The sequence below is a fragment of the Vipera ursinii genome (genome assembly GCF_947247035.1).
Source record: "Vipera ursinii genome assembly, chromosome: 1".
Taxonomy (NCBI): Eukaryota; Metazoa; Chordata; class Lepidosauria; order Squamata; family Viperidae; genus Vipera; species Vipera ursinii.
Window position 1 is genome coordinate 106,283,245 of NC_139512.1, and position 1,146,288 is coordinate 107,429,532.

Sequence of the window (1,146,288 nt, forward strand, 5' to 3'; positions counted from 1 at the left end):
CTTGAAAGAGGCGGTGGTGAGGCCTCTCCTCAAGAAGCCTGCCTTGGACCCAGCTGTATTGAACAACTTTCATCCTGTCTCCAACCTTCGCTTTCTTGCGAAGGTTGTTGAGAGTGTGGTGGCACATCAGCTCCCTCTGGTCCTGGATGAAGCGGATTATCTAGACCCGTACCAATCGAGTTTCAGGCCCGGGTACAGCACGGAGACGGCATTGGTCGCGCTGGTGAATGATCTCTGGAGGGCTCGGGACAGGGGGCATTCCTCTATTCTGGTCCTATTAGACCTCTCAGCGGCTTTCGATACCATCGACCATGGTATCTTGCTGTGGCGTCTCAGGGGATTGGGAGTGGGAGGCACGGTTTTACAGTGGTTCTCCTCCTATCTCCAGGGACGTTCACAGTCGGTGTTGGCAGGAGGGCAGAGGTCGACCGCGAGGTCTCTCATTTGTGGAGTTCCTCAGGGGTCGGTCCTCTCGCCTCTCCTGTTCAACATCTATATGAAACCGCTGGGTGAGATCATTCGTGGTTTTGGAGTTGGGTATCATCAGTATGCTGATGATACCCAGCTTTTCCTTTCGACCCCAAACCACCCCAGTGATGCCCTCAACGTGATGTCCCATTGCCTGGAGGCGGTTCGGGTCTGAGTGGGGAGGAACAGACTTCAACTCAACCCCGACAAGACCGAGTGGCTTTGCATACCTTCATCCCGGGTTTATTCGGACATTCCACCTCTCGCTATGGGGGGTGAACTATTACCCCCCCGTAGATAGGGCTCGCAACTTGGGAGTCCTCCTAGATTCACGGCTCACCCTGGAAGACCACATAGGAGCTGTGACTAGGGGGGCTTTCGCCCAGGTTCGCCTGGTGCGCCAGTTGCGGCCCTATCTAAGCCGGGATGATCTATGCACGGTCACTCATGCACTCGTAACCTCTCAACTAGACTACTGCAACGCTCTCTACATGGGGCTGCCCTTGAGGACCACCCGGAAGCTCCAACTGGTACAGAATGCAGCCGCGAGAGTTGTGTTGGGAGTTTCCCGATACTCCCACGTTACACCTCTGCTCCGTGAGCTGCATTGGTTACCAGTTGCCTTCCGGGTGAGATTCAAGGTACTAGTAATGGTATTCAAAGCCCTACATGGCAGGGGTCCGGAGTACCTGAGGGAACACCTGCTGCCGGCATCGACTTCCCTCCGCCCTGTGTGTTCCCACAGAGAGGGCCTCCTCAGGGTGCCACCGGTCAGAGAATGTCGACTGGTGGCCCCCAGGGGGAGATCCTTCTCTGTGGGCACCCCGGAGCTATAGAATCAGCTACCGGTTGAGCTCCGGACGGCGCCCGACCTTCGCTCCTTTCGCCGCGAGCTAAAAACATACTTTTTTGAAGAAGCTGGCCTGGCCTGATGAGGGGATTGGGGGGGGGGGTTTGCTATTGTTATTTTATTTGGTTTTAAAGATGTATTTTAGTATGTGGGCATTTATTTAATCTTGTTTTAACTTTTGTAATTTGTATTTTTTATTCTTGCCCTGTTCACCGCCCTGAGTCCTTCGGGAGAAGGGCGGTATAGAAATAGTATTAAATAAATAAATAAATAAATATCTCATATCTGTAATAGCCCTGGTGGCACAGTGGCTTGTATGCGGTACTGCAGGCTACTTTTGCTGACTGCCGACTGCCAGCAGTTCGGCAGTTTGATTCTCACTGGCTCAAGGTTGACTCAGCCTTCCATCTTTCTGAGGTCAGTAAAGTGAGGACCCAGATTGTTGGGGGCAATAGGCTGACTCTGAAAAACCACTTAGAGAGGGCTTGAAAGCATTGTGGAGAGGTATATAAGTCTAAGTGCTATTGCTATATGATGCTACATTATTAGTACTACATTTGTGTCAGGAGTACCAAAGTGCTTCTTGGTTGAAATGATTAAACATCACCATTGTCCAGGGGATGCCCAATTGGAATCCCCTTTCATGTTCCCATTAAATTGACCGTCAAAGACCATCTATCTACTCACAGTCTTCCACTTTCAAACTGCTGGGTCAGCAGGAACTGGAGCCTGTAACAGAAGCTCACTGCATCAAACAGCAGCAACCAGGTCTTGAAACACAGAAAAAGAACTTTGTGATTGTATTGCACCAATAGATACAAAGAGCCCTTGCAACTATCAATGGGGAAACAAGGATCCTTGGGATGATGTATCAGTTAAGACATATGATAGAATAATGTATAGCTATTCTTAAAAGGAATCAATTGGTTTGTTTTACTGGGTTTGTTAGGATTTTTAAGTATTACTCATTCCAAGAAGAAGAAGAAAACATATATGTCACGTAAATGCACAATGGGAGTAGCCCAGAGGCTTTATCTCTGGGAGTAGCCCAGAGAAACCGAGGTACAAGCATAGTGGAAAATTAGTATTTCTGCTTTCCAATTAATAGTCCATCAGGCAAGGAGGCATTGATGCATCTCCAAAGAGCTAGAAGGATAGCCTTTCTTTTGATACTTGAGAACAAAGAATCTACCATTTAAATTATTCATTTCATATATACAATCATTATTTGCATTTGTTTCATCTAAACCCTTTTTTAGGTTTTCAGGGGGAAAAACAGCTGCTAGCAATGCCAAAGGAAACATTTATTTCTTCCTTTGAGTTTAACAATCAGGTTTATAGATGACTGCACACATAGCTTGAATGGCAAATTATTTTTAAAATATTTAATAAAGGAGCACAACTCTAAGCATGGTTATGTTCAAGTTTTGTTTTCCCCTTAAATCTAGAAGGAAAAAAACCTGACCCGCATAAGTCTATATTAGGTAAAGGTAAAGGTTCCCCCGCACATGCGTGCTAGTCATTTCCAACACTAGGGGCCGGTGCTCATCTCCGTTTCAAAGCTGAAGAGCCAGCGCTTGTCCGAGGACGTCTCTGTGGTTATGTGGCCAGCATGACAAGACGCCAAAGGCGCACGGAGCGCTGTTACCGTCCCACCGTAGTGGTCCCTATTTTTCTACTTGCATTTTTACGTGCTTTCGAACTGCTAGGTTGGCAGAAGCTGGGACGAGTAACAGGCGCTCACTCTGTTACGCGGCACTCGGGATTTGACCCACCAAACTGCCGACATTCTGATCGACAAGCTCAGCGCCATAACCCACTGAGCCACCGCCTCCCTTATAAGTCTATATAGTGATATGTTAACAGTTTGATTTTGAATGGCTACATGGTGGGGGGGGGTTTCAGTTTTTTTTAAAAAACAGTAGATTCAATCCAAGATAATACATTACAGTACACACTATTGCTAAACATATATTTTTTTGTTGGAGTCACAAGACTGTATCTCCGTGTCTTCAGAAGACCTTTAGTCTTAGGGAAATCATCAGCTGATGAATTGATTAACTTCCGGTTCTGCTACTTTGCTATGTTTGCTCTGACTCTATGGGGCAGACAGTTTTCCATTCCACCTTGATCTCCCATTCTTCCTAAAGTGCAATAGGGCTTTGCCAATCCTTCCAACCCAACCATCCCAATTTACACAGGCAATGGGTTTTTTCAGCCTCCATGTGAAATGTGTCCATGTTAAAGACATTAAAAGAGAAATGTGCAGGTGGGTGCACTGATTTTTTTCATCTCCCACATTGGCCAACAGGATAACCTGTCATTCTCTTCCTTCTTTATCTTCTCCAGCCCCAGAGAACAGCAATAAAGAGACCTGTGCAGTAGTTCAAATTCTCTTCAGAGGAATGATCCTGATGGAAGGGTGCCCTGAGATAACTGCTGGTTTACCTAAATGTGGGATACATTGGGATAATGCCTATCCTTGCCTCCCCTTGTCTAGAATCTACATCTTTAACTGACCATGGTGTGGTGAGTTGTGCTATCATGTCTCCCTTTATAAATAATAGCTATGGGTTTCCTTCTGGAGTGGAGAGGCACAGATGGTTAGCTGGTGGGTAGTGGCAGCTTGAAGCGTGTCTTCAGTCCCAGAGTTTTGTCAATAACTTCCACAGGCTGCAGACTGTGCCACTGTGCCATAGGCCTGCGAGGATTAGCCAGCATATCTGACCAGTGGCGCAGCTGATTCCCTGTAGCTCGGCAGCTAAGAAACAGCTTTCCGATCTGGTCATCTTTGGTCACTTTGTCATGGTCCCACACAGAGATCACCAGGTCTACATTCTAGAATGAAAATTACAAAGCAGAGATATGAAAGGAGGAAAAGGAAGGGAAAACAAGGGAGAAAGATGGGGTTTTGCAATGCAAACAAAGAAATTCCATATCTCCTTACAAGGGGGACATTTGGGGATGTCTATGCCTTTCTACCATTACAGCTTTACTGGTTTTCTATTTCTCTCTTCTACTCCATTCATTATTATTTCCAAAATGACAGCCCAAATCCTTCTTAAGAAATGCTGCATAATAAAGATTCATAGGTGGAGGACTTCAAACTTTACAGCAGTGCCTTGCAATGCACCCTGGCAAAATAGCACTTACAATGCTGCTGTAAGATGTCAAATGAGCAGCCTCCTCTAACCCTGATTGACACCATTATGATAGGTTTTAAATGTGGTGCTGATATTTTTTTTCTTTCTTAGTTATTATGTTAATTTAGTTTAGGCTCAGAAAAATAATAGCCTGTTGAAACAAAAGAGAAACACAATATCAGGAAAGCAGTCACGATAAGAACCAAGATAGACTTCAGTACAAGTATCCCTTTTTTAACAATCTTAATTGGGATCAGAATTTCCATTGCTAAGTCACATGGTCATTAAGCAACATATCACATGACTGCAACCGAGATAGGACCTCACTTCCATCGTGGTTGCTAACAGAATCACCCATTTGGTTAAGCAAGAAATCACTTGATTGTGACTTGCAATTTTACTGCTGGCTTCTCCATTGACGCTGCTTGATGGAAGCCAGCTGTGCAAATGGTGATCACATGACTGTGGGACACAAGGACCAGATATAAAGTTGCTTTTTCAATACCACTGTAACTTCAAATAACAGGGCCTTCATTAATGAAGGATTATAAGGAGGTAGAAAACATCTGCAAAAGCAAGGTTTCTTCTAGAGACTATTTCGCTCTCCCATAACATGGATCTGCTATGAAATGGCTTCTACTGGACCTACCTGGATCAAGTGGAAAGGCACTTCAAAAACAAAAGCTTCATTGAAGTAAGGGCTTAATGTGTTTTTCTTCACAGTTGTCTTCTTTTTCTTCCATTTCTTTTTGTTCAGAATAAGTTGCACTTTGACATATGGGTCTGGCATGGAAAGTAAAGCAAAGAAAAGTGGAGGCAATTTAATTGAAAAAGAATTTTCCCCAGACATTAAAGTGTTTCTGAACACCATATTGTAGCCTTTTGGATCTCCATAAAAAACTCCTAACTCAAACATTAGCTGCTCTATTATAAAGCTTGGTGGCTCTGCCAGGAGCCTTGTAGGTTGACTAGGTATTTCGCTTGGAGGAAAAAAAACCTGATCTTCATGAAAAGGTCATTATGAGACTGTAATGCTGTTGTGAGCTTTTGGGACAAAGTGCAATTAATCCCCACCGGCTTTCACAACCAGAACAAATCATATTGCTCAAATGTTATATGGTTCCCTTTTCTTAAACAAAAATAGCAATAGCAATAGCACTTAGACTTATATACTGCTTCACAGTGCTTTATAGCCCTCTCTAAGCAGTTTACAGAGTCAGCATATTGCCCCCAACAATCTGGGTCCTCATTTTAGTGACATCAGAAGGATGGACACCTGAGTCAATCTCGAGCCCATCAGGATTGAACTCCTGGCTGTGGGCAGAGTTTGCCTGTAATACTACATTCTAACCACTGCGCCAGCACAACACTTACAAACATAACAGTAATCTCCTTTTATTCTGATGATCAGAAGGAATCTGATAGGCCAGGCTGAGGAATTCTGGGAGTTGAAGTCCACAAGTCATAAAAGGGCCAGGTTTGAAGACCCCTGCTTTAGACCAAAGAGGTTTAAAATATAATGGGACTCCAGGATCCATTTCAGCAGCATGCATTAAGAGGCTCTACATCAAGATGACATTCCTCTGCTTTCCACAATGATCCTTAGGAATCTGTCCCTCATACCTGATAATCCATCTGCGTCCATAACCTTGAGCTTTTTGGCTTCCAAGATAACTACTGTTAATTTGCTGGTACTGGGAACATATCGCAGTGAGAAGCAGATTTCTCCAAGGTGCTCTTGCTGTGAGAAACAAAAAACAGAGAAGAAGCCAGACTGATCTATTGAAAAAAAGATTAAGGGATGAAGCCAAACGTCCCTGTTACATAGCGCTAAAATAGGAACACTCTGAGGAATACTTTGAAACAATTGTTGTTGCTCCAGGATACATTTTTCTAAGCCCAGAAAAATGGGAACTGTGGCATTGACGCCACAGAGGTGAATGATTTCTTAATATGCACCAACTTAATATGCATCAAACTATTTTCTGCTGTAACTACCCTAATTCTTCAGGAAAAAAGCTGTTCTTTGTTTAAACTTAGGCAAATTCAACTTAAGCCAAGTGACTTAATAATGGATGATACCTATGATGAGATTTCCAAGCTTTAATAAAGATGATGGCATCATTTATTTGCACCCATGAGCCACTGCACACCTAGGACAAATGGGCAGAAGTATGAAGTGGAGAGCCTTCACTTCCTATGCTGCCCCTGTGTGTATTTCTCAGCTGTCTTATTGATACTGAAACAAGTCTCTGTGCTTAAGAGACAAAGGGAATGTTCTCCTCCTCCTTCTCTTGGGTTTCCCTCTTTATAGGCAGAAGAAGTGAGGCTTTTCTGTAGTTCTTAACAAATCTAGGTTTTAAATCAAATGCAGTGAACGTCTGCTTGCATTCATCCTCTGCCTCCACAACAGTGATATTCTTTTTCGGTTAGGAGCAGTGTTTTAAATGGGATGTCCTTCTGCTTAAGTCACTTGTTATTGTTCCGGCACTCTGCTTAAGTTCATGGGCAAATCCTTTCAAACATCCTTCTACTTTAGAGCAGGGAAGAGGGGTTTTAAGCCTATCCATGAACCATTTCTCCAATTCACACCCTTCGGTCCCATCCTTGTGTGGATGTTATTAGCATCACTGGCCACTGGCATCTTCCAAACGGGCAACTTTGGAAAATGAGATGGGAAAGTAGTTTTATTTCCCCGAAGCACCATACACACAGCAAAAGAGTGATCTGATCAAAGAACTCCTACATTACACCTGTATTAATTGAAAATCTTGCTCCTTGGAGGGGAACCTGAGTATAATTTGAGAAATATTGTTTCATTTCCAATGGTATGCCCAATTATTTGTTTAAAAATGGGATTTCCTTTTTTTTAAAAAAAAAATCCCAGAAAGTGAGTGTTAGGTTCACATGCTACACTGATCTAGGAGGTGGCTTTAATCATCAATTGTTGAATAAGATATAAAGGTTGGTTTCTTATATGCTATTAAAACATAAACCATGTTTACAAACTAGAATGGCTATTTTTACATTGCATGAGGAATAATCAAGCTACATTGTAACTTGATATATAAAACCATGATTATGAATCCAACCAATTGCATGTTGATTCATTGAATAGGAGTGTGTGTGTATGTGTGTGTGTGTGTGTGTTTGTGTGTGTAGACAGACACACATAAACATACCCCCTACAAAGTTCTCAATTTGTAGTATCACAAGCTTCAACTAATCATTGCCATGAGCAGCTGCCTGTGTTGCACATCAGTAAAATCCATGCTCTGGCCAATTGATCCCAAAATGAATATGCTTTTCTTGAACAAAACGTAGTAACATTACTGCTCAATGGCCTCAACACACAAAACTTCATTAACCATTCATACTCAGCCTGAGAGATTATCAGTTCCCTGGTAATATAATTGCTAATAGTGCCCTCTAGGGGATATCCAATTTTTACATCAGCAATAAAACTATTAGAATTGTCTCACAGATGTCAAGGTGCTATCAAGCTAGCATACTCACAAGCCAAACGTACTTATTTTTATTCATTCATTTCTGAGATTTCTATACTTCCATAATCCCACTGATGATCAACAACAGCATCCCAATTCCTTTAATGAGCTTAGGGAATGAAATGTGCTTCTTTCTATCTTAGAAAATTGATGTTCACCATCTTTTGATTAAAATGGATTTCAAGAGACAAAAAAAACAATCTATCTCCAAAGATATAATAACATCTGCTATAAGCACAGGCTGAATTCAAATGAGATTTCTTCTAACAGCCTATGTTGACGATCAAGAGAGAGACGATACTTGGTATGATATATGCTACAACAGAGAATCTTATTATTCGCTGAAGATTTTCAAAATGTCTAGTTTTCCACTATTTTGAATGTGACTGTTAAGTATCCCTTATTATAAAGTGAGTAGACATTAATATAGTTTGGGCCTTGTCTCTGTGGTGTTGCCCTTATCTTCTCCCTCACTAATGGAGGATATAGGCATCAGCTATCATTAATTACACTGCTATAATAGTAGAATTTTCCCTTTAATCCAACACCATTCAAGAACAGCTTTGACACGTGTAAAATGTTTCAGTTTGAAAGGTAAGTCAAGAAGCTAGAAGTACATAGAAATGGTGTGGTTTGGGAGTGTTGGAAGCCTAGACATCTCATAATCACCCCTATGATCATGAATGACCTCTCCTCAGCGTTTGTAATTAGCCTTCTTTATTTCCTGATTTCCTTTTACAGTATATCTACCCAGGCTTTGAATAATGTAGAGAAGGAGAGAACAGGCATCCACCATTTCACTGAGAAAAGAGGGGGAGGTGAGTTTATGCTCATTGGCTTATGATTCCCTGTACTGGTTGGTCTCAGTCCTTCTTCCTTCCAAAATCAAGTAGACAGTTTCAGTTTCTAAACTTTCAAATCCCTCAAACCCTGAGTCTCTATTTCGCATAATTTAGATATAATAATAGGTAAAGGTAAAGGTTCCCCCGCACGTGCGTGCTCGTCGTTTCCGACTCTAGGGGCCGGTGCTCATCTCCGTTTCAAAGCCGAAGAGCCAGCACTTGTCCAAGGACGTCTCCGTGGTCATGAACTAGACGCCAAAGGCGCACGGAACGCTGTTACCTTCCCACCGTAGTGGTCCCTATTTTTCTACTTGCATTTTTACGTGCTTTCAAACTGCTAGGTTGGCAGAAGCTGGGACGAGTAACAGGCGCTCACTCTGTTACGCGGCACTCAGGATTCGACCCGCCAAACTATTATATAATAATAGGGTAACCTTAAGACATTGCTGTCCAAACATTATCACATGATTCTGTTGATTTCTTGGAAGGTATCTTTAAAACTGCAAGACATACTGAAGATAAAATGTGAAAGTTCCATTGGACAGCTTTTCTGTCCAATGGCATAAATGTTCTGTAGATTTGTTGACCCATTATTGTTAGAGGTCTATAATGAATTACTTAAATCCAGTAAATTGTCTTTGTCTTTTTCACCACTGGTTTTAAAAGCAGGTAAAGATTTTGAAATTTTGTACAATTTATAGATCCATACCATAGATGCAAGAATATTTATTGCTTCTTGGCCAGATGATTTCAGAGACTGTCACCGTGCATAATTCATCCGACTCAGTCTGGATTTTTCAAAACCAAAAAGTATCAGACACTCATAAATAGATATTTTGGATATAGCTCAAGATAAATTGGATTGTGATATATTAATGTTTTGGGATGCTGAAAATGTTTTTGACTTGGGTAAGCTTAATTTTTTTAAGCAAGACATGTGTAGGTATGGATTCCCATCCTCTTTTATTAAATGAATTGAAATTTATTATTTGAAACCAATAGCAAGTGTAATAACATTTTTAATTTTTAGACCAGCTGAGTTATGAGTTGAGTTATAGCATGGCAGCTGTTATGGTTGCCCAATTACTCTATTGGTTTATGACCTAATTCTTGAGCCATTAACAATTATTCTCAGGCAATCTTGTAATATTACTGGGATTACACTGGCAGATACCATGCTATTCAGATTCAGAATGTAATTATTTTACATGTTGCTGATATTTGGACAATATTTTTTGAATATTCTAATTTATTGCCTCACTTGATTAATGGACAATCTAATTTACTTTCTCTGGAAACTGATTTATAAAAAGGTCGATATAAGTTGTTGGGCTTTGTAATGTGTACAGAATATATTAAATATTTTGATTTATACAATTTTAAAAACATCTCAAAATTAGTATATTGAATGTTAGAAGTAAGATTCTAATAGCCAATGGATGAAGTTAAAATCCATTTAATTTTATTTTATTAAAATGAATACTACTACCTAACTGATGCACTTTTTAAAGATATATACTGTTGTTAATTCCAAATAGTTATTTTTATTAAGATCAAGAGACTGTTGAGGAAATTTATATGGGAAAATACTCTACCAGAAATTTTACTGGCTAAGATGAAATTATCTTTGATAAAGAAGTTTTACTTTACCAGCATCTTAAAAATATCACTAGACATTTATGTAATCATTTACATTTTTGCAGAATGAGAATTTAACTGAATACCAACTGTTATAAGCTTTATTGGATAGTTGTGATGTATTTCTCTTAAGATCTTAGCAATGATTTCAATCAGTCCCGTGTAGCAAAAACAGTCTTTCATTTCCTGGTTTGCAAGCAAGTACCGTATATACTTGAGTATAAGCCGAATTTTTCAGCCCACTTTTTGGGCTGAAAAATTCCACTTCGGCTTATACTCCAGTCAACAAAAAACTTACCAAGGACTTGTGCGCGGCCGAGGCTTTGGAGCTTCCGGGATCGCGCTCACCTCTCCCAAGCCACCGCCGTCCGGAGACCTGACGAAGTTTGGGGAGGTTTGGGGAGGTGCGCGCGCACCTCCCCAAACCTCCCCAAATGAAGCCGGGTCTCCGTTCCTCTGCGCCCTGCCTGCCTGCTTCTTTCCACAGCGGAAAGAAGCAGGCAGGCAGGGCTCGGAGGAACGGAGACCCGGCGACGTTTGGGGAGGTTTGGGCGCCTCTCCAAATATCCCCAAACGTCGCCGGGTCTCCGTTCCTCTGCGCCCTGCCTGCCTGCTTCTTTCCACAGCGGAAAGAAGCAGGCAGGCAGGGGGCGGAGGAACGGAGACCCGGCGACGTTTGGGGAGGTTTGGGCGCCTCTCCAAATATCCCCAAACGTCGCCGGGTCTCCGTTCCTCTGCGCCCTGCCTGCCTGCTTCTTTCCACAGTGGAAAGAAGCAGGCAGGCAGGGGGCGGAGGAACGGAGACCCGGCGACGTTTGGGGAGGTTTGGGCGCCTCTCCAAATATCCCCAAACGTCGCCGGGTCTCCGTTCCTCTGTGCCCTGCCTGCCTGCTTCTTTCCACAGCGGAAAGAAGCAGGCAGGCAGGGGGCGGAGGAACGGAGACCCGGCGATGTTTGGGGAGGTTTGGGCGCCTCTCCAAATATCCCCAAACGTCGCCGGGTCTCCGTTCCTCCGCCCCCTGCCTGCCTGCTTCTTTCCGCTGTGGAAAGAAGCAGGCAGGCAGGGCACAGAGGAACGGAGACCCGGCGACTGTGTATTCAGGCTTGCAAAATGGCGGATCGAGCCTCTGCTGGCGGCAGAGGCTTGCAGAACGGCGGATCGGCTTATACTCGAGTCAACAACTTTTTCCAGTTTTGGGGGGTGAAATTTGGGGTCTCGGCTTATACTCGAGTCGGCTTATACTCAAGTATATACGGTAGCTATATTTGGGGCCATCTACTAATCTCATGAATATTTATTTTATGGAAGAAGTCTACTGTAAATATAAGAGGTAAGACTTTCTATTGGAAAGTATAGGCAAACTCTGGAATAATTACTTTGAATTAATTACTGTAATGATTATTTTAAGGAATGGCAACAACTTCAGGTAGAATTTTTGTTGCCTAATTCATGACTCTGGCAATATGAACCAGTTTAAATGTTTTGATTGCTCAATATGAAACAGGTATCTAAGCAAACCCAAAGAGCCCCAAGATGCTATCATTTTTGATGGAAGCTGTTCTGAAATCAAATTAATTTTGCACCTAAAGTAGAAATTTAAAAATATTTTTGAAGTTGAAAATAACTGACATTATGACTTATGGAATGAACAATTGGCATTATCAGTAATGGAACATCAATAGATGCAAATCTTTAAAACCAGGGCTTTTTTTCTCATGGAACGCTCAGAACGGAGTTCCGGCACCTTTTTTGGATGGAACTTTGTAGGGTAGGCAAGGCGGGTTGTATGACATGTGTGAGTTCCAGCACCTTTTTCTTTTACAAAAAAGCACTGTTTAAAACTGTTTAAAATGTTGCTTTGGTCCTGAGGTTAAAATTAATTCTGAAGTCATTGGACCCTTAAAGAATGTGTCAGAAAGGATGGGCTGTATGTTTTCTGTGTTAATGATGTAAAGGTACAATAATTATATGATTTGGTTGCATCTTTTTTGTTTCTTTGTGGAATGATATTGGAACATGTGTTTGGTCTGCTGGCTATTATAACGTACCAATTAATTAGATTATCTCTTGGGTGCATGCATTTTAGTTTTTTAACATTTGTTGTATTCGTGTTTAATGTGCTTTTATTGCAAACAAAGATAAATATGAATAAGAAATGCCAAAATGGGACATCAGAAAGCAGACAAACTTTCTACTTCAGAGTCCCCAAAAGTCAAGCCCACCCCATTTTGCTGCAGACTACGGATTCATGTATTTTTCCCTCTGAGCTGGTGACCTACTGAAAAGGAATAGCACAAAAGTGGGAGAAGAAAACCGTTCGTGGCTATATCAAAGGGCATGTTCAAAAATCAAGACACCACCTTTTGTCAGTGACTCAGAACAGAACTCTCAGGTCTGGCCATAGGGTCAGCCAATTTTATGCCAGAATTGTTTTGAGCTGACTCATGGATGGGTGGGGGATAATCCTTTTATCCAGCAGTAAAAATGCTCTTTCATCGCAGGTTAAAATTTAACTACATTTCTATGCCTAATCAAAATGGTTGAAGAATGAAAGGGAGCAGCTGCTCAAGATATAAATGTGTGATGTCCAAGGTGTGCTTTCAGATATTCTGGATCCATTGACTGATGGATTTTCTTGATGCTTCATTCTACTCTTCATTGCATCCAAATCCTTCATCATTATATCCTTCTCTTACACTCTCCAGCAGAATATTTCAACCACTAAAAGAGCCTTGAGGGGCAGGTTGGGAAGTTGACTGCCTCACTGAAAATGCTGCATGGGATGACTTATTGATACAGATTTTACTAGAGAACATAGAGTTTCTTTTATTCAAGGTACTACCACCCTGTCACTGTATACACCTCCCAATTGCTCAGTCTGAAGATGGTACACAATAAGAACAGGTAGTGCACTTGATCAGCCCACAAGCCAAGAAACAATATTTCTTTCTGTGACCTTTCAGAACAAGGAGCAAAAAATCACTGTCCCACTATATCCTAGAGCAGGGGTGTCAAACTCAATTTCATTGAGGGCCGCATCAGCATTGCGGTTGCCCTCAGGGGGCCGGGTGGGTGTGGCCTACTGGGTGGGCGTGGCTAGAGTGCGTATGGCCTACTGGGTGGGCGTGGGCAGCTCTACATCATTCGCATCATGGGTGCCTATGGGGGCCTGGGCAGGAGTGGGACAGATCTGAGGGTCTCTGGCAGATGGAGGGTCTCTAGGCCAGGACCAAGGCAGTGGGGGCCATTCCCTCACTGTTTCCAGGATGGCTTCGCGGGCCGCATGAAACCACTTCACGGGCCGGATCCGGCCCCTGGGCCTTGTGTTTGACATGTCTGTCCTAGAGAAACAATCTTGTCCTCACCCTCATTCCAAACAAAATAGAGATAAAGTGGATTGCTTGTACACCTTCCTCCTACTTGCAGTTGCATACAGTATGTCAGTTAGACATATTGGGGGGGAACCCTTATAGGCCAGTAGAAATGACATCAAGTCACCTATATCTTTTTTTTAAAAAAATGAAGCCTAGGAGATAAGAAACAGGACGAGGCAGATGTTTTTGCAAATGGGGAAAGAGACTGTTTACAGAACCACAACATTTCACACCTATTAGCCTGGACTTATGGTTTCAGTTACCCCATAGCTGACTTGAAAGAAATCAGCTCAGCTTCTGAACACTGCCAATATCACAGGATCATTGAGGTCCAGAACTGGCCTGAAACCTTTGGAAGTGACTTTAAAGAGCTTTTTCAGTAAGCTCCATAAATTCAGTTTAGCCTACAACTGGTGCGGTAAGATGCATTGTTTAACTATGCCAAACTGAAACAAGGAGATTGAATGAATCCTAACTGTACATGCAGCTCCATCACCCAGATCTATTGTATGCCTGTCTGTGTAATCAAAGGATATTAGTCCAAGCTAAGCTATTAGGACTGACTCTCCAGCATCATTCCTGAGAAAAGAGAAAATACACATAGTTCTCACTTACTGACCTCAAATTGGGACTAGCAATTCTGTTGCTAAGCAATGCAATCATTAAGTGAGATGTATGTGACCATGCCAGTCGGTTCTGCTCCAGTCATTAAGCAAATCACCATGGGTTGTTAAGCATGACATCAAGTAACTTAGACCTGTGACTTCCTGCTGGCTTCCCCACAGATTTTGCTTCCCAGCTGTTAAGCTTGCAAGTGGCACTCACATGACTGTGGAGCAGTGTAACTGTCATAAATATGTGTCAGTTGCAAAGTGCCCAGATTACAATTGTGCAACCACAGGCACACTGCAATGGCATCAAGTTTGAGGACCAGTCGTAACACTATTGCAACTTCAAATGGTTGATGAATGAGGCAGTCAGTAAGTGAGGTTTAATTGTATGGTACACTTGCAAGTTGCAGCATTTTATAATTCATTTTATAATTGACCAAAAAGTACATATTGCAAGCAGATCTTTACTTTGAAAAAAAATGCTTATGTCTCTCCTCTTACTCTTGACAGCATAAGTGGCCAGATATTAAGTGATGAATTGGCTTTGCTCCAATGATAAAAAATGAGTAAATTTCTTGCCACAACATCATTTATGTAGCCCTATTATTTATTTAGTCATTGGAATTGTAGCCTACCAAAGAGCAACATTTGGTAAATAATAAAAATAAAATCTAGAATATAGATGAATAAATTAATATTACATATAAATCACATAATTAAATACTTATTCACCTTCATGGATTACTTCCTTGTCGTGGCGAAGGGGCTTGCATAATTCAATGAAGCTATGAGCTATGCTATGCAGGGCCACCCAAGATGGACAGGTCATAGCAGAGAGTTCTGACAAAATGTGAACCACTGGAGAAGGAAATGGCAACCCACTCCAGTATCTTTGCCATGAAAACCCCATGGACAGTACCAAAAGGCAAAAAGATATGACGCTGGAAAATGAGCCCCTCAGTTCGGAAGGCGTCCAGTATGCTACTGGGAAGAGCAGAGGGCTAGTACTTGTAGTGCCAGAAAGGATGAAGCAACTGGGCCAAAGCCGAAAGAACCATCAGCTGTGGATATATCTGGTGGTGAAAGGAAAGTCTGATGCTGTAAAGATTTTTTCTCCATAGGAACCTGGAATGTAAGATCCATGAATCAAGGAAAGCTGGACGTGGTCAAACAAGAGATGACAAGACTGAACATCGACATCTTAGGAATCAGCAGACTAAAATGTACAGGAATGGGTGAATTTAATTCAGATGACTACCTGGTATACTACTGTGGGCAAGAATCCCTCAGGAGAAATAGAGTAGCCATCATAGTCAATAAAAGAGTAGGAAAAGCAATACTGGGATAGAATCCCCAAAATGACAGAATGATCTCAGTTCGAATCCAAGGCAAACCATTCAGTATCACAGTAGTCCAAGTCTATGCCTCAACCACTGGTGCTGAAGAGGATGAAATTGACCGGTTCTATGAAGCCCTACAGCACCTTATAGAACTAACACCAAAATAATAATAATAATAATAATAATAATAATAATAATAATAATAATAATAATAATAATAATAATAATAATAATAATAATAATTTAATTTCTATACCGCCCTTCTCCCAAAGGACTCAGGGCGGTGTACAAGGCAATAAATACAGTAAAAATACAGTGTACAAAAGTTAAGATAGAATTAAATATTAAAGCCCAATTACAATAAAAATCAATAAAAATTAATATTAAAATAACCCAAATCCATCAGACCAGGCCGGCTTGTTCAAATAAATAAGTTTTTAGGTCATGGCGGAAGGTGTCCTTATCATCATGGGGGACTGGAATGTTAAAGTAGGAAGCCAAAAGATAACTGGAATAACAGGCAAGTTTGGCCTTGTATTACAAAATGAAGCAGGGCACAGGCTGATAGAATTTTGTCAAGAGAATACGATGGTCATAGCAAACACTCTTTTCCAAAAACCCAAGAGACGGCTCTACACATAGACATCACCAGACGGTCAACACAGAAATCAGACTGACTATGTGCTCTGCAGCCAAAGATGGAGAAGCTCTATACAGTCAGTAAAAACAAGACCAGGAGCTGATTGTTGCTCAGACTATGAGCTTCTCGTTGCAAAATTTAGGCTTAAACTGAAGAAAGTAGGGAAAAGCACTAGGCCACTCAGGTATGAATTAAATCATACCTCTGTTGAATATACAGTAGAGATGACAAATAGATTTAAGGAATTAGATCTGATAGACAGAGTGCCTGAAGAACTATGGACAGAGGTTCGCAACATTGTACAAGAGGTAGCAACTAAAACCATCCCAAAGAAAAAGAAATGCAAGAAAGCAAAATGGCTGTCTGAGGAAGCTTTGCAAATAGCTGAGGAAAGGAGGGAAGCGAAAGGCAAGGGAGAAAAAGAAAGATACACCCAATTGAATGCAGAATTCCAGAGAATAGCTAGAAGAGATAAGAATGCCTTCTTAAATGAACAGTGCAAAGAAATAGAAGAAAACAATAGAATAGGGAGGACCAGAGATCTCTTCAAGAAAATTGGAGAGATGAAGGGAACATTTCATGCAAAAAGGGGCATGATAAAGGACCAAAATGGCAGAGACCTAACAGAGGCAGAAAAGATTAAGAAGAGGTGGCAAAATTACACAGAAGAACTATACAAGAATGAGCTTAACATCCCTGACAACCACGATGAGGTGGTCACTGACCTCGAGCCAGACAACCTAGAATGTGAAGTGAAGTGTGTCTTAGAAAAACTGAGCAACAACAAAGCTAATGGAGGTGACAGTATTCCAAGCTGAACTATTCAAAGTCTTAAAAGATGATGCAATAAAAGTGCTACACTCAATTTGCCAGCAAATTTGGAAAACTCAACAGTGGTCACAGGATTGGAAAAGATCAGTTTATATTCCAATTCCAAAGAAAGGCAGTGCCAAAGAATGTTCAAACTATCGCACCATTGCACTCATTTCACATGCTAGTAAAGTTATGCTTAAAATCCTACAAGCTAGACTCCAGCAGTATGTGAATCGAGAACTACCAGAAGTACAGGCAGGATTTCAAAGAGGCAGAGGAACTAGAGATCAAATTGCCAACATACGCTGGATCATGGAGAAAGCTAGGGAGTTCCAGAAAAACATACTTCTGCTTCATTGACTATGCTAAAGCATTTGACTGTGTGGATCACAACAAACTGTAGCAAGTTCTTAAAGAGATGGGAATACCAGACCATCTTATTTGTCTCTTGAGAAACCTATATGCAGATCAAGAAACAACAGTGAGAACTGGACACGGAACCACTGATTGGTTCAAAATTGGGAAAGGAGTCCGGCAAGGCTGTATACTGTCACCTTGCCTGTTTAACTTATATGCAGAGTGCATCATGAGAAAAGTAGGGCTAGATGAATCAAAAGTTGGAATTAAGATTGCCAGGAGAAATATCAACAACCTAAGATGTGCAGATGATACCACTCTAATGGCAGAAAGTGAAGAAGAACTAAAGAGCCTCTTGTTGTGGGTGAAGAAGGAGAGTGCAAAAGTGGGCTTGAAACTTAACATTAAGAAAACCAAGATCATGGCATCTGGCCCTCTCAATTCCTGGCAAATAGATGGGGAAGAAATGGAGGTAGTGACAGATTTTATTTTCCTGGGTTCCAAGATCACTGCAGATGGGGACTGCAGCCAAGAAATTAAAAGACGCTTGCTCCTCGTGAGGAAAGCCATGGCAAATCTAGAGAGCACACACTAAAAAGCTTATTTAGTTATGATCAGTTTGTTTTTTGTTTCATCAATTCAAACCATTTTATTCCAAAATGTTTCAATAGTCTCAGTTTTGCTTTGGTACATATTATACAATAACTTTTGTGATGAGAAAAAGGAAGTCCTTTTGACAACTACCCATGCAGATCATTGTTGCCTTAACAGTGCTATATTATCTGTTGCTCAACTTTTCAGTTGGTGATTCACAGAGGGTATTCTTTTGCAAGTAGTTCTTACTTTTCAAGTAGTTCCACCAGAGATTTTTTTTGGTTTTTTAGCTCTAGTCTTTACTTCCACAGTTCCACGTAGCTTTCCTCTCACAACGTTTCTCACAGCTGAAATTGCTAGCAAAGATTCCTCTAGCCTGTGCCTTTTTTGTAAGAAAAAAGGTGCCGGAACTCACATCTTGTTAATCTTTTATTTAAAAATATATATATTCAGTTCTTAACATAAATTTAATTTATTGTATTTAAGGCAAATGTTCATAGTAAATTTTACACGAAAATTTTTTAAAAGATTTTAAATTCACCAATGATTTTTTAAAATAAAGAAGTTATTTACCTTTCGCACATAGTCAATCATTGTACACACACCCACATACATCAGTTGTGTAACAAAATATAACGGTTGCCGCCTGCAGTAAGCATTCATCATGCGACCACGTGACCTATGACAAGCCGAGCAGTGCTACAAGCCGAGCAGTGCCATCACAACCAGCGTGAACGAAGTATGCATGCATTGGACTCAACATACAAGCAACCCGCATCGTTTTAATGATTTTGCCGCCAACCTGCTATGCTCGACAGGGCAATTCAAGTCCACGTGGACCAAACATCAAATTTTCAAAAGTTACTTTTAAAACTTGGAAAATCTGTCGAAAAAAGGTGCCGGAACTCCATTCTGGTGTGCTCTATGACAAAAAAAGCACTGCCTTTAGCTTTCCCCTATTTTATAAGACAGAATGATCTTCATTTTCAAACACTCAGACAACTCTTTTTAGAAAAGTTAAGGACTATTAAAATAAACAAACATCACAGCCTGAGAAATTTGAAGGTTCGGAATGTTTATATACCCAGTGGAATTTTCTTCACCTTGGTAATTGTAGACTTAATGACTCAGTCACTTTTAGGGGCCTTATTAACCACTGTACTGTAAAAACTATAGCATCAAATCAAGTGAATTTCTGCACCTGCCAATAGTTACAGTGTCCTTATCATGAATGTATAATCAACTGTGCATAAATTGTAACAATGCATTCACATTTGTTGAAAGATGGTGAATTTAACATTATATCATGTAAATGGTTGTGATAGCATCTGCTCTTTTTGGTGATTTATCAAAGTTTACAATCTGATTGGGGTGTCACAATATTTTGCACACAACAGGAAATGAAGAGATTTATGATTGTATTGATTCCCGGCCTTTCCATCAAATAATGGTGCCCAAGGCAGCTAATAGTACACAGAATAAAATGGTTCACACGCTCACAAATCAGGGTGAAAACAAACAACAAAGCCATTTTTCCTACTCTCAAAAGCTTGCTTAAGAAAAACCTTTTCTTTACTAGCAGGAAAAAACAGAGTAATTTAGTCTAATCTCTTTTCACAGGGACTGCCTAGTCTGAAAACAAACACTGAGTAAACGCTCTCACTGCTAACTTTACCTTACACGTAAGGAGGGGAGACAGTTAGATGTTGTGTACTCTGTAACTTTCAGAAGTCCCAGCCAGATTGCCCAACAACTAAACATTACAGTTCAGCAGTATCTGGGGTACTATAACCCCTTCAATTTCCATACATCCTATTATATTGCCTTACAAAAGATCTTTCCTTCCTTCCTTGGCAACATATGCCCCACATGCAGAAGAATTTACAAAACTTTCAGCATGGGAAACAACTCCCATATAATTAAACTCCTATAACAGTAAAGTGATGCAATCTGCATAATTAAACTTGAAAGAACACTTTTGACTGGTCAAGTGAATCAGCACCAAGATCTAACTCTTCAATTAAACAAAACCAGTCTGCATTTTCCTTCCCCAGCTCCAGAGTTTCATAATGAACTTTTGTGAGATTTTATTCCATTTTCTGCATCAAAGCTGAGCAGGTATTTTGTGATTGGGGTCAGAGTTATTTCGGTGTGTTGTTTTTTTTCCAGCCTGGGGATCCATAAGAGGTCTGGCACTGAGAGGGTGAGATGACTAATAAGGAAGGCATCTAAATTATTTGCTTCTTATTTTTCCATTTCTGAAAATTGAGTAGTTGAAATGAAATAATTATTCAGCTTATCACTCTCATTTTATTGCTGTTGTATCTGAAGTAACAACCAATACCACTCAAGGCAAAACATTTGTTTCATGTCCATATGATATACCTTTGGAAAGCTTTTGACCCATAAAAATGAAGCTGGGAGTTGCTTCCCTTGCCCAGAATGAATAAGATGCCAGATCACTTCAATTTAAAAAAAATGCTCCCCTTACGTCTGAGATACATACCTCTATCTTGCCAGCTGGAGACAAATCAAGCCATTGTTCCATTACATGCTGTAAGTCCACATCCACAAGAGGCAGACTCACCTCACCAATTATGTCATGTTTAGAAAAGCGGTTGAAATCATACACTTGCATGACCAGTACAGCTTCAGTCACCTCTGCCTGGGAGACCTAGAGATGGAGTAAAAAGAGAAGGGCAATTTCACTTCTACCAATGGATGGAATTCTATGTCTATCTGAAATTATGAAGCAATGAATCTGTGTAATATGGGGAAATCATCCTGCAAAGTAAGAATGGTGTCAAAAACTTGTGTCCAAGACTCATTTTGCCCAAGATTGGTTCTCCAACATTGGTTTTCCAACAGGGTGGGACCAGTAGGGATTTTGGAGTGAGGGAATGGTGTTACAGATGCCACAACAAACAAGGTATGCTTCTTAGGTCTTGGTAGATGATAATACTTAATCAAAAGGATCCAAGGCACATCCACTCTGCCTCATGGACTATCATAGACAGGCAGTTCCTCTAAGAATCAAGCCCTACTCCATTAAGGGTTTTGTAGATAACTACACAATCTGTGACTTGTTGGATTATCCTTTCAGCGATAGTCACGAACTAGAAGTCTACAAGTGATTTTAATAGAAGACAGGGTTTGTAAACTCAACATCACAAATCATGCTAAAGTAAATTAAACTAACCAAGAGCATGAAATAACAATGAAAATTTTGTTAGTGAATATTTCTGCAAACTTCTAAGCTAAATTTTAAGAATACCAAACTGAACTGAATCAGGTCAATGAACTTACAGATGGCCTTGCCTCCTACCTGAAAAATGAAGCTCTCATTGAAAACAGGGCTGAGTGTCTTACGATGAACCTTTGTTTCATACTTCTTCCTTATGTCAGATGTCAGGAAGACAATCACGTAGGGATCAGAGGTACCTCCACTGTCCATGGCCTTTAGATCTGCTGCCTGCTTCAGTCCAACCTTCAGCTTAGAGAATCAATTCAAAAATATGAAACTATTGGAATGGACAGAGTGTATCAAGTTTGCAAATCTGTAGAAATGGGCTAGTAGGGAAGCAAACCAAAATAGAAAAGTAAAATTCGTAAAAGTTGTGACATTAGATCCTCTGGATAAAATTTGACTCTAGGGAACAGTTGGGTTTATTTCCACTGTATTGGTTTCCCTACTGCACAACACCATCCTTCAATAAACTTCTAGATTCTGTCACTTGGTTTGAGAAACCTTAACTTGCCTAGATGGTATTAAGTCACAGAATTTACCTAAGTCATTGAGGGTTTAAAACATGCTTGGCTGCATGTTAGATCTATTTTTATTTTATTTTTTTGTCCCAAACAGTTGTGACAGGATCTGTTAGTAGAAGACTTTACCATCAGTCCTTTGCCAAGATCTGATCGTTCTCTGATTGCTTGCTGGTGTTGCCCAAGCATCATGGGGAATAAAGACCTATTGAGCAATCACAGTCAGTCAAAACACTGGACCCATATCGGTTTCAGTGAATGCTTCAACTTTTCCCTTAAGTTCTGTTGAAGTAATAATAAATAGGAAGAACCCAGAAGTTATGCAGTTTATGAGCATTTGCCAATAGGACAGTAGCTTTTCTAAAACTGGATGAAAGAATCAATGTAGAATAAAGGAAGACATACGAAGTTGCCCATATGAAAACAAAACATGTGAAATGCATGAAGGAAAATTATTGCTATTTAATATTGCTTTGTAATAAAAGAGGAGTGCAAATTTGTCACCATGAGATTTGGAAAGTATACCTCCTGGCGACGGAAGTCATATTCTAGGGAATATTGCAGCCGTCCACGTTTCTCATCATCCAGTCCACATTCAATGTCTTCCAAATCAGGCTGGACCTACATCAAAATATTGGCACCTTTCATTCAAACATTCAATGCAATTCATATAATCAATGGTCTATGAAGTGTGACTGACTTTGGGTTGACTGTATATACTGTATGCCATCTTACATTCAGGAACTCGGCGTATCCCACCTATTTTTCTCTATAAGAACAACCCTTTGGTGTTTATTGTATTATATTCAGTTCTCGGAGACCCAAAACAAATTCAAAATCTATCAAGTCTTATCAGTGGCAATGAAAAATTGTGCTTTGAAAATGTGTTGTAGGTAGTCTTTGTTTAACAACAGTAATTGGGACTGAAATTTCCATCACTAAGTGAATCAGTTGTAAAGTGTGATATCACATGATGATGCCACTTAGTGATAGCAGTTCCAGCAGTTCCTGGTTATTACTGTTAAGTGAATCCTCATGGGTTGTTAAGTGAGGACCTCATGTGTCCACAACTTCTGATTTTCTGCCTGTTCCTCATTGAGTTTGCTTGTGGGAAGACAGAAGTGGAGATTGCAGATTACAATCACATGACTGTGGGACACTGTGCTGGTCAGAAATCTGGGGTGTTTGCTAAGCACCCAGTTTGCCCACTGTGTCAGCCAGACCGCCGAGGACCAGTCATAAGTATCCTCATTCAGTGCCATCACAAGTTTGAATGATCACTGAACAAATGGTTGTTAACTGTGGAGCACCTGTGCTAAGAAATAGGTATTTGGAGCCAAGGAGTAAAAATCAGACCTGCGTATGATTTCATTAATAATCCATCACAGGTACTAATACAGTCCCAGATTGAGCTTCTCTGTCATATCAACTGTTCCCAATCACTTAGCTACCAGGGACATCTGCACAGATGATCAAACAGTCAAGATGGCAGACACAAGTGCACAACTGAAGCTCTGTGCATTTCTTAATATGAATCATAACTTTGATTATGCATTCATGGCCACCAATTTGATTTTTTTGACTCCCTGGTTGCCAGTTCTGGCTCAACCCCTAACTGGGATCAGTTGGATTGTATCCAGTGGTGGGATTCAGCTGGTTCACATCATTTCAGCAGAAGCAGTAGCTAATTTTTTGTTGCCCAGTCCCAGAATGGACTTCGAGAAGTGGCATCCACACAGAGAACCAGTCGTTCACATATTTGAATCCCACCAATGATTGTATCCATCTTGTTTTCCTATCCACTTGCCATGTATTTGTACTTCAAGGCTAGAAGCCAAGCTGTCTTGTAACTGAAAAATCATTGAAAGTTCTCCAGGGCTTAAAGTCCTCTTGAAACTTGAACTTAAAAAGCAAAATGCTATTCCATCCTAAAAGCGAACAGTACCTACCAAGCTGGCTGTTGTGGAGGCACCATTAATGCTTGCTAAGTGGAGTTTCTCCTTCTTCTTGTGTTTCTTCTTGCAGCAGCAGCACTTGATGATACAGATAAGGAAAAGTAGCAGGACTAGGCCTGCTGCTACAGCAATTGCTATGAGAGCCCATCTGGGTACTGTTTCAGCAGCAGGAAACAAGAAAGAGGAAAGAAATCATGTAATGCAAATCAGGGAATCCTTTCTGGACAGTGAAAAAGTCTTGGAGGTTCTAGTTGTTCTGTACCAGCCTGCTACCGGCCCTGCAGAAAAGGCAGGGACAACCCCTTTTACAAGAAGGCAAGAGGCTGGAATTACGCCTGCCAAATTTATTACCACAAAAATAAACGGAACAAGACAAACCAAGAAACAGGAGCTTTAAGAAACAGGAACTATCCAAGCGGTTGCCTTCAGCAAACCAGCCCTCCCACACATTCCCCTTATATAGAGTTCAGGGCGTGGCTTCTCTCTGCCTCCTTCTGAGGAGCCCCATTGCCTTCCTCTGTTTACTCCTAATTGACTGCCTCCTGCGTCGGGCGTCCTTGAACAGGGCCAGCTGTGGGTCATCTTCATCCACACTGTCAGGCTCACACAGCTGGGTCTCCGTGGTGACCAAGTGGGAGGGGCCTGGCTGAGGGCTCTCATCAGCAAGATCTTCAACCCCCTCAGCAAGGTCTTCAACACCCCCCTCCTCCTCTGAGTTGTCCGACCCAACTGCTGAACCCACAGGCTGACCCTGAATCACAACACTAGTATCGCTTCCAAATGGTGGCAAATCATAATAATTATCTGCAATACAGGGGATGAGACTGTTAGGTCAAAGAATTAAGCATTTACAACAATTAATACCTAACCTAATATCCGCCAAAGATTTATTTATTTATTTGTTAAATTTATTTGCCGCCCATCTTGCCCTGTAAGGCAGCTTACAATAATCTTTAAAAAAGAAAATGAAAGGGGTATAAACAGAAGTAGGACAATAGAACAATAAAATTAACAATGAAAAAAGAACACAATGAGAATACACCAATATGATAACTCAAAAGGTGGATGGGTGAAGAACAGAGAGCAAGTAGGGGGAGATCGAGTGTGCCATTAATCTTACAGCCTGTTCTGAACCAGCCAACTACCGGCCTTGTAATAAGGCAAACCCCTGTTCAAACAGTAGAGACTGGAGAGCGTCTGAGGCTGCAAAGCATCTGCCAAGATTTATTACTCAATTAACAGAACAAGAAACAAAAACACTGGAACTTGAATCCTCAAGCGGAAGGGTTGCTTTCAGCAACCAGCCCTTCCCCAAACACTCCTTTTATTTAGAGTTCAGGGCGTGGCCTCCCTCTGCCTCCTCCCGAGGAGACCCGCAGCCTTTCTCTGCTTGGTCCTGCTCGACTGCCTCCTGCGTCGGGCGTCCTTGAACAGGGCCAGCTGTGGGTCATCATCCTCCGCACTATCGGGCTCACGCAGCTGAGAAGAGGGCCCCGGCTGGGAGCTCTGCCAAGCCTCCAAGCCATCATCAGCCAGTTCGTCTCCCTCCTCCCCCTCATCTGAGTCATCCGATACATCTGAGCTGGCTGCCGTACCCACAGGCTGGCCCTGAGTCACAACACTATCCCGCACCGCAGGGCCCTTCCCCCGGGGCTGCCGATCCGGATGCGGTCGGGATGGGAATTGTTCGTGAAACGCAGTCACTAACGCAGGGGCATGAACGGCGGTCGCGTCTTCCCATGTGAAGTCCTCCGGCCCGTACCCTTTCCACTCGATCAGGTACTGGAAGCGACCTTTCAGCCAGCGGGAATCCCGGATGCTGGCGACCTCGTACTCGGGGGTGCTGCCTCCATCACGAGGTCCTGATGGGGGAGGTTCCGCTTGGCGAAGTGGACAAGCCGGTTGTTCGGGGACCAACAAGGACCGATGGAAGACAGGATGCACGCGCAGGGAACGTGGCAGAGTTAAACGATAGGCGACCGGATTGATGACGGCCTCGACTGGGAACGGTCCAAGGTAACGGTGGTCCAGCTTCCTCACCGGCCGAGTGGATGGTAGGTTCCTGGTGGACAGCCAGACCCGATCCCCCACCGATAGTGGAGGCGTATCCCTTCTCGACCGATCGGCGAACCTCTTGTAGTCGGCCTTGGCCTTCTCCAGCTGCCGTCGCACCAACCGATGGATCGCCTGTAACTCCGCCATGAATTCGTTCGCTGCCGGCTCCGGTGAGTCCACGGGAGAAAGGGGGAAAAACCGGGGGTGATAACCCACGTTGGCCAAGAACGGTGTCATCTGCGTGGAGGTGTGCTGCGAGTTGTTAAAAGCAAACTCGGCTATGGCCAAATAGTCCACCCAATTGTCCTGCTGCAGGTTAACGTAGCAGCGCAGATACTGCTCTAAGATGCCGATGACCTTCTCGGTACCCCCGTCGGTCTGAGGATGATGCGCGGACGAGAGGCAAACCTTAATGTCCAACGCCCGCATCAACTCCTGCCAGAAGCGGGCTGTAAACTGGGCCCCCCTATCGGAGACGACTCTATCGGGAAGGCCGTGCAGCCGGAACACCTGTTGGATGAACATGCGACTAGTGGCGCGAGCTGACGGTAAGCCGCGACAGGGGATGAAGTGCGCCATCTTGGTCAACATGTCCACCACCACAAACACTGTCGTGAAGCCGGAGGATGGGGGTAGATCTGTCAGAAAGTCCATGGACACAGCCCCCCAGGGTCTCTTGGGTGTTGGCAAAGGCTGCAGTAAACCAGGCGGGGCCCCTGTCGCTGACTTGGCCTGCCTGCATGGGATGCAGGAGGTGACATAAGACTGGACATCGTGTCGGACTCGGGGCCACCAGAAGGTACGGGAGACCAGGTTCAGAGTCTTGAACAGGCCAAAATGCCCCGCAGCCGGGTTATCATGACACTGGCTGAGGACGAGTCCCCTGAGTGGCCCTCTTGGAACATAGAGCCGGTCACGATAATACAGGAGTCCATCTGTGACCGACCAAGGCGAATCTGGCCCCACCTCTTCCTTCCGCTGAGCCACCCACGCCTCCTGCTGCTGCGCCTCCCGGATCCGAGCCCGTATATCCACCGGCTCCCGCACTGCAGCAAAAGACTCGACGGGGATCACTGTCCTGGGCGGAAGCTTGTCTTCCACTCAGGTGTACTCGGGCTTCCTGGACAGAGCATCCGCTCTCTGGTTGTGCCCGCTTGGTATGTACCGCACCCGGAAGTCAAACCTCGCAAAGAAGAGGGACCACCGGATCTGGCGTTGGTTCAAATTCCGAGCGGTCTGCAGGCTTTCCAGATTCTTGTGCTCCGTCCGGACCTCGATCTGATGCCGCGCCCCCTCCAGATGATGCCTCCAAGCCTCGAACGCCGCCTTGATGGCCAGCAGCTCCTTCTCCCAGATGGTATAGTTGCGCTCCGAGGGATTCAATTTCCGAGAGTGATACGCGCAAGGGAAAAGGGTACCGTTGGGCGTCGCTGCCTGGAGTAACACGGCCCCAATGGCAATGTCGGAGGCGTCCGCCTCCACGACAAACGGCCGTTGCGGGTCAGGATGCTTCAAGATGGGCTCCTTCATGAAGGCGTCCTTCAAAGCTTGGAACGCCTGTTGTTCGGGGGCATTCCACTGGAACCGAGTCTTCTTCTGCAGGAGCCAGGTGAGGGGGGCTGTCAAGGCAGCAAAGCCAGGGATGAATGTTCGATAGTAGTTGGCAAATCCAAGAAGTCGCTGAACATCCTTCACGCGACGCGGGGGTTGCCAACTCTGCAACGACTCAACTTTACTCGGTTCCATGGCGATGCCCTCAGGAGAAATGCGGTGACCCAGGAAATCGATGGTCACCTGGTAGAACTGGCACTTCTCCAACTTGGCAAACAGCCGATGTTTCCGGAGGCGCTGCAGGACCTGACGGAGATGCTGATGATGCGCTTCACGCGACGGGGAGTAAATCAGGATGTCGTCCAGGTAAATCACGACAAACTGGTCCAACAGATCTCGAAAGATGTCGTTCATAAAATGCTGAAACACAGCGGGGGCGTTGGTCAGGCCAAACGGCATCACCGTGTACTCGAAATGTCCATAGCGAGTACCAAACGCCGTCTTCCACTCATCACCCGGCCGAACCCTGACGAGGTTGTAAGCTCCACGCAGGTCCAGTTTCGTGAAGATCTTAGCCTCCCGGAGTCGGTCCAAGAGCTCAGGGATGAGGGGCAGCGGGTAGCGGTTACGCACCGTGATGGCGTTGAGTTTCCGGTAGTCACAGCAAAGCCGTAACTCGCCCGACTTCTTTTTGACGAAGAGCACGGGCGCAGACACTGGCGAGGACGAGGGCCGGATGAAACCACGAGCCAAATTCTTTGTCAGGAAGTCCCGCAATGCAGCCAACTCGGGCTCCGACATGGAGTACAAACGCCCCACTGGGAGAGGCGCATCAGGGACTAGATCAATGGAACAGTCATAGGGCCTGTGCGGGGGTAATTGGTCCGCCTCTGACTCGCTGAACACATCAGCAAAGTCGGACAGTTCGGGAGGCAAGGAAACCCCTGAGGAACCCTCCACCTGGCCGGCACAGATATGGCGGGTGTGGTCCACGCACTGCAAACTTGGGAAGGTGACCAAGTTCTGAGACCAATAGATCTGTGGATCATGCGCCCGGAGCCATGCCAGTCCCAAGACCACGGGGAAATGCAGATCCGAAGTGATGTAGAACTGGATGGCCTCCACATGGGAACTGATGGCCATACACACTGGTTGCGTGGCGGCCGTAATAGGCCCGGACAGGAGCACTCGACCATCAATAGTCTCCACTAGCATGGGCGGATCCACCGGACACTGGGGAACAGCCCATTTGGCCACGAAGGCCGAGTCCATAAAGTTAGTGGTAGCCCCAGAGTCAATTAAGGCATGGACCGGAATCCCCTCTGGCTTGCCAGGAAGGATCAGATGTGCCTCCAAAATCAAATGCCGTGGAGGTTCACAGGCACCGTCGGAATGGCGTCACTCGGCGTGGTCGTGGTGGGTCGCCCGATCTATCACACCGTCTAGATCGGGCTCGGGCCGTTTCCCGACAGCAAAGCAGGGGACTTTCTCAGGGCCGGCTTGGTCACTGATGCCCGCTGACGCTTCTTTGGGCAAGAAGCAGCCAAATGTCCAGGGTCCCCACAGTAAAAACACAACCCCCCCGATCGTCGTCTGTCCATTTCCGTCACCGATAGACGGGACCTGGCGGCACCCAGCTCCATTGGCTCCTCCCTCTGGACTGGGGGCACACGCTCAACAGGAGCGGCAGGGGTCTGTGGGGTGGCACGGCGACTCTTTCGCTGCTGCAGCCGGGCATCGATCCGCAGACAAAGATGGATCAGCCCATTCAGGTCTGAGGGAATGTCCACGCGGGCCAGCTCATCCAACATCTCCTCCGACAAGCCATCCTGGAAGGCATCCACGAGCGCAGCCTCATTCCAGGCGGAATCCTGGCTAAGCAGCCGGAAATCGCTGATATAGGCCTGTAGGGGGCGCTGACCCTGCCTCAAAGCTTTCAGGCGTCGGGTGGCAGTCTGTGCCTTAATCGGGTCCTCGTACATGAGGCGCATATGGTCACAAAACCCCCCAAAGTTATCCAACAAAGGGCTAGGCTGTGCCAGCAGAGGCGTGCCCCAACGAGCTGCATCCCCCGACAGAAGGCTCAACACGAATCCCACCTTATCTCGGTCAGTGGGGAAATCAGCTGCTCTCACGCTGATAAAAAGCTGGCATTGTCCCAGGAAGGCAGGAAACAGTTCTGGATTGCCAGCAAATTTATCCGGCATAGCTATCTGACATTTCCTCCTGGGTGGGGGTGCAGCATGTACCTGAGCTTGCAGTTGAGCCACCTGAGCTGCCAGCAAAGTGAGTTGCTGGGTGAGCTGAGCATTCTCGGCACGAAGCTGCTCCATCGTAGTAGTAAGGGGTGGGTGGCTGAAAGCAAACTGTTCTGAACCAGCCAACTACCGGCCTTGTAATAAGGCAAACCCCTGTTCAAACAGTAGAGACTGGAGAGCGTCTGAGGCTGCAAAGCATCTGCCAAGATTTATTACTCAATTAACAGAACAAGAAACAAAAACACTGGAACTTGAATCCTCAAGCGGAAGGGTTGCTTTCAGCAACCAGCCCTTCCCCAAACACTCCTTTTATTTAGAGTTCAGGGCGTGGCCTCCCTCTGCCTCCTCCCGAGGAGACCCGCAGCCTTTCTCTGCTTGGTCCTGCTCGACTGCCTCCTGCATCGGGCGTCCTTGAACAGGGCCAGCTGTGGGTCATCATCCTCCGCACTATCGGGCTCACACAGCTGAGAAGAGGGCCCCGGCTGGGAGCTCTGCCAAGCCTCCAAGCCATCATCAGCCAGTTCGTCTCCCTCCTCCCCCTCATCTGAGTCATCCGATACATCTGAGCTGGCTGCCGTACCCACAGGCTGGCCCTGAGTCACAACACAGCCACCTCAAGTGTGGAACTCCCCCATTTGATTCCCAGTCTTCAAGCTTCTGTGGAAGGAATGGAGGGTGGGGGCGGATCTTAATTTAGTGGGTAAGATGTTCCAAAGAGCAGGCACTGCAGAAGAGAAGGCTTATCTTCTGGATCCCGACAGTTGGAGTTCTTTGACTGACGGGATTCGAAGTAGGCCCTCTCTGCTAGCACAAGTAGGACAGGCATCATCATCATCATCATCATCATCATCATCATCATCATCATCATGGAAGTGACCTTGGAGGTCATCTCATCCAACCCCCTGCTCAGGCAGGAAACCCTATACCATTTCAGACAAATGGCTGTCCAGTCTCTTCTTAAAAACCTCCAGTGTTGGAGCATTCACTGCTTCTGGAGGCAGGTTGTTCCACTGGTTAATTGTTCTAACTGTCAGGAAGTTTCTCCTTACTTCTAGGCTGCTTCTCTCCTTGATTAGTTTCCATCTGTTGCTTCTTGTCCTGCCTTCAGGCACTCTGGAGAATAGCCTGACTCCCTCTTCTTTGTGGCAGCCCCTGAGATATTGGAGCACTGCTATCATTTCCCCCCCTCATTCTTCTCTTCATTAAACTAGACATACCCAATTCCAGCAACTGTTCCTGATATGTTTTGGTCTCCAGACCTCTAATCATTTTTGTTGGTCTTCTCTGTACTCTTTCCAGAGTCTCAACATATTTTTTACATCGTGGTGACCAAAAGTGGATGCAGTATTCCAAGTGTGGCCTTACCAAGGCATTGTAAAGTGATATTAATACTTCACGTGATCTTGATTCTATCCCTCTGTTAATGCAGCCTAACACTTTGTTGGCTTTTTTGGCAGCTGCAGCACACTGTTGGCTCATATCTAACTGATTGTCCACTAGGACTCTGAGATCCCTCTCACAGTTGCTACTATTGAGCAGGGTACCACTTATGCTATACCTGTACATTTGGTTTTTCTTGCCTAAATGTAGAACTTTACTTTATTCACTGTTGAATTTTATTTTGTTAGATAGTGCCCAGTGTTCCAGTTTGTTCAGATCCTCCTGTATCTTAAGCCTATCTTCTGGAGTGTTGGCTATTCCTGCCAGCTTGGTGTTGTCTTCAAACTTGATGAGTTCCCCATCTATCCCCTCGTCCAAATCATTGATGAAGATGTTGAAGAGCATTGGGCCTAGAACAGAGCCCTGGGGCACGCCACTACATACTTCCCTCCATGTAGATGCAGTTCCATTGAGGACCACACGCTGAGTACGGCTGGTCAGCCAGCTATGAATCCATCTGGTGGTGATGCTGTCTAACCTACATTTTTCTATCTTATCAAGCAGTAGGTTGTGATCTACTTTATCAAGTGCCTTACTGAAGTCCAAATAAATTTTATCCACAGCATTCCTCTGGTCCACTAATTTTGTCACTTGGTAAAAGAATGCAATAAGATATGTCTAATCTATTTTTGGCAAACCCATGTTGGCTTTTAGTAATGACTTTGTTTGCCTCTAGGTGGTCGCTGATTTGTTGTTTGATTATCTTTTCCAGAATCTTCCCAGGTATTGAGATCAGGCTGATAGGTCTGTAGTTTCCAGGATCTATTTTTTCCCCTTTTTTGAAGATGGGAACTACATCAGCTCTTTTCCAGTCCTCTGGTAGTTCCCCCATGCTCCAGGATCCTTGTTCTAGTGGAATGAGGCAGCTGTTCAGGTAGCCTGGACCTATGCTATTCAGGGTTTTAAAGGTCATAAGCAACACCTTGAACTGCATTTGGGAGCAGACCGAGTTAGATTGCCATTTCCATTACCCTCAGACAAGATGCCTATTGACTGTCATGGTTACTATATCAGAAATTAGAGTCTAGCACATCTGGAAGGACACCAATAGTAGGAATTACCATAAATTATATTTTAACTCTTATAATCACTATGCCAAGAAGGTACTGTATAGTAAATTATTTAGTCAGTTCCCTTTGTTTTCTTTTTAAAAAAAGACTTTTGTTCTACGTCTAATGCCACCTTCCCAATAGCTAAATAATTTGTTCCTTCATCTTATCTTGCCAAAGCCAATCAGCAAAAGATTAAAAAGTAAATGCATAAACACATTTGTGGTAACAGCGTATTCGTGCATGACATCTATTTGGTAAGGGTGACTTTTTTCCTTTCCCGTAGTCTTCCAATTTCTCTGTAAGATCTTATGGACATCCTCAAGGCATGCTTGCATTTCTTTTTAATACCACTGAAGGATGAAAGCAAAAATGGGTCAGAAAAGAATGAATGAGGAGGATCACAGAACCAAAGAATGTGCTGAAGGTAGGCTTGGATACCTTGACCCATGATGCTAATGCTCTTCTGTTTGTATTCAGTCCTTTAGAACTGAAAAAGGGAGGAGATGCTTTCTCTCATTCACTGTGTCAAAAAAAAAAGAGCCTGGCAAGCTGTCCCAGCAATCCTATTGTTTCAGAATGGAGAGTCTGAGTTCAGTCCAGGAGTACTTTTAAAGACTGATTGTATAATCTCAGCCAGGTTGCCAGGCATTGTGTATATGTTGCCATGGGGTCAAGTTCCCTTCGTCCAGTGCGCTCCCACAGGGAGGGTCTTCTCAGGGTGCCGCCGGTAAGAGATTGCCGGTGGACGACACCCAGGGATAGGGCCTTTTCAGTGGGGGCGCCTGCCCTTTGGAACCAGCTGCCAGTGGAGCTGAGGACTGCTCCTGACCTCCGATCATTCCGCCGGGGCCTGAAGACCTGGCTCTTTGAGCTCTCGGGCCCAGGCTGAGGAGACACTCATTTTAACTGGGGTTTTATTTATACAGGGACAAATATATTTTTTAAACTTGTTTTTAACTTTTGTATCTTGGTTTTTAATTACCCTGTAAACCGCCCTGAGTCCTTCGGGAAAGGGCGGTATATAAATGTAATAAAATAAATAAATAAAATAAATGAACGGCTAATTTCTCCTTGAATAGCAGAACAGAATAATGTTCTAGAATAAACAACTATGTAAAATGTTAGGAACATGCAAGGAAGACTACTCTTCTGTTGCTAAAATGATCTGATCCAGGTGGGTTTACAAATGAGGAGTTTTTTAAATCACATTTACGATTCTGCCTACTTTCATACATCAGATCAGGCTGTAGTTTGATTAACCATGACACATCTGACACTTTAAGTCAGAGGTCCCCAACCCGAGGTCCATGGATTGGCATCTGTCCATGGCATGCCAGCAACCGGTCCGCACACACAAGCAAAGCCCCTTCCATGGGCTGCAGGCAGCACACAAAACCACGCCCCCTCTGGTCCATGGAAAAATCTCTCTCCAAGGTCCCTGGTGCCCAAAAGGTTGGGGGGCCGCCGCTTTAAGCCATAAATAAGCCTCATTCTATAATGGCTTAATGTAATGTAAAGGCATAGACAATCATTCATTCATTCATTTATGAAAATTTATACACCTGCCCAACTTACTCTCAGTGACTCTAGGCAGTTTACAAAGACAAAAAACCCAATATAAAAAACAATAAAAATCAATTACCTCCCCCCTACCTGGCAACAACAATCAGTCAATCCAATAAGCCACTTGATGGGCTCCATCTCACATTGGGTTCCCCAGGCAGGCCCATTGGCAAAGCCAGGTCTTCAGAGCCATATGAAAGAGTATCAAAATGGAGTCAATTTGTCTCCACTTTCTCCTCTCTATACAAATCTCAAGGGCTAACTATCAAATACAAGCTGATGTAGGAGTAGTGGACCTTAAATAAAAGCTTTCAGGGTTTACTGGAATTGTTTAGCAGTTTCTACACCACCAGCTGTGTTCTACTTTATATTTCTAAAACAATTTTGAAATTTAAAATTGTGGACATCTTCTTCTCTAATCTAAAAGAAGCTGGATCAACAGGGACAAATGGCTGCAGACATCTCAGTTGCAAAGCATTAATTAACTGCCATTTTAGAGGGGAATATTGGTTATTCTCACCATTGTTTGTAATACCTAAACCAAGTTCTCGCTACTTTTTTTCCCTATTCAGTTCTCTTCTCATTTCCATCCATTTTTCCATCCATTCTTTCATATCCCAGGGTAGCTATATTTTCCCAACAACCTGTCCATCTCCATTTTCCCCCTGTTTTGTGGCTGTTTCTGCTGGGGGAAAAGGAAAGGAATACAGGCATGTGCTTGTGTCTTTGAGCAGCTTGTATACATGAGAAAGAATGCCCGGTATGTCCAGACTTGGGAGGAAGGATTAAATTTATAAATAGAGTATGTATATTTTAGGCAATTTTAACCAATTTGATGATAGGGCCTTATTTTTCTTTAATATATGCAGAATGCGGCCGCGCGAGTTGTGATGGGGGTTTCCCAATACTCCCATGTAACACCTCTACTCCGCGAGCTGCATTGGCTCCCGGTTGCCCTCCGGGTGAGATTCAAGGTGCTGGTGATGACCTATAAAGCCCTAAATGGCTTGGGTCCGGGATATCTGAGGGAACACCTGCTGCCAGCATCAAATTCCCTTCATCCAGTGCGCTCCCACAGGGTCTTCTCAGGGTGCCGCCGGTAAAAGATTGCCAGCGGATAACACCCAGGGGGAGGGCCTTCTCAGTGGGTGCGCCTGCCCTCTGGAACCAGCTGCCCATGGAGCTTAGGACTGCCCCCGACCTCCGTTCATTTCGCCGGGACCTGAAGACCTGCCTCTTCGAGCTCTCTGGCCCAGGCTGAGAATTTTAATTGGGGTTTTCATTTTTTCAGGGATTGATGTAATTTTTTAAATTGTTTTTTACTTTTGTATTCCTTGTTTTAAATACCCTGTAAACCGCCCTGAGTCCTTCAGGAAAGGGCGGTATATAAATCCAATAAAATAAATAAATAAATAAATAAAATACACACACACACACACACACACACACACACACTATTCTTTGGAAGTCTTAAATTCATGGTTATCTTTTTTTAACAAATGTATTTTTAGTAAAAATGTATTTTTTAGTATATTTTAAGTAATTGTATCTGGTGGAGCTAACATTAGACTAGAAACTGGGAGACTGTGAATTATAATCCTGCCTTGGGCATGAAGCCCGCTGGGTGACCTTGGACCAGTCACTCTCTCTCTCTCAGCCCTAGGAAGGAGACTATGGCAAACCACTTCTGAAAAACTTTGTCAAGAAAATCACAGGGACGTGTCCAGGTAATCTCTGAAAATCAGACATGACTGAATGGATGAAAACAAAAAACTAATAATAAGCCTCCAATCACTCGTTGCAAAAGAAATCCAACTTAGGTATGAATTGGACCTTCTGGAGTTTCTCGACTGAGCAACACATAATAAAATTATTGAATGAATTATTCTATCACACCTTTGAATTGACTCACATGGAATTTTGTTGATAAGGCCTTCAATGAAGCTGGGCTGGGCAGTGGTTAGCACAGCGCTTGTTGTGATGTTACTGGAGCCTCTGGGAGCATCAGTGATGCCTGATGAGGCTATAGTAGCCATCGCCCAGGAAAGGTGAGCTGGAAAGAGAAACAACATAATCATTTACAAGAAGCTGATTACATTCCGACATCGCCATATAGATGACCATCACCTTTCATACAACCTGAATTTAAATCATACCTCAATGTCTATTTTTTGCACTAGGAATAGCTAGTCAAATTCTAAACTAATACAAAGCAATGGCTTCTCTGAGCATCCAGAATATAATTTATTATATTATTAGGATCATCCCTTAAAAGAAGCATGCCTTTCTGCTCTGTTCTGTAAAGGCAGTTCCCTACGCAAAGCTCAATTGCCAGCCCTTCTAACCCAGAATTGGCTTTCCTGTCTGTCAGCCTCTCTTGTAATTCTTTAAACAGAAGGGTTTTTTAGCCCCAGCTGCCAATGCCAGGCTTGAACTGCCTCTCTTGTATTCAGAAGAAGCACTCTACCATTGAGCCCCAGCCTCTCTCATGTTCCCATATTGTAGAAAGTGGGAGTGCTTCCAAATCTGCTGAATACTTTTCTAGGAAATGCTTATTCTTGTGAATATGAATCAGCCAAATGCATAAAGAATGGTAAGTTTTGTGGGATTTGCCTCAAGAGCCAATCCGCTTCCTTCTAGCAGTGCTCCTACTGTGAAGGTTCACAAATGTGTAATCCAGGCAGGTGTGAAGATTAAATTCCTCTCTGGCAACCCAAGGTCCACACCAAATCAGGATGGTAGCTGCATCCCTGATTTATCTTGGCTTCTAATAGCATCCACTTGTGTTGAGTGTTAAGATACCTGCATCTTAACACTCAATACTGTAATCAAGGAACAGTGCTGGAAATAGGAAGTGCTATTTCCCCAGCAACACAAGAATAGTTTTTCTCAGAGCATTCCTTAGTAAGAAAGTTCAGCTTTCTTTCCAGGAGATAAAGATGTAAAATAGTTGTTAAAACAGATTGTGAGTACGGTATAAACATCCTTCACTAATTAATACCACTAATTCTTTGAGGTATTTTAATTACTACATTATGCGGCAAAAAGCCACATAATGAGTCCCACTCACAATGCCAGAAGGTCTTCCCAGGGATCATGAACTTCATGGGTGGCCATGGAAGATGGCATAGAAATTGCAACTAGCTGAGAACATGGCCGCTCTTGCTTGTATGTGCTTGATAGGGGGTATCTCTTGTAGCATGTTCTGCATTCCTAGATCATCCATTGTCATCAGTGCATAATTAGCAGTTTACTGTGATATGAAATAAATCTCCCAAGACTTTTAATATTTTAGTTTTTAATGCTGTTTTACTGGGTTGGTTTTTAGTATTTTATCTTTCTTCTTATTAATGGGATTTTAATCTTTTTATTGTCTTTCTATAAGTTGCCCACAGAGAGTGTTTGTTTGTTACAGTTATGTGGCCAACCAATCAACCAAAATTACTCTGGGCAACTGACAAACAGTAAGGCATCAAATAAAGCCTAATGAAAAGAATATAAAACCACAGTACACAACCTACAAGCAGTAATGAAACAAAAAGACAATTAAATGCCAATCCAAACAGAAATAACACTATTATACGATTGGGACTGTAACATGTCATGACCAAAATGCCTGAGGAAAGAGCCAGGCCTTGACGGACTTCCTAAAGGCCAGCATGGTTGAGCATTTCATTGTGAGAAGGAAAGCTGACACTGGAATGTGTACCTCCTGGATGCCACAAGATTCCAATGAAGGTACTCAGAAGAGGCTCTTCCTATCGGAGTGTACGAGGGGAAGATATATTGGGGATAAAGCAATCCCCCAAATAATCCATTCCTATGCCATATGGTAACCAGCACCTTGAATTGCACATTCTACACCAATTATCACTGAAGCAGTAGGCATGAGCTTAAATGGACTCCAGAAGATGGTAGAGGACAGGCAGGCCTGGAGGAACGTTGTCCATGGGGTTGCGATGGGTCAGACACAACTTCGCAACTAACAACAACAACACCAATTATAGCTTCCTGAAGGTTTTCAAGGGCAGTCTCACATACAACACATTGCAATAATTCAAACAGCGACTGAGGCATGAGTGACTGAAACACAAGACAAAACTGTGCAAAGCCACCTGATTACAACTGCCACCTCTCAAGCAGGAGTAGAGAGTTCAGGAAAATCCCCAAATTGCAGACTTTAACAACTTCACCAGGATAAATGGGACAGAGATATAAATTGAGTATCATCAGCATACTGATAATCCTGCACTCCATGCTGATCCAGCTGCATACTTTCTCCTTTGGCCAGTACACATTCAAAGACCTGCTATCATTACTCAGATGTGCTACAATACCTATTGACCGCATTACCAGCCCTGGAAGGATGGAGATTCTCTAAAATATATTCCTCTATATTTTCTCTACTAGTTTTGTAACTTGATAGTACTGTAGCTCTAAGAAGGAAAGAGTCTTTTCATTTCACCTTTTTTATTCATAACCATCTTGGGGTTTAAAAAAGACAATGGATTTTCTATTTTCTTCCTTCATGCTCCTCTACTCTTGAATTTTTGTCCCTCTTTTCCCATTGTTATACTAATACATGTCAGCATTACAAGATTGTTTTTCTCCATTACTGAAGAGATTGAGATGAATCACAGCTAGGACTGACCTTTACTTAACCACGGGCATACATTGTTTTAATATTCTTCCTGTTCACACTTCTCAGAACTTCTGTTAATTGCCTAAATCTCAACAGGTACTGGGGTACATTGTGTCTAGATCTATTCTTAATCATTCTTAATAGTTCAGTTTCTGGATCATTAAATCTCATTGGGACATTCCCTCTGCTCTTGTTTTTAGGTTCCCTCCCCTTTGCATTATCTTGCATTATCATACTGGTTTAAAGTTTACCAACACAGAAGAACTGTGGCAGAACTTGTACCAATAAGGAAGGGGGGGTATAGCTAAATAGAGGGATGCCTGTGCTGCGCTCCCAGCAATCCTGGAATTCAAAACAGCATGCCTTTATCTTTTGCCCCATTGGCAAATTTCCTTAACACTGCTCCCTTCTTTCTTTCTTTTTCTTCCTCCCTCCTTCCATTTAATTTCTGCACTGTCCAAGTCCAGAATGACTCTAGGTAGCATGCCAGGTAAATAAAACAAGATGAAAATAAAAATTTAGTTAAGGAAATTATAAATCCAAAAAGCCAACGCTAAACCATATGCAATATACCGATACAATATGCCAAGCACATTTAAGAAGGAATTCCATTCTCCCTACCCTGTGGTCTTTAAATATTTGCTTCTGGGAGGGGTTTTTTTTTGGGGGGGGGGGTTTGAGATTAAATAAAATCCGGGGATCCAGGAGAAAAGCTTTCTCTGTTGTGGCTCCTGCCCTCTGGAACATCCTACCCTCTGAGGTGAGATTGGTTCCCACCCTCCTGACATTTCATAAGAGCCTTAAGACCTGGCTCTCCCCAATGGAGGGAACTTCATACAGGAAGTGGTTGGCTAATTAAAACCTAATCCCATCTCCCTCCCCAGTGTACCTGGCTCCCTTCTTTACCATCTTTGGTTCATGATCATTATCTGCTTTGTTATATTATAACTGAGGATTTTAATGTTTTTTTGTTTTTTTTATATTGTAAGCCACCCAGAGTTGTTGGACACAAGATGGATGGCAAATAAATTTCCTAATAAATAAAAATAGTAATAAATAAATAAAAATGTTTTAATAATTAAGTTATTGTATATTACAAATCAATACGAACAGCAAAAGCTCGCAGTGGGGTTTAAGAGGAAAATCTAGACTATTCCTAGGCTTACTAGGAACTACAGCACTCAACCAGACTGAGAAGTAGTACAGCAGTTAGAGGGTTATAAATTCCTTAAACCCGTAGATATTAAGGTCATACACTTTTTGGTGTGTGGTTTTAGGATTAAAAATATGTAAATGATGTTGCTTTGGATGTTTTATATACTTAATTCCAAATCTCCTGTCAGGTATGCATTTGATATTTTATACAAAAATGAATAATACAAATGTTAACCTCCTGCATTCATTCTTTCTGATTTCTGATGCTGTATGCTTTGGGCTCAATAGCTATCAATTAATCTAAGTGAGCTACTGGTAAAGATATACCAGTTCCTTCCAAAGATATAGGATACAGCCAAAAGATCAAAAACACAGCTTGTGTTATCATCTAAACCAATGCACAGTAAAATCAGATCTATTTTGTCTGTTGAGTCTCAAGACAAGCTGTGGTTTTAGAACATAGAAATTATGTTGCATGAGATAATCAAAATGTTGCTCCCGCAGTGGTGCAATCAAACAATGAAATTAGAATTGCATTCTTGGCCATGACAGTTCAGATTGTTGTAGAGCAGAAACTGTGAACTGTGAGCATCAAGTGCATGTTACACATCAAATGAATGCAACTACTGAACTGAATAACCAAATGCTCATTAAGGTATAACAATAGCTCTAATTACCAGCATTTCCTACCTAACAGTTTGAGATTCCTGGCTGGCTGAATATTCTGGAATCTAATTGCTTTTGGATGCCTGAATATGTAGGAGTCCTGTGCAATTCGTTGGTGATTAAATGCCCTTGAATATCAGTTATATATCAGATTAACCACTAAGTCTACTTTCCCACTACAAAAGGAACAACCAGAGATTATCATAACTATATACAAGCCATGGGACTTGTTATACTAAAGAGAATTCAAAGTAAGCAGAAGCCATCCACTGCAGAAAGATAGCTATTAACCATAAGCAGACTCCAAGCACACCCTGTGGGGCCCATGGTAAAAATATATCAATAAAATTGAGTTTCAAAATATATGGAAATTATTTTCATATTAATTCCCTACTTATACAAGATTGTTTATTGCAGTGTACAACACTTCCTTTCTGAGTAGGGACAAAGCGGTTTGAATTAACCTGCAGGAAGGTATATGTATGAATGATCCACAGTCAGAAAGGATATCATTGGAATTGATATACATGCAAATTATTATGATAATGATGATATCAGAAGCCATTTCTTTGTTCTTTTTGCTTTTAAAGGGTCATTAACAGAGTGTAATTCCTTAAATATCATACATGGTAATACCTAGTTTCAATAATCATCAACAAAGTTAAGCTGGCAGCTTCAAAAAACAAGCATTTATGCTTACAACTGAAATGAAAACAAGACCACTTACTTTATTTCTTTTAATTTCTGTTCATCGTCCCTCAGCAGAAACTTTCTTCCTCCTTTTCAGCCATTTCCCTCCCTGAAAGGAACACATCATTGTTAAATCTCCAGCTAAGCATGTTAAATATAATCTTCAGTGGCATGAAGGTGCATAGGTGTGGGAGGGTAAAGCAGAAACTAAACCGGAAATTCTTCTTTTCTCAACTAAGAAAACTGGATTGGAATGTCTTGGTTAGCCCCATCTGATCTGTTGATCTATGTATCTTTATCGGAAAGGAAAACAAGTGTGGACACTCCCAAAAGATAACAAATTTTATCAAACGTTAATAGCATTCTGTTTATTCATCTCTGCTCTGCGATTTTTTTTTCTTTTTTTCCCCTGCCCTTTCTTCCTTTTCCCTCTTTTTCTTTTAATTATATTGTTTCAGATTTGTTTCACACAGAAGTTGTTTTCAATAATTTAAATGGTTGTTGGTAAGTACTACATTCTATTCTTATATTTAGTCCTATTCAGATATCATTGCTTAGAATGTTTTATATATTTAATTCCAGATTGCCTGTCTGGTATGGAGGTGGAGAGAGGGAGAGGGAGAGGGAGAGGGAGAGGGAGAGGGAGAGGGAGGGAGAGAGAGAGAGAGAGAGAGAGAGAGAGAGAGAGAGAGAGAGAGAGAGAGAGAGAGAGAGAGAGAGAGAGAGAGAGAGAGAGAAACTAACACAGACTAATACAGGATAAAGAAAACAAAGAAAGGAAGACAGAGAGAAAAGAAAAAAAGTGCATTACAAATTATTATTATTATTATCATTATCATCATCATCATCATTATTACTATTATTATTATTATTATTGTTGTTGTTGTTGTTGTTGTTTGTTGTTGTTGTTGTTAAAAACCGACAGCTTTAGGAGAAGGCTAACAAATAGTAGTCACTGGATATCTTCCTTCATTCTTCAACATTATCCAAACGAGAGGAATAGTTAGTGAAGATAGTGGAACTTGCAGAGATGGTTAAATTGACTTCCTTGATTAGAGAAAAGACAATTATCTGACTGGAAGCCTCTTATAGACTTTTTGAATGAAACAGAAAAAAATGCATGTATGACTTGTGGTTTGGATGATTAGGAAAAAAAAATAGCAGAAAAAAAGTGAGATTTTTTTGTAATCATAGAGTCAGAGATAACTTTGCAATTAGCCTTTTGCCACAAAAGAAATTACTACTTTTTATCTTTTTTTCTGAACTTTCCTTTTTCTCTCTCTCTTGTTTTCCTTCTTTTGTTTTCTTTATCCTGTATTAGTTTGTGTTAGTTTTTATGTTCCATTTAAAACTTTCAATAAAATGTATACAACCCCCCCAAAAAAAAATCTGCTTTCATCCATCGCTCTGTTTCCATAGGAAAGTACCATCTGTACAGGCAAAACTTCTGCCAGATAGTATTTAGTTATACATCTGTCTCCCTAATTATAAACTAAGTAAATATGAGATTTCGGAGTGCTTTTTCAGTGTATTCTTAACATGTAATTAAATTAGGAAAATGCCAACATTTGCCCAGCAGGATAGGAAAGAATGTCTCTAGGACTGAGGTATATCATGCTGAATGACTCTACTGTACGTTTTTATAGGCCTGTTCCCAGTTGCACTTTAAAGCAATAGCAGCAGCCTGCTCCTGCAGAATTTTGCCACCTCAAAACCACATTTGTGGCCAGGAAAGACGCTCACTTGAAATCAACTTGCCTTTTGGTGGCTGAGTGGCACTGCCAACCCTGAATTCCCTCCTCCAATCACTCTGGTTGGCTTCTACTCTGCCATGCTTTAAGAAAAATCTTAAAATGTATGATCATTCTTTAGACTTCACAGTTTAGAACAGAACAGAACAGAACAGAACAAAACCTTCTAGTCCAGCCCCTGCTCGAGCAGGAGTCTTCTAGTCCAGCTCCCCCACTCAAGCAAGAGAACCTAGACCATCTCAGAGAAGTGACCGTCCAGTCTCTTCTTAAAAATCTCCAGTGATGGAGCGCCCATGATTTCTGGAGGCAAGTTGTTCCACTGGTTAATTGTCCTCACTGTTAGGAAGATTCTCCTTAATTCCAGGTTGCTTCTCTCTTTGATCAGTTTCCAACCATTGTTTCTTGTCTTGCCCTTTGGAAAATAGTTTTATCCCCCTCTTCTTTCTGGCAGCCCCTCAAATATTGGAATACTGCTATCATGTTGCCCCTGTTCCATCTTTTCTTTAGACTAGCCAAACCCAAGTCCCGCAGCCGTTCTTCATATGTTTCAGTCTCCAGGCCTTTCATCATCTTATTTGCTCTTCTCTTAACTTTTTTCCAAAGTCTCAACATCTTTTTTGTATTATAGTGACCAAAACTGGTTGCAGTATTCCAGGAGTGATCTTACTAGGGTTTCATAAAGCGGTACTAATACTTTGCATGATTCTATGCCTCTGTTTATAAAACAGTTTATACAATCTGATGCTAGGTTTCATTTTAATTTATGCCTGACTCTACCGGTATCTATCTCTATAATCTAGATTTAATCTATAATCTAGATTTCTAAACTGAAATTTCCTTACTTTGAGAGCAAATAGAATGGAACAGCTTGCCTCCTAGGGTTATGGGTGCTCCATCACTGAAGATCTTCAAGGAAAAGATTGGACAACCATTTATCCAGGATGGTGTTAGGTTTCCTTACTTGGGCCATAGGTTGGACTAGAAGACTTCCAAATCCTATGATTCTATTATTCTATCTGTTTCTATCTATGTCTATCTACAGTATCTCTATCTATCATGCTTATTTTTACCATTTGCATTCAGACTGTTTTCTGTTTTAATAACCATAGTGTTGGAAGAAGCCAACAAAGCCATCAAAATAATGAGATCTGGTTACCAGCAGCAACTAGATAGTTTTAGTAATCCCACTTTACAACATCTACGCTTGTTGCATTACCAAAGCAGGGTCTTCCTCCCTCCTTTTTTTTGGAGCTGTTTCTGGTGTGAGGCAAGAAAGAGACAAGCCAACCTAGAGAAGGACAGGCAGAGTCAGGCCTAGTAACTTTGAGAAGTCTTTTGAGAAGTTCATTTCAGAGTCCTGCATCTCAGAACACACAAAGGAAATATCATCTTTTGCTGCTCTTCTGCAGAAACTGATAATAGCTTCTGCTCCTGCAGGTAGATTACAGCCAGCCAGCATAATTTCACCAGTGCCCTTCGAAGGGAAGGTAAACCACTAACCATTATCACAACATGTGGTTGCAAATTCTATTATCCACCAAAAATTCTTTATAGCTGTTTTTTCCCCTGAGTGTCAATAAACAAGTTCATGGGGAATTCTCCTCTTGAAATGCTTCTTTAATTTGGACAGTGCATAAATTAATATTAGTTTAATCAGCCTACTTTTCTAAATGGTATCTGTTCATCTTGTCCTCAAGAGACAACGCCATGTTATGTAAAAACTCTTTCTATGGTATTCTACTTTATTTAGGATGAAGTATGCAAGGCATCATTTGATGTCACATGCACTGAACCTTGACAAAAATCATGTACATACTCAACTATATCATATCCTCAGCTCAACTCAATAAGCAAAGCTTCTTTATTCTCCAGACTTGGTGTGTAAATCACTCCAATATTCTTTTTTCATGTACACTGTTCAACAGAATATGAGCAGCAACCCCCCCTCCAAATTTAATTGTTAACTCCTAAGCATAACAGTCTTTGCATAAAGAATGTCCTTTAGCTCTTGATGTGCAAAAGTCAAAATATAACAGAAAAAAAGGTGTTTTCAGAAAAGCCAGGTGCAATTTATTTCCTTTAACAATGGTGTATGGCAGGCAAGTAACTCCACAAATAGTTGTTGGATTAATAGCAAATAAACAAGAAATAAATTGAGTAGGAGATGCACGTAAGTACAACTTCTCATTTAAAATAAATGTCTGCCTTAGTATAGCAACTTTGAGAACTGCAGTGGTTTCCTGTTAACTTTTACTGTTGTGGTGAAGTGTTATAGATACATGGTCAAACATGAGCCACATGGATGAAATATGGTGTCTGTATCACATCTGTCCTCAGATGATAAACCATATGGTCTTAAAGCAAATACTAACATAGAACTGGGGTCAACCATTCTTTAGGTTCATCTAACATTCCTAAATATATCTGGGGGGAAGGTCCATTTCAACAGTCATGTCCCATCTTGAACAAGGGAAGTAAATTAGAAGTTGTTGGTCTTCTAATGTTTCAGGATAGACAATAGGTCTACAAGTAGGCTGCAAAATGCTAGCTAACCAATATATGGCAGCAAAAAGATAAGAAAATACAGTAACCTCCTGTGTCCTTCTTGCATATTGGACCTGTTTTTCTTGTTCATTCCACTCTGTGATGGAGAAGTAATAAATACCAAAGGCTCCAGAGGCATTTCCAGCTGAACGCCAAATCTATTAAAACCTTGCCTGAAACTTAAAGGTGTGTCATGTCTTCCAGAGCAGGTTTGCCCTGTTTCTGTTTGAAGTGAAGACAGTGTGTAATGTTATTTCAGTTTAAAGGTCTCCAGACTTGCTTTGGCTTTTCTCTTTCTTTTCTTTTTTTTTTCTAAAAGCAGCAACAACAGATTAAGCCAAACCTCAGAGCCGCAGAAACGTATCCGTGATCTATACTCCTGGAACATCCTTTCAAAAAAAAACTAATTAAGCATTCATTAATCACCAGCCTTACCAAACAATTTATAATGCACAAGACAGCCATTTATTATGTATCGTCATATGCACTGGATTCATGGGACTCAAGATATTTTTTTCCCTCTGAGAAATTGTGCCTATGGCAGGTATGATATATCCTAAGCCCTTGTACTGAAATGTCTCATTATTGGGGACACTGTAATTTTGTTCCTTGCAAATCTCTTGGTGTGTCTCTTGAACTTGTGAATGTTGTCTGGGATCTAGTTTCCCAACGGCCACAAGACATTAACAGAAAGAGCTCTTTGTTTGTTAGATTTACATGCTACCTACTCATACCGAATCACGACAGCTTACAACAATCCATAATTAAAAACAACCTGCAAATAGCAGTTTAAACATCCATAGTAATGACTAGGCTACAAATAAAACACCCACAGTATTAGTAATTAGTATATTAATTAAATAGTAATAGTAATTAATATGCCTCTGTGTCTAGATATATTTATGTGTACAGAGAGTCCTCGATTTATTACAATTGAGCCCAAAATTTGTTGCTAAGTGAGACATTGGTTAAGTGAGTTTTGCTCCATTTTACGACTTCTCTTGCCACCTCTTAAGTGAATCATTGCACTTATTAAATTAGTAACATGGCTGTTAAGTGAATCTGGCTTCCCCATTGACTCCGCTTGTCAGAAGGTTGCAAAAGGTGCATGACCCTGGGACACTGCAACTATCATAAATATGAGTCAGTAGGCAAGTACCGGAATTTTGATCACTTGTCCATGGGGATGCTGTAATGGTTGTAAGTGTGAAAAATGGTCATAAGTCACTTTTTTCAGTGGTGTTGTAACTTCGAACAGTCACTAAATGAACTGTTGTAATTCAAGGACTACCTATATACAGGTTGTCTTGTCTTATCTTCCTTAATTTTAGTAACATGTTAGAGCTTCATTTTTTTCCCCTCACTGCTGATTCCTATCATGCTACAAAGTCACTGAAAAAACACTGATCCCATATCTAATTCTCCATTCTAACATTCAGAAACGTATATGTATTTATTCAAAAGCACTTCCTGGTGTGTGCAGTGAGGCTTACTCTTCTGTAAGTGAGTTTAGAACTGCAAGGTAAATAATTACTCCATTCCCTTTCAACTCAGTTGGAGGTGTGATTGGATGGTAGTAGAATTCAAAAAAATTACAAGAAATAAAATTGTCCTATAAACCATAGTAACTCACTGACTAACTTTGTTCCAGTCAATCTCTCTCCAATCAACCTACCACACAGATATGCAAAGGGAATAAAATGAAAACTTTGAGCTCCTGGAGGACAAGATGGAGATAGATCTAACCAATTAAAAATATAAACATGGTGAGAGTTAAGTACAACCTTTAGTAAACAAACTAAATGCCATCACCAAGCAACCAAGATTTGTCATCCGTCTATCAGAAAAGCGTTCCCATTACTGTATTTCCTGTTTAAGATTATGAAGCTGTTCCGATTCCAAAGAGAAAGGCATTCTCTTTATGCTCAGAGGTGCTTTTCTGTAAAGCTATTCCGTTAAAGAAAATTGGAAGGTTCCCTTTTTGCCTGCCAAAATAATTTTGCCTGCCAGGAAGTTTTGGAGACCAGTGAACTGTGTCCACTTCTTTTAGCTGTCTCGTCCTTTTTGCCTCTGTGAATTTATACAGCCCTGCCTTAATCACAAGCATATTGCACCAATGGATTATGCCCCTAGTAGGCAAAAACATTTTGGACGTGAAATTTTAACACTAGTGGTAGGTAAAAAGGGAACAAGAACCACTTCAATATTGTTTCTGCAAAAATGTATTCCATCCCTTGAAATCCCTTGCAAATACGTGGAAGCAGATGGTTACTGAATTCTAAAACAGAAATGTTTAAATAAAAGCAAGGATAAATAAATAAATATTTATTTATTTGTTTCGATTTATATACCTCCCTTTTCCCGAAGGACTCAGGGCGGTTTACAGGGCAAATTAAAACAGTGCAATGTACAAATTAAAATAAAATTAGATTAATAGCCCCAAAACAGTTTAAAATTTAAAATTTAAAACCATTAAAACCCCTCAGTCTAGGCTGGCTAAATCAAATAGCCAAGTTTTTAGGCTATTTATATATATATAAATATAAATATATATATATTTATTTATTATTTATCCCCCTTAATATTTTTACAGTGAGGCGTTTCCAAACTATATTTTCACATGTCTCGGATGGGCTGTATTTTAACAGTGACATTTTATTGCTCATGAAATTAGAGGGCTAGAAGAAAATTATAATCTATCTCTGCCAGTGAAAATAAAAATGCCTTTGACACGGTTATGAAAGATGACTGCACAGTCTATCCTAAATTGAAAGGCTAGCCTAATGGCAACCTTGAAATTTAACTCTGAATCTCCCGCTATTTGTATCCTACGCCTTGTGGAGAAACTTCAGACTGTCATCACTGGGAGAATTTATCCATCAACATGTAAAACCGCGTCCTACCCACGCCCTGCTATTTTTTTTTTTAGTCGGCGCAAGGCACTCTGGGAAAGAGAGTCAATTCTGGTCGTTTTCTTCGTAAATAGACATGTGACTTTCTAGAAGTACCGACTACAGCTCCCAGCATTCAGGGGAACTTTTATATCATTGTAGGGAGAGAAAAAAAGTACATAAAGAGGCGGCATGCGCTAGTTGTAAACTTGATGCCTCGAATGCCGCTGGTTTTGAAACGAGCTGTCTTTATGAATGAAAGGTGGTGAGTTTGGGGATATTTGACTATTAAATATTTGCACATTGAATTGCATGCGTGTTTTGTCATTAGAAAAATCGTAAAGACCCACCTTTTTGCAAACAATCACGATCCTTTCTATCGCTTCCTCAGTTGTCTCTGAGTCCTTATAAGGAAGTATTTGCCTAATGCGGTTTCCTTTCATTCTGTTGTTTCTCCGCTTATGTGTGCCCTTTTCTCTCTGCCAGACACCAGGGGAAAAAGTGAGATTCAGTGGCTACAGTACTGCAGTCATCGGAGATGATGAAGGCAGATTTATCATTTTTCTGTATGTAGTACAGGGAAGAAGACGGACCAAATAGTTATCTCGGATTTGTTCGTTTCATTTCACTCTGGTCCCAGTGATCGACCCAGACTGGATCTTTCAACATTATCCTGGGACACACATATTTGCCTTCATTTATTTATTCATTTCTACTTAACGACAAGGGTGAGGTTGACTCGTATCCTTGCCTCTTGAGTGGTTCCTGTAATTTATACCTTTTCCCTACCTATTTATTATAAATTCATGATTGCAAACAGGTATTCCAACTTTCATGGATGAAACTGAACTGACCACAAATTATTTACTAACTAGAAACTGAAATATAAAAGTCTTGCTGAATCCAGTCAAACTCCTTCACTATTAAACATTTAGTTAATAAACTAAAGACTATTGTGAAATAATACTTCCTGAGAGCTTTCAAACAATCCTTAAATGCAACACATTGCAGAACTGAAATGGCAGTTTGCTATAAGCCTGATTCCAGATTGATTCCAGCTCTGTTAGTGATAAAAATGATTAGTTAATTCATTACTCTTATAGCAATTTTGTATGTGGCATTTACATGTGTGTAAGTACTTATGATGGTATTCCTGGAAGATTTCTATAGATGAATGACTGTTTTCTAGTCTCTTTGTTAAGTTTTTACATAGGCCCCTTCTTCTACCACTTTAAAATCTGTGGTGTTAATTCTAATCCACTTTATCTACCCAGAGAAGTTATATTTCACCCAGCACAGGAATAAAGGAACGTCAATAAGGGAACTTTGGTTCACAAGAAAAAGGCCTTTGAATTGCTATGATTGGCACAGCAAGGCAATGGGCAGTGAGGAAGGCTGACCATAAAATTTTGCACAGCAAGGAAAGTCAACGCAGGGGAGCAGGGCTAAGATAGGTGCTGATTCTTGGTAATATAAAAGCAATTTTTAAAATAAGCTCCTGAAACCATCTAAAGGGATAATGTTGGAAGGGAGTTGGGAAGATGCTGAATTGGACTACATTGGACTTGGATAGACTTTGGTCTAATTTATTTATTTATTTTATTTATTTATTTTATTACATTTATATACTGCCCTTTCCCGAAGGATTCAGGGCGGTTTACAGGGTGATTAAAAACAAAAATACAAAAGTTAAAAACAATCCAGACACAGTTCTTTTATATACTTAAGCAATCTTTCAAGGCAGGCACGCCTCCATTTGCTGCAATGTTGGAATTGTTACAGAGTGGCATGGCACAAACACTATAGACATTTTATATTACAAACTGGTTCACAGAGAGTTATCAATCTATTTTTCTCCCCTCTTCCTAAAAATCTGTACTTTTCATTATTTTAAAAAGTATGGGCTGTTGGCTATTGATTTCCAGGCTTGGTAATTAGGTTGCAAACGTTTCGTCTCCGTTCAGTGTGGTTTGAATTGTGTTCGGTTTGCTTGGCATGTTGCTTCTGGTATTTCAGTTGAAGTAGCTTTCCTGCTCTCAGTGGTTGGTAGGCAGGGTCAATGTCAATGTGTCTGTTCACTGATTGGGTTGGTGGAGATCCAAGCCTCAATGAATTCTCTTTCTCTCCCTGAATTTGCTTGGGTTATAATTATGGTCCCAGTTAGATTGAACTTGTGTCCTGAGTCCTTGTGGACGGACATGAGGGACAATGGGTCATGTCTTTTGATAGCCAGGGAGTGCTCGTGCAGTAGCTTTTTTCCTGTTTGGCCTACATAGTTCTTTTCACATTTGTTGCACTGGACTTGATATATGACACCTGATCTTTGATTTGTTTCTGTTGGCTCTTCAGGATTTGATAGGGTCCTTCTAAGAGTTGAGGTTGTTTTGTGGACTGCTGTGAGGTTGTCTTGGCACAGTAGTCCTGCTGTCATCTCTGAAATGCTCTGTATGTAAGGAATTGTGATTCGTTTGGTCATTGTTGTTCTTATTGTAGTTGTGTTGTTTTGGGCGTTTGTGTTATTTGTGTGTAGGGATCTCTGGATGAAGCCTTGTGGATATCCGTTTCTTTCAAAGATTCTGCATAAGTATCTCAGTTCTGCTGATCTGGCTTCTGTGGGGTTGCAATGGGATTCTGCTCTTCTGAAAAGTGTTCTGACACAGCTTTGTTTATGGCATTTGGGGTGGTTGCAATGGAAGTTGAGGATTTGGTCTCTGTGTGTTGACTTTCTGTATACAGATGTTAGAAGTTGGCCATTGGTGGTTCTGGTTACAAGGAGCTCCAGGAATGGCAGTTCATTGTTGTTCTTAGATTCTATCGTGAATCGGATGTCTGTGAAGATGTTGTTGATTTTTTAGTAGATTTGGTCATTTAAAATGTATGTCTTGTGTTTATATCCTGCCTGTCTTATGAGAGGATAGTAGGCATATGGGGGTGGGGGGGGGGAAATGGGGGTGGGGGGGGGTTCCCCCTCATTTCATCCTATAGCAACTCTCCAGGGAAGTTAGCAGAAGGAAATATTGCTTCAAAATTATTTGGTAAGCTCCTTAGTCAAGTGCAAACTAAAATCCAAGTCTGCTTGGAGCCAGTCTGGTCCCTTCACAGCTTCCAATTAACTTTCTTTACTGAAAAACATAATAATAATGCTTTACTGGATGAAAAGTTCTATCAATGTGATATATCCCAGCAAAGAAAGAATTGGCTTTAGGTTTGGTTATTAAGAAATGTAACTCTTTTTTTAAAGTCCCCAAATGTCAAAGCCATTTGGGAGGGATCTGATTACGATAGATGCACCTATTTTTATGTAAAATATGTATTTTCATTCTGAATAGCATAAACATCAGCAAATCAATGCAAAGGTGACATCTTCTTACTCCAGACCGAGTTAAGTGTCATAACAGAATGTTAGCTGAATGCATATTCACTCATTTGGCATTCCCTCTCTGTGGGTTTTTTTTTAGCAAGTTGCATGGCTAAGGTGTTATTTCTCAGTTCGCTTTGAATTATATTTCATCATTCACAGTTTGATCCTGGCTCCATAGAACAACATTTTGTCCAATTATATGAGAGATTTATGCTGAGTGAAAGCATGCCCTGCTGTAAGGCAAAATGAGCTTCAGACAGCCAATGCTTGTGTACAGCAGTCCCCCAAGTAGAAGTGGGCCTTCTCCTCAAACCTGGATCCGCTATGCTATCTGTTGCCTTCAAGAACAATGGAAGATGCTCTCCCACTGCCAGTATTGACAAGAGGGTTTGACCAGTGGTGGGATTCAGCCAGTTTGCACCATTTCAGTAGAAGTGGTAGCTAATTTTTTGTTGCCCAGGCCCAGAAACGACTTCGGAAGCAGCATCCACACAGAAAACCGGTTGTTCACATATTTGAATCCCACTTCCACTCATGGGAGGAACACCATCTTGGGTTGTCATTTCTTTTCTTTTTTTCTTTTTTTTACTTCAGGAAGATCTTTGCTTCACTCTGTCTTATAGCATATTGCAACACAGAGTTGTGAAAGAGTGGGTTTTTTCGTCTTTTGGCAATAAAGGATTTCATTAAGTCTGATGTCGGCTTTCTTACCATTAAATGAATTTGTTGGATCAACTATTTTCTTTTTCCCTTTCAAGGTGAGAATAGAAGATGGCCGACCCTGATAGCACCGTCATAAATACCAGTATTTATCAGGTGAAGTATTAATTACAACAATGCCTTACATGCACAATTTGAAAGGCTTCTGCAGCTGTCTGCTTCTTGCATGTGGTTAGGTTTTGCTGTTCTGCTTCTGCAAATCATGAAGGAAGCTCTTTCTTTTTTCCTAATATTGAACCAGCAGCAAGCCTGGGTCTCCAAAACAGTATTATTTGGTCCCAAGCTCCTTGTTTCTTGCCTTGATAGCAGTACCCTTTAAAAGTAGAGGGATTTATTTGACAACAGTCACATAAGATGCTAACTTATGTTTAATAAAATGTGGTTTGTAGAATGAACTCAATTATTCTAGGCTTGAGCAATCACAATTCACTTCACTGAAGCAACATGACTTGTCAGTGCACTTTGCAACTGGGTTTGGCACTTTGGATACTGGAAGAAAATGCAAAGCAGGGCCCATGTACCCACTTATTCTGCCTTTAGAACTAAGATTACATGGTTACAGGAAGCACCTTCTAAGAAATGCTTTGCACAAATCTTCAACAAAATTTCCTTTTGGAAATTTTCCGTAGCTACTGGATTCACAAGAACTATAAACTAACCCCTTCATGTTAAGTTCATAAGTCCTCATAAATGGCATTGTATAATTAAAGGGACTTGGAACACATCACACTGGTTAAACTTAAACCAGATGAGCAAGAGTATTGGAAATAGGTAATCTATCAAACAATTAGATCCCTTTATTAGTAATAACCAGCATCTTGAATTTTAACCAGCAATTAGCATACACATAACTGATTTCTGTATTGGTATTCTGGATAATTTTTGAATAGTCTTCAACATCAGCCTCATGTAGACAACATTGCAGTACTGTAGTTCATTCATGAGATGACTTAGGGCACAAGTGTCCATCTGAAGGTTTCCTTGAACCAAGAACATGTCCAACTGGTACACTAGACAAATCTGAGAATCCACAATCATGCCCCTCACTAGTCTCAAAGGAAAAATGTTTCTCCTTATTGGAGGCAGCTTAGGTTTTTGAAGGCTATCTCTGGTGTCACTCAAAAAGTTCCCAGTGCTGCCCTTTGCTTGGAAATAGAATCTATTTTAGCAGAAAGGTGAGTCTGGTTAAGAAAGAGCACTTATTAGCTTAAACTGACATTCTGCTATGAAGGCTAATCTCCCGATTCTTCTAGATAATATACTCAATTTGGAAGGAGACCTTAGAGGCAAACTACACAACTGTGGATATATCTATTTTAGCTTTGTAACCTTTGGGTTTTAAAAGAGAATTGCTAATGGATATTGATTTACAGAGAAAGAATGCTAAGGGCTATTTTTGCTTTGAGAAGGGACAGCTACAGAAAGCTTTCACCTAAGCAAGTATATGTAACCCTGATATTGCAAAATCTCTTAGCTCTTGTTAATACTCTGCTTTCAGTCTAAACTGGAATGAATATAATTGATGTATCCCTTTGTAGAGAGGTTTTCCCTTGTAATTCAGTCACCATTATATAACTCCAAGTAAGGCTCCAGGTAAGTTACATATATGTTGTAACTTGTTCTCTGTGTAGCTTTTAATGACGTCATTTTTAAAGTTGCTAATTTAATCTCATTTTTAAAATTTTATGATTTCTCCCTGGAATCTGTTAATTGCTATTGTAAATTCACCAACTGTTACAAATTGATTGTGAGCTGGAAGATGTATTCCTTGGTAGTTTTTGTGTTCTGGCCATGTCGATATATTGATTTTATATAAAATTTAAAGCTTAATTTCAGAAATATTTTAGAATGGATCTGTATCCTTTTAAAGTAGTTACATTAAAACTACATTAAAGTAGTTTTGAACAATGTGCCTTTGACCTGAAAGGGAAAATAATCAGTAATATGGGCAAAATTATATGTGTGAAACTGTTACCCTCTAAAGCACAGTTAATTAATTTTCCCAAGGGACACATGAGACAATGAATTTTCCTAAGGGGCCACATGAGAAATTCAGACTGTTTGGAGGACCAAAGGAGCAGTAGGGCTGTGAAGGTGCATAGGCATGCATACACGCAAATACATATTTTTTTAAAAAAAAATGCATTTTCAAAATAAAAGCAATCCACGCAAGCCACACGGGAACAACCAAAGGGCCAGATGTGGCCTGGAGGCTGTAAAATTCCCAAGTCTGTTCTAAAGCTTTTATGTCTCTTTCTGGATCTCTTGGAAGCATCAAGTTGACCACCACTGGTCATTTATTCATGCATTTAATTAAGGGGTGGAGATCCAGCTCCTTCCAATTTTTCCTTTTTGCATTTTTTTTATTTTGTCCTTTCCTCTGGTCAAACGAGTGTATCCTAAAGACATTTCACACGATGAGCTGGCACCCAGTCTAAAAAAGCGTGAATGGACCAAGTCTTACAATGAAAAGGAAGATTTATGGTGGCTGATAGAGACGGTGTACTCTCATTACTTGGATCTAAGACCATCCTGAATATTATTATGGGAATCATGTGTGAACTGATGACCACTGATTAATTACAGTACCTTCCTTGATGACTGATTTCCTTGCCATTCCTTTTTCTGGCAGCGTGCAAGGTCAGGTCCGGGCTTCTAGGCTGGAGTCACTTCTGCACACTACATAGTAATTATGCTGTAAATATAGGTTTTGCAGAGTTTTTTTTATATGTATAAATAGCTTTCTGAGTACAGTGCTGGATCAGAAGCACAGATGGTGTAATGTGATGATGAGAAAGATATAAAAGAGGAGAAAGTACAAGCCGCTTTCTCTTCCTTTCCATCCCTTTAATATTAGCTAAGACAATGTTCTTGAACATCTCCAGAAAGATCCAAAGGAAGCATTGGTTATTGCTGTGACGACCAGGACCATTTTCAATTTGGAGAGAGAGCATGAAATTTTCTTGACAAAGGGCAAAGAGGAATATGTGAAACATCAGCAAGCAAATGAGAACAGCCCCTTGGAGCAGGGAACAGCTTTTCCTTTAATTCAGGTAAAAAAAAGAGCGGGGGAGGGGATTTCTCTTAGCAAGACATTTGTATGAAGTCCACATTTTAAGTTTTAAAGCCTGTCCTCATCCAATACTCATGTACTAAATTAACCACATAGAGTCAATGCAGAAGGGACATTGTAATTGGGAGTTTTTCACCAGCAGTGATTCTGGCTTGATCGCAACTTTTATATCCATATGTATGGAGATAATCAAGTTTTTGATTAGTGTTCAGTTTTTCCCTCTCTTGCCCATTAATTGTAATTCTAATGTATACTCCATTTTCTAAGAAATAAGAACTCCAATTATTAGGTACCCAGGTATTCTTTTTATGATGAAGTTAGAAGGCTTATGGGCATTTTATAATAGTCTTGTATATAAATAAAAGCTGTTCACAAGGTATGATAAAAAAATAAGTCAAAATGTTGACTTGCTCATTTTTTATATAGGTTGCACACGTAACACATAAGAATAGATGGAGAACTTTGATCTCACAGTTGTGGCTACAATCTTGACATTTTTGACCACGTTCTGCAAAGAATCATCTATTGCTGTTCAGGGTTTTCCCATCTTCAGAATTCACTCCAGATCATTAATGTGGACACACTGTATTGAATGTATGAACTTTCAAACAATTGCTACTACATTTAAAACGTCATTTTTTGCAGAGTGGCCATATATGGCCATTAAAGTCTTGCATTCAGAGAAACCTACAGTATAGTAATGCATGTCCCAAAGGTGCTTTTTCAAAAGGCAACTGGACTTCCTTTGTTTTTTTTTTCCCTTGAAGACGTTTCACTTTTCATCCAAGAAGCTTGTTCATGAATTGAAGAAGCTTCTTGGATGAGAAGTGAAAGAACTTCTTCATGAATTGAAGAAGCTTCTTGAATGAGAAGCAAAATGGAAAAAAAAACAACAAAGAAAGTCCAGCTACCTTTTGAAAAACCACCTTTGGGGCAACCATGACCTGGATGACTGAGAATCTCCATAGACACATAACAACGCATCTCGGCCTGCTTCTTTCAGGCACTGCAGTTTGTGAACAAGAAACTTCTGGAAAGAGACCCTGAAGAAAAGGGCCTCTTTGATGTCATTGTTCTCTCCAATAACAGTCCAGAGAGTGGTGTGCGAATAATCAACAGCGTGAAACATTATGGTAGGTTGCCTGTTTGAGTTGGTCACCCAGACTTTGAGCCAGTTATTTGCTTTTAGTCTCACAGAACGGTTGTTGAGAAAATAGGAGGAGGGGATGCTATGTATATGCCTTGAGCTGCTGTGGTATATAAATCTGGTTTAATAAATATAACTTGTGTAACTTTAATATCCTCATATGAGGGAAAACATTGAGCTTGAGAATTAGTTATTCCTCTGCCAACTCCATTTTTTAATCAGTTTTGCACAGCCATGGAGCCCTTCTCTTCTTTCCCTATAGTTTCAAATGTGTTCTTGCACCATTTTAATCTCCTTTAAGAAAAACAAAACTCTGGAGGAGCCAGCTAACCACTTCATAGTTTTTAATAGTTGGATTGCACAAATGGGATTGTGATATATCTCTTTGCTGCTTCAACCTCTATTTGTATTCCTCCTTTACCATCCTTATTTGTGCCTGGATTTTAAGGTTTGGAAATCTCCAAGTTTTGCTTTGTCAGTGATGAGGATTCTACCCAATATTTGAAAACCCACAATGTGAAACTTTTTCTCTCAGCTGACCCAAAAGATGTATGCAACGCACTTCAGAGAGGTTTGTTCTTTTGTATTTTGCATTATATTTTGTTGCCATCTCCCTGATTATGTCCTGAGTTGAATATGCCTCCTCCGTTATAGCCTATCACAAATTCTGAAAGGGCCTTCCTGTGAAAATCCTCCATGCTTCTCCAAGATCATGCCAACAAGGAACAATATCTCCTCTGTGTTAGCTTTTCAATGTTGACATTCTGTCAATGAAGTATATCAGGTTATTTTGTAGCTTAAACACTGAGGGCAGCAAGTAGTGTTAGATGCACTCAGTCCCAGTTGGTGTCACTGTTTAGCAGTGCAGGTTTTTCTGAAGTTGGCTGTTATCGGGCAAGTAAGTCTATTTCTCATGAAAAAGGAATAGGCATTTTCTGTTCAGGTATTTCAGTAGGACCATTACAAGCACGTAAAGCACATTGATCTAGCACAGGGGTAGGCAACCTTGGCTCTTTTATGACTCGTGGACTTCAACTCCCAGAATTCCTGAGTTGAAGTCTACGAATCATAAAAGAGCCAAGGTTGCCTACCTCTGATCTAACACATTCTTCTCTAACTTGGTGTCCTATTTGACCTGCAACCCTCCCAGAATTTCCAACCAGTTGAGAATTCTACTTCTCGTAAAAGGGGAGGAGATAGGTTTTGAGGCCAAGGAAGGCTTTTCTGTCTCTCTTCACCTACTCTGTGGTGCCTCTTAAGGAGAACTTTGGTGACAAGAAAAGTTGTCAATCCTGGCCTCAGAAACATATGATGATTTGATGGCTTCTCCTGAGGGGTTCTGTGCAGTCATAAAACATTTTAACCATTTCTGCTTCGTGCAAATAAATAATCCACATCATCTTCAGGAAATCATATAATGATAAGGAGTGACTTCTTCAATTGGGGCAAGAGCCAAAATGTCTCTTCTGTACAGGCAAGGTAACAAGTCTGTTTGTCCTGCAGGAGTCTCAGCAGCCCTCATCTTTCAGCAGGAGATACAGGCTCCTAGAACCCAATTACGAGTTGTCTTTGATGGTGATGCTGTACTCTTTTCTGATGAGACTGATCGTGTCTTTCATGAGAAAGGTCTTGAGGAAGCAGTAGAATATGAAAAAATTATGGAAACTGTACCCATGGGAGAGGTAAGGTTGCCTACATTCCCTAGAAGATGTTCCTATCTTCTCTCTTCTCTCCAAGGGTGATACCTAAATTAAGCAGTAATTGGTTTGCCCCTCCCCCAACACTTCTTCCTAATACCTTCTCACTGCTGCTTCTGATCTTCTTAATGGCTTCCTCACTCCACTTTTTCCCATGTCTTCCCATCAGCTTGCCCACCCACTGGTCTTTCCAGTGTCTTCCTGCCACTGCTACTAGACTTCATGTCAGCCCACTCCTTCTACCTTCAACTATGTGTTTTACAACAATTGTAGAAATGGTATTTTTCATTCAATTTAGCAAAGAATAACAAAGTATGTGTAACTTTAAACTTTAATATAACTTTAAAAAAGAATTCACAGCTAGTTAAACCAAAGTGAGCTGTCTGAATAATACCTCTGCTTTACCTTCCCTGGTACCAATTCATTTCAAAGGCTAACTCATGAGGAATTTGTTTTAGTGCATCTATTTATGTCGACAAAGCAGCGTTCTATATGTTTCTTACATAATGCATTAATGGTTATGAAAATATTACTGAACTGAGATATCAAAGTACAGTATAAAGTTCTTCCATATTGCCTAATGGGTGAATTCAGATTCACTACTTTACTGAATTGCCTTCATGACCAACCCGTATTGTTAATAGGCTAAAGCAGACATGTCAAACTCGCGACATCATGTGACGTCGCGCAATGTATTGGAGCCTTTTCGCCATTGCCAGCACTTTAATAGCCCTGGGCTAAAGTAAGATCCCCATGTTGATCATAATTACTCATTATAAAATAAAAGAACAATAGAGCTTATTTGTCCATCTCTGAGTAGAATAAATGGGTCTTCAGTTTTGCTCTCCAGCTGTCTGAAAAATAATACAGTACCATTCTTTCTGCTTCCTGCCATCTTTTCCAGGGCCCCCTGAAAGCGTTTGCTTTGCATCTTGGGAAGATGCGCAAAAAGTTTGGTCAAGAGGATTCTCCTATCCGTATCTATTTAGTGACTGCCCGCAGTGGCCATGATATGGGCACCCGGATCATCAAAACCCTTCGGGAGTGGGGACTACCGACTGATGAAGCATTCTTCATGGCTGGAGCTCCAAAAGGTCCTATCCTCTCCAAGATCCAGCCCCACATCTTTTTTGATGATAATTTTCACAACATCAAAGGCGCTCAAGATGTTGGCATACCCTCTGCATTGGTCCCTTATGGCTGTCACATAGGATCGTAGGATCACAGTGTTCTGTCAGTTAAGAATACCAAGATTTCTAAGTAAAAGGGATACAAACAACCTTTTAAATATACAGTGAGAGCAATGTGTAGAATAAATTACATTTATACAAAATAGGAAGTGACTTTATCTGATCAGGGTAAAGTTCTTATTTAAAAAAAGCGTTGGGGGGGAGAAATCAATGCTTAACATGTAGCAAATTGGTTCCTTTATTTGACTGTGCATCTTATTTTCCATTGATGACATTTGGAGATTCTGTGTTATTACAACAAAAGGTCATTCCGAACAAAACATTCTGGACTTCTGTATTGTTCGGGAGCATATAGAAAAGCTATTTGCATGGGACAGATTCTGCTTTCCAAGTGGAATTACTGTAACCATAAGAATTCTATTCCAGCACCTCCATGAAAAATTAACTGTTCTCGCTAACAGCTTAAGTTCCCACATGGTTGCTGCTGGTGACACCAATTTGCTGCAGGTCTTATAAAGAATGGTCTTTTCTCATTTCTGGCTGTTTTAATCCTTTCACGCTGTTTGAATTGAATGTATCTGCCCCTTTTCCTGTATTCTGTAGGTCTTCCATCTGTTTCCAGACTGAGCTACTGAATTATGGCAGCAAACCAGTGGTTTGGCAGAAAAACAGGGGGATGTTTAAACCCTGGCGTGAGTGTAGTTTATCAGAAACCCATCACCACCACTACCACCCCCCTCTGCAACTCCCTAAAAAACTCTCCCCAACCCCCAGAAATCCATACCCACCATGTTGGTGGTGTAATTTTATTCTGTGATTGTTGGCCACCATGACCCTTAGCCCAAAGTGACAGCCACTTTGGCCTTTAGCAACTCCTTGGAAATAATTTCAAATGAGACCTTGAAAACCGTCTACTCTTCACACGCAGGGAAGAATTTTAAAAAGTTGAGAGTGAAATTCTGACTTAAGAATTTGAACTTACTTTAAAGTGATTACTTTCTTTAGGCATATGTCATTCGTTTAAAGATATTAGAAAATGGAGCTTAAATAATTTGAATAGTTCTAAGCGTCAACATCTTCCCTAATCTTGGAGAAAGCTAAGCGGGATGAGACTTACATATAAATCACTTGGCACCATCTGATAACGACTCCAGCTTTTCCTGGTTCCATTTCATTTTTGTAGTTTCTCCTATATATTTACATTTATTTTTATTATTGTTGGTCCTATCAAACTGAATAAAATCACTACTGAAACAGTCAGTAAATGGATGGGATGGTAATTCTTCTGTTCTCCTGTAATTAAAAGGCATATTGTCCATGATATAATGCCACTTGTTCCAGTTGTGACCATTCCTGCAGCAGGAGACCCTGGCAAGAGTAATTCACTCCCTTGCATTACTCTAGTATAGACTACTGCAATACACTGCGCGCGGGACTGCCTTTGAAGACTAACTTTGAAGACTCCTGGTGGCACAGTGGTAGAATGCAGTATAGCAGGCTAACTCAACCCACATCCAGGAGTCAATGGGGCTCAAGATTGACTCAACTTTCCATCTTTCCGAGGTTGGTAAAATGAGATACCGGATTGATGGGGTCCATATGCTGACACTGTAAACTGCACAGAGAGTGCTGTAAAGCATTATGTAGCAGTATATAAGTCTAAGTCAGGGGTCTTCAAACTTGGCCCTTTTATGACTTGTGGATTTCAATTCCCAGAATTCCTCAGCTACCATGCCTGGCTGAGGAATTCTGGGAGTTCCACAAGTCATAAAAGGGCCATGTTTGAAGACCCCTGGTCTAAGTGCTAATACCAGGGCTTTTTTTCTCATAGAACGCTCAGAACGGAGTTCCGGCACCTTTTTTGGATGGAACCTTGTAGGATAGGCAAGGCGGGTTGTATGACGTGTGAGTTCCGGCACCTTTTTCTTATACAAAAAAAGCACTGGCTAATACTATCGCTACTACTCAGGAGCAAGCATTAGTGAAAAATGCAGTGACCCAGTTGCTAATAGGTGAGAGCCATTCCAACCATGAAATTTTGATTTTGTAGATGCTGAATCGGCTTCCAGTGGGCTTTAGAATAAAATGTTTAAAAACCCTTCTTTAGCACTCTCATTTTTGCATAGAGCTGACCCCTCTCTCTCTCATAACACATTCTGTAAATCTGCTATATGTAGACAAGCTGATAAATTTAATGGTTAAATATTGTGAAATTGAGTATAAGTGGTTCCAAATTTCTTAAATAGATAGCTCATGCTAAATATCAGATGTGAAAAATGTATCTTCTGCCACTTATTTTGCAAGAACTTACTTAGGTTTTAACATGTGATGGTTGTGTAATGGCAACAAACATATCTAGTTTAAAATAGCTGTCGGTGAAGGGAATCAACTATTCTGCATTAAAATTATGTTGTTGACTATGTGCAACATTTTTATACCAACATGTATACTGATACTGATTGTTACGAACTCTTCATAAGGGAATAATTTAATACTTAATATAATATAAAGAGAATACTTTAATAATCAACTAAAAGTAGTGGTTGCAAAAAATGCATTGGAGGGATGCTTATTACAGGCAAAACAATTACTACAAGCAGAAGAATCAGAAGCTATAAGAATGAGGACATTCACTGCATTTGCTGAAAAGCAGCTAGGCATATTCAAATAATGGCTTATGATTTTAAAAACTTTCATTTTTACAGAAATTATAAATAGTTTCTAATGTAGAGATTTTTGTCTTTAGAAACTTAAGGTCCACTCACCTATATCAAAAATCTAAGCCCTACTATGATAGAGGTCCAGGAATTTGATTTTTTATTTTGTGAAATAGTTAATGAATTGACAGGAAATCTGCAATTATATTTACCATTTACTGCTATTTCAAGAATGAGAATTCAATTATCAAGTGTTTCACTATGAACAATGTACTAGTCCACTTGTGGACGACCACTGATCTAGATAACTGATAGACCAATCAGTTTGCTATCCCAAATTGTCCACCAGAAGACATCATACAGCTCTTTAGCACAATTATTATGTTCGGTTTCTACTATTGGAAATATAATTAAATAACATTTCAAATATTATTTTGCTTGTCTGTGGGGGTGAGATCAGGGGCAGTATGTTCAAAAGGATATAAAGGTAACGGTTCCCCCACACATGCGTGCTAGTCGTTTCCGACTCTAGGGGCCGGTGCTCATCTCCATTTCAAAGCCGAAGAGCCAGCACTTGTCCGAGGATGTCTCCGTGGTCATGTGGCTGGCATGACTAGACACCAAAGGCGCACAGAGCGCTGTTACCTTCCCACCATAGTGGTCCCTATTTTTCTACTTGCATTTTTATGTGCTTTTGAACTGCTAGGTTGGCAGAAGCTGGGACGAGTAACAGGCACTCACTTTGTTACGCGACACTCAGGATTCGACCCACCAAACTGCCGACCTTCTGATTGACAAGCTCGGCGTCCTAACCCACTGAGCCACCGCGGATATATGTGTATTTTAAACGCTGTAATCACAAGCTTCTTCTGGAATTAACATTTAACCAGCTGAAAGGACAAACCAAGAGCCAGGATTAAGAAGAAAGCCAAAATGAGATCCAGGAAAATCAGTGGTACAATAATATGCTATAGATGAAGGACACAACCTTAACTGGCATAGGAAGCTCTTTACATTCTATTCTATCCAGGAATATCCTATGAATATTCAGAATAGAATAGAATAGAATAGAATAGAATAGAATAGAATAGAATAGAATAGAATAGAATAGAATAGAATGGAATGGAATGGAATGGAATGGAATGGAATGGAATGGAATGGAATGGAATGGAATGGAATGGAGAATGGGAATGGGAATGGGAATGGGAATGGGAATAGGAATAGGAATAGAGCTGGAGGTCTTCTAGTCTACTCTCCTGCTCAAGCAGGAGAACCTATACCATTTCAGACAAGTGACCATCCAGTCTCTTCTTAAAAATCTCCAGTGATGGAGAGCCCACAATTTCTGAAAGCAAAGTGTTCCTGTCTTCACTGTCAGGAAATTTCTCCTTAATTCCAGGTTGCTTCTCTTTTTGATCAGTTTCCAAACATTGTTTCTTGTCTCACCCTCTGGTGCTTTGGAGAATAGTTTGACCCCTTCTTCTTTGTGGCAACCCCTCAAATACTGGAATAGTGCTATCATGTCACCCCTATTTCTTCTTTGCTTTAAACTAGCCAAATCCAAGTCCTGCAGCTGTTCTTCATATGTTTTAGTCTCCAGGCCTTTGATCATTTTAGTTGCTATTCTCTGAACTTTTTCCAAAGTCTCAAATGAAGAATATACTCTAGAAACTACAAATGCAGCATTTAAAAGCTCCCACCTGCAATTTTATGGTTCACCATTCAAAGCAACTATGTAAAGCTCCTGCCACTACTACCATTGTACAGTTTAGTGAGATGTATGTTCCAGTCACTAGAAAGTTGTAATAATCTCATATTTAATTTGTAGACTGCAACCTATAAAATAATTGTACCCATGTGACACTGGACATAGCCAGCAATTGGACACAGCTCTCAGATTTGGAGTAAAAATAAGTACAGCTCTTCCTGGATTGCATAGTATATTAGAAAAAAAAACGTAAGTTAAGAAGCATAACATCTATTCCCTTAAGTGAAAATTGCTAGATAAGAATGTCAGCTAAAAGTCTTTCTGTATGTTAGTGAATTTCACATATACAGAGAATAGTGTTTTAACTCATCTTAGCATTTAAAAAATAAATAAATGGTATACTGTTTGCTGTATACCAGGGATGTCAAACTGCCGGCCCGCGGGCCGGTTTCATCATAACGAAGCTGCACCCACCCTATTGCCGGCAATGCAAAAAGAGTCGCAATACGTTGCAACACTTCACGTGACGTGGCGAGTTTGACACCCGTGCTGTATACTATATACCCATTCCACAATTATCATTTCAGGTAAAGCTCAGGTGTCACAGAAATCAGCATAGCCTTGACTATATCTTAAAACATAATTTAGAATCATCATCACTTTCTTGTGTTATAATGAAGTCCTCTTAGTTATTATAAATGTAACACAGAGAGAGATTGTAATCATGAATCTATTTCATTTTTTTTTTCTCCCATCAACATTCAGCAGCCGTAGTCTGGATCTTGAAGAACTGAAGTTAGGTGCATTCCATAGCAGCATGAAATCAACTTCTTTAATTAAGGAAATTGTGTTCCCTAGGATTTCCTGACAGTGCTAATGGTGACTCAAACGTCTGTGTAAATGGAAATTAAACAAGGCAGACATGCTGGGCAGAAAGCTAAGATCTTGCAGGCCAAACTAAGAGGTTCTTCAGCAGCATGATGGCTAAAGGGAAGCACTAGGAAAGCTCAGATGCCCAGTCACCCTGAGCAAGCAAGATCGCTTAAGTGCAAAGGCAGAAGGAATAGTCATGTGCATCAAACAAAGCTTCATCAGCACATAAGACTGATGAGTGACCAAGCAAAAAGTGATGGAACATATCGGGGAAGAGGGAAAAGTTTGGGTTTTCTTTTGTTTTCTTTTTCGATCGGTTCAGCAAAAATTTTGAGCAGCTTGCTTAATTTTATCATGTAAGGAGAGGGATCATAGCTCGAAAGTAGGAACATGCTTAATCACATCTGCATGAAAACCAGGCAGAGACAGTATTAGGTTCCTTGCACCAGTGAACTATTCTGTGGTTAAGTTCATGAGACATGCTGAAACAAGATTAATGGAACCCATTGCTGAGTTTGCATAATACATTCTGCTCAAACTGTTTTATGGTAGAATATAATGAGGTGATTCATACAAAGTGCTAAGACAATGCCTTAGGCACAAAGCCAGCTGCATGACTGTTGGCCAGTTGCTGTCTTTAAGTCCTAGGAAGAAGGCAGTGGCAAACTACTTTCCAAAAAAGTTTCCAAGAAAACTGCATGGACTTGTCCATGTAGTTGCCGGGAGACAAGAATGACTCAAAAGCACCAAAACAATAGCCACAACAACCAAGAGCTAGTTCGTACAACATGCTAAGTCAATGGCGGGCCTTCAATATCAGGATGAACTACAATCAAACCCCATTTTCACCTAGTCCAGTGGATTCCAAACAATGAAAGCTAATTTCAAATGTCCATAATCAATCATTTTTTTGTAACTTACTCCAAAAACATATGGCATCATATGAATTTCTTTTTATTTTTTTACCCTCAAAACACTCAGTGGAGTAGAGTGAGCAGAAAATATTGCCTAGTTTAAAGCCACCCAGAGGATATTATGACTTCATGAAGACTTCAATCTAGATCTTCCAAAACTTGCTGCAGTGTATACTACAAGGCTACCTTACACCAGCCTTCCCCAACTGAGTGCCTTCCGGATATACTCTTATTAATTACAAATCAGAATGGTTCTTGGCTATGCTTTACATTCATATTAGTCCATTGACACAAATCAAGTTAGAAAGGATTATTGTACTACAAATTTCATATATGATGGAGTGTAGTTCCATGGTAGAGAATATGCTTTGTCTGCAAAGAGCTTTGTGGGCAAGAGATGATTGATTTTGCTAGATGGGAGTGATGGGAGTAATAATCCAACACATCTCAAAGGTGCTGTGTTGCATTTGTAATACTGGCTTTCTTTGTAGATCTTCTCAATGTTTTGCAAAATATTATCCCAGATTCACACCCCAGTATTATTTACTAAGATGTTCCTCTAGAATTGTGAATTCTAAACCTTGGTTTATGGCAGACATGTCAAACACAAGGCCCGGGGGCCAGATCCGGCCCGCGAAGTGGTTTCATGCAGCCCACGAACCCATCCTGGAAACAGTGAGGGAGCAGCCCCCGCTGCCTTGGGCCTGGCCCAGAGACCCTCCTTCTGCCAGAGACCCTCAGATCTGTCCCACTCCTGCCCAGGCCCCCATAGGCACCTTTGATGCAAACAATGTGGAGCTGGCCACGCCCACCCAGTAGGCCATACGCACTCTAGCCACGCCCACCCAGTAGGCCATACACACTCTAGCCACGCCCACCCAGTAGGCCACACCCACCCTGGCCATACCCACCCGGCCCCCTGAGGGCAACTGCAATGCTGATGCGGCCCTCAATGAAATTGAGTTTGACACCCCTGGTTTATGGCTTTGTGTGTTCTGTGAACCTAGTCAATTTTACCTTATTCAACACATCATATTAAAACCTTTATCTTTCCACAATTGTTCCTGTTCAAAAACAAGCACTTTAATGGCAGCTAGAGCTGACCCCAAAAAACTTCCTGAAAACTGGTCAGGGAACAGAGTACAATTTGGCTTATGGAGAAATCCTATTTTCTGGCTAAAGATGCTTAGTTACATTTTTAGTCAGCCGCCTAACCAGGCCAGGAAACTAACCAAACATAAGCAACAGCGAACTGTTTCCAAGCCCAAATAGAAATCCATAGCAGATCAATTTGCCTGATCTGATGCAGAGATCCATGGAGATGGCCTTGAGTGAAATAGAAGCCATTACAACAACAAAAAGGGCAGAGGCATTCTTTAGCTCTGGAAAAGGAGTTGTGTTAGGAAGAGACTCAGGCTGACTCACTGGAGTATAAGAGTGAGCTGATAAAAACGCAAACTATCAAAAAAAATGTGTTACTATAGCCTACTTCAATAAAGCTTTGCTCTAGTCTTCTCATGGAGTCTGTTTTCTGATCTGGACACCTGACTGATCTTGTTCTGAGGCACATCAGCTGATCACCTTGACCTGAGGACAATACAGTAACTCAGAGTTACTTCATGGGATATGAAGCCATTCCATATCAAGTTGAACTTTTTTCTTTGTTTCAGTAGTTAGGGTTATTTTCCACTTCCTGATTTTTTTTAATCGGGAAGTTAATTTGCACTTCCTTCCATTTCAACACAGCCTCATTCTAGATGTTAACTGCACAAAAACAATGAAGAATGAAGCAACAACTTGCATGCAGCAAGGGGGGGATGTAAAGTGGCATTCGTGGTCATTTGAAGTTGTATTCTAGAAGAATTGGGTGAACCTAGAACCTGGAATCCATCCAACTCAAAGTTTCAGTAATGGCCAGATATAATAATACAAAGCCTGACCAAATGAGACAGGGTTTTTATTCATTTAAACGATGGCAACTATGAACTAGATTTTTTTTCCGCAAATTGGTTCATTAATGCTTGTGCCACAGTTGTCTTAGTTAAAGGTCATGTGAAAGCTACCTAAAAAAATGATTTATGAAAAGGAACCAATTATTTATTTGCAATCCTTTTCTAACTGGCAAATTGAGATGCTTTTTCATCCCTCAGTTCACTTAGCCTGTTAATGAGCATTGAAATGTTGCTTGTCTTTTTTTCAAATCCTGTCATCTTCCAAGCTTTTTTCCAACGATGTTTCCAAGTTTCTTTTCATATTTCTTCTCAGAATCTTTTGAGTGCAGGTCCTCTTCCAGAACTCCTCTCCACAAACCACAAGATCTTTCCTCAAGAGGTGATTGTAGCATATCTCAACCCTTAAGCCATATCTACTGGCCTGATCCAGTAAGACTATTCCTATGTTCTTATGCCGGGAACTGCACTTTTCTTGTGTCAGCATATAGTAATCCTACCATTTTTATTGTCACCACTGCCTTCATACAGTAGATGATATGCCTTAGATATAAACTAAAATATAAAGTCAAATATTTTCAGGCTGGGGAAACTCTAAAAAAATGTGTAAGGAAGAAATCATTTGGCAAAGGTAAAATATTCAGTGCATGCTTGCAGCAATTTTTAAGCTCGTTATTTAATTCTCTTGACATCAAATTTGGACTGGAACTTCAGTAAGTGTGAAATAACCAGCCTTATTACAAAGACTGCTTTTAGTATTATAAGATAGTAAAGATGGCAGGTTCCTAGAACCAACTTGGTCAGCAGATTCCTCCCCCCTACCAAAAGCTTCTTTGGTATCAGCAAAAACCATGACAGCATCTGGAGCAGTGAATAACAATAACCTTACTAGACCCTTTTGATGAATTTGAGAGATTTTCCAAACCTCTGTCACCTCCTGTTTTCATACGTTTTAAAGGTAAAGTTAAAAAGCCTATGGAGATTTCCAAATGCTGTTCTCTCACTGTCACTGGGCACATGCACATGAAAATTCACCCTTTCATGTCTGTATATTTTGTAAAGAACTGAAGAGAGAGAAACATTTAAGATCTAAATTAGTGACTGAATTAGTCATTTACTGAATACATTTTAGACCACTTCAAGTCTATTTGTCTAAAAACTATCTAGCACTTCAGTTGCTCCAGTGATTGCTTTAAGTGGGACAGCAACATGGGTGTTCTCCTCAGCTCACAATTACTGCTGAATAAACCAGTGGGGGTGAGGGTGGGGGTGGCTGTAGCTTAGAAGGAGTACAGTATTGCTCACTGTATGCTGTACCACTTGATGCCCCTCCTTGGAGGGAAGCCCTGGTGACACTAACTCAAGCCTTTGCCATCTTCCAGTTAGATTACTTGAATAAGATTACTTGAAGAGACTTACTTGGAAAAATACTTAGAAGCTGCAATTGGTCCCAGATGCAACGTTAGTGAGTGAGAGCTACTACCCAGATCTAAAATCTTGTGTTAGACATAACATCTGATGTTCCATTGGTGGCCAGTTGGCTTCTGAATACAATTGGGTTTTAACCTATAAAGTACCCTGGGTACTTACGGGACTACTTGCTTTAAGTGGATCTTCTCCATCTGGCGCATATGGATGGAGATGCTATGAGTTCCACCTGTATTGGACATTTAGGGTAAAATAAGAAGCCACCTTCAGCATTCCAGACATCACCTTCACTCCTGAATTTGAGTTATTAATATAGGTACTTAGTGGTTGATGCTTACTCATTGGACACCTGTTTCTAATAGTTTTAATTACACTGTTGCAGTTATGATTTATTGGCCATTTAATGCAGTTTATTTTTTATACTGCCCTAAGTCCTTATGGAATATGGTGGTATAAAAATACTTTATGCATGTTTGTATCAGTATGTAGTCTATATATATTGTAGATTTGAGATAAGGTTAATGAGAAGAAGACAATGTTTGAAAATGTTCTGTTAGTCTATGCAAATGACTGCATAGTTCTATGATAAATAGGATATGTTGTCCTTCCAGACCAGGAGTGTCAAACTCGCAATGTCACATGATATGTCATGAAGTATCACGACTTTTTTTCCATTGCCGGCAATGGGGTGGGTACATCCGGCCCATGGGCCGACAGTTTGACACCCCTGTTCCAGACCAAAAAAAACCACCACATTAAAAGACAGAGCTTGGCAATCCACCAGATTTTTTTTATGTTCACTGATCCCTGCACTGATGCTGCCCAAAGAGGTTTTGCTTTATTAACTTTTAGCTGAAACTTAAGACTATTTTGAAAGTTGGGTAGTGGTTGGGAGAGTATTGTGAAATGGCAAAGCAAGCCAAAAATGAGAAAATGTGGGTTGAGACATATACTGTAGTAACATTTTATCTTCTCCATTAGCAACAGAAATTATCCTTTGTCCATTTTATCAGAAAAAAAGAATAAGAAAGCAATATGCATGACAACTTTAAATAGGGCCAAATATGGGATACCAAAATCCAAAGGACTACATCATATAAATGTTTGCAGTCCAAAGGGGGATCCATGTTGTAAGATGCACGACTATGCAAAAACAAAGAACAAATATAAAAAGTAACCACAAATGGCTACAAAAGCTCTTTTATGATTCAGTATTTTGAAGTCTATATTTTTCAGTAATGTCCAATCCAACAAGATGAGCCTCCAGCTCTGTCATTGGCAAAGAGCAAGCTTTAGCCTAAATGAGAGTTTATCATTCTATTTGGTATACAGAGTGTAGGTTTATTTAACAACCACCATTAAATCTGAATTTATAGAACATTTGGGATCATAGGGAAATACATGGAGTCACATATATATGTTAATGGGAAAGCAAATCTATGCTCAGGCAAAATGTTTCTAAGATCTTACATTGCAGCCATCTTCTGTATACAATTCTACAATTCCCACACATATTCCTCCTGAGGAATTTTTATAGCATCTATATTGGTTGTATCTTAAGTGGAGACCAGAAAGTTACAATATGCACCGTAGGCAGTTGCTATAGCTCTGCTATCACTTAGCAAACTAGGGCATTTGGAAATAGAAAATTACACTGGCCAGATTTAAAGGAGCTAAAGGAAGCCCCAGGAAGGTTTGATACTACAATAAAGATGACTAAAAATAATTAGGAGTGATGTAGGAATTAATTAGATTGAGTGTCAGAAGCTCTGAATCAGAAGTGGTTTACCAAAAACGTGTTGTTAAAGGAAGCTCTCTTGCATCACAGTGACTGTTTCAAATAATAAATTAGATATGGAAGTATAAGATAAACATAAATTAAATCATAAGTCACAAGAACATCATATCATACCATGTAGCACTTTTATCTTTTTATTAATCCTGATTGTACACCCCTAATTCTATGCTGTCACAGCTGATTTATTTCCTGTGCAGCTAGGACTACTATGTAACAGCTGCAACACACTAAATATCCATCAGATAGGAGTTCTGTATTTTTTTGCTGCAATCTGGAGGTTGCCCAGATGTTTGCAGCCCAAATACGATAGCCCTAAATATAGTAATTTCTGACAGGCAACCTTCCTCATTTGTTTATCTGGCAGAATGTACTGAGTAAGGAGTGGAAATATATGGGTGCAAACTCTGAATGACCATTACATTGCAGATTGATTGATTGACTGATTGATTTCTTTTTGCTACCATATGTGATCTAGAAGAAACAAAGCAGTTTAGATGTGTGACTATATATATATTTGAATAATAAATAAAATAAGGCTCTTGGAGTCAATCATTACCAGTTTATAGACATTTTCCAGGTGCAGCTTGGAGAAGAAAACAAAAAAAAATGAGTGAAGAAACCACAAGATTTAAACCTGTTTAAACCTTTAAAACTGTTTTTTTGCCTTACTATGATTGTATCTGGAATAAAGTATCTTGTCTAATCATATCAGGTTCAGTCCTACAAGCTTGAGATTATTTTGTCCTTGTTTTGAGTCCTAATTTCAAATTTGTGCCCATCGATTTTTTTTTGTCCTACATAGAATTCAAACAAGCATTCCTGGCAGATGTTCACATATCAAACTAGAGAAGAGCATGTACAAGCATTTCTAATATTGTGTATTAAATTGTTGAGGCCTGAAATGGTACTATTATTTATTCTGCCTTGACAATTATACCAACAGCACCATCACAGACCCCAACAACCTCACAGACTAATAAAACTCTCCTTCTAGAAAGCCCAAATATAATAGCTTCTGTTCACCTAATCTACAAATAGAATTGTAATATCTTCGTATTTAATTTGTAAGCTTTCTTCCTTGGTTCTAAGGAAGATAGGCTTTTAACCAACCAGTGCTGTGATTGAATTTATAGCATATATGTACCAGATCCTTTCTGCAGATAAATTTTCTAATGTAACCTTTTCGTATATAACCACCTTCTCCAACTTGATGTCCTACAAGTGAAAAATTATGAAAGATGTCATGAAATTTACTGACCAACAACTTTGATGAGCTACAGATCTGCAGCAATCATAGACAATTTTTCAATAGGTGGCTCAGTGGGTTAGGACGCTGAGCCTGTCGATCAGAAGATCGGCTGTTTGGCGGGTCAAATCCCGAGTGCTGCATAGCAGAGTGAGCGCCTGTTACTCGTCCCAGCTTCTGCCAACCTAGCAGTTCGAAAGCATGTAAAAATGCAAGTAGAAAAATAGGGACCACTACGGTGGGAAGGTAACAGCGTTCCGTGCGCCTTTGGCGTCTAGTCATGCCGGCCACATGACCACGGAGACGTCCTCGGACAAGTGCTGGCTCTTTGGCTTTGAAACGGAGATAAGCACCGGCCCCTAGAGTCGGAAACGACTAGCACGCATGTGCGGGGGAACCTTTACCTTTACCTTTACCAGATCCTTTCTGCAGATAAATTTTCTAATGTAACCTTTTCATATATAACCACCTTCTCCAACTTGATGTCCTACAAGTGAAAAATTATGAAAGATGTCATGAAATTTACTGACCAACGACTTTGATGAGCTACAGATCTGCAGCAATCATAGACAATTTTTCAATAGTTAGCAGCTGCAGTTGAGCTCCTGAGCTTCTGGCAGTTTGTAGGTTTTATCCAAGAATATCACAGAACAAATACGGCCATTTTTCTACATACATTTGGGTGGAGTTGAAGACTCCCCTGAAATAATATCCATCTGTTACTGGCAGAAATGATACTTCTATAACATTTAACATCCTCACAGCCCTTCTCTACCCTTTCCCCTATAGCCTCAGTTCCTGGCTCACTGCTAAATAGGAATGCTCTCATTTCTAGTGTGCAACTTGCATTAAGCAAAGGCCTAGGCTTTGCTGAATTCCCCATTTCTGAAAATTGCCAGTTGATGGAAAATTCTGCCAATAGCAGTTTTAACAGATGGTCACATAGTTGCTGCCTCTGTTTTAATGGGTAGCTCAGCCATGCCACCAATCCGTTGTTCAGCAGGTGTTTCGATACAGGATCCAGCAAGCCTGGAAATTTCAAAGAGCATTAAACCAAATCACATCCCAACCGAGTCAAAGAAACAGTTGATTGGCTGGGTGGGTGAACCACTCAGTGAAGTGGGAGAGCTTGCTCAAGCCAAAATTTCCATTTTATCAGGGTACTCCAACCCCTGCCAATCAGTTGTTTGGGAAGCTAAATGGAGCTACTGGAGATGTTTTCTGCTGCTTGCTTCTGAAAGGAAAACAAAAAATAGTAGCAGAAGTATTTTCTCTGCAGGCAACACTACATTTAATCTTAGCCAAAATTCTGATATAAGCCCCCCTCACCAGTGCTGGTAGTGATATGGACATACGAACATCTACCCTATTTAGAGGCTGTCATTCTAAATCACCTCACACCATGGCCTCTACTTTGACTGAGACATGCAGAAAGTTGTCTCCAGGATGGAAATTGCTATCGTTCCCAGTTTTAAACAATCCCAAATCCTGGGGGTGGGTGGGGGGAATTATCTGGGATTTTACCTTACTTTTAGCACAGTAGTTTAAGACTATATGTGAGAACAGGAAGCCCTTAGCCTTTCCAAAATTGACCTGAAATCCCACCACTACTGTTTTGTTGCTGAATCTTAACAGTACAATCTCATGATTTGGGAAGTCTGAACTGTGGAGCTGTTGGGGATCAAATGTGATCCAGACTGTGGGTTGCTTTTCCCTGACCTGGAAAAAAATAATTCAGGGAGACCACAAGAGGCAGGAGGACTCAAAGACAAAAGTCAGTAGAATCTGCAACGTGCCCATTTTCAAAATAACCCTCGCGCTTCTTGATGTTGTGTTTTGATGCTCCTCGCCATATTCTGCTTCTAATCATTCAACAGGAGAAGTATTTTATAGCATCTTAAAAAGTAGTGGGGAAATTTTCATCAAAAGTGGCTACTAACCAAATACTGAAGGAAGCAGAGGAGTTATTAAAACAATCACTATAATTCCTCCTGTACCTTTAATTACAGCTAGTCCTCAACTTAACAACCACAACTGAGCCAAAATTTTATGTTGCTAAGCAAGGCACTTGTTCAGTGAGTTGTGCCTCATTTTTTGCCAGTGATTAAATGAATCACTGCAGTTGTTAAGAAAATTATGCAGTCATTAAGCAAATCTGGCTAAACCCCACCCTCCCCCCCATTGACTTTGCTGGTTGGAAGCCAGCTGGAAAAGTTACAAATGATGATCACAGGACCCCAGGATAATGCAATTGACACAAATACATGCCAGTTGCCAGGTGCCCAACATTTTGATCATGTGACCATGGAGATGCTATGACTGTTGTGTGAAAAATGATCATAAGTCACTTTTTTCAGTGCTGTTGTCACTTCAAGTGGTCACTAAACGAGCGAAGGTAAGCCGAGGACAACCTCTACTCGGCAAAGGGAATCAAGCAGCAACCATTTTCTTAATTCTTTCATAGTTCTTTGCAACACCCTGTTATGAATTACTTTGTGGGTCTTCTCACCTAATCGTTGTTGTAACTGAAATAGATTTTCATGTGCTTATGAAAGCTATTGATCCCAATTTGTCAAGCTGTCTGCCCACCTACGCCATTTGGAATATGAACTATGCAGAAAGCCTTCTGCTTTTCCACTCCTGTTTATTTCATTCCAGTCTTCAATTAAGGCAACCAGCTCTTCCAGGTAGGGAATAAATGCCTTTGTTACCAGATGAATCTGCAGGTGCTAAAGCAATTGAAGGATTTACAACTTATAATTAGGTCAAATCTGCCTAACACCCTCATGACACTTAAGTTTGCTGATGCTTTTAAAACAAGACAGATGGAGGATCTTATTTGCAGACATGCATTTTGACTTTTTCCCCATGTTCTGCATCATCTCTTGGAGACGGCAGTGCCTATTACAGTTTGTTCTGTTTCTGGTGCTAGCTCCAAGTCAACCCAGTAAAGTTTTGTTAACAGCTTAGCATATATGACGGGTCGATACTGTATGTAAATCAGGAATCCTTTTCTTATGGGTGTTGTAATTAATATTACAATATTAATTAATTATTAATTAAATGTATTAATAATATTAGGAGAGCCAGTTTGGTCTCGTAGTTAAGGCACCAGGCTAGAAAATGGGAGATTGTGAGTTCTAATCCAACCTTAACCATGAAAGCTAGCTGGATAATCTTGGGTCAGTCACTCTGTCTCAGCCCAGCCCACCTCACAGGGTTGCTGTTGTGGGGGAAATAGGTGGAAAAGGCTATATTGGATATGTTCGCTGCCGTGAGATATTTGAAAAAAAAAATAGCGGGATACAAATAAATAAAAATAAATTCGAACATCATTTTAATATTTTAGAATAATATTTAATTTACCTTTCCATCATTAGAGAGCTTATGGGTTTTAATTTAAAAAAACCCCAAAAGAAATAAATGACCTATGTCCACTTACAACTGAGATGGGATTGGAACTCTTTATATTTTAATCCAATATTTTTCTCATTTGTCACAACCATATCAGGCCTGAGAAAGATGCAAAATGGAGAACAGGAAGATGGCCTTTAGGAGCTCCCTTACTCATGGATCCAAGCACTAGCAAAGGATTGAAGTAAAATTTACCCCTTTCGTCTTTATGTCCTGTGCCCCAACATCTCAATCCCTGAATCCTCCAGGGCAGGGGTGTCAAACTGCCAGCCCATGGGCCGGAGCGTCATGGAGAAACCGCGCCCATCCCACTTTCGGCAATGGGAAAAAGTTCCGATACGTCACGTGACGTCACGAGTTTGACATGCCTGCTCCAGGGGATAATGGCCATCTTGTTGAGAAGCAGTAAGCTGAAGTGCACTGGTTGACTAGATTATAAAATGGACTACTTTAGGAGTAATACTCCTTTTGAGAGTTGCTAATGGGAAAGCGCTAATGAGTATCAGCCATAAGTAATGGTGTTTAAAGCCCTACATGGCAGGGGTCCGGAGTACCTCAGGGAACACCTGCTGCCGGCACCAACCTCCCTGCGCCCTGTGCGTTCCCACAGAGAGGGTCTCCTCAGGGTGCCACCGATCAGAGAATGTCGATTGGTGGCCCCCAGGGGGAGATCCTTCTCTGTGGGCGCTCCGGAACTATGGAACCAGTTACCGGTAGAGCTCCGGATGGCGCCCGATCTTCGCTCCTTTCGCCGCGATCTGAAGACGTTTTTGTTTGCACAAGCCGGCCTGGCCTGATGGGGGATTGGTGGGGTTTTTATTCTTGTATTTTTACTGTTGTATTTTTGGGTTTTTTATAAATGTAGCATATTAATTGTTTTAACGGGCAACTATTTAATCTCCTTTTAATATTTGTAACTTTGTATTTTATTCTTGCCCTGTGAACCGCCCTGAGTCCTTCGGGAGAAGGGCGGTATAGAAATATTAATAAAATAAATAAATAAAATAAATAAATAAAAATAAGTCTTAGATAGGCTCCTTTACCTGGAACATTAAGAGCTTACATGGCTGGTTAGTCCAGTTGTTAGAAAACAGCTCTGACAATCTCCACCATCAATGTGACTATGTAACCATCGTAGCTATTGATTGGGTGGTTCCCATACATGTATGCTCTTTGTGCCATGTGTTTGAGTAAATAAAACTATACATTTATAAAAGTAAATGGGAACTGTAGTCTTTTGCTATCACAGGGAATTAGATACTCCACTTAATAGATATCCTGCCCTGATTCTTATAGAACTCAAATCTTGTCTAGACACTAGAAGGGATGAATGGGTATGTGTATGTGTGAATAGAGATTTTAGGTCAGAAATTGAAAGTTGTGAATCTCAGTTTGATTCTGTGTGTCCTGAGCCCTTGGATAGAAAAAGGACAGCGCAAAGCAAAAGTGGTGTAAAACAAAACAACCCCTCTTTATAACCTTTAGTCTCACAGCTTTATGCCATGTACTTAAAAATCTGGACTTCACAGAATTTGCCTATTCCATTTGTAGCTGTAATTTCTTTTGATTTGTAATGGATTGAATCTAACTATTCTTTTGCTTAGCAGCCTTGTACGAATGGACTTGTAGACCTGTGACTCAGTGGTCACAATTAATTTCTTTCTAAAATTTTGCAGTGGAGATTATTATTTTACCAATTCCATCAGGAAAAAAAAGAATATGTATTATTCTTCAAGTAAAATGCAATGCATCCGACAAGAGAAAAAAACATGATTCTAATTTCTTTTTTGTTGGTAGCAGATAGATCTTGGATTCACTGAAAATAAGTCACAGCAGCAAGTAAAGTTGGAGACTGTATGAACCTGTTGGGTCCACCAATGACTTCAAAAAGAGGGGCCACACCACATCCTCCTTTCAGGGAAGATGCAATCATTCCTTTACTCAAGGATGCATTCTCCACATATCATTTTTTGGGCAGCCTTAATTGACCTGGTGGGACATGGATCTGTAGGACAAGTGGCCAGGTTAGTAATCTGAAATATGTTGTCTACTCCTTCAGGAGCTACAGACCAAACACCTTCGAAATAACAGGATAAGTCAATGGCCTAAGTTAAACTCACATAGACTCACGCAGTAGGATTCTAACTCTGAGCAGATCTGAACAACTCTGTCTGATGGGTGATTAGAAGATTCCTCACAAAAATTTAGTATAGATATCTCTGTCTCCTTCCTCCCCAGTAAAGAGGGAGTCATATTAAACAAGGCCATTGTTTTGCACCTGCAGAGCAATAAGAAAGAGAAGTAGTCTCCAAAAACAAACAGCTTTAGAGACTCGATTACCAAAAGTTCACTGATGATATTACCTAGTTTGGTAATGAAACATTTGCAAGAAATCCACCCTGCTAAAAGTGCACCAAGAATCCCACAGTTACAAATATTCTCTTCTATAAGTATTGTTAAATAAATAAATTCAAGTATAAAAAGCAGGCTTTATAACATACCTTCTAGCTAAGTCTAAAAATTTAGTATCAAACGCTAGTGTTGTCTTCATATGGGTTTTTAATTTCTTATGCTCATTCCTCTTTTACAAAAATAGTAAATGTTTACTCTAGTTGAAGCTTTCTGTAAGGTCACCGAATTTGCTAGGAACTCAGAACAAAATACTATTTCAGGTTTTTTTCCTCTTTTATTTAAACAGACAGATACACAAGCAAGTGAGCAAGCATGAGTCAAGTTTTTAAAGCTTTGCAAAAAGCCAGTTTATTTGCCATCTGTATACACACTTTTATTCCAATTTTTCACTCCTTTCTTGTCTCCAGAAATCTCTCTCTCTTGTGTTTTATTATTCCTCCATCAGTGCCAACCCAATAACCCTTCCTCCTTCTAAGGGAACATTTCCCTATGGGAAATTAAACTATCCCAGATTTTCTTATCAGCCAGCTAGCAAAAAGCATTCCTTGGAATTTATGCATTTCTGCTGCAAATGCTTAGGACATCATTCATTCACTGTGAGAAAGACAAGGTGCTCAAAAGATACCAAATCTACTCAAAGCTATTTAGTCTATAGTTGAATAAAACTGTGAACTATGACTTTCCACAGCCAATCCCAAAGATTTGTCCCTTGGGCTGTATTACAACTTTAAGTCAAGGACATTAGGAATTGTGTAAGTCATTTAGTTTTCAGTGTGTTGTTCCTTAGTTTAACTTCTAGTGAAACTAGTGTAACCTCTTTACAATGTTGGTCTTCAAACTCTACTGGTTGTTATGTTAATCCTCACTCAGCAGTTAGTTATTCAAATCCTGTGAGCTCTCTCACTATATATAGATTTCTGTTTGCCAAATCACTGAAAAAACAATAAAGCTTATACTGATACATTAAAGCAAGTTCGATAATCATGTAGACTCCAAAATGTATTAGCTAGATAGAGCATGAGTTTTATATATTGCCATATTTTTTCAATGAAGGTTATGTTGTTGAACAGCATCCAAATAAACCTGGACAGTTCAGATCGAATTCTTTCTTAAATTTACCATGTCTTACAACTATGCTTTCAGGTTATTCTGTACGGAGTCTTATCATAATTCCTGCATGTGCTACAGTTTATTCTTTAAACTCAATGCACTATGGACACTGTGCCCTGATTAATGGGCGCTTTCCTTACATAAATCTATAAACAGATGACAAAAATTTAAGGACCGGATCTTTTGCTAACAGAAAAGAGAAACTTGCACGGCTTGTTTGCTTGCTCTTCAGCTATGCGCTGAATTTCTGACTACAGTTATTTTTTTTCATTCCTCCTCAATAGTTGATTATTATGAGGCAGATATGAGAAGTTATTATCCACCTTTCCCCACAACCTACTGGAAAAAATACAACTGCATCTTCAGATGGAGTTTTACCATACAATAATAATGTCTTATTTATCTATTTAATGTCAGCTTAATTTGGTTATTTGTGGCACAACAATGGGATCCTGAATGAGAGCCTAGTCTTTGGGAAACATTGATTCAGATCCCTTTGGTCCTGATAGGTAGCTGTTGTGAGATCTGAAGAAATTACTCAAGTCTGGTTACTACTAGGGCCTCACTGACCCCAAAATTTGTGTGCTCTGATCTTCATCCAGTCCTTGGATGCTCTCATTACTTGCATTACATGCAATCACTGACATTATTGGGATATTTATAAATGCCACAGCCATCTGACTTAGACATACTGTATATAAAGTACCCAGGTTTTGCTTTACTTGAAATGAGGAAGCTCCATTTTCCAACATGGCAGAAGCTAACTTGCAATGTATGTCAGTCTTAAGGGGAAAATATCAGTTAACTAAACCCTACTTGACACACTTGCTGAACGGTTCTGAACCAATTCATTGCTACTCCCCTTTGCCAGACCTATTAAAAAATAGGTGGATTAACCTATAGCTAGGAAATCAGCAAGACTTTCTGGTACTCTACAATCTAAATCATAGCAAAATCAAAACTTATTTAGTATTAGGTTGCTAGGCATCGATTTTTTTTAATAAAAAGACAGTAAGCTGTCAACTCACTTCTCAATTTGGGAAGACAGTACTAGAAAAGACTCTGAGACATGTTCTTGCTTCAAGCTGCTATTGTGTTTCCCTGAAAATAAGACCCGGTCTTATATTTTTTTGGTCTCCAGAAAAGGCACTGGGTCTTATTTTTGGGGTAGGTCTTATTTTTCAGGGTGGAGCTGCCTCCTTCCGCCTGCCAGACACCTGCTGAAGCTGGACAGGGTAAAGGCTGAAAGCGCCAGGGGCGGCCCCAAGCATTGTGGTCCCCTCGGGGGGTGGCAGGGAGGCCCCTCTGAGTGCCGCCTCTGGCACACAAAAACCAAGAGGCAAAAATGGACCACCATGCTGCAAGGTGTAAAAACAGCCGCCGCTGCGCTGGGTACAGATACAAGGCGCTGCATCACACAAGAATGGGGCAGGACTAGGGAGTATCATGCAGGCACTAGCCCCGCCTCATTTGCAGCACATGCGTGCTCACGGCCCCATGCACATACGCATGCATGTAAAATGCTTTCCCCTCCCTTTTCTTCCAGTCCACCAATCAACAATGGTTGGTGACCTCTGCTCTACCACCTCTACTCGAGCTTGCTAGTCGACCACTTCGCCTCCTTTGTGCTGGGTGGGGCAGCCTGATGGACCTGCTGCCAGTGGCAGCAGCACACATACCAACAAAGAGGGCTCTGAGTGCCGCCTCTGGCACATGTGCCATAGGTTTGCCACCACTGCACTATGGGGTAGTATATAAGTCTAGGTGATACTGCTATTGCTATTGTTTTGGTTTTAAAATTAAAGAGGAAGACATCATTTTATGAAAGAAGAAAGATGTGTAGCAAGACAAATATAGATGCTTTTTATTTAACGAAATACACTTTTGATGACAACATTTGTGGTCGATCTGAGATTCTTTAAGAACACTCTAATTTTTCAAAGTTTATATTTTGAGTTACATGGTTTACCAAACCCCTAACTGTGCATAGTTGGCAATGGTGTCTGCAAAGATTAGAAAGTTATGGAGGAATTTCTATAGGAAGTTGAAAGCTATTGGAAGTAATCCTCGACTTAAAACTGGTCATTTAATGACCCTTTAGAGTTACAATGGCCTCAGAAACTGTGCTTTATGACCCATTGTAAAATGTTGCACTGCACCCCCCCCTTGCAGTCACATGATTGAATTTTGGTTGCTTGCCAACTGGCTCACATTTATGACCGGTTGCACTGTTCTGCATGTGACCACGATTTGCAATGATTTCTTGCCAGTTTCCTGCTAAAAACACTGATTTGTAAGAATGGATTCAGGCTTAGGACCACAGTGATTTGCTTTAACAGCCACCATAAAATTTTTCCTAAAATCAGGTGTGACCATGTGATGGCCCTCCAGCCATCAAGACCTATGACCGAAATTCCGGTCCCAAATGGGGTTGTAATGTACCTGCAATGAAATTGATACTAGTTATTTATATGACCCCAATAAGGAACTGGAATAGCTTGACCTGGTAAACAGATGCAAGATTTAGATAGCTTGAAATTAGTTTCCTGTAATTTTAAAATGAGGCTAATGCAGAAAGCACTCAATATCTCAGGGAAAATAAACTCAAATTATATGAGTTAATGTTTCAAAATTCAAATTGCTTTGCTGCTGGAGATACAGCTTAGGATCTGGAATATTAAATCATATGGCTTGATCCTTATATTGCTATATTTCGGACTGAAATCAATGTTGTTTATTTAGTAGATTTTTTTACCCTGCCTTTATTATTTTTATAAATAAGGCAACAAACATACCTTAATACTCCTTCTCCCTCCTACTTTTCCCACAACAACACTCCCATGAGGTGAGTTGGGCTGAGAGAGAGTGACTGGCCCAAAGTCACCCAGCTGGCTTTCCTGCCTAAGGCAGGACTAAACTCACCATCTCCTGTTTTCTAGCTTGGTGCCTTAACCACTAAGCCAGCTAGCTCAATTCTATATCAATCATTATGTGTCAACAAAGCATATGTTCACCTTATATTGGCTTTTAATAATTGTAAGCAGCCTAGAGTCACTTCCAGACAAGATGAGCGGCATACATGCTGAATAAATAATTAAATACTAAAAACTATGGATTTTTCAGACAGTGTTCTGGCTAAAATGATAATTTGTAACACTAAATAGTTGATCTCTCTTTTTGGTCCAAAATGTAGTTTTTCCAACAAAGGAGCAAAGATTTTTGACATTTAATTTCAGTTTCCTAAATGTTTTTATCATGATTATTGATTCTGAGGTCATATTACATTGTTCATAGTGCTGAAGGAATGCTTCTTCTGTTAATTAGAATGCAGAGTGCCACATTATACTCTGAAATCTGTTAAGAAACCTCTAAGAAGGAATACATCAGAATATTTTACTAGCATGTAAGAATCACAAGTGCCGCATAACAGAGTGAGCGCCTGTTACTCGTCCCAGCTTCTGCCAACCTAGCAGTTCGAAAGCACGTAAAAATGCAAGTAGAAAAATAGAGACCACTATGGTGGGAAGGTAACAGCGTTCCGTGCGCCTTTGGCGTCTACTCATGCTGGCCACATGACCACGGAGACGTCCTCAGACAAGCGCTGGCTCTTCGGCTTTGAAATGGAGATGAGCACCGGCCCCTAGAGTTGGAAACGACTAGCACGCATGTGCGGGGGAATCTTTACCTTTACCTAAGAGTATAATGAGGCAGTGCACATGGAAGAGTTCTTACTGTTTACTTAAGAAAAGAATGAGAACTATGTTAACTCTGTTATAACTAAAATCAGAGGGAAGGGGGCTTGCCAATAGGGATGACATGCACTGTGTCTCTCTCCTCCTTTTAAATGGGTGAAAGCAATGGTTATGTAAAAATATAAGATTTTAAAGAGAAAAAACAGCTTATTATACCATCCTGCTAGCAAAGAGATTGGCCACCTCTATGTCTCCACAAGTGGCTGAATGCTAGAGAGCAACTTTTACATGAAGTGGAACAGGGGAACTGTAAGACAACAGTAAACAAGCCCTGAATTTTACAGAAAATAGAGTTGGAAGAGAACTTGGAGGTCCTCATGTGCTTTGGAGAATAAGTTGATCCCCCCCTTCTATGTGACAACCCCTCAAATATTAGAAGACTGCTATCATGTCACCCTAATCCTTCTCATTGGACTAGATAGTTCATCTTAAGGTTTAGTCTCCAGTCCCTTAAATCACCTTTGTTGTTCTTCTCTGCACTCTTCCCAGAGTCTCAACATTTATTTTTATTTTTTATTTTTTGTATCATGATGAACAAAACTGGATGCAGCATTCCAAGTGTGGCCTTACCAAAGCAGTATAAAGCGGTATTAATACTGCATGTGATCTTAACACTATCCCTCTGTTGATACAGTCTAGAATTGTTTTGGCTAAATTTCAAATGAATTTTAAAGTTATTTGTTGATTCTGTGAGAATCTTTCAAAATCGCTCTGTGGTCTGAGGACAGAGGAAATTACTATTACCAACCACATCCTCCTGCTTGTACTTAAGCGACAGAAGAACAGAAAAGAGTTGCAGAAATATGGATGATACAAGATAATGGCCTAGAGAAAATAACATTTAGCCTTTTGCTGCCAGCTAGCATCATCCAGATCTTTGCAATATTTGAGAATAGGCAGCCCCGTTCTTGCTATTGGCAATTCTGAAAAAGATGCATCTGCTTTTTTTCATTTTTTTATTGTTGAGAATACCCAAAGCCATCTAAGGCTAAAAGCTATGATCTTTTTCATGTTCTTAAACCAAAGTGTCTGATTGACAAAAGGTTCTGTGATCACTGTATTGCAGACGTGTCAAACACAAGGCCCCGGGGCCAGATCCGGCCCGCGAAGTGGTTTCATGCAGCCCGCGAAGCCATCCTGGAAACAGTGAGGGAACGGCCCCCACTGCCTTGGCCCTGGCCCAGAGACCCTCCTTCTGCCAGAGACCCTCAGATCTGTCCCACTCCTGCCCAGGCCCCCATAGGCACCCTTGATGCGAACGATGTAGAGCTGGCCACGCCCACCCAGTAGGCCATATGCACTCTAGCCACGCCCACCCAGTAGGCCACGCCCATCCAGGTCATACCCACCCGGCCCCCTGAGGGCAACTGCAAAGCTGATGCGGCCCTCAATGAAATTGAGTTTGACACCCCTGCTGTATTGTATTATTTTGAATAAGAAAGCCATATAGGAGAAGCTCAAGACACCCAGGTTCATTGATATATTCCCAGTCCAAACATAAAGGCTTTCCTCTCTGCTGTCCATCTACCTGACAGCTGGGAGACAACTACACTATGTGAAATTTGCTTCCCCCATCATCTGAGATGGCATCTCCTGATAACACAGGACAACAATTTTTTTCAAATGTTTTGCTTCCTGAAAACCTTTGATGATTATGATAGACCCCAAACTGAATACAAATATAATTTCAGAATGATTGTATCATGTAGGAATCTTGAGAAATATGAAACTTTTAATGACTATATTTAAATACATATTTTCAACATGCTACATTGGTTCAACAAAACTAAAATTAGTTTTGCTGTTTATTTTTGTTTGTATTCAGTGTCTGATGCATCTTATGACCATGTCCACAATAGTCAGCCAGCATTAATGGATTCCAGCTGCCCTAATACTGTTTTTCTATTGTGCCAATGTCCTGGTGAAACCTTTAACCATATTTGTTACTTACTGGACCTAGATTTTTCGGGAAAGAAGTCCAAGTGTGAATGCAGAAAACTGATTCTTCAGTGACATGTTGCATTTCATGGTTTTGCATGCTGTAAGAAGTTTGTCAACCAATTGAATGTAGTTTGGTGCTCTGTAGTTGCCAAGAAAATTGTCAATGATATCCTTGAATGCTTTCCAGGTGATTTTCTATGGCCCCACTAACAGATCTTTGAATTGCTCATCATTAATGACGTATCTGATCTGTGGACTAACAAAAATGTCTTCCTTAATCTTGGTATCAGTTATTCTTGGAAATGTCTGTCCCAAAGAACAAAAATCTTCACCTTCCTTATTCATCGCTTTCATAAAACTTTTCATCAGTATGGGTTTTATGTGACGCAGAGGCAAAAATATCTTTGTTGGGTTAACAAGTGGTTCATGTGCCATGTTTTTCTGTCCTGGAACCAAATTCTTTCAGAATTTGGCCATTTCTTTTTAATGTAATGAGACTCTCTTGTACGGCTGTTCCATTTGCATATGTAACAAGCAATACTTGGTATATCCGACCTACATTTTAAGGAGCAGAACCACTACTTTTAGATCTCCACAGATATTACTTGGTGTACTGGTGCACACTGGTGTACTTGGTGTTCCATGTTTTTGTATGTTTCTTTGTATGTTCATGATTTTGCATGTTCTTGCACAGCCAATAGATACTAAATGGTATATATTGCCATTGTAAGAGAAGATTTATATAAAACAGTACATGATAGGTTAAATTAAAGGTTATCTTTGTGATTAGCAGCCAAAAAATCTGTAAGTTACACCCAAATGTATCTCTGAAGTAAAATCTTTGTTGTCCAGTATAATGGGTGTGCTACTCATAGCAGGCCAATTAATTGGCTGATTTCTCTGCCTTTCCTGCCCTCCGTCTTCAGTATGACACCCTCTGGCAGGAAAACATCCATCAGTCATATCACTGCCACAGGAACTGGGCAGGTGTAGCCATGGAACTCTGTGTATTTTCTCCTACACCCTATTCTGTTGTAACTCAGCCTGAATAAAATGTCTAAATATAATTACACAGGGAGCCAAGTTATAAATTGTATTTAGGATTTCTCTTTCCTTCCTTTCCTGCCAAGTTCTTAAAATTTCAGTTACTTCGCTCTTACATTTTTTTAAACTGTTTTTCTGGTTAACTGTTACACCATTTTACTGTTACAGTATTTCAAAACCCAGAAAAATATTTTTCCATGCAATTCATATGTCTCGCTCTTTAAAGTGATGAGAGCAGAATGGCAGGGAACAAAGCTAACTGAGATCAGATCAATAAGCTCTTCTCAGATGACATCTACTACTCAGTAGTGAATGTCCCTGGATGCTGTTACTATTGTGTAGTGGGTTTCATAAGTCAGAACAGAACTTTGTAAAAACCGGCAAATGCCTGCAATTTATACTTTCTGCCTCTAGGGCATCAGCCAATCGCAACGTTAGCTCGCTCCCGCCCAAACTTGAATTCTTGAAGTTTCCCTCCAAAACAGTTGGAGGTACGTTAGTTTCACAACACATTAATATTAGTACTTAATACATAACACCCCTCCCCCCTAAGATAGTTATTATCCTTTGATAATATCAAGGCACATAGTCCTTAAGGTAGACCAGGGGCCTGCAGATTCGGGTGGACCTCCGTAATGTCATTTGGGAGTCCTGTTCAACTGGACGATCGTCCATCCCTGGTTGACCAATGATGTGATGGCCATTTAGGTCACCTGATGGGAGAGGCGGTTCTACGACCGGTGGTGCCTCTGTTTCTGCGGAGGTGTCAACTGGCAGCTGCTGGTATGCCTGGGCGAGGTCTAATTTAGCAAAAATTCAGCCTCCTTGAAGTGAGGCAAGTATGTGGCTTACCACTGGAACTGGGTAAGCATGTTGTTGTAGTGCCTTTATTGTGCACTTGTAGTCTGCACAGATGCGAATGTCCCCATTTGACTTCACTGGGGTCACTATGAGAGTCTCCCACAGGCTACTGTCCACAGGTTGGAGCACTCCCTGCTGCACCAGTTTGTCAAGTTCCGTGTCAATCTTTGGCTTTAGTGCGAAGGACACTCTGCGTGGTTTCACTCGGATTGGAGTGACTGCTGGATCAAGACTGAGCGAAATGGGTACCCCTTTGTATTGTCCCAACTCCATGCTGAAAACATCAGCATATTGTTGGCATACTGTTGCCAGGTCAGCTGTTTGTGTGTGATGGATGCCTGTCACACGGATGCCCAGGGCTTTGAACCAGTCCAGTCCAATGAGGCTGGTGCGCTGTCCATCTACAACCACAACCTTGAGGGGACCCTCAAACTCCTTGAACTTAACTCTAATGGTGGCTTCCCCGCTTATGGAAACACAGCAATTCTGGAAGTCCGTTAGTATGAGGTTTGATGGCTTGAGCGGAACTTGCCCTTTGCCTCGTCTGCAAATGTAATCAAAAGTCTTGTATGAGATGATTGATTGACCCAGTGTCTAGCTCCATGGAACATGGGACCCCTTGAAGTCTAATTTGGAGTTTTAACTTCTCCTTGAGGGGGCATTGGGCTCTCATTCATTGGATACTTCACCTCCCTGAGCAGTATCCAACCCTGTTCTGCCTGAGGCCCCATTTACCTTTCTGCTGTGGAGCTGCAGTTCGCGTTTCTCATTGGTGACCTCTACAGACTCTGGTGATGTGCCCTTGCTTCCCACAGGCGTGGCAAACAACTGTGCAAGATCTGCACTCTGCCCTTTTATGCTGTCCCCCACAGCTAGTGCACTTCTGTGGAGACACTGTTTGCTCTGCTGAGCGTTGCCATCTGGGTGGCTCTCTCTGCAACCGATTGTTCTCATAATCTTCATTGGTCTCCCCTGGTCCATCTGTGGTTTTGTGGTGGATTGCCATGGGGCTGGTGTGTTTTTTTGGTGGCCGGAGACTCTTCATTGTTCCTCTGGCAGCCTCATCCACCATGACTTCCTTCAAAGCATCTTGGAAAGACAGTATTTCCATGGTGAATAGGCACTGCTGTAGCTCTCTATTCAGCAAGCTGCAAACAAGTCTCTCTCTGAGGCAGTCTTCCAAATCTGGAAAGTCGCAGTGGTGTGAAGCTTGTCGAAGTGCAGCCACGAACTCAGCTGCCATTTCTCCAGACCTCTGCTCTCGTTGCTTGAAAGCATGGTGCCAAGCGATTATGGAGAGTTTCGGCTCAAAGTGTTCTTTCAACCTTCTCTTGAGGTCTGCGTATGTCACTGACTCAACGCTTGCCAGTGCTACCAGATTTTCTGTGATGTCGAACGTTGCTTGTCCACATACACATAATAGGGTCACCGCTGTCAGGCCATTGTCTCTGACCTGGTTCGCCTGTAGGTAGTTGTCTACTCAGGAGACATAGGAGCTCCACTGGTCCGGATGGGTGATGTCAAACTCGTTGAGCCTTCCGAGTTTGGCCATTCCAGAAGTTCTGTGAGGTTCTGGTCACTGCCTTTACTGGTGCAGTAGGAGCTGTGTTGCCTTTTGATCCTGGGCATGGATCCCTCAGGATGTCTGTGCCTCCAGTATGTCTTACTGGGAGGCAGGCAGGGATGTGGTCCCACCAGGGCTCTGTGCCTGGTCTGACACCCAGTGACTTCAGTCTCTTAGCTCACATCAGCTTTCTTCCTGCAGTATCCCATCTTCATCGCCACTATTATGTAGTGGGTTTCATAGGCAATGACCAGACTGGCATGGTACAACAGTGTTTATTAAGTCAGAAGAGAACTGTGTAAAAACCAGCAAATGCCTGCAATTTATACTTTACGCCTCTAGGCCGTCAGCCAATCGCAACATTAGGTCGCTCCCACCCAAACTTGAATTCTTGAAGTTTCCCTCCAAAACAGTTGGGGGTATGTTAGTTTCACAACACATTAATATTAGTACTTAATACATAACAGTTACCTTGAAAGGCAAAATGTTACTTTAACTCTGGCATAGTAAAGGATGCCTAAACCTATCTCACTCAGGGGCTGGGAATGAGATGCAGGCAATGTCAACTACAGAAGAAACCAGTTGTTTGGTTTAGATATAGGTTGGCTACCATGGGAATGGAATGCTACTGTATATACCGCACTAGTGAGACTACACTTGGAATACTGCATACAGCTCTGGTCACCACAATACAAAGAAGATATTGAGACCTTAGAAAGAGTGCAGAGAAGAGCAAGATGATAAAGGGTCTGGAGACTAAATTGTATGATGAACAGTTGAAGGAGTTAGGTATGTCAAGCCTAACAAAGAGATGGATTAGGTGGCACATGATAATTGCCTTGCAGTATTTAAGGAACTGTCACAGAGAAGAGGGAATTGACTACTCTACAAAGCATCAGAGGGCAGGACAAGAAGTAACGGGGGGAAGCTTACTAAAGAGAGATCCAACCTAGAAGTAAGAATAAATTTTCTGATAGTGGGAATAATTAATCAATGGAATAGCTTGCTTCTGGGAGTTGTGGGTGCTCCATCACTGAAGGTTTTCAAAACTAGACTGGACAACCATTTGACTGGGATGATATAAGGTCTCCTGCCTTGAGCAAGGGGACTGAACTAGGAGACCTCTGAGGTCCCTTCCAGTCTTATGATTCTGTTCTATGTTCTAATTATGGCAGAGTCTCTTTGAATGTTTAAAATGTTCCTTCCCAATTTCCTGCCACCTGGGCTGAGTTGCCTTTTATAAAATAAGTGACCAATAGATTCCCTTCTAACTCTTGACTGTTTATGTCTGAACCCCCTTCCATTACCTTCCCAGACTTCCTTCACGCTTTCAAACCAAGTAACTTAGCACTTGCAGTCTCTTCCTTATTCAAATCATCAGTCTCTCGCTGTTGTGCCAATGCTTGTTCACTCCTTCATCTAATCCTTCATCACATGAAACTTTCTGTCCTTTTAAGCCAGCTGTTCCAGAAACAGCTGCAATAAACTCCTCAGTACTTTTCTTGTATCTTGTCTATTATTTGCTGAACTAGGCCATGAGAACTATTTGGACGTTTGTACATAGTAGAATCAAAGCTGCCTTGTAATTAACTCCTACAAATTACATTATTATTTACTCTCAGTTGCTACATGCCAATTGTGACCAGATGAATACTAATTACATAGTTTAGAACTTGTGTATGGGTAGAAGTAGGATCTAGACTGCCGAACACTCAGAAAAGCTGGATGATGAGCTTGATTTCAAAGTCTCCCCATCAGATACATTGGGGATGTCAAAATCTGAGGCCAATACAGATTTTTCTGTGTTTATGGCAGATCAGTCTTCAAATACTAAAGTGCAAGTACATACTCATTGTTAAACAATCCACAAAAAATAAAAAAAAATGATTTCATTTTACTTTCCTTTATCTTTACATTTGGAAGAAATTTCCAACAGGGGACAATTTTGAGAGCAGCATGGCTATGGCACATGTACAGTTTATGGTACAGGTGCTTAGAGCCTCCAGGCTGTCTGGCTTCATGCCTGGCTATGAGCTTAGCTGGGATTATTCCAGCAAATTAGAAGGGTGGGTTCAAGTAGATATTTTTCTGTGTGGGTAGGAGAATGCTTCTCAGTAGCAGTTGCTGGTAATATAAATGAGAGTGTTGCTGCATTCATGTCCTACTTAACGGCTTTCCATGTGCATCTAGTTGCCAGCTATGGGAAGCACATGTCTAATTAGATAGGCCCTTGATATGATTCAGAAGTAAACTGTATTACTTATGCTAGTCATTATGAGAGATGACAAATAAAATATTTGTGGGCATTCTAACCAATGATAATAGTGAACTTCAGAAGCTAGTAAAAACTAGTTCCTCCTCCTTTGACTTCTTGAACTCACTGAATGCTAAATACAACCTCCTAGTGAAGTTTAGATTTAGCTAATAGTAAGTTAGGACTAGCCTTTCCCATTTTTAAATCCATTCCTAGTTTTTCCTCATTTACGTGCCAACCATCTTGGCAAAGGTGACAGAAAGAACAAAGTTGGGGACTCACTTTTGCCCAAGAATATTGCAACAGTAGCATCTTAAGTTCAGGGCTCTGAGAAATTCTATTTTCCGGGATCCTGTCAGAAGAATAATTTGGGGTTCCAACCTGAGCTAGGGTTGCCTAAGAATAAATAAGAGATCCAGACAGCTGTGAGGAAAGAAATTTATTCCTAAAAGTAGAGAGTTTGCCTCTGGGGCAGCAGCTGAAAAATGAGGTAGTTTTATAGGGGAGTTTGTCCTGGGTATGGAAGTGTCTATGTGCTGTTTCTAGGGTAACACGAGGTGTGTGTGTGTGTGTGTGTGTGAGAGAGAGAGAGAGAGAGAGAGAGAGAGATCTATGATGTTTATCATTGTGAACAAGCAGTTTTGCTGGGAAAACTAATTTAATTAACTCTATTTGTATTTACAGACCTTATCCTTTGATAGGTGGATTAGGTCAGTGGTAGAATTCAAATGTCAACAACCGGTTCTCTGTGTGGATGCCGCTTCCGGAAGTCCATTCTGGGTTTGGGCAACAAAAAATTAGCTACCGTTTCTGTTGAACTGGTGCAAACTGGCTGAATCCCACCACTGGATTAGGCCTAGGTAATTCATTTGGGGATTTCAGGAAGTTTGAATTAAAGATTTCCCCCATTTTCTATTTTAGTTGATTAACTTAGCTTGAGCTTGACTGTCAATTTTCTAGCAGAGACACTGAATCTCAGTCCATTGTAGATTCTGTTGTTTTAATGGAAGATGGAAATAGTATAGAGAATAAAATACATTTTGATATAAAACACCTCACACTTCTATGCTCGTTATTGAAGAGTTCAACACCTTCAGGCACAGTTTGTGTATATTCAACATACCTGATGGGCTCCCCAGAAATTGTCGTCACATTTTTTGCAATACTTGAATGCTATTGCTTATTCTGGGAACCCACAATATCCCAATTACAGTTCTGATATTCCCTTAGGCCTCCATGTTGTGTCATCCTTGGAATGACTAATAAAGTTTAATCTATTATCATATCAACAATATATTCAGTTGAACACCATTATTAAGAATGATCATGAAATCCTGATGTTATGCAATGCTATTATGGAAGTTTCCTAATTTTTAGTCATTTGTAATTATTTTCCTATAAAAGAGAACAACAACCTTTCATGGGTTCTGGAAATGAGTATGCCCTACTAAAGAATTTTGGAAACCTTAAATGAAAATTGTATATTTCACAATGAATCTACAAGATGCTCTTTCTCCTCACATTCCATATCTGTACATTACCCAATATCACAAAAGTGTTTCCATTTAATTTACTTAAAGCATATGTTAACCATCCTGTAATTTCACGTATTTACTTCAGATTCTTTTTTTAAGTCACATTCAATTAATTCTCTTTCCAATCTCTCATTAGGAGGAACTTTAGAATGATAGCAAAACAGACTTGTAGTACCGGCCACCTTAAGCTTGTCCTTGGGCAGTGTCAGAAGAAAAAAAATACTATAATTCTAGAACAAGTTATAATAACACAGTCTCAGTCAGGAGCAGGGGAACAAGATGAAGGCAGTAAAAAAAAGACTAGAATATATTATGTGTCCTAAATAATGACCATAATTGTTTAGAATATTCAATAAAATACAACTCTTGTCTTCTAAGCAGATACAAGCGAGCAGAAAGATCTTTTGAAAGGAAAAATGCTGAATCCTCCCTAAATTGTTGCAAAGGAGTATGGGATAGTAAGTACTTATCTCAATTCAGGGACAATGCTGTCACAGCAAGCTGCATTCATTTCCCGCTGAAGTGGCATGATAGCAATATCAAATACTCTACTTGAAGTTATGATAAGCGCAAATGATGTTACTAAAGCCAGGGCTGACACACAGATGAAAATAATTTGGCCATACTATTAATTATAATTCACAAGTTTCAGCAAAACTCATTTTTTAGGAGTAGGACGCTGAGCTTGTCAATCAGGTCGGCAGTTTGGCGGGTTGAATCCCGAGTGCCGCGTAACAGAGTGAGCGCCTGTTACTCGTCCCAGCTTCTGCCAACTTAGCAGTTTGAAAGCATGTAAAAATGCAAGTAGAAAAACAGAGGCCACTACGGTGGGAAGGTAATAGTGTTCCATGCGCCTTTGGCGTCTAGTCATGCTGGCCACATGACCATGGAGACGTCCACGGACAAGCGCTGGCTCTTCGGCTTTGAAACGGAGATGAGCACCGGCCCCTAGAGTCGGAAACGACTAGCACGCATGTGCGGGGGAACCTTTACCTTTACCTTATATGATTCTACAGCAGCTGGCTTCAGCTTGGGGGCTCTCCTTACGTTTTCCTACATTGATGAAAATAATTGAAGAAAATTATAAATTGGGGTGCCAGTCAATTGGAGCTACTTTTAACTCCAATTGAGCTAGCCACTAGCAAGTTTTTACACCAGGCCTGCAAAATTCCAGACGTAGAGCAAACACCCCATGTGATAGCCCTCACCCAGCACACTCTGCCACATAAGCAAACAAGTTCTCCAAAAGACACCAGGCACATGACATGTTTATCAGCTCCATATTAATGTGGAGCTGTCCTCCACTCAGCATTATTGCTAAACCGGGGGTATCCAACGGCAATGGGCGCGTTTGGAACCGGGCCGCGCAAGCAGCAGGCAAGGCCGCACAGATGGAGCTTCGCCTGCATGCTAGTGCCCGTCGCTGGTGCAAATGGAGCTGCTGGGCGCGAAAGCCCGCATGGCTGCCGCTCGCACGAAACCCATTTCCTCCACCCCGCCCCGGTGCGCAAAGCTGTAAAAGTTGGGGGCCTCTGTGCTAAGCTGCATCTGATTAATCCTGTGAGCTAAACCAATGTTTTTCAAGCTTGACAACTTGTGTGGAGTTCAACCCACAGAATTCCTCAGCCAAGTACGCTGGCTGGAGAATTCTGGGGGTTGAAATCCACACATCTTAAAATTGCCAAGCTTGAAAACAGTGCATTAAAGTAACAAGAAGTTAGCGAACTTAACAATACAACTGCCTTGGTGGAGCAGTGGGCTAATGCCTCCTTAAGTAACACCAGCTGCCTGCAAAAAATTAGTGCAGGTTCGCATCCCACCAGGCTCAAGGTTGACTCAGCCTTCCATCCTTCCGAGGTAGGTAAAATGAGGACCCAGATTGTTGGGGGCAATTAAGCTGACTTTGTAATAATGCCGCTTGGGGTGTGTGTGTGAAAGCCCTAATAAGCAGGCATATACATAGAATGAAGGCTACTGCTAAGTTTGTAAGCCGAGTCTTCGGAGAAGGGCGGGATATAAATGGAATAAAAATAAAAATAAATAAAATAAAACTTGAGGAAGAGGAGAAAACTGCAGCTCCAAGAGGTCTCCGAGGAAAATCCGTCACCTGCCTAGTTGTACCTCATCCTGACTTCTTGGCTACCATGATCCAAGCCCAGAGCGTCCTGAATCCCACTCAACACGCTGTAGGGACTCCTGTTCCTAACTCATGGCGGAATTCCTTCCTTCCCTGACGCCTGGCTGGCTGAAAAAACTCAACAACAAGCAACAACACGGAGAAATATACGTGTAATTATACGCGGCGTGTCATAGCATGCGTGAAGAAGTTGGGACATTCAGAGTGGCAAAACGTTTACCCCCCGAAGAAGCCACTTGAAAAGGCATCACTTCTCGCTAAACGGGTTGCTGCCGGTTCCTGAGTCACACGGTGCCAGTTTTTCAGCGTGGGCGTGCTCCACACACAGAATGCCCTTCTCAGCACCCACCCAGCCGGTTGCCCAAAGGCATTGAGTAGCATCAAGCTTTCCCGACGGCGGCGCCATTATCGCATAGGACAGGTTCTCTTCCAGGCTCTGAAACCGATCATTAGAGGGTTAAATCCAGGCCCGCCTCCTTCCCGATCACGTGCTTCCTAGTTGCAAAGTGAGGCTCGGTCAGCTGATAAAGCAGTCACGCGGTTGGACTGCTCAGTCATCTTCAGCAGATCCCGGGATTGCCTTGTCGCTTGCAGTAGTAAACCTCGATCCAGCTCGATCTTGCCACGATGAGGCTTCGCGATTTAATATTGCTCGCCTCTCTGGTGGCTGCTTGTTCGGCGCTGATCAGGTGAGGATCGACTTTCTCTTGGGGAGTAAAAGGATCACCGAGTGGGGAGAACGTTGCGGGATGGGAGTTTTGCAAACAGGCTTGGGAGCTTAAATAAACCTAGGCTGCATTTTTCAAGGCGTGGACTCTCCATTGTTGTGGGCACCGTTCAGTTTCTTCGGCAGCCTTTCATTCCTCTGGGAAAGGTGTGCCGAAAAAAGCAGCCGGCGATGTTTTAACTTTTGCCGACCGTTAGGCATCGGATCGATCGATTGGGATTAGAAGAGCTTGATCGCATCCTCTCGATCGGATGCGCTGTTGCAGAAGTAAAAAAAAAAAGTTACTTTTTTTTAAGCGGACTTGAATATGGAGAATTTGTTTGAACGGAAATTGGGGTACAGGAGAGTATCCTCTGGAATCGATGGATGATCTTCCTTACTGCCGACTTCTTTCAGAACTCCACTGCAGCTTCTGAAAATTCTGATCAATCAATATCTTGATCTAAGCTAAAGATATTGAGGAAACCTCCCCAAGGACTCTCTTAACCATAAGTTAAAGCCTTCCCCATGGTCTTGTGATAGCAAGAAATTAAAGACCAGCCTGTCTAGGGGGTACCAGGTTGCAGAATTTGGCTCCAATTTAAACGAAGCAAAACACTTGGTTATGTTAATATTACCCTGTAAACCGCCCTGAGTCCTTCGGGAAAGGGCGGTATATAAATGTAATAAAATAAATAAATAAATATTGTAAGCAGGCTGTTAATGTTGTCCACAGCATGCAGGGTCTTTTTTTTTGCAGTTTGTTTTTTCTTTGTTTCACTTTGTGGCCTTTGAACGCTTGTTTCTCACCTTCCAATTCGTGCAGTCATGCACTTTTCTTGACATTATGCTTCTGAAATTTTCCAAAAGTCAGCCATAATCTAATACATTGATTTTCCATTCAACAGTTGGGGATGGGAAGGGAAACATTTGCCCAGTTTATTCATGTGCACTTGTTCAATAATTTTCAAGTTGTGTTCTGATGGACATTGTTTCTCTAGATTGTGGCTTAAGGGTGAAAAAGGATGTACACTTCAATTGCGTAAATGTTAAAAGACTTGCCTCATATTTGGGGGGGGAGAATTTAATTTTTGAGCAGAGATTAATTTAGTTCATGAGAAAAAACACCCAGCAAGAGGAACACTAGGTGAATAATACAAGTTCTGTGGTAGCTGCCTACAGATTGGGTCTGTAAAAATAAATGTCACCTTAAAAACACATTTCTAACAGCTGCCACAAAATGGTATTTCCCAGTCTTTTGTCACGTATCCGCTTGCTTTTATGTATTCATCAGACAATTCCTATTAAAGAACACTATTCTAAAAATTAACACAATCATATTACTTTAGTGGTAGAAAATATCACCTATGTGTTTGGTAGTGTTCAGATCCATGCTGGTCAGATGAATAATTATCATTATGCTCAAGCTAATACTTCAGTTTATATCTTTTAATTATTTCATAGAGGATAGGAGAGAGGAGTGTTTCACCCTAATTCTGCAGATGCAAAGCTAACAGCACGGTTAAGTTATATTTAGGCATCTCTATTGGTGAGAAAGGTCACCGTGAGCAGAGTCTATAGCTCTACCTTGCTGTCTGCAGGAATTAGGAAAATACTCTTCTGTGTCATCTATGCGATACTCTTTATTTCTTTTACATCTAATTTAATTTTACTTTTTAGCCTAATACATCATCGTAGGCTAATGTGACATTCCGGGAATGAGATAACCTGCTCATTTGTGACAATTGTTTTTAAAATCTTAACAACTGACATTTTGTTTAAATGTCAGAGTATTTGAGTGAAATATTGAAGTTGAAAATGAATTTGTTTTGTGATTACCACAAAACATCCAGTATTTGATTCAAGTGCTTTTTTTCTTCTAAAAAGGAACCTGAAATCCTTATTTTGAATAACTGAGCATTGTTTTTTTTTATCACCAGTCAGATATTTAGCATTAGTGCCCCTCCTTCCTTCCCCAAAGTCTCTGATAGGCCTGGGCAGTTGGCTGCTTTCAAAAAGAAGCATAGTGAAATGATGATAGCATCCACTTCTCAAAAACTTCTGCTACTTGGTAGAGAAAGGGCTAGTCTGGCTGTACGGCCCAGTTGAAGACAACATATAATGACTAGCTTCCAATATCACATAAAATTTGTGGACCTGATTTCAAAAAGCATTGCTATTGGAACTTGCTGACACTAATGAAAAACCAGTAGGAGTAAAATTAACAAAGCTGCAGCCTGATTCTCACTTATGAGATTAAGCGCCATTGAGCTTACTTATATATTGACTACTGTACAGAATGAATGCCTAAAGTTACTTCCCATTAGATCTGGGCTTCTTTCATTGATTGAGGAGTGTGCCTGCATTTTAAAATGTGAATAATGCCATTAAACTAAAACTCTTCCCTCCCCCTCCCCTTTCCTGACACGATAAAGACAACTTGATTTCTCTGTCTTTTAAACTTGTTGGTTCCTGTTAAATTTGTTGGTAATTCTTGCTGGTTTGATATCGTATAATAGTATAACATAATATATGGCGCTGATTTTGATATGCGGGTTAAGCCTAACATGAAACAGATTATAGGTCAGGAGATGCCTTTTGGTCTGGAGATAATGCATATTTTTGAGGTTTCAAGAATTTTATCCTTCTAAATCAGGGGTGTCAAACTCAATTTCATTGAGGGCCGCATCAGCATTGCGGTTGCCCTCAGGGGGCCGGGTAGGTATGGCCAGTGTGGGCATGGCCTACTGGGTGGGCGTGACTAGAGTGCGTGTGGCCTACTGGGTGGGCGTGGCCAGCTCTACATCGTTCGCATGAAGGGTGCCTATGGGGGCCTGGGCAGGAGTGGGACAGATCTGAGGGTCTCTGGCAGAAGGAGGGTCTCTGGGCCAGGGCCAAGGCAGTGGGGGCCGTTCCCTCACTGTTTCCAGGATGGCTTCGCGGGCTGCATGAAACTACTTCGTGGGCCGCATCCAGCCCCCGGGCCTTGTGTTTGACATGTCTGTTGTAAATGATGTTTTAACTTTAAAGTGATACTTAACAGATTAAAAGATGTCAGTCCAAAATAATTAGAGCTAACATAGGAAGCTTTCAGAGGTTGGCCTTTAGCAAATACAGGTTAATAAAAGGGAGTAATGAAGCTTTGAAACCCTGATTTGTAGGGAGGTTCCCATAATTACTGCAGGGTAAACTGGCAAGGCTCCATTAACTTCACAAGACCCATGCCAGTAAATCCTGGTGGAGAATGTGTCTGCTACCAGAGAACCTGATGCTGGATTGTTAGGTTTAGCTAAAAAGGGAAAACTTATTGCTCGGCTTACCAGCACAATAGGGACCAGAATTTCCATTCCTAAGTCATGAGTCGGGCCCAATTTTATGTCCTTTTGTGCCACGGTTGTTAAGCGAATTGCTGCATAAAGAGAATAACATGGTTGTTAAGCGACCCGGGCTTCCCCCCATTGATTTTGCTTATTGGGAGGTTGCAAATGGCAGCCTCTTGACTCTGGGACTCTGCAACCATTGTAAATACATACCAGTTGTCAAAGCTCCCAAATTTTGATTATGTGGCTGTGAGGGTGTAAGTGCGATGACCGGTTCTTAGTCACTTTTTCAATGCTGCTGTAACTTTGAACTGTAAATCGAGGACCATCTGTACTTAAAAACATGTTTTGTATTGTGAATGTTACACTGCAATGGTCTTATACCGATTCTTCCTGAAGAATTGCAGGAAAAAAGAGGATATCAAGAAAAACTGCTGTGGCTAATATATGTTTCTTTTTGTTGTTGTTTAATAATTTCTCCTGAACAGAATCCCTCTGAAGAAATTCCCTTCCATGCGTAGCATCTACAATGAATATGGGACCAATATCCAAGACTTGACTGAGTTGGGACAAATGCTGAAATATAAATTTGGGGGTCCTGGTGCAGAAATACCTACCCCAGAGGCTCTGAAGAATTACATGGATGTAAGTAGAGTGGCAATTTCCTTATCTTTTATTGCCATTATTGGTTTTTGTCTTCTAGCTATGAAAAGAATCAATGTAATATCACAGTAAATGAGACTAGGCAAATTAATGGGACAGTACAAATATATCAACAACTACCAATCTTAAGAACTCTAACTCCTGACTCACGAACAACATACTTCAAATATTTTGGATAGCAAGATGGGCAGCATATAAATTTAATAAATACCTGTGGCTAAAGAGCAGTGGTAGAAGAGGTTTATCAATTTCTTACACTTCCTGGATGCATCTGATTGTCTACTGTGTGACCTAGAATGCTGAATTAATGAGTCTTAATGCCTGTGTAACCCAGTTAGTGTCCTTCTATTGCAAAACTATACCAGTTAGGTGATTTGCACTTCATTAAGACAGCATCTAGCAGCTCATGTTTCATAGCTCATGCTAGGCATGCTGAGCTTCATTCCTTTAGGCAAATTTGGAATATGGGCCATCCACCCTACTATCTCATAAATCCCCAAGTGTGTCACTTCCTTGTGTAAAATATTCCAAGAGAAACAATTTGCGGGAATGTTTCAGGCTAATTTTCTGAAAAACCCGCATCTACTTGGGAGACAAGTTTTGATATGCTTTGGGCCAAAGAGGCTACTGAAATAAAGGAGAATGTGTAGGAGAGGTGTGAAGTCATCGGTGAAGTCATCAGAATGGATAAGGACTCCGGCGTTTCTGACATTCGGGAATCAAAATCCATTCATTCAAAAAGCTGCTTCAGTTGAAAAGAGAACTGATGCAGTGAAATGGCTAAAGTTAAGAATGAGTGAAACCTGGGCCCAAATAGAACGCTTAATGCAAATTTCCTTGTAAAATCCTTTTTTTTTTTTGTATTCTCATTTTGGCACCAATGATATGGTTCCCACTTGATCAGAAAAGCATGGGTTTATAAAGTGTGTGTACGTATATCTTCTTAATAAAGATTTACAGTTGGGATTCTAATTTCTTTCCTGACAATCATTGGAATTTGGACATTGCACCTTGAATATTATAACTCCTTGGTAATTTCTTCCAGGTTCAGACAAAGTAGCACTAATGATGCTTGACATCTGGCTGCTGTTTCTCAAGATGAAAAGGAGTGTAGTTGCAGTGATTTTTAAAATTTATTTTTTTAATATTCTTTGCAAGACAACATTAACTCTATTGTATTTTTTATTTTATTCAATTTTTGAATTCTTTGTTCTATACTTTATTCTTATTTATCCAGTTTCTTCATCCTGTTGAGCAAAAGATATAACTCAAAGTTTACCAGCAAAGCAATAGTTAAAGAAAAACTGTATTCAGGTTCTGTGTTAATGAGAATTTTTCTTATGACTAATTAGATCTCAGATGCCATATGAATGCTTTTGAGTCATGTGATTCTTCAACTCCTTGTCAGTGAGGAAAATAAATATATGCATAAGACCATCTACAGTTTTCTAAACTAGGCTAAGGCAGGGGTAGGCAACCATGGCTCTTTTATGACTCATGGACTTCAACTCCCCAAATTCCTGGAGTCAGCATAGAGTTGAAGTCCATGAGTCATAAAAGAGCGTAGGCTGCCTATCCCTGACCTAGGGTATCTGCTAATACCCCGGTTGCACTAAGTCCTGGTATAAACATTGCTACAAACAATTTTCAACACCCCACTATTTATTATGGTAATTGGAATTTACCCATAAACAATTTGATTAGAGACTGCAACTATAAGCCACTGTGAACTGTTGGACATATAAATTACGTGTGACAACTAAAGTTCTTTAAAATATATTTTTCCCATGTGACTCTTTAAATGTCACATTAAGCCATACTTTAAAATTAAGCCATGGTGATTGGGTTTAGACAGCAGACACTCCCAGAAAAATCACATTATGACTTGTAGGTTATAGGAATCCATCCTATGAGTTGGATAGACTCAATGGCTGGTTTTACAGAATATACTAAACTATAATGTGGTTTCTTTGGTGTTGGCTTAATATACTGTGCAAATAGACATTACGGTTTACAGTTTAGCTTACTATGGAAGCCCATCAATTGTAGTTTATGCAGCAAAGCACTTAAACCATGGTTTAGTAGAAGTTGCAAGCCAAGCTACCGAATTGGAGGGAAGAATCTACAGGCCAGCACTCTGCTTCATGCAAGATGTTTAAAATTAGAACAGGGGTTCCCAACCGGGGGTGCTTGCACTCCCTGAGAGTGCGAGATGGTATTCCAGAGGGTGTGAAAACTTGGGTTTAGAAGTTTCAAAGTTATAGTGTATATGTATAAATCAGGTGTTACTTTTGTAAGGGGTGTGAGAATATGTCAGACGCGTTCTAGGGGGTACAGGGTATAGAAGAGGTTGGGAACCACTGAATTAGAATACGCTGCACACTTGGCTGGTTAGTATCAGTTAGGAAACTTCAGCAATTAGTCCCATTACGGAGCCGGTCTATCAAGCTTTTGCAGAAGAGCAGGTTCCCAACTTTTCTGCATAAATAAAATCAGATATATATTATAAATGTGGCATTTTATCAAGCCATAAAACAGATCTGTGTCCAATAAAAAAATAGCGACCAGCAGAGGAAGTAATCAGAATGTATATTTATAATAATCCAGGATAGACATTTAATGTTTTGCAAAATGCAGTTAACAATGCAGGCTTTCATTTGATGGATTTACAACCAGCTGGATTTTTTTTTTTGCTTTTGATATATACAACTTTAAACAAACTTGACTGCTGCACTTCTTCAAGAAGCAAATGATATCTTTATAGTTTTGAGATATTTTTTTTAAAAAAAAACACTTCGAATTGTAGCATGTAATAATTATATTATCGGCAAAGGTAGCAATTTCAAGCACACCTGTTTCATTATAATGAGGTCAGTGTGTTGGGTTCTTGAGTGAAATCTTAGTCTGCAACTTTGTGTATCCCAGATTGCTACGAATAGTGTGCTTTCTTGGACCAAGTTCCAGTGAAGTCAGCAGGATTTATTGGGAGGAAACATGATTAGAGTCAAGTTGCTGGTGTATCCTGGCTAATCAAATGTATTCTTTAAAAAACTAGTTGGTAACATAGAAATTCAGAAAACTGATAACACTTGACTGCCATCTGGTGGGCATCCAGATTTTTGCAGTCTGGATGTAATAGGTCTAGATTTATATCCAGTACTTCTGTCTATTCAGCTTTGAAGTTCTCTACTCACTAGAGATTGGTTTAATTGAACTTGGCTCTTTCAACCTGTCATTTCCACATAGTAATTCTTAGTTTTCCATCATCCAGTTCCCATGCCTGCCCTCCCAGTTGTCAAATTCTATGTAATGCAAATCGTTCTGTCTTAATGTTATTTTGCTGGAGGGGGAGCTGCTACAGATAAGAGTCCTTATGAAACTGCAGTTATGCTGGAATAGCCAGGTTGTCTGTTGAAATCAGATACTGTTCCAAGCTAGTGTCACCTAATATGAGGAAAAGTTGTATTGGAAATTCTTTCCATTAAACTCTATGGATGTTCCTCAGTGGTATAGACAGGTGCCGTTATGGGTTCCACATCATAGCATTTAAAGAAATTCAATTATTTTTGATCTGGGAGACTAAAGCACTACAAAGTTGATGGCTACAAGTGAAGATCATTTTTTATTATTCTTGAGCTAATAATGCCCTGAAGCTTAGGGTTGGGTGTTGAGGGATTTTATTTCTAAAACCATATTCTACATGTTTCCCCATGTGAATCTCTGTCTACATCTGTCAACAGTGTCTGGTAACTTGGCTGATGTCATCTTTTACAAACAAAATTTGACATTCGAAATGTCCATTCCCATTTCCAATATGCTTGCTCAACTTATGCCTTGCCCTTCTATAAATATGCCTTAAATTTTAAGTTGTTACCATTTTCCTGGTGATCTTGCTGCTGCTTCTGAGATGCCTGCCTGCTTGCTTTCTATAACTGTTGAATAGAAACTGTCACTTACTTCATCTGGGAAGGAAAGGGTATGTACTGCAGTGAAGTTGATGAAGTTCCTCTTCCTTCTGAAAGCATTAAATATTTCCATGAGGGATATGGAGGTGGATACCTCTCTCCAGGGAGAACAGCAGTGGGTTGGGAGAATAGAGGAGTAGCTGCAGATGTGGTTGGAACTGAGGGAAAAATGAAGCATGTCTCCTTTCTATCTCCCCTGTGCTCCTCACCAATCATCTGTTACAGATGTAAATGGTCTGTACCTCAGATATGGAAAAGATGAATACAGGTAGTCCTTGACCTATGGCTACAACTGGGACCTGCATTTCTGCCGCTAAGCAAAGTGGTTAATTGAATCACACCCAATTTTATAACCTTTTTTTGGGGCGAGGGGCATGGTTGTTCTGAATCCAGCTTCCCCCATTGACTTTGCTTGTCGCATCTAGCTGGGAAGATCGCAAATGGCAGTTACTGTATTTTTTCCGTGTATAAGACGCTATTTTTTCCTGCAAACACCCTGTTCAAAAATCAGGTGCATCTTATACAAGTGCAGCATCTTATACACAGAAAAATAATGGTAACCTCCGCAGCCCAGGGCATGCCTGTGTGGGTTGCCATGGTGCCTGGTGCAGGTGTCAAGCCCATGAGGGCTTGCCACTAACGGGAGGGGGGAGGAGGCAAGATTGTCAGCCGGCCAAACTTCCAGATTTGCTAGCTCAGCTGATCAGCGCAGAGAAACTTGCATGCCAGAGCATCTCATACAAGGGTGCGTCTTATAGACGGAAAAATACGGTACATGATTCTGAGATCCTCTAACCACTGTAAGTACAATGCTGGTTGCTAAATACAAGATTTTTTATCACAAGACCATGGGAATGCTGTGATGGTCATAAGCGCAAGGAGGGGTCATAAGTCACTTTTTTCAGCATGTTGTAACTAAACAGTTGCTTAATGAATGGTTGTAAGTGAAGGACTGCCTGTACGTTATTAAACATATATATTCCTTCTCCAGTGGTTTGTCATTTCATTTGCCAGTTCCAAGTGAGCTCTGCAAGAATGGTATGGAATTGTTTGATCAAGCTTTATGTGTGATGTTGAACTGTCCCAAATGAAATTGCTCAATTTGTATCTGTTCTGTATTTTTTTAAGAAAAAACTTAATTGGTCTTTGGCTTGGATGGAGAGAAGGAGTTAGCATATGAAATCACATTTGGCAATTATATATAATCCAAGTCTTTACTGAAGACCATATCGTTAAGATGATACCTTTCCAGGGTAGATCTACAGTGATTTAGATTATATTCAGACATAAATAAACCTATACCAGTGTTTTGTAGCATATCCTCACAATCTGTTTTTGTAAATTCATAGGCCCGACCCATAAATTTTTTGAGATAATTGAGTTGACAGCTGTGAAGTTAATTGGAATGAATGCCATTGTAAGGACAAAGGGAACATCAGCCTAAATTCATCTATCTGGCACTCTTTCCGTGACATAGGTGGAAATAAAAAGTGCCTCAAAGCCCATCAGCAACTATATTCTCAAACATTGCAAATCTCATGCTGCTGTTATTTGCATAACACAGGATTGCTTAGTCATGCTATTCCAAAGCCATGTGAAAATTCTCGTCACCTAAGTTTCTGAACAAATTACATGTTCACACTCCTTTCTTTCTCATGCTGTCAATTATGTTTCTATAAAACAAGTACCAACCTGCCCTTCAACTGGTAGTCATACTTCATTTACATGAATGGAATTGGCTGTATTTCAGACAGATTTGAATCTGCATAGGATCTAAGGCATTTGTATCTGTCTCCCCAACCAACAGGTTTTGGAGTCTGTCAAAATCCACATGTATTTTATACTGCAAATAGATTCCTGGCTATCTGTATGTCCCATTGCTAAAACCTCTATGCATCCAGCAGGTGGAGATTCTAAAGCCATGGTGGCGAACCTATGGCACGCGTGCCACAGGTGACATGCAGAGCCCTCTCTGTGGGCACGAGCGCTGTCACCCCAGTCCTAGGTCTTCAGCTGGGTTTTATAAAACCTTTTCACTTTAGATCTCCGCCACCATGTGCCAAAAAAAAGTTCAATCAATCAATTTCAACTTCTTGCGGGAAAAAAACGATCTCGCAGAGTTGGAATTGATTGAACTTTTTAGTCCCACCCAGTCTGCCGTTCCCACTGCAGCCACGCCCACCCAATGGCCCATGCCCACCCAATGGCCCATGCCCACCTGGCACCCGATGATACATAAGTGTGCTTTGGGTTGCAGTTTGGGCACTTGATCTCTAAAAGGTTCGCCATCACTGTTCTAGAGAGAATAAGACAGAGGGCTGATCAGGCAGTATTTTGCTTGCTTTTCTACATTTTTTTGTTTTTGTTTTTTAATTGTTATCTGCCATTCAAATCTTAATTTAAGATATTTGAAGAGCAATTTAAACAAAAAAAACCAAACAAAAGATAATGGAGCAAAGGATAGTTAAAAATACTTAAAACTTGAACAAGAGTTCAAATGACCCATACAGCTTGCTGTAAACAAAATTATAAATGTTTATAATTGCTGTAACAATACTTGCCTAGCTTGAAAATTGTAAGGATGCTGAAAATCCTGACACCATTATATTTCAGGAACTTGTCAGGTAATTAGGAGAAGTGGGTTTGATGCTGACATATTTGCTTTGTATTACATTTTTCTTGAGATGTTTTGGTTGAAAAGTAATCTACTTATGGTTCAAGCATGGGAATTGCAGAAGAGGCTGGCTTTGCTCTTATTACACACAGGAAAACAACTATGAAAGTCAAGGCAAGGAGAGCTTGTTAAATTGTTCTTGGTACCTTCCCTTCTCAGAAGAATGGCAAACATAATCTGAAGTGCACTAAGTAATCACGTGCAGTTTAAATAAAAGTATAATGAACTAACTTTTCTACAAAAAAAGTTCTTTGTCTGCCACACCCAATAAGCTGTCATGCTATCATTTGAAATATGAGTTAGAGAAATTATATGTGTACTATCAAACAGTTTTCTCTAACATTACTGGGGCACAGCTCCCTTTCCTTTGCTGAAGTGGTTTCAATCTCCTAGTTGAAAAAAAATCTACATTTTTGAGTTGAGTGGAAAAGCGTAAATTCTTGAAACAATCTTGTTCGCATTTATTATACCTGTCTTTCCTTCTCCATTGTATGTGTGTAGCTCTATACTTCTTAATTTTTAATTCTTTAAACAAAGTTAAACTAATCAAGAAAGAAAAATACACATATATGCATTTTTCTCAAAATATTTGTCCCCTTATAAAAGAATGCAGATTTTACTCAGATCAACTACATATTGTTGCAAGTCCAGGTGTAGATTTGTCCTTCCAGTGCTATTATCATTTTAGCCAAACCCCATGTTTTTTTGATATTCGATAAATTTCAAATAAAATCAAGAACGTGTATATCTTAGATTTTGAATTAGGATAAGCACATCTTTATCTGCCTAGATGTTTATTAAAAATGTAACTCAAAAGTTTGAGCGCTCTATATAAACCTAGAGTAAGATGCGTGCGCTATAACTGGAAGAAAACTGAAAGCCGAATTAGCTGTTAAAAATCAGTCTCCAAATTTATCAAGGAAATGGATTTATAGTTTGAATACATAGTAGAATGTTTGCCTGATCTGGGAATAACAGTGATTGCTTCATTAAAACTAAATGCAGTGGACTGATTTGAGAAAGCTGCGCTATAAGCCTCTGGTAAAATAAGAGACAAAAACCTGCTTTATGTTTAATACTAATTATTGACCATGAGTCTTCTACAATTTCATAGATTTAATTGTAATGATAATCCTTGAAGCAACTTCTGAGCATGTGGGAAATGTGGTATATCCACCTTCTATTTTAAAAAAACCCATCACTCCTTCAGTTGATGAAGAATTAATATTATATAATTTAGAATTACATCAAAATGAATATGATTCATGAATATGGAATCTGCTCTTCTCCCACTCATAGCCTAAATAAATGGTACAATATTACATTGCTTAACTCATTTAATATCCAACTAACTTGTTCCATGTTCCATATCTCATTGCTTTGTGCAAAGTAATCAAAACTCAGTTTTAGAAGCCCAAGAAACTTATTAAATTTGCATTTAGCAGAGACCAAAGATTTTTATCAGACCATGGATGGGTAAGATGTATAATGCCATCCCATGCTCTCTTAAACCACCATGAATATTTCAGAGAGAGGCTTTGCTGAACATTTACTTCACCAACCTTTTGGTGAGAGACCAGTCTTCTGTAAAGCATTACTGGTGCCGACATCAGTTAATCCCTCATGATCCATCTTTCTCTAAATTAAAAATTTTGTGATGCAAAATCGTCAAAATTATAAAAAGTTGCCTACTAAAATCATGGCCAATGAAGAACAACAGGTGATCTGTTACTTCTTAGCAAATTTTTCCTTTGAAGCTGTTGGAAAACCACTATAGTTGCTAAATAAACTAACTTTAGCAACCTTGCTGAAGCTGTTGGAAAGTGTTCTCATTTCAGCCACACCCAGCCCATCCCCACAGTTGTTCACATGCATAAAAATACTATAATGAGGCTTTCACAATCAACTATGCTTAGTCAACATTTGATAAATAACTTGCAGTACTATAACATTAGAAATGTCACCTGGGAAAGATGAAGATGATATTCATATTTGGGAAAATGATTTTCAAATGTAGGCTTGCTTATCGGGTGCTTTTCTGAAGCAACACATATTTCAGAGGAACTTAAATAATGCTGAATCAAAAGAAAGGAGAAAAAAAACCACTCCATTTCATTTTATTTCTAAATATATCTAACAGCTTTATAAAACGGTTTTGTACCACAGGGATGGGCAGAGCTGTAGATCTGAAAGAAAAATAAGTACTTCAGGACACACGTAGGTGAACACATAGCAATTAATAATTCTTGAAACCAAATTTCCATTTTTCCCTGGAATCATCCTACAGTATACACCAAAGAATCCCTTTTCCCTTTGAATTTGAAGTATTGTGCAGCCCTATTTTTTTGTTGTTGTTATGCAATAGATTATGATAGTTGATTAGAGGCCATCAAATCTGGTGACTGCATGAACAAATGCTTATTATCTTGCCTCGTGTCTAATAATAACTTGTAGCTCTTCCAAGGACATTCCAATAATTTATTTAATCTCATCCGACTACTTTATCCATCGTGTCCCTCTCTGTCTATTGCTCACAACTTTACCAAACGTAATAGTTTTCTCTAGTTCTCTCATCTCTTCATCTCACATGGCCAATTGCTTTATGAGAATAGTCAAATGTTACTTGATCCAGCACTAATAGGTTCTTCTTGTAATCAGTGGTACCTGTAGTAAAAGTTAAAAGAGATCGTAATTTTTAGAAGTCTCTCCTTTCTCTGCTTTATCATTGTTCAATTTCAATAACTGTTCATTGTCACTGAAAAATTCAGTGCTTTTAAGTATTTTAATTGTTTCCATTGAATTGAACTTCCCATTCATGATTTAGTCTGTTTTTATCATTTCCTTCCTTCCTTGGATTAACCTCATATTTTTACAGGAACCCCCCCCCATAAAAACAACCCAATAATTACTTCTCAGTTTTAGTTTCAACTGTAATTTCATCAAACAATGTATCTTTATCATCTTGTATCAGTTTTAAACTAGGTTTTTCATTTCCCGTTTTTATTTTTGTCTTTTATTTTTGACTAACAAAGAATGTTAGTCTGCGTATGTTAATTTTCTAGTCTTTCTGTCACTATACTAGTTAACATCTCTAGGTTTTGCTATTGTTATGATTTAAATCAGACATGTCAAACACAAGTCCCGGGGGCCGGATGCGGCCCGCGAAGTGGTTTCATGCGGCCCGCGAAGCCATCCTGGAAACAGCGATGGAACGGCCCCCACTGCCTTGGCCCTGGCCCAGAGACCCTCCTCCTGCCAGAGACCCTCAGATCTGTCCCACTCCTGCCCAGGCCCCCATAGGCACCCTTGATGCGAACGATGTAGAGCTGGCCACGCCCACCCAGTAGGCCATATGCACTCTAGCCACACCCACCCAGTAGGCCACACCCACCCAGCCCCCTGAGGGCAACCGCAATGCTGATGCGGCCCTCAATGAAATTGAGTTTGACACCCCTGATTTAAAAGGATGAAGGAACAATTTGGTTCCTTGTCTCAGTCTCTTGAATTCTCAACTATTTGCTTTTCTAAATCTATTTCTTACAATAACTTCTTACTGTCTAAAAAATCATCAGATAATGCAGCACAGACATTGGCCTTAATATTTTTTATATTCTGGCATGATCCATTTAGTCAAAGGTAAACCTCCTCCTTATAGTTTCTTGCTCTCCATTATCTGGCTTATGTTTGCTGAGAATCATCCTCTTACAGCACTGCTGTTTGGATCTAATCCAGAGGTCCCCAACCTTTTGGGCACCAGGGACCGGTTCCGTGGAGAGAGGTTTTTCCACAGACTGGAGGGTGCGTGGTTTTATGTGGGGCTTTGCTTCTTTATGTGGCCCGGTTGCTGGCATGCCGCAGCCCAGTACCAATCCATGAACCGGGGATTGGTGACCCCTGATCTAATGTCCTTGGATGGGAATTGTCAGAATGGAAGCCCAACATAATTGAAAGACTTTAGTTCAGGGGATAAAGGCAGCTATCTTATTAAGAAAAAAAGAAGGCGAGTGAATTTTTTGTCTCAAAACATGACATTCAAGGAGACTTTCTAAATCCAAAATCTACCATTTAGTTATTTCTGTTCTTTCTTAGGTTTTTTTAGGCCTATTTTTATTCCTATTCATAGTTTTAAAATTCCTGGTATTAATTTTAGTTACGTCCTTTACAGATAGGCAGGAATACACAAGAACAATTGTGACACTTTCAACATAGGTATTCCTTTACTTATGACCATAATTGGAACTGGAACTTCCGTTGCTAAGCTGTGCAGTGGTTAAATGAGTCATGCTGGATTTTATGATCATTTTTTTAAAAAATCAACACAGTCTTTAAATGAATCAAATTTTCCTCATTGAATGTGCTTGTTGAAAGCCCTCTGAGAAGGTCCTAAATAGCAATTATGTGACCCTAGGGCACTGCAACCATCATAAATACAGGCTAATTGCCAAGTGCCCAAATGTTGATTTTGTACCTGTGGAGACATTCCAATGGTCATAAGTGCAGGGACCATCATAAGTCACTTTTTTCAGTGCCATCATAACTTCGAACAGTCGTTAAACGAATGGCCATAATTTGAGAACTGCCTGTAGAGGACAGATGATGTGCCAGCTGGGTTGCTAGAAAGGAAAGTAAGAGAATAAAGCCACCATGTGTGTGTCAGCAGCTAAGAACTATATACAATAGCTCCAGTGTTTCAATGTTCTTTTTCAATGGAAGTGACTGCTTTGACAAAATTGATAGTTTGGGAATTGCCTAACTAGAGTATCATCATTTTCAAACAGCCTTTTTGGATTAGCTACTGAAGCCTAAATGCCCTTCTAAATTCTCTCAAGGGAAACATGCTCATTTGGACCAAGGTTACCTATTGTCCTTTGGTTGTTATAGTTCTTTGATCAACTCTGTTGGAGAAATCTGCAGAAACATTTCTAAATTAGTAGAAACCTATGGGCCAACATTTACAGTGTGCATAAATCCGTGTACTGTAGATCTTTTCTGCAAACTTTTTAAAACAAAAGTAGAAATGAATGAATGTAGAAACAGTTCAAAAGTTGTGAATAGCAATACTTGCCACTCTTACAGAGTAATCCTTGCAAACAGCTTTCTTTTATTTTGTATAACAATATACAGACAGGTGTAGCTTGTAATGAGTCATTTTCACAGGGGAACTAGACCTTTCCATATTGAATGTGGGCCAAACAAGCTAAGTTTCCTGTTGGCTCTGCCAGTTCTATTCCAGACAGTCAGTAGGAAATATACATTTGCTAAGTAATAGTTGAAAGTTATTGAAAGAAATCAAGTTAGCACAGTTTTGTATGAAAGTTTGTTATGTGATAATTCTGAACACAGAAATGTTGGGATAAACAGCAAAGGACTGTATGTAAAGTGCATTATAAAATAGTATCTAATTTGAAGGGTGAGTAAGGGAAAAAAATTCAACAAAGGGCGAAGTTCAAGATCTTATTTTTTCGTGGAAAAAAACCCATTGCAAAGTATGCTATTAATGTTTTGAAGGGAATCTATTGAAGCAATGAATTGAGACTTCTTCCTTTAGTCTGTTTTTTTTTTACAAATATTGTTGGTATCACACTATATATATTACTGTTATCTTGCATGCTCTTGGTAACCAAGAAGCAGAACAAGCTGAAGTTTTTATAAATGGTTATTTCATAGTGACTGGAATTGTTGGCAGTAAGAAGATGTACTTGTCTTTTCTTCCATATAAATGAATATTAACAATTTATTCCAGGATGGAGGGAATAGATTGTTGCTGCCGCTGTTATTATCATATCCCATCTTTATTTTGTACAACTCAAGGTGCATACATAATGCTTTTTGTTCACAAAATATTAGAAAGCACTTAACTGTGAAGTTTTTTTTTTACTTTGGATGTCAGAAACTCTGTTGTTTCACATTGTCTAAAGACCTTCCTATTATGGCATCCTAATGATGAGTATTCTTTCCCTATTTCTGCCCTTTTTCCTTAAAATCTTAATAAAAGTGATAAATATTTTTTACTTTACTCCTCATTTCCGAGCCTGATTATTGTTGGAGTCTCTCTGAATTCTTAGTTATTTATTGTCCTTGCATTTTATTTTATTTTTCAGGCACAGTATTATGGGGAAATAGGTATTGGGACTCCACCACAGAAGTTTACGGTAGTCTTTGATACTGGTTCATCAAACCTCTGGGTGCCATCTGTTCACTGTAGCTTGCTGGATATTGCCTGCTGTAAGTATCCATTCTTGCTTCTGTAAAACCTCATAGTTGGCTGGTTTGCACAAGACCATCCCATACAATTATAAATTTACCTATATGTTCTAACAATATAGGATGACATTCTAAGATAATTAGTCCTCTGTTGCTTAACAAGTATATGAAAACCATGGTTGTCTATATACTGCTTCTCAGCCAAACTGCTGAACTTTTGCTGGTACATAATAGCTAAGAACCCCTCTATTTTATGAAAAGTAGGGAGTCTTCAGAAGAAATTAATTTCTTATACAGAAACTGCTTTCTTGGGCTATATTCAACTTACACAGTAGATTTCTATATATCCATCCAGAGTTCTTCTATTCCTTTCAGCTGAACTCTGCCTCCAGTTCTATTCTAGGTTGTTGGTCAATCCCATGGAAGAGATTTGGAGGAGGATATTATAAGGAATGACATTTAGATAAATATATTCATACACACACGCACATATATATATATAAATACTTAACAAATACTTCACACACACACACACATATGTGTGTGTGTATATATGTGTGTATGTATGTGTGTGTGTGTGTGTGTGTGTGTGTGTGTGTGTATGTGTGTGTGTGTGTGTGTGTGACCAAAATCATTTAGCTTTAGGGCATGACCTAAAAAGTAGCCTTTGTTAATGATTGCAAATAAAATGCTGTAGTTATTTGCCCTACTCAAAAAATCTCCTTGATTCAAGAGGACACTTGTCAGCAGAAGACATTTATTAGCAGATGGCACTCGAAAAGGGCAGAGCTACTTCAGGTATAAAGTTGTAAATGTTGAATCTCACAAGGAGTATAAAAGACTCTAAAAGCTCCTTTTCTCCTTTGAGGTTTTTTAGTTCTATTTAATTAATTTTCTTTTATGTAGGCATGAATAAAGCAATGCATGAATTCAATAAAGAATATGGCTTTAGTCCATATTTTTAAAGGCAAATAATACTTGTTCTTGTTACTTTCTTCTACTTAAGATGTTGCAGAACAGGTATAGCGATGCAGGTTAATAAGTGGGATGGGATATTTTAAAATTATACAATTTTAACCGTTCCTTAGTTTCATGTAGCTGAAATAAGCATTTTGTATGCCTTTCTCCAGTGTTTTAAACCAAACTTCAATCCTTCAGATTAGGTTTTGAAACGTAGATAAAATAAGCCATAGAGATGTCTGTCTAGTGGGGGAGGGGGTTATGATGAAGTTAGGGAAAAAGTATTCATGTTTTATCTCTACTTTTTTTTCAATCACAAGATTGAATTAGAATTCAGAATTATAGATAGAATTCACAAAGTACATCTCCTTATCAGGTCTTGAATGATGTGAGCCCAAAGTCACCTCTTTTCCTTTGTTTATTTATCCCATCTGTTTGTTGCAATGTAGAAAGCAAATTAAAAAGTGCTATAAGAACTAAGTACAGGTTGTCCTTAGTGACAGTAATTGGGACTGGAAATTCTATTGCTAAGCAATGTGGCACTGGGCATAAAGTCACATGACTACACTACGTAGCTATAGTGCTTCTGGCACTTCTGGTTGCGCTCATTAGGTGAATCCAGCAACACTGCTAATATAACTGCTATTTATGACCGCCTGTGGGCTTCCCCATTTACTCTGTGTCAAGGTATTGATTAAACAGTTGACCAGCTTAGGTAATGTAAGATTTAAGATGTAATGATGGGAATGACTCAGCAGGGTCGGTGTTTGTTTAAGAGTCTTTGTATAAAGGGAAGGCTCCTGCTGTAACTGTGATTTGTTGGATCCTGCTGTATTAGCACGTGTATGTATATTGTTCCTGGTGTATGATATTGTAGATAGTGTAGGATAAACCACCATTTAATATAGACCATTGTTTACTGTGTTTACTGCTGGGTTATCTTGTGCAATAAGACTGGGCACGCTCTAACACTTTGCTTGTTAATAACTGACAGTGAAGGTTGACATGACTGCAGTATGCTACAATGTTATAATCAGTGCTTTTTGTGTTAAAAAACAAAGTGACGGAACTCACACACGTCATACAACCTGCCTTGCCTACCCTACAAGGTTTACCTTTGTAGTTGAAAAAAAACCTCTTCAATTTTTAGTGTATCTAAAAGACTAAGATTTTGTTCAAGGTAAGTTAATATTATTAATGTTGCCATGCACTGTGTGGCTTTAAATTACAAGAAGGCATTTTATTAATGTTTTGAGACATTTACCACTGGCATACCCATTTAGTTTAATGAGAGGAAATGTCAGCTTTCCAGGTGGAATGAAATTGGACCAATAAAACAAAATTTGGTTGCTTGTAAAAGATTGAATTATTTTTAAGAAGTTGTCAAGGTGGAAAAATTTACATTTGGAGTTTAATATGGATATTGACTTGAAACAAATTAAAGTTGAAACTTTGTCAGTGAACAGATTACTTTTAATTTACCTTTAAGTTAAACCCAATTTAATGAATAGATCTAATTAAACCTCATACTGTAGTTCTACCTTTACATCTGACCAATACATAATGAATATATATTATTAATAATAATAATATCTGCAAATCACAAGATAATTGGCTTTATTCTTATTCTTCCCATCTGCAGTTTGAATATAAAGTATAAAAGACTAAAAAGAGATTTTCGTAGACATCCCAGCCTTTGAACTACCCAAGGAACCGAAACAGCAAAGTTTTGCTATCGGGCAAGCTTCTACACCAGTCGTCTTTCTTTCCTCACACTTTGCTTCTTTTTAATCTCACACCCCACCTGTAAGGGAAGGCAAAAGGCTCACTCACCCTCTCGTGAAAGATGGCCTCCATGTTCATGTGTCTCCCATCGCCACCATCGGCTTCCACACCACATGGTCTGATCCAGCCAATCAAGCCACGCTCTGGCTGTGGTGCTTCGGCGCCTCATGGCTCCTCCTAGTGGAGGCAGACAGCGCCAGAGGGGACTCCACTCCCACTGTACTGCCAGCAGGACATTTTCAAAAGCAAACGAGGGTAGGAAGGGCAACAATAGGAAAAGAACGCAACTTTGGAAAATCAATTTTAAAAAAAGGTGCCAGAACTCTTTTCCGGTGCGTTCTATGACAAAAAAAAGCCCTGGTCATAATTGTATGTTGGATGCCAAGCAACTGAATTTCAATTAGGTGACTGCAGGGGATGCTGCGATAGCCGCTACAAGCACTGGCCATAAGTGCCACTCACTTGTTCAGCGCTGTTGTAATTTTGAATGGTTGCTGAACTAATGGTTATTAAATGAGGACTGTCTGTAGTATTAATTTGGCTCCTGTCTCGTCTTCCACAGACTGTTTGAGTCTCTGTGATTTTTATTTAGAGCACAGAGTCAATTGTGTGCATTACTTCTGTGCATGTGGTTGTCTTACAGTCCTTATGTTCTTTCTGCAGTGTTACATCATAAGTACGATTCTTCAAAATCTAGCACATACGTGAAAAATGGTACAGATTTTGCCATCCATTATGGTACTGGAAGCCTTTCGGGATATATCAGCCAGGATACTGTGACGGTTAGTACAATGGCAACACTTCATTATTTAAGTCATAAAAGGCTCCAACTCTTTAGCCAAAGTGTTACCCTCACCCGCCCCCACTGCATTGGCTTTACTTCATTGTGCTTTTGAGAAAATATAGAAATATTTGAAAGATTGTATAAATGTTACATGATTGTATCTCCTTATTTTAAAAGGCAAATATTTACTTAATGTCTTATTTATTCAGAAAAAAGAAACTGTCACAAACAAATCTTAAGAGGCTATTCAGACCTTTTGGAACAGTTTTTTTTCTATTTTCTCATTTCGTAAGAAATGAACTTAAACTTCCTTACAAGCTTGCTTTATTTTTCTCTAAATACTGCCACTGCACTTTTAGTCATCTATAACAGAAAAAGCAAATAAAGGGATGAAGATTCATGATGTGGAAATGTTGGATTAAAAGAATGCTTTTCAAGTAAATGTGTAGCTCTCCCCTGCAAAGCATGGATCATTTATCTCACAGCCTTAGTAATATGAATCCAGGCTATTGCCTTACTCATAATTTTATTATGTATACATTCTGCTTTTTCATCATTTTTAAACATCTAATATGGGGTCATCTTGCTTTTCTTCCTTTGGAAAAGATAGCAAGAGTTTTTACTCAAAAGATTAAAAGTCCCAATTCTTAGAATTCAAAAATTCAAAACTCAAGTCTTTAAAAAAAGAAGAGCAAGATACTTTGGTGACCAGAAATCTCCTTTCGAAGCACAGAGCTTGATGTTTCCCACATTTCATAGGGGCTGCAGCTCTAAGAAAGTTAGAAAGATCTCTGCAGATACTCCCCAATGTTCTAAGGAGCCCCTTTTATGAAATCAAATAGATAATCTCAAGGTTTCTTCTTGATCCAGCTGTTTTAGTTAATGCTTCAATGTTATGTCTGTGCTTCATGGAGATGTCTTTAGATATGTTCTTCTCCTACTAACTTGATTTAATGTATTAAACGGTTAGCTTCTTCTGCCCTCTACATGTCCTTGCTTGTGCTGTTTCCTAATCCAGGTAATATTCTTCATGGTTTTTTTTCTGCATAATCTTTTTTATCTTTATTGGATTTTAATTTTGACAAAATGTGAAGCTTTCTTTTAATCCATAATGATCTTTTTAGCAAAATATTTAATACTTTGATTCCTTGTGAAAACCTATTTGCTTATTTCAAACTTTTTATGATGTATAATATGCAGTTTCTAGATTTGGCTAAACTACAATTCCCAACAATAGATTTAGCAGCATAGCCATCCAGTTCATCTGAGGGAAGTGGCTATGTTAGGATGATAATCTCATCCTACCTACACTGAGTGCAAAGTACTAAGCAAATCATTTAGGGATTCCTGAGTATTTGTGTCTTGCTTGCTCTATATCATGCGATGTTCATTGAGGTGTATCAAGTTAATATTGCCATTTCCAGATGTGATTTAAGCGTGTATTTTGTCTTCTTCCTTCCTGGTTTTCTTATTAGATTGGTGACATAAGTGTCAAGAACCAGTTGTTTGGTGAAGCTACCAAGCAGCCTGGCATCACTTTTATTGCTGCAAAGTTTGATGGCATTCTTGGCATGGCATACCCCAAGATTTCTGTGGATAAAGTAGCACCTTTTTTTGATAATGTAATGGAACAGGGATTATTGGAAAAGAACATATTTTCCTTTTATCTAAACAGGTGAGCCTCAGACTGGTATACTGAAGTCTTTATTGTCTATTTTATGCCCACCCTTGCTATATAGCCAGTTTTTAGAGCATAATAGCTGGAAACCCACCCATTTTCAAAGCAATAGCCTCATTGTCAATAGATATGAATCAAGATATTTTTAGAAGACCATGCCCATTTTAGTTACAGTTTTAAACAAAGTCATCTTTCTACAAAGATGCAGATTTGGAACTTTTTGAAGGTTCTTGAACTATCAAGGCAGACCCCATAGCTATATAAACAATAAATTACTTATTGCTCAAAAAGATATCTCTTGTATTTGAAGCAGGTTCTGCTGAATTCAGTTTGGACTTAATAGTGAGAGTTGTTACGATTCCAAAGTTGTTGAGATCCTTGAAGGAACATTCCGTTACGTTGCTTTGCTAGGATTCTATGAAAGTATGTCAGATCCTACAGATCTGTTTGTGATCTTTATTCGTCATTGTTCCTGTAAATTCAGTATAGTGGCTCAGAGGCAACCTCCTTGTTTGTACTGATTTTTTTCCTACACTTGTGTATTGTTTCTTCAAGGGATCCAAAAGGCGAAACTGGAGGGGAATTGCTTTTTGGAGGAACAGATTCTCAGTATTATACTGGAGATTTCCATTGGAGTAATGTGACTCGTCAAGCTTATTGGCAAGTCCACGTGGATAAGTAAGTGTTCTTTGCTTTGGTTATACTTATAGCTAGTTTTATTTACTTATTTAAAACATTTATAGAACCACCCATCTTATAACCAGTTCTGGGCATCTCCCAGTCAAACACATGTCTGTAGCTTACTTGCATATATGTTTAGATAAATCCAAAATCTATAGTAGAATGTTGCTTTATGGCATATAACATTTAGTAACTTAAATGACAATTTCTAAAAAGTGTGGTTCTTTTTATACATAATTTTCTGCAGAAGGAGAATTGGGGTGGGGAAAAAAAAGAATGGTTTTAAATATCTCATCCTCCTGAAATGTATCTTCACTGTGGTATAATAGTGTAACTACCGTAGACTTCAGAGCAGTTTATTGCTGTATATTGTGCTTGTTATGTACAGGGAATAATGTATGTTAAATTTGTTTCTGTCATCTTTTTTTCGTATCACCACCCCTATTCTGTTAGAAAGAAGAAATAAATTATGAGAAATATTTTGATCTCTTACTGCAGAGGTCCCCAACCTTTTGGGCACCAGGGACCGGTTACATGGAGAGAGGTTTTTCTGCGGACCAGAGGGGGCTTTGCTTGTTTGTACGGCCCGGTTGTTGACATGCCACAGCCCGGTACCGGTCCACAGACCAGGGGTTGGGGACCCCTGTCTTGGTGTATTGATTGATGGCTGCTTTGTCTGAATGCCAGGTTTTTTAGGAATTCCCTAATGTTTTTGGATTTGGTTGGGAGAGAATGGTCATCTCTCAGGAACTGCAGCAAAGTCCTGAGATGAGGCCTAGCACTGGTGATTAAGACTCATAGCAGAGATCTTAACGCATTGTCTAGAAACCAAAGCACTCCCATACCGAAACCAAAAGTACGGATCTGGTATATGGAGAACACCATCATAATTAAATAGGCACATGAGACAATCAACAATATCTTCAAAGGAATAAAATTCATAGGAGAAAAAGAAAAGAACATACTCCCTCTCCTGGATGTCCTCATCAGGAGGATATCCAGGAAAGGGAGTGTGTTCTTTTCTTTTTTTTCAGGAGAAAAAAACAACCAACTAGAAATGCAAGACTATCCAAAAACAACCCACACTAACCAAAAGTTCCATTCAGATGGACACAAACACACTACAACAGACATGTCAAACACAAGGCCCGGGGGCCGGATTCGGCCCACGAAGTGGTTTCATGTGGCCTGCGAAGCCATCCTGGAAACAGTGAGGGAACAGCCCCCACTGTCTTTGCCCTGGCCCAGAGACCCTCCTTCTGCCAGAGACCCTCAGAGCTGGCCACGCCCACCCAGTAGGCCATACGCACTCTAGCCATGCCCACCCAGTAGGCCACGCCCACCCTGGTCGTAGCCACCCGGCCCCCTGAGGGCAACCGCCCTGAGTCCTCCGGGAAAGGGCAGTATATAAATGCAATAAAATAAATAAATAAATAAACCGCAATGCTGATGCGGCCCTCAATGAAATTGAGTTTGACACCCCTGCACTACAACAACTTGGAACAACAGAAAAATGATTGCCCATATAATATCTTCCAACAGAATGGTTATCCACACCAATTTATCGAAAAGTGCCTGATCGCTCACTACAGCACGAGTAGGATAAGCTGTGAAAAGGATAATATCATACATGGGAAAAACCTAACAAACAGCAACGTATTATTGCAACCATACTATATCACTGTAGCACCCAAACCAATTAAAGCCCTCCTAAACGTTTTAAGCAAACCAAAAGACCTAGTGGCCCAAGAACAACAACAAAAAAGAAGCAGGCAGAACATTAGCAGAGTGCATCCATGAACACCAACTAGCAGTCAGAAGACACAATGAAAACTCCTTTGTTTCACAATGCATAGAAAGACTCAAACACAATTTCAACTGGAAAATAGTTAGCATCTTAGACCAAGCCAAAGACTGGCATTCAGACAAATCAGCCATCAATAGATACATACAATTAAACTATGTTTACAGATCATTCAAAAGATAATAAAAAAGCTAAGAAGAAAACAAAAATACCAGAACACGTCCTCTCCAGTATCCAACATCTAAATAAGCAGGGATTAACATCAGACAGTCAAGCGGAAACCAAAAACTTTTATCAAGAAACTATCAAAGAGAAAATACCTACCAACACTGGTAGGTCAAGTTATGCTATATAAACCAGGAGAAAACTCCACACCTACTCACACTAATGTTGAATAATGGAACATTTGGAAGTAAATGATGAATCTCAGCACCAAGGACTCCACAGTTTAACCCTGAGCTACATATATTACGTTGGAACATTTATAAAAGCTTGTCCCCGGCATGTAACTCTCTAGAAAATTTCCAATAATTGTATTCAATGTAACTGTGCAAGGATTTGATTTTATATTGCTGGGCTCTTAAGGAAAAAAAAACTCAGATCCATTCTTTCCTTCTAGGATTGATGTTGCTAATGGCCTAACTGTGTGCCAGGATGGCTGTGAAGCTATTATAGACACAGGAACATCACTTATTACAGGGCCAACTAAGGAAATTAAAGAATTGCAGAAAGCCATTGGAGCTAAGCCAATCATTAAAGGACAGGTAAATTCAAACAGGAATTAGGGTATTGTGGTACTGCAGATGTTAGACTTACTTGTGTGTTTGCTTATTTATTTGACTAATCTCTCTTCAATCTGAACTTGATGCTAAGCACTCATCTTCATTCAATCAGATATTTGCACATTGGCTTAAATTTAGGTCAGGTTCAGATACGTATACTGGTGTTGACTTGCCATTAAAGATAGCTTTCTAGTTCAAAGTTCTGTTATCTTGAATAATTTATTTGACAGTTTTGTAATTTGCCTCCCATGCCATAATATAGAGTCCTAGCCATAATAAATTTTCCTCTATGCTTCTAATATTTTAGAAAGAAACTAGAATTAGTGCAGTTCTTCAAGTCACGATATAATACCTGCTCAGTGTTTATGTTATGCATCATATTTGAAGACATAGAAATACTTTTCTGTAACCGGAATTAAATTCCTTATTTTCTGGATAACAAAGCTTCTTCGCTGAGAAGTTAATTAACCTTCAAGTAGAAATCATAAATACTGAATACGGATCTTTGGATTTAGTGACATCATCAACCTTCACTCCCTCGTAAAGGCAGCAAAAAAGTCAAAAATCATTTTAGGAATTAAAAAAAACAAAATAAAACTACTAGTATCATAATATGTCCACACAAATTAAAGACATCTGGGTATTGAGAATGATCCTGATCTACCTTCCATGAAATGGTTGACAGAGCTTTAAAAATGTAGGAAAAAAGCATTCAAAATAAATCAACTCATGTTACAGGAAGGAATAAGAACAATGATAGTGGTCCTTTGGAACTGCATTCTTTTTAACTAGAATTGGATTTCTAATGTCTTTAATTTGGGTTTATGAGTTGGTCCCCTCAATGGCTAAGTTATCTACTCTTGAGTCTGACATGTTGTCCCCAAGATGTCTTCTAACTGGGAAGGCAAGATATCTTCCCATACCTTAGTAGTACATTAGGAGTGCTCTAAGCCAGCAACCCACAACCTTTTGAGTACCAGGGACTGATTCCATGGAGGGTGGTTTTTCCACAGACCAGGTGGGCATGGTTTCGTGCACTCTTGGATCCCACGTGCGCGCAGATGGCATTTCGCTCGCTTATGCAGCTCAGCTCCTGGTGGGCTGCGGACCAGTGCCAGTCCACAGCCCGGAGGTTGAGGACCCCTACTCTAAGCCTTGTCTCTACTGCAGTCTCTGCTAGAAAGACTGTTCTGGGTTGGAACCTTACTGTTCAATTCATCCCATAGGTGCTACCATGTAGAAGCAGTGATGAGCCCCTTGGGTGAAAGGTTGGATGTCTCAAACTTCCTTTCCTAGACGCCCCCTTGGGACTCTCTTCTTGCTATGGTAGCTACTTGGTAATATTGCAGTTATCACTTATTTTACAGAGAAAGGCATGCTGCCACTTTTAACTTTGGCACATGAGGGAGGCAGGATCTCCATAGCTTATGCAAGAACCCTGAGGAAAAATAATAAAAAAGGAACATATTGTGTAATGCCACCTTCTCAGCCTCTAGCGTGACTCATTTGATTAAGGAAATTGGTTTTCCCTTCTTTGGAGATCAATCTTATAAGCAATAGATAAAATTAATAAAAAAGGGGAAATCTGAAAATTCCTTGTGTTCATTTAAGTAGTCACAGGTAAAGCATTTAATGGCAAAGAAGATGAAATATAGAACTGTCCAAAAACCGCATCTGAAAAAGTTGTGCCATAGCAAAATGATAACAATAGAGATTCTTGGCAGATACAAGATGATAGATCTCCTGATACAGAAGATACTCTGTATTGAGTAAAGAAGTGCCAAGCTGCATAAAATACATAATTTACTTGAGTGACTACAGAGAACATAAATATCAGGGACAGTATATGTCAGAGACAATAGAGTTAACCATCCAGTAAAATAAAGCATAAACCCTTAATTTAGATTTCTAACTAAACTGACTCACTTGCTCCTTTGAAACAAATAGATTTCCTGAAGCAAAGATTTATATTACCTCAGCTCCTCTTCCTGTTCATATCCAGTTCTTCAGCAGATGTTAAGAAACAAAAAAAAACCCATCTCTCTTTAGAAGGGGTGGAATTAGAGGAGACTGTTTTGGCTATATGCTAAATTCCATGCCTGAATCAGAAAAATTCTGATACAGATTGATTTTATTTCTGGGAAGTAGCTGTTAACCTTATGAATGCCAGTTATGCATGGTAAGAGTTCATGGAGATGCAAAGACTGAAGAAATACAAGAGGAAATTCATGCTGTACATGGGGCTTCCCTTGGAGAAGACTTGGAAGCTTCAAGTAATCTAGAATGCAGCGGCATTGTCAGTGATGGGATGTTTCAGTATGCCTATGCAACATCACTGCTCTGCAAGATACAGTAGTTGCTAGTGAGCTTCCAGATGAAGTTCAAGGTGCTGTTATTACCTAGAAAATCATTCATGCTTAGAGCCATATTATCTAAGGCACTGCCTATCTCCCATGATTGCAATCTATTAAGCCTGGGCAGAGTGGAATGAGTTCACTCAAACAATGTTAGAACCTGGGAAGTAGGCCTTCACTGTTGCGACGATCTATGTAGCTGCCACCCTGATGCTGTTCCAGAAGTCTTTTAAAAGATGGCTGTTCCTCCAAGCCCTGGGGTAAGGTGTTTGGGGAGACCTGTTGGTAATGCTTTTTTTGTTTGAGAAGGTATATTTGTCCAGATGTATGGTATTGTCTTTCTATTGCTCTTCTTTAATTGTTTCTTATTTATTGGTAATTCTGCCTAATGTGTTCTAGACTCTGCAAATTGACCTTAAGTAAAAACAAGGTGCATTGAACTAGTATTTTATATCTTAGGCAACCTTCCTCAACCTGGTGGTTCCAAAATTAATTTAATTATAACTATAACTGCCACCACTCCCAACAGCATTACCATTAAGGGTTTCAAGTACATCTAAGGATGACCACTTTGGAGAATGCTATCTTAACTACTAGCTTCTATCACTTTCCTCTCCAGAAAGGAGAGGATTTTTCTCCATTCTTAATAGTCCAGTGTTTGTCCATAGCAGATTCTTACTGTTATCTGTTGTTTTGTTTGCAGTACATACTCCAATGTGATAAACTATCTACACTTCCCACTGTGTCTCTTGTGCTGGGAGGGCGGTCTTATGTTCTTACTCCAGATCAGTATGCCTTAAAAGTAAGTTCCATGACACTTTGATGTTTTTTCTTAATGCTTGCCAGCTTATTTTAGGCACATTTTCTGCATTATATACCTAGTGATAGTTCTTTTGGACATGTACCGAATTGCTTTTGCACATTTAAGAAGATAGTGGAGGGCTATAGAAAGAACAATGGACTAATCTCAAGTATGTTTATACACTGGAATAGGTCAGGAATAATGTTGAATACACACACAGACACACAAGACTGTAGAGATTTAGAAGAATTTTAGCTGCGTGTTATTTTAGTGTCAATTGAGAAATCTGTATTAAGCAGTAAAAGAATGTTATGAGTTAAAAAAATTAAAAATGGCATTTCAATTCTTGAAATTGAGAAACAAAAATATGACTTGTCCTTAAAAACTCTTGACACAATTATTAAGAAAAGTTGATGTCCCAAAGATGCTTTTTCCAAAAGACAACTGGGACTTTCTTGGTTTTTTCCAAGAATGCACACACACACACACAAACAAACAAACACATTAATTGAACACTGTAAAGCTTTAAGTTCAAATTTTATACATTTTGCCTTAGAATTAATCCTACAGAAAAGGATAATGTTATAAAACAAATTATCTTGTTTTACTTTTTTCTCTCTTCCTGTAGGTTACTGTTCAAGGAGAAACTCTTTGTTTGAGTGGATTTTCAGGCTTGGATGTCCCACCACCTGGTGGGCCTCTTTGGATTTTTGGTGATGTTTTCATTGGGTCCTATTACACAGTATTTGATCGAGATAATGACTCTGTTGGTTTTGCAAAGTGTACTGGCAAGGTGTAAAAGCAATAAATCATTGCCTTCCACAGTCTCAATACAAATGCACTCCCAAGCACATTGTGCTTTGCTTTTATATTGTGACTGCATTCAGAACAAAATCAAGAAAGTACAAATGAGAGGAAATGTTTTTAAATTAGAAAAATTACTACTGATCTTCTAAAATTTATTTGCCATCCTTCTGATAACATACCACATAAAGGCTCTAATAAAATTACAAATTTTGGGGAGTCCTAATATTGTATGTACCCTTCAGATTTCTGATTCTTTGAAGCATGGTCCTTTCATATGTTTTCGAGCAAAAGTTGTTTTGTCTAAGCGACTTTATTTTCTGCCCACCCTCCCCAAAATTATGTATGCTTTTTGGATCCTATTTCCAAGCAACTCTCCCCCCATATATGTATATATGCATATATACATATCATATATGTATGTATGTACATATGTATGCATATTACAGTTGATCGTTGAAAAATTCTTAATAGTTGAGAAGTCATCCTAAAATTGCATTTGATTCTCTATTTGCATTATTGAATATAAATATATATATATATATATAAAGCAGTTGCATTTCTGTCATCTAGGAAGTATGGAATGTGGCAGAGCAGTTCTGAACTAACACATTTTATAAAACATGGTTATGGTTAGTAATGAATACTTGGCGAAACAACCATTAAAATAGGGAAAGTAAAAGGTAAAGTGAAAGTAAAGATAAATGTTATAAATTGCCATTTAGTCTAAGTTTCCCCTACTCAGGTAGCATGTTTTGTATTTTGCTCTTCAGTTTTCCAAACCTTTTGTAATTCCTAGTTTCTTTTTGAGATATGAGAACAGAGTTATGTGGATTTTCCCAAAGAGTATTTCACATAAAAGTTTGAGACATTTTGGCTCAATTTATGAGACATTTTGATTCAAGTTAGTTTTGAAGAAGTATCCATATTCTTTTTGCATAGATTTTTATATCACATGTTTTCACAAAAGGAGCAGTTTCTGAACTGGGTTTTGTTTGGAACATGAGAAGTCATATGATCAATTATTGTAGAGCAAATGAGACTTGATAGATTACAGAGCTGTGCCATTGTTAATACTAGGCTGTGAACAAAGAGACTTTAGTTCATTTGAAATGTTTCATAATACTTGAACCCAATCAAAAGGCTAGGAGAAGCCGTGGACAAGAGAGATTAAGAGATTTAGGTTAAAGCAGAGTTGTTTCAGATAAAGCCAATAGTACCCTGATTTTGTATAAGGGTCTTAAAAGGGTCTTATTTTGTGCAAATGTGGGATTGAATGGCACCTCCATAATAAAATATATCAGACACTCAAAACTGATCTGGATTAGTTGATAGTCTGGCAGTGTTACACATTGCAATTTATGGCAGCAGTTAATGTTGGATGAGTGAAAGTCTCCAGTGCCATTACCAAAATTTTGACCATACAGATTATGATATTGGAAGTCTAAGCCATTATGTCAAGTAGGAGAAAGCTGTTGTATAGCAGATCCCACATTCTCGAGAAGAATAAAGTCCACCGCATCTTATTGGAATTTTTTTTAGTAAATTTGACACGCAGATTGCACTGCTTGGATTAGTAGTTTGTTGTGATTCCCCTGGTGGCTTGGAGCATTTTCTTGCTTGTTTTCTCTACTTTGTAAAATGCTGTTGTGTTCTTGCCTGTTCAAAAGATACAATCTGTTTCATAGCTGTTCTCTACTCAACTAGTAGTCAAATAAATTAAAAATAAACAGTTTTTAATCACCACATATTATCATGTCATTCTTTAAAAAGTAGTCTAGAAAAATTTTAAAGGGAGTACATGATTCATTGTGAACACTGACCTAATTCGTATATAATACCAAATCATATTGTATTTGTTTGTTATTGTTTTATATGAATCCATTCCCAGAAAAAAATGATTTATTTTTGAAACCAGGATTTGTTTTATGCTTGGCTTGTTGCAATGAATTTAGAATCCAGATTTAATCATTTTTATTTAAAAAAATTGGGTTTTTGTTTGTTTGATACAAAGGTAAAAAAATATAAATTTACTCAACAAGCCACAATTACTTTGTTCATTACAGATTCTTGCCTTTTCAAACCATGAATAGATTGTGCAGCTCTGTCCTAAATCTTAATTTTAAGCATTTTTAAATGAAAGTCTTACTAATAAAAGGATATATGCTTAAATAGTAATTTGTATGTGGAAAAATGAAAGAAGCAAAACTCACTCTTAACCAACTAAAGCATTTGCTCAACATAGGAAGTTTGATTACTATAAACTTTCATTAATGTTTTTGTGATTTAATATCTTGTGTGATCCCAACCTGTTCATGTGTCACGACAATCTGCAAGACTGCTGGCAGTTCATATCAGAAAAATAATGTAAACTAAGCAGAATTTAAAAAAATAAGTTACTCTGCTTTGACTATGCAAATTTTTCTTCCTATCCAGATCTATGAAACTCCCATTGCATTCCAGAAACTCTATTTTGACCATTTCATTTTCTTCTTAAATTACAAAAATTCCAATTTGATGTCTTAATAAAATTGCAGTGTGATATTGTATATCTATTACAAATAACAATATTTTGAAACACATTACTCCTCTCCAATTGTTCAAATGTCAAATGACAATTTTTTATGAATATTAAATGTAATTAAACAGGTTCTAGGTCACCTTTATAAGTAAGAGCTGCATTGGTTCATCCCCTGATGAATATATTTTACTGTTTAAGAAACTGTGCTATATTAATATCTATTGTGATGAGAAAATAAAATGCAATTTAAAGATGTCTAGATAATTCTACTTATGTATAATGGTAGCTATCTCCCTTATTACTAATTATAAAAGGTATTGTTTCTGCAAACTTTTGTAAAAGCTGTAATCTAACAATTTAGGAACTAAAATAAGAGCATTATGCCCTCTGGGAGGCCAGACTTAAAAGAGTATTGTGGAAGAGAGCTCTTTGGTTTTGTTCTAGATACCATTTCATATGCCAACTAGAGACTCCCCTTTGCTGTAATACTACACATCTGCTGGAATCATCTACTATAACAGAGGTCCCCAACCTTTTGGGCACCAGGGACTGGTTCCATGGAGAGAGGTTTTTGCACAGACCCGGAGGGTGCATGGTTTTGTATGCTGCCTGCATTTTGTGGATGGGGCATTGCTTGTTTGTGCAGACCAGTCCTGGCATGCCACGGCTCAGTTACCTGGGGATTGGGAACCCCTGATCTACACAAGGCCTAACTGTGTTTTCCTAGTTCCTGTTGATCAGAGCAATTTTCGCTGTTTCATTATTTATTAACAGCGGAGCGCAGAGACAGCCTGTTGAATCCAGTGTATCCCACCACATTTATTAGAGAACTCATCAAGGTCACAACACCTTTCAAATCCTTCCAAACTTTTTTCATCCAAAGCAGTAAAGAAGACAACATTCCTTCAATAAAAATGTAAACAGTGGAGGGGAGCTGTTGATATTCAAGCTATGACTGTATATGCGCGTGCTGACAAAGCCTGGAGCCAGTATTGATCCAATTCCTATCCCATTTCCCCTGACCAGAAGCGCTTCTTTCCCTTTGGGGGGGCTGTTCCTCCTGGACCTCACTAGGGAGTTTCTTCCCTCCCCAGCCCCCCCCCCCCAGCCCCTCACTAAAGAGGTGGCAAATGGCGATCGGGAGCGGCTAATCCTTTTTCAGTGATATATAGCCTTATGTGTCGCCTGATGCTCCAAGGGCAAACCTCAGATTGACCGCTTCGCCTTTTGTCAGCTTTTCAAAAGCCCTGTCTGACTGATGCCAAAAGCCCGGTCGCGGAGATGCCTGCCCTGTCACATTGGCAGGTGCTGGGGAGGCTTACGTTTCCAGCAGGTAGGTTGTGTGTGTGTGGGGGGGGGAGAACTTGACAACTGTGGAATTTCCCCTCCCCCCTGAAAAAAAAGGTTGCTGTGTGTGTGTGTGTGTGTGTGTGTGTGTGTGTGTGTGTGTGTGTGAGAGAGAGAGAGAGAGAGAGAGCGCAAGAGAGTGGGCTAATTAATTAATTAGCAGTGGGCTAATGCCTCCTTAAGTAACACCAGCTGCCTGCAATTAGTGCAGGTTCGAGTCCCACCAGGCTCAAGGTTGACTCAGCCTTCCATCCTTCCGAGGTAGGTAAAATGAGGACCCAGATTGTTGGGGGCAATTAAGCTGACTTTGTAATAATGCCGCTGGGGGGAGGGGGTGAAAGCCCTAATAAGCAGGCATATACATAGAATGAAGGCTACTGCTAAGCTTGTAAAGCCGCCCTGAGTCTTCGGAGAAGGGCGGGATATAAATGGAATTCAAATAAATAAATAAAATAAATATTGCGCGCTTGGAGCCGAGAGGGCAGGAGGAGCGGGAGAGAAACCCGCGCACTCGTAGAAAGAGCGGGCTCGGCGAGGTTTAAATCGAGTGCCTCCAGGGTCTTGGGAACGGGTGCGCGCACGCCTTGCCCCGCTTGGGCCGAGGCAGAGCGGGACCCTTTGACCTCTTTCCCCGCCCGCCCCTCCCTCCTTCCCTCCCTCCCTCCGCGCCTCCACTAACTCCAGATGCTAAAGAAGAGACAGTGGCAGTGTTGAGCTGGAGATGCAGCACAACTGCCCGCCTCCCTCCCTCCCCGTAAGTATCCGCTCGCCCTGCTCTACGGATGGACGGCTCCGGTGCCGGTGGGTCTTACGGGCAGGCTCCGTTTCGTAATTGCGAAGCCGATGGGATAGGAGAGGAGCCGGCGAGAGAGAAGAAGAAGGCGCGCTGCTTTCACTCTTAAACACCACCACCACCACCCCGCCTCTGCTTCTGCTTCTTTTTTTTTTTTTCTTCCTCCTCTTCCTCCTTTCTTCCTCGCCACCCCCGACTGCGCGACGACGCCGTCCAAAAGGGGAAAACTGCTGACAGGTGAAGAGGGGGAGGAAGGGAAAGTCGAGCAGAGAAACGGTAGCCGAGATGAAATGCTCAGCAAAGCGGGCAGAGAGACCGAGCAAGGGGAAAATACGCCTCGGGAGGCCGGGTTTGTTTTTTTTTTTCTTCTGTCGCAGCTGTGCAGTCAGTTCCAGGAACGGTTTGGCTTGCATCGCCCCAGTCGGCCGGGCTGCTTCGATCCTGATGCCGACGCGGGACAGGAGAGTCCCGCGGAAGAGATGGGCAGAGTGGATGAGAAGGGTTGGAGCCGGGGTAGGGGGTAAGATACTAGAGTCTCGTGGCAGGGAGAGTGTCATTTTCACCCGGAGTCCACGCTCTCTCCTCTTTGGAAGTGTTCTTCCCTTGTCCAGTTTCTAGATGGGGATGATGATGATGATGATGATGATGATGATGATGATGATGATGATGATGATGTTACAGGCGTGACCGATGAGAGAACTGCTGTTGTTTTTGTCCGATGCGACTGCAAAGTACTTTAGCAGGGGGAAATGGAGCAGGAAGCCAACCAAGCAGAGGGGGAGAGAAAGAGAGGGCATGGGAAGGCATGTGACGAAATGTCAAGCTCCTAGCCTTTCCCAGGGAATTAATGAACTCCGAGGCCGTTTTGTGTGGGAAGCTGGGGACGGCAAGCCAAGCCTACTGCGGAGCTGGGACACCCAGCTGCAGGGAATCCAGGAACTGTTACACTGCTGCATACATTAATGACTGCTCTGTCTGCTAGAGAATACTCCTTTGTGGTACATGTGTTTAAACAGGATCCTCTCTTTTCTCCTTTCTCCTTGCCTGGAAATCCCTCTTTTTCTTACTTCTTTTTCCTTCTGTTTCTTGTCTTTTTCCACTGCCTCTTTTCTATTTCTGATTTCCTGCATCCCAGTATTTTGTTTTTATCACTCACATCTTTTCCCTTCCTGACCCTCCCCACTTTCTCCATCACTCTCATTCTCAGGGGAACATACTTTCCTTGGATATACTTGTGTAAACTGGGGGTTGCCATCACGGAGAGACCACAGGAACCCCCCTTGGGCCCTCCGTGTCCCCTTGACGGGGCTTTCTGGACTCGAAGACCCCCTCATGTACCCCAGCAGGGGTGCTTTGCCTGCATCTCCAAGACACCCCCCATACAGCAAGGAACCCCTGTGTTGGCTCCCTCTTCTGCTGTGTGCCTGATGGAGAACAAGAGCTGCAAAGGGGACAGCCTGAGACCACCGGGGCAATGCAAACACTCAGTGGAGAAGAAAACGATGACTAATCCCACTGCTGTAATTGAAATCTATCCAGACACCACTGAAGTGAATGATTATTATCTCTGGTCCATCTTCAACTTTGTATACCTCAATTTCTGCTGTTTGGGCTTCATTGCCTTGGCATATTCTCTGAAAGTAAGTATGAATCTCAGTCCTTTATGATTAAACATCATGGGTTGAGGCCCATAGTTGAAGTTAAGTCTATATTCTTTTAACAAGACTCAGCTGATTGTTGCTAATTTACTCCAGTTCGGATATGAGAACTGATCCTGTTCCATCTTGTATATTAAGATGGACATTCTCTAATAGGAAAATTTTATTTGTGAATTCAGGTCTGTGATACAAAAATACTATGAAAAGGAGTGTTGCTGGTTACTGATTGTTTGAGATGGGGTGGGATGGAGATATCCTGGAGTCATCCTCACAGAGGAAATGATATACTGTCTAATGGCTGCAATAAGAAATTAAATTGCTCGTTGCAATTCAATTACCTCTTTCAGTTTCATGACTAACCAGGAAAGATGAATTAATTTTACAATGGGTGGGGTATAATCAGGGCTTTTTTTTCTCATAGAATGCTCAGAACGGAGTTCCGGCACCTTTTTTGGATGGAACCTTGTAGGGTAGGCAAGGCGGGTTGTATGACATGTGTGAGTTCCGGCACCTTTTTCTTTTACAAAAAAAGCACTGGGTATAATAGTAAGAACAAGTTGGGTGGGTTGGATTTAAGAATATATCTCCTAGTGGGATGCAGTTTCTTCATGCCATTGTCATCATGCCACCACTATCAGAAGCCTTTTTTATATTCTAATCGCAATCTTTTGATCAATTTGCATACTTTATACTAAACATGTAGAATAGATCAATATTTTCATAACAAAAGTATAGTTTTCAAGAGAATCCACATTAGTAGAGTAATTTTGCCTTAGGGCTAGGGATTCTCATTAATTCTCCTTGTTTATGAAGCACTGGAGAATTATAATTAGATAATTATGAACCCATCTTAACTGGTAATGGATTCATCTTAACTGGTTTGCCGCTGCCTAGGACATCTCTCAAGAATTCAGGAACAGAACATAGATCTGCTTGTAAAACATTCATGCTCTGCCTCTACTCCTCTTCAGTACTTTCAAACTTTCACTGCATATATGTAGACAAAATAATTCTCATCTTAAAAGGCAGGAATGTTGCAGGTTCTACTCATTTTTGCTAGTCATCCAATCTTATCATTTTGATTTTGGTCATCCAATCAAATGTTTTGTATTTAACGCTGTAATGGCAAAAGGAGCTTAAGATTAAGGTCGCCACCTTGTGTTGAAAACATCTGGAAGACTGTTAGATGGCAGCAGACAAATTCAGAAAACGCCAACCCATTGCTATGGTCTAGTGGTCATCCAGAGTTCTGCAGTACAGACCTGATAGTCCTATATAATCAATCATAAACCCGTGGCACTGGATCCTGATCTTTAGGAAGAAACCTTTTTATTCCTAGAATTTGAGTGGCTAACCGATGGAAAGGATCCTTTGAGGAAAAAGAGCAAAGATTTGTACTTGTCAGCTTCTAAGCCTGCCTTTTGAAGGACTTCTAAACCTCTTATGAGACCAGGCTGGTCCCTCCATAGACAACCTTCTTCCTTGGGAAAATAAGAATAGGAAGGGATGAAAGACACAGTTGCTGCGCCTATCACCCAGGCAAAGAAGAGGCGAGCATCATTCCCCTGGGACTCATAAAAGACAAGGTCAGAAATGGAAGCCTTCTTGCAGAATTCCTAACTAGAATAATGGAAGCCATTGGAGAGGGAGGAGGTATGGATATGGCATGTGTTATGGATCAGAAAAGTAGACCTGGAATAGTTTTGTTTAAAAATGGGAAATCAACAGCCTGCACTCAGGCAGTTCATTTAAAGAGAACCTGCAGACTGTTACATAGTTATGAAAAGTCTGGCTTATTTAGCCATTACAAAACTGGAAATGGTTTCATTAAAGGGGGGGGGGAATCTGTCCTCAGAGCTTCTCTGTCATGTGTAATATTTTCTAACGTAACCCTCTAAACACAGCAAACCTGCTGTAATTATTTCTCGTAACTGCAGGGGGAATATGAGACAGCTGGACTCCAGGAATTTCACTGCTGAATGCAGCCAAAAAGCAAATTGTGATCATCTGTCAGTGATCACAGAATGGTAGCTCTCTTCCCCCCTCCCCCCCCCGCACACCTTTTTTTTCCCCTTTTTACTCTTTTTTTAATAAACTGGAATGAGGAGTTGAGAATGACCTTAGAAAGGAACATATAATATATTTCACAGACAGTATGCATACTATTTTAGTGTAACACAGGATTTATTTATTTCATCACAGAAACGGATCAATTAATTGCCTGTGTCCAGCAACTGTAAATTGTGCAAGAGGGCAGTGGGATCATTTCCAAGCTAGCGCACTGTCTCTTTAGCAGTACAAGCTGATTACCCTAAACGTGACTCAGACTAAAGGGGTTCCTATGCTCCTCAATTTTTTATTTTTATTTTTTTTTGCTGGGGTGGAAGTAGGTAGAGGGAAGCGCAATGATTGGCCTACATTCCTCAGTTGCATTATGTGTGATTAGTCTGCTTTACAATAGTCTCTTGAAAAGACATTTCCGGAGGTTGAGTATGTTTAATGCGCTGAGCCAACAGCTGTACAGGCTTAGCATCCTTTAGCAGCTAACCCCAAGATACATGGCTTACCACTAGCATCCTTTGAAAAGTGGCTTTGCATCCTGTTTAAGACTTCATTTAAAAATGAAGGAAAGTTGTTTTGATCATAAGGTCCCTTGCTCCGAGTGTAATATTGCAGCTCCTGTTTTTGTATTATTCCATGCCCTAACTCATGTTCCTTGTATGGTTTGTGGCAGTCCTCTGTGGATAAATGGATCAATGCAATGCTCTTCTTATAGCAATAGAGAACAGTTGTGAATAGTCTGTTGTATCGAATTTGCATCTGTGAGCATTGAGGACAGAGTTGAATTTCGGTACAAATCCAGAATTCTAGGCTGTGCACAATCTTGGCTGTTAAGTTATCGCTCTTAGTCACGTAACCACCATGATCCCAGGTCATGTTTTCTTATCAAACTATTTCAGGTTACATTCCTGTGTTTCATGCTGGACATTTCTACAGTCCTCATTAGTTTTGTGCTCATGCACATGCCTTGGTTTTAGTGTTTTGGAGAATATAGTAGGGTCTAATTGAACCAGGTTCAGTCTCAGAGCAAAGAGATCTCAGATTAATGGCTGCATGTGAACTGAAGTGTAGGAAACAAAGTACTACTCTATTATCTAAGGGCATGTAATAATTGTCCTGAGCCAAATTACAAATGCACACAATGCTGTCCATGGGTTAAGAATGAATTCTGTCCCCTAAATCTTTAACTGAAATTTGTATTTAAATTGGAACTCATACTTATAACCTTAAGCACAGCTCCTAGATATGACAGGCTGCCTATTAATAAAAATGGCAGATGGCATTCTCCTTCCTTGAGCTGACAAAGTGCTGAAACTGCATCTTTTTAATATACGGCTTGTTTTCAGCGGTTCCTACAAGCATTGCACGGCTTCAGTACTTCATCAGCTTCAGGAAAGAGAATGCTGTCCATCATTTTTTGTAATAGGCAGCCCGTCATATCTAGGAGCTGTGTTTAAGTCAAGTGTTCTTAACCTAGGACTGCCTGTATGTTATTACTTTTGCCTTGTTCTAAAGCCCTGGACACACATAGCCTTAGGCACCTAACACAGGGAGACTTTACACCTGAGGTTTAGGCCCTATAGTTTTTCTCTCACAGGTGGTAAATGTTCTTATAGCATGCCCGCATTCTTAATAAATTATTTTTTATTCTCCTGTTTCTAAGCCAGCTTATTGGTTGAAGGAGAAATGGGGGCAAAAAGGGACTGTACAACCTTTGAAGCACATTCAAATGTAAAATACTCTGCATTTATAAAACTTATCATGCAAAAATTATTATTATTTTTTTAAAAAAAGGATGGAACCAGAGGCTTTACTGAGTGTATAAAAGTACAGGGAACTGTATTAAGGGTGTTGGATACATTTCTTTTTCTCCACCCACATCAGGTTTATTTCTTTTTTCAAGTTCCATCCCAAGTTGTACCACGAATCTGGGTAGCCCCGGCTGAGCTTGAAAACTTAAATGGGCACGGATCTGGTTCATAGATGGATGGGTGACTATTAGAAACACCCTGAAAAGTGTAGACCAGACTCGAAAGTTGCAAAAGAAAGCAAACAACTTCTGTACCACTGCTAGGAAAACAAAATGGATATATCCATGTGATCAACAGTTCATCCCCAGGACATTGCGGTAGACAGGAGGGAAGCTAATTGACAGCTCCTCTTTCTGACCTTTGCTAAGTCTGTGCAACATACTGTACTGGTGGCTGTTTCTAATATCTTTGCCAGGGTAAGAAATCTGAAGGCCTTCACTGGTAAAAGTGAAGTGTTACAGTCTGACAAATGTCTCTGCCCAAAGGGCTTGTAAGAACACTGAGTGAAAATAGTTTCATTCGCATTACAATACTGTTAGCAAAGGGACGGTGAGACTGGGAAGAGCTATTGCATTTGTGTTCAGTGTCTTTATAAAAGCTGGGTTTATATTGAATTGGCTAGCTTATTCAGTTACAGAATTTTTGAATGACCTAGAATGATGGAAAAGCAAGAGTACATTTTGCTATAATCTAAAGCTTATCAGCATAGACACCTGAACAATCATTTTACCCCAAAAGGAGGGTAAGATTAAAAAAGAATCTAAGCAGGAGAAGATAATTCAATACTTACTGATAGTGGGATTTGCAATAGTTCAATACTATTTGGCTTCCTGTTATTTAACAACAATAATAATCTCTCTTGTCAAAAAATATGTGACTAAAATGAAGAACCCCAAGAGGAGGGCAACAAGAAACGTATTTGGTGTGCAGGTTTTTGAATTCAGTTGTGAGATCAAAACGAATTTCCAGATGCTGAATATCTTAGTTCTGATTATGTTACTATTGCGTCAGGCTTTCAGTGGTAAGGTTCTTGGAAATGGCAAAATAGATTCCATAGGCCTTAAATGTGTTCATCCATGTTCCAAGATATTCTAGCATTTGATCCATGTTTTGTGTAATCAGTGTCATTTGTTTTCAAGGCATAGAGTTACGTCCTATAATCCTGCCCTTCACAGTATCTCTTAATTCTTCATTATCTTTCACTGGATAAGCAAATGAACACCAACAAATTAGTACCAGCATGACTGCAACTGAAAACGGGACCAATATCCATTTTATATTTGGTTTTCTTATGTGCAGCGTCTGCTGCATGAAGAAAGGTGAGGTGATGTGGCGAAGGTGAGATTGATTCTGCCATTCCCTTAATTCCTTTCCAACCTATAGATAAAAATGCCATCACTTATTTTCACCCAGAAGTTGCCATTTTGGGGAGAGAGGGAATTGAAAAGAAGGATGGAAAAATGGGGTTTCAAGTGGATTTCTTTTGTAAGAAGAGTAGAAGACGCTGTACCTTGATCTCAGTTGTTATTTTTTTTTAAAAATAGCATCTTGTCAATACTGTGTGGCTCTGAATTAGCACTGTTGACTTCCTACAAGGTAGATCGCAGGCAAGTAAAAGTTAATGTGGCATTCCGAACATACCGGTACTGTTTGTCAGAGAACGCTGTTTCCAGTCACATATCTACCATTGCAGTTTCTACCAAGACCCATCAGAGAATCCTTAATTGAGGATCCCATCAAACTGGCAGTGATTCTGCCATGAATGGTGTTTGACCAGAAATGTAACAGTGGGGAGACGTGGAATATTTGACAGCGTAAAATAGAAAATCAGAGTTTTTAAAATAAATCAATAAAATCCTGTTATGAGGAGAAGTTTGCTAAAAATGTAGCAAATAGAAAAATAAATGTTTATGTTTAAGGAGACTGAACATTAATGTGTTATGATGGAGGAGACAAGTATCTGAGAGGCATCATATATGTCCTGCAAGCTTTCCCCCCCAAGCCTCTAGGTGGCTATTAACAAAGTCTAGTTCTTTTATACTGGTAGTAGAGGAAAAGAAGTTTGTAAAAACTGAGGTATTCTGAAACTCATCAGGGATAGCAACGAAGTTCTAGGGCTGAAGAATTCTGCTACAAATTAAATCCTGGTCTGAACACCACCATTTCTCATCAGTTTTGGGACACATCTTCTTTGTTCAAAACATGCATAGACAGGGGCAGCATTTAACATTTTGACACACGTGGCAAAGTCATATTTTGGCACTGCTATGGTTTGGTACATCTTCCCTTTTTTTTTAGGAATTTCAAAAAGTGCCAACTTGTATCTTCTATTTTTTGCATTGAGTCTTTGAGCATTATACTTAGAATTTTCAGCCCTGAGCAAATTTTATTTTTCTCAGAAATTTTCAACTTTTACAGTATGAATCACAGTAAATGATTTTAATTACATCAGGACCTGAATGTTGTCATCTGTCACATCCAACTTTATGGATAGTCGCTTTTGAAAAGCATACAAAGAAAAAGTCCTAAAGGAATGAGGAAAGATTATAAGATTTTATACTCATATAGTGTATTTTGGAAGTCTTTTCAATTTTGACATCCCCTAAAATCATGCCTTAGACGTTGTCTAAGCCTTAGAACCAACTCTGGACATAAATACTTTTTGGAAGCAGGAGGCTTGGGGAGCCATTTAGTTTTAATGAAAGCATGGCATTAACACTGCTTAAACCACTTATAAATGAAGCTGAAAGAAAACATTACACAATGCATAATCAGAAAGGAACTGAAAATGGGCTATCTGTACACGGCAGATTTCAATATATGTAGAAGGAGCCCCCCAAAAGACATCCAAAACTCAAAGGGATCCAAACCTTCAAATGGAACTTTGAAAAAGAAAAGAAAAAAAATAATCGTCTTTTTCATTCTAATAATAACAATTACGAACCTAAAGAAAATTTAGAGCAAAAACTTAAGAGAGAAAAAAAAGCAAGTCCAAAGGTCCGTTACATTTTGATGCAGAGCAATGAAGTAGTTTTTATTCCAATTTTGGTAAAGCTAGAAAGGTTGAAGAAGATACCCTGCAAGTTTGATTTACTTAAATTTAATTTAGTTAAATATAATTTGGATGTAAAACCTATTGGGAAAACAATGTTAGGATTCTTCCTGAGAAAAATAGAGACCAAAACTTTTGCCATCATAACAGCTCTGAGAAAAAAAATTACTCAAGTTGGCAAAGATAAATGAGTCATTAAGTCAGGTCCACCAAACCAGAGAAATATAGCTATTTGCATTTAAACACAATATAAGAAACGTTAGCGAGGACATGTGCTAGACTAGACAACTTTTGCATCTTTATAGCTGTCACTATGATGGATTGTTAAGATCCATTATTACAATATTCTACATGGCATAAAGTTGGAAGGTTTTTTTTTTATCAGTAATTTCTGCAGAAAGCCTTTAGGGTTCTTCTATCTTTAGGCTTTGATTTTATAGGAGAGGAAAAGCTGAGAGAAATGGAAAAATGCAAACATCTTTTCAAAAATACAGAAAGAAACTGTGTGACAAAGGTTGAAGGCATAAAAATCTTCAAGATAGAGACAGGAGCATAGGAAATAGAATCATGTGACAAGTATCCTATACTAGGACACGGGTGTCAAACTCGATTGCATCACATGACATATCGTGACATATCACGATTTTTTGCCTTTGCGGAGCTGAGGTGGGCGTGGCCTGCGAGTGACACATCCGGCCCCTGGGCCGCCAGTTTGACACCCCTGCTATAGGAGGTGATAGTATCAGTTTTGGGGAAAAAATACATATTTTTTTTCAAACTACTTGGGGTTATGCAGACTAAGTTGCAAAAAAGAGGTGGTATCTCACATTTAAATATATTTGTTAAATAGTATAGAGAAATAATTTAGACAATGCAGCCTGAAGGCAGGGCAGAGGCCAATGGTGCATTTTCATTTAGGTTCCTTGGAAAATATGAAAGAATTTTATTGATCAAAGGCTATATTTTAAACTGTGTGATGGATTCAATAGAAAAACAGCAAAGAAAGCAATAGAATAATAGAATAACCGAATTGGAAGGGACCTTATAGGACATCTAGTCCAACCCCCTGCTTTAGCATTATATCATTTCTGACATGGTTGTCCAGTCTCTTCTTGAAAACTTCCAGTGATGAAGCACCTGAAGGCAAACTGTTCCACTGATTGATTGTTTTCACTGTCAGAAGATTTTTCCTTATTTCTAGGTTGAATCTCTTATTGATCAGTTTCCATTCATTGTTCCTTGTCTGGCCTTCAGGTGCTTTGGAAAATAGGTCGACCCTCCTCTCTGTGACAGCCTCTCAAATATTGGAACACTGCTATGATGTCACCCCTGATCCTTCTCTTCACTAGACTAACTATGCCCAGTTCCTGCAACCATTTTTCATAAAGTTTTAGTCTCCAGTCTCCTAATCGTGTTTGCTGTTCCTTTTGGATCCTCTGCTGTATGTTCTTTTCTAGTTGAGGCTTCCAAGCTAATCATCTAGGACAGAGGTGGGATTCAAATATGTAAACAACTGGTTCTCTGTGTGGATGCCACTTCCAGAAGTCCATTCTGGTCCTGGGCAACAAAAAAAAGAGCTACTGGTTCTGCCAAACTGGTGCGAACTGGCTGAATCCCACCACTGATCTAGGACAACTCAACAATGAGCATACTATCGCCTATAATACCTAATGAGAGAGAGAAAGGATATATTGATGATAACATATTTATTTTTACCAAATAAAGTTTTAGTTTTCTCAGCAGGTGGAATTGGTGTGGCAAAAGCATATTTATTCATTCTGTAAATGCAATTGTGGGTCTAGGGATATCTTGATTAACTTTGATTAACACGATGACATTTTTGTCATGCCCTTCAAAACCTAGCAAATGTCTGTTTAGACAGTAAGAAATTGACTTAAAAGGATCTGCTTCTTTTTGGCAAATACCAACAATTTCAATGTTGTAAGCTGTCCAGAGTCTCTGCAAGTCTAGACAGGTGGTAAATAAATCTAATAAACAAACCAGTTTTAAAAATGCCATACTATTTAAATTGTTATTTTAAGTCTAATTTATATATCAGTAGCAATAATCTAGTTACAATGTCAGGTAGTAACTGATTTGTTCCTGAGTAGTTATCATTTGATCATTATAGATAGATTGGCCATATTTTACTTGTATTCACTAAACATTAAGAGTGAATCCAACCAATGAGAAATCAAGTGATTCACAGTAACCAGAAGGAAGAATAAGGTAAATATTCTTTCCAAAAATCAAAAGGAATTGCAGCATGTGAGCAACTTCAGCTGTACTGCAATTGAGCTTGAGATAAAGGTAAAGGTAAAGGTTCCCCCGCACATGCATGCTAGTCGTTTCTGACTCATCTCCGTTTCAAAGCCGAAGAGCCAGCGCTTGTCTGAGGACATCTCCGTGGTCATGTGGCCGGCATGACTAGACGCCAAAGGCGCACGGAACGCTGTTACCTTCCCACCATAGCGGTCCCTATTTTTCTACTTGCATTTTTACGTGCTTTTGAACTGCTAGGTTGGCAGAAGCTGGGACGAGTAACACTCTGTTACGCGGCACTCAGGATTCGACCCACCAAACTGCCGACAAGCTCAGTGTCCTAACCCACTGACCCACTGCGTCCCTAGCTTGAGATAAATCACCTCAATTGTCTACTACTGCTGCCATCACTGAAATTTGAGGTTCTGGGGGCTGCTTTCAGACTGACATAGAATCCTGGTATAAAAAGAAGTAACCTCAGTATGATCTGTGGATCCAGTCTTGTACTGTGCTCAAAGTGATACCGTTCTTCATTTGGGATTGCTGCTAATCCTATATTTCAAATCTAAGGCTCTATGTGTGTTTAGAATCTGTTCATTGCTACATTCTAGAGAACTTCTAGAATCCCATGCTGCAAATTCTTGATAGTCCAGTCCCTATTAAAGAGCCCATTCCTACAAACATAGGAAATGTTTGTGTGTAAAATTCCAATCTAAATTGTGCCAATGAAGGATTCCTTTTCAGGGTAGTTAGCAGCTTTAAAGAATAATTTTCTTCGGGATTATATCTTAAAAAATTCCTCTTCCCTGTTGATACTTATTGACTCCTGTAATTGTGTTTGTGTTTTGTATTAAATATAAATATGAATTCAAGCTTCATCCTATCAATTGTTTACATCTGAATGCCTGAACTGTCTCCATTTATAGGCAATATGCCTAAGAGACCATTTTCTCTCTTTTTTCTTTTGTGGCTTTTGTCGTATGTCATTTCTTCATTCAGTCACTTAGTAATAAATATCTATATATGAACCAGCTATTACATTCTTTTACAGGTAGGAAGCAAAACATATAAACCCAGATTTTTAGGTCTCTTGAAATTGTAGCTTAGGACACCCAGTGCAAATGGGAACATGCAGAGTAAGCCAAGCCTGCTGCTTACTTAGTCCAATGGGATTATTTCTTAATAAGGGGGGGGGGGGTTACTTCTAATTACAGTTTTAGTGAATGTTGACATTCCAGTGTGCACTCTGAGAAATAAAAGAGTTTTTAGCTCTTGCATTCACAGGTGGTTGGCCAACTGGTAGCAAGTTCTTAATGAAGAAATCCAGTTGGCAAGTTCTCATAATTTTATCCAGTGCTTTTTTTGTAAAAGAAAAAGGTGCCGGAACTCACACATGTCATACGCCCCACCTTGCCTACCCTACAAGGTTCCATCCAAAAAAGGTGCCGGAACTCTGTTCTGAGCATTCTATGAGAAAAAAAGCCCTGATTTTATCATTTTTCTTTGAACAAGAAAGATTTATAGAAATTAAGAAACATCAAGCTTGCCTTGCAGTTAGCAAAGTAAATATAGACAGGTGGGGCAGGGATCGTGTTCATAATTGAATGAAGGCTACTGCTAAGCTTGTAAGCCGCCCTGAGTCTTCGGAGAAGGGCGGGATATAAATGGAATTAAAATAAAATAAAATAAAAAATAATTGCAAAGCACTATAATTTCAGTAGCCTCCTGAGATCAGGAGTTAAGAAGAGAAACTGATAAAGAGTCTGTCTCTAATGCCATCATTAGAGACAGGGAGAAGGAACCATTCACACCAGTCAGACCGACCAGAGAGAAATTAAAAAGAGCATGTAGTGCCTCAGGCTACTAACCAAAATCCTTTCCAAATGAGAGCCATGAAAGAACTATTGCCTTCTTCTTGGGCATAAGTAATGAATAATTACTTAAAATGTATCTTCAGATCTGTGAACAGTAGATCTGTAGACTCATCCACACTTATCTCTGCAGTGGTTCCCTCCCATCTAAGAGGTGGGAAGAAGTCATGTCGGCGTGAATCATGCTGCTCCCACAGTTTGCCTTTAACATGCTGTGCTGATGTCCATATAGTTCTTCCATGCAACAATGTAAGGTCAACGATTGACATGTTCCCTGGGTGACACTTGAACCATCCCCATCCTTGGGAAACATCAATTACCATACTTTATGCATACCGTGTGATTATTGTAAGGTTTAAGCCAATCTATTCTTTTCTGATCTTTTTTTTTAACCAAAAGCTGTTGACTTACTGACAACTTCATAGCAGCCAAGAGCTCGTTTCCCTTAACTGCAAGGTAGCAGGCACCTGGATTTGTGCAGCCGACATACAGCTGCTGCACAAGTGTTCCTGGAGCCAGAGTTCAAGAAAGGGTCTTTAGGACAGTATGTAAGAAAGAAGTGGACCTGAAGGATGCTCATAGGTACCTGATTAATCTATCAACCACCAGGTGACACCAAAGAGGTGCATCTGTAACTGCTACAATAAAAGCAGACCTGATCTACGTGGCATTGGTTTCTCAAACTGGTCTACCTTGTAGGTCTGATGTCCGGGCTGCAGATCATTTAATAAAGAAAAGTGGCTACAGAAACATATTTCTGTTCTCCCTCATAGCAGTAATGCTGAGCAAGTGCCAAGGAGTAAAATGAAAGGGGCAGTTGTACTTCAGCAGACCAACTACCCCAACTGTGTCACTTAGGCCAGTTCCTCTATATACCATGAACTATCTAGATCAGGGGTGTCAAAGTCTCAACATCACGTGATGTGTTGCGACGTATCGTGACTTTTTTTCCATTGCAGGCAATGGGGTGGGTGCTGTTTTGGCAGGACACATCTGGTCCGTGGGCTGGCAGTTTGACACCCCTGATCTAGATGGAAGGTCCTCTTCTGTTTTCCAAAGGAAAACACTAAGTTCTTATTGGACCAGCTTAGTGGCCTCAATCTTCTTAGCAGTGGGCTTCCTATAAGGTTTAGTATAGTAAGATGATGTCTTCAACAAATAAAAGGAGATAAAGTCAGGAGATGCTGTTTCTGTCCTGGTCTTTTGGGATAGCCTACCCTTAGAACTCGTTATGTTCAATTCCTTCTGATGTTCTGGAAGCTTCTGAAGATGGAAGAGCATTTAATTGACTAGGTTATTATTTCCACTATTACTTTACTTGGTTTTCAATTTATTTTAAATTAATTTGCTTATATTATCTTGATACTTGGTTTTATTATGACTCTTACCTATTTTATTGTTACTATTGTATTTTGTAATTTTTATTAGTAATTTTTATTACTAGATATATGTTTCCTACTGATTCTTATAACCTATCATGACTCTTAATTGAGACAATGGGAGGGAAGGAGGAACTTTTAATGTAATTACCTACCGTATTGTTTCAGAAACACTGCTATGCTGATATATTTCACAATGTATTTTCTTTTTCTGGGTGCATTTCACTGAATCAACTGATTTGAAAGAGTATTTCTATTCTGTACATCAACGTACAATGCTACAACTGTGAGGGAAATCGTGACATTTTCAAGAACAGCAAGTGCAATTTTATCACTTATGCAATGTAATTTTTCTAGCATGCTGCTGTATAGTAATTTCAGAGATAATTATAAGATAAGCCCTGCTGCTTCAATTTTTTTAAAAAAAAGGTTAAACATGCATGTTTATACTACACACCTGATTTTTATTGAAAGGATTGCAAGCTTTTCAAAATTGCCTGCATCCCCATTCCAAAATTAGTCTTTTTCAAAGCTCTGAGTAATCAGTGCTTTTTTTGCTATAGCTGCAGTAACTTTTCTTTTTAAATCTCTAGGAAAAGCAAAAAACTATTTCGCTTTTCCTAAAAATTTACACATCCTTGATATGCCTTAAGAGCAGAAATGCTTTTTTCCTTTTCTTCACAAGTCTACCATATATTCACATTCCCTTTTTCACAAAAAAGTATTCTATATCCCAATTCTAGTATTCTCTTTTCCTTTTCCTTCCAATTGTCATGGCCAAATTGTCCCTCTAGAGTCTTCTGTTGCTTACTTGTTTACCTGGTGATAATCCTAATTGAAGTGAAATCAGTGTATTTCTAAAGAGAAGTGTCAGAATCCATTTATATCATATTCATAAATGGAATGTTTCAAACATTATTCCATGGATTCTGCCATCTCCCGAAGAGAAGAGAATAGATGTGTATTGAACCGGCAATAGGCATTTCAAAGGAAAGGAGAAGCCTTTTGAACTGGGGAAACAAAAGGGGGGGCTAGCATCTGGTTTTTGTCACGGAAGACAGCAATAAACAGGAAGAGTCCTAAGTTCCTTTTTCCCACGAGATGGATGATACGAGAGAAAGGATGGGGGACTGACCAAATGGGGGTTAAGGGGGGTTTAAACCGGGAACTCTTTATAAGGGTTTACTTCGTGGAATAATATTAAGTCCTGTCTCGTTCCTACAACCAAGCATGTCATAGTAAAGATTCTTTTTGGAATAGATTTGACTCCAAGAATTTTGTCTTCCTAAGACGTGGTTTGGGGTGGGTCCTGACAAGAAGTTAATTGATTGGATATTTAAAGTCCTAGAGTGGGTTATCCACTGGTCTCTTCCCCCCCCCAGGAGATAAGAAATTCTGATTTGGCATCAAAGTGTTGAATTGGAAGTGAGCAAGGCCTTTACATTTTAAATAAATTCACATATGACTTTGATAGCTTTATACAGATCTCTTAAAAGCTACAGAATGGAAACTAGATCCACAGAGATCATTCTTTAATGAAATCTGGGTCTTCTAGTGTTCGTTGTGGGCCTTTGCAATCCCTCTAGGAACCGTTGAGAAGCTTTTGGTGTACAAAAGTATTTGGTCTACAGAATCTGTGTCTCAGTGATGCATGTCACCTTATCTGTCTTATTGAACCATGAAAAGAATAAATATAGTGGGGATTTTCTAAAGTTTGGCAGTAGCATAGCAAGTATCAGATAATTTGAAATTACTTCAGGTAAATTCACTCTGTAAAGCATACAATTATATTAAAAGCTATAGACATTCTTAGTCTCATTGTAGAATAAGAGCAGGCAGAGCTGGGTGCAAAGTTAAATATGTCATAAATTAGAGTCCTTACGTTGCCACAAATGTTCCAAGTCCAGACCCCCCTTGATTTCCCTTGATTCTTACCTAGTGCCAATTTTGTGCTGACATTAGTTGATTAGATTCTTATGTATGGTCTTGAATAAATCTTCTGTGCTACAATTTAATGTATGGTCCTAATTCTTGGTGCCTGACACTCATCAACAGGTTAGCGTGAATACAAGAGGCTAGGCTAGAATCCTAACATTGGCAACTATGAATTGGTTTTATTTGATTGACCTTCTCCAAGCTAGGGCCTATCAGATATCTTAGGGCTACATGTCCTGATATTCTCAAGGATCCTGAATGTGCTGGTGGAGAATTATGGGATTTCTTACATGCATTATATTAGGGAAAGTTAACCTGGATCAGTGAGCATTCATATCATTTTAGTTCACATTCACTGTCTAATCTACCTTCTTGGGAATATGGTAATTTATAGAGGGAGTGGACATCTTTTATTTTGAATTACAAGTGCTGATTTTAAATTACATTGTCTTATGCCTTGGTGGTTGGTATAATATATATTTCAGAACTTCCATTTTGCAATTTTGTGGTTTGCATTATTGTAATCCCTATGTGTTTTAAAAATATGAGGTTAAAAATTAATTAAAGCAAAAATTTAGTGAGAAAAATCTGATTGGCACAAAGCAAAGCAAAAGCTAGCATAGTGATAATGTAGATAGATCTAAAAGTGTCTCCCATGCTATTAAAAATCTGATACAACTTGGATTCAATAGCATCTGAGATGTTCATGCAGGAAGTCCATTCGTATGGATATTTTACAAGCCCAAGCAGTTGTGCATTGCTGTTAGTATTGTATTGGTGCTGCTGGATAAAAAGGATTATTGATGCATTGACTCCTATTCCTTTTTGGACTTAAGATCGTCAAATTGGAAGGTTATCCTATAGGCAACATGAGTTTTATCTATCCAGTTAGCTTGTGAGTCCTCATTCATGTTAAAAATAACCTGCAATCTTTACTAAAGGATTTGGTATTTCTTATTGAAAGGTGATTGGTGCAAGCCTTCAAGTGTTGCTCCATTTGGGGAAAAGTACTGAAGAATCTTCTATCTGTTTTTTGCTTACTGTAATCAGTGCAAAGAGCAAACCAAAAAATTACAAGAATGCAGTTCTTTTCTATATTAGAAGTGTCCATTCTCATGCTGAATGTTTATACAGATTCAACCACAGCAGAAGCTTAACTCTGAAATGTCATATAACCTGATTCTAAGCTAGAGGAAAAGTTTGTAATTCTTCTCCTTCTATTGCCCAACCAATGGATATTTGCAGAACACAAGTTCTTGCAATGACAGCAAAGACTACAATGCCCGGGCACATAGGCAGACAAGAAGAAACCCAGCTGTAATAATATTTAAAATAATTGCACAAAGCACATCTTCTGTCAGATGTGTCATTGTGTTCATAAGCTTGCCCTGCCTTCAATGCAAGAGGGGAAATGAAATGACAAACTCATTTGCAAAGATGGACAGAAGAACTCATTGCACATCTCAGCAGAAAAGGAGTCTAAACCAGCTGTAGGAAATCAAAGCTCTTCTGTAGGAAATCAAAGCTCTTCTGTTAGAATCTGTTGCCATTAGCTGGAATTGCTGATAAGAGAGTCTGGGAGCTTTAATGCAACTGAAAAGTTGCAAGTTCCAGAGAAGCAACCTCCATTGCCCTGGATCTCAGTAGGAAAATACACACAATGGCTCCCAAGAGCAAGAAGAAATGTCTCTTGGGAAGATACAGATATTACCTTTCGATGAGAAGATCATCTACAGCCTTTGGTGAATTGAGGCTTTCGGTTTTAGTAGTACAGAAGAATTAAGACTACATAACCAACTTAAATCTTATCCATGCATACTGCAGCATACTCCACTAAAACTAAAGATAACATTGCCAGTTTTGCCACATTTTGGCAATATGTAAGAAGCACAACCAAAGTCCAGTTTCAACTCGAGCAGTCTCATGCTATTCTGTGGAAGCTAGGATCTTTGATATCTTGCAAGCCAAAAAGTATTCTCTGTTGAAGGACTCTTCTAGCTTAAAAAAATGTAAGCAAAATTGCTCTTCCCACAACATTAATACATTATTCTGCATCCAACACTTTAATAGAGAAAAGGTGCCTCTTGTCATTATCAGGGGTGTCCACAATGACAGTCACTGGTTTTAAAACAGCATTCATAACTGGACATCAGGAGCGCCATCCTTCATCAAGATGCATTGGGTATATTGCATGCATTAGAAAAAAATGGAGTTTTCTCATGTGGTCACACCCACCATTTGGAAGCTAGTAACCATTGCTGCAATCCAGCCCAAATCTTTTCTTTCTTCTTTCTTCTTTCTTTCTTTCTTTCTTTCTTTCTTTCTTTCTTTCTTTCTTTCTTTCTTTCTTTCTTTCTTTCTTCTTTCTTCTTTCTTTCTTTCTTTCTTTCTTTCTTTCTTTCTTTCTTTCTTTCTTTCTTTCTTTCTTTCTTTCTCTCTCTCTCTCTCTCTCTCTCTCTCTCTCTCTCTCTCTCTCTCTCTTTCTTTCTTTCCAGTCACTCTTTTATACCTTTTCTCTCTCCTTGCTTTCATCTGTCTTTCTCTTTCACCTGTGCCCAGCTACTATACTTCTCCCAACCTTGCTTCCACTTTCCTCTGTACGGGATCAAACCCTTTCCCCTACTTCCTTGTATCTAGCCTACTTCCATTTCTTGTTGTTCAGTGCGATGGACAACAAAGGGACAGGAGTTGGAAGGAGCACAGGGGAAATTTTGTATGAATGTGCTGGACTTTGACTCAACTTCAAATCCTTGTTTGATAACAGAGCTCAGTAGGTGATGTCTGCCCTGTATTTGCCTCAGCTCAATATCACCTCCCCCCTCCCCAAAGTCTAGTTTTAGTTATGGAGATAAATATAAAACAAGACGTTCATGTAAATTACCTGGAACTCTTATGGAGAAAGTGGGATACATTTTTTGGTTTTGGTCATTATATTTCTAATCTTTTGCATAAGTTTGAATATGGTGACTCCGACTTTAATACTAGGTCTGCTAGCACGTTAAATTATTTTCTTGTATCATCTGAGTCACTGGCAATTAACTATCCTCTTTCAAACTCTCATTGCAAATTATAGTTATTGTGAATGTATTCCAAATTCAGGTTTTGCTTTTTCCTATCATCAGTTATGATATTTTAATCTACACAAAGGAATAAGCAGATTAGCCAAATTTTGAAAGTCGACTAATCCTCTCAGTGGAGCTGCTGGTTTTCCAAGGCTTAGAAGTATCTGTTGTTTCCCCAATTTTAAGGGAGCCATCAGAAAATCTCAGCTCTCACTATGAAAGCAAACAGAGGATGCTTATATGCCTTTCTCGGTCTCTCTCTTAATTCTTTCTCTCTCTCTCTCCCTCTTCCTCTCCCCAATGAGCCTTGAACCCCTTCATCAATGTACTTTCCAATTCCGTGCCCCTTGATGGTTTGATTCCTGTTTACTACAACAGTTGTGGATTGTGAACAGGCAGATGCAGCGAAAGGACACTGGATAAAGCAAAACAAAAGTCGACTTGCTTTATTTTCCGCAAGAAAAATCATCCCCCTCTCAGACAGGTTTTTCCCATACAAGAATTTTTTTTTATTATTAAGGATTTTGTGTTTGCATTTGTGTAAACATTTATGAGCTCCCCCCCCCCCAAGAGCAAGCAGACTACATTTTTAAGCAAGAACTATCTTTACAGAAGAACGAAATGGAAGATTCCACGTATTTAGGATGCACGAGGTGTTGCTGTATGGCCTGAAATAAACTTCAGGCTTTAGAAATTGGTGTGCTGGAAACACAAACTGCATCCTTGGACGTGCAGCAATAGTTAGAGGAGAATGTTCGCCAAACAAGCACCAAGTTCACCAGTGATTTATTTTCTTATTTATTTTAACAGATTTCTAGCCTGCTGTCTCTAAAACAAGCCAAGCCATGACAGCTCCCAATATAAAGCCATAACAATAATCACAAAATCCTCATATGCATTCTAAAAGAAATCGGGTACTTTAAAAATAGAAAAGCCTTATAAAACAACGATGTCCAGAAAATAAAATGCACAGCCCCAAAATTAAAATAGCCAATATTTAAATGACATGATTTTGACTGGGGGGGGGAGGCTTTGATGTAACAAATAGGGCTAAAGCTTTTTTTTAAAACAAGTCAGAGAATGAAGAAAGCCATGGAAATAGCTTAGAAGTGAATACTGTAGTCAGAATCTATCGAGAGAAGGGAGATTGTCTGAAAAAGAGACCCAGGTTCCTCACTGGGCTATAAGAAGTATAAGAGAAGTTGCAGATACAGAATAACAGAGTTGGAAGGGACCTTAGAGGTCTTCTAGTCCAGCCTCCCCTTCCCCCCCCCCCTTGAGCAGAGGACCCTATACCATTCCAGGCAAATGGTTGCCCGTCGTCTTCTTGAAAACCTCCACCCACAACTTCTGGATGCAAGTCATTCCACTGGTTAATTGTTGTTCTCACTTTCAGGAAATTTCTCCTTAGTTCTAGATTGGATCTCTCATTAATGATCTTCTATCCATTACTTCTTGTCTTGCCTTGTCAGATTCTATTTCTAGCCTTCCTGTAGAGTCTAGTCTTCCTGATCTGGCCTACCTCAAAGGTCTGGCATGAACTCTTACAGGAAGAAGAACCTCTAATGTTGGTGCTGCCAGCAAGGAAACTCAAATGCTAATTTAATTCTAGGAAAATTTCCTCCCTGGATTGCAGGGATAAATAATAAAGCCTTAGAGGAGAATCAGAACTCTCGGTTCACAAAATATATTGGAGGCTGTTTTTTCAGGTAAACGTGTGTGAATACAGTGATAGGTCGCCTCATCCTGGTATACGGTTCTGTGGTTTTCTGGCGTAGTCTGGGCTGATTTTTTTCGGTGGTTGTCCTCGTAAGCCATGATCTCTCTGGAGACCTCGGCTAGACTCATATCTGGCTTGGATATGATCTTTGTTTGGAGACGTTCGTCTCTCAGCCCTATGACTACTTGGTCCCGGATTCAGTCTTCCAAGTCCGGGAAACTGCAACTTCGGGCGGCGTGCCGGACTCCTGCGATGAAGTCGTTCGCAGCTTCGTCCGGCCGCTGCATCCTCTGGGCGAATTGTACCCGCCAGTAAAGTTTGGAGCGGGCCAGCATATAGTGCTTGTTGAGCCGGTCGATGAGCTCGGCATACGGGACCTCGGCGATCGGCACAGGGCTGAACAGCCCCACGGCGGCATCGTAGACCGGGGGACCACTTATGTAGAGGAGCGTGGCGGCCTTTGCTCTATCGTCAGTGATTTTACTGACTAAGAGGAAGCCCTCGACCTGCCCAGATGCGACTCCCATCGCTCTGGATGGCGGGTGTCAAACTCCCTGACACGTCCGAATTTTGCCATGCTGTCAGGGTCCGGTGGTCCGCTCCGCTGTGGAAGTTGCAACTTCCAGTGACTTGCTATGCCGGCCGGGAACTCTCTTCCCTGGCCGTGACTTCAGCTCAGTGGAGCGTATCCCACCTTCGTCGCCAGTGAAGTGACTGAATGACCACTCAGTGACAGCTGGCTCGTCAACAAGGTTTATTTAGAACAAGGCAAAAAGGTACAGACGGCTCGGCTTTTATAGCCGGCAGCCGGCCAGCTGGTCCAATCAGGGATCAGTCTTTTCGCGCCGCGGTTCTCTTCTCCAATCATCTCGGCTGCCTCTGACAGTTCTCTCTCCTCGTGGCTGGGCAGTTCCGCGTTGTTTTGACAGCCGCGAGCTGTCAACCGGTTTGCGCTTGCATTCTGTTGGGGAATTTTGACAGCTGTCAAAATTCCCGCGTGTTCTTCTGTCAGACGGCTTTACCTCATAACTTAACACGTTAACAGTAGTAATAACTTATTTACATATAATACAATAATGATAAAGAAATAACATGTATGAACTTGTGGAATTATGTTTGGACTTCATCCAAAATAATTGTTTCATCTATGCAGTTCTGCTGCCTTAAGAGGACAAAAGGTTTTCTATACATGCTCCACCACTGACATCTGGTGTCTAGCCTTATTCAGTGCAAGGGCTATTCATCCAGTGGAAGACACTAAGCAAAACAATAATCAAAGTCTCCTTGTCCATAGCAAAGGCCTCCAGCCATAAAATTCAACTAACTACAATAGTTCAGTATATATGTTTCAATTTGAAAGACTGTTTTAGAGTAAATGATTTACAGTACTAATTCTGGGATCCCCAAACAATGACCCAGGACACCAATGTTCCTGCAGACCTTAAAGCTAATATCTTACAATGCCATGTCCCGTCTGGGTGTACGAGAGAGAGAGAGAGAGAGAGAGAGAGAGAGAGAGAGAGAGAGAGAGAGAGAGAGAGAGAGAGAGAGAGAGAGAGAGAGAGAGAGAAATGGCCCTGCTAGCATAGCATGAATGGACAGGCTCCCTCCCTCATTCCCAGCAGCCACAGTACTGATAATATACGTGCAAATTTCCAGATGTGCCCACTAGCCAAAAAAAGATTGGGTACTCTTCGCTCTTGGTGTTTAGTTACAGGCGTGCTGAGAGTGCCAATAAGCAGGTTTAATTCACACATTAATGTCAAGCCAAGTTTTTTAAGTACAATAAAAATGATTAAGTAAACACGATGGCCTGCTTTGCATATTGTACTACACTAACCTAAGGTAAAAGAAGCTACCTTCTTGTTTTTGTTGAAAAGGAATCCATAGGATGTTCTTAAAGTTGAGCTAATTTCCTGGTGACTAATGGTAATATTCATGGAGAATTTTTTGCCTGCAGGGAAGGGCACAAAAATGCAATAAATTGTCAATACCTCTTTCTGGGATATTTTTTTTCAACTTCTCAGTCTAACCTATAGATCTAAGTCATTTGGGATGGGTTTTCCACATAGTACAAAAAGGTAATCTTATAAATAGTGATTATTTAGTACAGTATTCTATAGCAGTAATAGTAATTCCACTCTCAGCATTGCTGACTAACATATGCTTTTAGTTAGAAAAAATAGGTGATGGTAGAACGTTAATATGTACCTAGCATAAAGGTAGAAGAAGTAAGTACAGCACAAGTCATTTTATAGGCTAAACCAAGTTACTATGACATATTTTCCCATAAACTAGTTTACTTCATCAGATGTTGGCAATTTTGTCCTAAATTGCAAATAAAATGGTTTTCTCCAAAGTTTTAAGATTCATACGTGACATACAGATAACCAGCTTATGGAGCAAGTTAAATGCATTAAAGAAACCTAACGTAAGAGCTTGGGTGGTGCGGTGGTTAGAATGCAGTTCTGCAGGCTACTTTTGCTGACTCCTGGCTGCCAGCAATTGCACAGTTCGAGTCTCACCGGCTCAGAGTTGACTCAGCCTTTCATCCTTCCGAGGTCGGTAAAATGAGGACCCAGATTGTTGGGGGGGAGGCAGACAATATGATGACTCTGTAAACTGTTTACAGAGGGTTGTAAAGCACTATATATAAGTGGTATATAAGTCTAAGTGCTATTGCTAACTGGAAACTGGTTTCCAGAAAGAAGCCGATGCAAGTCAATCATCCCTCCTCTGTGGTCCAAAAGAGCCTTTTGGCCATTTCAAAATGTCATCAGACACAGAGAAGGTATAGCTAGTCCTCAACTTACAACAGTTCACTTAGAGACAGTTCAAAGTTACAACGGCACTGAAAAAAGTGACTTATGACCGTTTTTCACATGACCATTACAACATCCCCATGGTCACATGATCAAAATTTAGACGCTTGGCAACTGGTTCATATTTATGACGGTTGCAGTGTCCCGGGGTCACGTGAAGCCAGATTCACTTAATAACCGTGTGACTAGTTTAACAGCTGCAGTGATTCTCTTTAATGACTGTGGCAAGAAAGGTTGTAAAATGGGGCAAAACTCGTTTAAAAAAGGTCTCAGCAACATAAATTTTGGGCTCTGTGATGGTTATAGGTTGAGGCCTACCTATACTTTATCGCAGCCCCCGTTAAATGTATTTATTGCAGATTCTTATACAGACTGCAATGGGGCTTATGTTCTAGTGTAACCTTGTTACACTATCAAAAGCCCTGCTTTCTGACTCCTAAATGTGTTTTAAATTTGGACCTGGGACTAGAGGTCGAGTTGTTTAGAATCAGAGCTAAAAATATGGCAAGCTGTTTTATTAACATGGCTAAGGATCCATCTGGCTCCAGCCAGACTGCTTTTCTTTCTAATATCTGCCAATCTTAGGTCACACTGGTGGAGGAGTGTTATGAATCAATTGCGATCATATGTCCCTCTCTGGAATATTTGTTATTGTTAGGGTTAGATAAAGCCAAATAGATTCAAGATACAGAGTGACAAAATGATTTAATTCAACCTTCAGGAATGTATCACCCTCTCAGGGAGATGCAGAGAGCCTCCCTGCAACTTATCCATTTTCAATTTACATGAATATTGATGAGCCTTCTTCAGAACTTGCTTTAATGTCCTCCATTTTACATTCTTTGGGAATAGATAAAACGCTGTTGCAATCTCTCAGAGATTTTGCCTCTGCAAAGTGAGGGAGATGCAGGTAGTCAAAAACTCTTTTATGCTGCAAGCTTCAGGCTGATTCTTCACTGAGGCTAATTTCCCAGATTGCATTTTGTATTGATTATTTATTTGCTGACAGGCATTACAGAGTAATATACTTGGCTGCAACATTTTGCTTTTTTTGCAGCTGGAATCTGTTACTGTATCTTTAATGGACTGGAGCAGATAGCTAATTATATTGTCTAAAGTTGTGTGGTGTGGATGATGGTTGCAATACAAACCCTGCCATTCTCAACAAAAGGTTGCTGGCATTTTTGCATCCACTGAATAGGAAAGGGAATAGCTCAGCCATTTATATTGTGGGGCAAGGATCATTGGGATGTTTGGAATAAAAGAGACCCCTTGGGATCAATTAGCTTCTTTCTGGCCTTTCCAGAATATACTACTTCCCCTCTTGACCCTGTGAATTGATTTATGGCAACTGGGCAATCATGCTAAGAGCCAGGTTAGTTGTTCGTTGGATTCACATTGAGCAAAATAATGATAATCAGATTGCCATATTAATTTGTTGTAGCAATAACAGAATATTGTGAGAGTTCAAGATAAACAAGGACATTATGACAAAAACTGGTCTCCAGGTCACTAGATTCTTGAAATTCCATTAGGAGGCTACTGAATTAAAATACATTTTTTTAAAGGTCCAGTTATAAAAGTCTGAGCATGAAGTACCACAAGAATTACTTTCGATGTCATCACAAAGTTTAATTAATGTAATAAAGCTAGAATGAATGGCCAATTGTGACTAATGCTTTTTATGGCTGATGAAGTGGATTGTAGCTGATGAAAACATTGACCAAGCACTATAGCAGAATTGTATAATGTACAGAATTTTTAGGCATACTTGAAATCACATCTACCTTAATTTAAATCCACATGCCCATAGAGTATGGACACCTGGAACAATTCTCAATGATACAACTTTGGATTCTCACTCTATTCATTTTTAAGCTCTTACTCTAAAATATATTGGGTTCATTTGAATCACTCCAAAATATGCTGCTTTAACATGTCTTAAGGATAATCGTGATGTGCAAGGTAATATATCAATCCATCCTAAGAAACCATTTTATCTTCTCTACCCCTAGGTCAGGGCTTTTCCACCGGTGATACGCGTACCATCTGGCTGGTGATACACAACCCCTAGCCATGTATAGTGGGGGAGGGAACGAGCTAAAGTGATGCCGCGCAGGCCTGGAGGAGATCAGCTGGAGCTGCAGGGCTCAGCAGAAGCCCCGGGGTCTCCGCACACAGCTACATGCTGATTGGAGCTTCCGGCGCACCTGGAAGAGAAAAGGAGGAGGAGGGCAGAGAGAGGAGAAGCTATAAAAGGTGCAGGTTTGGGTAGGGGAGGGAGAGAAAAAAACACAGAGAAAGAGAGAGAAGAGAAGAGGCGTTTCTTAGCGAAATAGTGAGTGAGAGCGATGGAGCGGCCTTTGCAAGCGAAGGATGAGTGAGAGAGAGAGAGAGAGAGAGTGGGAGGCTTTGTGAGCAACATGTTGAGTGAGTGAAAGAGTGAGCAGGAGGCTTTGCGAGCAAAGGGTGAGAGAGGGGCTTTTGTGAGCAATGTGTGAGTGAGTGAAAGCGAATGGGAGACTTTGCAAGCAACGTGGGTGACTGGAAGAGTGAGCAGGAGACTTTGTAAGCAAACGGTGAGAGAGGGGGCTTTTGCGAGCAAAGGGTGAGAGAAGGGAAAAAGAAAAGGCATTGACTTCTGACTTCCTCTGTTGCAGTAGAAGGAAGCATTAACATTGAACCTCAGCTTTTTACTTTTCCATAATATTATAAACTAGCCATTTCTATAATAACAAATGAACATAATCAGTAAAACCCAAAATCTTCCCCTTTTTTAGTCAAGTTTTTGACACCTTGCTAAGCACTAGTGGTTCTCAAATATTCTCATGTCCTAAAAGTAGTACAATCTGTGAAAAGGTTGAAAAGCCCTGCCCTCGGTTAAACTGTAGATGTTCTGTAGAAGATCCTGCAAGCTCAATTCTCTTGATATTCTGTTTGTCTCATCATTGACTTCTTATTGCAAGGAAAACTTGTGACATGTTTTACCTTTTCTTTGAAAAGGACTGCAGTTGTCTGCCTAGCACAGAATATGCACACACAAACATATACAGACTTCATGTTTCAAATAACTTGAAGAGGAGACATTTCTGGGTTTCAGGACCATGAAGTAGCAATCTCAGAAAAATAAAACGTGTGTACAATGAAACCCATTCCCTCACATGACACTTCAATCCATGTCAAGGTCCTAATGGCATATTCGCCCACATCTCATTTTCACCCCATGATCTACATCCAAAGCAGCAGATTTTGAAACTCCTGGATTGCTGAGAGTTGTAGTGCCCTTACAATTATTTTTTTCTTCTAGGCAAAGCTAATTAGCACCATTCACCTGTGTCATTGATCCCATTTATCACCTTCCACCTTCCCATTGAGAGGGCTTTTTTCTTTACAGAAAAAAACAAAAAAACCCACCAAAATACAGCAGTTCTGCCCTCGCTGTTTGAAACTGAAAGAAGTAGCTAGGGTTTCCAGCCAGAGGGAATATTATTGTTGGATATGAGCCACTAGCAGCAAATGTCGGGGTCTTTCTGTTCACTGTGTTCAAGTCAGAACTTCACTTAAAATTGCAAAATAGAAATGGTCCTGGACAATTGCTCTCGATTTCAGAGTTTTAAAGTCATCCTTATTTCTTAGTTTCCTATTTTTTTTAACCTGTGTCCCCAAAATTGTTTCTTTGTTCTTTCCAGGTGCGAGATAAAAAACTCCTCAACGACTTGAATGGTGCTGTTGAAGATGCCAAGACCGCCCGCCTTTTTAACATTACCAGCTCGGCACTTGCCACCTTCTGCATCATTCTTGTCTTTATCTTCCTACGATACCCACTCACTGACTACTAGAACATGGCTCAGCCATTGCTGCTCAAAGTCCTCCATGCCAGAAGTAGCTGCTGTGGAGTTTGTCACATAAAGGACACAAACAACAAAACTCCTACATAGCCCCCCCCTCTTAATGGCAGATGCCCCCTCTCCTTAATACTAATAGTATGCTGCAAGCTTCAACATATATTCACCCTCTGCCCCCCACTATCTGCCACCCAGCCTGGCTGGGATGCAAACTTAAGTAGCAAAAATTTTTAGTTTTACATTTTGTACACAAAATATTTATTTTCTTGAAAAAGAAGTAGGATTTGATGGTGAAATGGGGTTTTTTTTCTGGTCCAAGGGGAGAAAGTATAAAACCTCAAGTGAACGTTACAGAACCAGGCTAAGTACAAATTGGAACTGAAAGTTTGGGGTGAATAATCCTGTTGAGGAATCTGATGAGTGCTGAATAATCTTTGGGCTCTACAACCAAGTGTGTATACAACTTTCATTCCATTGCAGAGGGACAGAATGAGCTAAGGAACAGGCATGACTTTGTGGAACTTATCAATTGCATCCAGACTTCTGTTTTATCTTTGCCTACTTTGCCTCCCTGTTCTGTATCCCCAACATGCATCCTTTTCCATGTATGCTTTATTGGTTTTTACATTTGACTGAAGCCCAAAATAGCTCTTCAACAAACAAACAAAAAGCAAAAGAACAACCATCAGCAAATTTGGATTCCTCAGAATTTATTCTCAACTTTTCCTGATCAGTTCTGGATTTTTCCAAAGTAAATACAGAACGAGAGAAAAAAGTTTTCTTTCGAGCATCATGGAGACCCTGAAAATTTACATAGTTCTTGTATTGCTGCCAACTTTCAATAAAGAAAAAAGCCTCTAACCATCAAATAATGAATTACTACAAATTTCATGTTTCTGTCTTATCCTTTACTCTCTAATAGGAGAAAAACTACAGTATGCTTCTGAAACCCATTTGAAGTTGTTGGATTTTATTTATTACACACTCATTGCTTTTATGCTCTCTGAATATTATGTTAATATCACACTATAGTGGTTTTCCTTTCCCCTTTAGAGTTGCATAATGCAGCAATGCGATTTCACACCTTAGAAAACATAACTTATATTGTTTAATTATTTTTGGTTTGGTAAGTGTAGTGCTTTGTTTGATAACAGAAAAGAGCCAATTTGGTCTAGTGATTAAGGCACTCAGCTGGAAACCAGGAGATTGTGAATTCTAGTCCTGCCTTAGGCTTCAAAGCCAGCATGAGTCACTTTTTCTCAGCCCAACCCACCTCACAGGGTTGTTGTGGGGAAAAGAGAAGGAGGAAGGAGTATTAGGTATGTTTGCCACCTTGAGTTATTTATAAAAATGATAACAGGTTAAAAAAAATACTGTATCTAAAGAAACTAAATGATTTGGCACATTAACTTCAGAAAGTTTCTATCAATTAAATGGAAAAAAAACATGTTATTTATGGCCCAGGTTTGGTATGACATATCAAATAGATTTAAACACCTGCGATTCCTACATGTCCAAATGTTTTTATTTTTTCTTTTATTCCAAATAGCCCTGAGTGCATACCTTATCCAAAGAAGCCACTTTTTTGTGGCTGCATGGCACTTACTTCGGCAACATCTAAAATTGTGCATCTGTAAATTGTAGAGATAGAATTAGATGCTCCTTTTAATGGGACTAGTGGATGTTACTGCTAGATATCAGCACATCCTATTTCTGCATCCAATGATCTAAAGGATTTCTTCAGCCAAGATATCGTAGCCCCATACATTAATCCCAACACCAGTGGGAACCTTTCTCATACTTAACATGGCTGTTTTATATTTTACTGGAATGCTGTAGTATAGAGTCATGAAGGAACAACATTTTGAATGGTATGAATTCAATTTGTCCAGGTATCCATTTGTTTGGAAGGAGGCCAATGGAGAATGGGTTTGCAGAAGTGTGATAAACATACACTACCGTGCAAACAACACAGTGAGTACCGGTAGTTGAGCAGGAAAGGGCTTGCTATAACTCACCCACCTACCCATCCAAACTCTTCTCCATTTGCTTCAGATGTAACTATTTCTAATCACAAAAGGTAATTGATGCCCTACCAAGTATTGCTGAACTACAACTCCCAGAATTCCCCAGGAAGCATGGCCAATATGGAGGAACTGCAGTTCAGCAACATCTGGAGTTTACTTATCTCTGCCTGGGCCAGTTCTAAAGCCCTGTTTACAGCAAAAAAGAACAGAGAGAGCGACTGAAAAGACCCTGGATTATGGTAACCACAGAACCCGCCCTCAAAGCACTGAGTGGGTGCAGCATCAAGCCATGCCCACTGCCTGTCAATGAAGAAGAGCTATGAAATCATGCCAGTAGTTTCCTGGGACCAGAATCTCTCTGGTCTCTGACCTTGGTTGTTTTCTTGCAGATATTTCATTTCCCAAACTAGGTAACATCATCAGTGCTAGTCTGCAAGAAAACAACCAAGCTCAGAGGACCCCTCATTTCAACCCTGAGCTACTGGACTTTCTTTTTTTCTCTTTGAAGATGTTTTTCTCATTGGAGAAGCTTCTTCAGCTCTGATTGGATGGTGGGGAATAGAAGAATTAATACTCCTTGCAGACAGCTGGTCATTTGCAATCTTTCAAAGAGTCATTGAGGCCACTTGGAGGCTTATCTGTGTCGTCAGGGTCACCTGAGTAGTGCAAATGGGTGTGGAGCTTTCTTGGAACTGCTAAAAAGACTCTGTTGTAAATGAAGATAGATGATGTCCTATCCCTCCCCCTCTGTTGAGAGAGGGCCTGTTTGACCCCTCTTTCAAACGAGAGGTCCCCTCTGTCCAAAATGTGGACTTTCCTGTCTTTGAAAGAGCAGACTTTGTCATTTAAATGAAGATGGACTGCTAATGGGTTTGTTCTCCTATGTTGTGCCATATGTTTATGAAGTAGTTGTTCATAAACATATGGCACAACATAGGAGAACAAACCTACTACTCAGGAGACCCTGAAGACACAGATAAGCTTCCAGGTGGCCTCAACGACTCTCTAAAAGCATACAAATCACCCAAAAATTCGGAGTGCTTGCGTATGGTTAGGAGGGCACTTACTTTTCTAGCCTGCCCTATCTATGTTTCCTGGTAAAATACATGGGAAAATCCCTTTGGAGAAAAATTCTACTTAGGGTTAAGGCCATGGTGGTGACCCTATGACATGCCTGCCACAGGTGACACACCGAGCCCTCTCTGTGGGCATGCGCACCATCACCCCAATTATAGGCCTTCAGCTGGGTTTTATAAAACCTTTTTGCAAAAAAAAAGTTCAATCAATCAATTTCAACTTCTTGCGAGGAAAAAAAGATATCGTAAAGTTGGAATTGATTGATTGAACTTTTTAGTCCCACCCAGTCTGCCGTTACCATCACAGCCATGCCCACCCAATGGGCCACACCCACCCAATGGGCCACACCCACCCAGCATCCAACGATACATAAGTGGGTTTTCTGTTGCAGTTAAGGCACTCGGTCTCTAAAAAGTTCGCCATCACTGCTCTAGGACTTTCTACTGATCTTGCCTCCATATACTAATAAGGCCCAAGCCTGCTTAGCTTCCATGTTCAGCCAAATGATGTCATCTGCTGAGACATATAATATACACACAAACACATACCCACGCAAGTCCAGTATAACATGAGGCACCTACAGCATTGATCCGAAATGCCCCATCTTTCTTGGGAGGTATAGAACAGTGTTTTTGTGAGAAATGGTTCATCTACACATATTTACAAGTTGGATAGGAAAATAAGGGAATGAGAATGAGTAAACACCTTTTTCTCCATCTGAGATGCTTGCAATCCATCCTTACCCATTTTAGATTAGAAGTGGAAGGTGGGGTGGTGTCATTTCAACACTTTCCAGGAAGCATCACCCATTGTCTATAGGATTGTGTTTCCAGATTTGGGAGATAAAGAAGATGTAAAGTAATTTTAGGTGTAGGATGTGCTTCATAAGAAGCTTCAGTGGTTAACTTTTAAAGATAAGATTAATTTACAAAACAAAAATATATTATGAAGACACTGAAAATAACACATACATAGCCCAATCTAGGTATTTATACCAACAGCTATTGCAGTCCAATAGAAATAAGCATATTTGAAGCTACTAGTAAGAGTTGACTTTGTAATATACTGTATGTGCATGTATGTGTGAGACAGAGAGAATGCGTGTGTAGCTGTTTAAAATTGCAGTCAGTGGCTAATTTTACATACACCATAAGGACATTTGTTTGCTTATCATTTACAATGCCATCACACTCGACTGTAGTGTGAACTGTATTATCACAAATGGTTCAACAAAAAATAGTTTCATGTGTCTTGTGAAGCCAGACAGTATATTTGAATTATGAGGCTATTCAAAAACAACTCAACAATAAAGATTAGCATTATTGAGACAGAATCACATATAGCTTAAATGATTAGATTAGAATGATGAGAATGATGAGAAGAATGGGAAACTGCTTTCATCTTGTGAAATGTACCTGCAAACAATTATTTTGCAGAGATCCTAATTGTGAAAAAAAAGAAAAGCCAGAAAAGAAGAAGCAAGTAGCTAGGAGTGAGTAGATGGTTGCACAGAACGGGTATTAGTGGGCCTCAGAGGCAAAGAACAAGTTCATATAACTGCAGCTTTAAGAAACGTTACAAAAGAATATGCCTCTTACACGGCTAGCTTGATGTTCAGAGAAATGGAAACAGACTAACCCTATGTTTTCTCTTGAAGCAATGCTGTGAGAATGGGATGTTAGAAGGTAGAAGAGAGCTTGTATGATGGAAGAGTATCTAACCTTACTTGACATTATAAGTCACTTCGGGGTTAATTTAATTTTATTTCAGCCAGGCTTCGAATTGAAAGCAGCATTCATCTTGACAAATGATTCTCTAGCAATGTTTCTCAACTTTGGCAACTTTAAGATACGTGAACATCAATTACCAGAATTCCCCGGCCAGTATTCTGGTTGGGAAATTCTGGGAGTTGAAGTCCACATACCTTAAAGTGGCTAAGGTTGAGAAACACTGCTTCAGCGGAATGCTGTCTTGGCTCAGGCTTTGGTGTCACCTTGAGAACTCTCTGCCAGGATCAGGAAATCCAAGATGAAGGATTGGCAGGAGTCTAATAGGATGTCATCTTTTGTGTTTTTTTCTCTGTAACTGAATAATTATTTTGTTATACGAGGATCAATACTTTCCCAGGGCTACCGGGATCAAAAGAGCCAATTAAACTGCTTGAGGGAATATATAATTCTGAACACCTAATTAAACATCACCTTGAGACCGATTGCAAAATCTGGATGACCGTTGAATGACAGCAAAGTCTTTTCTTCAGTTCTTTGCTGCTACCTAGTGGCCATCTGGATGCTTATAGGCTAGGTCTGGTAGCCTTTTCTTGTTAATAAGGATTACTTTTTTACTACTTCATTATTATCAACAACAAATAATTTGAAGAATTATCATGCAAGGTATGGAGGAATACTATTCAAATAATCTCTCATCTGAATTCTGGGAGGAAAAATAGATTTGGGACTAAGCTTTGAATCAAAGGCAGGAGACAAGCAGGAAGATAATTTCTGAGCAGTGTTTATTGGCCTATAAAATGCCTAAAATAGCTAAAATAGCTCCAGAAGAACACAACAATGAGAGGAAAGGTCCTTAGGAAATGACCATTTCAGTTGCAAGGGTCACCTTGAAACAGTAGCTTTCTTTTTCTCAAGAGGAGTCAGCTTTAGTCCTGTCTGGAAAGAAATGAAGTCTACCTTGTGAGATAATAGGAATGGGGATTTGGGAGGACCAAGTTTTGTAGAAAACTGTGATCCAACATCGGCCTTTACCCAGCACTTGGAGAACCTTCATAGTATATAATAAATGCCTAGAATATATTAGACCGGGGGTCTTTAAACTTGGCCCTTTTATGACTTGTGGACTTCAACTCCCAGAATTCCTCAGCCAGCCGTACTTATCTTTAATTGGCCTTTCAGAATGTGGTATTCCCTAATGTATAGTCTCCCAATTATTCGTAATATGTCTCCTTTTGGGGTCCAAGTTAAGTTTAGCTTTAATATAGTTTCATTTCTGTTCTATACAGACTGGAATAAGATAAAGCCTTGCTTTAGCTCCAGTAAATTTCCCAGTCCTACTGATGCTTGCAAAATTATTATAGATTCATTCAAAATTTTGCCTTTAACATGCCAAGATTATTTATGAATTGAATTTCACATACTGGGGACTTCCAGGGCAGGAAGAAAGTGTTATTTAAGAAACATTATTGATGTGGCAGACAGAGGGCGCCCTCGGACTATCTAATCTTACAGAAAAAGCTGAAGCAGTTCTAGATTTGGTGGGGGGAAATGATTGACTAAGAATTCCCACTTCTTCAGAGATACATGAAGAAGAACCTAACTTTTTCACTGCCCAAGTATGTTTAAGAAAACAGCCTTTGCTCTGCAACATTTTCTGTGCAAAGAAGATTCATCTTCTTCCCTGTCATCCTGAGCAAAAGATGAACAGGGGAAACTTGTTAAGCTGGATGAAAAGCTTGTATAAGGCAGTTATTGGAATCCTGCAATTTCTCTGTTGCACCAAGAGAAGGAAATGTTGCTAGTTTCCACAGGTGTAACAATCTCCAGCTCTTTCTAAGGGCTCTTCCACACAACAGAGGGGCAGGAAGGGAAATACCTCCTTTAATGTTCCAATTGGGATTGGACTGCTGCAATGTAGGGATCCGTGTTCTGCCTGTTTTCTTAGTAATGCAGTAATGGAGGACTTTAATTACTCTGACATCAACTGAAAAACAAACTGCAGCAAGTAGGAGATCAAACAGGTTCTTGAGGTGCCTAAATGACAACTTTATCCTCCAAAAGATGAAGGCGGGAACAAAAGGGACAGCTATACCACAATATAAAAAAGATGTTGAGACTCTGGAAAGAGCTCAGAGAAGAGCAACCCAAAATGATTAGGAGGCTGGATGCTAAAACATACAAAGAATGGTTACATGGACTGGGTGCATCTAGTCTAATGAAAAGAAGAACTAGGGGTGACACGATAGCAGTGTTCCAATATTTGAAGGGCTCCTATAAAGACAAGGTAAAGGTAAAGGTTCCCCCGCACATGCGTGCTAGTCGTTTCCGACTCTAGGGGCCGGTGCTCATCTCCGTTTCAAAGCCGAAGAGCCAGTGCTTGTCCGAGGACGTCTCCTTGGTCATGTGGCCAGCATGACTAGACGCCAAAGGTGCACGGAACGCTGTTACCTTCCCACCGTAGTGGTCCCTATTTTTCTACTTGCATTTTTACATGCTTTCGAACTGCTAGGTGGGCAGAAGCTGGGACGAGTAACAGGCGCTCACTCTGTTACGCGGCACTCGGGATTCGACCCGCCAAACTGCCGACCTTCTGATCAACAGGCTCAGCGTCCTAACCCACTGAGCCACCAGCTTCTGCCCACCTAGCAGTTCGAAAGCACCTAAAAATGCAAGTAGAAAAATAGGGACCACTACGGTGGGAAGGTAACAGCGTTCCGTGCGCCTTGGGCGTCTAGTCATGCTGGCCACATGACCACGGAGTCATTCGTCTGCCTGGACCAAACATTTACCTTTATAAAGACAAGGGGGGGTCATACTATTTTCCAAAGCACCAAAAGGCAAGAAGACAAACAATGGATGGAAACTAACCAAGGAGAGAAGCAACCTAGAACTAAGGAGAAATTTCCTGACAGTGAGAACAATCAACCAATGGAACAACTGGCCTTCAGAAGTTGTGGGTGCTCCATCACTGGAGGCTTTCAAAAAGAGACTGAGCAATCATTTATCTGAAATGATAGAGGGTCTCTTGTTCAAGCAGGAGGTTGGAGTAGAAATTCTCCAAGGTCCCTTCCAATTCTATTATTCTATGTCAGAGGTCCCCAACCTTTTGGGCACCAGGGACCAATTCCCAGGAGAGAGGTTTTTCTGAGGACCGGAGGCTGCATGGTTTTGTGTGTTGCCTGCATCCTGCAGATGGGGCTTTGCTTGTTTGTGTGGCCTGGTTGCTGGTACTGGTCCATGGATTGGAGGTTGGGGAACCCTGTTCTATGTTCTACTGTACTTAATTCTAACTAATAGGGATAAAATGATTGAGTGAGTAGAAGTTATAGGAACTTTGGGGGGCAGCAAACATGATATACTAGAATTCACCCTAATGCAGACAAAGGTAAGTGAACAATTGATGTCATTCAGCTTGACATCAATACCTGGGAAAACCTGGAAAATATAATAAAACAACAGATTTGTGAGCACCTAGAAATGAACAGGGTGATTACTAGAAGCCAGTATGAGTTTGTTAAAGGCAGGTCATGCTAAACAAACCTTATTGCCTTCTTTGATAAAGTGACTAAATTAGTGGGTCAAAGAAATGCCATGGATGTAGTTTATTTATTTTTTATTTAATTAATTATTAGATTTATTTGCCACCCTTTTCATCTCAAGTAAGCATAAATAGTCTTCAATAAGGCATTTGATAAAGTAGACCACAGCCTACTGCTTGGTAAGATAGAACAATGCGGGATCGACAGTAGCACCATCAAATAGACAGTAGTACCATCAGACGAATTTGTAGTTGACTACCCAAACACACTGTCATGGTTCCAACAAATGGAACTCTTCAAAGAACTTTGAGGCATTGTTTACCTTAAAGAATCTTTATTCAAGTAGCATAACATCGGCACTAACACAATCGAAGCCAAAAACTGAATTCCCCTGCCCTGAGCACATAGTATCAAAGCACAATTCCCTCCTTCAATTAACAGTCATAAATCACATTCCCCAATTAGTTTGAAGTGTGGGCTTCCCCTCCAGTTCTTCAGCCCACCAATTCTTTATCATCTCTTATTTCAACAACCTTGATTCTCATGCTAGGTTCAGTATTATTATGTCTAGCTGGACTCTCATGCACATTCCCCCCCCCTCCCCAGCATCATCTAACTCTAAAAGCGAAAAGAAGAAAATGGCTACATCTCCAACTGTTGTCAATGCAAAAACATCTGATGTTAGCAGCGTTGACACACACCCAGTATGTGGAATTATATCTATGTGGAGGGAAGCATACAGTGGGATACCTCAGGGTTCTATCTTGGGCCCAGTACTCTTCAACATCTTCATAAATGATAAAGATAAGAGGATCGAAGGGGTGTTCATCAAATGACACCAAGATGACACCAAGCTGGGAGGAATTGCTAATGCTCTGGAAGATAGACTCAAGATTCAGAAAGATCTTGACAGACAAGAGCATGGGGCCATATCCAACAAGATGCAGTTCAGTAGTGAGAAAAGTAAGGTGATGCACTTAGGTAGGAAAAACCACATGTGCAGGTACAGAATAGGCCAGGGGTGTCAAACTGCCGGCCCGTGGGCCGGACGCATCATCTGGAAGCCGTGCCCACCCCATTGCCGACAATGGTAAAACCGGCCCGATATGTTGCACGACATCACATGACGTCACGAGTTTGACATGTCTCTAATAGGCAGTACCTGGCTCAACAGTAGTAAATGTGAGAGGGATTTAGGTGTCCTGGTGGATCACTGCTTAAGTATGAGCCTGTGTGGCAGCTTACAGTATACCTGCCAATGCAGTTCTAGGCTGCATCAACAGAAGGAAAGCATCAAGAACACAAAAAGCAATGTTTACATTCTATACTGCACTAGTAAGGCCACACCTAGAATACTGTGTCCGGTTCTGATCACCACGATATAAAAAAATGATGCTGAGGCCCTAGAAAGAGTGCCAAGAAGAGCAACAAATTTGGTAAGAGTTGTGGAGGCTAAACTATAAAATAAATTGCTAAGAGAACTAGATATGTATAGCCTAATGAAGAGAAAGCTTAGAGGTGACATCATAGCCATCTTCAAATGCCTGAAGGATTGTTACAAGGAACCAGAGGTTCCAAAGCACCTGAGGGCAGAAGAAGAAGTAAGAGGTGGAAGCTAGTCAGAGAGAGATCCAATTTGAAACTAAGGAGAAACTTCCTGACAGTGGGAACAGTTACTCAATGGAACAACTTGCCTCCCAGAGTTGTGGGAGCCCCATCACTGGAGGTTTTCAAGAAAAGATTGGACAACCATTCGCCTGGGATGGAATAAGGACTCCTGCGTATGGCAGTGAGATTGACTAGAACACCTTCAAGGTCCCTTCTAGCCCTATGAATCTATGACTCTTCCCCCACCCTACTTTGGAGGGAAATACATCAACACAGTCAGAATTTTTTTTAATGAAATTTGAATTGAAACCACAAGTACTTTGAGAATAATTCCAGAAAGCTCAAATGAAAAGTATAAAACTTTTGAAGATACATGTTGACAGCAGCAAGAACAAAACCTGGCACAATACTGAAAAAGAAAGTCTTCTATTGATAGAAGATTAGGGGATTAAAGTTGCTGAATAGGTGGCAATGGCAAAACTGACGGTCTATAGTTACAATAGAAGTTTAATCAAATTTAAGCAGGAGTGGCTCCTTTTTATATGACGTATTGTACAGCAAGGCAGATTGAGGCATTTGGAATATGATTTCTAAGAAAAGAGTCAAGAGACTCAAAACAACAGATGGATGAAATGACTTAAATACATATAAGGAAAAACTTCCAATGCATTGTAAAGTATAGCACAAATATTTAAGGAGTGGTTAGTGGTGGCAGAAAAAAAAATAGAAGTGAAGAAGAAAGTGTGTCATCAAAAGTTCCCTTCACAATGTTTTACTTATATTTTATTTTTCACTTTGCCTTTTGCATCTTTATTTTTTACTGTTTTATACTCTTTCAGCTTAAGCAGAGTAGCAAAAAATAAATAAAAGAAAAAAAATAAATTAGGCACTGTGCACGTGCATTGAGTGTATATGTTGCATAAAAGTTGCGAGAACAAAGATTTCTTGCTCTATAATAAAAAATCTGGAGCAAGAAGCTGTGCCTTGCATGGAATAGGGTTTTAACAATCGGAAGAGCTAAGCAATTTATGTTAGTCAACAAGTGGTCTGCTATGTAACATTTTTATTGGGCGATCTATTTGACATTCTCAATTAACCACAACTTCCACACATATTAAAGCATTTTTCCCTGTCAAGTTTCTTAGGCATTCTTTACTGTATGTTGGCAGATCATAACTATGCAATCCCAGAAAGTAGGTGTGTGATTTAAGGAGGTGCCAACCGTGCCCACAACCATTCTGAGGTGCCTTGTCACATTCTGACAGGCATCTCTAAGACATATGAATACTTTGTGGGATACTGACTCCTGAGTTCATGAAAAGAACTCAGATTCTTTAAGAAGGCATCGTAAGCACCCATGCCTGACCCAAAGCAACTTTTTCACATTGCAGTCAAAACACTGCACATCATTACATTTAGCTAATAAACTAGTCTTCTCTGCCTTTCTCAAACTGCTAGTACTTCGACAAACTGCAATGTGTCAGCTCCTTGCCAAACGTGTTATATTTGTGCTGAATACATTAAATCAGGGTTTTTTCAAACATGGCAACTTTTAAGATGTGTGAACTTCAGTTTCCAAAATTTCTCAACCATCATGCTGGCTGGGGAACTCTAAGAGCTGAAGTCCACACATCTTAAAACTGCCACATTTTGAAAACACTGCATTAAACAGAAAAAGGATCAATACTATATGGACTCTTATCTAAGGTCCTTTTCTATTTTGAACCATTCTGTTTCTCCAAATTCAGTTGTAGTAACTTCTCACTGTTTGTCAAGATTCCTCACAAGACTACTATAGCCAATTATTCAAATACAGTTACCCGCCTTAATACATTTGTATTCTAACCTCGTGTTATAATAGGGGGGTCTATAGATTCTATAAATCCAGTCCTTTCCTAATAGTATTGATAGCAGCCTTGCACCCTGGCCATACAAGATCCACCCATTTTGTGTATTTGACACCACAATGAAGGTACAAAAGGAATGGACTGTCATTTTGTCATTTGCCTTTGGATTAGTGCAGTCATTCAGTATTTTGAGCATTCTTTTGCATCTCCATTTTTCAGTAAAAGCAGATACACCGGTCTTTTTAATTTCTAGGTTGCACAGGCTTGTTTCTTATTTATTATCAAAGAGCTCTGAGTCTCTTTTCCTGAGGTTTTAAATAGTTCACTGGGTATTTCATCTGCACCTGATGCTTTCCTGTCTTACAGCTGATCTATTGACCTCACTTTCCACTGGAATTAGTTCCTGAATATATTCTCTCTCCACAAATGCTTCTGTCATTTAGAGTCCTGTTTCAGTGTGGTCTGTCTTTCTTTCTTTTAACCTCATTTGCTTTTATCATATTTCTTTCATGATCAGCATTTCTGGAAAAAAATCCTGCGATTTATTTGATCTTCCAAAAAAAAAGAATGTTCTTTTTCCTTCTCTTGTTATATTTTAGTTAGTTGACATTCTGATCTGAGATATCCTTTCTTGTCCTCTCTTACTTAATGTTAACAGCCTGTGTTCAGTTGCCATATGCTATTTTTATTGCCCAGGGGCTTTCATTCTTTGTTTATATCTGGCTATCTGAATAGTTTCTTCTGAAAGCCACTTAGATCTTTTTCTTTTTGAAATTTTAGGGGCTTTTCATTGCTTTGTCTCTTATTTCCTCCCATAGTTCCTCAGGTTCACTTTCTCAGTAGCTAAGAGCACTAAATCTTGTATTTACAATACAAAGATGATTGGGGGACTGGAGGCTAAAACATATAGGGAATGGTTGCTGGAATTGGGTATGTGTAGTTTAATGAAGAGAAGGGTGAGGGGGGACATGATAGCAGTGTTCCAATATCTCAGGGGCTGCCACAAAGAAGAAGGAGCCAAGCTATTCTCCAAAGCACCTGAAAGCAGGACAAGAAGCAACGGATGGAAACTAGTCAAGGAGAGAAGCAACCTAGAACTAAGGAGAAAGTTCCTGACAATTAGAACAATTAACCAGTGGAACAACCTGCCTCCAGAAGTGGTGAATGCTCCAACACTGGACGTTTTTAAGAAGAGACTGGACAGCCATTTGTCTGAAATGGTATAGGGTTTCCTGCCTTAGCAGGGGGTTGAACTAGATGACCTCCAAGGTCCCTTCCAACTACTTATTATTATTATTATTATTATTATTATTATTATTATTATTATTATTATTATTCTTCCAAAATTATACCCTTGACTGTAGGTATCCTACGACTGTAAGATCTTCTACTAGGTCTTATCTCGCGGCGATGAGGACGGCGAAGTCTAATTACTTCCCGGCCCTCATCGTGTCCGCAGATAATCGCCCGGCCACCCTATTTAGGGTAACTCGTTCCCTCCTTAATCAGGAGGTGAGGGAGGAGCCCTTACAGGGGTGGGTCGAGGAGTTCAGCCAGCATCTGGCGGACAAACTTGCTCAGATTCGGACCAGTTTGGACTCTGACTGGGCAGAGTTTGATGGGGAGGAATCGAGTGGTCTTGAGAGTAGTATTATCTGGACTGAGTTTGATCCTGTGACTCCCGAGGAGGTGGACAGGATTATGGGGAGGCTGAGCTCTACCACTGCCTGGAAGCCTCTTGCAAGCTGTGCAGGTTATGCAGCTTTTTCGTGAAGGTGGTGGAAAAGACCATTAGCTCACAGCTCCAGAGGGTTCTGGAAGAAATGGAGGCACCGTGGCTCTGTGGTTAAAGACACCGAGCTTGTCAGCTGGAGAACTGACAGCCTGGGTTTGATACCCAAGCACCACATGAAGGGGTGAACTCCTGTTACTTGCCCCAGCTCCTGCCAACCTAGCAGTTTGAAAACATGCAAATGCAAGTAGATAAATAGGTACCACTTCACTGAGAAGGCAACTGTGTTCTGTGCCCCTCAGCATATAGCCATGCTGGCCACATGACCATGGAAAGGGGCTTTGTGACAATGCTGGCTCCCTCGGCTAAGAAACAGAGATGAGCACCACCCTCGAGAGTCGGAAATGATTGGACAGGGGAAATCTTTACAGTTAGGTTATGCATGATTATCTGCCTTTTTTAGTCTTCACTGAGAACAAACTCTTCCTTTGGAAGTTGTGTTCCTTCACCTCTTCCCATAGCAGAGGTTAAGTGTATCACTAGATTTTTCATTTCTGCAGCAGAATAACCAGTGGCACAACCTGCCTCCAGAAGCTGTGAATGCTCCAACACTGGAAGTTTTTAAAGAAGAGACTGGACAGCCATTTGTCTGAAATGGTATAGGGTTTCCTGCCTGAGCAGAAAGTTGGACTAGATGACCTCCAAGGTCCCTTCCAACTTTATTATTATTATTATTATTATTATTATTATTATTATTATTATTATTGTTGTTGTTGTTGTTGTTGTTGTTGTTGTTGTTGTTGTTGTTATTGAGAGAATGCCCTTGTTCTCTTACCTTAGGTTAGTCCCCACTAGATGGTGGGGAATGGAAGGATTTCTATGAATGCAAATGACCAGCTGTCTGCAAGGTGTATAAATCCTTCCATTTCCCCCCACTCCCATCCAGTCAGAGCTGAAGAAGCTTCTTGGATGAGAAGTGAAATGTCTTCAAAGAAAAACAAGAAAGTCCAGTTGCCTCCTGAAAAAGCACCTTTGGGATAATTCTGACCTTGATGACTGAGAATTTCCATAGACATTCAACATTTTAGACTTCCATTTCAGCAGACTCTAACCCAAGTCACATTCACTGAGGAAAGTTAAGAAGTAAATTTAATAATGGGATTTGGTAGCCTCCATTTGAAAAAACAAATGCTTACTCCTTTACTTATTAATAACAACCGTTGCTGGGGTAAACTCTAAAATGATTTAAATATGAATGCAGGAAACTCCTTTGTTGCTGCCTTTAATTTCATGTACGTTTGGTTAAAAAAAATCTACCAAGCTTTCACGTAAGATAGCTGAAAGCACTGTACAAAAGTCATTGGAAATCCCCTTTTTATCATGCCAAAATCATTAAAAGCAGGCGCCGAACCCCCTTTTTTATTCAGTGCCTTTCCAATCACATCTCCTGGCTCCCAAAAATGATGGTAAGGTCTTTCTGCCTATGTGCAAATCACAGAATTGGTGGAACATTCTGCTTGACCACCCCTACTCCATTCATTTAGTGAAAGCTTGAAAATATTATTCAGTTCCTATTCCCTTGATTGTAGAAATATGCCCTTCAGTGACTCTTGCTGGATGGTCCCTACGACTTGACTGATATCAAGCTTCCTAATGTTTGTTTTATTGTTGAAAACACATCTCCATCTTTCTGTTTTCTTCCCTAGCGCATCCCTTTAAGAAAGCTCTTTATTCAGTGTAGGTGAGCTTGAGCATAAAATGAGGGGGGTAATCTTAACCCCCTTAAACAGCTTGGACCTGTGCAATTCCCAGTTTTGTCAGTGATTGTCAAGCTTTGTGGGACCACAGTCCCCTAAATGATTAAGTGCAGTGCTTTTTTTGTAAAAGAAAAAGGTGCCGGAACTCACACATGTCATACAACCCGCCTTGCCTACCCTACAAGGTTCCATCCAAAAAAGGTGCTGGAACTCCGTTCTGAGCGTTGTATGAGAAAAAAAGCCCTGATTAAGTGAATCTGCATGGAGTAAAACTAATGATTTTATTGGGGTTATGATTGGATGATCAAATAAATATATCACTTACAATAATTAAAAGTTAATCTGTATATTACGGTAATCTGTACAGCAACTGTCCCCTGTGGGCTTGTGCAAGCAAAGCAAGGAGCAAAATCCAGAGCAAGCTCTCTGCCCACAAAACTTGATTGGGACTTTGTAATATGTATTTTATTAATTTTTTACAATAACAATCTTTAATATTTAGTAAGGAACACATTGGCTGGGTTTATATGTTTGACATTAATAACAGTACAATTTCCATTCCTACCCTTTATTCCGTTTTTCTAACCATATATAAAAATTTTCCCATGTTTGAAAATATTCTGAACGTTGCTTCCCCTTCATTCTCAATGCGAGCCTATCTATTTCTGCACAGTCCAAAATTTTCTTAATTATATCTTCTTCAGATAGTATTTCTTTATTTTTCCAGTATTGCACAAATGTAATTCTCGCTGCTGTTAATGTATGTAATATTAAGTATACAAATTTTATCATAATTTTCTGAGATTATACCTAAAAGAAATAATTCCAGTTTATACAGGTGAAACTCGAAAAATTAGAATATCGTGCAAAAGTTCATTTATTTCAGTAATACAACTTAAAAGGGGAAACTAATATATGAGATAGACTCATTACATGCAAAGCAAGATAGTTCAAGCCGTGATTTGTCATAATTGTGATGATTATGGCTTACAGCTCATGAAAACCCCAAATCCACAATCTCAGAAAATTAGAATGTTTTCAAAAGGTGCAATATTCTATGCTCAAAGTGTCCCACTCTAATCAGCTAATTAAGCCATAACATGTGCAAAGGGTTCCTGAGCCTTTAAATGGTCTCTCAGTCTGGTTCAGTAGGAATCACAATCATGGGGAAGACTGCTGACCTGACAGTTGTGCAGAAAACCATCATTGACACCTTCCATAAGGAGGGAAAGCCTCAAAAGGTAATTGCAAAAGAAGTTGGATGTTCCCAAAGTGCTGTATCAAAGCACATTAATAGAAAGTTATGTGGAAGGGAAAAGTGTGGAAGAAAAAGGTGCACAAGCAGCAGGGATGACCGCAGCCTGGAGAGGATTGTCAGGAAAAGGCCATTCAAAAGTGTTGGGGACTTTCACAAGGAGTGGACTGAGGCTGGAGTCAGTGCATCAAGAGCCACCACACACAGACGGATCCTGGACATGGGCTTCAAATGTCGTATTCCTCTTGTCAAGCCGCTCCTGAACAAGAAACAACGTCAGAAGCATCTTACCTGGGCTAAAGAAAAACAGACCTGGTCTGTTGCTCAGTGGTCCAAAGTCCTCTTTTCTGATGAGAGCAACTTTGCATCTCATTTGGAAACCAAGGACCCAGAGTCTGGAGGAAAAAATGGAGAGGCACACACTGCAAGATGCTTGAAGTCCAGTGTGAAGTTTCCACAGTCTGTGTTGATTTGGGGAGCCATGTCATCTGCTGGTGTTGGTCCACAGTGCTTCATTAAGTCCAGGGTCAACGCAGCCGTCTACCAGGAGATTTTGGAGCACTTCATGCTTTATGGGGATGCTGACTTCATTTTTGAGCAGGACTTGGCACCTGCCCACACTGCCAAAAGCACCAAAACCTGGTTCAGTGACCGTGGGATTACTGTGCTTGATTGGCCAGCAAACCCGCCTGACCTGAACCCCATAGAGAATCTATAGGGCATTGCCAAGAGAAAGATGAGAGACATGAGACCGCACAATGCAGAAGAGCTGAAGGCCGCTATTGAAGCATCCTGGTCTTCCATAACACCTCAGCAGTGCCACAGGCTGATAGCTTCCATGACACACCGCATTGAGGCAGTAATTGCTGCAAAAGGGGCCCAAACCAAGTACTGAGTACATGTGCATGCTTATACTTTTCAGAGGTCCGATATTGTTCTATGTACACTCCTTGTTTTATTGATTGCGTGTAATATTCTAATTTTCTGAGATTGTGGATTTGGGGTTTTCATGAGCTGTACACCATAATCATCACAATTATGACAAATCACGGCTTGAACTATCTTGCTTTGCATGTAATGAGTCTATCTCATATATTAGTTTCCCCTTTTAAGTTGTATTACTGAAATAAATGAACTTTTGCACGATATTCTAATTTTTCGAGTTTCACCTGTATCTCATTTGCATGTGTGGCCACCATGATAGCTCAATGCCCTGTTCTTCCAATTCTTTTTAGTTTGTAGTTTCCCATCAATATTCAAAATATCTTTATAAGTCACAGGTTTCTCATAATTAATTAAGTTAGGGTGTGCGAACACCTCCATTGTCAAAATCCATCCTGGTATTTTCATGTAAGTTCTTGATTTTACCTTTTTCCCATATCAAAAGCAGTGCATTTCTTACATAGTGGTTTTGAAAGTATTTGTGCAATTTGTTCTTCCCATACTATTGGGATTGGGACTTTTAAATATTGTTCCTCCCCAGCTGCTTATGATTCTCATACACTCCTCTGGGAATTTCAATCATCACTTTGAGAAGTCTTGCTTTAGGTGATATAAGAATAAGCAAGCAAAATGCCCTCCTCCAACTTTTAATGAGATAGTGTAGTTCAGGGGTAGGCAACCTTGGCTCTTTTATGACTCGTGGACTTCAACTCCCAGAATTCTGGGAGTTGAAATCCACAAGTCATAAAAGGGCCAAGGTTACCTACCCCTGGTAAACTCCAGGGCTTCCAGCCAGGCCTGGTCCTTTAGTAAGAGCTCTTCTGGGGTCATGTGATCACCATTTGTAACCTTCCCAGCCAGCTTCTGAGAAGCTGGGGGAAGCCAGACCCATTTACTGACTGTATGATTCACTTAACAACTGCAGTGATTCACGTAACAATTACAGCAAAAAAGGCGTCAAATGGTGGGGAGGAACCTCACTTAACAACTCCGTTGCTTAGCCACATATTTTTGGGTTCAACTGTGGTTATAAGTCAAGGACTACTTTTATATAATATCCTGAGTCCTATCTAAGTAAGCTTACAAGATGCCAGGCAAAAGGAGAGAACGTGCCCCTTTTTGTCCTTATCTCCTCAATCTGGCAGACATAGCCTTGAAATCAATTATTGTCTGCCTTTGTGAGTGTCTTGTATTCATTTATATATTTAGTTTTATTTTCCCAACAGCAGTCATTCAAACTTTGTGTATTATGACCTTGTAAAATGATAGTTACCTTTTTTCCCCTTCATCCACTGACAGCCTAAATTTATATGATTTAAATTATTTTCTGATCCCAGCAATCAGGATTATATAAGCCGGCTTATTAGATCTGACAGAGAGGGCATGTTGAGGAAACCATCTGCCAGGGACTAGATTTGGTGGGTTCCAGGCAGCCGATCTTCTCTGTCATGGCACCCACCTTATCAGACATTCTCCCTCCTGACGTTAGGTCAGCTCCACCCCTTTTGTTATTCCAGAAGTCCCTCGTGACTTGGTTATGTCATCAGGCCTGGTCATTCCAGGGAACCCAAGCTTTGTTTAGATGGCTCCACTCTTGAGGCTGAATGCATTCATTGTCTCTCGGTATGGGGTTTGCATACTTTTTACTTTTAATTAATCTTTATCCTAATGTTGCTTTTTAATTTTTTTAATGTCCCATATGTGTTTATAGATGTCGGATAGCTACCTACCTAGCTAGCTAGCTAGCTATAGATAGATGCCTCCCAGAGTCACTTCTTGTGAGATGGACAGCTATATAAATTTGATTAATAAATAAAACACATACAATAAAATCAGCTTCAATCCAGCCCCTTCAAATCTAGGATAGCTTTAATCTGTAGATCAAGGGTGTCAAACTGCCAGCCCACAGGCCGGTTGCATCATACAGACACCACGCCCACCCCAGCTCTGGCAATGCAAAAAATGTTGCGATACATCGCGACACGTCATGTGACAAGTTTGACACCTATGCTGTAGATCATATGATTTGCCCAACCTTTTATGGTGAAATTTGAAAAGTGTGTTGTCATTAATTCTACATAATTGCTAGCATATCTTCTTGAAAATATACATTTGTTGGAAAAGTAGATGACTGAGAGAGAACTGGAAAAGCTTGGGCACGTCTTTTCAGAACAGATAAGGAGTGGATTGGATGTGGCATAATATTAAGACATCTCTCCTCAGAAATTACTACTATTAAAAGCCCATCCATCTATAAGGAGGGGGGAAAGACACATATTAAACTGTAGCCTACACAAGACAGGAATTTGGGAGAGATCACATCTACTCATTCCTTTTTATTTATCTGCTTTTTGGATTAAGAGTATTATAGGATTAAGTGTACAAATCTCAGATACAGTTTTCCTGACTGCATATATTTCTGTTACGTATCACCCAGGGAAGGAAAGAAAGAGCAACAAAGCCTGAAATGATAAAGAAGGGAATGGAATACTGGTTACAATGGGAAGTGGGGTGCTGATAGAATACGGGGAGTTTGCTCATTAAAAGCCAATCCTGGATATGATATGAATAAAATAGCAGATATTGTGTGAGACTACCACCTGCATTATTGTTTACGGCAGGAGCAGCAGAACAACAAGGTTACACAATTATGCAATACAACCAGGAGCAGCATAACACTACTGTATTCTTTTGTTTGATTTCTAGCCTATTCTACTAAGAAGTGCTATCTACCCAGTATTTGGTGGCTATTTTCCACATCAAAGGCATGGCAGAAATTTCAGTACCAGGGTTATGTATTCCTATTGGAAGTTACTCAGCCCATCTCTGTAATTCAGAGGAATTGAAAAAAATAAATAAATCTTAATTCATTTTGCAACTAGTCAATCCGCCTTTCCTTTGAGCACTGTGGAAAGAAGCGAGGGAGCAATGTTCAGTTTTTTCTTTCCAGCAGCAGGATTTATCTATGTGCCAACGAAGTAAGCCTATCCTCCCTTCTGCAACGATAAACGACATGTAGATTTAGAATGAGAAATTTGTTTTAGGTTGCTACAATTCCTCTGCACCGGCTTCCTCCGCCCCCCCCCCCGCCCCGCCACCAAGGCATTTCCTTTTTAAGAGCTTGCAAAACTGAAAGGGAATGAAGCACAAAAAGAAAATCGGCCCATCGCCCCTTTTAAAAGGCAATTCTGCCTGCCTGTCTCTCTTTAATCTGCACCCAAAGCCCAGGATCAGAGGCTGACGTCATCCTGCCCCTGAGCCTCCCTCTCTGATTGGCTGGGGATGACGTCAGGTGCTTTTTTTTTCAAGGCATGACCTAATCCTCAGTTCATTTTTAGTTCTAAAGTGCAACCTTCTGCCTTCCTGGATCCTTCAGCCCTGTTAACGCTTATCTGTGCTATTCCCCCCCCCCGCGCGCACACACACACACACACACACACATACACAGCGTCCTCGGTGCGGGAATATGCCTGCTCCCTAGTTTCCTCGGCTGGCATAATGACCGCAGTTCGGTGTGGCTGCGTGTTTGTGTTTGCAGAAGGCTAAGAACTTGCATTCTCAGCGCTTGCCCAAGCCTTTCCAAGCTCTTCCCATCAGATCCTCTCGTCATTGTGGTTAATCCTCCTGACGAATGTGCAGGCTTTTGCAACGAGTCGGAGCGCTGCAGGGGCTTTGATCTTGGGCTGCGGAGGAAGTGCCAGGCGGGTAAGTTGTTCCCACCTATTAAAGGTTGCCTTGAATGGCAGCTGCGGATAGTAGAGCGGGGTGGTGGTGGTGGGGAGGGCTTCATCATCCCGCAGAGCACTGCAGTACCATAGGTATTTTGCGGGTCTAAAATCTTGTGGGAACCCGACAAGGATTTTCTGTGTATGGGCTGCATTACCTTCTACCTCAGGACCCGAACGCCGCCTCCTGCGTGCCGCAGACGGAAACGGGGATGAAATGTGGCTGCAGGTTGGGTTCTTGTTTAATCTGCGACGGTGCGTGAATTTGGTCTGCCGTTGTTGGGTGGTGGTTGTTGTTGTTGTTGTTTTTTCCTGTAAGAGGAAGTTTGTTCGGGGGGAGAGAGGTCTTTGGTGGTGGTGGAGTTTGCCTGTGTGCGTTTTAATGCACACAATTCCTGCAGGATCAAGTAAAGATCCCGCTTGCAGGCACTCGCAAATCCGCAGCAACGATAGCGGTGATGCGGAGAAAACAGTCCTGCAACCAACCCATCGCATATTTATGACGTCTGTTGAAGTAAAAGGAGAGTTAAAGAGGAGGGGCGGGGGGGGAAAGAGGTTATATAGTCGTGGTCAGTTTAAAAATAAAAAAAAGATCTGAAGGTGGTGTTGAGGGTGGCGGGTATATACGGTATTTTGTCTGGCCTCTATTTCTCCTTTATTGTCGTTTATGTCGCGAGGCTTGGGAAAAAAGCCCAAAGGAAGACGAGGTTCAAACTCTCTGGATGCTGAAATTTGAAGGCTCTGATGATCTGGGGAGATGGGAGGTTTCATAGGGCTGGCGGTGTTCCTGATGCTACCAAGAGTTTGCTCAGTCCCCAGAGAATTGGCGATAAGGGAACCGGGCGCCTGCGAAGTTTCACTTGCTGGTGTCTTTAGGAGAAGTCAATAAATAATGAATTAAAGAGAGTTGAAAGCCATTCCGACCACAAAGCATTTGGAGCCAGGGCTCTTGCCAGCAACCATGTTTGTACTGTGAGTCAGCCTTGACTACTCCAAAACACGGCCTGCCCCAGGTAGCCCCGTTTAGGAGCAAAAGATTCTTACTAAGGCTCTGCACCCTTGTTTGTCTTGTGCCTAGTTGAGCAAAGCCCAGGAGGAAACTTTTTCCTGGTGGGTCAGGGTAAAGAAGCATTCTTGAAGTCTGCTTAGATCTGGACCAGGTTGAAGTCCTTCTTGTAGGAAAGAATAATAGCGGTGGAAAATTGGGATACTAAAGATACTAAAGGCCCTGGTTCACCTAATATATTGTGGTTCTACAACAACCAGGCCTTTTCAGCAGGGTTTTTTTTTTTAAAAAAAATAATAATAATAGGTAGACCTGTCTTTATTTTCCTTTTACAAAAGTGTGATTAGTGTTTGTTTCATAGCTTCAGAGCATAGTTCTCAGCTTCATAGTCTATAAACTGAAGTTCTGATTTTGATTAATTTGTAACTTTAGAATGAACGGATGAAGACTTTTCCTTCAACCGTTTGAAATTGTTGAAGGAAAAGTCTTCATCAGAACTGTAACAAATAATTCCTAAAATTCTGCTACTGTTTGACTGGATATTAGTTTTTGCAGAAATCCCACTGAAATATGAAAAAAATGAAGCCCCCCATTAACTGGATTTTACAAGCTAGAGTTTGGCTGCAATATGCCTTCAAAGTACCACCATTTATTTTTTATAATTGTAGAACATCTAAAAGGAATTTAAAACATCCCCAAACCTACAGGAGAAGGTGTAAGTAGTAAAGGTGAGTAGAGGTTTGGATCTTGATTTAATGTGTGTGTAGGCAGATGGTTAAGAAGTTGAATTGAAAGACTAGTCACAGAAGCTCAGTGGACAACTTCAAGCCAGCCGTATTCTCTCTTTCTGTTTATCTGTCTTGGTGAGGTCTACCCCAGTAGTTCGTTGTTCAGAAAAATAGGAGGAAGGAGCACCGTGGAGGGTCCCTTGAGTTCCTGAATGAAAGGCTGGATGTGATTCAAATCATTCAAGCTGCTAAATCAGGCTGACTCTGAAACATGATTTCATGGCTGACCCTGATATAGTGTGTTGCTGTAGAAAAGAGGGGAAGAGTAAATAAAAAAACCCACCTATTTTTAAACCCAACTTTTTTTTTGCCCTGTGTAGTTTAAACATATTTCACATTAGGACATTTCAAATAGCACTTTTACTACTATTGATTGAAAAGCCCCTTTGTCAGGAAGCTTAAAAAGCGTGTGTACATCCAAACTAGGGAAGTGTGCTGAGCAGGCAGCAGGGAGAAATTTGATGGGTCAGCTGACTCATTTTGCATGTGAATATGCAAGCCTGAATGAATGTGTGTATTTGTCTCTGTGCAATTCTACGTATTTGTCTAGTGAGCAGGTATGATGGAGTAAGAAGCTTTTAGCTACCCTGCACCTACTTCTAGTTGCATTCTATTGTCTCGCAATCAACCTTTATCAAAAGGTTTTACTGGCATGTATTCTGCCAAAGGCAAAATGAAGAATGGTTGCAGGAATTAGTCCATTCATAAAATCCCAAAGGGCTCAGAGGATTCCACAGGAGAGCAGTCCACTTCTCTTTCATTCCTATTACAGATGTGGATTGCAAAAGACACAGCTTCATTGATGCTTCCCATTCTCTGCTTACTCCCCTTCCTCCTCCCTGCCTTTCCTTATAATCTGTCAAGAAGGGCATAAGATCTCTGATTGCTCAGGCAGGCAGGTAGAAATGGCTGGTCGGCTGGAGAAGTGTACATTGGGAAAAAAGCCATGATTATTGTATGGTTATTCAAAAAGCAATACAATATTGGTATAATTTGCGGGTGTGTGTATCCTGATTTACATTCATTTGCATGCAGTGTCAGTCACCAGGGCTGCAGTCAGGAAGAAAGGCTTGACCAAGAGAGATCACCCCAATTCCAAAAAGATTCAGACCTAGAATGTGTACAGAGAATTGAATCGTAAGAGACAATGGGAGTCCAGATGTCCTGCTGCCTCACCTGCAGAATATCCCAGCTGGGCAAGAAATCCATTTTCCTTTGTGATAGTATATCTTCTCCTGGTAAACATTTCCTAACTTTCAGTTTGATGCTGTGGCAGTCAAAGGCCCAGTCAGTTGCTAGACAAAGGACAATCTAGAGGCATTTTTATTAGTGTGCATTTCTTTTGTAGCAATGAAGAGCATATTTTACAGCAAATGCAAGTGGCCTAGAGCATTTAGATTCTAACTAAAATAAGACTGAGCAAAGGTGGAGGATTTTCTTTTGACACAATAGAAGAGAAAGAGTAATCGGGAATGACTCCATAGACATAAAATGAGGTTGAGTTTTGATCGATTCTTTTTCTTTTAACAAGAATTCAATTTTTGTTAAGCAGAGTCAAGTTGTTTGGGTTTTTTTTCTGATAAATATTTGAACCGATATAGAACTGGTACAAAATCAAGCACTCAAGCAAACAAACATCTAAAATAAAACCTCTTTATGTTCAGACGAAAGAAGGAATTATAGCTATGTTGGGCTATGAGAAAAACGCAGATTCCACAGCTGGGTAATATAGCTTTATTAGGACTAAGCAAAATAGCACAAGCATGATAGTGTTGTGGTATTTTCTCAATTTTTCAGAATATAAAATAATCACAATAGTAACATAAACTAACAAAATGCAAAAACCTGCAAAATAGAAATAGAACAACTGGCAAAGGAAAGCAAAGGTAGTGCCAATACTAAAAGGCACCTTGGAGGGAATCTCAAAACACCTGGAGCACCACTTGAACACCATTGGCATTGACAAAATCAACACCAGTCAATTACTTAAAACAGCTTACATCCTGTGATGATACATGTAACACCATCAACTATCCACATCAGCCTATCCCAGGCCCTTGGAAAGGAATCAATAGCTGGATAAAAATGCCAAATCCAATCTGAACATCTAGCTGACTGTGCAATGAACTATAATATAGTTACACCAAACTATCACAAGGTTTGGGCCAGAATCACTTTCTACTAGTTCAAATTGTTTCGATCAAGACACTTACCTGGATTCATCCACTGATGTCATCTAGCCCAAATGAAGAAATACAGTTGCCATATCAGATGATGGAGACCCATCTGAGTTCTTACATGTATGAAGACAACCTTGGGCATGAGAAATCTACAGAATATTGAGATGAACTTGCAAACAGATCAGGCTTAATGAGTAAAAGTTGAGGAAAGGAAGGGCTAATAAGGTCTTTAATGCTCTTTGGAAGTAGCTTGTTATTATACTTTGTGCCTTAGATTTTCTAGCATATTAACTCTTGATTGGACCTTATTCTCATTCTCCAGTTTTCATTCTTTGGAACTTTGAATAGAAATCAGATGGTTTCTGGACCAATTAACTGGTTATCATTCTACATGTCACTTTAGCCACAAATAATCCTTTTTGGATTTAGATGTCAGATTGTGTAAGCGTGGTTCTCTGATTGTAGGCCTGACCCACACAGTAGGATAGAAAGTTTTCAAGAACTCCTAAGCCTTGTCTTTAAATTTGCCAAATGAAGAATTCTGAAAGTTCAAAAAGCTTGTGATTTCTGATGCATCTTAATAAACACATTTACCAGTTTTAGGTTATTCTGGCAGTTATTTCTCCATTGCTGTCTGCTCTGCAAATGAGATTAATATGGGTGACAACAATAACATCAGATGATTAAGATGACACTTTGGTTTATTTGTATTTTGCTGTACAGTAAATTATTCAGTAAGCTGAACTTCACAATTAAGCTGATATTTAAGCTCATAGCTTACCATTATGAATCCAACAATCTAATTATAAATTTTACACTATCTCTGTAAATACCACCTTTTTCTAAGCTGTAATTGTATGTATAAATAACTTGGAATGAATTGCATTGAATAGAATGGGACTTATTTCCAAGTCATCAGGTTTAGGATTCCATGGTCTTTCAGCTGGTGTTGAACTATAACTCTGAGCATTGCTTACTATTGATTATTGTAGTTGGGCCTGATTGGATCTAAAGTTCAGCAACATATGAAATTCAGATTGTACCCGCATAAAAGTAACTCTATTGCTGCTTTTTAGTGTAAGTGTGTATAGGAGATGACCATATGGAACTTGAGGGTAGGGTCAAATGCATCATCAGTCTGCAATCCCTAAGCCCCTCAAAAGAGACCTAAGTCCACACACACCCCCGAAGTCTGTTCGCTGTCATCTGGTGCCAATTTGCCTTGAGTGTTAGTAGATCAGATTATTGTGCATATTATTATTGTGTATACTTTGCATGGAATAAACTCACAGTGCTCTTGAACTCTTATCCTGGCTCCTGGTTGTTTGCCCCTGGCTGTGTGTATGTTATGCTATAGGTGTAGGGAAGTATAAAGACAATTTGCTCCTTAAAACTATTCATTGTAACGTATCTGTATAGTCAAATCAGGATTGATTGAGAAAGCACTCTAGGTTTACTGACTGAGCAGGATGGAATGAATAGAACAGAACAGAACAGAACAGAACAGAATTGGAAGGGACCTTGAAGGACTTCTGGTCCAACCCCCTGCACAAACAGGAGACCCTATTTTATTCTGGACAAATGACTGCCTAATGTCTTCTTAAAAACCTCCGGTGATGGAGCACTCACAATATCTGAAGGCAACTCATTCCACTGATTAATCGTTCTCACTGTCAGAAAATTTCGCCTTAGTTCTAGGTTGGTTCTCTCCTTCAATAGTTTCCATCCATTGCTTCTGGTTCTGCCTCCTTGTTTTTTGGAAAATAGGTTGACCCCTTGTTCTTTGTGCCAGTCCCTCAAATATTGCAACATTGCTATCATGTCGTTCCAGTTTAGACCAGATTAGACATACCCTTTCACCAGATTTGACATATCCAATTCTTGCAACCATTCTTCATATGATTTAGCCTCCAGCCCTAATCACCTTTGTTGCTCTTCTCTGCACTCTTTCCATAGTCTCAACATCTTTTTTATATTGTGATGACCAAAACTGGATGCAATATTCCAAGTGTGGTCTTACAAAGGCTTTATGAAGCGATACTTAAACTCCTCTAGGCAGACCCTTTACACATCTCCTATCCCAGACTTTTCATTTTATGTTTTGAAATCTACTGTGGTTAAGATATTTAGAATAGCAGCTACTGTATAGAATACTGTATTTTCTGATAGAGCAGAGAAGACAAAACGAATACATGTGTCATCTTAACATGAAATTTCATTGGGCTTTTTAAGTGGTGAAAAAATGCATGATATTTAAATAAAGCATCATATTTATAAGTTATTTCTGATTTATAGTCAGCTTACTGAGTATTTGTGAAAAATATGCAATAGTTCTGTTGCTGACATAGTGGGCGGCACATAAACTTTGCATATTGCAGCACATTTGGTAACTATGAAAGGTTTGTAGTGTCTTGCATCCTAATATGTGGGAAGATTAAAACTGAAGCTGATGTTCCCATGACATACTTCTTTCCTGTTTCTTTGATACAGCACTTTTGGGAACCAAAAGTGTTCCCAAACTTCTTTTGCAATTACCTTTTGAGGCTTTCCCTCCTTCTGGAGGGTGTTAGTGATGGTTTTCTGCACAACTGTCAGGTCAGCAGTCTTCCCCATGATTGTGATTCGTACTGAACCAGACTGAGAGACCGTTTAAAGGCTCAGGAACCCTTTGCACGTGTTATGGCTTAATTAGCTGATTAGAGTGGGACACTTTGAGGCTAGAATATTGCACCTTTTCACAATATTCTAATTTTCTGAGATTGTGGATTTGGGGTTTTCATGAGCTGCAAGCCATAATCATCACAATTATGACAAATCACGGCTTGAAGTATCTTGCTTTGCGTGTAATGAGTCTACCTCATATATTAGTTTCCCCTTTTAAGTTGCATTACTGAAATAAATGAACTTTTGCATGAGAGTTGTGTTGGGAGTTTCCCGATACTCCCATGTTACACCTTTGCTCCGTGAGCTGCATTGGCTGCCAGTTGTCTTCCGGGTGAGATTCAAGGTGCTGGTAATGACCTTTTAAAGCCTTACATGGCATGGGTCCGGAGTACCTTAGGGAGCACCTGCTGCCGGCATCAACTTCCCTCCATCAACTTCCCTCCATCAACTTCCCTCCGCCCAGTGCGCTCCCACAGAGAGGGCCTCCTCAGGGTGCCACCGGTCAGAGAATGTCGTCTGGTGGCCCCCAGGGGGAGGTCCTTCTCTGTGGGTGCGCCGGATTTGTGGAACCGTTTACCGGTTGAGCTTCGGATGGCGCCCGACCTTTGCTCCTTCCGACGGGATCTAAAGACCTACTTGTTTGAACAAGCCGGCCTGGCCTGATGGGTTTGGGTTTTATTATTGTTTTAATGTTTTAAATGTATTTTAACTTATTGTTCTGAAATACTGGGCTCTTTGTTTAATCCATTCTTAATTTTTGTATTTCTGTGTTTTACTATTTATTGCCCTGTTCACCGCCCTGAGTCCTTCGGGAGAAGGGCGGTATACAAATATAATAATAATAATAATAATAATAATAATAATAATAATAATAATAATAATAATAATAATAATATTCTAATTTTTCGAGTTTCACCTGTAGTTGGTTTATTCACTTCTCTAGCATAGTGAAAACTGAAAGCAGATGCCCTCGCAAAGATAAAATGCTTTTGAAAATGTAATAGGCAGCCTTTGGCAATTTTGCTACAGACATGGAGTGGCTTCTTAGAGTAATGTTAATGGACTGTTGAGAGAATAAAATTCCAGAGTTTTGCATCCATCACCATCAAGCTGAAATGAGAAGAGGAGGAGAAAATATAGTTAATAAAGCAACTGCATACATACTGCTACTTGGAGCATTTTAAAGTAGCAAAAATATAAAGATACAGGTAGTGCTGGTATTTCCTCTTATTGCAGTAAGGCATTACTGCTTTTTGTATTAAGAAATGTTGCATTTTTTTACTTACACAATTTTCTAACTTTGTCAGTACAGTATTAAAAATCCAGTGAAATAGGTAAAGCAGGAGCCAGAATTCTCTGCTTCCTCTCCTTCCCCTTTCAAGTGACATTAGGACCAGACATTCAATTGCAATATTTAGGATATTTTGGCTTCATCTGAATTTAATAGCATATTTGTATGCGACTTTTGTTCCTTGAACCTTAGAAGTACTGATCTGTTTTACAGTAATTTTGATTATTGTTTGTTGGCTTCTGAGGAGATAGTTGAATAGTTAGCTGCCTTGCTATCATTCCTCTAATTTTGGTTGGCTACGTTTTGAATGTCTTTAATGCATGAGCTGTTTTTTTAAGTATGGATTATTGGAGGTGCCAATATTGGCGACGCCTGGCCATCAGCCAAAGTTAGCAAAATAAGAATAGAAATTGGACCGACCTGTTTCTAACTGATGTTTCAATAAGAGCATCAATAAGGATTTATGGAACCATCTTCCGGCTGAGCTCCGGATGGCGCCCGACCTCCGCTCCTTCCGGCGCGATCTAAAGACTCACCTCTTCGAACAAGCTGGCCTGGCCTGATGGGATGGGGTTGGGTTTTATTAATGTGTTTTAACCTATTTTTAATGTGTTTTAACTAATCGTAAGAGTTGTGGGCATTCTGTTTAATTCTCTTTTAATTTTTGTATTTTTGTATTTTTGTATTTTGTCTTTTAACAAGTACTGCCCTGTTCACCACACTGAGTCCTTCGGGAGAAGGGCGGTATACAAATAAAATTAATAAATAATAAATAAATAAATAATATCCATTGTTTGTGTTTAGAGAAACAAGACATAAATTACCTTTTCTTTCCCTAAAAGTGAAGCATTTCATTGTGATTTAGATTAGCTTTTGATTGAGATTCACTATCACACAGTCCAGCTACTTTATGCTCACTCATGTAATATGGATAAGTGAAAATAGGCTTTGATTGTTTGTGCTTAGTCTGTTACCTAGATCTTGGCAATTGAGGTAGAGTCCTCAAACCACAGTGAGGCAAATCATGGCTTAGCATGTTATGCCTGTGAAGTTGTTAATTATTTTCCCAGGGCTGTACATTTGTTGAACTTCTAGTGGCGAAGACCCTTTTTTTTAAAAAACAGTCACATCTTTTTGCAGGCTTTCATGCAAGACTGAAGATACCTTTAATAAAGCTCCTTAAAGCAGCTTTGTCTCTTCCAGGCTCATATAGAACCCTAAAAACCTTGAGCTGTCTAAAGAGATGCTTTGCTTGTGCTTGCATACATTCCCTAGCCTCCTTCTGAACAGTTTTAAAGGCTTGCCCAGTCCTCTTATTTCCACAACAAGTGAAAGAACTGAAACAGAAGGTGTGGGGATTTCCCCCCCCCTGCCCCCAATTTTGGTATAAATTTTACTTCTTAGCAACTGTACTCTAGTTCTATCGAAATGCTACAATTGAGTGCCACAGCAAAGTATAGATGAGGTGGTAAGATTAAAACCTTGCATGATTAAATCTGATTCAAACATGACATATTCTCTACAGTAGCAATTGTGTGTAAGGCACGCAACAGGCCGTCATGTAAACAAAGATTCGAATGTAAGCCTTCACATGAACTCGTGTCTGCTTCAAAGCAGATAGAAGTGCTGTAGCTAAGTGATCAGTCATGTAATGGCCATTACATAACAAGCTTAAATCCTTGCCATTGAATTGTATTGTGCTGCTGGCAAACTTTCAAACGGAAGCTCAAAACGGGTCTGCATGATTTCTCCCCATGCCCCTTACAAGGTTCTAAACTATCATGAGCAAATGTAAGATTACCATTCAACTTTCTTAAAAAAATTATGTTTGCAAGCAGTGAGTATTGTTTGGTTCACTAACTCAGTTCTTGTATCCCACCTTAGTGGAAAGAAAGCATGGCTACAATGAAATAATTCTGTTACCAAAACACAAATGCTATTGTGGCTGTAAGAGAAGGACAGGCAGTCTCTAGGGGGTGGAGTGAAGAGAGTAATCAGCCTAGAGTCATTATATTCTCACAAAAAGTCTAAATCCAAACTCCTTTGAGTTCAGTTGACTCTTATCTAGTGCAGTTTAGTGCTGACCAGTTAGTGGATAAAATACTGCTTGCTGTTGGCTTTTTATACTAGGGTGGGAGATTTTTTTTTAAATTTGAAACTGAAGAAAATGAGCAATACAATTAGTTTGTGGCCAAGAACAAGCTATTGATTGGCTGAACCATCTCCGTCCTTATCTATTGGCCAATAAATGAAGTTAAGATTGGCTTTCTGTTCTTTGTCAGAGAAATAAGCATGCTCACCCCTGCAATTGGCATGGTTATTTAACTTATCAGGATGCCTTAGTTCAGGCGTGAGAATACAAGATTTGGCCAACAGAAAAAAGCCTGGTCCTCTGGAAGTTCTTAGAATTCAAGACCAATGCTAGAAATACCTTAATCATTCACAGTAGAATTAATAGTCTTCCAGAGTGAAATAGGTTATTGGGAAAAATCTTGGTCAAAATGATGTATGGCCTGAAAGATATAGACTTCTAAATTGTTTTTGGGGAAAAAACACACTGACATCTTCTGTTTCTCCTTTGCCAATCAAAGAGACTTAAGAGCTGATCCTTTTTGCCAGCTGGAATGTTGTAGTCCCTCTGAAATTGTTAATCTTGGTCTCAATTGTTTAAAAAAAGGTAGGAACAACAGAATATTTTTTTCATTAATTCTGCAGTACAGTAAGTATTGTTCCACATGTGGGTGGAGGAACAAGAGTAATTAATTGGTTTCCCATTCACATTCCCTAAGGGGGATGAGTTTGCTTTTAAACTGTAAATTCTCAACTAAAAATGAGGATGGTGTCTTTTTTAATATTAACCCCAGCATCTGAATGCCAGATGCTCCTTCTCCTTCATGCCTGATTTAAAGATGGTGTCATAAGCAGAATCTCTTCAGATTTCTAGATAGTTTATTCTTTGAAAAAAAATATAGAGAGCTAACAAGTATATGTATTCAAGAAGCTATCAGATCATTAGCAACACCTAACAGCTAAGTGGTACATACACCTAGTTTGTCATATGATTGTGGAACATTTCGGTAAGTCTTTGGGATTGGTTTAAGAAATTTGGGGAGTCAGAGTGATATCACATTTGGAATGCCCTCTCACTTATTCCTAGGTTAACCATGTTGATGAATTGCTGCAGAATGAGATGGAGGAAAAGAAGGGCTATTTAGACAAAACAGTCTGGGAACAGAGCAATACCACTTATCACTCAGTAAAATCTTCCTTAGTCAGTTGAACTGATCTACTCATGTTAGCATATGGGTAGACCTGACTCTCTTACAAGTCCCTTAGCCCGTTGTGACTGTTTACTAGCATGGAGATGCATTCACAAGGGTGGACTGCCATGTTCAAAAATTCCAAAAGTCAGTTATCTATATTTATATTTTAAATGACCTCCATCTGCCCGAACTACCGATCGATTAACACAGAGCTTTCTTAGTCTATGAGTCAGCCTATGTACCCAAGAATCCCATCAGATTGAAGCAAGCATGAGGGGCACTCTCAGGGGTGAAGTAGTAGAAATACCAAGTAGCTTTGTCCCCAGATCACTTATCCATAGCCTGCTTCTGTCAGATATACCCATCTCTTCAAGACCCAGTGAAGCTGTATATGTTGGACTCTTCTAAAGTAGCCCTAGTCCAGGGGTAGGCAACCTTGGCTCTTTTATGTCTCGTGGACTTCAGCTCCCAGAATTCCTGAGCCAGGCTTGGATGGCTCAGGATTTCTGGGAGTTGAAGTCCACGAGTCATAAAAGAGCCAAGGTTGCCTACCCCTGCCCTAGTCTTTGGCAGAGACAGCATGGGATTTGTGACAATGTATCTAAAAGTAACATTATGGGTAATAGTAATGTGTCTAAAATTCTTACAAACTTTTAGGTGTGGAGTGATTGACCTGGATAATAGCCTCTACTGGCTATTCTTTAGTGTCAAATTAAAATTCAGTTATTCTATGAGCAAGCTCATATACAGCATAAATTTGCTCTCTCTTAAGTGTTGATACATTCACTTCTCTTATAATATTTCACTATTAAACTTGGGTTCCTTTGTATACTGAAAGAGAACAGCAGAAATTAGGGTATAATATGAAAGCAGGGACTGATTACTTATCAAATTTATATAGCCAATCTTCACACAAATGACACCCTGATAGAATTATCCTGAAGTGAAAAAAGAGACAAGACACAAAAAACTGCATGAAAAATGAATAAATGCAGTTAGAGTATATTCCATAATGTAAGCAGATTTATACCTGGAATTATATAAGATACAGTAGTGTATCATGTAGTATTTCTCATGCCCATAACTCCACATAATTGAAAATGTCAATGCTAATTAACTTTTGCAAAACAATCCTGGATATCCTTAGTCAAGAGACATTAAATTTTACATAGGCTATAGATTTTGGACTATGTATCTATCCTTGAATTATGTTTTAAAAGGCTTCATTGGATCAGGGAAGAGCGATCATGCTATTCTCTTCCATGTAGAAACCTAGTGCTTCATCATAGCAAATACTTATGTAACGTATGTCAGCTTGCATTCCATCCTTCAGTGTACCAAGTTTCCCTGTCAAGTACGGTAAAAAGCATGCAGATGATATGCAGTGTGCTCCCTTTAGTGGTGCTTGTTTAGAACATTGGTTTCACTTTACAACCAGCCAAAGATATTGTAGGGACCAGTCAGAAAAGAGAACAAGCCAAGTGGAAATCCCTCAGATATATTAAATTCCCCCAGCAGACCACCTTAGCTTAAAGTGAGCTACCTCTAACAGGGTGGTAATTTACATTTTGGATCATATCACCAGATGTTCCAGCTGCAAGCGGTTGTTTCATTGACTGAGAAACCTGAGAGCCAGGCTACCTGCACTGCAAATCCTGATTAACTTCTGCCTGGCCTCTGAGGTAGAGCGGTTGCCTGGCACTGCTGAAGTTGCTGTGGAAACGCAAGGTGCTAATTCTTTAATAAGACTTACACCCTTGATTGGCAGTGCTGCAGAAATATGAATAATTCTGTAGTAGCGCTGTGATTTGAGGGGATTTTTCATAAGGCACTGGGTGGGTGGTAAGAAAGCAAGTTGTTAAGCCCTTGAAAGAAGCAGGGATGGTTGGGGGATTTCCTCTGCAATGCCCAATTTGCATCTTAATAAGAATAGATACTGCTGCTTAGTTTAAGCCACCCTGCCACCATTTCAGATTCTAAACCAACCGCTACTTTCTTTGGTAATCCATCCTACAGATAATAAACTGCCATTCTTGAAGGCTGAATCAAGAATTACTTTCTGGCATCCCCATAGCTATTTTATTCTGATGTTTGACATGCGGAAGTATATTTTACTTTACCAATAAAAGTGAATATTTGTAGCTCAGGATTGAAATGATGGGTCCTTGGTGCTCTCTGAATTTGGTGCTAGTCATTAACATGCTACCTAGTTTGGGTAATGAAACATCTGCAACAAAACAACCAAGCTCAGAGAGCACCAAGGACCCCACATATTTTACTTTTTAGATGCTGCCCTAGGAAGCGGATGCTACATGTAGACTCCACAATGTAATTTAAATTCACAAGCTATCATTTTTGTAGAATAAAAAATAAAATATCTGTGGATGCCGGCTGCTACAACTCTCAGCATCCCTATAGTTATCCAATGTTGCGTGGAGTTGCTGCTCATTATGGTTCACTAATATCTGGAGAACCATAGGTTTCCCATAACTACTAGTTCTGGGTAGAAAAGAACCCTACAACATGCTTTGCAGCTAGTTGCCTTGTCTCATTTATCCTACTCTTGACTTTTCACTTCTGAAAGAAGGAAACACTTGACTGATGTTTTTTTTTTCCAAGTGTTTTAAGAGAGTCTGACCTAGAAAGACTAATGTCCTCAGGTCAGTATTGTGTTCAGATGTGAAGCTATCAAGCCCATGTTTGCCATCCGATAATCCATTCATTGAAACAGATTCTTCTGTGGGATGAAATACACGTAGTCCTCAACTTACAACCATTCATTTAGTGATTGTTCAAAGTTGCAATGGCACTGAAAAAGTGACTTATGACTGTTTTTCACATTTATGACCATCGTCAGTTGTTCATGTTAAATGTTATTAGAGTAGTAGAGATCCATGGCTGATGTTTTGGAATGTAGTTGCAAGTTCTCATTTTTGAATTTTAACCTGTAGGCAATAATCCAGCCTGTTAAATGCCTGCATTGGTGTCTAAGGTGGAGATGTAGTGTTATCTTTGAAAGGTATTCCTTGGAGAAAAGGTTGATAAATGTTGTCCTCTGACATTTCCTGCATGCGGTATTTTCTCCTTTTAGGCTGGCCCAGGAATTCTGGGAGTTAAAGTCCACAAGTCATAAAAGGGCCAAGTTTGAAGACCCCTGTTATAGGAGATGTTACTACGTAAAAAAGGTGTTTGTAATTCTGAGTGGTGTTTGTGTTGAAGGTGGAAGAGAGAGGTGTTGGGTCCTTGCCCTGGGAAATAAAGAGCGTAGGCTAGAATTTCAACTATCTGAAATCTCCGTCCCTTGTACTGGTATTGGAAATGGGCAATGTAACCTTAAAGTTAGATGCTGTTTTCTTCCCTCAGTTTTATTGCCAATCTTTACTCTTAAGCATTTACATTCAGGGAGCTTAATGCTTTCTTGGCATGATTATCTCTGTTGTGTCTTCTTCCACCCTGGTTCATCCTGGGAGCCAAATACTGTTCTTAAAATAGGTAGTTTGTTCATTAATCAGTTTATATGGCTTCCCAATTCACACCTGTCTTAATAAGCTGCCCACCTTGTCCTAAGCTTGTGCCACAGGATCTCCTGATTTATTACTTTTATTCGGACTTCCCTGTGTCTGTCTGTTCATTATTACCATTCAAGAGAGAAGTGTGGGATTAAAGGATTATGGAAATGTTCTTAAGAAGCACTCAAGAGGATTATGGTGGCTTTGATAAACTGATAAAAGGGTCCCCAAAATCCTGATTTAGGTCCCATGTTAATGTTCTCCCTCTTTTAAGTGTTGGTGTGCTCTTACTGTCCTGGGATGGTAAGACATACATCAACCCTTAGTTTTATTTTATGTTTACACTATGCCTGATTTTTTTCTAAATTACCTCAGGATATTTAGGACTATCACTAGGTTAGCATGGGAGTCCATGGTGCCTTCTTGTTGATAGTGTATACATTTACTTGTAATTCTTGTGAAGTACGGTAATTTGCTAAGGCTGATCTGTGACTAGCCATGTTCTGAAACTTACATAATTATGTGTAAGTATCTCTGATAATCTGATGTGGACTTTCAGAACCTTTCTTTTTTAAAAGTTGGAACAAATGAGGTTCTCTTAGCACATTTACTTGGAAAGTAATGATGTCTAAGAGAACATTACTACTTCCATTTTGCAGAGATTGAGAAATAGTACATTCCTCCAGGTTACTAAACAAGTTAGGCTAAACTGTAATCTTAAATCTATTGTGTGCAGCTTAAGTCAAGATCTCTTTCTTCTGGTTCCCAAGAAGGTGTCATTACTTGAGTTGGCAATCTGATTAAGAAAGGACTGGAAAAGTTTTAGATTCTTCCCTTGAAAACATGCTGTTTATTTATCTAAGAATTATTTTTTAAAAAAAAATGTCTGAAGGAGTAGCCTGTAGTAGCTAGCTTCAAGGAGTGCAAAAAGCTAAGACTTTCAACCTGAAATCTTTAGGTTTGCCTTTTTTATAACCACATCACAGAAAGGCGGATTGCTGACTACTAGAGCTATATATTGGCTTTACCAGGTGTTTGATAAATGTTTTTCTATAGACTCAGCCAAAATAAATGGTTTAAAATTAAGCTTAATATGAATACATAACATAGGACATTATAGAGTTTTCAGGGGATATTATGACGTTTTCACAAAACAGCTGTTGGGATGAACATCATCAGTCACAGAACTCTCATTTACCAACAGAGTGAAGGTATGTTCCATCGCTCCTAACCTGTAAGATGTTTGTTTTCGTGATTTGGAAGTGGACTGCAGCCATCCATTGCTTTATTTTCTCGGGATGGCCATGAAGATGAAGTGTGGCCCAGATTTACTTTGGGAGAAAAAGATATATTATATGTCAGCCAGGAACTTGTCTCTGAAGTAAAGCGGTATGCACAAAATGGAAAAATACGTTCATTGCAGAAAGATTTTAGTTGGGCTGTGGTTCAGCAAAAAGAAAACCAAGAACACTTCGGTTATTTCAGGATTTGGATAAAACGTAACTAGACAGATTCTAGAGTAATTAGGCATCACCTTATAGGGGAGATGCACGGCATACAAATTTAATAAACAAACAAATAGCACAAGTTGTTTCCCCCCTTCCCAGAGCAGCTGCCAACATGGCACATCCCACCTGCTTGTCCATCCTCATCTTTTCATTGCCTTCTGTCGTCTCTCCATCTTGTCTCCCCTGAGGAGCTGATTTACCAGTGCAACATGTCCCACTAGTTTGCCCATTCCTAATATTCCTAATCCATTCTCTCCAGCTAACACCAGCAGTGTCCCAGTGGAGCTTATCCATACATCTACCCATACCTTATGATTTTCTTAGCACCTTCATGTCCTTTCTTTACCCCCACTACTGTAGGTACTGGCCTGTATTCCTATTTCTTTACATTCCACCAACTTGCCTGAAGTCCTGTATTTGATTCAATTTTGAGTTCCTGGTGTGAGGAGGGAAGAGCAGACAGGTGATCCGCTGGAATCACACCAGTGACTAAGCCAAGAGAGGGAGAATGGAAAAAAAACTTTCAGCATTTTGCTAGGGAATTGCTGAAGGAAGGTGCTGGGAAGATCGATTGATTGAGTAGATGGGAGTGCCAGTGGGCAACAGCAATTCCTTTCATCCATCATGACTTCTGTTTTAGGTGGTACTTCTTTTCAGACAGCAGTTGGAGAAAAACATTCCTTTAAAAGCTCCCCAGGCTCCTAAGGGAATGGCATTCCCAAGAAGGCTATCTTCATAAGGGTCCTAACTTCAGTTTTAGAAATGGGCAAGTCAACCTTCAGATTTAACAGATATCTCCTTGACTCCCAGTGAAGTCAAGATTTTAACTGTAGAAAAAATCTGGAATCATTTAAAGATTAGGGTTTTCGTTAGTATTTTATACCTCGATAAGTTTAATAAAATGATATTTTTTTTAAAAAAAATAGGCAAGATTTCATCAAAACTAATATGAACAAATTTTAGGGGCATGGCTGAGGTCACAGGATAGAAAAAGAAAAGTCTCAATGCCAGAAACACTCTGGGTCTTTGCACCCTGATTCTGTCCTTCTGCCTTTTGAATTAGTGCCTTATCTTTAAAGGGGCGCCTCATCTAGCATTCACCCGGTGAGCCTGGTGTATGTGAGAGAGAGAAAGCTTCTACAGTAGTGATGCTTTACGAAGATGAAAAGATAACCATGGCGGGGGGGGAAGAGAAATAAATGCTGTAATGTAATAGTGTCACTTCGAGGAACAGGATTACAGGTTTCAACACATCCAAGGGAAGAAGACTACTTTCTTGGAGATGAATAAAATCAAACTCTGGTGTGTTTTTTTTAAAACAAAAAAAAGTAGAAAAGAGATTATAGGCTTGAGGCAGAATTGCCTAACATATAAGTAAGGGGATAGTGATAACATATTGAATGAAGGTAACATTCTCCCCTAGCAGACTGGTTCTGCTAATTCTGAAGGATGACCACTTCTCATAGTGGATATCAGCAGCAATCAGAGACTGCTCACTACAGTTTTGCTCCATTCCCTCAAAGTTCTGCCTTTGTTTTAAAAATGCTCAAAATATCTATCTCTCACTAAAGAAATATTGCCTACACAGTATGTGTCATCTAGGACAGTGTTTCTTAACCTTGACAACTAAGTATGTTGGCTTGGGAATTCTGGGAGTTGAAGTTCACACCTTTTAAAATTACTGAGGTTGCGAAACACTGATCTAGGGCATCACCCTCATAAAGTTGTTGATTCCATTTCTGGAAAGCAGCTTGTGAATATCTGGGCAAATGCATAAAGAAATGCAGAACATTTTAGTTAGCTAAGTCATCCTAAACAAATCATTTTCACTGTTGAAAACAAAGGGAGGGCAGAGGCTAGAAATCCATTCTGCACAAACAAGTTTATATTAAATGCATACTTTCTTCCTTTAAATAACATTTTTGAACAATTAATGCTAATTTTCTCTTCAGTATTACGTATTTCCTATTTGTTACTTACGTATTTTGTATTTTTGTCTAGAGAAAAGCCAAGATGGAGATAGATAGATAGATAGATAGATAGAGAGATAGAGAGAGAGATAGAGAGATAGATTACACACACACACACACACACACACACACACACACACACACACCAGGAATCCAAGTCGCAGGAGCCTCCATCTTCCCCTTCAGACTTCTCCTAATCAGGAGCTGTTTCAGCTTGAAAAGCCTGCCCCAAAATACCAAAGATAAAGGGTTGTTCCAGGCCCGGGATATTTGCAGGACCGTCTGCTGCCAGGAACGACCTCCCATCGCCTGGTGCGCTCACACAGGGAGGGCCTCCTCAGGGTGCCGTCGGCTAGACAATGTCGGCTGGCGACCCCCAGGGGGAGGGCCTTCTCTGTGGGAGCACCTGCCCTGTGGAATCAGCTTCCCCTTGAGCTCTGGATGGCCCCGGATCTCCGGTCCTTTCGTCACGGCCTTAAAACATTTCTCTTCCATCAGGCTGACCTGGACTGACGATAGGGATTTTTAAATAGAATATTTGTAATATTTTATCATTTTATCATTGGGGCTTGTTAGTTTAATCTTTTTTTTAACATTTGTATTATTGTGTTTTATTGTTAGTCGCCCTGAGTCCTTCGGGAGATAGGGCGGCATATAAGTCCCAAAAATAAGTAAATAAACTGCCAAAGGAGCAGTTCATCTTTTACCAAAGACACAAATAATAAAAAATAAAAATCCAATGGAGAGTGAAAGGAATGGGCAAATAATATATTGAAAAGAGGACTTCCAGTATTGTCATCAGGGTTCCTCTACCTTACCCCTTTTTTTAAAAAAAGAATAGGTGTCAGGACCCACCTCAATCCACATCTTAGGAAATAAGAACTCTTGGATGCAAGTTTAGTCCAAAAGGAAAATGTTTACTAGGAAGGAATCGATTGTGGGAATACAAGACGGAATCTGAGAAAAGTTACATTTCAATCCTATATAAACCATTCCCATTCCAGTCCCTCCCCTCATCCATTTGGTCAGGCTGTCGTCAGTTGCTAGGTGTCAGGTCCTTCCATGGGAAAGGGAACTCTCCTTGGTTTTATGGTTATTGCTTCCCTTTTTCAGTTGTAAATGAAGACACAAACCAGATCTGTCTGTCCCCCTCCCTTCCCCCGTTAAAACATCCCCTGTTGTTTGAAAATCGCTTTAGTAACCATCCTCTCCCCCCCCCTCGGAGAGATGGCAGAATCCCCAGTAATAGCACGTTGTTCTACCTATACAATTATGAAATGTGATATAAATGGATTCTGACATTCGGCTCTCCTTTCAGAAAAAAGATGAGTCCATCTGTGGGGAAAGAAACCATATAAATGTTAGCCTGGTTTGTTTGGATATTCTGTATGAAACCTCTTAAGCAACTTAGGTGCTTTAACATGGAGTTTGTTAACCCACTCGTTTTCTGAGGAGGGGAGGTGTTTCCATGCCACTAAATATTGTATCGTTCCATGGTGTTTTCTGGAATCTAAGATTTCTTTCACTTCAAAATGTTGTTCTCCTTCCACCATGATGGGGGGTGGTGGTGGTGGGATTTTTTCTCGTAGTGGAGATTGTTGTTCTCTCTTTAATAGACTGCAGTGGAAGGTTGGGTGTATTCGTCTAAGATTTTTGGGTAGTTCTAATTCAACTGTTACTGGGTTTATGATTCTTTTAATTGGAAAGGGTCCAATATATTTTGGTCCTAGTTTTTTACAGGGTTGGAGTGATTTCAGGTATTTTGTGGATAAATATACCATCTCTCCTACCCTAAATGGTGAGGGATCGGTTCTTTTTTTGTCTGCCTGTGTCTTGTATGCTTTTCTGGCATCTTCCAACGCTTTCCTAATGATTGGCCATGTATTTTGTAATTGAGCAATCCATTCCTTCAGATCAGGGATAACCGGTTCTTTTGGGGTTAGTTCTGGTATTGGGTTGAAACTCTGGCCTGTAGCTACTTGAAAAGGAGTGTAACCTGTGCTTGAGTGGACTGCATTATTATATGCTACTTCTGCAAAAGGCAGTAGGTCCGTCCAGTCGGACTGCTGAAAATTAATATAGCATCTCAGATATTGTTCAAGTATATTATTAAGTCTTTCAGAAGCTCCGTCTGTCTGAGGATGGTGACTAGATGACAGTCCTTGGGTGGTTCCTAAGAGGGATAAAAATTCTTTCCAAAATGCCAATGTAAATTGCACCCCTCTGTCAGATATGATGCGTTGTGGTACCCCGTGCAATCTGTAAATATGCTGTACAAAAAGTTTTGCTAATGCTTTTGCAGTCGGGATTTTTTGGCAAGGTATGAAGTGTACTTGCTTAGAGAACAGATCTGTGACAGTCCAGACTACGGTGTTTCCATTACTTTCTGGCAGTTCTACGATAAAATCCATGGCTATTTCTTTCCATGGGGCTGAGGGGTTTGCCACCGGTTGTAACAGGCCTGGCGGTTTCCCTTGCAGTCTTTTGGCCATCGCGCAAATTTGACAGCTACCCACATAGCTTTCTATGTCCTTTTTCATAGATGGCCACCAAAATTGCCTTTTAGTTAAGTGTAAGGTTTTTACAAAGCCAAAGTGTCCTGCTGATTTTGTATCATGGCACAGTTGCATGAAATTGATTCTCTGTGTGGCAGGTATATATAGCTTCTCCCCCACCCACGGCAGTCCATCTTTAATTGTGCACACATGTTTATTTTTCTGGAACCATTCATCACTTTCCAAAGATTTCCTGAATTCTATTCCAGTTTGGCTATCTACCTTCGGCTTCATTTTTTCTTGTGCCCTGGTGGTGACTGGTGCTGCCAGTTGTTGTTCCAGTACAAGTGGTTTAAAGTCAGTAACTCTTGTGCTGTTATATTGGGGCATGCGGTATAATGCATCTGCCAGGAAGTTCTTTCCCCCCGGTAAGTGTTTGAGAGTGAAATTGAATCGGTGAAAATGTTGGGACCAGCGGGCTTGCTTAGGAGTGAGCTTCCTGGGCGTTTTTAGTGCTTCCAAATTTTTGTGGTCTGTCCAGACCTGGAAAGGTATTTTATTTCCTTCTAAAAATTGGCGCCATGTTAGTAATGCCCACCTCAACGAGAATGCCTCTTTTTCCCATATTGGCCAGCGTTGTTCTGTTTCTGTGAGTTTTCTGGATGTGTATGCGCATGGTTGCAATGTCCCCCCATCATTTTCTTGTAATAGTACGGCTCCTACCGCTACATCACTCGCATCTGCCTGTATTACAAAAGGTTTATCGGGATCTGGGTGTTTTAGGACAGGTTCAGCAGAAAAAAGTCTCTTTAGCCTCTCAAATGCTGCTTGACATTCCATTGACCATTTCAGAGGCTGGCTGGGTTTCACGGGTGACCCCCCCTTCGTTTTCAACAAATTTGTGAGGGGCATGGCTATTTGGCCAAATGCGGGGATGAATTGGCGGTAGAAGTTTGCAAACCCCAGGAAACTTTGCAATTGCTTCCGTGTGCGGGGGGGTGCCCACTCTAGTACTGCCCTGACCTTCTCAGGGTCCATTTCGATGCCCTCTGGAGATATGCGATATCCCAGGTAGTCGATTTTTTCCTGATGGAATTCACACTTCGATAATTTAGCATATAAGTGGGCAGCTCGCAACTTCTTCAGGACTGCTCTGACTAGTTTGATATGTTCCTCTTTGGTTTCTGTGAAGATAAGGATGTCATCGAGGTAAACCAGGACCCCCTTATATAGGTGCTCTCTCAGCACGTCATTAATTAATTGCATAAAGACTGCGGGGGCCCCTTGCAGTCCGAATGGCAATACTTTGAATTGATAGCACCCCATTGGGCAGTTGAATGCAGTCTTCCATTCGTCTCCTTCCTTAATCCTAATACGGTAGTATGCTTCCCTCAGGTCTAGTTTGGTAAAAATCTTTCCTTTTGATAGGTGGGATAACATATCCTTCATTAGGGGAAGGGGGTACAGATTACATTCACTAATTGTGTTCAAATTTCTATAGTCCACAACCAAACGAAAGGACCCATCCTTCTTCTCCCTGAACAGAACCGGGGCGGCCACTTTGGGTTTGGCAGGCTCAATAAATCCTCTTTCTAAGTTTTTCTTTATGAATCTCTCCATTTCTGCCATTTCCCTTGGGCTCATGGCATACATCCTGGGTTTTGGGAGTTTTGCCCCAGGTTTGAATTCTATGGTGCAGTCTGTGGGGCGGTGGGGGGGAAGCTCATCTGCTCTTTCCTCACTGAAAACCTCAGCCAGGTCCCTGTATTCCTCTGGTATCTCTGGTAATCCCTTCTCTTTCCCCACTGCTGCTGTCTCCTCCCTCTGCTTTGGGGGGGTGCTTTTGGAGTCTACGTTCTTCTGCCCCCCCTTTGGGAAGTTGAGTTCTGCTGTCCTCCAGTTTATCCCGGGGTTCCATTTCTTCAGCCATTCCAGTCCTAGGATCATTGGGCATTCCATGCCTGGGGCCACTATAAACGTTATGTCCTCCTCATGGGGCCCCAGTGATAGGTGGATTGGTAAAGTGGCTAGGGTGGCTGGTCCTCCCCCTGCTATTGTCCCATCTAATTGACTAAAAGAGATTGGATGTTTTAGCCTCCTCACTGGGATGCTCAATCTCTCCACCAGCGTTGGGCTGATAAGGCAGCGGATGCACCCAGAGTCTATCAGAGCTTTTATTTTGGCTGCTTCAGGCATAGGGGAAGCTAATATAGTCACTGTCTTAAGTATGGGTGGAAGGGGTCCACTTACCAATGGTTCTCCCTCTGAGCTGTCTTCCGAGTTGTCCACCGTCCCTGCGGTGCAGGCCGGAGTCCAGTCCCAGTTCCTGGCAGGAATTGTGGACTCTACAGCCTCTGTCCCCTTCATGGAAGATTCTTTTGTGTTGCCTTGGGGCTTCCCCAGGTTCTTGGAGGATGATGCCTCTGGTTTTCGTGGGGGGGCTTTTGAACGACATTCTGCAGCACGGTGGCCCTCTCTCCCGCAGTTGAAGCAACCTGTTGATTTTTTGGCTGTGGCTGGTGGGTTTTCCCCCTCGCGTGTTTGCTCGGGTGGCAGGCAGCCCCATGGTTTTCCTCTGCGGTGTCTCTTCAGTAGGTCTATTTCCACTTCCTCCGCCAGGATGTACCAGTCGTCAAGGTGGGGTGGGTCTCCTCGAGGCAGTCAAGCATCATACAGGTCGTAGTTCAGACCGTCTTTGAAATGGCTGAGGATGTCTTCTGGCCAGTTCAGCTTGCTGGCAATGGCTCGGAATTCTTGGGTATAATCAGCCACTGCTCGCCTGCCCTGCCTCACCGTTTTGATTCTCTCCCGGGCCTTACGGTCAGCCAAAGGATCCTCGAACCGTCGCCTCAAAGATGACATGAATCGGTTGAAGTCATTGAGTTCTGGGGCGTTGGAGTCATGCAAGTTCACCACCCAGTCTGCAGCCATCCCGTCCAGGGCAGATTGCACAATTCGGATGCGTGTTTTGTCACTGGGGATGTTCCGTCCATACTCTTCCATGTAGCTGAGGACTTGGGTTAGGAAAAATCCCAGTCGTGATGGCTCCCCCTTGAATTTGACTTCCAGGGGCGGGAGTCTTTGGCTGGAGCGTTGTCTGCGCCGTGGCCGGTATCGCTCCTCATCCTGGTCCCCATCTGTGGTTCTGGGGGGGGTGGGTACTGCTGAGGCAGCAATTCCTGTTCCATTGGATGGCCCCGGGGTTTCAGGTGTTGGATCCCCTCCGTTACCTTTCCAGTTGCGTCCCCAGGCGCTGCCTCGGTTGCGATTTTCAGCTCTCTCCTCCCTCAGTGAACTCAGGGTTGCTTTCATCAGATCAATGGCCTTTTCCAGGATCCGCTCCTCCTCGCTGGCGTGCAGGGAACTCTCCATCTCTTGCCTCCATTCCGGTTGGTGGTTACTACGCCTCAGGGTCTTTTCTCCCGAAGCCTTTTCCCACTCACTTTTCCTTCCAACGCCCATCGACCACCGGGGTTTTCGGTCGTACTGCTCCACCGCTTCTTCCCCGGGGGAATATGCTGCTTCAGTTTCCCATTGTCTCTGGGATTCCATTTGGGGGGAAGACTCCCCCTCCATGGGGCTTCCCTCCTGTCTTGCTTCGTCGCCAGACATTTGTATTTGTTGCAAAGTCCCCCGGTAAGGTTTTCCCTTCCAGGTTGACTCTTAAAGCAGATTCCGTCTACTGTCAGGACCCACCTCAATCCACATCTTAGGAAATAAGAACTCTTGGATGCAAGTTTAGTCCAAAAGGAAAATGTTTACTAGGAAGGAATCGATTGTGGGAATACAAGACGGAATCTGAGAAAAGTTACATTTCAATCCTATATAAACCATTCCCATTCCAGTCCCTCCCCTCATCCATTTGGTCAGGCTGTCGTCAGTTGCTAGGTGTCAGGTCCTTCCATGGGAAAGGGAACTCTCCTTGGTTTTATGGTTATTGCTTCCCTTTTTCAGTTGTAAATGAAGACACAAACCAGATCTGTCTGTCCCCCTCCCTTCCCCCGTTAAAACATCCCCTGTTGTTTGAAAATCGCTTTAGTAACCATCCTCTCCCCCCCCCTCGGAGAGATGGCAGAATCCCCAGTAATAGCACGTTGTTCTACCTATACAATTATGAAATGTGATATAAATGGATTCTGACAATAGGCTACTGTGATTTCACTCAGAAGGAGAGGCAACCCTGCTCCCTCTATTTCAGGTGACCATCATAATTTGGGACTCTTAGCAACGGGCCTGACAGAAGATGTGATTATAACCTCCCTTCCATCTAACACAATTCAAAGTGTGTTTACAGGTTTTCGAGTTTAGTATCAGTAGGTAAACTGAATATATGGTAGCATATTCCTTTTCAAACCTACTTGGTACTAATAAAGGAGAATATTGGTAGCTCAGTGTTGAAATGAAGGCTGCTTGGGTGCTCTCTGATCTTGGCTGTTTTCAGCATTGATGATGTTATCTAGTTTTGGCTAATGGAAATATGGCCTATTGCAATTTACTCAAACACAAAGTACCATTTTAAGTACCATTGAAGTTGATGAGACTTGTGTCTAGCCAGATCAGTGTAAGATTTTCTGATAATAAAAAAGACAGGTTGCCTTTCTTTTTCAATTACAAATGTACTGCAGACCATTTATGTTTTATAATGGTTTTATTAACAATAGGCAATTAATATATTCCAGATAGGTTTTTCAAGAGAACAGGTGCAGTTTGAAAGGTTTAAGCTATGAGGGTAGTTCCTTATAGTCATTCTTTTACTGAGAATCTCAGTAAGTGAGAATTTTTAACATGGTGGTTTCCAACCCCGGGTTGTGTTGAAACCATTCATTTCTAAGAATGAAAAGCTGTTATTAAATTTGGCTTTCTATTTGTTTTACCCAGAGTTCTGTTTTAAGATGGGCAGCTATATGAATCTTTTAAATAAATAGTGCCTGTGCATCGGCAAGGAAGCTATGTATGGATGCAGTCTGAAGCATATCATAGATAACATTTGGTCCTTCAGACTCAGTAGGTGGCATTTTATTTTTAAAAATATATTATTACATTATGGTCATATATACCATATTGCCTCTAGTAGTTCAAGTTGGTTTACTTGGAATCTCCCCTCATTTTATTCCCATAACAATAAACCTGTGAGTTGGATTCAGCAATATTGGTTGGCCTGATCGCCCAGTGAGTTTCATGTCTGCATGGAAACTTTAATTAATCCCTGCCTGATGCTTTAACAAGCATGTGATCAAACAGGAATACATATAGATTTCTTAATATGCAAAATTACATTATGTGTGCTCTGTGCTATGATTTTTGCAATGTAGGAAAGGAGTTTCATATGCTAGGTTTGTAGCTTTCAGCTCAATATTCATGATGTCCCTCTCATAATGGTTTGGGTAATGAAAAGTTTTAAAGTGATAAAATGCTACACCAGATTCTAAGGTATACACATGGAAGGCTGAGTTTTGCCTGAGGTGAATTAAAAGTATGTGCAACCTGGAATATGTGCTTCTGAAGGATGTTGGATGGAAGTAAGCAAATTATTTGTTAACAGTAATAATTCTGTAGTTTGTAGAAAAAAGCATCAAAAACTCTGTATTGTAAAGAAGAGTGTTATTAGGGAACAGTAAGACAGTAAACAGTAAATTATGTGAATATAGATGAAGTGTTTAGGATGAAATCAAAATCAGATGTGAAACATGATATAAGCTATAACTTTAGGATACTTTTTTTCCTTTTCCTTTAACTGATTCATTTATCAAAATTGGTGCCTGCTGCATGGGAGATAAGTTGAATGCTTCTAGAACAAGGGTGTCAAACTGCCGGCCCGTGGGCTGGATGTGTCATGCGGAAGTAGCGCCCACCCCATTGCTGGCAATGGCAAAATCATCCCGATACATTGTGCAACGTCACGTGACGTCACGAGTTTGACATGTCTGCTCTAGAGGAGACTTGTTTGAAATGGTAGCATTAGGTAGAGCTTTCTTTAGACTCTAAATCAGTGGTCTCCAAACTTGGCAACTTTAAGACTTGTGGATTTCAATTCAGCCAGCATGGTTGGCTGAGGAATTCTGGGAATTGAAGTCCGTGAGTCTTAAAGTTTCCAAGTATGGAGACCCCTGATCTAAAGACTATGGTTTTTCCCAGATCTGAGCTAGAGCAGGATAGATCAGTACCAACACAGCATACTTGCAATATCTGACTACTTTTTCCTCCTCTTTTTCTCTTTCTCTCTGCACTTCCTAACAGGTTTGGCACAATGACTTGTCATACAGGGCCTTAGCAGCGTGGCAAAACCTGGCTGTTTTTTAAGTTGCCTTTCCCCTTCCCCCCTCTTCCTTCACATCTGGAATATCTGAGCTGGCTTCTCCTCCCTGGGTGTTCCTTTCCTGCTGCCACTAGCTGCGGAAGGGACCAGTCTACCATGGCCGGGGACAAACTTCCACACAAAGTGATGGATCCCAAGAAGCTTGCCAGTCTCTTGAGAAGTGGGACCAAAGGCATGTTGGTCATTGACAGCCGCTCCTTTGTGGAGTACAACTCCTGGCATGTTCTCAACTCTGTCAACATCTGCTGTTCCAAGTTGGTCAAAAGAAGGCTTCAGCAAGACAAGGTATCCATCACAGAGCTCGTCCAGCCAGCCTCCAGTATAAAGGTACTTAATTGTGGCCCTTAGTTATCCACCAAACTCAAATCGTAGTGTGACTCAGTGTCCCTCTCATTAAGTCCTAATTTTAAAGAACATGCCATACTGTGCGTAGCAATGCAGTAAGGTAGGTTAGGGTTTGTTTATTTTTAAAAAACTCTCAGGGTCGAAATTTCAAATGACAGTCCTGTGTAGGACTTCAGAAATAATTTTATAGCCATTTCCTTTTATGGAGTTTTGTATTTTTATCTCCTCCTATGGAGATTTTTTTCACATCTGATTGTAGGTAGATTTGTTGCATGATAGAAAGCAGAGGTGGGATATCTATGGCTCTAACTTCTTAAGTTTCCTGTTTATTGATAATGCTGGTTGGGGTTCAGCAATATGTAGAGTACTGCAATATCTACATTTTTGTTTTTTGTTTTTTTTATAAAGAATAAGAACTCCAAAGAACTCTGTGTAATGTGCAGTACCATCTTAAAGCAAAACACGGACAGAAGAGAGCCAAACATTTATCTAATGTTAGTCTAGCATGGGTGGTGGGTAAAATGTACTGTTTCCTTTGGGAAGGGGGTCTTTTGAGGAATCTGGAGTTTTGGTTTTACGAACTCATAAATTACATGAGCTTGTACTTTTCTATCCCTGTTTAGGGCCAGTGTTTTATTTCTTCCCTTCTGATGTATCTATTATTTCTCTTCTTCCTGGGACTTGTCACACAGGTGTTATAATATGGAGACTGTGTATTGTCTCTTTATGGCTATTTTGATTTGTTTGATGTCATTGCTGAGAACAAACGAAGTCAATTCAAAATGAGCTTGCTTTCATGTTATCAGAAAATCCCTCTACATAAAAAACAACAAGAATGAATGGGCAGAGGGTTTGTGGAAGGGGAATGATCCTCATTCAAAAATATAATGAATACAAAGTGTACATTTTAAAAATGAGTCTGTCAACCAAGAGAAAGAAAGCCACTAAAGTTTGACTGATAATTTTTTCAAGCAGGAGTATACGGTAATTAAAAAAAATATATAGAATGGAAGAATTAAAGGTTAACTACTGTGCTTTAGTTATGTTGGTAGAAAGTAGCTTATATGATTTAAATGTTCAGAGGAATATGCCTGGTTAAGAAAGCATCCATACAGCTTTAACACAGAAGTCTTGCATCACCAACTATTTGGAGGTGATAACAAGTAAAAAACATGGCAAATATCCAGTAGATTCTACTTGGATAGTCAAAAAAATGTTGACAGTCTTTCAACAGAAGCTACTTAGCTGACCTAGGCTATGAATCAGTTCCTGTATGCATAGACAATTGATTAAAACATGAAGGAAAGGCCAGAAGAAATTCTATGGGAGCTATTCAACATCCCATTCAATAATTTACAGCAGCAGTAATGTTATGTAGTTGTTTTACATAATCTGCACTTCAAAATGAAATTGAATTGAATCACTGCTTATAGGATAGGCTGAAAAAGGAAGCACTAGTGGACTTAGCATCCATCCATCCCGCCCCGCCTCTCTCTTTGCAGTATATCTCTTAGTATAATGCTCCAAATTATGTGTGCCAAAAAAATACACTATATAAGAACAAATTTATTGTTAACTTTAGTCACTTATTCAGAATTGAAAACATACATTTAAGAATTAGGAATGATTATATCAGGCACATGTGGGGGGGAACCTTTACCTTTACCTTTTATATCAGGCATTACACAATGCTTTCATTGATAACAGTAGTTTTCTTCCACATTGCCCATCCTTGGAAACCAATATCCTTGTTTAGCTAAGAATGGAAAAACAATGGGAAGATCAGAATAAATTATCTCAGACGGAATTAGCTGGTTAAGATATGTGAAATGCTTTGTGGAATTTCCATTGCAGTTCTGCTACCTGTGGCTAATTCTGCTTCTCTCTGAACTCCTGGCCCGATGCATATATTCTGTTCTCAAGAATTTCAGGTTAACAAGACGTACAATCCTTTGAAGTGGGATTTATGTCAGCGAAACTTACTGCAGGCAGAGCAAATTGTGTGCTGAAAGAGGAAGAGCACGGGCAATCCTTTTACCTTGCTAAGGGCAGCCTTGGATGTCCGTGGATGTCAGAAAAGTTGTATTTGTTCATTTAGCTGAGAAAGTGCTGAGTTCTACTTTTCTGAAATTGGAGAGAGTGATTGCTAATAAAGGAGAATATTTGTAGCTCATGGTTGAAATAAGGGGTCCTCGGTGCTCCCTAAGCTTGGTTATTTTCTTGCAGGTGTTTCATTACCCAAACTAGGTAACGTCATCAGTGCTACTGCGAACGTCACTAGCACTGATGATGTTACCTAGTTTGGGTAATGAAATGTCTACAAGCAAACAACCAAGCTCAGAGAACACCAAAGACCCCTCAGAGCGACTATTGGAATGGATTTGAGAGTCTGCAGGCAGGATGGAGGTACCGTAGATATTCCAAAGCAGTATAAAGCCGCTACGCTCTGCTAGTGAAAGTCAGGGGTAGGGCTCAAGATGGGATGGAAAATTTGAAGGTAGTCCTCAACTTAACAACCATTCATTTAGCAACTGTTCAAAGTGAAGAAAGGGTCTGATGACCAGTCTTTGCAATTACAACAGTCGTAGCTTCCCCACAGTTGCTTGATCAAAATTCGGGCGCTCGGCAACTGGCATGTATTTACCACAATTGCAGCATCCCAGGGCCATGTAACAACTAATTGTGACCTTTCTAACTGGCATCTGATAGTTAATTGGGGAACCCAGATTTGCTAATGGCCACCTGATTCACTTTAACAGTTGCAGTAATTCATTGAATAACCTTGGTTAAAAAGGGTCATAAAATTGGGCGTGACTCAATAATTACCTTGCTTAGTAATGGAAATTCTGGTTCCAATTGTGGCCATAAGTCGATGACTACCTGTAGCAAGGACTGTAGCAATAGATTTCCTATTTGTGCCTGGGACTCAGATCTTTTCAAGAGGAAGAACTGGCATCTGTAAGCTGATAGAAGAAGTACAGGCAGAAACATCAGGAATGTTTTATCTCCTTTCAATTTCTTCTGTGCTTAATTGGATAGCTGGCTGAGGAATTCTGGGAACTGAAGTCCACCCATCTTAAACTTGCTAAGGTTGAGAAACACTGGCAGTTTTTATCCTTGTTCACATTTAATGTCCTTCTGAGGTTTTATTATTATTATTATTATTATTATTATTATTATTATTATTATTATTATTATTATTATTATTATTATTTGGGTTGTAGTGGTTAATGATTGCTCAAATGTGCATATAGAGGCCTCATAACTTAGTTTAGCTCTCTTATTCCTGAAATACATACTTTGTCTTTTTTACTATTTTTAAAATCCTTTATTTATTGTTATTTTAGCATGGGCAGGGCTTTTTTTTTGTCATAAAACGCTCAGAACGGAGTTCTGGCACCTTTTTTGGATGGAACCTTGTAGGGTAGGCAAGGCGGGTTGTATGACATGTGTGAGTTCCGGCACCTTTTTCTTTTACAAAAAAAAGCACTGAGTATGGGACTTACCCAAGCACCATGCACTGTTTGGGCCTTGTTTCCTGAATAAAAGGGGGAGACTGGAGCAGCTTGTTTAAAAACGTGGTCCTGGAGAATGGGATTTCCCCTTCTGTTTACCCAGATTCCAGAATATTGTCAGAAAAGGGGAGGGATATCTTCTCACACCAGAACAGGTGGCAGCTGCTTAGCTTATCCTGAGTGGAATTCTTCCAACTGAGGTTGGAAGCTATACCAGATACCCGGAGGGAGATATCTGTCAGGCTTGTGTTATATGATTAGTACAGCCACCCTTGCTAAAACTACTAATGGCAATTCAGAATTTTCTATGAAATGATGAATGCAGATCTGTCATTTGGCTGTTCTCTCTGTCCGGCCTTTTAGGACTCCCCACTAGCTTCTGCTCATATCTTTTTAAACATTTTCCCAGTCTTATTATCCTGCCCTACTCTCTTGTTTGATAGATGGCACAGGTCCAGTGCACCTAAGACATTTCTAGCGTACTTCCAAAGCAAGCAGGTTGAGTCTCTTAGGTTTAGCAATCTCAGACTTCCAGGGTCTTGAAATGAATTGTAACTGTCTAGAAATGCACTTTAATTTCTATGCTTCTCTTTTAGATTGCAATTCATAACTAGGAACAAGGGAAGGGGGGATATTTCCCAGAAAACTTTGTGGTCTGACAAGGGAACTCACAGAGGTTGAAGCTGCATGGTCATTCAAAGGGATCTAGAAAGACAGCCCCTATAGGTCAGTCGAATCAAATATAACTTGCATCGTCTTACAACACGAAGGGGCAGAATTTAAATCATTGAGCTTTTGGACTACTGTATTTAAAAAATAATGATAGGCAGACTTCCTTTTCCCTTGTTTTAAATTAAATGCTGGAATGAAAAAGATGGTAGAGGTGGAGAGAGGGAAATAGGTTTATTTGTCAAAACCCCAACCTCGCTAGTACAAATTAATTTGGGGGCTAGAAACCTGGGGTTACTGTGTTGCTCAATTCTGTGTCTATGTTCCTTGACGGATTTGGTGTAGGATAACCTGCACTTTCAGTCCAAAGTGAGAAAGATCCTTTGAAGCAGGCATAAATCAGTTGGGTGTTCTTTTGGGAAGTTTTCTATTTTCCTAGGTCTACATGGGAACCTCATGATCCCAGGAAAATCTGCATTTGAAATATAAGTGTGGCAAGGTGCTTTGAAGTAGGCAGAGATATATCTTTGGGTGCTTCCTCGCCTCCAAAGACATGTTTCCCTGTGTGAGCCCAAGACCTTTTATAAGGATTTGTGAACACAGGCATGGCATGTGTGCTCATGCCTACTTCAAATCGCCTTTTTTTGGTTTGGATCGGAAGTGTAGCATTTGTTAGGCTGCTTTTAGCTCTTTTAAGTAGATCTCTGTTCCAGTAGATGGCAAAGTAGTTTCTGCAGTTCTAAAATTTCCATAGCTCTGTTCTATAGTGAAATTATGCTTGGTTGTCTATGTTTCATAACAAGGTTGGTTACATGATAGAAGAAAAAGAATGGGACTAGGTTTTAAAAGAAGTCAAGAGGTCAGGTGGGAAAGGTTGTGTTCCAAGGAAATTTCAGCCTGGAATTTCTTTCCAAATAAGCGCAGCACACACTTGGCAGTAGATCCCATTCAGTTCAGTTGAATTTCATAACAAGGTAAGCCTGTAATGGACTAGAGACTTAATCATAACTCCTTGGTACCACATGTTCTCATTTGCTTTAACCACAGTTCAGTTTGAAGCACTTAAGCAGGTTCTTATCATGTCATCCAGATGCCAGGAAAAAGCTTCATCTTTTCCTTGTCTCTATATCAGAAAACACCTTTGTGAGGCATGCTTTTCTTTTTCTTTCTTTTTCTTTTTTAAGTACCTAGCTTTTAAATCTTTGCCTGTGCCCTTCCCAGTCTAAATTAGCAAAGAGCAAGGTGCTTATTAGCAAAAAGCAAGGTCCACTTATTAGACCTGGCTTTTCTTTAGAAGAAGCCAGCCACTTTTTAAAGTTCGGCAGCCATCTTTTTCCAGCAATTGCATTGTTTTTTAGCATTTCTTCTTCCTTTCCCTCCCCCAATTTTTATTATTTTGTAGCAAAGGAGGGTAATTCAAGCGTTTAATCAAATGCTGGGCCCAGCTGGAACCATCTGTAGGGTTTTCGTCTTCCCCTCCCCCTAAATGTGTGCATATGGTTTATTGAATTTGGCTAGCACTGACATCACCCTTGCCTGAATCTTTGTGTGTGAGGGAAAATATCCTTTGCCTTCTGTCTATTATAATCATTCAATTATTCTTGAATGTTTTTCTTTAGCCACTGATAACACTGGCGAACAGAGGAACACGATGCGTTTTTAGTGATCTCTCTGGGTGAGCATGTATATGTCAATGTTGAATTCTCAGAGAGGTTTTTGGCCTAGAGGCCTTTATTAATGTTTTCCAAATAGAAAGTAGCTAGATAAATTTGTGGTAAGTCAGGGAATCAAGAAATAGGTAAGAAGCCACTTCTAAATGGACATTGCTGAGTCATCGTGAAAAACATTTTTTTCCTTCCTTCCTTCCTTCCCTCCCTTTTGTAATATTCTGGATATAACATTGGGCTTTAGATAAATAGATGGGAGAGCTGTGCAGTGTTCCAGTTCTGAAATGAAAGAGCACATAAGGGGAAGCCTGCTGCACCTGGCAAATTATTAAAGACACTTTTGTCTTTTCCTGGGATTATATGATTATATTTGAGCTAAAAATTCTTTTGTGCTAAAGTCTTACTGTACGGTTGATGTTGTTGTTGTTAGTTACGAATTCGTGTCCGACCCATCGCGACCCTATGGACAATGTTCCTCCAGGCCTTCCTGTCCTCTACCATCTTCTGGAGTCCATTTAAGCTCACGCCTACTGCTTCAGTGACTCCATCCAGCCACCTCATTCTCTGTCGTCCCCTTCTTCTATTGCCCTCAGTCTTTCCCAGCATTAGGCTCTTCTCCAGTGAGTCCTTCCTTCTCATTAGGTAGCCAAAGTATTTGAGTTTTAGCTTCAGGATCTGGCCTTCTAAAGAGCAGTCAGGGTTGATCTCCTCTAGGACTGACCGGTTTGATCGCCTTGCAGTCCAAGGAACTCGCAGGAGTCTTCTCCAGCACCATAGTTCAAAGGCTTCAATTCTTTGGCACTCAGCCTTTCTTATGGTCCAGCTTTCACTGCCATACATTGCAACTGGGAAGACCATAGCCTTGACTATACGCACTTTTGTTGACAGGGTGATGTCTCTGCTTTTTAGTGTGCTGTCTAGATTTGCCATGGCTTTCCTCTCAAGGAGCAAGCGTCTTTTAATTTCTTGGCTACAGTCCCCATCTGCAGTGATCTTGGAGCCCAGGAAAATAAAATCTGTCACTACCTCCATTTCTTCCCCATCTATTTGCCAGGAATTGAGAGGGCCGGATGCCATGATCTTGGTTTTCTTAATGTTTAGTTTCAACCCAAGTTTTTCACTCTCCTTCTTCACTCGCAACAAGAGGCTCTTTAGTTCCTCTTCACTTTCTGCCATTAGAGTGGTATCATCTGCATATCTTAGGTTGTTGATGTTTCTTCCGGCAATCTTAATTCCAACTTTTGATTCATCTAGCCCTGCCTTTCTCATGATGTGCTCTGCATATAAGTTAAATAGGCAAGGCGACAGTATACAGCCTTGCCGGACTCCTTTCCCAATTTTGAACCAATCAGTGGTTCCGTGTCCAGTTCTCACTGTTGCTTCTTGGCCCGCATATAGGTTTCTCAAGAGACAAATAAGATGGTCTGGTATGCCCATCTCTTTAAGGACTTGCCACAGTTTGTTATGATCCACACAATCAAAGGCTTTAGCATAGTCAATGAAGCAGAAGTAGATGTTTTTCTGGAACTCTCTAGCTTTCTCCATGATCCAGCGTATGTTAGCAATTTGATCTCTAGTTCCTCTGCCTCTTCAAAATACTGCCTGTACTTCTGGTAGTTCTCGATCCACATACTGCTGGAGTCTAGCTTGTAGAATTTTAAGCATAACTTTACTAGCGTGAAAAATGAGTGCAATGGTGCGATAGTTTGAACATTCTTTGGCACTGCCTTTCTTTGGAATTGGAATGTAAACTGATCTTTTCCAATCCTGTGGCCACTGTTGAGTTTTCCAAATTTGCTGGCAAATTGAGTGTAGCACTTTTACTGCATCGTCTTTTAAGATTTTGAATAGCTCAGCTGGAATACTGTCACCTCCACTAGCTTTGTTGTTGCTCAGCTTTTCTAAGGCCCACTTCACTTCACATTCTAGGATGTCTGGCTCGAGGTCAGTGACCACCTCATTGTGATTATCAGGGACGTTAAGCTCATTCTTGTATAGTTCTTCTGTGTAATTTTGCCACCTCTTCTTAATCTCTTCTGCCTCTGTTAGGTCCCTGCCATTTTGGTCCTTTATCATGCCCATTTTTGCATGAAACGTTCCTTTCATCTCTCCAATTTTCTTGAAAAGATCTCTGGTCCTCCCTATTCTATTGTTTTTTTCTATTTCTTTGCACTGTTCATTATCTCTTCTAGCTATTCTTTGGAATTCTGCATTTAATTGGGTGTATCTTTCTTTTTCTCCCTTGCCTTTTGCTTCCCTCCTTTCCTCAGCTATTTGCAAAGCTTCCTCAGACAGCCATTTTGCTTTCTTGCATTTCTTTTTCTTTGGGATGGTTTTGGTTGCTACCTCTTGTACAATGTTGTGAACCTCTGTCCATAGTTCTTCAGGCACTCTGTCTATCAGATCTAATTCCTTAAATCTATTTGTCACCTCTACTGTATATTGAACAGGGATATGATTTAATTCATACCTGACTGACCTAGCGCTTTTCCCTACTTTCTTTAATTTAAGCCTAAACTTTGCAACAAGAAGCTCATGGTCTGAGCCACAGTCAGCTCCTGGTCTTGTTTTTACTGACTGTATAGAGCTTCTCCATCTTTGGCTGCAGAGCACATAGTCAATCTGATTTCTGTGTTGACCGTCTGGTGATGTCCATGTGTAGAGCCGTCTCTTGGGTTGTTGGAAAAGAGTGTTTGCTATGACCATCGTATTCTCTTGACAAAATTCTATCAGCCTGTACCCTGCTTCGTTTTGTACTCCAAGGCCAAACTTGCCTGTTATTCCAGTTATCTTTTGGCTTCCTACTTTAGCATTCCAATCCCCCATGATGATAAGGACATCATTTTTTGGTGTTAGTTCTATAAGGTGCTGTAGGGCTTCATAGAACCGGTCAATTTCATCCTCTTCAGCACTGGTGGTTGGGGCATAGACTTGGACTACTGTGATATTGAATGGTTTGCCTTGGATTCGAACTGAGATCATTCTGTCATTTTGAGGATTGTATCCCAGTATTGCTTTTCCTACTCTTTTATTGACTATGAAGGCTACTCCATTTCTTCTGAGGGATTCTTGCCCGCAGTAATATACCTGATGGTCATCTGAATTAAATTCACCCATTCCTGTCCATTTTAGTTCGCTGATACCTAAGATGTCAATGTTTAGTCTTGTCATCTCGTTTGACCACGTCCAGCTTTCCTTGATTCATGGATCTTACATTCCAGGTTCCTATGGAGAAAAAATCTTTACAGCATCGGACTTTCCTTTCACCACCAGACATATCCACAGCTGAGCATCCTTTCGGCTTTGGCCCAGTTGCTTCATTCTTTCTGGCGCTACTAGTACTAGCCCTCTGCTCTTCCCCAGTAGCATATTGGACGCCTTCCGACCTGAGGGGCTCATCTTCCAGCGTCATATCGTTTTGTCTTTTGGTACTGTCCATAGGGTTTTCATGGCAAAGATACTGGAGTGGGTTGCCATTTCCTTCTCCAGTGGATCACGTTTTGTCAGAACACTCTGCTATGACCTTTCTGTCTTGGGTGGCCCTGCACGGCATAGCTCATAGCTTCATTGAATTACGCAAGCCCCTTCACCACGACAAGGCAGTAATCCATGAAGGGGGTACTGTTGATAGTACATAATAAAGGGTGTTACAAATCACTGAATACAAAATATAAGGAAAAAATGTTTTGTGGTAGGTGTTCTCAGATTTTGGTTTCCAAAGCAAACAATCCATCAATCTAAAAAAATGATGACTGGAGTCCTTGGTGCTCTCTGAGTTTGGTTGTTTGTTTGCAGGTGTTTCATTGGCCAACCAGTAACATCAGCATTAGGCAACTAGTAATTTCATCAGCCTTGATGATTTTATTTATTTGTTCATTTATCATCTTCCTTATTTAAATTTATTTAATCTATCGCCCATCTCACTATTGATGGTATCTAGTTGGGTAATGAAGTATCTGCAAGCCACAACCAAGCTCAGATGTCATCAAGGAGTCTAGTTCATATCAATTAGTTGATATAAGATAGTGAAAAATAGAATATATCTAAATAGATAAGATGTATTTTCTGAATATTAGACTTTGTGTTAAATTTTGAAAATGGGAAATTTGCTCACTCAAAACTTGGAAATTATAAATATTAAATGTTCAAGTTAAATATTAATGGGAGATTAAAAATTAGAGAAAACTAATTAGGACATTGATTGTCTATAAGACTGAATGTTAAAATAATAAGGATATGTATAATCCAAAAATTATTGATAAATGTAAGAATGTCATTTTATTTAATTGATTTAATAAGAATTGTATTAGTTTAAACAGGAAACAGTGAATGCTAAGGGGAAAAGAGAGGAAAATTTTAATGTAGTAGCTTGAGACTTGTACTAAGGATACTTGTACGTTATTGTATTATCGATTAACCCAGCCACCACGTTGCTTTTTAAATACTGAAATGTAAAACTAGAAAATAAAACTTTTTTTTTAAAAAAAAAGGAGTCCACAGTTCAATTCTGAGCTACGTATATTCACTTCTATGGGAAACGATGTACATATCTGTGCTCATATCTTGCTAGTTATGCCTGTCAGATATTAATAGATTCTCCTTCAAGTCAAACTCAAGTCTGGATCACTGCGTACACACATCCCAGTAACATTCTTGGCAGCAGTGTAACTTTTTGTAGGGGGAGTGTAACTTTTTTTTTTTGAAACTGCCTGGACAATTCCTTGAAGTTTTCTTTGCAAAATTTTGAGAGTGGTTTGCTATTCTGCTTCGTAGGGCTGAGAGAGAGCGACTTGCCCAAAATGTAATTTACTTCTCTTTGTACCTAAGGTGGGACAAACTCACGGGCTCTTCGTTTCTGGCCTGCTGCTTTCACCACTACATAAACTGGCTTTCAGGTTTTCTGTTGGCTTTTTCTTTTGTGACTTGAAGCTGAGCCTAAAGCCCAATATCTCTCCTATCTATTAATCAGGTCCAAAGCTGTTTAACTTTTGAATCCAGGTAAAGCTGGTCTGTTCTGCCACGTGCTGAGACCCAGTTGGTGATACTTGTGCCAAAAAGGAATCCTAATGATCTCCTTTCTCTTAGGATGTTTTTTGTTGTTGTTGTTCCACCATGTCTTTTCATTTTAACTTCCAGCTGCTTTTGAGCCTCATATGGCTCTTTAATCATTTAATTGATACTCCTGTTTTGTACATTTTAAAATTCTACCCTACATAAAATAGAGCGAAACAAGAAAAAGCCCATAAAAATCTCTAAAGATAATGAATATGAACATCATGTTGTGCAGTTAAATAATTAACACTCAAGCCAGTTGAATAGGGAATTAAGCATACAAGCAAATATATTTCTAAATAGTCTCCCAGGAGTTCTTCAAAATATTTGACAATTGATAGAAAATGGGTGTCCTTCCAGGTTTACAGTGCCTATTTCTTTCAAATGATAAAAGAACTTAAAATTTATTCCTATTGCTAATTTCCATACTTGCTTTCTGAGAGTCCCTTTATATCTCTGTAGATATTAGCAGGCAAGATTGAAAAATCAGATTTATGAAGGAGATGTAAACCAGGAGATTTATTTATTTAATACTTTTTATTTCTCTCCCCACTCCCGCCTCCATCTACCCTCAGGTTTCATATTACCTTTTTTAAGGTGAAAACTATTCATTGCTTCCTATGAAGAAACCAAAGATCAGATTATTGGATACTTTGTTGAAGTGATTAGAAATTTATGACAAAATAGATTGACACACCCACCCCTCTTCTTTGTGGCAGCCCCTTAGATATTGGAACATTGCTATCATGTCACTCCTAGTCCTTCTTTTCATTAAACTAGACAAACCCAATTCCTGCAACCATTCTTCATACGTTTTAACCTCCAGTGCCCTAATCATCTTCATTGCTCTCTGCACTCATTTTAGAGTCTCAACATCTTTTTTATATCATGGCAACCAAAACTGGATGCAATATTCCAAGTGTGGCCTTACCAAGGCATTATAAAGTGGTATTAACACCTCACGTGATCTTGTTTCTATCCCTCTGTTAATGCAGGACTACGTTGGCCTTTTTAATTTAATTTAATTTAATAATTTAATTTGTATACCGCCCTTCTCCCGAAGGACTCAGGGCGGTGAACAGGGCGATACATAATAAAAAACAGAATACAAAAATTAAAAGTGATTAAACAATTATGCCCGTAGTAATTAATACATATTAAAAATTAAAACTAGTTATAAAAACCCAACCCCATCCCATCAGACCAGTCCAGCTTGTTCAAAAAAGAAGGTTTTAAGATCGCGCCGGAAGGAGCGAAGGTCGGGGGCCATCCGGAGCTTGACCGGCAAGCGGTTCCATAGGTCTGGCGCGCCCACAGCACACTGTGGCAGCTGCAGCACACTGCTGGCTCATATTTAAGTGACTGTCCTTAGGACTCCAAAATCCCTCTCGTACTTATTATTATTGAGCCAGGTACCACCTATTCTATACCTGTGCATTTGGTTTTTCTTGCCTAAATGTAGAATCTTTCTTTTCTCATTATTGAATTGCATTGTGTTAGATAGGGCCCAGTGGCATAATTTATCTGCAAAAATAAACTAGGTGGTTCTCTAACCCAGAGAATATTGCAGTTTTGAGATTTGAACCTCAGACATTCAAATCCACATATCTCCTCATCTCTCTTGAAAAGTTAAATGTGAGCAATAAAATATTTCTGAAATGACTACATTTCTGGATTCTCTAATTTTATCACTTCATCCCACATGTTTTGAGGGTGATCTGTATTGCAGGTCAGTCACAGCGTGACTGTGTGCTCTATTTATATAGTGCTTCCCAATCTGTGGTCTCTGCAGGTATTAGAATTCACTCCTGAAGCAGCTGCCAAAATAAAAATAATTTCAAAAATGCCCCAAATGTTAGGAAATTCCTAACTCTCACAGTATTTTCAGTTTGTTTTGAAATATGATTTCTCAAGATTTGGGTTATTTACATTTTTTAAAAGTTTATATTTTATTTAATTTTTGGGACCCCATATACACTGTTGGATGTTTCCTATGATGATCCCTGATAGTTTTCAGTCCTAATGTGAAGATACATACAAAGGAAAAGATACCAATCGCTGAATGATTAGCTTATTTAGATCATTACAAGCAAACAAGAAAGCCTGCAATCAGTTCTGCCTCTGATCTCTTTTTAAGGAAGAGAATTCTGTGGGCAACCTCACACCCAGAATCATAAACACAGAGATCCATGTCTACTCAGCATCAGTAAGATTAGTAAGCTTGATTGTCTACCTGTTAGTAAATGTATTGTAACATATTCATGAGAAAATGAAAAAGATCTGAGGACAGTGAACCAAAAGAGATCCAGGAACAGGAGTTAATGCATGCTGTATAAAGATTTACTTTTTTAAGCCCTTACTATGCAGCTGCTAGCCAAGATTACGTACAGCTGTTTAGGTATTGTAGGAGAAAAACTTGATTTGTGTGCAGTGTTCTAAGTCATACAAGGAGTTCAGAGATAGACCACGCTCTCTTCTTTAGATTTCCTCAAGTGTAGAGAAAGCGAAGGGATCATGGAAGTTAAGGATTGACTAATCCTCAGATTATCAGTGACATTTGATGGTATTGGTATTTCACAAGAGATAGTATTATTTTACTTTATAAATATGTTGTGGGGACAAAATAAAAAGAAGCAGTAAACTTTTTTCCAAGTATTGCTTTCTGCATTCTATTTTACCTTTATGGTAGGGTTTTCCAGAATCTTGGATTGGAGGGCACTTTAGGAATTTTCAGAGTGTTGTTGGTATTCCCACAGAATGATGTATCTTATGGTAGATGTGATAAGTTGCAAAATAGAGTATTGCTCTTTATTATCCTCTCTAGTTACTAAGACATTATTATTTCATCTACCTGGCCCTTTCTTTTGTACAGGTAGATACACTAGGCTGTGGTCACCCGTCTCATTTATTTTATAAAAATATCTTGAAGAATTATATACAGGCAAATTCTTCTAGATTAGAGGGTAAACATTGTTTTTGCGGCCAGATATTACCAATTCTATTTTTTAATAGATTTATTGCTCTGTGTTGTTGAATTTTACAGTCCAAGATAAGTACTATTAAAATGGAGCCTGCATTTCGTTTTGCTACTTAATTTCAATGGTGTGATCTTTCCTGGAAGCAACAAGAATGGGGGTTGGGAAGACTGCAAACGGGTCATAGATTGTCTGCCTGTTATAAAAGAAGATGGTATCAAAGGCTTGTTTTGCTTTGTCATCTGTCTCTGTTTTTTAAATGTTAAAATGACTGAATAAAAAATAAAGACAGTTTGGGCAGATAATTGGCAAGGGGAGAATTAAAATCAGGATGCCCATAGGCATCATGCTTCCCATATATATCGTAAGACATGTATCCATGGAACATAAATAGGCCTTCCTCTTCCTCTTCTCTTTATGTTGGACACCTTGTTTGAGGTATAAAAGGAGTAATTAAGTCTGTTCATTAGTTTTTATCCTCCTCTTAAACTTGTGGCTACAGAGTCATTTCTCTGTATGCTAGTGAGAGGAGAGAGTCTTCATAAGATAGTTCAAGAAGCATATTTGTTGGAATCATGAGCCTTGGGTATTCAAAAAATCTGGTGGTCTCTCCAGATTTTGCTCAAGTTGAGCTCTTATCTCCTTTAAGTTACCCTGACTTGTAATTACCTTGAATTGTAGTTGTGCATCTCATAGAAGCAAATTAATGGTGTGTGTTGGATTCCACATCAGCCGTGACTTTGACATTGTCTGTTGCATTCCCATCAACACTTGCATCTTGCTGCACATGGAAAGCAGTATGTCTTCAGCCATACATATGAAAATATTCTTCCTATGGATTGTCCCTGGGATGCATGACTACCTTTAGAGATAGCTTCATTTGGATGATGTTGGTAGGAGGGCTTCGGTAAGGTCAGTGCCATCTGATAGCATTCACGGGGACATGTCACTTCACTGAGGTTCCTGACTCTACAAAATTCAGAAAGGCAGCAGCTCTCTTATTTAGCAAACAACCCAAATACATTGAAAATCAGGGTTGAGCTTTTCTTTTGTCACCAGTGGTGCTTCTTCAGCTTCTCTTGGAAGGAGAAGGAACATGTGGAGGGCACTAGCAAAGTAATTCAGTCTTGTGTTGTTACATGAAGCCTTCTAGTTATAATAGGGGAGGGGTTAGAGGTGAGTGGAACTGTTGCTGAATAGCAGATGGCAGGAAGGGTGACATCATAGGCACAATTGTCCTACCCCATTATTCTTCCTGACAGGCCCCTACCCTCCTTTATTGTTTCCTGTGGACATAATTGGAAGCTTGGTAAGGGGAAAGAAAAGCTTGCCAGAATTCCTAAAAAAAAATATCCTCCCTTTTGAGTAAATTGTTACTTAGTAGTCATCAGATTCAGATTATTTCTAGAGCAGCATAGTAGATAATGATCAGAAAGAAGCAAGCCCGCCTTCTAACTTGTGATTTGAGAGAACGGCACTTAAAGAAAAGGGAGAGGGGAGAGGAGAAGAATTTATGCATGCTCTGTAAAATGTGAAATGGGAAGAAACTTGTATAAATGGGTTTTGCATATGGTTACCATTCTAGAGCAGGTGTTCACTGGGGCCTTATAGAAGACTGGAAAACTACTTCTGCTTTTCAGCCATTGCATGAAAGTGCTAGGGAAAGTAACTCAGAAGGTTGAAGCATAACCCATTTGCTAATGATATTCTATTCCAATGGCATTACAGTCTATCTGTCTAGAAGAGACCACGGAACCCAAACCTTTGGATTTATTTTTATTTATTTTTTTGCCTGAGGTAGGTGAAGACAAATAAGTGGAGATTTAATCTCAGACAAGGTTGAAATTTCACAGATAAGGAGACTAAATGTTCTTGATGGAGGCTTATCCCTAATTTTGAATAGCTTTTCGTTCCTCCTGAAGGCCTAAAAGGGCAGCTTGAGAGTCTGTTTGGACTCTGCACTATGTCTGTATTTCCTTGGCAAGCATTGATGATTGTGATAGCCAAGAGTCCTTTTCACCAGTTTATGCCAGATGCAGAATATCTGGAGAGGCTCCGCTGCTAAATACAGTCTTCATGGAGCTGCTTTTGAAGATGACTCATAAATTTCACTGAAGCAGAATAAAGCTTTTGATGATGGACTGATTTTGTGGCTCTATTCTACATAGTTGCATTGGTTCCCAGTGTGTTTCTCTGCCTTGTTTGAAGTGCTTGCATTTCTTAGACTGTTTGGAGCCAAGCAACTTGAAGAAAATTGTTTACCCAAGTCAACCTGCTCATGCTTTAAAATCTGTAACAGACGTTTTTCCATTTAGGGCTGCTTTTTTGGGGGGGGAAGGGGAGTCATTTTTTATTTCTGTCAACTGCCTGGAAATCCCCTGCAGTTTTCTTGGCAAGATTTCAGAAGTGGTTTGCCATTGCCTCCTACCTAGAGTTGAAAGAGAATGACTGACCTAAGGCTACCCGGATAACTTTGCGACTAAGGCAGGACTAGAACTCACAGTCTCACAGTCTCACAGTTTGGTGCCTTAACCACTATACAAAACTGGCACTCTCTGAACAGCTTGATTAAATAGGAGAGAAGAGAGAGAGAGAGAGAGACTTCTAGAGTCCCACATTTTTGGAATGCCTAGTTGCTTATCTTTGCTGGACCCCATCTTTACTAGTGACCCCATCACTACAGTAAATTGCCGGACTTTTTCCCTCAGCAAATTTGTCCAGGGTTTGGTTGGAACTGATGCTTGTATTATGTATAGTACTGTCTTTATTTCTGGGTTTCATATTATTTCGTATTATTTGAGAGGCACAGTGGCTCAGCGGCTTAAAGAGGTTGAGATTATCAGCCGGAGAAGATCAGCTTCCTGCATTCCAGCAGTTTGAGCCTTAACACCACGGAATGGAGCGAGCTCCCCGTCACTCCCCTCGGCTTCTGCCAATGTGGTAGTTCGAAAGCATGCAAATGCCAGTATATAATTAGGTACCACTCTGGTGGAACTAATGGTGTAAGCAAGAAACCAACTGGCACCAGACCAGTCTGAAGGTGAGACAAAACCCAGTGGAGAAAAAAGCCCTGGATGACACTGACTCTCTTGCAGGCATGTCAAATACTCGGCCCACGGATCAGATGAGGCCCGCACAGGCCATGCCATCCCTGCCCCGCAAAGGCAAAACAAATCCAAATACATCACAATACGGCCCGCAATGCAATCGGGTTTGACGCCCCTGCTCTTGCAGAACACCATTAGCTGCTTTGTACATGGAGCTAGTTCACTCTCTTCCAGAGGACTCAACTGTTTTCACTGTTGCAAATCTGTGGGGAAGGTTTCTCAATTAGATAGCTTTCACTGTAGTTCTTTTCAGGACCTTATCTTTCTCTCACAAGCCCCAGGCTGTTCTTTTGCACCACGCTAGTTGCGGCCACCATTTTGAATTCCAGCTTACCAGCAGCTGGCCAAGAGGAGGCTCTTCGTCACAAAGCTTTTTTTTAAGCTGCCTTTTTAAGCGTGCTGATAGCATCAGAGGCACGTGAAGACTCTCAGAACTGCCTGCCTTCTCTCCTGAATCAAGGGGGAAGGACAGGTTACTTCTCTTTTTTTGCTATCAGCAGTAGCGGCCGCCATTTTGGGTGCCACGATCTCATTGCTTTTCCTCTGCAAAGGCTTGTGCAGCCTTCTTTGCTAGCTTCTGAGAACGGGGGGGGGGGGGAGATTTCAGGCCCCCCCAAAAAAATAAAGAAAAAAGAAGAAAAAACCACAGACTTCAAAGTTGCCTTCCAGCTCAGGGAAGTTGGTCCCTGAGCCTCTCCTCAGTTCGCAGGGGTCCTTTTTCAGGCTCTTCCTCTCACAATCATTGCAGAGGGTTCTGAGTTCAGATCCCTTCTGACTGTAGCACAATCATTGTTTGCCTTGCCCGAAACCTTTCAAAGTGAATGGTCAAGTACAGGAGGCTTCAACTGTAGCTCTAGGCCTCAACCTAGCTGTCTCATTGTCCATTCCCACAGAAGATGTGTGCTGGCCATGCCATTCTTGGCCTCACCGCCACCAACTAGGACTAGTAAGCTGGCTATTATCACCGAGGTGATCTGTTGCCACTAGGTTTCTACATGTGAGCTGGCTGTTATCACCGAGGTGATCCGTCGCCACAGTAGACTTGGCCTGTACTCCAAAGGTACTTCAACTAGTCTTAAGGCCATTAGGAGCTTTGCAGGTGTGCCAGTTGTCCATTAAGTTGGGCCTGCAGCCACCATTGCCATAGAGTACTTATTGATCCCTGGGAGTGGCACACAGCCTCAGATCAGTACTCTTCTCCTCTGTCTGAGATCCCTCTCAGCATTCCAGTGTCGTCATTTGCTTCATCTTTGTCGTGACTGGGAGGTGTCCTGGCCCAGGAGAGGCATGGCAAGTTTGACTGACTTAATCTAATTGGGCAGGAAGGCAGAGTTAACCCATTTGTGGATTCTCCATCATCATGCTGAGAAAAGGCGTTCAGGTAAGACAACGCCCCATTTAGGAAGAAAATATGATCAGTTTGTGTCTGCCTAATTTATAAAACCAGTTTCTACCCCAGCTTCAAAACATAATTGAAGGGGGAATTGAAACCTGGATGATTTGGGTGATATAGTTGGCTTGAGGGGACAGGCTTTTGAATATGAGGGGAAAATCTGAAAGAGATTGTACTTCATGAAGGAGTGACATCATTGGATCCCTTAGATGTGCAAACTCTGCTGTAATCTAAGCAAGTTAATTTTAGAGGGCAGCTTTTTTAAAAAAAGAACACTTTAAAAGATTTGTAGAGGCTATGATACTCCGTTATCTGAAAGATCCTTGCCTTATATATTCTCACAAAACACAGACTATAAGAACTTGGTTATCCGCTTTTGCTGAGTACTTCTTGGAAGCTTTTGCTCAGGGTAAATAGATGGAGAGAAGGTTAAGGTCACCTGTAGTTTTCTCCAGCACAGCTTGTTACGTAATTGTTGGGGGGATGGGGGGGAAATGATGACACAGCTTTAATGGCACAGAGTCCACCCTCTCCTTTCCCCTCTTGAGAAATGTAATTCCTTTAATAAAAGCCATACAGAAATTTGCCTGCCCAAGGGCCTCCTTAGGATAGACATTTAGTAATCCTAATTTGACCAGTTATTCCAACAGCTGCTCCTTAAAACTCATCCACACTTAACTGCTATATTTTCTATAGATAATGTCCTTTTATAGTGTGAAAAAGGTGGGAGGGAGTGGATGAATGTAGCTAGGACAGCCTTGCATTTACTTTCAGGAACACAAAGATGCTGTATGCTTAAGAGAGAGGCTCTCTCTAACTTTCTGCTCTTGTTCTCTGGGACACCAATTTCTGCTGTTTCAAAAAGCAGAGAAGGAGTTGGAACCTTCTGTGTTTAAGTGGGGGGGGGCTATGCCAATACAGGTAGTCCTTGACTTATACCCTATAATAGAGCTTGTCCATCACAATCATAAGTCGCAGAGGTTATAAATTGGATCATCCACCTGATCGACCCAATTTTATGACTTTTTCTGCAGTGGTTGTTAAGCAAATTCTGTCATCATAAAGCGATGCCCACGGTTATTAAGTGGACACCATGATCATCAAGCATACTGGTGGTTCTCTTGGGGCTGGTTTTGTTGAACACTGGAAATAAATACCAGGTTTTGGCAAACCCATGATAAAACACAGTCACCTGACCATGGGCCACTGCAAACAGCCATAAATTCAGGACCTGACATGCAATCACTTGACTGCAGGGGTGGGGCGGACACTGGGTCTTCAGAACTGAGCCATTAGTACCTCAGGGAGAGCCGTCATAAGTTGAGGACTACCTGTTTTAGTATTAGAATAGCAGCACAGACATTTTAGGCAGTAATGAGGCAGTTAAACAGGTACCGGTACTTTAAATGGGGAGGAGCTAATGAAGGATAGGTACAGGTAGATGGCAAAACTAGAGGCATCAAGAGACTTGTAGTGAGAAGAAGGAACTGCCAAAATTATCCAGCTAAGGAAGATTTGAAGTAGTAGAAGCATAATAGGAAGAAAGTACATAAATACCTCAAAATCTTGTGCATTAGGGCACTGTTAACTCTTAATCAAGTGTTCACAACAGGTGTGATTTCTCCCATTTCTGGTTAAAGGAAAAGAGATCCTCTTGAGCTGAAACATATTTAATTCATCCCCACCCTCTCTTGCTATCCTTTGCCCTTCTGAACTCTGTCCAGGCCGGGCCGTGTTTACTCAGTGTAGGCTGCTTCTGCATTGCCAGAGCTTGTCTGGCATTTCTGTTGCCTGAAACCCTATAACTTTAATAAGATATAATGTGTTGCATGTATCTGCCGTTGCTCGGCAACTCTTCAATAATGCCCCAAACAAAGCTCTTGCCATGTGCGAGCAACTTTTAATTCCTACTGTAGGATAATTCTGCTTCCGAGGCTGCTATTTCCTCCATAGCTTGCAGTCCTGTCGTGTTAGCTTGTTCTTTTACCTGTAGCAGTAGCAGGGTAGGCTGTGCATAAGTGACCCTTTTTCTCAATCATATTGGAATCTAGGAACTGAGGGATTATTTCTTGTCCCTTTGAGTGTGTTTTTATAACGTTACATGGCCAAATGTGTACTGGTCTTCAACTAGTCTTTTCATCAAACAAAGGGCAAATGATCATTTGTATAAATCCCTCTTGAAATGCTATAGTAACTCCTGCTCTGTTGCGTAGGATTCTCACGTAACACTGGTTTTAACAGGCATGTCAGGAAACAGACATGAAACAATCATGTTCTTAAATATGATGAAAAGCTCAGGTTCTCAAGTTCAAAATGAAAATTTTGGATGAGAAGCGAAGTGTTCTCTTCTTCTTCCTCAAGGAAAAAATAGTCCAGTTGCCTTTTGAAGGGAAAAAAAAACTCCTTTGAGACAACTGTGACCTGAATGACTGAGAAACTCCACAGACATTTGCAATATTGCATGTTGTTAACATTTTCCAGCAAGGGTATTTGTTCTGTAACTTCGGACTGAGAGTGCTAATGCCATATCCAATAAATGAAATAAATAAATAAATAAAATAAGAACAATGCTTTCTGCTTCTTTTGGACTCTGATTTTATCCCTTCAGCAACGATAGCAAGATATTACATACAGTATATACATGCATGATTATACTTGTTTGGCAATGACAAAACAGCTAGAAAACCTCTTTATTTTAGAAGCAGTTCTCTTCCTTTCAGTTACGATGCCCTCTGATCCTTCTTGATTTGATTCCTCTCGAGTTTTGGACTTTATAAGTAAAAGCAAACACCTCTTTCCCCTGGAAATATTTAGTGAAAACTGACATGCCTGATCATTATTTCTACAGTTGTCTTATAGTGGTTTGTTTTGACAGTCATAATTGAGAGTTAAATTAGCATCCCTGAAGTATCATGCTGTCAGGCAGACGTGAGTCAATCGGAAGGGATATGTTGAAAGTTGCTAGGCAACTCCACATACTTAAACAGGTCCAGGGAACTCAAAACAATAAAATAGAACCTGTTTTTTGTGTGGATTTGCAAGTGGGTTTTGCCTGTTCTTCTTGGTTGTTCAGAGAAAGGTATCTTGGTTGTTGAATTTGTTCAGGATTGATTGGCCTTTTCAAATGTCTGTTGCTTGGAATTGTAGAAAAATATACTGTTCCCCACTCCTTAGTTAATAACAATGCACTCAAAGGCCATCTCGGAAATGGTTGTGTCACATATGTTCCGACAGAATTATTCCAAATAGATTATTATATTCTTACTCTGTGAAGATGCTCCTAGTGCCATTGTTAATTTATTCCACAATTTAGGATGCTGTAACTATGTGCTAAATTTCCTTTTCTACTGAGTAGCTTGATTAGAGGAATTTGCCATTGTAAACAGTACATACCCATATCAGCTTTATTTTGCTGTTCATTTTCAATGCATTCATCAAGCTTCATTATCCAAACTAGCCTATTTAATTCTGCGAAGATGGCACATCTGATTTACTGTCTGAAATACATGTCTGTGTCTTAAGAGGAATGTGTTGCCAGCACCTGCATACTAATGGAATAAGCTCTTTCCCCTCAAACCTGAAGTGGTAAGTCAGCAGGCTGTAACTCTGACTATAATTAATCCATCATATATCCTATTCATACTCAAGTTAATTGTGAATTCCACACTAAATATCCCATTCTCCCCCACCCCACCCCCTATTTCTATATATTGGGTACTGTACTAGTAGTACAGATGCAAAGGGGTGGCGGGGAGGGTGAAGGGAAGAAGTTGCAGCTGTCTCTAGTTCTGCTTGTTGGAGTTTTTGAAGGTAAACATGTTTTCTTCTGCTTGCAACCTAGCAACTCCATGGCCATTGGGTAAATGAGATTCTAGCGTAAGCTATTCTTATAACCTGAAAATCTTTTGCATGGAAGCAGAGAATGCCTCTTCTGCTTGCCTGAGGCTCTCTGCCTTTCCAACTCATACTAGGATCAGTTGTCCTGTATCAGGAAAGGGGTAAGGTGAACACTACTTCAGCGTAAGGAAAATGGCTATAATGATATTTCTGATTGTCTTCCCTAACTTTTGTACAAATCTCTTGAGCGGACACTGTGACCAGGTGGTGTCCCTTCCTCTTTTGATGGGGTGATGAAGCACATGAGATCAGGACCCAGGTGGCGATTTGTACAGTTTTAGAATCATTAAAGAGAACTGCCCCGTTAGAGTTTCCAGGGTGCAACTATAAATAAATAAACGTTCCAAATCATTTCAGGTCAAAATTGTTGAGGGCATAATTCAATCATTGTTGACTCTACAACTTTTTTGGATATAAACACACTGGAAATTTCTGCATGATGAAAATGGTCTTGATTTTAAATTCCTTCCAGTATTGTTGTAGTCATGGAACAATTTGGAAAGAGCTACTTGGTTTTTTTTTTTACCCTTGCCTTATCTGCAGTTGGCTTGTTTTTCTCTCTCTGCTTTTCTGTAACCTTGCTTCATCACAGCTGCCTTTCTCTGATAGCAGAATGATAGATGTGCTTTGCTCCAGAGGGCAGAAGGCCACCAGCTCGGAAGGACGGCGTATGCCACTGATCAGCCTATTCAGTGGATGCACTGAGCCATGGCACTATGAGGATTTCATCAGCCTTTAATGCATTAACCTTTCATTAGGCACAGCAACCTTTGCCTGTGCCTTGCTCTCTGCCTAGACTATTTCTCTCATTGCCTAGATATGCCATGCGCCTTGACATCATGAAGAACACTGATATATTTGTGCAATTTTAGTGCTGGTGAATTCTCTATCTCCTTTTCTATAGAGACCAGTGCAAAGTACGCACATGAGGCTGGCTTGGTTATTTTGTGTTAAAGAAATCTGCTAACCACCACCTCTTTTTCCCAGTCCCCTCAGGGGACTGTGTGTTTTGAGTATATAGCATACCAAAAAGATCCTATACTGTAGTGTAATTGAGAAAGTAACTGGTGCCCTGCCAGATGGCCAAGAATAGCATATTTTAATATGGGGAATAACCTGCGATCTAGAATGTGTCAAGTTTGTTTCTACTTTTGCTCTGAAAAAAGCTTTTTAACAATCTGGATGAAGAATCCGTCCATAAAGGAACACAACAGATAGATTCTTTGCATAGATTTCAATTTGCATTCAAGGCTCCATATAAGCACTGGAATAATTATGGTTTAACCACTTACTTTAATGGGTCTGGCCCAAGACATTTGCTACCTAAAAGTAACTAATTCTCCCTGCCCTTGCCAAAGGTACATAATATCCAGATCAATCCAGTTACCGTAAGTTAGTACCCTTGTTTTTAAACAATCTACAAATAACTCTTTCCCTGCAGCAAGAAGACAACAATAAACAAACAACACTATTGTTTTTCATGGCATCCAGTTTCATATTGCCTTTGTGATGGGAAGCAAAATTTGTCTCTTTCCCTCCTGTTCCACTTTATGGAAGTCATCAGTAGACTAAATTAACTGTATTTTTAAACTTCTGGATTAGTTTTTAGATAATGAGATGTCATAGGAATGTTATATGTCTGGAGAGGGATAGTGAAGACATTGTCGTTATTTTTCATATGTGTTTGATAGCTCTCTACCAAGTGCATGTTTTGAGTACCATTTGCATCCTCTCACACATTTTTTATGCTACTCTTGCAGGTAGAGGCAGAGAAACACCAAGATGTTGTGGTCTATGATCAGAGCACGAGGGATGTAAATGGGCTGGCCACGGACAGTTTCCTATCCATTCTTCTGGGCAAGCTGGATAGTTGCTTCCACAGTGTCTCCATCCTCACAGGTAGGATTTGGCAGCAGTTGAGGGGTGGGGGGTTGGCCTGAAAGTTTTCTTCAAACCCTGGAAAGGCAAAAGCTTGTGTTCATGTCAACCCAGACTTTGGTACAATGGTGGTAGAAAACTGCTTACCTTGCTATTTAGTATGCTTTTGTGTAGGTAGGTAGGGCCATCCAATTTTGTAAAAAGTGAATTCTTAAAAACTTTCAACTGGTAGGAACACAAAAACAAGGAACTAGAAAATATAATGCAATAAACATCTAGAACAGAAAAAAAGAACAATGGGGTAATTAAAAAAGAAGCAGAATTCACCCAGGCTAGCCAATGTATATCTTGTTCAGGGTCTTTCTGTCTGGATGATCTCACCTTGCATTCAAGTCCAATGCCTGGTGGCAGAGCCAGGTTTCCAGGGCCTTGTAGAGGCACTAAAGGGTCAAGGCCAGCCTAAAGGGAGGTGATTGTAATAGAGAACGCACTGTGTGGATCCCACTATGTGACACTTGTTTCATAGAAGGGGGTGAAACACAGCTTTCTGCCAGGTCTTGTGGTCAAGCAGGTATAGTTGGAGTCAAGTGGTCCTGCAGAATCATTGAGTGCAGAATGAAATGAGCAATATTACAGTGGTCCTTGTATAGTGACTGCCTTGTTTAGAACTGTTTGCAGCTATAACAATGATAAAAAGGTAGCTTTGTGGCTAGTCCTCGCATTTATAAGTTTTGCAAGGTCTATAATGCAAAGAAAAGTTAAAGTAAAATCATAAGCCACAGTCATGGTGTCATTTAACAAACGCTTCACTTAAGTTGCCAGTCCCAGTTGTCATTACAAGACTTATCTGTATATGAATTTCCTGGTGTTTCTTAGGACATCTTGGTTAATTTTAGTCAGAGAGGAAGCATTGCCGGTCCAAATGACAGTGATAAGGGACAGAGAATAGCTGCATTTTATAATTTATACAAAACAAACCCTGACTATTTTATTTATATCCCACATTTGCTATTTTTTATAAACATGAAATTTGTTAAATCTTGGTGAGCAAGAGTCTCAAAAATTGCCCTTTTTCCATATTGTTATTTTGTTCTTCGTTTATTTTCTTGCTTGTTGTCAAAAAGATAATGTGGTCTGAAGTGGAATGTGGCCACTAATACTAGTTTCCATTCTGAAGCAGGGTGGGGAACCTAATTTTACCATAGTGACAGCTACCGAGGTGATGTGCTATTATGTAAACAGGTTGTCTTGAAGAGGAATTGCATTAAAATGCCAGAGGAAAAGCTTTATGTTCTGCAAAGCCACAGCTTTTTTTTAAAACGATGGTTAACAGAGATTAACTGATGATTTTTGAGTTCAAAGTATTTTAGTCAGTGTTAAATTTAAATGGTGGAAAAATATATGATGCATTTTTTTCAGTGGTATGAAGTGTTCCTATGGCAGTATCTTTTGGGTTGTCTCTATCAGTCTTGAAATCTGGATGTCTGGCCTGGGTCTGTGAAACTGATATGAGTGGAGGGTATCCTACTTTCTTCTTTTACCACCTTTTGTTAAACAGGAATTAGTATTTATTCTGAAAAATATTCTGGAAAATAATCGAAGGTACAGTTTGTTTCATGAAGGGTTTTATGATTGTAGCCGTTAATGAGATTCACCCTTTTGTGCTTTGAAGTCTTTATTTCAATTGAATATTGCATTGCTGGAAATAATATATTATACTATCATATATGGTACTATACTGTATATATTATACTTATATACTAATATTATTTTATATTATATTCTATAATATAGTCATGCTATATATTATATACTATATTAATATATAACAGCATGAGTATATCATAGAATATAATATTAAAGGTATTAGCGTGTGTGTGTGTGTGTGTGTAGGTCTTGGCGTATTCGGGTGTTTTCCCGTGTAAGATTGAGAGTGTCTTGGCGACGTTTCGATGAGGTCCCACTCGTCATCTTCAGGCTGGTGTCTTCGGCTTCGTGCTTGTGCGAGCAAAGCGTGATCAGAGCTGACGGCAGCTCCGATCACACTTTGCTCGCACAAGCACGAAGCCGAAGACACCAGTCTGAAGATGACGAGTGGGACCTCATCGAAACGTCGCCAAGACACTCTCAATCTTACACGGGAAAAGACCCAAATATGCCAAGACCTACATACCTGTACCCGTGAAAATCTACCAAAACAAATACACACACACACACACACATACACACACACACATACAGTAGTATATATGATAGTAAAATATATTCTAGAGTCTATTTGTTAAATGTTTATAGTAAATCTGCATCATTTTTATTCATATACAAGTTAAATATACCCAGTGCTTAGGTATGTGGTCATGGGTGTGGTTGGTATAAAATAAAACATGGGAAGTTTGCTACCACAACTTACCACTTGATGGAGTGCTGGTCTATTAACAGGTAGTCCCAATGATCCGATGGATGTTGAAGTTCAACTGCAAATACCTCTGAGCTCCCATATTCCAGGGGAGAAATAAAATGGAGGGCAGCTTGAGTGAAATAAGAGCCTACAGCTGTGTATCTCAGATTTGGTCATATGATTGTTTGCCATTAATCATAGTGTAAAGAGGTGGCATATTTAAGGAAATATTGTTATCCAGGTGGTGTCCTCCAATAAGACCTCTTCTAAAGTCACCTGGGATAAATTATTTTTGCCCAGTAGAGGGTAGTGTTGCCCATCCACTGGAATCTTGTAGCCCATGCTAAATAACTGTTAACATGAGCAACACGATAACAAATCATTATGTTACATAACAAGTCATTATGTCATGCCATAGCAAACTGGAATCTTTTCTTTGTTTTCCCTTATTTGTGTTGCACCCTGCATAGGTGATCTTTAGGTTGCTTGGAGTCAGCCCTAGGAATAAGTAACTAGCACAGCTACCCATATGGAACAGGAGTCTTTGTGTACATTCACATATGGATACACATACACAGCAGAAAAGGTTTGGGGGACTAAGGTGAAGTCCAAGTAGACCTCTCCTCCTCTGATTCAGCCCTACCTGACTAACTTAATATTTACAGAATGAATGAATGAATGAATGAATGAATGAATGAATGAATGAATGAATGAATGAATGAATAGGGATTTCTTCCAGCACTCTCAAAGACTGGATTCTTTTTGGAAAAAGACAAAGGAGGGTGATGATGGGAGACTCAATGTAATGAATTAGGGTTAGTCCTTCCACAGCGCTTTTGGTAAAGTGGCTAAGTAAGCATGCTATTGTAATTAAATAGTCTTTCTGCAGAGTGCATGAAACTCTAGTACTAGCAAGCTATGAGCAGGAGGCAAATATGAATGAAATCATCCAAGTGATTAGAACAAGAACAAGCTGGAGGGAGATCAAAGTGCATTCATTCCACTGATATCTTGGTCATGATTAGAAGTACATTTTACAGGTTGTTTGGTCTCATCCTTGAATGTGTATACAGGTAGTCCTTGGGTTACAATGGCAATTGGGACCAGAGTTGTCATTAAATGCCATGTTTGTAAAGTACAATGCCATGTGACTGAGTAACTTAGTGATGTCAATTCCAACAGTCCTGTTTGCCATCATTAAGCAAGGACTGTAGGGGTCATGAAGCGAGGACCTTACCGGGCAGGAACTGCTGGTTTCCCCATTGCCTTGACTTGCAGGAAGCCAGCAGGGAACTTTGGAAGTTGAGTATGTGACTGTGAGGTTACTGAGACAGGAAGAACTCTTGAGGACTAGTTGTAATTCCCTCTGTTCAATGCCATCACAAATTTGAACTGTCACTTAGTGACTGGTTATAACCCAAGGACCACACTTCTGAAACCGTTGGAATATTTTTTTATTTGGTCACCAGCTAGCTGTAGTTTATAATGAGCTGTACTGGATGCTGCAGTATAGGTACAGAAAAGCATGAAGTTACTTATGGACTGCTATTCAGTTTTTACATTAATTGGCATTAGATTAAGAATGGTTGCTGTATTCTGTACATGTAAATTGCCTAACCTAGTTTTCTTTCATCTAGAAGCAACCTATTCCGTATAGTTATATCTGCATTAGATTTCTAATTAATACCGTACAGGAAATACAATTGTATCACAAAGCAGAGAGATATGCAGTTTATTTGGTGTGTATCTTGACACTGGCCTAAACCGATTAAAACCGGAATAAATTAATACCAGGCAGGAACTTGGGGGATCTTAGTGTTCCCTTTTTTACTTTGCTGAAAATTAATCACTTTGACCTCTGGCCAGATGGGATCTATCCATTAACCGGTATATAGTTAATGTTTTAAAAAAACAAAAATGTTTAGAAGGCCACAAATTCTACACATTTATAACCCCTACAAACTAAGGGCATTTTTTTTTCATATACAGAAGTATCTACTGATCTGAATACTGTATTCATTGTTCAGGTTATTGTTAGCCAAGAAAAAATAGATGTGATAAAACAACTTGAGGACAAGCTACAAGGGGGATTTTTTGCAGTTGGAGTTCCACTGTGTAAATAAGAAAGTGGAGAAATAAAGAGGAGAACTTAGGGTTTTTTTTTTATTTTCCCCCCTCCCCTTTTTCCCCCCCAGCTTGGAGTACTTCTATGACTTTAGCTGCTATTTTCTTGGCTGGCTTAGAATTCTAGAATTTTGGTTCTAAAGAGTACAACTTCAGGAATTTTGTTCATTTAAGCTTGACTTTTAGGTGTAATCCTCAGTGAGAGGAATATATTTTCAGATATTTAAGCCACATGCCTGTTGATGCTGCATTACAACTCCTACCCCGCCTCTCAAATCACTTCATATATAAAATTATCTGTTCTATTCACACACTATATTCTTTAAGAAAGCATTCAGATGCTCAAATTTTATCCAGTTGGTCTTTATAATACTTAGTCCCACTGAGAGTTAGGTTTAGTTAAAGGTGTTTTCCCCCCCCCTCATTTCTATCCAACTATCTGTAGGAAATCGTTAAAGAAAGTATCATCTATTTTTTTTCTCTCTCTCTCCTACAGAATCACTGATATCTCATTGACTCTGTGACTTGAAATTAACAGTATTCAGTCGGAGTTTACTGGACTTACATTCTGCTAAGCGCGTCATCAATATTGGCTATTCACCTATTCCAGCGTGGGCATGTATAATATGATGGAAGGATGGATGAGTAGATGGATGGATGTAGATAGGTGATAGGTAGATATGTAAATAGGTAGATCAGCTTCCCTCCCTCAAAAGAGATGAAGGGCTATGAGTCTATGTAAAGGCATCCATGTACGGTATGTAAACCTCAGGGAAAGGAAAAGTATGAGGATTAGGAAAGAGAGAACATTCTCTAAAGGGAAAAGGCAGCCTATGGTCCACACAGGAAGGGTCCCCTTTCCTGCCCCAGAATCAGGTCTTGCAGTGACCATCACACAGGCTGAACATCAGACCAGCCCTGTGCCAAACCATTGCAATCCAGACTGGCATGTCTAAAGTGGGCTTAAGAAATAGCTGGGAGACGGGAGGTGGGACTTAGACTACAGTGAGGAATTGTCCAGTGTCTCCCTTTAGGTTGGCATAACCCTCCTTTCCTTCCTTCCTTGTAACAGCTTGCTTAAAAAGAAATAATAGCGCCGAAGAGAGATACTGAAATATTGCTTAGCCTTAACCTAAATTTTGTTCCACACTAGAACATTTAGACTTATTCACAACTTAAGTCATCCGAGTTTTATGCTGACCAGAAGGTGCTGAAGCCCTTTGAAGGATTTTGTGTTGTGATAAGATGATTGTTTTTCACATGGGCACATGCACAGCTATCTCATCAGTACTTTCCACATTGCATAGAAGAGATAATCATGGGAAAGCCTTATTTGGTTTGAAGAATAATAGTCTTGAAAAGCCTGTTAAGTACAACTATCTTGATAACATGTTATCAGGCATTACGTTCCAACAAATTAATTTAAATCCAACTCATGATGTGCTGCAACATATAACTTTATTGTGAATTGAAGAGCTATGCATTATAGCATTCTGTTTACAACTTAATTAAACTTTCCTAGCCAGCATGATTGCATTTGATACTGGATTTGGGCCATCATGATTGTTTCTGAGTACAACTCCATTGTTGCAATACTATGTTTATCAAGATGGAATAAATGCATAATAATGTAGATGGGAATAGCATTATATTACACGTGAGTTCACAGGAAAAAATACGATGATGCAAGGTGAATATGTGGAAAATAGTGTGCATTTAAATATTCTCAGAAATATTAAGGATGTATTTACTGCAGCATAGCTTCCATAATTCAAGTCCTAACATTTTATTTATTACCATAGTTATGTACTGCAGTTTTATAAAGGTGCCCAGTGGTTTACATGTATTCACAAAATAATAAAACCATAAAATCTTTATAAGTGGACAGGATTATGAGGAGGTTGAGCTCCTCCACATGCTTACTGGACAAGTGCCCTTCCTGGCTGGCTTATGCAGCTCGAGAGGGGACACGAGGCTGGTTTCAGGCTGTCATCTCTGCTTCTCTGAGTGAGGGTCACTTCCCCGCCTCCTTGAAGGAGGCGGTGGTGAGACCTCTCCTCAAGAAGCCCACCTTGGACCCAGCCTCATTGAATAACTTTCGTCCAGTCTCCAACCTTCGCTTCCTTGCGAAGGTTGTTGAGAGTGTGGTGGCGCATCAGCTTCCTCAGGTCCTGGATGAAGCAGATTATCTAGACCCGTGCCAATCGTGCTTCAGGCCGGGCTACAGCACGGAGACGGCATTGGTCGCTCTGATGAATGATCTCTGGAGGGCCCGGGAAAGGGGCCATTCCTCTGTCCTAGTCTTATTAGACCTTTCGGCGGCTTTCGATACCATCGACCATGGTATCTTGCTGCGGCGCCTCAGGGGACTGGGAGTGGGAGGCACGGTTCTGCGGTGGTTCTCCTCCTTTCTCCTGGGACGCTCGCAGTCGGTGTTGGCAGGAGGACAGAGGTCGACCCCGAGGCCTCTCGCTTGCGGAGTCCCTCAGGGGTCGGTCCTCTCGCCTCTCCTGTTCAACATCTACATGAAACCGCTAGGTGAGATCATTCGTGGTTTTGGAGTAGGGTACCATCAGTATGCTGATGACACCCAGCTTTTCATCTCAACCCCAAACAACATCAGTGATGCCCTCGACGTGATGTCCCGCTGCCTGGAAGCGGTTCGGGAATGGATGGGAAGAAACAGGCTTCAACTCAACCCGGACAAGACTGAATGGCTGTACATACCGGCATGCCAGGATACTCAGAGCATTCCATCCCTTAACATTGGGGGTGAGTTATTACCCCCTGTTGATAGGGCCCGCAACCTGGGTGTCCTCCTAGACTCACAGCTATCCTTGGAAGAGCACATAGGAGCTGTGACCAGGGGGGCCTTCACTCGGGTTCGACTGGTGCGCCAACTACGACCTTATCTGGACCTGGATGCCTTACGTACAGTCACCCATGCACTTGTGACCTCTCGCCTTGACTACTGTAATGCTCTCTACATGGGGCTGCCCTTGAGAGCCACTCGGAAGCTTCAACTGGTGCAGAGTGCAGCTGCACGAACACTTTTGGGGGCCTCCCGATACTCCCATATCACACCTCTCCTCCGTGAGCTGCACTGGCTTCCGGTTGCCTTCCGAGTGAAATTCAAGGTGCTAATGATGACATACAAAGCCCTACATGGCATGGGTCCGGATTACCTACGGGAGCACCTTCTGCCAACGTCAACACCCCTCCGTCCTGTGCGCTCCGACAGAGAGGGTCTCCTCAGGGTGCCACCGGTCAAAGAATGCCGGCTGGTGGCCCCCAGGGGGAGGGCATTCTCAGTGGGTGCGCCAACCCTCTGGAACTGCCTGCCTACCGAAATCCGGATGGCCCCCGACCTTCGCAGCTTCCGGCGCGACTTAAAAACTTACTTGTTCCAGCAGTCCGGCCTGGCCTGATAGCTCTTGGGGTTTCATTTGTTTTTACTATTGTTTAATTGTATACCTACCTTCCTCTGTACACCGCCCCGAGTCCCTCGGGAGAAGGGCGGTATATAAAAACAAATAAATAAATAAATAAATAAATAAATAGTCCAGAGTCTTTGGATACGAGATGGGCGGCAAATAAATTTCATAATAAATAAAAAATAAAATAATGACATTAATAATACCCCAAACAAACAATGATTTAGGCTATCGTGTCTTCGGGAATAAACCAGTATTTTATGAGTATAGGTTTCATCTATGAAGAATAGTCCTGCCATTGTAATGTTTTTGACAAGCTGATTAACCTTATTTTATTCCTATAATGTAACTAGTAGTGTTTTATCTGGAGATTGCTGCTAAGCAGTAGTACTGCTTCACAGAGTTTTGTTATCCGTTTGTGTTGCCTAAAGATGTTTACTGTTTCTACTATAAAAATATTAAAATAACTACCAGCCTAAGGAAGATTATTTCTGTAATTAAGGCTTCACAGGCCCGAAGTTGAATTTTTTAAAAAATTCCATTTATATCCCGCCCTTCTCCGAAGACTCAGGGCAGCTTACAAGCTTCTGATTGTTTCAGAACTCAACAGTGGAGAGTAAGTGGAGCAGCAATTCAAGCCAGCGCATTTATCGTGCTCTGAAGAATTTCACACGATAGCAATTCCTACTGCAGGAGAACTGGCACAGGCAAAGTGTGACCCACTATTGCAAAGTCACTATTACAAAGTATGAAATGAGGGCAAGCAGCTCCTGTATATATTGTACAACATCGGATCTTACATCAGCCTATTGAATAGGTGGAGCAGGCCAAGCATATCTGGAACCTGTTGTGGTTAATCCTGATTCATAGATACCCTTTCTGCTTTTTCCATTACAGCAGGGTGGGGAGGAAGCATGTTAATAAAATACGTAACCAGAGCCCAGCTGAAAATAACAAGCTTCTGCTAGTATATTATGTATATCCTAGCTCCATAGTTATTTTCTTAACATTGGCTATCATTCCTTACTTGGTGTTTGTGGTTTGCATTTTGAGCAGTGGTAGATCTTAATAAAACGGCATTACTACTTTGACTTGAAAGGAGAATTTTATTTACCTAACAAATAATAGACTTTTGAAATGGCAGGATTGTCTTCAGTTTCCTGAGAATATGGAAACAGGGACTAGATCTTTCTTGCCTGTTTTTTTTTTACTTTTATCTTCTTAAATTCGGAGATCCTGTTTGAAGGGCCGGCAACAAGAGTCGGTGAGAGGGCTGGAGTGGGTACATATTTACAAATCAGAAGAAAGTTACTCTCGCTGTAACCAATGATCTGCTAATGGATAGTGGCTTTGCTATTCCTCTGCCTCGATTATCTTAAAAGGGAAAAAGATTTATTTATTTAATTATTAAATTTAAATGCTGCCCATCTCACTATTGATTATAAAAAAGATAATATGAAATGATTAACAAGAATTACATGGAGACTAAAAACCAAGAGGGTGGGTGATATGGGGGTGGGAATCTTCTCTCTACTCCATCAGTTCCCCCCCCAGCATAAAGCACCCCCATTGGCATCCCCTCCCCATTAGCTCCTAGAGGAAAAGTAGAATTCAGTAGGATGCATTTTAAAGAAAAGTTCAGTATAAATGAGAGGGGAAGATGTCCTTGTATTTTGTAACTTCAGCAAAACTTGTGTCAGTAAAGATGGTGCTTTTCTGTTTTACATTCATTTATCCCAGCTTGCGTATATACTCTGTTTCTCTGTTGGATATGCACATGCACATGCGCACATGCACATGGACCATTCTCTTTCATTCAGGGAAGGGAGGCAGCCTGTTCCCAGAAGTTGCTGTTAATTTCCTTCCTGAGGTTTTGGCAAGTACTCATCTATAAGTTTTTGCTATGGCGTCATGAGCTGCATGCCCTGGAGCCTGTCAATTCACTAATGTCAAATGCAGACCACTAATGTGCTAGTTGGAGGAAAGGGACTGAAATGTAGAACAGTAGGTCACGGCTGCTGCGTTTTATGTGGAAAGCATGACTCAAAGCAAGAAAAAAGCTGCTGAAAACTTAATAGGCAGGCAGAGATTTCTAACACACACACACACACAAATGCACAAAATTTCCTCTTTTGTTTAGTATGGAAAGTAGGCTATTAAAGTAAATGGGTCCATGCCTTGGTGGTCTGAAGCTTGTAGGTTCATGTCATGCACAAAAATATGTGCCTTAAGATATTGTGTGGATACCTTTGTGACTATTCACAATTTCCACATCTGCTTCCTTTTCAGAGAATGGCCTTATATAAACTTTCCTTGACAGATATAGCGTTCTTTTCAAAATTCAGCTTTCCATTACCTTAGGTCATATATATATATATATGGTCCTTTTTTCTTTTTTTTCTTAACAGGAATAGGTAGCTTAGAGATCTTGATGTTCCACAGCTAAAACTGGATTGCTAAAACCTTTGCAATTTTAAAATAGCAAAAATGCACTGAAGCCAAGTTTCTTTTCCTAGTGGGATACTGGTTGTAATTTTGAGATACTCATGAGCCCTCTTCAGGTATGCTTGCTCTTCCTCCCACACATAATTAACAGTTGCATCTTCTGCTGTCCACATGTTCAGGGAATGTCTGCCAAGGAGAACCCAGCCAAATGCTGGCACTGCTCTGGATCCTTAAACAATCAAGGCTTCTTGTCACAGAGGAAGCCTCCATATATCTGGCAGATTTCCCTATTGCAGACTGTACTCCAATGAGGGGATAGGGGATGAATCCACCTGGCACACTGCTCTTTATCACATGGTAGGGAATGCCTGATGGGACTTCTTGACTTAATACAAAGATAATGGGAATGTGGTTTAACTTTCATTTGAGGCAGCGGATAACATATCTACCCAAAGTTTATTAAAATTGATTGAGCTCCCTCTCATGTTGTAAAAATACAATTTAGTACCTTTCCATGTATATTGGACAACCACACCCATCCCCATCCTGAGTGGCTGTCTCCTTTCTCTGACTGGAAATGTCAACGAGCTCTTGAACGGGAATGTTTGTACTAAAGAGATAAGATTTCTTTTTATTAAGATTTATAACTAGAAAGAGAATATCCTATCATTATAGGAAAGAAATAGAAACAAAATATTTTAGACTGAATTAAAAGCAAAATGATAAGGACCATTAGCAACCCGATAATTATACTGCACACTGAGCAATCATTAACCTTTGAACATAATGAAGAGTAGCAGGAAGCTTAGCAACCTTCTCCGTGTGATGAGCATTTCTGTTCTGCTAACAGATAAAATGCATGCAAATCATCAGTGTGCCCAGGGAATTAAGCTAGTAGGGAGACAATGAAGGCAGATCTACTTATTTTAATCAGAACAGTTATTACAATGGAGGCTAAAGATTCTACTTGGCCCAGCCAGGTGTGGCCTTCCATCCTAGATATACCTTTCCCTCAGTGCTACTAACAACATGCCATAGAAAACGCTCGTCTTAATTTCTGGGGCTCCAAAGAGTAAACGGAAAAAGCTTGAGTATGGACAGAAGATATTTTTTTTAAAAAAGTGTAATAACCAAGTACTTAGCCCCACATTACACTGTCAGTCTCCATCCAGAATTTATTGCTTTACTGTCACTTTAGTTTTGCTAAATCCCAGGACATGAAACAGATTTTTCACATCACTAGACACCACCAGGTTGAGTGGAAAGAATCAAGCAAAGTATGTTACTTCATCTGCATATGACAAAATAGGTTGATGACAATATTACTGCAAAAAGTCAAGGTGCTGTATGTAATTCAGGAAGTTATATAGTTCTATTACTTGTCACTTTTTCTGTTAAGTATCCTATCAATATTTGATAGCTGGCGTTGGTTGTTGCATCTTATTCCCAAACCAGATATCAACATACAAATTATGTATAGTAAATACATAAATACATATCTGTCAGTGCTGGGCTGCTGCTTTTTTAGCAGTCTTTTTTTGAAATCAAATCAAATATATGTGTTTACTTATGCATAACCATATTGTTAGCTTTTTGTCAATAAGGAAGGATAGAAAGCTACATCCTATTTCCAGTATTTCATTGAATTTCTGTGCTAAGTGTGGAGGAGGTGATTTTTTTCTCTCTGTCTATATACTTAGTTTCTGCATTGTGCACAGAGGTCTCTATCTCACCTCTAGTAACTTACTTGCTTGTGTGAAATTCTTGTCATTTGCTTTTATCAGGCTAGTACTTAGAGTGCAAAGCTGATTTCCATAATGGAATAACTTCAAAATGTGTAATTAGAATCAAAGAATTTGTAGTGGGAAAGCTCTTTTGTGCTTATGAAGTCATTCTCAGAATCAAGTTCCCCTCAAAAGAGACATTTGTAAAAGCTTTAGTAAACAAGGTGGCTTAATTTTTTTTGTGTGTAGGCTATGGCTGATCATAATCAAAGTTAGATATTTACGCTCTTTTCAGTTTGTTATGTTCCCTGATCATAACGTGCTAATCAGTGGATACTTTCCTCCCATTTGAATACATTTGAATAAAAATGTCATCTTAAAAGTGACAGAGAAGAGGAACAAGGGAAAATGATTTTCTTTTCTCCTTTGCACAGACAGGTTCAGAAACCAGGAAGGTATATTTTAAAGAAATCATAACTGGCCATGCAATGCATGCTTCCCTTTATGCTCAGGGCACTTGTGTTTGCATTTGAATGTGGATTACGTGTATCTTACAGTAGCAAAAATCTTTATATCTTTTTCTGCTGTTAGTATTCTAAAAATGAAAGCGGCAAAATATTCCAGTCAAAAGCAAGCAAGCATACCAGAGTAGTTTTGATTACATTTTTTTGAAGTATGGAAGGGTAACAAGATTTCAGATGGCTAAATTGATAGTTAAGCAAATTTTTTTTATTTTTTTTATTTTGGGGATATATCAAGTATAATCTGGCACCCCTTTCTCTGTTAAGCGTACATCAAGAGAAAAATTGCTGGAAGTCTATGTATCTTCATGACGGGTTTACCAAGTGTTCCCCCCTGAGCTCAGAAATCCCCAGCTGGAGTTCCCCTTTTATCTATGAAACTGGTTACCTTGTGAGAATTCCCCAGGGTTACACAGTTGAAACACAGAGCGGCTTGCTGTCTCATTTTTTGATAGTGTTCATCTCTAACTGTGGTGCCTCGGGGGCCCACACATAGCTGCATTACGGATCATGATACTATGTAATGTATAGCGTATACATTTAATAAATACATATATGCATGCATATAGACATACATACATACGGTATACCTCGTAATATTTTTAACATGCTTCAAGGCTTCCCTGAGTAACAAGCTGGAGCTGAAGTTCTATAAGGAATTCGGCAGAGGTTGTTTTTGCATCAGAAGCAACCCAAAAGATGTATAAGAACTAGAAGAACCCTAACCTATAGCCAGTGATAGGATTCAAATATGTGAACAACCGGTTCTCTGCATGGATGCCCCTTCCAGAAGTCCATTCTGGGCCTGGCAAAAAAAAAAAAAATTAGCTACCAGTTCTGCTGAAGTGGTGCGAACTGGCTGAATCCCACCACTGCCTACAGCTCTAGGGCAGGGGTAGGCAACCTTGGCTTTTTTACGACTCGTGGACTTCAACTCCCAGAATTCCTGAGCCAGGCTGGCTCAGGAAAGTCCACGAGTCATAAAAGAGCCAAGGTTGCCTACCCCTGCTGTAGGGCAGCAGCCCCCAGCCTTTTGGGCAGCAGGGACTGGTTCTGTGGAGAGAGGTTTTTCCGCATACTGGAAGGGAGTGTGGTTTCGCATGCTGCCTGCATCCCATGGATGGGGCTTCACTTGTTTGCGCGGCTTGGTTTCTGGCATGTAGTGGACCAATGCTGGTCTATGGACAGAGGGTTGGGGACCCCTGCTCTAGTGGATGTAAATATTTTTTTGATGGCAAGAAACAATGACTGAAATGGATACTTAGATAAGACAAAGACTGGAAATGAAATTCTGCCTTCCTTTTGGAAATCTGCTACTTGTTAAATTATCTCTTTTTTTTCAAGCAAGCTCTGCTTGCTGCCTATCACTTAAAGGAAGAGAAAGCATGTTGATTTAGATGGATTTCCTGACGTCACAAAAAGTGCTGGGGGGAAAAATGAACGGAGCCCACATATTTTCTGCATTACATATTCCCTTCTTTACAGAACTGCTATTCCTACAGGAGCCTGACTGTTCTTTAACCTCTGGATTCTAGAGCAACATCTGTAGCCCCTCCTTTAACACCTCCGTGTTTCTATTATAATTGACTTATCAGACATGTTGCCTGAAGTCCTCTTAAGTTCAAGCTGTCAGCAACGATGGTGTCAAACCAGCACAGGCAAGATACTTGCATCAGTCTGTCTTCTCTTTGGAAGGGTGAAGAGTTGGCATGCTAGATCCAAGTGTTGACATAATCGCTGCCTTTTGTGTGAAACCACAAGGCCCTTTTGCTACTCGGTGGAGAATATAGGATATGCATTGGCTATGTCCAATGTGAACTGGAGGTTTGCAGATGGGGGGCAGCAGAGACTTTCAAAAATAGATCTGGATGTCACTGTTTTTGGAATTGGTTATTAAAAGATGGACAACTCAATGTTACACTTAGTTAATAGAGTCTGGTGATGTTTGGTCCCAAAAAGGTGCATGGATTTGAGTGAAACCTTTCTTAAAATCATTACTTCTTCTTTCTGGCCTGCTAACAGAAACAATTGATGAAGCCGAAAGTTTTTGGCAGGGAAATGCGAAAACTGAAACACTTAGACCATTTATCTACAATTGAGTTAAAATAGTACATATCACTCCTTGTGTTGGCCCGAAACAATGGTGTCTTAGAATTTGCTATTGTCTTTGCATTGCCAATTCCTGTCTTGCTATTGTAATTCAAAACTCCGTTATCCAGATTTGCAGGTATGCAGGTAGTCGTAGACAAATTGATTGATTTCTCTTTTGAGTTACGGTATATATCATGCTCCTCGGCACTTCACTAGACAGTGGGGGGACATCTGTCATTCATGGGCTGCAACAAGAATAGGGCGGGTCTGACATGGAATGGCAGGATTCCATTTTGACTTCTCTCGGCTGCCTTCTCTAATGTTCTTATCATACCCCATTTGGGCATCTCACAAAATAATACAAAGTGAAACAATGTACATAAATGTTGTTGTTGTGGGGAAAGTAGGAGGAGGAAGATGTGTTGGATATGTTCTCTGCCTTGAGTTATTTGTAAAAATAATAAAGGCAGGATACAGTTAAATAATACTGCTCCCAATCACAAATTGCAAAAGTGTCTCAATTAGCTGAGCAGTACCAAACAAATTCTAATTCAGATGGTATAACCAAATACAGAAAGAAATATAAAACCAAAAATATCCCCAAAGAGAAGAGAGAAAGGCCCTATCATTAATGTGCAACTAGCTAGATCCCACCAAGCTGGATTTTCTGTTTGACATCTACGATAACTTTTTTTTAATGAGAGAAAGTGATTAAAACTGAAAAAAATAGGAAGTTGACAAATCAAAACCTACAGCTTTTTATTTGGGGTGGGGATGGGAGGTAGCTACAATGAGAAAAGCCAAAGTTGGTACATCCTGGGATAAAAGATGCTATTTTGAAGTTGTGCAGAGTGGAGTCCCCTTGTCTTTATCAAATGAAATAATAGGAGTGTGTTCCCCTCTTCTCTAATGTGTTGGAATGCTGGGACAGAGGGGAAGTATAGTGCTAAAGAAAAAGGCAGAGCTAGGAAAGGAGTGAGTGTGGAACTGGCTATTACCAAAAAAGAGAAGGCATAGTCATGAACTCCAGGTACCACCAAGTAAAACAATGGCAAAGACATAGAAACTCGTTGAAGCTGTGGCAGGACAGTATGATATTAAGAGGTGGGGCCTACCTTTATGATAGTGAGTGAAATGATGATATAAGATCATTTAAATTAGAGACTGAGGATTCTGAGGTAGATCAGTTATGTTCATTCATTCATTCATTCATTCATTCTATTTTTATGCCACCCATCTCCCTTATAACGCAATATTTAGGAAGGAAGAGTGGGGTTTTTGAGATATTTGGTGATGCTTTAAAGAACAAGTGGGGCACTTTTTTTAAAATCCCATTTATATCCCGCCCTTCTCCGAAGACTCAGGGCGGCTTACAATCTAAGAAGCACAAATCAATGTGATTAGCAATAGTCTTCATTCTATGTATATGCCTGCTTATTAGGGCTTCCCCCCCCCCAGCGGCATTATTACAAAGTCATCTTATTGCCCCCAACAATCTGGGTCCTCATTTTACCTACCTCGGAAGGATGGAAGGCTGAGTCAACCTTGAGCCTGGTGGGACTCGAACCTGCACTAATTGCAGCTGGTGTTACTTAAGGAGGCATTAGCCCACTGCTCCACCAAGGCTCTTTTACACTTCTGTGTAAAGATTTTGCATCTGTTTGACCAAAACTTTTTTTGAGCCAAGAGCGGCTATTTTCAAGAGCTCAGCCAGATTTCTGATTTGGCTGTAATGTATTTAAAACTAGTTAATTTTTGTTTGTTTGTTCAATACAAGGTTTCTGAAGCTTGCATATAGATTTTTTTTTCCTGCTATCTTCAAGAAATTTGGCCCCAAGACCTTTCAGTTCAGCCACATTAGCAGGTCTTAGCAAGAGAAATAGTAACTCAGTGAATGGGGATGATGGTGGTTCTAGATGTCTTATTTCCACAAAGATAGGAACAAAAGAATGGATTTCAACCTTGAAAGCCTCTTTGTTTACCTTGTCCATTTTCTTCTCTTTCAACTACAAAAACACACTCAGCATTTGCAGCTAATAACAGTAAAATTGAAGACGTTCCTGTGGGCTTTGCATTTTCTGCCCAGAAAGTCAGTATTAAGTCAAATGTAGCTACATATGGTAGACTTACAGAAGTGTGGGTATTGTTTATACAGTATGCTTATTGATACAAGGAAGCCACATTTTTTTCTGTATTAAACAGCACGCACAAATCTAACCCACCAACACCACCTCCTTCCTGTTCCTGCCGCTGCATGTTTTAATCCATATTTGTTCGTGATGAGACTGTGCAAGTGATAGCTTGGCAGGAGTATCTCTTCTCATGACTCTCCCTACTCCTTCCCCCAAAGTCTGCAGGCAAGTGCCTGGTTGCTGGGCACTTGTGTCATGTTTATGGCTCTAAATAGGACTCTGGATGATTGGCATAGCATCCCATACAAATGCACATGTGTTCAAGAGCAGGAATGGCCGTGGATGTTAGCTATTTTTAAATGGTTGTCGAAGTGTTTGGGGAGAAGATTATTGCAACAGCGAGAGCTGCAGTAGTTCAGAGGACTGGCTAGCTGGAGGGGGAATGTGGGCTGGCACATGGTGAACTGAGCATGGCTGTTGTGTTTTCAAATATCACATATCCAGTTTCACCATGGTTTGGATGAATTGGATAGTAGAACCTGTGTCAAGCAGAAATGACTTTAGATTGTTGTTTCCCAAACACAGCAACTTCCAAAAATTCTCAGCTTCTATATAAAATACAGATAGCAGAGTTGGAGGGGAACTTGGAGGTCTTCTAGTCCAGTCCCCTGCACAAGGGTGAGACACTATGCTAGATGGGACAGTGGCTGTCCCATCTCTTCTTAATAACCTCCAGGGATGGAGCACCCACAACTTCTGAAGACAAGCTGTTCCACTGATTAATTGTTCTAACTATAAGGACATTTCTTCTTAATTCTAGGTTGATTTTCTCCTTGACTAGTTTCCACCCATTGCTTCTTTGTCCTGCCTTCAGGTGCTTTGGAGAATAGGTTGTCCCTCTCTTTTCTGCAACAGCTCCTCATATATTGGAAGAATGCTTTCATCTCACCCCTAGTCCTTCTCTTCATTAGACTAGACCAGGGGTGTCAAACTGGTGGCCCATGGGCCAGATGGGTCACACGCAGGCCACGTCCACCCCGGCTCAGCAAGGGCAAAAAACATCGCGATACTTCACGACCCGTCACGGGACGCGATCGAGTTTGACACCGGTAGACTAGACCATTCATTTTAAGGTTTAGTCTCCCATTCCCTTTGTTGCTCTTCCCTGCCCTCTTTTGATGGCTGGGCTGGCTGGGGAATTCCAGGAGTCTATACATCTGAAAGTTGCCATGTAAAGTGAGACAGTTCTGATGAAATTCAATGCTTGTGTGCCTATGTGTGCACTAGCGTGCAATAAAGAAATAAATCAGTGGCGTATTTGATTGAAGGGTCAAAATAAACATAGCCTGTTCTTGTGTATTCACTGGAAGCAAGTTTTATTTCTTGAGGGGAAAAAGAGATTTTGCGTCAGTTCAGTTCAGTACATGGTTTAGGGTGAATTCTACTGCATATGCGCATGATTTGAAAAAGCTGCTTTTGATGCAAGGAGACTGCGCTTGCATTTCCTTTCTCTCTGTGTCAGAAACCTGTGCTAAGGCCTCTCATTTCCTTTCTGGAGCTTTTCATCTGGCTCTGATATACTTGTGAGCTCATCTTCCCCGCTCTTGAGTTTGTACCAATTCTGAGAAGAATGTTTAGATTTTTCCAGCCTTCTTTCTAAATTTGGAGCATCCCATTGACACTCATTATTTGGAAAGAATGTGGCACAGCAGTAATTGATGAGAGATCTCTTCCTGACTTCCAGCTCTTCTGCAAGCACATTGCCTTTGACAGATCTGGCCTGAATCCCAGACCGCTTGCAGCCCTGCAGGGGCTGTAGCAGGCCTGTGTCGTTCACAGCCATATCATGCGTGCCCGTTTTCTTTCCACACTATTTCTATAAGCTTGGCAAGTCAGCTTATTTTTTTTCCCTCTTGTGAGATACAGAAATGTGTGTGTGTGTGTGTGTGTGTGTGTTGTGAGAGAGAGAGAGGCAGAGAGAAACAGAAAATAAAATACACCCAGGAAGGGTTGCTACATTCAGCTGTGGAGAAAATACTGTCATAGTCATCCGACAAGTCAGGAGCTAATCTTTGTGTCAAGCCATTTAATGTTTCCATTTGTTTATGCTGGTTTGCTTAATGGTTCCTGGGAAATGAAGCGAAACAGGGCTCTAGTATACCTATGTGTGTAAAAGAAATGGGTAAAGTGGTTTTTGTTGTTAGCTGCGAAATCGTGTCCGACCCATCGCGACCCTATGGACAACGTTCCTCCAGGCCTTCCTGTCCTCTACCATCTTCTGGAGTCCATTTAAGCTCACGCCTACTGCTTCAGTGACTCCATCCATCCACCTCATTCTCTGTCGTCCCCTTCTTCTCTTGCCCTCAATCTTTCCCAGCATTAGGCTCTTCTCCAGTGAGTCCTTCCTTCTCATTAGGTGGCCAAAGTATTTTGAGTTTTAGCTTCAGGATCTGGCCTTCTAAAGAGCAGTCAGGGCTGATCTCCTCTAGGACTGACCGGTTTGATCACCTTGCAGTCCAAGGGACTCGCAGGAGTCTTCTCCAGCACCATAGTTCAAAGGCCTCAATTCTTTGGCGCTCAGCCTTTCTTATGGTCAGAGTATTTAGTTTATTTGAACATCCAGAATGAGGCCATTGATGTTTTTGTTTGGAGTCTATTGTGAGAGCTGCATAGCAGAGGGCATGAGAGGAGAATATAGATTAGAAAGTGAACAGTATGCATTGAATCTTAGCCTACCTGCCTGATTCATGCCTGAGACAAGATGCTGCCATCCCTTGATCTCTGTATTGATTTCCAGTTGAGTTTGGTGGCTGATGAAATTAGATGTGGATGATTAAGTGATTTGTGGTGGAGGGGAGGAAATATAACCCCGTTCAATACTACGGGACAATGCTAGGTAAAGGCATTCTTTACCTAGCATTCTTGAAAATACTTTAGAACAAGGGTGTCAAACTTGCCATGTCACGTGACGTGTCGCAAGGTATCGTGACTTTTTTCCCCTTGCTGGAGCTGGGGTGGGCACGGCTTCCATGCGACGCATCCGGCCCATGGGCCGGACCTTTGACACCCCTGCTTTAGAACATACAGGTAGTCCTCATCTTACAACTGCAATTGAGTCTGGAATTTTGATCGTAAGTCATTGTGGCCGTACGTTGAATCATCACGTGATTGGGCTCAATTTTACAATTGTTTTTAGTTCGACCCTCAAGCAAATCAGGTGGTCATGTGTCTAAATCTAGCTTATCCAATGGACAGTTTTTGCCATTTTTTCAGCAAGAAAATGTCACAAAATGTGATCATGTGGAATGATGCAATCTGTCATATATGCAAATGGTTGGCCAGGCCTTGAAATGCAGTCATGTGACCATGGATTGTAAGTAGCTTTTTTCAATTCCATCATAACTTCAAGCAGTCTTTAAATGACTGGTTGTAAGTCAAGGATTATCTATAATTTCTGCTGGCATAGTTTAGCTCAGAGGTCCCCAACCTTTTGGGCACCAGGGACCGATTCCATGGAGAAAGGTTTTTCTCTGGACCGGACAGTGTGTGGTTTTGTGTGCTTCCTGCATCTCACGGATGGGGCTTTGCTTGTGCGGACCAGTTCCTGGCATGCTGCGGACCGGTACCGGTCCACGAACCAGGGGTCGGGGACCCTTGGTTTAGCTCTCTAGAAATGTGTGATTTACTGCGACTAAAGTGACTGTTTCCTAAACCCGTTTTCTCTTATTACATTGAGATTGAATCAAACAATGACTTAAAAGTAAAATAGGAGAATGAAGAATGGAAATAATTCTGAACTGTTCCTGAAATTAATAAAAATATCAGTTAACAGTTGGATGATATTTTTTATCTTTTGCATGAAAAATAAAGAGCCTTTTGGCAATTTTAGGACAAACAATTCTAGTATAAACCTTTATGGACTAACTAACATACTTATTTGGGAGGCTTTTTGTATAATCGCATGTATTAAGCTGTTTCAAGATGCTTTTTGTTCCATTTGTTTTAGAAACAAATTAGTTTGATATCAACAGTATTGCATATGATTATAAGTGGGCTGTAAAATTCTGAGTGACCACTAGATAGCAACAAAATATACTCCATTTACTATATAAAAATAACAAGTACTTGTTTAATTAATAGTACTATGAATAACAATAATAAATAGAATGGCAAAAGATAGTACCGGTAGTAATTGGTGCCTTGGATGCAATCCCAGAATCATTAGAGCACCACATGAACACCATCGTCATTGACAAATTCACCATCAGTCAATTGCAAAAGGCAGTTTTACTTGGAACAACTTACTTTCTGTGAAGATACCTTAATATTATTGAACCATATCTGCCTATCCTTGGGAAGGACTCAGTAGGTGGACAAAAATGCGCAATCCAGTGTGAACATCTGGCTGTTTAATGAACCATAGCAACAGCAACCAAAACAGCAAGAATGGATAGTCCCATTGACCCTGGGGGGTTGATATTAACCATTGGAAAACCCTGGTTTAGAGCATCAGCTATTTTGCCATGACAATTCTGACAACCATTCATGCATGGAAAGGAAAATCATTTGAAAATCAAGAAAATCAATGACTCTCAGATATGCCCACTAATCCAAATAGCTTGAGGAGCTTTAGTCTTTAGACTTTTCCAAACTGTGAGGTATATTTCCCTTGGGGAGGTGCAGACAAGAGTCCAAGGGTGTGTGTGAAGAACCTTTTAATTACATTGTTACAATGCATTCACCTTTCCCAAAACTTCATTGTGTAGTTTTCATTATTCATTTTCCTGTGTGGATTTTTAGGGGAGGTGTATACATTAAGATTACACGAAAGGGAGGTGTGATGGCAAAAAAAGGAACCCCTGGTCTAGAACAAGCTCTAGAATTTCCATGGAAACCCTACTAGAATTTGGGACAAATGGACTTTTAAGTAAGTATATAGGAGGCGAGAATAGGGTGTATAACTTGCTTTAATACTTTTTAGCCTTGTTCCTTAATAAGTATCACAAATTGAATATAAAATGTTCTGCAGAATCACCATAAGGGCCACTTCAGCTGGATGTTTGACAGAGTGCACTGTTTCCACTGCACCATCTCTCACAAAGCACTTTGCAGCCATCCTGCAATTACGTTGATACCCTAACGTTGGGGACCTTCAGGGGGCAATAGCAATAGCACTTAGACTTATATACCGCTTCATAGTGCTTTTACAGCCCTCTCTAAGTGGTTTACATAATCAGCATATTGCTCCCAACAATCTGGGTCCTCATTTTACCAACTTCGGAAGGATGGAAGGCTGAGTCAACTTGAATCAGGCAGTACCTATCTCCAGCTGATCAGTGAGTATCAAAAATGGTTTTCTCTTCAGCATCATGCTACTCTGAGTTCTGAAACAATAAAAGTCTTTACTCTCATATCCACACATAAACTTTTTCAGTATGTATTACATACCTTTATTCACCATTTGTGAGACAATTGTGAGCAGAAGCACCATTCCTTTGTTGTATTGAAACAATTCTTGCCAGCTGTGATAATGTCAGGTCAGCATCCATTCAACCTATCTCTCCCCCCCCCCCCAGCCACCAATGTTTCTGTCCAGTGTCACATGCTGCTGTGGTGGCTGAAGCTAGGGAAAGATAGGCATCATTTAGAAATGCTAATAAAACATGCTGAAGGAGATGGGAGGGGAGGCCTATAAAATACACTACATGATACAGTTCACAGTGGCTTGTTCAGGAAATCATTGAGAAAAGGAGATAGCCATGAAACAACTCCTACAATGTAAGCAGCAGCTCCAACTGTCAGTGAATAATTTTAAGGGTTGGCTTATCCTTTCCTAGTCTGATAGGAAACCAAAGCTATATACCAGCTTGAATGATTAGCCCCCAAATTACATGTAATTCTGGGAATAGTGTTACAGTATTCACTAACAATACCAGCTTCACTTCAGTAGCATCATACTGCAATATTGCCTTTACAATAGAAGACTTTACCATTGAGTGTAGGGAGCTACCAATGATAATTTATTTATGCAGATAAAGGCTTACTTGTTTCCTTTCTTGGAAATTACATAGAAGTGAGCTCAGCAGAGGTGGGGCACCCTGGAATTGAATGCACTTGTATAGATTGGTCTACTCAGAGAGCCAGCCCTGAGAACAGCCAGTTCTTTTATTAAAGGCTATTAGCTGAAGTTCTTTCCATTCAATATTTATTTGTTTCATTTGTCTGAATTGCAAGTTTTGAATTGTGTTTTGGAAAATTGCCTGCTCGCACTGTTGAGTGGTCTGAAGTCATGCTAATATCCATGGAAGCTTCTGAAAATACTTTAGGCCACTCCTTTTTTAAACCACACACACACACACACACACACAGGTCATCTGTTTGGTCAGATTAGCGTATTGTATCTCAGCTTTTATTTTAATAAGCGATATATATTTGAAGAAAACTTGATTTCTGTCCAAGGTGAAGAAGCAATTCAAGATTTTGAGTATCAAGTTAATAGCCATAATAGGCTCTGTCTGTTCCGAAAATTTCAGAGGAAAACAGTCGGCTAGAACTTACTTTGTCTCATTTGAGGCATATTTCAGCAGGTCAGCTCTTCAATTTTCTTAGAAATCTGGACTGAGTCAGAGAGTGAAATGTAGTATGTCTCCCAGGTGAACATGCTTCAGTAGAATGCCAGTGACTTTGCAATTAACCTTAAGATTCTTCATTTTATAAGTTTAATTGATTGATCGATTATGTGCCATCAATTCCTTTCGATTCCTAGCGACCCACAGATAGATTTTCTCCATGACAAACTGTCCCTAACCTGTTCTTTTGAATGTAGTCATCGTTGCCACTGTAACTCGGTCTATCCACCTTGAGGCAGGTAGTTCTCCTCTTCTCTTTCCTTCTTTTTCCTTTCCCAGCGTTAGAGTTTTTTTCCAGAGTCCTAAGTCTTTAGAATAGGGATGCGGTGGCTCAGTGGGTTAGGACGCTGAGCTTGTCGATCAGAAGGTCGGCAGTTTGGTGGGTCGAATCCCGAGTGCCGCGTAACAGAGTGAGCGCCTGTTACTCGTCCCAGCTCCTGCCAACCTAGCAGTTCGAAAGCACGTAAAAATGCAAGTAGAAAAATAGGGACCACTATGGTGGGAAGATAACAGCGTTCCGTGCGCCTTTGGTGTCTAGTCATGCCGGCCACATGACCACAGAGACGTCCTCGGACAAGCGGTGGCTCTTCGGCTTTGAAACGGAGATGAGCACTGGCCCCTAGAGTCAGAAACGACTAGCACGCATGTGCGAGGGAACCTTTACATTTACCTTTAAGTCTTTAGATAATGTGTCTAAAATAGGATAATTTGAGCTGGTTATTAATGCTTCGGGTGAAAGCTGTGGGTTAATTTGTTCAGTTATCATCAGTTTGTTTACTTGGCTGTCCATGTTATTCTCAGGAGTCCTCTCCCACACATAGTACAAATGTGTCAACATTTAATCCTGCTTTTCATTTCCACAGAAGGTCTCAGGGAACACCAGGATTTATACATTTTTTTTGTCTCCATCTTCTATCTTTCTCTCTCTCTCTCTCTGCTCATTCCTCTTACCTTCTTTTTTTCCAAGCAGCTTTGAGAGAAGGATGACTATGTGCAGAATTACACCTTCTTTTTTCCTTCTTTTCTTGGATCTTCAGGCTGAGACCTACCAAGAAGACAGCCACATGTTTTCTTGCTGGCACATTTTAATCCTGTTGCCCATTTAAGTTAGAACTTGTAAAGGACAGAAAGTCTGAGGAAGGATGGCTGGCTATGTTTGCTGGCAGGACTTGGAACCTCATTCAAAGTGGCTGGCCATTAAGATGTAGTTACAAGCCAAAATTGTAGATGTTTCTGTGTGCTCCCTTCAGGAAAAACAGGCCAGGTCACGTGGTTGGTGAATTGTATTCCAGGCTTGCATTCTGGCATTGGGTTTGGTAATGCTATCATCAGAAAACTTGTTTTCCTGATTCTATAATTATTCTTTGGAATGCACTGCCGCCCACTTTTTTCTCTTACAGCTTTTGTAATAATTGGATCAAGAACGAAAAAACGAGGAAAGGAGAAGTGGAGGAACTGAAAACAGTTTTGTTGTTTTTTTTTAAAGAAATGATGTCACTCTGTAGTTGGTTTCTGAAAGACAAAAGGGAATTTAGGGAATAATAACGTAAGAAATTATGCTCTGGTTGACAAAGCTGACATATTGTCCCCTAACAAAAAAAGAAGTATTGTTTCAAGAAAGGAAATAGTAACTTTGCCATACAATTGGTATTACATTCCTAACCAGAATGGCTTCATATCCCATCATCTCCACCTACCATAACTATCAGATTTGCACAGCAGATTTTTTTTTTAGGGGAAACAGCCATAGATCTGTAAATGCTAGTTCTAGCATCAGAAGCTGTTTTATGCATATGGAGTGGCTTTTCATAAAAGGCCTCAGTGATAATATCTACATGGAATTTGGGGATTATTTTGAAAATAGTATCAGAAATCAGTTCTCATCAATAGAAAGGAAACAGGCTTGCTTTATTCTTTAGGTTAAAACTTTCTGTAGTTGATTACATTGATCCTCTTAAAAATGTTCTTTTTCTGAGTTTCATAGTAGGGCCATAGCATGACATATTGATTCATAGGTGAAGCTGATGAATTTGGGAGTACAAGGAAAGGCATCTTGGGTTTTCATAAACTCCCACTGTTTAAATAGTGACTTTGTTGTCCTGGTTAGAAGGGGGAGGGGTTGCCTGTTTTTCTCCAAATTCCAAGCCACAGCTGACAATAATCAACCCCACATTTGTTGCAATAACAAGCCTCATTAGAACACTGGTTCTAATCACGGAGTGAGGAGGTAGGGCGGTTTGTTCAGTGTGGATGATTTCATCTGGAATGATGTCACCGTTAAGGAAAAACACTGAACTACCATTAAGCAGTTCAACCTTGGATACTTGTCCTTGTAAATATTTGGATTTAAAGAGACAAAGCATCCTATCTGGTCCGTTTAATCCTGGACAGTTGCTGTTGTTGTTGTTGTTTGCAGAGCTTGGAATCACTGATTTATAAATGGAACTAGAAAGCATCAAAGCTCTGCTTAATAAATGTGTAGAAATCTGCGGGAAAGGAAAGCTGGGTTTGGCTAATGCCTTTCTCATGGAAGAATAAGATTATTAACCATAAAGCTGATCGGGCCTTTTTGGCCATCTGTCACCTGGAGAACTCACACTACAGCTTGTATAAATTACAAAACCAGCAATACCTGGAAAATATATAGGCTCTTGGTATGAGGCTTGACTTTTGTTTTGTCCTTTAAAAACTTGGTTTCCTTGATCAGAAGAGCTGCCTGTAGAATTTTACACTGATTAGTGCTTATCTTCTAGGGTGCTTTCCATCTGCCGGTAATGACATTATTTATTTAAAATTAATTAAATAATTAAAAATATTTTTTTTAATGTGTAGGCTTGGGCAAGGGAGGGATGCAAGGGGGGCGCTGTGGAGTGGGGACAAGAGGTGCTGCAGGTAGGCATGCAGCATGGAGTACTAACTTCCCCATTGCATGGAAGGTTGCAAATGATGATTGTGTTAGTGTGAGATCCAGCAACTGACTTACGTGCAAGTTAGTTGCCAGATGCCCAGATTGCAATTATGCGATTGCAGGAATGCTAGTACGGCCAGAACTTTGAGGATCAATCATAAGTACCATTCATTCAATGCTGGCACAACTTAAAGTAGTCATTAACTACCTGTCCTTTGTCACTTTACTTACTACCATGATGTCAAATTACTATCGTGATGTCAGTGGACATGGAACTTTGTCACTTGGAATTCTGTATATAGCTAAATACTGAAGCTATAGTCCAACTTTCCAGATGATCCCTCATCTAATTTAGTCTGTGTTTCTGCACTGGTGCATGTACCAATCGGTTCTTTTTGCTTCTTCACCTGTTAATTTAATTAATTTGTTTTTGTAGCTTGGCTGGTCAAGTACATGTTTTGGCAGCCTGATGGGAGAGCTTTTGTCCTCCCTGTTTTAACAATGTGCTCAAAAATCTCTGTGTTTAAGCACATGCTGCCCAGAACAGAGACTACTAGTGGGATTATTTTCTTGCTTCCAGGTAGTGTCATTATATTCTAGGGTCATAAAGATAGTGCTGGTCCATGGTAGCTGTTTTCTGTGGGTGCCCATGACATGTATTGGATTTATAAAATATACCCACTAACCCAGGATATCTCTGAAATGGGATAAGAGGAACGGGGTTGCAAAATATGGGCAACCATCGGACAGCAGCACACATTGAGGGGGAAAAAAATAACTTGGTTACAGACCTGATTTAGTAGCATTACCTTTTACTGTTTGGCTGTTTAAATATTGTGCCATTTGGTCTAGTTCCAAGGAAGTACAATCGCCCCTTCCCTTACAGGCAGTTTGGTAGAACCTGATATTGAATGGGTTAAATATTGTATGAAAGTTGTAAACTCGATTCACAAACCCAGTAACTTAAAATCATACAACGTACCAAGCCAAAACTGAAGATATGACCTTAGCTTAATATCAGACTTTTTCACCATACTATTTTTTTGAATAACATAGGCATAAAAAGAAAGAAATTCTGTAGGAGAATGAGGATGTAGAGTTCCCTCTATCTGTATGAGAAGTCATGAATGCAGAAAGTAGGATTTTTCAATACTTTGCTTTAGTTTCAAAAAGTGCCAGCAATTTATTAAAACAGATGTGTCTGTTTTCAGGATCCTTGTTTGAATGATTCACCAACAGGGGCTGTGTTTGTGCTCTTGTGCATGCCAAAGCACCTTTTAGGAAACTAATCCTAAACATTATGCACTCTTGGTAGAAGAAAAGGTAATAGGCTAGGAAGATTGGACAATACAGATTTTCTAGGTCCTTCCTATCTTATCTAGACATGTGGTGCTTTGTATTCTCTATCACTAAACTCCAGCCTTATATATATAGCATTTTAAAATTCTCCAGTGTCATATGCTACAATTATGTCCTTTGGCCATACTGAAAAGAAGTTGCAAACTCAACACATCTGGAGACCAGAAAAGCACATCCAAAGCAATTATTAACTGCACAGTTTGAAGAAGGAGTTTATCATTTGTTTCACAGAGATGCCAGCAAGTCTGAATCTGGGTCTCTATGCAAAATATGTTCAGTAATACCGAATTTCTGACCAGGGCTAGTACTGACAGTTGGATATAGACCCCAGGACTTTTAATACATTGTTAACTTTATATACAGTAAGGTGCTCTGATATATTTTCTATCTTTGGAATAAATCCCTTTTTGTATTTACAGTATATCACAAATATGGACAGTTTTTCTTCTCACACATAATAGAAAAACTACAATTATTTAGTGGATTATAATTGTAATTTTTTTCATATACAAATACTGGATGTATGAATTGCTGATAGTAATTAAGAATTCAGTGTTTTTAAGTATACTACTGCACTTTGATACCGAAAGCAGTGGCTGGTGTGGAAAGGGGTAGTTAGGTCCATATTCATTAGCTGAAAGAACAAAATGGTTCCTTCCCCGTCCTTTTGTTTGTATGCCAAACAAAAATCTCATGGACTCTCACATTAAATATTACCTACGGTATTATATTTCTGAACTGCCCAATTTTGTCCAGTTCTTTGAATGCTGCCCTATTTGCTTAGTAATATAATAAACAAAATACAATGCATAAAAAACCATGATAGAAAACCGCACCGGGATTGAGATAATGTCAGAAATATGAATTATTATTTAATGTATATTATTATTTACAGTATATTTAGCAGGGGGGAAGGGGGTGGTTCTGCACGAGTGGCACACAAGTGCGTGTGTGCCACTTGTGCAGATGGAGCATGCCCACTACTTGCGCAAGGAGGGATGCACGTTCATGCGCACAGTCACCCACTACTTCAGGCGGCTTGGTTTTGAACACCTCATGGACCGGTAGTGGCCTGCAGGTTGGGGACCCCTGATATATGGCAAACAATGTCAGGGAAATCTACACAATGCAGTCCGGACAGTCTATATTTGTAGTTTATTCTGTTTGGCAATTGCGCGTCTATTCTTGGTGCACAGGGGAGCAAATTAGCTTCAGAACAATTAACTAGTGGCATTTGGGTTGCTGGATCTTCCAGATTCCTCCACCAGTCTCGCCTTGCCTTGGTTCATGTCATGATTCCTTGCGTCAAGCCAAGTCCAGCACTGGCTTCTGCTCTCCACACACATGAACACCAGCTAGGTTTTTCCTCTCCACAGTGGTACCCTATATTTCAGGGGTCTTCAAACTTGGCCCTTTTATGACTTGTGGACTTCAATTTCCAGAATTCCTCAGCCAGCGTGCCTGGCTGAGGAATTCTGGGAGTTTTTGTGTTTTTTTAATTCCATTTATATCCCGCCCTTCTCCGAAGACTCAGGGTGGCTTACAAACTTAGCAGTAGTTGAAGTCCACAACTCATAAAAGAGCCAGGTTTGAAGACCCCTGCTATATTGCATTTTTTGAACTGCTAGATGACTACAGTAGACTACAGTGCTGTGAGGTTTTAACAGAATGCAAAAAGTTGTTTATATGCATAGAGTATAATATAGGTAGACCTCCACTTAAGATCATAATGGAGACCTACCTGTTGTGGTTGTAAGTCATGACAGTTGTAAAGTGAATCATCACAGGACCACAAATTCATCACAAAAAAAATTACAACCTTTTTTGTCCCCTGTGGAAGTCATTAAGCAAATTCATTGTTCGCTATGGGATGTTTTTGCTGAAAACTCAAAGTAAGTATCAGGTTTTGACAAAAACGTACATTGCACATTATGCTGCAAACTTCCCTAAATGCAGGCCAGTTGCCAAGTGCCCAAAATGTCATCACATGACCAGGGGACAACTGTCAGAATTGGGTCATAAATACCCTTTGGTGGAGGGGTGAGTGTGTCCATCATAACTTTAAATCATCACAAGTTCAGAAAGCATTGTAATTTAAGTGCCAGGCAGGGTTACAGAATATCATCTTGCAGTGTTCTAGAAAGCAAAGCATTTCTGCTACCATGTCTGCTCTTAGGAACCTTAAACACCCAAGATTAGATTGGCCTTAGCCCTGCCAGATTTCCAAAATATTTAAAGACCTGGATAAATCATGGCTGTTGGGAAGTTTGCTAGGTTAGTTTTTACCTTGGTGGTCCTTAAAGGTTTTATTTTCTGTTGTTACTTTGTATAGTGTTTTTATCCATTCCTAACTGCCCATAGTGACTGTGGTGAGATGGGTGGTTATATTAATTGATTTTTTAAAAAATAGTATAATAAGAGTGCTGTTCCACAAATGTGGCACAGCAACTTAAAAGATTTTTTTTCCTGATGGCTTTTTACCTTGCTTGATTTAGTAAGCATGTCTCAGATAAAGATAACAGCTGATAAATGCATCAGTTCATTACTTATAGAAAAAATTGGGCTCTCAATGGTAAATTAAGACTAGAAGTGCTTCAAATAGCCAGATTTCAATCTTGAGAAATCAAGGAATTAGTGATAAAAGCCATTTTGTATTCTCAGATACATACTAAGACTTTGTTTAGCTTTTGGGGCTGAGATGGCTTTGCATGTTGGAACCTTTGTAAGTTCATGTATTAAGAATTGACCTTGATCTTTCAGGTCAGATTCAGATCGAGGAAGTATGTGTCAGTGCTAAATTTCTGCAAACTGGCCATCCTTCTAGTCACGTTCCTCTGAAACACCTGATGAGTTTCTGTTTAAGGCAGATGATTTGCAGTATATCAGATATGAATTTTTATGCAGAATGTGTTGTTTCAGGAGTTTTAGAATAATAGACTCAATCAATAAAAATGTGTCCGTATATAGAGTTCAGTTGATAATATTAAATGTAGGTAACATACTTCTAAATGCATCTTTAACTGTGCATTTAAGGAAAGTCATATTGACCAACCAGTCAATTTGAATGGGGCTCACAAATGAACCAGAGGGGAGTGAGTTTGTTGCCCCAGTTTGTGTCCTCATTAAAATTGCCCTAAAAGGAAAGTGCAGTTGGGACACAAAGGCTTCCCTAGCTTAGAGTATATCCTGAACCAGCATTCCTGCTTTTTTTTTCTTTTTTAATTGTTTAAATTAAATGCTCTCGTTGTCCTGGAACAAATACCAGCTTGTTTTCAGTAGATATTATGTAGTACATAGTTTTGGAATGTAGAGGAGAACAAGATTAAAGACTTGATTATAGTTGTTGGAATGTTTGAACACATTGGTATAAATTAGTTCAACACTCCTGGAAAAGGGAGGGGATAATAGTGGACAGTAAGGTTGGAGCTGTGTACAGAGCAGAATCTAAGATTTGTGATAAGAGAGGAAAAGGGAAAATGTGGTACAGCTGGAAAACGCTAGTGAATAAGGCACCAGACTAGAAACTAGGAGACTGTGAGTTCGAGCCTTGCCCTTAGTCATGAAAGCTGGATGACTTTGGGCCAGTCACTCTCTCTCAGCCCAACCTACCTGACAGGGTTGTTGTGGGGAAAATAGGAGGAGGAAGGAGAATTGGTCATGTTTGCCACCTTGAGTTACTTATAAAAATAATTTAAAAACCCGTAAATAAATTGCACTAAAGAATATCCTGGAAGCTATTAGTTTGAATGGACTCGTCCAGGCAAGATAGCAGACAATTTTGCCACGCTTTCGTTTGTGGTTTGGAACGTGCAGCAGCAAATGGGTTAGCTGAACTGCACCATACTCGAACGCTCCCCATCTCGCTACAAATATATTAAATTGTCAGAGCTAAAGAGACTTGAGTTTATTCATCTTGCCCTTACCAGCTGCTGTTTGTGGCATTTTGGAACAAGAGCTGGAATCAGATTTTGGGGGGGGGGGAAAATGGGATGTTGTCTCTTTAAGCAGCTGAGCAAACCATATGCCAATAGCGTAGCTCTTGAGTTAAACTGCATGTCTGTGTGCTGAGTAAGGAATGTGGTTGCATGCCTGACCCGTTAGCTATGACTGCTCCTTGGTGGATCGGCTGTTGCTCATGTGCTGAGCTCATTCAGGCTCGTTGGAGTTGGCGCTGCGCATACACAAGGGGCGAAGTCAGGAGGAAATTAATCCTGCTGAGAAGGAGAAGAAATATTTTTGTCCGATTACCTTCCTCTTTCCCTTTTTAATTTCTCCTCAGAGCTGGATCTGTGGGTACCTCAAGCTCTCTCTTTCCCTTTTTTCGGAAAGAGGAGGCTTTCTCTCCCCCCCCCACCCCCTCCACCAGCAGCTGTTGTTTGGCGAGGGCAGGAGAGATAACTCTGGGAAAGACACAATCCAGCTGCCTGGATGCCTTTGGATGTTATGATTGCTTCCTCCGAGGACCAGACCTGGCCAGACATGCACAAGGGGCAGATGAAGTTGAAAATCAGGGTCAGGCGAATGAAGCAAAGCAGAGACATACGAGGTTGGTCTCCGGGATTATTACCCTTAAAAGAAAGGCAGGGATGTGCATGAAAGGGAATGGAAAAAGCAAGCGGGGGTGGGTGGGTGGATGCATGGAGAGCTTGCTTAGTATGGACTGTGTGCTGGGGAAGGAGGCAGATTGAAAGCTGGCGTCTTGCACTTTTAGAACTGGGCGAATATCTGCATTAGGTATGTGGTAGTGGTGGGTACAAATGCCCATTGTTCCCTTGGGTGTGCAGATGCAAGATACGGGCAGCGACCCCTAAGCATGCTCCAATATCCTTCTGAGGAAATACGGTCTGAATTGGGTTGGCACCACGAGGCAAAATAAACATACATGTATATCTAATATATAATATACATACATGCACCCACACCCACAATTGGGAAATATGCTGATTGTTGCTGTTTCCTGCAAGAAGACTGTGTGAGAGTCAGTGGGCATTTAGCGATGAGGACTCTCTTAGATTTTGATTTAAGGAGGCTGGAACTTTTTCTTTTTTTTCCTTTTTTCCCCCCAAAAAAGCAAGCTTAATTTTGTAATTGACTGAGAACACCTCCAAAACAGGAGTGCAAAGGGAAGATCCCAAGAGAAGGAAAACAGATCTCTTATGTAATCTACCACATGTTCCTTTCTCCTGTGCTCTCTTCTTTAGAGGTCACTGTCAAAACGGATGTGCAGATGGAGGGTGGGGTAGGTGGCAGAGACAACAGACCCTGTGTTACTCTCCACAGCTTTGCATCCCCAGAACATTTTCTTTGTTTCTTCCCATGACTGATAGCATTCGTTCTCTAGAAGAATTCCTCAGCCTGTCCACAATGGCTTATTATTTGCAGAAGGGAGTGAGTGCAAAAAAAGGGGTGGAAAGCAGCCTTTTAAACATGTAGAGTGACCTACTTTACCAAGTGGTGAGACAGAGAGTTTCCCCATCACTCTTTACGAAAATGGAGATTCTCCTACAGTGCTTGACCTTTTTGTCTGTCAGGTTTTTTTTAATATGTCAGGAAGGGCATAGCTCAGAGATGGTGTCATTAGTAATAAGTCATTTGTGGTTATGACACATTTTTCTCTACTTAGAACCTGTAAAGCTGGTCTAAGTAAAATACATGAAACAGAGGAAAATCTGGATCAGCAGCACATAAGCATCGATTCTATCGCTATTTCATATTCTTGCTTTTGCAGACTGATTTTCTAGTTGTTCTATACAAGCCTTTGCAGTCAAAAAGTAGAGTTGGCAAAAACTCAGAAAAACATTTGACAGGTGGAGAGCTGTTATACATTTTTTTAAATTTTTCTGCATATAATTGAAATTACCTGTCATGAATCCTATATATTCCCTTGTGAACCAAAATGATTTCCTAATAATACAACTGATATTCTTCAAATTTCCTGGTTTACAACTCTTACTGTAGCTATTGGAGGGCATCATATTGGAAAAAAACTATCCTAGGTTATTTTTTCTGATTAATACAGCCACACCTGTTTGCATCTGGCATATATTTTCTCTCAGTAAGAGGAAAACTGGGCACCTAAGAAGAAAATGCCTATTATGCTTAGATATGAAAGATGACATTATCATTTGGATATTATTTGGGAACCCTGATGAAATTAGGTTTCTTATTCATTCAGGTCCATGTTGGGATAATTAAGGAGTAATAATTTCTAATCTGTCAAATGGAAACAACTGGTCTTACGTTTTATACATATATAAATACGGAGAACTCACATAGAGACCAAAAAAAGAGAGAAAGGTATATTCACAATGATGTGTGGATGGAATAAATTTGTAGTTGCTTTAAAAAAGTCCGCCTTGGATGAGATAGAAATGGATGAGACTTGAACTGTGGTGCTGCAAGGTGGACCTTGATAGCATGGAAAGGGAGATCAACTGATGTGCCAGCACATGTAAGAAGGAAGAGGCCAGATAGCAGAGATAACAGCAGAGCCTTTTGCTGCAATAAAAACCTTTAAATAGGAGTATGGTGTGAGATCCTAAAGCCATTGAGACCACAGCATCAAAAGAAGCAGCTTTGGAAGAACGTAAGAGCAGTATATATATATTTCCAGAATCCCTCCTATCTGCTGGTCATGGTTAAACAGCAAATGCTCTGGCTTGCACAAGGGAAGGCAGTGAGACTGCAAGAGAAATATGCTGAGCATTCCCAGTGCCATGGATAATACAAAAAAGGATATGATGAAGAATTAGTGCAGCAGGGGTGACCTAATCAAGCTGACGGTGTGAGCTCCATTTGAGGTTGACTTGAGGAAGGAAGCCAACTCTGACATGCTAATCCTATTATGAAGGGGAGCAGGGGAAATGGTGCCAAATGTCATTGCCCCATGCATGGTCTTAAGTAGAAAACTTTTGGGCCTGATGCATCCCAGTCACCCTGTTCAGTTCTGACTTAGCTATCCATCTTTATCCTGACTGCAGCATACTAAGCAAAACGGTATATTTCTCTACCTTCTCTTTTAAAATCTTTTTTCTTTTTTTTTTTCTTTTCTGTCCCCACTGCCTTTCTCCTTAAAAACTAGGGCAGAGGGTGGGGGAAGAAGCTACGCTTTCCTGAAAGAAGGATCACTGCTTTTTCTAACTCGTTCAGCTAGATCAGAGAGGTTTGATAGAGGGACGATTGATTCACATGATTTGTATACCACCCTATTCTAAAGATTCCTAAGAAAAGCTTTGTGGGTTGTTTTTTTTTTTTTTAAAAAGGTGGTGGGTTTTGCTGGTGACCAAAGCAGACAGCTTATGACTGCTTTGTGTGGGAACAAAAGAACCAATCTGGGCTGTTGTCTCACACTCAGGAGACTGAGTGACAAGCAGCAGGCTCTTTAGCAAAAAGGAAGCTCTTTTGTGAGGCACCCTGCAAGATTTTCAAAGGCTGAGTTCATTGTTGGCCATGCTTATAAGAAAACATACAGAAGCTTCTTTTAAAGCAAGTGGCAGCTTCTTCTCTTTCTTCCCCCCCCCCCGCGCCCAATCTTCTAATTAAGACAGAGATGCTGGAGGCAATATGAGGTCAGAGACTGGGGTTTTCTCAGAGATTTACAACAGGAAGTCCAACCTCCCCATGTAGTCTCTTCCTGATCTTCCAAGATGGCACCAAATTCACTGTTATAAAATTGAAGGGGGGGAAGGTGTCTCTCCCCTCTCTGTTTTTGACATTTGAGGAGTTGAGGTTTTTTTTAAAAAACTACCTTCTACACATTGAATATATAATTCGAATATGTCACCTTTGTATCCTTAACCAAAGTGCTTGCCTAAAAAAAAACCCCTCGATTCAATTATAGGAACAAGAATCTTACATGCTAAATAACCTGGAATACAATACCTCAGTATTTTACAGCTACCCACCCACAAACACCCATACAGCGTATAAGATTCCTTTTAAGAACAAAGTCTTTTAATTTAACCTTTACACTTATTGCATTACGCTTATACTTATTTCATTAGTGTAGAGGGTGGGTATGCTATCACTGCATGTATGAAATAATTCATGCCTTTGTTCTGTACTTCACTTGAAATAAATACTATGTTCTTCATTGAAGTGGATTGTTTCCACCCTTCAGAAATCACACACCTGGGTGATGGTGGCGGAAACAGGTCTTTCCCCACATACAACACTAAATATCATACGAGAGTTTATAAATTTAAACCAAGAGGGGATAATCTGTGGTTTCTGGGTCATTTTATTTCTTGTTCTTCATTTCATTTCCCTCTCCCCCCCCTTTCTCCCTCTCTCTCAAACACACACACACACACACACACTTTCTCTTTGTTCAGAATAAAAATAGCAACACAGTAAGGAAAGGTAATTTTTTAAAAAGCAAACAGGCAGTATTTGTAAGACGTGATCAGCGTTGGCATATCCCCCATAAGAGAGATTCCCTTGAGGCAATGGAGTCCTTCATAGCAAGGAAAGGAAACTTCGCCTCTCATGCCTTCAGCACTGAATGCTTTAGAACCCAATGAACACGTCGGTGTACTTTGATCCCAATTACTGATCAAAGTAATTAGGGATTATTCATCGGAACTGTTACATAGGATCCAACAATAAACATTGCTTTCCGGTGCATAATAGAAATTATTGATGGCGCTAACAATCTGGGAGAAAGTTGTGGAAAGATGGAGATAAATTGATCTTAAAATTTAGCTGAATGGGGTTGCAACAGTTCCACTCGTGTGTCTTTTTGAAAAGCTGCAGATGCTGCTAAGAAAACTGCATGTTATCACAGAGGTTCGCTACAGCTTTCCAGCTGGGATCTGGGTTGGCCTGAAATCTTCTTAGGTATAGTTTAGTACATCCATTCCCCCCCCCCCTTTATTAACCGAATTTATATGGCTGCTCAACTCACTCATAGTGACATCTGGTGGCTGGTTGGTGTCTATTTTATCATCCAAGCTTGCCTAGAAAGTGGATTTGGCATCCACGGGGATCTTGCATCTTTAGAGAACAAAGACAAATGTTGTATTAAGTCACGATCTGCAATGAAGCAAAGGATTTGATACTACATGAGCTAATGTTTTAGTCGCCAAAAAATATTAAGCTTTAATTATTGTGAGCTAACTAAATCAGAGTAAATTGTTGCTACTTCTGGCAAGTGAAGTGCCTTTTAAAAAAAAATGTCCACTGATATTTGTTGGGCAGCTGACTGCTTGTAGAATATAGAGGGAAATGCAGTAACTTTTCAGTTAAAGAAAATCAGTGCAAAATGCATCCATATTAAAAAAGAATCCAAGTTGCATAGGTTCTCTTTATTTGATACATCACAAAACAGAAGGAAAGGTGGGAAAGATATTGTTCTCTAAATGTGGTAGACTGTGAATTGCAGGCTTCCCTCATTGTTTGATCAAGTGCTGGCATAGAGATCACACCCATAATTGAACAAGGTTTTGTATGGTTTGGTTTTCAATTAATTCAGGACTGATGTGCAATTGGTTCATGCCACAATGCAGATTGCAAATAAATGTACTGATGGTAAGCTAACTCACGGCTTTATATAGATATAGATATAGATATAGATATAGATATAGATATAGATATAAAACAACCCTGAACAATTTGGTTGCTAATCAATGGAATTTTCCTGACAAGAAAAAAGTTGATATAAATGTATTTTTTTTAAAAAAGTTTTTCAAATGAAATTTGATTTCTGAAACATACCTTAGTGTCTCATTTTTAAAAAAAATATTTTTGCTGATGATTTAAAACTGTTATCATAATCAAATATGTCTAGCACATTCCCATAGACTGATTTTCCATGTAAAAACATGCTTGGAAGGAAATAGTGAAGAGTTATGCTTAGAAAGAGGCTTTCTCTGAAATGTTAAAGCAGCCACTTCCTTTGCAAAGTTCACACGGCTGCTTTGAAAACTGTTTCTGGTTGTCTCTGTGTGTATCTTTCCAAGTCACCAGGTAAACCTTACAAAAGAAAGATACTTCCTAGATATGTGCTTTATTGTACTAACATGCTTTGCAAAGCTCTTTTTTGTTATATTAATTTGAATCTTACTCATGTTATTTTAATGATTTGGGTTTACCAATAACTATTTACCAACAGGTAAATAGTTGGTATTTACCTTTACCTAGAGATGAGGATACAGAATGTACCAGCAATGTATTACCAGGTTTAGCTGGGAAATGATCTTATACTTCTGTTTTTATGTTGTTCAGTTATCTAAATTTTGCACTGTGTTCATTCTCAAGTTCATATTTTCACTGCTAGCCAAACAGCATAACCATATATTTACTATTCAGGAAGTAAATATTGATTGTCCCAACAAGGATCAATTTGGGCAGTCATCTTGCTCAAAGGCCTTGAATATATATAGAATAAACCAGCCCCCATCCCAAAACACCTTTGGGCTAAATGGAACCTGTCATGTATATAGGCACCAGTAGAGTTGTTTGATCTGATAGGTTGCAAGTTCAAATGTGATGAATTTTACTTCATAAATAAGAATTGGCATTTGGCCCTTTTTTGTCTGTTTGTTTGATTTTTACTTTATAAGTAACTCAAGGTGGAGAACATGCCAAATTCTCTTTCCTCCTCCTATTTTCCCCACAACAACCCTGTGAGGTGGGCTGGGCTAAAAGACAGTGACTGGCCCAGCTGGCTTTCATTTTGCTCCTTTGTTCTTTTTCCACTGGACCTTTTTACATTAACTCACATTTTTTTGTTACATTCATTACATTACATTCAGAAATATGTCTAGTGAAGGGTTGTTAAGAAAAATCTGAAACCACTACTTAATCCTGATTCCAAATTTTGGTGAGCCTTGCCCATTTTGCTCTTTTGAAAAATGTTACATTGACCTGGGGAAACCAGGCTCAAAATACCAAAATCAGCACATTGCAGCAGGATAGGGCAGAGGTGAAAGTGAACGTTCTGCTCTTTGTTACAGCGGTATGATGTTTCTGTGAGACTTCACAAAGTTCTGTGAGGCACAGTTTGTTACATGAAACCAACACTGGTTTGTTTTTTTTCAAGAAATGCATGAAAAAAAATCTTGTAAACCAAAGAAGTCAGCCCCAAAGGTCCTTTTTCAAAAGGCAACTGGACTTTATTTTTCCTTGAAGACGTTTCGCTTCTCAGCTTGTTTACCTGCTAATTTCCTTTGACTTTGACCTAATTTCAAGACCCTGTGAGAAGAGATCGCTTTAGATTTCTGATCAGTTCAAATTTCTTTTTAACCTTGATGCTTCATCTGGTGTATCAGAAAGAGAAAGAAAACGTATGGGAGAGAAGATCCTCCTATTTTTAACTGAGGCCCACCTAAAGCTTTTTATCCTCAGCCATGTTAACCCCCCCAACACACTATCTCTGAGGGAATGTGGGTTTTTTTTCCACATTGAATGTTTTTGAATTGATTGATCTGTGTAAAATGTTAAATGCTTGAACATTAAAGTGCCCAATATAGAAAACACAAGGAGGAATAAAACCAGGGTTGGATGAGGTTCAGAAAGCAAGATATATATTTAGAAAAAAATCTATCTTAGGTGGGTATCTTAGGACAAAAGTAGAAAATTTAACTATAGGAAAAGTGTGATCCCAATTGCAGTCGTAAGTCGAGGACTACCTATACAGATCCAAAACAAATGGCAGGTACGTGTTGCTTGTGGTATGTACAGTGAGAGCTTATGAACCAGAGACCAATTCCTTGTGGGTCCATCCATACTTGGCCAATAAAGAATTCTATTCTATTCTATTCTATTCTATTCTATTCTATTCTATTCTATTCTATTCTATTCTATTCTATTCTATTCTATTCTATTCTATTCTATTCTATTCTATTCTATTCTATTCTATTCTATTCCATTCCATTCCATTCCATTCCATTCCATTCCCAAAGTTCTCTTTTCACAACATAAGCTGACTTGTATGCCTGTGATGGATTTTGCCTCCCCAGCTAAATGGCCTTGACTCCCAAGATCTGATACTGCAAATCCTTTATTTTCAGGTTTGCTCTTTTTAAAATAGATGGAATATTTTGCATCACAAAACATTGGCTTAGCAATTGTCATATGTGTAAAAATGTAAAAGCCCACATTCTTTGCCTCGGTAGTTAATGTGCCTTGCAGACACCATGCTCTCCTACTTTCAGGCTTATTTTGGTAAATGCAAGGAAAGAAAGTTTATTCCTGGCTTAATTAAATTCAATGGCTTGAGGTTACAAGCAGTAAAATGAGAGGCTCAGAAAAGGATTGTTATAAGACTGTGACTGCAAAGGCACCAAGAGGGTGGTACATTCAGTCTCTGTGTAGTGTTGTCTACATCTAGCACAATAACACATATGACTAACGTACAAATTCCCTATTATTTCCTCTTATCTACTTTGAGAGCAACATTCCTTGTAGGTTTTCCAATGTTAAATAAGCCCCATATCTTATGCTCATGGTCATTTGTACTCTATATTCACCCAAGAAACATACAGCTCCTGTAGGAAAGCATGTCTCCCACAAGGAGGAGTGTTTACAAGGTTTCTGGTTCAAAATCGTCTCTTGTAGGCAAAGCCTCTCTTTTTTCTATTCTTTATGTTGATGGAAACAAGGAATGCTGAATACCTCAATGCTGAATATACTATATTGTAATTGGCTTAGCTTTTTGCTTGTGTAGTGCTAATGTAAAGATGGTAAGAAGCACTTTAGCGTGCTAGTTTAATCATGTTGTGGTTCAGGTAATCGGCAGATTGCTAGTGTTTCTTTTGGCTGGGCTAGATTGTATTTTAGGCATGTGCAAATTACAAGTAAACATAGTGCCGTGAGCCTTTCTATTATGGTTTTAAGAGATATTGTACAAAATTATTGTTTATGGTTGCTGTGATCAGTTCAAGCAATTTTCTTGCTCCAGTGCAGACCAAAAGAAATGCTATGGATAGTACAGTAAATAGCCTTTTGTGTAACCGTATACAGTACATTGTTTAAGCAAAACTAAGAGTTAGGAAGCTATTAAGGGTTGTACCTTCTAAAAAGGATACCAGACTATGAAAGGCTGCCTCACTAGGATACTTTAAGGTGCTTAAAAAGGGAAGTGCTAATATCCAGGTGCTTTCTAATAGATGGAACCTAGGTAGACAATCCAGATTTCTCTTAGTGCTATATCCCATTTCTACGTACATCCATTCTGTTTGTTTTCAACTTGCCACAGTGCAAATACACGTTAGTGGTTGACTGGGAATCTTATCTAAAGTGTCAAAGAATGCAGCAGCTTTGCTTTGGGATTCTGAACCAAGGACAAGCAATTCGTATCTTGCCAGGTTTTCAGACAAATTTCCTACCAGAGGGTGAAACTACAAGAAACCTAAGAGCTGCTTCTACCCACTCTGTTCCACTTAGGGGTTCATTCCCTCTCTCAATTCCATTCATGCCCAAGAGAATGCCGTTCCCAAACCACAGGGGTGTCAAACTCAATTTCATTGAGGGCCGCATCAGCATTGTGGTTGCCCTCAGGGGGCCGGGTGGGTGTGGCCAGGGTGGGCGTGGCCTACTGGGTGGGCGTGGCTAGAGTGCGTATGGCCTACTGGGTGGGCATGGCCAGCTCTACATCGTTCACATCAAGGGTGCCTATGGGGGCCTGGGCAGGAGTGGGACAGATCTGAGGGTCTCTGGCAGAAGGAGGGTCTCTGGGCCAGGGCCAAGGCAGTGGGGGCCGTTCCCTCACTGTTTCCAGGATGGCTTTGCGGGCCACATGAAACCACTTCGTGGGCCGGATCTGGCCCCTGGGCCTTGTGTTTGACATGTCTGCCAAACCAGATATCCTGCCAAAGAGTCATAATTGTAAAAGGAATTGCTTGTTATATTTTCCTTCCTTGATTTCAAAGTGGAAAGGCAGCTAGCCTTTATTGTAAGGAAAAGCCACCCCACCTTCAGAGAGGCTAAGCGTTTCGCTTGTATTTCCTCATGGATTTTCAATGAAATTATATTGGGTTCTTAATTTTTTTTTTTTTAAAAAGCAACTAAATAAAAAATTAGCAACCGGGAATCTTAAAGGCTAATTGCAGAATTCCTACTCTTTTTTTTCTTTGCTCTTTTCAGTTGCCCTGTTTAATATTTTATCATAACTGTGAATGGTTGCTAAATGAGGCAGTCACTAAATGAAAACTATCTGTAGGATCCAAGCAGCGACCCAGTTCTTATGATGAAAATGAGCATGATAGACAAATAAATGAATGACCATTTTCTATATTATTATTATTATATAAAACTTTTATTCATAAAACACGAAACTCAGTCAACTGAACACTCAAATTGACTGGCGCTAATGGTTGACATGGGATAATAATAATAATAATAATAATAATAATAATAATAATAATAATAATAATAATAATAATAATAATAATAATAATAATAAAGTTGGAAGGGACCTTAAAGGTCATCTAGTCCAATCCCCAGCTCAGGCAGGAAACACTATACCATTTCAGTCTCTTCTTAAAAACTTCCAGTGTTGGCGTATTCACAGCTTCTGGAGGCAGGTTGTTCCACTGGTTAATTGTTCTAACTGTCAGGAAATTTCTCCTTAGTTTTAGGTTGCTTCTCTCCTTGATTAGTTTCTATCCCTTGCTTCTTGTCTTACCTTCAGGTGCTTTGGAGAATAGCTTGACTTCCTCTTCCTTGTGGCAGCCCCTGAGATGTTGGAACACTGCTATCATGGCACCCCTCGTCCTTCTCTTCATTAGGCTAGACATGCCCAGTTCCAGCAACCGTTCCTTATATGTTTTAGCCTCCAGACTTACTCTATAGATTCCAGGACTTGTAGGGCTAACTCTTGGGGAAAGTTATGATTGGGTGAATAGGATCGGCACCATTACATAGTATTACCCATTGTGATGTCCTGTGAGAATACTCTTTGCTAATACTCCCATATGACAGGAAGGCGGTACTACAGTTAGGAAATAATGAAATATGAATCAAACAGTGATGTATTGGTGCTGTACTACCAGTTCACAGCACTTTACAGGTTCTGTGGCTGGGATATTCATTAACACATATGTAGAATAAAAATCATCCTAGTTTTTTTGTTCTTCTTTTATTAGTTTTATTCATTTATAACATGAAATGTAAAAATACAAAAGCAAGTAGTAGGGGACAATAGTAGAAAAAAAGAAAACAAAAAAGGTGTGAAGAAAGGGAGGGGAAGAAACAAAAGGCATTGACTTCCAACTCTCTCTGTTGCAGTAAAATCAGACATTAAAATCAAATCTCAACTTTTTATATTTCTATAGTAATATGCACCAGCCATTTCTGTATAGGCAAATCAGTCTAATGAGTAAAACCCAAAATCATAATATCACTTTTTTCCACCACAAGCACAAAGTCCAGTAGCAGTTTCCAAATTGAAACAAAAATACTTATGTTCTTTTCTTTGATCAGCACAGTCAATTTGGCCATCTCTGCTAATTCCATCCAGCTTTTGTAACCCTTCGTCCATGGTAGGAATCGAGGCATCCTTCCAATTTTGTGCATAGAGCAATCTTTCTGCCATCACCATATATAAAATCCTAGGGTTTTTTTTTCCTGATGGACATGATGAAGATTGATCATTCTTGAGTTCTGAATACTTGGAGTGATTTTGGGGGAGGGGGCAAATGAGGTTGATCAGCAGAAAGAGGGAGGATTCTGCATTGCATGCTTTGCATCATTTTTGCTGCTAAAAACCGTCTCCTTCTTGCAGCGTTAGGTCAAATATTTCTTTCTCTAAATCCACGGATCTGATATCAGTACTGCTTAGCCTGGCCTTGAGGAATAAATCAGTTAGGATAGATCAGACATGTCAAACACAAGGCCCAGGGGCCAGATCCGGCCCGCGAAGTGGTTTCATGCGGCCCGTGAAGCCATCCTGGAAACAGTGAGGGAACGGCCCCCACTGCCTTGGCCCTGGCCCAGAGACCCTCCTTCTGCCAGAGACCCTCAGATCTGTCCCACTCTGTTCTGAACCAGCCCTCTTCTCTCAACCCCTATTTCAAAAGAAGAGACTGGAAAGCGTCCAAGGCTAAAAGGCTTCTGCCAAGATTTAATAGTAAACACACAAGAGCTTATCTCTCAAGCAAAAGAGTTGCTTTCAGCCACCAGCCCCTCCCCAAACACTCCTTTTATAGAGAGCTCAGGGCGTGGTCTCCCTGTGCCTCCTCCCGAGGAGTCCCATAGCCTTTCTTTGTTTGTCCCTGCTCGACTGCCTCCTGCGTCGGGCGTCCTTGAACAGGGCCAGCTGTGGGTCATCATCCTCCGCACTCTCGGGCTCACACAGCTGAGCAGAGGTTCCCGGCTGAGGACTTTGCAAAGTCTCCAAATCATCATCAGCCGGTTCGTTTCCCTCCTCCCCCACATCTGAGTCCTCCGATACATCGGAGCCGGCTGTCGGACCCACAGGCTGGCCCTGAGTCACAACACACTCCAGCCCAGGCCCCCATAGGCACCCTTGATGCAAACGATGTAGAGCTGGCCACGCCCACCCAGGCCATACGCACTCTAACCACGCCCACCCAGTAGGCCACGCCCACCCGGCCCCCTGAGGGCAACCGCAATGCTGATGTGGCCCTCAATGAAATTGAGTTTGACACCCCTGTCCTTGACAATACTGCATTATCGTTGTTTGGAAGTTTGCCTTTCAATACATTATTTATTTTTATTTTATTTAGAAGTCAACCAATCTCCCTCACAGATGTTTGACATTTTCTTCCTCCCAAGAAATTATTTCATGATTATAGCCATCTTCCTTTTGGAGTTTTAAGCTTAGGAGGACAGAGATAATATTCCCAGCATTCATTCATTCATTTGCATTGGCGCACAATTTACATTTTCCTTAATGCTGAGCACCAAAGCAGCTTCTGCACTCATTTTTCCTCTTCAACAACTGGTTCCCTCCACTCCTCCTCATTTATAGCCACCAAAAGGGAATCACCAGCAACTTATTTCCTACTTTTGAACTAGTAACTTGCTCTCTATTCTATTCTAATTGCTGCTTCCTTATCAACATGCAAAATCTTCAATATGGAGACGAGGTGGTCTGTATACCCATTTTTAAGAGGTGTCCACACCTTGTAATATTGTAAGCAGTCAAAGCCCTTATAGAGCAGACATGTCAAACACAAGGCCCGGGGGCCGGATCCGGCCCACAAAGTGGTTTCATGTGGCCACAAAGCCATCCTGGAAACAGTGAGGGAACGGCCCCCACTGCCTTGGCCCTGGCCCAGAGACCCTCCTTCTGCCAGAGACCCTCAGATCTGTCCCACTCCAGCCCAGGCCCCCATAGGCACCCTTGATGCGAACGATGTAGAGCTGGCCACACCCACCCAGTAGGCCATACACACTCTAGCCACGCCCACCCAGGCCACGCCCACCCTGGCCATACCCACCCAGCCCCTTGAGGGCAACTGCAATGCTGATGCGGCCCTCAATGAAATTGAGTTTGACACCCCTGGGATAGATGCTTTCGTTCTCTTCAACAGACTAAGTTGTTTATGTTGTGAGATACTAACAGGTAGAACTGTTGTACTGTACTAGGTACAATATGGCTTCTTATAGAAATGCATCTGGAATGCTTCTGTTTTGACTGCTAGTTGTCATCTTATACATGTGGTGCAAGTAAAAGGGCAGAAATACATGCGTCTGAGTGTACTCCTCTGGTGAAACGGAATGCAAAAGGCAGAGGGGCAATAAACAGAAGTAACCATAGCTCATGGACACCTGCACTAATCTCATTTCATTCATTCTGATTTAATATCCTGGTTGAGGGAGTGCTGCAAAAAGCATTAACTCTCTGCATCTCAAATTGACAAAGAGATCCTGAAAACTCAAATTTCAATAGTTTTAGTAGTTATCTGGTCATAGAGGAAATATCTGTCAGTTAATAGTGGACTTTTTGCTTGCTTTCAGTCTGATATTTACTGCTGGAAAAACAAACACTGTTAGATCCGAATTAGGAGTTAATGAAAGCAAGGCTCCCACAGCGAAGAGTTCTAGGAAATGTAGCTAAGGAGTGTGTGAGCAGTTTAAAAAAAAACGGCAGGGGAAAAAATGGGAAAACATGAATCAGATATGTTTTGCTCAAAGGATCTGATCAGAAATGAAATCCTGCCATCTCTGTCTAAATACCTTGACCACCCACGAGTATAGACTCGTTTTTCTAATTAACCTATACAAGGGGCTGCTTAATTGGCCAGTGGCCAGAGCATGAATTGGAAAAGATCTTTTTACGTACTTGAGTAGGAGCTGGAGAGAGAGAGTAAAGGGAGGAAGATGCTGAAACACTGCCAAACTGACATGGGTCTCCGTCAACTATAAAAACCCAGCTTCTGTATTGGCAATGAATCAACCAGAGATGATTGGTGATGGACAAAGGAACAAGATCTAAAATTATGGGATCAGTGCTTTGGAAAGGTCCTAGGAATGATTGGTTCATTCAGTAATCTTCAAATGGTTCTTCAGGGATAAATCTGATAGGTGCTATTAGGTGTTCCTCAATTAGAAAATATATCGTGCTTACCTGAAACAAACTAAAAAACTCTTTTAGAAGTGTGCAAAGATGGGAAAGTCTTGGATGTGGTTTAGATCCATAACTTTCTACCTTTTCAGACCTGGCACACATCTTCAACTCAGAAACACCTTGCAGGACCATTTTTCTTTATTTTTTACAAATCCTGGATTGGTATAACAGGCACAGACCTTTGTGTATATGCGGGAATTGATCTATCACTTGAAAACTGAATATTGTATTCTCATTTCTTAGCAGATAGCAGTTAGTTCAGCATGTCTAATCTGAAGTGATGCTATAACACACATGGAAAAATGGCCATCAATTTTCCGCAATACAGCAGGCTTTCCTTGATTAAAAAAAATCAACACAGGAATGGTTTCTAATGATGAACATTTTTAAAATCATTGCTCAAAGCTATTCTCTTGACTTAGACCCTCTTAAACCAGGATATAACAACACTGGCAACTGTTCAGTCTGCCGTTTCTCAGATGACAAATCTCACTCACATGTGACCGCTAAAGATTCTCAAGAGGACTATTTATAAATGAAGAGTAAAATTATCCCTCAAAGCCCTGACCAAATTCTAGTCCGGGTAGTTTATTTCCTGCTTTCCTAGAATTACACACATGCACACACGCTTACGACCCACCTCCCCCCTGCAGATTATTTATTATTTTATTTTATTTTATTTTATTATTTTATTTTATTTTATTATTTTATTATTTTGTTTTGTTTTGTTTTGTTTTTTATTTTATTTTATGTTATTTTATTTTGTTTTATTTTATTTTATTATTTTATTTTACACTGTCTGTCTGCTACTTCCCATCACTAAGATACTCCGTTGTTTTGTAATCAGTTAAAATGTGCAACCTGTGCTGCTTGCTCATGCATTGGGGATAGTGATCTGTAAAATACTGAAAGAGCAATGTCAAAAAATAACACGGTGCTCTCTAGAGAGACTTGGGATTTTTATTAGGTGGCATAGATTCTGTAAACAGTTGGAATCAATGGGTGATAAACAGACAATCTTGAAATTGGCTTTTGGAAAAAGGAAAAGCAAGAGTGAATGGAAAATGCAGCCATTGTCATTACAGTAAGCACTGAAAGAATGAAGTGATTAATGCATATGATAAATGAGCTAACTTATTAATCTTAGGTATAAAATGTAGATTTTTATTGGAGCATGCAATATATGCAAATTGATGCTTTGACAGAAACGTTGTAAGTATCCCTCTCTTGCTTTAGGAAATACAGTTATTTATCAAAGTCTTAAGTGATTTCCTTTGTTGGCTTATATAATTCTTTTCAAGTATTTATCCACAAAAATAGTATATTTCTCCAACGATCCAGAATTCCTATTTGAACAATATGCTAGAAGTCTGAAGAATTCTAGAAAATACTTACTCGTTCTTTTGAGAGAATTTGATTGATTCTTATTGGATTTAAATTTATTAAAGTTGTTTTTTAGAACTATGGAATGTAGGTTTGAGGTTCATTTTTCCAGTTTGTTTTGTTGATTTTTAACAATCTAGCTTAAAGAAAGAAGAACGAATTGTATCCATTTGAGTTCTGATTTTTTAAAAAAGTGCATGAGCGATAGATAGTGGCACAGTGGTTAGAATGCAGTATTCAGATTGATTCTGCTTGCTGCCAGGAGTTCAATCCTCACTGGATCAAGGTTGACTTGGCCTTCCATCCTTCCAAGGTTGGTAAAATGAGGATCCAGTTTGTTAGGGACAATATGCTGACTCTGTAAACCCACTTAGAGATGGCTGTAAAGCACTATGGAGCAGTATATAAGTCTAAATGCTATTGCTATTTACTAAATAAATGTGCAAAGTAGAATATAGTTATCTTCTAATAGTCACAGTTCTCACAAATTTGTGGTGTACATATCTGAATTTAAAGAAAAACCACAAAATTAAGTATGGAGGAAATAAAAAATAATATAAGGGAATTGGATTTTTCTAGTAACATTTGTATGCGTATTTTTAACAATTTCAAAATGATATGGAAAATGAATCAAATGAACTAAGGAGGGATGAGAAAGTGAAGTTAACAATTTAATTCATCCTTCTAACCATACTTTCTTTGCTCATTCTCTTTTTTTACATTAATATTTGTTTAACTATGTTTCTTAACTGAGTAATAGTTTCATAATACTAAGATATGAGGTATGCGTATGAAATTCTGTTTTATGAAATAGAGTTGTAAGAAAGTAAAAGAATATTACCCACATTGACAAGTTTTAGCAAATAGCAGATCAGGAAATTTTTAAGAGAGATGACAATGGATGCTAATGAAATACTGATCCTAAAACAGCTATTCCCCATTTAGCAACTACCTTAGCTAGCCATCATTTGCAAATACAATGGTAATAAATACCGGTAGTAGTAAAATAAATTCATGCTCCAACCAACGTACTGGCTTATAACCACATTTCTACACCTGACAATCAGAAACACTGGAGTCAGAGTAACACTGATATAGGTTGCATGAATTTTATCTGAATGAGCTGGCAGCAACCAGCAATCTTTGTAGCAACCAGCAATCTTCTCCTCTGTCTCCGAGTTATGTGTTCACATAGTGACCATTTCATTTAATGACAAAATCTCTGGAACAGATGGCAGTGGCTAAACAAGGAGACAATGTAGGAGGCAAGTAAAAAGGAAAGTTGAAGATTGTGGGAATGCAACACATTGACAAAGCCTAACACCAGGACAGCTACAGTATAGCAATATCCCCAAGAGCCATGCTTTCTTCCTAGCTAGGAACAGGTACATTCCCTTTGTAAATTGCCTGGGGGGGGGAAATCTGTCACCAAAATCAGTTATTTGCTTTTAGATGCATGTCTAATTTTTTTATGAAAGCTAAGGGCTGTACTGAAATGTTCTCTGGCCAAATAGTTCCACAGATAGAAAGTTTAGTTCGGTACTGAAGTGATAGGTGATTAGAATGAGTGTAGAATATTACAAGCAAAACACAGTTAATGAACAAGAAAACGTTGCTCCTAACTCCTATTTCCTTCCTTCCTCTCCTTCAGGGGGCTTTGCCACCTTTTCGTCTTCTTTCCCAGGACTCTGTGAAGGAAAACCAACTGCCATCCTGCCAATGAGTATCTCGCAGCCATGCTTGCCAGTGGCCAATGTTGGCCCAACACGCATCTTGCCTCACCTCTACCTGGGTTCCCAGAAAGATGTCTTAAATAAGGTACTCTGTGGCTTTGAGGGAGCTGGGCTTGTCTTGTAGAATCTGTATCTTCTTCTGTAAAGGCACCACGAGTCATTTGCTCCCTGTGGGCAATCGTACATCACCCAGTTGAACAACCGTGTCTATCTGGAGCTCTGAAGGGTGCAGAGAGAGAGAGAGACTTCATAGACTTCCCTTGAAGCATAAAAGGCATTAGCAGTGGGAATGTCAGGATGGTGAGGCTGTCCCTAAGAAATGTTATGTGAGGGGAGCCAGTTTTGTCTTGCCAGAGTACGGTGCCAGCCAGGCTAAAGAACAACACTGACCTCAGTTTTTCCATGTCCAGCCAGAGGATGAGGTATTAGCCTTGGCATTCAGCTGTGACTGATGGTAAGTTGAGGTGCCAGAGAGTGTAGGCAGTGCAGCCTACATCTGCAAGAAAAAAAATCCTTTTGAGAGGGCCCCCGAATGCATAAAGATGGGCATTGGGAAAGGCAGAGAGGGAGGGAGCAGCACTGTCCTTTCAAAAGGTGCCAGAATGCTTTGGCTATGATAGGACTGCAGGGAAGAGAGAGAATAAGAAAGAAGTCATTATTACAATATCAGTGGGCATGTATCCCAGGCAGGAGGGCGCCAGTAGCGTATTTGCTCACAAGGAGGTGGGAGGAAGCATCTAAATTAGAGGTGCAAAAAGAAGAAGAAAAATAACATTTTATACAGGGAGTAGAAAGACACAAGAATGAAAAAAATGCTAAGAATGTAAGCTGGGCAGTTTGGCTGGCTCCTAGAATTTGAGGTTGGGGTTAATAAGCAATAAGCACAGGGACTGTGGAGAAAAAAAAATGGTTAACTCAACAAGAGGAACATTGTGTTGCCCTTGACATTGTTGGTGAAGGTACAGCTCTTTGCTATGAAAAAGAAGCTGCTCAACAATTTTCAACTGGTGGCTAAAATACATGGAAGCCCTCTATGGCTACAAAAGCTGATGGTAGACAGTCTAGTAGGAGATACAGTGCAAGAGAGAAAGGAGGACAATGTACTGGGAGTGGAAAATCTGTAACCTTCTCAACATTGTCGATGTGTAATTCCTTGCCTCCTTCTCCTTGGCCATACTGACTGTGCTGTTGAGAACTGTAGTTCAATATCTTCTGGACTTCCACTGCCTCTTAAAACTAGAGCAGGGGTCGGCAACCTCGGCTCTTTTATGACTCGTGGACTTCAACTCCCAGAATTCCTGGCTCAGGAATTCTGGGAGTTGAAGTCCACGAGTCATAAAAGAGCCGAGGTTGCCGACCCCTGAACTAGAGCATAATTGGAACCTCTGGAAGAATAGGGGAGAGGATTCTGCACTCAGTGACAAATGAAAGAACCTAGCTCTTTTTTTTCCCTTCAGGACCTGATGACCCAGAATGGGATCAGCTATGTTCTCAACGCCAGCAATTCATGTCCCAAACCCGATTTCATCTGTGACAGTCACTTCATGCGCATTCCAGTCAATGACAATTACTGTGAGAAACTGCTTCCTTGGCTGGATAAATCGATTGAGTTCATTGGTAAGACCAGGCTTATTGGTAAAGAGCTCTTGGGGGGAAAAAATGTCATACCTTTTCAGTTACTCTGGTGTGGGGGCAAATGATGACCAATTTGCTCAGTTCCCTCTCTCTCCCGTTCCATTGATCCCATATTTTAAAGATCTACGGTGTGCAAAATACCAGCCTGCCCTTGGAAGACGGACCTTCTCCCTTGCACAAAACAAGTTCCTGGGGCTGATGGCCAGATTATAAGGCTGATGTAAATTTGGATACCACAGAGGAACAATTAGTAACTAATTGAGACAATACTGCTCCTTCCTTTGATGAATATGCTTTTTAAACTTCAGAACAGCCAGGCTCATTCAGATATTATTTGTTAAACAACTGCATATGGGTACAAAGAAATAATTTATTTCTTAAGACATAGAATGTAAGCAGTGCTTCAGATTGTCTGTGAAAACACTCTTGATCATCCTGATACCTTCCGGAGTATTGAATCAACTCCCATAATTCAGAGCCAGAATGACCTTTAGGATTTAGGAATGTTGATATCCAAAATATCTACAGGATGAATGAATGAATGAATGAATGAAACATTTGCAAACAATGCAGATATCTGTTGACTTATTTAATTGATGCCATGCTTAAATAAATGAATTCTGTGCCCAGATTTTTAATCCAGGCTTTATTTGTTCCATAATTTTTATCATGTCAAAGCAACACAATTTGTTGCAAATGATTGTCAAATAGACAGCCATAGTCCAGGCTGTAAGAATCAAATCACCTCCTCATAAGGGATGAGTGGACATATTTGCCTGTTCGGTTCCTTTAAACTATTTTAAATTTGCATTATGCAAGTTCTCTGATTCACATATTATATATGGAACATACAACTGGATTACAACATTTTTTTTTTAATTTCAGATTGCTGGCCATGCTGGCTGGGCTAATTAGAGCTGTAGTCTGAGATCCTCAGATTCCCTCTCTTGGCTGCAAGCTAAACGCAAGAGCTGGGTCACCAGCATGACAAGCACAGTGAAACCTAAACTTTAATATAATGGAATTTGCAACAGTCCATAATTTACATAATGACATTACTATACAAATGATGTGATTTGCATAAGGATGTCAATAAACAAAGGATGAAATATATGGCCCTATGATGCCATGGTGATCAGATTACCAGAGTGAACATCCCCCCATCTCCCAGTTATTCAATCAAAACAAGGTTTCACTTTAGTTAAAGCAAGTTTTGGCTGAAAGCATCCACCTGCGCAGAGCTAAATATCTTATTCCTACAGTTTTTTGCTTTTTCCTTCTGGCCTCCAAGGGAGACCAATGTTAGTCTGCAACAAAGACAACAAGGAAGTTTATGACACATTTTAAGATTTCAGATTTGGTAAGATAAGCTTTCTCGGAGCTGCTTTTACTCCACCAAATCTGAAAGGAGTCTTGGTAGTCTTTAAGATGTCTTTGTTTGAAGTGACCCCTGCTTTCTTTTTTTTTTATTGAAAAGTTTTACAATACATTTTATCTTTAACAATCCCTCCCCCCTCCCTCCGCCCACCCCTACCTAGCCCTCCCTATCCCTCCCCCCCTTCTCCCCTCCCCCCCGACTTTCCAGAGCTAAATACAAGGTATAAAAACAAAAAACAATCATAAACAACCATATGCTAACAACAATAAACTATGTTTATGTTTCTTGTGCTGCAGATAAGGCCAAGGTTTCTAGCTGTCAGGTGATTGTGCACTGCCTGGCAGGCATTTCCCGATCGGCCACCATTGCCATTGCGTACATCATGAAGACCATGGGCATGTCTTCAGATGATGCCTACAGGTAGGTTTCTACAAATTTCCAGAAGATGCTGTTTCTTTTTCCTTTCCAAGGAGAATAGTTGGCTGGCTGGTTCTTCCCCACCCACCCCACCTTCCCTTCTCCCCTCCCACCCAATCCTCAAAAGCTCCTTAGGACAGGTTTTATTTTTATTTTTTAATAGCTGTTTTTGAAGTCAAGCTTTTTTTTCTCTTATGTCCCCCCCACAAAAAGACAAGTGGAGCACATAAAAACAAAGTAACACCATCAATGATGTGCCTTTTGTGAGGCTCTAATTCTTAATTTGTGGGCCGGTTTCTTAGTGTAAGCTTAGAAACTGATTTACGTAACTGTCAGGCTTGCGGTAGCCTGCTGATTGGCTCCCACTCTTTGAATGTTTGGGATCACTCACAGGTAAATTTAAGTCATTTTGTGATTCAGAGTAAATTTGGTTTTTTAAAAAACTGATAAGGCAGACTGAACAAAAAAAAATTAAGTGCTGAACTAATACTCAATTCCAGGGGTCCCCAAACCCTGGTGTGTGGACCAGTACTGGTCCATGGCATGCAAGCAACTGGTCCATACAAACATGCAAAGCCCCATCCACGGAATGCAGGCAGCACACAAAACCACACATTTTCCGGTCCGTGGAAAAACCTCTCTCCGCTGAACCGGTCTCTGGTGCCCAAAAGTAAGAGCTTTTATATGGGTATGGAATCAACATCTATAGCCACTTTGCTGAACCCTTGAAATTTGTGGAACTTGGTAACAGTTGATCTTCTATTGGACAAGGAGAGATCCTTAAATATATATCTACTTTTTAAAGCCATGGGCACGTGGGAAAGATGAATATAATTAGTTTCTAGTGTTGCTTTGAATTATAGAGTTTTTAAGAATCTTTTACAACCACGGCTTGCTGATTAGATGTTCAAAATCTTGGTAATGCTTTCAAGATCTGTAAAATGTATCTTTATTGGAAGTAAGAAAATGCCATGTAATAATTCATGGCTCTTTGCTTGCCCCGACAGGTTTGTCAAAGACAGACGTCCCTCCATATCCCCCAATTTCAACTTCTTAGGTCAACTCCTAGAGTACGAGAGAAGTTTGAAGCTACTCAAAGCTTTGAAGGCCCAAGGAGAGAAAGGTGAAGGGGAACCCCAGCAAGAATACTTTGAGACTTGTGAAGGTAATAGACCCCAGACTCTGTCTGTGTCGGAAAAGCCTGAGGAGGTATTAAAAAGCACAATCTTGGAAACATCCTCCATTGACTCTGAACGATCACTAGGAATTTCAAAGGTTGTCTCACCAATGGCATTGCAGCAAGGACTCAATGGGCTGCATTTATCTTCTGAGCGCATCCAAGACACCAACCGGCTAAAGCGTTCTTTTTCTCTGGACATCAAGTCAGCCTACTGTCCTACTCAAAGGCAGGAGATCCCAGTTCCTACAGACGTAGGGGAAACTCCCAAGCTTTGTAAGTTGGACAGCCCTTCAGGTCCCAATGGTACGTGTCAGTTCTCTCCTGTTCCAGATGGTTCTGACTGGCCCAGTGGACCTGACTTCATTCTAGAGGCCAAAGTACGACAACGACGGAAGCACAGGCACCAAGCAGGCTCCCCTGCCCATGGGCTGAGCCTGAATTTCAGCGGGATGTGTGCCATGCACAAAAGCACCAGCACGGAGGACAATCTCAAGCAGACCCTTCGGCTGAGCCTTCCCAATGGAGGGCAGCAGCTGGCCCAGCCAGCCACAACCCCCTCCACTGCCGGTACTTGGGGAATGCACATGGAATCCCCAAGCACGCCTTCTACGGAGAACCCCTGGTACTTCAGCACAGACTCAGCAACAGGCAGCAAAGGCAGCGGGAGTGGGACTCTCTTTGCCAGTGCCACCACCTACTCCTCGTTCAGCTGCAGCACAATCCAGGCAAGCTGTGAGATCAGATTGAGGGACAAGCAACGAGGAGAGCAGCGAGAGGTGCGACACAGCTGGCACGAGGACACCATGCCCGAGAAGCAGTTCAAAAGGAGGAGCTGCCAAATGGAATTTGAAGAAACCTTATCAGAGAGCAGATCTCGGGAAGACCTGGGCAAAATTAGCAAACAGTCTAGCTTTTCGGGCAGCATGGAGATCATTGAGGTGTCCTGATTTGTTCACCGTGTGAGATTTGAGAGCAAGTGTGGGTGCATCTAGGGATGCAGGGGGGGGGGAAGGGAGGTAGGGATGAGGAGGAAGATTGCTGACATATTTAACTGAGGAGGGTGTGGGTGTGGGTATGTGTTAAAGAGCATTTTCTCATGTGCCCGTGTGCATTTCCAAAGGGCATATCGGCTAAAACGAAGGCAAAAAGCTAAAGGAATCTGAAGTCAAGAAACATAACGGTGCATGCTTAGTGCCTCCTTTGGTTCCTACCTCCACCGCCACCACGAACCACAATCACATTCCCTTTTTTGGGTAGGTGGAGAGCGTATTAACTCTTTAAATATTGGGTTCTTTCCTTTTGCATGCAAAGGGTGCTTTCTCTTCCCCTTCAGAGGGAACAGGGGAGAGCTGATGCATGTGTCCTACGATGGGGTTGAAAGAGAAACCAGGGCGAAGCTGCAGCTTGGGAGGAGTGAAAGTTTCCTTGGAGGAAAACGGTTGCTCTTGGATCCGCAGATTAACCAGAAGAGCTAAAGGGAAGCAGGTTCTTTTCTTTGAAGAGTGTATTACTCATTTTAATTAATGCATTCCTATCTGACTTATAGGAAGTAATTGAGATTTTGCCTATCCGTTTCCATTACAGCAGGGGCACTTCTATTCCATCAGGGTTGGACAATATATTGGTGTCTCTTTCCCAAATTCAGGTGCAGAAACCCGGAGAGGCTTTTTTTTCCCCCCGAGACTCCCCTCTTCCTATACTGAGCATGGGCCTTTGTGTTTCTCTGGCTAGTATTCTTTAAAGCTGCTGTTCTGCAGTCCTATACATATATAAATATATATATATATTATATATAATATAAAAGAGAGAGAAAAAAAACAAAGAAAAAAAGTTTAAAAGGTTTTACTACGGTTTTTATCGAGACAAATGATTTTCAACTTTTCTTTCTAATTTATTTGAAAGCTGTTCATTCTGGCAATGATTTTCAGACAATGTAGGGGCAGTACTCCAGCTCCGTTTTTATGTGTGTGGTATTTAAATCGGAAACGCAAGTTTCAAAGCAATATCTTAGACCTGTGGCTCCATGCATCAGTAGTGGAGGCACCCCCCAAAAAGAAAAAAAAAGAGGTGTGTAGGTGCGGTGCGCGTATGCATGGATTTATGGGTGTGTCTGTGTGTATATATGGGGCATCTGCTTTTTATTTTTTAAAAAAGTGAGAAAATCTTTTAACTCAAACTGAGCCAGGAATTCTTGTTAATGCTTCTTTATTTCCTTGTTCTATCACACCTGCAATCAAAGCCATAAAAATCTTCTCCTTCCTGGGTCTGAGCAAGGGATAATAAGAGTTGTGACTATAAGAGTAGGCTTAGCTATAAGAAAAAGGATACCTTGAGTAGGAAGGGGGAGCAGGCTGCATAGGAGCTATATATTCAAATATGTGCAGTCTGTAAAGGGAGCACATTAGATCTGAACCCAGTTAGTGTGTGTGTGTGTGTGTGTGTGTGTGTGTGTGTGTGTGTGTCTGGGGCGGGGGGGTCTTTTCAGAAGGCCAGAGTATTTAATTCCCCATTGACTTAGGACAGGGGTAGGCAACCTCGGCTCTTTTATGACTCATGGACTTCAACTCCCAGAATTCCTGAGTCAGCCATGCTGACTCAGGAATTCTGAGAGTTGAAGTCCGTGAGTCTTAAAAGAGTCGAGGTTGCCTACCCCTGACTTAGGAGAACTGGTGAGCTGTGCTGTTAAATCCAAGGGCAGGCTACTCTGAACGGCTCCTCTTACTCAAACAATGTTAAACCCAGCATCTGTGGAAGGCAGATGGAGATGGAAGAGAATTTTGGAGAACTAAGACCATAGAAATGTTGAATAAATTACGTTGTGGTACTAGAGTAAAAATCTCATAAATATCCTCAGGCCTACTTTAGGGAAGCTGCCAGGAGGCAGTGTCCCTTTTTACTACTGCAAGAACCGACATTTTAACTTCAGTTCTCCATCCAAAATCTCTTGTTTCCTCTTAAGTACTCCTTCACCATCAATCAGCGATTTCTCAGTGAATGCATATCAGTCAGTGAGCGAACAGTCCAAAGACAAAATTCACTTAGCAGGTCATCCAAGTGAACAGCCTTTCAAGAAATGAAGTTCTAGAAAGGATAGAGAATATTTTAGACTTAATGTGAAGCTTTTGCCAGCCCATCCCAAATTCAGTTTTCATCACCTTATCTTCTAAGCCTCTAGAATGTTATTAAGAACTTCAGCTTGGCCAGAGATTTTATTTGTCTTGAGCTTAAGAGACTAGTGTCGATGACCGGGACAAGAAAACTAGTTCTGAAAGTTTCATCTAAATAAGTCGCTGGGAAATAATTTGGATGACAGTTCTTCTGCAGGGTAACACTTTTCTCCTTATGGAGTAACGGTTTCTCTGGCACCTTTTAAAAGATGTATATCTTAAATCAGAAGAGGCCATAGCCAGCTCAGGATTTTTTCATGCCACGTGGATAATTGAACATGTCCCCAGTTAGTCATTAAAATATACTAATAAAAAGAAGAATGTAAATTAGATCACTTCTTACTGGTAGAAATCTGCTGCTCAATCAACTTGATAGTAAGGTTGGCCTTAGATGAGGAAAAAAAAAACATTGGTTTAACATTACTGAACAATAGGCAGATTCAAATATATTTCTGATGGAGAAGATTGTTTGAGAAATACTACACGCAGCTGGGTTGTTGTTGTTTTTTAGATTATTTGTAAGCCACTGACTGTGTAGGTGAGCTCAACCAAACCGAGGGTTTCCACCTCAGTGTTTCACTTCCCTGGGAACCACCGGTGTGGAAGTTCTCCGTGGAAGTGGGCTGCTTTAACCTGGTAAATGTTACAGTCCCAGTGTTGTATGAAATATTTGTCGAAGGCCTCTGTCTCGGAGGGCCACGTTGTTTACATTGCCTTGAAGAGGTACAAAATGGAACTTTAGGGCAAGCAAATGAACACGCACGTCAAGGTAATATTGGCCACAAGTGTACGATCCCAGTCAAAACACAAGAGTGGGGAGGATGTTGCACATTTTCATTCTTGGCTACTCTGGACGCATTTGTGGCAAGCAGCAAAGGATTCAGCTCAGTTCATGACACAGAGGCACCACAGGGGCTGCTCATTTATTTAAAGTAAAGGCACAGAACTGTCTCCCTGAAAGCACATTTTCTTCTTTGTGTATCTGATTTTGCATTTGCTCCTTTCGTATCACGTGCTGTTTTTTTTTTTTTTGAGCCAATACCTCAGGGTTGTTTGTGTCGCTTTTAAAAGGGAAAAAAAATCTTTTTAGCGCATTTCTTTTCCCATTTCTTTTCTTGTTCAGCTGTATTTTTTTAAAATACACAAGACAAAAATAACAATCTCAGGTTCAGACTTTGCAAACCACAGGGGAGCAGCAATAACATGTTCTTGCATCAGGTTGTCTGTTTCCTGACCATAGTAATTGCTATCTACTTTGCCAAGACACGAAGTAGAGAGATCCTCATTGTATTTATTTTACCGCTGTCTGTTCAGATTAGATGCTGCAAGCTCAGAAGTGACTTATGTGGACCTGCATGCTATTTTGCAAGTAATATGCAGAGGGGCATGGGACAGTGGGACTGGAGAGATGCAATTAGGTTCTCACACTGGCAGTTTAATTTTCTTTTTTTAAAAAAACCATTGAATTATTATGATGAAAGCAAGATGACATCTTCTGCTGCAGCATTCTTGGAGTCTGGGTTGGTACAGTATCCACAAATACTAAAAGATCAAAATCCTCATTTCACCTGTGAGCTTGTGAGCATCAGAAGTCCAGATGGAAAATTCCTCTTTAGGAATTCTTGATCTTGTGAATGTATCATTAAAGTAGAATTAGCACTAACCAGTCAGGTTTGATGAGCTGGAATTAGATGCTTCTGGATTCCTCTCAATTGATACTCATTGAGAAATGTTCTGTTCAACTCCTTTCTAAGAAGAATAGTTTACACATGGTCTCTGGCAAATATTATTCCAAACGCAGGGAATAAAGTAAATTCTCTAGTTCATATTCCATTAGTAGCAATGCCATATCTCTAAATTGTTTTATATTTGCTTCTTACTATTTCCCCATAAAGTTCAGTAGGTAGCTCCATTTTATCATTGTAGAAACATACAAAGGTTTCTGGTCTAGTGTTTAGAACAGGGGGTCTTCAAACCTGGCCCTTTTATGACTTGTGGACTTCAACTGCCAGAATTCCTCAGCCAGCATGCCTGGCTGAGGAATTCTAGGAGTTGAAGTCCACAAGTCATAAAAGGGCCAAGTTTGAAGACCCCTAGAATTTATACAGACAAAAAAAACCTAACAACCCCAAACCCTGCTCATTTAAAACCTGTTTCCTCCTATCCTGACTCAACTTCTAGCCTTCACCCCCAGACTTGAAAACTTTGAAAAAACCAAGTTTATAAATGGTGGCCCACTTACATTTGGTTATGTTGGGAGCAATAGGACAAGAATGACTATACCTTTGAACCAAAGCAGTATTTAACATATATGCAAGAAATAAGCGTAGTTTGAGAAATTTGTATCAGAAAAAAATTAAGGTCATGATAATATAATGCTAACCAAGGCCAAGTTGGAAACCATAAAGCAGTTTATTTGGGGTACAGCTGACTCTTAACAGTACCATTGTCTTGCTGCTAACTCTCCATCTCCAGAATGTGGAGAGAGAGAGAGAGAAACACGTCACTTTAACTTCACACCAGGTACAAAATTATCCAACATCCTAGGTGTTACATAGGGATTTTCTGGCTTGCAGCACCTTTTTTTTTACCCCTGTGACAAAAAGTTTTGTTAGCTTTGTTTCGAAGGCTTTGCTGTGATTCTTCACCCTTCTGCCTGTTTGATCATGTATCTGTTGTGGTTTAATTTATTATTTCTGTCCTCCTTTTCTGATGTCCCACGTGCCGTTTCCATGTTTCCTCTACTGGATGCCAATTCCTTAAAAGGATATCTTTCCTACTTTCCTCTGGATCCTAATGCTAATGATAATAAGCTATCAATGTTGTAATTGCAATGTAATGAATTATAGATTTAAGTATTTATTATTATATTATTATGTAATTTTGCTTCCATGTATGTTGATCTTTGTTTCTCTGTTGTGAATATTATATGGGCTTTTCCCTTCTCCACCTGCCCTCTGCTTTCTCTGATTCCAACTGTATGCAAAGGCTGGTCAATACTGTGGCATGTGAGATTGCCAAATAGCGCACAGACGGAGGTGGAGAAGTCCTCCTCTCAGGGATATCGTGTTCTGAAGCTTCCCTAGACCCACTAAAGTTTTGCAGGAAGAAAGATAAAAGCTCTAACGTGATTTGGGATAAGTAAAGAGTGCCTCAGAAGGTTATCTGTTTTTTACCTGACAGTAGTTGTCTTCTTCTGGACTACAAGTCCCAGCACCCACAATTATTATAGCCATTGTGCTGTGATGGGGAATTAAATTCCCACTTATCTGGCTGGTATTAGATGGGGGAAAGTGGACACAGAGCTAATGCAAGCTAATTTCAGTGCAATGATTTTCCCCAGCCTTGGAATTAAAATTTGATGAGTGCTAAGAACTCAAGAAAAACTGTTTGTACTCTGGGGGAAAAAATCTAATTTCCCAACATCTTTTCAAGTCACGATTCTGTATCGATAGCCATCATACAAATACATTTGATGGAAGCCAAAAGCAATTAAAAGGAGGCACTTAGTCTCCAAATCCTGTAATAAAACCCAGTTAAATACAATTTTGTAGTATAGACATTTCTGTCACCATAGTATTGTGATTACATTAGACTGGACAGGATAGAAGAGATACAGAGCCTGTTCCCTTATTGAAAGCAAGGGATTTTTCATGTTAACAGTGTTCAGATATCAACATGAAAGACCCAGGTTATTTCATTCTAAAGTTATCTAGATTTCAGTGGAATATTTATCATTTAATGTATTTAGTATTATTGTTCCAACAAAATTCAAACCTGCAACCGTTTCCTATATAGTTGCGTGTCATGGGCAAGTCTCTCTGACTTCTTCAGTATACTGGTTTGGCTGGTTTGTACACAGAACAAGCGTCCCTCTCAGAACCTGGAATGGCTGAAACCCCTAGGGGTGATTCCTCTGTCTCTAGGAATTGTTTGGACTCTGATATCCCACCCATTTTTCCTTTATTGCTCAATGAATAGAAAGCCAGTATTGCAAAACACAACTGTGAGCAAAGGATGTTTTGAGTCCTTCCTAGTCATCTATCTGCCACATGTTTCCTAGCCATTCTCAGTAGGAATCAGTAGAATAGCCATTCAACCAATTGTTGTGAGATTTCAGAGAGGAGGTGCAAATTTTCTGTTGCAATATGTTGTGTTTATTTATTGTTGCTCAGAATTCTTTTGGAAAGAGTAGAGAAACCGACTTAACCCAACTTTCTCAGAAGGCCTACACAGAAATCCCTCTTGTCTGTGGAGCCACATTTTTATTCTGCAAGTTCTTCTGTCTTGTAAACATTAACGGGGAATTAGGTGACTAAGGGACGAGATGCTGAGCCTCTTGACACAGGCACAGAACCGAAGACCTTAGTCTGTGAATATCCGCCAACAAGAGACGAAGACTTGGTTCTCAGGGCGATTCATAAGCAAGGATTGCTCAAGGAATGGAAATTTGGATATTGAGATCTGTGTATCCTGGGAATAAATTCTGAGTACCATCTAGGATGGGTGAAGTGCGTGCAGGGGAAATGACACTGCATCTGGTCTGTGAGTTTGTCCCCTTCTCTTGTGATAACCAAACTATATCCCCTTCTGCCTGCTAAAGGAATGCTGACATTGGATGTTGCTTGGCAGGATTGAGTGGTACACTCAGCCCCTGCATTGACTTTATTTATTTATTACTGAAGGCTGTAAACAGCAGTGCTTTCTACCCTCTCTTTCTTTTCCTTTCTTTTGTATTTGGGAACAATGTGTTGTAATAAATTCCTGATAGATGTTTTAACAGTCCGTGTCAATTTTGCTTTTTTCTTAAGGAGGCAGCAAATTTCAGACATACCGGATCTACTTTGTGGTTACTACTGTTTCACTAACTGTTCTAACTATTCATTCACAGAATCAAGTAAAAATACATGGCCTCATATTTTTTAAAAATGGAGTATCTCAACACATTTACATGGAGACAATTCTTTCAGAATTGAATTTAATCCGATATATCTATGTCTACACACATACAAGATTATTTGTTATACTTATGTCACTCTTAGCCAGAGTGGCAGCTAACAACAAATTCATAAAAACCAAAATCCACAAAAATCCATATAAGTAAATCATGCACATTGGAGGCCCCACCCGCATATTATAAAACAGTCTCTTCCTTTGCCAGCCAGAAGAAAATGCCTTTATGAGTTTTCTAAAGTTTATGGGGACGGAATTGAGACAAATCAAAAATCCACTGGGAGAGAGTTCCACAGACAGTCCCACCCATTACCAGTGGATGGTAATGGAAACAGACCATTTCTGTCACATTGCAGTCTTGCATACATGGGATTTGCAGACTGTTGCCCCAATGAAATCTGTCAGGGCCACCACATTCTGTATCAGCTTCCAGATGTTCTTCAAAGGCACTTGCATCTTTTAACATGTTACAGTAATCCATGCAGGAAGTGACCAGGGGTGTGAATGACCGTGACCATAGTCCCAGTCTGAGAATGAACATAAAGGTCCTCCTAGCTACATCTGTTGCCTGAATTTAAAGCAGGGCCTGTGAGTCTTGAAGAATTTCAAATTGCATACCCTCTCTGAACAGGATAGAATATCTCCATTCTAAGATAAACATGGTATTTTCTTGGAATCATTCATGCCTTGAACCCGGAGCCACTCCATCTTGGAGGAATTCAGATGGAGTCTTTTCTATGCCATCTAAACCCTGACAGTTGCCAGGTACTGAGACAAATGCCTACCACATTGTTTGCTCAGTCCTGGGGTGAGCATAATCAGCATATTGTCAGAATATAGTGGGCACTGTGCTGATAAATGCCTTCTCACAGTGGTTTCACACATGTTGAAAAGAAGTAGGGAGAGGAAGGACCTCTGAGGTTTATCACAAAATAGAAGTCTTGGGATAGCTCTAACATTACCACTGGCTGAAACTAGCCCTACACGAAAGAGTAGAACTGTGATAGTATGTGGAAATTACCTTGGGAGACAGGAGAGCTGCAGACGGGACAACTGGCATATAAAATATGGCTCAGTCCACAGAAGGGGGACTGGTAGCATGTGAAATATTTCAGAAAGTGCCCTCCCTAGTTTTCTGGAAAGTAAAAGGGGAGAAATGCTTTCTTGCAAAATTCTGTTAACGTAACCCTACAGTATACCCCAACTGTGTTTCTCTTCTAGACTACCTTGCAGGGCTAACAAGAACCACTGGATGATTGTAGCTCTTCCCCAGTCCCTTGGAAGCATTCCAGAAGGATACATTGGTTGGTGGTGTTGCAAACCACCAGGAGACCAAAGTGGACCTGGAGAGGTGCATGCCTCTGATCCTGGCTTCTCCAAAGGTCATCCAGAAGATTGTCCAATGCAATTTCTGTGCTATCTCCAAAGTCAACCTTTATTTCTAACTCTACAAACAATTACATATCAGATTACTCAGCCACATTCTTCAAGCTACTTTTGCTTTTGGTAAGGGATCAGTTCTAGTCTTCAGGTTTCTTTTAAGCTAGCAAGCTTCCTGAATGTTACTGCCATCCCAAGTTTTCAGCTATTGTTTCCTTTCTAGCCAAAAGAGCAGTAATTTTAAGTAAATACAATTGATCAGGATCTTCCATTTTTTCCAAAGTGAACCAAGCTAATCTGCTTTATCATTGGAGAGAGAGAGAGAGAGATTTGCACTACTGTGAATTTGTAAGAAGCTGCTAGGAATTGTTACAAACATCTGTGAAGTAGGGAGACAATTTCAGGCTGCGGCAAGGCCACATTTCTTTCTATCTGGAGAAGCCCATGGAACAAAGCCATTGTTATTTATTTTATTTATTTTATTTTAATTCCATTTATATCCCGCCCTTCTCCGAAGACTCAGGGCGGCTTACAAGCTTAGCAGTAGCCTTCATTCTATGTATATGCCTGCTTATTAGAGCTTTATTAGAGAAGTGAACAATACCAAAGTTTTCAGCTGGGGTTGGTGTTATAGATTAGTATTTTTCTTTAGTTTTTTCCCCCCTCAAAAAACCAATGAGATTTTGAGGCATTAGGTTTTCAAAGAGTACCCATGATATTCTTTGAAAGCTTCCCCAGAGCAGTGAACAAGTCCAAAATATTTTCTTCCACCCACTCTGGAATGCAAAGCAGCATGGACTGCTCTTCCCTGCATTATAATGTTCATTGCAGATTCAGTTACAGGATACTGGCCAAGAAACTGCTAAGGTTTAGGGCAGGGGTAGGCAACCTTGGCTCTTTTATGACTCGTGGACTTCAACTCCCAGAATTCCTGAGCCAGGAATTCACGAGTCATAAAAGAGCCGAGGTTGGCTACCCCTGGTTTAGGGGAACCAATGGATTAGTTAGAAATATACTGAAAAAACTAAAAAAATAAAAAAGAGAATCAGTGCATTTAGAAAACAAGAGACTGAAGATGCAGACCTGATGAAGAGCAGGGATAGGGCAATTTACCACTGCTGCCTATAAAACATTAAAGCCCTCTGAATAAAACAATATTTCTAAACAGAAGAAATAAATCTGTTCCCTTTGCAAAGCAGATAGACAATTCAGCATCCAACACCAGCAGGAACATGCTAGTGAGCTAATAAATTGATGAACTACAGTACCAAGCTATTTCTAGAAATGGGGGGTGGGGAGGGTTAGCATTTTTAACAATAGGTTACAGCAATTGTACAGTAAAAAGGATTCCAAAGTAGATGCAACCAGTGTGTGAAATCACATGGGCATAAAGGGAGCATATGAAGAGCCATGGTGGCGAAGTGGTTAGAATGCAGTATTGCAAGCTAATTATGCGGAATGCCAGCAGTTCGATCCTGACCTGCTCAGGGTTGACTCAGCCTTCCATCCTTTCGAGGTTGGTAAAATGAGGTCTAAGATTGTTGGGAGCAATATGCCGACTCTGTAAACTGCTTAGGGAAGGCTGTAAAGCACTGTGAAGCTGTCAAGCCCTGGGCAAATCAGGAGATTCAGGCAGTTCAAATGAGTATAAAGGCTTATTGCAAGCTTAAGGAAGACAGGCTTTCTAGGTGGGCTGCACTTAGATCTCTTGCGGTCACATAGGGACTCGTGACTTATGACATATTTGACCCCTCCCTTGGGCTTAGCCTGTTCATCTCCAGTATATAAGTCTAAGTGCTATTGCTATTGCTTGTGCTATTGTGGATCACAAAATTTCTTTCTACATTGCTATCTCAATTGTTGTAAATGATGCTGACGAGCGAACAACCTTTCCCCCCACCACCCAGCTACTAAATAGTGCAGCTTGAATTATGCTTGGAAATGTAAATAGATATGTTACAGCATTTGTACTTATAATAAAGGCAGCAAGATCACATCTCAACAGCAAATCAAAGTTTGACATGGCAATTATGCGCTTTAAAAAATTGCAAGAAATGGTGTATATATATATAAGGTAAAGGTAAAGGTTCCCCCGCACATGCGTGCTAGTCGTTTCCGACTCTAGGGGCCGGTGCTCATCTCCGTTTCAAAGCCGAAGAGCCAGCGCTTGTCCGAGGACGTCTCCGTGGTCATGTGGCCGGCATGACTAGACGCCAGAGGCGCACGGAACGCTGTTACCTTCCCACCGTAGTGGTCCCTATTTTTCTACTTGCATTTTTATGTGCTTTCGAACTGCTAGGTTCGCAGAAGCTGGGACGAGTAACAGGCGCTCACTCTGTTATGCGGCACTCGGGATTCGACCCGCCAAACTGCCAACCTTCTGATCGACAAGCTCAGCGTCCTAACCCGCTGAGCCACCACGTCCCTCTATATATATATATATTGCTGCTTTTCTTGGTAAATTTGATCCCTTTGATGATTGCAGGATTCTGGTGTTGATTGCCAGTGAACCTTTGCCAGGCTTGTGAGAAAAGCATATTTTGCTCAAGACAAAAGTGCATTAAAAGATTGGGGGGGGGAGTAAAGTCTTGGAATGCCTGACAGAAAGCATCCAACAGTGTTTTGGTTAATGCTTGCCACAAACAGGGTAGAATGCCGTTTTGCCAATATGTTGATTCTCTTCCCCTGGCAAGAACTGAATTAAAATGTCCATATGCAGTTTGGAAGAAGGATCTTGTTTAGGTAGGAACCTCAATTTGCTCCTCAAATTTTGCAGATGTTTTCTTTTGGTGTTGCTGATTACAGTACTGTTCTTAGCAAGCAGCAATTCCAGACTGCTTCCTCATGAGTTGTCTGTTTATACCTATTTTCAAAGTTGGACAGTGTTCAAAGAAGGGAAGGATCCCTTGAGAAAAATGACCTTCCAGCTATTAGTGGCAAAGCATCACATATTGAAGAACAGTGCTCATATCTTAAAGTTGAAATCCACTTGTCTATGTTAAATGTTTTTGGACTTTGTGAATTTAATTCATGGAAGGAGGCTCAGAAGAGTTCTTAACTGTGCCAGTTCAGAAGTTTGAGTCCAGTGAGGTTTATTCTCAAACCTGCAGAGTTCTATTTTATAACCTGTCATCTATTTTATAATTATGAACTGACAAAAAAAATTTAAAGAGCAAGAAATTGCTTTTGATTTTTTTGAAGAAAAAGACAATGAATTTCACTATTTGTTTTTGCTTTTTTTCTCTCCATATGGATTCCATTTTTATTCTATATGGATTGCACTTCACTTACTATGAAGTGGCCAAAAACTGGTTTTGTAAGAGTTTTTTTTTCCTTTTATTACACAATCATCTACAGTATTGAATCTGTAGCCTCCTTGGCTTCTTCACTTCAGTTAAATCCACAAGAAAAATGTACAGGAACTCCTTAGGTGATCATTAGATAATAGTAAAGTTAAGCACAAATGGCATTTCTAAAAGAAATTATATAGAAATTCTGAACACTTTGACATCTAAATCAGTCAAAAATGAATCAAATCTGCGGAAAATTTCCAGGACAATGTTTGCATTTCTAATTTTCTCAAACAAAAAACACCCCACAGGCAAAAAAAAATCACTTTCAAAACCACTTTCATCTATGGTAAAGTACTGTCATTCTCACTGGAAAGGTAGATTTTGTTTCCCAGTGTCCTTTGCAACGGATCATAAAATAACAACATGAGCATGATACAGGTGGAAAAAGTGTTAAAATGGACCAATGATTTTTGGCTACAGGAGATATTATAGTTTAACATTCTGCCATAGAAACTAGTACATCAGGGATAAAAGTCCCTGGATAATACCAGGCTGTGCAGTCCTTTTAATCAAGGAGTATCTTTATTCCTTTAATTTAATCAAGGAGTATCTTTAACATGGATCATTTGATCTTCATAAAACTTTAGCAGCTTGAAGGGAAATTCCAAATGTTAACACATCCAGGTTGATGAACTTTTGCAACTTTTAGAAGTTCGCTTTCCGTGAATTTTCAACCATTCTTTTTCTAGTTCTCTGCTTTCTGTTGATGCAGAATGGCCGCCAAACCTATAAATAAGTGTTCTGGTGCTAAATATAGAAGCTGCTGAAACAGGCTGTGATCTGTTTATTTAAGTTGCGCTTCCACGAGAACCTGCCAGTATCAAATCTCACCCTGCTTTATTCCAGTTGTGCTGTGGCCACCTAAGAGAGGGCCACTGGTTGAGTAGCTGCAGTGGGTCAGTTGAAGGATGGCATATTTCTGCATCTCAGCATATAAACTACTCTGAAAGCATCAATTTCATGAGCCTTTTTCTGCCATTTTTCAGACCAATAGTAGACCACTCGGTGTAAGGAAGCTAGTAATACACATTATGAATAGCCATCACGTGTTTACCAACTCTGATAAGAATGATTCAGTCCTAACCCTCCCAATTCAGATATCCCAAAGTATGCATTGCATAAATAAATAGTTATCAAGCATTAGGCCTCTGAGAAACAGTTTAGATTTGCTTCAATAAATGCACAGGTTAGGAAAAGATTCAGCTTGATTTTGACTCCATCAGGGAAGAGGAAAGGAAAGGAAGACAGAAGGAAGAGAAGGGAAAATATGTATTTTTTCTACAGTGCTTATCTCAATAAAGTTTGGTCCAAATCTTCTTGTGGAGTCTGTTTTTTCTGATTCAGTCAACCTCAACCAGCTGATAATAAAGCAATTTGCATTGTGGAGGGAACTTGGTTCCTTCTGCGAAAGAAGAGAAGACTTGATTTGCCTGAACAAAGCAATCTGGGTGGCCTTTAACAGCCATGAAAGATTCTTTCAACTCTGACCCATAGTTGAAGGTTTTTCTGGTTGTGGAGCTTCAGGGTTGCCTACACTGAGACATTTCAAGGCAGTTCAGTGCTGTATGGCTTCAATGTGCAGGCTGGGATTTCCTGCAAGATGAGTTACTTAAGGGAACCAGAGCAATTGAGTCTGGAAGATCTTGGAGGGATGAAGTTTTGGCAAGCAATGCCTGTTCTTCACGCTTGCCAAAGCTTTGAGTGAGTGGTGTGGAAAAACCTGCAGGACGGGCAGTTTTGGCACGTACCATGAGATTGCCTTCAGTGTTCCCTCAAGCCTCTCAGCCCAATACACTTTCAGCATGTGCCAAGGGCATTCTAGGCTGGTCGCCTTCAGTTTGCATTGCAAGCAATCTGGCTATGTTCACCAAAGCCATCCAACCAAGAAACTCTTCAGTCAGCACAGTAGGAGGATTCTGCAGCCAAGCAAGGCAAAGCAATATGGTTGCTTTGCTTCGTTCTTAGAAGCAAAGGGACAACGTTGCTTCACAAAACACTCTTAAGGGGGTGCTTTGTTTAGAACCTTCATTGAAGCAAGACACGTATTCAAAGCTTGGCCGAGTTCCCTCCAGTATATCACTTTCTGCTTCTTTGTGTCAGCAGTTTACTGTCCAACTGGGTACTGCAATGTGCAGTCAGACATGCACCCAGGGGAAAAAAGCAAAATACCTTTTTGGCTATGTCCTGATCAAGTCAGCTTGTTCTCTTGCAGGTTTGATAACAGCCACGTATACCAGGAAAGACGTGGGAAAACGGTGTATCCTTCTGCCCTGTTGCTCCTTAAATTCTATCGATCCACTGCTGTGCCTTGACTCCTCAACCGTGTTGAGAGGGATCAATTTAACTGTTCTCTTCCTCCCAATCTTCGAATAACAGAATAATAGAATTGAAAGGGACCTTGGAGGTCTTCTAGTCCAGCCCCCTGTTCAAGCAGGAGACCTTATGCCATTTCAGACAAACGGTTGTCCAATCTCTTCTTAAAAACCTCCAAAACTTCTAAAGGCAAGCCGTCTCAACGTTACCTGGCTATGTTGTATTAAAAATAGATTTCTGTCCAGAGTTGCTGGGAATCTGGCGGCCTATAAATTCAATAATAAATAAAATAAGGAAAGTGTATTACAATGTTTGTATATTTGATAGACTAAGCCCTCATTTGCACACTCAAATTATCCCATCATGATTATGGACCATTGACTGTAATTACAATGTACCCATCTCCACAGGGTACCACTGGAAAAGACAAGCTGTGCCTAATTTTTTGAAACAATGCATCTCCCACTCCAGCACATATTATCCAAATGATCGTCTTTTCTTTATGGGAATATAGCAATGATCTATATCTCTTTCCTGAGGATAGGCACGATATTGCTGGAACTTGCTCTGATCGTGTAGAACAGACATGTCAAACACAAGGCCCGGATACGGCCCGCGAAGTGGTTTCATGTGGCCCGTGAAGCCATCCTGGAAACAGTGAGAGAATGGCCCCCACTGCCTTGGCCCTGGCCCAGAAACCCTCCTTCTGCCAGAGACCCTCAGATCTGTCCCACTCCTGCCCAGGCCCCCCATAGGCACCCTTGATGCCAACGATGTAGAGCTGGCCACGCCCACCCAGTTGGCCACACCCACCCTGGCCACGCCCACCCGGCCCCCTGAGGGCAACCACAATGCTGATGCGGCCCTCAATGAAATTGAGTTTGACACCCCTGGTGTAGAAAAAGCTTTCAGAACTTTTAGATAGTGGGAAGATTGAATTTTGATAATAGAAACACACTGCACACTTATTTTCACTAGTAGTTGTACAGCCCCAGGAGCAATTAAATAAATAAATTTCTCAGTATAATCTCAATTAGTTACCAATAAAAGTTTGGTAATTAACACAGGAATGGTTTAAAGAAATTTTCCCCTCTGCCAGTCAGATTTTGAGAAGTTTTCAGCTACACGTCTATACAAGTGCTAGCTACTTCTAAAACTGATGTGTTCAGAAATGTGGCATAACTCGTTCAGAGAATTCTGAGCAGATGACGATGCTGTTTGATAAAACGGCAATTTTACTTGATTTATGATTATTATTGCAAGAAAGAAAAACAAGTGGGCCAGCCACGCAGGCTCTCCTGGTTCCTGAGGCTCTGCTGTGTCTTGTGGCCAAACAAGGAGCAAACACATTGGCTCTTGCATCCTCTGAAGTAATGTCATTGCCGGTCTCCTTCCAGAAAAGATGACATGACCACGGTTAGGCTCTGCCATGTAAACAAGAGGTTACAGCCAATGCACATGAAGTTGATGGAGCCTCTTCCTAGCTAACAATCCAAATGGCATTTTCAGCCTCCCTTCCTTTCTTCTTGTGCCTTGTAATTTCTGATTGCAGACCATATGGTCCTTGACTTCGGGTAGTTGCTGCAATGGTTTCCTAGAGTGTGTAAAGTCAATTTTAAAATGAAGCGCTTGCAGACTTTGTGGGATCTTTTTTTTAAATGTGTTTGTTCCACTGATTATGATCAATTAACAGGCAACAACAACATATGCTTGAATTCTGACATTCTGGAATCCATTAAAGGAACTATAAGCCCTACAGGTCAGAGACTCAGTTGCAAGAATGCAGCACAATGGAGACCAGGCCATGCAATTAGTGGCCCTCCAATGTTTTTTTCTGTGACTCATTGGGGGCATCGAGGGGGCATTTTTAAAATTAGCAGACAACACCAAGCAGAGACGAATGGCTAATACTGTAGAGAAAAAAGAGAAGATTCCAGAAGACCTAGACAGGTTTGAGCAGTCAGCAGAAATTAATATGACGGATGTTAACAGGCTTATATAAATTATACGGGTTTGAAAGGCACAAGTACAGGATGGAGAAACATGGCTTGGCAATTATTTATTATTTATTATTTTATTTATTAAATTTTTATACCGCCCTTCTCCCGAAGGACTCAGGGCGGTGAACAGGGCATATCTTAAAACTACAAAAATACAAAAATTAAAAAATAATTAAATTATTGCCCACAATAAAAACAATAAATATATAAATATTAAAACCCTAAGTCATTCCCCATCAGGCCAGGCCAGCTTGTTCAAATAAATGGGTCTTTAACCCGCGACGGAAGGAGCGGAGATCTGGTGCCATCCGGAGCTCAACCGGAAGCTGGTTCCACAAAGCCGGAGCGCCCACAGAGAAGGCCCTCCCCCTGGGGGCCACCAGCCGACATTCTCTGACCGGAGGCACCCTGAGGAGGCCCTCTCTGTGGGAACGCACGGGGCGGAGGGGAGTTGACGCCGGCAGCAGGTGGTCCCCGAGGTATTCCGGACCCATGCCATGTAAGGACTTAAAGACCAACACTAAGACCTTGAACCTCACCCGGAAGACAACTGGTAACCAATGCAGCTCGCGGAGCAAAGGTGTAACATGGGAGTACCGGGAAACTCCCAAGACAACTCTCGCGGCCGCATTCTGTACCAGTTGGAGCCTCCGAGTGGTCTTCAAGGGAAGCCCCATGTAGAGAGCATTGCAATAGTCAAGACGAGAGGTCACGAGCGCATGAGTGACTGTACACAGGGCATCCCGGTCCAGATAGGGCTGCAACTGCCGCACCAGGCGAACCTGTGCGAAAGCCCCCCTGGTCACGGCTACTACATGATCTTCTAAGGTGAGCCGTGCATCAAGGAGGACTCCCAAGTTGCGAGCCCTATCTACGGGGGGTAAAGACTCACCCCCCATAGAAAGTGATGGGACGTTTTGAATGTCCTGGGATGCCGGAATGTACAGCCACTCAGTCTTGTCAGGGTTGAGTTGAAGTCTGTTCCTCCCCATCCAGACCCGAACCGCCTCCAGGCAACGGGACATCACAGCGAGGGCATCACTGGGGTGGTTTGGGGTCGAAATGAAAAGTTGGGTATCATCAGCATATTGATGATACCCAACTCCAAAACCACGAATGATCTCACCCAGCGGTTTCATGTAGATGTTGAACAGGAGAGGCGAGAGAACCGAACCCTGAGGAACTCCACAAACGAGAGACCTAGGGGCCGATCTCTGCCCCCCTGCCAACACCGACTGCGAACGTCCCAGGAGATAGGAGGAGAACCACCGAAGAACTGTGCCTCCCACTCCCAATCCCCTGAGACGCAGCAGGATACCATGGTCGATGGTATCGAAAGCCGCCGAGAGGTCTAATAGGACCAGGACAGAGGAATATCCCCTATCCCGGGCCCTCCAGAGATCATTCACCAGAGCGACCAATGCCGTCTCCGTGCTGTACCCGGGCCTGAAACCCGATTGGTACGGGTCCAGATAATCCGCTTCATCCAGGACCAGAGGGAGCTGATGCGCCACCACACTCTCAACAACCTTCGCAAGAAAGCGAATGTTGGAGACTGGACGAAAGTTGTTCAAGATAGCTGGGTCCAAGGCAGGCTTCTTGAGGAGAGGTCTCACCACCGCCTCCTTCAAGACGGTGGGGAAATTACCCTCACTCAAAGAAGCAGATATCACCGCCTGGAACCAGCCTCGTGTCCTCTCCCTGGCTGCATAAACCAGCCAGGAAGGGCACGGATCCAATAAACATGTGGTGGAGCTCAACCTCCCCATAATCCTGTCCACTTCATCAGGGGTCACAGAATCAAACTCCTCCCAGATAACATTGACAAGACCGCCCGTGTCCTGATCGTCAGACTCTGCCCAGCTGGAGTCCAAACCGGTCCGAATCCGAGCGATTTTATCCGACAGATGTTGACCAAACTCCTCGGCATGACCCTGCAAGGGATCCTCCCTCACCTCCTGATTAAGGAGGGAGTGAGTCACCCTAAACAGGGCGGCCGGGCGATTATCTGCGGACGCGATGAGGGCAGAGAAGTAATTGCACCTCGCTGCCCTCATCGCTGCGAGATAAGACCTAATATAGGTTCTTAACCGCAACCGGTCGGATTTGGATCGGCTGGACCTCCAGCAGCTCTCTAGGCCCCGTTTCCGACGCTTCATCTCCCGGAGCTCCGCGGGGAACCATGGAGCTCGATGGGATCTGCACCGGGTCAGGGGCCGCAGGGGTACAACTCGGTCCAGTGCCTCAGTGGCTGCCCTTTCCCAGGCTTCCACTAAGGCATCCGCCGAGCTGTGAGCGACGGAGGCAGGTGGGGATCCCAGCGCTGCCTGGAACCCGAGAGGGTCCATTAAGCGTCTGGGGCGGTACCATCTAGTTGGTTCCGCATCCCCACGGTGGGGGGTGGCAAGACGGAAGACCAGCCGCAGGAGGTGATGATCGGTCCATGACAGGGGCATAATAAATGGAGAACCCCCACCAAGATCATCCAACCACCGTCCAGATAAAAAAACCAAGTCAAGGGTGTGGCCTCCCTCATGAGTTGGTTCAGAAATTACCTGCATCAGGTCCATGGCCGTCATGGAAGCCATGAACTCCCGAGCTAACTCAGATGACCCTCCCAGGGATGGTGGATTGAAGTCACCCAAAACTAGAAGTTTGGGGAACTCAATCACCAAACCGGAGAGGACATCGAGTAGCACGGGCAGGGCTGCCGCTGTGTGACTAGGCGAAACGTACACCAGCAGCAAGCCCAACTGCGCCCCCGAACCAAACCTCAAAAAGAGAGACTCACACCCGACTATCTGAGGAACGGTGGTCTCCCGCGGACATAAGGTCTTCCTAATAACAACCGCCACTCCCCCACCCCTACCTTGAGCCCGAGGCTGGTGTAACGCTTGGAAACCTGGTGGGCAAAGGTCAACCAAAGGGACCCCACCCTATGGACCCAACCAGGTCTCGGTGATACAAGCCAGGTCCGCATGCTCACCCTCCACCAGATCCCGCACAAGGGGAGCCTTATTAACCACGGACCTGGCATTCAGGTACACCAGCCGGAGCTCAGGAGGCTGCACATCCTCGCTCCCGGCACCTCGGGGAAGAACCAGAGGGTCGGAGCGCCTCACCGCTCGCAAACAGCGGAGACGGCCCTCCCGGTAACGATACGGCCCTCTGTCCATACGCCTGCTGCCATACCCCAATGTCGTGGGAATTGGTAATCCCACGACCCGCTCCAGAGCCCCAGATGTAACCACAACCCGCTCCCCCCGAACGCCGTCAGACCCAGGCCTGGCCTGCAACACGGTTGTATGGCCACCCCCCACAGCCAGACAACCACTACCCCCCACCCCCCTCCCCAACCCCCTAAAAAATTTGACTAAAAAGTTAACCAGGGGCCTCTTATTAAATTTATATCGAGAGCCCCTGGTCTTACCCGGCCATCTCTCAGGGTCCCAATAATTGGGCCCTTCATCGAGACTGGGGATAGAAAAGAAAGCGGGACGCACCCAGGAGAGGGGGGCACCCCTGAGGGCGAGCAAGTCCGTATCAGAATATCGGTGCATATAGTCCGAGCAAGTCCAGAGAGGGCAGTCCAATGGTTAAAAAATCCAGCAGGAGGTTCGAAGGTAAGGAGTGAGACATTTGGGCCATCCACCAACCTACTGCCACTCAGTTGGATGCTCCCAGGGGCAGACCACAACCCGTCCTCTCACAACGGGCCGCGAGTCTGCTCCTGGGGATGGTCCGAAATGCCCATCCAATTATATGGATGAAAAGCATCTGAGTGTATTTGTTGACCACAAATGAATGCATAATTGTGTCACTGTACTCTGCCCTGGTCAGACCCCCTTTGGAGTACTGTTTTCAGTACTGGGCACCATCATTCAAAAAGTTCAATTACAAATCTGAGTTAGTTCAAAGATGGCCACCAAGATGGCGAAGGGTCTGAAAACCACGCTTTAGAATAGATGATTAAAAGACGTTTAGCTTAAAGAAAAGGTGAGGCGGTGGGGAGAGAGATAATAGCAGTTTTCAAATATCTGAAGGGTTGTCACTCAGAAGAGAGCAAGACCAGGCCAGTGGTCTAAACCACAAGGAGATACTGCAGGAATTTTCTGATTACAGTATATGGACTGTCATCCAGTGAAATGTTTTATCATATGATGCAGTGAATTCTTCTTCTTGGGATGGCTTCCAACAGACCTGGATTGCCAACAGTTTAAAAGTGCAGTGTTTCACAACCCTGGCAACATTATGATGTGTGGACTTCAACTTCCAGAACTCCCTAGAGAGCATGCTGGGAATTCTGGAAGTAGCAGCCTACACAACTTCTAGAGTCAAAAGGTGTCAGAGTTGAGAAACACTGCACTAGTGGATCCAACACTGAACATCAGGTTGAATTAGAAGACCTTTAAGGTCCCTTCCACCTTGACGATTCAATGATTCCGACAGATTTTGCCCCCCAAATACTCCTCTGCCTCTGGACAGGTTTTACCTGACAATGGAACACTTTTATTTGTGGAAATGAGTTTCCATATCCAGTCACTAGCATTTGCCTGAGACCCTGAAAAACAATACACAACACAGCAACTAAGCAATCTGCCCAATTAGTGTTTGCCTTCCTGTGTTTTGTGTCAGCATTTATTTAATTTATTTTAATAAATGTACGTGACCACCCAGCTGCAACTTTGACCAGCTACAATTAAAAGACGCAACAAACTATAACAAATGAACCTAAAAACCACAACACACAACACAATACCACACCACTGTGGCCAATCATAGCAAGTTTACCCTTCAGACCTATTTATCAGACAGGTTCCTCAAATGTCTTAACCAGTGTATTTTTGTGTCAGTTTTTAAGGCCAACAGGGTCAAGGCCGTCTAAATCTCAGGCAGGCTGTGCTGTTCCAAAGGGAGGCACTGTGAAAGAAAAGACAGGCTTTCTGTAACCCCTGTTTCATAGAATTTATTTATTTATTTATTTATTGCATTTATATACCGCCCTTTCCCTGAGGACTCAGGGCGGTTTACAGGGAGTTAAAATCAACCATACAAAAGTTAAAACCCAATTTAAAAAAAATTAAATCGACCCTGTACTATTAAAAACCCCAATTAAAATGAATTTCTCCTCAGCCTGGGCCCGGGAGCTCAAAGAGCCAGGTCTTCAGGCCCCGGCGGAATGATCGGAGGTCGGGAGCAGTCCTCAGCTCCACCGGCAGCTGGTTCCAGAGGGCAGGCGCCCCCACTGAGAAGGCCCTATCCCTGGGTGTCACCCACCGGCAGTCTCTTACCGGCGGGACCCTGAGCAGGCCTGAGCAGGCCCTCCCTGTGGGAGCGCACTGGGCGAAGGGCATTTGATGCCAGCAGCAGGTGTTCCCTCAAATAGAAGAGACACAAAGTGTATTTGTGAGATGGGCAGAGATAATCAGATACAAGCAGTCCTCCAAGTAACCCAATCCAAGTAGTGGTGTTATAGGGGCTTACTGTGGTGTGTGCATATCTACCTGTGTTATTGCATTCTGGACCAAGTGTAACTTCTGGATGGTGTTTTTTTAATGCAGCTCTGTGTCAAATGCATTGCAATAGTCCACTAGGGAGTAACCAAGTCATTTAGTAAATCACACCAGCCTGCTTTTCCACTCCATCCCTTCCTTGGAGGAACTGGTCATCTTGAATAAACAGTTCAGGTGCGGAAGCCACTAGTGATCTCATTTGATTCCTAAAGCCCAGCTTTATTAACAGGATCTCAGAAGCGGTAATCAATGATGTAGTGTCTCTGGAAGTCCTCAAGGCCACCCAAATGACGATAGTCAGTGCCTTGAGATCATGGTTAGTGTTACATTCAAAACCTGAGTTGGCACTTTTCTGAGAGAGGAAAACCCCCTCTGTTCTCAATTAGCTTTTGGTAATACATGACAAGTTGGCCTTCTCATCACTATCAGATCTTTAGTGATATTATTACAACCTTACCTGGCACTCAGAAGCAGCATCCAAAAACCTAGACTACCTAAATATCCAATAACCATCATGCATTGGGACTAAGCACATGGGGTTTAATCACACCACCCATTTTGCTTCTCCCACTCTCTCTCAACAGTACCAACAAATCCTGCCAAAGTGGCACAATTGGGAGACATCTGCACCCAGTGAGCATCAGCCCTTCACTGTCATCCACAAGGTTCTCCGTCATCCATATTAACCAGTCCTAATCTTTTCCTCAACGTGTTCTATGGAACAAAATTATGAAAAACTCTGGAGATGGAACAAGCAGCATACACCCAATAAGGTCCTTTGAGTCCCATTCCTTTTGCTGTCCAGATGATCCACCAGTTTCCTCTAGCTGATCCACCAGTCAAAATCTCACAACATCTACACCTCAACATCAACACCATTTATCCAAGAACCCGTTGCCCGTCATAAGCACACTTCTGGCCTTGGCCTCATTACTAACAAACAATGGCTGATTGCTGGGCTATGAAGATCGCTGCTTCTTGAGCCAGCCAATGTAGGAATAGATAACAAACAATGATTGAACAAGTTATCCAGTTGATTGATTATTTAGGTCTAGCTTGCTTATACATTTTGAGATTTATATTCTGCCTGCTACAGAAATAATCACAAAGTATTTAGAGAAACTGAAAGAATACCTACCATTGTAGTGTATGCCTTTAAAGCATACACGGAAATGTCAGCACAGCAGGGGGCTGGACAGCTCCAGGCTATAACCGCTTTTGGCGGGAAAGCCTGAATAGAGCGAGTCATTGACAGCCCCAGGGCATGGTCAGCTCTGGCGGGAAGCCAGGGTTTAAATCCATTGGCCACCTGCACTGGCGGGAAGCCCAGGGTTAAATCTATTGGTCACCATTCACCTGGGCAGGTATAAAGAGACGCCAGGTAATCCCTTTGCTCCTACTTCATTTTCTGACTCAATAAAGTAATACTACCCAGCTCAAGTGTCCGCCTCTCCGTACAACCACGCGACATTGCAACCATCAATAAAGATAGTAACCTCTACATTTTCCATTTGCAAGGTCTTTCTTTTTGGAGGGCATAAATAGTCACATATGCTCATAGGTTGGCTAAGAAAAACAGGTGGAATAAGTAAGAAAACCACATACATTTGTATTTTAATTCTACTGATTCCACATGGTACGATTATTAGTCTGTTGATGATGCAAATGACGTATTTGCTATTCCAGACAGCATAGAAAAAGATCTGTGGAGATGAAAAAAGGTTTGGTGTTATGATTATATGCACTGTCTGTCCTTTACACAGATGCTTCCTTAGCTCATCTGAAAACTTAAATGGGTTCACACAGCATACTAAACCATCATATATTTTGTTTACAATGGCATGTAAACTACAGTTCATCACTATAATTTACATGCCATAGATTACAATTTAGCAAGCTGTGTGAGGAAAAACAGCCAAATGTGGTTTATCCAATAAAGCATGGTTTATGAAACCATGGCTTAAAACAATATCTGACACACATAATTCTGTTTGGTGTCATGAAAATGTTCTGGATTGGGCAGAAGATTAGCAAAACCAGAAGTCTGCAATGGGTTTCAGCAAAACCAAGGGAACAAACTATGTCTCTCCAGGAACCTGAGACAGGGATCTGGCGCCAAGCATTATCTGCATGCAGTGGAATAAATGACTCAGATGTGCATTACCTCATTGGGTCATGCAACTTTGGAAGATTACTTCTTAAAGAAAATGCACACAAGCATAATTCTCTGGAACTGCTTCAATCAAGGAAGTGCCTTCTACAAACCAGCTGCATGCCTTTTTCTCAGTTCTCTTTTAGGGCATCCATTACTGAAAGCCATTTTCCTGGGCTGCAAGTTGACCTTGTTGCATCTCTTTCGTGCATAAAAATAAACATAAGTCAACAGTAATATACAGGGTGGAAACACCTTGCCAAGCAACATCAACAAGATTCTTGGCTGAAAAGTGCCTTTTATCTTGGGGCCCAGAAACAGATTTGCCCTGATTGAAAAACCGCTTGTACTTTGTACTTGGCCTTGCTTTAAACACTGTCCCTGTGGTATGATTATTTATTTATTTCTCTGAGCTATTCCCAACATGGCTGGGCATGCTTTAGTTTTTGAAGGTAAAAGGTAAAGGTAAAGGTTCCCCCGCACATGCGTGCTAGTCGTTTCCAACACTAGGGGCTGGTGCTCATCTCCATTTCAAAGCCGAAGAGCCAGCGCTTGTCCGAGGACGTCTCCGTGGTCATGTGGCCGGCATGACTAGACGCCAAAGGCGCACGGAATGCTGTTACCTTCCCACTGTAGTGGTCCCTATTTTTCTACTTGCATTTTTACATGCTTTCGAACTGCTAGGTTGGCAGAAGCTGGGACGAGTAACAGGCACTCACTCTGTTACACAGCACTCGGGATTCGACCCACCAAACTGCCGACCATTTGATTGACAAGCTCAGCACCCTAACCCACTGAGCCACCGCATCCCTTGTAGTTTTTGAAGAGGAAAAGTTAATTTGGAGTCTGCTTGTAGAGCTGCTGGCAATTCCTTAAAGTAACTCCATCTATTGCCATGATCAGTTGGGAGGAGAGTTACTACCGTACTTGTACACCCATGCACACACCCAAGTGCTGTACGACTTTTTTTTCTCTTTTCTGCTTTTGAGATTGAGCATAAATTATCCACTGATTACAAAGAAAAAATAAAGTATATGCTAATAAAATATCAAAGCACATAATTTAATTGTGCCAGTACTGTATTATTAACTCAGTCGCACAGATTTCTTGGCTAGTATGGTAGAATTAAAATCAACATAAAGCAAAATCAAATATTATATTATTATTATTAATTATTATTATTATTATTATTATTATTATTATTATTATTATTATTGCAATATTGCAGTAATGGCATAATATTAATATGCTAATATTGCATCATTATTATTACTATTTCTTTAGTTTGCTTTTTGTTGGTTTTAATCCTGTGTTTGCTGCCAAGAGTCACAATGGCAAGATGGGTGGCTGTAAAAAAAATAAATGATTAGTTAGGAAGGGAGCTAGTTCAGTTGTTGTTTATATCCTGTGTTTCCTTCCAACAGCAAGACAACATATGTGGGGCTCTCCTCTCATTTTACCCTCACAAGAACGAGGTAGGTAGGCTGGGCTGAAGAAAGAGTGACAGATGGACTTGAACTTGAGTCTTCACAGTCCCAGTCTGACATCTTAAACACTACACTACATTGGACACCACCATCACTAAAAGTCAAAGGCTAAAATATCTTGCTAGAGTATTAAAATCGGAATTAGTTATTATAATGGAACACCCAAGGCATAGCATTAAAATTCCATTCTTTTTAAGGTCTCCTTTCTTAAAAAAAAGGAAAAAAAAATCACAAAATTTGCTTCCACTTTGTCTTGTGAGCTCAAACCCATAATGGTAATTGCAACAACATCTGAAAGTACGTTCTGGATCTACTTCCTTAATTATGAGTCAGTGTAAATTCTAAAATGAAGATGAGATTTAATTCAATTTACTTTCAGGAATTAACATGATGCATATGTATATCAAAGCCTCCCCTGGTCTTATTCCTACATTTTTGGATTCCTTTTTTTTTTTTTCCAAAAATCCACTAGATAAAGAAGTCCTACTTTTTTCTTGGACATCTATAACCTGAAGCCCAGGGCTTTTTTTCTCATAGAACGCTCAGAACGGAGTTCCGGCACCTTTTTTGGATGGAACCTTGTAGAGTAGGCAAGGTGGGTTGTATGACATGTGTGAGTTCCGGCACCTTTTTCTTTTACAAAAAAAGCACTGCTGAAGCCTATGAGAAATCCAGCACAGGGAGTTCTCAACTTACCACAGTTCATTCAGTGAACATTTGAAATTACAATGGCACTAAAAATGGTAACTTATGGCCATTTTTCACACATACCACCATTGTACCATGGTCACATGATCAAAATTTGGACATTTGGCAACTGGAATGCACTCTTGATTGCCCAATCTCAATTTCTCAGGTTGGGAATCAGTCCCCAAACTATGTTCTACACTTCTAATCTACAATTAAGATTAATGCTAAATTTCTCCTCTTTTCAGCTATCTATGACTAACGAGTGTGCTCAGTTTCCATTGGGTTATTTTGAGAGAGGAACTGCTCCCTGTTAGAGCTTTTTTCTTTTTTGCAGTTTTATTATACTTCCACAATGCTGTGTCCCCCAGGGATAATAGGGCAATTTCTTTAATGACCCTTGTTTACTCCATTTCCATTGGTAACCAACAACTGAATTCATTATTTAGGAAACTTAGTATGCCTTCTATTATATTCTTGAGAAATATCACCAAACTCCTGAGAAACCAGTGATTTCTACACAAAAGATAGTTTGAAGTACCATTGCATCTCTAGTTAAATTCCTGGGTTTTCTTAGATCAATATACCAGGGTTGAATGAAAAGAAATGCTGACCATGTTACAAGTTGCTAAGAGTTGGCAGTAACATCAGAAGACTTCTGAGAAGTCTTTTAGCATCTGTTCTTTCACTTTAGCACAGAGGTCCCCAACCTTTTGGGCACCAGGGACCGGTTATGTGGAGAGAGGTTTTTCCGCGGATCGGAGGGGGCGTGGTTTTGTGTGCTGCCTGCATCCCACAGATGGGGCTTTGCTTGTTTGTGCGGCCCAGCTGCTGGCATGCTGCGGCCTGGTACTGGTCCACGGACCGGGGGTTGGGGACCCTGGCTTTAGCAGATGTTCAATAAATGAAGCTGACATGGTCTCATTGTCCCCGCTGTAAATAACTTAAAGGAGAGTGCACCATTGAACTGGTGGCCACTGACACCAACTCACAGCCCTGAAATATGAAAGGGAAATATGAGAGGGAATGGTCTGGTTGAAACTTTGGTCTTACCTATATTCCTAAAGTAAAAGTTTGTGAAGATGCCTTATGTTTGATTTCTGCGATGTAGTCAGCAGATCTTCAAATTCATTTGTTTTAAGAGGAAGCTGTAGTAAAGATAGTTCTTGACTTACAACGGTACATTTAGCAACCATTCGACGTTACAACGGCACTGAAAAAGGTGATTTGGGACCGTTTTTCACACTTACTACCGTTGCAGCATCCCCACGGTCACACAATCAAAATTCAGATCTTTCGCAACTGAGTCATATTTACGATGGTTGCAATATCTTGGGGGTCCTGCGATGTCTTCTTGTCACTTTTGGCAAGCAAAGCCAATAGGGAAGTCAGATTCACTTAAGAACTGTACTGCTAACTTAACAATGGCAGTGATACATTTCACAACTGTGGCAAGAAAGATTATAAAACAGGGCAAAACTCACTTAATAAATGTTTCTCTTAGCGACAGAAATTTTGGGCTCATGTCCTCTGGCTTAATGTCTATCCAAATAAGCCCCTGGCCAAAAAGAGTTCCTGACGAAAAGGGGATGTTTGAATTGGAGCTTGCACATGCACAGTACTTGTCTAAAAATGTTCAACCACCTCTGCATTTATCTTGTTTATTTAACTACTGTTCAGCGTAGAATATCCATCTTGTTTCATCCCTTCAAAAACCAAAATAAAGGCTTTTAAGTAAATCACAAAGATTTATCTATTCTTCAAGAGATTAGAAAAGCTTCTTGTCACTTGAGAAAAGCAGATGGAAAATTGAAGCTGTTAGTGGCATCTAGTGGTACATCAGTTAAATGCAGCTTTAAATAAAATATCCTTTATTAACTTTGAATTGGCTCCAGTGTGAAAAGTAGTGTAATCATCACTATGGGGTCTAGTGTTTATCATTATTGTTATCTGCTAATGAGCTTTACCTCTAGTTTTTCTTTCAAGGTGCCATTTTTGTCCATCTCTGCCATTTCTGTCTTCACATGGTAAATTAGGATGAGACTGAGACCAACTCATCTGGTGACAAAGCAGTTAAATGGGACCATTTCAACCTGAACTTGCTCAGTTCAACTTGACTTTTGGTACATTATTTTGCACTACCACTTTTTCAGCTTCAATTTCTCATATCAGCGTCACTATCTTTTTCAAAGGATAAGCTTAGTCATGATTTAAGATCTGAAAAAACAGAAAAAACAAAACTCTTGTCAGAATCATAAAGTGGTATGTGGTACTGTAATCAGGCTTATGGCAATTAAGTATATGCTATGGTTTTAGGTCCTGATCTGAGGTTTGTTGTTTTGAACTCAGAATATTTCTTTATTGCTTTGGGTCTTCTCAAGACTGATTACGTTTGCTTTGCTGGATTCCATGTTTGGGGGGGGGGGTCATCCTGTCTATTTGTTCCCAAGGAAAATATGAAAGATTAATTGGGATATCTACCCACATGATGGCCAATAAATTTATCATATTCTGATACATATTAAGTAGATCATGTTAAACACAGACATGACTGTTGTACCTTACACGGTGGGAAGTGGCTGGATATCTTACCCCAAAGCCATTTGGAGAAGTAACAAATATTGTTTCATGCAAGGGTGAGATTATTCATACCTTCTCAGGGCAGCATTACGGCTAACAGTTCATAAAAATCTACCTCTCCTTGGCTGACATATGCTTGGCAGCAAACTAAGAGACTCCCCATGAGGAGGACAACTATGGGATATCTTAAAATTTGCACAGAATATATGGTCTTGCTTAAAAGTGTATGTGCCTTATAATTTGTGGGTTGTGACCCAAAAGGGATGAGTCATCCACAGAGACCAGAAGGCTAACTCTGGTTTCAAGAATGGTATGAGAAATAGCACTCTTGAGGCTTTTTGGCAAGTTGTGTGTCTGAATCTCCTACACAGTCTTCCCAGTACATGGGCCATCAACTTTGTAAAATATCAGTATGAGAGCCTTCCATAAGCATCTCACCTTGCTTTTTTGGCCATGGAGGATAGGAATTAAGGGAGATGACATCAACAGACCTGGAAGACACCTGGTCAAGGAAGGCTGTGTAAATTGAATTAAATATCCCTTCTCTACCTTGCATTAACAGGGGGCACAATGGCTCAGCAGTTCAGATGCTGAGCTTGTCAGAAGAAAAGCTGACAGCCTGAACACTGTGCGATGTGGGTGAGCTCCTGGTACTTGCTCCAACCCCTGCCAACCTAGCAGTTTGAAAGCATGCAAATGCAAGTAGATAAATAGGTACCACTTTGGCAGGAAGATTACTGCATTCTGTATGTTCATGCTGGCCACATGAGGAAAACGTCTTTCAGACAACACAGATTCCCTCAGCTGAGAATCAGAGATGAGCACCGCCCCCTTGAGCCAGTCACTATTGGACAGGGGAAACCTTTAAGTCTACCTTTCATTATCCCATATGGTTTTAAGTGTTTACATACCCTGAATCACAGGCCAAGGTGAAATCGCCCCTGTAAATCATAGCATTTCCAAAAAACTGCTCAAATTGGAAAGGCATAATTTTTTAAGATATACTGTATATTTATTCCAGTGTTTTTCTGATTTCATATCTCACCAGTGACTGTATTTGTATATAACATTTTTGCCAGAGACATGAGGCAATCTGAAATGGTAATCTCAGATGGTGGAATCTGGCCCCTCTTCAAAATGGCAGGAGACAAAGAAGAGGAACAACAAGAAAGGGAAGGTTGGTAGATATATTGGGCCCAGACCTCTGGGAAGTTCAAATTTTGCTGAACCAACCAGAATGGAACAAACAAAGTAATAGAGTGGACTGAAATCCGAGGCTGATTCCAGCCAAAGATGGTGGTGGTGATGGTGGTATGTTCTACAGTCGATAATCAAAATGCAATATATTCCTATCTTATCTTTTTTATGGAGGTGAAAGTCTGGAAGGTATCACTTGGATCATTCATAAAATGTATTGAATAAAAACAATATGTTCAATAAAAAGGCCAGGAGGAGTTCAGATTTCTTGACGAAGGGAACAACCTGGATGAGATATTCAAGGAGACTTTGTTCATGGGAAAATGTGATGGGGGAAAATGATTTTTATGCCCATGAGGTCAGATTTGACATTCTGACATGAAGAGTTTTCTTCAATTAAATGACTGAACTTGACAGGCCTTATAGGAAAAAAACATGAGAAAGAAGATTTACAGCTTTTGAATTAGTACTCCGAAAGCTCTACTGCAGGCCTGGCAGACTGAATAGAAATCAGACATGTCAATAATCTTGACAGCTGGTGCAAGGTGACTGTCAGCATGTCCTTGCCTTCGTTCAAGACATATTGCATTGCCTCCAAGCACAGCATTTTGGCTGTCCCCGGACGTTCGTCGCCATAGTTGCTGACTAACAGGATGCAGAGAAATGCTATCCCCCTTCTTCTTCAGTTCGAGCCCATAGTTGCCCTTGGGCCTGGCATCTATCAGGGCTGTTAGCAGTGAGCTCATTCTTCCATTATAGCTGATGTGGGCTGTCTCTGAGGCTCTCAGAAGTTTGACTATCGATCGGTCTCCATTTACATTTCCCCCGGAGAGCTTTTGTTTCAGGAAATCTCTGCCTTCGTCTACACAGATATACAACACTTTATTCTGCAAAGGAAGCCATGCAACTGGACCTTTAAAAAGTAGCAGAAAGAGATGTTTCATCCATTAATGTTCTTGAAGGTAAATATTTGGAAGTTAATCTTAAATAGAGTATAAGGTCCAGAAGGCATGCGGGCAGCCCTTCCCTCTAAGTCTTGACCTTGTCAGGCTAGGGTAAGGGTGAAAGCTTATACTCTATTTCCTGAACTGATTGTCCTCAGAATGGTTCTCCTGCTGCAGCCAGCTCTGACTGGGAGCTTAGGAGCGTAATCTCAGTCTCTGGAGATAAATTGGAGAGTGTGGTCCTAAATGTACCTCTGTAAATTAAAGCATGGACAAAAAAAGCAAACTCAGTCCTCTGAGTGCTGAGATGCTAACTCTGTGCAAAAGGAGGCTAATGGGAATTAGGCATTCTCAGGGATCATTCATTGATTTGGTGGTAGTGGTGATAGTGGTGGGGATAGGAATGGCCTACTATGACAAAAGATATGATAGGTTAAAAAGAAACCTGGTTAGAGTTATCTTCCCTTCAGATGCATCTCTTTCCATCACAGCAAAAGGCAACATGTTTACCAGCACCTGTCTCTGAAGATAAATATACACGACACAAGCTTGTAAATATTATGGTCCATTATAGAAATTTGATAAGGTGTAGCTGTAGGGATGTGGTGGTCCTCAGCCAACTATTCTCACACTGTAAAACATTTAACTAAACGTTAAACATATTTTTTGAATATAATCCCTTGTTCGAACTTACATTCGCATTTGCAAGATCTTCTCTCAGCAAGGAACCTTGAACATTGTCCAAGCGTACTGTCTTCCCCAAAGGAGGTCCACTTCAATATTGAGCTACAGTATCCATAGAATCCAAAAATTATGGTTAGCATTTTTCTAAAAACTTGTAATACTTGCAAAATGTGCTTTTCATCTAGCCAGTTTTCCTGGCAACAAAATAGAAGTGGCTTGCCTTTGCTGGTGTGGGTTTTTTTTTTTGAGGGGGGAGGACAGATTTTATTGCATGACTTCCCAGTCTTATCTAAGATTGCCTCTCCCATCAAAGCACTAGCCAGGTCTAATCTTGCACAGCTTTTTCAATATCACCCAAGGATAGAATTTCTTTTCTCATACCTGCATTTTTTCTTCTTCGAATTTCCTCAGTATCATCTGAAGTCATACAGTACATAAACAATGTTTATTTTTCACATGACCATTAGATGGTGCAATTGTATTTTAATCTTCTGACCATGCTAAATGGAATAGCTACTTACTTGGGCAATGGAACAAGAAGAAAGTCAACCAACTATAACCCTATACATCCATTTCCACAGTCTCCCAGCCCAATTATTACATTTTAGAGAACGGCATTAGTAAAAATGGATTTCAGCCATTGCATGTTCTCATCTTCCATCTAGGCTTACTACCTTCCATCCAAAGATAAATACATCCTTCTATCATTAAGAGTATTACAGCCATAAAAGAGAATGATGTAACATAATAGAATGAATTCTGATATCAAAATTCAATGAAGTTTTCAAATAAAACATCTCTCTCTATAATCCTTTCCCAAACACATAATGCTGGATAATGGGCAATAGTTGTCTAACATGGATGAAGCCAGATGGAATAAGTGCCAGCTCACATATGACAGAGTTTATACTAGCCAATATCCTATCCACTTCCTTGAAATCCGGAGGATGGAATGAAGCTTAGATCATCTTACAAGATTCTTCCTGTCTTTTCTATAGATTTGGTCTGAACATAGATGTTCGTCCATCTATCTATTTGTAATATTTTCACCCTGGTAGCTTATAATCTATAGATGCTGGCCATGTCAATATTAAAATAGATTTCTAATGTTAAAAACTGTAACAATTTAAAGAAGGAATTTAGCTCAAAGTGAAGCAAACACTGTACTTTTTAAAATGAAATGCAAATATTGAATATGAAATAGAAGGAGCTAGCAAGAGAATAAAAGGCTGAAATGCTAAAAGCAAGTCATACTTGGAAGCAGTGAGAAAAGCTGTTCTAAAAAAGTCATAACAGAGCACAACCTTCCTAAGCATTTCTATGATTTTATTATTAAATAGACGGGCTATCCACCAGAGCTTATCTGCAGATTAAAGAATTAGTGCTTAAGGCTTTAGGCAATTTTCCCTAACCTGTGACCTTCCAGATATGCTGGGCTTGCAATTCCCCAGCCAGCATGGCTTTTCTAATTGGCTAGGAAGCTTGGGAACTCCAGGCCCAGTACATCTGAAGATGGAGGATTGGGCAACTATGGCTTAAGGTTCTTGCCCAACTACACTAACCTAGATATTTTTTTTCCTTGAAAACAATCGCCAGCACTTTGCAGTTGATGTGAAACAAGTAGCTAGGGAACGGAACTGTGCCAGGATGATGCTTTATCAATAGTCTTTCCAGATGATGGACATATATTCCATGTTCAATACAACTGAATTACATATACATGACATGCTAACCCATGATTAATTCAACCACTTTCCCTCAGCTTCATTTCAATAAACTCAGCTTTCTAGGTTCATATCATAAGAAGAAGGAGGAAGAAGAAGACTTGTAGAGTAAGGTAAGATTAATAGATACTAGTTATTTTCAGTTAATATTTAATAAATGAGTACCTGACAGCTACTCTGTTTTATTTTGTGTAGTAGAACCTGCCCACTTTAAATAATAATGGTTATACAGTGGACTGCATGCCTGAGAAAAGATTTCAATCTAATCTATCAAACTCAACCATATAACTAACTTTTTAGATTAACTTTTGTTATACTTGTGGAATATTGAAAAGGAGGAGGAGGAAGAAAGAGGAGGAGGAAGAGAAGGAGGAGGAAGAGGAGGAGGAGGAGGAGGAAGAAGAAGATGAAGATGATTAAACTGTGGATGACTAATTTCTAGTCTATCTGTATTACAGGAGTCCATCCTAGAAAATTTCTTCTTATGCTACCTTCACCAGTGACCACCTGTCCAGCGTAGATGAGTTCAAATCACCAGGACCAGATGGAATAATAATAATAATAATAATAATAATAATAATAATAATAATAATAATAATAATAATAATAAGAAGAAGAAGAAGAAGAAGAAGAAGAAGAAGAAGAAGAAGAAGAAGAAGAAGAAGAAGAAGATGGAAGGGAGCTTGGAGGTCATCTAGTCCAACCCCCTGCTCAGGCAGGAAACCCTATACCGTTTCATGTGGGTTAGACACCATCACCACCAGATGGATTCGTAGCTGGCTGACAGGCAGTACTCAGCATGTGGTCCTCAGTGGAACTGCATCTAATGGAGGGAAGTATGTAGTGGGGTGCCCCAGAGCTCTGTTCTAGGCCCAGTGCTCTTCAACATGTTCGTCATTGATTTGGACAAGGGGATAGATGGGGAACTCATCAAATTTGCAAATGACACCAAGCTGGCAGGAATAGCCAACACTCCAGAAGACAGGCTTAAGATACAGGAGGATCTGGACAGACTTGAACACTGGGCACTATCTAACAAAATGAAATTCAATGGTGAAAAAAGTAAGGTTCTACATTAAGGCAAGAAAAACCAAATGTACAGGTATAGTATAGGTGGTACCTTGCTCAATAGTAGTAACTGTGAGAGGGATCTCAGTCCTAGTGGACAATCACTTAAATATGAGCCAGCGGTGTGCTGCAGCTGCCAAAAAAACCAACATAGTGCTAGGCTGCATTAACAGAGGGGTAGAATCAAGATAATGTGAAGTATTAATACCACTTTACAATGCCTTGGTAAGGCCACACTTGGAATACTGCATCCAGTTTTGGTTGCCACGATGTAAAAAAGATGTTGAGACTCTAGAAAGAGCACAGAGAAGAGCAAAAATGATGATTAGGGGACTGGAGGCTAAAACATAAAAGGAACAGTTGCTGGAATTGGGTATGTCTAGTTTAATGAAGGACGAGGGGGGACATGATAGCAGTGTTCCAATATCTCAGGGGCTGCCACAAAGAAGAGGGAGTCAAGCTAGTTTCCAAAGCGCCTGAGAAGCAACAAGAAGCAACGGATGGAAACTAGTCAAGGAGAGAAGCAACCTAGAACTAAGGAGAAACTTCCTGACAGAATAATTAACCAGTGGAACAACCTGCCTCCAGAAGTGGTGAATGCTCCAACACTGGAAGTTTTTAAGAAGCGACTAGACAGCCATTTGTCTGAAATGGTATAAGGTTTCCTGCCTGAGCAAGGGGTTGGACTAGATGGCCTCCAAGGTCCCTTCCAATGATGATGATGATGATGATGCAACCTTGGCTGCAATTTGTCCTCTCAAAGGAATCTGAGTTTAATTAAAAGCAACAAAGAAAAACCCAGACTTAAAATCCTCTAAAGCAGGGGTGTCAAACTCGCCATGTCATGTGACGTGTCGTGATGTATTGCAACTTTTCCCCCCTTGCCAGAGCTGGGGTGGGCGCAGCTTCTGCGTGACACATCCAGCCAGCGGGCTGGCAGTTTGATACCCCTGCTCTAAAGCACCAGTAAAACTTCAGTAAAACTTAATGGGGTCTTTTTTTACAATGTTCACATCTTAAAAACAATTAGTATATGGATGAGTTAAGGCCAAATATCCATTTTTTAAAATGCAGTCAATTTACCAGAAGAAGCTGTTATACTGGTAGTCTCTGGCTTACAATGTAATGGAGCCCGGAGTTTCCATTGTATGTCATGATGGTCATAAGTCTAGTCATTTAATTGACCCAATTTTATGGTATTTTTTTCCAGCAGTCATTAAGCAAACAGAGCAGTTGTTAAATGTATACTGCAGTTGTTAAGCAAACCGTTTGCCCATTGTGCCAGAAACCAGAAATAAATGCTGGTTTCTGACAAAAAAAAAAGCTGTAAATTGTGGTCACGTGATTATGGGACAGTGAAAACAGCCATTAATGTGGGCCAGTTTCTGAGCTCCCATAATGTGACCATGTGACTGCTGGGGGTGGGGGTGGGGTGCTGACAGAATTCAAATCTGTTCTGGGGGGGTCATTATAACTTCAAATGCTGACAATTGAAAGTCAAGGACTATCATGGATCTCATGAGATAACAAGGGATCATTGAAAATGGATCTTTCAAAGAGAAATGAACATCGAAACTTCCAAAGAAGACACCATGTGGAGCTCAGGGTTGAACTATGGAGCCCTTGCTGTTCTCTGAGCATGGGCATCTCATTACCCAACTAAGTAACTTCATCAGTGCTCACGTTGTAGTAGCACTGATGATGTTACCTAGTTGGGAAATGAAACTTCCGCAAGCAAACAACATCAAGGATTCCATCCTCCAAATTGCCCTCTTTAAATTATCAGGATAATCACAATTGGACAGCAAAAATGCAGAAGACCATTAGATGGCAGCAAAGAAGGGGTGGTGGCCTAGAGTTCTAAGTCTAGATAGGATGGCTCAATAGTTCCTTTTTCTTGCCTAGCATCTGATTGAACTTGTGCACCTTCGTTCAGATTGTGCAGGGATTGTGGATAACTATGTTTCCAGCAGTACAATAATGGATTACATTGTTGAAATATTCTATTTCTTTCATTTAGTTGATTGATAGGTGAAAGGGAGATGAATTGAAGTGGTATAAAGAACTAATGACAATGCACAAAGCAATTTATGGCCGTGGTGGATGCAAAGGTTGTTTGCAAAGCTAAAGCAATATAGAGAAATATAGCTGAATTGTTTGACATAAATTAGATTAAGCTGTATTTCCTTTCCTTTTTTTATCTCCTTGCATAATTCCTTGTGTTTATTATTTCTTTCCATAAAACTGCTTACCCTGAAAAGATATCACCTGATAGGTAGGTAGATATGAATGGGTTTTTTTTCTCTTCTATTCAATTATTCAGCATTTTTGAGGGTTAACTGAACTTTTTGCTTGCTGTTTCAGGCTTTCTCATGAAGGTAAAGTAAGATATCAATATAAAATAAAATTGTAATCGCTCAGGCATTGGCTGTGGGTATTTATCATTGCTGCTAGAATTGATTAAAAAGCAAGTATGGATAGCATATTTAAAACAGAATGTTCCAACACTGCCAATTCTTTCTGTAAGTGGGAAGTAGATATGTATTTGCTATGGGGTTGTGATGGAATCTGAAAATACTCAAGCATCAAAAAGCCTTTTGCTGTTCAGGATAGCTGAATCCTTAGGCTAGCCTTCTCCAATCTGATGCCATCAGATGCGTGCTGCATTTCATAATTCCCAGTTTACATGAACAAAACCTGGGAATTATGGGAATTTAAATCTTGAAACAACTGGACAACAGCAGAGTGGAAAAGGCCAATTTAAGATATGGTTTAAATGGCTAACCGATCATGGCATATGAACCCAGCCATAAAACCTATTTTGTGGTTGAAAACCTGGTTTTCTTGGACAATTTTTCCTGTATGAATCTAAAGATAATCCTATTTATTTTGCATCCTGAGTTATCTTGAATGAAATGGGAGTTTCTGTAGCTGATGAAAGTGCATAAAGGCATTAATGCAGTTGCACCATCTGTCATTTTGCAAGTACTGTACGTCATGAACACTCACTTTATGTTCAACATGCAGGTTAATAAGTTCCAGAGTTAGGTCTGAGTTAAATATGTATCATAAATTATATAACATGGGTAGGGCAGGAAGGGTATAACAACAGCAGCAGCAAGTACAAAATAGATTGGGTCTGGGATAACAATAGCTTTGAAGTAGGTTGGGTGAATTCCAGGAATTGCCAAAAGCAGATGTTATATGTTTTCCCTGTCAGACTCTTGTGTTAAAGGAACTACCCTAATTGTACCCACTCCTTCCCCCCCAAAAAGGCAGGCAGAAGAATATGAAGGTAGAAAAGGGAAGTTCAGGCACTGAAAACTTCTAGATCCAAATCTCATTTTTGCAGCATTCTCTGACCAAAACAGCAACTTGGTTTTCTGCCATTTGAGGTAAGGAAACTCATAACAATGGTAGCATATGCCTTCAGATAAGACAAACACATTTTTTAAATGCCAAAAAGAACAGAACAAATTCCTGGAATAAATCAGCCAGGCCTAACCTTCTACATGCTAGATGCATTCTCAAAAATCAGAAGTAGTCTGATTTTTTGCTGACTCCCAAATTTTATGAAAAGGCATCAGTTTCTGATTTGTTCTCCCCTCAAAACTGGTACATGAGGCTTCTGGCTGCTATAAAATGGTTCACCCTTGTTGTAGTAATGCCTCCTTCCTCCCTACTACTGCTTCCTTCCTCCCTACTACTGGAATTATATCTCCCTAAGATAATGTTTAGGGATGGGATCGGCTTCACTACATGAGCAAGTTGCTCACAGGAAATATAGTTACCGAAGCCTCATTTGGGAAAATATGGTACAGACAAGTTTGGTGTTATTCAGTTTCTCTGCTAACAACCAGAGGATTGGAACAGTGTTGTAAACTACAATCATGTCCTGTCTAGGAGAGGAAAGGTCCTAGATTTCTCTGACCATCAGGACTAAAACAGTTTAGTGCTCCCTATCCATTGCTCAGCAAATTGCCAAGTTATTCCATCCCCTTCACATGAATATATATAGCACCATTTCTCAACCTTGGCAACTTTTCACTGTTTGGACTTCAGTTCCCAGAATTTTCTGGGTAGGAAATTGAACTGAGCTTCAGGATTTCCCAACTGGAATCTTTTCCAACACAACCTGGAAATGTGAAAGATGAAATCTTTTGTTTTGAAAATATTTGTACCACTATTAAACTGTAGTCTTCCATGAGAGTGTTAAACCAAAAGCTCTTCGCTCTGCTTCTTTCAACAGAGATAAAAGAATGATCATCTAAATACCATGAAGCTACACTACCATATCTGTCAACCTTTTACAGATTAAAAGATAGCTTTGTCTCGTTGCACCACTATCTTGGTGCAATGCATCTAATTACAACTTGCTTCTGCCTGCTTGATTCACTTGGATGCCATAACCTCTTCACTCGCATTTAACTGTTGTTTCTTATAACAATGGTTTACTGAACAAACCAGAGGATGCATCCACATATCAAACTAAGCTTGACATTAAGTCTGGATGACTTTTATTATTTACAAATTTTCTTAAGCAATAGCAACATATTAAAATCACAACTGGTGCTAATAATAATAATAATAAGTTGGAAGGGACCTTGGAGGTCATCTAGTCCAACCCCCGGCTCAGGCAGGAAACCCTATACCATTTCAGACAAGTGGCTGGCCAGTCTCTTCTTAAAAACTTCTAGTGTTGGAGCATTCACAACTTCTGGAGGCAGGTTGTTCCACTGGTTAATTGTTCTAACTGCTCGGAAGTTTCTCCTTAGTTCTAGGTTGCTTCTCTCCTTGACTAGTTTCCATCCGTTGCTTCTTGTCCTGCTTTTAGGTGCTTTGGAGAATAGCTTGACTCCCTCTTCTTTGTGGCAGCCACTGAGATATTGGAACACTGCTATCATGTCACCCCTCACCTTTCTCTTCGTTAAACTACACATACCCAATTCCAGCAACCGTTCCCTATGTTTTAGCCTCCAGTCCCCCGATCATCTTTGTTACTCTTCTCTGTACTCTTTCTAGAGTCTCGACATATTTTTTACATTGTGGTGACCAGGTGTGGCCTTACCAAAGCATTGTAAAGTGGTATTAGTACTTCACTTGATCTTGATTCTATCCCTCTGTTAATGCAGCTTAGCACTGTGTTGGCTTTTTTGGCAGCTGCAGCACACTGCTGGCTCATATTGAAGTGATTGTCTACTAGGACTCCGAGATCCCTCTCACAGTTACTACTATCGAGCAAGGTACCACCTATACTATACCTGTGCATTTGATTTTTCCTGCCTAAATGTAGAACCTTACTTTTTTCACCATTGAATTTCATTTTGTTAGATAGCGCCCAGTGTTCGAGTCTGTCCAGATCCTCCTGTATTTTAAGCCTATCTTCTGGAGTATTGGCTATTCCTGCCAGCTTGGTGTCGTCTGCAAATTTGATGAGTTCCCCATGTATCCCCTCATCCAAATCATTAATGAAGATGTTGAAGAGCACTGGGCCCAGAACAGAACCCTGGGGCACCCCACTGGTGCTGACAATTCCACATTAACCAAGTCCTAAAAGACTTCCAGACTGCCATGACAGTCGGCACTACTTTCCCTCTGGGGGCAACCAGTCCCATAAAAAAGAAGCTGCATAGAAAATGCCCATTTTGGAGTCCTCTTCCATCATACCTTGTGGGAAGGGGACAGCTTTAGATGGCATTAAAATTGGTCAGGCAGAATTTATTTGGGCTAGCTAGTCTCATAGACACCTTGAGCTATATAGAGCTTTATAGATAATTATGGATGGGATACTGCACAAATAATGAGAGAAACTACTGGTTCACCACATCAGACAGCAGACTGACCACCTCATGTATGTCCACTGTATGCAAATATTCTTGGTACCTCTGTGGTCAGTGAATGGAGGAAAAATCAGCAAACTTTAAGGTTTCAAAAGCCAAACTAACAGCAACAAAAATGACATTATTTGCATTCATCCCTTAGTTTGATTTTATTTATTTTTTTTATTTTAATTCCATTTATATCCCGCCCTTCTCCGAAGACTCAGGGCGGCTTACAAGCTTAGCAGTAGCCTTCATTCTATGTTATATGCCTGCTTATTAGGGCTTTCACACACACCCCAAGCGGCATTATTACAAAGTCAGCTTAATTGCCCCCAACAATCTGGGTCCTCATTTTACCTACCTCGGAAGGATGGAAGGCTGAGTCAACCTTGAGCCTGGTGGGATGCGAACCTGCACTAATTGCAGGCAGCTGGTGTTACTTAAGGAGGCATTAGCCCACTGCTCCACCAAGGATTTTGACTGGAATCACCATGCAGGGGATATAGAATATAAAATGGCTTCCATACATTATGGTTTATTTAGTTTCTTTTTAAGCACCAATGCAGATGGCAAGCATTTATACCTCTACTTTAAACAAAAAGTGTTTTAAATTATTGAACATGTACATATAGCTGATTAGAAAGAAGGAGAGACACAGTAAATACTGAGTTCAAAAAATATATCAAGTGTAAACAGTATAACAAAGACAAGTGATTTAATAACAGTGAAAAATGTGCAAAAATGTTGTTTGGCTAACATTGTTGATGCTGAGATCAATATTTTAAAACAGCTAGATTCCAAACACAATCTCTGGCTGCTCTTCTTTTGTGCCAGTTTCAAATCTGAAATAGAATCAGGTACTGTTCTTTCTTTCTTTCTTTCTTTCTTTCTTTCTTTCTTTTTCTTTTTTCTTTTTCTTTCTTTTTTTCTTTTTCTCAAATGTAGAGATTGCCCATCTTACTCATACAGCAACTCTAGTATTACAGTATTATACAAAGGCAAGTAATTTTGAATGTTGCATGTAGCATATAAAAGATAGTTATTTATACACATAGGCCTTTACTTATACCCCCTATTGAGCCCAAAATTTCTGTTGTTAAGTGAGACAGTTGCTAAGTGAATTTTGCCCTATTTTATGACTTTTCTTGCCACAGTTGTTAAGTGAATCAGTGCAACTGTTAAGTTAGTAACATGGTTGTTAAGTGAATCTGGCTTCCCCATTGACTTTGCTTGTCAGAAAGTCACAAAAAGTGATCACTTGACCCTGGGACACTGCAGCCATCATAAACATGAGTCAGCTGCCAAGCAACTGAATTTTGATCATGTGACCTTAGGGGTGCTGCAATGGTCATAAGTGTGAAAAATAAGTCACTTTTTTCAGTAATGTTGTAACTTTGAATGGTCACTAAATGAATCATTGTAAGTCGAGGAGTACATTTATGCAGTTAATAAAGAATGGAAGGATGCAAAATGTGAGAAGATCGCAATGAAATTGCAAAACTGCCAGTTCCCTAAAGTTCATTCTGTCTCAGGCAATCAAAGGAGAAGAAAACACAAAATGCTGTTTCTCTTGCTAATTTACTCAAGGTTTAAGATTTCAATAATAATATTCTGCAATAACAGAATAATCTACTGTGCTTGCAAGCTGCTGGCTGCCCAGCGCCAAACAATTCCAATCTCTCTCTATTGCTTGTAAAACAATGCGAGGAAAGGGAGGAGAATAAAAGCATCTCCTGAATGTTGGCAGCACTTCACTATCAAAGGCATAATGAAACTCAGATAGGTGTGCTTTCTTCCATGTCATCTTCTCTAAAACCAACCGCTGACAGTTAAAAGTAAGCAGAGGGACACTCGCTCAGAAGATACACAGGCTGGGTGTGGATGACATCAGTCAACGCCACTTTAAATCATAGAGTTATGGCCTAGCCCTAGTATCATATATGAATACAGCTAAGTGTAATTAACGAAGGATTGCTAGGTAATCAATGGTTTAGTATGGTGTAACTCAGACTAATTAGCCAAAAAATCTTCTAGTGAGTTTATGATTGAGGTAAGATGTAACTGACTTCTCTAAGAAGATCCCACATACTTCCCAACTGGAAGTGTGAACTTAACTACATAGTGCTGCATTTGCATGATCTAATGAACCACCAAAAAGGCACCACACTTTAGCCTAATATGTTGTGTGAATCCAGACAGTACAGGTAGTCCTCAACTAATACTGGGACCAGCATTTCTGTTAATTAGTCACTAAGTGAAAAATCATGTGACTGTGGTTTCCACCGGGACAGAGTCAAGATTAGTCAATTTCACAACTTCAGACTTTTGTTTTCCTCCTAACCATTCCCATCCTTTGAAATGATTGAGTGCCCACTTATTGTCTTGTACACATTGAAAGTACTGTAATGTGATCATGCCACTAGCCCAGGTTTGGGAGCTGTGGGCATACTATACAAAACAACTTACAGTACTCTCTTCCTCTTCAATCTTTCTGGGGAGAAGGGTCAGGCAAAGGAGAATTTGCCTAAAGAAATTGCTTGCTTTTTTTCTTCTCTCCCCCCCACCTCCTTGCAGAGCAGAGAGATTGGAGAAAAAAGAGATTTTTTTTTAATCCCATTTATATCCCGCCCTTCTCCGAAGACTCAGGGCGGCTTACAATCTAAAGCACAATGTGCTTAGCAATAGCCTTCATTCTATGTATATGCCTGCTTATTAGGGCTTTCGCCCGCCCCCAAGCAGCATTATTACAAAGTCAGCTTATTGCCCCCAACAATCTGGGTCCTCATTTCAAGAGAATACTACTGGCATACAGATAGTCCTCAACTTACAATCATTCATTTAGCAACTGTTTGAAGTTATGATAATATTGTAAAAAGTAACATACAACTGGCACTCACACAACTGTTGCAGCATCCATGCACTCATGTGATTGAGATCCGGGCCCTTGGCAACCAGCTTGCATTTATGAGCACTATCATTTGTGACCTTCCCAGCCAACTTTCAATAAGCAAAATCAGTGGGGAAGCTGGCAGGGAAGGTCACAATTCACATGTGATGACTTGCTTAACAACCAAAGTGATTTGCTGTACAACTGTGGCCAAAAAGGTCATAAAATTGGTGTGATTACATGATGCCTCACTTAATGACACACTACTTAACAATGAATTTTTTTGTCCCAGTTGTGGAGGTAAATCAAGGTCTACCTGTTTGCCAAGTGTGTCTGTGGCTTCCAACCTTAGGCTGCCAATGCAATCGCATTGCTTTTAATATGCAGAACAACAAGCAGCTTACCCACTTGCAATCCCTTTCTCTCCAATCTCTCTGCTCTGAAAGGGAGTCAGGCACAGGATGATGTTTACTGGCTGTAATAGTAATCACATGATTGTGATCATGTGAAGTCAGTCATGTAAAAGGTACTGTGAAGGTTATAAATTGCTATAAAGTTACTTTTCAGCACTGTCATACCTTTGAACAGTTGTTGAACAAATGGTTAGTACAGCGTTTCCCAACCTTAGGAACTTGAAGATGCGTGGACGCGTCCACGCATCTTCAAGTTCCTAAGGTTGGGAAACGCTGGGTTAGTAGGTGAAGACTGTCTATTTGGTTGATGACTCTGTTTTTAAAATGGTTAATTCTCAGACGGATGTGGGAGGTGGCTTTATGAATAGTCATCTGAAAGATCCTGTGCTGTCAGTAAAAGGAATCATTGGCTCACAGGGAGAAAGAACATGAAGAACATGGAATGAACATGGAAAAGAAGAGATTGGCAGTGTGGGGGATGTAAACTGCAGGATGGTCATTTTGTAGGAGGGAGAAATGAAAAAAAGAGGGGAACCAAGAAAAGTCAAAGGGGAAGAAATGCTGCTCACTGTTTATAAACTGCCGCTGCTATGCAAACAGCTTGGTGTTTCTCCAATTGTGTAGCTGCTTACTCTCTTGTAATCTTCCAGAGGCTCATATCCAGGACATGACGAAGAGACTATCAAAACTATTCAAACCCCTAACAAATATTCTTTCCTGAATGGCATCAACAGAAAAAGAAAAAAAAACCTTGAAAGAATCTCTGGAGATTATGAGTCCTTTGGCAGGCAGGGGAAAGTACTGGCAGCACAAGTAGTTTTTTTAATCAATCGATCCAGTTGAGTGTTATAGCCTAAAAGGGAAAAACAGGATGTTGGAAGTCAAGCAACTAGCTAGGCGGATGGTGTCACGAAGACATTCTACAACAGTGGCCTGTGTTACCTTTGCTGATTCCCGGGTCGCATCTTACAAAAACTAGGAAGGAAATATTTGGCAGGCGCTTCACCAGTCTCATCAGGAGGGCATTAAACAAGAACAAAAGAGGAGGGTGGCGAAAGCCCAAAGCCAATTATGTGGCCAAGGACTGGGGCCAAGAAAGCAGAAAACAAAGAGAGAAGCAGGAGGCCAGGGCAGGGCCTCAAAGTTTTGCAGAACGCTGACAGCAAAGATGCTAGTCATTGATGCCACTTAAAAACTCAAGATGTTTCTACACCAATGCACAGAATATGCAAAATAAGCAGAGAGGACTAGAGGTCCTAACTCGGGAAAACAAATAGGATGTGACAGGCATCCTGAAACCTGGTGAGCTAATACTCATGATTAGAATGCCGGAAGATTACAATGTATTCAAAAGGGACAAAGCCAATTGAAAGGGGGTTGGGGTGGTTTCAGCAATCAGTGCCTGCAGATCTTGTTGAAAGATGTAAGAAATAAAGGAGAAATAAAAACAGAAGTTGATGTTTATTATAGCCAGGGCTTTTTTTGTCATAGAATGCCCAGAACGGAGTTCCGGCACCTTTTTTGGATGGAACCTTGTAGGGTAGGCAAGGCGGGTTGCATGACATGTGTGAGTTCCGGCACCTTTTTCTTTTACAAAAAAAGCACTGATTATAGCCCAAATGAGGACTTTATGCATCAGAAGGCTACAGTTTCCAAAGAGGCAGGCAATAGTGATAATGGGGGGATTTCAATTACCCTAACATCTGCTGGGAATCTAACTGCGCCAAGAATCGGAGATCCAACACATTCTTGTCCTACCTTGCTAACAAGACATGTTGGAATACAAATCCCCAGTTCTCAGCCAGTACTGTCATTATAGAAGATGTAATCCCCAAACACCTAGAGGATGTTAGGATATTTATCTGACAGAAAGAAGGGTGAATGCGTTACACAACTTTGTACCCTTTTCTGCATGTCATGCTTCAAGAAGAAATTCAATAGGAATTGCTCACTGGTAAATGTAGCTTCAAATAAACAGATGTTCATATTTCTCAACTTTAAAAAAACAATCATGTAGCTACTGCCTACATATTTTACTTAGGAATATGCACCACCAAATTTATTATGTGCAAAACCCTGCATTCCAGGCACAAAGCATTTCCAAGAATACTGTTTTTCCCCCCCAGAACACACGGATCCCAGCCATTCTATGAATGGCCAGACTGATGCTTCCCTCCGAGTAAGATTAGGTAAGTAAGTAAGTAAGACATGGGTAAGATTCTTCTTGTATTTACATATTTCTTTTACAAAAAGATATTTCAAGGCAGGTAACAAATTTAAAAATGCTTTAAAGGTATACTAAAACTAAAAAATATATTTTCTTTTCATTTTTAAGCTACCATTAAAATCAGAAAATATTTGACATAAATACACTGAAAGTCAGTTATGGATTAACATGTGTGCCCTGTAACATATAAATACACATAGAACTGGATGGCAGACAATTTCAGTCCACTGCCAAAAATATTTCTTTTATAAAGAGTAAGAAAAAAATCCATAATTCAAATAAGGGACATCTGTTCTCCAGTATTTATAGATAATGATGGATCAAGTATCTGCATACAGGATAATTATTTTCACCAGATGGCTTAACGGTATTTTTAAAAAATATCTGGGAGGAAATTGTCCTTGCGTGATTTCTGCAGGACGAAAATTTTTTTTCTCTAAAGCAGAAAGTAATTTGCAAATGAAGGACTTTTTCATCTTTACAAAGAAGAGAAAGATCGTTATTTATGATCTCATGGCTGATCATTTTCAGTAAAAACTGGCTCCATATTTTGCTCATTAGGTTTTTATGCTGATGGTGCATTTAGTTTTGCAATGGGAAGCCTATTTCTCTTTGCAGCATGCTACTTTTTCTTTGATCTTCTGCTTCTAAGCTGTGCTGTCTACTGTTGAAGCAACTTTTAAAAGCTGAAGTGAATGCAGAAAGAAAGATTACCCAAGAGTGAAAAAAAATGAAAGGTTCCATTTCCACAGATACCTGCTCAGTGCTGCTTTAGCACAATGTTAAATGGATATTACTAACCATGAGAAGGTATAAAAATTAAATAAAATAAATAAATAAAATAAATAAACTCCAGAGTTCACCATTTAAAATAGGAGAGCACGTGACATTGTTCTAGGAACTGTGTTTTTACGGGACCTATAATTTTTCCATATAACATATAATCTACTTTCCATAAAGTAGAATTTCAAAACAACAAAAAACTGTTATCAATTTTCATTGCAATTTTCATTCCACAATTTCAGCTCACACACAGGCCGTAGACGATCAGCTGTCTGATAGGAACAAATGAACAAGACATTTTCTAAAAATACCAGCAAATAAAAGGAGGGAACAATCAGTCTCTCTCCTTCCCAGCGACTAGAAATAATACAAATCAAGGGAGCTATCAGATTGGGGAAGGTTTATATACGTTACTTTGTCTTTTGCTCTAGTGGCATTTATGAATAATGCCTTGCTCTATTTATTTTTTGTAGATCTAGAACAGGGGTCCCAAGCCCTGGTCCATTGACTGGTACCGGGCCGTGGCATGCCAGCTACCTGTCTGCACAAACAAGCAAACTCTCATCCGTGGGATGCAGGCAGCACACAAAACCATACACTCTCCGGTCCACGGAAAAACCTCTCTCCGTGGAGCCGGTCCCTGGTGCCCAAAAGGTTGGGAGCCTCTGATCTAGAACATTGTATTATTGCCTTTTTTTATTCCTCTCTTCTCTTAAGGACTTTGGAATAACATACACAGATGACAATACTAGGAAGGAATGGATGACAGAAGCCATAATAAAAGCAACGTACAAAATATTATTTAATAATTCTGGTTACATACCCAGGAGAGAGAGATCATTTCCTAGATGAATATGGTAAGTGCAGGGCTTTTTTTGTCATAGAACGCTCAGAATGGAGTTCCGGCACCTTTTTTGGATGGAACCTTGTAGGGTAGGCAAGGCAGGTTGTATGACATGTGTGAGTTCCGGCACCTTTTTCTTTTACAAAAAAAGCACTGGGTAAGTGCAAGATGCAATAGGAAAAGTCAGTCATGAGATATAACTTCCCACAAGGGGCTGTCTTTTTCTGGACAAGTTTTATAGGCCTTCAACCTTTCCTCCCAATCCCTACTGAGGTTCCTTAGATTGCTCTGGGGAAAATTGTTGTGTAGTTTGGCATCAGGTGGAGAAAGTTACATATTAGCAAGGATTAACTAAATAGTTAAGCATTTAGCAAGTATTAGGTGCCTAGTTAAGGCAAAAGTGGGAAATAATTATCTAATTGAAGTGGAGAGGTTGGTATCTTGCGGGCTCAGGCAAACCAAAGTGGCACACTGGTTTGGGAAGCAAATAGGAAGAGACTAACTTGTTAAAGCAAATCTCTGGATGCTAATTAAAAGTGCAGTTCAGTCATGGGAAAATTCTGAATGACAGTTGAAAAATAATGTTAAGGAAAAAAGTTTCAGATTCCCTTTCTGTATGAAATCAGCGTCTTCATGAAACATGGTCAAGAAAAGTGGGAACTGATGCAAGAGAAGTTTCTGTCCTGCCAACAATTGTACGTAGTCATTAGCATTCTTCCACTCCTATTTGAACTATACTACTAGAGCAATATCATCCTAAGTTAGGCTTATTTCTGAGCTTTGCATTGTGTTGTAATTATCCTGCTTTGCTGAGCATTCTATCGGTTTGTACATAGTTCATTCTTCACAGGGTATAGTGATTAAATTGCAGGCTGATTTTTAATTGTCAAACTAGTTAGTAATTTCCCACGTTATCAAAATAAAGAGCCTTGGTGGAGCAGTGGGCTAATGCCTCCTTAAGTAACACCAGCTGCCTGCAATTAGTGCAGGTTCGAGTCCCACCAGGCTCAAGGTTGACTCAGCCTTCCATCCTTCCGAGGTAGGTAAAATGAGGACCCAGATTGTTGGGGGCAATTAAGCTGACTTTGTAATAATGCCGCTTGGGGTGTGTGTGAAAGCCCTAATAAGCAGGCATATACATAGAATGAAGGCTACTGGCTAAGCTTGTAAGCCGCCCTGAGTCTTCGGAGAAGGGCGGGATATAAATGGAATTAAAATAAAATAAATAAAAAAATACAATTTCTTATGAGCATGGAACCTTCAGTTGGTTCAATTTGAAAAGATACCATTTCCAAAATGAACAATTCCTATGTACGTGTAGGCAATTGTCTTAGCTTGCAGATAGCCTAGAACCTGGATTTCAAGACATTAATATTCAGTCAGTTTTTTCAATAGGAAAGGATTAGGAAGTAGTATCTGAGTTTGTCCACTTCCTCTCTTAATTACTTTAGGACATGGGTAGGCAACCTCGGCTCTTTTATGACTCCTGGACTTACAGCTCCCAGAATTCCTGAGTCAGCATAGGATAGCTGACTCAGGAATTCTGGGAGTTGAAGTCCACGAGTCATAAAAGAGCCAAGGTTGCCTACCCCTGCTTTAGGAAGTTATTTATTACAGATTTCTTAGATGTTAAGAACTTTCTGAAGACAAGCTGTATTGATGGGACTAAAGATCAAGTTTTTTTCAATATGAAGGAAGATTTATAAAGTGAATCTTTGGATAAGTGTTAAATATATATGGTTTCTGATAGTTAGTGGGATTTCTTTTTGACCTAGATTGTATGACAAGGCTTTAATGATTTGTTTATAATGGGGAGAGATTTTGTCTGCTTTACTTCTTAGATAAAACATAAGCTTGGCTTATAAAATTGTTTTTTTGATTAAGATTAAAATATGTATGGTAATATTTCTGGTAAGGTAAAAGGTAAAGGTTCCCCCGCACATGCGTGCTAGTCGTTTCCGACTCTAGGGGCCGGTGCTCATCTCCGTTTCAAAGCCTAAGAGCCAGCGCTTGTCCGAGGACGTCTCCATGGTCATGTGGCCGGCATGACTGGACGCCAAAGGCGCACGGAGCGCTGTTACCTTCCCACCGTAGTGGTCCCTAGTTTTCTACTTGCATTTTTACGTGCTTTCGAACTGCTAGGTTGGCAGAAGCTGGGACGAGTAACAGGCGCTCACTCTGTTACGCGGCACTCGGGATTCGACCCGCCAAACTGCCGACCTTCTGATCGACAAGCTCAGCGTCCTAACCCACTGAGCCACCGCGTCCCTTTTAATATTTTAATATTTCTGGTAGCTCTTAATAATTTTTTGCTAATTAGGGTTGAATGTTTTTTGTAATCTGACAGTTGATAAAGGATGAGTTATGGGAAGAAAATACTATTTATAAATTTAATTATGACAGAAGGTGTTAAGTTAGACAAATTGTTCATAATTGTCTAAAGCAGGGGTGTCAAACTTGCAACGTCTTGATGCGTCATGATGTATTGCAATGTTGGCGGCAATGCGGTAGGCGCGATTTTGCTATGATGCATCCGGCCCGTGGGCCGGCAGTTTGATACCCCTGGTCTAAAGGGAGGGAGAGAGTCTATTGTTGTTGTTGTTGTTAGTTGCGAAGTCGTGTCTGACCCATCGTGACCCGATGGACAACTTTCCTCCAGGCCTTCTTGTCCTCTACCATCTTCTGGAGTCCATTTAAGCTCACGCCTACTGCTTCAGTGACTCCATCCAGCCACCTCATTCTCTGTCGTCCCATTCTTCTATTGCCCTCAATCTTTTCCAGCATTAGGCTCTTCTCCAGTGACTCCTTCCTTCTCATTAGGTAGCCAAAGTATTTGAGTTTCAACTTCAGGATCTGGCCTTCTAAAGAGCAGTCAGGGTTGATCTCCTCTAGACTGACTGGTTTGATTGCCTTGCAGTCCAAGAGGCACCCAGGAGTCTTCTCCAGCACCATAGTTCAAAGGCCTCAATTCTTTGGCGCTCAGCCTTTTTTATGGTCCAACTTTCACAGCCATACATTGCAACTGGGAAAACCATGGCCTTGACTATACGCACTTTTGTTGAAAGGGTGATGTCTCTGCTTTTTCTGGTCAGACTGGTCTAGTCGATGCACCTTGGTTTTAACTGCTATATTGCAGTTCTACCATTATAATCACTTTTGCCTTACACACACACACACTTTTTTTCTATTTTCTGTCTCTTTCCACTTTCTCTTTTTTGAATTTAATTTTCATTAATTTTTTTCTTAGTATTTGTAAACATTAAGAATAATAAAAGTTCTTGCTTGCGGGCAAATGGTATTTCTTGCAGATATTCCAATGCAGCAAGAAGAAACTAAAGTACCCTGGGACTTTAGAATTCAAAAAGAAAGGTACCTGTGACATAACACCTCAGACTTAACAATTCTTGACAAGATAAGAAAAACTGGCTGGATAGTGCATGTTGCAGTACTTGGAGACAGCAGAATAGGAGAGAAAGAACTGGAGAAAATCTCAAAATACAAAGACCTAGAAATAGAACAACTGTGGGAATAGAAAGCAGATAGCACCTATAATAATAGGTGCCTTGGGTGCAATCCCAAAACAACTGGAGCACCGCTTGAGCATCATCAGCATTGTCAAAATCACCATCAGTCAATTGCAAAAGGCAGCTTTACTTGGAAGAGCTTGAATCCTATGAGGATAACTTTAACTCCATCAAACAACTTATCTCAGGTCTTTGGGACTCCATAGCTGGATAATAATGCCTAGTGCTTTTTTTCTTAAAAAAAAAAGTGCGGGAACTCTCATCTTGTTAATATTTTATTTATATAATTTTATTTATATATTTATTTATATAATTAATATATATATATATATATATATATATATATATATATATATATATATATATATATATATATATTCAATTCTTAACATAAATTTAATTTATTGTATTTAAGGCAAATGTTCGTAGTAAATTCCAAAGTTTTGTCCAATTCTTGTCCGGCAAATCTTTGAGATTTGAGCCAAGTTTAATTCATAATTGCCTTTAGTTTTTTCATCTGTTTTTGGCTTAGATGAAATGCATCTTTCAGGCATTCACCAAATAAACTAGAATTTGTTGTGAGCATCTCCTTAAATACAAATAGCTCATAAGCCAGACCTACCTATATTAGCAACCACATTATTGATGGCTTGTACATACTGTTTTAAAGATATGATCACATTGGTTCAAGTGAATGAGATGCTCCTATAACCCAAAATGCATGCTATTAATTCATCCCTGCCAAAATAGTTATTTTCATCAGACTTAGTTCATGATGAACTTAGAACACTCTGTTTTATCAAATTTATCATAAAGACAGCATAGTAGGTTGCCATAGGGGTGAAAAATTGTGGGATATCTCCCCCATGTTTATATACTGCAGGTGGGTATAGTAAAGATTGAATATTATTTCTTTTGTCTACTTGGAAAATGATGTGTTGCACTTTAACAGAGGAGACAACTTTTGCATATACAGCATGACATATATTGAGTTCCTTTTGGAAAGACTAGCAGTGGAAGATAATAGATGTCTAATAGAAATGTATATGCTGCAGTGGCGTAGCGTGGGGGGTGCAGGGGGGGCCGGCCGCACCGGGCGCAACATCTGGGGGGTCGCTCGCACTCGCAGCTCTCTGCCCCTGCCTAGTGGAAGAGACTCGAGTGCTAAAATCCACGGGTTAGGGGGCGCAAATTACTTGCCTTGCCCCGGGTGCTGAAAACCCACGCTACGCCACTGATATGCTGCCTTCAACATATATGTGTTTAATTGAAGGAATCATGTTACTGACAAGATAATGAATTGCAAAGAAATTGTTATTAATACATAAGTTAAACATTTTGTTTTTCTTTACAACTGCTGATAAAAAATAACCTGGCTATGTTCAAATTATATACACAAGAGAACAGGCTTAGGTGAGGGGAAAAGTGTTAGAATTCAACCTATTTATGAGTATGAATGAATATGTCCATAATTGCCCAGTGTATTTTAACAATGATATAGAACTGTGCTATGTGGAGCTTACAATTTACATTTCTTATTCTTGGGGAATTAATGACAGAAAGAAAATGGATTGAAAAAAGTAGATGCAAAAGTAACATTATATAAATATGAGAAAATATAGTTGCATAGCCTTAAGTAATTTATGAAAAAAATGCTTAAGATTACCACTTCAGATAGACGTACAAAATCTGCAAGAATCCAGATAACCACTAAAATAGTAGCCATGAGACACAGTTCCTGGCTGAGGGAGGTGACCCCCAGCCCCTCCAGGCCACATGGGATGATGTGGTCAAACCAGGTTAAGTCAGTGCAGCAGTTCAGGACCAATCCATGTGAGGTGATGTGTCTCCCGCAATGCACACCGATGGCACAGAGCTTGCAGTCGCCGAGCCAGACACCGGTGCGGGGCAGCGGGAGGGCGAGGGCAGCAGGCAGGCCGAGGCAGTGGCATGCATTGCAGGCCAGGCGCTCCAGGGCAGCCACATAGGCGCACAGGGCAAGGAGGCAGCGGCACAGGGCCAGCACCGGGTAGGTCACCAGCTGGCCTGGCCCATGGAAGGTTAGCTGCCCGCCGCACCCATGTGTGCCACCTCCGCACCCAGCACCTGCAGCCGCCCCGCTGGCGCCGCCTCCGTCCCACCACCCACTCTGCGCAGCCCCGTGTAGAACAGGCCCCGTGGCTCCCACAGCACCATGGCATTGCCGCTCCCATCTCCTCCAGGTATCTTCAGGACTACCGTTAAAAAGAGATGGAGGGAAATCATGTCCGCCAGGCCTCACCTTCCCATTGGGCCAAGGGTCCCGCAGAGGGCAGGGTGGACTTGACAACTAGGAGATGGTGCAGTTGGGCAGCAAGAAGGGGTGCAAAGCTCCTGCCAAGTCGCCTTCGTTGCAGACAACTTGAATGTGCAACGTTTGCCACCGGGTCTTTTGGCGTGCTCAGCAGCAATTCCTATTGGCTTTCAAAAGCCAATAGAGGGAGTAGCACAGCTTGTGCAAAAGTTGAAAAAAAACCATCAGGGCTTTTTTTCTCATAGAACGCTCAGAACGGAGTTCCGGCACCTTTTTTTGGGTGGAACCTTGTAGGGTAGGCAAGGCGGGTTGTATGACATGTGTGAGTTCCGGCACCTTTTTCTTTTACAAAAAAAAGCACTGAAATCCATCAAAAAAAGGTGCCGGAACTCCGTTCTGAGCGTTCTATGAGAAAAAAAGCCCTGATAATGCCAAATCCGGTCAAAGCATCTGGCTGACTGTGCAACAAACCGTAATAATTCTATCCATAGTTACTCAGAAGTAAACCCGGCTTGAGTACATGCGTAGCCCAACTTTTGTCGAGTAGGAATAAAAAAGACAAAATGGCTATTACGCATAATTTCTCCGTAGTTTCCCCTTCTGCAACTTGCTCTAAATCGCGTCCGCCGAGGGGGGAAAAAAAAACAAAAAACCGCAAACTCTCGCACAACTCAGCGGCTGCCCCCCCCCCCCCTTTCTCTTCTTCCAGCAGCCGATCTCGCCCTTCGCGCCTTAAAGAGGCTCGGACCGGACTCCATTTCCCATCTTTCCTCAGGCGCGCTTGTCCCTTCCGCGTTGCCGTAGCCGGGCGTGGGAGAGGGCGGGGAGGGGAAAATGTTGGGAGGAAAGGCTGTGTGTTTACTTCCGGCCAGCCCGAGAGCCGAGGGTGTGTGTGTGTGTCGCTCGCTTACTTCGGCTGGTTGGCTGAGGAGACCCGGCGGGCTCTGCCTTTAGGGGCGGGAACCCAGCGGAGCCGCCCGGAGGGGAGGAAAAAAATAAAATAAAATAAAATAACGGCAGTTTCGGACGGCGGCAGCGGCGACGCGGAGGAGGAGGAGGAGGAGGAGGAGAGCGGGAGTCAGGCGGGACAAGGTCCGCGTTGGGACCGGCACCCATGAGTCACCTCCCAGGCCATTGCGGACGGTGAAGCTAGTTCCTCAGGCAGGCAGGCAGGCAAGGACGTAGCCGGAGCCGCCGCCTGCTCGCTCGCTCGCCCAGCCGGCCGGCCGGCCCAGCACCGCAGCGGCGCCTTGCAGGAGGCGGCGTCATGGACTGGCTCATGGGGTGAGTAGCGCCGAGTGGCTTTTTAGGGCAGAGGTGATTCTGCTCCCGGTTCTCCTCTTCTTCCTCCTCCTCCTCCTCCTCCTCCAGGGATGCCCCTGTTCGCCCTCTCCTCTTCCTGCCGTGGACTTGGGTGTTGGGGAAGACGCCGGGTCAGTTAGGCGCGCGGAAAGTTGAAAGTTGCTCTTTCGAGTCGTGTGGGTGGCAGAAGCCGCCTTTCCCCTTCGCCTTGGTTTAACTCTTTCTCCCGCCTCACCTCTCCGTTTGAAATCGCGGGGGCTGGAACAATGGGAAGGGGATGAAATTTTGCTTACGCGAATGTAGTTGCACGGAATTGAAAATCCAGAAACAACAGTGAAAGTTTTTTTTTTTACCGGGGTTAACAATTGTTCACTTGGAATCAGGGGTCTTCAAACTTGGCCCTTTTATGACTTGTGGACTTCAACTCCCAGAATTCCTCAGCCAGCTTTGCTGGCTGAGGAATTCTGGGAGTTGAAGTCCACAAGTCATAAAAGGGCCAAGTTTGAAGACCCCTGTCTTGGATGAACTTCTGAGTTTGGGGATTCTTTCTCTTTGGGGTGCATCCTTTACGTAGCAGTTAAGCCTTTTGAATTTGTAAAGAAATACAAGCAGGGGACGTGCTCTATTCCTGGGGAACCTGTGTGTGTGTGTGTGTGTGTGTGTGTGGGTTGGGGGGCGGGCAGGCAGCACAAGTGTGGTTATCATAAGACACTTTGACCATGACCTGGCAGCCAATTTCTAGGAGGGAATTGCCAGCGGTGAGAAGATTGGCAAAAGACGCAAAAGGGTGTGGTGTGAGCGAAATGCACAGTGCTTACTTTAATCTGAGTAATAAATGGCTTCCAGCAGTGGCTAGTGTATTTGAAGTTTTCTGAGCAGTGAAAAAGACATTTGATCAGGTATCATTAACTTACCATTTTCTAAATTAAAACTACAGAGCGTTACAACAGTTGTTTGGGATCCTGTGTTGCTGGAGAACAAGGAGTCCAAAACAAGTAGTAATACCTAGTTGAGACTGAAATGTGCTGTAATAACAACAGTTTTTAAGAAATAGATACAATCACATGGAAAGAGTAGAAAAGGAAACCTTTTTTAAAAATTAATGGAGTAATATATTTCAACCTGTCAGCTGTCCAGAATATTCTTGTTAAAATTGGGTTATTAGAAGGAATTTAATATACATGTATTGCCTCAACCTATTGATATTGTAATAATTTGGATTTAGAGAATATCAGTCTCATTTCTGTCAAGTTTAGGTTTCTGTCTTTTCTGTTGCACTTTATACCAGTTTAAATGTGTTTGTATGTTAAAATGTTTGTTGTATGTTGAAAGGTTGAAGAAGAAGACCTTGACAGGTTAAAACCAAACATTGCCCAATGAAAAGAAAAGCTCAGTGTATTGGGATTGTAATAGTCTAATTACACAGAAGACAAAAAGTAGACAGTAACATCCTATTACTTTAGAGTTGATCTTCTCTGGTGATGGTATGCTGGCTTGACTAAGTGCCTCTGTTTACAGTAATTGTATGTACATTCTTGATTTCTAAGATTTATAAATATTAGTGTTTCCAAATGCATATACTACTGTAGGTAAGATGTTCTTCAAAAGGTCTTTAGATTTATTCAGCAGTTTGATTCTGTGCTATTCATCATGGCTTGAAAAAATTACAAGATTTCTGCAATTCTAGGTTTAACTAGGAAAAAAGCATTCTTGCATGTTATAGTAAGTTGAAAAAAGTACTATCCTGTTATATGGGAAATTGGCTGTTGATCAGTTGAGTTGATGCGCATATATATTAATGGAGTAATATATTTCAACCTGTCAGCTGTCCAGAATATTCTTGTTAAAATTGGGTTATTAGAAGGAATTTAATATACATGTATTGCCTCAACCTATTGATATTGTAATAATTTGGATTTAGAGAATATCAGTCTCATTTCTGTCAAGTTTAGGTTTCTGTCTTTTCTGTTGCACTTTATACCAGTTTAAATGTGTTTGTATGTTAAAATGTTTGTTGTATGTTGAAAGGTTGAAGAAGAAGACCTTGACAGGTTAAAACCAAACATTGCCCAATGAAAAGAAAAGCTCAGTGTATTGGGATTGTAATAGTCTAATTACACAGAAGACAAAAAGTAGACAGTAACATCCTATTACTTTAGAGTTGATCTTCTCTGGTGATGGTATGCTGGCTTGACTAAGTGCCTCTGTTTACAGTAATTGTATGTACATTCTTGATTTCTAAGATTTATAAATATTAGTGTTTCCAAATGCATATACTACTGTAGGTAAGATGTTCTTCAAAAGGTCTTTAGATTTATTCAGCAGTTTGATTCTGTGCTATTCATCATGGCTTGAAAAAATTACAAGATTTCTGCAATTCTAGGTTTAACTAGGAAAAAAGCATTCTTGCATGTTATAGTAAGTTGAAAAAAGTACTATCCTGTTATATGGGAAATTGGCTGTTGAGCAGTTGAGTTGATGCGCATATATTTAACAGAAACTGATTGGATACTATGGTATTGAAAGGCTGGCAGCACCAATATTTTCTAGTTGTACTCAATTAGTCAAATTTATCCTTATGTTGTTAAAACTATTGTCTCCTTAGATGCATGAGCATTTTGTGATCTTGAAGCCTGTTTAAATGTATTTCTCTCGTAACTCAAGAGTATTTGATTTTTGCTGATAGTACATGATACATTTTAATATTTACTTCTATTGCTTATCTTATTTCTACTTACTATGATTTCTGCTTGGGCTGTTTTGGTTTTGAAGGAGAAGAATAGAAGTTATATATACTTTTTAAACAACATATGATTTCTTAAAGGAAACAAGTTACGGGAACAAATCCTTTCTGCAATGTTAAATTTAGTTATCTTTTTCAAGAGAGAGGAAACTTGTGAAATTTCTGATTTTCCTGTAATGCTGTTGTATGTTAATATCTTGTAAGATGCATTTTCACTGGAACATATTGGTGTTAACTTTCAGAAGCATTTATCTTATAGCTGACTTAGTACTTCTTTCTGTCAATCCTAAATATAATATAATATATTGGAATGTTTTATATTTTTATTTCATAATGCTATGATAGTATTAAGCTTGTCGATCGGAAGGTTGGCAGTTTGGCGGGTCGAATCCCGAGTGCCACGTAACAGAGTGAGCGCCTGTTACTCATTCCAGCTTCTGCCAACCTAGCAGTTCGAAAGCACGTAAAAATGCAAGTAGAAAAATAGGGACCACTACGGTGGGAAGGTAACAGCGTTCCATGCGCCTTGGGCGTCTAGTCATGCCGGCCACATGACCACGGAGACGTCCTCGGACAAGCGCTGGCTCTTTGGCTTTGAAACGGAGATGAGCACCGGCCCCTAGAGTCAGAAACGACTAGCACGCATGTGCAGGGGAACCTTTACCTTTTACCTTTTTAACAAGAATAGATTAAATTTATAACCAGGAATACTTGTTTCTTATTTTTGGTTTTCAGTATTCCAAGTTGATCTCCTAAGTCAGACATGTCAAACGTATTGGGACAGTTTTGCCATTGCCGGCAATAGGGTGGCCGTGGCTTCTGGATGACGCGTCCGGCCCATGGACCGGTAGTTTGACACCCCTGTCCTAAGTCCTTCTAGGAACTCTATGCCTTTTGAATTTGTGTTGAAACTCTGGAACCCAGATATCTAATTTTCAGATTTAATGCTTTTAGACTTTATAAGCATAATTAAAAATATCTCCTTCCTTCTCTTGACTTCAACTTTTTGTGCCTTTCTTCTTTAGCAGTAAGCATAAAATTTAAAATAGTAATAGGAATGGAATGTGCATAGGAGAGAATGAGAATGTGCATAGGAGAGAATGAGAGGACAAAAAGTTTTCAAACATTTGTGATAGTGCTTCCAATCTCTTAATAATTAAGATGTACTCTACATAAAATCTAAGAAGGAGAAAACCAAAGCTTAATGACATATAGCTGGTGTATTTTGCATTATTCAGAAATATTTTGCTTCAATTATATATACCTCTTAAAAAGAATTAATAATATAATGATAACTAAGCCATAGCTCCCATAAGGTCCTTTGAGGATATGAGCTATTGAAAGTATCATAATATGGCAATCAGGATTTCTTCTAATTATACAAGATAAATATCCTATACATTGCTGCTGAACAGTTCCATATTAAAATGATTGACTATATGGGCAAATCCAATTGCAACAACTGTAGTACACTGTGCAGTAAATCTCGCCTTTTAAACCATAGGAACTTTTAACGTGGCTACTGTGCATAGAAAATATAATTTGCAGCTTTAATTAATATCCAGAAGTGTATCTGTTCTTCCCTTCATTTTGATACATTTTTTTTGAAAGTTTTTTGTATTTTTTGCAAAAAAAAAAAAAAGATTTCTCTGAAAGGTAGCTAGTTTGTTGCTGTTTTAATTGTATACGGTAGTCATAAATATGCCTACCAGGAAACAATTGTAAAAGAACACAACTGCTAAATAAACCTGTGCTTCTGAATATGACAAATGTATGATTATACCATTATAGGAACTGCTGCAGTGTAACAGAAGCAAGTCTCATTTTTGAGATATTTTAAATACAATTAGCCTAAGAGCTTGGGTTATCAGTCCTCTGGGACAGATTTGGGGGTGCCTGAGGTAGTGACTTAATGGAAAGGAAGAATTGATCTGCCAGTAGTATCCTTTCCAACAACAAACAGTACAACCATAACATTTGGATTATATTAGTTCATTTAGATTTTAGACAGTCCCAAAGGCAGTTGTTAGGAAATAGGCCCATTTCTAGATTAACATTGCCATTCTGTGAATGTTTATCTAGCATCCTTTTTTAGCAGTTATTAGCAACATAGTTTAAGAAACCTTCACACAAAGCACAAAAATAGCAGCTAGGTTTAAGAGGCATATTTTTAGACACTGTTTAGTTACCAAGGCTACTAGTTATTGATAAACTCTGTTCATTAATTTCTTTCATCTGGAACCTTTAACATACCTTAATGACAGCAAATTTTCATATACTAATTAACTACAAAATACTTTTTGTCTGACCTGAGTATATTATTAATCTGTAGCATGTTCAGTTAGTCTAAGAATTTTTTTGAAGAACTGTATATCACAAATAAATTGTTTTTAATATAAGTTGATATCTCTTTGACAGTAGCAAATTAACCAACAGTTGATATTAAAGGATGTTCTGGATTCTTTTTTGCTTTTGATTTTAATCAGACATTCATTTCAAAAAAAGAAAAGTAAATCTTGGGATCGTATGCAAATTGAACAACTAGTATGTTACAATTCGTAATGCAAATATTAAAATCCATAGCTATATTGTCTTGCAGCATTGCTATTATCATTGCTGTACTTCAGTTATGCTATGCTGTGCTATAGTTGGGGTGAAATTGCTTGCAGGAGGTGCAGACTTCCTTTTTCATCCTACAACTTAATGGATTCTCAAGTACATTTTTAAAGGGTTTTAGGATCTAAATGGAGAATAGACAATCCTTCACCAGCTTTGTCAGTAAAAACTGCTTTAATGGAATTGAACACTTAGCTTGTACTATATGTATGAATGCCATCATTTTAAAAATAGTGCATAGTTAACTAATGAAATTTGATTTGTTTCATTCATATTTAATTAAGTTCTTCATTTTTTCCTTTAAAAAAAAAACGTTTTTTAAGTTAAACAGAGATGACTTGGAGTCCTAAAACAGGTTTTCCATTCACGCTTATATTGAATTTTATAGCACTGTTCTGTCTGTTCTTGAACAGTCTGATATTTCTTGAATTGTTCATCAGACTGTGAATAATTTACAGCTGCTGCTTCTTTACACCACTTTGTTCTAAGATAGTCATTTATCTTTAGCATTTTTTCTAGTTCTAAATATGCTTCTGGGCATCAATTTCCAGCAAGAGCAGGGAAGCAACATGTAATCCTATGTCTTGAAATGAATTTCTTTAGTTATATTTCACATAATTTTCAAGTAATAGAAACAAGTTCAGGCAATAAAAATAAGAGTAGAACTCACCACATAAATTTCCATTTTGTAAGTTGCAGTGTGCGTTATGCAAAGAGCCAGTCATTACCTCTAATGAGGAAGCTTTTAGCATGTGGAATATAGCAACCCTTTCTTGTTTACCTCTCATGGAATTGTGGATTTTGTTTTTCTGGGTCACTAGCTTGTCCCCAAAGTAATATGCTTAATGACATTGATCATCCCAAATCAATCTACTGCAGGATGAAGACCCCCCTCATTGAAGGTTGTGGATCATAATCTACTACTGCGGTCCAATAACTATATATACATACACATGTGTATATAGGTAGATAAAGAGGAAGATGTTTATGGGCTATAGGGAGAAATGATGGAATTGTAAATTATACTGTAATTGCTAAATGCACCTACAAACACTCTTACTCTTAAATACTTCACAGTATTTCAACTTTCCTCCTTGATGACACCAGATCTTCTACACTTACTTATTTCTGCTGAAAATCTTAAAACCAGCTAGATTTTTGCTAGCATCTTGTTGAACCATCTAGAGCACGGGTGTCAAACTTGCCGCGTCACATGACATGTCGCGATGTATCACGACTTGTTTTGTATTGCCGGAGCTGAATTGGGCGCGGCCTCTGTATGATGCAACTGATCCGCAGACCAGCAGTTTGACACCCTTGATCTAGAGTACTTACAGATTTTCTTTGCGAGGGATAGAAATAAGTCAAGTCTTAGTCCTTTAGCTATAAGCAGTGGGAAAGCCATTATAATGCCTTTCATAATTCTTGTTTTTTCTTCTGGAGAGAGAACTACATAGTTCTTTCCTCTTCATACATAGCTTTTGATTGATACCATTTCCTGCTCCCTAGCCTTGTTCATGAATAGGCCCTTATAAAGAAGCAGGCTATAGCTCATGTGGAAGATTCCTTGGCTCAGAAGAACTGGTTGTCTGTAAGAGATATTGCCTGTTTCTCTCATGGTAGGGCAGCTGTTTCCAGTATGGTTTGTCTCTTCAGTCCATGATCAATCTTCCTTCGCATTCTCTTTGATTCTCATATCTCGGATTTTTCACAATTTGAATGACTGTAAAACACTTCTTTAAAAACACGTTTATAGTTTGGGGTTGGTTGAAAGCTTCCTTGTTAATCTATTGACATTTTTTCTTTGATTGGTACAATTTCCGGTCCATTATTTCAGATGGGTACATTCTGAAACTGCATGGGGTTATTGATTGATTGCTAGATTATACTTCTACCTTGCTTTAATCAGATGATTCTTAATGGCTTATAGGCTGTATAAACAAAAGTTAAAGCATCCTTGGTGAAGTTAAAGCCAGTCAAGAACAATCATAACAAGGGTAACAATAACATCAGCCTCCACATAAGGGAACAAAAAGATAAAATAATAACACAGGAAACAAAAAGTGAGTTGGCATCAGGTATAGAATCAAGAAAAGGCCCTCCAAAAGAGCTTGTTTTTTAACAGCTTCCTGACAAAGAATACTGTGAATTTATTTTAGAAGAGGTAACCTTTCTATAGCTATGGGCTATGTTTTGTGGTATTCTCGTAGTAACTGATTCCAGTAGGTGGGGCAGTGACATGAGAACATAGAGATTGGTGAGGCAGGAAAGTGAGAGAATGTTTACCTACACTGTTTTGTTCTTTTAGAGTTGCTCCATCTGGTTTTATGGCTGCATTGGATGTGAGAGTATTCAGGTGTGCCAGTTAACTAAAGAATTTGACTGTGTTCCAGAATAGTAAAAAAATACTACACATTTATATTCAACTATATTGTTAGAAAAAAAACAATATATGCAATATTACAGCCTCCATATTGTTTTTTCATCATCACCATTTTAGCCATTGTCTATCCACTGCAGGATGAAGGCCTCTTCCGCACGTAGAATATTTTTCCCAGATGTGCATTTTCTCTGCTGTGTGTAGAAGTGTTCATATAGTTGGTAAAGGTTAATATTAGTAGAAACAAACATTGTGCCAAGTTTAACCGGAAGGTTAAATGTTAATTCTTCCGCTGACTTTCAGCAATGTGGTCATAAATTGCAGGAAATCATTGGTAGTACTTGACTTATAACCAAAATTTGGACTGTAATTTTCATGGTAAGTTTTTTGTGACAGAAAGTAACAGAAAATCATAGGAAATTGTGATCATGTGACTGCACCACGCTGCAAACTAATTGTAAATGCAAGACATTTGCCAAGCACCAGAATTTCAGTCATGTAACTGTGAGGGCGGGATGATGGACATAAATTCTCATTTATATTATAACTAGTTTTTATGAAAGATGTTATTAATTTGAACCATTGTTAAGTGAACAGTTGTAAGTCGAGGACTACCTTTACAAATTGTAGGCTATCTTCTTCTGATTTACCCACTTGGGTTGGTTTAAAATGTATTTTGTATATGTGCACTTATTGGTGTATGTTTTATGTCTTTGGTAAAATAATCCATAGGAGACTTTCTGGATACAATGGAGATAAACCTACTGTGGCTGTCAAAAAATGTATGTGGAACAGCATGTATAGGATGTGTACACTTCATTCTGTATATTTTTAATACAAAGTGTTGTGTATTGTGATGTCATAGTCACTAGAGATTTCATATTAATGTCCTTTAGATTTCATTATAAGCAAGGAGGTTTTCAGATTCAATGCACTTAAAATATTGAACGAAACAATACTAGAGATCTAATTCATATTCTAGGTATAATAATTACATTGGACAACAAAAATTTTGTTTCCTGAACACTTTTGGGTGTGTCTTACAGATTTTTGGCTACTAATCATACAAATATCTTGTAATTTAATATTCAGGGTACCATTTTATGGAAATCTTCTATTTTTACACAATGGCAGCATAAACCCTTCAGTTTCTGTTGGCTGTCTGTATGCATGAAGGAAGCATATGAAGGAACCGTTGTTGAAGCACATCCAGTAACCAAGTAAAACTGGAATAACTCTGGAGATCTAAAAGTAGTGGCTCTGCTGCCTGGAATGCAGCTCAGATATGCCAAGTACTGTTGTTTCATATGCGAATAGGACAGCTGTGCAAGAGTGTCACATTACATTAAAAAGAAATGTCCACTCCAAAATAATTTGGTTCCAGACAGAAAAGCATGGCACAGGAACCTCTCGTTGACCCAACAGAGATATTTTTGCCCCTGCTTCACATAAAACTCGGACTGATGAAAAAATTTTTGTGGAAGCGATGAACAAGGAAGGTAAAGGTTTTTATTATTTGAGACAGATCTTTCCGAAGATAACTGATGCCAAGTTTAAGGAAGGCATTTTAGTTGGTCCACAGATCAGATACGTCATCAACGGTGAACAATTCAAAGATCTGTTAGTGGGGCCATAGAAAATCACCTGGAAAGCATTCAAGAATGTCATTGAGAATTTTCTTAGCAATTAGAGAGCATCAAACTACATTCAGCTGGTTGACAAATATCTTACAGTATAAAAGACCATAAAGTGCAGCATGTCACTGAAGATTCCTTTTTTTGCATTCATACTTTGGCTTAATTCTTTCAAATCTAGGTGTTTTCAGTGATGAATATGGTGAAAGGCTTCACCAGGACATTTCCACAATGGATAAACAGAATCAGAGCAACTGCAATCAATCAATGCTGGCTGACTCTTATTGGACACTGTAGTCGTGAGGTGCATTGGATTCTTAAATACAAATGAAAATCAGCAACAAAACACTTTTAGCTCTGTTAAACTCATGCAGCATGTCATTAAAATTGTCATGCATATTTCTCAAGGTTCTTATGTGATACAGTCATTCTGAAATTGTATTTGTGTTCAGTTTGAAGGGGTCTATCATAGTCACCAAAAATTGTTCAGGGAGCCAAACTTTTGGAAGAAAAATTGTTATCCTGTGTTATTATTTGTGTCATTCTTGAATCTAATGGACTCTGGCAGTATTTTTTTTAGACTCTTAGACTAAGATGGCTCTCCTCCAACAATGTCTTTCCTGAATGCAGCATGACTTTGTACAAATAAAACTTGGATTTGCTCTCTTCCTTCCTCTCACATTTATATTTGTTCTATTTTGTGCTTTATCAATTGGTATATTGAATTGTTAGATCACTTTTTTCCTAATAATATATTGATTGTTAGATCCATGTTAGGTAATGTTAGATAAAACTGGATAACTCAGAAGTTAAGTTGAACACCTGGTGATTCCATGAACATGTTGATAATATTTTCATTATGACAGTACAGAAGTGATTGTCACCATTTAATGAGATGTTAAAAGCCTCATATTCCAATTAATAGCCAGGTCTGAATACACTTAGCTTTTCGATATAGGTTAAGATAATGCTATGTTATTCTTCATTTTTAAAAAATAGATATTTTAAACTGTACTCTTTCTAGAGTCTCAACATCTTTTTTACATTGTGCAACCAAAACTGGATGCAGTATTCCAGGTGTGGCCTTACCAAGGCATTGTAAAGTGGTATTAATACTTCACGTGATCTTGATTCTATCCCTCTGTTAATGCAGCCTAGCACTGTGTTGGCTTTTTTGGCAGTTACAGCACACTGCTGGCTCATATTGAAGTGATTGTCTACTAGGACTCCGAGATCCCTCTCACAGTTACTACTATTGAGCAAGGTACCACCTATACCAGGGGTGTCAAACTCAATTTCATTGAGGGCCGCATCAGCATTGCAGTTGCCCTCAGGGGGCCGGGTGGGTATGGCCAGGGTGGGTGTGGCCTACTGGGTGGGCGTGGCTAGAGTGCGTATGGCCTGGGTGGGCGTGGCCAGCTCTACATCGTTCGCATCAAGGGTGCCTATGGGGGCCTGGGCAGGACTGGGACAGATCTGAGGGTCTCTGGCAGAAGGAGGGTCTCTGGGCCAGGGCCAAGGCAGTGGGGGCCGTTCCCTCACTGTTTCCAGGATGGCTTCGCGGGCCGTATGAAACCACTTCGCGGGCCGGATCTGGCCCCCGGGCCTTGTGTTTGACATGTCTGACCTATACTATACCTGTGCATTTGATTTTTCCTGCCTAAATGTAGAACCTTACTTTTTTCACCATTGAATTTCATTTTGTTAGATAGCGCCCAGTGTTCGAGTCTGTCCAGATCCTCCTGTATTTTAAGTCTGTCTTCTGGAGTATTGGCTATTCCTGCCAGCTTGGTGTCATCTGCAAATTTGATGAGTTCCCCATCTATCCCCTCATCCAAATCGTTAATGAAGATGTTGAATAGCATTGGGCCCAGAACAGAGCACTGGGGCACCCCACTACACACTTCCTTCCATGTAGATGCAGTTCCATTGAGGACCACATGCTGAGTACGGCCTGTCAGCCAGCTATGAATCCATCTGGTGGTGATGCTATTTAACCCACATTTTTCTATCTTATCAAGTGATCTACTTTATCAAATGCCTTACTGAAGTCGAAGTAAATTATATCTACAGCATTCCTCTGGTCCACTAATTATGGTTGTGGTTTTGTTAAAATAAATAAGTTAATACAATGTAAATTAAGAAAATAGTAGCCTGATGAAGTATATTAATGAGATTCTTAATTTGCACACATAATTTTTAAGAAATTCTTAAAGCTCTTTCTGTTACATTATTTTTAAAATCACATTTATTGTTCATTGAATTATTTATTATTCTTCTCAAAGCAAGCATTTTCTTTATCCCAAAGGTGATTTTTCAAGAGGTAACTGGACTTTGTTTTTCTTTGAAGACATTTGGCTTCTCATACAAGAAGTTTCTTCAGCTGTGATTGGATGGTGGGGAATGGAAGGATTTATACTCCTTGCTGGTTATTTGCATTTCTTTTAGAGAGTCATTGAGGCCACTTGGAGGTTTATCTGTGTCCTCAGGGTCACCTGAATAGTGCAAATGGGTGTGGAGCCTTCCTGGAACTGCTGAAAGGACTGTGTTGTAGACTGGACATAGATGATGTCGTATTCCTCCCCCTCTGTTGAGAGAGGGCTGTTCAGTTTTGACACAGATGGCCTCTTTGACCCCTCTTTCAAACCAGCGGTCCTCTCTGTCCAAAATGTGGACTTTGCTGTCTTCGAAAGAGTGGCCTTTGTCTTTTAAATGCAGATGGACTGCTGAATCTTGTCCTGATGGGTTTGTTCTCCTATGTTGTGACATGTGTTTATGAAGTGGTTGTTTTGCCTCAATGTACAGATCTGCACATGTCTTACTGCCTGTGACAACCATGACCTGGATGACTGAGAATCTCCATAGTTGCTAAACATTCCCCTTGTTTTGCAGTTCTTTGCATCTACACATTATCTCCAAACATGTGATTTTATACCAGATACTTTCAGTAAAATAGCTAAAAGTCATGTATTTTTTTTTTAGATTAACCAGTTGGTATCTTCTAAACAGCATGTCTGAGACTTACTTTCTGACCCAAAGCTAATCACATTATGTATAATGTGACATAGTTAGTTGAACTGATTCATTATGGGAATCTTCATAGAATCATAGACATGGAAGGGATCTTGTGGAAATCTAGTTAAAACACTGCCCAGGGCAGGAATGCGCAGGCCATCCCAGACAAATGATAGTCCAATTTTTGTTTAAAAACCTGCAGTGGTGAAGCACCATGACCTAGGAGGCAGGTTATTATGCTATTTAATATTTATTCTGTGGTCAACAGTTGTAACTATCACAAAGTTAAAAGTTTCATCTACATGAAGAATGCTTCTAGAATATGGTCCTAGTTCTGAGGGAGAACTTGATCTTCTTTTGTAAATACTTCATTGTATATTCCTCCAAGACAGAAAAATGCAGTGTTTGAAACAGGACACAAACAGGAAGTGCTCTTCACAAGTAGAAATTACTAAAACTGAAAGAAAACTGATGTAACACTGTCGTAGCTATAAGTTTTCAAGTTTTAAACTATGTGAACTCTAAGACAAAGGTATTTTCTAAATGAGATACCATGATAATGCAGGAAATAACAGATTAGGATTTCCTTTTTAAAGTGCAATCATAATCAAAAGGCTTATGATAGACACCCCCGCTCCCCTTGTATATTGTAAGGCAAAAGAAAAGCAAATCGCAGTGTTCTAGATGGCAATATCGCTTCATTCCTTCAAGATACTAGCCAAATTCAGACACAGTAACTATGTTAGTCATTACATGTATAAATTCCTGTAAACAATGGGCACACTTAAACTTTACCATGTCACCAAGTATAAATGGACATCAGAATACTTCTGTGGCTTGTACGAGGTTGCATAAATAACAGATTCTTTCGTTTTAGCTAAGCTCTGGATTTTTTTGTTCTGAGAAATATAGCTATTTGAATGAAAAAATCTACAGAATGCTAGATAAAAAACGATAACAGTATTAAGGGCTTACTCTGTGACAAACAGGACAAATTAACAGTGTTAGATGAGATGATATTTACTGCAAACTAAAGGTCAGCTCATGCACATCAACATTATTAAGTACTCTTGTCATAGTGTAAAAATAGATCGACCCAAAGAATTTCTAAATTGCTTCCTCTACCCATCTTATACAAATTGTTGCATTTTAGTCCTAAAAGATTTGAATGAAGACAATGGATATTGTGGCAAAATGGCTCTTTTAATGCAGAAGAATCAGTGACTATTCTTTTGATTGATACAATTTTATTTTTGTCTCTCAACAGTTGGCTTTGTAGAAAACCACAGAACTGGGTGCTGTTTTTAACAATTCAGTGGATTCTGTTCTTTAGCTTAATCTATTCCAATTCTGATGTGATGTACAAAAGATTGGGGCTAGAAAAATCCAGTCTGATATAGTGATTAAGGAACTGGAATACAAATCTGGAGACTAGATTCAAGACTACTCTTGGCTGTAAAATCTCTATGATGACTGGGCTGGTCTTTTTCTCTCTTAAACCCTCTACATTGCAAGATTCTATTATGGCAAGAAAATGAAGGGAGAACCCTATAGAAGTCAACTTGAGCTGTTGAAGAAAATAATTATACCAGTGTTTATATCTAAATAAATACAGAGTTTCCTGATTTGAATTACTTTCGTGGCATTGCAAATTACTTAAATAATATGATCTAAATTAAATATTGGTATTTATACATTACATGAATTCCTAAGTTTCTCAGTTGTTTCAGGCATGGAGTTTGTTAATGTGGTTTTCAATATTCCTAAAAATAATATTGCTTTTGTGTATTCTGTAGTACTTCATTAGGAAATAAAAATCAATTCAAATTTTCAGTTATTTAGTTCAAACAATTAATTGAAAGCTCCTAGTTTTGATAGGCTGTATAACAGTTAGTGTTATACAGGAGACTAGGTTGACTTCAAGAGGTTTTAGAAGAGTTAATCCCATGACAGTGCTATCACAACTTCAATCTTGTCACCCAAACTTAACATTAGAGTATTGATTGCATCTGTGTAACCCTAAACTTGTAGAATACTTTTTTTACTAGCTACCTGTGTGAAAATATTATTTTATTTAAAGATACAATTACATTTAAAGTGATACTTGACAATAGGCAGACAAAAACTTTTATGTTTGGAAATTAAGAAAAAAAAGTTCTGCCTAGACCAGAGGTCCCCAACCCTTTGGGCACCAGGGACCGGTTACGTGAAGAGAGGTTTTTCCGCAGACCGAGGGGATATGGTTTTGTGTGCTGCCTGCATCCTGCAGATGGGGCTTTGCTTGCTTGTGCGGACCAGTTGCTGGCATGCCGCGGCCTGGTACTGGTCCACGGACTGGGGGCTGGGGACCCCTGGCCTAGAGGACAAAGTCCTTCAAGACAGGGAAAACTATTTTTACACTGGAGCAATGTATGCTAGAAAACATTTACATGTTTTTTTTTATTGCTAGCACATAAAGCTTGAAATTATAATTATTAAATTTGTAACCACAGTAATTATAGCAAGGAGTGGGGGTAAAAATCATTTTCAAATTACAGTACTATATCTTTGGCCCACCTCAGTTCTACCTGCATTTTCATAAACAGTTATTTTGTGGCACAAGTTGATAACATATTTAGCATAGTATTGTTATCCAGAAGAGCCAAATCTGATTAGTAACATGTTTTAGAAGGTTTTTAAATAAAATATATAATATGTCTAAAAAAAATCATCAGCAGATGGCAGCTTTTAGCCATCTTTGGCTGATTTAAAGGAAGGTCAGAAGGATAAAATTGGTGAGGACCTTGGATGGGAGACCATCTTGAAAAACATCTGTAGAGCTTGAAAGAACATGTCCAGACAAGGGAAAGGGCAACCATTTCCATGTTATTGCCAGGTAAAGAGCATGGAATTGTCCCTTCAGTTATCTGGATTTGCATCCATCTTGATAGTTTACTGCTCCCACTGTATATCTGATCTGAACAAGCTGAGGAGTATCAAGTATGAGCAGTATTACCACAAAATATCAAAGCTGTAGACTTGCAAATTGAAAAAAATATCTCTCAACAAAGCAGTGGCTAACCTCTTGCAAATGTGGTGAGAAAATTATCATGACATATCTATGATTTCATGATTTGTAAAACAGGTCACCAGAGTCATCAAGCTGGAGTTGATTTCAACCTGAAGAAAACTTTTCATATAGTAAGTGGGAAAAATGTACTAGTTCTGTGTAGTTAACTCAGACAAATTTATCGTATTGAAACAGGCTTTTGCTTTGTTTTTTTAATGGAGGCTAGTTGAAGTCTTAAAATGGTTGCTTAGCTATAACAGGAGCTCTGTGTGTGACCCAGTTATATCTCCCTGCAAAAAAAGAGCTTTTTTTATTTTACAATGACATTAATATCATAATGGCTACCACAGGCACATAATTTGTATCCCATCAACTGTGTATGATAATTCACATTGGCTTAATCAACCCACCATGCCATCAGCTTGGGATAAAATCCTTCCTCATATGCAGGATTTAACAAACAGCTGTCATGGCTGGTAGGTTGTTAAGCTTAATGGATCATAATTCAAAAAGTCATTTATCCAAGCTAGACAGCCATTGTTTTATTTGAAGAATGAGTTTGTATGTTACATTGAAAACTCTCTTTGAAAGTCAGGGATTTGCAAAATTATGGCAGCCATATTACTTAGAATATAAGTGACTTTCAAAAAAATCATATTTGTATACTGCTGCCATTGTTGTATATTATTTTAGTTATTCAAGAAGCTAGCTCTGGTTTCTAAGGGGGAAAATACTATTTCACTTTTTTAAAAATATATGATATAAAAATACAAACTACACCCCTGTTTTAAGGAATAGAATTCCAGCTGATGTTGCATTATCATTAGAGAATAGAATAACAGAGTTAGAAGGAACCTTGAAGGTCTTTTAATCCAACCCCTGCTCAACATAATAAAAAAAATTCATGAAATCAAGTCTGGTCACATGTTGACTGGATAATAACTGCAATGACTTATGACAGAAATTCTGTGCTTTACTTGTGGTTATTAAGTGGGGACTATCTCCACTTTGTGTAAATCAAGCTGTCTCCTTGGTTTTTATGCATGTAGAATAGTGTCTGCACGTGTGTTGAGATTTTCAAGTTTCAGGTTTTTTTTCTTTAGTTCAAAAATCTTTGTGTAATGCTTGATTATTAATTATATCTTTTCACATTGTTTAACAATTCATTTTCTCTTGATACTCTTACAAATTATGTTTAAACATCGATAGTACTACAGATAACTTTACCAGTCTATTGCCTATTCTGATGTTTATTTCTTAAACTATTAAATAGCATGAGATCCTGAGAATACAGGAAAGGAAACCTGTTAAATCTAGTGTAAAATTTTAGGGCAAATAATTTTAGTTGCTGTAGGAAGTTGAGCAAATGTCACTGGGTATATTAGCACACAAAACCTAGCTTCTGATTAATCATGTTTTATTTATTTATGGTTTATTTCTGAATCAAGGACACTAGTTTGTTTCCCCATACATTTAACCTTCCCCATTTGATGACATTTTAAATCCAGTGTACTTTTACAGTACTGATGCCTTAATGTACTGTTTCTGGATAGATGGTTCTTCCATTGAATGTACTGGATGGTTTTTAAATTGTTTTTATATTTTTAATCATTGTAAGGACATTTTATCTTTTGGGGTTTTGTTTTAATTTTGTAAGCCTCAGAGTCACCTATATGAGATTGGCAACTATATAAATCAAATAAATAAAGTCTCTTCACTATCTTGCCCAGTGTCTTCTGATGGCTATGATGCAGAGTAAGTGCACAGATCTTCCTCAACTTTTCTTAGGTCTATTGGAATATGTTCAGACTAAGCAAGAAAATATTGTTGTCTTCACAATGAATTCATCTTGCTTTTTACCTGCAACATAAAATAACTTTATACTGTAGTTAATAATTGATTAAAGGAGTCTTTCCTTATAATTCTTAAACTTTTGCTTTCTCTGGACCCTGAATCTCAAACTCAAATTATGATGAGGGTCATGCACGAGGGGCCAGTTCACTCAAGGCTGCAACACCCTAAATATTTCATACATTGCAGAAAATTGAGTCAAAAATAAAGATTATCTTTTAAAGTATTGAGTACTATTAAAAAAACGTGAGCAACTCTAGCCTCCTCAATTATTTTTCCTAGCCAACCCTAGATGCGGTATTCCCTGCATAGTATAAAAGTAATAGGATCTGGAAGTGTTGTAATGCTCAGAAAGGTTGGCCTTGAGGCACATCCTTCATGGTCTGGCTAACAAAGCACTTCTGTTGCCAGGAGACCCTCAAAGCTGGGAGCTGTTAGTTTCTTCTCTTTCTGTCCATGTGCCAGCCTTACATCTGTGTAATGGCTAACACTTGCCTTGTTAGCAGCATACTCAGCTCCTACAAATATTGTTATGAACTGCAGAAAACCACTTGAAGACTAGCACGTTTGAAACCATTGAATGATTCAATCTTAAAGTACTACAGCATGTCTGAAGAAATTGTATGCAAACAGAAGAGAAGATCTTCCTGAATATCCTCATCACCAAAGGAAACGATGGCAAATTGGAAATGCAAGTCGATTTAAAAAAAAATCCATACCAACCAGGGCTCCATTACCAAAGGAGCAAAATTAACCACATTTACAGACCATTTCACGAGATACTGGTAATAAGAAAGCTAAGAAGGAGCAGAACACATGCTCTCCATCAACCAACAACTAGATAAAGCAGATTATCGCCAGACACACACTCCAGCAGAAAATGATATCCTAATCAAGAAGATACCAAGGAGAAAACCACACCCTCATCGATACTGGCAGGGAAAGCTACTGTAATAAACGGAATAAACCTCACATTCACCAGCACTGAGGATGTTACCTAGTTGGGTAAACAAGGTCAGAGAATACCAAGGATTTCCCAAATTGTTTCCTTTTTGATGGAGTGAAAGAAAAAGTCTCTCATCTCTCTTTAAATGTAGACTATATTTGAAGTCAGAAAATAATGAAGAAGTTTGAAAACCAGTGGGCTTCCAATTATGGCAATCTGTTTCTTGTGCAGATGTATGATGCACAGAATTGTAAATATGATGTTACTGCATCTCACAAGACCCTAGGCAGCTTCTATAATTGTGCAGTGCTGAGGAAAGCACTTTTTTAAGCTTACCAAGTTGATTAGCATTTTTGAACCAAAGAAACAATTGCACTGTATCTTCTGAGCTAAAAATAAGTTATTTTGTTTTTAAGGAATGAGTAGCAGGTTCTGCTGTGACACTGCTGCTTATGTAAGATGATCTTAGAATATGACCTTATTTGGTTTTCTTTAACTTGCTTATTTTAAATATGGTATACCGGTATTTTATCCTGCAGTTACCCTTTTAATAGGCAAGTGCTCACAATTTTTTTTTTGCTGGTGACTTTAATTCTAGTGAGGAGGGTTCTCTGTTTTGCCAGACAAAATACACTTGATTTTTTAAAAAATATATTTTGTAGCACTAACTACTAAAATGTGCCATACTTGTGCTAAGGTGTTTTCTCTCTTTTTATAATAACTTGTATTAAAGAAAAATATGAAAAATTAAAAAACCTGCATAGAAAAACCATTTTAAAAAGAATACATGTGTATGTGTGTGCATGAAGAAAAGAGATACACAAAGAAATGGCAAATCAATAAGTTACCAGAAATAATATGTGTTTTAACCTTAATAAATAAACCTACTCTAAATTCCTTTATTTTTAACAAAATAACTTCTAACTTCCTCCAAAAATGTAACAAAATATCTCTTTTTCCAAGGGCTAAGGTATTCAAGGTTTTAACCTTGATCAAATAAGCCAACTTTCTATTCCTTCTCTTTGCTTTTAATATTCTTGATCCTTAATCTCTTTAAAAAGTGTCCTAGAACTTGATTTCTTTTCATTTGCTCATGTCTCTTCTCAGAAGTTCCTTCAGAATTTTAACATGTCTCTTTTGTAAATTCAAAATAAGAAAGTTATCCAAGTCAGTCTTCTTAAGTTTTTCTTTTCTAATTAACAGCATCACATGGGATGGTTTCTTATACTTAATTTCAAAATCTTAATATTGTAATAGAATTCTAAATAACTTACTGAATTCTTATAATTAATTTCAGAGACTTATTTCAAATCCATTTGGTTCCTTGATGTATTTATAACTTTCCTAAATTAATATTGTAATCTCCATTTTGCTGTTCATTCCAAAAGAAGACTTTTTTTAAAGTCCTTAAATTTGCATAAGACTTATTTCAGTAAGGATTGAAGGAAACTTACTCAGTGTAATGAAATTTGTCTTTCTGAAGGTTCTTAATATCCACAATTTCCAAAAGGGATTATGTGAAAGGAAGTATGTGAACCCAATGTCCTTTTGAAAGGCATTGTACCACATCTTGGGTGAAGATGGCAATTACTCGACTCCCAGAGCTTTAAACTCATCTACAACTGCATTATTATAGTCTCCTTGTGAGGAGCTGCTGTACGGAGTGCATGTGGTCTATCCTGAGTCTTCTCTTTGTCTGGAAATAAATTCCAAGAAGCTGGTCCCTTCACTGGCTTCTTGTTTCACCACAGTTATTGGCTTTACTCCCAGCAGAGCTATCTTCAGTTCCTCATTGCTTCCCCAGAATCTCAGGTGATAAGGTGTTTTCATTCATACATATGTGTGTGTGTGTGTGTTATATTTATTTTAGCTACAAAATAATATTTTATTTGTATATTCTGTATAACTTTGTGTTGTCCTAAGCCAGGGGTCTTCAAACTTGGCCCTTTTATGATTTGTGGACTTCCCAGAGCTGAAGTCCACAAGTCATAAAAGGGCCAAGTGTGAAGACCCCTGTCCTAAGCAGTGCCACAAAATCTTCATGTTGTTTGACCGAGGTGCTTGTTAAATCCAAAAGTCTGTGATGATTTCCTTATTTGCTATGTCATTCTGGCCAATTAGCTTTAAAGAGATACCACATTTGCTGATCTAGTGTTTCAACTTTATCTCTGGAAGTATTTCAGAGAGGCAGAATTGAGTGACGTGGTAAAATGTACACTTTAAAACACTTGCTCTTGATTCCCATAGCCAAATACAGATAATCAAGACTAGCATACTGCGTCTTTTAACCAGGTGGATAGAGCCTAATAGATGATGGTTGTTTCACTTTCTTTCCCATAGTGAATATGATTAAGCATTAGTATTCTTCTGCCAAATCAGGTCTCAGTTATACAGGTGACGCTGCTATATTCTTTTATCTTGTGGCATCTTTGGTGGGAGCAAACCCCATGCTCACTAGTACTGAGGATGTTACCTACTTAGGAAATGAAATGTCTGCAAGCAAACAAGCTCAGAGAACACCAAGGACTATATAGTTCAACTTTGAGCTGCAGATATTTTCTTCTATTGGATTAGCACCTTTTCATTTGCATTGACCTAGTTCTCATTAGCAGCTTTCTTTGTGGCTTGGTTATGTAGGTATCTGTATTATTGCCTGTTCCAGGGAAGAACTGATCTGTTTAGTGCATAGACACTCCTCCCCATGTCGTTATTTGTTGGGGGTCTTCTACTGTGAAATAGCTCCAGAGGTTCAGATGGCACTCTTTCTTTCAGTGTTTCAGAGGGCAGTGAAGAAAGAGCTGCAGGGCATTTGATTCGTGAGCTATGGAAGAACCTCTCTGATGCTAGGGTTCGTGTGCATTTTGCGGGTAGGGAAAAGCATTAGTATTTGTTTTACAGGTTCTATTTGTTGTTACTGTGACTCAGATTTGGCAATATATAAGTATTTTTTATCACTTGATTAGTTAGCTTAAATATGATTCCATGCACTTAACATTTTAACCCTCAATTCTCTAACTGCTTAGTTAGATAATATGCCGTTAATACATAAATAAACCAAACATTTTACTTAAAATCCACAGGAAGAATCATATTCTGTCCCTTTTCTAGAAACTGAAAGGTAGCAATTGTAAGACAGATCTGTGCTGCCTACACAGAAGCGGTTCCTATGATTACCTAATTTGTTCAAGTACAATTTACAATTTATTCTGGTTATATGACTTGCCACTTTGAAATATTTTCTGCTTAGTCTATACTCGGACTAACAGGCAGTGTATCAGTGTAGTTGTAACAGTACTTAAATGTATAGTGACATTTTCACAGCTCTCTAGTGTAATATGAAATACAATTTTATAGCTTTATCTGGAGCAGCTGTTTCTGTTCCTTGATTGTGGTAGGGTGGAGTAACAGGGAAGAGAGTCAGTAGGTTTTACAGAAGATTAGGCTGTAATTTATCTGTGTCCTTAAGCAGGCCTGCAGTCTTAAAATCTACCTATGGGGCCTTGGCAGGATGAGTGAGCTTTGGTTTTCTGTAGCCCAGGAATGACCAGCATGTTACACCCATCCTGGTTTGCAGATAATTTAAATAATTAGCAGTGGGAAAATGTAACTTTTGTAAGCAGAAACAGAAGCAATTGAAGCATTTTGAAAGAAGAATTAGGATGTTTATTTAATAGTTTTTCTTGATATTTCACAGTATATTATATTTTAGCAATCATACTTACTAAACTTTTGGTATCTGTCAGTTATTTCTATAAGAGGATGAGATTAGGACTGGTACTAGTGCATCTTAGGTAAGCTCAGTGAGTTTCTGAATGAGATTTAATGTAGGGGCTTTTAATTAATTGTATCTGTTTTTATTACTATGGGATAATCACAACAATTAATATAATAATACTAGGCATGCTGTCAGGGAATTACACTTGATGGGCCCAAGAAAACATCTCTATCATGGCATCCTCCTTATGGAACATTCTCCACCTAGAGTGAAATTGGCTCCATCCCTATTTACTTTCCTGAAGTCCTTCAAGACATGACTTTGTCATCAGGCCTCTGGGTCTCTTGTGATATCTTGAGGTGGTTCTCTTGCTAATCTAATGTCTTATGTGCAATATTCTTTTAAAACTTTCTAATATTGATTTCTTGAATGTGTTTTACTGTTTTATATCTTTGTTATTGTTACTGAGTCTTGGTGGAGCAGTGGGCTAATGCCTCCTTAAGTAACACCAGCTGCCTGCAATTAGTGCAGGTTCGCATCCCACCAGGCTCAAGGTTGACTCAGCCTTCCATCCTTCCGAGGTAGGTAAAATGAGGACCCAGATTGTTGGGGGCAATAAGATGACTTTGTAATAATGCCGCTTGGGTTGTGTGTGAAAGCCCTAACAAGCAGGCATACACATAGAATGAAGGCTATTGCTAAGCACATTGATTTGTGCTTTAAATTGTAAGCCACCCTGAGTCTTCGGAGAAGGGCAGGATATAAATGGGATTTAAAAATAAAAAAGACCAAATGGGAGATCCGCTCCAGGTTTTCCAGCCAGTACCATTCTTGCTGTGATTCCTGTAAGAACATCTCTGCCTCTTATGGGAAGAAACAGCTTCCATTTGAGTTTTAAACTGCTTGTTAATCAGTGAAGTCAGATTATGAGCCAGTGTTCCGCATTGTGTGTAATGCTACACCAGTTTAATTTGAGATGACAGTAGTACAAAATTACACTTAAGCAGAATAGTTTGTACTTTATGCGGAAGTACACAGATTGAGGGATGTTATTCTGTCCTTCAGTGAAGAAATGACTGTTACTGGAAAAGTACCTACAACTGTCCAGAAGGTATGGTTATTTAAGTTTCTCATGTCATGTTGCCTTTAAGTGCAGTTGATCTGTGCGGCACTGTTTGAATACTTGCCCTTTCTTGTCCTGCTTCCTCCCCCCCCCTCCAGCCCATTTTCCATCTCATAATTGGAATGTTTTACAATGATAATGAGGTTGGCAAGCACAGGCCTTTTTACTTGCTGCCAAAGTGAAATACGCAAACAAGAAAAGCAACAGCTTCTTCCTTTCTTCTTTCCCCACCACTTGCAATGAGGTGGCTGGTACCACTTTGTTCATGCTGCAAGAAAGATAGAAAATGTCCTGCCTCCAATTTCTCTGACAGATGGCCTGGAATCCATCCACGTTGAGCAAGATAGGGCACTTGTCACACATCGGCCGTTCTACTGTTTATGATTAAACAAGGAAAAGACAGTGTGTCTGATTTTATTCAAGAGCAAAAAAATATATGTAAAGGAAACCTTGCAAATACTAAGGAGAATTCAGTAAATTACAAATTTGGAAGATTCTGTGTTCCAGATAAACATATACATTTTAAAATTTAGAAGATCAAAGCTAAGAGTAAAAGGGATAGGCTCATTTTGCCACCATAAATCTTCAAAATATAGTTGAGAAATATAGCTCCTGATTCATAGCTGAATACAGTTGTGAACCTCAGCTGTTGCTCTCGATGCTAGGTCAGAGCAGGAAAGACTTACTTTTAGATCTGGCTTAACCACCAAACTTAGTTAATGCTAATTCTCATTTAGCATGTCTCCAAAATTAATGTATTGAGTAAGAAGCACATATGTAGTTTATCTTGCCCTGGAATAGAAACTGTATATGAATATATGCCACTTCATTTTTCTTTTCAATGATGATGATGATGATGGAAGGGACCTTGGAGGTCATCTAGTCCAACCCCCTGCTCAGGCAGGAAACCCTATACCAGGGGTAGGCAACCTTGGCTTTTTTATGACTCGTGGACTTCAACTCCCAGAATTCCTGAACTGAGGGGAATTCCTGCTGAGGGGAAAGGCAGAGTTTCCAAGCTGAGCTATGCTGGCTCAGGGATTCTGGGAGTTGAAGTCCATGAGTCATAAAAGAGCCGAGGTTGCCTACCCCTGCCCTACAGTTGCAAGAAAAAGTATGTGAACCCTTTGGGATTACGTGGTTTTGCATGAATTGGCCATAAAATGCGCTCTAAACGTCATGTAAGTCACAACAATAGAAAAACACAGTCTGCTTAAAATAATACTACACAAACATTAGCTGTTGTCATGTTTTAATTGAACATAAGATGGAAACATTCACAGTGCAGGGTGGAAAAAGTATGTGAACCTTTGGACTTAATAACTGGTTGACGCTCCTTTGGCAGCAATAACTTCAACCAAATGTTTCCTGTAGTTGCAGATCAGACCTGCACAACGATTTGGAGTAATTTTGGACCACTCCTCTGCACAAAACTGTTTCAGTGTAGCAATATTCTTGGGATGTCTGGTGTGAATCGCTCTCTTAAGGTCATGCCACAGCATTTCAATCGGGTTGAGGTCAGGACTCTGACTGGGCCACTCCAGAAGGCGTATTCTGTTCTGTTGAAGCCATTGTTTTGTTGAATTACTTGTATGCTTTGGGTCATTGTCCTGCTGCATCACCCATCCTCTGCGGAGCTTCAGTTGGCTGACAGATGGTCGTACATTTTCCTGCAAAATGTCCTGATAAACTCTGGAATTCATTTTCCCATCAATGACAACAATCCGTCCAGGCCTTGAGGCAGCAAAGCAGCCCCAAACCATGATGCTCCCTCCGCCATGTTTTACAGTGGGGATGAGGTTTTGATGTTGGTGTGCTGTGCCTTTTTTTCTCCACACATAGTGTTGTGTGTTGTTCCCAAACAACTCAATTTTGGTTTCATCTGTCCACAGTATATTTTGCCAGTAGTGCTGTGGAACATCCAGGTGCTCTTTTGCAAACTTCAAACATGCTGCAATATTTTTTTGGACAGCAATGGCTTCCTCCGTGGTGTCCTCCCATGTACTCCATTCTTGTTTAATGTTTTCCTTATTGTAGATGTGTCAACAAAAATGTTAGCATGTGCCAGAGATTTCTGTAGGTCTTTAGCTGACACTCTAGGATTCTTCTTTACCTCATTAAGCATTATGTGCTGTGCTCTTGCAGTCATTTTTACAGGATGACCACGCCTAGGGAGAATAGCAACAGTGCTAAACTTTCTCCATTTGTAGACAGTCTGCCTTACCATGGACACATGAACATCAAGGCTTTTGGAGATACTTTTGTAACCCTTTCCAGCTTCATGCAAGTCAACAATTCTTGATCGTAGGTCTTCTGAGAGCTCTTTTCTGCGAGGCATGGTTCACATCAGACAGTGCTTCTTGAGACCAGTAAACCCAAAACAGGTGTGTTTTTTTAAAGGGCAGGACAGCAACACATCCAATATCATCACACTGATTGGAGTCAAGGTTGGCTCACTCCTGGCTCCAATTAGCTCTTGGAGAAGTCATTACCCTAGCCTTTTTTCCATCCTGCACTGTGAATGTTTACATGTTATGTTCAATTAAAACATGACAACAGCTAATGTTTGTGTAGTATTATTTTAAGCAGACTGTGTTTTTCTATTGTTGTGACTTACATGACGTTTAGAGCGCATTTTATGGCCAATTCATGCAAAACCACGTAATCCCAAAGGGTTCACATACTTTTTCTTGCAACTGTATACCATTTCAGACAAATGGCTGTTCAGTCTCTTCTTTAAAACCTCCAGTGTTGGAGCATTCACCACCTCTGGAGGCAGGTTGTTCCACTGGTTAATTGTTCTAACTGTCAGGAAGTTTCTCCTTAGTTCTAGGTTGCTCCTCTCCTTGACTAGTTTCCATCCGTTGCTTCTTGTCCTGCCTTCAGGTGCTTTGGAGAATAGCTTGACTCCCTCTTCTTTGTGGCAGCCACTGAGATATTGGAACACTGCTATCATGTCTCCCCTCACCCTTCTCTTCGTTAAACTACACATACCCAATTCCAGCAGCTGGGTTTTTTGGTTGGTTTTTTTTTGCCTTTTCAGAATCAAGTTACTTGGTGCAGGTTTATCTGAAGAATCTATTTACTGTACTGAAACTGCTTGGTGATGGTGGTAGGAAACTTTTTTTTATGGGTTGATACTATCTCAGGTAAAGTGGGTAGTCACTGGGGAGAACCATTTTAATTGTTAATTTCTTTGATGGAGCCCGGAAGAAACTTGTTGGTTTATGATTTAACCTTTCAGTGTCAAACAACTTGATAGATTTGCAGCCAAAATGGCATCATACTGGAAAAGAAGGCTGTTTGGCAGTCCTTTGTTTGCAATAGTACAAAAACCTCTTAAATCCTAAAATAGACAACTTCCCCACCATTCCCAGTGAAGAAATCAATTCTATTCAGAGAGCATGGAATGCTACAACCTTGAGACTAGAGTGTGTAGTGCTGAATGGAGCACAGTGGAATTCACCCACATTCCCCATTGTAAAATTTTGTTATATTAATGCAGAGGTTGGCAGCTTTTCCAGATGCCAAGTGCCATGCATGATGGAAACTCCAAATACAGTAATGAAACCCTAAGATGGTCAACATTTCTCAATAAGTATTTTGATATGGCTGTGGATGCAGTGTTAAACTCTTAATGCTTTTAGCCCTTTTGAAAACAGTGATCTGAAATGGGCAGATTAAAAGAACTTTTTGATAATTTGAAATATAGTACATGCCACTTTAACGAGTACGGTGACATAGCAAAAAAGTAATCTGCAGTTTTCTAGTGAAAGACTTTCGGGGTAAGTTAAAAATACCTGCTTTGTAATATTGGGCTTTGCTTCCTTATTGTTTTCTTTTTTAGATCATCCATGTTTTTTTTTCTGGTGAAAATAATCTCATTGAAAATAAAAATTGAAAAGAGGAAATATTTTGAAACCTTGAGGTTAATACTATCTAATGCAGGGGTGTCAAACTCAATTTCATTGAGGGCCGCATCAGCATTGCCCTCAAGGGGCCGGGTGGGTGTGGCCTACTGGGTGGGAGTGGCTAGAGTGTGTATGGCCTACTGGGTGGGCGTGGCCAGCTCTACATCGTTCGCATCAAGGGTGCCTATGGGGGCCTGGGCAGGAGTGGGACAGATCTGAGGGTCTCTGGCAGAAGGAGGGTCTCTGGGCCAGGGCCAAGGCAGTGGGGGCCGTTCCCTCACTGTTTCCAGGATGGCTTCGCAGGCCACAGGAAACCACTTTGCGGGCCTGATCCAGCCCCCGGGCCTTGTGTTTGACATGTCTGATCTAATACGATGGACAGATATCATGCATGAAAGTTTGCTGGCTATACTATTAAGACTTTGTGCCCTGTGATTATTCTTGGATAACTTAGTTCTAATTTTACAAATGTGAGCTAGAAATTGACTTTTTAACAGTTTAAGCCATCATTTGTATTTTATTGATTTCATATAATGAGATGATGAGATATTGCCAATTCTTGTTCACCTGGACAATAGTTTAGTTTGAAATTTATCCTTGTTTTGTTTTTCACAATCACCTTAATATTGATAATACTTATTTCTTGCATGGAAAAGTGCTAAATTGGAATGGCTAAAAGATAGTAATTATTATATTAACAGGAGAAGAGAAGCTATTTGTGTTCACAATTTCATCCAGGAAGCAGAATTGCTTGTCATTGCCAGTCTCTTTATTTTTAAACTTAAATGACAGCGATGACTTGTTGACAAAAAAGTGACACGTGTTAGTATTTTGGTCCTCTTGGTAATAGGTGGTGTCATAATGTATTTCCAGAGTACAGTTCAGAGGTTTATATCCAATGTGCATAGTGCTCAGAAATGAATCTATATAGGTGATTATGGTAGCTCCTAGCCCTTTTCCTTTTAGCAGATTTCAAACCTAATTCCCCTAAAGTATTCTTTTATACCCAGAGGGTAAAAGAGGGTGTGTGTGTGTTAGTTGATAATAAGGAAGTTCTCAAAATAATGTTGCTTTGTTATATTATAACTGAGCACTACAGCAGGTGGAAAGTCTACTTACCACATACTGTCAGGCAAAAGCAATCAGAACCACGGATGAAAAGTCTCAGCAATAGTTTATTGCTAGTCAGCTGTGTTACAAGAAACTCACCAGACCAACTGCACTCCCCTGGCAAAGGCAAGATAAGGCTTCCAAGTATTCTGGGGGAAGTCTGGCCTGTGCCGTTATTGCAGTGCAGTGACTCTAAAATCGGGCCCCTCTTGACCCCCTCCGTTCAGTTAACTGAAGATTTCCTGACACATACATCCTCAGCTGGTTATTTTTAATACTGAACATGTAGAATGAAAAATATAAATAAATATATTTGTAGTCCTCAGAGCTCCTCTTCCCTAACTCATTCCTTGATACTTCTTCCCCTTTTCCACTGGGCTAACCATAAAAGAACCCATAATAAAGTAAAGTCCGTCCTGTCCTGAAATTCTCAGCTTTTATTTGATGTTAAATGGATGGATATTTTTATACTCGTTATGATCTCTTATCACTGCAAAAGTGGGTGGCTTTTGGATCCATTGATCTCAGTTCTGCTTATCTTTCGTAAAGTAGGAATAATAATTTGACAGACATATTATCAAAATGAACAAGTGAAACCTTTTAAAGCTCAAAGTGCTATTATGCATGTTTGAGTGCTTCTACCCTTAAGAACTGCTAGGTATTAGGAACATGTGTAACTGGTATCTATCATTTCAAAGATCTTTTGTTACTCTGGAGTTTTGCTGTGCTACAAAAAAAGAATCCAGATGTGGTTATAATTGGTCAGTGTGCATTGTTTTTATAAGCTGATGCAAGTAAGTCAGGTGCTGGGATGATTTTAGCCTTTTGTTTCAGATGTCCATTTCAGAATGCAGCCTGTTACCTTGAATCAAATTTCTGATTGCTTTTCTTATCTAAAAATGCCCCTATATAAGGATTTTGTCTCCTTATATGGTTTTGATTTGTAAGTGGCAAAATATACTTAGCACTTTACCTCCAAATGATATTTTGCAAAACTGGTATAAAATTATGTCGAGGGAAGGGAAATGCTAATGATTATATTTCTTTCTAATAGTACACTGTGCCACCCATAGAAAGGTATAATTTTTTTCTTGGAGGAACTTGCTGCAGTTGCAAAAATAAATTATTTTGTAGAGAGAGAAAAAAATAAAAGATGTACTAGTCTAATTCCAAAAAGCCAATCTGCAATTTGCTCAACCACTTTTCACAGGCCTATTCATTTTACTGCCTGTGCTATTCAAAAAAGGGTGTCTTGAGAAGTTTCTTGTAAGCTTATACTTCTTCATAACTCTTGAATCTGCAACATGAGATATACAATAGAGGGAGGATTCAGAGCTTCCCTCTTTTGTACTCCCCAGACAACAACAGCAACAGCAACAACGCAACAAACATTGCTCCTCATCCTTTCTGGAAATGTGGTATGATCATTAGGGCTGTCAAGCCTATATTTTCTTTTGTGTTCAACTCTCATGCGCAGTAAACAGTAATTGGGAAAGCACTTCTGAGAAAATTACAGTATTGCCTTTGAATTACACTGAAACTTATTGTCTTTTTTAAAAAACTCTGCCTTGACAACTTGAGAATGTAAATATTCAATAACCTTTTAAATGGGTCTACTACCGGATTCACAAGCTAGGGATCTTTCAGTATGTTCATACCATTAACCAGTTCTTTAGACCATGCCTGTACAACGTAACAGTATCAGATCGATTCCAGTCCCTTCCCTTGAGTATTTCTAGCTTCCTAGAGCATTTCTTTGTATCTATTGCAGTTCATTCTAACCCGCTTTTGGGATCATCTGCGGGCTATAGAAACCCATCAGTGCAATGTCAGATAATGGTGACAAAGAAGGCTAATAGTAAGCTTCCCAGGTACATCTAGTTGGTCGCTTCTCAAAATAGAACACTGGATTAAATCTGTTAGGTATAGCTAGGCTCTCTTGCTTGGAAGTACAGAGAAATGAAGTAGTAAATGACGGTTAATGGAGAAAAATTGCAAATGGATGGAAGTATATTTGTGTTCTTTATTGCAATTGTTACTCTACAAACAACTTCGTATAGATGATGTTAGGTTTATGATTATTAAGGAGGAGTAATCCTGAAAAAGAAAAAGAAAAGTCGGAAAGCAGCCCACAGCATGCCAAAATGCTCCTGGGCAGGTCTTTCCCACTGTGAAAAATGGCCAGGGTGGCGGGGGGGGGAGCGGGAGATCCAAAAGCAACCCCTGAGCCACAGTGTCCCAAAATGTCTCTTTGCAAAGAGCTCCAGGGCAGGGCTGGCTTTGCACTGCAAAAAAAAAAAAAAGGAAAAGGCTGAAGGCATCTTCCCCCCCCTTTTCACAGCGTGAAACAAGCCCCAGCCTAAGGGAGCCCAGAGTAGAGGGTGGTTCTGAGGCTGCTGGCTGCCCCACAAGGTAGGGTACAGGACAGCCAAAAGGGCAGCGATGGCATGGAGGGAGATGGTGGGGGGGAGTTGGAGGCAGTCCCTTATTTTACTGAGGCTTGGGCCTGGGAGGGACCAAGCCCACAATGGCTTGGATTGGAGCTGGTCTTTCACTTAACAATGGCAACAGGGATTGCTGAGATTGTAGTTGCTAACTGATTTGATCACGGGACACCTATCTCTATAATTATATTATTTAGTGACCAAAATTCTGGTCCTAATTGTGGTTGTAAGTCAAGGACTGTCTGTATTTGACTGTCTTTTTCTTTTATGGTACAGTACTTTTTCCACACAGAGATCTGCAGGGAGTGGGAAGATTGGAACAAGTTGTTTTTGCACAACTAGCGGAAAAATTCAGCTGGAGCCCTTCTGTCTATAGAATGCTTTCGTTGAATTGATGTTTCCATGAAGTTAAGCTCAACTTGAAGGCGACTTAACAACAATCCATTATTTTAAATTCTTATACAGTCATGGCCGAAATTGTTGGCACCCCAGAATTTTTTCCAGAAAATCAAGTATTTCTCACAGAAAAGTATTGCAGGAACACATGTTTTGCTATACACAGGTTTATTCCCTTTGTGTGTATTGGAACACAACAAAAAAGGGAGGAAAAAAAGCAAATTGGACATAATGTCAAACAAAACTCCAAAAATGGGCTGGACAAAATTATTGGCACCCTTTCAAAACTGTGGATAAACAAGATTGTTTCAAGCATGTGATGCTTCTTTAAACTCACCTGGGGCAAGTAACAGGTGTGGGCAATATAAAAATCATACCTGAAAGCAGATAAAAAGGAGAGAAGTTCACTTAGTCTTTGCATTGTGTATCTGTGTGTGCCACACTAAGCATGGACAACAGAAAGAGGAGAAGAGAACTGTCTGAGGACTTGAGAACCAAAATTGTGGACAAATATCAACAATCTCAAGGTTACAAGTCCATCTCCAGAGATCTAGATTTGCCTTTGTCCACAGTGCACAACATTATCAAGAAGTTTGCAACCCATGGCACTGTAGCTAATCTCCCTGGTCATGGACGGAAGAGAAAAATTGATGAAAGGTTGCAACGCAGGATAGTCCGGATGGTGGATAAGCAGCCCCAAACAAGTTCCAAAGGAATGCAAGCTGTCCTGCAGGCTCAGGGAGCATCAGTGTCAGCGCGAACTATCCGTCGACATTTAAATGAAATGAAACGCTATGGCAGGAGACCCAGAAGGACCCCACTGCTGACACAGAGAAATAAAAAAGCAAGATTACAGTTTGCCAAAGTGTACTTGAGTAAGCCAAAATCCTTCTGGGAAAACATCTTGTGGACAGATGAGTCCAAGATAGAGCTTTTTGGTAAAGCACATCATTCTACTGTTTACCGAAAATGAAATGGGGCCTACAAAGAAAAGAACACAGTACCTACAGTGAAATATGGTGGAGGTTCAATGATGTTTTGGGGTTGTTTTGCTGCCTCTGGCACTGGGTGCCTTGAATGTGTGCAAGGCATCATGAAATCTGAGGATTACCAAAGGATTTTGGGTCGCACTGTAGAGCCCAGTGTCAGAAAGCTGGGTTTGCGTCCGAGATCTTGGGTCTTCCAGCAGGACAATGACCCCAAACATACGTCAAAAAGCACCCAGAAATGGATGGCAAGAAAGCGCTGGAGAGTTCTGAAGTGGCCAGCAATGAGTCCAGATCTGAATCCCATAGAACACCTGTGGAGAGATCTTAAAATTGCTGTTGGGAAAAGATGCCCTTCCAATAAGAGAGACCTGGAGCAGTTTGCAAAGGAAGAGTGGTCCAAAATTCCAGGTGAGAGGTGTAAGAAGCTTATTGATGGTTATAGGAAGCGACTGATTTCAGTTATTTTTTCCAAAGGGTGTGCAACTAAATATTCAGTTAAGGATGCCAATAATTTTGTCCGGCCCATTTTTGGAGTTTTGTTTGACAGTATGTCCAATTTGCTTTTTTTCCTCCCTTTTTTTGTTGTGTTCCAATACACACAAAGGGAATAAACCTGTGTATAGCCAAACATGTGTTCCTGCAATACTTTTCTGTGAGAAATACTTGATTTTCTGGAAAAATTTCTGAGGTGCCAACAATTTCGGCCATGACTGTATGCCAATACTCTGCTGGAGGAATATGTGGCATGTAATACTGCATTTTAAATAGCTGCTGGCTATTTAAAGGAGACTTTGCCAATATCCATTGTTTTAAATTCTTTAAATGGCAATACCTTATTAAAAGAATATGTAATACTGCATTCTTAATAGCCGCTTCTGCTTTCATTCAGGGCAAAGGATGTAGCCACTCCTCTTTTTCCTTAAAGCAGGCTCTGTGAGGTAGGTTGCTAAGAGAGAATGAGCAAAAGTAACCAAGTCAGCTTCTGCTACTGACAGTGGACTTAGAACCTGATCTCTCTGCTCCTTGTCCAACATGTTAACTACTACACCAATTTACCTTTTTGCTTAGAGACTCCTTGAAATAGAGGGTTTTAGGCCACATTATTAAAATATTAGTCCTTTGAGTCCTAAATGTCTTCTTTTATTTCAGATTGCTTTAAAGTAGGTGTCTTAATCACTTGGCCTAGAAACTGGGCGACTGTGAGTTCTAGACCCAGTTTAGGCATGAAAACCAGCTGGGTGACTTTGGCCAGTCACTCTTTCTCAGCCCAACCCACCTCACAGGTTTGCTGTTGTGGAAAACGTGGAGGAAGAACTAATATTGGATATGTTCCACTACTTTGAATTATTTGTAAAAATGATTAAGGCAGTTAAAAATGAATAAATAAACTTATTAGAAATTAACTACTTTACTTTTAATCATCCCTGTTATAAAAAGATTATTAAGGCTAATTTAAGTTGCAGATTTCAGATCTCCTTGCATTTTAGTTCTTCAGGTTCCAGACATCCTTGCATTTGTAACCTGAGTTCTTCATTTGTGTATGTGTGTGGACCATAACATAACTTGCATCTTAAAGCCAGTTTTTTTATTTCAATGTCTTAACAATCTTACCTCCATATTAGAATGAGTTCCTATAAATATCAACTACTATGCAGAGAGTTATCAGCTGAATAATTGAGCCAGAGTGGTGGTGTCTTTAAGGTGTTAGGTGCTGGTGAGACCCAAATTCAAATTCACCCTCAGCTGTGGAACTCACTGGTTTGAGATGAGAGATTCACTCTTTTTCAGCACAATTTATTTCATGGTGATAGATACATATGCAATGCTGTGTGTGTGTGTGTGTGTGTGTGTGTAAATGTATATGTATATAGCATTTGCTTTTTAAACTCCTGGGTGTGTATGTACGTCTGTGTATGTACTGAAAGAGAGAGAGTGTGTGTATTTGATGCTATGGAAAAAAAGGAAGAAGGAACATTGTGTATGCTACTTTAAACTTGCGATCAAAAGGTTGGATATAAATTTAACATTATTTTATCTATTATCTTAAAAAGCATGCTGATTAATTAATAGATTGAGAAATGTTAGAATAATTCTCATAATTTTATATTTACACTTAGGCAGGTTTCAAAGTAAGGAAAATAATCCAGAATGAGAAATGCATCTCCTTCACTTTTCTTATTCTAGAAAAGCACTAACTACCATAAAGTTAGTTGCACTAAGAAGGCAGCTTCCCATGTTTCTGGCATTGCAGTCTGTGATTGGCTTCAACAGTTGGATTCAGAAATCACCACTATTGTTCAAAATAGTGTGCATCTAATTACTGTGTCATTTTTGTATTTATAGCCCATCTTATCTGTAAGTTCAAGGTAACCCATGTGAGGGTCTTCCCAGTTTTTTTTCCATAACAAAAATCTGTCAGATGAATTGAATCAAGAGAGAACTCAAAAAACCTACCAGTGACCTTGGTTCATTACCTATGTAGGTAACATTATCAGTGTAAGGAAGTAAACAGCTTGCCGGCTGTTGTATACTATATAGTGGCTTGCCTTGCCAGTCTTGGTGGGATGTGGTGGGATGTCTTGTCGATGACTCATTGATTAGGGAATTGTTTCCCCCATGATTGTTTATCTGCTGCAGTTTCCTGCTTTTCTGGATGTTGGCTGTGGGAGAGGTTGTATTTTAACTTGTTTGCTTTCTTCCTAAGTTTTTGATTGTATCCTTTAAATAGTGTGCAAAGGGAGTTTATCTCTATGTATCTACTGACGGGTACGGTAATTTTTTTTAATGCCAAGCTTCCAGGAATTCCCTAGCACTTTTAAATTTGGGTTGTTCTAAATGTTAACAGTTTTGCAGTTGAAACGGGTTGAGTCTGTCCATGATTTGCAAGACTGAGTTATTGTAATGTTGTGTAATGTATTCAGTTTAGGTTTGTATGATTCTAAATATCTCTGGGCAATTCACAATATAACAAACAATAAAATACAATATGAATCGAATGCAATGCAGTAATATAGTGCAGTACAGTACAATACAATACAATACACCGAGTGCCAGTTGGTGCTCATTAATGCAGTCTGCCAGTCTTCTACCTGTTTCTCCTCCTAAGTGCTACAGCAATGGCACTTAAACTTACATACCTCTTCATAGTGCTTTAGAGCCATCTCTGAACAGTTTCTGAGTCAGCATATTGTCCCCCCCCCCAACAATCTGGATCCTCATTTTACCCACCTTGGAAGGATGGAAGGCTGAATCAACCTTGAGCCGGTGAGACTTGAACTTTGGTTACTGAGTTCTTTTGGTATGCTAAACATATGGGGGGTGGATTTTGTGCTACAGTGATACTGAATAGTAGTATTTTTTTTAATTATCTCAGATGTTTTTGTAAGTTTCAATAATTCTGTTTTGGTGGTTTAGGTAGTTAGGCATTTAGATGAAGTTGCTTAGGTATCCATTGTGTTGGAAAGTTTGTATAGGTGGTCTGTCACCCCTTTTTGGCATTACAGTAGATTACTTATGCCAGTTTGAATAATGTTCTTTTCCATCCCCACTTGTTTATTGCTTTGTTAGTGAAGCACTTGGATAGTGAGAGTTGTTTTCCAATGAACTTTGGTTCCTAATTTGCCATTGTTTCCTCTGTTGATGAAAATATCCAGGAAAAGTACTATGGCATTGTTTTCTTCTTTCTTAAATTTTATTCCTTTAAAGTTATTGTCTCGTAAACAATGGTGATTAACAGTTATATCATGTGGTAAGGTGGAGTTTTTCGAAAGCTATATCTGTAGTTACATTTGATAAACATGGTTCCTAAATGATAGAGGCTATTGGAGTCTGTAGAGTCTATCGCTAGGTGAAACACTAGGCTTTAGGGAATACGGAAATTCACCCGTCCTTTCTTTCCATAGTCTTGGGGCAGAATGTTTTCTAGTCTGTTTTTTTCATAAAGAGGTGGGCTTTTTTCTACCATCTTAGCAAATTAGGCATGCTATAATGACTCCAAGGTTTATTGAGAATTATGCTGTAATACTAAGTATATAAAACTACCTTCTCTTTTTTAATGCAGAACAGCTGAGGCTTGTAATTTCATTAAAAATCTGACTTTATTGAAAATATAAAAATAATGCTTAGCAGTGGTAATTTGTCTTTAGGGCAGTATAGCAAATCAGTAATGGAACTATAGCTTAAATCAAACACGAAACTAATTATATTTCATCTACTTTCTTTAAAATATTAATATAAAGCAACAGGTAACAGTGTTTGTGCATAGTTCAGAGGATGAGGGGCATTTAAGAAAGAGGGTACATAGAAGATAGATAGATAGATAGATAGATAGATAGATAGATAGATAGATAGATGGATGGATGGATGGATGGATGGATAGATAGATAGATAGATAGATAGATAGATAGATAGATAGATAGATAGATAGATAGATAGATAGATAGATATTTCACCAGTATTCTTGTTTCTTTGATATAAGTATTCAATAATTTGTTATGACTTGGTTTTTAATGCTTGGAATATAGTATTCATACTGTTGTGCAGAAGTTCTAAACTTTGTACTACTATGCCCCCCTAAAGCAATAAATAATGTTCTTTGAACATCCCTGAACTGAACAAATGATTTCATTAGTTGGACAAGAAATAAATATACCTCTTAGATGTAATAATTGTTTTTTAATCTCTGTTGGTAGCTTTGAAAAGTACCAGGCTAATCAGGCTTTCTAAAATTGTTCGATTCTCCCTGTTAATTGCTTGTGGAAGGGTCCTAATCTCCAGCTTGAGAAATCTTCTTGTAGAATTTTATAATACATTAAAAGTTAACTTATTTGCCCTTGTTTGATTCTATCTGTATATAGTACAATCAGACTCATGTTAAATTGTTAAAGCATTTTTCTTTAACAGAACAAAAGTGCCAAGGTAATAGTTAAAATGCACCAAAGCAATGAACACTTTGAAATGTGGGGGTTACTGTAAAATATTTCATTTGTTGATTGAGTTAGACTTAGGTATGTGTGGAAGTTGTAAGCGTCTTTATCTTTACTCCTCCTTCATTGAAAAGTATGCTGACATGATATGTAGAATTATCTCTACTGCTACTTAAGAATTGTCTCTTTTGTGGATATAAATGAGAGCTGAAACTGCTTAGTATTCATTTATTTTCTTGGCAATCATACAAATATGTTTTTGATTTTCCTGTCTAGCCAACAGGTCTGGAATTCCCAAGTAGTTTCCCATCCAACTACTCAACACAGGCTTTGAATTTAGGGAAGGTGGTGTAAGTGCTGTTACCTACAGAGGCAGTGTCTCATACAAATTGATTAAAAGAAAAGATTGCATTGTTTGCAGTTTGCACTGAAGGATACCAATAGTTCAACTTAATCCAAATTGAACATTTTCGAATGACAACTAAGTTACAAACTCTACAATATTCAATTGTAAACTTTTTGTAATCTAATGTAAATTACTCAGAAGTAGTATTTCCTCTTGGCTGGAGAAATGTAACAGTTGATGAAATGTTAGTGATCCTATGTAACAGTTAAACTAGGGAATACAGTTATTCTTCAGGCAAGTTGCTAAATAAAGTTAATTTAGGTTCTTTAAGTCAGCGCAACATGAATAAAACAGCCTTTTACAATATTACCAACTGTATCTGCTCCGCGTAATACAACGAGAGCCAGCATGTTTTGCTTTTTGCTCAGGGCTGACATAAAGTGCTTCAGCAAGTATTCAGACCTCCTTCGCTTTTGTCAATTTTGTTCTGCTGCAGCCTGATTCTACAATTGTTGAAATTCATTTTTTTCTCATTAATCTACACTCAGTACCCCATAATGACAAAGTGAAAACAGCATTTTAGAAATGGCTGTAAATTTATTAAAAAGAAAAAAAAACCTGAAATAACACCAGATGTCCATTTAGCAAGTAGCAAGCACTTTCAGGCAGAGTAAAAGGCAAACGGCATTTTTCAAATCCTGGAATTAGGAGAAAAATAGCCCTTTCTCTTTATCTTGCTAAATCCTTGCTTCTTACAGCATTTTGATATACCGGTAGGTTTAAACACAATTCTTGCACAGAGGTGTGTTAATAGGACAATACAACCAAAGCAGGGGAAATCATTAAAACAGTGACAGAGGCAATATCTGATAAGCTTTAATAGCCAGGAGGTTGACCTATTAAAGGTCTTGAGTGTAAATAGGAAGAATTTCAGATTGTATGCTTGAGCTTCATTTGAGAGATATAACTTATTCAGTTATATGCAGTGGGGAAATCTAATAAGACTGGGGATGCATTAAGAAATTGGAAAACTGATACCACTGCAGATGTCAAGGATATGTGTGATCTATCTGTTTTGGGAAAGGCATCACAGGATGCAGCAATGTGTGTTATTATTGTATGGTAGAAATCTGTGAGATATCTTCTACTGTTTGTATCACACTAGTGAATTCATTGGTAAATCAGTGACTACAGGTAGCCCTTGACCTAGAACCATAATGGAGCCTGCCCATTACGGCCGTATATCATGACAGTTGTTAAGCAAGATTGCCTCGTTTAATGACTCCCACCTCCTGCTCTCCCTGCTGTGGTCATTAAATGGAGCACAGGGTGCCTAAGGGATGGGAGAGGCCCTGGGAGACCTAGCACAGGTCCAGGCCTGCCTACCGTAGTCCTCTCTCACTTCTTGAGACATCTTATGCCTGCCCCTCAGGGTCCTCAGAGCCCTTGGGCTGCTTCCTTCCCACTTCTGCAGGCCTCCCCCCCCCACACACACACAGAGAGAGGTTCTTGAAGGCTTTCCCCTCTTTTGGTTGCCTTCAGGGCTTGGGCCTAGTGCCCATCACACACACTTTTTCAAAATCTCCAAATGGTCCTTAAGTGACCAGTTATAATTCAAGGACTAAGTGTACTGATATATATCTATATCTCTATCTGTATCTCTATCTATTTCTATCTATCATCTATCTATCTATCTATCTATCTATCTATCTATATCCTATCTATCTATCTATCTATCTATCTATCTATCTATCTATCTATCTATCTATGTTTTCTGAGGTTTTCGCGGGTGTTTGTATGTGGATCTTTGGTCATTTGGGTTTTTCCCCACGTAGAATTGTATTCTACGCGGGGAAAATTCTACGCGGGAAAAAACCCGAATGACCAAAGATCCATCTGTATATATATATATATACTGTATATATATATATACAGTATATATATACTCCTGTATATATATATATACTGTATATATATACTCCTGGACCAAATCAACAGAGACCTCCTCACACTTCACCTCAAACTCAGCAACAAGATCCACCCCACACTTTGGGACAAATTCAAACAAATCGCCGTCTGGAGAGCTGAAACAGAGACTGCCTACAAAACAGACACACACACCAATAAACTCCGAAGACTAAAGGAACGCCAGAAACAAACCCCTCCTCTCCCACAGCAACACATGAAACAAACTGTGCACAACATCTCAGATAGGATTCTCACCAAAGCCGAAACCAACGTCCTGTCTAAAGGATTTAATTTTGCAGTCGCTCCCAAACACATTCCCACGGAAACCATTATATGCGGAGTCGAATCCAGCCTGACCAAAATTAACCCTGATGACGCCAACAAAATCAGACTCGAAGTTACCAACATCCTCTGCACCAGCAAACCACCCAAAAGCAACTTACCCAAAGAGGAACAGACAGCACTACTTAACCTAAAAAATGACACCAGCATAATCATTCTGCCAGCAGACAAAGGCAACGCCACGGTGGTAATGAACTCATCTGACTACCATACCAAATTATCCAACCTACTCCGAGACTCCACATACAAACTCCTCAAGACAGATCCCACCACCTACCTGGAAAAAACCACAAAATCAAAAATAAAAGCCACACCCATCAGTGAAGAGATCCAGAAAACAATCATTCCCAGAGAAAAATCATCCAGATGTCCTAAGCTCTATGGTCTGCCCAAGATACACAAAGAAGGAACCCCACTCAGACCCATAGTCAGCTCCATAGGCTCACCTCTACAAAATCTAGCCAAATTTCTTGCCAAACAACTACAGCCTTATGCAGATTCCATCACCTCACACGTACAAAACTCATTCCAATTCATAGAGATCATAAGAAAACTAAACTTACAGCCCTGTGACCTACTTGTGAGCTTCGATGTTGTATCCCTCTTCACCCAAGTGCCAATCAAAGAAGCCTTGACAGCTATCCTAAATAAATACAACCCCCCAAAACACATCCTAGATCTGACCAACCACTGCCTATCTAACACATACTTCATCTACAATGGACAAAGATACAAACAAATGGAAGGAGCACCCATGGGATCACCCCTCTCACCTGTCATCGCAAACCTCTACATGGAACACTTTGAAACCCTCGCTCTAGAAAAATCCAACCACAAACCCAAACTCTGGCTCAGATATGTAGATGACACCTTCGTAATCTGGCCACATGGCAAAGAAAAACTGGATGACTTCCTCATACACCTCAATAGCCTACACCCCAAAATACAATTCACCATGGAAACAGAAGCTAACAATCAACTTCCCTTCCTTGATGTCTTAGTCTACAAGAAATCCAACGGCTCCCTAGGACACACTATCTACCATAAAAAAACACACACAAACCGCTATCTGAACGCACTCTCACACCACCACCCAGCACAGATCAACTCCGTAGCCAAGACACTCATCTCCAGAACCAAACACCTAGCTGACGAACAACACCTAAAAACCGAACTACACACTCTCACTAATGTACTAACAGCCAATGGATTCCAAAGAAACACGATTACCAACTTAATCCGAAGAGAGACACCCACAAAAACCCAAGACAGAGAACAAGAAAATGGCAAAGCCCTCCTCCCATACTTAAAAGGGACCACAGACAGAATCAGCAAGGTCCTCCAAAAACACAACATCAAAACAGCATTCTACACAGACAGAAAAATATCCACCATCCTAAGAAACCCCAAGGACATAATTGGGTTAGAAAACCAAGGAGTATACGAAATCCCATGCACCACCTGCCCCACCACATACATCGGACAGACCAACAGAAGAATAAGTGCACGCATTGAAGAGCACAAAAACTCACTCAGAAAGGGAGAACAAACTTCATCCCTGGTCCAACACTTTGAAGCCACGGGACATGAAATTGATTTTAAAAAAACCAAAACTATCGCCAAAATTGAACATTTTAACAACAGAATAATCAGAGAAGCCATTGAGATAGAAAAACGCCCCCACAGCATGAATAAACGAGATGATACCTCTCGTCTACCAGCCATTTGGAAACCCGCCTTGATTGACAGACGAGGCCCAACCACCAAGAATGATACCAGACCCAAACTCATGATAACATCACATGACATCACCACCACACAACCATTCAAAAAGCAAATCCGAACCCACAACGATAAAGACACACAACCACAAAACAGAAACCTAACTACAGCTGCAACATCAGCCACTTTAAACCCCTCCAAACCACACAATAAGCAAATTGACACCCACTATAAAAACATGGCACCACCACAAACACGAAGCCGAACAAAAGCAGCACAACTCACCAGCTCAGGTCTGGAGCTGGCAGCTGAGACCAGCCCATCCACTCAGAACAACCCCCCCACCCAATCAGAACACACTCACCATTCAAAACACACTCCCACCCAATCAGAACACACTTGGTCCCCTACCCAATCAGAGCACACCTCCACAGAACACACCCCCTCTGGCAGTTTAAAAAAGAGGAACAAACAGCCACATGCTTCTCCCAGAAGAAGGAAGCTAAAGCCTGATGATGACGGATGGGATTCCGTCGAAACGTTGCGCCTACACCTTTAGTTCTACGCGGGGAAAAACCCGAAAAACCAAGGATCCATATATATATATATATATATATATATATATATATATATATATATATATATATATATATATATATATATATATATATATATATATATATTAGTTTTCATCAGTCAGCCATACCCTTCTGAGATTCGAACCTGGGCTGATTGCACATTAGGCAGTGTTATTTACCTCTTGAGCCACAGGATCTCTCTCGCTTTGTTAGCTTCTGCAAGGGGAGATATGTGTCAAATACTTTGTTAACTATTTAGATTACCTTGCTAGGCCCCAAACATGGGGCAAATCTTTATTTCCTGTTTTCAGCCTATCTTGAAGGCCATCGAACAGGCAGTAGTCACACCGGACAGCTCATATATTTGTGTAAATTACTAACAAAGAATTAAGGGAGACTGAGATGCATTTCAAACTTATTAGTTTTCATCAGTCAGCCATACCCTTCTGAGATTCGAACCTGGGCTGATTGCACATTAGGCAGTTGTTTTTACCTCTTGCACGCGCACACACACACACACACACACACACACACACACACACACACACAAGGTAAAGGTTCCCCCGCACATGCGTGCTACTTGTTTCTGACTCTAGGGGTGGGTGCTCATCTCCATTTCAAAGCCGAAGAGCCAGCACTTGTCCGAGGACGTCTCTGTGGTCATGTGGCCGGCATGACTAGACGCCAAAGGCGCACAGAACACTTATCTTCCCACCGTATTTTTCTACTTGCATTTTTACGTGCTTTCGAACTGCTAGGTTGGCAGAAGCTGGGACGAGTAACAGGTGCTCACTCTGTTACGCGGCACTCGGGATTTGACCTGCCAAACTGCCAACCTTCTGATCGACAAGCTCAGCGTCCTAACTCACTGAGCCACCGCATCCCTACATACATACATAAATACATACATACTTTTCTTGGCTTGCATACTTTGTACTTTAATTTTTAAAAGTTATTTTTTTAAAAAATTAAAGTTTTTTCCAAAAAAAATGTAAAGGTCAAGGATGCATTAAAACAGGGGTGTCAAACTGCCGACCCACGGGCCAGACGCATCATGAAGAAACCGCGCCCACCCCATTGCTGGCAATGGCAAAAAAGCTCTGATACATTATGTGATATCACGTGACGTCGTGAGTTTGACATGTCTGCATTAAAACAATAATGAAAAAGCAGATAGAGCAATTCAAGGGTAGTATTATCCCTTTGAGTCCCTAGGTCAGAAAACACACACCACAGGAATACTACTTTATTGTTTCAAGACATAGTAATGGAATCTTAAAAGTCTGCCAAAGTGTTCTTCTATCCTTCTAATACAAATAGATTCAGGGTGGGATTATTAGGGTCTCTTTCTCCCATTATCTCCTTTCCCAGAACTAAGTTATCTGGTTTGCTTTCTTTAACAACTCTTGCATTCCTTTTCCAATACTATATCTGCATGTAAACAAACAAGAAGGAAGAAAAATATTGGAGGCAGGCATGTCATTTTCTAAAATTCAAGATAACTCTGTGTCAAAAAAGGGATAAGGAGAAGAGACTTTCATTCTTAAAGTTACAGTACAAAAATTGACTGTAACAAAATATAATACAATAAAAGACTCAGATGTATAAACTTTAAAGTGGCTCAGTAACATAAAACAAGCATGTGTATTTTGTGTATGGATTCTACACACTGCATCCCTAAGTTCAAGAAAGCTTTTCTATTAAAGGACTTAAAAATCACTGCTTCATACTGGGATTTCTGTCTTATTTTTTTATGATATTCAAAAGGTGAAGGCTTTGTGAACTATAGATTTAAATTTAAGTCAAACATACAAAATACATGAGAGAGAGGAGTGAACAAAGGTATTAATTGATCATCTTCTCTTTTCTACTTGTGTGCATATCTATAATATGGTCAGAATTGGAATATTGTTTATTGCTGGTGATTACAAAATCAATACAGATAGTCCTCCACCTACAGCAGTTCATTTAGTGATTGTTCAAAATTACAGCAACTCTGAAAAAAGTGACTTATTACCATTTTTCACACTTATGACTGTTGCAGCATCCCCATAGTCTTTATGACAGTTGCAATGTCCCAGGGTCATGTGGTCATCTTTTGCAACCCTATGATAAGCAAAGTTAATGGGGGGAAGCCAGATATAATTACAGTGATTCACTTAACAACTGTGGCAAGAAAGGTTGTAAAATGGGGCCAAACTTACTTAACAAATATCTCACTTAGCAATGGAAATTTTCGGCTCAGTTGTAGTCGTAAGTCAAGGACTACCTGTATGGAACATGGAGATGGAAGATGCTAATCAAATAAATTGTATTCTAAATAATAGAAACTAGAGTATACTTACTCTGCTTTACTTAATGGTAAATAGCAAAGTTTTGATAGAGCCCTATCAAATTGTGTATGGTGTAGATAAATAATATTAGAACCTGGGGACAGAAACAACAGAAAATAGTAAGTACTTCACATTGCATAAAGTTTAGGGATCTAATATAATAATTGCACTAATATGGACTGATTTAAAAAAGGGAAGACAGGAATGTCATTGTTGACTATACTTTGCCTCCAATATTAGATGCTGAATAACATAAATGGAATTGCTGAGGTCTTTTCCACTTATATCCTGCTCGGGTCTCCTTAGGCATTTGGCTGCTAGCATGTATGTTACTAAAAATATTCAAGATCAACAGAAGGACACTAATATTCCAAAATGCACCCAAACTGTTTTTTTAACAGAATATGCAATTTATGAAATATTTGTATAACTGACTTTTTTCTTGTGAATTAGAAATGAAGCAAGATAGTAGAGTAGTAATTATTAATGCTTCAGTATATTAGTAGATACAGTTGAAATGCAAGAATACAAAGTAAGAAAAAAGGCTATGTTAAGCACTGACTTTAGTTAACTTCATAATTCAAAGAAGGGTGGGAACAGTTGTTACTAGTAGGACCTACTTTGGCCATTATCCCCAACTCTTTAGTTGTTCATTACTTTCAGGTAAGAAAATCTTAATGGATTAAATTCTTTGTTGGACCTCCAAACATTAATCAGCAAAGGTTTAATTACATTGTTTTTCTTAAGTCAGTGAGCCTTGAATTTCATTGGGTTAAGTAAGTTCATATAATCTTATGTCTTGATAACTTATGACTAACATATATAATGTTATATTTCTTAGTTCCCATATAACTAGATATTTCAAAATATTTCACATTTTTACTGTTTTTAATTAATACCACTAAATATCAACTGTACTGCTCAAAATTTAGAAGTTCCATTAAAAACAGATACAATGGCTGGAGGTCAAAATATATTTTAAAGTAGATTAACTAAAATTAGAAGTGATGTAAAGCTGATTTTGAAGTAAAAATAGAGGTCTGAAACATTATAGGTTATGATAGGTTCTTTCTGTAGCTTCTATAGATAGCTTTTCAATGTGTTTTTTTTTCTTTCGGTGATTTAATTTCTGGCGTTTAATTTCTAGTGTACATATCACATTGGGATAGTAAAATATTTTTCCCACTTGGGTATCTAGGAATTAGTTAAAGTGCTCAAATGAATATTAAGTATTTACTCGTAAGTAAGGTGTTTATAGTATATTGAGTTATAGTCCAAAGCTGAACAATATTTTATGTAAAGAATATTTAAATATCTTGCTTTTCTAGCATTTTTGTGCACTAGAGGGCAGCATTCACTAAATCCATTATTCAGCTATAGGTATAGAAAAATCTTAGAAGTTGGTCTAATATCAAAACATCGTCACGTTTACATAACTTTTTAAAATATCTTAAAAGCATAAAATAGTTGTTTTCATAAGTAACTCTGTCACTTTTAGCACCAAGTTTCTTCAGCATGCAACAATATTATATAAAAGCTATTGAAGTCAGGAATCAGGATTTTTAAAGCAATATTTTTGCAGGGTTTTTTTTTGCAATTTTATATGTCCTCCACAAGATGGAGTCTATTTTCTATTTTGAAAAAAAGTTGTTTAGGTCTTTTAGAACTTCAGCAACAAAAAATGTGTAGGTGTAATGGAGAAATGAGCACTTTATAGATCCCAAACGGTCTCCCATCACCCTTATGATATAATTACTAGGAATCTGTCTTGATTTTGTGAGACTTTATGAAAGACATATATGCATACAAAGCCGATACTAACAAAAATAATATAGTACTGTGCAGGTATAGTATAGGACAATATTTCCATATTTGGACCAATATCTTGAATTATACCATAATAAGGTGAAATGGGTAACAATGCTGAAATTCAGTAGTATGACCTCAACTCATTTTGTTGGGGCTGGGTGTCTTTTGGGGATCTCCTATTGATGTGAGAGCTTCATCAGATATTTTCATGTGGTCCTACAGAATGTCAAATGTCATAGTTGCCATTTTTTCATCTCTGATGTAATACTTTTTCTTATCACCAAAATGACTGGTTTCATGTAGTGTTTAACCATGGCTTGTTCTAATCGTATTTGATTAATAATGCCTGGCCGTAAAATATAGCTTATATATCACCATGACTGTATTCACATAATCATTAAACCAAAATGAAAGACACCTTATTATGGCATAATTTTTAAGATATTGATCCAACTATGCAAATATTGTCTTGTACTATACCTGCACAGTACTATTGTTATTTTTTTTAGTATCAGCTTTTAATGGATATATATCTTTAATAAAGTCTCACACAACCAAGTGTGATTCCTGGTAACGATATCATTTGCTGTTACTGTAGTGACATGTCTTATTTTCATAATCACTATATGGAAAGGCCGACTATTGTCTTTGTCAGGATGTCTGTTTCTATTCTATTCCAGTCCTGGAATTTCCTGGTGAATTCCTCTCCAAGTATTAACCAGATCTGATCCAGCTTGGTTCTTCTGAGTTTAGCCAAAGTCAGGTGTTTCCACTTGGTATGATATGTGTCTAGTAAGTTAGAATATTCCTATTTGTGAAGGTAGTAAGTTATATGAGTTTGAGAAAGCCTGTTAAACTTGCCATCCTAAATTACAAAGGCCATTTGTAATTAATAGTTTTAGTTGAAGGGACCTTAAAATATGCTTAGCCCTCTTGAATAAATAAATTGTTTTTGTTCAACAAAAAGGAAATATGAGCATGTATAGCATGGGATCTTGAGTTTATTCAAAATTGAGAAGAGGTGGAATTGCCAGAGCCAATTTTCAAAATTAAAGGACATTCTGGAACGCAGAAAATTGCACTCTAAGTTCTGCAGTACTAGGAACTCATCTGTGTTGAAGATGGTATTATAGAAGAACTGCATAAAACTGCAGTTGTCAGGAACTTTACTAGAACTAGTGAACTAAAGTTTATGGATTTTTTAGTCAGCTAAAAATGTATTTCTTACTTTTTTTCCTTTATGGAAGAACCTGCTTTTTCCCCAAACATTTGGTCCTAATTAGTAGATGACATTTTACTTGCATGATATTTACATTTTTGTAAATAATGTACTATAAATACATTATTTATAATAGACATTAGACATTTAAGAAATCTAACTGCATCATGTAGTGAATATAGCCATTAACTCAGTCCTTTTATTATGTATATTATTGATAATCTTGTGAATGACTGCTTTATAAAATAAAGTGAGTACTTGAATATTTATTAGGTCTCTAAGAGTTTGGGCCACTGTTGACCAAGGTCTTATAAATGTTGCTTTTAATTATCATTTAAATCAGTTTTGCTATAAGGAGCAGGCTTGTCCCGGAGAGATTAGAATTTGTCCTATTTGAACAGAAGATACTCCTGTATGTGCATAAGGTGCCACTAAATTTCATGTTATCACTTTAGCTGCTCTAAAGGGATATTCCTACTGCACATCTCACACCATTTCTGAATGCCTGCCCTCCTCCATGTTATTAACCTGTGGCATATTTCCTCTTATATTTTAATCATAGATTCTAGATTATGAAGTAACAAAAAAAATAGACATTCCAGATGGGATTCCTAGTCAATATAACTGGTTCCATATGTAAGCGGAGTTTAAGTGGGGCTGATCGGGCAGTAGGACATTTGCTTGATCATGAGAAGGCAGAACTTGAAACAGTTTTGTTATAAGAACCTAAAGCATATAATGTTAAGCCCTGAACTTCTAGGAAATGGAGAATCTTTCCTTTAATTTTTTTTTTAAATATCCTTTTATGAGCAAAATCCAGATTTAATCCTGTTAAAAGAAGCTCCATTGAAATAATCGTGTGTTGATTCAGCACTGTTAGTTTATTAATGATTCGTTAAGTTCCTTCTTCTGAAAATGCAGTTGCAATTGCAAATATAATAGGCTTATGCCTCATTAGGTTCGTTCTGTTTATGCATCCTTTTTATCAATAATTTAATGATGGAATTCTGTTTTACCGGAATACCCAGTTGTAATGATTTAATTCTGATTATGATCTCATATCGCTTTCAACCAAATAAAAATAGCAGTTCTTGTTATGATTACATACATACATGCATCAATATTCAAGTACAAATATGCATCCACAAATATACATACATATTTGGTTGATTTGCCCAGATAAACATAATAAAATACTAACAGGTTCTTAGAAACCTCTGACTAAGTTCTGTCATAGTACATTTCTGTTATCTGTGCCATTTTGGAATTTAGATTATCCAGACAGGGTTTACAGAATTCACACACACACACACACACACACACACACACACACACACACACACACTTTTTTTCATGCCAAGCTTTGAGAAATCCCTCAAGGCTTTGTTAAAAAAATGCTTTCCCACTTTTAAATTCACTTTGTTATAAACATTTTCTGGGTGACTTTTTATAAAATCTATTTTATCCTATTAAGAAAAACTTTGTATGTTCAACTTGGAGAGTGAAGGAATTTCAGTGGAGGAGGCAGTGAGTGGGAGGCATATTTTAGAAAGGTTTCTGGAGAGCTCTGTTAGTTATGTTGTTGCTGAGACCCATATATCAGTGTCTGGCAGATACAAGAAGAATGTCAGGACAGTCTAAATGATAGAGGGTATTTTGGAGAGTTAAAGAGCAAGTTGTCTGGGAGAGACTGTTTTCTTTGTCGTCAGAACCTGATTGGTTTATTTTAACAAGTTTTGGTATGAAGAATTAAAATGGCAATCCTGAAACTGCAGTTTTCTGTCTTCCTGGGGATAATCATTTGTAAACAACTAAATGCAGACTAACTCTCAAATGAGAAGGGAGTTGATTTCAAACAGGGCAACATAATAAGCAGTTAGCTTCTGGTCCCTTTTTGGTCTTAAGTCCCATTTCCGGCAGAAGTCAACATCAGTGAGGAAGACAACATGTTCTGTATACAACTGTCACACCACTGAGCTTTATGTGTCTCTTTTTATATTGGTCGCTTCTTCCAGATCATATTTTTTAAAAATATTTTTACTCAGTTTAGTGTTGAAAACTGAAAATGAGTTAGGTGCGTGCGTGGTGTATGTATAAAATCTCGTTTGTAAAGGGTCTTGCATTTGGCCACCAGGAATATAAATTGCTTTTTCTGTTACTGTAGCTACCTGATTTTCCTAGGACAGTAACTTGATGCTTGGTATTTCTTAAGAGTTGGTAATATAGTTTCTCTTAAGAAGGAAAAATTCAGTTGAGAGATACCAAGTCAAAGACAAATGAGATTTAGATTGCACCTCATACATTACTCATATAATGGAGGAGTAATTACCTTACTCATATAATTTAGATTGCTTCTTTTTTAGAATTAAGTAAGCATAATATAGCAAACTCAGCCATATTATGTTGGGATAAGTTTTATGTGTGGGAGTTGGAATAGGTTTTATTTTTGTTGTCTGAGACTTGTGTACTAGGCTTTGGCAAATAGCAATGTCTCGTTCTTTCAAGCAGAATTCTCAAGATTTTGATTATTGGAAACATAGATGATGTCTTTTTTTATCTTATTTTGCTTACTCCTTTAATGTAATATGGTTCATGGTATTCACATAGTTAATCGTAGCCAGAAGACATTTTAGAATATTGTGTAAGCTGGATGGCACTTCAGAAGACAGTGGATGTATGTATATTCATTGTCTGTGCATTCCTGTTACAGCTTCAGTCCTGTTCAGGCTCCTTTTTATTGTTTTTGTAACAGGTTGGTTAACACAATAGTTTATTTTAGTAGCCTTCATGCCAGATCTAAACTGAAAAGATTGGTTGTTACCATTAGGATATTACCGTATGACAACTTTGTTACCCTTTTAACAATTTTTTGTTACCATCTAGCAATCTTTTTAAGGTTTATACTTTAGATCAGGGGTGTGAAACTCAATTTCATTGAGGGCCGCATCAGCATTGTGGTTGCCCTCAGGGGGCCAGGTGGGTATGGCCTGGGTGGGTGTGGCCTACTGGGTGGGCATGGCTAGAGTGCGTATGGCCTACTGGGTGGGCGTGGCCAGCTCTACATCGTTCGCATCAAGGGTGCCTATGGGGGCCTGGGCAGGAGTGGGACAGATCTGAGGGTCTCTGGCAGAAGGAGGGTCTCTGGGCCAGGGCCAAGGCAGTGGGGGCCGTTCCCTCACTGTTTCCAGGATGGCTTCGCGGGCCACATGAAACCACTTCGCGGGCCGGATCTGGCCTCCGGGCCTTGTGTTTGACATGTCTGCTTTAGATGAAGAAACTTCCTGAATTTGGTAAGGTAAACGCTTCCTACTATAGTATGTCTGTGATTTATTGTAGGATTGGATAGGATCAGTTGTTGGTATGTAACTTATTGTGAAGTTGTGTCTCTGTGTTGTGGACTGTCATCAACATTTGTGGCAAATTGGGTCCTTAGTAATAGATAAAAGAAGGGATATTTGGCAATAAATCTGGTATTTCTCAATAGCCCTTCTGAGGTTTTGCTGACAAATTGAGATAAGCTATTTGGCAGCTGTGTAATGAGAGGAAGCGCTTTTCCAAACTGCTTCCTTCTATATTGGATCACCTTCCAGCTGTGTGCCTGGCTTTGTGACCTAAAAATTGGGAAATCCTGAAAAACAAGTTTTTTAAAAATTAAATATATAGATCACTTCAGATGGAGGACTGAGATGTGACTTTACAGATAAAAACCAACTATACATGGAAATAAGCTTATACAGTGTTTTGTTTTACACTGATGTTTATTCCATTCTTCCATTTAGAATATTTATTTGATCACATTGCAAGTGCAGTTGTTGATATTTTAAACTGCTTAAAAATATTTGCATTTCTGTTTGATTTTAATTAAATAAAAATAAAAGCTTGCTCTTGTTAACTTCTCTTGATGTAAGAGGGTGGTGTTATGAAAAAGCTGAGCAACTACATACTGTTTCTATTACTTCTCTCAGTAGGAGAGATTCTTTAGTTGATGATGTCGAATGATGTATTTTTGTCAGTGGAATGGATGCATCTTGCAGATTTCCTCTCTAAATATGCATCAAAAGATTGGGGAAATCTGCTGAGCTGGGATCCCTAGTGATGCTCCTAAGTCATATAGCGTTCCACCAACATGCACCTTGTCACCTAGGAGGCTTCCTGATCTTCATTTTATTTTTCAGATTCGTTAAGGAAAGGAATGGGAAACAAAGTATCGTTCTCAAGCATAACATGTATTTTTGGTTATGCCTGTCGGTCCCAGATAAGGCAGGCCAGACATAAGTCAAATGTAAACTGAAATGGTGGAGAACATCTTGGGAAACCAAAGTATATAATTACAGAAAGAATTTCAGCAGTTTGGCTTCTACTAAATGATTGTTTTGTGACTGGTCACCGACATTTTGAAAAAGTGCTCATAACACATGGAATATTCTACATTTGTTGCCAATACCACTCACAGTGGGAACGATGTTGTAGAAGAAGTATGACAGATGCATGAACGGGGTGCCAGTGAGAGCAAGCGATACCAACCATACATTTTGTCAGTAGAAATTAACTGTAGTCACTCATGTGTCTTCCTCATCCCCTTCCTCCAATTGATGTTTGTTTTTTGGAATTTTCAGTTTGTAATATTTCATGGTTTTATAAAAGAAATACTGAAAACATTAAGGAACCTACTTCTTTTCCAACAAATAGTTCTATCTTCTGGTCAGCTGTATTCTTTTTCTTTTGATTTTTAATATCTGCTTTTTTTAAAAAAAAATGCCCAGAATTGATATGAAGTCCAGAAACTTTGGAATTGAAATAAACTCTCTTTTGCTTCTTTCTATACATAGAAAGGTTTGGTTTAGATTTAAAATAAGGCCATTATGTATTTGTGGGTAGCTAATACTATAGTTCAAATTTTTTTGACTGTTATAAAAAAGCAAAACTACATAGTGTATGTTATTTGTTTTGTTAATTAGATGCAGTTAGTGATATTGCTATTTATAAGATAGTGGGGTAAAATCTGGAAACCCACATGCATGTTTACATGGCTATGTTGAATAGAAAGAATTTGTCTCAGAAAGCAAGTTGACCATTCCTCGTGGCAAATCTGCTGTGCTTATTATCATGGCTCTATGTTTAGACAAGCAGAATTTAGATATTTGCAAATAAACAGTACTAGTAACAAGGGCAATCATTCAGATTCTTGTGACTACCTGTGTCACACAATCATGCTAAGTGGCTCACAGCTACCAGAAAAAAATAATCAATGAGCATAAAACACTTCATATTGCAGGGATCCAGATGGGAGGTGACTAAGGTCTGTGTAATTGTGAGAGGGTCCTCTCACAATTCCTGAAAAATCACAATTGACGTATAAGATGGATTCGTCTAATAGCCACAGCTGCCATCTGCTCGTTGAACAGGAGCCTTGAGTCAAGAAGGATCACCAAATTATACATGAGTTCTGCCTGCAGGAGTGGAAGCCTGTTAAGAACTACAGTTGTGAAGTCCCTGGAAAGAGAACATTCTAGAATCTGAAGCCGCTTGGTTTGCTGCGAATCAGCTTAAGCCTGATCCTCCCCATCCAGATTCTCATAGCCTCCAGGTACTGAGCCTGGATTTCTGTGGCAGACGGGTATCACTTTATATCATGTATGACACCTGACCCTGCACTACCCTCACCCAGAGCCTGTGGAAAAGAAGTGGGGAGAATGCGAAGCCCTGTGGAATTCTACAGTAGGCAGTCCTCAGACCCTTCTTTTTCCAAACCTCTCAATGCCAGCTGAGATCAGCCTGGGAGGAAGAACGTAATGCCTCTCACTTTTGACCTAGACTTAGCTTAGAAAGATACTACGAACCAACTATTTGGGACTTGATTTTAAAAAAAAACTGATTCATTTTTCATTGCACAATTCTGCAAATAATACATTGCAATCAGTAAAATAGGAAGCTTTTTTTTGTTGTTGTTAATCTGTCCCATGTACAACACTATAAGGATCTGCTCTAAAGGGCTGTTGGATCTCCTGGAATATCACAGAGGTAATGCTGGGGGGCATTGGAAATTGTTTCCTCTTTAGTACATAGAAGCATCTACCGTAGTTAGTGGAGCAGGTGCTCCCATCTGAAAGGAGGAGCTGGTTGAGGGGAATCCAACCCAGGATGTGCATCTGTAATCTGCAAATCATTTTTCATCATATAGATTTGTTTAATCTCTTGAGCTTTTTCAAAAATAGGTTTTAACAGGGTAGACGTGTAAGAAAATCAAAATCCGTAAAAGATAGAATCAAGACCTTTCAAAGTTCTTCCTTCCTGCAGCAGATTTTTTTTTGACAGCTTAAATTCATTGCTAAATCTTAGGCATTTTGTTGCAATTTGTTAGCAGTTAGCCTGCATTAGAACTGGATTTGCCACCAGAGCTACCTGATTTTCTTGTTGCTGTTGTTTTCATCCCGACTGCCTGGTGACAGTTAGGGCTGAAGTACTAAGACACAACGAATGACTTCTATGGATAATTGAAATAATGGAAATCCAGTTCTAATGCAGGCCGACTTCTAGTGAGTGACTCATCTGTTCAAGAGGTATACAGAACGTTAGTAACAGAATGGCTGAATGACATGTGTAAAACAACTGTGATTAATGAAGCTATAGGAATGTGCATGTGACATTTGCCCGTACGGTTTTTTCTTGGCAGTAGCTGGTCTTGTCAGGATTTAGAAGTGAAGCAAAGTTAGGCCTAATTAGGAACAGAGGCAACCAGAAAATCCCCAAATAATAGGCTTGACTAGGACATCTAAACCCATACCAGAAGTAAGCAATGACAAACCACTTCCATAGCATTGGCAAGAATACTGCCTAGGTATGTCCATGTAGTAGTCATCAGTAGCTGAACTTGACTGAAAAAGTGAGTCTTCGGAGAAGGGTGGGATATAAATGGAATTAAAAATAAAAAATAATAATAATTGGAAGTAAACTCAAACTACACCTTCAGAAATCTTATATAGCAGTGAGTATCCATTTTAATATGTAGTCACAAATGTCAGATTGTTACATTTGTATATACCCTGCTTTTTTTCTTGCAAAGAAAGAGTGCCTACACCACACCATGCGTCTGTTTTGTTAATATGTTATCATTGTCTCTGCCTACCTTTGGTTTTGCTACATATGTGAACATATACATATTTTGTGTCTCAAGGCTACAGTCATGCAATTGATGAAAGTAAGGTGAAATTAAAAGATATAGTAATCAATGTCTTTAAGATATTATAAAGTCAATTGTTAAATGTTTGCCTAATGGTGTGGGAATGAGCTCAGATTTATTACAGTATTTCATTGTATTTCTACAAACCCTGAAAGGTAAAACTTATTATAAGCTGTTCTCATTCCAAAAAGCTGAAGTGATTTACTCTCCCTTTTAAAATGTAGCCTTGTTACTCTTTTCCCATAGTACCGCCAAACTTTCCTTCTCCTGGATTATGTCAGGGACTATATTTTGCAGCAGTGCTTTTTATACCAACTGGGAGCACTTGGGTGGAGCAAATTGGCAGGCTGTGGAGTCGCTTCCTGTATTTGGGCAAATGTGCTTATGCACAATCACCTGATTATAACTTTGCTGTAGAAGGAGGGGAAAATAAACAGGAATTCTTCTCCTGCTCCTCCTTTCTAAAAAAAAAATAAAAAATGCACGCAATGTTATAAACATGGGTTTTGGGGAGTAGCAGCCTTATATTTTGGGATGTTTAAGAACATTGCCCACAATTCAACATGTAGTTAAGCATGCTTAGTTGTAATCTGTGCCTTTTGTTGGTAGTTCCACTTACAAATATGTTAAACAGGAGAAATTTTTATTATTATAAGACTGCATTATTATTATTTTTTAAAAAAAGGTTAAAGTAGGACCTTTGAAATATATTTTTAACTATTTTATTAACTTCAATTCACTATTCTAAATCTACTTAAGCAGCTTTTAGCATGCAGCCACCCTGCTTTCCCCTCCCTTCATGCTGTGTGTGCTTGAGGTTGTTACAAATTCTTAATAGCTGAATATAGAAAGAAATGAAACAATTCCTTTGTGATTCCTCCTCTTGGAGTGATATTGGGAATATAAGGAATTCAGCACAAGATAATTTAAGAACCTGACATTTGATACGCAAAATTAGATGCAGAAGCTTGATTTTAAAATGTGGCATTATCATGAAAAGAAATGAACAAAAGCAAAGGGCAATAGAGAAGTATATAAAGACATAACATCCCCCCCCGCCTGTTGCTTAAACTGGGTGTAGTGCCAGCTCCTAAGACATCATGTTAATTTTCAATTTCTAAGTGATTGTTTTAAATTACTTTTTTAAAGATAGTTACCCTTACCAGTGACTTTCTATGTACTCTTTTGTGCTTTGCTGGTAACTGAATTGTAAAATACCCCAGCAGGACAGGTCACACTCTTGCTTAGCAGATTGTGGCAAGCTATTGATTTTCTTTATTAATTTTCAGATCACAGCGAAAAACTATATATATCCTTGTATGTCATAATTCTCAAAAGAAACATACGAAATGAAATGGGAAAACAACATTGATTTTTTTTCTCATAGGAGTGCCACCGAAGTTCATGTGGTTGACTCCTGAAAGAAAATGTTCATATTTATTAAGATCTTGAACAACCTAATAAAAATAAGGGAGTGATAAAATTGGAATAATTTGCAGCTTGATTACACACCCAGCTATTTTAGTTCAAAGGTAGATAAAAATAATCCTTAAAGGTCTTTGATTTCAGATGTTTTTCTAATGAAGCAAACCTTGAATATATCTTCAACCTTTTTTAACAAATAACCAGCCTTTTCAACAAATTTAGGGAGGGGAGCGATAAAAAATATTTTTCAATAAATACTCTATACCTATGGAATAGCCTCCCCCTGAACTCTGAACACCCTTCTTAATGGTGTAGTCAGAATAGAACTGTTTCAAAGGAAGTTTCAATCTGTGATGTTATTAAGGTGGTCATATTTAACATTTAAATACCTTGAATTGTAAATTACTAGTAATATATATTATTTTTTTTATCAAATTTTGAAACTGCCCATCTCCCTCACAGAGGGACCTTGGATGGTGTATAAATAAATTACGTTAACTGCCTCATTAAATAATATTTTAGGTATGACTGTGTAAGTTGTTTTGGGAGGGTACTACTACTTCTCACTGAAACTTAAAACAACATGAGTAAAACAGGCTGTTAAATCCCTTAAATTGGAAAATTTGTAGTATTCAAATGAGAGTCTTCAAACATAAAGAGACCATTTCTCCATATATTGAAGTGATAAAGTAAGATATATTTACTAGAGACTCGATGTGACTGCACTTTATACATATGGGGTAGCACTATAAAGAAATATTTGTAAAAAGTAACTCCAAATACCCATCGCGATGGGTCGGACACGACTTTGCAGCTAACAACAACAACAACAACAACTCCAAATATTTAGCATTACTCCTTTAACAAAAAAGGATGTGTTTTTCCGCTATTGCTTCAAATGGATTTAGGGACCAAACACACCTTGTAAGTGGAGTTCCTCAGGTTACAGATACAGTCTTTGCCTCCTGATTATTTCTTCTAAGCTAGTTCTGGCATTGGGGCAGACTAAAAGTAGTACTTCCATGTACATGTATTTAAATTTTTCCTGGTCTGGAACTCTTAAGGCATCGCAAACACATTTTTTTTTATCATTTGCATTTCTGCAGATTCTTTTGCTGCTCTGTTCAAAATGGATTGGTTTGAAACAACAGGTCAAAACAATAGGGATAATTCACACTGGGCTTTCTTTTTTGAAAGTCCTGTTTTACATGTTTCACTAGCTTTTTTGCATGTGTATGTTTGGGGAATCAAATTCTATATACTTGATGGCTTTAGTAGCTAGTTTAGCAATATTCATATTGAATAATATGCCAAATATATATTTAATAATAATAAAAGTCTCAGATAAACATGTTTTCCAGTGTAAGATTTAAAAGTACAATTACAGTTCCTTCCAACTGAATTGTCATCTATCACTAAGATACTGGTTATTTCCTTAATCTTTATCCATCCTTTACAGCCAACAAATTTATGGTTAACATTTTTTCCTGTACCGATGTGGGAAGAATATCAGATTTGTGGAGGCCCATCCTGTCTGTAATTCAATTTGTAAACTAAAGCAGCCTTCCACTCATTTTGTACTTCACTGGATTCAGTATATGATGCCTAATCTTTGGTTTGTTTCTGTCTGCTCCTTAGGTTTCGACAGGGTTCGTCGGAGATTTGAGACTGGTTTGTGGGCTACTGTGAAGTCATGTTGGCGTGGTAGTCTTGCTGTCATCTCTGAAACATTCTGTATATAGGAAATTGTGATTTGTATGGTCATTGTTGTTCCTGTTGTAGTTACTGTGTTGCTTTGGGTGTTTGTATTGTTTGTGTGTTTGTATTTTTTTTAATTTTATCTTTGGGGTTTTATAATTGAATAGTAATTGTTTTAAACTTGGGCAATTATTTAATTTCTTTTTAATGTTTGTATTTTGTATTCTACTCTTGCCCTGTGAACCGCCCTGAGTCCTCAGGGAGAAGGGCGGTATAGAAATATTATTAAATTAAAATTAAATTAAATTAAATTAAATTAAGTTTCGTGGGTATCCATTTCTCTCGAAGACTTTCTGTAAGTATTTTTTGTTTTGCTGATGTGGCTTCCGTGGTGTTGCAATGGGATTCCACTCTCCCAAACAGTGTTCTGACACAGCTTTGTTTGTAGCATTTGGGGTGGTTGCTGTGGAGGTTGAGGATTTTATCTGTATGTGTTGCCTTCCTGTACACGGATGTTAGAAGTTGCCCATTGGTGGTTCTGGTTACAAGAATATCTAGGAATGGCAGTTCGTTGTTATTCTTGGTTTCTATTGTAAATTGGATGTCTGCGAAGATGTTGATTTTTTGGTAGGTTTGGTCGACCTACCTGGTTGCACTTGATTATCACAAAGGTGTCGTCCACGTAACATACCCATAGCTTGGGGTTTATTTGTGGAAGTGCAACTTCTTCAATTTTCTGCGACCAGGCCAGATATAGGAGATCCCATATAGGCAATCCCTTCAGTTGTTCATAGATCTTTCTGTCAAATTTGATGGTTAAGCATAGTTGGAGTTGTTCTCATGTGCTTTCTGTTGTGAGTGGTCCTCTTGGTGGTTGTGTGTTGTCCAGTAGTTCTTTGATTAGGTCAACTGCTACTTTCCGATCTGCCAATGTGAATAATGCCGTAACATCGAAGGATATCTTTGTTTCATCTTCATTAATGTGTAGGTGTTGAGCTTGTCCAGGAATTGTGTGGCATTGTTTATAGAATATTGGGAATCACCAATTAGATGCTTTAGGCATTTCCAAACCAACAGCCGAACTACCAACCCAAGCTACTAATATTCAAACATAAACCTGGGGGCTGGACTAGAAGACCTCCAAGGTCCCTTCCAACTATTTCTATTGTATTGTATTGTATTGTATTGTATTGTATTGTATTGTATTGTATTGTATTGTATTTATTTATTTATTTATTTATTTATTTATTTATTTATTTATTTATTATTTATTTTATTACATTTATATACCGCCCTTTCCCGAAGGACTCAGGGCGGTTTACAGGGTGATTAAAAAAACCAAGATACAAAAGTTAAAAACAAATTTAAAAAAATTATATTTGTCCCTGCATAACTAAAACCCCAGTTAAAATAAGATTAATCCTCAGCCTGGGCCAGAGAGCTCGAAGAGCCAGGTCTTCAGGCCCCGGTGGAATGAACGGAGGTCAGGGGCAGTCCTCAACTCCACTGGCAGCTGGTTCCAGAGGGCAGGCGCCCCCACTGAGAAGGCCCTATCCCTGGGTGTTACCCGCCGGCAATCTCTTACCGGTGGCACCCTGAGAAGACCCTCCCTGTGGGAGCGCACTGCACGAAGGGAACTTGATGCCGGCAGCAGGTGCTCCCTCAGATATCCCGGACCCAAGCCATTGTATTGTATTGTATTGTATTGTATTGTATTGTATTGTATTCTATTCTATTCTATTCTATTCTATTCTATTCTATTCTATTCTATTCTATTCTATTCTATTCTATTCTATTCTATTCTATTCTATTCTATTTTCTATTCTATTCTATTCTATTCTATTCTATTCTATTCTATTCTATTCTATTCTATTCTATTATTCTATTCATTCCATTCCATTCCATTCCTGCCATCTGTCAAATCTAAATTGCTTCATTGTTTGAGTATAACAGATTTCTCAGTTTAATTTTTGTTTTGATTTGCCTAAATTGTAGGTATATAATTTGGTATTTTATTTTTAAAACAATTGTTTCAGTCATATAAGAAGCTGTACCACTTCTGTTCTTACTTGCCAATTCACTTAGTAAATTATATTTGGAAGAGGTTTTTCTGATGAGATGTTTGTGACATCTAAGTGTGTATGTCTGTTTTTAGATTGTGCCAGTCTCCAATCTGGGTTGTATCTTGCTACTAATGTTCAGGTTCCATATTAAACATGATTACTGGCTACGTATTACAGAAACTTCATGGATCACAGTACAATGTTCAGCAGTCAGGTAGCAGATGAGCTGTACAGGAAGGGAAGCTAAGCAACTTAATCAGAGATACTGTGATTTATTGAAGGCAGCTTGGTGAGGACTGAGCCCGTGGAAGCTTCTGCCCCTCCTTTCACCACTGTGCTTCTCTTCAAGAATAACATGCTGTACATTTTGTGTTAAAGTAGCTAAGCAGCAATCAAATCTGCTGACATTATTATAATTGTCTGTTTCACCTACTTGCCTGTTCGATTGTCTTCTGTGTAATCTTTATGACTTTAAAGAACATGGAAACCAGTTCTCTTGCTTTGTTTGTCATTTTTCTTGTTCTCCTGAGGCAGTCACGAATATTTGAGTAATAAGTCAAGCAGGAGTGAAAGGAACAGGGAATCATTGGAGCTGCTTGCAAACTTAATTAAAAGAGGAAGGCAAAGCCCATCCAATTTGACTCTTCACTTCTGCAGACTTATCCTTGAAAACTTGTCTGGGGATGTCACTTTCTTCTCTCCATCACCCCCTTTGCTTCAGCTGACAGGTTTTGTTAAATTTTGAATAATGTTGCTGGTAAATAGGGTGGACTATTTTACAGCCTCGGCTCTTGTTTTGACTGTAATGATTTCCTTCCTAGTAATTGGCGGTTTCTGATTTTCCCACTGATGACTGTGAAACAGGAAAGAGATTCTCTGACCAACAAATGCTTTTCTAACAAACAGGTGCTTTTGTTCTTATTAAACTGGAACAAACATTGTTCTATTCTGATTTTTTTCCTAAAATTTCTATTTGGGAACATGAGACTTAAGAAGAATGGGTCTTATACACTGAACAGGTAAGAAAATATAAGAATTTCTTTCCATTATTTCTTATTTTCTGTCTACTAAAATAATGGGAAAGAGGAATAAAATTTGAATGTATGGGAAAACTTGCTTTTCAGCCCTATGGGAAAACTTGCTTTTCAGCCCGTGCATGTACTTTCCCCAACATGATGTCTGTTTATGTGTGCTTTATTTATAATCAGTCCTGCCTTGCATTTAAAAACAAGTTAAGTCTAAGGATTTTATTTTTGCACAAGCTTCTCTGGATATTTTATGACCTCGCTATTGTACGTGAATAAGACAAGTCTTTAAATATGTTGCATGTATTAATACACTGCATGAAACTTCTAGTTGGTGGGGTGCAAGCAACATTTAATTTCTAGGCTGGAATCTTCACTTGAATAGGATAAGATGCTTGGAATAAAACTGAGATTTGGCTGCATTTCTGACATACTGGCCAAAATATCCAAAACTCTTCTTACCATTAGTAAGAATGCTGCATATAACAAGGGCATGTTTAAGGCTACAACTTCTCTTTCTTTACTGAAAAGCATTATGTGAAAGCTTTAACTGACCACTACTAGATGAGTGGCAGATTTCAAAATGTATGGGTGCATCTGAGATGTCCCTGGTATGTAGAAGATTGAAATAGTAAAGAACACATTATCAAATGAATCAGATAAAGGTATGAACTATTTTAAGTGTGGAAAACAGCAAGAATGTAATAGTTCTGAATGAAAATTGTGCGATCCCGTGGAACTGATGAGTGCTTTCAGGAATGTGAAGATGAAAGTGAAGACGAAAGTTTAATTATGTTGAAAGGGCTTAAATATATGATAGGCGGAAGATTTGGTATCCTCTGTATTTTTCTGACCATGTATTGAAATAGGAATCCATACATTAGTGATAGTTACATATTATGCTTCTGTGAATTGTGCTAATGTCTTATTGTCCAAGCATGCTTTATCTCTTACCAGTTTACCTGTTGTGAGAAACTTGATAGGAATTTTGATACTTTGATCTAGTACTCTTAAGAAAACTATTTAGATGAGTCCAAACATACTGTAGCAACCTAGAACATCAAGAAAAGGAAACAGATCGTCTATATAACAACTTCCAACAAAGCGCACAAATTATCAAACCGTGCCTGACCACTCAAGCCAATATAGCACCACTAATACACACTGTGAAAAGGATATCACTGCTATACATAAAAAAACATCTCAGAAACCACTAGTGGACTACTGCAATCGCATGGCATCTCCATAGCACACAAACCAACTAAAGCCCTCCAAAACATCCTAAATAAACTAAAAGACCCAGCAGCCCCAGCAACAGAAATCATCTACAACATATAGTAAAAGGACTGTAACAGCTACTACTAGGACAAACAGGCAGCAGCCTAGCAGAGCACACCCATGAACACCAAAGAACAATAGAAGACATGATGAAAATTCCTTAATTTCACAACACATGGACGACTTCGCCATAGCTTCTACTGGGAAACTCTGAGCATCCTAGACCAGATTTGAACATTTTATGGCCTGTGGGCCACATCTAGCCTGCCGGAGCTCCCAGTCCAGCCTGTAGTGGCAGCGAAAGGGCAGGGCGATTGGTGCGTAAGGGAAGGGCATCAGTATCGGGGTGTCAGTGTAGCCATCCCAGGAAAGGTGTGGGGCAGTGGCAGTATCGGGATGTTGTAGTGACAGAACAACAGTCAGTTTCTGAGGTGGGCCCTTGGGAAAATTAATTGCCCACGCTTGTCCTAGGCCAGGGGTCGGCAACCTCGGCTCTTTTATGACTCATGGACTTCAACTCCCAGAATTCCTGAGCTGGCTCAGGAATTCTGGGAGTTGAAGTCCACGAGTCATAAAAGAGCCGAGGTTGCCGACCCCTGTCCTAGGCCAAGCCAAGTCCAAAAACACTAGAGAATTCTTGAAACCCTGACAGACAAATCAGCCAGCAGTGGGCTCATAGAGATACACAACAGTTAGGTACCATTCAAAAGAAACAATCAAAAAGCCAAACGGGAAACAAAAAGACCTAAACACCTCATCACTACCAATCAACACACAGATAAGCAGGGATGATCACAAAGAATAATACTAGACCAACAATCAAGAAGTAAACAATACTCCAATCAAGGAACTATCAACTCAAAAAAATAACAGCTTAATCAAGCAATCACCAAGAACACTTCCACCAACACTGACAGCCCAAGAGAACAAACCCCACTCCCTTCTTGCATAGATGATGTTACCTAGTTAGGTAATGAAATGTCTGCAAGGAAACAACCAAGCTCAGAATGTACCAAGAGCCCTACAGTCATGAGATTCTTACTCTTGGGCTGGATGCAGTACGAAATGCTCATCTTTTCTGTCATCTTTAATATAAGGTTAAGGAGAGGACGATCAGATTCTTGCCCTCAGCGTCACTGTTCCATATTTCCCATGAAACTTTATTGTGCTATAAAGAACTGAAGTGTCAGGTGCAAAAGATCAGATCCACACATGAAGGTCCAGTCAAACTGATTTATTGCTAACCATGCCTATGCACAGGAATCTTTTCAACTAACGGTTAGCACCTGCTTGGATTTAAATAAGAGTCAATGGAAATCAAGGGATGCTGGATTTAATTTGCTTATGGCTACATAGGGATTTTAGGCTAATCTCTCTTTTAACTCCTTCCCCAGGTTCTGCCACTCCTTCTCCCACATGAAGCGTTATTTTGATTATTTTGAAATCCTTTTTTTTAAATCCATGTATGCTGTGAGGTCCTTAACAAAATTGATACTTAAGCAATACTGGTAAGAAGATTAATTTATTTCTAATTAAGACTAGCAGGTGGCCTCATAACATTATTTTAATGAAAACAGTGCCAAAGAAAATATCTCTTTTTGTTCAGCTTAAACTTTTCATTTTTTTAGGAAAGCTGCAGTGAATCCATATAAAGCAGGTCCTCATAACAACCATTATTTATAGTTAATTAATTTTGCACTTAGTGTCTCATTTTAATTGGGTTAATAGAGGTGTGAAACAAAAGTCCATGGAAATCTGAGAAAAGAGAATGGAGACAGATACAGTGATATAGAAATCTGGATAAAATATGATTGTGGAATGTGTATCATTTTTCATTTTGTGCCACTTTTTTTTTCAAAATAGGCTACAAGTTACCTTCTCTGGAAAAGAAAATAGTTCTGTCTTTCCTACTAAAAACCATTTGATTTTTTTTTCTCCTTTCTTTCATAGAAGATGCACAATAATAATAGGATTGTGATGTAGCAGTAGTTGTAGCATGAATTGTTTACTTGTGCCATTTCAATCCATAATCTTTAATTAGTGGCATTGGGAACAAATATGCTCCGGGAGGAGAGAAAATCTTAAGGATATGCATTTCCTGTTTTAATAGTAGGACAGGAACTTCTGTGTGATCTTGATCTTCTTAGCTATATACTTTAGCTTTCAAAAGTAAGAAGAAATTGAAAGCAAAATTCATCTGTTAAAAATATAAGCTAAAAAAATAATCACTTTGCTTGCAGGTTACAGTGAAATTGTATATTAGAAAATCCAGTGATTTGTTTTAGCAGAGTCAATGCCATGGTTTGATCTACATTACTGTGACAGTATGAATAAATGATTGTGCGATAACCTGTGATATATGCATAATACTTAGTTCTGCCGAAGAGTCTCAATACCATTTCATTTAGTTGGTTTTTATTTGGGGCCTTAAAGGTAATAGTTAATAGAACTTCTTCATTAATGGTACAAATCACTGCTACCCTTCCTATGTAAATCAACTTTTTCCTTTTGGAATTTTAATTTCCTTTACAATAATTATAAGTGATTCTTGAAATTAACAAAGCTTGTGTTTGATAATCTCTAGCTATCAAGCAATATTCATATTTGCTTATTACAGAATCATATTTTAAGTTATATTTATTTGAAAATAGTTAATGATTTTTAAAATTGAAAAAAGCTGAATTTTCACTTGTTTCAAGATGATCCCTGTAACTGCTAATTTTAAAAGGCAGAGTACATATTGTAGATTTCTAATTCAAGATTAATTAGACTTCACACCAGCTTTTAAATGCTAATGTAAAGGGGCTGCCCTTGAGGACCACTCAGAGGCTTCAGCTGATGCAGAATGCAGCTGTGTGAGTTGTGATGGGGGCTTCCCGATACTCCCATGTAACACCTCTGCTCCGCGGGCTGAATTGGCTTCTGGTTGCCCTCCAGGTGAGATTCAAGGTGCTGGTGATGACCTATAAAGCCCTAAATGGCGTGGGTCCTGGATATCTGAGGGAACACCTGCTGCCGGCATCAATTTCCCTTCGTCCTGTGCGCTCCCACAGGGAGGGCCTTCTCAGGGTGCCGGCGGCAAAAGACTGCCAGCGGGTAACACCCAGGGGGAGGGCCTTCTCTGTGGGTGCGCCTGCCCTTTGGAACCAGTTACCCGTAGAGCTCAGGACTGCCCCTGATCTTCGTTCGTTCCGCCGGGACCTGAAGACCTGGCTCTTTGAGCTTTCTGGCCCAGACTGAGAATTTTAATTTTAACTTATTATAATTGGGTTTTAATTGGAGCTATAGGCGTTTTATATTTTACTCAAGGATAATTTAATTATTTTAATTAACTTTTTGTATTTGTAGTGTTATTTTAATTACCTTGTGAACCGCCCTGAGTCCAATGGGAGAAGGGCGGTATATAAGTTCAATAAATAATAATAATAATAATAATAATAATAATAATAATAATAATAATAATAATAATAATAATAATAATAATGGCATAGGGTTTTCTAGGTAGAAGCACATACAGAATTATGTAGGGAAATTCAGTGAAATGGAACAAATTCAGTGATCTTGTCGGTATCAAATATAGCCATGGAAATATTGCTTGATAACAATATTAATGCATTGGCCATCTGATTCTGGGAGATACATGATGGAAAGCTAAAGTTCCATCTTTAGTCATTTGAACGGATTACTTTAGAAAGTGGCTGAGATCTATCCAATATTATGAGGATGGTGCTTTAGGATTCAGATGGTGACTCATATCTCTCTTATGGTCAATCAAGAGGTCTTCCAGATGCCAGATGGCATAGGAAATGATTAACCATGTAGGTTTTCCAGGAAAGATTTGCTTGATAGCATTCAGGACAGGTTACAATATATCATCAGACTTCAGTTTTAAATCAGGACCACCAAAAGTCCTGAGTGATGAAGTTGAGTTTTGTGTAACTAAAAATTGTAGTGGTTTTTGTAAGCAAAGGGTTAAATTTTTGCCCGTAAAATCATAGAGATAACCTTTGTGATATGAATCTGCACTGGACCTCAAATAGTATATTTCAGGATTAGTTCACATTTGATTTGAGTTGCTGAGTTAGGTTTGAAAGTAGACTTCCCAAAGTGGCAGTGAGGTTTTCCAGTTTAGGATTAAAGCCATGAAATGCTCCTTTAAATCATACCTGAAATGTAGATAGAATATCTGCTCATTTATTTTTGTCTCAAGTTATATCCAAGATGGTAAAATTAAAATAGGAGAACAAAAGAGAATTCATTGTACTTGGGCATTTATGTTTATTGGGGGGGGGGGAATCCATTCTAGTGGAACATGGTTCCAACAATGCTGAGCCTAAACCCAGAGAAACAGAGTATTGCAGTGTCTTCCATGCCATGAGCTGCTGCTGCCTTCAGCTACTCTGAGGCTAATTCTTCCACCTATATTTTTTTCTTTGATTTAATAGATGCAATAAATGAAATGCAAGTCACAATTTATGACAAATATACCATGTTTTCCAAACAATTTTATTAAATATTCAAGCTATTCAAACTACAAAAATCTAAAAAGTGTGAAAAAGGAAAAAAGAAATAAAATAAGAAAAATAAGTAACTTCCTCCCTTCATTCCAACAAATACATACAATTTATTGCCACCTATTAAGTTGCAACCTAACCTCTCTTCACTCCCTATCTCATCTCTTAAACACAAAATCTTTATTCTTTGTCAGCAAAAGTCCAGTAAGTGTTGCCAGAGACAACTAATTATCTATTTTAACTTTGATCAAATAAGCCAATTGTATATTCCTTCTTATCCTTTTAACTATTTTAATTCTTAACCCTTCCAAATAAAATCCCAGAACTTAATTTCTTGCCATCATTTTTATATCCTTCTGCAGACAATCTTTCAAACCTTAGCAAATCTGCTTGGTAAATCTGATAAAGAAATTGGTCCTTTTTGAGGAGATCAATTTTCAGAAAGTCCTTCAAAAATTTAATAGATTTCTTTTGTACATCCATCATTCTTCTTCCCTCCCTCCCTCTTTCTCTTTCCCTCCCTCCCTTTCTCTCTATCTCTCTCCACCCCCATGACACTGAAGCATCATCCATTTCATCTGAAAGTCTAATACATCCTTTTTTGACATTATTCTTCCTTTCTACATTTATTTCCATGTTCAGGTTAATTTCAGACTTACCCAATGCAGCCTATTCTTCCATTGCATCTTTAACTGTCTATCAATCATTTCCAAGAGTATCGAAGACTATTTGTCAAAAATCTTTATAATTTTTTGACATAATTTTCTTTCAAATAGCTCACTATTAGAGTATTTCCTTCCATTTTTTTGTTATCCTAAAGCTCCGCCTAGTGTCCAGCTCTAGTATCCAACATTTAAAGCCCCATTATCTTGTTTTGGCTAGCAAAAAAGTAAACAATGCCACTTTCTCAGAGAAGAAATCTCCTGAAAAGTTAGTTATAATTCCAAGTCCATTTGAGCCCTTAATCCATTGTTAAACTGTTTAAAAATACATACTTTTATTCTACTTTGTCAGATTTGTGCTAATTTTCATAGGTGTTTAGGTTAATTGAATCTAAAGTCATCTTAGTCAAATTCTTGAAGATTCTACCATTTACCCAAATGATAAGATATGGAGGAAAAACAGGTCGCATTTTAATGCTAGTTGGGTTACATTCGCAGGATAATGCATTTTTAACTTCAGAATTAATTTGGAAAATCAATCAGTCAGAATAGAGCTGGAAGGAACCCTGAAGGTCTTCTAGTCAAGGTTCCCAACCTCCAGTCCATGGACTGGCACCGATCCACAGCATGCCAGCAAGTGGGCCGCACCAACAAGCAAAGCTCCATCCTTGGGATGGAGGCAGTATTCAAAACCACACCCTCTCTGGTCCACAGAAAAACCTTTCTACATGGCACCGGTCCCTGGTGCCCAAAAGGTTGGGGACCTCTGTTCTAGTCCAATCCCCTGCTCAACAGGAGACCTTATACAATTTGAGACAAGTGGCTATCCAGTCTCTTCTTTAAAACCTCCAGTGATGAAGCACCCACAACTTCTTAAGGGAAGCTGTTTCACTGGTTAATTTTTCTCACTGTCAGGAAGCTTCTCCTTAATTCCAGGTTGCTTCTCTCCTTGATTAGCTTCTATCCATTGTATCTTGTCTTGCCTTCTAGTGCTTTGGAAAATAAATTGACCCATTCTTTGTGGCACCCCTCAAATACTGGAATACTGCTATCGTGTTCCCCCCACCCAGTCCTTATTTTCTCTAGACTAGCTAAACCCAATTCCTGCAACCATTCTTCATATGTTTTAGTCTCCAGGCCTTTAATCATCCTAAATGCAATCTAGAATTAAACCTGTGCTAAAAATTAGGTGTCACATATTCTAGGTAGATCAAGATTCTAGCAAAAGTTAAGATCGTGTGGGGAAAAAGTAAATATTCTATTTCCTGTGTTGCAAAATACTTCACAGTACCTCTATAGATTGCTGTTTTATGCATTCACAGAACAAGGATTACGAACCAGCAATGATGATTAGAAAGAATTTGTTGCTACCTTGTACCTCAGAATATTAGGGACAGGAAAATTAAGAAGTGATAAGTAGGTAGAATTTTGTGGAAAAATCTACATAAAATGAGTAAAATATCAAGCAAATTGCCACTAAGGAATTAGAAATCAAGAAATTAAAAGCATCTACAAAACAGCTTAAGAAAATCTTCCTTTAGGAATTATAGATTTAACACAGAAAGCAAATCATCACGGGGAGTTAATGCATACAAGAAAAAGTTGTTAAAATTGTTCTTGCTTCATCCTTCCAGTAGCTTGGTATAGCACAGATACAACTCTCCCAGTAATTTCATGTAAAAGCCTACAATTAATCCTTCCTTCCTTGAAAGCCCCTGCTAGAAGTTTAAATGAAAATGTTTTTTCTAGTGGCTTTAAAATACATTCTACTATATTTAGGTTATATTCTTAGATAGTATCAGAAGCACAATTAGTAGTGAGGTAGAGTCATTCAAGTAAGTTGAACAAGGACATGGTATAAGTAGGTTACAATTTCGTGTTTTAATATAGGTTGCAATTTAGGTTATATGGCTTTTCAGCTAGAGCTGAGCATTTCTTAATGTTATTTTGTATCTTTTAACAGTAATATGGATATTTCACATTGTTGATGTTTTATTAGAGAAAAGTCTTTCTTCTGAGGACTCATGATATTAATATTCCTCTATTTGTATTTTTAATGACTACTCCAGAAAGATGCAAACAAACAGCTACTTAAGCAACAGTTGATCATAGTTATGTTATATTCTCAAAAATATTATTCTTTTATTAATGCTTTCTAGTAAATAAAGCAATGCTTATGTTTTAAGTTTTAGCAGAGCTTTTTGTTGCTTAGAATTGCAGTCAGTTGTCTTTTAATAATAACAAAAGCTTGTTGTAAAGCTTTTCTTTTTACATGCATTGCAAGATGTATCTACATAATTGTTTATACTGAGGCAAAATGGCTGTGCTGTGTTTAAAGTTTATCAGACTGAACATTAAGAATATATTTGAATGTTCATGCACACTTAGTAATTGTCGTTAGAGTGAATAAAGAAGTATGTAAGTCAAAAGGAATGCATAATAACAAATATAGGGTTTATTGCTGTGAGACAAATTCAGGACATATGGTTCAAACAGTATGTAAAAATAGTATATAATATACATTTCAGATACATTCTTTGAACAGACAGGGATTGAACTTGGTTACTTTACTCATTCATTCATTCTTTTATTCTTTCATTCGATTTATACCCATCTTTAAATAAATATTTCCATTGGAAGTCACATAATATGGAACCTACATTTTGGAAATGTTTTGTCATTCAAAGGGATTATTTTTTTTAAAAAAAATCTTCAGTGATAGAAAGTTTCTCTACAGAGTAATTAAATTCTCAGTATTGTTTGTTTTATTGTCCATTTACATTAGATGTGAAGTGTGTTTTACTGTTACTGGCTTAAATATAGCAAGCTTAGCTATATTTGAAGAAAGAGTATAGAGGTACAGGCAATTCTTGGGAGTCCCTAGGATGACCCATGTTACATCACTACTCCATGAATCTGCTTCTGGGTGAAATTCATTCTGGGTGTTGGCTATTATCTTTAAAGCCCTGCAAGGCTTTAAAGGTTACTTGAGGAACTGTCCCACTCATTGGCACTGGCCCACCTCACCTGCCTTGGCAAAGGAGCGTGCTGTAGGCCCTGTCAATCAAGGAATTCTGACTGGCGGGGTCCAGGAGAAGGGCCTTCTTTGCAGTGGCTCCTGCCCTTGGGATAAGATTGGTTCCCACCCTTCTTACCTTCTGCAGGAGCCTGAAGACCTGGCTCTGTCGGGTAGCTTTGGGGACACAATTGGGGAGCTTCACACTGGAGTTCATTGATGAATTAAGAGGCAATACCACCACCACTACCCTGCATATTCTGTTTCCTCCCTTCCCATCTTTTAACTATAATTTTATCTTGATTGGGATTTTTATTTCTATTGTTTTAGAGATATTTATTTTTTAGGATTTTAATGTTTTAAAGCTGTAAGCTGTAGTTGCTATGAGATGGACAACAAATACATTCAATAAATAAAATAAATAATAAGTTGCTGAAATCTTTATTGGCAGCATGTTCTTTGATTCTCATGAGAACATAAGATTGAAAGTGGAAAATGAGAGTGTAGACATTTGTTCTACTGCAGGGGTTCCCAACTCCTGGTCTGCAGCCCAGTTCCAGGCCACTGACCCCTTGGGAACTGGGCTGTGCAAGCAGCGGGCGAGCAAGCATTTGTGCAAGCAGAGAGTCTGTGTGTGAAACCATCCCCTGTCCCCTCACCACCATTGCTGCCAGTCTACAGAGCCAGAAAGGTTGGGGGTCCCTGGTATACTGATATGTAATTTATAATAATAATAACAATAAAGTTGGAAGGGACCTTGGAGGTCATCTAATCCAACCCCCTGTTCAGGCAGGAAACCCTATACCATTTCAGACAAATGGCTGTCCAGTCTCTTCTTAAAAACTTCCAGTGTTGGAGCATTCACAGCTTCTGGAGGCAGGTTGTTCTACTGATTAGGAGTTCTGACTCAGAAAATTTCTCCTTAGTTCTAAGTTGCTTCTCTCTTTGGTTAGTTTCCATCCATTGCTTCTTGTCCTGCCTTCAGGTGCTTTGAAGAATAGCCTGACTCCCTCTTCTTTGTGGCAATCCCTGAGATATTGGAACACTGCTATCATGTCACCCCTCATCATTCTCTTCATTAAACTAGACATTCCTAATTCCAGCAACTGTTCCTTATATGTTTTAGCCTCCAGTCCCCTAATCATCTTTGTTGCTCTTCTCTGTACTCTTTCTAGAGTCTCAACATCTCTTTTACATCGTGGCAACCAAAACTGGATGCAGTATTCCAAGTGTGGCCTTACCAAGGCATTGCAAAGTGGCATTAATACTTCACGTGATCTTGATTCTATCCCTCTGTTAATGCAGCCTAGCACTGTGTTGGCTTTTTTGGCAGCTGCAGCACACTGCTGGCTCATATTTAAGTGGTTGTCCACTAGGACTCCAAGATCCCTCTCGCAGTTGCTACTATTGAGCAAGGTACTACCTATACTATACTTGTATATTTGGTTTTTCTTGCCTAAATGTAGAACCTTACTTTTTTCACCACTGAATTTTATTTTGTTACATAATGCCCAGTGTTCAAGTTTGTCCAGATCCTCCTGTATCTTAAGCCTATCTTTTATTAGACAAATTGCACAACCTTATCTCCTTTAGTTTATTTTAATGTAGAAGACAGAAAACATATTTGTATTCCAATAGATGGTGAGATATAACTGGGAAAAAAATCTACTTAACCTCTTCATAAAGTGATTTTATAAACTATTTTATCCTCCCCTCCAAAGAATTTGATATAATTTTATTTATTTATTTTTATTTTATTTAACAAATTTATATAGCAGCCCATCTTGTAAATATGACACTGGGCAGCTAAACACATCTTAAAATAACCATTTAAAAACATGCCTAGGTCAGATCATTACTACTTATTACCTTTATACTCTTAACTAGCTAATTTTCCTACAAAAAATTGTAGTGTTATTGAATCTTCACTATTATTTTTCCTCCTTTTGCCTGTTTCATAACTATAAGGATATAAATGAGGCTAGCTAGTGTTGATGTTTGCTAAACATATGTTTGAATTGAGAGATCTGTAGAATAGATAAATACTCACTAAATGTGACACTGTTGGTAAGAAATTAAAACTGTAATAGAGCATACTTATAAAATACCTTCCAGTGTTGAATTAGGCGTTCATTGCTCTCACAAAAGCAGTTCTTTGCATGTGAGACAGAGATGTGATGTGTGATTTGTATCTTCTTTACTCAAGTATTTATAGTCTACCACTGTTGATAGGCATTAGTGATTTAAGAAACGTTGAATGCCATGCTTGTTGACTAACTTCAGTCAAATCTTCACTCAACTTCTCAAGTGCCAGAATACTTGGCACTAAGAACATTTAGGTTAGTATACTTTGATAAGCAGTGTGAAGCAATGCAACTCTGAAAAATTATGGTTTGGTAAATACACTAGTTACTAAGTTAAAAATCAGATTGAGCTTCTTAGTTATGGAGAAAGAGACAAATTGGTAAAGGCTTTATTGAATGTTTTTGAGGAATAAGGATTTCGACGGAACACTGCTTTATCATGAAATATTTTCGCTTGTTTGTTCAGCTATGTTTTTTAAAGCAGTTCCCTCCTCTCCTCTATCCATGCCCCGTCCCTAATAAAATTGTAGTACAAACTGGATGCTTGAAAGAAGCTTGCTTATTCCCCACACTACTTCCCTTGTGTTGCTTTACAGCCGGCGCCAGCCTGAAAAACCCGATTCAGATGCTTCCTTATTGGCATTAACTTCCCAGCTTTGGCTTTTACTGAAGAATTTGTAAAAAAAAGAGCAGCTGTTTGTCTTTTCTAGCTGAGGGTGGGTTTTTTTTCCTTTCCTGTTTCCATTGCTGCTTTCTTATTGGCTGAAGTAAAGAAGGAGGAAGGGTTAGAGTGAAGTAAGCTATGAACTCTGTGAATGTCGTTGGACTAGTTTTTTGAGGAGGATAGGAAAGAGAGGGTGAGCTATCGAAATCGGTACCAGCAGCTTCTAGTTCTCTTCCTCTCTCTTTCTCTTTCTCTTTCTCTCATCTCCACCACTGCTCTCCCCACTTCTCTTTCTGCCTCTTTTGAACATGGTTGGAGATCATTGTAACCACAGCAGTGAAAGACCTGTACTTTCTCAAACTCCCAAAACTGGAATAAGTTGCAAAATGGTTCTACAAGCAGTAGGAAAAGTATTAAGGTAAACACCGTTTATAAATTCTTCTTATACGTCACTGTCTTATTCTGCAGCATGTGTGGTACTCATTAATTTGTGGGATAATCTGCCCCTTTTTGATACTTAATGATAAAACCACCATTGATTGAATCAAGTTAAGGGAGGGAAGCAGATTAAAAAGGCAGGAATACAGTCTTGATACCTCAAAGAAATAAGCTGCAAGAAAGTTTTTTTTAAGATCAAGTTAATGAATGTCTCACACATTTAGGAGAAATAGCTATAAATTTAGTAAAGATGACATTAGTTTAAATAGCTTGAATTTGTCCCAAATATTTTCTGTTGTTTAGCATTCTGAATCAAAACTGGAGCTTACCTTTCAAGCATGCTGATGTTTAAATACTCCCTTTACAGATGCCACTAACATGAAATGAGAGAAATAAATTGACATGTTCATATCACAGTTAATCCTTTCTAAATGTTAAAGTAAGTTCCGTTGCATGCAGTGTCTTATTTCTGAAAATTGACTTTAGGTCTTTCTTAAAGACTTATATTTATAAACTTTTTAGTTAAAAATGTATGGTATAGCCAAAAATGGATTATTGGAACAGAACTTACATACTTAAAAAAGCAAAAGAGATGAAATGATAAAACATGCTGAAAGTATGTATTGATTCATAGCAAAGTGTAACATAACACTGAGCTGTGGGATAGAGATAGCTTTCTGACTGGAGAATGTATCATAAAATGGAAAATACATTCCAGCAGGAATAAATCTTACTTAAATGCTAATGTATTTTTAAATATACTGTTATTTATTGAGTGGTAGTTTTTTTTTTTTTTAAATTATTGTAAGACATCTTGTGTTGGTCAGGTTTGGGAGGCTGCTTTTATGTCAGTCGGTGTGAATTGTTATATCATCTCTCTGTGTGTCTATTTGTGTGCTTCTGTGTATTGGGGAGAGGTTATGATACCGTGATGCCACACGATGCTGTGAAGATGACTTACATTTAGGCTTTTTGAGGTAACTGGATAATTTCTTTGGACCTGGATTTCTGAAGCAGCAGGCAGCTTTTAATTTGGTTTATTGCTATTCTGAGATTCAGTGCACAATAGTAATGTCTGACCAGCAAGGTGTAGCACTATTCTTCCTCCTCCTCCACTTTCTATTTCAACCTGTAGTCTTCTTTGCTTGATACCTGAGGAGCTACATGGCAAAACTATGACTCCAACTTTGTAAACTTGGCTAAAATATATACGTAAGTTGCTCTGGAACAGTGCTAATAAATGTGGCTTAGAAAATCAAGCATACATTCATAATTATATCATTACTATGTTTTAGAAACTAGCATTGTTTTTTTTTTAAAAAAAATGTTGATTCTTTCCTGCCCTGTTTATGATATCTATCCATGGAAAGGACATGAATTTAAGTATATTTTTAATGTCAGTAAGTGGAAATATATATATTTTCCTACAAGTCATAATGTTGAAATTGTCACTACCTGCCTTATTTTCTGCATGAAAGTGATCGACCCTGACTTGTATGCATAGTATCTATCTAGTATCTATGACGTGGCAAATGAAAAAATAACTTGCCAGTTATAAAAGGCACCATAAATTGTGAATCTAACACTAATGACTTGGTACAGAATACGATCATCTTACAGGGAGTTAAGTGCAATGACTTTGTTCTGAGGTGGAGTTGTGGTTTGCCTGATAATGTTGGCTGTCATCTTTTGCTGAATCAAACTCTAATTAAGAAAGAAGAAAAAGATGATAGCATCATATAATCATTGTATCCTTCTTAACTACCAGACACCTAAAGTTTGCATGTGTGTTATAGGTTCAGTGATACAACCTTGGCCTAGAAAATACATATTCCAGTACATTATAAAAAGAGAGATATTTGACTCTTCCTTTTATCACTTTCCCCATTCAATATTCAGGAAGTTGGTGTTCTGAGATGCAATAAAAATTTGGCATAATTCAAAATGAGGCAAACTTCATAGCAAAACAAGAAGAGCAAATGAATCAATAGCAAAAAAGCTTCCAGCTCTTGTGTTAGCTAAGGTATATGTAAAAACATGAGGGTGTCTTGTGAAATCTTAGAAGTCAGAGGGAAAACAGGGAAATTCGGCATCAAGGTTTCAACCCCTTGTGGACAGTCTTCTCCGTGATCAGGAGTGGCAGAATATAATATAATTCAGGAATGAGGGAATCTTGAAAATATGCTTATGGGATTTAATTTTATATAAGTAACTGAATTCAACTTTTCATGGAATTTGAGTGCTCTTGATATAGAATTTCTGTGTATGTGTGTGTTTCTGTAGCCTTAAGCAATGTGTATGATTAAATCAAAGAAAAAAATGTGAAGAATTTTTTAGTTCATTTGGCTTTTCAAACAGGCATTGGAACGAATTACAAACTGCAATTTCAAATGTACTCATACACTCAAGTAAGATACCAGCAAGATCAGAAAGAAAGAATTCTTTGCAGATTTCTTTGCGGTACCAAATTCTGCTTGGAATAATGAATTAGCAGGATTGATGATACAAATGTTTAATAGTTCTGTTACAGCAAATAGATAGTAATCAAACTATTAGAAAAGGGACACAAGGAAACAACATATTGGTCCCAAAGAATAAATGCATAAATAGAATCAGTTAATATTTTATAATCTGATTCCATCCAGATGTGTCATAGAGGATTCACAAAATTCTCAGACAACATGTCTAGCACCTGGAGGAAAATAGTTTTGAGTATGAGTGTCAATGATGGTGGATAGTCTGCCAGTAACAATCAAAATAATTTGTTCAGTAACATTTTAAAAATGTAGATATCTTGATTTGATAATTTTTATATTGCTTCTTTCTGGGGTTCCATTAAATTGTCATCACAGAATAGAACTCTGAGTCTGAAAATAGGCTAGCTTAAAATCAGTTGAACAGCCACACATTAATTGTATAAAAGTTGGAATAAGTTGACTTTGTTAAAAAGTGTTTGCTAAGAATTAGGGAGGAGAGATCAATAGTGTTCAGAATTATCTTTTTTATGCAGTTAAACATGTGTCCATTCCTTTATTGTTTGTATTTATCCACTAATTAAGACTTTTTCCACCTAGATTGATTCAGAGTAAAAAGTAAGAAACAGAATTGAGATGGATGCCAACAGCTCAGAGGAGGAAGCCAACCCATTTATATCTGCAATAGTTAGCTAAAATAAGTCATTTTTTGAACCTGTAATTTCGTACCACCTTTTATTGAATGTTAAGTAGCTGTAAATAAAAGAAATATAGTACTAGAACAGGTTATTTCTCTGATATTGTGGCTGCCCATTACATTATTCAGTTGTGGAGTCTGATGGGATTTTATAAAATATTAAATTGCCTAAGTCTGCTGCATTAATTAAATAATTAATATATTAGAGTAGAGCAGATGAAATACTATCCTTGAAATAAATTATAACAAGCAAGTTGATATTCCATATTTATTTAGTTACATGTCTAGCTTTGTTCTTGATATAATAACATTTTTTAATGAAAACAACTGCTTCCTAGAACTTTTCCCCACAATAGATAATTAGAAATAATATAACAACACTAGCAATCCTGCTGGGTAGATATGCATAGGCCACAATCAATTTTATAATAATTTGATGTAGCAATTTAATTGAAAGTGAAAGGTAAAATATTTGAAATAAAACATTCTATTTATTATGATGTAATTTAATCATTACATATATATCCAGTTTAAAACAAGTTTATAACAAATCTTTGTTAAAGGAATACATTAAATTTTATCTCCATTGGAACATTTAATTTCTCATTTAGATAGTAAGAAGCTTAAATAAAAAGCTGTCTTTTCCAATTTGATTTACTGATTAACACTGCTAGAAAACTAATAATATAGAAACTTGTTTAAATAGTTTTTTTTTTTTTAAAAAAAAAAGAGCAGAAGACCAGTGGGCAAAATGTAATTTGGGAGTTGTCCAAACTATTTTTATCCTGTTCTGTTCTTTTCTCAAAGTTTCCATATGCCTAAAATAGTTCAGCAACCAAACATTTGACAGAGCAAATTAGTGTCTGTGGCTGGAGTTCTGCATCTTTTAATCTTTCCAAGTTGAAATTCGATTGCCTCTTATTAGAAATACATCAGGTAGTACTTACCTCACTGGTAGAAAATTGGCAGGAAGGTAACATTTATTTAAACTGATGAAAAAAGTCTATGTAATAGTTGTGCATGAAGGATAGATGTATATTTTATGACTGAACTAAAGATTTTGCTTCTGGAATCTCAACTGTAAATTTATTAAATAATGCCACAAAAGTGCATTTGTTTTTGGTTACATCATGGCTTGCTCTTGATTCCTCTTATTTTTTTTAGAAAGAGACAAAATTTGTAGAGTACTGGAATGCAAGGCATGATAAACTACTGACTACCCCATCCCTTTTTGTACATCTTAGAACTGCTTGGAAAAAGAAATGTTCAAAATATGATAGTTCATTGAAGATTTTTCATTGATTTATTTTTCATAGTGAATAAAAGGGTATGGTATGACAAGCCTCTTAAAAAATGATTAAACAAATGAACAACTCTCCTCGCATGCAAAAACATTTCTAGAAATCTGTATTCAGTCCACTTGAGTGATGCCATTGACTCCATCAAAGCTTCATGAATAGAATAATGCCAAAAAAAGATTGTGGCCATTATTGTTGAAAGATTGCCCATCCATTCTCTAACCTTACAATTTCAGTGTCTTAGAAAGCCACTTAAAACTTTTGCTAATATGTTCAGGTCTTAGTGCTTTAATTTATAATGTATATAAATAATAAACACAAATATATATCCATGTATTCTTACACCATATATTTATTTTATTTATTTTTATTTTATTAAATTTCTATACTGCCCTTCTCCCAAAGGACTCAGGGCGGTGTACAGGGCAATAAAATGCAACATACAAAAGTTAAAAAGAAAATTAAATTAATTGGCCCTAACAATAAATAGTTAAACTCAAACCCTTAGTCCAGGCCGGCCTGTTCAAACAACCAAGTCTTCAGATCATATATATGTATGTGTGTGTGTGTGTGTGTGTGTGTGTGTGTGTGTGTGTGTGTGTGTGTATATATATATATATATATATATATATATATATATATATATATATATACACTATAGAGAATGTACACAAAGAAATACAGCATTCTCAAGAAAATTGGAATCAATATCCAGTAATATTGATTTGAAGTAAGACATGGACTTTATTCTGTTTCAGAAATCAGTCTCTATCTATCCCAAGGTGCTTTTTCAAGAGGCAACTGGACTTTCTTCTTTTTCTTTGAAGACATTTCACTTCTCATCCAAGAAGCTTCTTCAGCTCTGACTGGATGGTGGGGAATGGAAGGATTTATACTCCTTGCAGACAGCTGGTCATTTGCATTCTTTTAGAGAGTCGTTGAAGCCACTTGGAGGTTTATCTGTGTCCTCAAGATCATGAGTAGTGCAAATGGGTGTGGAGCCTTCTTGGAACTGCTGAAAGGATTGTGTTGTAGACTGGAGATAGATGATATCATAACCCCCCCTTCCCCCATAGGCATCTCCATAGGCATTTAGTTTCTATCTATTTTTTTAAAAGTGAGACACAAAAGATAGAACTGCCATCAAAAATAGTAATTTTCACTGAAGTTTCTAATTTAACAAAAATATTTTGTAAAATTTTTTTCATAACCATTACTCTTTTAAAACTACTTGTGTTTTTAAAAGTTTGTCAGGAGTTATTAATTGAAGAAGTACTTTGATACTGGCAAAATGATTTTTCTTATACCATTTTCCAGTGAGTCTCTCTACATCAACTTCATGGGGAAACCTAAGACTGGACTAATAAGTCAAGCAACATTTTGCTTTTTAATGCTAGCTTGTGGTTTAAAATGTAATGTTTCTTTCTAATTATAGCTAATGACTTGCCTCTAATACAGTTTTAGAAGAATGGAATGGTTTTTCAATTTTTGAGGAACCAGTCTTGCCATTTGCATCTACTAGTCTCATTAGTGCTGGAGGATGGGTATATTCCAGATCTTATCTATTACAGAGTGTGGGGCCTGAAAAGAGGTTTTGTCACTGTTTGGAATACAATTCATCCAGAGATTAGAATGGTGTTGATTCTGTCAACTTTTCCACAAAACCTGAAAGACATTGTTCTGTCTCTGGGCATGAAGATCTGGAAAGTATTTGAACCTATGCAATGGCTCTATTGATTTCTGTTGTGGCTTATGTGCATACTGTTGTCTTTTTATTGTTTTATGTTTTATGCTGTTTTTAATTATTGTTAGCTACCGAGTTTCATTAATTTGAGATGGGTGGTCATTCGTACATATGGATGTACATTCATTCATTCATACATACATACATACATACATACATACATACATACATACATAAACTGATGGTTGTGAATGCAATATGTATGCCACATTCTAGGCTCAGACTCATAACCCACATCCTCAGAGAACTTATGGAGAGAGAACAAGAGAGTAGAAAAAAGTCAGGGCCAGCAGCGTATTCCCCATAGCCTTTCATGGACTTTGAAAACTTCAAGAAGCTGAAGAAGACCAGGAAATTGAAACAGAGTAAGCCAGGGATTTGCATTTTTTTTAAATTTCTATTTTTGGTATAGTAACTTTACTCTAGTTTAACTCTCTGTACGTCACTCATTTTTTCATTCATAGTTTAAGTTATGTTCATGAGAATAATTTTTTCTTTAAAATCTATGTTTAAGTTCAATAATTTGCACTTTTCCCGATCTCTTGTTTCTGAAGTCTTAGAATTTAACCAGAATAAAAATGAGGGCTGTTTACATTAACATGGAATAACAGAACAGAATTTGAAAGTTTTGAAAACAGATGTTGAAAGAGAATGAAAGTGAGCAATAAATTTAAGGTTTTGCAACTTTATCAGCAGGTGGCATTTGCCTGGGTACACTTAAAGGTAAAGGTAAAGGTTCCCCCGCACATGCGTGCTAGTCGTTTCCAACTCTAGTGGCCGGTGCTCATCTCTGTTTCAAAGCCGAAGAGCTAGCGCTTGTCCGAGGACGTCTCCGTGGACATGTGGCTGGCATGATTAGATGCCAAAGGCGCACGGAACGCTGTTACCTTCCCACCATAGTGGTCCCTATTTTTCTACTTGCATTTTTACGTGCTTTAGAACTGCTAGGTTGGCAGAAGCTGGGACGAGTAACAGGCGTTCACTCTGTTACGCGGCACTCGGGATTCGACCCACCAAACTGGTGACCTTCTGATTGACAAGCTCAGCGTCCTAACCCACTGAGCCACCGCATACACTTACCTGGGCTTAAAAACTAAGCAGAGTCAGGCACTTGGATGGGAGCTCTTCGAGGAATGTTTTAGCTGCAGGGTAGAATGGTATGTTGATAAAATGTCACAGAAGAAAACGATATCAACCTTCTTCCATATTGCTGCCAAGAAAATTACATCAACATTGAGCTTGACTTGAAGGAAAGTTTATCTTTACTTTTAAATTATCAGAATACTTGGAATGAAACTCCCTACATTTCTAAGAATTGTGTATGCATGCAAGTCCTTAGGGCAAACCAGCTTTTTAAATATTTTATAGCATGTTCAGAAAGATAATATATAGTGATAAGTGAAACGACATACTTTTTAATAGAATGGATTGAATCTAAAGAAACAGTATTGCCTTGTCAGTCGTCCTGTCAGAAAATTCAAGATTCCTTTTGCTTTGAATGCTAGTCCTATCAAGCTTATGGCCACCTTCACATTGAGGTGTTGTTTGATAAAGAGGCTGCTCGTCTTATCCAGTAACGGATTAAATATTGACAGATGGTTAACTAGAATATCCATATGCTTCCAGCAGTTTGTCATATATTGGCTTCAGAATACAAATGCCAAAAGGCTAACTTGGAAGAGTCCTGTTGCTATAGTCACAAGGTGAACGAGACAAGATGTGGTCAGGAGATAGGGAAAATGTCTGGATTTCCTCCACTCTCATAAAACAAACCAATTTGCTTCAGTTTGGAGTTCTCTCCATCCACATTTGGCTTTCCTGGCAAGACCAGGCAAGTTTGAGCTAAAGAAAGGCCTATTACCTGTTCTTTCACTCCAGGGAATTTAAAACAACAATAAGATGGCTGATCTCAGCTGACAAGTTGTGCCGTGTTGAAAATATTTACCCTGCAGAAGACTGCGGAACAGAGAACACACATTCTGAGAAGCTGAGCTGTCTTGGATGGAACAGTGGATAGTAATAGTTGAAGATGGTCATTTTTGGTCATCCTCATGGAATTGGGTCTGTAGATTTTTGTTGCAATTATGAACAAAAAGATAATCTCTCATACATCCCGTTTTAATATGACTGTTCACACTCTTTCCAGTTGCCAAGTTTTACTGTTTACAGTTGACCTGTAACATCAGTATTGGCATCCACATATCTTCATTAATATGTACCTGTTGATCAGCATATGGGCAGCATGCTTAGTGAGAAATGGCAATGTGATATAAATCTCTTAAGGTGGTGTAAACTAATTCTTCTGCATTGAAATAAAAGTGAGTTATTTCCCTGCTAATACTTTCACAGTAGTATATTTTGTATTCATGTCTTTTCCATCTTGTTTACAGAACATCTGAAAGGTGACATGTCCCATTAATCCATACTATTAGCAGTATTTTCCAGGGATGATAGAAGTTGTAGCCCAGAAGATGATATGCTGGTAAAGACTAACCTGTTAGTTTGAATATTAAGCAGGCTTTGCCTTTATTTTGCATCTTCTAACATAAGAGCCAGTGTGTAACAAGTTACATTATTATGGTTGGCAGCACAATAAGCCAGATATTTAGACTGCATTAGGCATTTTTATTCACTTATCACTCCTTCTCAAGCACCTGGAATAAACAAATATTGTTGTTTAATAATATTAAGCTATTGTCACAGGATGTAAACTGATCTAAGTAAAGCTGCCTTTTGCAGTTGACGGATGGTGTTTTTGTCATTGCTAATGATGTTCAAGAGGCGCTTCAGATGTTTTAGGATTGTACCCAAGGTGCCTATTGCTATTGATAATGTCTTTGTTTTCTTTTGCCACAGTCATTCCACTTGTATTTTGTGATTTTGTCCACTTCTTCCTCTTTTCCAAGTTCTGTCTCCAAGTTCTGCCATGCCCACTATCCAGATACGTTTGGCTTTCTTATTCACAATTGTGGGTATTATGTAGTAGGTGCTTGTCTGTTGGAATTATACAGCCCCAGAATACTTTAGAAGGGACGCGGTGGCTCAGTGGGTTAGGACGCTGAGCTTGTCGATCTGAAGGTCGGCAGTTTGGCGGGTCGAACCCCGAGTGCCGCGTAACAGAGTGAGCGCCTGTTACTCGTCCCAGCTTCTGCCAACCTAGCAGTTCGAAAGCACGTAAAAATGCAATTAGAAAAATAGGGACCACTACGGTGGGAAGGTAACAGCGTTCCGTGCGCCTTTGGCATTTAGTCATGCCGGCCACATGACCACGGAGACGTCCTCGGACAAGCACTGGCTCTTCGGCTTTGAAACGGAGATGAGCACCGGCCCCTAGAGTCGGAAACGACTAGCACGCATGTGCGGGGGAACCTTTACCTTTACCTTTAGAATACTTTAGCTTTTTCTATTTTGTAATCCCACCAGTTCATGTTTACAAGCAGATGTTACTGTTGCTAAGAAAGGCTTTGTTAATGACTTTTGCCACATTTTACGACCTTTCTTGCCACGGTTGTTCAGTAAATCACTGCAAATGAATCACTTGTTAAGTTAGTGACATGGTTGTTAATTGAGTCTGGCATCTCCATTAACTTTGCTTATCAGAAGGTCACAAAAGGTGATCCCAGGACACTGCAACTGTCATAAATATGAATCATTTTGCCGAGTGCCTGAATTTTGATCATGTGACCATGGGAATGCTGCAGCAGTCATGTGAAAAACAGTCTTAAGTCACTTATTTTAGTGCCATTGTAACATTGAATGGTCACTAAACGAACTGTTGTAAGTCAGGAGGACTATCTGTATTTACACATTCTATGCGTTATTCTTTGTCTGTGTTAACTGTGCCTCAGTTAAGTTCAATTCAGTATAAGAGATGATAGGGAAGCCTTTTGCAATCTTAAATATATTTCCTGAACTGCAGTCAGTGTTTGAAAGTTTGGCATTCTTGTAGTTTACTTTTATTTTTTACATTGCTAGAAATGCTTAAAATACTCGAAGAGGACTAGTTTAGTGCCACTGTTGTTGGACAGTGGGATTAGCAAGATTAGAAAGTATAATATGGACTAGACATTTTAAGTAAAAATCACATTAGGCTGCAGCTTCCCTGAAAACAGAAAATATATTATGGAAAGAACTCATTAGATCCTTTACCCATGATGTGCTAGTTTTTTACAGAGGCTGCCTATGTGGAAGAACATTCCAAAATGGTATTTCTTACTTGCATTTTGAAATATGTGATACTAGAGCTGAACTTTAATTAAAATGACTAGATTTAAATGTAGTGGCTGGGGAAAAAAATCTTTATTCGACTAATTTAATTTAAAACATCTGCATCCTGTATTTTTACTGTGCTATTCCCCCTTTGTTTGCACAGGAAGGTTGTGTTGATCATTGTGTGTTCCCTTATACTCCCACTTAACTGGTTAGCATTTGCTTGCAATGTTCCCTGGCAGTGGCATCGGCATTTACATCCTGAAATTGTTTTTTTTCCCCCTCCTCCAAATCTTGACTCTGTGACTTTTATTTAAAAGTGACCCAGGAGTCTTTAATTCAACATACTTTGTTCCAGAAATATGTTTTGAATCACTCTTAGACTTACCATTAGTTCAATGTCTTGCCTGGTGCACAAGAGCCTTTTTAATACTGAGAAGGCTATATTATGAAGTAACATTATGGCACTTGGCCTCCTTCACATGCTTGCCAGGCTTACCATCCGATCAGACGCCAAAGTAGTGATTGCCTTTTAAGGCAAAGTATTGCTGTGAGAATATGAAATAAAACCTTTTCCCCGGGCATGGAAAAAACACTCTTCCTTCCTTCTCTTCCTAAATAAACTACCAGTGAGTTGTGTTTTTTTTTTAAGTGTTTTGCTTTTCTTTGTATTACCTTCTTTTGTGAGAACTATTTCACTGGACCCACAATTAGCTCATGTCTAGAAAAGATAAGTTGGAAAACGATTTCTCACTTTATGCAGCTCAACAATGGAATTTCCCTTTGTTTTTTTATTTAGTGAATCTTCAGGAACATTTTACTGGCTGTACCGTATTGAAAATATTTTATGTGTTTTCCTTGAAGAGAAAATGCTGAATAGCATGCTCATCTCTGTGAATAGGAAACCTTGCAATAAAGCTTGCCTACCAAAAAAACACTATACCCTTGCTTCTGGTACCAATAGTACTGGTATTTTTTTTTTTCTCTGTCAAAATATTCAATATGAAAATTCAGTGAATACATGCTTGTACATGCACTGGAATGTTTCTGGAATTTTTATAAAACCAATTTTGTTTTTTTAATAGACATAGATAACCAGTTTCTGTCTGAGAGACTGAAGGAAATAAAAAGCAAGTACAAGAATGACTAATGTGCAAATGTGGGTGGAAACCATTATTTTTTTCATTGTTGCTTGCCTAATTAGAATAATAAAGTGCCGGCAAAAATTAAAGAGCTGATGCACTTAAATTTATGAGTAATGGAATTATGTTTGTCTTGAAAGACAAACATAGCATTTTGAAAGGAAACAGAGGTGTTGACAATTATACTGAAAGAAACTTTTCCCCTAACCCAGGGCTTTTCTGAGTCTTGGGGCAGTCTAGATCAGGGCTTTTCAACCTTTTCACCCATTGTACCATTTTTAGGATATGGCAACATCCGAGTACCACCAGTCGCCTAGCGAGGTGTCAAAAACTAGACCAAAAAAAAGGAAAAAAAGTGATGAAGTACAGGTAGTCCTCGACTTACAACAGTTCGCTTAGTTGACTGTTCAAAGTTACAGTGACACTGAAAAAAGTCCCCACAAGCCACAGCCGAGCAAGACACCTGCCTGCCTGCCTGCCTGGCGGCGCTCTTCCTTCTGTCCGAGGTTTTCATTGTTGTGAGCATTTCTGTTGAGGATTGGCAGCGGGGGTGGGATGGAGGGGTCTGTTTGGTTTTTATTCCCCCCCATCTGCTGGGTGGTTGCAGCAGGTTTTGGTCACTTCACATGACCCTGGGACACCGTGACCCATTAGCAGAAGCGCCAGGATCAGCGCAGAGCTCCAGATGGAGCCTGGCTCTGATCCTGGCGCTTCCACTGAGCCCTGAGAGCCTTGCAGCTCCAGCCATCTCTCACTCAGGCTTGTGCGGTGCTGCCACCGGTTCAGCTCATTCCCCTCCCCCCGCTACCACTTTTCTAGGATGGTCACGTACCACCTGCCAGGTGCCAATGTACCACAGGTCATATCTGTACCACTGGTTGAAAAGCCCTTCCCTAACCAATGTGTTTACCAAATATTTGTTCTGCTGTAGCTTTTTATGCAAAACATTACCCAGTTCAAATCCTTTTGAGCATATCATTTTTTTAAAAAGATATGAATCCCTTAAAGTGTTTTTGATATTGAAGTATTTCAGCTTAAAGGTCTTTAAAATCAGTAATTTTAAATGCTTTCAGAAGTGCACAACTTTTCAGGCCAAAGAGAGATTTGGCTTTTAAGTGGTAATGCTAGAGACTGAATTCCAGAAATGGGGGGAGTCAGGTGAGTGAAAGAGGTGGGGCCATGATAATACTAGACTTGACTGAATATTTAAATTAAATGTAATATTTAAATTAAATGTAATCTTGCTTGCCCTCTACCCAAACCACTGTTGTGTCTCTTTTACTCTCTGTCCCATATTTCTTCTCCATTTGTCCCTCCTGGGGGCGTTCCCATTTTAAGATACTGCAAGTATTCTCAATTGACTTCTATACTACCATAGATCCAAATATACCGATAGATGTGTTTTCCCCATTTCTTTCACAGAACAGTCACAGAACAATTGCTCAATAGGAAAGAAAAAGCTAGTATGAATTTGCACGATTATTTGGTTGAAAAGAGCTCAGATTCTATATGCATTGTAACCCCTCACTTAATTTAATCAACTCCAAGATCAGTCCATAATCATGGACAGGGTTTTTCTGGAGATTGTTTGATGTGATAGTACCGATAAGTGGAGATAATTAACATGTTAGATCAGTTTATTGCCAGTCAAATATTTAAATCATTTGCATTATTGCAAAATAAATTTAGATTGCTTAACATTGTGAAATGACAGTATATTACATTAAAATATTTCTTGATTTCACAAGTTGGTTTAGAGGCAGTAGCAGCTAACTCCTCAATTATTGTTTATATTGGAATTTCTGTATAAACACTTAAAGGTTATTGCTAAGGTGAATATTAGTTAAAAATCTTATTTTAACAAATTGATTACTAATCTTAAAGAATATGAAGTATTCTTTCTAGCTCAGCAAAGATGTTTTTCATCATTTTTTCCCCTCAGAAAGATGGAGAGTCTACTATGCTGAAAATGTGAAATGGATGAAGGGACATCTACTCATATGATATTACTTTGTCCTGCTATTGCCACATTTTGGTTTAGTTTCCATAATTGTTTGAAAAGAAAATCAATACAATGTAAAGATATGAATATATGTAAAGATAATGAATTACATATTAAAAATTTGGATTGTATCAAGTGTTATGGCTTTGAGAATATAAAAAAATAATCTGTAGTGTTAAAAAAGAGTGTAACCCACCAATTTTCAAATTTGGATTGCCAGTATGTGTTTGATTTCTGTATTGACTTTTGATTAATATAATGGACCAAGTTATCAGTTTTATTCTATGTAAGGGTTTAATATTAAGTGTAAAATAAGGACTAAAAGATTTTTCATCTGTAATATATTTTTCTTCTTTCATTTCACCTATCCATCATAAAACAGTAAAAAGACTTGATGGATGCAGGGCAAAAGTAAGTGATAGAACTATTACGTGTCAGTCAGGATACTTCAGCAGCCATATTTTTAAAAACTGTTAGAAAGTCAAATATATCACTGAGGAAGACAGAATTGTCAGAGGTGCAGTTGGGACTGGGATTTCAAGGTATTATCTCATTTTCTATTGAAATGGCAAGAAATAATCCTTTTGTTTCTTAGTGGTTGACCACTGAAAATCCACAATATGATTTCTGAAACCATATAAAAAAGTTTACATGTAGCCTGAAGACTGCAAGTTTCATGTCCTCTTTGATGAATATATCTTAGAAACAAATAAACATGAAACCTAAGCTGTAATAGTGATGTGATTAGGTATATATCTGAGGTAATTATAAAGCATTATGAATGTGATAAGATGTATGGTATTTATCTTACAGCTAACACTTCTCCAGATATATCTAAGCTGACATTTTCACAATACTTCATGTGTGTTTCTAATAAATTAAACAGAGTAATTTGTAAAACTATGGTGTAAGTCATTAATGGTGCAATCGAAGGTGGCATGTCACAATGTTTTGGGTGACTTCCCAGCATTCATCCATACCTGACAATAGCTATTCTGAAAAGCATGCCCCATTCTCGTGTGATTTTTGGAGAGTGCAGTGGCCGTGTTCAAATAAGGTATGCTCTTGCGCGGCTACTGGAATCTCTGGAAATTGTATGAGAACACAGCATGCTTTTGCATGGTGTTTGGAAGCTACAGAAGCCCTGGAAGAGCATTTGCTAAAGCTGCTTTAAGAATTATGGGCTTGTAAGATCTGGAATTGCCTTGGGCCTGTCAACAGAGAACATTGCCTGAAAATAAGTGACACGTGGCAGATCCTGAGATCATACGCATGAGTAAACTGCTTTTTTTTAAAAAAAGTAAATATATATAGAAATAATTGTTTCTCTTTTGTTGGGTAGAGTGGGGGCTATAACACACAAGCAGAGTCAATTTAGACATTTTCCAAATCTCCCAGAATATAACTAAGCCATCATTGTTACCGTGTCATCCAAGACTTCAATATGTCTAGTCTTAATATTACTAGATGTAATAATGCATTCTCTGCCAGTTTTCCCCCCATAAATACTGCACTATGCCATGCCATTCCACACTACACCACAAGGTTTTTACTTTTATTTTGTATAACAGTTAATTAAACAAGAAAATCATCTGAAAACCCCAAAATCATGTTTTGAAATTTGCTAAAATCAATCAAAAGGACATGCTGTTCTTGTGACAGCAATAGTGTTCATTATTAAACCTTCATTTCTTTCTGTGCTTGACAAATTGACGAACAACATTTTGTGTCCGCCATTTTTTCTTTCATCAGAAGTGAAAGTTTATGTAGGAAACAAGGCTCAGCTTTGTGTTTGATTCTCTCTTGAAGATAACCATTGGAGTTCTGAGGAAAATTACTTTTGTGCATGTTTTCCTACTTGATTTAATTTTTAATTCCTAAATATTTTGACCCCCAAAGGACAAAATCCACAATAGGGCATTATCAGAATGTTATGCCTCTATGCATCATATTTAATACTTTGTGCTGTGAAGCTAGTTGTTTTACAGAAACCAGCCAAAAGTGAGTGTTTGAACATTATGCTAAGTTACTGTTATCATGGTTTATTGAATACATCACAGTAAGATAAGATATGTAATAGAAATTATAGTGGTTGGGTTCATAGGACTTGTTAAGCAAAACTCAGCCAAATGTATTATGGTTTAATTAATATGTGAGTATAACTATTGAATTATGTAACTACCGGTAGATAGCATTGTTACATGCCATCTAGAATTTCCAGCATCTTGTGTTCTGTGCTGTAGCTTATTAAATTTGTTAAATTTTCATTAGCAGGTTGATGGTAGAATTTATTATGAGAACCCTCTGCAACGTGGTGTTCATAAGATGTTTTAAAACCTATTATATATCTCCATTAGTCACACAGATGAGAATTTAGGGTGGAAAAGTTGGAGGACATCAGATTGGGGAAAGTTTTATTATGATTTTACAGGATTACTAGTTTTATAACACTCCATCTGGTAACTTTCCTGATCATTACCTGAAGTATGTGCACATGTGTGTATGCACCCCTTCAAGGCAGTCTTGATTTCTGGTAATTACATGGACAACTCTGTGCAGTTACCTTGACAATGATTTTGGGGGAATGGTTTTGCCATTATTTTCTTCCTAGGGCTGAGAGAGAATGACTGGTCCAAAGTCATCTAACTGGCTTTGGGCATAAGGACTCACAGTTTCACAGTTTCTAGCCTGATACTTTACCACTACATCAAACTGGTTCTTGAAGTACATCAAGAAATTAGTATATTTCTTGTTACTTACCCTGGAGTATGTCTGAAACCTAGAGGGCACTGGGGAATAAAGGGGAAAAAATAATAATCTCCATAGGTTTGTTTGGTTTCATGGTCTCCCCAAATTGGACAACTTTGTCTATTTACCCTAGGATTGAACTCAGAAATTCTGTTGCTAAGTGAGACATTTGTTAAGTGAGTTTTGCCTCATTTTATGATCTATCTTGCCACCTTTGTTAAATGAATCACTTCAGTTAAGTTAGTAACATGGTTGTTAAGTGAATCTGGCTTCCTCATAAAAGGTGATCACATGAGCTTGGGACACTGCAACTGTCATAAATATGAATAATTTGCCAAGTGCCTGAATATTGATCACGTGACCACAGGGATGCTGCAATGTTCATAAGAGTGAAAAACCGTCACTTTTTTCAATGCTATTATAACTTCAAAGAGTCGCTAAATTTAACTGTTGTAGGTTGACAACTAACTAGTTTATTCTGGAACTGTCTATTTCTATTTCTTACATGGTGAAGTTTTAAAGCTTTCTAATTTGCAAAATGATTGGATGAGAAGACATGAAATTATAATTTGCTATTCTCATTTGTGTTTCCAGGAAAATAACAGACATACTTGATACTTGGATTGCAGTTTGATATTTATATGCTTTCCAAAGGGTGACTAGATTGCCAAATTCAAAGTTAAAAGATAAGATGCTGTTTGGAACTACGGCTTGTAAAATGGATTATTCATCTTGTTTTATATGCAGCTTGACATTTGAAATAAAGAACATCACCACTAAAAGTAAAGGCCATCTGGCAAACTTAAATAGTAAATAAGACTAGATAGTCAATTGAAACAAAGACTATAATCACCTACTGTTAATAGAATTGTGATTTATATAACTAGGTATATGAGAGCCCTGTTAATCTCCTCTGATCAGTCAGCTTTATTGTGCATACTCCTCCTAACTCTTGATGAATGATAGCAGAAAACTATGCAATTTTATTTAAACACAATTTATAATTTTTCATTTTGACTACAGTGGTACAGTTGACCCTGAATGCAGTTCATTTCTAATTTACTTGATTTGGCTGAAAGATTCACAGAAGATATGGGTGACACATTTCTAATGTTTATAGTTTTCTTCTGTAGAATCTTCTGGCTGTTTAGCTGTTTTTTTGTAGTTGTGCATATAGTTAAATACATTTATATTTTTGTTCTTGTATATAGAATATTCATTTAAAACAGGACAATCTACTCATATAAGAGAATTAATTACTCAATCCTGCCTTTACAATTTCTGTACACCGTAAAAGAAAATACATTCTTATAAAGAGGTATTTAGCTGTGCTTGGGACTTTTACAATTGATAGGATATGGGTGTGAGCTTTATTCCTTGATATTAGTTTCCAGGTACAAAATAATGTATCTGTGCAACTCAACCAGGTGTGTTTGGAAGTTGGTTTGAAAGTTTTCAACATCACCAAACTTTAAAAACTATCAAGGCTAATCTAAGAAGTGAAGTATTAATGCTGCTCGAAAAAAGGTTTTGGAACCTAATTATTAACTACTGGTTGAGATTTATTATAATAACTATTTAGGCCTGCTATTTATAAGATGCTGTTAATTATTGAGATCATGGCTGCCTACAATTAACTTTATAAAGATGTGTGAACTAGAATTAAGTTATTCATTAGCATTTTGACTTTGCAAATGTTTCAACCCATAGACACTTCAAACATAACAATATCACTCTAAGAGATTGTATTTTGGGAGACTTTTTTGAAAAAATGAATTTTCTTATATATTTTAAAAAATAAGATTATAGAACAGAATAAGATGAACCTAGTAGTTAAAGTATACAAACTAGCTGCAAGTATGAAGCAATTTTCTTGCCCTTCATACAGAAATGGGCAGTCTTTTTGTTTCAGAACCTACAACTCATCCCATCCCCTCATTATGTATAAGAAATTATTCAGTGATGCAATAAAATCAAAAGACAGTGAGAAGTACTTGGGATTAAGGCATGGATGTCTGAGTTCTATCTCCCAGAATCTTTATGTCCTTTTCCACCCTCAGCCTCAAAGCTGAGATTTGCATGAAAGTCATCTGTCAGGCACCTTATTCTCTGAGACAAGTACAATAAAGTTAGGAACAAAAGTTGGCCATGTGCTTGGAGAGTTTGTCCAAATGAGAAGCTGGTAGGAGCTTTTGTGAACAGCAAAATAACCCTGAGGCTCACAGAGAGCTTCCATGAAGAGGATGTCCTTATGTCAGGGATCTTCAAATTTGGCCCTTTTATGACTTGTGGACTTCAAGTCCCAGAATTCCTAAGTCACTGTGCCTGGCTGAGGAATTCTGGAAGTTGAAGTCCACAAGTCATAAAAGGGCCAAGTCTGAAGACCCCTGGTTTATGTAATCTCTACTACATTGACGTTTTCCCAACACTGGTTCTTCTCAACTATATTTGGAGTAGGCTGTGTTTAGCACAAGTTAAAAGCAACACAACCTTATCTATTGTACCATTTCCCACCCGTTTTTCCTGGCATTCATTTCTGTTTTGCTCTCCCTTTTCTCTGATTTGTGCCTATGTCATTTCTATCAAGTTTGGTTTGGGTAGCTTTTGGATCAGTTGTTCTTATTTTTCACATTTGTTTCTTCTGGCTACAGCAGTTGAGTTTTATTTCCTTAGAGACTGTAAGAGATTTAAATTGATTTTTGAACCACCCAGAAAGAAAAGCCTACCCATAAACTGAATGCTAAATGACATTTAAGCCTCATGAAATAGACTTTGCATGAAACAGGCTTTTCATTGGCCTCTTTACTCTGTATTCTGTGTTTGTAATGGAAGGAATACAGATTAATCAGGTACTGGTAGAAAGAATATCTTGTGCTGCAGAAGGGAGCATAGATGTTGCTAGATGATTTGTGAAAAATTTTAGTGTGAATAGTTTGCTTGTTTTGCCCAGCACATTTATGTTTACAAATAGGAGCCAGGATTTCGCAGAATTGAAAAGTAGCCAGGATTTCAAACAGCTGCCAACCCTGCACTGAAGAACTTGAGAGTTATAAAATACAAACTTTCTGCTGATTTGTAAAACACACTTTCAGCTCTTTCACACTTGTTATTTCCCCATATATCTTCAACATGGCTTTCTAAGGAAAGTGGAATGGACGTATTTTATTACCTTCTAGGATGCTCATATGATAGGTATCATGACATCACATGATGTCATGTTAAAAAGAAACCTAGATCTCCAAATATTCTGCTTATGTGCACCATTCTTCCGATGGATACTTCCTTCAGAATCCAAGTTGGCATGCTGCAGACTATTGACCTTCAGCATCACCATAGACCAGTGGTAGGCAACCCTGGCTCTTTTATGACTCGTGGACTTCAACTCCCAGAATTCCTCAGCCAGCTATGCTGAGGGGAAAGACAGAGGTTTCCAAGCTGAGCCATGCCGGCTCAGGAATTCTGGGAGTTGAAGTCCACGAGTCATCAAAGAGCCAAGGCTGCCTACCCCTGCCATAGACATTTTCTGGAAATAGAAATGGTAACTGTCTGCACCTCAGTGCTTTGTTTATAACTGTGCCCGCTTGCTCTCTAAAAAGTGAAAGAAAATTGGAAGGGTAGGCGGTTTTTAGACTGTCAAAGGGGAGCAAAGAACAACATCAGTGGTTTGCCTGCTGGTTGATGGTGTTTTATTAATATTTCTAAAATCTCAAATGTGCCTTCCAGCCCTAAATAGTTGAGACCTTTGGATGCTTTACATTGAGTTGTGAAGCTGAAAACAGATAGCTCAGCAAATTACCTGCATTCTCTGTAAACAGGTTAATATTAATTATATAACCACTCATGTTTTGTTTATTTTTAATTTCAAGCTCTTTGCTTCCTAAAATATCTCCCTGACTGATTGTATGCTTATCTTATGAGGGCTGTTGGTTTCTTGATGTAATAATGTCTTCTTTGTCCTCTTCTCTTCTTCCTTGTGGATATTTGCTCTTGCCTAAAAGATCCAATTTATTTTTTCAATCTCACCTTTGAAGTAGCAACAGTCTTCCATCTTAAATGAGGAAATGTAACAATATCAATTGTTAGCTTTAGTGTGATGTTTTCCTCCACAGGAAAACAGTGGTGCCACTTTCTGTTGCTACTGTCAATAGCTCTACTGTAATAATTTGAAGTAGACTGTATAATTTTTCCCCACCCAGGAGGATCAAATTCCTGCTTATCCTGCTTAGTAAATAGTACCAATCTAGTAGTAATGAGGCATTTCACCTGAAGCTAGCAAAGAAAGTAAATCAGTCCAAGTTTACTTGTAGTTTACTTCAATCCAAAGAGAAACCTTAGTAAACAATCTCTTTGAATGTGGCAAAAATGGTCCATGTTTGTACAGTGTGCCTTTAAACTTTACCCAGAGTTGGATATATAGAATCATGAAATTAAAAGGATGCTCAAAGATCACTGAGCTTAACCTTTTACTGGAGCAAGAAATCCATTATGATTACATCTCAGGCTGAGGACTCTGTAATATTAACTCCATCTCACTCAAGTAATGGCAATTTTGGCAAATATTTAGAGGACTTCTGCTTTCTTAGTTCTTTGTCAGTTCTGTAGCTTTTCAAATCCTTTTCCATGATGAGGTTTTCCTTAAAGAACATACCACACAACTCCAGCCAGTTTGTCTGGAGTTTTCAAGAGGTTTAACAGGACTTTCCTTGGAATGAAACAAACACAGGGTGGTGTGCTTTCTTGGCTAGCTTGAGGCAAAGTGCTTTGTTTCAACTGGCTTTGTACTGTTTACTAGTTGGACAAATGGATCCATGATTGCAACTTGACACTGCACAAGAAAGGTCAGTCCGATGGCCTCCAATGATTATAGTTAGCTAGACTAAGAAATAAAGATTCAGGTTTTTCACAAGTGCACAAATCTCTACATTCTTTTTTTTTTGCTGAATAGTATTTGTCATTTGAATCATGACTCTGCTTGAGTGGAGGCCAGAGGAAAAACCCAAGCCTGACTCGATGGGAGACAGCCTGGGAATCTGAGCCTTACAGCCTTGAAGTATCTGGAGAAAAAAATGAGATGTAAATGAAAAGAAAGAAATTTAAGAGTCAGAATCTCACTTCACTGAATGTAAAATACCAAAAAAAAGCCAGTAGTATAACAACAGTGACTCTTACAAGAATGGGACTTAGAGATTTATGTTAATGTAATTCAGAGTCAAGAAACAAATACAACATAACTGAAATAAAGCTTTTGAAGTTCCATATATCTTTTTTTGAATTTTTCACAGCAGCTTCTTATCAATATTAACAAACTGTTAGTGACCAGATTATTCTGTGTATTTAACAATCCAAAATGCCAGCTGGATGATTCGTTAACATTATGGATAACTTCACTACTTTCTTCTAGATTGAACATATAAATTACAGCAGGGCTTTTCAACCGGTGGTACGCGTACCACTTGTGGTACTTTGCCACGTGGCAGGTGGTGCGCGACCATCCTAGAGAAATATAGCGGGGGAGGGGAATGAGCCCAAGCTGGAGGACTGTCTGGGCTCAGCAGAAGCCCCAGGAGCCAGCTAATTTATTTTATTTATTTATTTTTATTTTTATTACATTTATATCCCGCCCTTCTCCGAAGACTCAGGGCGGCTTACAAGCTTAGCAGTAGCCTTCATTCTATGTATATGCCTGCTTATTAGGGCTTTCACCCCCTCCCCCAAGCGGCATTATTACAAAGTCAGCTTATTGCCCCCAACAATCTGGGTCCTCATTTTACCTACCTCGGAAGGATGGAAGGCTGAGTCAACCTTGAGCCTGGTGGGATGCGAACCTGCACTAATTGCAGGCAGCTGGTGTTACTTAAGGAGGCATCAGCCCACTGCTCCACCAAGGCTCTTGTTTGGCGCTTCCGGCAGCAGCTCAGAGCTGAAGGTGAACTGAAGGAAAAAAGGAGGAGTGGAGAGGCTATAAAAGGAGGTGGTTTGGCTGGGAAAGGGAAAAAAAAAGACAACAGGGAAAGGTTTAACCCCTTTAAACAAATGTAATTAATTTTACCCCCTTTAATTGATTCTGTCTGTGGCTTTTAGAAAGTTTTCTTTGAAGGTAAACAGGCAACATTGTGACATGTGACACGCCTGAGGCAGCTTAAAGAAAAAAAAACCCGGAGTTTTATGTGTTTCTTTATTTTGTGAGCCTTTCTTGCTTTGCCCTTGATTCCTGTGTCTTTAAGGGTACAGGGAAGGGGGCTTTGCATTCTTACTACACTGTGGAAAGACCCCAGAAGGGAGAGAGGAAGAAGGACCGACCATCTAGCTCAGGGGTCTACAAACTTACCAACTTTAAACCTGTGGACTTCAACTCCCAGAATTCCTCAACCAGCCATGATGTCCATAAGTCTTAAAAATGCCAAGTTTGAAGACCCCTGAGCTAGCTGGTGGTGGTGCAAATTAATAAACATAGATAAATTCATGATACATTTGTCAGTGCAAAGGGAAAGTGATTCAGCAAAGGAACAGCCGCCGAAGAAATTAAAACTGGTAACTTTTTTCCTTTTTTTCTACAGTTTGTAACATTTTATTAGATTATAGAATAAAATACAAAAATACAAAAGCAAATAGTAGGACACAGTGGGGAGGAAAAAGGGGGTAAAAGTGAGGGGGAGAAGGGAAAAAGAACAGACTTCCTCTGTTGTAGTAGAAGGAAGCATTAACATTGAGCCTCAACTTTTTACTTTTCCATAATATTATAAACTAGCCATTTCTATAACAAGAAATGAATCTAATCAGTAAAAGCCCAAATCCCCCCCCCCTTTTTTTAGTCATCAGGTTTTTGACACCTTGCTAAGCACTGGTGGTACTCAAATATTGCCATGTCCTAAAAGTGGTACAATCTGAGAAAAAGTTGAAAAGCCCTGAATTATATAACGCAGCATTAATTGATCTTCCGGAAGAGGGAGGCTATTCATGAAACATGAACTGGATGAAAGGAAAATATTTGTCAACCATGTACATATATAGCCATATATTATTAGGATATATATTAGGAACTATACAAGAACTAGGGATGTGGTGGCTCAGTGGGTTAGGACGCTGAGCTTGTTGATTAGAAGGTCGGCAGTTTGGCGGGTCAAATCCCAAGTGCTGCGTAACAGAGTGAGCGCCTGTTACTCGTCCCAGCTTCTGCCAACCTAGCAGTTCGAAAGCACATAAAAAACGCAAGTAGAAAAATAGGGATCGCTACGGTGGGAAGGTAACAGCGTTTCGTGTGCCTTTGGCATCTAGTCATGCTGGCCACATGACCACGGAGACGTCCTCGGACAAGCGCTGGCTCTTCGGCTTTGAAACGGAGATGAGCACCAGCCCCTAGAGTCAGAAACGACTAGCATGCATGTGCGGGGGAACCTTTACCTTTTTATACAAGAACTATAAATAGAACAAAACAGAATAACAGAGTTGGAGAGGACCTTGGATGTCTTCTACTCCAACTCCCTGCTCAGCCAGGAAACCCTATCAATCCAGATAAGGGGCTGTCCAGTCTCTTCTTAAAAGCCTCCAGTGATGGACCGTCCACAAATTTCTGAAGACAAGCCATTCCACTGGTTAATTGTTCTCAATGTTAAGAGATTTCTCCTTAGTTCTAGGTCGCTTCTCTCCTTGATTAGTGTTGTGATTCAGGGTCAGCCTGTGGGTTCGGCAGTTGGGTCGGACGACTCAGAGGAGGAGGGGGGTGTTGAAGACCTTGCTGAGGGGGTTGAAGATCTTGCTGATGATAGCCCTCAGGCAGGCCCCTCCCACTTGGTCACCATGGAGACCCAGCTGTGTGAGCCTGACAGTGTGGATGAAGATGACCCACAGCTGGCCCTGTTCAAGGACGCCCGACGCAGGAGGCAGTCAAGTAGGAGTAAACAGAGGAAGGCAATGGGGCTTCTCGGAAGGAGGCAGAGAGAAGCCACGCCCTGAACTCTTTATAAGGGGAATGTGTGGGGAGGGCTGGTTTGCTGAAAGCAACCGCTCGGATAGTGTTTCAAAGCTCCTGTATCTTGGTTCGTGTCTTGTTTGTTTTTGTAGTAATAAATTTGGCAGATGTAATTCCAGCCTCTTGCCGTTTGTAAAGGGGTTGCCTTTTCTGCAGGGCCGGTAGCAGGCTGGTACAGAACAATTAGTAAAACAAAACTTCATTATCTTATTATTTGAAATAGCAAACTTCACCTTGGACTCCTTTCCTATTTGTATAAAATCCAACTCCCAGAATTCTCAGGACACCAGCAAAAAACCTCTTGATTAAGAGTTTTGGAAGTTGAAGATATTATTTTACATCTGGATTATGGAAGTACAAACATATAAATGATTTTTTCCCCTTTTTTCTTTACAGAAGATTAGAATGAAAATTGGGGATTGGAAATTGCAAAAGAGGGGATTGCTGCTTTCTTAATCACACACAAAAAGAACCATATGACAGTACGGTGTGATTGTAGCGCTGGCAAATACTTCCAAGAAATGTTTCAGAGAAATATTTGAAAACTTCAGCCTAAGTTGGAGAAAACATAAGTTGAGATAACCCACATTTCTGATTTTAATCCATGATCTATTTTTTTTCTCCTTTTCTTTTGCAGGAAATCCAAGGGAAAACCAAATGGTAAAAAGCCTGCAACAGAAGAAAAGAAACTATATCTTGAACCAGAATATACGAAGTCCAGGATTACTGACTTTGAATTCAAAGAATTAGTTATATTACCACGTGAAATAGATCTTAATGAGTGGCTAGCTAGCAACAGTAAGTATTATGAAATTTGCAAAAACTGAACATTGTGCCGGTTGTCTTTCATAATCAAAGATGTTCCTGAGTAAAAGAGTAGATAAAAGCAGGCTGTTAATGTTCAGCAAAATGCAAATAATCTTTGCATTCAGTTTGATATTGATTTTAAAAAAATACTGTATTCAGAGTTTTGAAACAAAATCTTTTGTATTTGGCTCATTTGCTTCAGTGCTGGGGGATGGCATAGATTGTCATGTTTCTATGGATTCTTTTCAGCTCATAGATCTCAAGGATATGGACAAGACAGAAAGAGAAAGCCACCACTTGCTTGCCAATGTTTGTCTTCCCCACCCCACCCACCTCCAGCAGATTAAATCAGCTGCTTTTGGACTGGAGCTATGAAAAAATGAAAATGATCAATAGCTTCTTCCATGTGAGATGTGTTCTTTTCCACTTTCAGAGGTGGTTCTTAGACTGACCGAAATCTAGCAACCCTTTCCCTAACACGTTCAGATTATACCACTTTAACAAGAAACGAGCCTCTTCCCCCATCCAAAAGCACGAGAAAATTAAGGAGAGTCTTGCTTCCTGGAAGCTAGTTGGAAAAGGACCTTTCTGAAACCCAGGCTTGGATGTCTGCTTGCATTTCGGGAGCGATCCTTTTCAGCCAGCCTCTTTTGAGAGTGAAAGAGCTGCTTTGCAGAGTGTCTGTGGAGATTCTCAATCATCCAGGTCACGGTTGTCCCAAAGGTGCTTTAAAAAAGCAACTGAAATTATTTAGTTTTTTCCTTGAAAATGTTTCGCTTCTTATCCAAGAAACTTCTTTTTGAACTGAAGAATGTGAGGAGCCCTCCACTAGCTGGTGAGAGCAGCATGAGTGGGAGCCTGTTTGTACATGTGTGTATGAGTCTTGTGATATGTGGGGGTGGGTGGTAGTGTGTGGAGGCTACACCCATCACAGCTCCAGCAGTGCAAAAAAAGTTGCGATATGTCATAACACATCACATGACACAGCGAGTTTGATACCCGTGACGTAGAGTAATAATGGAAACTTTGGTGTTCTTTTGTCTTTCAGCAACAACGTTCTTCCACCATATTAATTTACAGTATAGTACCATCTCCGAATTCTGTACAGGAGAGTCGTGTCAGACCATGGCAGTATGTAATACGTAAGTCATACGGGGTTTTGTGTGTGTGTTTGTTTTTTGTATTTTGATGGCATGAATGTTTCTTCTTTTCCAATTGAGGGATGAAAAACAATTGTCTTTCTGAGGCTGAGTGTTTTTGAAAGCAATACATTCATTCTTCAGAGTGTTAAAAGTGCATTACTTTATCATTTCTCTCGAAAGAAGAAAATGCTGTTAACTCAGAATTCGTATGGGAAAGGTAATGCAAACAGCATTGTCACTGGACTTCAGATAGTGTTAATAAATGGTAAAATCTACCTAACAGGCATTTAAACTTGCAGGTGGATATTTCGCTATTTCCATCCACCCTTCTAGTTTGATGTTCCTGTATCCTATTACAGATATACTGGTAATAACTATGGGGTGGTGTTCGAAAAATGTTCCAAAACACATTAACGTTTTAAAAAGAGATCAATCAATTCAGAAAGCTAAAATGGAACTTCCTGTTGTGTGACATTTCATTTGGATTCAAGAGATTAGAATACTCACTTAGGAATGGCATCCACATTTCCAGCATGGGAGGGGCAGAGCACAACAGCACAGAAAATTTCTTACCTGAATCAGCCTACATTATTTTTTTTCTCTTATTATGATCCTTGTAGTCACTTTCTCTCACTGAAAAAATATTTCCAAATCCTACCCATTTTAGCCTATCCTTCGTTCTGTGGAGGCTTGTTTGTTTGTTCTTTGCATTTGGTTGCAATTCTGTATTCATATAAACTTTCTTCATATATCAGTTCAAACTTCAGTCAGCCCCTTGATTTAGCTGCTCGTTGATTTCAACATTCATACTAATGATCCTACTGACTCAGTTGTTTACTATTTCCTCTTCCTGCCTGCTTCAGATTTCAGATATACTCTTCTATATATTGGTTTAGGCACTGTTTTGATCTAGTTTTCATTAATAACTACTCTAAACCCTTACTATAGAACTACTTCTTTTAAACCATAATTTTTAAATTACCTGCTACTTGATTCAGGCCATAGTTTGGTTCAGCAAGGTTTTTGAGAGTGCTGCCTGTTGCACTTTTTATGGGCTGGGGCTTAGCAGTCTCTCTTTTGGAACATAACTCAATCCCATAAACTACCTTTTTACTTATTGTATTCACTAAGAATCACTAAAAATCTGTAAAAATCATAATTTTACTTATTCCTGTAAATACTAATTCCCCAACATTTCTAATTCATGTACCATAGGTAAAAAATGAATCACTTTCTCATTGCAAAGCATTGAATTATTGAAGTCATATATGGCAATTTCACAGAGTTCTATACCGTGTGTAGATTATTTTTAAAAAAATTTGGTCAGAGGACAATAATATTTACAAATCTTATTTTGAGACCCTTTCACTGCATAAACATAAGTAGTTAAATCAAAGGATATAGGCAGTTACCATTCTTGTCCAAAAATCCATACCTGACTTAAAAATAGAACAACAACAACAACAACAACAACAATAATAATAGAATTGGAAGGGACCTTGGAGGTCTTCTAGTCCAACCTCCTGCTCAGGCAGGAAACCCTAGTACCATTTCAGACAAATGGTTGTCCAGTCTCTTCTTAAAAACTTCCAGTGTTGGAGCATTCACAATTTCCTGAGGCAGGTTGTTTCACTGATTAATTGTTCTAACTGTCAGGAAATTTCTCCTTAGTTCTAGGTTGCTTCTCTCCTTGACTAGTTTCCATCCATTGCTTCTTGTCCTGCTTTCAGGTGCTTTGGAGAATAGCTTGACTCTCTCTTCTTTGTGGCAGCCCCTGAGATTTTGGAACACTGTTATCGTGTCACCCCTAGCCCTTCTCTTCATTAAACTAGACATGCCCAATTCCAGCAATGGTTCTTTATATATTTTAGCCTCCAGTCCTGTAATATTCTTTGTTGCTCTTCTCTGTACTCTTTCTAGAGTCTCAACATCTTGTTTACATTGTGGTGACCAAAATTGAATGCAGTATTCCAGGTGTGGCCTTACCAAGGCATTGTAAAGTGGTATTAATACTTCACATGATCTTTATTCTATCCCTCTGTTAATGCAGCCTAGCACTCTGTTGGAGTAGAATTGATCATTTAGTACAATTAACACAAATGATGAAAAAATAACTGTTCTTTTAAATTAGTCATAAAACTCCAAAACAAACCACAGTTTAGGTTCAATATTGGATTTCAATCCCATATTTTTCAGTCGTGTAGCTTAAAAATACTTCTTGAGGTTGAAGATATCTAGTCAAAATAATCTTGAGTGGCATACATTTGTAAACCAGATTAAAAGCAAACATATACAATAAAAATAATAACATATTCAAGACCTCTTCAAACCCATATTTGAGTCATATACTGCATGTGAGGCAGACAGATACAAAAATAGAACAAATAAAAATAAACACAGGGTGCATCACTTAATAGACCACCATACATTACTGTTTTAATTAATTTAAACAAATAAGGCTATTGGAGTTAATCAAATACTTCAAAAATATTTAATGTTAAAATGGGTTTTACAGCATTTCCCATGCAAACTGCAGTTAAACATTCTTCTAGCTGCACTAGCTATTTCCTTACTTTTATTACAGGTAGACAAATAAATTAAACAAAATAGTGGCATGACTATTAACCAGCAACAGAAATAGTGTGGTATTACTTTCATAGAAGTCTGCAGTCATCAAGCAAAATATATGTAACACTTAAGAGAACATGCTTAAATTTTGTCTGCATGAATCTCCTTTTTGTTTAGATTCAGCAGCCTTTCTGTGAGCTTTTGCTCATTGCTTAATAAATAACATTCTCTGCAACTAGAGATATCTTTGTAGCACAAATTAAGTACTATCGTGTTTCCCTGAAAATAAAACCCGGCCTTATTTTTTATTTATTTATTTGCCTCCAAAAGAGGCACCAGGTCTTATTTTCGGGGGGTGTCTTTTCCACTCACCTCGAAGCGGCAGCACCGACAGCCCCACCCAGCCATCCCACTTCTTCTGCGGCCGAAGGAACAGCTTCATTCTGCAGCTGAGAATGGAGCTCCGACCTGCATTTCACAGTTAGAGGCCTTCCAGAAAGGCCTCTGACTATGAAATGGAGGCCGGAGCTCCATTGTCAGTTGCAAAATGAAGCTGCTCCTTCGGCCGCAGAAGAAGTGAGACGGCGAGGTGAGGCAAGAGTCGATCCATGGGAGGCCTTGCTGCAGTGGTAAGCTCCACATCCACCCCACCTCTGCCCTAACTTGATTTTTAGGCATGCGCCTCGCCCCAAAACTAGGGAATATTTTGGGGGTAAGGCTTATATTAGGCCCACCTCTAAAAATCAAGCTATGGCTTATTTTCAAAGTAGGTCTTACTTTCGGGAAAACACTGTATCAGAACAATAGCTGTGTGTCTGTTGGGTCTGCCACTGGCTGACTTTTGCATATTTGTTCTATGGTAGAATAATAAAAAATCATATGGCAGGACTGTTTGTTTCTGTGTGTCTGTTTAGCTGTTACTACACTGTACTAGGAAGCTTCTCTTTAGATAGTTGTTTCTTAAGGATATGCCTGTCTTTAAGACTATCACTCCATTTTATTCCAGTTTTTGTGGCCAGATTGTTTATTGTGAATAGAGACTTAAGACTTGCCAATCTGAGCAGCAGTTTTGAGATTGCCTGGAGACAGATGTCAAAGTTTAATGTTTAACCTCTTCTTTTGTTTCTTTGCTAAAATGGGCACTTCCCCTATTTATCGTATGAAGCGAGATTTTCCTGTTGCTACTGTTTTCTCTTTGGCCTTTGATCCTTTTAAAAACTTTCATATGGAATGTATTTTCTTCAGTTCATGACTGTTTAAAAGTACATAAAACACAACTTAAATCCTCTTTTGAGTACTATGAAAACATCTCATAGTCTAACCCTGTTTCTGAAAATGGTTGCGTGCAAGGTACCATTTTTGTGCTCTGAGGCAATATTTGTTAACATATGCTTACAGAAAATTGTTTGTACACAAAAGAATCCTTTACAAAAGAAGGGTAGTAGGCTTAAGCCTAAGTTTTTATAAAGGTATAAAATGTCAGTTTCAACTTTTTCTACACAGAAAAGCTTTCCCTCCCTCTATTTAACAAAGATGGAGATATGTAAAATAAATTATGCTGGGTCAGAGGGAGCACCAGAACACCTAGAAACGCAGACCAAGCAAAGGACAGAGGCCTCTCACTGTATTCTAAAACATTCAGAAAGAAGAAGCCTTTCAGAAGGTCAGAAAGTGTTTGGATCCTGCACACTTCAAAGAATTCCCACTCAGCACTAGAAACTTTTCTTGTCTACCAAAATTTTAGAGTTTGATTTTATTCTTAACATGCAAGCTCAGTTTCTTAATCTTTGTTTTGGAATGATTTCTGGACTTCTTCACCCATGTTGATAAACAGATGCATGTGATAATTTTTCCCCACATTCTCTCCTTATTAGTCTGCATAGATGAAGAAAGGTCATTTATGCTCATCGTATTTGGAATCATGACAGAATACTAGATATGTGTTTTTGGAATGTTCCCCTTTAATCTCCTCATAAAAATGAGACACAGGAAAGGCCCTGGGCAAGGATATTATATAATTGCTGACCTCCAATCGTTAGGCAAAAGGGACAATGTTTTACATTTGGAAAATAAAATCATCTTTTGGAAATGCAGTCTTGTTTTAGAGCTTCTTCAGTGACTCCACTAATGTTGATAATCTTCATTTTCAAAGCAGCTTGAATTTGGAAGAATTCCATCCCTGTTCTCTTTATTAACATTTGCTTGTCTTTATTAAAAAAAATATCATCAAGAGTCAAATTCTTCTTGTCTATCAAGAATGAGAGTTGTTGTTGTCATTTAGATAGAAGCATTTTGAAGTCAGGTTAGACTTCATGGACAGAATATCTGAAACTGACAACATTTCATTAGTGATAGTACAGACTGGTAATTGATGTTGCTTCGTGCAATAAATTTCTCACTAAACAATGGTGAAAATAGTAACAGTATAAATCGGCAGTTTTCAGCTTGGTGCTCTCCAATTAGAATTATTACTATAAGTTTTTCTAGCCAGAATTGCCCATTAATGGTCTTCCTGGCTGGGAGATACAAGGCAACCTATCTAGTGGGATCAAGGTTAGACTGGCTGAAGTTAATTGAATACCAAAATTGATGATAAACCTCACAATGAATGGAGTTGTGTAGCTTATTCCTTGAACGTGAAGGACATTAAATTTAAAATCCCACTTGTAGAATTTATACACTTTATTTTTTTTCTATGAGCTTAGGTCATTGTTCATAGCACTCCATCTTCTATGTTTTTTTGTCCACAAAAACCACCTCTGGAACAGGTGGGACTGAGCGCCAAGACACTCAGTGAACTTCCATGGCTGGCTTGAAACAGGCGTCAAGTTCTTAACCACCGCCCTGCTCTGACTCTGCAAATAATAATACACCTATGACAATTAAGTATGTGTCATATATTTTCCCTCAACAGTGTAAGACTTCATTGAATATTAAGTTAATTATAAACGCTGGTACTAGACTTAGACATGTGCTGGCTCTATTAATAAAATGCATCTTTACATGTAATATGCATTCCTTTTAAAAATGTCGTGGAAAGAGTACAGAATCTTTATTCATATAGCTATGATGAAAATATCTCCTTTGAAGGAACTTTTTGAATTGAGTTGATACAAACATCTCAGAAATGTTTGAATTCCCCTCCCAGTAATATTCTCAGTGTTTATCACCACCACGAACTGCTATTTATACTTAACAATGCACATAAAATGTAGTTTTATGTTTAAGACTAGTTGAAGAAGTGTGCTAGCTACTGTATGGGATTTATTATGGTAAAGTTATCTGTTATTATGCTGCCATCTCCTGACAGCACATGTTACTATACAAAATCTGCTTCATTTGCACTTATCAGCCTGTTTTTGAAAATCAGAATCAAACAGTTTAAAATTCTGCATCATGTTATTCACTCTTATATTTTACTTTTATGTTCCATTAATAAAATACAAATGTGCATTTGAATAGGGAAGGCTATGCTCAGAGTAAGATTAATTCAACAGACTATATGCTCATTTTGAAATATTTTCAAATATAGTACATTTTTAAATTGGAATTTTTGTAAATTGTTGCCTGTAATATTACAATAATCCATTTCATGGGATGGAGACCTTAGCATCATACATTTCATCAACTAGACAAAATTTCTATTTATTTTATGAAAAAGTAACATTGTCTTTCCACTTGACTCAGTCCGATGTGCAAATCCGTTTAAATCCATAACATATGTGGTAAAAATTGTGTCAAGAATTAAGTGGGGCTATTACACCTTTAAATCAAGATTTCTAGGAATTATTTGTAAATGTCTTTGCTTAATTTAAAATGAACCTGGAACTATAGATAGCAAATATTCCTAATTGCTAACTTTGAAAACAAAGTTTTCAAAGCCTTGGTGGAGCAGTGGGCTAATGCCTCCTTAAGTAACACCAGCTGCCTGCAATCAGTGCAGGTTCACATCCCACCAGGCTCAAGGTTGACTCAGCCTTCCATCCTTCCGAGGTAGGTAAAATGAGGACCCAGATTGTTGGGGGCAATTAAGCTGACTTTGTAATAATGCTGCTTGGGGTGTGTGTGAAAGCCCTAATAAGCAGGCATATACATAGAATGAAGGCTACTGCTAAGTTTGTAAGCCGCCCTGAGTCTTCGGAGAAGGGCGGGATATAAATGGAATTAAAATAAAATAAAAAATAAAAAAAATAAGGCCGTTGCATTTTCAAGGTTTTTTTATTAAAAAAAATCTCATTCAGTTTCAGTTAAATACTGTTTCCTTAAAACCTGAGAGTGAAGTGGATCCATATGTACATAGTAAATCTTCAAAATATTCCTTCTGTGATGTACTAGTTTATAAACGCTACATTGCTGAAGGCTTATATCACCTCACCTAAAACAGCATCCTAAAGTGTGACCTGTGCCTTTCAAGTGTGTTTCTGTAGTTGAAACATAGGATAAAGCTTATATAGTAGATTCTCCCATCTGTAGGATCTGCTTTTTAAAGTAGACCATGTACTATTGTATGCTTTCATAAAACTGTTTTATAAAAAAGGGCAGTTGCTGAAACTTTATTCCTGACCCAAGCACTACAGCACTATCCCTCTCACCAATTTCTAGTTTTACAAACTTCATTCTGAAATTACAATGGAGTGCTTAAGCTCTAATAACAGTGTTCTAAAGCTGTTCCAGTGTTCTAATTGGAATTTTTAGCTGCTCAGCTAAGACAGTTTGTCAGTGGACTTGAGATGAGCTATTTTTTCACTTGGGCTTTGGGTGGTGTGCTTTAGGCAGTGTGTAAAGAGCTTGTATTTCAATTAATTTTTAAATCCCCCAACTCTTTGCTGACTTCTTTCAGTGATAGCTTAGGAGGCGAAGGGAACCACAAATGAGAGTCATGGGAGCCTCATGTATTGGGTTGTAGCTTATGTGATAACTTACATATCCAGAACAGATATTACCATACTAATCGTTCTCTTCACAGACAATACTACTGGTATGATGAGCGAGGAAAGAAGATCAAATGTACAGCCCCTCAATATGTTGACTTTGTCATGAGTTCAGTGCAGAAGTTAGTGACGGATGAGGATGTATTTCCTACCAAATATGGTATGTTTATTCTCAGAAAAAAACTTAATTCAGTCAGATCTTTATGGCTTTGGCATATAAAAAGTTTATATTGATCAACGTATGTGTCTTACAGTTCATTCATTGGTGTTTGATCCAATTTAAATTAAATGAACTTAAATCATATCTCATTCCATTTATGCACATTACTACAAATCCTTTTATATTAGCTATTTCTAGTTCAGCAAAAGACTTGGCCAAAAGTGTTTTCCATCTAAAATCTGTAATCATGGTTGGGGGTTGAAATAATCAACTTCTCTAAAATGAGCAAGCCACACCTTTTGAGCACAGAAAAGACATCTCAGTCTTGTCTATGTATCTAATAGAATTGAATGAAGAAAAATGTAGTGCAGTAACCGGAACTGGTGTTGTTTATGACTGAGGTTGTGGGCCATCACCACTGAAGCCACCAAAGCTGAAGGGGCTTCAGCTGGTCTCTTCTCCTCCTGGCCTTAGAGCCATTGCCACCACCTGCTGTGTAAAAGATAACCTGAAGGAAGAGGAAATAAGGTTGATAGGACAATCTTTGCAGAAGCCCAGTTAGCTGGACTTCTTTTCCCCCAGAGGACCACCAATAAACCTGTAGGAAGCAGTCTAAAAATGTGTTGTTTGTTTTAAACAATATTTAATGAATTATTATGTTAGTCTTTTTATTGGTTGCAAATCACCTCAGGAGAATTTTTTCAAGTAAACAAATATTTTCAGAAGTTCAGCTTAAGATGATCCTTTCACTCTCCTCCTTTTCACATTCACAACAGGCAAAGAATTCCCGAACTCCTTTGAGTCCCTAGTGAAAAAAATCTGCAAGTATCTGTTCCATGTGCTAGCCCACATCTATTCATCACACTTCAAGGAAACCCTGGCACTGGAATTGCATGGACATTTGAACACACTCTACGTACACTTCATCCTTTTCATCCGGGAGTTTAATCTGGTGGACCCTAAAGAAACAACCATCATGGATGACCTCACAGAGATCCTCTGCAGCAGCAGCGGGAACAGTAGCAGTAATGGAAGTGGCAATGGCAGTGGCGGCGGCGGCAGCAGCAGTAGTAGTGCAGTAGCACAGAACCACGTGAAGGAGAGATGAGTCTTCCTAACCAGAGCAAAATCAACGCTAACGCTTAAAAAAAAAGGAAAATGCTCTCTATTCTCGGATGTATGCATATGTATATACACACACACACATACATATATGTATATATATATATGTATGATATATGTATGTATATATATATATGTATATATACAGACATACACAACCAAGAAAGCTTAAGCAATTATGCTGCCACCACAGGACATGTAGACACAAGGGACTATATGGAGTTTTGGTTAAATGCATCATCCTTGGCAAGACGTTGCACCAGTTCTGTGGGGATTTTTTTTCCTTCCCTCCATTTTTCTCCTGTTTCTTCCTTATCCGATGGATTATGAGTGCTGTTTTTAAGAGACGAACCACATTTTTTGAGTTGGGCTATTGCTTTTGTGTTCCTTTTTTAAAAAAAATTCTGCCCACTTCCTTTTGGGAAGTGGTCCTTGTCCTTGAATGCAAGCTCCCTTTTATCTGGCTCACTTCCTCTCTTAAGATGGTGGTACTACCATTTTTTTTTAAAAAAAGTTGTAAACCGTAACTTAACATGTAAAGTGGCTTACATGCGGGGCACATTGAGACTTGTCTTTGTTTTTACTTCAGTTGATCCTTTTTCTTCCCTTCCCTCAGACTTTTTCCATCTAACCCTTCACTGGGTTGTAACAGGGAGGTAAATTATTTTGGCCCAACTAAAGTAGCAATAAGGCTTCCAGTGCACTTAAGGGAGGTGGTTCCCTGATCTCCCTGGGGTCAGAGTGTGGATCTTGAAAGCACCCACAAAAATTCTGGTATTTTTAGAGAGAAATTTCAGAAGATATACTAGCCAGGAGAGGAATCCACCCTGCGGTAAAAGCCATGACTGCTTCTTCTTCGCCAAAGGGGGCCTGAGACAGGATGGGAAGGGGGCACACAATCTCCCACCACTATGCTAAGAGAGATGGCTGTTGGCATATAATTATGTTGTTGGCTTATTTTAGTTCATCTGTCCAATAATAATAATAATAATAATAAAAAATTCTATCAGACACACGTTGAAATTTTTTCACTGCATTAGCAGGCATTATTTGTATTTCTTTGCATGTAAAGTTAAAGGTTTGCCAGTCATACCATGGGAAGTTATTTATGGATTTATTTGGTTTCCCCCCCAATTTACATTTTATTTTCTTAAAATATGGTATTAAGCATAAGGATATTAAGCCTGACATTTTCCATTCAAGTTACACATCCTTCTGATAAATATTTGGCTTTTCTTCTTTTAGCATTTCATTCTAAACAAACTCAGCTCTTTTCTGATCAGATCAAGAAAAGATTTCCTGCATAGTTCAAGTAAAACTTTTAGGGATAACGTGCTGCAATTGTTATGAGAATCAGTATTCTGTTCATATTAGGTTGCACTCAAGAACTGATTTACATTCCCTCGTGTTATGATTTTTATTTCAAAAATGTATTAATATGGGGCAGGGAGAAGACCATTTAAAGTATCTTAGGTGTAACTATTTTTCCTCTTAATGTGTTCTCTTTATAAAAACTCAAATATAAAGGTAAAGGTTTTCCCTATCCAATCAAGTCCGGCTCTAGGGGGAGCTGCTCATCTCTGTTTCCTAGCTGAGGGAGCCAGCATTATCTGATCATGTGGCCAGCATGACTATACGCTGCGGGAACACTATTATCTTGCTACCAAAGTGGTATCTTTTGAACTGCTAGGTGGGCAGGAGCTGAGTCAGGAAAGGGAGCTCACCCCATTGTGCAGTACTTGGGGCTTGAACTGCTATCCTTTCAGTCAGCAAGCCCAGCATCTTAACCACTAGGCCACTGCGCCCCTTCAAATATTTTACTGGACTAAACCCTAGAGCAGTGTTCAAAAGAACTCTTGCCTGTAGGAAGTACTGGTGGCAATAATCATTATTGTGCCTTTACTTTAAAAAAAAACTTCAGGGTACTAATGATCAGTTAAGACAATCAAAAGTAAAACTTTCAAATGATACAAGGCAGCTGATAAAATACTAATTTCTTTCAAAAAGAAAACCTTTTGTATTAAAAGGCCTTAAGGCAAGAACAAAACAAGTCTCTTAAGAATCCAGATGCAGCCATGGAAAAGTAATGTTTGTCTTTTTGATCCTTATCACCGGAAGTCTGCTTCAGTTATGGATAAAACCCCTTCTGCACAAACCTGGTTTTCCCAAATTGTACTCCGATGTTTGATTGTTACATGCACGCCTTAAGACTGGTCAACTTTGGCACTGGGTGAGAGAAATTTGAAAGAAAGTTATCTTAGTGATTTGGGCATTAAATATCCTATTGGACAAACTGCATTTTAATTTATTGAATTGAATAACAGAGTTTGAAGGGTTTTTGGAGGTCTTCTAGTCCAACCCTCAATTATTTCAACTTAGGCACCATCTGATTCCAAACTTACTCTGGGTGATATAAAATAAAACCAAACAAAATATAAAAATACAATATAATAATAAAGCATTAAAGAAAAGGAATGAAGAAGCGCAAGCCAAGCTGGCCCTACACGCTAATGCAAAGCCTGCCAGTACATGCCAAGCTCCAGGGCTTTCTGAAGTGCTGTCAGGGTAGGAGCCACACATATATAAGGCATCTGATTCCAGAAGGCAGGTGCTGCAACAGAGAGGGCCCGTTATTTCTTCATATGGTCGACAAGCTGTGGGACAATTGGTGCCTAGGAAGGCAAATCCATATTCCATACCGTCTTTGCATCCAAAGCAGATCACCACCTCTATTTCTCCAATAATTAATAGGAACCCCCTCCCCCCAAAGGAACCAACAGTACAAGTGGATATCTGCTCCCTTGCAAGGAAATCGCTTCCTGAAGGTGAGCCTTCATTTTCTGAGTTTTTGGACTATGATTGCGAAGCAGTTATCCTCAGACTGGGAAACCATTACTTCATCTGAATCACTGTAAACTTTACTGATTCTGTGCTCAGAAGTCAACTTCTATAGCCTCAAGTGAGCAACAATGTTCTCTGAGTACCAGGAGCTTCTTGCATCAATTGCCTTTCTCAACTTCTGCCTGGGACTTAACAAAGTTGTACATCACACTCAGCACAAAGCACTGCATGCCCACAGTATAAGTGCCTTCTATTAGTTGGACTACTTCATTGAAGGATTAGTATTTAATGTTACTGTGTTGGGCAGTTGCATTGTTTAATAGATAAGGAATGGTCGACTGCTGAACTTGCACTGCTGTTTGAATAAAAAAATGATCATGTTTTGTTAGTAGGACTCCTTTATGCTCAGAGACTTTAAAGAAGAAGCAACTAAACATCATACAGCTTGGAACATTTCTTATTTTAAACATGCACATGTATCACAGATGGCATTTCTACCAGGATTGCCCTAAAATAAAGAATATTCCAAAGCCTTGTGATTTATGATTCTGAACAAAACAGGAGTAAATTAACAGAAAGGAAGGAAGTGGCCTTAGGTCAGAATATTTTTTTTGCCAGCTTATTGTCTATACAATGCTGGCAGTAGCCCCAGATTACTCAGAATTTTTTATCAAGCCTATCTGGAAATTCCAAGTATTAAACCTGGAATCTTCCATAAGTAAAATCATATGCTTTATCACAGACTACACCATTTTTATAACTGATGTCTCAATAGTTCAAATGTTGACGTTCAGATTTGCCCAAACTTTTCTCATCTTCCACTTCCCAGTAAGATTGTCCTAAAATTAAGATAAACTGGATGCTCAGCTTATATGTTTAATTAGGGCTATGTTTAGATATATTGCTTGCAATACTTCAGGATTTCTTTAGCTTGGGAAGTAAAATTTCTAACAAACATTTTAATGCTTCCACTTCTGTTCATTTGTGAGGAATCAATTAGGCAAAAGTATGAACATTTGAGCTTCCTTGATAGCCCCTTAGTAATCTCTTTGTTTTGTACAAATGCACAATTGCTAGGTCAAAAAAGATTTGCACATATTGTGAGAATCCATCTTAATTCAAGAAATGTATCTTTGGTTCCAGAATGATCCTTGTGAGATGAAGTCCAGGTAGAAATAAGGAAGAAATAAGTCACACAGATCACAAAGTAATACAAGTGGAAAGGGATCTTGGATGTCTTCTAGTCCAATCCCTGCTCAAGCAGGAGACCCTATACATTCCAGACAAATGGTGGTCCAATCTCTCCTTAAAAAGCTCCAGTGATGGAGCAGCCACAACTTCTGGGGGCAAGCTGTTCCACTGATTAATTAGGAAACTAATGGTTAGTTGTTCAAAGGAAAGTATGGCACTCATGAAAAGAGAATGCAATTGGCAAAGGGACATACTCATACTATTCCTTCTTCAAACTTAAACTGCATTGTAGTTAATGGGTTCTAATCTTCAGAGTGTATACATACGTACATACATTAAAAAAACCACATTCTGCCCATACAACTGCAGAGGGAGTAGCCGCTGTTCTGTTAAAAGGCATAATTATGAACAATGACTGACAAGGCAGTTTCTGATGTGACCAAAAAGACACAGGAAATGGAAAGTACAAGTGGCACTTCACCTTCTTTACTGTCCCCAAATGATTGGTTGGAACTCTGGCTTATCCTATCATAGGGAGAAATAGGCAGTAATTGTACCAGGCAGAAGGAAAAAGCTCAAAGAACAGGAGGAAGAGCCGCTAAAAGAGCCTTGGTGGAGCAGTGGGCTGATGCCTCCTTAAGTAACACCAGCTGCCTGCAATTAGTGTAGGTTCGAGTCCCACCAGGCTCAAGGTTGACTCAGCCTTCCATCCTTCCGAGGTAGGTAAAATGAGGACCCAGATTGTTGGGGGCAATTAAGCTGACTTTGTAATAATGCCGCTTGGGAGGGGTGTGAAAGCCCTAATAAGCAGGCATATACATAGAATGAAGGCTACTGCTAAGCTTGTAAGCCGCCCTGAGTCTTCGGAGAAGGGCGGGATATAAATGGAATTTTTTTTAAAAAAAGAAACCTAAGTCTGGGTCAGGAATGAAACCTGAGAAAACGCCTCATACCTAGTTGATAGGGAGATAAAGGGAGGAAGGCAGAAGCACACTTAGACTTGTGAGAGCCTGTTACTATAATCTAATAATAGTATTTGCATGCATGATGAGTTGGGTTTCCTTGTCTACATTAAACGGCTGATCTCCCCTCATCCAATAGCAGCATCTCCATTTCTCTGTGGTGTAAAATGTGTTTACTTCTGCACACATTTTGCTTATATTAAGAATATGAAACATAAAAATAAATATGTATGACGATTTAATAATACATAAGATGGGCATGGCAGAGACCAGGGAACAGGGAATTTTAACTTCTGTTTCTTAATATGTCATGATGCTGACTGAATATTATCCAAGGCCATTTAATTCCAACTGCAGCGATCACTTCACTGGAATTTCAGCTTCCACAGATACAGCAGTGAAAAAGAAACTGCTGATGCTAGATACTATTTTTATTTATAAATCGGATTTTCACACTGGTCCAGTGTAAAATGATGACTATTCCTACGTTTGAGGGAAGGAAACAATGTATTAAAAAAATGCTCTATTATTTTTAACAATATGTAATTTTTACTGTGATCTCAAAGAATAAACAGTTGATTATTATTTTTTCTTGCAAGAACTTCAGTTTCTACTAAACACATCATTCCTGTAGTTCTAAATTGACACAGCTTTCACACAACTAGCTTTTTATTATGTACAAAGCCTTTTACATTAAAATACATGTTCATGCCTGGAAAATTCATTAGGCAAAAAGCTTAACAACTTCATTGCTCTATGTACAGAAAACTGCACTGCTTAAAAGTGATCCAAAGTAACTTTTGTTATTATACAATGTAAAAGGTAAAGACTAATCGATGCCATTTTGCCCTTCAAACATAAATTCCTTACAGTACATACTGTATCAGGCAGCCAATTAATCACCAAATTCAAAAATCAGGTACAACACAATGCATCCAATGCATCAGCATAAACTAATGATTTTATTTTTGACATTGTAAATCTTTTTCTCCATTGGCAAAGATACAACTAACACCAAAGGCTTCACTCTTCTAGCTAGAAGACAAGTCTTATTCCTATCCTGTGGAGGAAAACCCCTCTCTTTAGTCTTGTACTCTGTCTCTATTAAAAAGCAGCATCAGGGTGAAAAATTAAGATGACTTCTAGATAACTGTGCACCAACTGATCAGTGTGGGCTGAGAATAGGCTGCAGACTCAATCAGCAGCTGCAAAATCAGCTGGACAAGAAAATGAAAACCTCTAGAAGCAACCTCTAGAAGCTTTTCAGATTGCCTGCAGTAGTAAATGATAACACTAACGGTGACTTAGGCCTCTCTTACAACAAGTAAAGTACAGGTAGTCCTTGTTTAGTGACTGCCTTGAACAATGACTGCAGTTATGAGACTGATGAAAACATTATTTTGTGGCTAATGCCTGCATTTGCAGAATCTCTCTCAATACATATTGTCCTCTGCCTGATTGGAGTGGAGATATTTCTTTAAAAGCTATTTGTTCCTGACTTGCTTTTCTCCACAATAGATCTCCACAATACATCTCTAAAAAGTTCATGTTAATGAGCTCAGCTCCATGACCTTAATTAATTAGGATAGTGGGGCTGCCCAAAATCATAAATGACAAGACCCTAATTGATTTCACACTAAAGGCTTTTGTTTCCCTCCTAAGGATTCGTGGCTTGCAGCCTCAAGTATACTAGGCAAACTGCTGGTGCTAATACATTCCTTTCAATGTGCATTCCCCATTACGTGCTTGTTCACTCTTTTGTGCTCCCTTCCTCTCCAAGGAATGTAAATATGAACATCAATTCTCTTCTTGCTAATTACCCCAGCATTCCAAAGGATGGCAGAATGGAGGAAAGGGGCTCTAAGCCTTGCCTTTCGTTTGGCATAAGCACAATTGTGGCCATATGATTTTCACCTTGTAACCACTTTGTTTAATGACCAAGATGCTGGAACCAGTTGTGGTCACTAAATGGCTGGCTCAGGAATTCTGGGAGTTGAAGTCCACGAGTCATAAAAGAGCCAAGGTTGCCTAACCCTGGTATAGGTAATGCTTAATCAACCTATGGGGAATACAGACTGCTCCATTTTAACAGGAAGAGAACAGAAACTATCGTCTTCACTTTCAGAAGACCATCTAGCCTAGTGTATCCAATTCCCCGTGGTTTTTTTTTTGTCTAATTGCAATCCTTACACAGGAAAATTATTGGATAGAAATTTATTGGACAGTGGCATGATAGAAAAGCAAACTTATGCAGAAGAAGCCTTCTTGTGTATAAAAAGAAAGGTTGGAGAACCACCTGTACATCAGAAAGCAGAACAAATACATCAGGCTCTGAACCTTCAAGTTAGAAATTGTTAGATGGACCAGGCCAGGAGATCATCTCCACGGGAAAGCTAAAATTACTATTGTTGAGACTGACTATAAGAATAGAATCTTGAAAATTGGCTCATGTTGTCCCCCTTCTAATAGTTCAGTGAATTATGGAGGTGGCCTTCCTTGGAAGCTTTGCAATATTATCTCATCCTGGACTTAAAAACTATTTTAGCCCCTTTTGCCTAGGCAACAGTGCCTGCATATTTCCATCAAAATTGTCTTACTTACTCTCTACAGAGCCATCGTACCAGATAATTAATTATTTTTATTTGTTAAATTTATTTGCTGCCTATCTTGCCGTGCAGCTAGAATTAATTCTTAATCATTCTCTTGCAATAATTTTGCACATCCCATTCAGACTTTTTGCTGGAAGCTGTTCAAGTTCATGTATGAGAGCGACTAGTTTCAATGGAAACCACTCCTTTTCAGATTGCCTGCAGTATCCACAGTACAGTATTAGCAAAATGCTGGCCTGCTGAACCCCTTAAGAACAAAAGATGCCTGCATTTTTGCCTCTCTGCATTGAGCAGCCTCAGACACTTGGGACGGTCACCATCAACATGGAATAAACCAAACTATTCTCTTTCAGGACAATATCCTCAAACTTCAAGAGGCAAGAAAGAAATCCTAGCATCCAGGAGTCCAACCACTATAAAACTGGCAAGATTACAGGGTATGATATAAATCAGATGAATAAGCAAACAAACTGCATTAGGCTCAGCTCAATGGGCCTGTTTCCACTTCAGCCCATTAGAGTGGCCCCTTCCATTTCAGAATTAGATTGAAAGCAGAATGTCAAAATAATCTACTGTCCCGTGGAAGATTATTTTGACTAACTAAGCACCTGGGCAACCCCCCTCCCTCCATTCTATGTGGCAACCTAGAATGAGAAGAAAAAATGGCTGCAGCCACGCTCATTGTAGAGTTGACATAAAACCTACTTGAGCAAGGTAATCTAAGCAATCTGCCTTCTTTCAGTTCTATTTTTTATGCATAATTATCAAGAATATGTTTACCTTCCTCTCTGTTAGGAGTGAGAAGATGAACAGCCTTTTTAACATTTCTTCCTGCAATGTATAAACACTAATGTCTGTTTAAATAGAGTAGATGTCTTGCTTTTATTGGAATCCAAGTGGCACCAATTAAAGTGTGGCAGAACCACAATTAGAGCCTGGTCCAATAACTGGTTCTTGCAATAAAAACCAGTATCAGAACTCTATCAGTTTAAGCTAACAGATTGCAAGAGTGGAAATAATCTGAATGTAAACGCAATACAGTTTATAATTGCCTGATTTTGATTTTACAAAAGATGAGAGCAACAGAGAAAGTTTGAGACAGAGGACTCTAGGTAAGATGGAATTACTGATAACTCCAACAAACTGCCTCTTCTGCAGATGGGAAGGTAAATGCCCCAATATACAGTTCCAGTTTTTGCTATGAATTGTCCATGCTTGCACAAGAAGCTGAGGCTACACAGAAGGAATTGCACAGCCATCCCATTCAAGTTATTTTTTTAATCTACTTTTTAAAATATTATTTATTTATCCAGACTTTATTATTTTTATAGATAATTCAAGGCAGCGAACATACCTTATATGTCTTCCTCCTCCTATTATCACCACAACAATCTTTTGAAGCGAGTTAGGCTGAGAGAGAGGGATTGGTCCAAAATCAGCCATCCGGCTTTCATGCCTAAAGTGGGATTATAACTCACAGTCTATTGGGTTCTACCTTAGTGCCTTGACCACTAGACTAAGGGGGAGGAGTTAAGTTACTCTCAATTGGGGAAGGTATTTGCATTACAGTTACAGGCGATTTTTTCTTTCTGTTGTGTCTTTGGTCACTGAAGTGTGCACAATGTCATTGCTAAACACAAGAAAGATGTGAATAGGCTACATGAAGCCCAGTAACAGTTTCACTTATGCAGCTGCATGTTTCTGGCTCCCATTTGCTAACGTCTCCCAGGCCTTTCCCGCTCCTTATAAAGACTTGCAAAGGAGAATACTCTTAAGCGATGGCACTGAAGCTAATTCAGAAGAATTCATATGCAGGGGATCTGGCATAGAAGTGGGGGAAGTGGAAATAACTGTAACAAGGACTTTGCTGTGTCGCACAACCTTATGCTGCTGGTTGGAGGTTGCGGAATGTTTACAAATAGATAAGTGGCTGTGGCAGAAATATTCATACTTTGCGTCTGAATCTAGGAGGTCATTTTCCACTTTTATTAGTTGGGTTATGAGACATGAACAGCGTAGATTGACCTGCAAACTCAAGGACTGCATCTATTCCAAAACTTTTTTTAATCTACATCCAATTTTTATGGGTGCTACTACAAAATATCATCTCAACATGTCAATATGACCACTCAAGAATGCTTTCCTATTCTGAGTGTAACATGTTACGTACTTTACCTATTCAAAGTTATCTTGCTGGTCAACAGGAGTGCTTTAAAAATGAAGTGACAAAATACATTACAGGTAGTCCTCAATTTTCAACAGCTCATTTAGTGACTGTTCAAAGTTACAACATGCTGGAAAGTGACATGGCCATTTTTCACACTTAAGATTGTTGCAGCATCCTCCACGGTCATGTGATCAAGATTCAGATGCTTGGCAAATGACTCATATTTATGATGGTTGCAGAGTCCCAGGGTCTTGTGATCGGCTTTTGCGACCTTCTGACAAGCAAAGTCAATGGGGAAGCCAGATTCACTTAACAACCGTGTTCCTAACTTAACAACCGCCGTGATTCACTGAACAAATGTGGCAAGACAGGTCGTAAAATGGGGCAAAATTCACTTAACAAATGTCTCACTTAGCAACAGAAATGTTGGGCTCAATTGTGGTCGTAAGTCGAGGACTACCTGTATAAGATCTATTTTGATTCTTTCTAACATCACTCCTTCCGTGGAGAATCAGAAGCTGCTGAATTCACTTTTGATTCCCTATGATAACTGGACAAGATGACTCGCTATTGGCCTTCCTGGTTAAAGGCAACATGACTTTTCTTCAGCCAATTCCTCAGATTTATCCTACTAGGTTGCGTGACTGAGTGGACACGAGTGGTCACTATGCCACTCCATTTCCAAAGACTCTGAGGGCCCATGTTTTTACAGCTGGTTGAAGATGTTAGGGGAGAGGACATAGATTTTAAGATGTTACTGTTATGCAAATAATTATATATTTGTCACCGACATAAAATTCCTGCTTTTGTGACTCAACTACTTTCAAATTAGAAAACTCCATCAGGTATTCAATGTAACGGAAAATGGCAAATGTATCCTGCACCTAAACTGAAACTAAAGTGACAACTGCAAAAGTGAACAGGGAGTAGTATATTTCCCATTTCCTTGTTCAGCTTCCTTGACACTACTCCCAGAGATCAAAGTCATATGTAAAGTGCCAGGAATATTGGAGGGTTTTTTGGCAATTGCTGTAAACTTTTTGAATCAAGTCACTACTCAACTAATGTCATGTGTCTGTCTTTATTTTGTCCAGATTGGTGGATGGATTCCAGTAGAGCTGAGAATCTGACTAGCCTCAATGGGAACATTATGTAGGAATGCTGGAGGTCCTGTCAGCCTGATTATTCTGGCCCGTGGGGACCTGTCCTCTGGAACACCTTGCCCCCTCATGTGAAGTTGGCCCCACCCCTCCTCTCTTTTTGTAAGGGGCTAAAGTTGTGGCTCTGCCAGTCGGCTTGGGGCCCCAGTGGAGGAACAGCACAATGGGGGTGGTTGATTAATAACAGATCTCATCTCCCCCCTCCCCCCCACCCTCCCCATAATGTCTGATTTTACCTTTTAATGTTTTAACTGTATATGTAACTGTAAGCTATCCAGAGTTACCCTATGGCAAGATGGGTGGCCAATAAATTTTATAAATAAATAATATTCCTCCATCAACTATGTCCAGATCAAGTTTTTCTGAGAGTTAAACCAACAGTTTATTTCCCCTTTTAGCAATGAGCATGCAATATTTATGTTTATGATAACTTGCTGTCTTTTAATGACTTCAAAATATATTGCTTTAGTCTAAATAATGTAAGTCCACTGCATTAATACTTACAGCATTTTTTGGCTTACCTTACCACTGAGTAGTTCTAATTAACAGGAAAGAACCACTTAAATTTTTCTACAATGAGCTGCTTGCCTTGCATGAGTAAACTGCCTAGAAATGTAGCCAATTTAAGAAATCCCCTTCTGGATTTTAAGCCTTCTTCCCCTTTGGCCGCTGTGGTATCTGATGTTCCGCCCAGATATTTATGATGATTGCTGAATTCCCTTGCTTCTTTACTCAGCCAAGCACACTTATATAATGTGTCCTATTACTTGGAAGAAAATGACAGATCTCTCATCAATTTCAACTAGTTTCCAAAATGGCAGAACTGTATTCCATTAATGAATTAATTAAAAAGTCCAACTTCTCTGAGAAATTTATTTATTTAAGGGCAGTGATCAATGACTGGGTTGTGGGGAGGAAGAGGAAGCATTCCTGTCATGTTGCCCAGTGGAGTAAAGAGGATGGTCTACATTAAGATGAAGCACAAGTAAACCAGATAAGCCAGCAAGCTCTAAGGATGTGTAGCATAAAAGACAGACAGGGAGTGATTTCCCACCTGGTAGGAGGTGAATACCAGATGTCATTGTGTATTCCTCCAGCAAGAAATGATTCCTGGTCCATGGTCATCTCAGTACAAAGTGGCCATGCAGATCAGCCCTTAATAATGGTAAAAGGGTTTCCTGGACAGAGATTGTGACATGTTTATTATTTATTATTTATTAATTTAATTTATATACCGCCCTTCTCCCAGGGGACTCAGGGCGGTGAACAGGGCAATACATAAAAACTAGATACAAAAATTAAAATTATTAAAACATGATTAAACAATGCCCATAAAATTAATACAAATTTAAAATTAAAGTCGTTTATAAAAATCCCACCCCGTCCCATCAGGCCAGGCCAGCTTGTTTAAAGAGATGGGTTTTAAGATCGCGCCGGATCTTAATTGTTGATTGTTGCATCCAACCAATTAAGAACTATTTAAAAAAGCTTCTTTAAAATGGTTTGAGCCAAATTGTGTTATGTCATACTTCAAGATACATGGCCATGTACTGTATTTACATTGCAAGTTCAGAATTTCAAAAACTCTTCATTATAAGTCAGCTAGAATTTTTCCTGCACAGCTAAACAGTTGGGTAAATCAACTGTTTCCTGCTAATGTTTGTTTGAGCTAAATGCTAAGAGGAGATTTAGGCAGCCCTAAAAGAAGTGTTTCAAAGACTGTGGACCCCATTGCAACACATCCTCTGGAAAATCATGTCCTGGTGCACCATAATGTAATTTCTTTGTTTTAAAGATTGATGTGATAATGTGATTCCAGCCATTCTGATTTAGTCTTATGTGTAAGACACATTTTGTTTAACAAATCATGATTTCAAAATCATGGGTTTTATACACTGAGAAAATCAAAAGGGCTGGGAGTGGCATAAAGGAGAGTAAATTCAATAATGAAAAATTGAGAAAATTATTTATTGCAGATATTAGGTGAATAAAAGTGCCTTCAAAATTCTTGCAATCTTTCTCTGTTCCATGGATTATTGCCCTCCAAAATCTACATTTGACAGTATCAAATAAACATTTAAGATTCAAAACAACATGTACGTACCCACCCACTTTTACCTTTTTGTAAGAAAACAGGTCTAAGAAGATCAGAAGCAAAGCCATGGAATAATAGAAAATAAAATGGATAGAAATTTGCTGTTAGCATATTAAAGAAGAAAACTTGCAAATAAGATATATAAGCAACAAATGAAAATTAAAATACAAAACAAATGGGAGTTTTAACTCTACATTTTAAAACTAGAATTAAATATTGTAAGCAAGGCCCTTTTCTTGCATTAGCTCTTACCTGAAGTTTAGGACTTCCATGTCTTCTGCCAGAAACATGGCAATAACAAATCATTAAAAACATTCCCCTAGAGACTGACTTCTTATAGGAGGCAAAGTGAGAAGTTCTCAACAGAATAACAAAGTTGGAAGGGACTTTGGACATTTTCTAGTCCCCACCCCCCACCCCCCACTCAGGCAGGACCATTTCAGACAAAATATTGTCCAATCTCTTCTTAAAAACTTCCAGTGTTGGAGCATTTACAACTTCTGGAGGCACGTTGTTCCACTGATTAATTGTTCTAACTGTTAGGAAGTTTCTCCTTAATTCCAGGTTGCTTCTCTCCTCGATTAGTTTCCCTCCATTGCTTCTTGTCCTGCGTTCAGGCGCTTTGGAGAATAGCTTGACTCCCTCTTCTTTGTGGCAACCCCTGAGATATTGGAACACTGCTATCATGTCACCCCTCATCCTTCTTTTCATTAAACTAGACATACCCAATTCCAGCAACTGTTCTTTACATGTTTTAGCCTCCAGTTCCTTAATCATTTTTATTGCTCTTCTCTCCACTTTTTCTAGAGTCTCAACATCTTTTTTACATTGTGGTGACCAAAATTGGATGCAGTATTCCAAGTCTGGTCTTACCAAGGGATTATAAAATGCCTTGATTTGTTCTTTTTTTAGGTGAGTTCCTATATATACTGGGAATATAACTTGACTAGCTTTTACAACTTTAGATTGTAAAACATTAAAGACCAAGGTCACTTCGGTCACCAAGTTTCAATTCAATTGATACAGGGAACATTCTATTTCTAATATTTTTGAATATTTCTAATATTTTTGAAGGAGAGAGTACAAGTAGTCCTTAACTTACAACTATTCATTTAGAAATCATTTGAAGTTACAACAGTGATGGAAAAAGTGACTTATGACCAGTCCTTGAACTTATGATCATTACAGCATCCCCATAAACATGTGTTGAAAATCTGGGCACTTAACAACCAGCATGTACTTATTATGGTTGCAGTGTCCTGGGGTACTGTTGGCTTCCATCAAGCACTCAATGGAGGAAACTGGATTTGCTTAACAACTGTGGGATTCACTTAGCAACTGCTTTGTTTGTGATTTGTTTATAACAAAAAAATGTCATGAGATCATCTGGGACTCATTTAACAACTGCCTTGCTTAGCAATGGAAATTCTGGTCACAACTGTAATCATACGTTGAGGACTATCTCTGTCCATGTGATATGGACATAAACCATTTGCTTATATTTCTGACCTTTTATTAAGTAAAGTGCCCAGAATTAGAGGCAAGCATCTTTAAAATCAAGGTAAGAAAAAAAACAAAAAAACCCCATCACAATGCCTAGTACCAAGTTCCTTTCCTATTTTAACACATTGCCAAACTGTGCCAAAGATACAGTGGATACAGTCATGAGACTGTAGGTGCCAGGCTAATCAAGCATAACTCTAAGACTGGGAACAACCCTCCATCCCCTTACTGGTGTTGAATGAGACCATAACCTCCCTTCTCCCCAAAAAGCCTTTACGTTAAAAAAATCTTCAAGCTTCACTTTAGATCTCAGCTTATAGTGGGATCTTCACCACAGAAAGCCACCGGCTGTATTCATTGTCAGTCCTGGATAACTCTCAGGGTTAGACCAGAGAAAACTGATGTAGTGACAGGACCATATTCTGAAGCTACACTAAATCCATGATGGAGATTAGGCACTGTACTTACCCGGGCCCCCTCTGGCCAGCTGTCATAAACAAGACACCCGAAGAGCCAGTATCTTTACTGAATGAATTTATTGTTTTTGAACTAAAGTTGTTCACAGTTATTTAACAAGGGATACATCGGAAGGTTCCTCTTTGTCCTTTGGAACTGTTAAATAATATCAGATTGTGTCCACGAGTGAGAGTGTGTGTGCATGTGTATGCATGTGTCATCAAAGTACAAAATAGGAAGGATAACAAGAGGTATTGCTTTCATTTATTCATTTATGTCTTGTGTAAATGATCTCCTTCCTGTGTGTACTAAATGGGCTATTATTATCATTATTAATTATTATTATTATTATTTGAAATCCCAGCCTTTTGTAGAGGTACAAGTTAACAGAAGCCTTAAAAGCTATACATAAAGGAAGAAAAACCAAGGAAGCAGATTGAGAGTGGTGGAAGAGAAGCTTTGGAGAGAATGAAGGAGAAAATGGAGGCAGAAAGGACAACAGAAGCAAGAGAGAATAATTTACAGCAATATCATGCAATTAAAATTGCCTCCAAACCTCTACATTCTCACCTACCTCTTTCCCCGGCCACCACCCTATTAAGGTCTAACATGCACATAGCAATAGAAGAGAAAAGGTTAAGATTAGGAGAACCAAACCAAACCACAATGAAAAACACCCTCCACTTCTGTGGATCTTTTTCAAAATATTGTTTTTTTTTCTTTTTTTCTTCAAACCTATATACAGGAAAAACAGGTCCAATAAGGGCAGAATGAACCAGGACAAACATAGAAATAAAAGTAATTGGAAACACAAACAGTAAAAGAGAAATCTAATATTAACATTTTTTTAAAAAAAAAATATTGCAGTTTAACACACACTTGTAGGAACCCAAACAATGGCAATTGAAGATAATAAGGGGGACTGAACACTAACTCTACATTTAAAACATACTGGATTTTAGAATTTTGTCATCTTTTTTTTTTTGCCTGTCATTTATGGTATTTTAAAAATCTTCCTCTCCAGCTCTACTTGGCAGAGGGAGAAAGAGAGAGTGGGGAGAGAGAAAGAGACATCAAATGAAAAAGAAGAGAAGGAGAGAGGAACAAGTTGTGTTCTTGTTAGAATTCTACCCCCCAAAAAAATAAATACAAATCAATGTCACCTCTATTCAGAAATGAAAGCAGAAGATATATCTAACATCTTAAAATTTTAAATATATATATATATATATATATATTTATATTTATATATATGCATTATAAATAATAACCAAGACCTAATAATAACTTAACTACACAGAAGATCCAGCCCATTCATCCTTCTTCAAAAACAAAAAAAAAACAAAAAACAACCAAAAACAAATAGAAAAATATCTTGCAATACTTTTAAAAGTTTACAGTAGCTTTGTGTTGAACTCATCCATACTGCTATCTCCTCCATATCTTGTTCAAATGAACTATGTACCAGTGGTTATACAGACAGGCACGGACAAAGGAAAAAAAAAAAAGGGGGAAATCTATTTCTCGTCTCATAGTCTTCTTTTGCATTAAAAAAAAAAAACCGAACAAACCCAAACGTACATACACAACCCAAACAAACAAAAACAGCAAATTAAATAATACTGATATATCAATGCAGCACTAATGACGCCATAATTGCATCCAGGTGTGTGATGTAGCAGATAATTCAGCCGGCCGAAGGGAAATTCCATTCTTGAAGGAAAGGTCTGAGAGAGCAGGTGGAGGAAGAAGGAAGTCCTAACAGCGGTGGTGGTGACGATGGCGAAGGTGGTAGACAGAGAAGAACTTGGCAGCAGATGATGCTGCACCCCAGAATTGGATTCTTGTCCTTTGTCCTTGCTGCTGAGAGCGGCCTTTCCCTAAGCTTCAGTGTCCGTGTTTGCTTGACTGTTTCCTTGTAATTTTTGTTTCCCTCAAGTTTAAGGCTGCCTCTCCAGCCATTTGGAAAAAAAACGATTACGAAAACACGAACACAATTTGAAAACAATTTGGATGGGAAGAAAAGGACGGAGAGGGGGGAAACAGTTCTTATAAAAATCTTAATATGGAATGAGAACAATATGCCATCCTATTCCCTATCCCCACCCCCACCCGCCCCCAGAGTCTAGTTTCACCAGGAGGAAAAGGTGTGGTCACAGCCAACGATGCTTTCCGGGAATTCCAACTGGGACAGGTTGCGATTTGTCAGCCGTTTTCCGCACAGAGCACCAAAAGAAAATTGTGTGTTGAGGGCAAATGGAATGGAGGAGACCCATTTCCTGCAGTGGGAGACAGGAGGCTGGCAGTCCCTCTCCCTCCCCAAACCAGTCCGTGTACAGTCTTACATCACTGGCCTTCCGTGAACAAGCATTCGCGGAGCACAGAAGGTGAAGATGTTGGCTGACATGTTAACTTTTCGGGATAATTCCTGGTAGTAGATTGGAAACAAGCGGTGGTATCAGAAACACAGAGAGAACACAGGAATACAATATGGATGGTTGAATCAGAAGCGGGGATGTGTTACGGTGAGGGGAGGTGTTATAGCAAGGAAAGTTCTGGGAGGAGGAAACAAAACCCAAACAAACAGGATTTGCCAAACATGGGTTTGTCCATTTTTTACTTTTTTTCCTTTTATATGTCTTTGTGAGTATGTGTGTGTGTGTGTGTGTGTGTGTGTGCATTATTTGTATAGGTATCATATAAATCTATATATGTATATGTGTGGATTATATATATTTACATGTGCATGTATATATATATATATATATATAATTTTTAAATATATATGTATGTATGTGTGTGTATGTATGTGTGTGTGTATATATATATATATACATACATACATACATACACACACACACAATGTTTTTCCATACAAAATTTTACTATAGACAGTTTAGTCTTGTAGTAGCACTACTATATACACCCATCTAGTTTAGAGGCTACCTTGCTAAAGAATACTCATTTGTTTGGGGAGCTTTTCTTCACTTTTCTAGGTGAGTTTATTAGATTGACTTTTTTCCCCCCCAATGCATTTATTTAAGGTTGGTCTTGTAAGCCGAGTGATGAGGCCATCTTTGCCTTCTCTTTGCCAGCGGGGAACTTAGTGTCTCCTCTAGACCCATAGTCATTTTTATCGGAATCGCTCCGCTTGCTGTTTGTGCTATGCTTGGTTGGCGTGCCGGGGGGATGGCTCACCTGCCCGTTCTTCTCGTCTGAAAAAAGTTGTTTAATTACGTCAAAGAAGTTACTCAATGGGCTGCCTGGGTATACAAAACAGAGGAGACAAAAACAAAAAGAAAACAAAGAAAGCAAGAGAGAGAGAGAGAGAGATAAAGGGAAGAGGAAGAGAACAAACAAACAAATGAACAATGGGGTTTTAAACAAGGAGAACATGATGAGCGGTCCAGAGCCACGTGCATGGGTGTGTGTGGACGATGAAGACAATGAGTAAAAAAGGAAGAGCATCAGGAAGGAAGCACCACCTAAGCGTATGGAAACCCTGGGGCAAGGAAACTGAAATCCTGCCCTGTTCAGCAAGTACAGAATATTTATCCAGCAAAGCTATTGCATGGCTTTATGCAGGTTGCTATGCGGCAGAATATCACAATATATCATGATGGGATTGTATAAAATTCTTCTGAAACTAACCTAACTGAAGTGAGCCCCGAATAATACTTAGCCGTGGAACCTATGCATGCTGACTAGAAAGTCCATTCAATTGAATTCAAGGAACCTTACACGTAGGCAAGTGTGCTCAAAGTAACTTATTATCTATATTAATTAGATTATTAATTTCAAGGAGAGGAGATCTGTGTGCGTAAAGGAGGAACATGCAAATCTGGTTCTCCTTTGAAATGAACTTTGCACCACTTGTAAAAAAAAATACATTCGTAACCATTTTCTGAATCAATACTTTATTCCATACTTTAATAATGCTACTGAATCTGCTCTGCCAGTCTCTGTCATCTGCTACGAACCAGACTTGTTCTTTAGATTTTGAATCTTGAATCCATAGGCACATGGCAAAATGCACATATGGAATGAAGTAAATGAAACACACACCTACAGACCCCAACACAGTGTGTGAACTGCACAGAGATGCTCTCCACCTCTTCATTCATGACAAAGCCCCCAAATCTTAGTGGTGTGATAGACTGTCTTGAACAGGGGTCTTCAAACTTGGCCCTTTTATGACTTGTGGACTTCAACTCCCAGAATTCCTCAGTCAGCGTGCCTGGCTGAGGAATTTTGGGAGTTGAAGTCCACAAGTCATAAAAGGGCCAGGTTTGAAGATCCTGGGTCTTGAGCAACCCAGACATGCCATTGTGGTTGTAAGAGGCGTCTCTCCCCCACATTTGAAGCTGCATTCACTACCAACCCTACCTTGAAAACCAATATGAAAAGGCTAAGCAAAAATGGTTGATATCAGGACAGGACACGATCTGGAATTACCAGGGCTGCAGGCTAGAAAGTGAAGTGTTTTTTTTTAAAAAACCCAGAAGAGGGCAGTGGTAATATTTGTCTATGGTTGTCAAGAAAAAAACACAGGCATAAGCTCACTAAGAGGTAAGGTTGACCTGAAGAGGAGTTGCTTGTTTGACCTCAAAGGCAATTCCCCTGAATGATTGAAAATTGAGCAAAATGTGGTTGGGAAAAGTTGGATTTTGTTTGTAAGCTGCTAGGGCAATTCCATTCCTTGTCAGAAATAAGTATTTTTTAATGAAATTAGTGAAGTTTTGGATCCATGCTATCTCAGAAATCTGTACTTAAAGCAAGTAGCAGCTGCTGTGGTGCTCAGCCACTTGCGCTGTCTTTATTGAGACAAGAAAGTGAAAGACACATATCGCCTCTTCAGCTTGCAGATGATGTAGTAACTGGGCATTGAATAAGATTTCTCACTGAGATTTGTTTGGAATCATTGATTTTAGAGAAAAAAATGCAACATTTAAATAAAGATCTGATAATATTATACCAATGTAAAGCAAGCCACAGAAAAGCTGCTGCAAATACAAGAAGATTCTCATTGTAAGGCATATAATATTTCATGAAAATTAATTCAACCAGAGAAACATCTCTCTTAATTTATTATTGCAAAAGTAACTCAAAAAGAAATAAGCAAATTTATTGTTGATATTGCTGCAATTAACTTTCTTTTGAATACTTTTTTTAAAAAAATGACTATGTTTCTTGAGGCTTTATTTTTTGGAGATGGATTTTAATTGATGGATGTGCATGGGTTAGTTCTGATTTACAGCAGGAATGAGTTAAAATACTGTCAGTATCTCAATTGCGAAGTATAAATCAGTAGGTAGGTGAGTAAATAAATAATAAACTAGCTGATAACAACAAAAATGATGCAATAGAGAAAACCCAGTAAAATGTCAACAGATTTCTCTTATTTTCTGGAGCTAATTGCATATTCTGTTTGGGTTACTTGACCTTTTCAGATTTAGGTGGCTATATAACGCAACAGTATATTTTTACTGAAGAAGACCGAAGGCAGACAGCTAGTGAAATAAAGACCAAAGGCAACAACGTTAAGATATATTTTGATTATATATCAAATAGGCATGTAATAATTTTGCTATTTTAAGGGATTTTTACTATTTTCCTGGATGCATTTCACAAGCCATAGTATTTTCCTTTAGTTAATAAAACTGAACAACAAACTGAAAAAAAAATAACACAATAAAAAAAATAGGAAACCAACCCAACAAAATGGTATAAGGGCTATATACAATATAGATGACTGAATACTTGACCAACTGGTTTCAGACAATGGGGCCTTTCTTTAATACACTGCAAAAATATACAGGGTGTACCAAAAGTCAGACCCTATAGACCAACAATGTCACTGAGCTTAGAAAATGTCACTGAGCTTAGAAATGTTCAAAGACTGTGCATGGAACAAGTAAGGAAGTGTATTAAAGAAAATGGCACTTGATTTGAACACTGAATGCAACTTATATAATACATTTTGGTACACCCATATGTTTTTGTTTACTTAATAAATTAAATAAAAGAAGAATTAGTTTTATTGTAACCATCCATCCATAACCTATTTCTATGAGCAACATCTTCATAAATCTGAAATAACACCAGGTTTTTTAATCTGCTAAATAATTGGGGGTCATAAATTTGTCTTTCCAGGGTTCAAAACTAGCCTCTTACCCATAAAGAGAACATGGAGAATCCACAATAGAAATGTAGTTTATTTATTTATTTTAAAAAAATTTATATGGCTGCTGATTTTAAGCAACCATGGGCAGCTTACAATGACCATACAAAAATTCTTAGTTGTAGTTTTTAGTGCAACTTGAATCACCTTAAACTTTGGTAACTGTTTGCATGACTGAATACTTGACCAACTGGTTTCAGACAATGGGGCCTTTCTTTAATACACTGCAAAAAACTTTATAGGCCAGAAGGCTAATTCCCATGATTAATGCCTACCCTCCACATGCGCTCTTCTTCCCAAAATAGTAATCATCTGAGTTTCATGAAAGCCTTATGTATGAAAATGATTATATAGCAGGAATAACCAAGCATAGTAACTTTCTATATCTCAGAATAGCTTACTTTGGGTACCTGCGTGGCTTTGGACCCTCTATCTTCATATGCAAAATGAAACCAATGAACAGAAAGCGTGAAATAACACTGGTAGGACACCTAAGTGCTGCTGGGAAAGGCAAGAGCACATTACACATTTCTAATTTTTTTCTAAGAAATGCATTCCAGCAAGATCAAAGAGAAAAAGGAAGCACAGAAGAAGCAAGGGCGAAAGCAGGGACGTTGATCTCTGCCCACAGATCAAAGCAAAAAAATGCAGGATATTTGCTTAGAGGCTTCAATGTAATGCTGATATATTAATCTGGACAGAGGATCTGTATTTTTCCTCTTTTTTGCTCTTTAATTTCTCAATCCCGTGTGAGGCTTGTTTGCTTTCAACAGTACAGGTTCACCTTTATTGTGCCTACTGTGGTGACTTTAATTAGAGCGTCTAACTGATTCTGATAGAGCTTTGTGAAATTTTGATGAAATAATGATCCAAGGGGGAGGAATGATTAGGGAGTCAGAGATGGTATACGGGCAGCCCTTATTTGGCTTCTCCACAGTACCTGAATTGAGAATAAATAAGTGTCTTTTTGGAAATGGCCAGTTTGGGTTGTGGCAGTTACTATTATGGATATTAAATTAAATTAAAAAGCTAAGCGGGATCTGACTTGCTTAATAGTTGGAAGAGCGACCACTGAGAAATCTCAAAATGTGACAGTAAAATTGGAAATAAAGAAATATTTCAGAAGAAGACTGCAACACTTTCATTGTTGCGAAGAAAACAATATGGATGTGTATATGGAGCTGAGTTTGACTCAAACGAATCTCTACCTTGTCTCCTTAGAAGAAAGCCAATTGGCTCAATCATCCAAGATATCCAGGCAGTTTGAGAAACAATGAAAAAACAGATTTCTGCAAGTCGTGGTCCTTTGAAGAAATGATTATTGGCTTAAATGAATGATGGACACTTGAAGTTTGCACATGAATTAATTTTACAGTTAAAGTCTCATACTGATTGCTCTTATGTTTAGTAGATTTGCTCAGCCACTTGAACATCTCATAGCAACTAGAGGGTTATAAGAGAAGTAATATCAGTAGTAAGCAATAGCATGTTTTATTGCATTATTGCATTGTTTAAGCAGAGTTACCAGAATATGCATGAAAAGGACTTAATATTTTTATACCTTGGAATATTATGAGTTTACTCTGAGTATGATGGTTATGTAATTAAAATATTGGTTAATCTTATAAAAAGGCTGAGGATAGCAAGATTTTTTTTTAACTCAAGGAAGTGAGAAATGCCATCCATTTATCAGGGTAGGAAGCAAATACTTGAATATAAAAGAAGTAAATGAGAAAGTTCATCTGGATGAACTCATAAATTTGGCATAAATAATGTTGCCTTGTGGCAAGATAGGCAGCAAACAACATTTAATTAAAAATTCATATTGATGAAAAGAAAGACCCTGCCATCCCATTAAAGCTCTGTGTTAGACAAAAAAAATCAGAATTTCCAAATAATTAATGTAAAAATAGCCTCCGGACGAATTGCATACGCACCCTCAACTTTGTCATCACAAAGAGCCAGTAGAGTAGCATCAAAGTTTTAAAAATTAGCCTAAAAAGCCAATACAGCTATGATCCTGATCAAGAAGCTATTTAGATATTTATATTTTGATATCCTACGCATGGAAATATGAGACACAATGTCAATGAGTTTTCAATTGCAAATGACTAATGGTAGACTGGAGATCCTTATTATTCCCACAAAAAAAAACCCTGCCAAACTAGGTTAAACCTAAACAACCAAGCAATATGTGGTTAAGCTAAACCCTTAGTTCCAATCTTTTCCTTAGCAGTCTATTTTTTGTCCCCCTCTCCCTCTCCAAGACTTTGGAACAGTGAATAAACTCACCCTGGATATTTTAGAAGCTAAACAACACTACACAAAGCAATTGCCCATTTACAGAGCTCATTTCTGTGCATTTATCATATGAAAAACTTTGTCTTTAGTTGATGTCTTTGGAAAAGCCTGGTGTGGAAAGAGGCATATAGGGAAGGGCATTGTGAAATTATTTAATATACTTCTCTAGAACTATTATGAGCTTCTGCTGACAAACTTTCTGTCCCTCTTCAGTTCTTTCTTTAAATTTACTTCTCTCGGAATTCAGCTATTCACTGTGATCATTGAGGTACATTTTTCCATTTTGATATAGAATCGGAAAACTCCACTCTGATAAGAAGCATGGCATCTTTATTCACATGATGTTTGAGGCTGGACTAGGAAATCATATCAACGGGCAGGTAAAAATATCTCAAGAAATTAAGCCAGGATATCTTCTCTGGCAAGAATAGCTTTATGGGGACTTTAATAATTCAGGAGAAATAATTCAACAAAAAGTTGTCCTTTGTATAAAACAAAATTGGGCAAGACAAAGTTTGCCTTTGAAAAGATTTAGATTAGATTTAGATTTATTAAATTTATATGCCGCCCTTCTCCCCAAGGACTCAGGGCGGCTCACAACAATAAAAATTAAAAAACATAAAGTACAAAATTTAAAAAAGAATTAAACAATGGATGTAATAAATAAATGACAATTTAACCCAATAAAAGCCAAATTTAAAACCGTTGTCAGTCCAGGCCCGCTTATTGGAACATCCATGTCTTCAGGTCATGGCGGAAGGACCTAAGGTCAGGGGCCGTCCGCAGCTCCGGAGGCAGTTCATTCCAGAGGGTCGGCGCACCCACAGAGAAGGCTCTCCCCCTGGGGGGTCGCCAGCTGGCATTGCCTAGCCGACAGAACCCTGAGGAGGCCGACTCTATGGGAGCGAACCAGGCAATGGGAGGTTGACAATGGCAGCAGGTGGTCTCGCAAATGTTGTGATTCAGGGTCAGCCTATGGGTTCGGCATTTGGGTCGGACGACTCAGAGGAGGAGGAAGGGGGTGTTGGAGAGGTTGCTGAGGGGGTTGGAGAGCTTGCTGATGAGAGCCCTCAGCCAGGCCCCTCCCACCTGGTCATGACGCAGACCCAGCTGTGTGAGCCTGACAGCGTGGATGAAGATGACCCACAGCTGGCCCTGTTCAAGGACGCCCGACGCAGGAGGCAGTCAATCAGGAGTAAACAGAGGAAGGCAATGGGGCACCTCAGAAGGAGGCAGAGAGAAGCCATGCCCTGAACTGTTTAAAAGGGGAATGCGTGGGAGGGCTGGTTTGCTGAAGGCAACCGTTTGAATAGTTCCTGTTTCATGGTTCGTGTCTTGTTTTGCTCTATTTGCTTTTGTGTTCATAAATTTGGCAGGCTTAGTTCCAGCCTCTTGCCTTCTTGTAAAAGGGGTTGTCCCTGCCTTATCTGCAGGGCCGGTAGTAGGCTGGTACAGAACAGCAAGTACCCCGGGCCTAAGCCATGTAGGGCTTTAAAGGTAATTACCAGCACCTTGAATCGCACCCGGAGGGCAACTGGAAGCCAATGCAGCTTGCACAGGAGTGGTGTAACATGGGAGTATCGAGATTCTCCCATAAGCACCTGTGCGGCCGCATTTTATACCAGCTGAAGCCTCCGGGTGCACTTCAAGGGCAGCCCCATGTAGAAAGCATTACAGTAATCCAGGCGAGAAGTGACAAGGGCATGGCTGACCGTGCATAGGGCATTTCAGTCCAAAAAGGGGCGCAACTGGCGCACCAGGCGAACCTGTGCAAAGGCTTAGAATATTGTAGTTCGTTAAGGAAATAGTTTTCATATGCCTATTAATGATGACAGCTAAATAGAATTTCTATTTCTGTATACATAGTCACTCTAGTATTATAAAAATCTCAGGAACGAAAAAACAAGATGCACTCTATGTCCTGCTTGTGGTTCTGCAAAACAAATGTAAGTTTATTTCCCGTTGGGAATAGAATGCTAAACCAGCTTTCTAGTATCTGATATAGCAAAGAGGTTCTATATTTGTACATCCGGAACTGTTAGCTACCAACTAGTAAAACTGGCTTCTTACCTGAAATTGCCATTTCTTGAAAGTCTGTTTTCAAATCACACTGCATCTGTGCAGTGCCCCATTTGGACCTTTCTAAAGTTTAGACTGGTGGAAGTGTCTCCCTGCATTTCACACAACTCCTTTGCACCCTCTTCAGTTCCTGAGATCAACACAATTTGTCCAAAGAAACAATAAAACCAAGTGAGAGGATGGGCTGTGTGAATGTTTTACAGACTGGGAGGAAGGTCTACTTGTTACAAGGTGACCAAAGGACAGCTTTTCCAAAGATTCATAGTTCTTGAATAAATGAATGAATGAATATCACACACACACACACACACACACACACACACACACACACACACACACAATGCTGGATTAAGGTAGATGTAATTGCCTGTCATTGTTCCAGACAAGGAATGACCTGGAAAAAAGGCTTCTGAAGCTATTGTTATTCCTGTAGAATGAATTTGGCATAGATGAGGACATGGCCATTTAATCAGCTCATAACAAAGCTTAATAGTTGAGATTATCTATCTAAAGTGGGGCTTTTCAACCTTTTCACCCATTGTACCACTTTTAGGATATGGCAACATCAGAGTACCACCAGTCGCCTAGCAAGGTGTCAAAAACTTGATGACCAAAAAAAAAAAAAGGAAAAAAGTGATGAAGTACAGGTAGTCCTCGACTTACAACAGTTTGTTTAGTGACTGTTCAAAGTTACAACAGCCCCGAAGAAGCGCTGATCCTGGTGCTTCCACTGAGCCCTGACAGCCCTGCAGCTCCACCCATCTCTTGCTCAGGCTTGTGCGGTGCTGCCACCGGTTCAGCTCATTCCCCTCCCCCGCTACCACTTTTCTAGGATGGTCACGTACCACCTGCCAGGTGCCAATGTACCACAGGTGGTACCCGTACCACTGGTTGAAAAGACTAGACTGCATTTGTCTAAAATGGTAGAGGGTCTCCTGCTTGAGCAAAAGGTTGGACTAGAAAACTTCCAAGGTCCCTTCCAACATTGTTTTTCTGGAGGAGAAAGTCTGCAGGCTTAAAACAGACTCTGGAAAGCCAAGACTAAGCTAGCTCAGTCCTAGCTCAGTGATAGCAAAACTTTTAGAGACTGAGTGCCCAAAAACCAGCCTTGCCCCCCCCACACCCACAGGGCCACCCACCACCTCCACGGCCCGCCGCAGCAGATTGCCCAGGTGGCCCAGCAGCACCATGGCGGCAATGCCCTCTGCCACGCCCTGCAGCATCAACTGCACATGACAGGACCTGAGGGTGGAGTCTTGTCCCTGCTGACCGGCTGCCATGTCCTTGGCTGCACTGCTCTGCGTGGTCCGCACCTGGGGGATGACTCCCTTTTGGAGGGGCTGCTGGTGAGGAAGAGGCTGCGGGGGGAGGCGGGGCTGGAGCAACAGCGTGTGTGCCCATAGAGAAGGCTCTGAGTGCTGCCTCTGGCACATGTGCCATAGGTTCACCACCACTGTCCTAGATGAATGAAACCATATGATTTGGGTGAAAGATAAGGGTACCATAGCCTGGGAATGGAGTAATGTTTCCAAAGGAGTTGAAGGGTTGGGGAAAACGAAGTAGATAATACTACATCTCAGTCTAAATGAGATGCAAATACTAATGTGAAAACCAATAGATATACGAATAGCAAGGATTGTTTTATCCTTATAAAAAACAAGGAAGGGAGGATCACTTTGGAAAGTGCATAATTCTCTAGGTCAATGGAATCATGTCACAACTACAAAAAGTCTCCTTTCCAAAAAAAAAGTCAGAAGTAGCTGTAGTTTCCTTTTTTTTAAAAGGTAGAAAGTTTCTTAGTAGAAGAGGATAGGAGGTTAGTGAATAGAAGTACACTTACACTAAAGTGCTTTAATGATTGGAAAAGAGAAAATTAGCTTTGGATGAGGGAAACAAGAAATGGCAGGGAGGTAAACTTTTATTGATGCCAGAATTAAGCCCTGATACTTCAAATTGAGCAGAATATCAGATACATGATGGACGAGATAGTGCAGAAGGTCAAATCAATAGTTCTGAAAAGGTCAAGAAAAGGTGTTTATTTAGCTGTGCAGAAACTCTAATGGATCGTTTATAAGAAGCCAGCATTCATTGTTCTGCTTCATCCTAGACAGGTTGGGGAACTGAATCCTTCAAGAAGTAAGATGGAGGGAACTGAAGTCTGGATCAAACTGTTTTGGTAGATGGAAAATAGATGGTGAGAGTGGAAAGTAGATCAACAAATGTTCAGTAGGTTGGTTTGGGAACAGAAGTATTTTCATTGGGCTAAATGAAATAACAGGGTGAACCATGATTTCCAGGCCACCAAAGCATGACAAGTACTTTTATGAGGATTCTAGTCAGTACAGGGCTCAGTGGCCATTGTTGAGGTTCACTATCAAAGGATATAATTTCTACTTGTGAATGGCTGTCTTGGTACGTTGGTCGGAATGTTACTGGTTATATTCACTACAATGAATCTGTATCATAAGTTCCAGAAGATAGAATGATTTTGTCCACTTTATGTATGAAATAATCACAGAACTGTATGGCTGTGAGAATAGCAATGGAAGGCTCAGAGTACCTTCTAGAACGGGGGTCTTCAAACTTGGCCCTTTTATGATTTGTGGACTTCAACTCCCAGAATTCCTCAGCCAGGCACACTGGCTGAGGAATTCTGAGAGTTGTAGTACACAAGTCATAAAAGGGCCAAATTTGAACACCCCTGTTCTAGAACCTCAGCCTCCTTAAAGTGACATAATGCCTAGTTTCCTTAAATGCAGAAAGCCTGAAAGTGAGACATAAGCACATTGATAGTAAAGATGTAATAGGGGAAAGCAATGAATATGAGACCTTTGGAAATGGCCACTGGAAGAGGGATTCTTTGATATATGATGGAACGGAAACAGTTGTCCTACATCGGAGAGATGGAACTGAGATTTCCTGCTTGTTGGTGGCGCATGAGTAAACAATTAAAGCAGATTACAGTCACCATGTGGTGCAAGAGTTGTAAGATGATATGGACTTTCTAGAGAAAGCAAGTTGTATATAAATATCTGAAATGTATGGAATGGTTATATCAACAGAGAGGCACACTGGACATTCAATTGAAGCTGCTCAGGATGCATGGAAGAGATTCTTGTCAAAAATGCTTAAATGGTAGAAGGTTCTCTATGGACTCTATAAAGGTAAAGGTAAACGTTCCCCTGCACATGTGTGCTAGTCATTTCCAACTCTAGGGGCCAGTGCTCATCTCCGTTTCAAAACCGAAGAGCCAGTGTTTGTCCGAGGACGTCTCCGTGGTCATGTGGCCGGCATGACTAGATGCCAAAGGCGCATGGAACTCTGTTACCTTCCCACTGTAGTGGTTCCTATTTTTCTACTTGCATTTTTACGTGCTTTCGAACTGCTAGGTTGGTAGAAGCTGGGACGAGTAACAGGCACTCACTCTGTTACGCAGCACTTGGGATTCGACCCGCCAAACTGCCGACCATCTGATCGACAAGCTCAGCTTCCTAACCCACTGAGCCACCGCGTCCCTTGTATGGACTCTATAGAGACACAGAATTTTCAGGTGTACCAAGTGAACAATGTATCCATTGTTCTTTCCCAAATAATTTATTTACAAGGTCTTCTTAATGCTAAACAGTGAGCACATATAAAAGCTTCTGGGAAATAATTGGATTATTTGTTTTATTACCAACAGGTTTATGGTCAACAAGTTCTAAAGGGATAGAATCCCAAGAAAGTTTTTTGAAATATATTTACAAGAAAAATGGAAGGAAAAAAATAAAAAATATATACCACAAATTACACCAATGAAAGCATATCTTACCAAGACCTGATCTTTTGCAGAATTAATTTAAAAAATTAATCTATATCCCATCAGATATTGCAGGATTGCATTTCCCATCATTCACCACCAAGAACCGTGCTGATTTCAGATATTAGGAACTGAAGCTAAATCCTGCTTACACTCTTGTAATCCCTTCTTTTCCAGTAATATTAATGCAAATATTAATTCCCTTTTGCTAATTATCCCAGGACTGGGGTGAGCCTTCCAAAGAGTAGCAGTGGGGGAAAAAAGGAAAGCATAGTCGCAGCCATGTGATTTCTCACTTAGTGACTGCTTCACTTAACAAGAAAGCTGCAAGTCCCAACTGTGGTTGCTAAATGAGGACTATCTGTTTCCCTGCTGGTGTCTACCATAAACAGTATAAATGGAATGGCAGGCACCACCAAGGAAAGAGCTCCGGGTTTATAGCAACAGGACTAACAATAGCACTTAGACTTATATACTGCTTCATAGTGCTTTACAGCCCTCTCTAAGCAGTTTACAGAGTCGGCAAATTGCCCCCAACAATCTAGGTCCTCATTTTATCAACCTCACAAGGATGCAAGGCTGAGTCAACCTTGAGCTGGTCAGGATTGAACTCCTGGCAGTGAGCAGAGTCAGCCTGCAATACTGCATTCTAACCACTGCGTCCCAATGGCTGAAAAACTTTGAAAAATTTTGTAAAAATTTCATTTTTGTTTCACTTTAGATTCAAATTCTATACTGTATATCAATATCTGATGAAAAACATACAATTTGGGTGCACTTTTGGGCTCAACTTTGAGGCCTATGGTTTGGCATGGCACTGTCACAGAATATCAGCTCTGGATATTCTGAGATGTGTCTTTATTGCATTCCATTTGGATTACCATAATGTACTTGGGAATGATTCTGACATGTGTTCAGGGCTCTTCAGCTTCTATAGAGTGCTGCATTCAGACTATTGGCTGGGGGCAATTATAGAAAGCCAGACGTCACTGGCTGCCATCTGGGCATGATCTAATAGCTGCATCCATTTATCATATTAAGCCATAAATTACTGCCTAAACTACATTTTCCTAGGTAAGGTTTATACTATGCAGAAATTAAAGTTTGTAAAATGAAATGGCTGCTGCCTTCACAAATGACACCAAGCCAAAGCTAAACTCTAGTACGTTAAGGCTTGCTAAAATGGATGAGCATTTATATAAGCTGAGACAAGCCATGTGAAAAAAGGACTGCCTGTCTAATTGGTTGCAGTGCCTTCTCTCTGGAAGACGATCCCTTTGGAAGTCTGAGCAGGCTTGACTTTGTGTAATGGGCTGTAAGAATGACGTGGGGAGGGAGGAGGAAGAAGGAAGACCCGTAGCCTAGACAACCATCATGCAAAAGGTAACTGAGATAGAGGGCAGTGGGAAGCATCTCACTAGGGACCCTTGCTAGTTCTCTGGAAAGTAAAAGCTTTCAGTCTTGCAAGATTCTGTTACTGTAACCTTGCAATGAAAGTAGTGGTTGCTGCTTCTTGCCTGGACTACACTGAAGGGCTGACATTCTGTCATCCTTTGGTGTTCTCCCCAAGCTCAGCGTTAAATTTGTGCACATCCATCTGAATGGGTTTTGATGGTGTATTTGTTCTTCCTGGCTTTGACCACCTTATTTTTTTTTAAAACATTGATATTAGGTTTCAATTTTAATCTTTACCAAAGTTGCTGGGTGATGGGCAGCCTTACAAAGTTATCTTACAATTAAACCAATTTTAAATTTAAAGAAGCACAGGGCTATTTCAGTCATGCTCTAGCACTCCTGGTCAGGAGAAGTTCAACTACCGCTCTTGTAATCTTTTCACTGGTAGTTAAAAATATCTATTCTATTCAAGCCAATATTTTGCCTTCCAAATGCTGGATTGTAATTGATGATATTTCCACGTTTTATAATTATTTGGATTCTATTTAATTTAAAGTTTAAAGTTTTACTTATTTTTTATTATTTTACTAAATTGGAAGGAACATGAGTGAAGTATTCTTTAAACCCTCAATGTGTGTGGCTGTTCTAGTCTAAGTTGCAAAACAATGGTGGCTATCCTTTCCTGATCAATGATAGAATACTTAAAATATAGTTAGCACCCTGTTGTTCACTGCAGTACTGACAGACAATCCAAAGAAATATGTAGATTTCTGGTTATTGTCAGGCCCCAGTGCAAGCAGTCATAATTCCTGGGCCAAGATATACTGAGAATGGAGATCCTTTATCTTAGACCTCATAGCTTAAACAGTCCTGAAAGCTGTTACTTTATTTACACAGCTTGTTTATGTGACTAACTGAAAGTAACACATCTAGAGCAGACTCTATCATCGTACCTGCTAGTTGAAAGCATAATTTAAACGCTGAATACAATTCAAAGAGAAGGACAAAGCCATATATGCAACATTCAACAGTTACATTCCAGTTTCTAAACTTCCTTGGCAAAAATCAGAAGGGGTCTGGTAGTCCTTTTTCCACCTGACAAATTGTGTTAAAAGCTTATGCAGTTAATTAAATTTGTCAGAAAAAGTGCTATTAGGTTCCTTCTGGTTTTGCAACCAGAGATGAACATGCTTCTCCCTCCTACAATGTCTAAAATTCCTTGGTAAGCTAAATTAATTTTTATCAAGTAGATTTGAGATAACAACTGTAACTTAACAGCTGATGCAAAAAAAACCCCGAGCATAATAATTCATGATCTTGTCTGCATTGATTATATTTCCAATACATTTAATGGAACTACTTTTGCAGAAAATTGGCAATAAAAGATGAAGACAGAATTTACATTACAACTTTTAGCTCGAAATAAGATCTGACTGGCTTCATTCCCAGTTGAAATGTCAGGTGCTTGCGGTAGCATAGCTTTCTTTAGCTCCTCCAAGACTTCGTTTTTGCATTTTAAAATTGTAAAAACTCCCATCATTATTTTTACGAGGGCTTTTTATTTGGGAGGCTTTCATATTTTTTGTATATTTAACACTGTTGGTTAACTGATGGTGATCAAAACATGGAAAATAAAGGCAGCCACGGAGTTTAATAAAAAGTCAAAAGAGACCCCAGAAATGCATATTTCCCACAAATATTCCCTAATAGGTAAAGAAAGAACAAGTGAGCTTTGAAAGTATGGAACTCCAAACATATTTGTGGCATTTGTGGTGCTGACTGGGAAAGTAAAAAGCTGAACTCAGAGGGAAAAAACTATTTCGGGGGATATCTAGAAGATACGAAATACAGGTAGTTCTTGATTTATGACTGCAATTGAGCACCAAATTTCTGTTGCTAAGCGAGACATATGTTAAATGAATTGTGCCTCATTTTACGACCTTCCTTGCCTCAGTTGCTAAGTGAATGACTGCTGTTGTTAAGTTAGTAACACAGTTGTTAAGTGACTCTGGCTTCCCCATTGACTTTGTTTGTCAGAAGGTCAGAAAAGGAGATCACATAATCACATAATCTTAGAACAGTACAACCATCATAAATACAAGTTGCCAAGTGTCTGAATTTTGATCACATGATCATGTGGGATCTGCAATGGTCATAAGTGTGAAAATCAAAATCACCTTTTCCAGTGCCATTGTAAACTCAAATGATCATTAAATGAACTGATGTAAGTTGAGGACTACTGTATGTTCCTTTTGAGTGCAACTCTAATAAGTTTGGTAAGTCTATGAAGTTAATATGTCTCATAAGGAAGATTTGATCTGCTTAATCTATAATGCAATCTCGATGCTTGAAACATTTATTGATAGCACTATCACCTTATAATCAGTTCTTAGCTCCCATCAATAAAACAGAAAACAGAGAACTCGATTGAGCAGTATACAGCATAATGATGTCTTGGGAAAGCCAGAAAAAGGCAGAACTGAGAAAGGACATGAATTATGGTGAAAAAGACTTGACGGGAATGTGGAGAAATTCCAGAAGGAATGGAGAAGAGGAAAGTGAAGGATTGAGGAAAGACCTGAGAGAAATCCATATGCAAATCTCCTCCAGGCAATTAAAAGTTAGATAAGGTAATGATTCTTGGAGATTTTACTCCTTACCTGGCAATTTATGAGTACTACAGGCAGGCCAGCATCAGATGAAATTAATGATAGGGGGTGCTGCAATAGATGAGTAATGTCACTCTTTGAGCCAACTGATATGCTGTCAAATTAGCCCAAGTGAGCTTTAAGAAATAAAATGGCTCCCTAATAAAAGTAATTGCATGGGGATTTCATTTACTTTTAAGAAGGCAACCTTAATCTCATCATGATATGGGTGATGTTGAGGAAATATCTTTTCCACTTCAAGGCGTCCTCTTTAATTGACTGTTGCAAATTTAAAATAGGATTTGGGGAAAGGCAGCAGAAGAGCTATTAGTCATAGAAGTTGCAATCAGCAAAACATGCCTCACAAAGGCAAATGAAATGCCGTTCTCTTTAGATTCTAACAATATACATTCTCTCCGGAAGAGATACTGTTATCTCTTACCACACATTCAGCAGATGAGAAATGCAATTATTCAAATTTAGTTTGGCCCAAATATTTTACAATCTGGATTTATTATTATTATGCTTGTCTTTACTTTCTGTATTAAGTCAGTGACTGAAAACTTCACCAAAACAAAATTTTATTTCACTGATACTGTAAATAGATGGATTTCTGAGTGCTCTTGTATGCAGATGATATGGTGATTTGAATGCAAACACCAATAAGGCTGAAATAGGCTCACTGGGTACTTAACATCTTTCTGCAGGGAATAACGTTAGCAACTGAACTATAATAAGCCTAATATTACATATTTTGTATAGTTTTGTATCATTAGGCAGCTGCAATTAAATTGTTCCCAACTCTGATAGAATCTTTATAGTACAAAAATTAGATTCAGAGAATAAAACAGTGGCCAAAGAGATTATACAATTCAAGCTCTTAGGAAAAGTCCTTGAGGTAGCAAACTGTGTCTCACATGCAACACTCTCAGTAGGAAGTAAGTTTCAATAATGATGGAATTTAAGGGTGATTAAAAATAATTAATTACTGCCACAAGTTGAATTTCTGTTCATGATGCTTACAAGAACATTTTCAGGCTTCATGGAGAAAAATTGATTCACATCAGACTCATCCCATAGGTGTTTCTGAGGATAGGATAAAACTCTGATTAAGAGAGAAGATACTTTATACTGATGTAGCATTTAATCATTAAGGAGCCTCCTTCATTGTAATAAATGTAAGTAGGATGTTCAAATCTGCAGCATCTGTTTGTAGAGAAATATCATAATGAATTTACTGTGGAATGTTTTGATATCCTTTCCTCATTGGTTCTATTATGAAAGAGAGTTCTCTTATAAACAGGATGTAAACAGAATGCTTGCTCATCTCCTTCAGTAAGGATTTCTACAACGTATTGTTATATCCCAGTGTTGTTTTAAGAGGGTTAGGAAAGATTCCAAAGGAATTTAGAACTCTCATTTGCATAACAATTTAAGACATATCACTTTCTCAGTTCTCTGCTCCTGTCCTCTATCCTTTCTCTTCCTCTCTGTGCAATGTCTTTTAGGGCTTCTAGTACTACATTATATGTCTCCCTATAAGATATATCTCAGTAGATAGAAACAATGATAAACCAATTCTTCTACTATTAGAAACTGTCATACTTCCAAAGACGAAACTAACCTACAAACACATATAAAGAAGATCTCAATGAAAACTACATAAACATGTCGTGAGATATGGAGGATCGTCTAGTCTCTTCTTCTAGTTGTTGTCTCTAACGTAAATTTAATCACAAGGCTTCCCGGTTTTTTCCACTCAGCTGCTGTTTCAACATTCTTCAACAGGAGTCTCAGCAGGTCCCCACATCAAAACTCAACTGGATTACCACATTTCAGCTGAGATGGGTCTTTTCTCAAGGGTGCTTAAAATTTCTAATTAAAACATTACCATCTTTGCTGTTAATTAGTTCAAAGAAAAAACAAACACAGAAATGCTCTGAAGGATAACACCATGAACATTCTTATGCGTTGGCTGAAGTTTATCACCAGCCAGATTGTCAGCAACTTTTAAGTCCCCAACTTTAAAACTGCATCATTTAACTGTATGTGTGAATTAAGCATAATGTTTGATCTTGGTATATTTATGCTCTCTTACAGATGAATAATCAACTTTCATTATATGACAGAGAGGTTTGTCAAGTTTGAGTAACTTTAGGATTTCTAGTAAGAGGAAGAACCTTAACCCTAACCTTCAACTGTGATACATCTGATTATTTCATGCATCCAATAACATTAGTGTCCAATTTGATTCATTGATAGCAGAGGGAGGTGGCGGTGGCAGTAATGATTCAAATTAAGTTGGCATACAAGCAACAGACATTTTGATAAAGTTTTCTTAAGTTTCTTACCAGGTCAGTAAAACACAGCACGAGGATTTAGTTTGGTTCACACTATGCCTCGGTGCATCTTATGATTGAACTTTTAACAATATTTGCTCTTTAAATTCACATGTAATGACCTATTCACTCCGTAATAAGAGGTAATCATGGATAAAAAGTTCATAACTGACATCCTTAAATGATTCACAGTGGATCAGGAATCCTTGATTCTTCTGATCCTTGATCAGTAAGGGGCAATGGAACAAAAAATCAGCTACTTTCATTATTTTAGAAGTACGTTGAACAACAAAATAATCAGATTCTAATCTTCAACCGAGATGTTGGATGGCAAAATGATGGTTTTAAGTGGTTGAAATATGCATATATAAGCTGTCTATGTTATATTAACAGCACAAATGGATATCCACACAGATAAATGTTAAAATGTTTTATAATGCTTAGTCTATGAATAGTTCTGATTGGCTGTCGTAAGCAACAGGCTTGTATAATACATTTTACTGAGTCAGTAGCATGAGGGCACTAAGTCCCACAGGAATGGCATAGAAGTTAGAGCATTCTGATTATAATAAGTTGAGTAAGTATCCTTAGCTGTTATATCTTTCAGCTACTGAAATGCAAAGTCTCAAATGCTGCAGGCTAGTGCCAAGCAACTCTTTCTAATCAGCAGCCTCAGTGGTTCTGAAATATCTGCATAATTGGGAATACATTTCATAAGAACCACAGCGAGTTAGAAAAGAACAAAAACTCCAGATTCTCAAGAATTGGGTCATGGAGAATAGTTTTTACTTTCTTTGGATCAGGTTTAATTCCTACAACTTTTTTCTAATATAACAAACTCTTCAGGACAAAATTGGCATTTGTTTCTCATTGGTTTTATGGAATCCTTCAAAAACTGCTCTCAGTCTATCACAGAGCTCCTCAATAGTTGCTGGATAGACAATCACATCATCCATATACCACCCTTAACAACAACCATAGTGAATAGTAAAGGTCACCAAGTGGAAAGATTCTGGTGCCATTTTAACCAACTTTGGTGGCCTCTCACTTAGCAAGAAACAGAGCATCTTGCACAGCATGCAAAATATTGTCTATTGTAGGCACAATGGTGTTCTTATTCCATATCCTTATCTCCTGTTCTCATATAGGGATGCGGTGGCTCAGTGGGTTAAGACGCTGAGCTTGTCGATCAGAAGGTCGGCAGTTTGGCGGGTCGAATCCCGAGTGCCGCCGCGTAGCAGAGTGAGCGCCTGCTACTCGTCCCAGCTTCTGCCAACCTAGCAGTTCGAAAGCATGTAAAAATGCAAGTAGAAAAATAGGGACCACTCCGGTGGGAAGGTAACAGCGTTCCGTGCGCCTTTGGCGTCCAGTCATGCCGGCCACATGACCACGGAGACGTCCTCGGACAAGCGCTGGCTCTTCGGCTTTGAAACGGAGATGAGCACCGGCCCCTAGAGTCGGAAACGACTAGCACGCATGTGCGGGGGAACCTTTACCTTTACCTATCTCCTGTTCTCAGGTAGACATAAAGACTGATGTCATTAGTACTTGAATTTATACTTTTAGTATAATACCATTCTACCAACATTTTGTTTAATTCAGCTTCTGCCATAGCATAGAGTATTCCTCTCCAGTCCTAGGCAACAGGCACATTAGACTCATCCACTATGAGTACGGGAGAACATTCAGTAATTCAGTAGATAAACCCTTTGGACAAGACATTGTTTCAGTTTCACCAACTGATCCATCTGACTCTGAAATGAGCAATAGCCCTTATAATATGGTTCAGAGTTCTCTTTCTGAAGTTTACGAAAGGAAGGAAAAAGGACAAGCCATGGTTTTAAATCTTCTTTGATAATATACATAAAAACCATCAACGGTATCCAAGCCAACAATATAATAAAGCAATTAAAACATATGTAAGTGTCCGGCTGCTCATAGGTTATTTATTTATTTGTTTGCTTGTTTATATCAGCAGCCATTTAATTCTTTGCTTGTAAATACTGCATGACAGCATTTACTACAAATAAATGCCCATGAACTCCTGGTATCAGTCACCCTCTCTAACTGCTCCCCATCACAACTTATTTTTATTCAACATTCCCCAAATAAATTCTTCCTCATCCTCAACATCTATTGTTCTAAAGGCTTTAGAGACTTTCTCCTGCACATACTCATTTCACATTTCGTTAACAAGATTAATTCATGTTTTCTTGTAACAAATGCCATCTGTATGTCCTCCCCCCCTTAATATAGATTTATATTGTTCCCTTGAATAGTGCAATAATACACCAAGATGGCAAAAAAATTCTGCCTGATTTGACACTATATTCCCAGTCCCATTTTAGCTACATTTTGCTGGGTTTTTCATTGGTGGATTAATCAAAGTATTTATAGAGATGACATTCATGAAGCTAGTAGGTGACTTTTTTCTTAAGTGCTTTCATATAATCTGATCATGGTAATGCTTTATCCAATGTCATAGCCTTTTTTTTCTATTACAGATATTCAAAATGTTTGGTGAATGCATTTTTTCACCACTTGACCTGGAATGTTATCTGTTTTTAAACGTCCACACTCATGATTTAGCTAATTCTCTAAGTGCATTAATCTAGGCAGCCAAAGAGTCAATAGGTGCTTTTATTCTACATCCAAATTTCAACTGTTCCATCAAAATATTCCTGCATTGAGTTAAATATTTATGCTAAGCATTTTCACCTTGAAATAAGCTGCCTTTTTCTCCTGATTAATTTGAAAACTGAAAAGCTGAACTGAAGCTTCCAACAGTTTAACCCTTCAAATAGCTATCTTCTTTGCCCAGTTTGATAGGAATTCCATAACATGTAAATACCTCCATCTACAGCTTGTACTCTGTACACCTGTCATTTGCATTAAAATTCAGAAATTGGACAGCAACAAGACTAGAGTGAGCTATGCTTATGTAATGCTCCAGATTCCAATGTTCATCACTGATCACTGTATTCTTTCTTGGGGGAGTCTAAAGAAAGATTCCAGAGTAAGATGTGATTTAGAATTCCTTACTACGTAACACACTTAGATATAGTCTTCTCAATAATGTCTCAATCTTGTCTCCTTCTACATTCCATTCATAAGACCTTCCATCTCTGAAATGTCTCCTGGGACTTATAGTACTACACTGCATATTCTTTAATTGGCAAAATCCTTGAAACTTTGCTAGTAACTTGCAAACTATGGCTTTAGAGTTACATACCAAATCTGAAAAGTCTGTCTGGCTTTATCTCGGATTCAGTCACTATTAGGGAAGAATGAGGGAAGACTAAAGATCTGATTCATATGATTCATGTGCTTATTAAAGATTGTGTTACTTATATGGGTTTTATATAATTGTTTAGGAATTATTATTCCTAAATAGTAGAAAGCATATATGCTTGTTCATTTTGCTAAGAAGATATTACTGTTTTGTATATCAATGTACTGACAGAGTTTCCATTCCTATTTTCTGACTGTAGCAACAGACTGGTAATTATTATTATTTTTTTAGAATTGCGGGCAAATCACTTTTGCAAGTTATAAAATAACGTAGCAAATAAAGAAAACATTTTATATTGGTCAAAAAAGCAAGTATTTTCTAATGGTACAAAGGTAACCCTGTAATTATACTAGAATGCCTCAATAACATCTGGATATTTTTAAACAAAGTTATTGTACATATGCTCAAGAACCTCTTCTTATCTTCTGCCTTTAAACTTCTGCTTTTCATGTGTTATTATATTATCCCTTATTACTGACAAAAACGGCATTAGACAAGCTTCAGATAACATAAGACTCCAGGTGGAGCAGAATATGTTTATTTGATGTGCACTGTAATTAACCTGCATGAACATGGTAAGTTTGGGGATTGTTGCAGGATCTTGCTTCTGGTAAGTAGACCTTTAGGGGGAGAAAAGATTTCCTATTTGATGTTTTTATGAAGAGGTTAAAGACCTTCTTAGCATTTAAATGACTCTCCAGGAAGACATTGAGGATGATGCATTCTGATGACTGCGATAATAAATCAAAGCAATTTCCCTTAGACAATTGAAAGACCCCTCTCTGGTTGAGCTAGCAGAACATAATAGAAAGGAGTGGTTTACACAGGCCACATTTGATTTGTGACACTTGTAGACATTTGGTATAAGTTCCAAAGCAGTCTCAGCCACTCTGATGTATAAGTTCCTAAGTGCATTAATTTAAACATCTATAGAGTCATTGGGTGCTTTTATTCTATGTCCAAATTTCAACTGTTCCATCAAAACATTCTTGTACTGAGTTAAATATTTATCGTAAGCATCTTCAGCTTGAAGTAAGCTGCCTTTTTCTCTTGCTCAGTTATCAGCATGGCGAGTTTTGTAACTTAAGCAACACAAACTGGCAAATGCTATTCAGGTAGTGTGAAGTGGCAATTCTTAGCTGCTTGAATGCAGCTGGGCTCACCGTTTTAAATCTGATCCATAGTATTAGTTTGCCTTCAGAGGTTTTCTTTTCTGATCTTTTTTTAAGAGTAAGAGAAAGAGAGAAGTCTTTGGCAGTGACAAGAGTTGAGAGGAACAGGATAACTGTGTAATCTCAACCCAGACGGGATGAAATGTTCAGTGGAAACTTGAGCATTTCCTGCTACTTGAAACTGTTACATTGAACTCCCATGAAAGCAAAACGGAGAGTTGGGTTGGAATTAAGTTTATTATATTTGCCAAATGAATCATCGCACTGAATAAAATAAGGATTTATTTCATTTATAATGAGAGAAAGACAGAGATTCCCCAGTCACACTGGTGGAGACTAGGAAATTAAGCAAGAACCTAATTGTCTCTTTCGCAGCAAGAATTGTGAGGAACCAGGCAGTGGCATAGCAGCAAGAAATGTGGCACAGGGTACAAAGCAGAGAAAAGATTAATTGAATTTAAAGTCAGAGCAAAGTCTTGAAAGCAAATATATTCACACCACTAGGAATCAGGGTGAGAGGAACTAGTGATGGTGCAAGAATAGGAATTTGCAAACAGTGAAATCATAAATACATAAATATTGTGCTGTTTGAAACATGGCAAGTCTGTGCACAAGTGCGTATAGTGTGAGAAAACTGTGAGTGCCACATATTCCAAAGGCAAGCAAGCAGCAAGCTGGCTGGTTATAAAAGAGTGTATAGAAGATGAGAGATTTCATAGGAAAAGGGGTGATGAGCCATCATATTGTTCAGTAAGGGCTGGGAAGAAAAAGTGGAAGGGAAGTTCTTACCACATTTAGAAAGTCTCCCAGTCATCAACTCCATACAGTTAGTGGTGTCTACATCATAAGAGTGGAAAGAGGAGGAAGGGAAAATATAAAAAAAATGATTTCCGGAGCTCTATATATACAGTAGCAAGATAACAAAATTATTTCCTTGAGCAGAAAGCATATGATATGGGTATGGCATAGCTGCCCCAGATTCTGATTTTTCTTCTCTGATTAGTGCTGTAAAAGTATTTTGAAATCAACACTCAAGCCCAAAGCAAAGTGTTTCTCTGTTGCATTTCTCCTGTCTAATATTGATGTTACAATAAACATGCAAACATTGGTGATCAGAATGTTAATCTTGATTAATTCCAGACAAATGTTTTAAATATCCTCCCCATCAGAAATATAAATGAAGGATTTTAAATATGTGTTTTCATATTTACAATGCAGAATTGTGTTTCCAATCATAAGTGAATCATTGCCTTCATTAGACAACATAGACACATGAAAAGGAATAAAATATTTTGCTAGGCTGCTAACACAGCTAAGTCCTTCAGACATGGAGATCAAATTATTAGCCAGATCAAATTAATGTGCCCAACATGATGACCGGAGCATTCTACAACAAAAAGAAAAACAAGATATTACATGCCAAATTCTGTGGTCCCACTTCCCACCCAATGTCTGGACTATAAATAATAAAACATTTTAACGTTTTCCAAGTAATTGTGTTTCTGTTGAAAACAATTATACTTCTGACTTAACATTCAAAGTGGTTCAGAAGATGGAGGGAAAAATATATTTAATCATTCTTTAGATTAAGTTAGTGCTGCCAGCAACTTACTGCCAGAACTGCTCTAAACACATCTATAATTAAAAGAGATGGCACTAATCTCAGTCCAAAGGACGAAACATCTGTTCTTCCAGGCGTATGCTTTTCACGCGCGTGGCAGAAAAATAAAGGAGTATTAGATTTGCAGCAGCATGGAGGGAGAGAACTTGATGTTTTGAATGGAGTCAGGGGATAGGTTTCCTTAATAGTAGCACAGCCATAGCAAAATGGCCTAAACATTACTTGGATATAATTATATTTTGACACAAATTGAACTTTGCAGTTCAATTTGCAGTTCAAAGTTCTTATGAACCATAAGATGGCTACTTGAAACAATTGGTCGTCTTAAGGATTTTTGGTAGCATAAAAAAAGATATTGCTATCTACTCCGTCTTACAACTTGCGTGTTAGCTTAAGCTGGAAAGTACAATTGAACATATTGCATTTGCTTCTCACCTAGTGCTCTTTTGCACCATTTTCCTCTTTTTTAAGCTTGATGCAAAATTAAAATAGTCTTCTTATTAGGCATTTTAGGAAACATGCTCCATCATAATCCTGGCAAAAACATCCTTTTGAACAAGATTCTAAATTATGTAATTAAGACAAAGTTCCATTCGGTAATTATTTTGCCGTTTTGGCTTCTGGCCCTATAATACCAGTTTCTGCTGTAGCTACTAGTGCTTCAGCAGATCATTATCTGGTATTTCTTGGCCACAATAAGTTGGCCACAAATTATTTATATACTTAAATAATTTATATGGCTGCCCATCTCGGGGCTTAAAACTATAGCTACAAACAGCGATCCAGGATGCTCAAGGTTAAACAATACCTCCTAATCATAAAAGCTGCATCATTGATCTGTTATTATAGGAATGGCTAGTACTTAGTAAATACATAAAGCAAGAAGTTGAGGCTATAACTCTATTTTGTATTCCACTGTACCGAAAAAGATGGAAGTCAACTGCACCCATTTCCCCTTCTTTTCCTTCCCCTATTTTCTTATTATCTTTGTTTCCATTTGTATTTTATATATAAACTTCAGTGTGTGTGTGTGTGTGTAATTTTTCCAAAGATTCAGAATCTGTGCTAAAAATTATTCAAACTTATTCCTAACTTTCTTGACTACATTTCAACTTTTCTCATGAAATAATCCCCAAGAGGTATGGCACTGCCCAAGCAATGTGAGGGATATTTATTTATGTTTTACATTTATATGTCGCTCATCTCACTGTTGGAGGACCTCTGAGAAAATATATTCTACCACCCCCATTCTGTAGGTTATACACATGGTAGCAGAAATGGTTAATTTAGCATGTTCTGGACTTAAGGTGGCTGTAGAACCTCTACTGATTCATTGCATGTTTGGGAGTATATTTTTGGTCCAGGCAATTACATGGCTTTTAGTATGTCTTTAATGTAATTATAATATATGTATTGGACCTATTGCATGACACCAGAGTCTTCTTGGAACTGGATAGCCTAATCAACTCAATTCAACCCAATATCTCTGAAAAATATTAGCTTATTAGTTTTTTAAGGGAAAAACAGAAAAGCAGAAAGAAAAGTATGCATTAAATCAGGGGTCTTCAAACTTGGCTCTATTATGACTTGTGGACTTCAACTCTCAGAGTTCCTCAGCCAGCGTTGAAGTCCACAAGTCATAAAAGGGCCAAGTTTGAAGACCCCTGCATTAAATGAACTTGGAGCAAGAAGTGAAATTGGACTGACTACAGATCAGCAAATAGATAAGCAAATAGCATCCCAAAGAACCATATATGAAGAAAAACTGCACAGTTTTAAAGAATCATCTGAGAAAGAATATACTTAATATATGCAGTATATTTTTTCTACAAGCCAAGAATTTAACAGAAATAAAGAATTTTATTTAAAAAGTTATGGGAAAGTTTGAAAACAATGTTGCTTTAACCATTTATCTTTATGGAGTACAGTCTAGTTAGAGGAGAAAGGCAACCCTCTGAAAGGCAGATGTTGGAGAACAGCAGAAAAACATCTGGAATATAGTCCTACAGAAAGCATCCAGTTGGTTACCATGAGATATCAGAATGCTCTACTATGGAATTTTGGATCAAAATAATCCTCAGCTATGGATACATGCTAAAACTGGAAACTCATTCAATATCTTGAAAGTTGTACAAATTTTCAGTGATCAAATGAAAGGTGACCTCTGTCTGCACATGCAGGGAGATACAACATAGTGTTAGGCTAAAGTGAAAACATATTTTTGATATAAGTCTTTTCCTTTATGTCTAAACTCCATGGAAGCAGAAAACTATTCAGTAGAACCCCAATCTGCTGCAGACACTTAATTCCTGAGAAATATCCATGAACATATTAGGACAAATATGCAGTTTCATACAATTGTTTTATATAAGCAATCAAGGGGCATTTATAAGTCATCCCAGGGTCTTTCTAGGACTGTACCACCCATAGGTATCTGTACTTTGTTTTAATCCCAGAATCTATATCTGTTTCAATATATTATTCTAATATAAAATAACATTTCAACTTAAAGCTAGGATTCTAGGATTAAAACAAAGTTCTGGTGTGACAATTACTAGTGTACCTACTGACTCTTGACCCCTGTATTAGAAAAAAAATGCAGGTTTCAAGTCCCATGAAATAATATTTCACTTTCTCATGTGGTTGCTTCCAAGTCTGAATTTGTACATTCCTGTTATGGGAACATTATATCTGCCCTCTATAAATGATATTGTTTTTATTGGTTTTGACAACATTTTTATTTCATAAATTCTGAATGAGTGCATCTATTCTGTTAATAAATGTCTGATTAAATTTCCTATGTAAAAAGTTAGAAAGTGGTAGATACTGAAATCTATGTAGAGAGCTGTCAATTAAACAAGATTATTTTTCATATCATAGATAGAGAATTAAAAACCCACTAATCAGAACTTTCAACATTTAAATTGCATAAATGCAGAAATATCACATGAATGAATCATATAAACTTGTTTAAATATACCACTGTCTAACTAGGGCACTTCCCAACAAGCTATTTGTGCCAGTTCAGAGTCTCTTCTGAAAAACAGCATTTGCACATGGTTGATATAGTATTTGTGAAGTGGGTTGCATGTTGGTTTATGTGAAACCAGAGAAGAAAAAGTCACTCCCCAGTTTTCCCCCCCTCAATGCTACAACTGAGTAATATTTATTTTATGAAATGAACATATAGAAAGTTAACATTTTCATAAAGGCTGCTGGTAGAGAGACAAGGTCACAATTCATATTAATTGAAACATTATTTCTTTTGCAAGGATAGCTTTTTACTAATTGGCATAAAGTTAGGCAGATTCCTTTTCAGTCCAAAGCTTTAAGGATTTCTGAGAGCAAAAATGCAACCCATGGGTCAAGATTCTTAGGATCATAAAATCATTTGTGCAATTATTTTCTATGGGCTTATTTTATTGTTAGCTCTATATTCTGCCTTTTGTTCAGACGCCCAAGGCAACTTACATAGGGTTGTCCCTTCCCATCTCTACCACAGCAATCCTATGAGGTAGATTCACCAAAGACACCCAAGTGAGTTTCCATGGCTGAGACTGGACTTGACTTTAGGTTTTTCCAATTCCAGAGAAATTACTGAACCCTGATACCACACCGATTCTCCTAAAACCTTGATCCAAATGAGGTTAGCTAAAATAAGCAAAGTAAGTCCCAAGAAGCAGAAATGAGAATGAGAATGAAGACAGTACTTAAATGGAATACGAAGGTGTGACACACAGACACACCACTGAGATGAGATGTATACGGAGAAAAACCTGATGACCACCAACACAGATGTGGACTTGCAAAGAATGAGAAACCACAGAGACCAGTCCTGTTCTGAAACCCAGGTGAGCCAGTTTAATAAGCTGGCTTAGCAGACCAAACAGGGTCAGGAGAATTAGCCAAGGATCACCTCCATGAAGCCACAAGTCCCTGCTGGCAGTGTTTCAACTAGAGACAACATTCACAGGTATGTCGCCTAGGCAAAAGAATGCATCTGTTGATATACATTATATTAGCTTATTCCCTTTCACAGTATAGTTTATTCATATAGAATAGCCAATAACTCACCTGATATAGCACCCGATTGGAAAAATGGGGAACACTATTTTGTTTCTCCAAACCTCTCTAAGAGGCTAGATACAAATAAAGTAATAACAACTAATGCAGCTTTTTAAGTAAATAATGGTTCCTCATAGACTATGAATTGATTATTAATTACTTAGGTTGGAAAAAACATCCTGCTAAACTGAATGTGGTCATTATTTCCTAAATAAGAAGATGGTGTTGGAATGTTAGTAGCATTCTTTCACATGGTTAGTCAACACTCATCTGATTAAAGGATTAACTCTATTAGTCCTCTCCCATTTCACTATAACTAGCAAGCAATACTCCTTGGAAAATATCTTCTTGTGATGCCTTTCTTGATTGTTGTTCTTATTCAGTTACACTTATTCAATTTGTTATAACTTAAAATTGTAGCAACACACAAAATGCTTGTTTCTTGTCAAGAATTCCAACCAGGCGTTTGCTTTAATGTGAATTCACATGGTGTGGCAGTTGTTCGTTAACTTATTAGGTATCAACTACATATGGGAAGTTCATTCTCTGCACTGACTGGCCAAAACTTTAAGATTATAGTGCAGTCTAGCAGTAGGTCCAAAAGGAGGCAAGGAACAGTCTGGTCAGGCTAAAGTGTCATTGTACAGAAAATTGATAAGCAATCATTCTGCAATGTTAATTTAGTGGATTCTATCCTAATTCACTCTCCGTTATTCATTAGACATTCCTTTCCCTTTTACTAGCACAAACAATTACATATACAAAATTTGCCCATAGTTAAATGGCACACATTTTGCACATAAAAGATCCTAGCTTGGTTTATAGCTGAATGGCTGGAAAAACCTATGCCTAAAACCTAATATATCAATTAAGGAAGTTGGAGAAAAGGATTCAGTATAAGAACTTCCAATTATTTAAAAGTTGCAATATTTTGAATATCTTATCTTTTTCTATCCCAGCTCTCAGTTTCAGATACTCTTTATCCCGGTGTTGCATTTCCATATTACATTTCCCTCCAAATGCTTACATAAATTATCTGGAAAAGTTAGGATTGTCACTAGTCTATGGACAAGTCTCTTATTTCCCGAAGCATAGGAAAATGTTCCATTTAAATTGATGGCAAAACTGTATTTTGGATCTATTTAATCACATTTTCCCCATATCCTCCCTGTTAACAAATATTGCCTATAGTCATTTTGTTTGGGAATAACAACATTTACTTTTTGTGGCGGGGAGGGAAGTGACTTTTAGAATGTGAAGCACAGAAGAACAGGATTTGAAAAAGGCTAGAGAGGTTAGAAGAACTTGCAGGGACAAAATTGTGTTAGTGAGACTTTCAGGGAATGTGTCACCCCATTAAGAAAAAAGCAAAGAGAGCAAGGATAAGCTCCTTCTGCCTCTGCTTAATGATTTTAAGTTTAGAGAGCAGAGAAAATGGCACACTGATTCTTCAATACTAGTTCCTTCCAAAAATTAATCTTGCTTTAAGCTTCCAGGTAGTCCCATCTGCTTTCAAAATTCTATTTCTCCAGGAACTAAATTAAATCATTGCTTTCTTAATATATATATATATATATATATATATATATATATATATATATATATATATATATATATATATATATATATATATATATATATATATATATATATATATATTAATTGAATAAGTCCATTTTGTACGACGTTTTAAAGCATGTCTGTATATCGGACAGATCATTAGAAGGATACAAATAGCTGATGACACTTCCTGTGAAACAGGGACAGATGGCTCTTAGGGCAGGGCAGGCAGGCAGGGTGAAGCTATGGGGAGGAATGAATTTAGGAAATGAGAATTGTTGCAAGGCAAGCAGGGGTAGTGCAAATGGGAGGCAGGTGCTGGGGAGTCTTACTGGTTGGTCTGAATGAAATTAGTTTTCAAGTGCGATGTGACGTTGAAAGGTGCTTCCGGTTCATGCCCTTGCATGAAGCAAAGATAAGCTTTGGAAGCTACTTACCTGATAATTGTTGCACTGATGGCTGGTCGTGTGTGCTTAGCAATTGTGCCTGAATGGTTTCTACTACTCTCTTAAAGCGACGGCTTGGACCTATCAAAAGAGACGTTACACTGTAATAAGATAAGGCCAAATATCACAGAATGTTAAGTATCAGGGAGGAGATAGGAAAAAGCCTATTTCTTTAATTTTTCCATTCAGATTCCTTCCTTCTTTCCTTCCTTCCTTCCCTTTCCTTCCTTCCTTGTACTGATCACTGCATTATCCATCTCCCTGCCAAGATTTTATTGGTAACGAACCACTGTATAAACATGATTTACTATCAGTGCATTTTATAGTACAGTATTTCTTCCACCTTAACTTTCTTACCATACTAGCCTATCTCTCTATTCAGTAAATTTGTCCTCTTTGGCTTTTTTTAATTCTTGCTTCCAACATTCGTGTATCGCACTCCTCCCAAAGGTGTTTTTTCAAAAGACAATTGGACTTTCTTTGTTTTTCCATGAAGATGTTTTGCTTCTCATCCAAGAAGCTTCGCCAGTTCTGACAGTCAGAACTAAAGAAACTCCTTGGATGAGAAGCAAAACGTCTTCATGGTAAAACAAAGAAAGTCCAATTGTCTTTTGAGAAAGCACCTTTGGGATAACCATGACCTGGATGACTGAGAATCTCCATAGTCATGTATCTCACTTCTTTTGCCCATATGACATCTCATTGTTCTTTGAGATTTTAATTTCTCTCTCTCTTTTTGGTCTAGTTAGTAAAAATGACCAGTTCTCTAGGTGTTGTACCTTTGGTGGTATCAATATAAAAGCTAATAGCAATAGTTCATGATAGATCTAATAAAGTTATACATTGTTTAATCATACTAAAGCTTCTATTTTCCTTTCTTAATTTTGTTGGTTTGTCTGTAGGTTACTACACATTTTTATCTGCTTTCCACAGAGAGGATTGGTTCATTTTAGGGATCCTGAATAGCTTTTCTCACCAACGTAAGCCAATGTGTAGGTTAAAGAACTATTTTTTATGAGAGCTTGCATAATTTATTAGCCATGAAACTAAACACACAATACAAGTCATTATTGTGTGAACTGAAAGGAAAAAAAAGTAATAAGATATTTTTAAGTGAGTACGGTAGTTTCAAAATGTGAGTAACATACAGAGATTTGTAACATACAGAGATTATGTCTACCAAGAATATCTCATGCCACTTGACCTACATAATAGGTCTGTGAAGTGCTTGATAATTTACACAAGTCCTGAAATTTTAGGAAGGCAATAAAATTAGATTTATTCAGTGTCTGTACTGGTCAAGCTCACCTCTAGTACATAAAGTTTTATGGAGTTCTAAGACATTTCAATTAATCCCTCTTATTTCAAGTATTGAAAAACACCGGCTTTCCTGGTTTTTTGTTCTTTTTACATAACCATTTGATTCTTTGAGGAAACACTAAATTATAGATGACGGACATCTTATATTAAGCTATGCAAGCTATACTAATTATTTATTCCCATGTGTCCATAAGATAATTATACACTAGGAAATGGAAGCAATTACTTATTTCTAACACTCAGAGTACTCTATTTGAATACTTTCGCATTAACATGTTGGAAAAATATTGGAAGTAGACCTTTTCTCCTATCTATATTCTCCACACAAACCCGGACAGCAGGTTTGAGGCAATTATTTATTTCTTTTAGCTTAATTTAAAATAAATAAATAAAAATATTTATCAGTTACCTGATAAAAGTGTAAAAGTGACGGAGTAGATCCCATTCTCTTTCTGGGCCTCCCCACCTTCTGTGTATGTAATGTCTACCTGGAACTTCACTGGCTTCTGGAAGACAGCAGGACCTCCTGTGGACTTGTACTCTGCACGGAAGCTTGTTTGGGAGATGACACTATGACTGAGACTGGGAATCTAGACCAAACAAAATGATAATTGGAAAACAATCTTGCTAGCCCGATAGGATCATCTTTGAAAAGTTTTTGTTTTTCCCCTTACAGTTTGAAAGGAGATAGAAGAACACTTTTCAGTTAATTCTGAAATAATTGGCAATGAACTTCTCATTTACTTACTTTATGGTTGTTTAAGAATCTACAAACACTATTCAAACTATATAGATCATCTATATTAAAAAGAAATTGCTTTCCTTCACTGGGACCTCTTTTCATCGTCCAATTATAATGCAATATTTAAGTTGCTTACCTATGTTTTCTAATTTATATACAATTTCAGCTACACTGCCGAATATGATTGGCAAACTACTGATGCTTCCCAGTTGCCTTTTCCCCACTTCAATCTTTTGTTTTAAAATGGCTTCTTTCCTCCATTTCTGGCCCTTTAAGATGTTGCTTTCTTTTCTCTAGTATGAACAGAGCATTCCTGAGCCAAGTCTTTTTAGTTCCTTATGGGACGGTAATAATTACCAGCTTCGTCTTTTCAGATAAATGATCATTTGAATTCCTGTAATTGAATGAGTTTGATCACAAAATTTCTTTTGAATGTGTGTGTGTGTGTGTGTGTGTGTGTGTGTGAGAGAGAGAGAGAGAGAGAGAGAGAGAGAGAGAGAGAAGAAAAGAAGGAACAGAAGGTGTAAGAAAGAAATATGTTTCTCCTCATGAGAAAATAGAAACTATGCAATTAGGAAATATATGGATATACAAGCAAATAAGGAGGAAATAATTAAAAATAAAAAACACAAACAAGTAGCATTTTTAAAAAAGAGGAGCTGGAAGGCATCTACACAATTAAAATCACAGTTCAGGATGAAGATGGGATCTTGGTTCACTGAAATGAGATCGTATTTGCAGAGTTCTCATAACTAGACTTTCCAAGGAGTGTTTGTTTATGTGCCAGATTAAGTCACTTTTTAAATTCCATGTGTCTTTCTTTGGGTTCAGAAATAAAGCAGTTAGGTTGCATACATCGAGACTATACCCTAGATTGGAAATAATAATGAACTAACCCCCGAATAAGACAATGACAAACCACTTTCAGATTGTTGCCAAGAAAAGTAAGAGATGTTGCACAACAGACAAACCAGACTTCGATAAAGATGTTACCTTTATTATGGAAAAGTAGGTCATTTGTGGCTGACATCTTGTTTTGAATGTTTATTCATACAACTGAATGGGATGTTTGCCTTTAACTTTCTGTACTTACCGACAGAAATGCATGTACTATATCAGCCTTGATAGAACTCAATGGTTTGTCCTTAATAACCACGAAGATCTGTTCTTCTTTCTCTAGGTTGATAAAATTACCAAACCAGGATTTTTTGGCAAGCCTGAATATAATATGATGAGAAAGAGAAAGAAAAAACAGGAAAAGACAAATAAAAATTAGAAACAGCATAGAATTGTACTATAGGTCTTTCAAATCACAGAACTGATATGTTTTCCCCCATGACATAGCTTTCATCTCATGTTCAGTTCATAAATGAATCTGGCTTAATTTTAGGGAAGCCTCACAATAAACACAAGCTATTTCACTTTGTCACCCTCTATCTTGGAGGGACATCATCTAAGCGAAGTGATGAAAATATAGGTATCATAGGGAATTGCGATAGAAAATGACAATAACAAATTACACACAAATGTAGTTTTTATGCAACTTAAGTTGGCCAAGAATTCATTCCAGAGACTGAGACTACCCTTATCACCTACCCTTATGTCATTCACCACGTCAAAAAATCCTGTAGCTACAGCTTAAATTTTAACAAGTCAAAAAGTTAGAAAAGGAAGGTTAAATGTTATTTGTGTGAATTTAGTAGAGCAAATTAGTAATGGATATGACTGTGAGAAAGCTGTATAAGAAAGAACAGGCAGCGGGTTAGAGAAAAACACTGTAATTCCCATTGGGGGTATTATTTAGAAGTGTGCCCATAGCTTATGCATCTTTTCCTTTCCCATGTCCTCTGACAGGTATAGTTTTTCTACCCTCTGCTCTTCCAAAACTCTGGGAGGACATAACACTAGTAGTGATCCTGTGAATTACGGTAGTTACTATTGTAATGCATATTTGAGGTTATTTAATACTGATACATCCCTCTATAGACAAAAGGAAAACTAGTTTATTTTGGAGGAGGTGTGTGTGTAAAAGGGAAGACACATTAAAAAAGAACATGCATGCATTCATCTCTCTCTTTCCTACCCTGCCTGACAAAACAAAACAATTACAGTTTGGTAAATCTCTCTCTCTTTCTCCCTAATAGGGAGGGCTGAGAATTTTAAGCAGAATTGCTTAAAATATCCACAAACCAAAGATGATGATAAGGAACAGTACAGGGAAAGGAGCCACTTATTTAAGCAGGTTATTAAGAAATCTGGAGTAGATATTTGATTTGAGCATGTCTTTCTGAAATACGCTACTTGATTCAGGAAGCCTCAGAATATTCAAAGCAAGCTGTGCTGAATCTGTCTTCCTATTCCTCAACACACACACACACACACACACACACACACACACACACACAGACACACAATCGATGTTAACTCTTAGCAATTACATTGATAAATTTTCTCCAGGACAATCTATGAATGTGTGCATAAAGATTGCTTATTATGAACTCCTGTAGGCTTCTAACAATCTTAAGACCACTTATATATTACTATCTCCCAACAGAAGTGTACTCTCCAGCATATTGTGTGCTTTTAAACTGCAGATTCATGGGCTACAGATCAGATGGATATTACTAATGGTTATGTGCACATAATAAACTGCCATTTTGCATATATGTACATTACACATTTTAACAACTACATATTTCTTTCTCCTACAGCATATATACACTTTCCCATCCATTGAGATATCTCCACCTCTTGATAATGCTTTAACTCTTCAGGTTCTGCTTCTATTAGGGAGAATACGATACCACTGAAAGCATACGATTTACTATCTACTCAGACATAAAATTGCAAGGGACAGATTTACGTTTATCTGTAACAAAATAAACCAGGGTACTACACTGGAGTATAAAAAAAGGATTGTATGATTCTAGAATAAAGATTATAAAGATTTTATATTTCCAATGATGCTGCATAACCTTGAACTCTGCAATACAGAGGGTTTTTTTTTAATAATACACAAAATAGAACAGCTCTTTGAAGAATATATATATTAACTCAGAGGATAATTTAGCAGAGAATGTGATGGAATAATAGCTTTAAGAACTTGTTCATCTCAGTGAAAGCTCTTTTTTATGAGTTACAGGGTTTTTTTTTGTATTTTTAAGAAAGACAGAATTCATGCAGATAAAAACCACAGGGTGATGGACAAGATGGAAACCCTTTTTGGAGATGAAGAGATGTGATAATTTAGATCAGAAAAGGCTAAAGTTAAAAGCATTAATGTTGAGTCCCATTTTTTAAAAAGGAACAACCAGCTTCAGAATTCTAATAAACAACATACCCCATACGCTGAAAAGGTGACACGACCCATTTATGTACAGAGTCTGCTATATAATATAATTATAATTTATACAATATAATTCATTATATTGAAATATTATTTACATTGATCAAGATCACAGAAGTCTGGTGTAAAGAAGTTATTGACCCAAAGGCTGTACTTTGGTCAAGAAAAATACTTTTTCAAGAGATGGGCAGTGATATGTGCTGGATGAGAGATTAAATCAGGCAAGAGATATTATGTTCAAAGTCCTGTTCACTTTCTACATGCAACCACATTGTATCCTTGTATAAAAGGGTATTGATTTGATCATCATCTTTTGTGTTGATCCTCTATGCAAATGGCATAGAGATAAGCTAATACTGCTGGAGACTGAGGGGGCAAATTCTTGTTGTGCATTTTTAGTAGTTGTTGGTTTTTTTAAACCTTATATTTCTCTTTTGTTTCTGAGCTCTTTTATTATTTTAAATTTTCTTATTCAATATTTTGAATTTTCTACTACTTGTGGTTTTCATGTTTTTTTTTTTTTCTTTTAATATTTTAAACCTGGGGTGTCAAACTGCCGGCCCGCAGGTCGGGTGCGACACGAGGGAACTGCGCCCACCCCATATATACACTTATATGGGGAAAAAGCTCTGATATGTCACGTGATGTCACGTGACATTGCGAGTTTGACATGTCTGCTTTATACATTTTGTGATTATCATTATTATTTCATTTTTAAAAAACTTAATCATGCAGAATATATTTTCTTATTTTTTCATTCATATCATCTTTGTTTGATGATTATATCATCATTGTTTCCCTGAATGTGAAAGGCCTTAGATATGCAGCCAATAACTAGGTGTTTAAAAATCTGATTATTATTTTTATATGAAATTCACATCCATGCAGATATGAAAGATCTTTTATCCAGAGAATGGGCTGGTCAAATAGGAAGTAATAAAAATTTAAAATCTGCTAAGATTATTGTTAGTTTGATTAACAAATCTATGACATTTCCAATGGAACAACAAAATAAATGATCTAGATTTTTTTTAAAAAAAGGGAGACATGAAATGTTTTAATTATTGCACCATTTAATTACTACAGTATGGCTAAAAGATAATAAATAAGAAAGAATCTGACAAAAAGTGAGATAAATCTGCAAAAAAAAAGAAAGAAAATGAATAAGTAAAGAAAAAGAATGGATTTTGGTGTAGATAGAGATAAAAGTACATCCAACTCTTACTCTAAAATTAACAATAGTCTTCATGATTTCTATAATCCTATATAATCCTAATCATCAAATCCCAAATTCAAAATTACATTTCTCCTAGTTTCTTGTAAAAAGTTCAAAAGTAGCTTCATTAACAAGTCATCCATTCTCTTAAAATATTTCTTCATTTCATCATACCTCACCCAATTTTCTAGAAACTCATTTCTAAATATTTAGCTCTTCTTATTGATCAGCAAAGATCCAGTAAAAACAAGCAAAATACCTAATAACATAAATGTATAGTGTCCTTTTTAATTTACATTTCCTGCATTCCTCTCTTAACACTTGAACATTATGAAATAGAAATTAAAAACTATTAAATATTACCAAAAAATAATCACCCCTTATGCAGATATCAAAAATGAACCCAATAACCATTAGACATTTCCAAAAGAAACACTATCTAATCCAGATAACCATTTAACATTACCAGAAATAAGAACTCATTATTTAACCATAATTAGATAAAGTAATTTTATATTTTTTCCTTCTCCCTTCTAACCATCCTTATATCCAATAAATGAAATTCTGAGTTCTGATTTCCTCTAGTATCTTTTCTTTTCTCTTGAAATTCTTATCACCTTTCAAGTCCACTTATAGTTTCCATGAAGTAACTCCAATAAATCTCTTGTATTTCAATTTGAAGAATAATCCACAATGTCTTTTTCAAATTTTGAATGATGATCCAATTGCATTTGTGAATCCAGCAAATCCACCTCAGTTGCCCCCAGTTACAACTGAAGAATCTTCTTAGATGAGAAGTGAAACTTTTTCAAAGTTCATCTTCAGTGGTAATGTCTGGTTCCAGTAATGAGTTAAAAAGTCCAAACACTTCACAGGCCCATAATCAAATATTTCCTCTAAAGTACCCATCTTATGCTCTGCTAATCGACCTTCAAGGTTTTATCCTATGGCTGATATGTAAACAAAACAGTTTCCCACACAAGAAGTTCTTTCTGTTCATTCTTTCAAAGAGAAATTTCTTTCCATTTAAATATTTGGTTTGGTTCTCAGATTTTTGCAAGGCAAGCAAAGTTTGATGAAGTTCTGATATTTCTACATATTACAACCCCAGAAATAATGAAAATCATTATTAAAGCCTCTCTTTAACTGTAAACAAAATTATAATCCCCAAAGTGCATTAGAAATGAGGAAAGTCAGTTGTAATGCCCTTAAATTTAGGCTATAGTACAGCTATGAACTTGGTGGAAGATCCTGCCTCCCTGTCTCTCAACTCAACTTGCTGATCAGGGAAATGTCCATTTCCGTGACTTGTTCATAAGGAAAGACAGTCTGGAGGATATATAGGCTGATTTCAAATTCCCTCCTTAATTTTGGTGGAAGAAAAATTGCCCCTTTGAGTAACTGGGGACAAAGCAAATTGCAACACCATTTTGCTGCAGAGATGGTTAAATCATCATTTTCCTAACTGGAAGCTGGACAGCTAAATTTAAAACTCCTGTCCACTTAAAGTACTATAACCTTATATACTGGAATTAGAAAGGAAAAAAAAATGTTTGTGTCACTAATACATTTAAATATAAACATACACACGTGCAAAATACCATTTTAAGTCAAAATGCTCCTCTCTCCATGTAGCTCTTTTATTTTCATTTTTGAGAGGAGAATTGAATCCAATGAGAAAAGAGAAAGCAGGAAGAAAAAAAAGCAAAGGCAATAGTAAGATTCAGAAGAACTTGAATTTCTAAATACGAGATATCTTAAAATATAGAATTAACACAAAGAATTAACTTCAGTCTGCTCTGTCCTCAGGCAACAAAAATTTGGTTAAGGCAGAAAGCAAGAAGACATACTAATGAGTATATAGCATAATGAAGTTGAATTTAAAGTCTTCCATGAAAATTTCCCTTTTTTGTCAATTATTGATTAAAATATATTTTAAAGCAGGGGTCCCCAACCCCCGGTCCATGGACCGGTACTGGGCTGCAGCATCCAGCAACTGGTCTGCACAAACAAGCAAAACCCAATCCATGGGATACAGGCAGCACACAAAACCACGCACCCTCTGGTCCATGGAAAAACCTCTCTTCACGTAACCGGTCCCTGGTGCCCAAAAGGTTGGGGACCTGTGTTTTAAAGAACTTAATCAACTAAAATTTCTATTAGGTTTTAGGAGTATTTCTGTAATCTGTAATCCCAGTGGCTACCTGTGAACCCTTTTGTCAACAAGCCAATGATTAGAAATTTGCTGAACTGAAACTTTGCTGTAAATCAGCCTAATTCCAACTTCTGGCACCACTAGTGAAAATTGCTCTATTTTATTTTAGTCAGTTGTTGGGACTTTGTAGTTAATAAAACTCCTAGATAGAGTATATTTGTTCTCCATTCATTATTTCTTATGGTGGAATTCAATATATATTTTGGTTCCAACTGCACTTACGTTTATAGGAATTAGGTACAGAGAGTCCTTGACTTGCAACCACATAATTGGGATCAGAATTTCCGTTGGTAAACAAGGTGGTTGTTAAGTTAGTTCCGCCCACTTTTATGACTTTAATAACCGTAGTTATTAAGCAAATCACTGCAGTTGTTTAATGAATCACCCAGTGATTAAATGAATCTGGTTCCCCCCATTGATTTTGCTTGTCTGCAGAACTGAAGAAGCTTGGATGAGAAGTGAAATGCTTTCAAGGCAAATACCAAGGAAGACCAGTTGCCTTTTGAAAAGCACCTTTGGGACAACCATGACCAGGATGGTTGAGAATCTCCATAGATACGTAGATATGGCTATCTGCAGGAGCGACCTCTGTTCAGAAGCTTCCAATCCAGAAACATGTTTGTTCGGAAGCCTATTTTATTTATGCAAATCAGTTCTTTGATGATCTTCCTACACAGATGGACAATCCTTTGGTAGTCAGAAATTGAAAACAATTTTGGGAGGATAAGGCTATACTGGAAACAATGATAACACAAAGTGAACACAACCAAAATATTCTGTTTTCTGGAGAACAGACTCCAGACTGGGGGAATTATTATTTAGGGCTTAAACTATGGTAGCCATTTATTTCACAGTTCAAAGTATTTAGAAAGAGCAGCCCTGAGGTTTGGAAGCTGGATTTGAACCTCTACCCTCAATTGCCTACCTCATCTTTGAACATATTAATAAGATTGTAAAAAAAAAATACTAGTCCTATTTAGATGTGCAACCGTGTAATTAAAATTCTTCGGAGCAGAAACTGCCCTTTTCACCAGGTGTGATACGTGTCTTTAGAAATCAGCACATTAGATGAATGCAAAGCTGTGATTTAATTGTACAACACCCAGAGTTGCTCTGTGACTGAGATGGATGGTCTCTAAATTTGATACATAGAATAGATAAAAATTCAGGGAAAGGGAAAACAAGGGTGAAATTCCCTCTACACACGTTTCAAATGCATAGACACAGGGAGGGCTTGATACCCTGTGTCTCTCCGTGCAAATTCAAATTGTGTAGCTTGATTAACTGAATACTGATACTGGAAAGAGATTCAAAAATATTTAGGATGGAGATACCAGTTTATTACTTATTATGGATAATACCGTCTAAGGTTGGATGATTATGGTAAGTTATTTTTAAAATTGATACATTAATGGAGCCTTCACACCAGAACATATATAAAATATATTCACTTAATTTCTATTAATTTGTCTAGGTTTGTCCACAAATAATTGGCACATTATGTAGATATTATCTATATATAATATCCAATCATCTGAACCATTAAACAAAATAGGTACATTAAAAGATGCGGCCACAGACAAAGGGAGTACACTCATGTTAAAATTTCAATCATGAGTCCAATAATTCATTGAAACATCCTGTTAGTAAAGCAAAAATAATACTAAACTCCAACGTGGCCATGGACATAAAGGCCTCAATGGCTGAAATAAAAAATACAGTTCATTATTTTTTACAACTGCTATTATGTTTACTGCAGGGTGCTATCCAATTGAACTCATTAATTCAGCAATTATATTGGAGAAGGGAAAAGAGCCTTAGGGTTTGAGTTGCATTCAAACTGCCTACTAAGACTCCTTGACTTCTATCCAGCATCCTTAAAATGAGATGTGCAAGAAAAGGAATTACAGACATACACGTTTCACATACTGATAAAAAATCCTTGAGACAAGGGAAGTGAAAGAAGAGAGAAGACCATGTTTTTTTTTTAAAAAAATAATAATCAAGAGGCAACTTACATTACAAAATTTATTTTTTACTGTTTTCATTATCTTCTACTTTCCTATTCTACTACTATTCATTGACAGGTCAAAGATCATATTTTATATGCCAATGAAATAATTACCAATAAACCATTTGCTATGGATATTGTAGGAACCCCTACCATTCCTGGATAATTATTTGCAGGTAAAATTTTAAAAGAGCATTTAAATACAAGCTAGATTTGAACAACATCTTAATTAAACGTACACCGGGAATAATTTCTCATGTTTTTAATGTGCTAGCATTAATATCTGTAATCAGTTAACTTTATTAGGTATTATAAAGGTAGATATATTCAGGTAGTCCCAGCTCAACTGGCATTTTCTTAACAAAAATCAAGAAACTAAAAGCATATGAGGGATCTACATCTGGATTTTTGTGCTCCTGTATTATCGCTAGCTAAAAGGGACGCCGGTGGCTCAGTGGGTTAGGATGCTAAGCTTGTCGATCAGAAGGTTGGCAGTTTGGTGGGTCGAATCCCGAGTGCCGCGTAACAGAGTGAGCGCCTGTTACTCATTCCAGCTTCTGCCAACCTAGCAGTTCGAAAGCACGTAAAAATGCAAGTAGAAAAATAGGGACCACTACGGTGGGAAGGTAACAGCATTCCGTGCGCCTTTGGCGTCTAGTCATGCTGGCCACATGACCATGGAGACGTCCTCGGACAAGCGCTGGCTCTTCGGCTTTGAAATGGAGATGAGCACCGGCCCCTAGAGTTGGAAACGACTAGCATGCATATGCGGGGGAACCTTTACCTTTACCTTATTATCACTAGCTAAACTGGTTAATTTGTGAAATGAGCTGGTATAGAAATAACATTGAAGCTTTTATTTAAAATACTTTGGCTCTGAAGAGTTTGTTGATAACCTTCCCCCCTGTTTGCAATAATTTCAGTTTCTCACCTTCAGTTTTTTCGAGGGAAAGATGGTTCAAAGCCTTTTTAGATCTACCTCATACAAACCCCTGAAACCTGTTTGTTTGGAGAGGGTTTTTGGCATATGATTATACATATGCAGGGCTTTTTTGTCATAGAATGCACCGGAACAGAGTTCCGGCACCTTTTTTTGATGGATTTTCCAGAGTTGCACTCTTTTCCTATTGTTGCCCTTCTTATCCTTGTTTGCTTTTGAAAATACCCTGCTGGCGGTATGGTGTGAGCGGGGTCCTGCTGGCGCTGTCTGCCTCCTCTAGGAGGAGCCATGAGTTGCTGGAGCACCACAGCCAGAGCGTAGCTTGATTGGCTAGGTTGAACCATGTGGTGTGGAAGCCGATGGTGGCGGTGGAAGACACATGAACATGGAGGCCATCTTTCATGACAGGGTGAGTGAGCCTTCTGGCTTCCCTTACAAAAGGTGGGGTGTGCGGTTAAAAAGAGGCTAAGCAAGAGGAAAGAAAGGTGGCTGGCGTGGAAGCTTAACCGACAGTGAAACTTTGCTGTTTTGGTTCCTTGGGTAGTTCAAAGGCTGGGATGTCTACGAAAATGTCTTTTTAGTCTTTTATACTTTATACTCAAACTGCAGAGGGGAAGATTAAGAATAAAACCAATATCTTGTGATTTGGAGGTATTATTATTATTAATATTATTAATTATGTATTGGTCAGATGTAAAGGTAGACCTACAGTATGAGGTTTAATCAGATCTATTTATTAAATTGGGTTTAACTTAAAAGTAAATTAAAGATAATCTGTTCACTGACAAAGTTTCAACTTTAATTTGTTTCAAGTCAATATCCATATTAAACTCCAAATGTAAATTTTTCCACCTTGTTTGACCACTTCTTAAAAATAATTCAATCTTTTACAAGCAACCAAATTTTTTTTTTATTGGGCCAATTTCATTCCACATAGAAAGCTGACATTTCCTCTCATTAAACTAAATGGGTATGCCATGGTAAATGTCCCAAAAGATTAATAAAATGCCTTCTTGTAATTTAAAGCCACACAGTGCATGGTAACATTAATAGTATTAACTTACCTTGAACAAAATCCTAGTCTTTTAGATACACTAAAAATTGAAGAGGGTTTTTTTCAACTACAAAGTTAAACCTTATAGGGTAGGCAAGGCGGGTTGTAGGACGTGTGTGAGTTCCGTCACTTTTTTATATATATATAAAGCACTGTACATATGTATGCAACATGAAGAAAAGACATGGATGTAGAGAGGGTTGAAAACAACTGATTTTATTTCCCTTTTACATGAAATGAGAATTTGGGGATTAATGTTACTACAGGTCCTACAATACCTAAGGGAAGAGTTGTGATGCAAGCAGGAGTGAAATTGGAGTGATATCAATTAATTATGAAAATGAATAATGTGTACAGTAAAGGCTTTGCTTAAAATGTTTGAGGTTATGAGAAACACTGCATACAGTATAATGATCAACCACTGTCATTTTTATGAATTGGTTTTTAACCACAATATAATAGACTTAGATATGATTCAGAAGATTGCAAATTGAATAGCCTAATAGATATGTTTTCCACTGTTATAAAAATGCATACCTCACTATTAGGTCACTTTGGAGTCACAAATAATTTTCAAACTTAATCAGATAGACAAGTGAACTTACCTCTTTCTTTGAACTATTGCAGTTAAGTTTACTAAAAATATTCTTTGAAAGAACAGCATTTCTAAAGTTTATGTTACCTATTTGCATATTTTATTGTAGTTTCTATAAGCTGGGTAATTTAATTTGTTAGAAATGTGGGAGTACAATACTCCATGTTGCTGCAATTTTTCTGTCAAATGCACTGAAATCAAACTAGCAGTGATATCTATAACACTAAAATAAATTACTTACTCTGGGGAAGATTCTGGAGTTAAATTGGACATCTCTTCTGGCGTAGGTACTATATATATCCAGACACAGACAAATAGAAAAAAGAAAAGAAGAAAAGAAGGAAATAAAGTCTCCTTTACTCCATGAATATTTCTCAAGCATTTGTAACTGTTTCAATTTCTAATAATCTATGCTTTAACATTGCATTTAAATGTAGCTAACTTGAATAATTAACTTAGTTCTTATAAATTATCAATTGAGGTGCTGATTCCCTCAAGTATCTCAACATACTTAAGTTGATTGCATTATGTACAAGAGGCTCTAATATGCAGACAACTAAAATTTAGTGCATGATACGTACATATGGCAAGAGCAGCCTGATTACTTGTTAAAAATTGTATATTATTCCTGCTTTCCCTTGAAACCGAAGTAATCTCAAAGTGGACAATATGTCAGTGCAGAACAAGCCAAGATAGAAATGAGTCAGTGAGCAATACTCTATGCACTTATTTAAACCAGTATTAGATTTGAAAATGTGGGAATCTTCATTGATAAGACATGTTTTTCCTATTTACATATGGACCTAGAAAAACAACATTTGTGTCCTTTCAGAAACTGAAGCAACACTGGGACCCTGGCACATTTGTCTAGTACAGGCAGTGCCTTACCTACAGATTAGTGTATCTCAGCTCATAGGACATGAAAGAAAACTGAAAAATGGACTTTACATTATTTGGTATGCTTCATAGGAAATTATTAGCTTTATTAAATAACAATGATTTTACTGAGAATTCTGTAGGTTTAGCAAAATTATTTGAAATTGCCAATGATTTTTTAATTCAACATAGTATCATGATTAACACGCACCAACTAAATCATGAATCACACAATTATGGATCATTTACCTTTGTTCCAAAAAGGACATACTGTACTGGGTCAATGTGTAATACTACGTGAATTCCACTATGTGTAGAAAGGTATTAATCAGATTGAAAGTTTATTCTGATTGTTTAGGAGCTTCATGTAGGGTATTAATTCTTAATTACGATCTTTCTGGGCCATAGAAAGGCTACACTTTTCAATTATATCTGTCCTGAATTTTATTTCCTTAATAATAAGGAAACCTCCAACCATTAATAAACTTGTTTTAAAAAACACAGTTTTACCACATTCAATGGTGTTCACAAGAACAACCATTTCAATCTGGGGTGGGGTTTTTTAAATTTAATAGTGCAATTGGGTGTTGTTTTTTACATAACACCAGTCTCAACAAGACTCTTAAATGAAAGAAATCTAAAGTAAAAGAAATTGCTACATTATACAATAAGCATCTGATTTTGGCCAGAATGACTTCTCCATAATTTCAATTCTCCTTCTCTAATGGCTATTTTGAATCCTTCCTAAACTGCAGTATTACCACACAGGTAAATTAAAATATTCATCATTTTCAATAACATTCAATGACTGCCTTCAATCTGCTTATGTCTGGGAATACAACTCAGCTGTTGATTTTTGAAGTCTTGAGTCTATGAATGGGAAAGATAACTAAATAAAGCATAACTAAATGAAGCATAACTAAATGAATCCCATTTTGCTAAAGAGTTTTCCTATTTTACAAAAAGCTATTAATCAAGTAAGCACTGTTTTTTTAAAAAAAATAGAAATGTATTCAAGACCAATGTTTTTACACTCATTCAAATACTATTTCTCAAGTAAAACCTGGGCCTGAAAGCAGTAACATGCTCTGTGTTAGACACAGTAAGTAGCTCAAGAGAAAAAACTATGGGGAAATTTATAAATTAGTCCTGAAGCAAGTACCAATATCAAAGATGCAAGCAGAACCTACAGGATGGTGACACCAGATAGTATTGCCATCCCTACCATATTAAAATAATTTGGCACATAATCTTACAGGGGCAAACAGATTAAAGTAAATTTCCATATAATTCATTTAGATATTTGTGCTCCCTTAAGATGATAATGTAAGTGAATTGCAACTTGCGTATTTTGGGAAAAGAAGCCCAACGATGGTCATCATTCTACTGTTAGTTCCAGCTTCTCAGTTGGATCTATTTTCTTTCAAGCATCACAACCGAATTAGAGTTTACAAATATCAAATCCAGGTTATACTTTTCAGGGTCAGAAAAAAAAATCAGAAATGGAGTACTTGTGGGTTATTACGACATACATATAAAACAGCAGGAAGGCCATTATTTGAATAATAACAGACGTGGCCTAGCCAAGTGGTAATAAGGCAACTTCCATTTTTTCTTGTCAATGCTTCATATTATTGTCATGTATTAACCAGCCCCCCCCTTTTTTATATTCCTTTGTACTTTTACTTGCCATTCTTAAAATTGCCAGTTTCGGAAGATTTGTACCTTGCAATTTCCTGCGATGAAAGCGCGGTGATCCCAGAAAGCTGTTCTTGATTGAGTTAAGCCGTGTTCTCCAGGGCATTCCTCCAATGCTGGGGCTGGATGGTGGCGTAGGGTTGGGTGTGCCCGCTGGGCTCTCCTTTGGCGTATGGACAGGTGTCCCCTTGGGGGTAGGGAGGGGACTGCCCCTTGGAGAGGGGTGAGGGGTAACCTGTATGATGGGGATAGATTTGGTGCTTGGGTCAGTACTGGAAGGGAGCAATCTAACCGGAGACATAGGGTTGGTCTGCACTGTAGAAACAGTCAGTTGTGGGTTACACCCAGAAACAGGTGGACGACCCTGAGTATTTTGTGCAGGGATATTCTGGGATGGAGGGACGGTAATATTATTAGAAGGGAGTGGGTTAGATTTGGTAGACTGAAGTGGTTTCTCAGCCAATTTGCTCTTGGAGGGCAAAGTTTGTGTCCTTGGGTTGGGTTGAAGTGCTGGCTTTGGTTGCAGAACATGTCCAGGTCTGGAAGTGTTCCTACAAGCATCAGAGTCCAGGGAAGCTTGGGGGCGGGGAGTGACAGGGAGGTTAGGAATCTGAGGGGGGATGAAAAATTTTCTGAGAGGCTACAAGACACATACAGAGTGAGTATCCATGCACATCAAGAAAAGCAACACATACATACAGACACACACATCCCATGGGTGAGTGGAGTAAAAAAGCCCATTTCAGTTGCAATTGTGCGCATTACAAAGAGATGTGAGTTATGGCGATGAGGGTAAAGGAGGTGGGGTTAAGGGATTGCAAAGAAACAAAACACAAACACAAACAAAAAAAACATGCAGTTAGCTGGGAAACACAGCATAATCAAAAAACAGCAGTAGCGGTAGTGAAAACAATTTTGTCACAAGCTTTGTCATATTAACCAACCATGTGTCAGCAAAGAAAAATCACAGAGCAAAAACAAATATGGAGGAAAACAAACTAAAAATAACAAGGCAGGGAGAACCAGGGAAGCTGTGCAGAGAAAAACTACCGTACCCCTGAGCTGGTCTGTATCTCACAGGGAGAGAAGGACAAGGTTGAAGGGAGGTGAGGACAGGGAAGGAGGACCATTCAAACCACAGCAACAACCAGCTTGTAGGTATATAGGCTGAGTTTGCCCTCTCCCAGATCAAAATGTCTACTACAACCAAACACAGCAGGGAAATGCAGATAAAAACCATATGTGTGCATCAATATAAAGGCCCACAAATTTCTTCACATTTATTTTTTCTCCCAATTTCTTTCAAAGGGGCACGAGCTTCTTTGCGTGTGTGTATACACAAAAGAGAGAGAAATATTCTTGTGGATCCTTTCCCTTCCTCCTTCACCTTCTAGTCAGAGAAAAGAATTTAATTTTCTGTGTCAGGCTTTTGAATATGAATTCATCAGATAAACATGGTGTTTACTTATGAATCCCCACAATGATCAACAAAACAGATTTGCTCAAATATTCCTACTTTCATTGGATAATCAAGCATTCTAATAATTGGATCTGGTTATAAACAAAAATAAAGTGATAGTATCCACAAGTCACTATAAATGACAAAAAAGGAAAGTGTGCTATTTAAAAAATGAAACCGAGAGATCATTATAGATTATAAAATAATTATAAAAATATGCTAAGATACTTCAAAATACAAACTGACATATTTCTAAAAAGGTGCTGTTATAATCAGTAGGATCATTAAAAGGAGTTTGAAACATAAAAAGCAAAACCTGTGTATTTGATCTTCATTTTATAAGTGAAAATTGTAACTGTAACTGAAAATTTAAAAATTTGAAACTGAAAATTCTAAAAAAAAATTAAAGTGAAGATTGTAACAATACCTGAAAATTACACACACTCATACAAACATATTTTCTGTAATTTTTGTGCTTAAATCGTTAAAACGATTTAAGAAGTTAACTGCATAAAATTATAATCTAACTTTATTTTTGTGTATAATATGAAGACAAATGAATTCAATTGATTTGTTTGGAATTTGGCAAAAGGAATGTAATTCTATTGGTTTTTCTTCATCACTCTGCTGGTTTTTAATTATGATATACTATTGTATAATCTAAAAGATCTGGGAATAGCAGACACCACTTTACAGTTATTCCTTTCATATTCTTCATATTTCACTACTTGGACAGAACTGATCCTATAAACAGAAGTCATTACACCAAGTTCCTCAGGACTCTCTTCTATCATTTCAATATTTACATGAAATTGTTGAGGGAAATCATAGGCAAATTTGGAGCTGTTTTCTACTTGTATATTGATAACATGAACAACTCTTTCTCTGTTGCATCTTCACACAACAATGTGACTCCCTTGACTGCCTGCCTACAGTTTGTAATGATGGGGAGGATGAATTAAAACTGAATCCAAACAGGATTGAAGTGTTCATTGAGAGGAGACACAGTTCTAAATAAGGATGCATTTTCTCAGAAGAAGCAGGTGCAGAGTTCACAAGGGCTTCTCTGGATTTGTCTGGCTCTGTTTTCATAGCCTGGAATATACATCAGAATTTTAAGGCATGTTTTAAGGGTTAGCATTCCTTCCTTAAAACATATCATAAAATTCTGATGTATGTTCCAGGCTACATTAAAGTCATACAGCCTGTCATAAGATAACCTTTATTGTCTTTTTTTTTACTGTGGGCACAACGGCACACATCAGAAATGAAATTTAGTTGCCCACTCTCAAAGTGAAACACATACACGACACACACCTAAACATACTATATATGTTCATCTGGAAACTTCACTCAATGTAGAATTTGATGGCCAAGTTGGTTTCTAGAACTATATTAGATCTGAGCTAGAAGCACTACAAAGGCTACCCATTTGTTTCCTGGAGAAATACAAAATATTGTTTATTTCTTGGGACTATAATGCCTCTTTCCATCCCTCAGTTCAGTGAGAACATTTGAAGATCTTCTACAGTGGGTCTATGACAATTAACCATGGCCAACTTGCCACGGGACAAGAGTTACACTAATATCAAAGAAATGGTGCAATAGAATCATTAAAGAAAGGATGCAAAAGAAGGGACAGAATGAAATGTGAATGAAATTAAAATATGTTTTATTTATTTTAAATAATTAAGTTGAATTGTTAAATTGTCCCGCAGTGAGTTTTCCCATGGTGAGTTGGCCGTGTGGCAAGTTGGTTGTGAGGAATTGGCCATGGTAAGCTGGTAGTAGCGAATTGGCCACAGTGAGCTGACTGTGGCAGATTGTCCGATTACTTCCTACAGTTGCTGCAGACATATTTGTAGCAATGTGAATCTTCCTCACAGTCATTCTGGTCCTTTGGAATATAATACCTTCTAAGCTGAAAAGCATAATCTCTTTATCAGGTTTAACAAAAAATGCCAGATAAATAATCACAGATTTTTAATTGTTGATTTCAGTTGACTTTAGTTGTTGCTTTTAATTTTTAAGTGATTTTAAATGGTTGATTTTAAGTTTTCTGGTTTTTTAAAATTTTGATTTGATTTTTTCCCCTCTCGTCTAGGTTGTTTAAAACACATATAACCAACCCCCCTCAAATCTGTGATATTTGTTCTTTAGAAAGAGAAAATGAAAACCCTGACAGGAAAATACTTTTATAGAACTTCAAAGAGAACTGGAAACAAAATGTACAACATTTTGTAGAGGGCTATTTTTCCCTTAATTATTTACTGCTTTTTATTTTTTTAAGTATGCAATGTTCTTCAGAGCTAATCTGTATTTACAAACACTTTTAAAAAGCCTCTATCATAAAGCCACAGTGATAACAAGATATAGTTTCATAATATATTAATAAATAGACCAACAGAGATCCTGACAGCTCCGTTACTAATCTCCAAAGTCCTTCTCAAAAAATTAGCTTTCTATCAGCTTCTGGGAGGACTTAATTCCATTTAAATTCATGAATAATTTGCTGTTGCCTTCAAGGTTCTACTGTATGTGTCCAGGCTGTTTTAAAAGCAACCTTATAATTTATATTTCTATTACACGTTTTTCATTTCAAATCATAATTTGTGGAATAATGTGTGATGCTCAGTTCCTCTGCTCTACACTTACATCTTTGGAACAACTACATTTAATCTACTATACTTCGCTCATTATGAATTGGTATAAAGCAAAAGAGACATTATAAGATCAGGTCTTACCCAGAATCTGAAAATCTGGTGCAAAACTAGACCTCACATTCCTATATTAAATTAAATGGGATTGTTCTTTAAAATTGAAAGTGCAATGGGAGGTTTCAGAACTAAATTTTCAGGGATTAACTGTAAATTAGAAAGATGGCGAAAACAAGAAAGCACTGTAATACAAGATAAGCTCTCAAATATTGTTCAATATCAAGCGCATGATGCTCTAGGAACTTCTCTCTTTTTCTATCCTACTCATTAAGTTCTCCAAAATGTTGTATTGATTACATTGGGCTGGGACCTTACATATTTTTTTAAAAAAAACTATATCAAAAAAAGTGGCTAGCTTATAAATTCTCATTAAACAAGAATGATCCACATATCACCATCCAATCTGTCATTAACCTTGAGTCCATCATTGCTTTTCTCTAACGGTTTTGTAATACTTGAAATTTTTGTAATATTGCCGGTTAAGAATGAAGTCCTTGGCTTGCTAAATGATGAAAAAGGGCAAGGTAGCTTTGCAAGAGAGAATCCCCGTTTCTCCCCAGGGACATTCTACACTCTCCAATTATACAATCTCTTATGCTTCCTATATCATTCTTCTTTAATGTTTCAGTTACTTTCATTTTCACACTAACACTTCCCTAATCCAACTTTGTGTGATTCCTGTGCAGACTAGATTTCATTGTTTTTCAAAGACTGTTCAGCTGTGCTTTTCAGTCCCAAAGTAGCTCCATTTTTTATGGTTCAGTGCCTCACGCTGAATTCACAATGAGTAGCAGATGTTCTTCTCATCATGCCATAATCACTCCAACAGTATTTTATAACTGCCACCATGCTAGGAAATAATGCTACTTTAGGTAGCAACAATGTAAGGAGTGAGGCAGGCACAAATTAAACAATGTAATGCTCAACAATGCATGAACAAAAGTGCTTTCACACATGAGCGTATCTGAAAAAAATGACTACATTTTGGCTCTCTTTATCTCTCTGTTCATAATGTATACAGCATACTATATACACAAATACAATGACTTTTATTTCTCCCTTTAAGTGAGCACATCTTTCTCCTTCTGTCTTGGCCACTTTTTACAGAAGCACGATTGAAAGCATTTTAACAAACTGCATCACTGTCTGGTTTGGTGGCAGGAGTGCCTCAGATAGAAAGTCCATACAGAGAATGGTAAGAACAGCCGAGAAGATCATAGGAAGTTCACTCCCTGGTATTCAAGATGCTGCTTATAAGCACTAGGTGCTTAGAGCTCAAAGCTTTGTTAGAGACATCACACGCCCACTTTACGGTCTGTTTCTGTTGCTCCCCTCTGGGAGGAGGTTTTGAAGTATTTCTAGCAGGACTATCCAATTCTGTAATAGCTTTGTTCCCTATGCCATCCATCTGATAAATTCGCAAGGTTCGTTTTTCTCGCCGTGCACATCTATACATAACCCAAACTAGACTGTGTTGTTTCTCTGTGTCATATAATATATGTGGGTATACGCATAATTCTGCATTTATTTATTTATTTTTGTCATATTTATGTAGTATATATTGGAGGTCGTGACCCTTTGAGAGCTGTATGCAACGAAATTTCATTTTAATGTATGCCAATTAGTATACATTCAAAGTGACAATAAAGTTGTTATTATTCTATTATTATTATTATTATTATTATTATTATTGTTGTTGTTATTGTTATTGCTATTATGCGAAGTTTCCTGACTGACAAACCCACCCCTGAAATCACGGAAAAGTGACAATAAAGTTGTTATTATTCTATTATTATTATTATTATTGTTGTTGTTATTGTTATTGCTATTATGCGAAGTTTCCTGACTGACAAACCCACCCCTGAAATCACGAAAAAAATTATTAGACTTTTCCTAGTTCAAATCAAGATTATTAAAATTATGACCTCCAAACAATTTCACTTACCCTTGGACTACTGAGAGGGCTGGTAGACAGGCCAGAAGAAGCGCCACTGATTGAACGAGACCTAAGTAGACACAAAGTCAAAATAAAATCCTGAAAAAACCCTGTCAAAAACACACTGCACAGGGCAGCTATCGCTCATTGAATCTCCATAGGTTCATGACTCTATAACGAAATCTCATATAGATCTGACATATATTTTTCAAAGAGTACTTATCCACAAAGGAAGACAACTTTATTTTGATTGAAGATCTGCATAAAATGACATAAAAGTTCAGAGAGATGAATAAAATTCTTGTGCTACTACTAAGCTACCTAAATGATAAAATATGCTCCGTAAAATATAATAATGTAAAATCTTTAATAATAATGTGGTTAGACTATGGGTCTAATATTAATCAGAAATTCAGTATCAATTTAAGTTTAATATAAAAGAATGAAGAAATTACCACAGAAGGGCAGACAAAATGTTTAAAAGTTTTTATAAGTAAAAATAGTGAATTATTTACTAAATGATAGACCCACATACTCCAGCTGAACAAAACCCCAAATGTAGACATTTGTGATCTAAAGCCACTCAAAACCAGATAGGATAAGAATTAAATGGTGATTAGATATTATTCAAAAGGCCAGCCCACAAAGTTGGCCTAGCTAGTATTTAATGTCCTACTTCACATGCTACTGCATAGTTTACAAGAAGTAAAATAGGAAGAATATTAATTCTTCTGAAGTTAGATGTTGGAGAAGATTCCTGAGAATGCATAGACAACCAAGTAAATAAATTAATAGATCATCTAATAAATCAACCCAGAGTCTTTACTTGAGGCTCAAATGACAAGGCTCAAATTATCCTACTTCAGACATGTAGCACAAAAATCTTCTCTGGGGAAGGCTTCCATGATGAAAAAGAGGGAAGGGAAAAAAGGAGAATGATTAACAGCAAAATGAATGGACTCAGTTCAGTGGCAATAGGGATGACAGTGAAAGACCAGGATATGGACAGATCATCATGGAGATAAAAATTTATCTATGTGGGTGCTAAGAACTGACAATGACTTCATAGTACATGGTCATCATCCTCAAAATCTTTATCATTAAGTCAGTTTTGTCTGAAAACAGTAGCCAACTAAACTCCCCTAAACTCTGCTGAAGATATTACCTAGCCTGGTAACAGAACATTCAGAAACCAACCCACAAGCTCGGAGAATGAACCTTCACCCTCGCAGTAGACAAACTTAGAATTGGTCTGGATGATGCAACAGGAAAAAGAGTGCTATTGTCTCTATAGAAGATACAGTGCAATAAAATACAGGTATTATTTTTTGTTGTTTCTCATCCACAATGTCAATGTTATAGGATACATAAATGATCATCATAATAATAATGTTGGAAGGGACCTTGGAGGTCATCTAGTCCAAACCCCTGCTCAGGCAGGAAACCCTATACCATTTCAGGCAAATGGCTGTCCAGTCTCCTCTTAAAAACTTCCAGTGTTGGAGCATTCACCACTTCTGAGGTGAATGCTCCAACACTGGAGCAGAGGAACAGGAACAGAGTTGCAACCCGTCGTGAGAGGGCGGGGGGCGGCCTGTCTCTGGGGGCACCAAACTGAGTGGCAGTGAAGCTGGGTGGGGACCTAGATATCTGTCTTTATGTTTCGATCCTCCCATGGACATAACTAATGGGACGCCTATCCTGGACTTGCTAGACTCATGCGACAATACACCAGCACGGACTTATATGCCCTCAGGGGAGCCCCCCTCTCCTGGGTGCGACCCGCCTCCTTAAACACTTTTAACCTCGATGACGGGCCCGAGTTTTGGGACCCTGAGAGATGGCTGGGCAGGGGCAGGGGCCGTCAACACAAATTTAATAGAAGGCCTCTGATTATTTTTTTATCTAAATTTTTTATGGGGTTAGGGAGAGGGGTGGGAGATAGGGGTTGTCTGGCTATGGGGGGTGGCCAATCAACCATGGCTCAGGCCAGACTTGGGTCCGACCGCTCGGGGGGAGAACGGGGTGTGGTTGTCTCTGGGCTCATGAGCGGGTCGTGGGATTACCGATTCCCACGACGGGGAATGGCAGCAGGTGGATAGACAGAGGGTCATATCGTTACCGGGAGGGCCGTCTCCGCTATTTGCAAGCGGTGAGGTGCTCCGACCCTCTGCCTCTTCCTCGAGGTTCCGGGAGCGAGGATGTGCAGCCTCCTGAGCTCCGGCTGGTGTACCTGAATGCCAGGTCCGTGGTTAATAAAGCTCCCCTCGTCAGGGATTTAGTTGAGGGTGAGCACGCGGACCTGGCTTGCATCATGGAGACTTGGTTGGGCCCAGAGGGTGGGGTCCCTTTGGTTGACCTCTGCCCACCAGGCTTCCGGGTGCTACATCGGCCACGAGCTCATGGTAGGGGTGTGGGTGTGGCGGTGACTATGAGGGAGACCTTATGTCCGCGGGAGACCACCGTTCCTCAGATAGTTGGGTGTGAGTCTCTCTTTGTGAGATTTGGTTCTGAGGCGCAGTTGGGCTTGCTGCTGGTGTACATTTCGCCTAGTCGCACAGCGGCAGCCCTGCCCGAGCTGCTCGATATCCTCTCGGGGTTGGTGGTTGAGTTTCCCAAACTTATTGTTTTGGGAGACTTCAATCTACCATCCCTGGGAGGTTCATCTGAGCTAGCTCGGGAGTTCATGGCTTCCATGATGGCCATGGACCTGACGCAAGTAATTTATGAACCTACTCATGAGGGAGGCCACACCCTTGACCTGATTTTTTTATCTGGACGGTGGTTGGATGATCTTGGTGGGGGCTCTCCATTTATTATGCCCCTGTCATGGACCGATCATCACCTCCTGTGGCTGGTCTTCCGTTTTGCCACCCCCTGCCGTGGGGGTACGGAGCCAATCAGATGGTACCGCCCCAGACGCTTAATGGATCCTGATAGATTCCAAGCGGCGCTGGGGTCCCCACCTGCCTCCACTGCTCACAACTCGGCGGATGCCTTAGTGGAAGTCTGGGAAAGGGCAGCCACTGAGGCACTTGACCGGGTTGTACCCTTGCGGCCCCTGACCCGGTGCAGATCCCAGCGAGCTCCATGGTTCTCCGCGGAGCTCCGGGAGATGAAGCGTCGGAAACGGGGCCTAGAGAGCTGTTGGAGGTCTAGCCGATCCGAACCCGACCGGTTGCGGTTAAGAACCCATATTAGGTCTTATCTCGTAGCGATGAGGGTGGCGAGGTGTAATTACTTCTCCACCCTCATCACGTCCGCAGATAATCGCCCGGCCGCCCTGTTTAGGGTGACTCACTCACTTCTTAATCAGGAGGTGAGGGAGGATCCCTTGCAGGGTCGTGCCGAGGAATTTAGTCAACATCTGTCGGATAAAATCGCTTGGATTCGGACCGGTTTGGACTCCAGCTGGGCAGAGTCTGGCGATCAGGACACGGGCGGTCTTGTCAATGTTATCTGGGAAGAGTTTGATGCTGTGACCCCTGATGAAGTGCACAGGATTATGGGGAGGCTGAGCTCCACCACATGTTTATTGGACCCGTGCCCTTCCTGGCTGGTTTATGTAGCTAGGGAGAGGACACGAGGCTGGCTCCAGGCGGTTATATCTGCTTCTCTAAGTGAGGGTTATTTCCCCACCGTCTTGAAGGAGGCGGTGGTGAGACCTCTCCTCAAGAAGCCTGCCTTGGACCCAGCTGTATTGAACAACTTTCGTCCAGTCTCCAACCTTCGCTTTCTTGCGAAGGTTGTTGAGAGTGTGGTGGCGCATCAGCTCCCTCTGGTCCTGGATGAAGAGGATTATTTGGACCCCTACCAATCAGGTTTCAGGCCCGGGTACAGCACGGAGACGGCATTGGTCGCTCTGGTGAATGATCTCTGGAGGGCTCGGGATAGGGGATATTCCTCTGTCCTAGTCCTATTAGACCTCTCGGCGGCTTTCGATACCATCGACCATGGTACCTTGCTGCGGCGTCTCAGGGGATTGGGAGTGGGAGGCACAGTTCTTCAGTGGTTCTCCTCCTATCTCCTGGGACGCTCGCAGTCGGTGTTGGCAGGGGGGCAGAGATCAGCCCCTAGGTCTCTCGTTTGTGGAGTTCCTCAGGGGTCGGTTCTCTCGCCTCTCCTGTTCAACATCTACATGAAACCGCTGGGTGAGATCATTCGTGGTTTTGGAATTGGGTATCATCAATATGCCGATGATACCCAACTTTTCTTTTCGACCCCAAACCACCCCAGTGATGCCCTCGCTGTGATGTCCCGTTGCCTGGAGGCGGTTCGGGTCTGGATGGGGAGGAACAGACTTCAGCTCAACCCTGACAAGACTGAGTGGCTGTGCATTCCGGCATCCCGGGACATTCAAAATGTTCCATCTCTTTCTATGGGGGGTGAGCTTTTACCCCCCGTGGATAGGGCTCACAACTTGGGAGTCCTCCTAGATTCACGGCTTACTCTGGAAGATCATATAGTGGCTGTGACTAGGGGGGCTTTTGCCCAGGTTCGCCTGGTGTGCCAGTTGCGGCCCTATCTGGACCGGGATGCTCTGTGTACGGTCACTCATGCGCTCGTGACCTCTCGCCTTGACTACTGTAATGCTCTGTACATGGGGCTTCCCTTGAAGACCACTCGGAGGCTCCAACTGGTACAGAATGCGGCCGCGAGAGTTGTCCTGGGAGTTTCCCGGTACTCCCATGTTACACCTTTGCTCCGCGAGCTGCATTGGCTACCAGTTGTCTTCCGGGTGAGGTTCAAGGTCCTAGTCATGATCTTTAAGTCCTTACATGGCATGGGTCCGGGTTACCTCGGGGACCACCTGCTGCCGGCGTCAACTTCCCTCCGCCCAGTATGTGCCCACAGAGAGGGCCTCCTCAGGGTGCCTCCGGTCAGGGAATGCCGACTGGTGGCCCCCAGGGGGAGGGCCTTCTCTGTGGGCACTCCGGCATTATGGAACCAACTGCCGGTTGAGCTCCGGATGGCATCAGACCTCCGATCCTTCCGTCGCGGGTTGAAGACCCACTTATTTGAATTAGCTGGTCTGGCCTGATGGGGGAATATGGGTTTTAAATTGATTTTTAGTATTTATTATTGTTGTTTTTAACTGGGCACTGGTTTAATTTCCTTTTAACTTTTGTATTGTTATTTATATTTGCCCTGTGAACTGCCCTGAGTCCCTAGGGAGAAGGGCAGTATAGAAATCAAATAAAACTAAACTAAACTAAACTTCTGGAGGCAGGTTGTTCCACTGGTTAATTGTTCTAACTGTCAGGAAGTTTCTCCTTAGTTCTAGGTTGCTTCTCTCCTTGACTAGTTTCCATCTGTTGCTTCTTGTCCTGCTTTCAGGTGCTTTGGAGAATAGCTTGACTCCCTCATCTTTGTGGCAGCCCCTGAGATATTGGAACACTGCTATCATGTCACCCCTCACCCTTCTCTTTGTTAAACTACACATACCCAATTCCAGCAACTGTTCCCTATATGTGTTAGCCTCCAATCCCCCAATCATCTTTGTTGCCCTTCTCTGTACCCTTTCTAGAGTCTCAACATCTTTTTTACATCGTGGTGACCAAAACTGGATGCAGTATTCCAGGTGTGGCCTTACCAAGGCATTGTAAAGTGGTATTAGTACTTCACGTGATCTTGATTCTATCCCTCTGTTAATGTAGCTTAGCACTGTGTTGGCTTTTTTGGCAGCTGCAGCACACTGCTGGCTCATATTGAAGTGATTTTCTACTAGGACTCCGAGATCCCTCTCACAGTTACTACTATTGAGCAAGGTACCACCTATACTATACCTGTGCATTTGATTTTTCCTGCCTAAGTGTAGAACCTTACTTTTTTCACCATTGAATTTCATTTTGTTAGATAGTGCCCAGTATTTGAGTCTGTCCAGATCCTCCTGTATTTTAAGCCTATCTTCTGGAGTATTGGCTATTCCTGCCAGCTTGGTGTCGTCTGCAAATTTTATGAGTTCCCCATCTATCCCCTCATCCAAATCGTTGATGAAGATGTTGAAGAGCGCTGGGCCCAGAACAGAGCCCTGGGGCACTCCACTACACACTTCCTTCCATGCAGATGCAGTTCCATTGAGGACGACACACTGAGTACAGCCTGTCAGCCAGCTACGAATCCATCTGGTGGTGATGCTATCTAACCCACATTTTTCTATCTTATCAAGTAGTAGGTTGTGATCTACTTTATTAAATGCCTTACTGAAGTCCAAGTAAATTATATCTACAGCATTCCTCTGGTCCACTAATTTTGTCACTTGGTCAAAGAATGCAATGAGATTTGTCTGCCATGATCTGTTTTTGACAAACCCATGTTGACTTTTAGTGATGACTTTGTTTGCATCAAGGTGTTTGCTGATTTGTTGTTTGATTATCTTTTCCAGAATCTTCCCAGGTATTGAGGTCAGGCTGATAAGTCTGTAGTTTCCTGGATCTATTTTTTTTTCCTTTTTTGAAGATGGGAACTACATCAGCTCTCTTCCAGTCCTCTGGTAGTTCCCCAGTGCTCCAGGATCTTTGAAAAATATAGTTCAGTGGTTCTGAGATCACGTCTGCCAGTTCCTTGAGAACTTTGGGGTATAATCCATCTGGTCCTGGTGATTTGAACTCATCTAGGCTGGACAGTTGCTCACTTACCATTTTCTTGCCTATCTTAACTTGCGTTTCTATTCTGTTTTTTATGGCACTGGTTTTGGTAGGTTGGACTGTTTTTTCCCTTTGATGCAAAAAACGAGTTAAATAGTTCTGCTTTCTCCTTGTTGCTTGTCACCTTCTTGCCATTTCCCCCCACTAATGGACCAATAATTTCCTTAACTTTTTTCTTGTTTTTTATATGTTGAAAGAAGCTTTTTTTGTTATTTTTGACTTTGGTTGCAAGCCTTAGTTCATTTTGAGCCTTAGCTTCCCTCACTTCATCTTTGCAGGCATGGGCTATTTGCTGATATTCTGACTTAGTTATGTGCCCCTCTTTCCACTTCTTATACTTGTCCTTTTTATCTTTCAATTTATCAGAGAGTTCTTTATGCAGCAATGCTGGTTTCTTTTGAGAGCTGTTATGTTTCTTCTTTGTTGGTATTGTGCTAGACTGGGCCTTTATTATCTCACTTTTCAAAATTTCCCAAGTTTCTTGAGTTGTTTTCCCCTTGAGGATTCTCATCCATGGAATTCTTCCCAAGATCTCTCTAAGTTTATTGAAATTAAATGTTGAATTCCAATATTGCATGATCACTTCCCCCCAAGGTTCCTGTGGCTTCGACACTTTCTATCATTTCATCTCTGTTAGTGAGAATTAAATCCAATATGGCTAATCCCCTAGTTCCCTTCTCTACTTTTTGGGAGAGAACGTTGTCTGCTAGGTTTGTCAGGAATCTGTTTGATCTTCCACTTATTGTCTCCCAATTGATATCAGGGTAATTAAAGTCCCCCATTACTATTGTGATGTGCTTCCTACATACCTTAGTTAGCTGACTAGCAAAAAGTTCATCTATTTCCTCTGCTTGGTTGGGCGGCCTATAGTATATACCTATGGCAATGTCATTTTTTTCACCTTTTATATTGACCCAAATGCATTCAAGGTTATTCAAATGCATACAGTTTTCATCATTGTTGTGCTCTATTTCTGTGGAGATAAAGTTATTTCTTATATAGAGAGCAACTCCACCTCCTCTTTTGTTTAGTCTGTTTCTTTTAAATAATTTAAATCCCTCTAGCTGTGTGTTCCATTTGTGGGTTTCGTCCCACCATGTTTCCGTAATGGCAACAATATCATATCCACCCTCATTTACCTGAATTTCTAGTTCATTCCAATCTAGTACTGTAACTTCCTCCTTAATTGGAGAACAGGAGGTAGGAGATGCTGCATACTTGGAAAGTTCTTTGAAGTAATTGTGTAAATGTTTGTCTGTAAGCTGAGTACCTGTTATAGAGCTGTTTCTCCAATTTACTGTGTTCATGCCATTTTGGCTTGCTTTTTGATTTAGGAATGTAAAAATTATGGGGAGAATGTAGTTCTGAATAACCTTTCCTGATCAAAGTTTTGGTGTTAATTACAAATCATTTTATCAGAAATATTTCCTTATTAAGATTTGCTTGATAACAAGCTCACTCATAACTTCCTTCTCTTTGTTAAAGCTCACGTAAAAGTTGGAAAATGTAATTTTGTGAAAAATATTGCAGTTGTTTGTACAAATGTAGGGCATAAAATTATCTCTATCCCATCAAGTTGCTGTCAACTCCTAGTGACCATGTAGATTTTTCTCCATGATGACCTGTTCCTAACCTAGTCCTTCAGATTTCCCAATGATGCATTTATTGCCATTCAAACTGAATCTTATCCATTTTACTGATGGTCTATTGGTTGAGAATATCCTGATTTGAAATAAAATATATTTTTATGTTACTTATTTTCATATCTAATTTTTCCTGCTTCCTATTTATATACTCATGTGAAGCAACTGGACTTTATGTAGATGTATGTTTAGTGGAGCTCCTTATTACTCATTGGTACTATTAAAAGTGCACATGAGTGAAATTGATTTCACACATCAGTGTGTGTGTCATCTATAAGAGGCAGCTACATTTTGGCTCCATCTATTTATAAACATATATATCTGTACTGTGCATTTTTTCTCCATTTTCAATCACATATTAATAGCATCACATATTAAATATTTAAATATTAAAACTTCACATGTGAAAATGTCAAAAAAAGCCTCAGCTTGAGAGATTTTTCCCCTGGGTGAAACTGAGACATTGTAGAAGAAATACAAATTGTATAAAAAGCAGCTAACAATGGGGAAAGGTATAAATGTTCACTTCCTTGGATCTAATCTGTATGGCACTGGATTATTTTATTGCAAAACTGGGGGAAGGAGATGGACGTTAAAGTTATTTTCACTGAACAAAACAAAGTAATCAACAAATAGAGAGGTTAGGAGAGCAGAACATTTGAGGTTTGTGCATACAAGCAGACCACGTATGCAAATTTAAAACAGCTATTTTATATACATGCATAGGCCATTTTTCAACCAAAGACTTATATTTATGTAGCTGCCTCTTCTGCCTATGAAATTATTACAGAAATCGCTTATTTCCTACAACTTGGGACCCAAAGCTGGGGGAGAATTAGTCTCATAGGAAACATGCCTCTAAATCAAAATACTTTTCTTTCGTAAAATGATCTTGCAGTGAAAAGGAAATCACCATATAGCAGCCAAATGTTCGAACAATTGTCTTTTTTAACTTAAAGGACTTGTTTGGGCCTCTCTCTCTGTGTGTAAAGTGATTTTGTATGGGAGAAGGGAAGATTAGCACTTATCAGTGTAGTGCTTTTATTTGAAATCCTTCTCTTCCCAAGGCATCAATTATTCTTTAAAAGGAGGGCCTATTTTGACACCTCATGAAACTTAAGGAAAAGCTTATTTTAGCTGCTCATTCAGGTGAGTGCTTTCAGGGGAACTTTAGCTTTCTCATCTGGAGATGATGAGGAAGAAGACCCATCAAGCATAATTACAAGGTGAATTATGTAATCATGAGAAATCTCTTTGTAAGAAGGGAAGAATTTTGACCAGAAGATCAGTGTATCCAGTATACCACATTCTCTCCCATGTATTATAAGCTGGGAAATTGCATGGGGAGGCAATATGAAATATTACTATGGACATATGTCAGAAAATAATGGTTAAAATGGTAAAAGAGATTGGGATAGAGAGAGTTTGGAGCGGACAGTCAATAAAATTATCAGGGGAGTGGAGAGGAAAAATGAAAAAGGAGAAAGTCAAAATGTTTCCAACATCTTCCAAACCTGCAAATCCAAATACATCATGATAAGAAAGAAAGAGAGAGGATCCATCTCTCTCTCTCTCCCCCCCTCCCCCAGGTGTGTGGGTCTGTTTGTTTGTGTGTGTGTATATGCATGTGTGTGTGACAGATCTGCAAAATGGTCTTTTTTCTTTTCTTTGGGGGTGGGGTGGGTTTGCATGCCTCATCTTAAAAGTACTCATAAAACTGCTCTGCCAAAATTTACAGCTTTGAAGTTATGGACAGGATTGTATGTGTTGGTATTTATCAGGCCCACTATTGGCTGTTCATCATTGCTGAATAAACAAAGAGTTGTGTCAATTATTCTGTACTTAGCTACATATAAATGGTACATCAAATCTTAACTGACTCAAAGCTTATTTATAAAATAACCTGATCCAGGAATAAAATTTCAGTTCAGTACCTGAAAACAAATAGCTATAATGAAGAAAATATGGATTTTACTCTTGGCTAGATGAAAAGTAAAATCTATATTTTCTTCATGTATATTTTCTTCTATGTACCACATAGCTATAATGAAGAAAATATAGATTTTACTCTTCATCTATTGCTATCTAACAATGACATTTATAATTTCAAATGGAATATGACTCTCTGCTTGTTCTTTCCCCATCAGACAGAATTAAGACCAGTTTAAATAAAACTGGGGTGAGACCTTTCTCAGGAAAATGGCCTAAAGCAACATTAAGATGAAAGAACCACCGATGCTGTGGACTGATAAAAATCCTGCTCTTTCAACAAATCCACAGGCAGTAATGTATTACCATGCTCAGTAATCACACTGGGTGAACAAAAAGAAGAATACGGCAGCAATCGAATTTGAGAAAAAGGCCTTTCATCTACGCCAGACGGACACAATTATGGAAAAAGAAATAGCCATTTTCATGTAGCCTTTCTAATCTCAGGCAGCCTTTAGGTTTACCACAAGATTAGTCTTTCTCAAACGATTCTGATCATGCACATTTCTTACAAGTAATACACTTTTAATCTCTGTAGATGAAAACAAAAACATTTGTCATTTTACATCTTTTACAACTTTTGCAAATCCTTTGGAGAAGTTCATCTTCTCAAAGGTTCAGGGCAGCCTCCGTCCATTTTCTCTGCATGGGTGTGTTCATGCCCAAAAGATGTTTCTTCGGTTGGGGATTATCCATAGCACCTTGATGCTTTAAGCATCATATTCAGAATGTTAATTATTACTGTCCGAAAGAGCCCTCCAAATGATTCACACAGTTCTGCATTATTTCTCCTAATGCACTCTGGCGAACCGTGCAGTGTGATATAAATATTTTATTACTACAAGTTTATGACAGAACTCCACTGTTGATAAATGTTATAATTAAAGCAACTCCTCTAAGGAGAGGTTTGCTAGAAATTAGAATAACATATATAAACTGTTGACTTCATTCGCCTGCCTCATCCATTTTGCAAAGCTCACCTGTTCACAATAAAATTATTTGAGAAATCTCCTGAAGTGGAAGCTTTTCTCACTCCTTTCCAACTTGTAAAGCCTAACCTATTGCTTAGTATGAGGTAACAAAGTGCCAGACTCTCAGTCTTTCCAACAAGATTTCTTCTGATTAATTGCATGCAGTTTGCTTGTAACTGTTACTGTATCCTTTGAGAAATTTTAATCAAGAATGAATAATAAAATAGAGAAATATTTAAGTAATAAATAAGGCATTTGTTTTTTTAAAAAAATCAGAAACAAGGTGGGAAGATATGTCTTTATCTCTTATAAAAAAATGGAGGCTAACATATTTTTGTCTCTATAGGTAGTCCTTGGCTTAGACCACAACTGAACCAAAAATTTCCACTGCTAAGCAAGACAGGTGTTAAGTAAGTTTTGCCCCATTTTATGACCTTTTTTGCAACAGCTGTGAAGCAAATGACTGCAGTTGTTAAGTGAATCACACAGTTGTTAAACAAGTCTGGCATCCCCATTGACTTTGCTTGTCGGAAGCCATCTGGGAAGGTTACAAATGGTGATCACATGACTCTGGGGCAGTGCAACCATTATAAATACATGAATAACTATCCTCCTGTCTCCAACCTTCGCTTTGTAGCAAAGGTTGTTGAGAGTGTTGTGGCGCGTCAGCTTCCGCAATTCCTGGATGAAGCGGACTATCTGGACCTGTACCAGTCCAGTTTCACACCCGGTTACAGCACGGAAATGGCATTGGTTGCACTGGTAGATGATCTCTGGCGGGCCCGGGACAGGGGCTGTTCCTCTGTCCTGGTCCTACGTGACCTCTCAGCGGCTTTTGATACCATCAACCATGGTATCTTGCTGCGACGGCTTGAGGGGTTGGGAGTGGGAGGCACTGTTTTACGGTGGTTCCCCTCCTACCTCTCGGGCCGTTCGCAATTTGTATTGGCAGGGGGGCAGAGATCCACCCCAAGGCCCCTTTCTTGTGGGGTGCCTCAGGGGTTGGTTTTCTCCCCCCTCCTGTTTAACATCTATATGAAGCCACTGGGTGAGATCATTCGTGGTTTAGGGGTGAGGTATCACCAATATGCGGATGATACCCAGTTGTTCATCTCCACCCCAAACCAACCCAGTGATGCCCTTGACCTGATGTCCTGGTGCCTGGAGGTGGTACAGGTCTGGATGGAAAAGAACAGGCTCAGGCTCAACCCCTCCAAGACCAAGTGGCTGTGGATACCGGCATCTTGTATTGTCCAACATATTCCATCTCTTTTGATGGGGGCTGAGGTATTGCCCCCCTCTGAAAGGGCTCGCAACTTGGGTGTCCTCCTGGATTCACGGCTTAATTTGGAAGAACATTTAACTGCTGTGACCAGGGGGGCCTTTGCACAGGTTCGCCTGGTGCGCCAGTTGCGCCCCTTTTTGGACTGAGATGCCTTATGCACGGTCACCCACGCTCTTGTCACTTCTCGCCTGGATTACTGTAATGCTCTCTACATGGGGCTGCCCTTGAAGTACACCCGGAGGCTTCAGCTGGTGCAAAATGCAGCCACACGGGTACTTATGGGAGTTCCTCGATACTCCCATGTTACTCCACTCTTGCGCGAGCTTCATTGGCTTCCGGTTGTCCTCCGGGTGCGATTCAAGGTGCTAGTAATTACCTTTAAAGCCCTACATGGCTTAGGCCCGGGGTATTTTCGAGACCACCTGCTGCCATTGTCAACCTCCCATAGCCCGGTTCACTCCCACAGAGTCGGCCTCCTCAGAGTTCCGTCGGTTAAGCAATGCCGGCTGGCGACCCCTAGGGGGAGAGCCTTCTCTATGGGTGTGCCGACCCTCTGGAATGAGTTGCCTCCGGAGCTGCAAATGGCCCCCGACCTTCGGTCCTTTCGTCGTGACCTGAAGACATGGATGTTTCAACAATCGGGCCTGGACTGACTATGGTTTTAAATTTGGTTTTATGGGGTTAAATTACTATGTATTGAACACACCTACTGTTTAATTCTTTTTTAAATTTTGTATTTTCGTGTTCTTTTTTAGTTTTTATTGTTGTGAGCCGCCCTGAGTCCTTAGGGAGAAGGGCGGCATATAAATATAATAAATCAAATCAAATCAATCAAATCAGTTGCCAAGCACCTGAATTTTGATCACGTGACCGTGGGGATGCTTCCACAGCAGTAAGTGTGAAAAATGATCATGTCAACTTTTTTCAGTGCCACTGTAACTTCAAATGGTCACTAAATGTATGGTTGAAAGTTGAGGACTACCTGCATTGCACTTTACCTCACCAATAGAAAGTGGTATAATTTATGCAAAGAGAAATATATACTTTTTTTTTTAAAAAAATGCCACTGCTTGTTTTGTGTTTCTATGCCAGAAAAAAATGAAGGTTTTTTTTATTTTACTTCTGTCATATAATATTTTTTTTATTTATTTTATTTATTTAATTAAATTTTTATACCGCCCTTCTCCCAAGGGACTCAGGGCGGTGTACAGGGCATATAATAAAAATACAAAACTACAAAAGTTAAAATAGAATTAAATTAATGCCCACGATAAAACAATAAAATATAGCAATATTTAAAACCCAAATTAATTCCCCATCAGGCCAGGCCAGCTTGTTCAAATAGGTGGGTCTTTAACCCGCGCCGGAAGGAGCGGAGATCCGGTGCCATCCGGAGCTCCACCGGCAGCTGATTCCACAAAGCCGGGGCGCCCACAGAGAAGGCCCTCCCCCTGGGGGCCACCAGCCGACATTCTCTGACCGGAGGCACCCTGAGGAGGCCCTCTCTGTGGGAACGCACTGGGCGGAGGGGAGTTGACGCCGGCAGCAGGTGATCCCCGAGGTATTCCGGACCCATGCCATGTAAGGACTTAAAAACCATCACTAAGACCTTGAACCTCACCCGGAAGACAACTGGTAGCCAATGCAGCTCACGGAGCAAAGGTGTAACATGGGAGTACCGGGAAACTCCCAAGACAACTCTCGCGGCCGCATTCTGTACCAGTTGGAGCCTCCGAGTGGTCTTCAAGGGAAGCCCCATGTAGAGAGCATTACAGTAGTCAAGGCGAGAGGTCACGAGCGCATGAGTGACCGTACACAGGGCATCCCGGTCCAGATAGGGCCGCAACTGGCGCACCAGGCGAACCTGGGCGAAAGCCCCCCTAGTCACAGCTGCTACATGTTCTTCCAAGGTAAGTCGTGAGTCTAGGAGGACTAGGCATTTTTAAAAGTAAAAATGCCAGAGCAAATGATAGTCACTGTATTCTAACAGCTTAAAGCAACACATAAAATCTGGGCTGACTTGTAAGCATTGCCATCCTTTCTACCGGCAAAGAATTTCCAATGCACATTAAAACCATCCTATTTCTTGTACTTTGCCCTACAGAGCCAAAGAGACCTGCCCACTCGCAGAAGGCACTTTCAGTCAATTGTTGCTCATCTTCAGCCAGTTAACAGTTGAACAAAGAGGATATGCCAGGCAAGTTGCCCTCACTCTCTGCCTGCCTACAGCTTGCCAACACCTGAGCTTATCATTCTCCCAAAAAGTTCTAGAACCCCATCAATAAACAAACAATGGTTCTCCTTTTTTGCCGCCACCACCACCACAATCCATGAATTTGTTCACATTTTGAGGTGTGTGAATAGTGCCCATAGAGGAGGAACTGGTGTAATAGGACTACAATGAAGTGGTAGTTTCTCAGGAAAGAAAAGGTGTGTGTGTGTGAGGGGAGAAGATATGAGGCAGCCCAACCCAGAGATGGATAAGAGACAGAAGAAGAGAGTAAGAATAGCCATCTCCCAGGGTATAGCCATTAGAATGAGAGTAGTAAGGGCTTAGTCAGGCAAGTTTCTGTCTCTTGTGTGTAAGCAAATAAAGAACTGAACTCTGGAAGAATTGCTCTGCGTCATTCTTGGACTTAGCCTGACAGGTGTGGACTTTGGGTGCTTTTCATGCTCATTTAAGTAAAGGCTGAGAAGACGAGATCAGATGAGGATAGGATTCTCTCCATCTTATCACAGAATCTCAGTTTCTTACATACTTGCCACAGGGACCAGAAGTTTCAGGATTAAACAAATACAAAGCAACTATTATTTTTGCTTTTCTCCTTTTCTTCAGGAAGGGCTTAGATAACGGAAGCCCTATGAACAGGTAATAGTGAAAGTGAAAAGACAGAAATTGGATTTCACTATTATGGTAACAACAGTGTAAGTAAGGGAGTGAAAATCCTTCCCTTAATTTGCAATGCTACTTGGAAGCCAGAATATTACCTGTCTTGAGAATGCAGCCTCTCTTCCTTAGCCATGTGGTTTAAGTTTCAATTGCAGGTACTTCCGCACCACCACCAATTCAATTCCCCAGTCCCACAAAACAAATATAAAATTGGCTAACATTCATGTTCATTGATATTAACCAACAGATGAGGGTGTGTGTTTTTTCTTCAATAAGTGCCTTGCCTCTTCGTGGCTTAAACTCATTAAAGTGCTCATTTCTTGGGGATGTTTTTTTTAACAAAAAATTCAGTTGCCACAAAGAGGAGTTGCAAATTTACAAGGCACTGTCCCGGAACCACAATTAGCTAAGTAGTTAAACTGTAGAAGGAAGTTAGGGGAGAGGCTGGCTTCAGCCCAGAAAGTAGGAGGGACTCACCGAGGAAACTGCCTACTCTGAAGCACTTCAGTTCTAGCAGGATAGTGTTTTGGCAAACCACAGCTGTGATGGTATGTGGAAATAACTTGGGACACAGGAGGAAGATCCACAGCCTGGGCAATGGTCTGATAAGAGGCAGCTCAGTCTGTGCAAGTGGGAGGAACATATAGAAAGGGACCATTTTAGAAGGGACCATTCCTAATTTTCCAGAAACTAAAGAGAGGATGGGAGAAATATTTTCATCTTGCAAGATTCTGTTTAATGTAACTTTAAAATAAAAATAGTGTTGACGCTCCTGGTTGTACTTCCTATCTGGACAGTCTCAAAGTGACTAACAGCTACTCAATGGAAAATAAATTCACTTGGCCATTAAACACAAACAACGGTGTAAGACTAACACAGCTGTGGAGCTGATTTTGTAGAAGAACAAAGCTGTATCTGGAGGTGCCCAGTAATAATCCCTGCTTAGGCAGGACTTCAACCTTAAAGATGGGAAGGAGTTGCATCTAAACTGGCACCAAATCTTCCAGTTGGTGTTAGCTATTCTAATATTACTGCTTCTCACTCTCAAATTGTATTTGCACTTGCAAAACATCTTCATAACCTTAGCCCAGATAGTGCAGATAAGCAAGTGATGGAGAGTCAGCAAAAATGGAGTTTTGGGAAAGAGAAGAAGCGTGAAGGTTGAAAAGATCCAAAGCGAAGGAGATACTGCTGACTATTGATGGCAATTTGTTTCTGACTGCTGATGATAGATTCCCCACTCCAATATTCAACCAGAGCATTGTCTTCTACTGAGCTTAACTGAGGCAGGTTCAGGACATATAAAAGAAAGCCACTTTCCAAAGTTGAATTCACTGAACTAGTGAACAGAGAAAGGAAAGTGGAGTTTGGTTGGGGAAGTCATCACAGAGAAATCCCTTCCCACTGTCACTTTCATAATTTTTGAGGAGCCAATAGCAGAGACAGCAATTCAGGTGCTTTGTAGAGGTGCTTTGCATGGATGTGTATGAAATTCCACAGAAATGAGAAGCTTTCATTTCTTTCTTCTTTGTTCATCTGAAAACCATGGGAAGAACTGCTGTTGGGACCTACAGCATAGTTCTTTCCTTTGACAAAACACCAAGTCTTACATATGCTGACCTTCCTGAAAGAGAAGATGAAGGGGCCGGAGCTAGAGGTAACCTGTTCATCTCTCACTCCCTATTTGTCAGGGACGATGGACTGAATGCAAGAAACATTTGGTGAGGGACAATATGGTATATCAAGTAGACTTCCAGAAGATGAGAAGAGGGGAAAGGTGGAGGGGACAGAAAAATGAAGGAACATGATTAAAAAGGGCCAAATCTGTCAAGGAGAGTTTTTTCTCTGGAGCTTCAAGAATAGATTCCAGAATTATTCTTTTGCAAAAGAAATCAAAACCCCCCAAAAAGCAAATGCAAACCTAAGCTGCAGCATCAGAAATGTGGTCTCAAGGTCAAGAAAACTCAGTTTTTCTCTATTCTGCATTAGTCATGCTACATTTAGAACATTGCACCTAGTTCTGGGCAGTACATTTTAGATATACACTGACCAAAGAAGCCATGCTCTCAGAAGACCAATCAAAAATAAAAGGCATATGAAAAAAAGTATGATTAACAGTTATGTTTAGCCTAGAGAAGACATGATATTTCTCCAACCATCTAAAGCAGGGGTCTTCAAACTTGGCCCTTTTATGACTTGTGGACTTGAACTCCCAGAATTCCTCAGCCAGGCATGCCTTGCTGAGGAATTCTGGGAGTTCAAGTCCACAAGTCATAAAAGGGCCAAGTTTGAAGACCCCTGATCTAAAGGGCTATCATGTAGAAAGCAGTACTGTTCCAGAAGATAAGAGTCAATGGGTTTAATTACATGGAATTTTTAATTGGACCTCAGGAAGAATTTTTAATGATAGAAGCTGTTCAACAATGAAACACACTGCACTACGAGGTGATAACATCTCAATCACTGGAAATATATGAAGAGAGGCTGATAACCATTTGTTGGGGATAATACAGTAGTATATTTCTTTAGTGGGCAAAGAGTTGAAGAAGATGGCCTTCAAGATTATTTCTAACCCTTACTTATATGATTCTGTGAGAAGGGACTATATTGTTCTGCTAAATAAGATGACTTATAATACTTTTCTGCTCTTTCCAGACTTCAGTTGCCTTCCCCCTATTGGTGCTAGCTTTCAAAAATTTGTACAAGCTCTGGTAGCCCAGTGGTAGTAGTGCAGTATTGCAGGCAAACTCTGCCCACAGCCTGGAGTTTGATCCTGACTGGTTCAAGTTGACACAGCCTTCTATCCTTCCGAGATCGGTAAAATGAGGACCCAGATTGTTGGGGGTAATATGCAAATAATGCTTACATTGTAAACCACCCAGAGAGTGCTGCAAAGTGCTATGGGGCAGTATATAAATCTAAATGCTATTGCTATTACAAGACCTCATATTTAATTTTTTCTTATTCTGCAGTCAGTAAGATAAATACAAAGTCAAAATAAGGAAGCACACACTCCTGTGGCACGCCCCCTCCTCCATCGGATTTCTTCCTGAAATAGTTTTGACTGCACAATAATGAATGTTTAAATTGGGATTATTGCAAGAAATCTTTCCGCCCCCCAAAAGAGAAAAGATTCTACAACAGGTATAATTGAAAACTGAAGCTTACCCAAAGGTGTCAGCACTCGTCATCCTTGGCAGAGGGAAATAAAAAGAAGAAGAAGAAAAAAGAAAGGGATATGGAAACAGGTGGAGAAAAGAGTATGAAAAACAGAGTGAAATACTGTTCGGAGAACTGTACATGGTCATAATTTCTTTGCCACAAGCTTCTCTTGCTGATGAATGTGTGATTGGGGAATTCTTATGGGAAGGGAGAGTTTTATAGTACACAAAATTCCCATGCTGCTTATAATTTTGGAATTGGTCAAGTAGAGTAAGTGTAAATAAAATAAAATAAATATAGCTTGTATACTCTAAGCTGGAGAGCTGGAAGTTCATTCTGGATTGCTTCCTTTTTGGAAAGGATATCATTTGTTTACACATAGCCACGTTCTACTGTATTTATCCAATACAGATGTGGATCTCCCCACTATTTGCTCTTCAATATTTTTTCTATTCTAGAAAGATCGGCTTTGGAAATCTCTTTTTCCAATCCAAATGCCTAAAACTGATGTAATATTAAATGCATTGATCATGACAACAAATACACCCGAATAACAATGCATGCCCAGTAAACAAAGTTACAACTGAGGATGCAGCATGGGAAGTTTCTTTATGAATACAACATGTGCAGTGTAGCATGACTCTCCATATCTTATTTGATACTTGTCTAATAATTCCCAACAATTTATACCTCAAATTCCAAATACAATTCTTATTTTTTTCCTGACTTGTGAGCTAGAATCCAATATTTTTATTAGAATAAAGAAATGGATTATAAAAATTACTTCCTCTGTTGGAATACTACATAAAGGTAATAAACTACGTGCAGAAATAAATGTGGCAAGAGGAGCATTGGGCACTGATCATAATTTGAACAACTTATATTTCTGCCCATTTATTTATTTTACTACTACTTGAGTCAGAAATAATAGCAGAAACAGAAATGGTTGCCTGTAGTATGGACTAATCCTGCTTGGATGTTATGTATTTATCCCTATATTTTTAAGGTTCTTTTCTCATTTAAATGTTTTAATAGTAGATTATCAATTTACTTTCAGCTAGGATAACTAACCATTTTCTCCTTCTGTACCCCACCCCACCAACTAACAATATTTCTACAGAGGACAATCCAAAATACCAAGCAGAAAAGAGCCACACTCTTTCCACAATTATTGTAATATATAATACATTTTGCACTGCTTGTGCAAAAAATGGAAAGTGTAAAGAAATCCTGAAAATTAATTCAGAATTGAGAAACAGAACGTGAAATAGGGGTGATTGCTCTAGGGCACAGGTGTCAAACTCGTCACATCACATGACATGTCACAACGTATCATGACTTTTTTTGCATTGCTGGAGCTGAGGTTGGTGCGGCCTCTGTATGGTGCAACTGGTTTGACACCCCTGCTCTAGGGCATCCCAGCTCTTCCTTTTTGGTGCTTTACAAGGATGTAACCTGATACAGGCTTTCATTCTTTTTTATCCAGGCAAGAGCTATCTGTAAACAAGAGATGGTAAGACAGGCTATTGGGCCAAACTGAGCACTTTGAGTTAAAAGTAACTTCTTGTAGGCTTAAGAAATTACATTCCTTAAGTATTTCTGATACAGATCTCTTCTCCCATTTATTTTCTTATTTTGAAATAAATTTAGTTTTAATAGCTGTAATTTATTTACACACACACACACACACACACACACACACACACACATATATATATATATATATATATATATATATATATATGTTATTTTTTTATACTGAGGAAAATATTCTTGTGCAATAGTGATAAGATTCTAGGAGAATTAGATACAAAGTTAAAACTGACAATGCATAGGGAAAAAGTACAAAAATAAAGAGTACAAAGAAACACACACATTTTTGTATTTTTCCCTTGGGCATGGTATGAGAGCACCAGTTTGATGTAAAGGAAACACAGATGGGTAACTATGGGCTAGTTATTTTCTTTCAAGGAAGCAGGTAATGGTTAACCATGTTTAAATGTCTCACCAGGTAACTACCATGTGTCAACCCTCATTTAAACACTCACACACACACACACAAACTCACAAATACATATTATACATTGCATGCATATATATAATACACACGCATGCACACTAAGACATGATATCCTGTTGCATGTATGCACAGCAAAATGTTTACTAGAAAATGATGTTAAATAGTATTTATTTATTTATTTATTTTATTGCATTTATATACCGCCCTTTCCCTGAGGACTCAGGGCGGTTTACAGGGAGTTAAAAATCAAGCATACAAAAGTTAAAAACCAATTTAAAAAAATAGTAAAAAAACCAATTTAAAAAATAGTAGACACTACCAGTGAAAATCTGAGATGTTATTACATCGCATATCGAAACATAAAATGGAGAAGGACTTTTTAGCTTAGATGATAGGTCTCTGGATATTTCTCGAAGAATTAAGATTTTTATAAGTACTATCACAATCAGATGTTTGCAATATGGGAAACTCAGTAGGTTTATACAAATGGTGCTAAGTTGTGTAAAGTTTATGATTCACTGGTATATTTGTTTGGTTGTTTTGTTTGTTAAACAAATTACATGAAACTTGTGAACTTATGTGTGCAATTAACACTACATAGGAATAAACATAGAGATTATGATATATAGGAGACAAATATAATTATAATCATATCTCTATTTCATGGATAAAGTTCAACAGGAAATGTAGATTTTTGGTTTATGTCAGGGATGCAGAGAGCGAGACTCCATATTCACATGAAGCCCCCCCGCCAAAGCCTTGAATGTAGACCCTTAAAACAGCTCAGGTTGGTCATCTGATTTTTGTAATTTTATTGTGACTGAAGATGTTATTAAACCTACACAGAGTAATATTGACTGCATAAATGATCTGCAGAGGCAAACAATAGACTGGACTTAATTTGTTGGTCATGGGGCTACTGAAATCTAGAGCTGCAATTTAACAGCAAGTGTAGCCCTTTAGGCTAATCTAAGTAACCCATATTGGTCCAATATTAGCAGAATTCAAGCCAGAAAATTACCAATTCAGATTACCTATCTAACACATTTAAACTCTCCTTTTTGCCCACTTTAATATATTGCCTGCCATAATATCATCCCTTTGGCAGAATAAATGTGCTCCTGTGATTTGGAGTAACCTGTTCTTTAAGGTCTTTCCTATAGGAACCTGTGCTCTACTCTGATAACTCCATGTAAGGTAAATTTCATCTGGGGATGATTTTATTAACTTAATTCCATCCATCCATCCATCCATCCATCCATCCATCCATCCATCCATCCATCTCTAATACCACTCAGCTCTAAATGACTCTAAAACAGTGGTGTCAAACTGCCGGCCTGCAGGCCGGTTTCATCATCATACTGAAGCTGCGCCCACCCCATTGCCGGCATTGCAAAAAGAGTCGCGATATGTCGTGACATGTCATGTGACATGGAGAGTTTGATACCCATGGTCTAGAGCTTTAATCTCTTCAGAGGAGTTGCAAAATTTCTTATAGGCACCAGTGCTTTATGTGGGAAAATATTGAAATAATATTAGGCTTTTATTTTTTTTATGACCACAGTAAAGTTACACCTGCATAACTGAATTTAATTTAAGTTTCAATTGCTTTGTATTATTATTTTCTCAGTCTTGCCTACTATTAGTGACCATTTCCCTGGCATATGATCCCCGGCATATTCCTAGGATATGGTCAAGTGCAGTCCATGAAGGGCACAAATTCTTTTTTTGAAAAACATTGTTTTTATATAACCTTCCTTAGCTGTCCACTTTTACTGGCATTGTCATTCCCTCATTATTCTCTAAGCTTTAATATATAGGATTTAATCATTTTGAAGCAGCTTTTCCTCCATAGGTTGTCTCTGGTTTAAGAGCCACATGTGCTAATGGAATATTTTTCTAGGATTGGGGTTTCTGAAAATAGATACCTTGACTTTGTGCAATTTGATATTGTAATAAATCATAATCCTTTGAAACAGCATGTTACTGTCCAGAAAATATGCTGGAGTGTCTATCAATGCTAGAAACACATTTCATAGGCCTCATGTATTATTATTATTATTACTATTGATTTTATGTTTTCCAGCACACGATGAGATCATATTATACTTAAAAATTGTGGCCTGCACAACTGGTGGCTGTACGTACAAATGAACAATAAGATAAGAAACAGTGATATACCATTAAGAGAAATCCTTAGAAATATTGGGATATTTTAGATTTGGAGTAGTAAAAACATGTTCTGGAGTCTGCATTTCTAGTTCCATATTCATCTGAATATATAGTGATTTGCATGGGTACCATATTTAAAAAGTGTCTTGCTCACCAGTCAAATAAATGAAAGGCTCTAATGTTATATATTCTACTCTTCTGAAAGCCTGCAGGTATTTATTTGAGGTGGGACTAATCTTTTTTAAATGCCATACTTCAGCTTCTTATTAATTCATACTTATTTGACTATTACTGCCAATGGTCATATAACACTGCATTTCACATTTTTAACCCAAAGTGCATTTTTAACCTAAAGTGCATCATTTCAAGTTTTAAGCATTTTGCTACAAAACTATTTAGTTTTGGAGTATAAAAAGATTACCTAGACAGCTACATTGGCTATAATAGCGTAGAAGTGTTAACAACTAATGTTCCAAGTAAATTATTATATTCTCTAGAAATTCATTTAAACCGATGACCATACAGTATGTCTCTACATATGCAGACATAAGCAATGCAGGGAAAGTAAATGGAAATAGACAGATAGTTAACATGGACATATAATTGCTTAAAAGAATCTTGAGTTTTCCAGAAAGAGAAAGGCAGGAAGTGCTTTAACAATGTGAATGGACATCAAATTGACAATGAGAGATAGAAAGAAGCAAAAAAAAAACCAAAAAACCCTTTATTTAAATAAAAGCAATTCCCCAAAACAATAAACCTAGCAGTGCAGGTATGTGCATTTCCTAAAGTATTAAAGCATGTGAACTAGTGAGCTGCAGCAACCCAGATATAGAAGCAGCACTAAAAGATCCAGGAGGAAGGAAGTAAACTTAAAATTGAGAGAGAGAGAGAGAGAGAGAGAGAGAGAGAGAGAGAGAGAGAGAGAGAGAGAGAGAGAGAGAGAGAGAGAGAGAGAGAGAGAGAGAGAGAGAGAGAGAAAGAGAGAGAGAGAAATAAAAATGCAAATACAAAATGAAGAGAAAAATAAAGCAAGGTCAAGAGGGAGAAACCAAAACAAGACAATGACACTAAAAAGAATATAATGATGAGAGTACAAGGAAAAAAAATACAAAAATGACAGAAGAAATAGGAAAAAGGAGGGCAGAAAGAAAAGTGGCCTCAGCTATCAAAACAATTGTGTGCATCTAGGAAGTCAGGATTCTTAACGATGCAGTATTCCTCTTAAAAAATGAACCAGGAGGGAGAGAAAAATTAAGACTCTGAGCAGCCACCATTTCAGGGAACTGATTCAGTAACCCAAGGAGATAATATTTCAGTTGGGGTTTCTTTGTTAGATTAATTTTATTAGCCCTGTAATTCCTTATCTTACTTTTTTGTAGTTGTTCCCTTAACAATATTTCATCAAGCTACCAAAAACATTTTAAAAATACTTCCTTTGTTCTTATGGTTCCTACTAGGTTCCAGCACCTTACCGATCTTATCCGGGCTCTGAAGCTAACTGGTTGGTTAGTACTTGGGTAGAAGACTAAGGGAAATCCCAAAATTGCAGGCAAGCCAGGGAAATTGATAAACAAGGCTATGGCAAACCACTTGTGTTTCCGTGACCAAGAAAACTGCATCTACAGTATGTGTCTTCAAAGTCCGCAGAATTCAAGATAAACTTGAAGATCTTTTTCCGTATTTCTGTATTTAAATAGGATGCTTACTTTTTAGCTTTTTCTTTTCATGTGTCATTGAGAAAACTATTGTAGTCTATTTTAAGATATATCACTAATCCTTATAAAGTAGGGCCTCTCTCTAGTGAGTGCTTAGTAGAAATAGTCCTGGAAGCTTATCAGTGCTTTGGAGAACAAAGCGACATTGATAGGGATCCATTTTAGGGAAGTGGTGAATGTGCTAATGTTGGAGCCTTTCTGAGAAAAAGGACTATTGTTTTGCTGGTTGTTTCAACAAAAGATTTTACAGCAAGAAGGAGGGGAGGAATAGCCACAAGGTTGGTGGGTTAGCACTGTGATCGGTCTGGCAAGAATTCTGAGCATATAGTTAGGCATTCAAAATCCTATTGTACTACAGTCACTCCATGCTGAAATTTGCATCAAGTATTTGGCTCTTGCAACAGTGCTTAGGAATTCTCTGATGAATATCACATCAAACAGCAGCTAATTATTTCTCCCCAGCTTATGAACGGTTTATGAGATCTTGGCAACAACTCTCCTTTCCTCATAAAACAGAGTGCCTTGCTTGTTGCCAGACCATCCCATCTGCTGAGAGGCAAAGTTCCTCTCTCCACTTCTTTAAATTGGGAAGCTGTTGTAACTTTCAGAAAGTTAATGGAATAGCCTTACAAAACATTTCAGGGCTTAAAGTGAATTAGGGTTCTCACAAGTTCACTTCAGAGGACTATTTTCAATATTAGATTTAGTACAGGATTGCGACAAAAAGTCTCCAATTCTTGCCCCTATAATATACTTAAATCATCATTTCCAATCTCAATATAAAATAATAATGCTAATATAATTCTCTGGTCAGCTGTAAACATTACAAAAACCCACCATGAGGTCATTTAAACATTCTAAAGAAGCATACAATGCTTGTTGGTGACGGTGTTCCTGCTTTTCCCTCTATATGCATATTGGCTGTATTAGCCCATGAATATAGTGGAACTACTTTCTTTTTCTCTCTGTGCAGGTAAATTGAAACTGCACAGAATAAACTTAAGAGCTTCTGGGACAGAAGTTTTAATTGCAAGACAGGCTTGAGCACCAGTATCACTCCTTAAACAGATTATGAATATGTAGTTTTAAAACATTTCTTGATTTAAAAAAATAGGAATACAATATACAAACTTTGCTTGTTTGATTTGGACTGTATCTATTCTATATTCAAAAGGCAGACTTGAAAAGACATAGACTCACTTAGAACTTTCTCAGACTATACAAAAAGTTCTTGAGATGATTGGAATAGGTTAAACTCAGAGCATGATTTTATGGCATGTTAATTGGATCCCCTATCTGGCTAAATTTATGAACAATTTGTAAAATATTAATACTGGAAGAGTTCCTTAACATAATTGAAAGACCCTAAAAATATAAGCAGTTTTAAAAATTACAATAAAATCTTCAGTAGTCAATCGAGGAAAAAAATGAGTTATGTCATATATTTGCTGAAGTCCTGCGTGTTACATATATTATTAAGAGTGTTTTCCAATTAAGAATCTCTGCCTCTTTGAAACAGCAAAATGTGGAGTGACCCCAAACTAAAGCTGTCTCTGAAAGAAAAGAACCAATTAACCATCATTATCTGACAGAAAGCTTGATCTTCAAAGTTCAAAGCTTATTCTTAAAGATCAAGGAGATAAGCTAACATATTTTCTGTATCCCATACATGAGAGTCAAATGAAACTCATCTGAGGTTGGTTAAATGGTTCACTAGGGTCAAATTTGACTTTAATTGCCAATATGCAAGGTAGAAGGGCAGTAGCAAAAGTATTAAGGGAGCTTAGTGGAATGGAGGAAGCTAGGTTCGTCTTATCCTAACTGGGATAAGCAACTCGATTATTAAGCGAAGTGGTTGCTAAGTGAAACTATGACTATACTTAGGTTTCCTTTGATTTACAGATCTGCAAAGGTCATAAATGTGAGGATTACTTTTTGATGTAACTGTAAATGGTCACTGTATGAGGGAGTTGCTAAACGAGGACTATTTCTTCTGACTCCTAATCCTCTTTTGCTTGTAATCTTTCAGCCTAGACCAGGGGTAGGCAACCTCAGCTCTTTTATGACTCTTTTATGACTCATGGACTTCAACTTCCAGAATTGTCTACCCCTGTCCTAGACATAAACCATACAAAAATATCTGGAGATTGTTAGGCCAAAATAAAAGCTATAGTGTGAAGGTGAATGAATCATTGGCTAGAGTTATTTCTTTCCAAAGAATGAAATCAAATGTATGCCCAGCAGAAAAGAGAATTACTGCATCTTTAAGAACAGAAGTGAAGTAAAGGAGAGGAACAGATTGTTGGTGTTTTATACCTTTCTTCTTTGCTGAATGTGGGATTGGCTTCACAGATATCCAGGCTTTTACTGAACATTGTTTTACTATGGCAGGAACAAAGTGAGAAAAAAGAGTTACTGATGTGGACATTCATATGAGATTCACCTGACGCAGTCCCCCCCCACCAAAGCTACCCTCCCTCCCTTCCAAAAAATATGTGGAATGGAGAGCTACATTGCTTTCCCAGTTCTATTCTGATACTGGAAGATTTTAAGAGCCCCTTGAATAGAAGGGTGTAGTATCTGGTTTATTGGGGAGGCCGAATTTTTCCAGTGAAGGAGTAAACTAAAATTCTAGCAATCTTGTTGATGTGAGATAAGGGTCACTGCATACGAGCCATTCTTGCACTTGGCCTCTCCAAACATCAGTTACCAGTTAAATGCTGGCTCAAACCTGAACCATGGTTGTGAGATATGCCAATTTTCAAGGAAGCTATTATGCTGAACAAGATCTGAAGAATGCAGATCCAGCTTGGCCATTCAAAGTAGCCTCTTCAGTACATAACTTGCTCCCACTAATCCTTTCACTTGCTCCCATTAGTCTGCAAAGAAAAGCCATAAGTATTTCAAGCCCTCAAAAAAAAATGGCAGGCCTGAACCCTACAGATGGGTCAGATGGAGAAGAACAGATCCCAGTATCAGGTAGCTGTCTTTTCAGTAATCAGTGTAAAGAAGTCACGAAGAAAAGAATGTCAGTTTGTTGATGGAAGCACTTCCCCCCCCCCTTTCGGTTCATAATGTATTTCAGCTCTAGCGTGTTTTGTTTGATCTAACGTAAAGCCTTGAGCCTTTGACAGCAATCTTTGGGCTGAAAAAAAAAATTCTGTGACAAGAAAATGCACCATGAAAATAGCAGCTGCGACGGCATTAATGTACCATGGGGAAAATGAAAAGCTGAGTTTAGATTATGAAACAAGAACAAGTGAAAGCACCAAAGTCCTCAGAAGAGAAGGAATAAAAGGAAATACAATAAGTAAAACAAGCAAATGGAGGAAGCAAGATTATTGGTAGAAAAAAATTGAAAACGAAGTTGATTTCAAGGCATTCATCTTTTTCACAAGCAATCTTCCTGGGTATCATGAACAGAAAGGGAAGAGGCATGGAATGTATGAACTGCCAGATAATACAAGGTTTTGAAAGAAGATATAAACTATATTTTCTCTTCACAGGACATTTGGAATGGCAACTGCCAAAACCAACATATACTTGATTTTAATACTTCTCAGGAAGACAATACATGATAATGTATTTTAAGCAGAGATGGACATGAGCAAATTGGAGACAGAATTATGTTGGTGGGCTCCTTTAGGCTTATTTTTTGGCATGCTTTTCACAAAAATAAATAGCTACTTATCCACAACTACTTCTAAGTAAGGCTTAATCACTTTGCAGAGGCTATTAATAATTGTCCAGTTTCACTGTGACCTACGAATGCACACTCCAAAGACACTATACTTTGGTAGGAAAATGGTGCTGAAAGTGAATTTGTTAACAAAATGTCTGCGTTGATTTTGTAAGAGTTTTCATTTAGTAGTAGTAGGGTGATGTTCTCCTCATCTTCTTCACTTTTCTTATGCAACAACTTACTGATATATACCAGGAATAAATCATATTCATTCACTTTAGCTGGTGTGGTTTCCAACAATAAATCCTACATGTGGTGATTTTGTAAGGACCATGAACATTCTCAGTTTGAGATCTCCCCCTCTCTGGTCCCTTGATCATAGTGTTCAAAGTGTTTGGGGAAATGGTAGAATAGCTACTCATTGAAAATAATGCTCTTCCAGGTAGCACTATCCCCTCCAAAATGATTTCCAGAGGTTACATGGAAATTCATAGTAGACTCTATGTCCACATGTTTTCATCTCATTTGGCATACTTCGCGTTAAATGAACAAGTTTATATTCAATATGAATGAACACAATGCTGTGCTTGTTACTTGAGGATGAAGTGGCATAAGGAATGCACAGAGGCACAGGCTACTGTGCAACAGCATCATGAGATTATGAATTCCTTTTTTATATTTCCTGTTTTGCCTACATATTTTGCACACATGCATCATAGCCCTTGTTATCTCATCATAAAACTGGACTGTATTTTACTGTGATGTCATTTTATGTAGTGTTTCAGAAAACATTACTTCATACAAGATCCCACTAATGGAGAGTCAGTCCACCAATTTCAACTACAATGTTTTTCAGCACTAAAATTAACTATATATAAAGAAAAAAAATGTTAAATATAGTTCAGGTTAGTAAGATATGCAACTTTTTAATGTGATACTTAACAAATGAAAATGTTAAAGTCACTGTACCATACAAGCAACCCAATATATCATGATAAATGTAAGATAATCTTACAATTTGGCAAAAAATACTCTTCCCAGCTTAGATTTCCCTTTTTGGTCAGTTACTCCTATCTTGATCTATCTTAATTACCTGTTTCAGACGCAGAGAATGGTAATGTAAAAACTACAAATTGGTGGTATTTAAATTCTGAAACCTTGCATGCTAATCCTGGAATATTTGGGGATGTGTCAAATCTTCCATTGCCCAGGATGGTCTACTAAGACAAGCTGTCAGTGGTGTTGCAACTGAACAATAGCTCAGCATTTTAGCTTAACATATTATGGAAGAAGTGGTTTACATGCATCATGACATTTTCTACAAGAAAACTGTATATTTTCTTTTTTGATATCCTTTTGTTGTACATTAGAATTAAAATAACAATATTTAGCAAGGCACCCAACTAGGTAAACTCTGCATACTAGAGAGTTTCTGGGAATTGTAAAAGCAATCATGCTTTCTGCTTAGTGGTCGAACTAAGTTTCTAGAAAATAACATTCTTCCTGTATAAATGTAATATTTGAGACCATGAATTCATGCATCAAAGAACCAAAAGATGGAGGCTTGAAATGTTTAAAAGTAGAGTCTCTTAAAACATATCTATGTAACATATCCATACGAGATTTCTTTTTATTTCTGCAATGTGATCCTGGTAAAACCACAACAAAGATGACCATAAAATATCTGAAAGTATGGCTTTAGGAACATTTTTTTTGACATTTGATTTTCAATACAACAGTGTGGCTAGCATATTTCATTAGCGAGTAAAAAATGCTAACCGTAACCCTGCATTGGACTAGGATTATGAACAAATAGCATTTCAATTGAGTTTGTGTTTACCTCATCTTTGCATGGTTTCTATTGTAAATTTCTCCCTAGCATTGGTTTGAATGCTTGTTAGAAACAAAAGATTAAGAAAGAAGACACAATAACAAGCAAAGAAGCTTCTTGTGATTAATTTCTCTTTCTTGCAAAAAAAAACCTAGACTGATGCTGATAAAAATAACTGAGCCACTATACCAGCTCCTGTGGTTTCTCAGACTTCAGGTCAATGGCATGCGCAATCTTCTTGTTGTTTGGTTATTGGGACCACCTACCTCTGTCCATGCTGTGCCATTTCAATTGCCCTCCGTGCAGGAACCGGGGACCCTCCATCTGTCACACTTAGAACCTCCATGGATTTCCTCTCCGGTCTCCGCTTGCCATGTCTGTTCAGCATTGGAGAGTCCACACGTTTTCTGGGAGGATCTTTATGGAGAGATAATGCAGTCAACTTAGCATGGTTATGAAATGGCTCAAAGGTCTTGGAATGGCAAAAGCTTGTTTCTCAGTGTCCTCTCAATTTATTTTCTAAACTCAACAGAGGGGATGAAGACCTTGATGGAAACCAAAACCATTTAAATTCTTTCCACATCCCTGCATCTCATACATGGTCCTTTTTACTCCTGCCATTCCATGATATATCTAAAGCACTTTTTAAAAGCAGCTTACAATCATAGCACACATAAACACCTAAAAACAGTGCTTAGATAATGGAAAGAGATAGGCATTTTATTCAGGGAAATCATAGGTCCAACCAAGAACTTTAGGGTTTTTTCTCTACAAATTTTATCTTTACATTCTAGTTTTCTTGTTTGTAATGCTACATTTTTATATTTTATGCTTACATTTCCCTTACAATGTATTATTGTTGCTGATCATGCACTAAAACTTTTAAAAAGAATAGGCATTTGATGCTTTATCCCAGAAAACTGCAAATAGTAATAATAAGTAGATATCTAAATTTAATACTGAAGTTCAAACCTGTACTTTAAGTTAAAGAAAAAATGTATTAGAAAGTTTTGATTTTAAAAAAGGGGGTTTAAAGAAAAGTTTAGCATTTTAAAAAGGGTGAAAAAAAAAGAAAAAGAAGTGTTTTTCCCTGTAAGATCAAAGAATCCGAACAAAATATAGTGAACCTTGTTAATAAAAATGGTGATAGTTCACAAAGATTATTAGGTGCAAACAGAAATATACACTATTTCCACAGTAAGGAAGATAAAGCAGGAATGGTTAAATTGATTATTTTATTCAAAAAGGAGAATATATTTAAGTACTTTTTTCATTGGATATTACTTCTGGATTTTGTGCTTGTGCTAAAAAATATATGAAATTTTGACTTTGGTTTTATCGATTAGATATATTTGTCATTATAGAAATGGCTAGTTATATACTAATATGTAAAAGCAAAAAGTTGAGGTAGGAGTGTTTTTATCCTGTACTGTGCTAAAAAAGAGTCGTACGTCAACACCTTTTCTTTCTTTTTCCCCTTGAATCTCATTTTTTTCCTCTCCCCCTCTCTTTTTCCTTTCCCTAATTTCTTATTTCTATTTTTCTTTGTATATTTTCTTTGTATATTTTTATATATTAAATCTTTAAAAAGTAGATATCTGCAGGCTTTGCAAATCTGTGACATTATGATCCCATTATAGGAACTCGGTCAAAACTTCATCATAAGAGGCAGATGTACAAAAAATTACAGACAATAAAAAACAAGAAGAGAGCCTAAATGAATGAGAATAATATAATATAGATTTCTAGGATTCTGAATCTTGCATCTATTACAGACAGCTTTCACTGAATGACCATTTGTTCAGCAACCATTCAAATTTTATGATGGCGCTGATATGAGACGTTCTTATGACGCGTCCTTCTAATTGCACCTACAGGTATAGCAATGCACCATGGTCACACATGATCACCATTTGCAATCTTCGCTGCTGATTTTCAACAAGGAAAGTCAATGAGGAAGCCGGCAAGAATTTGCAAATTATGACAATGGGGATGCTACAGCTGCATCTGTCTAAGGCCAGCAACCGGGATTGCCACAACTGCTATTGTTGGAGCAGTCACACAACTTCATGCTTTACGACTGCATGGCTTAGCAACAACATTGCCGGTCCCAATACTACCTGTAATCTGCTATTTTTCCTTTATGTGCTGATGGCCATCTAGAAAAGCGAACACTTATATGCCTCTTTGAAGGAAGCAATATCTCCAAACAATTGTTTGTCTGAAGTGATATTTAATGGATAATAATCTCTCTCTCTCTCTCTCTCTCTCTCTCTCACACACACACACACACACACACACACACACACAAAATCTTGCACTGCATTTCTAAAGACAAATGAGCAAAGAGCTGCATTCATTCACTCTGCTTCCCTTGATAATAACGTATATGAATTCTAAAATCAGATGATACATCATCCAGATATATTCAGCTTGAATATAAAATTAATCCATTTAAGGAGTATATTTTTCTTTCTCATATAAGGAAATGTAGATTATTGTTTGCATTTATGTATGAATAGGGAGCATGATGTATCATCGGGATTGAAGAAGCTGGAGACAATGCTACCTTTAAAAACACAGGTATACCTGCATTGAAAAGAAAACTCAATCAACTGAAACATTAGTTACAAGCTGATCTTCTGCTCCCTTATGGCAAAAGACGAAGTTACATAAAATTATAATTGTACAAAACAATTCAGGTTAAGAAGCTAGGTGGATCAATCAGAAAAGATACTTTCATAATTTCCACCAAGTGTTTCTCTGTCTGTATGTGTGTACAGTCCAAAGCTCTAAGTGCATTTCCATATGAACATGAACTTCCCTTTTAAACAGGTTTTTATTTCAGTGTTTAGGGAAATTCTAGGTAAGTACAAAATGATTAAGCAGAATTAATAGAATAGGCTACTGCCTAAGCTTGTAAGCCGCCCTGAGTCTTCGGAGAAGGGTGGGATATAAATGGAATTTTAAAAAAATAGTTATCTACTAAAGTACATTTAGAAGCTCTTCTAATTATGGCAGCTATTGTTCATACACTGGATTTTCTGAAAGTGCAATAAACATTTTCATCAGCTGGAATTTTACAAATTTGTCAATAAAAATGAATGGCGATGTGACTGTACCCTCAGTAAGGGCAGCCCAAAGAGAGGGACGTACAGAAGATAGGGTTTTAATATATATATATATACCTATTTCATTTCTAGGAGGAAGATCCTCATCTTCGTGACTGGGATATCTTTCTTTCCGATCAAGGAGTAGAAAATAAATCATTTTCTCTTGATTTTCCCTAGAAAAAATATAATATTATAACAACATCATACTGTAGTAAAACACGGAACTTTCTGCATAAAATGCACTCCATTCCGGATATCTTAAATACTAAGATAGTATAAAATACTGTTTTTAGCTTGTGAGATGGGTGGCTAAAAAAAATTAGTTTATTAAATAAATGAAATGAAGATCTGATGCAGATGTTATTTACATGCCCTGATCTTCTTGTGTAACACTGTTATTTTCTTAAAAAGGCGCTGCCTACAGAAGAGCGTTAAGAGCTAACTGAAATATATGGAAGGAGCATATTATGTAGTCCTTCCTGGATTCTGTTTCAGAATCTCCATTGTGTCTAATATGCATCAGCTCATTTCAGACATCAGTTGATGCATAATAGACATAAAATATACTCTACTTCCACATGGGTCTCTCAGGTCATCATGAAAAATCATGTTCAATGCCTGGCACCTTAGTGACGTACAGAGGACAGAGAGTAGAATGGAGCTTTCCATGCAGTTTCATTCAAACTGTGGAATTCACTGAACTTGGAGGTCCAACAATAAGTACTGCTCTCAGTATTTGATGATAGCTCTTGCGTTGATCAGGGACTGCTATAGCTGAATTCCTATTATAGTATATAATTGGTAAATAATATACTACATTACCCTACTGTGTTAATATCAGAAATTCAAACTTGTGTACACGCAGTGTTTTTTTTTACACTGAAGAACATTTGTAAACACTATTGCATCATCTATATTGCAGCTTGAAGCTTGGTGTAAAAATTGATCCATGATACTGATGTTATATGGTGCTGAGTATCTACTGTAAGCCAGTGTTTCCCCATCTTGGCAACTTCAGGCTGTGTGGACTTTGTTTCCAAAATTTCCCAGCCAGAATGCTGGGGATTCTGAGAGTTGCCAAGGTTGAAAAACAATGGTCTAAGCTACAAATGAATGACCTTCCAATCTGAGTCATTCCTCTGCTATGAATTCTTTTTTGAATTTCAATTCTCTGTTTGAGAAAAATAGGGAATCATAATGCTAACTAGATATACTGCGGGGGTGTCAAACTCAATTTCATTGAGGGCCGCATCAGCATTGTGGTTGCCCTCAGGGGGCCGGGTGGGTGTGGCCAAGGTGGGCATGGCCTACTGGGTAGGCATGGCTAGAGTGCGTATGGCCTACTGGGAGGGCATGGCCAGCTCTACATCATTGGCATCAAGGGTGCCTATGGGGGCCTGGGCAGGAGTGGGACAGATCTGAGGGTCTCTGGCAGAAGGAGGGTCTCTGGGCCAGGGCCAAGGCAGTGGGGGCCGTTCCCTCACTGTTTACAGGATGGCTTCACGGGCCACATGAAACCACTTCGCGGGCCGGATCCGGCCCCCGGGCCTTGTGTTTGACATGTCTGATATACTGGATTGTTAAAAGGTTTGTAACTAGGTAATGCTATGGAAATGTTTTATACATTTGAAATTGCTCACAAATACAGTTAGCAGGAAAGAACACTAAATTTTTCCAAGTAATTTATTTTTAACATTGGAAGTCATACTAGATTATAATAACTGAAGCAGAAAAGGTTTGAGAGTTGTGTGTATGCATCTATTTATAACCATTTTGAGGGACTGACTTAAATTCAAAGTAATTGCATCATTCTTGAAGAAAACTGTGAATAAAGATAATGTTCCCCAATCTAATGCCCATCAGACATTTCAGATTACAGAATCCTATGTCCTCAGCCAGCATGGACATGTTAGGTAAGGATGATCAGTTATAGTCCAACGTATTAGAAAAGAAGTAGAATGGGCAAGTTCGACCTGTAATCTGACAAAAAATGTATGTCAGTTTGTCAGCTTTCTGAAAGCACAGCAGCCACTGTATGAAACAGAATATTTGGTAAATAGATGGTTCACTTCATTTTTTTATGTTCTTATGTATCCATTTCCCCTTTAATGGTTCTATATGTGGAAAGATTCTGATGCCACCTGGCTAAAAAATGCTGCTTCCCCTCTTTAACATGTTGCCTAAATTGTTTCATTTCCTTTAATACACATGTGACACTTCTTATACATTCAAGCAATGATACATAAAGACAGAGTACTTACTCTTCTGATAGCAGATCCTGTAAAAGTTTGTTTCTGTCACGGAAGCAACCTAATGAGTGCATGCTATCTAGAACATCAGGATCGATATCTTCCAAGGAAGGGAGAGAACGAATCTGGACCTTTCGTGGAATTGGTTGTTCTGGTTCTGGCTCATTCTTACCTCCTCTTTAGATGAGATGAGATGAGATGAGATGAGATGAGATGAGGTGAGGTGAGGTGAGGTGAGATAGATAGATAGATAGACAGATAGATAGATAGATAGGTGGATGGAGAGAGAGAGAGAGAGATAAATAAGAAAAGAAAAAGTATTTACACTAGCACACAAAAGGAAAATATTCTCCTGAAGAGGGAACTCAAGCAGTTTGCCTGTTAAGTTCAACCGAGATTTAGATTCAAATTCTGATTAAGTATTTAATGCCTTTGAGATCTAGGATTTTAAATAGTGACTTCTATGTAAAATATATCAGAACGGCAGTTGGGAATTCACAATTGGGAAATTAAATAGCCTGGCTGTTGCAATTAACAGAAGTGCAGAATCAAATGGAGGAGAAGAGGCTGTTTTGTTCCTTTGGAAAAGACAAGGTGTCCTCCCCCCCCCTTTCAGAGAAATTTTAAAAATCCCAGTTGGTATTCAGAAGAGATTCTTTGCATTATTTTCCATTACCATCATGTTTTGGTAATGCTGCATGGTCATCTAGCCATTGCAGTGTCAGGAGATTACTATAAAAAACAAAAGAAAGAATAGTTTTCATGCTGATAGCAAGTGCACAGGAACTATTTCAAAGTTGGAAGTTTTAAATTTCCAAACAGCTCCTGTGATTTATTTTTTTTATTAGAAGCACTACAACACCCACTATTTTCCCCCTCTTTATGATGATCACCAGATGATCACAAACAAGAGAGAGAAAATGAAAAAAGCAAGTATTGACTGTAGGTAGCAAATACATATGGAGGCTAATTTGAAATTAAAATTCTCCATAAAGATATGGTGACTCTTTTGAATTCCTAAGGAAATTCTGATCTATAGATCTCCAATGCACAATTCTAGTTACTGATTAAGTATTACTTCCAAAGTCTCCATTCAAAATACTGCATACTCTCTTAATAATAAATTTGCTGCCACTAATTTATTTCTTAGAAGCTTAAATCAGATATATTGAATCAGTATCTTAGTGCAAATCATATATCAAATACGGTACTTTATTACTTTCTTTAAAATTAAGAACCTTTCTAAGACAACAAATCTGTTTTAGATACTTTCTATTGGTTGCCATATCTAATGTTGACAGAATCCCACAAGCAAATTGATCTAAATTGTTTACAGACAGATATTTATATTATAGGATGAAATAATGGTGTATTATTCTTTGAGCAATACTGGTTCTAACACAAGCTTTTCAGGAAAATTAAGAGAGAGTGAACATATCTAGAGGTAATCAGATAGAGCAATGATTTGAACAGTTCTATTCCCTGAATGATGTCACTACTATTAAAATAATATACATAATGAAACAGAAGTACTATTATTAAATGTTAAGATATAATCATGGTCTTCATTTTTAGAAAAAAGAGGAAACTAGATCTTCTGTACCCAAGGCATAATTTCAAGAAATTACTTTAAGATCATATTCAAAATATTAATCAAAAGTTACTTACATATACCATATATGCTTCTGAATGTGTTCTAGCTAAAAGTCAACAGAAAAAATGGAATGACTATAACAAAATAACAACAAATGCTATTACTCTATTTAATATTTTTGTTAAAATACAAAACTGTATCTCTGCTCAAAATTACCAGTACATGTACATTCATACGACAGGAATGTAGCAGTGTCATTCAGAACTCAATATATTCTTTACAGTTTCCTGAGATTTACCATTGGCTTAGGCAAATTGGGGCAAGCTACAAATTAAGTAACCAGATTATCTCTGAATATATGCCCAGCAAATAAATAAAAATCCTCACAAGTCCTTTCAAATAAAGTTTTCTCCTCCTAGTAATCCATAGAAAGAAAAATGGAGTTTGAGGGAGAAGTTGCTATTATGAGGCAATTGAGAGTTGCAAATATAACAATCTATTGCAAATTATTCAGACTGCCAGGGGATGACATATTCCACCCTTCCCCCTTGATAAAAAAAGATCCCGCAAGATCAGAGGATAACAGTGACTCAATCAAAATTTGTGGAAATAACATTCCAAAATAAATGGGTTCATGAAACAACCGTTTCTTCATATGTGTTTCTTTGGATAATTTTTCTGGCTTTTCAGCACTTGAGAAAGCAAGCTTAATAGGTTTACTTCTCATTTGATATGCATAGAATTGTACAGGTAGTCCCTGACTTACAACGGTTCATTTAGTGACTGTTCAAAGTTACAATGATACTGGGGGAAAAAAGTAACTTAGGACCATTTCTCCCACTTAAAACTGTTGGAGCATACCCACAGTCACATGATCAAAATTCAGACACTTGGCAACTGACTCATATTTATGAGGATTGTCCCGGGGTCATGTGATCACCTTTTGTAACCTTCTGACAGGCAAAGTCAGTGGGGAAGCTAGATTCACTTAACAACTGTGTTACTAACTTAACAACTGCAGCGATTCACTTAACAACTGTGGCAAGCAAGGTTGTAAAATGAGGCAAAATTCACTTAACAAATGTTTCACTTAGCAACAGAAAGTTTGGACTCAATTATGGTCCTAGGTCGAGGACAACCTGTACTGGTAGCCTCTAATTCCAAGAAAGGCCATAGCTACCATAGAACATAGGCTATAGATCATAGAACAAGCCTTAAAATGCCATCTCAGCCAGGTGATCTTAAACACTATGGTTAGTACTGAAAACCACAGAAATGCTTGAAAGAAATCAAAGCAATAAAATCCATCTGTTTATTCAGAATTGATCATTCACCAAACTGACCAAAATAATATCTCTCCCATAACAGTACCTGAAATTAGATTGGAACAGATAATCTACATCATCTGGAGAACATGGGGCTGAGATGCCTCTAAATTCTCCAGGACCTCTTTCAAGAGTAGAGTATTGGAGTTCCCATTATTACTACTACTTTACAAGATGGAAAAAAATTGGCTGCCTTTTGGAAGGCAGTTTAACCCCTATCTTCACTCAACCAATCTTATTTTTTATGGCTTCCACTAGCTAGGTAGGGCAGCAAAGTTCAAGCATGCGTGAGATCTCTCCAAAGATGTCTACACCCTATGGTTATACAGGCAAACTTTCCACTATTCTTAAATAGGTTTGTACATAGCATTTGTTCTGATTTATCAGAGAAAATCATCATGGTTGTAATTTTAATAAGGGAAACAAACTCTCTGCTGAATAGTCAATAGACCCCATATGACAGGGTGAGTTTATAAAATAGTATGAGTCAGTATGTGTTGTGCAGATGGCTCGGTAGTAGATATGACTTAGGGATAGACAGACAATTGGAACAATGTTTAAATCCTATTAACTGAGTGTATGAGATCAGAGACCTAATAAATTGGCCTGCAAGAACTATGACAGCTGTTTTGCTCTCATTATTTTCCACCTCATTTCCAGCTAATGAGAACTGGCAAGTCAAAATAATCTGCATGAAAATGTGAGGGAATAGAACAAAAAACAACAGATGAAGACTGCTTTGAGATTGTGGCCGAGAGGCTCAGAAAGGTACAACAGAATCAATGGTTTAATCTGTACTCTAAAATAATCACTATGAAAAATCCTGAACTATTCTTTTTTAAAAAAAAATGAGACTGCTTGTTCAATGTATGAAAAAAAATCTAATCAAAAAGCAGTCGAGTAGGTAAGGAAGTCTGGAGGCCTCCTTTAAAAATAATGAGAAACTTTAGGCTTTTGGTGATTCTTTATAAACTTGACTCTCCTTGGCTCAAACTTAAGACATATCTGGTTCACTTCCTTAAGCTGTACCTATGCTGTGCTGATGCCAGCTCAAATATTTAATGGAAAATTAAAGTTAAATATTTAAGCTGTTTTAAGAAAATTCTGGCCAGGTTAGGATGTTACAGTGCAGGTTTGCCAGATGTTCAGTCCAGACTCCTGGCTATTGCAGACTTCACTGTTGTTGTACCTTTCCAACTTTCCATGTCAGGAAAACAACTGTTAATTGCTTTTCTTTCTGTGTCCAAGTCTTACTGGACATAAATACTTTCAAAAGTACCTGCATATATATGCATACACATAACATACATTAAATTTAGATATACAAAGTTAAAATATTAAAATATGGATATATTCAGGCACAACAATCAGCTTCATTTTTTTTCTGTATTTCCCCACTTTTAGCTCAATATAGTTTGTTGCCACTTACATTACAGTTCTTTCCTAGTAGCACAGTAGTTACAACATTTTACTGCAGTGCAGAACTTTACAAGTTTTAAATCTGCCAAGATGTACTTTTTAAATTACCATTTTCCTTTCCATGAGCTACTCATTTTATTGTTCTTTTTCAAATGTCAACCAATGTACTATTTCATCATTTTTCCAGGTATTTGAGATGGAAGAGTTTCTTATCCCCTCTCAAATAGCCCAAATGACCTTTTATGGTTGGAAAAATGATGTAATTGTACACTTTTGAAATAATAATAATTATAGCAACAATCACGTTTTGAAAATCAAATGACAAAGTGAGTAATTCAGAGAAAGAAAAATTATATACTCAAAACATATATATGCATACATAGTCAAACAAGCATATACACGTATCTATACTATGCTATGCCATGCCATGCCATGCCATGCCATGCCATACCATACCATACCATACCATACCATACCATACCATACCATACCATACCATACCATACTACCATACACCATACCATACTATACTATAGCTATACTATAAGTTCTGATTTGGGGATGTTTTGCACAGAAAGCTTTATGATCCCTACAATATTGTAAAAAACTTGTAACAGAAGCTACAGTAGATCTTACTGAGGAAAAGATGGGAAACTCTGGTGAAGGAGATTGATAATAGTCAAAATCTATGGGTTTGCTTAGAAGAAAGGAAGCACAGCAAACGAAGTAGGCGGCAAAGCTTGAACTAGCACTAATGGGAAAATGCTGCTTTCAACTTGGAACAGGAAAATACAAAGTGTGGATTGGGGGCAAGTAGAGGACTATGCTGTCCCTTCTTGTCCTCCAGAAACAATTGGTGCCCTTTACTTGCAATGGAGCAACTTGATAGTTGGGCATGCCCTAATTATGAAAATTTATAAATAGGACAGATCAATTTTTATCTGAGTTTGCACATATTGACTGATTGAAACATCTTATTTCTCAGTCAATTATATCAATTCTGGGTCGCAGCTGCACATAAGAAGGGATGTCTTGGGACATATTTTTAGCGTTCCCTGTAAGTCCAAAGTGGGATGTGAAAACTGATATATCTATGAAGTACCTAAAAGAGTCCCATTTTGATGAGGCATCTCTAGGTTTATATCTTGATCACAAATACTAGAAGGAACAGTTCATCCTTAGGTAAATTATTTGGGTGATGTAGAATGATATTTAATTTGTTTAAATTGATTTAGTCAATTTATTGATTTAGTTTAACTCCAAACAAGTGCGAGCCTGTTGGGGTAATGTTTATTCCTCTCAAGCTTAATTGGTTTAGTTTTGATAATACTCTAAATGGCCTACCCGAAAAGGTATTTTTTGAACCCACTCTTACAACTGCCTAAAGGTCTGTGAGGACTGATGTGATAAACAGATTTTATAAATAAAGAAAAAAGTGAGAAACTATTCTTTTGTGTCAGTTTGCCCACTTTTTGGGTCCTGTCATATAAAAGGAGAATTAATAAATGCTTTATAGGATCTGCAAAAGATCCTCTGTTAATGTTCTAAGGATATAATATGTTTCCCCTTTTTTGAAAACTTGCAAGGATATTCATGAGAGATACTTGTTATAAATTATTTTACTATTTAAATTAAATAATTTTATTATAGGAAAATATCTTTAAAATACCCTTAAAATATATTCCTGGCACCTTTATTTCATTGTGAAATCATTTTCTGATTTTCAGATTAGGAATTTGAAATATATTATATAAAATCAACCTCTATTTGGATTCCTGTTATGTCTGAAATACAATTTTATTATGACATCACAAGATATTTACAGCTTCTTCCTCTTCTGGTTCTAAAAGATTCAGTGATCAACATTTTGTTGCTTTTTACTTACTTTAAAGTGACAAGTAAGGGAATGGTTGCCATTTTATTGTAAGTGCTAAAAGTCTCCTTTCTGTGTATCACATAGTCCAATTTAGAGTGTTTGCCATATAGTATGTGAAAAACATAGTCAGACATTTTCACACAGTCATTGTGAAAATATCAGTATTAATTTGAAAAGGAGTAAGACTGTGCTTTGAAGATACACATTGTTTGTATTGTAGTGGATGTCCTTATAAATCTAGTAAGTAAATAACTTTATGTTGAATGTTCTCAGTAGTTACATTCAGCTTTTGGAATTCTCTTTTTCACTGATGCTAAATAGATTTTATTTTGGAAGGATTTTTTTTCTGTGTGATAATGTGTTTATGCTTTTATTTGAACAGCTGTCCCTATCTCCTTGAGTGACAGTTTCATATTATCTTTTACATGTTCCTATCATGTACCAAAAAGAAAAGACCTAAATGAGTACAAATTACCAATTGCAAAACTGACACAGAACTAAAAATTAGCCACAGAACTAAAAATAATACATGTATGGTTTCTAAATAAAAATGTTGGATGGCAACCTTGGCCATTAAAATGATCACTTCCTTATGATGTAGATTTACATATTAATGGCTTCTGACCAGCTGGATTCTATTTTAAGAAGAAATAACTACTTATCGGATACAATAGCTAAAAATCCATTATAATGTCATTGACATCAGACAAAGTAGGTTATAACACTGAGCATGAACACTATTTCAGTTGTTACATATTGGATCAATTTACAGCTAACATGAAAATAAAAATGAAAACCACGTTTCTTTTGGCACATAGGTTGCAATTGGGCATTGTCAGAAATTCAGCTTGGGCATGCCAGTAATAGCTCATGACTACCTCGTTGTATTTCAGGAGAGAGGAACTGGGATAGGATAGGATAGGAAAGGAAAGGATAGTTGGAAGGGACCTTGGAGGTCATCTAGTCTAACCCTCTGCTCAGGCAGGAAACCCTATACCATTTCAGACAAATGGTTGTCCAATCTCTTCTTAAAAACCTCCAGTGTTGGAGCATTCACATCTTCTGGAGGCAAGTTGTTCCACTGATTAATTGTTCTAACAGTCAAGAAATTTCTCCTTAGTTCTAGGTTGTTTCTCTCCTTGATTATTTTCCACCCATTGCTTCTTGTCCTGCCTTCAGGTGCTTTGGAGAATAACTTGACTCCCTCTTCTTTGTGGCAACCCCTGAGATATTGGAACACTGCTTTCATGTCACCCCTAGTCCTTCTGTTCATTAAACTAGACATAACCAATTCCAGCAACTGTTCTTTATATGTTTTAGCCTCCAGTCCCCTGATCATCTTTGACTATTTATTGGCATGCCCAAGGTGAATCTCGGACGATGAGGTCAAGACTTGGAGACTTGCTTTTATTGCATATGCAGAAGAAAGAAAGTCATCTAGTATAAAATCTAAGAATCTAGTCATAGATTGTACGTTAGTTCCAGTATAAAACCTGCTTCCCTTTCTCTAACTTTTGGCACCTATTTCAGAGTCTTGGAATTTGAGAACACCAGCATGTTATGTGGATAATGGTCTTATTTGGGCTCAAACTCTATTTTAAGGCTCCCTTTATAGATGGACTAATGGAAATGTTCATTTCTAGCTGAATTGAGATCTGTTCTGGAAGTCTTTCTAATGCCCCAAAATCAAATTAAAAAGTTTGGGCAATGATTGTCTGCACTACATTGTATAAATTAATGACTGTGAGTTCAAGCAAATTAATATACAGGACAGTTTTCACACTGCTCTTTGAATCCAAGTACTTATATTCAGTACCTCTATTTTGGTGGAAATTAAAAGGCAAATTGTACTTCAAGTAAAGATGATCAATCTAGCATCTGCCATCCATCTATTGCATGCAACCTGTTGTGATAATGAAAGCAACTAAAAAATAGCAATTATGTGCAGTGTGTAGGAATCCAAATTTTGTCTGTGCCAGCTGTGTAATAGAAGGCAGGAAAAGCATTCTTTAAGTTACTATTCTATTTAAGAACAAGACCTGACCCAAATTGTTATTTATAAACATCTCATCAGAGTGAAGATCTGGTAAGAGTTTAATTTTACAGTTTTCTTTCATACTCCCACATGAACAGATTCTAGGAATTAAACAAGTATTTGCAAATAATATTCTTGATTAAATATATATTTAGTACCTTTGCATTTTTCAACGTATAGTCACCATATTAGCATAATGTGAACAAAAAACATTGCAAATCTACCTCGCATAATTTCATAGAAGAGGAAGAAATGATAGCAACAAAACTTCATTGGATTAAAAACGGCCTTCTATAGAATAAGAAAGTTATTCTAGAGATACAGATTTAAAATGATTGAATGTATGGAATATAATTTAATTTTAAACATTGGGGGGGACTTGTAAAAGTTTTCTGGAGCTCTGATTGTTGGGTTCCAGCTTCACTTCCTGAAGATGTTTTATTATCAAGCTAGGTAACAGCAGTACAAGTTACCTAGACTGGTAAGAATTATCTGCAGGAAGAGAAGTTACAGCTATTTTCTACTATGGTGCTTTGATTTTGAAGTGAGTTCTCCATTTGAGGTCAGTAGTGCTAGCTTGGAAGCAAGGCCTGAGCAGCATTTGAGGAGACACACCTTCTGATAAGAAAGACTTATTGTACAGTAGATAAGCCAATTAAAAATAAAACAAAAGCAAATGAAGCCTTTATGAAAGAATTTGCAGCAAAAGCAGCAAATCTACTTACAATGGAATCAATTTTCTATTTTTTCACCACACGATGTAATGGGCTTGAAGTTACTTTAAGTGAGAATTACTATTTCCTTTGCTTCTTGTTTGAGGAATGACATGGTCTGCCTTAAGGTCTTGGCTTCGTTAACCTTTCAAAATGTCTCTTACACTACAACCTCTTCTTTTTCTAGCCCTTAGTAAGATTGGAAGAAATAGGAAAGCCCCACCAATGATATATTTGAAAGACTAACAGTCTGTATTCTCAAGGGCCCTGGCTATCTTTTGGGGATCCCAAATTTATTCCAAGATCCAAGTCCTTAATTTTGGTATCTAATTGGCTAAAAATAGATGTCACAACATTCTCTGTGTTAGGACAATACTGCAAGTGTGAGGATTTCAAGGTATACAATGTTCATTCTGGTATATGCAGTAATTAGTTATTTGTATTACTTTCCATAACCTAGGAACCGAGTTTTTGCAACTGAGATTTTTCAAGGCAGCACCTCAAACTTCAAAGATGCAGGGTATGAATCAATTCTACTCCCCAGTGATAATTTTATGAGATATCTTTTGGCTCCTAGAATTTAAACTAGGATTATATGCACATTCCAAGTTTTGTTTCCATGTCCATAAGAACTAAAAACTTTGAAAAATCTCATTTAAATAACCTAAAATGAAAACACATTTATCTGAGGTACTGAAATTCTGAGTCAGTATTAACATTTATGTTACTGCAAAACACTTTGCATTAAATAATACATATATATGAGTCAGTGTCCTTTTAGGTGTTTTGATGCACAATAACCATCTTCCCTGATCACTGGAGATCTTGACAGTTATAATCCAAAATAACTGCCAGGACCCCATTTCAGAAGACTTGTTGAGTTATTGGATGGCTTTGAAAGCAAAAAGCATGAGGTAGTAATGACTTGTGTCCTTACTGTCAACCGTTTCGAGGCATCCACTTCAATCATCCCTCGTAAGAGATTCTGACAATCTGGGGGGATGAAATGTGGCATATGGAACACGCCACGTTTCACTTTCTCCAGCAGCTGCCTCAAGTTATCATCATCGAATGGCAGAGCACCCTGGAGCAGCATGAGAAAAGAAGGGAAATAATATGACTGAGCAAAATCAATTACTTAATGAAGAAGGTAAAAGTCTAGTAGCGGAAGACTGTTTCACAAACCAAGATTGGAACAGGGAATAATTTGACAGTGAGAAATAACATAGCAGAATGGTTTTCATGCAAATTATCCATTGGTTTTTTTGTTGTTGTTGTTTTAAGTTCAATGGAGTAGTTAGCGGTCATCCCCTTGTCTTGATTCTCGTAGGCAAACTTTTTAACAATGGATATTTATTGTAGCATGTTATTGCGTAAATTTACATTAAACAAAGGAGGAAAGCTACTCTGGGTATAGAGCAAATGAAATAGACAAAGTAATTTTAAAACTTGGTTACATGAATAAGAGATTGCCTATAAGTAATGAAGAAAAAGGATGTCCAAAGCTGTCAATCAGAGCTCTCCAAAGTTTCATAGAAATGAAATGATTGATTTGAGTGGACTCTGTTAAAATGAACACAAGTCATGCATGAGTAAAATGAAGGAATTCATAAAATGAATGGATTCCAGATATTAGCCAAAAGAAATAAAAATAAATAAATCAGATAGTTCACATTACCCTTCTTGCTATACTAATTTAAAAATTATTTATTCATGTTCTGTTACTTCCAATTGAGGGTGGGGGAATCAGTGAGACATACTTATATGGTAAATTGTGACACTCGGATCGTAGGCTCTTGGGAGACAAAATGATGGTTCCCCAAGAGAAAAATGACCATCCTATGGGATCAGGGCAATCAATCTGGCACAATATATGCATGTTCCTTACATAGCAAAAAGTTCATATAGTGGAGAAAGTGCAAACATGAATGGTTGCAAAGCTTTCTATGGGTTTAGGAAAGTAAAACACAGAAAAATTTGACTGGAACATTGCCCTATTAATTCATCTACATAACCGTAATTTCCAAATAAGATGTTTAATCAGTTCTTATTTCTATTTTAATATTCTGTGAGGAAAAACAAAATTATTCAATGCTAATGTTATAGTTCCTTGGATTAGATTATGAGTGCTTGCATTTTTATGTTTATTTGTTCTTGCTTTTGGATAATTGTTAACAGGTCTTATTTTACTAATTTGTCTGACTGAAATTATAAGATATCTAGAAAAAACATAAATTGACACAATGTTGCAGTCTTGTTTTTGGTGTCAAAATCTAATTCAAAATTCTGTATTGATGGCTGGCTCAAGAATTCTGGGAGTTGAAGTCCACGAGTCATAAAAGAGCCAAGGTTGCCTAACCCTGGACTAGGGCAAGAGTAAGAGCTTTCTCCGCATCCGTGGCTTGCAAGAGACAGGCAGAATTTTATTAAAGTTTAACCAACCATCTCCTTTAATGCTTTTCATCTTTACCACAGTTTTTTTTAATGATACTAAGCTTAGGTCACTGATAGCTAAACTGAATTACAGGACCAAAACAAAATCCTTTTTCTAATACTGAGGTAACCAATCTTTCTCTCAGCCCTGTATATGTTCACGAAATATTGAGTAGCGACAATAAAGACTGCACTTGTAAGCCTTTACTGGAATATCTGATTAACACTGCTCACAAAGAAAACTAGTTAAAAGGCTTATTTAAATGACTGCTAGGTGACGAATAAATTAAAATTTTCAGAGAATTGGAAGAGCTAAAATGACTGCTATCTGTTAATTCAAACACAGTTTCATTAAAGCACCTGATTCATTTCAGCTCTCAATCTGGCAGCAGAGACCCAAAAGCAAGCTATGTCTCATTTGGATGATTTGAGTAAGATAAAATTGGGTACTGTAAATAACTTGCAGTCTCATCTTCACCTTTTTCCCCCCCAAGTCAATCGAAGGTCTTACAGCTTGTTCAGAAGAGTCCACGTTTATTGACGCTGTTCGTCTTCCAAGATGTGTGTCAGCCCTATGAGGTAAACCCAGTGGTGGGATTCAAATGTGTGAACAACTGGTTCTCTGTGTGGATGCCGCTTCTGGAAGTCCATTTTGGGCTTGGGCAACAAAACATTAGCTACCGGGTTCTGCCAAACTGGTGGGAACTGGTTGAATCCCATCACTGGGTAAAACCAGATCAGAAAACCAGCTCTACTGGAAGACTATACTTTATTAAGATAAGCTGCAGTAACCACATCTTGCAAGACTGGATATGCTTTTCTTCCCTACCTTCTTATATTCCAGCGAACCAGGGAGAAGCCAGGCTGAGTCTTTATAGTACTATTTCCTGCTGCCCATATTGCTCATGTAATCGATTCTGAACATTTGCTTCCTGCCTCTCTACAATGAGGCAGACAGAGATTCTGCTCTTCCCATTTGGAACTGAACAGCACGGTTGAAAGCCTCCCAATCTTGTGTGCTTCCTGATATGTCTTATGGCTCAGTCCCCAAAAGAACTTCCCAACATGAGGTTCCTCTGGTCAAGCTACAACTAATGCAATGGATTCTTATTCTGTGCCAGCCTATTTCATTGGAGAAGCACAAGGCCTTCTGAAACAATTCACTTTTTACCAGTTTACTGACTACTATCAAGGAAGGGGGCTCTCTGGAGGCTCTCAGTCAGGCAGCTATTAAAATGCCAGCATTGCCACAGAAAAGCAGTAGTTTTTAACTTCATGTGCCCTGAGCCTCTCAGAACATGTATGATTGCAAGGAGTACCTCCCTAGCTATTCCCTTCCCTAGATGTTCTGGGTTGGGCTGATATTGGCTGAACCGATGACCCTATAGGTATCCAGTGCCATAAAGGACTTTATAGATCAAAACAGCACCTTCAACTCTATCTAGAACCTAATCAGTAATCGGTGTAGGACTTACAGAATTGACATTGTATTCTCCCAGTGATGAGTTCCAGCAAGCCCATGAGCTGTTCTGTTCTACACCAGTTGTTGTTTCTGAGTAATCTTTAAGAGCAGCTGCATGTAAAGCACACTGCAATATTTAAGCCAGATAGTAATGAGAGCATGAGGTACTGTAGCCAGGTCCTCTTACCCTCAGTTACAGCTACAATTGATTCAGTAGCCGTAATTGGGCGTAGGTCCCTCTGACCATGGTTCCTACTTGATGATCATACAGGAGCCACGAGTCCAGAAGGACCCCTAAATTATGAACCTGCTCCTTCTCAAGAATTGCTGGCTGTCAAGAAGCAACCCTGGCAGTAACAGAGAGCCCAGATGCACAAACAACAATACCTGGGGTTAGTTTCAGTCTGTTTCTCCCATCCAAATGCTGACATCTTCCAGCCTCTCCCAAACAGCCCAGGTTAGTAATGAACCATTGATGATATTGTACACCACACTATCAGATGATCCCACCCACAGTGGCTTCTTATACCTGTTAAAAAGGAGGGGGAGACAACTGACCCCTATGGCACTCCATATATCTGGGGTCACCAAGTTAATCTGTATTCCCTGATAACAGATGGAAGCTGCCCACTGAGAAGGGATGGTGCTTTCATTTCCCAACCCCATGGTTGGCCCAGGAAAATACCATGGTTGATAGTATCAAAAGATCTCTGTTGAATCTCATGATCAAGCGTCATGTTTTGATGTGAGCCAAAAAATGTTGCATCTTCTTTTTAATGTTTCAAAGGTCCTAATCTCATCGGATTATTACCTTGATGTCATTACAAAGTTTTTTTCCACCCCAGTGAGTCCTTCTGACATACTAAGTATCAATGCTGCAAACACTGACATGTTTTTGCACTGACAAAATAAGAGACAGCCTGTTACTTTAATTGCTTCGCTTGGGGGGAAGGAAAGCTATCCGGATGTTTTAAGAAGGTAAGAACTTGGTGGGTTGTCTAACAGAAAAGAAACTAATTCTTTAAATTAATTGGAGAATGTGACTAATGACAAAAATAGAAAGGTGGAGAATTGTATTTAATATATTTTGCAAGCGGGCGGAGATTTCAGATTCTGGCATCCCTCCATGAGTGTCGATGTTTCGTTTTATGATTAAGACTTTTTAGATAAACAATGCTTGCATTTTGTTTGATTTCTCATTTATCGGAACCATGACATCATGCCAGGATCTGCATTCTTTCAAACAACCTGCCGTTGTATATGGCCTTGAAAGAACATGGAAACAGAGAATTGCCCGAGAACTGAAGACTTGGCCGCTGTCAACAGTGTAGATCAGGATTTAACCGAAAGTATGCTGTGGGAAGATGAATTTTTGCAGAACTCCCATCTGCAATTAGCAGAGGTCAGCTGGTTGTCAGGCTGGAATCACTCCAGTGGAGACTGCACATGCCTTGAGATTGGACTGCCGGAGGCCCCAAAAGCAGAATGGTGGAGAGCTACCAGACCATCTGAGAATTTAGGTGAGTGGAGAATCTTGTCTGCAGACCAGACTGCCTTCCAGCCCCAGCAGTCCCCTGTCAAGCCTTCCAGACCCATAGAGACAGAGGACCCAACCCTGGGTCCTCTGCAGCAATGGGAAGTTGGGAAACCCCCACAAGTGAAAGGCCAACAACCTCTGAGCTTGCCCCAGCTAATAGAAGCCTTTCAACAGCTGGGGGTGGTGCAGAAGCCTGGAGATCAGGAGCTGGTGGGAGGACAACAGCAAGGGTGGCAGCAGCAGGACACAAACGTGCAACCCCTGAACATACAGCAGGACCACTGGGGCCAGCAGCAATGGGGGCCCCAGCAACCAATGATGAGTCCACCCCTCAGAGCAACCTTCGATGGGGACCCAGAGAAACTGATTTTCTTCCTCAACCATGTACGCTCTCATTTGAATAGGTGGGCCCCTCTCTACCCGGACCCAGGTGCTATGGTCGATGTAATTGCTTCTAGTTTAGAGGAAGAAGCATCCGAATGGTTGAACAATTTATATAACGAGCAAGCCCATGACTTGGAGGACTCCCTCCTTTTCCTTCTAGGGCTGAGGGAAAGATTTGAGGACCCATCCATCACCCTCAGAGCAGAAGAGCAAATCCGCAAAATAAAAGAAGCTGGCTGGCCTGCCCTGGAGTACATGCAGGAGTTTCGAAAGCTAGCCGGTTGGATAGAGACATGGCCTGAACAATGCATAATTCATCTTTTTAGAGAAGGGTTAGATGACTACCTTTCTCTGTCATGTATCTACCAAGCTGTGCCTGACCAACATGAATGGTACCACGCAGCGGTGAAATTAAATGTTCAGCTCGCCTGCTATAAGAAGCCTCTCCTACCTGAACCCGAGCCGAGGTCAGCACAACCTGAATGGCAATCACCCCCATGAAGATCTCCAACTAATGTGATGGCTGAAAGACCCAAGCCACCTGTAGACCTGGCAATTAAGTGTTCCCGATGCAGACAGCAGGGACATCAAGCAGCGAAATGCCCGGTCCCCTTCCCCCAACAGCAGAACAAACCTAAAGCCAACTCCTAACTTGTGTTTGTTTACATTACAGGATCTGTTCTTTTGTAAGGGGGGGCCGGATGTCAATGCTTTTGACATGTTTTTGCACTGACAAAATAAGAGACAGCCTGTTACTTTAATTGCTTCGCTTGGGGGGAAGGAAAGCTATCCGGATGTTTTAAGAAGATAAGAACTTGGCAGGCTGTCTAATGGAAGAGAAACTAATTCTTTAAATTAATTGGAGAATGTGACCAATGACAAAAATAGAAAGGTGGAGAATTGTATTTAATATATTTTGCAAGGGGGCAGAGATTTCAGATTCTGGCATCCCTCCATGAGTGCCGATGTTTCGTTTTATGATTAAGACTTTTTAGATAAACAATGCTTGCATTTAGTTTGATTTATCTCATTTATCGGAACCATGACACTAAGCTTATTGCAGAATTCAAAAATGAGTAACCAGCTAGAAATTATAGGCTCTTAAAAGAAATGCTAAATGCAAATATAGGCTGGTGGACCTCAGCCCTGGCATCGTTGTGCATGCATTAGAATAATCCTAATGTTAAAAAAGTTGCAAAAATGTAAAAAAAAAAACAAAGTAAAAAAAAAGAAAATAGGAAAGGCCCAGCTAAATTTCACCCCATTGATCTGTTGAATGTTATAAGTCAACAGTGCACTAGGCATTTTCTAAAAAAAAAAAGTCACAGATTAGATGGTACAAAACTGAAGAAAGAAGTCAGTTTCAGGGAAGGCCAGTCAGCACTCCAGTACCTTATCCTTCAACATCAAACAGAAAAATGTATCAGCCACCTCTGAAGGATTCTTTATATTGCTATTAAAATTTTATATATCCATAGTCTTTGATCCGATCCCTAGAGCCAGACTCTGGGGAAAAGAAGTGAAAGTTTTATTGATGGATCCCTTTTGCTATTGATCATAACAAAATACAAACACAATGGGATGCATGCTTGCTGTAGTGCTCCACTTTCATCCATAATCCACATCCACACAAGGGTGAAGCAGGATTACATTTTGGTATCACTTTCTGTCCTAACTCAATTTACTATGCAAAAGATTGTCTTGTATATTAAGAAGGAGGCAGGATTCCTCCTCTCCTAATGCTAGCAGAGCTGAACTGGAGTCTTCTGCTCTTGTCCTTTATTGTTGCTAACAAACTTTTTTTTTATGCCTTTGAATTAGTGTCAACTCCTGGTGACTGCTTGGACAATTCCCTGCAGTTTTCAGAACTGGTTTACCATTGCCTGCTTCCTTAATCTGAGAGAAAGTGATTGACCCACGATCACCAGCTAGCTTTGTAGCCTAAGATGGGACTAGAACTCATGGCCTCTAGTTTCTAGCCTGGTGCCTTAACTGCTACTTCAAACTAGCTACAATGGTCAATTATTACAGAGCTAGAGTAATCACCTTTTCTAAAAGGTCTGTTATTCACTGCCATTCTTGGAAAGTTAATGGCTTTAGCGCCGATCAAAATGAAGTTTTTAAATATTTGGGCATATCTTTCCAACTTGGAATCAAAAGCAAAGGGATGTCACCACTAGGACTCATAAACTTCAAATGCAATTTTGCATTTCACTAATTGTAACGGCAATAACCATATTTCAGCTACAATGAAAAATCTGAGAGCCACGGTCATTAGCCACCTGCCGTGCAGGGTTCATATTTATTATAACCTAAAAGTCCATAGAAGTAGCTCAACCTATTCTATTTTATTTTTTTTGAGAACTTGATGCAAGCGCATATCAAAAACCCTGCTGGGACTACAATCTGGCCTAATTTCCATAAAGATTGAAATGAAGTTTTTACCATTTCAAATTTTGGATTAAAGTTTTTTATGTTTTGGGTATACTTTGGCTTTTCTGATTTATATGCTCATGGTAGATGGCATCGTTACGGATTTAAAACATTACTCGCTATCACCCCACCATCTGATTTCATTTGCCCCCGAGGGACCATTGTCTGACTTGAAACAAACAGTTCTTCACACTGATATCAAAACTCTGATATCAGAGTTGCTAAGTTGATAAGCGAAACTCTGTTTCTATATAGAGCAGGCTTCTTCGGGAGACTCTCCTCCCTTGACAAGTATTTAGCCAACATTCATAGTCCAATGTACAGGACAGGTTTCACTTTTGTCTGGTAATGTTTTGCTATCTTCACTGTTAGAAGGAAGATTCAGTAATATCCCTGTCCCTGAACCCTGAAAAAAATAGAAACCAATTGTCACACACTTCTGAATTCTCCTTTCTTTTGGTGTGGCAAGGGAACCTAATCATGCCTTTCTTAACCCATTCTTGCACCAATTTAGAGGATGAAAATAATCTTTTCCTGTTAGCTGACAGATCACCAAATATCTACCGAAACATGGGTAGAGTCATTTGCAGCTATCACTGCTATCAGACATTCATTTTTTTGGGCAATGTTTAACCTCAATATCCTTCTGTATAAGCATTTCTCTATATTTTTTGGTTGTCTAGAAAGTTTTTCCCCCCTTCAATATGCCTGTTTTGTTTTTTGACATATAAATAAATTAGTATTTAAAATGTTGAGTGGGACTTTTTATTTACCTTAGAGGCACAGAAATAATTGTTACTTTAAATCAGACCTATTTCACTGATATTGATGTGTAACTTAGAGAAGAAAATGTAATCATAGGACATAAATATTAATCGCTGAATTGTATTAGTAAGCGGCGGATGAGTTACAGAATTGATGATATCTATGATCGTCTTTTAGGTTTAGGTTTAGGTTTTAGGTTTTATTAAATTTTTATACCGCCCTTCTCCCGAAGGACTCAGGGCGGTGAACAGGGCATATCATAAAACTACAAAAATACAAAAGTTAAAAAAAGAATTAAATTATTGCCCACAGTAAAAACAATAGAAAATATATATAAATATTAAAACCCTGAGTAACTCCCCATCAGGCCAGGCCAGCTTGTTCAAATAAATGGGTCTTTAACCCGCACCGGAAGGAGCGGAGATCCGGTGCCATCTGGAGCTCAACTGGTAGCTGATTCCACAAAGCCGGAGCGCCCACTGAGAAGGCCCTCCCCCTGGGGGCCACCAGCCGACATTCTCTGACTGGAGGCACCCTAAGGAGGCCCTCTCTGTGGGAACACACAGGGCGGAGGGGAGTCGACGCCGGCAGCAGGTGGTCCCCGAGGTATTCCGGACCCATGCCATGTAAGGACTTAAAAACCATCACTAAGACCTTGAACCTAACCTGGAAGACAACTGGTAACCAATGCAGCTCGCGGAGCAAAGGTGTAACATGGGAGTACCGGGAAACTCCCAAGACAACTCTCGCGGCCACATTCTGTACCAGTTGGAGCCTCCGAGTGGTCTTCAAGGGAAGCCCCATGTAGAGAGCATTGCAATAGTCAACACGAGAGGTCACGACCGCATGAGTGACTGTACACAGGGCATCCCGGTCTAGATAGGGCCGCAACTGCCGCACCAGGCGAACCTGTGTGATTATCATTTTAATGATAATCTCTTTGGTGTCCTCCCTATTTTAATGCAATAAGAAAGACTGGATTCTAATAAAAACTCCTCTTCCAATTATAGGCGTATCAGCAATTTAGAGAAACAGGAGAATAATTTGTCATGCATTTCCTTGATGGGAATCTTGTAGATAAATTTCATTCTTGAGTAAACAGGAAAAGAACATGACAGTAATGTAGGTAAAGCCAAAGTTGAAATGTGAAAATAGAAAAGAAAAAAAGGGTAAAGATAATGAGGATCGTAACTCACCACTAACAATGCAAACAAAATGACTCCACAGCTCCAAACATCTGCTTTTCTCCCATCATATTTTTCTCCCTGTGCAATATGGTAACCAAAGAATATTAGGGAAATATTATAATCAGATGAACTTACAATCTATGAAAAACTATTTTCTCTCCAAAGTATGGGCCTTATATTTTGCAGTTTTCAAATACAAAATATTTAGCTTTATACAAAATAAATATAGGGTGTATTACACTAAGATATAACACTAGCCAAATTAATTCTATCAACAGTGCTTATCCACCAGACCGTTCTATCCCTCTCCTTTAATGAACAAGCATACGGAGCCCAGGTGAAAATGGACTACTTACCTGTATTGGTGGTTCTTCAAACTCTTATCTGTGCATTCACACATTTGGGTGATATGCCTACACAGAGGGGAGGCCTTGTCAGCAGGAAGATCATTCTCTAGTATGTGTGCTCTTGGGTAAAATTCCTACCTGTTCCCTCACTTTCCCTAGAGGGATGCAGCAGTCCAAAGGACATTCAGGCTACCTAAAACTGAGACACCTGTAGTGGAGAAGGTGGGATTGTAGTATGAATGCACAGGTGACAATTAAAAGAACTACAATTCGAAGTATGCAGCTTAAGCTTCTTTTTATTGTCTCTGTGCATCCTGTAAGTGAATAACTGTAAGTGAATAACTTTCCTGAGTGGTGAAGGGCAGGAATACAGTCCCTGCAGAATGAAAGATTCCTCTGCTTTGTCCAAGAAGACTTCGCCTCTTTTTGGATATGTAATGAAGTAGCCGAAGGACCACTCGGGACGACAGGCTAGTTCAACAACAGGTTTATTAAGAGCAAGGCAAACATAGAATAACTTGTCCGGCTTTTATAGCCGGCAGCTGGTAGCGAGGACCAATCAGCGGTGTTCATTTTGGCGCCCTGTCAGGCAGGGACCAATCCGCGTCGTCTTTTGTTGACAGCTCCGGCTTCCGCGTGTCTTGGTGTTTTGACAGCCGCGAGCTGTCAGTGGTTGCGCCTGCGCTGTACGGTGGGTGCTTTGACAGCTCAGGCTTCTTCGTAGTCCGGCGTTTGACAGCCGCGAGCTGTCAGTGGTGGCGCCTGCGTGGTGCGAGGAACTTTGACAGCTGTCAAAGTTCCCGCGTGTATTTCTGTCAGGCGGTTTTACCTTATATGCTAGGCGATGCCTTCTTATTTGTACTGTTACATACATATACATTGATTAAAGGAATGTTTACATATATAATACACCCCTTACCCCTCCCCTGGTTCGTTTCTTCCTTCTTGGATGTTTGAACCTGCCCACTGATAGTCTTTTAGGTAGGTGGGTGGTCTTCGATTCCTGGTTGAGCGGCGAAGGGGTGGTGGGTGTTCTGGTTCTGGTTCTTCGTCTTGGTGCTCAGCTTCCTGGTTTGGGATAGGCCGCATTTCCGGTGGGGGTTGTAAGTCGGCACTGGGTGGTTGCTCAGAAGCGTGTGGTGGTTGTCTGAGCTGGTCAATATGGCGGCGTATGTTGCCCTGTGCTTGCGTAGCTACCAGGTATGAGATGGGCCCTGTTTGTTTTATTACTGTCCCTTGGACCCACTTGTTTTTATCTGTGTATGAACGTGCCCATATTAATTGACCCGGGTTGAGTTTGCGGCCGGGGTGGGGGTGCTGTTTTTCTTCTGGGGCTGTGTCAGGGTGCAGTCTGTCGAGACGTGTTATTAGCCTCCTCCCCCATCTTAATTCTGCTGGTGATTTGCTAGTTGTAGAGCATGGTGTTGTGTGTTGTGATAAGAGGAACTGGCTGAGTCGCCTTTGCCAGTTTCCTTTAACGAATTTTTTCAAGGCTTCTTTTGTGTATCGTACCATAATTTCAGCCATTCCGTTCGACGATGGGTGGAACGGCGCCGACGTGACCAGCCTAATACAATTCCTCGTAGCGAAGATCTGAAATTCACGAGAGGTGAATTGAGGTCCATTGTCAGAAACTATGGTATCAGGTAGGCCGTGTGTTGCGAATATTTTTCGTAAGGCTTGAATAGTGGCTGTGGACGTTGTTTTCCTAAGGGGTGTGACTTCCAGCCATTTGGAATAGCTGTCCACTACAATTAAGAAACTTTGGCCCTGGATAGGTCCTGCAAAATCTATATGTATACGTGACCAAGGGTTCCTTGTAGTCTCCCATTTATGGATTGGTGCCTGGGGTGGTTCATTCCTGGTCTCCTGACAGGTGTAACACCCACCCACATACTGTTCAATTTGTTTATCTATGCCGGGCCACCACACATAACTTCTGGCCATCGCCTTCATTTTTACAATTCCAGGGTGCCCTTCATGTAAAATGTGCAATGTTTGGTCTATGTTTTTCTCTGGTATGATGACCCTATTTCCCCATAGCAGGCAACCTCTGTGTGTTGAAATCTCATTTTTCCTGTTATAATAAGGTTGGAATTGGGGTTGTGGGTTTTGAGTTGGCCACCCAGTTGTGGCCCATTTGAGGACTCTGGCAAGTATTTTATCTTTTGTTGAATTATTGGCTATAATGTTTGCAGTCAGGGGGCATTCTGGAAGTTGGGAGATTGCTAAAATTCCGCTGGCTGGGGCTGGGTCTGAGTCCCTGGTTTGTATGGGCAGTCTGCTGAGGCAGTCAGCATGGCCCAATTCTTTACCTGGTTTATGTATTAGCTGATAAGAATAGGCTGCTAAAAATGTTGACCATCTTAAAATTCTCGGGGAGAGGATTTGTGGAGTAGTTTTATTCCAAGTAAATATGCCTAGCAGGGGTTTGTGATCTGTAAATATAGTAAATGGTCTTCCATACAGATAATCGTGAAATTTTTTTGACCCCTGCCACTATCGCTAGGGCTTCCCTGTCAATTTGTGCATAGTTTCTTTCAGCTTTGGTCAGAGTGCGTGAATAGAAAGCTATGGGTCTTTGTGTACCGTCCTTGAATATGTGACTTAATACAGCCCCGATTCCATAGGGAGAGGCATCGCAAGCGATGCATATTGGGGTGTCTTCCTTGAAAAGGGTGATAGTTGAGCTGTGACAGATAAGCTTTTTTAACGATTGGAAACTGTTCTCATGTTCCTTGGTCCAGGACCAAGTTGTACCTTTGTCTAGGAGCCTATGGAGCGGCTCTGCAATAGTGGCTTTGTGGGGAATGAAGGCATGGTAAAAGTTTAACAGCCCCAAAAAGGATTGAAGCTCTTGCTTATTCCTAGGGCTGGGTGCGGTTTGAATAGCCATTAGTTTTTCAGCGGTGGGGTGGATGCCCTGGCTATCAATTTTATACCCTAGGAATTCTGTAGAAGTGACTCCAATAGAGCACTTCTCCCGCTTAAGTTTGAGACCGGCTTCTCTGAGCCGGCTCAGCACAGCTGACAACCTGTCAGCTAAACTAGCTTCGTTTTCCCCGGCGATGAGAACATCGTCGAAATAGGGGCAGACCCCGGGTATTCCCTTCAGGGTCTTTTCCCTGATGCCCTGAAAAATACCCGGGGCTGCAGATATGCCGAATTGTAGCCTCTTTACTTTAAAAGCACCGCGGTGGGTGACAATAGTTTGAGCTTCCGCGGTGTCGTCTGTGACAGGCAGCTGTAAATACGCCTGTGTGAGATCGAGCTTGGCGAAAATGGTGCCAGAGCGGATGGAAGCAAATACGTCCCTTACCGCTGGCACCGGGTAAGCATGGGGGCTGAGGGCTAGGTTGACTGTCGCTTTATAGTCTGCGCACAGTCTCACTTCGCCATTAGGTTTGATTGGGGTGACAATAGGGGTCTCCCAGGTTCCCCCTTCTGTTGGTTCCAGTACCCCTAGTCCCACGAGTCGGTCAAGCTCGTTTTCAATTTTTTCTTTAAGGGCGAAAGGTACCCTCCTAGCTCTTATTTTAATTGGTTGAATTGCTGGATTTAGTTGCAGGGAAATGGGGGAACCTGTATATTTCCCTAAAGTGCCATCGAAAACGTCGGCGTACCTTTCGCAAACGGCTTCTAGGCTAGGTGTTTGAATGGTATTAACCCCCGTTAAGGCGATGCCTAGTGGAGTGAACCAGTTTAGCCCTATCAAGTTGGTACGGTTCCCTGGCGTAACTAAAACCTCCAGGGGACCCTTGAACCCCTTATACTGCACCAGGACCTTGGCTTTCCCTTCCAACGGAATAGGGGTTTTCTGGAAGTCTGCAAGGTGTACCTGAGTTTGTTTCAGGGGAATTTGTCTTCGGCCTTTCTGACAGATTTCCTGATAGGTTGTCAGCGAAATTAATGAGACTGCTGACCCAGAATCTACCTCCATGTGGCAGGGCACCCCCTGAATTCTGACCCAGATCTTAACTTTGGAGCTTATGCTGTTTACCCTGTCAATTGTCTCTACCAGGGGGCCTGGTGGGGTTTCTCTGCTGGCCTGGGCAGCCGGCCTACCTGGGGGGTTTGCCTCCACCTCACTGATGTTGTCCCGGCCCTTGCTGCGGCACACCGGCTTGATGTGGCCAGTCTTCCCGCAGTTGTGGCATTTCGCGTTCCTAAAACGGCAGCTTCCTCGGGCATGGTTGCCCCCGCAGCTGGCACAGGCGGCCCGTGGCTCGTAACGCGGTGGTGGCGGTGGTGGGTTCCTGGATCCGCGGCGGTCCGACGTTTTTCCCCTCCTCGGCTGCCGGTGCTCCATCCTGCGCTGTAGGGCTTCTCCATCGGTGAAGTCTACTGACTCTCCGCTGTCGCTGAAGGTTGCGCTTTCCTGGTAGACGGTCGCGGGGGTCTCTGGGGTCGTGTTCGTCGGCTTCTTCTTGTGGCTGTGTTCATATGCCATGATCTCCCTGGTCAGCTCTGCCAGGTTCATGTCGGGTTTGGACGTCAGTTTCTTCTGTAGCTTCTCGTCCCTCAGACCGATCACCACCTGGTCTCTGATGCGGTCTTCCAGGTCGGGGAAGGAGCAGTTCCGCGCGGCGTGTCTGACCCCGGCAATGAATTCGTTGGCGGGCTCGTCCTGCCGTTGTTTCTTTTGTGCGAATTGCACCCGCCAGTACAGTTCTGAACGCGCTGGCATGTAGTACTTGTTCAGCTGGTCCACCAGGTCAGCGTAGGAGACTTCCGTGATGGGCACTGGGCTGAACAGCCCGACGGCTGCGTCGTACACCGGGGGCCCGCTGATGTACAGCAGAGCGGCGGCCTTTGCTCGGTCGTCAGTGATTTTACTGACGAGGAGAAATCCCTCGACTTGGCCGAGGTGTGATTGCCATCTCTCGGGATGGCGGGTATCAAACTCCCTCACACGGCCGAAGTTTGCCATGTCGTCCGGTCCTGGGTTGCTCCGATGGAAGTTAAAACTACCGTGACAGCTCTTGCCGGGAACTCTCTTCCTCGGCCGTGACTTCAGCTCCGGAGCGATCCCACCTTCGTCGCCAGTGAAGTAGCCGAAGGACCACTCGGGACGACAGGCTAGTTCAACAACAGGTTTATTAAGAGCAAGGCAAACATAGAATAACTTGTCCGGCTTTTATAGCCGGCAGCTGGTAGCGAGGACCAATCAGCGGTGTTCATTTTGGCGCCCTGTCAGGCAGGGACCAATCCGCGTCGTCTTTTGTTGACAGCTCCGGCTTCCGCGTGTCTTGGTGTTTTGACAGCCGCGAGCTGTCAGTGGTTGCGCCTGCGCTGTACGGTGGGTGCTTTGACAGCTCAGGCTTCTTCGTAGTCCGGCGTTTGACAGCCGCGAGCTGTCAGTGGTGGCGCCTGCGTGGTGCGAGGAACTTTGACAGCTGTCAAAGTTCCCGCGTGTATTTCTGTCAGGCGGTTTTACCTTATATGCTAGGCGATGCCTTCTTATTTGTACTGTTACATACATATACATTGATTAAAGGAATGTTTACATATATAATACATGTAAGTTATAACATTTTTTAAATGCTGAGAATATGCAGTAGCCCTGAAAAGGTCAAGCAAAAAGATATTCACTAGGAAGGCTGCAGATGAAGTTATGGCACTTATCTGCTTGGAAAGCATTATTTTGGCTAGTTGGTAAGACAGTGGAGAAGTTGCTGATATCCATTTAGGAAACATCTGAGGTAATATTGGTGATATTTTTTTGATATATTTGATACAGAAGTTTTTTTAAAAACTGTAAAGTATGAAGAAAGAATCCCAATTTTGCTGGAATATCTCTCTCTATAAAATGGTGGCAATGCTTATGCTTACTGACATTATGAGATGAATTGAACAGGATCCTATGATTGCTGTTGCCATTCAGTAATGAAGAGCTTATTCATACGATGTGACTATTGGTGAATTACTACATCATTATTATTTCCCTTTGCCATATGGATTGCTCTAGGTGATATACACCCACATCTTTTCCACTTCCAAAGATAAAAGGTAGACAGTTTTAAAAAGGAATGATTTTAATTGGGTGAGCTTTAAAAGACCACTAAAGAACAGGTCTACCAGGACCTGTTATTTACAAGCTGAAAGTACAACGTTAGTTTTAATTTAGGGACAATGTTCCTTTCAATTCCAATTGTAGGAGAACAATGACAGGAAAACAATCTACACCTCCTGCTTACGAGCATCTGCCTGACTATTGGTGGGAAACTGACCTTGAACTTAATAAGTCTATTCTTAAGTTCTGTAGCAGACTCTAGTCCTGGATTCACATTGTTTGATGATATAGTACTTTCTGGAGATTCTCAGTCATCCAGGTCATAGTTATCCCAAGGCACGGAGTATAAATCCTTCCATTCCCCACCATCCAGTCAGAGCTGAAGAAGCTTCTTGGATGAGAAGCAAAATGTCTTCAAAGAAAAAAAACAAGGAATTCCAGTTGCCTCTTGAAAAAAGCACCTTTGGAATATAGTACTGTCTATCTGTACTGTCTGAATAATCTGGATGGCCTGGTTCTGAAGCAGATTCAAATTCTTGTACCACCATGGATTTTAGATAACAGATGTGGTACTTCATACAAAAAAATCTTTGAATTAGTCCCCCAATCTGTCATTGGTGACTGATACCTTAAATATCTGGGTGCAGAGCCGGAAGCCAGAAGTTTTTAGTCAGGTCTGGGAAGCTTACCAATAAAAAGAGAATCATGAGATACCCTTGAAATTTACAGGTGCATTCGTGAGTGAAGATCCTTGGATGAAGGCTTATTTGAGAAAAGCCAGTTTTGACAGATTCACATATGAAGCGAAACAAGTGGTATCATTCTGTCTTAGTGTTCAATATGAAGAGAGGTTCTGTAAGTGAAGAACTATGGGATTTCTTTCTACTTTGATCGATGAATCAATAAAAAATACTTAGAAGAAACATCCTTCACTTTTTCTGTCAACAGCTTTGAAGAAAAGAGAAGGGAATTCAAGTTGCAAGCTGTTTGGTGGAAGGCAGTCATAGATGGCATGTAAGCTATGGAATGTGACTTCAAAGTTATTGTTCCAGAACCCAGAGCAATATACATCAATACCAGCACATAAGACTTTCATAATTACTCTTTCATAGGAATAATTTCTTCTGGCTTACTTGGAAAATATCTGGGAGTGACCATAATCTTGATCAATGTATCTCTCTCTTAAACAAAAAGAAAAAGGGAAGGCCTGTTCATTTGTGGCAATTTGCAGCCACACTAAATATGCTTCCTGAAGGGGATATTCCTTACCACCATATGCCCTACAGCATAATCAGATAGGAAGGAAGCAGGAACATCTCACACCCAGTAAAATCTCCTTCTGAGAAAGCTCTGTGCAGTAGATCAAATCTTATGCAGATAAAACCAACAGTCAAGAAGTGCTTTTCACTGAAGCATTTGACGAAGAGAAGAATCCAGGCACTGCTGCAGCAGTCAAGAAGAAATGGAGGAAACAGGTGGGAACATACCCAAGTGCATGCATGCTGGAGAGTGAGTTTCCTGCAAAAAAATACACTCAGGGCAGGTGCACCCCTCATATGTATGATACGCATAAATCATGAAGAAGAATGTAAATCTAGGTGAGAAGAGAAGTATGGCATATATCTCCCATATGAAAGAATGAACTGGGCACTGTGGCATGCAGATGAGGAAAGGAGAGGAGGATTAGAAAGATTCTAATAGAGTCTTTTTTCAATCTGTTGGGAGCAAAGTATTACTGGTGTGGCAAGCATCAAGAGAATGTTTTAAAAATGGAAATGGAAAGGGGCCGGTGGACAGAATATCTATCAAGCAACAGGACCACATATAAATCCTTCAAGAATGGAGAGCAAGACTCATATAGCAATAATCTTCTTGTAGCTGTAAATCACAACCCTGATGCATCAAGTAAGATTTAGCCTTGCAAAATCTCGGGGACAGACAGCCCTGTGTAGGAAACCAACCTTGAAGCAAATAATCCTCAGTTATACGTTTCTAGATTGAGTGGAATTTATCTAAAATGGTTAAAAGCACCAGAGATCCTTAGGAAAAGATTAACCCAGGTCAACAATTGATTTCATAACCCCACACTTACTTACCCGGATTACTTCTGGGCAGGCATAATGCGGTGATCTGAAAAATAAAACATGATCCAGTAAATATTTTTTTTTAAAAAAATCCTATTTTTGTTTGTACTGGTACGTTTTATCTGTAAAAACCACATCAGATAAAATTTCAGAGATGGCATCAATCATTAGTGGAAAATTAAACTCATGGCTTAGGCCCCTATTTTCGGATCAGATTTCCTGATGCTCTCCAATGACAACACCTTGTGCAGGATGTGATATTTCCATGACATCCCAACACCCTTTTCTGAGTCAGCTTCTTTAAATAGGAGTCAAGAATGCTTTTGAGTATAGGCTGATAAAATCATATTTACCTGTCATGCCATCTTACACATCATAAATTGATGAGTGATCAATTTGTAAATTACACCTGAATGTGAATATTAAGGAACAGTTGTCAGAAGAGTGAGGTGTACTAACATGTTAAGTATTTATTTAGGAAACTGCCAAAAGATTTTTTTTCTCCTGTTGTTTTTAATTTACGGTATATATCTAAATTGTTATATATTATTATATGTTTATTCAATTTGTAAGGGACGCGGTGGCACAGTGGGTTAGGACGCTGAGCTTGTTGATCAGAAGGTCGGCAGTTGGGCGGGTCAAATCCCAAGTGCTGTGTAACAGAGTGAGCGCCTGTTACTTGTCCCAGCTTCTGCCAACCTAGCAGTTCGAAAGCACGTAAAAATGCAAGTAGAAAAATAGGGACCACTCCGGTGGGAAGGTAACAGCATTCCGTGCACCTTTGGCATCTAGTCATGCCGGCCACATGACCACGGAGACGTCCTCGGACAAGCGCTGGCTCTTCGGCTTTGAAACGGAGATGAGCACCCGCCCCTAGAGTTGGAAATGACTAGCATGCATGTGCGGGGGAATCTTTACCTTTACCTTTATTCAATTTGTAGTAATATAATGGTCAAGGCTTGACATGATAAACATGGTTGTCAAAATCCATTAACATTTAACTTGAGCAGCAGTTGAATAGATTGCTATCAGTCATTCAAATAACTACCTCAATTCAAAAAATAGTCAACTGGGCAACCGGAGGTAAATTTTTAGGGTAGTTTGTTTTGTTTACTCTAAGAATTTTAGAGACACAGTACAGGTCGTCCGCGAATTACGACCAAAGTGGAGACCATAATTTTTCATTGCTAAGCAAGGCAGTTGTTAAGTAATTGAGTCATGCCTAATTTTATGACTTTAAATGCTACGGTCGTGAAGCGAATCACTGCATTCGTTAAGTGAATCATGCAACCATTAAGCAAATCTGGCTTCTCCCATTGACTTTGCTTGTTGGAAGCTGATGGGGAAAATCACAAATGGTGATCAAATGACCCCGGGACGCAGCAACTGTCATAAATATGGACCAGTTGCCAAGTGCCCAAATTTTGATCACATGACGCCGAAGGTGCGGCAACAGTTGTAAATGTGTGCACCTGTTCTAAGTCCTTTTTTTCAGGACTGTAGTAACTTTGAATGGTCACTAAATAGTTGTAAGTTGAAGACTATATATAATGTGACTGTGTGATTTGTGCTGCTGAATCCCAGTCCTTTTAAAAAGTTTTTGTGACCTTGGATTTCATTAAAAATATATAAAAATCATGCCTACCAGAAATGTGTGGGTTTTTTTTTTAAAAAAGCTTATCTGAGCTTATCTTACTTATCTTACTTTTGAAGGAAAAGCAATTGAAAATTCCTCAGGTCAAGACCTTATAGAACAAAGGTTACCTTTTTGTTTCACAAGATTTCCTGGAATCAAAAGAAATTACAAACAGTTCTATACGGAAAACCTGAAAATCTGCCCAAGCCTTTCTGACAAAAGTCAAGTGGCTCCAGAGGATCAAGCCAGTTCTATGTTATAGTTCATAATTCCGAGATCTGCTCTCATTCCTCAGTCTGAGCTTATTTTTATTGAGAAAACGGCCAAGCATTCTATCGAACAATGACTAACAAATAGAGAGTTAGTAAAGAACTCATTGTCCAGAAATGTAACAATGTAATATTTTCATTAAAAGATAAATACAAATGTAACACAGTGGCTCTCTTAAGCTTTATAAAAACACCCAACCATCGACTGGTATTATCACAACCTACTGCACAATCTACCTACTGAAAAACAAGTCCTAACCTGCCCAGTTTAAGATTGTGGCATGGGACATGAAAAAGATGGCCCAATGACTTATGGCTATTATTCTACAGTCCAATTCCATTTGAATATCACATAGTTTTACCTTTTGCATCCTTAAATATGTTGTCGTTGGCAACCAGGAAGGGAGTCTCAAAGCCTTTTCCAAAGAGTATAAAATGTGTTTCTGTAATTCCTTACCTACTATTCTTTGTATAATACTTTAAATATAATACATATTGTAATAAAAGAATAAGATACATCATTCTTTTTCTGGATTATTAAAGAAGAGATTGATTGAAAAAGTATGTTTTTCATTATCTTACTTAGTCAATAGTTATATATACTTCCTATAACTAATAGTTATATAGATTTAACAACTTATACAGCTGCTCATCTATCAGAAGAAACTCTGGATAGTAGTGTTAAGGGGCAAAATTACTGGAATACCTTCTTTTTTTTCTCTATTGAGTTATTAGAGTTTCTTGATCAGGATACATAAACGAGGTACAGTGGCTAGCTGCTATGGTAAAATGGCTAACTTTGCAAAATTGATTTAGTTTATTCATATCCTTCTACTTTAGCAATAGCTTTTCCTGTATTGCTTCAAAGAGTTTCCCTATTCTTACCAGCAACAATTTTTCCCTCCAGGGTCCTTCCTAGATACCACCTACCCCTTCACTTTTCTTGCTTTGATAATCTGTTCCCATCCTTTTATCCTATTATATCTGCGTAGACATCCCAAGTGCAGCTACAGGTCTTAGGTTTATTTCACATCACCTCATCTGTTATTATCTGTTCACTCAGAAAATCTTACCATTCCTTAGGCCAGGGGTAGGCAACCTCGGCTCTTTTATGACTCATGGACTTCAACTCCCAGAATTCCTGAGTCAGCTATGTTGACTCAGGAATTCTGGGAGTTGAAGTCCATGAGTCATAAAAGAGCAGAAATTGCCTATCTCTGCCTTAGGCTAAACAATTTATTCATAGAGAAGCAAATGCACCCTTACTGTGTTACAAACATGAGGCTACAGTCTTATACAGTGCTTACCTATCTAGAACAAAATCCCACCAAATTTAGGGGATTTATGTTTTATATTTGCCACACTGCTTATTTTCAGAAAAAATAGTTTTGTTTTTTTAAAACCAAGCACCCAAGCTAGGAGAATTATCAAAAGCTGCACTCCGGAAACCATTTTGTGCAATTGTCATTAAGTACATAGTCTTTCACTTTTTCAGTTTTTATTGAATGCAACCATTTGCTGTTCCTCTACATGGCTCATCAAAATAATAATGGAAAATTATACAGAGCAGTGTATATAATATAACAGACCCAGCCTACTATCTGCTGCTGAACTCCTTGTCTAGCAACTAACTGAAACAGTTCTTTGAAATACAATATTATTCAATAATTATTCAATAATTCAATAATTCAATAATAATTCAGTAATTATTCAATATTATTCAACTGAACAACAACAAAAAAAGCATTGTAGAATCTACTAGACTTTTTCCAATGACAATAATACTCTAGGCCCATGGTGGCGAACCTATGGCACGTGTGCCACAGGTGGCACGCACGCCATCTCCCCAGTCCTAGCCCTTCAGCTGGGTTTTATAAAACCTTTTTGCTTTAGGCCTCCGCAACTGTGTGCAAAAAACCCCCAAAGGTTTAATCAATCAATTTCAACTTCTCACGGGGAAAAAAAGATACATACATCTATTTATATGTATGGAGAACTAAAACTGGGTCTTACACATTGTTTCAATGTCTCTCTTGTTCAAAAGAATGGTATATGCACATAAGAACATAACCAGTACCCTGCTAGATTGGACCACTAGCCCATCTACTCCAGCAGTCTCTTCTCATAGTGGCCAACCAACTGCACAAGGAAGTCTACGCTTCTTTCAATGGATGGTCTTCAGAAACAGTCACTCTGCCATCAAAGCTAATAGCCATTGATCCCTGTAACTTCCATGAAATCCAACTCTTTTTTCAAGCTAGTCATACTGGTAACCAGCACCACATCTTGTGGTAGTGAATTTTAAAGTTCAATTATGAGTTATGTAAAAAGATAATTCTTCTGTGATCTTACATTGTTTGTAAAATGTAAGATTTTTACACGTTTTTACAAGCAAAAATTATATTGCTCTGTAGCAATAGTATGCTACTATTACATTCATTATATCCACCCAAAATAAATCATATATTTGGCCTCAGCTCTACTAAACTAGAATTGTATTGTGAGTAGATTTTTGCTCTAGAGAATTTCCCTGTTGGGTTCTGAGACCAGTAATGTTGAACTAAGGATGTAAAATCAATTATTTGATTTTCTGACATTTAAAATATTAACTCAATGGAAATAATTTCTATTTTAACATACTAGTTCAAAGCACTAAAACATGCTGTGTATAATATTTTACAAAAGACCGAGAGGAAAAAAAGATAAGCTAACTTGACTATTCAACAGCTACACCTCAACAGTTATGACGGCAGCATAAGCTTTCAGAGCAGCTATAGATTTCCAGCTTTAAATTGGCTAATAGTTCTAAATTGAATTTTTAGTCCATTCAGAATAACATAATTGGAAGGGACCTTGGAGGTCTTCTAGTCCAACCCCCTGCTCAAGAAGGAAACCCTATACCATTTCAGACAAATGGTTGTCCAATCTCTTCTTAAAAACCTCCAGTTTTGGAGCACCCACAACTTTTGAAGGCAAGTCGTTCCACTGATTAATTGGTCTGTCAGGAAATTTCTCCTTAGTTCTAGGTTGGTTTTCTCCTTGATTAGTTTCCATCCGTTGCTTTTCATCCTGCTTTCAGGTACTGAAAACTCATTTCTATACTGATAGCCGCTAAGCAGAAGAAAATCCAACAACAAACACTAATAATGTCTGTTATCACTAATTATTTAACAAGTATGCATCCAAGGAATGTTGTCCCTGCCTTAAGCCATCTCATCTTTTCTGTTACATCTCTAGGCATATTATGTGCAATGTTTTCAAAAATCACTCTGCAAGATCAAGACACTATTTTTACAAGTAGATTCAGCTCAGGTATGGCAAGAGGTATGAGAAATAAGAAAACTTCTTTGAAGAAGAAGTAGCCTAACTTGATTCTCAGACTCTAGGGACTCCAAAATGCTATTATGAAGTATAATGATCTGAAAACGTGGTCTCATTCTGTCAGTCTAAGGATGGAATTACATGCCAGACACTGGCTCAGGAAGCAACTGGTAGAGCACATTATCGCGGAAAATTGGTAGGCAGGGGACGGACTATGCATCCTCCTGTTTAAACTACGTTCTATCTGCCTTCCCAGTCTGCCTTCCCAGTCCCCATGTACACAGAAAGAATTTAAGAAACCACAGCAACAGTAGCTGGTCTGAGAGATAAAAGGCTCAGTCACAACCAATAATCTATTCTGTCATAAGGGAAAAATGCACTTTAGATTTGGTTCACACATTATGATATGCTCCCCATGTGATTACTTCACAACGGCAAGGAGCTTAGGTGATGAACCAACATTCCTAAGCATGAGGCTTAATTGACCTGGAAAAATTTGCTTTCCTACAAGAATTGAGGCACTTACAGGCCAACTGTGCAGATGAATTAAATCAAGCAGAGTGAATCTGTTTAGCACTTCTACAACATTAATTGCTTACTGCAAGCTATGCCTGTCTCCTACAGTATGCGAGACTGAACTACATTACTTCTGGAAGCAGAAAAAGGTAAAAGTTGCCTCAAGTCAGATTCAATTTCTGATGAACATATGGACATCTCCATGTAGTTCTCTTCACAACAGCATAGAAGTTGATTGCCCATTGGCCTTTTCTAGGATGTCTTTCTGACTTTCCAGTTTAGCCTACAGCCTTGGGATTTCCTACTGATCTCATATGTAAGTCCTAATCAATCTGACCCTGCTTACCTTTTACAAGATCAAGGCTGGCTAAGTGCTGCCATCTGCTATAGGAGTTCTCTAAAACATTTTCCTATTCATGCAAGAACTATTCTATAAATTCAAACCTTCATTACTCAGTTCTCTTTTCCAACACTTTTAATTTATGCTATGTAATTTATGCTATACTTCTGCAGTGCTATGCAACCAAAATCTTCTGAAATCCATTGTTTTTCTTTTACATTTTAACAGCTAATTTGTAAGTAAGCACTTTGAAATTATTTTATTTTTCTTCTGTTTACAACAACCTCTGAAACTACAGTGTCCCACGTAGGTTTATGCAGATCAATTAGAATGTGAACTGTTTGGGGCATTCCATTTTAAAAACAAAATACTTTTTCAAGAGTTTATTTTGAGAATGAAATTAACCTTGCTCTACTGACATCCACAGCAGTGTGCCTCTGTTGAGAGCTGTGAATATTTGGGTGCTCCTTGTTGTGATTTAATTGGAGTCTTATTTTGGATCTTGCCAATGAGCTTTCTTTTTGGGGGGGAGGGGAAGTATGTTGCCCTGTTGTTATTAGCTTGGGCTAAATGGAATGATATTGTTCTGTACCAGCCTGCTACCGGCCCTGCAGCAAAAGCAGGGACAACCCCTTTACAAACGGCAAGAGGTTGGAATAAAGCCTGCCAAATTTATTAACATAAAACAGAGTAAGACAAGACACCAACCATGAAACAGGAGCTATGAAACAGGAACTATCCAAGCGGTTGTCTTCAGCAAACCAGCCCTCCCACACATTCCCCTTAAATACAGTTCAGGGCATGGCCTCTCTCTGCCTCCTTCCGAGGTGCCCCATTGCCTTCCTCTGTTTACTCCTGATTGACTGCCTCCTGCGTCGGGTGTCCTTGAACAGGGCCAGCTGTGGGTCATCTTCATCCACACTGTCAGGCTCACACAGCTGGGTCTCCGTCGTGACCAGGTGGGAGGGGCCCGGCTGAGGGCTCTGCGGAGCCTCAAGGCCATCATCAACAAGCTCTTCAACACCCCCCTCCTCCTCCTCTAAGTCGTCCGACCCAACTGCCGAACCCACAGGCTGACCCTGAATCACAACAGATATATGTGGTAGAATTTTGGAGCAAAGAGCCATGGTGGCGCATGGTTAGAATGCAGTATTGCAGGCTAATTCTGCCAACTGCCAGGAGTTTGATACTGACCAGTTCAGGATTGACTCAACCTTCCATCCTTCCAAAGTCAGTAAAATAAGGACCCAGTTTGTTTGGGGGCAATATGCTGGCTTTTTCCTCCATGCTTTGCTCTCACTTTTTGCCTTGAAGCTGACTGATTGTTGGTTATTGACATAACTGACATCTCATCTCAACTCCTAGCCTGGTGTTTTTTTAAAGCAAAGAATAAATGGTAGGCAAAGGAACTCCTCCAGTAACCTTTACCAAATCTGCTGACATCCCTCAAGTAAATATGATAGGGTTAGGGTTAGGGTTAGTTAAAAGAAAGTCTCACAAGAATAAGGACATAAGCACATCAATCAGAGTGCCTTGGGAGAGTCTCATCTGGAGAACATCAGATGAGAGAAATCTGATGGACTGAAATAACTGTGATCTGGAGAACTGAAAGTGTAGTAATTGAGTAGTAATTGCTTTTTCTTCTTTCTTGTTAGATAATTTAGGTAGTTTTCATCAATTAGTTTACTTTGTTTTTCTACAACACACTTCCTACAATTTAGTAACTGCTTCTGATCCACATAAATACCCACACAAAGAGACAGAACAAAATCAGAAAGATGTGACTTATTTAACCATAAGTTATTTGGAAGATGACCTCCTCCTATCTTGAGTGATGATGTGGTGGCAGACTGACAAAAAAACTCCCCATCTCTCCTCTCTCTCTCTCTCTCTCACACACACACACACACACACAAATACACACAAGAAAAAAGGTACACACGTAAGTAGGAAACCCAGGGAAACAACAACTGGGTTGTTTGCTGGGTTTCAAACAAAAACTCTTCAGTTTATGAAGCAAGAACATAGGATTAAGCAGGTGGGAAAGCTATTGTTGTTGTTGTTATTAGATTATGGACTAAAGTAAGGCATTCACTCAGATGAAGGGATGTTCCTGCCTCTGTAAAGTAGCCAGTGAATCCTGGGGCTAGCCTGCAACAAATTAAAGCATGTAATGTGAGATAGTTTCTCTCAAGGCAATATAACAGGGAAAAGTGTACTTTGGAAGTGGAGTAAATCCCTGTAATTGCTTTAGTGGTGAGTGTGGGATTAATAGAAGATGACATTGTCTGATTCTGTTTGCCAGAAACAGAAACAGACAATGGTCTGGTGTGCTTTGGCAACTGAGCAGGATCCATCAAAAATCATTCCAGAGATTTATTAGGACTGTTCTAACCAATAATGTTTGCTCCTGATAAAGGACTGGAGCAGATATATTCTTATAAATTCAGCTCCTATCCATCACCAAACCAAACCAAACCAAACCAAACTAAAAAACATAACAACAACAAAAATCCCTAAACTCTAATCCACTGTTTCTCAACTTTGGCAACTTTAAGGTATGTAGACGTCAACTCTACAAATTCCTTAAACAGCATACTGGCTGGAGAATTCTGGAAGTTGAATCTTGAAGCTGCTAAGGTTGAAAAACACTGTTCTAATAATTGACATTCTTTCCACATACATACACAGTTTCATGGTGCAAAGTAAAGATCCCTGTACAGGAAGATTATACTAAAAGGCTTATTTAAACCCCTTAACTTTATGTAAAACTAAAGCGCTCTTATCAACCCACATCAGGTTTAGTGTACAAAGATTTAGTGCAGCGATTCCTGTAATTCATGAAGACTATTTTTCTATATTATGGTAAAAGAATGGAAGCAACTGTAACTATGTGAAATAAATAACTGAATATATAAAGATGAGGAAACCTAATTTCCAAGAGAGTAACTGAAGTAATGAGGGAGCAAAGAAAGCTCTTTCTTTTTTATAATTCGAAGTGATTTGGGCAATTGACTAGGAGTGCAACTTTTTAGGAAATTCTGCTACATAAAAGACTTTGTGCATCTAATGTATCAAATATTCATGAATTTGCTTTTCCTTCTCTAACTGAATTGATAAGAGCCCCTCACAGTAAATCTGCATAAATGCAAATTTTTCTTGGTTTTCTACTCATGATTTTCCCATTAAATTGAAGCTTTGCAATTTCCAAGAAATTCAGATCAACCAGAAAATAAATTAATTTCCTCTGAAATACTTAAATATATCATCTATAACTAACTTTCTCTTTTTTTATCTTCTTATCCTTTGTCTCCCATACATGCTTACCTCTCTGCCATAAAGATCAATATTTCCCTTTATGCTAAAAGGTGAAAGATTTATATAAGCTAAAGAAAAGTCAGTTTCTGCAGCAAATTCCTCTTTCAAATGTGTACTCAATTTTGTATGAAAAAGTTAATTTTATGCTTGTAATATCAATATTCTAAATTGTAACTAATATTGATAGAATATATCTTTTCTATATTGTCAATACCCCAAATTATCTAAACAATAGAATACTAATAGCTTCAATAAACACTGAACAAATGTAATTGCATTGAAATAACATAATGTATTGTATTATAATTTATAACAATATAATAAAAAGAGGCAAAAAACCTTCCTCATATGCTAAGGCTTCTGAAGAACAATTCAACATAATTAAATAATAAAAGACAATTAGTTTTTCATTTTTTCTTTGAAAACATTTCACTTCTCATCTAAGAAGCTTCTTCAGTTCTAAATCCCCTATGTCTAGTTCAGCATACAATCAAATGTGAGATTTAAACCTAATATTTTATTATCATTCACATATGGGTGTTGTGTGTGCATACATGTGTACATGTGAACTGTTTTATAAATAAGTAGAGTTAAGGATAGATAACAGCCTACATATGAGAAACTGAGAGGAAAATATATGCCACGTTCACAGATTCAGAGTAAACTAAATAAGCAAAGTTTTTGTACCTTGCCGTCAGAAAGATGGAGATGAATATCCAGAAGAGAGAAATCGAACTGATTGTAAAAGCATGTTCACACTATACTTTTTATGAGAGGTTAATAAATATAATAATGATCTGTCTGCTATTAAACCCAGTGAGGCAGCTACCTCAAGAGCTGGGATAGTTAAGCCAAGCAACATTATTAAAGGACACATTTGTTAATATAACAACCGTTAGTCCAGCATTACTCTACAGATGTGGTGAGACATGCTGTCGAATTATCAGTGATAAACTATGATTCTAGTCCCTTTGATATACATAGTGGAGTAAGACACAGTATGTTTTATTTTTTGCTTCAAGCAGTAAAATGTTATGGACCAACTCTACATAGATGTGAACTTGTTAAATGTATGAGGGTTTTTAAAAAAATATTTATAACAATTCCTAGTATGGAAGAGAGGAAGAGTTAATAGTTGAAAATACTTCTAAGTTATCTAATATTTTTGATGATATTCTGAAGCAGGAACAGGCAGCCTATGGACCCCCATTCTCCATAAATTACATCAACAAACATTGGCAGTAATCTACAAACTGGTAATTTCCTTCAGTTTGCCAATATAAACAAAGAGGCAACAGGAATGTAACCCTTTCTTAGGCTTTACTGAAAGCTATTACAAAATCTATTTCCCTGAAAATCTTAACCACTGCAGCCCAAACCAGCAGAACCTTGCATACCCGTTTTAGAACCTGATGTAGATACTTAGTAGTATCTATAGATTAAGAGAAGGAACAGTCCATTATTAAAATAGAGGTTCTAGTAAACTAATCTTGCACTAAACAGAGTCTGTTAACAGAAGAGGAAGTTCTCTTAGGACCACAGATTTCTCCTTTTAATAAACAGGGGGCTTCAGCCAGCAACAGAAAGCATCATAAAAGTGTCCTGCAATGGAGAAGTCGCTCCTGGACAAATGGAAGTGCTTCTCAGAATTAAATTGCCTCGGTTTTTCTTTGCCTGGCAGGCAAGTGAGATAATGAAGAAATCTGAACCAATGAAAGCTGCATCATTTCAATTCCCCAGTTCCATTCACTCTTTGCTCTTTGCTCATGGTTGTCCTTGGCGTTTGAAAGAAGGCCGAATTATCCCTATGCTTCAGAAAATAATGTTCTGAATAATTCAGAAAATAATTTTCCAGCTTGCTAAGGCGGTCTTCTACCTCCCGATCAACCTTAACTATAGAAGATTAAAGGTTTTGTCATATTTGTTTGTAGACAGGATCTTTTATAACTATTCCCCCTTGTCATAAAAGTGAGAGCAATAAAGAGTTCTTCTAATGGCAAGTTTATTGCAATCGGAGCCACGTGTGCTGCCAGTTAGTGCAAATTATATCAATGAAACAGTCCACAGCCAGCCTATTGCTTACTATTACTATTCTTGTTTTCCAGGATAGGTGGTCCATGACTTACAGCTATTCATTTAGTGCAGGGGTGTCAAATTGCTGGCCCATGGGCTGGACGCGTCATCCGGAAGCCGCGCCCACCCTATTGCCGGCAATGGCAAAACCGCCCAGATACCTTGCATGACGTCACGTGACATCGCGAGTTTGATATGTCTGATTTAGTGACTGTTCAAAGTTACAAGGGCACTGAAAAAAGTGACAAATGTCTCACTTAACAATAGGAATTTTGGGCTAAATTGTGGTCATAAGTCAAGGACTACCTGTACAAGGGAATCCAGCACTCAGTTTTTAGTACAAAATAATTATCAAAAACATTGGACATACATGAAGAGGAAAATTCCTTAAGAATGGTGTCTATAGTTGGAACCAGAAAACAACTGTTTAGAAGACCTCATTTGAGTAAATTTTAAATTTTGGAAGTAAATTTGGTGGCTCTAGTACAATAAAGTATTAATAGACGGCATATTTGAAAGATTCCTGATTGTCATAAAAATAAATTTCCTCTAATTTCAGTTCAGTTTCCAAATCTGTATATGAATTTTACACAACTCTGCGTATATTAGCTTTTTAGAGAGCTCTTAAGATCTGGCTCTTCATCCAAGCATTCAGCTAAGGCAAGGGTAGGCAACCTTGGCTCTTTTATGACTCATAGACTTCAACTCCCAGAATTCCTGAGTCAGCATAGCATTCTGGGAGTTGAGGTCCACGAGTCATAAAAGAGCCAAGGTTGCCTATCCCTGAGCAAGCCCAGCAGGGGGAAGTCTATGGGATGTTGCGGTGGCTTGCCTGGGATATGTGTCGCTGTTGTGGGGTTGGTTTATTTTATTAATTCTGCTTTCATTTAATATTATTGTGAGCCACCTAGGAATATTGTGTATAAGACAGACAGCCATGTAAGTTCTAAATAATTCAATTAATTTTCTTAAAAGGTGTGGAAATTTCTATTCGGAGCTACTCCATTATTGGAGCTAGCAGGACTAATGGCATTTGAAAAGCTGAAATATTAATTATTATCACTGTCTCCAATGATTCCGGTAAAGTTGCACTACTAGGAAAACGTGACAAAGAAATTATTGCAGTTTAGATCATTGACATTTTCTGAACTTGCCCGCTTTTAGGTGGAGGGGGGCTGGATTCACCTTGAAGAGTAAAATTAATATAGTAGTTAGACTGAATTTCAGTGAAGGTAGCACTAATAACTGTGGACAAATCCTTAGCGCAGATCAAGAGCAGGGCATTACTTTGAGAAAAAGTAGATTGAATTTCTAATAACATTAAGTCATAAGAAGGTAGCAGAGAACGTTTAGGAAAAAAGATTTTATATATATATATAGGATGTTAAATATCTCTCCATATAACCAAAGGAAAATCTAAGTCGGTTAATGTTGATAACCAGGAAGTGCATCCTTCAGTAAGCTTGTTACTAATGTCAGGTAGCTGGTAAATAACTGTGCTAAATCAATTTAATGGGAATTTCAGAACTGTACCGAGGAATGGAAATGAATTAATAGTGTTTGTTAAAAAGGCAGATAGAGTGAAAATGATATGACAACTCTAACAATAATTTACTAAATGCCTTAGATGAAAACGATTCCATTCCAAATATATCTTTGCAGTTTTATAGCATGGTATTACATATCCCTCCTCTCTTACTAGGCCTAGCAGAAGATCTCAGTGTCAATCATGCTGGGCCACATGCCAAGAGAATTAATGAAGTAGTGTAATAGCTCACACAGAGGCCCAATGATTGCACTTAACGTGTATCTGCAAACCAGGGTTTGCAAAGTTGCTGTTTTGTTTATGACACACATTTCTCTTCTGTTTCTATATTAGTGCACTTGAAGAGAGCAACATGAGCCTTTGGTTTCTGCTCCAGGCACTAACAGCTGAATTCCAACACTGCTATTCGCTGTCTGAGATTTAGGAGGGCTGACATGCCAGCTACTGTGTTATCTGCTAAGTATTTCTCTGCAAATGTACAAGACAGTCTAAAATTGAAAAAGGGATCCCCCATAAATAAATAAGACAGGTAATATAATTTTTACAATGGGGATACTGAAAAAGGACATTAATTTACAGCTGATCTAATATGAAATATAGCTTGGAAGAATCATTTGTGTGCCCAGAATAGGGATTCCTCCAAATGATGTTCAAGAGAGCTTTCCCCTCACTTAACAACCGATGGATAGACATAGATTACGGTTCTCAAAATAATAATTTATTAAATTTGTATGCCACCTGACTCTCAACCACTCGGAGCGGCTCTCAACAAAGTAATTACAATAAAATCAATAGATATGGAAAAAATAAGAAGAAAAGCGGGCAAGATTCCCACGCTTTAATCAACAGGTTGGAGAGGAGAAAGTCAAGGTTTTCTAGGTGATAGCAAAAGCTTGATTTCTAAACAACAATCAAATAAATACAAAGCACAAAACACCAGTGGAATGTAAGAAGAATAAATAAAAGTAAATTTACCTTTCATTCACCAGCAATTTGTTTAATTGTACTGCAGTGCTGACCCAAAGGGGCTTTTGAGTAGAAGAAAAAGAGTGGCAGAAAGATAGTCCACTTGTAGTCTTGTAAATCAATCGTTTCCCCCAATAGCTTTAATTTCCATCCAACCTGAGAGACCTATTGCTTCTACATTACACACATCATAAAGGATATGCTGAATGCAAAGAAGCTCTACAGCAGTGTTTCTCAACCCTGGGCAACTTTAAGGTATGTGGACTTCAACTCTCAGAATTCCATGGGGAATTCTGGGACTTGAAGTCCACATATTTTAAAGTTGCCAAGGCTGAGAAACACTGCTCTACAGTTCAGGAATCCTGTCTTTACATGCTCTAAAGCCTGGCTAGCACCTCTGTAGTGGCCGCAAGTGTTCTTTTTTAATCTTTCTTTTTCAGTAACTGAGGATTGCAGGACATGCGATGATGCAATCATATCAGCAGATGAAGTGGAAGGGCAATTTTTCAATCCTGTTAAATCCTACTGAAGAAAGGGTTTAAAGCTGAAAGAGGCATACCCCACTTTATTTTACTTGGGGTTTTACTGTCACCCCTGCTGCTTTTTTATCAGTTTTATCAAATTTCAAGGGTCTGCTTTGAAGGGACTCTGAGGACTGCATGTTCCCTATGTTCTAATGTGAAGGACATATATGATCTGAAGGACCCTTTTTCCATATTAAGTCTCTTCATGACCTCAAGGATACTTGAAGGCTTTTGAACGCAACATAAATGAAAGTCAGTTTTCTTTGTGTTCTTCATATTAATATCGATATGCAGAGGCTGTTAACCGAAGCATATTTCTACTTTTGTGAATTGAGACCTTGTAATAGAACACACCCAAAGTCAGTGGCCATTCTTTCTCCCTTACTGCTCCCATCATAGCTGTGCCATATTCTCTAAGTCAATGTTTTTCAACCTCGGAACTTTAAGACCTGTGAACTTCAACTCCCAGAATTCCATTGGGATAGCTGGGGAATTCTGGGAGTTGAAGTCCAGACCTCTTAAAGTTGCTAAGGTTGAGAAACATTGCTCTAAGCTACCACCAATTACGAAGCAACTAAGATCTCTTCCACCTCATCTAACAAAAGCAATAAAGCCAATTGTTACTATCTTCTTTTCTTAGTAATCACACAAACCCATTGGTACTTTTAAATTATTTGCACAGCAAATACATTAATCTAAATCCTTCTAGAAGGCACATAACAGGGGGAAGAATCATAGTAGTTGCTTCCTGACAAATTTCAGAGATGTGATTCAGACATTGTCAGCTTTTCTCTGTCTGTCATGCTACACATAATAAATGACAGAAGGAAAAAGCTGAAGTTTAAATAGTTTCCCTAATGAATGGGCAATTCAAGTGTGCATTAGTTAGCAGTATCCTACAAATCCAACTCCCAGACTCCATTCCTGTTTCACAGACTTTCTTCCAATTTAGGAGCTTGCAGCTAAGAAAAGTAAATTGAAGATCAGTAAGGAAAATATAAGGGATGCGGTGGCTCAGTGGGTTAGGACGCTAAGCTTGTCGATCAGAAGGTCGGCAGTTTGGCGGGTCGAATCCCGAGTCCCAGAGTGAGCGCCTGTTACTCGTCCCAGCTTCTGCAAACCTAGCAGTTCAAAAGCAGGTAAAAATGCAAGTAGAAAAATAGGGACCACTGCGGTGGGAAGGTAACAGCGCTCCGTGCGCCTTTGGCATCTAGTCATGCCGGCCACATGACCACGGAGACGTCCTCGGACAAGCGCTGGCTCTTCGGCTTTGAAACGGAGATGAGAACCAGCCCCTAGAGTCAGAAACGACTAGCATGCATGTGCGGGGGAACCTTTACCTTTACCTTTAAGGAAAATATGCTTTTCTTATTGATAACCCATTTCAAGTCAAGATAATGAGCTCATATATCCTACTGATGTCTCTCAGTTTCCCCAAATTTGTGACACGTGTCAATACTTTTCTTTGGCAAATGCTTCTTAAACCTACAGGACTGTAACAGTCACCAATGCTGTTCTTTATTCTCTCCAGTAGGTGGTGGCAGCATATAGAAGGTTCCATAAATAGAAAAACCAAACACCATTAAATAGGAACCTGCCACTGAATCTCTAAAATGGTCTGGACACTTAGAAAAACATTGTTTTTTTTAATCTGGGGACATTTTACTAGCATATTTAACAATTCCACTATCCAAGTGTAGGTGTTTTTATGAGGATGTTTTCAAGAGCAAAACTGCATGTTTTTAAAAGTTAGGGTTAGGGTGATCACAGTGTATTACCAGACATGTCAAACTCGTGACGTCACGTGACATCGCACAATGTATTGGGATGGTTTTGCCATTGCCCACTATGGGGTGCGTGCGGCTTCCGTGTGATGCATCCAGCCCACGGGCCGGAGTTTGACACCCCTGGCGTATACTATATCTTTAGTATAAAAGGGAAAGGTTTACTTAAAAAGAAAATTTCTATAATATTAGTCCTATCCTATCCTATCCAGAAAAAAAGTAAAAGATGAGCAGCTATATAAATGTTTTAAATAAACGAATCATCTGTTTAGTTTTATATGTCATTTTAGCTTTCCTTTGGGAGACACCCAGAGTTGGTTAAAAGATAGCAGCTATATAAATATTTTAAATAAATAATTAAAACCACACGTCTGCAGAGAAACTGCAACGGAAGAACGCCAAGGACACATCGTAACTCCCCCTCATTCAGCACTGTTGTAATTTTCAATAGTTATTGACTGAAAGCTTGTGAGTCAAGGACTAACTGCATTTCCCTTAGGAGGAAAAAAAAGTCCTGAAGAGCTAATGTACTCATTACAATCTCTTGTTGCTTCATGCTACAGTATAGATCTATTGTCTGGTTCAGAATCTGGTTTCCTCTATTGGTCAATCAGAGACTTCTTGAAAACACTGTACATTATGACCCTTTTTTGTTACTTCCTAACATATACGTATTCTACAATTGATTGGCTAAATGCTTTGTGGCCTCATCATTTTGGGATATTATTCTAGCTTATTGATTTAAGCTCTTAATATAACTTACCCACAGCTTGTTTCAAGTAAACTGTCCCCAACTTGCAATGATGCCATCCCAAAGTCTGCTATTCGGATGTTGTTCTTTTCATCCAGTAGTAGGTTTTCTGGTTTTAAATCCCTGTGGCTGTGAAGAGGGGAACAAAAAAGATGTTAATTCAAAGCAGCTGCTTCTCCTTCCATACAGTAAAGTACCACAGCTCATTTTGTTTCAAAAGAATCCATTTACACATTGCATTTACATTTGTCCATTTTGAAAAATTAGGGAAGTCATGCTACTTTTACATTTTAAACAGTGCAAAATATATTAATAGTACTAACTTGTGATTTTGAAGAAGCAGTTGATCTTATTGATGGAAAAGGTGTCTAATGGAAGTAAGAGTAATCAACTTTTTTTAAAGAAGTACCTTTCTCCTTTTGCTCCCTTGTTTGTTTGGAATAATAATTAGTTTTTAATTAAATCAGTCTTGAATTTGTTATAGCAGAAATGCTGGGAAGAATTTGTAATTCAGATATTTCATAAAAGTTGATTAAACATATTGAGCCTTTTCATTTGGCAGCCTGAATCTAAACAAAAAAATAAATGAGAAACTGAGAAAGTTGGGACTGAATATTTCATCTCATCACTATTTATCTTGTTCTACACAAAATATCTGTTCTGGTTTCAACCACCCAAGTCAATTAGGTCCTCCTTCTATTAATTAAAAAGGAGAAGCTAAAAAAATGGTGCCCCTCTCTGCAATAGCAATTAGATTTATATACCACTTCATAGTGCTTTATAGCCCTCTTTAAGCAGTTTACATAATGCGGAAGAACAGGGTAGAACAACGGCTAATGACCTTCTTTTACCGGTCTACTATAGAGAGCGTCTTCTCGCATTGTACTGTGGTTTGGTATGCTGGCCTGACAGCCGTGGATAGGAAAGTATTACAGAGGGTGGTGAGCACAGCACAAATTATCATGGGCTGTCCCCTGACACCACTGGATGACATCGCCAGGGCTCGCTGCCTTGGAAGAGTGAGGAAAATTCTCAGGGACAACTCACATCCTGGTCGGTACCTCTTTACATTCCTACCATCGGGTAGGAGATACAGGAGTATAGCCAGCCGTACCAACAGGCTGAAGAACAGCTTCTATCCATGGGCTGTCAGGCTCTTGAACGGGAAATAACTTTATGTATGATTGACTTGCGAGGCCAGTGTGTTGTTCAGTTAGCTCACATGGTGCAACAAGATGGTGGGTTTGTTGTCATTGTGAGTTGAGGTGGTGGGGAGCACGAAGGGAGGCTCAGCCAATCTCAATGTATACATGGTTGTACTTTGATAATAAAGGTTCGATTCAATTCAATTCAATTTATTGCCCCCAACAATCTGGGTCCTTGTTTTACTGATCACAGAAGGATGGAAGGCTGAGTCAACCTTGAGCAGGTGAGAATCGAACTTGCTGGCAGTCGGCAGAGGTAGCCTGCAGTGCTGCATTCTAATCACTGCGCCACCATGGTTCATTACTGCTCCCTACTGAGCAATGCTTACTGCTCTCCCTCCCCCAGCATTTATGTTTTGTTTTCTGTAATCATTCAAATGAGATAATAAACACTTAAGTTGTTACTTAAAATGAATCATGAATGGGTACTTTTGTTTCAAAGCTTGCTTTTGTAGAAGGACTGTTCAATGTTCTAGCCCTTCGCAACTTTGGAATAATCTAGAATTATTGGTTTGCTCTATTTCTCCTAATTTGGCTTTCTCTACTTATTAAATAATTCATATCCCATCCTGTTTAAAAGACTCTGGACAATTGACAGTCCTCACAACAGAGTACTCAAATAGCACAGCAAGCAAATGAAACATCAGATAAAATTTGAATACTTAAAATTAAATAGATTTAAGCATTACGTTAGAATTAAAAATTAAAGTTAAAGACTAAGTATATCTGGGAAAACATGGTCCAGAAGTCAGCAATGTAAGCCTCAAATACTTCTCACTACTTTCATTAATACTAATTTCTGGGGGAAGATTTGGAAACCTAAATCTAAATCTCTGCTGCCATCTTTTTAACCTATGGGAGGGGATATCCATAGCACACTCAGCTTGATTGAACACAAAGACCGGTAGATTCTGCCTGGAAAAAATAGTTCCAAAGGTAGCAGAGAGTCGGGCCACAATATAGCTTCCAGTGCTTACACAACTCTTATCTGCCTAAATTCAGGCAGTCATTCTATACCAGATGAAGTTTCCAAGTAGAGTCCAGAGAGACTCCTGATCCTTCTTCATTACTAATTAGAATTATTTGCTTAGAAAGGGGTAGAACCAATGCCAAACAGGGGCACCCACTAGCAACTCTTGCAGGCACTTTAGGAAGTTGATGGTACCAAACACCACTGAAGGATCTGAAAGATCTATGAGAGGCATGACAAAACACATGCACAAGAACAAAAAATATGATTTCCATAGCTCACTAAGCCTGGCTGAAATAGATAATTTACTTCACTTATGATACTCTGTAACTGATGCTCTATCGTGGTCTCCACAATCTTCTTTTAAAAGTAAGGATTAAGATTGTGTGGAAGTTATCCAACACGGATGGAATGAGGGAAGGTTTATTCTGAAGTGGCATATTTTATTCAGAATATAGCTCAGTTCAATCTTAACAATGAAACACTCTTAGTCACCCTGAGGAAATTCCCTGTGAGAAATTCCTTGCTTGAGTCTCCCTGCTGACACAAGAGAATTATGTCTGCTTAGAAAGCAGTTCTGTCTCTTTATATATAAGCATCTTTTGTATTTTCTCCTTATTATTTCTTTGTGGACTACAAATTATATTTGGAAAAGGGAGGAGAAAGAAGATGAATTAACACTTTACTATAGAAGCAGGAGAATAAGTGATGGACAAATGGGTGACCGTCACTTTAGATACATGCCAAGTTTGTACATTTAAAGTTTTGCACTGATGTAATACTAAAACAGAGGACATGGGAATGATTTTCTGCAGGCTAAGATTGCAGTATACTATTTTCCAGATGTTATCACAGCAGAAAGCACAATTTGGATGTGTAATGCAGGTATCTAGGTTATTTGTTTATCTGTAATGCTATAAGGTAAGCTCAGCTTGATAGAAGACGTAATGCTCTCAATCCCCATTTATTGAACATCTGAGCTGTCAGCAGACAGGCATGCGGAGCAATGGCTACAAGCCATAAGTCCAGCAGCTTGGATAATCTAATTAAAATGCAATCCTCCCAAACCTCACCTTGTACCAAAGAAAGCAAAAACCTAATGGAGCAATACATGGACTTTATTTGGTTCATTTCCAGCTGATCCCTCTGATTCTATGTTTTACATGATCAGTGTCACCTTACTCTGCAGGTGAATGGAGGGCATAATGCCCTTTTAATGTTCTACAGGCTGAAATACTCCAGAGCCCTTCCCCATATTGGCTGGAAACATGATTAAATAAGGCAGCAACTTGAGTGAACAAGAAGCCAAAATGCTTCATGCAGAGCATACATGCCAGGAAAGAAGATTGAAAAGGAAAAGTTAAGCATAAAACAAATCAGAAAGCTTATTTCAGCCTTATCTAGAGTGCCGTTAATAATATGCACCCCACTTCCATAAATACCAAAGTAAAGAATACTTTACAAATTCAAAATGAAGCATGGAATTCAAAGGAGATTCACACATATGTATATACTGTATATATTTAGTCTGTGTGGAGGAAAAGGATGAGAAAGAAGTTGGAAGGGAAAGAAGGACTCTTTTTTTTCAGCCTTTTCAGCCACTAGAAGTCAGGTAAAAGTCCAAATGGAGCACAAATTCTATTTTGACCTTACCCAATAGTTACTTCACTGACAAATAAAAATTAAACAGCTCCTAGGTAAAGGTAAAGGTTCCCCCGCACATGTGTGCTAGTCGTTTCTGACTCTAGGGGCCGGTGCTCATCTCCATTTCAAAGCCGAAGAGGCAGCGCTTGTCCGAGGACGTCTCCGTGGTCATGTGGCCGGCATGACTAGACGCCAAAGGCGCATGGAATGCTGTTACCTTCCCACCGTAGTGGTCCCTATTTTTCTACTTGCATTTTTACGTGCTTTCGAACTGCTAGGTTGGCAGAAGCTGGGATGAGTAACAGGCGCTCACTCTGTTACGTGGCACTCGGGATTCGACCCGCCAAACTGCCGACTTTCTGATCAACAAACTCAGCGTCCTAACCCACTGAGCCACCACGTCCCTTAAACAGCTCCTAGGTAGTCCTTATTTATAATAACCAGTCTCCTCGGCCTATATAGCAATAATTTAAGCTTTCTGTAGGCTTTGTTACAAAGCTCCAGCGTTCATCTCTTCCTCATGCTTCCTTCCCATTCTGCTTTCAGCAAAGGTGACCATCTCCCATCTCTTCTGCTTAGCTGCCATCTTACTTTGATCTATAGAAACATCTTTCTGTTATCTGTGGAGCTATCACAATTCCAAAACTCTGCTTGCCCAACATGGGAAAAAATGTATTCTTGGCATAGTCCAAAAAGGATAAACCATTTTGAAGTCAATGTACACATTTCTGCAGAATATTGGGACTTGAGAAACAGACAAAAAATCTGGTATGCATGTGCATTAACAGTTTGTTTGGTACAGCTGCAATCATGCTGTTTCTAAGCATTGTTTTATAATTTAAGACTATCTAAAGCTTATTGCTCAAAACTGAAATAAACTTTTCCCAAAATGTATGTGGGTAAACAGAGAGTGCCCTAGAACTTAAAATTTGCAGAATCATGATTAGCTATTTTTGTTTCACTGCTATAGCATCCTGGCGTACAGTTTTTCAATAATGTCTTTCCTTTTAATGGGAAAGATGCAAATAAAGCTCTCATTCGTGGCCCCCACATAGAAACCCTTATACAAAATTACTATGTATGCAACTTGCATAGCCCAGCAGACATAGCCTCAGGCAATGGAAGAGGAAGAGGCGCAGTAATTGTCATTTATCAATATTCATGCAAAATCCGGAATGGGCCTCTCAGAATACTTCTCTAATAACCACTCATAGCCAAAATAAAAATAAGATGAAAACGTTACTAGAGGGAAATTCTTCTCAATCTTCTTCCTCCTTTGAAAAAGCATTAGCATTATTTATTATTACTGACGCCTAATAAGATTTGGGTTTTGTTTTTCCACTAATCTTATTTTCATTTGTTAATGTTAGTATTGTAAAACCAAAAAGGAAAAAAATAATAATACACAGAATCAGAAATTAGCCCAATCTCTTTCTTGTTTGGTGATTTCACAAATGGCCAATCCAAATTCCCTTTATTGTTTTTCCTGGTGTTTTTTCCAGTCTCCTCGCACTGGATGGATGTTACTTTTTCATTTGGAAACTTTTAAAAACAAAGTCTAAAATTGGGGCTTTGCACTTATGATTCTCCACAGACTTTAATACCTTTTTCAATGCACTGTTAGTTTGGCCATCTACAGTATGGCAACAAAAATCCAGATGACCAATAGATGACAAGAAGGCCACTTATCTAAATTAAGAAGTCCAGGCATGAAAACTTTTCCTATATTATTTTCAGAACAACTGAAAAAAAGAACAATATTAGTCCTGTGATTCCAAGTATTCTACACTGTAGCTAGCACATACTTAAGACTTTACCTTTAAGGATGAGCACTGATATTTTTAAATTAGTTTCAGATCAAAGGTATGATAGAGATTTTCTAATGGGTAAGTACTAACCATTTCAGTATTCTCATGTAATCTCATTTTAAGTAAATTCAAATATTTTCCAAGATGGGCCTCAGCTTCTACTAAGTCCTTATGTTGTTAGATGTTTCAAACTAAATCACAAGACATGCATCATTCAGAATAGCTCTGTGCTGGTAAAATGTACGGTATTCTGCTTCGATTCTCTGTGGCTATTTCAAAGACTTAAGATGCTGTCAAATGACTTATTCAATAATTCAATATTCAATAATCCTGCTTCATTCATGGACTTTTACAGGGATTCAGGCAATGTTATCTTTCATTTCTAATGCCCCCAGCTTTTTCCATTACTCTTCTATTATTTTTTTCATAGAAAACCCCTTTAGGAGGAAAGCACAACACATATTTTGAGTGAAACTACTAGAAGCCCTCTGTTTAGAAATAATCTTATTTATACATTCTGCAAAGTGCTTACATAAATTTACTATTTAATGCTAAATTTGATGTAATTGCTACTGCCTTATTGTTTGAATGAGATTCAGTGATGCTTAAGATATATTTGTCATTAAGATTTCCAATTTTTTCCTATTTGTTTCCCATGTTCAGCATACTGGTGTAGAAGCATCCGAGATTATGACTGGTTATACCCAACGGCTTCATTGATATAGTTTTCCCTCCACTCTTGAGCTTTTGCCTTTGTCCCAATGTTGTTGTCCCCAGTCCTTACCAGCATATTTAGTCCTGAGCTACTGCCACTCTATCCCTTTTGCAGTTGTGTAAGACTTTCCTTGTGATAATGGCGAAGTGCCTGCTGAACATGTTCTTCTCAGTATTTGTGAAATGCAACCAGTTTATTGCCCAAACTTTTCCTTGTAGGTAGTTCATTGTTGGATGCCTAGAAAAGCAGTTCATTTCTAGTTAAGTAAAACTAATTGATTTGGCATTTTTCTATTTTGACTGTTGGCCAAAACAAGGGAAAATGTTAATTCTCTGATCTACATAGCGTCCAGATCTCCAAAATGATCTGAAATAGTCAGAATAGTGGAAAATGATCACAACAGTATGGAATATGTGGAGTTTAAATTAAAACTGAGAGTGTTTCAGGATAGGAAGATTGGCCATCTGAATATGCTTTACTATACTTGTACCAGAACTCTGATTTATTTGACTTAATAATGAATTACAAATTCAACTTGAAGGCTAATTTGTTTTCTTTCAAATCTTTTACTACCAAGCTATGCTTGAATATATGCTAAAATCAAAGTTATTTGACATAAAGAATTTCTAAAGAAATGCTTTTAGATTACATTCTAGGAGGTCATCAGTAAATAAACAGACAAAGAGAAATAAAAATTAACTGAAAGGAATTACTCATTTGTTTGTTTTTGTGCCTACTGTTGGAAATGATGGAAGAAGAGGAATCTAGCATGTGATTAAACAAGCACATAACTATCAATCTGTTTTATATGTGGGCAACAAGCATCCATGTTCCATCATTAGCCATTGGAGAAACCTTCATTTTCAATACGGTCATGACTGGATAACCTGGCTGATTAGACAATTTGTCATTTTGCTATCCCCTGACAGGATAAGGTCAGGCTTCATCATTTAAAAAGCATGCATTGCACTCCTTTTTTTCATCCTAGAAAACTAATACTGTTCCTGTACTCCACATTTCTTTAAAATATTTGATAAAAAATCTCTTACAAGCATCACCCTCTTGGGAACTACAAACAGTAAAAGAGATAGAATAAGGCTAGTAGTTAAATAGTAGTTTTCCTCACCAATCCAATGATCATAAAATGGAGCAGGCTTCCCAGGCCATTAATTCTAGGTTGATGAGCAACCACAGCAAATCATAACCGGCATCAAACGCCCTTCGCCCAGTGCGCTCCCACAGGGAGGGTCTGCTCAGGGTGCCGCCGGTGAGAGATTACCGGCGGGTGACACCCAGGGATAGGGCCTTCTCAGTGGGAGCGCCTGCCCTCTGGAACCAGCTGCCGGTGGAGCTGAGAACTGCCCCCGACCTCCGATCATTCCGCCGGGGCCTGAAGACTTGGCTCTTTGAGCTCTCGGGCCCAGGCTGAGGAGAAATTTTTAATTGGGGTTTTAAGTGTACAGGGTCAATATTTTTTAATTTGGTTTTTAACTTTTGTATGGTGGATTTTTTAATTCCCTGTAAACCGCCCTGAGTCCTCAGGGAAAGGGCGGTATATAAATGTAACTAACTAAATAAATAACAGTGGAATTCCAGCTTAGCTCTGGATATCACTCTTGAGTCATTCAAACACTTACTGTGTCAGGGACTCTGGCAAAATTATGTCTCTTAAGTCTCAAGTTTCCAACTCATTTCACATGATTACACCAAAGGAGTATAAACTAAAGAATGTATACTTCACTGTATATCACTGTAACTACAATTAGTTTTGAAAAGTACAACAGTACACTGCTGTGATTAGAAGTTTAATATTTTCCAAAAGTGAGGATAGTGGGATTTCAACTAAATAGTACCATCACAGGAAAAAAAAACAGCAACACCTTGAACATCCTTCATTATCATAACATCCATTGTATAGAACTCACCTAGTCAGTGGTCCAGCCTACATCAAGTAACCAATTACCACCAATTAAGGTAAAACAGTCTCAATCATATTAGGAATAACTTGCAATTTGGCCATACGATTGGTAATAAAAAATATTTAATCTCGAACCAACAGTGATCAAAGATATTCACTGTATTAAAAGTAATGTTTCAGATTGGACCCTCCAGCTTTTATTGATTTCTGTCAATTGTCCCTTGTGCTCTGGTGAGTGTATCTATGCTAAAAGGTAAAGGTAAAGGTTCCCCCGCACATGCGTGCTAGTCGTTTCCGACTCTAGGGGCCGGTGCTCATCTCCGTTTCAAAGCCGAAGAGCCAGCGCTTGTCCGAGGACGTCTCCGTGGTCATGTGGCCGGCATGACTAGACGCCAAGGGCGCACGGAACGCTGTTACCTTCCCGCCGTAGTGGTCCCTATTTTTCTACTTGCATTTTTACGTGCTTTCGAACTGCTAGGTTGGCAGAAGCTGGGACGAGTAACAGGCGCTCACTCTGTTACGCGGCACTCGGGATTCGACCCGCCAAACTGCCGACCTTCCGATCGACAAGCTCAGCGTCCTAACCCACTGAGCCACCGCGTCCCTTGTATCTATGCTACTTGCTTATTTTCTCTGAATATAATTTTTAGTCTACCCAATATCTACTCATCATTTTTCCCCCTCTGGGCTTTGGTATACTTGCAATTTATTGCAACTCAAAACATGGCTGATGGTGGTTCACAAATCATGTACAGTCTTAGACTGTAATTTACCTCTAATGACTCTCTTATTAAAACCAACACCCAGTTTACATTTGAAAAGGACTCACAGAATATCGATAATAATAACAATTACATGGAGAGCCATACCAAAAAATCTTGGATGGTATTTCAAACATCTGCACATTAACAAAATTTCCATCTGACAGTTACAAAAGACCATACTGCTTGGATCTGCATGCATATTATATTGATACATAACAACATCCTAGATTCTTGGGAAGAACTGGATACAAATAAAGGCCAACACCAGCTAAAGATCTGGTAGCTATGATTTCATGTTATTGTGTATATAATAAATTATTAATTTATTATATACACAATAACATGAAATCATAGCTGCCAGATCTTTAGCTGGTGTTGGCCTTCATTTGTATCCAGTTCTTTCCAAGAATTTATGTGTGTGTGTGTGTGTGTGTGTGTGTGTGTGTGTGTGTGTGTGTATGGATCTTTGGTCATTCGGGTGGGATTCCGTCGAAACGTTGCTCCTACACCTTCAACTCTACGCGGGGAAAAACCCGAATGACCAAAGATCCACATACAAACACCCGCGAAAACCTCAGAAAACACACACACACACACACACACACACACACACCTAGGTTCTAGGGAAGAATCTGATGCATATGAAGGCCAACACAGGTTAAACAACTGGCAGCTGTGACTTCACATTTTTGTGTATATATAATAATAATCAATAAATAATTAAAGACAAAGAAAATCAAAGAAGAACTGGAAATAATAAACAGCAAATAACAGGCATAGTCAAGAAAATCAGCAGATATGAAGCTTGAATTGCACACTACAAAAAAAACCCACCAAAAAACCTCCACAAAACCTGTAATTTCAGCCAAATCAGAAACATTTCTATCAATCCATCATTGGTGAGACTGTAATGAATCAATGCAAAGAAGAAACAATGCAGTTATAATTGTAGATATGGGACAACCAAAATAAATACAACAAGAACGCAGCTTGACTAAAAGAGGTAGCTAAGAATAAAAAAAGGTGAAATGAGAGAACTTGTAGTAACAGCAGAAATGGTGGAGAAATGGCAAGCAAGTTCAAGAATTGGTCAGCATGGTTTTTGCTTGAAACATTTGATTGGTCTACACCCACTCATTGCCAGTTTTATGACATATTGCAAGAAGGTGAAACTGAAGAGTGGCTAACATCTGGCAAAACTTATTTGATAATGAAAGGTCCAGCAAAATGGGCAGCACCAGACAACTATAAGCAAATTGCTTGCTTACCAACAATGTTCACATTACTAACAATGTGGTAGTTGATGCAGTCCAACATCCACTTAAAAAAAGCCCTTTCTACATGAACATAAAGAAAACCACCCAAACAGCAGAACAACAAAATATCAGCTTCTAATTGACAAGATGATTATGGAAAACTGCAAGAGAAAGAAGATCAACTTGAATGGATTGCTTACAAGGAGGCATTTGCGTCTCTGCTACATGGTTGGATAATCAATTACCTAAAAATAACAGGAGTCCATAGAAATATCGGAAACCTTGTGCAAAGATAAAGGGCATGATGGAAGACACTGTTACTGGTCAATAGAAAAGGTTAATATTAAGAGAGGAATATTTCAAGCAGACTCACTATCACCACTACTATTTGCCATTGCACTGATTCCTCTGTCAACAATACTGAACAAGTCAGGCCATGGCTATCAAATGTCAAAAACATCTGCCAGGCTATCCCGCCTTCTTTACACAAATTGAAGCTGTATGGAGAACACATCTAAAATAGAATTATTGCTCATCATTGTCCATATTTACAGCCAGGGTACTGCAATGGAGTTTGGACAGGACAAATGTGTCACCATCAAACAGGGAAAACTAGTGAAAGCTGAAGGAATCAAGATGCCCTATGGAAACAACAAGAGTTCTGGATGAAGATGATCACTACAAATATCTGGGCATCCTTCAAGCTGACAACATCAAACACAATAAAGTCAAGAAGGTTAGATGTGAATACATCATAAGAGGGAAGAAGATTTTAAAATCCAAACATAGCTGAGGAAATATCATCAAGGCAATTAACACCTGGGCAATTCCAGTCATTAAATACACAGCTGGAATAGTGGACTGGACTCAAGCAGAACTGAAAGCCCTGGATAGAAGACCAAAAAAATAATGACAATGAATCATGTCTTTCATCCATGCAGTGATGTTGACATACTATTTATCAAGGAACAAAGGTATGTGGGAATATTGTTAAGTATACCAAGCAGTTGAAGAAGACAAAAGGGCATTGGATGAATAGCTGAAGGACAGTGAAAAAGATGCACAGAAACCAGTACACCATGAATACCAAAGAGAAGAAGAGATTATTTTTTTCTGTCATTGCTCATATGTGTATCACCTAAGATAAAATTTACTGTCCTGAGCAAATTCAACTATGCAAGCAAGCTCAAGAAAGGTGTAAAAAGATGTTCCATGTTTCACCCAATGTTGGAACTGCATCCCAGCTGCAGATTAAGGGCCTTCTAACAACAAGCAAGAAGATATTAACTTCGATTTTCATGTGGCCAACCATGTATTTTGACTTTCATTTTTACTTCTTCAATAAAGAAAGACAAAACTCATCGTTGTAGCTCTCTGTTGATAAGAGAAGAGTAAGTTTTCCTTATGCGTAGAACAGGGCTGCAATCCACCAAATAGGTTTCCAATAATCATTGCATATGTATTAAAACAGGGCTTTTCAACCCATGGTATGCATACCATCAGTGGTACTTTAGCACCTGGCTGGTGGTATGAGAGCACTAGCTAATTGTAGTGGGGGCTACAGCTGATACAGCCACCCAGAAGTGTGGATCAGCTGTAGCCCGGCGCTGATCCTGGAGCTTCATTTAGCAAGCAGCATGTTTTCCAGAAGCACAAGCAAGTGAGCTGGGCAGGAGCCCAGGATCGGTGTGTGCAGCTACAGCTGAGCTGCGCTTCTAAGGAGCCGCCCAGAAGTGTGGATCAGCTGTAGCTGCACACGCTGATCCTGGGCTTCTGCCCAGCTCACTTGCTTGTGGAAAACATGCTGCTTGCAAGTTGCACTGTCTCAGGGGGAACACGTGATCCCCTTTTGTGACCTTCTGAGAAGCAAAGTCAAGCCGGATTTAGATAAACAACTCTGGGACTAAGTTAACAACTGCAGGGATTCACTGAACAAACATGGCAAGAGAAATTAGTAAAATGGCTCTCCTCTGCCTCTGCGCGTGCACAGGCAGGGCCGTGATTTTCGCCGGTTCACTTCGCCTGGCTGGGCAGTGTAGCACTAGACCAGGGGTCAGCAACCTGAAACAGTGAAAGAGCCACTCGGAACCGGTTCCCTCACAAAAGGAAAAACTGGGAGCCGCAAAAAATGTGTGCGCATGCGCGTACATGCACACATGCGCAGAACAGGGTTTGACTGAAGAGTGGAGCCAAGGCGAGATATGCACCTACCCTGCATATTTGAACTGATTGGTTGAACTTTTTTAGTCCCACTTTTTTGGGGGGGGGACTGCACATGGCAGAGGACCGGAAGCCGCAGGAGACGGCTGAAAGAGCCGCATGCGGCTCCGGAGCCACGGGTTGCAGACCTGTGCACTAGACAATGGGAAGGAGGGAGGAAGGAAAGGACAAAGAGGGGAGGGAGGGAGGGAGGGAAGAACAATGAGAGGGAGGGAGGGACAATGGAAGGGAGGGAGGGAAGGAGGAAGGGACAAAGAGGGAGGGAGGGAAGGAAGGAAGGAAGAAATGAAGGAAGGAAGGGACAATGGGAAAGAGGGAGGGAAGGAAGGCACCCATCCCAGTCCCATCCCCCTCCACCAGAGACTCACGGATTCCCCCCCACAGGAACCCCACAACCTGAGTGATGAGCTGGCCACGCTCCCCCCCCGGCCATTGACTTTGCTTGTCAAAAAGTTGTAAAAGGTGATCACATGACCCTGGGACACTGTGAACATCATAAGTATGAATCAGTTGCCAAGCATCCGAATGCAAATCACGTGACCCTGAGGATGCTGCAACTGTCATAACTGTGAAAAATGGTCATAAGTCACTTTGTTCAGAGCTGTTCTAACTTCAAACAGTCACTAAGCGAATTATTGTAAGTCGAGGACTACCTGCACTTTATGATTTTTTTTCCTTTTTTGGGGGGGTCAAGTTTTTGACACTTTGCTAGGCAACTGGTGGTACTTGGATAGTGCCTTATCCTAAAAGTGGTACAATGGGTGAAAAGGTTAAAAAGTCCTGTATTAAAAGACACAGTAGCTTTGCAGAATACATTTTTGATGTCCCTATAGATGTTAGCCTAAGAGAGCTAACTCCATTTGTATTCAGAAAAATTCGTTCATCCATTATGTAAATCAAAACTCTACAAATAACTACTGAGGAATAAATGAACAGTTATGGGTCAGTAGTTACGTAGAAAGTTTGCATTCCATCTGTTTGGACAATCCTCCCCCCATTTCAGTCTAATTAAAAAATTGCTGAAAGGGGAAATTCTCAGCTCAAAAAAAATGGCATGCAAGTTAAAGACTGAATCACACTCAACAACATCCAAGTGAGTATTAATAGCATACTGATAAATTAAGTAATACTATATTGGGTATTGGCAAATACCCAGGAGGAATCTAGCCAAGAATGCTGAATATCAGAAGCCACTAATTCTTTAACATGAGTTTCTTTGCAATTTATCCTGTTTTCTTTGGAGACGAAGTTTTGTATGACACATGTTCATTTAAATGCTTGGTATGGATGTCTACTTCTACACAAAGATTCCAGACAGTTAATACATAAAAGCTTACTAACAACATAACACAAAGGTAAAAATTGTAATGTAAATGTAGTAAAAAAATCCACACATAACGCAAGTAGTTCTTGATATATGATCTTTCATGTAAAAAACATCCAAAGTTACAAAGATGCTGAAAAAAATGACTTAAGACCAGTCCTTGCAGTTATGATTTATGACTTCATCCTAGCAGTCACACGATCAAAATTTGGGTGTTTGGCAATCAGCATGTATTTATGATGACTGCAGCATCTCAGGGTTAAGTGATTCCCCATTTGTACCTTTTCTAGAAGCTTCCAACAAACAAAGTCAATCGGGGAAGTCAGATTTCCTTAATGGACATGGCACAAAAAGGTGGCAAAATGATGTGTGATTTACTTAATGACTGCGCTGCTTAGCAATGGAGGTTTTGGCCCGAATTGACTTACCTGTAATTAAACACTTAAAGTGGCTCCTAATATACAGTCTGAAAAATAAATATCCAACCATACATCCTGGAATTAATTAACAGCCTGACTTGTGGACTTGCGGATTTAAATTCCCAAAATTCCCCAGCCAGGCTGCCTGGGGAATTCTGGGAGTTGAAGTCCACAAGTCTTAAAGCAGCCAAGTTTGAGGACCCCTGCCCTAGAAGAAGCCCACAGGGTCAGTGCCATCAAAATTTCAAGAATGCTGTTCTAAAGGATGGGCACCCCAAAAGAGGAGACATTTTAAAACTTAGAGGGATATGGGCAGTCTGTAAATATAAAATATAAATAAATAATAAAATATTGAGGACCTCATGGCACTTGAGGACCTCACATCAGCAGAACAGAACCCAATTAAAGTTTTATTTTTATTTATTTTATTTTAATCCCATTTATATCCCGCCCTTCTCCGAAGACTCAGGGCGGCTTACAATCTAAGCACAAATCAATGTGCTTAGCAATAGCCTTCATTCTATGTATATGCCTGCTTATTAGGGCTTTCGCCCCCCCCCAAGCGGCATTATTACAAAGTCAGCTTATTGCCCCCAACAATCTGGGTCCTCATTTTACCTACCTTGGAAGGATGGAAGGCTGAGTCAACCTTGAGCCTGGTGGGATGCGAACCTGCACTATTGCAGGCAGCTGGTATTACTTAAGGAGGCATTAGCCCACTGCTCCACCAAGGCTAGTTTCTGGAAAAGTTCTTTTTAATTTGTAAGATAGTTTAATCTTGTATTTCAGGGGTGTCAAACTGCTGGCCTGTGGGCTGGATGCGTCATGCGGAAGCCACACCCACAGCTCCAGCAAGGGGAAAAATGTTGCGATACACGTGAGACAACACGTGACACAGTGAGTTTGACCCTCCTGTTGTATTTTGTATTTTAAATTTCATGTTATACAGTATGCCTTATTTTAACTGCGATGCTTCTGACACAAGTAAATGCGAATAAACAAACAATAAAATGTTTAGTGATAAACTGAACATAAGAAAACGGAAAGGGAGGCATGAACTGAGACATTTGAAGTTACAGCCCGTAGTGGGATTCAGCCAGTTCGCACCACTTCGGCAGAACTGGTAGCTAATTTTTTGTTGCCCAGGCCCAGAATGGACTTCTGGAAGCGGCATCCACACAGAGAACCGGTTGTTCACATATTTGAATCCCACCACTGGTTGCACCTTATGATATCCTAGTGAAAGACATACCTTCATGGCCGGTTCCCTACTCAGATGAACTTGCTGTAAGTCATGTGCCCTAAACTATTGTACTCACCAGATTGAATGACTATGACAAAAGTCTAATGCGGAAATAATCTGTCGGAAGAACTTTCTGGCTTCTTTTGGTGTTAATCTTCCTTTCTTTACCAGATAATCGAAGAGCTCTCCACCTGACACGTGTTCTAGCACCAAATATCTGAAACAAGGGGGGAGGGGGAAATTCTTTTTGAAAATGTGATCACACATATGTTTGAAAACACAAAGAGAAAAAGTAATCTTCAAAATAACTAATACTTTTGTTTAAACTGCAGTGCACGAACTTTTGCAAAATGGCGCAGATGAACATTTTTAATCTGGGCAATTAGCGACTAAGGTTTTGGAGATCTTACAGTTTCTCAAGTAGAGATTTATCAAATAAAATTAAATTACTTCTCTGTTTTCAACATCTTTTACTGACAGATTTCCAATGCTGAGACAAAGTCAGTGTAAAAATATAGTAGATAATTATCTAAATGCAGCACGTTTTCTGAAAGAACATAACTGGCATGAATAAATAAATTACCTCATGATATTTGCTGCTTGATGGAAAGGACAAGAAGACACCTCCCTGACTCCAAGTATACAAAGCCAGCCTTGCAGTTGATTAACTAGCAGACTGTTCAATTCTCCAGGTTTGCGGCAGGTAACGTTAGAAGATACTCAGCCAGCTGAGCAAACATTCTGTTTGTTCTCTGCCCAACGTTTGCCATCTGAAGCAGTCATGTCATTCTGCCTAGCAAGAAATTCAACCTTTGTGAAGCCAGATCCTAAGAAATCTTGAGTGGGAAATCCTGTCCAGAGCAGCATGTCACAAAATATGATTACAAGGTCTTAGATATATCCCTTTTCTTTATATTGTCTGCAGTATAAATCAGAACTGGATATTTATTTTATTTATAAGAGCTTTTTAAATCTGATCTTTATTTTTATAAATAAATAATTTATATGTTTAGGCCAGGGTCCCCAACCTTTCTGGGTTTACATGTGTGCGCATGAATGGGGCTGCATGTGCGCATGCAAATGGGCCGCGATTGAGCATATGATGCAAATGGGGCCATGCATACTTGCGCGATGCTGCAATGCTAACATGCATGGGGGGATGTGTGAGTGTGCACACGTGCGTGCACTCACCAGCAACTCACACAGCCTAGTGGCCAACAGCCCATGGCCCGGTAGTGGGCCATGGCCCACAGGTTGAAAACCCCTGGTTTAGGTTGGGGACCCTTGGTTTAGGCAGTACATTTTCTTAATTTTTCTGCCACGGAAGTCTATTGGAAGACATGTTTCTCCAGTTTGTGGATGCAATAAATCTGGCAAATCTAATTCTCTAACAAAAATGACTTTAATAATTTACACAACACAAGGACTCATAACTGGATAAAACCACTGGATAAGATTACACATAGATTTAAGGCACAAGGCAGAGTTACCGTAAATATAATATTAAGTTTAGAAAGCAGTCAAAGATACTGATTGTAAACTCAGCACTTTTGTTAATCTCTGTAGTAGCACAGTCTTTGTTTAAAAAAAAAATAGCTTCTACTCCGCAACCTGAATCATAACATAAATCAGAAATCAACATAATCTCAAGAAGAATAAACATATCTCAACACACTCATCAACATCTTGGGTAAGAAAAAAACCCCAAAGGTTATCTGGGAGACAGTGATAACTCAGTGGACCCTTTATTATTTTTTATCATCTATCAAAGTCAGAAACAGAAACAAATGGTAGAAGACATTTTGAAAACAGGTGCTTATGCCTTCTCAAGTGACAGAAGAAGAAATAAAACCATGCATTCCAGTTTAGCAACATGAGGAGAGTGGCAGACCTGTTAGTTAAACAATGCTCAAGACAGAGGAGCAGTTGCACAAAGGAGGTTATGTAAATAAGGCAACATCCCAAGTACTCTGATCCTAAATTACTAATGCACCAGAGACGCTAACAGAAACAGTGTCTTTGCATGGCGACAATTATGTTTAAAATTGCCACTACCAGATGGCTTTGATTAAACAGTGTTACTTTAATGCCCAACTCCTGCTCAGTGCTCTTGTTGTAGAAACACAAATGTCAAACTCGTTGGAATGGGAATACAACATACTTACGAAACACTCCAAGCTAGAACTATTAATTACAGGTTTATTACTCTGAACCTTGCAGTCTTTGCTGAAGACGTATTTGTACACATATTTGATTAACTAAGTTGCGGAGCAGTTCCCAGTGTGGGAGGTTCCTCCTGGGTTGCCGAAATAATTACTAGCATAGCTAATTTTGATTTACTATCCCTTTAAAGACTATTCAAAAGGTATGCAAATCACATATATATTTCTTTCTGACCTATTTCTTCTTCCACTACAGAAATTATACCCCCTCAAAAAAACAACAACCCAACAACAACAAAAACACACCAAAATCGCACTGTGTGAGTTGAATCTTAAATTACAGTCCCTAGAAAAGACCTAATGTTCCTATGCCATTAACAATGAATGAACTGAATGAACAAAAACACAAGGTCAAGGTCCTGCCCCCCCCAAACAAATAACCCACTTTTTTGATGGAAGATCAACATGTCTGCCTGAACATTAACTGAAGCTCTCTTCTAGCATGAGACACAACTTTCAATCAATGTGTGGAGCAGAGATCCTCTGCATCTGTCTCCTGCAGAACAGCTTCTAGCTGGGGGCCCTTTAACATGATATAGTTCTTCCTTTTTGGATTGGTCTGCTTTATATGCATGAGTAATAGGGAGAAAAATGGGTAGTATGCTTTATCAGCCTCTTTGAAATACTGCCACAGGTAGGGAGTATCTGAATACATTAATATTGGGACACGTTCCCTAAAAAAAAGAAAAGGAAAGAAAAGAAACCAAAGAAAAAACAGTATTAAAACAAAGCATCAGTGTTCTATGAACATTCCATCATGTCCTTGTAGTATGACAATAAAAACAAGAGTTAGAGCTACACAAAATAAATGCATTATCCGTAATTCGTTTTATGGTAAAGTGATCATCAGAAGCAAAAAATAAAATAAAAATAAGGTAATAACTTCCAAAATAAAGTCAAAGGGCAACAGTTAACCAAGTACAATCCAGATACAGGACTCCCAGGGACCTGATAACCTGACTCCCAAAAGGGTTAGAAATAGACATTGTCCTTAGATATTTGACCCCCTTCCTTGAGTGAGCCTATCTGAAGCTTCCCTCTGCCCATCACTATCCTGATCTGTGTCCCTTCTTTTATGTCCCCTTCAGAATTCTCTATTTTAAAATAGTTTTCATTAAAAGATTTAGATACTTAATAAGAAATACATTCAAAGAAAAAAATAAAGTAGATGTGAAAAAGGAAAAAAAAAAGAGACAAAGAGATAGAAAAAAGAATAGAACACAAACACACACATTCATTTGTATCTGAATATATATGAAAGGGGTGTCCAAGCTTCTCGGCCATCATATATACAAGTCTAATCAAAGGTCTCTCTCTAAGATTACATTATTCTTCTTCTTTTTAAATAGTTTAATTCTGTCCCCTTCAGAGCTCATGGTCTTGGATATCTACCTACATTTAATGGTACCATTACTAAGCTTCCTACTATATTCTATCTCTGGATCTAGTTCAGAAGAAAACGTGACAGAGGAAAGAGATGTATAAGAAAATATAGTTTTTTTCTACAACCAAATTCCTTTTATGAAAAAAGATACTACTTATTTTCTACAGAATCCTTAATCAAAAAGGGTCCAGACCATACTCACATATTACAGTTATTTGATTATGTTTTTGCAATGCCACTTTATATTTATTAAATCATCTCTATTAGATATTAAGCTCATTATTGGTGCAGCATGTAAATAATTCAACACTTATATAAATTCTTATGGCAGGCATGAATTTTTAAACCCCAATTTGGTACTGAGCCAAGACCTCTTCATTTTAGAAACTGGGGAGGGTGAGAGACTGCTTTCTTCCAACAGAAAAATAAATGCATGTTTGCCTGCATTTAACCAGCTGCTGTTTATCTGAAGCAACCATTTAAGTTATATTTATGCCTGGGGATTTTTCTTTTGGTTTGTTTGTTTGCAGTTTTTCTTTTGTTGAAATCTTTAAATCTTCAAGCCACTGTGAATGAAAGACTTTTTGAATGCTACTTTGCCAATTATTTGTAGTACGTAGTAATGTATGATTAAAAGCTGGCCAGAGTGATGTCTGTTAACTGGATGTTCCAAGCCATTGTTTAGTAGTCATTCCTTTCAGAGAAGCCCATTTGCTTTGTGGTACCAGCTAATTATCTGGAGCTTCTAGCAGTCCAAATGCATTTGTGAATGTTAGTTTATGGAAGGGTTTTTGTTGCTGCTGTTCTATTATTGAGAGGGCTTGAGCCACACTTTACATTTAGTAGAAGTGTTTCTTTAGCTTTGGAGGCAGATTCTTGCTTTTATTTCCTAATACGGTGATTCCCAGATCATTCCCACAACTGATAAATGAGTTGCTGTTGTCTTTTCAAATGATTTTCCGTGTATTCACACTGAATACTGCATCTGCAATCTACCTCTACTGTCTTTTAAAGCTGACTGACTTTTGATGGAAGTAACCCCTGTATATTCCATTCAATTCTCCTCAGTTATTTCATCTATTCTCCTCAATTCTGAGACCTGACATGGTAGCAAATAGAAACCAAACATGTCAGCTCATAAGAAATGAGGAAGGAAGGGAGGTTCGTATAACTACACAGATGAGCACTCAATCTTAATTACAGATGGACTTTTTTTTCTTTGTGCTTTTAGTGCTTCACACTGATTGGAGAGTAACACACTATATAAGAAGTGGAGAACTGTTTTTAAAAGATGATTGAAAACAAGATTGCTCTATCACATGAAGCATGTTTCTGCACTCTTAACACCAAACAATAAAAATTGCTAAAAGGTTGCAGCTTTACATGGATTTAGGAGCAAATAATCTCTGATGAATGCAGTAGAAACCACCAATGGCCTGGTAGAATAACTCCATAGATGTGAAAAGTGCTTGTGAAACAAGAGATATTATCCCTTTAGTAAGACATTGGAAATAGGCTTTCTTTTATTCCCCCTAAACAAAAAGACTCTGCTTTTCTTAGACTTTGTACAAGTAAGGTATGAATAAAAGTTCTCAATCTCAGAGTTAGTAATTAGCAGGTTTTATCTGCTGGGATGGTAATACTCAAAAGTTTATTTTTTAGGTAGGTAAATGAAGAGCAGCAGGATCAAACATACTATTTAATAACAGAGATAAAACCAAGGATAATTTTTTGGCAGGGATTGGGATTGTTAATGCAACTTAATTACACTAGAAATATTTTAATTGTCAGATTCGAGAAGGTGAAATAACCTGAATGGAATATAAACATACAGCTACTTTATGGTCTTACAAGAACCCAATGTAAGTTGATTGGAGAATTCTGTGAGTTGTAGTCCACACATCTTAAAGTTGCTAAGATTGAAAAACACTGGTCTTGAGAATGCATCCCAGGTGGGGAAAAGAGCTGAACTAAAAACAGAATAATCATTTATATCAAGGACTGGGTTACAGATACCAGGATGGATTGTCTGGTGGTGCAATATAGGCTGGCAGATATCCTGACTTGCTTTCACGACAAGTGGAATTGCAAGCTATAATGTTCCAAAATTGAATGACAGTGACATGGATCTGTGTTTCCTTGCCCTCCCTCCTTCCCTTCCCTCCCTCTCCCTCTCTCCCTTTGAGTCTACCAAGACCCAGAATAATGTTTCATTGGTTTTTCAGTTTACCTGGCCCATTATTTAGCAGTCAACCAGGAGTGTGATGCAGAAATCAAGCCTAAACTAAGATTTTGATATCAGGATAACTTCTTGACAAAGTAGCTGCTGAAATCTTCTCTGAAGAATCTGCCCATTTCTTCCAAGTGTTTGGCCATTGCAGCAGAATGGCAGGTTTGATGGCATCTATAGTTTTGAGCATTTACTGTATTCCCAAATAATGTATTTAAAAGTATAACTACTCTTGGCTGTTAAGTGAAGACTTGACCCTGAAGTTAGGATTATGCAACATGTTCCTCTTCCAGCACAACATATAAACTGGTGGTTCATTTTTAGGAGGGAGTCTGTTGCTATATTTCATACATGGCTAGGGTTATACCCACAGACAAAAGCAAAAGGAGAAGTATAAAAATAGACAAATAGTTGAGAGGGAGAAATAAAAATTGAAGAAAAAGAAGATATAATAACAAAAGAGAGAGCAGAAAAATCCAGGTAAAGAGAGAAATGTTCTTGGGATACCACAACTATGGTAATTGAAGAACTGAGGAAAATGGGCTGATCCCTCATTAAGTGGCATACATGGGACAGCATTGTACATTTCCATCAAAGTAACTCACGTGAGACCACAGTGATACAAACTTGAGTCTCATGTATCACTGCAAAGCTTTCCACTGATGGAAATTATTAAAACACAAGGGAAGCATCTATATATGAAATTAGCCTAGGTGCCAAGAGAAGAGCACCCAGTGTCAAATCATAATTTTGTTCATGCAGAAATGTACATGCTTGATCACCTTTATAAGCTTACTTTAGAGCAATCAGGCACAACATTTCTTTATTCATTCTTGCAAGGGGATACTTAGTACAATTATTTCAAAGGATGATATAACAAAGGATGATATAACAGAAGAACAGAGTTGGAAAAGATCTTGGAAGTCTTCTAGTCTAACCCCCAGCTCAAGCAGGAAACCCTATACCAGGGGTAGGCAACCTTGGCTCTTTTATGACTCGTGGAATTCAACTCCCAGAATTTCTGGGCCAGCCAAGGTTGCCTACCGGTGCCCTATACCATTCCTGACAAATGAATGTCTAATCCAGGGGTGTCAAACTCAATTTCATTGAGGGCCGCATCAGCATTGTGGTTGCCCTTGGGGGGCCGGGTGGGTATGGCCAGGGTGGGCGTGGCGAGAGTGTGTATGGCCTACTGGGTGGGCGTGGCCAGCTCTACATCTTCACATCAAGGGTGCCTATGGGGGCCTGGGCAGGAGTGGGACAGATCTGAGGGTCTCTGGTGGAAGGAGGGTCTCTGGGCCAGGGCCAAGGCAGTGGGGGCCGTTCCCTCATTGTTTCCAGGATGGCTTCGTGGGCCACATGAAACCACTTCGCGGGCCGGATCCGGCCCCCGGGCCTTGTGTTTGACATGTCTGGTCTAATCTATTCTTGAGTAGAAGCAGATATCCTTACCAAATAAAACTATTTTTCAGTAGCAGTTACCATGTGCTTCTGTGTCAGAACCCATCGTTTTCTCTTATACTTAGGTATTTGTGGAGTCCTTGGTCTTCTCTGAGCTTGTACAACATTACACAACTAGGTAACATCATCATGATGGATAATGAAATCTTTGTCAGAAAACAACCAAGAAAGGATAATATTTGTGGCTCAGGGTTGAAATGAGACATCCTTGGTGCTCTCTGAGATTGGTTTTTTTTAAGATGTTTCATTATCCAAACTAGGTACCATCATTCAGTGCTAGTGACAACTATGCTCAGAGAGAACCAATGACCCAACAGTTCAACCCTGAGCTACAAATATTCTCTTCTATTGTTACTTGTCTTTTTTTTAAAAAAATAGTTAGTATCTTTTTACTTCATAGAGATAGTACCATAACATACTAACTAAGCCATTGTTTTCATTTACATAGCATCCCTACACAAAGGAGTGGCTTTTTAATGTGGTTCTGCCAAAGAATTTAGTAAACCTTCAGGGTTTATACCGTGCCTTAATACAGCTCAATCCAACCAAATTCTGGTTTTGTATTATATACAAATGAAACCATTATGGTTTGTTAATAAGCCATGGATATTAGCGTTATGAAGGCAACTATTATTTGGCAGCTATTCAGTTTAATACATTCAGTCCGCATGATGGGACACTGTTTCTAGAAATGATATATGCATGCAGCAGAATTATATACTGTTTTTTTTTTCCTGGCCATCATAGATTTTTTTTTTAAAAAAAGCAGGTCGAACTGATATATTACAGGAGGAAGTAGTGGAGTGCTTTTCCCTAGTCTATTTGTTTTCAATGCAAAGAGTGTTAATTGGAAAAAAGCATTTAACTTGAGATTTCTGCCTTTGCAGTCTGAGTCAGCAAACCTAAAAGCTGGACTCCACTGCATGCTTACATCTCCTATTAGTAAATGTCTCCTCCATAAATATTGGAAAGGAATGGGGGAAACAAAAGAAGAATGATATTACATTGGCTAAGCTAGGCAGCAACGTTTTTATCCCCCCCCCCGATCCATTTTCACTCTTAAATTAACTGTGGAAAAATGATTTGATTCGTGACTACATTAGGAATCTACTCAACCAAAGCTCCTTTGTCACAAATTAAATAATAATCCCAAAGTCAAACATGATTTGTGAAATTAACATTTATCGAAGAAACAGTCCCCATGCTGCAACGCTGTCTTTGGCATCTGAAATATCAATCTTAATTCATAATATGCCTAAGAAACCAGGCCACCAGCACTGTAATTAAGATATGATGTTTGATGGAACGCTGATCAACTAACCTGAGACTAATTGTAAAGGGGAGAAAATTGTGCTGTGTTGTATTTGCTGGCAACATCAGCATCCCACTCTTAAACCTGAACTTTACAAAGTATGAAATTATTGACACAGAGCTTTTTACCCCTCCACAGTCATACTCCATTACTATATTATCCAAAACTCATTAATTGATTTATTACGTTTCCACATCACCAATCATACCAACTGGCTCTAATAGCAAGCAATGGCCTTTAATATAACATCGGTATCATTTTCTTTAAATTATCATCATCAATCAAATAGCAACATTTTTATACTTTGACAATAAATATCCTTCATCTTAAGGTTCTGGCATATGGCTGTCTGAGAAGCACTTTATTACTCTATCTTACAAAGAGATAAACTGAAATTTCAGCACCCCAAATCCTTAGATTTACACAAATATTATGCAAGTGGTATCAGGTCTAATATTTTTGAAGTGATTGATAGTTTGACCACAATGCATTTTTCAAACATAATTTGATTATTTATGGACTATGGTTTTTTTCACCTCTTGTTATGATTTCTTTTTTTACATACAAATTTTATTGATTTTCTGATATTACATTCACATATTTGAAAAGCAACGTGGTTCCTGGGTAGTAGTAATTCAATTGCATACAGATATCATTAGTACAGATTTCAGATTGCTACCATAAATATTTCCTCTCTTTTTCCTTTCATATATATTGTCTATTTGTAAATTAAAAGACAAGTTTTATCCTATCCATCACATAGAAAATAACTTTCTTACATATATCCATAGTTTTTAGTTTACACATATTCTAATTGTTTTAACATACAATCTTTTAGACAATCAATGACCTAATAGATTTTTCAATTTTAATTTCCACTAACATTTAGATTTAACGTTTGATATTTATCATTCCCAAGATTTTTAGTATACTCCCAATTCATCTATCACCATTCCTCACAAAATCTAATATTCAAAATACACATCCCATTTACTTAACTTCTCACCCTCTATGTCAACAAGGATACAATATGATATCCTTCCTTTTTGCTAATTTTCAGTTGTTTTTTTTAAGTAGTAATCAAAATTTCTTTTTATTTCAATATTTAACACTTCCTCTCTTCCTCTTTGTATGTGCTATCTCTTGCTTAAACTGATAATTTTCATTTTTAACATTCCATATAGACCTATTTATTACTTTCAACAACAAGTTTTTAGCTTATCTACATTATTCACCTTTACATGACCTTTATGAAGAAATCAATATTCAAATTAGCTATTAGTATTTATACTGCTAAATTTTAATGACCAATTTTTTTTTCTTTATCTCAGTTCATAACAATGTCTTATGTTCAACATACACATCTTATCTATTTAAGTACATTCTGTTTCAGATTTCAATAAGATGGTCGAAACTCCATTCTTCTTGAGTCTTATTCTAGCTTTTTTCCTTTGCCAAATCATCTTCCATGTCTTTCTTTAATTGGGTCATTGAACCAATCTCTTTGTAATATCATGTACTGTATATTAATTGATATTGGCAAAACCATCTGATCGCCATTTTTTTAGAGGACTTGTAGGTCTAGTGGGTCGTCTCTTTATTCTTCCATATAGACGTAGTTGTTCTGAATTGTTTGTCTTCTCATTCAACTGTTTTTTTTTTCTGGATCCTCTAGTTCCTTCTGAGTTGTATATAGAAACCTTTTCCTTTTTCCAGGTTGTCAATGTCTTTTCTGGATTTTCAAATATAAATATTTGTTTAATAGTAGATTCTTCTGTCATGGTACTTGAATGTTTCATTTTTTCTATTGTATTTTGTATAGATGGTTCTTTAATTGTGGTCAAAGTTTGGGCTTTCATATCTGGGCTGTCTTCTTGTTCCTTCACATAGCCTCTTAGTATTTGATTGGTTGCGGTAAGAATTTGGATTAGTGTTTTTAACATAGCAAGAGTTTGTTGATCTTCATCTATAAATAAATTTTGTTCCTGGTCTTCTTCCATGTGGTATTTTAAACTAAAGCCTTTACACTTAGAAAATCCAAAAGAAAGTTTTTTTTCTAGTTAGGGAACACAAAGCCTTTCACAGCTGTTGTTTCAAAGTTCTCAAGGTTATGTATCTTATCTATTTCCCTGGGCAGTTAAAGTTTCCCTCTGAGTCCCAAAGTTGTCTTAATCTTTTCAGTTTTTCTTTCTTTTTTTCATAAGAAAGAATCCAGATTTCCAACAGAAGTAGACAATGAACAATAGGAAATAAAAAGTCTTTCAATCCACATGCTTTGAGAAATAAAGTTCCAATTGGGAATCAGTTACTTTTTCAAAATTTAAAAAGCCCCTGGGTATTTAGTCACCACTCTTTTTGGAGGGAGGGCTGAAATCCCCCTTCCCTCACCTCTTGTTATGATTTCTATTGAGGATGTAAAGATATTCTTACCAAATCAGTAAGGAAAAAATCTCCTATCCCTTAAATCTAATCAGTGGGAACAAATGTCATATATGATAATAAATCCCAAAAAGGGCACTGTACATAGTGTCAGTCTAGTCTGTTTTGTGATTCTGGGGGGAAAAACACACAAGAAAGTATAGAAGTACCTTGATAATAAGCATATTTATTGTGGCATCAATCTTTGTAAAGTAAAGCACAATTAGTTACCAGCACTATCTAACATTGCCAGGGTGGCTCTGTAGCTGTTGTGTTGTACATGGATATGAGAAATCTCGATTCCAATCTGTGCTCAGTTGCTATGATACAGCATAATCTGCTTTATAGGGTCAATGTGACTGTATGGCTAATTATTACACATTTGAAAAAGACATGTTGCAAATCATATTGGTATGAGTGAAGCAGGTCTGTTCAAAGCAGTAAAGCAGTTCTGTCTAATGGAAGGTTTTAAAACAGCTTCAAAACCTTTCTGGGTGGTTATACATCCACTTCACTTAGCTGGTACACCCCCATGCTATTTGTTCATCCTGTATATACATTTGTGCAGCTAGCCAGAGAAAGTCTTCAAAGCAGCTGTGCCAAATTTCCATAGAAGACAGATATTTTGTTTTAAGAAAGGTCCCTTCTCTTACAAAAGACCTCTTTCAAATGCTTTGTGTAATCCTACTAATTAGATTCCAGATCAGACTTTTATGATGCAATTAACTTGCTCTATTCAAAGAACTTTATAAAGTCAGTAAAGCTATCTTCTGTTTTATTTTTTTCCCCTAGTGCTTCTTCTCTTATTTTTCTTACCATTAAAAAAATCCATTAAGAAATGAAGAGAAAACCCTCTCCCCCAATATTTGATAACATTCAGTGAGAAAGTGGGTAGAGTCTAGAAACCATGCAAGGTAGCAAGGTATCATACATAGAACATTAAACATGTATTTTAGTGTGTATTTTTTGGTGGTGGGGAGCTACAAGTCAGTTTTGGCTCCTGGTGACTGCCTAGGGCAGGGGTCAGCAACCTGAAACAGTGAAAGAGCCACTCGGAACCGGTTCCCTCACAAAAGGAAAAACTGGGAGCCGCAAAAAATGTGTGCGCATGCGCGTACATGTGCGCATGCGCAGAACAGGGTTTGACTGAAGAGTGGAGCCAAGGCAAGATATGCACCTACCCTGCATATTTGAATTGATTGGTTGAACTTTTTAGTCCCACTTTTTTGGGGGGGACTGCACATGGCAGAGGACTGGGAGCCGCAGGAGACGGCTGAAAGAGCCGCATGTAGCTCCGGAGCCACAGGTTGCAGACCTGTGGCCTAGGGCAGGGGTAGGCAAACTTGTCTCTTTTATGACTCGTGGACTTCAACTCCCAGAATTCCTGAGCCAGCCATGCTCAGGAATTCTGGGCGTTGAAGTCCACGAGTCATAAAAGAGACAAGGTTGCCTACCCCTGGTTTAGGGTAATCCCTGTAGTCTTTTTAGGAAGATTTCAGAAGTGACTTACCATTCCTTCCTTCCCAGGACTGAGAAAAAATGACTGGCCCAAAGTCACCCAGTTAGTTTCATGATTAGGGCACAGTCTCCTGTTTCTAGCCTGATGCCTTAACCAAACTGACTCTAATTCTGAACAGACATGCCTAAAGCTTCACTTTTAATGCAATATTCTGTATTAGGAACTGCACAACACAAATGTCAAAAGAACATTTCTCTTGCCCAAAGACTAGCACTCTTTAGCCAATTGCAATTTTCTCAATAAGATTAGGAAGGAATACATATATTTAGTTCTTAATTCTGACATTAGAAATGTTTTTTACTGGGTGACCATCCTCAACTTACAACAGTTTATTTAGTGACCATTCAAAGTTACAATGGCACTGAAAAAAGTGACTTATGACCATTTTTCACCCTTACAACCTTTGCAGCATCCCCATGGTCATGTGATCAAAATTCAGATTCTTGGCAACTGGTTCATATTTATGACGGTTGCAGCATCCCGGGGTCATGTGATCAACTTTTGCAACCTTCTGACAAGCATAGTCAATGGGGAAGCCAGATTCACTTAAGAACCATGTTACTAACTTAATAAATGCAATGTTTCACTTAACAACTATGGCAAGAAAAGTTGTAAAATGGGGCAAACTCATTTAACAAATGTTTCACTTACCAACATAAGTTTTGGGCTCAATTGTAACTCGAGGACTAAACTTTCTAGAGTTCAGTTACTCACATCCAGATTATGCATTTTAATTTTTACAGTACAGCAAATGTGAAATTGTCATAACTGTAATTAGTTATTGTATTTTGCTAATAGATACACTTAAAAACAATTCAGGAACAGTCATGTGTGTCTACATAAACAAAAAGGCTGAGAATATATTTTTATTCCTGGTATTTTTCCGGACTTACTTGAGGTAAGATGGGTGGCCTATAAATTGTATAAATAAATAAATAAAATTATTTTTTGCTGGTATTGCAGTTCATTGTTGAAAAGACTTTTGAGAAAGAGAGAAAGTCAGAATGATCTGCACCTTCTACAGTTAATTCTTTAATTTATGGATCAAGTTTGTTTAATAAGAGTTTATTATTCTAGTTGTGTATAGTTTATATGTGATCATTACTTCCATTCCACATTCTCCCCTTGGTTTAGCAATCTCATTTTCAAGGAGACATGATATTTTAAAAAGCTACCTATAGCACCGGATGAATTTGAATCTTGCTGATAATCTTGAATCTTTGTGATAATGTCAGAAACGTTTGTATTTTTTCTATTTTGAATACAAGAACATTGTATGTGTTCCAAATCAATAGGTGATGCTGGTAATGAGATTTCTAAGAGAAAGTTAGCTTAAAGCTCCAGCCGAAGAAATCAGTGATCTCCCTAGGTTGAAAGGCAGAGAGAAGGGGAACACAAATTGTGATAGCATTCCATTCCTCTTGAAGATTGCCAGTGTAGTTAAATAAATAAATAGTAATGAACAAAATATAATACTTCAAAACAAGACCTCTCTAAAACCTATAAAGCTATTAATGTGATATTAATAGCTATTAAAACATAAACAATTAAGATATCATGGTCCAGTAAGAAGATCAATCTTGAACTTCATTCCTAGTTTGGGAGTGGTAGAAGTCTCATCTAAAACTGGTGCACTGGCTTTGCCTTAACTACATCCCTTCGGATTACTATGACCTTCTTTGTAGGGAGGAACTGATTTTGAATAGGATTCAGAAATTTCAGTGAGTTCAGAATAGTGCTGTTAAAATACTGACTGGGAATGACTGCAGGGAATATGTAAAATCTCTTGTTAAAATAACTCCACCGCCAATTATCTATGGCAGGGGACATAAGACATTATAACCTATGTCATACACGTAGGCAATTTGAAAAGCTATATTCTTCTTTACAAGTCTCTTGAGGCTTTTGATATTCTGCCTGGTGAGCTTCGTATGTATGTATGTATGTATGCATGTGTGTGTTTGTGTGTGTGTGTGTGTGTGTGTGTGTATATATATGTGTGTGTGTGTGTGTGTGTGTGTGTGTGTGTGTGTGAATGTAAGACAGATATTCTTCAAGCTACTTCATCTGCTGAGATGAGTTGCACTGTTAAATGGTTTTTATATTTACATTTTAATTCTGCCTTATTTATCTTTAATTAAAATTTTGTTTCTCATTTCACCTTTATAAACTGTAAGACGTGGTAATAAAACATAAGTATCTTAATACATTTTATATATCTGGCAATAGTCGCAATTCTTTCGTTTGTTGCTAGTAGACGTGGGAAACTCTGTACCGTATATACTTGAGTATAAGCCGAATTTTTCAGCCCACTTTTTGGGCTGAAAAAATCCACTTCGGCTTATACTCCAGTCAACAAAAAAAAAGAACTTACCGAGGACTTGCGCGCGGCCGAGCTACTTTGCCTGATGCTGCTGGGGTCGCCCGGGTGCCTCTGCTCGCCCTCAGCAGCACCTGGCCCGGAATCACATGCGAAACAAGCCCGGCAGAGGAGCCGGAGCGGCGAGCAGAGGCGCCCGGCCCAGATCCTGCAAGGCCCGGCCGAGACACGCCCCCAGCAGCGGAGCTGCTCCGGCTCCTCTGCCGGGCTTGTTTTGCATGTGAGCTACTTTGCCTGATGCTGAGAAGACCCGCTTGGGCACTCGGGTTGCTGTCAGTCTCCGCAGGCCCTTCTCGTTTCCAGGAACGTCAAGCGCGCTTGGCTCTCCACCCCCATGGCAGGGCAGGGCAGGGCAGAGACTTGCTCGCCCTTCTGACGGCCCTGAAGAGAAACGAAGGGCTTGCAAACTCCCCGCGAGAAGCTGGGCGAAGTGCGCGGCTGGGCGAGTGTGTGCCTGCGCGCGTATTTACGAAAGAAACGCTCCGAGAGTTCTTCTTTCTCCGCCCCCTTGGGGGGAACTCTAGCGACTGCTGTAGCCGCGCTTCTCTTCTCGGCTCCAAAAATAGGGATTTCTACTCTCTCTCTCTCTCCCCTCCCCACCCCGCATTCTCCTGCCTCTTCGATTGCGACAATAAAAGGGCGAAGGGTGCGCTGGTTTCTTCCTCCCCCCCTCCCCTCCCCTCCCCGATTGTCAGGTGAGGCAGCTGGAGGTCTGGCCGGGAGATTGTAGCAGTTTTGAAACGCCGCGGCTTGAAACGCCCGATCAGCTGATTTTCGGGTGGAAGAGCCGCGGCTTGCATCTGTTTGCATCTGCCTGAATTAGACCGAAACGGCCTGAATTTGACCAGAGTTGCTTTGTAATGGCTGGAGGAACTGCAGAGGAGGTCTTGCTGGGAGATTGTGGCCGTTTTGAAACGCCGCGGCTTGAAACGCCCGATCAGCTGATTTTCGGGTGGAAGAGCCGCGGCTTGCATCTGTTTGCATCTGCCTGAATTAGACCGAAACGGCCTGAATTTGACCAGAGTTGCTTTGTAATGGCTGGAGGAACTGCAGAGGAGGTCTTGCTGGGAGATTGTGGCCGTTTTGAAACGCCGCGGCTTGAAACGCCCGATCAGCTGATTTTCGGGGCGGAAAGAGCCACGGCTTGAATCTGCTTGTATTTGTTTGAACTTAACCAGAAACGGCTCGTAATGGCTGGAGGAACTGCGGAGGGAGTGAATGCTCTTCTTTCTCCGCCCCCTTGGGGGGAACTCTAGCGACTGCTGTAGCCGCGCTTCTCTTCTCGGCTCCGAAAATAGGGATTTCTACTCTCTCTCTCTCTCTCTCTCCCCTCCCCACCCCGCATTCTCCTGCCTCTTCGATTGCGACAATAAAAGGGCGAAGGGTGCGCTGGTTTCTTCCTCCCCCCCTCCCCTCCCCTCCCCGATTGTCAGGTGAGGCAGCTGGAGGTCTGGCCGGGAGATTGTAGCAGTTTTGAAACGCCGCGGCTTGAAACGCCTGATCAGCTGATTTTCGGGTGGAAGAGCCGCGGCTTGCATCTGTTTGCATCTGCCTGAATTAGACCGAAACGGCCTGAATTTGACCAGAGTTGCTTTGTAATGGCTGGAGGAACTGCAGAGGAGGTCTTCCTGGGAGATTGTGGCCGTTTTGAAACGCCGCGGCTTGAAACGCCCGATCAGCTGATTTTCGGGGCGGAAAGAGCCACGGCTTGAATCTGCTTGTATTTGTTTGAACTTAACCAGAAACGGCTCGTAATGGCTGGAGGAACTGCGGAGGGAGTGAATGCTCCAGCCTGGAATATTTGGAAAGGCTGGGGGAACCGGATGAACTGCAGCTTAAGCGACTGTTGCCGGAGGAGCCATGGCTTGAAACGCCCCAGTTTTGGGGCAGCATTTGCTTGTTCCCTCCCTCCCTCCCTCCCTCCCCTTTCCCTCCTCTCTAAATCCTTCCTTCCTTCCTTCCTTCCTTCCTCCCTCCCTCCCTCCCTCCCCTTTCCCTCCTCTCTAAATCCTTCCTTCCTTCCTTCCTTCCTTCCTTCCTTCCTTCCTTCCTTCCTTCCTTCCTTCCTTCCCCAGCCCTAATCCGGAAAGTGGAAGGAAAGAAGAGTAAAGGCTGGGCGGAGGAGGAGGGGAAGTTTAAAAAGGGGGCGCCGTTCCCTTTAAAAAGCCGCCCGCCACGCCGCGCTCCCTCGCAGCACTCGCGGCGGCTGGCTTCTTGGCTCCCGGTCTCCCCCAGGCTTCCCGGCTGTGATTGGCGAGCGAGCCTCCCGAGCTCCGGCGGCCGTGACATCAGCAGAAGCGGAGCAAGCAAAAGCGAAGGGGGAAGGAAGTTCACCAGCAGCACCTCGAGCCCGCTCCGAGCGCTGGCGGATGCGGAGCCGAAAGAGAAGCAGCATCTCTGCGCGCCCGGGCTGCTGGGGTGAAGTTGCAGCCGCCGCACCAACCAGCCGAGGAGAAGCAAGAGAAGGAAGTTGCCGCCGCTGCCCAGGCTGGGTTTCCTTGAAGGCTGCTGTTTGCACCCGGGAAGGAAAGTGCAGGATGGGTGGCTGTAAATAGGAGCCCTTCGCCTTCTCGGGGATGGCAGCGGCGAAGAAACGTTGAATGCCGGGCTAGCTCGCCACTTTGCCCTTTTTCCTGCACTTTCCTTCCCGGGTGCAAACAGCAGCCTTCAAGGAAACCCAGCCTGGGCAGCGGCGGCGACTTCCTTCTCTTGCTTCTCCTCGGCTGGTTGGTGCGGCGGCTGCAACTTCACCCCAGCAGCCCGGGCGCGCAGAGATGCTGCTTCTCTTTCGGCTCCGCGTCCGCCAGCGCTCGGAGCGGGCTCGAGGTGCTGCTGGTGAACTTCCTTCCCCCTTCGCTTTTGCTTGCTCCGCTTCTGCTGATGTCACGGCCGCCGGAGCTCGGGAGGCTCGCTCGCCAATCACAGCCGGGAAGCCTGGGGGAGACCGGGAGCCAAGAAGCCAGCCGCCGCGAGTGCTGCGAGGGAGCGCGGCGTGGCGGGCGGCTTTTTAAAGGGAACGGCGCCCCCTTTTTAAACTTCCCCTCCTCCTCCGCCCAGCCTTTACTCTTCTTTCCTTCCACTTTCCGGATTAGGGCTGGGGAAGGAAGGAAGGAAGGAAGGAAGGAAGGAAGGAAGGAAGGAAGGAAGGAAGGAAGGATTTAGAGAGGAGGGAAAGGGGAGGGAGGGAGGGAGGAAGGAAGGAAGGAAGGAAGGAAGGATTTAGAGAGGAGGGAAAGGGGAGGGAGGGAGGGAGGGAGGGAACAAGCAAATGCTGCCCCAAAACTGGGGCGTTTCAAGCCATGGCTCCTCCGGCAACAGTCGCTTAAGCTGCAGTTCATCCGGTTCCCCCAGCCTTTCCAAATATTCCAGGCTGGAGCATTCACTCCCTCCGCAGTTCCTCCAGCCATTACGAGCCGTTTCTGGTTAAGTTCAAACAAATACAAGCAGATTCAAGCCGTGGCTCTTTCCGCCCCGAAAATCAGCTGATCGGGCGTTTCAAGCCGCGGCGTTTCAAAACGGCCACAATCTCCCAGGAAGACCTCCTCTGCAGTTCCTCCAGCCATTACAAAGCAACTCTGGTCAAATTCAGGCCGTTTCGGTCTAATTCAGGCAGATGCAAACAGATGCAAGCCGCGGCTCTTCCACCCGAAAATCAGCTGATCAGGCGTTTCAAGCCGCGGCGTTTCAAAACTGCTACAATCTCCCGGCCAGACCTCCAGCTGCCTCACCTGACAATCGGGGAGGGGAGGGGAGGGGGGGAGGAAGAAACCAGCGCACCCTTCGCCCTTTTATTGTCGCAATCGAAGAGGCAGGAGAATGCGGGGTGGGGAGGGGAGAGAGAGAGAGAGAGAGAGTAGAAATCCCTATTTTTGGAGCCGAGAAGAGAAGCGCGGCTACAGCAGTCGCTAGAGTTCCCCCCAAGGGGGCGGAGAAAGAAGAACTCTCGGAGCGTTTCTTTCGTAAATACGCGCGCAGGCACACACTCGCCCAGCCGCGCGCTTCGCCCAGCTTCTCGCGGGGAGTTTGCAAGCCCTTCGTTTCTCTTCAGGGCCGTCAGAAGGGCGAGCAAGTCTCTGCCCTGCCCTGCCCTGCCGTGGGGGTGGAGAGCCAAGCGCGCTTGACGTTCCTGGAAACGAGAAGGGCCTGCGGAGACTGACAGCAACCCGAGTGCCCAAGCGGGTCTTCTCAGCATCAGGCAAAGTAGCTCACATGCAAAACAAGCCCGGCAGAGGAGCCGGAGCAGCTCCGCTGCTGGGGGCGTGTCTCGGCCGGGCCTTGCAGGATCTGGGCCGGGTGCCTCTGCTCGCCTCCGGCTCCTCTGCCGGGCTTGTTTCGCGTGCGAGCTACTTTTCCGGCCGCTGCTGAGGGAAGATCTCTGGAGAGGAGCATAAGGTGAGCTGCTGCATTTCCCAGCCTCGGCTTATACTCGAGTCACCAACTTTTTCCATTTTTTGGGGGTAAAATTAGGGGTCTCGGCTTATATTCGAGTCGGCTTATACTCAAGTATATACGGTAATTCAAATTGCCCTAAGAAAATGACAGTGGATATATTCATTAGTCCTGTGAAGTCAGTAAAATAAATAGAGTCAGTAAAAATAAATAAACAAAACATCAATATGTGGGGGAAGGAACCAAAAAAGTCTTAAATCTTAAATGACCTTTGATTATAATACTTCTTTTAGCTTTGAGAAATATACTCCCTTTCAAACTCCAGAGCAGATCTTCCCAGCTCGATGCCTTCATAAATATATATTATAACTTTCATCTAAAAGCTACCAACAAGGGAATTCTGCTTTAGAGGAATGTAAAGAACAAGAAGAGTTCTATTAATTTATCATTTGTGGAATTGACAGATTTGAAGCTGAGTGACAAGTTTCAACTGTTAATACATCCATGGGTTCACTGAGTGATACTGAAAGAGTTATTCACTAGTCTGTTTCTGTTGATTTGACTGGCCTACTCCAGCCACTAAGATGCTCCATGGTCTCCCACTCCCAATGTACTATATTATTCTCACTGCTTTAAAAAAAAAAAAAAAAGGTGCCGGAACTCAGACGTGCTGTCACTGGGAGCAATGCCGGTGTCTTGCTACGGTGTCGCCGCCCATCCTTTGCACCACCACCCCTGCGGTTCGGAGCCACATGCCATGGGGATTCCCCTCCCCACAGTCACTGTGGGGATTCCCCTCCCTGCAGTTGCCACACCGCGACCCGTGCTGAGCCCCTACCCGGAGCTGCTCGGAACCCCGACCCAGAGCTGTATTCCTTGTGGCAGTGGTCTCCAGCACCAAACAGCCTCTTTCCAACCACATCCAGAAAAATTTGTAACAAACATTGGAATTCTCAAGGCCATGTTTGGTATTTCTCAGCAATCTGTTACTGGAAGGAAAAAACAACCCCTGCTGCGTACCTGATCCCAGAGGAGCATTTGCATGTATGCAGGTATCCTTAGGGTGCCATAGTTATGGATGAGAAATATTGGTTGCAACGTTGGCATTTCTGGATGTAATACAGATATTTTGGACTTATTTTTGTTTCTTTGCATGTTTGATATTTTTAAAAAGGCATATGCTACTGACTACACTTATGCACATATGTAACATCTTTTGAAAGATTGTGACTAAACAAAATTTTAATGTACAGATAATACCACCAGAAATTATTTTAGCCTTTTAAATAAATGTTGTTATTGATGTTAAGCTCACCATGGAAAACATCATATATTGTTATGTATATACTAGGTTAATTATTTAAAGACTGAAGTGCAACATAACTAGATTCTCAATAATCTATTTTTCAAAACACACAACAGTCCAAACAAGTAAAAGTAAAGTCCAAATTAAGAATATTTCATTCTTAAGAATTGTTTAATTTAAAGTGGTTTAGTTGTAATAGATGGTTATAGATACAAATAGTTTTCAAGAGTGTACAAAAGATACTATTTTTTTCTAGAATCAGCTAAATTAGACATATTACATTGAGAAAAATGTTTCACTTCCTTCCTATTACCTTTATTGATTTCATTGCAGAGATGTTAACATAGGAAATAGATTATTTTGTTATCTAATTTTACCTTCCAAAAGACAGAAGCAGATGAAAAATGTGAGGTTCTTTCCTGTTGACTTTTTTGAATTAGCTGTTTTAGATTCTAAAAGTTTAGTTCCTAAAGAAGTAACCTTGTAATTAATTTTAATGTCCTCCTCTAGTGCAGGGTAGGCAACCTTGGCTCTTTTATGACTCAAGGACTTCAACACCCAGAATTCCTAAGCCAACATGGCTCAGCTTGGAAACCTCTCTCTTTCCCCTCAGCATGGCTGGCTCAGGATTTCTGGGAGTTGAAGTCCACAAGTCATTAAAAAAGAGCCAAGATTGCCTACTCCTAAAGCCAATAAAGGGAGCTTTTTTTTAAAAAAAAAAAGGTGCCGGAATGCCGTTCTGAGTGTTCTATGAGAAAAAAAGCCCTGATTATTCTTCAATATGTTACAAGCCACCCAAAGTCACTGTGTATGAGTTGGTCTGCCATATAAATTTGTTTAATAATAAATAAATAAATAAATAAATAAATAAATAAATAAATGTCAATGAATAATACCTACAAATATTTTTTATTTTCATAAACGTCATGCAGCTTTAAAACGTGGGGATGTTCTATCAACTTCAAGATGGCTATTTCCCGTTCCACCTAGAAGAGAAAAGAAGGGTACAAGAGATTAAAATCTATGTCTTAGAGTATATTGCAATGTTCTGTCTACCATCTTCCACTAGTTCAGTAATAAAATAATGGTGAAAAATAGATATTCAGGAAACGTGACCAGTTGACAGTAAAACTAATGCTATTTGCTTATTTTCTATTAAAATTATGTTAATGTTCATTCAAATGCACATAGGGTTTAGTCATATAACAAAAACAATGGAGTCTTAAAGCGCCTTGGCACAAATATACGGTATATGGTATAAGCTTTCAGGGACTAAATCTTGTAAATTGCAGGAAATGGTATTATTAATTAGCAATAAAGTATATATAGAGAGATGTAGAGAATAACAATATACAAGTACAATAATTGTATCATATTTACAGAAATAATTATGATTCCCATGGTAAGTGTTCTTTCAGTAACCACCACGTTTCTAGAAATTCAAAGATTTAGAGCACTGAGTCTGTTTTACATAATGATGTAAAGTATAAATGCTTCATGAACTGCTAGCCTCACAGTTTCCCTGGATATTCTGTGATACCTTAACAGAATTTAAAGCACTATTCAGTGGAGAATAGTCTGAGGCCATAACTGAGATTGAAATTTTGCATTTTTAACTAATTCTGAATTCTATAACTCTCATTTCTTATTGTCAGAGAATATTTTAAAAATGCAAATTATAAACCATAACTAGAAGCTTCACATTGTCTTTTTTCCCATGCAAAGAAAGTACATGCATGTCTAAGGTTATCTAAGCTTATATATAAATCAACAAAAAAACCTACAGATTCAATACCAGAATCCTCAAAAATTTAACATTCTTTAATGCATGAGGCACAAAACAGTCCCTAGAATACTGTATTACATCTCAAATACTACACGATATGTGGACTATTCCTAAAATAGGATACCTTGTTAAATAATCTGTAATTTTATGAATGAACTCCTTTTGGGTTCATTTAATTTGAACAAACATTATTTTCTTCATTACTGAGTGTTCTTCATATTAAAACCAAGTCATGAATGGTAGATATTACAGAATAAATTAATAGATGAATAATGGAGGGTTAATAAACTGTCCTGGAGATGGAATTTGAAAAAAAATACATGTGCCAGGCTATGTCAAGAAGCAAGAAATTCCAATGAAAGATATGGAGAATTTTTGAGAAGATTTATCTAATATTGTTGTAATACCTATATTTATGGAAGGGAAAAAATGAGTATCTGTCAGACCTTGATAAATGATTATGGCATTGAAATAACCATCTGTAGTAGCCCTTTGGGGTAAGACCCAGTCAAGAAGCAAACACTACAAGAAATACTATAACTAGAATTTGATATAAATGACAGTCTCTTGAAAGCCTGAAAGTGTTGTCTTTACCTCCCTCTCATATCAAAAAGAATCAAAGCAAGATAATGTTAACTTTCTTTGTCTCACCCTCCTGAGCTTTACCTGGGCTAAGTTCATGTTTTCTCAATGGCTGCCATATGTTTTCTTCAAGGCAATCTCATTACACCTCTACATCAATGAAGATGAGGTACTTTAATAACACTGCAAATAAGAGAGATCTGGGGGTGGAGGGGGAAGAGGTTCAAAGCCCCATCTTCCACTCCATCAAGGTTCATTTCAAAAACTACTTCCCAAGATTCTTTTTTTTCCCTTTGGCCAATGACAAGGAGAACTGCTTGGAATGTACATTCTGAATTAGGGTGAGATGCTTACATTGCTCAAATAAAACTTTTAAAATATACTGATAGTCCCCTGGGATTGCTGGATGGCGTTTGCTGTTGTTGTTCTGTTTATATATAAAATATTTTTTTTTAATTCTACAGCAGAGGGCAAGCCTCTCGTGGCATAGATACCAGAATTCTAAACAAAAACAGTAATATAATAATATACTTTTGGCAATTTCCCCTGCTGAATAAGGTGCTCTACATTAATTCTGCATTGCCACTTTCAGTGTTACATAACTGGAGCAACTGAGGATGGTTGGTACACTTATATAAGGAGGAACCACTAATGCTTTAATCAGAGCCTGATGAATGGAGAAGTAAGGCTATACAAATGAACAACAAACTATTAAAGTCAGCAGACTAATGCAGAATTAGAAAAAAATACATGAACTCTGAATCCAACTAATGCTCTTGCTAATCTGGGTTTTTTTCCCCATACAGTTTTCTGTATCAGGGCAACCTGCATGAAGCTAGAGGCACTAAAACGGATTGGATAGCATTTGGTCAAAAAAGTTGTATTCAGTAGCCAAACAGAAGAATTTGGTTGAACTCTGTACATTGTATTCCTATGATTAAAACCCAAGTAATTTATTCTGGTGATACAAACCTATTTATTCATTTATTTGTATTTATAAAGTATTTGTAAAAAAATTCAATATATCACAATGTAGAACTCTAAAAACTTAGAAGCTATAACCTTCTAATCTAACAGATATACCCTGAGAGATTCTAAGGTGTGGCTACTTTGAACATTTTCCTTCCTCCCTCTCACATCCAACTCAGGACTGCACAGTCTTTTAATTTGGGCTTCTCTCTGGAATGCACTGCCTCCTTCCTGGGCAACTGTGATGCTGCTGAAAATTTCTCTCCCACTCCTTCTCCAAGTGCACATTTCATAACACTGTATTAATAGAAATATTCCAAACGATAAGATATGCTTGTTTTATCTGAAATAATTCTGTGAATAAAGTTAGAGTAAAGTTTGTCCTAATAGAGGAAAAGAATTATGCAGCTTTTAATTTGGATTTCTCAGATCCTAAATCAAAATTCTTGTTCTGACTTTTTGCCAATTGTATATTGTATATGATTTTGAATTCTTAATTGTTTTTTAAAATGTTTTAAATCCAAAGAAGAAGGTAAAACTCACCAAGTATCGAATCAAAAGCTCACTGTTGTGATTCTAAAAGTTTAGTTCCTAAAGAAGTAACCTTGTAAATAATTTTAATGTCCTCCTCTAGTGCAGGGTAGGCAACCTTGGCTCTTTTATGACTCAAGGACTTCAACACCCAGAATTCCTAAGCCAACATGGCTCAGCTTGGAAACCTCTCTCTTTCCCCTCAGCATGGCTGGCTCAGGATTTCTTCTTTAAATCCAAAGAAGAAGGTGAAACTCACCAAGTATCGAATCAAAAGCTCACTGTTGTGAAAGCCTCTAATATCCATAAAGTGGTTAAACTCAAATATTGAATGTGATTAGAAAGTGAGTATGAGTCCCTATTAAAAGCTCTGTCACTTCTGAGAACAAAGATGTCATCTCCATCAGCCCCTTGGCACTCAAACCCAATGGGAGACCTGTTATATGGTTTCCTTGTGAGGAGCTGCCATTTAGAGCATTGTTGGGTGGTCTCCTGTTCTCTCCTGCAGACAGCTTTCAAGGACTAGTCTATTCGCTGATCTTTCTTTTCAAAGCAGTCACTGTTTCTACCTCTTTAATCACCCATGACTCATACCAGAAGCCCAGATTGGGCTCACCCAAGTGGAATACCGGAGAGATTTGGAATGTTGGTTGCTTTTATTGTAAGATTTGAAAAACAAGTATATAATAATAAACTCATAGGAAATTATTGAAATAGAACCTTAACCCATACTAAGAGAGGATTGATGAAAGCTGCAAATGGACACTAGAGGGAACTAGAGAACCAGGCAGAAAAGAGTTAAAATGGTTAAGCTGGCTTTAACTTTTTCTTATCTTAAAGAATTTTTTAAAAATTGGACTGAGATATTAATAACTAATATCTCAGAAAGGATACAGAGTTCAATGGGAAAATTTTTATAAGATGAGAAAAGCTGAAAAAACCTGTTACTCCACATAGAGAACATTTTGTTGAACCAGGACTGAAAATATAACAATTTCTGGATTGCATAAAGATAAAAATTAGGGCAATAGGGAGAATAGGTTTTGTGGGGTTGTTTTTTTTGCAATTTTAAAAGAGGAATTTTGATGGAATTTGTTAGTTACAAAGTCACAACCTCATGGACAATGTTCTTCCAGGCCTTCCTGTCCTCTACTATCTTCTGGAGTACATTTAAGCTCACGCCTACTGCTTCAGTGATTCCATCCAGCCACCTCATTCTCTGTTGTCCCTTTCTTCTCTTGCCCTCAATCGTTCCCAGAATTAGGCTCTTTTCCAGTGAGTCCTTCCTTCTCATTAGGTGGCCAAAGTATTTGAGTTTCAGCTTCAGGATCTGGCCTTCTAAAGAGCAGTCAGGGCTGATCTCCTCTAGGACTGACCGGTTTGATCACCTTGCAGTCCAAGGGACTCACAGGAGTCTTCTCCAGCACCATAGTTCAAAGGCCTCAATTCTTTAGTGCTCAGCCTTTCTCATCATTACAAAGTCAGCTTAATTGCCCCCAACAATCTGGGTCCTCATTTTACCTACCTCGGAAGGAAGAAAGGCTGAGTCAACCTTGAGCCTGGTGGGATGCGAACCTGCACTAATTGCAGGCAGCTGGTGTTACTTAAGGAGGCATTAGCCCACTGCTCCACCAAGGCTGCTAGTATGCTGTCTAGATTTGCCATAGCTTTCCTCCCCAGGAACGTCTTTTAATTTCTTGGCTGCAGTCCCCATCTGCGGTGATCTTGGAGCCCAGGAAAATAAAATCTGTCACTACCTCCATTTCTTCCCCATCTATTTGCCAGGAATTGAGAGGGCCGGATGCCATGATCTTCATTTTCTTAATGTTGAGTTTCAAGCCCACTTTTGCACTCTCCTTCTTCACCCGCAACAAGAGGCTCTTTAGTTCTTCTTCACTTTCTGCCATTAGGGTGGTATCATCTGCATATCTTAGGTTGTTGATATTTTTCCAGGCAATCTTAATTCCAACTTTTGATTCATCTAGCCCTCCCTTTCTCATGATGTGTTCTGCATATACGTTAAATAGGCAGGGCGACAGTGTACAGCCTTGCCGGACTCCTTTCCCAATTTTGAACCAATCAGTGGTTCCGTGTCCAGTTCTCACTGTTGCTTCTTGACCCACATATAGGTTTCTCAAGAGACAAATAAGATGGTCTGGTACTCCCATCTCTTTAAGAACTTGCTAGAACTTGTTGTGATCCACACAATCAAAGGCTTTAGCATAGTCAATGAAGCAGAAATAGATGTTTTTCTGGAACTCCCTAGCTTTCTCCATGACCCAGCGTATGTTGGCAATTTGATCTCTAGTTCCTCTACCTCTTCGAAATCCTGCCTGTACTTCTGGTAGTTCTCGATGCAATATGTAAAACAGTGGCAAAGGGGAGGCCTCATTGCAGCTATCATTCAACCTCCATTGTTGATCTTGGACAAAATAAAGTGCTTCCTTGACTCTTTACCAATCATTTGGCATCTTGGATATCTTCCCAGCTTGGAAACAAATGACTTGGGTTAAAGGGGTATTTTCCTCCAACAGAGCATGTAATATTTAAAAATAAAAATAAAAGCAAACTAAAAAAGTTTTCTTCATGTGCATATTGGAAAGAAAAATCTTAGAGCATGACTGACAAAGGAATCTGGCTAATATTATAACCGAAACAACATTAGGATTTTTATTTTATTTTTGCCTCTCAGCATATTGAAGAATCATTACTTTTGGAAAGCCTCTCCTACTGATGGCTGTGGCAACATGTCAACCTTAAATGAGTGATGTGATGCTATAGTTCTTTCAGGGTACTTCTTAGTTACTGTCTGAAAGCCTGAGATGAATAGGCACACCAAAGCAAGATTTATGGCTTCAGTCACTTAAGAAGCCCCAGTTATAATATTGTAAAATTTATTTGCATGAGCAAAAAGAAAAACAGAAGATAAAAGTAATCAAAAATAATATCTCATGTTTTTAATTAAAATACTCCCCTTTTTTCATTACAATTTGAGTGTTTACAAATCAACAGCAAGATTCCTTCCTTTACTTCTAGTTTCATTTCCCCCTAATCCAAATATTTTATTACCTAAACTGTAAAGTGTTTTCATTTAAAAAATAACTTGTATTTCACTTCAGAGTTCCAACTTGAAATACCCTGTGTTTCTGAATTTTTCAGTTCCTCAGTAGTGTACAAATATACATATTAAAAACAAAGCATTTCCATACCAATAATGTACAAGTCTTGATCTTTACTCTGTACTTTAATCTGATAGTTGAATCCAAAACAGAAAATATGAAATATTACTCTCCAAGCAAAGCCTCTGGATGAAGAAATTCCACACAGATTTTACAAATTACTGAATCTAAGTATTTTGAATTTCAAGAAATTTTAAATAGTTTACTTATTGTACAGTCACACAACACAAATATTGAAAGGCACATTTTTCTTTAGCAGCTGAGAGTCATAGGGGAAAAGACAGCGTTATGCTGATATCATCAGAGGAAACCAGGTTGAAATGTTTATATTTTTCCATTTGGTGGAAATTGGCTGGATATGTTATTTTTTATTTTTTATTTTAATTCCATTTATATCCCGCCCTTCTCCGAAGACTCAGGGCGGCTTTACAAACTTAGCAGTAGCCTTCATTCTAATTAATATACTAATTAATATACTACTTAATTAATTAATTAATTAATTCTAATTAATATAGTTTCCCCCATGTATATCTCACCTAAACCCAGCTGAAAACTGCACTTTTTGATGCTTGGTAACCAATTTCCATTGGCATAATCTTTGGGGGCTCCAGAGATCACAAAAAAAAGAGCTTTGAACTGTTAATATTTAACGTTGTCTTTTTACAAACTGGGAAAGTACTGAAAACTCCTGTGCTTGGAGAGAAAAAAATCTGAATATGGGAAAGAGAGGAAGGGAGAGGAATTGGAACGATTATCTGGCTGATGCATGTCTGCTTGCTAATTCTGGAGAACAACTTCTCAATGGGATCAGATTGGGATTGGGTGTTTCTGGCAGAGGTCATTTCCCTGTGACTGTGGACTACAAAGAAAACTGACCTTGGTGGCATGTTACTGGTGAACTTATTGTTGAAAGGGAAACTCCAAAGTGGACTGCCTGTTTGGAAGTCCCTTAGAGATGCTTTTGGGCCAATGGCACAACTGTAAGCAAATGCAGTGTAATCCTTTCTCAGCTGTTTGGATTGATTGTTTTTCCACACACTATTTACCGTATTTTTCGGACCATAAGATGCACCTGACCATAAGACGCACCCAGTTTTTAGAGCAGGAAAACAAGAAAAAAGATATTCTGAACCAAATAGTACTAGGAAGGAAGGAGGGGAGAGAGAGAGAGAAGGAAGGAAGGAAGGAGGGAGGGAGGGAGGGAGGAAGGAAGAAAGAGAGATAGAAAGAAAGGAAAGAAAGAAAGAAAGAAAGAAAGAAAGAAAGAAAGAAAGAAAGAAAGAAAGAAAAAGAAAGGAGAGAGAGAGAAGGAAGGAAGGAAGAAGGAAGAAGGAAGAAAGAAAGGAGGGAGGATGGAGGGAGCAAGGAAGAGAGAAAGAAAGAAGGAAGGAAGCAAGGGAGAAGGAAGGAAGGAAGAGAGAAGGAAGGAAGGAAGAGAAGGAAGGAAGAAAGAAAGGAGGGAGGGAGGGAGGAGGAAAGAGAGAAAGAAAGAAAGAAAGGTAGGTACCGGTAGTTTCTTTTCCCTGAATAGGTTTTCTAAGATGCCGAAGCAATTTCAAACAATTAGCAGTATTATCTTGCAAATGGGAAATCACTTCCAATAAACTTCGCAGAGAAACCTGCAGGGACAACTCCTCATGGCTTTGCCTATGAGGTTTAGTTTAGCAAAAACTTTCTTTAGCAGCGAGATAAAAGAAAGAAAATGTGCGCGCGCAGGGAGGGGGAGGCAGTCAGAAGGCATGGCAGGCACGTCCGTATTTCCTCCCCTGCCGACTAATCACAGGGGCGGGGTGGAGAATTCCATGTCTTCATTCAATCATGTCTCTCCCATGGAGCTGATGGACTGCGCTGACTGAACGGGAGACAAGTGTTTTCGCTTACCTTCAGACCATAAGACACACCTCGTTTTTCCACCCACTTTTGGGAGGGGAAAAGTGCGTCTTATGGTCCGAAAAATACGGTATATCAGTCTTAACCAGTGCAAAGAATTCTATGTGGGACCATGCTTGAAAAGGATCTGGAAATTACAGCTGGTGCAAGATACAGAGGTACTCACTACTGAAAACTACACGGGGCGTTTGAGACTTGTCCTGAAAGATCTGTTTTGGTTGCCAGTTGTTTACTGAGTACGGTTAAGATATTTTGGTTATCTTTTAAAATCAGATCTTAATGGTTTAGGATCTGACTAGGTAAGGGACCATCTAACTGGCTGCTTCAAAGGCCTTGCTGAAGATAACCCTACTGCCAAATGCCAAAAAGACAGCTTCCTGAATTGCTCCTGGGCTGTGAAATACATTCCTCCAAAAGCCACATTTAGTCTAACTCTTTCAGTTTTAGAAAATTTCTAAATTGCTATTATCTCTTTTGCCAAACTTGTTACAGTAAATGATTTTTACCATTATTTTTGCATTAATTTTTGTTTGGGGGGCTAACTGCATTAGATATTATCTATTTAATCAATTTGTTAAGGTTCTGACTGGTGAACCCAACGAAGTAAGCACCGCTGAAACGATCCAATCTCTAATGCAAAACTTTATTGAGTACATCATTCTGGCACAGGTGAAAGGAAAACCAGCTCTAGTTAATTGGCACCTAGATCAGTATATTGAAACCACAGAAGTTTCCCTCCCCCTAATCATACAGGTCACATTATCCAATTAAGTATTAGACACTTGTTATGAGAGAATGTCTTTCGTTCTCAGTCAACATCTTTCGAGAGACCTTGGTTCTCACAGACTGGAAGCTTGATATCTGAAGTCTGCATTCCATTCACCCCTCCCCTCCACTCAAGTCTGTAGTCAAGCTAACAAGCAGTAATGGATGAAACAGAATAAGAATTCTTTGAAGCTTGATGCAATTTTCTATGGCTGCCCATCTTACACAAGGTGACACTGGGCGGTGTACATGTATATTTGCCTTCAGTCATAAAAGAAGTCTTTCCCACCAATTTTCTTCCCAACTGCTACCCAAGCTTGCTTCATAAAACAAAAAGTGACAAGCTTTACTTTTCCAATGATGACACAACCCTCAATTACTTAAACTAAGTACCTCAACCCCTGAATTGAGGTAGGGCCCCACTCCTGTGGCCTTCTGCAAGAGCATCAAGACCTGGCTCTGCAGTTGGCATGGTGGTCTAAGAGTAATATGCAATGATGGGAGTGGTTGGTGGCTTGAGGGAGATTCCTCCACTTTTTTACCTTTTAATTTTTAACTTTCTTTTAAATCTGTTTATAACAGGTTTTTTATTCTATTTTTTACACCACTGTATGTTTTTTTACTGTAACTGTCCAGAGTCACTTAGGTAATATGGGCAGTGTAAAAATGTGCTAAATAAAATATTAATTATTTGAAAATATGCCTTTCAAACCTTTTTTTCACATTCCCCAAGCTGGAGTGGAATTTGGGAAAATAAACACATTCCCTCTTAACTTGGACTTCTGGTTTTAAAGACAGCAATAATCCTTAAGCTGCCTTCAGGAAGGGACGCAGAATCATTGGTATGCTGTTAAACTGTGGCTGTCAGTGGTGAGTTTTTCAATTAGTGGCAGTCATTTACTTAATGGAATAAAATAAATCAAACACCACATGGGTGCTTAACAAACCACTACCCCAGGCAGCTTAAGTGTCTGAAATGTGAAACATTTCCAGTTGTCTCAGCTGAAACTCACAATGTCTACGGGAAAAGAGAGCTTTTAAGAATCAGATTAATCCTAGGGTCCTTCTGTATTGCTAAAGTTGGAGGGTTCTCTCCAGCCATCTTTGAACGACAGTAAATAATACCAGCATAAAATTTGCTGTGATCCCCACATAACCTTTATTGTGGCTGTTTCCTGTCATCTAGCCTCCACACTCCCACCCAAATTGAATAGGTAGCACACCCTGCCTAATGCTGTGAGGCTGTCCTTAGGCATTTTTTGAATAAGGGAAAAAACAACAACACCAATTTGACAACAGTACAGTCACAAGCTGAGTCAACAAGAAGAGCATATCTTGAGGACATGCTACTAGACATTGCCAAGGCATTTTGTGCCTTAGATGCAAGTATTATAAAAAGCCTTTAGTCTCCAGAAACCAGTTCTGAGTTATGCTTCTTGGTCATGCGTAACTGAATGGAATATTCAATACAGTCTGGAATAAAAGATGTTTAGAAACTCTATTAATAGCTGGAAAGTTACTTCAAGACACAAAATAAGCTTGTTTGAGTTTTATCTTGTCTTTATTTTTATAAATAATTCAAGGTGGTAAACATAGCTAATACTTCCTCCTCCTCCTCCTGTTTTCCTCACAACAACCTTGTAAGGTAAAATGGGCTGAGAAAAAATGTCTGGCCCAAGGTCACCCAGCTGGCTTTCATGTTAAGTCTCCTTGTTTCTAGCCTGGTATCTTAACCTCTAGACCAGAAGTGTCAAACTGCCGGCCCGTGGGCTGGTTGCATCATGCGGAGCCCGCACCCACCCTAGCTCTGGCGATGCAAAAAAAGTCACGATACATCGTCACACATCACGTGACGCAGCGAGTTTGACACCCGTGCTCTAGACCAAACTGGCTCTCAATGTTTTCTACTAATAGTGGTTTCCAAACACTCTCTATATGGTCATATTCAATCATTACAGTTATATTGGATTAAACAAAATAGCATTAAATCTCATGTGAGAATACAACTTTCATATAGCATAACATACATCATAAAAATCATTTTTAAGCATGTCTAGCAGTCAAAGAGGACTTTCAGAAACAATGTTTCTATTCCAGAATTGGCCAATGCTTTCCTGGTGACTTTTGATAAGTGAATGGTTTCTCTCTGAATTACATTCCATAATTGTGTGATAAAGTAGTTGGAAAAATTATTATAGTTATCCCCCTGGATTCTGTTACCTGGGGACAAGAGAAATGAGACTCAGCTCAAATTGCAAAAACAAGGTGAGTATAATAAATTTAAACTGTCTTTTGTCTTTGCTTCTTTCAAATGAAATGCCTACCTGGATTACAGTTATCCTGTATAAGTAAGTGAATTTAATACAAAAAGCCAGGAATCATGACAAGATCTCTATCCAGGTTGCTGTGAAAATAGATATAAAGCTGTTGCAACTCTTTTCCCATTCTATGGGAATTTTACAGAGAATTCACTTAATTGAGTAGTTCTACTCACAGCTTAAAAACAGCTGTGATTCCTCAATTATTTTTATTGCAGCAAATGTTTGCTTAAGAACATGATTTCACATTTCCAAGGAAACACCAGTGGCTGATAATTCAGGCTGTAGTAAACCACCAAGAATGACTTGCCTAAAAGAATAGAGGCAATGCATATATAAGCAAACCAGGACTGCTGCACTTCTAAATAAAGCTAAATAACTTAACTTTTAAAATATTGGATACCACAGTGAATTCTTCCTGTCTTTTGACAGCATTTAGAATCACTTTTATGTTTTCTTGCAGTAAGAAACTTACATATTGCTGTTTGTTCCAAGCTGTGAAGGGCAAAAGAAAGCAGAACCCTGCAGAGCTGACTTGCTTTCATCCAGATAAAATTACAACAGAACAAACCAAATCTCAAACTGTTAAGCCAAAGAGAAGCTCTAGAAGCCTGCAGTTAACAGAACTCATGAAGTCACAGCTGCATAATGTTAAAAAGACTAATGAAACTGCATCTGTACCTAAGTCCTTAACTCTAAGAATGTTCTCTATTTCAACTTCAGAACACTTTTTTTTCCACAAGAGGCTTCACTTTCTCAGGGTCTTGCGGAAGAACAGGGTAGAACAACGGCTAATAACCCTCTTTTACCGGTCTACTATAGAGAGCATCCTCTCGTATGGTATTGTGGTTTGGTATGCTGGTCTGACAGCCACGGATAGGAAAGTATTACAGAGGGTGGTGAGCACAGCACAAGGGCTGTCCCCTGACACCTCTGGATGACATCGCCAGGGCTCGCTGCCTTGGAAGAGTGAGGAAATTTTTCAGGGATGACTCACAACCCGGACGGTATCTCTTTACTCTACTACCATCCGGTAGGAGATATAGGAGTATAGCCAGCTGCACCAACAGGCTGAAGAACAGCTTTTATCCGTGGGATGTTAGGCTTTTGAATGAGAAATAACTTCTGTGAATTTTATGCAGAATTGACTTGGGAGGCCGGTGTGTGGTGTAGTTGGTTCACATGGTGTAGTAAGACGGAGGGTTTGTTGTCACTGTGTCTTGGGGGGTGGGAGCACAAAGGGGGGCTCAGCTAATCTCAATGTACACATAGTTGTACTTTGGCAATAAAGGTTCATTTCATTTCATTTCATTTTATATAGGACACATGCTGAATCAAAATGGAGTTAAAGGAGACACAAAGGCATACCGCTTGGTTTGTGACCTTGCAGGTGACAATTAAAGGTTTTTAAGATCTAAGCAGGGAGCTGATTAGTTAAATAAGATGCTTCACTAGCTCTGCTAATGACAGAGACTAACCCAAGGGCAACATTGCCCTTAGCAAGAAAAGTGCAAGATCTTCACTTCTATCTCCCTTTCCAGACCTTTTTCTTGGTAATGTTGGCTTCCTATTACTATAAACTCATTTCACATGTCAATGGGAAGGACAGTACTTAACCATTTCTCCATTCAATCTTGTGTCCCCTTTGAATGATTGTAAAAGGCTAATGCTTTGGTGTGTCTTTATTACATGCAATTTTTATACTACCTTTCTTTGCAATTTGTGACCGGTTTAGCATAATGAAGATAGAACTATTACACTGCTATGTAGTGAAAATGGAACCTAGATTACCTTTTGCACATTTGCCATGGCAAATCTAGACAGCACACTAAAAAGCAGAGACATCACCCTGTCAACAAAAGTGTGTATAGTCAAGGCTATGGTCTTCCCAGTTGCAATGTATGGCAGTGAAAGTTGGACCATAAGAAAGGCTGAGCACCAAAGAATTGAGGCCTTTGAACTATGGTGCTGGAGAAGACTCCTGCGAGTCCCTTGGACTGCAAGGCAATCAAACCAGTCAGTCCTGGAGGAGATCAATCCTGACTGCTCTTTAGAAGGCCAGATCCTGAAGCTAAAACTCAAATACTTTGGCCACCTAATGAGAAGGAAGGACTCAGTAGAGAAGAGCCTAATGCTGGGAAAGATTGAGGGCAAGAGAAGAAGGGGACGACAGAATGAGGTGGCTGTATGGAGTCACTGAAGCAGTAGGCGTGAGCTTAAATGGACTCCAGAAGATGGTAGAGGACAGGAAGGCCTGGAGGAATGTTGTCCATAGGGTCGCGATGGGTCAGACACGACTTCGCAGCTAACAACAACAACTTCTCTGAATGGTATTCAACTGAAATGCCATTTTTACAGTTCGGGGGGAAAAGACAGAAAAAAACAACGCTTCCAATTCATAGGAATTGTTAATTAATTTAAAATTATGAACAATTGTCCAAAGAGATACAGGCAGTTATAAGGTGATCCAATTCCACTCAGTCTACTTCAAAGATAATCTGTTCCTTTTCTGGTATTTAATACTATCGTGCATTTTAAATCCACCCACCAGAAGTCATTAAGTTTCCTTTTTAAGTTTGTGTCTAAACTGTAAAGTAATTGTTATATTTCAAAGTCTCAGTGCTGCTATAGGAAAAAGTACAGAGTGCTGTAAGGGCTGTTCAAGTGTCTGTTAACCTTTTGCCTTATGCTGTACTTGTAATGAGTTTGCAAAACTTTTCTGTTCCTAGATACATAAAGTACTAAAAAACAGCTTACAGTTGGAATTTATGAAAGATAAAAATGCTTGGACGGATTAAACAGTCCATCCCATTCATGCTGTTTCTCAAGATTGGAAGCATTGAAAAAGAACAATATGAAATTAGAGACCGTGATGTCTGTGATGTTTTGGAATAAATAAAATCACACAATTTAATCAAGTTTCAGCGCTAATAAAGGATGTAACTTTATCGTAACAAATGTTTTAAGAACACGGCTTGGCATTTCTAACTCACTTTAGGTGGTTGTTATAGCCGCTACATAATACAAAATTACATTTGACAGTTTATATTACAGTCATAGAAGCAGCATGCCTCCATAGAGCAGCCACCTGTAGTGCACGTCTCTTTAAATTGCAGGCAGGAAGCGCTGATAAAAACTGACAACAAATGGAATTTTTCATTCAGCACACAGAATAATCTGCTACCCAATGGTACACAGCAAATTAAACACCTGATATATAGTTCCCTGACTATATTTAGGTGGAATTGGGATCTCTGGAGCGGGGAAACCGCTTCCGTTTCCAATAAAATACCTTCAGAATCAGTATTGTTGCAAAAAGTACTGGTGTTCTATATTAATACCATTCAAGCTTTTACTCCCTTATCTTAACCAGATTTTTTTTTTAAAAAAATGGAACTGGAACTAGCTATTTCATCTAACTTGTGGGGGTGGAATTACTGAAGGAACAGGTACGGTGAACTTACATTTCATCATACCTTTAGCCTTTTCCCCATAATAATTGACTTGCAAGTAGTCCTCAACTTATAACCGTAACCAGTGCTTTTTTTGTAAAAGAAAAAGGTGCTGGAACTCACACATGTCATACATCCCGCCTTGCCTACCCTACAAGGTTCCATCCAAAAAAAGGTGCCGGAACTCCGTTCTGAGCGTTCTATGAGAAAAAAAGCCCTGACCGTAACTGAGCCCAGAATGATGGTCTTAAGTTGTGATGGTCGAAAAGTTGCTCACCACATGAGCTGACTTGACTTTAGGACCACATCTGGCTTTCCCACGTGTTGTTCTGAAGTGGAGAAAAAGAAAAAAACTGCCTGCTGAAAGTGGGGGGGGGGCAGGTAGCTCCCCTCCATGCAGAAGGGAACTGCTGTGCTGGGCTACAGAAAAGAAGCTCAACTCTTTCTCTTCTCTTCTCTTCTCTTCTCTTCTCTTCTCTTCTCTTCTCTTCTCTTCTCTTCTCTTCTCTTCTCTTCTCCTCCAGCCCAGTACTGCAGTTTCCTTCTTCCAAGCAGCATTTTCACTGCTCAAAGACATTGACTGAAAAGGTCCGTCCCTAAATCCAAGCAGAAATTCAAGCTTGGATTTCAGAACAGACCTTTTTCAGTCAGCCCCCCAGAAACCAGCCAGGTGGCTTGACACCTTCCCTGTTGGCTTTCTGGGGAAGATAACAAATAGTGATCACGTGACAGGAGTGCATGGCAACCTGCCATATATGCAAAAGGACTGCCAAACATGCTGATGCAATCATGTGACCTAGGACAATCACATGACCTCTCCTGATTCCTACATTGCTGCATTGCAGGACTATTATTTCAGATCATTATGCTGCATTATCCTACATCAGACATGTCAAACTCGCAACGTCACATGACGTCGTGCGACATATCGGAACTTTTTCCCATTGCCGGCAATGGGATGGGTGCGGTTTCTCCGTGACGCTCCGGCCCGCGGGCCGGCAGTTTGACACCCCTGTTCTACATAATATGGTTTGCAAAACCCAAATTTATTCCAATACTTTCAGGACCCCTCAACTCTTGCTGTTTGGGTATGTATTTGTGTTTTCTTCAGATGAAAAGCTGCATTAAAAACAAACCTTTGTTCAGAAAATAAATTAGGGAAGAACTGGAATATCTATCATCTATCTATCTATCTATCTATCTATCTATCTATCTATCTATCTATCTATCTATCTGCTACCAGATGGTGGATAGAGGAATAACCTACATTAGAAACTAAATTAGCCATACATTAAGGTAACAAACCATGCACCACTGGCAGAAGTACAATTCCAAATCCATATTGGCCCAGCATGATAGATTTTGGTCTGCAACCTTCCATGATTAACAATTGCACAATGCATCCCTCATAGCCTGGAGACCAGATAACCACTTCCTAGACCTAGAGCCATGGAAAAATTAATTTGAAGGCACAGGAAGAAGAATAACTAGGTTTGGTTAGGCTACCTTTAAACATAGACACATGAAAGTTAGACCTCTTTGAGATGTATCAAAATTGGAAGAACTAGACAGGATAATACTGAAATGGTCCTAAGCTTGGATACTGGTCTTAAGTTCCTTCTTTCAGTGACATTGTAATTTTGAACGGTCTTTGCATGAATGGTTGTTAAATGAGGACTACCTCTACTTAACCATATCTGATGCTATTTAACAAGCTTGTGCTCATTGGCAGGAAAGATTTAATGCCACTGAATAGTAACTGCTTAATACGTCATCTGACATAGCATTCTGCTCTTTAGTAAGGAAAGGTCTAATAGAAAGTGAGCTGGACATGAATGTGATAAACTGGATGGATTTTATAAACATAAATGTCTCTGACATGGCATCCCGTAATAAAATCTACAATTAAAAAAAGCAGTAGAATGATCAGTAGCCATATATAAAACTAACAAAAAAATCTCTGGATTCCAGACAACTTTTTGTGTGTGTGAAAGCAATTTAGAAGATTCTTTCTGTCAAAATGCAAACCAGTCTTCTCTATCCTTGTAATATAGCTTAATTTGGAGGGCAGGTTAATTTGTTAGACAATGATAATGTGACAACTCTTAAACAGTTCAAAAATAAAAGGATACACAATACGTGGACGGAAATAAATTAATCTAGAATTTGTAATTTATTTTTCCCCCAACTATGGGTAACTTAGAGAAGGCACTGTTTTAAAAATCTGGTTTCATGGTTATTTCCATGGTTAAAGAATGTAGGGAGAGGTGGGAAAGTCTCTTACCTTTTGAAATCCCGTGACAAGGTAAAATCTGGAAGAGTACAAGAGCTGATGTTCTCAACTTCATGGTATAGTTTAGAAAGTTACAGTACATAAAATATTTTGATTTCCTATTAAGGGCAACCACGCAATACCAAGCGTTTTTATTCACCTTTCGTGAAAGAAAGAAAAAAAGCACACGGAATAAAGCTGTAATACTCAGGTGGGTTCACTGACATTGCTCAAGGAAAATTGCACCACCACATCCAGGGCTTCTGAGAAAAATCTAAAGGACAGCATATACAAAATCAAAAACTCACGTCTGCACTTTTCTTTTGCTTTCTGCTATTAATGCAAGGGGTAATGAGGGGAAAAGGCAGAAGTCTTCAGCTGAAACTGTGCCAAGTGTGCTCCTATGATTGATGAAGCCAGGTTGACCTAGCTTTATTCCTCTTTCCTAATGGGGCTTTAATAGACTTTGTTACCTGGCAGCTTCCCATACATAAAACATTTCCTCTTTTTTTCTGTTGGTGTCCTAGACCAATATTTCATTTTTATTTTTACATTCATTGCATCAAAACAGTGGACAGGAGGAAAATGTTTATATAAAAAGTGTTAACAAAATAAAATACAAAAAATATGAAAGAAAGAAAGAAAGGAAAGAAAGAAAGAAAGAAAGAAAGAAAGAAAGAAAGAAAGAAAGAAAGAAAGAAAGAAAGACCTAGAAAATAATCTAGCTGACAAAGTAATTTCTGGAAATCAGTTTGTTTGAAATCCTCTCCACCTCTTTGTTAAAAACAAACCTTACATTCAATTGCTGATACATCATATGTGTCAGCAATTCATTTTTATGAATAAGGCATAGGTGTATCTTTCTACTGTTGCACAATTATTGTCTACTGCCTGGGTATAAGAAATTCAGTTTTTGATGTCTTGATTTTGATTTACAATGCAGAGTTTATAACAAAACGATGGAAATTCTCAATCTACAATGATTGGTTGTAAGCCTATGATACAGCAATTATTGGACAAACAGTGGGAGTTCCAGCTGAAAATTCAGAAACATAATCTCCAACAGGAAGATTATTGCAATCAACCCTGTAATTAATTAAGTAAAGTGTTTTAAAATGCCCAATAGCTGACACTGTCTGATTGGTTTTCAATAAAACACGCTGAAAGCAATTTGAATAAAAACGTACACACACAAATAATAAAATCAAGTAAAATGCAAAAGAAAAACAGCCCACAAACAAGGCGGCAGGAGGTGGTCATTCAAAAATCTAAATCGGGATGAATTAGAATGCAATTAAAAGCCAATTAAAAAGCCTGGGAAAATAGAAAGGAATTCACCTGGCTCTGAAATTATGCTAATGTGGGCATAAATTGAGCTTTGCTGGGAAAGGAAATAGCTCTCTCCCTTGCAGAAACCATTCTCACCTCCTTGATTGGGAGAGACCAGGGCTGAGTCCTCATTGGAAAGTCTTAAGTTTCAGATAGATACATTATTAAACTGTCAGGTACCAAGAACCAGGAACACTGGTTAGGTTGCCCTACTGAAGACTTTTTCAAGCTTATACACAAGAATCTGATTAACTAAAGCCCAGCACTAAATTGGCACCAGATAAAGGCCAACAGAAATCAGGAGGGGTTGAACTTGGATCTCTTGTAGCAACACAGGACTCTAAAATGAGACCCCAGCTCTGCCTCTCTTCTCCTACATCAACTTTTTATGAGATACTTAGTATATATAAAATAGACTTTTCTGTCTTATTGGTAAAGGTAAAGGTTTCCTCTTGTTCAGTCATGTCAAACTCTAGGGGACGGTGCTCAACCCCGTTTCTTAGCTGAGGGCGGCAGCATTGTCTGAAGACATTTCCATGGTCATCTGGCCAGCATGACTATCTGCCGAGGTGTACGGAATGCTGTTACCTTCTCACCGAAGTGGTACCTGTTTATCTACTTGCATTTGTATGCTTTCAAACTGCTAGATGGGCAGGAACTGGGGCAAGTAACGGGAGCTCACCCATTGTGCAATGCTCAGGTCTTGAACCCGGGCTGTCAGCTTCCCAGCTGACGTGCTCAGCATTTTTAACTGCTGAGCCATCGCACCCATGTCATATTAATTTAACTTTAAGTCATATTAAATTTCATATAATTTTAATTTCATATTAAATTAATATTAAGTCATATTAAATATTAAATTTCATTTTAATATTAAGTGTCATATTAATTTCACTTTAAGGTTCCTTGACATATTTAAAATTTATTTTCTTTGCTTTCTCCTTGGTTAAAGCTCAAGAAGTTATTTATACAGATGAGGAAGCGAGTCAAATAATACATTAAACATTCTAAGAAAAAAACCACGGGGAGAGTTCTCCTAAATCAAATGGGCATGTAGCTGCAAATGTTGTAGTTGTTCCATCACACAAATACTTTTATTGTGCCAGACTGAAAAAGAATCACAGTAATAAGACTGACAAATAGAACTGTTTATATGGAGAGAGACTGTAGAGGGCAGCCCAAGGTAAGAGGAAATAGGCACAGAATACAGTAAATATGATATTATGTTGTCAGTAGAAAGTACAGTATACAAGGCAAGAAAAGAATGAGGGGGTGGATCAGGCACTTTGATTGCTTAAAATAAATGTACTGATTTTTTTAGGACAATTTTGAAATCAGAATGAAATTACATAAATAAAAATACTCTGCATTCAAACAAGTGCTTTTGCACAGAGCTGAAAATTAGAAATTAAAATTAAAAAAACAAAACACAAAACTCTGTATATATAAATGTATATAACTCAGTATATAACTATACTGAGTTCACGATTTACCATATTTATGTAAGCCAGAATTGGCTGGAATTGTTTCACCTATCTTCGTAAGGTTCAGCTCTGACCCTTTTGCTCCTTTGGATTATTTTAACTGAGGAAAAAAAAATGAAAATCCAACATTCTGCATGAATCAGGAGCATTCTTGCAAAATAAAAATATTGGTTAGCTATAACACAATGCTTTGTTTGCAAGAGCAAGAGGTAAAAGTTAGTGGGGATGGTAAGGACATTTGTGGGGCTAGAAGATATGACTAAAAGAACTTCATCATCTTGTCTAACTAGTAAATGACTTCTGGCCATCACTTTGGAATATAAAGGCCAAAGTGGTCCTAGTGATGGCAGGAGGAATACTTGTGACTGTGACTCCTAAACTGGGAGAATATCTCCAGCAGATCCCAGGAATGACATCAGAACTCTTTACCCAGAAGAATGCAGTGCTGCCATGTTTTCCTGAAAATAAGACTCGGTCTTTCTTTTTTTTGGCCTCCAAAAGAGGCACCAGGTCTTATTTTCAGGGGATGTCTTACTTACCTCCGGCACCGACAGGCCCACCCAGCCAGTCCGCTTCTTCTGTGGCCAAAGGAGCAGTTTCATTCTGCAGCTGCATTCCGGCCTGCATTTTGCAGTCAGGCCTTTCTGGAAGGCCTATGCAGCCGAGAATTGAACTATGGATTCAATGGCTGCACAGGCCTTCTGGAAAGGCTTGTGACTGAGAAATGCAGGCTTGGCTGCAGAAGACGCTGCAGAAGAAGTGGGTCAGCGAGGAGAGGCCCAGCTACAAGGTAAGTGGGTGCAGGGTGCGTGGGGACACATGGTAGGAATAGCTAAGGTATTGCACAAAACCCTCAAACTCCCCGGCTACTACTAGAGGACTGAGGTTGAAGGTATTTTTTTCTTTTTATGATATCATCTGCTTCCATCTGAAGCTTAAGAGTCTTGCGAGTCTTTCCATCACTTCCCAGATGTGTGTTCCAGTAAGGCCCACACTTCTCTCAAGAGATTATCAGGCTGACCAGTTACTGCTTTGGTTTCCCATGAACACTATCTATCGCTACCTCCTCTTTAGGGCAGAGAAAAATCCTTTTCTTTGCAGATCTTAGAGTACCAATGAAGGAGAATATTTGTAGCTCAGGATTGGCATGAGGGATCGTTGGTGCTCTCTGAGCTTGCTTGTTTTCTTGCAGGCATTTCATTACCCTAACTAAGTAACATCATCAGTGTAGTAAGGTGTGCTGTTTGCTGTCAGTTAATATTCTGGTGTCTATACAGATAGATTTAACCATAGTGTCAATTGGGAAAATGTGACAATCCTAGACCAGGCCAAATCCAAAAATGCCAGGGAATTTCTAGAAACCTGGCACTCTGACAAATCAGCCATCAATAGACACATAGGCATTAACAACATCTACAGACTATGAAAAAGAGACAATCAACCAGCCCAAAAGAGAAAAAGACTCCAGCACCTCTCCACCAGTAATCAGCACTCAGATCAACTGCAAGATCAACTTCAGGCCAACAATCAAGTAAGCAATACCCCAATCAAGAAACTGCCACACAGCCATTAGTAAACAGCCCAACCAAAGAATTCGTAAGACTGCCCCCACCCACACAGACAGGCAAGACACCAGAATACAAACTGACAGCAAACAGCACTGACTCAGATCCTAGAGTCCTGTGGTTCAGTTCTTGAGGCTAATGGAAACTGCTGGTCATCTAACACTTCAGAAATACTACCAATAGGAGGCTCTGGTATCTATTTTGACATTTCAAGGAAATAGAGGGCTTTAAAAAAAATCAGTCTTGGACCCTTATGGACCTATTCCTCTAACATTCCATTCCTTTCCATTCCACACATCTGGCTCTTTTCCACCTTCTTGGAACTTTTTTGGTATTAGTGCTCCTCCATATGCACTTCCATGTCCAAGAATTCCTCATCTTCCCTGATAAACTGGAGGGTGGACTGGTTCACTTCTAGTCCCGTCACCTTCTCTTCCAGAAGGGCAATCAGTTTGCACTTACAGCAAGCGCAGTTCTTGTTGCTTTCAAGAGACAAACAAACATGACACATCTCCATCGGGTTACAAGATCTGCCTCTATCTCTTTGTTCCTAAGATGAACAGAAAGAAAGGGGGGGGGGAGAGCAAATTCTTTTTTGATCTACCTCAGATGAACTCCAGTTTGCTTTCTCTCTTTGCTCAGTCTCTGGAAACTCTCTCCTGGGAATCTTTCAAACAGCTTCAAATTGCTCAGCAGGAAATAATGCTCCAGTCACACAATGGGGCAGTCTGCAGTGCTCAGGAAACTGTCAGCAGTTTCTCCCCACCCACTTCTCAGCTCTTATGCTCTGTCTCTTCCTCAGTTGAGCTCCTCGACTAAAACACCTGTTTGCTATCCCTGCTCACTCATTCAATGATATATCATAAGCAGTGCTTTTAAAGCAATTGTTTGCTCTGCTTCTGCCCTACTAATTCTACATTGCCCTCTTTTGCTCGGTGCGTATCCGGAATCGCATCTCTTTTCGCTCTTTAAAAAAACAAAAACAATACAGATTTGTGAATTTTGAACACGGATGCCAAATGTACTTTTAAATCTATGTGCAAATGTACTTGTTGCACCTGCATGGGTGTGCACCATTCTGCACTAGAATTACAGGTAGTTCTCGATTTACAACAGTTCATTTAGTGACTGTTCAAAGTTACAATGGCACTGGGAAAAGTGACTTATGACCGTTTTTCACACTTACAACCGCTGCAGTATCCCCAGGGTCATGTCTTCACAATCCAGATGCTTCACAACTGACTCATATCTATGATGGCTGCAAGGTCCCCGGGTCATGTGATCACCTTTTGTAAACCTCTGACAAGCAAAGTCAACGGGGAAGCCAGATTTACATAACCACCGTGTCCGTAACATAACAACTGCAGTGATTCACTTAACAACCGTGGCAAGAAAGGTCATAAAATGGGGAAAAATTCACTTAACAAATGTCTCGCTTAGCAACAGAAAATTTGGGCTCAATTGTGGTCATAAGTCAGGACATACCTGTACTTCTTTTGCTTCCACAGCCTTTATATTTAGATTTGTTTAAAGGTGATTTTTTTTCTTCTTCTGTTCAAGCATGTCTGGTTCCTGGAGACTGCTTGGACAAGTCCCTGTAGTTTTTCTGGCAAGTTTTTCAGAAGTGATTTGCCTCCTTCCCAAGACTAACAGAAAGCAGCTAACCCAAGGTCATCCAGCTGGCTACATACCCAAAGGAAGACTCGTGGTTTCTCAGTGCTTAGCTTGATACTTTAACCACTAAACTAAACTGGCTTTCTTAAAAATGACTTTAAAGATGATAAAGATTCACAAAAGGTTATGGAACAAAATCGATTGGTGTGGTGAAAAAAAACTGTAAGCTGAACCCAGCATCACTTCAAGCTCCTACATCTTAAGGTATTGGCAGCAAATTTCCTAGATGCCCTTGGTGAAAATATGCTCATCCTCTGCTTTGTAGAGTCAGTAAAACAGCAGCATTATCAAAGCAGCCCATTCCAGCTTCCATCTGACAGGAAACTAAATGATCAAAGTAGCCAAAAGATGTCCTTTTGTTTTCAGGTTGTTTAGGCACCTCACTTTCCCCCACATGCTGCTAGCTACATATCCTTCTCATTAGTGAAGACATTGGTGACATACTACCAAGTAATCAATATGAAGCAGATCTAAGTTCTAGGAGAAACACACACACACATAAAGAGAGATAGAGAAAGAGAGAGAATACCACACAGAGCACAATCCTTTAGTCATTAGCGGTTGTAGCTTTTAAAATTGTCCTCCAGGCACTCATAAATAGTACATCCTAACCAAATTGGTTATTTTATGGTATTAAATTTAGCCTAGGGCACCTGTTCTTTGTTATCTTATACATATTTCTTGGCAATCTGCTATTCTAATAATCTTTTCGATCTCTATGAAAAGATGCACGTTACAAATCTTTCTGCCAAAAACAATGTGGCTAAGTGATAGGTGCTTATAAACCTGTGAGATGGTCAAATAACTCAACACCCACTTAGTGCCTGGTGATAATTATATCTCCTAGCTTTTTGTTCTCTATTCAATGTTAATTCACTAAAGTGCATTTGAATTTCAAGCAACTATAATCATGTGTGACGTTACAATATTTCCACTGCTTGTGTACATCATTCTTCCCATTGCTCCACCTTTATAATAAGGAACAAACACTGGCAATGTCATTATCCTCTGGTTGTCTTACCACACAGTTCACAAGAGCTAACTGTAATTTTAGTACTCATGCTTAGGACTTGTGTACAAAATGTAACCATAAAACAACTTTGGAAGCTTTTCTCCTCATGCATCGTCAAAATTTAGTGGTGGAAAGCCTTAAAGTATATTTTGATAGTGCTTTGAGCAACTCACTTTTTATAATACAACATTGTACCCCACTTCTAAAGAGAGAAATGAAACTGTTATATTGCTCTACTTTGTGTCACACAAAGTACACCCTGAAAAAGCTTCTATGCATATCACTGAATGTATGAGAGAAGTGGTTGAAACTATGCAAGGCACTTTGATAGCACATAAAATATTGCCTCTATATCTACCAGATAAACAGTGTTGCCTCCACATAAGATAAATACCTCTGTCACTCTGATATGAAATGTCTTGTCAAGGAGAATTGAGCCAGCTCAGGGAGATTTAGTTGACAAACTTAGAGTCTGTTTAAGTGATTTTACTGAGGATAACTTGACTTCTCCTGACTGTTTCATAGGTTATATTGGACACAAATTGGTGGTTATTCACAAAACAGATATGTTGGACATGTATATAAGTTGGGTATTGCAAATCGTGTAAGTATCACTTCCCCAAATATAACAAGTTCAAGAATGTTCAACTGACTGAAAAATTTGAAAATTGTAGCTTCCTCACATCTGGTGATAATCAGATTGGGGAAGACTGCACTAAAATGTCCTCCCAGTTTCTTATCCAAATATATATATAAAGGGTCTTCTTATTATATAACAAAGCAGACATTTAAGCAACAGTCCCAAAACTGGCTATCTTGCCTCGATTTCAAATTTTTGTACGAGTTGTCTTCCTAACACTATGTTATTCCATAACACCCTTTTCTCTTATCAGAGGATTTGGGCTCTCGATTTTTTTTTGTTTTTTATTTGCCTGGGCAAACAACTATCAGGAGGTCAAACTGAGCATATTAGATACTTTGTTCAATAGAACAATGTAGGGATGCAAAAAATCTCAGCGCTGGACTCACTAGTACCTCCTCTGCACTGGTTAATAAATCAGCCCCATTCACAGCTGCTACCACCAGCTTTGTTAGCTTTCACTAGCCCTGCCTTACTGGAGCAGCCCACTTCTCCGTGGAGAGTCCTCTCATACTTAGCTGTGGATTAGGGTTTTTAATCTTGAAATCAGAGCATTTACTCATTAATCACTGGGAAACCCTCTGCTTCTGTAACTAAACAGAAATGATGGATATTTTTCTTCTCAGCGTATGAAAAGATTCTTTATTCTCTTCCCCAACTCTGCTTCCCTAGCCACAGGAGAGAGGAAGGTGTATAAATGTTGTAAATTAGTAAATTTGTGGTTCACTATTCAGAGAGGTAGGAAAAAAATTGCAGGAATGTAAACAATTAAAATGACTAATAACCCCTAAAGATTTTTTTGCTTTCAGGCATGATAGTTTGTTTCTTCCTACTTTTCCCCTTTTGCATATGAGAAGTCATCGTTACTGCCTGATTTCTGAAAAGTACTAGAAGTGGCTAAATCTCTTGGTCTTTGAAATCCAGGCCATAGGATTTGAAGATTGAAGGGCTATGATTGAAAAGTTCAGATCTGCTACAGCAGGGATGTCAAACTGCCGGCCCACAGGCCAGTTGCATCCTGCTCATGCCCACCCCAGTTCCGTCAATGCAAAAAAAGTCGTGATACGTCACAACACATCACGTGACACGGCAAGTTTGACACCTGTGTGCTACAGTATTACTGACAGAATTGCCAAAGGAGTGTGAAATCAAAATGGGTGTCAGGCTACCTTCTAAGCTAATCAAAATAACAATTTCAAATATTTTTAAATTAACTTTGGCTTTATTGACAAAGTTAATTAAAAATATTGTGTTTTTAATTAAGTGTTAAAAGTGTTAAAATCCACATTATAAAAACTTGATCACGTCTTAACATTGATATAAACATACACCTTACTATTTTCTGATTACACTGATAACCATATTGAAACCCATGGCAACGAACAATGAAAACTGGAAACTGACCCTAATGCCTATGAGCAAGTGAAAAACAGAAATGAGAAAGGAACCAATGTGTACTGCATTCATAACCGATGATAAGATCGGTATTATCCTATGTTTTCTTATATTTATGTTATAGATTCTGGAAGGGAATCACAAGAAACAGAAAAAGCAGGATTGTGATAGAAAGCATTATATACTTAGTGGATATTTTCTTTAGAACAGGTGTCTTCAAACTTGGCCCTTCTAGGACTTGTGGACTTCAACTCCCAGAATTCCTCAGCCAGCATGCCTGGCTGAGGAATTCTGGGAGTTGAAGTCCACAAGTCCTAAAAGGGCCAAGTTTGAAGACCCCTGCTTTAGAATATCTTTTATATTTATATTTTATATTTCTTTAGAATGGACAGAAAGTATTCTCAGTCTGTATTTTGATACCACAGACCTATTTGTAAACAATTCAAACAGAGGAAAAACATATCAGCTTAAAGGCCACCAATATTTGCATGTTTACATTAGAAGTTACAGAATCTTGATTGTTTGAGACTGCAGATATGATTAAGTCAAAAGCCCAGCAAGACTTGAAACACGTGTTTCTTAAACAGAACAAAGTTCCAAGAACAATCTGAAACAGGGCATGATGGTTTGATGTTCAAAGGGCAAATAAATCTACTCCATGGGACATTGCAGCTATCATAAATGAGTCAGTTGCCAAATGTCTGAATTTTGATCACATGACCACAGGGATGCCGCAACAGTCCTAAGTGTGAAAAACAGTCATAAGTCACTTTTTCCAGTGCCATTGTAACTTTGAGCAGTCACTGAATGAACTGTTGTTAAGTTGTGGACTATCTGAAGTAAAAACGATGGCACCTATTGCTAAAATCTCAGTGGTTTCATTGGAAAATAAGGGGGTCAGATCTAAAGAGGATATCAGCTTCAGACAAAATGAGTCAGAACATATATTTATTGGCTTACTTTATAGTAATAAAAAGTTATGTTGGTTTTCTTTGGCTGATACCTGCATTATTTCTTTGTTAAATGAAGAACTGAGAGCATCTGGATATCTGGATATAAATGGATTGTCTTGCACCAGATCCAATTTGCTTAAATGCCACAGCTTCCTCCACTGAACTGTTTTGTACTATTTTGGAGAAGAAGCTTGCTTTTTGGAGAACCACAACATGTTTTCTTTCCCCATTGCAGCAGAAGGAGAGTGTTCATTCTCCCTTCCATTAATGCTATTAATACTATTTCTAGCTTTCTATGACTATTCTAATACTGTGCATTTTCCCCCAAAGGGCATAAATATATTTGTTGCAGTAGTTTAAAATATGATCATAGTTCATAATCTGTATATGTTATAATCTTACTTGCTATGCTGCTGTTTTATAGTTCTTGTAAGAATGCATTTTATCAATACAAAGGATGTATTCTCAAGAATACTTAGTGGGAAAATCCAGCTCTTTCTCCCAGCCCTTTATTATTCATAATGAAAAAACAGAGTGGTAATGTGCTAGAGTTAATGCAGAAATTAAATGGGAATAATCTGGAAAGAGGTAACTAAGCATGTAGACAGGAACTCATAAATGTAATTATCCATGTCATTTGCACTAAAACAACACATCATAAAGCATTTCTGCCAAAACTTACTGGCAAACATCACATGCTTAAAATAAGCATCTCTATAAAAGATTGTATCAAAGGAAAATATTACTAAAACTGGCTTACATGTTTGTACCTGGGTGACCTAAATGTATTTTGTCACAGCAGGCAAAACACTGTCCCTCTTTTTATTATGTCGGTCCTCTTCTCACATGGAGGCAGAAAAATATATATACAGTGACAGTAGCCCTTTGCTGGTGACTGTCAGGCAGCCACCAGCTTAATTATCTGCAATGACATAGATTATTTCTGAACAACTTCGGTAGTGACTGGTCTACTTCAAAGCACTAAAAGTCAAGATCGGGGTGGCAATTAGACTTCAGTAATTATCCTCGGAAGCCACCTTCTCAAAGTCAGCTAGTTGGCTTTAGTGCTGCCACTGAAGTCCAGCAGAAATGTCCCACTGCTATTCTCGCCAGCACATTTCCTTTTATGTACACCCAACCTACAAATAAACCCCAGTTGAAGAGAAAAACTGTGGTGGAATGTAATTCGGATTCCTAGCATGGAGGAAGTGCATTACAGAGATAGTGAAGGGACAGTGAAGTTTAGATACTTTGGTTGGGAGTAAGAGAGTTAAGACAGTCCCTCCTTACGGGTTCTCAGGCTATATCTTCATTGAAGATGCAAGTGTTTTGCTTTAGTTTGGCAAGATTTCTGTCTATATGTGAAGAACAATGAAGGAAACTGCTTAGAAGAACCTCAGTGTGTCTTCCTTAATTTTTATTTATTTATTTATTTTATTTATTTAGATTTATATACCACCCTTTCCCGAAGGACTCAGGGTGGTTTACAGGATATTTAAAAGAAAATCAATACAAAAGCTAAAAACAATTTAAAAAGATTATATCATTCCCTGAGAAAAAATAAAAACCCCAGATAAAGTTAAAAAATTCTCAGCCTGGGCCAGAGAGCTCGAAGAGCCAGGTCTTCAGGTCCCGGCGGAATGAACGGAGGTTAGGGGCAGTCCTAAGCTCCGCGGGCAGCTGGTTCCAAAGGGCAGGCGCGCCCACTGAGAAGGCCCTACCCCTGGGTGTCACCCGCCGGCAATCTTTAACCGGCGGCACCCTGAGAAGACCCTCCCTGTGGGAGCGCACTGGACGAAGGGAGCTTGATGCTGGCAGCAGGTGTTCCCTCAGATATCCCGGACCCTCGCCATTTAGGGCTTTAAAGGTCATGACCAGCACCTTGAATCTCACCCGGAGGGCAACCGGAAGCCAATGCAGCTCGCAGAGTAGAGGTGTTACATGGGAGTATCGGGAAACCCGCATCACAACTCGCGCGGCCGCATTCTGCACCAGCTGAAGCCTCCGGGTGGTCCTCAAGGGCAGCCCCATGTAGAGAGCGTTGCAGTAGTCTAAACGGGAGGTCACGAGCGCATGAGTGACTGTGCGTAGGGCCTGACTACATCTTAAGAGGGGGGGTCTAGCTCCTTTTCTGGCTCCCTCAGACATTCTTCTTGCTCTCTTATTTCTAACAACTCTCCCCCTTGTGCCATTCATGGTGCTGGTTGTCAGCTTTAAAGCCTTGTGTGGAACTGGTCATCAATGGGGCTATCTTCTTCCAGAGACTTCTGTTCACTCAGTAATACCGGGAAGAGTTGGCTATTTCATGATGACTTTTCTTTGGGGTTGTCACGTTCAGTCTCTCAGTTGTAGCCTCCCTTCTTTGCAATAGTATTGCAACAATTTACAATAATAGTCCACTAGTCTAGTGGAAACTAGTCAGATCCCACTTGACATTAGACTGAGCTCTAGAAAATCCATTTAAATCTAACTTTTTATGATAGCATCGAGAGTGGGACTGATATGAGCCATGAGACTGCCCCTCCCCATTTATGGGTTGTGTTTTGATATTTGAGTATTCCTTGGAGACCAATGCTTTTTGTAATTTACTTAGAATTGTTAATATTGTAGTTATCTTCTGATATATATATATATATTCTTCTTAATATTTTACTATAAGAAAAAAGTGTAAGTCCTTCAGAACTTTAAGATCTATTTATTAAATTTATTGGCAAAGACATTGATAGACCCCAATAAGTTCTCTCTTTATTCTTCCCTTTTGCAAATTTATATTCTCCATTTCCTTTCACCCTAGGATTTTATTTCCATAGTCCTCCCCTATTCAAAGCTCTTCTTTGAATTCATTTCAGTTTTTTCATGACCTGTTTACAGTGTGGGACATAGTCCTAGACACAGTGCTCCAAATCCAATCTAACCAGTGCAGAATACAATGAAAGCATTAATTGCCACCACCTTTCAGATAACATTATTTTGTTAATGCAAGATTATAAATCCATTTTAAGGCAGCTTTCTCAAGTCAGGCATCCCCCAAAAGTATTAGAATTCAGATCCCACAATCCTCATCAGCATTAATTTTTATATATATCACAATTTTATATATATCACAGCTAAGAAACATAAATGGAACAGCATAGAGCCAACCTGGAGATTACATATGGACTCTTAAATGTATTTGGGCAATTCCGTGGATGTGACATACTGCCTCTGGCCTTTTCACCATTCTTATTATGTTGATGTGCAATTTTAGAAAAATTGTCTTGTAGGATAACAGATTTGAAAGATCTCATTTATAGGACTGAAGATCAAGACAAGCATCTGTAATATTTTTATCACACCTCTAAATTTAAAATTACAGTATTGGTACTTTACGATATATAGCTTTGTAATATAAAACAGAGTTAGGATATATGTATTATATAAAGCAGCAAGAAATTTCAAAATTGTTACCATGACTTAAGAACTCCCCATTCAAACCGCTTGTAATTTATAACTTTTCAAGAGCCAGACTGTAAAGGAGTATATTTACCATGCTGCATGATGTGTTGGATGTATTGTATGGGAACCATTCTCGCTTAAATGTACTTAAATTTCTATTGTCTATAAAGGTAATCCTCAACTTCATTTAATGACTGTTCTAAATTACAAAGGCACTGAAAAAAGTGACTTATGGCCAATTCTTACACTTATGACCACTGTAGCATTCCCACAGTCATGTCATCAGACTATGGGTGCTTGACAACCAGCATGCATTTACCATAGTTGCAGCATCCCAATGTCTCAAAATTGTTATCTGCAACCTTCCTACGGAGTTTCTGACAAGCAGTCAATGGGGGGAGGCAGCCAGATTTGCTTATTGACCACATGATTCACTTAATAATTGTAGTGATTTGCTTAACAACCATGGCAAAAGAGTTGTAAAAAAGGTCATGACTCAGTTAACAACTTCCTCGTTTAGCAACAGAAATTTTGGGCTCAATTGTGGTCTTACGTCAAGGACTACCTGTATGTACAATGCTGCATATACAGTATCGCAAATAAGCAGAAGCATAAAAAGAGAATAGAAAACCCAATAGCTCCTTTTCATTTTCCTCCCCTCCCTACTTTTTGAATTTTAATGTTGTGTTTTACACATACATGCACAGACACACTAATAAATATCCCCTGAATTTAAGTGGTTTTTAATTTTTTTGGTCTTTTTATTATAAACCTTGATGCACTGTATTGTTTTGCTAAAGTGATGCTTATAAAGTATGATTAAAGTACATGTATGATACAGTAGGCAACTGTGTTACAATTTAATTGGTTCCTTAAAATATGTGTGTTTCTGTGTGTGTGTGTGTGTGTGTGTGTGTGTGTGTACTATTGTAGCATAGAAAAGTCTATTAAAAATCCTTGAATATATGAAAACTTTTTGGCAAGAGATTCTTTCACATCCTCATTTTAAGATAAGGGACAAGAGCTGAAATACTGAATGCTATGATGGGATAAAATAAATGCTCAATCCTTTTCTAAAACCTGATGCAAAATAAACCATTTTTCAAATGAATAATAATGAAGTTAATGTTTTTGTATTTGCATGTGCACGTCAGTCCAATAAAGGGAACTCATTTTAATACTTCAGCCTCATTATAGTATCGGGTGTTGTATCAAATATTTTGAAAGCTGAAAGCAGAAGAAAATAACATTTTGTTCTCTAAAGTCAGTGGAGGGGGGAAAAAAGATTGGCGGAAAGGAACATGAGGGGGGAAAAATGACAATACATGTCAAATCTACCTTCCTTTCTTAATCTGGGTACCTGCAGATATGTTTCTACGTTAGGACTTTCAGTCAATAAAGCTATTTTAGGACTTAAAGTCCACGTAGATGAACCGAGTCTAGTTTGGAGAAAGCTGACATGTGTTGTCATGTTGGATACTGGAATCTGGGGAAATTGGAGATGGAGAGGGAAAAAAACCCATTGCAGTCAAAGTGAGATTCTTTGAAGAAATTATTGAGAGAAACTAAAGAAGCGGTTTATGATAAAAATCCAGGGGAAAGAAAGGAATTTGAAAGACAGAAGAAAAGGAACGTGAATGACACTAGAAAGAAGTCAGACAGAATGCAGAAGAAGGCATCTGCGTGGGATAGCTGATGTGATAGGAAAACTAAACAGTCCTTTATCCCTCCTTCCATCCCTCCAGCCATCATGTCACTTGATCCTAGGCAAAAAGCTGAGAAGTGATACAATATGTGCATATATAGTCTGTATGTATAGGTACATGTAAATTTTTATGTATATACACACATACATGCATGCATACATATGAGTACACAGATGGAAGTATCTGTGTGCATTTTCATGCGCAGACAGATTTTTACAATGAAATTATAGGCATTATTGTATGATGCTGGGTGAAATTAGTTCTGGTATAACAGTGTGTTCTTTTCCCCTCATTTTTGATTCTTAATTTATGTGTAGTCTTTTAGTTAAAAGTTAAATATTACGGGGCAAACTGTCTTTAACAAAATACTGTATTTGCAAAATACTGCATTTGCTTTGCAAAGCTAATGAGGATTTATTTGCAGGTGCCTGCTAGATAGTTGATCTTTCAAATTAAGCTTTAATAATATTTTGCAATGTTTTTTCCACCTTGTCTGGAGAAACTGAGCATTTCAAGGAAAAGCTCTTCGGGTGCAGGAATGATTCAGTATCCCTACTAACACATTTTTTTTCTAACAAGTACCCATCCATATAATGCAGGCATGTCAAACTGCTGGCCCAAGGGCCGGATGCGCCACGCCAAAACTGCGGCCACCCCATTGCCGGCAATGGGAAAAAAGTTCTGATATGTTGTGTGACATCACATGATGTCGTAAATTTGACATGCCTGAATCACACACACACACACACACACACACACACACACACTTATGGTAGTTTTGTTTCCTATATATCTCTTCTTTAGAAATACAACTTATTGAACGAGCAATAAAGTCCCATCCATTTCAATAGACCACAGTGACATTTTATAAATTTAGCCATCTTTGTTCCTATTCAATATACATAAAAAGCAACTTCCCATAGTTTATTCTGCGACAATGCAAAAGAAAAACCAAGGAGTTCAGCTGAAAAATGCACAAGTTTCTTTCTTTCAAAATGTTCCGAAACTCTGAAGAATTCTGCAAAGTAAGTAGGAAAAGATTTCTCATTCCTCCTTTCCTTGCTCTCTTTTCACCATTAGCCTCTGAGAAAAATAATCCTCCTATATTTAATTGGCAGCAGTTGTCTTGTTGAATTAATAATGCCTGCTGCAGTCCTGCCTAGCTTCTTTTGGGTCACCAGTACTCAGAAGCTTTTTTTTTTTCCTTTGCAGAAATGGTTAACAACTCCATTTAATACTAATACTTCCAATACTTATCTTCACCATCGGGGATTTTTGCAGTTGGCTTGAGATAATATTGGCCTTTTACTGTGCTGTGTTACTTTATTGCTACCAGCACATACCTTTCTTTATGCTTAGGTTTTGCCAGGAGGCAACTAAAAACAGTCATTAACAAGCAAAATTCCTTGAATATCAGATTCCATCAAGTGAGAAATTATATTACAATTTCCAAATCTTTTCTCCAAAGTAAAACAAAAAACCAAAAAAAAAAAAACCCCAAACAAACAAAACTCAAGAAAACTCCACCAAACTTCCAAATGCTAAACACAGGAATTTGGGCTAGTATGTTCTACTGCCAAATCTTATTATGTTGCCTTATCATGCCATGGTAGGGAGTTGTTCCTGGAAGGGATAAGAGAAGAATGCTGAGAGTGTAACTCAAGAGTATAAAAATCCCAGCAGGGTTACTCAAGATCATCTCAGCTGCCCAGCCAAAGCCTCTATACTGGGCAGCAGCAGCATAAGAAGGTACTGGAGATCAATGATTATTTTAGTGAGAATGGCAAATGCATTATTTCACATTGTGGGGGAGAAGGCATTAGCAAACCATACCTGTACTTTATCAAGAAAACCGCATGGAAAGACAATCTACAGTGATTGATGATATAGTGCCAGATAATCAATACTTCGGGTCAGAGGGCACTCAACACGCTACTGAGGAAGAGCCACTGGTGCAGAAGAGAGGTTGATGAGTTTTATGATCAATTTGAAATGGACAGACCATACAAACACAGTCTGCTGCTTGTTGTTGGAGACTGGAATGCCAAAGTTGGAAACTTTTAAGGAGAAAAATGTAGTTGGACTATATAGGCTAAGAAACTGAAATGAAGCAGAAGAGTGACATATATCAATTTCTGCCAATCCACAATTTCTTCATTGCTAACTAGTTCTTTGAACAACTAAAGCAATTCCTTTATACATGGGATGTAGGCATAACCAAATAGAATACATAAAATCAAATTGTGCACATTATTGGTATTAGAAGGTGCTGGAATAGCTCAGTTCTAACAACCAAAATGTGGTCAGGGGCTAACTGTGGAACAGATCAGAAATTATTTGTGTGCATGTTTCAAGTTAAAGCAAAAAGAGAGACTGATAAATATTTTAACAGCAAGACGTATCGTGGTTCTCTTTAAATATCTTAAAAATATTGGCAAGTAAGGATAAAAAGAAATAGAAAGAATTGGAAAATTTCCATAGTGTTAGATTTTATGTTCTCTTTAAAAACTCTATCTATCTACATACATACATATACATATTTGTATACACACACACCAACACACACACACACACACTGGGGGGGAGTTAATATTTATTTTTAGTTTAGTTTTAATGGGAATAACAAATACCCCAGATTTCCTTACTAAAGTCACATCTTTCTTATGACTATGACAATTTTAATTTTCCTGATTTTAAATAATAACATTGCATTTGTTAGTTATCCTCAGTTATATATTAGAATGGGATATTATTTACATATCATTGTGGGAACTTGAGAGTTATCACTTAGAACAGAGGTGTCATACTGCCGGCCCACGGGCCAGACGCGTCATCCGGAAGCCGCGCCCATCCCATTGTTGGCAATGGCAAAACTGTCCCGATACATTGCGCGACATCATGTGATGTTGAGAGTTTGACATGTCTGACTTAGAATCTTTGCAATCTTGGGAAGCTTTTGGATATAATCCATAGTATAAACTTAATAGAGATTTTTAACCATTTTCCCAGCATTTAAGGTAGAATGTATTTAGGCCCTATTTGGTAGAACATTTAAATTTATTTTTTTCTCTCATGAGAAATTGATATTTGGGAACAATTGTTATCTAAAAATTGCTGGCAATGGTTTATTTAATAAAATAGATTCATAATGGACTACTTAAAGGATATTTTAAAAACAGCTGTTATGTTTTCTATGTTGGAGAAATAAAAAGAAATTTAGGTACACATATTATGGGTATATTTACTTACAATCCCCTAGTGATTGGATGTTATCACTATGGTGTATTAGGTACTTGGAAGGCAGTTAAGAATTAAAGATTTTAATAATGTTCTATTAAACTATATTCCAAAAAAACCTGGAATCTTTTTAAGTTATGAAGAACTTCAGATGTATCATGACTGAACTTTTGAGAAAAAGATTGTTCTATAGTAATCAAAGAATGATGGTCCGAGACCCTAAAAGGTGATTTAATGAAGTTGGTCAAACCTCATCAACTTCAGATTGAAGAAGAGGCAAGACACAATATGATTTCATATAATCTAGGTTTAATTCATTGTTTAAAATGTTAATCATTGTTCTGAATTTAAAGAAAGCTATATAATTTTAAGAGTAGAGCCTAACACTTTTTTAAAATGATATTTAGAATTTAATTAGGTATGTGTTTCACATTTTTCTTTTCTTAGTTGTTGATACATAACCATGTCAAATAAATGTCAATTGATCTGATTATTTTCAATGAAAGAATGAGAGAATTAGTGAAGAATACATGATAATGAATAGCACTGTTGGAGCTACAAAAAATCTTATGTCTCAAATTCAGAATAATTTTCATGGAAATAAACAAAAGAAGTAAGAGGGACAAGAATGAAAGTAGGATCTAAGACAGACATGTCAAATTTGCGAAGTCACATGACATCGTGTAACGTATTGGGACAGTTTTGCCATTGCCGGCAATGGGGTGGGCGTGGCTTCTGCATGATGTGTCCAGCCCATGGGCCGGCAGTTTGACACCCCTGATCTAACAGAATGATTAGTGCAAAAAATAAAAAAACCAAAATATAAAGGACAACATGTCTACAGAGAAAAACTTAATTGCAAGAATGTATTCAAAGATAGCAGTTACATTAAAAAGAGGCAGAGAAAATACATAGGTATTTTTGAAGGTGATTATTTTGGGTATGGATGAAGAGAGTTAAAGAAGGAATTTCCAAAAGTCAATGAAACTGAGTTACAATGATCATTCTACAGTTTAGTTCTGGTAAACTGTAAAATTGGAACTAATGCTTATAATGCTGGTGTCCAAGAGGAAAAAAATGATGAAAAGAAAGTGATAAAAAAGGATGTACAATGTCCCTATTTAAGGATAAATATATTCAGAATGCTTCTGATAAGGTTAGAAGTGTGCGGATTACAGATATAGATATAAATATAAATGGGCGTTTGTATATTGGTAATGATTGTCTGTTGGCTGACACCCTGAATGATTTTCAGTGAGGGTTAGATTATAGGATGAAATGAGAAGATAGATCTGAACTTCAATGTCATTATGTAAGACCAACATAGTTACATTTGACAGTGCACAAGTTCATTTCAAATGATAACAATTAGAGCAAGTAGATGAATTTATGCACTTTGATAGAATATTTACTAAAAATAGGGATAGGATTGGGTGAGGTCAAATAATTTTGTACTTTATGTTTGCTTGTTATAAGCACAGTTTTTCTATATGTTTATTTAGGTTCATAAATGTCCTCTGTATCTCTTGGGATTTTCAGCTAGCATGACTGCATGATCAAACTGTCTTTGATTTAGCGTAATCTATAACTGATACGGGTTCCTGGTCTCAGTACATCTGGAGGAATCAATGACTTACTATAATCCACTAGTTTTTGCTTAATAAAACAATCATTTGGACTCTCTCCAACTTCTTTGGGTTTTTTTGTGATTTTTTTTTACCATGACCATCTGAATTTTTATTTATTTATTTGTTAATTTTATAGGCCATCCATTTCACTGTCCAAGTACCAGAAAGTGGGACTGAGAAGGACAGAGAAACTTTCTTTTCTGCTACTGAGACTTCCCAGGAAACACTGGCTAGCCATTGCTATGTAGGCAATTTTCACATTCATAGCCATAACATTTCTGCTTGAAACTGGTTGGGTGAACTGAAAATCCTTGTCCAGCCATCACTTCTGCTTTGGGGAACACAAAGCACATTATATGTGACATGTAGCCCAAGCCAAAAACCTCCTCACATCATTATCAAAGAAGACAAATTATAACAATAGAGAAAACATGGTATTAAGGGACTTAGCCAATCAGGGAAAAAGTTCCCAAAGTAGAGAGTGCTCTAAAGGCAGATAACAAATGGCTGAGATGAGAAGCAACCAAATTAGCAAGGAAAATCTCATGGACAGGAAAAGAGAGGCACATTTATTATTCTGTGTGATTGCAAGATGCGTGATGACAGGGAAAGCCCAGGGTGGCACATTGAGAATTCACACAGTAACTTAGAACAAGTCACCCTCTGCAATGCTTTATGTTTGAGTCCAGCAGTGGGTGCAAATTGCAGCTGCCATGATACAGGAAAACGTAAGTCATGGAAATGAGACACCAGTTAGTGCAGAGAAAAGAGCAGATAAAAGCTACTTAAACATGTTAGAATGGGTATTGCACTTTTTGCTGCCATGGAAACAATTGCCTCATCACCACCCACCACCCCTTTTAGTTGTTTGAAACTTGAAAAGTATTTTATGAATATCAATATTTTCCTCCTAAAATATTTTAGCAAACATTTCTTTTAAATGTAAGTATTGTCCCCTTGTTTGCTAGAAAGCTAAACTATGGCTGTAAAAGCAGAAGAACGGAAGGCACACAACTGTTTTAGAAACCTTCTGATTCAGTCAGTTAACAGCATTATAAAAATTATAATTTTCCACACTCTTACTTGGAACTTATTTTGTGAAAGACAAATCCTATTCAGAGGTCCCCAACCGGTTCCATGGAGAAAGGTTTTTCCATGGACCAGAGAGTGTGTGCTTTTGTGTGATGCCTGCATCCCGCAGATGGGGCTTTGCTTGTTTGTGTGGACCAGTTGCTGGCATGCCACGGACCAGTACTGGTCCACAGACCGGAGGTTGGGGACCCCTGCATTAACTGATAAATGTTCTTCTAAATTCTTTGACTGTCTTTCATCTTTATAAAGTTGCATTTATGTTAAGTACACAAAGAGCACTTCGTGGATACTTACATAATTCCCCCCCCCAAAAAAAACAAACAAAATGAAAGCACCCCCTTCAAAAATATCCCCTTCAAAACAGGAGAAAATAAAACATAAAATATGTATTTGCTAATTTAAGTATATAGGTGTGTAGAAATAATTAATATAATTTAAATACAACTGTTAAATCTTTGATCAACAGAGGATGACTGAAAGTCGGCTTCCTTTCTTGATCCACAGGTAGTCTTTGACTTACAAATGGTCATTTACTGACCATTCTAAGTTAGACACTCCTCCCAAAGCTACATAGGACATGATTTCAAAGTTGTGATGGCTGCACACAAACCTATGTTCACAAAATGACATTTGGGGTACTTGGCAACCAGCTCACCTTTGCAGCTGTTTGAACTGTCTTGTGGTCACTTGACCACAATTTTTGATGGTTTTTTTGCCAGTTTTTGGCATTTATTTCTAGTTTCTGGGGGAAAAATGCCATTGGGTAAAATGGATTTACTTAACCCCCATGGTTTTGTTTTGTTTCTTTTTAAAAAAAAGTTGTAAAATTGGGTTCCTTCACATGACCCACTCAATGACTTCAACAACTTACAACTGTAAATCTGGATTCAATTAAGGCCATCAATTGAGGACTACCTATATCTATCATCTAAGTCTTAACTGGTGATAGGACATGCTGGTGGCTGCTTCTTCTTAGAATTATTTAAAGTGGATTAGATTGAACAACAGGACGCGGTGGCTCAGTGGGTTAGGACACTGAGCTTGTCAATCAGAAGATCGGCAGTTTGGTGGGTCGAATCCTGAGTGCCGTGTAACAGAGTGAGTGCCTGTTACTTGTCCCAGCTTCTGCCAACCTAGCAGTTCGAAAGCACGTAAAAATACAAGTAGAAAAATAGGGACCACTATGGTGGGAAGGTAACAGTGTTCCATGCGCTTTTGGCGTCTAGTCATGCCGGCCACATGACCACGGAGACATCCTCAGACCAATGCTGGCTCTTTGGTTTTGAAACAGAGATGAGCACCGGCCCCTAGAGTTGGAAACGACAAGCACGCATGTGCGGGGAAAGCTTTACCTTTACCTTTAGATTGAACAACATTTTTCAAAAGAAAAATGCTTTTAGAAGCTTATTTTCTGAAACATAGAGCAGGTGACAACCATATTAGCTATTTGGAAGTGATTCATGTTTGAAATTCAGGCCTGCTCACAGAAAATCAGGTTGATGAGGGACGCTGTTCCAACATAGATATGTGTATGCATCTAGAAATTGGTTTTTAAGTCAAAGACCAGGACACAGCCGTATCTGTATTTATTTATTTGATTTATATGGCTACTGAATTTGCTAATTACTATCTGCAACTTTCAATTTGTAAAAATATGAAAAGAAGAAATTAAAAGTAGAATACTATACAATAAACATTCACAACTGAAAAAAATAATAATAGTGTAAGAAGAGAATTAGCAATAAGAACAGAAACTCCTGGACTACCTCAAAATCCATGCCCAGAGAAAGCAGATTAAATTAAGTTAGTGTGGAGGACTTCAAACTAATCAAGATTCAGCTTAAGGAACTTGGGCAGGGAGGCTGTTATGCAGCATAATAGTCACCCAACTGCTGAATATCTAGAGACATTTCCATAACTCTATTAGCTTCCTTTTGGCTGTAGGGGTTCCTCTGAAGGACAATGGAAAACTGATTTACTGAAAGCTGTCATGGATTGCCAGGATACCAGTTTAATTTCTAGTGGATTGTTATGATGGCACAGACTGCAGTAATTCTGCCAACCTCATGTAATGCACAATTACCAGATAAAATAGTCTTAGTCTCATAAACTTTCTTAAGGAAAATATATGACCTGACAACTATATTTCCATCTCAAATTCCATCTCTATTTCTGCAAGCCTTACTACTGGTTTATGCACTAGGGCCTAGAGACACTAACACTCATACATCAGAAATTGAGTTTTCCTATATTTACCAGAAGGAAAGCACAATACGAATCTGGCAATTCAGATTCTACACAGACAATAAATAGATGGGACTTTCAAAACTGTGCGGCCTAATGCAAGCAAGGAAACAAATGCTTTCAAGATCAAAGTCTTACATGAACAAACTTTATTTGAGACAACTACAAAAAAGCAGCATGGCACAAGAAAAAGTCTATTGTGCTTGAAAATACTTCTACAAAGCATGATAGATGCTGCACTTAAACAAAGCGCATTTCAACGTTTTTAGTAGTATTTTCTTCTTTATGATTATTTTGCAGATTTGAGGATGGAATTATGACACCAGAATGAGTTTACAGCAGTTTCGCCTGGAACATTTTCAGAAATCCTGTTAAATTGTGCTTAAAAGCGCCATAAAAGCACTTTTCACACAATCTGGCTCACTGCACAGAAGGAGAACAAAGAAGAATGCAAGTCGGTTTTCAGTCTACCATTTCTCCCTTAACAAGACTCTTCAGTATAGTGAGCAGTTGCTTTTGCATTATAAGCAGAAATCAGAATATAATCGTGATTCAACATTTCTCAACACAATATTTTATGCCTACTGCAACTGGGCAGAGACTGATAGGATGAGGTAGGATCTGACAATAATGAAGTTTCCCTACATCAGATAGACATCGCCGTCTGTTATACAACTTCAAGCTTTATCCCTACCACAATTTTCTTGCAGATTGAATTCTGTGCAAGTTTACACAGATGTGTGTATGTGTGTTGTATGCTTGTACCTTCAACTCATTGTTGACTCCTGTAAACTGCCTGAACAAGTCTCTGCAGTTTTCTTAGTGCAGGGGTCCCCAACCCCCGATCCATGGACCAGTAGTGGGCCACAGCATGCCAGCAACCAGTTTGTACAAACAAGCAAAGCCCCATCTGTGAGATGCAGGCAGCACAAAAAACCACGCACCCTCCAGTCTGCAGAAAAAATTCTCTCCACGGAACTGGTCCTGAGTGCCAAAAAGGTTGGGGACCTCTGTCTTAGTGAGATTTCATAAGTGGTTTGCCCCTTCCTCTTATCTAGGAAGAGGAGATGAAGATCACCTAGCTGGCTTCATGCCAAAGGTGGAACAAGAACTCATGGTCCCCCATTTCTAGTTCAGGACTTTAAACACTACACCAAAGTGGCTTACACAAAGTTAAGACCAGCAAGTGACCAATAAGCCAGGTTTGACTGAAAAAGTGGGTTGTTGCAATATCATTCAATTAGCTTCTTAGGCTGTAGATAGATATGGAACCTAATCTCTCCAGTGCCAGTCCAGCACCTTATTCACTATACAATACTGGCTCTCCATGTGAAAGAACATGAAAGGGTTACTCAACAAACACTAAAAGAAAGAAATACATTAAGAATACAGGTAGTCCTCGACTTACAATTCGCTTAGTAATTGTTCAAAGTTACAATAGCACTGAAAAAAAGTAACTTATGACAATTTCTCACACTGTTGCATCATCCCCATAGTCATGTGATTTAAATTAAAACACTTAGCAACTGGTTCATATTTATGACAGTTGCACTGTTCCCCGGATCATGCGACCTTCTGAAAAGTCAAGTCAGTGGAAGAAGCCAGAGTCACTTAACAACTGTGTTACTACTATAGGTGAAACTCGAAAAAATTAGAATATCGTGCAAAAGTTCATTTATTTCAGTAACGCAACTTAAAAGGGGAAACTAATATATGAGATAGACTCATGACATGCAAAGCAAGATAGTTCCAGCCGTGATTTGTCATAATTGTGATGATTATGGCATACAGCTCATGAAAACCCCAAATCCACAATCTCAGAAAATTAGAATATTACATGCAATCAATAAAACAAGGAGTGTACATAGAACAATATCGGACCTTTGAAAAGTATAAGCATGCATATGTACTCAGTACTTCGTTTGGGCCCCTTTTGCAGCAATTACTGCCTCAATGCGGCGTGGCATGGAAGCTATCAGCCTGTGGCACTGCTTTGGTGTTATAGAAGACCAGGATGCTTCAATAGCGGCCTTCAGCTCTTCTGCATTGTTTGGTCTCATGTATCTCATCTTTCTCTTGGCAGTGCCCCATAGATTCTCTATGGGGCTCAGGTCAGGCAAGTTTGCTGGCCAACCAAGCACAGTAATCCCATGGTCACTGAACCAGGTTTTGGTGCTTTTGGCAGTGTGGGCAGGTGCCAAGTCCTGCTGGAAAATGAAGTCAGCATCCCCATAAAGCTCGTCTGCAGAAGGAAGCATGAAGTGCTCCAAAATCTCCTGGTAGATGGCTGCGTTGACCCTGGACTTAATGAAGCACAGTGGACCAACACCAGCAGATGACATGGCTCCCCAAATCAACACAGACGGTGGAAACTTCACACTGGACTTCAAGCATCTTGCAGTGTGTGCCTCTCCATTCTTCCTCCAGACTCTGGGTCCTTGGTTTCCAAATGAGATGCAAAAGTTGCTCTTATCAGAAAAGAGGACTTTGGACCACTGAGCAACAGACCAGGTCTGTTTTTCTTTACCCCAGGTAAGACGCTTCTGACGTTGTTTGTTGTTCAGGAGCGGCTTGACAAGAGGAATACGACATTTGAAGCCCATGTCCAGGATCCGTCTGTGTGTGGTGGCTCTTGATGCACTGACTCCAGCCTCAGTCCACTCCTTGTGAAAGTCCCCAACACTTTTGAATGGCCTTTTCCTGACAATCCTCTCCAGGCTGCGGTCATCCCTGCTGCTTGTGCACCTTTTTCTTCCACACTTTTCCCTTCCACATAACTTTCTATTAATGTGCTTTGATACAGCACTTTGGGAACATCCAACTTCTTTTGCAATTACTGTTTGAGGCTTTCCCTCCTTATGGAGGGTGTCAATGATGGTTTTCTGCATAACTGTCAGGTCAGCAGTCTTCCCCATGATTGTGATTCCTACTGAACCAGACTGAGAGACCATTTAAAGGCTCAGGATCCCTTTGCAAGTGTTATGGCTTAATTAGCTGATTAGAGTGGGACACTTTGAGCCTAGAATATTGCACCTTTTCACAATATTCTAATTTTCTGAGATTGTGGATTTGGGGTTTTCATGAGCTGTAAGCCATAATCATCACAATAATGACAAATCACAGCTTGAACTATCTTGCTTTGCATGTAATGAGTCTATCTCATATATTAGTTTCCCCTTTTAAGTTGCATTACTGAAATAAATGAACTTTTGCACGATATTCTAATTTTTCGAGTTTCACCTGTAACTTAACAATTGCAGCAATTCATTTAACAACTGTGGCAAGAAAGGTTGCAAAATGGGACAAAACTCAGCAACAGAAATTTTGGGCTCAATTGTGTCGTATGTCAAGGGCTACCTGCAGTAATTGTAAAGAAAAGGAGGGATACCAGTGCAACTCAGCATTGCTCCCCATTTCGGCATAGTCCACCACTGCTTTATTGCAGAGGTCCCCAACCTTTTGGGGCACCCGGGACCAGTTCCGTGGAGATAGGTTTTTCCAAGGACCGGAGGGGGCCTGGTTTTGTGTGCTGCCTCCATCCCGCAGATGGGGCTTTGCTTGTTTGTGTGGACTGGTTGCTGGCATGCCATAGCCCACTACTCGTCCATGGACCGGGAGTTGGGGACCCCTGCTCCATTGGATGCTACAAATCATAGACAGAAAAAAAAAACATTCATTTCTCAAACTTCATCATAAATGATCCAGTGTTCTTCGCTTTCTCCAAGTTCCCACATATTTTAGTAGAAACAAAAATATTGTCTATTTTAGGTGGTGTGGCACAGAATTTCCCAGGAGGATACTACATAGTAGTTATGATGCTAAATGAGAGTTTCAAACCTGCAGCCATCCAGGGCATTTTGCTCTGCTTCTTACTCACTCGTACACAGAAGAAGAGCTATAATCAGAAACAGAGCAGTAGTTTTCATGGCCAGATGCTACAGATCCTCCAGATAAGAAAAAGAAAATTTGGATCTCATTGAACTAAACTCCCAGACCTGTATCCAAGTACCATCACAGATAGGACTAGGTCTGTCAGCAGAGAAAAGGCTTTGGCCTTCCTTAGGATCAGGAGTGAGAATCTCTCCCAGCCAAGTTCACTGAGATTTCCTAAGAGATGCTGTTTCCTGCAGTGTGAATAGGGAAGCAGTTTTAAACTCCATTCTTAGTGGAATCTCTTTCTATCTATACACTACTAAGACTCTTATGTCTGTTTGATTGATGGTAACCTTCAGTTGGGTGATGTGTTATGTCAGAAGGGAACAATTTTTGAAACATGGTACTTCAAATGGACTAACTTGTAGAGTTCACCCAAAACCCAGATCAAGGATTCCTGTGGGATTGAAATTTGGCAAAGTTGTAGATCTTCAGTGTTGCCACAATGCCATATAACCACGGTCAGCCATGGTCACTTGAATGTAATTTCCAACACTCCCTGCCTGCTTCCTACAAAGAAAATAAATGGAGAAGCCAGCAGGAATTCAGAAGTTGCTACTGCTCTGGTTGATTTTTTTTTCTTTTGCCTACCTGAGTTTATTCTGTTTCTCTGTTTAGATAAGTAAATATCTCTGAAACAACAACACAACAGGTCACAGCTTTTCTAATATATTCTATACTATAATACGAATAAGCTAGTTCAGACATGTCAAACACAAGGCCCGGGGGCCAGATCCGGCCCGCGAAGTGGTTTCATGCGGCCCGCAAAGCCATCCTGGAAACAGTGAGGGAACGGCCCCCACTGCCTTGGCCCTGGCCCAGAGACCCTCCTTCTGCCAGAGACCCTCAGATCTGTCCCACTCCTGCCCAGGCCCCCATAGGCACCCTTGATGCGAATGATGTAGAGCTGGCCACACCCACCCAGTAGGCCATATTCACTCTAGCCACGCCCACTCAGTAGGCCACGCCCACCCTGGCCATACCCACCCGGCCCCTTGAGGGCAACCTCAATGCTGATGTGGCCCTCAATGAAATTGAGTTTGACACCCCTGAGCTAGTTGATTCAGTTATAATACAATTCCATCAAATCCAGAAGCTTTTTTTCCCCAAAAACAAAAGGTCATTTGTCTGTCCTTATACTTGGCTCAAAGTACATTATAGAGGCGTTATAGATAGCAGTGGACCAAGACAGTCATAGAATGGATCCCATTTGATAAAAAGCATCCATAAAAGAGACCTAAAATAAGACTGATCAACAACATCAGCAAATTTTGTGGGCCCAATTGGCAAAAACCAGCAACAACTCAGGACTATATTAGTTGGGAACGTGCAAAAGAGGCCTTCGTCCTGAAGTGGATAGACAAAGGCTAAAATGATGATGATGATGATTATAGAAGCACACAATCTCCTAGATAGCAACACCTAAGTTTTATAGTTTATTTTTTGGCTTAGCAGTCTACCAAATCAATTCAAAAATTATTTAACTTCCCAGACCTATAACTATTCAAACTTAATAGCTGTGATGGAACAGATAGATGTTTGTCATATTTATTTATTATTTTATTTATTCGATTTATATGGGTGTAAGTAAAGACTAACTCATTCTGCTGTACTGATCTACAGGAAGAGAAGCAAACTGGGAGAACATCACAAATACGCATATTCATCCCTCTTAAAAAAAGGAGGAAGGGAGAAAAATAAAGACGGATTATACTACTTTCTCTACCATCTGAAAATCTTAACAGTAATGCATCAACACATATTTTACAATCTATGTTAAAGTACTAACCTACAAATCAGATTCAAAATTTCCCTTTTTACTACTCTTGTGATATTCTTATCTCTTTCTTGATAATTAAAAATACTGAAGACAGTGACTATGCTGTCACATTGAAAATTACATTGCATTGAAAGAATTTCAGCAACTACGTAATTTTTGCACCCTTATCCAGACCACAATAAAGTCGGCAGAGAAACTCTTTCCCTAAATTGGCGTTTGAAACAGTGCTTACAAAATAATGAAATACAAGGATAATAATCACATTTAAAATATTTTCTGATTAATATTTGCTCAGGTTTCTCTGTGGCTTTGTCTTTTCTTTCAAAAATACTTGAAAGTGTATTGAATAAACAGTATAGATATTGTGCTTTAGGACCTAAGTTGACCCAAATACATAGTTCTCTAAAGGGTTCAGGGAAAAAGTATTGTCTCTTTGGATTTTTTCTTTCTTTCTTCTCTCCTGATTCCTACATTGCTGCATTGCAGGACTATTATTTCAGATCATTATGCTGCATTGTCCTACATAATATGGTTTGCAAAACCCAAATTGATTCCAATACTCTCAGGACCCCTTAACTCTTGCTGTTTGGGTGTGTATTTGTGTTTTCTTCAGATGCAAAGCTGCATTAAAAACAAACCTTTGTTCAGAAAATAAATTAGGGAAGAACTGGAATATCTATCTATCTATCTATCTATCTATCTATCTATCTATCTATCTATCTATCTATCCATCCATCCATCCATCTAAGCTACCAGATGGATAGAGGAATACCCTACATTAGAAACTAAATTAGCTACACATTAAGGTAATAAACTATGCGCCACTGGTAGAAGTACAATTCCAAATCCATATTGGCCCAGCATGATAGATTTTGGTCTGCAACCTTCCATGATTAACAATTGCACAATGTATCCCTCATAGCCCGGAGGCCAGATAACCACTTCCTAGAGTCATGGGAAAATTAATTTGAAGCAGAGGAAGAAGAATAACTAAGTTTGGTCAGGCTGCCTTTAAACATAGACACATGAAAGTTAGACCTCTTTGAGATGTATCAAAATTGGAAGAACTAGAGCATGAGCTGGAATAAATGAAGTGGGATGTAATTGGATTAGGTGAAATAAGATGTAAAAATGAGGGACTGCTTGACATCAACTATCGTCATCTGCATATTAACAGGAAATAAGTGATGATAATGGAAATAATGGAAAAATTCTAAAGAAAAGCATAATTGAATTCCACACACTTTGAAATGAGTAGCATACCTGTAAATTGATTCAACCCTACCTCTTTCTTATAGGTATATGCACTAACAAACAATCATAAAATGAAGAAATCAAAGAATTATATTAATTGATTATGCATCAATTCTGCCAGAAAAATCATTAGCTCAGAATCATTATGGGTGATATGAATGCAAGGATTGCAAAAAGAACAAGGATGACACTATTGTCAGAAATTTTAGTTTTAGCAACAGAAAAAAATGGATGATGACTAATTGGTAAAAGATTAAAAAATAATTTCTATCCTGAATTCTTATTTCAAAAAATATAACTCAGAATGAGTTTGGAAAAGGCCAGATGTCAATCTTATCCTTGTATTCAATAGTTTACATTTTGTCCAATAATAGATTAATTTTTATGGATGGACCAAGTCAGTGTTGACAGTTTTCAACACATTAAAAATCAACTTCAAAGAGGAAAGGGGAAAATTGCTGCAAAATACAGCAGCTTGCTTTGTTTATCAAATAAACTATCAGAAATATGTGTTTTGGCTGAAATTATCAAATAGTTCTTCAAACTCAACAAATTAAACAATGAGAACTTAACTGAAGCTACCTGTTACATAACTAAAACTCTGTAATCAACAGCCGATGAAATTGGTGATAGCAAGAAACACAATCAAAAAGCAAAATATCAGAGGTCACTAAACAAAGGCTATAGAAATAATGACAATGGAAACATCCACAGTCAACCAACAATACTATAGAGAAGGGATCCATGGACCAGCACTGGTCCACAGCATGCCAGCAACCGGTCCACACAAACAAGCAAAGCCCCATCTGTGGGATGCAGGCAACACACAAAACCACACACCCTCCAGTCTGCGGAAAAACATGTCTCCACGGAACCGGTCCCTGGTGCCCCAAAGGTTGGGGACCTCTGCTATAGTGGATTTTGAACTAAGAAAGACTATTTGAAAGCGATGGAAAGTACGATTGTCAGGGCTTCTGCAACAACTTTGTGGACAGAACTCGACTTTGTTTTTTGCGGAGCTGAAGGTGGCTGGTACAGAAACTAGTAAAGGGATTAACTCAGAATTCATCTTTGCATCCAGGAGAAGACAAGGATTACCTTGTTTGGCTCCTTAGAGATTCTTCCTGTGAAGAGATCAGAAAATAGCATTCCCCAGCAGCTTTGATAGTTCTGGGGCCAGGGAATTTTAATCTTGCCTAAGCCACACTCAGCACCTTTCAAAAAGACACTGGGCCCGTGTATTTCCTCTCTTAATTACTTTAGGAAGATGCTTATTATCGATTTCTTTGGAGTTAAGAAACTCCTGAAAGATTTTCCTTCCATGCTGGATGAAAGAAACTCTAGGTAAGTTTAAGGGTTAACAAGAGAAGCTTTAATAATTTGGGGAAAATAGCAAAAGGAGGTCTAGAATGTTGATTTTGGATAGTTAAGGTGCTAGATGGACTTGAAATAATATTTCCTATGGGTTATTTAAAAATTTATAAAATAATATATGAAGTCTTTGAAATTAATTGTAAGAAATCCTCCTGTGGGAAAATTTTGTTGATTGGAAAATTAACAGATGTTAAGAGGAGACTGGAAGACTGGCTACAGGGAACCAGAAAGAACAAAGGATTATTCCTAAAGAACAGACCCCATTATTACAATGGAACAGTATTATTTGACTATAGGAGAAATTAAGGCTGTTTGAGGCCAATTTACTCAGAAGTTACTTACAAGATTGTTTGATACTATAACAGAGGATATAGAACAACAGATTTTCATTGGATAAAAAAGAGACATGCTGATTTGAATGTAGATTTGGATTTTTTTAAAAAAAGGTAAGATTATAAAAGTGATATAGAAAAAGATGTCATCTGAAAACAATTTAGAAATGCCAGAATATAACAGTGATATGGAAAATAATGCCAAAATGAATTCACAAATTAAACCAGCTATGTCTTAGTAATCAAAGTGGACATACAGCACAAATAATAAATCAGAAGAGTGACTTGGAAAGCTTTCTTACTTTGGATTTACAAAATGAATAAACAACAACAACAACAACAACAACAACAACAACAACAACAACAATAACAATAATAATAATAATAATAATAATAATAATAATAATAATAATAATAATAATAATAATAATAATAATAATAATAAACCATAGCTCTCTTCAATCATTATGTTACTACAGGATCTCCTACTCCATTCAGCACCACCTACAAGGAGAAACTGCTGCAAATCCCACATTATTCAGAAGTTCAGGAGACTGAAGCAAGTAGCAATTGCTTTTCTATCAATGCTGTGGAACAGCCTCCTCACAGAGATCAAGATAACTTCCTCTTTGATTATTTTTTTCTTATTCTGTTGAAAATGGAATTCCTCTGGAATGCCTCCCCTGACATTATGCATGATGATATCCTTAAATCTTGATTGTTAGTGGTTTCTTGGTTCACTGTTATGTGTTGGATTCCTATATAGTTTTAAATGGGACACTGGATGTTTTACATTAGTTTTACAAGTAGTCCTCGGGTTATGGCTATTTGCTTAACAGCTATTTAACATCATCATCATCATCATAACAACAACAACAAAACAACAACAACAACAATAATGATGTTGGAAGGGACCTTGGAGGTCATCTAGTCCAACCCCCTGCTCAGCCAGGAAGCCCTATACCAGTGATGGCAAACCGTTTAGAGACCGAGTGCCCAAACTGCAACCCAAAACCCACTTATGTATTGTTGGGTGACGGGTGGGCATGGCCCATGGGGTGGGCGTGACTGCAGTGGTAATGGCAGACTGGGTGGGACTAAAAAGTTCAATCCATCAATTCCAACTTTGCAAGATCTTTTTTTCCCTGTGAGAAGTTGACATTGATTGATTGAAATGGATTGATTGATTGAAATGGATTAATTGAACCTTTTTTTTTGCACACGGGGGTGGAAAGGTTTTATAAAACCCAGCTGAAGGCCTAGGACTGGGGCGATGGCGCACGTGCCCACAGAGAGGGCTCTGTGTGCCACCTGTGGCACGCGTGCCGTAGGTTCGCCACAACAGCCCTATACCATTTCAGACCAATGGCTATCCAGTCTCTTCTTAAAAACTTCCAGTCTTGGAGCATTCGCCACTTCTGGAGGCAGGTTGTTCCACTGGTTAATTGTTCTAACTGTCAGGAACTTTCTCCTTAGTTCTAGGTTGCTTCTCTCCTTGACTAGTTTCCATCTGTTTCTTCTTGTCCTGCCTTCAGGTGCTTTGGAGAATAGCTTGACTCTTCTTTGTGGCAGCCCCTGAGATATTGGAACACTGCTATCATGTCACCCTTTGCCCTTCTCTTCATTAAACTACACATACCCAATTCCAGCAACCATTCCTTATATGTTTAAGCCTCCAGTCCCCTAATCATCTTTGTTGCTCCTCTCTGTACTCTTTCTAGAGTCTCAACATCTTTTTTTACATCGTGGTGACCAAAACTGGATGCAGTATTCCAAGTGTGGCCTTACCAAAGCATTGTAAAGTGGTATTAATACTTCACGTGATCTTGATTCTATCCCTCTGTTAATGCAGCCTAACACTGTGTTGGCTTTTTTGGCAGCTGCAGCACACTGTTGGCTCATATCTAACTGATTGTCCACTAGGACTCTGAGATCCCTCTCACAGTTGCTACTATTGAGCAGGGTACCACTTATGCTATACCTGTACATTTGGTTTTTCTTGCCTAAATGTAGAACTTTACTTTATTCACTGTTGAATTTCATTTTGTTAGATAGTGCCCAGTGTTCGAGTCTGTCCAGATCCTCCTGTATCTTAAGCCTATCTTCTGGAGTGTTGGCTATTCCTGCCAGCTTGGTGTCATCTGCAAATTTGATCAGTTCCCCATCTATCCCCTCATCCAAATTGTTGATGAAGATGTTGAAGAGCACTGGACCCAGAACAGAACCCTGGGGCATCCCACTACACACTTCCTTCCATGTAGATGCAGTTCCATTGAGGACCACACGCTGAGTACGGCCGGTCAGCCAGCAACGAATCCATCTGGTGGTGATGCTATCTAACCCACATTTTTCTATCTTATCAAGTAATAGGTTGTGATCTACTTTATCAAATACCTTACTGAAGTCCAAGTATATTATATCCACAGCATTCCTCTGGTCCACTAATTTTGTCACTAGGTCAAAGAATGCAATAAGATTTGTCTGGCATGATCTGTTTTTGACAAACCCATGTTGGCTTTTAGTAATAACTTTGTTTGCATCTAGATGTTTGCTGATTCGTTGTTTGATTATCTTTTCCAGAATCTTCCCAGGTATTGAAGTCAGGCTGATAGGTCTGTAGTTTCCTGGATCTATTTTTTTCCCTTTTTTTTGAAAATGGGAACTACATCAGCTCTTTTCCAGTCCTCTGGTAGTTCCCCAGTGCTCCAGGATCTTTGAAAAATATAGTTCAGTGGTTCTGAGATCACATCTGCCAGTTCCTTGAGAATCTGGTATGCCCACTCCCTGCACTTATGTTCATTACACTGTCTCTTATGTGTGCAATTCTGCTCCTAGCTTCGTATCACATCTTGCCAGCCTGACATTTGCAATGGCGGGGAAGGGGGAGAGGAGAGATTGGAATGTGAGGGAAGGACGGGGGTGGGTTGGTGGGTGTTTGGGAATGAAGCCGTGCAGGCCCTGACAGTCATTTGCACCAATTCAGCACAAGGTCAGTCAAAAGAAATGTGGAGATGGTGAAGGCATGAACACAGAGCCATTTCCAAAACAACCTGAGAACTTCTAATTAGACTTTGACTGATAACAGGAGTTGGCCAGGGAAAAAAGCGGAACTTAATTGCATTGTTTTCAGGCCCCGCTAACAGATTCTGCCTTGCAAAAATCTGTAACCGTTTTGTTCTTAGTAAGGTATACTCTTTGAAAAAAATAATGTGCTAGGAGTCTTTCTTTGCTAACTAATTCAAGTGGGATGGATGACACTGTCCCCACAGCCACATGGATGCTTGACAGCAGGCACATATTTACAGTGGTTGCTGCAACATGGGGTCAAGTGATCGTTATTTGTGATCTTCATCAGGGGGTTTCTGACAAGCAAAGTCAATGGGGAAAGCTGCATTTGCTTAATAACTACATGATTCATTTAGGCCCGGACACAGCACAGAGACGGCATTGGTCGCGCTGGTGAATGATCTCTGGAGGGCAAGGGACAGGGGTTGCTCCTCTGTCCTGGTCCTATTAGATCTCTCAGCAGCTTTCGATACCATCGACCATGGTATCCTGCTGCGGCGTCTCAGGGGGTTGGGAGTGGGAGGCACCATTCTACGGTGGTTCTCCTCCTACCTCCAGGGCCGCTCGCAGTCGGTGTTGACGGGAGGGCAGAGATCCGCCCCGAGGCCTCTCATTTGTGGAGTCCCTCAGGGGTCGGTTCTCTCGCCTCTCCTGTTCAACATCTATATGAAGCCACTGGGCGAGATCATTAGTGGCTTCGGGGTGGGGTATCACCAATACGCTGATGATACCCAACTTTTTCTTTCCACCCCGAACCAACCCAGTGATGCCCTCTCCGTGATGTCCCGGTGCCTGGAGGCGGTTCAGGTCTGGATGGGGAGAAACAGGCTTCGTCTCAATCCCGCAAAGACTGAGTGGCTGTGCATATCGGCATCTCGGGTTAACCAAGTTATTCCACCTCTAACGATGGGGGGTGAGGTGTTACCCCCCGTTGATAGGGCTCGCAACTTGGGCGTCCTCCTGGATTCACGGCTCAATTTTGAAGATCACATAGGAGCCGTGACCAGGGGGGCTTTTGCACAGGTTCGCCTGGTGCGCCAGTTGCGTCCCTATCTGGACTGAGACGCCCTACGCACAGTTACTCATGCGCTTGTGACCTCCCGTTTGGACTACTGTAACGCTCTCTACATGGGACTGCCCTTGAAGACCACTCGGAGGCTTCAACTGGTGCAGAATGCGGCCGCGCGAGTTGTAATGGGGGTCTCCCGATACTCCCATGTAACACCTCTACTCTGCGAGCTGCCCTTTGGGTGAAATTCAAGGTGCTGGTTATCACCTATAAAGCCCTACATGGCCTGGGTCCGGGGTATTTGAGGGAACACCTGCTGCCGGCATCAAACGCCCTTCGCCCAGTGCGCTCCCACAGGGAGGGTCTGCTCAGGGTCCCGCCGGTAAGAGATTGCCGGCGGGTGACACCCTGGGATAGGGCCTTCTCAGTGGGGGCGCCTGCCCTCTGGAACCAGCTGCCGGTGGAGCTGAGGACTGCTCCCGACCTCCGATCATTCCGCCGGGGCCTGAAGACCTGGCTCTTTGAGCTCTCTGGCCCAGGCTGAGGAGACACTCATTTTAATTGGGGTTTTTAATAGTACAGGGTTGATTTAATATTTTTTAAATTGGGTTTTAACTTTTGTATGGTTGATTTTTAACTCCCTGTAAACCGCCCTGAGTCCTCAGGGAAAGGGCGGTATATAAATGCAATAAATAAATAATAATTGTGTAAAAAGTTGTAGAATCAGGTGACCCCAGTGGTGGGATTCAAATATGTGAACAACTGGTTCTTTGTGTGGATGCCGCTTCCGGAAGTACGTTCTGGGCCTGGGCAACAAAAAATTAGCTACCGGTTCTGCCGAACTGGTGTGAACTGGCTGAATCCTACCACTGATATACCCCCTGATTCCCAGTGACTCTGGGAGGTTTAGAAATGATTTAAAACGCATCAGTGACAACAAGAAAGCAGAGATAGTAAAAAAACAAACCAGATGGAAACAAAAGAAAGCTGCCTAAGTTAAAACGAGGCTCCACTCTTCCCCACCAAAGGCCTGAATGAAGGCCACTTAAAACATGAGCATGGTTGGGGTTGTTCAGTTTTTTGGGGAAATCACATTCAGGAGGATTGGGCAGTTCCAGGTCCTGACAAGTTGGTACTACTACCTTAAAGGAACTCTCAAGTAACCAGGCCCTATATCTTATATGGCTTTATAGCTAAAAACCAGCACCCTGAATCCCACTCAGAAGCAAACTGGCAATCAGTGCAGCTTGTGAAGCAACAATATTACATGGGCATACTGAGGTTAGCCCATCATCGCCTGCACCATTGCATTCTGGACAACTTCTAGAAGTTTCCAGGAGGTCATCAAGGGTGTCCCAGATTTATGTTTAAAAACAATTGAGATTTTTTTTTAAACTGTCAGAATTACATAAGGATGTTAATACAAACAAATTAAGTAGGCAAAGCTTCTTTCTATTTTGTTGGGGAAAAAGTCTGCTCCACATTTTTATAGACTATGCTATCTTGGTTTAATAGTAGGAGATAGGATAATTTTCTTCCTACTCCTCCTTTTTTAAAATGTATGTTAGAATGTATATGCCCACATTTTTGCTAAATGTGGGCAAGGTGGCCAACAGTGCGAACACTAAAAGATGTTATAATTGCATTAAAATTAAAAGACTTGGCATGAATAAACTAAATATTTCTCATTAAGCTTACTTTTCTTTTTTAATTCAAATCATGAGAGTAAAGTTAGCTATTTCTCTAAATGTCAATCTATTAAGGCACAATTTTGGTTTATGGCAAGACTAAAAACCATAAAACTGAATGTGATGCCACCATAAACTATATATTTAAAGAACTTGTCCAGCATGACTGTATAGAGGAGTGCAAATGTTTTAACTTCTATTTTTGATAGAAGGTCATGATATCCAACTCCTCCACAGCGTAATTTTTAACTATAATTTGATTGAAACAAGCTACAGTAATTTCAGCCCAGCACAAGGTCAGGTTCTTAATTTGCTTTACTTAGTATAGATACCAATTTAGGGGTTTAAGTATAATATTAAAACTATTCTTAGTCCAAATGGCAGAGATAGATTTTATTTCCTGTATAGAACTATGGTGGCCCCTAGCTCCCTGATTTAGACAAACAAGACACTATGATTAATCAGAGACTTCTGTTTGATGGATTGCTTAGTGTTAAGGAAAAGTGTTCAAATGCTCTGTATATAGACAAAAGGCCTGGTTATATTTTAGCTTAGTAAGTCAGGATATAATCCTCCAAAGGTGCAATTGGAGTTTGGGGATACCTCTTTCTCATCAGACTGTTGTCCTTGCATAATTTTCTTAGATGACTCATCTCCCCCTATTAAACAGAATAAATCAATTTTTATGTAAGCAAGCTCTCTACAGAAGAACTTCAGTGCAACTCTGTGCTATTCATTAGAGAAGTAGTCTTCTTGTTTACTGTGTATGTATAAAGTACTCTCCTTATGCATTTTCTCCAACAACACTATAATACTTAGAGGCTCTTAGCTTTTTCACGCCTACTTATTGAAAAGATTCCACTTAGTCATGAGAAAAACACCAACATCTTTAAGAATTATGATGCTCCTGTTTTCTTACCCTCCAGCGCTTTGGCAGATATGCCTGGAAGCATTCTTCTTGTATCACAGAGGGTGGTGCACAGAAGCAAAGCATCATTTAATCAAACTGACTTTGAGCAGTTGAAATCAGCCACTTGATGTTACTGTAATGAAGTTTTATTTTCTAACGTTAACAGACTCCAGATGCATAGATATTCCCTCTGGAAACTGCATTAAAATGAATGGAATAAATAAAAACTCACCCACCCCTGACTCCTGAATATGGGTTTTTTTTTGGTTTTTGTTTAGAAGCAGGATCTTGTGTTTTAAAAAATGCATACAGTGGGGGAATCAAAATCACTAGTATGTATATAAATACGTTCTTATGGCTTCCATAGCAATCTGTCCTTATGGGTAAGGACAATGGAAGCTGAAAAGTATGAGTCTGATACAGATACTTTATGTATATTTTTTTGAAAGGAACAGCACATATTCATATTTTATTTAATTACCCTTCTACAAATTATTTTTCAAGTGAAGAGTGGATGGAACAGGAGGGCCTGCTATTTTTACAAGACACACAGTTATCCAATGTCTTTAAATATTCCAACAGGAACAAGTCATCAAGCTTCTAAAATCCATTTAAAAAAACACAACACTGTGTTTTACAGATAGCAATAGATCTACAGTCCCCAGGAAAGAGAACTAGGAAAATTAACTCCAGATACACGCATGGAAAGAGTGCACAACATGATTTTTGTTTTATCTCTTTGGATTCAAGAATACAGGTTTTTCATCCTAAAGTCCTACTGAACATAGTATCTGGTTGGAAAATAAACTAAGATCGTAGAAGTAATACATCACTGTTTATGCACTTCACTTTTTCGATAAATGACAATACTTTCTATAGTTTTGTGATAATCATCTGCTTTCAAACACAATATTTCTATTTCCAAATAACAACAACAACAACAACAACAACAACAACAACAACAACAACAACAACACACTGAAGTCAAGAAAAAGATTAGAGGTGAATACATCAAGAGAGTGAAGAAGATGTTAAAGTCCAAACTCAATGGAGGAAATACCGTGAAGGCAATCAACACCTGGGCAATTCCAGTCATTAGATACACAGCTGGAATAGTGGACTGGACTCAAGCAGAACCAAAAGCAATGGATAGAAGACCAGAAAAATAATGACAATGAATCATGCCCTTCATCCATGCAGTGGATGAAGGCAAATAGGCAAATAGGTGGACGTGGAATGCTGCAAGTACATCAGATGGTTGAAGAAGAAAAAATGGCTTTGGAAGGATATCTGAAGGACAATGATGAAGATGCACTGAAATTAGTATATCAGGAAGGCTTACTGACTACTGGAGAGACAAACTGGCCTACAAGAAAGACTAAATGAAGAACAGAATAGAGGTATGGGAAGACAAAGCACTACATGGCCAGTACATTAAAAAAAATAGCTAGGAAAGCAGATAATAACAAAACCTGGCAATAGCTAAGAGCAAGAAAGTTGAAGAAAGAGACTGAGGGACTAATTCTGGCTGCAGAAGACCAAGCCTTAAGGACAAATGCATACAAAGTCAAAATTGAGAAGACAGCAACAGACAGTAAGTGCCGCCTATGCAAAGAAGCTGAAGAAACAGTGGATCACCTGGTAAGCTGCTGTAAGAAGATCACACAGACTGACTATAAGCAGCGGTATGACAAAGTAGCAACAATGGTGCATTGGAAGATCTGCAAGAAATATCATTTCCCTGTAAGCAAGAACTGTTGGGATCATAAAATAGAGAAAGTCATAGAAAATGATAAAGTTAAAGTGCTCTGGGACTTCAGAATTCAAACAGACAAGCACCTGCAACATAAGACCCCGGACTTAACAATTGTCGATATGAAAGATAAAAAAGTCTGGATAGTGGACGTGGCAATACCTGGAGACAGCAGAATAGACAAGAAAGAACTGGAGAAAATAACAAAATACAAAGACCTACAAATAGAAATAGAAAGATTGTGGGGTAGTACCAATAGTAATAGGCGCCTTGGGTGCAATCTCAAACCAACTGGAGCACCACTTGAACACCATTGGCATTGACAAATTCGCCATTAGTCAATTGCAAAAGGTGGCCTTACTAGGAACTGCTTCCATCCAGCGACAATATCTGTAATACCATCAAACATCCACATCTGCCTATCCCAGGTCCTTGGTAAGGACTCAATAGGTAGACAAAAATGCCAAATCCAGTCTGAACATCTGGCTGACTGTGCGATGATCAACAACAACAACAACAGCTGGAAGGGACCTTGGAAGTCATCTAGTCCAACCCCCTGCTCAGGCAGGAAACTCTGTACTATTTCAGACAAATGGCTGTCCAGTCTCTTTCTTAAGAAGTTAAAAGGCAAGACTTAAAAGGCAACCAAAAATAGTTGTTGTTAAGTATAAACTTGTTCACGTCTCAGAGGAAATGCAGAAATGAACAGTAAAACACAGAGGTTAAATATATAGTTAGAACATCATTGGATTAGTTATTGGGATTTTTATCTTGCCATGCTATTTGAGTCTCCTTAGCAATTTGACATATTTTGAGTCATGGCTAATCAAATAACCCAAAATGATGCATATACTGTAATCACTGATTGAAGTAATTCTATTTATCCCCCTGGACAGATCTCTTAAATAAAAAAGTATTTTGGGATAACAATGGACTTAACATTGTATTAATGATTCACTACCACAAGAAACAATGATGAAAATAATCATAGGGTTTTTGTTTTTTTTAAAAAATCAGATAGATGAGGATGATTCTCTAAATATCCTTGACTAGAAAATGGAATTTTGTAGGCGTTTTGTCTCTGAAAATGAAATTATGCAGGCAAAAACTGAAGGTTGTTGCTTTTATGTCCTGCAAAAAGGCTTCCGAACATATGAACGTACATGCCGACTAAAACATACGAAGAACGCTGCAGGACTTGGGTTTGGCTAGTCTAAAGAAAAGAAGAAATAGGGGAGACATGATAGCAGTGTTCCAGTATTTGAGGAGTTGCCACAAGGAAGAGGTGGTCGAATTATTCTCCAAAGCACCAGAGGGCAGGACAAGAAACAATGGTTGGAAACTGATCAAAGAGAGAAGCAACCTGGAATTAAAGAGAAATTTCCTAACACTGAGGACAATCAACCAGTGGAACAGCTTGACCTCAGAAATCGTGGGCGCTCCATCACTGGAGATTTTTAAAAAGAGGCTAGACAGTCACATGTCTGAAATGGTATAGGTTATCCTGCTTGAGCAGGGGGCTAGACTAGAAGGCTTTCAAGGTCCCTTCCTATCCTATCCTATCCTATCCTATCCTATCCTATCCTATCCTATCCTATCCTATCCTATCCTATCCTAACCTACTCTACTCTACTCTACTCTATAATCTAGCTGATCACTACTGACAACAGAATATTAATGTCAATCAAAACACTTCTTCTGAGAATATAAAATGGATAATTGTCATGGCATAAATCCCCATGGAACTCTTCTGTTCGGAAACTAGTTAACGCTCCTTGCAAACAGAGAAGAAGTACCAAATTCTTTTAACTAAACAAAAGATATGGATTTTATATTTTCACAAGTGTGGAAGTACGAAAGAGCAGACACATTGGCAGTCTAGTGCAATACCTTCCAATAACTCAGCTGTCTATTATAACATTGAATAATATATCCACATACCGATTTACTCAAGAAAGGCTCAAAAATTATTTTCTTATAAAACATATTTGAGACCACATGATGAATCACTACATTTCAAATCAAATAAGTACAGGTAGCCCTCGACTTGTGACCACAATTGAGTCCAAAATTTCTGTTGCTAAGTGAAACATTTGTTAAGTGAATTTTGCCCCATTTTACGACCTTTCTTGTCACAGTTGTTAAGTGAATCCTTGCAGTTGTTACGTTAGTAACACGGCTGTTAAATGAATCTCGCTTCCCTGTTGACTTTGCTTGTCAGAAGGCAACAAAAGGGGGTCACATGACCCCAGACTCTGCAACCATCATAAATATGAGTCAGTTGCCAGGTATGCTGCAACAGTTGTAAGTGTGAAAAATGGTCATAAGTCGCTTTTTTCAGTGTCATCGTAACTTTGAACAGTCACTAAATGAACTGTTGTAAGTCAAGGACTACCTATAGCTAAAATGTCTTGACAAGTGCCAGCACCAGCAAACAAATCCTGGATGGGCAAAATCAGACACTTTGGACAATAAATCTTAGGCAATTAATAGAAACTGAAAAAATGCCATTGTCTTTTGCATGGTAGTTCTACACATAATTGAGTGGGCTGTTTTCACAAAACTTAATATCAGAGAAACAATGCCAATGAACATGAAACCAGTAGTAACATTTATTTCTGGCTCCTGTTTGCCAAGAAATTGGTCACCAGATTCATTCTGATAATACAGATTGTGAGTTCTTTGGATACAAGTTTAAAAATCATCTCCGTCAGAGACGAAGCCATATGTCTACCCTTAGTAATCTACCCATTATCCAGTTCCTTGGATAAGTTTCTGTAGACTCCAATGACCCATTTATTACAGTTCCATTGTCCAACATGTTTTCCTGTATATTATTTATATAGCAGCAGCTCTGTTAATTTTGTCCAGCTGCTTCAATTCTGAATTATTCTCTCCAGAAACATTGATACGATTACGATTACAAAACACTTTAGCAAATGCCTCCCTATTCTGCATAGCTCAAATGAAAAGCGATTCCGGAGAAAAAGGACAGCTTCCAGAATATTTAAAAAAGGATTGCAAAAAGAGAGAAATAGAATGGTGGAAGAGAAGACTAAAATACAATGGATCACACTTCACTTGGATTTTCCTTTGCTGCTTTTCAACTTACGGTATACCAACAACATGCAATCATTTGCAGTAAATGTAATAAGACTAGTAGTAGCAGCCAAAGTATCTTTAAGACCTGAAAGAGAACTCACTATGTTTTTTCTGGCTTCTTTTGTCATTGTTGTAAGTTTTCTTTTGGACATGTCCAATTTGATGAGACCTTACTGTGTCCCAAATGTATTTAAGGTTACCTGTTCTGGTCTTTAACGGCCAGCATTTGTAGTCTAAATTCCCTTTTTAATAGTTGATGTGGGGTTTTGGCCTATTCAGCCTCTCCCACTCCTCCCCCACTCCTCATTACAGCCTTGAAATGACAATCAATAATTGAAAGCTGCTATTTGGTAGCCCCAGTAGACAGATTTCCTGTTCATGCAAATTACAGCTTCAGAAGAAGAAACTACTTTTGCATCAGGGCAGAAAGATTTAAATTCTCCTTCCTGTTCACCCAAACCTGAATAATTATTATTTTCCCCAATACTAGATGTGCTGATATATTGAAGCCATCTTTTATCAAAAGTATGCTTAGACCTAGTCTGTCCCACTAACTAGAGTAAGCTTGGAATGCCCTGGACCATATTAGCCTGCAAGTATGGAAAAGTCAGTTTTGAATACTTCTCTTCATTAAAAACAAAACTAAAATATCTTTCTACCCCAAGCTGGACAATAGAGAGTAGCCCCAACAAGAAATAAAACTGCAGTGTTTAATTTCTTAATCTATTGAGTGAACATCAAAACTTGCTCCAATCTGGGACAGATTTTTAAACAGACACCATAGTATTTATAGAAACAACAAATGGCAAACACGCTTTAAAAGAGACACATTCTTTCACATAAAAAAGATAGAAATGTTCTTTTATTAGTTGTTTTCTCATGCACACAGTTGCATCCACATGCAGAGCATGATTTTACTGATGAACAAATGCTCTTATATTCACCCTCCTTTTATGTATGGAGGTTATGAATCATTCAACATGTCAACAACAAAATACTTCTTTTAGCAATAGCACTTAGCTCTTATACTTATATACCGCTTCATAGAGCTTTATAGCAGACTCTAAGCATTTTACATAAGGGACACGGTGGCTCAGTGGGTTAGGATCAGAAGGTCGGCAGTTTGGCGGGTCGAATCCCGAGTGCCGCATAACAGTGTGAGCGCCTGTTACTCGTCCCAGCTTCTGCCAACCTAGCAGTTTGAAAGTACGTAAAAATGCAAGTAGAAAAATAGGGACCGCTATGGTGGGAAGGTAACAGCGTTCCGTGCGCCTTTGGCGTCTAGTCATGCCAGCCACATGACCATGGAGACGTCCTTGGACAAGCGCTGGCTCTTCGGCTTTGAAATGGAGATGAGCACCGGCCTCTAGAGTTGGAAACGACTAGCACGCATGTGCGGGGGAACCTTTACCTTTATCTTTTTAAGCATTTTACAGAGTCAGCATATTGCCCCCAACATCTGGGTCCTCATTTTACTGACTGAGTATAGGCTGAATCAACCTTGAGCCAGTGAGAATTGAACTGCTGGCAGTCAGCAGAATTAGCCTGCAATACTGCATTCTAACCATGCACCACTAAGGCTTCTTTTAATCATCTCTCACACTTCTGCAATTGCAGTTAGCATTGTGATGCTAGAATATATACTGTAGCAAACTATTGCTGAGGAAAGAAGTTAATGTTCTCTGTATTAATCACATATTTCTAAAGGCATGTAGCTGCTTACGTCTATTTATTACCCATAAATGGGATATAATATTTGTATTGACATGAACTAAAGACATTATCTATGGAGATTCTCAGTCATCCAGATCAGACCTGAAGAAGCTTCCTGGATGAGAAGCGAAATATCTTCAAAGAAAAACAAGAAACTCCATTTCCTTTTGAAAAAGCATCTTTGGGACAAATAAAGACATCACTTTTTAAAATAAAGCTATGAAAAATAAAATTTACATTGGCACGTGAGACAATATTAATGCAATTGAAATTCTTGAAGTTAATCTACCATCCACACAATTTTAACTTGGTTTTACTGCAGAACAAACATAGTGAGGTTTTATGTTCTATCCCCAAGTCAAGAGAACAAGAGGATGAGAGAAATGTCTTGTGAGGCTAATAGAATGCGCCAGGGTGAAACTGAAGCCCACTCATTATTCCTTATCAGATATCCTATGTTTTGAGCTCTGTGATGCTTTGGATTCAGTTGTGAAAAATAAAATAATTAAACACACAAGGACAATATAGTGCAACTGAGGCTTCTAGTAGTCTGTCTGAAAACAAATTACACCAACCTTACACACAGGGCTCAATAGATATCTGATCTAACTCCTGATGTTTTTCAAGGTCAGGCTAACAGATTAGGGTCATGCCAGTGGGATACTGTTCCATAATGCAGGCATTGTGACAAAGAAGGCATGCCTCTTGGTTCCTGATAGATGTCATTGTTTCAGAGAAAGGATTCAGAACATGCCTAACTTGACCTGATGGGACAAGCAGAATCAGATGGAGAGAGTCCTACAAATAATCTGGGCCTGTGCCATGTAGGCTTTACAGGTGATAGCTTAGCATCTTGAATTGCACCCGGAAGCCTACTGAAGCTGAAGTCTGGATTAGCTGCAATTTTCTAATTCTCCTCAAAGATCACCCCATGTAATCACATTGCAGTAGTCCAACTGAGTTGTGACTAAGATGTGAGTGATCATGACCAGACTATTTCAATTCAGTGGTTGGCATATGAGGAAATTTTACAAATGCCATTGTGGCTATGACAAACATTTGCACCTTAACTGCTCATCAATTCTACCACTCTGTCCAGGGTCAAGGATGGAAAATCTCTGGATTCAAGAGGTCCTAAAAACCATAGGTACTTGTTCTTGACAGGGTTAAGGCAAAGTCTGTTTTTCCCTATCCCAGTTTCACAGATTCCAGTGGGGAAAAAATCTTGAGCTGGGTGGAGCAGAGATATATAACTGAGTATCAGAAACAAAGCAATGATACTCAATCCCATATCCATGGAGAACCTTATGCAGAGGTTTTATGTAAATAGGAGACCCACCAAAAACTGTACCTCCCACTCCCAATCTCCTAAACCAATCCAGAAGTATACCATGTTCCAGAAGGGCCAGGATGGACATACCATCCAACAAGCTTGCCAAAGGTTTTTAACAGATGTGATTAGCGCCGTTCAGTAATCAGCATGAAATATGAAAATATGACTGAAATAAGGTCCAAATAATCCACTCTCTCCAAGGTTCTCTGCCATTGTAAGATTACCATCTTTTCAAAAACATTCTCTGAATAGGGAAGGTTGAAAACTGGATTTAAATTGTCCAGTTCCATTGGCTTCCTGAGAACAGCAGATCACTGCTTTCTTCAAAGCTGGCAGAATTGTCCTCTTTCTCCAGAGGCATTCACCATTGTAATGATCCAAACACGTGTCATCTCCTGGGAGGCCTTGACCAACCAGGAGGGACATAGATCTAAAACACAAAATCAGAGATCAAAGCCCAAGGATTATGTCCATTTCATTAGGACTAACAGGATTAAGTATTCCTTGTTAACTAAGTGTGACTTAATTTTTTGGGACCTGCCCAGAAGAGGTGCAGTTCAAAGCAAATTCAAGTGACTTTATCCAACAGATGTCTAAGACAATTCTCCCAGGGCACCTATAAAACCTGACCTGGTTCCTCTTTACTTAGAAGTGACTGGATCACCCTAAACAGGCCTGCCTTTTGGAAATTTATAATAAAATAATAAAATAATAGCTGGAAAATAGATAGGGCTCGCAACGTGGGTGTCCTACTTGACTCACAGCTCAGTTTAGAAGATCATATAGGAGCTGTGACCAGGGGGGCTTTTGCCCAGGTTCGCCTGGTGCGTCAGTTGCGGCCCTATTTGGACCAAGATGCCCTACGCACAGTCACTCAGGCGCTCGTGACCTCTCAGATAGACTACTGCAACGCTCTCTACATGGGGCTGCCCTTGAATACCACTCAGAGGCTCCAGCTGGTGCAGAATGTGGCTGCACGAGTTGTGATGGGGGTCTCCCGATACTCCCATGTAACACCTCTGCTCTGCAAGCTGCATTGGCTTCCAGTTGTCTTCCGGGTGAGATTCAAGGTGCTGGTGATGACCTATAAAGCCCTAAATGGCATGGGTCTGGATTATTTACGTGAGTACCTTTTGCCGGCGTTAACTTCCCATCGTCCTGTGTGCTCCCACAGAGAGGGCCTCCTCAGGGTGTCGTCGGTCAGGGAATGTTGACTGGCGGCCCCCAGGGGGAGAGCATTCTCTGTGGGCGTGCTTGCCCTCTGGAATCAACTCCCTGTTGAGCTCCGGATGGCTCCCAACCTTCGCTCTTTCCGCCGCGACCTGAAGACTTAGCTATTTGAACTTGCCGGCCTGGACTGAGGGACTGGGATTTTAGATTTTAAATTTTACATTTTAGAACGTGTTTTATTGTTTAGGGCTACTTGGTTTAATTTATTTTAATTTTTGTATGTTATGTGTTGTATATAGCGTTTTAATTGCCCTGTACACTGTCCCGAGTCCTTCGGGAGAGGGGCGGTATATAAATCCAAATAATAAATAATAAATAAATAAAATAATATTATTTGCTGCTCATCACCACAGTGCAATCCTTAAGGATGCTTACCTGTGCTTGGTTGGATTCACTCTTTGTTTTCCATTAATAGTGCTCTTGGATCTCATACACCATTTCATTTCCCAAAGGGCTTCTACATATATACAATTTGATCCAAAGCCATAGTCACCCTCTCATTCCAAGAAGAGCCTTAGTAGAACAGCATGGCACAATCCTAAGTTCCCTCTGAAATTCAACAGAGTCCATGAGGTACCTACGGCAGTTCGGTCAACCAAGTCCCTCCTTGTGATGGGTGGAGGTGAGGGCTGAAATTTAAAACTAACTAGAGTGATTTAACCAGGTCTTGCCAAAGTCAAGGTTTTCAGCTAATCAAACTCCTAATTTCAGAAGATCTCTAAAGCAAGGGAAAGGAATCTGCTCCTGCAATAAAGGATAACTTTATAACTAATATTTTCACAGTCAATCATTGTAGAATGATTGCATGTTATTTTTTAGAAATACACTATCTGTCAGAATCCATTTATATCACATTCATAAATGTATGTTTAAAACATTATCCCCCCCATGGATTCTGCCATCTTCCAAGGAAGGAGGAGCGCATGTGGATTCAGCCTGCCTTAGGTTATTTCAAAGACCAAGGGAAATCTTTTGAACTGGGGGAACAAAAGGGAGGGTTAGAGAAGAAGGCATCTGGCCTGTGTGTTCATTTAATTCTGTAGAGGAAGAAGACAATAACCATAAAGATTTGAAGTTCCTTTTTCCCCATGAAAGGGATGACATGAAGTAAAATGATGGGGGCTGACCAAATGGGGTTGAGGGAAGGGGGGTTGAACCGGGAACCCTTTATAAAGTTTCAATTTGTAAAACAATACTAAGTCCTGTCTTGTATTTCCACAACCAAGTATGTCCTAGTAAAAATTCCTTTTGGACTAGAACTGACTCCAAGAGTTTTTGTTCTCCTAAGACGTGAATTGGGGTGGGTTTTGACACTATCCTTTTAAATTTCAGTTTCCTATCTCCTCTCTGTAGAGGCATTATTATGCAATGCACAGTGTTAGCACTGACAAGAATGTTTGTTACATTTAATTAAAGATATTAATTTTGCAAAGAACAAAAATCACTGAGCCGACTACTTCTCTTTTTTTTCCAGATCTCCCTTTGGAAAATTACCTTCATTAGCACCGATTCACTGAGCTTCTCCCTGTTGACAATTTTTATAGCGACCTTTTGACATGTTACACAATGAACTCCCAACTTCACAAGTCCTGGGGAAAAGAAAGAGAAAGAACACTGGTTAGATGCATATTCAGTTATACGACAGCTGCATCTTATTCGAATCTCTTTAATATGTACACACCACACACACACACAGTTTTTTATTGGCCCTTCTTCCTCACAGAATAATGGATACATTTAAAATTTGTCCTGCAGAAACAAAAGTATTAAGTGCCACATTTAACTTTTCCTATAATTTATGCAATTCAGTTTTCCCTAATCTACTAGATCAATTAGAAGGAACATTTTATTAAACAACTAAAGCTTAATTATGTAGGGAGGATCAACTCATTCTTTATCTTGGTTTTCAAGAGCTCCAATTATCAACAAAATTGCATAATTATCTCCATCACCCATAATTTGTAGGAAAGCCACTATCTTAGCATACTGTATTTATCCTTTTAAGCCTACAGACGTCTTTCAAAAGACAAACCTAGCAAATTCAGAGCACCTAGATGCAGAGGAGTTATTTAGAGATATTAGAGCTCTCTAATACAGAAGCAGGTTAGAGTTACTTTTTAGAAACAAGTCAAGGATTAAATTTACTCGGTGCTGAAACTATTTTGCAATTCAGGACTTGTTTTATTTTTATTTCACTCTAATGTTCACAAAATTATCAGATCAATTCACTTAAATGTTTATTTTGATGGAATCTTACTTCATAGTTCAATAAGAATAAAATTTCTTAATTGTTACTACTTTCTCAATTAGCACATCTTGCTATAGAATAAATTGATCAGCTGTCAGTGGAGGGCAATAGAAGAAGGGGACGAAAGAGAATGAGGTGGCTGGATGGAGTTACTGAAGCAGTAGGTGTGAGCTTAAATGGACTCCAGAAGATGGTAGAGGACAGGAAAGCCTGGAGGAACGTTGTCCATAGGGTCGCGATGGGTCGGACATGACTTCGCAACTAACAACAACAGTTCTGATTTCATTAACTCTATAAATTGGCTTTCAAATCACCAACATTAAGAGCATCATCATTCTGTTCTGACCACTGCCAATGTGCTTTGACAGTTTTTAATATTTGGATCAATGGTTTTCAAGCTCAGTAAGTTTCAGGTGTGTGGACTTCAATTCCCAGAATTCCTCAGCCAGCATTGTCCACATATCTTAAGGTGGCTAAACTTGAAAAAGAGTGACTTAGACTGATTAACTCTTAACTTTTATCAAATTATACCTATAACTAAATCAACCTTTCTGATTAAAACCTAAATCTCTTTTCTTTGTTACTCCCCCAAAACTTTCTGATTTGATGATCAAGATGGCATTTCCTCCGGTCAGCTTCCACATACCCAAGAGCACAGTTGCAGAAACATCTGTTGTGTGGGAGAGAAAAGATCTATGCCTCCCCTGTGCCAACATTAGCCTAGTCAACAAATTTCCTTTGATCTCAAACACAGAGCTTCACTAGAAGCAGAGCTTATAATTGTAGGTCAGGAAAGAAAAGGAGGTGTGGAGTGGGTGAGGGAGGACAGAACAACAAAAGTGAAGCTAACATCATCTTTTCATTTTTAATGAAAACCTGATGAAAGCTCTCTGGTCTTTTCTACCAAAAGAAATAAACCCCAAGATAGCAGAAAAGGAAAGATTGGCTCAAGAACAAAATAGCAGGTATAAATATTCAGGAGGTGCACCTGTTAATGACACCCTGACAAATTCTATAGAAGGTAAATACGCCTACACATAGATACTTAAAAAGATATAGGGCATTATTGGGAGGGAGGACACTCTGGAAGTCAATAAACAGATCCTACATATTCATTTATGGAAATTATTCCTGCAAAATAAGCATACTTAAAGTATGTATCCTTTATTCTGTTTGCTCTGTAAATGCATTGAAGAAGAGACATAATCTTTCAACAAGAAGGCTAGTGAGCTGTCTCCCATTCTGGAGGTAAATGCTGAAAGATTTTGTTGTTGTTGTTAGTTGCGAAGTCGTGTCCGACCCATCGCGACCCTATGGACAATGTTCCTCCAGGCCTTCCTGTCCTCTACCATCTTCTGGAGTCCATTTAAGTTCACACCTACTGCTTCAGTGACTCCATCCAGCCACCTCATTCTCTGTCGTCCCCTTCTTCTATTGCCCTCAATCTTTCCCAGCATTAGGCTCTTCTCCAGTGAATCCTTCCTTCTCATTAGGTGGCCAAAGTATTTGAGTTTTGCTGAAAGATAGACTGCACCTAATCCATCACAATTTTTTCCCCTTTTATTGCCAACAGTCGTATCAATTAATTCCTATAGTCAGTGCTTTTTTTGTAAAAGAAAAAGGTGCCGGAACTCACACGTCATACAACCCGCCTTGCTTACCCTACATGGTTCCATCCAAAAAAGGTGCAGGAACTCTGTTCTGAGCGTTCTATGACAAAAAAGCCCTGCCTATAGTGTAGATTACATACAAACTCATGTCCCCCTTCTCACATTTTTTTGCATCACCTACTCATGGGGAATTATTTAAAAAATGTATACATAAGTGTAGCTTTGGCTACCTGGTAGCCCAAAAACTCTGGAACAGCTTCCTGACAGCCCTACATGAGTTGTTTGACAGTATGTATATTTGTATAAATATAAACAAGAGATGGGGAGAGAAGTCTTCTATAGCTCATAAGTGCTGGAACATTTTCCAAGATTTGTACAGAAGATGTAATATATCTCTAGGTCAGTGTTTCTCAACCCTTCTTCATTCCTTCAAGCCTTTGCAGACCCTCACACCCCGTTAGGGGCCTGCGGACCATAGGTTGAGAATCACTGATCTATGTTCATCACACTGGGAAAGGCTGCCTACAGGGTCTATTACACCATTCTCAAACCACAAATATAAAGCTGCCAGATAATAGCACATAGTCATAGATGGTGAAATAAGCTTCCTATCACTAAAGGAAATGCTTTCAGAAAATACTCTCCAAATTTATGCTAACAAGGAACAGAATTTCAGCACTTAATGACTTCAATTCTCTCATTGTATATGGATAATAATGTTTACTTACTTGCCTCCAAGGGACTCTACAAGGATTGATTAATTCTCATAAAATATTTTGAGAAGGAATATTAAATCTGATGTTAAAGTAAGCATTATTACCAACATTACAATGGAATTTAATATAGGGAAGAAAATTAAGGAATGGTAATAAGCTTTAACACTATTGTTTTGTCTGAACATTCAGCAGTACACCATATTTATCCTCTGGGTTAACTGTTATCCTTTTTATAAATTTAAAGGCATTATAGCCATAGAAATCAAGAATTCCAATGTATATTAAAACCAATAGGATGAACTACTACTTTTGTCTTCTAATTAAGCCAATGTTTGTTTGCTTAAAGGAACTGTTAGCTCTAATTATTGTGCATAAGATTATAGCCTGTTATCAAGTGATGCCCAAAATATATGTTGTTGTTTCTAACTGTACACCAGAATAGATCAAATTTCTTTAATGGATTAATGAAAGTGTCCCACATTTTAATGAGGCAATTTTAACCACTGGCTCATCAATGCTAATATAACAGGCTGTTCTTGGGAATGTTTGTAATAATTGTTCTTATCAACTTTAATTACAGACTTATCTAACCAAGCATTTTGGTGCCTTACTGGAATTCTTACATACTCTGCCTAAGCTGAAAACAATAGATAGATAAAGCCAGAGGAATCAGGATCTTACCCTTCCATTGCAGGCATAGGTACATATGTGCAAGCTCTCTTTACTGACCACCCTTCATTCCAGAAAACACAAACACAAATCAAGCTGATTTTAGACTTAACAATTTGGTTAAAAGCAACCTGAAAGACTTCTTTCAGTATCATGGAAGGACAAAAGAGATAATTCTAAGATAACTATTGCTGATTACTGAAACCAAACCAATCCTTCACACTTGCTTACCAAAAAGCAATCTAGACAGGACAAAACAAAACCCAACAACAACAACACACTGGAAAGAAATGAACTGTTGTGGCAATAGCATATGTAGTAGATCTGGCTTTTGGGAAAAACCAAGCTCTAGTTGGGAGAGAGAAAATTATGCCCTCTCTGTCAGAAGGGAAGAATCAAGACCACACATTAAGCTCCAGTTAAGCTGATTTATTGCTCATGTCTATACATAGGAATCAAGTCAGCCAACAGTCAGCACTAAATTGGTGCTAGATAACAACTCCAGGCTAATTCCTCTCCAGGCTCTGCCTCTCCTTCCTCCCTGTTTCCCTCAAACCTCATTGTTCTGATCACTTCTTCTTGATGGTATGTAGTCTATATTTCAGGTTTCAATATTTCTTTGGAAAGACTTTGTGCTAGCTGAATAAAGAGCCGCTACAAAAAGGTATGTGTGTCTCTGGGTGTATAAACACTGATGGCATATATTTTCAAGTACTTTAATGACTCTGAAAATGATGTGATAAATATCATTGCAGCCTGTATTCTTGGTACATGCTATGTGGGTAGGAATTATTTCTTTCCAAAGGGCCAAGTCTTCACTCGCCTTTGGAAGGCTAGAAGAAGCAGGGCCACCTTTGCCTTGAGTAAACAAACTCTTCCAAAACAGGGAATATTCCCACAGAGAATGGCTGATTTTGAGACCTCCTCCCAATGTATTTTGGGAGGGGACTTTCACTAGATGCTTCTGAGTTCTCTAGGTGGGCAGACAGCATTTACCTGAGAAATGTGATATCTTAATACTCAGAGCCCAAGTCCTATAGGATAACGACTAGCACCTTCTACTGCACGTAGGACCTACAGTAACCCATGCAGCTGCTTACGGCAGTGTAACGTGGAAATATTGAGACTGTTCAATAAACATACAAGCTGCTACGTTTTCTGGAAACTGCAGTTTCTGACTGACCTTCAAGGGCAACCTTTCAAGGGAAAAACAGGACCTACATTTCCGCACATACATAAAAGAAGAGGGTTCTATAGAAGTCCCTGAATATGGAAGGGGATGAAAAGGCGTGAAAGGGATGAAAGATTCTGAATTAGCACAAAAGAATACATTTGATTTGGCTGAACTCTGGCAAGACTGTGAGGCTTTAGGTGTGTGGAGTGTCAAGATCTGGGACGTTAACATCTTTAGTTCTGGATGAGATGGCACTACCCCAGATAGACCTAGTCTGCAACTGGGGGGTTGTCCTAGACTTAAGACTCCTACTCAAACAGCAGGTGGCAGTCGCAGCTAGGAGACCCTTTGTATAACTTTGCTTTACATGCCAGTTGCAGCCTTTCCTAGATCAGGAATCCCTGTGCTCAGTCACTCAAGCCCATGTCATCTCATGGCTGGACTACTGCAATGTGCTCTACATGGGGCTACCCTTGAAGAGCATTGAAAAGCTTTAGCTAAATGTATCTGATATACAAAAACAAAAGTTATAAGAAAGCACGTCACACATGTCAACTAACGCATTATACTTATTAACCAAGCCCTGTAGGATACTGTTTTACTGAAGTTATTGTTATTGCCACAGTGCAAATTGTTTTTTTTAATATACTTTTGGAGGAAACTATAATTTTTATTCACACTGGACCAGTTGTAGCCTCTGAGACAAAAATTGCACAACTCTTATCAGAAGTGAGTTCCATGATTAAGTCCGGTCTACCCACCCTAATCACTACAGAATGGAAGAATCAAAGTCTATCTGTAGGGTATTTTTTTCAAGCCTCATTAATCCATCCTCTTGGGTAGAAGAGAGGAGATAGGAGATACAGAGAACCCCCTGACTGTCTTTCTTTGGTAAGCTATCTTTGAGAAACATGCAAGTGTAATTAGGTCACATCTGTATAACAAGCCCTGCTGTGCTGCCTTGGTCTAGTGATCAACTGAAAAGGATTGATGCACTGCAAAAGAAAAAAAAATCGTGGGAGAAAGGACACACCAGGGAGATTACACCTCTCATTTTCTTTTAATTGATGTTTCAGTCCTGTTCACTTGCTCTGTACTAATTTACACCCCCTCCTTTACCTACTCCCACGTCTGCCTTTGAGGTTTTTTTCAAGCAGGCAGAACCAAGGTAACTTTCTTCTTTGAGTAGGGATTTTCTGTAGCACATTCCTGTTTTGTACTTTACACTTAGTGATGCTGATACAATCATGAGCATTTATTCTTCATTAGCCTTATTTTGATTAGAAGAATCTGAACAGTTAAAACTATGCTTGATCCCAAACTTTGCACAATCAGCTTTATGACCCTCCTCTACGTAGTGTTCTAACAGAAATGTGGATCAAAGTATCATGACAGCCAAACCCAGAATCAGTCAGTGGGAAAGATTTTTCTTTTCTTTCCTCTCTCTCTCTCTCTCTCTCTCTCTCTCTCTCTCTCTCTCTCTCTCTCTCTCTCTCTCTCTCTCTCTCTCTCTCTCTCTTTCTTTCTCTATATCTCTATCTATCTATCATCTATCTATCTATCTATCTATCTATCTATCTATCTATCTATCTATCTATCTATCTATCTATCTATCTCAGACCATACTCTTACATTATCACATTTAGCTTACAGAAATGCAAGGTCTTTGAAAATATTTGAGAAACAACAAAAGACTAACACAGAGTACCTAAGTATTAACAGAACAACAGAGTTGGAAGGGATCTCAGAGGAGGAGACTCTAAAGCATTTCAGACCAATGGCTGTCCAATCTCTTCTTAAAAATCTCTAGTGATGGAGCACCCACAGCTTCTGGAGGCAAGCTGTTCCACTGATTAGCTGTTCTCCATGTCAGGAAAGTTCTCCTTAGTTCTAGGTTGGTTCTCTTCTTGATAAGTTAACTTCTGTTACTTATTGACTGAGACCAGACATAAAGAATGTGGTCTTACTTTTTCTTTCATTGCACAGGTATTATTTCCAGGTATGTTAAACAGCTGGTTTTAGCATTTATACTGTTCTGTACCAGCCTGCTACCGGCCCTGCAGAAAAGGCAGGGACAACCCCTTTTACAAGAAGGCAAGAGGCTGGAATTAAGCCTGCCAAATTTATTGCTATAAAAACAAACAAAACAAGACACGAACCAAGAAACAGGAGCTTTTCAAGCGGTTGCCTTCAGCAAACCAGCCCTCCCACGCATTCCCCTTTTATACAGTTCAGGGCGTGGCTTCTCTCTACCTCCTTCCAAGGTGCCCCATTGCCTTCCTCTGTTTACTCCTGATTGACTGCCTCCTGCGTCGGGTGTCCTTGAACAGGGCCAGCTGTGGGTCATCTTCATCCACACTGTCAGGCTCACACAGCTGGGTCTCCGTCGTGACCAGGTGGGAGGGGCCTGGCTGAGGGCTCTGCAGAGCCTCAAGGCCATCATCAGCAAGCTCTTCAACACCCCCTCCTCCTCCTCCTCTTAGTCGTCCGACCCAACTGCCGAACCCACAGGCTGACCCTGAATCACAACATATACTCAGATAACCTACATCTCCACCCTCTTCGACTGAAGACCTTCCTTAAGATTTCTTAGCTTTTAACAGGAACAGCATCTCAACTAGGCCTTTGCAGCTGTTTGCAGTTGGCTTTTGAATGTTCTTCTTAAAAAGGCTTGCCTAGTTTCTACAGTGAATTATTTTCAGTAGTGAGTAAAAAAATTAAAAAGAAACCCCCCCTGCAGATTAAATAGACTTTCTATTTCAAGTAGCTTTTTGCCTCAGGATATCAGTAGTTTGCCGTTTTATAGTTTCTTATTATTAGGTAATCTTTTCATGTATTGTCAAGTCTTCAGATAGCTCAATTGTGAACTTGAAAAACAAATTATAAATACTCCAAAAATAATGAAGTAACTAAATGGTAGCCAGCAGCCTTTGGACATGTGTAAATAAATAACCACTACAATATTTGAGAACACAAAGGAAACAGAATAGTGGGGGGGGGGGGGGGGAAAGGAAAAGCAAGTCTACTTAGAGGGAAGAATTTAATTATTTCCTACATATTGCTTTAATTTACATAACTAGTGCAATTCAATTATTTATTTATTATATGTTTTCTCTGCTAAATACGTAAAATGTTCTGGGTAGATTGCAAAATGGTTTCAGAGCGCCAAACCACAAAGCTAATAAAGCAGCAAAATACATCCATAAACAGCAGTGGAGAAAAATGCAAAAAGAAAAATATGTGAAGGGTATTACCTAGCTTGGGTGGGACGATGGTTCAGCGACCAAAGCGCTCAGCTGGAAAGCCGGCAGCCCGGATTTGAGACCCAAGCGTCACGCGATGGGGTGAACTCACATGCTCATCTTATCTCCTGCCAACCTAGCAGTTTGAAAGCATGCAATGTGAGTAGATAAATAGATACCACTTCAAGGTACCTATGATAACAGTGCTCCATAATGTCATGCTGGCCACATGACTGCAGAAATGTCTTTCGACAGCGCTGGCTCAACGGCCTTGAAATGGAGATGACTAGTAGAGTAAAATCTGCAGGGACTCCTTTACTCTTTACTACCTACTTTACTATGGACATTTAAAATAAAAGATAAATACAGCAATGCTTAAAAAGAAATATATCTCACTAACGACATTCTAGAAACAGATGCCCATAACTGAAAAGACATGGCATTGGGCCTGCTTTTCTTTCCCCATTGAATCTGCCTATCTGGTAATATCTGCAGAATGGGTAATTTCATGGTAAGAATTACCCAGAATGGGTAATTTCATAGTAAGTGGTGTACCTTTCCCATCAAGCATCTGCTCTCTGTAACTATGTCTGTTGGACATTCAAACTGCTTTGACTCTGATATCTTTTAAATGGGCCTTGAAGCCTGGCATTTTCCCCAGGTGCTAGGCTCAGAAAACGTATGCTACTCTGGGAATTTTATTAATATGTTTGATGTGCTAGTCTCTGACATCACTTTTTCTTTATATTGTACTGTGTTTACCTAGTACAGCATCCATTCTTTAAAACAGTGAATTATTTATTGTTGTTTATAGTTGTATCTGAGAACTACATTCAGCTAAATTTAGAACAGAACAGAAAAGAGCTGGAAGGGACCTTGGAGGTCTTCTAGTCCAGCCACCTGCTCAAGCAGGAGAACCTATACCATTTCAGACAAGTGACAGTCTAGTCTCTTCTTAAAAACCTCCAGTGATGAAGCACCCACAATTTCTGAAGGCAAGCTGTTCCACTGGTTAATTGTCCCCACTGTTAGGAAGTTTCTCCTTAATTCCAGGTTGCTTCTCTCTTTGGTCAGTTTCCAACCATTGTTTCTTGTCTTGCCCTCCGGTGCTTTGGAGAATAATTTGACCCCCTCTTCTTTGTGGCAGCCCCTCAAATATTGGAATACTGCTATCATGTGACCCATTTCTTCTTTTCTTTACACTTGCCAAAACCAAGTCCTGCAGACATTCTTCATATGTTTAGTCTTAAGGCCTTTGATCATTTTAGTTGCTATTCTCTGAACTTTTTCCAAACTCTCAACATCCTTTTTGTAGTATGGTGACCAAAATTGGTTGCAGTATTCCAGGTGTGGTCTTACTAGGGTTTTATAAAGCAGTACTAATACTTCGTGTGATCTTGATTCTATGCCTCTGTTTATACAACCCAGGATTGTATTAGCTTTTTAGGCTGATGCTGCACACTGCTGGCTCATAGTCAAGTCATTGTCCACTAGGACTCCAAGGTCCCTCTCACAGTTAATGTTTTTGAGCCAGGTCTTACCTAATCTGTACTTATACCTTTGATTTTTCCTGCCCAAATGTAAAACTTCACTTTTCTCCACATTAACATTCATTTTGTTGGATAGGGCCCATTGTTCAAGTTTGTCAAGATCTTTTTGGATCTTGAGCTTATTTTCTGGGGTGTTGGCTATTCCTGCCAATTTAATATCATCTGCAAATTTGATGAGTTCCCCTTCTATTCCCTCATCTAGTATTTCTTTTAAAGATTATGAAATAAATCCCCCTTAAAATGGATTTAAAAGTTAAACAACAACATAAAAATATTGGGGCTCCATAACAATGACTTGTAATTTCATTTGCTGTTATATCTAACAAAGACTCTTTTTTCCCCTTCTTCAACAAGGGGTCCTGAAAAGTCACCACTATTTTGAATGGCAATTTCTCTGTTGTTAAATGAGAAAGGCAAAGTTGGCCATTTTAAGATGAGTGGATTTCAACTCCCAGCCTGCCCCCACCAGCAAGAAAACTGAAATGGGTGCAGAAGGCTCAGCTCTGTATATATAGTTCCTATTCTCCATTTTCTCCAACCTTAATATGATGAATGGAAGATCTGAAGGATACTTCTGTTTGATACCAGTGGAACTCTTAGGCAGAAGGTGCCCTGATAAATCAAGAAAGAAGAGTCTTTTCCTTCTGAGTAAATGCAAGCAGAATAATAACCATGACATTCAACATGCAAAACTAGAATTGCAAAGGTTCAAGCAAAGCCATAGGCAGAGGGAAGCTGAAATTTTAACCTCAGTCGTAACACTTGAACAGCACTTAAAATTCCCCAGTATTCTGAACATGTCAAATTTCATGCCTCTAATTCATTTTTTTAAATATATAATTGGGTTCTCTGGCTGAAAGCCAGCATGCTGTGATGATTAAGGTGCAAGCTTAGGAGTGGAGAGGCTCAGATGCTAGTCTACCTTTAGGCATAGAAAAACTAACTGGATGACCTCTGAATCTCAACCGAAATCAGCATCAGGGTATAAGACAAGCCATCTGAAAATGAAAACTCTTTTTAGCAACAGGTATTCCTGTAAGAATTGGGCAAGCTCAGGGCAAAACAACCCAATTCTGCAACCAAGTATGACAAATGCTCAGAAACCAAATACCTTAAATTCTCTTCCCACTCTATTAAATCTGACTGTTTAATCATAGTGCAGCAACTCAGTACTATACAGTCTAGCCACAAAGGAACATCTGTCCAGCTTTAGCTAATTTTTAAAAAATGGTTGGTGGTTGGACAGGAATAAGCAGAAAGCCATAGGGCTGAGGACTACACTTGGAACAGAAAACAAAAAATAAAAAATAAACAAAGGAAGAAAGCAGCAGTAAGTGACTTCTTAACTGTCACCACCAAAGCTACATGGAGTGTAGCTGGAATCATCAGGAACTTTTGATTCAAAAGAGTCCTTTCCTACCTTTACAGAATTAGCAAATAAATAGAGAACATAATAATATAACGTACAGTATACAGTTGTTGTTGCTTTTTTTATTTATAAAAACCCAGTTTTATAACTCTTCTGTGTCAGTTATTTCTCAAGTATAGCAAGATTAAGGTCATCAGAGGAAAAGTTTTATCTAGATTTAGGATATTTCCACATGCAAATGAAAATGCACCTTGTGGTTTTAGTTGCAGTAACTTTAATAAAGACGCCAAGAGGATTCTTTTTGAGAACAAGCGTCCCGTTAATATCAGTTCACTCAAAGCCGATAAGGTGCCCTCCTGACCCTCTTAATCCGTTAGAGCACTAACAGAGTTTCCACCAGCTGCTGGGTTTTCAAAATTCACCCAAGAGAGACATCGGGGTCATTGTGCCTATACCTGAACAAAATACAAAATGATATAGTAAGGCTGTAGCTTTGGATTCCAACATTGCGGATGTTCGAAGACACAGCATTCAACTGACACATCGCCAATGCAGCTCACAGAATTTAGCACAGCAACAGTCTGTGCTAAAGGAAGATGGATTAACCACTGAGGAGCGTAAGAGGCTTGTTTGAGCCTTTAAGCAGTGGGGGGGGGGAAGAAGGATTAAATTATAATAATAGCCTTAGGTTGGAAGGCCTTCCGAAATTTCACGGATATTCAGAGTAACCTCTGAAATTTAGACCTTTGGCCTAATAGAAATTGAGATTGTTGCAGGAATGGGGGGAAAAATGCACATTGCAATGGGGCAATGTTCTTTTTTTCGTTTTTGGGCATGAATCTCCTTTTTTAAGTATTTGTGCTACCATTTATCTGCCTATGATTCGGTCATCTCTCCATGCGAGGTCAGCACAGCATTATGTTTTGTATGATATAGTACTGTTCTTTAATTTGCATACTTAATAGTGCATCTCTGCCTCTTTCAGCTATATAGCCGTTTGGGGCAGTAGTTGTGCCTGAGGTGAAAAAGCGAATCCAAGGAATTTGTAGGTCAGATCACCCCAAAATTACTGAAGTAGCAAAATGTGCTCCTATGAGAAGAATAGAAGATGAGGAAGAAGACACTCTATTACTGGATTTTTCTTTGGAAAAGAAAAGCCTGCCCTATTGGACAGTTTACAGTGGATGGCCCTTACCACACCATTTTTTAGGGCACTGAAAACTTGTTTTTTTTTAATTAATTTAGAAGATTTATACTGTATTGGCACCCTTACTAATACTACATTTCTAGGTGGTTTACAACAGTTTTCCCTTGGGCAATGGGTCAAGAGTTTAGGTAAACTCAATCTTGGAAGGATTATTTATGTAGACACCTGAGCTATCTCAGGCATGGTATATTTTTAATTTTGGTTCTGGCTACCGTATTCTGTTCTTTTTAATGTGATGTTAGCCACTCAAGAGTTACACGTTGGGTGAGTAGACATGCAAATTGAATGAATGAATGAATGAATATGGAAAGTAGGTTTGAAGCAATTCTTTTCCTTCAGACAAATTCCATGAGAAGCTGGAATTCAGATGTGGGTGTCAAACTTCACACTAGAGTCATGGGCTATCTGAAGTCCTGGATGATCAGAAAACATTTCGGTTTTATTTATTAATTTGTTTCAAGGCAGGGTAAGGTTGGGGTCAAATAGACCTTTGGAGTAAGAGTATTCCAGAAAGCAGCCATGGGAACAGAGAAGACACACCTCCAAAATCCCACATGATGGCAACGTTTTACTGAAAAGAACCAGGTCATGCTTGGATCTTATGAGACATGGTGGCACAGTGGTTAGAATGCAGTATTGCAGGCTAATCCAGGAGTTCGATCCTCACAGTTGACTGAGCCTTCCATCCTTCCGAGGTGGGCAAAATAAGAACCCAGATTGTTGGGGGGGAGGGGCAATATGCTGACACTGTAAACCGCTTAGAGAGGGCTGTAAAGCACTGTGAAGTGATATATAAGTCTAAGTGCTATTGCTAATGCTGTTATAGGATTGGCACAGACAATTGGAGAAAGATTGCTAATAGATAACTATTTTGGCTTTTCAGATTTATGTAATCAACAGTTAAGAGAGAAATGATCAATCTATAAATTACATTCTCCTCTAGTGGAGAGGATGTCCTGCTTGTGAAGATGGGGCAGGCTGACCAAAAGAAATAAGGCTGCTTAAGAAAGAAACTAAGGTATCCAGAAGATATTCTATCCCCAGCAGTAGCAGCCACAGCCCAGTTCCAGCATATAATCTGATGGGCAGCCAAGAAATGCCAGTCTTGACCCTAATTTGGTACAGTACCAAGGAAACAGAAGTGTCATCAATTGGCTTGGTCAGTAGCTAAAAACCTAAATTCGCTAGAAGAAGGACGCAAAATTATCAAGACATATTACGCAAAGTCCACCTTTTCTGGAAAAGGTTCTAATGTTGGAAAAAATGGAAAGAAAGAGAAGAGGTTGAACAGCAGCAAGATGGATAACCCATTTACAGAGATTGGAAGCCTGGAAGATCAGGTTAGGGATAGATTATCATGGGGAAAAAATCTATATATGTTGTTATTAAGAGTCAAAAATGACCTTGATGAAACACAATCCAATCACCAGCTTTAGGCAATCCAAGCCAAGGTTTGGCCTACTTGCTTAACAGTATGCTTTTTGTCCACCAGTCAGTGTCTAGAAAGAGAGAGTGGAGCAACTACACTTCCTGAAGACTTTGGCTTACTAGATTTCTTATCTCACCCACCATATAGTAACTGAGTCCTGCTAGGTATCACCCAGAAATATGCAAAACTTTTTCATCCAGAAATCTGAGGGGAAAAAATACTGTTCCTTAGACAGTGAATCTCATAGATTATATTCACAGCCAGTCATTGGCTCTCTGGAAGTAAATCATGCAGGGAAAGGTCCCCAAATTTCTCACTTGCATATTCACCAGATGGAAGAAGCCCCATGTGGCTTATCTGCTTACTTTTTTTAGTCTGTCAAGCAGGATAATCACAATAGATGAGACTTCCTGTGTTTACTTGCAAGTCTCTCCACATCTAGTCCCATTTTAGGCATGAAAGCCAACTGGGTGACTTTGAGCCAGCCCAACTCACCTCACAGGGTTGTTATTGTGCAAAAAATAGGAGGAGGAAGGGGTAAATATGAATGTTTGCCCCCTTGAGTTACTTATAAAGTAGAAAAGGAGGGATAAAAATCTAATAAATACGTAAAAATAAACTCTAAGTCACAACCCCTCAGATGAAAAACAAGCAAGGAGATTAGTCAAAGCCTTCACTTTCTCCATCATTTTTCACTTACTTGTTCTTTTCTCTTCCTACTCATTTTCTATTAGCAAGGTGAGGGCCAAGTGAGAAAAACACACAAATAGCATCCTATTTTTGCATTCTATGGGGGGGGAGGGGGGAAGAGGGCGGAATCCCCATCACAGCAAGAGCAACCATTAGCTGTGATTGTAAAAACTGAGCAGCTGAATCTGAAACATGAGGTGAAAGCAAGACAGCTCATCTTTCCCCGTGCAATAGTTGCAGTGGACAGGCACACAGTGCTTACTCCAAGAACAAGGCCACCAATGTCACTAACTGGATCCTTCTCTCCATAAGAGAGTGAAAAATATTTATTGTGAACACAACAGTAAAAATAAAAGTCCCCAATCACATTGTACTATATGTGTGCTGTGCATTGTTTATCCCTTTTCCTTTAAAAAAAAAGGGAGGGGGGGCAGGATCCACAAAATGCAATAATATTTCTCGCGCATTTCATTTCATTTCATTTGGCTCTAAGAAAACGCAAACCTCTCAGTACATCTGACCACCTCACATTTTCACTTTGCCCCAATCTGTTTTTGCTTCATTTCCTGCTTTTCAGCCCTTCTAGTTACTTACCTCTCTGGGCACTTGTTTTATCTTTTATTTGCAATTGACCTCTGTTTACCCCTTCAATTACAACATTATCTCAGCTTGATTAACTTGCTAGAAAGGATGTAATCCTACAAAACATTCAAGTCCTGCTTTTCTCCCTCAGGAATGTGTCTGTAGGGGGGACACTCTGCAGAGACAGAGGTTGTAAGCTTGACTTGCTCTGCAAAACCCAGCAGCTGTGAAATTTCAACTCACATTTCTGCAGAGAAGATCCCATATTTCCCCCATCATAGGATTCCCTGCAGTAGCAAAAGGTTTTCCCCAAACTTGTATCATTGCATTTAGGCTCAAATCGAAATAATTTCATAGCTGAACAGAACTGAGAATCTGAACTGTACTTACTAAATCAAGATAGAAAAGAGAAAAAGAGGAGAGGGAGGAACCTAAGGTTCAGACTAATTAGACTATTATTATTTTAATGGACAGGTAGAAAAATGCACATAAAATGCTTCCAATGCATAGTTTTTAAAGGGAAAATACAGCCGGTGTATTATATATGTAAACAGTTAAGTTAGATGTGATTAAACCGTATACGTGAGGAAAAGCAAATCTGACAGGAGAACACGCGGGAACTTTGACAGCTGTCAAAGTTCCCCGCACAGCGCAGGCGCAACCGCTGACAGCTCGCGGCTGTCAAAACACTGAGCCATGCGGAAGCCTGAACTGTCAAGAACAGACGACGCGGATTGGTCCAGATAGACGCGGCGCCAAAATGGACGTTCCTGATTGGCCCTCACTGACAGCTGCCGACTATAAAAGCCGGGCGAGTTATTCTGTTTTGTCTTGCTCTAAATAAACCTTTTAGTTAACTAGCCTGTCGTCCCGAGTGGTCCTTCGGCTACTTCACTGGCGACGAAGGTGGGATCGCTCCAGAGCTGAAGTCACGGCCGCGGAAGAGAGTTCCCGGCCAGAGCTGTCACGGAAGTTTTAACTTCCAACGGAGCGAGACCCAGGACCGGACGACATGGCAAACTTTGGTCGCGTGAGGGAATTTGACACCCGACATCCCGAAAGGTGGCAATCACACCTGGGCCAGGTCGAGGGATTCCTCCTTGTCAGCAAAATCACCGATGACCGAGCAAAGGCCGCGGCGCTGCTATACATCAGCGGACCCCCCGTCTACGACGCTGCCGTGGGGCTGTTCAGCCCGGTGCCCATCACCGAAGTATCCTATGCGGACCTGGTAGACCAGCTGACGAAGCATTACATGCCAGCCCGATCCGAACTGTACTGGCGGGTTCAATTCGCCCAGAAGAAACAACGCCCAGATGAACCCGCAAACGAGTTCATCGCTGGGGTCCGACACGCCGCGCGGAACTGCCGTTTCCCCGACCTAGAAGACCGCATCAGAGACCAGGTGGTGATCGGCCTGAGGGACGAACGCCTACAGAAGAAGCTGACATCCAAGACTGACATGAGCCTGGCAGAGCTGACCAGAGAAATCATGGCCTACGAGTACAACCACAAGAAGAAGCCGACTACCACGACCCCAGAGAGCCCAGCGACCGTCTTCCAAGAAAGCGCCACCCTCAGCGACAGCGAAGAGTCGGTGGATTTCACCGACGGAGAAGCCCTGCAGCGCAGAATGGAACGCAGGCAACCAAGGAGAAGCGACACTTAAGACCGCCGAAGGTCCAGGAACCCCCCTCCGCCACCGCCGCGTTACGAGCAACGGGCCGCCTGCGCCAGCTGCGGGGGCAACCATGCCCGTGGAAGCTGCCGGTTTAGAAACGCTAAGTGCCACAATTGCGGGAAGACCGGCCACATCAAACCGGTGTGCCGCAGCAAGGGCCGTGACAACATCAATGATTTGGAGGCAAACTCCCCAGGTAGGCCAGCTACCCAGGCCAGCAGAGAAAAACCGCCAGGGGCCCTGGTAGAAACAATTGACAGGGTAAACAGCCTAAGCTCAAAGGTTAAGATCAGGGTAAGAATTCAGGGGGTGCCCTGCCTCATGGAAGTGGATTCAGGGTCAGCAGTCTCCCTAATTTCATTTAAAACTTATCAGGAGATCTGTCAACAAGGCAAGGGAAAAATTCCCCTGAGGCAAACCCAGGTCCACCTAGCAGACTTCCAGAAAACCCCTATTCCTCTGGAAGGGAGGGCTAAGGTGGAAGTAGAGTACAGATCTTTCAAGGGTCCCCTAGAAGTACTGGTAACGCCGGGAAATCGCACCAACCTGATAGGGCTGAACTGGTTCGGACCGTTAGGGATCGCCATAACGGGGGTAAATACTGTACAATCACCCAGTCTCGAAGCCATTTGCAATAAGTATGCAGACGTCTTCGATGGCACTTTAGGGAAATACACGGGTCCCCCCATCTCTTTACAATTAAACCCAGCCATCCAACCCATTAAGATAAGAGCTAGGAGAGTGCCCTTTGCCCTTAAAGAAAAAATTGAAAGGGAACTAGAGCGCCTCGTTGGGCTCGGGGTGCTTGAACCGACAGAGGGGGGAAGCTGGGAGACCCCAATAGTCACCCCGGTTAAGCCTAATGGGGAAATAAGATTATGCGCGGACTATAAGGCGACCCTCAACGTAGCTCTTAGCCCCCATGCTTACCCGGTGCCAGCGGTAAGGGACGTTTTTGCTTCCATCCGCTCCGGCGCCATTTTCGCCAAACTTGATCTCACGCAGGCGTATTTGCAACTGCCTGTCACTAATGACACCGCGGAAGCCCAGACAATTGTCACCCACCGCGGTGCCTTTAAAGTAAAAAGGCTACAATTCGGCATATCAGCAGCCCCGGGTATCTTCCAGGGTATCATGGAGAAAACCCTGAAGGGAATACCCGGGGTCTGCCCCTACTTCGACGATGTTCTCATCGCCGGAGAAAATGAAGAAAATTTAGCTGACAGACTGTCAGCTGTGCTGAGCCGGCTCAGAGAAGCCGGCCTCAAACTTAAGCGGGAAAAGTGCTCCATTGGAGTCACCTCCACAGAGTTCCTAGGGTACAAAATAGACGGACAGGGCATCCACCCCACCACAGACAAACTAAGGGCTATTCAAACAGCACCTAGCCCAAGGAATAAACAAGAACTCCAAGCCTTTTTAGGATTATTAAATTTTTATCATGCCTTCATCCCCCACAAAGCCACTATCGCAGAGCTTCTGCATAGACACCTGGATAAAGGAACTGCCTGGTCCTGGACCAAAATTCATGAAAATAGCTTCCAATCACTAAAAAAGATTATTTGCAATAGTTCAACGATCACCCTTTTCAGAGAAGATACACCAATATGCATCGCTTGCGACGCATCTCCCTATGGAATTGGGGCAGTATTAAGTCATTTATACAAGGATGGCACCCAAAGACCCATAGCCTTTTATTCATGCACTCTGTCAAAAGCAGAAAGGAATTACGCACAAATAGACAGAGAAGCCCTAGCAATACAGGGAGTGCAGAATTATTAGGCAAATGAGTATTTTGACCACATCATCCTCTTTATGCATGTTGTCTTACTCCAAGCTGTATAGGCTCGAAAGCCTACTACCAATTAAGCATATTAGGTGATGTGCATCTCTGTAATGAGAAGGGGTGTGGTCTAATGACATCAACACCCTGTATCAGGTGTGCATAATTATTAGGCAACTTCCTTTCCTTTGGCAAAATGGGTCAAAAGAAGGACTTGACAGGCTCAGAAAAGTCAAAAATAGTGAGATATCTTGCAGAGGGATGCAGCACTCTTAAAATTGGAAAGCTTCTGAAGCGTGATCATCGAACAATCAAGCGTTTCATTCAAAATAGTCAACAGGGTCGCAAGAAGCGTGTGGAGAAACCAAGGCGCAAAATAACTGCCCATGAACTGAGAAAAGTCAAGCGTGCAGCTGCCAAGATGCCACTTGCCACCAGTTTGGCCATATTTCAGAGCTGCAACATCACTGGAGTGCCCAAAAGCACAAGGTGTGCAATACTCAGAGACATGGCCAAGGTAAGAAAGGCTGAAAGACGACCACCACTGAACAAGACACACAAGCTGAAACGTCAAGACTGGGCCAAGAAATTTATTGAGATTTAATTTATTGAGATTTTCATACCGCCCTTCTCCCAAGGGGACTCAGGGCGGTTCACAGGGCATAAATATAAATAACAATACAAACATTAAAAACAATTAAATCAATGCCCAAGTTAAAACCAATAATAAAACAAGCCTATATATAAAAAAAAACAACCCATGTACCCCCATCAGGCCAGACCCGCTAGTTCAAATAAATGGGTCTTCGACCCGCGATGGAAGGATCGGAGGTCTGATGCCATCCGGAGCTCTACCGGCAGTTGGTTCCATAACGCCGGAGCACCCACAGAGAAGGCCCTCCCCCTGGGGGCCACCAGTCGACATTCCTTGACAGGAGGCACCCTGAGGAGGCCCTCTCTGTGGGCGCGCACAGGGCGGAGGGGAGTCGACGCCGGCAGCAGGTGGTCCTCGAGGTATCGCGGACCCATGCCATGTAGGGACTTAAAGATCATAACCAAAACCTTGAACCTTACCCGGAAGACAACTGGCAACCAATGCAGCTCACGGAGCAAAGGTGTAACATGGGAGTACCGGGAAACTCCCAAGACAACTCTCGCGGCCGCATTCTGTACCAGTTGGAGCCTCCGAGTAGTCTTCAAGGGAAGTCCCATGTAGAGACTATCTCAAGACTGATTTTTCTAAGGTTTTATGGACTGATGAAATGAGAGTGAGTCTTGATGGGCCAGATGGATGGGCCCGTGGCTGGATTGGTAAAGGGCAGAGAGCTCCAGTCCGACTCAGACACCAGCAAGGTGGAGGTGGAGTACTGGTTTGGGCTGGTATCATCAAAGATGAGCTTGTGGGGCCTTTTCGGGTTGAGGATGGAGTCAAGCTCAACTCCCAGTCCTACTGCCAGTTTCTGGAAGACACCTTCTTCAAGCAGTGGTACAGGAAGAAGTCTGCATCCTTCAAGAAAAACATGATTTTCATGCAGGACAATGCTCCATCACACGCGTCCAAGTACTCCACAGCGTGGCTGGCAAGAAAGGGTATAAAAGAAGGAAATCTAATGACATGGCCTCCTTGTTCACCTGATCTGAACCCCATTGAGAACCTGTGGTCCATCATCAAATGTGAGATTTACAAGGAGGGAAAACAGTACACCTCTCTGAACAGTGTCTGGGAGGCTGTGGTTGCTGCTGCACGCAATGTTGATGGTGAACAGATCAAAACACTGACAGAATCCATGGATGGCAGGCTTTTGAGTGTCCTTGCAAAGAAAGGTGGCTATATTGGTCACTGATTTGTTTTTGTTATGTTTTTGAATGTCAGAAATGTATATTTGTGAATGTTGAGATGTTATATTGGTTTCACTGGTAAAAATAAATAATTGAAATGGGTATATATTTGTTTTTTGTTAAGTTGCCTAATAATTATGCACAGTAATAGTCACCTGCACACACAGATATCCCCCTAAAATAGCTATAACTAAAAACAAACTAAAAACTACTTCCAAAAATATTCAGCTTTGATATTAATGAGTTTTTTGGGTTCATTGAGAACATGGTTGTTGTTCAATAATAAAATTAATCCTCAAAAATACAACTTGCCTAATAATTCTGCACTCCCTGTAGTTGCAGGGGTCAAAAAATTTCACGACTATCTTTATGGGAGACCCTTCACTATATACACAGATCACAAACCCCTATTAGGGATATTCACTTGGAATAAAATAACACCTCAGATTCTCTCACCGAGAATACTACGGTGGTCCACATTCTTATCTGCCTATTCTTATCAGTTAATCCATAAACCAGGGAAGGAATTAGGACACGCAGACTGCCTCAGCAGACTGCCAATCCCTAGCAATGACCCAGACCCAGCCCCAGCTGGGATGATCTTAGCAATTTCGCAACTTCCAGACTGTCCCCTCTCTGCTAAGATTATAGCGAACAACTCAGCTAGGGACAAAATACTCAGCAGAATTCTCAGGTGGGCCACAACAGGGTGGCCAGCAAAAAACCCACACCCCCAATTCCAACCATACTTCAACAGGAAAAATGAAATATCTTCACATAGGGGATGCCTGCTATGGGGAAATCGTGTCATAATACCAAATAAGAACACAAATCAAACGTTAGACATCTTACACGAAGGACACCCTGGCATTGTCAAAATGAAAGCTATGGCCAGAAGTTATGTTGGTGGCCGGGCATAGATAAGGAAATAGAAAAATATGTAGGAGGGTGCTATACCTGTCAAGCAACCCGGAATGAACCACCCCAGGCACCAATCCACAAATGGGAAACAACAAAAAACCCATGGTCACGCATACATTTAGACTTTGCAGGACCTATCCAGGGACAGAGTTTCCTAATTGTAGTGGACAGTTATTCTAAATGGTTAGAAGTCACTCCCCTTAAGAAAACAACGTCAGGAGCCACTATGCAAGCCCTAAGAAAAATATTCGCCACACACGGCCTCCCAGACACCATAGTTTCAGACAATGGCCCTCAATTCACCTCTCGTGAATTTCAGATATTCGCTATGAAGAATTGTATTAGGCTGGTCACGTCTGCGCCCTTCCACCCATCGACTAACGGGATGGCTGAAATTATGGTACGCTCCACAAAAGAAGCTTTAAAAAAATTCGTCAAGGGGAACTGGCAAAGGCGACTCAGCCAATTCCTAATGTCACAACACGCAACTCCATGCACAACAACGGGCAAATCACCAGCGGAACTAAGATGGGGGAGGAGGCTGATAACGCGGCTTGACAGACTGCATCCTGACACATACCCGGAAGACAACGAACAAACCCCCCCCCATCCGCACATTCAAACCAGGGCAAATGATATGGGCACGATCTTACTCAGATAAAAACAAATGGGTCCAAGGGACAGTGCTACAACAAACAGGACCCATTTCTTACCTAATATCCACACAAACTCACGGTAACCTACGCCGCCATATCGACCAACTCAGACCCAGACAACCGCCATACACCCCAGAACCCCAAACGTCGGAACTCAACCTGCAACCCCCTCCAGAAATACTACCGATACCAAACCAAGAGGAAGAGGAGCAAAGAGACGCACCACCGGCAGACCCAGACATTGCCCCACTTCCACGTCGTTCCACCAGGAACCGAAGGGCCCCCACCTACCTAAAGGACTACCAGTGGGCAGGTTCCAACGACAGAGAGGGAGGAAACGCTCCAGGGGAGGGGTAAGGGGTGTATTATATATGTAAACAGTTAAGTTAGATGTGATTAAACCGTATACGTGAGGAAAAGCAAATCTGACAGGAGAACACGCGGGAACTTTGACAGCTGTCAAAGTTCCCCGCACAGCGCAGGCGCAACCGCTGACAGCTCGCGGCTGTCAAAACACCGAGCCATGCGGAAGCCTGAACTGTCAAGAACAGACGACGCGGATTGGTCCAGATAGACGCGGCGCCAAAATGGACGTTCCTGATTGGCCCTCACTGACAGCTGCCGACTATAAAAGCCGGGCGAGTTATTCTGTTTTGTCTTGCTCTAAATAAACCTTTTAGTTAACTAGCCTGTCGTCCCGAGTGGTCCTTCGGCTACTTCAGCCTATATTAGAATTATTTAGATCACAAAATTTCTAACAGCATTTATAGCTGCTAGTTAATAAAGTTCTCTTATTTGGATCCATCCAAAAGATTCAAAATCAGGGGCAAATTTAGTACATATTTAAGGTGAGCAAAGGCCCTCCTCCTTCCCAATTTTTTAAAATGCTACATTTTATAAAGAGGGAATGAATCACTTCTACAGAGGAAACCCTGCAAATGAAATTAAAAGGAATGGCCAATGCAATGGGGGCCATTGAATTTAATCCCTGCTCTGTCTTCCCTTCTGAAAAACAGAAGTGCCAAGACTAACATTTGCACAGATATGTGCTTAAAACAATGCTTCTGATATTCAATTACACAACCCGGAAGTCATCAAGGAACTGGCAAATTGGAACCTTCGGCTACTCAACAAAAAAATTCATCCCTGAGCATTCCCAACGTGTGGGTGGTACTTTTAGATAGGCTATTAGGAAAGACCATGAAAAGCTCAGGAACAGTGAACTGAAGGAACAGAGTTCCTTGTGTGGCTCATTCCTATTGTATTTTCTACACACTAAAGAGGATGGTACAGGTCCCCCTGTATGGAAAGCGTATGAATATGATCCAATATTCCCATCATTAGAAAGGCATTTTTTTGGATCAAGCCATGACTGAGAGGGCCATACATCTTGCTAAGTCAAAATATAGTTTGTTTAGTTTTGTATGATGTATGAACCCAGACAAAGCATTTACAAACCAAGATTCATGGCTTAACACAATATACAGTATGAAACCAACTGAAACCTACTCAAGAAATCATGAATTTAAAAATGCAAGTCAGAGTCATGTGTGAATTTATTTTAAGCCTGCCTTGCTGACTCCGCATCTGGAATTTCATTTAGAATATAAGGAAAAACAGTATGCAATCTGCTTATTAGAACTGTCCCATATTCTGTCTCTGATTAAATAGCAGAAAAGTTAGCGCTAGGATGAATCCAGAAAAAAGGATGTATCACAATGTGATTTAAAACTTTTAGTAATGCAGCCATAAGCAAATGAACCTGGACATATTTATAATGTTCAATTATGAAACTAATAACTGTATAACCCCCCTCCCAGGGGACCATTATTTGGAACACATGTTAGAGCAAATTCTGCAATTAACGTGCTGAAGTAAATAAAAAAATACAGTTTAAGTTAATATTTCTTCTGGATTTATACTACCAATTATTCAGATCCCATATATTCATTTTCCTCCATTAACAAAAGTAAAATACATAATGTTTGACAGTGTCAAATTGGTGAATTATTTTTCTAAATCGGGAGCTTTAATAACCTTTAAAGAAAGAGAAAGAAAACTGATCTGTGGAGGCAACATTTGTGAGCCAAGGAAGAATTTCTGAAATTATACATGTACTATACATATGCACTATTGACATAAGAGCCGTGGTGGCACAGTGATTAGAATGCAGCATTGAAGGCTACTTCCGCCAATTGCCAGCAGTTCGAGTTTCACCAGCTCAAGGTTGACTCAACCTTCCATCCTTCCAAAGTCGGTAAAATGAGGACCCAAATTGTTGGGGTCCATAGGCTGACTCTGTAAATCACTTAGAGAGGGCTGTAAAGTACTGTGAAGCAATATATAAGTTTAAGTGTTATTGCTATTGCTCTCTGCAAATTGAGAACTATTAAGCACTTGTCTCCTGGATGTGTGAGTGCTCTATCACTGGAGGTTTTCAAGAAAAGATTAGACAACCATTTGTCCAAAATAGTATGAAGACTCCTGCCTTGGACAGGGGCATGGACTAAAGGACCTGCAAAGTTTCTTCCAACCCTGTGATTTTACAATAATGTGGTTAAATTCATTATTTACTAGAGCAGGGCAAAATAAATAACAATTTTAAAATATAATAATGCCTTAGGTTCTAGGTGCTGGGCAGGTGCAATCTAGTTTTGTGTTACATCTTGGTTGGATAGTTTAACTATTTTACTTAATACCTCATTTCATGCTCCATTCAGTCACACTGATGTGAGAAATGCACCTCCCCTTTGTTAATCTTTAATATTAGAATATAATAACCTAATTATATTGTCTTTGTTTCTTGAGACCTATCATGATAAAAGGTTTCCCATTAAGGAACTCCTGATGAGTACACAAACATACCATGTAATTTTCTTTGCAACAGAACAATAGGGGGTTTCCATTGTTTATTTTTTTTAAAAAAAAATGTCCACTCTATAAACCACAGTACTTAGGCTCTTGTGGTTAGAGTTAACTTTCTCGAAATAATTTCTTATGGGTTTCTAAAGGCTGCAATGTTGGTCAAGAACATTATCAAAATGTTTTCCATCCTTGATCAGCAACTTCCTTTTCCAGAGTCCACTCTAAGGCCATGGTAACATGCAGAGTGTGAACCCTTCTCTTCAATAAACTGCTATGCAAATTACTGAGTCATCATCCATAGGTTGGCTTTCTGCTTCATGAGAAGAAATAATGAGCTGTGTTTAGCAAGATGTATGCCCAATCACCCAAACACAATGTGGGTGGACTTTTTGCCAGAATGACTAACACTGAAGGAATATGACCATTGAGAATGTCAATACTAATTAATCTAATCTCTTGGACTTTTATATTGATCAGAAATTAGTTATCAATGGTTTTCACACCTTAAAATGTTCTAACATCATTTTCAACTGAGAAGGAATCTTGAGCTGTTTCAAAATAATTTTTTAGAGAAGATATATTTAAAATCCTTTTGAAGTGTATTTTAATTTGTTTAATATATAGTTTTGAAGAAAACAAGTTCTTAGAGCTCTGTATTATCTTGCATTCAGCAGAAAAAAAGTCCTGCTCCTAAAATGAAGTGTATGTACTTGCCACAAACTATTCATAGGTCCTGAGAATTTTCCAGGAAAATATTCTCCATATACAGTGATTTTTTACAAGGGGGGGCAAATGTCAATCATTTTAACACAATTAAATCCCCACAGCTCATACTTATTTGTCAGTAAAAAAAGAGGATAAAATCAACTTATTATCCCTCTTGTAAATGAACAACATATAAGCAGCTTCTATAATCTGTTAGAGTGAAGGGTATTAGAAAGAATACTCTGTAGATCACTTGAAACTGTCTGTCAATATTTCATTGGGTGGACTCCCAAATATTAATATATCTTGTTGCTGTTACAATATAAATTACAATATTCAAAGCCCTGTCTTTCCATTCCTTAGCACAATCCTGTAAAATAGGTAAGGTCAATACCATTAATGGCATGTTAAATGCAGTTAGGTTTGCATCAAAGTCTTCAAGCTCATGCCAATTCTCATAGAGTCTCTTCTCCTTGGTCAAGCAATAGCTTTCTAAAATCTTAACCACAGGTCTCTCTTTCATTGCCTACCAAGATTCTGTTTGGGAGTTAAACAGAGGGATTGTAAATCAATTCATTTAACAGTCAAAACCAGACAGCCAAGAATGTAAGAGTTGTTAAGCCCAGTCAAAATGATTAAGAGATCACAGGAAGCAGGCAAGTAATCTTTAGTAGCAAAGGAAAAGTACTAACAAAAATTATTTCTGCAGCCTTAAATAATAGCAATAGCAATAGCACTTATATACAGCACTCTCTGGGCAACATCAGCATAAGGAATAAAGCCCCCAACCACCGGGTCCTCATTTTACCAACCTTGGAAGGATGAAAGGCCAAATCAACCTTGAGCCCATCAATTAGTTAGCCTGCAATACTGCACTTTGACCACTTTAACCAGTGCAATACCAAGATTCTTTTAAAAAAAATCTGATTTAAGGAGATATGCTAAACTCCTAAAGCTAAAATAGAAAAATATGCAACAGACTTCATTCAACATTTTCAGTGTAAGTTAAGGGAATATATCTGATTCCAAGAGTCGGTTTATCATGGTAAATATATAGCATTCAATCAGCACTATCTTAAAAGATTATTTAGAATTACTTTTGCCCACAATGAACTTCTGATATTGAAGGACTACAGTTTTAGAGTTGGAAACACTTCACTTTCACTGTATTTTATGAAACTGAGCTCTTTATGTTACATTAATATTGTTGTCAGTGTTGCTAAGGAAAAAATTGTTTTTCTTTTTTCCAATGTGTCTATACATTGAAACCAAGCTTCAAACTAACCTACAGCCTTCTCCACTGCTATACCAGTTGCCAAACTAAATTTTCTTTTTTTTATTAGTATACTTTATTGATTTTTTTGAATAACAGTCTTAAGTGCTTAGTAAACAACATGTTTACTGGGTTCATATATTTAAGAACAGTGAACAGTAGTCAATTTCTATACTTTCACAATCAACATATTAACCAGAAATACTTTTCTTGGTCCTCTCTTCTTCCAATAGTGTTCTCCTTTTACCAACATTAAGCAAATATAGTTCTTAATACTATCAATACATACAAATTTAAATATAAACATTTTTCTAATATTTAACAATAACATCAGTATGTAATGTCTTTTCTAATCAGTTTATTTTACAGTCGCATTTGCAAAAAATCACCTTATGTAAATCTCTATAGGTCCTGTTTTCAGAACTCTTATTTAAGCTTAGTTTCCCCTCAGTAATCAAAAAAATTCTTATCAGTTATAGTTTTATCAGAATTGATTACATTTAAATATCCAAAATATTTCATATGTTTAAATCATCCCAATATTTTTACATTTCCCATATCATAAAAAAGAAAAAAGAAAGAAAAAAGAAAGAAAAAAAATACTATACTACTTATAAATCACATTTCTCTTACTGTAAAACCCCTTCATTTCCAAGATTTAACTATTCTTTTAGCCATATTTAGACAAATGTTTGGTCATATGGTATTCCATATGGTATTCCATATGGTATGTCAAGTCATCTCTCTTAAATCTTAAATCTCGCCTGTTCTTATTTAAACTTAGGTTCCCTTCAGTATTCAGAACATTTCTTATCAGTTATAATTTTCTCCAAGCTGATTACAATTGAATATCCAAAATATTTCATTTATTTAATCATCTCATTAATTTTATATTTCCCGTATCATAAAGCAATACTATACTACTTATAAATCACATTTACTATGGAACCCATTCGTATCCAAAATTTAACTATTCTTTTAACCATATTCAAACAGGTATTTAGTCATGTAGTACTCCATCTGATAAGACAAATCATCTCTCTTGAGTCTGGCTCTTGCCTACTCTTGCCTAGCAGCTTTCCAAGTCAGTGTGTTTATCAAATCTTCTTCCTTGTCTTGATATTTGTTTTGATGTTCTAGAAAATGAAATGTCTTTTCCATTTCCAATATTATAGCAAAATCTTGTAAATTTTTCTTTGTATGTGTAAGTTGTGGTTTTCTTCATCTGTAGCCTCCATCTTTGAATCACTTTCCTCTAGTTTTGTTCTATTATCTGATTTGTTTGTTCATTCTTTATCATCATTTTCTGAGAATTTTTTAATTGTGAGCTTAGGTCAAAAATGTGTTCATTTATATCATTAAAGTTATTTTTAATCTCATTATGATTCGAATCCATTGCCATTTGAATTAGTTGCAACATAACATACAGTTCTTCCTGGAAAAATTTTGTCTTATCTTGAAGTATTTCTCCTGCAGATCTCTGATGTTCCAGACTGGGGATTTTAGAAAAGAATATTGCATGTGGTTTTTTTACCACTTTTAGTTTTCATCAAACCAACTAGTCTTAAATTCCAAACAATACACACACACACACACACACACACACACACACATAGATAGATATAGATATAGATATAGATAGATATGTAGATAGATAGATAGATAGATAGATAGATAGATAGATAGATAGATATAGTCTTTATAAACAATCCAAAATGTTCAGTCATTTAAAAACCATGCAGTAATTTTCCCCCTAGGAGAATAGCCAAAAGGTCAAACTTTTTCTTTCTCTGCAGACTATTCTTAAACTTAAATATCACAGCTCAGTAAGTATTTATAATCCAAGAAGGTCAGCATAAACAATTGTATTTCTCATTCTGCAATTCATAAACAATTGTATTTCTCGTTCTGCAGTGTGTTTTCTTTCTTCTATTCCCAGCTGTTCTCTGTTTGGCTAAGAGTGCTTGAGGATCAAAGGGATAAAAGTACTCTTTTTCTAGGCTTCTTGCCATTTTCTGAGGTAGGACGGCTATAATTCTATACTCTGTTCCACCACTAGATGTCAGTGTCTGTTTATATTCTAGCTTTTAAAATGAAACAATTATTTTCTTGTAATTCCATCAATATTCTTTTAAGTAGAAAATCTTAACAATTTCCATAATTTTCACTTTTATCCAAATTATAGCTTTATATTAGTCCATTTCAATGTATTTCTGTCCCCCATAAAAATTAAATTGCTGCTTCCGTCTGTGGAAGGGTGGGGTTCCCTCTTCCTTCTCATTTTCAGAGGATTTTTTTTGCTTCTTGGGGATCTTTTCCAGGAAATCAGTTTCAAAATAGAGAAGAGAAGATCAATATTCTCACCCAGCTCCAACAAGCTGTTCACAGTTGTTCTTTTGGACTTCGGATGCCAGTAGCTTGGGCTAGTCACCAGAGTGCAGCTAGCCTTTCTCCTAGCAGGTTAGAGGGCTTCCCCCAGATCAAACAGATCAACTGCCATCATTTAATTTAAATTTCTTTTATTATTTTCTTTCACTAAAAATAATACAAAGAGTTACTGAATCTAAAGCTACTAACTGTAACATTAACAGTATGCTGAATGGGTTAAAAGAAGTAAAAGGAAAGTGGAAAACTCTCAAATATAATATACAAATGGATTAAAGTTTCCAATGTTCAAAATAAAGCCTTCTGGGATTTATAATATTTAGAATCATATAAAGTCATGTCACATTGAATTACAGCTTCAGGGAAGATGATGACAATTTCATTTTGAGCTTAGTTCTGAGATCTTGGGCCATAGTGATGTAGTGGATAGCTATTCCTTGTAATATATGATTGTCCACAAATGGATAAGAATGAAGGAAGGAAACAGTTTTATCACACTGATTATTCTTGTTGCTAGTAGATAATGCATTCCATAAATTGCTGAGTCTAATCAACAAATATTTACTTCAGTTCTTCCTAATAGTGAGTCGTATTAGTAGTGAGGGACCACCACAAAGAGGAGTCGGTGAACTTATTTTCCAAAGCACCAGAGAGCAGGACAAGAAACAATGGATGGAAACTAATCAACAAGAGAAGCAATCTGGAATTAAGGAGAAACTTCCTAACAGTGAGAAAGATTAACCAATGGAACAGCTTTCCTTCAGAAGTTGCTTCATCACTAGAGATCTTTAAGAAAAGACTGGATAGCCACTTGTCTGAAATGGTATAGGGTCTCCTGCTTGAGCAGGGGGCTGGACTAGAAGACCTCCAAGGTCCCTTCCAGCTCTATTCTGAATTGAATCAAGTCACAAACCATTCCTTTTTCCCTTTGTTTTCTTACAAGGCATATAGTAGATTTATCTTCTCTGCCTTGCAGGGATCTACTAACTTTTCTCCTGTTTTATAGTATCCTTTTTGTCCACATGAGATCTTAGAGCCTGGAGGTTTTTTGCATTGGTGTGAAAACTCTTTCTGAATTCCAATGACGCAGAATATCTTTTGTATCTGGATGTAACATTCATCCATTGGGCCTCCTTCTATGACTGGAGAATAGCTCACACTGTAGGAGCATGGTGGCTCACGTGTTTAGGACAATGGGTTGACAATCAGCAAGCCTGTGTTTGAGATCTGAATACTGCAGTGTTACAGGGAAAGTTCCCATTTCTCACTCCCACTCCCGTCAGCCCTCAGTAGCCGTTCAAAAGCAAGTAATTGTGAGTAGATAGATAGGTACCACCTTGGTGTGCACCTTAATAGGGGCATGAAAGGAGTCCCCAAACGGGCATCTCTTGGGCAAAGGTGATGTCACTGACTAAACCTTTCAAACCAGAAGTGCCTTGGTGCTTCCGACATGAAAGTAGCCGCAGCTCACATTGTCACTTCCTGTTGTTAACTTACTTTCTTTGAACTGACAACTCTTTGTACCCTATCATTACTTGCTTGCTACTCCAAGGTTTTGACTTTTTTTCAAACTATAAGCCTGGATTTGTTGCAAATAATCAGCAAGTAATTTTCTGATAAAAAAACAAGCATGCCAAAAAATATTATAAATCACAGCTACAGTCTCTTTCCTATCTATCTATCTATCTATCTATCTATCTATCTATCTATCTATCTATCTATCTATCATCTATCTATCTATCTATCTATCTATCATATCTATCTATCTATCTATCTATCTATCTATCTATCTATCTATCTATCTATCTATCTATCTATCTATCTATCTACAGTATCATATCACTAATCACTTGGTTTTGAGTGGATTTACTACCAGTCAATTTCAGGTATACCACAGGTTGGGTTTCTGATTTTTGTTCTCTTGTTTTAATATAGTAGTACTATAAGTTCTTCTCTCTAGGGAACAGGCCTTTCTTAGAAAACAAAAGGGGCAGAAAAGAAACATCATAATTCCCTTATATATATCAGCTGCTCAAAAGGATAGTGACTAGTTCTTCTTTTAATTAAGAAGTCTAGATGCTGGAGAAAATTGCTTCTCTCTTATGGATGCCAACATACCCAATACTGATAACAGCATAAGCATCCTAGAAATTGTTAAATTTCCCTGAAAAGCCTTACACAGCCTAGAGGGAAACAGGATGTTGGCTAAATAAATGCTTAACCTCAGCTAGAGGCTATAGTGGAAATATAGAGGACGGCCTTGAGAGGCAGGAGGAAGAGCTGCTTCAGGACAACAGTCAAAGAAAACTGAGTCTGGGGGCAGAACTCTAACCTGAGAAAATGTCTCCGATATCCCCTCCCCCCCTCCCCAGTTCTCATGGAGATAGAGGGAGGGAAGGGGGAAGTGCATTCAGACATGCAAGGGTTCTGTTACTATGCTTTTGAAAAGTAATATTGTTCTGTGTGACTTTAGTTTCTTAGTTTGGTCTATCAATTGACAAGCTTCTTACGAGAACCTGAGTTACAGGCAAGGAGGAACAAGCTGACATGCAGATTCCAGATACTCACAGCTCACACGTGCGCAAATTCTTGTAACATTTCCCAGCTTTTTCTGTCTATGAAAATGCAGTTTATGATGAGGGCAGTTGTAACAGAAATTTTAATAAGCAGGAGATGTTTAACTCTTGTCAAATAGACATGATCACTCCTAATGAGGGACAGAAACCGAGCCATTTACGGCTGAACAGGTTTGAATTCATAGCATATTACTACAGGAAGACCCTTGAAGCCTTGACTGCAAGTGCTGAAAAGTTACAGTATATCACATACTTGGTCACTACGTGAAGAAAGTTGTTTCTGTATCATCACAACTCTCGGGATTGAAAAGACCTAAAGGCATCAGGCTGAAACTTCCTTCTTTCTTCCTAAAACTCTCCTTGCCTTAAAGCAGCAAATGGCATGATTAAATTAGTGACTGAGGGTGTTACAGAGATAATCACAGTGAATCAGCTATCCAGTTATTATTAACTGCCCTACACCAATGAATCCAGTCTTTTCTGTCTATCAGTTCTTCTACATGTCAACAAGTGCCTGAAAGGATAGACATTCAGGAGATGATGGAATTGGTGCCAAGTGGCATTAGGCACATTTATAGGGAGGCTGGAGAGAGGGGGTTGGCAAATATAAATGCTACTTCAGGATTAATTAATTTTACAATAGCCTCAGTGCTCTGTGATGTCTCTCTTAAGCAGCCATTAACTTCTATACTAACTACTCAATAGCTAATTATCTGTGTCAGTATCAAGGCAAGGCTTTGACCTCTTGCTCTCCCTCCTTCTCTTTGCATCTTCTTACAACGCATTTTCTTAGCAAGCTCCAAGGAATAAGTTGTCTTCAAGAGGACAGTGTCTAACAGGAAGCATAATTCAATTTTGAAGAGTGTGTAGTCTCAGTGCTAAAGAACTTCAGATGCTTTTTTTTTTAAATAGCACCATTCCTCACCACACAGTAATCACCCTCTTTAACTTTTAAGAACCTACTTTCTAATCTCATTCAATGATGCATCATTCCAAGAGATAGCAATGGCACTGGAGGATGTTGTAGAAATAATCTTGCGTGCAACTGAAATGAAAACTGAAAGTACTCAATATGATAGACATCAATGAAGGCATTATTACAGTGGTGGGATTCAGCCAGTTCGCACCACTTCGGCAGAACCGGTAGCTAATTTTTTGTTGCCCAGGCCCAGAATGGACTTCCGGAAGCAGCATCCACACAGAGAACCGGTTGTTCACGTATTTGAATCCCACCGCTGCATTGTTGTATTAGTCATATAGTATTATTCTAACAAGACAGATGATACCAAGATAACAAGACAGATGGATGGAAATTAATCAAGGAGAGAACCCATGTAAAAGTAAGGATAAATTTCCTGACAGTTAGAACAATACACCGGTGGAACAATTTGCCTCCAGAAGTTGTGGGTGCTCCAACCCTGGTGGTTTTTAAGAAGACACTGAAATGGTATAGGGATTCCTGCTTAGGCAGGGGATAGAAGACCTCTAAAATAATAAAAATAATAGAATGGAACATATATTATTTTAAGACTTAATGTAATTTAAGATGAATTCTTTCCTTTTCCCTTTATAAGATAAAGGTTAATGGTAAAGGTTCCCCCGCACATGCGTGCTAGTCGTTTCTGACTCTAGGGGGCGGTGCTCATCTCCGTTTCAAAGCCGAAGAGCCAGCGCTTGTCCGAGGATGTCTCTGTGGTCATGTGGCCGGCATGACTAGACGCCAAAGGCGCACGGAACGCTGTTACCTTCCCACCGTAGTGGTCCCTATTTTTCTACTTGCATTTTTACATGCTTTCAAACTGCTAGGTTGGCAGAAGCTGGGACGAGTAACAGGCGCTCACTCTGTTACACGACACTCGGGATTCGACCTGCCAAACTGCCGACCTTCTGATCGACAAGCTCAGCGTCCTAACCCACTGAGCCACCACGTCCCTCCCTTTATAAGACACTCGGTGAATTGTAAAAATTAAGCGTGTCATACTTTTTTGTACGCAGTTCCTCTAAATATGATGCAAGAACTTATGTATGCCATGGAGGTTCACTCTCTGAAATGTGATTTATTTTAATATTTTTAAAAGAGTTTTAGAATTGTTCACACATTTCTTGAATAATATCTGAACCTATAAATTGCTAGAGACATTTGTATTTCTTAATTGTTGTCTGGAATTGTACGGTAAGTATACCCTTGTCCTCAGGGCATATTTTGCTAATTCAAAATATAACAATCAGAGCCCTTGGGAATCCTGGATCCACTTTGTGCAGAATTTCCTGTGTCCTTTATTCATGTGAACTTCATGAAACATCCAGGCTTGTTGGGAATTGGCAGAAGATATGTAAAAGTATCCTAGACTACTTTTATTACTTGGATAAGTATAAGGAAGTATGAACTGGATATAGGAGGATATAATCAGAAGGTGACTGAAAAAAGAGATAAGGATGATGCAGCTATGACCTGCAGATTTAGAGAACCAAGAGGCCTTTCATCAGTCGTTCATGGCCTAACCTATTTTGCAGGATTATTAAAGGGAATAACAGTTGAACTATGTCTGCCATTCTGAATTTCTTAAAAGTGACAAGGCTGTAATGAAATAATATATACTGTAAATCAATACAAAGAAATGGTGTGTCACAATGCAGCCATATAAGCACATTGCCAATACTGCACAATATGTTTGAACCAAGAGGTGGAAATATAGGGAAATTAGATTATCTTATTTCTAGGTAGAAGAGAGAACTGGATTGTCAAACTGAAGATTCAGGAGAGAAGGTAACAGGCAGTCCTCAACTTATGACTGCAATTGAACCCAAAATTTCTGTTGTTAAGCGAGACATTTGTTAAGTGAATTTTGCCCCATTTTAAGACCTTTCTTGTCACAGTTGCTAGGTGAATAACTGCAGTTGTTAATAACACTGTTGTAAAGTGAATCTGGCTTCCCCATTGACTTTGCTTGTCAGAAGGTCGCAAAAGGTGATCACATGACCCCGGGACACGGCAACTGTCATAAAGTTATTAAGCACCTGAATTTTGATTGCGAGGATGCTGCAACAGTCATAAGTGTGAAAAATGGTCATAAGTCACTTTTTCTAGTCCTGTTGTAACTTTGATCGGTCACTAAATGAACTGTTGTAAGTCAAGGAGATGTGTATTTACTCTCTCTTCATTTTTCATCTTGGTACAGACTGGCTATATATCCAATATTTATTTGGATCACAATAGTATCACTTTTACCTGCCAACTAACAGACTTCAGGCATCCATCTGCCCTTCAGAAGGAGTTTCTCTCTACTTTGTCTGCCAAATATATGGACTATACTGATCTATTTGTAAACTTTGCTCCCAGTTGGTAATGCAGTCACTGAGCCAAATATATTCTTAGAACTCAGATTTCTGCAAAATGCCACTCTTCAATATAAAATACAGTTTGCCTGCTTGAATGAATTTATTGCTATGAACTACAAAAAGGCTTTATCTACTCCTCCTTCTCTTCCATCACCTGTGTTCTTATGTATTTTTTATTATGAAGGATGTGTTTCTGCATGTAATCCATGATTAGAGGCTCCTGAACTTTGCAATATATTACTCCCTTCATTCCTGAACTCTGAATACAGAAGGCATAGATTTTTAACCAATTGGATCTTGGGAAACTCATACACAGATTTATATGAAAGAGGCCTATGAATATTTTATTTCCTTTGATTCTTTTATAGGACGTTTGTATACATAGCAATAATTTGCAAATTGATCAATGCTCTAAAAGATAGGTAATGGATAATCTATAAGATTGATAAAATGTATAGTCATGAGGTTTTGGACAAATGTTTAGTTGTTGATATGAATGATTTGCTAATTTATTCAGAGGATCCTGTTATCTACACTGACCAGTTCTTCAAAGTCTTTGTGCCCACATCCTCTACTACACCAAGTTAGAGAAATTTGTATCTGCCTGATTATTGAGGATATGTTTCTTCAAAAGCAAGTAAGATGGATCCCTGCTAAATTAAAATTCTACATTGGGAATGCCTCAACACTGTCATGTATATATAGCATTTTGTGAGCTTTGCCAATATTTACTGTTATTTTCCTTCCTTAACAATACTGCCCTACCCATGAAGTGGTATTCCAAAATGGAACAATCCTTTCCTTGATTCAAGCAGGTGTCCACTTCTCAGCCCATTCTCAATTATCCATATCTTGCCTACACCTCCTTTATAGGCAGATGTTTCTAATTTCATCTTGGGAGTTATATTTTCTCAATCTGCTCCTGAGTTGCCTTCCCTACATTTTTTTTTCCAGGCAGGTTGGCACAACTATTTCCTCACTTTAATTTTCAACTCTCTTACCTTGCTAATCTGTAGAACTAGATGGTCAATGCATTGTCATGTATACCAGAATATTTCTTATCAGATGACACTCCTCCAACCTCCATTCCAGAAAACTTTACCTCCCTGATACCTACCTGTCCTGTGGCACTCTTAAAGCCAGGATAGAGACACCTTTCCTAACTGTTCAAAACTGTACTGAACAAAAGTAGTACCCAAGAATAAGGGCTCACATGGATGCCCTTCAGGGTGCCCTTGTCTCCCCTGCTTTTTGGGTGGGAAGAAGAACTGCAGTTATACATTTTTCATTCCTTGAGGGATGATCTGTTGCAGCTGTGACACAACAGCTGGCTACCTGAAATTTTCCAGGTGTTTAACTTAACCTTCTCCTTGGCTTTGAATGACCTCATTTTGCAGCATATGTCAAGGCCTGTTTCTTCTTATCACAACTATTGCTCATCTCCAACAAACAAATTGTCTGGACCATTGAAGTTTCTTTTCTACCATACCACTAAGAGGATTTCTAGAATCCCTGCCATGCCTGCTTCTTAACCTCGCCTTAACCTTGACATCCATCTTGAAATCCCGTCCAGGTTTATCTTTTTCCCATCAAATACAAAAAAAAAAAAAAATAAGGCAGAGTTATGCTAGGTTTCTTCTCTTCCTGAGAACTGAATAATCTTTTTACAAAGTCCCCTCTAGCAGCTCACTCATTCCTTTTTTCTCAAGGCTAGTTCCAAATTACTTCTTACAGAGTTCAAGAATACAGTTATTTAACCTTTGTTTTATTACACGTCTTAGAAAAGCAGAAAGCAACAACTGCCAACTATAAGGCTCAAGCTATATTCATATATGTAGACCCCCAGGTTCAGATTATACATCTTTTTTCCTGCCTCTGCATCCCAAAAGACTGAAAACTGGTCTTTTCTTTTTCTGTGGGAGGATGGGTGACATCACTGCTTTGTTATTGTACTGGAATTTCTCGGCTCCCAAGTTCTTTACATCTGTCTTTGGCCAATAGCATGGTTCAGAGATATTATATTCAATTCCTCCTTACTAAATGGCTAATAATCATATCTCATGTTGATTCAATAAAAGGCTTTGGTTCCCAAGAATGGTTTGTAAGAAGTTAAGGATGCTACAACAGAAACTAGTTGTTCCTTCACCAAATTACCTTTTGCCAGTGATTTCTGAAACAGAAAAGCAGTGTGGATCCTGTTTTGTAAACTAAGCTCCTGCTGCAGGCTAGTGGGTAGGGAAAGCTAGTTTTGACAAGTTAGCCGATCAAACATGACATGGAAGTCACTGAGCAAGTATCCCTGTGTAATTCATTGGTGTCACTTTCTATAAGAGACTAATTCTCCATGACATATTTCAGGCCCACACTTCAGAAACAAAAACAAATTCCATGTTATGACTGGTTAGCCTCAAAAACTGGAAAAAAAAACACTAAAAAAATCTTTATTACAGTATGGCTAAGCACTGTATTCACAATAGCGATGGCTCAAAAACAGAAACAGAGATACAAATGTAAAGTTCACTTAATTTAATTTAATTTAATTTAATAACACTTATATACCGCCCTTCTCCCTGAGGACTCAGGGCGGTTCACAGGGCAGAATAAAATAGCGAATACAAACATTAAAACAGGATTAAACAATAGCCCTAGTTAAGAACAATATAAATACAACGCTAAAAACCCCCCAAAAAATTAAAAAGCGAGAGATAAAACAACCCCAATACTCCCCCTCAGGCTAGGCCGGCTTGTACAAACAGAAATGTCTTAAGATCGCGACGAAAGGAGCGAAGATCGGGCGCCGTCCGGAGCTCTACCGGTAGCTGATTCCACAGCTCCGGAGCGCCCACAGAGAAGGATCTCCCCCTGGGGGCCACCAATCGACATTCTCTGATCGGTGGCACCCTGAGGAGGCCCTCTCTGTGGGAACGCACAGGGCGCAGGGAGCTTGATGCCGGCAGCAGATGTTCCCTGAGGTACTCCGGCCCCATGCCATGGAGTGCTTTGAATACCGTTACCAGTACCTTGAATCTCACCCGGAAGGCAACTGGCAACCAATGCAGCTCACGGAGCAGAGGTGTAACGTGGGAGTATCGGGAGACTCCCAACACCACTCTCGCGGCTGCATTCTGTACCAGTTGGAGCTTCCGAGTGGTCCTCAAGGGCAACCCCATGTAGAGAGCGTTGCAGTAGTCCAGACGAGAGGACACGAGCGCATGAGTGACTGTGCATAGATCATCTCGGCTAAGATAGGGCCGCAACTGACGCACCAGGCGAACCTGTGCGAAGGCCCCCCTAGTCACGGCTCCTATATGATCTTCCAAGGTGAGCCGTGAATCTAGGAGGACCCCCAAGTTGCGAGCCCTATCTACGGGGGGTAATGATTCACCCCCCATAGCTAGAGATGGAATGTCCGAGTAAACCCGGGATGAAGGTATGCAAAGCCACTCAGTCTTGTCGGGGTTGAGCTGGAGTCTGTTCCTCCCCATCCAGACCCGAACCGCCTCCAGGCAACGGGACATCACGTTGAGGGCATCACTGGGGTGGTTTGGGGTCGAAAAGAAAAGTTGGGTATCATCAGCATACTGATGATACCCAACTCCAAAGCCACGAATGATCTCACCCAGCGGCTTCATGTAGATGTTGAACAGGAGAGGCGAGAGGACCGACCCCTGAGGAACTCCACAAATGAGAGACCTCGCGGTCGACCTCTGCCCCCCTGCCAACACCGACTGCGAACGTCCCAAGAGATAGGAGGAGAACCACTGTAAAACTGTGCCTCCCACTCCCAGTCCCCTGAGACGCCGCAGCAAGATACCATGGTCGATGGTATCGAAAGCCGCCGAGAGGTCTAATAGGACTAAGACAGAGGAATGCCCCCTGTCTCGAGCCCTCCAGAGATCATTCACCAGCGCGACCAATGCCGTCTCCGTGCTGTGCCCGGGCCTGAAACCCGATTGGTACGGGTCTAGATAATCCGCTTCATCCAGGACCAGAGGGAGCTGATGCGCCACCACACTCTCAACAACCTTCGCAAGAAAGCGAAGGTTGGAGACAGGACGAAAGTTGTTCAATACAGCTGGGTCCAAGGCAGGCTTCTTGAGGAGAGGCCTCACCACCGCCTCCTTCAAGACGGCGGGGAAGATACCCTCACTCAAAGAAGCCGATATAACTGCCTGGAACCAGCTGCGTGTCCTCTCCCGGGCTGCATAAACCAGCCAGGAAGGGCACGGGTCCAGTAAACATGTGGTGGTGCTCAGCCTCCCCATGATCCTGTCCACTTCCTCCGGAGTCACAGAATCAAACTCCTCCCAGATGATATCGACAAGACCACCCGTGTCCTGATCGTCAGACTCTGCCCAGTCAGAATCCAAACCGGTCCGAATCCGAGCGATTTTGTCCGACAGATGTTGGTTAAACTCCTCGGCACGTCCCTGCAAGGGATCCTCCCTCACCTCCTGATTTAGGAGGGAGCGAGTCACCCTAAACAGGGCAGCCGGGCGATTATCTGCGGACGCAATAAGGGTGGCGAAGTGGTTGGACCTCGCCTCCCTAATTGCAGCGAGATAAGACCTAATATAGGCTCTTAGTCGCAATCGGTCGGGTTCGGATCGGCTGGCCCTCCAACCGCTCTCTAGGCCCCGTCTCCGACGCTTCATCTCCCGGAGCTCCGCAGAAAACCATGGAGCCCGACGGGATCTGCACCGGGTCAGGGGCCGCAAGGGTACAACTCGGTCAAGGGCCTCAGTGGCCGTCCTTTCCCAGGCTTCCACTAAGGCCTCGGCCGAGCTGTGAGCGAGGGAGGCAGGTGGGGACCCCAGCGCCGCCTGGAACCTCTGAGGATCCATTAAGCGTCTGGGGCGGTACCATTTGAGTGGTTCCAAACCCCCACGGCGGGGGGTGGCAAAACGGAAGACCAGCCGCAGGAGATGATGATCGGTCCATGACAGGGGCATAATAATTGGAGAGCCCCCACCAAGATCATCTAACCACCGTCCAGACAAGAAAACAAGGTCAAGGGTGTGGCCTCCTTCATGAGTCGGTCCCGTAATTACTTGCGTCAGGTCCATGGCCGTCATGGAAGCCATGAACTCCCGAGCCAACTCAGATGATCCTCCCAGCGATGGTAGGTTGAAGTCCCCCAAAACTATAAGTTTCGGGAACTCAACCACCAGCCCAGAGAGGACATCAAGCAGCTCAGGCAGGGCTGCTGCTGCGTGACTAGGCGAAAGGTACACCAGCAGCAAGCCCAACTGCGCACCAGGGCCGCATCTCAAAAAGAGAGATTCACACCCGACTGTCTGGGGAACGGTGGCCTCCCGCGGACACAAGGTCTCCCTCACAACAACAGCCACTCCCCCACCCCTACCCTGAGCCCGAGGCCGGTGCAGCACCCGGAAACCTGGTGGGCAAAGATCAACCAGAGGTACACCGCCCTCTGGGCCCAACCAGGTCTCCGTGATGCAAGCCAGGTCAGCCTGCTCACCCTCGACCAAGTCTCGAACGAGAGGAGCCTTATTAATGACCGACCTGGCATTCAAATACACCAGCCGGAGCTCAGGAGGCTGCTCATCCTCACTCCCGGGACCTCGGGGCGGAACCAGAGGGTCGGAGTGCCTCACCGCTTGTAAACAGCGGAGAGGCCTTCCCTGAGACCGATACGGCCCTCTGTTCCTACACCTGCTGCCATTCCCTATCGTCGTGGGAATGGACAATCCCACGACTGGCCCTGGAGCCCCAGAAGCAGCCGACCCCCGCTCCTCCCCTCCGCGATCAGCCTCAGCACTAGCCTGAACAAAGGTAGTTGGACTGCCCCCCTCGTCCAAACCACCAAAAAAAGAACCCTCCCTCCTCCCTAACCCCCAAAAAAATTTTGACAAAAAACAGATCAAGGACCTCCTATTAGGTTTACGTCGGAGGCCCATAGCCGTGCCCGGCCATCTCTCAGAATCCCAATAGATGGGACCTTCCTCGAGATTATACTCGGCTGGAAAGGCGGGCCGCCTCCAGGAAGGGGGAGCACCCCTGAGGGCGAGCAAGTCCGTAGAGGAGTACCTAAAACAAGGCATAAAGCAGTCCAGATATAGGCAGTCCATAATCAGTTGATTTAAGGAGGAACCAAACAGAGAGCAAATAGAAGTCCCGAGCCTCCACCCAGCCGCTGCCACTCAGCTGGGTGTCACCCCAGGACAGGCCAACCACCGCCCTCTCACGACGGTTGGAAAGCCTATACCAGGGGGGGAATGGTCCGAAACATCCATCCTGGGTACAGCATGTCCCCTAGAGCTCTCACCTCTAGGGGCAGCAGATGAAGTTCAGGCCACCCTCTCACTGTGGCCAGTACCCAGGGAACTCTGAATCCTTTGGGGCCGATATGTGAATGGCAATAGAGAACAGTCCGAAGGCAGGGATGGAATCGTATATTACATCATCAAAGTCTGCACTGCTAGGTGGCCAAATCCTTCGCTGCTCTGTCCTTCGAAAAAGTTGATCATGGCCAATTCTGCAGTCATTGGGGTCTTCCAAATTATCTAGTTCTTTTGGGTCCACAAATCCAATGGGACCAGCCAGAGTCACAACTGGTATCACGGGAAATATAGATCTTTCAAAGGACCATTGGGCTCCACTGGGGTCCACCGGGATTAACCGGCTAGCCCAGGGACCCTCGAGGCCACCAACAGAAGTAAGAGTACCAGGCCATCCAGAAAAAACAAAGCAAGCAGAGGAAACAATAAGTTGATTACAGCGTCGCCGCTGAGCCACCAGGGCCACCGCCACCACCGGAGCGTTGTTGCAGACGCCGCCGCCATTGCTGCCGCCGCCAGGACGCTGATGGAGCCGAGAATAAACAATCGGTGGAGAGGGAGGCCTAAGGCGGCCCCGGCACAACGCCGCCGCCGCCGCCGCCGCCATCCCCGTCGCAATCCAAGCGAGCCAGGAACGCCGCTGCCACCACAGCCGAGGGAGACCATGCCGACCACTGAAGCGGCCCGAACGGCCCGAAACGCCTCCACCGGGACCGACAGAGGCGAGGGACCATCCGAAGGCCGGCTCCACAACCGCCGAGGATGCCCAGCGAACGGTCGATGGAAAGGCAGGCCCAAAACGGCCCCGGAGAACGCCGCCGCCGCCACCGTCCCCGTCGTCTCCGGAACATACCAAAAACGCCGCCGTCGCCACAGCCGAGGGAGAGCCGCGAAAGACCGAGCCGGACACAAAAGCGGCCCGGAACGGCCTGAAACGCCTCCGCCAAGGCCGCCAGCAGCTAGGAACCTCCCGTGAACGCCGGGTCCGCCACCGCCGAAGACGCCGCTGCCGAAGCCGCCGGCCGCCGCAACCACCAGGCCCGCGAAAACGGCCCGAAAAACGCCCGCGGGAGCAGGTAGGCGCCACCAGCCTCCAGTCGAAAAAACGGCAGAGCTGGCAGCTAACGGAGTCGAAAACCTTCGTCCTTCAGCTGCCTAAGCAATTGCACTCACTATCCCCCAACCCAGAGGGTGCAAGCACCCCTGGGGGGCTCCTAGGACACCTATTTTCTGAGACTTGCAGAGCTCACTCAAACAGATCCGCCCGCACGTCCGCCATCTTAGAAAGACCATGATTGACTTAAGATGCAATAATTAGATTTAAAACAATCAGATGGGGGATACCCAACTTTGCAACAGTATTTATTAAAATGATCTTGGAATGTAATTCATTGAAAGCTGAATATGAGTTAACAGCATGATGTGGCTACAAAACGAACAAAGAAAAATGCAACATTAGGATGTAATAGAAGTATAGTTTCTAAATCATAGGAAGTAATCAGTCTATTTTATACTGCATTGGTTGTTCTGTACCAGCCTGCTACCGGCCTTGCAGAAAAGGCAACCCCTTTATAAACGGCAAGAGGCTGGAATACGTCTGCCAAATTTATTACAAAAACAAACAAAACACATACCAAGATACAGGAGCTTTGAAACACTATCGGAGCGGTTGCTTTCAGCAAACCAGCCCTCCCCAAACATTCCCTTTATAAAGAGTTCAGGGCGTGGCCTCTCTTTGCCTCCTTCCGAGAAGCCCCACAGCCTTCCTCTGCTTGCTCCTACTTGACTGCCTCCTGCGTCGGGCGTCCTTGAACAGGGCCAGCTGTGGGTCATCTTCATCCACACTGTCAGGCTCACACAGCTGGGTCTCCACCAGGTAGGAGGGGCCTGGCTGGGGGCTCTGCGGAGCCTCAAAGCCATCATCAGCAAGTTCTTCAACACCCCCCTCCTCCCCCTCATCTGAGTCATCCGACTCAACTGCCGAACCCACAGGCTGACCCTGAATCACAACATTGGTTATATTCTATAACAGGGGTCCCCAACCTGTGATCCACAGCCCACTACCGGTCCATGGCCTGCTGGCCACTGGGCGGAACAGGCTGGCCCACTCACACTAGCACTTCCGCTACACAAATGGGGCATTGCATGGCCAAATGGGGTCCAGGGTGTCGTGTAACAAAAACGAGGCACATTGCAGCCTAATGGGGCACGGTGTGCCAAAAACAGGGCACAGTGCGGGGAAAATGAGGTGTGGTGCAGCGAAAATGGGGCACAGCATGGCAAAAACAGGGCACGGCATGGCAAAAATGGGGCATGGGGCAAAAACGGGGTGCCATGAGGTGAAAACAGGGCAGTACTAGCTAGTGTCACATGGGCACTAGCACCGCCCTATTTGCATCACACGTGCTTGCGGTCCTGTTTGCGTGCACACACATAAAATGCTTTCCCCTCCCTTTCCCTCCAGTCCATCAACCAAGAAAGGTTGGAGACTTCTGTTCTATAATGTGGAGTGTATTGTTTCAAAGGCTCACAGAAAGGCAATGAGGACGATCAGGGACTAAAACATGAAAAAGACAGAAGGAACTGGGAATTTTTAGTCTTGGGAAAAGACCGAGGGGATGATGATGATGGTATCCATTCAGTCGTATTAGACTCTTGGCGATTCTATGGGCCAGGTCTTTCCACATCTTCCTATCTCGCACTACTTCTTTGAGCTCTTCTATGCTCTGGCTGGTGTCAGCTATGATGGTGTTCTTTGGCATCCTGCTTTACTTTTACCCTAACGAGATTGTGATAGTTCTACTCAAATACCGAAAAGAAAGTACCAAGAAGAAGGGCAAATTCTCTTCTTCCATGTTGTTGTTGTTAGCTGCGAAGTTGTGTCCAACCCATCACGACCCTATGGACAATGTTCCTCCAGGCCTTCCTGTCCTCTACCATCTTCTGGAGTCCATTTAATCTCACACCTACTGCTTCAGTGACTCCATCCAGCCACCTCATTCTCTGTCATCCCCTTCTTCTATTGCCTTCAATCTTTCCTAGCATTAGGCTCTTCTCCAGTGAGTCCTTCCTTCTCATTAGGTGGCCAAAGTATTTGAGTTTTAGCTTCAGGATCTGGCCTTCTAAAGAGCAGTCAGGGTTGATCTCCTCTAGGACTGACCGGTTTGATCACCTTGCAGTCCAAGGGACTCGCAGGAGTCTTCTCCAGCACCATAGTGGGCCTCTTCTTCCATATCATAATGAAATAATGTATAGGAGACCAAATGGATTAAGTTATGGAAAGACAGATTCCAATTAAATGTTAGGGAAAAAATATAATGATAAGAGCAGTTCAATGCTACGTATGTATTGTTCAAAACAGCTACTCCACTTCTTCTCTTCCTCTCTCCTCCAATAATGTTTGGAAAATACAATGGATGTTTCCCTGCCTCTGAAAAAAATGGCAGCTAGTGACGAAACTCTTTCAGCTATGAAAAGATAAAAATAAGTCCTTTCATTTGAAATTTAGATATAGTTTTCTTTATATGAGTCATGGATAAAGACTGATTTGTTTCTGTAGAACTTTAAAGATGAAAAGTGTTATAGTTTCCTGTAAGTTTTTCATATAAGCCTAAACTGGGTTATAATGTAATTTAAGGCAAATAATTACTAGGCCTTTAGCCAGCAATATATAGCACATCAGCTTGTCCAGATATCTTCTGCCATCATTTCCTCCTTCTCACGTTGTGCTGAATGCTGCTGTGGTTAACTCATTCTTCAACAGAAGCACATAATTGGTTATAGCAAGTTGTGTTCCTGGTTGTTGCTTGCAATTCCTATTTGAACTTCCCTGGAAACTAGGAAAGAACTTGAACTATTATAACCTGTTTTAGATGGCATCAGGTACTCTACAGCAGGGGATTCCAACCTGTGGGCTGTGGCCCACTACTGGGCTGTGGCCTGCTGGCCGCCAGGGAAAACTCACGCTAGTGCCGCCGCTATGGAAGCAGGGTGCCACGCAGCAAAAATGGGGCAATGTGCAGCAAAAAAGGGTGGCACTAGCACCCGCGTGGCAAAAATGGGGTGGTGCTAGCAAGTGTCACGTGGGTGCTAGCACTGTCCCATTTGCATCGTGCATGCTCACGGCCCTATTTGTGTCTGTGTGTGCACACGCGTAAAATGCTTCCCCCTTCTGGTCCGCCAACTGAATAATGTCTCCATGTGAGAAGTACTCTCTAGAACTCACCCAAGGAAAAATGTAATTTCCAAGGGATATATTGCACAATGTCCTTATTATTAGGCTTAATTTCTTTGCATTCTCAGTAACGGAGAAAGAGTCTAGCCAAGCACAGGTAGGAATTATTGTAGAAAAAGACACATCTTCACCAAAGTGAAAATCAGCATGAGGTTGTTTAAATGAATAAATAAATAAATAAATAAATAAATAAATAAATAAATAAATAAAACAAAGCAATTAACAAAGATAGACTTTCAAAAGATTTTTGTCTGTAACAGAAATATCCAGATTCAGTTAAGTGGGGCAGCAAGCATCCTCCAAGAAATGTCCTGACATTTTGATAAATTAATTGCTGGGTATGAAAATGAGGTTTAAAAGAGCAGAGTTTTTAAAAAGGGATTAAGCACTTTCTTAAATATGTTTGGGGCATAATGATCTTGAAAACTATTTCTCTTTCATAATATGTAGGAGCCAATTAGTTAAGGATGAGTAAAAATCGATTCCTACTCTGAGTATCTAAAGTATGGATAGATGAAAGTAATTCTTAAATGACCTCCTGACGAGGACCCTTTACCCTGCAGTAAATTAATTACTGGCTGAAGCTCCAATCAATGTACTATTTAATTATAAGTTATTTCCAGTTGTAAATGAGTTACCCACTCTCAAAAACATTTATACAATTTGCTCAAAGTCACCAGGAGATTCCCTCTTGCTTATTTCCATGGCTTTAGCAAACATAGCCAGCCGATCCCTGTTTTTACAACTACAAGCATAAAGACAAGAAACTTGCTTAAATTCTGCAAAGAGCCTAGGACATATTTAGGAAATATTTTTCATTCTTTCTGTCTGTCCTCAGACCAAGACATAATGCAAACAAAATACATTTATAGCATCCAAGAAGAGAAGGCCTATTATTTCTTTTCCAACTCTTCTTTTGGAATGAAGATTGAGGGGAGACTTGTAGAGACTTGTAGAGGACTTTTAAGTATCTTCAAAGTCTGGCACAAAGGAACTTCTCTTTTCTAAATCCTCTCAAGTTCAAATAAAGAATTACAGGTAGCTGGTATGCATGAGTTACATAATGAATTCACACACTCTTTCATGGTATGTCACAAAAATACAACTTTGGTGTACACCCTACCCATCTGCCTGGAAGCCACATTCTGTCCAGCCTGAAGGCTTCTTCCTCAGGGATAGTCAGTGCAATTTACTGTCAGCCATATTGTTCTCCAAGTTCTCAGCTTTCAAACCAAGGCTCGTACAAAAGAGACAGGTCCAAGACTATTAGGTCCAGTAACCCATCGAATAATATGCCTGGTTTGTGAGACACAGTTCAGATTACCTTGAGACTGAAGCAAGTAAGTTAGAAATGACTTGACTGCCGTAGAAGTTGTGCACGACAAAAAATCCTTTCACAAAACAAATGTATTTGTCTTGTCTACACTCATCCAATGATATGATCATGGCAAACTTGATGCTATAAACTATTCTGTTTTATGCTTCATAGTTTTTATTTTCGCAATAGAAGCCAGGAACCTCAATTGCCATCCTTGGCAAGAATTGTTTTATTTTTCCTGTAATGTTGTCACACAACAGATGTAGGAAATGGGGAGGAAATTGGGGGGGGGAGGGGGAAGAGCTACCAAGTGCCCATAGGAAAAATCATAATCTGCCTACTCAGTTCTTGCTGTTACGTTCAGCTTTTCTCAGAAATTAATCCATGAATGGAACAAATAGATATGAATGACTCTCAATGGGACTCCCACTTATGTGCCTAATTGCACCATTTTGCATTCACTGAGTGATGTGTGTTGAACCAAATGGCCCTATTCAGTTCAATGTTTCATTTGCTCCAAATGTATGCAGGCTTCTTGTATCCAGCTGTAGCATCCAGCAGGGATGGAGAACATATCAGAAGATGAAGTAATTTTTTGATATATACAGAAAATGTCAGCTATGTAAAATGGGAATAAAACATGCAACTGTCAAAAACAAGCATGAAATTATTCAGCAATATAAACACAACTCAATAGCAATAGCCCAAATATTATTTCTGCCTTCAATATAAATCTTGGTTTGAGTTGCAGATTAATGACTTTCTTCCCAAATTAAGAACTATACATTTTTAAAGAAAACTCTTTTAAATATAAACACATGCAGTCAAAAATGTTTCCTCTTTTAAATCTTACACATAACATACTTTCACTTTCAAACACTATAGAAAGTAGAGAGAAATTTCAGAAAGGCAAGCAACTGCTGGAGAAAATCAATTTGGAATCGGAAGTGCCAAAGCTGCTACTTAAGAGCATGATAGAATGAGTAAGCAAAAGATAAGTAAGCAAAAGATAAGATGGAGAAGCAAGCAGAGAGAAAATGACATAAATGAGCAGTCACTTCTCTGTTATTCAAGGATAAAATATAATTTCTTTCATATGACAGAATTCTGTCTTCATGTCATACATTTCAGAAGGAAAAATGTGTGACACGAGGCATAATAATGCAAGCACTGGATGACATTTTTCAAAGATGGAATTGAAAGCACTCACTAGGAACTTGAAGGATTTGCTTCTGATGAGATAAAAAGCTTGGATTTAACCAGAAGAGGGTTAGGAACAGAGAAGGTCCTAGTACCATGCTGAGAAACCTAGGCAGTTTATATCCATGGGCAATGTTCTTTCACCTACAGACTAAACTGAAGTAATCATATGAAAATGTTGGGATGATGTCTTTTTTTTTGACATGTGCCAAAATCTATAACCATGTTAATATTAATTCACCGTCATGAAAGTTTCTCACCTAATTAAAAAACCATTTCTTTTCTTGGCATCTTACATTCTATTTTTGTAAAAGATAGCAACTCTTATTTTTAAAATGCTTTAAGTTAAGAAAGTTTAATCATTAGCTTGAATTCAGACTCAGCTGTATTTAAGAGTAGATACTGGATTAATTAACCTTAATCCCAATTTAATGGATGTGATCTAACTATGAAAAACACAGTATTTTAAAAATGTAGAAATCCTTCCTAAATATAGTTGGATTCTAAATAAATGTTTGTTACAAAAAAGCATTTTGCAAGTTAAATCTGTGTTTCATTAAACTCTTGAAGTACAGATATTTTAAAAAATCTATCTGGTTTCACTGGTCATGGAGAAGACCTTTCAGATTTCTGAAACAAGTTTTATTTATAAATTAGTCTTTGCTGTTTGTCATATAGTTCAAAATCTGTTCAATTTGTTTGATCTTCAACCGGTTACTAGACTTCTTTCTTATCCCTTATTTGTAGGAATACAAAAATACATACAGGAGAGATTTTCATTTGAAATATATATGGTTTTATTTTAAGGGATGTAGGTTGCCTGGACAAATTCCAGGCTAAGCTCTTGAGATTTCAATGATGCAAATTAGGAATCTACAACATTGCCTTAAGTCCAGATGCCCAGATCCTTATCAACCAAGAAAATTAATACTATGTGCTCTTGTTATTTCAGAGGAAGAAATTCAGGAGTTTTTCTCTTGCAATCTTAATACATCTTTTCATTCTGTCTTCATATTACTTATCACTTATCACTGATCCTACAAACTCTTCCATCACACTTTGCTTTCCAAACTCTGCTTGCTCATTTCTCTAGCAGTAGAGAGCAATGATACTCCTTCTTGAATATCTCATGTTTATTTCACACTCATCTGAAATAGATGTGACTGGGACGACTGATAATAATCTGATCACAAGTATCACTCACATGTTTGGGCATACATATCAGTCAATACATCTAATGTGCACCTTCCCCACTAAGGTGCTTCATGATAGCATGCACCAACATATATATATTTTAAAAACTAATAAGCATTTATTGAATAGAAATATAAACCAAGTTATGTATCAGAGGTGAAACCTTGTGAGGGATTTTGAATTGGGGACAGGGAAAATTGGGTACAGCCCATCCCAAATAAGTGAACAACTTCCCCCAATTGTAGCAATGTACTCTGAATTCTTACTCTAAACTTACACTAAATCAGACATGTCAAACTCGCGACGTCATGCAACGTATCGGAGCTTTTTCCCATTGCTGGCAATGGGGTGGGCACAGTTTCCTTGTGACATGTCTGGCCCGCGGGCTGGCTGTTTAACACCCCTGCACTAAATGAAAACATACAGAAATATAAATCACATTAGTAAAGCATTGATGATAGTCTTTGTTCTGCTTGTAAAGTACTTGGCTGATTCAGCTACAAGCCACCAGTCTGAAAAAAGGAAAAACTGAACTGTGAAACTGAACATTTAGTTGGGTTTGTTCAGTGTGCAAACAAATGTGTTTTCAGTAAACTATTATGCTGTTATTGAATTGTAAATTCTGGTTTAATGACTGCATAGACTGCCATTAGTTAAGTTTTTCATAAAAATTAGAACAATCATTTTACACAATAAATTTAAATGTGCTGTTAAATGTGTTTCAGAATGATAGAAAATTATGTATTTAGTGCTGCTACAAACCACAATAAAATCTAGAATATTTCAGAAGGCTTGAAAACAGAAATAAAGGTCTCACAGCCGACAAGTCTTTCAGTAAACTACACATGGGAGAAAAGCATCAGGATTATATCTGGAACTATTAAACTTGCAACTGAGAAAACACCAGGCAATAAGATGTCCTATTAAGCCATGATGTCCAATATAGTCAAAACTGGGACTGGAACATATACTTTACATGGTCTAGTATTTCCTGCTGCTATTTCAATGACAAATTCTTGATTTTTTTTTCATTACAGAACAGCTGATGGCTAATTGCTTTTCATAGATTCACACAGGGAATTATTACCTGTCATAGTTATTTGGTACTTAGTCAGATGCAGTGGAATTTGAGATTATGGAACTGAGTAACATGATACAAAAAAAAGGGGGGGGGGAGCAAGAATTGGAAAACCATACAAACATAACACAACAAAGAACATCATGGTCTACTGTTTGCAAAAAGCCCAAATTACCAGTCAAATTGCCTGAGGACAACCTCAAATAACTTTTTAAACATTGGAGAAAAAGAGGCAGGAAAGTTAAGGTTAAATGCTTTGTTTTTTCCAAATCCTGATTTCATATCTTTTTCCCCCCAACTATTTTTCACCTGAATAACTATCACAATATTTGTGGTATTGTGGAATCCAATCATGAATTTCCTTGTGTTTTGTCTAACACAGTGACATATAGCAAATTAACCTCATAATATATATCATAAATAGAACTGTGTGGCTGTATTTATTGTGTGATGCAGCTGTTGAGTTCTTATATCTAAAAATGACACTCTCCATGTTTCAGCACCATGGACAAAGAACATGCATAAGAATGGAATAAAAATAAATACTATGAATATGAATGGAAAATAGTAAGCCAAAAACTTAGCACTACACTTGATAGGGTTTGTTGTTGTTTTTTTCCAGTCATTAGTATACAACAAGGCAGTTGATGACTGACAAAAAGACAGAGGTCCTTCAATTTTACCCTCTTTTGCTAAATAGGAATAGTTTCCCCATGGAGCAGAAACTGAGTAAAGTGCTAATTACCTATCTATAATCTGGACAATGTACTTAATCAGAATAGCAAACAACAACTGAAAGAAACTTTGACATCACTTTCTGATAAGTTGTATTCCCAACTGGATGTATTTTTAACATGTTGTTTTTTCATCAAATGGTACCTCTTAGAGTTTGGGGGCAATATTATACATAAAAATGTGTTGGGATAACTTTAACCTCATGGATTGTTTTTGTAGTCTTCTAAGAGATAATTAATTTTTAATCTTTTAACATTTTTTCTTATTTATATTAAGTGTATTTCTCTGCCCCTCCTTCCATTTTATTTTTATTATGAAGCCATTTGGGGGATTGGTTAGAATGCAGTATTGCCGGCTAATTCGGCCCACAGCCAGAATTTGTTCCTGACCAGCTTCAAGGTTGACTCAGCCTTCCATTCTTTGGAAATCAGTAAAATAAGGACCAACATTGTTGGGGGAATATCTGATATTGTAAACTGCCCAGAGAGTACCATAAAGCACTATGGGGTGGTATATAAGTCTAAGTGCTATTCCTATAAAATATTTAAAATATTTTAGTTATGAAATAACATAGAAAAAATGAAATAACTTAATAGGAAACTGGGCACTTACAGAATAAATATTAAGAGACTAGTACTTCCTATTGGAGGAGAAGAACATTAAGAGACTAGTACTTCCTATTGGTGGATAAAATAGGAGAGATGGTAATACTTTTGCCCTACCTAACACATGAAGCAATATGACTGGACTAGGCAATACCTCAGTAGTATAAAAGAAAGCAGCAGGTGCTAGTTTCACTACATAGCCATTAGTGTCTATACCTTTCCCATCCTATGGGAATGTCCAAAAGTAGTCTATTAACACAGTCTGTACATGTATCATGGACATCTGCATTGACAGGTTTCTGGAAAGAGATCCTGTAATTGATCCTAGACTGCATAGAACAACATCAGCCCACTTGACATAAAACTGGTCATCATTTGCCCTTGTGGGGCTGCCCTTGAGGACCACTCGGAGGCTTCAGCTGGTGCAGAATGCGGCCACGCGAGTTGTGATGGGGGTTTCCCGATACTCCCATGTAACATCTCTACTCCACGAGCTGCATTGGCTTCCGGTTGCCCTCCGGGTGAGGTTCAAGGTCCTGGTGATGACCTATAAAGCCCTAAATGGCTTGGGTCTGGGATATTTGAGGAACACCTGTTGCCGGCATCAAGTTCCCTTCGTCCTGTGCACTCCCACAGGGAGGGCTTTCTCAGGGTGCCACCGGTAAAAGACTGCCGGCGGATAACACCCAGGGGGAGGGCCTTCTCAGTGGGTGTGCCTGCTCTTTGGAACCAGCTGCCCGTGGAGCTTAGGACTGCCCCCGACCTTCATTCATTCCGCCGGGACCTGAAGACCTGGCTCTTTGAGCTTTCCGGCCCAGGCTGAGAGTTTTTAATTGGGGGTTTTATATTTTTCAGGGATCAAATTTAATTATTTTTAATAGTTTTTAACTTTTGTATTGTATTGACGTTTTTAAATACCTTGTAAACTGCCCTGAGTCCTACGGGAAAAGGGCGGTATATAAATTCAATAAACTTAAACTTAAACTTGTGGCACAGTAACCAAAGTGTATCAGAACTGATTGATAATGTCCTTACAATTACCAAGTACTCTACACACCAGGAGTGTGACTAAGGTTTATAACCCAATATATAGCTTCTGTGTATTATGAAAAAGCTTTATGTGAAGAACTTGATTGATGAAAGCCACAATAGGCAATGGAGACCAACATCCATGGGTCCAAATGGTGCATGTAAAATTGCAAATTGTAATATAAGAGGAGTAAATAGTAAAAAGAATTGTGAGAGGATGCCTGGGGCAGTGAAACTCCCTGTGTCTGTCTTTGATTTTATTTTTTGGTCTGTTTGCACACAGCAGTAGCTGTAGGCACAAAAGCAACCATTTACTTATCAAAGGTCCACTAGAACATCTCTTCCTGAAACACTTATTGGAAGACCAATAAAGAGTGTACCAATCTAATCTCAGTGGGAATAATCATATTTTCTAATGACAGAACAATCTGCAGATATAAAGAATAGTGTTGAGATAAGTTATTTACTTTTCTTATTTCATGCCTTTGATTTGTTCGATTTGCTATTTCTTACTTATTATCTGCATTTTGCATAACATTGCTTACTTGAAAACTAATGGCAAGTTGGGTGATGGATATGCATGTAGTCTATGGGCATAGAATACACTGTGAACAAGCCAAAAATGACATAGCTGATATAGTGAAGTTTTGTTTTACATATGGCATTTTAATTGAGCCATGGTGATGCAATGGTTAGAATGCAGTATTGCAGGCTAATTCACTGTTCACTGACAGGAGTTCAATCCTGACTGGCTCAAGGTTCAGTAAAATGAGATCAGTAGACTTCCGGTTCCTGTTTTCCAGCGAGCAGTCTGAAGATTCAGAATGCTGAACTCTTCAGCTGAAATTTCTTTTTGTTGGGGACCCTAACGTGCCAGAAGCCACCCTGAAGGGGTGGAATAAAGGAAGGAAATCCCAGGGACTTAGGAGACACGGCGGTCTCCCCAAATGGTCCAGGAGAAGCCTCCCAGAAACCAACAGAAGAAAAGGCTGGCTAACTTCATGTTCAGCCATAGCTGGTGACAACAGAAGTCATAAGCTTTTAAACTAAGCGGATTTTAAACAGCATGCTTGAATCTGGGTAAGAATATTGATTTTCTCTATCCTACCTATTTTCCTGAAGAAGAAAGTCCCAAAAATAAGAGATCTCCAGGGGAAAAAAGGAGGGGGATTTCACTCCCTCCTTTTGGTTACCAGAAGCGGCGAAACTTACCCTTTAGAGAGAAAGAAAAGACTAGAAAGACCTGAAAAATGAGCAAACACTGACACCTACTTGTGGGTGAGGATTTTTTTTCTCTGACCCTCAAAGTTCTTAGAAAATGCAGCTTATGTAAACAAAGTGAGAGTAACAAATCTGAGGCAATGAATACTTTATAAAAGGAAACATATGATAAGCGGCAACAATTTCAAAGGACAATGATTTCAAACTACAAAGAAATACAGAACAACTTTGAGAGCATGAATCAACTTATCTCCAAGTTAATTTGACTCCAAGAAATTTCCCAGGAAAATACAGTAGAGATGACTGAACAAAATTCTGAGGATAGAAACTTAAAGATGGAACCATATAAAATAAAAAAATCATGATTTAATTCAAATGGGAAATATTTCAACTTGTCCAAGCAACTTTGAAGATAAGGAAAAGAATGAGAAAAAATACTTTACAGGGAAACGAATGATGCAGCAAAACACACTGATTAAGAAAGGCAATGGCCAGAGAAAAAAGATTAAAATGGAAATCAAGAAAATAGATGATGGGACTTATCAGAGAGAATACTTAAAAAAAGAAACATTTGTTTGAATATGGCTAAAAACGGAAAAACTTTGGAATATATTACTCTTAGAGAGATGAATTTCTTTTTTTCTTTTTGTTAACAAATACAATAAGAAACATTTGTTTGAATATGGCTAAAGAAATGGAAAAACTTTGAAATATATTACTCTTAAGAGGGATGATTTTTTTAAAATTACTACAATATGGTGTTTTTTTCTTTTTCCTTTCTGTAAAAAAAAAGTTGAAATGATTTAAACAAAGCAAACATTTTAATTATTTAAATATGACAATAAGAAAAGCATAAAAATGTGTTTTGAATGAGAGTTAAAGAATTAGATGATTAGATGATTAGAGAGTGTATTTAAATAGATTAAATACACTGTCAGCTATGGTCAAAAAGAATAAGAAATTGAGGGAATAAATATATATTAAATTAGGAGGGATACATATTTTAAGTTGTATGTTATTTTTTTGTATCTCAGTGCTTTTGTCTTTTTGTCTTTTTTTCTTCTTTCCCCCCCTCTTTTTTGTCTCTCTCCTCTTTTCTTTTCTCTTTCTACTTTTTTACTTATTGATTAAGAAATATAAAAGTATGAGAGGGCTTATATGGAAAAAAACAGAATTAAATCCACCAGTGTAAATGTAGTTAATTGTTGAAAAATTGTCACTAGTAAGAATATTTAGAATTTGGGGGGAGAAATAAGCTGAAATAAGCACGGTAACAGGACTTACGATAAGGCAACTAAAATGACAAATAGGACTATTGGAAAAATTATATACTTAATTGTTGTTAATCAAAATAATGAGAATTGTCTTAATCTAATGTTTTGCAAAGAAAGATACTTTGGGGAAAGGGGAAATCAAATGAAATTAACATATGGAATATAGTTTATAGAAATCAATTGTTAAAGATTGTCTTATAAATGTTACCCAGACAACATACTGTTTACAAATTACTGAATGATTTATGTTAAAAAATATCAATAAAATATATACAAAAAAAAATGAGATCAGTAAAATGAGGACCCAGGTTGTTGGGGGGCAATATGCTGACTCTGTAAACTGCTTACAGAGGGCTGTAAAGCACTGTGAAGCAGTATATAAGTCTAAGTGCTAGTTCTTATGCTAGTGCTAATCAAATAACAGAAATGGGAAGGCACACTGAATGTGCAGGAAGGACATCATTTCCATATAAAGGGTCTGGATTTCAAGAAAGAGATATTTGTTCAGGAAACAGATCTTCGTTTTCAGTGGGACTCTAACTAAATTTCCATGTTATGCTTATCAATATGATCTCCTCAGTATTCAGGAAGATGATTGGGGAGAAATTGGATCCATAAACCACTTTTAATATTTTCAAGTATGAATAAATTAAATATGTTTTACTTAGAATAGATGTTATAAAGTGAAACAAATAAACCACTTCAAGGTATTGACATTCTCTGAGTTCAATTCTCCTTTTGCCATTCAACCATCATGCTGAAATATGCTAAAACGTTACAGGACATAAGGTGTTTCAAAACAAAATCAGATAAAGTAAAAATGGTCTTTTCCTGACAAATCTCTAAGGTGTGGCATATATATTTCTTACAGCTTATTTTTATTTATTTAATTTTATCTCATTTTTGTAGTCAGGCGAGTATTCAAGTCACTTAACAAAAAATAAAGGAAAAAAAACATGAAATAAAAAACAGATTAAAATAAACAGCAGATATTAGCATAATTTAACAATTAGAAGTCTGAATAATACAGGGACATGTGGAAAAGTGTTCCTTTTGAGGTTGCTTATATATGTACATTAGACTGGTGTGTGACGTAAAAATGCAAGTTGCAGTTTTTGCAGAATGGAATCAGGATGTATGTTTCATCACTTGCCCCACCCACAGAGATTCCTATGCAGACACATTCTTTTAAATATATATTGGAAACAATAAAAGTATAAAATTTATATTTGTGTTTGTACGGTTTTACAGTCCCCCACCCAAAAAAAATCCTGTCTATATAAAACCAACTATTTAGGATAAGGAATTATTAGATAACAAATACTATTTAATTATAAACATTTGTCTGAGTATAGATGAAGTATAGATTTCTGGGGAAAAAAACTACTCCATGACTTATAGGTTTCTTGGAAATATATTATCCAACAGCGTTACAAAAGAGAGAGTATTTTACTATTATAAATGGAAACTTAGCATTATGTTGATTATGATGTTGTCATGGGAAGAGAATTCATGAGTGTCTGTATTCAATGAATACAAATGGTATATTATTACTTTTATTTATGAACCTATCTTACTCCCAATTATAATAAATCACATTCTTCTTTTAATTAAGGATACATATATGCTTCTCTCTGGTAAAAAATTAATATACAACAATAAACAAATCATTATTTTTTATTTGCAAAGAAAAGAATCAAGCCAAGGAGTTGATCAATGCAAGCGCTATAATCTGTTGTGAACTAATGGACGATATTCAAGTCAAAGTAGATAGGGACAGCACTTGGTTAGTGGCTATCAGTTTAATAATTGCACACAGGAGATATTTCAGCTTAATGAGATTCTGCTATAACTGTTATTCATTTATTTGCTTTTGCTTGCCAAATTTATCACATTGCTATCCCCTGAAGGCTTTTGGTGATTTAAAATAAATCCTTGAAATACTCAAAGCACCATATTCTGGGTAGAACATATGACAAGAGTATCCCTCTATCTAAACAACAAAGGGGTTTTGCTCCGACAGACTTACAGTCTAGTAATTAACCATCTAAAGGCTGGAAGGACATCAGGAAGAACCTGATTTGTCATTCTGTGCAAGATTTTTCACTTTCTCTCCTCTTCCTTCACTTCCCTCCTCTAATCCCCTAAGGAGATGGGCTCTATGTTCAAAGCAGCCGAGGGTCTTCAGTCAGGGAAATGCACATAGTTTATATTTGGCATTAAAGCCAAAGCAGAGCTACAACACCAGAACAGCTGGTCTGCCCCCCTCCCCCCCTCAGATAGGCTAGACATGATAAAGGAAGCAGAAAGCCTCATAATTCATTTCACCTACAGGAGCATCAACAAGGGAAGTTAAATGTGTCACTCCTTCCCAGAAAGGCAGTAGAGAGGGGGGGAAGCTGTAATTCAACCTGTCAGTTTTCTTCCTCCTTCACATAGTGATCAGTGTGTGTGGGGGGGGGAGAGGGAGGTGGGAGAAGGTTTTGCATAAGCATATGAACAACTCAGTGGGGTATTCACTGGCCTTATGAATTTTGTAATTCAGCTATTAACCGTGAGCACCTGCCGTTCCTCCTTTGTTTAAGTTCTGTTCATTTGGTTTCATTTCCCCCCCCCAAAATACAAAGAGCAGGGAAGTGGACCTCTTACTCTTGCAAGAAATTCTAAGATGGGTTTGTTTGAAATCTTCTCATGTTCTAAGACATATTCTTTACAATCTGCTCTTTGTCTAAAGCTTTAGGGTATTTCCAAAAGTGTCTCAACAAACAGAGCAGAAAAGGGATTGAAAAAATATCACCAAGCAACCACTTAAGGTGAATTTTCTCCCCAAATGGGGAAGTATATAGCATTGCAACTAATTTATGGTTTGCTATGAAAGATGGAAAGTCCACACTTGCTCCCCTTTTATCAGGGTAACAGAAAAAAAGAAAAGTTGGAGCTTAGTTGTGTTTCCTCTTCTCTCTATAAAAAAACACCATAGAGGCATATCCGCATCTGTTTATATTTTGGCAGAGATCATGGGACTTCAGGGAAATAAGACAGTTTGCAGGTCGTAACAGTATAGAATAGATACAGAATGAATTGGATCTATCCTCATAAAGGATTAGTGGAATAACTTGCACACTAAAAATATAAATAGGTGGATCTGAGATCATTAAGCTTTCTGAGTTACAGTGACTCAGAGGTAGCAACTCAGTAGAAGACACTAAAGTTTGCTACAGACTGATTTGGACTTGGTCTGCTTAATGCTCCGGCTTTTTACACACTTAGCAAAAAAGTCCACTTTAGTTTTTACAGTTTAAAAAAGGTAAAGGTAAAGGTTCCCCCGCACATGCGTGCTAGTCATTTCTGACTCTAGGGGCCAGTGCTCATCTCCGTTTCAAAGCCGAAGAGCCAGCGCTTGTCCAAGGACGTCTCTGTGGTCATGTGGCTGCATGACTAGACGCCAAAGGTGCATGGAACGCTGTTACCTTCCCACCGTAGTGGTCCCTATTTTTCTACTTGCATTTTTACGTGCTTTCGAACTGCTAGGTTGGCAGAAGCTGGGACGAGTAACAGGCACTCACTCTGTTACACGGCACTTGGGATTCAACCCACCAAACTGCCAACCATCTGATCGACAAACTCAGCGTCCTAACCCACTGAGCTACCGCCTCCCTGATTTTTACAGTTTGCAAGCTGACAATTTAATGGAAAGGGTGTTGAAAGTTATAAAACTTGGGGTCAGGCTTTTCTTCATCAACATAGGCAATAAGTTAAACACCAAGAACTATCAAGAATGTATCACAGCAGAGCATGAAACTCTAGCAAGGTAAAAAGCCTAAGGGAACTGGAATAAAGATACTGAAAGTTCAGGAAGGGCTCTGAAAAAAAAATCATTGACTAAGCTGCTCCAGTTTAGCTGCTCTAAGTTACAATGGTTATAAATAGCTTTCAGAGGCTCCTCTGTTAAACCACATTAGATAGAATAAGACCCAACTTTATTTGAAAGAGCTCTGTCAAATGTCACTCTGAGACTGAAAAGGGAAAAAATGTATATTTTTTTTATTATCATGCTATTACAGAAAAAGTATTTTGTAAATAACCAGTCACACACTTTTTGAGGTTTTTGCCTATTTTATTTTAGTTATCTTGAAATTCAACAAGGTTTGTGCTAAACCCTGGAAAATAATACCCTCTGTTTGGAAGGAAGGGTCGTTTACAATCAATCATAAGAATGTCTTGGGGAGTCTGATTTTTTTTGTGCTTAAATCATGCTTTCTGCGTCAGTAGAAACTTATACAAAACTAAGAAAGTTGTTGAGATTCAGGGTGCCCTTTTCTAATTGTAATTAAGTTTAAAGAGACTCTGAGTAATAAGTCAGAAGGCAAATAATTTGTAGACTTGCATTTTACAGAAAAAGATCAAAAGGCTTACCTTGTCATAAAATAGAAAGAATGAAGATGAAGCTTGATAGCTAAACTAGGGTGCCAGCCTGAAAGTTAGTTTTTGCTGACTACCTTATTCCAGATATAAACTTGGAATTTTTTTCTCTATATATAATATAAATAATTTCACATAACTGTTTAAGCACCCTTTCCATCTCCCATATCATCCTTTTGTCAATTTATTGCTGGACCTCTTGGTCATTTTGACTAGGAGACCATGGTCACTCTTACTGAGTATTTTAATAAAGAAACTTTTAGATAGCAATTGCTTTTGTTCATGTTATAGTAAACCACTTTTTTGATAACATTGAGTTTGCATTTTGGAGAATGACCAGGAGCACCAGATATATCAGTTGGAAAACTTGAAAACTTGAAAAATGAGGAGGAGGAGGAGGAGGAAGAAGGAGAAGGAGAAGGAGAAGGAGAAGGAGAAGAAGAAGAAGAAGAAGAAGAAGAAGAAGAAGAAGAAGAAGAAGAAGAAGAAGAAGAAGAAGAAGAAGAAGAAGAAGAAGAAGAAGATCATCTAACTTGGAGAGAATTACTATCAAAGTCTAAAACTTGTCATGAATGTTACCATCTATCTGCTACCGGATCATTCTTCAAGTAACTGAATTTGTAGAGTTATATTAGGAGGATTCCATGGTGTCACAATGGCCTTGAAGTTTTGATTAGTCCTGAATGAAGCAGTCTTTGTAAGGATATTGCAGTTGTCAACACAATCACCATGTAAGTCCACAATACAAGGGCAACTCAGAAAGGAAGCTTATAGCTCAGATGAAAAGACTATTGAACAATGTGGTGGGTACCTCCTCAATAATACAATCAATTTGTCTAAGCATTCCTGGTATTATAAAAATAGTCCTACTGTATGTTTTGTCCAAGTGTTGGGGAAAAAATCTAAAAGCACAAAAGCTAAAGTCCCAAGCCTTTAGTTGTAGCATTCATAGAATCATACAACTGAAAGTTGGTTATTCACTATGAAGTTCTACTCAACATAGGAATCTATATTAAACTATTCCTAGCAGATCAGTATACATTATCTTCTTGAACCTATCTAGGATATCTCTGGATAATTTATTCCAATACTAAATGTTTTTAGTATTTGGAACTTTTTCCTAACTTTTAGCAGGATGTGCCTTTCTATGATTTACAATTCTATGTCCTACACATCAGAATATCATTTGAATGAATAAACTTAGGGGGATTTGTAGAAGCTGTATATAATATTTTCTATCTTTAACACAAAGAATTACAACAATATAAATTTTCTTTAGCCCAAAGTATGAGTATAATTTGAAATTTTGTTCCTCTCTTCCTTCCAATCCAGAAACTGTACCCTCCTTAAAAAACATGAACAGATGCTCTATTGCTATTTCTATTGCCAGCTGTTTAAATGTTAAAATAACCATAATTTAGTATAAACTACTTTTATTACATAGATACATGGAGAAAAGATATTAGATCCAGGGCTCCCTTAGAGCAAAGATAGCTTGTTTGGCAAATATTTCACAGATACAAAAATTTTGGTATTTACCAATATCACAAAAGGATAAATCATCGTCTTGATTAAAATTAATTTCATTAAAATCTTGTTGACTGTTCAAGAATTTTCTTTAAGCCATCCAATCTAGTATACTGTATTTTTATTTTGTTAATTTTTAAAAGCAATCTATTTTTATCAATATTTTTGCTACTTAATAATGCAGTAGACTGACCTTCTGGGGGAGGTATGGGAACCTGAAGATGGCTGTGCAAGAGTGGAGCTGATGACCATCGCAAAGTCCAAGGAACCAGTGAGTAGGTTTCTTGGAACCTCTCTGGATATAAGGAGAGGGTGGGAAATATTCCACATGTGTTCCAGATGGCTACTCCTCACAAGGAGATTGCAGGACAGTGGTTTTCCATGGATTTGAGAACTTGAAGATGATGGGATTAGCCATTTTATTTGTAACCGTGGCAGAAACTTTTAAACGAAAAGAAGTTCGCAAGCCTCACTTTCTAATTATTTTTGGAAATTGTTCATGAACTAGTTCTAAGGTATTAAGATCTTCAAAATGACAAGTTTGAAAATGTGAGTGAGTCTGCCTTTAATCCTTAATGAAAGAAAACTAATTATAAGCTTAAGAATGTAAAAACCACGAAATAAAAAGCAAAAAACCTAAATAAGATCCTTATCTTAGAAAATTATAAACAGATAAAAATGGAAGATTGAAACTTTTACAAAAAACATTTTGGAATTAATACTACAGTTCAAACAGTTACTGATAGGAAATAGATCCTGTTTTGGTTTTTACAAGACACAATATAGATAAATTACATGATTTCAAAAACTGGACACTAGAAGAGAGTACATATTTTAGACACAGGAAAGCTAAACATGCCTACAACATGGTTATGACAATAAAAATACTGAAGGAGACTTTTGAAGAATGGAATCAGAAAATAGCCACAATATCAACAATGTCAGTAATAATATTTGCTTCTATGGGTAGACTTGGTCCAAAAGATGTTATTGCACAAATGTCAGATGTAGAACAAATTTTATCTGACTAGATACAGATGGTATTGAAAACAGATTAATTAACTGACACATCAAGGGAATGATTTAAAGAAGGATCTTTCACAGGGTCTACAAAAGTAACTGACTGAAACTTTAAAATTAAAAAAGAAAATCTTAATGACAAACCCAGAGAGTGACCTGGATGAGGCTTTCTAAAATCTTGAAGAACTTTGTGCAGTGGGGCAAAGAAGAATCAAGAGAAATCAAATCCAACAATATGATTTGAATTAACTAGATTAAGACTATTAGAAGTAAAAGGAAGGAATATAAAGTTGGTTTATTTGATCAAGGTTATTTATTAAATTAATAAATGTTACTTTTTAGCTACCTTTTATGGACTTTCTGCTGACACCAGGACTGAAAAGATGGTGTTTTACAGATTTATTTATAGATAAGAGATGAGATATGGGATAAAGAAAGAGAGTTGCCGGTGTCAACTTCCCTCCGCCCTGTGCGTTCCCACAGAGAGGGCCTCCTCAGGGTGCCACCGGTCAGAGAATGTTGGCTGGTGGCCCCCAGGGGGAGGGCCTTCTCTGTGGGCACCCCAGCTTTATGGAATCAGCTGCTGGTTGAGCTCCAGATGGCACCTGACCTTCGTTCCTTCCGACGCGGTCTGAAGACCTACCTATTTGAACAAGCCAGCCTGGCCTGATGGGAGATATGCTGGGGTTTTTATTGGGGATTTTTATATTATTCTACTGTTTTTAGCTCGGGCTCTTATTTAATTCTCTTTTTAATTTTTGTATTCTGTATTTTTTATGTGCCCTGTTCACCGCCCTGAGTCCTTCGGGAGAAGGGCGGTATACAAATATAATAAATGAAATGAAATGAAATGAAATAAATGTTCAGAATTATAGAGAAGGTGAAGAGTTACTAAGTTTGTTTATATTAGTGGACAGTTGGAAGTCACTTCTTTATTTATATTTTAATATATTTTATATTTTATATTAAAATTACATTTAATATATTCTTACTTTTCGCTATCTACTCTTTTTCTTCTTTCTTTAACTTGCACTTTTTACTTCTCTCCATTTTCTTTAAGTTTAGCTTGTATTAGATTTTACTACTATAATTGAAAGTCTTAATAAATTCTTAATAAAAAGTAAACACACAGTTATAGTTATAGTTATAGTTATAGTTATAGTTATAGTTATAGTTATAGTTATAGTTAGTTATAGTTATACTTGTGGTTAATTATAGTTATATTATTGCTTTCACTGTTCATATTTAAAATTCAGCTTGCATTTTATCTCTGTTTTATAACAGGGGTACAGGCCAATAATAAAAACCAGTTTAGGAGAACAGATTGTAGGCTTCTTTGAACATTCAAAAACAAATAATTACTGAGCCAATTTTGAATCTTCAGTTTGCCCATTCTTGTTTTAAAAAGCTGTTTTAACCAGTACGTATTCTAGGTAAGAAAGTAAAGGTTTTTTTCTGCACATATGGAGAACTATGCAATTTTCTGTACGTATTAAATATAAAGTGTAACAATCTCAATATTCATCATAAAATATCATACTATAGCACTGTTTTGAATGCAAACATTGTAAGATCAAAGTTGATTGAACTATGACCCAGTTTCATGGTAAGGAAATACCCTATGTCTTACTGTTCACATTGGATTGTACAACTATGAAGCTTATATATGCAACTATAAGGCAGATTACATTAAAAATATATGTATCTGCACATATGATTATTTTGATGGCTTGTGTTATCCTGAAAATTATAATTATTTTAAGGTACTTATATTATTATAGTGATAATATATCTAGAGATTTAGCAAACTGGATTGGAAAGACATGATTTCCTTTGGTTGCATATATCAGCATGTACAAAGCCCAAATAAAATGCCTGTAAGTTAAATAAATTATCTGTTCACAATAATATGGAGTCACAGCTTGAATACCAGTTCTTTAGCTGGTATAGGCTTCTAGGCTGTCGTACTGTATCAGCTTAGTATATGTGTGGATCCAAACAGTGTGGCCTTTTGTAATTGACAGATGGAAATTTTGTGAATGTGCAAATTTTCTAAGTGCCATCCAAAATGTTTTGATATGCACTGCATTCTATTCTATTCTATTCTATTCTATTCTATTCTATTCTATTCTATTCTATTCTATTCTATTCTATTCTATTCTATTCTACTCTACTCTACTCTATTCTATTCCACTCCACCCCCATCCCATCCTATCCCATTCTTTAATGTTTTACTTTTTAATTTAATTAAAAGAAGAAAAATAGATTTTAAACAGTTCCAAACTGAGTGCCTGTCTATCTGAAGTCATTTTTTTTGCTTTTAGCCATCCGTCACAACTATTGAACCATGGTTTCTTTTGGAGTCAAATGCAACCCAAATGAAATAAACTGGCACTATTGCTGGTGTACTGAAGCTTTAAAGCTTGTCATTTATATAAGTCCCTTGCTCTATACCCCCAACTCTCTTTTTATTCCTTCTACAACAAATTCACATAGCAAATCAAACTTATATGGCTCTAAAAAGAAAAGTTTCATGGCATGCATTGGCTAAAATGATTACAACAAATTCACATAGCAAATCAAACTTATATGGCTCTAAAAAGAAAAGTTTCATGGCATGCATTGGCTAAAATGATTCATTATAATATTATATTTATTAGTCACAATGCAATAGAGTCCAGGCAAGCAATTAATTTTGGAGAATTTCTATGTGCAACTTGCCATACGTAAGTCACTGCTACACACACAAAGCAAGAATGGGGGAATGGCGAAGAGAAAGGGAAGGCAGAGAAGGAGAAAAGTGAGATGAAGTTATTGCTACTGGAGGTTCATAAACTCCAAGTGTTCTGAGTCAACTGAAATAATCATAGAATATATTTTAGCTCCCATTGTTGGCTGCCACTGTAGGTTGATAGAGAACAAAGAGAGGCTGCCAATAAACAGGAGTTGCCACCAATGTTCCTATTTTGCATAGGATAACTGCAAAGTAAAGAATTTTGGACTAAGGACTCATAGCAAGAGACAGGAGGGTTACTTAATACCACTGGAAATAATGTTAGGGAGGGAAGTGGTTGACTTCCTTCCAGGTATATTTTAAAACTACCAGTATAACCACCGGGAAGTGGTACATATAGCTACTAAAATAAACACGCTAAAAAAAGTTAAAGGATATATAAAACCATGTGGGAAACAAAAATGTCAGATTAAGATAGAAAAGCTGATGTTTGCTATAATGAAAATTTTAGAAGACTGCAAAAATCTGCCTGAGATGAAATCAAATATTTGTCCCTTCAGACAAAGAAAAGTCATGAAGAGAATAATGCTGGAAGCTTAAGCAGCTAAAAATCAAAATTGGAATAAATCTGCACTAGAATAGTAAAAAGGAAAGATACTTGAGAAACTTTAACAAATTTTCTTTGCAAGTCTCATTCTGTTTTACACACAGACACACATCTATGATTTAGGCTTTATAACTCCAAGTGACCAAAAACATCACAAAAAGCCCTATTGGTGTGGATTCCTGCAACCCAGGTATGATGAACCTTATTAAACTGCGTCAGTTATGCTCTTATCTGAAGACTTTTGCTCTAAAATAAAAAAGATTGTTGACACCTATTACAGATAGTCTAATTAAATACCAATTAAAACTGGAAACCAGTGCAACAAGCGATATATTATTAATAATCTAAAGAGCACATTCAACATACGATGTGAGCCGCGAGTCATTGCTAGAACTCACATGCACATAATTTACTCAAGGCTAACATACAAATCAATGGCAGACATTCATTTGACTTCCAATTGCTTGATTTATTCAGCAGAAAACACTAAATATGGCTTTGAAAGCTTACACAGAAACATACTGATGATAAAGAGGATCGACCACTCAAAGGGAAGGAATACACAGACACATATGAGTATGTATATACCCATACACACACATACATAACATGGACAAACTTCCTCATGTCTTCATATGGAAGATGTTAGAAACGTTTAAAGTATTTTGAAATGGTTGAAGTATTTTGCTTGTCTCACAAATATCTGGACTCAAATTCCCCATCAGCTTTGAAACTCATTAATTGTGCAAACTTGTATCTTTCAGCCTCACTGGGTTAATGTGGGATATCCCATTTTTATCCCATGTAAATTATCTTGGAAGTTACTATGGGCAAATGATATGTGAATGTGACACTAATAGACTTTTTAACAATCTTTTCAAGGAGATGGAGTTAGTTAGCACTACAAACTCATTACCCAGAGATTTAACAGAGATTGCCTTTCAGAAAAAGTGGCGAGATGTCAGTTAAGGATTTACTTTATTTTATTTTTATTGGAGCCCTGAGGTGGTAACCCAGTCATGTTGATGTGTTTTTATTCCTCTACTTCTCTTCACTGAAATCTATCTATGAATGACATGTTTCACAATCCTTTTGGTTTCCAGCCATGAACATTGTTCAGCCTTTCTGAACAAGGACTGATTCACTGTAGTTTTTTTTTAAACAAAACAAAACAAAACAGCATGAAACAAAAGAAAATCCAGATATCAATTTCTGAAGCCCAGTGATGTAAATAGATTTGCAATATGAAACAGCTCTTAGCTGTCTAAAATTTCGTTTCTTTAAAACAAATGATGATCACAAAACTTTTTGATGCTAAATTCCCTTTGTTCATTAAAAAAGGGGGGAAACTAATAAGGCAGGCATGAATAATCACAGTTTCAAGCTACTGTCCTAGAAATCTCAATAAAACATTCTGCATGATGGCTCCACAGCTATTTATCCAGTAATATTAATGCACATACTTTCAGAACCTTGGAGTTTGGATTTAAAAGACTATGTATTCGTACGTGGTTTTGTATGTGATTTCTTCAGTTTTGGTTTACCGTGTTGTGTAAAGTTAGCCATAGTAATCTGTACACCAAAACTGAGTGCTTAGAATGAGGGTCACTAAGCTTAAAGACCACAGCTTTAAACTGTGGTCTTTAAAGTATCTGTATGGGACATTAAAATCTAGTAAAGGTAAAGGTTCCCCCGCACATGCGTGCTAGTTGTTTCCAACTCTAGGGGCCGGTGCTCATCTCCGTTTCAAAGCCGAAAAGCCAGCGCTTGTCCGAGGTCGTCTCCATGGTCATGTGGCCGGCATGACTAGACGCCAAAGGCGCACGGAACGCTGTTACCTTCCCACCATAGTGGTCCCTATTTTTCTACTTGCATTTTTACGTACTTTGGAACTGCTAGGTTGGCAGAAGCTGGGACGAGTAACAGGCGCTCACTCTGCTACGCGGCACTCGGGATTTGACCCGCCAAACTGCCGACCTTCTGATCGACTAGCTCAGCATCCTAATCCACTGAGCCACCATGAAGCCCCTAAAACAAAAGGTCCCCCAACCTTTTGGGCACCCAGGACCGGTTTCATGGAGAGAGGATTTTCCGTGGACTAGAGGGTGTGTGGTTTTGTGTGCTGTCTGCATCTCATGGATGGGGCTTTGCTTGTTTGTGCAGACTGGTTGCTGGCATGCCGCGGCCCGGTACTGGTCCACGGACTGGGTGTTGGGGACCCCTGCCCTAAAATATAAATGGCAAGACATTCTCCGGGAACTACAAAATGGATGGGTGCACCACATGCAGTCCCCTGAGGCCACACTATGTGCACCCTGGCTTTATAAGCGGGTGAAGCCAGCTATTATAGCCTATTGATAGAAGGGAATATTTGTAGCTCAATGTTGAACTGTGGGGTGCTCTCTGAGCTTGGTTGTTTGCTTGCAGATGTTTCATTACCAAACTAGGTAATATCACTAGTGCACCAAGGACCCCACATATTGCAGCTTATTCAACAAACTTATCTTTGCCTGTTATGTGTACCTGGCCAAGATGATAACAGTCCCGCTGAATGCTCAAAGGACACAGATGAAAGTACACAACATCCCAATGACCCAATGGAAGTAAAAGGGAGCACACACTGCTTCCCTGCCTAAGTATCTGTACTCTAGCTGCTGGGCTCAAATAGCTTCTGTATAACTCGTAAAACTACTCCAAGAAGCATCCTCGTTATGCCTCGAGTTTCAAAGATCAAGTAAGGAGCACGTTCAACTACCGAAATGTAAACTCTGGATCTTTGGATGATCTTGAAATGTGTTTTTTGTTTCTCAAAGCCAAGCAAACCTTCTTTTCTCTCTCTTTTCTCTCAAATCGTGTGCTGTCTCCAAGGGTGAGGGATGGGGGGGTTACTGGGCTTTTTTTTCATTTTTATTTATTTCTATATTGTGTTTTTATTGTTTGTAAGCCACCTAGAGTCGCTGTGAGCAAATAGGAGGCTATATACATTTTTAAATAAATAAATACATCGCATTTAAATTTCAGGATGTGGGGTCCTTGGTGGTCTCTGACCTTGTTTTCTTGCAGACGTTTCATTACCTTAACTTACCCTAAATTTCAGGATGCTAAGGCATCCTTGGGAATTTGAGAGATGTCACCAAATCCAATGCTAGCAAGTGCAATGTTAGGAGAGGGGACACCTTTTTACCTAAAAAAAGAAAACAGCTTCTGCAAGGCAGAAAGTGTACCCATAACATATTTATTTGGGTTAGAGATTGACTACTAAGTATGCTTTTTAGCACTAATTTCTGATAGTCTGTCAGAAAGAGACAGCTTTATGTTATAGGGAATAATGACAACTATTCAGTGGTGGGATTCAAATACGTGAACAACTGGTTCTCTGTGTGGATGCTGCTTCCAGAAGTCCGTTCTGGGCCTGGGCAACAAAAAATTAGCTACCAGTTCTGCTGAAGTGGTGTGAACTGGCTGAATCCCACCACTGCTACTATTCTATTACTCTCTTGTACTGGCATTTTTACATCCCTAGTTAAAGATAAAGCACATTAGCATGTTTGCTATCTTTATTTGTAGCAAATTTCTCATTATGCAGAATAGTATCAAACATAGTGACTAAGGATCTATGTAGAGAATGCTCAGCTCCACACTGAAAAACTGGCTAAAAATTCTCCTGTAGTTGTATTGGAAGTTGTAGTTTGTACAAAATGTACCCTGCCTGTCTTCACTCCTGAAGCAGTCCCTTTTTATGCAGAATCCTGGGAAATTATGTTTATAAAATAAGATTTCTGCCTACTGTTGGTGAAATGCATGTGCTAGACAACACAGTTTGGGTGACCACAAATAATCACACAGGTTTGGAACAGAATGCTTAAAAAAAAGGGACAAAATAAACACTATCCCTTAATTATATAGAACTCTTTTAACATTCTCAAAAGATGATCTTCCTATTTGTAATTAATTTGTAGATCAACTACTTTTAGCTACAGAGATGTGAACTCCCAAATTATAAATTTACAGGTAGTCCTTGACTTATGATCACAATTGAGCCCAAAATGTCCATTGCTATGCAACACAGTTGTTAAGTGAGTTTTGTCCCATTTTACGATCTTTCTTGACACAGTTCCTAAATGAAACACTGCAGTTGTTAAGTTAGTAACCCGGCTGTTAAGTGAATCTGGCTTCCCCATTGTCAGAAGATCGCAAAAAGTGATCATGTGACCCTGGGACACTGCAACTGTCATAAATACATGCCAGTTGCCAAGCATCCACATTTTGATCAAGTGACCACAGGGATGCTTCCACAGTCATAAGGGTGAAAATGGTCATACGTCACTTTCTTTCAGTGCTGCTGTAACTTCGAAAGGTCAATAAACAAATGGTTGAAAGTTGAGGACTATCTGCAATATCAATAAAATGACTTTGGCCTGTAGTTTTTGGGGGGGGGAAAGCAGCAGGATAATATATTTTACAATCTGGATGAAATGTTTAAAATGATAATTATCACATTCTAGGTTCTAACCTAAATGGGGAAGACATAAAGTGGTCTTCCTAACTGAAAAAAACAAAACACAAACTAACTAACAAGAAGGTAGGTCTTCATTACTTTTTTAAAAAGACAGATACTCTCCAGTGACCTTTTTCACTGCAGAAGCACGAAAGAGAAGTTAAATATAATTGCAACCTCTAATGAAATGGACAGAATGCAATTTGGAGCTTTTCAACAGCTTTATACTCTTTATACTACAAAGAACCACTCATAATGATATTGAAACTCCTAGCAGCCTTTGTTCCTTTCTTTCAAACCCCAGCTGCCCTCCTGAAAACATACAGCTCAATTTAATGAAGAATTGATACCTCTTAAAATCAAGCTAAAGCCTTTTTTTAGTCTGAAGAACACGAGTCTTCCCAAACCAGCTTTACGATGCTTTCAAAGACTTCAAAGGAATATATTCATTATCAGTATCATTACCGAGGCTAAATATGTTTTTAATATTCCAGCGTGCACTAAAAATGCATCACAGAACCTCCCAGTGGGCTTAACCTTATTCTTCTTCTTTAAAAAAAAATAGATCGGTGACTCATAGAATTAAAGACTAACTTGAGAGTAGCTCTGTGAATAAGCACAAGTGGATGATTTGCCCATACAGGCTTCAATCTCCCACAATGTAAAAAAGATGTTGAGACTCTAGAAAGAGTACAGAGAAAAGCAACAAAGATGACTAGGGGACTGGAGGCTAAAACATCTAAAGGACGGTTGCTGGAATTGGGCATGTTTAGTTTAATGAAAAGAAGGATGACACAATAGCAGTGTTCCAATATCTCAAGGGTTGCCACAAAGAAGAGGGAGTCAAGCTATTCTCCAAAGCACCTGAATGCAGGACAAGAAGCAACGGATGGAAACTAATCAAGGAGAGAAGCAACCTAGAACTAAGGAGAAATTTCCTGACTGTTAGAACAATTAATCAGTGGAACAACCTGCCTCCAGAAACTGTGAATGCTCCCACACTGGAAGTTTTTAAGAAGAAACTGGACAGCCGTTTGTCTGAAATGGTATAGGGTTTCCTGCCTGAGCAGGGGGTTGGACTAGAAGACTTCCTCATTTCCAACTGAGTTATTCTGTTAAGAGGCCTACAAGTTCTGAGTCATCAAAATGAACAGAACTGGCCAACCATGTCCGCTGGCTTTTGGAACATCCTGAGACTTGGGTTAGCAATGTTAATAGCTTGTATGGCCATAAAATTGTGGTAGATAGAAGTCCTTACAGAAGCTTAACACAGTTTTAAAAAATAACACCAAAACAAAAACAGCCCCGCCAAGACTTCTAAATCTCTATGGAAAAACAAATTCCAGATCTATTGCCCCACCCTTCCTTTGTATAATTGCTGGTTTAAAAGCTAAACTTGGCAAAATGGGAATTGGTGATCTTCATGCTAGACAAAATCTTTATGCAAACATAGAACAGATGTCTTCTACTCCTACGAGTGGAAGAAGAACAGCCAAATATTCATTGACTTGAAACAGCAGAAAGAAAAGACAGAGGATTTAAGCCCCAGGATTAACATACAAACAACCTGATTGCTGCATTCTGTGATAGGCTTATTTTCTGCATATATATGAATTATTTCTACTATAAAGCAACTTAATTAGCCATGTTGAATCTGGGTAGTTTCTGTTGTTCAGCTAATACAGAGTTGAGTTTTTTTTACAGAAGAAAATTACCGCAAAAGCTAGTGTGAAGTCTTTAAGATGCAAAATTTGGCCTCTTCTTGAGGCCAAAACTGAACTAGCCCATCTAGGGTTAGTTTGTATTTGGCTTCTAGAAGATCACAGTCTCTTTTCAATGGTTATGTCAAAGATAGGCAGTGTGGATTCCAGAAGCTTCAATGTGCCTGTAGATATTTCTTTTGGTTCATCTTTATTTGCAGTAATATTTTTGAGTAACAAAATGTCAGGTAGCTTTATTTGGAAATACAGGTAGTCCTCAACTTACAACAGTTCATTTAGTGGCCGTTCAAAGTTGGAGCAGCACTGAAAAAAGAGACTTAGGATTGTTTTTCACATTTACGACCGTTGCAGCTTTGCCAAGGTCACATGATCAAAATTCAGAAGCTTGGCAACTGGCATATATTTATGATGGTCACATGACCACCTGCTGTGACCAGCAAAGTCAATATGGAAGCCAGTTTCACTTAACAAACGTGTTACTAACTTAACAACTGCAGTGACTCACTTAAAACTTGGTAAGGTCATAAAATGAGGCAAAATTCACTTAACGACTGTTTTGCTTAGCAACAGACATTTATGGCTCAGTCGTGTTCATAAGTCAAAGACTAGCTCGATGCCCATCATTTCAGAAAACAAAGTACCCAAGTAAGATGGTGTGAAAGAGAACATCTTGAGGAGATGTTCTAGAGAGGTCATTTTTGACAGGCCAAACCCATAGAAACAGACAGTTTTTAGAGAGACAAGCCTTGCTCCTTGACTGTCATCTGATGATAGCAATCGTAACATGCTCTTAAAACTTCAAATGTATCCAAAGGCATTTTCGGTCCTTTGGCTATGTCATTAATCTAGACAGAATACAGAATGACTTTTTACTTGCAAAAATGAACACATATACACGCACAAACATAGCCTAAATAGGTCAATCTCTATGTCATTCTGGGTTTCTGGAAACATCAGAATTGAAATGATGATAAATAATTAGTACTCTTCAAAAATATACTTCTATCCTTTTCTCCCAGTTTTCACTGAACTTGGTGAAAATGTGTGTGTGTGTGTGTGTGTGTGTGTGTGTGTGTATGTGTAATCAAATTCAGAAATGACACAAGAAGAGAAATTCCATAAAATTCTCTAGGGTGAAATGTGCTGTATGAAATGGTATGTCCTGGTTTTCACCATATAATTATTTTTCCAGTGGAATATAACCTGGCTTCTCAATATTCAGTTAAATCTCAAGGGGAAATTTTATGAGGAAAAACTTACAATTGGCCTTTTTCAAACAAGAGAATCTGGGCAATGGGGGCTATTTCAGTCTCAAGAAAAGATATGCAACACTAAACAACAACAAGCACAACAGAGCATTCTACCCTCTTCAAAAAATAAACTCAAGTCCACTGCCAAGAGAAATTAAAAAATAAACTCTCAACCACCTTGTAAACAGGCTAAAAAGTAGAAGCTTATTTCACAACTAAGTTTAAAAAAGAAGAAAATGTTTCAAAAACTGTAAGGTAGGTGTTGACCTAGCACTGCTCACCTTATAATGACTGAAAAGTAAGTCATTCAATTTAACTCCATATTGTATGTGGAAATGGAAGCTGAGGAAAAATACTTTTAGGCTCCTCTGCCATAATTATAAGAACAGAACGCGCGAATCTGGCATGCATTACGGAAACCTGGTTGGGCTCAGAGGGAGGGGTCCCTCTGATTGAGTTATGCCCCCCAGGTTTCCGTGTGCTACACCAGCCACGGGCTCAGGGTAGGGGCGGTGGGGTGGCGGTGGTTATCAGGGAGACTTTATGTCTGCGAGAGACCACCATTGTCCAGATTGGTGGGAGTGAGTCCCTCCTCCTGAGATGTGGTTCTCGGGTTCAGATGAGCTTGTTGCTTACATACCTGGCGCCCAGCTGTGTGGCAACAGCTCTGCCCGAGCTGCTCGACACCCTCTCAGGGTTGGCGGTGGAGTTCCCCAGGCTCATAGTGCTGGGTGACTTCAACCTGCCTTCCCTGGGATGGTCATCGGAGCTAGCCCAGGAGTTCATGGCCTCCATGATGGCCATGGACCTGACTCAGGTAATTCAAGGCCCGACTCATGTGGGGGGTCACACTCTCGACCTGGTGTTCCTGTCTGGACAGTGGATGGATGATTTGGGAGGGGGTTTACCGGTTGTTACTACCCTGTCATGGTCCGATCATCATCTCCTGTGGCTGGTCTTCCGTTATGCCACCCCCCGCTACTGGGCGGTGGAACCAACTAGATGGTTCCGCCCCTGGCGCCTAACGGTTCCAGATGGCGCTTGGGTCTATACCTATCGCCCTCACTCACAGACCAGCTGATGTCTTGGTGGACGCCTGGGAAAAGGCGGCCACTGAGGCACTCAACTGTGTTGTACCCTTGCGACCTCTGACCCGGCGCAGATCCCATTGGGCTCCATGGTTTTCTGTGGAGCTCCGAGAGATGAAACGTCGGAGACGGGGTCTAGAGAGCGGTTGGAGGTCCAGCCGTTCCGAATCTGACCAATTGCAGTTAAGAACCTTTATAAGGTCTTATCTTGCTTTGATGAGGACGGCGAGGGCTAACTACTTCGCCGCCCTCATAGCGTCCGCAGATAATCGCCCAGCCGCCTTGTTTAGGGTGACTCGCTCCCTTCTTAACCAGGAGGTGAGGGAGGATCCCTTGCAGGGATGGGCCGAGGAGTTTAGTCATCATCTGACGGACAAAATCGCTCAGATCCGGGCCAGTTTGGACTCTGACTGGGTGGAGTCTGAGGTGGAGGAATCGGACGGTCTTGAGCATGTTATCTGGACTGAGTTTGATCCAGTTTCCCCTGATGATGTGGACAGGATCATGGGTAGGCTGAGCTCCACCACTTGTTTGTTAGATCCGTGCCTCTCCTGGCTGGTTTATGCGGCTCGGGAGGGGACACAAGGCTGGTTCCAGGCAGTAATAACTGCTTCTTTGAAGGAGGGTGTCTTCCCCGCCGCCTTGAAGGAGGCGGTGGTGAGACCCCTCCTCAAAAAGCCTGCCCTGGACCCGGCTGTTTTAAATAACTATCGTCCAGTCTCCAACCTTCGGTTTCTGGCGAAGGTTGTTGAGAGTGTGGTGGCGCATCAGCTTCCTCTGTTCCTGGAGGAAACTGATTATCTGGACCCGTACCAATCAGGTTTCAGGCCTGGGCATAGCACGGAGATGGCATTGGTCGCGCTGGTGAATGATCTCTGGCAGGCTCGGGACAGGGGTTGCTCCTCTGTCCTAGTCCTATTAGATCTCTCAGCGGCTTTTGATACCATCGACCATGGTATCCTACTGCGGCGTCTCAGGGGACTGGGAGTGGGAGGCACCGTTTTACAGTGGTTCTCCTCCTATCTCCTGGGCCACTCGCAGTCGGTGTTGACGGGACGGCAGAGATCCACCCCAAGGCCTCTCGCTTGTGGAGTCCCTCAGGGGTCGGTTCTCTCGCCCCTCCTGTTCAACATCTATATGAAGCCGCTGGGCGAGGTCATTCGTGGTTTCGGGGTGGGGTATCATCAGTACGCTGATTATACCCAACTTTTTTCTCCACCCCGAACCAACCCAGCGATGCCCTCGCCGTGATGTCCCGTTGCCTGGAGGCGGTCCAGGTCTGGATGGGGAGAAACAGGCTTCGTCTCAATCCTGTCAAGACTGAGTGGCTTTTCGTATCGGCATCTCGGGCTAACCAAACTATTCCACCTTTACCGATGGGGGGTGAGGTGTTACCCCCATTGATAGGGCTCGCACCTTGGGTGTCCTCCTGGACTCACGGCTCAATTTTGAAGATCATATAGGAGCCGTGACCAGGGGGGCTTTTGCCCAGGTTCGACTGGTGCAACAGTTGCGACCCTACCTGGACCGAGATGCCCTACGGACAGTCACTCATGCGCTCGTGATCACCCGTTTAGACTACTGCAACGCTCTCTACATGGGGCTGCCCTTGAGGACCACTCGGAGGCTTCAACTGGTGCAGAATGCGGCCGCGCGAGTTGTGATGCGGGTTTCCTGATACTCCCATGTAACACCTCTACTCCGTGAGCTGCATTGGCTTCCGGTTGCCCTCCGGGTGAGATTCAAGGTGCTGGTGATGACCTATAAAGCCCTAAATGGCTTGGGTCCGGGATATTTGAGGGAACACCTGCTGCCAGCATCAAGTTCCCTTCGTCCAGTGTGCTCGCACAGGGAGGGTCTTCTCAGGGTGCCTCCGGTAAAAGATTGCCGGCGGATAACACCCAGGGGGAGGGCCTTCTCTGTGGGTGCGCCTGCCCTCTGGAACCAGCTGCCCGGGGAGCTGAGGACTGCCCCTGACCTGCATTCATTCCACCGGGACCTGAAGGCTTGGCTCTTTGAGCTCTCTGGCCCAGGCTGAGAATTTTAACTGTTTTATTTGCAGGGATAATTTAATCTTTTTAATTGTCTTTTAACTTTTGTATTTTCTATTGATGTGATTTTAAAATGCCCTGTAAACCGCCCTGAGTCCTTCGGGAAAGGGCGGTATATAAATCTAATAAAATAAAACAACAATACAGGTAGTCCTCAACTTACAACCACAATTGAGTCCAAAATTTCTGTTAAGTGAGATACTTAAGTGATTTTTGCCCCATTGTTAAGTGAATCACTGTAGTTGTTACGGTAATAACCCAGTTGTTAAGTGACTCTGGCTTCTTCCATTGACTTTGCTTATCAGAAGGTCGCAAAAGGTGATCACATAACTCTGGGACACAGCAACCATCATAAATATGAACCTGTTGCCAAGCATATGGATTTTGCTCATGTGACCATGGGAAGGCTGCAAAAGTTGTAACTGAGAAAAATGGTCATAAGTCATTTTTTTCAGTCCTGTTATAACTTTGAATGAACTGTTGTAAGTTGAGGACTACCTGTATGTATACAATTGATTCCCAGATATTACAGTAGCAGGAGTAAAGGAGTTCCTTTCTTCTTGGACCTTCCATTTTTTCCCTCTACTGGTCCACTTAGATTTCCAGCCAATTCATAGATGGACAGAAAACTAGACAGATAAATAAACATATAAAAAGGTAAAGGTTCCCCCGCACATGCACAATTCTAGGGGCCGGTGCTCATCTCCGTTTCAAAGCCAAAGAGCCAGCGCTTGTCCGAGGACGTCTCTGTGGTCATGTGGCCGGCATGACTAGACGCCAAAGGCACACGGAACGCTGTTACCTTCCCACCGCAGTGGTCCCTATTTTTCTACTTGCATTTTTACGTGCTTTCAAACTGGTAGGTTGGCAGAAGCTAGGACGAGTAACAGGCGCTCACTCTGCTACGCGGCACTCAGGATTCGACCCGCCAAACTGCCGATCTTATGATCGACAAGCTCAGCGTCCTAACCCACTGAGCCACTGCGTCCCTTCAAATAAACATATATGGCACATGATATAATGATGTAATGGTGATGCAGGAAAAGAACTCACTACTATCTGACTTTCCTCCTTTTTAAAAGATAACATATGGTGAAAAGCAACATTTCACGTAGGTGTACGGTAGGCCTATGTGAAGTGTCACAGATTCACCTCTATGAAAAGTTCCTTGTTAGGAAGGTAATGCAATTCTCATCAACCAGGCTCAGCGATAAGTGATTGGATTAATTTAACACAAGTGAGATTATTAAATCTTGAAGGTCATGATTTGCTATTCGGTTGGCATGCATACTTATTGTATGATAAGAAGGTGGATAATGTGTTCAAGGTGCATATTTTAAGACATGCTCTGTTGCGAGTTTGGAAAAAGTATAGACATAAGTTAGACTACAAGATACCGTTGTGGGCAATTCCGAAACATGCAATAGAAAACATAAATGTTGGCTTCAAACATGATGTGACTACGTACAAGGAGATCTTAAGTTTGGAGAGGAACGTCTGGTGTTTGAAGCCGTATAATCTTTTACGAGATGAGAAGATTGTTCAAACTTGGTTTCAGTATGGGCAATTACAGGCCAGGTGGAAAGAAGATCAGAAAATTGGTTTCTCAATGACTGATGAAAATTTGGTAAAGCAAATTAGAAATCAGGGTCAAGCACATATTAAAAGGATATATCTTGCACTGATAGAAATTGATTCAGAGACAGAACTTGTTAAAGACTGTATGATAAAGTGGGCTCAGAATTTTCAAGAAGTCATTACAATGGATACTTGGGAAAAGATTTGGGTGAGAAATGTAAAATTTACGCAAGCTCAAAATTTAAGAGAGAACTTTTATAAAATGTTTTATAGGTGGCATTTAGATCCTAAAAAATTAGCAAGTATGTATCCGAACTACCAGCCAAAATGTTGGAGGTGTGGTGGTGAAGATGCAACGTACTTTCATGTATGGTGGACCTGTAAAAAGGTTAAAGCATTTTGGATTAAAATTTGGTGGAATATGCAGAAGATATTTAAGAAAAGGATAAAGTTTTGTCCGCAATTGTTTTTACTGGGCATTACTACTGACACTACTGTTGTGGACACTAAGTTGATGTTGAACTTAATTACGGCAGCAAGACTTTTAGTAGGGCAATATTGGAAGAAGGAAGAACTGCCGACTATAGAAGAATGGACTTTAAAAGTTTCCAACCTGGCAGAAATGGCAAAGATCTCAGCGTACTTGACAGACCATTCGCAACAGAGATATATTGTGGAGTGGAAAAATGGATTGATTACCTCCAGAATAAATATGGGACTAAAAAGTTTCATTTAGCATTTGAATAAGTATTGATGTGATATTTATATTGCTTGTAGTCATTTTATAAGAGTTAAAGTGCGATAGATTTAATAGCTTATTGTTGTTTGCATATGGTAGATTATGATTGTTTCTACTTTTATACCTTGTATTTAGCTCTGGGAAGTCGGGGAGGGGGGAGGGGGAGGGAGGGAGGTGTTGGGGAGGGGAGGGTTAGGGTTAGGGTTAGGGAGGGTTGGGAAGAGGGGAGGGGGTTGGGAAGGGTTTTGTTTTGTTAAAGATAAAATGTACTGTAAAACTTTTCAATAATAAAAAATATTCTCATCAACCAGGCAAAGAGGCAGTGAATTTTGCCTTGCTAAACAAATCCTTTTGCATCACCGTGAAGGTTCTCTGTTCCACTTCCTCCTAGCATTTTCCAACAGTTGCAAAAACCTAAGCAGAAGTTTCTTCTGGTTTTTGCAACTACTCAAAGGTCCTGAGGAGTGGCAGCAATGCCAAGCAAAGTGAAGCAACATTTTTTCTCTCTCTCTTCACAATGGGGTAGGGGGGGATTTTGTTTGTGAAGCAGCTTCATGTACGTGCTTCACTCAATCTTTTACTAAAGCAAAGAATACCTTTGGAAGACTTGCACAGCCCAACTATGAAGTGCAACCATCAAAATCTCAGAGCAGATATTAATTTTATTTTATTCCTCTCCTAAAAAGGAGTCAGCAGTTTTTGTTTTTTCCTGTAAGCAAATATTTTAGTCAGGCTGAGATGTTGTAGTGGATACCTCGCTGAGCAGTGGGTTGGACTGTATCATGCAACCCTGGGATTCTATGGCCCTTTGTTGATAACCCTTGTTGACCCTTCCAACAGAAGAAGATGGAAAGAATTACTTTTTACCAGTGCCCTCCTCTGCATCACCCCTTCAGAACAATTTGGGAAGTAGCACAGATGGCAGCAGTGGAAGCCATGACAAATGTCCATCATCCTCTTCCATAATTCAAAAGATACTGAATTCCCAAAGTAGAACAGGAAGGCTAAAAAGTATTGGATCTACTTCACTGAGTAAAAAGGAGACAAGAGAGGACTGCACAGCAAATCTATTCAAGAGGTTGATAATTATTTAAATACATCTGTGTTAATATTTAAATTAAACTAATTCAGAGGTCTTGGTAATAAATGAACTCATCAATTCTAAGCACATTTGCTCTGAATTAAATGGTTCTTCTTTGTGGTAATTAGTTTACCATCATGACTATTGGCACAGAATATTTTAAGAAAGAATGTTTTAAAGTTATTTCAAAGTGTTCTTTCTTTGTTTTTCTTTCTTTCTTTCTTTCTTTCTCTTTTTTTCTTTCTTTCTTTTTTTAAAGTAAGTCCTACAATTTGCATGTCTTTACAGTTTCTGGAAAATAATGATAATGACGACGATGATGATGATAATAATAATAATAATAAACAAAATACATCAAGAAATTGCAGCTTCCTGCAATAACTCCAGCAAAGCTACAAAAAACTGCGCTACTCGGAACATCTTACATTTTAAGGAGATTCCTGGTTGATACCTAGGATGCTGGGAGCAACCCGTGTCAACCATTAGTGCCAGTCAATTTGAGTGTTCAGTTGACTGAGTTTCATGTTTTATGAATAAAAGTTTTGTAATAATAATAATTTGGAAGGGACCTTGGATGTCATCTAGTCCAACCCCCTGCTTCAGACTAATTTTACCATTTCACTCCAAATATCATTGGAGGGACCTAAGATGAGGTTCAACTTCAGCCTCAGAAACTAGGTGACTTTGGGCAGACCTTCCAAGGCTAAAGTATCTGGATCTTTCCAGTCCTATTGCAGGACCTTTCACTGACGCGCCAGTTGTAAGAGATGTGTTTTTTTTTTAAAAGAGCATTTTAAAAGCACTTTGAAAATGTAAAGGGGAGTGTTATGTATGCACCTTAACCTCCGGTTGGAAAGACAAGATCAAAATCTAAGAAAGAAATAACTTATAAATAAATAAATAGTGTAGCTTTGACGTAGAGCTAAGAGGTTTTCACTTTCCCTCACAATTTGAAAAGCTGCTTCTCTAATTGCTCCCCTTATCCCCTTCACAGGCCTATTTCAGATTTCCTAGCATGCTGGGTCAGAAAAAGAAGCTACCCATCTCAGAGGTAGCCCCCTTTTTGAAATGCCCTCCCAGGAAGGAATGCTTGCTGTCTTTTGGGCATCAGACAAAGACACTGTTATTATCCCAGACATTTTTTTAAAATAATGTCTCAAAACTATCACAGCAGTGTATATTCCAACTTCGCTAATGCTGTTTTTTTTCTCTCCGTTTATTGTTCATTTCGTCTTGCATAATTTATATCCATTTGTTTTATATCTTTTTTTTCATTTACTATTTATGATTTTGAATTTTACTGTAATCTGTTTTGAGATTTATTTTTTTTAAAAATGTTAATCTTTTAAATCTTTTAAGATAAATATATTAAAACATTCTATTGGTTTTGTTAGAAAAACAACATCCTATACCCAGCTGCTGCAACCTTCATTTTGTGTTGCAGCAAATCAATAACAAGAAACTGCACCGACTCTACAAGATGACATGGTTGCTTGAGTTCTTTCTCAGAGCTCACCTTTCCTCAGTCAGAAGTGTTTGCAGCTTTTCTTAACTTGGATAGGGATTAAAACCAGGGGGCAAATAAAAGTATAGTAGTGCCGGAAGATTTACTACATACCTTCCAGCCTCATGAAAATATGTCTCTTGTAGTACCACAGGAAAGCCATTATATAGGATACCTTTATTGGACTGACAATAGCTGAAATCTAATGTGCCTGCACAAATTGCTCTTTGGATTTGTATTTATACAGGACATGTGGAAAGAAGCCATTTAGTCCTGAGAGTGAGCAACTTCTGTAGAATTTCTTTCCTGTCGAGCATTTGATGTTTGTTGGGTTTCCGAAACATTGAACAGATAACAGGTATCGGTTTATTATAGAAATAGCTCATTCAGCCTATAACATTTCTGCATTCTTCTCCTAAGGGGATATGTTCTTTCGATGACTGGATGCACTCAGTTTAATAGCACATTGTCCGGAAGCATTGGAATAGCTGGGAGCCTGCCATCCTTCACACATTCTCTGGATATTCTCTTTGCTGGCAGAAGGTAATAGCCACTGCTTATGGCCAGACAATTTCAGTGAATGTTAAGGCTTAATAATGATCACCGCTGAATTGCACCTACATACAGCACACACCATCTCAAACGTTGGCCTAATGCCTGCAGCATTTTAGAAAGGTTGTCTCTGTAAATTCAACTGCTGGTATGAAACTAGATGTATTTTGAAAAGCCGCATTGCTCCCCAACAATAACAAATAGTACTTGGAAACTGAAAGGAGAACAACAATCATGGAAGATGCAAAAGATGCAGAATATTTAGAAATTGGGCCTCTGTTGTGGATAGCACAACCTTGGGAGTGTTTTGAATAACATACCTTTCCCAGCTCCAATTTTCTAATACAACTTTCTTCGCAAATATATCTGAGGACGTCAGACGAACAAAGCCATGAAGATACATAGGTCCCTTTACAATTTGCATGGTTACTTTGCTTTTTTTTAATCCATCTATAAAAACAGTGTGCATGGAGGGCAGAGCTGACACTGGAGCTGAAAAATGCGCTATATGCAGTATGTGAGAAATCTGTCATTCCTTCTCCAAAATTCACAATGTCCCTGAAGTAGCTTTGCTCATTACACATCAGGGATGCTGCTTTACTTCTCCAAGCAGCTAATTGATGACATTCAACTCAGAATTAAGGAAAAATCTAGATAAAATTGCACTCCTTTGCTTTGGTGGCTGTCATTTTAAGAGTTCAGATATGATCAGTTTAAGACTTAAATATCAAGTTGTGTGTGAGGGAGGGAGGGAGGGAGGGAGGGAGGGAGGGAGGGAGGGAGAGAGAGAGAGAGAGAGAGAGAGAGAGAGAGAGAGAGAGAGAGAGAGAGAGAGAGAGAGAGAGAGAGAGAGAGAGAGATCTAAATCCAAGAAATCCACTGTAATGTATAGATTAGTAGGGGCTGAGCTATCAGAGCTCCCCAGGTGACAAAGCTATCAACTGCTCTATTATCTTCCAATGATTTTTTCCTCCAAGAATGCAAACTTCTACAATGCAAAAGCAATATGATTCCCAAATAGACCTTAATACTTAAGGAGACTTTCCTTCTGGTGTGCATTTCTCTGTCTCTCAGCCTTTTGATCCCATTGTACCACAGATTTGGAGGTATCTTGGTCAAAATTAGAATCCAAAAGGGCCCTCTTAAGACCAGGGTTCTTGGAATCCATTTTGAGTGCAGTTTCTTCCCTAGGAGTATCCTTGGCACATCCTTTAAATATTTTGCTTTTGCTGCCTCCCCACATGTGTGACTTTGCTAGATTTGAGCATGAGAGGTACTTTTCTAATTCTATCTGCTCCCTATTCTTCATGGGATTGTTTCCCTTCATCAGGAATGAGAAAACGATTAAAAAATTGATTGTGAATTATCTGCAAAATATAGTCCTTGAGTAATAAGTTAAAACAAAAATAAAAAGGCCCACTCATCTAGCTTAATTCTTCAGCAGACATTAGCCAGACAAAGTTCTTGCATTCTGAATCTAGAAGTCAGTAGGTGGATTGTTCGGAGAATGATGAGAGGGAGGCGGCAGGCTGGGTTTCAGACGTTTATTTAGCTTCAGCTCCGGACAGCTGACAAGTGGAGAAAACCCTCTTTATATAGAGAACTGTCAAACATTTTAACCAATCAGGGAACCGTATTCTACCGCCGCTAGGGCGGCGACCAATGACCTACCGGCAGCTTGACAGCTCCCGGGTGGCTGCGCTTGCGCGGCTAGTTGGGGAATCCGCCAGCTGACTGGCCGGCTGGCTGGTGGACCTGTTTGGGAACCGGCGTTCTGACAGCTCGCCGGTTGTCAGCTGGATCGGTCCTGGCGCATGCCTAAATGCTCCTGGCAGCCCTTTTGACAGCTGTCAACTGTCAACGGCTGCCGTGTTTGGGGATTCCCCGGTTAGGTCTGGAGTTTGAGGTTAACCCTGAGTATCGGTATGTAACAGTAGGGAAATTTGTTATTACAACTAGTTTGCCTCATCATTTCTTTCGTATCCTCTGAGGTCAGCCACAAATCATTTCCTTAGATGCAGAGAGATACTTGAAGAAAAAGACTGTATACATGTGTCAGACTTCTTTTGAAAGGGGTATTATGCAGTGTGTCCATCAGAGTTAAGAGTGGTGATTTGCTGCCATGAGAAGCACATAAACACTCTACAATAGACACTAAATTGTAGTTACACTGAATTTAGTGGGATTTATTTACAAACAACATGGTTAAGATTACTGTTAGCATATATTACAGGGATGCTGGAGTAGAAAAGAAGCAGGAAAAAAGGGGGGAGGCAATATGGATTTATAAAGAGAACAGTTGTGGTGTAGAAAATGTAGAAGGTACTCAAGGGGAAATTGCAGAGGAGCAAAGGAGGGTCCCTGAGAGTTAAAAGATATTGTTGCAGTCAAAAGACAGTTGGTACTAAGGGGGATAAAAAAAAAACAGGACCGAGAATGAGTTTAAAATGCTGTCTTAATGATGTGCTAATGCAGTTTTTTATTTACTGGTTGCACTTTGCCTGAAAGAAAAGAACCAAGCATTTATGCTTTCAGCAAAAACTGATGGCAACATTAGAAAGAAAGTGATAATGGCACAGGGCAGGGATGGGTGGCTTGTAGCCCACAAGGTCTCAGTGAGGCCTGATTGATGCCCCGTGTCCTGTTCCTACCAGGGACCTTCCCAAGAGCAAAGACTGGATGAAGATGCTGAGGCAGACATTCCAGCAGTGACACAAATGTGACGTGCTTCAGCTCATCTGCACTGTCCCCAAAGGGGGAAACGGGGAAATAACAGGGTTTTTTTGTGACTCATGTTCTCTATATATGATTGTCATTAGCATTTCAGCACAGAATTTTCATAATATTAATATTTTTCAGCGTGGGTGAATTTAATTGCAAAATGTTAAGGGCAAAGTATGAATGATGGTTAATTTTGCATTTCTGTACCATTTAAAAATTTGGAATTAATTATCTGTTGTTTTTTTTCTCCACAGACTGTTTTACCATATAGGAAGAAGCAGAGAAGTGTGCTCTTAACTTCTGTCTGCATCTCCTAGCAATGACTTCCCATCCCACCCTCTCTTCCTCCATGGAGAACTGAATGGCATCAGGAGATGGAGGGTTTTTCATACTTTAAATCCTGCCACTGAAGTTATCCAACTCACACAAAGAGGATTGAGCAGACCCATTGACCAGATCCAGGTCCTCAACTTTATTGTAGGATGAAATAAGGCAAGATATTGCTGTATTTAATCATTAAAACATAGGGCCATAGGAAGTGACCATAGAGATTGTCTAGTCCCGATATCCTGCTCGGCACAGGTTTCCTCAGAGAACTGCTGATAGATGATGGCCATTCAGACTCTATTAGAAGACCTCCAGAGAAAGATAAGTCACCATTTTATGTGAAGCCTCTTCCACTGGCTATCAGCTTATATACTCAGGAAGCTTCTCCTGACTTTTAATCTGAACCTAGTGCTTTGTAGTTATAACTCACTGGTACTGCTCTTTATCTCTGAGGTTCCATACTCCCTCTTCTATATGAAAACCCTTCAGATACCTGAAGGCTGCTACCTCATCTTCCATGAGGTAGATGGTTCCATGACTCTTCTTCATCTTGCTAGCTGTCCTCTAAACTCAATCCCATTCATCACTGGACATTTTAAATACTAGTGCCCAGAACACAGCATCCCAAACGGCATCTGACTAGTACAGAGAGGGGTAAAACAATTACTTCCTGTGATTATAATTTCTGTCAAAATATTCCAAGATATCATTTGCCTTTTTAATAGCCGCATCATACTATTGACTCTTGATTAAATTCTGGCTGACCAGGACAGGCAGACCCTTTTCACATGTACATGTGGTCCTTCACTTACAACAGTTTGTTTAGTGACCATTCAAAGTTACAATGGCACTGAAAAAAGGGACTTATGCCTGTTTTTCACAGCTTCAACCTTTGCAGCATCCCCATGGTCATGTGATCCAAATTCAGATGCTTGACAGCTGGTTCATATTTATGACTGTTGCTTTGTCCCAAGGTCATGTGATCCCCTTTTGTGACCTTCTCACAAGCAAAGTCAATGGGGAAGCCAGATTCACTTAAAAACCGAGTTACTAACTTATGAACTGCAGTGATTCACTTAACAACTGTGGAAAGGTCATGAAATGGGGCAAAACTCACTTAACAAATGTCTCACTTAACAACATAATTTTGGGGCTCAATTAATCGAGGACATACCTCTGTTAGGTTTGTGTCATTTGTAAACTTGACTAAATGTCCCCTCTACTCTCTCATCCAAGTCATAGTAAAAATGTTAAGTAAACAGAGCCCAGCATAAAGCCTGGTGTCACTCCACTTCTATGTTGAGGTGGAATCCATTGAAAGATCACATCTGTTTTATGGTAAAATCACTCACTGAAATGCTAAGTTCGTCTAACAGTAGTTTTATCCAGCCTTTATTTTATCATTTTATTAAGCAGAATATTGTGGGAGAGTCTGTTGAAAACTTTGGCACCCTATTTCTACAATATTTCCCTAATTGTTTAATCACTAGATCAATCAAATAGGGTATAATTTGTTTGTGACAAACACTTGCTAGCTCACGTTAACTGTAACCAGTATATCCAAGTGCTCACAAACACGCTGGCTAATATTCTTTTCAAGGACCTTGTTCAGCAGAGGCATTAATATGTGGTTTTCAGGGATTTCTTTTTTCCCATTCTTAAAGATGGAAGCATTTCCTTCTATTACTCTTCTGGGACCTTATCATCCTCCAGATGGTCTAACAAAATATTGAGAGTATTTCTGCAATCACCCCAGCTGGCTCTTTCAGTACCACAGAATGTGATTCACCTAGTCTTGCAGACTTAAATTCACTTTTAGTCCTTTTACTTTCTTACCTATCGTCAGGTGAAGTATCCTCCATCCCAGGGGCATAGTGAAAGCCAGCTAAGGGCCCCATTTCTTTTTCCTTTTATTTCTATCAACCTCTGGAATCCTCTTTTTTTGCCTTTTTAAGTATTCTTGCAAGCTACAGTCAATCTTAATCTTTCCAACACATTACTACCCTTTTTCTGAAGGAGACTGCCTTGTGCCCTTTGGTTATGTGTCTCTTCTTCCAGTCCCTCAAAATGATTCTTTTTCTTTTTAACTTTTTAGAAAGCACTGTATATACCCAGATTGGACTTTTTTTTTTCATTTTTCCTTCTTGTAGGAATTGCCTGCAATATCCTCATTTTGCAGGATTTCCCATTCTTTCTAGGCATCGTCTCCTCCTTCAGGGTTTCAAGCCATTAGATCTAACTCATCTTCCTTGAGAGTTCATCAAATTCTCTCTCCTCTTCTGAATTTTATAAACATGTCTGCCTCTTAATTCTTTCACCCCTAGATATTAAAGGATAGATAAGTGCTTTCCTTAAAAATACCAATTACTTATATTTCTTCAATACTTTCTTGCAGAAGAGGATTAGGTCCAGGAGAGTTGATCCCTTTGTTCTTCCTTCCATGTTCTGAAAATGAAAGTATTGGCAAAAAGGGTACAAGAATTTGTTGACCTCCATTTCTTGGCAGAGTCAGATTTTCATCAACCATCCCAAACAGAGCCTTGGTGGAGCAGTGGGCTAATGCCTCCTTAAGTAACACCAGCTGCCTGCAATTAGTGCAGGTTCACATCCCACCAGGCTCAAGGTTGACTCAGCCTTCCATCCTTCCGAGGTAGGTAAAATGAGGACCCAGATTGTTGGGGGCAATTAAGCTGACTTTGTAATAATGCCGCTTGGGGGGTGTATGAAAGCCCTAATAAGCAGGCATATACATAGAATGAAGGCTACTGCTAAGCTTGTAAGCCGCCCTGAGTCTTCGGAGAAGGGCGGGATATAAATGGAATTAAAATAAATAAAATAATAAAATAAAATGGCTTCCAATTAGTGAAACAAGGAAAGGGCTAATTTCCACTATACTGTTTACTTCTCAAAACTCTGTTCAGGATGGCTTGAAACTATAAAATTCTTCTGAGGAGAGGAGGAAAAATATCTCTAACCCTAATAGAAAATGACTTTAGGCAATGTTGCATTTCATCAGTTATATGTACTAGTGAGTTTCACTAAAATCAATAATTTCTTTACTGTAGGGTTAGTAGATTTGGGCTGCAAACTTCTGGGCAACAGTTTCTGGTTGTTGTTTTTTATTTTTGTTTCTTAGCTGTCATTCAGCAGACACATGGATTTTTATACTATAGATCTGATAGCTCTCCTTTAAAGGTTTCCCATTAGAATTTGTAGTAAATTTCAGATACAGATCAAATTATTATGAATCACACCAAACATTTTTAACATCAATTCATGATAAAAATGTTTTGCAGTGAAAATAATATTTCGTTAATTAGGAGATTAAGCTTTTCATCTGAAGGGAGTATATAAAAAAAATTCAGGAATCCTAGCAATAGCATCTTTGACTTCTTATTGAATTCTTTCTCTGACTCCCCATCACTCAAATATGTTTGCATAGGGATACATCTAGAAGCCAGAATAAGCTGTTGCTATGTCAACACTAGCTACCTAGGAGAAGAGGGGAGGTAAGAAAGGCAGCCAAAATTAGCAACATCCCTTCCTAAGCTGCAGCAGAGTCATTGCTTCTGAGATGGCTGGAATAAAACAGACATACTTTAATTAGCTTGGTGGGAATCTGCAGGCCTCTTTGCAGCAATTCACAGTATTTGGGCTCTGAACCAAATAAAGACACACTTCTCTAAAAAGAGATAAAAGATTCAGAAGAGGCTTTGCCTTTGAGAGCATGAAGGAGGGATGAGAAAGCAAGGACTCTAGCAAGGGAGCTTGCATGAACTGGGTTGAGAGGCTAATTAAAAGGCATTCTCTCTGAAACTAGACATCCCTGTCATAATTTGAAGTGACACCAGGATGACTTTTCACAGCTGTTATGCTCACTGAAGGTGGAGTTGTCACACTCCACTATCTAAGGGCACATTTGTTGTTTACATTTCCCATGTTTGCTATGGGAAACACCAGTGTACTTGCAGCAAGCAGGATTCTTATGTAAAACGTGAAGCCGCCCTCAGAGGGGATTATTGCATCCAAGCAAGATGGAGCCTCTCAAGCTGAGTAAACATTGCTAATAGGCAAGAAGCATCGATGGTAGTGCCAAAATAAACAACTGAAATTAATTTGAGGAAATTTTTACAGGCAGAAGTGGCCCACACAACGCATAGGGGCAACTATACATTGTTCAGTATATTTACACTGGTAGCCAGAATTGGCTTTCAGCAAACCACAATGTGTAACCACAGCAGTAAACCAAGAAGAAACACATTGATTTTATGTATGTCAAAACAGCGGGGAAAACTAAGAACACTGGATGTCAAAGTCTTTCCATCTCATGCTACCCAAATAAAGTATCAGTCTTCCTAATGCTCATCTTTTTCCCTTTGTTTTATTTTTATACTTTCAGTAGTATATCTCATTAATTTATTTACTAGATTTATATTGCACCCATTTAGAAACTCCTCAATATGGCATGCATCAAAAACTAAGAAATGAAGAGATACAATGGAAGGGATAAGTATTGGAGTCATTGAGGCGGGAGGATTCTTGGAACCACTAATTGTTATAGAAGCATTTAAAAGAGGTGCTTCTTCAGGTATGGAATAATATATGAAGTACCACATTTCAGAAAGTTAAAGCATATCAGTATGAGTCTCTTTTTTTTAGAAGTTTACACAGCTGCTTTGTAAATTGCTCTCAGATATCCCTCCCCCCTCCCTCAAATGTATATCAGGAAAGAATTATAAAGCAGTTCATAAGAGCTTCAAAAATGATGTAGCTGTTTTAATGATTTGAAAAAAAAGATGTTTCCTACACTTCTTGGAAATAGACTTTACAAAATACAAAATACAATATTAGGACATAGCATCCCTAGAGATATAGATCATGTCCATTCTCCTGGGATAGTGGAAAACTTCTATGAGTCTGTTCCAGTGGTGGAATTCAAATATGTGAACAAATGGTTCTCTGTGTGGATGCTGCTTCCGGAAGTCCATTCTGGGCCTGGGCAACAAAAAATTAGCTACCGGTTCTGCCGAAGTGGTGCAAACCAGTTGAATCCCATCACTGGTCTGTCCCCAATCCTGGGGTTAATGTGTTGTTTTGGTGTACGTATGTGTGTAGTGTTTTTATTATTGTGCTTCCTTTAATCTGGCCTGACTAATTTTATATAGCTTTTTAATGGTTTTAACCATTTATTAGATTTTGTAAATCCCACAGAGTCCACTGGAGTGGACACTTGTAGCAAACTTAATGAAAGAATAAATAGATCTACTTGATTGTGTCTGAATGGTTTTCTAGAGTTAGGGATAGCAATAGCAATACCATTTCACAGTGCTTTACAGCCCTCTCTAAGCAATTTACAGAGTCAGCATATGGCCCCCAACAATCTGGGTCCTCATTTTACCGACCTGGGAAGGAAGGAAGGTTGAGTCAACTTTGAGCCGGTCAAGATCAAACTCCCTGGCTGTGGCCAGAGTTAGCCTGCAATACTGCACTCTAACCACTGTGCCACCACAGCTCTTATGGATGAAATCCAATAAACTCTTGCCATGGTTTACTGAGTTTGGAAAGAATTCTGCAACCCATTCTGGGTCTACCAATTTAATGAATACTAGCAAAATCTCTTGCAGCATGCTCCAAGACCTCCTATCTGCGATGACATTAGCCTAAACAAGGGCAGTAATTAGCCAACATGCTGAAAAAAATAAAAGTTACATTCATCTATAAATGACAGAGATTACATGACTCAGGAAAGGTTGAATAAATTGCTTTCCACCTTCCAAATTAAGCACTTCTGAAACTGAAGGAGCAGAAGAGGCTTAGTGAGTCTTTGATTTAAGCATCAAAACACGCTGAATTGGATGGTAGTTCCTACTGTTGTAATATTCATAATGCTACCCAACTTTATACTACATAAAGGGGAAATAAATCTTAATGGGAATGCTGAATTAGACCGAACTATCTGAAGTAGTCAAACAGATTCCAGTGCCAAATCTATCAATAGGACATGAGTACTGTGATAATCTCATTCAATCAGACAGTGATTATTAAAAAGCAGGGATTTGTTGACAATGTTATCAGAGGAAAATCACCTTCTAATTTCTTAGATGATGAATTCTGCTTTTTTAAAAAAGGAAACAGGATATTTGGATATCAAAAGCATTCTTACCATACATTGAACTGTGACAAACAAAAGAAACAGAGATCGTAGAAAGCATAGAAAGACAACTAAGTTATACTGAAAGTGTGCATGGCTTTCAAGAACCTCAGTAGGGTTCCCTTATTGTATTATCATTTCCCATACATAAGTACAAAGAAAATCTGTTTCTTCTTCAACTTTATATTTGAGTTAGACCTTTTTCTAAATCCTGCTCTTCTAATACAGCATAAAGCAATCACAGTAGAAATAGACTGGGAGTTTTCTTGTTGAATAAATGAAATCACTGAACTATGGACCTATACAGAGCACTGCTGCTAAAAGCACTCACTCACTGGCAATGCAAAATGCATGCAATATTTTGATGGACTTTTTGGAGTGAGAGAAAAGATTTATTTATTTATTTTTTTGCAAGAGCTTAACTCAAGAAAGACAGAAAAAGATGATGTATAATTTGCATTTCATCATTAAGGCGCTAATTACTAGAGACTGAAAGACAACAGTAAAACCATACGTAGGCAATTTTGTTTTTTAAAAAGATTACTTTTCTATTTTGTTAATGTTGCACATTAAAATATACAAACTATGAGGCAATTTTTATGAAAGTATCTGTGATATTCTTTCAAATGAATTTTCTGGTGATGTTCATATTATAAAATTCTTGCGTGCAGTTTTATTTGTGTCCATTAAAAAGTATTTCTATAAATATATTGCATATATTTCAGTAGTGAGATTTTTCTGAATATGGGCAGTGTAGCTATTTTGAGTTGTTCTAGTTCTGAGTACCACAAAATTATTTTGCCATTGAGCAAGTCAATAAAACATCTTCATAAGAACATAATTTCAGAATGATTAAGATGTACTTCTATCCAAACTATCCTAGAGCTGCATGCACTGCATGTATTAAAATGCTCACACACATTGCAAATAACACAACATCAAAAAGTACAACCTGTAACCCTCAGTAGAGGAAGATTCTTCCTGACTGAGGAAGAAGGAAAGTGTTTTTGGGTGATTATTTAACAGGGAGTTGAATGAATACTTTATTGTCAAAGTACAACCATGTATACATTGAGATTAGCTAAGCCTCCCTTCATGCTCCCACCCCCCCAACTCACAGTGACAACAAACCCTATAGGAACACTATAGTCGTAATGATTATATCTTTCTGTGTTCAAGCTGAAATACGGAGAACAGAATTGTAGGGGAAAAAGTGACAAATTGCAACAGGCATATTTCCAAACATACAATAAAGGAACAGAGATAATAATGTTCTATATTCCCTAACATTTAATGCCTGGTCAGCTAAGGCTATGGTCACTTCTCAGGGGTATGTGTACCTTCTGTCTCCCACAGTAGAATAAACATAGACATAGCAATGAGATTTTTTTTATTCCTTAAATTATTTCTTCTGCAGCACGATAAAGAATGATATTTACTGAGTCTCTATGACCTCGGCTTATTGATCCAGATAGCTGAACAAACATTCCAGCATGAAAGATCTACTAATCAATGGTTTGTTTTCACAACTGCTGTGACAAAGTATTCCCTAAATTGAGGTACAAAGGTGCAATATAGAAGCCTTACATTGACTATATATAAAAATGGCAAATTTTTATACCTGACATCTGGTCAAATGAGCAAATGAGTTCAAATACCAGGAACAAGTAATTACCTCCTCATCTAATGAAGTCCCGCTATGTATAGAATTAGGTGACAGATGGTGCTAATACTTTCATTTATAGTGCTATAGTTTTCCGCATAAACTAGAATATCAAGTGCTCAAAAGCTTAAATTCTAGCAAGCATCTCCTATTTATACTAGCTGTTCTTCAGCCTGTTGTAGTATTCCCATGTCTATGACAAGAAAACTTGGGGGCCTCCAAATGTTGTTGAATGCCAATTTCCAAACAGTAGCAGGATAAGAATTATACTCCAAGCATATCTGGAAAGGGAAGATCATCAATCCTTGACCTAGTACAATGCTAGAAATGCTCCTGATGTAGAACAACTATTATCTGAAGGTAACTTATAGTATTTGGGATCTTATAAATGCCATCATATACAGTATACAGCTAAAGACATACAGTTTTCCACAGTATACCAGTGGTAGGCAACCTTGGCTCTTTTACGACTGATGGACTTCACAGCTGTCTCAGGAATTCTGGGAGTTGAAGTCCACAAGTCATAAAAGAGCCAAGGTTGCCTATCCCTATGTCATGCTGTAAATGTAAAAGTAAATAAACATGGGATCTAAAATTTCACAGAGGCTATAGCTTTCAGTATAACCTTAGTTACATACAGAGTTATGAACTATGTTATATCACTTTTTAAAGGACAAACTAAGCTGCTATTGAGCTTTAAATTAAGGACTTCTCATTTCAATCCTGAGTTACAAATACTGTCCTTTATTGGTATCAAATCAGATTCTAAAACAGATAAAAAATTACAAACAAGCAAAAACATTATAGTTAAAAAGGAGGACTAGAATGTAATGGGTTTAAAAAAACACAGGTATTTTCACAAAACAAAATGATATTAGATTGAGTTGCTCAGTTTAACAAAGATGGCAATTCAATATAGAAGTTAAATATTCATATCATTGTACTGGAACAGTAAAGACCATAGAATGACATAGTCTCCCATAGTCTCTGCAATCAGTTGTTTAGATTGGCCAGAACCCCTAAAGCAATGATATATTAACATGGTTTCATATAGCAATCCCAAACAATCTGATTGATAGTACTAAGTGCTGTTGAAAGATCCAGGCCAAAAAACAGAGTTGCATGCAAAGATTCACAATGAGCCTTTAAGATAGTTTCAAACCAGACTAAAATATGTAGTATCTTAGCTGTCATTTTTTTAGTGAAAGAGTGTATAATAGTAGGCTAAAAATATTGATTGTAATATACAGATGGAACAATGGGAAAATATGTGGCTGAAAGGGCTGACATTTACACTATGTTATAATCCTAAAAAGAATTTTTATAAAATGAGATACCATTGTCATATGACACCAGGCAACCTGTCTGGAATGTACAAAGACGCTTTGAAGGTTTTTTGGAAATGTGACTAACAAGGGACTTTTTAATCATCTTTGGGGAACATTTAAAACAAGCTAGAAAATTCTGGATTCAAATCCACACACCGATTCAGAGGATTTCAAAGACTAATATACAATTGAGACCAGAAATTCTTCTTTTGGGACTGATGGACAAACAGATATGAAACTTTGCTTTTGTACATGATAACTGCTGTGAGATTATTATATGCACAAAGATTGCTAGATTTGGCACTAGTCACAATGGAGGAATGGTTAGTGAAAATGATGGAACTTGCTGAGATGGCTAAACTGTCTTATTTGATCAAAGAAAAGACAATATCTACATTTATTGTTGACTGGAAACCCCTTAAAGACAATTTGTATGAAACAGAAAAAAAATAAATTTATGATTTATGGTCAGATAGGCTAGATTATAGAGAGAAGAGAGTTATGTTGTAATTATAAAGTAAGAAGTAAATTTATAATCATGCTTGTAACTGCTGTAAAGAAGATCAGAAATTACTTTGTCTTTTTTCTATTTTTCCCCCTTTCTTGCATTTTTACCTTTCTCTTTCATTTCTTTTTTTTCCTTTTTCTTACTTTATATTAGTTTGTATTAGTTTATAGTTTTTTAAAAAATCTTTAATAAAATTATATTTTAAAAAGGTATTTTATAAGGTAAATTTGACACATGGATATAATTAATTAAATAGAGTCCTTCTGAAAAAGTTTCCTATTTTCTCTTAGGTAAGCAGCTGTGACCACCTTTAGTTCTTCTGTTCTTAAAATCTTCTTTCTCTTATAAAAGTAACTGACGTACGTTTTGACCAGCTGGTACACATAACAGCAGAAAGCTCCTACAATAGTATGATCTGATTGAATTTCAAATGCCAAGTCTTCAAGACATTTACATTCCTTACCCTTATCCACACTGATGCCTGTGTTACGGTGGGATAACCTAGTCAAAAATTGAAAATGGAGCACTGATGTGGAAAGAATGAATAGACATAGGAATTGTTCTGTACTCACTGTTAATTAGCCAAAATCACTTTAGGGTTTTTTTTTAAAGTAATAATAATGTCATATGCATGGTAGAAAACTGTTTTTTTTTCTCCTAAATTTTCTGGGGAGTTTCCACTAGTGCTTGCCATAAATCTCCACTCAGACAATATTTATTTTTCAAATCTTCTAGAGTAAAAGACTCAACTGAAGACCGGAAAATCTCACATCAGATGTTAAAAAGTAAACAAGGGCTTTCTTAAGGCACCTGCCTGGACATAATTATACAGCTCCAGCTGGATTTATTGACTGGTCATTCCACACAATATAATGTCTGTGAAAGAGAAAGAAAAAACTGGACTACAGGCCAGATCCTTATTTCATTAGGATGCATACTCCACATATTCCAACAAGATGAATATTGGGGAAACATCCTACTGTTTGTCCTAGTCACCTTTTAGGTTTTGTCTGAATACAAAGGCTATAATTTCTCTATAGTGTACATTTAGGGAAGACGTTCAAAGAACTTGGAGCAGAAGAAACTGATAGTTTTGGAAGTAATACACTTTATTTTCTAAAGCAGTATTTCTCAACCTTGGCAACTTGAAGACGTGTGGACTTAAACTCCAAGGATTCCCCAGCCAGCCAATTGAAAAAGGAACACCCAACTGCAATACGTTCAGTACTGAACTGGTATTTTCCAAAAGATAATGCTGCACTAACTATGGTAAGCAAATAATAATAATAATAAATAAAATAAAATATGGTGCTCTCCATCTGGCCTGGTTCCGCCACATTCTAAGTTTCTGTAGGAAGAAACCAGAGTCTGGTTCCATATACCAGAGTCACACAATTGTTTAGTATGACATGCAAGTCCAGCCATTATATCAACTGTTATTGGGAAAAGATAATTTTGAGCTGAGGATAAACAAGGTACTTGCAATGAATAAAGAGGGGAGCGCTATAGGATGGCACTGTTTTCAAAATAAATGATGAATAATGCTGCAATGGCACATGAAAGCCATGGAAAGGGAGACAGGCAGAAATGACACAAACTGTGAAAGAAGGCAAGTTTCCCAACTCCACTTGCTGAGGAGTAAAAATAATTTATAATGTAATTATGGATGAAGCATGCTTATGCACAGCATGCGTGTATATACTGATGTGGAAGGGGGGGAGAACTCAGTCAGTCATATATTTTTTTTCTTTTAAATAAAGAATTAAAGGGTACCAGGATTTACCACTATAGCTCATTTATTTCCAGTGTTGTTCCTAATTCAACCTCCCTACTTATGGCCTGCATCTTATTTGTATAAATATATCAGTTTAATACTGGAGGTATTCTCCCTTTCCACCAGCCCATTCTGAATTATGCCCTTAAGGTCTCAAGATTTGCTTCTTGAAAATCCTCAAATCCTCATTTCCTAGACCTGTTAACAAGCTTAGATAGAAGCTTTGAGAAGAACAATTTTTCCCCCAGAGTCAACAATTACTTCAACAGCCTAGTTCACAGGTCTGCAACCCGTGGCTCTGGAGCCGCATGCGGCTCTTTCAGCCGTCTCCTGCGGCTCCCAGTCCTCTGCCATGTGCAGTCCAAAAAAAAAAAGTGGGACTAAAAAAGTTCAACCTGTCAATTCAAATATGCAGGGTAGGTACATATCTCGCCTTGGCTCCATTCTTCAGTCAAACCCTGTTCTGCGCATGCGCGCATGTACACGCATGTGCACACATTTTTTGCGGCTCCCAGTTTTTCCTTTTGTGAGCGAACCGGTTCCAAGTGGCTCTTTCACTGTTTCAGGTTGCTGACCCCTGGCCTAGTTGATCAAACAGCCCATGATTTTTTTTACAAAGTTTTGACTTTAAAGGTTGCATTAATTTTAAATGCAGTTATCTGAAATCACTATATAATCCTTCTTTAAAGAACACTTCATTCCTCTCTCTCCCTTTCTCTTTCTCTTTTTCTCTCTCTCTCTCTTCCTTTATATCTATCTTTATTTTACAGTGCAAATCTAAATCTCAGAATCCATAATTCTGAGTTTTATTTAGAAATGCAAATTTTGTTTCTTTCCTGCTTTTTCTTCTCATTTCTTTTCATTCCTTTGCCACAATTCCCCTATCCTTTTTATGGGATAGTTCAATAAAGCATAAATATCCAGAATTATGACTAGGTTACAAAGAAAGACAATTTGAACGATTGGATGCTCTTTACAATTGCTTCAGAATGGTGAAAGATGTAGGTTTAACATTAATGTGGTTGCTATTAAAACTTTAGGGGGATTCCATGCAAACCATCAAAAATATATATACAGTTTAACACTTAATTGCAAATTGTTCACATTAAAGATGGCATAATATATTTTTAAATACTGATTAGACTCTGCTGGGTTGGAACTTAGAAAATTCATACCACCAAATTCCCATTCCTTATCTCAACTTAATTTGTTCCCCTCTTTGCATCAGAATTGTGATTTACATCCTTTTCTTTTAAATGTTAAGTCCTTTATATTTTTCTTCCAACAACCTAGCTTCTAGGACCGACTAGATGGGTACACTTCCTAATCATGGATTACGGTAATCCATGATCTTTTCTGTCACTGATACCAATTAAAAACTTTCAACAATGCTTTAACAGTTCCCATGGAAATCTGGCATTAGAATGAGAGTAACTTGAGGAACAAACTTAATTTTGAAATTTTCTCCCCCCTTCTTCCTCTCAAAACAATTCTGAAGTATTCCCCTGCTGTTGTAATGGTATGTGTCATAAAAATATCACAAATTATATCAGCTTGATAGTAGCCCAGAATTAAATTAAAAGTTTTCATCCTCAGCACATGGCAAAGTATAACCCCTTCCATCACTGATTTGTAGTTTAGCATTTGTTTTTATGTGACCTGGTAAAAAATTCCATTCTATCTCAAATTCTTTCTCTGTTGTTTTAAGAACATAACAGGCATCTCAACATTCTTAATATATGCAGGTAGGCCTCGAGTTACAACAGTTTCATTTAGTAACCATTCAAAGTTACAATGGAAGTAAAAAAAGTGACTTATGACCATTTTTCACACTTACGACCCCATGGTCATGGGATCAGAATTTAGAAGCTTGGCAACTGGTTCATATTTATGACAGTTGCCGTGTCCAGGAGTCATGTGATCACCTTTTGCAACCTTCTGACAAGCAAAGTCAATGGGAAAGCCGGATTCACTTAACAGCCATGTTACTAATTTAACAACTCCAGTGATTCACTTAACAACTCCGGCAAGAAAGGTTGTAAAATGGGGCAAAACTCACTTAACAACTGTTTCACTTATATAAAAATCAGGCACAATTGCGGTCGTAAGTTGAGGAATACCTGTATAGAAAAAGATATGTATGGAGAACTTCTGGGACTCCACTGACTTTTTCCTCATACTAAATAAAGTGCAAACCATGAACCTTAAAAAACAAAGAAAACCCTTCCTGTTTTCAAATAATGCATCATTATAGCAGACAGATAATAATCCTAATGCCTTTTCTAGTAATAAAGATAGAAGGGGTAGGAAAACACAAAATGGTTATGAGTGGAGGATAACACCATCTGGTATGTCCATAAAATTCAGTTAATAAGTCAGAGCAATTGGACAATAAAATGTTCATCGAGAAACATCCAGAAAAATATCCATGACTCAAGGGCATTTGTAAACAGTCTCTTCATATTTGCATTAATGAGGTGAGTGAAATAAACATTTGTATTAAATTGTCCACCATATTTTTAATATTCTTTTTGTGTTGCCTTATCCCAGCAAACACATATTCTTAACTGCCACAGAAGAAATTGCTTTTTTTTTTAAAGTCACTGGGGCTGTAGAGAACTTTGCCATTTTCAAATATGCTTCAGCATGGTTCAACGTACAGCTTCTTGAGAGAAATGATTTTTGACTGGAAAGTTCAGACGTGCACAAAAGTAGATGTAAGTTTCAGCACGCTATTGATCCAAATCTACTGCAGTCATGCTTTTTCACGCTCCAGTCAGATCCTGACAGGGTTGGCCTCCTCTCCATTACAATGACAGTCACAACCACGGCCTCCATCTGCCTTCCTCTCTCCCCTTGTAATCCAGCAACATCTAAGACAGCAAGAGAAGAAAATGGCTTTTCCAAATTAAGTTCAAAGCAACTGAGGCAAAGAAGGAACCACGGAATCCTCATCTGAAAGAACTGAGCTCTAGCACTGTTTTATCTCATCAAATAATTTAATTAATTTAATTTAATAATTTGATTTCTATACCGCCCTTCTCCCGAAGGACTCAGGGCGGTGAACAGGGCAATACACAATAAAAATCAGATACAAAAATTAAAAAACCATTAAAAAACCATTAAACATCATGCCCATAAAATCAATACATATTAAGTTAAAAACTAATTTTAAAAACCCAACCCCATGGGTCAACTTTCAAGCGAAGTCTAGCTAATGCAATTGAAATGAGAGGAGCTCATTTGATGACATTGTTCAAATGCAGCCCTTGGGTGAGAAATCTTCAGTTACTGTTAAAGCTTAGTTGTTAAAAAGTTTCTCAAACACACACAGGTTTATCTCTCAGCAAAGGGAGATTGCCACACTTGACACCAACAGTCACTAGAGCAATTCTTGCATGTCTGCAAAACCCTTCACTGGGATACAGGTACTCCTCGACTTACGACCACAATTGAGCCCAGAATTTATGTTGCTAAGTGAAAAATTTATTAAGTGAGCTTTGCCCCATTTTACAACCTTTCTTACCACACACCATGATGTTTGCTTGGCACCCATTGCAAAACAAAGGTCATAAAATCAGGTCGGTCACATTTTACGACTGTCATGACTTATGACCATGATTAGCAGGCTCCATTGTGGTCGTCAATCGAGGACAATGGATGGAATGGATGGAATGGATAGAAACTAATCAAGGAGAGAAGCAACCTAGAACTAAGGAGAAATTTCTTGACAATGAGAACAATTAATCAATGGAATGACTTGTCTCCAGAAGTTGTGGGTGCTCCAACTTTGGAGGTTTTTAAGAAGAGATCAGGCAACCATTTGTCTGAAATGGTATAGGGTTTCCTGTCTGAGCAGGGGGTTAGACTAGAAGACCTCTAGTCTGTTATGCAGTTGTTAAATTAGTAACATGATTGTTAAGTGAATCTGGCTTCCCCATTGACTTTGCTTGTCAGAAGGTTGCAAAAGATGATCACATCACCCCAGGACACTGGAACCATCATAAATATGAACTAGTTGTTAAGCATCCAAATGTAAATCACATAACCAAGGGGAAGTTGCAACAATCATAAGTGTGGAAAAATGGTCACAAGTCACTTTTTTCAGTGCTGTTGTAACTTTAAAGTGTCACTAAATGAACTGTTGTAAGTCAAGGACTACTTGTATATGTTCCCTTTAGATTTTGGTAGAGTTTATAGAAAACAAAATTTCAAAACAAAAACAAAAACAAAACCCTTCAGAAAAAGATATATTTTTCTCCCAGTGGGTATTATAAACCACCTTGTAACTTGAATTATACTCCATTGCATAGAGACATGGATACCATGATAAATAACCAAGTTAATAAAATTTTGGAAAAGGCAATCTTGACCATGAGAAAAAGGACCTTTTTTCCCCATAAAATGTCTTGTAAAACGTTATCAGAAAAGAATCTTCAGGGAATTTCCATTAGTGACACATACTTCCCCAAAGAGTGATTATTGGTTTTTTTTTTCAAAAACAGCCTGCAAGAAGCAACGCGTTGGCCATCATTTCATATCGTCAACAAGTTGAGAAAGTTGTTATTCTGATGAAAATGCTGGAATTGAATTCCCACTAGTGAAAATTCATACTAAGTTGGCCCTGAAAAAAAAAAGGTGTGTTTATGGAAAAAAATCCTGCAACTTCCTTCCTATACTCCAAAATTTAGCTGCTGCAAGTTGGTTACGGTCCACAAGACAAAAGAAAAAGGCCAAAACAGAAAGGGATGATTACAGCATAAATATATGGTAAGTTTTGTTTTGTGTTTTAAGCACAGAAATTATCCTACAGGGCAGGATAATTGTGTATTTGCCTAGGACTTTCCATGCAATTGTCTCTCTTCTGTGACATATAATTTAATGGGGTAATATAATTCAGACATACATGTGGGACTCTGTATCCTTAGAGTAAGCATCTTTGATATAAAGGAAAAAATCTCACCTTTTGCTTAAGCTGTAGAAAATGACAAATGGCTCTATTAGTTTTTACTTCAGAATAGCACTGAAACTGATGTGTAAGAACATCAGCATGAGAATAAATTCAAAATACAGTTTAGCATTCTGTCCTTGGGAAAGTTCAAAGAGATGTCTCTGGGTAGCTTGTACCTTGAAGACAAATATCCTCAAATATTTCACTGCCCAAGAAGGACCAAACATTTGTGCAATCAGGGCACCAACATAACACAAGCAAAGAACAGATGCCATCCAACAAGGAACCTGCTAAACAGTAGCTGAAATAATTTGCATGTCACACTTTGAGGAGGAATTTGAATACCCTAGAGGCAGAAATGCCATATTCTGTTTAAAAATATCCAGCGTGCAACGGTATGTTGAATGGATGCATTAGGATTCAAGTTCAAGCAAAGCAGAGTCTCCTCCTCTTGCTTGGGTGTTTAGCCCTTATAGACAGCCAAAGCCTTGTTTCCCCTCTGTTCATCGACCATTGCCACCCACCCACACCATGGTTTTTGTGGAGCAATTTTCCTAAATAAGAAACGGCCCAATCCACCCATACAAAGAGGCACATTTAGTCATCAAATTCATTTTGCTCTTCAACCCATTGTGTCAGAATCTCCCCATCTCATTTAAAAAAATTTCTCCAAGCGAGTTTGCTGATAAATAAACTGACATTTCCAACAGTAAGAAGGTAGAAAACCCAAATTAATTACATTAAAAAAAATCAGATGGAAAGATACACACACACACCACACACACACACACACACACACACAAACACACACAAACACACACACACACACACACACACAGATAGAGAGAGACTGATCAAGAACTTTTAGATTAATGAAAATCTTAAGTTCTGAACAAGTACTCTTAAAGAAAAAGATCAAGAGTATGAAATTCCACGAGTTTTCTCTTGTTTCCCTCCTTAAATATCTCTAGCATTACTTCAATAGTTGAACAGAAGAGAAGGGTATTCGAGTAGAAAGATTTTCCACAAGACCATCAATTATAAAAGGAAAGTCCTTGATTTACAACAGTTCATTTAGTGACTGAAGTTACAATGGCACTGAAAAAAAATGACCGATGAGCTTTTTTCACACTTATGACCATTGCATCAGCCCCACAGGTCACATGATTTACATTCAGATGCTTGACAACTGGTTCATAATTATGACAATGGCAATATCCCGGGGTCATGTGATCCCCTTTTGTGACCTTCTGATAAGCAAACTCAATGGGGAAGCCAGAATCACTTAACAACTGTGTTACCTATTTAACAATGCTTTGTGCTTTGTCACTTTCACTATCATCTATTGCAGCTTTTTCCCTCCACATCTGCTAGCCACTGAACAAGCAGACCATCTGCTTTCCTTTGGCCATCTATTGCAAGAATTAAGTTTCTTTTTCTCATTCTTATATGGGATATAGGCAGTCCTCAACTTACAACAATCCGTTTAGTGCCTGTTCAAAATTACAACGGCACTAAAAAAAGTTGACTTATGACCATTTTTCACACTTACCACCATTGTAACATCCCCATGGTTACCTGACCAAAATTCTTGGCAACTGACTCACATTTATGATGCTTGCAGTGTCTTGAGGTCATGTGATCACCTTTTGCAATCTTCTGACAAGCAAAAGTCAATGGGGAAGCCAGATTCACTTAACAACTGTGGGAAGAAAGGTTGTAAAATGGGGCAAAACTCACTTAATAACTGTCTCGCTTAGCAACAGAAATTTTGGACTCAATTGTGTCGTAAGTTGAGGACTACCTGTAGTCCCTATGCAGTTTTTAACTCCTTGGCAAAATTAGCCGTTATATTCTCAACAATTCAATCTTTTATATTCAATAAATATTACATTTTTAAGAAAAATCACAAATGGGGAACATTATAGACTATAACATAAATATAATTTGCCTGGATAATCAGTGTCCATATTCATTACATGGACAATATATATAATTCTTTTCTTAGGCTGTTCACTCCCAAACTTTTTGCAGGTCTTTTTGTGAATGTGGCACAGGAAGTGTCTATGGCAAAGTTCCCTAACCTTTCCGGCTTGGTGGTCCAGAATGAAAGGGACCCACATGATGGCTGCACTAGCGTGTGTGCACATACACAAGTGGGCTGTTTGACCCTATGGCATGCACATTGGTGCCTGCGCGCATGCACAAATGAGCCACTGGCATCCACGTGATGCTGGTGGTGGTGCTAGTGTCCCCACTCATGCACAAATCGGGTCGCTAGTGCTTGCATGGTGGTGCTACGAGTGGGATGGGGCTTGCCAGCTATTCCCAGGGCCCAGTGGCCAATAAGTACCGGACCGCAGACCATAGGTTGGGGACCCCTGGTGTATGGAGATTCTCAGTCATCCAGATCATGGTTGTCCCAAAGGTGTTTTTTCAAGAGGGGGAGGGATACGACATCATCTATTTCCAGTCTACAATTCAGTCCTTTCAGCAGTTCCAAGGAAGACTCCACACCCATTTGCACTACTCAAGTGACTCTGAGGACACAGATAAACCTCCAAGTGACTTCAACGACTCTCTAAAAGAATGCAAATGATCAGCTGTCTGCAAGGAATATAAATCCTCCCATTCTCCACCATTCAGTCAGAGCTGAAGAAGCTTCTTGGATGAGAAGCGAAATGTCTTCAAAGAAAAACAAGAAAGCCCAGTTGCCTCTTGGAAAAAGCACTTATGTGGCACAGGAAGTATTACACAGTTTCCATTCATTTTATATTAGCAAACATTTGTTGAAACCACTTGGCACCTCAAAAACTGTCTGAACACAGCCAACGTTGCTCATGTATTCCTCAGTATCCTAATAGATATGCATCACGGGCATTTGTAATTGGAACAAGAAGTTTGGCAGTGCAACATATTTTGTGCCAGCAGGCAGACACAGGGAGTAAATGATGGAAGCCATTCCTTTTAATGTCCTGTGTTGTTTTCTATTAGATAGCATATACCTGCCTGAGGTAATTCAAATATTTGTTCACTTTTTAAAATATAGAACTGGCCAAAAATGAAGATTCTGCCAAGTAGTCACCATCTTTGCTCAAAAATTATTAATTTAACCCACTCATGGTTGAATTATTTCAGCCATAAATGTTATGATCTACAAGGCTGGCAAACCTTCTAAGGATTTCTAATAGGATCCAGCTGCACCCACTTTTGCCATAGCTTTCTTGTAGAAGTTGTAGGACTGATTCACATCCCTGGCAGTCTGATCAGAGATACTGTAAAGACAACTGGCGTGCAGGTATATGTGTCTGTATTACCAGTTTAGTAAGAACTAAACAATGACACGCCTGGAGTACCTAGAGAATCCATATTTTTGCAATGAACAACCATTCTGGCTCAATTTATGCAATATATATATGAAGTCTTTGGTTATTTTAACCATGATCCATATATGGCTGGATCTGCCCATGGACACATGATCCACCAATGAGCCATATATCACAGTAAGTCACTTACCAGTCACGATTCACAAAGTCATACAACATGGTAAGTGAAAACCAAATAAGTCACATTAAAATTACATATAATTATTCTGTTTCCACTGATTTCAATAATTTATTTTTTATTTTTTATTTTTATTACATTTATATCCCGCCCTTCTCCGAAGACTCAGGGCGGCTTACAAGCTTAACAGTAGCCTTCATTCTATGTATGTGCCTGCTTGTTAGGGCTTTCACACACACCCCAAGCGGCATTATTACAAAGTCAGCTTATTGCCCCCAACAATCTGGGTCCTCATTTTACCTACCTCGGAAGGATGGAAGGCTGAGTCAACCTTGAGCCTGGTGGGATGCGAACCTGCACTAATTGCAGGCAGCTGGTGTTACTTAAGGAGGCATCAGCCCACTGCTCCACCAAGGCTCATATAATACTCTTAACGAACAGATTCACACATTCTGAGTTCAGTTTCCATTGTTTTGGGGTTTTAAAAATCTTTTTCCAAAGCTCAAATGAATAATGCTTATAGGGTGAAAACCAGGGTCTTCATATAACCATGACTAGTCAGCAGCATTTATACCTTTGATTCCAAGAAAAAAATATAAAAGACGGGATTTCCATTTCCTGAGTTGGGAGAGAGATGTTAATTGGAAAACTCTCATTTTATTGAAGATTTTAATAATTGTCAGGGGTGTTATTTCTGAAAACTCCTAAATTCTTCTCAGGCAGCTTTAGCAAGAGATTTAAAAATATTTTAAATGCACTAACCTTTATGTTTTTACACTTATTCTATGGTAGCAATGTGTTGCTCACAAACAGATTGACAGTCAACTGCTTGAATCTGCTCTTAAAGGAAATGCTAGCAGTAAATTATTTTTATCCATGATAGCTCTAGCAAGTCTAAAAATGGCTTTTGGAGAAAACAAATTTGCTTAACAATGAGGAGAGGAGAGGAGGGGGAACATGAAGGGGAGGGGAAATGGCTGTTTGAACCCAGTTTGTTCCTATCAACATGTTTTGGGTACAGGTTTAAATAGGCATTTGATGTGGATTTTAAAGGTTTTATTGTAAATCTGATATTTGTCAACATTTCTTCATTCAAAACAAAAAACAAAGTCTGGGCTTTCCCCCCTTTAATTCTCTTAGAATTAGTGGCTGACAATTAGACCACTGTCTGAACACAGAAGTAGATGAATAGAAAGTTAGTCTTATAGACCCGAAATAAAAATGAGAGGACAGCTTTAGTTTCTAAATTACCAGCAGAAATAACAAGTTGATAATGGTGAAAGGAGAATATAAGTATTTCTTATTAACAGAAGTGTGTGTATGTGGGCTGCAATCCATAGCAAGGGGCAAATTTGCAAACATTTCTACTTGAGTACACACTGGTGTCAATTTTCCCAGCACAACCCATTTATTTTAATAACCTGATATCTCATAAGAATTTATTTTTCAACTCATTCATGTGTCACTTCAAACTCGGCAAATTGTTTGACCACAAGAAACTGTAAAAGAACATTTGGACACCCAGAATGTATAACCATTTAGAGGGAGAAAGTATCTTTTGAAAAATGTTCCACATAACATGCACACAAGACATCACCAGTACTTTGTTCCTTTCATAGAAAGTTGGAGAAAATTAATCCCTCACGAGTTTCAGAATATGAAATTAATCCAAAATCACAGACCAGGACAAAAACAAAAAAAAACAAAAAAACCTAAATATGATTCACTATGAAGCTTTGTGGTCCATCAAAACGGGGGAAAATGTAACTGATTCAGGCTATTAATTTTTTATCTGAATGTATCTACTGTATATTTGGTTTAAATAACAAACACATAACAAAAAAGCTAATTTTTAATTTGATTAGCTGAATCTGTATGTGATAATAGGAAGAAAAGATCTGAAATGTTTTGCAAAACCAAGCCAGATCACCTTCTGGCATTCTTGTTCAATCTGTACAGGTTTTGGAGGATGACTTTTAAAATGAACTCCAAAATATAGAAGAAGAAGAATAAGGAATATCTGGAGGTCTGGAGGGACATCCAACCTTCCAAAGAACCACAGGTTAGTGACATAGTGGAAGAATGGGAGTTGCAATTTTCCCGCCTTTTAATTTTGCGCCATTGGGGGTTTTTAAGGGTAGAGATAGGAGTGGAAGACCAATAAAATCATCCACCCTCCTAGTGGCCCAGTTAGATACATGTGAGTGTGTTGCTCAGATATGGAGAGATTAAGAATAGGAATAGGAGCAAGTTACCTTGGAGAATGGATCCCTCTTTCCATTCCAAACACATTCAACATGATCCCATGACTGAAAACAGATGAAGAAAGAGGCTATTTCTTGAGTGTATTACAGAGAATGGGAGTTCCCATTTCAGCTGTTAATTCATCATTCATCATGTGCCAAAATTTTGTTATTTTATTGCTGAATTCTAGTGACACAGTCTTTGACTATATGCTGGCTTTCTCCAGGTTAACTTCTGGAATTATCAAGGGCTATGTACAAAAAAGAACAATAAACCAATGTGATATAATCAATCACCAAGAAATTCTGCAATCACAAGATAACAGAATATGCAAAAAGAAGCCGAATACAATATTTGGAGAGGGTTTATATGGCAGGGGCAGGACTTGTTTCTCAGAATTACAGCTGCTGACTGCTGGTGATGGGTAAGAGCTGAAGCAGTCTCCTCCCAGGAAATGTTAAGGGAAAGGAAGGGGAAGGGGAAGGGGGAAGGGAAAGGGAAGTGAAAGAGAAGAACTGTTACTTTAGAAATAATTATACTTAGAGTGAACCTAGCACTAAAAATGCCCTTAAGTTTGCCACTAGCATCCTATTTTTGTATAAATGTAGTGGGATTAACAGGGAAAAAGCAACTATGTCTCTTCACTGAATTTTGTTTCAGTTTTACTAAATAAGAAAATAAACAGCATCTTTTATTCAGCATGATTGAGAAGGAAGTTAAATATAAAATACAATTCCGGATCATATCAAGATTTTTAGACAAAAGTGTATGATGAAACAAAAAAAAATTAAAATAAGCAGGTAAAATAAAGATTAAGCTGCCAACCTATTTCAAATAGAATAGAATAAGAATAGAATGGAACTGGAAGGGACTTGAAGGCCTTCTACTCCAGCCTCCAAGAGAACCTATACCATCTCAGACAGGTGATTGTCCAGTCTCTTCTTAAAAATTTCCAGTGATGGAGCGGCCACAATTTCTGGGGGTAAGCTGTTCCACTGGTTGATTGTCTTCACTGTCAGGAAGTTTCTCCTTAATTCCAGGTTGCTTCTCTCTTTGATCAATTTCCAACCATTGTTTCTTGTCCTTCCCTCTGGTGCTCTGCTAAACAATTTGACCCCCTCTGCCTTGTGGCAGCCTGTCAGATAGTGGAATACTGCTATCATGTCTCCCCTATTTCTACTTTTCTTTAGACTAGCCAAACTCAAGTTCCACAGCTGCGCTTCATATGATTTGGTCTCCAGACCTTTGATCATCTTAGTTGCTCTTCTCTGAATTTTTTCCAAACTCTCAACATCTTTTTTGTGATATGGTGACCAAAATTGGCTGCAGTATTTGAGGTGTGGTCTTACTAGGGCTTTATAATTTATAATTACCCAAGGCATATTTCTTTTTAAAAAAGAAACTTTTAATAACATCACTATTTCATTTTTGTGATGAAATCATTACTGTAAATATGTACTTTTCTCCTGAAAAGTTTACTGTATTCTTACGAATAGGTAGGAGGGGTGTTATTATAACTGTTTGAGCACATGAATCAGAAAAAGGATGAAGTTCAATGGCCAATTATTTCCAGTATCTACAATGCTCAAGCACCAGAATTTAATAAAAAATTACTAATAATACTAATATAGATGCTTGTTAATAAATATCTGTGATTGAAGACAAGGCAAGCAGTTTCAGTAAACATGTTGGAGACTGATAAGTGCTGCCTGTCACTTAAAGATCCAGAACACATGACTTAGCTTCATTAGGTTGATACCTGAAATAGATCAATACAGGTGAATCTTTCCACTTCTTCTCTCAGAATGTATCTTTGTTGTGTCACTTTTTCAGGTGTATATGTTCTATGTACACATATCTACAACACCTAAGTAAACTCCAGGCTAACTTGTAATTCTCATCCTAAAACTGATCCACTTCCATAACCCTTCAGTCTAAACTCTGGATCCCTGTCAATCTGGCTCTTTCCAGATGATCTTGAAAAAGTAAGTCTCTATATAATAAATACCGTAACTACATGGGGCTGCCCTTGAGGACCACCCAGAGGCTTCAACTGGTGCAGAATGCGGCCGCGTGAGTTGTGATGGGGGTCTCCCGATACTCCCATGTAACACCTCTATTCCGCGAGCTGCATTGGCTTCCAGTTGCCCTTCGGGTGAGATTCAAGGTGCTGGTGATGACCTATAAAGCCCTAAATGGCGAGGGTCCGGGATATTTGAGGGAACACCTGCTGCCAGCATCAAGTTCCCTTCGTCCAGTGCACTCCCACAGGGAGGGTCTCCTCAGGGTGCCGCCGGTTAAAGACTGCCGGCGGGTAACACCCTGGCGTAGGGCCTTCTCAGTGGGTGCGCCTGCCCTGTGGAACCAGCTGCCTGCGGAGCTTAGGACTGCCCCCAACCTCTGTTCATTCCGCCGGGACCTGAAGACCTGGCTCTTTGAGCTCTCTGGCCCAGGCTGAGAATATTTTTAATTTTAATTTTAACTGGGTTTTAATTTTCTCAGGGTTCTATTTAATCTCTTTTAATTTTGTTTTAAAGTTTGTATTGACTGTTTTTTAAATGCCCTGTAAACCGCCCTCTAAGTCCTTCGGGAAAGGGCGGTATACAAATCTAAATAATAATAATAATAATAATAATAATAATAATAATAATAATAATAATAATAATAATAATAATAAACAAGCAAGCATTTCATCACCCTTGATCTAGCCAAACAGAAACTTACCTAACTAATCTCATATATTTCAACAAGATTTCTCTCTCTCTACCAACTTTATCGGCTATTCACTTGAGAGTTAATTTCTTTTTTCCCCCCACTTTCCACAATTTGACAGACATTATATAATTCGTGAAAACGTCTAAATGCAAAGGATGGTAGTATTGATGATGATATCTAAGAGTAGACAACATTTCTTTAAACATTTTACAAGAATAATAATAAATGTTACAAGATTCTTATCATACCGCCTTCTTTGCCAGGTGTTTGATGGTCAATGGAAATTAGATGATTAAACTGCCAGCAGGTTTTTTTTTCATATCACAGTAGAAAAACAAAGAGTCTAAAACCAAGACCTGGAGAGACAACAAAAGAACCAGCTGCCCACCATCCCCCCCAACCACCCAATCATCCAGACACACATTCAGAGTCATCTTTCACCTGATTAATCCTCTCCAGGGCAGATTAATGCTTATCTGCTCAATATCCATCTGCTTTGCAATTTCTTTGGTCTGCAACCTGTCCCAGAGCCCTATCTGAACACTTTCCTCACATACAGATGGGAAAAGATAGGAAGCATCATGTTATATTAGTAAAGTCAATGACAACATGTCATCACAGCTATTTCCTCATCACTCTCCTGGAATAAAAGTTGTATATCTCAGAAGCACAGAAAGTAGAGAAACAGTGTATTAGTAACACTGCAGACAAACCAATGAAAACTCTTATTCTCACTACTGTATGTTTCGTTGGGTTGTGTCCAAGAGGAGTGCAAGTGTCTACACGTGCTATAGACAATTTTCACTATATACCCTGCATTATTTGATTACCCAGTTTACATGTCCTAGTAATTCTGATCTCTCTTGGCTGCAAATTAAGCCACACAGTATAAACAAATTCAAACTGACAGGGTGCAAAATTAGTTGGCCATCCCTATTTTTGAACGCATCATGATTTCAAACGCCAAACAAAATCCTGTTTGAGTGTTTGTGGAGGACTTTAACCCATTTGCAATTCCAGGAAAGGTGTAGTACAACTGGAAGAAAGATAAGATACACCAATTGTCTTCTGCTAATGAGCTATTAGTCTAGTATTCTCATGTGGCAAAACATTCCCCCTTTTGAAAAAGGAAGAAAGCAAGCAAAATAGCACACGTGATAAATGGCATTACCAGGGAACAACAGAAATAATACTGTGGGCGCATTACTGACTTTTTTTTTACTTTTTTTTTTTACTTTGAAGACTTTGAGCATGGAAATGCCTTTCCTATTTTTGTAACTGTATATTGTGATGTTTGAAATTGTTTCTGGGCTAGCAGTCATGACAAGACTTCCCACCCCTGTCACTGGGAAACACAGACAAGGACATTTCCCTGAAAGGTTGGATGCACAGTGCAGCAGATTTTGGTAGAAGCAACCTACTCTGTCTCATTGCTGATAGAAGTAATGGCAGGTCAACAGCAATAGAGCCAAGCAGGTCCACTAGGAATTAAGAGAGAAATAGCTCTGAATGCTAGAATGAATAGCATGCAAGAGATTGCAATATTTTGCAAAGAGATTGCAAAACTTTCCTGTCCCCATCCTCAGCTTACATATGTTCAATAAACCCTAAGGGCCGGGGGAGGGAGGGGAAGGTTTATCAATGGAAAAAAACAAAATCAGAAAATTAGGAAGAAAATTATATATATATATATATATATATATATATATATATATATATATATATATATATATATATATATATATATGTATATATAGTAAAGGGTAAAGGTTCCCCCGCACATGCATGCTAGTCGTTTCCGACTCTAGGGGCCGGTGCTCATCTCTGTTTCAAAGCCGAAAAGCCAGCACTTGTCCGAGGATGTCTCTGTGGTCTTGTGGCCGGCATGACTAGACGCCAACGGCGCATGAAACGCTGTTACCTTCCCACCACAGTGGTCTGTATTTTTCTACTTGCATTTTTACATGCTTTCGAACTGCTAGGTTGGCAGAAGCTGGGACGAGTAACAGGCGCTTTAATGTAGACACCTGTAGGGTAGTAATAAAGTATGAATTTTCTCCAGATGGTCAGGAAGAGGCATATTATTAAAAAAACCATTTAGGTCACACATGATCAAAATAGTTACACTTGGGTAAATGGGCCATTCCCCCCCCCTGAAGTAATAAATTCTGCTTCCATGTTGAAAGGCTACAATAATGTTGAAACTTTAGTTCCAGTGCAATATATTTATAACATGCTGAAATTTTCAAAATCCTATTTTGGACAAATGTTAGAAATGTCTAGACCCAAACATTTCTACTGATAATACGTACGTCTAGGGCAAAGGAACTCTGATCAATGATCAAAACAGAAATAATTCCTTATACTGAGCTATGCTTCCTATGACAAAGGGAAAACATGGTATTGGTAAAAACTGGCATCAAATTCCTGCATGACAAAAGGAAACCCTCTTTATATTCCTACTGCAGACTACAAATGTTTTTAGTAATCTGCAGAAAGCATCCTAGATTGCAACCAAGTCCACAAAGGTCCCTGATAAAGCACTGTGAAATCTGCCAGAAAAATTTGGAGTTTGGTACCTGTTAGAGCAGTCAGATTTGATAGATCACAAGGACCAACCTGTACCTCTAGTTTCCCCAAAATTCCATGCCCAAAAGATCTGTGGTGTCAAAGACCTTATATGGACTTTAAACCTGGACACTTGCTAATTATTTCACATTAAAATCTTCTAATCATGTCAAGTGAGGGTTCTCATTCTACTGTTGTTTTCATTTTGAAAAGTATTTGTGCTATAGTTGGCGGCCCTCAAATACTGGAAATGTTCTATGTGTTTCTGGAGGTCCTGAACAGCTCAATAAAAAAGGTTTACGCCAGTGCATGTGAGCTATTGCCGATCTATAATATTATATATGCCTACTTTTGGTAACCAGAGTAAATCTGCCTACTGTTGCATTTTAGTGTCTAGCAGTAAAGGTTTAGAGATAACACTACAGGGTTTTATTTGTTTTGTACAAAAACACAATGAGCACATTCTTGTAATGCCGATGGTTATAGAATATAAGCACAACATACAAAATGGGCAGCAAAACGCCTGTCACGAATAATATTTCAAAAGAGCTGCATGGATCAGTACAGTGGGAATTAGCCCTGCATTGCTTCTAGTTGAGAGAACAAAAGCACCACTTTTCTGCTTCTGCCATCAGGAATTCTTTATCAAAGCAACAATTCTAATAACAGGTTTGTTTCCCTGCACCAAACCATATCCAGAAAACTGACATCGCAAAGGCAATTTAACCTCCAACCTTCAGTTGGTATCCACTCAAAGGGTATCCATGATAACTTACAAATATTAGCTAGCAACCATTCAGCTATTTTCTCTTGTTATTGGCACATTATGCTCTGTGACCAAATGCAGATGTTCTTGATTATATAGTCTTGTACAGGGGGTCCTCAACTTATGGCCACAAGCAAACCCAAAATTTCTGTTGCTAACTGAGCTTTGCCCCATTTTTATGACCTTTCTTACAACAGCTGTTAAGTGAATCACTGCAGTTGTAAAGTTAGTAACATGGCTGTTAATTGAATTTGGCTTCCCCACTGATTCTGTTTGTTAGAAGGTCGCAGAAGGAGATCATACGATCCTGGAACTGCAATAGTCATAAATATGAGTCAGCTGTGTTCATGTGACCATCAAAATGCTGCAACAGTCACAAATATGAAAAGTATTCATAAGTCATTTTGTTTCAGTGTTGTTGTAACTTTGAACAGTCACTAAACGAAATGTTGTAAGTCAAGGACACTTGTATAAATCTTGTCTGGCAAGCAGAAAGTTGTGTGTACTTTTAAAGTGGGAACTGATGTATAATTTTCCCACAGTCCTCAGATTTTTTGAAATGAATATTTTATTTTATTTTATTTTATTAAATTTGTATACCGCCCTTTCCCGAAGGACTCAGGGTGGTTTACAGGATAATTAAAACAAGAAATACAAAAATTAAAAATGATTAAAAAAAATTACAACAGTCCCTGAAAAAGTAAAAAAAAAACCAAATTAAAATTAAAATTAAAATTTTAAATATAAGATTTCATACCTAAAGATACTATTATACAATCTTCCATATGAACCGGTCAATAGTCTGTTGTATGTATATGGATCAATGTTTTGATTGTGTCATTTTAAAAAACTGAAAACTACTCCTTTGTCACAATTGTCCCTTGAGGATCCTCTAGAGAAGACATAATATACCTACTGAAGCAAATGTGGATACATGTATGAGAGAGAGACAGAGAGAGAATGTCTTTCCATAAAGAAAAACTTCAAAAATTATCTGTATGTTGAATATTTAGTTTACCACTGTTACTACTCCCTTGACTGCAAGAGAATAGGGCACTGGTGAGCCAAGTCATTTTTCATTGGTTGCTCTGTATATGTTTTTGATTACAGCAGAATGGCATTCTTCATCTGCTTATCTGGTGAACTCTTGTTTGCTTTACTAATATATTTATTTATTTATTTATTTTTATTACATTTATATCCCGCCCTTCTCCGAAGACTCAGGGCGGCTTACAAGCTGAGAGCTTCTGCACTGGAGACAAATTCTATATTTGGGCTATCTTAATGAAATACTGCATTATAAGCACAATCTTAATATTAACTTTGTGTGTACCCAAAGTTGACAAAATGGATTTTTGAACTTTTTTTTCTTTGAACAGTATGTTAATATGTGGAATCCTTGGTGCTCTTTGAGCTTGGTTGTTTACTTGCAGACATTTCATTACCAACGAAGTAACATCATCAGCATTAGTGAATGTGGCATTTGCTCCCTATTTATCTGCAATAGCGTGCCCTGCCAGTGTGGGTGTGGATGTGGTTTTCTTCTTGATTGTTCCTTAATTAGGGTAATATTTAGTGTGTTATTATTTGTCTGGTCTTAACCTCTGTTTATCTGGATATAAGCTACCTGGGAGGATGCATTCTGGTCTTTTTGTTTCCTTCCTAGCTTTTTTCATTGTCTTGGTGTGTAAATGTGATTTGCCTCTATGTGTCTTTTGATGGATGATTTGTCTGAATGCCAAGCTTCCAGGTATTCCTTACCATTTTTGGATTTAACTTCATTTAGGACACTCACAGTTTCCCATGTGAAGCTATCATTGAGTCTACTCATGTGTTGTGAGATTAAGGAGTTTTCACCATGTCTTCTAACTGGTAATTGGTGTTCATGGATGTGCTCTGCTAGTCTTCTGCTTCTCCATCCTATACAGTAGTTGTTAACAGTCCTTACTCTGTATCTTGTAGATGACCTCTGTTTTTTTTTCTTCTTCTTGAGCTACTGGATCTTTTGGTTTACTTAATATGTTTTAGAGGAGTTTGGTTGGTTTATGTAGGAAAAGGACAGCACTACCACACATCAAAAAATATATCTGCAATAACACACTATTACAACCATGTGGCATTACCTTGGTACACAAGGTGCACTGCAGCGTTCTTTTGTACATTTTGCTTTTTTATTTTACTTGGAAGTCACCGGAGATTGAACCCTGGGTTACAAACGCATTCATCTTGCTGAGCTATGCTTTTCCCTTTTCTTATTGTAAATCATAGTGCTTAAATACTCTGATTGTAATTTGCAGACTATCCAAATACAATCAAAGTACAATTCAAATGGAATTTTTACTTCCTATTCATATTTTCCTCTTCAACGCTATTTCTGAGTCCAAACATGATGCATTCTCCGCTCTCCCTGTAAATTGGCAGCCTTAAAAAGAAACTAATCAGTTGTCCTTACAGTTTAAGTATAGCTACTAATGATAGCACAGAGTTTGAGGTTGCAATACTGCAGAAAATATCTAGTTCCTTTACTAAATCATTAACCCTTCACAGAAGCTTGGCTTAAAGTTCAAACCCCTCCCCTTCCAAAAAAACCAATAATAAAACAAATAAAAATAAAACCACTGATTCCAAAATACAGTGCCGAGTTGTTCAGCAGGCAGTACAGCAAATTCTACACCAGTTCTGAGATGCATTTAAGATGGAAAGAGATTGTTAGTGTCTTACAGTTGGAAAAGAAGCACCCGGATACACAGTGAAGATAAATCGGTTACAGGTAAAGTCACGTCAACCTTGAGTGTCCCCTTATATACAAAGCACAGAAGATTCATTTCTAGTCAGATCCTTGAATCATCCCCGCAGTTAACACTCTGGGGCTTTAGCACAATGAAGATATTTCAACATGAACCCAGTATCTCTGATAGTTATGAGCGCATTATTGCAGGGTGGTGTGTGTGTGTGGGGGGGGAAGAAGCATTGCTTTCCCCTCCAGCACCAGGGTGACCTCAGAACATTTTTCGGCAGTAATGAACATTGCTGATGAGTGATGAATGATACCAGCTAAAGCCTAGAGCGGGGAAATCCCAGGACACTCCTATGATCCCGGTTGCGCTGCTCCTGGCAATACTGAAAGTGCAGCTGGGGCTGATGCTGAACACCATCGTCTCACCATGAGACGTTGAATGCCACTGTGCAAAATTGCTTTGTAATGCATATGTTCTGTTCAAAGCTGCCTCTGCTGCTTACATCTTTGGCATCAGAAAGGATTTAATTTCCCCACAAAGGCCCAGGAGAAATGAACAATACAATGTGCACAGTGGGCATAATCCTTGGCTCTTGTGGACGCCACAGAGAAATCCATTCTGTCTTCTCCTAATCCTAGCACACAGCCGAGGCTTCCACGACAAAGCTGTAGGGACCGGCTCTATTTATAGCCTTTAATTTCATCCTGCATCAGTAGATTTTTCAGGCAGAGAAAAAAGAAAAGCTTTTAGTTTGTTTCCATTTTTAACCTATTCGGTGCTCACAGATTGCGGAATTCCAAATGAAACTGCATGATTCGACACTCCGAAAATAAAATCTAAATAGAAGTTCTGATTTATCAATCAGAAATAGCCATGCTGGTTTATCTGATACTGCATTGGTAAAAGGAAATAACCAAATTTTTCAATGGCAATGGTTGTTCGGGGAAATCTGGGGGAAATTGTACAGGAGACAAATTCCCCTCCTTCTTCCTAATATGTTTACCGGCTTTCCTCCTTCCTTTTTTTCCTTTTCCTTTTTTTTCTCACTGTGTCAAAAGGGTTCATACATTTTCTCTTCTCCTGTTTCAGAACTTTTTTTCTAAAAAAAAAAAAAAGTAGGTTGCTACAAAGGACAAATTTCGTGCAGCCCCACAAAGCAGGCAATCTGCTTTTGCAAGATAACAAACCTCTAGAGAGAACCTGTTGTTAAAGCCACTAATCCTAAACTCACAGAACTTCAGCCTCATACATGCAGAGCACAACTGAAAGATACAGCAAATACATTACAGAAAGAACTGTTTTGTCATTTGGAAATTTCCTATTCAAGAAAATCCTTTGACGAATTAAAATTTTCAGACGGATCTACTCCCTCCTAGCGACTTCAGATTATTTCCCTACCATCTTGAATACTTTAGGAAGGATCAGAAACTTAGGATGTGCTACCATGGAGGGCGGGGGGGGGGGAGGGAAAGGTTATGAATCTGATCCGTATGGAGGCCTCTTATTTTATATAATGGATCAATTACCTACAGGATGCAGTTCTTTGGACTCAAGCAAGTTGGCAATGTAACTTTTTTAAAAAAAAACTTCATAAAATCTTCCATTTGCATCTGCTCTTTGATTCAATGTGCAGATGGTTTTCTCCTCCTATGCATCCTGTAGCCTACTTTGGACACATGTTACAATTTCACTAATCATTGATGTAAGCAAAGTGACCTTTCATGTCAACATATTTGAAATTTAAAGGTATAAAAACATTTCATGATGGGTCTGTGTGACTGAATGGGGAAGATAACGTGCTGGTTTCATAAAGCGTATCTGGCTGGATGTGCCACCTTCTACAAAATCTGTAGTCGTGACTCTGGAGAAAAGCAATCATACAGCTCAGTGAACTGTTTCAGTGCTATACAGAACAAGAAATGTAGAAGGACTTGGCCCGATAATTAATCTGGTGTAATTAAACCCAGTTAGTTAAAACTATCAAACTCTCCTAGTGGATGGACTTATTTCTCTTTACTAGTGGCTTAATATGAGTTAGCCCAATATAAACATTAGTTTAGGGATTTGATTTGCATCACTTTATATAAAGTTAAGGGATGCGGTGGCTCAGTGGGTTAGGACGCTGAGCTTGTCGATCAGACGGTCGGCAGTTTGGTGGGTCGAATCCCGAATGCCGCGTAACAGAGTGAGCGCCTGTTACTCGTCCCAGCTTCTGCCAACCTAGCAGTTCGAAAGCACGTAAAAATGCAAGTAGAAAAATAGGGACCACTACGGTGGGAAGGTAACAGCATTCCGTGCGCCTTTAGCGTCTAGTCATGCCGGCCACATGACCACAGAGACGTCCTCGGACAAGCGCTGGCTCTTTGGCTTTGAAACAGAGATGAGCACCGGCCCCTAGAGTTGGAAACAACTAGCACGCATGTGCGGGGGAACCTTTACCTTTACCTTTATATAAAGTCAACCTACATTTGAGTAAGAAATAAGAATATCTATGCTTAAAATTTTCTTGGATCATTTTTTTAAAAGAAATATTATCAGCAGCTTTCCCAAGTGACCTATGTATAGATCTTCGAGAGTAAATGCACTGTTGCAATTGTAATCCAAACAAACAATAATGTTGACAATTATAAAGTTGAGTTATACCCAAATAAAGTCAACATTCGTATTGTGTTCACTTTAAAAAAAAAAAAGCTTGGAAGGTAAATGCAAAGTTGCAAATATTACATCATTTCAAAGGTTTGTGTGAAAAAATCTTGTAGAAGTATATCTTGAGGATATTTCTTGAAATCCTAAAATGTATGAAGATATAAATAGAAAATTATTTTCTGCCCAGGGATAGGACATATGCATGTTTAGGGGAGACTCTAATGTTTCCTTCCCGTTTTGAAGAGGAGGGAGAATGGAAGTGAAACATAACAGCAGGTTGAGATCATACGAATCTCGATTTAGGAGGGAGTCCCTGCAAGTTTTTACTGTGCTAGTTCTTGTGGACTCTAGGGGGGGGCGGTGCTCATCTCAATTTCAAGGCCATTGAGCCAGTGCTGTCCGAAGATGTTTCCGTGGTCATGTGACCAGCATAACATCACAGAACGCTGTTACCTTCCCACCGAACTGGTACCTATTTATCTACTCGCATTTGCATGCTTTTGAACTGCAGGTTTGGCATGAGCTGGGGCAAGGACAGGAGCTCACCTCATTGTGTGGAGCTCAGATCTCGAACTTGGTCTGCTGGCTTTCCAGCCGACAAGCCCAGCAACATAACCATTGAGCCACTGTGCCGCCTTAAATCTTGATTTAGAGATAGATATATACATATGAAAAGAATAATTCTCTAACCTTCAACAAAAGTTATGGTATGTGTTCCAAATAAGAGAAAATAGATAAAAATCATAGTAGAATAAAAAAGAGGAAAAATTAACACTAAGAGAACAGAGAAACCTGGGAAAAAAACTTCCAAGATTATCTTGATGCAAGACTATTACAGAAGCATAATAAAATTTTAGATACTTAGATTTGTTTAATATCAACATGTAATACATATAAATAATATTTTGATTTATTCCAAGCATCAGAGAAGCATATCTGCAGAGTTCAGTGAATAACAGTGAATAACTGATTTTACAGGGCCTATTTGTATCTCGCAATATTTCTCTTTATTTTCACTATGACTCACAGCAACAATTTTTAAAATATTTTGAGCCCTGCCAAATTTATATCTATCCACGTTGTGCATAAAATGTTTTTCAAGGGGATGGAAGTTTGACAAACTATTTCATTTCCCCTGATGGGTCACGCTGACATGATGGAAGTTATTTTGGCTACAAACCAGATTCATGTTATATAATGTGATTACCGTCCCCCAAAAGGAAAAGAGATAAGTGACAGATCCATTATCACCATTTTCAACAAACACTGACATAAACAAACAACACTTTAGGACAGCACATCAGTCACCTACATGTTCTGGATAATTAAACCTAAAAATAACATCTTTGCTATAGGCAACAAGGAATTTGAGCAAAAGTTTTCAAATGCCTCTCTTCCTCCACATTTGGCCTCATTAAAACCAGCAGAAAAGTATAATCAGTTCTGGGAAGGCAAATCCACTGTGTTCTGCAATTGCCCACAGATGAGTCATCTCATATCAGGATGAAGGCTCCACAGCTAATCATGTCGTAGTGTAGAATATATGGAAAGGGGCAGTGTAACTATAAACACGTTTTAAATCAATACTCATATATTCAGCTTTAATGGTTCATTTGTTGCTCAAGTGTTGACAGTCTAGGATCTGTGACCTTTACTAAAGGCTGTTAGTGTTCAGTGTCCTCTGCAAATAAAAAGCACCTTTGCTTTTGATGACTGTCTGAACTCTTCCAGAGATCCCCCCTTGATCTCTCTGGAACTCTGGGATCTAGCTAATCCTCCTGAAGCAGAATATCCTCATGTGCCAAGTTTCTGATCAAGGGATCATCTGGATAGCTCCTCTGATGTTTGCATCCTTCACATTTTATATTCATTTATAAAATCACCTTTGCATATTTAATGAAGCTTCTATGCACTCACATGAATGCTATCTGCTTTGTTCAGTAAAGCTGCTGTAATTTTGCATAATTTGTAAAATGCAACGGCAGTGTTTAAAACCTGCCCCTAAACCATGAAAGGATTTGTTCAATTAGGCTGGTTTAATCTGTTCCATAGATTTTGCAATCACAAAAATGTCACTTATGACATCTGCATAAAGATCATACCCTTCTTCTTCCTTGTTTAATAAATTGTTGTTTATATGCTGCTATTGTTGCACTTTCCAAGTGTGCTAACTTTTCACCTTGTACTTACATAATTGACAACCAGTGTTACTAATACATCTGGAGGACATCAGTTTGCGAATGGCTGCATTACATGGTAAAAAAAATGATGTTTCAATTCAGTAGTCTGGATTTTAGAAATTAATTAAGGGAAATTCTCCTGTACATTTCATTTCTCTGAAGTCCTCAGTTCCTTTTCCAAACAATAAAGTGGGAGGAGGGGGGTCAGACAGAAAACACACGAAGCTTCTTTAGTTATTTTAGGAATCAAGTCAGTATAAACATTTGCATTTAAAAAGTTAGTTCAGCTGAAGTTTATATCTATTTTGTCAAAAATCATATAAATAACCCCAGTCCCAAAATAACAGGAAAAACCATGTTATCTCCAAATAATAATAATAATAATAATAATAATAATAATAATAATAATGATGATGATGATGATGATGATGATGATGATGATGACATGTGCCACACTTACTCTCAAACAAGGAAAAATAGTGAAAACTGAAGAAATCAAGATGCCCCGCGAAAATAACATTAAAAGTCTGGATAAGGAAGATTACTACAAATACTTGGGTATCCTTCAAACCGACAACTTCAAGCACACTGAAGTCAAGAAAAAGATTAGAGGTGAGTACATCAAGAGAGTGAAGAAGATCTTAAAGTCCAAACTCAATGGAGGAAATACTGTGAAGGCAATACACACCTGGGCAATTCCAGTCATTAGATACACAGCTGGAATAGTGGACTGGACCCAGTAGAACTAAAAGCAATGGATAGGAAGACCAGAAAAATAATGACAATGAATCATGCCTTTCATCCCCGCAGTGACATTGACAGACTCTATCTACCAAGGCAAATTGGTGGACGTGGAATGCTGCAAGTACATCAGATGGTTGAAGAAGAAAAAATGGCTTTGGAAGAATATCTGAAGGACAATATGAAGATGCACTGAAATTAGTATACTATCAGGAAGGCTTACTGACTACTGGAGAGACCAAAATGGCCTACAAGAAAGACCAAATGAAGAACAGAATAGAGGCATGGGAAGACAAAGTACTACATGACCAGTACATTAAAAAATAGATGGGAAAGCAGATAATAACAAGACCTGGCAATGGCTAAGAGCAGGAAAGTTGAAGAAAGAGACTGAGGGTCTAATTCTGGCTGCACAAGACCAAGCCTTAAGGACAAATGCATACAAAGTCAAAATTGAGAAGACAGTGACAGACAGTAAGTGCCGCCTATGCAAAGAAACTGAAGAAGCAGTGGACCACCTGGTAAGCTGCTGTAAGAAGATCGCACAGACTGACCACAAGCAGCGGCATGACAAAGTAGCAACAATGGTGCATTGGAAGATCTGCAAGAAATATCATTTCCCTGTAAGCAACAACTGGTGGGATCATAAAATAAAGAAAGTCATAGAAAATGATAAAGTTAAACTGCTCTGGGACTTCAGAATTCAAACAGACAAGCACCTGCAACATAATACCCCGAACTTAACAATTGTTGATAAGAAAGACAAAAAAAATCTGGGTAGTGGACATGGCAGTGCCTGGAGACAGCAGAATAGATGAGAAAGAACTGGAGAAGATAACAAAATACAAAGACCTACAAATAGAAGGCAAGACCTGTGGCAAAGGCAAGCAAGGGTAGTACCAATAGTAATAGGCACCTTGGGTGCAATCCCAAAACAACTGGAGCACCACTTGAAAACCATTGGCATTGACAAATTCGCCATTAGTCAATTGCAAAAGGCGGCCTTACTAGGAATTGCTTCCAATCTGCGACGATATCTATAATACCATCAAACATCCACATCTGCTTATCCCAGGTCCTTGGAAAGGACTCGATAGGTAGACAAAAATCCCAAATCCAGTCTGAACATCTGGCTGACTGTGCGGCGATGATCAATAATAATAAGTTGGAAGGGACACTGGAGGTCATTTAGTCCAATGCCCTGCTCAGGCAGGAAACCCTATACCTATACCATATATTGCTGAACTCACATCTAGGCTCCAAATACTGGCATTTGTGAAGACCTTTCTTGATTTGGTGTCTGTTCTGTTCCAATCTTCCTTTGATTTTTAAGGTCAGTGCCTTGTTAAGTGACTCTGGGCATATTCAAATTAACAGATCAGTAAAACATATTTTGCTGGGGACAAATAATTCAAACAATGGACATTTAGATGGACTCATAGAACATCATAAACTCTGGGAAAATTTAGGTCTTCCAGGATCCCCCAAAAGCTAGTGAGGTCAAGGCATCTAGATCTCAGGATAATGAAGATCCATGAATCAGATGAAATTAGTGGATCAGAATTTGAAAAGTAGGCTGCATTGAAAGCAACTACACAGATAGATGTGCATGGAGCTTTAGCTGCTAATTCAACAAAAGGTCAACTATACACCAATGACTGATTGTTTATTTGATCATGGACTGACTAAGATTGTATTGTGGATTGTAAACTTGCAAACAGACAATTCCTCTGCTCATTTATTCATATGACAAGTTTGGTTTGAACTAGAAGAATATTTAGGGCTGCTTAAAATGGATAAATAGAAATGACAAACATTTTTAACAGAACAGACAAAACATATATTTTAAAACAAATTGTTTCACCTAACACTGGAATGTATCTTCTTCTTCATTCAAACAATTATCTACAAATTATTCTTTTTCTACTGAGGAAAAATCCCCTCCCCCTTCTCCTTTTCTTTCCTCTAAACCAGTATTTCTGAATCTCTGCAATTTTAAACTGTGTAGACTTCAGCTTCAATTTTGGGAGCTGAAGTCCAAACGCAAAAGGCAGCAGACCTTTTCCCACGCTTTCAGTTGCTTAAGATAAAAGAATCAAGACAACATTTGCAGGCAATACTTCTATCCTGCATCTTCATTTTGGAAAATAAATGAGTCTGTGCGTACCCTTCAGGATTTTCAGCCAATAAGTACAGTCCCAGTTTCAGAACAGGGAGGCTAAAAAAACATATGCCACCCATTGTCTAGACTAGGGGTCTCCAAACCTGGCAGCTTTAAGGCTTGTGGACTTCAACTCCCAGAATTCCCCAGCCAGCATGGCTGGCAGAGGAATTCTGGGAGTTGAAGACCACAAATCTTAAACTTGCTAAGTTTGTAGACCCCTGGTCTAGCCGAGAGACTTCCTCATTCTTGTTGTGATTCAGGGTCAGCCTGTGGGTTCGGCAGTTGGGTCGGACGATTCAGAGGAGGAGGAGGGGGGTGTTGGAGAGCTTGCTGAGAATACTATTGAGGCTCCACAGAGCCCTCAGCCAGGCCCCTCCCATCTGGTCACAACGCAGACCCAGCTGTGTGAGCCTGACAGCGTGGATGAAGATGACCCACAGCTGGCCCTGTTCAAGGACGCCTGATGCAGCAGGCAGTCAATCAGGAGTAAACAGAGGAAGGCAATGGGGCACCTCGGAAGGAAGCAGAGAGAAGCCACGCCCTGAACTGTTTAAAAGGGGAATGTGTGGGAGGGCTGGTTTGCTGAAGGCAACCGTTTGAATAGCTCCTGTTTCATGGTTCGTGTTTGCTCTCTTTGCTCTGTTTGCTGTTTTATGTTACTAAATTTGGCAGGCTTAGTTCCAGCCTCTTGCCTTCTTGTAAAGGGGTTGTCCCTGCCTTTTCTGCAGGGCCGGTAGCAGGCTGGTATAGAACAATTCTTTCTTCTTTGCTCTTGTATGCCAGATACATTTTTTTAATAAAAAAAAGATAGAATTTTACAATAGCTAGGAACAAGCCCAGCCATGAGTAAGCAGTATTGGGCACTAACCAATTTTAAAATAAAACACCCCAAAACAAACAAGTAGCAAGTTAGGTATTCTTGATTCCCTTAATCCAGTTTCATTCACAATGAGGATAGCAAATAGGAGTTTTGTTACTTTTAAACATTATAAACCCAGTTCTCGATTTTCCCAGCCGACAATACTATTTTTTAGTACATACAAATACCTCGAGACGACCCCATCTTAAGGTCCATTGTTGTGCTCCAGTAAACTAGCATTTTAAAGATCAATTCATCCAGGGCTATGAAATTTATTATAGCTGCAATGTTCGGCAAAAAAGAGAAAATTGTTTTCCTACCAATGGCAATAAATAAGGAGACTCTTGTGGATTGGAGAGCTTTTTCCCCGAAAGTATCTTGAGGGTAAATTATTAATCACAGATCTTGCAGTGCCACTGCTGCTATTAACATTAGGGTTACCTCTACCACAATCAGTATTCCCCATCCTCGTGCTTATCCCACTAAAATAGAGGAAGGCAGGAAGGAATGCCTGAGATTTGAGATTAAGACTGAATTAAAAATTAAATGAATCTGTGAATTGAGCTGCCACTTGCCAAGACTAAGAATAAATGCATAGCACTTAGACTTATATACCGCTTTATAGTGCTTTACAATCCTTTCTAAGTGGTTTACGGAGTCAGCATATTCCCCCCCCCCCCAACAATCTGAGTTCTCATTTTACCGACCTCAGAAGGATGGAACCTTGAGCCAGTCAAGATCAAATTCTTGGCTGTGGGCAGAATTAGCCTGCAATACTGCATGCTAACTACTGTACCACCACAGTCTTTAAACCATACTTTAAAAATTCTGCAGACAAAGTTAATAATTAGCACTTTGCATATTTTGTTAGATTTATGGCAAGGTCTGGTTGGATAATTGATCCAGCTGATGAATGGTCAATCTAATTCATATGCTTCATCTTCCAGGGAGCAATTCCACACTCTATTTCGTCAAAGGCAATTTGAAGATGATCCACGATCGTGTTCATTTTTGTGGACGTAGAAATGAAGAGAATAAGTGAAAAATCACTGCCTTGCTTCAAAGTTACTGCGACTCTCAAGTCGGCGATAAAAAAGCATTTCATGCCAAAAAATAATAAAAAGAATTAGCTACTTGCACTTTCCCCATCCAAGTGACATTGTATTAATTTGCTGAGGTGTCTGAAAAATGTCCTAACTGCTCCTATGAGAAACTACTGAGATCCCATCAAACTACTTATCCTTTTTGGTCCTGGTTGTACAATTGTAGTTATAGACTATCAGACTTTTTGGCAAATAGGAAAGTAACATACCCATAAGCACCACAGAATTGCAGCCTCCAAAATCAATTTATTTCTCAGATGGTGTGTGTGTATGTGTGTGTGTGTGTGTGTGTGTGTGTGTGTGTGTGTTGCATCCAAGAGATAAATGTGTTTGTTTCCAGGGCTTTATAGGCTTCCCCAAACAAACCATCCGGACAGCATATGATCCGAGCTCTGTAAATCGGAATTAAACTGCAACAAAGACAATATACAACATAATCAATTATATCATCTATGTATGACCCACGAATAAAGCACAATTGGCAAAATACAATTAACAACTTCTAACTGCTTGAGGGGAAAAAAGACTCCAGGGCTTGTTTAAATAGCCAGGTCCTAATACACTTCCTAAATGCCAAACAGAAGGGGTTGTTCAAATGTCCAGGGAACTGCTATTCCACAGAGGATAGCAGAACAGAGAAAAAACTGATTTTTGACTGTCAGGGCATGGAGAGAGCCCACTTTATTTGATTTTTATTTGGTTGGCAGATATTAGTAGGAGAACACAGTCCTGCATTATCCAGGTCCTCAACCCTGCCTCCTTCAAAGGACAACCAGAAACTTGAATTTTACCCAGAGGTCAACAGATATGCAGTGTAGCCCTGCAGCAGTAGTGTTATACAGGCACAACATGAGGCACCCATGACAACTTGGAATGGCACATTCTATATATTCTGAATGGTCTTCAAGGGCAGCACCAAGTAGACTACACTATAACAGTCCAATCAAAAGGTGAATAAGGTAGTGAGTGGCAGTGAACAAAGGCTCCCATTCCAGGAGTCATAATGATGCCCCTGATGAAACTGTAAGAAAACAACCTTAGCCCACAGCTGCCACCTGCACTTTAAGCAGGACCCAAAAGTCCAAGACGACCTCCAACCTATGAATCAGCTCAGTACGGGAGAGTTCCCACCCCATCCAAAATTAAAGTTGGAATATCTTACAAACCCAGACATAGCCTATGATGCTGGAATTAAATTTCAGCCCCTTCAAACCCTTGCTCTCCATCCAGAATTGAAAAAGCCTAGCCATGAAGGCATTTGGACAACACTCTCATAACATCATCTCTTTAGGATCAAAATGCATAGTTGAATATCTTCAGCATATTGAAGATATTGTGTTTCTTCAAAAATAAGACCCGGTCTTATATTATTTTTGCCTCCAAAAGAGGCACCAGGTCTTATTTTCGTGGGGTGTCTTACCTTAGGACCGCCACAGCCAGGCCTCCCACGCCCCGACACATGTTGCACTGCAGCTTGACTTCTTCAGTGGCCACTTGCCACTGCTTGCAGCCAGATGCCACATGGCACATAGCACCGGTGCCACTGCTCATGGCAGGAGGCCACATGGTGCTTCGGGCCAGTGCTACCGCTCGTGGCAGGAGGCCATGTGGCGCTTTGGGCTGGTGCTGCTGCTTATGGCAGGAGGGTGTGCGGCGTAGCACACTATGGCCCATGGGAGCGGTGGCACCAGTGCAAAGCATCACACGGTCTCCTGCTGTGAGCGGTGGCACTGGCGGGATCAGTGCAACAAGCCATGCGGCCACAAGCAGCCACAGAAGAACTCGGGCAGCAGCACGACAGGTGTCGAGGCATGGGGTGTAAGTGGTTGCAGGGTGCATGGGGCAGCTCCACCCACCCCCACCACCCTAGCTTGATTTTTAGGCATGTGCCTTGCCCCAAAACTAGGGGTTATTTTTGGCATAGGGCTTATATTAGAACCACCACCCCAAATCAATCTAGGTCTTATATTTTTGGGGTAGGTACTTAACCTCATGTAAGCAGATCTCTCACCTAGTGGCATCATGTAAATATTAAATAAGAGTAGAAAGCACTGAAGCCTGTAGAGACTGCATTTTTGAGAACAGGCAACAGAATTTCATTTTTAATGTGTGCCAGTATGCCCAGAGTAAAAAATGACAATAAAGGTTATCATACCTTATTTTTGAGGAGGCTAGAACTTGATCTCTCCCCCAATCCCTGCTCTTTGGAATAGCCCCATTGGGAAGAAGAGGAAATCATTCTACAATGGTATTCTTCACTATAAACCCGCAGTGGCATGATCCATGACAAAGATACCATCAATGACAAAGATACCATGATCAATGACAGCCTAGGTTCATCCTAGAAGTAAAACACACTGTATTCAAAGCAGGGTTTCTTTCCAAAGAATTGCAATCCAAGTATCCATTGTAATTTAAAAGTGCTTCATTCAAATGTAGCTTTAATTAAATGTCACACCTCAATCAGGTCCATCCTCTCTGGAATATCAAATTACAACTGTGTTAATTTAAACATCACTACATGATAGTAAGGAGAAGTAGCACAAAACACAACACATTGAACAGTTCACTGCCATCTGGTTGGGTGAAGATTGGAACATCTATGACAGCCTCGTGGGAGCAAATGCAGATGTCCAACTAATACTCCCTAGATTCAGAGTTACTAAGTGTTAATAGGTTTGTAAATCACTGCCAAAATCAGTGCAGAAACTGTGAATGTTGAATGCTGAACTGAAAGTGATGCATGAAAGATACTTAACTGCCTGTTGAATAAATTAGTTCATGTTTTCTAAAGGGTTTCATTCCCCAAAAGTGGAACATCTAGAGTGGCTTACTGCACATAATGCTCTTTCTCTCCTCTACCTTTTTCTTTGTTCCTGGGTTCACACATGATACCAAGCTTGAGGTTATTTAAACACAGTTCTTGGACACATAACAATTGATTGCAGCTTTTCTATATTACCACCGTTTCAGGTCGTCTACCCTTCAAAGGTAATTTGAAGGTGATCGGTGATTGTGATCTGTCAACACTGAAAATTGAGTGACAGTTCTCTGCTTCTTCAATTTTTGCCAAAAGTCCCCAAGAAACAAGAATTCCCCCAGGCCCATGGGAAAAGGAAAATAAAATAAATGAATTGCATGCTGTTCAACCCACATCTTTAACTAATGTAGGTCTGATTGCATTCAGAAAAATCTGAACGATTTCCTAAAAGGCATCAGGGCATCTTTTCACCAAGGTGCCTGAAACCCAGGACTCAGAAGGTGGGAATGAGGCAATCATGCTTGCAACAGCTCGACCACTGATGGGAAAGAGCATAATAATAGAATTATACATTTGTTGAATCGACTGCTTTGATTACCAGTGTACTTCTGGGCCCAATTCAAGGTGCTGGTCTGAAACCCAACATTACTCAGTGCCTGTATTTACAGGATTTACAAGACTTAGCCATATATAGGAAGCACAGCTTCTCACTCGCAGACCTACATTACAGAACAAACAGTAGACCTGGGCTGCTGATCATTAGACATGTATTGGTTTGATGGTTTTATTACTGCTGTATTATAAACTGCCTCGAGTTGTTCAAACTTAGGCACTATATCAATGTATGTGTGTAAGTATAAATAAATAAATAGGCCACCCAAAAACTCCATTTGGCAGTATTTCAGAAAAAGGGTTACGGTAGATTTACTATTACTTCACATACGCCAGAGCTGAACAAGAAATCAATCAATTGATCTTTAGAAAAAAAGTTGATACTGGGGGATCCAGATGTCTCAACATGATTTTTAATTAACACAGAGGCCCTGTATGCTAGGGGATAAAACCAAGTCATTCACCTTATGTATTAGCATTAGCATTAGTATATATATATATATATATATATATATATATAATTTTTTTCAGAAAATCAAGTATTTCTCACAGAAAAGTATTGCAGGAACACATGTTTTGCTATACACAGGTTTATTCCCTTTGTGTGTATTGGAACACAACAAAAAAGGAGGAAAAAAGCAAATTGGACATAATGTCAAACAAAACTCCAAAAATGGGCTGGACAAAATTATTGGCACCCTTAACTTAATATTTGGTTGCACACCATTTGGAAAAAATAACTGAAATCAGTCGCTTCCTATAACCATCAATAAGTTTCTTACACCTCTCACCCGGAATTTTGGACCACTATTCCTTTGCAAACTGCTCCAGGTCTCTCTTATTGGAAGGGCATCTTTTCCCAACAGCAATTTTAAGATCTCTCCACAGGTGTTCAATGGGATTCAGATCTGGACTCATTGCTGGCCACTTCAGAACTCTCCAGCGCTTTCTTGCCATCCATTTCTGGGTGCTTTTTGACGTATGTTTGGGGTCATTGTCCTGCTGGAAGACCCAAGATCCCAAACACAAACCCAGCTTTCTGACACTGGGCTCTACAGTGCGACCCAAAATCCTTTGGTAATCCTCAGATTTCATGATGCCTTGCACACATTCAAGGCACCCAGTGCCAGAGGCAGCAAAACAACCCCAAAACATCATTGAACCTCCACCATATTTCACTGTAGGTACTATGTTCTTTTCTTTGTAGGCCTCATTTCGTTTTCGGTAAACAGTAAAATAATGTGCTTTACCAAAAAGCTCTATCTTGGTCTCATCTGTCCACAAGATGTTTTCCCAGAAGGATTTTGGCTTACTCAAGTACATTTTGGCAAACTGTAATCTTGCTTTTTTATGTCTCTGTGTCAGCAGTGGGGTCCTCCTGGGTCTCCTGCCATAGCGTTTCATTTCATTTAAATGTCGATGGATAGTTCACGCTGACACTGATGCTCCCTGAGCCTGCAGGACAGCTTGCATTCCTTTGGAACTTGTTTGGGGCTGCTTATCCACCATCCGGACTATCCTGTGTTGCAACCTTTCATCAATTTTTCTCTTCCGTCCACAACCAGGGAGATTAGCTGCAGTGCCATGGGTTGCAAACTTCTTGATAATGTTGTGCACTGTGGACAAAGGCAAATCTAGATCTCTGGAGATGGACTTGTAACCTTGAGATTGTTGATATTTGTCCACAATTTTGGTTCTCAAGTCCTCAGACAGTTCTCTTCTCCTCTTTCTGTTGTCCATGCTTAGTGTGGCACACACAGACACACAATGCAAAGACTAAGTGAACTTCTCTCCTTTTTATCTGCTTTCAGGTGTGATTTTTATATTGCCCACACCTTTTACTTGCCCCAGGTGAGTTTAAAGGAGCATCACATGCTTGAGACAATCTTGTTTATCCAAAATTTTGAAAGGGTGCCAATAATTTTGTCCAGCCCATTTTTGGAGTTTTGTTTGACATTATGTCCAATTTGCTTTTTTTCCTCCCTTTTTTTGTTGTGTTCCAATACACACAAAGGGAATAAATCTGTATATAGCAAAACATGTGTTCCTGCAATACTTTTCTGTGAGAAATACTTGATCTACCTGAAAATGTATGATATAGTATCTGCAGCCATCCTCAGGCATAATATTGACTTAGCCATTGATCATTGATTTGGTTTTTCCCCCCAAGAATTTAAGATCAGGAAATTTGAATTATTTTTTTAAAAAATCACGTTATGGATAATATATAAAGTTCAGAAATGGAAGAAACCAATTTCGCCTGGAAGCGAGATGGGCAGCAAACAAATTTAATAAACAAATATAACAACAACAATAATAACAACAACAACATTAACAGAAGAGTTAGAAGGGACCTTAGAGGTCTTCTAGTCCAACCCCCTGCTCAGGCAGGAAACCCTGTACTATTTTAGACAAATGGCTGTCCAGTCTCTTCTCAAAAACTTGCATTGTTGAGCATTCACAACTTCTGGAGGCAGCTTGTTCCACTGATTAATTGTTCTAAACAGTGCTTTTTTTGTAAAAGAAAAAGGTGCCAGAACTCACACATGTCATACAACCCACCTTGCCTACCTTACAAGGTTCCATCCAAAAAAGGTGCCGGAACTCCGTTCTGAGGATTCTACGACAAAAAAAAGTACTGGTTCTAACAATTAGCAAAGGAAGGCAAATCAGAGAATAACTGGAAACAAAAAAAAAATAATGCCAAGCAACCTCCTGGATTCGCAGCTCACTTTTGAAGACCATATAGGAGCCGTGAGGGGGGCTTTTGCCCAGGTTCGCCTGGTGCGCCAGTTGCGACCCTACCTGGACCGAGATGCCCTACACACAGTCACTCATGCGCTCGTGACCTCCCGTTTAGACTACTGCAACGCTCTCTACATGGGGCTGCCCTTGAGGACCACCCGGAGGCTTCAGCTGGTGCAGAATGCAGCCGTGCGAGTCGTGATGGGGGTCTCCCGATACTCCCATGTAACACCTCTACTCCGTGAGCTGCATTGGCTTCCAGTTGCCCTTCGGGTGAGATTCAAGGTGCTGGTGATGACCTATAAAGCCCTAAATGGCGAGGGTCCGGGATATTTGAGGGAACACCTGCTACCAGCATCAAGTTCCCTTCGTCCAGTGCACTCCCACAGGGAGGGTCTCCTCAGGGTGCCGCCGGTTAAAGACTGCCGGCGGGTAACACCCAGGGGTAGGGCCTTCTCAGTGGGTGCGCCTGCCCTGTGGAACCAGCTGCCTGCAGAGCTTAGGACTGCCCCCAACCTCCGTTCATTCCGCCGGGACCTGAAGACCTGGCTCTTCGAGCTCTCTGGCCCAGGCTGAGAATTTTTTAATTTTAATTTTAACTGGGTTTTAATTTTCTCAGGGTTCTATTTAATCTTTTTTCATTTGTTTTAACGTTTGTATTGACTTTCTTTTAAATGCCCTGTAAACCGCCCTGAGTCCTTCGGGAAAGGGCGGTATATAAATCTAAATAAATAAATAAATAAATAAATAAATAAATAAATAAATAAATAAATAAATAAATAAATAAATAAATAAATAAATAAATCTTCTCTTTAATTCGTAGTTTCAAAACCCAGCTCTAAGTATATCTCTTCTATTGTCTTGTCAGTTCAGTACAAAGTGAGAGAGATTTCCTCCTTAACTGCCTAGGATCAAATATTTCAGTTAAGAGGAAGTTTGGCACAGAGGCCATCGACTATTATTATGACACTTGGAATCAATAATGAGAGAAAACATGTGATTCTGTAAGTGAAAAAGTTAAATTTTCAATTTTTGGCCTTCAGCTAACATTTCATCCTTTTAGAATATAAAATTTAGATATACTATGCTTTTGATCTGTAATCCAAATTCTGATCCTTTTAGATCAAAATTGGATTACAGATCGAAAGCATCCTGCATAGGATAAACTGGGGATGTGATTGAAGTAAGCAGAAATGGGAAAGTAAATGACTTAAAAGCAGGGCTTTTTTTTCTCATAGAACGCTCAGAATGGAGTTCCGGCACCTTTTTTGGATGGAACCTTGTAGGGTAGGCAAGGCGGGTTGTATGACATGTGTGAGTTCTGGCACCTTTTTCTTTTACAAAAAAAGCACTGCTTAAAAGAATTTGCAGGAGTAATTTATAATTTATAGTTACTCCTATTTAAAAGACATGATGTTTAAATAAGCTTGTTTCAAAAACCTATACTTTAACCTGGAAAAAAAGTTTTCTGTATTACTTTGCTGCCATTTTTTTAATAGATCAGATTTGGAAGCCATAGGGTTTATTCTTCAGAACAGTTTTGGCCTTGTGTTCCACATCTATTTGTTCCTGCTTTTCTAACCTGTTGAGAAACATATTTATTACCCTACTTACTCTAAGACTTTTGGCCTAGAAATCTTTTCTTAAAATCTTTTCTACCCATGTAACACAAAACTTTTCTAAAATATTTCCTTTTTCAGTTATAATGCCTGCATTTTTTCCTTACAACCAGCCAACTGTTCTTTAAATTAGAAGAATTTGGCAGGATACATCATGTGCATTTATTTATTCTAAGGCAGAGGGCTTAGTGATGTCTGCTGCTGCACTTCAAAACCTTACTAAGATTAGAAGCTTACAAAAATGCAACTCATCATTACAATTTGTGAATTCTGAGCTGTGCACTTTCCTTTCAAGAGAACAGGAAATCTATACAGCTCCAGCAATATTTCAGAGCCTGATTTGGATAGGAGATCCCGAATGCCATTTAACACAGACTGCTTCTGTATGTTGTCAACTGACATTCCTATATCAATCATAATCTTTAAAATCAACTCCGTTATAAATCTGAAAAGAAAAGCAATCTTATATCCCTGTCTTTTATTCTTCCTATATATCAAATTGTACTTACTTATTCCTGTACATGGAGGAAACTGAATTTTCATCTGGGACATCAGATACTAAATCTTTCTTTTATATAAACTAGAGATGTGGCACATTAGAACAATTTGAGAAATCAGTCACAGTGAGATTTTGTTGTTTCACCTACTTCTGCAGAGAGTGGGTTTGTTGTTGTTAGTGGTGACTCCTTCTTTAACATTTCTCAACTTTTCAATTATCAGAATAGTTCTATAGTAGCATCAAGCATGTTTGGGATCAATTACTGTATATCATTTTAGGAATTCTATAGTCCAGTCTCCAATCCAATTAAAGGCCAGCAGGAATGCAACTGAAATTGTTACTCTCTAGAATTTCAGGGGTGTCAAACTGCTGGCCCGTGGGCCGGACGCATCATAAGGAAGCCACGCCCACCCAATTGCCGGCAATGGCAAAACTGTCCCAATATGTTGCGCGACATCACGTGACATTGCAAGTTTGACATGTTTGCTCTAGATGTACAGAATGGGAATTTGGCCACCATTCTTGTGTAAAAATCAGCTCTTCTGGTTCCCTCAACAGAAAATCATGTTTTATATGCAGTATTCATGTACATACATGTACACACACATACACACACACACAAAGAGAGAGAGGGAGAGGGAGAGGGAGAGGGAGAGGGAGAGAGAGACAGAATAAACCAAATAGTGGATCCCAAATCCACCAACTGTACTGAGGACAAATTGTTGACTGTTTTTACATTCTTTTGATGGAGAGTTGCAGAGATTTAAGTTATTACTTTCACCTCTTAAAACCCCTATTTTTCTTCCCAAAGACTCCCAGCTTCATCCGGGGCAACAAGATTAGATGAAGTTAGTTATGGGCTCAAGGAGTGTTGATATTAATATAGATAAGGGAGAGGCTTCAGGCGGAAAGTGTCAAAAAGGATAAGGTAGAGATTTGCCAAATCTTTTGTAAAATGTTTCACTAAGGAGTTTTGTTAAAAAAAAAGTGTGATGAGAAATAGGAATAACCATGAAGAACAGAAGGAAGAGCTGCAACCAAAGCAATGGTCCAATAAAAGAAATCTGAGTCCAGCACAGAAATGTAATTTGAGTAAGCATCTTAGACACGGCCCTTAGGTCTCCTGCAGATAAAGGAAGGGAGGGGGAAAGTGCATTCAAACTTGCAAAATTCAGTTGTTGTAACCTTATAATAAACTAATATTAGCATTCATAACTCTAGTGTCCTAATTTAGTTTAACTCAAAGGGCTGCCAAATGAGAAATACCTGATGAAAGAAAAATGAAGAAAATGGCTGCAAGTTTCTTTTTAATGTATGAATGAATGAACCTTTATTGTCAAAGTACAACCATGTATACATTGAGATTGGCTGAGCCTCCCTTCATGCCCCCACCCCCAACTCACAGTGACAACAAACCCTCCATCTTATTACACCATGTGAACTAATTGCACAACACACCGGCCTCACAAGCCAATCATACATAAAGTTTATAAAATTATTTTCCATTCAAGAGCCTAACAGCCCATGGATAAAAGCTGTTCTTCAGCCTGCTGGTATGGCTGGCTATACTCCTGTATCTCCTACCCGATGGTAGGAGAGTAAAGAGATACCGACCAGGGTGTGAGTCGTCCCTGAGAATTTTCCTCACTCTTCCAAGGCAGCGAGCCCTGGCAATGTCATCCAGTGTTATCAGGGGATAGTCCACAATGTTTTGTGCTGTGCTCACCACCCTCTGTAATACTTTCCTATCCATGGCTGTCAGGCCAGCATACCAAACTACAATACAGTGTGAGAGGACGCTCTCTATAGTAGACCGGTAAAAGAAGGTCATTAGCCATTATTTTACCCTGTTCTTCCACAAGACCCTGAGGAAATGGAGTCTCTATTGGGCCTTTCTGGCCACCTGGGTTGTGTTAACTTTCCAGGTAAGATCTTCACAAAGATAGACTCCCAGAAATTTAAAGGAGGAAACTCTCTCCACACAGCCCCTCCCCTGATGTAAAGTGGGGCAGGTTCCTCTTTTTTCCTCCGGAAGTCTAGCACCATCTCTTTCGTCTTGCCGATGTTCAGGTGCAAGTTGTTGTTGAAACACCATATGGATAGTTTTTGTACCTCCCCCATGTATGCTGTCTCATCCCCACCTGTAATAAGACCCACTACGGTGGTATCATCTGCGAACTTAATTATTGCAGTAGATGGGTCGGATGATACACAATCATATGTGTACAATGAGTACAGGTAGGGGCTAAGCACGCAGCCCTGTGGCAAGCCAGTGCAAAGCTTCAGGGGGGTGTATAAAACAGACCCGACCCTCATTGTTTGTAACCGGTCCCTGAAAAAGTCTTGAATCCAATCGCAGATGGAGGGGGAAAATTTCAAGTCAGTCAGCTTCTCAATGATAGTGCTCGGCAAAATAGTATTGAAAGCCAAGCTGTAATCAACAAAAAGCATCCTGACATAGCTTCCAGGTTTCTCAAGATGGCTTGCTACAGAGTGTAGAGCAGTAGCTATGGCATCATCTGTCGACCTGTTCCTCCTGTAGGCAAATTGATGTTTGTCGAAATCCAGTGGGAGGCATGAATGAAGAAAGTGCCAAACTGTAGTTTTCATAGGCAAGAAAATAACATCAGCCTTACTTGTGTTTATTCAGTTAGACTAGACAGGAAATAAACTAATTCTACTTTATTGTAAAGCTACATTAACAAAATCTCGCAAATCTGAAATACAATTCCCCTTCCATCCCTTTTACAGTCTAAGAGATGAGGGAGGGCCCGTTCTAAGCCTCTTGTCCCACCCACCACCCAACTGCAGGCTGTGTCCTTTCTTATTTGACCATTCCCTACGCATTCTCTTTCTTCCCTATATCTCCCAAGGTCTTTCCCACTTCCCACCATTATAGAGTCAGATTCAGAATAGAGCTGGAAAGGACCGTGAAGGTCTTCTAGTGTAACCCCCTACTCAAGGAGGAGACTCTGCACCATGTCAGACAAGCGGCTATCCAGTCTCTTCTTAAAAACCTCCAGTGAAAACCACTCACAACCCACAAGGCAGGTTTTTCCATTGAATAATTGTTCTAATTCTCAGGAAGTTTCTCCTTAGTTCTAGGTCGCCTCTCTCCTTGATTAGTTTCCATCCGTTGTTTCTTGTCCTACCTTCAGGTGCTTTGGAAAATAAGTTGAACCCCTCTTTCTTTGTGGCAGCCCCTCAAATACTGGAATACTGCTATCATATCACCCATAATCCTTCTTTTCTCTAGACTAGTCATGCCCAAATCCTGTAACAGTTCTTCATATGTTTTAGTCTCCAGGCCTTTAATCATTATAGTTGTTTTATTACAAAAATTATTAAGCATTATTAAAAAATAGTTGCTTTATTACAAAAGGCCTCCAGTTGATGGACTTTATAATGTATGGAATTAGATTGTTGTTCTTGGGAAACAGTTCACAGAATTTCTTTTAGTTATGTTAGAAAGCCATAATCTGCCCTGTACTGTATATGAAAGGCTCCCAGGAAGCCTATATAACCTACTGTACCTCAAGCTGGATGGAAGGAAACCTGAACAAAATTCATCACCATGCCTACAAATAATCAAACCTATTTAGACAAAACAAAGCCTTTCAGATACTCTAAAGCCGTGGTGGCGAACCTATGGCATGTGTGCCACAGGTGGCACTCTGAGCCCTCTCTGTGGGCACGCGTGCCGTCACCCCAGTCCTAGTCTTCAGCTGGGTTTTATAAAACCTTTTCGCTTTAGGCCTCCGCCGCCATGTGCAAAAAAAAGGTTCAATCAATCAATCAATTTCAACTTCTAGTGGGGAAAAAAAGATCTCGCAAAGTTGGAATTGATTGAACTTTTTAGTCCCACCCAGTCTGCCATTAACACCGCAGCCACACCCACCCAATTGGCCACTCCGACCCAATGGGCCGCTCCCACCCAATGGGCCACGCCCACCCAGCACTCAACGATACATAAGTGGGGTTTGGGTTGCAGTTTGGGCACTCGGTCTCTAAAAGGTTCGCCATACTGCTCTAAAGCTTTCAATTATAAGAATAATCCAAAAAGTCATCTGGGCTTTGTCTTTTTTCTTTTTCCCCACCAAAATAAACATTTTCTCTTTCTTCCCCTGCCCAATGATATTTTTGTCCTCCTGAACTTTAATTTAAATTGTAAACCTGTTCAAACAACTTTATTTTTTAATCTGCTATGAGCATCTAGTATACCAGAGACAATTGGGACAGACTAAATAGTATACTTCTAGTACCATTTCTGTATAATACCCGACAATTTAACTGGAAACTGACTCTGAGTATAATAAGAAATCCTGAAACGGCAGGGCATTACACTAAATTATCTCTTCAATCTCTTAGAATTTTTGCATTATTTTATCAGGAATGTTGCATTGTAGATTTAAAGGAAAGGCACATAAGTATAGAAAAGAAAAATCTATCAAGCAGTATAGACAGAAGAGGAAAATGAAACAAACATTTATTGCATGAATCAATGTAAATCTTATCTAACTGGAAGCAAGTTATGATCCTATGCGTGCAATCTAAATTTAGTTCCCACTTTTTAATTTATCTTCAACTGAGAAAAATAAATGTTATTCCTTTTAAAATCAAAGAGATCCTTTTTTCCCCCCTATTAAAAATGGTATTTGTCTTTTTTTTTCTTCACAGTTTCATTCAGGGTTTGTTTGAGGAAAAGAAAAAAATAATTCTCCTTCAGCAAAATTTAAATGGCCTTCTGTTACTATGGTTACTCGGAAGACATTCAAATCCTGCCTACATGATGCAACTAGCCAAAATGACTAGGCACAAAAATTGTAGTCCCTCTGCAAAAAGCTCCCTTTCCGGCACTTCAAAGCAAATGACCAGACGGCAATATCACTGTAGTTGCAGTATATACTGTGAAAGTTTGTTTTCACAGGGTCAAAAGTAAACATGCAAAAACAAGGAACAGACAAAAACTAGCTCTCCCACTCCAAAGAGAATCCTGTCTAGCTCTTTTTGTACAGTGAACAGAAAAAAAAGGCACAATAAATGTGACACAGAGTATAACATAAGTAGAGCTTGTATTTGATACACAGCAGTCACTGGAATTCTTTCATAATGGCTTCTCAATTTTGCTACAATCAATCTGCTTTATCAGAATCTTCACGTCCAAGGAAATACATGCTTTCAGTATTTTGGCTTGGGATTTCAAGGTCCAGCTCACCAATGTGTAATGTTATGAAAATTAGCATTTCCTATGAGGGCCTAGTTGTTGAGGTTGCAGAGAAGCTTTGTTTTGTTTCAAGAAAGCCCAGATTGTAAGACAATTCAGGAAAGCTGCAAACAATGGGCTATTATGTACCCCTTTCATCTGGCATGTGGAGGGGAGCTTTACTGGTGTAGCAAATTACAACATAAAGTACATGAGTGGTTAGTTGTGGAAAGATTGTCTGCTCCCACACCATGCTCAGCAGGTCTTAAAGAGAAAGGGCACAGAGTCCCTTCTCTGCCTACTGCCTGTTCCTCTTCCATTTGCTTCTCCTTTTAGACAAAAAGCAATTTAGAATATGAGAAATCCAGTACATTCATATAAAGAAAATGCAACTTTCCCCCTACAGCATAACTATTCATGCACATACTGGGATGAATACTGTTAGCTTGACAAAACCCTATTATTTCACTAATGATCTAAGGGAAGCACTGAAGCCCATTCCACCCCCCCACCCCCCAATGCATTGTAATTCACCACATTCACCATACTGAATGACTTATTACTCTTCTCAGTATCATACATGCTGTTGGAACAAGGAAAAGCTTGGTAAATAGGATCCACTGGCAGGATTCAGATATCTGATTTTCATTACCCCCAGTGAGTGACAAAAAGTTTAAGACTTAAAAGTAGTGAGTAAATGTTATGGCACGGAAGACAGCACAAAGAAGCTTTCTTCTTTAATTTATCAGAAGCAGAAGGTTCAGAATATTGTGTTTTGCTTAGCAGGAAAAACATCTACGTTGACTGAACATATCCAGAAGGTTTTGCACTTTCAGGTCATGAAATGTCATGAACACCTGTCAACCAGTCAGTGCATCCTAAATTAAAGAGTATTACAGGCAGAGAAGTGTTGTAGGAATGTAGGCAAATAATTTGAGGTTTCTGCTCTGGGAAGCTGGAGGTCAAAGATAACCAAACTAAGGATCACTGGTCAATCTGCCTTAAAGGAAAATTGATTCCTAAATTCATGATTGCAGCTGTTACTCCCTAAGCCTGAATAAACTTACTACAGAAGCATCCAATTACAGGGATATTTTGTAAGTACCTGTGAGTTAGTGTTGACTCCTAGAGACTGCCTAAACCAGGAGTGTCAAACTGCCGGCCCACAGGCCGGATGTGTCACATGGAAGCCGCGCCCACCCCATTGCCGGCAAAACTGTCCCAATACATCATGTGACATCACAAGTTTGGCCTAAACAAATCCCTGAAGTTTTCATGGCAAGATTTCAGACGTGTTTCTTTGCTAGGGCTGAGCAAGAGAGATTGGCCAAAGTCACCCTGCCATTTTTCATGCCTAAGGGTAGACTATAACTCACAGTCTCCCGGTTTTTAGTCTGGTGCCTTTATCACTACACCAAATTGGTCCCCTCTAACAAGAATGTTTCAGTTGTTCTTGATGATTCCAATGTCTCTCTCTCTCTCTCTCTCTCTCTCTCTGTGTGTGTGTGTGTGTGTGTGTGTGTGTGTGTGTGTGAAATGTTTGTTAAGCATTCAGAATACACTTGCTTAGTCCCAGACACGGGACAAATCTTATTTCCTGTTTCAGGAAATAAGATGATCATATCGGTCTCCCTTTATTCTTTGTTAGCAAGCCAAAAAATTTACATATATATATATATATATATTTACATATATATATATATATATATATATATATATATATATATATATATATATATACATATATATATATATATATATATATATATATATATATATATATATATACATACACACACACACACACATATACATACACACACACACATACACACACACATATACACACACACACAAATACACATATACACATATATGTGTGTATACACATATATACACATACATACATATACACACACATATACATATATACACAGACACACACACACACACACACACACATAGTTTTTGCAAATGTTAGTCCTATTCCCCCTTCTTCTGAAGCCCAAAGTATACTTAAGGTCCAATGAACCTAATTTCTTTACTTTCACTTTGATCTCAATATTCCAATCCCATGAACATAAACAAACAATACATTATGTGATTTCTCCTTATCCTATCTAATAACTATATTATTGGAGGTGGGATTTTTTTTTTTAATTTCCAGTAGGCTTATGTGGAGAAGCCCATCTTTGATACACTTGAACACATAAATGAAAATGAAGATGTGGAATGAAATTTGCATGAGAATCTTTAGGGAACTTTATAGTTCTCAGCAATTTCTGAGATTGGTTCCAGAGGCATACATTCGTAATGGCATCCGTCTGTAAGTTTGTACATATTAATTATCCCTTTTGGTATATTTATATCCTATCTTTCTTTGATTAGAAGATATGAGATTCTCTCACCCAGATATTAGATTATGCTGGAGGGTCATCTTTCCTGCTAATGCATGGTGCTCCTATTGTTATTGAGAGAAAAACCTGTTATTTATTTAGTCAGTGAATTGTATTATGCAAATAAAAGTGATATTTTGAATGAAATATACAGACAATTATAAAGATACAGATAGGAATTACTACTGATGAAGAGAAAGTTTGCTTCCTGTGGGCCACTGGAGAGGAGTAGATCAGCAAAGAAATAGCCTTCCTCTTATTAAGCTATAATTCTAAGAGAGCAGGCAAAAGAGAAAATTGATGTACTTCCAGATGTACAATATAAGATAATGGTTGTGCAGTCTTTTACAATGGAAAGCACTGTAAATGGCAAAGGTGATTTCTCTTCTGATCCCATTTCCCAGAATGTAATTGCTAAATGGAAAAGAATATTTTCACTTTGCTAAGCCTGTTTGTTACCTGCTGTTCTGCTCCCTCATATTCCAAAAATCACAGCTTTATAATCAAGGACATAATCTGGTCTCCAAAAGCTACTTTTACAGAAAATTTCAAAGATTCGCAAAGTCCAAATCCATTCTAGCACATTCAACATTTCCTGAACTGTTCTTTTGCATCTTTGCTCCAAAATATTTCACACCGTAGGACCTCCCTTCCACGGAAGTCTGCTAAGAGCAATACCCAATTCCTGTTAAGAAAGGAGGTGTCTATTTTTTGGACAGCTTTACAAATTATCTACATCATGCTTTACAGGTGAAACTCGAAAAATTAGAATATCGTGCAAAAGTTCATTTATTTCAGTAAAGCAACTTAAAAGGGGAGACTAATATATGAGATAGACTCATTACATGCAAAGCAAGTTCAAGCCGTGATTTGTCATAATTGTGATGATTATGGCTTACAGCTCATGAAAACCCCAAATCCACAGTCTCAGTATATTAGAATATTACATACAATCAATAAAACAAGGAGTGTACATAGAACAATATTGGACCTATGAAATGTATAAGCATGCATATGTACTCAGTACTTGGTTTGGGCCCCTTTTGCAGCAATTACTGCCTCTATTTATTTATTTATTTATAATGACACTTGTATGCCGCCCTATCTCCCGAAGGATTCAGGACAGCTAACAACAATAAAATACAAATGAATACAAATATTAAAAAAGAATTAAATTGTGTCAAAGTCCCACTAAAACTAATAAAAACATTTAAAATCATAATTAAAAAACCCATTATCATCAGTCCAGGTCGGCCTGTTGGAAAAGATATGTCTTAAGGTCACGGTGAAAGGACCGAAGGTCTGGGGCCATCCAGAGCTCCCGGGGGAGTTGATTCCAAAAAGCAGGTGCCCCAACAGAGAAGGCCCTCCCCCTGGGGGTCGCCAGCCGACAATGAGGCGTGGCATGGAAGCTATGAGCCTATGGCACTGCTGAGGTGTTATGGAAGACCAGGATGCTTTAATAGCGGCCTTCAGCTCTTCTACATTGTTTTGTCTCATGTCTCTCATCTTTCTCTTGGCAATGCCCCATAGATTCTCTATGGGGTTCAGGTCAGGCAAGTTTGCTGGCCAATCAAGCACAGTAATCCCACGGTCATTGAACCAGGTTTTGGTGCTTTTGGCAGTGTGGGCAGGTGCCAAGTCCTGCTGGAAAATGAAGTCAGCATCCCCATAAAACTCGTCTGCGGAAGGAAGCATGAAGTGCTCCAAAATCTCCTGGTAGACGGCTGCGTTGACCCTGGACTTAATGAAGCACAGTGGACCAACACCAGCAGATGACATGGCTCCCCAAATCAACACAGACTGTGGAAACTTCACACTGGACTTCAAGCATCTTGCAGTGTGTGACTCTCCATTCTTCCTCCAGACTCTGGGTCCTTGGTTTCCAAATGAGATGCAAAAGTTGCTCTCAACAAAAAAGAGGACTTTGGACCACTGAGCAACAGACCAGGTCTGTTTTTCTTTAGCCCAGGTAAGATGCTTCTGACGTTGTTTGTTGTTCAGGAGCGGCTTGACAAGAGGAATACGACATTTGAAGCCCATTTCCAGGATCCGTCTGTGTGTGGTGGCTCATGATGCACTGACTCCAGCCTCAGTCCACTCCTTGTGAAAGTCCCCAACACTTTTGAATGGCCTTTTCCTGACAATCCTCTCCAGGCTGCGGTCATCCCTGCTGCTTGTGCACCTTTTTCTTCCACACTTCTCCCTTCCACATAACTTTATATTAATGTGCTTTGATACAGCACTTTGGGAACATCCAACTTCTTTTGCAATTACCTTTTGAGGCTTTCCCTCCTTATGGAGGGTGTCAGTGATGGTTTTCTGCATAACTGTCAGGTCAGCAGTCTTCTCCATGATTGTGATTCCTACTGAACCAGACTGAGAGACCATTTAAAGGCTCTGGAACCCTTTGCAGGTGTTATGGCTTAATTAGCTGATTAGAGTGGGACACTTTGAGCCTAGAATATTGCACCTTTTCACAATATTCTAATTTTCTGAGATTGTGGATTTGGGGTTTTCATGAGCTGTAAGCCATAATCATCACAATTATGACAAATCACGGCTTGAACTATCTTGCTTTGCATGTAATGAGTCTATCTCATATATTAGTTTCCCCTTTTAAGTTGCATTACTGAAATAAATGAACTTTTGCACGATATTCTAATTTTTCGAGTTTCACCTGTATTATTGGGCAGCAACTGGAATGGGAATGCCTCTGCTGTCCAGCAGCTGTTCTTTTTTAGCAGACAAAAGATGACTGGTTACACTCTAGAAAAAACAGCAGAAAATTCTTTATTGCCAATCCATTTGTAGTAACTCACAGTGAAACAGAGGATTTTTTTATTTTTTTATTTTTATTGCATTTATATCCCGCCCTTCTCCGAAGACTCAGGGCGGCTTACAAGCTTAGCAGTAGCCTTCATTCTATGTATATGCCTGCTTATTAGGGCTTTCACACACACCCCAAGTGGCATTATGACAAAGTCAGCTTAATTGCCCCCAACAATCTGGGTCCTCGTTTTACCTACCTGGGAAGGATGGAAGGCTGAGTCAACCTTGAGCCTGGTGGGATGCAAACCTGCACTAATTGCAGGCAGCTGGTGTTACTTAAGGAGGCATTAGCCCACTGCTCCACCAAGGCTCTTGGATGATGAACCACATCTATCTTCTGAGTCTTCCAACTTGCTGTGACAAAAACACAGCAGTCATCACTTCCTACCCTCTGTGACTGCTGGGAGAAACAGCAAGCCAAATGATGCAGACCAAAACGTGAAGCAGAACTTGGATAAATGTTCTGGAAGGGAAAAGTCTCTTCATAATGAGAGTCTGTTTGCCATGCAAAGTTGTATTAGATCAGCTATGGTCCTTGGTCTAATAGCTGGAGGAGGACCTTTTGATTTGTTCAGTAAATATCACAATGCATCCGGCAGGCACTGAGAATAAACACAGCAAACATATGCTGATAACTGGCTGCTTGTGTGTTACTGTGTGAAAGGGAAGCAGATTCTGTCTATGAATGTCTGCCATTTTTCTGCTAAGAAAGTCAATATGTGTTCTTTAGATTACAACCCCTCCCCCCAACAATACAAAGGTCCATGCTTAAAGATTTATTTATTTATTTATTTTATTTAATACTATTTCTATACCGCCCTTCTCCCGAAGGACTCAGGGCGGTGGTTCAGTTCAGATCAGTTCTACAAAACCTATTCTCTTACCAGTGTCATAGTTGAAGCTAGAAAACTTTCCAGAATTGGTTTGCTTCGTTCTAGGCAAGTAAAGCATAGAGTTTTAACCACTGTGGAAGAAGGGAACACAATTTTCACTGTATAGGGTACAGTGGCACCTCAGTATTCATCGTTAATTGGTTTTAGAAGGTGCAATGAGTACCCATTTTTTTCCCATAAGGGAGACACTTTGTTTCAGCTGCAGAGTGAGTCACGAGGCAACCGACATCGACAAGTTCTAGCTTGCATGTCAAGTTCCAAAGAAACAATAATTACCAGGACATTTTCACCTCAAAAGGCATCAAATACCAAATTCTATGGGTTTCCAAGCAGTCAAGTACCAAGGTATGATGGCTTTTTGCTTTGAAACTCACCTGTTTGGTATTCAATGTATTTTATTAAACATTCAGATTATCGCCATTGTGATCATAATTAGAATTTGCAAATACATGGAATACATGGACTTGCGACCACGTTTGGGGACTGGAAATTTCATCACTATGCAAGATGATACTTAAATGAGTCACGCCTTTTATCATTTTATGATGTTTTTGCCGTGGTTGGTAAATGAATTACCATGGTCGTTAAGCAAATCTGGCTTCCCACACTGACTTTGCTTGTCAAAATCCAGCTGGGAAGTTTGCAAATAGGGATCACACGACTCTGGGATGCTGTTACCATCACAAATGCCCAAGTTTTGATCATGTGACTGTGGGGATACTGTGATGGTTCTAAGTCAGGCCATAAAGTCATTTTTTTCTGAGACGTCACAACTTTGAGTGATCGCTAAATGAATGGTCATAATTCGAGGACTATCTGTATCATTGAAGTGAGCTATTTCCTGAAATACATACAAAATGCTGAAGAAGAAAGGTTAGAACCAATTATTATAAGCTTGTCGAGGTTTTCCTGGAAGTTGAAAATTGTTAGCTTTACCCAGAACTGCACTGTTATAAAAAAACAATTCTGGGATGCTTTAAATGCTTCGTTTGCAGGTGTTTTTCCCTGATAAATTTAGAAAACTACTTTCACTAGCTTTTTAAAATCCCTATCAATTATCATAACCAACGGCAAGCCCTCACATTTCCAATCATCAATCAATACAGCTAGAAACAGGTAGGGTTTTCTTGAGAAGAAAACTGTATTCATCTATATTCAAGTGAAGATACCACTGTGGATTGATTTAAAGAGGGCATGACAAGAACATTAAAGTTTTAACAGTGAAGGCCAGTCATCCATTGAAGGGCTAAAGAGGATCTTTTTATATTTTTGGAGGTCAGCTGAATATTTCAGACTCCACAATTCCTTTATAAGAGGTTTATGGCTGTGGGAATACCATATTGCTGACAACAAAAAGCAAGCCCATACAAAATATTGGTGATTTAAAAACAGTCTTCCAGCACAATCTTTCAGATGCATTTATTTAAATGAGTTTAAACAGTTATTTTGACATGAGACAAATACCAATATTTGCTAGTAGTCTTGTTTGCAGTAATGAAGAGTAATCAATCACAATGGATTTCCCTCTAAGGCAGACCTAGACATTCTATGGCCTGCAGGCCACATCTGGCCTGTTATAGCCCTTGGGTCACATCTGGCCGTTTGGATGTCCCTGTCCAACCCATAGCAGCTCTATTGGTTTGGCCCTCCACAACAGTCCCAGTTTTCCATGTGGCCACTTGGGAAAATTAATTGCCCATCCCTGCTTTATGGAAAGGTTGATACCCATATTCACATGCCCTACTCGGGTCAGTCAAGGTCCAAAATGCAACACCTCTATGTTTTATTTCTTTTATGTATTTTTGTTGATTCTTCTCACCCTTGTATTATGTAAAGTTGAGTTCTAATCAGTCAAAAGATGATGTTAGCTAATATTTTGTTTCCAGCTAGTCACTTCATCATATCAAATGTCTCGGGCTTCATTCCAGGCAATAATTATTGCTCTCCTGATACTCAACCCCACATGCAGATCTTCATTTATGTCTGTGAAGAACACTGCTTACAGAATATTCTTCAGACAGACCTCACCAGATATGTAGCTTTTTTAAAAAAAAGATCAGCCTACTGCCAAATAATTTGAGGCCAATATATATATGTGTGATCTAGGCTTTAAATTCTTGGGTTTTTTCCTCCTGCCTTCAAGTGTATAGAAATTTGGCCATTCTCTGATTGGCCTAGAAAATACGAGATATGTCCTCAACATCTATCCTGAGAATTGCTGGTTGTTGCCCTGCCAGTTTCCGCCCATACACGTCAGATATTTTCTAGAATGGATGCAGTCACTGCCTCAGTCTAAGCATACAAAGGCATTTCTGGCCATTGCTGCCACCTGTATGTTAGACAAATCCATTTTTGTTCCAATTGTGCCCATTCGTAGTCACAAGTTCTCATGCTTTTGCCACCACTCATTTTGACTATTGCAGAATCTCTAAGGGACTCTCTTTGAAGAACATTTGGAAGCTGCAGCTGGTCCAGAATGGCCTTTAGCAATTTTGGGTGCAGTACAGTAAACATGTACCCATGTAATACCATTGTTTTTCAGGCTGCACTGGCTCCCAGTCAGCTTCTGACTGTAATTCAAGTTGCTGGTTATCAGCTATAAAGTCCTACATGGCAAAGAGCCAGGTTGTTTGTGGGACCACTTATCTTGATTTGTCTCTGCTCATCCCACTAGATCCAGCAGAGTTGGTATGTCTGGGTCCCTTCTGTGAAGCAGTGTCATCTAATGGGACTTTTCTATTATAGCACCAGGGTCTGGAACAAGTTTTGGAGGACCATATGCATGTTGGTCGTTTGAAAAGCTCTAAATATTTTTCTCCTCCTCCAGGTACTGGGTACAGAACGTTAGATAAGCACAACCTGTACGGGACAGAGTGGTTTTTATGGGACTTGGCACATTGTATATTGTCTAGACCAGGGGTGTCAAACTCATTTTCATTGAGGGCCGCATCAGCATTGCAGTTGCCCTCAAAGGGCCAGGTGGGTATGGCCAGGGTGGGCGTGGCCTACTGGGTGGGCGTGGCTAGAGTGGGTATGGCCTACTGGGTGGGCGTGGCCAGCTCTACATCGTTCGCATCAAGGGTGCCTATGGGGGCCTGGGCAGGAGTGGGACAGATCTGAGGGTCTCTGGCAGAAGGAGGGTCTCTGGGCCAGGGCAAAGGCAGTGGGGTCCGTTCCCTCACTGTTTCCAGGATGGCTTCGTGGGCCGCATGAAACCACTCCGTGGGCCGTATCCAGCCCCCGGGCCTTGTGTTTGACATGTCTGGTCTAGACACTTTTGTTGTTGTTATAATTGTTGTTATAGAGTCTTTAAAAATTGGTTTGGATTTCTTTGTTGGTTTTTAAAGGTACTGTTACCTGCCCAAAGTCATGAGAATGAAATGGACAGCTATTTAAATTGTTTAATAAATAAAAAAGAAAGAAAGACAAGTGTGGGGAAAATGAAATCTTTGAGGCTAGTATCCAAACCATCTAAATTATTAATATATCTTATATATTAAATTTATATGCTACCCAACTCATTATCCAAGTATAATATAGAAATTGTTTTCTTAAGTCATTAATTACATGAACTATTTTTCTAATATTCTTCTTGTTGTGCCATATTCATTATCGGACATTGGCGATCATGTTGGCGATCCTGTTTTTATCAGCAGCCACACGAAAAAGTGCTGCTGAGTTTTGTCCAAACCAGTCCCTTAGATTTTGAAGCCATGATATTCTTCTTCTGCCTGGACCTCGTTTGCCCTCAATCTTTCCCTGGAGGATTAAATGGAGTATGCCGTATTTTTCTGGGTGTCGCATCACATGTCTGAAATATTCTAACTTTCATTTTTTAATTGTTTTGATTATTTCCCTTGGCTTTCCCAGGCAGCTTATTACCTCCTCATTTCTGATCTTGACAACCCAGCTTATACGTAACAGCCGCCTGTAAATCCACATTTCAAATGCTTCTAGTCACTTCAGGCCTTCTGTCAGAGACCAACTCTCTACTCCATAGAGGAGGATAGAAAAAATATAACATCTGACAAGCCTGATTTTCAATCTTAGGCTTATGTCGTCACTGCAGAAGACTATTAGATTATTTCTCTAATAATCAATGAAAAATATAAATGAATTAATGTACCATACTGACACTGGGGAATCTACCCCAGATTCTCATATCATCTATGTTTTATCACTTTCACTGCCATTGTATTGCAGTAAACTGAAACACCAGTTCTACTTCCATTCCGCAAGAGATTTGAGTTGCACAAATCTTAACATATTTTATGTAGGTCTCAGAGACAAAGTTCTTCCATAGGGCAGCTAATGGTTTTATGAATGAATAGGTTGGTCCCTTAGATTTATCTTATACTATTTTGTTCTCGAGGGGATGTTATGTTTCTGTTGCAAACTGCTGAAAATCAGTTGCAACACAATGATAACTAAATAGGTTCCAACCAGCACCAGTATATAATAGGCTTTGCCCTAAAGCTCTTTAATTTTTTCACCCAAACAAATGTGAAATAAGAGAGAACAAGATTAAACTTACATTCTATATTGCACAGAAAAGGTTAACCTAAGAGCACTTCAACATCCATATAATGCCACCTTTGGTGTGATGCTAGAAATTCATTCTGTTGTTCAACTCTGAATGCATTCTTTCAATTAAAAATAGCTCAACAGCAACAACAACAAAAACTTTGAAATTCCTGAGAGATAAAATGTACAAAAATAGACACATTTCCATATACTTAAACATTTTGTCTGAAAAGGTCTGATGCACTTTAGAGTCTGGCACAGCTAACAGCTAAGGTGATCTCACAAACCCATCCATTTGAAGAGGGAGGAGGTGGTAGCAGGACTGCTTCTAAATTTTTCTGTTTCCTTCTTTTTGTCCAAAATGATTGGGGTCATTCCCTCACATTCACACACACACCCTCCTTCATCTTGGCTCTCAAGAATAGCAGAAAGGGTACTTTAGGGCCCTGACAAGTCTGACAGTCTTCACAGTTACAGCTCATTAAAAAGAGTGCCAAAGGAGACACTTACACCTTAGAACCTCCTCTTAGTTTCTCTGTCTCCACACACACCATGGTTTCCTACGCATTCCTGCCAGCTCACTGAATTTTCCTGGGGCTTAAGTGCCTGTCAGTACATGAGTCTCTATGACACCACGAATCACAATGGGGTATAAAAACATGAAATTAAAAGCATACTGCTTTTTCCATATATGAAGCCACTGTATAAAAATCCTATTTTTTTCATGGTGAAAAATCTGGATTAAAAAAAAAAATCTGTGAAAAATTATGTCAAACTGTGGGTTAAAAACTCTATCCAAAGTGCCCTAACCCTCTCGTCGCTATTTTTATTGCCTGCATACTACTTTGGGCGTGATGTAGAAATAATTCAGTTTAAAAAATATAATACACAGAAACACACCAGCACACAAACACGCACACACTGCAACCTGTCTAGCGAGATTCTCAATCATCTTGGTCATGGTTGTCCCAAAGGTGCTTTTTTAAAAAGGCAACTGGACCTTCCTGGGTTGCTGGTTTTTTTTCCCCCCTTTTCAAAATGTTTCCTTTCTCATCCAAGAAGCTTCTTCAGTACTTCACCCCAAAACTGAAGAAACATCATGGGTGAGATGTGAAAGGTTTTCAAAGGGAAAAAAAACATCAATGAAAGTCCAGTTGCCTTTTGAAAAAGCATCTTTCGGACACTCCGACATGATAATTCTGGTGTGTTTGATTAAGTCTCTCTTTACATTTATTTTTTTGGCCCTGATTGCTCCTTCAGTGGCCATGCACTCTACAAATACAGTATCTATATTTGCTATTATATGGTTGATTTGGATGACAACTGATCTCACAATTTTATAGAAGCAATGAGATTGATGGCTGCATTGTAATCCTAAGTGTATTTATTTGACAATCTGTAACAGATTTCTATAGTTAATTGATTAGTTAGATAACCCTGTCAGATTTCTATCATGGACAAATGCTACTTTTGATCCATCTTTAATAAAAAAAAAATCACAGTTCATCCTAGAACATTTTAGAAATCTCCTACATTCTACCCACCCAAGGTTGCAGTTTCCCCCTTCTTTCATGTCCAAAGCATAATCACTGTTTCTAGTTCATCACATACCCAAAATATCAATGCTTACGCCAGCATACAGCAACAAACCTTTCCCTAGAAACTCAGAAACTCAACCAGCATTCAGGAGCTAACAGTGGAAGAGGTAAGATAGGGGTCTTCAAACTTGGCCCTTTTATGACTTGTGGACTTCAACTCCCAGAATTCCTCAGCCAGGCACGTTGGCTGAGGAACTCTGGGAGTTGAAGTTCACAAGTCATAAAAGGGCCAAGTTTGAAAGCTTGGATAAACATGCTGCTTTTATTCCAGTTACAAGGACAGTTAAAATGTTGGGCTCTCAAGTTCCCTATTTGTAAAGGTAAAGGTAAAGGTTCCCCTGCACATGCGTGCTAGTCGTTTCCAACTCTAGGGGCCGGTGCTCATCTCCATTTCAAAGCCAAAGAGCCAGTGCTTGTTCGAGGACATCTCTGTGGTCATGTGGCCGGCATGACTAGACGCCAAAGGCGCACAGAACGCTGTTACCTTCCCACCATAGTGGTCCCTATTTTTCTACTTGCATTTTTACGTCCTTTCGAACTGCTAGGTTGGCAGAAGATGGGACGAGTAACAGGCACTCACTCTGTTACGCGGCACTCAGGATTCAACCCGCCAAACTGCCAACCTTCTGATTGACAAGCTCAGCGTCCTAAGCCACTGAGCCACCGCGTCCCTATTTGTACCACACCCCTAATCCTAAATATTCACACTTAGCCAAAGGGACACTAAAATGACAGAATGTACATCCTGATGCAATGGTGCAAACTCAGTCCTTTCATTCTTCACCCTGATATTGCAATCCAAATAAGAGAAGGTATCACAACGCCCATTTCAGCACTTGCTCCACCCCACTCCACCTCATGGGCATATATACCCAGGGTTTACATTTCTGTCTCCCTCATGATAATGTATTTCTTGCCACTTATTTCTTTACCCTGGATACAGAGAGCACCTGCACTATGTACTGGTAACTGTCCTATCTAATCTCAGCTTCAGCTCTCAGATACATTAAGCAAGTTCCTACTTGCCGATTATGGTCTCAAGGGAGCCATCAGTCTTCACTTAGTTCTGGACTGATGAACGAGACCTAGATGGGTACTCAGTAACCCTCTCCAATCCATATTCAAAGGCATCTATCTTTCTCTCTAAAACAGTGACTAATATGCAAGGGGAACTGCACATAGGGCTGTATTAAGACAACAGACTGAGCTAGGTTTTCCTTAATTTTGACTATATAAATATATCTTAATGGTCTGGGTTCAGACAATACAGTAAACCATATGCCATGGTTTATATAGTACCATTAACTGGGTCCATGCAACATGCTAAGGCACAAACAAATCTTCTTTTGGCTTACCACTCACTAGGGAAACACTATACCAATTTGTTAGGTTGCAGTTAAAGTTTTACCAGTAACCTTCCCCCCATACAGAATTTTATTTTAAAACGTTTTTTTTAAAAAAATAGTTCCATGGGCATCATCCAATTGATTTCCATTGCAGGATTACCAATAAAGAAGCAAGTTCAATACCTGGTTTTGTTTATAACGTGTTATTTTTTGATATGCCTTGAAAGGAATTATGATCAAAGACAGAGAACAAATACATAAATGTTTTATAATAAATTTTTACAATCTGAATGTTGCATTAATCTAGCATGTATTTTTTCTCCCCTTCATTTGTATCAAGCAGATAAAATGTGATTGATCATGACAGCTTTCCCCAGTTTTCAAGATGTTTGGACAACAACCTCTCATCTGGCTTATCCAGCATATCCAGTATTTAGAGATATGATTTATACTTCAAAACAAGTAGAAAATATTCATCTGAGTATGGCTACTATCTAAAAGTGGAACAACTGTAACATTTGCATCACTATGAGCCTTGCACTACACAGGAACCAAATGGTGATTCAGTTTCACAGCTTCATTTTAGCTACCAGAAACTCATATTACTCCCTGATGTAGCCTAAATTAATCCATGGCCTTGTTACAACTAATGCAAAGTTCAGCTTACTTCACTTTGCATGCAGCAAAGCAGTATTCGAAAACAGACCATTTCCAGCAAGCAACATGACTCCTTAAGACCAAGCAAAATCCTCCATTATTTAAGAACACTCTACTAAAATCAGACATATGACTCAAAATCCCAATAGTAAGCAACATTTTCTTCCTATCATATTGCTGAACCAATCTTGTATCATGTAATTATCTTTAGCAATAATGAAGCTGAATATAAAGTCACAATCTATTTAAAGCTGAATGGTGGCCATCTGTGCAGAAGGCAAAATTCACAGGCTGAATCATAGCAAAGGATGCTCTTATAAAATGGTCCACAGCTGTAATTTAGAATTTCCCAAGACTATTCTTAAAGAAATAAGAGCCCAGGTTGCTTTGCTAGTTCAGCCATTCAGGAATAATGCCACGAGTACAGAGACCATGCCATGAGTGCAGATTGGCCTTAACTTTCAGGAAAGGGGAAAGCTTCTATTTTCTTCTAGGAAAACTTGCTTCCCCAATTGAGAAATACTAGCTTCTTATAAAATTTTATTAATTGTTCCCCTCAAAAAAAATAAGGCTAAATTCTTGATCTCCAAGTATAAGCTATTCTTTTGTATAATAAATGACTTCTAATTTACATTCATACAATACAATCACAGTGTATTAATTTTTGGATGAGGCAATACGTACACTGGGTAAATATATACAAACATTCAGTTAGATTTCCCCTGTACTTTTTAAAATATCTGTGGCACTCATCAAGGGATCTCTCAAGCAAGGCTGTAGCTAAACTGAACAAAGCTGAATTTAATGAACACTTCTAGGAAGTTTTATCATGTGGAAATACCCAACAAACTGATTCTAAGTAACTTGTCCTCATCTCTGAACAGTTCTATGGTGTCAAGGGTTTTATACTAGAATTGTTAGCAACATTGTCTTGCCACACTTTAATTCATAACATTGCCATTGTGGCTTAAGCATCTGCAAGAAGGCCAGTGGGAGGCAGCTTGGATTCACTATGTCACGGAATTTTATCATTTGGAAGTGATATGATTTTCTTCATCAGGTGGAAAAGCCAATATACTTTTCCCTCCATGCCAAGGGTCCCCAATCCCCAGTCCATGGACTGGCACCAGTCTGCGGCATGTTAGAAACCAGTCTGCACAAACAAGCGAAGCCCCATCTGCGAGATACAGGCAGCACATGAAACCATACCCCTTCCAGTCCACAGAAAAACCTCCTTCCACAGAACCGGTCCCTGGTGCCCAAAAGGTTGGGGACCCCTGCTCTATGCTACTTTTACCAGCATTTGCCAGCTAGTCTAAATGCTGGTTGAGGCACCAATGTGAAGCAATTCAGTGGCTTGTTCTTAGAAGTAAGGAACTTTGTTACTTTGCAAACTAGCTTCAAAGAGAAGCTTTATTTCTCACAAATGTGTATTGCACTAGAAGTCATCTAATCTATATGCCTGCTCAATGTAGGATCCCCAAGAACAGTGTTTCTGAACCTTGGCAAGTCTAAAGATATGTGGACTGCCATTCCTTGAATCACCTAGGCAGCATGCTGGTTAGAAAATCCTGGGAGTTATCTTTAAAAATTGGAAGTGAAGGAGAAGCTACCACATTCTATGGCAATCCATTTCACAGATTGCCAGCTCATGCTGTCTAGGAAGTTCCTCCTGTATTTAACCTGAACCTCCTTCCTTGTAATCCGATTTGCCAATTCTATCCTGTCCAAAACAGAGGGGTGAAAAAATGATTATAAGTCACAAGCAAAGGATGAGAACTTGAGAAAAATACCTTGCAATAGAATAGTCTTTACAGTCTTGTCCACTTTTGCTTCAGATATGCCTTACCTGTTAAGAAGGAAAAGGTACAAATTGTATCTAAACTTTCCTGGCTTGTAAAACTATCATTTGCCTTGATACACAAAACTACATCTCCCAACAGAGAACCTGAGTTAAACTGGGCTCTCAATTCTAATTTGAACTACCCCTGTTGATTGTGACTTTTTTATTAGCTTTCTTTTATGCCTCAGCTCAATATTCTTAAATTAGCACAATTCAATACTGTGTTTCAATTCAATAACAATTTGGCATTTCAACAAGGCAAATGATTTTTTACTCCATGTTCTAATTTATATGCCAGGCTTTCCACATTTTTCAATTAATATTATGCTTATTGCGAGCTTAATCAATGAAGAATAAATTGACATTTTCTAATAGGAACTCAGTTATACATTGAGTTACAACTTGACCTACAACATAGCTACATGCTGAATGAAATGGAAGGGTTAAACAACAGGATTTTGACTGAATCAGAGCTTCCTTAAACAGAAAAAACAAGGTCACATCTATGTATCTCAAACATGTAGTTGTATAATAATGCAGTGACAAAATTAAGTACTTTGTTTGAAAGGAAACATGGTAATGAGACTACAGTATTTTCTTTCTTCCTCAACTATGTAACATATGAGCAGAGATTATAGCAGGTTGCCTTCCCTGTTGTGGAACTGCCTCTGTTCTAAGCTATTGCACAAATCAATTACAGAAAGTATTCCCAAGTTAACTCCGAGCTAAATGTCATATGGAATATTCTATGATACATATATGTTCTCTCTTAAAATAAATAAAATCAATTTAATGAGGTGAGGTTTGAGAATCCAAGTTATGTTAGAGCAGGGGTGTCAAACTGCCAGCCTGCAGGCCAGTTGCATCATGCAGAGGTTGCGCCCACACTAGCTCCGGCAATGCAAAAAAAGTTGTGATACATCACATGACATGGCAAGTTTGACACCTGTGTGTTAGAGCTACCAAATCCTGTCTGCCCAGACAACTAATGGCAGAAAAGTTCTCTGCTGCCATCTAATGATGGCTTGCATTTTTGCAGGCCAAATCTGACTGGGCTGATTTAAGGTCAGATAACTAGAGCAAACTATTCTTGTCTCAGAAATAAAAATTTTGGAAAAGATGTAAGCACTGGTCATTTTGCCTAAGCATAGTCTTGTGGTGAACATGGATACTGAAGTCATTGATACCAACTGGACAGAGCAATTTTGCTTCCGATACTTTCCAGAATAAAGTTTTGAAGACTGAGATTATTATTTTTCTTTCTCCTTCAGGCACATTGTACAAATCTATTTTGGAAAGTCCTCTAATCCTTCTGCACAGATCTGGAGGACATACGCACCATCTGTTTGATGATAACATGCTATTCCATCAGTGGATAGGTCCCATTGAAAATAACACATTGCTATTTAAAAAATTCTAAATGAAAGGAATGGAAGAGACAACACTTTCCTCATAAATGATAATTAGGTCCTAATTGGGGGGGCACAGAGGGAGAAATTTAGAAAAAAAGGATATCAAACTACAGGTAGTCCATAATTAGTGATTGCAATTGATTTTGACAAAATAGTTGCTAAGTGAGCCATGCGACTGACTGAGAGAGGTGTTGTGAAGATTGCTGACTGCTACCATCTCATTTAGATAAAGTTGTTTCAGTGTCCAGTGTTTATCCCATTTTTAACCCCCTTTGTGCTCCGCTGCAAGACAAAGAGATTTCTTAAACAAGCTACCTCCTCCTGTGCTTTTCTCCACAGCACAGTGCATGTCCCTAAAAAGTGTTAACAGCAGGTTAACAAGTGTAGTTGATTAGAACCCTCGCATTAGCTTGCAGCTGCTGCCTGAAACTGACCCAACTTTAATCAGTTTCACACTGAAAGCTTTTGTTGTCATAAATGTATCCATTGGTCAGAAAATGTTTTTATTACTGTCTATTACAGGGGCATCAAACTCGCAATGTCACGTGATGTGTTGTGATATATCGTGACTTTTTTTCCATTGCTGGCAATGGGATGGGTGCGGTTTCGGTATGACGCATCCGGCCTGCAGGCCGGCAGTTTATTACTGGTTTATTACTATTGTATTTGCAAACAGTTGATATCCAAGGCAATTGCTAAATAAGGAGTCCCTGTATTCAAAGAGTCCAGGTTAACTAATTCAACACAAGGGAGGCTGGGAAATTCCTAATATGGTTTCCAAGATCCCATAATTTCCTCACAAAGACATGAAGGTGTTTTTTTTTAATCTATCTATCTCTTGTTTCTTTGAGTTTCCCTAGCTGCATGATGATTCCCCTTCTTAAACAAGCCTGCAAAATTTTGCATTGATCTATACAGATTTCTCAGGAGTATCAGTGAGAGAAGGAATAAAGTCACTTATAGCCACATTCAACTAGTCTCTATGAATGTAAAGTCCCATCTTTACCATTTGGAACAGTAAAGGAAAGAAGTATATATGTTGACAGTCACCTAAACGTGACTGTCATTATTCATTTATACATGTCAGAAATGCATTCTTGTTTCTACAAAAGCAGCCTGAGTTGAAAATGTCAGCATCCTACTAAATTTTGGACACTGATTGTAATGCAGAATGACACTTGCGTCAGACCATTATAACATATAGCAACACTTATTGTTACAATTCAAAGGGTCATGATGGTGCCCAAAAACAGTTGCTGAATATAACGTCATACCCAAGCTAGCAATTTAATCTAAAAGGTTAGTTCTAGAATTATAAGATCAGAACTGAAAGAAAACAAATGGAGCTCATTATAATGGCTTGGCAAAGAGTACTCTTTAATACTGACAGAGATTTCCACTGAGAGAATTTCCATTTGGAAGCAGTTAAAAAGAGCCCTGCCTACACTAACGAAGCATCGTAGGAGTATGTCAGCTAGCCAAGTGCAGCTAAAGCAATATTTGTGAACAATCTTTCAGCATGGAAATCTTTACCTTTCTTAATCATAGCTCCAAAAATACAAACAGTCAAACCTACCCCATGTCTCCCATCATTCATGCTTCGTTAGACGCAGGAAAAATGCAAAGCACTGGGGGAGGGGGGGAGGGTGTTATGAAAAAAGCAAAGCGGAGATGGAAGAAACTAATTTAGCTCAGCAATTCACTTTGTTCTTCCTTCCCGCCCTCCTTCCACCACCCTGGCCCGCAATCATCCACCATGAAATAAACTTGTTAATTGCTCTGTAACCAAAGCAGCCTTTCCCTCCAATTGATTGAGAAAGCAATGCTCCTGTCTTGGGATTACAGGCCCAATGGTGACAGTTTTAATTCTGGCCATAGAGGAGAAGTCAATAAATCGTTCTTGCAGAAGTCGTTACTGACCCATAAGCAAACCCTGGGAGAAGAGAAGCAATCTCCATCTACTGGAAAATTATCTCCCTTTACAACCCCTAAAGCAAACAAATAGAAAGCTGGAGAAAAGAACGCCCCCATTTCGAAGAAAGGAAAAGTCCCACTCCTGATTCCAGAGATGCGGGCCTTACCTCTGTTGTAACCAGATAGTATACAATGCTGTGTCAGGACACAGTGGTACACTTAATTCCTATGTCACTATAGTCTTGTTCTCATATTACTGGGTTCATCCTCAATTCCAACTTTGTCTTTGATTAAACAATGATTTTCATGCCCAAACGATTTGACTAAACGTGGCTACTCTTCAGAGGCTCTTTTCTGCATCACCTGTGATTCCCTCCCCCCACCCCCGAGGTTTAAATTGTTTAGATTTACCTCATTGGCTTTTGATTTTATCATGGTATATATACTTTTGAAGTTTTGTCTGACAATACTGTACAATTTGTTACACTTGAAAGCCAGCATTTTTTAAAAAAACCTACCAAATTATCAGCAGAACCTGCTTCCCAAATCCAAAGGACTGGCTTATAGACTACCTAAACATTGTTTTTTTCCCCCATAAAAGCTACGTTTTCCATTGCAATGTGCATATTTTAAATAGAATGTGTAAACCTGGTAAGAAAAAAAAATAAGTGCCATAAAAATGTTTTTTTTTAAAAAAAGCAATTAGAAAGCAAGCCACTATGAATAAAAGCATATCATTTATTTTTCCCTGTGCGTGAAAAGTGTAGTTTATAGAACTGCTCAGGAAAGCACGATGTTTTAAGTCACAAGTCTGGCAGTTCCTATTGCAGGGGTTCACTTACTGGTAATCACAACCAGTTTATAGAAGCCTGCATATTTCAGTCTGAGAATTGCCAAAGAAGAGTGAAATAAAATGTGTCCTTTAAGCATCTACTTACAGAAGCAACATTTTGTTCAAACAAGAAGGATATGTGCCAGTGCCAATGCAGTTAAAAGTAAAAAGTCAATGCTTCCCTTGAGTAAAGTCACTTGCGTATCTTAGTGATATTTGCAACGATATGCAAGTGGTTTGCTATTATCTTTTTTTAGGCTGCACCCTATGCTGAGCAGAGCAGGTTTGACATTGCATCCCTTTATCAAACGTGGAGAAGATAACTATCCAAGTTTGCAGAGCTGGTGTGATGTAATCGTAGTGATGTTGGATATTACCAGGTTCAAATCTACCTTCAGCCATGGAAATTCAACAGGTAACTTCTGGCCAGTTATTCCCCCTCAGCTCAATCAATCTCAGAAGGGTTATGTTGTTTCAAAATAAGAGAAGGAACACTCTGGGAGTCATGTGGGATATAGATGCAGGAAACAAAACTGAAGAAAAAATAAACGTCTAGATCAGGATTTTTTTTTAAAAAAATATATCCCTTAGATAAACTATCAAGAAAATGGAATTGCCCTGTTTACATCTTTGAATTTAGAGTCTGCTCTGATTCTATATACACTGCTAGAATGTTGACTCAGATGGATTCACAATCTCATTTTAATAAACATCTATATAATACTAAAACTCTCACTGTGTTTATCTATTTGTACCCTCAGGTTAGCCTTATACTGCATTATACTGCAACAGTTTTGAAATCAAGATACTTAAAATCCCTTAAAGAACTTAAAGAATGCGTAAAAAAATGCAGGACCCATTACTTCCGTGGAATTGGAATTTCCATGATGTTCAGACCAGTTTTATTCTCAGAGTTGTGGCCACTGCAGCACTGCGGTCATGTGATCATAACTTCCAATGTTCCCTGGTATCTTCCCACAAGCAAGTAAAGTCAAGGGGAAGCCAGCAGGAAGTCAGAAGTTACTCCTGCTCCTATTGCATTTTTGCCCATACCTGGTTATTCTATTTATCTGATAAGATAAGTAAATATTGACTTATTATTGAAGTTCATTTGCCATTACAATTATTTTTTCCATGTACTCTTTTTAGATGATCATGAGATTGTCCAGCACTGGGTTTTAAAAATATGGTCAGGCTAAAATTTAATGTTCATTCTGATCACATCAGACTACACTACCTTTTTCTCAAAGGATGATCCAATGGCTCATAGATTTATCCAGTAATAAAATAAAAGTGTATTGATGAGACATTACATATATCTTCAAGGCACACTGAGCCTTGTATGAATATTCAGGTGTACAACTGAACGTCCAGCAGCTCATTTCTAAATATATTTATTCAATCCAACTAAATTCACTATAATTTCCTTCCTAATTTATGCATTCAGGATTGCAGTTTTACAAGTATGCATACTCATACTGATCTTTCCCCTGGGAAAAATTATTTTGATGATCAGCATAGTATTTTTAATAATATACAAGTAAATAAAAAGGTTGGAAATTACATTCTTCCGGTGCCAATATCATGAATCGTTAGTTTCAGGGGAACACCATATGTTTTAAGGCATTTTGAAAAGCACTTGGACTAAATTAACATGGTACATAAAATTACAAACTAACCAATCATGTCTTAATTCACTACTATTTTTTTACGATACAAAGCAACTGCAGAACAAAGTCATCCAGTTTTACTGAGAATAACTGTGTTGTGTAAACCCAGCTTTTACCTTGAATATGCAGCAGTTTGGATTCTCAAAAGCAAATGACAATATAAATCCAGGCAAATTCACTGAACAATGAATTCATTGATCAGCTTCTCTCGAAGCTGATTCAGTCAGTCTTCTATGGACGAAAACTGTGTCAAGTAAGCATACTGCTCAGGAAACTATTATCAAAGAAATCCAGTGATTGCTGTGTATCATATGCAAGTCTTATTTATTGTAAAATTAAGGTGCAAATTGTTATATCTCTTCCCTCGGCCTGCATGATACAACAAATCTGAAGACATTCTCTTTTATTTGGGAGGCAAAATATTTGAGAACTGTCTTCCACAATCAAGACTGTTAAGGTCTTTTGAGAGCACAACAGTTATGTTTTGGATTTCATCCTAAATTCACAACTCCAAGAAGAAACATAGCCCTGTCTAACATACAAATTTCTCTGTGAGTGTTATTCGTGGATTTGGTTCAGCATAACAATTTTGAAAAACTATTTCCATGGGCTAAACAATCATGAACTGCTTCAAAGCCACTACTGAAAGGTGACCCCAATAATCCACTGAAGTCTCATATCATGAATGAATGAATGCATATTACCAAGAAAACATTTCCTTCTACTGAGCAACCAGGCTTAGTACAAAAGTTCCACCTCTACAGCTAGTGTGGTGTGGACCAAGTGTTATGTAATCAGTTCTGCATTCAACAAAGTATTAATTATTGCTGCGTGTAGAATGGGAAGGAACTATACATGATAGCTTAATTGTACAACAACACAAATCAGCTATCCCGTGAATTGTTGCAATTAACACATAATAAATATTGTCATCGAGATGCAAAAAGGCATGTATAGTTATTAAACAAGGGAAATCCCACAACAGTAGTCCAAAGCTAAGACTTTATTAAGAATTTCCCACAGCAAACCATTTGAATGTATTATAATCCACCCAAACTATGCAAAGCTGGCTAAGTAGGACTGTATCACACAGATAAATAACTTCTGGTGGATTTATTTATAATATCACTCACTTTCTCAAGAGTCCACTCAGTGTTGGGGCTTCTTCATACACTGTCCCAATAATGCTGTAAAGTCAGTGAGAACAAAGCTGATTAACTTAGCGTTCAATCAGAGAAAACACTCTAACAATAATGCTGCTCTGCTTCCTCCAGAGTCATATGTCAGGCAGGTTTCCTACCTGTGGTAACTCACACCGTATTCTACCTCCTCCTGGGATTTCTCTCTCGATCCAGAAGCCAAAGCACCATGCCACTCTAGGTTTTTCCCCCTGTCACTCTTTGCTAAACAAAGGACCTCTGCTGCTCCCACAACAATGATCAGCTTGCATATTTTTCTTCCCTCAACGGGAAAAGCTAACCCAGGGCAAAAGAGGCCACTGCTTTTGCAGACATTTGTGTGGCAGCACAGGGAGATAAAGTCAGTGATACAGAACGTATGTGCGGATGTGCCCTTATAAGAGAATATTTTCATGGTTACCCAGCCGACTGAAACAAATGAAGAGATAAAATGGAGTGTACTCTTAAGTGTACTCTTCAAAAGTAGCAGGAGTTTCAACGTAGAACAGGTAGTCCTAAAATTACAACAGTTCGTTTAGTGACCATTCAAAGTTACAACGGCACTGAAAAAATGTGACTTATGACCATTTTTCACACTTGTGACCATTGCAGCATCCCCATGGTCACATGATGTACATCCAAAAGCTTGACAACTGGTTCCCAATTATGGAAGTTGCAGCGTCCTGGGATCATGTGGTTATATTTTGCGATCTTCTGATAAGCAAAAGTCAATGGAGAAGCTACAGTCACTTGACAACCGTGTTACTAACTTGACAACTGCAGTGATTCACTTAACAAATGGGGTAAGGAAAGTCGTAAAATGAAGCAAAACTCACTTAACAAATTTCTCACTTAGCAACATAAATTCTGGGCTCAATGGCATAGCTCTATATGTGAGAACAAAAAAAAACCCAAAACCAATAAATCCCCACAAAAATCATATCTAATAAAATATGTAGCTGATTTATACTATGTATATCAACCAGCAACATGTGCTGGCTTCCATGTTTAGAAAAGAAAATGACTACAAACCATAGACCTCCTAAGATTGATCTGAAAAAGGTTCCCAGTGAGAAGCAAGGCAAAGTCACGATGCTCTCAAGAAAGTATTCCAAAATAACTATGATCATTATAACAGCCTAAAGGCCCAGTTATGGCAAGGCCTGATCATTCCTTGTGTACATCTGGAAGATGGGAGGAAACTCCATAGCTATGGGACTGGGGAGACGTATGTTGAATGCTTATTACCAAAATACAATTCATACCAAAAGTATTTCTTTAAAATACTTTTGAGCCTTGGTGGAGCAGTGGGCTAATGCCTCCTTAAGTAACACCAGCTGCCTGCAATTAGTGCAGGTTCGCATCCCACCAGGCTCAAGGTTGACTCAGCCTTCCATCCTTCCAAGGTAGGTAAAATGAGGACCCAGATTGTTGGGGGCAGTTAAGCTGACTTTGTAATAATGCCGCTTGGGGTGTGTGTGAAAGCCCTAATAAGCAGGCATATACATAGAATGAAGGCTACTGCTAAGCTTGTAAGCCACCCTGAGTCTTTGGAGAAGGGCGGGATATAAATGGAATTAAAATAATATTAAAAAAATAAAAATAAAAACAATATTCATTTTATTAGCAAGGAACAACCTGAACGGATATTGTACTGAGAAAGAAATATTTATTTTTACCCGACCTTTTTTATTTTTACAAATAACTCAAGGCACTGAACATATCCAGTACGCCTTCCTCCTCTTATTTGCCCCACAACAACAAACCTGTGAGCTGGGAACAACCGAGAGAAAGTAACTGGTCTAAAGTCAATCAGCTGGCTTTCATGCATAAGGCAGGATTAGAACTCACAGTCTTCTGGTTTCTAGCTTGGTGCCTTAACCAGTAAAGCAAACTGGCTCTGATGGACACACAAGTGCACATGATGTAAACAAACTTATTTAAAGGGGAGACTAAGCTTTGGCCACCTCATGAGAAGGAAGGACTCACTGGAGAAGAGCCTAATGCTGGGAAAGGTTGAGGGCAAGAGAAGAAGGGGATGACAGAGAATGAGGTGGCTGGATGGAGTCACTGAAGCAGTAGGCGTGAGCTTAAATGGACTCCAGAAGATGGTAGAGGACAGGAAGGCCTGGAGGAACATTGTCCATAGGGTCGCGATGGGTCGGACACGACTTCGCAACTAACAACAACAACAAGCTTCACAAAAAAAAACAGTTGTGAAAGTAATTGTACCAAGCCTGATCCCATCCAAAATTAAAAGAAAACTTTAACACATTCTGATTACTTCTTGATTCTAGAAGAGGCATGGGGTTGATTTTTTTTTCCTAGTCCTGGAAAATTCTCCCTGTATAATCTGGAGTCGTTTTTTGCCTTTTATCCTCTAGCACCATGTTGTACTTTTTCCCAGAGCTAGGCTCAGAAAAATAATCTTTCTGGCTATTTAACAACAAGAAAAAGAGGGCAGTTGTCTTTGAAAGGATTTTAATTGCAATGTTTCTCTTGAATTTCTATAGCAGTAAAGGTTTTGGGGTTTAGTTATTTGTAAATCCATTCCTATTTAACAAAAATCTTTAGAAGTACCTGTTAAACCTTCTGAACAGGAACAATTCCAAGAATGGCCAGACCAAGAATGTTTTTAAAATAATGATTTAAATTGGTGCTTTTCTGTAGCCAAAGACTTAGTCAACAGGAAGAGTGATGCAGATTTCCTTTGATGATTCTTCTAACTCTGATTCAACAGAATGGTATCACACAGATGTATCTTTAATATTATGGTGTGAGAACTAGTAGCCAGGAGCTCAGTCCAGCCCCGATGGGCTTCGCACCAGATTCCTAGCATAATCCAAAAGCTCCCGGTTTATTATGAATGGTGCATGTCTTCTTTTGTGTGACCAAAGACATAAGTGAACAATTCTAGCCTTGCTTCAAGGCCTGATTTTAACACTTCCAAAGAAGGCAGCTATTTTAGTTGGTCGCTGTAGCAGAAAAGAAATTTATGATGCCTTATAGCTAATACATTTTCAGCTCAGATGGGTGGTGTAATATTCTGTCAGGAAAAAAAATTGTTTGTACATACAGTTTTAGGATGAGTGGAAAAGGGGAACAGAATAGTCAGAACTGTTATATGGACCAGGAGGCACTGTCAGACCCCTCCAATGTATTTGCCTGCATATTATTGCTTTAACTGTGTGTGTCGAGGTCTGCCATTCTGGTGGGAGGAGGGCTGCTTGACTGGGGAACGTATTGACTTTGCTGTGCTCTGTCCACCTTGAAACTGCTCCCTTCATGAGAAAGGAATGTGGCATGAAAACATCTGTCTTATCTCCAGACAACAGAGCCTGGAACTGTTGGGAAATGAAAGTGAGAGAGACCTTGAGATGGGTGCTAAATCACCAGGTTCCCAAAACAACCTGTTGTTGATGTTGTTAGTTGTGAAGTCGTGTCCGACCCATCGCGACCCCATGGACATTCCTCCAGGCCTTCCTATCCTTCTGGAGTCCATTTAGGCTCACGCCTACTGCTTCAGTGACTCCATCCAGCCACCTCATTCTCTGTCATCCCCTTCTTCTATTGCTCTAGCACCTGTGAATTGGCTGGATTTCAACCAGATGGTTGGACACTGGGGGGAGGAGTCCTGAATGGGCATTATCATGTAAACTTTTGCACATGAGTTCTTCAGACCTTGCTTTGCTCTACTGCTATCACTAACTCTCAATAAAAGTTCCTTTTGAAACAATGCCTGTTTCAAGAATTCTTATTTCTTGGGAGACCTAGTTGAGGAAAATCCTTACAGGCACACACAATGGTTATGTAGTAGTAAGAAATCATATATATATATGAGAACTGTAGGGGCACAGAGAAGAACTGAAACTGGACCTGGAGGACAGGGTCCTTCAGCCCTCAGAAATGCTGAAAATAATATGTCTGAATACTCCCATTGTGATTATGCCAACTCTTAAAACTAAGCTGTTCAAAATATGTACATTTTGGATAGAAGATCAATCATGATTAGTCATAGTTCCTAATCAGTATCTAAATATGGGTGATTTTATTCATATGACATATTTAACATATAACCTTTGGAAATCATATCCTCAGTTGGGTTACTGCATCAGCTTTCAGGACAAATGATTTCTGTGTTTCTAAATGTGCATGTGTAAGTGATCCTTCTTTTTTTACACTGATCATATAGAATGCTGAATGATAACATTTTTACATATTTGTTACATTTAAACTGGACCGAAGTTAAAGTTTACCTGAGGCGATGGATCTCTAATTGAATTCAGAAGAATGAACTATGAGCTTAAGACAACATCTCTTTGTGGTAATGCAGTAGGTATCCCTTCTTAAACTCTTTCTCACTCCTGATTCAGGAATGGCTTACATAGCAATAAATAAAAGCCTGCATATACCTTGGAGAGGTATCTATATGCTTCAACAAATCTTTAGGGTTAGGATTGGAATTAGGATTAGGGATGAGTTAACTAGTTGTCTACAATACCACTCTTTGAAAAATGATACAAAATACACTAATCCTAAATGCAACTTTAAATTATATTTTCTAAAAGAATGCTCATAGGGCAACTGCCTTCATTCGTAGATGTGTTTACACAAGCTCTTATTGTGTAATTGCTTTGGCTCATTCACACAGGTTTATAGAGGTCATTGACTTTCCAAATGTTGTCCTTCCATTTGAAATTCTCTAGTGTTTCCCTGCTGCTGCTTCTTTTCCTCCCTTATCACTCTAAAGAAGAAAAGATGAAATTGCTGTACATTGTCTTTTGACCTTAGCATTAGAAGCTTTTTGTATGAACCTCCTGTCAAATAATTTCCAGTGGTAAAGGAAAAGCAGACTGTGTATGAATAAGTAATTTATCAAAATCCTATCCAATACATTTAGAATTAGCTTTTGCAAATGAAAAAAGAAATACATTATAGCTTTAAATATATGTCTCTAAAGATTATTAACACAGCAAAAGCACAAAAATGCTTTTTCATTCAAGTATTTCTAGATTACATCAAAAATGTCACTGCTGTGTCACCCATTCCAGTTCTCTGAACAATCGTATTCAATACAGGACTGAGGACATTCTTGACTGGATTGTAGGCATCAGTCACTTGAATAAGTATAGCTGTCTCTGTCCTAATACCATTTTTATCAATAAGATGTTGTCATGCCATTTTGAGATACAGATTGTTTAATTTGAATGAAAAAATAATCTGTCTTCTGACAAGAAGAAAGAGCCATCCTTTCATTATGGTTTCTATCAGGAATATGTACAGACTATAAGATTCAGTCTCAAGGCCAAATCAAAGTTTAGGAAATGGCCCAATTCATTCAAGATTTTTCCCCAAACTGTATGTGGCTGGAAAACTTCATGGAGTACAAAAGAATCAAGCTCAGAGAGCTCTCAGATAGCGAGTGGGTTATCTATAATCTAGGAAAGCACAGATGGAAATGTTGAAGGATTCTCTTGAATTCAGATGATCCGGGAACTCACAAATTCTGAATCTTGAGTTCCTTGCTGGACTTCTTGGAACTATGGTAATGAAGAAGGATTATATTTATAATCTACTAGGTCACTAAAACTGACTATCCTCCATTTCCCCTTCTCTGATCCCAATTCTACCATATGACTTAATAATCCAGAGATAGATCAAAACTGAAACTGCATGGAAGTTCAGAACCAAGACAAATATTTATTTATTTATTTATTTATTTATTTATTTATTTATTTATTTAATAATATTTATATACCGCCCTTCTCCCGAAGGACTCAGGGCGGTGAACAGGGCAAGAATAAAAAATACAAAGATTACAAAAGTTAAAAAAAGAATTAAATATATGCCCACTAAAAACAGTAAATACAATATTAAAACAACAATAAAAAACCCACCAATCCCCCATCAGGCCAGGCCGGCTTGTTCGAATAAGAATGTTTTTAGATCACGATGAAAGGAGTGAAGATCGGGCGCCATCCGGAGCTCAACCGGTAACTGATTCCATAGCTCCGGGGCACCCACAGAGAAGGATCTCTCCCTGGGGGCCACCAATCGACATTCTCTGATCGGTGGCACCCTGAGGAGGCCCTCTCTGTGGGAACGTACAGGGCGAAGGGAAGTTGATGCCGGCAGCAGGTGTTCCCTAAGGTACTCCGGACCCCTGCCATGTAGGGCCTTAAACACCATTACTAGTACCTTGAATCTCACCCGGAAGACAACTGGGTGATGGACCTTCTTTCTTCCAGGATGTCCGACAATATGTCTGAATGAGTTGACTTCGTTTTTTGATTTGATCTTTAAATGAATAGAATGTATGATAGTTTGCAGAGTTGCTATTAGTATTGTTTTCAGCCGCCATTATATTCTCAGTGATTCATTTTGGAAATGTCGCCATATTGAAACAGTCAAAATATCAGGTATAACAGGCTGCAAGGGCTTCCAGTTTTTCCCCCCACGAACAATGTTACATAAGGTGATTAACATCAAAATTATTAGCATCATTTTTCTTTTACTGCAGAGTGCAGGAACACCTGTAGATACTTATTCATTTAGAGCAGATGTCTCCATTCAGAAAAGTATTCAGCCATGATTATCTCCACCACAGGGGACCTGCTTTATTTGCATCAGACTTCTCCTAAATACAGTGTCTATGCAGATCAATCACTACTCATATTGTTTTATAAATATACTATATTCTTTTATCATTAACAGTGTCCAATTATTCTCTCTTTCCAAAAGTCAATCATTTTTGTCGGCAATTTTTATGGATCAAAAGGCATGATCCTTCCACAATATGAGAAAATACTAGGAATGTTTTTGTCACACATTTTCAGAAACAAACAAAGGTGTGTAAATGAGAATAATATTTTCTGTAACCTTTTTAAAACAGTTCTGCAAGAAAAAAAACTTCATAATACCAGTAATCTTCCTGAAGAATTAAGTAATTGTCATGGAGGAAATACCATGCTAATCTAATGACAGCCATTAAAAGGCTCTATATATGCATTTACTGCTACCAAATAATGAAAAAAAATCCATGAAATACATAACCTTCTGAAAAGCAATTATTTTATTTATGTACTTATGTAAGACTCTCTGCTTTGTACGACATCACAATGCACAGTGCAGTTAACCTTCAGCATCGGCAGGAAAGATTGGCCAAAATAGCAGCATTAGTGATTATTACAATACTGTCTGAAAGAGTAATGAGTTTTGCAGTGTGCACATATGTAGATACTAAACTCATTTGTGATATGGCACAGAATAAAACAAAAAATGCTGCCCAGAATATCATCATGGTTGGCCTGTTTTTCAACATTTGAAATGAGGACAGTAGCCAATGTGGAGAAAGTCAGATTAAGACAACTGGGTTGTTTGGGCCATTCATCTTTTTCAGCCAGCTTCAGTTTATGGGTAATTTATGAATTCTTCATTAAGCAACTCCAGGATGTTCTTCTATTGTACTTTTATCTTTATATAATATGCTTTTATCTTGTATGTGAGGAGTATAATGATCATCCAAAGTTGGTTACATTTGACTGACACTGAATTAGTAACCATGGAATGCCATCAACTGCATCCTTTTGAAATAAGGAACTGGATGACTAATTAGTTCCAGTCTTTCAAAAGATATTAATAACAGATATGGATCAAGGAAACAAATCTCTCTGGATCAAGTCCATTTAAAACTTGTCTTCCATTCATTCAGATAATTCTCATTTAATGGCTTGGCATTGCTTTGCTTTGCTTCGCTTCTAGTGGGAATATTGTTTTTGCTAGCTTTCCAGCTGCTGAACTCACATTCGAAAGCATAACGAACTCTGAAGAGGCAGAAAGCCCTCTGATGACTGGGTAATGGAGATGCCAGTCAAATCATGGCAAGCTAGACATCTCCCATTTTATATTCCAGGAGGAGGGAACTCGAAGAAAAGTAATTTGAGAAATGTTCAGTAGATGGATGGACAGATCTGAGGAAGTTCAAAATCGTAGCCTATACATCTGCCTACTAAGGAAAGAAATCAGGAGTACATTTGTGCAAGGGTAAGAAGGTTTGGACTTCCTATAGGCAGGGCTTTTTTTGTCATAGAACACTCAGAACAGAGTTCGGGCACCTTTTTTGGATGGAACCTTGTAGGGTATGCAGGGAGGGTTGTATGACATGTGTGAGTTCCGGCACCATTTTCTTTTACAAAAAAAGCACTGCCTATGGGTATACTCTAGACTTAAGTGAACTTGTCCTTGCTTAAATATTAACCAAGTGATTGTGCTGTCCTGTATCTTTCCCTAATCATCTCATCTCAGAGACATGTAGAAGTAAATGAGAGAGAGAGAAAGAGAGGGAGGGAGGGAGGGAGGGAGGGAGAGAGAGAGAGAGAGAGAGAAGAAAACCATTTCTAGATCACAAAAGGATATAGTGGTAGCAACAAAATACAGGTATCCTTGACTTAAAGGTAAAGGTAAAGATTCCCCCGCACATGTGTGCTAGTCGTTTCCGACTCTAGGGGCCGGTGCTCATCTCCGTTTCAAAGCCAGAGCCAGCGTTTGTCCGAGGACGTCTCCGTGGTCATGTGGCCAGCATGACTAGATGCCAAAGGCGCACGGAATGCTGTTACCTTCCCACCGTAGTGGTTTCTATTTTTCTACTTGCATTTTTACGTGCTTTCGAACTGCTAGGTTGGCAGAAACTGGGACAAGTAACAGGAGCTCACTCTGCTACATGGCACTCGGGATTCGACCCGCCAAACTGCCAACCTTCTGATTGACAAGCTCAGTGCCCTAACCCACTGAGCTACCGCGTCCCCTATCCTTGACTTACAACAGTTCAATTAGTGACTATTCAAAGTTACAAAGGCACTGAAAAAGTGACTTATGACAGTCAAGCGTTGCAACATCCCCATGGTCACGTGGTACAAATTTGGATGCTTGGCAACTGATTCATATTTATGACAGTTGCAGTGTCCCAGAGTCATGTGATCCCCTTTTGCTAGCTTCTGATGACAAGCAAAGTCAATGGGGAAGCCAGATTCACTTAAGAACTGTGTTACTAACCTACAAACTGCAGTGACTCACTTAACAACTGTGGCAAGGGAGGTCATAAAATGGGGCAAAATCCACTTAACAAATGTCTTAGCAACATATATTCTGGGCTCAACTGTGGTCATAATTCAAGAACTACCTGTAAATAGCTCCTGTAGACATCTTCCAGGGTAAATGCGGATTTGCTTAGTTTCACAGAATTAAAGGATAAGAAAAGGACACCTATAAACACAGTAGCCTCTCTAAGCAAAAGAGAAATTTCTATCATATCCTAATACCACAAATTCAATGGCATTGGTAGGTGTCTATCCAAAATCACAGTGGTAGACACATCAGCACAATCAAAGACCTGCCCCTTCACACATACAGTACATTCTGGTAGACATAGCACACATACAATTAAGTGGGATTTGATCAAACTGTCATGACCACCATGTTGTCTTTTTAGACCCTGCTCTCTGGGGATATCTGTGCCTCAACTAAGGAATATATTGGAGTTATGATGGTATACAAAAGTTGCTTATAAAATCACTAAATAAATAAAAAAGTGACTGATAAAATAACAGGTTTTGCGGCATCTTTAAAATGAATAATCTTATTATCACATAACACTATCCTCAGGGTATTTGTTGATGAAACTGAAAATACACTAGAGAAGTTCTTACTAAAAATAAGTATTAATTCATTTCTTGTGCTGGAATGGAAGGAGAGCAATAGATAATATACAGTAAATTTCAATTGTCATGAACCTGAGAAACATACATTAATTTGTCCCACTATTGCAATGGTAGGATTCAGTGTATGGTAGGCAGTGATAAGACAATATATCTATGTTTATGTTAAGTTAATAAAATACACGGTGGCACATGACATTATAGCCAGAAAATATGACATTAAATAAATAATTATTCATTCAATAATAGTAGTTGTTTGCAGCAGGGCAGAATAAACTGCATCCAAATAGCAATAGCACTTAAACTTACATATCGCTTCACAGTGCTTTACAATTTACAGAGTCGGCATATTGCCCCCAAGAATATGTGTCCTCATTTTATTGACCTCAGAAGGATGGAAGGCTGAGTCAGCCGTGAGACAGTGAGAACTTGAAGTGCCAAACTGCTGGCAGCCAGCAGTCAGCAGAAGTAGCCTGCAGTACTGGATACTAGCCACTGCATCACCACGGCTCATACCGTATGTACAGAGCAGAACCAATAATATTGTTTTAAAATGTATTATACCCTTTTCACCTACTTTCTGACATCATCTCTACTGTTTCCTCTCTGCTAAATACTGTCTTAATTATTCAGAGGAAGAATTCTGAATTTCAGAATGCAGGAATAATTTTCAGGCAAAATATGCATAATATGAAAGAAAACAGTAATATGTAGTAAAAAGGTAAAGGTAAAGGTTCCCCCGCACATGCGTGCTAGTCGTTTCCAACTCTAGGGGCCGGTGCTCATCTCCGTTTCAAAGCCAAAGAGCCAGTGCTTGTTCGAGGACATCTCCGTGGTCATGTGGCCGGCATGACTAGACGCCAAAGGCGCACGGAACGCTGTTACCTTCCCACCATAGTGGTTCCTATTTTTCTACTTGCATTTTAGGTGCTTTCGAACTGCTAGGTTGGCAGAAGCTGGGACGAGTAACAGGCGCTCACTCTGTTACGCGGCACTCGGGATTTGACCCGCCAAACTGCAAATATTTCAATGTTGTATTATTGAAGGAGAACTCTGCTAAGCAAAAAAAAATGCATACCAGTTTTTTCACTTTACCATGGGTAACACAATGGTGCCATTCTTTTGCTTTCTTCTACTATTGACTAAATACAGAAATTTGTGTTTGTGGGTGTGGGTGTATACACACATATGCACAGTGCTTTTTTTGTAACAGAAAAAGGTGCCGGAACTCACACATGTCATACAACCCTCCTTGCCTACCATACAAGGTTCCATCCAAAAAAAGGTGCCGGAACTCCGTTCTGAGCGTTCTATGAGAAAAAAAGCCCTGCATATGCAGTATATATCCCTCCTTGATATATGTTTGAATTACAATAATGTGAATTTTACTCAGTTTGAAAACTGAGCTTCTAATGCTTTCATAAATTAAAGAGCCACAGGAAACAAATGTGTCTTTGAGAAAAGAGTGACCTTTGATAGCAGCAAGAAATCTTGGAATTTATTTATGCCCGAGGCAACCAGGAAGCTCTAGAACTTGCCAGAACAGGAGGGAAAGGTTGTTTTTTTTTTCTTCTTCAAGGAAACATTACTGAAAACAAAAACCATAGCAATCTGGGGACTATTCCAATGTGTCAATGTTGCTCACATCGGATGTTCTTGCTCTGACAATATATTAAGCTGCAACCATTTTCTCTTTAACTTGTATATTACTTTTACAGTTAGAATTAGATGATGCTGGGGAGAGGGGAAGAATGTGTATGGGGATTAGTTAGACATAACAACATCACAGTAGACTATTCTTCAAGGTCGTTTGAAATAAGAGATGATAAGGAATGGCGGGTTAGACAACTGGAGGGAAGGTTTGCATTTTAAAATAATTGGAGAATGTGATTTATGACTGTCAACAGGAGGAGGGAATTGTGCTTTGATACTATGTGTTCAGGGGATTTAGATTTTGGCTTCTACTATGTACGTGCCGATGCTATGTTATTTGAATAAAGAATCTTTAAGGTAAACAATGCCTCAAAGTTCTTTGAACAGTAACATCTGACAGAACCATGACACAATGTCTAACCATTTTGGAAGCTCAGATATATTGGAAAGAATTTATAGTACTGAAACAATGCAAGATTTTGAAAAGAGCCTGTTTTTTGGAGAAGGGGAATGAAACATCTCCAAAATATTGAGATCAAGGTAAGATCAGAAAGTATGTCTCTGTATTAAAACAAACCTAGAAACATATCTCTTCATCAACACTGGACCCCAATAGCTCCTGAGACTCCTAAAATTTCTCTAGCATAATTATAAAGAACATAAGAAACCTGTAATTTTGGACTCAGAGAGAGAGCAAAGGAAATGGCATCAAAACAGATCGTGAAAGGTTGCATTTCCCTAACAGCCATTATTTTCAGTTTGAAAATGCGTATCTAAAAGGGCTTTCAGCAGCCCTTAGTCAAGCTTGCTGACAGGACACGGAATGTGCAAACTCAGATCCTTGGTTCCATGATTTGATACTATTTCACTGAGAACCCAACCTTCACAGTATTCTGTGAAGAATAGATAAGAAATGAAGTAAAGCAAAACAACAGAGAACTTGGTTTTTCTTCCTCTTGTCTTCAGCCCACGAAGCTGACTTTATGGGAAAGTTCCTGAACCTCTTTCTTTGTTCAAGCTGAAAGGGGGGGGGCTCATCAGAAAAACCGCGGAGGGCCTCTTTGATGGAGAAACTTGGGTTTGGGGTTGATCTTTCCCTATTTTCTTAAGCAGGGTGAATGGACATGACATTTTGAAAATAGGAAAAGGATCTTTAACAAAGTATTTGTAACAAATATATGGAAGAGAGTGGCTGGCAGGAATGCAAATTCCATAATGTAACAGCATTTCATGTATGTTTTTTTTAATATAATGTGATTGTAACATTATATTCAATGTTACACACTTGATGCTTCTGACTTACAAGGCACTTACTACTACTTTTTCCGGAGATTTTCTTTTATTCAGGCACATAGTGGATAGTCCATCATGCATAACAGCTAATGTATATCGGAAATGTTAATGTCAAAAAATTCCAATAAGTGTTTCATAGAAGATAATGGAAATGGTGCATGATATTGATGTGGTTCAGCACAGCTAGAAAAATTGTTATCAGACATTCTATAGTATTTAGCTGTTTATATTATATAAATTATATTATATGAAATCCAGGATTTATTTTCTGGGGGTAAAGGGAAAATTCTAAGTAAATGAAGACTAGCTGTTGCAGTCTTTAAAAGGACTTTAGAAAGACTTATAAATTTATTGTGCAATGATACGAGGATATATGAGAGGACCGGAAATGGCCAGAATAGATTTTTCTTCCGTTGTGCCATTTGTCAAATAGTAGTGAACCTAGACGAGAAATGTTTCAGCATTCCAGAATTTCTCCAGAGGTACAACAATGATTACATACAACTGAATAACACCTATCAGCCAAAGGATCAGATTACAAACTATACTTACGGCACAGTGTGTAACTACATTTTATTTATTGAAGTACAGGCATGGATGTCCACAGAGGGGAAAAGCAGAGGGATAAGTGGTGGAAACATGCATTCTCCACTCATTATATACAGGTAGTCCTCGACTTAGAACAATTCATTTAGTGACCGTTCAAAGTTACAGCAGCACTGAAAAAAGTGACTTATGATCATTTTTTATGCTTATGACCACTGCAGCATCTCCATGGTCACGTGATCAAAATTCAGATAATTGGCAACTGGCTCACATTTATGACGGGATCATGTGATCACTGTTTGCAACTTTCTGACAAGCAAAGTCAATGGGGAAGCCAGATTCATTCAACAACCCTGTTACTAATTTAATAACTGTAGTGATTCGCTTAACATCTGTGGCAAGAAAGATCACAAAATGGGGCAAAACTCACTTAACAAATGTCTTGCTTAACAGCAGAAATTTTGGGCTGAATTGTCATAAGTCGATGGCTACCTGTACTTGTATTGTATATTTTGACAAAAATACAAAAGTTTGCATCATGACTTCACTGTGCATATTTTGTCACTATGCTTCTGAATCATTGTCTATGAGTAGACTTCTTGAATACAATCAATATCCCAAAACTTATGTATACAGAAAGGGACAATACTTCTGCCATTTTTGCCCATATCAGAATGATTGCAAACAGTTAAGCTAAGAAGTGCAATTAAGCACACTTCCAGGTCAAGAGGTTGACTGTGAAATAGAAACAGAAATAGAAAATGAAACAGAAATAGGGTAGGGTAGGGTAGGATAAGATAGGATAGGATCTGGAAGGGACTTTGGAGGCCTTCTAGTCCAGCCCCCTCCTCAAGCAGGAGAACCTTTTTTTATTTTAATTCCATTTATATCCCGCCCTTCTCCGAAGACTCAGCCCAGCAGCAGCAGCAGCGAGCGAAGCAGCAGAAGCGGCCAGCGGTTCCTCTTGCCGTCCAGCGAGGCTTGCTCTCCTTCGCCATGTACTCCAACAGAATCGAGCTGCCCCGGAGAGGTCACTCCTCCGACTCCGTGAGCTCCAGCCTGGATGAGAATCAGCTCAGCAATCTTTTCTCTCCCCCGGTTCTGAATGGGGTAGGTCCTTCTTCTCCATTTGGAAAGAGGCTTTCCACTTCGTTTCCTTCTTTCTGGGTCTTTGGTCTTCTTCTTCTTGGACTTCCTTGGCGTACTTGTCTTACTTTTTTTTAAAAAAAAAAATTCCATTTATATCCCGCCCTTCTCCGAAGACTCAGGGTGGCTTACAAGCTTAGCAGTAGCCTTCATTCTATGTATATGCCTGCTTATTAGGGCTTTCACACACACCCCAAGTGGCATTATTACAAAGTCAGCTTAATTGCCCCCAACAATCTGGGTCCTCATTTTACCTACCTCGGAAGGATGGAAGGCTGAGTCAACCTTGAGCCTGGTGGGATGCGAACCTGCACTAATTGCAGGCAGCTGGTGTTACTTAAGGAGGCATTAGCCCACTGCTCCACCAAGGCTCTTATAACCTTACAGTATACCGTCTCAGGCAAGTGAATGTCAGTCTCTTCTTAAAAATCTCCAGTGATGGAGCGCCCACGACTTCTGGGGGTAAGCTGTTCCACAGCTCATGTACAAATTTCAAGTCAAGCTAAAGGAAAAGCCAAACAATTCCCATTATATGATTTTGAGCATGTAACCACCATTTTTAAGGTGGTTCCAATGTTCCGGGAATTGCTCTGATGTCTTGAACCTCATTAATAGGGAACCAAAGGAACTGTGGAATGAAATCAAAGCAACTGTTAAATGTGAATGTGAAAAGAGACTGCTAAAAATCAACATATAAGAGGAAGTAAAGTGGGTGTCAGAATTTGTCAAGAAAGAGAAGCCAACACCAGGAAAGATAAATGTCTTAGAAAAAAAAGAAGAATTTCATAGAGCTGTTAAGAAGGATATTCCAAGTATGAATTGACATGCTAAAGGATGCTAATGGACAGATAGAAACTTTCTGAAAGAATATAGCCCAAAGATTTAAAGAGTATACTGAAATATACTATACAATAAAGATGTCAGCATCCAAATACCTTAAAAGATATTTTTAATTTACAAGAACTTCTAATACTAGAAGATGAACTTAGATCAGCATTCTGGTCAAGTGGACAGCGATAAAAAAAAAGATGGTACAGCTACAGAAATATACAGAAATATGACAGGCAACCAAGAAAAGCAATAAAGTTTCTAAACAAACTACGTCAGCAAGTTTGGAGAATGCCACAGTGACCAACAGATTGGATGAGATCAATCTACATTCCAATACCAAAGAAAGAAGATTTAACAGAATGTGCAAAACTATTGCATAATATTCTTAATTTCACATGTTATTTAATGCTAATTCTGACTATATACCCAATCCATGCATGGCAGTATTGTTTTGCTCTGGCTCAAGGAATACTAAAGAAGATGTAGTTTGTCAATTGGCTAATTCCAAACAGACACAGCAAACAGCCATTCAAGTTTGAAAGCAGGACAATGGAAAATGGCAAAACAAATTTCACCCACCTGACCAACATTCATATTCAGAAGAATAGTTGCTTATTCCATTGCAACGAAGAGGAACGGCACCTTAAATCTTAGAGGTAACCATATGAGCTGGTTATTTTTAAGCAGAAGTCGCCTGGCAGCTACATCACTGCTTACCTAGCAAGGAACCTGAACTGTAAACCAAAGCGATATTTGCAGGAGAAATATTTTATTTTTGCCTTACAAGTACCCACCAATCCAGTTACCCTGTTAAATTTTGGCCTTTTCTGAATGGGTTACTCTTTTCGCTCCCTATGAGATAAGGAATTGAGCTGACCAAAAAACCTAAAAGCTACTGTCTTTCATTTAAAAGTACAGAAAAAGAAGCACACCTTTAAGTCCCCAGTGCCCAAATCACCGGTAATTCACTGTTTTGTTTCAAGGGAGGAAAAGACGGCAAGTTCTCAAGCCTGTCTGAAAAAAATCTCAGCACTTAAAGAACTCGCCTTTCTGAGTGGGCTCTTTACCTTCCCGGACTTTGGACAGAATAATTGAATACAGGTGCTCTTTCTGATTGCCTAAGTTTTTTTTTTAAAATTTAAATACTTAAACTCTATATATCTCCCTCACCTTTCCAAGAGGCCAACAGTGGCTTGCATCACTCACATTCACATTGAAACTACACAATCCAGGACAAGACAAAACAGAGCAAAGCAGCATATAAAATAGGAGACGAATGGCACGGACAACAATCTTAACTTTTCTTCATAAATTTCAGTGCTGGGTGGCATTGAAATTGGAGGGCAAATTTAAGTTGGCCCCAAACAACCCTGAAGGAACAGCCTAACAACAACCTAGATTAGCCTTCTGATGTGCTTTACTATACAACTCCCCAAATCTCTAGAATAGGACCAAAGGCTTAGAATTATAATCCAACTGACTTGAAGGGCAGAAAGGAGTGGAAGACGGTATGCCACGGTGTGTGTGTTTAGCTGGGTGCAGAGTTGCTTAAGTCTGATTAAGCTAGATGATAGCCAAGGAGGATTCCTCAGTATTCCCATTTACTTGGAACAGGAGATCAATTTTTTAGGCTGTTCTTCCTCTAGTACAGTGCTATTTTTTTTTTCATCTGAGAGTTACGGCTAAGCACACAGAGGGCCCCAATATTTCTCAAAAACATCATTCAAACTTTTGAGAGCCATTTCAAGGCCAGCAATGTCATTCCCTGCCAAAGAAAAATAATGGCTATTTCTTAAAACACTGATCTTGAAATCGCCAAGGCTTAACCTGTCTTGTTTGAATGCTATCCATTCTGGAACCGTAATTTAAGCATGCATTATTGTAAGCTTCTTGCTTAATCCAAGGGCTATAGAGCACCTGTAATGAAAAGAAAAAGACTCGGTGGGGAGAATTCAATGCTTTTCCTTTCAGCACAGCTACAATGGTAATGTTATCTATAGAACAGCTCTCACTGGGATGCAATGAAGCTGCTGTATGTGAAACCATTTCGCTTTTCCTTCACCCACCACTCAACTTAAAAATAGCTTCATCTCAGCTGAAAACTGCACACAATAAAGATAGCAACCACTGTTTTTTTTTTCTTCTCTACCAAAACTGTTCCTTTTGCTTTTTTGCAGTGCGTAGTTTCCTGTGGTGTACGTGGAGAAGTGAGTCAGCCTTATCCTTGTGGCTCAGAACATACATCCTGCCTCTCTCTGAGGACATTTTTGGAAGGAATAGTTGAGCGGGCTTTCACTGTTTCCTGCATCTCTGAAATGTGAAACTGAACAGTAAGAAACAGTAGAAACAGTAAATCTGATATTTAAATGTTACTGTCCTGCTTTAAAACCTACATTAACTGTAATAAGAGACCACAAGAAGCGATTCCAAAGATGCTTTTTCACGAGGCATCAGCTTTTCTGAAGAGCTGAAGAAGCTTCTTGGATGAGAAGCAAAACGTCTTCAAAGAAAAACAAGAAAGTCCAGTTGCCTCGTGAAAAGGCATCTTTGGGATAGCTATGACCTGAATGACTAAGAATCTCCATAGACATTTAGCCATTAGAAGCAATGTTTCCCAGATACCATGCAAGGCCATGTGGAAAAAATTCATTTGCCTTGGATTCAGGGCTCAAGCTAAACATGACATACGGCAAAAGTGAATAATATCCCACTGTTTTCAAAACAAAAACTAGCGCAGGGGAATCTTTTATACCAGTGTTTTTCCAACTTTGGGAATTTGAAGATGTGTGGACTTCAACTCCCAGAATTCCTCAGGCAGCCAATCTTCAGGTTCCCAAGGTTGAGAAACACTATTTTAGATGATGGAGGGGAATGGCAGCTTAATCATTTTATAAAAATACTTTGCATCTTCCTTTTTGGTCTGCAAACTAAAACTGAAAACAAACTTGAAGATTCAATTACTATATGTTCAAGTTACATGTAGAATAAAATTGGCAAAAGCATAATCAGCCAAGGAGTTGGTTTTAACAACAGTTGAAACATAACCGTGGCTCTGCCATTCAGTGGTTATTCATAATGCTGAGCATCTTCGTAGTAAAGCTACTGCCTCCAGAAAAGAATTTAATACTATTTGCAGGTTTCTGTTCTCTCTAGTCCTTCTCTCATCTTTTATGTGAAAGCCTGATCAAAATAGGGTGAACAGCAAAGGAAATATTTATTAGATTTGTGTGCTGCCCATTTTGTCTAGATTTATAGCAAATAAATACTGAAATCTATTCCAAAAGTTGCCTTTGCCCTGTAGGTGGTTAAAAGAAATTGTAAGTAATACCTGTAGCTAAACTTATACACAGATAGTACAAAGGGATCACTATTATTTACAACTGCAGCATTATCAATTGGGTTATCAGTAATTTAATTAAGCCCGTTAATATCAATTTAATACTTTATATTAAGTAGGCCAAACTTTGATCTAAAAATGACTCTGCTCAGCTCAGGAAAAAGAAAATGTGATTTCTTTTCCACAATTGTTCAGAAATATATAACTTGTTTTCATCTTCAGTTATATGTCCATGAGGCTAGGTAGCACTTTTGGCATTTATTTCTTATATACTGCCAGAACTCTCCCTATCATCTCATTTTTGTACATTCTGGAGGCAAACACAAATATGGGCAACATATTACTAAGCTAACCGAGATCTGAAGTAAATATATTAAACCATTTATTAATTAAAGTTATTTTCATTTTAAGATATGAGGGGGAAAAATCCTTATCCAAAAATCGAGGAAAGAAAACACCCAGCTTTGAAAATGAACACAGCAAAGTCTGCATTGCAAGCTGTAGTACTGGAAGTGGATGCAGCCAATCCGGATAAAAATGCTGCCAACCAGCTGTCTGGCAAAGCAAGCTCTAGGGTGAGGGACAAGAGGGGAAGAAAACTTTGGATTCAGCAGAACCTCAGAGAACAAATATGTTAGTACTGGTGTGTGTGGGGGGGGGAGAAAGCAGGAGCAGGAAGCGGCAAGGCCCATCAATTTGCCTTTGTGATACAATGAGCAACTGAACTGCAACATGCCTCATCTTGTTCCCTTCCAATGGTTTTATACAGCCCCATAATTCAATTTAGATCATTTGCTGCCCCAAATAAGTGCCAACACTAAGGATGTGTGACTTCATGTTGAGGCTTGTTTTTCCAGCACTTCATATTTTTCAACTCTCTTATTACCCTTTGGTGAGCACACTGTCCCAGTGAAAAAAAAACCAAGGGGCAGCGCCTGATTCAATATTTTAATATTCTTCTTCTCTAGTAACAGATGCACAGACCGCCTCCCATTTACACTATCGGGTGTGTGTGTGTGTTAAAGGTAAAAATACCAAAAGGTAAAGCAACATATTTCTGACACAAGAAAAAAAAATGGAACTCCCAGATTAACCACATATCTCAAGAGAGCCCACCTTGGCCTATTGCAGTTTTCACTGCAATACCCAAATGATTTCTGTGTGCTGTGTCACTAACGCTTCTAATAATTTCATGCTGTAGAGAAAGCAAAGTTTCAAATGCTGCTCCAGCTTCTTGTTTGGAGAGGTGAGCCTTAAGGTCTTGGAGAAGTTCTAAGAAGGGCAAAAGATGGTATCTGTGGGTCAGCCTTGTCAGGTAGATTAGACAGGGCACACGTCCAGTTGAGATAATACTACTTTATTGTAAGGCTACCTTAACAGAATCTTGCAATTCTCCCACTGTCTCTGTTACAACCTGAGAAATTAGGCAAGGTCCCTTCGCAGTCTCTTTCTCTTCTCATTATATAACTGCGGGCGATGGCCTCTGTTATCTGACCATTCCTCAGGCAGCATCTCTTGTGTCCCAAGGTCTTTCCAACATACCATTATGCTGGCTTTGCTAGCCAAGAACTGATTAAAGAAATGGTGACAGCTCCATTCCATTCTTCTCATCCTTAATGGATTTTGGTGCAAGAAAAATTCAAGCAGATAGACAGACATGCAGCTATTTCTCCCATGCATCATTTTGCATGATTCTTGTAGCTGCCACTGCTCTTGTCTTCACTTTGTTCCAAAGAAAAAGTGCTGCTATGATTCTATTTAATCTTCTTGCAGCACAAAATAAGAATAGGGATGGAAAGGATATTGGTTTGTCCTCGTCTGTTAGTAGACTACATTACCTTCCCAAGATGGTACATACCCTGCTCACATCGCACAGAAAAGCAGAAACTGAATAATCTCATTCTCTAACAAACAACTTCAGCAATCTCATCATCCCTAATAACATAATATGGAATCATCATCATCATCACTGAACCGTCTTTAATTCTGTAATAATTGAACGTTATCAATGGACTTTTTGTAGAAGAAGAAAACAGCAAAAATTCAGAGGTAAGAGAGAAAATCTAGTTAGGTTAAAAAATGAATGAAGGGCGTGATTGAAAAATCTGTTTTCCTTCCTTGTGTTTGTTAAAATAGGCTAAACAATGAACCTTCTCACATTCTTTGGAACAGCATAACAAAGTATGTATGAAATATGGGAATCCAATGAGCTGTGTTGCCTACCAAGCTTTTCAAAGGTGAAATCAGGGGGAGGACACATGGAGGAATACCTGTGAAAGTATCCTGAGCTGGTGATGGAAACAAAGCCAACATCTTACAACAACCAGCTAGCCCTGCGCATACTGTGATCTCAAGTTACTCTTGGTTGTTCCTAAAACATTGGAATGCCAACACTGTCCCTTTGTTAATTACATTACAAATGCAAAGCCTGATGTGCAAAATCTGTTTCTATGTCTGTGAAATGTCTGAAGTTTCTCTACGCTGTGGATATGAAGCTAGCTGTAACACTGCTGATTTACCCAACCTTCTTTCCTATTATTAAAGAAAGCAGGTGCCTCATGCTAAAGCCGTGCGCTGGTCTTGTGTTCGGGGATTATACCAGCACACGAGAGCCTCAAGAGAGTCAGCAGGGAGCCACAGGCTTAGATTACTCGTTTATAGAGAAAATGGCAGAAGCCAGTGGGTTTTCTACTTCAATCGAAGCCTTAATATTAACTATAAAGGTAAGTTTAGCACCCTGCAAGGCATACATACAGATCCAAGCAAATCATCCCCAAACTAAATTTCCATGCCAGCCAGAATTCGCAGTTCCTCCGCCTAAACTTATAATTGAGGCCTTCAGTAAAATAAAGAAAATGATCAGCAATTTCATGCGCTGGTCATGGCAAAACAGGAGAAATTTCACACTTGCTGTTTGGAAATGAACAGCAACTGTGAGCATTTTCTCCTTTCAAATCAACACATGTATATCCTGTTTTTTGTTTTTTGTTTTTTCTCCCATAGATATTGCGGACTAAAGAGAGCTGAGACTGGTTAGCATTTCAAAAGATGCACAAATCTTACATATAGCTAAAATCTTTCTCCTGATAACCCACCTGTTTATTCCCCTGATTGTCCTAGGAAGTGTTTCTGAGCATTGTGTGTTTTGCATATTATTGTCATATACCACTATTTAACCGAATCACACATTAATTAAATCAAAATATAATTAGCCAATACATTGGAAGGAAACGAAAAGAAACCAGTGTAAACATTGAAGGTTAAATACCTGAAATCCTGGGATTCAGTGCTCCCCCTGCTGTGCAAAATCCTATCCCAGAAATCCCCAAATGATATAATCAAATAGTGATTTTTAATCGGACTGAAAGCTATTAAATACATGACTGGAGAGTAAACATATTATTTGTATTTCACCTGAATTAAACATAAATATCTAGATATTTGTTCAGTGCCAGCTCAGGGATGTATGGCACTCCTAGGCCGTATTGTTTGCCCTCAGCCCTCACTGATTGCAAGATCTGCATTTTTATGCAAATGATTCAAAAGGGGGGCCAGCATTAGGCCTCCCTAAACTTTGGCACCCTAAGCCAGTGTCTATTCAGCCTAAGCCTAAAGCAGGCCCTGTATTCTTATCTGTAGTGTCAGAGGCAGTTTTATTGCCATGTTGTTCTTACTTTGGCAAAACAATATTGTCTTATTTCTTTACTCCTGAAAATCAGCCAGAACGGACCATCAGAAGAACATTTAAAAAGGAACGTGGAAACAACAACCCAGAAGTGAGATATTTGTTACTGCTCGAATGTTTATTTGGCTTTTTAACTGGAAGGGATTTGCTGATTTCAGGATTCACTTAATTTGGTGAGGAGAATGGGAGAGAAATGCAACATGGTAGATATTTTTCCCTCTTGAGGTCACAGTCCTTTCTCTCAGAAGTTGAGTGTGATTGGCCCCTATGATTGGAAGATGAATAGAGAAATAAATTATAAAGAGAAATAGCTAGCCAGAGCAGAAATAAGGTCAAGCAAATTAGGAAAAGGGTCTGCTGAAAAGGAAAACTGTGAAAACGGGGGAGAGGGGGGGAGGGAGAGGAAACGTCTTAATAGATGGGTTAAGTTTTAGCCTCTCCACCAAATTGGTTCTATCAGACCAAGGATTGTCCATTGGGTAAAGTTACAGGGTTAAAGGTTCTGGCTGGGGTATTCTGGGAGTTGAAGTCCACAAGTCTTAAAGTTGCCAAAGTTGGACAATCCTGGTCTAGACCAAATAAACTAGTTAAGAGACAACAAAGTGTGTATATATCTATATAAATATAACAACAACAATAAAGTTGGAAGGGACCTTCAAGGTCATCTAGTCCAACCCCCAGCTCAGGCAGGAAACACTATACCATTTCAGTCTCTTCTTAAAAACTTCCAGTGCTGGAGCATTCACAGCTTCTGGAAGCTGGTTGTTCCACTGATTAATTGTTCTGTCAGGAAATTTCTCCTTAGTTCTAGGTTGCTTCTCTCCTTGATTAGTTTCCATCCATTGCTTCTTGTCTTGCCTTCAGTTGTATTGGAGAATAGCTTGATTCCCTCTTCTTTGTGGCAACCCCTGAGATATTGGAACAATGCTATCATTTGCCCCCTCATCCTTCTCTTCATTAAACTAGATCCTTCTGTATCTTAAGCCTATCTTCTGGAATGTTGGCTATTCCTGCCAGCTTGGTGTTGTCTGCAAATTTGATGAGTTCCCCATCTATCCCCTCATCCAAATCATTGATGAAGATGTTGAATAGCACTGGGCCACTTCCCTCCATGTAGATGCAGTTCCATTGAGGACTACATGCTGAGTACGGCTGGTCAGACAGTTACGAATCCATCTGGTGATGATGCTGTCTAACCCACATTTTTCTATCTTATCAAGTAGTAGGTTTTCTATCTAAATCATCTGTAACTCTGTATTGATACTAGATACAACTGTAGATTATATCCATGATTTTATTATCTAAACTATATATTGTATATAATGCAAACATTTATATTTGTAGTCTGCCTTAGGGGTCTACCATTATGAGAATGCCCAGAGCCTTTAAAGATTTTAACTGCACCACTGTAACATTGTTGAAATAGCAATAACAGATCTGAGCATGTTTGTTTTACGTCATGTATGTGTATGTCATGCCAATAAATGTATGCATGTATGTGTATGTCATGCCAATCAATATAATCAACAAGAAGAAAAATCACACTTTTCTTTAACCCATAACAAATCAAAATAATTAACAGTGTATAACAAAAACAATAACATTAGTAACTGAACATTCTTAACATTTGGTGCCATATAATCATTGTTTGGAGTTTTGCTGCCCAGGTACAGTATGCCTACATTTATGGTCACCTTTTTTCTGAGAAAACAAAAGACTTACCACATTTATTAAGTGACCATTCAGTGTTACAACGTCACTGAAAAAAGTAACATATGACCATTTTTCACATATACAACCGTTGCAGCACCTGCACGGTCACGCAATCAAAATTTGGACGCTTGGCAACTGGCATGTATGACAGCCGCAGTGTCCCAAGGTCACGTAATCACCTTTTGCAACCTTCTGACAAGCAAAGTCAATGGAGGAAGCCAGATTCCCTTAATAATCGTGTTACTAACTTAACAACTGCAGTGATTCACTTAACAACTGTGGCAAGAAAGGTCATAAAATGGGGCAAAACTCACTTAACAACTGTCTTGCTTAGGAATGGAAATTTTTGGGTCAGTTGTGGTCATAAGTCAAGAACAATCTATACTTAGTGTGTGGTGTGTGTGTGTGTGTGTGTGTGTGTGTGTGTGTGTGTGTATAGGAGGGACGTGGTGGCTCAGTGGGTTAGGACGCTGAGCCTGTCGATCAGAAGGTCAGCAGTTTGGTGGGTCGAATCCCGAGTGCCGCGTAACAGAGTGAGCGCCTGTTACATGTCCCAGCTTCTGCCAACCTAGCAGTTTGCAAGTAGAAAAATAGGGACCACTATGGTGGGAAGGTAACAGCATTCTGTGCGCCTTTGGCGTCTAGTCATGCCGGCCACATGACCACGGAGACGTCCTCGGACAAGCGCTGGCTCTTCGGCTTTGAAACGGAGATAAGCACAGGCCCATCCATATTGCATATTAGGCAGTATTTTTACCTCTTGAGCCACAGGATCTCTCTCGCTCTCTGTTAGCTTTCTGCAAGGGGAGATATGAGTCAAATATATATATGTGTGTGTGTGTGTGTGTGTGTGTGTGTGTGTGTGTGTGTGTATGTATATATCCACGGACCTAAGAAACAAATTAAACATTCTTCTTTATGAAGATGAAAGAACACTATGATGATTTCCATGAGCATTCAAATGATCATGAGTATTATCTTACTAGCATGTTTTAAATGCTTGTAATTCTCTCTTTGAGGGAGATGGGTGGTTTAGAAATATGCAAAATGACTGACTGACTGACTAACTGAATGAATAAATAAATAAATGGAGAAAATGTCATATACTCATTTTTCAATGGCACTCTGTTGTTATGTCATTACTGCAGAGCAAATAAAGCTTCCAACTACATGAAGAATGCAACTCTTTAAAAAGCATGTTACATTTAAATGCATAATCTCTTTGACAGATTTCAACTCACCGTTTTATCAGAGTTTATTACTATAGGTCAGTTACTGCACATTCATTTGACCAGGAGAAACAGAGGTGAATGATTGTTCATTAACTTCATAACTTAATTACTCACCTTCCTGCCCTTGATGGCATCTCTTTCCATGTGAGATGTTCTTTCAGTTCAGGGAGGCCAGGGCTCAATTTGTTTTAAGTCTCAGGTATATGTGTGTCTATTTCTGTCTCCCTTGGCAGCACAAAGTAAATTAATGGGTAGTTTTGCGGGAGGAGGCATGGAAAGTAAATGAAGATCCTTCCAGAGCAATAGCACAAAGTAATGATCTGGTGCCACTGTTTGGAAATCATAATACAGGCAGAAAATTCTTAAAGTGAACATAAAGATTAAACCAGAAACTTTCCTTTTGGGTCTAATGGAAAGAGAACTGGAACAAAAAATTGGAACTCTGATTTTATATATGGTGACAGCAGCAAGATTGCTCTATGCACAAAAGTGGAAGGATGCTTTGATCCTACCATGGACGAAGGGTTACAAAAGCTGATGGAATTAGCAGAGATGGCCAAATTGACTGTGCTGATCAAAGAAAAGAACATAAGTACTTTTGTTTCTATTTGGAAACCGCTTCTGGACTTTGTGCTTGAGGTGGGAAAAATGATATTATGATTTTGGGTTTTACCGATTAGACTGATTTGCCGATACAGAAATGGCTAGTGCAGGGGCAGGGAACCTTGGCTCTTTTATGACTTGTGGACTTCAACTCCCAGAATTCCTGAGCCAGCCATGTTATAAAGTCATAAAGGAGCTAAGGTTCCCCACCCCTGGGCTAGTGCCTACTACTATAGAAATGTAAAAAGTTGAGATTTGATTTTAATGTCTAATTTTACTGCAACAGAGAGAGTCGGAGGTCATTGCCTTTTCTTTCTCCCTCCCCCCCTTTCTTCACACCTTTTTTGTTTTCCCCTTCTCTACTATTGTCCCCTATTATGTCTAGTTTAATGAAGAGAAGGACGAGGGGGAACATGATAGCAGTATTCCAATATCTCAGGGGTTGCCACAAAGAAGAGGGAGTCAAGCTATTCTCCAAAGCACCTGAAAGCGGTACAAAAAACAACGGATGGAAACTAGTCAAGGAGACAAAAATCATAATACAGGGAGTCCTTGATGTATGACCAGAATGGGGATCAGAATTTCTGTTGCTAAGCAAGGCAGTTATTAAGGAAGTCATGCCCAATTTTATGACCTTTTTTTGCCATGGTTATTCAGCCAATCACTGCAGTTATTAAGTGATTCAGGTGGTTGTTAAGTGAATCCAGCTTCCCCCATTAACTTTGCCTGCCAGAAGCCAACTGGGAAGGTTGCAGATGGAGATCACATGATCCTGGAATGCTGCAACCATGATAAATACATCCTGGTTGCCAAGTGCCTAAATTTCAATTATGTGACCATAGTGATGCTGTGACAGTTGTAAGTATGAGGTCCAGTTGCAAGTCACTTTTTTCAGTGCCATTGTAACTTCAAATGTAAGTCGAGGATTACCTGTATGTTTCTGGTATATCTTTCAAATTTCCCTTGTTTCTCACCTACAAGGGCAAGCAAGAGCATCAGCAGTGGATGGATATAGAATGACATATGGGTCACATTGTTATATTAAGAACATAACTAATGGACCTTAAACAATATGTTGTTATACCGAACACGTGCATGATGAAATCATGACGTATATACCACCAGTTTGACAACATTACCCCTTCTTATGGAGGCTGCTGACAGTGTCTATTAAGGAAGTCCTCACAAAAGTATTTCTGCTTGATAATATTGTTTTCTGATTCATACTACAAAACTTTTGAATTATGGTGGAGAAAATGGATGATATATATTGCATGCAATTGTACATCAGTAGCGCCCATGCATAATTTTGCTATCTTATATGAAAAATATATATGTCTAGACAGCTAAAATCTATTACATTCAAGTTACAAATCAGATCCATGTCCTTTGTGGTTGGGCAAATGGTCATTGATTAAGGAACTAAGTGAGTATTTTTTGAACTTATTGAGCAGAACAAAAAGCATGATCCAATCAAACTCGGTGTGTAGGTCATGCTCTCAGGCATCCCTAATCAAATGTGTTCAGTTTCTGGTTTAAAGTCTCTCTGGCCCTGTTTCTTATCAATTTTTTCATGCCTTAAGCAGAACAAAATTACAAGCTCTCACTTTAGCTCAACTTGCTATTGTCTCAATAAAGAATTCTTTTTTTCTTAAAAATAAAACACTGTTATCTTTTTAATAGCTTTGAAAGAAATTAGCTACTTAGCAAGCCCACATATATAGCATTTTAATAACAGGTGTAACATAATTTGGAGTCTGTGCACTTATTTAAGATGTATGAAAAATTCTTTACTCACAGTCTCTGTGAAAATTATGAAAGCCACCACACTAAGACATATTGTGATTCATTCAGTTTTGATTTAGTGTGTTGTGTGAAATTGACCACTGGGTTTTGTAAACTATCCCTTAGTGAACTAGCCAACAATGGCCTATTTGTTAAACTATGGTGAAGCAAAACAATGACTTTTCAGGATACACAAACTCTGTCATAAAGGATTTTCTGTCACTTGAGATGGAAAATACCCCCTTTATTCAGCCTTACCTTCTAGAAAAAGCAGTGGCATTTCTGGTTAACATAGCAGAAATCAAGACTGTGACTCTCTAACAAAAGAATGAACATCCACATCAAAATCAGAGGACTGTGCTGCCCCTGTCTCTCATACACACATGGTTTAGTGGTTTATTAATATCCTCCAGCAATTCCCTTCACCAAAACCCAGAACTGTCCCAACTAACTCCAGCCATGAGCAGATCAAGGTTAGCCTACAGAACAATGGCCAAATAGTCCACAAAACACTTCAAAGTAGTTCAAACAAAATAACTCTATCGGACAAACTTAAATCCACCAAGCAAATTTAAATGGACACATAAGAGAGTTCACGAGGCAAGAAAAGTTCAGAGTTTTCAAGGCATGATTCAATTCCAAACATGGTGTCAATCCAGAGTGAGGCAGGAATCACAATGACCAGAAAACACACAGCTAGAAAACAAAACATGTTGTTCCTAGCAATGCCTCCATCTGCCTGCTGTGATAAATAGCCAGCTTCCTGTGCATCTCATCAAGACAGGCAGGGCTTTCTCCTCTCAAGGAGCCTGGCTGACCTTCTCTGCTCCTGCCTTTTCTCTGCCCTGCATGATCTCAGATAAGGTGCAGAAGGCAATTCCTCCTCCTCTTCACAGGCTGTCTGCAGTCACAAACTTTCCCCAGCTGGAGTTTCAGCCAAATCCCTTCCAGATGGCCATCAATCAACTCAGTTCCTGACATGCCAGGAATCGGCTCATCCTCCCCTGAGCTGACATTTTATTTATTTATTTTAATCCCATTTATATCCCGCCCTTCTCCGAAGACTCAGGGCGGCTTACAATCTAAGCACAAATCAATGTGCTTAGCAATAGCCTTCATTCTATGTATATGCCTGCTTATTAGGGCTTTCGGGGGGCCCCAAGCGGCATTATTACAAAGTCAGCTTATTGCCCCCAACAATCTGGGTCCTCATTTTACCTACCTCGGAAGGATGGAAGGCTGAGTCAACCTTGAGCCTGGTGGGATGCGAACCTGCACTAATTGCAGGCAGCTGGTGTTATCTACAGAGGTATCTGGGGAATCATCCAAGGGAGTCATCACAAGGACTCCCACAGCATGCCACATCCTCAGCTTGCAAGAAGTGCCAGGACAGAGTTTAATTGACCCACTGTAAGGGCAAGGCTGATTATGAATGGTCACCACCAAGTGGGATAGGAGGCAGTAGGGAAAAAGTCTCTTAAATGCTCCCTTCACAGTGGGTGAGATACCAGGTGACATTAACAGTGATCTCCTAGCAACCAATCCCAGGATGCTTATGACTGCTCACATGACCTAAGTTCAAGTGCTTGGCAACAGGCCAGTATTTATGAACATCACATTGTCCTGATGAGATGTGACTATCATTTGCAACCTTTCCATCTTTGGACAAGAGTCAATTGGGGAAGCTGGGTTCACTTAATAACCACAGGGATTTGCTTAACAACCATTGCAAAAAAAGGTCATAAAATTGTGCATGAGTCACTTAACAATCACCTTACTTAACAACAGAAATTCTGGTTCCAGTTGTGGTCTTAAGTCAAGGACGACTTGTACACATAGTGTTGTAAATATACTTTGCACTATCTTTGAACAGTAAGAAACAGCACTGTCTTCACTTACTAACTACCTGAGTGTGCCTGGCTTCTTATTCATTCTCATCCTCCAACACCACAGGTATCCCAAAAATATTCTCTCAAGGATATTTGAATGGGACGTATATACTACGCTTTTTGGCAGAGACAGGAATTACTGTAGATACTGATTTCACACTGTAGACAAACTACACAATAGTATCATTGAAATGGCTAAACAAGGACAGTTAAAAATTCCACTGATGTTAGTGAAAGCTTCAACTTCCTACCATCATATATCCACAATAAAAGCAGCTGCAGATTCCGAAAAGCCAAATTTCTGTTTGGATTTCCATACATACAGTACTATTAATCCCTTCAAGTGGTTTGATTTCTGTATGTATTATAGATATCCTCCAAAACAATAGACACCTCTCTGCTTTAGCAGATTGCCTTTGAAATATGCCATGCATATTTGAATGGAAAGATGCTGCAGGAAATATTGCAGAATTTCACTCTGAGATAATCATTCCAGGTTACATGATACTATTATAAAATAACAGATATCCTTTAATGTTATATTGTTATTAATAGCTACCAGCCTCTTCAGTGTATTAAATTGTCAAAGAAGAAAGAATATGGTGACATTAGAAGATGCTTGGATGACAACATGGTAGCAGCTGGGAGAATAGAGGAAAAATAAAAAAAAACCCTTCATATCTAGGCATGCAGAGAAAAAGGGAAGTGTTTAAAAGCTTTTTTAAAAAACGAAAGTGTCTCTTTTCATTTTCTAAATGAAAACCTTGCATGTTAGAATATTACTATGGTTTTTCTCATCATTGCAAACATCAACTCTATTATACCTAACAGGCAAGAAATGGCAAAAGCATTATCAAGAAATGAGTAAAATGTAGACACAGATAATTCGTAACGCAGCGTGCCAGAGATACATTTAAGTGGACATGTCAAACTCGCGACATCACGTGACGTCGCACAATGTATCAGGAGAGTTTTGCCATTGCCGGCAATGGGGTGGGCGCAGCTTCCAGATGACGAGTCCAGCCTGCAGACTGGCAGTTTGACACCCCTGATTTATGGTGACCATTTTTAATTTATTTTACATATGTTCTCTCTAAAACAGAAAAGATTCCTCCAGACTCTCTCCATCAAAAGCAACATAAAAGTTCCCTTTCCAGTCGTATCCGATTCTAGAGTGCAGTGCTCAACTCCATTTCCAGCATTGTCCAAAGACTTTTTCCGTGATCATGGAGCTAACAAAGGCACACAGAATGCTGTTATCTTCCCACCAAAATGGTACCTATTAATCTACTAGCATCTGCATGCTTTCGAACTGCTAAGTGAGCTGGAGCTGAGGCAAGTAACAGGAGCTTACCCTGTTGCATGGCATTCGGGTCTCAAACCCAGACTGTAAGCTTTCCAGCTGACAAGCTCAGCATCTTTAACTACTGAGCCATCGCGCCCCCTTGAAAAGCAAACATACCCAGTACTATTTCAGAGGGTCTGTTAGAGATTGATAAATCAGCATGCCCAAAACACACAATGCTTCCTTCTTCTCTTCTGATCAAAGTTACCAGGTGGTGTCCAGGCACCACAAGGGGAGCCAAGCTAGAGACAGCAATCAAAGTTCTCAACTGTCTTTAAATGAGCATTTGCTGTTTTTTTACTTGGTAATGTAGGTGCTGTTCTTGAGCATCAATGGTGATACATTCCCAGGTTATAGCCTGAGCACTTCAGAGTAAATCATAGTGAAAACAATGCCTTCACCTCACCCTGTTTATTCTTGTGAAGAGCACCCATCAAGGAAGGTCATTGTGAGAGATTTGTTTAAATGTAAGTTAGGATATGTTTAAAGCTACCAGATTTAATGTCACTAGTCTTGCAGCCTATTTCTCGAATTCCTCAAGCAGTGAGATGTTAACCTACATCATTACCTTAATTGTTGTTTCCATCCCACAAATCTCCATAATTAACCCCTGCCCTTTTTTTTCACAATTAACAATTATTCTCTATAATCCAAGTTACTTACTATTACATACTGGTTACTTATTAAACAAAGTCCATTGTGCAATTACACCAATCAAGGAAAGAGAATGAAAAGAAAATGAGACAATTTAACTGTCCTTCCAAACACTGCAGACTGAATCTTAAGGAGACAAAGCAGCTAACTAAATGTTACACACAAATGTGTGCAAATGGGCTCTTGTGTCATTTGTAACATAAATGGCTACTTGAAGAAAAGATCATTTAGAGAAGAGAGCGAATTCAAAAAAAGGGACTCTTTAACACGACATTCATACTAATGTTTGTACCTTGCTTTGTTTTAAGAGGAAGCCCAAAGTAGTAAGCTTGTGTGTGTGTGTGTGTGTGTGTGTGTGTGTGTGTTTGTGTGTGAGTAATCAAGTAACATGAAAAATCAATCATAAAAATCCTACAAAAAAAAATCAAAATGGTTAATGGAGAACTTCTTTTTCCAACATCCATGCTAGTTTGTTTTTTTTTTACTTCATATCTCATTCTTAGGTTTTATTCCTTGACATTACATCAGTACGTATGTAAACATTATTTTGTAAAAAATTTGGGACAGAATCTGCTGCAAGATGAGAAATAGTGAGCAGGGGAAGGATTACTATTCTTTTCCCTCACCGTGCACTCTAAATTCCTTCTCCCGGTGTGGTTTTTAAATTTAACAATGGAAAGAAAGAGTTCAACATCATGTTTTGGTTGATGATGCCAAACACAGTTGAACTTCAGTGCAAGGTGAGTGGCCTGCTACTCAAGCATATCTTTTTTTCATTACCACATTATTATTATTATTATTATTATTATTATTATTATTGTTGTTGTTGTTGTTGTTGTTGTTGTTGTTGTTATTGTTATTGTTATTGTTATTATTAATTTTATTTGTATACCGCCCTTCTCCCGAAGGACTCAGGGCGGTGAACAGGCCAAACATATAAAAATACAAAGGTACAGAAGTTAAAAAAGAATTAAACACAATGCCCAAACTAAAACAATAAATAGATATATTAAAAACAACAATAAAATCCCAACCCATCCCTCATCAGGCCAGGCCGGCTTGTTCAAACAAGTGAGTCTTCAGATCGTGTCGGAAGGAGCGAAGGTCGGGCGCCATCCGGAGCTCGACCGGCAACCGATTCCATAAATCCGGGGCGCCCACAGAGAAGGACCTCCCCCTGGGGGCCACCAGACAACATTCTCTGACCGGTGGCACCCTGAGGAGGCCCTCTCTGTGGGAACGCACAGGGCGGAGGGAAGTTAATGCCGGCAGCAGGTGATCCCTGAGGTACTCCGGGATGTACCTCAAATCTGTCCCAGCAGATCCCAAATGATTTTAAACGTATTGGGGGGGGGAGAGATGGACACTGAAAAGGGATGGAAGCATATGTTGCATTTGTAAGTAACATTTTGTCAATAAACAGGAACACCATTGGATACAACCCAATAAATAGAACTTTACAGAAAGGAGACAAGATTCTAAATAGCTATAATCAGCGGTGAAATGATTATTCAAATGATTCAAAAGAAGTAAAATTCCTCTGGTAATCTAAGCAGAATTGAGTACTTTCACTTTAAGCACATACTAAATGTTACCTTTACTCCTTTTATTATATGCCATCTTATAATGGATTGCTCACGGTCCATAGTTATGAGTTTATATGCTTTACTATATTTTATTTCATTATATTTTAAACTGTACAAAATATTGAAATAGTACACATTGTATACTTTGTCTGGAAATGTTGATAAATGGTATACAACTATCAGGATCCTCCTCCTCCTCTTGCAGTGTTCCATTATATTTATTTAATAAGTATCAATGAAAGAACAAAATTCTCATGTCTTATTCAGTGAGTACTCCAAGTCCATTTTAACTCCCAGCTACATCAGTCCATGATGATGCTAAACAAGAAATTCCTCTAAATAATGAATTCACAATGGATCAGCTTTTAAGCTGTGGATTTCTATTAAGGCATAACCTAGGTTGGTTTTAGAGCATGACGGCTGAAAGCATTGTAAACCCTCACTGTTTCTGAGAATGGAAGCTAAAAGAAATGTATATACATTTATTCTTTATACTGAAAGAAAGAGTTTATGATTCAATGTTGATTCATGAAATGAAGTTTATATGTCACCATAATAATAATGGTAACAATAGAAGGAAGGAAATCCTGAGGAGTTTATGGATATCTCATAAACAAGTTAAGGCAAGTTAAGAAAAGGTTGTCCTTAATGAAAGTGGTGACATGACATAAGTGGGAGCAAAAAGGAATATGATTTGATACAAACTTGCATACACTGGGGAAGGAGGTGTTGCCATTTTATTGGCATATTTTTTCAATGTTTTTCTGTCTGAGAATAGTCCTGCGGTTTTGGTTGAATCACTTATTATTTCCACAAGTTTAAAGCTCACAGCCTGCCTGTTAACAAGTTGCTAGCTATTTTGTTCTTAAAAACTTTCATCTTCCATATGTCATAGGTGTTGATGTTACAGGCTGTTTATTTTGCATATATTTCTCACAGCCAGTCTGTCCATTTCTCTCCACAACTGACATGCATTTTTTCAAAGCAAGCAATTCTGTTTTCCTTATACCCATCTTATACTAGCAACATATGAATCCCATTATTTTGACAGGCTGGAACAGAAGGAAAAAACCTAGTAACGTCTAGGGAATTATTAGGAGGTCTCTTCCACTTTTCCTTAAACTGAGAAAGCAGGATTAGCACTAATGCTGCCTTTGTAGAATAAGATTTAAAGGGGGAAGATGGTGCCCAAAAGTGTTGCTTTGGGCATATGTTTTATCACATTGCACAATGCAGGAGTCACTAATTACAACCAATAAGTTCTGTCCCTGGCAAACTGCAGCTGCCACACTGTAATTTTGTGGAAAAATTCAGGTGGAGAAACGGAGCCATGTAACACAAGGTATAGAGCTAGTTTTCCTTACATAGACTCCTTCTGCATTGCTGCCAAAGTTCAACAAATTTTGGAATTAGAAATAAAGTCAAAACAGTGACGGCTGCTAATCTCTGTCCATGGTGCTGGAGTGAGGGTAAACCTCCCTGTGATTCATTCATAGTCCTAGATGCGTGGACTTGCTAGGCCAGTGATGGCGAACCTTTTAGAGACCGAGTGCCCAAACTGCAACCCAAAACCCACTTATTTATCGCTGGGTGCCAGGTGGGCGTGGCCTACTTAGTGGGTGTGGCTGTGGTGGTAGTGGAAGATTGGGTGGGTGTGGCCAAGGTGGATGTGGTCACCTCAATGTCTCTCGTGGGGAGGGACACCTTTGAGGGGCAGCTGGTTGAAGATAGACAGTTGCCACTTCCGAGGCATGGCGCAGGTGCCCACAGGGAGGGCTCTAAGTGCCGCCTCTGGCACCCGTGCCATAGGTTCGCCACCACTGTGCTAGGCTGATTGCCATAGGAAGAGTTGTCATGGTTCATCCATGTCATAAAATGCTTATTTTACAGTCAAAACAAACACTAATAAAGCAGCAGACCAAGAAGAAAGATTCTTTCAAAAGCGTAATTAAAAAGAAATACAAGTAAAGTGAGGAATATTGTAGGGTGGGCTTGGAAAATGTACTACAGTGATATGCTTGAAAACTGCCAAAGGAATAAACACAGCTGTATTTTAGAACTTTTTGTGAGCCAGCCTTTGACAGGTTAGCAACTAGATCCCATAAAACCCCTTTGACACGTCCTTCACTGGTACAGTAAAAGGACATTTAAGTCAAGACATGTACATGAAGAATTATTTTATGCCATTTTATTGACAGCCTATATCTCTCCATAAAATTTTGTCAGAAGATATTTTATCTATGCCACTTTGTGATTATCCATAAATCCCTTAGAATTTCTGTTTGTTTAAACCCAATGCTCTATAAATCCAGCAAAGAGCTTTCTATCTTTTGAGAGATGAACCAGCATCTAAACCCTTCCTTATCTGCACTGCACAGCAGCTTTACCCATCCCCTGCAATCCCCCCCAAAAAATTTTTTATCTACACAAAATCAAATCTTTGACAACTCTGTTCCTTTTTTAAATGTCACAATTCTTCCAGTAGGATTGTTAAAAGAAAAAACAAGAAAAAGGTCATTTTACTGGAAAATACTTTCTCTGAATATTACCTACCATCTCAACCCCTGCCCTAACACAGATTCAGATACTACAGGTTTCCTACCAAAGTGCCTTACCAAAAAGAGAGAGAGAAAAAAAAGAAGTCTTATGCAAAACTAACCCTCAAATTCAGTATGCATGTATACCACATAAAGGACTTCTGATAAAGCATGGATGGACACAGAGTCTTTTAAGACTGAGAGGGCTCAAATCACTCATTCCTCATTGACTGTAGCCTATGTCCATGTAATTTTTACATTTATTTGCTTGCTGGACAAACTGGATCACTTGGGAGAACCCCATAACCCTTGAGATTGTATTGTAATTCATTAACTTTTTTGAATACAAGTATTGATCCATCCGATAATTTCACACATTTAGTCATCGTTTGGATTGAATCCCTTTCTTGTCCTAGAGCAGACATGTCAAACACAAGACCCGGGGGCCGGATTCGGCCCGCGAAGTGGTTTCATGTGGCCCTCAAAGCCATCCTGGAAACAGTGAGGGAACGGTCTCTGCTGCCTTGGCCCTGGCCCAGAGACCCTCCTTCTGCCAGAGACCCTCAGATCTGTCCCACTCCTGCCCAGGCCCCCATAGGCACCCTTGATGCGAACGATGTAGAGCTGGCCACGTCCACCCAGTAGGCCACACCCACCATGGCCATACCCACCCGGCCCCCTGAGGGCAACCGCAATGCTGATGCGGCCCTCAATGAAATTGAGTTTGACACCCCTGATCTAGAGTAATCAGTCATGCACTCCCTCCCCCTTTAAAATGATCTGGCAAGGAATGAGGATGAATTAACAAAACTGTGACAATGAAGGGATAAGTTAGGGTTAGGGGCTCAAGTGTTTGCATTTAGCAGGAAGCCTTGAAGGGAGTTTTGATTCACATTTATTTAAATGTAACTAGAATTTCTGGATGATTAGGAATCATAATAAAGTGGGAGCAGAATAATGTGGAAACTTTACTCACATTGACGCAAAGATAATCAGTCAGAACCACACTTTAGATCTTATTGAACAAACCAAAGGTCAAGGCTAAGGAGGTCAGAGACAAAATCACCACTGATGTATCTATATTAGAGATAGCTTACCGATTGGTTTATCACTTTCATTATTTTTCCCAATGTTTACAAAAATAAAGATCCCGTGGAATGTTTTGTAATAAATACCTTTCCATATACTTTTTTTTTAAAGTTCAGCATTTGTTACTGAATGTATGGTTATCTTTAGCTCAGTATCTTGCTGTTTAGCCAAAAAGACCCCTAAAAGCACCTTACAGAATCAGTAGCACCACAATCTCTGCCCCCATTTTACAAGGCATATTACAGTATTTCAGAGTCTTTGGATTTTTAAGAGAGGAAAGAGGGGTATAATTTTGGTAAATTCTGCTTATTTTGATAGACACACACACACACACACACACACACACACACACACACACACACACCTACCTGGAATTAAGTTCTTATTTCAGTGGAATTGTCTATAACCTTGAGTCGTATTTTTATGCAACCACATTCAGAACTGCACTTCAAAATCATCAATGTTCATGGGCAAATTATTGTATTTTTCAGGAGCACTGGGGGAGGGGAGCATTTATTTTTATTTTGGCTAACTATCCTTTATACTACTGCTTTCTGAATCACCTTTCCCGATGTTCTAAATGTTCAAGAATGCTAGCACTGCCTCTCATTTTCTTTAAGGCCAATTATTATTATTATTATTATTATTATTATTATTATTATTATTATTATTATTATTATTATTATTATTTAATTTCTATACCGCCCTTCTCCCGAAGGACTCAGGGCGGTGTACAGGGCAAATACAATAAAAATACAATGTACAAAAGTTAAAAAAGAATTAAATAATACAGCCCAATTCCAATAAAAATTAATACAGTTAATATTAAAATACCCCAAACCCATCAGACCAGGCCAGCTTGTTCAAATAAGTATGTTTTTAGGTCACGTCGGAAGGAGCAAAGGTCGGGAGCCATCCGGAGCTCAACCGGTAAATGGTTCCAAAGGTCTGGTGCGCCCACAGAGAACGCCCTCCCCCTGGGGGCCGCCGGTCGACACTCTTTGACCGACGGCACCCTAAGGAGGCCCTCTCTGTGGGAGCGCACTGGACGAAGGGAAGTTGATGCCGGCAGCGGGTGCTCCCGTAAGTAATCCGGACCCATGCCATTTAGGGCTTTATAGGTCATTACCAGCACCTTGAATCTTACCCAGAGGGCAACCGGAAGCCAATGCAGCTCGCGGAGTAGAGGTGTTACATGGGAGTATTGGGAAACCCCCACCACCACTAGCGTGGCTGCATTCTGCACCAGCTGAAGCCTCCGAGTAGTTCTCAAGGGCAGCCCCATGTAGAGAGCATTGCAGTAGTCCAAACGGGAGGTCACGAGCGCATGAGTGACTGTGCGCAAGGCATCTCGGTCCAGATAGGGCCACAACTGGCGCACCAGGTGAACCTGGGCGAAGGCCCCCCCTAGTCACAGCTCCTGTATGATCTTCCAAAGAGAGCTGTGAGTCTAGGAGGACAAATGAGATAAAAGAGAAGGGAGATTCAGTAAAATCAAACCACTTGGAGAAATTGGAAGAGCTGGTTCTTGTTGATTCTTACATACTGTAGCGGTTATATGGATCCATAAGAATTGCTAAGGAAAAATGCATCGGGATTCCCCTCACCTTCTAGGCACAAATTCCAAGCCAACAATCATAGAGCAGAGATCAAACTCTAACAAGTACCATTTTTCCGCAGCCCATGAATTCTCGTTACGCCTTGGGCACAAAGCCAACTGGGTGACCTTGGGCTAGTTGTTTCTCTCAGCCCCGGGGAGGAGGCAAGGGCCAACCACTCCTGAAAAACCTTGCTAAAAAAAACTACAGGCAGCCTCTGAGAATTGGACACGAGAGGACAGAAGAAAACAAATGTAACCTGACCTTACCTGTAATAGTTTGTGTAGGTGGATATAAGTGGAGGGAGGGGGATTGTGAATGAATTCTTGTCACCCTTTTCTGCATTACTAACACAGAATGGGAATGGGAAATTAAATGTAATACTGTACTATAGCGCCAGACATAAAAATAATCAGATAGAAAAATGCAAGGAGCTATTATTTATTTTTCCTTGTAGTCTCTTCTCTACTTCCTTATAATGTAAAAAAGATACTGAGGATATTGGTGTAAAATTATCTATTCAATTTTTTATATACTCCTGTGTATGCTACAGATTTTCCATGTTATTCTCAGATATACAACAGCAGGAAACGAATGAGTGCTAACAGCTGCACACCGATGGTTAACTGCTACTCATTAATTTAATTTGATTGGGGCATATTTAAAAGAGAAATCTGTCATCGTATCTAGTCTGGTGCTTAGATAACTTAAATTACCACCTTTCAATGGAAACTATGACAGAACTTTACCACAAAACACTCCTCTTCCATAAAATTAGCCTCATGGTATCTCCAGGGAGCAGTTTAAGATGTAAGCCATACAATAAGGAGAATTTAATTTATTTATTTTTTTAAAAGGCAAGCGTTAGGTCAAAGGCTGTAGCAGAGTTATATGTGCTAATATGCTCTTTCTAAATCTACTGTCACTAAACCATTAGGCTCCAGATGCTTATCATGCTGGCTGACATTGACAGGCCTGTAGTCATATACATATAGGGGACACCAAATGTGGGAAATGTTGGCAGAGAACTTTTACACATAAAGGAGCCCCCAGCTGTATTCTGAAGCAGTCATGCTAAGAGCCTTCACAGCATGATTCTGATTATTCATCCAGCTACAATTTCTCTCTCTCATAAGGAACACAGACCAATACAATTTATCACTTCTGTTTTATGGTTCGCAGAAACCTTTACAACTCTTCACTGCATTTGTTATTTTGAAAATGTTTTGTCCTTCATTGTTACACAATTAGGTCCTCTCTCACCTCCTCCAGTCAAAAAAAATAAGCCAGATATCATCAAGAAATTAGTGAAGAAGGTGTCAAAACATGTTTATTTCTATTGTGCAGGAGCTGTTGCCATACCTGTTTTATGCCAGTGTGATACAAGCTAGTCAAAACAATGAGAAAGAAGTCTATGTTATGTCTGAGCCAGGAGACAAAACAATGTATAAATTCAACCATTTGTCAAATTTAAGAGAAATAGGAAGAACACTGTCTTCTCACAAGAGCACAAGAGGTGCTTGGCATATTAATGGCAGAAATTGCCTGGCAGGAAGCTTGGCATGGTCTTTTTCAGTGCTACCTTTAACCAATCAGACAGGCAGCTTGTCCCACTTTTCAGAACACAGTCCTCTCTCAGAGCAAACCAGTAGAACTAAATCAAAATATACAGAAATTCTACAATGGCTAATCTCTCACAATTTTTTTTTTCACATTAGAAGCATGGTTTCTTTTAGAGCAGCAGGTAAGAACCACAGTACCAGTCCCTTCCCTACCATGTTGAGAACTCATCAAATATATGGGGGGGAAAAATCACTGGAACTTTCAACAGGATGACAAGAAAGTGTCATCTTTCCTCTGCCGTGCAGACACACTATACCAGGCCTTTTCAACCAGTGGTTCGGGTACCACCTGTGGTACATTGGCACCTGGTATGCGGCCATCCTAGAAAAGTGGTAGCGGGGGAGGGGAATGGCAGCACTGCACAAGCCTGAGCGAGAGATGGCTGGAGCTACAGGACTGTCAGGGCTCAGCGGAAGCACCAGGATCAGCGCCAGGTTCCATATCAGCTGGAATGTTGCAGCATCTCCAGGGTCTTGTGATTTACATTCAGATGCTTGGCAACTGATTCATGTTTATGATGGTCACAGTGTCCCAGGGTCATGTGAAGTGACCAAAACCTGCTGCAACCACTCAGCAGATGGGGGGAATAAAAACCAAACACCCCCCACCCCACCCCCGCTGCCAATCCTCAACAGAAATGCTCACAACAATGAAAACCTTGGACAGGAGGAAGAGTGCCGCCGGGCTGGCAGGCAGGTGTCTTGCTCGGCTGTGGGTTGGAGGGGGGCACTTTTTTCAGTGCCATTGTAACTTCAAACAGTCACTAAGTGAACTGTTGTAAGTTGAGGACTACCTGTACTTCATCACTTTTTTCCTCTTTTTTTTTTGGTCATCAAGTTTTTGACACCTTGCTAGGCGACGTGGTACTCGGATGTTGCCATATCTTAAAAGTGGTACAATGGGTGAAAAGGTTGAAAATTCCCGCACTATAGTCTTGGTGTCATTATCTGCAATTGCTCCCTTCTATTCATTCACAAATAATGCTATTCTTCCTATTTGGTAATGCCCACTTTCACATATTGACCCTGATCTTATCTTATCTTATCTTATCTTATCTTATCATCTTTTATCTTATCTTCCTTTGAATGTTACCATGCATGTACTATTCATAAAAAGTTCTGCTGCAAAGAATATAAAAGAGGGCTAACCTCATGTTTAATAATACAGTAATATATGTATACAGATGTATACATTCACTCTACACACCTCATTTATACTATATTCTATTGGGCTAATAATTTTGTAGCCCTTGCCTCCTTTTCTCCCTCCCTCCCTCCCTCTCTCCCTCACCGTATATTAGCTTAATGTTGAGGAAATACCATAGCATAATAGCAACATTACCAATCTGTACACCTATCATCTCTTATGGAGAGACAAACAATATCTTTACAAGAAGGAACCAAGCCCTTTCCTAATGTAGTACCTCCATATAGGCTTAATAAGGGATCACGGGGAAAAATAAGGTATTTCTAGGGTACATAAATATGAAATGCACTGAGGAATTTCCTTGGTAACAGTGAGAAAAGAGACCCCAACGTGTCACAGTACAGTAATTGCAACTGCTGTACTAAAAATAAACCTAGTTCTTAATAATGTCTATATTTAAGAAGGATTCCACTGGTGAAAACATTGCTCAGTTTAAAAATATCATTTAAAATGTATCATTCTGGCTAAGAAGGCCAGAGGGACTGGCCAAATGCCAAGAAGCAGTTGAAAGCAACTAATAAAGCAAGCAAAAGAATAACTGTCTGCAAATAACCGTATTTAGAATGAGGAGAGATGACAGTTTGATTTAGTCCACTTTCTATCACAACATCAGAGACATACATGAGATTCTCAAAGAGATATCAGTAGAGCTTTTAAACACTGCTGTCTGGCATTCTGAATCCATCGTTTCTCTCTTTTCAAAAGTGGGTCTTTTTTTTATAGTCAGCTCCTGAACATCAATCACAGAAATCAGAGGGTTTGTCTATATTATTATATTTATATCCCATTTTTATTTTATACAACTCAGGTGGCACGCAGAATGCTCCTGCCTCCGATTTTCCCCACAACAACCTTATATGGTGGGATGGGCTGAGAGAAGGCCCTGGCCCAATGTTACCCATCTGGCTTCCATGCCTAAGCCAGGACTCCCAGTTTCTACTCCTGCACCTAGATCACCACACCACACGGGCTCTCAGTATGATAAATTCATCATGATTAGTTTCCATGATTTGTATTTGTTTTATTGTTTTGCAGCTTTCAGAACTCATTATGCTCCAAAATGGAGATCAAATGAGCTGGAAATGTACATGCTTGCTCTCTGAAAAAGCAGCAACAAGCTCTTTCTTCTTTTTTTTTTCTCTGCCCTCACTCTGGCTTTCCCCAGTAACCACATTGATTTGACACAGGTTTCTGTTTTGGTGCTCTATGAGGATGCCTCAAAGCATGTCACACCATGGCATGACAATCCCCCTGAGGATGATGGACTCTCCACACATCTCCCCCATTCATAAAATCAATAGCTAGCAGTGTACTCAAGAGGAAGTCCACAAGTTAACTTGTGTCACGCTGAGTTTCAAGGATCAAACGGCAAACATCGTTGTGATTTATATAAAGGCCATGACCACTTCAAATGGAGGTGAGCAAACCATGTGGAAATTCTTCTGGAAGTAGCAAGAAATATTTCTATACTTGGGAGGCAATATTATCCTCAAGGAAAAAAAGAGAGTGAAAACCTATAGGTTAGTTCTGTTTAAAAAATAACAGTCTTTAGTATTTTGGAAATGAAGATGCTAAAGAGTTATTTTCACCAGCTAGATAAATGCTGATCTTCTACTTTAGCATATGGCTTCCTGAAGTAGAACAGAAGGTTTCCTTTTTGTGAAGTTAGAAATAAAATGCAAGAAAAAAAAACACTATGACAAATAATAACAATTTAAGCATGCATAAAGTCACGCTCACCATACCAAGACCCTGTTTTTAGGTCAACTCTGCAAATACAGGATCAGATAACAAATGAGACTAATCCATCTATCTGTTCAATTATACAAGTAAGATGTCAGCTCTACAAAAATGATAATAACATATTACCCTTTAAGGGTGCATCTGATAAAAAGAGGGTAACTGAAAACTATCTTAATTCATCCAATGTTGGTTTAATTGCATAATTGTTTTTGATTAAGTGCCACAGAGCAGACACATCAAGCCGTCCTGCCAAGTTCTCTGTGTCACATGAGCCAGTTCTGGGATAAAACCGACCAAAATGAATCCCCACTAACTGGAACTCTGTGTCCAAGACTCCAACACAGATTTATAGGTTCAGCATCTCAGCATTTGAGAACATATCTACCGCCAACTTGAATATCCCAAAACAAGGAAAAGCTAAACTGCTCAGCACAGAAGAATGTCCTGGAACACAGGTACGTTCAAGAGGAGCCTAGCTCCCCTTCATGGACTTGTAGGTCTTGCAGTCTCGAGCACAGACTAAGCAAACTATATTTCTATGGCCTTTGCAGCGAGACTGGGCTTATCTCAGCATGGATTTGTATAACCAGTCAGTTCATCCAGCTGCATGAAACTTACAAATGATGCAGCCCATTTATTTATTTTTTTAAAAAAGCTTTGTACATGGTTTTATGTACAAACTTGCTTCATAGTGTATAATTCTAATGCTGCCTAAAAACCTTCATTCATTTGCTCTTGCTTTTTCGAATTAAACAGAGAGTAATTTGACCTTGACCTTTGGATTGACTATTTCTCTACCCCTCTAGCTGGTAATAGCAATAGCACTTAGACTTATATACTACTTCATAGAGTTTACAGCACTCTCTAAGCAGTTTACAGAGGCAGCATATGGACTCCAACAATCTGGGTCCTCATTTCACCATCCTTGGAAGGATGGAAGGCTAAGTCAACCTTGAGCCAGTCAGGATCGAAATCCTGGTAGTGGGCAGAGGCAGCCTGCAATATTGCATTTTAACCACTACGTCACCACAGCTCCAATTTATACTCTAGATTGTAAGTATGTTATTGGTCTTTTCAAATCTGTAGCCATAAACAGATTAGGCTAGGACCTGAAAATCATCTGAGCTCACTTTTAAAATCTAGTCATAAAAAGCATTGTAAATGGTGATAGCAAGTTGTGGAAAATAAAAGATAGTTAACAGGAAAAAAAATTCTCAAGTTGCCCAGGGGTTATGGGAGTTCTAAAGGAGAAGGTTGGAGAAGCTTATACTATATGGAGATAACATTAAAGGAAGGGCTGGATGCTATATCTTTTCAACATTAAATATTACGATAGTAATAAAAAGCCAAAAATTGCTGAGAAAGAAATCTGTCTTTGACTTTGAATACAGAAGATGGCTAAAGAAAATAGTTACTCTATCATTTCATGCATTTGAAGCCATACAGATTCCTTCTTTCTCCTGATCATTTCATGACCAGACAGTTAACCATTCGTTAAGCACTTGGATTGGATCATTTCATACTAATAAGGGATGAGTGACCTCATCACCATCACTTTCAGGAGGAATCTGCCATGAATATCTACAGTGTTCTGCTTGAATCAAATCATAGCAAAATCTTCCATCTGCTCATATATTTTTTTAAAAAAATAATGTTCATTGTTGGATGGGCTAATATGTTTTAAAATAATTGCTACACTCAGTAATTTAATAACTACAGTTGGTCCTCAACTTGCAACCACAATTGTGCCTGGAACTTCCATCACTAAGCGATGTAGTCATTAAGTGAATTGCATCTGATTTCATGATTTTTTTCGCCACAGTCCTTAAGAAAATCACCAAGGTTCTTTAAGCAAATCTGGTTTTCCTCACTGACTTTGCTTTTCAAAACCCAGCAGGAAAAATCACAATCATATGCCCTGGAATGCTATAACTGTCATAAATACATGTCAGGTTCTAAGTGCCTGAATAGCAATCACATGACCAACAGGATTATACAATACTTGTAAGTATGAGGACTGGTTGTAAATCACTTTCTTTCAGCACTGTTGTAACTTCAAATTGTTGTTAAACAAATGGCCTTAAGTCAACTCTAGCTTGCATTGTTTCAGTACTACGGCTAGTTGTTTCCAACTCTAAGGGCCAGTGCTCATCTCCGTTTCAAAGCTGAAGAGCCAGCGCTTGTCCGAGGACGTCTCCGTGTTCATGTGGCTTGCATGACTAGAAGCCAAAGACGCACGGAACGCTGTTACCTTCCCACCATAGTGGTCCCTATTTTTCTACTTGCATTTTTACGTGCTTTCGAACTGCTAGGTTGGCAGAAGCTGGGACGAGTAACAGGCGCTCACTCTGCTACGCGGCACTCGGGATTCGACCCGCCAAACTGCCAATCTTCTGATCGACCAGCTCAGCATCCTAACCCACTGAGCCACCGCATCCCTTACTGCTATCTTAGAGATAACTATATCTGTAGCAGTGATGGCGAACCTTTTAGAGACCGAGTCCTCAAACTGCAACCCAAAACCCACTTATTTATCGCTGGGTGCCAGGTGGGCATGGCCTACTTGCTGGGTGTGGCTGTGGTGGTAATGGAAGATTGGGTGGGTGTGGCCAAGGTGGTTTTGGTCACCTCAATGTCGCTCGTGGGGAGGGACACCTGTGGGGGGCAGCTGGTTGAAGACGGACAGTTGCCACCTCTGAGGCATGGCGCGGGTGCCCACAGGGAGGGCTCTAAGTGCTGCCTCTGGCACCTGTGCCATAGGTTCGCCACCACTGATCTACAGTATGGTCTACCTAGCACAGGTTTATATATTTTGGCAGTTGCTCTTCCAAATTTCAGGCTTACCTATTATTTGCCACCTGTGTTTCTTGGAATTAATTTTGCCAAGGCTAGTACTGTACCATACAACTTACCACTGAACATTTTTCCTGGTGGAATTATACCAGAAGGTTTACATTAGGATTTTATTACTAGCAACAGTAATGAAAACAAGTTAATAATATTCTAATTCCAGAGGATACCTCCTGAAGACTCCTGCACATGCAAATACTTTAGAGAAAAGGAAGCATGGATACATTCATCATAACTTCTTCTTTCTCTGTGTGCATACACATAAATGTCATACACACACTCTCAAGCTCAGAACTATTTTGCAACCCACTTGGCAGTCAAATAAGATCAGCATCAATTCGTTTCAACAATTCTGCAGCCTTATGGTTATTGAAATTATAATAGACAGTAACCAAAACTTCAAAATAACTGGATAATTAATATAGCCAAATGAACAGAACATTGACGGGGAAGTGGATCTATTTTAGCCACCCTTTTTAATATCATTTGTTTTCTTCTACTCAGAGGAGTGTCGGTTAGGTCTCTGAAAGTTAATCAGAACCTGCAGTTATCCACGTTACTTGTTGCTTATCCTAAGTTCAGACATACAATCATTTAGCTTGTTACTTTGTTATCGTCTTTTATAAAACAACCTTTATAGCTGACACAAGACTTGGGAATTATAATTTTGTACATTCCTTAAAAAAATGAAAGAATAAAATGGTTTCTTTCCTGGAGCCCAAGAAAATTCAGAGGATATCCGTGATTAATTTGAGAGGCCACATCACCTCATAAAGAGTGAAATTTCGCCAAGTGCTGCAGGTCAACAAGGTAATGTATTTACTTAAATGCTGCCTAAGGTCTCAAGACAGAGGCATAACTGACTTAGGTGGCTGGGTATGCCTAGGTTAGGTAGCAGAAGATTAAGTTAACTATTGAACAATAAAAAGTAATGTACTATAAAAAACTAGGCAGGTAAGTTAGTCAGAAATATGTTTGGTAGTAAACCAAGCCAAGAATATTCTTCCATAAACAAAGAAAAGGGAAAAGGCAAATAAAAAAGAGGGGAATATACTTAAGGGAACAATAAAACTAAGAATCTTCATCTGTAACTTTACCTACAACAAAAGCTACAGCTGAGCATAACACATGAATTTTAAAAAATGTGTCTTTTTAAAATATTTCTTATAATGAGCTTGCTATTCAACAAGTCAGAAAATGCTAAGGGACAACGAATTGGAAAGGGAAAGACTGAGCAGTATTATTATCCATCTTTTTGTTATCCTTCAGGTCCATTGAGTAGGAGGGTTCTTCTGATTCTTAACCCCCAAATTACTGGTGTGTTTCTAGTTGCAAGTATAGTTTTCATAGGAAGTTTTCACACTACTCTGAAATAACATGACTGTGTGCCAAAGTACTCCCCAGTACAATCAGCTGTACTCCCCAGTGTCACAGCTGTATCCTGAACCATGAGTAATAGCTGGGAGTCTAATGCTAAGACAGAATTAAGGTAAAGGTTCCCCCGCACATGCGTGCTAGTCGTTCCTGACTCTAGGGGCTCTCCGTTTCAAAGCCGAAGAGCCAGCGCTTGTCCGAGGACGTCTCCGTGGTCATGTGGCCAGTATGACTAGACGCCAAAGGCACACGGAACGCTGTTACCTTCCCACCGTAGTGGTCCCTATTTTTCTACTTGCATTTTTACGTGCTTTCGAACTGCTAGGTTGGCAGAAGCTGGGACAAGTAACAGGCACTCACTCTGTTACGCAGCACTTGGGATTCGACCCGCCAAACTGCCGACCTTCTGATCGACAAGCTCAGCGTCCTAACCCACTGAGCCACCGAGTCCCTTTTAAGACAGAATTACACACATCTAAATTGCCATTGCATAAAATCTCAATATTTATTACACAATAATTCTATAATGCTTCCTCAGTTGTTAAACCTCAATAAGTTGAATGTGTCTTACTTTATGTCCAGATAAATCGGTGGGTGGGTGGGTGGATAGATATTAGATAGATAGATAGATAGATAGATAGATAGATAGATAGATAGATAGATAGACAGACACTAAAATAACACACAACACACAACACAGACCATTAAATTCCTATCACAGAGACCAATTTCAGAATTTCAATTATAAATCTCTTCTACTGGCATTCCTGAAAAATGGGAATTCAGTTCAAAGATACATCAACATTCTTCAGTTTCATGTAATGCCAGCATGACAATTATGGTTATACATGAAAGCTAAACAAAGAAAAGAGAAAAGAGAGGAAAAGGAATCCGTAACAGTCCTGGAAAATAGACTTTTAAAAAACCTGCAGAGCATAATGCAAAGAGTTACAGTAGGATAACCAAGTGAGTCCACTTCAAATGAAGGATTTAGCCTTATTTTTAAAGACTTAATTCCCAAAAGAAGTTGAACCGTGACCTCCATTTCCTCCACCCCTTCTGGTTTTTCCCCAGTAAGATAATCAACTACTTGACTGGTTTTGGATTATCAATATTGCAAAGAAGTAGAAAACCCATTTCAAAATCAAACCCACATAGCTCAAATTGTAAAATGAATTGTAAACTAAAGCCTCCTTAATGCACTGGGAGGAGGGAAGCTGATTTGTCTCTTGAAGCTCAGTGGTTTGCTAATACATCTGAGAGGGAGGATGGGATAAGACAAGATAGTTCTGAAAATACCATTCTCTTGAACACAGCCTTGCTTTCATAATATGACAGCTGTATTTGAACTCAAGAATATATTTTATCCAAAACTGAATGGATTTTCTTAATCTGAAATGTGTGATTATGTAATAACTTAATGTTAAAGCAGCTTAGAACATTTCAAATTCATACACATTTATGTATTTAGTGCATGGCAAAAATGTTAAAAAGCACATCACAATTACACTCTCAATGAGCAAACATGAAACTATTCTATTTACAAATTCAAAGGTAGACTACCGGTATTTATATATTCAATAGATAATGGAGTTGCATACAAAAAGTCTCCATGTCACACTGTCTGCTTTGAAGCACCAGAGCTACATTCCCAAGAGGAGAGCTTTCCCCATTTATGGAGGAGACTAGCGCACTTGCCATGTTGAGTCCTAATCCTATTAAAGATTGACCAGGTCTTATGGAATAGATTGAATAATTGCTGTATATCCGTAATTATTAAAGGCATTACATAAATGGAATTTTCATGAACAATTGGAAGTATATTTCTGAGTATAGGATGCTGGGGAGAATAATTGCCACCAGTCATTCATGAAATATCTAGCTAACGTTGGAACCAGAGAACTTTACACAGCAGATTTAAGGATTGATTAAGCAAGACAATTTTTGTCTGGGTATTGGCCAAAATTTATACTGCTTGTGTGGACAATGCTTAAAAATTACTAAATGTCTTTGTCTTTGGGGCATCTCTGCCCTAACACAATTGGATCCCTGTTATTCTACTGACATTGACATAATTTGGGTAATAGGGTTAAGTGACAGAAGTGCCCACTTCCACACAGTGGCATGTGTAAAAATGTCCACCAGTTCTCCGTGCTTAGAAATCCCTTCCTCTTTTTCCACATCTCACCGATTGCACAGATGGCCACAAACAGGAATACAGGTTATGTTGTTGTGAAATGTAATGTCATCAGAAATTGCTGCATTGCCTTGACAGGAGTGCTGAACATAATTTTTTTTTTTCCAAATGCGGTTCAAAATGAAAATGCAGCTCTTGAGTCCTTGTTTTGTAACCGATGCTGTTTTGCTGCATTCATCATAATGAAAGCTCTTTGATTTCCCAGTTTCCCAAATAAGTGGGACTCATGCTATATAACTAACTAGAAAAGGAATCAAGGTCAAACAGGGAGAATCCAAAGAACAAATGCAACTTTGACTGAGTCATTAATGCTGCTTGGCACAGCAGAAGCTTTACAGCCATTAAGACTGGGGGAAAATAAGATGTTGTACACTTATCAGTCAGAAAAACAACTCTGTAGATGTTGTCATAGATGCCAACAGCACACTCTTTCTTCTTTAAGAGAATAAACTAGAAACCAAGTTGAAAAGAAGCTCTTAATCACCTCCCTCCCTCCTTAAACTGCCTATATATATTTTTCTCTTTTAGTTAAAAAATTAATTTAAAGCTGAGGATATACTTCTAACTGTAAATCTCTCCCTACTGCATGCATATATAATATGAGTTAGTTTTTTTAAAAAAAATGGAAGAACACTGTAGGATAGTGAAGAACATCTGTACATTTAAAGGAAGGATGTGCAAAGTAGTATTAACCAATTATTGCACAGCTATTGTAATAACCAATTAGAACCACTGGGAAAATAAACTAAATGGGTCAATGACAAAAGACCTGAGAGGTTACTCACGCTTTGCCAAACGAAGGCAAGAAAAGTTTTTGGAATGAATTTATTTAAGAAATAAATATGACCGAAACATGACTGACTGTAACTGGAGGCGAAACTGGCCTGCAAGGATGGAGCTGTGGAAAGGTGCTCTTAGCCATGTCTATCATCTGTTGCTCGAACAGAACTGAGACCAGGAGGATCATTAAACTGCACACCGCTCCGTCTAAGAAAGTGCTGCCCTACTCAAAATAAAATATGGTAAATCTCCAGATCTGGAGAGTCCCAAGTTCTACTGACATGAGGTCTTGCTTAATTTGAATCAGAGCCTGCTTCTCTTTTCAGGCCCGCCAGAGCCTTCAGTCACTGAGAAACAACCTTGACAGCATCACTTGATAGAATACAGATGTAAGCTGATATTATTAATTCTATGCTGTCAAATATATACATATATAATATTAAACAGGAGTATGGGGAGAGTAGCCCTGTGGAACTCTGCAAATCAGAGGTTTAGGATTAGAACTCTCACCCTCCCTCTTCCCAACACTGATAGAAATGGACCTCAGAGGAGAGAGTGGAACTATTGCAGCACCATGCTCCAGCATCCAAGTCATTCCAACAGGATACCATGATTAATGGTAGCAAAATCCAAAGAAAGTTCAACGAGGATGAGAACAAATGAACATCTGCTACCCCAGTCATGCCAGATATCACCAAGAAGTATGATCAATGCTTCCTCGGTACTATATCCAGATCTAAATCTTGACTGAAAGGTTCAATCCAAGTGCCTTCTCAAGAACGTTGCCCCAAAGAGGGAACATTTGGTGTACATAAGAGCTGTGGTGGCATGGTGATTAAAATGCAGTATTGCAGGCTATTTCTGCTGACTGCCGGCTGCCAACAGTTTGGCAGTTCGATCCTGACCAGCTTAAGGTTGACTCAGCCTTCCATACTTCCAAGGTCTGTAAAACCCAGATTGTTGGGGGCCAATATTGCTAACTCTGTAAACTGCTTAGAGAGGGCTGTAAAGCACTGTGAAGTGGTATATAAGTCTAAGTGCTATTGCTATAATGCTTTTGCCTAATGGCACTGAGAAAAGCGACTTATGACTGGTTTTCACACTTACAACCATTGCAGCATCCCCACGATCACGACCAAAATTCAGATGCTTGGTAACTGGTTCATATTTATGACGGCTGCAGTGTCCTGGGGTCGTGTGATCACCTTTTGGGCCCTTCTAGCAAGCAAAAATCAATGGGGAAGCCAGGTTCATTTAACAACCGGGTTAGAAACTTGACAAATGCAATGATTCACTCAACAACTGTGGCAAGTAGAGTCATAAAATGGGGCAAACTCACTTAACAAATGTTTCACTTAGCAACATAAAAAAGAAACTACTCAGGGGCTTCCTGTTCCTTACCTGAGAAAGATGTTATGCCCATGTTACTACAATTATTCAAATATGATAGTATCAGAACATAGGAAAACACCAAAACCATGTGCACACATAGGCTGGCAAGTCAATTTCACTCTTTTTTTGTTAGAGATCATTATTTCAGGCATATAAGACTATGCAAAATAAAGGGAAATCTGCATTTCAAAGGGATAACTTTTGTATATAATGAAGGACAATCAGTGAAAAACAAGTTAGGCTATTATAATGTTCCAGAGAAGCTCAGGTTTTCAAGCTTTAATTCCTCTTACCGTAGTTTCCGGCATATAAGATGACTTTTTAACCCATGAAAATCTTCTCAAAAGTCAGGGGTCGTGCTGAAACTTTAGGGACAGGGCTGGCTGGAAAACCTGGAGCGGATCTTCCATTTAGTCTGCGCAGGGAAAGCGGGACCAATTGGAGTAGAAGCTGCAGTCTGTGATTTTTTACAGGCTGGGGTCTGGGCGTCTTTCCTTCTAATGTTGAAGAGCAGCTGTAGGCAGGTGGGGAATGCAAGAGCAACTTGAAAGGCAGGTGGGGAATACCAGAGCAGCTGCTTAGCTCTAAGGACACATTTGACTCAGGAACTGGGCGGGCGGGCTGGAAAACCTGGAGCGGATCTCCCATTTGGTCTTTTTTTTTAAATCCCATTTATATCCCGTCCTTCTCCGAAGACTCAGGGCGGCTTACAATTTAAAGCACAAATCAATGTGCTTAGCAATAGCCTTCATTCTATGTATATGCCTGCTTATTAGAGCTTTCACCCCCCCACACACAAGCAGCATTATTACAAAGTCAGCTTATTGCTCCCAACAATCTGAGTCCTCATTTTACCTACCTCGGAAGGATGGAAGGCTGACTCAACCTTGAGCCTGGTGGGATGAGAACCTGCACTAATTGCAGGCAGCTGGTGTTACTTAAGGCTCTGCGCAGGGAAAGCTTTAGAGTGAATAAGGAAAAGTGAAAAAGTGAATTAGGAAAATAGGAAACGGTTGCTGGAATTGGGTATGTGTAGTTTAATGAAGAGAAGGGTGAGGGGTGACATGATAGCAGTGATCCAATATCTCAGGGGCTGCCACAAAGAAGAGGGATCCAAGCTATTCTCCAAAGCACCTGAAAGCAGGACAAGAAGCAATGGATGGAAACTAGTCAAGGAGAGAAGCAACCTAGAACTAAGGAGAAACTTCCTGACAGTTAGAACAATTAACCAGTGGAACAACCTGCCTCCAGAAGTGGTGAATGCTCCAACACTGGAAGTTTTTAAGAAGAGACTGGACAGCCATTTGTCTGAAATGGTATAGGGTTTCCTGCCTTAGCAGGGGGTTGGACTAGATGACCTCCAAGGTCCCTTCCAACTTCTTCTTCTTCTTCTTCTTCTTCTTCTTCTTCTTCTTCTTCTTCTTCTTCTTCTTCTTCTTCTTCTTCTTCTTATTATTATTATTATTATTATTATTATTATTATTATTATTATTATTATTATTATTATTATTATTTAAGTTTAATCCACTTGCACTGTTTTATGTTTACATGTTTGATGACAAACAGCCTTATGTTTATAAGTGACAGTTTTCCTACTAAGTACCTGCATGTCATAAGCATTTGAATTAAAATTACTATATTAAAATCAAATCTGATGTTTTTTAATTTTTATTTGGTGTGCGTTGGAAGAGGGGTAGTCTTATACGGCGAGTATAGCCCAAACCCTATAATTTAACAGGAAATGTAGGGGGTCGTCTTATACGCCCAGTCGTCTTATACGCCGGAAAATACGGTATATGTTTCTAGATCAAATTCAATTTGGTCTACTGGGAAAATGGGCAGCATATAAATTTAATAAATAAACTAAATAATAAATTCTGCTTGGAAAAATTATAGCACATTTGCTTCAGTCTTTTTAAATTGTGGATATGTATATCTACATAGTGTGGGTCTAAACTGGCGTTTTCTCTTCGTACCTCCTCTTTCCTTTCTTCTGCTTGACTTAATTCAACATTTTTTTTCAGATTTATGTATCCTCCAGAGGATTACCGTATATACTTGAGTATAAGCCGAATTTTTCAGCCCACTTTTTGGGCTGAAAAAATCCACTTCGGCTTATACTCCAGTCAACAAAAAAAAAGAACTTACCGAGGACTTGCGCGCGGCCGAGCTACTTTGCCTGATGCTGCTGGGGTCGCCCGGGTGCCTCTGCTCGCCCTCAGCAGCACCTGGCCCGGAATCACATGCGAAACAAGCCCGGCAGAGGAGCCGGAGCGGCGAGCAGAGGCGCCCGGCCCAGATCCTGCAAGGCCCGGCCGAGACACGCCCCCAGCAGCGGAGCTGCTCCGGCTCCTCTGCCGGGCTTGTTTTGCATGTGAGCTACTTTGCCTGATGCTGAGAAGACCCGCTTGGGCACTCGGGTTGCTGTCAGTCTCCGCAGGCCCTTCTCGTTTCCAGGAACGTCAAGCGCGCTTGGCTCTCCACCCCCACGGCAGGGCAGGGCAGGGCAGAGACTTGCTCGCCCTTCTGACGGCCCTGAAGAGAAACGAAGGGCTTGCAAACTCCCCGCGAGAAGCTGGGCGAAGCGCGCGGCTGGGCGAGTGTGTGCCTGCGCGCGTATTTACGAAAGAAACGCTCCGAGAGTTCTTCTTTCTCCGCCCCCTTGGGGGGAACTCTAGCGACTGCTGTAGCCGCGCTTCTCTTCTCGGCTCCAAAAATAGGGATTTCTACTCTCTCTCTCTCTCTCTCTCCCCTCCCCACTCCGCATTCTCCTGCCTCTTCGATTGCGACAATAAAAGGGCGAAGGGTGCGCTGGTTTCTTCCTCCTTCCTCCCCCCCTCCCCTCCCCTCCCCGATTGTCAGGTGAGGCAGCTGGAGGTCTGGCCGGGAGATTGTAGCAGTTTTGAAACGCCGCGGCTTGAAACGCCCGATCAGCTGATTTTCGGGTGGAAGAGCCGCGGCTTGCATCTGTTTGCATCTGCCTGAATTAGACCGAAACGGCCTGAATTTGACCAGAGTTGCTTTGTAATGGCTGGAGGAACTGCAGAGGAGGTCTTGCTGGGAGATTGTGGCCGTTTTGAAACGCCGCGGCTTGAAACGCCCGATCAGCTGATTTTCGGGTGGAAGAGCCGCGGCTTGCATCTGTTTGCATCTGCCTGAACTAGACCGAAACGGCCTGAATTTGACCAGAGTTGCTTTGTAATGGCTGGAGGAACTGCAGAGGAGGTCTTGCTGGGAAATTGTGGCCGTTTTGAAACGCCGCGGCTTGAAACGCCCGATCAGCTGATTTTCGGGGCGGAAAGAGCCACGGCTTGAATCTGCTTGTATTTGTTTGAACTTAACCAGAAACGGCTCGTAATGGCTGGAGGAACTGCGGAGGGAGTGAATGCTCTTCTTTCTCCGCCCCCTTGGGGGGAACTCTAGCGACTGCTGTAGCCGCGCTTCTCTTCTCGGCTCCGAAAATAGGGATTTCTACTCTCTCTCTCTCTCTCTCTCCCCTCCCCACCCCGCATTCTCCTGCCTCTTCGATTGCGACAATAAAAGGGCGAAGGGTGCGCTGGTTTCTTCCTCCCCCCCTCCCCTCCCCTCCCCGATTGTCAGGTGAGGCAGCTGGAAGTCTGGCCGGGAGATTGTAGCCGTTTTGAAACGCCGCGGCTTGAAACGCCCGATCAGCTGATTTTCGGGGCGGAAAGAGCCACGGCTTGAATCTGCTTGTATTTGTTTGAACTTAACCAGAAACGGCTCGTAATGGCTGGAGGAACTGCGGAGGGAGTGAATGCTCCAGCCTGGAATATTTGGAAAGGCTGGGGGAACCGGATGAACTGCAGCTTAAGCGACTGTTGCCGGAGGAGCCATGGCTTGAAACGCCCCAGTTTTGGGGCAGCGTTTGCTTGTTCCCTCCCTCCCTCCCTCCCTCCCCTTTCCCTCCTCTCTAAATCCTTCCTTCCTTCCTTCCTTCCTTCCTTCCTCCCTCCCTCCCTCCCTCCCTCCCCTTTCCCTCCTCTCTAAATCCTTCCTTCCTTCCTTCCTTCCTTCCTTCCTTCCTTCCTTCCTTCCTTCCTTCCTTCCTTCCCCAGCCCTAATCCGGAAAGTGGAAGGAAAGAAGAGTAAAGGCTGGGCGGAGGAGGAGGGGAAGTTTAAAAAGGGGGCGCCGTTCCCTTTAAAAAGCCGCCCGCCACGCCGCGCTCCCTCGCAGCACTCGCGGCGGCTGGCTTCTTGGCTCCCGGTCTCCCCCAGGCTTCCCGGCTGTGATTGGCGAGCGAGCCTCCCGAGCTCCGGCGGCCGTGACATCAGCAGAAGCGGAGCAAGCAAAAGCGAAGGGGGAAGGAAGTTCACCAGCAGCACCTCGAGCCCGCTCCGAGCGCTGGCGGACGCGGAGCCGAAAGAGAAGCAGCATCTCTGCGCGCCCGGGCTGCTGGGGTGAAGTTGCAGCCGCCGCACCAACCAGCCGAGGAGAAGCAAGAGAAGGAAGTCGCCGCCGCTGCCCAGGCTGGGTTTCCTTGAAGGCTGCTGTTTGCACCCGGGAAGGAAAGTGCAGGAAAAAGGGCAAAGTGGCGAGCTAGCCCGGCATTCAACGTTTCTTCGCCGCTGCCATCCCCGAGAAGGCGAAGGGCTCCTATTTACAGCCACCCATCCGAGAGAAAAGCGGATGTCGGTGCTTCGTCGGCCTTGAACCGGGACGCAGCCTGACCTCCCCTCGTCCCGGGAGACTCTCGCTTCCCCCCACCCCCCACCCCCCACCCTCCCTACATCCCGAGCCTTCCAGATCTTCGCCTGCCTACTCGCGAGCAGGCATGTTTTCCAGCCAATCCGGGCCTGGGAGCAGGGCGCCGGCGGCACGTCCACTTTCCCCGCACTCTCCGTTCAGACGGCGCCCTTTGAGCCTGGAGTGATGCGGACGTCGGAAAAGGGCGCCGGGCGAAAGCAGCGAAGCGGGATCGCCGCGTGCCCCCCACTCCTCCTCCTCCTCCTCCTCTTCTTCTTCTTCCTCCTCCTGGTCGGCTTGACACCCCCATTTCGGCTGCTTCGCAAACTGCTTCCTCCACCCCACCCCACCCCACCTCACCCCTCCCCGCAAAAGATGCCGGGGTCGACAGCGTTTTTTATACCCGGAACAAGCAAACACGCAGGCAACCCTGCACTATTCAGCTCAGTGAAGTCACGCTTGAAACGGCTTGAAACGCCCGATCAGCTGATTTTCGGGGCGGAAAGCGTGCGGTGTTGTTGTGTTTTTTTTCCTCCCCCCGAAAGTGAACGGCAGCTTTCCGTACTAGTGTATTGGCATGTCAAGACACCAGCACAAAGACCAAGGTACAAGCAGCTCTCCTTCAGTCATTATTGAAACATTTGATCAGCCCAACTTCTTCTTCTTCTTATTATTATTATTAAATCTGTTTTTTAACCAAGCGTGACTTCACTGAGCTGAATAGTGCAGGGTTGCCTGCGTGTTTGCTTGTTCCGGGTAGAAAAAACGCTGTCGACCCCGGCATCTTTTGCGGGGAGGGGTGAGGTGGGGTGGGGTGGGGTGGAGGAAGCAGTTTGCGAAGCAGCCGAAATGGGGGTGTCAAGCCGACCAGGAGGAGGAAGAAGAAGAAGAGGAGGAGGAGGAGGAGGAGTGGGGGGCACGCGGCGATCCCGCTTCGCTGCTTTCGCCCGGCGCCCTTTTCCGACGTCCGCATCACTCCAGGCTCAAAGGGCGCCGTCTGAACGGAGAGTGCGGGGAAAGTGGACGTGCCGCCGGCGCCCTGCTCCCAGGCCCGGATTGGCTGGAAAACATGCCTGCTCGCGAGTAGGCAGGCGAAGATCTGGAAGGCTCGGGATGTAGGGAGGGTGGGGGGTGGGGGGTGGGGGGAAGCGAGAGTCTCCCGGGACGAGGGGAGGTGAGGCTGCGTCCCGGATCAAGGCCGACGAAGCACCGACATCCGCTTTTCTCTCGGATGGGTGGCTGTAAATAGGAGCCCTTCGCCTTCTCGGGGATGGCAGCGGCGAAGAAACGTTGAATGCCGGGCTAGCTCGCCACTTTGCCCTTTTTCCTGCACTTTCCTTCCCGGGTGCAAACAGCAGCCTTCAAGGAAACCCAGCCTGGGCAGCGGCGGCGACTTCCTTCTCTTGCTTCTCCTCGGCTGGTTGGTGCGGCGGCTGCAACTTCACCCCAGCAGCCCGGGCGCGCAGAGATGCTGCTTCTCTTTCGGCTCCGCGTCCGCCAGCGCTCGGAGCGGGCTCGAGGTGCTGCTGGTGAACTTCCTTCCCCCTTCGCTTTTGCTTGCTCCGCTTCTGCTGATGTCACGGCCGCCGGAGCTCGGGAGGCTCGCTCGCCAATCACAGCCGGGAAGCCTGGGGGAGACTGGGAGCCAAGAAGCCAGCCGCCGCGAGTGCTGCGAGGGAGCGCGGCGTGGCGGGCGGCTTTTTAAAGGGAACGGCGCCCCCTTTTTAAACTTCCCCTCCTCCTCCGCCCAGCCTTTACTCTTCTTTCCTTCCACTTTCCGGATTAGGGCTGGGGAAGGAAGGAAGGAAGGAAGGAAGGAAGGAAGGAAGGAAGGAAGGAAGGAAGGAAGGAAGGAAGGAAGGAAGGAAGGATTTAGAGAGGAGGGAAAGGGGAGGGAGGGAGGGAGGGAGGAAGGAAGGAAGGAAGGAAGGAAGGAAGGAAGGAAGGAAGGATTTAGAGAGGAGGGAAAGGGGAGGGAGGGAGGGAGGGAGGGAACAAGCAAACGCTGCCCCAAAACTGGGGCGTTTCAAGCCATGGCTCCTCCGGCAACAGTCGCTTAAGCTGCAGTTCATCCGGTTCCCCCAGCCTTTCCAAATATTCCAGGCTGGAGCATTCACTCCCTCCGCAGTTCCTCCAGCCATTACGAGCCGTTTCTGGTTAAGTTCAAACAAATACAAGCAGATTCAAGCCGTGGCTCTTTCCGCCCCGAAAATCAGCTGATCGGGCGTTTCAAGCCGCGGCGTTTCAAAACGGCCACAATCTCCCAGCAAGACCTCCTCTGCAGTTCCTCCAGCCATTACAAAGCAACTCTGGTCAAATTCAGGCCGTTTCGGTCTAATTCAGGCAGATGCAAACAGATGCAAGCCGCGGCTCTTCCACCCGAAAATCAGCTGATCGGGCGTTTCAAGCCGCGGCGTTTCAAAACTGCTACAATCTCCCGGCCAGACCTCCAGCTGCCTCACCTGACAATCGGGGAGGGGAGGGGAGGGGGGTAGGAAGGAGGAAGAAACCAGCGCACCCTTCGCCCTTTTATTGTCGCAATCGAAGAGGCAGGAGAATGCGGGGTGGGGAGGGGAGAGAGAGAGAGAGAGAGAGTAGAAATCCCTATTTTTGGAGCCGAGAAGAGAAGCGCGGCTATAGCAGTCGCTAGAGTTCCCCCCAAGGGGGCGGAGAAAGAAGAACTCTCGGAGCGTTTCTTTCGTAAATACGCGCGCAGGCACACACTCGCCCAGCCGCGCGCTTCGCCCAGCTTCTCGCGGGGAGTTTGCAAGCCCTTCGTTTCTCTTCAGGGCCGTCAGAAGGGCGAGCAAGTCTCTGCCCTGCCCTGCCCTGCCGTGGGGGTGGAGAGCCAAGCGCGCTTGACGTTCCTGGAAACGAGAAGGGCCTGCGGAGACTGACAGCAACCCGAGTGCCCAAGCGGGTCTTCTCAGCATCAGGCAAAGTAGCTCACATGCAAAACAAGCCCGGCAGAGGAGCCGGAGCAGCTCCGCTGCTGGGGGCGTGTCTCGGCCGGGCCTTGCAGGATCTGGGCCGGGTGCCTCTGCTCGCCGCTCCGGCTCCTCTGCCGGGCTTGTTTCGCGTGCGAGCTACTTTGCCGGCCGCTGCTGAGGGAAGATCTCTGGAGAGGAGCATAAGGTGAGCTGCTGCATTTCCCAGCCTCGGCTTATACTCGAGTCACCAACTTTTTCCATTTTTTGGGGGTAAAATTAGGGGTCTCGGCTTATATTCGAGTCGGCTTATACTCAAGTATATACGGTACTCCAATTCTGAGAATGCTAGGTGACACACAAGATTTCTATTATACTCATCTCATTTCCTTCAGCAACCATTTAATGGTGTTTAGAATAAATTATTTTGCTTTTTACTGCTAATTTGAGAATGCCATCCTATTAAAACAAATGCATTGAAAAGTCTATTTTATACAATTATGTCTTTATATCCCCATCTCACTTGGCAATAATCCAGATTTGCAGTACCGGTTAACAGCCACTAAATCTTTTGCAGTGCTTCTTTTGGTATATTTGTCATATCTGCTGCATGGGTGTGCATGTGCTGCCTAAACCATGGGTGTGTATGTCCCTGTAAACCAGTGTTTGCCATATCTGGGTAAGTTACCCTAAATTACCCATTATCCATCACAACAGGGGCATTTAAAGTGACTTGAAGATTGCCACGGATACTGAAATATATTCAAACACCTTCGAAACTATTCCTATTAAGATGAAAGTCAATGAGATTACCAATGGTAATTTGTTGAAATGACATGTAGTGGTCTTGTTTTTATAATACAGGCAGTTCTCAGCTTATGACCATTCGTTCAGCGGCTGTGCAAAGTCCACAATGGTGCTGAAAAAGGGGACTTACAACTGGTTTGCAAAGATCAATAAAACTTTTTGATAAGTGGTTTGGGGAAATGAAGGAAAAAGTTTGGGAACGTACTGTTTTAGATTCAGTTTGTAAACAAATGCATCTGTCTCACTTGAAGTTACACCATGATCACTTTCAGGTCTTTCTCTTGACCGCTGGCACAAATGTGCAGGCACAGGGTACTTCTTACATCACTTAACGTGCCCTCTAAATTGTTTGTACCCTAAGCAGGACTATCAGCTACGTTTAGGTCTCTTTGAAAGCATCGACATAAATTACTTGCACAAAAACAGAGCAAGATTTGAAACAGGCTAAACCTACCACTCTACCTCTTCTCAAGATTTGCTTCCTTCAGGACCCCAAACCTACCCCACATTAGCAACAGTAGTTAGTAAATGTTTTTCCTGCTATTTGATAACATTCAGTGGGAGGGTAAATACATTCAGGAGAATGTAGCACTTTCTTTAACTTGTTTTGCATTAAAACAGTAAAGACAGCACCAATCGTTGGCCAATGAATAGGAATCATCAATGGACGATATGCAAAATTTTTATTTTTTATTTTATTTTATTTTATTTTAATCCCATTTATATCCCGCCCTTCTCCAAAGACTCAGGGCGGCTTACAATTTAAGCACAAACCAATGTGCTTAGCAATAGCCTTCATTCTATGTATATGCCTGCTGATTAGGGCTTTCGCCCCCCCCAAGCGGCATTATTACAAAGTCAGCTTATTGCCCCCAACAATCTGGGTCCTCATTTGTGCCAGTATATTGTTCTTCTGTCTCAAAAGCGGGACAAAAACACTTTAATGCGGCTGCAAGGAAGAACCCAGTATCTGTTTGAAAAATGACACAGAAATCAATCAGTCAATCAACCTTGAATACTTATATGATTCTTGAATCTTGTAACAGTAATAATTGAGTCAGTAAGACCAAACCACTTGTGCTAAGATAGGGGTTAGAAATAGATATACATTCTTTGCATGAAGCAATGGATGAAAACTAATCAAGGAGAGAAGCAACCTAGAACTAAGGAGAAATTTCCTGACTGTTAGAACAATTAATCAGTGGAACAATTTGCCTCCAGATGTTGTGAATGGTCCAACACTGGAAATCTTTTAAGAAGAGACTGGACAACCATTTGTCTGAAATGGTATAGGGCAGGGGTAGGCAACCTTGGCTCTTTTATGACTCATGGACTTCAACTCCCAGAATTCCTGAGTCAGCTATGCTGACTCAGGAATTCTGGGAGTTGAAGTCCATGAGTCATAAAAGAGCCGAGGTTGCCTACTCCTGGTATAGGGTTTCCTGCCTGAGCAGGGGGTTGGACTAGAAAACCTCCAAGGTACTTTCCAACCCTGTTATTCTGTTATTCACAGAGCCATGGTGGCGCAGTGGTTAGAATGCAATACTGCAGGCTAACTCACTGCTCACTCCAGGAGTTCGATTCTGAGTGGCTCAAGGTTGACTCAGCCTTCCATCCTTCCTAGATTGGTAAAAATGAGGACCCAGATTGTTGGGGGCAATATGCTGACTCTGTAAACCGCTTAGAGAGGGCTGTAAAGCACTGGGAAGCGGTATATAAGTCTAAGCGCTACTAGAAATACCAGACAAGATTTCTGCATTCTTCCCAAACTGTAATTATTCACTTGAATTTGGTATCTAGTGTCCCAAGCAGGATTCATACCATAGGCTTTACTTATAAATCATGAATCCTAATATTATTCTATTCATGCAACATCTACGTAGTACATAAAAACCAACAATCTTCAATCCATATTCTTCCATGAAACACCATTCATTTTTCGTTTCCAGAAAAATACCCCAACATATCTGGAATATACCAGATCAGGAAAGGGTATCACAGGCAAAAAATAATTGAGAGAAAATCATCCCATTCATCTATTCTTTGTATCGCATTGTCCGCAATGCAATAATAAAATAAAAATAAAGTAAAGTAAAATAAAACAACCAGTTTGGCAGCCCTAGAAGAAAATCTTTGTTAATGCATAAAGCAGAATAAATCCACTGTTATTGATTTTAATAGACCCTGAGAGCATCTAGTTTTCCCCTTGCAAATCTGCGGTAAATTCCTGAGCATCAGCTGATTATATGCCTTTAATTCTGTTTAACTTCCACTGCAGAAGAAATCTGATCCAGCCCTGGAGGGTTCATTGCTACATTCTGGCACAGGTAGCATTCAAACACAGCAAGAATTTGTACTAAAAGGCCAAATTATTCTGTCATATTAAAAACAGAGCAGCATCTTTGGAATTATCAGTCCCTCAATAAAAAGGGAATCCAAATTTCGGCAACCAGGCTGATGCTACAAAGAGGAAGCAATAAAGCTGACAAGTCTCTCTTTTAAGTGAATGTCCTCACATGAGCAACTCACCTTTCTAGAACATAATAAATGGAAATGAAAAAGAAATTATTTTTCCCCTAACTTACAGTATTGTAACAAGTAAAAAGATTTTTAGTTACTAAGTATAGAGAGATTCCAGCATTCACTTTAAAGCAACCTATGCAGCAATCAAATTATGTAACTTGGTTGGAATGTCTAAATGTGTCCATTTTGAGGGTCTAGAGTAGTAGGAGCTTCTAGCTCAATGTGCTTTCTACATTTTCCTCATTGCCTCCTACAGCCACTATACACTGCCCATATAACTGTTAATATTCATAATTACCTGAAAGCATTATAAAAGTTTTAGGCTAGAGGTCAGTTTTTCCAATTCTGGGCTACAATCTCTTGACCAGCCTTCCCTTTGGACATTTGATTTCATAATCAAAGACATCTGAAAGATAATCCACTGCAGAAAAGGAGAAAGCAGTGTTATCTTTAAAGCAACCTCAAAATTCAGTCATCACTACTTGACGTTGTCCCTTGTGAATCTGGAGTGTTTGAGCAGATAAGCTGAAAAGCTATAGAAAATATCAACAGAATATGAGAATGAAAGAGAGCATGAAATAGCTTCACAGTTACTGTGAACTGTTTTGGCTGAAATGAAGCCAGGCTGTGACTAGGGGGGCCTTCACCCAGGTTCGCCTGGTGCGCCAGTTGCGGCCCTATCTGGACCGAGATGCCTTGCGTACGGTCACTCATGCGCTCGTGACCTCTCGTTTAGACTACTGCAATGCTCTCTACATGAGGCTGCCCTTGAGGACCACTTGGAGGCTTCAGCTGGTGCAGAATGCTGCCGCACGAGTTGTGTTGGGGGTCTCCCGATACTCCCATGTTACACCTCTGCTCCGTGAGCTGCATTGGCTCCCAGTTGCCCTCCGGGTGAGATTCAAGGTGCTGGTAATGACCTATAAAGCCCTACATGGCATGGGTCCGGATTACCTACAGGAGCACCTGCTGCTGGCGTCAACTTCCCTTCGTCCAGTGCGCTCCCACAGAGAGGACCTCCTCAGGGTGCCACCGGTCAGAGAATGTCGACTGGTGACCCCCAGGGGGAGGGCGTTCTCTGTGGGCGAGCCAGACCTTTGGAACCGCTTACCAGTTGAGCTCCGGATGGCTCCCGAACTTCGCTCCTTCTGCCGTGATCTGAAAACTTATTTATTCAAACAAGCCGGCCTGGTCTGATGGGTTTGGGGTTTTAATATTGATTTTAATTATTTATTGCATTGGGCATAATTATTTTTGATATTTATTGCCCTGTACACCGCCCTGAGTCCTTCGGGAGAAGGGCGGTATATACCGGTAAATCAAATAAATCAAATCAAATCAAATCAAATTTTAGATATCCTTCCTTCCTTCCTTCCTTCCTTCCTTCCTTCCTTCCTTCCTTCCTTCCTTCCTTCCTTCCTTCCTTCCTTCCTTTTATCAGCTGGGATCTACAAAACATAAAGGTTTTCAAATGCTACTCAGCTTGTGGCTCTGACCCTTCTGTCTATATTTAACTGGGTTATAAAATCTGTCTTTGCCCAGTCTGAATATAACATTGAGCTTTATATGACAACAATTGCCCAAACACATCTAGAGAGACATGCATACTCATTCACACATAAAAACAGAGAGCTCTAGTCATTCCTTAATGGCCTTCTTTAGGAAAGAACCGCTTATACAATTACCAAGAGAACCAAATTCCTTCTTGACCTTTCAGGATCTCACTTTGCACACAGATTTTTGTTTCCATGGCTTCCAGCCTGTTGTAAGTAATGGAAATCCTGCCTGAGAATCCAGTTATGGAACCCCATCAGGGCAAGGGGATTCCCACTGCTTTTCCTATCACACATTCTTTCTGGACAATGCATAAAAGTTTGCAAGCAAAGGGACAGCATTGTTGTTGGTTTTTTGCTTCCCCCTTGACAATAGCAATGCATTTGCATCTGACGGCGCTGGGTTCTAAAATTCCCAGAGTATTCATTCCTCCCCATCTAGTGATAGCCAGAAGGAAATCACCTGCATTCTCATTCATGGTGTGGGGGACAACAGATGTGGCTCAACAAACAGCAAAAATCAAATATTTATATCAAGCTTTCAACTCCCCCTCTCTCCCAGCAAGAACAACAATTATACATTGCCAGCAAGAACAACAATTATTTGGTCATACTCCAAGTCCATTAGCAATATGTTATAGCAAAAGTGGAAGACAAGAAGAGAATGTGATTCTTGAGTCTGTATTTGCCAAAGAACTATACAATCCACTAGGGTTAAAAAGAGGATGCTCACTGCACAATACATTAATGAGAAAGCCTTTTACTTTCTATCTTGTCTCATCCTAAGGCCTTAATGAAGTTGAGGGTGATTGAGAAGCTGTTCAATAATAACATTTTAAAATACTCATTAAAAGGTTCATTTATTATTGTGGTCATAGACCAAAAGACAACATTGGCAAAATTGGTAAAACTATGTGCTACACTAAACATATTAATTACAAGTAGTTATTTTAATACAGATTGTACAGACAATGCAACAATATTTAGAGACATCTAATCAGATCACTTCAGAGGTAGCTGACAATAAAAACAGAATAAATCTGAATGCTCTGAAAAAGCAGTTAATATTAGGAATAGATATAATGAATGGGCATCCTTATGACACATACATAAGGCCCATTCCTCATAAACAAAACCAATAGTTGAAAGACACAATATTGAATATTAGCAAAAACAAAAATGCCAGGACAGTTTAAATGAATACCAATTAGTCCAAATTAGATCTGACAGCATTGATAGAACAATCTAAATCAGGCTCTTAAAGACTTTCCAAAGTCTGATGGTTATTACAGACCATGGATATATTCTCTCTCTCTTTTATGGTCTCTTGACTGAAGCTGGGGAATGGTTTGCAAACCCTACATGACTTAAGTCTTAGTGTGAAACATGAAATACAATAAATCAGGTGGCATTTGTCACTGTCATATTATCATCTGAAGGGCCATAATAGCAACAAAACGTAGTATGAAGTTGCCTTATGTTGATTTCTCATTCTGACTGGCAGATCTTTAAAATCTCCACAACAAAAATGTAGAGTCAATATTCTTTCAAAACTCCTGAAAGATTTATGAAAATAGGAAGTTGAGTCTTTACAACTGTTTTTTCCCTGTGATCTAAATTTATTGAAATCCATGTATATGCAAACAGCATTTCCATTTGCTAAAGGAGAAGTAGAAATCCTAGTGCTCTCCAGTTGCTTTAGCTTATAAACATCTTTTAGCTTCTCAGCAGCAGTTTTATCATCCTGGGGGAAAAAACACGACTGCTTTAATATGTTGCAGTATGTTACATTTGTGCTTCCACGTTTTCTTAAAGTACATCTTTAAGACTGAATCCCCAGAAGTGCACAGCCTTAATAACCATGCATATCATCCTAGCAGGCCAGCTTGTAGATTGAAGAGCCAACTGAACATTGCTTTTTTCACATTTAAAATATTCAGTATTTTTACCTTGGTGACAGAACCATTTTTCTCTTCAATTGTGGACTATTAATAAACACTCACAAAAAGCAGGGACAATCCAATGGAGCCCACCTGCACATTTCAGTGGCGTAGCGTGGGTTGTCAGCACCCGGAGCAAGGCAAGTAATTTGCGCCCCCTAACCGCACGCCTGGCACCACCCCCCTCCACAGTGGGCGGCGACTCGGCGGCTCGGATCGGATTCACACAGCCAGCACTGCAGTGAGAGAGAGTGAGTGAGCCAGGCAGGGGCAGAGAGCTGCGAATGCTAGCGCGCCCCCCCCCAGATGTTGCGCCCGGTGCGGCCGGCCCCCCCTGCACCCCCCACGCTACGCCACTGGCACATTTTCATTATTAAAAGTGTGGGAGCTCACATTTTTTGGTGAATTGGATTATGGTTATGATTGCGTCTGCCTGTGCCTTCCTATCTGTTCAATTTTAAAGGCCTCTTAAAACTAAATGTTGCACCTATCTGGAGGCACACATACAGACACGTTAAAAAAACAACTGAATTTCATTTATTTTACATATCTTATTCTTGTAATAACAACTCTTAACACAAAATTGCTGCTCAAGAATGTACAATAAAAATCAGCATACTGACTTCCAATTTTTATGAATTTTATCAAAGTTTAAAAACACAAATACAAAGAAAAATTAAAATAATGGGAAAGGAGAAAAGGAGAGGAGGGAGAGAAAAAAGTGTAGGGTAAGGGAGGGGAAAAAAGGAAAACCATTGACTTCCGACACTTTTTACTTTTACATAAAAATATATATTAACCATTTCTACAACAACAAACTTATCTAATCAGCAAAACCCAAATTCATTTTTTCCACCTCAAGCATAACGTCCAAAAGTGGTTTCCAAGTAGAAACAAAGATGTATTCTTTTCTTTAATCAAAACAGTCGATTTGGTCATCTCTTCTACTCCATAAACTTTTGCAGCCATTGGTCCATTGTGGGAATCAAAGTATCCTTCCATTTTGCTGCATAGAGTATTCTTGTTGTTATCAGCATACATAACATCAAAGTTCCAAAAAACATTTCAGTAGAAGTCGGCATGCTGTGGGCTAGGAACAAGTGGATCCCAAATGACAAGCCATTTTTATATATTCATCCTCCTATTTTCTATTTACACCTTTCTCTTTTAGTTGCTGATGTGAGATCATTGACACAAAATGTGCAGACGAACTCTTGGTAACAGCACTGTTCACTATTGTAGGGTATTTTTTTGAAATTTAGTACTTATGTTGCTACATGTATTGTCACTTGTATACTTCAGGGAACCAATTTTCAGCCACCATTCTATTCTTGGGACACAGGAAGGTAGGGACTAAATGTTGATCAGGAAGCAAAAGCGTTAAAAGACTCTCACTAGCTATCAGCATGCAGGAGATGGAGGAGTAAGGTGGCACGTAGACTCCTGCCAGCTGACTGTTGGCATGCACAAGATGACAGGGTGAAGGCAGGTGAATATGCTCTGAACCAGCTGCACAAAGAGGCAGGAACTAAGGCAGCAAGCAAGCTATTACCAGCAGATTGTTGGGCGTGCATTAGGAGGCAGAGCAGTGAGCAGCCTGTCACAGGCTGTCAGCATGCATAGAGAGGCAGGAGTTGAAATGGCATGCAGAATTTTTCCAGCTGATTGTTAGCATGCATGGAGAACTGAGGTGGAGGCAGCAAACATACAATACTTTCCACTAGCTGGCTGTCCACATGCAGAGGGAAGCACGGACTGAGGCATTGAGACAGTCTCAATAGTTGACTATAGGCACTCATGCAGAGGCAGGCAAAAATAACAAGCAGGTTCTTGGCCTATGAATTGTGGCAAACTATCTGAGGATGCACACACCACATGTTAAGAACCACAGGACTAGACTGTATCACTGCCCAAGAGAAATACTGACAAACAATGCAGTGTGCTCAGATTTGCTCTTTTTCATAGCTTTTAATGATCAAGTACTGGAATGATCAGGCTCTGGAACAGGGGTGTCAAACTGCCAGCCCGCGGGCCGGACGCATCACGAGGAAACCGTGCCCACCCCATTGCCGGCAATGGGGAAAAAGTTCCGATATGCCATGTGACATTGCGAGTTTGACATGTCTGCTCTAGAATGATCGTATCAATAGGCTGATGTTTTTTCTTGAAAGAATTAATATAACCAGTGCTGTAAAGAGTGGTGTCGCTATCAAGAGCCGTATTTCTACTTCCAGGGAAAGGTACACTAGTCTGCAATGAATCTGTGGGCAAGAGTTTCTTCTTGAGAACTAAGTGCAACGGGGGGAAGAAACAAAGGAAAAGATTTTAAAAGTACTGTAGTGGCAGTGAGCACTTAGTGATTGCTAGCAAATGGCAGGGCCCTCAGCACTGAAGGTACTGTAAAACACTCTGTATCCAGCAGAGATCAGAGCTTAACTTTCATTATCACAATGCTGCCTTCCAATACAATGCATAGAAGTCTTACAGAGCACAGAGTAAATACAGCCCATGCAGCAGCCCTCCTCTACAAAAGAAATGCGAATAAACCAAAAACACAAGGTAACAGATGGCAGGGCACTTTTAACCAAGCACCATTAGATAAAGGAAACTAGCATTCTAAGCCTAGTCTTGCCTAACTGCAGGCAAACATCTCTTGGGCATTAAATAGCTTCTTTCTAGCAGAGAAGAGGAGATGAAATATTACAGATCTAGCATGAGAATGAGAAATGTGAACTTTTTCCCTTTCACAGATCAAATTCTAAAGTCCATATCTGAGAGGCCCAGTCCAAGAGTGCCATAGTACAATTATTTATTTGCTCATACAATGTAGACAGAATCTTGCCAGACTAAACCTTTTTTAACTATACCCCAGAAGTTCTAGGGGGAATTTAGGCTATCTTAAATCTCTTTGCCTGTATCCCGTCCAGGCTGGGTTATCTCCTGTCTTGCACCACTACTTGACACGTGCTTCCTCCTTCCTGGGAAAGTGCCATTTCACTGTAGTCCATCACACAATCTGTTGTTGAGCACAATAGTTCTCCATGGGTCTACTTCAAAACTTCATTCTCAGAAAGGACTTTTTATTACTGTAGGGCAGGGGTAGGCATGGCTGGCTCAGGAATTCTGGGGGTTGAAGTCCACGAGTCATAAAAGAGCCAAGGTTGCCTACCCCTGCTGTAAGGCATTAACATGTCATTTAAGAGTATAGAATTTTAAATACTACTTTGCACAATCAAATGTTATATTTAAAACAACGTCTCTTCATTTCTCATATGAGAAATGGTAGAAAGTGGTAGAAATAATAGAAATTGTACAGGAAGAAATACATTCCTTTTTTTTTTACTGGCTGTTCAGATTTTAGTTGCTTCTGTGGTATTACGTCACATCACTTGTATCAAACCACAATGAGAGCTATAAATATATGGGTTGCAGAACCCTACCAACATGTAACAAAATCATTTTATTTTGTACATTTAATAATTTAGCAATGAGAATGAAGATTTAAGAGGGGTCTTTTGGGGTCAGTATATTTCAGTAATCTGAATTTTGCCAATCTCTGATTGTACAGAATGAAGCTAATAGAAAAACTTCATTCAACTTTTACAAAGTAGACAGATATTAAGACAAGAACATTCCTGGCAGATTTCCCCTATCCAGTCGTTTCCAACTCTAGGGGGAACAGTACTCATCTCCATTTCTTAGTCAAGGGAGCTAGCATTATCTGGAAACATTTTCTGTGGTCATGTGGCCAACATGACTATACACCGAGGCACATGAAACACAGTTACCTTCCCACCAAAGTTGTGGGAAAGCATTTGCATGCTTTCAACCTGCTAGATGGGCAAGCACTGGGGCTAGTAAGAGGCGCTCACCCCATTGGGCAGCGCTCAGGTCTTGAACCTGGGCTGTCAGCTTTCCAGCTTGAGTCTGTATTTGTCTGTAATCACTGAGCCACCGTACCCCTCCCCCCCATGGAGGGAGATCCTATTACAAAGAAATGTTAGGCATGGTGAAGAAGCACAATTTGATAAACTTAAATATCTCTCTCAAATTCTAATTTCATAGGAGTTAAATTCTCCTATAATAAAGTATTGAATGATCATATTCACATCTCAGTTATATATTCCTACTGACCAGCTACACAACTGTTGGTATAGGTCAGGGGTCAGCAACCTGAAACAGTGAAAGAGCCACTCAGAAACGGTTCCCTCATAAAAGGAAAAACTGGGAGCCGCAAAAAATGTGTGCACATGTGCGTACATGCGCTCATGCGCAGAACAGGGTTTGACTGAAGAGTGGAGCCATATGCACCTACCCTGCATATTTGAATTGATTGGTTGAACTTTTTTAGTCCCACTTTTTTTTTTTTTTTTGGACAGCACATGGCAGATGACTGGGAGCCACAGGAGACGGCTAAAAGAGCCGCATGCGGCTCCGGAGCCGTGGGTTGCAGTCCTGTGGTATAGGTATATGTCCTAATATGTTATTCCAGTATAAGAGCTTGAGAAAATGCAACAGTTGCTTTGGTATGTCAACACATCCTGGAGCACAACCAAGTTTGAATTTCTTTAGAGAACAGATACTGAAAAATTACTATAAACCCGGGGCAAGCACATCACAAGCTGATCTTTTTTAATCAACATTCAGTTGGATAGAAGTACCATTGACTTGCCCTTCGTAGTGCTGGAAATGTGATGATGTATTTAGAATCAGGTAAGTATTATATTCCCTTTAAATTAAAAATCTTGCCTCAGGGAGGAAGCTTCTACTAAGGTCAAGCCATTATTGTCTCATTAGCAATCAGTCATATTTGAAAACCCAGATCTATCATTTTTTCAAGGTAAACATATAGGCTATCTACAAGCCTTCATCATCATGTAGCAGTCAGAAACAATTTTAATTAACAGGTTAGAGAATTGGGGTTTTGTGACTTTTCATGTTATGATAAAATGAACTGAAAAATCACTATGCGTTGTGTAAGTAAGTGTTGATCACAGAATTGAAATGAACTCAAGATCATATCTTCCTCTTTACTTCCAAGAATTTTTTTTTCTGAAAAACTGTAGTCTTACAAGTAGCCAAGCCTCAGGAAGTAGAGAGACAGTTATTGATAAATTGTGCAGGCAGCCAGAAACACATTTACTAAATGGCTGTCTGAAAACAGTTTCCAACTAACCTCTGGAATCGTAAATAAATAAAAAGTAAAACCCTTGAAAATACAGTTATACCCACCATTCTATCTCTGTCTGTGAATGTACGAAGATATAAAAACAGACAACCCTTTAAAGGCATTTTTCTCACTTACCAACTCAGTTTTGTTTGAAAGAATCAACACCTCAAGATATATTTTTACAGTCCAGAACTGTATATCCCAGACTCTTTTGTTAGAATTCTAATGATTAATCATCCCTACGATTGGCACCAGTTTACTTTTATTTTGTATGAATAATCTGGCAGACTTTGCACTAATTTATAATGGTGACTGATGATATAATATGCCCAGTAAGAAATGTTCTGGGACAGGGCTTCTATTATTGTCTTTTCCACCGTTATATATTGTAACGTAATACAACATTTTACACGTGCTGTATCACTTTTTATGTCTATCACTAATATATGCAAGTGAGAATAAATGTAGCATAGTAGTTAAATTGCTGCACTAAGATCCAGGTCCAAGTCCACTCTTAGCCACAGAAGCTCATTTGGGTGACTTTAGGCCAACCATTATCTCTGTGCTCAACTTACCTCACCACCATCATGGTGAGGGGGGAAAAATCAGAGGAGGGAGAATTAAATGTGGTGCCTTCAACTCCTATAAGAAAGGGTAGACATTTAATATCTGTGTCATAAAAAAGATTATTGAAGAAACTACTCAGTCTTGTTATACTTAAGACTTCTACTTCTATGCACTTATTTTTAGTTTTGGTCAATTCTTTACTTGTAGTCTTAATGACTATACTTTATTATATGAACACACAGGAGATAAGAAGAGAACAGAAACAGAACTTGTTCAGGGGCAATACTTGATCCTGAATCTGACTGTGTGACCAAGAATATGAAATTATTGCCCAAAATACCATATTTTCAATGTTTCAGTTTTTGTTAAGAAGCTAAGCCCATGCTTAGAATAAATCGAGGACGAATCCTTCTTTAGGATGTGGAATTTAAGGGTATGTGTGGTAGCTGAGGTTAGATTGCTTCTTCAAGAGAAGAGAAAAGTATTATAATGCATCTGCCCAGCATAGTTTCTGTGAAGTAGGAAAATATCACACATGAGACTAATTCTAAGATACACCATGCAATCAATGAGCCTTGAGCTCAGAATAAATATTAATTTCTGCCATATTACTTTGGATACTTAGTAGGTGAAAAAAGTAGATAAATTGTCATAATTTATAACTATACTGTAGTTATAGCATACAGCAATTATTCACAATGTTAAATGGCATTAGCCTACTGATTTATAACCAAACAACAGGTTAATAAATGAAATAATGACAATATTCTTCCTATGTATACTAATAATAATAATTTTTACATTAAGTAATTGTTTTGTAGTAAAAACACAAAGTTAAAAATTTCCTTGTACAAATAAACCAACTGAGTTATCCAGCATAAGAAAAGCTGTATGTATGTAATAGACATTTATGAATGGCTCATGTTGTTGGAATGAAACCAGCTGATGCATTAAACTTTCATATATATGGACTGATTAGATTTACAAATGAATTTCTCTCCTAGCTTTTTTACTTGGGATCCATTAACTGGAAGTGCCAGTCTGAAGGGTAAAACTGTACAACCATTCCATCAATTATAACAAAATCACATAAAGAGGATGGCACCTGAATATCCATACTGCAATGGAACCAGCCCAATACCTAGATGGATTGATGCAGTCAGCTTTGCCAAAAAAAATTCTCTCCAATCATTTGGTTTGGAAGAATGAGTAAATTCAAGCTCCATTTTTTCCTCTCAAACAAGTGTTTGACATCAAAGGTGGCCATCTGTCTGATGGGCACATAAGCACATCACTCTTTGCCCCGTTGATGGCTTTTTGGATTGGAGCCATAACATACAAAATCAAAACCCAGAAATGCTCAACCAACCAGGTGAACCAGCTATGTCACATCAGATAAGAAATCAATAATGAGGAAGTGCATATTCAACAGTGAGCAGATAGATACAAGAATCAGGCTGCAGAAATGGAGACGAAATCATTATATAGATTTAAATTAGAAATGAGACTGAGAAAGTTAGCATCTGCTTCTATGTAAGGCACAGATTTAAATTCAATGATCAAATGAGTTTGAATAATGGACTACTTTATTAAAAGAGGGAATTATGCAGTTGTCTTTACCCAAACAATGATATGTGTAAATGATCCATTAATGATGGACACTCTTTGTTTATGGAGTGTCTGCAAGATTTGTCCCCAGTAATAAAAATGTTGTACATGAAGAAAGAGAGCAGTGGTTTATGTTCTTTTTATGTTTTTTAAGCTCCTCTGTTAGGCTTACTGGATTGTTTCTAATCCAACAAACCACAAAGGAGTACAATCCAAACCATAATACAATTGGTTTGAAATTTCAAAAAGTTTATTTTTCCCAAAGAAACCAATTTGAAGGAAACTCATGTCACTTCATGACATGAGTTAGTTTCTCCAGTCTGTAAAGAATGCACTCCATAAAATACTGGCATGAACAGATCTGCTTAGCATTTGGACGCTTTGCTCAGATGGAACCCTAATGACTATTAGACATGTAGAAAAGAAATACTAGACTTTAGACAGTAGAAAAACAGTAACTTCTGCTTGCTACCATTCAGGGTTAATTTTTTGTCTGGCTCTCAGATCAATCAATGGACATCAGAGACTGAGCTAGAGAACCAATTTTCAGGAATAAACATAGTCCCTTTTGGACAATGACTTGCTGAAGTTATCATTTTCTTTCTGCTGATCTACCAATGTAAGCAATATTAATGTATTGCTTCAAGCTAATGACATCATAGCTTTCAATCAACAATTCCTGAAGCATTTTAAAAAAGCTGAATTTCAAAATGTCCTGTAACTTACATGGGCTGATTTCATAAACTTTGTTTTTCTACTTCCATTTCGTTTCTCCTCAGCTCAGTTATGTAATCCCAGCACCACTGATAACGTCATGACACTTAGTATGATTTAGATTGCCTTAATGCAGTGAAATGTGCTTTGATTAAAACCATTCCATTACCTCCCCATATCTACATTTCCTTCCTGGATTTTTGGTGGATGTAAAACTGTAGGGAAGGTCACTCAATTATATTTTTTAAAAATCATGCATCCTTTTATGCCTATATGCAGTCTACATTTCTGATCATGGTAAAATTTTAATATAGCTTATTTTGTATGAATCAGGAAGTGAACCACCAATGAGATTATTTATTTTATCCATGTTTTATGCCTATATACCTGTTCCCCCTCCTTTTCCAACCAGTCTATTTTATCTCCTGTCCAACTCTCATTTTTTTGCCTACTAACTTAGTTTTGCCTACTAGTTACAATGTGCCAGTGGACGCTACACGTTCCCAAGAAGACTTATCTTCAAAATGTTGGATGTCTGCAACCCAAGGGTTGTCCTGAGTCTGGTAATATGATCACTGTTATATATGTGGATTATGATGATAACTTTATGATGATGATGATGATGATAACTTTATTGTCACTTTGAATGTACACCAATCGGCATACATCAAAATGAAATTTCGTTGCATACAGCTCTCAAAGGGTCACCACCTCCGATTATGCCATTATAGTTATATTTCCATGAGCATAGGATATCTTAAGACAGAAACAGAATTTACCTGCAGTGCTTCTAATCGCAGTATTTCATATTTCAAATCTACAAGATCATCCTGTTTATGTAAAAACATCCATTAGAGCGGCTGATCTTACAGCACAGCAAAGCAAATTAAACCAAACTCAAAAGCAAAGTGAAGAAAAGTTATTTATTGGATTTTTATCCTACCTTTATTTTTGATCAACACAAGGCTGTGTACATGCTTAATGGTCCTGTCTCCTGTTTTCCCCACAACAATAATCCTGGGAGGTGAGTTAGACTGAGAATAGTTGTTGTTAAGACCATATGTTAATCTGCAGTTCAAAGATGTAATGCTCAAGCCTGCACACAACAACCTAGTCAAGTAAAGTTCAATACTAAATTGGCACCAGATAAGGGTCAACAGAATTCAAGGGGGTGGTGGATTTGGACAGTTTCTGACAATGTAACTGGCTCTGAGTTGATGGCACATTCAACAACTTTACCTGCTCTTCTCCTACATCTGACCAGCTTTGATACCTAGGAGAAGTCTAGGTCTGATGGTCTGATGGTTTCCCAGCCCAGTATCTTTGCCACTACACTAAAAGGCCACTAGTCCTTTAAATGAGTACTGTTATTTTCATCTGAATGCAGAGTGTTTTTAACAATACTCATACTAGCATCAGTTTCTGTTTCAGATTACCTACGTGCTATTACTATTGGTGAAATTAATTGGCATGGTAATGTTAGTCACTATGGATCACCTTCTGAGTCACTTCATTTTATGATTGTTAATTTAAATGACAATTTGTTAAAAAAAATAGCTGAATGGAAAAAAGACTATACAGGGAGAAATTATCTTAATAATGTAGCCAAGTTAATTTCTTAAAATTTAACCCTGGCAATATTTAAGATTCAAGTATATAAATAACATGATCCTTCTTTCATGAGACACTTTAGCAAACGAAAATCACACAAATGGCCTGCATATTTCAAAACAATCGCAGCAATTGCTACAAGGCGAAAATAACTTTATTGCTTATGTGTTTCTGTCTGCCTGTGTCTGTGTTTTGTTCTTCTGAGTTTCAAATTGTATTTCCTATTGCTTAAATTTATTAATTTAATTTACTGAAATTTATGGTGTTTTCCAAAATTCTCGGCAGTTTTCCTAAAAAGCTAAATAACCCCCAAAATATAAATCTTTAAAACAACATTGAAACACCTTTAGGCAGTCACAGGACAGCATTAAAACAAATATCTTGCATCGACCAGCTCATACTACAGCTCTAAGTTTTAAACACACTCTTAAAAAGTTAAGTTTTTATTGCCTTCTGGAATAGCAAGAGTTTTCTTAAACATTTTCTGAATTTGACCTAAACGTATCAGAATTTTCCTACCTTTCAGAAGAGTTGCTTGCTAATGAAAATGTTACTTGGAAAAGTAGGTACATCTTGTCCTTTCTTTAAGGAGTTAAAATGAATTAAATTCACTATTAGTTGTTGTGCAGACTTCTCATTTGCTCAGATATTAGAGAACTAACCCTCTTACTGTTTCCTTTACTTTTGGTTTTGTCTGTATTAAAACAATACCTTATGATTATGACTGAGATACGAACTTGGTGAGAAAATAAATCCATATTTGGATTTTAAGTGGATTATTTATTTATTAGGAATGTGAGCTTTGATCTATAGGAAAGGAAGGAAAGGAGTCCCTGCAGATTTTACTTCTGCTAGTTGTTGCCAACTACAGGGAGTGGTGCCAAACTAGAAGTACTTTTACCGGTTCTCATGCTACTTTTGAAAAAGAAGACCTAATTCAGAACAGAAGACATGGCTGCCAGGACATTTACAACCATTTATGAATCTTAAATTATATATTTTTTCATTTGGTCATGATTGAGATGTTTATACATTGAAGCACTGTGTGTTTTCAGAAGTCCTAGAACTGAAGCTTTCCTCTATTGCAAAAAAGACAATTATCTGCGTACCATGATGCTTGATTGGCTCCTCAAAAGGCAGAAAAGCTGTATTTGAGCTGTAAAGCCAATAGGATACATTCCTACATCTCCATGTTTGCATTTTATGGACTATTGACTTTTAGAACCTACGCCTGATTAAGAAAATTTGTTGGTATGGTATTTGGCACCTTGCAGAAAGGATAGACTCATCAATATGTTCCCTCAAACAAGGGGAAAAAAATCAAGTCAGCTCTTGAAAAGGCTTTATGATTTGAAAATCATAGTGAATTTAATTCATTTTAACTCCTTAAAGAAAGGACAAGATGTACCTACTTTTCCAAGTAACATTTTCATTAGCAAGCAACTCTTCTGAAAGGTAGGAAAATTCTGATACGTTTAGGTCAAATTCAGAAAATGTTTAAGAAAACTCTTGCTATTCCAGAAGGCAATATGGATTTATTTTCTCACCAAGTTCGTATCTCAGTCATAATCATAAGGTATTGTTTTAATACAGACAAAACCAAAAGTAAAGGAAACAGTAAGAGGGTTAGTTCTCTAATATCTGAGCAAATGAGAAGTCTGCACAACAACTAATATACATTTATGCCAATGCAAGTTTCTTAATTTTCTACAGAATAACAGTAGTTTATCACAGAGGCCAAAGTCCTAAGCTGGAACCCGAAACGTAACTACCAGTACTGTAGATAAAGTTTTTCTGGCCACAACTGATGCCAGAGTAACGAGGAGTCCTGTTTTATTTTCGAAGTGCGAAGCTGTGCACTCTCAAAACATTTAGCAGAAGATGCTGCAAATCTAATCCCTCTTTACATATTGCCAGTATGCCCACCCTTATCTTTATTAAGTTTTGATAGTTAGGTTTTTTTGCATACATTACCACTTCTAGGTTTTAATTCAGGCATCAGGCTACGTTCTTTTAGTGCAGACATGTCAAACACAAGGCCCGGGGGCCGGATCCGGCCCACAAAGTGGTTTCATGTGGCCCGCAAAGCCATCCTGGAAACAGTGAGGGAACGGCCCCCACTGCCTTGGCCCTGGCCCAGAGACCCTCCTTCTGCCAGAGACCCTCAGATCTGTCCCACTCCTGCCCAGGCCCCCATAGGCACCCTTGATGCAAACGATGTAGAGCTGCACACGCCCACCCAGTAGGCCATACGCACTCTAGCCACACCCACCCAGTAGGCCACACCCACCCTGGCCACACCCGCCCAGCCCCCTGAGGGCAACCGCAATGCTGATGCGGCCCTCAATGAAATTGAGTTTGACACCCCTGTTTTAGTGCAAGCAGAAAATAATTGGGTTGGGTAGCAGTAATTTACTGAGAGCATCCCTCTTGCAATCTCTCTGAAAAATCGTCTTGATATTACATAGTTTAGAACAGTTCACCCCAAACGAAGCACTCTGCTAAGTGGTCATTGCTGAGCATTCTGGGAATTGGAATTAGCCATGCTAAAAATTTTAAAAATTGCATGCTAATGCAAATGGGAAGTACCTATTGAAGAGGGTTGTTCTGAATATAGGAAAGCAACTTAATTTGGGCCTACAAATCTTGTTCAATGGGATTGGTGAGCCTTGGTGGCGCAGTGGTTAGAATGCAGTATTGCAGGCTAACTCTGCCCAACGCCAGGAGTTCAATCCTAGCAGGGCTCAAGATTGATTTGTCCTTCCTTCCTTCCAAGGTCAGTAAAATAGGAACCTAGATTGTTGGGGACAATTGTTACTAACTTTGTAAACCACTCAGACAGTATGGTAAAGCATTATGAGCGGTGTATAAGTCTAAGTAATATTACCATTGGAGGAACCACAAAATGATGTCTTCCTTTTCTAATCCTACCAAACTTTAGGATACCATGATTTTAAGGTTGAAAAGTATAGAGTAGAAAGTCCACTCAGCTCCATCTATCAGCAAAGGCAAGCCAATTATATGACTAAAGCAGTGACATCACTTAGAAAGGTCTCAACCCAAATTGATACGGTTAGACTAGTCTTCCTCAAGCTGTTATCTTCCATGCTTGCTTGATTACAGTTTTGAGGCCTTCTAGCAAATGTAATAATTGAAATTCATTTCAAATTGGAATGTTCAGTCTAAATTATACAGAAACAAACAACCAAAGCAATTTCAGAAATGAAATCCATTATCCCAATAGTATATGCTTCTGAATAGGTTTAGAATCTGAATTATATTCACTAAATCGCTTTCAGGAAAAAAACGTGCCATCAAAAGTTGAGAACTGTTGCTGAAAAAGAAAAAGACATCCAACTAGGAAGGAAAAATATCAAGTTCATCATGACCTCATTAATAACAACCAAAGGATCATGAAATGTAATTTAGATCTATTAACTTGCTATAATGCTGGCATATAAGTGTTGAGGTTAGGATATTCCAATAGTAAAACGAGTGCAATATCCCCAAATATGTCTTTAAAATATCTGAGAACTGGAGTGTTAAAACAGATATATAAAGACCAGTCAAGTGAAAACAAAATATAAAGATATTGCTAACTCTAAATAAAACCACATTATAAGAAATATTTGAAATATCACTTTCATATAAATCACCAGCCATGCCAAATTAAAGACAATTTAGCTTCATTTGAATAATACTTCTGAATTGGGATTGTTATTTAAGCACAAATATTTCCTGGTGTGTTACGGCAAACACAAAACACTACATTTTTGCTCATTACAGTTAATTACAGTGTAAATGTCCTATAATTAAGTATGCCGCAGTATTTCAGTCCAAAGTGAACCAACACTTGCTCGTCCCTTTAAAAGCAATTGGTTTGTGTCAACATTTTCAAGATGTTTCCTCATAATCTAATAATCACATTTGTAAAATTATATTATCACTCTATTTATTGCATCTCTCCTCCTATTGAATGGATTCCCTGCAAGTCAAGTTTTAGAAAACAACAGCCCAACCCTTTAGAACTCTGCTTTATACAATAACAAAGGGGCAATTGTCTGACTACTACAACAATCTAATTTAATTATACATTCATGGAATTCTTACACTGCATTATTAAGAATTTCTTCCCCCGGGGTTTTGCCACACTGTCCGTATTATAGCAAGACTGCAGGCAAATGTTATGCAGCCCTTTCCTCAGCACCCTTCTCTTGCTTTTGAAACCAGGAGACCATAATCCTCCTTTTGTGACATCAATCGTTTGCTGCAGGCCTAATATGCCAAACTCTACCGGGCAAGCTTTGCTTTCCCTTCTCTGAAGGAGAATTAGCATTGTCATCATCCAGAGCCCTAAAATGTATCGTGTCCTGAATATGGTTTGCCAGGTCAGTTTTGCACATGCAAGAGTAGATTTCATCATGGCTGCATAGATATAGCAACTGAACTTCTTGCCTGTTAAAATCTCCTCGTTTCATGCTCATTTATCAACCTTGCCATTTAAAACTACACAGAACCTAAAGAAGTTCAAAGTTCAAATGTGACTGAGATGAGCATTTGCCTTCCCAAATATTTAGCTTTGAGCTTCTATATTTTATAGAAAAGGAAATAGATGGTCCTGAACTTAAATAAAGAAGAACTTTATAGTAAAAACACTTTGCAAGTTAAGTAGGGGGAGGAGGAGGAGAACAGCGTACAAACAAAACTGAAGTTACAGGAAAACAGAGACGATAGAATATTTATTTATTTATAAAATGTATTGGCCTTCCATCTTACCTCAGGATAACTCGGGGTGGTTGCTGATTTCATGATACATTTCATGAAATTATCTTTAAAATGTCAGCAAACATTTCTATGTCTCATTTTTCCTTCTTTGTATGGTATGATTCTGCTTGAGTTGCAAACTGTCTACACAACTTTATTGAACTGCCAGCTTCTTGAGCTCAAGATTATTAAACCTCAGTGAACAACTACATGTTCAGATACTCCCTACCAAAAGCTTACTAAATGCCCTCTTCTCCTTTTCAGGAAACTAGGAATGATAGACAAAAATGGAATCACTTGCCTGTGTATCACTGATTTTTTTCCAAAATTCTAACTACCGTAGCAAAAAAAAAATGTCCACAAATTACTTAATGTATTGATTTGTAATATGGGAGAAAGGAAACAAATATTTCCAATTCAATGTGTGTTTTTCTTCAGAAGAAGATCTCACTAATTTCAGTAGTTCTACTTCCCAACCTTCCAAGCAAGTGAGCATAGAATTAAAACCCTATATACCAGTAATTCCTGAGGTCTTTAAAACACATTTACATTTTATCTGTGTATTACAGCACTGTATGAACATTTGTGTGCATCAGGACCGGAAGAGTGGAAGCTCATTTACAGTTTCCTGTAAAATCACAAAAAACAATTTTGCTCTAAGTCGGATCCTCAAAGACCAGCAAAAGTAGACCACAGCATCTCTCTTAATACAGGCTCTGCCTCCTCCTCCCCCCTCCCCCCTTTCTCTCCCACTCTAATCACTCAGAAGGAAGATTGGAAGATTAGTGAAGGAAGGGGGAGGACAAACTGCAGTTAACCCTTTAGCAGAATAATACCCCAAAGTACGTATGATCTAGATCTATAGGTTGCAATCTTTTGCTCCTTTACTTACTTGCAACTCCCTCTGAACTCAGAGAAATGTATTTCTGGCAAAGCTTTTCAAGAATCATCAATCTGAAATTCTGCTATTGTAGTTGCTTTTGAGATAACCCAAACTGGGGGGGGGAGCAGAGTGGGAGACCTCAAATGGAAGTAGACAAAAATCACAGTAATGAGGATAAGGTTTGAGTTCATAGATTTAAGGCCTGTTACATGGTCATAGCAAAGGGCAAGAGATCACCTCGGGAAACAGCATCCAGGGTTTTTAATCCGTGCATCATAATACTGCAATCATTTTGGCAGGAATTTAATATTCCTCAGTTCTGCTATTCTTGTCAAGATATATTTCACAGTGGCGGGAGCTATAATTAAAAAATAAAACCTAGCCCTTAGTTTTTTGGAGGGTAAAGGTGAACAGATTTTCCAGCTACTGCAATATGAGAAGGAGCAAGATACAAACAAATAAAAGTCGCTTTCCGTTTTAAAGCAGCACTTTTCCCAGAAACCTTCCCATTGACAAGACCAGCAAGCAGTTGCTATGGGGCTTGAGGTAGAAGGAAGAAAAAGAGTGTGGAGAAGGGTTGCACACTACTTAATCATTGCAGAAAAGCTTGGCCTATTTCACAGAAAGATCTGGATTTCAACTCTGTCCCCAAGAAAATTGCAGGGACTGCAGAGCTGCTGCCATGCAGGGCAACAAGAAAACAGACGATCAGAGGCAGCAGCTGGAGATGGAAACGCCTATTAAATCCTTTAGACAACAGATGGGCAAAGCTCATCTCTCTCTCTTTTTTTTTTTTTAAAAAAGGAGAGCAAAACACAATACACCATGTTTTATCATCCCACCATAAAGAACAACATGAACAAGCTTCTAAAAAGACCTAGTCTAGGGTATGAATGTATGAACCTGTCTATCTTACTTTTTTTTAATCTCTCAATACGATACTTCAGAGAACCTGAAATTTACTCTGGGGTCTCTCAATCAAAGGCTGCCAAACAAGAGGGCCAACTGGACCTGTTACCAAAAATGGAGAACAAAATATGGGAAATCTGGCAGGCAGAGATTTGTCATGTTTGCCATGACCCTTTCTTTGCCATTACTCTTTGCCTGCCCTTGAAGTGCATCTAGTGCTGCAGAGAACCAGCCAGTCCAAACGTTGAATACATTGAGGGGATCTAATTATATCATTGAGGGCAAACACACCTGCTCCCAGCTAATGCCCCACACTCCATTTCCTTCTGTTAATATTCCTTGCCATTGTTCTTTTCGGAGAACCACAACAACAAATCTCTGGCATCTACTGCAGAACAGGGAATCTTCCTCTAGCAGCAGAAAATTGTGGTAGTGGGAAATCAAAATAAGAATATCCAGGGCAGGATATTTTTATCTTCCTAGTCACCACCCCGCTCCCATTTCGGTTGCCTTCCAAATAATCAACAAAGACGGTGCCATAAATTGCACTCTATGTGTTCTCTCCCCTTCCCCACACCTCTACTAACTGCACCTTCAAGACTACACCCTTTTCAATCATGATGTCATAAAACACTGCTGGTGACTCCGTTTCCTCCTCCTCCTCCTCCTCTTGATCCACGATTTTTTTTTAAAAAGAAAAGAAATGAAAGCCATGCACTGAATCCAAGCCCAATTGACCAGCAGCTGAGAGTATCTTTCTCCTCTCTCTTCCCCACCACCACCAATGCCACCAGCCCCTCCCCACCGGCACTTTGACTGTCATCAGAACACCCACCCCTTTCCAGGAGCGATCCACACACAAAGCAAGCTGGGCTTTAAAACAAGATGTAAATCACCCCAAACCAAATAAAAAAAAAATAAAAATAAAAATAAAACCACAAGGCAAGAAACCCCTTGCTAGGAGATGCCACAAGCGACAAGACCAGAAGGAGACCGGCCAGGCTGGACTCTCCCATCTCCCGTCATGTCAGCGACTGCCACCTACTCCCTGGGTTGCTGCTGCTGCTGCTGCGGCTGCCGAGGAACCCACCTGTCTGCCCTTTGCCCAGCGTTTTCTCCAAGCGGTAGGGTCCAACATATTGCGCGTGTTGAGCTGCGCTGCCTTCTTTGCCAGTTGAGGTCATTTCTACCTGGCTGGGTAACGCCGCGATGCTGCGCCTGGTATCCCGCTTGGGGAAGCTCCGGGCTCTTTTGCGTGCCTGGTTCCTTAAATTCCGACTTGGCCGCCGTGCAAGGAAAGCGCCCGGTCTCTCTCTCTCTCTCTCTCTCTGACTCTTCTGCTGATCGTCGTCCACTTGGCGGAAAATTAACTCTTGCTTTTTCTCCCTCCCCCCCTCCCCCCGCTCGCGTCTCCTCCTCTCTGTCCTGCTAGGGAAGGGATGCCCAGGACCGCTGAGTAGCCAGGGCTTAGGGGCGGGGGAAGTCTCCGAGCATCAGAAGCATGATGCCGGCTCCGAGCACCCGCACGCTTCAGTTCGCTCTAGGAGCTGCTCAGCGGGAGCTGGAGCAGCGGAAGCGCCGGGGCCCATCGCTCCGACTGACATGAGGCGCAGCCAATCCCTGACAGCATCTCGGCCCGTCTGCCCTCCCCTCTCCTCCCCTTCATCCACTACCTTTGCTTTTGCGTTAGCATCGGTCGCGGTCGCCGCTTCTTGCCTGGATGCCGAGCATCGTATAACCAATGGCAACAGCCATAAAACGGGGAGGAGATCCGTCTCATCGAGACAGCGGTGAAGCCCGTTTCAAACTCTGCCCTGTTTCAAACTTTGCCTGCAGAGCAGGAGGGAGGGAGAGCTAGCCCCTCTCTCTTATCTGCTGGATCCAAGCGAATTTCTGCCCTTTGTCCATCCCAATTACACTGAAATGATGCTCAGGCTGTGACGTGAAAATCACAGGGAGGGAGAAGAAAATTATGCTGGAGACCTGAATACTTTTTTTTCTTTTCTTTTTTTTAAATACAAGTAAGTCATATAAGAAGAGAGTCATAAAGTGGATTTGGCTTATAATGAATTTCAAGGGAGTTAGCTGATCTAAAAAAAATTAAAATGAGAACCTAAGCAGGGTAAAATCTTGTTAGTAATGGATGGAGTTAGTAAATTAAGTTGAACTCAACTGGAGGAAAAACATGATTTCATTTGACAAATTCCTAGCACTAAAATCTTATGCAAGAAGCCAATGTGATCTTTAGCACATGCTCTAAATTAATGCTCCCCAAATGACAAGATGATTTTTAAATGGAATATTGATATAAGGCACCTTTCTGTTTATACTTAAGCAATTCAGACAACAGATTCTTACATTTCATATTTTATTTTATTTTTTTAAAAAAACAATACACTGAAAAGTAGTACAAGCTCTAGATTGAAACAAGCAACAGGTGCTGTTAGATTATCTTCATGTAGCAAAGAACAATAAACTGCTTTTCATTTTTGCATAGAGTCTAGGATAGTCCTGTCCTAGATAACACACATGAACTTCTAACTCTTTTGTGATCTGGCTCTATGTTTTCCATCATTAACCCCATTGTTCATTTAGAATGATAGATTACCTGGGGCAATAATATCTCAGCTTTGCTCCAGTTTATGGATCTCCACTCTAAGGGATAAGTTAAGATAAAATAAGATAAGACAACCTTTATTGTTATTTTTTTACCGTGGGCACACTGGCACACATTAAAAATGAAATTTGTTGCCTGCTATGAAAAGTGTACACATACACAACACACATATAGACATGCTATATACATACATCTGTATATATAAATGTATAAATACACATAAATATTAACGACTGTCCATCTTGAATGCATAACAGAAAAAGGAAGTTTGAGAGTTCACAAGGTTGATAACTGTATGGAACAAAACTGAGTGAATCTGGATGTTCTGCTTCAGATACCACGAAGCCTTCTCCCAGAAGGTAACAAGGAAAACAGATCATGAAGAGAATGTGTAGTGTCCCAGACAATCCTGCGGACTCTGCTCAAGCAACGCTTATATGCTATGTCCTTGACTGAAGGGAGTGAACTGCCAATAATCTTTTCTGCCATCCTCACCACTCTCTGTACCGCCTTCCTGTCTGAAGCAGCGATGCTTCCAAACCAGACTGTAACGCAATCTGACAGGATGCTCTCAATTGTCCCGCTATAGAAAGTGGTAAGGACAGGAAGGAAATGTACTTTTCTCATGCGACATAGAAAATGCAGGTGCTGCTGTGTTTGCTTCACCAGTGTCTCGTTAGCTGCACTTCCAGAAATTTGATGCTGCTAACCATATAGTTAGTCCAGATCCTACCCACTAAACCAAACAGTGTTTACGATTCTATAAAAGTACTTCCATCTGGAATTTGTGTTATAGCTTGGAACTAGCCCAGATCTGCTCTTTCACAGTATGTCAGTGGACTCCAGGAGCTGAGCTGATTTATTATCATCAATTCTGCTGCAATACTTTATATGCAAAATCACAATAAATCTAGCCTCCTGATGCATTTCAGCTTGGCAGAGCTTTAAGGCAATCTGGGAATTCTCATCTCATCCCACCTCTCAATTCCTTTCTCTCACCATACCGTTTTCAACATTTCGGGGGTAGCAGCTACGAAGATGACTGTGGATCAAATTCACATGGTGGTGGAGTGGCAGGTATATTACCCAGACATCTGGATTCTATTCTTGTTTTTTCCAGATACTGAATTATGAATTATCCATTTATTTTATTGTTATGCTAGACTGGCTTTCATGGAGTCAGTCATTTGCAAGTCCCTCAAAAGGGTGTTTTGGAAACATGCTTATCAATGTTCACTCCAGTTCAAATACCATAGCAACTATTTTGACATTATTCATCCTAATCATTTCAAATCCAGTGCCCTCTTGTTAATTCTCATTGTCAGGAAATTTCTCCTTAGTTCTAGGTTGTATCCTTATTTGATAAGACCTTTACTTTTTGTCCTGCCCTTAGGTGCTTTGGAAAATAGGTTGAACCCCTCCTTTCTATGGCAGTCCTTCAATTATTGAAAAACTGCTACCAAGTCACCCCTAGTCCTTCTGTTCATTAAATTAGACATACCCAGTTCTTGCAATCATTCATCATATCTTTTATCCTCCAGTCCCCTAATTATCTTTGTTGCTCTTCTCTGCATTCTTTCTAGAGTCTCAACATCTATTTTATATTGTGATGACCAAACTGGACACTGTTTTCCAAGTGTGGTGTTAGCAGTGCAGTATAAAGCAGTACTAACACTTTACTTCTGTCCTGAATCAGTCTGAATCATTCCTCACTCCCATTCTAAGGAATTATAGAATAAAAAAAATATTTTGACCATTCATTCCAATCTCTTGCTTAATGCATGTTCTTATTTTACTTAATGATTTATCTAGTGCTTCATGAAAAAGACAGCATGTTGCTCTCCTAACAAGCTCAATTACATGATTGTAACATACATAATATTTTATAGTACTGCAATATTGTTTAATATTAGAATGATAATTACAGTCCATGGGGAAGAGGATTTAACAAACAGTTTAATTCCACACTACAGTCAAAGCTGTTTATTTCTTGTAGGAGATACCAATCAATAAACTTTTTCCTCCTGGAGCAAACAATTGATTTAGTGGGGTGAGAAATGGTTAAATCCTCTCCCTGCATACTGTGGTTCCCATTCCTGATTGGGAAGTTCCCCCCCCCACCCCATAGCTTGTTGAATTTAAACAATTAGCATTCTAGTTAAGCCTGATATATTGTCTACTTTCCTGCCTTCCTACGGAACATAGCATTCTTTTGAATTTAAATATTACTAACATTATATCAAAATACTTTTGCATATGTTCAAAATTATTTTGTAATTATATATTTTAAAAACTATTTTCTAAATATTTCATTTTATTTTTTTTTTCAGCTCCATTGCTTCTTCATTGAACTTGAGAAAATCCCTCTTCTAACCACCTGCCTTGACTTAATCCAGCTTTCCCCAACTAAGGAGCCATTGACAGAGAGTGATAGGAACTGAATTGCAATGCATACGGAGGAGCCCAGACTTTGGAAAGCTGATCAAATGTTTACAAAAGCTTCTTCCTTCTTCTCTCTGCACATGTTTTTATCTTGTATATTTCTGTTCTGCCCTCTTCATTTCATTTGTTTTTTTCTATACCTTCTAACTCACAGACATAAAGATTCAACATTTTCAAACAACATGGCATGTTACTCTTCACTGAAATAGTCTGTAAAATATCAATGACATCTAACTGTATGAGCTTCAGTTCTTAGAATTGGTTGAAGAGAAATGTTGTTTTATCTCTGTCTTTTCCTGCAGTGGTGCAAAGCCCTCATTTGCCTTAGAATCCTCCCACTTGGCATGTGCAAATAAAACAACAACAAAAAGGCCAACATCTTTTTTATTTTATTTTATTTTATTTTATTTTATTTTATTTTATTATTTTATTATTTTATTTACTATCTTTATGCAATGCTAACAGAACAGCTACTTATTTGTATAACTCACTGTTTTTTTCCATCACACAAATAAAGATCCATATCAGTCAGGAGTTAAAACACTTATAAAAGCAACTTCATGTACTATCTCTCATATCCAGTGCTTTTTTTGTAAAAGAAAAAGGTGCCGGAACTCACACATGTCATACAACCTGCCTTGCCTACCCTACAAGGTTCCATCCAAAAAAGGTGCCGGAACTCCGTTCTGAGTGTTCTATGAGAAAAAAAGCTCTGCTCATATCTAATTCTTTGCACCTTTGCAACAAGCCTTTCCACTGACTGTATTTAATTGCAGTTTTGTTGATGCAGCTATGCTTGCAAGATTTATTTTTTATAGTTTCACAAATTTAAATTCTTATAGGTTGTTTTTATCATATGTTCATCTGTCACATCTATTTTACCGCTTCAAGTGGTTACAAGTCAAGGAGCAATTACGTTTTATTGGTGAGACATTTTAATGTGTGTGTGTATTTCTAAGTTTGATTATTTACAGTTTTGCATACTTAGATTTTAATTGGCTGTCAATTTACTCATATATATTTTTATAACATCAGTCTCTTACCATGTCACATGATTTGCAGCTTTATATCAATTATGAACTGAATTTCAAATGAGTTTTTAAAATTCTGCTTTATATGTTTCCATGCCATGTTTAACATAGCAATTTAGGAACAATCCACAATAAGCAGGTTGAGGTACTATAAATTTCAACAGAAGGACCATTATGTTCTATCCCAGCCTACGACCATCCTTGTTGTGCCACAAGAACAACCCCTTTTTTATCAGTAGGCTGGAAAAACCAACCCTTTTTATTTTATATACAGTCCTGATACTTATTTCCTTAAAACAAAAAATAACAAAATACTTTTCCAATGAATAATTGGTTCAAACAACAAAACAGAGCAGGAGTTAAACAAGAAGTTCACCAGTAAAACACAGACCATGATTCCCTTGAAGTTGTTTACAAACGGTTGCCTTCAGCAACCAGCACTGCCCACACCTTCCCTTTTTATTAAGCAGCCCCAAGGTGGGGCTTCTCAATGCCTTCTCCTCCTTTCGCTGAGTTGCCGTATAGTCTTCTTCTGACCTGCTCTAGTTAACTGCCTTCTATTATGATTGTCTATAATGTGAGTCCATCTGTGAGTCCTCAGAGTCTGACTCATCTTCCCCACACAGCTGAGCCTCATCCGGAACACGACTGGAGGGGCCAGGCTCTTCCTCTGATTCTGAGTCTTGTAATGCATCAGAGCCTCCCTCCGACTCTGATAGCTCTCCAAACCCCTCCTCCTCCTCAGATTCCTTGGACTCAGCTGTCAGGAGCACAGGCTGGCACGGAATCACAACACATTACACCAGTAGAACGCAAGTCACGCCTGCAGTCTGTAAAATATATGTCAGCATGGCCTTGGATGCAGAGATACACTGGCAGGTTTTTCCAGGTAGGCCAGTAGAAGTCTCAGCTGATGATAGCATTCTGCCACTGAACATCCATCAGAAACAACAGTGGGATATGAACAACACCAAGGACTATCACTTTTACTCACTACTGTGTACCATTTCATCCATAGCTTAAGTTCCATCGCTAACCAAATCTGGACCTCACAGTGAGAACATCCCTCTTATTAACTTCAGGGAAACACTTTTTTAAAAACCTGCCTCACTAATCTTGTCCATGTCTCCAAGTGAAGCACATAAGATGGTATGTGTAATAGCACACCATCAGTTCTAGCTATATCCCACACAGGAGAATTAAGCATATCAGCCTCAGCTCAATAACAAATGATCAACAATAGTGAGAATTGTAGACAAAAATACTTGGATAACAGTAGGTTTCCTAGATCTGACTTAGATGGTGGGAAATATGGCATGAAGCTGAATCTGTAGCTTCAGGTGGCTTATACTCAAGGTCACTACAAGTTTTAGGATTATTCTTCAAAGAAGAGTGAGATAAGAAAAGTCTGAACAGCAGCTTTAGTGATGAGGGTAGAGCATAGAAAGTTGCAATGACACTCCGAGTTACCCTTAGTAAATAATGAAGCAGTGAGGGCTATCTATTATTATTTCCTCCTTTTTCCTCACACTCCCTCCTCTGGCTATGTCTGGATTTGCACCTCACATTCCTAGTTATTTGTATCCTGATTTAACTCAGTTAACATTTTCTTGTTTTACACAGAGTACAGATTATAGAAAATGGTATGCTAAAACGTGTTTCATTGCTATACAAATCAGCGTGGCATCTGAATATTGCTGCTTGGATACTGAAACTGAATATTGGTAGTTATTTCCTCTCATGAACCCTCAAAAATGCATTGCACAGATTCAAGCTGTTTAATGATTCTACTTGAAAATAATCTGCGGAAGCCATACCCTGATTAGCTTTAGCAGTCCAGGTATTCCTTTTAGTTCTCCTGTGAAGTTCATTTACTTGCCTATGACTTCTTGGAAGCTTTGCCATTTATGACACAGGTGGTATTTCTTAATCCATATATAAATAAGGGTAGGAGGTAGATTAATGTCTATTGAAAACTCTGAGTGATTGAAGTAGATTTTTGACTTCCAATCTTTAATTGTTTGACAGGGGCAACATCTCTTTTTCCAATCTCTCAATTTTGCTGGGTTGCGAAAATCCATTAGATCAGAGGTCCCCAACCTTTTGGGCATCAGGGACCGGTTCCATGGAGAGAGTTTTTTCTGCCGACTGGAGGGGGCGTGGTTTTGTGTGCTGCCTGCATCCCATGGATGAGGCTTTGCTTGTAGGCTTTGCTTGCAGTTGGTCCACAGACCGGGGTTTGGGGACCCTTGCATTAGATGACAGGAATGATTTAAGAAGGTGGTTTGTCACTTTGCTGCCATCTACTGGTCATACAGATGTTTGTTAGGTAAACTATTTTTATGAGGTTGGCTCAAAAACAGCTGGTTGGTTTGAAGTTCTTTAGTGTTAAAGAGTTTGTCTTTTGCATTAGGCTGGTTAGTAAAACTGCACTTTCTTCCCCTACATAACAAAATCCCAAGTTTTCCATCTGTTCTATAAAAATGCTGTACCTAGAATCCTGTTGCACACAGAACAGGGATAGGCAATGTTGCCCTGCTCCTTTCAGCTGTAACAAGAATGGATCATGATCAATGATAGTGGGAATTCAGTAACATTTGCAATGGGCTACATACCCTATTTCTTCCTGCTGAGAGCCAAAGCAGAAGACTGCTCCAATAATGGCTAATTGCCCATTCACCACATTCCCTTTTCCTCTGAAGGACCTACTCCACTCTGATATGCTAATCAATAAAATATTTAAATGTGCAGTAGGTGTTTCTGTTTTCATGAGAACACGGAAAAGATTCTTTCTCACTTCCTAGGCTTCAACTACTGCCATAATAAAACCCTAGTGGGGGGAAGTAAGAGCTTGATGGAGTTGTAAGCAGTGATCTTTCATTTCTGATTCAGATGACTTTTCCAACAAAAGAGAGGCAGCGGTGGTATGGAGCCTACTGCTAGGGTAGATGCAGGCAAGCTACAGCAGGGATGGATGAAAACTTGGAAGAAGAAATGGGAATGTAAAAAAAACATGAAGAAAGAGGAGGAGAGGCAAGTGTTGTGATTCAGCGTCAGCCTGTGATACCGGCAGCTGAGTCTGATGATTCTGAAGAGGAGGAGGAAGAGGGGTTTGGAGAGCCTTTGGTGTCAGAGGGAGGCTCTGATGCACTGCAGGACTCTCAGCCTGGCCCCTCCCGTCATGTTCCTCATCAAACTCAGCCGTGTGAGCATGAGGTATTGGACGTAGATGATTCACAGCTGGATCTATTCAGGGATGCTAGGAGCAGGAGGCATTCCAGCAGAGTAGAACAGAGAAAAGCCATGAGGCAACTCGGTGAGAGGAGGAGAAGGCAATGAGAAGCCACACCTTGGGACTGCTGATAAAAGGGGAAGGTGAAGGAGGTGCTGGTTGCTGAAGGCAACTGTTTGAAGATCTTCTGCTAGAGTCCTGGTCTGTTATTCCTTTTAAACTCTTGTTTGAACTTTTGATTTCTTTGTAAATAAATTTGGTTGTGTTTTTCCAGCCTGTTGACTATAAAAAGGAATTGTCCCTGACATTCAAACAGGGCCAGTCGTAGGCTGGAACAGAACAGCAAGATTTGCTGAGCTACTACCTAGCAATTAGGCCATATCAAAAAGCATAGCAGGAACGCATCTGGTTTGCTTATATGGGTTGCCAATCACAAAGGTGGTATGAAGAAAAAGTTAGTCTGTGTCAGGGTTGCACAATTTTTGTACACCTTACTTGCTCAGGTATATTCAGATATGTAGGACCTTTTTTTTAATCTTTCCCAGTTAAAGAATATCCTGAATTAAAAGTCTGGTCAGTGTGGGGGTTCCATTACCAATCAGTTTTCCAGGGCAGAAATATGGAAAATACCAACAAATCATGTAGAACTAGGAGTGGAAATGTAAACTGAATTTACCATTACTTCATGGAAAACATGGGAAGAGAATGTGCCAGATATGAACCCAAGAGAAAATGCATCAATCAGCCTTAACTTCCAGAGGCTATCAACCCTTATAAATGGTTTCATTGTTGGTGTTACAGTAAAGACTGAGTCCTCACATGCCATACACATTTCTAGGAAGCTGCAAATGTAACCTTTACATTTAAACTGTGAGATAGTCCACTAAACTAAGGATTTTCCTCATGGCTTTGCGCTCTTAGCATTGAAGATCTAGTGTTGGGATTGGTGGCAAAAGAAGACACAAGGCTTAATTGTGTCCGAGTTGTTGATATAGTTGATCATCAAACACAGAGGTCTTCAAACTTGGCCGTTTTATGACTTGTGGACCTCACCTCCCAGAATTCCTCAGCCAGGCAAGCTGACCGAGGAATTCTGGGAGGCAAAGTCCACAAGTCATAAAAGGGCCAAGTTTGAAGACCCCTGATCTAACACATTGCTCTGTAGTGTCTATAATAGAGAATTCTGATTCTAGCAAAACTTTTATTATTAAAAAATCACTGTGCAATGGTGAGTTTCTACGATTAACGTATTCTTCCCTAAGATCCCATCTCCTGTTTTCCGATGCCGTGACTTATGGAATGAACACAGAAGATTCCTGCTGTCACTTTTGGTTCAGAATCTATGTCTACAATCTAAAAATAACTTGCTTACTGCAGTGGATCTTAAGTCTCACAGAGAACTGCATATACTTTTGCAGTGTCCTTCCTAGAAAGTTATATACCACTGTGTATTTTTTCTTTCTTATTCTCTTGTGTATTAAGCTGATAAAGAAGTATTTGGGAGAATCTTATTTATTTATTTATTTACTGACCATTTACAGTATTAAAAAATCCCATTTATTAGATTTTTATCCCGTGTTTATTACTTTATAAGTAACTCAAGGCAGCGAACATACATAATATACTCTTTCCTCCTCCCATAACAACAACCCTGTAAACTGAGATGGGCTGAGAGAGAGAGAGTGACTGGCCCAAAGTCACCAACAGGTTTCCATGCTTAATAGTCATATGAACAGAGTATCATATAATAAAATAAAGAAGCTTTATTCGTCTTTTGCATATCTCTAGACTTATACAAGTTATGTGTAGTAATATTCATTAATAAATAAAACTGAGATAGATCTCCTGCAAAATATGGTCTCTCTTCATACAGAGACTGCATAGCAAGTTTGCTTAGCTTTTGCTTAGCATATTGTATGAACCCACCCATTGTCTTTATACACCATAGTGTATATATAAACTCAATTATATGGCTTGCTTATTAAACCATGGTTAACACAAATAATCAGTTAGTGTAAAAATGCGAATCTACAGAAGCTATAATGCTTGTGTATAAATTATGATCCCAATAATAACATATCAGATATGTCTAAAAATAACAGTGTATTCTAAAAATAATGCTACTTAAGCTTTTTATCTCTGGAAACCTTTTTCCATCGCTTAGTTAGAATACTATGTCCTTGAATTAGCAGGAAAAAATTGCTAATAGAAGTTATCTCTACTGCCAGTGCCTTTTCTGCCTCTTTAGCCTTCTTTCTGGCTTGTATCACTGTGATCAACAAATGGTTTTGATGGGTGACCTCCAGATTTAGCTATCCCCTCAAGACCGTTGGAGATTCTTGCACTAGAAATTGTGGGGAAGGCCTTTGGGATTCCCATTTGTGGGAGACACAGAGGCCAATCCACCATATCAAGCAGGCATTCCATTACAAAAGGCAACATCATGGGACATAGCGGGCTAAAGAAATTGATGGTGCATGTCTACAATATATGATGGTTAGATGCAAGTAGAAAAAGAACAATGTCAGATGTAATAAGTGAACAGTGTTATGCATGTAACACTACAATCTAATGCTATGTATCCCACAGGTCTTATCCATATAATTTTAGGAAGAACATTTGCAAAAGGAGATTTATGTCTGAGTAGTTTCTCACACATGTAAATACACTATGCAACTGGCAACCTTACTTAGTTAACCATCTGTGAGAACAGTTGTCCATAATCAGTATTCTGTTGCAGATATTCATGCTAAATATGTGGACATCAAGATGGAGTAGTGTTGGATACAGCCTTGCGGACAAAGACAGTTCAGTACTGTAAATTCATTTCCATTTATATCTATGATTATCCTGCCTACACCTTCGATATTATTTGCTTGCTAGTTGTTACTTTCAAAGCTTTTTGAGAAGAACTTTTCTTCTGAAAATGGATTTGTATAATGTGACTTTAATTTAGAACAAATTATATATAGTATCTGCTATTATAAAAGGCATGGGTTCAAAAGCTGGTAAGCCAATAATTTAAATCAGAAAATCAGAAAAAATGATACTTATTCTGATAAGTTCAGTTCAGTACTATTTCAAAGATTCATATTATTAGTGGTTAAAATTACTTATCCCAAAGATTGGGTCTTTGCAGCTTTTTCATGTGACTTTATAACCAAGATAGTTAAAAATTCTGTTTAATATACAGCTCTATCAGTGCATAAAGTTCCTATTAATATTAATAAATATTAGATGCTAATCTAGATCTCTGACAAAACTTTCTAAAGATATTTGTGTTGATGAATATCTTGCTTCTTTACCTTCTCCTCAGGAAAGTAAATACTGTGAGCCTGACTTTTGTTTAGCATGCTATATACTTTTTCACCAAAAGGAATTCCCAAAGCCTGTTATAATATAGTACATATATATTATATTATACAGTATATATATTATATTATATCATTAAATAAAGCTACAGTATTTAAAATGCCAGATTCAAGCCACTTTCTCTGGTAGAAAATCTGAATATCAGGTCCCTATAACAAAAGTTTTACAGCATTGATTAACTGCAACCATTTATAGAACTGACAAACAGCAATCTAAAAAGTTTATTTGTAGTTCTAGATGGGAAAGTGGTGCATCATTTTTACACCATGCAAATCAACGGTGCTACACATAGTTATTACAAGTCAAAGCAACAATCTCACCAGATAAATCTTATATGCTAACATTAGGTAACTGCAGTAGAGTCATAACTTGTGAATCCTAATTCAACATGGGTCATCTAAAAAGTGTTGCTTTTGTCTTCCTGTGCCCTTAATAATTTCATCTCAAGTGGAACTCCACAGTTACAGTCAGCATCAAAGTTTGGCTCATACCACTTTTATCTTTTGTTTTGTAAAATCCACCAATTGTCTGTACTCTTTAATAGTAAACAAAGTCCCACAAAATGGAAAAAAAACATTTTCACTAAAAAAAATTTCAAAATAAGCACTCCTTTATCCATTTTCAGCTGTCTTACATTAACTCAGTTAAGCTTTTTGCTAAAGACTTTAAAAAACCTTTTTTTTTGTTCTTGTGTAAACCAAAAAGAGTAATAATTGACCAAGTAGAATTTTCTTATCCTGCCACTCAGAAAATTTATCTTTAGCTGTAAATTACTTATATTCAAAAGTTGCCTAAAAGTGATTAAGAAATGACGCTCATGCAAATCTTATGCTTGTACAGGCTGCATTATGGCTATGAGTTTCATTGAAATCCCTCAACTCCCAGCCACTCAACTCATGAACTGACAAAACCTCAATTTCTGCAGTCTAGTCTGAGGAACAGCTATCTGGAGCGCAAGTGGGTGATCTCACAATCCCTCCTTTTTCAGGAAAGTCTTCATTGACCAGAAATGCCATCTGGCCACTGATCCCTGCTCCTTTAGGGACATCTAGTTCACCATGAATCCTTCACTATGAAGGCTCTTGAGAAAACAAGCTCTCTTTGTCCTATACAGAAGTGAACCAAAAACTGTATCTTTGTCCAAAATTTTCATATGGGGTGAATTTGTTGAGGAATAGAAAAAGATGAGGATTATTTGAAAATGTCATTCTTTCAGTTTTGATCCATAAGAATCTATCTACCCTGCTTTTCTAATTGACTTTTATGATATTGTACCTATTAACACTTGCCGAGTGCCTGTCACATTTTGATTAATAGTACTAAATAAAAATGTAGGCTTTTATTCTACTTGTCAAAATTTCAGATAGAGTTTTCCTCGCCACAAGCTTTCTACTGTTTTACAAATGACTGGCTTGTACTGCATTTAGCGTGGGTAACTTAAGACATGAGCCAAGATCATAGCACCACTTTGTGATGGCTCGAAGCCCAATTCCTACGCCAGTCCCATTTTCCCACTAAGTTGGTAAAGAACAAAACTAAATAATTGACAAGTGGCTGCCACTTAATGGGATCATAAAATTTTGCCTTGCCTGATGATAGGACTGGGCCTGATCCCACAACTGAATAACTACTAAATATATATTGCTTTTCCTAGACCTTCTAAATCATGGAGGAAACAAGCTGTCTCACAGTGCAAGACTGTTGGTGCCATAAATAGTCAATCTTTACCTCAAGCCCTTGTCTACAAATGCTAAAGGTAAAGGTAAAGGTTCCCCCGCACATGCGTGCTAGTCGTTTCCAACTCTAGGGGCCGGTGCTCATTTCCGTTTCAAAGCCGAAGAGCCAGTGCTTGTCCGAGGACGTCTCCGTGGTCATGTGGCCGGCATGTGGTAAAAAAAGGAAAAGTCTCCATATCAAAAAAGGAAAGAGAACAGTGACAAACTATTCACCAAAACTAAGAAAAACAAATGTGGAAGGAACAAGATATTCTCAGATACAACTTGCACTAATAGGCCCATGTTTTACATGCCTTATGTTTGGAGATGTCTCCACACAAGTATAAAAAGTTCAGGCATTTCTACTTTCTCTAAAGTTTGACTAGTTATGCCTTATGATACCCAAAGTATTGTGGATATTGTTCTCACATTTCAGTACACTGGTCAACTCACAGAAAGGTTTGCAGGAATGCCATTTCTCTTCTCAATGTGCTCAGATTTTATACGTTATATGCAGTGCTTTTTTTGTAAAAGAAAAAGGTGCCGGAACTCATACATGTCATACAACCCGCCTTGCCTATCCTACAAGGTTCCATCCCAAAAAGGTGCCGGAACTCCGTTCTGAGCATTCTATGACAAAAAAAAGCCCTGGTTATATGTGAATATATATATATAATATTTTATTAGGTTTTTATCCTACCTTTATTACTTTATAGGCAACTCAAGGCAATGAACTCCTTCCTCCTCCTATTTTCCCCACAACAACCCAGTTAGGTGGGTTGGGCTGAGAGACAGTGACTGATCCAAAGTCACCCAGCAGATGTTCATGCCTAAGATTGGACTAGAACTCACAAACTCCTGATTTCTAGGCCTGCACCTTAACCACTACAGCAAACTGGCTCTTTATCATATATGTGATATATATGATATGATATGTCATATATGTAATAAATATGTTATATATTATGTGTTCTTGTATAATATGTTTGGTCTAATTTTGGCTGTATATGACATACTTCACAAATCCTAGTTTAAGAAGCTGGTTTATAATTATATGAATGCAGCAATGATAATGCTGGCATGAGGGAGGTTGAGGAATTTCATGATCTTGGTGATAGACCTGGTTCTGAGGTATATAATAACAGGCAATAATATGAAAAAAATAATATGAAAAAATGAAAGTAACAGCTTGCTTAGAAAAGGCAAGTGCAACATAACACAGATACTTGGGGTGGATGTTTGTTGTGGGTGAAGAGTTGTAACTTAAACACATCTATCTTTAGAATATAATTACTATTTCTTTGACTAGGATAAACAAGTATCTTCAATTGGTCTGCTGCCTTTCGATATCCTTCTATGTATGAAAACCTGGTAAAAATACATAAGACATCCAGTTTCCCACTGTAAAAACTCCAAAAGCAAAACTAGAATACCCCAGATTTGACCATTTTAATTCCTCACATTCTGGGAGGGCAACGTGGGCTGCAAACGGAGTGTTAGGGAAATGCATGCAGCTCATGAGCTGTGTGTTTGGTTTACAAATTTTAACACTTTAAAGTTTCAAATTTTAAAGTTTAATTTTTACTGCATTACAAAAGAAAAACATATTTTAAAAAACTAAATAAAATACAACATGACAGACTAATGTTTGGCCCAATGGTGGGATTCAAATATGTGAACAACCGGTTCTCTGTGTGGATGCCGCTTCTGGAAGTTCATTCTGGGCCTGGGCAACAAAAAATTAGCTACCGGTTCTGCCAAAGTGGTGCGAACTGGCTGAATCCCACCACTGATTTCGCCGGTGAAATATGCTTTCCGATTTTTTCCAGGATTTCCCGAAATTGTCCCACATGTTCACTAGACAGCTGGCAATCGTGAGAGGGTTGTAAAATGGGGGTTTTTTTTGCAACTGCATGGTGAATAACCAGCTGGGGAGGTGGGGTTTTCCTCAAGATAATGAATCTTTTTAAACAATTATTGAAGGCTCTAATAGAGTTAAATATTATTTTGGATGGATTAATTTCATCTAACATTGGAAATGCCAATTCTCTATTCCAAATTCCTTGTACATTATCAGTTTAGAATTTTTATCATTTACAAAATACTTTTAATTGTCAATAAAACTTAACTGTTACCTCAGTATCTAAAAATATTTCAATCTGCTCAAAGTGCTTTTTCATGGCTATCAGTACTTCCATCAGATCTAAAATGAAAACAAAACAAATATGGGACTTCCAGTTTGCCACGCAGCAGCTATGGACAGTTGGGAGATTTGCTCTCTCCCCTGTCCAGTTTCACATCGCTGTGGGGCCCTGAAAAGGGCCAAAAGTCGCCCCGAAGAGGCAACCAGCAAGGAGGGGCACTCGCTGGATTGTGGGAGAGCCACAATTTCCTGTTAGATCTGGCAATTCCTCCAAACCAGCAGACAAAAGGACCGGCCATTATGGCTCGTCCCTAGGCTGTGAACAGCTGAAATCAAATTTTCCACCAGGCAACTCTTAAAGTACTGCGGAAGAGACTGGGTGAGATCTACCTCTTTTACACCCTAACTACTTTCTATACCTCCTTAAGCTGCTAAGCATTCTCCCCCCTGCAGTGAGGGAAGGGGAACTTTAACCCTCCCTCCAGAAAGAGCAGCGAAGTAAATACCTAGGGGCATTTTAAATGTTGAAAAAGTAACTGAATCCCAATAGGAACTTTATTTTTCAAAGCATGTGGACTGAAATATTTTTTATTTCTTATTTTTCATTATTTACTTCTGTTGGAAATCTGGGTTTCTTCTTATGAGAAAAAAAAGAAAAACTGAAAAGATTAAGATAACTTTGGGACTCAAAGGAAAACTTTAAAAGGGGCCTGACTGACTGCCCAGGGAAATAGATAAGATACATAACCTTGAGAGCTCTGAAACAACAGCTGTGAAAGGCTCTGTGCTCCCTAACTAGGAAAAAAATATATCTCTTGGATTTTCTAAGTGTAAAGCCTTTACTTTAAAATACCAATATGGAAGAAGGCCAGGAGCAAAATTTCTTTATGGATGAAGATCAACAAACTCTCGCTATGTTGAAAACACTAATCCAAATTCTTACCGCAACCAATGAAATACTAAGAGGCTATGTGAAGGAACAAGAAGACAGCCCAGATATGAAAGCCCAAACTTTGACCACAACTAAAGAACCATCTATACAAAATACAATAGAAAAAATGAAACATTCAAATACTATGACAGAAGAATTTACAATTCAACAAATATTGATATTTGAAAATCCAGAATAGCTATCAACAACTTGGAAAAAGGAAAAGGTTTCTTATACAACACATAAGGAACTAGAGGATCTAGAAAAAGAACAGTTGGATGAGAAGACAAACAATTCAGAACAACTACGTTGATATGGAAGAATAAAGAGACGACCCACTAGACCTACAAGTCCTCTAAAAAAATGGCACTCAGATGGTTTTGCCAATATCAATTAATATACAGTACATGATATTACAAAGAGATTGGTTCAATGACCCAATTAAAGAAAGACATGGAAGATGATTTGGCAAAGGAAAAAAGCTAGAATAAGACTCAAGAAGAATGGAGTTGTGACCATCTTATTGAAATCTAAAACAGAATGTACTTAAATAGATAAGATGTGTATGTTGAACACAAGACATTGTTATGAACTGAGATAAAGAAAAACTTTAGTCATTAAAATCTAGCAGTATAAATACTAATAGCTAATTTGAATATTGATTTGTGCATAATGGTCATGTGAAGATAAATAATGTAGATAAGCTAAAAACTTATTTTTGTAAGTAATAAATAGGTCTATATGGAACGTTAAAAATGAAAATTATCAGTTTAAGCAAGAGATAGCAGATACAAAGAGGAAGAGAGGAAGTATTAAATACTTAAATAATAAAGAAGTTTTGATTACTACTTAAAAAAACAAAACTGAAAATTAGCAAAAAGGAAGGATATCATATTGTATCCTTAATTTGTTGACATAGAGGGTGAGAAGTTAAGTAAATGAGATGTATATTTTGAATATTAGATTTTGTGAGGAATGGTGATAGATGAATTGGGAGTATATTTAATTTAATTTAATTTTATTAAATTTATATACCGCCCTTTCCTGAAGGACTCAGGGTGCTTTACAGGGTATCTAAAATCAAACAGTACAAAATACAAAAGTTAAAAAAAACAATTTAAAAAGATTAAATTATCCCTTAACTAAAAACCTCAATTAAAAATTCTCAGCCTGGGCCAGAGAGCTCAAAGAGCCAGGTCTTCAGGTCCCGGCGGAATGAACGAAGGTCAGGGGCTGTCCTAAGCTCCACGGGCAGCTGGTTCCAGAGGGTAGGTGCACCCACAGAGAAGGCCCTCCCCCTGGGTGTTATCCGCCGGCAATCTTTTACCGGCGGCACCCTGAGAAGACCCTCCCTGTGTGAGCGCACTGGATGAAGGGAGCTTGATGCCGGCAGCAGGTGTTCCCTCAAATATTCCGGACCCAAGCCATTTAGGGCTTTATAGGTCATCACCAGCACCTTGAATATTAAAAATCTTGGGAATGATAAGTATCAAACATTAAATCTAAATGTTAGTGGAAATTAAAACTGAAAAATTTATTAAGTCATTGATTGTCTAAAAGATTGTATGTTAAAACAACTAGAATATGTGTAAATTAAAAACTATGGATATATGTAAGAAAGTTATTTTTTATGTGATTGATAGTCTTTAAATTCACAAATAGACAGTACATATGAAGGAAAAAAGAGAGGAAATGTTTATGGCAGCAATCTGAAATCTGTACTAATGATATCTGTATGTAATTGAATTACTACTACCCAACCACCACACTGCTTTTCAAATATGTGAATGTAATATTAGAAAATCAATAAAAATTTTAAAAAGAGAAAGAAAACAAAACAAATATTTTAAATATAAACGTTGCCATTCAGCCCTTTTATTCGGGAAGCAAAGTACTGTCACTACATAGTTGAACCCAAAAGCTAAATTCCCTTCCCCCTAATACAAAGTAACAAAGTGCAATTCCCACCCCCAATAAACTGTCATAAATCACATTCCCCAATTAGCTTAAAGCAAGAGCTTTCTCCTTAGCTCCACAGCCTGCCAAGACGTTATCAGCTTGTCCTTGGATTCCCACCACAGTGTTATGTTATGGCTAACTGAGCTTACATTCCACCACCACCACCCCCCTTGCTGCACCTGATTTCTAAAGTAAGAAAAAGCATGTTAAAGGAATAGAGAAAATGGCTGCATTTTCATCAGTTGTCAAAGCAGGAACATCCAATGTTAGCAGCGTTGACAATCAAGATGAAATTTTAATTTCTTTCACAGTTACAGCCAACATCTCTGACTTTAAGAATGGAAATGCAATACAATTCCAACTATAATTAGAATCAAGTCCTTGCCAGGATTTCAAAAGATCTAAATAATAATTCTCTAACTGTGCACAGACTGGTATGTATTCAATCTCATTTTCTTTCCAATCAAAACAGAAGTTAATAAATATGCCCAGTGGTTCAATTGAAAACTTGGAAAAATCAAAGCCCCAAATTCATTTGGGAATTGTACTTTTGTGACAGAGAATCTTAGTTTCAGACCCCGTCCGACGAAGCACCCAAGGAGTGAAACCGGAACGGGAGCTGGTTCTTCTAAGCCGTGTTTATTATCCACATAAACGTTCGCTCAAAGACAAATGAAGTCAGCGTTGACTTTACAGCACAGTCAACGCTGGTTAAATAGCCGGCAAGGCCGACTCCCACCACCACACCCTACTTTGCACCACCACGCCCCCACCCTACTTAAACCCCGCCTCCCATGGTCCCCTCCTTTTGGCTCCCGTCCCACCACCAACGCAATCGGTAAGTTACCCCCCAGCCTAAGCCTCCCTCTTTTCCCCCAGGTTCCTGCCATGACTCTCCATTCCCCTCACCACCCCAGACCGCCGTGAGCTGCTCGCCAAACCCCCTCCCGACCCGCCGGTTGTCTCTGTCACGCCCTGATCCGCCCAAGCACCCATTCCTGTCCTGCGGCTCAAACGCCGGGCAGCCACCACCCAGTCCTTCGCACGGCCCCTTCCCGGCCCGTAAGCAGTTCCTGTAGCCCGACTGGCTGGTCCGCGGCCTCCCCAGCTGGGAGGCGGCCCGCTGCTGCACCGTTCCTCTTGCTGGCCCATTCCCCGATCCGTCGGAATGGCGTGGGCGTGGCCAACCGTCTCCGGATCCCGGCAGCATGGAGGAGAGGCGAGGGAGCCTGTGAACGACTCCGCGGCTCGGTGAGTCGCTCCGTGTGGTGACCGGGTCGCTGGGAGGGGCCGCGTGCAGTCCCGGCTCTCCAGGACGCGACGGGCGACGGCTGGTGGTTTTGGGGCCCGGTGGGTTGCTGCGAGTCGACGGCCGACGGCGGGAGGTCTTGGGGCCTGGTGGGTTACCGCGGGTCGACGGGCGCCGGCGGAAGGCTCCGGGGCTTGGTGGGTTGCCGCGGTCGCCAGAGAGCTGGGGAGGGCCGAACGCCGTCCTGGCCCCCCGGGAGGTGACGGGCGCCGGCGGGAGTCTTCGGGGCCTAACGGAGCGCCCTGTGCGAGTCTGGCGGCGCGATGAGTCACCCCGCGGCCGCGGCCCGTCCGAATGTCGGGCGTGCTCGGCCCGACATGCCGCCCCCCCTACCAAGGGTCCTCCTGCGGATGTAGAAAACAGGGTTATAGCATCATTCACTGTGCACACACCCCCAGAACCCCCACCCCCCGGCCTGCCAGGGTGGGCTCGGTGGAACGCCCGGATCAAACGGGGAGCATGGACATCCTCCCGCGACACCCACGTTGCCTCCTCCACCGGGTATCCCTTCCACCGAAGGAGGTATTGTAGGGCGCCCCTCCGTACTCTGGAGTCCAAGACCTCTTGCACCTCATATTGGTCGGTGTGGACTGGCCCGGGACCCCCCTCCCCTGTTGCCGCGGTAGCCGCTGGAGCAGGTTTCAGCAGGCTACTATGGAACACCGGGTGGATCTTACCCAAAAACTTAGGCAACTGTAGCCGCACCGTCACCGGGTTTACCACCTGCACCACCCGGAACGGCCCGAGGTATTTGGGTCCTAGCTTACGGCACGGGACCTGTAACCGTATATACTTGGTGGACAAGTACACCAGGTCCCCCACCCGCGGTGTAGCGAAAGGTTTCCGTTTCTTGTCCGCCTGTGCTTTAGTCGCCATGGCGGACCGCTCCAACGCTTCCTTCGCCGCCCCCCAGGCAGCCGTGATTTGATGCATCCAGTCAAGCGGGGAGCACGGAGTCGCCTCCTCCTGAGGGCATTCACTGAAAGGAACGAACTCGTGACCAGTGACCACTCGATATGGAGAGAAGCCGGTACTGCTGTGCACTGCGTTATTGTATGCAACTTCAGCAAGCGCTAACAGGTCTACCCAGTCCGTCTGCCGGAAAGAAACATAGCTCCGCAAATAGCGTTCTACAGCAGCGTTGGCTCGTTCTGCAGCCCCGTTGGTACTGGGGTGATAGGCGGTACTCAACCCCTGGGACGAGCCGATACGACGCAGAAACTCTCTCCAAAACCGGGCTGTGAATTGTACCCCTCTATCCGAAATCACACGCCGCGGCACTCCATGCAGTCGATATACGTGCGTGAGGAACATCCAAGCTAGACGACGGGCTGATGGTAACCCCCTACACGGGACAAAGTGTGCCTGTTTCGAGAACAGGTCAACTACTGTCCAGATAACGGTGTGACCCTTACTCTCCGGGAGGTCCACTACGAAATCCATGGCGATGTCCTGCCAAGGCCGGGTTGGATCAGCTACCTGTTGCAACAACCCCAAGGGCTTCCCAACTTGGGGCTTGGTGGTGGCACAAACATGGCAACGCCGTACGTACTGTTCGATGTCGCTCTTCATGCGGGGCCACCAGAACTGACGACGTGCCAGGTGTAAGGTTTTCACAAACCCGTAATGTCCCGCCTGTTTGGCGTCGTGACACCCATGCAGAACGCGTGGCCGCACGGTTTTGGGCACGTACAAACGTGTTCCATGCCACGCTAATCCGTCCCGCATGGTCAATAGTCCCGGATTAGCCCGCAACCAGGCGTCCTCCTGCAGGGTCCTTTGGATGACTCTCCATTCCCCTCACCACCCCAGACCGCCGTGAGCTGCTCGCCAAACCCCCTCCCGACCCGCCGGTTGTCTCTGTCACGCCCTGATCCGCCCAAGCACCCATTCCTGTCCTGCGGCTCAAACGCCGGGCAGCCACCACCCAGTCCTTCGCACGGCCCCTTCCCGGCCCGTAAGCAGTTCCTGTAGCCCGACTGGCTGGTCCGCGGCCTCCCCAGCTGGGAGGCGGCCCGCTGCTGCACCGTTCCTCTTGCTGGCCCATTCCCCGATCCGTCGGAATGGCGTGGGCGTGGCCAACCGTCTCCGGATCCCGGCAGCATGGAGGAGAGGCGAGGGAGCCTGTGAACGACTCCGCGGCTCGGTGAGTCGCTCCGTGTGGTGACCGGGTCGCTGGGAGGGGCCGCGTGCAGTCCCGGCTCTCCAGGACGCGACGGGCGACGGCTGGTGGTTTTGGGGCCCGGTGGGTTGCTGCGAGTCGACGGCCGACGGCGGGAGGTCTTGGGGCCTGGTGGGTTACCGCGGGTCGACGGGCGCCGGCGGAAGGCTCCGGGGCTTGGTGGGTTGCCGCGGTCGCCAGAGAGCTGGGGAGGGCCGAACGCCGTCCTGGCCCCCCGGGAGGTGACGGGCGCCGGCGGGAGTCTTCGGGGCCTAACGGAGCGCCCTGTGCGAGTCTGGCGGCGCGATGAGTCACCCCGCGGCCGCGGCCCGTCCGAATGTCGGGCGTGCTCGGCCCGACACTTAGGATCTGACCTTCCTTTAGACATGTAATGTTTAAGTTGTCAGTTTGTCTAAAATATATAAATAGAACAAACATAAACAACCTGTTTGAATTATACACATAATATTCATTTTTAGAATTGTTTTCTTTCCCAAAGACTCATGGGCATCCATCAACCATCATTATTAATTAATTAAAATATTCACATCTATTACCAAATGTATATTTTCACAGAATAAGTATTTTCAAATATATAAGGAACTCAGGAGGTAAACAAACCCTGCTTGTATGTATTTCCATAGAAACCTTATGACTACTTGGCAAAATTTTAGGTATATAGTATTCCAATTAATAATATGTATGGAAAAATTGCCATATTGCTGTACAGCTTCCAGACAATTAAGCAAAGAGCTTTGATAATAATTAGTAAGGCCTCAAATACTGTCTACATACAATAACATCTTGTGTTTAGTTTCTACCACCTGCATAAAATGAATACTATTAAATTATCTAATAAACAAGTTAGTTTCAAATTAAATTAACTACATCTTAACTGCCAGAGAATTAACTGCATTTATAATAACTTGAGCACAAGGACTGAGTAAATATTTTTTTCTATATTTAAGAAATAAAACATGAAGAAAATAGTTTTTCCATGATATGAAATAAGAACCCTAGCAACTTTTGCAACTAAGAAGACCACAACATTCAACTGACAAAATGTCCACCAATAATCTAATGTTACTGGAAATATGGTACCTTTTCATAAAACCAAATTTTGCAAAGTGTATTATTGATGGCACTCTGCAATCTATGATCTAAAACTGCAGGCATTTCTTTTTACATATTAAGTAAAAAATCTAATGAAAATCTAACAACTGAAGTTGGATTCTTTTCTTATGAGGATCCAACGTAATTTAATGTCCTTCCATATGGAAGGGCATTTTCTCTCAATCTGCTTCATGAGCTTTCTGCTTATGACAAGAACTCAATATCAGTTATTTCCCATGGCTTAGTTCTGGATCTTTTTAGAAGGTGGGAATACCAGCCTTTTTCTAGTCATCTGGTAGTTCCCCAGTGCTTCAGGATCTTTGAAAGTTGTAGTTCAGTGGCTGAAGATATGTGGACTATCCTCAGTTTTCCATGAGGGCATTCAAGGAAGCTGTGGGATGAGTTTGCTCATAGGCATAAGTAAGGGGAGGGAGTGGACCGTTTAAAGCAGGTTCCTGACTTCCTTAAAGTAGGGGAGCTGTCAATACTTGCGATTCAGAGTATGGCAGAATGGTGATAGCTGGTCAGAAAAAAGCAGGAAGGAGAAACAAGAAGCAAAACAGTAACAGGCTATGTCCCAAGAGGAGATGAAGCTGAGGACGAAGTTGGGTGGCAGAAAAAAACCAGGATAAGCTTTCCTTTCTCCCCTACCTCCTCTTCTATGAAGTGCCCAGCATCCACCAACTCACCAGCAAGGGGGCACAGCGGGGGCTACAGGAGTGAATATGAGAGCTGGCTAAGGGAGAGGAATATTGGCATCCAGAGTGGCTATCCTGATAGCTAATGAGACCCTCAACAGTAGCCAGATTCAGGAGGGAGGGAGGGAGGGAGGGAGGGAGGGAGGGAGGGAGAGAGAGAGAGAGAGAGAGAGAGAGAGAGAGAGAGAGAGTCACATCAACAGAGATTGGTAGAATGTGTCTGGGTTATCTACATAAATAATAACGCAATGGGAATAGTTAGATGGATAAGAATTCAATGGTGAAGAACAGAATAAGCTGGTAAGCTAAGGAGGTGAGGTAATGTTAGATTAGAGAGCCAGTTTTGTCATGTAGTTAAGTCATCAGAGTAGAAACTGGGACACTGAGTTCTAGTCCTGCCTTAGGCATGAGGCCAGCTGGCTGACCTTGAACCAGTTCACTGTCTCTCAGCCCTAGGAAGTAGGCAAGGGCAGAGCACTTTTGAAAAACTTGCCAAGAAAACTGCAGGCACTAATCCAGGTAGTTGCCAGGAGCCCAACTGACTTGAAGGTGCACATACACAAACACACACAGGTTCCAATAGAACTGATAAAGTTGCTGCCAGATAAAAAGGAAAGAAGAGCCCTGGAGAAAAGTTAAAAGCCAGCTGTAAATTTGTTAGAGCCAGCTGGAGCTGGGAGGAATATAAGAGAGAGAACTCAGAATTAAGTTTCAATATAGGGATAAATTCTGGGATAGAAGTAAATTGGAGAAATGAGAAAAAGTGTATAAAAATAGAAAATGCACAGTAAGCATCCAGTCCATCCAGTACTCAGTATGTAAGCTTTATATTTTGTAATAACACATTTCTAAAAATCACAACTATTCCTAATAAGAATTGTCTATGTCCTAACCGGGGCTGTTTTCATGACAGAAGCTAACAAATAAAAATAAAAGCTCGAGACTTAAAAACATTATTAACTAATCCAAATGGAAATATTCTGGTTAAATAGGACAGTTCTGATTCCTTTCTTTAAAAGGAGTTGCTATACTTATTATGACATATAAAAATATCTTTAAAAAGTGCTCTTAACAATTGAAATGGAGTGGGGGCGGGGTTTAGAGTGTGGCCTTTTGGTTTGCATTTTTGTCATTGCACAATAAAATCTGTACTTTGAACACAAAGTCAGCCAGAAATTTGTTCCTGTTTAAATCATTCAAGAAGAAATGTGACTAATCTCAGGTCAGAGAGAGGTACACAGACTCCATAACTGTCTGGACTGCTGTTGCTATTAGGTAGGGGAATTCTGATCAAATATATGTTGTTACTGGGTTGAAGGCATTTAAAGTTGTCTTGTCTGAGGGCTTTGGAAGAAACTGATAGCTTATAAATTAGCCAATTAAGTCTAATGGTTTGGAGACTATATTAGGGTCCTCAGTTGATTTGTTTAGGCAAAGGATCAACTACCATATGTAATTGTTCAGAAGATTCAGACATAATTGTGCAGAATTGTTGTCCTGAAATATCAACAGCAGTGAGGAATTCCAGAATGTTACAGATGCACAACTATGAGGGCTGTTACAACTCTTTCCATGGTTGCCATGTTTCTGTATGGAATTGTAAAGCCATGGTACCAAAATTAATAGCCCCGCTATTAATTACATAAGTTAAGTAGAGAAGCAAGCATACCTTTGGTTATGCTGGAGATTTGTCTGGTTTGAGAATTCATAGTCATTATATGAATGATTATACTTAATATACCCATTGTGGTATTCACTTATTCTCATACAGTAAATTCATAATTAGTATAAAAGCCTCACTTTATTAAATGTTGACCTTCATAATTATGTACATTGCTTTTAAACTTTTTGTTGTAAATTATATTTACCTTTGGTGCAATGGCCTGGATTTTCTTTAGAACTATCTTTACCTTGGATGTCTATCCTATTAGCTCAACGTGCTATATTTTCAGCTCTTGAAATGTAATCAGGAGGTATTTCTCAATTTGTCTGGAATTGGGAGCCTCTTGTTATCAGAAATATTGGTTTTCAAGGCTGGAGATCACTATGATATACATAGATTTTTGACACTAGGTAAAACTTCTCAGTAAAATTGATGCCTGCTGTATAACAATGATAGCCTGTGAAGGCGTACTCATTTGATGACATTCAGTTACCACTGATGGTCACAGTATTTGGTTTTGTTGAGTGCAAAGATATATAGGAAACCATATTATTTTGATACATTTTCACTTCATGCTCCACTAAGCAGCCCCATCTGTCAATCATACCATCTATATGAAACACAGGTTTTCCTTTTCATATTCCATCAGTTGCTTGCAGAACTTGGTCAAGGGTCTGATAGAGGTCAAAAAGAGCAGCATGAAGTGCTTACCAAAAATATTTCCATCTGCTTGAAAACATGGGTGGTGGTAGAATCTGTGACAGTGGAATATTGCAGGCTGCAATTCCTTGGCTTTCAAGAATGAATTATTTTTCCCTAATCAGTAAGAGTATGAGAATCGTGACTTTTTTTTCTAAAAAAAGAAAAGAGAGGATACTTCATTTTAATTTTATACATTAGTCCCAATATATATGTCACCGCAGCAGCATAGTTGCCAATCTGTTAGCGCTGGATGTTGTGTTGTATAAATGAGTCATTTAGGATAGTGGCTCACAATGAAATTTGTTACTCTTTTTTTGTAGATTACCTTAGGAATATATTAACAGAATTGCACTTTAAAATAAACATCTTAATTAAATCTACCTCAATGCCATCAAAAAGGTTTAAGAATGCAAAAGATAGAAGGATAGCTGCTCAGAGTTGGTTCTCAGGCTGATAAGGATTCAAGCGATCATTGTATAAATTACCCATAGATTCAGACTCCTTTTTTTTAAATAGAGCTGAGAACTACCTTGCCTCTGGTGCACCAAAAGTCTATGAGAAAAAGACTTAGAGAATCCTTGCCTTAATGTATACATATATTCATTCAAAACTGAAAACAATTACTAAATTACCTTACTAAATTTTTTGTATCACTATTACTTTATCACTACTTTCAGTTTAGGTGGTAGCTAAAAGGCCTGACTTTAGCTTAGTTGAGGAAAGAGTAGATACTTTAGTGTTAGGCTAGTTGCAGGACCTTGGATAGCTCCAGGCATTTTACTCATCAAATTGAAGCTCAGATTCTTTCCTCTGGAGGAGTTCCTGGAAAATCATGTAAAACCATCTGCCAATTGTTAACCATCATTCTTCCATATCTTTTTTTGTATCTTCTCTATATATTAATATATATATTCTCTATATATTATCCAAACTCCAGTGCCATTTGGTGTTTAAGTAAAATATCTTCCAAGTTAAATTCAACTCCTGGTGACTTTTGCTAAAATATGTATCTTTCTTTCCTCCACCTATTTTGATGATAAGCCTTTTTGCTACTGATCCACCACTAGCATTTGAAAGGCTGCAAACCAGCATTAAACTGACAGTATTCAGTAATTATTGAAAAGAAGGACATTCTTCATGGTTGACAAAAGCAAGCAAAAAATTGGTCCCCAAATGGATCGGTAGCTTTGACAACTTCAGCTTGAAAAGCTGTCTTGTGGATTGCTTCAAACAAGATGTTTTGATTGACCAAATTATTTTGGTTCAAATACTGTCATGTTTTAAAGCTGAATTTGCATTTTGAATTTTTTTAGTTTTGTCATCAAAATTCAGTAGGCATCACATACTGAATAACATCAACCATCTGTGATCGCATTCCATTGTGCATAAGTTTAATGTGGTTAAAACTAGCTTAAAGCAAGTCTAAAGCAAGTTTTTTTAAATCACAAAATTGGAAACCTCTGGTAAGTAAAATATTGTATATGAGGGCTATCAACAGTTCACTATGCTGTTTTGACATTGTTTATTTGGCTGTTTAAAACACTGCTTAATTTAGACAACCCTGTACATCTTAGTTCATATTTTTTTCTATTTTACTCAGTAGCTATGCAACATGATTTTAACAGTCTGCTTGCAATCTTTCCAACCACCTGCCAAGGGCCTTTTCAGCAATTTTATATCCAATGAAATGGAAATGGCCACAGAATGATAAACCTTTTATTCATTATCATACGATACACAGAGCAATTCATATTCTGGTTTTTGGCTGAATCAATACATTTGAATGAGCTTTGGTTATTTCAAGGCTTATTAACCTAACTACAAAAAATATGAATAGTTTCCAAATACTGTAATTAGTCAAATATAATGGAGTGCATTTATCTTGTCAAAATGTGACCCTACTATTTTATGTAAATTTGAAGAACTATTAATTGTGAAAGGGAATTGCTCCAGATATTATACAAAAAAAAATATAGCAAACTTTGGAACATCCTGGGAGGAAACTTATTCTGGTGATACCCATTGTTTAATGCATCACTCATCCCTTTCTGAAACAGCTTTTCATTTTGAAAAGGGTCATTGGGAGTATTTTTGTATGGAAAGTAAAGGACAACATAACTTCTGTGCTTTCTTTTAAGTATTTATATTTAGATATAAATATACTGTTCTATAATCCAAAGCCCATATCATCAGAGGCAAACATTTAGCCATAATAGATAAATATGTCATTCTTGTCAGTCCTGGTTTTTTATTTTGTAAAACTTTTCTTTGGATACTTTTTATAGAAATGTACTAAACAGAATTGAACTAATAGTTAGGAAAGTGTAATTAAAGAGTGGAGAAACACCAAGAAGAGTACCATATCCCACCCTTATTTTTTTTCTCTTCTAAAAAAATACTCCTGTTAAAATAAACTTGTGCCTATAAAACCACTTGCTGCTTCAAATGTTCAATTTTAACATGCAAGAGGACTCACTTCTGGTTTTGCTGCGACAAATTAATATCAATAGTTTTCTACTGCTCTCAGTTTACTGTAATATATTTAATATTCCTGAACAGTGTCAGGCACTTTGATTTTCTGTTTACAGAGTTGTAAAAGGATGTGACATCTCCTTTCACCCTCCTTTTCTTTAACTGTTTGGCTCCTATTCATGTAGGAAAGAGTTTCACACAGAATTAGATACTTGTGAATAAGGAGGAAAAAACTATATCTAATGTTGATCAGAATTATAAAAAGGATGAGTTCAGAGGTGTAGGAAACATTCTTCTCTGAAGGCAAAGGCCATACTAAAAAGATCCCCTCAGTCTGGAGTTCAGCTCAGGTGACTACATGGAAATATCTATGAGGTTTAGCCCATAGTCCTAGTATTCTCTATTGGTCTCCCTCTGAAGCACTAACTAGATGTGCCTCTGAGCTCAGACAAGGCTGTCCAGATGCTAAAACAAATCACTGTTAATTGTGGTCCAATTAGAAACTAATAAAATAAACCCACCACTCAAGAGAGTAATGCATCCCTCTGGGATATACTGATGAAGAAGCTACTCATCTGATCAATTTATTGAAATAAAAAAGGCACTAAGGGTTTGTCTCTGCTGTCAAAGGGAAATTGGACAAGCATAGCTATTTATCTCAGCATCCCAGATAGAATGCAAGACAGAGTGCAAGCTGGTGATATTTCATTTAGAGACACTTAAAAATTAAGTGGATTTGGATTACTTACTGGAACAAACTGATTTGGGACTTGCATGTCAAGAAAAAGGTTTTCCATAATCATGCACTTTCTCTTCCTATGCAGAGTCAGGAGCAAACTATTCAAGCTGCAGCAAATAATTTCGGTATTAGAAGCAGTAGGTAAATGTGCAGACTTGTATACAAAACTAAACCATAAATAATTCCCAACTATGTCTGTTTTTAGAAGAAAAAATAGTAATTCAAAATTTCTTAAATTTCATTTATACCCTTTGTAATAAACTCTGACTGGACATATTTGTATTATGTGCTTCTTTTGTTTTGTATGTATGGGAATATATGCCCTCCTTCTCATCTTCCAATGACTTAGATTAAAAGAACATTCAGTATTTTAAGGACGGAAATGCAAAATTGAGTGACCTTATACCATATGAGGGACGCGGTGGCTCAGTGGGTTAGGATGCTGAGCTTGTCGATCAGATGGTCAGCAGTTTGGCGGGTTGAATCCTGAGTGCCGCATAACAGAGTGAGCACCTGTTACTCGTCCCAACTTCTGCCAACCTAGCAGTTCGAAAGCACGTAAAAATGCAAGTAGAAAAATAGGGACCACTACAGTGGGAAGGTAACAGCGTTCCGTGCGCCTTTGGCGTCTAGTCATGCCAGCCACATGACCACGGAGATGTCCTCAGACAAGCGCTGGCTCTTCGGCTTTGAAACGGAGATGAGCACCAGCCCCTAGAGTTGGAAACGACTAGCACACATGTGAGGGGGAACCTTTACCTTTACCTTTTATACCATATGACCAACAGCTTTTCCCATCCTTGTTTAAGTATTTATGTTATACCTGTAATGGAAAGACCATTTTAGTTACTAAAAAAAATGAATATACTATAAGAACAGATTAAACTATACAATTAAAATGCACTAATAAGGCTCAGGTAATAGCAACAATACAATAAATCCTGAACTTGAAAAATAACAACAAAATCAGATTAACATTTTATTACAGTAGTTCACCAATTACAATCCAATCAAGGATTATAGCTGGCATCTCTTTAGATGTTTTTGACTACAGCTTTTGTCAGCTTGGCCACTGACCATGGTGTCTGAAGCTAATGAGAAATATATCCCAAAATCTCTGCTACCCCCAATTTGGCATCATTTAGACATGCTGAGTATAGATGCTGTACGTTCCCACAATCATTAGACATTGTGATTAATGCTGGTTAGGAAATGTTCAAATTGTAATATAATATATGTCATTTGCTTGTCAAAGCTGAGTTGGACAAATTGCAACAAGTGGGCATTCTGTAACTTAGACATTGCTATAGAAAAGATATTGACATTATTTTTCAATCAGTGTACCTTTCTGTGGCTACTGGAATCCAAAAAAAAGGTCGTATTTCTAGAAACAGTCTTCACTGAACAATTGAACAAATGGTCTCCTAATTCAGAAATGAGAAATGGGATTCCTGTGGCTCTCCAGATTTGAACTGAAATACCACCTAGCAGACCTCACAATTTAGCATGCTGATTGGGCTGCTGTCATATCAGAGAATAATGTCCAGAATGCAAAACAATTAAAATTGCCAAGATAACATTTTGGAATTACAAAGTGCTTGAAATATAGTGGTATGAAGTACACCATTGTATCCGTAGGTAATAAAATGAATCCCACTAGCGAGACTTCAAATGTCAACATTGCTAGTTGCTTAATGTTTAAAGCACATTTAAATGGAAAGGGAAGGAAGTAAAATAGTGTGAAGTAAAACAGTAAAATACTCTGGCATTTTGCTAGAAACTAGAATAGTGTGGGGATTGTAACTTCTAGAATCCCCAGTTGGCATGGCCAATTTCCCAGCTAGGGAATCCTCAAAGTTATAGCCACTGCATGTCAGGATGGCACCAGGTTGGGAAAGCTGCTCTGAGTCATAAAAATAGTGATGAACAGCTTTCAGGAAGAGGTGCAGAAGATCTATTCAATATTTGAAAAGAGAATGGGGAAACAGTTTTAGTGGCTTGTGCCTTTGAATCATAAACTTATAGGGCTAGAAAAGGCCTTGTAGATTTTCTAGCCCAAACCCTTGCCTAGGGCAGGATTCCTTAGTCCACCCTGAACAAATGGTTGCCAAATCTTTTCTTGAGAAGCGTCAGTGATGGAGCATCCACAACTTCAAGCTGTTCTGTTACTAATTGTTCTTGTTGTTAGGAAATTTCTCCTTAGTTCCCGGTTGGACCTTCCTCTCTCCTCCATCAATGGGTCTACTATTAAAACTCTGTCACAACAGAGATTTCTTTTTTCCTCTGGCAATCACCTTTCATCTTAAGCCTGTACAAAACATTCATGTGTGCATGCGTAGATGTACAAATACACACAAAGAGTTCCTGGTCTTCGTAACTAAGTGCAAAGTAAATATCTATTCTTTACTCATAACACCAGAATGTCACTAGAAGGCAAAATCATGAAGCTGCATCTCACTTACTTTTGCCATGTCATGTAGGGGAATTCACTGGAGAAAGCAATTATGCTTGGAAAAGGTAAAGGTAAAAGGAAAACAGGTGTCAAAGAACATGGTGGCTGGATACCATCAGAGCTGATACCAGCCAGAACATAGAAAAACTCAAAGAAATAGTGCAAGATTGGAAGATGTGGAGAGACCTGGCCCATAGAGCCGCCAAGAGTCAGACACAATTGAATGGATATCATCATCGTCATCATCATCTACTTCTTTTTTATTGCCTTACCAAAACTGACATTCTCCAGATGCACTAGGACGTCTAATCTCATAATTTCTATTTATGCCTCATAACTTTTTCGCATCTAACTACATTTTACAGGAAAGATGTGTGGCATAGATTTATCTAGGAGGAAAAGAGAAATGACAAAATGCACATCACAACATTGATGCAAACTGTGTGAGTTATGTGCTTGGGTCCAATGCTGGGATACAAATACAAAAGGCTGAGGTTTGCTTTATTTTTTCACAACATATGCACTGTTTTTCTTTTTTTGCACAGATACCTAGCAGAGCACAGGAGGTCTGCTAATTGCATATGACAACTATTGGAGATTCAGATCTTCCAGGAAAATACTTGGCGTGTGATTTTTTTTAAAAAAAAACAATGTGGATTTTTTTTCCACAATGTTTTAATGAGGAGCTAAATATTCTTGAAAAAAAAATATATCTGTTTAAAAAAGTTTCTAGAATTTTTAATAGGTTAATAAATTTTTGGAAGACAGTTTGATGTTTGAGCTGTAGGTGGTGGTGTTGCTTTACTGCAGTCTGTGTTCAATGCAGCTACAGTGGGAACAGAATAAATGAAGGAAATTGGGGAAAAATAATAAGCAAATTTCCATTTGGTAGAGACGTCTGCTTTCTCAAGAAGACTGGCATAGTTCTTCAGATTTTTCCCCAAACTCATATACTGTGCTTGGAGATGAGCTACAGAATAGGAGAAACTTGGGGCTTCCTGTAACTGCTTCTTTATTAAGGAACACTCTTAACAGCATGTTCGTTGCCTTGGAAGAGTAAGGAAGATTCTCAGGGATGACTCACACCCTGGACGGTATCTCTTTACTCTCCTACCATCCGGTAGGAGATATGGGAATATAGCCAGCCGTACCAACAGGATGAAAAGTAGCTTTTATCCATGGGCTGTTAGGCTTTTAAATGGGACATAATCTCTGTGAACTTATGCAGAATTGACTTGGGAGGCCGGTGTGTGGTGTAGTTGGTTCACATGGTGTGGTAGGATGGAGGGTTTGTTGTCACTGTGTGTTGGGGGGAGAGAGCATGGGGGGAGGCTCAGCTAATCTCAATGTACACATGTTGTACTTTGACAATAAAGGTTTATTTATTATTATTCTAATTTAGATTCCCCAGCTGTTGTGGAGTCTGTATATCACACTATCTACGGTTCCCCACTACCAATAGATGTAGATGACAGAAATATGTAATGCAATAACATTTTAAAAAAATGATGGAGTTCTGCAGTTCTGCTAGACCAGGGGTGTCAAACTGCCGATCCGTGGACCGGTTGCATCATGCGGAGGCTGCACCCACCCCAGCTCCAGCAATGTGAAAAAAGTCACGGTATATACAAAGCCCTACATGGCATGGGTCCGGATTACCTACGGCAACACCTGCAGCTGGCGTCAACTTCCCTCCGTCCAGTGCGCTCCCACAGAGAGGGCCTCCTCAGGGTGCCTCCGATCAAAGAATGTTGATTGGTGGCCCCCAGGGGGAGGGCATTCTCTGTGGGCACGCCAGACCTATGGAACCGCTTGCCGGTTGAGCTCCGGACGGCCCCCGACCTTTGCTCCTTCCGGCGCGATCTAAAAACGTATCTATTTGAGCAGTCTGACCTGGTCTGATGGGTTAGGGTTGGGGTTTTAAATACATCTTAATTATTGTTTTAACCTTGGGCATTTATTTAATCGCTTTTAACTTTTGTATCCTGTTTTGTATTTATTGCCCTGTACACCGCCCTGAGTCCTTCGGGAGAAGGGCGGTATAAAAATATAATAAATAAATAAATAAATAAATATCGCAACATGTCACATGATGCGGCAAGTTTGACACCCATATGCTAGACTGAAAAGGAATGTTTATCAGGAACAGATAAGATTAATGGAATTACAGATATTAAAAACAGATTATTCACACAAGAGATCTTGATGAACTGTTGTTGGTTTTCTTTATATAAACACTGAAAAGAACTGATAAATGAAGGCACTATGGCAAAATTAAATTAGTACAACATAAGGAAAGATATGTGTGCTCAACTGATTGATAATGGGTTATACAAAAATCTAACGATACTTACACTAATGCAAAATTAAGTTTAACATTCCATAATTTTTTTCTTGTGAGGATCTCTGTACTTGGTTATTGAATGAAATATGGGTCTTAAGATTCTTTGCAGTACTCTTTTTTTTTTCAGAGAAAAATCCATGAAGAGAAAGAAAAATGTACTCAATTACTTAATAGATTACTTACAATTTTGATGATTTTATTACATCTTTCAAGTTAGAAATATCCACCATTAAATTAAAGGAAGGAAAATTTGTGAAGAAGAATTCTATTTAAGTATAAATGTTAGAGCTGAAGCATTTCTGTTTTCATTATTGCCCCAAATACCTCTTTTTCATGATTGGCCTTCCTAGTGGCCTTATTTCTTCTATCCTCACAATATTAGGGTCTAAAAACAACATTTGAACATTTTTCAAATTCTATAATTTTGGCTTGCTATAATTGTAAAGTCCCTGATAATTACAGATTAAGCAAAATGGCTTGGCCGAGACTGAGAGGCTAACGGCATTTACATTTTAGCCTAACGTTTTGGGAAAACCTAACTTACCTAGTGGCTCACAGCTAATAGAATAGAAACAGAATAGAATAATAACTTTATTGTCACTTTGAATGTACACTAATCAGCATACATTAAAATGAAATTTCATTGCATACAGCTTTCAAAGGGTCACTACCTCCGATATACACTACATAAATATGACAAAAACAAATAAATACAGAATTATGCACATACCCACATATATTATATGACACAGAGAAACAACAGTCTAGTTTGGGTTATGTATACATGTGCATGGCGAGAAAAATGAATCTTGCGAGTTTACCAGACAGATGGCATAGGATGGCTAATGAAAACTAATAAAATTTGGCTTGTTAAAATAATGTAACTGTCATGTCTTCCAGTAGTTTTGACAAACAACTCAACCCCCTTTTCAAAAGTCTGAATTAATGATCAGTAAATTCAGCTTTGGAAGGTGGGCTCTCTCTTGAGAAAGATTGCAGCTATCATGTGGCATTTTAGCAACTTTCCAGAGGAGACTCAGGTAGGGAAGACATATTTTATGCACAAAAATTGAACCGAAACATGTAAATATATACAGGCCTTTAAGACAATACTTGCTTAATGCCTTAGGAATAATATAATGTGGATTCTTGCTCACCTCTCCTTCTCTGCCAGCCACTATAATAAAGATTATACCTGAGAACATGTCAGTACCTCATTATTAGGGGCTATGCAGCATTTCAAATTTAGAAATGGAAAAATTGCTCTAGAATGTCTGGCTATGCTCATATATAATCTGGCTGTTTGCAAAAGAAAAGTGTGAGCAACTGCTAAAAGTGAAACCCAACCAGTTGCAGAGTCATCTTTCTCTTTAAAAGCCACCATGAACTATGAAGTTCATGGGACAGATATTGGTGTATCAACATTTGTACAAAGAGATGCTTTGTACAATAGGTTTAATATAGCTGTGATCTGCAGTGGTGGAAGAACTGGTAGAATGTAGTCGAGATTTATTCAAGTTGTTTTGACAGCTGGTTCTTGCAAGTATTTTCCTGCTGCAAAGAAAGGAGAGAAGAAAATGGCACATTCTACCTTTTTCCTTCTTCCCTTTGGCTGGAAGCCAGCTGAAAAACAGAAGTTCCTTGGATATACATTTTATACGGAAACTAGAAATTATCTGACCTTTGGGATTGGAATATGGATAAAGCAAGACTTCCATGAAAAAAAAAATGGACCACCCACAAAAAGAAGAACCAGCTTCAAATGCACACAAGCTGAGCTGGAAATCAACTGGATCAGCTTTTCAAAGTAGCCATTATCATTAGAGCAAGAAGGTCCGGAGCTGCTTTTGAAGTGGCACCGAGACCTTGGTAAAGGTGCCCTTGGATTTGCCCTCTCTGTGCACTGCAGCTGTAATTAAATGTCTGTGTATATGCCTGTACATGAGCTTAGTATTAAAACTTGACATTGCCCAAAGCAACACATTTAAATTCTTGAAATGACCTTCAGTTGAAAGGGCAATAAGGCCACTAGCAATATTAATATTCCTGGTCCTGCTCACAAAAACTACTAAATAATTCACTAAAAAATAAATGAAGGTGTAGCACTACCCAAATAACCTGTGAAGTGTTTCGGTCAGTCAGAGACGAAATCTTTCTCCGAACTGAGGAAATGCATAGCTGGAGCTATTTGTCATCAGCAGAGCCAGCAGTTTGTAAAGATGACAAGACAGCTGTCTCTCTAACCTGCAATTACGTTTGGAGGGTAGGGGGCGGGTGGAGATTGATTTTGAGAGTTGACCTTAATTTTTTTCCCCTTTAAAACACAATCAACCCCATGGCAAAAGGCAAATGATCTGCATTCTCAGTTTAATTAAAAAGATGGCACTACAGTGTAAATAATTGTGTTTTATTAATCATTTGCCTCCAGGCTTGTGACAGCAGCAATATGAAAGACAATTAAGTTGCCGGTACTGAGTGCAGTGGCTTAATATTGGCACGACAGATAATACAAACTGCTAAGAAAATAGGAAATCCTGCATAGATACTAATCCACTGAAATGAATTTCTTGATCTGAAAACTGAAGGCGCACCTGTGGGGTCAAATGATGGTTTGGAGTGAACAAAGCAAAGAAAGCTACTATGTATTAAATGACAGGTTATGGGTAATGCTGTTGAATTAAGACTAGGGAGCACTGATTTCAAACATATAAACCAAAATATAGTTTGCTCATTAGTGACGGCATTTTCTATGAACCAATTACATTGTTTACCTAACAAACGATGTGGAGGCAAACTGGCTTAGCATGTGGGAGCTGGCTCTCCTACTAAAAAAGGCACCTTCATTTTTTTTCCTGCTTCCACATAAGAAAATAGAATTCTAATTATAACTCTGAATCTACAGTATATAATGCAACCTTCCAACATTATATATTTCTCTGGTTCCAATTGGTATTGGTTGGCTGGGAAAGGTCATCTCCTAGGGCCTAGACCAGGGGTCTTCAAACTTGGCCCTTTTATGACTTGTGGACTTCAACTCCCAGAATTCCTCAGACAGCATGCTTAATAAAATAGAAAATGTGGGTTAGACAGCATCACCACCACATGGATTCGTAGCTGGCTGACCGGCCATACACAGCATGTTGTCCTCAATGGAACTACATCTACATGGAGGGAAGTGTGTAATGGGGTGCCCCAGTGCTCTGTTCTGGGCCCAGTGCTCTTCAACATCTTCATCATTGATTTGGATGAGGGGATAGACAGGGAAGCCATCAAATTTGCAGACGACACGAAGTTGGCAGGAATAGCCAAACGCTCCAGAAGACAGGCTTAAGATACAGAAGGATCTTGACAGATTTGAACATTGGGTGCTATCTAACAAAATGAAATTCAATGGTGAAAAAAGTAAGGTTCTACATTTAGCCAAGAAAAACCAAATGCAGAGATAATAATAATAATAATAATAATAATAATAATAATAATAATAATAATAATAATAATAATAATAATAATAATAATAATAATAATAATAATAATAATAATATAATTTGTATACCGCCCTTCTCCCGAAGGACTCAGGGTGGTGAACAGGGCAATACATGTTAAAAGACAAGAATACAAAAATTAAAAGAGATTAAACCAGATGCCCAAGAACTATAACAATAAGTTAAAATACATAAAAAGCAATAAAAACCCAAACCCATCACCCATCAGGCCAGGCTGGCTTGTTCGAACAGGTAAGTCTTTAGGTCGCGCCGGAAGGAGCGAAGTTCGGGCGCCATCCGGAGCTCAACCAGAAGATGGTTCCATAAATTCCATATAATATACAGTAGGTGGTTCCTGGCTCAATAGTAATAGTAATAACTATTGAACAACTAGTGAACAATCATTTAAATATGGGCCAGCAGTGTGCTTTAGGTACCAAAAAATCCAACACAATTCTAGGCTGCATTAACAGAGGGAAAGAATCAAGATCACATGAAGTATTAATACCAATTTTTAATGTCTCAATAAGACAGCACTTGGAATACTGCATCCAGTTTTGGTTGCCACAATGTAAAAAAAATGTTGAGACTCTAGAAAGAGCAACAAAGATGATTAGCGGACTGGAGGCTAAAACACACAAAGAACAGTTGTTCGAATTGGATATGTCTAGTTTAATGAAAAGAAGGACTAGGGGTGACATGATAGCAGTGTACTAATATCTCAGGGGTTGCCACAAAGAAGAGGGAATCAAGCTATTCTTGAAAGTGCATGAAGGCGGGACAAGAAGCAATGGATGGAAACTAATCAAGGAGAGAACTAAGGAGAAATTTCCTGACAGTTAGAACAATTAATCATTGGAACAACCTGCCTCCAGAAGCTGTGAATGCGCCAATATTGGAAGTTTTTAAGAAAAGATTGGACAACCATTTGTCTGAAATGATATAGGTCAGTGATGGCGAACCTTTTAGAGACCGAGTGCCCAAACTGCAACCCAAAACCCACTTATTTATCGCTGGGTGCCAGGTGGGTGTGGCCTACTGGGTGGATGTGGCTGTGGTGGTCATGGAAGATTGGGTGGGTATGGCCAAGGTGGGTGTGGTCACCTCAATGTCACTCGTGGGGAGGGACACCTGTGGGGGGGCGGCTGGTTGAAGAGGGACAGTTGCCATCTCCAGGGCATGGTGCGGGTGCCCACAGGGAGGGCTCTGAGTGCCGCCTCTGGCACCCATGCCATAGATTCACCACCACTGATATAGGGTTTCCTGCCTGAGCAGGGGATTGGACTAGAAGACCTCCAAGGTCCCTTCCAACTCTGTTATTCTGTTCTGTACTGTTAAGTATTTTTCTTGTCCCAGCTAAGCTGAGTGGGTTCTTATAAAGAGGAAAAGAGATGAGAGTGGGTACCCTGAACAACAGCAAAGTTAGTAATCCATGGTTTCATGTGGCCACACAGCAGAGCAATAAGTACATGTTGGACAGCCAAAGAAGCAACAGAAACTTAAAAGAAAATGTATGGCAAGAGGGGGCGATAACTGGCCCAAAGAAATGATGCTTTGGGAATCAGCTGCATCTATTGAATACACTAATCCTCATGTTCCCATTTAGTAATAATCAATATGAGAATTTCCAGCTGTCCAGGTGACTTATGAATGAGCAGTGTACTGAATCAATGTCCTGCTATTGTCAGATTAAACTAAAAGATTTAAATGGTTTTCAGTTTAATGTGACGAACTGTTATTAGTCTCAGGTTGCCCCCCATGAAATGAGATAGCAGGATCTCAGTATTATGATGTAGTTTATAGATTTTCATTTACTATGCTTCAGCTTTGTTGTAGGAGGTGATCCTCATGCTACATTGATAAATACTATATTGGTGGCACTATTAACTCTTTATGATATAACTGAAATTCACGTAAGGGACAAAATTATTGTAAGGCTTTCTTTAAAGGACATGAAATTGGAAAAAAAATATCTTAAGTTTTCCAAAATATTTAAGAAAGTAGATCTTTAAGATTACTTGAACTCAATAAGTACTAAAAGGCAAACTTCAACCTAAAAAAGAATTTTCAAAAATCGTTCCAAAGCTGAGGTTACTTTGCTTTGCAAAGAGATTTCTTGAAACCTAAAAAAATCTATATTGAAAGGGCCGTCGAGTTTCTCACTGTCATCAGTAGTCTCACCATTATTTGGTCAAAGCAAGAGGAGCATGGGGTTCCTGGCCACTGATTCAATTAGACAGTTGTCCCCTAAACTGAAAAAAAAGGACTGTTCAGCTGGGGGGCACGATTGGGAACATGAAATTGGGAGGGTCCCAATTTGTTGCTGATTTTTTTTTCCTGAGTGAATTTAGACGAGACCAATGAGCAACCAACGGGGCCACCCCTGACTTCCATTTGCCTTTCTCATCCATTTCTGGGGTGACTGCCAGATGCCTCTTGCTCAATTGAGTCCAAATCTATCTGTTTCCATACTTTCTTTCCATCTAACATCTTCTTCCATAGATTTCTTACCTTGGGGATGCACAGGAAATAACAATAGGGAGCTCAGCTTTGCATGACTGAAGAGGAAATTAACATTATGTATGAAAAAGCAGGGAAATTCCATAAAGCTGCATGTAAGGCAGGCAATAATATTTAAAATAGAGGAAAACCAAACAATTTTTTTTAAAAAAATCAAACATCTCAGAGAGAGCATAGCAGGTAAGTAAAAAGGCTTTAAAAATTTCTCCCATAAACAAAACCATTTATGCCAAGTGGTATAAATGAAAGAAAAGAGACCAAGTAAATCTGCCATAGGAAGGAGAGAGCTCCAAAATTTGTGAATCGCAAAAAGAAAGAAAAAAAAAGTTGGAAAGTTACAGAAATTGTTGGTATATCTACAGATATATAGTAAGCAGGAAAAGAAGAAATGGTAAATGCTCTAACCAATCTGTGCCAACGAAATCTGGAGAAAAATGCAGTCACCCGCAGATTGGAAGATATTAATTACAGAAAGAAAGAACTAAAGAAAGGAAGCATCACAGTGATTAAAACTATTGTTCAATATCCCTAATATTGCTTGATAGTAAACTAATCTAAGACCAGCCAATGTAAGTTACAGCCCTCTAATGAAAGGGAGATGCCAGTAACTAAAGGTGGCTTCAGAAAAGAACATGAGATATTATTGCTAGACAACTGAAAAATGGGGGTGGCCATTGGAACTTTGAATCCGAGTCCTATTTTCGGTCTCCATAGACAATAACATCGTAAATTGAAGTCACATGTAGGATGCTGCAAACAGCTGTAGATGCAGGCTGGTTGACAAGCATCAAAAATGCAGTTATCTAAGCAATGGGGGTGGCCGAGTCCTATTTTCGGTGTCCATCATAACTTCAAATAACTAAGCAACCCGTCATAAATTGAGGACTATCTTTGTACAGTAAATTCAAAATAGAAAGGTTAACAATGTTGAGATCTCATTAGATATTGGATGTCAGTTGTTTGATTTGTAGCAGATTTGTACTTTCTATTTCTGAATCCCGTGGAAATATTTTAAAAACACATTCATGAAGTGATAATGAAAATACAATCCCCCAAAATACAGCATAATGATGGCAACAATTAAATTTCAAATCATGATGTTTAGAGGCAACAGGAAACCAGGCTTAACTGAAGCATCCCTTCATTGCACTCTACAACTAATGGGCAGTTAGATAAATGAGTGCAAAGCGGATTAATACTATATACAGTATCTGAACTGAGCTATTGTGTCTGAATGGGCAAGAACAGTGTAAGGAGATGAAATCTAAACAGTTCATTTGTATAGCCTTCTTTGTACTTGCTATTTTCCTGAACAAACTTGATCTGATTTGCCCACTGGTTATATCCTCCAAAGGAAGGTGTTATTTGAATGAAAGACAATTGTGCTGTACTCTGCAGAAATACCATATCAGAACATTGCAGCAATAGGTTGCAACTTGCTCTCTCATTGGAAGAGGCAGTGGAAAGAATATAACTGTTCAAATGGGCTTAAGGGTAGTCCTTCACTTACCAGCATTCATTTTAGTGACCATTAAATATTACAATGGCACTGAAAAGGTATTTATTATTGGTCCTTGCAGTTACATGCTTCACAGGATCCTCATGGTCATGAAATCAAAATTTGGGCACTAGGCCAGGGTTTTTCAACCTTTTCACAGATTGTACCACTTTTAGGACATGACAATATTTGAGTACCACCAATGCTTAGCAAGGTGTCAAAAACTTGATGACTAAAAAAATGAGGCGGGTAGGCATTTTGGGTTTTACTTATTAGATTCATTTGTTGTTATAGAAATGGCTAGTCTATAATATTATGGAAAAGTAAAAAGTTGAGGTTTAGTGTTAATGCTTCCTTCTACTGCAACAGAGGAAGTCTGTTCTTTTTCCCTTCTCCCCCTCACTTTTCCCCCCTTTTCCCTCCCCACTGTGTCCTACTATTTGCTTTTGTATTTTTGTATTTTATTCTATAATCTAATAAAATATTACAAACTGTTGAAAAAAAGGAAAAAAAGTACCAGTTTTAATTTCTTTGGTGGCTGTTTCTTTGCTGAATCACTTTCCCTTTGCACTGACAAATGTATGATGAATTTATCCATGTTTATTAATATGCACCACTACCATCTAGCTCAGGGGTCTTCAAACTTGACTTGTGGACTTCAACTCCCAGAATTCCTCAGCCATCAAGGCTGGATGAGGAATTCTGGGAGTTGAAGTCCAGAGGTCTTAAAGCTGCTACATTTGTAGCTAGCTGGTTGGCCTTCCACTCTCCCTTCTGAGCTCTTTCCACAGTAGAGTAAGAGTGCACCTCCTCCCACAATTCCTTCCCTGTACCCTTAAAGACACAGGAATCAGGTGTAAAGCAAGAAAGGCTCACAAAATAAAGAAACATATAAACTCTATTTATTTTCCCTCTGTAAGCTGCCTCAGGTCTGTCACATGTCACAATGTTGCAATCTGTAACTGAAAGGCTCCAGCAATTGCGAAAAGCTTTAAACTTAAATTAAGCCTGTTTACCTTCAAAGAAAAATTTCCAAAAGCCATAGACAGACTCAGGATAAGGGAGTAAAACTAATTACATTTGTTTAAAGGGTTTAAACCTACAGAAGTCAACACTTTGGACTCATTGCTAGACTAAAATACAGACTAAAATATTCCAACAACCAAAGTACACAAAGGAGCCTCTGAATTACCAAACGCTGTAAAAACTGTACAAAAATCCTTATGGTAACCCAATCAAGCTGCCAGCTGATCCAGAACTAAATAAACCCACCTCCTTTCCGACATGCCATCATTTCATCAGCACTGATTGCATTCTCCTGGCTGGAGAAAAAAAACCAGGGGAACTTTTCTTCCAGCAACAGCTGCTTCTTCTTCCCTGTCCCTGCTTCCTCCCTGCATGCTGAGCTCTCCTGCCTTCCCTGTTGTCTTTTTTTACCTTTCCTGCCCAAACCACCTCCTTTTATAGCCTCTCCTCCCCTCCCCTCCCTTTTTCTTCAGTTCACCTCCAGCTCAGCGCTGCTTCCAGAAGTGTCAATCAGCTGGAGCCAGTCAGCTGCAGCCCTGCTGGCTCCTGAGGCTTCTGCTGAGCCCAGACAGTCCTACAACTGCAGCTGCCTCTCCCTTAGGCTTGGATCGCTTTGGCTCCTTCCCCTCCCCCCTACACTTGGCTAGCAGTTGCGTACCACCTGCCACATGGCAAAGTACCACAGGTGGTACATGTACCACAGGTTGAAAAGCCCTGCACTAAGCAACCAGCATATATTTATGATGGTTGCAGCATCCCACAATCACGTGGCTGCTGTTTGCAACCTTCCCAGTCGACTTCGGACAAGCAAAGTCAATGGGGGAAGCCGGATTTGCTTAATATTTGGGTGATTCACTGATCTGAGTGCAGCTCACTTAACAACTACTCTGTTTAGCAACAGAAATTTTGGTCCTAATTGTGGTCATATGCTACCTGTATATCAAAACTTTTTATCAGGAATAGCAGCTTTGAGTAATCCAATTGAGCAGCCTGGGAAAGCTATCAGTAAATTAAAGGTAATTAATGACATTGGTAAATCATTTTGGATTTTTCAAGGATGTATTCATTTGCAGAAATAACCAAATACTGATAGAATTCAATGTTGTTCTTTAACATCCAAAAGATAAGTGAGTTATGGCAAATAAAGAATGATTCAGGCTTATTACTCTGCCATTTTCAATCTGGAAGTCAGAAAAACATACCTATTAAGTATTTGTGTGAGCTTTTGAAAGAGCAGATTGGACTATTGGGAGGAGAAAAAGATTGCTTATAAATCAGAGCAAAATGGGGAGGAAGGTGAAGCTAAGACAAACTTTTTTTTATTGAAAAGTTTTAAAATACAGTTTTCCTTTAAAAAACCCCCCTTCCCCCTCCCTCCTCCCCTCCCTACCTCCCCCCTATCTCCCCCCCTCCCCCTCTCCCTCCTCCCTCCCCTGCCTCCCCCCCCTCTACTTCCCCTCCTCCCCCCCTCCCCCCCCCCCCCCGACTTCCCAGAGCAAAATACAAGGTATATATCTAAAAAGCAATCATAAACAATCATATACTAACAATTATAAACTCTAAAATCCATCACTCTCTAGCTTATATAGAGTAAACCAATCCTTAATAATACTAAATATGTATAAAGAACTAAAATAAAAGAAAACTAGCATCATTCCCATCTATGTTCTTCCACAATTCACTATTACCTAGACATATTCTCATTTACACATCACAAGCACCTATCCCTATTAACCTCTCTAGCCAAAACCCCCATTAACCCACAAAACTTTCTTCCTCTTCCTCTGTAGTAAATTGTCCATTAATTCCAAATTGAAGATTCTGTTACCATACATATCATCCCAAAACTCTTAAAAACACAACTACCACTTGACTGTAAGTATATTGTGGAAGTTCCATAGATTTCTACTGGTCTTATTTTTTTATCTTTTTTGAGCGTTTTAAGGCAGCACGCGTCACCCTCTGTTCTCTAGGATCATCCAAAAGAGTTGCAGCTTGATCTCCTCCTGTACCATTCTCGTCTATCTGTCCATCTTCATCCTCTTGATGTTCTCCTTCTCCAGATCCCTCTGCAGCTTCCAAAAGTGTTGATGGGGTTGCTTTTAAAACATTGTTGTAAAAATCATGCGCTTGCTTCACAGTACCCAAACAGTACCTTTTGCCATCATACATGAAGCTCAACCCAGCTGGGATCTCCCATCTGAACCTTATATCTCTTTGCTTGAGCTCTTGCACAAGAAATATAAAGTCCTTCCTTCTCTTTAAAATCTTTGGAGGAATTTCTTTTAGAACCAAAACTTCTTGACCAGCAATCACAACTTTAGTATCATAGGCAGCTTGTATAACTTTATCTCTAATTTCCCTTTTTACAAAATAAACCACCACATCTCTAGGCAACTTTCTCTGTTTAGCAATCCACGAGTTCACACGAAACACTTTGTCCATGCCTTGTTTTATTTCAGATGCTGGATGGTTCAATACCACCTCAAAAGCCTCAGAAACCAGCTGCTTTAAATCTTCCTTAAGCTAAGACAAACTTTTTGAATTGCTTTCTCATAACCCAGGTCAAAGTAAGAGTATGATTTTTAATAGTCAAGATACAAGATTTTCTGTCTCATTTTCTGTCTTCTGCTACTCTTTGAACAGATGTAGAAAAGCTTTGAACTTTATTTAAAGGAAGAAGACAGACAGGCTTTCTGCTTTTCTGATTGAAGAAATGCTGCTGAGTGCTAATCACTGCTGCTGAAAATGCTTTGGCACTGTGAAATGTAAGCATTTCTTTGTAACTCACCACATGCCCGCAATCAGCAGCAATCGCCCATTTGCCAATCTGCATTTTGAGCTACTAGCTGTGCGGGGGAGGGAGGGGAATTAACATAGAAGGTTTTGTTTTGCTTATCGGTCCAAGGCAAATGGACTACCACATTAACTCAAGGAGTGATCCAGGAGTGTTCCTAATCTGGTTTATCAATTAAAATTCCTTCTTGCTTGTGAGTGTCTCAGGATGGATGCATGCTTTAATACATGTCATTTGATTTGCATTTCTGTGACTCCCATTATTTAAATGCGCTGCTGCCAGAAAGACATTTTTAAAAAGTAGTCTCCTTTAAGCAGAATGTCCATGGAGATTCTCAGTCATCCAGGTCATGATTGTCCCGAAGATGCTTTTTCAAAAGGCAATAGGACTTTGTTTTTCCTTGAAGTCATTTCACTTCTCATCCAAGCAGCCCTTTCACCAGTTCCAAAAAGGTTCCACATCCATTTGCACTATTCAGGTGACACAGATAAAACTCCAAGCGGTCTCAACAACTCTCAGAATGAGTGCTAACAACCAGCTGACTGCAAGAAATATAGTGCACCTAAAAAAACCAACCCAAATGCTGATAGGAAAGGATAAAGACACAACCTCCTGTAGGAAGTCAGCACTCTCCACCCCCAAGAGAATGAAATATTTTGAGGAATATTAGAAAAAGGCAGGATAGAATATTTTCCCTAAAGGAGAAATGAGAAAAAAAGTCTTAACAAAAGCAGAAAGCAGCCCCAGCCTCAAGCAAAAACATGAAGAGGTCAGTCTTTAGGACAGGCATGTCAAACTTGCGACATTGAGTGATGTCGCACAATGTATCATGACTTTTTCCCCATTGCCGGCAATGGGGTGAGTGCGGTTTCGGCATGACGCATCTGGCCCGCAGGCAGGAGTTTGACATGCCTGCTTTAGGAGATCCATTCAGAAAGATTGGGCCATTCTATTCATAAGCAAAGAGCAAACAGAGGCTTCAGATAAGCAACACAATTAGGCAAGCCAAAAGTTGACATGATTAGCTCAGGCAAACACCTAAGATTTGCATTTCTCCTTTTGCCTATAAAGCCAGCCATGACCCCTACATGACCCCATAGGAATCTGGCAACAGCCATTAGAATATTAAAGGACTTGTTCTTGTACAGGAATAGGCATCTCAAGTACAAACCCCCTAGAACAGGGGTGTCAAACTCAATTTCATTGAGGGGCGCATCAGCATTGCGGTTGCCCTCAAGGGGCCAGGTGGGTATGGCCAGGGTGGGTGTGGCCTACTGGGTGGGCATGGCAGAGTGGGTGTGTCCTACTGGGTGGGCGTGGCCAGCTCTACTTCATTCGCATCAAGGGTGCCTATGGGGGCCCGGGCAGGAGTGGGACAGATCTGAGGGTCTCTGACAGAAGGAGGGTCTCTGGGCCAGGGCCAAGGCAGTGGGGGCCGTTCCCTCACTGTTTCCATGATGGCTTCGCGGGCCGCATGAAAGCACTTCGCGGGCCGGATCCGGCCCCTGGGCCTTGTGTTTGACATGTCTGCCCTAGAAGATATAAAAACCTGCCCAGTCTCAACTCCATTTTCTCAGCTGTCCCAGAACTGTGTGCTGTTGCTGGTTCTGCTCATCAATAAATAGAAACCTTCTTTCCTAAGCAGCCTCCATTTTATTTCCAGCATCTTAGCCTCCAGCATCTTAGCCTCCTTTTATTTCCAGTGTCTTGGAACTGGGCCTGATTTTTCTTTCAAAACTCAGATTGCTCTTACCAAGAATTGCAATCACCTAGATTTCTCTTCACCGGCAAGTACACAATCATCCGATGGTCATCTTGGGTCATTCCTAGTTGCTCCCATTCAAATCTGGGGAGTGTGCAGCCAAACAGCCAACTTTAGTAGCAAAGTCAGCTGTTTGTTAGCAGGAGAAAAAATCATGGTGAGCCATTTTCTGGAGGACTCCCCATGGTCATTTAATTTCTGAAACTTTTGCCAGTAATAGCCCTGTTTGGTTTAATTACAGCTATTTAAAATGCCATTTCAGATAGAGCAGGGGTCCCAAACCCCCAGACTGTGGCCCAGTACTGGGACATGGCCCATTTAGGACCTGGTTGCACAAGCTGTTTGCACTGAGCCATCCCCTCTCCTCCCACTTTACCGCTGCCACCACTAGCTCACAAAGATGGAAATGTTGGGGACTGCTGGGATAGAGTAACCTTATATAGTTTGTTCTTATCTGTGAGTCTAATTAGACTTTGGCCCTTTTGTCCATGTATTTAATGCTGTTAACATGGCACAGCAATCTTTGCAAATAAAATTTACCTTTTTGGCTGGAGTTTGTCCTACCAATTGCCTTAACATGTTCATGGGCGAAGAACACTTTTACATAATTTCTAGAAGGATCTCAGACTTTCCTTAGATGTAAAATCAGAGCTCTCAGAAGCCAGTAAGTAAAAGCAGGCCAAGCTTCATGATTTTACAATACCTTCTTTTTCACTCCAAGTGCAGTTTTGCGGCTAGAAACTCTTCAAGAAACAGTTACTCGAGAGAAGTTTCTGAAGCCAGTCAGATTTGGCTTTATTTGATGCGTTCAGTCTCCCAACAGAAAACTAATTTGCAGCATGGAGCTCTGTAATTTCATGCTAGAAGAGCATAAAATAGAAGAAGAGCAGCTCATCCAGAAGAAAGTGATTATCTAGAGGAGCATAGAAGATTCCATGGTGACAGGAAAGATAGTTCAGAATCATCTTCTTGCCGGTTTGGTAACACTCTCTACCCTTCTAATTGCTTTTAATCAACAAGATAAGAAGAGCATAACCAATAATTAATTGGCACCAGTACCTAAATTAATTTAGACAATAAGTCTGTTTGAAATTGAAAGAATTTATAATATTATTGCTAAAAGTAATTCCAAATAGGCATCAGTTCCTCTCTCCCTCACCAACATTCCACTACTCTACTGCTTTCTCTTATGCAGATTCTGACTCTAATGCTTTTTCCTTGTAGCCTCTATACAACATAGAAGCCTTTGCTCCTCCAAAAGGAATTTTCTTAGTTATCAGAGGCAATTTGAACTTGCTAGCTAAATATACCTTCCACAGGATGTCGCAGCCAATGGCACTCCCTATGTTCAAGTAATCCTCAACTTACAACAGTTCATTAAATGAGTGTTCAAAATTACAACAGCACTGAAAAAAGTGACTTGTGACCGTTTTCAAACTTACGACCATTGTGGCATCCCCATGGTCATGCAGCATTCAGGAGCTTGGCAACTCACTTATATTTATGATGGTTACAGTGTCCCAGGGTCAAGTGACTGTTTTTTTGAGAACTACTGACAAAGTCAATGGGGAAACTACATTCACTTAACAACCATGGTACTAAATGTCTATTAGTAACATGGTTACTCTGTCCAAAAGTCTACATTTTGTACAGAGAAGACCACTGGTTTGAAAGCGTGGTCAAAGAGGCCATCTATGTGAAAATTGAACAGCCCTATCTCAAGCACTCTATATAGGGCATCCTGGAAAAGCAACCATGTAACATTAACTCAAAAAGGTTGGTTTGCACCAGGATGTTGGAGCCTTGTAAACTGTGCCTTTCACTTATGTCTCACTAATAATGCAACAGAGAGTCTGTAAAAACCAGATGATCAGAAAAATTTATTTTTGGTCCTCTGAATAGACTTTATGGACTTTTCACCTTCTTAGGGATCTAAGCAGGTTTTAATCATTGCTACATGTTTCCTAAATGGTTTGAGTTCTTTCTTACCCGAAAAGCAGATGCTACTGCTGTTAGTAAGCCTTATTTTATCAACTGACACCTCACTTTGCTAGTCCCTAAATCTTATCCTTTTTGCTACCACTATTGTGCACTTAGTAAAGCTTTGAATATTAATCACATTGTATTTATTTGTCCCGTTATTGGGCATTGTAGAACACTTTAATGGAATGCTTAAGAACAAAATCCCTGCTGTCATTAGGACTCTTATTATGCTGATGACTAAATTTTCCTAATTTTAAACAATACTGTTCAGCTTATTTGTAAAGCTCAGTCACAGATCAGGCTATACAATGGTTCAGATTTTATTCAGAATAAGTATTTTGGAATGCTGAGTAATGCAAATATAGCCTCTCTTTTTTAAAATTCATTAATGCATGCCAATTTTCAGGATTTGCAGCTGTTGAGTGGCTTCATAGAATAGGTCCTGATCCTGGGTCCAAATCCAGACGTTTTAATAAATCACAGACAGGTGTATTTGGACACATATGCACTCCAAATCTCTTCTGGCTCAAATGAAAAGCAATGCACAGACTTATGATGGAACAACCTGTGGAAATGGTGGCTGACTTCCTTCTTCTCACAGATAGGGGAGAATTCTTATACTCCTGTACTCCTCCAGAGTTAAAAAAATGTAATAAAATGGAGTTCTCCACTTTCTGCCATACTGAACACTCTTTCACATACCATACCAAAGAACTACCAAGAATTGGTTTGGAAGAAGTTCTTTAGTTTTTGTTGACACTTCAGTGTAATAGTCTCTGTAGCAGTAATAAGTTATTAAGTCTCCACTTTTTAGTCTTGATATTCCTCTATTTCATTTTATGGTTATTGGATTATGATGTCTATAAGCAAGAGGCATGATTTTCCACAATTTAGTTAAGTGAACCAGAAATCCAGCACATATTGGTAAATTTTATTAACAGAAGATTAATAAGTGTATTTCTTATTAATTCTACATATATTTTTTTTTACAACGCCAGAAATCCTTCTGGAAAATTCAATTTTATTTTATTTCAGAAAGAAAACCTTCATTTGTATCACCAAAGATCAAAATAGCTCCTGGTACAATTTTAAGAACTGATTCTTTTTGTAAAATGTGGCCTCATTATCATTTGGATCATAAACTAAAGCAATTGTTACTTTCCCCAGTTCAATATGAAATTATAGTATTATAAATCTCCCTTCAAAATACTACTGTTATTTTTTCACCTGCCAAGCCATAAAAATTGGCAAAGTCATTTACATACTAGCAAATTAATGTTATCTGTTTTGATATGAGTCACCTGAAGGCATATGTTATTTTTGCTATTAACCTTAAGGCAGACTTTTTCCTTTTAAATGGACTGTTAAATCCACTGATGCTAGTTTAAAATATTTTTATATGACCCATGTATCCGTTGTGAGGCTAATATATGAAGAAAAATCAGCTCCTTGTCCAGTTAATCTTTTGTCTGAGACTTCTTTAATCAAATAGAAAACTTCCTCTAACTTTTGTGGACTTAGTATCTAACCCCCCCAAAAAAAGTCCAACTATGATTTGCCTGAAGGCACTCAACCACAAGAATCAATGATGTGGAAGGAGGAAGAGTTTTTAAAGGGGAGAAGAACTTGATGAATATCCCTATTGGGAGATCCTATAATGTTGCAATCTATCCAATATTCAATTTTAATTAAAAAAACAACCCTAATAGCTATAAAATTAGAGTACCCAATAGGGGAATGCATGACATTCAAGAAGTAGAGTTTTTCACCGTCCCCCTCCCCCTGACATTCCTCTTCACATATGAAAGTGATGGCACTTAATAAGTGTGATATTCTATTATTGCAGAGACAGGAAAGATTTAGCTAAATTATAGAGGACAAACATAATTTTACTGTGGAAAAGCAAAGACTATTTATAATGAACAAGAGGTGAGAGCAAGGTTTCAAAATCACCCCTTATTTAAATCCCATTAAATCATCCAAAGAAAGGGTAGACTAACTTTTGAAGAATATTTTATTTATTAACTGATTGTCTGCCTCTATCCCAATATTGCACAGTTAGAAAGTGATTAGAGATTTAAGAGGACAAGAAAAATCTTTTAATTTCTCTTTGGCAACATTACCTTGTAAACAAAAATATACATTTCCCCCTATTTTCCCCTCTTTAAAAAATAATAGAATGACAGGAAGAGGTTATTTATTTACCAATCAGTCATGCCTATTTTTATATCACCCAGTTAAAAACATTTGGTAGTTTACAAAAAGTTAAAAATAAGACCAAATCAAACATAAAACGTATATAAAAATCTCTGCCAATCAATAAACAATTGCACAAAATCAACCTCTCAATCCCCATTGAAATGCGGTTTTAACTGTCTTGTGAAAATCTAACAGGAAGGGTGCTAGACATATGATGTTCAAAGGTAGAAAACATCATCATCATCATCATCATCATCATCATCACCACCACCACCACCATCATCTGGACTCAAGCAGAATTAAAAGCCATGGATAGAAAGACCATAAAAATAATGAAATGAATCGTGGTCCTTCATCCAGTCTGCAAAGTTCACAAACTCTGTTTAACAAGGAGCATAAGGGGGACATGGAATCTTGCATGTACATCAGACAGTGGAAAAAGAAAAAAGGACATTGGAAGAATATCTGAAGGACAGTGAAGAAGATGCACTGATGCTAGTACATCATGAAGGCTAATTCTGGATGCAGGAGACCAAGCTTTAAGAACAAAAGCATACAAAGCCAGAATTGAGACCAACAGCAAATGTCGCATCTGCAAAGAAGAGCAGCATGGTAGTGAAGACTGTCTTAAGACTATCTATTTTACCTTCCACATTCATGTTTCTTTTACTATGCTGTTTAATTCAATTTTAATTTAGTGATCAATCACATCTGCTTCTCGTAGTATCATTCTACAATTACTGTTCATGTGAAATGGTCACAAACCTCTCTTGACTTGCTTGTGGTCTAACTGGCATGGAACCTTTCTCAATCCAACTTAGTTAAGCATGTTGAAATAGCTTTGCATTGAACTGATATTTTGCAGACAACTGAGCTTTGGTTTGCAAAGCACCCTTAATGGCAACCAATATAATTAGAGCAAGTTTGATTTTGTAAGCCTAGAAAATGATATATCTTAACAATTTGAGAAAATATGCTGCCTTGGGCTCTTCTTACAAGTTATACAGAGATTAAAATTAAGATAAAGGCTGCTAAACAGATCAAACAGAAACAGCTGAAAAGAACTTGGATGATTTTTTTTTTTGCCTGCAGAAGCTTTCTAAAATACTTGTATGAATTTGTTTCACATTGAAGTAACTTTTATTTTCAGGCTGACCATGCAATGAAGATGTAGCTACCAAATAAATAATGATTTTGCTCTAACGTTTTTGCTCTAACGTTCAATTTTGTCCCTATTGAGCTGCTCAACCAGGTGTTGAAACCAATAGAATTTTCTTTTCTCCCTTTGAGAGAAGTTATTTGAAGTGCTGCATGACTGAAGAATGGCCACTTATTAGTTGCTCAGCAGTGCTCTTCATTCTTCTACTGCACTCTGCAGAAATTGTCAGAACATCAGTTTTGCCAATATTAATCTAGTTTGATCAGTAAGTACGATGACATGGGCAAAATGGGAGGAATGGGAGGGACTTGCACTTTGTAGTCTACTGTGTTTTGCTTTGCTGTCTAAGGGTAAAGAGAAATAAGTGCAGAGCTCTTGAAAGTGAAAAATAATTACAGCACAGCAAAGGCGAACCTTCTGCAGACAAAGAACTATAATGTAGCAAGGAAGGCCCTATGCACACAAAGCTTTCTGGTCAATGAATACTGAAAAGGGCAGCATAGAAGCTGAAAAAGGTACAGAAAAGGTCAGTTAAAATAATTAGCTCCTCTGCAAAGAAACGTCTGCATTCCAAGGGGTTAGGACGCTGAGCTTGTCGATCTGAAGGTCGGCAGTTTGGCGGGTCGAACCCCGAGTGCCGCGTAACAGAGTGAGCGCCTGTTACTCGTCCCAGCTTCTGCCAACCTAGCAGTTCGAAAGCACGTAAAAATGCAAGTAGAAAAATAGGGACCACTACGGTGGGAAGGTAACAGCGTTCCGTGCGCCTTTGGCATGTAGTCATGCCGGCCACATGACCACGGAGACGTCCTCGGACAAGCGCTGGCTCTTCGGCTTTGAAATGGAGATGAGCACTGGCCCCTAGAGTCAGAAACGACTAGCACACATGTGCAGGGGAACCTTTACTTTTACCTTTTAGACAAGGAAAAACGTGAAAGTTATGGTAAGTTTTGCATGGAAAATTTGTGTGAAAAGTGTGAACAGATTTTTTTTTTGTCCATGTTTCAGTCACAGCCTTAGGAATTTATCCACTGAACCTGAAGATTCAGAAACAATAAGGTACTTTTCACACAATGCGTTGTTAAAACTATGCTATTCACTGCCATCAGATATTGCTGGTTGCTTCTAATTTAAATTGGAGGACAAATACATGGAGGGCTTGACTGTCAAGAATACTGCCTCCTGAATTATATCAAATGCTACAAAGCAATAGTAGAAAAAGCATCTCACCACCACGCCTCCCCCCACACACATCCAGCTTTCCTGAATGTTGGACAAAATGGGTTCAACCAGGAGAGCTCTTCTTGTTGCTTGCTTTCATGTGTGCAACCAGATTCCTTCATGTCTATGAGCACCAGATCATTAGATGATTTGTAGCAGGGTAGGGATCTCTTTACTTCCATCTAGTGATTATCAGGATTTTTGCAGCCCAGATCTGATAGTCCTATCTATTTGACCATCATCTTCATCATTTTGGTTTGTCTAACATGTCTATTCATTGTCTATCCACTGCAGTATGAAGACCTCTTCTGCATGTTTCTAATGAATACGGTCCTGAGCTTTCTTTTGTGAACTGGGCCAGCAATACTTGCTGAAGTATTGAAAAATATAATATAGATGTAAATATAGTATTTACATCCATATGGTATTAGGGTGTAAATCATAATGCATTACTACAATGTAAATATATTTAGTATAGAATATATAATTTCTTATACTAGTTATGTGGGTAATACCACCTTTGCCTAAATTGTCCTACAGTCCCACAATGTTCACTGGATGCATAAAACCAAATAATTCAGATTTTGTCCTTTCATTGTCCAATAATCAAAATGAACATTTGCACTGTGCAGTGAAACCTTGCCTATAGGGTAAAGATTTCCATAGGGAAATTTTTGTTTAATCCTGTCCTTCCATAATTATATAAAACTGAAGGAATGAGACATTTGCTTGTGGGAATTGTTATTAATCTGGGTGTGTATTTCTTCTTCCATCCATTACAAAGTGCAGCAAAGGACTTTTGTTTATCTTCTATATGTTCTCTAGGAGTTTGCTTGGATAATCTATAGCAGCGATGGCAAACCTTTTAGAGACTGAGTGCCCAAACTGCAACCCAAAGCCCACTTATCACCAGGTGCCAGGTGGGCATGGCCCACTGGGTGGGTGTGACTATGGTGGTCAAGGCAGATTGGGTGGGTGAGGCCAAGGTGGGCATGGTCACCTCAATGTTGCTTGTGGGGAGGGACACCTGTGGGGGTGGACATGGATGGAGGAGATCCAGGGGGTCTCTGGCAGGTGGGGCGGTAGGCAGGAGACTCGTCCTGTGGGTTGAGGCAAGGCAGGGTGGGGGTACCATTGCCATGGGGCAAGGCATGGGCCGGGGTGGCTGCTGCCTGACACCATCGGTCCCCGCACAGAGAGGCCAGCAAGCGCATGGGGGCCGACAGTGTCCGTCAGCAGCCACAGCCTGCCGGCCCCTCGACTGATGCACTCTGGGGCTCTGCAGCCCATCACCAGCAGTTCAAAGAAGCCACCTCTGAGCTGGATGGCCGGCTGACAGTTGAGGAGGCGATGCAGTGGGTCATGCCCAGGAAAAGGAGAGCATGCAAGGCCCGGAGAGACAGGACCGGGGGGGAGGGAGGGAAACCAGCCATGCTGGGATGTATCCGGCCACGTGGGACCTCAGCGAGTTAGCGGGCGGCTGCTTGAAGAGGGACAGTTGCCATCGCCAGGGCATGGCGAGCGTGCCCACAGAGAGGGCTCTGAGTGCCGCCTCTGGCACGTGTGCCATAGCTTCGCCACCACTGATCTATAGCAAACAAAAAGTCCATAAATCCTGCTCAACCATTTTTATGGAGGGATCTAAATAGATAGCACCTTTCATCCTTGTAAACATTTAATACTGAGCCAGCACAGTATTTTATGGCTGTGCAAGAAGGGGAAGAACATGCAAAGATTTCAAGAACATGGTGAAATAAGACCCTTCCATGATTTGCTTTTCTGTGCTCTACATGAGCAGAGTAAATCTCAGCATGAGATCCATTTGGATGGCTAGGTATTTTATACTTCTCTCTCTGTTGCCAATTTATGGTGCTTCATTTACATAGCCTAATTTGCACAGAAACAGTAAGTCAACTTTAAGAAGCTGCAGAAGTCAGAGAGACACCCCAAGGCTCCTTTGTTGTGGCAAATAAAAGCTGCACTTTACGTTCAGTGGGCATACTAAGACCGGTGGCAACTATTTGCAGTTGATGGAAAATGTTGTACTAGACAGATATTTCAGAGAAAATATAGGAGCTGTCAGTTAAAGCCTGCTCATTGGTAGACAGCAATATATTCCTTCATACCCCCACATCAAATACATCAATGAAAGACAGTGATATAGTAATAAAAACACATCCTTATCTTAATGCAAGACACTGAGTGCATAATTTTCTGATCACAAATGTTGTATAAATATATTAATATGATCTTAGTCCTTCAGGGCACTAATACGTATTTTGAGGGAGCATCTGTATGTACATATGGTGAAAATATTGAATATTGAAAAGGAAACATTGTTTATAGTGTATTCTTTACAATGTACTGCCACTACAGAAAGCTGTACAGATATTTAAATGTAGCCAACAAAATTTACTTTATAAAATATAAATGAAGTATAATTTATATCACTAGATACAAAGAAATTGGTACAAGGAAGTTACATTACCCCTACATTTTCATGCAAAAATCATTCTGTAAATAATATTTATTTATAGTCCAGCATGCTTTTGAAGAGAGAACCATTTAAATTATTTGTAAAGATTGTTTTTTATAAAGTTTTATTAGCAGGTTCATTTTGACTTGATGCTCCCCCAAAAAATAAATGCTGAAGGACTAAGATCATATAAATATATTTATATAACCTTTGTGATCAAATGTGTGTCTTGCATTAAGGTAAGGATGTTTTTATTACTGTATCACTGTCTTGCATTGATGTATTTTATTACATACACTGCTATCCATTTTGGGGCAATGCAAATTAAAATACAAAGACAGGTAAAATTATGCATTAAAAAGGTAAGAAGGTAAAAGATGGGAACGTTACTACATCTTATATTTTAGTGCAAAAAATATAAATGTATAGCCTTTTCATTTATATGAATTACTTCTCCAAACTGTTCTTTAAAATTACACCAATATGTTGCCAATGCCATTAAGACTTCTATTATCTCATCTTTCACATGGCTTCAATTTTCAATTTAATCACCAGTTATTATGAATTCATCAGATGCTTTTCTGCACCACTAGTTTCTGCTTCCCCTGGAATTCCAATTGGGAAATACAGTAACACCTGTCACAACTATTCATAATACTAACAGTTTCCTGAACCTCTCAGCAGGTGGCAATGGTGATTTCCACTCTTCCTATTAATTTCAAAAAATGCTCAGTAGATTTCTTAATCTCTCTCTGTGTGAAAAATAATGATATACCCCTCATAATTTGTCTTCTGGACTGGTACATTGCCCATTTATTTATTTGGTTTTTGCCCCACCTTTATTACTTTATAAGTAACTCAAGGCAGGGAACATACACAAAACTCCTTTCTCCTCCTATTTTCCCCACACTAACCCTGTGAGGTGGTCTGGGCTGAAAGAGAATGACTGACCCAAAGTCACCCAGCTGGCTTTCACCCTGTTGAAAGAAAAGTCTTCATCAGGGTCCAGTCCAAGCCGGAATAAACAAAATGGAGACTGCTTTAGAAAGAAGATTGTAGTTTACTGAAAAGCAGAATCAAGACGTGAGGCTCTGGAGCAGCTGACCACATGTAGCTGGGAGTGGTGGTTTTTATACCTTCTGAGCCTTTTGTATTTGGAGTTCTTGTTCCTGTGGCATGAATTTTGACCTGAGGTTCTTTTGAGTGTGTCCTTTTTGGTATTGGTGGGTTAATCCTATTATGTCCTAAAAGTCACGTTTCCTTAGGGCTTGGGTGGGGGAATGTAGATTTTAGGGGTCTTTGTCTTTCTAATCTCATCAGCTCCAAGCTTCCTGGCTCCAACCTTTCTGAATAGGATTATCACATCTGCATTTCTAAAAACTGGCTGCTGCCTAGTTTCTGCTTGGGGCGATTAAGAAAAATTGGGCTTGCTTTTCTGCCTTTTAAGATCCTTTGGAGAAATACAATATTCTGCCTTTTAATATTCCCAAAATATTTCTTTCTCTGGGGTGTGTGCGTGCTGTCCTCCTACAACCCCTTAGACTGGATTAGAACTTACAGTCTCCTGATTTCTGGACTAGCATTATTAACCACTACACCAAATTGGTTCCTTTTATTATACTTGTAATGTGGCATGTAGGACCGAGACATTTTCCAGCAACTTTATTGTTTTATGTTTTACTCTGGCTTGAACTATTTACATTACAGGAGTAATGACTGTAGTCGTGAAAGAAAGAGGCCTGCTCTTTCGGCGGGACTATAAGAGGCAAACTAAAATGCAGAGATATACTGATAATGAAATATTTTAAGTGTCATAATTTTCCCAGTTGTAATATATATCTGAAAAAACTGGATCTTCAGAAAGGGTAAAAAAAAGGAAAAATTGAGGCTTTGAACTGCAATCCCAGGAGAAATGCCAGAAATACCTTGGTCTCACAGAACAAAATATTCACTATTAGATGAAGTAAAAATAGCCTGCTCTGTGGAATAAGGAAGCTTACAGCTTTAATATTTAATAATGCAAAGACAAGAATCGCTAGAGAAGACTTCAATGCATGGAGAAATCAAAGGCAATGGAATAGGAACCTAACAAAGTGGCTGGATACTATTACTGGTGTTGCAAGCATGGGTTTCAGGGAGTCAAAGAAGCAATCAATGACAATCAATCCTGGTGCAACTATTTTCATCAGGTAACAAAGAATGACAAGCAACTAAGAACCAACTCAAGATCTGATAGTATATTTGATGTTCTCAAGATAATTTGGCTACTTGTTTTTTGTGTTTTTCAGCATGGTGTGTTTTGTTTTATTTTAACCATACTACAGCCTTGAGTAAATGTGTAGCATTTTTTCAAGAGTCAGTACCTAAATGATCGCGTCATAAAATTAACTTTGAAGCCTGCAATCCAAGCAAAATTATTCAAAATCTCTGCCTGCTATGCTGTACTAATAAACTGTAACCACACTTGCATAGTTATTTTTTTCAGCTGATTAAATGATGGAAGTTAAATTTGCAGGCTAATTAATTTTGGATCAATGTGTCTGGAAATTTTGTGCCTAGGGACAACTTCAGCTTTGATGTTATAATACTATGTTTATAGAGGATTTGTAACTTGCACCCTCTCAGCATGTCCGCATTCTGGCAATTCCTCACGCTGTTATCCAATTTAGCCATGGACAACCATGACTGTAACCAGTGCTTTTTTTGTAAAAGAAAAAGGTGCCAGAACTCACACATGTCATATGACCTGCCTTTCGTACCCTACAAGGTTCCATCCAAAAAAGGTGCCGGAACTCCGTTCTGGGCGTTCTATGACAAAAAAAGCCCTGACTGTAACTATTCCTTAAATTCTGCCTTTCTGGAAGAAAATCCTAGGTTGAAATACTGGGAAATGCCCTCTAAGTCAAGTTTAAGCCTGCCAGAACTATCATGAAAGATTCTTGGATAATCGTCATTAGTTTTTACAGAAACTTTAAATACTTCCCCCCCCATACGCATTTTAAATGTATCTTACATATGTATTGTCACCTGGTTATGCCAATTTATCTATTTTATTCAAAAGGATATATACATCTGTTTATAAGCTGCTCAGGTGACAGTGACACGGGTGGGAAATAAATTTAATACATAAAATTGGATTGTATAAAAACTATTCGTGTATAATTTTAAATTTATAAGTTGTCTCATATTAAACTTCATCAGTTGAAGTTATGTTAAAATGTTTGTAATTTTTGTTACAAGTGGAATTAGAATCTACAATCTATTCTAAAGATTCCTGGCTGTATTCTGAAAACTGACTTTTGTCCTAGACTAATACAAGCAATTATATTATCTTTCCTAGCTCTTATATTAATTTGCTCCTTGATTTAGTGTATTTCAAACATAGACCAATTTATTTGTCAACTTCATTAATTTATATATTATTTAAAATAAAATTACATTTTTTTTTCAGAAAGACAAATTTTGGAAAAAATGTTTTTCCCTTGAAATTTTCATCCCCCCATCTGATACTTTAAGATCTAACTATTCGAAAGCATGTAAGTGCAAGCGTATAAATAAACACCATGGGGGGGGGAAGATAACAGTATTCTGTGTGCCTTGGCATGTAGTCATGCTGGTCAGATGACCACAGAAGCATTTTTGCACAACACTGGTTACCTTGGCTAGGAAATGGAGATAAGCACCCCTCCCTAGAGTTGGGCACAACTGGGTCGGGAAAACCTCTACTTTTATATATGGCAGACTAAATGACAAAATCCCTGTCAGCTAAAATCTGATGTTATCTTTGTTCAATTGCACTCCATCGTAATCAATTTACTCAGGCAGCACAACACAGGTACCTGCAACTTGTGTGTTTTTATTATATGTCACATAAATTATCCATTACAAATGTCAAAACCTCTAATTGCCCTATTCTTTCAGGTTGATGGGATGTGAAATATGAATTTTAATTAAATGATTGCCAATCTTGGCAACATGAAAGTTATATTATTTAAATAAGTTTGAAATCATCAGACTAGGTTTCCCAATACATCAGTCAGATTACAACACCTTTGTTTTGCTGAAAACAGGAGTTGCAGAAGAGGTGAATACTTCAGAAGGTAAATAAAAGATAACCTTTATTGTCATTTTTTTTTACTGTGGGCACAACGGCACACATCAAAAATGCAATTTAGTTGTCTGCTCTCAAAGTGAAACACATACATGACACACACCTAAACATACTATACTAAAACTGATTTTGAAGCAGCTGTCATTTCATTCATATCAATGTTCCGAGTTAGTTCTACACCCATTTTCATTCTAGTATTTAGGCTTAATGCAAAGCAGGGCACAGACATACAAATGCCTCAGAACCACCCACTCCCAGCTGCCTTTGCCACCTTTGGTTCTGTTTACATTTTTTTTCTCTTTTGCCTTAAGTGTTCATCATATAGTTCACAAGAATGAACATGTTTGGTACTAAGCAGTCAGCCAACAGACTGACTTAGTAACCCACAGCTGATATTCTGATTTGGTAACCACAGCTGATATTCTGATTCATGGCTTTCTATTGATAAAAAGCCAACTCAGATATGATACAGTAGTTCAGGGGTCTTCAAACTTGGCCCTTTTATGACTTGTGGACTTCCAATTCCCAGAATTCCTCAAACTTGGTCCTTTTATGACTTGTGGACTTCCAAATCCCAGAATTCCTCAGCCAGTGCCTGGCTGAGGAATTCTGGGAATTGGAAGTCCACAAGTCATTAGAAGGCCAAGTTTGAAGACCCTTGCAGTAGTTGAAAAGGATTTATTTATTTATTTATTTATTTATTTATTTATTTAAGGATATATTTATATAACCTTCCCATTATTTTAGACTGCAAGCCTGTCTACTGACCCAGACACAAGAACTGCACTCTCCCTGTTGAAGTCCATGAGTCATAAAAGAGCCGAGGTTGCCTACCCCTGCCAATGACCAAAAATAAAATAAAATACCCCAACAAAAAGCATCGCGTTCGCGTCAACTTTTCGGTCAGCGTTAAAACACCTTGCCCCGCCCACCCGCTTCTGCCAACCAATCGGATAACTCCTGGCGTCAAGGTAACGGGACCACTCGCGAGGTCCGATTCTGAGGAAGCGCCTTGCCCTAGTGACCTCCTAACGGCGAAAAAGGAAGTCCGAGTAGCCGAAACGTTCAAATTAACCTCAACTATCTCTACGGCAGTGTTGCGTACATAACGTTCGGCCGATCCCGAGCGAGGCCCTCCGCACCTCCTCCCGCCCCTCAGTGGGAATCCTCGCCTAGTACCGCGCTCCCTCCGAAAAAAAAAAAAACCCATGGGGGGGGGGGTCTCGACGTCACCAGCCCCGAAAGCCGGTGGAAAATGACCGAGGAAAAATGACGTTCTAAGACCGGAATTTCCTCTTTTTTTGACGCATGCGCCTGGCCACATAGCGGTTCGCTCAGCGGCGCCGGCGACTACCAAAGGGAGCCTCGGGCGCAAGCGCAGTGCTAAATAGCGGTGGATTTGGGGGCGTGGCGAGAGAGAAACGGAGGGGGGGGGAATCAGCCGAGTTTTCCTGTCGGAGCAGCCTCGGCCGATCAGCGCGAGAAGAAGGGAGTCTGCGGGTGGCGCCATGGCGACCACTGTTAGTACACAGCGGGGCCCGGTGAGTCGGGTTTGCTTGAAGACCGGGGGGACTTTCCCACTTCTTCGCCCACTTTTTAATCCTCGGAAGGGGACGGGAGGATACGGAGGGTCCTAAGGGGTGTCCAGGCGCAGTGGCCTCTTCCGTCCTCTCCTCTTTCCGGGCACATTGGCGTAGCTATATGGCGCGGGGCTGACAGCCTGGTGTCCATCCACATAAAGGGCGGTTTGGGGTGGGGAGCGGCAGCTTCAGGGCCATACGATGGTCTTGTGAACGGTAGTTGGAGTCAGAGGTCAGACGGGCTAGAGAGCAGGGGTAAGGCAACCTCGGCTCTTTGATGACTCGTGGACTTCAACTCCCAGAATTCCTGAGCCAGCCATGCTGAGGGGGGGAAAGACAGAGGTTTCCAAGCTGAGCCATGCTGGCTCAGGAATTCTGGGAGTTGAAGTCCACGAGTCATCAAAGAGCCGAGGTTGCCTACCCTTGGGCTAGAGCAGGGGTAGGCAACCTCGGCTCTTTTATGACTCGTGGACTTCAACTCCCAGAATTCCTGAGCCAGCTATGCTGAGGGGGGAAAGACAGAGGTTTCCAAGCTGAGCCATGCTGGCTCAGGAATTCTGGGAGTTGAAGTCCACGAGTCATAAAAGAGCCAAGGTTGCCTACCCTTGGGCTAGAGCAGGGGTAGGCAACCTCGGCTCTTTTATGACTCGTGGACTTCAACTCCCAGAATTCCTGAGCCAGCTATGCTGAGGGGGGAAAGACAGAGGTTTCCAAGCTGAGCCATGCTGGCTCAGGAATTCTGGGAGTTGAAGTCCACGAGTCATAAAAGAGCCAAGGTTGCCTACCCTTGGGCTAGAGCAGGGGTAGGCAACCTCGGCTCTTTTATGACTCGTGGACTTCAACTCCCAGAATTCCTGAGCCAGCCAAGCTGACTCAGGAATTCTGGGAGTTGAAGTCCACGAGTCATAAAAGAGCCGAGGTTGCCTACCCCTGGGCTAGAGCAAATTCAGCTGGCCCGGAGGGCGGGGAAAAACTCGTAGAGCTGGAGTGGGGCCTTCGTAACATATAAAAAGCTCCTCAAATTAGACCAGCCTGATGATGGTCGGTCTAACTTTCGGGTTTTTCAGGTTTAGATGATTATTTTTTTTTCCCCTCAGTAGTAAACGATCGTGCCATCATGAACCTAGAATTTTCTAAAAGAGAAAATATTCTAAAAGAGGGGGAAAAAATCCTTGACTTAAAGAAGGATAATATTGTTGCGTTTCTATTTCCTTCACTTGCTAAGCGTCTTTATAGAGTTTAGGTATAATGACATTTTTTATTATTATTACAAGATACGGCTTTCTTATTTTTTGACTTTGCTAATAAAAGTACCTTGTTTCAATTATTTCTGCTTAGTCAGAAGCATGTCTGTTTCATCTAAGACAATAGATCTTCCGGACAGTTTACCTTTTCAAGCATTTGGGGGTGGGAAGGTTTTTTTTTGTCTTAAGAATTGGACGTATAATTTTATCTCTTCACTCTTGACTAATGATTATGTGTACCCTTTATTCTGAGACTGAATTGCTCTACCTACTGAATATTTCTTTAAAAGGATGTATTGGAAGATTGTACAATAGATAAAGCAACCCATTTAACTGAAATGGCAGTGATTATTAGAAGTCAGCATGGATTTGTTAACAAATGGGAAATTATATTTTTTTTTAAAAAAAGAGATTGTGGGAATGTTATTTATTTTGAACAAAATGCTTGATAAAATTGCCCATTAGATGTTTAGCGATATGACTTTGTAGTGATATACATAGTAGGTGTATCCATAGTAGGTAGGTGCATCCATTGAATATCATAAATGATATTCAAACATGTTTTCATCAGACTCCAGTGAAATATGAAGTCAAGTTTTAGGATTTTACTTGGGTTGAAAAAATGGTGACAATAGATTTGTAAATGATCCATGCTGGGGTTCCCAACCAAGGGTGCGAAACGATATTCCAGGGGGTGCGAAAACTTGGGTTTTCAAAATTATAGTGTATATCAGGGGTGCCAAACTGCTGGCCCACAGTCCGGATGCGTCATCCAGAAGTCACACCCACCCCATTGCTGGCAAACTCAAAACAGTCCCTATATGTCGCATGATGTCACGTGACGTCGCGAGTTTGACATGTCTGGTGTATATGCATAATTCATTGCCATTGTTGTAAGGGGTGCGAGAATATATCAGAAATGTTCTAGGGGTGCGGGGTATAGAAAAGGTTGGGAACAACTGCTCTAGAGCAGTATTTCTTATCCTTGATAACTAGGATGTGTGGGCTTGACTCCCAGGATTTCTCAGCCAGTATGCTGGGAGTTGAATTCTACATGTCTTAAATTTATTAAGGTTGAGAAACACAATTCTAGAGGACAGAAATATAAGTGAAGATGATATTGCTCATGGAGAATGAGTTAATGGCAGAATTAATTTTAATAGAGACAAATGTAAATAGCATAATATTTCTTCTGCTTGTATTTGCTTTTTTTAATGTGCTCTCACCAAACTGTTGATCCCCTAAGTTTTCAAAGTTTAAAATACTTCAAACCTTTTTTTAAAAAATACCGGTAATAATAATCAAGGAATGCGAGTGTTTTGAGATCCTAACCTCTATTTTTATGAAATAAACTTTACATATTAATATATGATTAGAAAGATGTCAGTTCAGTTTCTGCTGAAACACATTCAATGAAGAGGAAGCCACCATTGTTCTGGTTAATTGGTGCCACTGTCAGACTGCTCTTACTATTAGATTTTTATTTTTTCACATTTAACTGAAATATACCTTCCTGTAATTTACAATCATTATTTTGTCTCCAGCTGGGTAAGGGAATAAGCTTTTTGATCTTTTTCAAAGTGACACATCTCTTTGAGATGGCTGGAATACTATAATATGCTCCTTCAATTATCTTTTTTTCAAGGCTAAACATGCTGAGTTTGCTCTCTCTCTCTTCTCATAAGACTTAGTTTCCGGTCCTCTGATTATCATACTGGTTGTTCTTTAAATTGTTCCAGTTTTTGTGAATCCTTTCTAAAATGTAGTAGATAAAACTGGACCCAAGACCTAAGAAAGGGTCTGGACAATACTTCTTGTGATTGTAATATTCCTTGAGATTTGTTGATGCAGCCAAAATTTGCATTTGTTTTTTCCAATACACTGTTGCCAAGCAGGTATCCCCTTTTGTATAAGAAAGGGGATCAACAGCTTGGTGAGAGCACATTGATCGGTAAGTATGGCCCCATTTAAACTAATAATGAAAGCCAATTTTCTGGTAGTTATTTCAACCTTTGACTTCATTTTGGTTTCAAGAGAACCAAAATGGATTAAATTTAGCAAATCATAGTCCACAGGTAAGCTCACAAACTTCAAACAGCCTAGCCCTGTATCAGATACCAGGACTCCAGATATCAGTACTGTAAACAAATATGTTTCTTATTTGGGAGAAAGTAGGATAAATGAATTTGGTCTCTTGAATTTTAATAAAATGTTGATACAAAATTGACCTTCAACTTTATGCCTTCTGGTCCTTGATGGATGCTCATGTCTGACTGCATTTTTATTTCTATTTAATATATTCAAGAAGAAAATGTATTGTGTTATCCTGCATTCCTTATGGCAGAGGTCCCCAACCTCTGGGCCTCGGCCCACTAGTGAGCTGTGAGCTGTTTGTAATTGGGCCACAGAACAGCAGGCGAGCAGTGTGTGTCCACACTCCCATCCCCATTTGTGTGAGCACTTGCCAGCCATTTGCAGGGAACCATCCCCTCTTCTTCTCCCCCCCACAACCGGTTCACAAAGCCAGAAAGGTTGGGGAGCTCTGTCTTTTGGTACTATCTTAGGCTTCTCAAATAATTAGATGTAGAGGTATGCAATAAATGAATAGTGCAGAATAGCATATTGACCCACATTTTTATTTCCTGTATCTATACCTCTGCTTCTGGGTTTTAGGTTTTGGAATTCGGCTAGTCACTCTCTCTTAGGCGTAGGAAGAAGACAATGATGAACCATTTCTGGAACACTTGCCAAGAAAACTATAGGAGCAAGTCTAGACAATTGCCAGGAGGCAACAGTGACTCAAAAACGCATGGGTGCACGTGCACATGTGTGCGCATGCACACACACACACACACACACACACACACACAGAGTATTTAGGCAAATATAAACATCTTCATTTGATTGGGTTAATTTTTTCCCAATCCATTTTCCCCATTTGAATGTTCTTCTGAGACAAATAATGTCTTTTGCACTTTTTTGCCAGTACTGTAGTTAAGTTGCAGACGCTCGTTCCATTTTATTTATGAAACAGAACTACTTTTGATTTTTATACTTTTACGCAGCTGCTCCTGTCATGCAATAAAATCTACCTAACAATCACTGCACATCATTCTCAGAATCTCAGTTGGTTCCCAGAAGATTCAAACAGACTTATGTGAACAACCAACTACAAACTTGTCTGATATTGATAGAGACACTGGCCTCCTCATTGGTTTATAGAAAAAAACTGGAAAAGAGAATAGGGAAGTCTTTGCCTAATGTAGATGGGGATACGTTGGGCCTAAACTGAAAATAGTACACTTGCTGAAATTCTTATGCCCATACTCTTTTCATCTTGATGTGTTTTGTAAAGGGAACTCTAAGAATTGTGCTTGGAAAAGAACTGCTTTCTGTTTTGGCAGCTGTAAAAAGAACATGACATTTAGCTAGCAGCATAATTGTCATGCAATAGAACACATACATCAACATCCTTAACCACCATAGTTCTAATACTACCAGGAGCATTCCTTACATGAATATTTATCCATGAACGTGTTAATCAGCTGAGGGGCATCACTTAACCTTGTCTTACCCCAGGCTTAATATTGAACCACTTGTTAAGGATTCCATTCTCACATAGATGTTACTTCTATAGTAGAATGCTCTTATCACTTCCCACAATAACCTTCAATCCTACCTTTGAATAAGTCATTCTATAAATTCAGTATTTACTCAAAAAAAAAGAAAAAAAGAAATGTATACTTTCTTCCTTATATTCATACTTTTCTCACTGATTATTGAATAACAAAAATCTATACAGCCTCTTGCTTGGTGTAGCCTTCACTGTTTTTTTTTCTAATTTTTGGTTATTGTCATTGGCAGAGTTCCCCAACCTTTCTGGCTTTGTGAACTGGCGGGGAGAGGGGATGGTTTTACATGAATGGCTGGCAAGCGCGTACAGCTCCATTTGCATGAGCGGTGGACACGTGTGGCTGGCGCTCGTGTAAATGGAGCTCGTGGTCGCCTGCCACTTGCACATGTGGGCACATGCTTGCCCAATGTTTCCCCAGCCCAGTTCTGAATAGCTCAAAGCCCAGTAGTGGGCCATTGCCCATGGATTGGGGACCCCTGGTCTAAGCGGCCAGACACAAGACAAGGACAACCTATATGGAGGAACAAGAAAATAATTGCATTCTTCCACATGTCAGTCAAAGGTGCACTTTTTTTTCTAGTGGAATGTTACTTGCCCAGTTGTTCCATAATCACCACATCCATATTTTAACATTTTCTCAGTTAAAACACCCATACTTACTACAACCGACTATTTTCAATAGCATTCATAACTTCCTTTTCATGTTTTTCTTCACCATTAGCATTTAGAACATTGTTTTGGCAAGCAAATAAATAATCAAGCTTTGCAACTCTATATAATCACTCTAAATAACATACTGATCTGACTTGAAGATAATTTAAAGATGTATTTTATCTATTTTTTAAAAAAATGAACAGCTGTTGAGGTTTGTGGCTTCATTGATAATCAAAGATGACATGATATATTATAACATATTCATTACGGATAATGCAGTGTAGTTGCCCAATTCTAGTTCAAAAGAAAAGGAAAGATCTGTCATGAAAGAAAGACCTAAACTATTTTTACTTTATAGTAGCAGCTGTGAAAATAATTTCAGTATTTGTATTCTCAGATATAATACCTCTAAAGTCTAGATATTAACTTCAGATGACAATAGATGTTTTTCTTTTAGTAATCATAGGTAAATGCATACTATAATCTAAGAGAGTACTAGAATATTTTTCTTGTTCCTCTTCTTCATTGAGGCTTCGTGAAAGTATGAGGAATGTGGGTAATGATAATAAGGGCTGTGCTGGAAATGAGTATTAGCACATGAAAAAGATAGATATAGTAAGAATCATAAAGACTTAATAAACTGAATATAGAAATGGATACAATAGTTTCCCCCAAAAAATATTTTAGCACATATGTATGCAGCTTGTAGCCTATGGAGTATTCTGAGACCTAGCTCCACATTTTGTAGTGACAGTTAAATATAGTGCCAGAAAGGGAGCTAAACTCACATTTTCTAAGGATAATATTCTTTTGAATTACATATGTATTAAAATGGAATTTGATAATTAGAGGGTGTAAATGGATTCTTTATGCCATTACTATGGCTAAAAGGCTAATATTAAAGCATTGGAAAGGTGAATATATGGCCTCATTAAGTCCTGAACTGATTACACTTGCCACTATGAGCAGATTGCCTACAGATGTAAACATTGTATGGACAAGTATAATGAACTCATTTATACAAAATACAGTAAGTTAAAAAAAGCACAATAGCTATATACATATATTAGAAAAATACGCACACACACATACACTTGGATATTTACATTCTAACTGCTTACTGTTGGCACAACATTTACTTTATATTTTATACTTTGTATTTTTCTATTGAATTTTTCACTTTTTAAAACTACCCGTTAATGTATATTTTTTGGCAATGTATGTATCTGTGTTTTGTTCTTGTTTTCTTTTTCTGTTATTTAAAAAATCAAATAAATTACTTTACTTCATCTTTCCTTTGCTTCTTGCTTCTTACTTCACCTGAACTGAAGTTCTTTCTCCTTTGTCTTTGAGGACATTTTGGTATGGGATAAGCAAATGAAAATAAAGCAGGTTATATTTGTTTTGCCATTAACCTGTGTGTCAATGCTTAGTTTAAAATTGCAGGATGGATACCAAAGAACGAGAACCCAGAGAGACACCAGGATGATACTAAATCTTGAAAATGATTTATTAAAAAATTGTCCCTGAATATACTTATAGTATCAGAAGGAACCAGTGTCAAACAGCTGGATGAGCCAAGTGGCACGGAAGGTTTCCAGAACTTGACTCGTGAGGAAGTCGGGTAGAAGGGCAAAAACGTATATGTACACAGGCAGTCTGCCTAGCACTTTTGAGCTGCCAGTCAGACGACTCTAATCAACTAAGATCATAGAGTTGAGCTTGTTAACTTGCAGTTAGTACTTTTTAGGGATGAGCTGTGCTGCAGAGAAAAGCAGCTCAAGAAGAGATGGCTTGTTTAAGCAGTCTTTCCACTCTTTGAGGTGAAGAGGGGAAAGCAGGTCAGCAGTAGGGCAATGCAATACTGTGATGGCAAACACGTGTTAAGAGAGAGAGAATGCAAATGTTGTAAATATATGCATTGGTTGCAAGTTACTTTTTCCTCGCAGTCATAATTATGAGTTGGCCTCTATTGAAGCAATTGCTAAACAAAGACTACATGTATTGATTAAGATGGCAGTTAGCCTTCTGCGTTGTGCAGTATGTTTACTTTTATGTTAAATTATTCTAAAATAAAATGAAGTGGAATCATACAGCCTTGTAGGAATCATGTTAAGGGTCTGACACATATACTATATGTGAAATACAAAGAATGGCTAGAATCAGAAAAGAATGGAATATTGAAAATAGGTAAATTTTAAAAAGGCGGTTGAATGGATGAGAGTGCAGAGAGTATTAGCTAATTGGTATATGTGTTTTCCTCTATAGGTATATATCGGTGAACTTCCTCAAGATTTCCTTCGTATTACCCCAACACAGCAGCAACAACAAATCCAATTAGATGCTCAAGCAGCTCAACAATTACAATATGGAGGAGCAATGGGTACTGTTGGGAGACTGAGTATCACCGTAGTGCAGGTATTTTAAAAAGTACACTTTAAAATATACACTTCTATGCCAACCGATAAAATTAAACGAGCATCACTGGCTCTTGACTAATAATCATTATGTAGTGTTCTTACAGGGAAAACAAAATATATGCAGTAGTAAGCATAAATTATTTTTAGAATTGTATAATGTTGCAGTAGTACAAACTATCTCTAAAATCATTAATCAGTCTCTGTTATGAGCATATGCATTTAGTTAATATGTGGTTTTTATTAGGTTTTTAATAATCTAACATCAGGTACATAAAGTATCTAAAGGTGGTCCAGGAGATCACAGATTCCTTCCTATACAAAGGACTGGTCTCAGTTTCATTAACAGAGACTATTTCTGGGGGGAAAAAATTGGACCCAGAAGATCTAAATACAGTCCAGTTGTCAAAATCAATTTCCTCGGCAAAGTACCTAAACACTTGGTAACTGCTTAGATTCAGACATTCTTGGATGAAGAAGATTTTTGTAGGGCTCTTTCGATTTGTATTTAGACGCTAAATTCCCTTACCTGCTGTTGGATGATCTTTACTGAAACCTATGGGGTACAACCCTATTGATTCTTTTGATCTTTTAGTAGCCATGACATCCTTCTACAGGAGTTGTCCACGTAAGTGTTGATAGACCAGACTTGAAGTGGTTCTTCCCCTACTTAGATAGGCATGTCCAAAAGATGGTGATGAGAGATTTCTGTTTGACCCCATCGTATTTATTTCATGGGCTTTTGCAAGGTCTCATTCTGTCCCTCATGTTGACTGACTACATTGGGTGTCAAACTGCCGGCCCGTGGGCCAGTTGCATCATACGGAGGCCGCACCCACCCCAGCTCCGGCAATGCAAAAGAAGTCGCAGTACGTCATGACACGTCACGTGACGTGGCGACTTTTGACACCTGTGGCCTACATGAACAGCTGGATAAGAATATTGAGAGATTAAGAATAAATACCATCTCTAGGCTAATGGCAGTCAGTTCCATTTGTACTTTATATCAGATTGAGGAGAAGCAGTAAAAGTGCTGACTAAATGCCTGGCTGCAATAATCAAGGCCAAAAAACTGAATTTCAATCTAGATGAGAGAGTACTTCATCAATTTATGTAAATAGCATACAGTTTTAAGCTTACCCCTTAAAAGATCAAGGCTGTAACTTGAGATGGGGGTGGGTGGGTGGAATTCCTGAATCTATATTTGATAGTAGAGATACAAGGTCTTTGTGACATAAACCATCGTTCTTCAGCTTAGTTGTACCTCTGTTTGGATGGAGGTAGCCTTGTTCAATAGTCTGATAAATTTTGTTTAGATTACAGCAGTATATACATGAAGTTTTCCTTGAAGGTTTGCAAAATTCAGTTAATACAAAATACTACGATGGCAAAACGAACTGAGTGATACAAACATACTGCAGCTTTCTTTACTAGCTCCCACTTCATTTCTAATTCCAATTCAACTTACTGATTTTTACCTATAAAGTCCTTCAGGGCTTGCTTCTACATTAACCAGATGCTTCTTTTCTATGTTTTTTGGAAGGATTATTTTAAATTCAGTTGTTTTTTTTAAGGATGAATAGTAAATGAGCTCTACCGGTGATTTACGATATTTCATCCTAATTTTAAGAAAAAATAGTGAATATTTTCTAGAAGAAAGTTTTATCATTTGGTGTTGAACTTTTCTGACAAGACAAGTATTTTGGAATAAGGTATATAAAGAGTATAATTTTCTGCTGGCCATTTTGTTCAATCAGGTAATTTCTCTGTAATGTTTGCTTATATTGCTCTGAATTTTGTCATTTGGCAATTCCCATATACCATACGTAAACATATTCCCCTTTGAAGACATTGTATGCAATCCAGAGCACTATGGAAGGATGGCCTTGATTTTATTTAAGCTTTGTAGAAAATAACTTTTTTTATTTTTCTGATCAATATTGCAATATTTATGTAATTGAGATTTTACATAGTTGAGAGAATCATTATACAGTGACTTGGACTTATGTAGATGTTTCAGCCTGGGAATTTGTATAATAGAATACCTTAAAAATTAATTCCTCTTATCGGTGTGGGTTTTTGTTTTCCTTGTAGGCAAAATTGGCAAAAAACTATGGCATGACGCGCATGGACCCATACTGCAGAATACGACTTGGTTATGCTGTCTATGAAACTCCCACTGCTCATAATGGAGCCAAAAATCCTCGATGGAACAAAGTTATTCAGTGCACTGTCCCTCCTGGGGTAGATTCTTTCTATCTTGAGATATTTGATGAGGTAAAGATTGAAAAGGGTGGTGGTGGTATTTTAACTACTTTCACATTGCCTTGCCATTCCAGATTGGATCAGAGTACATATGTACACACTTTTATCAAAGTAATTTCCGATATTTTTCAAGTCATTTGTGAAATAGTCATATTTTTTGAAGTAAATCAGTGTTGGTTCAGCTGATCTGAAATGCAGGATTTTGATCAGCAGGTTTCCAGAATTACATTCTATTTGTTGAAGAAGGATAAAAGCTTATGGTTGATTAATGAATGAATGAATGAATGTTGTATTGCTTTTAACATGGCCTGGACGGATAAGTTGTCTGTAGCCTCTCTATCACCAGTTTCTCTCAACTATGCTGCTTTTCATATCCATACATGCAGCCCTCCCACTTGTGTTGCTTCCATAATTGGACAACAGTTAATAGAAGCTCCCATGTATATACACTGTAGGTGTGTCAGCAGAATACCACAAAGCAGAATGTAGTTGATGATTTGGGGAAAACGTAGAGAAATTACTATTATAATTTTCTTGGGATCTTACCGTACAAATGTTGTTTTAATGTACGTTATTTCTCTTACCATGTGTTCAGGTCCTACTGTTTGGTATAGGATTAGTCCAAGTCTGATAAATACAATTCTTTCTATTATCCTATCATGATAACTGAAGTAGATATTGTTATGGTACAACTTACTATAAAACTTATTCCTTTTATCTCTTTCCCTTTTTCCTTTCCAAGAGGTTTGGTCTTTTATCTTTGCCAAGCAGAGAATAGCTATAGTAAATGCAGCTTCCTATTATCTATACAACTATATTCCAATTTTTCTCATTTACATTTCTGAGTTTGTAATGATTTCATATGCTCCTCACTCTGCTTTGTTTTATCTGAAGGAAAATAAGATGTCAAAACATGTCCTAGAGCGGACCTGTCAAACTTGTGACATCACGTGACCGCGCAATGTATCGGAACTTTTCCCCCATTGCCGGATGGGCCAGTAGTTTGACACCCCTGTCCTAGAGAATCAGTTTTGTGTGGTAGTTAAGACATCAAGCTAGAAACCAAGAGACCATATTTCTACCTTAGGCACAAAGCCAGCTGGGTGACCTTGGGCCAGTCACTCTACAGAAGTGTAAGCAAACCACTTCTGAAAAACTTTGCCAAGAAAATGGCAGGGCCTTTTCCTGGGAGTCTCCAAGAATCAGACACAATTGAAGGGAAGAAAAAAATGTGCAATAGTAGGACGACTTGTGAAACTAGGTGACTTATTATAGTAAAAAAAGTATTCTGTTTTATAAGATTGACTATTTTTCCTCTGTCAGTCATTGTCTTCTATGTCAGTTCCCTTTGAAAAAATCAACATTAATACCATGAAAAATAATGTATATTTATCTGGCTATAGAAAACTAAATAGCAATTTAGAGATTGGAAGTGGCTCAAATTTCCTCTTACTTCTCCTGAAGGACTAAGTGAAGATTGCTGCTGATCTTATCCATAGAGACTAAAATTCTCAGCAACTTCATTTAAAATATGCTTGTCTTCCATAGAGATTAAAAATAAATAACAAAAGCAATATTGAAATTTGTTTGGCAAGGGAAGAAAGCACGAATTAAAGTGAGATTGCTACAGGACATTAGAGAAAGGGGAGGACTTAGACTTCCAGACTGGAAGTTATATTACCAAGCAGCTATATTAATGTGGATTAAAGAATAGATAACACTTAGGATGACCTGCAGATTGGCTGGCATGCCTTCCTGTGGTATGGAAAGAATAAAGTGCATAGATACTTTCAGAACCATGCTATAAGAAATGCACTTCTCTTAGAATGGAAAAAAAAATAAAAGAAAAAAAATTATACGAAGATACCTGAATGGCTTTCAACAATGGAAGCCTTTGCTTACCCAAACTTAATTACCGTATTTTTCGGACCATGAGACACACCGGACCATAAGACGCACCCAGTTTTTAGAGCAGGAAAACAAGAAAAAAAATTCTTTCTCCTTCTCTCTCTCTCCCTCTCTTTCTCTCTCTCTCTCTTTCTCTCCCTCCCTCTCCCATTGTCCCTTCCTTCCTTCCTTCCAGTCGCCATTAAATGGATTGAACTTCAGGCAATGCTGAGCGTTACTCGAAATACTTTACATGGGTTATTGTTTGAATTATCCTTCACTAATCCCGCAAGATGGGGTACCAGCAACTCTTTATTTTGCATCCCAGAGAAATTACGAGAGAGGATTGCAGCGGGGGTCTTGTAGAGACTCGGTTACACAGACAAAAACTATGGCTGGGCCGCTAACACGTTTATAAGCAAACATGGCTTGTGGTTTGTCACCATTGCAGATGTAACCTGAGAATTTTCACTTTGTCTGGAATTAAAGAAACAAAACAAAACCATGGATCCCTTTTTATTTTAATTCCATTTTTAAAGTTCACTTGGTTGACGGCTTCCTTCCATACTCTTCCCAGCAGAGAAAAGAACATGAAACTTAGCTAACTAGATTAGGGACAGTTTGGGAACTTTTTACCAGTCAGGCCCAACTTACTGAGGCTCATTTGTTTTGCTTGTCACTTAAAACAATCTTGTGGCTCCTTGTGATGTGCAGACCTCCTTCTTTCTGAATTGCAGTTCCAGATTGTTTACCAGATGTTAAACGGGATCTCTTCTCAGAAATGCAGCTGGCCCTCTGTTTGCTTTCACTCGTTTTCCCACTGAAAATCTGAGCCACTCACTTTGCTGGTCTTTGTGCAATAGGAAATGGTCCGTGTGTGAAACGGAGTGAGGGAGATTGCCAGAAATGTGAATCGGCCGATCTCGCGCTCCTGCAAACTCCCTCACTCGGTTTCAGCTTCCCTTGCTAAAAGAGAAAGCAGGCTGAAACGAGGCAGATTGCAGCAGCGCGAGATCAGCCGATTCGCATTCCTGGCAATCTGCCTCTTTCAGTTTCAGCCTGCTTTCTCTTGTAGCAAGGGAAGCTGAAACCGAGCGAGGGAGAGTGCAGGATCGTGAGATCGGCGTTTCTCAGCACGTGCCGATTCGTGCTCCTGGCAATCTCCCTTACTTTCCACTTGCGGAGGTTGGGGCTGGCCATACGGATCACCTTCGGACCATAAGACTCACCCTCGTTTTCCCCCCCACTTTTGGGGAAAAAAAGTGTGTCTTATGGTCCGAAAAATACGGTAACTATGATCAACTTGTAACATATAAAGACTTACTGGACAATGAAGGAAGATTGAAATCTAGACAAGAATTACAACAACAAGGTATTGACCTATCATGGTGGCCATATTTACAAATTCAATCAAGATATGAAAAAGATGTGAAAGCAATGGGGCTTTATAAATAACAAAAGTCTTATTTGTATGTTTACCTGCAAATATATGAGCAAAAGTAGAGATTTTTTATCTATTTATCTATTGTTTGTCAGGAAATCAGGTAGCCTTTACTGCACCAACACTAGCTAGAACAATGTTTCTTAGCTTTGCTGGCTGGAAAATTCTGGGAGTTGAAGTCCGCACATCTTTCAGTTACCCCAGGTTTAGGAACACAGCTTGAGAATTCATACCCTAACGCATTCTATAAAACCCTAGTAAGACCACACCTGGAATACTGCAACCAATTTTAGTCACCATACATCTAACCTTTTTCCATGTGTTCAGCAATGGAATATTTTTCATATAATCATGCTAATGGTTGAAGTTATCTGGAAAGTACACATAGCTGGGCACATTAAAGCAGGAATTCAACCAATGTAATTCATGTGGTCTGGGTTTAATTCTGTCTGCAGGTAAGCTGATCTTCAAATTTGTAACCACAATGCCACAAAAAATATCACAAAAAAATGAGCCACCTACAGATAATTTCATAGCATTTTGATTAAAAATTAAAGGCCCTTAGCAGCAGGTAGACTTATATGCAGGTACATACGAGATATATGACTACTTTAAAAGTATTACCATATGGATAGGTCCATGAGCAGGTAAGCTGAACTCAATTTTTTGGGTGTATTTTGGCACCTAAAATTATGGGCTTTATCTGCTAGTGTATATAATAATATTTCCCCCTATTAATTGATGTAATTTCTTACCTGGGAAGAAATTAATCTGCTTTTGAAAAAAGGGGATTTCAATTTTATGTAACCTCATCTGATCTAGCATTTAGGAAAACCATCTTTTGGAATATACTTCTTCATCTACTTAGTTTTTCTTCTATTTTTCAGAGAGCTTTTTCAATAGATGATCGCATTGCTTGGACCCATATTACTATTCCTGAGTCACTGAAACAAGGAAAAGTAGAAGATGAATGGTATAGCCTGAGCGGAAGGCAGGGAGATGACAAAGAAGGAATGATTAACCTGGTCATGTCCTATACGGTAAGCTAGACCACTTAAGCTAGCTGTTATAGCTAGCAGTTGAATAGATGGATCATAAAATAATGTTAAATTGAAAACAAGAAGAAGAAACTATTACTAGCTAGTGATGACTTATTCAGATATGATTGTGATACGGTTTCCATTCCAAATTTTCACTGAATCACCAAACTTTCATTTTCTTAAATCTATAGAGTATTCCTATATTAAGAAATACCAGTGGAATGGTGGCAGTTTTTCTTCAAAACAAATCATGGAAAATTTAGGAAATGAGTAAAATTTGAGAATTTTTAATAAAGATGGCTCTCATTTGCACATGCACAAATGTTGCACATTACTTCATTTACATCACTTAAGTAGTTTTTAAGTCCTATTATTGTACTCTAAGCTTAGAGTAATTTCTAAAATTTGAATTTACTTAAAAGCCTTCATGAATAATATGGGGCGGATGTTGATATGGGATAGTAAAGTTAAGTAGTTTTCTGTATTGTTTGTATTCTTGAACATAAAAGCTTTCTTTGTCCATAGCACCTTGTTTAAAACAAATTTATAGAATTGCTAACTAAATAAAAATATGTATTTTTATTGTGGAAGCTGTTATTAGAGCTAGTTGGGTCTAGTGGTTAAGGCACCAGACTAGCAAGCAAGAGACCATGGTTTCTAGTTTCGCTTTAGCCGTGAAAGCCAACTGATTGACTTGGGCCAATCACACACTCTCAGCCCAACTCACCTCACAGAATTGTGAAAAATAAGAGGAGAAAAATGTGTAGGGTACGTTTGGTTTTTTTGTAAGAATTATAAAGGCCAAATACCAAGAAATAAATTTTACCTTTCAGATATTGCATATTGTTTTCTGTAAACTCTTCACAAAATAGCAGGACTACCAGAATTTCAACCAATCAAGCAGCTCTTCAGAAATCATTTTATTTTGTTTTCCCAATTTGTATGCGAGCCACCGGCCCGGTTTATTTGCATTTTCAAAAAAATTTTGTTTCGTGTTTCTCAATTGTTGTGCCAATTTCTCTTTGTCTAGAATGTTAAGTTTGTGTTTAATCAGATCCATAAATTGCTTGATATTCTCTTTTTGTGGATCTTGTTGGAGTGTAACTTCTAAGCTCTTATATTCCTCTTCTAATCTTTCCCGTTGTTGTCTTTTCCCCTTATTTTTATATACCATATATGCCCTCGCTTCCCCTCTCATCACAGCCTTAGCTGTATCCCAATTGTTTTGTACTGAGGTGTCTATAGCTTTATTTTCCTTAAAGAAAAAACTTAGTTCTCTCTCCATCTTAGATTTGAATTCGTCTTCTTTTAAAATTGCTCTTTGAAGCGTCCATCTGGATATTTTTTTGGAACCTTTCCAGATAAGTTTAATAGGATTGTGATCTGCCCAAGTACCTGTCGCTATATGTACCTCATCTATTTCTGAACTAATTTCTTTCGTCATCCACACCATGTCTATTCTAGACCATGAGTTATGTCGGTTGGAGTAATATGTATATTGTCTAGCCTTACGATTTCTTTCCCTCCAGACATCTTGGATATTTAGTTCCTCAGCCAAGTTAAGAAAAGATCTCGGTAGAGTTCTTCTCTTCTTTTTCCTAAGCGTCTTTCCCATATAATCCAAATTTATATCTAGGATAGCATTAAAATCTCCTATTAAACAAATCTCCTCATAATCAATGCTACATATCTTATTGTGAAGTGTTTTGAAAAATTGTTCTTGGTTATGGTTTGGGGCATATATCTCTACCATCATGACCTTCCTGTGATTTATTATAACCTCGACTATCAGTATTCTACCCTCTTTATCGTTATAAATTAGTTTTGCAGTCAATTTTGGGTTTACATATAGTGCCACTCCTCTCTTTTTCTTGTGTCGGTCTAAGGAAACGAATAGGTTCCCTATTCTTGGTTGTACTAACAAATATTTTTGTTGTTCCTTTATATGGACTTCTTGTATTGCCACGATATCCAATTGTTGGTGAATAAGCCTATTAAAAAATTTCCGCCTTTTCACTGGCGAATTCAATCCATTAATATTCACAGACATAATACTACACTCACCTCCCTTCATCTTACTTATTTCTGGTTTTTGTGGATCTCGTGATTCGGGGCTCTCTCTCTTCCTTGTCTCTAGTTCCATGTTTCTCTGTTAACTCACCGGATTTGTTCCTTCTATCCTCTGTAGCTAAGATCTTCCCATCCATTGCCACACGTATTGTATCTCTTTCTCTTACCTCCCTTCCATCTTGATCTTCTAAATCTACTTCCTCTTGGCTATGGAAGTGGCGTTTGTAAAAATCTTCTGCCTTCTCTATCGTGTCCAGTCTATGCCTTCTATCCTGCCACGTAACAAGAATACCCTCTGGAGTTAGCCATCTAAAGTTTACATTTTCTCTTATTAGTTTGGATGTTAAGAATTGATAGCCGCGTCTCAGATCCCTCATCCTTTTAGGTATCTGTTTAAGGATGGTGATTGGTTGGCCCCGAAATTCTAATGGTTCCTCTCTAGATCTATGCAGAAGCTCATCCCGAATTGATTTTTTAACTAACCTTACATGTACTTCTTTTGGGAGGTTGTGCCTTCTCGCATAATTAGTTTGGACCCTGTATGTTTCATCAATTTCCGCCAGCATTTCCTCCTTCCCTACACCGAGTGCCTTTGCCATCAGTTCTGCCATCATGACCAACAGATCTTCCCCTCTTTTTTCTTGAACGTTCTGGAAGCGTAGATAATGAGCAGCCTTTTCTGCTTCCAGAAAAATGACTGTTGTTTCTAATTCCTTATTAGCCTGAAGGAGTGTTTCATTTAAATCATCTACTCTCTTTTCCTCTTTTTCCATTCTAGCTTCCATATCTTGAAGTCTTTGTTCATTTTTGACTAATTGCTGTTGAATCCCTTCAAATTTATCATCTATCGCTTGGATTTTCCCCTTTAATTCACCAGTGTCGTTTCTTATTTGGCCTATTTCTCTCTTCATCTCCTCGTGGTTTTTGGCCATTGCCTCGTGTAGGTTTTGCAAAAGGGCATGTAAATCTTTAAAGGAATTCGAGTTAGATCTTTCCCTTTGCAGCATATCCTCTATAGATTTCTGATTGGAGGGACTTGAGGACATCCCCTGTCCCTGTGCTGCTGCCTTTTTGCCAGCGCTAGGCTTAGTTGCTCCCGAGATACTTGTCATGTTTCCCCAATTTTAACAGCGTTTTATCAATGTATAATACCCTGAGTCTTATATAAACCTTTTAACTCTATGACAAAAGATATATAAAACAGTTACCACCAGATACTTATTACCTACTAAGCAATTTATATAATAAAATTCTATAGTATGAATATAATCAAAGTCACGTTCTTCTTCTTTTCCCCCCCCCCCGTTTCCGGCGCAGAAATTGGCACCTTTTCCGTCTTCCTCTGCTGTCAAAGACCAGTAGGTGTCCCACTAAACAAACCTCCAGTTACTAAATTGCTATATCAAATGGCCGCCCGTGACAAGTAGAGTAGAATTTCAAAAGTTTCAAAAGTTCACAAATTCAAAATTTACCAGGATAGACCAGACTAGACCAAGCTGATCGCTTTCCACGCCCGACAATCCAGAGTTCAGTCTCTAAGGCTCCAAAGCTCAGACTACTCAATACTTGGAAAAAAATTAGATCTCACAATTACACCAAAATACCGGTCTGGCTATCCACCCTTGAAGCGATAGTTTACCCAAATCTGTTTGATTTGGGTAACATAATCTCATACAAGGATATTCTGAATGAGGAGGGGGAATTGAAACTTAGGAATGAACTAGAATTACAAGGTATAAAACTCGATTGGTGGGCCTACTTACAAATCCAATCGAGATTTAGGAAGGATAAAAATGAATGGGGGATATATACCTCTGAAACAGCATTGGACAAAATATTATTGGGACCGGACTCTAAACAAATAAGGAATTTTTATAAATTACTTTTGGGATATAAGCTGTTTGAAGAGCAAGTGAAAGACCCCATGTTGATCTGGGCTAACAATTTAGGACATAACATCGACCTAGATACTTGGCAAACAATTTGGGATAGGAATAAAAGGATAACACTGGCCTCATCGTATAAAGAAAATTTATTTAAAATGTTTTACCGATGGCATCTTCCCCCAGCCCGCTTAGCAAAAATGTACACAACTGTATCTCCCAAATGTTGGAAGTGTTCTGAAGAGATAGGCACATACTTCCACACGTGGTGGTCTTGCAGTAAAACACAAAAATTTTGGAGAATGATTTGGATTTGGCTGAAAGAAATATTGAAACAAGATCTGGAGTTTAGTCCAGAACTTTTCTTGTTGGGAATCACGAAAGAGAAATATCCTAAAGATGTGCTATACTTAACGATCCATATTATCACAGCAGCTAGAATATCATTTGCGCAAAAATGGAAAAAGAATGAGATCCCAGGACAAAAAGAGGTTATTAGGAAAATTTGGGATTGCGCTGAAATGGACAGATTAACTTTGGAATTAAAGAATAAAGATCAATCAGACTATTATAGAATTTGGAACAAATTGTATCTTTGGATGGATAAAAAGAAAGGTCTCTATTAGGTTTTACAGACTAGCTCACTGTTTTAAATATTGTGGTATTTCACCGATTTGTAATCTAAGTGTATTTAAGTGTATTTTTGATGTACATATATACATGTATATATATATATATTTAAACATTGTAGACAAAAAGGTTTGTCAGCTCGCTGGTACTGTGTCCAATGTTTTTAAATAATAAATTTAATAAAATTAAAAAAAATTAAAAAAAAAAAAGAAATCATTTTAGAAATTTAGTAATGTTTATTTTTATTTTCTGAAGTAGAATAATACCTAAAATAATACTTAAAGCTGTTTTAAGTTTGTCAAAACTGATTAGACTAATTTGAACTCTGTGTAAAAATTATAATACTTTCCTTTAAAATATAGGCTCAGGAGCATTTCCCTGAATTTTCTTGTGCCACTAAATTCTTGTCACAGAATGTATTGATTCAGATTGTTATTAATTGTAATGTAAATAACTGATTCAATTGAAGAGTTTACGCAACAACTTTTCTTGCTGCCTGCCTTTTTTTGTAGCATATGTTTTAAAATACCCTTTTTCCTCTTATTGTTTGATATCCAGTCTTTACCAGCTGCTATGATGATGCAGCCCCAGCCAGTGGTCCTGATGCCAACGGTATATCAGCAAGGAGTTGGATATGTACCTATTACAGGTATCATACATTTTTCCATTTTTAATACACACTTTAAAAAAACAATTTTATGAAAAAGTTTAAACATAAAAAGAAGATGAGAGAAGTTGTGTTCTCTTAAGTAACTGAAATATTGAATGAGGAAACAATTTGATGCTAATAAGCATATTTGTTGTTCAAGTGGTCTACAAAGTTTCAGTGAGGCCAACATAATATTTATATATATTACTTTATTTTTGGTGTAATTCTAAACTGTGAATGTCATACTATGAGAATGAGCGTCAATGATTTTTGGGCTATCTTTGAGCCATTGTATCCCGCTAGTGCAGCTACAAAGAGGAGACAGAAACTTTCAATTCCAGTTTAAATTAGCTGCAGCTTTCTAAATTATCTCAACATGATCAAACTATTATTTGTTTTAATTACGAATATTGGAAGCAAAATAACTTCATTTCCACAAACTATAGGGTGTATTCACACATAATGCTAAGCAGAGGGTTAGGTATCATCAAGTTGATTAGTGATTAAGTGATTTGCTTGGTTTGTCCCAAACAAGGCCAATATATGTTAGAGCAGGGGTGTCAAACTCGCAATGTCACGTGACGTGTCACGACTTTTTTCCCCATTCCTGGCAATGGGGTGGGACACAGTTTCGCCATGACTCATCTGGCCTGCGGGCCAGCAGTTTGATACCCCTGTGTTAGGGAGATGAAACTCTTCACCAGCTTCCCCTCCATCCCAACCCATTGCTCGGTATGTTCTTTGGATATAAAAAGAAGCCACAGCAGTTCAGTACAGTTGTTTGAAAGCTCCTGCCAAATATTCTAAGTCTGGAGACCAGAAGAAGAAGTTCAGTACTGGCCCCTCCTCTTAAATGTATTGCAGAGCTTTGGACCAGATAAAATAAGTTTAAGTTATGATTATGGCTGTGTAAAAACGTAATTGTGATATCACTAACTACCACATGTTCTAGCGACAGCCTACAGTTCAGAATTCCATTTTTTCCCCATGGAGGACAGGCATATAAAAGGCCTGAGGTTTGGTTTTTAATAATAAGTTAATAATAATATGTTCCAAATAGCACAGTTGTGGTAGGCAGAGTGTGCTGCATTTTTCTGTCTTGTTCTTCTACAGGGAGTGCAGAATTATTAGGCAAGTTGTATTTTTGAGGATTAATTTTATTATTGAACAACAACCATGTTCTCAATGAACCCAAAAAACTCATTAATATCAAAGCTGAATATTTTTGGAAGTAGTTTTTAGTTTGTTTTTAGTTATAGCTATTTTAGGGGGATATCTGTGTGTGCAGGTGACTATTACTGTGCATAATTATTAGGCAACTTAACAAAAAACAAATATATACCCATTTCAATTATTTATTTTTACCAGTGAAACCAATATAACATCTCAACATTCACAAATATACATTTCTGACATTCAAAAACATAACAAAAACAAATCAGTGACCAATATAGCCACCTTTCTTTGCAAGGACACTCAAAAGCCTGCCATCCATGGATTCTGTCAGTGTTTTGATCTGTTCACCATCAACATTGCGTGCAGCAGCAACCACAGCCTCCCAGACACTGTTCAGAGAGGTGTACTGTTTTCCCTCCTTGTAAATCTCACATTTGATGATGGACCACAGGTTCTCAATGGGGTTCAGATCAGGTGAACAAGGAGGCCATGTCATTAGATTTCCTTCTTTTATACCCTTTCTTGCCAGCCACACTGTGGAGTACTTGGACGCGTGTGATGGAGCATTGTTCTGCATGAAAATCATGTTTTTCTTGAAGGATGCAGACTTCTTCCTGTACCACTGCTTGAAGAAGGTGTCTTCCAGAAACTGGCAGTAGGACTGGGAGTTGAGCTTGACTCCATCCTCAACCCGAAAAGGCCCCACAAGCTCATCTTTGATGATACCAGCCCAAACCAGTACTCCACCTCCACCTTGCTGGCGTCTGAGTCGGACTGGAGCTCTCTGCCCTTTACCAATCCAGCCATGGGCCCATCCATCTGGCCCATGAAGACTCACTCTCATTTCATCAGTCCATAAAACCTTAGAAAAATCAGTCTTGAGATATTTCTTGGCCCAGTCTTGACGTTTCAGCTTGTGTGTCTTGTTCAGTGGTGGTCGTCTTTCAGCCTTTCTTACCTTGGCCATGTCTCTGAGTATTGCACACCTTGTGCTTTTGGGCACTCCAGTGATGTTGCAGCTCTGAAATATGGCCAAACTGGTGGCAAGTGGCATCTTGGCAGCTGCACGCTTGACTTTTCTCAGTTCATGGGCAGTTATTTTGCGCCTTGGTTTCTCCACACGCTTCTTGCGACCCTGTTGACTATTTTGAATGAAACGCTTGATTGTTCGATGATCACGCTTCAGAAGCTTTGCAATTTTAAGAGTGCTGCATCCCTCTGCAAGATATCTCACTATTTTTGACTTTTCTGAGCCTGTCAAGTCCTTCTTTTGACCCATTTTGCCAAAGGAAAGGAAGTTGCCTAATAATTATGCACACCTGATACAGGGTGTTGATGTCATTAGACCACACCCCTTCTCATTACAGAGATGCACATCACCTAATATGCTTAATTGGTAGTAAGCTTTCGAGCCTATACAGCTTGGAGTAAGACAACATGCATAAAGAGGATGATGTGGTCAAAATACTCATTTGCCTAATAATTCTGCACTCCCTGTATATTCACATGGGTCCACAGGCTCTATAGCATTTCAGTGTCTTGTAATAATAAAACTACTTTTTAATATTGCTGCTGCTACATTAAAGTTGTTGTAATGGATGTCTGTCTGTTGATGAAACTATCACGTTGCCTATTTACTTTATTCTACAGTGCTGACTTTCTGTGTAAGGAACGTTATTATAGGTAATCTTGCGGCTTTCTCCCAAGGAGATGTTTTCCCCCAAGAGTTGCTTTTTCTAGTGTTACTATATATGAGCATCAGTAGGTTCTTCTGAGAATGAATACTTTTTTTTAAAAAAATGAAATTTTATTGCATGTTTCACAAATATGCAATATGTCCTACTAACGTTTGATTAGGCGTATAGAGATGAAGAGGTGTTGTGTCACATGTGAAAGGCCATATCCACACATGAAGGTTGAATTAAAATGATTTATTGCTAAAAACCTGTGCACAGGAATCTTCTCAACTAATGGTTGGCACCTGCTTAGAATTAAATAAGGGTCAACTGCACTCAAGGGAGGTTGGACCTAATTCTCTTGATGGCTATGTAGGGATTCTAGACTGATCCCCCTTTTCATTCTGCACCCAAATTCTGCCGTCCCTTTTCCTACATATTGCCTCTGTTAATTTGGGATGTTTAATGTTAAAAAAATGAGAATTATGTATTTTCATACTAACACAGCTGTTTCCCCCCCCCCACTGCTGCTGTTTAGCTAATGCCCCAGTTAGCATATCTCACTGGTCTGTCTACCCTCTCAGTCTTCTCAGCAGCTTCCCTTCTCTCTTTTTCCCTCCCCCTCCCCATTAGATGCTGGTTCCAGTGGGCTTGTTTTTCCCCCCATTCTTGTCCCCCCACACCACCAAACCCACTGTTGCCTGGAATAAACAACTCCCTTCCTCCATCCTATGGACCAAAACAAATGTGTTTCACTTTAGGCATGAACTACTTGAAATCCAATTGTTCCATAGTGGAATTGTTCGTGCATGGAAAATAGGTACTCCTTGTTTAGCAGACAGAGTTGAGACTGGCAATATGGCCATTAAGTGGAGCAGTCGCTAAGTGAAATTGTAACTGCTAATGATATTGCTTCAGCTGTCCTTTGCCCTATAGCCCTTCAAAGGTCATAAGATTGGCCCTAAGATTACTTTTTCCATCACTGTCCTAATTGCAAATAGTCACTAAATGAGACAGTCGTTAAATGCCGACTACCCATATGTTGTACTTCTCACATGACTTTCCTTTTCCTTTGAACTGGATTTTTCTCTTTTTTTTTACAAGCACGGATTCATTTGAAAATGCATTCTACAGAGTGATGTTATGTTTTAACTTTCCATTGAATAAAATGAGGATCCAGGTAGGATGGTCCACTCCAGGCACTTTATTGGATCCTGCAGTTTTTCCGAGTGGCATTAGGATTTTCCCAGTGAGTTAGTAGGCAATTCTGTGACACTGCTAGTTGAAAAAAAGAAATGACCAAGGCATTGAACAGAATTGCTCTTTAGAGGTCCTCTTTTTTTACTGATTCCAAATTATTTTATTGATTTATTTAAGGGATTTCAGAAGATTAAGAGTATGAAATGATATAGAGTGTCAATGACCCAAGATCAAAACTGAATTTGACTAAGTGCTGGTACAAGCACAGGTTCTACCCTGCCAAGTGTTAGAAAAAGTGGTGAAGAACACATACTTCTCTAGACTGATTTTAGCTGGGGATTCTTGCTTGGCAGCCCTATTTAAGATACCCTAGATGTTTTTAGGGAAGAAAGGGTGGCATATTATTTCAGAGACCCGCAAGATTATTATGCAAGTTTTAGATAGGGTTGGTAATTGGGTAGAGCCATCTGAGGCAAATGGAGAAAAACCTGGAAGAATTAACAGATTGTATGTGATTTATGATGATGAAGAGATACTGTGTTTTATTATTTATATACTGTTCTGAGTCTTGTAAGAGGGCATTAGAGAAATTGAATTAATAAATGGAATAATGTATGTTAGTCACCTGAATGAAAAATTAGCAAATCTTGTAGTGCAAACAAGCAAATTTCTTGTGGCATAAGCTATTAGGATATGTGCTCACTTTGTCAGATAAATGAAATGTTCCCTTCAATATACAAATAGCAGCCAATTTACATCTGTAGTAATGTATCCAACAGCTGAATGTGTTTTAGAATTTCATGCAGGATACACGAAGATTTGTAGATAAATACAGATAGGAATCACATCCATGCTTTTGTTCACCACTCGGCATTAGCCTACCCATGTTCAGATAAATGCTTCAATGAGCTTTATATAATCATATCAATATATTTGGCTTATTTCTTCACGTTTTTTTAGTGGATAAGTCTTCTCTAGTTCTTGAAAATAGAAACTTATTGATAAAACATTTTTGAGTTAGAAAAAGAAAGTTGGAAGGGAGGAATCAACAAAATGAAGAGAACAGACTAGAATGAACTAAAACTATTCTTTAAGCCTCTTCCATGAAAAAAACTATCCCTGCATTCAACAGAACTGGATGATTGTCCTCCAGTTTCCAACTTTCTCTTTTTAAGGAAGGTTATCAAGAAAGTGATTGTCTTGCAACTTCAGAGGATCTTAGAGGAAGTGAATCATCTAGATCTCTTTTAATCTGGCTTCAGGCCAAATCTTAATAGTGAGACAGCATTGGTCATACTTGTTGATTGGGTGGCATATATTGGAAGTAGTGGATCCATCCTGGCTTCCCTTGATATTTACAAGCTTTCAGTATCATCAGTCTTGGTATTTTTATGGACAAGCTGAGAGAGTTGGGAGTGGGATGTCATTGTAGTTCTCCTTCTCTGGGATCAGCTCCAGGTGGTAAGCAGTCTAATCCTAGGCCCATGCTTTGGGGTGTACTTTAAGACTCCGTCTTAGTTTTTTACATCTACATGAAACCTCTAGGACAGGGGTCTTCAAACTTGGCCCTTTTATGACTTGTGGACTTCAACTCCCAGAATTACTCATCCAGCGTGCTAACATCTAAAGGGCAATTGTTGTTTTTTTTCCACCTTTCTTCCTACAAGGGTATATCTCATATAACACGGAGTAATATCTGTTTTCCATGTCTTATTCTTTTCCCTCACTTTCATCCGTCCTTAGGGCTTGAATATTTTGCTCTGGGTAAGTTGTCTTAATTCTTTTTGCATTCCGTTTCCATCAGACAAGAATTCTGCATGATATTGTATAAGTTGATTTTTATTTGTATGTTATGTATTATGTTGGAATGCAGAATGTTGCAGGAGGATGTCACAATATGTAATCTCATTAGTTAACCCAGGGGTTCCCAACCGGTGGTGCTTGTACCCCCTGGGGATGTGAGACCATATTCCAGGGGGTGTGAAAACTTGGGCTTTCAAAATTATTCTGTATGTGCATAATTTCTGGCCTTTATTTCAAACTTTTGTAAGGGGTGTGAGAATATATCAGAAGCGTTCTAGGGGTGCGGGATATACAAAAGGTTGGGAGCCACTGAGTTAACCTTTTCCATTTTCAGTAGGTAATAGAAACATAGCTGTATGGAAATAAACTAGTGGATTACTCAAGAAAAATTATCTAACAACTGCAAATCTTAATTTAATTTCAATGTGTTCATCTTCAATATATATACTTTATTATTTAAATGAATATATCTAATTCATTTAAATAAACCTACTTAATCATTATTGTCAGATCAGAAGATGTAGTACCTTCTGTATCTTCACTGGAAGTATGAGCCTTATAGCTGCAATAAGAGTAATATTGTTTCACAGACACTATATATATATATATATATATATATATATATATATATATATATATATATATATATATATATATATATATATATATATATATATATATATATAATGTTTGTTAAGTATTTAGATTATATGAGAGAGATATATATATGAGAGAGAGACAGACAGACAGACACACACACATATTATTTCATTAGGACCTTCCATTGTCTGTGTTTCAGCAGATGATTAAGTCACTGTTGTTTTTGCCTGGCCTTTCCTCTTCCTTCTCTGGCGGTGAGGATGGAACTGTCTTTGCTACTTGACTGGCAAAGCTGGACAATATACATTAAAAACCAACCTAATTAAAGGACTCTGGACTCTTGAATCATTGCAAGTAAGCAATGTTAAAGGTGGATCTGTTTTATTTGGAGCCTGGAAAAAGCCTAGCATTTAGAACAGTTGCTAAACTTTAAGGGGGGGGGGGAAATGCGTCTAGAATTTTTTTTGCACATCTGTTTTACAGGGCAAATATTCTGGAAGTTAGTTATTGAATTTTCCTTGTCATACTTTCAGAGGAAGAAGTTTGGTCAGTTGTTATATATTTTATTAAACATTTTAAAATATTTGGAAATAATGTGCATTGTCTTTTTTCCGATACTCTTTACTCCCCAAAAAGTGACCCTGCATTTCAGTGCACATTTTATGAATAGGGTTGGTCCTGTTCTTCCCAAGTTGATAGCTATACCAAAGTGAGAATTGAAGTATAAATAAGTTTGTGTTGTATGTAGCAGCGGTCCCTAACCTTTCCAGATCCTCGGACCGGCAGTGGCAGTAGGTGGGGGGGAGGTGATGTGTGTGCACTGCTTGTGCACCGCTCATCCGCTGCTTGTGAGGCCTGGGGTTTGGGGACGCCTGGTACATAGGAAGCACTTGTTCGGGATTTTTGAATGTGGTGAAGTAATATTGTGTTACCCAGAGAGCCTTCTAATACTTGGAGGTAGACTTAACCTGAAGTACATTTCTGTTTTGTTAGGTTCTATATTATCACCTTAACAAACAGTTCCATTTGTTGTTTTCTGTTGAGCTGTACTCTTCAACTTCAAGGTTTGTTTTAGTGTGTGTGTGTTTGTGTGTGCGTGTGTTTGTGTTTGGAGAGAGAGAGAGAGATACAGAGAGATTAGTTTAGTGTTACTTTTTCATGTCATCTAGAGATATTTGCAAATGTGAAGCCATTGCTAGATGGTGCATGGGCAGTGATGGGCATATTACAAAATGCTCGTGTTCCAGTACCATGTGTTATGTGAGCTCTACTACTTGTCACTTGTCTTATAGGTGTAACTCTCAGTACTGATTTTCACCTGCAAAGCTCCTCATGGTATATGGTCTGGTTATCTTTAAAGGTTTCTGCCCACTGAATAAGAATGGACAGAGTGGACATACTCCAGGTCCTTCAACTTAACAATGCCATCTATCAGGACCTAGGAAGTGTACCTTGTCTGCTAAGCCACCTTTCCTCTCGAATAGTATCCCACAAAGGTCCACATGTTCCCATTGTGATAGTATTCTGAAAATTCTTCAAAATTTGGTTCTGCTCCCAGGCCTGGAGACAGAGTAGCTGATGAACCCTAGACACTTTTATTTGATGTGGGTTTTGGATCTGTGGATGTTACGTTGGTCTTTGCAGACATTCAGAATTGAATGATTTTTCCATTTTGTCTTTGTCAGTTGTTTGGAGTTGGGCAGCCTTTAAATTTAAATAAATATTGTCCAATTGGGGAAAAATATTTTAAACAATAATAGGATTATTTGCTTTATTTTACTTTAAATATGCTTACATTTAAGCCTGTTTACTCCTGGACACTATTTTACGAATCTGGATGTTGTTAGATTCCTCTGCAACCCCCCCCCCACCCCCGAAAAGTTCTGGTAACCATCTAGTTTTTGCAGCTCGCATGTTTTATAAGTTTCGTTTGCTCTATTATAAAAATAGGAAGGAATAAAAATGAGCTGCATTTCCACTGTCTCTCTTGCAACACAGTATTAAATTCATCATTCAAAAGTCAGTATTGTGACATCCTTACTACAATATAAAATGTTCAGTCAAGTGTCTTGGCGAAATGCCCTTGATTAATAAAATGCTTAGTCTTCAGGATTTGGGAACAGTCAGGCTGAAGAAGAAATGTAAAAGAAATTGCAAAGTACTACAACTATCTCCTTTTCTGATTATAATATATGTTTAATATTCATCATAAATTTGAGTTTGGGCAGGGGACCTCTTCCCCAAGAAAATAAAATGATACAGCATTTGAATCAGATACAAAAGCTAATAATGAAACTTGGAAGGTTCTCTCCCTCTTTGATACATTTGAAAATATTTCACAAATATTGTATTTCCACTATGGGATAAAAAGTGGTGAAACAAGATAATCAGGATATGAAGGCACTTGACTGTATTAGAATATTGTCTTTAAGGTCTATAATTTTTTCTGCACTATATGAATTGATTAATTTTTTGTACTGAGTGTTGCCTTGTAAAAATATCATGTATCATCAAATCCATTGCCATTTTTTTACTTTTTCATTTCATTTAAGTACCATTGCTTATATCTGTATGCTTCTCACTATAACCACGCTGATGCACTTGAAGCCAAATTAATTTTATAAACTTTGAAGAGCACTTTTTAAACGGAAAATAGTGGACTATGGGGAATTCAGTTTCCAAATTATTGATTATTCTGTACTACTTTGCTTGTTTAAAAAACCAATTTATTTTAACTTCTTTTTTTAATATTGGGAGCCACTCACCGTTATCAGGAGGTGCCTAAATCAAAATAATAATTTCAACTTCAACTCAGAAGTTGAAATAATTAATATCCTGTTTCTATTGACATTATTTTTCAGTAGTGAGAAACCAGCTATGCTAAGGGTTTTTCTTAATAGCCAAGTTTGGTTTATTCATTATATTTCCAAGGATTATTGTGTATCAGTCTCTTTAAATTATATATTTTCCATTTTCCCCCTATCCTTGTCAGACTTTTGTTTCCTTTGCTATTTTCTTTGATTCACTCTGAAGATAATTGGAAATAGTACTTTTTAAAAAATCTTTTCATTACTGCAAAGCAGGACTGATATGCAGGAAGTATCAATGCAGGATACAGGGGCTCAGGGAAGTCCTGGCTAATTTTCTTGAAAAGTTGGCAACCATCTTAAATGATCAACCATCTTAAAGAACCATACTGTTTAAAACAGAAGAGCGTAAACCTTGTCTGACAAGGTATATAGTATGGTCACTTGAGCTGTCTGAATGGACTCCTTCTTTTCTTACTCTGTTAGTTCTTGAAATTCAGTACTTTATTCTAGTGTATAATTTGCTATATTGTTCATCTTGCTTGCATTGATTACAAATAACACGGAGCCAACTCTTCATAGACTTCAGGAAAAATATTTTAATTTCTGAGGTGTTTTCACATATATAAATGTGACCATATCACAGAGCTAAATAGTTAATTTTAGGTTTGTAGCACAAACAGCTAATTTTTAAATTCATAGAAATTTCCACCCTTTTAAATGTCCCAGGATTCCATGTAAGAATGGATTCCAGTTAGTTAAAAGCAGAGGGGGAGTCCAATCTCCTACAATTGCCTGACTTGCAAAGGCTTAGGGTTAGGGATCATCATTTAAATCATTAGTTAAGAAAACTAAATTTAATTATTAAAACTATTAGTCAATAAGATTCACAAAATCAGGGTTTGTAGTAAAAGTCATTATTTTGTTTAACATTTGAATAAACATTCTATAATACTAACTTCATTTTTAGAAGGTATCTTGTAAATATTTATGTACTGTGTAAATCAATGAAGTTTCAGATAACCGGTGATCAACAAACAGAATGATGATTTGGGTATCAGCAAGAAGATATATTATTATAAAGTTACTAGGAGTTAAACCAATTTGACTTTGGTTAATTGTTATGACTGATGGGAAGTTATTTGTTTCATGATATACTAGGACAGGGGTAGGCAACCTTGGCTCTTTTATGACTCGTGGACTTCAACTCCCAGAATTCCTGAGCCAGCATGGCTCAGCTTGGAAACCTCTGTCTTTCCCCTCAGCATAGCTGGCTCAGGAATTCTGGGAGTTGAAGTCCACGAGTCATAAAAGAGCCAAGGTTGCCTACCCCTGTACTAGGAGAACAGCTTCCATTGACTATTATATTCTGTAACTCTTATCGCCTCCAATTTAATGTTCACCTACATCTTTCATATAACCTTAATGATCTAGAATTGCATCTGGTGTTTTATTGTACCTGCTTTTAAATGCTTTTTATCTATATGTCTGGAATTAACAATTATTTAAAGGGAAGATGTTACACACTGCAGTACATTTAAATTCATTAGAATTTTGTATTTTCCAATCAGTCTCCATTCTTTGTCTTTTTCCAGGGATGCCTGCTGTTTGTAACCCAGGCATGCTACCTGTGGCAGTTCCACCACCTGCAACCAACCCCCAACATGTATGTAATGAAGAGGATCTAAAATCTATCCAGGACATGTTCCCCAACATGGACAAAGAAGTAATCCGTTCAGTACTAGAAGCTCAGAGAGGGAACAAGGATGCCGCTATCAATTCCTTGCTTCAAATTGCAGAAGAGGCTTAGATCATTCTCATACAACCCTTCATCGTTGTTACCTTTAATTTTGATTTGCCAAGCCAGGAATTTAGTTAGAAAAAAAATCCCAAGCCAGCAACCTATCTGAGAGGCTGTGATCCATTTTTGTCATGGTCATTGGAATATTGGTTTTTACAGATAACCTTACAGAAATCTCAGCCATTTTATAGTTATCACTTCTACCCTGTCCACATTTCTGTTGAAAGGTAGTGTTGAAATACCTCTGCCAATTCCCCTTCCCACTTTTTTAGTTTGCGTTCCAAAACCAACCAAGTTTCTCTTCCACTTGTTATTCCTTATACATTGAAAATCAGGGAGTGGGGGGAGTATCAGCTGAGGGATGTTCTATAAATTGCTATTAAAGAGCAAAGTCTCTCTTAAGCAAACCCTTTCTGTGAGACAAAAAAGAAGATTATGTAGTTCCCTTTGGCTTGTTTAGTGATATTTGAACATTAAGGCAATTTCTATGGAATACTAGCTTTGTTGCAACTTTCACAGTTTTATTAATGAGAGATCACTTTTCAACCTGCTAATTGGGCACCAATGCAATGTATTTATGATTTTTTCTTTTTATTTGTTGAACGAAGTGCTGCTGTGCTTCTGAAATGACAAACACCCCTTTTGTAAGACACAGAAACATACAGGTAGTTCTTGGGCTGCAAACTTATTCAGCAACCATTCAAAATTGTGACAAGTGTTGAATGAGGAAGACTTGTAGTGGGTCCTTGTAATTGTGGCCATCAAAGCATTCTGCAGTCACCAGCTTCCCAGAAGCAAAGTCTGGAGAAACTGGCAGGAGATCACAAGTTACTGTATTGTAAGTCGCTTCTGCTGCCACCACTTTTTCTCCCGAGGAGCATGAAGATCTTATACTCTGTCTCCCACGGCACTTGCCCACCTGCTTTCCGTAGAACCTAACCCACAGCACCTGCCTACCTGCGCTCTGCAGCGCCCACCCACACCAGCAGCCCGCCCACAGCTTTTGCCCCTTGCCTGCTTGCTTGGGACGCCATTTCAGTGCCTCTCTCCACATCGTGGTCATGTGAGGTCCTTGCTCACCAGCTGGAATGGCTGTTGCTAAGTGACGCAGTCACATGTGTCGCATTTTATGACCATATTGCTTAATGTCACAATTGCTATTGTAACCTGAGGACTACTTGCATGCCAGAAGGGGACAGAAATCTTCCCGATGTGTTTTTTCATGCTTGTTTGCTCCTATATTTGTGAGAATTACCAATGTAATATACTTCCTTGTGGTCAGTTGTTATAAACAATAATGCTTTGAAAAGCATTTCAAATATTCACAATTGTAATTTCCTAAGGTCCCAATTAATCTTTAATTCTATTGAAGGCGAAGCATATGAAAGCAATTCATTGCCACAAATGAAGACCTGCCACATTTAGAGTACAATCCCAATATACAGAAGCTGTACATAATAATTTTCTATTAAAGTTGTAGATCTGTTGGAGGTAACAAAGTTTATATTTGTTTAAAGTTGGGAAAAGTGAAACAATGCACTTTAATAGACACACTTTACATGCTATTTGAGTTTTTTTTATCGTTTTAAGCATTTTTAAATGCTGTCTATAATTGCCGGACATACTTTGTATTTCCTAAAGTGTTTGAAGACAATAAGGCATCAAGGTGATCATCAAATTTATTGCTTTGAAAGAAGAAGAACCTCATTATTTCATGCTTTTTTTTCTCTCTAATAGAAAAGGTCTATTAGAATTGCTTTATTGTATCATCATGAAAACTCCTGGCAGAGCTAGCTATAGTTAAAATATTTATTTTTTTAATTGTTAAAATATATTGAGAAAATAATTTTAAATACAGTATCAGATCCATTTATTGCTTTGTTTAAACTGTAGCTATTTTACTCCCATAAGTTTAATAGATTAGTATTTGTCAATGCTAAATCATTCCTTTCCCTTTCTGTTGCTTTTTACATGAAATAAGTGCTTTTCAGAAGCTCTAGAAGAGGTATGTGTCCATCTGAAAATCAACTGTGTTCCTTTCTCCATACTTTGTAGTACGTTCAGATTAATGTTACAGTTAATGCCAGTCATATATCAGTAATACATTGGTGAATTCTTGTGAATTTGTTTAGCTAAGACCCTTAAGATATTCCATTAATTTGAAGCAATGAGCCAGAAGTCTGGAATACACCATAGTACTATCCTAGTGGAATAACGTGAGCTGTATAATACGGCTGTGCAGATTTTTCAGTGATGCTTCACTTGTGAATGAAGTGTCTTTTTTGGATCAGGAGGAGGTGGCAAGCTATGAAGTAGCTTCAGCTGAAGCTTTGGCACAGCTACTTCACGTACCTTTTAAAGTCTTGTGTTTGTGTTTTGAGATGCATTTCTGCACAGATAGTTGCCACATTGACTTTGACTTCTGGATATTTATTGAGCCTCCGAGCCTTGGCTGCTTTTTTATGTGTGCACGGTGCACATCCAGAGAGGTTTCTGAAGAGTCTTCATAAATCTACTGCAAAATTTAAAGAAAGTTTAGATCTACTTCTAAATGCTTAAGTTTACTCAGAGATGGACAATGAAGGAGGTTTTAAAGAGCAGGTCAATGAATTGTATTCTTGCTCTTTTTGAAGTTAAATAACTCCACTTTCAGATAGATCTAACGGTTTGTTTGGCTTTCCTGCTAATAGAGCTGTTCACAGAAATCTGATCAGCATTTTTCCACTGAGAAGTATATTTTTAGAAGGTTGTTTTAGAAGAATTCCTATTGTTTTTTTTTCCCCCAGGGTACTTATTTGGAAGGGGTAAAGGATCTGGAGGCTGAGGGAAAGGAAACTGGCAAAGACCCTGGCTCTCATTTTGCCATTTAGCCAGTTGGAAAGCTCTGCTGGATGAAAAGCTTTCCAGTGATAGAGTAGTCCACTGTCAAAAGCAGGGGTGTCAAACTGCTGGCCTGTGGGCCCATTGCATGATATGGAGGCCGCGCTCACCCCAGCTCTGGCAATGCAAAAAAAAAAAAAAAGTCACGTGACGCGGCAAGTTTGACACCCATGCTCAAAAGGGTAGGATGCAAGCATTGTTAACAATTACATCCATGTTTTTGTGATCGTTCCTGGATGTACTTTGATTCTATAAACAAAGATGGAAATGCTTCTCATGGATTTCAGTGAAATGTACAGTCCATCATGAGTAAAGTTGGGATACAGATTTCTGAGGTGTAGAACTGAAATGCACCAGTTATCTGCCACATAAAATAAATGCTAGGCAGCACAAAACATTTCCTTGCGTTTTTCATTATGTTCTTTGTGACAGCAGTTTGTTACCCAGCCCAGAGCATTGATAGTAGCTTTAAACCCACCAAGAATCCAAGACTAGTGAAATTCAGGAACATTTTGCCTAGCTAGATGCTTGCCACCTTTTATCCAATTCTGTCTGACTATGTCCTGATGATTCTAAGCGTTTCCCTTTCTAGATATTATTGCCTGTGTTGGCTGACCTGTAATGCTGTACTGAGGGTGTTTTGCTGTAATTCTGGAAACAGTTCTTTAATACTCTTATTGATATTCAGCTGTTTGCATTACATAATTTCCCATTCTATCTAATTTAATAAATGTATATCAGATCATTTATGGCCATGGGTCTTTTATGGGAGGCATGTTGCTTCAAACCATGACAGTTGCTGAGGCTATCTGTATTCAGTAAGATGTAGACAGTCTTCACAAAGCGTTAGCAGTTAGTAGTCAAATACAGAATATCTAAAGTCCTAAAGCTTCCTTGACTATTCATTTGTTTGTGTGTAATGGTATATCTCCAAGCGTATCTCCAAGATATTCACGAAAGATGGAACAAATCCTTTTAAAATCAGTAACCTTCACTGAGTGGAGTGGTGCCCTCGAGTCGAAGAAATCTAGATTTGAGTTGATTCTGTGTTAATTCATGTTGCAGTTCTTTGCAAGCAGTCTGGCAGGAATAGTAGCTGTTTCAGTATAGCTGTAAAAGCAAGTGCAAACTTTACTGAAAATCTTTTTACTTCAGCAAATTTTAACATTTTTTTAAAAAATGTTGCCAACTAAGATTACCCAGTTGTATATCTTTGTTACACACTTTTTATCCCCTTACAAAAAGTACAGAAATGAATAGAAATATGATAAAATGGCCTCTTTCTTAATCCTCTCCAACCAAGCACAGAGAAGGTCTTTGCTGTTGCTGCAGTAACTGAAAAGGAGATGAGGGGATTGTGCAACCTTCCCTTGTAGAGCTGCAATAGGTCATTGTGTGCCAAAACAACTAGACAGAAAGACAGTTTTCCTCCCATGCCATCACCCTGCTAAACACATACCGGTAATTCCCACAGCACTAATTTATGCCTAAGGATATTTAACCATGTAATAGGGCTATATTACTACTATCCTTCTCATCTTTCCTATTACCTGCTCCTATTGGTATCTTATGACTATCGCTTTGTTGGTTGTATCTTATGATTTATCATTTTGTTGCTTGTATGTACAGAGAGCTTATGCACTAGAGACAAATTCCTTGTGTGTCCAATCACACTTGGCCAATAAAGAATATTCTAATTCTCCTCTCCTCTCCTCTCCTCTCCTCTCCTCTCCTCTCCTCTCCTCTCCTCTCCTCTCCTCTCCTATTCCATTCCATTCCATTCCCTTGCTTATGTTAAATTGTATTGCTTTAGACTCCTGGTACACTTGAGTGTTTGACAACACTTCCTCCACCACAGAGATACCCAGGCATAGAACTTCATTTGGGAGTTGTCTTAATGTTTTGTAAAATTTTGCAAGAAGCAAGCCATTTGTACACATCCTATAAGGCAGACATGTCAAACACAAGGCCTGGGGGCCGGATCCAGCCTGCGAAGTGGTTTCATGTGGCCCACGAAGCCATCCTGAAAACAGTGAGGGAACGGCCCCCACTGCCTTGGCCCTGGCCCAGAGACCCTCCTTCTGCCAGAGACCCTCAGATCTGTCCCACTCCTGCCCAGGCCTCCATAGGCACCCTTGATGTGAACAATGTAGAGCTGGCCATGCCCACCCAGTAGGCCATATGCACTCTAGCCACGCCCACCCAGTAGGCCACGCCCACCCTGGCCCCCTGAGGGCGACCACAATGCTGATGCGGCCCTCAATGAAATTGAGTTTGACACCCCTGCTATAAGGGGTGGTTGCACAATCTCCTCATCTCATTTTCAGTCATTGCAGCAGCATCAGAGACTGTCTGGTTGGAGAAGGGTCATTGAGAAAGGGGTCATTTTATTATTTTTCTACTCATTTTTGTTCTTTTTGTAAGGGGATAAAAAAGCAGAAGTAGGAAAAGGCAGAGGAGATATTTTTAGATATTTAATGAGTTATATGCTTCCTACAGGTTTATAAGCATGTGAAAACACTGTTCTGCAAATATATGACTTAAGCATGCTACTGATGGCCACTCCCTCTGATTCCTGAAGGTGCCATAAAGATCAAGATAAGTCTACATTGTCAATGTTTTATAAAGGCAGTCCATTGGAACTTACAGTCCCATTTGCAGGCATTACTTTGGAAGAAAGCACTCTTGGCAGCAGGACCAACAATTTCAATTTAGTTTAATCCTGGCACAGTTTCCAGGATGATCCAAATGCTATGGCCTCAGCTGTTCCCGCCCCCCCGCCCCCCAGTCTACCTTGACTACCATACAATTTGCTATTTGTTGAGCATGTAACTGGTTTGGTCATTGGTCAGATGCAGAAAGGAAAAAGAAAAATACCCCCCCTCCAGCATTTATTTGATTGCAATCTCAAGAAAATAATCTTGTCGCAAGATTCTTTGTCAAGGTGGGTAAATCATAAAGATCTAACTGAAGGATTAAATTGCAGCCATCTTTTCCTGTGTACATAGTTAAATGGGTATCTCGACGACTGAGGAAATCCTCTCAAATCAGTTCACGTCAAGGAACTCTGATCCAGTCTTTTGAACCATTCTTTCAAGACCAAGTGATCAAAATAGTCGTCAACAACATTTTGGTGATGCAATATGTCACAAGCAAGGTGGAACTCATAACCAAACATTGTTTAACTGCATACTGCTCCCTTGGGAAACATGTGTCGTGTGTAATACCTTTATCATGCCAGTCCATGTGCCTGATGCAATGACTTGATAAATCTCAGGATGGTAGAAATACGACATAAACGAAAGATGCATCTGATAGTCATCCATTGCTGCCTCAGCAAATGAAGTCAATAAAGTGTCGTTCTGTTTGTGACTCATGGCGATACACAAATTTCTTCAATACAACAAAAGAAGCTAATCTGGGATCCCAAGTGAATGGACGGGAGTGAAGTCCCCATGTTATGCTCTTATCTCCATTCCACTAATAACCAGATACAAAAACAAACAAACACCTACATATGGTTTTTACATTAAGAAGACATTGCTACGATCAGATGTCAATTTTTATTTCAAAGCTGGTTTTGAACGTCCACCTTAATAAATCCATTGGTCTGCTGGTGGCAGTTTCATGTGGCTGGAGCAATCCTTTTGACAGGTAGTCCTTGACTTAACCATAACAGCCCAAAATTTCTATTGTTAAGTGAGACACTTGTCAAGTGAGTTTTGCCCCATTTTACGACCTTCCTTGCCATAGTTGTTAAGTGAATCCCTGCAGCTAATTAACAACCCGGTGGTTAAGTGAATCTGGCTTCCCCGTCGACGTTGCTTGCCAGAAGGTTGCAAAAGGTGATCACATGACCTTGGGACACAACAGCGGTCATAAATATAAACCAGTTGCCAAGTGTCTGAATTGTGATCACGTGATCATGGGGATGCTGCGAAGGCCATAACTCTGAAAAATGGTCATGTAAGTCACTTTTTTCAATGCTATTTTAACTTTGGTCACTAAATGAAGTGTTATAAGTCGAGGACTACCTGCACATTTTACATGTGTGAAGGCATTAGCTGTTTATATCACATAAAGTCTAATAGTTGCAGTATGTTATGCCATTCGGGACCTTGATGGGTGTCGGGTTCTGCAGCTCAAACATAGCAGAAACTACTGATTGCACCACAACTAGATAAGAATTTTGTATGTAAGGATGACACCACTTTAAGCAGGTGATGCCCTGCAGTCAGCATGAAGACTCTTCCTCTGCCTGTGCTGGTTTGATTGTAGCCTGCCTTTTTAAAGCAATCTAGAATGACAATTTTCATGAGGTTGCTGGAGTCTTGTTCATTTTCATTTTAATGCTGTTTAATTTAGAAGTTTTGAAGGATATGAAATGATAACAAGAATACTTTTAAAGCTAATCCACAATGCTATCCAGTAAAAGTGCTACTAATAACTGTGCATTAAAAATATAATATAGAAAGCAGCACATTTTAGGGGGAAATTAGCCTCAAATATCCAGTTGTGAATAGTTCACATTCAAAATACTATATTTTTTTTTAAAAAAAATCAACATAAGCAGCTGTAAAGGAAATCATGAATGAGATTGCACTGGGGTTAAATAGCTCCAATTGTTGGTATTTCTATAGGAATATATGTATTTGATGGCACTAATTACAGCTGGTAATTCAACAACTTAGCTGAATGGGTGAAATATCAATGAAATCTTCCATGCCATATTATAACGCTAAGAACCCTTGAGAGCTTCCATGGTGATTAGAAGCTCCGGGTGGAGATACAAAATTCTTTTTCCATCGATGCTCATCTCTCCAAGCAGTATGTTTTGCTCTAATCAAGCCTGAAGTGTATCCAGTAGGAAGCATGTCAGCGCTGATTAATTGCAATAAAATGCAAATGGCTTTGTTACCTTCCCTGGGCCAAGATAAGAGACCATCTGTTAGTCATAATTACTAATTTTACAGTAAATGTTTTCTTCAATGGAGAAAAGGCACAAGCACAGTGATGAGTAAGGACTTGGAGAAGAGGATATTTCAAAGACCACTTTAGATTCTAAAAATATCAAGAATGAAAACTATGCAAGTGCAACTTTTCACAGAGGATGAACAGCATTCAAAGTTCTGTGCAAATGTTTCAGGGCTCCTAGTCAAATTGTGTGTTTCAATGGATCCCTGGGTGAACAAAACCTGACACAAACCATGGCATGGCACAAAGTGAAATACATCTTTCTGAAAATCGGAACACTTTCCATTTTTGTGTGGTTATTATTTGGATTTGGATTTATATACCGCCCCTCTCCTGAAGGACTTGGGGTGGTGTACAGGGCAATTAAAACACTATATACAATACATAATATACAAAATTAAAATAAATTAAACCAAGTAGCCCTAAACAATAAAACACGTTCTAAAATTTAAAATCTAAAATCTAAAATCCCAATCCCTCAGTCCAGGCCGGCAAGTTCAAATAGCCAAGTTTTCAGGTCGCGGCGAAAAGAGCGAAGGTCGGGAGCCATCCAGAGCTCAACAGGGAGCTGATTCCAGAGGGCAGGCACGCCCACAGAGAATGCTCTCCCCCTGGTTATCTATAGATTCAAAATAAGAAAACTGAACATTGCCAGGTGCAGAAGCTTTCATGTCTATCCAGTCACTACTATGAAACACCTCTTATGGCAGAAAGACCTTCCAAACATTTCCTGTAGCCAGTGATAACTATGATGATTAGATGCCATTGAGATGGTGTCCACTCTTAGCAGCTGCCTAGATACTTTCTCCATGACCTGTCCCTAACTGGCCCTCTTTGGGACCACTACTGGGGCCAGAAAGGCAGAAAGATTGGCATGCAACAAGCCAGGCTGGGATTCTTATCAAAGGACTTCAGAGTTAATGAACTAGTCATTGTGCAGCACTTAGTAATGATTTGCATTTGAAAACCCTGGTACAGGTCGTCCTTAACTTACAACCATTTGTTTACTGACCATTTGAAATTATAACTGCACTGAAAAAGCGGCTTACACACACCTATGACTGTTGCAACCTTCCCATGGTCACATGATTGAAATTCAAGCACCTTGCAACTGTCATGTCTCTATTTAGATTATTAAATGTACATGATGCCCATCTCACCATTGGAAGCCATTTAGGATGGCGGCAGTGTCCTGGGGCTATGTGATTAGAATTTATAACCTTCCCAGTTGGCTTCTGACAAGCAAAGTTTATGGGGAAAGCAAGATTTACTTAATGACTGCATGTTTCACCTAACAATCACAGTGATTCACTTAACAATTATAGCAACACCCCCCACCCGCACCCCACCCCCGACCCCATAAAGCTCACTTTAACAACTGTTTTGCTTAGGTTCAGAAATTCTGGGCCCAACTGTGGTTGCAAGTCAAGGAAATACCCATATCAATCTTGTTTCAAGGATCTTGGAAAAAGTGATGGAATGGCTTTAAAACTGGGCTTTATTTGGCTTATTTGCTTATTTTTTCCAAGATGGCAACAAAACCGTCTTGGACATGATCCCTCCTGTTCTCTGTGGGTTTTTTTTTCATTTGCCATTTTTTTCTAATTTGATCAGTGGGCAATCACTCGGTTTGATGACACAAACTCTGTGTTTCCATTTTCTTTTATTTGCTCCAGCCGCTTCTCTATTGCAAACAGGCAGCAGAATTATATTCTGTGCTGGCTAGATTAAACAGCCTGACAGGGAAGAAGATGGAGCAGCTCTGAACAGCAATTGGACAGATGAGCTTTGCAAACAACTGTAAATTGAAGAGCTTCCTCCTGTACAGGCTCTACTTTAGGAAGGGTGGATGAGCTATTTACTTTAAACAACCAATTTCAGCCCCTACATTCAACAGAAATTGGAGTGGAGTGAGAAATGGCAATTGCCTTTCTTCCCCACCTCTATGCTCCCAAAGATGGATCTTGTTCCAAATAAGCAGTTCTACATTTTAGGGAGAAATGACTTGCAGAAGAACTGTCTTCTCTATTGGCAGGTATAGAACTTCTAGGTCCCCCCCCCCCGAAACTAACAGTCATTAATGAGTTAGACCAGGTATGTCAAACTTGTGATGTCATGTGACATATCCTGACTTTTCCCCCAATGCCGGCAATGGGGTAGGCACGGTTTCAGGATGATGCATCCGGCCCATGGGCCGGTAGTTTGACATGCCTGAGTTAGTTTGAATATGCTTTTGAATTCTGTTCCAATTAACCTTAAAAACAGGAAATAGACTTTTAAACCCTTCTACAGTTTTGGTAAAGCCATCTACCTACACTCTACTGGTAATATTCTTGTTTCTTTTTTCATTGTTTAAGACACTGTTCTAAATCAGTAAAATTTACTTTAAGTAAATGACCAATTACAGTAAGCAATTGTAAGTGGCATTCATATGCCACACGAATATTGTGTGTTGGAAGTCAGCACCCACTCACCCTCCTAGAGAAGGAAATATTTTGGGGATATTAAAAATGCCAGAATATTATATTTCCCCAAAGGAATAATGGAGGAAAAATTCTTAAAAGGCTTTTCTGCCCAATTCGCCCCAGGCAGAAACTGAGCAGACTAGCTCTGTAGAAATGCAGATTTGATAATCCTATTCAGAAAGACTGGGCCACCTATTCATAAACAGAATGACTTCAGCCACAACCCCAGAGAAGGTTTGAGCTGAAGGGATTAGAAAAACAAAGACTCCCAAGGACAGGAAGATGACCTTTAGGACATAATAGGATTAACCCACCACCATTAGAATACCAAAAGGGCACACTCAGGCTCAGGTCAAAGTTCATTGCACAGGAACAGGAAATACAAAGCCACAGGAACAGGAAGAATCTTAAATACAAAGCCCAAAGATGGTATAAAACCCCACCTATCCCAATTCCATTTTGTCAGCTACCCCAGGAACATGCCGTGTCACTGAAGTTTCTGGCAACTCAGTAAACTGAACCTTCTTCCTTAAGCAGCCTCCATTTTATTTATTCCCGGCTTGGACTGGACCCTGATGAAGATTTTTCCTTCAACATGTTTAAACTCAAGAAATGAAATATGTCAATAAGCTGGAGTTGTACTAATTCCTTTCAAATGTATGAATTTTGGCATTGTTGAAATTTGCCAAACCTCATGCCTAAGGCAGGCTTTTTAAAGAGGCATCTTTGGGGGTTGATGCCATTAGCACAGCAGCAGTTTGAGAGGCATGACTTAAGCTGTCTATTTAAGACTTTAAGCAAAATGTTTGCAATTTAAAACTGAAAGAAAATAAGGACTACAGTGCCGTTTTGCAGAGTGAATGATTGGCTGTTGAAGAGAACTTAGACCTTGAAGGAGATTTAGTAACCTTGGTACTTAGGTTACCCTAAGTTACCCTATTTATCATATCTACAATAGTTCATCCACAGATGATCAGATTTTCTGCTGACAAGAAATTCAGCATCCTTGGTATCTAAATTATTCTCATAAAACCTTTTACCCAAAACCCAAGCCTCTGGGAGGCAGCTTGAGTTATGCCTGAAATATTTTTGTTAATGGCTTTTAGAACTGTTTGCTGAAAAGAGTCTGAAAATGTAGAAATGTGTTCAAAATAAGTCAAAATGTGCTAGCTACCTGTTCTCTCTATGCTGTGCTTTACTGAAGTAAAAACAAAGTACCAGTTATATTGTGCTTAGATTGTAGTCAGGTTGGCTGACTAAATTATGATGGCAAAAAAAATGCAAACAATTTTCTTCTTATAGACTTCAGGACATAGCACTATATGATATGGAGGATGGCTTTTTGAGGCAAGGAAGAACCGTACATATTTATCAGTTAGCTCAGCAAGCAAACCTAACTTTACATACTTTCTGTTGAAGGAACAAAGGAACTGACTAGGTCAGTTTAAGATGGAAGAATTCTTAAATTGAAGGCTTGTAATACTGTGGCCACGTCTCACCACACACAATCATTAGACCAGCTGGAAAAATCAGGGGAGCTTAATTAATGCAGTATAACAAATGAATGAGTTGTGAGCAAACATCTGGATTGCAAGTGTTGCATTGTGCTTGTGTTTCTATGGGGAAAAAAAGCCTTTCAGCATGGATTCAGAACACAGCAGCTTTTGTTGTTATGGCCTTTACAAAATCATGGGCATTTTGTAATTGTGAAAGGGATTGCAGGGGACAGACAGATGCAAAAATGTTCCCATACACATCGGATAATGAGTGATTTCAATTTTGTTTGTGGCTGTTTCAGAATGTTTTCAGGAAGAAGTGTGTGCCAATCACCAAGTTTGATATGAACAGCAGTTTGGAAAACATCTTTATTATATTGGTCATTCAGTTTCAAATCTGAAGCTTTGTTCACTGCTTCGTCTATATTGTGAACCGAATATATGATCTTACCATGTGGTCAAAACTGGATAACAATTATATGATTTGCTTGAAAATACAACCAAATCTATTAATTATGGCCACATTGGAAGGAGGCAGATGCCATATAGTAAGTTCTAATAAAATAGATGTCGCTACTTTTAACAAGATAGAGACACAGAAGCAGCAATAAACTTAATTTCATTGAGGGCTGCATCAAAATTTTGGTTGCCTCAGGGGGCTGGATGGACGTGGCTGGGTGGGCGTGGCTGACTGGGGGGGCATGGCCAGGTGGTGTGGTTAGCTCTATCTTGCTTGTGTTGGGGGGGCTGTGGGGGGCTGGGTAGGGGCTATGCCAGTGATCCAGAGGTCTCCAGCAGAGGGGCTGGGGTGGACTGGGGTGGGCGCCAGGACCTGTTCCACAGGAGGAGACTCATCATCCATTTTGGGCCGCGTTACCTGGAACTGCTTCCCAGGGGATGCCCAGCTGCACGTCGGGCAACTCTTGGGCTGGGCTCAGGCAGAGCAGGGAGGGGAGTCTCAGCTGCCTCCTGGGGATGGGGTGGGCTCCCCACCCTTCCCATTTGCTGGGACCATCAGAGGTATGGCAGCAGGTGGGAGGCTCATCCTGTGTGTGTGGCAGGGCTGGAGGATGAAGTTGGATGGCATAGGTCGAGTGGGTAGGGGCCGTGGCGTGGCAGTGATGTTCATCTTTGCTTGCCCATGCTTCCCCCCTTTGCCTCTCCCCGCTGCTTGGAGGGCCAGCCTGGAAGCCACAGCACTTGGACCCACTGTTGGTCTTTGCTTGCCTGAACCCACCGTAGCTGGGCAGAGCAGGTGGGTGACTGCCCATGTGTCTGGTGGGCCGGATCGGGTGCCTTCCCCTGCGCTTCTGCCTCTGCTTCTGGCTGCTGCTTGGAGGGCTGGCTCAGCGGCCAGGGCACTTAGATCATCCATCTTTGCTTGCCTGCGCCCACCACAGCTGGGCAGAGCGGGAGAACAGTCAGCTGCCTGACATGTCCAGTGGGCTGGATCATGTGCCTCCCCCCTGCACCTCTGCCTCCACCTGCTGCTTGGTGGGCCGACCTGCTGGCTGTGGCACTCAGACCCACCTTTGCTGTGCAGGTTGTGGGATCCTAGGGTGCTCCGGCCAATGGGCAGCCAAAGGGCTACTGGTTTGTGGCTGCTTGCCAGGCACCTCCTGCCCCTGTGTGCTCACCGCCTCCTGTGCTGGCTGGGGCGGGCCGGGGCCAGGGCAGCGGGGGATGGTCCCTCACTGTCTCCAGGGTGGCCCTATGGGCCAAAAGTGGGCCCATCATGAACCAGTTCTGGGCAGCGGGCCTTGCATTTGACATGTCTGCATTAGAGAATAGAAGAGTATTAGATGGAAGGAATTTGATTTAATCTTATTTTAATTTTTATATCTTGCGTGTTGTTAGCGTTTTAATTGCCCTGTACACCGCCCCGAGTCCTTGGGGAGGGGCGGTATATAAATCTAATAAAATAAATAAAAATAAAATAAAAGATTTTAGGTTTTAGAGGGCAAAAAGAATCTATCTATGGATTTCCAAACAGTTTATCAGGAATTTTAAGGTTTGGTGTAATCCTTGGAGTGGGGGAAGGCCTACTTTGCTTCCAATTCCTCAAGCAATAAAATTGAATTCTTTTTCTAGCTCTCCTATTGTTTAATATGTGTGTGAATTCAGTGGTATTTACTTTAACCAAAAAGCGACCCCACTCATTAAACTTGGTGTTGGGCATCTATTTCCTGCTGATGTAGTCATTTTTTCAGTGGGCCTCAAAAAAACTTGGCTGGCTTTAGCAGAACTCTGTAAGAAGAAAGGGATTACAATCAATCACTCTAAGATCAACATTGTGGTTTTCTTCAGAAGACCAAGTTATCACAAACATCAAAGGCAAATTGGAAATATCAAAATTTGAACAAGGTCCAGCTTTTAAATACGTTGGCATACTTTTTCAGGCCTCTGGAGCTTGGCACGAACAAATGTATTTCTGCCAAAGCTAATAATAGTGTCAAAGTAATCCTTTTTTTTGGTTTTCATTTATAAAGGAGCAGATGTCTATCTGCCACCCTCAAACTTTTAAAACAGATTTAATTTGCCATATCTATACCCCAAATGCTGTATCATGCAGAGTTATGTTCCTACAATGATTCCAAATCCTTGAAATTGTTCAAGATAGGTTGTTACAAGGCTCTTCTGCTCTCATCTGTGTTTCAAATGCTTTAATCAACATGAAAACTGACATGATTCCACTGGGAGAAAAAGTTCACACCAGCCAACTATCTTGTTGGCTTAAATTCCTGTTTTCCAAAGTCCCCCTGGTCTCATTAATGGTTTTTCATGGCTTTTCATCAAGGTAGAAAGAAAGAAAACCTTAGCTGATTATTCATTCAAATCATTGATTATTGTGGCCTTTCCATCTACTCTCTGCTACCCCTAGATTTAAAGAGAAATAAAGCTGAAATCTATCAAATAATCTTTGATGCTACACAGTAAATATATTTGGATGCTATAGCCATCCTTCAGTAGTGGTTGCAACCTGGAAAATGTTTATACAGGTAATCCTCGACTTATAACAGTTCATTTAGTGACCAAATAAAAGTTACAATAGCACTTGAAAAAGTGACTTAAGACTGTTTTTCACACTTATGACTGTTGCATCTTCCCCATGGTCATGTGATCAAAATTCAGACGCATGGCAACTGACTCATATTTATGACAGTTGCAGTGTCCTGGGGTCATATGATTCCCCTTTTGCGAACTTCTGACAAGCAAAGTCAATGGGGAAGCCAGATTCACTTAACAACTGTGTTCGTAACTTAACAATTGCAGTGATTCACTTAACAATTGTGGGAAGAAAGGTCACAATATGGGGCAAAACTCACTTGACAAATGTCTCACTTAGCAACATAAATGTCGGGCTCAGTTGTGGTCATAAGTCAAGGACTACCTGTACCTGCAAAGTATTTAATTTTGTTTCTTTGTCTCATTTTAGTGCCTCATTCTTGGCAGTACTAGTATTCCTTGTGCAGTGGCACAGTGGTTAGAATGAAGTATTGCAGGCTAACTCTGCCCAGTGCCAGGATTTTGATCTTGACCAGCTCAAGGTTGACTCAGCCTTCCATCCTTCTGAAGTCATTAAAATGAGGACCCAGATTATTGGGGGCAATGTGCTGACATTTGTAAACAGCTCAGAGAGTGCTGTAAAGTACTGTGGAGCAATATATAAGATTAAAGTTTTAAGTGCTACCTTTGGTGCCCCACAGCTCAGAGAACATCAGAGATCCCATAGTTCACCCCTCAGCTACAACTATTCTATTGGTACTGTATGATTCCCATTGACTGATGGACCCTGTGTTTGTGATAAGAAGGAACCTGAAATACAATAATCACCCATGAAGTTAAGTTTATATTTGCAGGCATAACATTTCCCTATTTTGTCATGATGACATTAAGAAATCTTTATTGACTCTTTGATATTATTGTATTTTTATGTAATTGTCTTTCTATTTATCTTAGGTTTTATCTTGTTGAATGCATTAGATTCATTTTTTTCTCTTTCTCAGTTTTTAAAATCTTAATGTTTACATTTTATATGACCTTTACACTATTCATGTTGCATTGGGTTGTTTGTTTTGTGTTTATACTTTGCAGGTTATTGATCATAATTAAATAAACTATATAATCCCTTCTGGAGGAGTTTATTAGTTGAGGAGGGCTGCCGTAATCTTTCCATATAATGAAACAGTTAATTATTGCAATGTGAAAGTTTGACTTTAATGGATGACAGCAGTTGGATGAATGAAAACAGCAGTTATACAAGCTGAACTTATTTAAGTATCGTTTATTAATCTCAAAAAAGCAGAAGAGGAAAGCAAGTTTAGCATGTGCATTGGTGCTATACAGAAGTTTGTGCCTCCATTTAAAGACTTGTAACCCCTGCCTTCCCCCCAAAAAAATCAGCAAAGCAAGAAAAGCATGGACATACTGCATAAGAATTTAGTTTTCTACATTACAATGTTATACGTTACTATCATTATTTTAGGAATACTTGGAAGGTTTTCCAATGAGATAAAACTTCCAATGAGAATGCTCTCATTTTGAAAACAATTCGCCAGGATGAATGTAATTTTTTTTTTACACAAAAGATGACATTAATTTGATTAAGCACCTGGCCAACAGAAAAACATCGGAGTCAAAGACACAGGAAGAGATCCAAAATAGCACTGGATGACAACTGATTTCTGCAGAGTGATTGTTGGATTTTTCTTGAACAAAGAAAAATGAAAATTCTTATCCTTCTTCTAGCTGGGTGGGGCTTCGGTGGGGCATACATCTGTTGCACACTTACACTCATCCACATATAAATAGTCATAAATGATGGTCGTGCCATTTGGACATGTTAAGGTTACTTCTTTTCTATGGCTCTTTTGCTCTTGGCAACATGCACAGTTATGGTGAAATGCCTTTTCCATTTGAGAATATCTGTCCAGATAGGGGGAAAAAAAGTTAGATACTTTTTGCAAAATGTAACTTATTACACGCATTTTTACACTGTCCATCTCAAATAAGTCTTTTGGGGTTACCATAGAGTTTTAAAACTCCAACAAATAATTTGTCGGAGTGGTTAAAAATGCACATAGCCACCCAATCATCAAAACAATCCAATAGAATCAACTGGCAAATTGGAAGGGGCTCTTGTCTCCAAGCTGTCCAAGTATATCTAAGCTGATATTTTATGAATATCACATTATCCGGCAGAGGAATGAATAGGTAAGAGTAGGATAGGCCTCCTTATCACTTACACTGAAGAGCTTGGACAAGTTCCTTCACAGTAGGTCAGTTCAACAGTTTCAGAAGATACACACTCATTTTCACGAATTAGAGTTTGATTCTTGTGTGGTTTGCAGTTTGGTGCTTAAAAATGAAAGGGAAAAAGGAAATATTAAATTTTTCATTTAGTCTTCACATTCACCACTGTGGTTGCTGACTAAGGAAATAATCTACCATTTGTTTTCTTCCAAGTTATTTTTTTTGTTCTTCTCAATCTCTCCTACAACTTTTGAATTTCCCAGTAGCTGCCCATTCGTTTATTAGCCATCTATGACTCCACTTAGCTTTTTAAGGTAAGATATGCCAGATGTTGCCATCTGCTTAACTCCCTATAAATAATGATGAATGTTACACAAGCCCACAAAGCCTTCATTTTTCACTCTCAGGAATTCAATAATAGCTATGATTGGAATATTACTTAAGGGAAGTGTACAAGATGTGCATAATAAACAGATAGGTTTTGCTGACCTGGTGGAGAAGAGTCCATGACATGTAAGATATGGGCAAAAATTTTTTTTTGAAGAAAAAGATGTTTACAGATCTCAGGAGACAATTTATCTCTATCAAACTATATAGCAGAAGATTCAGTCCTAGGCATGCCCTTTTCAACATTTCGATTCATAAATTTAAATGAAGAGGTAGGGGTAATGCTCATTAAATTTACTTAATAAAGACCCTATGAATTATGGATTTTTTAAATTTTTCTTTACTTACTCCCTTTGCATATCTTGCAACAGCCATTTGGAGTCAATTCAATTTGATCCTTTGACAAGAAAGAAAGTTTGTCTTATTATTTTAATCATTATTACATCTGGATATACAGTAGAAATATACAGTACTGGATTTTAAATGTACCTTTAGTCTTAAAACTTCATTTTAAACTCCATTAACAAAATGCTTCAATCTATCATTATTTAATGTACTCAAAGAGGAGAATCAAAGCCAGCAAGTTATGAATTAATTATGAGTTATTGCTTATTGTCTGCTTATGAAGTGGGGAAAATGCATCATTTCTCAATCTTTATAAAGAAACAATAGATGCACTTTACTAACAGAAGCATTCTATGATTTTTTTTCATTGAGGAACATCACATTCTGTAAAAACATCTAATAAACACCAGATCTCACTAGTCGTAAGAATGAGAAAAACCCAACAGTTTCAGTTCAATTCATCCAACCTTTACAATTCTGACAGAAAATAATAGGGATTCCAGAAAATAATCCAGATTATAATGTGGATAGGATTGGTACCTAAAGAAATACAAGCTGTTATCACTGAGTTTCTAAATGTGGAAAGAGTGATAATGCTGCTCATCCAAATATAAATATTTTATATATATAAAAAACATTTTCATACTGAATATATGAATATTTTCATACTGAATATATTTAGGGAGGATAATGAGATGTGGGGCACACTCCTACTGTAGCTTTAGCCATCACCATTTCTTCATGCTGAACAAATAAACAACTTTATGCTGTAGGAGGCAACTGCTAGTTATTCAGTGCATATGAATAAGAATCATTAGAATATTAATAATAAATAACATTAACCCCAACCTTGAATGACAGATGGTGATCATGACAATTTGATATGGATCTTTGGTATAGTTTTTAGAAACCATGTTTCATTACATTCGACAAATGTAGACCGTAAATGAAAATAGAATAAATAAAAAGTGATATAAAACTTACAGGACTACAGTCTGGATCAAAGGAAGGGCATTTTTCTTCAGCCTCAACCAAAACTAGTATATTGTTCCTTGGCTCACATCTGTACTGTTTACAATGACCCGCTTTTGTCTGCCCAGGCTGTTTTTTTTTATAAATTGGGAGAGAGAGACAGAGAGAGAGAGTATGAGAGAGGACTGTTATTTTGTTTGTAAACTACATTATAAACTGTAATAGAAAATATAAAGCAAAGTTCTTAATATGTCTAGATCAGTGTTTCTCAACCTCAGGAACTTTGAAATGTATGAACTTCAACTTCTAGAATTCCCCACCCAGCATGGCCTCAGATGGAGGAGCTTGGCTGTTTAGATATTCTAGCACTGGCAGCACATGTGACAGTGAGTGGCTGATTTTCTAGCAGTACTAGCAGCATAAGCAGTCATGGTGGTGTATTGCAGACTAATTCAGCTCACTACCAGGCGTTCGATCCTCACCGGCTCAAGGTTGATTCAGCCTTCCATCCTTCCGAGATAGGTAAAATGAGGACCCAAGTTGCTGGGGGCAATTTGCTCAGTCTGTAAACCACTTAGAGAGGGCTGTAAAGCACTATGAAGCGGTATATAAGTCTAAGTGCTATTGCGATGAGCTGCAGAGTGCGCACTGCACCTCCCTCCTCTTTCTCCAGTTCTGCCACCACCCCAAAGAGCACCTTTCCACATAGCCCTGCACTTTCTCTCAGGGTGCCACCACTTGCTCTTTGCCTTGCATCCAGTGGTGGGATTCAGCCAGTTCGCACCCACTTTGGTAGAACCGGTAGCTATTTTTTTGTTGCCCAGGCCCAGAGTGGACTTCCGGAAGTGGCATCCACACAAAGAACCGGTTGTTCACATATTTGAATCACTGCTTGCATCATGCTTCCTCCGCCCTGATTGGGCCTGGCAAATTCCCTTTGGCAGATGAGGCTCCGCACGCGTCTCAGAACTGCACCCTTGTCCAGTGCTTGGATCCAAGGCCACCAGCAGGAGGAAAAAAGACAGCAAAGGTTGGCTGTGACACTGGGAAGCAGCAGGCGCAGTGCAGGGCACCCAAAAGAGCAGAAACGAAGAGGAGGTAAGGCAGATGGAGGCAGAGGAAGTGAAGGCAAGCACTGCAGAGCAGGAGAAATGTGAAGTCCTTGCCTATGGTATCAATAGCACCGGCCTGGCCTGATGATTGTAACCGGGACTATTGGAACTGCTAAGTGGTGTGGTCACATGATGTTTTGCCTAATACCCACATCTCTTAGCAATGGAAGTTCCATTCCCAGTTGTGGTCCTACGTTGAGGACTACCTATATTTAGTTCAGTCCAGCTTTCCTATCCTACCAGTTGCTACCAGTGTTGTAGACTGGAAATGATGAAGTACAGTCCAAAATATTAGGAGGGAAGCATGCTGAGTCCTATTCATATTTTAATAGCTTACAGTATTTCTCATCTGCCATTGCTATGAAGAAAGTAGGCATTAAAATACAGGGTTACAAGTTTGGAAAGAAGTTCAGATTAGTTAGCAAAAGTACAGGAATATCCTATTATTTCACTTGTTTACAATACGAATGAGAAGATATTACCTCCAGTATCTCAGCAGTACCATTAATGGTGACGACGCAAGCCACTGGGATGCAGTTTCCACAACATTCGCCAGGTTTTACTTGATACTCATGCCCCTGTTAGGAGACATTAAGAGTTAATACTGGTGGCTACCAATCTATGGGAGAGAGAGAGCCTCCGTTAAAAATCCTTTTAAGCTACATTTAGGCAGGAAAGACTTGTTCTTACCATGGGACAATCCGTGTTGCAGGTAACTGGCTTACAGTCCACAACATTTCTCTTGGTAGCAGGGTCCTTAACAGAACTACAGATGCATGTTTCACAGGATTTACCAGGAACAGTCATCCCAGGCTGGGGAAAAAAATATGTAATATAATTATATATAATTCTCATAGATGAAAAGGCAGCATTTGTGTTTACTGTAACTAAGCCTATATATTTCTTTCATTAAACATGTAAGCGATAAGGAAAGATGGTGCGTATTAAGTAGGAATCTATATAAGAATGTCAGTTGGTGAGCAGCTCTGAAGCTAGGGTCCTGGTCTCTTTTTGGTTTTTTTTTACTTTTAATTGTTATTGTTACATATACTGTATATTAACATCTGCAAGAAAACAACCAAGCTCAGAAATGAGGACTCCTCATTTCAACCCCTGAACTACAGATATTCTCCTTTATAGACTTAAAAGGCTTTGCCTGTACCATTGTAAATACCATCTTAATATTTGGAGTCCCCCACACAGATATCATTCCTTGTGTCCATTCTCTAGAACTCAAGTCAATTAACCCTTTTCCTGGCAGAGATGGTGAGATCCAGAGTACAGTATGGATTTTCATGCTAAACTTTTGATTTATAATTGAACATGTAGAAAACAGGTTTATTCACATACATAAATAATAAATATTAATTTCTTTACCTCATAAACTGATCCATTAACCAAACAGATACCTTCTCTTATTTCTGAAAACAGAAAGAACCAATTATTTAAAGTATAATGGAAAATGAAATTCAGATTTAAACATAAAAATGATAAGAATTTAATAGAATTAGAATAGAATAGTAGAATTAGAATTACAATATTTTATTTGGCCAGGTGTGACTCAAGGAATTTGTTTTCAGTGGAGAAGCTCTCAGTGTACATGCCAAGCCATACAGTAATAATAATCATAATAATGATACCAATAAGAGGGGGTACTAGAGAAGATGAGAAGGATAATAATAATAATAATAATAATAATAATAATAATAATAATAATAATAATAATAATAATAGTAATAATAATAATAATAACAATAATAATACAGACATACAACATGGGTAAATAGACATTGGACAATACTGTGAGGATTAGGTGTTCAACAGAGTGATGACACAAGGGGAAAAAACTGTCCCTGTGTCTAGTTGTTTTGGCACACAATGCCCTATAGCGTCATCTTGAGGGAAGAAGTTGAAACAGTTTATGTCCAGGATATGAGGGCTCTGTAGATATTTTCTCAGCCCTTTTTCTGGCTCGTGCAGTATACAGCTCCTCAATGGAAGGCAGACTGGTTGCAATTGTTTTTTCTGTAGCCCTAAGTATCCATTGAAGTCTGTACCTGTCCTGCTTGGTTGCTGAACCAAACCAGACAGTTATAGAAGTACAAACGACAGACTCAATAATTCCTCTGTAAAACTCTATCGATAGCTCCTGAGGCAGTCTGAACTTTCTAAGTTGACTACAGTGGGAAGGTAACAGCGTTCCGTGCGCCTTTGGCGTCTAGTCATGCCGGCCACATGACCACGGAGACATCCTCGGACAAGCGCTGGCTCTTCGGCTTTGAAACGGAGATGAGCACTGGCCCCTAGAGTCGGAAACGACTAGCACGCATGTGCGGGGGAACCTTTACCTTTACCTTATTTAATACTATTTAAATAGCCAATAATAACTAATTGTAAGAAGAGAGCTGAATACTTTATACACAAAGTTACTTTTATTTCATTTTATTTGTGACTTTTATGTTGCTTTCCTCCAAGAAGCTTATGGCAGCCAGCAACCTTCTGGGATAGATAAGGCACAGATATAGGGACGAGTCTAAACCTCTCATGATGGAATTCTGGTTGTATCTCCTCTGATCCACCAAACTCAGTGAATATGTGAATATGAAATATCACTCTCACTGAGCTTTACTGCAGAATGAAGGTTTGATTGGGGATTTCACAGTTTTTATCAGACTTGTTATTAATAATTAAATTAGGTAAAATATTAAAGTAGGGGGTGCTATCTCAATACAACTTCAAATCTACAGCAGAAAACAGCTTCTCTTATGCTTAGATAATGACTTCTATAGCTACCCGAATTTCCCATTTTTAAATTAGTTATGAGATAAAATACAAATAGAAACCAAAATTAGGAATATATCCATCCTACATTCATACTGTTTCGTCTCATCTACAATTCCTCTGGTGATGGCTGTTATTCCCTTAGAATATATAATCTATTTATCTTATACTATATCTCAGCAAGTTTGAACCTACCACATTCAATGCTGCCACAGCACTCATCGTAAGAGATTGAGGCTACGTGATATCCAGGTTTACAAGTCTTCTTTTCCTGGGAGCACAGACTGGTGTTGCATACTGTGGAATAGATCAACAAGAAGAAAGAACAGAATGAAGCCCCAAGCAATTGGACTTGCCTGTCTTCTTGTGACGTTGTCCATCTCATCTATAATTTTAATGACATATCAAAACAAGGAGATCCTGGTGTATTGAGTGCATGTAACCTTGATCCTAGAAATCTCAGATTTCTAGCTTTCTGTCTAAAATCTCTATCTGAAGCATATGGTGCTAGCATGTGAAGAATACAGCTGTTCGAACCTCCAAAGATTGCTATCTGTCCTAGATACTGGTAATTCAGTTCTCTTTCGAGTGTTCATTTACTATCCCTGTTAGATGCTCTCTCTCAACCTTTTCTCTCTAAAAAAAGTGACAGGTGGTTAACTTTTTCTCTAATGGAAACAAGTTTAATATTAATATTTTAAGACTCAATTATTATTTTTCTTGTTTCTGTTTGCAGGAATCAGAATAGCTTTGTATCATTACTGATCAAAATACTATAAAGATAAGTGGTGGTATAAAGTTGAAATACCTGTGTTTTCTAGGCATAACAATGCTCCCCTTCTCTTTTTTCAAAGACAAAGAGTGCTTGCTATGGGGAAGACTCATCAGCCACAACCAGATAAACCTGTTTAGTCTCAAAAGTGCTGGTGAAGGGGGCAGTGTGTGCCAGCCAGCCAGAAAACATAAGAAGAGCTAATTTTACTTTATGGTAACATTACAAGAACAGAATTTTGCAAGTCTGAAACTATTTCTCTCTCTTATTCCCTTTATGGCCTCCAAAAACTAGGAGAGTCTCTTCTTCATGTTCTTGCTTCAGGTTAAGCTGCCTTTTAACTGATCCTTCCCTTGGCTGCCCTGCCTCCCAACATCATTCCATGTATTCTCTCTCTCTCTCTCTCCCCGCATGTGCATGCGTTTGTGCATGAATTCCACTTTCAAGCAAGCCAGATGTTTTCACTGATCATTTTTTTTTATTTCTTTTTCCTTTTTAGACCTTGGCTGTGCAGCATCCTGATGTCATTTCTTTAGATTATTTTCTCAGACTTTGGGGTCTGAAAGTTCATTGGGCTATAGCCTTTGTCATTCCAAGCAATCATAGCCCCTGGTGTCAGAGGGCAACAGAAATTGTGGTGGTGTTTGTGGCACCTGTAATATATTAAAGCTGTATATGGATACAGGTGTGTGTCAGAGAGAGCACAACCCCTTTGGTATTAGAGATAAGTAAACAAATAATGCATACCGCATTTTATTTCGGGGCAGCATGAATCTTTTGGATTTTGCACAGAGACGGGCATGTATCCTTCCTCCTCACAACTGTGGGTTGTGTTTGGGCAGCTCTGTGGCTTGCACTGTACGCTTATAGACAAAGGATCACATAGACACTCTTGACAGTTGCTCTTCCATTTGGTACCAGGCTGTTGTAAAGAAAAATCAGATTAACAAGGAGGCTTATCGCTTGGACAATCAGTGGACTTAAGAAGGAGCAATTACTTGGCTTTAAACTTTTCATTGTGTCAGATAGGCCTGCTGAATTGTGCCTTAACATTTGGCAGAGATTTTCTTCATGTTGGTTTTACTGAATGGCCAAGAAGGGCCTTAAAATTACAAACCAAAGGAAACTATTATAAATTAGGTATGCATCTTTTCAAGAGTTCCATCTGATAAATATAAACCTAATACTAGTGGGCATGAAGTTGAGAATTTTAGTTAGGACTGGAGGCTAACTGGTGTTTTTTTTTTAAATCCTGCTTTTTTTGTATAAAAATAAAGATGGCGAACATACCAATACTCCTTCCTCCTCATATTTTCCCCAAAATAACAACAAGGGGAGTTGGACTGAGAGAAAGTGACTAGTCCAAAATCACCTTTTTGGTTTTGCATGCTTAGGATGGGACTAGAATTCACAGTCTTCTGGTTTCTAGGCCAGAACCTTAACCGCTACACCAAACTTGTTCCCTAAAATTGATATTTTGTTTAGTATTTTTTACAAGATGCTTTCCAAGTGTAGTCTGAATCTTTCTTTATTTTCATTTAGTTTAATCTTGCTCTTCCAAGAACAACTTTTGGGCATGTGTTTTGATTCTGCCTCTTCCTCCACGGACAGATCTTTCCATTTTATGCTTTTAAGTGAAATGGTCTTCCATCTTCAATCAAAAGTGACATGATGCCCTTTGCTAGTGATGTACTCTGGGTTCATGATGACATAACATTCTGTGTGAACTACTTACCAGTTTTGGTAATCCATCTGGTCCCACACAACCTATTACCAAAAAAAAGGTTAAAAATTCACACAGATAATATAATCAGATAATATAATACAGTCTCCTTCAACATGGAAGTATCAAGATGCATTAAGACCACAACTAGCTTGGAATTCTGAACATTGCAACGACGATGTTATCTAGTTTGGTAATGAAACATCTGCAAGAACTCAGAGAGCACCAAAGCACCTTCATTTCAACCCTGAGCTACAAACACTCTCTTTTATTGGATTAAAAGCAGTTACAAAAAAACTGTGGCCACAAGAGCTGGTGTACTTAATTTTCTTGAAAAAGCAAATGGCCATCTTTCCCTCCCAAACCATACGATTGTTCTTCCCAACTGCAATATATAAGGATGATTCTATGCTATATGCTTCAGTAAGGAGTGCTGTATGCTTCACTATTCAGTAAGGAGTGCTGTATGCTTCACTATTCAGTAAAGAGTGCTGTATGCTTCACTATTCAGTAAGGAGTGCTGTATGCTTCACTATTTAGCTTTTTAAATGTTGTTTTAATTGGGCTTAATTAATTTAATTTAATTCTATATTATTTTTATATTGTATTTTATGCTGCCCTGTAAACCGCCCTGAGTCCTTCGGGAATAGGGCGGTATAGAAATTTAATTAATTAATTAATTAATTAATTAATTAATTAATTAAATAAATAAATAAATTCATAATGAAAAGAGAAACTTACCACATTCTGGAACACAGAGGCCAGTGTGAGAATTGAAAATGATTGTACCCTCTGGGCAAATGCATCGTTCAGCAACATGGTCGTTCTTCTCATGCGTCAATCTGCAAGAAATGGAGAAAATTGTATATTGCTGAAATGTTTTTAGCATTATATATATAAACATTCCTACTATCTTTTCAGTGATAAAATTGTTGCCAGACAGATTAATATGGTGTCTTTCATTTTGTAATTAAATGTTTCAAGAGCACATCATGAATTCCCACAAAAATCATGTTTTTGAAAAGAGTTCTTGAGGCATAAAAAAATTTGGCACTTTGAGGGGTAATTCTATGTCATCCCTTTCCCAGCTTCTAGTAGTCAAAGCAGCCACTTGTCCAGCCAGAGCAGGGAAATGCTTGATTGGTTCAGGATGCCATTTCTGGGTGGAGTCTTAGTTGTCAGAGTTGTTTTAAGTGAATCACTGTAGTTGTTCAGTTGATAATATGGTGGTTAAGTGAATCTGGCTTCCACATTGATTTTGCTAGTCAGAAGGTCACAAAAAGTGATCACATGACCCCGGGACACTGCAACCATGATAAACACAACCATGATAAACACAAGCCAGTTGCCATTTGCATAATGTGATCGTGGGGATACTGCAATGATTGCAAGTGTGAAAAATGGTCAAAAGTCACTTTTTTCAGTGCCGTTATAACTTTAAATGGGCACTAAATGAACTATTGTAAGTTGAGGACTACCTGTATGTGTCTTCTGAAAAAAACCCACTTCTACTAGGATCTAATCTTTTGATGCAAGGATCTTTGGGCAACTTCAAACTTCAAGGCCCTGCATATTCCCTATGTATTTTGGGTTGACTTAATTTTTCTGCTTTAATGACAGGAGGTCTAAATGTAGACAGGTCACTCAGAAATGGTCATTCTTGTTGCTTACTCCTAATGCAATAATTATTCAAAATTAGATACTTCAGAAAATCCATTTTCAGCATTTAAAACCTCCTCTCTCAAATATGAAAGTTAAGGCAGGCTGAGTCTGAACCTTGTTCTCAAGTAAAGCACATGGAGATTTCTTATCAAAGGGCTTCATTTCTAGAATACTAGAGTGCCTCTAACCAATAAAGTGTGCATCTCACACAACCCTAGGACTTTTCTGGAATTCCTTAAAAGAGTCCAACGTTTTTCAGGATTTCTGGTGAGCCCGCACAAAAGATGCAACTGCTTTAGGGTATCCAAATATTAGATTCCAGGCAAGTCTTTAAAAAGCAGAGGTTTTATTCAGACTCAAGCAGAAATATGAAAAAAAAAAATCAGGGCTACATTAGAATTGGGTAACCCCCCCCAAATTAAATAAATTAATAAATAATAAAAATAACTAAAAATACAATTCCAGAATATAGTTACATAGTACAGTGACAGATATGCAAAAGGAGAGCAAGACGTAATCTCATTGCATGAGCTACATGCCATGTTAGTTCATGTAACCTTTAATTTTGCTCATATATCATTACATAGATAAGAATGTTTAAAATAACTTTTTTCCCTAATTAATAGATAAACTGTCATTATGTCACACATGGGTATAAATTCATAATATTCCACCAACTCCCATTTCCTATTGAAAGAAATAAAAAATACACCTGTTAAAGGAATTAGTACTGTGTACCATTAGTCCCCCCCTTTTTCTTCTTACCTATTTTCACAGGTTTCTGGATGAATAGGAGCACAAGGAGCATACACCTTGTCTTTTGGGCAATCATAGGCTGTAAATGAGACAATAAAACACATTATGAACAGGCAAAGGTTTATATTCCAATAGGGGAAAAAAAACTATATGGCGCTATAGAGACACAACCTCTTTCTCCAGAGATTTTGTAGGAGAACAAAACCAATAAAACAACTGCAAGTGACTTCAAACTGTTTGGAGAATCAAGGAGAGGAAAGAGACCTTTTAACTTTTATTTCTTGTTATTTATCTCTCTTCCTCTCTTTTTCCCTTGAAGAAAATAGTCAAATCTGCACATTACTCCACCGAGAGTGCTTTCTATTAAATTTTAAGGACTGAACCTTAAGTATTTATAAGTTCATGGGGCGAAGGGGCAACTTCTTCCTTTTGGAAAACATTTATGTCCTAATGAACTTGCAACTGTTAATTAATTATTTCTAATTGCAAAATGATAATAAAAAAATAACGTTGTTTGTAACAGAAACAACATTTTTGGATTTGTTTCTGAGCTGTTTAAAATAGACCTTGAAAGAGTTAGGATATTTTCAGAACCTTTGCAGTTTTTAGGACCTCCGCCCTACCGAAATCTGTTTTTCGTTGAATTATTGCTGTGAAGCAAAGGTCAGAAATAAGAGTGATAACAATTTAGTGAATTTATAAGTAGTTTTTTCCAGTATTTTCTTTTTAAACTTTCCACTAATTAAAAAATAAGTCCTGTGCAGGAGGTATTTTCTCTTTTGATGGTTAGCCAACATAGTATATAGATCTAATCAGACAAAGAGAGGAGCCTACAGTTACAATAAGGCTCTAGAAAAGGCCATAATCTGTGGAATATGATTCACACATGCTTACTGGCAAAGTTGATTTATACTGTACAATATAATGTGCAGAACTGAGGATGTTTGCTATTGCTTGAAGCTTTCCACTGTTGATCTAGTGGTTAAGTCACCAATACAAAAAGTGGGAGACTGAGTTCTAGTCCTGCCTTAACTGTGAAAGCCAACTGAGTGATCTTGGTCCAGTCGCTCTCTCTCTCAGCCCAACTCACCTCACAGAATTGTTGTTGTGGGGAAAATAGGAGGAGGAGGGTGTTTTGAATATGTTCACAAACACGAATTATTTGTAAAAATAATATGGGATATAAATACATATTTTTAAAAAAATCATATTCTAGAAAGACTGATATGAATCAGCAGATATTTCTGAAGACTGGAATACAGTGAAGAATTAGCTAAAGTTTATGTTCTAAGTGCGACTTCCAAGGATTGGAATCCCCCCCACTTCTTCCCAGTACTTTACATATTTTCTGCTACCTTGCATTCTGCCTTTCAATCTTCAAAAACAATAATAAAGTCTGAAAAAAATTAGGATACAGGATGCAAATAATGTTTGCCCATGTCGTGTTGCTGTTCAGTTTGCATGGCTGTCTAGTGGTCTTTTGACATAAAGACAGATGTTTCATCCTCTACTTACGGCATTTCCCATGGGTCTTGCTCCTCCAGTCGGCACAAGCCCCATTCGCCGTACAAAGAGAGGCATACATGTCGACGTAGATGCAGCTCAAGGAATCATTGGAAGCCTGACATGTTTCAATGAGGCAGTAGTCATAGAAATTTCTTGGAGACAGAAGTTTATGGCAATCTGCAAAAATACTTTAAAACCAGGGGATGAAATTAAAATCATATCAATTAAACAAGCTTTTTTTCTTCTTCATGGTGAAAAGAACAACTGAAAGAATAAGCCTTGTGGCAAAGACATGATACTGAAGCATGTAAAAACTCTGGTTCTGCATTGGTAGGTCACATTCCTAGACTGCTATTCTATATGATATATAAGAAATCTGAAGATCATTTGAGTATCTGGTAAATAATACAGGGCAATACCTAATTCTGTGAAATATCATAACATCACCATGCAAGGTATACGTATAGTTGGGAAGATCATTCACGGTCCAAGGGCCGGTTGCAGACCCTCCGATCTGGATTGCTGTTAGAACTGCTGCTTCCTAGCTTAATCATATAATGGCCAGTTTGCCAAGAGCTGCTAGTCTGCTGGTGAAGCTCCCTGTCCTATCATTGTGCCAGGTAAGTGACAGGCTGCTGAGAAGCAAGGGGAAGGGAAGAGAGAAGCTTGGTGAGTGAATAGAACTGGGGAATAGGATTAGCTTCTAGACACTTATTTGATGGACTGACACAGGACAAGTTGGAATATTCTTTACTGGCCAAGTGTGATTGGACACACAAGGAATTTGTCTCTGGTCCATAAGCTCTCAGTGTACATACAAACAACAAAGTGGTAAGTCATAGATGCAATCATAAACCACAAGATACAAACAACAAGTGATAAATCATAAGATACCAATAGGACAGTGGCGCCGAACCTATGGCAAACATCCAGAGTGGCACGCAGAACCTTCTCTGTGGGCACGTGTGCCGTCGCCCCAGCCTCACATCCCCCCAAGGCCCCCTCTTCACCAGCAGCCTCCCCCCGGAGGAGAGTAGCGCAGCCAAGGACATGGCAGCCAGGCAGCAGGGACAAGGTTCTGCCCTCACACTCTGTCGCACACAGATGATGCTGCGAGGTGCAGGCAGAGGGCATGGCTGCCATGGCGCTGCAGGGCCACCTAGGTGATCTGTTGTGGCAGGCCATGGAGGTGGTAGGTGACCCTGTGGGCAGGTGGGGCGAGAGGGTAGAGCGGGGGTGGGTGAGGTGGGGTGGGGGAGTAGATCACAGGCAAGGTGATGGGTTGGGCAGTTTTTTGGTCACTCGATGTCTAAAAGGTTCGCCATCACTGCAATAGAAGACAGTAAGAAAGATGAGAAAGATGAGAAAAAGAGAAGGATAATAGCAATATAGCCCCACTACATGGGGGGCAGGGTTAGGGTTGGGGTTAGTCTTCATTGTGGCAGAATTATAGTGAAGCAGGGAACCTGACTCTCAAGCAATTCTGTTGCACACGCTAGTAAATATGTCTGCATATAAATGAGTATAGATGTGTGCTTGTGTGTCCACCTCACAATCTTTCTGATGACGAATTTTCAGATCCTGCCACTGCTATTCCAAGTAACTTTACATCTGATGAGACTCAGATGTTTTCTGGGAAGGTCTTGTATTATTTTTATGCCGGAGACAAAAGAGGCCAGGTTTCCAAAAGCTGAGTTTCACTTACTCGCTTATAATCAGCTGGCACAAAGGTGATGGAAAACTGCAGGGTGTTGGTGTTGGTGTAGACTCCACTCGTGTAGTTGGCACCGTTGTGCTGCTTGTAGGAGGTCGTGTTGGCTCCACCTGACAGTAGGGCTTATTGATATCGGGCACTTGCCAGTAGATAGCCATTTCTGAGCAGGAGTCAGCTTTCTGTCCATTGGGCTTGCGACAATCATCTGACCGGTCATTTGAACAACTCCCTAGGAATAAAAAGAGGCGAATCACAAGCAGGCTAAAAATGCAAGTTTTATGAATATTCAGCATGCCCACTTGGAATGACATTTGGATGGTGGAATGGATTTCCTGTTTCAATAATAAGAAACAATGATATCACACACACACACACACACACACACACACACACACACCTATCCAATGTAAATGATGGCTCTGAGTCTTTGTGTCTGTGTGTTTGTGTGTGGATCTGCTTTATATCAAGTGTCAGCATCTAGCCTTCACGGTTTGTCCGACACCTAAACTGGATCAGATTTAATTAGAAACTAGATGGCAGAACACCTAGGAATTCCAATGCTATTTGTTACTGGAAAAGTGAGAAATACCCAGGAAAAACTTGTGAGAAGCCATTTCCATAAGACTTTTTAACCAGTCTGCATGAATGAAAAGCCAAGTTCACCTTGAAGACATATTTATTTCTGAAACTGAATCAAGCTAGCTAGATCTAGGTATCAGCAACTTTGAATTCTTTTATAAATGGAAATACAAGGAGTCTGAAAGACAAATATTCTGACCCTTTTTATTTTGTTATTGATTTCCGCAATAATGGGCATGTTCACATATTAATTCATTTCTTTTGAAGATACTGCGTTGGAGAGAAAGTGCTGAAATATTTTGTTTAATTTTATGACTTACCACACTGTCCCTCTGTGTTGTGTTGAAAGAGTTCATGAGGAAGCATAATAAAGAAGGTGAAACCATTGAAGGAAACAAAACCACTGATGGCAGGGATTTCAATCGTCATAGTAACACCATTACTAGTAGCCACAATGCCATCTTTGACAAAGCCCTCTGGGACAGAGTCATTGCCGAAAAAGATCTAGAAACAGCAGGATAAAGTAGATTGAAGAGCAAACTGCAATGTAAATCTGAGCAATTTACCTTACGCCATTTTAATGCATTTTAGTTCAGTCGCTTCTGTAATACTTATGTTCTGCTGCACTTTTAAAAAAAAATTAAAAAATAATTTGTCTGTTGTAACCTGCCTTTTCCCCAAAGTACTGTTCAAGCTAACATTCAAACAATAGCAATAATAATATTTCGACTGCAAAAAACCACTTCATTCGGAACTGTGCATATACTGAGATGTTACCTTAACAGCTCTTAGGTCCTTGGTTAGGACTTGAACAACAATAATAAGCTGACCACAGTGATGTCCTCGGACAAGCGCTGTCTCTTCGGCTTTGAAACGGAGATGAGCGCCAGCCCCTAGAGTTGGAAACGACTAGCACGCATGTGCGGGGGAACCTTTACCTTTACCTTATATGTGTGTCCAGTGCTATTTGTAAGAAAAAAGGTGCCGGAACTCACATCTTGTTAATCTTTTATTAAAAAAAATTATATATTCAGTTCTTAGGACCGGTGGTTGAGAAGTAATTAGTATTTTTTTTTCATTTTAAAATTTGGGGTCACACTTTTAAACTAAAAAATAAAAAAAGATTTTAAATTCACCAACATTTTTTTTAAAAAAAAGAAATTATTTACCTTTCGCACATAGTCAATCACTGTACACGCACCCACACATGTGAATTGTGTAAAAAACATAACTGCCACCGCCTGCACTAAGCACTCGGCGTGCAACCACACGACCAGTCACAAGCCGAGCAGTGCCAGAAGCCGAGCAGTGCCATCACAACTACAGCAGATGAAGTATGCATGCATCGGACTCGACACACAAGCAGCCCACATGCACCATTTTAAATGATTTTGCCGCCGACCTGCTATGCTCGACAGGGCGACTCAAGTCCACGTGGACCAAATATCAAATGTTCAAAAGTTACTTTTAAAACTTGAAAAATCCGTCGAAAAAAGGTGCCGGAACTCTGTTCCGGTGTGTTCTATGACAAAAAAACAAAACAAAAAACAAAACACTACACACACACATGTATATGTATGTGTATATATACGTTTTCCCCATATGTGTGTTTCTCCACTTGTATGATACAATGATGTCCAGCTGCTTGAAGCTGCAACAATACATAATTGGCAATAAAAAAAATAATTCCCTGAGTATAAATGCAGCTAGCTGAACTGTTCAGGCTTGCAGCTTCTGAAGGCACATAATCAGTGGGCAACTAGAATGTGAAGGGCTGGAGGTATGAATGCTCTTCTATCCCTATCAAACATATTTTCCAAAGGGCAGTATAGTGATTTGGTAGATTTCCTTTTACATGGGAAATGGCTTCAGTTTAAAAAGGTGCTTAGTTGTAGCCTGGACTTAGCTATTACAACACTTTCTGTTCCACCCTTCCATCACAATGTGGCTTTGTGAGTCATGCGGAAACTTCTAATTCTCCCAAGGTCTGGCCTAATGGCATTGTTTCTAGGAAGATATTTATCTAAACTTTATGACATTTATCTATGAGGGGAAACATCACACCATAAATAAACATTCGCTCAAGATTAAAGTCAGAGTAGTTGGTCTGTCCTAAAGATAGTACAACATTTTTTAAAAAAAACACACAAATATTTTTCTCATGATAACTATATGATTCAAGAAGTATTTTGCAATATTGTCCTACTGTAACTATTGCTTTCTCTATTTGCTTGAAACAATATTATTTTTAAAACCTATGTCACATTACCTTGTTAACTCTCACTCCTTCATGCATTACACTAGTTAGTCGGACTTCCATAGAGTTGTAATATATAATTAGGGATCTGGAACAGGATTGATTAACAGCTACATCGCAGAAGGCATTGTCAAGCAAAATACGGAGGTTTCCATATTTATTCACAATCTCTTTCACCAAGATATAAGTGCAATTGCCATGGAAAGTATAAGAAGTGCCGTCAAAAGTCATAAAGTTGTAATGGTCCCAGCCCTTACAGATACCTATAAGAAAATGTATTTTTTAAAAAATTACAAAGGTGCACATTTAGAAATCTTAACAAAGGATACTTAATTCACCACTGAAAGAATTAGTAACCATGATATTTGAAGGACTATAGAGCATTCTTGTAATCATTAAAAAGAGTGAATGTCATAACTTGGATAATGTTATAGGTGATATATATAAATGCATGTACAGTATATTACATGCATATTACATAAAATTAAAATATACATATTTTTTCTTCCAGAAATCAGAGCTGGAATGCTACAAATAATTGCATAAAGGAGGTGGCGTTAAACCTGGCAGAGCTTACTCCTTTGTAAATATGAATATTATATTGTAATCTATTTTGCTTACATTCACACTCATAGCGTTCTATGCAACCATCTTTATCTACTATTTTCTTTGGTTCGAGTCCACTGGCACAGACTATCTTCTCAGCTTGAGGGATTGGCACCACAACAATTCGGTTGTTCCCTTCACATGTAGCTTTAGTGCAATTATTAAACATCCATGTTTCATTAAACTGGGGGGCAAACAAGAGAAAATTACTCTAAAATTATTGACCTCATTAAAAACAATGAAAGAAAGAGTTAAGGTCAATTAGGAATCAATGTGGAACAATCTTATTTGGGGACAAATGGGGATCTTTCCAATGTGGAGCAATAATACCATTTGGGAAACAAAGAGTGCCAACAGGGAGCAGTTAGTTGATTTTGTTTGGCCTCATAAGATTGCTTAGTAACTGTATGAGTAACTACTAAGAAATCCTAGGTCTTTAAACTAGACTGGAAAAAGAATAGAAAAAAAATCACTACAAAAATGCAATGGCAAGTTATATCCATATTGTTGCCGGGAAAATTGCACGAATGTGTCCAGGAAGACACTATGAGTTGAGTAAAAGAAGACATCCTCTGCATATACAGATCTCTATTCAACCTTCTGTTTCAAGGACTATGAAAGACCCTCAAGAGCTATGTTAATGAAGACGGGGCTAAAATAAAGGCCTGAGTGTAAAGGAAGAGCCACTGTTGATAGTTGTGTCCACCCAAGGACTGTAACACAATAGAGAAGAGCATTGAGTGCTGTGCCAATAACCTCATCCTTCTTTCTCTTTCTGGATGATATAGTTGTTGGCAATGCACTCTTTGGAATGCTGACATCTCTGTCAGTGTCTGTCACTGGATGGAATGCTGCTTGCTGCAAATGCTAAAACAGATCAATGGGAATAGTGGTTCTAAAGCAGATCACCCTTTAAGAAAGCGAGACCAACAGGAATCTGGAGAACACAAGACTTCGTTTTATGGATCCACGCTCAAAATAAGGAAAAAAAATTACAGCTGGGAATTTGAACATGGGCCTCCACATCCTATGGCCAACATTTGTTGTTTTTCTTTTCAAAGAGACTTGCAGGAGGTCCTTTCTTGTGTTCAAACTGTTTTTACAGCTTATATGACAATTTACATTTTGTCTTCCAGGCAAACAGTAGAAGTGGTCAGAGAGGGCTTTGGGAGCTACAAGGAAGGTGTTTGGCAACGATCACCCCAGATTTAAACCTCCAATATTTGTTTTACTGAAGGCAAACTTTTAGAGATTTGTGCTCTGTTAGTTTAAATTGCCTATGCAAGTCATGTAAATATAATGCTTTATCCCAATTAATGGACAATTGTATCAGGAGTGCATGAAAAAAATCACATTACCTTTCTAGGTGGATCCGCATCAGGGCAATCTGGTACAGGAGTTGGGGAAATAGCTTTCTCAGTTCTTGGAGTTGAGTAAGTGTGTAGTTCAGTTGCTGGAGTAAAAGTTGTAGAAGGAATAGGTAATGGTCCTGAGGTTATAATTGATGGGTGAGGAGTTGTTGTAGGGCACAATACTGGATACCTCTTAATTTCACAGTTTTCATCACAGATTGCAATAAAACGGCATCCAGAACTATCAGTTCTATTATATATTATTTTCCCTGTTTAAAAGAATCAATAAATTAAAAAGCAGCATGCACAAATGCTATAAACCAAAACACATAATTAAATGTTAAATGCATGTGTAATTCAAACATTATATTTTTGATTGCAACATGTCATTCTAATCAAGTTTATGCAGAAGTAAATCTGCATAAGCATCAAAGAAGTTATCATTAAATGTGATTCAGGATGTGTTCTTTGAACATAAGCTCATTGATTTTATGGTGTGTTACACCGAAAAAAACTGTGGATGGTATTATGGCCTTTGTGATTTATAATGAGCAAGTGTCAGTTCCCGGGGGGGGGGGGGAAGGAGAGAGAGAGAGAGAGAGAGAGAGAGAGAGAGAGAGAGAGAGAGAGAGAGAGAGAGAGAGGATCAATAACCATTCCTTTCATTGTCTATCCCCAATAATAATTTATTCCATCCCATTGCAAAATTTCGTGAAACTAAAGGAGAATAAGAGACTATATGAAAGCCAAAATCTATAGTTTTAAAATATTAAGCAAAATTATTAATACTTAATATTATTAATAATATTAATTATTAAGACAAAAGGTAGGTTCCTCATCAGGATATAAAACAATGCAGTCTCTAGGAAAAATACACATCAAAATGCACATGTTAAGAAAAATGTTCACAAAAATTATACAAACTGGTAGAATAAGAAAAATGTCTGAAAACAGAGTTTAAACTCTTGTCCATCTCAAACCCAAGGAACCCGGAAAGGCACTGGACTCATAATTCAAGTGCTTGGGAGCAGAGTGGCAAAGTATATGTTGCTCTCCCCGTAAAAGGAATGACTGAAGTATGGTAAGTTTCTAAGGATCAATATCCTTAAATAAAACATTCAGACTAGGAACTGATGCTTTCCGATTCATCATGGAAAAAAAAGTTAAATGCCTGAATAAATGAAAACATTTTCACTAGCACCCCCAGATTAAATAGTCAGAAACTATAGAGTACTTATGTGGAAGGATGAGCTCCAATTACATGTACAGTCAAAGGAATTTTTGAATGAAACTCACCAGGAGAAAATAAAGAATCAGGAGTTCCGGATACATGGCAGAAACATGGAGTTACTCTGCTTAAAGTAGTTGCTAGTGTGGAGCCTTATATTGAGAAAGACACAAAATATAACATAGAAATAACCAAATGATATGAGATTGATACCAACTGGAATTGTACTACCAAACTTTAATACTGTTCTTCATAAATTATGGCAAGAAAAAACTCCCTACCCCTACAAAAATCACAGTTAACTCAAAAATTCTGCAACTACATTCAGGACCACAGCATTATGCTTAGGAGAATGATTCACCACTGACTATCTCAGAACTATATTTACTGAAATACTGTCAGAAAACATCCAGGTGGAGGCCACATATAGTAGTATGAATTAAACGAACCAGAATGAAGAAGTTGTTTCCTTAAAACATGGGGGAGAATGAAATTTCCAATTAAAATAGATAACTTGCTACCACAGGAAAGCACTTTGATAAATGTGTATTGAAATATCTTGCTGAGAACATGTAAAATAATAATAGAGATTACATGATACACTGCTTTTTTGGTTACTGTTGGCAGTGGAATAAAAAGAGTTGTAGTTGTTTGCTTACCAGTTGTTACTGCTGTACTTGTGGATACCAGGGGTGTGCTTGGACTGATGGTCGATGCAGTGGAGATAATTCCAGAGGTGACTGGTCGTGTTGATGGTGGAGTAGGAAGGGTTGTGGTTGTTTGCTTTCCTGTTGTTACTGCTGTACTTGTGGATACTAGAGGTGTACTTGGACTGGTGGTCGATGCAGTGGAGATAATTCCAGAGGTGACTAGTCGTGTTGAGGGTGGAGTGGGAAGGGTAGTGGTTGTTTGCTTTCCTGTTGTTATTCTGGCAGTGGTCGAGACGAGTGTTGACAATGGAGTAGAAATGGTAGTAGTTGTTTGATTTCCTGTTGTTACTGCTGTACTTGTGGCTACTAGGGGTGTGCTTGGACTGGTGGTCGATGCCGTGGAGATAATTCCAGAGGTGATTGGTCGTGTTGATGGTGGAGTAGGAAGGGTTGTGGTTGTTTGCTTTCCTGTTGTTACTGCTGTACTTGTGGATACAAGAGGTGTGCTTGGACTGGTGGTCGATGCAGTGGAGGTAATTCCAGAGGTGACTAGTCGTGTTGATGGTGGAGAGGGAAGGGCAGTGGTTGTTTGCTTTCCTGTTGTTATTCTGGCAGTAGTTGAGACAAGTGTTGACAATGGAGTAGAAATGGTAGTAGTTGTTTGCTTTCCTGTTGTTACTGCTGTACTTGTGGATACTAGAGGTGTGCTTGGACTGGTGGTCGATGCAGTGGAGATAATTCCAGAGGTCACTAGTCGTGTTGATGGTGGAGAGGGAAGGGCAGTGGTTGTTTGCTTTCCTGTTGTTATTCTGGCAGTAGTTGAGACAAGTGTTGACAATGGAGTAGAAATGGTAGTAGTTGTTTGCTTTCCTGTTGTTACTGCTGTACTTGTGGATACTAGGGGTGTGCTTGGACTGGTGGTCGATGCAGTGGAGATAATTCCAGAGGTGATTGGTCGTGTTGATGGTGGAGTAGGAAGGGTTGTGGTTGTTTGCTTTCCTGTTGTTACTGCTGTACTTGTGGATACTAGAGGTGTGCTTGGACTGATGGTCGATGCAGTGGAGATAATTCCAGAGGTGACTAGTCGTGTTGATGGTGGAGAAGGAACGGCAGTGGTTGTTTGCTTTCCTGTTGTTATTCTGGCAGTAGTTGAGACAAGTGTTGACAATGGAGTAGAAATGGTAGTAGTTGTTTGCTTTCCTGTTGTTACTGCTGTACTTGTGGATACTAGGGGTGTGCTTGGACTGGTGGTCGATGCAGTGGAGATAATTCCAGAGGTGATTGGTCGTGTTGATGGTGGAGTAGGAAGGGTTGTGGTTGTTTGCTTTCCTGTTGTTATTCTGGCAGTAGTCGAGACAAGTGTTGACAATGGAGTAGAAATGGTTGTAGTTGTTTGCTTTCCTGTTGTTACTGCTGTACTTGTGCTTATCAGGGGTGTGCTTGGACTGGTGGTCGATGCAGTGGAGATAATTCCAGAGGTGACTAGTCGTGTTGATGGTGGAGTAGGAAGGGTTGTGGTTGTTTGCTTTCCTGTTGTTACTGCTGTACTTGTGCTTACCAGGGGTGTGCTTTGCCTGGTGGTCAGTATTGTCTGTGGTAGGGTGGATGCACTGGATGTTGTGGAAGTGTAAGGCATTTTGGCTGATGTAGGTTTGGCAGTTACTGCTGTTGTGACTGTTTGGCAATGGCTATAATCACAACACAGGAATTGCACCTCGTAGTTGACACATTTATATGGTTTCTTTTTCTGTTTTTCATGTTTGCACACTAGTCCAACCTCTACATTGCACTGGAAATTCTGTTCAGGGGCAGGATTCTTAGTGTGTGCGTAGTCCTTTGCCTGGCATTTAATGTCTTTGGGATGGTCACAAACCAGTCCACGTGCTCGTATGTCTTCCAAGCGCTCAAAATCACCATCAGGGCTCGTGTTTGGATTGTGGTCATCAAACCATTGAGTCCATTGGCATTTTGGTTGGCAAGATGTGGATGTGGGCTGAATTGAACTTAGTGTAGAAGGCTGGGATGTAGGACGAGTGGTCACAATAACAAGTGGAGTGCTAGACTGAGGTATGTAAGGAGGTGATCTTTTTGTTTGGGTAGATGGCATTGTCTCTGCATTGGTAGTAGTAATAGGCATTGTTGTAGTGGAAAGAAGAGTTGACAATGGAGTAGAAAGAGTTGTGGTTATCTGCTTTCTTGTAGTTACTTCTGCATTTGTGGACAACGAGGTGGTCCTTTGGGTGACGGTTGGAGCAGTGGAGATAATTCCAGATGTGACTAGTCGTGTTGATGGTGGAGTAGGAAGGGTTGTGGTTGTTTGCTTTCCTGTTGTTACTGCTGTACTTGTGCTTACCAGGGGTGTGCTTTGCCTGGTGGTCAATATTGTTTGTGGTAGGGTGGATGCACTGGATGTTGTGGAAGTGTAAGGCATTTTGGCTGATGTAGGTTTGGCAGTTACTGCTGTTGTGACTGTTTGGCAATGGCTATAATCACAGCACAGGAATTGCACCTCGTAGTTGACACATTTATATGGTTTCTTTTTCTGTTTTTCATGTTTGCACACTAGTCCAACCTCTACATTGCACTGGAAATTCTGTTCAGGGGCAGGATTCTTAGTGTGTGCGTAGTCCTTTGCCTGGCATTTAATGTCTTTGGGATGGTCACAAACCAGTCCACGTGCTCGTATGTCTTCCAAGCGCTCAAAATCACCATCAGGGCTCGTGTTTGGATTGTGGTCATCAAACCATTGGGTCCATTGGCATTTTGGTTGGCAAGATGTGGATGTGGGCTGAATTGAACTTAGTGTAGAAGGCTGGGACGTAGGACGAGTGGTCACAATAACAAGTGGAGTGCTAGACTGAGGTATGTAAGGAGGTGATCTTTTTGTTTGGGTAGATGGCATTGTCTCTGCAGTGGTAGTAGTAATAGGCATTGTTGTTGTGGACAGAAAAGTTGACAATGGAGTAGAAAGAGTTGTGGTTATCTGCTTTCTTGTAGTTACTTCTGCATTTGTGGACAACGAGGTGGTCCTTTGGGTGACAGTTGATGCAGTGGAGATAATTCCAGATGTGACTAGTTGTGTTGATGGTGGAGTAGGAAGGGTTGTGGTTGTTTGTTTTCCTGTTGTTACTGGTGTACTTGTACTTACCAGGGGTGTGCTTTGCCTGGTGGTCAATATTGTGTGTGGTAGGGTGGATGCACTGGATGTTGTGGAAGTGTAAGGCATTTTGGCTGATGTAGGTTTGGCAGTTACTGCTGTTGTGACTGTTTGGCAATGGCTATAATCACAACACAGGAATTGCACCTCGTAGTTGACACATTTATATGGTTTCTTTTTCTGTTTTTCATGTTTGCACACTAGTCCAACCTCTACATTGCACTGGAAATTCTGCTCAGGGGCAGGATTCCTAGTGTGTGCATAGTCCTTTGCCTGGCATTTAATGTCTTTGGGATGGTCACAAACCAGTCCACGTGCTCGTATGTCTTCCAAGCGCTCAAAATCACCATCAGGGCTTGTGTTTGGATTGTGGTCATCAAACCATTGGGTCCATTGGCATTTAGGTTGGCAAGATGTGGATATGGGCTGAATTGAACTTAGTGTAGAAGGTTGGGATGTAGGACGAGTGGTCACAATAACAGTAACTGGTGTTGTTCCTGCAGTAGTCTTAGTAGCAGATGTTGATGTCAATGGACCACATGGTTCAAAATTGCAGCAGAAGAATCTGACCTCAAAATTGTAGCAAATTGGTGGATTCTGATCCTTGTTATTGCAGATCAAACCATCAGTTGGTGTGCATGTTACATTTTGATTGAGAGAATGCAATGTTTCATCGGGATGTTCTTTTGCTCTGCATTCCACTTTATCTGGATGTTTGCAAAGATTATGTCCTTTGGCTCTTATGTTTTCTGGTGTTTCATACTCTCCATTGGTAATTTCATATGATGGATAGCTAAGGTCATACCAACCCATCCATCTACAAACTTTATGCACACACATTGTTGTTCTTGTTGGAGTTGATTCTGTAACAGAAAACATAATTGTTTCAATAATGTTTATCAAAAACCCCTCCTTTTGAGGAGCAGACTTCTTTTGCCTATTGCATAATTTATTATCTAATTGTAGATACTTTTTTTTTTAAAAAAGCAGTACTCTTTGTTATGCTTGTAACTTTAAGGAAAGAAAATATCAAATATCTTTATGTACAGGTAGTCCTCGACTTATAACAGTTCATTTGGTGACTGTTTTCAGTATGATATTACTGAAAAAAGAGACTTATGACCATTTTTCACACTTAATATTGGTGCAGCATCCCCATGGTCACGTGATTTACATTTGAATGCTTGACAACTGACTCACATTTATGACGGTTGCAGTGTCCCAGAGTCATGTGATCCCCTTTTGCAAACTTTTGACAAGCAAATCAGTGAGGAAACCAGAATCACTTAACAATCATTTTACTCATTTAAGAACTGCAGTGATTCACTTAACAAATGTGGTGATAAAAGTTCTAAAATGGGGCAAAACTCACTTAACCAATTTCTCATTTAGCAGCATACATTCGTAAGTCATAAGTTTACCTGTATATCTTTTTTTATTTTAGATATAGAGGCATGTAATAAAGCCAAGCAACTCTTGTACTGTAGTTCTCATAATCATATTTTCCTTTGCTTTGGGAAATATATTATTATTATTATTATTATTATTATTATTATTATTATTATTATTATTATTATTGATGAAATTGGAAGTGGATGCAAATTCCTCTTTTCATTTATTCTTGTCCTGTCCTGATTCAAATAGCAGACTGTAGAAACTTTGTATACAATTGTTGGATTGCTCTATCGTTAGCTTTTCTCCTTTTTTTAAAAATATAGCTGGTGATATTTTTTTTACATCTTTTATTTTTAAAAAAATGAATAAACAGAAAGAAATTAATATATCAATTTTGTTAAGATTCGAAAATCTTTTTCAGTCAATGCATTCAAAATATCAAATTTAATATGTCTCTGGTGAGAATTGACCCAGCCTGTCTATAATGTCACATTGTGACATTAACCAATAATTGTTTGTTTGCAGATAGATAATAAATGAACTACAGCAGGAAGGCTACCTGCTGCAGACTATGAGATCAGTGTCACGATTTCTTGTACTTAACGGATGGGACATGTGTTATTGAGGATATAAGCACCGTTCACCTCTTTCTCCCTCTGCATGGAAGGGTATAATCTCAACGGGTTTTGGTCTTCTCTGCAAATTTCTATTCTTTTTTACATTCAGCCTGATACTTTCTGTTTCCAGAGGTCGGAACATACTATACAGAAAGAAGTCGATTAATTTCTGCAAAATTCAGTATTCCATCATTGGAGGAAGAAGATTCCTCCTACTCTCAAGATACTTGCAGTGTAGTTTATTTGGGGCCTTTAGGGTTTTGCAAATAACTAATGATTGTATTCACTTTGAAGTTATTCATGTAGATCTAGTGGGGCTGATTCCCATTTCAGTTCATTTATAGTCTTTGCCAGTTTCTCATGTCTTCTAGATGTATTGGGCAAGTATATTGGAAAGGGATCAATGTCAAAAAAGCTGGTGTTAAATCCAGACTATGGAGTGAAATACCTGTTCCACTTGATGTTGTGAATTCAAATGGTGGTTTTGTGGTAGTTCCAGCACATTGGTAGACTTCTCTATTGATTGTTCCATTGACGCCACAAATTGCAGTCATACACGAACCCAAGCCATCCGTGGTATTGTAAATGACTTGCTTGTAGTTATACCTCTTTCCTTCGTAGTAGCAGTAGCAAGCTGCATTTAGAAAATAAGAATGTGTAGCTAGACAAAGTTGTATCAAACTATTATAGCACTATTAATAAATCTTTTCAAGTTACCTTTAATATCATATTCGCAGCTAATAATGCCTTCACTGGTACATTTACTGTAAGAAACAACAATGACATATGATTCATTAAAAACATGTTCCAATTTATTTCCTACTAAATTCCACTGAATAGCTTTGCTTGCATATGCCTCAAATAGGAACATTCTTTTAAATACCTCTGGTTTACAATGAATATCTTATAGAAAGTGTTATGCTGAAATACAGTTCTCTAGCAACTGAAAAAAAGGGTATAATAATAACTTTAGCATTTTGGTTCTCTAAAAAGCACCCAGGTTTGAGACCTGAGTGCTATGGGAAGGGGTGAGCTCCCATTACTTCTCCCAGCTCCTGCCCACCTTAGCAGTTTGAAAGTATGCAAATGCAAGTAGATTAATAGGTACCACTTCAGTGGGAAGGTAACAGCTTTCTGTGAGCCTATGGCATACAGCCATGCTGGCTACATGACCACAGAAAATGTCTATGGACAATGCTAGCTCCCTTGGCCAAGAAACAGAGATGAGCGCTATGTCCTAAAGTCAGAGATGAGTGGTCAGGGAAACCTTTAACTTTTATGCAGCTATTAGCTTAAAGAACAAGCATCAATCACTACAATTTATTTTTGGAAGAATTGAAATTTATGTAAATTACTTTAGGAAATATTATTAAGCATACGTATGGTATAGATATTAATATACTGTAGAGTGTGTATGATTTCTTCCTTCCTCTCCTCCTCTCTTTCTGTGGGTATGTGTACGTGTGTGTGTGTGTGTGTGTGTGTGTACACATTAGATTAATATATAGAAGGAATTATTTTAAGAAACAGGGGGAAGACCTGCTAAAAGATAATGCTCAGATAAAAGAAACCTGAGTTCTGGATACGACTGTAACTTGAGAAAGTGACTCATGTAAGACCCTCCTTATTTTCATGAATATGAAGGGAGGGAGGGAGGGAAAAAGCAGATTCAGGTTTACAGTATTTTGTTTCTTGTATCCTTCTAATAAAAGTAGATTTAATCTATGTGAATTGATTTCCTAGTGTGGTCTACCCTGAAGAGCTGACACTACTATACACCCCATTGCTGTACCTATCCCCATAGAGACAATTTATGTAAACTCCCATGATGTTCATTCCTATTCTATATCTTGTTTTTATTAACTGGATGATCAGTCATGCAGATGATATCTTGATATTTATTTAAGGAAATAATAAGCTTTTGTCTACCATATTGGCTAATAAAATTGTACATATGGATATAAAGAATTCATGAACCTTTCTTGTCAGTAAAGAATATGCTGTGTCAGACTTTGACCAGACCACTGGAAGGAACAAAAAGATGGTAGAGATTCAAAGCCACAGGCCTTGAGAAAACAGTTTTATTATAGTTACTAAAGACACCATTAAGATAAACAAAACCATCCACTGCAAATGATAAGACTCACACCATCCAATAGACCCAAACTGCAACATCTAGGTGTCATTTCCCCTCAGTGGGCTTCATCATGGAATAATGGATGTTTGCTTCTCAGCAAGACAAGCAGGTGACACCTGTGTATTGCAATTGTACTAGCCACATGTGTCTACATGACATGGTCAAAAAAGTCAAGGTGGTAGCATTGTAATGTGATGAAACTTTGAACACGCTACATTGGCTACCATCTTATCTTTTAAGGTATGTTTTAGGTATATTGCATATACAAAATGAGCAGAGCTTCACTTGCACCATTGTGGTTGCCATCTTGACTATTTTGATCATACTCCATGGATAATCCTTTTAGTTATTTAGACTTAAGTTGAAAGTTTCAGGCTCCTTGTTTCTGAGTTTGTTTATTCTAACTTATACATGGTAGAATTAAATAAGTGGGATCTTATTTACCCCTCTAATGTTGAATTAGAACACTAATTCTTATATATATAATAACATATATAACATTATTATATATATTATTATATATAACCGTGGTGGCGAATCTATGGCACATGTGTCACAGGTGGCACGCAGAGCCCTCTGGGCATGCACGCTGTTGCCCCAGTCCTAGGCCTTCAGTCCTGTCCATGAGCAACCTACATCAATACACATGCAGGGTAAGGTTGCCGTGCCCACCCCCGCCTCCCCAAACATTTTTTTAAACTAACCTGCCTTTCAGCTGCATTCCGTTTCTCCGCTTGCTTCTCAGCCTTCACTGCGTGTTTCTGGGTCTATCGATAAAAAAAAAAAGTTTCATCAGACTTTCTAACTTCTCGCGAGATCTCAAGAAGTTAGAAAGTCTGATGGAACTTTTTTTTTACTGATAGTCCCAGAAACACGCGGTGAAGGCTGAGAAGCGAACAGAGAAATGGAATGCAGCTGAAAGGCAGGTTAATAAAACAATGCTTGGGGGAGGTGAGGTCATCTGGGCAGGGGCGGGCACAGAAACCTTACCCTGCATGGTGGCAGGAGGGTGGGGCGCATGCCCTTCCCATGCCAGGCCAGCCCCTGCAGCTGTGGGGCAACCGTGCTGGGTAGCAGTGGGCAGGATGTTGAGGTGGGGGCCGGAAGGCCAACCAAAGCAGCAGTTGGAGCACCAGAGGCTCAGGGAGGGTGCTGAAGTGGGAGATTGGACCATTGGCAAGAGCAACGTGTTTGAGTGGAAAGTGGCCTCAAAACAAGTGGGGCAGGTAAGGAAAGAAATCCTTGCTCTGCCCAGAAATTGCCTTTCTTTCCTTACCAGAAGATGGTAGAGGACAGGAAGGCCTGGAGGAACGTTGTCCATAGGGTCGCGATGAGTCAGACACGACTTCGCAGCTAACAACAACAACCTTACCAGCTCCTTCACAATCCACCGCCGCCGCTGCATGCAAGGAAACAAAGAAAGTTTTTTTTGGGGGGGAAAAGGTCAATCAATCAATTCCAGATTCTCGTGACAGATTGCAAAGTTGGAATTGATTGATTGATTATTCCCCCCCCCAAAAAAAACTTTATTTCTTTGCACACAGCAGTGGCAGCGGATTGTAAAGGAGTAACAGCACGGGGTTGAAAGTCAGGTAAGGAAAGAAAGGCAATTTCTGGGAGGAGCAAGGATTTCTTTCCTTACCTGCCCCACTTGTTCTGAGGCTGCTTTCCACTCAGATGTGTTGCTCTTGCCAATGGCCTGACCACCCACTTCAGTGCCCTCCCTCCCCGAGCCTCTGGTGCTCCACCTGCTGCTTTGGTAGTTCTGTAGGCAGAGCTGCGAAGTTCTCTTCTCTAACAGAGAAGATAACTTCACAGCTCTGCCTACAGAGCCACCAAAGCTGTAGCTGAATGGACGGGTGAGGGGGAAACCTACCCCACTTGTTCCATGGCTGTTTTTGACCAAGGCACATTGCAGCAGCATTGGGCGCAATACGCGAGGTGGCAAACAGCTGGGTCATGCTGAAACTGGCCGTTTGCTGCCTCCTGCCCAATGCTGCTGCCATGAGGCTGCGGAACAAGTCGGGTGGCAGGAAGAAACCTGTATACTGGTTTCTTACCTCCCCCCGGCTTGTTCTGCAGCCTCATTGCAGCAGCAATGGGTGCGACGCGCGAGGCAGCAAATTGCCACGGCTAGAGGTAAACAGCCACATTGCACCAAAACCAGCCATTTGCCACCTCCTGCCCAATGCCACTGCCAGAAGGCTGCAGAACAAGCTGGGTGGTAGTAAGAAACCGGTATACTGGTTCCTTACCTCTACCTGGCTTGTTCCAGGGCCTCATGGCAGGGGCATTGGGTGCAATGCACGAGGTGGCAAATGGCCATGGCCAGAGGCAAACAGCCATGTCATACCAAAACCGGCTGTTTGCCGCCTCCTGCCCAGTGCCACTGCCATGAAGTGCCCTTCTGGCTCCTGGGATTGGTGCTGGCATCCTTCGTGCTGGGCATCCTTTGCAGTGAGTTTCTGGAAAGATTTGCGATGGAGGTGGGTGCGATGCACAAGGCGGCAAGTTGCTGTGGCCGGAGGCAATCAACCAGATTGTGCTGATACTGGCTGTTTGCACTTTCTGCCCAATGGCCATGAGGCCACGGAACAAGTTGGGTGTCAGGAAGAAACCTGTATACTGGTTCCTTACCTCCATCTGGCTTGTTCCGTGGCCTCATGGCAGCTGCATTGGGTGTGAGGCATGAGGCAGCAAACAGCCATGTCACGCCAAAACCGAGGGGACAGCAGACTGTGGCTGCTGATGGACACAGTTGGCCCCTATGTGCTTACTGTGTGCGGGGGCCGATGGTATCAGGAAGTAGCCGCCCTGGCCCCTGCTTCGCCTTGCCTTGCCCTAATGGCACCCCTGCACTACTCCCTGCCTCGCCTCACTTCACCCCACAGGATGAGCCTCCTGCCCACTGTCCCACCCACCAGAGACCCCCTGGATCTCCCCCAACCCTGCCTGGCTCCCACAGGCATCCCTCCCCACAAGCAGCATCAAGGTGGCCATGCCCAGCCTGGCCACGCCCATCCAGTCTGCCATAACTACTGTAGCCTTGCCCACCCAATTGGCCACACCCACCCAATGGGCCTGGCACCCAATACATAAGTGCGTTTGGCGTTGCAGTTTGGACACTCGGTCTCTAAAAGGTTCGCCATCACTGATATATAATAACACACACATACACACATTTCTTGCTTTATTGTGTGTCTAAAATTAAACTGAAGCTTTTGTTTCTACCAATTAGATTTCTCTAAAAAGAAAATAACCAGCAGCAAGTTGGATGGATTCAGTTACAATAGCAATGGGTACAGCAATGGAAGATTTGAAAGTCCAGGTTAGGGATGCATTATCATTGAAAAAAAATCTATCTTTGTGGTCACTAAGGATCAACAATGCCTTGATAGCACATAGTCAATCAATCATACAAGGAATTAATACATCATTGTAAGTATATGAAAATGAACAGGGTTATTTTGGAGTCATTGCAACATGTATTCTGAATATACCTATTGTACCAAGGCTTGTATTATTACTCACCATGACTGACATATCTCTCCAGTAGTAAAGGTTTCTCCTAACCGATGATAGTTACCCTTATTATCATAACAGCCACAAATGCTAACACATTTCATCTCATCCTCGCTGAAATAAGGCTTATCTCCTGGGCAATGTGGATAGCAGCCTAAGAGGAGGAAAAGGATAAGGGAAAGCCCCCCACAATTACTTGGATGATATTGAATTCAGACAAAGCTAATGATTTACAATCAGCAGCGTTTAAGCTGCTTTGGATCAATTCTAAAACCAAGATTCCACAAATTAGCCTTTTAATAAGTTCTAGTACCTTAAAATTGCTAGACTGTTGTAAAAGGTAAACTGAATAATATTGCTTAATATAGACCTGGGCATTTTATGGTCCCTGGTCCACATCTGGCCTTTTAGCTTTCTCTGTCTGGCCTGCATGAGGTCAATTGGAAATTAGAAATCAAATGTAAATAAGTGTATGCCATGCATGCAATATAACTGCATTGCTTTTACTTTGAAGACTATTGCTATTGTTTTTTTCCCCAATTTGCATATTCGTGTGTGCGTGTGCACACACCTTCATAGCCCTATTGTTTTGGCTCTCCACAACAGTTCCAGTTTAGAATTTGTCCTCCCACTCATTGATTTCTCTGGTATATGTATTTTATAGCTTTGATTAGTTTAATGATCAAATTCTTCCAAATGATATATGGAGGTCTCCTTTTGCTTTTTGGGGGGGGGGCAATTCCCCTTCCGAAATTCTCCTCTTCAACATTCCCCAGTATTCCTGATCATTACTGAGAATTAAAAAGATGGATGAAATAGCGGTGTCTTGCCTTGTTATCAATCCTCTCAATCTGCAACTTGGGGTAGAAGAAAATCGATATTGAAAATAAAGATGCAGAAAGAAAAGGTGAACACTCTATTCAGCTCTGTACACCCATCCAGTTCAAACTCACAAATATTAAAGTAGATGAATCACTAAATCTGATGGTTGATTTTTAGTTCCATGCCTTGGGAGGGTCTTAGAAAGATCAACCACAAATTATTTGAAGCCAAAGACAGAAATGTAATAGATATTAAACAAGGTGACATTCTTCACAGAGTGATAACTTTGACCTACTATGCTATAAATAATCATTGTACTCATATAAGATATTAGCCAGCTATTAAATAGCATATTATATAGCACTAATTGGCATACATATGATAAGAAACATCTTCTCACCTTCCAAGCCAGGTAAATGATAAGCACACCTCCCACTTGGATTCCTACAGGTCTTCATGCAAGGGGCTCCACAAGGTTTGTAGTGCCATTCACATTCACCTTCATTGTTGTAATAGTCACAAAACATGGCTAAGGGAACCAAATGACAACCATTAAGAATCGAATATATCAATCCTGAACAAATGCTACCAATTATGTCATTATAAAAATAATTAGATTTCAACATTTGCATTTTTAATGATTGGAAGATAACCACTCAGCTATGAGATGAGATGGTGCACTAACTTGATTCAAACCTTTGAAATAATTGTCTATCTAGCACAGAGGTGGGGAATGATGGCCCCTTTATGACTTGTGGGCTTCAACTCCCAGAATTCCTGAGCCAGCATCAGGTTTGTCAGTTGTTGATGTAATAAATATCAATAAGAGCACAAATATCTAGATGTTTCCTTCATTGCATTTTTGATATGGCATGGTATAAGAACATTGTCGTACACTCGGGGATGATATGGTCTTCAAGTAGATACTTCACTTTCCAGCTTTGGATTGTCACTGTCCATACAATTATATGTGATACTCACGACAAATTGATGGCGTCCTCCATGATACACATACTCCATGATCACTACATACTTTAGCATATGCAGCTACAGCTGTACAGAAACATTCACAGTCTCCCCCAGTATCACAAGCACAGGAATCGGTCACACAGGCTTCATAGTATTTAGTCGGTTCCACCTAGGAAGAAATGAAACAGATGCTACATCTTTTTGATCTCCTAGTGACAATTCTTTCAAACATTTTTTTTTATTATTTTAATCCCATTTATATCCCGCCCTTCTCCGAAGACTCAGGGCGGCTTACAATCTAAGCACAAATCAAATGTGCTTAGCAATAGCCTTCATTCTATGTATATGCCTGCTTATTAGGGCTTTCGTCCCCCCAAGCGGCATTATTACAAAGTCAGCTTATTGCCCCCAACAATCTGGGTCCTCAAAACATTGTGCAAAACATTGACTAAAGGTGACTAAAATTCATTTGCTAAGTGATGTGGTCATTAACTGAGTCATCACATGATCCGACCCAATTTTATTATCATTTTTTCCAGTTTTTTTTAAGCAAATGATGTGGCTGTTAAATGAATCATGTGGTCATTAAGTGAATCTGGCTCCCCCAATTGACTTTGCTTCATGGAAGCTGGTTGGGAAGATGACTGCAAAATGCTGCAACCATTATAAAAGTGAACAACTTGCCAAGTGCCCAAATTGTGATAACTGGACCTCTGGGGTGGTGCAACAAGTTGTAGCTTTCAGAACAAGTAAGTAATTTTTTTCTGAGGCAATCATAACTTCAAAACATCATTAAATGAAAGATTGTAATTCAGGCTAACCAGTAAGTAGGTAGGTAGGCAGGCAGGAAGGTAGGCAGGCTGACAGACAGATAGGCATGATTGTCACCTGAAATAATGACTTTTTTCCTGTGAAAAATCTGCCCTGAGGGTTTGGTGTACCTGAGAGTGGCAGGCGGCAAAGATTTCGCTATTGATGATGCTGCACTTCTTCTGTGACCAAGCTTTCCTATAAGGATTCTTGGAGCAAGGATCCTTGACACATTTGGCATCAGGACATGTGGGTGATACCTTCCAACTGTTTCCAAACTCCAACACATCACCTACTACAGACCGACTCCGAGTTGTAAAGTCATTAATTCCATTTCCATCATAGTTCCCACACAATCCACAGACTTCACCCTGAAGAGAGAAGCATACAAATTAATTGAATTCTAGAGAATGTGCAGCCCACTTAATGCTTGATTTTTCCCAGTTTAATTAATTCACATACCACCAACTCTAAAGTTCATTTCCAACAGGACCTCACCTTGAATTCTGCACTGAGTTTGATAAATACGCTTGTTCTCTTGTCCCATAAGACAATTAGTCCTTTCTGAATCTCAATCATCAGGTAGATGCCCATTTGGTGAATTCTATATGGTATCTGACCTCCACTCTCTCTTTTTACCACTTTATACTGCTCTTCGGTAAGTATCAGTTCATAGTTCTGGAAGAGTTGAACAAATAATAGGGAACAATGACAGTTTTCCAAAGCCACTGTTTGATTTATTTATCAAAAAATATTGTACAAGAGTAATTTTATTAGCCAATATGGTAGACAAAAGCTGAATATTTCCTTAAATAAATATCATCTGCATGACTCATCATCCAGTTAATACAAACAATATATAGAATAGGGATGAACAGCATGGGATTTACAGAAATTGTTTCTGTGGTGATTGGTACAGCAATACTGAGTCCTTCGGGAGAAGGGCGGTATATAAATAAAATTATTATTATTATTATTATTAATACTGTATACTGCATAGTAGTGTCAGTTGTTTGAGCTAGACCAGACTAGGAAAGCCAACTCATGCAGGCTAAACTTATTTTTATTGTAAGGTTGCAGAAACAAAATAGTGTAAGTTTGAATCCACTTTTTCCCATCCTTCAGGGAAACAAGGTCGGTCTTGTATGAGTCACTTTCTCAAGTTATGGTCCTATCCAGGACACAGTTTTCTTTTATCTGAGCATTGTCTTGTAGCAGCTCTTCCTCTTGTTCCTGAAGGCAATTCCTTCTATCTATTAATCTAGTGCCTTAAATGTATTCCTATTTGCAATAACTAGTTTTCTAACTTATCTTCAGTGTCTTTAAAACTGTTGGAAAGCAAAGGGCATTTCTAGAAAGCTCTAGGTATTGTACATGTTCAGTAGGATGTTTAACATATTGTTTTTAATTTTGCACAAGAATTAAACCAGTTTACACTTCTCTCTTTATTTGCCTACATTTCCAATACAATTTGGCATGAAACAGAGGGAATGGCCATATCAATACCCCAAAAGTAATACTCTATGTGCTCAACCAAAGTAGTTGCATGAAGGAATAGACTATGCCTCCATCTTTAAATTAAAAAAAGTTATTTTGGAAGATTTTTTTTTGGAGACCAGGGAGTTAATGGTAGAACCATCAATGCTGCAGCAATGTTACTCACTTTGAAGAACACTTTAATAGATTTAGAACAAGTGGTGCCAGTGGTGCCACAAGGAATATTTTCACTGATGATTCGGAATGACCCCTGGGTGGAACTGTTCTGGCCACAATAATCCTAAGAAGGAAGGGGATAGAATTAGAAAAAAAAATATTGCCTTCTTTGTTAGAGCCAGACAGTTTCTCCGGTGAAAACAAGAAAGCAATACTTGATACCTGCAAGAGTGTATATTCACATTGCCCATTGAAAATATAACGCTTGTCATCAAAGGTGATATAATGTCCATCTCCATAAACAGCACATGTTGATAGGCATGTCTCCATGGTACATTTCCACATCCTGTTCTTACATATACTAAAATAAGAAAAGGGAAAAAGTATTTCAAGAATAATTCTCCTATTTGCACCCATAAAAGCAACTTTATGTATAGTGTTCATGTATTGCAGCATGTTTTAGTTGTGTAGAGTTCAGCTAAATAATTATCTCACGAACTAATCATAGACTATTGTAAGTGGGAAGAGGCAAGGATATTGGATAGGAAAGAAAAGAAATTGAAACAGTACTACAAATGGCATAATTTCATTAAAAAATTAAGAAACTATAAAAGTAAAGTGCAAGGTATTGCATTTTAATGTCAAGTATTAAAGAAAATTGAATTATATTTGAAAGTTGCTATTCTGTACTATAGAAAAAGAATGGAAGTACATTTTCAGATTTGTTTTGAATAAGTTTTCCTTGTTATTTATGAAGGGAGTCTAGGACAACTCATCATGTCCAGCTTCTTGCGGGACAACTCACCTTGGGACAATTCAAGGCTGCATTACTAATTTCATTCAGTCACTTTTATTATTGGTGACCACGTTTTTGTTAAAATTATTGTAACTCTTATATTTCCGGATTGACTTTATTTTATTATTATCAGCCATGGTTCTGTTGAAATTAATTTAACGTTTGTATTTGTTAAATTTTCCTGCAGTGAATTGTCCAGTGGTGAGATAGCCATGGCGAAGTGGCCACAGGGAATTGTCCCATTCTGTTTTAAAGGTCCGTGTTCCGTAATAAAGGTGGCTGAGTGACTGATTATGAAGTTACACTCATTCTTCTCTAACTCAATATCCTCCTGAAATCTATTTCAACTCTTGCCTCAATAGTTGGGAATCCTGGAGACCTCCCAAGAAATGGCATACCAAGAATGGTATTTTCCCAAGGAAAACTGATTTGCACATATGCTTATAAAGAAGATAAGATATATATCCATTAAAAATATTTTCACATCCAAAGGCATATTTCCATGTACTTTTCAATGAGGGCTGGTGCAAATGGGAAATATTGAATTCCTCCCTCCCTCCCTCCCTCCCTCCCTCCCTCCCTCCCTCCCTCCCTCCCTTCCTTCCTTCCTTCCTTCCTTCCTTCCTTCCTTCCTTCCTTCCTTCCATAGCCTGCCTTTTCAAAGCAGTATACAGTGCACAATAACCTTGTGAAACAAGTTAGATTGAAATGGAATGCCTGCAGCAAAGTGACCTTGTGAGCTTTCATAGCTGAAGGTGGATTTGTATCTAGGTATCCCCTAACTAAGTTTAACATCATAAGTATTTTGGCAACTTCAGCTATGAATAATCATAGCTCCACTTTTCCTGGCCCTTACAACTAGATTACAAACAACAAAAAGTTGTAACCAATAGCAAATACAGGGATTTTTTTTTTTAAAAAAGTTTAAAACCTGATTTCAGTAATCCCCTTTAAAATCAAATTAAAAATCCCATTAAAAATCAAATCTAAAATGAAACTAAAACTAAAACAGAAAACAGAAAAAAACCAGTATAGGAGGTTGGACTAGAAGACCTCCAAAGTCCCTTGCAGCACTGTTATTCTGCAAGTTATGGATCCATCAGTATAGACAGCTAGTGGGCTCCAAGTCATAGCTGGATCCCTGGCATATTGACACAGCCATGTCTTTGGAAAGCAAGCAGGATAGGCCAGTCTAACCATATGGCAGATGCAGATTTAACTTTTGTGGGAGATGTGGTTCTTTTTTTGTCACTGAATTTGTACTTATCTGATGTGATTGTTATGCAAAGTAATCAAGAAAGAAAATGATTTGAAAATAGAAAATTCATTTAGAACTAATAAGTACATACATAAATTGGCTCATGACACATTTATATTTTAGTATTAGGTACTTAGGTGAAGTATGTACCACAACTCTTGCCAGTTTGCTTTCAATCTGGCATGTTGTTGGGGTTTTCCCCCCAAAGGACAATATGGCCATTTTACCTTAGGAATATATATCTGAGAAGAAGCACTGTTCACTAGCAAATGCTTACCAAGTGTTACAATCAACTTTGATCTTTTCTCCAGGCTGATATGTAGCCTCATTGTGAATACATGGGCATTCTTCTACAGGAATACAGCTGCCTTTCCCATCTGATACTAGTCCGTCTGGACATACGCAACCAGAGACACACTGTGGGCTGTACTGTAAGCATCAAGAAGAAAATATGACTCAGGAAAGAGCAAATAAGCAGTCAAATATTTTGCTTTTCCAGTCCAGGTTAAATAAGGGTGGCTCAATTTAAACACAATAGTGGTGTTAATTCAGCTGGAATTACCAATAGGGAATAACCACCTGAATTAATAACTCCAGTACATACCCAGAAGTTCTATCTGTATATGTGTATTTGAGGGGATGATGGTAGGTTTCTGAATGAATGAGCTCTGTGTTCCAAGCAGTGGTGGGATTCAGCCAGTTTGCACCAGTTTGTACCAGTACCGGTAGCTAATTTTTTTGTTGCTCAGGCCCAGAATGGACTTCTGGAAGTGGCATCCACACAGAGAACTGGTTGTTCACATATTTGAATCCCACCACTGGTTCCAAGAAACTGAAGAAGATGGAACAATAAGATCTGGAAGGAACTGGGCAAGGTGAGACTGGGGAAGAGAGACTTGTCTAAGATTAATTCATGCCTTCAAGGCATAGGGAACTGTTTTCTGATCTATAATACAGTCTCAGATAGGACCTGGATACTTACACAATGTGTATCAAGAGTCTGACAGCTCTTCTGACATCCGGCCCCTTTGCTGTCAGCGGGGGCATCTCTGCAGTTAAAGTAAACCATTGGAGCGGTACAATCTATCCAGAAGAGAGAAAAAGTTGGTATATCACACAAAAAGATAGATATAGATATCATGGGTCAAAAGAATTGGGCAAACGATGTGCAAAGGTCTTTGGAACTAAATTTATTCATTTGCATTGAAGTCTTACCAACTTTCAGTTATTGAGTCTTTAATTGAGTTATTAAGGAAGGAGGGAAGGAAGGAAGGAAGGAAGGAAGGAAGGAAGGAAGGAAGGAAGGAAGGAAGGAAGGAGGGGTCCAATTCAGGTCATTATAAAAATATATCCCAAAATGAATCTATTCTGCCTCTAATGTCTCCAAAAATGTGCAAGAAAACCAGCAATTAGTTTTGCATGCAATTTACAGCCAAGAAATATTTCTAAAAAGGACACTATCAGCCTCTGAATTATACATCTTTTCATGTCTCAAACATTATTTTTTTTTTCCATACCCAACTTTTTTGATGAAAAAAAGATTTTTTTTCTATTTTCTTACTGTTTAAATAATTTTAAAATATGTGGTAATCGCTAATATAGTTTAGGCATTAGACACAAACTAGGACCAGGTAATAATTCCATTCTTTGCCAATCCATCTACAAGATAAATGTTTCTCACTAAAATATTAATTTGCAGTTTAACCTGTGTCTATTTACTTAGGCGTAAGGTCCATTTTGTGCAATGGAACTTACTTCCAATTATAATGCTCAGGACCACAGACAATATTAAATTGCTGGTTTGTTTCTGGATTATCTTTGTAACATTCTGCTATTTTAACTAATCTGATTCAATTTAAATGGGGAGATGTACGAAGAAATGACCATGAGGATAACGTGTATTCCTTACTTTGCTTGGATTCTCCATCACCGTAGCAGTTTAATTTTCCTTGATTACAAGTGCTGAGTAAAAGAAACGGGAATGATTATTGTGTCCAGATTATCTGGGAATTCATAAAACTTCTTTTTTGAGCTCAGAAGCTGCAAATTATTATTTTACTCTAAAAAACACTTCAAAGGCAGAGTACCTAATATATTCTGGGTATAACATTAAGTATTTAACATTCACAAATAGACTTGTATGTGTAATAAATCTTAGTTCTTCCACACTTTGCACTTTATGCTTTTAAGCAGTGCCATTGTATCTTTATAGCAAAAATACTTGGGATCAAATGAAAACATTCTAGACTGACACTATTTTATATTATTCTGATAGTCCAGCTTAGTTTGTAACTTGTATCTTCTTACCATGCAACGCCAAACTCATGGTAAACTTCACCAGGAAGAATGGGTGTTCCTTTGTAATAACAGGGGCATTTGTTAGCGGGCACACATATTCCAGAATCATCCAGGTAAGTTCCATGTTCACATGTACAGCCATCAACTGGGACAAACTTGATGTGGCATGTAATATCAGGTTCACTCAGTGATCGGCAAGTAGGTTCACACGAGCTAATTTCATAGCTATAAGTCAGGGAACTGGGGCATGAAGTAGTGTATTTGGCTTGAAGGAAGAAAAAGAATCGTTACTTATATTGTACATTGACTCCCTGTTGATCCCAAGTTTCCCAAATTTACTGATAAAACTGATAAAGCTAAAAGAAGAAAACAAGAATACAACACAGAGAAGGTGAATAATAACATATACAGAGTCACATCTTTGCTAAAAGCAAAAGAAAGGAACTAAGCACACCCCATTTAGAACAACATTGAGTGTGTTTAGAATTTATTTATAGTTCAAGACTATATATATATATATATATATATGTGTGTGTGTGTGTGTGTGTGTGTGTGTGTGTGTGTGTGTGTGTGTGTCATATGTTAACTCTTAGATTACCTTGCTAGGCCCCAAACATGGGGCAAATCTTTATTTCAGAAGGGTATGACTGACTGATGAAGACTAATGAGTCAGAAATGCATATCAGCCTCCCTAAATTCTTTGTTAGTAATTTACACACACACACACACACACACACACACACACACACACACACATATATATATATATATTACGTACTGCAGATTTAAATAGATAATAATGAAAAGTTACGAGAAAAGCCTGAAACAATCTATACTGTATGAAATGCACCAAAAAGATCTTTAAGCCATAGCTATTTGCACACTTCACTCCCTTCTGGCCCTGATGATGTTACCTAATTGGATAATAAAATGTATACACAAAAACAACCAAGCCAGAGGGACCAAAGACCCCACAGTGGTAACAACATTGCAGCCTTCTTGAAAATATCTGGAAATTAGTAATCTAAAGGGAAAGCAGCAACCTTACCTTGTTGGGAGGGTTGAAAAAAAATTGGAACTAAATGAAAGCATTCACGAGACTGACATTATTCTGTATATTCTGAGTTTGTAACTTGAATCCTCTTACCATACAATGCCAAACTCTTCTCTAAGAAGAAAATTAATGATGATTTGTCCTGGTCTGGTCTTTCTCTTCTAGCAATACACCAGGGGTGTCAAACTCAATTTCATTGAGGGCCGCATCAGCATTGCGGTTGCCCTCAGGGGGCCGGGTGGGTATGGCCAGGGTGGGCGTGGCCTACTGGGTGGGCGTGGCTAGAGTGCATATGGCCTACTGGGTGGGCGTGGCCAGCTCTACATTGTTCGCATCAAGGGTGCCTATGGGGGGCCTGGGCAGGAGTGGGACAGATCTGAGGGTCTCTGGCAGAAGGAGGGTCTCTGGGCCAGGGCCAAGGCAGTGGGGGCCGTTCCCTCACTGTTTCCAGGATGGCTTCACGGGCTGCATGAAACCACTTCGCGGGCCGGATCTGGCCCCCGGGCCTTGTGTTTGACATGTCTGCAATACACAATTTTATCTTTGAAAATAGCTTGGCTGAATTTAAGCAGAAGATCTGACTGAGGACCAAGACACTGAAACTGATAAAGCCAGAATTTTCCACTTTGATTACAACACAATTTCCCCCTGCTCTTGACTATCCCTATATTTTTTTTTCAATGTACACTGTAAAGAACGTTTTTGTTCTTGTCCTTAATCAATGTGTTATCCATTAAGGTGAAAACAGGTATATAAACCCCCCTTATGAGAATTACACTTGTGTATGTTCCAGATGGAGCTGGTATGTGTATTGCATATTTTGTTAAAGAGCCGATTGTATACTCAGGGTTGAATAGATTTCAGAGCACCAATTATCAGAAAACCTTTCATAGTTTAGTGCCACAATATAAAAAAATCCTTTTTTAAAAAGTCTATCAAGCACAGATTTGTCTACTACTCCAAATACATACATAATTCTTCATATATCCAGGTTCCAGATAAGTTAATCCAGAGGGAGATGACTTTAAAGCTGAGCAACAAACAGACAACCAAGGAAAATAGAAAATCATCTTATGTATGTTTTCCAACGATGTAGCCTTGTAGTTTGGCTGCTGCAAATTACTAGTAATTTCTAGATGCTTTTAAAAGTCATCTTTGTATAGATCACATCCCAGACAATCTGGGATGGATGTAAGGTAGATATAAAGGTCCATCAGAAATTTATCATTTCATAAAATGCCAGCAAAAGAGCTGGAGATTAGCACTAAAATTACATTCAAAAGTCCATTCCTTTGCAGCACCACTAAAATTGTTTTTATCATAGTTTATAATTCCTTGCTGAATTGTTTTATCAGATTACTTACAGCAAGCGCTGGTTCTCCATCCTGCAAGTTCAATCCCTTTGGCTCTGCATGCTCTGACATAGGAAGAGAGGGCAGCACACATGCAATTTTCACTTATCTCACAAGTGCAGGTATCAAACATACAGTTCTAGAAAAGGGAAGCATATTTTTAATCAAATAATCAGTTAATTTTTAATCAAATTAATCCACGTCATTTCTTGTTATGAGGTTGACTCAGCCTTCCATCTTTCCAAAGTCAGTAAAATGAGAATCCAGATTATTGGAAGGCAACATGTTGACTCTGTAAACTACGGTACTCAGAGAGTGCCGTAAAGCACTATGGAGTGGCATATAAGTCTAAGTGCTATTGCTATCCTGCCACCAAATTGAAATTTTACATCCAATCAGATTTCAGCAGCAATACTTTTAGTCTGTCAAACTCCTGAGGTATATTCCACCCATTGATCTGGATATGTCAGGGTTTGTTAGTAGAATGATTGCATGTGCTTTCATGTCATTTTGGCAATGTAACAACATGATATTGAACATCTGGCCCTGTGGATAAAATTCAGTCTGTTTTTCTTTAGGAAGATCCACTGGAGGGAAAAATGTTTACAGAACTTTCTGCAATATCAGCCTATTGAAACCCACCAGATTCTGGCCATCAATAACATCTGCTCACTCCTCCCCTAAAGGATGATTATGTCTAACCCTTACTTCCCACCATTGTTAAGGTCTTTCCTTGTCAATGTTCTTAATTAAAATAGGTGATCATAGTACCGTATGATAAGCCTTTGGATTCACTATGAGGTGGCATTTAGCAAAAGGTCCTTCAGGATCAGTCAGGAGTCCACACCAATAACGGGCATATTTTTCTAAAAAGAGAAGCAATACATCCATATCCTTTGGACCACTTCTATAGAGATACGTGGCAAGTTTCATCACAGATTATATGTCTAGTTTCAATGTTCACATTAATAGCCTGACAATACAGACAACTACTTACATCTGGAAAAGAGTAATATAAGCTTGAGTTCATTTATCTCATACAACTAATTCTTTCTCAAACTCTGCTTACAAGATCTTAATTTGCACATTTTCTGATTTTTCACTCTCACTATTAATGCATTGCTTTTAGTCCTCCCCCCTCACTTGTAAGATTTCTATTGAGTTTTCCCTTAATAACTATGTAGAAGAAATTGAGATGAACTGTTTTAAAGAACAGCTATTTTGGAATAATTCTGCCCACCATTTTCAATGCTCTGGGTGCAAGGGTCATTAAAATCCTGTTTAATGTTGTCACAGGCAGCTTGAGTTTTCCAGGTATTAGCAAATGCAATTGCTGTTCCTTCTATCAATCCATTTAGTGTTTTGAAGTCATCTCTCTGGTTATGGTTAAAGTTGCCACAGAGACCTTTAAAAGAAATTTATAATTTGAAAGATGGCAAAATAACTCTTTGAAACTAGGAAAGGCATATAATTTTGAAATATTCCTTACCACACATTCTCTCTTGGAAAGATGGATCCAGATAAATGTTTAACTGTAGCAAGGGAATAATCTGGACCACCATCTGAAGGCCAAAATTTGTTTCCAGAACGATGAAGGAATTTGAAGGCTGGAAGATCGTTACATTAGCTACGGGGAAAGAATAAACGCCATTCTGAATAAATCAGCATTTGCAGTTCTCCAGGAGAAGAGGAGCTAAATTTTGGGTAGTCAGTTGCTACCACCATAATGGTGAATTGGGAATATGGTTCAGGGCTTGATTAAAAAAAAGCCAGTAGAATTACTTTTACCATTTTTTCAATAGTTTATTGGTGGACTGAAATTGTTAAAGATGTAGGTCAGATTGCCTATACTGTTGCTTAACCAATCTCTGAGGAATTTGTTGTGACACTAACAGAAAAATAATGTGAATTCTTCAGCAGATATTCATTGACCTGACAAATAACACTCCATCAAAAGCTCGGCAAAATATTATCAAGAATTTAAACTGTAATTGGAAACAAACTGGGAATCCGATGAAATAAAGTTAAAAAAAAAGCTTATTGAGGCAGGTCCCTTAATCAATTGATTGTACTAATCTGTGCAGCTGAGGTTTCTAAAGTCTTTCAAAAGCTGTATATTTTCAGAAACTAAGATTGAAGCAGGGATAGTGAGCTTTACTTTCCAAAATGAATTCCTTTTCCTGATTGTCAACTCAGTTGTCAATCAGATATCAAATCAAATTTTATATGCTGAGTACATTTAAGATTTACAACTCTTCCTTCTGTACAATCAGACATTTCTAATGAACTACATACCTACTGAGATAGGCAGCTGAGCAGACATTCCATTAACAATTACTTTGCCTTTGCGGTTGATTGCAGCAAACTGATGAGTAAAAATAAAGGAAAAATATTCAATAGATTCATGATTTTAGAAACTGATAAATAGAAATATGAAATCTATCTATCTATCTATCTATCTATCTATCTATCTATCTATCTATCATTTATTTTTAATGAAAAACCCACCCTTTGTGTGGATAGGCACTCAGACATGGAAAGGAAAGAAGATGTCAAAACTCTGTAACAACAAACTAATCTGGAGATGAACATCTAAAGAAATAAGCCTCCCTGAGCTATGTTAACCATATTTGTGGGTCTCTCTCTCTCTCTGTGTGTGTGTGTGTGATTCAAAGCACTATCTTTGAATATCTAACTCTCTTATCCTTTCATTACAATAGAGAGAAGATACAGCCTATGGCTTCTGGAAAGGCATATAGGGCAGGATTTATAAAATAGCTACCATCCATCCTATCAGATGCAAATTCATCTTCACATGAACAATTCTTTTGGTCGTCTACTGTGATATTTTCTATGCTTTTCTGATGTATCTTTCAACTCTCTAGGTAAGTTTTCAGAGAGCCACAGAAATGATTGAAAGTCGATTTTCCCCTTTCCAATTCCTCACAGTGTTTTATTTTGTTTTTCCTCACGAGTACATTAACAGCTATGTATTAATTTCATTCATATGCATATAAATGTGAATATGTTTGTAAATATAAATGAATTATATGGGAACGGGAGGGAAAGACAGCAGAAGGAAAGGTAAGAAGGGAGAGTCACATTACTAGTGCTAAATAAAATTTTGACCTCTCGTCAATTCATACTTAAATAAATTATTTAATTTAATTTGGTTTATTTGCTGATAGGAATTTAACTGAACTGTTACGTTAAGAGGAAAAGGAAATTAAACTGCTGTATACCAAAGCTCTACAGCTCTTCCATTTTACTTCTAGCAATAAAATTGTTGCTTAAATATAGAAAAAGAAGTGAATTCTGCTTATTAGACTTGTCATTATTTTGTCAGCAAAAGGTTTTTTTAGGCTGCTAGGCAAGCCCAATGTTTGCATGCAGATTCTGAACTGAATGGCACCTAGGCCATTTGGACTCATTGCGGTTCTTACAGTTTCTCCTCTATTGATGGTAAGAGCCACCATTTTTAAGCAGCTCTCAGACTCTGTGAAGCCACATGGCCCAAGATCTCCAAGAACAGTAAAGGTTTCTTCATCGCAAATCTGGAGGAGAGAGATCAGGAAAAAGATATTGACACAACAGACAGATTTTAAGGATGCTACTTTAAAAATATTTTGGGATAACTTCTAGAGAAGTAATGTTAGTCAAGTAATTTGATTGACTTTGCAAAGAGAAAGAATAATATGAGTCCAGTTTGGTTGGAAAAACAGGAAATTCTCATTTATTTTCTTTCCCATAATGTTAAACATCGAACCAATCTTATTAGAATGGAGAAGTGAAGAGCCAGATTAATTTAGGGCATTTTCCGAATTGGTCAGTCTCTTCCTAGCCACATTAATTTTGTTTTCATTATCAAACCACTTTATTGAGCAAGCATACAGAGTTCTATCTGCTTTTTAGACCACACTAATATAGTAATTGATTTAATCAGATTAAAATGGTTATCATTTACATTTCCTGGAAAGAAAACAATAGCTTGGTGAAGTTCTTCTCCATCACCTGAGTTCCTCTTTTTAACGTACAAATGTTAAAAAAAACAAAAAACTCTACCATTTTATAGAGAAAGATGCAAGATATAAATAAAATCTAGAAATAGAAACTGGATAAACCACTGATATGATATTCATAGCAATGGATTAACATCAGGAACATCTGGAATTTTATAATTCCAGAAATAGAAGCTCAAGTTTAAGTGTGTACCTATGCATGGGAGGAAGATATTTCTGCTAATATGAAAGATGACTTGCCTTGGTTAAAATATAATTACACTTTCCATGGAAATTATACCACACTTCATCATAGGTGGAGATATGTGATCCTCCTTCTATTGAGCAAATACCAGGACAAGGAAGCTCTGTGCAGTTCCACTCACCACCACTGCAGACACTGGAGGAAAGAGAATCTAAAGTTAGGGATTTAACTTTGAAGAAAAAGTATTTTACTTAACTTGTATTATTTTGCTATAGTATCAATTAAACCTCCACTTTGAATGCATAAATATAGACACTTTGTATGATTGAGTCAATCAATATTATCTTGTAATTCAAAAGAACTAAGGAGAAATTTTCTGACAGAACAATTAATCAGGGGAACAACCTGCCTGCATCATCATCATCTAGGGTAGGCGTGATCATGATCATAGCCTTATTTCCTGGAAACTAATAGAATGCAGGAAGTGTTTACATGTAGATTTATTTATTTATGCTGCCAGACCAAATGTAGTATCAAACATCAATATGAAACTGTGCACTAAAATATTAAAGAGAAAAATATATAGCTTATTATCTTCCAGCATGGAAAGATATGGCAGTGCTTAATTATGTGCAACGTATCCTTACTGCAACCATGATTGAACAATATTTTGCAATACTTTTTGAGATTTCTGAATGTTTATCAGCCAATAAAAAAGATGTGTTGTCTTCCATTGTACGTTTGGAAGAGGTCATAGCTGCAAGTATGCAAAAGCCCTTATCTCTTATCTTGTAAAGCTTTTGTCAGTCATAGTGAACAGTACTGGATTAGATGACCTGCAAAAGGTAGCATTCTATTTTCTTCTTTCTCTTAAAGAGTCTTAGATTAACAGTATGTTCTTTAGTTGACTGCTGTTCTTTAGTTACCCAGATAGTTTTAAAAATACGTCAGAATCTTCCTTTTGAATGACTCTAAAGAATAGATTAATAGCCAAATGTAATATATGCAATCTGAGAGGATAAATGGAAGTATAGACTTTAGATCAGAGCCTAAAATCAGGAAGTACAAATAAAAAATATTGACATCACAGATGAAAGCTAGATTCCTGCACAAAACATTAATTGAATGTAGCAAAAGATATTAATTACCAGGAACGGCACGGAGCTGAATATGTCATCCCTGGAGCATAGGATTCTCCATTGTAAATGCAGGAACATTGATCAAAGGGGATGCAGTTTTTGCCATTGATGTCATCAAAAACAGTTCCTATGGGGAAAAATAAATTATAATGGATCTTCAATATGTGCCAGAATAGTTTCATTTCATTGAAATTCTTCTATATCAAATTTTCTTCAGAAAGTATTGAAGAGAGTATATATAGACAATACTATTTTATTACTGTGTTTATGGCACACTAGTACAGTATACATAGCATTATATCCTTTCATTCCACTGCCCTCTCGGTAACATAATGATTTAAGCTGAAGATGGCAGCTTACCAGGTGGACAAAAGCAGCCATCTATGCAGTGATCTTCACAGACATGAGATCTTTCAGAATTAGTACAAGTATTTGCACAAGGTGATCCACATTCTTGATACTGCATACCCAAAGAGCATGTTATTGCTGAAACAAGAACAGTAAGACCAGGTCAGTTCTCCATACAGCATATAGTGCATAAAAGAAGCCTGACATGGAATCATCATCAGTAATATGTATCATGTCATTCATTAGACTTGCAACATGCCATAAGTTTAAAGAACTCTCAGCAATTAACAAAGATAGCAGGACAATTGCATCTTAATAATCAACATCATCATAAGATCCCAATGAAAATCAAAATTAAAACCAACAAACAACACAAATCCATATAGCGGTCCCTCATAATAAAAAAGCTCTGTGGAAGAGCTTGTTTTTCAGCATCATTTGAAAACAGGGATTTGGCCTGATCTCTGCCAGAAGACTGTTTGAGATTGCATGCTACCATGGAAAAATAGCACCACAGTGCTTCAGTTCCCCTTACTTTATGATGAGAACCAATCAATCCAGGTTGAAGAATGCAGTACTAAGAGTATCTAGGTACCAAGAATATAAGTCTTAATACAGCAAAACTAGCATTTGAAATTGCACTTGGAAGCCTGCTTGAAGCCAATGCAGGGGTCACAGCACAGGTATAATGCTTCCTGGGGACATGTGCCAGGCAACAAGTGGGCCACTACATTTTAAGCTATCAGCATTTGGATAATCTCCAGAGGTGTCCCCCAAGTACACCTTGCACTAATACAGGATGCAATCCCAAGTAGCAACCGCCATTTATAATTAATTGCTTTGAACGAAATCCATTATCTTTCCAGGAATCATTTTTAAATTAAAGTGGCTACACAGCACATCCTGTTTCTTGTTTTCATGTCCTTTATTTCTAATCTATGAATGCTTGCCAATCTAGCCAAATATTTTATAACTTATATACATCCATTATTATTTTTTGATGCACACACACACACACACACACACACACACACACACAGAGAGAGAGAGAGAGAGAGAGAGAGAGAGAGAAGATATCAATTCTGAGATTTTTTCTCCTTTTCTTTTGGTGTTTCGTTGCTCAAGACTTCTTGAAAGCAGCAGAAACAATATAAGCAAGAGCATGATTCCTCAGTGATTTATAAAGCAGTTCAGCTGTTTCTCATCTTAGCTGAATAGGTGAGCAGAAAAACAGAGCTTGCCACACACAGGCACATATCCAGTTGTTCATCCAGTTGTTTTCTTCATGTCATTGCTTAAAGAAATAGTGCTAATTTGTTTTAGTGTTTTTGAAGAATGATTAAAATTGTAGTTTTTGTGACTTTCCCAATTCTTTTGAGCTGCGTATTGTCTGAGAAGGTAAGACTTGCAGCTTCTCTGATCCTTCAAGCTGTTCATAAATCTATAACCAGTAAAGAGATCTGTGAAATGTAATATTTTATTTATAATATAATATTTATTTATTGTTTTCTGTTGCACTCATATATTTTCAAGCTTCCAATTTTATAGTTTCTTGTTTTGGCAGCACATTTTAATTTCCATATTTTCAACCAAAAAGTGAATCTGAATCAAAAATCCTGCTGAAGTCTAGGGGGAGAGATTACATTCAAATCACTTTTGTCACTGTTTGGCAGAAATTTACACTTACGGCATAGTTCTGGGCTTCTCCACTTTTGAGGTCGGCCACCGGCGTGAGCACATTGTCGAGAATATTCAGAGAAAGTGTCACAGAGACAGGAGGACTTTTCAACTTCATCACAGAGACACAGGTCATGTACACAGGCATCAATGTAGCTTTTCACTCCCACAATATCATTACATTCAGAAAATGCAGAACCAGTCAGTATTTTCCGACAAATATCCTGGGTGGAAAAAACAAAAGGCCAAAGATTTTATGAAACGATTTCCTTCTACTGTAAAATGGGGCCCTTCCCTTTAAAAAGAAGCCCCTCATTTTTCATGCTTATATCATAGATTCAATCACTATATTTTACACAGTAACATAAGCCCTTTCTCCAAAGTTAGATTCCAACCTAAGATGTCAGACCCCAAACCAAGATTAATATGTGGTAATTCTTCCAAGCTGAGTTCTTTATTGTTTCACACAGAAGAAAAATCTTGCCAGACTGAGCAGTCTGCTATCTGGATCTACAATATAGTCTGTGAACTATTAAGGTGGGGCTGCCTTCACTATCCTCATACATAACATCTGAACTGAGTTTGCTTCTTATTCCTCTGGAATGCATCCTCTCCTTCCTGAAATTTCACTTCCTCACTACCTTCTAACACACAAAATATTATAATATAGCTGTGGAGTGGATTGAGCGAGAATCCATTATTTTCAGTGAAATGGCAACTAATACATTTTAAACTCCAGATTCTAGAATCCTTATGCAAATCAGACAAGAAAGAAAATTCTCACATATTCATCAGTGCAGTTCTTCTGAGAAGGAGGTATAGGATCCTCACAATCTTCTGTTGGATCATTCTCCTTCCATTGGTTCCCAAACTGGAAGTCTGTTATGGGGACATCTTCGAAAAATAAAGTCATAATAGAGATTTGCATGCTAATAGTAGCCTTGGTGGAGCAGTGGGCTAATGCCTCCTTAAGTAACACCAGCTGCCTGCAATTAGTGCAGGTTCGCATCCCACTAGGCTCAAGGTTGACTCAGCCTTCCATCCTTCCAAGGTAGGTAAAATGAGGACCCAGATTGTTGGGGGCAATAAGCTGACTTTGTAATAATGCTGCTTGGGGGGGGGGCAAAAGCCCTAATAAGCAGGCATATACATAGAATGAAGGCTATTGCTAAGCACATTTGATTTGTGCTTAGATTGTAAGCCGCCCTGAGTCTTTGGAGAAGGGCGGGATATAAATGGGATTTTTAAAAAAAATAGTACCTCTGGCTAAGATTCCCTTTCAGGAAAGCCATGTCAAATTAGCTATGAAAGCCAATAGAGATCTAAAAGACTGTGTGGTTTCCAGAAAAGCACAGTAGCCCAATTAATCTAAATCCAATCCCCAATACATTAAAGCGCTCCTTCCTGTTTGTAGCACCTCAACTTACATACATGAGAGAGAATATATGTTTTTCATATGAAATGATATTGATATAAACGTCTCAGAATCTGTCTCTGCATAAAATATGAGGTGATTTAATAAGGAGATGGGAAAAATGAAAAGATGCTCTTGAGTTAAGGTTAATGTTGTGTATGTAAATAGTTGCTAACAAGGGAAATAGCAGATTGCAATATAGCTGGGTTTTGAGCGGGAGATTCAGGTGCAATCATTGGATGCAATAAACTAGAAGCGGGAAAATAGACTCCGTTGATTGGTTACAGTTCAAACACTACCACTATAAAAGGTTGCAACATTTGACAGTTGACAGTTGACTTTGTGTATTCAATAAACTCGTTCATTGTTAAACCACTCTGAGTCCTCGTCTATCAGAACCAAACAGTTAATTTTTTTTTTATAATTCCATTTATATCCCGCCCTTCTCCGAAGACTCAGGGCGGCTTACAAGCTTAGCAGTAGCCTTCATTCTATGTATATGCCTGCTTATTAGGGCTTTCACACACCCCCAAGCGGCATTTTTTACAAAGTCAGCTTAATTGCCCCCAACAATCTGGGTCCTCATTTTACCTACCTCGGAAGGATGGAAGGGTGAGTCAATTCCTGGCAATTATATAGATGCCATGCAGTTTTTCTTGACCAGAGATATCTAACCTTTCCAGGCTCGCAATCCAGAGGGGAGGAGAGCAGTTTTCAAATTGGTGCTCGCCTGCACATGCAAACAGGGCCGCATGCAGTGGCACAGCACTAGCAGCCCCATTCATGCATGCCTGCACACAAACGAAAACAGGGCCGCTGGTGCTAGCATGAGTGGGGGGGAATGCACGCCCACGTGTGTACGCACCGGCCAGCCATTTTTTGGCCCGCTGACCAGGCCGCGGACCATAGGTTGGGGACCCCTATTCTTGATAACACTATGAAAGTACTTTGCCACTGGATTCTACAAGAAAGGTTTTTATTATTGTTGTTGTTTAACTTTTCAGTACAATTTATGACCCTGATATTGTGTTAAAGAGGAAAAAAACATTTTGTTTTAGTTTCAAATGTCAAACATTCTCTTCTTACAAACGTAATATAATAAAATATCTACATGTTCATTTTAAAATCACAAATGATTCGATATTTTTAAGTCAGAGAACAAAGTGACTAAAGTACTAAGTTTGAGAGCACTTAAAGTTTGAAAACTTTGTTTTGGTGAATATAGAACCTCATATTCACCCAACGTCTAAAGATGATAAAACTGAAGAATGACAGGTATGATGCAAAATTACAAAGATCAAAATATTCAGAAAAACCCCCCAGTTTTTTCTGCTATTCCAACATATTGAAAAGTCAGGATTATGAAAAATTAGAGTATGTTTCTGTAGCACTCATTGAATAAAGAGCCATAAACTGTAACAATTAAATTCATTAAGCCCTTTTTTAAAATACTTACTCTCGAAATAAAATTCTTTGTACTTTGGAATGCCGTTAAAATCTCCACAAAGTCCACAGGTGTGATTGGCATATTTTTCATCAAGTTCCAGCTGAAATTACATATGAGAAAGTTGATAACATGTACAGGTAGTCCTTGACTTAGAACAATTCATTTAGTGACCATTCAAAGTTACAATGGCACTGAAAAAAGTGATTATGACCATTTTACACACAATGACCGTTGTAGTATCCCCATAGTCACATGATCAAAATTTGGATGCTTGGCAACTAACTATATACTCCAAATGTGCTTTCGTCTTTAAAAACAAAAATCAAATGTCAAGTGTGGAAACATACTTGGTAGCTTACTTCTGTGACAAAGGATTTTTAAATAAGATATTTAAGGACATTAATGTTAAAAAGAACATTCCTTGTCTTTATAGCTAGTCTGAGAAGTTTAAAGGAGGAACAAATATTACTTTGGTATTTGCATTTCTACTCAATGTCTTATTTTATTGCATTTATTATATTCTACTTTTTCTCTGAGAACTCAAGCTGTTATACAGAGGATCATTCCTTAGGCTTATCTCATAACAACAATTTGTAAGATAGATTGACCAGAGAGAGAATTATTACCTCAGCCATGTTTCAGTGGAGATTAAACCTGGGACTCCCCAATTACAATAAAGTCCCCTATTTAATTGTTATATTACCCTGATTTGCTAATTGATTAATGCTTAATTTGAGCTATCTCTTTGCTTCATATATTAAACCTGAACTTAGATGCAGAGTTATGATTCCAGCTTAGCCATCTCTTTTCATTATTACCCATTTTGGATGATGAAATGAGGCTCTCTCAAGCACCAAGGGAGAACATTTCAGTATGTAACTGCCACTTCTGAGATGGTCCCCTTGCAAGTAAACCTGACTTTTGAATTTTAGTGATCATATCTGTATTTAGAGGGATGATCTGGTTGCAAGTCATGTGTGGCCTTATTTATGTGTCCATAAGCAAAGCCTTGCCCCAATAAGCAACTAGTGCCATTTTCAACAGGCAATGTGATTATTGCCCACTTGGCTGTGGCTTTTAGCATTATCAGGACCTCCGAATCAAGCACAAAGATAGCTTAACTTCAATTGTCTCTTTATGTTGGAAGTGAGCTCTAAAAGTGAGAATGATCAGAAATCACAGAATTCAGGAAGTGTGCTGGAGAAAAAAACAAAAAAACAAACCAGAATGGAACAGAGTGTATCTTGAAAGAAGCTGGCATCTCAAACAAGACCATTCCATTCATCCGTATTTTGTTACAGCTCACATTTATCAGTTCTTTACATCATCATATACTTACCATTACACTGTCGTCTTTATTCCACATTAGGGTTAAGCCCATCTTACTGTTCACTTTAATATAGCTGAGAAAATTCTCTATGTCAAATCCAGGTCCATTGTAAGGTAAGCGAACCCTGATAAGAATGCATTAGAAATACAGAGTGTCATTTATGTCACAATATCTACTTGCCTCATTTTTATGGAATTGTAGGGAGGCAGTATTTATTGGTTTCATATTTTTCCCCGAAGAGAGGTACTGAAGTCTTGATGATGTTTTGTATTATTGTTAATATAAAAAATATGGGCAGAACATAGGCAAATAGTAGCTTAAACAGCCACCATTGTCTTTAGACATCCACTAGTCCTAAAATGGGTGTAATTTCTTCTCCACTTTCTATTTTCTAAGTATACTTTTCCATATTACATTGAGTGCTCCTGACTATTTCCAATAGTGTACTTGAGTTGAAAGCTAAATGCAACAGATCACTGGCTATTTTGGCAGAGGCAGGAATGCCCCTTCAACTGAATCACTACTTATTGTGACTTGTAATATCTTTAGAACTATAGTTAATGTGAGTGCTAATTGATAATGCTCAATTATGAATGATTAGAAAAACAAACAATGCACTGACAGATTTAATAATAATAATAAACTCATGGAGAAATCTAACAAATTCAAGGAAGAAAAATATTAATTAAAAAACTTTCTGCCCTCATTCAAATCCCAGCTCTCTCTTTATAAAGCGAGTTCAGCTAGTCCTGGACTTACAGCCATTCATTTAGTGACCAAAGTTACAGCAGTGACCATGCTTGGCAACTGGCTCATATTTATGACCGTTGTTGTGTCCCAAGGTCATGTGACCCCTTTTGTGATCTTCTGACAAGCAAAGTCAATGGGGAAGCCAGATTTGCTTTAATGACTACATGACTCACTTAACGACTGCAGTGATTCACTTAACAACTGTGGCAAGAAAGGTTGTAAAAAGGGGCAAAACCTCACTTAACGACTACCTTGCTTAGCAATGGAAATTTTTGGATCAACTGTGGTCTTAAGTTGAGGTCTATCTGTGCATTAACAATTACACTATTACAATATTCGTTATACGGATAGCTCTAAAATCCATAAGGCAGTAAGAAAGGATTATTCTGTAAAAGAATTGCTTCTTATACCTACATATTTTCATACTTCTTCTTTGTATATTTAAATTCAACTTTGTATACACACACACACACACACACAGAGAGAGAGTACTGTACATACATATTGTAAGGCTGTCCACATAAAAGAAGGTGATTGACAATTATTTTCTCAGAAAAGAAAGGTGGTGGTAGGGAACTGTCCAGTGGAAGGTCATAGAGTTTGCAGTCTAGCATGAATACCCTGCAACCTGTTGCCCAGGTGTCTCAGTCTGGATAAACTGGCTTAAAGCCAAGCCTGTATGACAATTAAACACTGGACACATCTTCCTGGACACAAGCATCTTAAATTATAAATACAGATATGCCTATAGGCAAGCTACTCCCAGTGTAAGGTTCTTTGAATGTTCCAACCATCAGTTTCAATGAGCACGACCAATGAACAGAGATCTATATTGGTGAAGGTGAATTTAAAGAGATAGCAAATATATAAAATCTAAATGAGACTTCCTATTCCTTTCCAAATCCCAAACAACAGTAATTTGTTCTTGCCCTCTCCTATTGGCTAGAAGAGCAGTTTCAGGTGGATAATTTCTTCTAACCATTATATAGCCTCTTCAGATTCTTTGGTGACAGAGCTATCAACTCACCTAAGGATTGCCTCAGTGCAACCCTTCCTATATTTAAACCCACAACAGAAAAAAAGGTAATCTAATGAGATTTTATTTATTTATTTATTTTATTATATTTATATACCTCCCTTTCCCAAAGGACTCAGGGCGGTTTACAGGGTGATTAAAACAAAAAATATAAAAGTTAAAAACAGATCAAAAAAAATTATATCCGTCCCTGAACAAATAAAACCCCAGTTAAAATTAAAATTAAAATTCTCAGCCTGGGCCAGAGAGCTCGAAGAGCCAGGTCTTCAGGTCCCGGCGGAACGAACGGAGGTCAGGGGCAGTCCTAAGCTCCACTGGCAGCTGGTTCCAAAGGGCAGGCGCACCCATTGAGAAGGCCCTATCCTTGGGTGTCATCCGCCAGCAATCTCTTACCGGCGGCACCCTGAGCAGACCCTCCCTGTGGGAGCGCACTGGACGAAGGGAGCTTGATGCCGGCAGCAGGTGTTCCCTCAGATAACCCGGACCCAAGCCATTTAGGGCTTTATAGGTCATCACCAGCACCTTGAATCTCACCCGGAGGGCAACCAGGAGCCAATGCAGCTCGCGGAGTAGAGGTGTTACATGGGAGTAAGTATTTGGACTTCTTTTCTTCCACATGTATACTGTACATAACTTCTTATCATGGTATTCTGCTTGTTTCTTTCCTCATGTTCCAAAACTTAGAAGTAACAGAACCTGATCCAAAAAATCTAACTTATCTTATAATGCCACCTAGGATGTCCTCAAAGCTTGCACTCATTTGTAGGAGTTTTGACATTTCAAACATCTGCATCTTCAGGCACGTTTGGTCACAGTAGTCAATACTAACCACAATGGTGACAGAACGTGCTTCTGTGTTATCACAATCCATTCTCTGCCATTTTGTATTTATGGTCTAGTGTTGTATGCAAATATGTAAAGGCTGAGTTTGTGTCACAATGCATGATTTCCCCTCTCTTATCCCTCTCTTGTGGATGCCTATATCTGTAGTCTATACTTCTACATGAAAATTTTGAAAAATACAAGTTCAGAATATGTTGTGAATTCTAGATGAGAATCTCCAAAAAATAAAATTATTCAGCATGCAGAATTAAGGACTTACCGTTGGCTATTTACCAAAATTTGATCCTTTTTTATTTCTAAATCTGTTCCATCCAGCCTCACGGTGACTTCTGTAATAGTAGAGGTGTTCTCAACACTTTGGCGTCTAATTTGTATGTTGAAGTCCTTAAATGGTGTATTGCAATGGGAAGCAAATAGGTACTTGCAGACCCCAGGAAAATTATAGATGTCACCATCAAATGTCTTGAAGTGAAAGGTACCCCATGTGCTGCAGACCCGTCCATTATGAGCTGAGTGGAAGGCTGTGAAACCCCAAGAGGATGTAAAGAATTAATACATATACCTTCCATCATTATTACATGTTCTTTGAGGTGGATAAATAGATAACTAGGGAGGCACAGAGCACAAACATTTAGACAGGAAAGAACTTTGCAACATTTGGATCCTTCTCCACTTTTGCTCAGCTGATTCCTTTTTTAATGTTCTTGACTTAGAAATGGAATAATAACAGTTCCGGATTTTCCCTAGGCCAGGGTCCCCTACTCTAATGTCCTCCCAAGTGTGATGAAGACCAACATATCTGCTATCATGGTGGAAAAAGCTCTTCTAGAGGAAAACTAGCCTGGAGGAAGCTGAGTAATTGTGGAACAATCACGAAGCAAATCCACAAGATTAAAATTACTGCCTCATTCCTGTGTATCAAATGGAGTAAACCATAATTAGTCACTTAGTAACATGAGTTTGCTAACATGCAAACAAACAAGGTCAGCATTAGTATAAGAAGTCTTGTGCCTTTAGCAGACTACAACAGGCAACAGATATCTCTGCATCATGACAGATTTAAAACTGGTTACAAAAGTCTGTAAATACAGCTCAGCAGATTACTATTGGAAATAAGAGCAGAATAGAGCTGGAAGGGACCTTGGAGGTCTTCTCGTCCAACCCACTGCTCAAGCAGGAGACCCTATACCATTTCAGACAGGTGGCTGTCCAGTCTTTTCTTAAAAACCTCCAGTGATGAAGCACCTACAACTTCTGAAGTCCAGCTGTTCCACTGCTTAATTGTTAAGTTGCTCCTTAATTCTAGGTTGCTTGTCTCCTTGATTAGTTTCCATCCATTGTTTCTTGTCTTGCCTTCTGGAGCTTTGGAAAATAAGCTGACTCCCTCTTCTTTGTGGCAGCCCCTCAAATACTGAAATCCTGCTGTCATATCACCCCTCATCCTTCTCTTCTCCAGACTAGCCATTCCCAAATCCTGCAACCATCCTTCATAAGTTTTTGCATCCAGGTCTTTAATCATCTTAGTTGCTCTTCTCTTTTCCAAAGTCTCCACATTTTTTTTTTTTTTGTAATGTGGTGACCAAAACTGGATGCGGTATTCCAGAAGTGGTTTTACTAAGGATTTATGAAGCGGTACTGATACTTCGTGTGATTTTGATTCTATGGGAGATAGGAGAAATAGGATCCTTGAAAACAGTACGGAGCAAACAGGAGGGAACCAGATGCTTTGTTTCAGATCCAGCGGTGATAGATAAATAAGAGACTAAGGACATTAAAGATAAGTTTCCCAAGACCCAGTGAAAGAAACTTACAGTAGAGAAAAAAAAACATACTGGGCATGCTGGGAATTGTCTACATAGTGGTGATATCTTCCTTGAAAAATTTCCCGAGTACATTCACTGTACTTAGGGATTGCTTTATAGTTTTTAATCACTAGTTTGGGTATTCAATATTGACTAATGGTCTATGTCTCTTTTCTTATAGCATTTTTTGTTTACCACAGTTTACCTTTTTCTTCAAAAAATTGTTTAAAGTAAGAAAAACATGGGCTGTTCCCTCATTTTTGGGTAACATTTTTGACAAGCCCCTGCAGTTTGCTTGGCAAGGTTTGAAAAGCAGTTTGCCCTTGCCGTATTCTTAGGGCTGAGAGAGAGAGTGGTGGGCCTAAGGTCATCTAACTGGCTTCATGTCTAAGACAGAACTAGAAGAAGTCTTCTGGTTTTCAGCCTATTGTCTTAAAGTACACGAAAGTATACCAAAATAATCCCCAAGCCCAAATCCAGTTAGATAAAAAGCAGAATAAAAAAGCCCGGCAGCAAATGCAATAATATGGATATGGTAAAATTCAGAATGTAATATCAGCAGCAATGCAACAACAACAACAACAAACCCTTGAACAAATAAAATCATTTAAACTGTAACTCAAATTTCTAAAGAATAGCTGCCAGACATGATGATTTATGGAATTCTTTCCAAATCTGTTTTGAGATATTTGATGTTACTTATCTGCTGAATTATCCACCAATCTGTGTACAGGTACTCCTTGACTTACAACAGTTCATTTAGTGACTGTTTGAAGTTACAATGGCACTGAAAGAAAGTGACTTATGACCATTTTTCACACTTATGACCCCATGGCCACATGATCAAAATTGAGATGCTTGGCAACTGACTCACATTTATGACGTGAGTATCCAAGGGTCATGTGATCACCTTTTGCAATCTTTTGATAAGCAAATTCAATGGGGAAACCAGATTCATTTAACAACCATGTTATTAATTTAACAACCACAGTGATTCACTTAACAAGTGTGGCAAGAAAGGTTGTAAAATTGGGCAAGACTGACTTAACAAATTTCTCACTTAGCAACATGAATTTTGGGTTCAATTGTGGACATAGGTCAAGGACTATGTGTATCAGATGCTTTATTAATATTGTGGGCTCCATGACTAAATCTCATAAATACAAGAAGATTTCATTTTAGCCACTTACATGATATAACAGGCATTGTTTTCAATGGTGGGAGGACGGTGACTCTTTCAGGTACATCTTCTGCACTTGAAGCTGCAGACAAACGAAAAACATTTGCTTATTTGTGTGCACACACACAGCAGAAGCAGTCAAACAAGGGCCTCAATGGGTGAACAATAATAAAATTATGTGATGCAAATGAGCAGAGCTTGAATTTTTCATTGTTTCCCCCTCTTTTTTACTTCCATGAATAAATTCAGTTTTTGCCTCTTTTCTTTTCCTGATAAAATTGAACGCATCTCTTTTATTGAAGATTTAATGATAAATTTCATTGGTTTTGATACAGGCGGTCAGATATTCACACAAAGGGATGTCAAGACACACCTCCCATTTTCTCATCTCTGTCCCATTCCTTCATCATGTACCCTCAAGACATATTGACTTTCTATATCCAATTTTAGTGACTTCCCATATAGTTATGTGGAAACTATTTGCAGGAGAAAGTTCCACATAAAATGTAGAAAAATAGGACATTTGAAAAGATTGCAGAGATTCTTGAGATCCACCAACAATTAATAGACTATAACATCTGATTAAAATGAAGAAATATTTTATATGGGCATAATGTACCAACAGTTATATCCGTAATAATCTTGTTTGTCTGAATGGGAAAAAATGATATTCTACCGCAACTGGTGGAATCAAGGATTAAAGTTAGAGATTAATTACAATCAGTGGAGATGATTGAAATGAATAATTTCTTCATTTCTATTTTATATATTCAAAGGGCTTATAAATTGATGTTGTAATAGGATATGTGTTTCAATTCAGGGGAGGGGCAGTAACTATCAGATGCATCACGGGATGCAGTAGAACAGGTATCCTTAATGGTTCTTCAATGAGATGAAAGCATATTGGTCTTTGAAAAACAGCCAAATGGAAAACATTTTAGTCTAAATTCAGATCAAAAATTTGATTACCATTCATTTGCCATTAAAAAGGCTGTATGTCATATCTTCATATGAGTGCAAAAAATAAAGAAAACTGACTCTTTGTTCCTATCTGGTGGCTATCCAGATTTTTTAATCCAGGAAAAAAAATGAAGTCAGATGCAAAGACATGGGTGTCTGAACAACTGAGTCTCATTCCATCTCTCCATTTATATAGTTAAAAAGAATGAATAACTTCTTCTGTCTCAACAATATCCAAATTTTGATAGGAGACTTAATCTACTTAAAAAACAGCAACCAACATATACAGAATATAAACTCATGTCTACCGAACTGCACAAGTTAGATAAAGGGAAGCTCTTAACTGTTAGTGTTCTTTGAAGGTTAATTATAAACTGCAAGGTTTAATATTTTATTTAAAAATGAAATAGTTCAAGATCTTCTTTTTAGGCCAAAAATGCCTCACTCATTTCAATCTCTTCAAATAAGTAATATACTTCAAAAGGGATATTGTTATTTTTTCTGAATATTAAATTTCCAAGTTCTATATAGGCTTTACAAATTAAAGAAGGTGCTGGAATAACTTAAAAAGTCTTTCTTCTGAAAGGATTCTAAATGCAAGACACAGAGTAAACTTCATCAGTACAAGTTAATTATTTTGATAAGAAACTTGTATTCAGGATGAAATAACTTTTGAAGAGAGTTATACTTTTATAAGATTAGATTTAATCTTCAAAGCCTTCTTCATAGATATGTCGTTAAGCATTTTTTTTTACTTCAGGCTGCATCAAATTAAAAGGCTTCCTTCAATGAAGATACATTAAATATTTAGTTCAAATAGTATTAACTGTTGGGGAAAGGAACTTGCTGAAATTGAAAAATCCATTTGATTTTCAAATCAAATGAATTGTGTTTTTCAAAATCAATTTATTATATAATTGCTTTTTTTTTACAAATATACCATAAAAAATTACAGTTTTTACCTTTCTGTTGGATACAGCAGATCACTAGAATTACAACCCATAATGGTATCCTGGGTCCTCTACCAAACCCCATCTTGAATGGAGCTTGGTAGCAATGTGTGCAGCCAGCCTCTGACCAGTAGAACAAAGTCATCTGAACCCTTAAACTCTTATATAGTGTGAGATTTGGGCTATTTTTCCATCCAACCAACAAGGTGGAGCTGTCAGAGGTAAATAGAGGATGCTCTTCCATTTCCTTGATGTTAACTAAGAATGTTTGCTTTTGGTGAGGTGTATTGTTTTTTGTCAAAGTTCCATCTAGTGAGGAAAACCAGAAATGAATCCTTTGACAAAAAATAAAAAAATAAAATTGAAGATCCTGGAAAAAAAATAAGATCAAGGATCTTTTGAGTCAGAACATGCTTTTGTGGATGACAGACAAACTATTATTTAAAGTTCTGGATATTACTAAGTATTGTTGTTAAGCATTGATTAAATGGGGAACATAGAAAAGAAGTAAGATTTCTATTATCTTGAGCCAATATCTCAGCACTGGGGATGCTTGCTTGTACAGTACTCAGGACTAATGAGGCTTAAGATTTGAATGACCCAACTCTTATGATTTCTCCTAATACATCAGAGATAGAGGCACTGAATAAGGAGCACAACAGAAACTCCATGCTCAGTAGCCTTTCTGCTCATCAGATTCAGACTGGTATCACTATCTGAAAAAAAGTTTGATTGGATAGTGAAAAAAAATATTTGATTGGATAGTGAGAACCTAACAAGTAAGGATCAGAGAGTTGTTGGGAAACTGGCCTGTTCCATAACTTGCTCTGTGCACACTATAGTAGACTGCCCTAAATTAATGGTGAAATACGTTTCTACTGCAAGTCATGAAAAATGAGAGGAAACAGACATAGCTCTGCCACCATGCTTGAGAGTCTGGCAATGGTGGGGAGTTTTTATAATGGCTTTGTAAAAGTGGACTTTTTGGAGTGGACTTTGGCTACTGACCATGGTTATTTGAGGTTATCAATGTTTTATATTTACGTATCAGATTATATGTATGTGTATCGGTTTTAACTTGTTTTTTAATTGGATTATTGTTTTAGCTGTGTAAGTCACCCAGAGTCACTAAGCCCAGAGATGAGCAGCTGTACAAATTGCATAGACAAATAGCAAATAAAGGTGACAAATGGTTATGCTCAGTCTTGAAATGAAAAATGTAATTTGAGGCTTGATGTGAAGCTCTGGACTAGAAGACAATGTCTAAAATAAATCCATTGGTGGAATAACGATGTAGAGCACACAGTTTTTCAGCATGACTGATAGAAAAACTAAGCTCCCCGCTGTTTTGATACTCTTGAAGAGGTTGATTTGCTTCTATCTGTTGGCACCCATAGTTGCTACCTAAGCTACTGTGTTGTCATGAATGTTCATTTATATTCTAAGTACTTAAAACAAATTAATCCAAATGACAGTGGAGATAAACTGTGCAACGCCTGGCAGAGAGAAATGCCATAGAAACCAAGAAGAGAGTGATTATACTTACTAGCTTTGCATACATGTGGAATTTTCTGATTAACAAACATTTATTGTTGCACTATAGTAGCAAATAAAAAACAGCTTTCCATATTGCCCTGATTTATAGTTTCAGCTATTTTTTTTTTACTGAAAAAAAAAGATCATGAGATTCACCATAATGAGATATGGTAAATGTGAGAACCTCTGCTACATATTCTACATGCTAATACTAAAGCAAAGCTAACAAGCAGGAAGAATATCCATAATCTGAGAACAAAGTTGTTTGAGAATAAATGTATTTGATTAAATAGACAAGCACACAGTTACTCATCTAAAACATCTGCAGAGTTATTGTTCTGGTATTATTTATTGACTTGTTTTGAAATGATTTATTTTCAACTGTCTATAAAATTATGTCCTTGTCTGGAAATTCATTTCTAGAATGGTTTTCCTTTCCCTTCCCATCTTTTAAATACTTATTTTTTTTCTTAACATGTTGCTTTTAGAAAGAACATGTAATATTGGGCAGTGTTGAGCTTCAGGGTTTAGTGACTGTGATCTATGTATCAGATTTCTCGATCTTTCACCAGCGATTGTGGCTGGTACCTTCAAGAAATGTCAAGAAATCTGTTGTATAGACCACAGCCACTAAACCAGAAGCTCATCATAACCCAAAGATATTGGCTATGAAAGCCTACACCAGTAAAACATATAATATTGCTTATATGCTGTCTTTTTCAATCTACACTCCTTTACATAGGAAGGAAGAAGCATGGATTCCACTAACCCCAATTAGGATCTAGCATAATGGCTGCACAATAGGAGTTTTGGTGCAACATACATATGAAAGGCTCAGGATTGGCAAAACCTGAAGTATGACAATCAATGCCTTAAAATATATTTTGGACACTTTCTTCAGGGTACTTGACAGCTTATGTAATTATATGTGTATTTTTGCTGTTGATATTCAATAAATTGTGATAATGATGAAAGCGTCTACTAAACACACGTGCAACAAAAATTATATGCCTTTTATTTAAAAAAGAATGAATGAGATAGTTTTTTTTTGTTACATTTCCTAGATAGTTTATTCTTATCATCATTTCATGTGCACCTCTTAATCTTGATGTTTTTATTTTTTGAAATAATATCTTCTACAAATCATTTTAAGGGGAGTAAAGTTTCCCAACAACCAATTCAAATGCAATTGTATTGTGCCATTGATCATCTTGTCAATGACTTCAGTATTGTTAGTTAGGATATTGTTATTAAAGTTAATTTATGATGTTTACAAGTCCAATTTTGGTTTGGGTAACATTTCTGGCTGAAAAAAAAGGAAGGATACAAAAATAAAATAAAAGCAAACAGTGGAAGGAATGAAACACTGTAGAACCAAGAAGAGATCTTAGCAGATCCCAGTAAGAATCCCTGTGTGTTCTAGATCCTATTAATAAAGAAATTGGAAAAGGTCAATTATATCCATACTGCTCCACATATTTGTCAAAAGGATTAAATGAACACAATAATCGGCTGCCACGGTGTTTTCATCCTCTGTGGTTGAATATTTTTTGTTCTGTCAACATGTATATTTAAACAATAAATATCCAAAAGAATGTTGCTGACAGAAAGAAGGAGGAAATGCTAATTATTTGCAAGGAACTGATGAATGGCGAAATTCCCCTTCATACTTTCCTAATCCTATGATTAAAAATGATGTTGTAGAACAATCTCATAGGGAATAAATAAAAGTTGCTTGAAGAGCTGTTTTTCTCGCACTGAGCACAAAGCTTTTATCAACAGTGTATACTTTACTTAGAATAAATGATTGTAGTCGTAGATCTTTAAGAAGGACTGTATGGAGACACAGAAGGACAATGTTTTTTTTCTATATATATATAGCAAAGCTGAAATCTATTCCATTAGTTCCTTAAATAATTTGAAACCCCTTGGTTATAAAACCGAATGTTGATTAGGATAATTGTATGAAACTATTTTGTTAAATAAAACTTTTTATTGCATTTTGGATATGCAACCTTCTGAACATATAAAACACATGATAGTCATGATAGTCTATTGAAACCCCCCCCCCACACACACACATATCACTGGATAATAAATTAACACCATCTAAAATGCTACAAAAGAGAGTATTTTTTTTAAAAAAAAGAATTACCCAAAACATTTCATCAGACAATAAGCTACAGAAGGCAAAGAATAAGGAAAGCATTCAAAGGGGCTCTCCCAAGTGGTATAGAAAATTTTAACTATATAGTACTAAAAGTATTCGGAGGTTATATTGTTTGTTTCAGTTGATACAGGAAGCCACTGAACTTTCATTAAAAAGGATAATATTAAATCAGGCTTATTAGGAAAAGATATCTCCTTGAGATACCCTAATCCTAGATTATTTGTGACTTAAAACCTAAATCTTCTTTTCATACCAGAAACAGAAATTGTCTGAGGAAATCTATCTCAAGTTATAACAGAATAATAGTATTGGAAGGGACCTTGGAATCTTCTAGTCCAGAGGTCCCCAACCTTTTGGGCACCAGGGACTGATTCCATGAAGACAGGTTTTTCCACAGACCGGAGAGTGTGTGGTTTTGTGTGCTGCCTGGATCCTGCAGATGGGGCTTTGCTTGTTTGTGCGAACCAGTTGCTGGCATGCTGCAGCCCAGTAATGGTCCACGGACTGGGAGTTGGGGACTCCTGTTCTAGTCCAACCCCTGCACATGCAGGAGATCTAACAGATGTGTAGGTTAGGGCTCTTCTTGGAAAAGCAGTGATAGCAGTGGCCAGGAGACTCTGGTAAAGCAATGTTTCAGCCTTGGCAACTTTTAATATATGGGGACTTCAACAGGGGATTCTGGGAGTTGAAGTCCACATGTTTTAAAGTTGACAATGTTAAGAAAGATAAGGTAAAGTTTCCCCTGCACATGCGTGCTAGTCGTTTCCGACTCTAGGGGCCGGTGCTCATCTCCATTTCAAAGCTGAAGAGCCAGCGCTTGTCCGAAGACATCTCCGTGGTCATGTGGCCAGCATGACTAGACGCCAAAGACGCACGGAACACTGTTACCTTCCCACCGTAGTGATCCCTATTTTTCTACTTGCATTTTTACGTGCTTTCGAACTGCTAGTTTGGCAGAAGCTGGGACGAGTAACAGGCGCTCAGTCTGTTATGCGGCACTCGGGATTTGACCCGCCAAACTGCCGACCTTCTGATCGACAAGTTCAGCGTCCTAACCCACTGAGCCACCGTGTCCCTTTAAGAAAGATAGTTCTAGGTTATTTTAAAGATGTTGACTATTGTATTGCTTCAGGATTTCAATCAATACTTTCTTCTAGGTTTATCCAGAATCATATAGTTATATGTTAGGGACTTGAAAGGCAAATCAATTACACGACATTACATAAAAAGAAATGTTTCCAGAACTGTAGTTACAAAAAAAAAATCCCCATTAATTTCTCTGGAAACAGATTCACAAGGTCCACTCACTTTTAGCAACTCTGTTCAGAGTTCACCATCCATTTCATTTAAAAAAAGAAAAGTAGTTACTTTTCAAAAAAAGATCCTAAAGTTGGGAAGTTTAGATTTGACAACCTTACATCACAGAAAAATATGTAACAAGAAAATCTGGATGCAAAATAAGTTCTTAGGACTCTTGTGTATATTTATCAAAATTGTACACATTGCAATGTAAGAGAAACCTATGGGATTAGAGGTCACAAATTTCTTCCACAGGAACACCTATGAGGGTATCAGGATTAAAACAAAAAAAGAGAGGCTAATTTAATGTTTCTCAAAGGAATCATCACTTTTTCCCTCTCTGACACTTATGAGAATTGCTTGTTTTCTTTTAAAGAAGTGTTTAATCACACTCTGCCACCACCCCCATTATCTCCAAAGGGACAATTTGAAAGGGGAAAAAATTCTTCCATTTGAATCTGCTGAATATGTAAATTACATTAATACCCTGTCAATGAACAGGACTTGCAACAGCAGTCAGGTTTCATCACTAGATTTCAATTAAATTCCTTTGTTCCCCTATTTCTCCTCCAGCCCGAGATGGTAAATTGAGCCCTTTTTTTCCAGATCATAATGTTTTCTGTTGCATAAACCCTTAAGCTATTACATTTAATCTTGTCTCCATTTTACACACCATTAAATACCATTATCTTTCTTTCTTTCTTTCTCTCTCTCTCTCTCTCTCTCTTTTTTTACAAGAGCACTGGTAACCTTGTAATTGATGGCTCCCAATGAACAGCTCCATACCAAATTTCCTTATTGCCTGACAATCAGCCACATCAGAATAACTTCTCCATTTGCCAAAGGTGCATCTATTTGGCTGAGCTGCATAGCTTTGAATGAAATCTCAGCTGATCATTTAATCTGCTGTAAATCTCAGTCTTTCAAGTTCAGTTGAGAAGCATGCCCTGTTGTTTGACTATTCTGTGTAAATAGACCTTTTATTTCATTTACACAAGCAGGCATTGATCCTCTTGTCCATAGATTTTTCTATCCATTTGACCTATTGTTTTTGCTAAATTGCTGTCTACATTTTTAGTCAAATGTGACTTCCTCCCCCCCTCAAAGATATCAAAAACAGTAAACTGCATAAGAAATTCATAGTAATGAATAAATACCTAAATTATACTTAAGTTGATCTATAGCTAATATTAGTTCTAATAATGCCCTTTTCCTAAAGTCTGGTTAAGGCCCTTCTTTCTGCTTCAACCATGAAAGAATCAGGATATAAGGAGTAAGAGACAGAACAAAATTAAAACATGGAGCTCCCTGATTAAATATGCCAGGCTAGTGCTTTTTCTAAGGGAAATTTGTGGATTTAAGGCACTTCTAGAAAATTAACTTACGGTACATAAGTTATTTTCTTGCTTTTGTACAATAGTTATGTTTCGTTAGAAATTTTGTCTTGCTTTAATTTTTCTTTTAAATTAGCATTTTTATTATTATCAATAATAATAATATTACTATGCTGGTGTAGGCTGTCACAGCTGGCATCAAAAGAGCAGTGATGAGTCTCTTTGCAGCTGAGAGGTACCCCACAAAGAAGCTCACTCTGAAAATGACAGTCACAGCATAACAGTCGGAACAAAACTTACAGCCTGGAAACTCATCATTGTTAATAAAATAATTTTATTGATAAGACATGTTCCTTAAAATGTACCCCATGCACACACTTTATAGATGTACCTAGTGAAGGCCCAGTGGGTACTAGAAAGGTGATATGATTTGGGACCAATATGTCTTCTCTGACCTAAGGTAACCCTGTTCCTGCCTTCTCCTATTGACATTGTTGAGTTGTGTTCATTTTGGAAGCTTGCTGGACTTAGAATGGTTAAAGACTTAATCAGTGGGTCAACACATTTCCATTCTTATTATACAGTGTTATATGACCCTTGCCAAGCAGTACAGGATGTTTACCGTAGGTACCTTTGAATGACTGGTTAACTATTTACAAATCTTAAGACAATATCTTCATGGTTCAGAAAACATGAAAAATAGAATGAGGAAAAGTAAAAGACCTGGATTTCTTGACTATAGGCTTTTTAAATATAACAATACCAAAATTAAACTATATATATATATATATCATTCAGGTTTTTTCCCACGTAGAATTGGAGGTATCAGGGCAATGTTTCGACGAAATCTCATCCGTCATCCTCAGGCTGGTGACTTCAGCTTCGTTCTTCTGGAGAAGACACACTTCTCCCAGAAGAACGAAGCTGAAGTCACCAGCCTGAGGATGACAGATGAGATTTCGTCGAAACGTTGCCCTGATACCTCCAATTCTACGTGGGAAAAAACCCGAATGACCAAAGATCTACACACACACACACACACACACACACACACACACACACATATATATATATATATATATACACACACACACACACACACACACAAATATCGGTGTACATGAAAAGGCATCTAGTGCATCAGTTCCACAACTTCTGAAAACTTTGAATGAATATATACATATATTCAAAGTTTTCAGGAGTTGGGGAACTGACACACTGGATGTACACCAATATATACACAGTATATATATATTTAAAGAGGTGTTGGGCCCAAAACCTCTCATAAAAGATTCAATTCATGTTGATTCTTATAATCATTGATATAGTTTCAGACACATATCCAGAGTAGAATCTTATATGATCTTATATTGTTCTTATATGATTCTTTGGGGGAGCAAAATCTTTTAGGAATCTGAAGCTTCTTGTCATTAGTACACTGATGAGAACTAATAATATTTGTTTTTGTTGTCTCAATCAGCTATGAAAATAATGACTTGTTATTTGGATGAAGACCAATAAACAGAAGAGGAAGAGATAGAAAGCAGGGATTTTTCATGCATTTATTTTCATAAATTAGTTATGCTTCCTGAGGGTTTTTTTTTTTGCAAATGTTATATTCACATGGACTGCACTAACAGTCGAGACAGTAAATGTGCAGTAATGAAATTTGTAGAATAAATAAATACAATTAGGAGAGGAAAGTTTACTCAGTTACATATCCCACCATAGATTTCTGAACTAGGACCATGCATTTGCATAGCCATCTAATTTAGATCATGCACTGCTATGATTAGTTCACACAATCCAGACAAGCTTATGTCAGAACGTGAAAAATAATCCCTTAATAATTGCAGTGAATTGCATCACATGGCTCAAGTAAGGCAGCACGAATTGAACAGGCCCCCTTAATAAATCTGATCAGAGAAAACGAATGTGCAAAATAGCTATCTCTTTAATAACAGAAGTGGTTCCCTATATGGAAAAGTAAATGACGAAGCTTCTATTTTCCCCCACTGTGCATTTGTGGTCCACTGTCCAAGGAAGGGGATACTACATGAACACTGAAGAGTCATATCACCCTGATGGGACCAGCCTGCCCCACTTGTTCTAGTGGAAAGGGTCTACTTAGGATCCTGTCTGCCAAAGAATTTCAGCTGGTGGGATCCAGAAGAGTCTTTTCTGCTGTGGCCCCAACCTCTGGAATATTCTCCTGTTGAAGGTGAGGTCTGTTTCCATGCTCCTGGCCTTCTGGAAACTTGGCTCTGTGGCCTGGCCTGAGGCCCTGACTGACAGGGACCTGCTGCATTGGGAGTGGCTGACCAGGTACCCAAGGCTTCCCATCATCTTAGTTTTTTTTAGCTTTTCCATTTAATTCTTCTAATTTTAATTGTCTTGTAGTACTTTTTTTTACTATTTATCATTTTGTAAGATGCCCAGAGTCACTGTATTAATGAGATGGGCAGCATGCAAATTTAATGAATAAGTAAATAAAATAAATACTAAAATACTGGATCCCTTGCACCTGTCTTTTTGCAATTTGTAACATTTCTGTCCAGTTATTTTTCAGTAAGATGTTATTTGAAGTCTTTTCTCTTAAGTTATATGTTTTTTTATTGGAAATTTCTATAGTGGCCTAAATTACATTAATTTTAGTTTCATAGATTTTACTTGAAGCCAAACTCTTATCAGACAATAGAACTTTTATTTAGTAAATGATGTTATAACTGATTCACAACAGATTACAACAATGGGAGAAAAGCTAAGAGGTATGCATAATTCTGTTATGGAAATAGGTTTTTTTTCCCCTATAGAGTGAGCTCAAGAGTTCTGATAGCAACCAAGAAAAGCAAATGTGAGCTGCCTCCTTAGCTTTGACCTAGATAGTTATTGATAACTAGGGAATGAATATATCTAAAGCAAGATACCCCTTTTAAAGTTTAATCCCATCTGCTTACACCAATCATTCTCTTGTTCTCTTTCATACTAATACAAATATTTCCTCCTCTTTTTTTCAGTAGAAATATCAAAGAAATGGAAAGAAAAAAAGGGGGGAGGTGAAATTAGAGGAGGGAGGAGTTGAATTGGACTTTAAGGCTAACTACCAAAGACAATATACTTTTCGGCAACTCTTATCATGCCTTCACAGAAATCAAGAAAACTAGATTCTCAGTAAGTCTCATTAGTTAGGTGCATTACAAGGGAAAAAAAGGATTGAATTACAGAATCTTGGAAACTGGAAATACATGCATGCATACATACACATTTTACATGTGTGTGTGTGTTTGTGTGTGTCTCTCTGTGTGTGTTTGTGTGTATGTTGAGACAGGTCCTCCTTGATGCCTTTCTATCTCCTCTTTGACTGAAGGAAGAGTTGGTTGTCCATTTATGAGATATAAAAGTAATTTCCATCTGTTCTTGTTTTGAGGACTTCCATTTTCATTCCAAGGCTCAGAAAATTCCATTACAACTATACACATTTCTATATGTTTGAAGCTATATGCATCTCTTATCATTCTTTTGTTTTCAACAATTTCTTCTATTTTTATCTGCAAATGTAAGACAACCCCCAATTTACAGGTAATTTGGGGGAGAAATACCCTAATGCATTGCATTGTGCGTTTTAAAATAGATACTTAGGGAAAACATAATTTTCTCACAGCTCAAAATAGTGCAAAATTAGGATATAGTTAATTTCTGAAAAATGAAATATGTTCTCTAGTTGATACTAAAAATTCAAGTTTTGTGAAAGATATACTTGAGCTTACATAAATACATTTACAATACAGTAAATACAGGGTGGAATCATTAATACAGGGTGGAATCATTAATACAGGGTGGAATCATTAATGAAACCAGTTTTCTACATGTAAATGAGCTATACATATAACATATGAATTGCATTTTAGAAATCTCAGTTTATGCTATTGTAAAGGAAAATATTTGAAGCTCGGAGTTAAAATGAGGAGTCCTTAGTGCTTTCTGAGCTTGGTTGTTTTCTTGAGATTTTTCATTGCCCACACTAGGTAACATCATCAGATCAGAGAGCACTAAGGACCCTTCATTACAGTACAATTTTATAAAGCTATTATAAAGTTTGGCATTGAAAATTGCCATATAAAATTTTGCAATTTATGGGCAGAGAAATTTAGTAGATCATTACCTGTATAGTTTTTCAGCACCAGTGAATGGAAAGGAATTACAGAGTTAGATATAGTTGATTCTTACAATCTCTTTATGGCATTGTGGCCAAAAAGAGAGTCATTCAAAGCCTACCAGTTAGTATTCAAAAGATATGATCATCCTCTGTGCTTTGCTCCCAGCTGATCCATAGAAAACTCAATTTTAATATCTCAAGGATGAATTTTCAGATTGCCAAACTGGATTATTCTGAAATTTTAAAATTAACTGGATTCCCATTCTATAGTTCATTCACAAATGAAGGCAAATGAAGGCAAACTTCTGGTCCCAGTGACTGACCCATGTTGGATCCTATAATTCATTCATGTGCTGAACATTTATTCAAGAATGGAGCCACTACTGCTGACATCTACTTTCCACATAGTATGGTTAGGTTAGGCTTTTGCATCCAAATATTGCATGTTGAGCATGGACAATTGAGGGAGATCCTAATAACAAGGAATCTCAGTCCTAATCCTTTTCAGGATAGCTTCCACTATTGTGCTTCTTTTGATATCTGATCTCAACATGTGAGTAGTTGGGAGAAGAAGAAGTCTGGGGTGGAATCATTAATGAAACCAGTTTTCTACATGTAAATGAGCTATACATATACCATATGAATTGCATTTTAGAAATCTCAGTTTATGCTATTGTAACTGCTCAGCCCATTAAGATTTTTTTTATAATTGTGCATTTACTATCCTTAGTATTATACTTAGTATAATATAAAATATTATATAACTAATGAATTTAATTTTGTCTAAATATAGAAACAAGGAGTTTCAGTAAATTGATCTAGGCTGATCAAAGCTGATCCAACCTTAGTAGAATGTCAACAGGATCTCACACGAACAAGTTGTGTTTTTGGGTGGAACTCAGATTACCTTTTATTTTATTTAATGTTTGCTTATCCTAACCTTTCTTTATATGAAAGCATACAACCACTTCACTATTAGCATAACTGGAAATGATTGTATTATAGACTTACAGGAACAAACAGTACTGGTACCCGGGGATAGCTATATTACCAATTTTCAAAACTCTTGCAATTAGCAAAACCAAAACTTGCATTTTGTTGCTCCCTTAAAGTTTGCATTTTCAGACCATGATTTAAAATCAATCTAGTCTAGCTATTTCCTCAATTCACTAATGGCTATTCAATTGTTGCTTGAAGACTAGACTGAAGAGGCAACTCACCTCTTTGGGTCAGCATCAGTAACGGCATGGGGCCAGTATCATTAATTATACTACTGGCGTTTAACTAGTCATATTACTGCAGTTAAACCAGCCTTTTCACTGTCTCTGTCTCTATCATCTCTGTCTCCATGCCCATTTCCATTTCCATCTATTTCTATATCTCTACCTCTATCTCTGTCTCTATCTTTATCATCTCTATCCCTGTCTCTTATGGGACCCTTTTTCCTGTTAATTATTCCATCCATACCATAATTATGCTGTGTAGTTGCCAGCAGTTCTTATCTGGATAATGGACTTGGTCTGGTCCATCCCTGTGTTCCGCATAATTAAAATATTCACCCCAATAAATAGAAGTTAGCTAAAAACATTCATATGTCCTTGCCCTCTCAGAGTTGATCTACATTAATGTACTCTAATGGGACTGCCACTTAGCTACATAAAACAAATACAATGTAAATTGTATTGACTGCCAGTCTGTTTCTGGGTATACAGGTATTTGAAGATGCTACCATGTTATCCCCAAAATAAGATCCAGTCTTTTTTTCTTTTTTCTTTTTGCCTCCAAAAGAGGCACCAACTCTTATTTTTAGGGAAGGGGGGTCTTTTCCACTCACATCTGGCACCAATAGCTCCACCTAGCTGGCCCACTTCTTCTGCGGCCAAAGGAGCAGCTTCATTCTGCAGCTCAGAATGCAGCTTGGGCCTGACTGACTGACTGAGCAATGGATTCAATCAGCTGCAGTGGCTTTATTGGCTGCAGTGGCCTTCCAGAAGGGCCTGACTGTGAAATGCAGGCCTGGGGATGCCACAGAAGAAGTGGGTCAGCTAGAAGAGGCCTGGCTGCAAGGTAAGCAGGTGCGGGGCATGTGGGGCAACTCTACCCCTCCACCCCCACCCTAGCTTGATTTTTAGGTGTGTGCCTCACCCCAAAACTAGGGCTTATTTTTGAGGTAGGGCTTATACTAGGCCCACCTCCAAACATCAAGCTAGTAGCTCTTACTTTCAGGGAAACATGGTAGTTGTCACCTTTAAAGCCCTTCATGACGTGGAACATGGTTATTTGAGGAACTGCTTAATCTAAATGGAATATCTCTCTCTCTCTCTCTCTCTCTCTCTCTCTCTCTCTCTCTCTCTCTCTCTCTCTCTCTCTCTTCTATCACAATTTTGAATTTTCCATCTCCTTCAGGGAGGGACTCTGGGCAGTGTACAATAAAACGTTAAAATATTATCTCTCTATCTCTCATCTCTCATCTATGTCTATGTCTCTATCTCTATCTCTATCTCTATCTCTATCTCTATCTATCTATCTATCTATCTATCTATCTATCTATCTATCTATCTATCTATGTAGGTCTTGGCGTATCCGGGTCTTTTCCCGTGTAAGATTGAGTGTGTCTTGGCGATGTTTCGATGAGGTCCCACTCGTCATCTTCAGGCTGGTGCCTTCGGCTTCGATATGTCACGACACATCATGTGACGTGGCAACTTTGACACCCGTGCCTTCGAGGATATATTATTATCTAATTATTTAATGCCAGGGGAACCCTGACTGAGCAGGAGATCATTGTTTGGAATGCAGAGAATGGAAGCATATAGCTGCCTTCAACAGAGAAGACTTAGACTAAGATCTGTCATTCATAAATTCATTCATTGCTAGAAGGCAGCGGAAGAAAAGAATTATGCAGAATTGGAGGTAGGACTGTTTATAAATATTGTACCATTTCCCCTGCCTTCTCAGAAGTATTCAATGTTTATTGTAGCTGACATTATAGTATTATAATAGCCAGTGCTTTTTTTCTAAAAAAAGGTGCCAGAACTCTCACCTTGGTGGGCGCAGGAGGCAGGGGGTTGGGGGGGCGGTGCTGCTGCAGTCACAGGTGCGAGGGGTGTTGGTGGTGGGCTGCCCCCCAGGGCTGGAGCCAGCGCGGCTGGTGCTGTGGGAGCAGCAGGGCCCGCTCTATATGGTGGGGCTGTGTGGTGGGGCGGCAGAGGTGGTGCGGGCCAGGTGATACAGGGCAGCCACTTAGGCATGTAGGGCTAGGTGATGGTGGCACAGATCCAGCACCAGGTAGGCCACCAGCCTGGCTGACACGGGTGAGCACAAGGAAGGAGTGCACATGTACTCTGCAGAACCCACCTCCCACTCCTTGTCCTCTCTTACTTACCCAGTTGAGATGGTGTAGTTGGGCAGCAGGGAGGGATGCAAAGTTCCCGCCTACTCACCTTTGTTGCAGACAACTTGCCGGTGCAACGTTTGCCAGCCAGGTATTTTGGCACACTCAGCAGCAATTCCTATTGGCTTTCAAAAGCCAATAGGCTTTAAAAAGCCAATAGAAGGAGTAGCATTGCTTGTGCAAAAGCTTTTTTGTGTGTGTGCAAAAAAGGTGCCGGAACGCCATTCTGAGCATTCTATGAAAAAAATAGCCCTGCTTTTATGTTTTAATCTTATGATTTTAAAAATATATGTTTTCTATTGTAAGTTGCCCCAAACCTCACCATGTGGTTTGCATACAAATATTATATAATCGTTAAATAAAGGTAGAACATATGTTAAATATACATCAAATGATAATATGCTTCCCTACAAAGTCAATTCTTTCTCAATGACAAACCAAGGAGTTAACTCGGAAAGGCAAGAGGAAAATCTAGAAGAGATCTGTGCAACTTGTAGAAGGGAAAGGCCCACACTGATAAATTAAAAATCTTTGTGGTCTGCAAAGGAATGCTGGTGGGCTAATCAATGATTTGGTGTCTAGAGGAGCATCTACAGTGTTGGAGTTCATGGTCATGGTAAGACATGAAGGCAATAGGCAACATGAGTTTCAGTGCAGTGGTGGTGATTTTATTCCTTTTTTAAAAAAAAGTCTGTGCTCTGTCTAAGGGTGCTTGGTAGGCTGCATGTACAGGCCTGGTCTAGAATTTATTTTGGAACATTCAACTATCTAGAGCAGGCATGACAAACTCATTTTGTTTGAGGCAACTTCTTATAAAAGAATTGCCATTAATTTGTTTTAATAAAATAATTGAAATCAATTTTTCACTTGATTTCAAATTAAACGAATTATATTGGTTGATAATGAGATTTTTTAGTACAATTGCCAAATGCAACTGGTTTTAGGTATATGTTACTGGAAGGCAAAAGCAATCCCTGCTGTGTTACTGATCCCAGGGAAGCATTTGCATGTATGCAGGTATCCTTAGGGTGCCATAGTTATGGATGAGAAATATTGGTTGCAAAGTTGGCATTTCTGGATGTAATACAGATATTTTGGGCTTATTTTTGCTTCTTTGCATGTTTGATATTTTTAAAAAGGCATATGCTACTGACTATGCTTATGCACATATGTAACATCTTTTGCTTGTCCAAAATTTTAATGTACAGATAATACCACCAGAAATTATTTTAGCCTTTTTAATAAATGTTGTTATTGATGTTAAGCTCACCATGGAAAACATCATATATTGTTATGTATATACTAGGTTAATTATTTAAAGACTGAAGTGCAACATAACTAGATTCTAAATAATCTATTTTTCAAAACACACAACAGTCCAAACAGTAAAAGTAAAGTCCAAATTAAGAATATTTCATTCTTAAGAATTGTTTAATTTAAAGTGGTTTAGTTGTAATAGATGGTTAGATTCAAAATAGTTTTCAAGAGTATGTACAAAAGATACTATTTTTTTCCTAGCATCAGCTAAATTAGACATATTACATTGAGAAAAAATGTTTCTCATTTCTTTCCTGTTACCTTTATTGATTTCATTGCAGAGGTGTTAACATAGGAAATATATTATTTTGTTATCTAATTTTACCTTCCAAAAGAAAGAAGCAGATGAAAAATGTGAGATTCTTTCCTGTTGGCTTTTTTGAATTAGCTGTTTTAGATTCTAAAAGTTTAGTTCCTAAAGAAGTAACCCTGTAAATAATTTTAATGTCCTCCTCTAGTGCAGGGTAGGCAACCTTGGCTCTTTTATGACTCAAGGACTTCAACTCTTAGAATTCCTGAGCCAGCATGGCTCAGCTTGGAAACCTCTGCCTTTCCCCTCAGCATGGCTGGCTCAGGATTTATGGGATTTGAAGTCCACGAGTCATAAAAAGGAGCCAAGATTGCCTAGCCCCGCAATACGCTTAGGAAAGCCAATAGAGGGAGCTTTTTTTTTTTTGCAAAAAAAAAAAAAAGATGCCGAAGCCCCGTTCTGAGCATTCTATGAGAAAAAAAAGCCCTGATAATAGCACGGAAGTTCTTAATCATGTTTGTCCAAATTTCTGAGAAATTACAGCCTAGTTTATGTCTGTATTTTGGAAGCTGGATACAAAATCTTAGACTCAAGTCAGGCATTTTTTTTTCATAAAGGTTCTGTTCCCTATTGTCACAACTTTTTGGGATTTAATTTCCTTTATCCAATATTTCAATTCTTTACAACAACTTGAGAACATTGTTACAGTTAGTAGGAAAAGCAAAATGCCAATATGCTATCATTGTAAGAGCAGGTTGGTTTTAAAAATAATATTTTGCATTAAATTTTACAGATACATAGATAAAGATTTAAAAGAAAACTATTACAAACTAAGGGAAACATGAAAAGGAAAAATTTAAAAATAGACAAAGTAGTAAAAAAGAGATATAAAGAAATAAATTCCTATCAAAATTCTTATGTATTGATTCTCCAGATACACATTTAATCACATTTCCATCATGTACAATTTCAGTAACTCATCACCTCTGATTTGACAACAAAAGATACGTTTTTCCATATCACCTCTTCATAAACAAATTATAAAATCTCATTACTCAGTCGGCAAAAGTCTATTAAGAGTTACCAGAAATAATAACACATATATTTTAACCTTAAGCAGATGTACCAACATTGTGTTCCTTTATGTATAACATCATAGCATATTACTTTCTCTGAAAATACAATAAAGTATTTCTTCTTCCCATATCTTACATCTTTATAACCTTTTGATGTTGGTAAGCCACACAGAGGTGTCTTTGGATGAGAGGGGCGCACATAAATTTAATAAACAAACAATTAAATCTTTAAGAGCTCATCATAGCATCCTAGTAAAGAACAATCCATTAAAAGCTATCAGAACCAACAACATCTATATATATTAACCTTGATAATGAAGGGTTCTGGAACAAAGGAAAATTGTATAGTCTAACTATTGTTTTCTTGCTTTTTGTAATTGGCTTTTGCACCAGGGAAATCTCATGCAGGCATGAGAATAATGTATGTACATGGATGGGATGTACTGAAGGAGGGAATAAGGGAGTGTACAGGAATGATTGATGTCTTCTTTATGATGTGATGGCTCTGTTGTCTGATTTTCATTGACTAACAAAATTTATAAAGCAATGCTACCAACTTTCTAAGGCAGGGGTGTCAAACTCAATTTCATTGAGGGCCGCATCAGCATTGCGGTTGCCCTCAAGGGGCCGGGTTGGTATGGCCAGGGTGGGTGCGGCCTACTGGGTGGGCGCAGCTGGAGTGCGCATGGCCTACTGGGTGGGCATGGCCAGCTCTACATCATTCACATCAAGGGTGCCTATGGGGGCCTGGGTAGGAGTGGGACAGATCTGGGGGTCTCTGGCAGAAGGAGGGTCTCTGGGCCAGGGCCAAGGCAGCAGAGACCGTTCCCTCACTGTTTCCAGGATGGCTTCGGGGGCAACATGAAACCACTTCGCGGGCCGGATCTGGCCCCCGGGCCTTGTGTTTGACATGTCTGTTCTAAGGTGTGGCAGTTTTGGACGTAACTCTGCCAGCATTCCAGATTGTTGGCCACCCATCTGCTTGATTTGATCAAATAAAGTGCTGCTTGATCAAGAAGTCTCCGCTTGGGTTATCTGATTAGATTGATATGATATCTCAAGTTCAAGTAAGGGACTGGAACCTTGCAATAAAATAAACTCTTCAAATGTTTTCTATTTGCTTTTTAAAATCTTGATCTTTAATCCCTCAAAATAATGTCCAAAATTTGATTTCTTTTTATTTTCTTTTTGTCTTTTCTCAGGAGCTCCTTCATAAGTTTAACATGTCTCTTTCTAAGTCCAAGACAAGAAAAATATCCAATTCATTCTTCATATGTGTGAATTCCTTTTAATTATTAAGATATCAGCCAGTCTCATTTGTGAATCTAGTGTAATATCTTTTTCTATATCATTCTTCTAACTTGTCATTTGTAAATTCACATTCAAAACATTTCATCTCAGTCTTATCTGCTTCTATTATCTCTTTTAAATCCATTTTTATAATAACAGATAAACTTAAGAGAAACTTTTGTGTCCATGGTTCCCCAATAATCCTGAGTTCTTCCAAAGTTAAAATATTCTGCTCCAGCCTGTATTAATGGGCATTTTCTCTTTTAGTTGTAATCTTTAATTCTTTTGGGTTCCCTCTAGTGTCCAACCTCCATTCTTACCATATTTGTCTCTAACTGACAACCTTTTCCCATGGGAAGATTTATTACACTTAATTTCAAAATCCTCATATATTTTTAATATAATATTTAAAACCCCACAGGAAATTTTCTTATACTCAATTTCAAAAATTTATTTCAAATCAATCTGGCCTCTTAGTCCATTTGTAACTTCCCCAAACCAACTTCCCAATCACCCTTTCCTGTTTATTACAAAATATTTTTTTAAGTCCTTAAACTTTCATAAAACAACTTTTGCTAAGGATTGAAGGAGATTCTTAACATTCAAAAAGCTCTTAACAAGCCATTTTTTGAAGTGACTAAGAAAGTACGTATGTAAACCCTCTGATCATAAAGGCTCTGACCTACAGTTTGGGTTTTGCAACCCAGATTTGGTAGCTCTAGACTCTGTTAGCAAAGTTTCTTTACCTGGCCAGAGCAAGGGGGCTCAGTATCCACCTCCTCATCCTAACAGATAATGTCATAATCACTCTTATGTTGAACTTACAGAATAACATAATTGGAAGGGACCTTGAAGGACCTACAACTTCTGGAGCCAAATGGTTCCACTGATTAATTATTCTAATTGTCAGGAAATTTCACTCTTGTTCTAGGCCAGTGGTCCCCAACCTTTGGGGCACCAGGGACTGGTTCCGTGGAGAGAGGTTTTTCCATGGACCGGAGGGTGTGTAGTTTTGTGTGCTGCCTGCATCCCGCAGATGGGGCTTTGATCATTTGTGTGGCCCGGTTGATGCCATGCCCAGTACTGGTTCATGGACCGGGGGTTGGGGACCCCAGTTCTAGGTTGCTTCTCTCCTTGCTTAGTTTCCATCCATTGCTTCTTGTCTTGCTTTCAGGTGTTTTGGAGAATTGATTGACCCACTCTTTTTTGTGACAGCCCTTTAGATATTGGAACCCTGCTATCATATCACCCCTAGTCCTTTTTTTATTTTTTTTCCTAACCTTATGCTTTCCAACATCCATCTTCCAATGTGCCATTAGGCAGATTACTATTTTAAAGTTTCAGTATAAGATGAGCAAGGTAATGGAAGAAGACTCAAAGCAAGCTTCAAAGTTTTATGCAACAATATACTGTACATATAAGACTTTTAAGGGGGAAAAAGCATTGCTTTTTATCATTGTTCTAGTTATGTTTCCCAGTAACTTCCTTCTGTGTGTTCCTTGTGGTTTGAAACTCCATCATCCCATTTTCTCTAGGGGACTGAAAGAAGATCTAGAAATGTATTTACTTTACAAAACAGTAAGTTAAGCTCAAATATTAATTAGGGAACAACAGTGCTGTTCAACAGCTGCCAATGACTAAAAGGAAAGTAAGATGGTTGCATCTGTCAAACATGTGTTAGGATTCCAAAATGCTAGTTAGGATGACAGCTGGCACTCTGTGTACTTTCACTATTTTTTTTTCTAATTTTGCATTCTGTTCTACAACTTGAAAAACTCATCCAAGCAGAATAAGACTTAACTGCACATAGAATGAAGCTGAAAAAAAATTGCCCACCTATATTATTGCTAAGCAAAGAAAGAACCCAATAAATTTAGAGGAGTAAATCAACAATGTAATAAAATCCTAAGAATATTTACTCTGCAGTAACATCCATTGTACCCTCGGAGCTTACTTTTGTATAAATAAGATTTCAGTCTTAATGTCACCATGCTAAATGCTTGGGACAATGTGAGCATTGATTTTATATATATATAGGTGCCTCCTATTTCTTGGAAATTGCTATTAGGGAACCTGGAACATGTTGTTTATCTGTTCTGAGCCATTACTCAATGCTCCCAGTGTACAGGGTTCATGCTTTTTATCCTGTCTTCTGGATTCTGATCCATATTGTTTCCCTTCCCTTCCAGGTTGGTTATGTGTGAAAGAACCAGGCCTTTAAGATAACATGTTATTGGACCCTGACCTGAATTGCAACTGAAGATGCTGATATTACCAAAGAACAAATAATTCAATCCTGGGTAATGTGCTCCCTGACATCTAGCTAGCTTTTATACTTTTCTGTGAAATGTAGCATGAAGGAAATAAAAAACAAAGGCCATAGAACATTTAGCCTGGTAACTCGGATAGCATGTAGTTCTCTTTGAGTTGTAACCATTTCTCTGAGGCATTTACGTTGTATCACGATTCTAGGAAGACAGTAGAAAATATAATGTGTGCAGATTTTATTTGTCTTGGAGGTGTGTACTGACACCGTTTTGAACTGACATTTTTTATTGTTGCTGGTGGCTAAAAATGATTCTATTTATTATAGTAATACTTTCAATTGCCAATTCAGGACAAAGCTATATTTTCTAGAAAAGGATCAAAGTATGAGAATGTTTAAGAATCAATCAGTCAGCAGTGAATAAACAACTGCAAATAGGGAGGCAAATATAAACATGTACAAATAGAGTTCTTCCATGCAACACATTTTTTTTAATCACTGAATCTTTTTGAATCTGATTAAAATAATGCCAAAAATTCAGCCGGGCTCCTTTTAAAGACTATTTTTCACTATTTGACATGAAATGGTGAACATTTATATCTTTGTAAATCTAAAACTTGCAAAGCACCATCAATGACTCTTTGCCTTTTCTACCCAACAGCTGAGCACAGAAGACTATTGATCATTTTGTATGCAAATACAAAAAAAGCCCTAAAGTAGGAGTATGCACACTTTGTTAGCCTAGAGGGCTACTCCCACTTTTGTCTAGCAGGCTTAAAACCACACTTCTAAAATGGGCATGATGGGCCTGGGATTTCAAGAGTGAAAATAAGTGTCTTAAGCCTCTGCTAAATTTAAGGCACCCCCCCCCTTAATGTCTACCAGCTGACTTCAAATTTCTCAAAATGCAAATCGAAGAATATAAGTCTCAAGAAACTGCATGCGAAGCTCTACCTAACTCTATCCTAATAATCATCTTCAGTGACAGTGTACATTTCCTGACAAAAGTACGAAAGTAAAATGACCTTTCCTTCTTGAGTTTACATATAGGCATCAGTACATGTATGGGTCTTGTACCCCGTGATTTCTCTGTCTTATTCTAATATATGTTTGCTGATGTATTTTGCATTATCTTTAATTTGTTTAATGACCGTAAATCTAGAGAGTGTGCTCCATTTTACTTCCAATTTTGTAACTCCTTACCTACCAAAATATTTGGGAAATTCTGATCTCTTTTATGTACAGCTGTTACAATCAGATCAGTCCGGTACAGTTTCCTTCAATTCTGGTATGTTATCTGTAAAATTAGGCAGACTTCGGCCACCCATCGATGATCTCACCATTAACTGTAATATATTATTATGTTCTGTTTCATTTTATTTAAATGTTTTCATTTTTAACTCTGCTTAGTGACAGTAATAAAGGATTGATATGCCCTTTTGGGTGTATAGCACTAGCACTTAGACTTATATGCTGCTTCACAGTCCTTACAGCCCTCTCCAAATGGTTTACAGAGTCAGCATATGGCCCCCAACAATCGGGGTCCTCAGTTTACTGACCTTAGAAGGATGGAAGGCTGAGTCAACCCTGAGGCAGTGAGAATCGAACTGCTGAACTGCTGGCAGCCAGCAATCAGCAGAAGTAGCCTGCAGGACTGCACCACCACGGCTCTTTACTTGTGCATTTCTAAAACTGAGGCCAATAAGAAAAACAGTTTCTACTATTACACTGGAAAATAAACACTATCAGCCACAGCATGTGGTCCTTTTTCAGAAATGCCTGGAAATTCAAAAGTATAGAGATTGGGTAACTCTGCTGGGGAGCAGCCTCGATTGAACTTTTGAATCATTGCTCAGTGAAATAGCAAAGCCACTTCAAATGAAGGATGAAAAAGAATCACCCGCATCTTTGCTTCCCTGTACCCTGTACCCAATAGATGGTGAACAGACTGTTGGAACACTTTTGCTCAAATAAATAAAAGTGAGTAAAATCTAGAGCAATAAAAATCAAAACACATTTTGCCATGAATAAGGTCGACTTGGATGCTATGCAAAGTGTTTACTTACTTATCAAGAATGGAATTCTGATCCTGATTCATTATTCCCACTCCTCTTCAGGAAATCTAGTGTTAGTAGCTTATTAATTGATTAGGCTTAAGACCATATCAAAATATAAAATAAAAGTAAAACACAGGATATAATCTCAGGGTAAAATAGATAAAATTTAATAACAAAACATAAATACGATATGTACAAAGAATCAGCATTCAGATAAATACATCACCTTTACAGAAAACCCTGAACATTTCATTATAACGGGTACTTAGCTCAATTGTGTTAAGTATAAACTAAGTAACTCTGCTAATAATGCATACATTAAGGCCCAGGAAGAAATAGGATAATTTGTGATTCAAATTCTAATGGGATCTTTCAAGTAGGGATGTTAAATATCTAATTCTAAGAGAGGCATACAATTGACCATCAAGTAAAACATGAGCAATATCTTTGATAGCTGGGACACCATATGTACATATCCTCTCATGATATGGTAGGTGATGGAAGCACCCGTGTTTGACCATGTAATCCAACATCTCAAATGTTGCTCTTCTATTCAGGAAGTCAAAACTCTAGGACATTTCCTTAACTCATGTCATAATCTTTTCAGTTGACATTTGTATTTTAAGAAGGATGTACTGTGGCTTTTTGCTGACACATTCTGCCTTGTCAATGTCAAGTTACAGAAAGCTACGATCACAACTCAAATATATGAGAAGATAGGAGGAAGCAGATCCTGTTCAGACCAGAATTTACTAGGCTTGTCTGTTTGTGTGTGTGCGTGCGTGCGCGCAAAATCTGATACGTCAAGAATGAAGAGAAGCTGAGAGTTTTTGTTGACTTCTAGATCACACAAGGGAGGATGAAGTTTCCTTTCTAGTTTTAAAGAACATATGAGGATTTTCATGTAAGAAACTGAATGAGGTTGAATCTTAATCTATCCTAACTGCTTTTGATTACTGGTTCTCACAATTTAAGTTGCTTCAGTACTGAGGAATACATTAATGTTCTCCTCTCGTAGACCGTGATTTCTTTTCTTATTTCATAGCGACCAAGCATTTTAGGAAATTGGCCAGGGAGGGGCTGAATTAGTTGCATTAAATTAGTTAGGCATTTTTAGTCTATATGTCTTTCTACGTGAATAGCAAGCCACCAGGATCTGCATTACTTTCTTCGGTTTAAGCTAGTGGTTTGTAGCAGAAAATGTCACTGACTATAGGACTTCAATACCATCTAGAACAAAAACTTTCTTAAATATGTTTGTGCTGTTGATGGACAGAAAACGTCTGGCATTTGTTTATAGCCAAGGGTGATAATTTTGACAGCACAATAAGAGAAAATAAAAACAAAAAAGAGAAACAGCAGAAATGGAACTATGCATCTAGAATTATATGTGCTTTTTTGTTTTGATTTGTTTTGATTTCGCTTAGGAAATATCTAGCAATTAGTAGAAAATGAAAGAATGAAATCTATCATGTCCAGAGAATAGACATGTTAGATCTTGATTGGGAAAAGCATTGGGAAAGATTTCTCAGATTTAAACTTATATTAATCAGTTTAGGCTGAAATAACATAATCAGTTGTTAATGATTCATTGACAAAGAGTACCTGTTAATTTGTGGAGCAGAATGTTAATATTTTAACATTTTTAAAAATTATTATTGTATTGTGATTCATCAAATGATTCATGGAATATTCAATGCATTTAAACAATTTTTATATTTGCTTAATTAAACTTCGTTTATATACTGTATTTATTAAAACATAGATAAGTAATCAGTAATTATTTAATTAGATTATAGACTAGATTGCATATAAAGATGGAATATCAGGTAAACTAATGCACTTTTAGAAGGCAAGTAGCTTTCATCCGGCACACTAAAATAATTTTCTTGCTTGTTGAGTTGATGCTGTTCTTCTAAGAAGGAATTTCCTTAACTTCCATTCATTCTTTTGTTGTTGATGTTGTTGTTGCAAGACATCCTAGGAACATTGAGATGACTTCTAAGTTCCAAATATCTTTCTTTTTTTTCTGGATCTCAACCATTAAATGAAATCTAATTATAAAATAATATAATTGGGATTGAAGGCAACACCTTTTCTTTTGTCAAGATGTTTCTTGAGCTGACTTTTGCTTCGAAGGCTCTCATTAGTAGAAAAGCTGGTCCTAATTCCTTTTCCCTTTATAACTTCCGATTCTTACTTGCATTTGTTGTAAACGGCCTTTCCATCATCTGGATCAGGATTTCATGAGAAAGTTATATTTGCTAAAGAAGAATGGAAGCATCTAGGAGTGAATTTTTCTTCTCTGAAGCAAACAAAGTGCTTTATTAGACCCCAAGGCTTTTCTGAAGGAAGGTGCTCCATCACTGAGAGTGGGATCTTCGGTGGGATAGGAGTTCTATTAGTTACAAACATTTAGTTATAATATATACATACTAATAACCAAACCCTTGATTTTATGTACTTTGTTATTGATTGTTAAACAAAATGAATGTTGGTATCTTCTTCCCTCTATCCAGTAAATGCAGGTCCACTTCAATAACTGATTTATTTTCTTTGGTACCTGATGTTAGGATAAGAAACGCTAGGTGAAAGCAATACAAAGAAAAATCCAAACTTAAACTAAGGAGGATTTTTCCAATTATGAGAGTTCTTAAACAGTGGAACAGCCTATCTCCTGGAGTTGTTGGTGCAACCAGACAAAGGATGGATAGCTATTTAAATGGGATGCACTAAGGATTGGTGCTCCGGGCAGGAAATATATTTATTACTTATTTAATTTATATGGTCATCCAGCTCAAAAAAATGTGTTTCTGGATAACATACAATCAGGTAAAAGGTAAAGGTAAAGGTTCCCCTGCACATGCGTGCTAGTCATTTCCAACTCTAGGGGCCGGTGCTCATCTCCATTTCAAAGCCGAAGAGCCAGCGTTTGTCCGAGGACGTCTCCATGGTCATGTGGCCGGCATGACTAGACACCAAAGGCGCACGGAACGCTGTTACCTTTCCACCACAGTGGTCCCTATTTTTCTACTTGCAGTTTTATGTGCTTTTGAACTGCTAGATTGGCAGAAGCTGGGACGAGTAACAGGCGCTCACTCTGCTACGCGGCACTCGGGATTCGACCTGCCAAACTGCCGATCTGCTGATCGACAAGCTCAGCGTCCTAATCCACTGAGCCACCTTAACATACAATCAACAAACAAGTAAATAACTAGTTCCGGTTTTTTATAAAAAAAAAACAGGTGATTGGGAATCCAAATTTGTATCATTCTTCCCCCAGGCAGGAACCTCAATTAACTTGACTGCAATGCCCAGAGACAGAACCAGGTTTATGAAGTCTTTCAAAAGGCCAGTGGGGTGGGGCCCAAACATATGAGAGAATGAGGGAAGACAGATTATTTCAGAGGGCAGACACTGGAATGGAACACAGACTGTCTTCTGGTTCCCACTAGTTTATGTGGGACTGTGGGACTGGCAGATATGTGGGACTGGCAGATACTATTGAGGGCAGGCAAATCTGCAAAGTTGAGTTCAAAGATATCTGAGGTCCCCTCCAATCTTATGATTCAATAAATTTAGCTGCCCACTCTAGAAACCAGAATGGTTTTCAAAAATTCCATATTATAGCTTATAGTTTGGATATTCCTTGGTGCTTTCCCATCCAAGTATTAACTAGATCTACCTTGACTCAGCATTTCAAGATCAACCAAGATCAGTTAGGTCTTGCTATCTGCTGTGACTTCACCAAAGATAGAATTAATCTATTAACTAGGACCAAGTTTGCTGCAGTTGTAAACATGTATAATTACAAAGTCAATATCTATAGGGTGTTTCATCACCCCTAAGTAATAGTTAAGGTTGTCTAGGATTTTTGTTTGAACTGCAGTATTGTAAATTGTTCTGTTCCATTAAAAATTCATAGACAATAGCCTTTTTCTTCTATGGTTTATTCCTGAAAGATCTAGTATTCTCAAATTAATCTTTGTCCTAATTAAAGATTGGCCGAGGAGCAGTGAACCAGATTACATGACAAAGAATGCTCCTATTTATGTGAAATTGATCAGGCTACATGATGGAACCATCAGTTTTTTCTGCAATTACCTACCTAATGGGTGTATTCTAGGAGAAAACTGGAGTGCATGTGTGGTAGCACAGTATAGCTGAGCTCAACTGTCCTGACAGAAGTCACAGATATTATAGATGTTATTTTAAGAGATACCTCTGAGGCATGATGGAATATAGAGGGAAAAAGTAAATTAAAAATATAGTTGATCTAACCAGACAGGAAAAGTAAAATAAACCTAAGGCTGATGATTATAAACTTCCAGTTTTCCTATGGAGTCCTTGATGGTCTGTGAGTTTAATTGTTTTCTTGCAGACATTTTATCACCCATCTCTGTAACATCATCAGTACTAGAAGGGAGTGGGGTTCCTGTATTTTAACTATAGGATCTTCTATAATTTGTTAGATTTACCTCATGAGTCATTTTACTCCTAAACAAACATCTTGGTTTTTTGTATGCATCTTCATAACTCACTATTATTACTATACTATCCCAAAAGAAATGGGAAATGAGGTTCCTGAATCTTCTATTTGTGTTTCTCTGAATTTATTTATCTACAACTGAAAATTGTTGGCATAGTTTCTTTCGTTTTGATGCAGAAAACATGCAAAAGTTCAATGTAAGACTTAACATGGGTTTAGCATTCTGAAATTCCTGCCCATCCACTCTGTAAAGCAAAGGAAAACCAGAAAATCAGATTGTTCTCATATACTTAATATGACTGTATATATCACATCTCATTGTTCCATCCAGGTGATGCTTTCCTTCCCCAAAGAATGTTAATTCCCATCCCATGATGATATATTGTACTGAATCTTTTTAAGTATCTCAATAATTGCATATGGAGAAAATGTGTTTTATGTAACTGCTATCTTAAATTGGGAAATGTATAATCATGCAAAACAGAATTACTGCTTTTATTAATATGTTGATTTTTTTTTTACTTTGCAGATCTTCCTGTTTTCAAATGGCTTTTCAGTATCAGGTCTGAAGCATCACCTCCTATCAAACCTGGATGGACTGCATTTAAATATAATTGCATCATAAAAGTGTTTCACTTTCAAGCAATATCTTCTTATAATATGCCTCTGTTGGAAGTCGGGTTATTAACCATGGCTGCATTGCCCTCTAGTGTCAGTTTAGCATGTGATCAAAACTTTTTAGAAAAAGGCTGTTCAGTATTTTGTCTGCATGCCTTATGATGCAGGAGTGGCATTGGCCAAGCACTATATCAAGGTCTATTATTTTAAGAATGAATTGTCCATGTTCAGGTTTAAGTTGTCTTAAATTATGTCTTAAAGCTGCATTTCAATTTATTTCTGCTTTCAGTTTGTTTGCCAGTTTAAAAAGTGAGGATCAGAGATTGTGTACTTCTTTCAAGAAATGAAATATCTTCTACTTTTTTTAAAAAAAATAGCTTGTTTGTGAGTTTCACAGGGTTTGTTTGTTTATTTTTTGGATTGGGCTGCTTTTTCAAGCCCTGTGATAGGGATTTGTGCTAGAATACTGTATGTTTAATTCATACATTGTACAACTGTATACTGTAATGTTTTTAAAAGTAAAAGAGAGGTGCAAGTTCCATATAGAAATACTCAACTAGTAAAAATAATCCTTCATCTTTTTTTTCCTGCCCAGCTTAACTTTTTACCAGTGTAACATAGAAAATTGTCTTGTGCTAAGTCAAACCATTAGTCCATCCAGTTTACTGTTAGAAAAGACATACAGTACATGGGATATTTTCCAACCCTATCCATGGAAGAGCATTACATTTAAAGAAGATCAGACTAATGACAAGAGGTAGAACAATCAGCCGTAGAATTGGCAATGAAGGTATTGAAGTGGTGGACAACTTCTGCCTTTTGGGATCAAACATCCACAAAAAAGCAACAACCAGTCGAGAAATACACCATGGACTAGCATTTGGTACAGCAGCCAGGAAGACCTTGGCAACATTTATACCCAAAGAGATCAGTATTATGCAAGCCATGGTATTCCTTGGGATACTCTATGGAAGTGAAGGTTGGACTTTTAAAAAGCAGAATAGGAAAAGTATTGATGTCTTTGAACTTTGGAGTCAGAAAAGAGCCCTGAGAACACTGTGGACATCAAATAGATCAACCCAAAGTTTTCACTTGAGCACAAATGACCACGTTCAATTTATCTTATTTCAGAAACATAATGCAAAGACCTGGCCTTCTGGAAAGGGCTCCAGTGCTGGAAAAGGCAGAAGGAAAAAGAACGCAAGGGTTACCAATAGCAAGGCACATGGACTCAGTTATAGCAACAATGAGTGCATCATTAGGAGACTTGAAAGAACAGGTTAGGGCTAAAATGTATTGAATTCCGTCCATCTTCGCCTAATATATATTCAGCATATAGGTCGAATAAGGAGAGATTTTGCAGTCTTGTTGCACTTCTTCGCTGACCCGGAGCAGTCTGTTTTGCAAAATTCTCTCCATACTATGGCAATAAAGGATACTGTACAATAATTTACACCCTCTGTTAAGGCTCCTTTTTATATATATTGGAATGTAGATTGACCTCTTCCAATCAATTGGCCACTGTGCCATTATTTAGAATTGCTAGCATAGCTTGGTTAGAACCTTGACTGGTTCTTCTTCTGTTGCTTGTTGTATTTCAGTGGGTATTCCATCAGTTCCTATAACATTCTAACTTGGCAATGGCCAGAAGGTGGATTTAATTTCATCTTTTTAGTACTAGACATCCCTGTAAGTTAGAAATATCTTCTAAAGTGAAATGTGGTGGGTCCGACGCAAGGAAGAGATGCCAGCCAGAGTACGTGTTCAGCTCTTTATTGGGGGGGGGGGTAGCGTACTGAGGAATGAGGGTTACCTGGCCTCCTTAAATACCTAGCCAGGTGAGCGGACAGCCAATGGGGTTGGCCCTAGGTTTCCCGCCGAAAACTGGGTTTCCCGCCAAAACCGTTCAGGCCAACGCCCCCTGGTGGCTGTTGCTATGCAGGTGCCTGCATACATAACATAAAGTATCTTGGAAGTTAATATCTCTACTTTAAAGTGCTTCATTATATTCCTTGCATCTTCCTTTGGTCTCCTTTGAATTTGTTACTATTTGTCCATTGACATCTTTTAGCATACCAGTGCAAGGCTGGAACTTTTTCTGAGTTCAGAGATCATTTGAAAGACTTTCCTTGTTTTCCATGTTGGTTTCCATCTTCAATGTCTTTATAGATGTTGCTGTAATACAGCTTCCTGTTTCTTTTAATAGCTCACTGAAATCCCTTAAGTTTCATTCTGAGGTTTTTGTCTTTCCTGGCTTTGACTTATTTTCTGTTCTTGGCAATTTCCATGGTTTGTTCTGACAGGTTTGCTTTTTTCTTTTTTCCCCCGACAGTCTCTTTTCACATTAATTCTTAAAAACTTCTTTGAGTTCATTTCAGAATTCCCCTGGTTCTCTATCAATGAAGTGCAAGATTTCAGAGCAATTCTTAATGTTCTCTTTGAAAATGGTGAATATATGTTCTTTAGCTTACCCTGGAATTTGCAATTTTTCAGTTCTTGGCCATGTCCTTGATGATATAATTGAGCTCTTCCTCCTCCTTTTAGCAACAATATAGTCAATTTGATATCTATATATTCAATTTAGTGATGCACATATAAAAGGTAAAGGTAAAGGTTCCCCCGCACATGCGTGCTAGTCGTTTCCGACTCTAGGGGCCGGTGCTCATCTCCGTTTCAAAGCCGAAGAGCCAGTGCTTGTCCGAGGACGTCTCCGTGGTCATGTGGCCGGCATGACTAGACGCCAAAGGCGCACGGAACGCTGTTACCTTCCCACCGTAGTGGTCCCTATTTTTCTACTTGCATTTTTATGTGCTTTCGAACTGCTAGGTTGGCAGAAGCTGGGACGAGTAACAGGCGCTCACTCTGTTATGCGGTACTCGGGATTTGACCCGCCAAACTGCCGACCTTCATACATAAAGGCATAATCTTGGTTGTTCAAAGACATAGTTAGCTATGAAGAAATCTTTGGAGTGACAGAAATGGATAGGTCAGTCTCCTGCTTCATTTTGGTTTCCTAAACCATAGAATCCAACTATATTTTCTTTTTTCATGTTTCCAATTTTGGGACTCCAGTTTCCAATCACAAGCAGCACATCTTGCTTGCATGTTCTATTGATTTCACTGATGCAGAATAAAAAGAAGCTGATCACTTCTATATTGATTGATCCATCTATTAAAGTATTGTCCACAAAGTTGAATCGATTTTATTTCATCACTGATTGCATTCTAGCTAAGTACTGTTCTTACTGTCTCCTTTCTCACCATAAAAGCAAGACTGTTTCTTCTTTGTTTTTCATGTGCCGAGTAATAAAGAGTGTGATCTTCTAAATGAAAATGCTCCATCTCAATCCATCTCAATTTGCTGGTGCCAAATATGTCAATTTGTAATTGTTTCATTTCATCTTTCACTGTGTTGAGCTTTCCTGTGCTTCTTACATTTCATGCTCCTAGTGTAAT

The 1,146,288-nt window shown here is 39.4% G+C and overlaps 9 protein-coding genes and 2 long non-coding RNA genes across 19 annotated transcripts; 6 read left to right on the forward strand and 5 right to left on the reverse strand.

Moving 5' to 3' along the window:
• Nucleotides 1-2,801: 2,801 nt before the first annotated feature.
• Nucleotides 2,802-41,189, reverse strand: SYT8 (synaptotagmin 8). Its single transcript, XM_083348474.1, has 9 exons — nt 41,007-41,189; nt 35,729-35,869; nt 23,892-24,052; nt 22,468-22,563; nt 21,503-21,670; nt 20,684-20,851; nt 6,085-6,202; nt 5,111-5,244; nt 2,802-4,156 (listed from the first exon to the last, which is right to left on the reverse strand). Exons 2-9 carry the CDS (start codon nt 35,850-35,852, stop codon nt 3,923-3,925), a joined length of 1,203 nt encoding a protein of 400 aa, XP_083204600.1. The 5' UTR covers nt 35,853-35,869; nt 41,007-41,189; the 3' UTR covers nt 2,802-3,922.
• A 5,822-nt stretch (nt 41,190-47,011) lies between these two features.
• LOC310631784 (cytosolic 5'-nucleotidase 1A-like) lies at nt 47,012-62,329 on the forward strand. Of its 4 annotated transcripts, XM_083348487.1 has the most exons (8): nt 48,327-48,420; nt 52,275-52,332; nt 55,122-55,289; nt 56,313-56,442; nt 56,905-57,027; nt 57,960-58,138; nt 59,058-59,247; nt 59,947-62,329. In XM_083348487.1, the coding sequence occupies exons 2-8, from the start codon at nt 52,288-52,290 to the stop codon at nt 59,976-59,978; spliced, it is 867 nt and encodes a 288-aa protein (XP_083204613.1). In that variant the 5' UTR covers nt 48,327-48,420; nt 52,275-52,287; the 3' UTR covers nt 59,979-62,329. The 4 variants fall into 4 exon arrangements, with proteins under 4 accessions (XP_083204612.1, XP_083204613.1, XP_083204610.1 ...); XM_083348486.1 differs by lacking the exon at nt 48,327-48,420 and adding an exon at nt 47,012-47,030 and having other exon boundaries at nt 59,058-62,329; XM_083348484.1 differs by having other exon boundaries at nt 59,058-62,329.
• A 32,109-nt stretch (nt 62,330-94,438) lies between these two features.
• CTSD (cathepsin D) lies at nt 94,439-125,652 on the forward strand. The gene is made up of 9 exons (XM_083350094.1): nt 94,439-94,629; nt 98,455-98,611; nt 111,370-111,493; nt 114,881-114,999; nt 116,477-116,676; nt 117,235-117,357; nt 119,784-119,928; nt 123,004-123,102; nt 123,731-125,652. The coding sequence occupies exons 1-9, from the start codon at nt 94,568-94,570 to the stop codon at nt 123,899-123,901; spliced, it is 1,200 nt and encodes a 399-aa protein (XP_083206220.1). The 5' UTR covers nt 94,439-94,567; the 3' UTR covers nt 123,902-125,652.
• A 3,205-nt stretch (nt 125,653-128,857) lies between these two features.
• IFITM10 (interferon induced transmembrane protein 10) lies at nt 128,858-156,039 on the forward strand (the record flags this gene model as incomplete). Its single annotated transcript, XM_083349692.1, has 3 exons — nt 128,858-129,087; nt 129,775-130,207; nt 155,890-156,039. The coding sequence occupies 3 exons, from the start codon at nt 128,858-128,860 to the stop codon at nt 156,037-156,039; spliced, it is 813 nt and encodes a 270-aa protein (XP_083205818.1).
• Nucleotides 156,040-204,370: 48,331 nt separating this feature from the next.
• DUSP8 (dual specificity phosphatase 8) lies at nt 204,371-283,745 on the forward strand (the record flags this gene model as incomplete). Its single annotated transcript, XM_083350826.1, has 6 exons — nt 204,371-204,601; nt 228,655-228,793; nt 278,107-278,273; nt 279,646-279,805; nt 281,498-281,621; nt 282,626-283,745. 6 exons carry the CDS (start codon nt 204,371-204,373, stop codon nt 283,743-283,745), a joined length of 1,941 nt encoding a protein of 646 aa, XP_083206952.1.
• A 14,432-nt stretch (nt 283,746-298,177) lies between these two features.
• Nucleotides 298,178-307,151, reverse strand: LOC310631793. Its single transcript, XR_014490703.1, has 3 exons — nt 307,083-307,151; nt 304,765-304,884; nt 298,178-298,230 (listed from the first exon to the last, which is right to left on the reverse strand). It is a non-coding gene; the product is annotated as an uncharacterized lncRNA (long non-coding RNA).
• A 13-nt stretch (nt 307,152-307,164) lies between these two features.
• On the reverse strand, nt 307,165-311,327 carry LOC310631795. Its single transcript, XR_014490704.1, has 3 exons — nt 311,288-311,327; nt 310,857-310,951; nt 307,165-307,180 (listed from the first exon to the last, which is right to left on the reverse strand). It is a non-coding gene; the product is annotated as an uncharacterized lncRNA (long non-coding RNA).
• Nucleotides 311,328-337,745: 26,418 nt separating this feature from the next.
• On the forward strand, nt 337,746-447,330 carry MOB2 (MOB kinase activator 2; the record flags this gene model as incomplete). Of its 4 annotated transcripts, XM_083348480.1 has the most annotated exons (6): nt 398,475-398,644; nt 401,323-401,436; nt 436,227-436,387; nt 437,445-437,538; nt 445,073-445,197; nt 445,974-447,330. In XM_083348480.1, the coding sequence occupies 6 exons, from the start codon at nt 398,475-398,477 to the stop codon at nt 446,303-446,305; spliced, it is 996 nt and encodes a 331-aa protein (XP_083204606.1). In that variant the 3' UTR covers nt 446,306-447,330. The 4 variants fall into 4 exon arrangements, with proteins under 4 accessions (XP_083204608.1, XP_083204609.1, XP_083204606.1 ...); XM_083348482.1 differs by lacking the exons at nt 398,475-398,644; nt 401,323-401,436 and adding an exon at nt 337,746-338,077; XM_083348483.1 differs by lacking the exons at nt 398,475-398,644; nt 401,323-401,436 and adding an exon at nt 372,446-372,495.
• A 17,001-nt stretch (nt 447,331-464,331) lies between these two features.
• On the reverse strand, nt 464,332-944,592 carry BRSK2 (BR serine/threonine kinase 2; the record flags this gene model as incomplete). 2 transcript variants are annotated; one of them, XM_083348466.1, is made up of 20 exons in its annotated part: nt 464,332-464,566; nt 487,299-487,346; nt 494,193-494,282; nt 495,931-496,111; nt 497,357-497,480; nt 507,882-507,930; nt 510,242-510,449; nt 516,336-516,396; nt 546,603-546,753; nt 549,525-549,622; nt 551,711-551,875; nt 553,367-553,398; nt 561,598-561,744; nt 570,871-570,939; nt 579,318-579,351; nt 596,362-596,478; nt 611,912-612,052; nt 633,357-633,442; nt 699,566-699,660; nt 944,499-944,592. In XM_083348466.1, the coding sequence occupies 20 exons, from the start codon at nt 944,590-944,592 to the stop codon at nt 464,343-464,345; spliced, it is 2,214 nt and encodes a 737-aa protein (XP_083204592.1). In that variant the 3' UTR covers nt 464,332-464,342. The 2 variants fall into 2 exon arrangements, with proteins under 2 accessions (XP_083204592.1, XP_083204593.1); XM_083348467.1 differs by lacking the exon at nt 487,299-487,346 and having other exon boundaries at nt 464,332-464,518.
• A 61,564-nt stretch (nt 944,593-1,006,156) lies between these two features.
• Nucleotides 1,006,157-1,040,912, forward strand: TOLLIP (toll interacting protein). Of its 2 annotated transcripts, XM_083379608.1 has the most exons (7): nt 1,006,157-1,006,275; nt 1,014,115-1,014,264; nt 1,016,358-1,016,540; nt 1,020,744-1,020,896; nt 1,026,038-1,026,128; nt 1,031,924-1,031,944; nt 1,036,986-1,040,912. In XM_083379608.1, the coding sequence occupies exons 1-7, from the start codon at nt 1,006,243-1,006,245 to the stop codon at nt 1,037,198-1,037,200; spliced, it is 846 nt and encodes a 281-aa protein (XP_083235734.1). In that variant the 5' UTR covers nt 1,006,157-1,006,242; the 3' UTR covers nt 1,037,201-1,040,912. The 2 variants fall into 2 exon arrangements, with proteins under 2 accessions (XP_083235734.1, XP_083235735.1); XM_083379609.1 differs by lacking the exon at nt 1,031,924-1,031,944 and having other exon boundaries at nt 1,036,986-1,040,911.
• Nucleotides 1,040,913-1,053,217: 12,305 nt separating this feature from the next.
• On the reverse strand, nt 1,053,218-1,115,670 carry LOC310647397 (mucin-5B-like). The gene is made up of 49 exons (XM_083374630.1): nt 1,115,593-1,115,670; nt 1,113,681-1,113,752; nt 1,110,948-1,111,209; nt 1,108,069-1,108,183; nt 1,106,739-1,106,829; nt 1,104,653-1,104,762; nt 1,103,879-1,104,092; nt 1,102,204-1,102,329; nt 1,101,853-1,101,970; nt 1,100,761-1,100,899; nt 1,099,945-1,100,055; nt 1,098,797-1,098,866; nt 1,097,991-1,098,128; nt 1,097,742-1,097,906; nt 1,097,273-1,097,367; nt 1,096,514-1,096,640; nt 1,094,105-1,094,360; nt 1,093,707-1,093,759; nt 1,092,780-1,092,880; nt 1,092,075-1,092,226; nt 1,089,966-1,090,104; nt 1,089,754-1,089,867; nt 1,088,589-1,088,768; nt 1,088,222-1,088,461; nt 1,087,293-1,087,449; nt 1,086,712-1,086,840; nt 1,085,499-1,085,643; nt 1,080,548-1,080,594; nt 1,080,279-1,080,464; nt 1,074,671-1,078,681; nt 1,074,080-1,074,163; nt 1,072,790-1,073,052; nt 1,071,447-1,071,615; nt 1,070,838-1,071,088; nt 1,068,889-1,069,072; nt 1,067,981-1,068,218; nt 1,066,285-1,066,463; nt 1,064,779-1,064,848; nt 1,063,093-1,063,193; nt 1,062,364-1,062,395; nt 1,061,376-1,061,550; nt 1,060,052-1,060,153; nt 1,058,453-1,058,496; nt 1,057,766-1,057,888; nt 1,057,558-1,057,653; nt 1,055,976-1,056,092; nt 1,054,995-1,055,043; nt 1,054,253-1,054,364; nt 1,053,218-1,053,932 (listed from the first exon to the last, which is right to left on the reverse strand). The coding sequence occupies exons 1-49, from the start codon at nt 1,115,663-1,115,665 to the stop codon at nt 1,053,752-1,053,754; spliced, it is 10,506 nt and encodes a 3,501-aa protein (XP_083230756.1). The 5' UTR covers nt 1,115,666-1,115,670; the 3' UTR covers nt 1,053,218-1,053,751.
• Nucleotides 1,115,671-1,146,288: the final 30,618 nt, after the last annotated feature.

Bases quoted from the DNA above. Each gene is read 5' to 3' on its own strand.
- LOC310647397 (XM_083374630.1), bottom strand. From the start codon at position 1,115,665: ATGGGGTTTGGTAGAGGACCCAGGATACCATTATGGGTTGTAATTCTA. The intron at 1,092,881-1,093,706 runs GTAAGGAATACA...TCTTCTGGATAG, and splicing joins TGATGGAGAATCCAAGCAAA to ATTGTACCGCTCCAATGGTT. The intron at 1,058,497-1,060,051 runs GTAGGTTCAAAC...TTCTGTTTTCAG, and splicing joins CTGTGGCAGCATTGAATGTG to AAATAAGAGAAGGTATCTGT.
- CTSD (XM_083350094.1), top strand. From the start codon at position 94,568: ATGAGGCTTCGCGATTTAATATTGCTCGCCTCTCTGGTGGCTGCTTGT. The intron at 98,612-111,369 runs GTAAGTAGAGTG...TTTATTTTTCAG, and splicing joins CTCTGAAGAATTACATGGAT to GCACAGTATTATGGGGAAAT. The intron at 123,103-123,730 runs GTAAGTTCCATG...CTCTTCCTGTAG, and splicing joins CAGATCAGTATGCCTTAAAA to GTTACTGTTCAAGGAGAAAC.
- TOLLIP (XM_083379608.1), top strand. From the start codon at position 1,006,243: ATGGCGACCACTGTTAGTACACAGCGGGGCCCG. The intron at 1,014,265-1,016,357 runs GTATTTTAAAAA...TTTTCCTTGTAG, and splicing joins TGAGTATCACCGTAGTGCAG to GCAAAATTGGCAAAAAACTA. The intron at 1,016,541-1,020,743 runs GTAAAGATTGAA...TCTATTTTTCAG, and splicing joins ATCTTGAGATATTTGATGAG to AGAGCTTTTTCAATAGATGA.
- LOC310631784 (XM_083348486.1), top strand. From the start codon at position 52,288: ATGGCCGACCCTGATAGCACCGTCATAAATACCAGTATTTATCAG. The intron at 52,333-55,121 runs GTGAAGTATTAA...GAACATCTCCAG, and splicing joins TAAATACCAGTATTTATCAG to AAAGATCCAAAGGAAGCATT. The intron at 58,139-59,057 runs GTAAGGTTGCCT...CATCTTTTCCAG, and splicing joins AAACTGTACCCATGGGAGAG to GGCCCCCTGAAAGCGTTTGC.
- SYT8 (XM_083348474.1), bottom strand. From the start codon at position 35,852: ATGGCTACTATAGCCTCATCAGGCATCACTGATGCTCCCAGAGGCTCC. The intron at 22,564-23,891 runs GTAGGTACTGTT...ATTTTGATGTAG, and splicing joins CCTCCACAACAGCCAGCTTG to GTCCAGCCTGATTTGGAAGA. The intron at 4,157-5,110 runs GTAGGTCCAGTA...TTTTCATTCTAG, and splicing joins TGCCTTTCCACTTGATCCAG to AATGTAGACCTGGTGATCTC.